This window comes from Balaenoptera ricei, chromosome 10, assembly GCF_028023285.1.
Source record: "Balaenoptera ricei isolate mBalRic1 chromosome 10, mBalRic1.hap2, whole genome shotgun sequence".
Taxonomy (NCBI): Eukaryota; Metazoa; Chordata; class Mammalia; order Artiodactyla; family Balaenopteridae; genus Balaenoptera; species Balaenoptera ricei.
Genome location: NC_082648.1, coordinates 78,167,614 through 79,320,212, shown reverse-complemented (window position 1 = coordinate 79,320,212; position 1,152,599 = coordinate 78,167,614). Strand labels below are relative to the sequence as shown.

Genomic DNA, 1,152,599 nt, shown 5'->3' with positions numbered 1-1,152,599 from the left:
ACTTTTTCATATTTCAGTAATGTCTTTTTTCTGTTCCGATATCCAGGGTAGGATACCACATTGCATTTGGCAAATGCTTCCTTCTGCACTAAGCAGTCACTTCTGTCAGCCTTATCTCTGTGCTCTGCTCATAAGAAATGCCACAGGGAGGCACCTGTCATGCTCTAATTCTGGCATTAGCGGCTTGTTGCTCTTCACCTTTTCTCACCAACCACTTTCTTACACTCTGACAGATCCATGGGACTGGTCTGTAATCATGTCACTTACTAGCTCTGTGACCTAACTTAATCCTCTAGGAATCCTCAGTTTTCTCATCTGTACAACGGGGGTAATAATAATTCCTACAGGGCCCAGCCCATAGTGACTCCTCCTCAAAAAATGTTAATTTATTGCTTTTGTTATATTATTGTGCTTTCTTCATATCATAAACCAGCCTAGCTCCTGATTCTTCCCATACTTTTTCAATCCTCCGATGTTATTGCAAATGTTACTCAGGTTATTAGATGAGTTTGCTGACTCAGAGGCTGCTTAATTGCCAGAGAAGTTTAAATGCTTCTTTTTAAATGCTTTGCTACTTTCCTTCCCTTATAGAGAATTTGGGGATGTACATAGTACCACGAGAGAGAATCTGAAATACCAGATTCCCAAGCTTTCTTCCAAATCCTCTCCCACTTTTTATTTTGGTCTGTCTTATTCCTAGAACTCCCACCATACTGCTTGCAAAGACGGGGAGGCCCACCCATCCATCTGCCGTGGGAAAAGAACTGGCAGCTGGGGTCTAGGATAAGCGATTTTGAGTATTCGAATTATTTTCAGTGTGATGTGCTTGGATCACATGGTCTAATCAGGAAATTTCATGCAATCTGACATGTCCCATCATAGTTGCTTAGGAACCTAAGGAAGGCTCTGGCTCTGAATGGCAGGACAGTAATAAATTAAACAGTCCCGTGTCCAGCCATCTGCTTTAAGTAAATTAAGAGCATAACCCATATGGGATTTATCTAAAATAGCAATTCACATTTTTTTCCCTCTTCTCATTTGTATTCCTCTTTATGTGGGCTCTTTAAATTGGTTTAACTTTGCATAGAATACCCCAGCTGTCTTTATCTCCCACCCCCTCCTCCACATTCAGGCAGCCAACCTCAGAGTCTCCTATAGCCCACTAGCGACGTCCTCTTTAATGGTGGATGATCTTGACATTTTATTTTGAGAATTGCCTGATTGGAGGCTGACACATTTTGACTTGGTGTTCTTAGCTATGCCTCTGCAGTGCTGTCCTCCGTCCTTTCTCATTTATCACCTTCTTTTAGTCCCTCCGCATCTCAGATCCCACTGACCTGTCCAATCAGTTTCCTTTCATCTGTCCTCTCATCACGGTTTTGTATTTTTGCTCTTTGCCCACTAGTCATCTTTATAAACCATTTTCATCATGCCACTCTCCTGCTCAGAAATCTGCACTGTTTACAGGATGAGTCAAATGTTTCTACCTTAAATTCCTCCCTCAAGTTCCAACCTGCCTTTAAACCTCATCTACTTCTTACCAGTTTTTACTCTTACTTCACAGTCTGTTTTCTTCACTTCCTCCAAAGCACATCTACTTTGTCCTGCCTCATTAGTTTAGTATTTTAAAATTACAGCCTGCTTTATATATTTGCTTAACTGTTTGATGTTTCTAATTCAATTGTAAGCTCCTTTTTTTGTGTGTGTGTTGACTTCATTCCATGCTTATCACAATTCTAGACACCTGGAGGTATTTGCTAAATAATGAGTGAATGCTTTGTCATGGGTTTTTTTTGTTTTTTTTTTTTTGTTTTTTTAAATAAATTTATTTATTTTATTTATTTACTTTTGGCTGCTTTGTTTCTTTGTTGCTGTGCGTGGCTTTCTCTAGTTGCGGTGATCAGGGACCACTCTTCGTTATGGTGCGCGGGCTTCTCATTGTAGTGGCTTCTCTTGTTGCCGAGCATGGGCTCTAGGCACGCGGGCTTCAGTAGTTGTGGCACGCAGGCTCAGTAGCTATAGCTCGCAGGCTCTAGAGCGCAGGCTCAGCAGCTGTGGCTCACGAGCTTAGTTGCTTGAAGCATGCGAGATCTTCCCGGACCAGGGCTCAAACCCATGTCCCCTGCATTGGCAGGCGGATTCTTAACCACTGCACCACCAGGGAAGCCCTTGTCATGGTTTTGTTTCAGTGGGGTGACACAAACAGTTAAGACAAATAAGTAAGACATATAATAGGTGAGACATGATATGCTGTGAAAAGAATTAAGTAGAGGAAGAAGGGGGTTACAAATGTAAATAAGATAGTCAGGAAAGGCTTCCTGGGAAATGACCTTTAGGTAAAGATGTCAGAGTGGTGAATCTGAATTCTGTAAGGCAGAGATTTAATCTTTAAAAAAATTCTTTCCAGGGTATTACACAGTAACGTGCACGTTTGAAGAATGCAGTTGGAATGGCATATGTCATGGTGTCACCAAAGGCACAGAATATCAGTCAAATGATATTTTTTAGTACAAGTTATGTTGTCCTAAATGGGGACATAGTCATCCTTTTAAATCCTCACCTCAAACTGCACACAGGATGGAAAAAGAAAAACAATAGCTTTGTGACACAGAAGTCGTTCAGCATAGATATGGTTAAAGAGCAGGAAATCAGTAAAGACAATGCCAAAGTGAAAACTAAATGGAATGCCATACTGAGGACCAACTCCCTTGATCCTTTGTGGAGGACCAGAGCAATTGAGCTGGAGCTTAATCCAGCAAGGTCCAGCCCGGGGATGGCCCAAGGATGCTGGACAAGTGAGGCTATCTGGGGTCTGAGAAGATTATGGGGCCAAGGCCCACGAAAGAGGGTCTGTCACCCAGCATATGGGAAGCAGCTGCATGCAGGCTGCCAGAGAGTTCTCAGAGGACTACTTGGGTTTCCATGTGAAGAATCACTTCAACCTGGAATTCAACCTGGAAAGTTCATCAACATTGAATGACCCAGGAACTCAAAAATGTTTATTCTCTTTTGCAGCTAGGAATCTAGCTTAAGGAAATCTTCAGAGATGTAAATGTAGGGTTATGTATTAGACAGTCAGCATTATTTCACACAATAGTATTTGTGCAGTCATAAAAAAGGATTTCACAATGGCATAAAAAATACACTTACTATAATGAGCAAAATTCCATACTGTATGTATCATTACAAATGTGTAAAAATGAAATGATATCCATTCATTTATTCACTGAACATTGATTAGCGCATAGATGTTTCAGACACTGTGGTAGGAGCTAAATAGATGAATTTTGATGTGTGTGTGTGTGTGTGTGTGTGTGTGTGTGTGTGTTCATAAAAACAAAGGCTACAAGGAAATATTCCAAAACATTAACAATGGTTCTAAGAGATTGATTTACTGTAATTTTAACTTTATTCTTTGTATTTCCTCTAATTTCCATGTTTTCTACAGGGAAAAATGAACATGATTATACATACTGGGGCACCATTAAATTTGGGGGTTCTCAAGTAAATAGAATCACTAAGATGCTCTTTCCCTTTGTAAATGTAAGGTAAAAAGTGACCTGACCTTAGGATAGGTTGCATTTCCCTGCAGGCAGCTCCCTAAGACCAGCAGAGCACTCCTTCCCCACCAGTGTCTAAACATTTCTCCTTTCTGGAGGAGGCCAGCCTAAACCAGCGGAGCAGGTTTGGGGCAGTGAGATGCAGTGCGCGGGGAACAGAGCAGATTTGAATCCGGGATTAGTAGGTTTGCAGTCAGACAAACTGACCGCTTGAGTGGCCTCACCTAGGCCTGCCCAGAGGACGGTCTATGGTTTTCAGACACAGGAAGATGCAGAATCTGATAGCCCAGCATGGAAACAAAGCAGCATGAGGGAAAACAAGATGCTTTTGTGCCAAACAAGGTTTCTAGGCAACTACTCATTTAACTACTTCAATATCCCCAATCCTTTAGCTTTGCTAACCTTTAGAACCCGTCTGATAAGCTCACGGGATTTCTGCAGTGAAAGAGCTGACATATGCCGAGGAGGCAATCAACATTTGGCTTCTGCCTCATTTTCCAGCCTCCATCAGTCCTCCCTGTGTTCCTGTTTTAACAAAAGATGGCCTTGGTGTCCCTAGACTTTCCTGTCTCCAGCTTCTGCCCATGCTGGTCCCTCTGCCCAGAATGCCTTTTCTGGACCTGGCAGTCTCTTCGAGATTCAGTTCAAGTTTCACTTCCTTTGGGACCCCTTTCTTGTACCACCATCCCCTCTAACTCTCCCCCATCTCCCCCAGAGAAGCAGAGAGTACCACATATATACCTCCATGACAGGGTCCTTGTACTTTTAGAAGTCTATGTGTGAGCTCCCTGAAGGAAAGGATGTTATTTTTTTTATTTTTTATTTTTTTGGCTGCGCTGGGTCTTCGTTGTGGCACGCAGGCTCTTTGTTGCAGCGTGCAGGCTTCTCTGGTTGTGGTATGCGGGCTCCAGAGCGTGCGGGCTCAGTAGGTGCAGCGTGCGGGCTCTAGTTGCAGCGCACGGGCTCAGTAGTTGCAGCATGTGGGCTTAGTTGCCCCGCGGCATGTGGGATCTTAGTTTCCCGACCAGGGATCGAACCCGCATCCCCTGCACTGGAAGGTGGATTCTTAACCACTGGACCATCAGGGAAGTCCCAGGAAAGGACGTTATCTTATCTGTCTTCATTCTCAGTGTCTAGCCTGTTTCTGGCACACAATGGGGCTCACAAAATGTGTATCTGAACCAATGAATTTTCAGTGTAGGATATCCATGGCTTCTTAGGAGCCCAAAATGCATGTTGAGTTCCATCTATCCATTGCTTCATCTGTCCGTCCATCCATCCATCCATCCATCCACCCATCCATCCGTCCATCCATCATTCATCCATTCAACAACCCTTATCAAATGCATTATATGGTTAAGAATTCGCCTGCTAATGCAGGGGACATGGGTTCGATCCCTGGTCCGGGAAGATCCCACATGCCATGGAGCAACTAAGCCCGTGTGCCACAGCTACTGAGCTTGCGTGCTGCAGCTACTGAAGCCCATGTGCCTAGAGCCCATCTCCACAACAAGAGAAGCCACCGCAATGAGAAGCCCGCACACCGCAATGAAGAGTAGCCCCTGCTCACCGCAGCTAGAGAAAGCCTGCATGCGGCAACGAAGACCCAACACAGCCAAAAATAAATAAATAAAAATGCATACTATGAGCTAGCACTGAGACAGACATGGCCACTGTCCTAATGAAAGTTATAACCTAAAGGGAAGACTGATATTTAACAAATAATGGTAGCTTTATTTTTCCCCGTAGTACTTATCATGACCTGAGATCCAATTTTATATATTTTTGTTTATTGCCTATCTCTGCTATTAGACTATAATAGGCTCTAGAAGGGCAAGGGCTTTATCTTGTTTGCCACTGTGACTAAAACAGTGCCTGCCACTTTGTAGGTACTTGATTAATATTTGTTACCTGAATAGACTAGAACTATGTGTGGTCCCGTTTGAAACAACTAAGGATGGGAATTTCTGATGTGTTTAAAACATGCATTAAAACCACCTACCTTCAGGCATCTTTCAAATGAAAAATGATTAAATACTAAAACCCAATATGATGCATTGTGGTGACAATGATTAATGTCTCACTCCCAACTTCAGTTAGAATGTTGGAGAGATTTGGTCAAGATGACACCAAAGAATTTTGTGATAGAAACTTGATGAGTGCTTTGCAGCTTTTAATTAATTTTGTGATTCTCCTGGTGATTTCAGGGAAAGGCTTTGTTGGAGTCTGACCATGTGATAGTAATAAAGGACACAAAATAGAAGATATTAGGTCAGCAAGGAACAGTTAGGATAACAGTTCTAACCTATGTGACAAAAGGGCATTCTATACAGTGGTGTCTGCCTTGCATTATAATCCTATTTAGTTGACAAATCAAAATGAAAAAAGAGGTGACTATTCTACTGCTGTACAATCTCCCTTCCCTTGGAACCCCCCTTCCCAACTGGGAGCCTAGGTAACTGGGCCAGGGTTTGACCTTGGTGTGCTGGGAGCTTGCATTGTTGGTGGGGAGGAGCAGGTGTCCCCGGGGGACTGTTCTGCAAGGCAGGGAGAGTGGGAGGCCCTGTCTCTGAGAGAAACCAAACCCTGGTCCAGGGAATCTATGGAAACCAGATCAGAGAAAGAGAAAGAGGGAGAGAGAGAGAGAGAGAGGGAACGAGAGAGAATGTATTAGAAGCCTGGGTCTGCAATGACGCTGGGTGGCTTAAAGAACAAAAATTTATTGTCTCATGGTTCTAGAGGTTGGCAGGATTAGTTTCTTTTAAAGGTTATGAGGAAGAACAGTTCCAAGCCTCTCTCTTAGCTTCTGATATCCTCAGGTGCTCCTTGGCTTGTAGATGGCATCCTCCCTGTGTCTTCACATTGTCTTTTCTCTGTTTGCGTCTGTGTTCAAATATCCCCTTTTTATAAGGACACCAGTCATATTGGATTAGGGCCCACCCTAATGACTCCATTTTAACCTGATCATCTGCATGGACTGTATTTCAAAACAAGGTCACATTCATAGGACTTCAATATCTTTTGGGGAGACAGAATTCAACTTATAGCGGAGAGAGAGAGTTGAAAGTGGATGGGTGGAGGGTAGCCTGAAGAATTTCTAGAAGAGCTGGAATGTAACATAGGGCACAGGAACTTTTCACAGGGCATAGGCAGCCCCAGCCAGGTTGGAGGAGGGCAAAGGAGATGCTCAGCTTGGACATATACCAATAATGAAACCAAAAAATCCCCTTGAAGTGGCTGGAGCTTTGGGGGAAGAAATACAATATATAGCCACAATACTGCTTTATTTATGAAGAAAAAAAAAAAAGGGATGTCAGATCTGGGGCAAGTCATGAGAGATAATTTGGTGGCTGGGGAAGTATATTGGCTCACAGTGGATCACATGCCACTTCTCTAGTACTGACTGTGTGACCTTCCTTAAACTCTCAGGACCTCAGTTTCCTCATCTATAAAATGAGGCCCATGAGCTCAAACTCCCAGAGTGTCTGTGAAGATTACATGAGATTAGATGTGAAAAGAACCTGCTCTCAGAAGGCAGAACTCAACAAAAGTCAGTTACCCATTTTCCTTTTCTCTAGAGAGAGCTTCTGTTCAAGAAAATTGTTTCTCGTTTTCAGTATAATGTTAGAGTGAAAAAAAATTAGAGAGATCTGGAAACAGACGTCTAAATGCCTTACAATTGGTTAGATTCTCCTATCTTAATCAGGGTGTTAGAGAAAATGGTAAGATGGAAATGTGACCAGAACCATCCTTTATTACTCTAGTCATTAGGGCAGGAGGCCAGGAGGATGGGATTACCAGGATCTTCCTGGTGAGTTACTATTTTTAGATGGAGCCTTTGAATGATCCAACATACAGTAGAAAATCTCTCCAGATCTGTAGACCAGCAATCAGTAAAAAAAAAAAAAAAAAAAAAAAAAAAACTGTAAAAATTGATAGTCATAAAGGATATGATACCTACAAATCTTAAATGTTTTTATACAACTCACGACATATAAGGTAGATTCATTTGTCTAGTTTTGGTTTAGGCCTCTAAACTAAGGTTTTCTTTCGGCATGGGTTGGCTGATTCAAGTTCTATGTTGTCTTTTTTGCACAAACTCTTTCCATAAAGTATTATGCACATTTTCCAGTTTTGAGTGTAGAATTTCCGTAGATTTTTCTCCCCCCAAACTTTCAGTTTACTAGCTCACCCCTAATCTGAAAATATTTTTAATGATTTATCTTATCAACCTTTCCTAATACATTCAAGTTCATTTCTGTAAAATAACAACTCTTGTTTTGCATTCCTATTTCATCAGCTTCTGCAATATTGAATTGAATTGAAAAGTATAATAGCAATTACAATGGACATAAATGTGAGTGGGAACAAAGTCAATTGAGTCTTAGAAATCATACAGCTCAGCTGGTGGGAGCAGAAGCAGATACACAAATGAAGACCCTTCCAGCTGTACCCTTTCAGTGTGTTTTAGAGAGGAAATGGAGATCTATATCAATCCAATGAGTTGGTTAAGTAAAGATGGGCTGAAGTGTTTTCACTGCATGAGCTGTGAATGAAAACCATAATGGTGCAACTGTTGACAGATTTCAGTATCTCTCTGGTAGGGTTTTGCTGTAAGTTAAGAGTACCACCACCATCACTCTAACAAAAGATCACAGATGTCAGAATAATCTTATATCACTCTTCAGAACTATCATTATATCTATAATTGCATATCATTTGTATATCTAAGCATCTTTCATTTTATTTATAATTCAACTTATTTGTTCAACGATCTAGCAAATATTTATGGTCTGCCTACTATTGCTGGATGTTAGGATAAAACAAATAAGGTGTGGTCCTTTGCTCTTGGAGAACTTACAGTCTAGTGATGCAGCCAGGTCAGTAAGTGGGCAATTATTGAGCAGGTGGTTGGCATGAGGGACAAACCAAGAGAGCGACATTGCGCATTCCAGGACACGAGTCTCTTAGTGGAAGTCAGAGGGGAAGTATGGGTTCAGTCATTACAACCATCTGTGGAGTACCTTCTGAGTACCAAGCTCTGTTTTAGGCACTGGGGTTACAAAAATGAATAATTCATAGTCCTGTACTCAAGAAATCCATACAGGTAATTATAGTACCCTGTAGTAAGTGCTTTCTTTTGGATCAGCACTGAGTCTTCAGATGGTGGGGACAGGGAAGTTTCCTGCAGGAGGTGAAGCTCGTCAAGCTTGGAAACATTCTTAGGGCAGAGGCCTAACTTGTCTTGAGCTTTGTTGTCCTTCCCGCCCGGTTCCTGGGACCATGTTTTGTACACCTTGTGTGCTCAATCAGCGTTTCAATGAGTAAAGGAACTGCATGATGATTAGGAGTTAACTAGGGGTCAGGCCCTGTGCTCTGTGCTGGGAATACAAAAATGAGTGAGCCATGGCCTTTGCCCTGATCGAGATTATAATAAAATCTCATTTCTGGCTGAATCCTGATGACATATCAACAAGGTAAAACACTTGCAAACCTGGGCACACCTTTCTAATAAGTTGTGCTCCATATTGGACCATTTACTGGCTATGGCAAACACTTGTCAAACATACTCTTTTGAGCTTATTCCAGGGAGAACAGTGGATAGTTAAGGAAGCAGGAGACTGAGCAAGGCCAGCTCCAACCCTGGTAATAAAAAGGCATCATTCAGACTGACTTGAATGATGGTTGTGCTGGGAAATCATCAATACTCAACCCTAGATGGTGGGTAATACAGCTGGTAGCAGACTATTGGTATAGTGAGCAGTTTTGTCTGAGGATCTCCCAAGTGCTTTTTCAAAACTTTCCTCTGCACCACCCCAGGCCCTCACCACAAGGGAACTGGCAAGTAGCAATTCTACAGCAACATCTAACACAAAGCTTGGAGTTGTTGTCTGGTGGTTTGCTCCAGGTGACCAGCAATTTCAAACCGGTCTCTAGGAACACGTGAGTTTGAATGAGGTCTCTCGGTGTTTTACAGTCGCTACTGCCTCTGCTCTAACTCCTCAAACCCTCAATTCCTGAACCACCAAAGGCAGCTGAAGTTGGTGAAGAGGCTAGTGGAGCAGGGGACACCAGGCAAGTCAGGATGGCATGGATATGTAATTTATGTCCTTTTAGTGTGACTAAATGCCACAATTAGCATGACAAAATTCTGCAGCTATGTCACTTTTCTCCAATATTATGAAAAGACATGTAGAAGTGAAACTGTGCAACCCAGACTGGGACTTGAACCATGTTCTTTTTTTTTTAAATTTAATTTAATTTATTTTTTATACAGCAGGTTCTTATTAGTTATCTATTTTATACATATTAGTGTATACATGTCAATCCCAATCTCCCAATTCATCCCACCACCGCCCCCCCACCACCACTTTCCCCCCTTGGTGTCCATACGTTTGTTCTCTACATCTGTGTCTCTTTTTCTGCCCTGCAAACCGGTTCATCTGTACCATTTTTCTAGGTTCCACATATATGTGTTACTATACGATATTTTGAACCCATGTTCTTTTAACTGAGATCACACATCTGGTCTCAGGACTTAATGAAGCTCAGGTTCTTGATGTCTCATTGCAGAAAGAATTCAGTGAGAGACAAAGTGATAAGTAAGAAGTGGATTTATTTAGAGAGAAACACGCTCCACAGACAGAGTGTGAGCCATCTCAGAAGGTGAGAAAGGCACCAGGGTATGGGGTTGTCAGTTTTTATAGGTGTGGGTAATTTCATAGGCTAATGAGTTGGAGGAGTATTCCAGCTATTTCAGAAAGGGGAGGGGTTTCCAGGAATTGGGCCACTGCCCACTTTTTGACCATTATGGTCGGCCTTGGAACTGTCATGGCGCCTGTGGGTGTGTCATTTAGCCTGCTAATGTGTTACAGTGAGCTTATAATGAGGCTCAAGGTCTAGTGGAAGTCGACTCACCCACCATCTTGGACCCATTTGGTTCTAATCAGTTTATGTCACATCCTCAGGCTATGTCAGTTTTTCAAAGGTTGTGCCCTGCCCCCTTCCCTCCTGTTTCAGAAGGAGTACAGAATTTTGCCTCAGGACACACAGTAAGTTAGGGGCTGAAACACTCCATTATTCCATAACCAGCAAGTCATGAGTCTGACCCAGAAAAAGAAAGGCCAGACCTTTTTCTAGGTGGGACATCTTCACATCTTCGCCATTTCTTTTTAAGAATACTCCTCGTTTTTCCTCCCTCCATAACAACCTTTTCCAAGTTCTCATTGCCATGCGTCCTCTTGGGAATCCACAAGTCAGACTCCAGCAGAATTATAGTTCTAATATCCACTCGTGTCCCCCACATGCCCTCAGCCCTGCCTAGCTGGAGGGTCACATTCCAGTTCAGAAATAGCAATAAAGAGAAGTCACTTCTGGAGTAGAGAGTGAGTGGAGCTAGAAGTCGGGGACCTCCAATCAATGACTAACACACCAGACAGGCTCCCCTTTGTCCATTGTTAACTGAGGATGAATGGATTTCCAGCCCTCTGTTGCTACCTCTAGAGAAGGAAGGAGGAGGCTGTGGGCAGAGAAAGTTCCATTCAGCCTGACTTTGCCTTGAGTTATTGCCTTTTATTTTCCAACTTTAGTGAGGCTTAATTGACAAAAAAAGTAAGATATTGAAAGTGTTCATCATGATGATTTGATATACATATACACTGTGAAAGGATTCCTCCCATGTAGTTAATTAACACATCCATCACCTCATATTTATCTTCTTTTGAGTTGGGGGGAGAACATTTTGAGTTATTGCCTTTTGCACTTTCTCCCACAAATCACTGAGTCGAGTCATGAATTTTTAGCAAGTGGGAACCTCTTACAAATCAGAGGTTTTGGCTCTGGTGAGTGTTCTAAGAAATGTCCCAAAGGCCTGAGTTGGAGGACCTCAGTTCTGTCTCAGACACCAGACAGCCACATGCAACCGTGGGCATGTTGACTTTATGATCTAGGTTTTGGTTTCCTTGTCTGCAGGATGAGGGTGTTGGACATATATTATGTCAGTGAATGGAGGTCTCTGGGCCATATATTGCTTGAAAGCATGTGTTTTGTCTGTGTAGTAGTTTTTTTTTTTTTTATTTACAAAATTTGAATTAGTGTCTATCATTTAACAGTTGACTCAACAACAATAAAATAATCTGATAAAAAAATGGGCAAAGGACTTGAGTAAACAATTCTCTAAAGACAGACAGATGGCCAAAAAGCATATGAAAAGGTGCTCAAAACCACTAACTATTAGAGAAACGAATATCAAAACCACAATGATGAGATAACTACTGCATACCCGTTAGGTATACCTAAAGAACAGAAAATAACAAGTGTTGGTGAGGATATGGAGAAACTGGAACCCTTGTGCACTGTTGGTGGTGAGAACAATCAACGTTATACCATGAGGGAGATAGCCGACCTGCTCAAAATATCCAAATCAAGCGCTGAAAATCATTTGCCCCAGCTTGGTTATGTTAATTGCTTTGATGTTTGGGTTCCACATAATTTAAGCGGAAAAAACTTTCTTGACTGTATTTCCACAAGCGATTCTCTGCTTAAATGTAATGAAAACGTTCCGTTTTTAAAACAAATTGTGACAGGCGATGGAAAGTGGACACTACAATAATGTGGAATGGAAGAGATCGTGGGGCAAGCAAAATAAACCAACAACAACAACAGCAAAGCCGGTCTTCATCCAAAGAAGGTGGTGTTATGTATATGATAGGATTGGAGGGGAGTCCTCTATTATGAGCTCCTTCCGGAAAACCTAACGATTAATTCCAACAAGTACTGCTCCCAATTAGACCAACTGAAAGCAGCACTCAACGAAAAGTGTCTGGAATTAGTCAATAGAAAATGCATAATCTTCCATCAGGATAACGCAAGACCACCTGTTTCTTTGATAACCAGGCAAAAACTGTTACAGCTTGGCTGGGAAGTTCTGATTCATCCGCCGTATTCACCAGGCATTGCACCTTAAGATTTCCATTTATTTCGGTCTTTACAAAATTCTCTTAATGGAAAAAATTTCAATTCCCTGGAAGACCGTAAAAGGCACCTGGAACAGTTCTTTGCTCAAAAAAGTAAAAAGTTTTGGGAAGATGGAATTATGAAGTTACCCCAAAAATGGCAGAAGGTAGTGGAAAAAAAGGGTGAATACGTTGTTCAATAAAGTTCTTGGTGCAAATGAAAAATGTGTCTTTTACTTTTACTTAAAAACTGAAGGCACTTTCTGGCCAACCCAATAGAATGGTGGTTGCCAGGGGCTGGGAGAAATAGGAAATGGTAAGTTGTTTAATGGGTACAGTTTTAGTTTTGCAAGATGAAAGGAGTTTTGTAGACTGGCTGCACAACATGAATGTACTTAATACTACTGAACTGTACACTTAAAAATCGTTAAGATGGTAAATTTTATATGTATATTTTACCACAATTAAATTTGTTTTTTGAGAGATAGCTCATGAAAATCTGAAGTCATCTTTTTTGGGGGGAAAACCCCAGAAGATCAGGACTTTGGGCCTTAGACACCAGTTGGCAACAGCCAGCTCGAGCTGAGTATCTGCTCTTGTCTTCAGATGAGCCTATTCTTTGCTGTTCTCCCCAGGCCCCACCTCGTTATCTTCTTTCAATTAGATAACCCATCTGGCCACTATAGACCTTTGGGTTTGCAACCCCTGGATTAAACTATCTCTATGATACTTTCTAGAATTAGTACCTATGATTCCAAAGTCTTAGTCATCATGAACACTCTGTAAGTAAACAAGATGAGTGAGATGGAGGCAGAGGGACATTCAGGTTACCTTCTTGACATCTCTCAGGTCCACGGGAGGGTTAACACCCATGTCTACAATGGGCAGTAAAAACAACTGGCTAGTGACATTGGTTTAGTTGCTCCCTGACCTCTGTATAAACCCGTCCTGGCCGGGGTTTATGTTCTGAACCTGAGCTTTTAGTATTACTCAGGTCATTGTGTCTTGCTGATCCAGGGGACACTATTGTCACCAAGATAGATGAAATCCTTAAATGTTACATAATGGATGACCCTAATAGCATGGGGAAAATTAGGAGAGAAATGATACAGACAACTGGAAGCTTTGCTCCCAGAAAAAGAAGATGATTTAAAATTGTCTAAAGGAAACAAAGAAAAAATAGATCTGTTCCTTCAACAACCCTCATAGTTTGTTATCAGTAATGCTGTGTATGCTACATGTGACATCATGATACATAACTCTACTTTTGATCTTGGGACACAACTTGATTATTGAAGTTTGGGGTTAGGTAATTTTGAAATCTCCCTCTACCCCTCTGAGGGGATGAGATCAGCTCGAATAAGATATCAGATGGCCCCACTTTATGAAGAGTATCCCTGTCTTGGTTCCTCATTCATTCACTCACTCATTAACTCATTCATTTATTCAACCAATATTTATTTAGCACCTACTAGTAATGCCAGTCCCTGACTAATAAGCAGGACAGTTAAGATTCCTACCCTTGTGGACTTTAGGTAGTGGGGAAAGGCAGAACAGCTTGTCAATGTCTGGTCAATAGTTTCCTAGAGGGTATTATTTCGTATCTTTTTTCATTTCATTATGTACTAGGCACTTTGGTAGTTGCTCTGGGGTCAGCTTGGTGGACAAGACAGGCATTAAACAAGATTGATTATATAAGGTTTTAGAGTTTTTATTAGTTCTGACTGCAGGGACATGGGAAGTTGCTACAGAAGCGGTATTGGTGTCTGGTCTTGGAGGATGTCTAGTTCTCAGTAGTCAGAGGCTGGGAGATTTATTCTAGGCCAAAGGCAAAACATAGCCAGAGGCGGGAAGTATGGAATGGCAAGAATGTTTGTGGAGAGCAAGACTTTCTGCGTAGCTGTTTGAGCTGTATTTCTTCCCCTAATGCTGAAAATTGCTCTGAGATATAATTATAGAAAGGGTCACTCCTAGGGGCAGGCACTCACTGCCCAGAGACCTGCCTGAGGAGGGGCTGCCACAGGCTTAAAGAGATTCACTCTGAAAAAAAATTGGTGTTGTGTTTGTTTAGGATTGGGATGGTAGGTGTAGTGTGCAGGATGACAGAATTGAAACTTCTACACATTACTTGTGCCAATTCATGGGTTGCACTTTATAGAATTGAAGTCAAGCCTTTAGACTGTACTAAGCAAATTTATGAGAAATACTTCACCATTCATGAAAAATCATATTTGCCAAAAGTATCTGATGACCTTAACCTAAAGAGATTGTCTTTAAAAAGCTAAGGATCTTACATTTGGCAGGAATATAAAATGCATTTACTTTAAAACGATGAAGTGTGCCGCATGCCATTTTGGGCAGCTGATAGAAGAAAGTTTTGTGACCACTTCATGCATATACACTTTACATGTATGTGCAGTAATAATAATAGCTAATATTTATTGAGTTCTTGCTGTGTGCTAGGCACCCTTCTAAGTAATTTATATATATATATATATATATATATATATAAACTCAAATGACTATTCTAATAACTCTATAGACACTACTATTATCCCCATTTGATAGATGAAGAATTACAGAGAGGTTGAGTAACTTGCCCCAGATAGCCTGGCTAGTAAAGGGAGAAGCTGGGATTTCAACCCAGGCCTGACTCCAGACTCTGTGCTGTAAATACTGCCTCTGAGAGTAAATTAAAAACAAAAACAAACCTAGAAAACAGTAATCCTTGGCAGTGATATTGTAGTTAGGAAGTGGGTTGTATTGGATTTGTATATTCGTCCAGTATTTATTGAGTACCTATTACATTGTGCCAGGTGCTGGAACATACAGGTGCACAAAGCAGATGAAAGCCCTGCTCCCAGGATGCTTATGTCCTAGGAGATTCACTCCTTTGTTTTTCTAAAGACACTGGTTCTCTATTTGAGAGCTTCTCCAACTATCTGTGGTAAAGGAACAGTTTTTTTTTTTAAAGTTTTCCAATTTGTTGTGAACTGATATTTTAATAAAATACAATACAAATCAATAACTAGAAAAATGAAATTTAAAAAACCCCAAAAACCTACAAACTACACAGCCTGTTTTTTAAGTATTTGACTCAAAGGTAAAAAATTACTCAGTCAATTTTCTGTACATCTTTAAGGCTTACTCTCAATTTCTGTACTTATCTCATTATGGATCCTGACAGTTCACCAACTGGCAATTGTCTAAGGCCCACACTTGGGGTAGCTGCCATATGCGCTCTCTTTGCCAACTGTTTAGTTACTGCCCATCACACCATGTGATCTGAAAAATAAAGATGAATTGGATTGACAATACGATAGGCTTTTTTTCTGTAATGGGCCAGATAGTAAAGATTTGAGGCTCTGTTGGCCAGACCATCTCTGTCATAATTACTCAGCTCTGCTGTTGCCATGTGAAAGCTGCCATAGATGATACGTAATGAATGAGCAGGGCTATGTTCCAACAGAACTTTATTTCTAGTTAATGAAATTTGGATTTTATATAACTTATTTGTATCACAAAATATTATTCTTCTTTAAATTTTTTCAACCACTTTTATAAATGTGAAAATCATTCTTAGCCTGTGGGTCATAGAAAAATGGGCCCCAGGCTGGATCTGGCCAATGGGTTTTAGTTTTCAGACTGCTGCAATAAACCAATTCTGGACAATAGAAATATCTTGGAGTAGCTGCTGTCTTTGAATTTGCTAAGAAATAAATGCAAGCTACCATATTTTTGTACAATTTGTAATGATTATTAGTGGTAGTGTCAATAAACACAAAACAAAGCTGAAAAAGCCAAAATTGCACATGGTAAATGATAATAAAAGTTAAGAGATTAGAACCCTCTTAAATTGTAGTGGGAATGTAAGATAGTGTAGCACGTTTGGAAAACAGTGGCAATTCCTCAAAAAGTTAAGCATGGAGTTACCATATGACTAATAATTTCACTTCTAGGTGTATGTGTGTATATATACATATATGTATATAGGCAACAGAATCAAAACCATATGTCCATAAGAAACTTGTACATGAATGCTCATAGCAGCATTATTTTTATTTTTTTATTTTAAAGGGATTTTCAATTTTACTCATTTTTTAAAAATTAATTAATTTATTTTTGGCTGTGTTGGGTCTTCGTTTCTGTGCGAGGGCTTTCTCTAGTTGTGGCAAGCGGGGGCCACTCTTCATCGCGGTGCGCGGGCCTCTCAGTATCGCAGCCTCTTTTGTTGCGGAGCACAGGCTCCAGACGCGCAGACTCAGCAGTTTTGGCTCACGGGCCTAGCTGCACCGCGGCATGTGGGATCTTCCCAGACCAGGGCTCGAACCCGTGTCCCCTGCATCGGCAGGCAGATTCTCAACCACTGCGCCACCAGGGAAGCCCAGCAGCATTATTCATAATAGCCATAAAGTAGAAATTACCTAAATGTCTATCAGCTGATGAATAAATAAAATACTGCAACATGGATGAACCTTGAAAACATGCTAAGTGAAAGAAGCCAGATAAAAAAGGTCACATATTATGTGATTTCATTTATATGAAATGTCCAGAATATGCAAATCCATAGAGAAAGAAAGTAGATTACTGGTTGCCAGAGGCTGGGGGCAGGGAGAGGGGAATGGGAGTGTTTTTTTTGGAGTGACGAAAATATTATGGAACTTGATAGTAGTGATAGGTGAATAATCCTGTGAATACACTAAAAAATAGTGAATCGTATACTTTAAAAGGATAAAATTTATGTTCATGTTTTATATCTCAAAATATTAAAAAACTGACATTTAAAAAATTGACAAAAGAATCAAAATTTGTCAACAGCATTTGACCTGGAAAATTTGATCTTGGTAAAAATAATAGTCATAGCAGGAACTTTATAAAGGGCCATAATTGATAAAATTTTATTTGGACAAAACATTGATTGATGAATCTTACCTTTGTTGTGAAATACATGCTGATAAAAATTGATTAATTGAAAATGACTTCAGCTGAGCAAAGGTTAAAATAGAAAAAAAACTGGATATGATTTAACTGATTGCCATAGAAAATTGACTAAGAAATTAAATTGGCTTAATGGCATTCACCTCCCCCCACTCCCCGCCAAATTATTTCTTAACGAAAATTTAATAAATTTTGGTCTTATTTAAATGAAAATATTTGTATTAAAAATGCAGAATCAAAACTTCCTTAGCAAAAATGGCAGATAAGCACATGTACTGGGCTTCTAATATTGCTCTAATGTCTGTTAATCATTTGTTGTATTAGTTTGCTAGGGCTGCCGTAACAAAGTGCCACAGACTGTGTGGCTTAAACAACAGAAACATATTTTCTCACAGTTCTGGAAGCTGGAAGTTCAAGATCAAGTGTGGCCAGAGTTGGTTTCTTCTGAGACCTCTCTCCTTGGCTTGCAGATGACCACCTTGCCCCTGTGTCCTCACATGTGTTTCCTCTGTGCTTTCGTATCCGAATTTTCTCTTCTTATAAGGACACCAGTCAGATTGAATTAGGACACACCCTAGTGGCCTTATTTTAACTTAATCACCGCTTCAAAGGCTCTATCTCTAAATATAATCACATTCTGAGGTACTGGGGGTTAGGGCTTCAACATATGAATTTTGCGGGGACACGATTCAGCTCATAACATCTGTTTAGTAATAGTGCCTGCACACACTTTATGACTGGACAAGCTCAAAGTGCATTAAATTTGGAAACCTCAGCTGTCGTCTAGTGTAGTTCTTACCTCCTCTCTTTCAGAAAGAGGAATGAACTTAGCATTACGCAGGCACGTTTCTCTGACTTTCAACTTTCTATCCTACGACAGGAGAGGGGTCTATATTCTGGATGAACACAATTCCCCTCAATATTTGTTATCAGAAGTGACATCTTGTGCTGTGACTAAGGGAGTGCTCTTGAGGAATGACGAAAAGTTCGTTTGCATAGTTTAGCGACGATGGAGGATTACTTATGAAAAATATAATGGAACACAGACAGCATATTTATACCCCCAAAACTGGACCACACCCAGACATTGTCTTAAAAAGTTCTTGAGGATTAAGTTCACCTTAGAGCGGTATCAAGAGGCTTTAGCTTGCTTCGAAGATATCCCAGGTGCCATCTAATAATAGATGTTTGGGTTCAGAGATAGAACTAGGGGAGCGAAAGCCTCAGAAATCGTTAGTGCTTGGTTCTTGGAACCTCTTTTCTCACCTGTAGAAGTCTAGGGGCTTCTTAAGTTGCTAGGGGGAGAAGACGTCACTAGGGCATCAATTTTTGATGAAATCTTAGAGATTCTTTAGAGAATTCTTAGAAGTGTCCTGTCTAGAAGTAAGTGATAAACAGCATGTATTCAATTCATTCATTTTTATATTCTTCCTTCCATAAAATGCTCATTAAGTGTCTACCATAGTCAGACATGTGCAAGGTGATGGGTATTTAGTTATGATCACAAGACCACAGTTAAGAGACAGGCTATTAAAACAAGCAATTGCCATATAGTATGATAAGGTCTGTGACAGAGAAAATTAGAGTGGATTGTAGGAGCATACAGGGAGAAGGGCACCCAACTCAGGCAGGGTGGTCAGGAGAGCTTTCCCCAGAGAAAGTGAGGGCAAGGCTGGCACTTGAGAATGAACAAGAGTCGGTCACGTGAAGAGGGGGAAGGGGAGAAAGGTCCTGGTGGAGGAAATGCTAAGGATGTGGCCTGCAGGCAAGAGATGTTGATGGCACAAAGGCACTTTGGCTGAAGTGTAGAATGCAGATAGAGAGAGCATAAAGATTGGAAGGGTGGGTGGGGTGGGAGTGATAGATGGGGTATGGGGATGCAGGTCCTGAAGAACCTTGTGAGACACGGTAGAAAGAGGAGCTCCCTTATTTATTCCTAATCTGGTCCTGTGATTCTAAGGTGTTCTAAGGGGGGCTATATTGTGCCCTAGCCAACATCATGGGCTTTAGAGCCAGACTGTCTAGGTTTGAAGCTCTGCTGAGCTGCTTCCTAACCTCATTACCTAATCTCTGCATTTCAATGTCTTCCCTCATCTGTAAAATGTGGCCAAAATAGTACCCACCTCAGAGAGCTATCGTGAGAATGGAATAATATATACACATAAACTGCTCTAGAGTAAGGCCTACAGCATAAAAAATTCTCACAAAATTGCAGCTATTGGCAAAATCTTTAGTGTGAAGCCCATCTCACCAAATACTATCTCCCCCTTTGTTCTAGAATGAAATTACATTGTTTTGGCTATTGAAGAGTTCTTGCCCTTCACACTTTGAGTTCTCGGTTTCAAAGTAATGGTAGGAATTTGTTCTAATTGCTTTATGACACATGCTTGGAATTATGGTCTCTTGAATGTTATTATGCCACAGATGCTTTGAGCTAAAAGCCTGGTACATTTATGAACAGGTGAGTCATGGAGTGGTATACAAGTCCAGACTGCTATAGGGAATTTCCTATTGGTCAGTGGTTGCAGGAGTTGGGATGGTCACAGCTAGAGTCATCCTCATGGCCATCTACCCACTGCCCAGGAAAGCTTAAGGATGTCAGGCCATCTTTTGTGCCTTGTTAGAGGCAAAGGTTTTAAATGGACCTTGGGATTTGTGGTCTCTCAGTGGGAAGTTGGGTTAATGGCTTCTTTGTACTCTGTTTTTAATTTTCTTTCCTGGGAAGCTAACAATAATTCCCCCATCTGGTGTTTATTGTAAGGATTGGGCTTGTATAATATTGTCCTAACAACGTAAGAACAGTTTATGAATTCACTTAGTCATTAATTTGGTAAGTGTTTACTATTGCTTTATTAAGAATGGAATATAAATATGGCTAGTACAGGGTCCTTACCCACGAGAGGGGAGGTTGATGTGTCTACTAATAACTTGAGCAATATAGTAAATGCTAAAATAGAGTTTTATTTGAGATGCTACAGGATGACAGAAAGAAAAACCCTCATCTTGCTCATGGTTAATTTTATATATCAACTTGGCTGGACCATCATGCCAGATATGTGGTCAAACATTATTCTGGGTCTTTCTGTGAGAGTATTTTTGGATGAGATTAACATATAAGTCAGTAGATGTTGAGTAAGGCAGATTGCCCTCCATAGTGTGGGTGGGCCTCATCCAGTCAGTTGAAGGCCTGAATAGACAAAAGACTGACCTCCTCCAAGCAAAAGGGAATTCTGCAGCAGGTGGCCTTCATACTTGAATTGCAACATTGGCTCTTCCTGGGTCTTCAGCCTGATGGCATTTGGACTTGAACTATAACATTTGCTCTTCCCTGAATCTCCATCCTGCTGGCCTTCCCTGCAGATTTTGGACTGGCCAGCTTTCATAATTACATGAACCAGTTCCTTAAAATAAATCTCTTTCTACATATATACATCCTTTTGGTTCTGTTTCTCTGGAGAACCCTAAATAATACAATGGTAAACAGGAAAAGCTTTAGAGAATAGGTGATATTTAAGCTGAGTCTTAAAGGATAAATCAGAGGAGTCCATTTAGGTTTGGGTAAGGGCAATCTAGGTAGAGGTGGCTGCAAGTGCAAAGGCATGGAGACTCCCAACAGCATGGGGCTTTGGGAGAATTGTACAGAGCTTGGTTTTCTTGAACTCAGGATGTTTGAGAGGCATGAAGGGAGAAGAGAATGGAGAAGAAAGCAAATCATGAAGGGCGTGTATGTGTATTATGGTGAATATGCAAGCAGTCACTCAGAGGTTGTGGGGAGTGGAGAGGAATGTTTAGGAAGAACTGGAGGAACAGTGGAACTTAAAGGATGGGATTCAGGCAGGGGATCACAAGGGGCTGAATGAGGTAGTGGTGGTGAGGAAAGAGCATAAAGATGGATTTGAGAGTTATTTGAGGTTATTCATTGATTAGACCCAAGGTGGTAAAGACACCTAGATCCTGGTTCAGGCCTATTGGTTGGGTGGTGGCCCTCTGACTCATATATTACAGACCTTATAATATCAGGTTGGATTATCCTGGACAGCTTTCAAAAGGGTTTAATTAACAAAGTGCTAAAAAGGAACTAAACAACCACAACAAGAATATCAGGCTAGTGAGCTTCCAGAGAATGAGAATTAGAGCATGCCTTCCAAATACACAACTCTCATCAATTTCACTATAAACTGAACCTAGGTAATTCCCCCCTCAAGGTGGAGCCTATGACTTCCAAGGGGGCAACATGAGCCTAAAGTAAAGACATTTCAATGCCAGCTTCTATATTCCATGTATGTAATTGTCCCCCTTGCCTGTGTAACAAGCATAGTATTGACATATATAATGGCCTAGAAATAACTGTGGTAGTTCCATCAGAATAACATGATAAGACTGATTTCCCTGTAATGCCCTCCCTTTCCTGTTCCTTCCACCTAATAAATTCTGGCATGTGACTCAAGGTGCAGCTCACACCACACCTTCAGGGACCTGGCCCATGTGATGTCAGCCTGCAATTAGCTCTCTTACCCCCACATTCCTTTGCAGCACTTTGGCGTTGATTATAGACTGCCTTGAATATCTCGTTTTCACATTCTGTGAGTCCCCAGACCTCATCTTACTTACCTGCTGTATTATTCTTGCAGTTTCAAGTTTCTAGTCTCGAATTTTATTTGCTGATCACCCACACTTTTAAACAAGACCGCAAGAATTACATGCTACCTGCCCTTTATGACAATTTATTGAGTATTTACTATGTGCCAAGTATGTGATCCAGCCCAGTCTACATCCTTGGCTCCCTCTTACCCTCACTCACTCAGTTCCACCTATAGAGACTTATTCCCATCTCAGGGCCTTTCCACTTGTCTCTGGCTGCCCGGAGTGCCCTCCCCCAGAACCTCCCACTGTTCAGTTTCCTTAATTTCATGTCCTCAGAGAGACCTCCTCTGACCAGTCTCTCATGTATTTGCTCTCTATCGTATTATCCTTTACTTTGTATAGAGCACATATGATTATCTAAAATCAACTTCTTTGTTTAGTTGTTTATGGTCTATTTCTCCCTATTTGGGGTGTAAACTACATGAAGGCAGCACTGTCTTTTTCTCTGCTGTAACTTGTGTACACGGCACAGTGCTTGGCTTTAAGTAGGTGCTCTACCTTTTGAACCCATGAATCAGCTGTGTCAGGCAAATAGGCACCTGCCCTGCTTAGACTCTGCAGAGAAGACAGACAGTGAGTACCTGCTTGTAAGGAACATACCAAGTGAAACAGTGCATGTAGAAGTACGGTAACTTATAACAGGGAGTTAATCGAGACTGTGGGTTCAGAGAAAGACCTCCCTGAACCCAGTGAAGTTTAAGTGGAGACCGGAAGGTCTTCACAACATCTTTTACACACTGCTGAATATGTCCCCGTTTTCCTCTCTCCTTTTTTTTTGGGGCGTGCTGTGCGGCATGCGCGATCTTAGTTCCCCCGACCAGGGGTGGAAGCCGCGCCCCCTGCAGTGGAAGCGCGGAATCAACCACTGAACCGCCAGGGAAGTCCCTGTCCCAATTTTCTTGTGCTTTATGCTGCCCACAAGCTCCTTCAGTTTTGATTCCTAGGACAAAACCTTTGATTACTGATGGGGTAAGGAAGTAATGGAACTTTCTAGTTATTTTAAGGCACTCGGTACTTTTAAGATAGATCACAAATATTCCATTTTAGTACATAATGAATAATAATGCTCCACTCCAGTCCATGTCATCATTATATTTATTAATGGAATTCAGCATTACAGCTGTTCATGAATTCATTTAACTACCACAAACGTTAAGCTGATGCCACCATATACTTGACAAATCTCCTTACTCTGTCTCCTCTTTTACACAGAGGCAGTTACGCTTCATGCTGTCTGTAGTTGTTTATTCCATCACTAAAGCACTGATGTGTTAGGACTTAATTGAAGAGAGTCTTTCTCCCCTACCTTCTGCAACATTGCTAGTGAGGCACTCTCTGGTATGCATTTGTGGATTGCTACACTGATGATCTGTTTTTTAAAAAGAGTACCAGAACCTTTGGATATTATTACCTTGACCTTACCCTTGATATCAAAAGTGTCACTGCTACATGGCTGATGGAAAAATGTTGCATTGCTGGGAGCAGAGCCACAAAACACTTAATCACAGCTTTCCCTTTCCCTGCTTTATAACCCACCATAACTGTAACTCTCTCCCCATATATTTATTTCATTGCTGCAAAAATGGATGTTTGTTGATTCAGTGGCTAGTTAGGACTTATTTCTACAGTCAACTGAAAAGGTTTTTGTGTTTGGGAAATCGAAGTATCATTTCAGCTGGTTTCGCCATCTCTTTAGGAGAAAAATGGGTGTGTGATCAGAATGTACAACATGTAATTAGACTGAAAGGGGAGACTCCATTGTTCTAAAGCTGCAGCCAGGCGCCAGAGGATGAGAATTGGAGAAGAAATGGCTATTGTCGGAATCCTGTCTTCTAGCCTTCTTTATATCTGTGTGACCTTGGACAAATCCTACCTCTCTACCCTGTAATTTTTTCCCCTATGAAACCATGAGATTGGGTCTGTGGGCTCCCTCCTGGAAGGCTGCCAAAGGATTTATTGACAAGATGTTGAAATGTCTTGCTGTGGAAAACTTCTGTTTGGTAGGGTTGCTAGGGACTCATTGTGGGGAGGGTGACTTTGTAGCCTCTGGTTGCCTCTTCTAGCTTTTGATGTCTCTGAAAGCAGCTGGAGAGGGGGGGGGGGAGAAAAGAAAATTGTGCTTACTGTGTAAACAGTTAATAATGCTATCAATTTCTACCTCATTGCCATATAATGGAGATAGGAATCTCATTATTCAGAGACATTCAAATGTAACAATTCTAGTCTTTACATACAGCGTCTTAATCACCATGCCACTCACACTGTGTAATTTGCTCTGTGAACTTGGGCACATAAAAAACATCACCCTAATCACCACCAGTCAGGGCACCACTGAAGACAGAACCAGAATAATAGGTATTTGAAAGGGGACACGCTGAGAACTGCACTGCTGCAAGGCAAAAACAGGTTGCCAAACACAATGGCTCTGATTGGCTTTGCAGAGCAACTGGCTGGAAACTGATGCAACTGTCCCCCAAATGGTGGCAAAGTTTGATGGTGGGCCTCCAAGACCTATATTGAAATTGGATTAGTAGGATTGGAAATGAAGTCTCTCTGTGGTCTTGAAGAATGCTGTCAGATCTGGCTTTCAACTATATCACTCACTTCCACTGTGCCAGAAACAGAGACTTTCTTTGGCCTAGATATGTGCTGTTCAGTATGGCAGCCACTAGCCACATGTGACTGTTGAGCACTCAGAATGTGGCTAGAGCAAATGAGATGAGTGGTATATGTAAAATACATATGGGATTTCGAATACTTTGTAAGAAAAAAAATGAATGCAAAGTAGCTCATTAATAATTTTATATTGATTACATGCTGAAATGATGCTATTTTGGATATATTGAGTAAAATGAAATGTAGTATTCAAATTAATTTCTCTTGTTTCTTTTTACTTTTTAAAATTATTTATTTATTTATTTAGGCTGTGCCAGGTCTTAGTTGCAGCATGTAGAATCTTTGGTGTGGCATATTTGTTTGCGGCATGGGGGCTTCTTAGTTGCGGTGTGGGGACTGTTAGTTGCAGCATGCATGCGGGATCTAGTTCCCTGGCCAGGGATCAAACCTGGGCCCCCTGCATTGTAAACACAGAGTCTTACCCACTGAACCACCAGGGAAGTTCTCTTTTTACTTTTTAGATGTGACTACTTAGAAAATGTAAAGTTATATGTGTGGCTCACATTTTATTTCTATTGGACAACACTAGCCTAGAGAAATCAAATGCTTGTTTACTCTAATTGCTATGATTCTACCTTGTTTTTCTTGCTCCTTTTACAAACTCAAGTCCCTTTGAAGATTCTTCACATTGATACTAGGAGCCTGCTTCCTCATTCCTATTCAGCAGCAGAGCTCCTCCCACCATTCTTCCTGGCACCCCTCTGCCTAACTCCTGGTGCGGACAGCTTGGGTAAAACATGTTCCTATGGTTGCAAAGAATGCCCTGTTTTCAGGGGCACCTGGGTCAGAATTTTAGATGGACTGTGACTCGTGGTGGACGTGGGACTATAAACCTGGCACAGGTTTAACCTTTTCATGGGGTTTGGGTTTTGTCCCAGAAGACCTAAGGGGGTGAAAAACCACAGTACATCAAGTACAGTATGTGGTGTAAAGAGAAGCAGGAGTTCCGGACTGATGTTAGAAGATGTGGATTCAAATCCCTGGTCAGCCACTAATTAGCTAGGTTTGATTTGGACAAATCATGGTATTTGAGCCTCAGTTTCTCTCTCTGTCAGATGCCTGTAAGGTTAACTCAATGCTTACTTCAGAGGATTGCTGAAATATCATACGAGAACATGTATAAGAAAATATGTGTGACTTGCAAAGCTCTGTTTATGGTGGCAAATTCATGGCCAGAGGTGCAGATCCTGGGGGCAGATGGTTTTGTTTGGCCAAAAAAGTGTGTTTTGTTTAGTTGAATTGGAGTGACTGCTGTGGGGGACACTCTTCCATTTCTCACAGACTTTACCATTCTTGTTATCTTAATCCAGCTGATTTGTGTCACCTGCCTGGCTGCTGAAGATGGATGTGTTTGTGTACCTTGCAAGATGGGAGGGGCCACACTTAGTAACACAGCTATGCCTGGTGGCTGGCACAGCTCCTGTCCCCAGGAGCTCACAGCAAGCACATAAGTTACAGCATAACCAAGTCTGGATAGACGGATGTTTACCGAGCACCTGATCACTGCTCTAAGACCCAGGGGAAAAAATTGAGAGAAACAAATCAGCTGTGGGTACAACAAAAAGTACAGGTGACTAACTGTACGCTTAGGGTAGTACAGTATCCTTCCTTGGGGAAGGATATTTAAGAGGAGGTGGGGTATAGGAGGAAGAAAAGTAACATTTTTGAGCCAAGACTGGGCCATACATAAGACTAAGCACTTGTCATGCACCATCTCATCTACTCCTCAAAACAGACATCAGAGCTAGATATTGTTATCTTCATTTGCAGATAAGGACGGGAGGCTCATGGAATCTGCCCAAGGTCACACACAATGGATAGAGCTAGGATTTGAATCCGGGTCTTTCTGAGTGGACTTAAGGCCATGGTGTGTCCACTGTGCTCCCCCTAACACCCCGGGATTAATGAAAGGATGATTCATAACAACTGTTTTATTTCTGTTTGCTGGGCCTCTCTCCCACCCCCTACCCACGCCTTTCCGAGAGAGTTGTTGTGTTTTTAACCCTAAACTCATTTATTTATTAAAGTTACAATAATATACTTTTGAAAGCATACAAATTTGCAAAATAACTAATGATTTTTCAACAAAGATACCAGATATATTTAATGGCAAGTCTAACGACTTCTAAAGTCATCATGAAATCAAAAGTTGCATGTCTAGGAAATGTACCAATGGAGCTCTCTTCCATTATCTGTGTATTTTAATTAGTCTCGTGTGAATATCTCTTCCGTTTTGGTGATTGGCTAGGATCCAAGGGTGTTTGGAAGATGGCACTTGGAGTTCATAAGCATTGTTAACTCTTCTAAGAGGAGAGGGAACACATATGTCAAAGAAAGGCATGAAAATGTCACATACTAAATCCGACTTCCTGAGCTTGTTCACCCCCTAAGGAGACTCTAAAGGAAATGTCTCTGTCCCTGGCATCCTGTTTTATCTTTCCTTCTGCCTGGAGGGGATGTTTATGGACAGTCAAGTTTGTTGTCTAGGGAATCTGACCAGCCTGCAGTACACTCTGATCCCAGCAGTGATTAGGCCTGTTTGATTATAAAGCTCCGGTTCTCCTCTGAAGTAGCCTTTAGCACTGAATGCTTAGTGATAAGCAACTGCGCCCCACCCCAAACCAGTGTGTTGGCTGAACTCTTTCTGTTGCTATCCCAACTAGAAGGCCTTTGCCCCACCCCTTTGCCCTAGACTGCCTTGGGACTGGCTCTTCAAGTGGGCAAAGGTCAGGGAGAATTGCAACTGAGCATGCCAAGGGTTATGGCCTTTCTGTGCACCATGAGACAGTGGCCTTCATCAGCATGTGTCTGACTTCCCTCTGCTACAAGTGGGAGTAAAGGTCACCATGGGCCCATTCAGAGCCCAGGCTCTAGAATCTGACACACCTAAGTTTGAATTCTTACCCTGCTACATTCTGGGTGGGTCACCTGGTACAGGTTGACTTAATCGTCTCTGTAAAAATGTAAAAATGTATAATAACATTTATGTAAAAATGTATAATAACAACAAGGATGTTGTGATATTTTAATAATAACAGCAATCACTTCTATTTCTTTTACTAAGTGCTATGCACTGTTCTGTGTGTTTTTATATATACTAACTTAATTAATCCTACAACAACCCTATGAGGTAGGTACAATTATTATCCCCATTTTACAGATGAGGAAACTGAGATGGGGAGAGATTAAGAAACTTCTCAAAGTTCCATAGGTAGTAATTGCATACCTGAGATATCCAAGTAGTGTGAGTCCAGAGTCCATTCCTAAGCACTAGGTTATGCACAAACATTAAACACATGCAATTTTGGATCACAGTAGATGTTCCATAAATCGTATTAATCCAATTATTATTATTATGATTCTTATTATTATTTTGGCTGTACTGTGTGGCTTATGGGATCTTAGATCCCTGACCAGGGGTTGAACCCATGCCCCTTGCAATGGAAGCACACAGTCCTAACCACTGGACCACCAGGCAATTCCCCAATTATTATTCTTTTTAATGATCCTGGTTTTCATGGCTTCCATGAGGCACCTTAGAAATGGAGTGACACTTGAGGCATTTTTGTGAAATGATGACTTCTTTTTTTCATAATTTTGAGCTTGGATGAGGGTATTGTGTCTAAATTCAGTTCCTCTGTCTTTTAACTCTAACTTATAAGCATTAATATTTTCATCACATTTTGCAGTTTACATTTTACATTGTACTTACTGATGGACACTAACATCTTCTCATGGGTTCTTATAAGCTACAGTGAGTTAATATGTGTAAAGTATCAATACTGAGACAAGAGCTTGGCACTGAGCATGCGCTATATAAGGGGAGGATATATGGAGGGTCTTGACGAAGATATGAATATGATTTCACCTGATCCTCCACTTTGATCTTTCCTTAGGGGGATGCTTCTGTCCCCAGATCCTCTAGGACAAATCGAGACCGTGTGCCATTGTTGTATACTTTGTTGCTAACTGCCAGGGCAGGAGCTCCTTGAGGCTGGAGATCTAGCTGGATTTATCCCTGTGGCCAAGGCCCACCACATTGACTGGTGCACAAAAAACAAGATGAACTTGGCAAGAAACTGAATTACATTTCTTTGTACCAAACTCCAATAAGGAACAAGACAAAAAGAAATAAGAGGAACATATCTTTGTTTCCCAAACTTGCTATTCTACCTGTTAGGTCCTAGATTTAAATTATTATTTCACGACACAAGGAGTTAATAACACCCTTCAGGTGACCCAACAGTTAAGCCAAAATCACCTCATGCAAATTGTCAGATATAGGAATTATGTCACATTACACAGAAGACAGGGGCTGCAGGTACAATAAGGAGAAGACTGGTTTTTTGCTCATATTGTTTCTGTAACTCTGAAGATGCTCTGTACACAATTTCTTTGTATGCATATACATTTATATATTATATATAATATTTATTGAGATTCAACTATGGGCCAGGCATTGTTTTAAAAGCCTTATATGTATTAACTCATTTGATAGCCCCATGAGGTAGATATATTTATGATCCCATTTCAAGGACACTGTGGCACAGAGAGGGGTGACAGGCTGCCCAAGGACACACAGCTGGTATGTGGTGGAGGTAGGATTTGAACCCAAGAATCTGGCTCTGGTATCTTACATATCACACTAAACAGCTGATTCCTTATTTTGATCCAGTCCTTCACTTTCTAATATGTAACTGCTTTAGAAAACTCTATGTTAGTTATATCAAATTAACACGTCACAGAGATTTCAGAAGGGGCTACAACACCCCCCCTCCCCCGCCCCCAACTCTGGAGAGAACTGCCTGAGGGCTACCTTTCCTGGGTGGTCAGCAACTGTTTTGCCCCGTGAACATTCTTTTTAAATGGCAAAGGGCTGAGAGAAGTGTGAGTTCCTGAAGGAAAGTGACAAACTCTGCTACTTTAGTGAAGTGGCCTTTCCCAAAGAGGTAGCACACTTCCAAATGGTCCATCAGAGGGATCTCCCTTCATCCGCTGCTCCCATATCTGCCCCAAGGACCTGGCCTGGGAGGTGAATCACCTGCAAGCCTAACATTTCCACTCTCCCCTGGTCTCAGTCAAGGGCTGCTATAGCACAATACCATAGACTGAGTGGCTTAAACAACTAACACTTATTTCTCACAATTCAGGGAACTGGGAAGTTTAAGACCAGGGTGCCAGCAGATGTAATTTTGGTGAGGGCTCCCCTTCTGGCTTGGAGATGGCTGCCTTCTTACTGGGTGCTCACCTGACCTCTTCTTTGTGCACTCAAGAAGACAGAGAGCTCCTCTTCTTATGAAGGCACTGATCCCATCATGACCTCATCTAAATCTAAGGCTACTTCTTCAAATACCATCACATTGGGGGTTACAACTTCAATATATGAATTTTGGGGGGACACAGACATTCAGTCTATAACACATTTCCTCTTTCCTGAAGACAGTAGGTCCCAGAGCTGTTGATTCCAGTGCAAAGTGAGGCACCGAGCAGATACTTAATAAATACTTGTTGAATTGGAAGAAGTTGAATGATGCCCTGGTATTGAAAAGTCTCTGAGGACTTAGGCTTTCCTTTCTGCCTGGAAGAGGGACTGCAGAATACACTAAAACTGCCAAAGCTGCCAGGAGGAGGAAGAGTGGTGGGGGTCAGAGTCACTTAGGCAGTGTCTGGTAAAACAACTTTGCTTTAGGACAAATAGAGAAAAGAGATGGGTGTCAGAGTGAGGAAGCCCCAAGTTTGTGTCTTGGTGCTGCCCCGGAGAGGCTGTGCAGCCTGAACACATCAGATAGCCCTCCTCCTTGCTCTTCTGTAAAGGCGGATGACACTAACCTCATGGAAGTGCTGGGAGGAAGTGGTGGAGCAGCGTTTATAAATCACCAGCACACCTCCTGGCTCGGAGGAGGTGCCAGAAAAGGTCTCCCCTTCTTTTTTTTTTTTTTTTTAATTTATTTTTTATTTTTTATTTATTTATTTATTTTTAACATCTTTATTGGAGTATAATTGCTTTACAATGGTGTGTTAGTTTCTGCTTTATAACGAAGTGAATCAGTTATACATATACATATGTTCCCATATCTCTTCCCTCTTGCGTCTCCCTCCCTCCCACCCTCCCTATCCCACCCCTCTAGGTGGTCACAAACCACTGAGCTGATCTCCCTGTGCTATGCAGCTGCTTCCCACTAGCTATCTATTTTACGTTTGGTAGTGTATATATGTCCATGCCACTCTCTCACTTTGTCACAGCTTACCCTTCCCCCTCCCCATATCCTCAAGTCCATTCTCTAGTAGGTCTGTGTCTTTATTCCCGTCTTACCCCTAGGTTCTTCATGACCTTTTTTTTTTTTTTTTTCTTAGATTCCATATATATGTGTTAGCATACGGTATTTGTTTTTCTCTTTCTGACTTACTTCACTCTGTATGACAGACTCTAGGTCCATCCACCTCACTACAAATAACTCAATTTTGTTTCTTTTTATGGCTGAGTAATATTCCATTGTATATATGTGCCACATCTTCTTTATCCATTCATCTGTTGATGGACACTTAAGTTGCTTCCATGTCCTGGCTATTGTAAATAGAGCTGCAATGAACATTTTGGTACATGACTCTTTTTGAATTATGGTTTTCTCAGGGTATATGCCCAGTAGTGGGATTGCTTGGTCGTATGGTAGTTCTATCTGTAGTTTTTTTAAGGAACCTCCATACTGTTCTCCATAGTGGCTGTATCAATTTACATTCCCACCAACAGTGCAAGAGTGTCCCCTTTTCTCCACACCCTCTCCAGCATTTATTTTTTCTAGATTTTTTGATGATGGCCATTCTGAAGGTCTCCTCTTCTTAAATTAATGCTTTGTCTGTGTCAGATGAAGCCTTCGATGGGATGTGGGTAATCTGGAGAGCAGATGCGGGAGTGCTACATACACATGAATCACAGGCTTGTAGAAGCTAATGTTAGTAGATGACCTAAAAGAGATATGTCATGAGAACCAAATAAATTGTTTATACCTGTGAGGCCACCCACGAAGTCTGAGGCTACCCTTGTAGCCCTCAAAACCTCTATCCCCCAGAAACTTTAAAGGGACTGGAGTAATACATTAAAAAAAAAACCAACAAAAAACAGCTTACTGAAAAGAGCAGACTAGACACTCTATGCAAGGAAGAGCAGGGGTAATACTAAGCAAGCATGTGGAAGCAAAGGGAACTTGCTTCACTAAAATCGGAGCTAAACTTACCCACCTGGGTAGCTTTGTGTGCAACAAGTAAGTTTCCAGGCCCTCTGTACCCCCAGGATCCCACCTATCACTTACCTGGGAGGTCCAGCTGCCTTTCTCTACTACCAGCTTTACTCCCTCTGCCCATACTAGTTCTCATCACAAAGCTCAGCTCTTGACCCAGGTTACTGAGAACCGCAGGGCAATGGGAGTTTAGAAAAGGCTATTGATTCCCCTTCTTCAGGAGTAGTGTTAAGAACATGGACTCCACAATCAGACTCATCTGGGTTTGTGTTCAGGCCTCACTGCATATTGGTCGTGTGACCTTGGGTACATTTCTTAACCTCCTTATCTGTGAAATGTTCATAATAATTGTACCTACTTCACATGGTTGAGTGAATTAAATGACATAATACAAGTGAAACACCTACAACCATGACTGGAAAATAATGAACACTCAGCAGAGAATAACTGTTATCATTCTTAGTAGTGGTATTTTTACAGACTGGGAGAAACCAGTTGTCTTTCATTCTGTTTCCTCTCTGATCCTGATGGTTGTGGGCTAGTGGAGAGAACAAGACCAACAGGAGGCTCTGCCGCTAATTGACTGTGCAGCCTTGAGCAAGCCTGTAACCACTCTGAGCCAGACTTGCCTCCTCTCTAAAATAAGGACAATAGTGCTCGCCCTCACTAGACTACCCGAGTGCTGGGAGGTGCACAAGAGACAACACCATCAAAGTGCAGCGAGTCTACACAGAGGGGAGTTGTGATATGATATCATCCATGACGCCCTAATGACCCACAGTGGTTCTCCATGTGTGGCCCACAGCACACCCTGTTAGAAATGCAAATTCTTAGGCCCCACCCCAGGCCTTGTAAAATCAGAAACTCTGGGTGTGGGGCACGCGATCTGCGTCCAGCCAGCATTCCAGGTGATTCTGTTGCACCTTCAGTTGTGGGAAGCACTGTGTAATGGTCATACGGAGAAGGGCAGAGATGAGATACCCACAAGAAACTTTTTACTTAACTTTGGAAGATATTTAGAAATAATAAAATGATCTTCCCTCACTCTCTTCTTATGTAGAAGAATATTCAAATGTATTTTAAGTGTAGACATTGTGTCCCACTAGAATTCATATGTTGAAGTCCGAACCTCAGTACCCCAGGATGTGACTATATTTAAAGAGGTAATTAAGGTAGAATGAGGTCATGTGGGTGGGCCCTAATTCAATATGACTGGTGTTCTTGTAAGAAGAAGAACTTTGGATACAGACAGGTACAGATGGAAGACCATGTGAAGACACAGGGGGAAAGCATCTATCTACAAACCAGAGAGAGGCCTCAGAAGAAACCAACCCTGCCCACATCTTGATCTTGGAACGTCTAGACTCCAGCATTGTGAGAGAATACATTTCTGCTGTTGAAGGCACCCAATCTGTGGTATTTGTTATGGCAGCCCTAGCCAACTAAGACAGCCTACAACCAAGGTGGAGCCCTAAGCGAAGAGTGAGCTCTGCATAGTCGAGGCTGGAAGCTGCAGGCAAGGAGGCAAGTGCAGGCTTGAGAGCTTCAGACCCTGTTGGGGACTATAAGGGGAAAACCATTTTTAGATATCTCTCCTGATGAAAGCAAAAGAGGTGGGGTGCTTGCTCACTTTAGAAAGAATTATCCACTTTATAATTGACTCACTTGTCACAAGAGATAGATGAGAAACAATGATAGAAAACACTATGGAATCAGAATGAAAGTCAGCAGAAAAGTATTATTTGTTCTACAAACAACTGGTTCACATATAACTTTTTAGGAATGCATTTACCTCAGGAAGGCAGACCCCCAGGACCATGAGCAAGGGATTAGATCAAACCTCTGGAAGAAGTTAGTTGGAAGGGCCAGGAGAGCCTGGCCATTTTCAGCCCAGACCAGGGGGCAAGAATATTGTACTTATACCTAAGGGAAAACGATAAACAGGACCTTGATGCCTTGATTATTTGCTAAGTGGGTTTGCTTCCCCCATCTTTGAGTTTCACCTGCATTAAATTCAAAAAAAAATTCTTCCCCCCTGAGTATTTAGACATAGAAGTGTGGCCAGATTCTACAGGGGTTCGGTAAACCTGAGGCTGGGTTAGTGGGTGAGGCCAAGGGATTTGAGAGAACACCTACAATCAGCTCTTTCATCCCGCCGCCTTCTCTAGGGTGTGACCACAGATGTCACATCAGACAGGCAGATGTACACACAAAACTTGTTTTCACAAGGTTTTCTCTGAAGTCATTACCCTAGGGTTGACATTTGACAGGTCGGCAGTTTGGAAACTGCTTAACAAGAAGCAAGCCTTTTCTCCGAACCCCCCACCCTCTAAGCTCAAACTATATATTTTTTAAAATGTTATTTTAAATGATCATACTATAACTGGGCAGAAGGCTGACCTTCCTCATTTAAACGAAGACTCACATGGTGTTTTTTTGTTTTTTAACATTCAATAGGAGATGCAGAAGTTCTTTCAGGTCCTAATGATTTCTTTATTTTCTTCCATTAAATTATCCTTCCAGGGAATCTCCAGCATGTGCAAAGCACGATGACTGAATGACTGAAATAACAATTTGACCTTTGATCTCTGCTCCAAGGACATACCCACTGATAGACCACTGTCTGTCATAAAGATTTCCACATAAAACTTTTCTTTCTCTGTTTCTTGGCATTCATGAAAAAACCAATATGCCGGAGTTGCATGGAGTAAATCTATTGCTAGTAGACTCGCTTGCATAAAATGCATTTCCCCTTGCATCATTTGTGTTTGGGAAGGTATTGTCAGTGGTGGGCAGGGGCAGAGAGAAGAGTGTATAACCAGCATGAGATTTGCTGCTGGGTTGCTTTAAATTTGGCACCGAGAAGCTGGGATCAGTCTTGTGCTGAGTATAAGACGCTGCGTTGTCTTGGCAGTGACATGAAGGCTTCCCTCTGGGTAAAAATTTCCATGGTGCATCGGTTTTTTTCTTTCTTCTTAATAGCTCACTCTTTCTTTTTTTTTTTTTTTTTTTTTTTTTTAAATCTCAATTTTTTTTTTAAATTAATTAATTAATTAATTTATTTCTGGCTGTGTTGGGTCTTCGTTTCTGTGCGAGGGCTTTCTCTAGTTGCGGCAAGTGGGGGCCACTCTTCATCGCGGTGCGCGGGCCTCTCATTATCGCGGCCTCTCTTGTTGCGGAGCACAGGCTCCAGACGCGCAGGCTCAGCAATTGTGGCTCACGGGCCTAGTTGCTCCGCGGCATGTGGGATCCTCCCAGACCAGGGCTCGAACCCGTGTCCCCTGCATCGGCAGGCGGACTCTCAACCACTGCGCCACCAGGGAAGCCCGCTCACTCTTTCTTTGGGAAGTGGTCTTTACTGTCTGCTGGGTCTACACTGACATTTCCCTGGTGAGAGTTGAATGAGTATGTGATTTAGACTTGCAGTCGGCACTGCAGTGTGCTGCTCAGGCCCCCCACTTCAGGACTGCAGCTAACAGTTGTGATTGGCTGACAGCTTGCACCTATGTCCTCCTGCTCCCATAACCCTCGTGAAGAGAAGCCACCTTGTTTAAGGTCACGTCCCTTTCCTAGGAGCAGCCAGAACACAGTTTTATTTTATAACTTTGTAACACCTGGAATTCTCATTAGAGATACTAGATGACAAATTTAAGCTTTTAGAAAACAAATTTGTGTAAATTTGTGATTATTCTCTTATTTTGGCAGTGTCATTTAATTTTAATAAAGGATAAAATATGCAGTAAAGATTAAAAAAAAAAATGATGGGCTGATGCGGGGGTAGGAAGGTCCAGCCCCTTTCCCTTTTTTTTTTCTTTTTCTTTCTTTCTTTTTTTTCCCCCTTCCTTATTTTGGGACTTCTCTGCAGGGCCACCCCAGCTCCAGAGCACCCTGTGAAATTAACAGAGACCTCTGCTGTGACTGCACTGCAGCTTGGCTTCTCCCTCTGCCTGAATCGGCAGCTTTTGTTTCTGCACAGATGTCAATGCCAAGATCATTCCCTAATAAACCTCCTGCAGGCAATTCTCCATCTCTGAGCCTGTTTCCCAGGGAACGCGACCTGCAGCAAAACTTGCCCTTAAACAGGACTGTTGTTTTATTTCTCATATGGATTATTGTTAAGGGATAAGTTCATATTTTCATTCCAGGAATTGATGTGTATTACTTTTCAGAGACTTTACGTATTTAGAAATTTTTCTGTGCATGCAAAGTGTACAAAAGAATTGAAAATGTTTTGAACTCCATTGGAACAAAATAGCAGTGAGAGAGCTCTCTTCAGGTTAACACTGAAGTTTTGGTCATCAGGTTTAAATTGACTGCCAACCACATAGAGTGGCCGTGTGGTGGAGGGGAAAGTCTGAGTCCAGGGGTCTTGATGAAAAAGGCCAAAGGGTCAATCTCTGTATTGTTTGGTTTGTTTTCCGTTCTTTCCTGGTCTCAACCTGTACTCTAACCTGGGCAGTCCTATCAAAAGTGTTCTCTTGACCTGCCCTTGGTGAGAGTGTGTAGATAACCACAGCAAATCTGTCATCATGGCTAGACAAACAATCCCTGGCACCTGCCCCACCATGTATGGAGAGCAGAACATGTATTAAGATCAACCCAGGAGAAGCCAACTTGGGATTTTGCCCCCAAAGGGAAGAGTAGGTAGGTTTCCCCAATTTGTTTTTTTTTTTCATATTTAGAATAAACACAATTTTCCTATATTTAGTAGCTTGTTTTACCAACAAGGTGAACCAATGAGTAAGGTACAGGGAAAATAGCATTAAAAATGTCTTTGGCTTAAATATTTTGTTAGGTTGAGCTGATGATTGCAAATCTATCAGAAACATTGCTGTTTTTGAAAATGAGCAGGCTGGAGAATTAGTGAAAATTCAATGTAAGTATTGAAAAGTAATGGGATGCCCCTTTCATTCGTACAGTAAAAGTGTATTTTACTTTAGTATACAACAACACAGGAGGAAAACTGAATTCATTTTAATAGAATATTATAGCATAGAAACGAATTTAAATCTAATATGTTAGAATAATACCCCAAACTCTATTTTTGATTGACTGGGGAGCTTGAGGCTTACTAATTTGGCAGCTATAAAACTTGTATCTTTGCATTGTTGTTTCATATTGCTATGCTCTGCCGTAAAATATATTCATTGTTATCGAAAAAAAAGTAATTGGAATTTGTATCTATTTCATTATCATATATTATACATATACATATGTGTATATATGTGTGCATATGTTTTATATCTGTTTATATGATTTATGCACACTGACAAAGTTTGGAAGAAATGTTTTGCTAAAAGTAAAACAATTTATTAGAATGGTGGAATTTGAGTAATTAGAACATTTTTATTAGTATTTTTATTATTGTTTGAACAAATTAATATTTAAAAATAAGTATCATATGGACTTCCCTGGTGGTCCAGTGGTTAAGACTTTGCCTTCCAATGCAGGGGGTGCTGGTTCGATTCCTGTGGGGGGGAACTAAGATCCCACATGCCTCGCGGCCGAAAGGCCAAAACATAAAACAGTAGCAATATTGTAACAAATTCAATAAAGACTTTAAAAATGGTCCACATCAAAAAAAAAAAAATCTTAAAAAAAATAAGTATCATAGAAAGAATGAAACAAGTTAATAAAATAAAAATGGAAAACTATAGGACAGGCAGATCTTGACATTTGAAATAAGAACCTGGTGCAGAGAAGCACTTAGGTAGAATATAAATTGATGACAAATTCTATTATTGTGCCCAGTATTATGTCTGGGTTGGGCTTTAGCCTGGATTCAGATGCTTTGGGCAGGAATGATGAGCTGGTGGGCCTGGTGTCCTGCAGGCATCTATTAGCTTGAGCTGATTTGCTTGGGTTGAAAGGGTCTCCTAAGGGGAGGAAGAAGGAAAAAGAAGGATGGTTTGGTGCCAGTCTCAGATAATGACCCCTGGCCTGGCCCCGGGGACTCCTGGAACAGATGGGGCTGCTTAAATGAGGGGAGGAAAATGTATATGTGTGTCTGTGTGTGGGGTGTGTTGGGGGCCAGCAGAGATGGAGGGAAAGAGCACCGAGACATGAAAAGGTTGTGGCAGGGGAACTAAACTGTGAACACTTGTGAGCTGCCCTGTCCCTGGTACCCCGCCAGTCCTCAAGGAGAATTTAACTGGGGCCTGAAAGCCTGCAAGAGCAGATGCCAGTTGAGTCAGTGGAACTGGAGCAACTGCTGTTACAAGTTAACATTTATGAGCATTTACTGCGCCCAGGCTTCGTGCTAAATTCTTCACAGTCTTAGCTCTATTAATCCTCCTGCAATCCCATAACAAGAGTACTTCTACCTTTTAGAAACACATGGAGGAAACTGGGGCTTAAAGAGGTTAAGTCACTTGCTCAAAAAATGGTTGAGCTGCAAAATGTTTCTCAATTTTGGGTAATTCTCTTGGCTTTGTTTTCTTAATGGGAAGCATTTAAGTTGATAAAAGCTTGAGATCTGAAGACAGATTTGGGTTTCTGTCATGGCTTTGCTGTTACCTGTCTGTGTGGTCTTGGACATGTTATACAACCTCTTTGAACCTACCAGAATTGTTGGAAGGATTAGAGATTATAGACACAAAGAAAAATACTTAATGATAGTTATTATTATTTTTATATCATTTAAGATGAAAACCTAGCTAATGACTATGAATTCATTGATGAATTAGTGACTGTTTACTTTTCAGCCAAAAGATAAAAGTAAACTCTGACCATAGGCTATTATACTTAATAGATTAATTACACAAACAAATCTTTTTTTCTATATTCATTTATTGTTAATGTGATGGTTAACTTTATGTGTCAACTTGACTGGACTAGGATGGCCCAGGTATTTGATCAAATATTATTCTGGGTGTTTCTGTGAGAGTGTTTCTGGATGAGATTAACTTTTTTTTTAACCATTTTTTAAAATTGATGTACAGTTGATGTACAATATTATATAAGTTACAGGTGTACAATATAGAGATATACAGATATACAACTTTTTTTTTTTTTGTCAATCCCAAACTCCCTAACTATCCCTCCCCACAGCTCTTCTCCCCTAGTAACCATAAGTTTGTTCTCTGAGTCTGTGAGTCTGTTTCTGTTTTGTAAATAAGTTCATTTGTATCATTTTTTTTTAAGGTTCTGAATATAAGTGATATTTCTCTTTCTCTATCTGACTTACTTCACTCAGTGTGACAATCTCTAGGTCCATCCATGTTGCTGCAAATGGCATTATTTCATTCTTTTTAATGGCTGAGTAATATTCCATTGTATATACATACCACAACTTCTTTATCCATTCCTCTGCTGATGGACATTTAGGTTGCTTCCATGTCTTGGCTATTGTACACAGTGCTGCAGTGAATATTGTGATGCATGTATCCTTTCGGACCATGTTTTTCTCTGGATATATGCCCAGGAGTGGGATTGCAGGATCATATGGTAGCTCTATTTTTAGTTTTTTAAGGACCCTCCATACTGTTCTCCATAGTGGCTGTACCAATTTATATTCCCACTAATAGTGAAAGAGGGTTCCCTTCTCTGGATGAGATTAACTTTTAAATTGGTAGATTGAGTAAAGCAGATTGTCCTTTTTAGTGTAGGTGGGCCTCATCCAGTCAGTTGAAGGTCTAAATAGTATAAAAAGTCTGGCCCTCCTCTAAGTAAGAGAGAATTCCTTCTGCTTGACCACCTTAGAGCTGGGGACATTGGCTTTTTCATGCCTTCAGACTTGAACTGAAACATTGGCTTTTCCTGGGTCCTGAGACTACCAGCCTTCAAACTTGGACTGGAACTATACCATCAGCTTCTGGGTCTCCAGTTTGCCAACTCACCCTATAGGTCTTGGGACTTGTCAGTCTTCAGAATCGCCTGAGCCAGCTCCTTGTAAGAATCAATCTCTCTCCCCCCAACCCCCATACACACACCTTATTGGTTCTGTTTCTCTGCAGGACCCTGAGTGTGTATTCACTCAATATTGAGCTAAGGATGTCTGGATCCCAGGCACTGGGCTCCAAGCCAGAGAGAGAGAGAGAGAGAGAGAGACAATAAGGCAGTCTGATTTCCTACTCTCATATAGTTTATAGTTTTCAGCCTAGACTAGACTAGAGGGAGCGGCAGACCTTAGACATTTTATTGCAAATAGGGAGTTAAAATTGCAGTAAGTGCCACAGAGAAAATATCCCAGGGGCTCTAAGTGCATAAGACAGAGCCCTCCTCTACTTTGGGCTTCCTTGAGGAAGTAACATGTGTGCTGAATAAGCTGAGATCTGAGGGGCCAGTGGGCTTGATTGGAAAGCATCCTGGTTAAAGGCAGCAGCATGGGTTCATTCTTCCCCTGTATGTTCCAGAGCTGAAAGAAGACAGCTGTGCTGGAGCAAAGGGACCAAGTTAAGCTGATAAATAACCTGTATATTCCCTCCTCTGCTGGTTTTTGGAAGAGATTGTATTGAATTGGTGTTAATTCTTCTCTAAATGTTAGGTCAAATTCTCCAATGAAACCTTCTGGGCCTGAAGATTTCTTTCAGAAGATTTAAAATTATGAATTCAATTTTCTCAATATTTACAGGGCTATTCAAATTATTCATTTCATATTGGATAAGTTGTGGTAGTTTGTACTTTATGTAGAATTGGTCCATTTCATCTAAGTTGTCAAATTTATGTGTGTAGAGCTGGTTGTAATATTCCCTTATTAACCTTTTGACATCTGCAATGTCTACAGTAATTGTAGTAATGTCTAAGTAAAAATCCTATTTTATTCCTGATATTGGCAACTTGTGTCTTTTTTTCTTTGTCAGTCTTGCTAGAGGTTTGTCAATTGATCTTTTAAAAGAACCAGCTTTTTGTTCCAGTGATTTTTTTTTTCTATTTTCTGTTTTCAATTTCATTGATTTCTGCTCTTTCAAAAATTATTTCCTTCATTCTGCTTTCTTTGGGTTTATTTTGCTTTTATTTTTATTAATTTCTTGAGGCAAGAGTTTCTATTATTGATTTGAGACTTTTCCTCTTTTCTAATGTTAGCATTAGTGCTATAAATTTCTCCCTAAGTACTGCATTAGCTGTGTCCCACAAACTTTGATATGTTGTGTTTTTATTTTCATTCAGTTCAATGTATTTTTTTTAAAGTTTCCCTTGAGACTTTCTCATTACCTCTGAAGTATTTGGAAATGTGTTGTTTAGTTCCCAAGTGTTTAGAGATATTCCTGTTATCTGTCTGTTATTAGTTTCTAGTTTGATTGCATTATGGTTAGAAAACACACACTGCATAATTTCATTTCTTTTAAATTTTTTGAGGTTGGTATTATGGCCCAAGATATGGTCTATTTGGATTTATGTTCCATGGGTGATTGAAAATGATGTGTATTCTGCTATTGTTGGGTGGAGTAATCTATAAATATCAATTTGTCCCGTTGGTTAATTGTGTTATTGAGTTCTTCTACATCTTTGATGATTTTGTGTCTGGCTATTCTATCACTTGTTGAGAAAGGGTGTTGAAGTCTACAACTACAATTGTGGATTTGTCTATTTTTTCAATTCTATCAGTTTTTGCTCCATATATTTTGTAATTCTGTTGTGTGTTGCATACACACTTAAGATAGCTATGTTTTCTTGATGGATTGACAATTTTATCATTATGTAATAATGTCTTTCTCTATCTCTGATAATTTTCTTTGCTCTGAAGTCTCCTTTATATGATATTAATATAGCCACTCCAGCTTTCCTTTTATTAATGTTTGCCTGATATATCTTTTTCTACCCTTTTACTTTCAAACTACCTACTTCATTATATAGTCAACCCTTGAACAACATGGGTTTGAACTGCATGGGTCCACTTATATGCATATTTTAAAAAGATAGTTAAGTACCGTAGTACTACATGGTCCACAGTTGGTTGAATCCGAAAATATGAAACCATGGATACAGAGGAATCTCAGATAAGGAGGAACTGTGTATACAGAGGGCCAACTATAAGTTATACATGGAATTTTTTTACTGCATGGAGGGTCAGTTCCCCAACCCCCGCATTTTTCAAGGGTCAACCGTACATGAAATGAGTTTTCTATAGACAGCATATAGTTGGGTCATGTTTCTTAATCCACCCTGCCAATCTTTGTCTTTTAATTGATGTATGAGAACCTTTCCATTTATGTAATTATTGACATGGTAGAGCTTATGTCTTTCATTTAATTTTTTTGTTTTCCATTTGTTTTGTTTTCACTATGTTTTTGTTTGTTTCTGTTTTTTCCCTACCTTCCTATGGGTTGTTAAACATTTTTTAGAATTTTGATTTGATTTACTAATAGTGTTTCTCTTTTTATAACTTTTTAAGTGGTTGCTCTAGGTATTACATTACATATACATAACTTATAACAGTTACTGGTATTGTAATTTTACCAGTTCAAGTGAAGTGTAGAAATCTTACCTCCCCTACTGTCCTTTTACCCTACCTGTTTATAAGTGCCTTAAATAATCCATCTACATACATTTGGAACCACAACAGACAGTGTTATCATTAATGCTTCATTTGTCAATTTAGAAAACTCAAGAGGAGAAGGAAAATGCATTGTATTTATTCATATTTTTACTTTTTCTGTTGTTTTTTCTTCCTTCTTGATGTTCCAAGATTACTTCTTTTATCATTTCCTTTCCATTAGAGAACTTCCTTTAACCATTCTTTTAAAGTATATCTGATGGTGACAAATCCTCTTAGTTTCCCTTCATTTGAAAATGGCTAAATTCTTCCTTCTTTCCTGAAGGATATTTTCACTGGATACAGAATTCTGGGTTGACCGTTCATTCCCTTCAGTGTTTGAAAAATGTTGGGCCACTTCCTTCTAACCACCATGATTTCTGATAAGAAATCTGCTATCATTAGAATTGTTTTCCCTATAGGTAAGGTGGTGTTTCTTTCTGCTTTCAAGATTTTTTTCTTTGTCTTTAGTTTTCAAAGTTTGACTATGATGTGTCTTGGCATGGATTTCTTTGGGTTCATCCTGTTTAGGTTCACTGAGTTTCTTGCATCTATAGGTTTATGTCTATTGCCAAATTTGAGATATTCAGCCATTATTTATTTAAATTCTTTTTCAGCCCCACCCTTTTTTTTTTTTTCCTTCCAGTGACATGAATGTTAGATTTTTTTTTTTTTTTTAATAGTCCACAGGTCTCTGTTGTTCTGTTCATTTTTTTCTTCAGTGTATTTTCTTTCTGTTTTTCAGATTGGGTAATTTCCATTATCCTATTTTCAAGTTCACTGTTTCTTTCCTTTGTCCGCTCTATTCTGCTGTTGAGCCCATTCACTGAGTTTTTAATTTCAGTTATTGTATTTTTCAGTTTTAACATTTCCATTTGATTCTTCCTTAAATTTTCTATTTCTTTGCTGAAGCTTTCTATTTTTTTGTTTATTTCAAATATGTTCATAATTGCTCATTGAAACATTTTTTACGATGGCTGTTTAAAAATATTTGCCAGATAAGTCTGATATCTGTTATTTTGGTATTGGCATCTGTTGATTGTCTTTTTTAATTCAAGTTGAGATTTTCCTGGTTCTTACCATGATGAATGATTCTTGACTGAAACCTGGACATTTTGGGTATTATGTTATGATACTCTGGATCTTACTTAAACCTTCTGCTTTAGCTGACATCCTCTAATACCACTTTGATTGGGAGAAGTGGGTCATCTCTTCATTAATGCCTGGTGAGGATAAAAGTAGAGGCTTCCCACTCAGCCTCCACTGACACTTGAGGACAGGCGTGGTTCCTCTTTACTGCTGGGTATAGGTGGGAATTCCAGCTCCCCATGTGACTTCTACTGATACCACAGGGGTTGGAGTGGCCTTGTTACTGCTGGACAGTGATGAAGGTCTTGCATCTCCACTAGACCTCCTCCAACACCACCCTAGTAGGGGGTAGAGGTGCCCCATTACCACAGGTGGAAGTCCAGACTCCCTGCTTGATCTTTGCTAGCATGGATGGGGGTGGGTTCAAAGTTTTTTCTGTGGTGTTGGCTGGAACAGAGTGGTTATTTTTTTTTTGTTTTTTATTAATTTTTATTGGAGTATAGTTGCTTTACAGTGTTGTGAGAGTGGTATAGTTTAGAAGTTCTCTCTCTTGCTAGACTTCTCCTCTCCTGGTCCTTTGGCTGGAGACAGCAGAGTTTTGTTGTTGTTGCTTTGGAGACTTTCTTTGTTTGTACCCATTGACATTCTGTGTGTCTAGCTCCAAGTTTGGGATACATAAGGTAATAAGGAAACCCAGGGAATTTACCATCATGTTATTTCTTGGGTCCTGGGGTCCCTAGTGGTCTGCCTTTTTCTTTCTACCTTTCAGAGTCTTATGCTTGATTTATGAATAAGGGCCAGGGATTTTAGTTGTACTTGTCAGGAGCAATAGGGAAAAGTACTTCTCCATTTTTCTGGAAGCAGAAGTCCCTAATGTATATCCAGACTATTTATTTAGTCTTTTTAATCCTGTCCCCCCCGAAAGTGGCTATAAATAAAACTTTAGCCATCAAAATTGAATCTGAATGAAGATTGCTGAGTTTGGGTTCTTTGAGATATTGTGCAGCAGTATTTTTTAGGAGTAAACCTCATGCCCTGGATTTTGCAGGAAAGTCTGGTTTCAAGTAATTTCATTGTTTTAAATAAAAGCATTTCATCAATTGAAGATGTAGTTTTCATGAAAATAAATTCACAAATATGAGAAAAACTCCTGTATCTGACTTCAAGTCCCTACTTGTATTTTGAAAATGAAGTTGCTCTATCTGGTCATGAGATAATAGTTAAGCTACAGGTGACCAACATTTATTTTGATGTACTCTTTTGCTAAACATTTGGATGATTGTTAGAGAGTAATGACGACAACAGCAATAATAAAAGTGAACATTTACAGAATATTTTACTATGAGCCAGCCACTGTGATAAGCTTTTTGTTCATGGTCTGATATAAAATCCACAACAGGCCTATTCAGAAGATAGTAATACTTCCCCCAGTTTACAGATGAGTAACGAGGCTTAATGAGGTCAAGTATCTTACTTATGGTCATATAGCCAGTAAACAGAGGGAGCTAATTCTTTCTGACATCCTTGCCCTTGCTGTAGACCAGCACTATCTCATAGAAATAATGAGAGCCACACATATAATTTATTTATTTATTTTTAAAATATTTATTTATTTGTTTGGCTGCACCGGGTCTTAGTTGCAGCACATGGGATCTTTGTTGCGGCACACGGGCTCTTAGTTGCGGCATGTGGGATCTAGTTCCCTGACCGAGGATTGAACCTGGGCCCCCTGCATTGAGAGCATGGAGTCTTAGCCACTGGACCGCCAGGGGAGTCCCCACACATACAATTTAAAATGTTCTAGTAGCCACATTAAAAAAGTAAAGAGAAACATGTAAAATTATTTTTAATAATATATATTTTTCAACCCCCTATAGCCAAAATATTATCCTTTCAACATACAATCAATTATTAATGAGACATTTTACATTCTTTTTTTGTATTGTCTTCAAAATCTGGTGTATATTTAACACTTACAGCACATCTCAGTTTGGAGACTAAATTTTCATTGGAAATATTTGATGTACATTTAGATTTCAGAAAATTTACAGTTGAAAAAGTAGATTCATATATCCAAATTGTTCCAAACATACTCAGAAATTCATCAGTAACTAAATTTGGTATAAATTTTAAAGTTGATGTTTAAATAAAGATCAAATACAATTAAAAACTGAGTTTCTCAGTCACTGTAACCGTACTTCAAGTGCTCAAGAGTCGTGAGTGAGCTTTATAATCACTCTATTACCCTGCCTGAATTCAGTTTTCTATTGAAGGCTGAATCTCACGGAGAACAAAACTTATGCCATAGCCAGAAAGAGGGAGAAAATTCGTGGAAGTGAAAGAAGGGATCAGCCAAGGGTCAAGAGAAAAAGGCCTTCCTTTTGGCTGCTGTCGAAATTACAGTAAGTTCTAGAGTCTTCGGTAACCAGGAAAGGAAATAAAAGTGTTTTCCTCCATTTCTGAGAATGTGTCACAAGTGCATTCTATTAAACCTGGCTTTTCAAAGAGGGCTGCTGTGTCTTGATCTGTGAAGGATTAAAGTCAAATGAAAATGGCACTGAGCTTCGAACACAGCAGCTCATCAGCCGAGCACATCCACAAAGTCCCCAGCTGTGTCCCTATAGTGGTTAGTCACGCAGTAGAGTATACCAGTCAAAACCGAACCCTCCACCACAAGCATCGGTATGGAAAAGTTCTCAGATTTTTTTCTTTTTTAAATTTTATTATTATTTTTTATACAGCAGGTTCTTATTAGTTATCTATTTTATACATATTAGTGTATATATGTCAGATCTCCCAATTCATCCCACCCCCCTACCCACCGCTTTCCCCCCTTGTCAGATTTTTTCTTATTGTAGTTGTTTATGGAGGTCTCTCAGTTATGAAACACGTCCTAAAATGGCAGAAATATCTTGGTGTCAAGCAGTAGTTCCTGACCTTTTTAAACTCAAACCCATTTCACTATAATATATAATTTCACAAAACCTCTTAGGAATTAAAAGAAAAAGTCATTGTATTATTTTTGCAAAGTAACTAGAAAGCAAAGAAGTTATTTTAAGTTAAAAATCAATATGAGTGGTATATTATTAAAAATTATATTGAAATATATTTTAATATGTCCTGTAATAGTATTTACAATACATATAGGGACCAGTTTAACTGTTCTCTGTTTAGCAAATGAACATATGCTATTTAATTTACTCTCAATAAATAATATAAAAAACTATGACGACAAATGAATATAAAAATAACATTATGTCTTGCTTTGAAGATCGAATGTATATTAAAATGTAGATTGAAATTTTTTTTTTTTTTAGATTGAAATTTAACTTTGTTAAATCACCAACAATAATGGCATTCACGATCTGATGGTTGGAATTCTTGCATTTTGTGTGCTTAAAATCATCACTTTAATTTGATTATATTTTGAGTTCTGTTTCTACAAGAAGAGATGGGAAAGGGCTCTGGGCCTTCACTATATGGCAAATACATATCTATGTATTCGCACAGAGACTGAGAGAGAGGGATTTAGAGATAGATGGTCTGGGTTTGAGTCTGACTCTTGACACTTAACCAGTTTGGGAACTTTGGGAACTTACTTGAACTCTCTATACCTTGTTTTCCTTCTCTAAAAAATGGCATTAATTATTGTACAGACCTCATGGGGTCTGTTGTGAAGATTAAATGAGTTCATGTGTGCAGGGGGCTTAGAATAACTCTCAGTCCATAGGAAGAGCTCAGTAAATGTTAGCTATGGTTCATTTCCACCTGGATGTTCCACTCAGTGTGTCCAAAGCCAAATTTACCAGTTTCCATTCTACACTTGTTCTTCATGCACTTTCTATATAAATTGGTCAAGTACTTTATTGCCCTAAAAGCCCATGATTCAATTTTTCTTCTACTTATACTCCCTATCTAATTACTTGCCAGGTGCTGTCTGTTTTAGCTCTGATTTCTCCAAGGCATTTGCTCTTCTCCCTCACAGGACCATAGACTCTTTTTTTTTTAATATTTACTTATTTATTTTTGGCTGCACTGGGTCTTAGTGTGGCACATAGGATCTTTAGTTGTGGCATGCAGGCTTCTTAGTTGCGGCATGCAGACTCTTAGTTGCGGCATGCAGACTCTTAGTTGCGGCATGTGAACTCTTAGTTGTGGCGTGTATGCGGGATCTAGTTCCCCGACCAGGGGTCGAACCTGGAGCCCCCTCGTTGGGAGCACGGAGTCTTACCCACTGGACCACCAGGGAAGTCTCAGGACCACAGACCCGTAACTGTTTCTTTGTGTTATTTCTTGTCTCCCTAAATTAATTTTCCATATAGCGTAGCCTCTAGCTATAATCTAAGTCTGAGTAAAGTCCTGTCCCATTGGTGAGTCTCCATTGCCTACAAGCACCCAAGAAATCCAAGTTTCTTAGCGTAGAATGAATATAAGATCCTCTGTGATCTGTTTCTGTCTACTTCTCATTCATTTATTCAACAAATATTTATTGAGCACTTGCTACATATTAGCCTAAAATCTTGCCATCTCTACCTGATGCTTTTACTGAACACCATGCTGCTTATCGTTTCTTGAACTCATATGTTGTTTCTTGTCTCTCTGGGATGGCTCACAAGTTATTCTCTGCCTGGAATGCCCTTTCCCAAAGTCACTGAGTGTCAGAGCTAGGGCTCCGATTCATGTTTCCTGGTTCTTCACCCAGTTCTCTCTGTCTGCCACACAACAGTTCAGGACCAAGCATCTGTCCTGCATCAACTGTTAGATGTGTAGTAGCCTCTCAATAGATGCTCTCTGAAACAGTGAGTGCTACCTTCGACAATAACTACTCAAATTCTTAGGGTATTTTTACCAGTTCTTATGGAAATTATCACATATCATGTTCTTACTTCTCTTTCTGTTAGTGAGTTTTAGCTTCTTTAATCTTAGAAAGCCCTTAAAGCTTACATGGTCTTTATTGTAAAATACAAGAGGAGAGATGCCATGTCTCATACTGATCTAACACACAGGTTTGGACAATGGGGCTAAGATACCTATTGTGACCTCTAACTTTCAACCCACATTTGATTGAAACTGGAAAGCATAAGAATAAGCTTCTGGATGGTGAGCTCCCTATCTTCTCTTTTCTTGTGCCTGCTTAGCTTAGGCAGGCTCTAGCTTAGGCAACCATTCATACATTTATTGATCCAATCAGCAAACCTTCATTCAGTGTCCATTTTGAACCAAGAGTTTTCCAGAAGTACCTCATGTGACACTACAGAACCCTGGTTTATAATCTTTTTCTTTATCCCCTAAAGATTCCACCTATAAGGTGTAGTTTGTTGCTTCTTTCTCCTGGGACTCGTCTTTGTCTGGCACTGAAGTCTGGCCACCTCTCATTGTCTTATCCCTATTCCTGCCCTTTCATGCTTCAGACTCCTTTGCAGGTCTAAAGAGGCTTCTAACTCTCTCCTTTCTCCTCTCCGTAGGTGAATGTAGGACCTCTCTCTAGAGAACCTGGGCACAGATAGTGTGTATTTAGGGGTGATGGTGGTAAGAGTATTGGAATAGAATTTAGAAGCTCTACTTAGAAGTTAATTTGACCAAATCTTAAGCTGGAACATGCTGGGACCACGGAGAGAAACAGGAGTGAAAACAGGGCATAGAATAAATTCGAAAGCATTTTTAAAATCCCCTAAGGGTTAGTTTGGGTATGAGATTAAGAAAAAAAAAACAAAAACAGAACAGTCCTGGCTTATAAGAAGAATATATCATGTGTGCAATCCAGCTGCTCTGAAAAGATTTTGCTTGGAAAACACAATGCTGCATGTAAGAGGCAGTGGATTTCAATTTGCAGAGCGTCACTGTCTTTTCTAGGAACAATTACTCTATTGTCTCTTGCCTCATCCTCAAAAACTACCTGGACAGTGATGGAGTGAAGTTGAAAGTACAAGAAGATTCACTATTTTAATTCTTTTGTTTCTGAAAATGATCATTTTACAGCTGGATTCTTCCTAGTTTATAGAGGAAAACAATATCCTAAGAAAAGTTTTGAGCTGTTTTGGCTTTCCCCCCAAAGCTGTCCTAGGTGAAGTGAAAAGATAATAGCGCTGGTGCCCTGACTGGCATTGAGAAACTCAGGTTTATCATTTGCTCCAACTCTTTTCCTATCTCCTCCCACTTCCCTCCCCCTGTGTCCCTCTCTCTTCCCCATCTTGATTCCTTCTCCAGGGCCCAAGCTTTGTCTCTAGATGTCTCAAAGCCACTCAGATGGGAAGAGTGATATGAGCATAAACTCTACTCTCAGGCTGTCTAAAGTCACCAAAGCCCCAGCCTGAAGCCCCTCTGCATCCCTGGACCACCTTCCTGGCATCTTGGGGCCTTAGCACTTCTCTGCTTGGGCTGGCCCAGCCTTTCTCAAGCTTCAATCATTTCAAATCTTCTTCACAATTTTGGCATATCCAAGTAGTGCCTATACTATCAATTCCTTCAGAGTTTTAATTTGACTCATTTAAAAAAGCTTAAATAAACTTATTTTTAAAAGAAATTTAATTCATCACCATAAATTGAAAACCACTGTCATTCACATAAGTGGAAGGTAACTGCTATGGTCTGTTTGTGTCCCCTCCAAATTCATAGGTTGAAATCCTAAAGCCTAATGGGATGTTATTAAGAGGTACAGCCTTTGGGAGGTGATTAGGTCATGAGAGTCGAGCTATCATGAATGGGATTAATGCCTAAGAACTCTCTTGTCCCTTTCCACCATGTGAGGATTCAATGAGAACTCTGCAACTCAGAAGAAGGCCCTCACCTGACCATGCTGGCACCCTAATCTCAGACTTCCAGCCTCCAGAGAGGCTGTGAGAAATAAATTTCTGTTGTTTATAAGTTAACTAGTCTGTGGTATTTTGTAATAGCAGCCTGAAAGGACTAAGACAGTAACCTTAACAATGAATGCAATCAAAGCAAGATAACAAATGTCTAGTCGTGTGACATCTAGAATCATCTCTCAGACTACCTGTGTTTAAGTGCTGCTTTTTGGAAAATCCCCTGCAGGGACCCTCCAGTATGCTTTCAGGTCACTAAGGTGGGTCTACGGCAGCTTTCTCTCACCACTGCAAGGACCTTGGCTCCCTGTTCACTCTGTGAATGACCTTGGCCAAGTTACTGTTTCCTGGGCGATTCCTACATTTCTAAGCTAAAGGAATAATAGCCATCTCTTACGAGTTTTCCTTAGGATCAATGAAACAACATCTGTAAAGGGCCTTGCATATGTCTAATAATAGGACACACTCAGGAAATGTTCATTCCTTGATCTAGTGCTCCCACTGGGTCAAGGAATGAAATTTGAATGATAGGCCCTCTTGCCTTGGTATTTAAGTCTGCTAAACTGGGTGATTTGATCCTAACAACAGCCATCCTGCCTTCCCATTTTATTGACTTTCCTAGAATGGCATAATTACTAATAGTAGAACTAGAGTTCAAACCCATGTCTGTACGATTCCAAAATCCATATGTTTAATAATTAAGTTACACTGATTTTTTAAAAAAATCAACCCTATTGAGATCTATTTTACATATGATAAAATGTAACAATTTAAACATACATTTTGATAAATTTTGACCAATTTATATGCCTGTGTAATCTCCAACACAATTTAAATTTCACCACCACAAAGTTCCCTCATGCCTCTTCCTGGTCAATTACCCTTTTCTGCACCCCCAAGTTTCTGTCTTGTTGTTGAGTATTGTCCATTCCTTTTTGTTGCTGAGTAGTATGTCTACACAGTGGGACAGTTTTTTCTTACCCATTGCCTGCTAATGGACATTTATTTTCATAGTATCTCAGTCCTGTCCATTTCTCTTCATCTCTGCTAATCACTGTAGCCTAAAGAACCAACACCTCTTGCCTGGACGACTATGATCGCTTCTTAAGTTGATCCCCCAGCCTCCTCCTTAGCCCCCTCCAACTTATTCTTCAGTCCATAGGCAGAGTGATCTTTGGAGGTCCCAATCTGATCAAGAATCATCAACTCACCCTAAAACTCTTCATCCCAGGATAAAGATCAAAAACTGTATTTTGTGTGGCAAGGTCCACTGTGGCCAGCTCCTTCCTACCTATCCTACATGTCTTATGACTGTTTTGCCCAATGGCTCATCCTTCAACATCTCTGACCTTTAGATTCCTCCTGTGTGTGGGCTGCTCACTGTCTGAAAGCCTCAAGGCTTTTGTAACGCCATTGCCATCATCTGAAACGGCCCCCTCTACCCTAAAGCCTCTCAGCCACTCTCTGCTCTGTCAGTTGATGCCTGCTAGTCTCCTCCCAACCTCTGCTCAAATGTCGTTTCTTCAGGGAAGCCTTTTTAACCCTCCTCGCTGGGTCAGCTCATTACTTTTCTCGAAGAATTGTATTGCTTTTTTCCATCAGGGTACTTTTCTCAGTTTGTAATTTTACCTTCTCTGGTGGGATTGCAGTAAATGATTAGTGTTTGTTTCAAGTGCTCAGAGATCTGGGTGGGCAGAGTCCATGTCTTTCACATCCTGTTGACCCACAGTGCATTGCTCAGTGCTTGGCACGTAATAGAAACCCAGTAAATAGAAGTTAAATGAGTGAATGAATGAACTGACCCTTAGTGTCCCCAGGAACACTTCTGGGGACTTCTAACTGCCTTTGGGAAGTAAACTGTTGTTGACCTCAGGAAGAGGGGCCTTAAGAAAGGGGATTACATTTTTGGAGAATTGTTTTATGTTAGATGAGGTGATTATCTTACTGTTGGTATTTGGGAAAAATAGGGATGTACCTACCTATGAGCTTTGAACTTTGGAAAGGAGATTTTCTTCTAAGAGAGCTAAAATGTAAAATAAACATAAAAGGAATCAGATTACACGTATAGGCAAATTACCTGAAAGGATGGGACGGCTTCTAGGCCCTTAAAACTTGACTGTAACAGGCTTATAGTTATTCACAGAGCTGAAGAAAGAATGAGTCCTTCAGAAATGGGTTAATTAGCCTCAGAGGAAGGGTAAACCCTGTCTCGGAGAAGATATCTGCAGAGCAAAGGGCTGGCCCCATCTGGCCTCAATACGAACTCTTCAATTCTGATTACTCTGGAGATGGCTGGGTCTGCCTTCTTTCCAGTTTTATATTCACCAAGCAGCCTTCTAATTACAATCTGGTGTCCCATGCAGATTGGTCTACAGGGAGCGAGTATTGCCATCAACTAATCTAGTCTCCGGCCTGCTTGGTGTGCTATGTCTCTTTGTAACTGATCATTTGACATTCTGGTTTTGTCCAAGGGTCTTGGTCATGAGCTTGGTTAAGGGAAGTCTGTCTGTAAGAGTTGGCTGTGTTCTCTGCTCAATGTCAAGTTTTGAGATACCTAGTCTGTAGACCAGAACCTGGACAGTGGGGAATTCACCCTGAAAGTGCTCTGCTGTTGAGGGGGGGCAGTTTGGGTTTCCCATTTTACAGATCGGGAAACATTGTTATTGGAAAGGTGGTTTAATATAATGGTTATTGTAGAATGTAGGTCTTCATTCAATCTGCATAACTTATTGATGTGCTCTGGATTTATGACAGGAATGCAAGAGGAAGGAAAAAATAATAACTGACAACTATTTAAATGTTTTCTATTAGAAATCTACACTTGGAATGCTTTGTGTTAAGTTTGGACAAATCACAATTTGGATACCAAAGGGAGAGTTATTTTCACAGTGACCTCTTTGTTTATTATAGAATGAGAAGTAACTCATGTATGAAATATTTACAAAGGGCCAGATATTATAGGTTCATTCATTAGATATGAATTGCCACATCTCTAGCAAACAGACTTTCTGTGTCTCCATTTCCTAAATGTAAAATGGAAATAAAAATAGCAGACATTAACTGAGCATCTACTTTGTGTCAGACACAGTTCTACATGCCTAATCTTAGAATTAGATCATTGATTTTCATGAGCAACCTAGGAGGGAGATGCCATTGTATGATAATCATACAGAAGAGGAACTTGCCCAGCTAACAAATGGAAGAGAGAGTTTCTAAAACCAAGCAGTGTGGCTCCAGAAGCTATTCTTCTAAACACTTGACCACCTCACAGAATTAAGTGAGTTAATATACATAAAACACTTTGATTGGTGTCTGACTCACTTTAAGCTTCAATAACAGTTAGCCATGATTATTATCAATTTGTTTTTGTTGCCCAGTTTCTGGCCTAGGTGGAACTGGGATTGAAACCTTCTGTATCCAAGCTGCCACCCTTTTCTATTTTCCTTTGTCGGTGTGCATTTTCCCCTAGGGAGAACCAAAGTCAAAAAAACCACTTTGGCTTGCTGCGTGCATAACAAAATCACATGTTTTAAAACTTAACAGTCTTTCTTGATGATTTTACTTTACTTGCATTATTCTGAGTCTTTCCTCTTTACTCCCTGCACACTCCTGGAATTGCTCTACCACTTTTAACCATATGAGAAGCCACCTGTCCCTAGTCCATAGGGACTGGGTATTTTGTCTCTTGTGACAGCTTTGCCCAAATCTTAAGGACATTTACACTTAGTACTTTTATTGCCAATACCTAGTAAAGTGGAAAAGTCAAATTTGTTAGGAAAGGTAAGATTTACATGACTATTTACAGTCCTGGGAATCATATTCACTGCTAGTTGGAACTCAGAAGGCTATAAGATCAGGAGAGATGATTTTTTTATTATTTCCTTGCTCCATAAGCCAAAGAGAGGACTAAGATTCTTCAGCTTATAGCTGACACTTAAGATGGTTTGTATCTATAATAACAAGCCAGGAACAGAATTAAATTTCCTCCAAAGGAATTATTGTCCTGAGCTCTTTGAAGTGCAAACCATTTTTCATGGAACACAGGATTAGGACTTAAAACCAGATTGAAAACCAACTTCCAATTTTGTTGACTGGAGATGCGAGGGCTTTCTGTGTATGATGCAAAATGATTTTCAGAGCATTGGTAGTATTGGTAGTATATTGGACCAGGAACCTGCTTATCAATAATGACAATTTTTTTCTTTTTCTTCATCAGTTAATTAGTTGGTCATCTAGAAACATTAGCAGCTACTCAGCTTGTTTCAGTCTTGGTACCTAAACTATATCGTTCTTTTTCATAGAGGTTTTATGTTTTGACAGGAAAAATGAATTATTTTGACATTAAGTGAATTATTTTGACATTACTCTAATGAGGCATTTATGTAGAATATTACTCTCACTGTGTACATGAGGGTCACTTGAATTTTTACGGCATTTTTGGGTGGGTTCTTAGGGGTTTCTAACAAATCAGAATTAAATAACCTTGGCTTTGGTATAGACTTGAGTATTTAGAAATTCACTGTTAAAAATCACTAATGAGGGGCTTTGGCTTCCCTGGTGGTGCAGTGGTTAAGAATCCGCCTGCCAATGCAGGGGACATGGGATCGAGCTCTGGTCCAGGAAGATCCCACATGCCGTGGAGCAACTAAGCCCGTGCACCACAACTACTGAGCCTGCGCTCTAGAGCCCACGAGCCACAACTGTTGAGCCCGCGAGCCGCAACTACTGAAGCCCTTGTGCCTAGAGCCTGTGCTCCACAACAAGAGAAGCCACCGCAATGAGGAGCTGGTGCACCGCCACAACTAGAGAAAGCCCGGGCGCAGCAATGAAGACCTAATGCAGACAAAAAATAAATAAATAAATTTTTAAAAAATCACTAATGAGAGTGAAAAATTCAATAAGAAACTCTATCCTAAGGACCATGGCTAGAAAGAGCAGTTAGTGGTTTTAGATGACAAAGCTCATTTCTCTCTTCCCTCTACTAATTGCTTTTGGTTATTTATATTTGAAAATGCAATCAATGTGTCAGCTTCCCTTCTAAAGATGCTGACAATACTTCAGTGTGTAGAATAATGGAGAATTTTGTTTTAACAGCTAAACAAAGTGAAGGAAACACCCCCTTTGCCCTCAGCCAACAAATGCTCTACGGCTTCCTTCATTTACTCTCAGTAGATTATTCCAGTCCCTAGATTCCAAAGCAAACATGGGTTTGAGAATGAGAGCCAGGCTGGACGTATCAGGTGATGATTTAAACTTTTCCATGGGCCTGGTCCCCAAGCCAAGTTTAACATCAGTTCCACCCAGACCTAGATCTCAGGACCTGGTTCTTCTGGCCCCTTTCAGGTGGAAATGAGGGTGCTGGCATTTTCATATTAAGCCTATTTTAAAAGATAAAAAAAACAAAAACAAAAACAAAACAAAACTTTCCATGGGCTCTAGAGCCCTTTAGAAAAGTTTCATTTATTTATTTTAAAATCTCATAGGAAGAACTGCTTTTACAGATTCATGATAAAAGAATGGAAAGATCTATGAATTGTGATTCAGATGTATGTGTGTGTGTGTGTGTGTGTGTGTGTGTGTGTGTGTGTGTGTTGGGAGAAGAAAGAGTGTGGGTTTGGGATCTGGGTTTGAGTCCCGGTAATATCACTCATTAGCTATATAAACTTGGGCAAATAACTTGGCCTATCTGAACCTTGATTCTCATCTGTTAAATATTTGCACTGTACATTTCTATAAAGTGAAATTTAAATCAACTAATGAATATAAAAAGCCAGAATGGTGCCAGGCACTTGTATAAATTATATATTTGAATGGCATTTGACAGTTCTGAATACATTTGTAGAATGATAAGAGGGTGTTGTGGTGAGATGTGGGTGACATCTCTTACTGGAATTATAAGCTGTTTAAAGCCTTCAATTTCTGAAGAATGGTCCTAGCAATGAAAACACAATGCATAAAAGATAGATCATGCTTTGATATTCCTGGCCAATATAGAAATGCAAGTTTTAAAATGAAATATTTTGCATACAGGAAAATGCACAGATATTAAATGAACAATTCCATGAATTTTGACAAATGAGCACAGTCATGAAACCATTGCCAAATCAAAATATAGAACATTTCTCTCACCAGGAAGATTTTTTTGTGTCCCTTTCTGGTCCATACCCTTTGCAGAGGCAACCATTCTTCTGGATTCTGACACTACAGATTAAATTAGATTAGACTAGATCAGATTAGATTAGTTCTGCCTTTTCTGAGCTATCTATACATGTAATAATATTTTTTTGTTTTGGGGTTCTTTCACTCAAGCTGATGATTTTGAGTTGTGTCCCTGTTGTTGTGTATATCAGTAGTTTGCTCCTTTTTATTGGTAAGTATTGATATTATCCTATCATATATCACGTTTTTTATCCTTTAAGAGAAAGGACGTTTGGGTCTGTCACTGCCAGTTTGGATCTATTATGAATAGATCTGCTGTGAACCTTCTTTTTTTTTTTTTAATTAATTAATTAATTAATTTTTGGCTGCGTTGGGTCTTCATTGCTGCGTGTGGGCTTTCTCTAGTTGCGGTGAGCGGATTCTACTCTTTGTTGCAGTGCACGGGCTTCTTATTGCGGTGGCTTCTCTTGTTGTGGAGCACGGGCCCTAGGTGTGTGGGCTTCAGTAGTTGTGGCTTGTGGGCTCTAGAGCACAGGCTTAGTAGTTGTGGTGCACGGGCTTAGTTGGGATCTTCCTGGGCCAGGGATCCATGTGGGATCTTCCTGGACCCGGGCTCAAACCCGTGTCCCCTGCACTGGCAGGCGGATTCTTAACCACTGAGCCACCAGGGAAGCCCTGGAACATTCTTGTATAACTCTTTATGGTGACAAATGTTTTCATTTCTCTTGGGTAAACACCAGTTTCCCACCAGCAATATATGAATGTTCTGAATGCTCCACATCTTCACCAACACTTGATATTGTAAGTTTTTCTAAATTTAATCATTCTGGAAATGGAAATCTTTACCACTCAACTTAGGTGAAATGATTTCCTTCAGTTATTCTTCTTTTGTTTTTTGACCGCACCACGCGGCTTGTAGGATCTTAGTTCCCTGACCAGGGAGCAAACCTGTGCCCTTGGCAGTGAAAGCGTGGTGTCTTAACCACTGAACCACCGAGGAATTCCCGCAGCAGTTATTCTTAATCTGAGTGTCTTGTCACAGTGTTGGTTCTGGATGGATTATGAGGAATCACGAAGAATTTATTTTAAAAAACAGTAGTAGTAATAGTTTAAGCACCGAAACTTATAAATAGTTTTGTTTATACATTGAAAATATATATATATATATGTGTTTTCTGAAAGGGACAAAAGAGATATAGTTAATGCTACAGAAATTATATGTTACAGACTCTTAACTATGCTTCAGTCCATAGAAATGGAAAGTTCTAGATGCACTTTTAATACCTGTAGCAATTATAAATTATTGTAAGACAGGATAAGAAACTTGTAAAAACTCAAGTGTTAGAAAGTAAAAAATTTGCACAACCTAAAAAGGTAGTGGGTGGTCTGTATTCAGGTAGTTCTGTCTACCTGTCCATTCATCCATCTATCTATTCGCTCAAGAAATATTTATGGAGAACTTAACATATGCCAGTGACTGGTAGGTTCCGGGAATACAAGAATGACAAAAGTGCAAGGGGGCTTCCCTGGTGGCGCAGTGGTTGAGAATCTGCCTGCTAATGCAGGGGACACGGGTTCGAGCCCTGGTCTGGGAAGATCCCACATGCCGTGGAGCAACTAGGCCCGTGAGCCACAACTACTGAGCCTGCGCGTCTGGAGCCTGTGCTCCACAACAAGAGAGGCCATGATAGTGAGAGGCCCGCGCACCGCGATGAAGAGTGGCCCCCGCTTGCCGCAACTAGAGAAAGCCCTTGCACAGAAACAAAGACCCAACACAGCCAAATAAATAAATAAATAAATTAGAAAAAAAAAAAAAGTGCAAGGAATTTTCTAGTCTAGCCGGGCTAACTGACATAAACATGGGTGATTACATACAATAGTTGGTCAGCACCTAAAGAGATCAAGATTGCAAGTTTAACGTTATGATTTTTACAGACGTCACAGAGAACCTAAGGATAAACTAGTGACACTATTTATTAATTTGTTCAACCACATTTGTTAAGCTCCCACTAGATGCTGGAGACTTTGTTGATCACTGAGGAACAAAAATGAGACAATTTCTGTCCAGTGGTTTTCAAGTGTTAGCATACACAAGAAAAAAAGAGGAAGCTTGTTAAAAGTGCAGGTTTCCTAATTTAGTATATCAGGTGGCCAAGAATCTGAAGTTCTAAAAGGTATTCCAGGAAATTTTGCTGTCCATGATCTGTGGGCAACCCTTTGAAAAACATCCTATGACTTATTGGAGAAGAAAGACATAAATAATTATATAACCTTGTGAATGAGCAATACTGGAAATATGTACGAGGGAGGTAAATCCACTTCCACCCCCAGGAAAACAAAATCTCTTATTGTCATTGTCTATGTCTGGAGGTGATTGAGTAATATTTGTACTACACTTACATTGTAATCGTAAGCAAGTGATTGCTACCCTGCTGAATTCGGACTCAAGATGGTAACATCAACTATTACCTGAATTTCCGACCTACCCCATGAATTTTGGACTTGGCAGCCCCCATAGTTGTGTGAGCCAATTCCTTAAAATAAATCTCTCTATTTATATTTTAAAAAAATTGATCCAGCAACACTGACTCTGCTTCTCTATGGTAACGATTGACTGGGGCTGATCAGCAGCTGTTCCACTTCCGCGGGGTATTTGTATTTCAGGTTCCTCAGCTGGCACAGTTGCTCATGTGTTTAATCTGCTTGACCTCTGTAGGCATTTGGGTTTCTGACCCCCAATCCAGAGAGACATAAAATTAAATCTTGTTGGTATTTCAGTGGCCAGACCAGATTAGGAGCTTTGGAAGTTCTAGCATGGGAAAGAATCGGGTACCTATCTTCCACTCCCTACCCTCACCTTGCCTCTGTGTATTTAAAAATAAAAACAATATCCAGCCACACCAAAGTGTAAGCCAGTCCAATAACTAAAGTTCAGATTTTGTTTTTTTTTTTCCCCTCAAGGTGACTTCCTGGGTGCCTTTGGGTAATAGTGAATTCTTTGCAAAGTAATGTTTTGGATGTTATTGCTTTGCTGGTGTCAAGCTATGGACTTGGTCTGTCTTGGGGGCACTGGGTCGCCTCCAACCTGCAGCATTTGCTTTCACCCAGGTTTTCCTGCACTTGCTCTGCATCCCTAGTCTGGAGTATAACCCCAACCCCAGCCTCTGTGACAGCAGCTGGGATAACCCCTGTCTCTCTGGAGCCCCTCTCTTCTTGGGTCCCAGAGCCCAGGCTGCCCCTCCACAGCACTGGAGGCCAGGCTTATGGCTGTAGAAATCAGAACAGGTCCCTTGGCAGAGGGGGCCAGGGCTCTGGATATTGTCTATTAGCTCAGGAACTGAGATGGTCGGGTGTGCACTTGGAAGTCGGCAGTGACTCTGGTTGTGAGAGTGTCCCAAGAAGGCTTTGAATTTGGGTCCTGCCTGGGGCTAGAACCTTTGCACATTTTATCTTATCGAATCTCCATTTTAATTCCCATTCTCCAGATGAGGAAGCTGACGCGGACAATCTCTCAGTAAGTGGCACAGTCTGCCTTTGAACCCAGGTCTGTGTGACTAGTCTCAGTGCTTTGTTTGGGGCACGGAACAGGGGCAGTCACTGTTGCCCCATGGAGACAGAGTAGATCACAGGGAAGACTGCGTGTAAGTAGGTTGTCCTTTCTAGCTTAGCACAATGGCTTTAGGAACATGAGTCTTTTGGACTGTGATAAGGAAGAGGACATTTAAGGGCACCAGCTAAGATCTGTGGGCTCTTCTTTCCTGCTCTGTCCTCTGAATTCTACTGTGAGAAGAAGTATCATCAGATTAGGTCTCCTTTCTGTTTTCATTTCAACCTGGATTCTTGTGGCAGGAAGCAACAATACTCTTGTTCTTGTTTCAACGTGAAGTGACATTCATAAAATTGTAAGCTGCAGGAGAGCAGACCCCAAGACCAAATCTGATAGTTGTTAGCATGTAAGTCTGTTTGGGTACTTTTACTTGTCTGAAGGAATCCTTGTGGAGTTGATTTTCCAGTTGTGATAGACACAGGGCCCTAAATGAAGACTTCCTGAGCAGAGGAAAAAAGACAAAAGATATATACAAGTGGATTGGGTGGCACTTTCCTAGGCTCATGTTGAGAACTTCCTCTATATGGGCTGTCTGTTTACCTGTGTGTGTTCTCTCTGGACCGTAAGTTCTCAGAGTCAAGGACTACTACCTCCTTAATCTCTGTATCCCCCTTCACTTAGCACAGTGTCTGGTATATACTAGGTGGCCATGGATGACTGATGCACAAATGAATGCATGAATGGAGGGATGAGAAGCAGAAGAAAAGTCTATAGACTATATAGTATTTAGGGGGCATCTAGGGAGGCAGCCCTGGTGACAGTGGGCTCTGAAGTCAGACTACTAGAGTTTCTATCCTGGCACCCCCCCCCCCCCCCCACTCCTTAACCTTGAACAAAGTGCTCCACCTCTGCAGCCTCCTGTTTCCCATCTGTGAGATGCTGATAAGATGGATTGTGATGGTATTTTTCTTATCAGATTATTATGGGGTTTAATGAGTTATAGTGTCCTGGGTTGGGCAGCGCACTGCACCCCTGTGATAGTCAGTCTAGATTTTTAAATAAAAATATGAGGCTTGCATTGAGCTGGAGATCTTTTTCCCCAGTTTTATTGAGATATAACTGACATACAGTACTGTATAGGTTTAAGGTGTATGGCATAATTTTTTGGCTTACATACATCATGAAATGATTACCACAAAAAGATTAGTGAACATCCATCATTTCGTATAGATACAAAGTATATCTATAGAAGTATAGATAAAAGAAAAAAAGTATAGAAATAGAAAAAAATTTTTCCCTTGTGATGAGAACTCTTAAAATGTACTCTGTTAACAAATTTTATATATAACATACAGCAGTGTTAATTATGTTAATCATGTTATACGTTACATCCTTAGTATCAATACTTGTTTTATAACTGGAAGTTTGTACCTTTTGACCACCTTCATCCAATCCTCCCTTATTCAAGCACCACAGTTTCTTTTCCCAGTTGTCTAGAGAAGAGCCTTTGAATTGCTGTTACCACGCTTGTACATACACCAATTTTATGTTTGCAGGTGTATCCATGAGAAAACCTACAGATACCCTGGGAGTGGGATGCTGGACCAAGGGCAGACATATTTATAATTCTGATAGACATTGCCTAACTTACAGGTTATGTCTGTCGCACTCCGGCGAGTGGGCATGAGCCTGTTTGTGCCCTCAGAGCCTCTCGACACAGTACCTTGTCATACTTTTGCCTGTCTGTGAGGTGGAACATGTTTTCTCAGTGGAGCTTTAACTTGTATTCCTCTTCTTATGATGGTGTTGAGCAACTTTCTGTGAGATTAAGAGCCATTTATTTTTCTTTATTTTGTCAATCATGTGTTTATGTCATTTGCCTATTTTTCTATTACTTAAAAAATTTTGTTCCTTGAGATCAGAATACCCTGGACATTGATTTATCAACTCTTTACTGATCAACTACTGTGCTCCAGGCTCTGCTAGATAACGTTGAGTAGGATGCTGGTCTTGCCTTCCAGAAGCTCACAATCTAAGGCAGGAGCCGTTATATCTATAATCTATCTATTTCTTTATCTCTCTATCTATCATCTAATCTATCTATATCTATAGATATCTATGTATCTATTTTTGTCTCTATATATCTATATGTAGATATCTATGTGTCTATCTCTATCTCCCTATCCCTATCTATCTATATCTATGTATCTGTATCTCTATTTATATTTATATCTTTATGTAGATATATATATCTCTATCTCTATTTAAATCTGTGTCTATAAGCAGAAATCTAAGTATCTATCTATATTTCTCTATCTCCCTATCTATCTATATCTGTATGTAGATATAAATAGAAAGAAACACAGTATAAAGCCCAAGCATTATGCTGAAGGGGTGTGGAAGATGTCATGGGCCCAGCGAAGTGGGCGAATGCCCCATCCAAGTATCAAAGGGCTAGAGGTTCGAGTACACACTTTCTGGGCTGTCAGGGAGGTGGAGAGAAATCCAGGCTGAAGAAATCCAGAGGCTCCTAGTCCCTTGTTCCTTAGTGCTGCTCTCTGGCCCTCATCCCCCACGCCCTTCATTGCCAGTGACTTTGTGAGTGCTAAATGCTTGTTCCCTGAGTGCAGTAACTGGAGAAGAGTCTGACGTAAGAGCTCTGTTGAGGCGTGAGAAGGCTGGGCGGAGGTGTGGCGCAAGTTCATCCTCACTGGGTGGACCATGGCAGCATACTGCTCTTTCTCAATCCCTTCGCTCGCTGGCAGGGAGTGTCGGAACCTTCTTTGACTCTTCTCCCTTTCAAGGAGCTGACCCATCAGACTTGGTTCCAGTTCTCCTCTATTTCCTTCTCACCTTGTTTCGCTACCTTTACCATCCATTTCTGTCTGTCTGTCTGTCTCTGTCTTTTGTGGCCAGCATCCTTGCCTCATTCCCCAGGACAATATGCTAGAGATAATCTATATTAATTGTCTGAGAGTTGCCTTGCCTTTCTCCTCCCTCCCCTCAAACACACACACACTCTCTCCCTCTCTCTCTCTCTCTCTCCAAACTCACACAGACAGATGCTATATTAGTTTCCTAGGACTGCTGTAGCAAAGTATCACAAATTTCGTGGCTTAAAACAATGGAAATTAATTTTCTCACAATCTGGAGGCCAGAAGTCCCAAATCAAGACGTTGGCAAGGCCATGTTCTCTCAAAGGCTCTAGAGGAGGATCCTTCCTTGCCTCTGCACATGACCATCTTCTGTCTGTGTGTGTCTGTATCCAAATTTCCCTCTTTTTATAAGGACACTAGCCATTGTATTAGGGCCCATCCTAATCCAATTAAGTCTTCATTTTAACTTGTTTCCATCTGCCGACTATATTTCCAGATAAGATCACATTCACAGGTACTGCAGGGTTAGGACTTCAACACATCCTTTTTGGAGACACAACTCATTGGATAACAGATGTCGTATAATTGTACCTGGCTTGGTATTTTTCAAAGTAGATTCATAATCCCTGTGGAAAGCAGTTTGTAACACTTGGTTAATAACATACACTTTGGTGCAGATCTGAGTTTAAGTCCCGCCTCTGCCTCTGCCGTTAGGGCGTGACCTTGAACAACTGACTTTAGCTCTCTAAGCTTTAATTTCCACATCTGTAAACTGGGGAAAGTAGTCCCACCTACTCTATGGTTGCTACATATTGAGTACTGAGAACAGATCCTGACACATGGGTCTTAGAAAACGATAGTTCTCGTTGTTATGCAGGTAGACTCTTCCCTTCCCTCCTCCTCTTGCCCTTGGTGGGTTGTCACAGGGACTGGGAGCAGAGCCGAACACTGGACTTGTGAGTCCCAAAGGAATGCTCCACATACAGAGGCTACCCACTGTCAGCACACTAAGCCCTCCGGACCAGAAGATGTCAAGTCAGCTCAAGATTTATCCATGAGACAAGTTGAGCCTTTCCGTGTCCTTCCCTGTCCCTGTCTTGTCTGTTTGCCAAGCTTAAAGTGTATAGCGTAAATGTTAAGAAAACAAACTTTTGGGAATGGGGTGGGGGTGTGTGAGCTTTGATCACCTCTGTGGGATGCTCTTTGTACACAGCTCTCTTCTCCCCTCCCCCTTGTGTGTGTCCTGGAGGCAGGCGAATTCCCTACAGGGGGGATAGAACTCCCCTGCCTTGGCTTTCTGCTCATTTCTTGCTCTTTGATGCTGGTGTGGCGCTGAAGGAGTGGCTGGTAAAGACAAACCACCATTTGTTGCTGGGGAAAAAAAATGAAAAGAAGGAAAAAAAAAAAATCCAGTCTTTTATCTCTGTGTCTCTCTGAATTGCCAAAGGTCTTATTGCCCAGAGAGGGAACAAGGGGGGTTTTATCTTCCTGCCCCTGCAGGCAGCCATGTGAACATCAAAGGTCTCAGGGCCCTGGGGGGTGGTTAGGGGTAATATGAGCAGAGACAAAACCAGGCTGGGCTCCAGCAAGGAATGCCGTGTGCTCCCGGGAACTGGGCTCTTTTGATGGTGGCTGTCTGGGCAGGAGGAGGAGGAGCTCACAGTTGTAGCACAGAAAGGGGAGGCTCTAAGGAGTCTGGAGTGAAATTGATGAAACCACTTTGTGTATGGGGAACAAGATGCTCTCTTCACATTCAAAACGCTGGCTGCCTGGTGGAGAGGTAGTCACACTGTGTGACACCACCATAGTAATAATCATAATAGACATCAATTTTTTTCTGTGCAGGTATAATGTACCAGGATCTGTGATAAGCACTTTATATATAGTTTCATTTAGTCCTAATCACAACCTTGTGTTATAGGAATTGCTATCTCATTCTACCTATGAGCAAACTGAGGTTCTTTTAACTGAGGGGTTAAGTGACTTGCCTGAGGTCACACCAATACAGATTCAAACTCAGCTCCGTCTGACACCAAAGTTTGCCCTTAACCACTAGGCTCTGTGCCCTCCTACAACATTTTAAACAATAAAAACAAAGAAACAAAACGTGAGAAATTAGCCTTCTTTCACTGACCAATGATAAATATAGAGGTGGTAAGTGGTAGTGGAGAGAGGATGTCTGGAGTTTGAGTTGGATACAAATTTTGTTTTATGTGTGACCCTGGATAGGTTACCTTGGATGCAAGTTATATCTGAACCTCAGATTTTCATCTGTAAAATGAGAATATTCACAGATATCTTATAGTCTATAGGATGCTTTTGGGTGTAAGAAATAGAAAACCCTCATTTAACTTGCTTCAATAAAAAAATTTATTATCTCACATATCAGGGAGCCCCAAGGAAGACCAATTCCGGCCTTGGTTAGTTCAGTGGCTCAAAAATGTTGTCAAGAACCCATGAATTTTCCTTCTTTCTGCTCTGCTCTATTTGGTGTGACAAATTTTGTCCTTAGTCAAGCTCACTGCTCTCATGATCACAAGATGGATGCCATAGTTCTAGGCATCACATGTAGACTCAAAAAAGGGTGTACTTTTTCCCACATAGGTCTTTTTAAGAGCAAGAGACCTTTCCTTTTGGAATCCTCTTCTCTGCCCCCACCTCCCAGCCATGTCTCATCAATCACTGCCAAGGGAACTGGGACTACCGTGGGGCCTTAAACCCATCAGGCTTTACTTCTGGGGAAAGTTGGGATAAGGTCCCCTTCCCTGAGACTTGAGGGAAGAGGTGAAGACTACTGGTCCAATAATGGAGTTCTTTAACTGCTGAAGAAGGGGCGGTAACTGTTGAGTAGGCATTTACAAATATCCAATGGAATGCCAAGTGCCCAGCAGAGAGCCCGGCAGCTGTGAGGACTTTCTTCCCTTCCCATCCACTCAGCTAAATGAGGGAAGGCAGCCCATTTTGATTAGTTAAGTTTCCAATTATGGGATTTTTTTTTTTTAATGACAAACTGTTTTCTTTTTTTTAATAAATTTATTTATTTATTTATTTTTGGCTGCATTGGGTCTTCGTTGCTGTGCGTGGGCTTTCTTTAGTTGCGGCGAGCAGGGACTACTCTTAATTGTGGTGTGAGGGCTTCTCATTGTGGTGGCTTTTCTTGTTGCAGAGCACGGGCTCTAGGTGCATAGGCTTCAGTAGTTGTGGCACGGGGACTCAGTAGTTGTGGCTCATGGGCTCTAGAGCGCAGGCTCAGTAGTTGTGGCGCACTGGCTTAGTTGCTCTGCGGCATGTGGGATCTTCCCTGACCAGGGATTGAACCCGTGTCCCCTGCATTGGCAGGCAGATTCTTAACCACTATGCCACCAGGGGAGCCCTATGGGATGTTTTTAAAAAGGTATATTGTGATGCCTTTATGCAGCCTAACAATTCAATAAAAAAAAAAAAAGAGAGTATTCAGGAATAGTTCTGGCTGGGAAGTCTTTAGGAATGGAGAAGGACAGCAGAAGATCCATTTACCTTATTAAAAGATAATTTTCAGAAAAAGATAAGCTCATGACTCTTATACAGCTATAAAATGAACATGTTTTGAAGAATTAATTTTATTCATAGGATATAAGGGTACTAGGCAGATGTTATAACTAGCATATTAATTTGCTAGGGTTGCCATAGTCAAGTACCATAAATTGGGTAGCTTAAACAACACAAATTTATTGTCTGACAGTTCTAGAGGCTCAAAGTCTGAGATCAAGACGTCTTTGGCAGGGTTGGTTCCTCCTGAGGGCTGTGAGGGAGAATCTGTTCCATACCTTTCTCCCAGCTTTTGGAAGTTTGCTGGAAATCCATGGCATTCCTTAGTTAGTAGATGTATTAGCCTGATCTCTGCCTTCTCCTTTACTTGGTGTTCTCCCTGAGTGCGTGTCTGTCTCTTTGTCCAAATTTCTCCTTTTTATGAGGACACAGTCACATCGAGCCCATCCAAGCAATTTCATCTTAGCTCGATCATCTGCAAAGACCCTCCCTGTTTCCAGATAAGGTCACATTCACAGGTACTGGGGGTTAGGACATCAACATATCTTTTCTTGGGGGGGGGTACTATTGAACCCGTAACAACTGTTTGAAAGGAAAAGTCAGAACAACACAGATTTATACAAGCAAAGGAATGTTGAGGTGAATTGCAAATGGAGACAAAACTTTTGTCTGGTTGGTTGGCGGTGGTGGTGCAGGGGAGATGGGGCTGTTCAGTCACGTATCTCTCAGTTATCTACAGCTTACAAAACTTTACCAGGCAACTCCAACACAATGCGCAGGGGTGGGATCTCATAACCTGCTCTAGATGGTACCTAGTACTGAAACATAAAGTATTTTCCCACAGTGCTGTAACTCCATTTATTTTATTCCATGGATTAAGCGGTCCTAAAATCTGCTAAGCACGAAGTAGTCCTGAAATCTCATGTGCATGGTTCACTTTCTTGGCAACCTTGCAGCCACCTCTATCTTTTAGAGTCCTGTTTCTATAACATTGGTGGGAGGTTTGGCCATGTTTCCTCAGTGGTGCTATTGGATGCTTGAGAGTGGCAGTACCCTTTATGGAGTGGGGTCGAGTCACAGTGTCCTCTGTTCATTTCCCGCTTGGTCACCTCAGGGAGGTGGGAGACCCCGCCACTCGGATACATCACTGCAACTACATGGGCCACAATACCCAGGACACCACGAGCCATTTTCTGTGTTGTATTTACAATCTCCAGTCCTCATGCCTCAGCCTCCAAAGTGCATGGGGCATAACTCCCTGGTGTCATTAGCTGTGTTTGCTGGGCCTGTTGAAATTCTTCCCACAGCTGGATGCGTGTGCTAGAAAAGAGCTGACAGAGGCAGCAGCAGGTATTCAAAGTGACTACATGTTAGAAAGTGAAACACAAGCAAGAACTTCTTAAGCAAGTACTTTAAGGAACTGTAGATACAGGGGCTCAAGAAAGCAATCGCTTTCTTCTTGATAAAAATAACTTTGGGAAAAGATAAATTTGGGAATTCTTTCCCCTATGATTCATACACTCTGACATTCTTTGGCATTCTCATTATACAGTTTCTCTCTTTTTACTGTATTGCTTTTTTTTCCAGAAAGAGAAAAATCTTACCGGAGAAAACCAGGCCAAGCTCAACAAGGCCAAGGAGTTTTCCCGCAAGAAATGATTCCATCTGTAACAAGGTCAGTTTCATGGGCTGTAGCTCACAATCTGTAGGAAGGCAGTAAATCTCCTTTCATCTTTTTTGCCCAGTTTTCTAATTTACTCCCACTTATTTAAGCTCTTACCGGTTTCCTAAGCATCACTCTTCCCAGAATTTCCCCAGGCAGATGTCCTATCCTGGTCAAAAGTCTTAATCTTAAATTCTATGTCAGCACCATAGGCCTCTTCAGGCAGTGTGGGTGGCCCTTGTCATTTTTTCTTTGCTGTCTGTCGGTGAACTCACCTCACACGTCTGAAGAGGAAACACAAGAGGGATAGGACTCTTTGCAGTTTGTCTCTAAATCCCAGCCCAGGTTTCTCTCAGGCTTCTTAATTTCTTTTGAGTCCTGGTGTGTGTGCCTGTTGGTCTGGCTGGTTCATCACCTGAAACCCAGGGCACTTCTCTCTCTTAGGAACTGTATACTCTTTCTAGACTTTGCCAGCTCCCCTCACCTATCCCTTATTTTCAAATTTCTCCCATTTATTAAATGCTGACAGCATGACAGGCAATGTGCTAAGTACTTTAATTCATTATTTTATCTCATCTGCAAAGAAGCTACAGTAGAGGTAGGTACAGTAATGATTCCTGGTTTACAGCTGAGAAAGCAGGTTGAGGGTGGTTAGAAGACCAGCCCGTGATCACAAGGCAGTCAGGATTTGATAACCAGGCCTACATGACCAGCATAATTTACTTACTTGATCTTGTGCCATGGGGCAGAAACTTCTATTACGAGATTCTAGGGAAAAACTACTGAAATCAATATATTTTGTCAGCTACAAAACTGTGAAGGATACTTGAGCTACTGAAAGTGATTTAGGTGGGGACTCAGGTTAGGTTAAGTTACAGTGTGTTATCGGCATTCTCACAATGTGGTGCTTCCCTCCTTTCCTTGGATTGCTTCCTTTCCTGGACTTCTCTCAAAGGCTGAGACTATCCTGGGCCACATTAATCTCTCTGAAGGCAAAAGGTTACATGATTTTCTGGGGATCAGACTGTTAATGAATTCTGTCAGGGATGGTCTTGACAAATATGAAATTTAGAAAATTTAGAAAAATATGAAGTTTTATCTTTGGAGTTTCCCATCTCCTATTTTTGTTGTCCCTTTCCTCTTTAAACTAAACCCACTGACAAAGATTCTTTGCTTGACCAAACTTTGGTTAGGCTACTGAACCTTCTCCTAGGCTAATCTGTGCACTTCTTCGTAAAATCTAGTTTTAACAGGAACCCTGATAAGTCAGTTTAACCAGAACCCCACACCCTCAATATCTGATCACCTTTGATATTTGATCAGGTACCTGATCCTCCAGCATCCCCCAGATGAGGTCTGATCGCCTTGGCATGTCTTCAACAAGAATCCTGTTAGGTGGGTTTAGCCAGAACCTCTCTTACCTGATATTTCCTCTTAATAATTTTCCATCTGATGCCCCCCACCCTGCTCCTTGGCTATAAATTCCCAGTTGCCCATACTATATTCAAAGTTGAGCCCAGTCTCCCTCTCCTACTGTAAAATCCCATTGCAGAGGTCCTTATACCTATTATGATGGTCCTGAATCGTCTGCCTTACCATCTTTAACAAGCATCAGTGAGTTTTTTTCCTCTCACAGTTATGGTGCTGTGACTTAGATAGGATCATATTCATCATTGGACCCCATACCTCTCAGAGGGGACCTTTGTAGCTTTGTCTTCAGTCCTGACTGATTGATCAGGGATACACTGAAGAGTCTGACTCCTGAGCCAGTGCTCCAGACAGACGTGTGTTGAAGCTGGGAAAGACAGATTTTGATCCTCAAGGTTCTGAGTGTACTCCAGAAGCTGAGTTAGAGTCCAGACAAAGACGCTGGGCTAGAGTCTGAGGTGTCCCTGTTTGTGAGAAGCTGAGCTAGAGTGCCTTGTTTGGAAGGGACCTGCTGAACTGGCAGTCTCTCCTTGCTGGCTTTCTTTCCTGAGTGGAGAGTATTCCCTGATTCTCTGGGCTGGAGGCCTTTCTTCTTGGCTCTCTGTGAGACCTCTCTGTTCTCTCTATTGGATTCTGCTTCTCCCGTGGGAACTTCTCAGTCCATTGAAACCCCATTCTTGAAACTCTAACTGACTACATGCTCCACCAACTCTGTCTGCTTCTTTTCTTGTTGGCATGATTTTGCTGAGGATAATTTGGAACTTCATTGGCTTCTTTGGAAAACTTGAGACCTCCCCAAACTGGCTCCTCTAAGACCTGTGTCTTCCCATTGTGTTTGTTCCTCCTTCTTCCTCTTACTACGTTCATTGTTCTCTCCAGTCCCCTTGAACCCTTTTATAAGTCCCCTTCAAACCCCTACCTCCTACATCCCTCTCTCCACCCTGCCAGACTTTTCCCTTCCCACTTAGCCCCTCATCTCCCTTGGATTCTAGGCTCCCTATCCTCCATCAGAAGCTCTCAAGGGACTCAGGGACCTCCAAAAGCACTTGAAGCTGAAAAGAGAAAAGAAGTTTATTTAGAAAGAGAGCTGGATGTTTTGTCCACTCAGATGTGCATTAGAGACATCCAGATAGCAACTAGTTGTCTTCTTGGTCACTGGCCTAAAATTTAGTTCACAGCCTCCATCAGATTACATATCAGGGCAAGAGAAAATTTTAAAAGTCTCCTCCACCGATACTGGTAGACAGGTAACCTTAACTTGTCCCATTTGCTGAAAATACAATTCAGACAAAAATATAAAGTGGAGATAAACCAGTGAGTTTGTATTACTATGTTTTACTGACTCAACTAAAATTTTACAATGAAGACTATAAGATCTCTGCATTTGCCTGAATATTTGTGTATGTTTGTATATATGTTATATGTACATGGGATATTTTTCTATTTCAGGATAGTATTATCAAATTAACTTATAAAGTATTTCAAAGGAATTTCTTTGAATTGACTTAGAGATAAATGAGCACTTATATAAATTTTTTCCTAAAACTCTCAAAAATATAGAAACCAACCCAAATTTTTTTTAAGTTTAGATAATCTGGGATATTCTTTGGTAAATAAAGGTAGTTTTAAAATTGTTGGTAGAACAAAACATGCATGTCTTCAGAGGTTTCAGCATTAAATATAATGTGGATATACAATTTTTTCCTACCTACGTTTATGAGTCAAACAAGCTTATATTATCTCTACTAGGTATTCAAGATTATAAAACTATAAACCCAACCTCAGAACAAAATGTACAATAAAAAGGAATTGCTTGATGCATGTCAAGCATGACAGTAAAAAAGAAAAAAAGGAAAGAATCATGTTTAACTTTAGGTTTTCCACTTCTGTGATTTTTTTTTTTTTGATACTTTCCTGAATTGTTAACAAGAAAAATAAGATGATGGCTAGCTTTGTTTGATGTCTCATGAAATTTTCATGAGCAAGTCAAGCATAATTTTAAGAACAAGTGAATTAAATAAATATAAGTGGGATAAAAGTTTATCAATAAACTTTTCAATAATAATTATGCTTTATAATATGCCTAGTTAAAAATAGTTGTAAAAATCTTTTTGATAACTTGAACTCTTAAAGCTATATAATAAGTTAAGTTAAATGATGGAATTCACTGAATATCTAGATCATTTCCAAATCAGATAAAATATTGAGACATTAATTGCTAAACATGAGGTTAAGTATATCAACTTTTGACATCTTGTTTTTATACAGTATAGAGAAACTAAATATATTTGCATCTGTTAATAAACATCAGAAATTGTACTATGAAAAAGACATCCCTCTAGAAAATTGTGGATTTATACATTCATAAATTTGCTACAGAATGACAGTATGTGGCAGACAGTTCACAATTGCCTGCTTCCTAGTAGTCACTGAAATTTGGGTTAGTAATGGTTAAAAATTCTAATCAATATGTATAAAATAATCTATTAGAAATAATAAGGGCAAAGAAAAAAATTCTGTGTGCCATAAAGTAAGATGTGTTTTTGATAAGGGAAAGTATGAAGTATGCGTTTTTGTTAAGGGAGAAAAAGAGTAACTTTGTCCTAAAGTAGAATGGCTGATTGTTTCAGAATTAGAAATAAGAAAGAGTAGGACAAAAACTGAATAAATATTTTAAAAATTTTTTCGAATGTTTATGGAAAAGAAATCTTGGAAAATGAATTTTTTTTTTTCTCGTGTGGCCAAAGCTGGCCAAGATTGGATGGATTTATTTACTTTTTTGAAAAAAAAAAAAACCTTAGCCTTAGTATTAATGGTGCGTTGATGCAAAACTAGAACTTGATTTTCTCCCTGTGTTGCACTGACCAAGTTTTCTTAGATGATTGGTCTGCTCTTAAAAAGAAACTGTAAAAAAATAAAAAATAAAAAAGATTTTTCTTTACCTTTTAAGTAATCTACCTGGGAAATCAAGATTTTGTGTCTTAAAATACTTTCCTGTGCTTCATATTGTCTTCATCAGGTCTTTGATTACCTAAGAAGCCTAAGTCTTCTCAATATTAAAAGAGCTAAGTGCTTTTTGTTTTTTTTTTACAACTATGTAACTTTCTGTATTTGCCCTTGAAATCTTTTAATTGTCACTTTGGTCAAATGGATAATTAAGTATTGTTTCACAGTGACCTGTGATCCTATTTCGTCGTGTTCAAACCTGCTGACATTTTTGACAACTTTCCAAAATCAAATTCTAAATGGAGTCTTTTTGACTTCAAACTAACTGAGATTTCCCGGAAGCACTCCTAGAAAATCTCAAAGGATTTGTCTCTCACCTTGTAAAAGAAAGATATTAAGCTAATTAGGTTTATTTGGTGCATTAAGTTACATGGGAATCATTGTCAAATAAGTGATGATTGGGCTTCCCTGGTGGCGCAGTGGTTAAGAATCCACCTGCCAATGCAAGGGACACGGGTTCCAGCCCTGGTCTGGGAAAATCCCACATACCTCGGAGCAACTAAGCCCGTGAGCCACAACTATTGAAGCCCGCCGCCTAGAGCCTGTGCTCCGCAACAAGAGAAGCCTCCGCAATGAGAAGCCCGCGCACCGCAACCAGGAGTAGCCCCCTCTCACCGCAGCTAAAGAAAGCCCGTGCGCAGCAACGAAGACCCAACACAGCCGTAAATTAATTAATCAATTAATTAATTTAAAAAAAGAAGTGATGATAAATCTTCTTAGGTTATATATGTATACATGTTGCTTGATTATAGATATTCCAGAAATCATATGAAGTTCTTAAAAAATTTACAATACCTTTGTTTCCAGTTATTATGTTAAAATGTTATATGCCACGGAAGTATCTATTTTCCTTATCAAATGAACTCTCATAAGAACTTTAACCATGGCTGTTTTTAAGTTTTTTGTCATTCCCAGGAAGTTACTGTTTTACTTTGATTCTACTCTGAAAGCATTTACAATCAGCCACAGGTGAGAAGCCTCCATAATGGCATCACTTGAGTAACTTTAAGACCACACCCCTGGACTGAGTGAGAATTTCCAGAACTAACGAAGAAGCTGATGAATTCATAAAACTGCTAACCCAAGATCAAGCAGAACAAGAATTAATTCATGGGACTGAATGAACTGATGAGGATGACTATAAATTTTTTATGACTTTTTGTTTGAAACGTTGATGGCTCCTTAGTGTTTTGTTTTCCAGATTTAAGGAAACTCTTTTTCTCTTTTTTTTAAAGCTATCTATAACTTACAGAAATTTGGTAAATTGTGTCTTTGTAAATAGAATTGAAGCATTTATCTTTTCTCCCTACCTACTCGCTCCAGAAGTAACTCTTAGTATTCTTATTTTCATGACAATATAGTCATTTGCATAAGTTCAGTGAGAATCTGTTCTCCTTGTAACAGGACACAATTGGAGAAATTGGTTATATTTCTAAGGATTTGACTGGAATGCCATATTTAAGAATGATGTGAATCAAATCAGATATGACCAGACAGTACTAAGGAACTAAGGTTGACTTTCAGGAGGCAACGCTTGCAAAAGCCCCCTTGGAAAAGCCAGTGTGTACCTGGCTTTCAGGTTTTCCTGCTTTAAGGATGAGTAAGGAAGGTCACTTTTGGCAGAGGACCTCAGGATATTTTGGGGACATTGAGAAGAGAGGAATTCACCTGGATTAGTAGGCATTGTAGGCAAAATATGGTAGTGAATTCTTGGCTTGGCATCTTAGCCTTGAGAAGCTTTTGAAAGCCCAATCTGGTATTCCTTTTGAAAAATTCCAGCAAAGTGAACTCAGAAAAAGGGCCTATGCAAGCTTTTGCTGCGCTTGTATAAATAGGCCAAGCTTAATGAGACCAGACCTACTTCGCAAATAAATTAGTCTTACTTTGATTATCTTTGATAGAAGTGGGGGTGACTGTAGGAAGAGTTTTGTTTGTTTCAATGGACAACTATAGTGCAGAACCCTTGTGGGTTCTGTCTTGCACATTTTGCTAGTCCTTACTAAATCCTGAATTCTAGTTTCTTCCAATATCTAGCTACAATTCTCCAAATGTTTCCAATTTTTCTCCCTTCTGATTTGGAACTAAAACTGTCCTTCTCCTGAAAGCCTGTGAGGTGAAGCTGGAGGACTTGACATAAACTTAAAAAAAAATGACCACAACGGATCATGTATGGGCAACCTTCTTGCCTCCTACTGTATGAACCATTCAGAAAGTTCACTAGAAAAAAAAAAGAAAAGGGACTTCCCTGGCAGTCCAGTGTTTAATTTTAAGACTCCAGCTTGCACTGCAGGAGGCGTGGGTTTGATCCCTAGTCAGGGAACTAGGAACCCAAGTGCCACGAGGCCAAAAAAAAAAAAAAAAAAGAAAAAGTTCACTGGAGCACCTGGTGCCATCACCCAAGGCATTCAAACTGCAAACCAGGAAAATTCATCAGAGGGCCACTTGCATCTTCACTCCATCTGATAAAGATGCTTCAAGCTCAAGCCTAAAAATCTTGACTGGCTATCCTCAGAAATTAGTTTTTTAACTATTAATTTTTGATTTTCTTTTATTTTCACAAAGCTCCCCTTATTAAATGCCTGACTGCTAGCACCATCCAACAAATACCTTCTACTACCAAGTCCCAAAAGATGAGTCAGCTGGTTCTTAATGAACAAAAGGTGACTGAAAGAGAAAATGGACTTATATTATTCAGAGGAAAGAAGAATGTCTCTTCTTTCTTTGAACAAAAGGGGTATTGGCAAAGATTGCTTACTTGACGAACTTTAGTCAGGCTCCTGGACCTTCTCTTAGGCTGATCTGTGCACTTCCTTGTAAAATCTAGTTTTAGCAAGAACCCTGATAAGTCAGTTTACCATAGCCCCACACCTTTGATATCTGATCACCCTTGATATTTGATCAGGTTCCTGATCTTCTAGCATCCCCTAAGTGAGGTCTGATTACCCTGGCCTGTCTTCAGCAAGAATCCTATTAGGTGAGTTTAGCCAGAACCCCTCTTACTCCTGATGTTTCCTCTTAGTAATTGTCCATCTATTGACCGCCCCCCCCCACCCCCCCGCTTCTTGGTTATAAATTCCCAGTTGCCCCTGCTGTATTCAGAATTGAGCCCAATCTCTCTTCCCCATTGCAAAATCCCATTGCAGTGGTCCCTATGCCTATCGTAATGGTCCTGAATCAAGTCTGCCTTTACTATCTTTAATAAGTGTCATTGAATATTTTCTTTCTTTAATGCCACCTACTCTAACCCCTGTACAAATCTCAAGGACTTGTGGCTATAACCTGTGCTATTAAGGAAGAAAATTGACCAGATAAAACCATTCACTTGATTTAATGGATTATTCTTCTGAGCATAAAAGAATGCTTCAGGGAAAAAGAATCTTAACCCAAAGCATGCCTTAATAATCGTGAGATTTTAGACAGCAGAGGCAGAGGTGTTTAGGGGTCGGTGGGCCTTTCTGGTGACTCTTTATGTCAGATCTCTTCTGACTTCCCTCCAAGATGGCTCCCTTTCAACACTAGGTCTTTGCATCTGCTGTTCTACTGACCAACACTTTGTGTCCCTCCCCCATTCCTTGGCCTAGTTAACCTCTACTCATCCTTTAGATCTTAGCTAAAGCATTGCTTTCTCAGAGAAGCCCTTGCTGACTTCTCTGACTAGGTCAGACTCTCCTAACTTTGCCTCTCAAAACACCATGAACACTCCTTCCTAGCACTTGTCGCAGCTTCAGTTTTTCATATGTTCGTGTGGTTATTTGATTGTTGACTGACTCCTCTACTCCATACCAAATTCCATGAGGGCAGCAGTGATGCCTGCTCTTTGTATCTGCAACACATGGCACCTTACCTGGTGCATGGTGGTCTTCCAATAAATGGTTGTTGAATGAATGGACGAAGGGCCTTCAGGGACTTTAGGTGTTTCCCTTTCCACTCTCTACATCCCCATGCCATACTGAAGGCCAAGGATATACATCACTATCATTCCACAGAAACCTATAAATGTAAAATCTGTTAGACCAAAGCAAAAGACGTTAAACAGTCTCTTCTTTCTTATCCCCTCAACATAGTCCATTTTCAATGTTCTGTATCAACACTGTTTCACTGGAGCACATACATATGTGTGCCTCTCTGGTGTGGAGTCCTTACCAAGCTTATCATAACATTCCTTGGGACTCAGTTTGAATAAAACAAGCATAATCACACTGTGACCAAACTTGTGGGACCAAGCTTGCTGTTCAAGGCCCACAGCACTAGGATGCTGTCCTCCTCAGAAGTTGATTAGCGTGACTTAGACCATTGAATTAGGATTTCCTGCCTCCCAAGCAAAGATTAATTTGGACTGTTTCTGTTTTTGCATTGGAAAAAGAGTTTTCCAGTTTTTACAGATAAGATCTTGGTCATTTACAAAGGCTATTACCTTTTTTCTCCACCCTGAGGCCATGATGGTCACATACTGTCATTGCTGGGTCCACCTCACCTGGGAGGTCTTTCTAAAAGCTGAAAGACAACACTCTGGCCTCAGACTAAATGTGGAGTGGAAATGGCCTGGCTTCTTGGCAGCTTCTCTGTCCCACTGACAGCAGCCCAGCTTGTGGAGGCATCTGGTATCAGGAATATCTTGAGCTTGGGTCCTGGGAAAATTTTTCTCTGCTGCTTTTGTGGAAAAAAAAAAAAGCTTTAAAGCCCGTGTGTGTGTGTGTGTGTATTATATGTCAAGTGTTTTAAAAAACCTTAGAACTAACCAAAATGGGTTTCAGGTCATTTATGATTGAGACTTTTTATAGCTCTTAGGGTTGAGGAACAGAGATTAAGTTACATCAAGTTTTTTATAACTGCAGTTATTTTGGAGGAGTGAGGGTGGGAAAGCAGATTGTAATTTAAATTGTGTGCTAGACATTTTCCATCCAGCTTAATATGAAGATTTAGGAGTCAGGATTTGGGATCTTCAGCCCACACTGACTTCAGGCTTCTTCCAAGGAACATGCAGAAGAAAAGAACAGTGACAGTAACGTTGATTAAGTGTGTTGGCTCAGGTGTTGGTCAAAATCTCAGGTTATTAGCTGTGTGACTTCTGGACAATTATCTCTCTGAGCCTATCTGCAAACTGGGAAGAGTAATTCTTACTTTTCAAGTTATAAGGATTATTTGAACTAATATATATAAAAGTGCTTAGTACAGTTTTAGGCACACGTTAAGTGCACAATAAATGGTGGCTTTTATTATAATTACTATTTCTATAATATGCCCAAACCAAACTTGCCTCTTTAGGGCAGCTCCCTTAAGGTGGCAGGAGGAATCTAGACTGCAGTTTCTATGTGGTCTGGAGGGTGCAGGAATTCAAGAAGCAGAAGGAGCCCATTCTGGAGCAGCTATCTCTAATCTCTCTTTATTAATGGCAGTCACATGTGGATGATGCTTACAGTTTACAACATGCTTTATCCTCCCCCCGTCTCCAACATCTTATTTTTTTGTTACAAAAACATGTGGGGTAAATAATGTTTGCCAGTTCTTAGATAAGGAAACTGAGGCCCAGGAAGGTTAAGTGACTAGCTCAAAGTTGCACAGCTAATAAATGACAGAACCAGAATCTAAATTCAGGTCTTCTAATTCCTAATTCAGGGGTTCTTTCTATTATACTACAGCGGTCGAAGTTCAAGTAATATCAGAATCAGAAATTTTAAAGTATGTATTCTACTTCTATAACAAATGATGATGCTATGTTTTTGTTTTTTATTTTTATATTTATTTTTGGCTGTGTTGGGTCTTCGTTTCTGTGCGAGGGCTTTCTCCAGTTGCGGCAAGCGGGGGCCACTCTTCATCGCGGTGTGCGGGCCTCTCACTATCGTGGCCTCTCTTGTTGCGGAGCACAGGCTCCAGACACGCAGGCTCAGTAGTTGTGGCTCACGGGCCCAGTTGCTCCGCGGCACGTGGGATCTTCCCAGACCAGGGCTCGAACCTGTGTCCTCTGCATTGGCAGGCAGACTCTCAACCACTGTGCCACCAGGGAAGCCCGATGCTATGTTTTTTAAAAATTTTATTTTATTGAAGTATAGTTGATTTACAATGTTGTGTTAATTTCTGCTGTACAGCAAAGTGATTCAGTGATATATATATATATATATATATATATATATATCTCATTCCTTTTCATATTCTTTTTCATAATGGTTTATCACAGGGTATTGAATATAGTTCCCTGTGCTCTACAGTAGGACCTTTTTGCTTATCCATTCTATATATAATAGTTTGCATCTACTAGTCTCAAACTCCCAATCCGAGCCTCCCCCACTCCCCTCCCCCTTGGCAACCACATGTCTGTTCTCTATGTCAGTGAGTCTATTTCTGTTTTGTAGATAAGTTCATTTGTGTCATATTTTAGATTCCACATATAAGTGATATCATATGATATTTGTCTTTCTCTGTCTGACTCACTTCGCTTAGTATGGTAAACTCTAGGTCCATCCATGTTGCTGCAAATGACATTATTTCATTCTTTTTTTATGGCTGAGTAATATTCCATCATACATATCTACTACATCTTCTTTATCCCATCATCTTTTGATGGACATTTAGGTTGTTTCCATGTCTTGGCTATTGCAAATAGTGCTGCTATGAACATAGGGGCACATGTATCTTTTTGAATTATAGTTTTGTCCAGAGATATGCCCAGGAGTGGGATTGTTGGATCATATGGCAACTCTATTTTTAGTTTTTTCAGGAACCTCCATACTGTTTTCCATAGTGACTGTACCAATTTACATTCCCACCAACGATGTAGGAGGGTGCCCTTTTCTCCACATCCTCTCCAACATTTGTTATTTGTAGACTTTTTAATGATAGCCATTCTGACCAGTGTGAGGTGATACCTTATTGTAGTTTTGATTTGCATTTATCTAATAATTAGTGATGTTGAGCATCTTTTCATGTGCCTATTGGCCATCTGTATGTTTTCTTTATGAGCTGTTTGTATATTTTGGAAATTAAGCCCTTGTTTGTTGCATCATTTGCAAATATTTTCTCCCAGTTTGTAGGTTGTCTTTTCGTTTTGTTTATGATTTATCTTGCTGTACAAAAGCTTGTAAGTTTGATTAGGTCCAATTTGTTTATTTTTGCTTTTATTTCTGTTGCCTTGGGAGACTGACCTAAGAAAACATTGGTACAATTTATGTCAGAGAATGTTTTGTCTATGATCTCTTCTAGGAGTTTTATGATGTCATGTCTTATGTTTAAGTCTTTAAGCCATTTTGAGTTTATTTTTGTGTATTGTATGAGGGTGTGTTCTAACTTCATTGATTTATATGTGGCTGTCCAACTTTCCCAACACCACTTGCTGAAGAGACTGTCTTTTTTCATTGTATATTCTTGCTTCCTTTGTCGAAGATTAATTGACCGTAAGTGTGTGGGTTTATTTCTGAGCTGTCTATTCTGTTCCATTGATCCATATGTCTGTTTTTTGTGCCAATACCACAGTGTTTTGATTACTGTAGCTTTGTAGTATTGTCTGAAGTCTGCCTCCTGCTTTGTTCTTTTTCCTCAGGATTGCTTTGGAAATTCTGGGTCTTTTATGGTTCCATATAAATTTTAGGATTATTTGTTCTAGTTCTGTGCAAACAGTCATGGGTAATTTGATTAAATCTGTATATTGTTCTGGGTAGTATGGCCATTTTAACAATATTAATTCTTCCAATCCAAGAGCATGGGATGATGATGCTATCTTTTGTTAGCCTCGCATAACAGTTTGAAAATTTCAGATGATCTTATTCACTTGCTCCCCACAAAGTGCCTGGAAGATGTGTGTTTCTTCAGATGAGAAGGGTATTACATTTAGAAGTTTAGGGTCTTCAGGAGGTTGTTTAAATTTTTTGTTTTAATAAGTTTTTTTTTTTTTTTTAACTTTTGGGTTTATTTGTTTATTTATTTATTTATGGCTGTATTGGGTCTTCGTTTCTGTGCGAGGGCTTTCTCTAGTTGCGGCAAGTGGGGGCCACTCTTCATCGCGGTGTGCGGGCCTCTCATTATCGCAGCCTCTCTTGTTGCGGAGCACAGGCTCCAGACACGCAGGCTCAGTAGTTGTGGCTCACGGGCCTAGTTGCTCCGCGGCATGTGGGATCTTCCCAGACCAGGGCTCGAACCCGTGTCCCCTGCATTAGCAGGCAGATTCTCAACCACTGCGCCACCAGGGAAGCCCAGGTTGTTTAAATTTACTGGGGTCTGGTGATGGTACAAACGAGACCTGTTCCCCAAAGACAGCCCCTCTGTGACCCCGCAGGACTCACCTGCACAGGGACAAGCACCTGCTAAACTCCCAGTTTGCATGAATTGAATGATAATAGCTCACAGTCAGGTAATTACATGCATTTTCTCATTTATTTCTCAAGACAGCCCACCAGAGTCTAGAGACATGGCAAGCTGGGGAAGATTCTGCCTGAGTCTCAGGTCCATGCTTAAACACCACACACACTCCTCTTTGATAAATCGGGCCAGGCTTGCTGATGCTTAATGTGGGACCCTTTCTGGTACTAACTGGTTTAGTGCAGGTCAATAAAAACCAAAATTCCAAATCAAGTATGAAAACTAATAAACCAACAAATCCCCAGAAACCTATCAAGAGGCAAGAACAGGGATGAATGAGATCTGAGGCGCTCTCTGCAGCTCTCCTCCTAGCAACTGCAGTCAACATACATCATGTTCCCCCACCGGGAGGTCCCCACCCTCAGCTTTGAAAGTAACTAAAACACTCCATGTTCCTGATGCTGTGTTGGGATTAACAGACTGCAGAAACTGAACAATCTCAAGTTATTTTTGTTTTAAAAAGAACAACAGGTTTTAAAATGTAGTGTGCTTTTGATCCCTGTCTGCAAGTGAGCACCAGCTTAGCTTCTTCCTCTCTTTTCTGCTACTCCCTCTCTTTCCCCTTGTTGTACAGCTATTGGCCACAAGTTCAGGACTGTATAGTCCTTCATCCAGTGTCAAAGGCCTTTCAAGCTCCCATCCTGACCATCAAAGATTCCTTAACTTCCTTTTAGTCTCTATAAATATCACTCTATTTTTCTGTCTGTTTCTTGTACCGGCCCTGAACCTCTTGACAACAGCTTGATTCAGGGGAAAGCTTAAACATTTCAGAGAAGCAGTGGGTGATGAGAGCATTACTGTAGCTACTGAACTGATCCTTGGAGCAAAAAAGAGAAAAAAAAGTTTGGTTTCAGAATTATAAGAATTTTTTCATTGAACAATGTACCAACCAGGGCAGCACATTAGCTGATCATATTGCCACAGAAGTGTTTCCTCCCAAAGAGGAAGGAGTTGAAAGATAAGAAGGGTTACAGGTAGGCACAGAATGAGCTGCTAGGCAAAGGTGGCAAAACATTGAACTGAAATGCATTGAGAATCACGGTATCTGAGAAGCTAGAAGTAGGATTAAGGATGGCCAAAGAGAAAATTCAGTCTTCCTTTGACCAAAGACTAGAGCAAAGCTGTTCTTTTCCTACCCTACGCATGGTTAAGAGGGAAGAGAGCAACCACTGGCCTGTCTGTTGACAAGCCAATGGGATATGCTGGGTCTAAACAAGTTGTTTCTTAGCAAGGCAGTTAGTGGCAGGCACTGGAACTCTTAACTTCTCAGAGCCTCTAACCACTACACAACCCAGTTTCTCTAGCCCTCAAAAGTGATCTCAAGTTCTAATACGCTACAGAAGGCAGCATGGTGTAGACAGGGTTTCCCAAACTTTAGCCTGCATCAAGATCCCCTGGAGAGCATCTAAAAACAGAGATTCCCAGGCCCCACACCAGCATTTCAGGTTCAGTAAGTCTGGGGAGGGCCCAAGAATTTGTATTTCTAACAATTTCCCAGTTGATACTGATGCTGCTGGTCTGGGGACCATACTTTGAGAACCACTGGTGTAAAGGAAAAACAAAGACTTGGGAGTAGGCAGACATGAATTCTGGTCCCAGTTCTTCCACTTCCTGTGTGTCTTTGAGCCACTTCTTTGAGTTTTGGTTTTCTCATCTAGCAGGGCAAATAATGGCAGATACCCATACTAAGCACTTGTCAAGAGCTGGCTCTCCAAATATCACCAACACAACCTGTTGATAAGACAAAGGTATGTTTATTGTTTGCTGTGGCACGGCAGATAACCAGCTAGGCAGAGCCTGGGTGATGTCTCTGAGGGGAAAGAGCAAGGTCATATTTTATTGAGAATTGGAAGTTTGGTTTAAGGTACTCTTTCAATGAGGGGGCTTTTTTTAAAAAATTGAAGTATAGTTGATTTAGAATGTTGTGTTAGTCTCAGGTGTATAGCAAAGTGATTCAGTATTTCTGTTTTATATATAAGTTCATTTGTATCATTTTTTTTTTAGATTCCACATATAAGCGATATCATATGATATTTGTCTTTGGCTTACTTCACTTAGTGTGATAATCTCTAGGTCCATCCATGTTGCTGCAAATAGCATTATTTCATTCTTTTTTATGGAGTAATATTCCTCAGTGGGGGAGCTTGATTGGATAAGGATAATAATACAATAATTTAGGATTGGAAGCAGCAAGAAAAGGATTTTGAGGTGAGGAATTTGAAGATCCTTAGGGTATTAACTGACTATTGATGCTTCCTGTTGAAGAGGTGAAACTTCTTTTTGGGAAGTTCCTATAATGCACAGTCGAGTGATTTACCTGGGCAAGAGTCTTCTGGCTTAGTTAAAGGTATGATAATGAGGACAGTGGAGTAGTAAGTTCTGTTAATGTATTGTTGAAAGTAAGGGGTATGTGTGTGTGTGTGTTTGGGGGAGGGGAAGGGTTAGATAGTTCTAGTCCTCAGTTTCCAAGCTGTGTGTGTGGGATAGATGATTTCTATTCTCACCCTCAACTCTTGAACTTATTGCTTGGATGAATACAATGAACGCTCATCTTTTATTTTAGGTATTTTCTCCAGGCTAGAACACAATGGGATATAACCTGAGGACACTCTCTGTGTGAGATTCTACAAGTTCGTTATTGTTGAGTTACATTGTGTGTCAATGCCAAGATCCACCCCCCACGCCCAACTTTGAATGTGTGAAGTGTCAGTGCATATAGATGACCCTCAGGTCACCCAGAGCTGAGAAACTTCTCTTCAGAACAGTTGCATCTGGAGACTTATTGGCAGGAATGATATCCATTCCTTTGTTGGATTTTAGAATATTTTGGAGTGAAGATAGATAACAACTTTGAAATGACAGGCCTTTGTTTCCTGAGGATAGAGCCTCCTAGAAGTGGTGTACCCCTTGGTAATGACCACGATGAGGGATGCATTGATGTGGACTGCTTTCCCTTTACTTAAGAAGTTCATATCTTTAATGTGTTTCTTATTTTACAAATACAAAATAAGTGTCACTGATCACTCAAGTTTTATATAGCATTTTAGGAAAAAAATGACAAATTTGGTCTCTAAAGGGTCAGAGTGCAGAATGAACTATAGATTTAACTGATATCTTTAATAACAATAAGGTATATTCCATGAATTAAATATGAGCTAAAAAAATAAAACCTCCAATTTAATCTCAACACTCTGATATTGTGCAGCCAACTCAAGCAATATTTTCTAGGAAATTATTTTACCTTTTCTATTGGTGAACTACTTTTGTCTCCAGGTATTTGATCTTATTTGGCAAAAAGAAAAATTTGGGGCTAATGGAAGAGTGGCTTTGAAAGCATAGGAATGGTGCTACATTACATACTTTTTATTGTAAAAATAAAAAAGATATGTTTAAGATCTTGGATAGTACAAATTTAGTGTGAACTTTAATAACCAAATACTAGCTGAAAGAAAGCAGGCCTAATCATTTAGACAACAAGAACAACCTGAATTCATGAAAAATAAGAAATATAGACTGTATTTTTAAGAAAGAGGACATATAGCAAGTGGAGATAGTACAGTCTAATAGCATACACTTATTGAAATTCATACCAATTACAGCATTATGCTAGATCCTGGGAATCTAAAAGTCAGGGACTGTATCAGTGCTTGTTCTTGAGCTCATTTTTTAGAAGGGGAGACTGAGGTGAAAACATGGAAGTCAGAATATAGCAAGTGCTATGGTAGAAGGGGTTACAAAGTGCTGGGGGTCAGTAGAAGTTTTCAGGAAGAGATCATGTGTTAGTTATGTATCACTGTTTAACAGTAACCCCAAATGTAGTGCCTTTGAACAATAAACACATAGCTCCTGAGGGTCAAGAAAGCTGGCGTGGCTTAGCTGGGTGGCTCTGGCTCAGGGTCTCTCACGAGGTTGCAGTCATGATGTTGGCCAGGGTTGCTGAAATCTGAAGGCTTGACTGGGGGAGGATCCACTTTCAAGGTGGTTCATTCACATGGCTCTTGGCAGGAAGCCTCAGTTCTCTGCCATGGAGGTCTCTCTATAGGGCTACTCATACCATGGCAGCTAAACCCATCCCAGAGTGAGGGATCTAAGAGAGAGGAAGGCGAAAGCCACAATGTCTTTTATAACCTAGCCTCAGGAGTGACATTCTATCATCCTCCATAGCCTATTGATCATGCAGATCAACCTGATACAATGTGAGAGAGATGTGACCTCCAAGAGGCTGGGATCACTGGGGGCCATCCTGGAGAATGGCTACCACGATACTACCTAGCTCTAGTAGAAGTTCCTAGGGAATATACTTTGATAAACTGTTATTTAAAATACTTTTTAGTTAACTGATAAACTTAACTGATAATTTTTAACTGGAACATGAATGTCTGTATAAAAAGGAGAATAATAATACTAGCCAATATATATTGAACTCTTTCTATAGGGCAGGTACTGTCAAAGTACTTTCCACGTGTCATCTCATTGAGGGACAGTAGAGCATAGTGTTTAAACATTTGAATTATAGAGCCGCATAGGCTTTTTTTTTTTTTAAATATTGGCATATTGGGGCATATTACTTAACCAACCTGTGCCTTAGTTTTTTTATCCATAGGCAGAAGGAATAGCACATCTCTCGTAGGCTTGTCTTGAGAATAAAGTAAGCCCAGACACCATGCTCTCCCCTAATTGTTGGAACACTTAGGTCCCAAAACCCATATTTTTTTCCCCCTTTTCTTCATTTATTTTTTACCCATGGGAAACTGCAGGGCATGAGCACCACATTAGACTGACCCAATGGGAAGCAAGGAAGTCTCAGTTCAGAGTTGGATGTCCTCTACAAAATAATCTGGTCAGCTCCTATAATGCCAGTCATCTAGGCTGTTTCAAGCTGCCAGTCTACTATTATGTTCACTCCTGCTGAAAAAAAATGAAAAAAAAAAAGGTGGGTCACTTCATAGACTATTGGGCAAGTATCTGGCTACTCCCTAGGGAAGGCAGTTGTGCTCAGTGGCTGGGAGCAACCCACACTTTTTCCATTCGACATTGAAGCTGGCCAGTAAGCCACCCTAGGTGTCCCTCTGACCTCATGCCCTATGACTGAGGACATTCTCTCCTTTTGGCCCTGGCACCCCTTGAAGTCCCACCTTCTATTCTCATCTGGGTCAATCTGGTTTAATTCAGCTCCTGTCATTTTTATCTCTTTAGCATTGGTCAAAATGTTACTGCAGGACCACCTCTACCCCCGAAACTATTTTTATATTTAGAAAATAGAAACGTTAGATACTAGTGCTGGCTCCTCCTCAGCTAGGTCATCGGCCCAAAGCCTTCCCAGGTTACTGCAGGCATGCCATTGCATTCACATATCACTCTGAATTGTGAAAACAGCTTTCCCAAACTAAACAATCAAACATCCCAGACAAGTTTATCTGAATTTGTAAAGGTCTCTGAGGATGTTTCTTTTCCTTTTCTTGTGCACAGTTATTTAAAACTAAATGGTAAGGACTTATAATGGCAATGAGGGGAAAACTGTGTTTAGAATGATTCCCCCCACTCCTACTTTCTACCCCCCACTCTCCTTTGGAAATGACATTGTTAAGACCCTTTTTTTTTTTGAGATTAAATTTTTTTTTTTAATTTTTTTTAACATCTTTATTGGAGTATAATTGCTTTACAATAATGTGTTAGTTTCTGCTTTACAACAAAGTGAATCAGCTATACGTATACATATATCCCCATATCTCTTCCCTCTTGCGTCTCCCTCCCACCCCCCCTCCCTATCCCACCCCTCTAGGTGGTCACAAAGCACCGAGCTGATCTCCCTGTGCTATGCGGTTGCTTCCCACTAGCTCTCTATTTTACATTTGGTAGTGTGTATATGTCCATGCCACTCTCTCACTTTGTGTTAAGACCCTTTAAAATGTACGTGAGAAACAGCAACTACTCACCAGGGATTAAGCTTCAAATGAGAACCGAGTAAGAACTGCATTAGTCAAGTAAACCCTCATTAGCTGATGGCTGTCTATTGGGCTCCTATATTTACCTTTTTATGATGAATGGCAAGATTTACCATCACCAAGATAAAGGGCTTATCTGAAGTTTGAGCAGCCTCCACCTTTCCCCGGGGAGGCTGCCATCCCTGGCCCCAGTTCCTACCTGCTGGCAACACAGCATCTATAGTCAGCTGTCCACAGTTGGGGTGGGATTGGGGCTGGGAGGCTGGAGCAAGCTCCTGGTTCACATCTGCTAAGCCCTCTCCTTCCCTTTGTTGAAACTTCTCAAATTGTCTCCTTAGAGAAATCTTAAAGTCATTTCCCTGTCCCCACAGGCAACCATCTATACAGTCTAGCCACTCTCTATGGATTTTTTTCATAAACGAATGAGAGCATCTTTCTTCACAAAAAGAATATAAAAGACACGAAGGTGTATGTGTCTGTCCATCTTATTGCCTTCAGAACCACACAGTTTGAGGAAATGACCCTGTTCTGAGACTTTGCACTGTTGTGAGTTAGGGGTGTGCTCAAGATCGTGGGCTTTGCAGTGGGACATTTTGGTTTCAGCTCTGCCACTTAGTAGAAGTGCTATCCAACCACCCTAAGCCCTATTTTCTTCACTGGTAAAATATAAATAATGATGGTGTTTACCTCATGGAGTTGTGAAGTTTATGGAACCATATAAAGCATCTTGGAAGTGCCTGGAATATATAAGCACTCAGTATTCCACTTATTATCATAATTATTAATAAAAAAAAGTCCATCTACACTCAAGGTTTCTTCCTGAGGCCTTGTGGGAAGGTGTGACTGAAGCTATCTCACTGTATCTCTATTGCTACAGCTAATAATGCAGGCACCATTTTATCCATTATTATTAACAATTCATATTTTAGATGTGAAAATTGAGCCTAAAGTGGTCAAGTGACTTGCCCAAAGTTGTCTCATGTCAGAGCTGGGACTCAAACCGATTTTCTCAAATTCCACCTGAGTGCCAAGCTCAGGGTTTAACATTAAATCACAATTTCTTTAGCAAGGTAGATGGATATGTAGGAAAACAAACAACGACAGCAACAACAAAGCGATCATAAAATGTAATGAGCACTGTAACAGGGATACACATAAGTTGTGTTAGTAACTCAGATCAGAGAACAGTTAATTTGGGGGTGAGGAAGGGGTGGGGGTTAGAATGGGGTGAAGTTATGGAGGCTCTGAAGGATAGTTATTGTTGTCTTATCTAGCGGACTTCTGGAAGAAGAGGTCACAAACTGGGCTGCTTGCAGACACATTTTATTTGTCCTTCAAAGTGTTTAAAATTATTTTGAATTAATTGCCAACATTTAACAACAGGAGATTGCACATAAAAATAGAAATTTCTAGCTTCTCTTGGAAAATCAGGTCTGTTGACATGATTGGCCATAGTTCCACGCGCTGTCATTTGGCTGTCTGCTTCAGCCTGGGCTGACCTCCAACACTGTCCCCACTGGGCCTCTTCTTGACCCTTGAAAAAGGTCAAGAAATTGAGAAGATTTTCATAGGCACATCAGCAACTAAGCATGAAAATTTAAAGTGCTAGAGGGGCAAGAACAATCTTTGTTTACTTAAGTAGATTAAAAAAGTCAAGAAATCTACTATTTGTTGACTAAACATATCCTTTCCTACTTAGATTCCAAGGGTACTTTGGTCCAGTGTATGTCTCTATGTGATTAAAGCAAGGGAAAGAAAGTTGGAAATCCTATGTAGACTGTGGAGGTATTGAAGTGAATTCAGAAAGAATATGCTTCTGAAAAGGGCTGTAATAAAGTAGGAACTCTAAGGCTTGCATGCCACCATGTTTTCTGGCTTTGCTGATTGCTATTAGACATACATTAATAAAAATTAACTAATTTATAATTTATTCTAGTTTTTCAAATTTCCATGAATGAACATACAATTTAACACAGGGGTTTCAAGCATTTTTTTGACCATGACCCACAGTATGAAATACATTTTTCATCACACACATGCATATACATTCATCAGTGGGTAGGCACTTGGGTTGCTTCTACCTTTTGGTTACTGTGAATAATGCTACTATGAACATGGATGTACAAATATCTGTTCCAGTCCCTGCTTTCAATTGCTTTGGATATATACCCAGAAATGGAATTGCTGGATCACACTTCTATTTTTAATTTTTTGAGAAGACAATGATTTTTGCAAAGATTACAGCTACCGTGAAATAATGTACTGTATTAGAATGTGTATCTGTGTTTCCATTGCTTTCCAGCACCCTGCCAAGTTTGCAAGTAGGAATTCTCAAAGAATTTTTGTTACCATGGTTGTGAGGAGCACAGGATTCTGTAGAGGCATTATTAGAATAGAAGCAATCTCTGAGAATTATCTGCCACTCAGTGATGAATAAATGTACACTCATTAAGAAACTCAATATGATGATTGAGAAACTGCCTCTGCCTTCTGTGTTAAAACGTACACATTTATTAGTCTAGTCTATTTCATGTCATGACTATAAAATCTTTACAAATGCTACTTTTCTCCAAGTGCTAAGCAGTCTCAAATAAGATAGCAAAAATGAGGAAAGGTCCTAAATCCCAATCAGAGCCATCTATATTTACATTAAACAAGATAGAAAGCCCCAATAAAACCAAAAACCCCAACTCTTATTTCTAAAATTACATTCATAATGCAGGTTCATTGTGGGATAATTAAAAAATTATAGAGACATAAAAATAAAAAAATTAAGACTATCTGTAATCCCACCCCCTTTTGTTAAATTCTTCCAGGTTATTTTCTAGGCATAAATGCATTTTGTGTAATTTTGAACTATAAAATAGGGTCACACTATAATTTATTGTTTTGTAACTTGCTTTTTCCCAATAATATATTGTACATGTATTTGCATGTCATATCTTTTTTCATGAAATGATGTTTACGATCACAAAATATCCACCTTATTGATATCATTTAATTAGTTCTTTCGATGTTGTATTATTGGACTTTTTTCTTCAAAATTTTATTTTGCTAATATTACAATGAATATTTTCACAGCTAAATTTTTAATTTCATCTGTACTTTTTCAGGATAAATTTAAAAGATAATATGGCTTCTACAAATGGTATGTTTAGATTCTTATTTTTTCAAAAAGAAAATATTTGAATGTTTTTCAATATAGAAAGTAATATATGAGTAATATAGGGACTTCCCTGGCAGTTCAGTGGTTAAGACTCTGCCCTTCCATTGCGGGGGCTCGGGTTCGATCCCTGGTCGGGGAACTAAGATCCCACATGCCACACGGCACAGCCCCCCCCCCCAAAAAAGGTAATATAAATTTATTACAGGTTTGCAGGTTTGCATATTACAAAATGGAATAAAAAGAAAAATTAAAATTGCTCCTAGTCCTCAAGGTAATAGTTGTTAACAATTTAGTGAACATCTTTTAGATTTTCAATGCATGTATACAAACACACATATTTACAAAAATGAGATCTGACTCTACATTTGTTTGGCAGCCTTATTTTTAACTTGACAGATGGTGGATTTTTTTCCATGCCGTTAAATACTCTTCTACAGTATAATTTTTGATGGTTTCAAACTATTTCTTTGTGGAGGAGGAAAAACTTTTTCTCTACCCTCTTAGGTTCTATCTCTGGGGCGGGGGGTGTTGGGGGGGGTGGGTGCGGGGCTGAGAATTTAACTGAAAAAAGACAGTAAGAGAAAAAAGAAGATTTTTTATTCATGTTATGTGCATGGGAATTCACAGAAAATTGTGACTCAAGGAGGTGATTAGAATTTGGGGCTTATATACCATCATAATAGGGAAAAAGGGTACTTTTGGGAAAAACAAATGACTTTTGGGGAAGGTAAATGAGCCTTTATGAGGATAGGTAGGAGATATGCTAGTTTAGAGACAATGTCTATTTAAGTGGTTTCTTATCTGGTGCTGTCTCCAGTGATAGGAGTCAATCTTTCCCGGTTTCCTGGAGGGCATTTATGACAGTTGAATTCTTTTGGGAGGCTCTGCTTTTAGTCAGATAAGGACAATTCAGAAAAGAAAACTCTTCACAGTGGTATATTCAGAATTCCTTCACCAGTGTGGCACATATATACAGTGGAATATTACTCAGCCATAAAAAGAAATGAAATTGAGTTATTTGTAGTGAGGTGGATGGACCTAGAGTCTGTCATACAGAGTGAAGTAAGTCAGAAAGAGAAAAACAAATACCATATGCTAACACATATATATGGAATCTAAAAAAAAAAAAAAAGGTTCTGAAGAACCTAGGGGCAGGACAGGAATAAAGATGCAGACGTAGAGAATAGACTTGAGGACACGGGGAGGGGGAAGGTTAAGCTGGGACAAAGTGAGAGAGTGGCATTGACATATATACACTACCAAATGTAAAATAGCTAGCTAGTGGGAAGCAGCCGCATAGCACAGGGAGATCAGCTCAGTGCTTTGTGGCCACCTAGAGGGGTGGGATAGGGAGGGTGGGAGGGAGACGCAAGAAGGAGGAGATATGGAGATATATGTGTATGTATAGCTGATTCACTTTGTTATACAGCAGAAACTAACACACCATTGTAAAGCAATTATACTCCAATAAAGATGTTAAAAAAAAAAAAAGAATTCCTTCACCATATTTGTATTACACAAGTCAATCCCAGTTTCTGCAGCCTCTGCTAAGGGGAACTGACCCACCCACAGCTCCTGCTAACAGGGTGGGGCATCCCTCCTCTCCTGCTCCCTCCCAACCAGTCACCAGCTAATTGGAACAAGACCAGGTACCTGACCATGGATAAGCACTATGTTATGAGGGGGCCTGGGGCACCATCTTTGCTCCGACATGGAAAAGCTGAACCAGTCATGATCTCATTATTAGATGTGAGATAAGAAATAAGTAGAAAGTTGAGCTGTTCACAGTGGATACATAGCTTAAAGACGCATGAAGGAGAGACAAGAGGGAGAGTAGTTACCTTGAAAGGTCATAAATAGGTCAGTTGACATTATAGGGAAGCAGGATGTAGGCAGTAAGACAAGCTATGAAGTTGGCACAAATATGTAGAATGAAGAGTAGTGTTTTTTTTTTTTTTATTTGTATGTTTTAAATATTTATTTATTTATTTATTTATTTTGGCTGCTCCGGGTCTTCGTTGTGGCACGTGGGATCTTCGTTGCGGCATGTTTAGTTGTGGTATGCAGGATCTTAGTCGCGGCAGGAATGTGAGATCTAGTTCCCCGACCAGGGATCGAACCTGGGCCCCCTGCATTGTGAGTGTGGAGTCTTAGCCACTGGACCTCCAGGGAAGTCCCAAGAGTAGTGTTATAGAGTAAAGACTTTGGAGTCTGATGAGAATTTGAATTCTGACAGTTCTACTTAAATGGTGTGTGACTTGTACCATTTAATCTTCTGAGCCGTAGTTTCCTTATCAGTAACATGTGGATAATAATATATCTGTTATTGAGTTGTAGAAAGAATTTATTGACGTATTATAGGTAGGCTTCTTAGCGCACAGTCTCTGACACATAGAAGCACTAAATAAATGAAGTTTATTATAACTATTTCTTCCCAAATATATAATATATTTGATATTCTTCCTGTACTATATTTTGAATCTCTGGCATTTAATATATCAGTTAATGAATAAGTAATTAATATTTGTATATTATGTTCCAGAAAGCTTTTGTATTGAAGTATGGATTTTTTTATTGACCAGAGTTCTGAAATTACCAAATCAGTTTTCTAACCTACAGCTTTCTTCTACTTTTAAGGATAAAAGGAGATTCTACAAAGACTGCTCATTTAATTTGGGGCATATGCAACTTGACTCTTCTCTCCCATAGCCTGTTAAAGTTTTGAACTCACACAATAAAAAGGATTATTGGCTATGAAATGCCAGTTGGCAACTGGGTAGACAGCATTCTCACAGGATTGGAGGTTTCTTACCTTTTTCTCTTGTAAAGGAAGTGCCTAGAATTTTCCCTCTTGCTGGAATGGTACAAAAGGGGATGGGGGGATGGATTTAGTTTTTAGTCATGTCAACTTTCCAACTCTTCCCATCCCCTCCCTACCAGATAATTAAGGACCATGTGGCATGTATAAATAGCTTCGGCTGAGAACATCCTCATATCTTTGCCCCTCTCGTCATTGAGCAGGGCCCATAACTGATGTTGCAATTAGAGTACTGATTTAGCTCTGAGAGACGCATTGCCGATGATCCGCTGAGGAGGATGGTATTTATATCAGTACTGACTGATGAAGACTTTGTCAACTGTACCTTTGGCAGATTATTTGATGGCATGCCCCTGGGTTAATCTACTTCTCATTATAACCCATGACCCATGATGATGTATTTTCAGAACCACTCATCTTACACAGGGTACCATGATGTGGAACAGATGTACGTAAATGCAGACAATTATGGAAATTCTCAATCCAAAATGTAGAGATCAACAGAAGAACTGTAGAGGTCAAGGCATTTAGTGATTTACTGGGGCAAGTTTGGTATCATTTGTGCCAAGAGGAATTCACACTTCTGTACTTCAGGTTTAACTGTCTATTTTGACATAAGAGAAAGGAAATGAAAATAGATTGACTAGTTAGGTTTACCATAGAAAGGTCAGGCAATTTGAATTTGTCTTTTTTCATTTCTTAGATGTTATGAGTGCTTCAAAATCATAATGTATTCTCAGGTCAAGTAAGTAATACAGAATCAGAAATTCTAGGATTATTTGATTAGAGTCAAAAGCCAGTGATTGTATGTATTTATTATCTGTCTGTCTGTCTATCTATCTATCTATCTATCTATCTATCTATCTATCTACCTATCTTTCCTTAGTGAAAGATGAGTAGTGGAAACACAGATAGGGAGGTGGGCTCACTCCCTTCCTGACTCTGTCTTTGATGGCTAGGGGGTGGGATGTTATAGTCCTTTAGTAGAAAGCTTCACCTTTGCTCTCTTCTTTGATATGGAGAATTGATATATGCAATTCGTTGTGAACAGCTTTGCAAACATAGCTTCATGTCTTTCCTGATTTTCCAGCAACCCCAAGTAGATTACCACCTCTCAGCCTTTCCTACCTAAAAATATTTCTATTGATCAAACATGCTCCAGGAGTCTAGATGATGTTTCAGTATGGAAAGTCACTGCTCAGTATACACTGAGTCCCTGAGGCAGCAGGGAAGTCCTCTTCCTCTCCTTCTTTTATGGTTCCCTTATCTCAGGACCAACCTCTTATTCCTCTCTGATTCTGGCTCAGGTGCTCAGCCAGTTAGATGGGCCCATTGGAGGTGGGGAAGCGGGAAGTAGTGGGGATTCTCACTCTTAAGAGAAAGGGCAGAATGAAAATGGCAACTCCTGGTCTAGTCTCAAAGTGAAACAGCTACCAAACTAATTCTTCCCTTACTGGTTTTGACCCACTCTAAGAAAACTTTTGTGTAATTTTGTGTCTTTCTTCTCTCTGACCACAGACCCACCATATTGTTCTAACTTGTATGGAATAAGATGAAGAGAATGAAAAACTCTGGGTTACTATATAATCAAGGCCTTTTCTGTCTTCTATAAACATCTGCCTCCCTTGCGACTAGTGTCTACGAGCTAAGGACCATCTCTACACTCATCTCAGAAATGTCTGATGTAGCCCCTTGGTAGGATAAAAAAAATAAGCGGGAAATCAACATGTGATTTAGGACTTTCATCCAGAATATATAAGAACTTTCAAAACTCAGAACTAAGAAAAAACCCCAATTAAAAAAAATGGACAAATAACTTGAAAGGAAACTTTAAAAGTATATAAATGCCCAATAAGCACATGAGAAGATGCTCAACACATTAGAGAAATGCAAATTAAAACCACAATGAGAAGCTACACACATAAAAGAGTGGCTAAAAATAAAATAAAATAAAATAACAAAAAGTAAAACTTGACAATACCAAGTGCTGATGAGGATGCAGAGTAACTTGAACTCTTGTCCATTGCTGGTGGGAATGCAAAATGATATAGCCATTTTAGAAAATAGTTTGGCATTTCTTATAAAATTAAAATACACTTAACATGTGACTCAGTAATCCCACTTTTAGGTGTTTACCTAAGCTAATTGGAAACTTATGTTATACAAAAACCTGTATGCAAATGTTTGTAACAGCTTTGTTCATAAACACCTAAAACTAGAAACAACCCTAATGTCCTTCAACTGGTGAATGGATAAACAAACTATAGTCCATATGATGAAACCCCACTGAGCAATAAAAGGAACTAACCTGTGATACATGCAACAATACGGATGAATCTCAAATGCATTATGCTAAGTCAAACAATCGAGACTTAAAAAGCCGAAAATCATACCATCTGATTCCATTTATATGACATTTGGGAAGAGGCAAAACTACAGAGACATAAAAGAGATAGTAGTTGTCAGGGGCTGAAGGGGACAACAAAGAACCATAAGGGAACTTTTTGTTTTTATTTTATTCTATTTTTCTTTACTTTTTGACCATGCCATGTGGCATGTGGGATCCTAGTTCCCCGACCAGGGATCGAACCCATGCCTCCTGCATTGGAAGCATGGAGTCTTAACCACTGGACTGCCAGGCAAGTCCCAAGGGAACTTTTTGAGATGGTTGAAATGCTCTATATCTTCATGGTCATGGTTATATCATTGCATGCATTTGTTAAGACTCATAGGATCATACACTAAAAGGTGTGAACTTTACTATATGTAAATTACACCTCAATAATTTAAAAAAAGGAATGCCCATAAATAAAATAGAAGACAAAGATAAATGGGATCAACCATGGCAACTTACCTCTTTAAGAAAACTAAGAAAATTAGACAAACCCTGATATTAAGCAGAGTTGCCAAAACTAGCTAGCGAGAGAGATGGAGTATGTAGGGTAACAGACCCATCCAAGGCAGCCTCTCTTAGGTCCCTCTGAGGTTCAGGACTGCAGAGGAAAGTGACAGTGACTAAGCGCTAGGAAAATAACACCTACAAGGAAAGGTTAAAGGAATTGAGATTACTTTCCCTGGCAACGAGAGGCCAGAAAGATGATTTAATAGCAGTCTTTGAGTTTCCAAGCCTTCTTGACAGTTTGATTACAGTGCCATTTAGCAGGGGTGAACAGCTTCAGTGGTCTTTAGCACATTATAGTGGAATTGTGTCCGTGGAATTAATGGTTTCAGTAGACAGAGAAGTCTTCCCTGAAAGGGTAAGTACTTGTATCGTCTTATAGAATGAGAATGTGCCTGAAGTGCACTGAATAGCCATGCAGCTTGGAGCCTCTGTTTCCTCATCTATAAAATGGATACAGTGTTAACCTACTTATAGTTTTATAGAGAGGATTCAAATCAGATGGCTTATGAAAAGTGCCTGGCCATCCTCCTCTTTCCCAAAGTCATTCTTCTTTTCCTTTCCTAATTGAAAGCTGCAAGCATTAACATTTTGAAGAAAATAATATTAAAAAACTAACAATTTATTGTGCTAACTATATGCCAGATACTCTTCTATGCTCTTCATATTTATTAACTCATTTAATCATCTCAGCAAGCTGTGGAAGGAGGTATTATTATTATCTCCATTTTAAAGATTTGGACACTGAGGAACAAGAGAAGGAGTTGCAGTTGTATCTACTTGTTGAAATAAAATGATGCTTTTTGTGGATTTGTCTCTCTCTTGTGTTCTTTTTTCTCTTAGTAGCATTCTTTCATTTATGTTGCCTTTTATACTTGACAAAAGTACTTTCAAAAGCCATATTTTAGTTGCAACCATAGGAATTTTGGTGTGAAGTAGTAGTGATGCATATGTATTGTTGAAGTTTAATGGTGATAGTTTCTAGAAAGTTCTAGGAAGAGTTAAATGCTTATGTTCTGAATTCCATATTTTAGTTTTTATTTTCTATACCTGTTATAAAATTCCCTCTTTTCTTTCTTGATTCTTACTGACACTTCAAGGCCCAGGTGAAGGTCCCACCGCCCTATTCAGTGACATTTATGAAGTGCTTGCCATGTGCTGGGCATCAGCTTTTCTTCTCTGACACCTGAGGGAGTGTACTACCACCTGTCTTCACAGCGAGACTACAAAGATGAATGGACCCTTGCCTCTGAGGAATTTACTGTCTAGTTGGAGAGTGGACAGATGCATGACTTACTTGATAGTACAGTATGATAACTGCAAAAGTGGGCAACTGCAGGTTCAAGTGGAGACAGTGAATGAGTCCAGGGACCCACTCATTCTCCTGAAATAGGAAGAGCAGGGAAGAGGAGAGTAAAAGGTGAGACAGAAGAGAGAAGATGAAGAATAGTCATCTGCCAAGAATAAGGGCATTGGGGATGGAGTTGGGGGCTTGAAGAAGTAAGGACGTTTAGGGAGAGTTACCATGCAGAATAGAAAAGGAGTCAACTCAGAATGAGTTAAAGCAATGATTCTCAACCTGGTGCACAGTAGACCGCCTGTATTTAAAAAAATACCAGTATTTGCTTCCCATCCCAGAGTTTCTGATTCAGTTGATTTGGTTGGTGGGGTTCCAACCACTGGTGTTTTTAGAAAGCTCCCAAGTGATTCTAATGTAAACTGGGGCTAAGAAACACTGAAAACAATTGCTGAATAGTGCCGAGAGGCTCATGCCCATCCTGCCTAAGTAAATTTCTCACTATTACTTACTCTCATATTCATTCAGTTGTTCATTCAAAAATGTTTATTGAGCCCTACTATGTGTCAGGTGCCTCACTAGACAATGAAAAGGTCTTCATATTGCATTGATTTTTATTTCCCTCCCATTTTGACACTCATATTGTGGATTAAATCCTTTTCAAAAGTATAATAGAAGTCAAGATACTTGAACACTTGCTATATATTATTGAAATTTTATAATGTCTGCTTGTGGTAGCCCTGTCCTTATTATGTCCCACATTTGGGACATATGAGGCACAGAGACGTGAAGTAACTTGCCTAAGGTCACACAGCTAGAAGCTGGCAGAGCTGAGAGGCTCCAGAATGTTGTCCTTGACTGCTCTGTTGCACCTACCTCCGTGCTGAGCCCAAAGACAGTGCTTCATAAATGTCTTGAACCCTCAGAAATACTGAAAACACTGTTAGCCAGATAGCTTTAAAATGACGGAGGATATCTTGTCTCAAATGTGTGCATTTCACTGGCCAGTTTGCAGTCACAATGGCCACATCTTGTTGCAGGTGAGGATGAGAAATGCAGTCTGGCTGTGTGTGCACAGGAGGAAAGGACAAAAGGGTGAGTGAACAACTAGGAAGTCTTTGCTACAGTCTTCTCTGATGTAATACAAGTTTTGAATTTAGTGTAGTCAAATGTGTCACTTTTTTCCTGTGTAAGTTATGCATTTGGTGTCTTATTTTAAAAATACTTCTCTATCATAAGGACATGAAGATTTTATGCTGTATTCTTTTCTAAAAGATATCAAGTTTTGACTTACACATTTAAGTCTCTAATCTACCTGGCATCAATTTTGGTATATGTTGTGAAGTAAGGATTACATTTGTTCTCTTTATGTCTGATGTTTTGGAGTTTCATGATACTGCTTTTTGGTATAGCTTTTTTCTTTTGTTCTAAAGTCTCTCAACCTGAAGGTTAATGTTCTTTAAATTCTGAGAAAATTTCTTGAGTTCTTTATTTGATAATTTTATGCTCTTTGTTTTTTCTTTCTGGAATTCCTACCGATATTTGACCTGGATTGATCTTTTATATATTCTATTTTGCTCTCATATTATTCATCTTTATCTTCTGTTTTGCATTTGTATATGGTATTTGATTATCATCATTAATTTAATACTAATCACTATCATTTCATGCAGCATATTCTCAGACCAACATTGACAAAGGCCATTCAAAAAAATGGATGTCACCATTTTGGCCGATGGTGGCAACAAGAATGCAAGCCACTAGGTGTTCTGGCAAACATGACCCTTGCCTCTCTGAAAACTTAATAGCAGATTCTGGAGGTAAAATCTGGTCTGTGTAATTTCAAATCCAATGTTCATGTACTCATAAACTTTGCTAAGGCCTCTTTTTTGTGCAAAGTGGGTGAGAGAATATTCAGAAAGAGGCAACATAAACTGAGCCAAGGAGGCTGGCAGAGGTGATACTGGGGCTTCACGGCTGCTGTCAATCATTCATTCTTTCCTTCACTCCTTGGACATTTGCCAGCCTCGTGTGCCACAGGCTTTAAGATTACAGATCTTTCTAGTGGTCAGGAGCCCTCCAGTGTAGCCCAGGGCATGGGACATGGAAGGAAAATGGGTTAGGGAAGACAAGATAGATTCTATGATGCTGCTGTTGGGGAAGGGGGAGGGGATTGACTGATAAGTATATGTATATATGTGTGTGTGTGTATATATATATATATTTTTTTTTAAATCTTATTTTCCAACTGTTTTATTGGATTTTCAATTTTAGCAGCCCTATTTTTAACTTCCCCAGAACTCTTTCTTGTTCTCTGTTCTTTTTTTAAAATAGCATTTTGATGCTGTTTTTATAGATGCAGTATCTTTTTTAACCTTTCAAAGATTCGAGTTCTCTTCGGTTTTCTATACTTTCTTTGTTTACTCTGAGATGCTGTTATCTATTTGTTTTTCTTGGTGTCTCTCTATTATTAAAGGTCTGGTCACCTGTAGCACTTCATTCATAATTAAGCTTGAGCTGCTGGAAAGCAGAGTGGGAATGCTTCTGACCTGGGTGCGGCTTGCTGTCCAATGGCAGTTGTTTTAGGGTGATTGGCAGGGACTTGGCTCAATGCTGGGAAACTTCCACATGCCATTCTATGGAGGTCTTTTCTCTGCAGCCATTCAGCTTTTCCAGATAAGAAGCCTCATAATTCCTGTCTGGAGAAAAAAGGGGCTGGCTACCAGGAAACTGTGTTCAGGCATGTTTGGGTGCATAATGTTCATAGATTAAGTGTTCCAAATACAGGCCTCTTCAATCAATCCCACTCTTTACTGTAATAACAATAGAAATGGCAAACTCTCATCTGTAGCTTTCTTTGTGTCAGGCACTAATCTAACTGCTTTACACTGTTATTTACTTTATTAATTCCTTTACCCATTTAATCCTCCCCCAAAAACTTATGATCTTACGGAAGAGGAGACTTAGGCACAGGGAAATTAAGTAACTTGCCTGAGATTGCAGAGCTACTAAGTTGTAAAGCCAGGATTTGAACCCAGGTCCTCTGACTGACCATAAGGCCTATGAAATGCTGCCTCCTTGAAAGAAAAATGACGTAGGCTGGCATTCGGACAGTATTATTTTTGAGGGAGCCACAAGACTATAAGCTCCATGCTGGCAGGGATTTTGTCTATTTTACTCACCACTGTTTGCCCAAACTCTAGCACAGATCAAAGCAATAAGTTTTCATGGAATGAAAGAATATACAGTGCCTTTTGTACAGAAATGGCACGTGTCTCTCCTGGGAGTGGGCTGACTAAAGGAAGGGGTGGTACGTGTTCATTACTGAGGCCTTCTGTGTTTCCTTTGGTTGCTAAAACTCATTTTTCCCTCTTGGCTGGGGAAAGAGAGTAGATCTGAGGTTGCAGGAGAGGTGGTCTAGGGCAGCGGTCCCCAACCTTTTTGGCACCAGGGACCGGTTTTGTGGAAGACAATTTTTCCGGACTGGGGGGTTGGGGTAGGCGGGGGGATGGTTCAGGCTGCAATGCGAGCGATGGGGAGCGATGGGGCGTAGCAGGTGGAGCTTCGCTGGGTCGCCTGCCACTCACCTCCTGCTGTGCGGCCTGGCTCCTAACAGGCCATGGACCGATAGAGGTCTGCACTCCGGGGGTTGGGGACCCATGGTCTACGGCACATTTCTTCAGTTAAATGTCTTCATCTGCTTCCATAATTGGTTACCTCATTCTTTAAGACTGCTACTATTACTTGGGAAGTGAGCTTATTAAATTTTTCTCAATATTGGGTACTATGAACCAACATTCTTCTCATTAGTCATCATCTGAAGTTTGGAGCAACTTCTAGCTACCACCATTCCCATTTAAAAACAAAAAGCAAAAAACAAAAAATTCCAAGGTTTGATTTTGATATTGTTGTGTTTGAATGAATGCTACTACCATTCTTTTCCTTACCAAATGGCTCTAATTTTACAATGATTATACAAAGCATGAACTTCCTGAAATGGAGTGACCTGAAGGCAATGGCCATACACATGCTTCACATGCTTAAATGAAAAAAAAAAAAAATTGGGTCTTAATGTCAAGGATTTATTGCTGTTTTGACAATGTACTTATATCTTCCACTGAAATGTTTTTGTAAAAATGGGCCCATGCATAATCAGGATCTGAAGCTTTATTGCCAGTGTCACTAATATTTATTGTAGTTGTGGAGCAGAAATGATTACCTTTTAATCTGGACTGCTTGTTTGCAATTCCAGACTTCTCAATGGCTTATGGTTAAGGAAAATACTTTTGGTGGATTTTTCTTGTTTTAGTCTGATAGCCTGAATCTTAGTCCGTTCAGGCTATCATAATAGAATACCAAAGACTGGGTGGCTTATAACAACAGAAATTTATTTCTCACAGTTCTGGAGGCTGGAAGTCCAAGATCAAGTCACTAGCAGATTTGGTATCTGGTGGGAGCCTGCTTCCTGGTTTATAGATTACTGCCTTCCCACTGTCCTCACATGGCGGGAGGAACAAGAATGCTCTCTGGGATCCATTTTATTTATTTTATTTTATTTATTTATTTTGAAGTATAGTTGATTTACAATGTTGTGTTAGTTTCAGATGTACAGCAAAGTGATTCAGTTATACATATATATCTATATTTTTTCAGATTTTTTTCCCTTATAGGTTATTACAAAATATTGAGTATAGTTCCCTGTGCTATACCGTAGGTCCTTGTTGGGATCCGTTTTATATGGGCACTAATTCCACTCATGAAGATTCTACCCTCATGACCTAATCACCTCCTAAAAGCCCTACATCCTAATGCCATCACATTGCGGGTTAGAATTTCAGCATATGAATTTGGGGGGGGGTGGATACAAATATTCAGTTCATAACAGTGGCTCTGATGATAGGGCGCTTTTTTGTTTGTTTGCTTTGTTTTGTTTAATTAAAGAAAGCAATTCTCTAGAAGAAAACTGTGATACAAATGGGAAAACAAAAAATTGCTTGAAAGTAATCAGCAGCTATCAGGAATTGCTTGATTAAAAATCACAGAAACCCATTTGATCTATGTTAAGCAAAATAGAAACATTTATAGAAAATTATGGAAGCCTAATATAGGAGAGTACAAAGGTTGATTGGAACCAGGACTGGAAAGTCAGAGCCTGAGATCTCCCTCCTTCCCTCTTTCCCTCCCTCCCTCCCTTCCTTCCTTCCTTCCACATAACCCCCCCCCCCCCACCCACGTGCCAAGCACTGCGGATACAGTGGAGAACTAGTCAGATGAAAGCTGTCTTGTTAAAGAGCTTATATTCTTGTAGAAGGAGATTGACAATAAGCAACCCAAAGTCAAACAAAAATAAGATTCTTATAAACAGGGTGACCATAAAATTTGTTGGCCACATTTGAGAGCGAATGAAGTGCTAGTAATAGTCATGCTTGACAATAAGCATAAACCTGTCCAGGGTACACCGGAAATATCATGGGCAAAGGGCTATGGAGAGGATTAGAAGAGGACCATGTGGTAAAAACTGGGAGGCTACCTGAGACAGGTGATAAAAGGTGCTCTCATGTAAGCTGTGACCTGAACGACAGGAAGGAGCTGAGCATTGGAAGATGGCAAGGATGAGCCTCTGAGGCAGAGAGACCAGCTAGTGCGAGGGCTCTCGGGGAGGAGAGAACGTGCAGTGCTAGTGTGGCTGGTGTGCAGTGGGAGGCTGGTCAGGAATGGGATCAGAGATGCAGGCAGGGGCCACGTGAGGCTGGACCTTCTAAACCTTAATAAGGGGTTTTTGCTTTATTCAAAGCGTGATGGGAAGCCACTGGAAGGTTTTCAGCAAGGAAATGGCATGACCTGCTTCACCTTTTAAAAAGAACACCCTGTAATGTTATGTAGTTATGGTTTTTAAAAAATCGTTTGCAATTTTTATTGATCTTTCCTTTGATTTTTTTTGAAAGTTCTTTAAAGAACTTTGTATCTTTAAGAGATACAAACTTATGCAAAATCATAGATCAAATGATATGGTATCTGGGATTTATCTCAGAATTAGAGATAGAAATGAAACAGAATTGGCCATGATCGGATACTTGTTGAAGGTGGGCACATGGAGTTTTGATTCACCATTGGTTTTTTTTTTGGTTACTGTTGTCACTATTGTTAATATTGTTACTATTAATATTGTTACAACTGTTTCAAACTTGTGTTTATGTTTGAAAATTTTTTATAGTGAAATGTAAAAAATAAAAAAAGAGGCTCACTCTGGCTGCAGCTGTGTGAAGATTGTATTGTGGAAGAGTAAAGAGCAGGAGGGCCGGTTAGGTCCAGAAGAGTCCACCTGAGGTGTGGTGATGGATGGGGTTAGGTTGGCTGTAGGGCAGACGGAGAGAAGTGGATGGATTTGGGATGCATTTTGTAGCTAGAGCCAACGGGATCTACTGGTAGATGAATTGGAGAGGGGAGGGCAATGAGAGAAACCAATGGTAACTCTTCAATTTTTAGCATAGCAACTGGTTGGATTAAGATGTTATTGACCAGACTTCCCTGGTGGCGCAGTGGTTAGGAATCTGCCTGCCAATGCAGGGGACGCGGGTTCGAGCCCTGGTCCAGGAAGATCCAACCCGCCGCGGAGCAACTAAGCCCGTGTGCCACAACTACTGAGCCTGCACTCTAGAGCCCACAAGCCACAACTACTGAGCCCACAAGCCACAACTACTGAGCCCACGTGCCACAACTACTGAAGCCTGCACGCCTAGAGCCCGTGCTCCACAACAGGAGAAGCCACTGCAATGAGACGCCCGTGCACTGCAACGAAGGGTAGCCCCCGCTCGCCACAACTAGAAAATGCCCACGCACAGCAACAAAGACCCAACACAGCCATAAATAAATAAATGAATAAATAAATAAATAAATAAGATGTTACTGACCAAGATAGAGAAGACATAGGAGGAACATGCTGGGGTAGGGAGGGAGGAAACGTTCTCTTTCGACCACATTACTGTGCCTTTTAGACATTGATATGGAGATGTCAATAGGCAAGGCTGGAGCTGGGAGGAGAGGACAGGGATGTTGTATAAGACACCTCTTTTGAGTTATTTCCGGTGCTCTCTGCCTCGCCTGACCCAGGAGCCTTTGCGTTTTTGTTCTGCCTCTGTTGTTGGTTCTGTGTGGGCTCCCACTGACTTTTTGTGGGTGCAACCTGACAAAGTCCTGTTTCCCAGGTGCCTGTCACCTTCCGTCCTGGGGATTCCCTGCCAATGCAGACCTGCTCAGTGCCTTTGTAGAAGCAGTTAGGAAGTGAGGAGGAGTCTGTCCTCCGTGGAGTAAACCTCTGGCCATTGGGGAATGGGAGGGAGGAAATAAATCCTTCCCTCTTCGTCTCTCTGACAGCCAGCTCTGAGGTGTCATCATTCACGTGGCCTCCTGGAAGCTGATCCTGGGAGGTGAAGCAATCAATCATGCTTGATCCCAAGGGGAAGGCAGATCCGTAATGCACAATTATATTTGCTTTCCTACCTTTCCTGATCCACTCTCCTTTCCCTCAATATCTGGAGAACAAAAGAATAAGGTAGATCCAGTGAAGCTGATGGAGATGAGGCAGCAAGGTAGAAGGTAAGCCAGGAGAAAGCCGTGTCATGGAAACTTTGTGAAGTAGGTAATGCTCGTCTTTGCTGAATGCTGCAAACAGCCAAGTAAGAAAAGATTAGGAGAGGGATCCTTAGATTTGGCAAACATGGACATCATTAGAAACCTCGATGAGACCAGTCTTCATGGTGCGATGGGCAAGGAAGTGGACTGAAGAGAGAGTATAAAATTAAACATTTTAAAAGTGGAGGAAGTAAACAGAGACAACCCTTTGCTTTGAAGAGGAGCAGAAAGTGAAGTGGTTGCTGGAAGAGGATGTGTGGAAAAGGGAGGATCTTCCTTTTTTAAAGATGGGCGATAATTACTGTATATTCATGGGAATAATCCGGGAGAGGGGGCATAATCATGAGAGTGAGAAGCCTGTGGAAGGAAAATAGGGGATATAATTGAGGACTCAAATGAGAGGGCAGGTGGGCATGGGAGGGTTGGAGTTTGAAGAGGGGTGAATATGTACTTTGGAAATGGGAAGGGAAATAAACCAAGGATGTGTAGAGGGGTCACTGGACAGTATTGAGGGCAAATTGAGATTTGTGGCTGCCACAAGTCCACTTGGATTGATGTCTGTCTCTCTCAGTGAACCTGCTTTGTTCTGTTTTTCCTCCCTTTGAAGACTGGCTTTTCTTCTCAGTTTAAGACAAGAAAGAGGAGTTCCGGAATTCTGGTCTCTAGGAGAGGTGCCCTAACAAGGATCTACTCCTGTACTCCTGGTCCCATCAGCTGTGCTAGGGAGCTGGGGTCATGGGTGAGGCACAGTTGTCAAAGAATAGGGCATGGATAAGGCAGGCACCCAGGAGGTGTTTATCCCAACTTTCCTCACCTTCCGGATGTCCTGCTCATTAGAAGAGCCTGGAGAACAGGTTGGATGTGTTTGGCTAAGTTGATTTTTTGGTTTGTTTGTTTCTTGGGGATATCCTTGCTATAGACCTAGTGATCATAGTCAGACTGTGTTCTGATTTTAGTCTGGAACATTTGCTTCAGGGAAACATCTTTTATTAAACTCAATCATTTCAAAGATTTTGTGTAGGATGGATAACAAATAGAGATAGAGTGTGTGTGTGTGTACTTCCTGTGAGTGGTGTCTTGGTTCTTTCTGGATACAGGAAGATAAATCTTTTCTGTGAGAGAGGAATGTCATGCAGTGATTTGCTTACAGGAGCTGATGAGTTAATGGGCCATTAGGGGAATGTTTTGGGAGTCTCTTTTTAGTTGTCCTCCTGGCAGCATGGGGGCAGAGGAGTTCAGAGCTTAATGAATTAATGTTGTGGCCTTTATTACTACTGGCAAGTCTCTGGGCCATTGTATTGTCCAGGGCTGCCATGTTAGTCCTTCATCCAGGCTGAAAGGTTAGGAGCTCAGGCCTATAGTCAGATCTGGTTCAGATCCCCACTCTGACATTTACTAGCTGAGTGGCCAAAGGACATAATTAATATACACCTTCTTTATGTGGTTCTTGGGAAGAGTAAATGAGCTGTGGTGTATAGAGCATTCAGCGAGGTGCCTGGCACAAAGCAGACATGACACACATAATATTAGTCGTAATTTCTAGGGGGACTTATTGGCATAAAGTGCTGCTATTGGATGCCCAGTGCAGTGTATGTTCTAGAGAAAAAAGAGAAGGCTATTTGGTGAATGAGGTGAGACTGGGGAATAGAAGAGCACCAGATGAAACATGGAATTATGGAACTTCAGTTAGGGATGCAGATTTTGTTGCAAATTCCAAGCATACTGCTTGGGCCTTTGGGGAAGTTACGTCTCTGAGTCTCAGTTTCCCATCTCTAATATGAGGTCGTCGTAAGAAATAGATCAATAAAACACTAAGCATAGACCCGACATATAGTAGCTAATTCATTAAAGCACTTTGATGATTAATAGTAGTAGATGGAAATCATTGCTCACATAATAGAGGCAGTGTAGCTGAGTGGGAAAGAGTGGCCTCCTGCATTCCTGAAATTGTACCAAGTTAGTAATTATCCACTTTGCAAGGGCAGAGGCTGACCCTGCCCAAATCTCAATTCTGATTATTCAACAAAGGTTGTTAGATTTGACATGACAAGGGCCCCTTTCAAACATACATAAGTTATTAATAATCTTGGACATGAATCTTTGACACCCCATCTTTCATTTTGCTGTGGACATCACAATCCTTCTGTTAAAAGCAGTATATATTAAATCTCATTTTAAAAAATGACATTTTTTAAACTCTGTTGAATTCGATCACTGAGGCCTTGGTAAAATCCTTGTTCTGGAGTTTGTTCAAAGTTCATGGGAACAGCATTACAATGTACTATTCTTGCCAAAATTGCTTAAGCGGAATTGAATCACAAGGAAGCAATCAGATTAACTCAGAACATGGGACATTCTATAAGACAACTGCCCCAGAGTCTTCAAAAAACTTGAAAAACAAAACAAAACAAAAAAAGCAGGGCTGGAGGTAGGTAGAATTAGATTTGAAAACACTTAAATATGCACGATAACTAAATGCAACGCATGAACCTTGAATGAACGTGGATGTCCCTCTCCCTGCCCAAAAATCCAACTGTAAAGCACATTATGGGGCAACTGGGAACATTTGATTATGGATTCTATAGTAGATAATGTTATTGAATCAATGGTAAATTTCTTGGGGATGACAAGGTATTGTGGCTATGTAGGAGAATATCCTTGTTTTTGTAGGAGATACAAGCTTAAATATTCAGCGGTAAAGTATGATCTCTGCAATTTACTTTCAAATGGTTTAGTAAGAAAATATATAAATATTCGTAAGTATATAGATATATAAAGAGAAAGAAAATAAATATTCTTTGGAACATTTGGAACATGGAAAATGCTAACATCTAGTTAACCTATATGAAAAGTTTATAGGTGTTCATTAAACTGTACTTTCAACTTTTCTGTAAGTTTGAAAATTTTCCAAATAAAACATTGGAGGAAAAATTTCATGGAAGAAAACCAGCTGGCCAGTCTGCATGTCTTCTATCTGTGAACATTCAGTGAGGAACCTTCAATGCAGCCTCATAAAGACTCAGGGCTCCCACCAGAGATAAAAGGTAGGGAGGTATTCAAACCCTTGGCCAAGCCTCACCTGGGAAATCCTCATTCTTTACAATCCTGCACTTGAAAATCTGGATTAGGAGATAGGTGTGGAGAGAGGGCTTGCCCAAAAAAAGGAAACAATAAAACAAACATGCATTTGAGAGAGCAACCATTAAAAAAAAACCCTAAGGAAGTAAAAGTCCCTTCAGTTTTTACAAGGCATTTGGCCCATTAAGCATCTGTGTAAACTTGGTAGGAATCATGTCCTCCTAGGTGAAGAATCAGAATTCCAGCGTGAAAAGAATCCTTAAGTTTTCACCTTGAATCTCTGGGGAGAAATGAATATAATCATGTTATATTAATTATACATTTCAGGGAGAAGGAATTTCTTTTCAAGAATGGCTTTATTAAGGACAGATGAGTCCTGGGGTCCTTCTCCTTGGAGCCTAAATACCATGTTCTGAAGCAGTTTGATATCTTAATGACTTGACTCCTTCACATATCCACTGGTGTCAAATTTAACGCCAACCACACAAAATGTTGGGGGCGAAAAGTAGTCCAGTAAACAAACTTATTAATAGACATGAAATCCCACAGGGAACACAGACACACTCAAGTCAGTGAGATATTAAATTCCTGTGATAAGTTAACATGGATTAAGCAAAACTTTTTATAGTGCAAGTTCTTCGTATCAAATTTTGAAGCACAGCAACATCTAATAATATAATTATTTATATTAACCATTTCTACTAGTTTGCAAATAATGCTAAAGGGATATGTTGAAGGAAAACACTGATTTATTCAATAAATAGTTGTTGGACACCCATTCTTTTCCTAATTTGGGAATAAAACCAGGGACATACCTTCCTGGAATTCACTCTCTACGGATGAGGTAGACTTAAATTATTACGTGATGAGTGACAATAGCAGGAAATGCTATATAATAGTAGTTTGTAGATGTGACATCTGGAGTAGCTTAGATTTTGTGAACATTAATAATTGCAGAAGAAAATTCTCAAATGTAGAAATATTTTTTAATATATTTAAAGTTTTTTTAAAAAAATTTCTTCGTTGTACAAAGGTTTTGTGAAGGCTTTAAAGATCACTTCTTAAATGCTCAAGGTTGAAACCTTTATTCTCTTGCTTAGTTCTCGTGTCCCAATACTCCCAGGTAGGGTGATTGACAGGATTGGTATCTGTGCATGTGATGGTGGATGGGAAAGACACATGGGAATTTACTCATAGTCCTCCATTCCATCAGCATGCTGGTGTAGTGCTGGTGTGGTTAAAGGTACCAATACTAGTGTTAGATCCTTGAGTTCAAGCCCAGGCTCTGCCACTTAGTAGCTGGGTGGTCTTAGCAAGTTACTCAACTCTCCTAAACCCGATTTCTTCAGCTGCAAATGGGGATAGTAGCAGTACTATATTCCTCTTTGATCTCTATCTCTATCTCTATATCTATTTTGTATTCTAAATAAGATGATTCAGGTAAAGCACTTGGCAAAAAGTAAGTCCTCAATATTTTATGGTTAATTATTGTGACTATTAGGTTGTCTGATCATTCATAACCTCTCCTATTCTTGGCAAGCTCACGGCTTTTTATTCTTATTTCCTAAGCTGAATGCAGGCAGATGCCTGATTTCACACTGAATGCATTCATCTTCAAATCTTGTATGTAGAGTAATCAAAGTAAGTGGGCTTTTATTCCCATAGAGGTAAAAAAAAAAAACCCAAAAAACATAAAATTTTAGCTGCAGTATGGAAACCCAAATTTGGTATAGGAAAGGATGTTTAAAGATATCAGAGATTAATATATGAAAGTAAAAGTTGTTTAAAAGGCAAATACACAAAGTTGAGAACAGTGTTTTCCCTGAACGAACATCTGGGTTGACTTCATGTAGATTAATACGCTCATGAGACAAGTTAGTGCCAGCTCCTTCTGAGTCTGTTGGGGACTTTTCTAGTGACTCTGGGAAATCCACATCTTTTTGCTTTTATTTTTTATGCTGGGCAGTGTGACAAAGATGGCTAGTTGTCCCAATATTCTTTTCTGCCTTCTTTTTGTTAGAGACCGCTGATTTTTAGTTGGACTTATGGCTAGTCAGAATATAGACTACATTTCCCAGGCTCCCTTGCAGCTTGGTGTGGTCATGTGACTAAGTTCTAGCCGAAGGGCTGTGGATAGAAGAGATGTGTTCTTGAGAGGCAGTATGTGCTCTCCTTCCTTTTCCCATTCTATCAGCCAGGATGTGGATGTTGTGGTGAGCTACCTGGACCATGCAGCTGAGGGTAACACCCAAAGAGAAGTGGAAGGAACTTGGGTTTGTGACACTATGGAGCAGTCATGTTATATGACGAAGAGAAATAAATTTCTATTTTGTTTAAGTATGGTTACTTGGTCTCCATTACTGCAATCATGTCTGTATCATAAATAATACAGGCAGGAATGAGTATGGTAGCAGAAGTGTCTCCCCAGCTACCTCCCAATCTTCTTCTTTGTGGCTTTAATACTGGGAAAAATGTTGGGGTGTGTGTGTGTGTGTGTGTGTGTGTTTTGTTTTACTCTGTGTGTAAAAACTCATTTACCCAACACATACAGTATTTATTTTGAAAGTGCCAAGCATTTTACCAGGCATACACATATATATTTATATATCAATTATAACTTCTATGTTTAATGAACATACAATGTAGAATTGGGAGAATCTATATAGTATGAGAAGTACTATATGGCCAAATGAACAAGATAATGGGCATTAGAAAATTTCAGGAAGCCTGGACCACCATTTTTACTCTGAACCCAGTGAGTTACCCATAAAAGTAGAAAGATAGTTTCCAGAATGACAAGGGATGGGAGCTGACTTCATTTAGTTTTCTCCATTGTTTACAGAACAGCCTATACGTAAGACTCAGAGTCCTGTGTCAGGTTGCGCCTCCCCCTGCCCCCCATGGTCTTTGGCTTTTTCTCAGCATCTGTCCCCCTCCCCACTCTTGTAAGGCCCCTGCTCCAGAAGCCTCTGTTATCTCCTAAACCTAGCCTTCCTTCATCCCTTCATGCGAGGCAGGCAGCCAGCATCACTGCCCCAGTTTCACAGACAGAGCAACTGAGTCATTTTTCTATTGTTACTACACCAAAGTTAACCAGTGAGTCATTCTAAAGTCCTAGAACTGGATCCTAATTCTTGTTCCTGACATCATTCACAGAGCTGAATTACACCGAAGGTTCAAGAGGATGTTGGCCTTCGAACAGCTCAGAAAGGAACGCATTTCATGTGACTGAGTCAAAAACAAGGATTAACTCTCTCTTGAAATCTGCAGACCTGAAAAATAAAAAGGGGAGAAATGTATCTGTGTAACATCATTATCATACCAAAAGTATTCTTAACCGCTCTCTAAATGCTCCACAAATTCTCTGGTTCATGGCTTCCTTAGTACTAGGTTTTTAAATAGAAAATATCTTATTTGCAGTTGACGCAATCAATTTTCTTCATCTTATGACAGACACTTATGTGAATTTAGATGAGAGGAAACTAAATTTATTTCCTTCTTTTCACAAGAGAATCTTTAAAGTATCTGGCAGAAAAGAAATGAGCTCGCTCATGTAATAAAATTAGTAACCCAAACCATTCCAAACACACACTGTTCATATTTAGTAGGGAGATGCTTTTTATGTAGCATTTTCTGCATAGCTTAGAATTTCCTAAATTTTTTCCTTTCCTTGTGTTTTTCTTTGCATCACATGTCACCCTACTTATTCATCTTGTCACCCGCCCTGCCCCCAACCAACAAAGTTGATGAGAGGCACAAGGTGTGTCTGCAGTAGTAACTCTGGATTTAAAAGTAGCTACAGCATCAGTTTGAAGGCAAGTTATAGCTTTTGTACGTTAAACTTGGTGATTTTATCCTTTGTTTCATAGCTATGGGAGAAGGGAAAATTTTGGAAAGCAGAAGTAGGATTTCTAACTGGGAATACAGGAATCCTCAAAGCTGCCTTTCTAAAAATTATCACCTTCACGAACCTTTCAGACTCTACCCCAGACACCTTGAGTGAGGATCCTCAAAAATGGGCCCTGGGAATCTGCATTTTCACATGCTTCCTAGGTGGTTCTTATATCCACTAAAATCTCCAGAGTCCCTACTTTGAGGGGGTCCATGGCTGGTCTTCAGGGGTGCTGTGAAGCCCCTTGATGTGTATACAAAGTGTGGTGTGTGTGCATATGTGCATTTTTCTGAGGGAGCTTCTCAAAGGGATCGGTGACCCTGGAAAAGCTTAAGGATGTAAATCGACAATGATTGTTAAAAAAAAAAGCCCAATCTCACTTATTAGTGAACAGGGAAATGAAAGGTAAAACAAAGATTATCACTTTGCACCCACAGATTTTTGAAAAATCTGACACTGTAGTTGGCAAAGATATAGAGAAGTAGGAATTCTTATACATTGCTTATGATTACAGACATTTTGGGGAGCAATTTGACAATACCTAGTAAAACTCAAAATACATTCTCTTTACAACCCAGCAAATCCACTTTTAAGTAAAAACAAACTCTTGAAAATAGTGAGCATGACCTGTTTAAGGATATCCTATAGGATATTGTTTAAAATTGACAAAAATTGGAAATAACCTAAATATCCACCAATAGGGGAATAGATAAGTAAAATGTAGTATAATCAGTGATAGATTACTATAAAGTAATTACAGGGAATGGTCTAAGTCTATATATTAATAATAATGAAAATAATAATAGTAGTTACTTACATGGTCTTTACTGGCTTTAGGTTTACTAAAATCTTTTTATATATTAACCAAAAAAGCTGAATCTCAAAACATAACATTGAGTGAAAAAAGTGCACAAGAAAATTATGCAACATTGTGATACTACTTATGTTTAAAAGTACAAAATAATATTTATATGGCTTATCAGTACATATGTAGTAAAAATATTAAAACATGGATTTCACAAATATACACAAAATTCTCTATATTGGTAGTCTAGGGTGGCACTAGGGAGGATTTATAAGACTGGGGTAATTTTGGTCTACTTCAACTTTATCAGATATATGTTATTTTCAGAAGACCTATTAATGAACACTTATATGATACAAGACCAATTATTAAGGTGTGATGGTTAATTTTATGTGTCAACTTGACTGGGCTAAGGAATACCCAGAGAGCTGGTAAAACATTATTTCTGTCTGTGAGGGTGTTTCTGGAAGAGATTAGCATTTGAATCAGGGGACTGAGTAAAGATCACCCTCACCAGTGTTAGGTGGGCATTGTCCAATTCCTTGAGGGCATGAATAAAACAAAAAGGCACAGAAAGGGCAAATTTGCTCTCTGCCTGAGCTGGGACATCCATCTTCTCCTGCCCTCAGACACTAGCACTCTGATTCTTGGGCTTTCAGACTCAGACTCAAACTTATACCACTGGCCTCTCAATTTTCAGATCTACTCAGAATTCACAATATTCAGGGAGTAAAGGGCTTGGTGTTGCCAGGCATATGCCTTAAACTTAAGATTGGGAAAACTGGGAAAACTCAAAATATGCAATTTTGATTTAACAAAAGCAAGATCCCTGTCACCTCAACTCCTACACCCCCTCCATATAGAAAAAAAAGGAGAAGGAAAAAGGGTTAGAAAAAAAATTAGTAATGGTTACTCAGGGAATTCTCCTTTCAACCAGATTTCAAATTTAGAGCACTTTACCTCCCACTTCTCTGTCCTCTTTGTCTACAAGATTAAGTGGACCTATAAAGATCTCCGTATTTGGTCACAACATCCTCCCGGTTCACCCCACCCACATGGTTCTTCCCCTTCCATTTTTCTGCAGCCAACTTTTGCCCATGCCACTTCCTTTGACTTCTCTTTGAAGAAGAAGTCTTCTCTTCTCCTTCTGCTTGCCTGGGAAAGCCCAACCATCCTTCAAGAACCAGCTCAAATGTCATCTCCTCGGTTAAGGCTCCCCTGAAAGAGGAGTGGCACAGTCACCCTTTATACACCCAGTTATTCACCCCACCTATGCTTACCAAGTGCTGTCAATGCCCTTTAGCCAAAGACCACCAGAAACATGCTGACAATGAAGCAAGATGGGCTTCTTACTCATTGATGGAGGAAGAACATACTCCCTGGGGAACCATGGGGTGTCTCAGTAACAGAGTGTTAGGAAGAACTTATAAGATTTGAGCTTCAGTTGGGTAATTTGGGGAGGGTCTGAGATATCGAGGATCCATTCTAGATTGGAAGCCACCAGAGAGCAAGGGCAATCCTATGATTGGGTGGCACAGCGACCCTTTTTTTGTTTCTGCATAGACAAAGTTATACAGTGGCCTTGTTTTGTTTCATTCTATCATGGTTCGGAGTAAGCTTGTCTGAGGTTGGTGTTCTGTGAAATTGTTTATGTCCAACTTGGGAACAAAATTGCTGGGCTATGAGTGTCAGACCAGCCTGTAATGCTTTTGGGCTCCAGCTGTGGTTATTTCCAGATGTCAGGGGCTGCTTTCTTTCTTTCTCAGCACCTACAATGTACCAGTCATTGGACTGTGATATTGTACATTTGTCTTTTACATCACTCAGCATGTTGTATTGTGTAGCAGATAGTGTGGTTACCTCTCAAGATCCATTCTAACCCTTTCCCACAGTGGGGCAGCCATGGGATGTCAGTGAGACTGACACCATCTCTGGCTTCAATGATGAGCTCCGATTTGTCTAGAACATCCCAGTGACTGGTTCAAGGATGGGCATTGCAGGTGGGGTTGCCTGGAAATAGACACTGAGATTTGCATGCAGGAGATTTGGTGGAGAGATGCTCACAGGAACAATGTAATGGAGCAACGGAAGCTCGATGAGGCAGAGGGAAATGTTGTGGTTGCAAAAAGAGCCTCCCTTGATCCCCCACGTGAGCTCTGGAGCTGGGATAGCCCTTCAGAGATGTCTGAATTGAGGTAGGGCTTTCGTACCAACCCATTAACCTGTCCTTCAAGGCAATTTCTTCCCAAGAGGAGCAGGCAGCTCCTTTTGGCAAGGGCAATGCCTGGGGAGGAACTCAGCTGTGAACCATCAACAGCAACCCCTTCCAGCAGTGGGGGGGGGGGGGGGGTGAATGAGAATTTCAATCCTGAAAAGATCTGGTTAGTATAGCCATTGTAATGGACAAATATAAACAAGCTATTTTCTTGTCTTGCTAATAATTTCACCTTCCAGAGAAAAGGTTTTTGGTGCTAATTCTATCCAACAAGGAGCACTTGGTAGGTGAAATGAAGAGCCATGGGGGACAAGTTACTATTACTTATTTAACACATTGCCCAAGGCTAAGCCAGCTGGGAGTACCATTTTTTGGGGTACAGTGATTATTTCAGGGGAGCTCAGGAATTTTTTTGATGATTAAGGGAAGAGAAGCTTGTTCTTCTACTAGACACTAGCAAGAAAGTATACAGTCCCAGTTTCTGGTTGCATCATCAGGACAAAACCAGCACACAGAGTTTGGAAGAACCACAAGACTTGTAGAGAAATGAGGGTGGCAATGGTGTGTTGGAGCTAGCCTGCATCAGCCCAGAGATGGATATGTACATCTCGTCCCAATTCTGTGTTCAGTGACTTAATGTTGGTAGCTTGAAATAAACAGGCCATGGTGGGAGTATTTACAACATGGATATTGGCAAACACTATAAATCAAAGCTTTGTTCTCTGGAGAGTCAGTGAGTTGTTAGAGACATTCCAGCACACCACTGAAGGAGCCCAAATCAAACCATTCCTGAAGTCTACCCTACCTCTGGACCTTTAAATTACGTGAGTCAATAGACTCTATTATATAAGCTATTTTGACTCCTAATTATCACATACAATTTATCTGTTTGCACATTTGTTTTCTCCAATAAGCTGAAAGCTTCCTAAAAGTCAGAGAACATACTTATCTTTGAATTTTCAGTGCTTAGAACACACTCAGTATCCAATTGAATAAATGAAGCAAAATGATCCTTGAACTGAAAAGGACTGAGCAAGAATTGATAAAAGAGAAGTAAAAGTATTTAAGGTGAGTGAAAGTACAGGTGTTCAAATAGTCCATTCTTCTGGCCTAAACAAATTACATACCACAGCTGAGGGAACTTTGAGAAGTTGTGGATATGGGAGAGAAGGTGAAAGATAAGATAGGCAAATGCACATCTGATTTTTCAAGAAGGAGAAAAGTGAAAGTGGATTCTTTCAAGAAGGAGGAAAGTGAATTCAAGCTGTATAGCTTCCTGATTACCTCATGTCAGGTTCTAGAAGAGATCACTGAAATGTTGGCTAGACAAGAAGAGGAAACAGTGTTCACTGATGATCAGGACATGCTCATTAATAATGAAAGAAATGCAAAAATAGAATGGTCACAGGTTTGCCTGATGAGACATGGCCATAGAATTAAATTTAATAGGGATAATTGAAAGACACTTATAATTGGGTCCAAAACGCCAACAGCACACTTTCAGGATGTGACATGGCTTAGCAGCAATGTGTATAACAAAGGCTGAGAGATTTTATTTGACAATATATCCAACATGAGTCATTGATGTGATGTGACCACCAGGAAAGCTGCTGCCATGCTGGATTGTGTTAAATGAAGCTTAGTTTGGTCTGGCAACTTACTGATTGATGTCCGGGTCTCATCTGATGACCCAAACAGAAACAGATCCTGCTTGAACACCATTTTGAATAATTTGTTCTCCTTCCTCCCTCAAACCTGGCAGTCTTATTGAGAAACCAGTGTGTGTGATTCAGTCAGGGGTAGTACCTGCTTATGAATCATGTTTGTGGTTGCACAGAGAGCTAGGTCCACCCAGATTCAGGTGATCTGACTAACTAATCATTTGCCATTACTGTGCTGTAAAAATTACAGAGGCTTTGTGGTATGTTACTATCTGATGGAGCTGGTCTCCTTGCATAGGTCTTCCTTTTCAGTGTTTTTGAGAAGATTTTCGATGGTGTTGATGATCTATAGGCTCCTATCATCTCTGGCACCGATGTCTTCATTCCACAGCAGTGGGACATGAGCATGGATGGGAAAAGGAAACAGCATCTCTTGGCATTCATATCTTTCTCTCTCTCACTGTCTCTCTCCCTCTACACACACAAGCACACACACACACGGCCCTCTCTCAAGGAGACACAGTGAACGTGGGCTCTGGTATCTGACAGCCACAGCCCTAACTTCCATTTCTGGCTCAGCTGCTCATTAGCTTTGATCCTTGACAAGTTCTCTAAAATCCCTAAGCCTCATCTGTAAAGTGGGAAGAGGATGCCTTCCTCAGAGTGAGGATGAAGGGAAATGGTACATGGAAAGCACGTAGTACAGGGAAGAGTCTCCATGTATGGCAGCCATGTTTGCTGTTGTGCTTGTAGCAGACGTTGCTTTGTTATTATAGTTCTGTTTTTATTGTAATTATTATCATCTGCAACCTCCTTCCCTTTATTTCCTTTGTTCTGGTTCATGAATTTGAATGGGAAAACACTGCATCTCTATTTTATCTAAACTTTCCCTGAAACCTAGCTTTTCCTTCTAGGAAGAACGCAGGCAACAAGCTGCAGTGGTATTAGCACTGTGACTTTGTCGCCATAGAAATCACAGATCTTTTCATAACATCTGATAGTTTTTGCAGGCATCTCGAACCATTGTTTTCTCCCATCGCTCTTTGAAATGATGGTAGTCATTTCACCCTTCATCAGCTCTTACTATTTAAAGCATTGATAAAGGAGTACAAATATCACTATATCACATTATGTAAATGTTTGATAACTATAGCAGTGTAATTGTTTTCTTTTACAGTTTTACAAATTTAAAACATTATTCTGAGAAGGGGTCTGTAGGCTTAACCAGCCTTCCAGAGGGAGCTGTGGCACATTAAAGGTTAAGAATCCCTGCCCTGGAGCCATGTTGCTGCTTCGGACTGTCACCTGGGTTGACTAAAGGGCAGTGAGGGTCATACAAGTCCCCTTGGTCAGTTTACTTCACTTCATTCTATTCATCAGCCCTAAGTCCAGAGTATGTCAGGGCCAGGCATGTCCAGAGACACAGAAGGGGCTGAGTAAGACCTACCCTAACAAGCCCATCTGTTTGACAGGAAGCAGAGTGTCCTGTGGATGGTGGATTAGCCTTGGCATTGCATTAATTGGGGAAGGGGGGCACTTGGACATGGAACTTGTTAGTTAGCCAAACACAATAAAGGCAGAAATGAATCACTTGTAACTGGTGGAGGGACCTGTGGTGCACCAGCAGTTCCTCATTCTGGCTGTCTCTCCCTCTCAGTGCAGGCCTTGCAGTCTACAACCAGTAAGGCTCCCCACTTCCTATTCCTTCCTCTCCCATCTCCACTCCTCTCTTTCTCTCCATCTTTGTTTATGCTTCTCTTTCTCTCTCATTTTTCCCCCTTTTTCGTTCTCTCTAATTCCCTTTGCCCCACTTCTTCAGGGAGGAAGCAGTAGAAAAATCCCGAATTTAGTCATTGGGCACAGAGTGGATATTCTCTCTGCTTGGCCTTGTGCTCTTGACACTGATCCACTGAGCCTTTGCTGGCTCCCCTTTCTGTCATCACACACACACATGCACACACACACTCACTCCATTTCTGTCTCTTCCTGACACACACTCACACCTCAGAAAAATTATATTTATAATACCCTAGGGCATTTCTAAATACCAGTATTCATTTTGGGAGCACACTTGTTTCTCTTGCTTGGAACAGACTGAATTTTCCACCAGCTCAGAGTTTTGAAGTTCTTCCGGCTGAGAGAGGAGTGAGAGTCTCCGGGAGACCAGCCACATGTCAGAGTGCTATCAGCTTTTTGCACCGAGGGGTGTGCTCATGAGAGCAGAAAATTTGCTGAAGGACTCACGGCCACATTTGGCCCAGGCAGCTCGTGTTGTGCCTCTTCAGATAAAACCTGGTGGGGGAAAGGGCATCTGGAGTAGAGAGATCAGGTGTCAAGTGAGGATGAATCCTACAGGGCTGATAGTTACAGGCCATCAGAATAGATCTATTTCCTAGGAGAAGAGAAGGGTATTAAAACCAGTCAATCCCTGAAGGACAAATTATAACTCTCAGTCAACTTCTGTGAATTCATCTGAGTGGCAGTTGAAGGCTCTCATTTCTCAAAACTGGACTCAAAGCTGCCTTTCTGCCTAGGTAGACTTGGGCAATTCCTCTCCTTTTCCTTGTATTTAGCTGTTTCATGAAATATCCTTAAAAGTGTTCAAAGAACAGCCATTCCACAAGTAGAGCTATGCCTTGAAATCCTCATTCCTGTGAGAGTTGACTCACTGACTTTAAATTCACACTAAAGTGTGAATGACTAACGTAAGATTCTTTCCTTTCTTGAAAACAAGTTAATTAAATAAGAAATATGGGAGAATATGGGAGAGAAAGAGGAGGGGGAGGGAGAGAGAGAGAGAGGCTCAAGTTTGAAAGGGAATTGGGTAGAGGGACAAAGGAAGGGAATGCTGGAGATTTTATAACTATGCTCAGAGTTGGTCCCAATTAATTTTCTGGAGGCAATTGCTTAGCTTAATTCTGGATTTCTCCCCATAAGTTTCTAGCACTCAATTTCAACTAAACGTTACATTGGTTGGTTTTCTTAGCCTCTCACATGAGAAGTTCTTTAGTGGGCAAGATGGGAAAGTGGCAGGAGAGAAGGGGGAAGTACTAAACTGGATCAGAACCATTGCTCAGAGTATGATGTTTCCTCACCTTCCATGAAATTTCATCAGATGTCATTTCAAACCAGAGATAACATGCTCTTCCCTTCTACTTCAGAGCAAACAAATCTTGGGAGAATCCTTTCTAGCTGAGTGCTTCCCCAAGTCATCCTTCTTTAAGTGGAATTTATGTAACAATTTGATGTTTATTTCTAGTCTGGCTGCCATTTGTTACTTGTATGGGTCACCAAGCAAAGGGGCATAATGTGTCACATGTTCCACATATAAATATCACCTGATTTTAGCAGTTTGTTGAGCTCCAAGGTCAAAGGAGAGGTTACCATCAGTGGAAAAGTATCACTTTCAACACAGGATGTGCTGTACATATTAGTGACATGCATCACATTAAGCAATTTGTGCAGGTTTCCATGAACTTGTCAGCAGGGTCTGCATAAACTTCACAATGAAATTCACTTTGTTGTCAGCGCAAATTTTTAGCACGCCTTGCAAGGAGGGGAAAAAAATGGAAGACAAGGGGATGGGTCCCAGAGCACCTTCTGCCATGTGAGGCTTCTCCCTCTGACATCTGGAAGGGAGGAGGGTGGTTGAGTTCAAGGTCACTGCCTTCAGACAGAGAGAAGGGAGAGGAGAGTTTTCCTTGGGCACCGCTCCCTTTGGGAGGAGAGTGAGGCTCCAGCCCCAGATTGTATAGAAGTAACATAGAAAAATTATGCTTCACTACTGGAAACAAATTACTTTTCAGTGTTTGTAAATTGTGAATAATAGTACCTTTGGTACAGAGTTAAGAAGTAATGAGATAAACTATGGAAAGTACCTAATATGATACTTGGTTCCGAGTAGTCACTCAATTATTATTTGTTTCTTTCTGGCTATGACCAGGCATGGCTGGAGGTAGCACCTGGTTCATGGCTGACTTTTCTCGCCGGTATTCCAGCCATCAGACTAATGGAATTATATATTGTACCTTTCAGTTTAAATTCCCTCCCTCCCTCCTTCCATCTCTCCCTCCTTCTCTTCCTTCCATGAGGTTAATTAAGGGTCTGCTATGTACCAGGCACGTGGTAAGCGCTAGGAACCTGAGGATGAATCAAACACAGGAGCGCCCATGTACGGAGAAGGCAAACCCAAGCAGTATTAACTTCAGAAGCACCTATTGGGCACTATTGGAACCAGGCACAGGGCCAACAAGAAAGACGTGGTTCCTGCCCACACACAGCTTACTCTTGAAAATGGATGATTATGATAGAGAATAATGAGAGCAATAGAGTTCTTGTTACGAGTGCAAAAAGGAGAGAGTTCAACCAGGGGGGTTGGGGAAGGCTTCTCAGGAGAGGCGCCTTTTCCCTGGACACTCAGGGCACAGTGGGTCAGAACCGTCGAGGCAGACGGGACCCTGGAATGTGCGGGGCTGGGAATAGCTGTGTGTTGCCCTAGCTGGAATGATCCACACTGACCAACAGCAGCTGACGGTGGCTGGGGTAGGGTCTAGGGTGCCAAGAGCTCAGGGGGACAATGGGAGGTTGTTGATTAGGGCTGCAACTAGGAAGTTAGATTTGTTAACAGCTGCTGGAAGATTGGGCAACGAAGTAGTTTTTAACCATTCATTCATTTAGTCAACAAATGTTTTTCTGAGCACCCACTATCTTCCGGAGACTGTGCTGGCTGCTAGGAATACGGAGGGGAGCAAGGTCCCTGGTTTCCATCTAGTGGGCTCTGAGTTTTGGGGTGAATTTCCCTAGGGCAGCAGTTCTTGAAGTGTGTTACAGATGCCCCTGGGCACTCAAGGAGGTGTGAAGTGGTACAAAGATGAACACTTTTGATTTTATAAGTTGGCTCTGTTTAGGACGAGCCTAAATAAAAATGTCTCTGCAAAGGAAATATCCAATAAAAATAGTGTAAGTGATAGGCAGGCACAGCAAAATTTGTGAAGATAGGATGTGAAGGGCTGAAGTTTTGGAAATATGCTATTAGGAAAATCTGAATAATTTAGGGACATAAAAACCACAGCAAGTTAGAGATATAATGCCTTTTCCCTTGACTCATCCCCAAAGCCTCACTTTTTAAGTTGGTGAATGGGTGTCGGGTGCTCAGGGGACCCAGGGGAATCATGGAGTCGCCCCCAAAGAAAGCGTTTGTGCCCTCAGCTCTGTCCACACACCCGTTCCTCTTTCCTGCCTGTCTTGGGTTCTCTTTGGCCTTGGCAGCATCTATAAGAAGTAACAGGAGGATGTGGGAACGTGTGGGTTGTCCCAGCATAGCACACCCGAGAGAGAGAGTGCAGTGCAATGGAAAGGATCCAGAGACTGGAATCAGGAGATCAAATGTTCAATCTTAGTTTGCAACAGACTGTGTGTGAATAACGGTACATCAGTTTTCTCATCTCAAATAGGGAGATAATCACATTTACTCCACCAAATAGAGTTGGTCTGAAGATTATATGAAATAATATATAGGAAAGCTTTTGTAAAAAGACTTTATTTTTTTAGAGCATTTTTAGGTTTACAGGGAAATTGCTCAGAAAGTACAGAGAGTTCCCAAATACTACCCACCCCCCACCCCTGCCCACAGTTCCCGCTATTATTCACATCCAGTAGTAGTATGGCACATTTGTTGCAGTTGATGAACCAATATTGATATATTATTATTAGCTAGTCCATACTTTATATTATGGTTCACTCTTTGTGCTGTACAGCACTATGGATTTTGACAAATGTGTAATGTCATATATCTACCATTACAGTATCATACAGAATAATTTCACTGCCCTTAAAATGCCCTGAGTTTCACCTATTCATCCCTTCCCCCTCCCCTTGAATTCCTGGCAGCCACTGATCTTTTTACTGCCTCTTTAGTTTTGCCTTTTCCAGAAGGTCATATAATTGGAATCATATATTATATAGCCTTTTTAGATTGGTTTCTTTCACCTAACAGTGATACTTTTAAGGTTCCTCCATGTTTTATTGTGGCTTGAAATCTCATTTCTTTCTTTTTTTAAAATCACTGGATAATATTGCATTGTCTGAATGTACCACTGTCTGTTTACCCATTCACCTGTTAAAGGACATCCTGGTTGCTTCCAAGTTTTGGTAACTATGAACAAAGCCACTATAAACATTCACATGCAGGTTTTTATGTGGATGTAAACTTTTCAGCTCATTTGGAAAAATACCTAGGATTTCAGTTGCTGGGTTGTATGATAACCCTATGTTTAGCTCTGTGAGAAACTGCTGAAGTGTCTTCCAAAGAGTCTGTGCCGTTTTGCATTCCCAGCAGCAATGATGAGAATTCCTGTTGCTGCATATCCTTGCCAGCATTTGGTGTTGTCAGTGTTTTGGATTTTAGCCATTCTAATAGATGTGTTGTAGTATCTTATTTTAATTTGCAATTTCCTAATGACATATGATACTGATCATGTTTTCGTATGCTTATTTGCCATCTGTATGTTTTCTTGCAGATGTGTCTTTTCAGGTCTTTTGCCCATCTTTAAATTCGGTTTATTCGTTTTCTTATTGTTGAGTTTTATGAGTTCTTTGTATATTTGGGTATCAGTCCTTTTATGAGTTCTTTGTATATTTGGATATCAGTTTTACAAATATTTTCTCCCAGTCTGTGACTTGTCTTTTCATTCTCTTAACAATGTCTTTCACATAGCAGAAGTTTTAAATTTTAATGAGGTCCAACTTATTGATTCTTTCATTCATGGATCCTGTTTTTGGTGTTGTATCTAAAAAACACAAAGTCATCTAGATTTTTCTCCTATGTTATCTTCTAAAAGTTTTATAGTTTGGGGTTTTCCATTTAGGTCTATGATCTATTTTGAGTTAAGTTTTGTGAAAGGTGCAAGGTCTTTGTTCATATTCATTTCCTTCCTCCCTCCCTCCCTCCTTCCCTTCCTTCCTTCTTTTCTTCCTTCCTCCCTTCCTTTCTCTTTTTATTTATTTATTTATTTATTTATTTTTTAATTTTTTGGCTGTGTTGGGTCCTCGTTTCTGTGCAAGGGCTTCCTCCAGTTGCGGCAAGCGGGGGTCACTCTTCATCGTGGTGCGCGGGCCTCTCACCGTCGCGGCCTCTCTTGTTGGGAGCACAGGCTCCAGACGCGCAGGCTCAGCAGTTGTGGCTCACGGGCCCAGTTGCTCCGCAGCATGCGGGATCTTCCCAGACCAGGGCTCGAACCCGTGTCCCCTGCATTGGCAGGCGGACTCTCAACCACTGCGCCACCAGGGAAGCCCCCTTCCTTTCTCTTTTGCATGTGGATGTCTGGTTGTTCCACCACCATTTGTTGAAAATAGTACCCTTTCTCTATGGAATTGACTTTGCTACTTTTTCAAAGATCATTTTAGTTGACTATATTTATATGGACCTATTTCTGGGCTGTCTATTCTGTTCCATTGATCTATTTGTCTGTTCTTTCAATATTACACTGTCTTGATCACTGGAAAGGTTTTTTTATTTTAAAAAATTATTTATTTATTTATTTATTTGGCCACACTGCGTGGCTTGTGGGATCTTAGTTCCCTGACCAGGGATTGAACCTACGTTCTCAGCTGTGAAAGTGAGAAGTCTTAACCACTGGATTGCCAGGGAATTCCCTGGAAAGCTTTTTAAAACCATGAAGTCTTAAACCCATGGACGGCACTATTACTAGAGGCAGTGATCGGGCAGGGTGTGGTGGGCATTTCCCTCAGTTCTTATCTTCTCCCTGCTGTTTGTGAATTAGGGAACAGGGTGTGGTGGGCATTTCCCTCAGTTCTTATCTTCTCCCTGCTGTTTGTGAATTAGGGAACGGGATTCCTCATCTGTGAAGAGAGAAAGCCGAGGCTACAAGGCCAAGTGCTTATCAAGGGGATGGTGGACTTTGTCTCTTCCTTTAGGTTGGAGGACAGGGGTTGATCAAAAATGTCTGTTTGATTAATCCCTGCTCTTTCCGACTTTAAAGACCAGATCACTTTGCTTCTGGCAACTCAAGCATTACATGTTCTATTATTTGTATATGTTTTATTATTTTCTTGCTTATTCTGGACAGAATTGTTTCTTCTTACTGTTCAGTCTGGGCATTCCTCGTGATTGCCCATTATAACTCTAGCTGACATTTTTCTTGTGCTTTCGTAGTGGTTCTCAAAGTGTGGTCCTTGACCAGCTGAATCAGCATGCCCTGCCTGGGAAGCTGTTAGAAATGCAAATTCTCAGGCCCTACCCTGACCTGACGAATGGAACCTCGGAGTGAAGCCAAGTAATTTGTGTTTTAACAAGCTCTCCAGATGACACTGATACACACTGGAGTTGGAGAACCATTAATTTTGAGTTAGTTTTTTATCCAGTTAGTAGCAACCTTCTTATATGCATTCTCTCAGACTGTTGCATTGCCTCATTTACACTCTTGAGCTGGAGAAATGGAGGCTTAGACATGTGATGAGGAGGAGGGTCGAGAATCAGACTTCCCTTGTAGTGTCTATAGTTCTCCTTTCCCTTTGCATATCAGAGCTCATCACAGGATGTCCTCACCTCTGCTGGTACACCTCAAGGGAGCTATCCTAGAACACAACTCAGAGCACTTCCCCCACAGCCTCAGAAAGGAGAGCACCGCTGGTCATGCTGCTGAGTGATAGCTGATCGACAGCCTGCCTCATCTGCTACCTCATATCCTAGCTCAAGGGAGCTCTCTCTTCCTTCTCAATCTCTTTTCCCCTCTCTACAGTCACGCCTGCCCAGATCAGCTGAGCCACTGCCACTGCCTGTCTCTGGAGAAGAGAGAATAGTTGGGCAGATAGAATGGCCTCTCTTTCGAAACAGGCTCTCTGAGGTCAAGGCCTCGGAAGATTGCCTTTTAGGGTATGGGGCAAGGGCTTGTCTGTTTATTGAGGGCGTGGACGTGGAGTCAGGGCAGGCATTTTTTTTTTTTTAATTTTTATTTATTTATTTATTTATTTGTGGCTGTGTTGGGTCTTCGTTTCTGTGTGAGGGCTTTCTCTAGTTGTGGCAAGAGGGGGCCACTCTTCATCGTGGTGCGCGGGCCTCTCACTATCGCGGCCTCTCTTGTTGCGGAGCACAGGCTCCAGATGCGCAGGCTCAGTAGTTGTGGCTCACGGGCCTAGTTGCTCCGCAGCATGTGGGATCTTCCCAGACCAGGGCTCGAACCCCCTTCCCCTGCATTGGCAGGCAGACTCTCAACCACTGCGCCACCAGGGAAGCCCAGGGCAGGCATTTTATGAACAGAGAGGGAGTTTTTTTGAGTTTGTGGCCTTGTGCTGATTCTTTTGGGGAAGCTGAGTGGCGTGAATAGAGAAATCTCTGATGAGGGGAAAAAATCAATTTTAGTGAAATAAATGTAGGTAGGTTCACTTTCATCTGTAAATATATTTCTTCTATTTGTTGGTACTTCATCCATAAGTTGCATGCATATACCCATAGAGTCAGAATTCTTTTTATTACCCATCTAGGTTGCTTTCTCTTCAAGCTTAGCCTAGAGTTTAAAATAAAAACTCTGAAATAATGGATGAAATCCATTCAGGCAGCTTGGTGGTTTAAAGTAAAGCTGAACTTCCTGTTTTTTGAAAAGTTTATGTCCAGAAATAAAGCTAAGTGGGCAGAGGAAGACCTATTCCTCCCTACTGAAGAGGAAACAAAACTACACATATTAAAGGATGTCTCGAAGGTGCTCATACTGCTTGGGAAAAATGCCCTAGACACCCAGGCTATTTGTGTTAAGATTGAACACATGATGTAAATGTGAATTAAGCAAGGCCATGGTAAAGTTGACTGAAAATGAGTCAACAGGACTTTGTGAGCCATTCATTCCCCTAATAAAACATCTTCCTCCCTAAAAAAAATCCCTTTCCTCTCTCTTTTGACCTTGGGCAGTCTTTAAAGTACAAAATTCTTCATCTGTGATTATCTAATCTCTTTTAAAAATGCCTTGCCCTCATCTATTGCTGGTAGGAATGTAAAATGGTGCAGCTGCTGTGAAAAAGTTTGTTGATTCCTCAGTAAGTTAAACATAAAGTTATTATGTGTGTTTATGACCCAGAATACTCCACTCCTAGATACATATCCAGGATAATTGAAAAAGTAGGTTCATACAAACACCTGTACATGAATGTTCATAGCAACATTACTCATAATAACCCAAAAGTGGAAACAACATAAATGTCCATCAACTGAGGATGAGATAAACTAAATATTATATCCATACAATGGAATATTATTCAACCATAAAAAGGAATGACGTACTGATGCATGCTACAACTTGGATGAACCTTATAAACATTATGCTAAGTGAAAGAAGCCAGAAACAGAGGCCTGCATGCTTCTATTTGTATTAAATGTCCAGAATAGGCAAATCCACGGAGACAGTAAGTAGATTAGTGGTTGCCAGAGGCTGGTGGGAGAGGAGAAATGGAGAGTGACTACTAATGGGTATGAGCTTTCTCTTTGGGGTGATGAAGATATTCTGGAGTTAGATAGTGGTGATGGTTGCACATCCTAGTGATGATATTAAAAACCACTAAATTGTACACTAAAAGGGTGAATTTAGTGGTATGTGAATTATATCTCAATTAAAAAAAATAAAAGGCCTCAGTGAGGAGGCTCTACTACTTCTTCATTTTTCTTCTTTTAGATTAAATCAGGTAAGTAGAATGCTTCTCTACTTGGGCCCCTGGTCAAGTGTTCATTGAGCTGAGTGCTGTCCTTCACCTTCTTGATATGCTGTAGGGTATCAAGTGCTAGAACTGAAAGAGCAGATAATAAGAATTAAGAGGAGCTCAGGAAAGGAATGAAGAATTGGATAGGTCAGCTGAGACCTTTAGGGAAGAGCTGTACTCTACATATTTATGCAGTCAACAAGTATCTATGGAGCCCTTTCATGGGCTAAATGTCATGTGATTAATAACACGAGTAGGACCAAGTCTCTACCTTCACGAAGCTCAAGTTAAGACAGATATGTTAAGTAAAAAATTATAATTCAAAGCAGTCCACCTACACAAGAGATTGTGGACTTGACAGGAAAACTTGTAGAAGAGATGAGGGAAGAAGATAATGTCTTCCCGGCATTATCAACAGGAACAAAGGGGCAGAAGTAGGAATGATGGTGTATTTGGGGCAGATGGGGAAATGGTCAGAGTTTCATCTACATCCTCAAGGCAAGTAATTGTGCAATTCTTTGCTTTATCTCTTGTAAAAATTCTTTCTAAATGTTATGGATGCACTGGCAAAAGTTTTGAACAGTACAAAAGAGAACACAGTGTATAGTAATCTCCCTAATACCCTTTCTCCTAATTTTCCTCTTCAGATGGAACCATCTCCAGAAAGTCTTCTCTTTTAATAGACCCTATGTATCCCCCTTTGCTTTATTTTTGAGAAATAGAGACTTCATGATCAAGACTAGATCACAGAATAAAATTTTAAAAATTGAATTCTATAAGTTGGTTGTTTTCCATTTGCTTAATTCAATTCAGTTCAGTCAAATTTTCTTCATTCAACCAAGTCTAATTATCTTTACCTTATGGCAGTCATTTCTTGTTAATTAATTGATTTTAAAATTTTAAATAAAAAAATTTTTCAGTTGCTATTCATTCATTTAAACGTTTTTCATTCAATAAATATTTCCTGAGTCCCCTACCAAGTGTTGGGCTCTGTTCTAAGACTTGGGCTACATAGTGAACAAGATAAACATCTTGTGTCTATCCTCAGGGAGCTCACTGGGGGACACAAAGGGTAAGAAAGTACATAAGTTAACAAGAAAAGCAGGTGGTAATAAGTGCTATGATGGCAACTTTTAAAAGGGTGAAGAGATAGAGAATGGGGATCAGGGGAGCTACTCTAGATTATCTAGTCTTTGAGGATGTGATATTTAGGTTAAGACCTGAAAAACAAGAAGGAGCAGCCATGCAAAGATCAGTTGGCAGGCACAGCTGGTGCAAAGGACCTACAGTGGGAACCAGTCAGGCAGTTGAAAGAAACAGGAAGAAGGCAAGGATGGCTGGATCTCAGAGTGGAAGTGGAGAGTGAGTGAGGTTGTATGTTAGTATGTTAGGGCTGCTGTAACAAAGAACCACAGCCTGGGTGGCTTAAACAACAGAAATTTATTTTCTCATGTTTCTGGAAGTTGGAAGTCCAAGATCAAGGTGTGAGCAGGGTTGATTTCTTCTTGGGCCTCTCTCATTGCCTTTTAGATGGCCAGCTTTCCCTGTGTCTTCACATGGCCTTCCTCTGTGCATGTCCGTGTTTTAATCTCTTCTTATCATAAGGACACCCATCATGTTGGATTAGGGCCCACTCATATCACCTTATTTTACCTTAATTACTTCTTTCAATAACCTATCTACAAATACAGTCACATTCTGAGGTATTGGGGTTAGGACGTCAACATGTACATTTTAGAGGGACACAATTCAGCCCCTAACAGGACTGGTAAGGTCTAAGCAGGGGCCAGATTGTGTAGGGTTTTTTTGGCCAGGGTAAGGAGTTTTATTTAAGAGTAAGAGCCATAGGAGGGTTTTAAGCAAGGGGGTCTGCAGATCTGATTAATATTGGGGAGTTAGAGCTTCCCTAGAGATTCCCACAAGGAGAACTAAAGCACTCCCGGCCCTAGCCCAGAGGTGATCTTCCATATCAACCCGGGGCCTGGACTAAACTTTTTCCTCCTGTTCATGGTCCCTGTTTTTCATCAGAGTTTGCACAGAAAGAAACCAACACACTCAGGATAGCATTCCTCAATATTCCAAACAAATTTTGAAAAACATAAAGGGTCAACGATAAATACACATTTTGCAAGACTCTCTGATCTATTTATGTCACAAAAATCTCCTAAATAGAGGAATTGGATTGACTGCAAATAGCTGTTGTTGACTTTCTATGAGTACATGGTTGTGTGCCACAGGATTTTTGTAAAGAGAGATTTCTGCATGGTGGTGATTTTCTGTACTCATCAGTAGATTTTGTTTTTTCACTTGGATCAAGATCGCCAACCATAAACAAGGGGACATTTTGGCTTGAGAAATATCTGCTTTACTTTGTTAATAAGCAAAGCTGAAACTGGAAAAAATAATTTCGTTTTGTAAACATAGGCTTGTTGTTCAGAGTGCAAAACATAGCTCTTGCAAAATGCTATGGTGACATGGTCCCATGGGGCTAGCATTTAAAATGGAGGGATAGAAACAGCAGATCTGTTTATTGTGCAAATGCAGGGAATGTCAAAGCCAGGTCGTCAAAATTATTTTAAACAACCAAATGCCACTTACCAGCTGTGGGCTACCTGCCTCAACCACCTCTTTCAAGTTTAAAGGGAGAAAAATCTCTCTTTTCTCTCTATGTGTTTGAAGACAGCATCAGAATTAACATCTGACTCATAAACAGTCCATGAAATTGATGACTCTTCACGTCCTATGACTTGGTATTTTCAGATAAAATCTCTTTCTCTTTTGCATTTTTAAAAGCTAGTTTCCTTCTCTGCTTGGTCCTGTGGTTAATGTGTGGAGGCAGGCTCTTGGCAGCCAGATGGAATATAATCTATATTCAGGGCTTCCATTAGCTCTTGTGTTTGAATGTGCTACCATTTCCTAATTTCAACACAAATATTTTACGAGAGTGGATTGCCATTTATGTTTTTGCTATATAATACAGTCATTATGCTAATATGTCTTGTTTTTGGTGGAGATTAATTTCAAAACACGTGTGCCCCCTTTTCATTGGTCACATGTTGACAAATGGGGTCACATTTGACACCAGACTGGTCAACCTCAATTCTGGTTTTTCTCCATGTCCCTTCCAGGCTGGTCTGGACACTGTTAGCACTTTCTTTTTAGTTTGTGGGAGTTTAGCAACCCAATTAACCTTGAGAATGGAGGAATGAGAAATGGAACCAGTTCATCTTAAGCTAAAAGGATCATGTTGCCAGGGTAATTTTTTTTCTTAGAGTAAGAGATTACTGTGTCATTCCAAATGCACAGGTACTACCATGCCAAAGTGCTACAGAGAGCTTAGTGCTGAACTTTGCTAAAATTAATTGGGTATTAATGAAAGTTTGGGGGTAGTTGAATTTAAGAGAGAAGTATTCTGCTTTTATTACCACTTCCCAAAACTATGTAGTAGAGGGCTCTGATGATGATAAAAATAACAACTCCTCCTTGCTTGTGCTAGACAGAATATAAAGCAGTTTCCCAACATTTCTGCATTGAATCAGAGTAATCCTCTCAGTGTCCTCTAGCAAAGACCTCCCTGCGGCCAATAGAATGCTGGCATTGCCATCAGAATCCTGGGAGTGAGGCCTTGGGCCGGGTCTTGGGATTCTAATAAATACAGCACATGGAACAAACTTCTCGAATCATACTCTTTAACAAAAAAGAAAAAATTGAGATCACAATTACTTAAAAGGTTTTTTGGACCTTAGAAAGGAGATGAGGAATCTACAAATGGTCTTCTGTGCAGAAGAAGATAGTCAGACTCATGTTTGTTCTCAATTATGGCAGCTGTTTGAACCCAGAAGGAATATCCACTATCTAGTTTGTCACATGAAGGAAAAGATCAGGGGTTCAGTGGAGTGGCCAGAAAAATTGGGCTTTGCCATTCCCAGTCACCGAGGTGAGCTCCAGGTGTTTCTGGATCAGCACAGAGGATCAAACATGGATGTCTGGTGTTTGCTCTTTTGCACATCAACTGAGACAAGCTTCTTGCTGCCATGTCACAAGGCCCCTGGCTGGAGAGGATGATAAGGGGAGATCTCAAGTCACATCAATAACTCTCAGTCCAGCTCCTACTATTCTTACAGTGTCTTTGTTTTCCCCTCACAACTGGCCACTGCAGGCTCCCCTCTGACTTCTCTGCTTTTCTCTGCTTTCTTCCTTGGCCTCTCTTCCTGAAAATGCTGACTTAAATGTTGACATCCCCTGGGTTTGCCCTATGACTTTTATCTGTCCTCACTTTACCTACACTCTCTGGACAACCTCATCCGTTCCCATAGCTCCCGTTGTCTTCTCTATTTGTGATGGCTCTAAAATTAAATCTACATCTCTCTAGCCCAGACCTCTTTCTCTGCTTCCATAGATGTCTCAAACTCAGCATGTTTGATCTGAATTCACAATGCTCCCACCCCTGTGAGTGTGTCTTCTCCTGAGATCCTTGTCGCTGGGATAGTGACCAAGATTGACTCTGCTCATGGTATTCCAGGCTCGGTTCCAAGCATTTAACATGCTTTACCTCATTTCACCTTTTCAAGAGCCCGATACAGAAAGTACAGTTATTGTTGCCATTTCACACTTCAGAGGCAAAAAGTGTTCAGTGCCTTGCCCCAGGTTCAAGAGTTCATCATGGGTAGAGCTGGGGTTTGAACATAGGCTGTGTAGACAGAGCCCATACTTTTTTTTTTTGGTTTGTTTTGTTTTGGCCGCGCGGCATGCGGGATCTTAGTTCCCCGGTCAGGGATAGAACCCGTGCCCCCTGCAGTGGGGGCACAGAGCCTTAACCACTGGAGTGCCAGGGAAGTCCCCAGAGCCTACACTTTAAACAACTCTGCTGTGCTGCTTGCTGTTTTACATTTACCCCGGTCAGAAACCTGGGCATCATTTTTGAAGCCTCCTTCTCGCTTGCCTCCCATATCTAATCCAATGCCAAGCCTATCATTTTTGCCTCTGGAATAAATTTCTATTTCTTTCTGTTTTCACTGTCACCACCCTAGTCCAAGCTATTGCCTCTTTCCTGGACACATGCAATGACCTAATGGCTCTTTCTGTCTTTCTCTCTTTTCTCCTTCCCACCCCGTATACTTCCCGTATTACAACAAAAGAAATCTCTAAAACATAAATTTAGTTGTGCCACTCTGCTAATTAAAATGCTCCAATGGTTTCCTACTGTCCTCAGGTCAAAATCTGAACTCCTGTTAAAGGATAAACTGAGGCATAGTAAACATTTTTAGAGTTTATTTGAGAAAAAAAATCGATGTGGATAGGGCAGTGCCAAACCAAAAGTGGCTAGGAGCGCACTATGGACAGGAACCAGGGGAAAGACCTACAGAGAAGGTGTGGAAGCAAAGAAAGGAAATTGTCTCATTGGCTACAGCTTAAAGCCTTATTGGCTGTTTGTGATTGGTTGTCCTTAGGTTTTGATTTCTTAGCCTTGAGGCATTAGCAGGCTTAGGTTTTGGTTTGCTTGTGTAGACCAACCGACATTAGAGCCACCTCAGTCTAATGGGCTCCGTGTTTAATTAACTTAGCGCTCCTCAACATGCCTTAAAAGGCCTGCTCTGGGCTCTGATCTCTCCACCCTCATCCTTCTTCCCACACTCCCTACCCTCACCTTGTATTATCCACGTGATCCAGACTTTCTGAACCTCTTCCCTTTTCTGGCTCTTGGAAGGACATCTGCTCTCTTTCACCTCTTGGCCGCTGAGCTGTCTGATCCCTTCTCTTTAGCTGGTTTACTCCTACTCATCCTTTAAAGCCTCAGGATCTCCTCCTTAAGATCCTAGAAAGGGATTTTGGTGCCTTGGCTGTGTGTTCCAGAACAGTTGGCACTTACTGTGTGCCAGGCTCTGTTCGAGCATTTTAAATACATTCACTCATTTAGTTCCACAACAGCCCCCTGAGGTGCAATTATAATTTCCTTCTGGCAGACAAGGAAGTTGAAGCACAAAGTGTATCCGTCACAGTCCAGTCAGAAAAGCTGATGTTGCTCAAGTAGTTCCCCAGCGGAAACTTGATACAGGGCTCTGACTACAAGGGAATTATTGCAAGAGCAGGAAAGGCAGATAGTAGATGGCAAAGCAACCTAGAAATCATCAACAGGAAGAAGCTGCTCCTGCAGGTTAGAGGGACAGGGGAAGAAGGTGATGTCACCAGAGCTGAGGGGCTGGGGCAGCCTAACGGCAACTGGAACCCGGGAGGAGATGCAGCCCCTGCCAGAGCTGCCACCCCAAACAGAGACGGCGGGTAACAACCTGACAGTCCCCCCTCCTACCCATTAAGCTCCCCCAGTGCTTCCCGTTGGCTGAACTAACCAGACCCTCATTAGCAAGGGAGCTTGGGAAAAGTAGTTCTCAGAAGTGATGGGAAAGATGGGGAATAAATTGAGAGTAAACAGGCAGAAGACAGACCCAGAGAAGTTAAGTAGTTAGCCCAAGGTCACACAGCGTCTAAGTAGCAGATGCAGGTAGTTTGTCCCCGGAATGTACACCCTTAGCAACTGTTATATATTGCCTCTCTGAGAACTTTGGGCAAAGCACTGAATCATTCTTTGCCTCAGATATACAAAATGCAGATAATAGTAGTACCCTCTGTGAAAAAGATTAAAATATGAGTTAAAATATGTCAGATACTTTGAACAGTAATTATGCCTGCAATATCATAAATGCGGTCCGTCTTGTTCACCATTTCAGGGACAAGGATTTCAGGAGGAGGCAGTGGTCTCGTGATGGAAACTATGCCCGCTACTGCTCTAAGCTCTTTCTCTGTAATGTAGTTGCTAGCTCCATCTTATGGAGGATAAAACTAAAGCCCCAAGAGTTTGATTGTCTAAGGTGATATAGCATAAGTGGGAGTAGGGTTCAAGAATCGGATCTAGAGTCAGGGTGTTTAACTGCTATATTGAAATTCTTGTGTAACAGACTCTCCCAGCTAAACTGCAGTTACTATGGCACATGGTCTGTGCCTTTTTGCCTTTGATTTCCCAGCACTAGCTTATTGCCTAGTGCCAGGAAGGTACTCACTTCATGAGTTGAAATGGCCTGGTGATTTGCTGGTGCCCAGGAAAAGCATATGTTTCCAGACCTGTCTCGGGACTTCTTGGTCAGCAGCAAGGTGTCCAGTCATGAGCTGTAGCACAGCCTGTCCTCAGGGACTGATTCTAGGCCATTTCCATGTTGCATCTCTGGGTATCCCAGCTCTGCCATTTCATCCAGCTTTGTGATGTCTTCTCCTGACCCTCCCCATCCATTTTCTACCTCGCTGAGTGCTCAGGGTGACCAAAGCTGAGTCAGAGCGGGGAAGATTGCAGCAGGAGGATGTAAGAGAAAAGGAAATGGGGTCAAAGGTCACCATTCGGAAGTTCTTGAGGGCATGTAAAGATCAAAATCTATGAACTGCCCATCCAGATGTAAGGTGGGACTGAGAGTTGCATCTTGCTAGGACATTATTTCCGTTTTTATCTCAGTAATTGAGTTGGTGTATGAAGCGGAAGCAATCACTCTTTGCCTGTTTCCCCACATAAAGAAGACAGCAAAGATAATTTTCACCAAGTGTCGGAGAAGCTGTGCCAGGTCAATCTCGTAATCGAGTTTTGGCATGAGGACATTGGCCTGATTTTTTGATTCGTTGGCAACAAGTATGCTTTGGGGATGCTGCCCTTTCTTCAGTTTCTCTCGTCTTGCCAGTTGAAAAGAGTTGGGCTTCTTGTGAGAAGCCGATGTGTGTTCATCTAACAAATAATATCAATTACATACTTGATAATGGTTCCCTTTTTCCTTCGGCTGCTTACAAAGGGCAGAGCCAAAACTGGCCGTTCAGCGCTTGGAAGTCTGTGGGATTTTCTAACCTCGCCACTGGGATTCATTCTCTATCCCATTTTCTTTGTCTTCTTTTCCTGCACTTCTATTTAATGGCTTATATCTTGCTGGATTGTGTGCATCTTTGTAAGCCACACCTAGTCCCTCCAGACACAATGTGTACAAATACAAGGCTACTGACTCAAACGTTTTTATCATAGACTTGATTCCTCTCTTTGTTTTAGTGGAGCACTTTAAATTACTGACATGCATCAATGTCCCATTACTTTCTGGAATAAATGAGTTTAGCAGAAGCCTTTTTAAGGCAAAAAGCTAAATATTAAAGTCTGTGGTTTCTAGCTGAGAGAATTTGTAATTTTAGAACTGGTTGATGAAGAAATATATGTTGAGTGGTTGCCTGAGGCAGGGGGTGGGAGGTGGGTAAAATGGGTGAAGGGGAGTCAAAAGGTACAAATTTCCAGTCATAAGATAAATAATTCCTAGGGATGTAGTATACAGCATGGTGACTATCATTAACAATCCTGTACTGTATATTTGAAAGTGGCTAAGAGAGTAGATCTTAAAAGTCTCATCGCAAGAAAAAAAAATTTGTAATGGTGTGTGGTGATGGATGTTAACTAGACTTATTTGGGTGATCATTTTGCAATATATATAAATATCATTATGTTGTACACCTAAAATGAATATAATGTTATATATCAATTATGTCTCAAAATATATACAAACAAATGATAAAAAAATCAGATACTCATTTCAAAAATAATCAAGTCATCAGAAATGATAGTAAGTGACTGAAGAAGTGGTGTTTGCTGAAATGAGAGGTACCAGAGGCAAGGCAGTCCTGATGTTTTAATACTGGCTTGTTAGACTCATTCCTACCTATTACATTTTGTTATATTTTGGCTTTTGCTCTTGTAAAATATAGGCATAGTATACAGTAGAGATCAGGAAAAGGGAATAATCTGAGCAAGTAGATTAATACAAGTAAATCTGCAATGGTCTGTCTTAGCAAAAAAAAGAGAAAGAAAGAGAGAAAAGAAAGAAAGAGAGAAAGAATTATATACTGAAAATCTGATTGATTTTGGTAATGTTTTAAAAGGAGTTTATACCTTATTAATGCATAAAGAAAAAATAAAATTAATAAATTTGTGATTTATTAATCATATTGATTAACTATAACCAATCTACATATATTTGAAAAATAGGTGCATAGGCATCTGGTGAAAACAGGGGTCTTGGATAATGTCTTGAGCACATGGAGAGAAGACCCTTCTCAGGAGCCCGTAGTGCCCCAAAGGCTGAGGATCCTGCCCTTACTCTGTTTTTATGGCACACTTTGTTAGGTGCTAGTGCCCCAGGTATGCTGTTGCACTAGAGTGCTTTTCTTTTGTGAAAAATGGAAAACAATGGGCTCAAACGCCACCTTCACTGATAAAATTTCCCTTCTAACTTTCTAGGCATGCATCAAAATCACTTCATTAAATTTGAACAATGTTTAAATAAGGACATATTTGTACTGAGATTTTTTAAACTGTTTAAGTCCTCTGATATAATACGTTTGGTTTTCTGTTTTTTTTTTTTTTTTAATTTATGGCTGTGTTGGGTCTTCGTTTCCGTGCGAGGGTTTTCTCTAGTTGTGGCAAGCGGGGGCCACTCTTCATCGCGGTGCACGGACCTCTCACTATCGCGGCCTCTCGTTGCGGAGCACAGGCTCCAGGCGCGCAGGCTCAGTAATTGTGGCTCACGGGCCCAGTTGCTCCGCGGCATGTGGGATCTTCCCAGACCAGGGCTCGAACCCGTATCCCCTGCATTAGCAGGCAGATTCTCAACCACTGCGCCACCAGGGAAGCCTGGTTTTCTGTTTTTTAAATTGTTTTTCTTCCAGGTTTATTGAGATATAATTGACATACAGCACCGTATAAGTTTAAGGTGTACAGCATAGTGATTTAACTTACGTAGATCATAAAATGATGACCTCAGTAAGTTTAGTGAACATCCATCATCTCATGTAGATACAAAATAAAAGAAAAAGAAAAAAAATTTTTTCCTCATGATGAGAACTCTTAGGATTTACTCTCTTAACTTTCACATATAACATACAGCAGTGTTAATTATATTATGTTGTACATTACATCCTTAGTACATATTTTATTCCTATCAATTATATATAATTTAACAATTGTATATTCCTATTAAAAAACAGATCTAGGAAGGCGGGGGATCTCGTTTTCTGAAAAGGAAGCTGTAGAGATGCTTGTCTGAGGTAACTCTTCAAGTTGGAGGCTGAGCTGAGATTAGAACTTTATTTCCTAAAATGAATTCTATTACTTTTTCCCTTGACTATGGGCTGTCTTTTTTTCCCTAAATCTTTTTAGGTAAACAAGGTCACAGCGACCCCTTCATCTCTCAGCCTTTTCCCTCCAGTGACATATTAGTACAGTGCCCAGACCTGTGTCTCTGTGTTCTCCAACACCTTTGCCTCCGCTGGGGTCCTGTAATCCCTCTACCATCTACAGACAATAAGAAATCAAGATTATTCACTCTAGACGGCAGCTTTTCTTTCCTTTTTTTAAAATAGATCTTTATTGGAGTATAATTGCTTCACAATACTGTGTTAGTTTCTGTTGTACAACAAAATGAATCAGCCATATGCATACATATATCCCCATATCCCCTCCCTCTTGAGCCTCCCTCCTACCCTCCCTATCCCACCCCTCTAGGTGGTCACAAAGCACCAAGCTGATCTCCCTGTGCTATGTGGCTGCTTCCCACTAGCTATCTATTTTACATTTGGTAGTGTATATATGTCCATGCTACTCTCACTTTATCCCAGCTTCCCCCTCCCCACTGTGTCCTCAAGTCCATTCTCTATGTCTACGTCTTTATTCCCGCCCTGCCACTAGGTTCATCAGTACCTTTTTTTTTTTTTAAAGATTCCATATATATGCATTAGCATACGGTATTTGTTTTTCTCTTTCTGACTTACTTCACTCTGTATGACAGACTAGGTCCATCCACCTCACTAAAAACAACTCAATTTCATTTCTTTTTATGGCTGAGTAATATTCCATTGTATATATGTGCCACATCTTCTTTATCCATTCATCTGTCAATGGACATTTAGGTTGCTTCCATGATCTGGCTATTGTAAATAGTGATGCAGTGAACATTGCAGTGCATGTATATTTTTGAATTATGGTTTTCTCTGGGTATATGCCTAGTAGTGGGATTGCTGGGTCATGTGGTAGTTCTATTTTTAGTTTTTTAAGGAACCTCCATAGTGTTCTCCATAGTGGTTGTATCAATTTACATTCCCACCAACAGTGCAAGAGGGTTCCCTTTTCTCCACATGCTCTCCAGCATCTATTGTTTCTAGATTTTTTTGATGATGGCCTTTCTGACTGGTGTGAGGTGATACCTCATTGTAGTTTTGATTTGCATTTCTCTAATAATTAGTGATGCTGAGCATCTTAGCAGCTTTTCTACTATATTGATTAGCTGTTTTATGGAAGAAGACTGGCACATCTGATCTATAGGATTTTTGTGGCTGTTAAACGGAATTTATTGAAACCAACTCAGCAAAGCCCTGTTTGCGTGGATAGCTATGCCTCAGGAAAGGTCTGTGCTTAAACCCCAATACTAAACAGCATGCAATGAAAGGCCCTCTTGCCTAAATCACCCCACCCCCAGCCCCCCCGCCCTGCAGACACTTCCCAGGCTTGGGGGAAAGCTGGCAGGGCTCCATTTTGATAATCTCCATGTGGAGTTTTTCCTCAGCCCCTGATATGGGTTAATTCTGAATTATAATCCAGCCTGCTTTCTGGGGGTCCCTGAGGAAATTCGGAGAGAGAATGCAACTTGTTTTGTTGAATTGAAAACCAAGTAGCCCATGTTTGGCTAAGAGTTTTTAAAAAAAAAAAAAAAAAAAAAAGGGAAGAAGAAAAACTCATGAGAAGAAATGAAACGCCAGCTCTCTCTTTCATGTGGGGCAGTTCAGGGTATGGGAGGACAGTGGGAGGAGGTGGGAAGAGTAGAGGAGGGAGGCAGCTGAGTTTATTTTTAACACCAAGTTAAAGGCACACTCTGTGTTCTTTCCTTTTAAAAATAGACTTTGAACCTCTTAAAACGTTTGACTCTATTCTGCCTGTGGGGTAATACCCCTTTTGTGGCTGGCAACTCCCACTGGATCTTTTCCCATTACAGGCTTACTGGCCAAGTAGTTAGAAGGATGGAAAAACCCCAGATTTTTTCTTCCGAGAGCTCCTGATCAGCATACGCACACAGCTCCTGTATGCAGAGAGGCTCATAAACTCTGGCTGCTTACCTGAACCTTGAGCTTTATGGCGTTTCTCAAAACTTGATGGTTTGGGAAAATGTCCTCTTTTTAAAATAGTCCGGGTTACATGGATGGACCTAGAGGTTGTCATACTGAGTGAAGTAAGTCAGACAGAGAGAAATATTGTATGATATCGCTTGTATGCGGAATCTAAAAAAAAAAATGATACAAATGAACTTATTTACAAAACAGAAACAGACTCACAGACTCAGAGAAGGAACTTATGCTTACCAGTGGGGAAGGGCTGGGGGGGAGGGATAGTTAGGGAGTTCGGGATTGACATGTACACACTGCTATATTTAAAATGGATAACCAACAAGGACCTACTGTATAGCACGGGGAACTCTGCTCAATATTCTGTAACAACCTAATTGGGAAAAGAATTTGAAAAAGAATAGATACATGTATACGTATAACTGAATCACTTTGTTGTACACCTGAAACTAACACAATATTGTTAATCAACTATACTCCAATATGAAATAAAAAGTTAAAAAAATAGTCTGGGTTAGTAAAATAGTGGATAAAGTCTTTTTGAGGTCCATTGCAATAATTTATTCATTGAGCTTATAAATGACACAACACACATGTATATACACATTTACACACATGAAATTAGAATAAGTATGAGTAATATGATAATAGCTGATCTCCAACACTTATTGAGGGCTTACTCTGTGCCCGGCACTGTTTCACATACATTTAATGCTTTGAACAATGCTCTCAATATTATCATCCCATTTTACAGATGAGGAAACTTGGGCTCAGGGCTATTCAGTAATTTGTGAAGATTATAAAATCAATGAGTGGTTATGTTTTGTTTTTTGGGTTTTTTTTTTTTGCCCGTGAGGCATGCGGTATCTTAGTTCCTTGACCAGGGATCAAACCCATGCCCCCTGCAGTGGAAGCCCGGAGTCTTAACCACTGGACTGCCAGTGGTTTAGGGAAGTCCCTAAAGTCAGGCAGTCAAGCAGTTCAAGTCCACTGCTAGCCCATACATTTAGTCCATAATTAGAAAAGGACATTTCTAATGTCCTACCTTAAGACATTTTTGCTTCCATCTGTTGGGAAGTTATCAAATGTACTGATTTTGTTAGAACATGTTATTGCCATTTGCAAGACAGTTGTCATAATAAAAATGTAAATCCACAATGTTGATGATGTGAAGGGTGCCGCCTTAGATGTGATATCTTTGTGCAGTGCACAGCCTGCACAAAGGTACATGGCGGCCCTAGGTATACACACACAAGCACACACACATGTACTCCTGCAGACATGGTAGTTTATGAAGAAAAAAACCATACTGCTCTCGTTTAGAAGGAGAGGGGACTAGTCTTTTAGTGTTTAGAGGTAACCAGACTGATCTGATGTTAGCAACAACTCTTCTATGTGCCTCAGTCTAGAACTAGTACAAATCTTATATGAAACTCTGAAGCTTGTATTTGTGCACAGCAGAAAAGTGCCCTACTCCCACTTCCCTCTTCTTCTCCTCTGGGGAATACACATTGAATTCACATTGGAACACGGTGGTCCATGTATATGCATGTGTTAAATGGCAGCAGGGGGCGGGGAGAGAAATAGAACAGTTCACAATCCTAGGAGATGAAAGTTTTATTATGGAAAATTTCAGAAATATACTGAAGTAGACCAAAAAGCATAATGAACTCCACTTACCCTCATGAACCTCACACCCAGCTGCAGCAATTATCAACTAATTATCAACTAATGACCAGTGTTGCTTCATCTATGTTTCTACTCAATCCTCCCTTATTTGAAGCAAATTCTAGACATCATATCATTTTATCCAAATACATTGCAGTGCATTTCTCTGCAAGATGTAAACTGTTTTTTAAAAACAACCACAATATTATCATTACATCTCAACAGAAATAGCAATAAGTCCTTGATGTAATCATATATCCAATCAGTGTTCAAAATTTCAATTGTTTTCCAAATGTCCCAAATTTTCTTTTGTTTGTTGTTTTCACCTTGTGTTTGTTTGAAATGGCAATCAACTAAGTTCAAACATCACATTGGTGGTAGTGTCTCTTACTCTCTGAATCTACATCACTTTTTTCCACAGTCTGGATTTTGCTAACATGCTGATATGGCATCCTCATAATGTAGTTTAACACATTTCTTTGTAGCAGAATCCTTTCTGGGAGGAGTCCAGGCATCTGCATATTCTTTTAAGGTGCTTGAGTGAATTTGAGCCACAACCAGGCTTGGAAAGCCCTGGAAAAGCTCAGTGTCTGCTCCCAGATTTCTTAATGGATGGGTTGAAGAAATGAAACTCCGAGGATCTTACTTGGTGCCATGGTGAAAACATATGTCTACCACCCGTTGACAGGTGAAGAATGTTGGCTTGCTTCTTGAGGGCCTGTAGACTCCCCATGGTAATTTCCTGTTCTCCAGGAGAACAGTTTCTCAGCCAGGCTTGAGAGGGGGCAAAAAACCTGCATTGGTGGCATCGGAAAAAAGACAATCTCCCAGAGGGGTGATTTGCTTTTATTGGGACAATGTGAGAACCAGTAACCAGCCAGCAAATTGCCCATTAACAGGCAGAGCCTCTATTTTGCAGACCTGAGTAAGCTGGTGCTTGACTTAGTGGAGTTTAAATAACTGGTAATACCAAATGTTCTATGGATACTTGACTGATGCTAAATCTACATGTGTTCAATGGATTGTGACATGAACACATTTGATTCATTTTGTGCTTTTTTTTTTTTAAGATTCTGGCTTTGCTGAAGAAATCAAACAAAGGCTGATAGGTTTGCTGGGCTCTGGTTTACAGCCTCTTTTTCCACAAGAATCTGCTGCAGTCATGTCATTGCTAGCCAAAGGCAGCCTCACCCTTGCTGTGGAAGAGGTTATCTGTCCTAGGCTGCTCTGCTTCTTGGTCAGCAGCCTGACTTTTCTTTCTTCTGTGTCTCTTGAAGCCTCAAGATAACTAAAAAATAATAACAGAACATTGCAGTTTCTTGGTAAGGTTAGGGTTTTGAGCTTTTCCCTTCCCCACTTCCACATTGGTCATCAGCACCTGCCCCATCCCCTGATGTCCTCCTTCCCTACACAGGCTGCCTGGAGAGGTGTTTGCACTGTGCTTGTTGTCACATAGCCTGGGGTCAAGGTCTGCTCTGCAACCTCACTGGCTAGCTGGGTGACCTTGGGTAGGCCACTTGATGGTCTGAGCACTGATATCTTTACCGGTAAAATAAAGATTGTATCAGCTGCTCTGCCTATCCCATGAAGATGTTATGAAGATCAAATTGAGAGTTGATGTAGGGGAAAGTCCTAAGCATTGCACAAGAGCCCTTGCAGCCTCCACTGCATCAGTTCACAGTGCAGAATAAATCACATGAATTTTAGAGTCTAATAAGGTCCCATTGCCTTTTGGCTGTATCATTTTGGGCAAATTGTACTCTGAGCCTTAGTTTCCTCATAAATGAAATGGGGATTATTTTACCTGGCATTTGTTTACTTGCATCTTTATTTATTCACACCACACTTTGATCTACTGTTGTCATGAGGACTAACGCTGAGATAACATATATAAAGCACCTAACATAGATTTGGTACCCAGTAGGTTCTCAGTAAATGGAAATTCTTTTTCCTGTCCTGTTCTTGGCAACTGGACTGTGGTATGACCCAGCTGACATGTCTTCCTTTATACAGAAATATCTCTTCCTCTAGATTGCTGAGTACAGAACTGCCTGCTTGTTCCTCTGTCCTCACCTATGAGGATGCTTGCTTACAGCCCAGACATGTTTCAAATTCTCTTTGTAAGTCTGTAGACTAGGAAGTTACATAATGAAGTCCTTCTCTTATATTACTTGGGAATAAAGATTCCTTAACAGCATATTCGAAAAAGACCCAAAAGTTTGGTTGACTACAAAATTAACATGAGTCAATAGTGTAATGAAGTGAACAGAAATCAATGAATTTTAGGAAACACTAATGGAAAGGTCCAATCCTACTGGACTCATCCTACTTGTGTTTAAGATGCTGGCGCACTGGGATGGATCACTAGAAGAGGAGAGCTGACAAAGGGCTTGGAATCCAGGGTGTTTGAGTAACTATTAGAAAAACTGAGGATACTTAAAGATATATTTCAGGAGAAAGATCTTACTGTCTTCTGTTTTTTAAAGGAACCATTTTGAGATATGTCAGAGCACACGGTTCTTTTTTTTTTTTTTTAATTTTTTTATTTATTTATGGCTGTGTTGGGTCTTCGTTTCTGTGCGAGGGCTCTCTCTAGTTGTGGCAAGCGGGCGCCACTCTTCATCGCGGTGCGCGGGCCTCTCACTATCGCGGTCTCTCTTGTTGCGGAGCACAGGCTCCAGATGCGCAGGCTCAGTAATTGTGGCTCACGGGCCCAGTTGCTCCGCGGCATGTGGGATCTTCCCAGACCAGCGCTCGAACCCGTGTTCCCTGCACTGGCAGGCAGATTCTCAACCACTGCGCCACCAGGGAAGCCCTGTCTTCTGTTTTTGAATGGGCCAAGCAATTAGAGAAAATAGAACACCACCACTTTGCATTTACGTAAAAGAACAAATTTCTAAGGTGTATGTACAGGCATGCATTTGAGGCTATGTGACTTAACTGGGAGGAATTAGAGATAGAAGTTATAGGGGAGTAGTTCTAGTAGTGGTATTTCTATTTCTATTCCTGCTTCAAACTCTGAGCTATTGTAAGCATTTGCTATTACAACACGTTTAAAACTGGGCTTCCCTATGGCCAGTCTCAGCATGGCATTACATACAAAAGATATCCAAAACAATATTGAAATGAGAAATTGTAAAGCAATATAATCACAAATATACCAGAAATTGGGCTTCCCTGGTGGCGCAGCGGTTGAGAGTCTGCCTGCCAATGCAGGGGACACGGGTTCGAGCCCTGGTCCGGGGGGATCCCACATGCCGCAGAGCGGCTGGGCCCGTGAGCCACAACTGCTGAGCCTGCGCATCTGGAGCCTGTGCTCCCAACGGGAGAGGCCGCGATAGTGAGAGGCCCGTGCACTGCAATGAGGAGTGGCCCCCGCTTACCGCAACTGGAGAAAGCCCTCGCACAGAAACGAAGACCCAACACAGCCAAAAATAAATAAATAAATAAATAAATAAAAATAAATTAAAAATATATATATATACCAGAAATTAAGACAGGTAACAAGGAACAATCATGTACAACTTTATGTCAATTAACTGAAATATGCAAAATAGTCAATTTTCTAGAAAACTATAAAACTGGTTCAAGAAGAAATAAATGACCTAAATCCTATAATCTTCAAAGATATTAAATCATTGATTAAATCTACCCAAATTATTAATTAAGATACAAATAGTTTCTTACAGGTGAGTCTTACCAATTTTCTAAGGAGTATATAGTTCCAGTCTTCTATGAACTGTTCCACAGAATATAGAGAGAGTATAAAAAGAACCCCAAAACTCATTTTATTAGACTGGCACAAACTTGAATCCAAAATAAGACAAAAATAATAGGGGAAATTGTAAGCCAACTTCATTACTGAATATAAAGGTATAAATTGTAATAAAATTTAGCAAAAAACAAAACAAGACAAAAAAATAAAACCAAAAATACACTATGACCAAATTGGGTTTATCCCAGGAAAGCAAGGATAGTTTAATGTTAGAAAAATCTGTTAGTATAATTTATCACATTAACAAATTACAAGAGAGAAAGCATGCAATTATCTTAATAGAGGCAAGTAAAATCATTTGGTAAACTTTAATATTACTTTACATTAAAAAAAAGGAAATACAAATAAGAGGGAATGGAATTTTCTTTATTTTGTATACATTTATTTCATAAAACTCGAAATTATTCTGAATATTGAATATTATTTTGTCTAATTAATGTAGGTTGCTCATTTCAGGGAATAATTTGGGAATGGAAATCTCCCCCCAAATTCTCCTCAGTAAAGGCAAAAACATACTCTCTCCCTGTTACCTGAGCCTGGCATTTATTTTATTTATTTACTTTCACAAACTTACTGCAGTATAACTGATATATCCAAAAGAAGCCACACATTCCTGTATACAATTTGATGAATTTGGACCTGTGCATTCACTTCTGATGCCATCACTACAATCAAGGTTATAAAACACCTCTAAAGGTTTCCTTAGGTTCCTTTGCTTTTGTTGTTGTTGTAAGAAGACTTAACTAGATCTTCCCTCTTAGCAAATTTTTAAGTGCCCAATACCATAGTGTTAACTATAGGCACTGTGTTGTACAGCAGATCTCTAGAACTTATTCATTTTTACATCTGTGACTTTATACCCATTGAACATCTCCCCATTTCCCCCTGCCCTCTTCCCCTGGCAACCTCCACTCTTTCTTCTGCTTATGTAAGTTTAACTATGCAAGCGATCTCATATAAGTGGGATCATGGGGGGATATGTGTCCTGCTATGACTGACTTATTCACTTAGCATAATGTCTTCCAGGTCTATCCATGTTGTCACAAATGGTAGGGTTTCCTCCTTTTTAAAAGCTGAATAATATTCCATTGTATGTATACACATTTTATTTATCCATTCATCTGTCAGTAGACTGATTATCTTCTCCATCTATTTTTCTCCTCTATTCAAGCTCTGAGTGTTTTCAGAGATGTAACCTCACCTCATGTTCTAATTTCTTCCTGGGCCTGGAAACTTGAATTTGGCTTCTTGAACCTGTTGTGAATCGTAACCAGGATTAACCCAGCTATTCTACTTTGCAAGAAGGGCCGAATCTTCATTTCCTGCCAGGGAACTGGGATGTGACTCCACTTCATGGTTTATCAGATCTGGACTTGTTATCATGAAAATCACTTTAAAGGCCTTTAGGGTTACCAATTTAAATGCTAACATATTCTTCTCCATTTGCTTGTATATGTGTAGGAAATGGTGGAAACTGATGGAGACTAACAGGGGAAGGGCATTCATCGGGTCAGTGACAGGGACTGAGGGAGGGGAGAAGGAAAAAGTCACTTTTCAATTCCCACCTTTTCTTCTTGAATTTTTTATAGTAAGCATGTATCATTTTTATGATAAAATAAAAATATGCAATGAAACACTGTGTTCTAACTGGTATAATAAGCTGTTAGCATTTGGTCCTGAGATTCTCTCTTCCAGAGGCAGCTGTAGAACAGATATGCTACTAAGGATAACTTCAGCTTCTAGGAGAAATCATTATAGAGAGGTGCAATTTCAAATCCAGTAGGAGAGTGGCAAGGGCAGGGTATGGCCATGAACCCTTTTCCTAATTTGAAGAGGACATTTGTGAGGGAGTCACTGTGTGGATGTAGAGATGAATTTTGGGGCTGTTGTTCTTGTCCTGCAGCTGCTTCTGTCTCTGCAAGCAGTTTAGGGGAGAGCCAAGAGGAATGGAACCCTGCCCCTTTAATTAGCCCCAGGAGCCAGGCAAGGTAAATATTTGTGGCTGAAACTGCATGAATCCATGGAAGCTGGGATTTTAGCCTAGAAGCATTGTGCTGCCAAGTTGCCATGAGACCCAGAAAGCTGGAGCTAGGTTCTGCCTCAGAAAGGGCTTCTGAGTTTAAGAGAAGTGGGAAGAATAACAAACAGAGCAGTGGTATCGAGGTCTAAGTGTTAGATGAGGATGATGAGTGTATATCTATGCCGTATGCTACGTTGCAAATTTTACCTATTTTAATTTTATCTCGATATTGATTTCTTTTACTAAAAAAAATGTCAGTGCTCCAAATGCAGACATATTTAACTTACTGCATTTATTAACTCATTATCTGGTTTCCAGTGATACTAAATACAATCAGATCATGCAATTGCCCTGCTTAAAACTTTTCAATGTCTTCCCATTTCTCTTAGAATAAAATCCTGACTTTTATGGGATTTTATATGTAGGGTGACTGTACAATTTATCATCCAAACTGAGACACTCAATATTTATGGTGGGAAAACAGGTGTAATAGGGACTCTCCTAGGAAAACCAAGATGTATCCATGAGGCTCTGTTGGATTTAGCACCTAGCCTCATTTCTTGCTGTCCTTGTCTGCTCACTTGGCACCAGGTATGCTGGCCTCCCTTCTGTTGGTTGCTTCAAAAAGTCATCATGGAGTCTTTTTTTTTTTTTTTTTTTAATAAATTTATTTATTTATTTTTGGCTGTGTTGGGTTTTCGTTTCTGTGCGAGGGCTTTCTCCAGTTGCGGTGAGCGGGGGCCACTCTTCATCGCGGTGCGCGGGCCTCTCACTGTCGCGGCCTCTCCCGTTGCGGAGCACAGGCTCCAGACGCGCAAGCTCAGTAATTGTGGCTCATGGGCCCAGCTGCTCCGCGGCATGTGGGATCCTCCCAGACCAAGGTTCCAACCCGTGTCCCCTGCATTGGCAGGCAGATTCTCAACCACTGCACCACCAGGGAAGCCCCATCATGGAGTCTTTACTGTCCTCTGAGTCATGCTTACGTGTGCGTTATTTATCTTTGGGGTCTCAGATATCAACTCCTCAGAGAGTCCTTCCCTGACCACCAGTCTAGAGTGGTCTCCGCAGTTACTCTGTGTTTCATCTCTCTGCTCCCTTCCATCATCATACCTGTGACAATCTCTAAGGATCTTGTCTAGGTGTTTGTTTATTATCTGTATCAGCTACTGGAATGAGATCAAGGACTTGTCTGTCTTATTCGTGGGCCTGGCACACAGTAGGGGCTTAATAAATATATGGCATATGAATGAATGACCAAGTGAAGGTTTTTAAGTTGGACTGAATCACCCAGAGATGATCACTGCCTTGATTCTCATCATATGAATAAGGTCCATCTTCAGTAGAAGAGGATGAACTGGAACAGAGAAAAGCAGAGGGAAGAGACAGAGAGGGGAGAGTAGGGGCTGATGCTGGACACGTCTTTTGTTACAGGCCCTATGGATATACAGTTTATCCTTTACTTCTTCCTTAATGGGGTGAGCCATTCAAATAAATTGTAAAAAAACCTCTCTTCCCCTTGCTTAACCTTAAATTAGCTAGAATTGGGTTTGGGATTCCATTTTTGCAACCAAAAACTTGTAGTAAAACATAATTAACCTATTTCCTTTGGATTATATATTTCCCTTTTTTTTTTTTTTAAAGGAAAACATCATGGCAGGATATGCTAATTGTGTGCCTCATTATCCAATTTTACCTTCTTCCTTGTAACTTAAGGGAGATGCATTAGTTTCCTATTGCTGCTGTAACAAATTGTCACAAAATTAGTGGCTTGAAGCAACATGAATTTTTTATCTTACAGTTCTGGAGGTCAGAAGTCTAAAATGGGTTGGTAGGCTGGGTTCCTTCTGGAGACTCTAGGAAAGAATCTGTTTCTTTGCCTTTTCCAGCTTCTAGAGGCTACATGCATTTCTTGGCTGAGGGCCACTTCCTCATATCACTCTGACCTCTGCTTTCAATGACACATCTCCTTCTGTGACTCTGACCCTTTTGCCACCCTTCTGTAAAGGCCCTTGTGATTACATTGGGCCCACCTGGATAATCTAGCATAATCTCCCCATCTCAAGATCCTTAACTTAATCACACCTGTAAAGTAACATATTTATGGGTTTTAGGAATTGGGACATGGGCATCTTTAGCAGACCATTTTTCTGTCTGTCATGAGGGGCATGTCCTTCTTTACCTATTTCCTCTTCTGATGGCTGGGATGTAAGTATAACAGCTGGAGCTCAAGCAACCACCCTGGGCCGTAGTTTGGAAGACGTGTGCTAAGGATAGGAGAGCAGCAATGGAGAAGGAAGATCTAAGATCTAATCAGGTGGGAGAAGCTCACCCTGATTAAAAGAACAGGATTTACAAGAAAATCTTCAACTTTACATCTTCTACACTTGAAAACCTGAATCCAGTAAGGTGACAGAAACATCATAAAAGAAACATTTTTAAAGTTACCAAGGTGACAGTATCATTGTTCATGTGATTAAAAAATAATAACAGTTTTACATCCTTGAGTAAAATCTGATTTCATTAAATATTTTTATGTTGACTTTTTCTGCAAAGCAGGTTGCGGGGCTGGGTGTGGGGAATGAGCCCTTTGTACTCTCATTCCCCATTGGGGCAATAATAAATTATATTATTCTCTCAACATCCCACACAAACAGCACATTAAGCAATCTTTAGTGCTCTGTATTATTTCCTTCAATAGCAGTCATAAAAGAAGTTCAAAGGAACACAAATACAGGTCAATGATAAGAACTCTTTTGTAATATGCAGTCACAAGGGTGTGTGTAATTATAGTGAAGATCAAGTCCACGGCATATTTCTCTGTGGAATGACTATCCTTTGCGGGTAAAATTTAAGATGTTATTTAATTACCTATTTATTTAGCTTACCACTCTCAGTTTCCTTACCCTTTATTTTTCTTCACCATACTCTTTACTACTTAATATTGTATATTGATTTGTTTTCTTGTTTTTGGCTACCTTGCTAAAATGTAGACTCCATAGGGCAGGGTCTTGTCTGCCTACTCACAGGGGTCTCCACAGTGTCCAATCACAAATGCCAGCTGCAAGGTGAGGAGTGACTGGAGGTGATACCGAAGGGGTGTGGGGTGCCTGGATCATGGGGGAACTGAAGGGGCTTTGACTGGATCCTGAGGCAGTGGGGAGTTGCAGAAAGGTATAAAGCTGACAGTTGCAGATGAGTGACATGATCAGACTTGGATTTTAGATAATAATTCTGCGTTTGGTGTGGACAAAGGATTTGAGTTGATGGAACAGTCTGGAGGCAGGGACACCAGTGAGGAGGCTACTGTGATATTTCAGGAGAGTGGAGATGAGAGCCAACCTAGAAAATTGGTAATAATGACAGCGATAATAATAATAATTTAACAAAGTTTGCTGCACAGTCACTAAAATGCATTTCTTAGACTACATTCCCCAGGCCCCTTTGCAGTTAGGTGTGGCCATGTGATTATGTTCCAACCAATAGAATGTGAGCAGAAATAAAGAGCTCCAATTCCAGGCCTGACCCATGGGAATCTCCCATGCACACTCCTCTCTGTTCTTTCCCTTTTCTGGCTAATAGGAATGGAGAAGCCATGTACTGAAGGTAACTGGGAATCCATTAATGTAGGTCCCTGTAAAGCCATGTAGAGAAAAGTTGCCCCAATTGGAATGTTATATAAATGAGGAAGAACTATCTGCTGTGTTTGAGCCATTGGATAATTCTAGCTCTTTGTTACAGCAGCTAATGTTACCCTAATGAATTTAAGCACTCATTTTTGGCTAGGTACCATTCTTAATGCTTTCTATCTTCACAACAGTCCATTAAGTAACATATTATTATTATCCCCAATTTACAGATGAGGAATTTGCAATAAAGAAGGACTATATAACCTACTGCAGTTACATAGCTGGGAAATGACAGAGCCAGATTTCAGAGTTCTAGCTCCAGTATTTTAAGCAATATCTGGTAGTGGAGATGGATAGAAATTAATAGACTTTTTAAAAAAAGACAGACATCCTTTCTTTTCAATTAAACATTCTGAAAAAAACAGAACCTTTAAAATGTTTAATGGTCCAGCATGAACATTAATTAAAATTGAAGTCATTATTTACAAAATAGTAATATTTCCCCCAAAAACTTAAAGAGATAAATTGCTTTTGGTTGGATTTTCTGGAAACAAACTCTGAAACTGAGATTTCCAAGCAGGAGGTTTATTGGGAAGTGCTCCCTGAAAGTAAGGGAAGCAGGATTGGGCAGAGAGAGAAGTTGAACTATAATATAATCACAACAGAGAACTCAGCCTATCCCATGGGAAGCTCTGGAGCTGGGATAACCCTTCACAGTTATTCCATCTGGGCAGGAGGTCTGGGCTTTTTGTCCTGCTTCAGTCATAGAATGTGAGCTGCTGTCTGGGAGGGAATGTAAGCTTGGGTGAGGCAGCATCTTTGGAGAGGGATTCAGCTATGAAGCAGTGCTCCCAGCAGCTGGAGGAATGAGCAATGTGGTCTGGAAAGGGAGGTGGGCATGGAATCTTGTTGTTGCATCACAGCATTCACTATAGAAACAATTCAGAATAAATAAGTACTGTATTTATAAATTTTAGGGTTGTTCCAGATTTCTACTGAGCCTCAGACTCACATAGCCCACTATTTCCTGATTGTGCCTGAAGCTTAAGAGGGCATGTTGTGAAAGGACTGATGAGAGATGAGACTTCAGAGGTGAGCTGAGCTCACGTGAGAGATGAAACTGTGCGCCATGGAGTCTGGGTGAGAGGGAAGTCTGGTGGCAGCATGGAGATGGAGTAGCACACGGATGGACCCCTGGCAGGTGTACCATTCGGAGCAGTTGTACCAACCCATTGCTCCATGAGGACCAAAGCATGAACCAGTATCAATGGGATGGAGGAGGGCTGAACTTGCAAGACATTTTAAGGGTAGTTTTTAATGGCTGAATGTGAAGATGAGGGAAGATTTGAAGCAAACTCTGTAGTTGTAGCTTAGGAGACTGTGTGAAAGGTGACTCTTGAAGGGAGATTGTGGTCATGTCCACCCTATGGGGGCCAACATGAAATCTTGACTATCTTTTTAATTGACGAAACAAGAATTCCCTTTTCCTTCCTCCCTTCCTTCCTTCCTTCCTTCCTTTCTTTCCTTCTTTCTTTTTCTTTCTCTTCTCCTTTCTTCCTTTCTTCTTTAATTTTTCTTCTATTTGAGGAAACTTTCTGTTGCTTCCTCCGGTCCCTTAAAATGAGTTGTTCTTTCCATATGTAATTGGTTTTTTCATTAATCTATTTTAACAAAAATTTCTTTCATCATGTCTTCCCCTTTTTGGTTATAAATCTAAGTGTACCCAAACAAAACATACACTTAAGTAAAACCAAACAAAGTTTTAAAGCACAGATAGGAAATCCATTTTTTTCTTTATATCTTCATTTTCTGGCAGTTCTGTCATGGCTCATACTAGAAGTTCTGATAACAGGCTTGGACTGTGGGTGCAATGAGAGGTGACATGCAGTGTGCTGGGCTTGGGCACAGTGTTACCTTGTGCGTGGCTGGTTGCTCTCAGGTATGTAGATGTACAAGATCGTTTACTAAGGCCAGGTCTGAATGACCGTATTATATCCCTTGGTGTACCCAATGAGTGAGCCGTTATGCAGCTCTGATCTTTGTACTACACCCCTTTTATTTTCTGGAGCAAAAGTAATTTTCTGACCTGATATACACAAGATTAGAATCTAGCCTTCTGCAGGCTGCATTATTGCCAAGCAATTGGAAAACTTCTAATAGTGTAAAAATTTATTTTTAAAAGGAAAAAAACGTTAGTAATTAAGTGAGAGCAAATCAGTGGAGAAGACGTTGATGTTGTGTATACTCAGGGCAGCCAGATCAAACCATCATTCATTGAAAAACATTTCTTGTGTAGGTTCTCTGTGCCAGGCACTATCCTAGATGTGCCAAGAATATAAAGGTGGATGAGACAGGTGAGGTCCCATCTCTCACAGAAGGTACCTCCTAATTATGAGAAACAGAAAAGAAGAAATAATAAGATAGCTTCCGATGTTTGCAAGTGCTCAGAAGAAAATAAAAGTTGGAATTCATTTGTTTATCCAGCCCTTTCTTCCCATTTCAAGAGGTTGCACTAGTGAGAAACTGGGTCTTTTCGGGACCTAGAAACGAGATAATGTGAACCCAAACCTATTGCCTGAATAGGTAAATTGACAGACTGGGGATTTTGTGGGTAGGGAGGGTGGGGTTTTAAAACTTCGAATATAAATAGGATAGATATAATTTAAACTCCTGCTTAATATTAACAATTAGCTAGTTAAAACGATGGTGGGCGCTCTTTTAGCCAATTTCCACTTAAGCGACTCATAGGAAGAACAAGGGCTTTCTGTCCCCTCTGTAAGGGCTCAGCTGGTGCTCGGAGCACACTGAACAGTCTGCCCACACGGGCCCATCTCTGCCCCCAAGAGTTGAGTTTCACGCTGTCTGACAGTCAGAATTGTTTGCTCTTTAACATATTTGTGCCAGTTTTATTTGTTATTAAAATTATGCAATTTACTTTAATATGACCTAACTAATGAAACATGAGTCTATGACCTAACTAATGAAACATGAGTCTGGAAAGAGAGATAGACAGACAGAGAATTACTACAATGAAATTTAAATGGAATGCTTTGGAAAGGCTCAATAATGTCAAATGAGTTAATTAGCAAAGATTGGGAAAAATAATAAAATCTACAGTATTTTGTTCATAAGTGTCTTTAAGTTCTCACCCACTACACAGGAAGAAAAAAATGGAAGGTAAAAATGAGATCATATGGTGTGGTTTGGGTAAAAAAATGTAGGTTTGGAACATTTCCAGTGAATTCATAGTGAGGGAAAGTGCCACAACCTTCTACCAGATTGTTGAGTACATTTACATTTATTGAAGTTAAAATATAAGATTTACAATATAAATGTATCCTTCCCTCCAGGCCCCCTGCCCCCATCTCCGATTAGCTCATTAATTAGCAGTTCTGATTGTGTTGCATAAGAAGATTTTTACTGCATTGTAAGTTGTGTGTTCAGTGCAACAGGGACTCACAATCCCTCCATTCAGAGAGCTCCAGAGTATAGTCCTAACATTATTAGATAAAGAATTTATGTCTTCCAGTAATTCCTTAACCTGAGCTATATCTCCTTTTTATCATTTGCACAGCAGAAGCAAAGAAAATATTTTCACTTTTCAGCAGCACCTTTTCATTGAGAATATCAAAGCTCTTTAAAGGACAAATTTCTAATTGAGCAATAATGCTTATATCCCCAGAGAGAGGTGGACAGAGAGGATTTATTATCCTCTCACAGAGGATGTTAGACCCATGCTAAGTAGCTAACAGATGTCTCCTTGCTGTCTCTCAGGAGAATTATGTTTCCGCTAATCTCCTGGCCACACTGTGTCCTGTTCCCTATTCTTAATAATTCCCGGTATTACAGAGAACTATGCGAGCGTGAAAAGAGCACTTTTCTGTGGCCAGGACATGTGGACTTAGACCCTGGCTGTGCCACTAACTCGTGGGATCTTGGACATTTTGGTCAGCCTTTCTGTGCCTCAGATCCTGTAAGATGAGGATGACGGTACTTGTCATACCAGCCAACCAGGTTGGGGAAAAAAAATGTTTGTCAACAAATATGGACATTGTAGCTGCAGATAGTGAAACAACAGTGTTTCATTTCGTTTACCTTATTTCCATTTCAAAACATGGACCTGCTTTTTGTTAGGATATTTTTGATCATGTGTTGATTCATAGGTTCTGGTTTGAACTTTCGTTCTTGAGAGCAGAAGGGAAAGTCCTTCTTCAGATGCTTTTATCCCAATCTTGCCCATCTACCCACCTTTACCATCTTTCAGTAACGATCCCGGACTCAGAGTATGTAAGGAAAGAGTAAGACTGTGGTAGGATACTGGTCTAATTGAATTCTGAACTATAAGACACCAGTAAGTGGTAGCTGTTTTCTAAAGGTTTTGAGTGACTCATTGTATCTCTTCACTCATTCACAGAAATATTGCCGATAATGGCCAAAAAAGAAAAAAAAAGTGAAATATACTTAATTTCTAGCAATAGGGAAGTATTCAAGTAAATGATGGTATTTCCATACAATGGAAGGCCATTGTTATGAGTGAATATTTATAAAAAGATATTGTAGATGAGTATTTGCTGGCATAAAATGACAGGCATGATTAAGTGAAAAAGCAACCCCAAATGGGCAGCACGATCCCATTATTATTATTATTTTATTTATTTTTTTTAAATGTTTGTAAATTCACAGGTAAGCATCTGATTTTTTTTTAAATTAATTATTTATTTATTTTTATTTATGGCTGTGTTGGGTCTTCATTTCTGTGCGAGGGCTTTCTCTAGTTGCAGCAAGTGGGGGCCACTCTTCACCGCGGTGCGCCGGCCTCTCACTATCGCGGCCTCTCTTGTTGCGGAGCACAGGCTCCAGACGCGAAGGCTCAGTAATTGTGGCTCACGGGCCTAGTTGCTCCGCGGCATGTGGGATCTTCCCAGACCAGGGCTCGAACCCGTGTCCCCTGCATTGGCAGGCAGACTCTCAACCACTGCGCCACCAGGGAAGCCCCCATTATTATTTTAAAAAACAGGTACTGAAATAAAACATACTTAGAAGAACAAACAGTGGCTATCTTTGGGTGATGGGATTACAGAAATAAATTTTCCTTCTTTATACTTACCTGCATTTTCTAAATTTTTATGATGGACATATGCTGCTTTTTGCAAAAGAAGAAAACTGATTTAAATTAAAATTCTATTGATGCAAAAGCTGCTTGTGGGAATGAACAACAACATTTTGAAAAAAATAAATGCCAACTCTGAGGATGGAAAACTTTTTTAAAATAGGAAGGATAGAAAACGGGCAGAAGACCTAAATAGACTTTTCTCCAAAGAAGATATACAGATTGCCAACAAACACATGAAAGGATGCTCAACATCACTAATCATTAGAGAAATGCAAATCAAAACTACGATGAGGTATCACCTCACACTGGTCAGAATGACCAACATCAAAAAGTCTACATACAATAAATGCTGGAGAGGGTGTGGAGAAAAGCGAACCCTCTTGCACTGTTGGTGGGAATGTAAATTGATACAGCCACTATGGAGAACAGTATGGAGGTTCCTTAAAAAACTAAAAATAGAACTACCATATGACCCAGCAATCCCACTACTGGGCATATACCCAGAGAAAACCATAATTCAAAAAGAGTCATGTACCACAATATTCATTGCAGCACTATTTACAATAGCCAGGACATGGAAGCAACCTAAATGTCCGACAGATGAATAGATAAAGAAGATGTGGCACATATATACAATGGAATATTACTCAGCCATGAAAGGAAACGAAATTGAGTTATTTGTAGTGAGGTGGATGGAGTTAGAGTCTGTCATACAGAGTGAAGTAAGTCAGAAAGAGAAAAACAAATACCGTATGCTAACACATATATATGGAATCTTAAAAAAAAAAAGTTCTGAAGAACCTAGGGGCAGGACAGGAATAAAGTCTCAGATATAGAGAATGGACTTGAGAACACGGGGAGGGGAAGGGTAAGATGGGATGAAGTGAGAGAGTGGCAGTGACATATATACACTACCGAATGTAAAGTAGATAGCTGGTGGGAAGCAGCTGCATAGCACAGGAAGATCAGCTCGGCGCTTTGTGACCACCTAGATGGGTGGGATAGGGAGGGCGGGAGGGAGATGCAAGAGGGAGGGGATATGGGGATATATGTATATGTATAGCTGATTCACTTTGTTATACAGCAGAAAGTAACACACCATTGTAAAGCAATTTTACTCCAATAAAGATTAAAAAAAAATAGGAAGGATAAATTTCATTCTTTTTTAAAAGGATGGAGTCAATGACAAATGTTTGAAATAAGTGAATTATCAATTGGCAACCTATTTCTTCTTAGCTGAATTCTACCTTAAATTGCTTCTAAAATTGACTTACATCATGGTAAATAAGCATGATATTTTGAAATACCTAAATTAAACAATAATAAATAGTAATACAATGTAATTTTTTTCTTTTCTGGCAAAACATCACTATAAAACAAATTACCTTATAAAACAGAGAGCAGATGTATTTATCTTTCCCATCGTAATAAAAGCAATAGGTTACCAAGTGCCTTCTGTGTGCCTGTGTGTCAGATACTTGGAATGTTAACTTTATTGGTTAATTTATTTAACTATAACTGCCTTAGGAGAAAGGTATTATTGTATTCATTTTATAGTTGCTGAAAACTAAAACCCCAAAACTTGTTTCTTACCCAACTGTTAAGTAGCAGAACCACATACCTTTTAAAAAATTACTTAACAAATATTTGTTGAATCCACTCTGTGCTAGCCATCATGTGCTGTATGCTGGAAATGCACCAATGAACAGGACACTGTGGTCCCATCCTTCAAAAACGCTTACATTCTAGTTGGATGACATGGAGCAAATAACTATAAGTATGATGAATCTTACAAAATGGGAAACACAGGATTGAGGGGAGAGTTAATCTGGTTTGCAACATCTGTCCTATGTACTAAACATTTAAACTGAGATATGAATAGGAGTTAACTGGGGGAAGAGTAGGTGTGAAAGAGTATTCCTGGTAGAGGGAATGGTACATGCTAATGCGTGGAGATGATATTTTGCTACAATAATCTGGCATAACCAACCATCCACACTCTGGCTTAAAACTGTAAGCATTTATTTCTCTCACATGGGTCTGTGGATCAGCTGCAGCCCAAATGCAATCACACAAGCCCATTTAAGACCTGTGTCATGTTCAGGAACGTTTCATTGGCTAAAGCTAGCTGTATGACCAAACCCCAAATCCATGAGATAGGGAAAATATTTTACCCACAGTGGATAGTACTTCAAAATCACATAACACAAGATGTGGATGAATAATTTAATACAGGAAAAAACTGTGAACAGTGATTCAAAAAACCACCCCTGGATTTTTTAAGGAGCCTGTTGCCAGCGTGGCTAAAGTATATTGAGATGGGGAGATATACTGCTTGCTGGCTGCTCTTATAACTCGTTGTCCTTGGGAACTTCTTATTCTAGAGATTATATATATGTGTGTATACATAAGCTCACTCCAAAAATAAGCTCACTCCTAAAGATAATGGCTTATCCAACTTCTACCCGAACTTTGTTTCCAAAGAGTTGACCAACATTGAAATACCATGGTTATACCACAGGACTAATATAGTGTTGATTGAATTAAATGTTCCTCTGTAATGCACCAGTGTTGGGTCTCTGTGTGACAGTAGCACATTCAGAAGTTATGCCTCAGAGCCGATGAAACCAGTGTTTGGGCCCCTGAGCAAACAGCGTTAAATTTGGTTGCTACTCACTCTCCTGGAATGGAGGTCAGCTATTTTATACACAGTGAATGAGACAAACTAGTCATAAAACGTGAGGAAACATCTAATTTGACCACTTTATCCCACGAAACATAATCTTCTATTTGGTAACATCGTTTTGATAATGTTACGAGAATAGTTCAGTTTATTTTTACCCATTGCTGTACAGATACATTCATCTGCTCTACAAGTGCTAATGCCTGAATGAACAGGTGTGGAGACATGAGTTGGGCAAATATAAACTCGTACAGTTCATGTGTTTAACAAGCGTGGACATTTTTTAAAAAGAAGATTCATTCAACACAGCCAGCCACTGCATTATTAGCTGTAATGGTATATTCTGCCACAGAAAACTGTCTTAGTTTCAGTTGAGGCTATTCCTTTTTTTCCTTTTGCTGATAAGAAGAGATTAAATAGAAATCACTTGAATAATCCTGTTCAAAAGCCAAATTTTCCCCTTCATTTGTAAAAGCTCAGTTTTACAATCTTGAGGATTTAAAACAGAATCTACTAGTCTTTCTGACAATACTTACCTCCCATAAAAAAGAGATTTTTGTTAGCTAGCTCACAGTAAATTTTGTTATAAATCATGCGTTGTTTCAAGGGAAATCAGTGGTTCTAATAAATATAATGGATTTGGAGCAATTCTTTTCCCCTCGTTTTGTTCACAGTTATGTAAGCCTTCTGCTTGGTCACATTATTGTATTTTATTACTAAGTTTGCAAAGCTGCCTTTAAGAAAGGCTACAGTTTTCTGGTTTCCTCTTCTGATATACTTTGATTCTTCTTGTTTGAGCACCTTTTCATCTTTATGGGTACTTTTTTGCTCTTTTAGCCTGACATCCCTTCAAATGTCAGCGCAATGTGTACATACCAGGTAATAGCAGCATTTAGAGATGACCGCCTTCTCATATTAATACATTCCTTAAGTGGAAATGCAAGTAATAGGAAGAAAAATACCCTAATTGTCAGAAACAAATGGGGTCCTAATTGCTTCCTGATGGTTAGTCTTTTAAAAGGGCTGTGGGAATCGTCTGCTTGTGTGTCTGTTGAGATGTCATTCCACATATTTAAGATGCATTGATTTCCATGGACAAATCACTAGGGCTTGATTACAGAGAGCTGGTAGACCAAACTCGGGCTTAATTCATGTGTTCTGTTCACAGGTCTCTCATTTCCCAGTGAGCTATTTGTACAACTAAGAAATTGACTTACTTAGTTTTTCCTCCTGAAAAAATGGAAATAGTACTATTATTTTTACAGCAGCTTTTAAATGTTTGAGTCCAACCAAATGAAAGTTGTAGCTGCATTGCAGTATTAGAAACATAAATTTGATTAATATTTCTCTCCTAATTTTCCTCTGCCCCACAGAACTGACTTGTTCACCTGAACTGACCAAGTTAACTTAGTGTTTTGCCATTGTATAGACCCCAAATCTTTGCAGAATTACAACCTCGAATGATATGGCTATATGATTTTTAAAACTTCAAAAAGTTTAGAACCTTTAATATCATCTGATACAGCTTTTAGAAAAATGATAGGATTATATCATATCACCTTTTGCAAGACAGTATAGGATTTAAATAAAAATTTACTGTGTATATTACTGAATTAAATCATGTAGTTTTATATATTTTGACTAGACATAAGTTGGCCTGCTGTAGTAAGAGAATTTGAAGCTTAAAAGACCTGAATATGAATTTTGTTCCTTTCTATGTCATCCCCCCAAACCCAACTATACTAAGTCTTATCTGTAAAATGGGCCAATACTTATTCTCCCTACCTCCTTGGGGTGTTTGTAAAATTCAAATAGTGTAATAGGTATAGGCACTGTTTGAAAACTGTAAAAAACCATACAATGTGATTTAAAAAGAGAATTTAGACATGTTTTGCTTTCACAGTTACTGTTTAATAACAGTTATCTGTTAAATTGTTTTACATATTAGAGTTTCTGGCCAATACATGAAGAGAAGGAAATATAAAGGTTGGATGAGCAGACTTAATCAACAAACTAAAATAAGGAATTTCAAAAAATAAATAAATAGGGCTTCCCTGGTGGCGCAGTGGTTAAGAATCTGCCTGCCAATGCAGGGGACATGGGTTCGAGCCCTGGTCCGGGAAGATCCCACGTGCCACAGAGCAACTAAGCCCGTGCGCCACAACTACTGAACCTGCATGCTAGAGCCCGCGAGTCACAACTACTAAGCCCGCATCATAACTACTGAAGCCCGCATGCCTAGAGCCCGTGCTCTGCAACAAGAGAAGCCACCGCAATGAGAAGCCCACGCACCGCAACAAAGAGTAGCCCTCGCTCGCCACAACTGGAGAAAGCTCGCGCACAGCAACGAAGACCCAACGCAGCCAAAATAAATAAATAAATAAATAAATAAATAAATAAATAAATAAATAAAAATAAATAGTAAAAAGTAAATAAATAAAATAAGGGATTTCAGTAAGGATGGTGAATATCTGATCAGTTTTTTAAAGTTATTAGTCTTTATCAACCTTAGCAAAACCATCTAGAAAATCCAATAGAAAATAAGATAGCATTTTTACAGTATAAAGCATGTAGGATATAACAAAGTCTTTCCTGAGAAAATTTTAAAACTCAATTACATATTTTAAAAGAAGAGCTGAAAAAACAGAAAGATATACCATATCTTTGACATGTAAATATGTTAGTTTCCCTTAAAATTACCTATAAATTTAGTGTCAAAATTATGGCAAGGATTTTTTGAGGCCTCGACATACTTACTCTAAATTTATACAGAGGAAGAGGTTCATGATACCTAAGTCAATTTTGAAAAGGAAGAGCAAAGAGGAGGGATTCACCTTCCCAGAGAAAAGCAGTGTGGGGGGCTTCCCTGGTGGCGCAGTGGTTGAGAATCTGCCTGCTAATGCAGGAGACACGGGTTCGAGCCCTGGTCTGGAAAGATCCCACATGCCGTGGAGCAACAAGGCCCGTGAGCCACAGCTACTGAGCCTGCGCGTCTGGAGCCTGTGCTCCGCAACAAGAGAGGCCACGATAGTGAGAGGCCCGCGCACCGCAATGAAGAATGGCCTCCGCTTGCCGCAACTAGAGGAAGCCCTCGCACAGAAACGAAGACCCACCACAGCCAAATAAATAAATAAATAAATAAATAATTAATTAAAGGTGCTAATAATTTAAAAAAACAGTGTGGAACTGGTGCAGAAGTAGTCAATTAAATCTATCAAAAAGAATAGAACATTAGAGATAGAACCAGGTATAAGTGGGAGGCTATGGGGATAAACATGGTACCATAAATCAGTGGGAAAAAGATGAATTGCCTAAAACTCACTACTTGGTAGTGGGGAAACAGCTCATTATACAAAGAAAATAGATTGGTTCACTATCTCAAGTGTATACAAAGGAGAAATCCAGTGTGAAAGTAAAATTATAAAGCTACTAGAAGAAAGTACTAGAGGTGTTGAAGAAGATCCTCAAAATCTAAGCTATAAGTTGAAAATTTAGTAAATTTGACTACATTTTAAAAATGAAGAATTTCTGTTAGAGGACAGACACAATAAGTAAAGTTAAAATGTGACAGAATGAGAAATTTGTAATATCTAAAATTCACAAGAGATTAATATCTAGAAGACAGTCAAGAAGCCTCAGTTTCCCCATTTTTAAAATGGAGATTGCTGTACACCTGAAACCAACACAACATTGTAAATCAGCTATACTCCAATAAAATTTTAAAATAAAATAAAGTGGAGATAATAATAATAGAAAGTGAAGTGCTCAAGGCAGAGCCTGGCATTAATGCTTACCATTTGCTTTTATTAGTTTATCTGTTCTTATCCTCTCTGACAAAACATATTTTTGTGGTGAGCCTGAATTTCCAGTTTCTGCGTGGTTTTATGTTGCTAGTTTATGGAGTTATGGAGAAATGTATGTGCAAATATCTAGCTAGTCTCACTGTCCGCAACCCTGTTTGATAAATATCCCTGGATAAGCCAATGGTTAAAAGAAAAAAGGGGAGATATTAGTCGCAGCTCCCATGACACGGAGGTGAGCAAAATGCTACGTGCACCACTGCAGCTGTGGAACCAGCTGCCAAGGGCACCTGCCAGGTGATGTAGCAAGAAGAGTATGCTTCATGGCTTGAGGTGTGGATCTTGTAACTGTCATGTTCCATCCTGCCTGAGGCTGGGACCCGAGAGTGCTGTGTGCAGAGGACGGAAAGACTAAGTGAAGCAGCTCCCCAATCCTTAGCTCTTTGTCCAAGTGTCTTGTATGACTGTGGTTGGTGGGAGGACCACGTGGGTCAGCCCTGTCCTGCTGGGTTTCCTGGGGACTCCCATCCCGGGGGGGCAGGCTGGCCACAGAGAGATGGCTTTGCTCACGGCCAACCAAACTTGCTCTCTGAAAACAGAGCTTTGTCTTTTTCTGCTTTATGACCTCAACTTCGGGGAAGGCTTTGGCTCCACAAGTGTGGCCCAACCAAAAACATGGATGATGACACACAGGGCAGAAGGCAGTGAGCTGTACTCAGCGGCAGTGACCTGAGCTGGGTCCCCTCCTTGGGCTTGGGGGGAGATAAAACTGTCCTTCTGAAAGGGAAGAAAGGGAAACTAATGATAACTCTGTGCTGGACACTGTTCCACACACTGTCTCCTTCAATTCCCTGCAAACCTGTAGGATGAATGTTCTTATCCCCATTTTACAGATGTGAAAACTGCAGCTAGAAAGGGAAAATTTCCCAGCTTGTAAGTGACCCAGTGAGGTTTGAACCCTAGGTCTGTTTGACTCTTGAGACCCACGGTGATTGTTTTGTTTGGTTTCTTTTTCACTGCACTACTCTCTTTATCTGTGGACTTGGGCTGGAGCAGGTGGGGCTGGGATGGATCTATGGTTTGGTGGAGTCCAGGTAAGAATGTATGGGTAGTCCCATCCGTATCTGATCTTGGCGGGCAGTTCAGTTAGGTTATAGAAAGATAATTACACTTAGTGCTGGTTTTAGCTGTGGCTTTGATTTCTCAGCAAAAACTGTGTTCCTATGAAATAACATCATCCTTGAAGTGTTGTCCTTTGCTTGTCATTCAGAGAAGCCCACACTTCCAGGAGACACTCTATATCCCAAGGATGGATTCCCTGCCCAGGAAGGAAACCAGGCAGGCCCTCCAAGACAGAAAGCACTTGTTCCCAGGTGGAATTTCATTTCTCTGTACTTTGGGGATCTGACAGGTGCTTTGAAGAACTGGCTTCACTAGCCATTAACAGAGACGTCTTTTGTCCACATATCTGCAACTGACTTTCTTTGCGCTTGACAGATCACATGTTTTTTGTACTGTGCTTTTTGGAGGTCAGCAGGGTTCCCAGAGCCACATGTTCTTGCCCCTGTCTCTAGGGCCCAAGTCAATGACTAATAACGATAACAATCATGATAGGGATCATTGCAAACCATTCACTGTGTATTTGCTATGTGCTGGGCCATGTAGCAAGTTCACTTTATATTCACAACAACCCACTGAAGTACAGGCATACCTCAGAGATATTTTGGATTTGGTTCCAGACCACTGAAATAAAGTGAATATTGCAATAAAGTGAGTCACACGAATTTCTGGGTTTCCCAGTGGATTGGAAAATTATGTTTATACTATACGGTAGTCTATTGAGTATGCAATAGCATTATGTCTAAAAAAAAATACATACTTTAATTTAAAAATGCATTATTGCTAAAAACGCTAACCTTTGTCTGAGCCTTCAGCAAGTCACAGTAGTAACATCCAAGAGCACTGATCACAGATCACCATAACAAATATAATAACGAAAAAGTTTGAAATATTGTGAGAATTACCAAAATGTGACACAGAGTCATGAAGTGAGCAAATGCTGTTGGAAAAATGGCACTGATAGACTTGTTTGATGCAGGACTGCCACAAACCTTCAATGTGTAAAAAATGCAATATCTGTGAAGCCCAGTATGTGAAGCCCAGTAAAACGAGATATGCCTGTGTGTATTGTTTAGGATTGACTTGACTGCCAGTAGCAGAAATCCAGCTTCAATGGCTTAATCAAATGAGGGATTTGTTTTTCTCATGTGATAAGTCTAGCATCAAATACTTCAAGGGGAGTATGGGGGCTCCGTGATGCCATCAAGAACCAAGGCTCCTTTTCTGGGGGCTTTCTTCCTCATATTTGCAACATGGCTGTTCTACTTCATGCATTACAACTGATTTTTAGACAGAAAGAAGGAAGAAGGGAAAAAGCTAAGTGGGAAAAACTAAAATGGTGGAGGTAAGCTGAATTGCCCCCTCTAACAAGCTTTCTCAGAAACCCCAGCTGACACCTTCAGTTGCACCTCACTGTCCAGAACTATATTGCATGCCTACACCTAGCTGCAAGGGAGTCTGACACCCAAGATTATATAAGTGAGCACCTTGGTTGGGAAGGAAGAAAGGAGGAATGGGTATTGGCTAGGTAACCAACAGTGCCTGACTTATCTAGTTAATACTTGTTCAAAATGTATAGATAAGAAAAATGAAATTAGAGAAGTAACTCTGTTACTCCTAGCTAAAAAGTGACAGAGCCCAGACCCAAGTCCAGGTATGTCTGATTCTGAAGCCACATTTCTAAAAGTTCTGCTAGAATTTGTTCCTGATGCTTGTGGGTATCTGTGCTAGAGAACAGAGGACTTTAGGGGGCTCTGTTATGGAACAGAAGAGGGATTGATTTGTCAGCTTCTTGAGAATAGTGTGAAGATCAACACGTGAAAGATATGAAAAGGCAGATTGTGGCACAAGGTGAGGAAGTGATTTCTAACAATTAGTAATTAATTGTTCTATGGGCTGGGTACCAAACTCATTTGTGTAGAAATTAGATTACCCATCAGAGGAGATCCCTGAACTGACTGCAAGCTTGGGTCTAGGAAACAAAAGCAGCTGAGATAGAATAATCATGATTAGAGGAAGACTTCTGGATTAAATGTAGAAGCCTCCTGATTTGTCAGAGCTATAGTGATCATACGGTTAATTTATGGTCCAACCTAGGGCATTTTTTAGAGTAAAAGGGGGATTTATCGCTAATTACACTGGGACAAATGGCATATACCAGGATCATCACAGACCTGTGGGTTCCCTAGGCAGAGGCTTCTGATGAATAAAGGAATGGAGAGGCCTGGACTTCATAGGGGGAAGCAGCTAGGGGAATTGTCAGAAAGGTCAAACACCCCCAAGCCAGATCCCACTTCCATAGGCTGGATCTTCTGAGAGGCCCTTCTTTGTCAGTGATGGAGTTTAGGGATAGGTGTCGGAATCTGATGGGCAGGACAATGTGTGACATTGAAATATTCACCTGACACAGACGCTTGTGCCTGAGTCTCCTCTAACATGACTCGTTTTTTGTTTTGTTTTTTTTTTAAATTTATTTATTTATTTATTTATTTTTGGCTGTGTTGGGTCTTCGTTTCTGTGCAAGGGCTTTCTCCAGTGCGGCGAGCGGGGGCCACTCTTCATCGCGGTGCGCGGGCCTCTCATTGTCGCGGCCTCTCCCGTTGCGGAGCACAGGCTCCAGACGCGCAGGCTCAGTAGTCGTGGCTCACGGGCTTAGTTGCTCCGCGGCATGTGGGATCTTCCCAGGCCAGGGCTCGAACCCGTGTGCCCTGCATTGGCAGGTAGACTCTCAACCACTGCGCCACCAGGGAAGCCCAACATGACTCGTTTTTAAGAGACACTGAGAGACGCAGACCTACTAGAGAATGGACTTGAGGACATGGGGAGGGGGAATGGTAAGCTGGGACAAAGTGAGAGAGTGGCATGGACATATATACACTACCAAATGTAAAACAGATAGCTAGTGGGAAGCAGCCGCATAGCACTGGGAGATCAGCTCGGTGCTTTGTGACCACCTAGAGGGGTGGGATACTGAGGGTGGGAGGGCGGGAGACACAAGAGGGAAGAGATATGTGGATATATGTATACGTATAGCTGATACACTTTGTTATAAAGCAGAAACTAACACACCATTGTAAAGCAATTATACTCCAATAAAGGTGTTAAAAAAAAAAGAAGAGACACTGAGCTTGGATCATGCTGTGTTCCTTCCTGAGTCATGAACCAGAACCATTCTAGGCTAGGAAGGAAACTGGATTTCACATATCCCCAAATCCTTCTCAGCCTTTAAAAACTGCCTTTCTACTTAGCTCAGTGACCTTGGGCAAGTCACAACCTCTCTCTATGCTTTGGTTTTTCCTTTAGTGGAAATAGAATGGAAACAATTGTTACCCAAGAGAAAAAAATGATTCAAGATTTTCCAATGAAAAATGCCACATGGAGCCAAGTGATATTATTATTTTTATGACAGTTATTAGCAGAGCTGCTTCTTGTCCCATCCCCTCTCATTAGGCCACTGAGCATGAATAAACACGGGTTCAGCCAGTGGCTGGTATTTGATGATGTTGGCACTGGAGACGAAGGGAAGGAATTTCTCTCTGGTTTGTGTTTCACTATTAACCTCCTCATGCCTGGATCTCAGTGTCTACTAGTGTGGAAACTGGAGACCAGCGGGAGTCTCAGCTAGTGGTTTCATAACAGAGGCAGCCTATTCAGGAAAACTCTTAATAATGATGCTATTAAAATAGTCTTCAACCCTTCCTTAATTCCTTTATTTGATAGACATCGATTGTCTCTGTGTGCCACGTTCTCTTTCCCAAGCATACGACAAGATGTATAATGGCAAACATTAAGCTCTCTGATGTTTGTTGAATCAAGGAATATGGCGGAGATGTAAGGTTCGGAGAGCTGGTCTTCTGTAATTTTACATCTCTCTTACCTATCTTGATGCCTGAGAAACATTTCTAAATGCAAAACTGCTTTTTTTAACCCATTTATTAAAGAGTCAAGACCAAATTTCTTTTCTTTCTTTTTAAATTGAGGTATAGTTGATTTATAATATTATGTTAGTTTCAGGTGTACAACATAGTGATTCAAACTTTTTATAGCTTATACTCCATTTATAGTTATTATAAAATATTGGCTATATTCCCTGTGCAACACTTCCTTGTGGCTTATTTATTTTATACATAGTAGTTTGTACCTCTTAATCCCCTACCGCTATCTTGCCCCTCCCCCCTCCCCTCTCCCCACTGGTACCAAATGTCTTAATACAGCATAAAAGAACCTTCAGGATTTGGTCCCTGCTCCCCTTTCTGTCTCATCTCTCACCAAGCCTCTTTTAGGACCACCAAGGTCCAGCAATTGGGACTGTCCTACAGGCTCTTGAATATTTAGTAAACATATTAGATTTTGTGTGTCTTGTGGTCTCTGTTGCAACTAATCGGTGGTGCTGTTGTAACGTGAAAGCAGCCATGGACAAAATGTACATGGGTGGGCATGGCTGTGTCCAAATAAAACTTTATTTACAAAAACAGGTGGTAGGTCAGATTTGGTCCATGGGCTCTAGTTTGCTCATCTCTGCTTTAGATCTTAGCTCATGCTATGTTCTTTCACTTCCTACATTAAAGACCTCTTCCTCCCCCATTTATCTGGCTACTACCTATTTAATGTCACCTCAAGCCTGAGGCCTTTCTCTACTACCCTGGGTAGCACTGACCACTCACACCACTGTATTCTATATCTACCACATGCTTATCTGTGTTTTCTCCCCTTACTTGATTGTAAGCTTTATTCCTTCATTCATGCATTCATTGATTCATTCTTTCAACATTGTTTAATGAGTGCACGCTATGGGGCAGAGTTGATGACTTTTTAGTCTTTGTACAGCACCTAGGTGAAAGCCTAGCACATAAAACGTGACTAATACATGCTTGTTGAATAAAAGGACATAGAAAATAAAGAAGCCCATTGCCAAAGAGATATTTGTGTCTTTGGTGTAAGTGCCTAAAAGTGGGGAATGGTCTTGATTTGGAAACCTCTCCGTTGTGCAGAAGGATTAGGACAGTTGATTGCATTTGGAGTGTTCCTTTCAAGGTTTCTATAGCCTGATCTGGCATAGTTTGGTGGCTCCTACCTGTTGTCCAGCCTCATCCCCTTTCCTAAGTGCCCGGGGTCCTGCTTCTGCTGACCCTGTATGGCAGGATCAAGGGCAGCAGCGCCAACTCCCAAACTCCTTCACGGGCAGGACTCACGTGAGTTTGAAGTTTACCAACAAGGTGTCAGCATAGTGCAGTGGTTTCTTACTTTCATTTTAAATAGAAGATCTTTTAAATGGAAGCATTTCCATTGCTTCCTGAGCGAGCAGGGCTATAAGAAGCTTAAACAGCTCACAACGTGGGTATATTGACATTGCCTCCTTGCAGAGTCTGAATCAAATTTTCTTTTTTCATCCACAGTCTCTGGCTCTTTGAGAATGACCCTGAGGTAAATGTAAAAATGAAGCTCCTTGGTTACTCATACTACAGCAATGACTTCATGGTTCCATGGACCCCAAAATATTTGAAATAGGGCATGAGCCGTTTTCTTAAATTTACAACCCATCTAAATGTAAGCAGAACATTTATTTAATTGGTTGTCACCAACGGAACCAAAATGACTTCATTCCGTTCAACCTGGTCAGATGTAGTTTTTCAGTGGTTACCGGAAGGTTATGGCTTTGTAGTCAGAGGCAGAGAAAAGAAAATGGTTACAGCTGGTGACCAAACAAACACAAAACCTCCACATGTTTCTCATGTTACAAGAGCAAATAAGAAAGGAGCCCCACCTGGAGATTGTAGCGCAGAGTGTGTGCTGGGTAAATACTAGAGAAACTGGAGAGAAGGTTCTGGGTCTCTTCACCTATTTTATTTTATTTATTTATTTTAATACAGGAAGCCAGCAAGGAAAGTGGCAGCTGAACAGAGTATGAGATTGTCATTCATGAACTCACTCCCACAGGTAATAGAAAATTAAATAAATCAAAGTTCCACTGTGACAGGGCCCCTTTCATGGATGCATCCGTAACCTGCCTGACCTGACATTTTAAGAATGGTTACTTTTGTGAGGGAACGCTGGTGAGAAGAAATGATGTGCCTGGTGATTCGGAGGAGGAAGGGAGGGAGCAGGGTTGTAAATTGACCTTTGGTTACAGAAGAAAAATAAAGCAGTGTTGCTAAATGACCAAGGCCACAAAGGGTAGTAAACACAGCAAGGACACAGTGGAGAATGTGTGGTATTCGTGAGCTAACCCCATTGCAACACTCACGCACTGTGGTAAGAAAGTTCTGGCAAGTTCCTCCTTTAGTGAGTTGTTCTCGAAGTACATTTTGAATGGATTCATAATAACGTCTGTGTGTGTGTGTGTTTAGGTGGGCAAGACATTGGCAAATGAGTTTCATAAAAAAAAATGAGCTGCTTGCCTGAGGTATTAAAAAGTTTAAAATAAAATACAGCCTTTGCCTTGTTTCTGGCATGAACAAATACTTTACTTTTGGCAATTCTCATCAAAACTTGAGTGTCACTGTTTGATAATGTCTATCAGAATTAAAATTCACATATCTTTTGACTGCAATTCCATTTTAAGGCGTTGATTCATCGCTCGATTCAGATATGTGCAAAAATACGTTTGTGGGAACAAAGGATTGGAAACCACCCATTTGTCTATTTGTCTATTGGCTGGGTAAATTTTGGGACATCCATACAATGGAATATAGTGCAGCTGTTGAAATGAAAGAGATAAATCTAAGTGTAAGGATTTACAATAAACTCCACAATATCTTGTTAAGTTTCACTAAGGAACAGAGGAGTATGTGTAAGAAAGGGAGGGGCACATATGCTTGTATATACATAGAAAATTTCTGGAAGGATACCCAAGAAATATAATAGTGTATGCCTCTATGGAAAAGACTGTGAGACTAGGTTCCAGAGGTTGATAGAAATTTACTTTCCACTCCTAATGTTTTGCACTGTTTGAAATTTTTATTCGCATGGTACGCAAATCATTTTTTTTAAATTAATTAATTTATCTATTTATTTTTGGCTGTGTTGGGTCCCCGCCTCTGTGCAAGGGCTTCCTCCAGTTGCGGCAAGCGGGGTCCACTCTTCATCGCGGTGCGCGGGCCTCTCTCTATCGCGGCCTCTCTTGTTGCGGAGCACAGGCTCCAGACGTGCAGGCTCAGCAGTCGTGGCTCACGGGCCTAGCTGCTCTGCGGCATGTGGGATCCCCCCAGACCAGGGCTCGAACCCGTGTCCCCTGCACCGGTAGGCAGACTCTCAACCACCGCGCCACCAGGGAAGCCCCGCAAATCATTTTTAAAAAAGAATTCTAAAGGAAATATCATTCTTCCCAATTAATTAGGGTTTTGCTGGTGGTGATATCAGTGCCCAGTGAAACAGGCTGAAATATATGGTTTGATTCATGGACTAAATGGTTTAAAACCCTACAGAAGAAGACATCTTTCAGTTAAGTGTGTATTTGGGAAGAGGATTTCAGTAACTAATGAATAATAAAAACATTGATTGGGGGTGCTATTTTTATGCTGACAGTTTGGAATCCTAGAGAGCTGTGTAGAAAACCCTGTACCTCTCCCCAGTAAGTCATGGCAAAGGTCCTTTCATGTTGAAGGGTCACCCTGACCTGCAAAATCATTAATTAAAGCCTTCTAACTTCTCGTACATTCTAATTCCATAGCTATTAAAGAGTCATCATTGCCATTTCTTTCTTTGCCTGTGGATGACTGAAGAATGATTGAGAGGATAAACACCCATTGATTTATCTACATTAAATAATACCCTGCTCGTTCCCAGGAGCTGATAAACTTGGTGGCCTTTAGAAACCAGTCACATGACAGCAACCTAGCAACCTCCCTCTGAAGTCGGGCTCATGGGTGGGGTGGGCAGGGTGGGTGGGGTGGGGGTGATGATAAGTACAGAAGAGTGGCAGCTAACACACATTCTTTTCTGCTGAATCAACACATTGTGTTTTGGGAGAGGGTATATGACAGTATACCCTTCATTTAACCTTTAATAGCCTGTGTTGTCTCTTGTACTGTTAGGTTTACTATTAATTAATGCTTCATTTGTCTATGCCTTCTCTCTTCTCAGAGTGTGAGCTCTTTAAGTGCTAGACTGGTGTCTTCATTCATTCATTTGTTCATTTATGGAACAAATATTTAATGCATTGCTGCCAAATGTGGATCCTTCGCTAAGCCCTGGGGGATGTAAAGATGAATAAGACATATTCCTTGCTTTCAAGTCACTCACAGTCTACTAGTCTCTTCACAGTCTACTAGTCTCTTCACAGTCTAATAGTCTCATTCAGATTTGTATCTCCCAAAGTTACTGACACAGAAATGTTTAACAAATGTTGAGAAATTGAGAAACTGCTCATGCTATGAACCCAGGACCGTGCCGTGATACTGTGGGTGCACATTAAATTTCTATTGATGAGATTTCAGTAAATCACCAATTTCTTGAGACCTCTTCAGTAATAGCATTTAGAAACACAATTTCTTCCATAGGTCAGACATTTCTAGACCTGGGAACGAATACTTTTAGGGCTGGCATTGAGGACAACAATTATTCTAACCCAACAATAACCAGGGCTATAACCTCCTGAGGAAGTGGGTTCATTTTCACATGGACAAACAGCTACACTAACAAAGAGCACAGGAAGAGGGAAGGCGATCAGGGAAGCTAACATTTCCTGAGTGCTCACTCACAGCCTGAAACTCCACATGCTTCACTTCATTTAGTGAACAAGACCTGAGGAACACAGTAATACTGATATGGAGAATAAGAAATGAGTGTTTTCAATATTGGCCTGGGGTTAGTAGGTCACAGATATATTTGTAGGTATGTATACATATACTTATAACTTAAAATTAAATATTTACCAAGCACTCTTCTAGGTGCTGGGTGCCTAAAGAGGTATAAGCCATAGTCTGTGCCCTCAATTAGGCAAATGATATAAAGAAACACATACAAAGTTAAATAACCACATGAAAATTATATAACAGTACCCGAGAGGATTTTAGAGCTGCTGGATCCATAGTGAACATTTAATCCAGAGTTTGCTAAAATGGTGTGTGCACCTCACAGGTGGCCTGCAAGCTGATTTAGATATTATAAAAGTATTTTAAAATTTCATTAGGTATTTATTTAAACATGTGTTAGAAAAATCTATAATTACCATATCCAACCCTTGACTATACGGATATTCCCTCTTACTGTGAGGCTACATATGAAAGTGAGTTGATTTGAAGATTATCTGAAGGAAAATATCAAGTAAGAGCCAGGATGTGATTCGGGGATATGGTAATGATTCTACAAGTGTTATCTGAATAACCTGAGTTTGGAAAATGCAGATCAAGTCCAATTTCTGGGCTGCAGAGAGGTTAATGAGTTCTCCAAGGTCAGAAAGTCAGTAAAGAACACAGACCAGAATCTGGTCACCTGACTGGTCCTCTGTCCCCACATCCTCATTCAATCACTGCTTCCTATTTTGCAGATGACGAAACTACAGCACTGAATTACATGTCCTCTTTTGGTGCAACAACTCACATGAGAATCTGCGATGTAGAAAGGATAGAACTGGTCCCATGAAAAATCAAAATTGACATATTTCTAGAGTACTCAACTGTGCATGCCAGTATTATAAAAATATCATACTTACTAATTTATGGTCATCCCCAAACCACCCTGTGAGATATACTTAGCTATTTCTACCATCCCTCTTTTCATAGGGGGAAATTAAGGAACAAAGATCAAATACCTTTCCTAAGATTATAACTTGCAAAGCTGCGATCTGAACGTACATCGTTCAGCTCCAGAATTTATTATTTTAACCACCACACACAGAGTTCACCAATAAGTGAAGAGGTGGAAGAAGCAACCTCTCTCCCTGGTGAAATGGGAAAGAGTCTGCTCAGACAATATATTACTCCCTGTTTCAGATTCCGTAGTTAGACCCTGGTTCGCCTCATGGAACATATTGTTTCTTCTAACCATCACTTTTTTTTTTTTTTTTTTAACCATCACTTTTTAAAGTGCAGAAACTCCCAGGAGGAAACAGTGATTACCAAAAGCAACACTTGTATAAGAATAATTTGTTAGATCACTATGATAAGAACTATAAAGAAATAGCCCCACCCCAAAAGGGAGGAGAGGGAGAGAGTCACTGGGAGGTGAATGGAGAGAGGGATAGTTTGGGGACACGGTGGGGCTGAGAGCGACCCGGGAGAGGAGGTCCCTGAAGGACTCGTGTGCACCACAGGGGGCCACTGGGTGCTGTGAAAGCCCTGCCTGGTGCCCAGAGCTCGGCACAGCACCTGGCACAGAGCAGGGGCTCAAAAGCTTTGTGGAGTGAGTGGAAGCCTGGATGGAAACAAAAGCCAAGCCGGGAGGCAGGCACGGGTACAGTGATTGGAGGTGAGAGGGCATCAAACCCGCACCACACCTGCTTTATAGCTCAGCTCCAGGTGGGCTCGAGGAGAGCACACGATGAATCTGTCATCAGACAAAGGGGCTGTGTGCTAACCATTTAACAGTGCTCCTGGCGTGTCTAGGATGCCTTGCCCTATCAAAGCAGCCCCAGTTCAATCTTCTGGCCTAGACTTCCTTAGATGAAATGTCCTCATTCCCCCTCACGGCAGGGTGCTTCAGGGTAGACCGAGGCCATCTAGGGACCAGAGCCAGCCTTCTCTGTGCTGCCGCCAAAGAGGGATCAGCCCCTGCTCGTCTCCGCCTCACCGGCAGATGCCAACACCTAAGCCGTTTCACGGCCTTTGGGGCAAAGAACTGCCGCAAACCAGAGCCAAGTTCGGAGCCTGAAAATTCCTCCGAAGGATGCGAGGAGAAGCCTGAGGGCGCGCTCATGCATTACATAAGCTGTGGGTTCGTGGAGCCCCGCTGGTGCATGGAGCCCTGGGCCTCTCGGAATTGCACAACGCTTACGCAGAAGCACTTGTTAAGTGTTGCAACATGACTCCACATCTTTATCAAAAATGTGAAACATCCACCCAGCACACACTTAGAAAACACTAAAGCTCTTCACCAGGTGGTTAAGGCTGCTTGATCCAGCTGACAGGAGAGGAGCAGCCCGGGCGGGAGTCGGTGGGTGTGTGTGTGTGTGTGTGTGGTACTTACTGTAGCTCTTGGCCCAGGAAGCTGAACACGCAGTACCTTGTACCCCACTAGCCTTGGGCAGCGCAGGCTTCTGATAAAATGTACTTTTTTGTGTGTTTGTTTTTCCTGGCAGTCTCATTTTGGGTTATAAATGGCTCATTATTTCCATCCCATAGATCCATTCTTGCCTCTGTTGTGTTCTCTTCTTGCTTCCGAAATAACTGAAAGGTTGGTAAAATCATCATTGGTGGTTTTAGAACTGCCTGTTCTGACCTTGAACAGAGGCTGAATTTCCAAATTGCTCAATGCTGTCTACAGTTGCTCCAATGCGGGAGCGGTTGGCTGGAAAGGCCCCCCGAAAGCAGGGGATATCATTCTATTTACACTAAAGCACTTGGTGCCCTTCAGTGCCAGGAATCGGCGTGGACTTTCATTTGCTCCAGTCCTGCAACCTTTTTAGAGGACAATCGGGCAATCGTCAGAGGTTACAAAGTTGGTACAGCATTCCCCCCAGATAGGTCATTTTCCCTGCAGGACAGCCTGGAGGCAAATTTTATTAAGTATCACGTAGCTGACCCAAAGCATTATAAATAGCGAGAGAGCATATGACAAACTCAGAATTGAATGTGGTTAAACCCCAGGCTGAATACGTGTAATGTGTTTACTGTCATCGGCACCTGCATGGAGATGTTTGCCCAGCAACCATCCAGGAAAGGTGTTGAACCATAGAAATGGTTCAGTCTTAGAAAAATAATTTTATCCCTACTTTTGAAAGCTTGCTGACTATACAGTTATCCCAGGGAAGGCACCTGCAGATAGGCTGAATGTGTTTTTTTATAGATAAAGACTGACCCTTATAAAACTCCCAAGTTCATCCAGGTAAGAGCCAGGGAAAAGGGATGGAAGCCTAGTTTATAGTGGGTAGGAACCGTAGGCAGTCATTATCAGGCAAAATGGACCCCAAAATGAGAATTTTTCAAGGGAAACCTAAGGAGAATTTTAATTCCCTGTTTTCCCCCGTTGTTCCCTATCTTTATTTTAAGGAAGCAACACAGTATAAACCATGCTCTAATGGATTGATCAGACCACAGATGATTGAGTGGTGAGAGGCCTCTGAGCTTTCCAAGGCCAGTTTCCTAAACAGGCTGCTTTGTCCAGTTCTGTCCCTACTGGCTGGAGCTGTTGACATTCCAGAAGATAATCTTGTGTTCTTATAATGATGGAAGGAAGCTCTAGGAAGGCATAGTGTAAGACTGATGTACAATGAAATTTGTTGAATGTTTCTACTCAGAGACAACAAATTTCCAAGGCCTCCCTGGTCTTTCCTGCAACTGCAGTTTCCAGTATCCCTCGTAAGGAAAGACTTCTGCATCATAGGATCAAAACTCCAAAACTATTTTGAAGGGCGGCAGCACTGTTAGGGTCTAACCCCTTTGAAGAAGATAGTAGCCTCCTGAATATATCAATTCTTGTATGTTAAAATCGGTATCTTGGGGCTTCCCTGGTGGCGCAGTGGTTGAGAATCTGCCTGCCAATGCAGGGGACACGGATTCGAGCCCTGGTCTGGGAAGATCCCACATGCCGCGGAGCGGCTGGGCCCGTGAGCCACAGTTACTGAGCCTGTGCGTCTGGAGCCTGTGCTCCGCAACAGGAGGGGCCGCGATAGTGAGAGGCCCGCGCACCGTGATGAGGAGTGGCCCTCGCTTGCCGCAACTGGAGAAAGCCCTCGCACAGAAACGAAGACCCAGCACAGCCATAAATAAATAAAAAATGTAAAAAAAAAAAAGAAAAAGAAACATTTCTTAAAAAAAAAAAGAAAATCGTTATCTTTACTTTGTATCTAGAACCGAGGCAAAAAGAGCCATAGGTGTTCAGAGGCCAGAGTGACCATGAGGGGCTGATGTAGTTAAGAAATGCTGCACGGAGGGTGTGGAGCCTGGATGAGGCCTTGTCCTTTTCCCAGGCTCACTCTGACTCCTGCAACGACCGTCGGCTCTTTAGCCAATATTCTCATTTCTTCCTTAGTAAAACAACTCTGTGCCTGGCTGAAGACTGCATTTCCCAGCCTCCCTTACAGTAGGGGTGGCTAATGAGACCTGAAGAGTTGTTGTTGGGAGGGCAGCATTGCCAGATAAGATATTAGTTTCCCAGTTAAATTTGAATTTCAGATAAACAATGTATAATTTTTAATGAGTATGTCCCATGTAATATATTAGTATTTTCATTTACCAAATTGGCAACTCTATGGATGAGGCTTCTGGGAAACAAGCTCGAACACTCCTTTTGCCCTTTTCCCCCTTTCTCTTCTTTCCCCTTTCTTGGGATATGGATGGGATATCTGGGACTTCAGCAACCATCTTGGATCATATGGTTAAGGATGGCAGAAGACAGAGAGGGAAGTCTTGGGTCCCTAATGATTGAACACCTTCCAACTTGATGTGTAAGAATAAACCACTGACTTGCTTTAGCCACTAATAGTACCTCTGTTATTTGCATCCAATTGCTATTCCTAACTGATATAGTCATAAAAACAAGTGCACTGTTAATTTTGGTGTTAAGTCTGTTTACCATGTGTCATCTTTGATAAACCACTCCACTTTCACTTACTGTATTTTTTTAGGACCCCAAGAGGGATGGATGGTGCTCCTTATACCCTTTAAAATGACAGCCCTCAGCATGAGTTTCTACATGGCATTATTGCCTATTTTGCAAATAGCATTTAGGTATTTTGAGTACTTGCTTCAGGTGATTAATAATAGTATTTCTAAAGCAGAACAGTTCTTATCTCTGCACAAAGATTTGGTCGTCTGAAAACTCAAGTCCCATAAAATGATACTCTGAAACTCCAGAACCATTATTTCAAGACAGTAAAATCACTTTTGAGTTTTGACCTTCTGCTTTGAGAAAAAAAAAAATTATATAGTTTAAGTCTTCATTGGCCCTTACATTGACAGCCTTTCTTCTATGTGGTAAAGATTAGCTGAGGATAGTCACGTGCACAGGTAAAGCTGATTTGCAAAGCTCCATCAGTAATTCAGGAATGATGTAAAACCTAACAACTCCTCCAGCCTTGTTAGCAAGTCGACTTCTTTGAATGTTCACTGTGAGGCATGCAGGGAAATGCAGAGGGTCATAGGATTGGCCTCTTTATGTATAAGACCAAGCTAAATAGCTTAGCTCGGCTGGGTATGCAGAGGAAAAGACGTTCCTGGGCTGTGAACTGTATAAATACCTGCCCTTCCTTTTGCAGTGGAATCTTTCGAAGGTTAAGTAATAGTAAATAATCAACTAAGATTTCTCAGATTGGCTGCGTTTACCTTTCTCTGAAAAAAAATTTTCCCCATGAAGACAAAGCAACTTTGGAGTGAGAGCAATATTTCCTTTTAGGCCTCCCTACTTCAGGCATTCAGGGAACAAGATCAGGCCTGGCCTGGCTGGCAGAGGCTGCCTGGGGCAGACAGCTAGACTTGCCATGTGGGTGAGGGGAGGTGAGTTAGAATTTAACAGAAGGGAGGGAAAGAAAACTCCCATGTCATGTTATAAGTTTCTGCACCCGCCTTTCAGAGGTGAGCAGAGTCTTGTCCCTCATCCATCATTGGGGGTAAATGATCAACTCCTGAAATCTGAGTTCTATATGTATTTTGTAAGATATACATTGATGTATATAATTTTATATATATATATATGTGTGTGTGTGTGTGTGTGTGTGTGTGTGTGTGTGTGTATATCTCTCTCACACAAAGGAACAAGTAATACACAAATGGAGTAAGACTGACCTAGAAGATCTGGCCTTCGTGTTTGGTGACAGGTCACGATGTCATGAGTGTTAGCTCAGAAGAATTGACAGATGAGCCTATTTGTATACATCCATACTACAGATGCAAATAAAAGTTGCACTGATGTGAGCTGGGGAAAATTTAAAAGCAAACCTGTTTATTAGTATTATCTACACAATGTTAAGGGGGAAAGAATTTATTTTTTTGGTTCAGAGCACATTGATTTCTATTTTGTCCACAGTATACTGATTATATTTATGTTGAATACCCATTCAGCAAGCATTCATTGAGTGCCTACTATGTGCCCGGCACAGTGCTAGGTGCTGGGAATGCACCCAGTTGTATAGTGCTGATAGCAGAAAGGATAATAATGCCTTTGAACTTCACAGGTAGGTTAGAATTTTACAAGGCCCCTCTATTCTCTTCCCCTAACAAGAGCACAGCCAGAGCCAGCCATCCACCTCGTACTGTGACCTCTTAAGATAATGACAATTGCTGTTTAAAACAAAAGTGCACAATGGGCATATTTGCAATTTTTTCCTTTCTTTTAATAGCCTTATTAGAAGCCCTGTAGTAAAAAATTAAAAGACCAAAAATTAGAAGACTTTTTATGTTAGAAATCTTTTCTCTGCTAGTGAATAATAACAACTTTGGTCAAGTTTTTAAATTTCTCTGGGACTAACTTTAAATATTTATAAAATGAGATGGTAGAAAGTAGGACTAGGTTGAGTTAATGATTCAGTTTTAGGATAAGCAATAAGAGTAGGTTACTAGCCTCTAACAAACTGTATGATCTCAGGGTAGTTACTCAAACCTCTTAAAGTCTCAGTTTCCTTATCTGAGAAATGGGGATAATGTGCTATTGTTGTTAGGATGAAATGGATTAACAGGTAACACACCTGGTTCAATGTAAGCCATAGCAGAAATCCACCTGTGAATGTAGCTATTTTTATCCTACTGAAAAATTATTTGACTCTTGGTCTATTGTAGGTATGTATGTATGTATATATGTATCTCTCTCTCTCTCTCTGTATTTATCATCTATCATCACTGATATACTAGTAAGTGGTTAACTGAAGGATGTCAACATATTAGGGCACAAACGTGTAATGGATTCTTTTTTTTTCCCAATCAGTACTTTCAACGATGTTGTATCTAATCCCTTTTTCTATCCTTCAACAAAATCTAGGGCAGACTGTAGAAATTTACATCTTAAAAAGCTAGGTCCATATAGTTGGAATCTTATTCTGGTTCCCAGCTTCTCTCCTCCACCCTTTCCTAGGCTCGGGCTCCTCCAGTGCATTGGGCAGAGAGGAGGGAGAGAGGAAGGGACCAGCACCTCTTAGCTGCGCACCCACGCCTGTGGTTCTCTCACCACGGTGGGTACCGTGTCTCAGGCTACCCCTGCTGGCACGTCGCTGCCCAAAGCTGGCAGCACACTGTGGGTCTTTGGAGGCCCTTTGGGGGTTCTGACTGTGTAGATCGGTGACCTGCAAGACCTGGCCCTGAATGGACTTCCTCCACTCCTCAGCTCCCGCCCTGGCTGTTACCCTCCCAGACTCTTCCGCTACGGCGCTATCGTCGCTCCAGCGTCTAGCGAGTAGTCTCCACGCTCGGGCGTGATTTCGTTGGTATTTGAACTGTGTTGCAAGAATGTAATTTTTGCCCTTTAGATGCTTAGAGCTCCCATGGGTATCTACTTCTGGCTGAGAAACAGTTAATTGAATAATGGCATGAGGGGTTACATTGTGGTCTTGATTTAATCCCAGTGATGTACTTGTCTTTCATTGGTTTGGATTCAAAGTCCTTTATTAAAAACAAGGGAGTTAGGACTTCCCTGGTAGCGCAGTGGTTAAGAATCCACCTGCCAATGCAGGGGACGCGGGTTCGAGCCCTAGTCCAGGAAGATCCCACATGCCATGGAGCAACTAAGCCCGTGTGCCACAACTACTGAGCCTGAGCTCCAGAGGCCGCAAGCCACGGCTACTGAGCCCACGTGCCACAGCTACTGAAGCCTGCGCGCCTAGAGCCCATGCTGTGCAACAAGAGAAGCCACGACAATGAGAAGCCCGCGCACTGCAACAAAGAATAGACCCCGCTCTCCGCAACTAGAGAAAGCCCGCACATAGCAACGAAGACCCAACACAGCCAAAAGAGAAAAAAACCCAAAAAAAAAACAAAACAGTGATCCCAAAGAGGCGGAGTAGGAAAAAAGGGATGCGACAGGGAAAGAGGGAAACCCAATACAAGGATGAGTTGTTGGTTTGACCACTACTGCAGACAACTCTGTTCTATCTCACTAGAACCTTCTGAGGAGCCTTATGAATTGTGTCTCAAAAATGCCTGCCTGGAAGACAAAAAAAAGGAACTATGTATTCATTAGTTTCTGTCATCTATTGGTCAATGGTGGGCCCATGGCATTATTGACCCTCTTACTTCTGGGTTGCAGTGTGGTAGTGCCAGTATTCCCCTTGGTGTATTGCACCTGGCATAAGAGAAGCCCTGGGATGGGAAGCAAGAGGTGTGTGATGGAGGCACATGTGAGACACTATCAGATTTACACCCATGGGAAGCTGGACAAAGACTCCATGGAACTCGATGCTGCAGCGGTGGGCTGTAGTAGGAGATGGGGCTGAGAGGATGTGAAGTGGTGTGTGACAGGTATCCAGTACTCCAGTACACACACCATGAATGTTTTGGTAGTGTAGACCAGATTGGGAAACAGTTTCCAGTAACATGCCTCTTCTTGTAGCAGAGATTTCAGCCTGAACCCAGGCCTTTTCTTTTGCTGGAGTTCATGTTCAGGCATGTTTGGCAGACTAGTAGGGCAAACCTGAGAGAGTCTATTTGTATGCATCAGTATGGAAGAGCCTAGAAAGAGACATTAAGAGATGGAGGGAATCAGATGGTATCCCATGACAAGGTCTGAACTCTATGGAAAAAGGGGCTCAGGCAGAAAGGGCAGGATCTGTTTTCAGAGGGATCCAGTACCTTCATAGCCAGCAGTATAAACTCTGCAAAGGCCCTGGTGATAAACCAGTAGGGAAGCTGAGCATTATTCCCACTTCTGCATGGTTCCACAGGGAAGATCAAATGTTTATAATGCAATAAACATGGTTTGGGTGCTTCCAAGAATGCTTTTCCATGTGGCCCTGTATGTTTAGGGACTGAGAAAGTTTTTTAGAGATGTTAGTAGCTGTCATAACTGGGGATTGGCCAGTGGGTGTGGAACTCAGAGTCTGAACCAGCCTCCAGAGATAGCACAGGGTTGGTCCAACCAGTAGGCAATAGGAAGAAGGCTTGACAAGTGAGTAGAGATCGGTATTTGGTTGCAGATAGCTCTAGTACAGGTGGCTATTCAACGAAAGAGTGGAGACCCAGTCATGGGAACGTGGTAAGAAGGTTACACCAGGGTTTTTCCAGGCCCAGAGGAAGTAGCACGCAGGGTGCTAATCTAAGATGCAACTCAGCAAGGCATGAAGAGGAATCAAATAGAATCCCAAATGGGCTGAATCCAGTCACCAGAAATAATGAGCCTTGAGACTGACCGGCCCATGGCTCCATTTAGTTCATCTTCCTGGGGTTTGTCTGAATGCCCAGAGGGAAGTAAAGAGGCTGCTTACTAGCTAAACAGGCAAGTGGGCAGCAGGGGCAGTGAGTCAAGCTGCTCTTCACGGTTGAATTATCGATAAGCTCTATGTGTCTGAATCCACCAGGATTCATGAAGCAGGGCCCAATTTGTGAAAGCCTGTTTGCAACAGGCCTTATAAAAGAAGACTTGTTTTCCCCTGTCTAGAATCCCTTCTCCTCTTCTTCTTCCAGCAGAGCTACTTTTTTTCCTTTATAATTGGAAATACAGCACTGTATAAGTTTAAGGTGTACAGCATAATGACTTCACTTACATACATCATGAAATGATTATCACCATAAGTTTAGTGAATTCCATCATCTCACATAAATACAAAATTGAAGAAATAGAAAAAACATTTTTTTGTACTGAGAACTCTTAGGATTGACTCTCTTAACAGCTTTCATATACAACATACAGCAGTGTCAATTACATTTATCATGTACATTACATCCCTAGCACATACTTATCTTTTAACTGGAAGTTTGTAAACTTTTGACTGCCTTCATCCAATTCCCCCTTCCCCCATCCCACCTCTGGTAACCACAAGTCTCATCTCTTTTTCTGTGAGTTTCTTTGTTTGTTTGTTGTTGAAGTATAATTGACCTACAACACTATGCTAGTTGCTATTACACAGCATAGTGTTTTGATATTTCTATACCTTTCAAAATGATCACCATGATAAGTCTAGTTATGATATATCACCATACAAAGATATTACATAGTTATTGACTGTTTTCCCCACACTGTACATTTCATACCCATGAATCATTTATTTTGTAACTGGAAGTTTGTACCTCTTAATTTCCCCTGCTATTTCAATCCTCCCCCCAACCCCCTCCCTCCTGGCAACCGTTTGTTCTCAGTATCTATAACTCTGTTTCTATTTTGTTATGTTTGTTCATTTGTTTGTTTTTTAGATTCCACATACAGTATTTGTCTTTCTCTGTCTGACTTACTTCATTTAGCATAATACCCTCTGGGTCCATCCATGTTGTTGCAAATGGCAAGATTTCATTCTTTTTTATGGCTGAGTAGTATTCTATTCTGTGTGTGTATGTATACATATATATGTCATATCTTCTTTATCCATTCATCTATTGATGGACCCTTAGGTTGATTCCATATCTTGCCTATTGTAAATAATGCTGCAATGAACATAAGTATGCATATAACTTTTCAAATTAGTGTTTTCATTTTCTTTGGATAAATACCCAGGACTGGAATTGCTGGATCATATGGTAGATCTAATTTTAATTTTTTCTTTTTAATAAATTTATTTATTATTTTATTTTATTTTTGGCTGCGTTGGGTCTTCGTTGCTGCATGTGGGCTTTCTCTAGTTGTGGCAATCGGGGGGCTACTCTTCGTTGTGGTGCACGGGCTTCTCATTGCAGTGGCTTCTCTTGTTGCAGAGCACGGGCTCTAGGCACGCGGGCTTCAGTAGTTGCAGCACGCGGGCTCAGTAGTTGTGGCTCACGGGCTCTAGAGCGCAGGCTCAGTAGCTGTGGTGCATGGGCTTAGTTGCTCCACGGCATGTGGAATCTTCCCGGACCAGGGCTCGAACCTGTGTCCCCTGCATTGGCAGGTGGGTTCTCAAGCACTGCACCACCAGGGAAGCCCTAATTTTAATTTTTTGAGGAATCTCCATACTGTTTTCCATTGTGGCTGCACCAATTTTCAATCCCACCAACCATGTACAAAGTTGGTGGAAATGTACACGTATTCCCTTTTCTCTGCATCCTTGCCAACACTTGTAATTTGTTGTCTTTTTGGTAATAGCCATTCTGACAGGTGTGAGGTGATAGCTCATTGTGGTTTTGATCTGCATTTCCCTGATGATTAATGATGTTGAGCATCCTTTCATGTACCTGTTGGCCACCTGTATGTCTTCTTTGGACAAATGTCTATTCAGATCCTCTGCCCATTTTTCAATCAGGTTTTTTGTTTTTCTGATGTTGAGTTGTATGAGTTCTTTGTATATTTTAGACATTAACCCCTTATCAGATATATTGTTTGCAAATATCTTCTCTCATTCAGTAGGTGGCCTTTTTAATTTGCTGATCGTTTCCTTTGCTATTCAAAAGCTTTTTAATTTGATGTGATCCCATTTATTTTTGCTTTTGTGTCCCTTGCTTGAAGAAACAGACATATCCAAAAAAAAAAAAAAATCAACAAAACCTATGTCAAAGAGAGTACTACCTATGTTTTCTTCTAGAAGTTTTATGGTTTCAGGTCTTAACATTTATGTCTTTAATTGATTTTGAATTTATTTTTGTGCATGGTGTGAGAGAGTAATCCAGATTGACTCTTTTGCATGTAGCTGAAACATGACCTAAGCCCAGCCAATCAGAGTGCTTTCTTTATTCCCTTGGTTTGGGGAAAGGCAGGAAACCTAGAAAGGCCAATCAAATTCTTCCTTGAGATTTGATATTCAGGTGCTTAGACAGAGAGCAGAGCTCTCTCTCAGTCTTGGGATCACAAGCTGTAAAGATGATGTAGATGGGAGTTATTTTCTGTCACCTTTCCTGGGTGCATGAGGAAAACCATCTACGGTTAGAGAGAATGAGTTCAGCATTCAAAGAAAATAAGAAATGAAGAGAGATGAGAGAGAGGTAGAGAGAGACAGGGTCCTAAGGATGTTACTTGGGCTCTGAATCCAGCCATGCCTGAAGCAAAAGCAATCCCTGCTCTTTCATGCACCAATAAGTTCTCTTCTACTTAAACTAGTTTCTAGCCTATTTCAATCGGGGTTCTGTCATTTGCCACATACGGGAATGAGACTAATTTATGTGTTTATTCACTGCTTCATAGCAGGTACATATCTATTGCCTTCATTCATAGCTAGCCTGAAATTTAGAGTTTGGACAGCAAATACTTACTCAAGTCTGGCCTCCATTGCTCTTCACAAGGACACACTGACCACTTGGGTGAACATATAGCTAATACTTCCTATCTGGCAAAATCTCTGTGATATCATATCTTTGTCATTGCCCAGCACTGCTTTTGACATTTGCTTGTTCTTTGGAGTTCACTCCTCCCTTTTTGCCCTTGGTCTTCTCTAACTGTGGATGAAATCCTCAGCCCTTTCCACTTTGAATCTTCCTTTTTGCCCATGAGTTTAAACCTACAACTCAAATCCTGACCTTTCTCCTGAAACCAGATACCTGTTTTTAATTTCTATTTGTGGGTTCAATGATCAGCTCACACTCAACAAGTCTGAGACAGAGGTCAGCCGTCTCCTGGTAGTATTGATGGCACCACCATTGCACCTATCATCTGCTCCTGACAAGCCCGAAATTATCTGGGCAGGACTTCTTTCTCTCATCCTCATGTGCACTGAGTCAAGGAGACACCCTTCATGATGTCTGTGTGTGCCAGGAGCTGCGTGAGGTGCTGTAGGGAGAAGAAAAAAATTCAGTCATGGTCCCTGACCTGAAGAGTTTGCCTTCTAGTAGAGGAGCAATCCAAGACAGAAAGTGCTGAGTGCCAGAATAGCAGCAGCAAAGAAAGGATGGAGTCAGCCTGACAGGAGGCAGCGTTCATGTCTTCTACTGGGGAAGAATTTCCACAGTCCATGAAGGGACAAGGACGTCACAAGAAAAGGGAGCCATGAGAGCAATTGATTGAAGTGCTCTTGGAATGATGACTTGTGTTTGCTGGTTCATGGGGGTGGCTGGGGAAAGCATTGGGGAACCATGGTTGAGGTCAACAGTGTGAGTGTGGCACAGAAAAGCCAGTCAGAGCCCCCTTCTGTCTTGTCTTCCCATATTATGGAGCTAGAAAACTGAAATACCAGCTTCCCTTGCAATTATGCATGACCAACTAGTGGCCAAAGAGAGTAAAGAGAGTGTAAGCTGGTGGAAGTCGTGGGAAAGCATTTAAAAAGTAGACAGGCTGTGCTGGCATACTCATCTTGGGCTTCCTCTCCCCACTTCTTCCTACTTAGGAGCACACATCATTATTTGTGGGTACAGCAGCCATCCTGGCACCATGAGACCCTCCAAGAATGAGGATATGTTTGCAGGATGGCAGAGGAGAAAGACAGAAATATCCTGCTTTCTCAATGACATCATCTAGCTACTGTTTTCCCCCACATGCCTTGTGTATTAATTAAAAAAAAAAAAAAAAAAAAAAGTCCCGGGACTTCCCTGGTGGCACAGTGGTTAAGAATCCACCTGCCAAGGCAGGGGACACAGGTTTGAGCCCTGGGCCAGGAAGATCCCACATGCCACAGAGCAACTAAGCCCGTGAGCCACAACTACTGAAGCCTGCACACCACAACTACTGAAGCCCATGCACCTAGAGCCCGTGCTCCGCAGCAAGAGAAGCCACTGCAATGAGAAGCCTGCGCACCACAACGAAGAGTAGCCCCCGCTCGCGGCAACTAGAGAAAGCCTGTGTGCAACAAGGAAGACCCAACACAGCCAAAAATAAATAAATAAATAAATTTTTAAAAATCCTTATTTGAGTAAAATCACTGTTAGTCAGATTTTCTTTTGCTCACAGCTGAATAAAAATGCTAACTTATAAGCCATATGTTAGAAATACTGCATGCCATTCTAGAGAAAGTTTATTCTATAAGCAAGGAAGAGGCAGAAAGCTCTTTACATAGAAGTTAGGGGGATGCCATTAACAGAAACCCCTCTCCTTTTGCCGTTCACTGTTCATACCCTTCAAAGCTGAGTTCAGTCTCCTCCTATTCATGGAAGCTTCTGTCTCTTGTCTTAGCCACATTTATCCTCACTCCCTGCTGGGCAATTATCAAGTGTAGCTCAGTGACATGTACTGTTACTGATTCTTCGTGGATGTATGTTATGCATGCCCAGTAGGACTGTCAGTGCCTTGCAGGTAGTGGCCACGTTTTATCCTTTCTCTCTTGAAGTGCCCAGGCTGGAAAAAAAATCACACGTTGGTTAGGTGCTCAGGCGCTGGAGTCTCGGGTTTGAATCCTGACTCCATCATGTAGATCATAGGCAAAATTTTTAACCTCTCTAGGCCTCAGTTTCCTCATCTGGGGAACAAAGACTGATAGTAGAACTTACTCACAGGGTTATTGTGAGGCTCAGATGAAATATTTTCACTAATTCCTTAGCATCATTTTAGTCATCATTACATACGTAGTCGATGGATTGCGTTAATGACCTCCCTGTGTCCATGTGTGTTCCAGTGTGACTTTACTGCTCTTCCCATCATGAGGTGGACTCCACTTCCCTGCCCTTGAATCTGGACTGGCCTTATGACATTCTTTGGCCAGTAGAATGTGGCAGAAGTGAGGCTGTGCTAGTTCTCAGTCTAGGCCTCAAGAGTCCTGGCACATCTCCACTCTCCCTTTCAGTGCCCCTGACTTTACCATAAGAACAAGCCCGGGGGGCTGCTGGAATTGAGACACCTCATGCATTAGACTTGGGTCTTCCCAGAGGAGCCCTTCTAGACCAGCCAGTCCGCCATTTAGCTATATACACATGAGAGAGTCCAGCCAAGATCAGAAAAACCACTCGGGAAACCCATACACTTATGAGCAATAATAAATGCTAATTGTTTTAAGCCAGTCAGTTTGGGGGAGGTTTGTTATACAGCAAAGCCAGCTGATATAAGTTATCTAAGAGATGTGGGACTTTGCCTGTTTCATTCACTACTGTATTTCCAACACCTAGAACAGTGTATCACACAATCAGGTGCTCAATAAACGTGTTGAATAAATTCTTGAATGTATTTATGATTATTATGATTATTATTATTATCTTAAAGGATCATAGTGACAAGTAAATGAGATGATGCAGGAAGAGCATTTAGCATTGTTTCTGGCGCACAGTGACTTCTCAATAAATGTTAGCTATTAATGGGTGGTCAACAATGACTGATCAATTGACGAACACATTTTGTATTAACTAAGACTAGCTGATGAGTAATGCGGTCCTAAGCCCAGTGAATGAAGCAGTCTTCTGTCTTTCAGAAAACCTAACACGAGCCACAGTAGGGTCTTTAGCTTGTAACTTTAAATAGCTAGATGATAGATAAATAGATAGGTAGATAGATAGACAGGTAATAAATTAACTGCCCCAGGCCACGATGTGTTGAGTTCCCAACTCTTATCAGTATGCTGCTTCTTCCCCCCAGATACTGGGGAACTCTCTCCCCTGCGGCACTGCTGGTGACCATGGGGGTAGGTGGTGTGTGTGGGACGGGTCGGATGGGAGGTGGGGCGTGAAGCCTGGGGTAATTCCTCTGTAACTGTGCTAAGGGGCTGGTCCTGCTTGCTAGCTCTGCTTTGCTATTGTGAAAAGAGGCCTTTTCTTCCTCACCAAGCAAAGGTTCACACTTTGTAATCACTCAGTGACCTCCCTAGTTCCCAAATTACATTTGGCCGCTAGAAAGATGAACACGTTGTACCCTCTCTGTGGGACTCATTATTTCCATTCTGGAGACTGTCATTTATGAAATTCTGACATTTTTTTCATTTTGTATTTACACTAGACAAGGCTAAGAATATTGTAATTGTCTGCAGTGTTTTGAAAACACTTGTCACAAACCGAAGCCAAATGCTGATTAATGTTAAAGTGTTTTGAAGAACCAAGCTTTTGGCTCATTAACTGGACTTGAATGGCATTACCCATCAGCTTCAAGTTCTGATAATTGCTCATCACAGATTGGTGCTAATTTAGTAATAATGGTGCTGACAGATTTGTATATTTTGCCCACACTGAACATTATGTACATATAAAGGCTAGTGTGAATGCCAGACCCAGGGCGAGAAGACTGGTCCCAGATTTGCCACAATATAAATGTGAGCAAGTAAGCTGACCTATTCTGTCTCCATTTCCTTATGTAAAATAAGGGGCTTAGAGGAGATGATCTTCAATATCCTTCTTACCAAGATTCAGTGGTGTCAATATTATGTGGTTTGGTCTTGAGTCACACAATAAATACAGATTCATTTTAGGAAAGGCACAAACATGGGGCTAAACTGATATACACAGAATATGGGCAAGGATGTCAGTTTATTTCCTTTTTGCTCTGCATCTTTTCTATATTAAGAGGGAAAGAAATGTTCCCTGTTGGGCTTGCAGGATAAGCCCTTAATCAAATGTTACATACCATCTGTTTGAGACAGTATTTGGTAAGTCAACTTAAGTAGCTATAATCACTGTGGAATCTGAAACTGTTTCCTGTTATCCTGTCTATTTTCTAAAGCAGAGGGAGGTAATCTAGTTTCTTAAGCCAGCACAAAACAGTAATATTCCAAGGAAGAAAGACACTTATTTTGAGCTTCATATTAATACTTTGGAACTGCTTATTGAATTTGCCTTTCCTTTTCTCCCTCTTCTCCCATTTATTTACGCTGCTTCTTCCCCTCACCCTTCTGTATCAAAGTTATCGACCCCCTCAGTGCGACTCACTGTCTTCCCCTCTATTCCCATTCCTTGGCATAATCCTTGGGGGTTTAATGTACTTGTTGATAATTCTTACCCTGACATTAGAAGAGGGCCAGGTTCAGAAATGTTAATGATTGGGTCAAGATGGCATCTCTGGTTCATGCCAAAGGATGGTAGATTGCCATAAAGATTAATTCAGTGTATATTGAGTGTTTCATGGAGTGTGGGACCACAACATGCTCCCCAGGTGTTAGAATCACAGAAATACAGAGCTTAGTCAGGCCTAAGAGTTGTTCTCTGTAACTCTGTGCTCCGGGAATTTATTTCTCTACTTTAAAGATTAGGAAAGTAGCTTCAAAATCTGCCTTATTTTTCCTTCCAACAACTGACATATTTTCTTAAAGGCCCTCTTTCTCTTCTACTGGCTGGATAACATGTAACATACTACCCTTTTCTATTTGAAAGCCTGGGGTCATCCTCTGGAGTCATTGGCTATTTCCTGCCGGTTGGGGTGATGGTGACAGCCAAGTAAATGGTGGAGATCATCTTGAGTTTACCACTGGTGCAAGTCCATGGGGTTGGGTTACCTGGGTATGGGCATCCCCATAAGTCCAGTGCCTTCCAGGATATTAAATGTCATGTAAACACAGCCTCACCACTGCTGCCCATGATAGTCTGTTGTCATCTGTCAGAAGGCAATGCCATGGGCTGTTTACTTGATGTAGAGACAAGATACCACCTCTTCCTGGGGCTTTTCAAGTTCTTAAATTCTGATCCTGGACAGCAGTAGTGCTGCAATATCTGGAACTACCAAAGAACACTGATGCGAGAATGTGGGATTGTTGAGGACATGACCTTGTAGGAGTTACTGTGCACATTTGGGTGTAACAGGGATGGGTAAAGATTGGGGGTCTGGAGGTACAGATTGCCTTTCCATGGTCAGAGAAAGGTTTTGGGGTTGAGAGAACTTGATGATCTGGTCTTCTGTACCATGTTATGCTGTGCATATGGGGAGAACTACCCTCTATGCTAGTGCCTGCCCCAAGGGCCGTGTCAGCTTTACTTTAAAAACGAACTTAAAATGGTGGATACTAGGCAGACATTGCTACTCCCACTCCAAAGGTGAGGACACTGAAGTCAAGGGTCTGGCCCACGGTCACCCTGCAAGGTCTTATTGAAGGCAGAAATAACATCTGAGTCTCGACTCCAGATCCGGCTCTCATTGCTCATCCCAGCGTGCCATGGCCAAAGTGACACGACAAGGCATTTAAATGTGAGAGCCAAGTTCTAGGTTCAGGTTATGTCCTTCTGTTCTTTAACTTGGCCTATTGCTGCTGGTTCAGGGCAGCTCTGTGCTCTGACTTACTGGTTTTTTCCTTAGACTGGAGAGCATTACCACACTTCCTGGTCTAGACCTCCAATGGGGGAGGATGGGACATAGTGCCAGCATTTAGATCATACTTGACTCAAGTGACTGCTCCAAACTATGAGAGCAGGGAATTTGAGTCTTTGTCTTTTAACCCTATCAAGCAAAACTGGTCTTTAGTGCATGATTTGCAATAATGAAGGTGACTCAGACAACCATCACCTGTCAAAGGTCCTTGCTGGGGAGGCATCAAGAGGTTAGGACCCAAACTTTGAGGGCAGAGTACCCTGGATTCAAATCCCAACTCTATTGTTTCCTGGCTGTGTGATCTTGGACAAGTCTCTTAACCTCTCTGTAGCTCAATTTCCTGGTCTGTAAAATGGATTAAAAAAATCTGTTAGGATGAGATAATCTTTCCAAAGTCTCTGTCACATAAAAGATTTCAGGAACTCTTGGTTTCTTCACTCCTCCTCACCTCACATACATGTTGAATACAGTAGCCGTATTTTGAACCTCACATTAAAAGAATAAGTGTTATGCCTAGGGAAGCTAAATGACTTAAGGGCTAGCAAAAATTAGGTCTTTGGGGTTAGCTATGCCACATGCCACGTATAGATTTCCTGTTAATGAGCTTTAAATATATTACTGAGAGAATGCTTGTACTCCTCAGATGGTATCACAATATTTTGTGCCACTGGTATCCATGAGGAAGTACTGAGACAAATGGATCCCCATAAGTTGTGCAGTGTGAGTGAACTGAACCCTTTTTTTTCTAATATCACCAAGGCATTTGATCTCAAAGGGTGAAAACGTACAAATGTGTGTCATACAATTGTAATTTATTGCCTGCAATTGTAATTATTGATGACTCAAATTGAGGCACAGCCTTTTACATAGGAGGTTTATGATCAACAATTAAGAAATTTAAAAATATTAAACCATAGGATATACTATTACCTTTAAACATAATCAATTTGAAATGACTTCAATACTTAAAAAAATTGGGGGGCATTAAATTCTGCTGTAATTCTCTCTTTTTCCTCCTGAAATCAAAAAACAGGTCTGTCTTACCTACTTTATGGCCCACGATATACGTTTAATTAAAATCCCTCTATTTGTAACACACTTAGATTGGCAGTGGGCAAGTGGACAGATGCAAAGCTATGTGGCTTAATTTTGCCCTCAAGGAGCTTACACTCTGGTCAGTCCTTTGGGAAATAGCCCAAGTAAACCTGGCCAGAGCAATTGCAGGGAAGTAGGCTGTTCTCTTTCTGTATCCATCTGTTGGTCTCTCGCTCTCCCTCTCTGTAAAACAGGACATAAGTAGTGAATGGAGAAGCCAGCTAATGTTCACCCTCAAACTGAATCCTAGATTATTGAAAATAACTAGGCTTTTATCCCAGAAGCCAGAAAAGAAATAAAAGTGCAATAATTATTTTAAAATTGTACATTAGGACAAAGCAGCTAAAATTCTAAATAATCATTATACATACCTTTTAGGTAGAAAACAGTAGATATTCATTTCTGTATCTACTGGAAAAGTAGGGCTGCCCTCCAGGCTATGACATTCCAAGTTCTCATTTGTATACAGGCAGGTACAATGAATGCCCTTCTAGTTCTAGGTGTGGAAGTTGTTGGTGGGCCCATCAACCATGTCAGTGGATATACTAAAGAATCATCTGGGCATATATAAGTAACAGGCATTCCTTCCAGCCAGACTACGCAGCTCATATTCATAAAAAGAGGAAGAGGATATTTCCAATGTGCTGTCAATAGGGCATGAACTCCTAGTTGTTTTTATTTTATTCAATTACTTATTGACTCATTCATTCATTCACTCACTCATTCAACCAAGGTGTTCCAAGCCCTATACTAGGTGCTGAGCTTCAGAGATGAATGTGATACCATAGCTATCCTAGGTGAACTAATAGTTAAATAAGAGTCCTTGCCCTGTGGTCCATAGATACCCAGGGTCAAAGTCGGGCTTTAGGGGATCAAGAAATCCCTTGAAATTAAATGCAGTCATTGGTCTGAATGTGTGAATATAAATTTTTCTGGGACAGGAGCCCATATCTTTCATCAGATAATCAAAGGGCTTGAGATCCAAAAAAAAGTTAAAGAATAACTGGCCTAGAAGGGAAGAAAACCCAGCCCAGCTCCAACAAACAACCATCAGCTCTGTAACCCTGGCTGGAAGCCAGGTAGGAGGTTTCCCTTGTCCCCTGCTCTGGGGCTCTACCATCAATGTGTCTCCATCCATGGATCTCTCTTCTAGTTCCAAAGCTACCCTCTCCTTATATCTTCACTTTGAATTCCTAATAAGGAACATTTGATAAGCCCCGTAAATTCCCATCATTTCTATTAGGGCAGAGCCTTCTTGCCAGGACACCTCAAAGGTTTTTGGCTGCTAATTGACTGCCTTTGGGTCAAGCACCAAAATGGCTCTAATCAGTTATGCCAGGTTGGGTGGGGGAGTGTCACTGGGAACAGATCATGGCCACTGCTCTCTAAGCCCTTGTCAGGAATCCTCCCCGGAGAGCTAGTAGATGAGGACATTCCCTGAGAAGTTAGTTGTAGGTGTGACAGTCCCTGCTCTCATGTATATGGAATCCTAAATCCATCCATAAAAAAGGTATGGTTAGATAAGTTGGATCAAGCTATCCATTAACTTGCCAGATCCCTGTTGGGATTGGTTAGTAAGATGATTAGTCGTATTCCATTGTATGGCTATGGAATACAAGAAAGCTAACTGTGCTATGCATATTTAAAACCTGGAATTTTGGCCTTCTTAGTCTTAGCTCAACCCAGCTAACTGGTAATAGTAACTGTGAAAAGCACAGACACTAGAACCAAGTGTCTTTATTTCAGGTCCACCATAAACTCGTACTTGTCCCAAGTCAGGGATCCAAAACCAAATAGGATTTGCAACCTGTCCTTGCAGGGATCACATAAGAATAGAAGTTATATTGTTTGGTATAAATAGCTGAATTGAAATGGCCATGGGCTGGGGGCCAGAGGGCCGGAATTCTGGTGCCAACTTTGCCACTTACTGGTTGCATAGGCTTGGCTCTACTATTTGAATGCTCTGAACCGTAGTTTTCTTACTTTAAAATGGGCATAATGAAACGCACTCTGCTTGGCTCTATGGTTATCTGAGAAACTCAATAAGATAATATATGTGAAAATGCTTTACTCTAAATTGCCAAAGCAAAACAAGGCTTTAAAAAATTATTGTCTTCGTTTTGGGTATTGTTGGCAGAACCGAACCATTCATTACTGGCGCCATGCTAGCTCCTATCATTAAACACATTCTTTGTCCTCTCAAGGTCTTTGCAAATAGGTTTAAAAGACATCTGATCACTTTGGAAACATGTGTATTTTAGTGGTGTGCATTTGGTTTCAAAGAACATCTGATAAAGGCTTTAAAAGTTTAAAAGTACAAACTGAATATTAAAACACCAGTTAAAGTTAATGAAGCAGGGCTCATAAGGAAAAAGAAGCTGTTTGCTGAGGGTGAGACAGTGCCACTGTCTTTTGCAAGAAGTTTCAAACTCTCAGAACTGTGTTAGAAATTTCCAAAGGGATTGATTGGATTCCAGTCATATTAAATTTCATAGAAGACTTTTTGACCATGGCACCCAAAGTTCCAGAACAATTATGGTTCTGAATGGCTTATTTATGCTGAGTAAAGTATATGAACAAGAGTTCCTTTTCTGATTTTAGTCTCGTAGGATGAGGTCTGTGAATTGGTCATTCACATAGCAAAGTAGCAAGTGCTTTGTTTTGAGGACTTTTGATTGTCCACATATTCTTTGTACTGTCTGGGCCACTGAGGGCTTAAATTGTGTATGTTCTTGAGTATGACTGAACTTTCTGTTTTCAGTATCCCCAGTGGGAGAGTGAGATCCTTGGGGACAGGAACTGTATTATATCCCTAAAAATACTTAAAGTACTATACCGGATATCACATTAAGAGAGCATAAGCCTTGTCGAGGCAAAATTCTGAACAGGAGATAATTATCTATTTTTGCCCTTTCTGAGTTTCCAGAGTCTTACTGAAAATAGTTAGATACGGTTTGCTGGATCTGGTATCTGTATGTAATAGCACCTGAAGTGGTTTCTTAACTTTGGGTTTAATGAAGCCAACAAAAGGATCTCTGGAAATGACTACGTCTACCCATTGAAGTGAGGATTGTACATAGTTTACTAGTCATATTTAGAAACAGGGAACTAAAAAAATACCCATAGTGTGGTGGTATTCATCACCAGTTAACCCTTTACTAAGGACTGGCTGTCATGATCAACCAGCATTGGGGTTAAAGAACTTAGGGCCTGGAGTCAAGCAGACTTGAGTTTGAATTTCAGCTCCACCACCAATTAGCTGTGGCCTTGGTCAACTTACTTAATTCCTCTAAGCCTCTGTGTTGCCATCAGTAAAATGAGGACAATAATAGTGCATTCTTATTAAGAGCTGTTGGGAAGATTAAATGAGGTGATATATGCTGAAGTGCTCAGCAGTGTGCTTGGCACAGAAGATGTGATTAATGCCTGGTAGCTATTACTATATATTAGCCAAGAAATTAGTCTTTGAGCTGGTCCAGGTTATAGCCCATTTAATGTGCTCCTAATTGTCCTTGTCTCAAGGGTTCTGTGCTTGGGCTTCTATTCTTGCTTCTTCCTTTATTAGTCACTACATATTATTCTTCTCTTTGTGTTTGAACGCTGGGAATGGCTGAACAATGAAAGATCTCTCCCTACCCTGAGTTAGGATTGGACATGTCTCATCTACTGACTGCCTGCCTGGTCAGCAGTGAGATCATATGCCATTGTGATTGGAGGAGGATTTAAACCCTTGCAGGCCAAAAGGAGTCACTTTCCACTGGGAATGTAAACTGAAAACAGATTCCCCTTCAACTCAGTGTTGGCGATGTATAGCACCATTAAATAACCCAGGAGCAGAGGCTCTGGACATGATAGTTTAATCACTTCATGCCCAAAGCCATATGGTGGCAGAAAGCAGCTCAACACTGGGTACTGAAACTGCTCCATTAAACAAATGCCTTTTAATTGAATAATTATGAGCATTACATAGTTGCTGACTTCAAGTATGGGCTTGAGAAAGAGGTGAAATCTGGAATGCTTTTTAAAGTTCTTTGGAGATAAGCTTCTGTCTGAATTGACATCTCTTGAGCTAGCCCAGAGTGAGTGTACTTTTTGGCTTTAAGGATCATTTACCTCATAGAAAACCTGGTTACTTACTGGGCTAGTGTGCCACTGCTGTGAGCTGGATGTCAGAATCTCACTATGGGCTCTGAGGTTTATGCCAGACCTGGTTAGTTTGACCAGGAAGAATGTTAAGAGAGAAGATGTGAGTCATCTCAAGTAAGCTTGTGATGGGTTGATACAGCTCTGCTGTGGGAAAAACCTAATCCCAGGAACATGGTATCTTACCCTAGACCTGTTGAATTAGAGGAAAGCAGAGCCCTCTTTCTATGAATTTATGCCTGTTCTTTGCTGAAGTACCAGACTTCTCCCAGTCTTCCCTCTGCTTTCTCTCCCAGCACTATAGGCAGACTGAAGGCTTCTAGATTCAGATCAAGGAATCATAGTTACATCTTGCCCACTAGGTTAGTGTTACAAATGTGTCAGCTAATCGGAACCCTTAAGCATGGAGGAATGATGACGGTCCCTGAGAATTTTAATATAGTATGAAAATGTAATAAGGTCTGTGATGTTGCCAGATGGTTTCCAAAGAGTCTAGTTCTGACTAAACTGACAGAGTGAGGACTGCTTTCGGTGTTTGTATTGGCCACATCTAGGCAATGGCACACCCGCTATACATGTTTATCGAATGGATGGATGGAGCTTCTGTAATGTGCTAATAAAGGTACTGTAGTTTACATTTGATGGAAGAAGCAGCATGGAAAGGAATGAAATGGCTTTCCAGAAGGACAGTAAGTACCAACAAAGTAACATGGAAGTATTCAGGGAAGATGAAGAGAAGACAGTGAGGCCAAAAAGAGTAAGTCTGAGAAAATAGAAAGTCACAACTAAAGACTGAGAGAGAAAGTTCCCTTCTAAACAAAAAGTAAAGCCTATTTTTCATTTTAAAGAAATACTCTAATGTGACTGAGGTTCCTTTCTTGAGTCAAAATGTTTTTGTTTCTGTTTCAGAATAATTCCCTTATTTCTATACTGTATTTTGAGCATATTTTTATCCTTTTATGAAGGAAGAGGGCGAGAAAAATGTTCTTTCTGCAGAAAAAAGACTCACCTTTTCTCATCCGTTCATTAAAAGCAGGATTTCCAAAGTGACATATTGAGACTATCCCATAACAGTTTCCTCTAGAAGCAAACATGCAAAGGAAGGTTTGAGGTGAATTTAGTTCTTGAATCCCACAAATTCTACTGTTCTTGTAAATATTTTACTACACTCTAATAAAATTCCTCTGTTTTTCTAGGATGAACGATAGCATATGTTTCCTCTTTGCTTTCAGCAGCCTCTCTAAGAACATAAGAGGCATTAAACCTCAATACATTGACAGAGGCTACTGAAGATTTAGTTTTGAAACCATCAACTACTCTCAGCCCCACCTTAGAAGTATTAAGTGAAAGCCATCCTGTAAAGTTATAATCAGAGATCGAAAATGCTGACCAGGAAGCTCATAGCCCTTTTTAAGTTGCTCCCAGGAGCTTGCTCAATTTCAAAAGGCTATTGGAAGAACGTCATTAAAGTCAACAAGGGAAAAAAATGCTCTAAGATTTTCAGGGTGGGAGAAGGGTAGCAGCCAGAAGTAATATTGATTAGAAACTTATCCCCACAGCCTTCCTGTGACACCACCAATGAAAAGTGCTACAACATAAGACTGAAGGACATCCAGAGTTTCTTTCTGTATCAAACCTTTTGGATGCAGACTTAGGCAGCTTCATTCTACTGTGTGGAAGAGCCGAAAGACTAGTGCCCTTATGGGAATTATTTATGGTATCATGCCTAAGAACTTGGGGAAAATTTGCTACAACCCTGAATAAGGGGTCTGTGATTTTTAGCACACTTGGTCAATAATTTAACTCATAAATGCATACAGAGGCCCTACTGTATGCTAGGAGAGGCCCTGCTGTGTGTCAAGCACCATGATGGCATGAGGACAAAAAGACTGGCCTTGCCCTCAAGGAGCTCATTGTCTAATGAAGGGAGGAAGACAAGTAAATAGGAAAGTGACTGAGATGAACGTAAGATGTTTAGAGAGGGGCAAGTACAGGGAGATAAAGAGATGGTTCTGTTTGTGTGGAAAGTGGCTGCCCTCTGATGGCAACACCATCTGAAGGAACCTGAAATACCACACTTAGTCACTTGTCACCCTTACTCTCCCAGTGAGAGGCCTGCACATACCTTGCTTCCTAATTCTTTATCTAGAGCCTAGGGCCAGGATTGGGAGTGCTGCCTACTGGACTGTGTTAGAAAGAATGGAAGAAGAGTGTAGTAATCAATTACTGATGTCTGCCAAGGGTGTAGGAAATGGTGGGTGGCAGTATGTGTGCTATGCATTTGCCAACCCTGGACTAGGGCATATTCTCAGTGAGCTATGTTTGCAGTGTAACTGTAGCATATAAAGCTAAAATTCATTCAGTTGTTAACTTGAGCTAATAACGGTTTTGGTGATTTTCACTGACATTGGGAATTTTCACTGACTTTACCAGCACTTTGTAACTGTGACAGATACACTTTAGTAGATAGTAACAGTCTTGGGATGAGATAGATACACTCCATTGTGGAACAGGGATGGTTCATTTGGATTGTTTATATCCTGGAGAATGCTTCTTTCAAGACCTTTAAATTTCCTGTGTTCTGGTTTGATACTCAACAAATACCCTTCTCATTGCTAATCTGATTCTTTGTTTCTGGAAAGGAAGGATCCTGGTTGGTTGAAAGCAATGTTATTGTTACTTGGAAAGCTATTTCTCAAAGGGGAACCATAACAGTATCTCCTTGAAAATAGTTGGCAGTTGGGGTTATATGCCATTTCTTTCTAAGTGTAAATTTTAAGGGGATTGATCACTCTTGGGGGTTTGGTTAATTAAGTTTCTCAGTTTGGTTCTCCCACCACCGGACTCCCACCCCAGGAATACTCTCTCCCATAGAACTCTAACTTCAACAGCAGTAGGGGCTGGTTTGCTTGCTTGTTGGTGATTGAAAGCTGATCAGTGTTCTCAACAGCGTTGTTAAAAATGCTTGTCACTGCTACTCTTAATAGTAGATGATCTTATAATTGGCGGCAAAATGATTCAATTACATTGATAGTAATATATCTTTTTTGATAATATATTTTTTAGTTCATCAGCTTTTTTGGTTAAAAATGTGATTGCAGGAAGAGTCAGATTTGGGGCGTGGCCAAAATTTTGTTATTAGTGAATTTTATTGGTCCCTCAAAAACATTTTTAATGAGGAAACATCATTATTAATGTTGGAAATTAATTACCTTTTCGTGTTTAGCAACAGAGTAAATGAAAAGAAGTATGAGAACAATAACTTTATATTCTAGAGTGTATAATCTAGTTGGGGACATAAAAGACAAAGACAATAATAAAACAAGGTAGTATATACTTTTTTGCATATATAATTAAATATGCATGCTGGAGCTGCTCATACTGGCTTGCAAGGAGCCAGTTGCTAAATTTTCCAGAGTTTTGAGAGCTGGTTGCTAAACTCAGCCATTATTAAAAATTAAATTATATAAACTTATGATTAAATAAATTATATTAAAAACAAAGGTAATAAAGAACTGAAACTCGTCACTTCCTAATCATTCTACTACATTTTACTATCATCTCTGATCTTGAGGTCATTTATATCTACTGTGTCTATATGGTATGCCGCGTGCATTTCTTCCAACTATGTTGGGTGATGTCACGTTGGTGGCTTGAACTCAGCCATGGTGGGAGTATTTACTCCATAGAAATTAACAAGCACTGCAAACCAAGACTTCCTCCCTCCACCTCCCACCCCCAGCCAGTTATTAAATATTTACCAGCACACCACTGGATATAAACACCAAATAGGGAGAATAGACTCTAAGAACTATCACTGGGCAGAGGAGGGTGAGGTCACTTCAGGTTTGGGGGTCAGCGAGGTAAGTTTTTGAAGTTGGCTCTGAAGCCAACTTGTATGTATATGTATGGGTCAGGGCCACCCTCAGGGGCATTTAGAACCAGGACAAATCACAGAATGCCCACATGTCCCTGGACATTTCCATATAGATGAAACCAGGTTAACATGAATATTAAAAACCTCTTTGAAGACAAAACAAAGTAAATAAAAAATCAACAGTCAGCTTGAGGGGTGTGTGTGTGTGTGTGCGTGTGTGTGTGTGTGTGTGTGTGTGTGTGTAAGGCTGTAAGGCATGTAGGGCAGTCTTGCCTGTTCTGGCTGAGGGGTCGTGAGATGGTTAGATAACCACAGTGATAGCCAGTAAAGAGTTAAAGGGCTTTCTGTGCTTCTCTTCCTGCCAGGAGCTGACACCCCAGAGACAAGGTGTTCCCTTTCATCTTGCTGTATAATAGAAAAAAAGAAATTTAAATTAAAAAAAAAAGGTAGTCTAATAGAGTATATTTAGGTGGCTTCCTGCAAGTGGGGGAGGGACACTCTTTGAACTAGCATCCTGGATCACTGTTCTCTTCTACCCCCACATCTTTGCAGACCTCTACATGCCTCCTGGGAGAGAACAGTTACTCATTTTCAATCAATGGAAGTTTTTCTTGATGTAAAGAAAAAGAAGCTTAAGGAAAAAAAGTAAAGACTAATAATAGTAGGAACAAGATGGCGATGGTGAGCCTTAAGGAGTTTTGGAAAGGAAAAAAGAAAAAAAAAAAAGCTTGAGTCTTAACAACAGGCCACGGAGTAGGCCAGTGTGAGCCGTTAGCTGTGCAGCCAGCCCTGAGGGGATCATGGTGGAGCACAGGAAGGAAGAGACAGAGGAAGAAGAAGATTCCAAGGACACGGATAGGAACCATTCACCACTTGGGGCTACAGCTGATGTCAGGTGAGGAGAGGCTATTGATTGCTTGCAATCCTCATCTCAGGAATACAGGTGCTATATTTCACCACTGTTGTAGTGCCCTTTTTCTTACAATTTAACAATTTTGAAATCAGGATGCACCTTATAATTGATGGTGTCAACATCACTGTTGGTCAGGTGGCAGATGTGACAATGTGGTCATTGCTGTGCATGTGGAAACTTGGTATAGATGTTTGTATTGTGGTCATGTGTTGTTTTAAAAACACATATCTATATCAAATAAATTTAGCATAACAGAAAATGAAAATTTCTAATAAGAAAGCATGGTGTCATGGTTCAATGGGCATTTTTTTTCTCCATGACAGATTAAATAATGAATGGTGTGTCTTACGATTAGTGGCACCTTAGATTCAGTGAAATACAAGTTAATTCGCTGTTTAGATATCTAAATTAACTCTTTATGAAATTGTGTTCCATTTACACACAGTCTTAGGTCTTCATTGAATACCTCTGTTGAACCAGAAATGTGTGAGTTAGGTTGATCAAAATAATCACCCAGAGGTCACTATTCTGTGTACAGAATTGGCCAACCATTTACTGAATTTGGTTGTTCATTTATAACAATGCATGTACAAGTAGGAACTATTTGGCTTGGTACTGCTGGATGCTAAAAGTTATAATTACATGGAGATAGGTGAGTTTCTGGGGTTTTTGCTTAGCATCAAAGAGTTGAGCCAACCTCTCATCTGTCCTCTTTATGGCAGTGAACTGCCACTCACTACATCAGACCAGTGTCCTCCAATGTGGGTGGCTGGGAGAAATTGTCTTCATTTTGTATCCACTCCAAAATGACTCTGCAAGCAGACTGAAGGATGTAGTGATCAGAAAGTGAAAATTGTGTTTGGTAGATGGTGGGTCGATCATTTGCCTGGAGTGGATTGGGTTCGTATGGGAGAAGGGTTACAGGTAAAGATGGTGAGTTAGACTGGTTCTGTGTATTGGACTAGGTGAGAATCTCTGGATACGATGTGCACTGACATTCACCCACAAATCAGCACACAGCAAATGTTTTGTTAAGCAGAAGGAGCAGGCTCACGAGGGAAGAGAAAGCTGCAAGGCAGTGATGCAAAATTCTTGGCAATCTTTGTCAAAAATGAGGGCTTCTATTCCAGGTGCAAAGTTGCAAGGCATAATCCATTTCACAGCTGGTGGCCTGTTTTATTTTTCAGAAGGGATTGGAGAGGGGGAGGTGGGGAACCTCTCGCCTGATGGCACAGCAGAGGTGGGAAGAAGGGGATCCAGCTCATTTGTTTCCCTTTCATTAGGCCCCTGCAAAATTAACGATGAAGGATTTAATTGCACTGTTTGCTTCTATCTCTAGAAAAGCTGAATTAGTAATTGCATTAACTTGTTACTATGCCTTGCTCTTACAGGGTAATAAAATTTTAACTATTGCTTACTAATTACAGGGTTTTCATTATTCTGAAAATCCCGTTCAGCATGTGTCCCATTTTCACTTTTATGAAGTGGAAAAACGGGGGCTGCATCTTTGAAAGACCCAAACTGAGTTGAAGCTGTGACTTGCCTAAAGCCATTCCTGACTATGAAGAGCAGGGTACGACTGTGATTTTTATCCTCCTTTGATGAATAGCGCTGTTGGCAGAGAACATAAGTGCTGTCACGCTCTGGAGTCCCATGGCACTGCACAGCAGAGGGATTATCACATGGAGCCAGTGATGGTTTTTGTTGGGTGGTAGTAATGGCAGAAGTAATGGCAGTCATTAAAATCATGCTGCCAGTGGCGTTGGGCCTTCAGACCACAGTTAAGTCAGGACATGTCAAGGACAGGTCGCTCCCAAAAGCTCTCTGGAAGGGATTGCCCATCATGCCTTGTTCTTTTCATGGAGAGCTTTGCATCTGAGAATTACAAAGCTCGCATGGGCAGTGATAGGCCTTGAGTCTTGGCCATCTCTTGCATCTACACTGTGGTGCTTTTGATGTTTCCTGAAGATCTTCCTTAGGTGAGAATCAAAGTGGACTCATACAAACCTGAGTTCATTCATAGAAAGGTAGCAGGAAATATCCTTGGGATGTCCCACTCCAAATTCAACAAATACAAATTTTGCAATACCGGAATGTATATGCAGTGCTAAAAGCTATGATGGATTTGAAGATTAGAATGGTTACTGTTCTCTGGGACCTACTCTCTGGGGATGGAGGGATCTATTCACAAGGAACTCTAATGCAAAGCAACATATGATATCATATATGTGTTACAAGAGAACTGGATTAGTGGCGGGGGGTGTGAATTGGTTCAGACTACAGTGATTTGAGAAGGTGTATGTGGGGTACAGGGGGAAAAATACCTGAGTTAAATTTTTCTGCGAATTTCACAAAGGTGACCTCGAACAAATCATTTAATCTCTTGTTTGTCAGTTTTGTCATCTTTAAAAAGGAAGTAGCTATCTTAAAGATTATTGGTAGGGCAAAGAACCACTCAATGCCTCCCACCGAAAATTTGATTTTAACAAAGCTCTGAATTCTAGGTAGGATTGGACAGGTAGAAATGGGAGGAAAAGGAATTCCAGGTGACGGGGACAGCATGGATAAGGGCCCAGTGGTAGGAAGGTGCTTTTCTGGTTGAAGCATAGGGTTTGTGTTGATATTTGTGTCTATGTGTGTCTATGTTGTGTGTGTGTGTCTCCTTTCTTTGTGAGGATAATCTTCCTTTACCCTCTTCCTTTACAACAGCACCTTTAAAATATTAAGAAACCCTAAGACAGAAGCAAGTTATTTCTTAAATTATATCTGCAGAGATATTTGCACAAAAAGGAAAAAATGAATAAATAGATAATTTTTAGATTTCTTGACTCATACAGAGTTATGCTTAGATGATGACTCAGGGACAAACTGAAAATGTATTGCTCTTATCTTAACAAAGGGAAAACATTGTTTATAGTAGATAGTCTGAGGTCCAACAAATGCATTTTTATAGTATGGTTCTAACCCACAGAATTCTGCCTGTAGGAGCACAAACACTTGTAAAAGATTGTAGGAATATAATAAGATTTAGCATAAAAATTAGAATAAATAGAATTTTATAAATAATATTACCCTACATTTATTTGGTGCTTTTTCATTTACAAAGTGTTTTCTTCATTATCTAATTTTATGCTCACCACAAATCTGGAAGAGGAGTGTTTCTGATATTACTCTGCCCATTTTCCAGATGTGGAAACTAAGTTTCCATGAAGTTGTGTGACTTTTTGTGAATTTTACACCTAACAAGTGCTAGAACTAGAACTTGAACTTTGGACTCTTGCTCTAGGATTCTTTCTAGAACATTATGTTGTCTTAGGATGATGCAGTCAGCCCACTCCTCATTTTTTTTTTTTTTTTTTTTTTTTGAGTAAATAGGTCCAGAGGGTTGAAGAGATGCGCTCAAGATCACATAGTTGATGGCTGCATTGGACCTTAAGCCCAAATTTCCTAACTTCTTGCCCAGAGCTCATTTCATAACACAGGCTATAGAGGACACAGGTTCACACTAAAAGCACTGCAGAATCCTTCCACACAGTATGGATCCCATAGGACAATGTCTCTGTAAATGTCAGGTGGTAAAGTTCCTACAGGTAATTTCAAGGAAAATAAATAACAGCTGGAATATATGACACACTATGCACTGAGCTCTTGAATTACTTTACATTAACTCATTTAATCCTCCCAAATACCCTCTGAGGTAACTGTGGTTATTATTTTCATTTTTTTCGTTAGAGAAACTGAGGTACAGAGAGGTTAAGTAATCTGACCAGGGGTACATAGCCAGAAAATGGTAGGTGGGAATGCAGAGTTAGGTAGTAAGGCCCTGGAACCTGACTCTTAGGCACTCAGCTATTAAGCCAAAATGCACCAATAGTTGGAATTGAAACAGGTGCTGAAATGAAGTCACATTTGCTTAGGAAACCCTTTTAACAAATAGAGCAAATTAATCATGAAAAAGCAGTGTAGGGTAAGTGTTCAGACCAATTAAGCATATAAGTAACTAATGTCAATTATCCATCATCTTACCTAGTCACTAGCTAAATACATCTACTACTTGGTTCCTAAGATCATAGCATGTTTGGAAGCTATATGCTGTTGCACTTTTATGTTTATTTTTTAAATTGAGATATAATTGGCATGCAACACTGTATAAATATGAGGTGTACAGCATAATGATTTGACTTACATACATCATGAAATGATTACCACAGTAGGTTTAGTGAACATCTGTCTCATATTTCTCATTAAAGAAATAGAAAAAAAAATTTTCCCTGTGATAACTCTTAGTGATAACTAAGTGATAACTCTCTTAACTTTCATGTATAACATACAGCAGTGTTAATTATATTTATCATGTTGCACATTACATCCCTAGTAACTGTTTATCTTATAACTGAAAGTTTGTACCTTTTGACTGCCTTCTTCCAATTTCCCCAACCCCAATCCCCCAGTTCTGGTAACCACAAATCAGATCTCTTTTCCTATGAGTTGGTTTGTTTTTGAAGTATAATTGACCTACAGGTACTATGTTAGTTCTTGTTACACAACATAGAGGTTCAATATTTCTATACATTTCAGAAATGGTCACCACTGTTAAGTCTAGTTGCCATTTGTCACCACACAAAGATATTACATAACTATCGACTATATGCCCCACACTGTACCTTCATACCTGTGACTCATTTATTTTACAACTGGAAGTTTGTACTGCTTAATTTCCCCCACCTATTTCACTCATCCCTCCACATTCTTCTCTCTGGCAACTACCTGTTTGTTCTCTGTATTGGTGACCCTGTTTCTGTTTAGTTATGTTTGTTTATTTGTTTTGTTTGTTAGATTCTGCATGTAAGTGAAATCATATGATATTTGTCTTTGTCTTATTTCACTTACCCTTTAGGTCTATCCATGTTGTTTCAAATGGAAAGATTTTATTCTTTTTTATAGCTGAGTAATATTTCATTGTATACCATATCTTTTTTTTTTTTTTAAATTAGTTTTAAATTTTTTTTTTTTAATATTTTATTTATTTATTTATTTATTTATGGCTGTGTTGGCTCTTCGTTTCTGTGTGAGGGCTTTCTCCAGTTGCGGCAAGTGGGGGCCATTCTTCATCGCGGTGCGCGGGCCTCTCACTATCGCGGCCTCTCTTGGTGCGGAGCACAGGCTCCAGACGCGCAGGCTCAGTAATTGTGGCTCACGGGCCCAGCGGCTCCGCGGCATGTGGGATCTTCCCAGACCAGGGCGCGAACCCGTGTCCCCTGCATTGGCAGGCAGATTCTCAACCACTGTGCCACCAGGGAAGCCCACCATATCTTCTTTATTCATTCATCTATTGATGGACACTTAGGTTGTTTCCATATCTTGGCTATTGTAAATAATGCTGCAACAAACATAGGGGTGCATACATCTTTTCGAATTAGTGTTTTTGCTTTCTTTGGATAAAAGCCCAGGAGTGGAATTGCTGATTGTATGGTAGTTCCATTTTTAAGTTTTTGAGGAATGTCCATGTTGTTTTCCACTGCTGTTGCATTTTTTTAAAACACAGTCTATGCATTGCATTTGTGCTCATTCAAATCAGCATTTCTATTATTAGTCTGACCTACTGAAGTTTCCTATCCATTCTACACTTGACTTCATTATCAGATAGTAACAATACCTTGGGGTTATAAAGAATTTTCTTCTAAGGACCATGGATTATTTTATTTAATTTATGGTACATCAGAACAGTTAAGATTGCATGGGCTGTTTCTCTCTGTGTGTCAGAGATGGGGAAATTGAGTGAGGGTGCTTCAGACGCCCTGGAGTGAAATGGTCAGAGGAGAGAAGCAGCGTAACTGCTCCTGTCTCTAGGATGCTGCTCCACGGTTCGGTGGAGAGAGCAGCGGGAGCCTCATTTCTGGAGTCACACAGGCAGCCGGTCATGTTATCTTCTGTTCCCTGCGATGAACTCAGCTGCTATCTATAGATTCTGCGGCCAGTACAAACACTCAAGGAATTCCTCTGGGCTTTGTATGTTCTGAGGCTGGAGAGATGTAGTCCCCTTGCTAGAAAGTTTTACTAACTCAACCAAGATTATGCACAGTGAGTGAACAGACACGTCTGATGTCCATAAAGCATTGCATTTCCACGTGATACACCACCCAGGAAACCTCTCTGCATTTTCAAAGGTTAGCTCCTTCCTGAAGATGTGCAGCTTGTGGAGAGCTGATTACTCAAGAGTCCCTGGGGGAATGCACATATAGAGCCAGCTAGAATCACGACAAAGGAAAAGAGTCCTCATTTTTTCCCTCTTTTTTTGTCCCCTTATTTCCATAAGTGCAAATTCTACCAATAACTTTAGTAGTTTAGCAGTTCCTGAATTACAGGAAAGCCAAAAGCCATCGATTCTGCTTATTACTTATAAAAAGCAATAAAAATTTGAGGGGTGTCAAGATTTTATGGCTACATTTGTCTTGTCTTTACAAATAAAGTTAAATGGGTAATAATAATAAGTTAATTGCTTATTTAGTCCTTGCAATGTGGCAGACACTATAGAACCATGGTCTCACTTACTCCTTAGCACAGCCAGAAGAAGTGGCTCCTTGGACTTAGAACTGAGATCACTTGTACCAATATGATTTAGTTATTGTTCCATGAAAACTTTTCCTGGGAAAGGTGAGACTGAAAACCAATAAATAAGTTCTCTGTTTGCCTCAGGAAATTTCTGCAGATCAGTTTATCTGAGATAACAGTCTGCTCGTCATGGGCAGACTTCTTGTTCTCATTAAACCACAGTTACCTATCAAGACTTGCTTTAAGACTCTCACCTCCCTGTATGCATCAATCCTAAACAATTATGTCAGGATCTTAGCCCAATTTTAGGCCGTTCCCTTCTTGAAAGACCTGCTTGAAGTCACTTGAACCCAGAGCCTAAACCCTATAAAGATCCTCCCCTGACTTCCCTTTTCTGAGATACTATTAAGACTTTGTCCTAGGAGTGCCTCCTTTATTCAGTTGTCTGGTAATATTTTGGAGAGTTCAATAATCCTTATTTTACAATTGAGGGAAGAGAAGCCCAGAGAGTTTCAGTAATTTGTCCAAATTCACCCACTTAAGAGGTTCCGATCCAGGACTGTCTGACCCCATCTCATGTTCCTCACCACTCTGCTATTCTGCCCTTCAGTTGGAATTAAAGTCTAATTTTTCAGTTTTACCCCTGAAATTATTTGACTTTCTAAGATTTAAAAAAATATGTATATATATAAAAAATATGTCAATGATACCTCAATTTTTAAAAATGCTCAGTTTCAAAAGGTAATGAAAAACTATCATTAGGCAGTATTGCAAGAAAGATCAGCAGCAAAATGTTAACTGGTGGGAGATCTGATTTATTGCTTATCTTATAAAACAAAACTAAACAAAATTTGCTACAAGTTCATAATCTCTGTTACATTAATTAATTCTGCTATTCACTAATGAACTCTAATATTAATAAATTAGCTTATATATAATAAAAAAAACTAAGTCATTATCTTGGTAACCGCTAAATAAAAGGAAATATTAAGCAAAAGAAAAAAAAAAAAATCCAAACAATGGTCTAGTTTACAGTACCAAGAAAGGCAGTCGCTGTGTGCCCTTATGCATTTAAGTAGCCGCAGAAATTTAACACTCAGTTTCAAAATAAACTCCAACAATGGTAACTCACCAACATTCTCTAAATGAAGAATATGAGTCAAGCAAGAGCTAGGAGAACCAAGCTTATAATTGGTGTGACTTTTTTAAACTATTAGTGAATTATTCAGCTGGTATATTCATTTCCTAGGGCTACCGCAAAATTGGTGACTTAAAACAACAGAAATTTATTCTTTCACGGTTCTGAAGGCCTGTGTCAACAAAATCAAGGTGTCAACATCAAGGTGTCAACAAGGCCATGTTCCCTCTAGAGGTTCTGAGGGACAATCCGTTCCATGCCTCTCTCCTAGCTTCTGGCAGCTCCTGGCAACCCTTGACATTCCTTGTTTTGGGGCTCATAATTCCAATCTCTGTTTCTGTCCTCGTGTGACCTCCTCTCCTTTCTGTCTCTTATAAGGACACTTGTCGTTGGATTTAAGGCTCAGTCTAATCCAGGATGATCTCATCTTGAGACCCTTATCTTAATTACATCTGCAAAGACCCGTATTCCAAATAAGGTCACGTTCTGAGGTTCCAAGTGGACACATCCTTTGTGGGCCACAATTTAACCCACTACAGCTGGTAACGTTTATTACTGTGTTAATCATCAGCATTATCATGTCTAAAATAAAAATGCCAACCAAAAATAATACAAGGAATAACGTAACAATATCTCCTTTACATATATGCACTCTTTGAAAAAATTGATATTAAAGTACTTTCTATGGGGTATTCCAGTGATCATATGATGTTTGATTATGGAAATACATATATGGAATTTTTAAATACCTTATTCATATCACTGATTGTGATGTAGATACAATGACTTTGTGAACAGATCATTTTTCAGAAATGTATCAAATGTTTATCTAGAGCCTTTGGTGTTCCAAGCACTAGAGAGGTACCTCAATGATTACAGTATTGTCAAGGCTCTTGCCTTCTGCAGTTTGCAAAAAAGAGAAAAGTGAAAAGGAAGATGATGAAGTGGTAACTTGGTCCCAACTTTAAACCATCAGTGGAAGAAAATAGTAATGCTCAAAATATGATTCCTGTAGATGTTAACAAAATTATTTATAAAAACTCTACTGTATTTTCTTCATTTTTCACCTCCACATTGACAGTATAACAGGGTAATTTCTGAACCACAGAATTTAGTCGATCAGAATTTTGCAAACTGTCTGACCCTGTAGAAATACATTTTACATTGTGATCAAGTATATGTATCACTGAAATCAGTTTCACGAAACAATATTTACTGTTATAACCATGATGCCTTCTGATATTTTCTATTCCATTGTATTTCATTAGTGATCTAAATTCAAAACTAATGGGTAACCACAGTTTATTAAATAACATTACCCCCTCCTCTCCATATCTACCCAACACACACATATTAACAAGACTTGGTAACGAGTGGCATTCTTGCATTTTGTGCAGTAAATATTTAGACGTAGCCTCATTCACATGACTTTGGTAGGAATGATATTTCTGGGGACTTTAAAGACACAGTTAAATAGTTGAAAAAACCCCACATTAGGTGATTTTACATTACCTTGCATATTGTTAGAACACATTTTTTCCTGAATATATTAAAGCCTTCACATCATTAATAAATAACACTCTGCATCTTTCCTCCACAAACCAATTTTTGCAACTGCCCTATAGTAGCTTCAGCTTGCTCACAGCTTTGGGTTGCCATGGCACTGACTCTTGCTATCTCTGGGTGAGCTTATAATTCTCCAGCTCTCTGCTGGCTCAGTCACTCAGAGCTTTTGTGACTCTATTCCAAATTGTTAGCAGAGAGCCTCTGGGTTGTTCACCGTGGTCAGCTGCTCACATCTGGTGTGGTCAGCCGTGACCTGATTGAGGGGCTCATGTAGGACCAGTGGTGGCTTTTCCCCGGGTCTCTAAGAGGGTAGGTAGCAGTCAGGGTCCCAGCAGAAGTAGATGAGGCACTGAAATTGGGAAAATTGGGGTAGATTTTAATAAAAATGTGATTTACAAAGGTCCTTGCAGGGTGTAAGAAAACCACAAGAAACGAGGGAGATTAGTACAGTGTCTTTAGGTTAGTAATTATGGGGTGCCACTACCATGACTTGGCCCAAAGGGGCAATGGGAGGGAGCAGTTACAGAACTTGGAGAAAGAGAGATCTGGGTGGAGAGGTCTGCTCCACAGTAATTGTGACCTTTGGTCAAGTGACCCCACAGGGAGGGCACTCAACCTCACTCTCTTTCCCTCTTCCAGTTTCCTGCTGGTTCTCCCCCTATTATAAGTCCAACAGGACTGGAAGCCAGAGGGCAAGAAGGAGCACATTGCTGTGGGTCAGGATGCAGAAGCAGAGAGCAGGAAGGAGCAGGGCTCTAGAAGAACAAATGCAAAGTATCTTGAAGCATAGGAGGTACGGACAAGGAGGGAATGATTGGCATCTCAAGTGCAGGGGGAGGTCAGGAAGGTTTCTAGAGGTTCTGGCATCTTTAGTTTTATATACTGCCACTAAAGATTTAGGGAACCCCCACCCCCACCCAGTGTCAGGTACCATCCTAAGAGCATCATCTGTTTTAACTTTTTCCAGTCTCCACCACCCTCAGTGGTAACTACTATCCTGGTTTCTAATGCCAGGAATGATTTTTTTGTTTTGTTTTGGCTGCGTTGGGTCTTCGTTGCTGCGCGCGGGCTTCTTCTAGTTGCGGTGAGCGGGGGCTGCTCTTCGTTGTGGTGCACGGGCTTCTCATTGCAGTGGCTTCTCTTGTTGCAGAGCACGGGCTCTAGGCACGCAGGCTTCAGTAGTTGTGGCGTGTGGGCTTCAGTAGTTGTGGCTCGCGGACTCTAGAGTGCAGGCTCAGTAGTTGTGGCTCACCGGCTTAGTTGATCCGTGGCATGTGGGATCTTCCCGGACCAGGGCTCGAACCCGTGTCCCCCTCACTGGCAGGCAGATTCTTAACCACGGCGCCACCAGGGAAGCCCCGCCAGGAACAATTTTTGCCTGTGTTTGACCTTTATGTATTGACATCATACAGCACTAATTCTTTCGTGTGATCTCTTTGCACAATATTACGTTTGCAACAACAGCCTTATTTTTTTATGGGAGTAAAATACACATAACATAAAATTTACCATTTTAACCATTTTTCCAGCTTTAATGAGGTATAATTGACAAAATTGTATGTACTTTAGTTGCACAACTTGATGTTTTGATATACATATACATTGTGAAATAATCACCACAATCAAGCTAATTAACATGTTCCATTATCTCATATAGTTATCATTTTCTTTTTTTCATTTTGACTGTTTTTAAGTATACAGTTCAGTGGCGTTAAGTACATTAACAATATCATGCATCGATCTCCTCTATCCATCTCCATTACTTTTTCATCATCTCAAACTGAAACTCTCTACCCATTAAACAATACCTTGCCCCCATTCTCTCCTCCCTCCAGCCCCTGGAGAAAGCTCTATTCTACTCTGTCTCTATCAATTTGCCTGTTCTAGGTTCTATGAATTTGCTTGTTCTAGGTACTTCAGATGAGTGAGATAATACAATATTCATCCTCTTATGTCTAGGTTTTTTCACTTAGCATAATGTTTTCCAGTTCTAAATTGTGATCTTCATTTTATAGATGAGGAAACTGAGGTGCAGAATCATTAAGGAAGCAAATGGTGAACCCAGGCTATGAACCCAGGCAATCTGGCTCCAGAGCCTGAGTACTTAGTGCTTCATTAGGCTGTTCATCAGTGGATCTTGTTTTCACAGTCAGTGATAGCTGTTTAAATCATGGGCTAGCTGGATGGCTCTGACTACTTCTGAGTCTACCCACCCAAAGTCAGACAACTTGAAATCCACATTTTCTCTCCTGTGTTACAAAAGGAAGAGTTTCCCTTTGTTGCCTGTGTCTGGTTAAAAGGGCAAACTTTTCCTTCTAATCGCAGACTCTTAGTAGACTACTTCTGCAGTCCTGGCCATTTGTCAGTTTCTAGGATTACTCTGCTCTCATCCCTAGTCTGGTTTCCCACTCCAGAGCCGACATTTGGTTGTCTCAACTCCCCATTGGGTAGAACTCATCTTCCCACCACTCATAACTGCATACAGTTTGCTCAAATTAGTTTGGTGCAGAACCTGCTGTTCACATGAGAACCAGATCAATCCCTTTTGAAGCCAAAGATGCCAGTCTGGCTACTGTTAGGAATGAGGGAGCCCAGTTGGCAGACACCAATCTTTCTCATCCAAAGTGAATTCAGGGGCCAACAGAGCCCGAGTCCAAGCTCCTCCCTGTCTTTGTGCAGTCAAACCACAGAGAGCTCATGCGAATTTACAAACAGCCCACACGTGTCTTGCCAAACCCCTCGAATTCCCACATCTTAGAATGCTGGATGCCGAGAAAAGGCAGGTAGCCATAACCATCTTGGATGGCATGACCCAGCATGCAAGGGAGCTCTCCAGCAAAGAGGTGCTGTCCTTTCAATACAGGGAAAATGCAACAGCACCATGTCATAAGTGTATTTTTTAATTTGGGAATTTTCAAACATAAAGCCCCCTATATACCTATCCCCCAGATTAAAAAATTATCAATATTCTGACAACAGATTTTCTTCGGTAATGGAATGAATTACATTATCTTTCTGGTCCCATTTGTTATCAAAGACAAGTGACAATCTAACTGAAATGCTGTAGCATCCTCCTATATCGGGTCTTTATTACAGTGTTTTGTGGCTCAGTCCTCCTCTCTACACTCTCCTCTTGTGTGATCTCATCCAAGTACGGGCTTTAAGTGATGCTTGGACTTGTCAGAAATCACTTGGCTGCAAGTAACAGAAACTCAACTCAACTATCCGAAGCAAAAATGGGAATTCATTGATTCACATGATCACGAACTTCATTTCTGGAATAACAGCATCAAGGGACTCAATGCTACATCAACACATTGCCCATCACCCTTGGTCACTTGAATCTGTTTTTTGCTGTGTTGACCTCATTCTCATTAGGCTATGACCCCAAGGTGGTAAAAAAAAAAAAAAAAAAAAAAAAAGCCCTTGTGTCTCTAAGCTTTTACTGTACCAGTTTAGCAATCCTGCCAGAAAGAGGACAGGACTTCTGTTCCTGATTATTTCATCAAAAATCTTTTGGCTAATTCTTATTGAATTGACCTAATTCATTTGAGCATCCCTTAAGAATCACTGTGACCAGGTGGATGACATATGCTGACTGTCCAGTCTTGCTACTTGGCCAGAGGAGGGCATGGCACTTTGATTAACAGCCCCATCAAGATTATTAACCAAGAAAGAGGAATATTTCCCCAAAAGAAAATCAGGATACTTTTAGCAAAAGACATGGGACATTATGCTAGACACCACTATTCCATCTACATGTTGATAACTCCCAAATTTATTTCTCCTTATCCTAGGCTTCAACCCTGAACTCCAGGTGCAAATACCCAACAGGCCCCTTGACATATCTCACAGACATCTCAAACTTGACCTGTTCAACATGTATCTCCTGGTTTTGAGCACCCTGCTCCCACTCTGTCTCCTTCCTGTATGCCCTTTGGTTACAACAAGAACTGGCAGAGGGAATGTATTGGAAGGCTTTGGGACTCACAGAATTGATTGGAGGCTGGAGTCCTGGGCTTGGGCAATAGGAAGCACAGCAGCTGCCTTATGAAGGAAAATTTTGTTAGGAAGCTGAATTACGATATAATCCAGCAATTCCATTTCTTCATACGTACACAAAAGAATTGAAAGCAAGGACACAAACAGATATTTGTACACCAATGTTTACAGCAGCATATTGACAATTGTGAAAAGGTGGAAGAAACTCAAAAGTCCACAGATGAATGGATAAACAAAATGTGGTATATACATACAATGGAAAATTATGCAGCCTTTAAAAGGAAATTCTGATACATGCTACAATATGAATGAAACTTGAAAACATTACGCTGAATGAAATGTCAGACACAAGAAAACAAATACTATGTAATTTCACTATATAGGGTGCCTAGAACAGACAAATTCATAGAGACAGGAAGTAGAATGCTGGTTGCCAGGGGCTGTGGGGAAAATGGGGAGTTACTGTATAATGGGTACAGAGTTTCATCTTGGTATAATAGAAAAGTTCTGGAAATGAATGGAGGTGATGGTTGCACAGCAATGTGAAGATATTAATGTCACTCAATTGTATACTCAGAAAAAGCTAAAATAATAAATTTTATGTTATATATATTTTACTGCAGTAAAAAACAATAATGGCTTTCTCACAGGGTAGTTTCAAGCATGAACGAGATGATGCATGTCATCACTTACCATAGCTGGTATTCAGTTAAATTGGTGTGAAATGAGTGGCAAACAAGGAGAAGCTTTTAGCCTTGAAACATTTCTCAGCAGGGACATGATGTGCATGCAGGACATAGTGAACAGCATCCCGGTAAAAAGTATTAATGGATGTACTGTGTACCTGGTGGCCTTTGCCAACATCCATTCTGCCATAGCCTGACCCAGGTTGAGTGGAGGGAAGTCTTTCCCCTGAGAGCACACTGGATCCTTCTCACTGTTTTACTCTAAAGCAGGCTAACAGGCCTGGGAAATAAACTCACTTTGAGAGTAGTGACCAAATGCTGGGGTGTCCCCCACAGTCAACAACAGAGGCCTTCACCATCTTCTTACATGGGTGGTGGTGGTGGGCTCAGGGTTGGGATTGGGCTTCTCTGGACTTCCTTCTGCGAATGCAGCCCTGCCTGCAGCCTCTTCTGTAATTCCCCTTCTTGGCAAAGAAACGTCACCCACCCAGCCCTTGAAGCGGAAGAAACTGATCCTTAACTCCAGTGCGAGCGGTCTCAGGGAATGACCAGTTCACAATATGTAATAACAGGGACTCTGAATTTAGAGAACTGATGCTTTGCCTCCCAATGGTGCCTCTGCTTCCAAAAAAGCCTCTCGATTTTCCTATCAGCTTGAGCTCTCTTGCTCCCATTCCCCAGGTCCTAGAGAAAACCACACTCTTCCTGGCAGGTTCTAGGCTCATGTCCTGGTTTAGATAAAACTGTTCTTTGATTAGCTTCCTGTGTACCATCCAGAACTGATGCTCTTCCTCTTGGGTCCCCAAACCGGTTCTTCCCAACTAGTCTGGTGTTTATGTGTCCAGCTTAACCCTCCAAAGCTTCTCCTGCTGCCCCCCATGCCTTTGTTCACTGAATCACTTCAGGTCTGAACACCACCTCACGGGCTTTTCCATTCACGGTTTCATCTCTAATCATTTCTTTTACTTGTTAGTTTAGGGATGACTTCTCTACCTTCTGGTACATTTTTGCTGTTGACTTCAGTCAGGTCTCTTGCAAGCCTTGGTAGATTGCAAGTAGAGCAGGGGAAGAACCCTAATCACTCATAAATATAACCCATGTGAAACTGAAGCATCTCACTTCCCCATCTCAAGGCTGTGTGAGTAGAGGTGGGAGAGCATCACCGCCTAAGAGTACAGGCTCTGGGGCTAGCCTGTCACTCATAAATCGGGTAACCTTGGGCACATCTCATCTTTCTGTGCCTCAGCCTTCCTCTCTGAAAACAGAAGTCATAGTAAGAGTACCCATTTCATGGGACTGTTGTGAGGATTGTGTTAATATATGGAAAGTACTTAGAATAGACCTGGCACATAGTAAGTCCTCGATAAATATGGCTTCATCAAAAAATTTACAGAGATCTGTCCTTAACTGTTTTGAGGCAGTGGCAATGGAAGGGTGGGGGACACATTCACTTGTATTGCACAACACGTAACCAAATTTCTTGTATTCGGACTCTTTTGGTTACAAGTGACAGAAACTCAATTTAAATCATCTTAAGGAAAAAAGGGAAAGGAAGAATTGATACTTTTAATTGATACTTTTACTCTAGTAAACATACTAGAGCAGCTCAAGGAAAAGCTTTAGGAATCTCTGTTTCAAAAACTGGGATTTTCTTTCTCCCCTCTGTCTCTATCTCTACTCCTTATGTTTTCTCCTACTGCAGATGGCATAGGCTTTTCTGCATCACAAGGACTATGTCTGCTGACCAACCTAGCATAGCCATGTCAGCAGGAAAAATGTTCCTCCTCTATGCTGTATTAGTTAAAACAGGCCAGGATGATGTAACAAACATACCCAACCATGTGGATATGTTCACAGTATGCCTCAAGGTGGGTTCTCCAAGAAGCAGACTCTGAAAGTTTGGTGTGTAGGATGTTTATTAGAGAGTATTCTTAGATTTAAAATCTGTAGAAAAGAAGGAAATGAAGCAGGATTGGGCAAGACAGAAGCTGAGCTCAAGTCAGGCCTGGTGACCACCTTGGTCATCCCCACAGAAGCCCTGGAGCTGAGGTGGCTTGTTAGTGATGCCCCGAGTTAGACTGCAGTGGCTGTACATGCACTCTTGTGTTGGTTGATCTCTGGGTGTAGGCTTCCCCCGAGGGGTATGACCTTGGGTGAGGCAACTCTCCTAGAGCTGAGGCAGTCCCTGAAGGTGCTGACCGCACTCCCTCAGTTGGGATAATAAGTCTTTCATTGAAATGGAACCTGAGTGGCGGGTCGCAGTGTCCATCATACAGTAGAAATTTACCTCTTGCTCATATTATAGTCCTGGCAGGTGTTCAGCTAGGCAAGTACGCTCTTTTCCATGCAGTTATTCAAGAACCCAGGCTCCTTCCATCTGTGGCATCACCAAAACATAGAACCTCATTGTCATCTGTATCCAGCTGCAAGAAGACGGTAAAATGTGGAGGAGCACGTGGGGGAGGATTATATAGGCCAGGTCTAAAAGTGGCACACATCACTTCTGTTCATATTCTTTTGACATAGTAACGCTAACTGCAAGGGAGTCTGCATACCAAGAAGAAGAGGAAATGGATCTTGGTGAACAGCTATCAGTCTCTACCCTCCCCATCATTCGCTGGCTTCTGACACCAGACCTTCTCACTACATAAAACCTCCTAGAAAATGGTTGCTTCTCCCATGGGCCTCCTGCTCATCACCTGCTCCAAATCCTGATGAACATGATTCTCTCATTACTGATTTATGTCCTCCAGATCCTGTTGGTTTACTTTTCACACTGAAGACTTTAAGTCTTCTTCAGAGTAGGTAGAATCCCTTGATAATGCTTCTCCCATAAGCCCCATCATCCTCCTCTCCTGGGAGCCTTTCCAATCTGGCAGCTCTCCAACGTTCTCTTCTTCTACCTCCTTCTCTCAAGTTAAGACATGGAACTCACACAGACACACACACACACACACACACACACCCTTGTCACCGACTCCTGAAACTTGCCTTCCTCTTGACTGTGCTTAAGACACTGAACTCTCATGGGTTTCCCCTTTTTTAAAAAAAATTTTTGCTGTGTTCTGTCTGACTTAATGTTCAACTGCTTTCTATATCTGGTTTTAAGGGTCCAACTGGAAGGGAATCTGAGCCTTTTGCACAGGTCCTAAAAGATAGGCATTAAGTAAGTTCTTCCCTCCATTTCTCCCTCCCGTCCTTCCTCCCTCTCCTTGTGGCAGAGGTAGCTCACTGACTACCAAAGGCTCACACTCTCTTTCCATTGTGTGAGTTCTTATGACTAAGCAGTGCCATGAAACTAGTTTGGGCCAATGGAATGAGGGCAGAAGTCATTTGTGTCACTTCCAGCCGAGGTAGACTGTGCCTTCCCCGTGCTCTGTTTCCTGTTTGCAACACCCTTAGAGACAGACCACGTGTTGAAGATGGCAGTGTCACAGGTCAGAAGAAGGCTGGATCCCAGGGTTACCACTCAGAGGAGAGTTGCCCAACCAGGCACATCTGCTTCAGACTTTGCATGAGTCTTTGCATAAATTGGGCTTGTTACTGGACTTGCATTTAGCCTGCTCTAATACACACTCTTTCCTTTATTTCTTAGCCCCTACTATTTGTCAAGCGCTATGCTGGATATTAAGGGTGCAAAGATAAGTAAAACATAGTCCCTGCGCTCAAGGATCTCACAATTTACGGGGAGAAATCAATGTATACTTAGATATTGATGTAACACTGTATTAAGTCCTGCATTTCCAATATGTACAGAGTATTATGGGAGAGTGGAGTAAGATATCTAAGTCAGCCTGCATGGGGACGGTAGTGCGCATGGAAAGGATGGCTAGAGGTCAGCTAGGTGACAGGTATTCCAAAGAGATGGGCATGAACAAAGGTGGAAGCCAGGAAAGCAAGTTCATGGGTATATATGTGTGGTCGGGAAAAGGGGTAAGAGGATAAAAAAACCAGGAAATTTTCACTAGGATGTGCTATTAGTGTGATTCTAAAGGAGGAGAATTTTACTCAGCGGAGACAATTGTAACAAATTCTCAAATTTAATTAAAGCTTTACCTAAAAGTAATAGTTGTCCTGTGGGACCACAATACCTCTGACTTTCCAGGGGAAAACGTTACTGGGACTCAACTTCAGAGGTTTATTTTCACATAATCCTTAAACTCTAATGAGTGCTTGATTCCAGTGGAGCATAACTCTACTCAAAGGGAATCAAACTGCTGTTTTAGAGACGGACAATTATGTTTTTTATTTCCTGTGTGCTTAGCAAACCTGCTTTTTATGGGGTATCACCTGTTCATGCTGCTTTCCAGAGAGTTCTAGTAGCCAATGGATGACACAAGCCTAGCTTAAGTCCTGGTTCTACTGATTGTATTACATTGAACTATATGAGATGGTCAGTAGTTGACCATTTTGTACCTAAAAGATGACAGTTTCATAAGGTTCTACCTGATATAACCATGGGTGGGGTGGAAGGTTGAATTCTCGGTCTTAATTCTTTATTCCTTGTAGTAATATTATACATTCATGTACACATTTATATATATATATATATATATATATATATGGCACATAATATTATGCAGTCATATAGTCCAATAATAGGAGCGGTATACTTCCCCACTCCCTGACTTAGGGTCTTGCCTTGGAGTTTGCTTTGGGCAATGGAATGTTAGCAGATGTGATGTAAGCAGAGGCTTGAAATGTGCTTGTGTAGTTGGACTTTTCTCGTGCTTCTGTATCACTAAGAGAAGTATTTGTTCCCAGGTAGCCCCTGCACCTTCATGCTGGGCCTAGAAGGAGGGAAGTTTTATCTTGATTCTAAAAAGGGAGCCAAGACAGGGATATTCCTTTTCTACCTCTCGTGGTAATCATCTGCATGTTGATTGAATGTGGGGCAGCCGTCTTGGGACCATTACAGGAAACTGCCTTAAGAAGATAAGCCATTGTACAGAGGATGGTAGAGAGGCAATACGGGAGAAATATCTGTCATGGTAAAGTCACTGAGCTACTGGATTCACCAACCCTGAAACCGCCCTGTCTCCACACTCTTGCTATATGAGATGATAAACATTCCCATTTTCTAAACCACTTTGCTTGCGTTTTCTCTTCCTTGTAGCTGGTAGCATCCCAACTGATCACTCAAGAATCATCATCATGACTTTTAAGTGCTAAAGATGTTTGAGGTTGTAAAAGGTCATAAGTAAAAAATTGAATAATTATCTCCACCTTACAGATGGAGGTCCTTGTCAGCCTTGGTTAGAAGATGATACTAGAAAATGACCTTTGAGGGTTGGATCAAGTCTGACTTCTTTTGGCCTGAACCAGTCATTTTGGTTCATCATCAAATTCTGTCTGGTGTTATCATTTCCACTCTTTTTTAAAGTCCAATTTCCTTAAAGGAACGAAACAGGTCTGAGGGTCTAGAAGTTGTGTATCATGTATTTTGTTGGTCTAGAACTTAACAAATGAAGCTAATTCATGATTAATGTTCACGCACAGCTTTCACCCCTCTGGTCCCCACCTTAGGGAAAAGGTAACACTGCATAGTTGAAGGAGCAGAGTATTTGGAGTTCATTAGTTCTGAATTCAAGTCTTGGCTAGTTGGAATGATCTTGTGCAAGTCACTTAATGTCTTTAAGTCTCAGTCTCATTTGTAAAACAAGGATAATTATATGGACTTTTCAGTTTGGCGAATAAAATATAAAGTATAAAGTACATAATAGGTGCTCTGTAAATGATCATTGTCTTCCTCCTCCCCATCTCCCACGGCAAAATATTTCTTTGATTATAAAGAAGACAAGCCTAAACATCATGAGTGGCTGGACTTGGAAAAGCCCATGCCTTACTGCTAAAGTCAGTAACAATCACTTTTGTAAACCAGGAACAAGACAGAGCCATCCTTCTAGAAAGCACTGTATGCTCTCAGGAAGAAAGATGGAACACTAACAGAAGGAGGTATTATAGCTGCCCTCACTTCTGTCCCCCAAACCATGTATTTATTTTTAATGTAAAATATATGACAACCTGGACATTTTTTAATATGGCAATTTTAAAAAGATTATTCTGCCATTCAAACTCAGGATGTATGCTTGTTTTCCCCAGAACTATTCTAAATGTCAGGACATTTAGAATTTTTCCTCAGGACATCCCTCCCAGTTAGGCTAAGATTATTTTTTAGTTGTCTGGAATTTGGGAGAGTGAATGCTCTTGTGCGCGTGTGCACACACACATACACACATACATCCTTCAAAGCTATGTGGAGGAATTCAAGCTTTGTGGACCAAAGTGATATTTCCTGTCCTCTGTGGAATCCCTGACACTATCTCCTGCTGGTTTCTTTGTACCTTTTCTTTCATCCCCCAACACTGCCTGAAAATCAGGAGTTGCCCTTGGGCTACAGGAGCTAATGCTGTAGCCCAACAGGTTAGGCAGCTCATGATGTCAAGTGCAGAGTTCAAAAGCTGGGCTGGGGCCTCTGGGTGGAGAATAAACTGAGGTCGAATTATCAACTCACAGACTTTTTCTAGAGGGAAAATTAAGCATAAAGGGGTAAAAATGACTGTCTAATCTCAAGCTGTCCAATGTCCATGAAAGGCAAGATGATTGTAAAGGTTTTGTAAGATCCCTCGTCACACATTTATTGTGTGTCAATTACCATTACAGGCAGGAGGGATACAGAGGTGAGCAAAATCCTATCTTTAAGAAACTTACATTCTAGGGAAGAGAGACATCAGATAATAAATAAAGAAAATAAGTAACAGATACAGCATAAGGGCTTTGGAAAACAAATAAAGCAGAAAAGGGGCTAGGAGTAAGTATGAAGAGAGTTTTGCCATTTTAAGTGGGGTAGTTTGGTAAGCCTCATCCAGGTAACATTTGACAAAAGACTTAAGAGGGTGAGATCTAGGGGACAAGCATTCCAGGCAGAAGGAACAGCCAGTGCAAAAGCCTTGAAGTGGGAACGTACCTGGAATGCACAAGAGAAAGCAAAGAGGTCTGTGAGGCTGAAGCAGAGTGAGCAAAGGGGTATCATCTGATAGAATCAGGGAGAGGATGTGGTCCTGGTGTGGGGCTTGTAACGCTGTAGGAAGCACAGTGTTTTTACTCCAAGTAGAATGGGAAACTGTTGGCTGATTTTGAGCAGTAGAGTGACATGATTTGATTCACATGTTATAAAGATCCCTCTGGCTGCTGTAGTAAAAACAGATTATAAAGTGAGGAAACCATGGCAAAAATCTGAGTGAGACGTGAGGGTGGCCTGGACCAGGCAGGTGGCAGTAGAGGTGGAGAGAAGTAGAGACATTCTGGGTTACATTTTGAAAGTAGAACTAACAGGATCTCTTGACAGATTGGGTAAAGGGTGAGAGAGCCATAGAGGAGTCAAATACGACTCCAAGTCTTTTGGCTTGAGCACTTGGAATGACAGAGTTGCCATCAGCTGGCATTGGGAGGACTGTGGGTAGAACAGGAGTTTGGGGGGAAGAGCAGAAGCTCAGTTTGGGATGAGTTTGAGATGCCTTTAGACATCCAAGTGAGGGTGTTGGGTGGGCAGCTGCTTATATGGATCTGGAGCTCAAAGGTCCTGAATACGAAGTCCCCAGCCCAGTGTCCAGATGCTCAGTAAGTGGCAGTTCCCACATCCCCAGTGTCCAGATTTGGTTCATAAATACTGCATGAAAGAGAAGACTCCCAAGCCAGTGCTGATTGTCACACTGTGTGGCTTCTCTTACCTGTCCAAGCCTGGGGTTGCTTTATAATAAAATAATGTCTTGATCCAAGGAACCAGTTTTTCTCTTCAACCTCATCTTTTTAAAGAGGATGACGTAATTATGGATGAAATTCCTTTTCCTGCCTTCCAAAGGAGTAGTCAGCAAAATATTTCAACACCCTTACTCAGCGTTCTCTGTACATCTCTCTCTAGCCCTTACGCACATACCTTGTGCCAGAGGGACGATTTCCTCCCTGGATCCCTCAAAACAGCTATCCTTCATTTTCTGCCTTCCCCCTTGCCCCAGTCAGTAGTTTTGGTTTCTTCTTTCTTGCCTTGAAATAACCTTCATCTTAACCCTCTCCTTTCTCTACTGCTCCCCGCTTTCCCTAAACCTAGGATTTAGTCATCCTTTGGGGTTCCTATTTCCATAGTCTTCTTTGGATATTGAGTCCTGATTTCCTTGGACCACGTGGTAAGGAATTTTTAAAAAATTCTTCTGGAATTGACTGCTGAGGGCAGAGCTGCTAGAGGAGTCTCAGATTGTCCAGTGGCCTCTGGGCATCTGAGTGGTGAAGGTGGTCCTAAGAGACTGTGTTTCTGTTCCCAGGGACAGTATGTGCTCCCACCCTGCAGGTCCTTTTGGTTTGCAGATGCTGGTCACCAACCAAGAGGTAGATACCATTCAGCTTAGAGAAGTATTTCACCAGCATTTACTTTGGGGTGGAAAGTTTTACCAGGAGGTCAGCTCCTCTGGAGTTCCAGGCTGTGAAGATGGTCCTTGAAGTGTGGGGAAAAGACACTAGTGTAGGAGGAGTTATGAGGGGGCACATCTGGAGGCAGCAAAGCCCTCTTACCTCCTGACTTCTCCTGTCTGTGCAAATGGGGGAGGTGTTGCAGGAGGCCAAGGTCCCCACGGCTTTTCTCCCCACTTTCATGCTTGGTACCATCTCAGAAAAGTCCTTGTTTCCAGGGTCAGCTCCAAACAGGAAGCACAGGTTGTTTCCTGAATGGCTCATTGGGTTTTACTTGACAGGTGTGTCCCGTGGCAGGAACAACAGCTCAAGTGTGGCTGAGCCTTGTCAAGAGGGCTTCTCGGCTTGGTCCTCCCTTCTGTTTCAGCTGGTCCTTGGCTCCGTGCTTTTGAGCATCTGGGAAACTGGGCATGGAAGTAATCCCACACTTTGTTCAATGACTAGCAGACACACAGGCGAGACAAGCCAGGAGCCCAGCCAATTCCCTTAGGAGTGTGAGCAGAGACCACGCCAGTGGGAGGAGCAGGGGGACGGGCCCTCAGCGCTGCCACCGGTGCACCCAGCCAAGCTGGCAGCCTCAGCATCTGGCATGGGCTCCGAGTCTCTGACCCCCATCTTATTCCATCCTTCCTGAGGATTCATTAAGGGGAACACAGAAGGCTTTTTATAGGCATCCTGGTTCAGCTTCGGTAGGGTTGCTGAGAACAAAAAATATTTCTGGAGTGGACAGATCTTTAGAAATGTCCTTTCCAAAATATTTTATTTAAATCTTCATCATGAGACATATTGATGCAAGGAGGATTTTCCTAACACCTTCAGAGCTCGGAGGGGTATTGTGTGCATGAGTTGTTTTTGTGTCAAGGAGACAGAGGAGCCCAGGGGAGGGAGGTCTTGGCTTCAGCTCTGACACTTTTAAACCAGTGGGGATCTCTGGAATCACCAAGCCAGGTCCTGTGGGGATCCTCAGACACAGTCATCATGGCCGTGGAAACAATAGAGATTTCTGATATAAAATAGAAGGCAATCTCTGGTCATCACCCTTAAAAAGAACAAAGGTCTGGTTTTCATCTCTGCTCCTTGAGCTGGGGCCAGCCTTTCCTGTTCTCTCCTTTATGGACTTTGGAATAAGGAGCTGAAGGAAAACTCCTAACTGGGAAAAAGACTTCCTCTCTGAGTCCAGACAGGAGTGAGTGAACCAGTTTCAAAGTAGCAAGTTTTAACTAGCAGCTTCACTCCAGAACGTTGGAGACCCTACATTGAACTTGATTTTAAGTGGGCCTCTGAGTTTTTCTTCCTGTTTTTCGTGTAACTGTCTGGGCTTCTAAATTACAGGGGGAACAGCCCAGGAACAGAATAGCTGCTCTCATCTGCTTTCAGACCTGCTGCAGATGAGAGAGAAGCTGTGAGTACCTTGAAATTTCCAGTGTGGCCTCTCAGACCTGCTGGTTGGAATAATCCTGACGAGATTTGGAGAATGGGCACAGGCACATGAGCATTTATACGCACTGAGTAGAATCTTTATCCTTTTCGGGTTCATCGGACTGTCACTGTCACTACTGATAAATCAAGTGTGTCATCCTTTCCACTATCTCAGCACCTCACGTAGAGAGCACGATGTAATGGAAGGAGCTGTGTGACCGTGCATGAGTCTGTTACCTTCTCTGGGCTTTACTTTATTCATCATTAAATTGTGTATGTTTGGGGGATTACTAGATTATTCTTTTCTCTTCTTTCTTTTTTTAATCGTGGTAAAAAACACAACATAAAATTTACCATCTTAACCATTTTTAAGTGTACAGTTCAGTTGTGTTAAGTATATTCGCATTTTTGTGAAACAGATCTCCAGAACTTCTTCATCTTGAAAACTGAACTCTATACGATTGAACAGCAACTCCCCTTTCCCCACTCCTCCCAGCCCCTGGTAACCACTGTTCTACTTTCTGTACTGTGAAGCTGACTATTTTAGATACCTCATATAAGTGGGATCATACGATATCTATTTGTTTTTTGTGACTGTCTATTTCATTTAAATAATGCCTTCAAGGTTCATCCATGTTGTGGCATATGTCAGAATTTCCTTTTCTTTCAAAGGCTGAATTATATTCCTTTGTATGCAGATATCATATTTTGTTTATCCATTCATCTGTTGACAGACATTTGGGTTGTTTCCACCTCTTGGCTATTGTGAATCATGCCGCTATGAACATTGGTGTTCAAGTGTCTGTTCAAGTCCCTGCTTTCTTTTGGAAATATATATATATATATATATATATATATATATATATATATATATATATGTGTAATTTCTGGATCGCATGTTAGTTCTATTTTTAATTTTTTGAGGAACTGTCATAACGTTTTCTAAGGTGGCCGCTCATTTTACATTCCCACTAGCTGAGCACAAGGGTTCCAATTTATCTACATCCTCATTAACACTTGCTATTTTCTGGTTTTTTGATAGTTGACATTTTAGTGGGTGTGAGGTGGTAACTCATTGTGGTTTTGATTTGCATTTCTCTGATGATTAATGATGTTGAGCATCTTTTCATGGGCTTATTGTCCATTTGTGTATCATCTTTGGAAAAATGTCTATCCAAGTCCTTTGCCCATTTTTTAATCCAGTTATTTGATTTTTGTTGTTGTTGAGTTGTATATTAGATAACGATTGACTATCTTTAACATTTATAACTCTACATTCTTACTGTCTTCAACCAACTTTTTTCATTCTCTTTCCTTCCTTTCAAGGGACAGATAATGGTTAATTGTCATATCATATGTTTGTAAGAAATTGAATCCATCAGTGACTGACAGATTTTTTTTTTTGCATACTTGGATTTTTTGCTGAATGTAAGTGACAGGAAGTGAAGGTGCATTGTTTAAGGTTTGATATAGCTAGATGTCCTTCGTGAAAGGGAAACTGTGGCATGGGAATCTTTTTCCTTCTGAAGGAAATGCTTCTTCAGGACTGACTATATGCTGATCAATATTCTAAGTATTTTACATACATTAACGCATTTAATCCTCACAGCAACAACAAATTTATGAGGTAAATACCAGTATCATCCTCATTTTACAATGATGAAACTTAAAGCCCAGAGAGAACAAGTAACTCACCTAAGGTCACACAGCTAGTAAGTTGAGGTCAGAGGTCTCTCTGCCTCCTGTCCCTTTCATCCTTAGCTGTTGCCTTGAATACAGACCTCTTTAGTCTTTGTTCTATTACACAGTATCATCCCCCGATGCTTTTTGTCTTTATCCCCTGCCTCTCTCCCTCAACTTTCCAACCATGTCCTCTGGAACCCTATTCAATGATAAACAGAGTCCCTGTATCCTTAACATTTCTACGAAATGTTTCCCCTAGGACTTCCCTGGTGGCACAGTGGTTAAGAACCCACCTGCCAATGCAGGGGACACGGGCTCCATCCCTGGTCTGGGAAGATCCCACATGCCGTGGAGCAACTAAGCCCGTGCTCCACAACTACTGAGCCTGTGCTCTAGAGCCCGCGAGCCACAACTACTGAAGCCTGCACACCTAGAGTCCACGCTCCACAACAAGTGAAGCCACTGCAATGAGAAGCCTGTGCACGGCAACCAAGAGTAGCCCCCTGCTCCACGCAGCTAGAGAAAGCCCGCGCCCAGCAACAAAAACCCAACACAGCCCACCCCCCCAAAAAAAGGTTTCCGATATTTTCTGTTGTCAGCTGAGACCTGAGTCTCTCCTGAGGTTCCTGCTTTTCTTTTATCCTTTTCAAGGGAAGGGGGCTCACTCTTACCTACCCTCTGCCCCTCAGGCTGGGAGTTGGGAATTAATGTCTCCTTTGCTCTCCAAAGCCGTTGCCAGGCTGCAGTTCCACCCCTCTTACAGAAAATTCCCTTTGGCTTCGAGGCTCACCTCTCATCCCCATGTCATCCCTGTCATGTGTCAATCTGCTGATTGGTCTCTGTGTTCACAGAGGATTTTGGCAGCTGGCCCATGACCTCTCTGTCCCCCAGCTTCTGCCAACTGCCAACTCCAGTGTCCAAAAGATGACCCTCCTGAACCCACTGGCTCCTCTGATCTTTAGCTTCAAACCCAGTGTTTTCCACTTGGCCTCTACTTCACCATGCTGGTCTTTCAGCAGCCCTACCCTGCTGTGTCATCACTCAGGATGGCCCTATCCCGAAATCTCAAACTCCAGTGTCCTTTTAGCTCATCATTCCCTCACCGCTATTAGTTAGTTCATGAAGGTGTTTAGAGCCTGGACCATCATGTCCACCCAGGCTATATCCCCTTCATCACTTACCCCTGACCCTAGGGTGATCACCTGAACTGTTTTCTTATTAACAGCCTCAGCAGCATTAGTCCCCATCTCTGCCTTCTTTCCTCCTGTTTTCCTCTCATTCCTTCAAATTTAATACTTCAACCTGTGTCCCCTGCCGCTTCTCTGGGGTCCTGCTCTGTCAGTCATTCCCTCTCTGCCATGCATCTTCACCCTCTTCCTTTTCCCTGTGAACATGCTCAACTCTCTCCATTCCCCATCCTTCCCCTGACCCTGCATCCCTACCCCAGCTTCTGTTCAATCTCACGCCTTCCCCTTCTCTAAATTTCTGGAAAGAGAGTCCCTACTTACTCATCTCCTTTTCAACTCTCTGTCCATCAAAATTTGACTTCTGTTCACAGGGTATTTGGGTACATGTGAGGCTGGGTTAGAAATCTGAAGTAGTGAATGGCTGATTACTTCCATTGACTTGATGGAGGGCGAGGCCACACTGATGCAAGACAAGGTGACGGGCAAACCCGAGGAGCATGGGAAAATCTACTGTGTGCCTGTCAGAGGGGGAAAGAGAGTAGAAAAGGGCTATGACGTGCCACTCTGTGCATCTTAATTGAAGGTTCACTTGCACAGTGCTTGGAACATAGAGGATATTCAGTAAAGGAGCTCCCCCTCTTGTCCCCTTTCTTTGGAACTCAGTTATCTTTGTATAGCGTGGGGTTGGACCAAATGATCATCAAACACCTTCCAGCTCTGTCTTCATACAACAGAATTTCTCCTAGCAATGTCTTGAGTTTGTAACTGCCTTGGAGACAAGCCTTTCAGAAACGGCTTATGAAAAGATCTCTGTTCTTTCCACAGAGCATTCTAAACAAATATCAACAAAAAATGTTTTTAAGAGACATTGAAACTCATTGCCTAATCGCCTATTACCTCATCATGCTGCTTCTTGAGTAATCTAAACCAATGTGTGTGTGGTGACAGTGGTGTTATGAGGATTAAAGCTGTGATGTGATTTCCATCCAAGTAAGTATATATGCATTTCAAAGGGATTTTTAGGGTCTAGCACATCAACCTTAAGGAGAAACTATGATTCAGTTAAATTTTGGACTAAATAAAGAAAGGCTGATGCTTTTTAGACAGATCGGGGCTTTTGTGGACAAAGCTGGACAAAAAGAATATGAAAAGAATGCAGAATTCAATCAGGCAGTAAAGAGATTGATTGAATCCAGCCTAGACTAGGGGTTGCTGAATTCCATCTACCCAAATTAAGCTTCTCTAAAAAGGGCCAGTATGTTTGCTATTTCAAGAGAATGTAGCATACTCGTATCCTCAAAGCCTGTCACTGTGATCTCAATATAAAATGGGTAACATTTTAATCTTGAGATTCTGAGTTGAAAGGTATATGAGATGTTGATCGAGTTTGTAAACAGAACTGGAATATTTGATAACTCAATTTATTATATATATATATATTTTTTAAATAAATTTATTTATTTATTTTTGGCTGCGTTGGGTCTTTGTTGCTGCGCGCTGGCTTTCTCTAGTTGCGGCGAGCCGGGATTACTTTTTGATGCATTGCGCGGGCTTCTTATTGCAGTGGCTTCTCTTGTTATGGAGCACAGGCTCTAGGTGTGCGGGCTCAGTAGTTGTGGCGCACGGGCTTAGTTGCTCCGCGGCATGTGGGATCTTCCCAGACCAGGGCTCGAACCCGTGTCCCCTGCCTTGACAGGTGGATTCTTAACCACTGCGCCACCAGGGAAGACCTCAATTTATTATATTTTTGAGTTTATTTGATTAGAGTTGCAACAAGAGAGCTTTAAATGCTAAGGAAGCTTGTTTTTGTTACGGTCATAAATTTGTCCTGTAAGACATTGGAGGCACATAAAAATTAGTTTGAGTATATTACATTTATAAATGCAGTTTAAAATTAAGACTATTTAATTGATGAAGTTTATAGATAGAACTGATTATCTAAGCAGTTTAGTCTGTCAAGAAGAGTTTCTGGAAACTTGTCAGAGAAAATTTGAAAGTGATTTTCTTATTTTACTAGTTTTATAGAGTCGTAGTTTGGACTGAAAGTAATGAAAACCAGCTTTTTACATTTGTAATTTGGGAACTTGAATATTAATTTAGAGTAAAGTAACTGAAAACCCTTTCTGTGAAAAAGGTCCCCATTAGGAATAGGATAAGCCAAGACAGGAAGGCTGAAAAGGTCTGGAGTATATGGACAAGGAGAGCTGTTTGGGGCTGCAAGAAAGTGGGCACCCCAGGGATGTAATGGCAGATATAATGGGGAATACTGGAGTGTACTACGGCTTGTGGCCTGAAATATTTTCTCTTAATATGAATACCTTTTTAAAATTTATTTTATTTTATTTTTTTAGCCACGCCACACAGCATGTGGGATCTTAACTCCCTGACCAGGGATCCAATCTGCACCCCCTGCATTGGAAGCACAGACTCTTAACCATTGGACCGCCAGGGAAGTCCCAATAATGTAAATACTTTTAAGAATGCTCCAGTTCTAATTTTTATCTTTGCATGCCCTTTTTTGACATGATATTTGATATTTAACAGATTAAGATTAAATCAGAAGAAGGTAACACTCAAAATTGGATGACACACTAACTCCATGGGGAGTATTGAATGGTTTCTCAGTAGTTCACATACAATATTACCTCACTATTAAATGATTTTCTTATTTTGACTCTTCTAGAAATTGGGGACCAAAAAGAGGTTAAGAAGAAATGAGCAAAAGTTTTTAAGTAACCAGCTGATAAAGTAGAATTCGTACTCATTTCTGGCTCTCCCAACTGACTTGGACCAAATGGTGAGGGAGCAGAAGCAATTGTCTTTGAGATGCTCCAGGTTTCCCATTCTCTTTCCCCACGTAAAGTTATGCTTTTGTCTTCTCCACTCATCAGATTCCATTCTCAGGGAGAATTGGCCTATTGGTTGATATTTTAATGTGAATTTAAGATCAAGAGGTAGTTTTTCTCTAAGTCTTGTCTTTAGTCATAGAATGAAAGAAACGCTACAACAAGGTCATCACTGTTGGGTGAATTAAGTGACCACCACCTTCACTGAGAGCACCTTAAGGGAGGGTGAGGTACATGTAGGAGAGCACATAATGTTCATCTCTGCAGAGAGATTTTTGTAAGAGAAGGGGGTTCTGGTAATAATTATTCTGGGACTGTCCTGGTAGATGAGAGAGATGGTGGTCCTATGTACAGGCCAGTAGTTCCTAAACCTGGCTAGCCATCATAATTACTTGAAGAGATGTTTTTAAAACATTCTAGGCCTGGCATTCCTCATTCAGATTCTTATTCAGTTACTCTGGGGTGCGTTTGTGGTCAACCCTGTGGAGGGACAGCTATTATAAAACCGGTGATGAGTTTACTATCCTATAACAGTTACTTAAAGAAGTGGGTGTATACTCCATTGCTTTCTTTTTTTTAAAAAAATCTTTATTGGAGTATAATTGCTTTACAATGTTGTGTTAGCTTCTGCTGTAGAACAAAGTGAATCAGCTATTATGTATACATATATCCCCATATCTCCTCCCTCTTGCGTCTCCCTCCCACCCTCCCTATCCCACCCCTCTAGGTGGTCACAAAGCACCAAGCTGACCTCCCTGTGCTATGCGGCTGCTTCCCACTAGCTATCTATTTTACATTTGGTAGTGTATATATGTCCGTGCCACTCTCTCACTTCGTCCCAGCTTACCCTTCCCACTCCCCATGTCCTCAAGTCCATTCTCTACGTCTGCATCTTTATTCCTGTCCTGCCCCTAGGTTCTTTAGAACCTTTTTTTTTTTAGATTCCATATATATGTGTTAGCATACGGTATTTGTTTTTCTCTTTCTGACTTACTTCACTCTGTATGACAGACTCTAGGTCCATCCACCTCACTACAAATAACTCAATTTTGTTTCCTTTTATGGCTGAGTAATATTCCACTGTACATGTGTGCCACAGCTTCTTTATCCATTCATCTGTCGATGGACACTTAGGTAGCTTCCGTGTCCTGGCTATTGTAGATAGTGTTATAACAGCACAGTTACACTTTAGGGGCACAGATTTCCTCCACTCTTACTCATAAGCAAGCAGAAGCCCTAACTATTATAGATTCTGATGATCTCTAAGCTGTTTCTGTCTTGCCTTTTCTCTCTCTTTATGTCTGTTTCTCTGATCTTTCTCTTTTCCCCCTTGTGTTTTTCTATAACACACTTATAGGCTGCCTGAGGCTCTTTTTACTGGCTCTCTGCTCATATTGTTTTTCTATTCTTCAAAATAAATAAAGCTGAATATATCCCTATTATTTATCCAGAAAAAGGGGCTAATAATCTTATCTTCCCCTCTTAGATGAAGTGATAGGACTATTTACTATACACCAGACCCAAGACCAGCAGTTTTACACATATACCACTTCATTTCATCCTCAGCACAACCCTGGAAGACAGGAGCTATATTCAAAACAGTTAACTCTATTGCCCAAAATGACTCTGCCCAGGAATGACTAATTTTAGTTTCTTCATCACTAGCAAACATTGATTGAGCACCTAGCACAGGAGGGGGTCCTAACACAGGAGACCAGCCTAGGCTGTTCTGAGCTTGCTAATTAGATCATGCTGCTCTCTCCTTGGTACACTGTGTCTTGTGGTATTGATTAAAACCAACACATTAAAAATAAAACTTGACGTAGAGAATGGACTTGAGGACACGGGGAGGGGGAGGGGTACGCTGGGATGAAGTGAGAGAGTGGTATGGACTTATATATAATACCAAATGTAAAATAGATAGCTAGTGGTAAGCAGCTGCATAGCACAGGGAGATCAGCTCCGTGCTTTGTGTCCACCTAGAGGAGTGGGATAGGGAGCGTGGGAGGGAGACGCAAGAGGGAGGAGATATGGGGATATATGTATATGTATAGCTGATTCACTTTGTCATACAGCAGAAACTAACACACCATTGTAAAGCAATTAAACTCCAGTAAAGATGTTAAAAAATAAATAAATAAATAAAACTTGAAAATTTAACTCTTTGCTTAGCTTTTAAAAATCATTATTAATATCATATTCCCTTCAATTCCACAAATGCTACAATTTGGAAAAAAAAAAAACATACACACACAAGGGAAAATCTAAAGATCACCAATAATTCTATTAATCAGAGGAAATTACTGTTAACTTTTTTGTGTATCACGACCTGTGTTTTGCTAAATACATGTGCACACACATTTATAGCATCCTTATACTTTAAAAATACAAATTTGATCATGCTAGGTTTTATGTATCATTTTATATTTTTCCACAGTGATTGTAGCATGTACAATGGCTGTATAAACCAGGATTCCATTATTTAACTGAGCATAATTTATCTCTTTATCCAAACCGTGATTGTTGCTTACTCAAGTTGTTTCCATTTCCACTTTTAAAAACAAGGCTGTGTTGGACTTCCTTGGAGGTCCAGTGGTTAACACTCCGTGCTTCCACTACAGGGGGCACAGGTTCGATCCCTGGTCAGGGAAGATCCTGCATGCCAGACAGTGTGACCAAAAAAAAAAAAAAAAAACCAACAGGCTGTGTTATCTAGCCCAGCAGTTCTTTAAATATCAAGACTACAGGCAGATAGCTTTAAAGATGGGAGAAGTCAGAATATATATAATCATGATTCCATCCTAAGAAATCTCCCGGGTGATGACCTGTATCCTATCAAGAGATGACTGGGGAAACAGCAGCAAAAGCACTGATAATGAGCACTGATTACACTTAAATGTAGGTCTAAGACTTAAATACAGATGGGGAAAAAGTGGAAGAATAGCATGTAAATGTTAAACATTCTGATAAATTAGAAATAACACAACTAAAGGCAATGGAGAAGAGAAAGGGAAGGTAAGACCATTGATTGGCACGTAGGTAATGCATAATATAAGTGGGAGTCAAAAGATACCAGTTAAAAGTCTAAAGCAATTGTAGAAGTCCATGTAAGGAAAAAGGGGATTATGACCATTAAAAATACAAAATATTAATATAAAGGTAACCACCACAGTAAAAATATAAACTTTCTTAAATTTCAAAATATATAACAATGATAAAAAAGGGAAAATAGTTTCTTATATTTGCAAAAATACATATGTTAAGGATAATCTACAAGCTCATAAAAATAGCCACCTAGGAGGGTTACAGGTGATAAGGGTAGAAAGGATAGGAATGGAAGTGAGATTTCTCTGAGTTTACCTTTTTATACAGTTTTGACTTTTGAACCATGTAAAAATTATGCATATTTTAAAAATAAAATTAAATCCTTTAAGTCCAAAGAATAAAAAAAGGCAAACATTAAAATTGAGTGTGGGGCTTCCCTGGTGGCGCAGTGGTTGAGAATCTGCCTGCCAATGCAGGAGACACGGGTTCGAGCCCTGGTCTGGGAAGATCCCACATGCCGCGGAGCAACTAGGCCCGTGAGCCACAATTACTGAGCCTGCGCGTCTGGAGCCTGTGCTCCGCAACGAGAGAGGCCGCGATAGTGAGAGGCCCGCGCACCGCGATGAAGAGTGGCCCCCGCTTGCCGCAACTGGAAAAAGCCCTCGCACAGAAACGAAGACCCAACACAGCAATCAATAAATGAATAAATAAATAAATAAATAAGCTTTAAAAAAAAAAAATTGAGTGTGAACAGAAACAAATGAACCTAATTGTATATCAAATTGTACATCAAGGGAGTTCCCTGATGGTCTAGTGGTTAGGACTTGGTGCTTTCAGTGCCTTGGCCCGGGTTCAATCCCTGGTTGGGGAACTGAGATCCCACAATCTGTGCAGCGCAGCCAAAAAAATAAATAAAAAATTTAAAAAATTGTACATCAAATATAACTACATAGAAAATGGAATTAATTCAAGTACATTTTTAATATACCTTCATAGAGTATATTCTATGAACAGAAAGAACTTTAAATAAATATTTTATTTTACTTAGTTTTTATTTATGTAGTAAGTAATACTAAGATTATTTTGTATGTGTTGAAGCATATAGCAAATGAGAAAATATCTTAACCTTTTTGGAAACTAGAGTTCTCACTCTGCGAGAAGATAAAAATATGAAATGGGGAAAGAGAGGAAGATTTCTATGATATTGGATTTGAATTGGAGGTATTAGTATGAACTCATGATTTCTTGAAAAATTACACTTCTTGGCTCTGTGCACTGAAAGTGTCTAGAAACAGTGACATCCCATTAGCAATGAGCACAACTAGAAGCCAGATACTGGTTTCTAAATATAATTTTTCATTTAGAAGAACCAGGGTTCCTTGGAGAAATAGCTGATTCTAGGTCTGAGACAGAAAAAGTACAAGGTGAGCCTAGAACCACTTGTGCCACAAAGTAAGGAAGTACTCAAAGATCAATGGGACAATGTCAAAATTATGCAGAAACCAGACTATAGGGGCTCCCATTGGACAAATCTGGGACAATTTCAGCATCTAAAAGAATAATGGTGGTGATGGGGGGAAAGAATACAAAAGAATGCCAGCTAATAAATGTAGAAAGAAGGAGAGAAATAGAAAATTACCAGACATGATAACACTGCAATGTATATACCTTAATAGAATTCTGCATTAAAAAATATATATTATAAAGATCATTCTGGGGAAAACTGGGAAAATTTTTCTTGAATTCTGTATTAAATGATATTGCAACAATGTTAAATGTATTGAATGCAGTGATTGTGGCTATGAGGAGGATGTCCTTGATATTAGGAGACACAGGCTCAAGTGTTTAACAGTGAAGTATCATAATGTCTGTAATCTAATTGGAATGAAACAGCAAAAAATAAGTATGTAGAATGAGAGTGATAAAGCAAATGTGGCAAAATGTTAGCAACTGGTGAATCTAAGTGAGCATGTATGGGTGTTCATTACATTGTAACTTTGACATTTTTCAAAATAAGAAGTAGGGTGGTAGACGAAAATTGCTTTATTATAGAAGAAACAGATCTAATAAAACAATGTTATTATACAATTACAACATCACCATTTTAAAATCTCTAATGAAATAGTGGATCTAGGCAGTGATCACCAATCACTACTAAAACCATTAGGTGAAAAGTCGATGAGAAAGTATAAATTTGGGAGATTAGGCTAAGAGAATTGGAATCCACTAAGCAATGTAAATATCACTAAAAGTGGGGTAAACAGGCTTTATGTGCATTTGCTGTGATACAATATGAAGTGTACAGAGCCACCTATAAAACAAATTTTGGCAAATTCTTGCCAAAAAAGAAAAAGGAAAAAAAAGAAAGGATCTGAATTCAACCAAGACTCTAGCTCTGACTTCCAGTTTTGAGGAGATAGAGGAACATAATAAATGATACAATCAGCCAAGTCCAGAATATAAGAAATTCTACAGGACAAAATAGCCTGATTTTTTCAACAAATAAATGAATAATACAAAGTGAAGAAATTGTTATAGATTATAGAGAATAGAAATAACAACTAAATCCACTATATAGAACTTTTTTGATGCAGATTTGAACAAACTGTTAAAGATATTCTGAAATTATATGTGAATGGGCATCAGATGATATTAACAAATTACTGCTAACTTGGATAGGTGAAAGAATGATATGAGGGTAATGTTAATTTTTTAAATCCTTATTTTTTGGATATTCAGACAGATATATTTAAGAGTCAAATGCCAGGGATTTGCTTTAAAATATTTCAATGACAGCAGCAACAACAAAGAATGGTGGGGATAAATGAAACAAGAACTGGGCAAAATGTTGATAATCAATAGATCTGGGTGGTGGATGTATGGTGGTTTGTTATTCTTTTTACTTTTGTGTATGTTTGAAAATTTACATTATAAAAGTTTTTAAGCTCTAACAGAGTTTGAAGTACATGTATCTTTGTACACCTTTTTGATTATTTATTAAATTCTGAAAGTAGAATTTTGAGGCCAAAGAGTATGCATGTTTTGAAAACTTTTGATATCTATTGCCTAATTGAAAAAAAAGGCTGTCTTTTAACCAAAATTATATAGTAGTTTCTTCAGAAATATGTGATTCCTCTAAAGAAAACTCAATAATCAATGAGCACATGAGAGAGTTTTGTTTTTTTGTTTTGTTATTTGCCAAGGGAAAATTGTCTGCGTCTCTTGTGATGACTGTCCCTATCTTTATAGAATTATTCCTCCTTACTGCCTTGTGGATGCTGAATTGGTGGCAAGTCTGAGTAGGTGCTTTCACCAAATGACGCTTCTGTTCAGATCCGGAGCAAGAAACAGAGTTGGCTCTCTTAAGTCTGCTTTTTTATAGTTAAGAGAATTTAAGTTTTTGTTTCTTAAACCATACAGATCAGGAATATTTCATTCTATAATGTGGGAATCATTGAACTGTGACTCATTTCCTAAGGGAATCTGAGAAGACTCAACACAGGTGGAAGTTATGCCTGGGGAAAAACAAAAGGATCAAAAAGCCGTTAAGAGGATGAAAAAGACTTAAGGGGAGAGGGCCTCCAGGTGTCTTAGATAAAGTATGATAGAACTCTAAGAAATAGGGAAAGGGAAAAAAAACAGCTCTTCTTGGTTCCTATGTGTCAATGATTTGCCAACTTTGGCCAACACAAGAGATATCTTAGTTGCAAGAGGGAAAAACAAAATTCTCAACAATTTCCCTGCCTACTCCACTACTGTCCATCTCCACCTGCCCCTCACCTACCAGTACTGCTCTTCCATCTAAGATTGAAACTGGGGGTTTTGGAAAAGCGTCACCGGGATTTGTTCAGGCACTGTTTTTCGGTAAGTATGTCAAAACGACTGTCAACATGCTCTTCTTAACAGCCATAGGGTACAAAGTGAGAAAAACACATGCATATTGGGAAACAGTTTTGTCCCAAAACTGAAGTACAAAAGTTCGTGTGAACACTCACTGTTAAATGTGATTTTGAAAGGCAATTTCTACCCTGCAGATGCATTGTCTTATGTAGACTCCAAACGTTGTATGGAGAAACTTTGTGGCGTAAGGGGGTTGTGGATACCCCCGAATATTCCCACTTGTCATTTGAGCTGGTGTTGCCTCATTGTACTAGAGGTTAGTTCCTGTCTCATAGTTCCTTCTGGGGGGATCTTGATTAAAAGGAGACCTGTGATCTGGCAGTGGAGTCTTCATAGGAGCTTTAATGCCCCTGCAGATTAGAGGTCAGAATGGTAAGGAAATCAGCCTGCAGTAACCCCAATTTCGAACCCTCCAAAATATCTGGCAGCATGCAGAGGGCTTGGTGCTCTCTCTTCACCTGAGATTCCCCTAAGGCCTGGCTTTCTTGGAGTTGTCAGAGCACAAGATATTATCATCATTTGCCTTGATAGGAAACTCAGGGACAAATTTATTTGGATTCAAGATTCTGGTTGAAATGAATTAAAACCAATTAAAGCCAACTTCCATAAAATTTAAAAGAAGAAGAACGGAAGGAGCAAGGAAGGGAGGGAGGGAAGTAGGGAGCCATTTTATAAAGACACAGGGATTTCTCACAGAGGTCAAGGGCGTATTTACACCTGAGCATCAGGAAGGAATTGGGATCCAGGAAGTTGAAAGCCAGGGAACTCAATCTTTTTCTCTCATCTACTTCATTGTTTTTCAGTAGACCATTCTTCTGAGTTCCCATGTTACAAGTATAGCCACCCAGTCTTACGGGCTCAGCTTTAATCATGTTAACTTCTGGCCAATCTTACAAAGTCAGCTTGAATCACATGTTAACTTCTGGCCCAATCATTGATGGCCAGAAAGGAGGGTACATACTGCAAATATGGCCACCATGCCCAGTGCCCAGAAAGGAAAGAATGGTAGTAAGCAGGGCAGAAGTACTAAAAAGTTATCTACTCATCTTGTGCAGTGTTATAATCTGGATGTGCTTACCCACCGTTCTAGGCCATCCTTTTTCATTTGCCATCTATGTATTAAGTACCTATGATGGGCATGGTAATTAGTTAGTTGCCACGAAAACACAAAGAAGAGTCAGACATGTCCCATCAACTTGGGAAAACAGGACACTTAGAAATTAAACTAGAAATTTAAACTTTAAAAAACTAATAATTTAACAATATTAAATAAGATATACATATAAAAATTAAATTAGAAATAATAAAAATTATATTAATATATTTATATAATATATTGTATTACTATTGATCTATAAAGTTAATGAAACAATGTATTAATTATATTAGTAAAATTAATATTAATAAAATTAAAATAGAAATTAAATTGCATTCCAAGGCATTCATCAGAAATGACCATAGTATAAAACTAACACAGGTCAGTTTGCAGAGGCTGTAATCAGAGGATCACAGCATATCTTAGAAGTCATCTGCATACTTTTCCTTTCAACTGCGGAATCTCTTCTGCAATACTGGTGGCAGACACTGGGTCTGCCAGCCTCTGCTCTAATGCATTCAGAATGCTTTGTGAGTCAGAGAGCCCTTTGCATTGTTGCACAATGTTAATTATTAGATTGTTCTTCCTTATAATAAAACAAAATAAGCCTCCTTATAATTTCTCAGCATTGATTTCTACCTCAGTGCAAACTTTACACGTACCAGCTTAGTCAATATTTGAAGGTTTATGATGGCTTCCCCAACTCTCCTACCCCAAAGAGTTGACTATATTCCACCCCCAATCTTCCCAAGTTCTTCAATGGCTATTTATAAGACCTATTTTGATTCTTCCTGAACCTCATTCCCCTCATCTGAATATTTTATCTATATCCTTCTTAAATTAGGGAGCCAGACCTCTATACTATATAGAGTTTAACCTAGGCAGACTATAGAGTAAATCCAATGAGATATTTCCATGGTGGTGCATAAGAAAGTAGGATGGCTTTTGGAGATGGAGGATCTGAGGCTTCCAGAAAATAAGGTTTTTTAAAAAATCAGACTTCTGCCCAAATGATAGCTAATCCTGTGCTCTCTCATGAAATGTTCATAGACAACCTGTATTCAAATTAATTGAGATTATGTGTTAAAAATGAAGAATGAGGGCTCCTACCCTAGCTATGAAATCGGAACTTCTGGATGTGGAGTCTGGGAATCTACATTTTAACTAATCTATCCTGATATTTCTTACATACACGAAATTTCAGAACCATCAATATGATGATTAGGAATACAGGATTTTCCAACATCTAGCTGTGTGACTGTGGGCAATTTACTTGACTTCTTTTTTTTTTTTAAAGTATTTGTTTATTTATTTATTTATGACTGTGTTGGGTCTTCGTTTCTGTGCGAGGGCTTTCTCTAGTTGTGGCGAGCGGCGGCCACTCTTCATCGCGGTGCACAGGCCTCTCACTATCGCGGCCTCTCTTGTTGCGGAGCACAGGCTCCAGACGCACAGGCTCAGTAGTTGTGGCTCATGGGCCCAGCTGCTCCGCGGCACGTGGGATCTTCCCAGACCAGGCTCGAACCTGTGTCCCCTGCATTGGCAGGCAGATTCTCAACCACTGTGCCACCAGGGAAGCCCCTACTTGACTTCTTTGAGCTTCAGTTTCCTCATCTATAAAATGAGGATAATAACTCCTTAGAGGCTGATTTATTAAAATAATAATGTATGTGTTGCAGACACTGCTGCTTTTCTACCTGATTGCCATTTTCCAGCCCATCCTCCTCTTCTTTGGCCATGGAGCCCAGTTATGTTTGAGTAGGGTGTGCTGCATGTGTTCAAGGAAGGTGAGCCAGAGGTGATTGTGATTGGTCTAAGATGATATTGGCAGTTTCATTCCCCTTGTCATTGACTGGTTTAGTTTTCTGTAAGTGATTTGATCCCAGACAATGAGATGTGAGGGAAATCTATAGAGACCTCCTGGGGTAGGTCTATTTCTATTTTCCCAACCAATAGAAAGAGACATGTGGAGGTGTAGTTTTCTAGATGTTGAGATTTGTGTGTGGCACCTGGAATCATTTCAGCCATTGTGCAACCACAAGAGGAGATGTTGCCCACGTGCCAAGAATGGCCGTGTAGGAGGATGGAACCTCCAGGATGTCGTTTTGCTGCTCAGTCAGCCAACCCTGGAATCAGTCACTCCTCACCAATGGTTATGAGATAGGAAACCTCTACTGCTTAAGCCCGTTTTAGTTAGGTGCTCTTACAGCCGAAAGCATTCTGACGGACATGGCAAGTAATGCCGTTAGCATAGTGCCTAACACATAATATTTACACACTAAAAGGCATCTATCATTATCATCATCATCATCATTATTATTAACAGAAACGCTGGACTTCTTATCTATTAAATGTAGAGCAGGGATTATAGTGCCAATCCTATTACAAGACATATATACTCAAAAATATTTACTGAAAGTTTGCATTAATTATCCTTGGTTTCCATTCTTTGTTTCAGCTATTGAAATAATGGTGGTTCTATTATATGATGTATATCAGCTCTCCTTCCTAGCCTTGAGTTTGTCACATATTTGACAAATTTTTCAGCCTTTAAAATTTTCACTTAAATTTGGCCTCCCTTGAAAGATGGTTATGACTTGAATAGGAGAGACAGGCTTCCATTTTGGTGGTAGGAGCACACCACGACTGAGAATTATTCAGGGAACAAGCCTAGTTTCATGATTTGTCATGGGTGGTCCCAAGGTAAGCACTGTAAAGGCATTTGGAGGGCAGCTTGTGGAGTGTAAGGATTTGGGTATTTGTCCCATAAATACCTGGAGGTTTTTGTCTAGTGAGGCATCTGGGACAGTTAGCTGAAGTTAGGTACCCTGCCCAAGGTCATTCAACGGTGGTGTGAACAAAGAGGGATTAGAATTCACAGTCACAGTGCCTGGAATTCCTGTGCGTGACTGGACTCTGCTACGTGATGTTACTTGGGGTCAACAGCAATTATTGTGGCAACAGTATCTCTGGAGAACAAGGGGAGGGACAATGGTGGAGTCAGACTCATTGACTCATAGAATGGTACAACTGGAAGAAATCTCAGGAACTGTCTGGTCCAACACTGTCATTTTATAGAGGAGGAGGTTGACATCCGTAGAGGTCGAGTGATGTTTCCAAGGTTACATGGCCAACAAGTGGCAGAGCAGAGATGAGGACTTTGGTCTTATGATGCTTGGCTTCCTGCTTTTTCCCTGTATCATTTCTGCTGAACTTATTTAAAAACACTCTAGAGTTTCATGACATGAGGACTACAAGCATGTGGCAACATTGTAAACAGACTGCATTCTCTTATTAGAGCCACTGCTTAATTTTAATTTATTTTACTGTCTAGTTTTATCAGAACTTCCTGTATTTCTTTTGAATTCCTGGCAGATGTGCTAGGCAAGTACTTACTTTCATGACTGGTTTATCAAGCCATATTTGTGAAGTGTGTCCATAATGTAGAGGTGACTCTTTTGTGGCTCTAGAACCTAGTGTTGTTACTTTATATTCAAATAACAGGTATGAAAATTGGGGAACTATTCCTTATGACTGAACTATCATTATGGAGCACCAATTATGTGTTAAGAATTGATTTTTTTTTTAAGAAATGGCCTTTGATTTATTAATTAATTTATTTATTTTTGGCTGCATTGGGTCTTCATTGATGCGTGCGGGCTTTCTCTAGTTGTGGCGAGCAGGGGCTAGCTACTCTTTGTGGCAGTGCCCGGGCTTCTCTTTGCGGTGGTTTCTCTTGTCGAGGAGCACGGGCTCTAGGCACACGGGCTTCAGTAGCTGTGGCATGCGGGCTCAGTAGTTGTGGCTCGTAGGCTCTAGAGTGCAGGCTCAGTAGTTGTGGTGCATGGGCTTAGTTGCTCTGTGGCATGTGGGATCTTCCTGGACCAGGGATTGAACCCGTGTCCCCTGCATTGGCAGGCAGATTCTTAACCACTGCACCACCAGGGAAGTCCAAGAATTGATCTTAAAACCAACAAGAACTTACTTATAGAACAGGAAATTCTACTCAATGCTCTATGGTGACCTAAATGGGAAGGAAATCCAAAAAAGAGGGGATATATGTATATGTATAGCTGATTGACTTTGCTGTACAGCAGAAACTAACACAGCATTGTAAAACAACTATACTCCAATAAAAATTATTAAAAAAAGAGAATTGGGGCTTCCCTGGTGGCGCAGTGGTTGAGAGTCTGCCTGCCAATGCAGGGGACAAGGGTTCGAGCCCTGGTTTGGGAAGATCCCACATGCCACGGAGCAACTAGGCCCGTGAGCCACAACTACTGAGCCTGCGCGTCTGGAGCCTGTGCTCCGCAACAAGAGAGGCCGCGATAGTGAGAGGCCCGCGCACCGCGATGAAGAGTGGCCCCTGCTCGCCACAACTAGAGAAAGCCCTCGCACAGAAACGAAGACCCAACACAGCCATAAATAAATAAACAAATAATAAAAAATAAAAAATAAAAAAGAGAATTGATCTTGATACAGCACACATGATGATATGTCATTTTTATCCCTATAAAAATAGCGGAGGAAGTTTGTGCTACCATGGCAGTTTCACAGATGAGAGAAGTGGGGATCAAGATCGCACAGCTAAAAACAGTACAGGTAGAATTAGAAGCCTGATCCATTTGAATCCAGAACCCTTGATGGATTTGCAAAACAGAGGGAATGGTAATTTTGTCAGAGAAGTGATTTGGGGTCTAAGGCACAGACCACAAGGGACAGTATCTGGAGTAGAGTCATCTGGGGATTTCCCTGGCAGTCCAGTGGTTAGGACTTCACACTTCCACTGCCGGGGGCCAGGGTTTGATCCCTGGTCAGGGAACTAAGTTCTCACAAGCCGACAGTGCGGGGGAAAAAAAACCAAAAAAAACAACCTCTGGAGTAGAGTCATCTGGGTCAACTGCAGAGGCAATGAGAGCACTGAATTCCAGGAAAAGCAATCACCAGAAATCAAGAGGTTTGCCTGTTTCACAATATTGGCCCTGGTTCTGAATATCTACCAAAAATATGTTTGGTTTGGAAGGCAACCTGGCACCATCCCCCAGCAAGTTGGAGATGCCAACTAGGGGTTGAGGTTTTTCAGACTGACATTTCATTAGCAAAGGAATTGTGCTCTTGATTCTGCATCCTGAAGGAGAAGGAGACTCATTCGGCTTTGGCAGATGCAGCAGAGGGTGGGGGTTTAGAACACGGGCTATGGATTTAGCCTTGGCCTATCTAGTGCCAGGTCACCAGTTACCAGGTGTGTAACCTTGGACCAGTGACCTTCATCTCTGAATTCTCACCTCTAAAATGGGATAATAATAGCACTTACCTCATAGTCTTGTGCAATTTCCGTGAGATGATGCATGTAAAACACTGGGCACAGAGCCAGGCATTCAGTAAATAAATGTTCACAGTTACCATCGTCATCTGAGTTGTTATTCTGGTGGCTCCACCTGGGGAATCAGGAGAGCAGGGCTCTACTTTTTCACTTCTTCTACAGATCTACATTCCTGCTTTCTTCAGGAGGTCACAAAAGTTTTCTGGACTTTAGTGTCATGATAGAAAGTCAACAAGTGTGTGTGCTTCCTGATGCATCACTGTGCCACATCAGAAATAAGGCAGAGAGGGACTTCCCTGGTGGGCCAGTGGGTAAGACTCCATGCTCCCAATGCAGGGGGCCTGGGTTCGATCCCTGGTCAGGGAACTAGACCCCGCACACCTCAAGTAAGGGATTCCTGCATACCACAACTAAGAAGTCTACATGCCACAAGTAGGAGTCCGCATGCCACAGCTAAGAGTCTGAATGCTGCAACTAAGAAGCCCATGTGCTGCAACGGAGATCCTATGTGCCACAACTAAGACCCGGTGCAGCCTAAATAAATAAATAAATAAATAGAAATAAGGCAGAGAGGAAGAGAGGAAGAGAGAATGCCTGGTTGCCATCCTGGGCTGTGTGTTATAGTCACTCATGATGCTTTTGTAAAAGTAGTTGTCTCTGAGCCAGACTTGAAGCCAAGCTCTCACGTTTCTAAAAATGACAACAGAAGTTCATTATCTTGTTTGTGCTTATTTTAATTCATGAAAGTGACTGAATGATGACACGGAGATGCCGACACCATTGAAAAACGAATTTATTACTTACATTTCCTGAAAGGAGTGGCCATGCCATGTCACACAGGTCCACATAGGGAGCACCAGGTTTGGTCAGGAGGCAGAAAGGAGCCAGAGGAAAGCCTAGGCCAGAGCCTTTATTGGGGTTTCTGCAGAAAAGACACAGCAAGGCAGAGTAAACAACTAAAATGGGCTAGTTTGACTAATTCTGACGGGCTTTGGGTTATAGGGGTGATCTCCAGTTGCCTGGTACCTGGACCTGCGATGATTTAGGGCAGAGGAAATATTGGCTTGGTGTGTGAGAGTTAGATAAAGGAGCTGGTTGGGGGATGGGGGCTCAGGATTGGTTAGTTTGCATATGAAAGTTGTGTTCATGGGTAAGGTGTTATCTTTAGGAATTAGCTAGTCCTGAAAGGGGCACACTTTCTCTCCAGGTCTGTAAGGTCCCCCAAATCTCAAAGCATCCTTAGATACACACACACAAAGACATAATTAATACAACCATTCATCTGGTCCCTACTCTCATTCCCTGGTCCTTCAAACTTCAGCGTCCTCTGAAAAATAGATGAAGTCATAGGCATCAAGGCCAAGTGCACAGGTCAAGCATTTTTTGGTAAAAAAGCAAATCTTGTATGCTCTGGTAGGTGATGCTAGAAGTAGCCTTGCATTGTCTCTCAGGTTCTGTGGTGCCACAAAATTCACAATCTGTTTATAGCCTGCATGGAGAAAAGAAAAAGAAAGGCAAAGACAAAGAGTTCAAAGAAAACCTACTGGAGCCCACCATATCTTTTGGTTCTGCTACCGGGCAACCAGCAAGTTCGTATCAGCCCTGCAGCTGCCTGTTAATGGTTTAGAATCTTCAGTTTGCATTTTGGAAAGGAGTCTATGTTATAACTGCAGATTTCACCATATAAAATGAGACAAAGGCAAACACCACTTAACTCCCACCTGCACAACAGCATTCACGTGAATTATTCACTGGGTCTGATTTTCTTTTATGGCAGCGATTTTTGTAGAAGGTGTAGGAGATTTAAAAGACTGAATCAAATCTCATAGTGCAGGCTTTTACAGCGACTCATTAACTGATGCACATAGTCCCAAGCCTTGAGCATATTATAGAATTATGTTGCATATCCACACTTATTGCCAAATAAACTGGAAACCCAGGCTTTGGGCCTGTTTTATTATCACAGACTCATACTTGGTCTCCAAGATGCTATTTCCACTGTAGTTTATCTTGCATGTGTTCATGGGTGACTTGCTGACATAGGTCATCAGGTTTTTGATGCAGTAAAACAAATCTTGAGACCAGAGTGTTGACAGGATTACATTTATTCTCAACCCTGCACAAGAGCAGTTTCATTTTTTCTAACAATACTACTCATATATGTTGCTTTGGTCTTTAATATATAACATGATCTTTCTTATTTATTGAGCACTTAATAGATTGTAAGGGCAGTTCATATTTTTTATATACCTCTCACAAGCAGTTAGTTGTAGTAGGCACATACTGGAAGCTAAAATGAGTACTTGATTAGGTAATTGTCTTACTACAATGTTTCTCAAGGTGTTCTTCATGGTCCACCTAAGGTCTGAAGGGATTCACCCGATGGGCATTGAATGAATTAATCAAACAATACAAGACCTTTCTATTCTAGAGTTCCTGGATTTTCACTATTACATACTATGGCCTATTTATTAGTAAATAAGTGAGTTTATTAAAGGTTTCTAAAATTAAGTATTCATATTTTTATTGAGTTTGTTGGGTATCCCACTAGAGAATTCTAGAGTAGATTGCATATTCTGCTAACATAGCTTGCTCATGTGTAATACTTCTCAACATTGCAAACTCCCATTGTGTGCACACAGATGCAGGCAGGTGGTTGGACTCCCCATTTTATTTGGGAAAGGTTTTTGTTATCAGTGCCTCACAAATTCTGCCTTGAGTTGATCATGCTTTTCAATTGCTATTATCCTGGATTTAACTAATGTTTTCAAATTTTTGCTTTTGTAGTCTTTGTATTATTGAGTTTTTTCCACTGGAAAGGGGAACTGAGTAGAATATGCAGACTGTAGAAACTTTGGCCCGGTCTAAGCTGTCCCCAGTCAAAAAATGTGGAGAGCTACTGCTCTAGACCTGAGTTTCTCATGTCATAATTGATGTGATTAACTATGAGGTACAGTGCAAAAAATTCATTACTGCTAATAAGTGAAATACCAAGTTTGTGAATGATTTATATTTCTGTATAAGTTAATGAGGACTCAGGGTTAATCATGGAATAATCCTATTCTTTTTTTTTTTTTTTTTTAACATCTTTACTGCAGTATAATTGCTTTACAATGGTGTGTTAGTTTCTGCTTTATAACAAAGTGAATCAGTTATACATATACATATGTTCCCATATCTCTTCCCTCTTGCGTCTCCCTCCCTCCCACCCTCCCTATCCCACCCCTCTAGGTGGTCACAAAGCACCGAGCTGATCTCCCTGTGCTATGCGGCCGCTTCCCACTAGCTATCTATTTTATATTTGGTAGTGTATATGTGTCCATGTCACTCTCTCACCCTGTCACATCTTACCCCTCCCCCTCCCCATATCCTCAAGTCCATTCTTTAGTAGGTCTGTGTCTTTATTCTTGCTTACTGCCTTCTATAGGCTTTCTTTCTTTTTTTTTTTTTTTTTATAAGATTACGAATTATTTATTTATTTATTTCTGGCTGTGTTGGGTCTTCATTTCTGTGCGAGGGCTTTCTCCAGTTGCGGCAAGTGGGGGCCACTCTTCATCGCGGTGCGCGGGCCTCTCGCTATCGCGGCCTCTCTTGTTGCGGAGCACAGGCTCCAGATGCGCAGGCTCAGCAATTGTGGCTCACGGGCCCAGTCGCTCCGCGGCATGTGGGATCCTCCCAGACCAAGGCTCGAACCCGTGTCCCCTGCATTGGCAGGCAGACTCTCAACCACTGCGCCACCAGGGAAGCCCCTAGGCTTTCTTGAATGGGAAAGAAAGGGGAGAGAATTATAAAACTGGAAATTGTATCTATTATAACTGAAACTACCTTCTCAAAGCCACATCCTGCAGTGAGTGACTTGCCGATATTCATAGTAGTGGCAATTACCAATTATTGAAGTGCTTATGAGCTTTATGCCTTTTTCAGGTTTTTAAAAAAAGTCTTTCTCCCTGAGTATGAGATGTGAGTTATTGAGGGCTTCAAGAATGTTCCCATCGCCTTAGCTGCATTGTAAATTTCATTTTGGCTTGTGTGCTCACTAACACAGTGCTCCATTTTTCTTTTTAATTCTGTCCATGGACAAATATGTAATAAAGAAGAAGGCAAGGGAACTATGGTGACTTCCTAGAACTGAACAGTCATGAGCACCAAACTACAGGCATCCAGAATGAGCCTGTTGCTGAAAATTCACACTACCATTTTATTATTTCTCAAAAATCTGTACATTGTAAATGTTCAGTTTTAAACAGTGATTTTTATATGCTTATTTTAAAATATAACTTACATCATTAACTGATTTAACAAATTTTGATTCACACATTATGTGCTAGATGTAAAATGGCCAACAAGGCAGACATGGGCTTGTCTCTCCTGATGCTTGTATATGCTGGAAGGTTGGGGTGGCGTGGGGACAACAAAGTGAGGTGGGAGTGAGGGGTGGGGCCAGGTATATAGATAAGGAAACAGGCAACTGCAATATAAGAGCCTTGGTAGAGTACCTTTGGGATCCCATGGGGGCACATGGGGAGGGACATATAACCCCAAGTGAGGGAGTCACAGGGAAGCTTTTAAGAGGGAAGTTATATCTAAATTGAGATGCAAAAAATGGAAGCAAATTGACTTCTGATATTACCTATCAGAGTAGAAGTCTAGAAAAAAAATCAAGGTTCTTTTTCCAAAATATAGTTTAAAAATTTGAAATTTGATTTGCTATTTTCTTGTAAGATATATTTTCCCTTATAAGAGCTTTATAAGGGATCTTTAAATGGCTGATTTCATCATTCACATGTTTGTAAAATGCTTCTGAATTCCATGCTCCATTGCCATCCATATCAAAATGGCACCATTTGTTTTATTTGCCAGAAAATTAGTTTTAGGATTTGCCTGATCTGTATATCTCCCATGGGAGTGTGCCCTGCTTGAAAACAACACTGTCATGTGTATCACAGTGAGAAAAGAAGATTGAGATTTGTTCACTCTATACTGACTATTTATTGAGCACTTACTATGCACCAGGCAGCGTTCTATGGGCTGGAGACCAATGCAATGTCTAAGCCCTCATAGTACTCACATCTAGTGTGGAAGATAGAGAAAAATAATTTAATGTATAAAATGTCAGGTAGGGATGAGTATCATTCTTAAAAAAAGGCAGATAGGGAGTGATGGGGTGAGAAGAGGCCATTTTTGATAGAGTAATTGGAGAATCTCCTATAATGAGGTGACAACTTAGCAGAGACCTGAATGAAGTGGAGGGGTGAGCCACACAGTTCTCTGGAGAGTGTTCCAAGTAGAAGGAACAGCAAGTGCAAAGGCTCTGAGGTAGGAATATTCTGTATTTAAAAGTGACTGCCCAGAGGACAGTTGGAAAGTGATGTGGTGGAACGAGGAATAACATTCTAACCTGGCATTTTTAGGAGAAGAGAGAAAGATTTGAGTAGTCTTATTTTTCAAAGTTCTGTAAAGAAGCTTCAAAATTATGCTTTAAAGAAAGTAACAGTTCTGTTCAGAGTCTAGATCGTTGGTTCAGATACCCCAGAGTATTTTTATTTCTATTTCTGATGTTTTATATACCTAAAATACCTTTACCTCCTTCTGTTTGTTTGGATGTGTGTCCAAAAACAGGAGGATAGGCATTTTTCTTATAGTCACTGGTCTCCTTCTCACATTATCTACACATATACTAATCCTACCTAACTCTTCAGCCTAGCTGGAGTTTACCACCCACTTTCCACACTTTTCATAGGTCAGGAACCCAAGGCTCAGAGTTGTTAGGCAACCTGTCTTAATCAGCTCAGGGGCTGCAATATCAAAGTACCATAGACTAGGTGGCTTAAACAACAGAATTTTATTTTTTCACGGTTCAGGGTGCCCACATGGTGGGTTTCTGGTGAGAATCCTTCATGGCTTGCAGATGGCTGCATTCATGCTGCCTCATGTCCTTACATGGTAGAGACAGAGAGAAAGCTCTCCAGTGTCTCTTATTATAAGGACACTTATCCCATCATGAGGGCCCCACCCTCATGACCTTCTCTAAACTTTATTACCTCCCAGAGGTCCCATCTTCAAATTTCTTTATAATGGGCATTAGGGCTTCAACATATGAATTTGGGGGTGGGGGAACACAATTCAGTCCATGGCATTGACCAAAGCATATGGTGAGTAAGTAGTGAGCCCAAGACTCAAACTTGGGTCTTTAGTCCTCATGCTCAGTGCTCTTATCACATTGCATGTTTTTACAAAACAGGCAGTTTGATGATTAGTGGAGCTGATTCAGTTTACTATGAAATACTAGATGAAGCAGTACCTTATGCCTAAATGTTAGTTCCTAATCAAAATATTTCTGTGGCTTTTTCTTCCCACTGCTCTCATCCCACTGTCCCTTGCATCTTGCTGTCAGGGGGACTCATAATGCAGCCCCTGGATAATATACCATCAACTTGAGTAGTTCCTCTGTCTGTGAATTGCAGCAAGTAATTATGGAAGAAATAAATTCACAGTAGTAACAAGTGGTAATACTGACCATAGTTACTCAACAGAGAACACTTGTTCAATAAGAAAAATGCTTAGGTCACCTGTTGATGTTTTCTCAGCAACTGGACCAACAATGTAGTCAGCTTTTTAAAATTAACTAATTTTTATTGAAATATAGTTGATATACAATATTGTTAGTTTCAGGTATGTTACATAGTGATTTGACATTTGCATGCATTATGAAATGATGACCACAATAAGTCTAGTAACCATCTGTCCTCACACAAAGTATTACAATGCTATTGACCATATTCCTTATGCTGTATATTACATCCCTGTGGCTTATTTAATTTATAACTGGAGGTTTGTACCTCTTAGTCCCCTTCACCTATTTCGACCCCCACCCTGAGCCCCCTTCCCTCTGGCAACCACTGATTTGTTCTTTGTATCTATGAGTCTATTTTCACTTTGTTTTGTTTGTTTTGTTTTTTAGATTCCACATATAAATGTTTGTCCTTCTCTGTAAAACTTACTTCACTTAGCATACCTTCTAGATCTATCCTTGTTGTTGCAAATTGCAAGATTCATTTTTTATGGCTGAGTAATATTCCTGTGTGTGTGTGTGTGTGTGTGTGTGTGTGTGTGTGTGTGTGTGTAGGCATATACCACATCTTCTTTATCCATTCATCTATCAGTGGGCACTTAGGCTGCTTCTGTATCTCGGCTTTTGCAAATAATGCTGCAATGAACATAGGGGTGCATATATCTTTTTCAGTTAGTGTTTTTGTTTTCTTTGGATAAATACTCAGGAGTGGAATTTCTGGATCATATGGTAGTTTAATTTTTAATTTTTTGAGGAACCTCCATACCATTTTCCATGGTGGCTGCACTAATTTACAATCTCACCAACAGTGCAGAAGGGTTCCCTTTTCTCTATATCCTCACCAACACTTGTTATATGTTGCCTTTTTTTTTTTTTTATGTTGCCTTTTTGATGATAGTCATTCTGACAGGTGTGAGATGGTATCTCATTGTGGTTTTGATTTACATTTCCCTGATGATTAGTGATGTTGAGCATCTTTTCATGTGTCTGATGGCCATCTGCATGTCTTCTTTGGAAAAATGTTTATTCAGGTCCTCTGCCTGAAAAGACATTTTTTAATCGAGTTTTTTTTTTTTGATGTTAATTTATATGAGTTCTTTGTATATTTTTTGATATTAACCCCTTATCAGATATATCATTTTACAAATATCTTCTCCCATCTAGTAGGCTATCTTTTTATTTTGTTGATAGTTCCTTCACTGTGCAAAAGCCTTTTAGTTTGACATAGTCCCATTTGTTTTTCTTTTTTTCCCCTTGCCTGAGGAGACAAATCAAAAATATATATATATATTGCTAAGACTAATGTCAAAGAGCATACTACCTATATCTTCTTCTAGGGGTCTTGTGGTTTCAGGTCTTACATTTAAGTCTTTAATCCATTTTGAGTTTATATTTGTATACTGTATGAGAAAGTAGTCCAGTTTGATTCCTTTGCATGTAGCTGTCAAGTTTTCCCAACTCCATTTATTGAAGAGGCTGTCGTTCCCCATTGTACATTCTTGCCTCCTTTGTTATAGATTAATTGATCATATAAGTGTGAGCTTATTTCTGGGCTGTCTACTGTGTTCCATTGATATGTACCTGCTTTTGTTCCAGTACCATACTGTTTTGATTACTGTAACTTTGTAGTATAGTTTGAAATCAAGCAACATGATACCTCCAGCTTTGTTCTTCTTTCTCAAAATTACTTTGGCTATTTGGGGTCATTTGTGTTTCCATGCAAATTTCAGAATTCTTTGTTCTAATTCTGTGAAAAACAGTGTAGTCAATTTTAATATAAAAGATCATGCAGAAACTTTTTTGGAACTATAGGAAAAGAGAATATGTCTTCTACCTAGAGCTGTTGAGAGGGTAAAATGTAACTCAAGAGCCAATAGACACTGTTTTGTCATCATAAGAGAAGTACTACCTGAGAATGGAGTCAACCCAGAAGAGAGCGGAGCTGTGACATTGGTTGAGAACCTGGATCTGGCCATATGTGCCTCTCCTTGGTCTTTTCATTTATATGAGCCAAAGAATTTTGGCTCATATAAATGAGCCAAATGTAAATTTTGATCAAAATTTACATTTTTCTGTGTTTAAAATTTTTTCTTTACTTGGGAAAATTAGGTTGGGTTACTGTCACTTGCAAGTGAAAGAGTATCATTCATTTGACTCCCTGCTGGCATGTCCCAACAGGATACTATACCATCCAAAGAATGAGAGAGACTGGGGGGAGACCTGTACCCCTCAATTGCAAAGATGAAAAATGTAAATGGTGGAGATATAATAGGATCATCCAAAGCACACAAATCAGTTAGGTCAGTTTTGTGAGTTATCACGTTGTTCTTTTTGCTCTACTACTACTACTGGAATAGAACAAAATTCCTCCACAATCATGTCTAATCTGAGCCCTGATCTCCAAAACTTTTTACTCTTGCAAAGCCAGTGTTAAAAATATATCCTCCAGAGAAAAAACATACATTGGACTTTATTAAAATTAAAACTTTTGTGTATCAAAGGACACTATCAACAGAGTGGAAAGACAACATATGGAATGGAAGAAAATATTTGCAAATCATATATATGATAAGGGATTAATATCAAGAATAAGTAGGGACTTCCCTGGTGGTTCAGTGGTTAAGAATCCGCCTACCTATAATGTTTCGTCTATCTGTCATATATCTTTCTATCACTGGCATGAATAATTAAGACTACAGTTTTCTCTTTAAACCAAAATGTCTTACTAGTTTTATAGTGAGAAAAGGCTTATCTTTAGAGAAATGAGGAGACAGAAGCAGAAGGGAGTATGATGGGTTTGGAAGTAACATTTACCCAGCACCTGTTATATGTTAAGCTCTGCGTGAGGCACTGTGCACAAGTGAGAGAGGAATTCTTATTCCCACTAGATACATGGCAAAACTGAGGCTCAAAAAAATTTAAGTTCAGTAACTAGTGCAGGTTTAGTTACCCAGCTACTAATGAAGAAGCGAGTATTTGAACTTGGGCCAAAGCTCATTCCTTTCCTCTATACAAGACTGTCTGTGAAATGCAAATCTAATAGTAAAGCCTTTTCAACAACTGAAAAAAAAAAAAAAAAAAAAGAATCCACCTACCAATGCATGGGACACGGGTTCAATACCTGGTCCAGGAAGATCCCACATGCCGCAGAGCAACAAAGCCCATGCGCCACAACTACTGAGCCCGCGCGCCACAACTACTGAAGCCCGCACACCTGGAGCCCATGCTCTGCAACAAGAGAAGCCAGTGCAATGAGAAGCCCACGCACCGCAGCGAAGAGCAGCCCCTACTTGCCGCAACTAGAGAAAGCCAGCACACAGCAATGAAGACCCAACACAGCCAAAAAATTAATTAATTAATTTTAAAAAAAGAATATGTAAAGAGCTCCTACAACTCAACAACATAAAAAGTCAACCCAACCAGAAAAATGGGCAAAGGACTTAAATAGACATTTCTCCAAAGAAGATATACAAATGGCCAATAAACACATAAAAAGGTGCTCAACATCATTAGAGAAATGCAAATCAAAACCACAATGAGATACCGCTTCACACCTATTAGGATGACTATTATTAAAAAAAAAAAAAACCAGAAAATAAGTGTTGGTGAGGACATGGAGAAATTTATATGCATTTGTATACAAATACTTGCCTTAAGCAAGTAATTACAAATATGATGCATATTACCAAGAAGACAATCTCATTTGGAGAACGTGACATTTAAGCTGAGAACTGAGAAAGTGAATCAGATACAAGAGATGTCGGTCAGGCCTCTCACCTGCAGATTTGGGAGCAAGCTGAGGCAAGGCCATGTATGCCTTCTTGGATTCCTCCAGCAGTACTTAGCATCTTGCCCCGAACAAAGTCTGCATTAACAAGTATTTCTTCACTCAGTTGAAATAAAGGTACTTAATTTCTTCCCTATTGCTGACTGCTTCTGGTAGAAATCTTCCTTAGTAATTGTTTGTAAATCAAAGTCTTCACAGTGCCTGTGAGGTCACAGAACAAAATTCTCCTCTCAGTTACCTGAAACTGACAGCCTAAACTAATTTCAGTGGAAGCCACGTGTATTTACTTGAAGGGAGAATTTGGTCGATGGGATAATGCAGAGTAATTCATGACAATTCTAATCCCTTCAAATGCACATTTCATATCTATAATCATTGTTTAAGAAGATTACATGCCACATGAATTAGAGGTTGTAGAGTCTGAGCCACCTTCACATTTTGGTAGTTGTACATTCCTTATCCTGTTCCTTTCTTTCTCAGATTAACTCCATGCTGTTATTATTTTTTCTGACACCTTATTTTCCAGGTTTAAAGACAAGAACTAAAGCTTAAGGGATTTTTCAAAGATGGAAGTCCTTTCTGAATTAAATTGTAGGGGAAAAAATACCCTGCCAAATATTGCTCCCTGAAGATCTTTCCAAATTGGAAGGATGGTCCATCCAGAATGGCCCAGCTGGGGTCTGTCAGCCGTGGACCCCAGGGATCCATTCTGGCACTGTGAATCCGTTCTGTATTTTCTTAGCACCATGCTCAGGAAGGAAATGTTGTTGTTGCCTGCTTGGGCTGTGGTTTGGGATCTGTGAATCATCTGGGTATCTCTCTGTGTGTTAAAAAGTATTTCAAACAAAGAATGAACTTGTAAATATTTAGTGACAGGAAGTTACAGGCTATGGCTGCAATGTATCAAAACAAAAACCTTTTAAAAAAAATCCTCTAGTAATATTCTTATATACCTCCTATTCCATTTACCTTTTTTTTCCCCTTTACCTTCTCTGTCTCCTCCACTCATATTGTCTGATGGAAAAATATTAAATGAAGAGTTTGAAAACAGAAGTTCTGGGATGCAGTTCTGCTATTGGCTTTGGTATAAGAGACAAGTCACTGAACTTCTTTTGGGCCCGATTCCTTCTTCTGTTCAACAAATATTTGTTGAAAACCTACCACAAGTGCTGTTTTACTGGGTTTTCAGTGGTGAATAAAATATACACAGTCCCTGCTCTTGCGAAGCTGACATTCCAGTAGGAAAGTGAGACGTGACCACGAAAAGACAGGAAACCCAACCTTGTAATGTAAAGTCAGATAAATTGTCCAAACTTCTATGTGTCTGTGGCTTTTTTGTCTATAAAACTGTGTAACATTATATAACATTAAAGCATTATTGAAAATGCCGCACTTCAAAGGATCTAGAATGGCCAAGACAATATTTAAAAAGAACGAAGCTGGAGGACTTATTCTACCTGATTTTAGGATTTACCATAAAAGGTACAATAATCAAGACAGTGTGGTAGTGGCATAAGGATAGACATATGGATTAATGCAACAGAGTTGAGAGTCCAGAAATATACCCACACTGACATGGTCAACTGAGTTTTCATAAAGTTATCAAGGTAAGAAATAGTCTTCAACAAATCATGCTGGAATAACTGGATATCAACATTAAGAAAGGTACCTAAACCTTTTCCTCACAATATACACAAACTTTAAGTCAAAACAGATCATGGGCCTAAATCTAAGAGCTAACACCATAAACCTTCTAGAAGAATTTAGGAGAAAATCTTTGTGACCTTAAATCAAGTAAAATTTCTAACATAGAATACAAAAAGCATGAGTCATAAAAGAAAAATTAGTAAGTTGGACTTCATAAAGACTAAAACATTAGCTTATCAAAAACACAAGAAATGAAAAGGTAAGCCACTGATAAAGAGAAAATACCTGTAAGGCATATATTTGAAAAAGGACTTGTATGCAGACAACATACAGTTCCCTTACAACTCAATAATAAGAAAACAATCCAATAATAAAATGAGAAAAATACTTGAATAGATACCACACAAAGGAAAATACATGGATGGTCAAAAAGCACATGAAAAGATTCTCAGCGTCCTTGGTGATCAGAGAAATGCAACTTAAAATCACAGTGAGATGCCACTACACCTCACCAGAATAGCTAAGATTTAAAAGACTGAAAATAACAAGAATTGGTGACAATGTGGAACAACTAGAAATCTCATACACTGCTGGTGGGAATGCAAAACTATACAACAATTTCAAAAAATGAAGTTTCTTAAAATGTTAAAATACACTTACCATGACCCAACAATTCCACCCTTAGGTATCTACCTGAGAGAAATGAAAATATATGTATACGGAAAGACTTACACATGAATGTTCATAGTATCATTGTTTCATGATACTCCCAAACTGGAAACAATCCAAATGCCCATCAACTGATGTACAGATAAAAAGAAAATGATGATATACAATGGATTAGTAAAAACTAAAAAGAACGGAGTGCTGATACAGCAACATGGATGAATCTCAAAAGTATCATACTAAGTAAAAAAATCCAGAAAAAAATTATATATAGTGTTCTGTATGGTTCCACTTACATGAAATTCTAGAAAAGGCAAAACTATAGCAACAACAAGCACATCAGTGGTTTCCTGGGGCATGGGGTAGGGATGAGGATTAATTACAGAGGGGCTTGAGGAAAATTTGGTGGTGACGGAAGTGTTCTAAAATGTGATTGTGGTGGTAGTTACATGACTATACATTTACTAAAATTCATTCACAGTTAATATTGGTGAATTTTGTTGCATATAAATTATATCTCAATAAAACTTTAGAAACTGTTAATTCAGAATAAATTCTTGGAAGTTATAGAAAGCAGCACATTCTACACGGTAATATTTTGGCAGTTACAGAGGACAAAGGAGAAGTTAGTATGCAATAGGAGAATTTTTGAGGTTCGTTCAGAAGAAATTTCCATTTGTAATGGAACCTCAGAAGTTCTAGGCAATATAGCACCGGGCTTGGGATACTGTCTGGAAGCACAGGCAGAAATGTCAGGCACCAGAAATAGGTTTCTTATCACCCACATAGAAATCTCTGTCAGAGACCACAGGCTGTGGCTTCACTGCTTTATCTGGCTAGATAAACCCTCAAGGGTTTCTCCCCATCTGCTCCCTGGAGGCCTGAAGGTGAGAAGGCAGAAAGTGTGGAACTGCCATGTCTTCCTGTTCTGGGTTGGACTCACTGACATGTAATGTGTCCTCTTAACTGTGGACTTTCTGCAGCCTCCAGCCACTCATGCTGTTTCTTTGTGGAATGCCACATTTTGTAGGATTCTGTCACTGCATGTTCTATCTGAGTTAGATGTATCCTGTGGTGCTGATTTCTTGAAGGCATCAACATCCCAAGCAGCAGACAACAAAGGTTTCGCTGAGTATAATTAACACAAGGGTTTTCTAAGGAGACCCTCCAAACTTGAGCTCATTTCCCCCTCCTCCATTCCTCAAACCAATTCTCTGCTCTTCTCCCAACTTTCTTCTCTTCCGCTGTTCAGTTGGTGGTGATCTCTCCCAGGAAGTGTTGGTGAAGGACATAATTTCTCCCTAAAACTCTTCTTACCTGAACAAGCACCTGAGAAACTCATTTCTTCTTTCCACATACATAGATCCATAATATCACAAATTATTGGAATCTAAAAAGACTTTACAGGAAATCTGGGCCACTGTTTTCCAAAATGTCTTCCTTAGAAGTGAGAGGTATTAATAGAAACGCTCAGTGGAAAATAGATTTTATGATCAATACATTTAGGCAATGCCAATTAAAAACAGGTTTACATATACTGAATACCACAATAAGTCTCAATATGCTTACTTTTTTTTTTTAACATCTTTATTGGAGTATAATTGCTTTACAATGTTGTGTTAGTTTCTGCTGTATAACAAAGTGAATCAGCTATATGTATACAAATATCCCATATCCCCTCCCTCTTGCGTCTCCCTCCCACCCTCCCCATCCCACCCCTCTAGGTGGTCACAAAGCACTAAGCTGGTCTCCCTGTACGATACAGCTGCTTCCCACTACCTATCTATTTTACATTTGGTAACGTATATATGTAAATGCTCTCTCTCACTTCGTCCCAGCTTACCTTTCCCCCTCCCTGTGTGCTCAACTCCATTCTCTACGTCTGCGTCTTTATTCCTGTCCTGCACCTAGATTCATCAGAACCACTTTTTTTGTTTGTTTTAGATTCCATATATATATGTTAGAATACGGTATTTGTTTTTCTCTTTCTGACTTACTTCACTCTGTATGACAGACTCTAGGTCCATCTACCTCATTACAAATAACTCAATTTTGTTTCTTTATGGCTGAGTAATATTCCATTGTATATATGTGCCACATCTTCTTTATCCATTCATCTGTTGATGGACACTTAGGTTGCTTCCATGTCCTGGCTATTGTAAATAGAGCTGCAATGAACATTGTGGTACATGACTCTTTTTGAATTATGGTTTTCTCAGGGTATATGCCCAGTAGTGGGATTGCTGGGTCGTATGGTAGTTCTATTTTTAGTTTTTTAAGGAACCTCCATACTGTTCTCCATAGTGGCTGTATCAATTTACATTCCCACCAACAGTGCAAGAGGGTTCCCTTTTCTCCACACCCTCTCCAGCATTTATTGTTTGTAGATGTTTTGATGATGGCCATTCTGACCAGTGTGAGGTGATACCTCATTGTAGTTTTGATTTGCATTTCTCTAATGATTGGTGATGTTGAGCATCCTTTCATGTGTTTGTTGGCAATCTGTATATCTTCTTTGGAGAAATGTCTATTTATATCTTCTGCCCATTTGTGGATTGGGCTGTTTGTTTTTTGATATTGAGCTGCATGAGCTGCTTGTGTATTTTGGAGATTAATCCTTTGCTGGTTGCTTTGTTTGCAAATATTTTCTCCAATACTGAGGGTTGTCTTTTTGTCTTGTTTATGTTTTCCTTTGCTGTGCAAAAGTTTTAAGTTTCATTAGGTCCCATTTGTTTATTTTTCTTTTTATTTCCATTTCTCTAGGAGGTGGGTCAAAAAGGATTTTGTTGTGATTTATGTCAAAGGGTGTTCTTCCTACTTTTTTCTCTAAGAGTTTTATAGTGTCTGGCCTTACATTTAGGTCTTTAATCCATTTTGAGTTTATTTTTGTGTATGGTGTTAGGAAGTGTTCTAATTTCATTCTTTTACATGTAGCTGTCCAGTTCTCCCAGCACCACTTACCGAAGAGACTGTCTTTTCTCCATTGTATATTCTTGCCTCCTTTATCAAAGATAAGGTGACTATATGTGCATGGGTTTATCTCTGGACTTTCCATCCTGTTCCATTGATCTATATTTCTGTTTTTGTGCCAGTACCATACTGTCTTGATTACTGTAGCTTTGTAGTATAGTCTGAAGTCCGGGAGCCTGATTCCTCCAGCTCCATTTTTCGTTCTCAAGATTGCTTTGGCTATTCAGGGTCTTTTGTGTTTCCATACAAATTGTGAAAATTTTTGTTCTAGTTCTGTGAAAAATGCCATTGGTAGTTTGATAGGGATGGCATGGAATCTGTAGATTGCTTTGGGTAGTATAGTCATTTTCACAATGTTGATTCTTCCAATCCAAGAACATGGTATATCTCTACATCTGTTTGTATCACCTTTAATTTCTTTCATCAGTGTCTTATAGTTTTCTGCATACAGGTCTTTTGGCTCCTTAGGTAGGTTTATGCCTAGGTATTTTATTCTTTTTGTGGTAAATGGGAGTGTTTCCTTAATTTTTCTTTCAGATTTTTCATCATTAGTGTATAGGAATGCCAGAGATTTCTGTGCATTAGTTTTGTATCCTGATACTTTACCAGATTCATTGATTAGCTCTACTAGTTTTCTGGTAGTATCTTTAGGATTCTCTGTGTATAGTAACATGTCATCTGCAAACAGTGACAGCTTTACTTCTTCTTTTCCAATTTGGATTCCTTTTATTTCTTTGTCTTCTCTGATTGCTGTGGCTAAAACTTCCAAAACTATGCTGAAGAATAGTGGTGAGGATGAACGGGCAACCTTGTCTTGTTCCTGATCTTAGAAGAAATGGTTTCAGTTTTTCACCATTGAGAGCAATGTTGGCTGTGGGTGTGTCATATATGGCCTTTATGTTGAAGTAGGTTTCCTCTATGCTACTTTCTGGAGAATTTTTTTATCATAAATGGGTTTTGAATTTTGTTGAAAGCTTTTTCTGCATCTATTGAGATTATCATATGGTTTTTATCCTTCTATTTGTTAATATGGTGTATCACATTGATTGATTTGTGTATATTGAAGAATCCTTGCATTCCTGGGATAAACCCCACTTGATCATGATGTATGATCCTTTAATGTAGTGTTGGATTCTGTTTGCTAGTATTTTGTTGAGGATTTTTTTTTTAAAACATCTTTATTGAAGTATAATTGCCTTACAATGGTGTGTTAGCTTCTGCTTTATAACAAAGTGAATCAGTTATACATATACTATATGTTCCCATTTCTCTTCCCTCTTGCATCTCCCTCCCTCCCACCCTCCCCATCCCACCCCTCTAGGTGGTCACAAAGCACCGAGCTGATCTCCTTGTGCTATGCGGCTGCTTCCCACTAGTTATCTATTTTACATTTGGTAGTGTATATATGTCCATGACACTCTCTTACCCTGTCACATCTCACCCCACCCCCTCCCCATATCCTCAAGTCCATTCTCTAGTAGGTCTGTGTCTTTATTCCCGTCTTGCCACTAGGTTCTTCATGGCCTTTTTTTTTTTTTCCCCCTTAGATTCCGTATATATGTGTTAGCATACTGTATTTGCTTTTCTCTTTCTGACTTACTTCACTCTGTATGACAGACTCTAACTCCATCCACCTCATTACAAATACCTCCATTTCATTTCTTTTTATGGCTGAGTAATATTCCATTGTATATATGTGCCACATCTTCTTTATCCATTCATCTGTCGATGGACATTTAGGTTGCTTCCATGTCCTGGCTATTGTAAATAGAGCTGCAATGAACATTTTGGTACATGACTCTTTTTGACCTATGGTTTTCTCAGGGTATATGCCCAGTATTGGGATTGCTGGGTCGTATGGTAGTTCTATTTGTAGTTTTTTAAGGAACCTCCATACTGTTCTCCATAGTGGCTGTATCAATTTACATTCCCACCAACAGTGCAAGAGTGTTCCCTTTCCTCCACACCCTCTCCAGCATTTATTGTTTCTAGATTTTTTGATGATGGCCATTCTGACCGGTGTGAGATGATATCTCATTAGTTTTGATTTGCATTTCTCTAATGATTAATGATGTTGAGCATTCTTTCATGTGTCTGTAGGCCATCTGTATATCTTCTTTGGAGAAATGTCTATTTAGGTCTTCTGCCCATTTTTGGATTGGGTTGTTCGTTTTTTTGTTATTGAGCTGCATGAGCTGCTTGTAAATCTTGGAGATTAATCCTTTGTCAGTTGCTTCATTTGCAAATATTTTCTCCCATTCTGATGGTTGTCTTTTGGTCTTGTTTATGGTTTCCTTTGCTGTGCAAAAGCTTTTAAGTTTCATTAGGTCCCATTTGTTTATTTGTGTTCTTATTTCCATTTCTCTGGGAGCTGGGTCAAAAAGAATCTTGCTGTGATGTATGTCATAGAGTGTTCTGCCTATGTTTTCCTCTAAGAGTTTGATAGTGTCTGGCCTTACACTTAGGTCTTTAATCCATTTTGAGTTTATTTTTGTGCATGGTGTCAGGGAGTGTTCTAATTTCATACTTTTACATGTACCTGTCCAATTTTCCCAGCACCACTTATTGAAGAGGCTGTCTTTTCTCCACTGTATATGCTTGCCTCCTTTATCAAAGATAAGGTGACCATATGTGCGTGGGTTTATCTCTGGGCTTTCTATCCTGTTCCATTGATCTATATTTCTGTTTTTGTGCCAGTACCAAACTGTCTTGATTACTGAAGCTTTGTAATATAGTCTGAAGTCAGGGAGCCTGATTCCCCCAGCTCCATTTTTCGTTCTCAAGATTGCTTTGGCTATTCGGGGTCTTTTGTGTTTCCATACAAATTGTGAAATTTTTTGTTCTAGGTCTGTGAAAAATGCCAGTGGTAGTTTGATAGGGATTGCATTGAATCTGTAGATTGCTTTGGGTAGTAGAGTCATTTTCACAATGTTGATTCTTCCAATCCAGGAACATGGTATATCTCTCCATCTATTTGTATCATCTTTAATTTCTTTCATCAGTGTCTTATAATTTTCTGCATACAGGTCTTTTGTCTCCTTAGGTAAGTTTATTCCTAGATATTTTATTCTTTTTGTTGCAATGGTAAACGGGAGTGTTTTCTTAATTTCACTTTCAGATTTTTCGTCATTAGTGTATAGAAATGCAAGAGATTTCTGTGCATTAATTTTGTATCCTGCTACTTTACCAAATTCATTGATTAGCTCTAGGAGTTTTCTGGTAGCATCTTTAGGATTCTCTATGTATAGTATCATGTCAGCTGCAAATAGTGACAGCTTTACTTCTTCTTTTCCGATTTGGATTCCTTTTATTTCTTTGTCTTCTCTGATTGCTGTGGCTAACACTTCCAAAACTATGCTGAATAATAGTGGTGAGAGTGGGCAACCTTGTCTTGTTCCTGATCTTAGTGGAAATGGTTTCAGTTTTTCACCATTGAGGACAATGTTGGCTGTGGGTTTGTCATATATGGCCTTTATTATGTTGAGGAAAATTCCCTCTATGCCTACTTTCTGCAGGGCTTTTATCATAAATGGGTGTTGAATTTTGTCGAAAGCTTTCTCTGCATCTATTGAGATGATCATATGGTTTTTCTCCTTCAATTTGTTAATATGGTGTATCACATTGATTGATTTGCGTATGTTGAAGAATCCTTGCATTCCTGGGATAAACCCCACTTGATCATGGTGTATGATCCTTTTAATGTGCTGTTGGATTCTGTTTGCTAGTATTTTGTTGAGGATTTTTGCATCTATGTTCATCAGTGATATTGATCTGTAGTTCTCTTTTTTTGTGACATCTTTGTCTGGTTGTGGTATCAGGGTGATGGTGGCCTTGTAGAATGAGTTTGGGAGTTTTCCTCCCTCTGCTATATCTTGGAAGAGTTTGAGAAAGATAGGTGTTAGCTCTTCTCTAAATGTTTGATAGAATTCACCTGTGAAGCCATCTGGTCCTAGGCTTTTGTTTGTTGGAAGATTTTTAATCACAGTTTCAACTTCAGTGCTTGTGACTGGTCTGTTTATATTTTCTATTTCTTCCTGGTTCAGTCTCAGAAGGTTGTGCTTTTCTAAGAATTTGTCCATTTCTTCCAGGTTGTCCATTTTATTGGCATATAGTTGCTTGTAGTAATCTCTCATGATTCTTTGTATTTCTGCAATGTCAGTTGTTACTTCTCCTTTTTCATTTCTAATTCTGTTGATTTGAGTCATCTCTTTTTTTCTTGATGAGTCTGGCTAGTGGTTTATCAATTTTGTTTATCTTCTCAAAGAACCAGCTTTTAGTTTTATTGATCTTTGCTATTGTTTCCTTCATTTCTTTTTCATTTATTTCTTATCTGATCTTTATGATTTCTTTCCTTCTGCTAACTTTGGGATGCTGTTTTTCTTCTTTCTCTAATTGCTTTAGGTGTAAGGTTAGGTTATATATTTGAGATTTTTCTTGTTTCTTGAGGTAGGATTGTATTGCTATAAACTTCCCTCTTAGAACTGCTTTTGCTACATCCCATAAGTTTTGGGTCGTCGTGTTTTCATTGTCATTTGTTTCTAGGTATTTTTTGATTTCCTCTTTGATTTCTTCAGTGATCTCTTGGTTACTTAGTAGTGTATTGTTTAGCCTCCATGTGTTTGTATTTTTTACAGTTTTTTTCCTGTAATTGATATCTAGTTTCATAGCGTTGTGGTCAGAAAAGATATTTGATACCATTTCAATTTTATTAAATTTACCAAGGCTTGATTTGTGACCCAAGATATGATCTATCCTGGAGAATGTTCCATGAGCACTTGAGAAGAAAGTGTATTCTGTTGTTTTTGGATGGAATGTCCTATAAATATCAATTAGGTCCATCTTGTTTCATGTGTCATTTAAAGCTGTGTTTCCTTATTTATTTTCATTTTGGTTGATCTGTCCATTGGTGAAAGTGGGGTGTTAAAGTCCCCTACTATTATTGTGTTACTGTCGATTTCCCCTTTTATGGCTGTTAGCATTTGCCTTATGTATTGAGGTGCTCCTATGTTGGGTGCATAAATATTTACAATTGTTATATCTTCTTCTTGGATTGATCCCTTGATCATTATGTAGTATCCTTCTTTGTCTCTTTATTTTAAAGTCTATTTTGTCTGATATGAGAATTGCTACTCCAGCTTTCTTTTATTTCCATTTGCATAGAATATCTTTTTCCATCCCTGCACTTTCAGTCTGTATGTGTTCCTAGATCTGAAGTGGGTCTCTTGTAGACAGCATATGTATGGGTCTTGTTTTTGTATCCATTCAGCCAGTCTATGTCTTTTGTTTGGAGCATTTAAATTCATTTACATTTAAGGTAATTTTCGATATGTATGTTCCTATTACCATTTTCTTAATTGTTTTGCGTTTGTTATTGTAGGTCTTTTCCTTCACTTGTGTTTCCTGCCTAGAGAAGTTCCTTTAGCATTTGTAGTAAAACTGGTTTGGTGGTGCTGAATTCTCTTAGCTTTTGCTTGTCTGTAAAGATTTTAATTTCTCCATCGAATCTGAATGAGTTCCTTGCTGGGTAGAATAATCTTGGTTGTAGGTTTTTCCCTTTCATCAGTTTAAATATGTCCTGCCACTCCCTTCTAGCTTGCAGAATTTCTGCTGAAAGATCAGCTGTTAACCTTATGAGGATTCCCTTGTATGTTATTTGTTGCTTTTCCCATGCTACTTTTAATATTTTTTCTTTGTATTTAATTTTTCATAGTTTGATTAATATGTGTCTTGGCATGTTTCTCCTTGGATTTATCCTGTATGGGACGCTCTGAGCTTCCTGCACTTGATTGACTATTTCCTTTCCCATGTTAAGGAAGTGTTCAACTATAATCTCTTCAAATATTTTCTCTGACCCTTTCTTTTTCTCTTCTTCTTCTGGAACCCCTATAATTGGAATGTTTGTGCATTTAATGTTGTTCCAGAGGTCTCTGAGACTGTCCTCAATTCTTTTCATTCTTTTTTCTTTATTCTGCTCTGTGGTAGTTATTTTCACTATTTTATCTTCCAGGTCACTTATCCATTCTTCTGCCTCAGTTATTCTGCTATTGATTCCTTTTAGAGAATTTTTTATTTCATTTATTGTGTTGTTCATCATTGTTTGTTTGCTCTTCAGTTCTTCTAGGTCCTTGTTAAACGTTTCTTGTATTTTCTCCATTCTATTTCCAAGACTTTGGATCATCTTTACTATCATTACTCTGAATTCTTTTTCAGGTAGACTGCCTATTTCCTCTTCATTTGTTTGGTCTGGTGGGTTTTTACATTGCTCCTTCATCTGCTGCATGATTCTGTCTTATCATTTTGCTTAATTTACTGTGTTTGAGGTCTCCTTTCCGCAGGCTGCAGGTTCGTAGTTCCCGATGCTTTTGGTGTCTGCCCCCAGTGGGTAAGGTTGGTTCAGTGGCTTGTGTAGGCTTCCTGGTGGAAGGGACTCGTGCCTATGTTCTGGTGGGTGGGGCTGGATCTTGTCTGTCTAGTGGTCAGGGCTGCGTCTGGTAGTGTGTTTTGGGGTGTCTGTGAACTTACTATGATTTTAGGCAGCTTCTCTGCTAATGGGTGGGGTTGTGTTCCTGTCTTGCTAGTTGTTTGGCATGGGACGTCCAGCACTGGAGCTTGCTGGCTATTGGGTGGAGCTGGGTCTTAGCGTTGAGATGGACATCTCTGGGAGAGCTCTCTCCAATTGATATTACGTGGGACCAGGAAGGCTCTGGTGGTCCAATGTCCTAAACTCGGCTCTCCCACCTCCGAGGCTCAGGCCTGACAGCAGGCCGGAGCACCAAGACCCTGTCAGCCACATGGCTTCTGTTTAGCTGGTATATTGCAAAGGGCTGGCATGTCTTTTTCTAAATTAGAGAGCTCCCAGTGCAGGTCACGCGGTTCTTTCCGAAGCACTGGGAAGATGGCCACCTCAATATGCTCACTTTGATAATGAGCATCATGTCATGGGATGGGCATGGGGAGGGTGGAGGTGGGGTTGTGATATACCGTGATGTGATCAGAGAGATTTTTTTCTTCTCTCTGATTGTAGAGTTGTACTGTCAAACAGAAATACCCTGCAAACCATATCTGTAGTTACATACACAATTTTCAATGTCCTGGTAGCCACATTTTTAAAAGTAAAAAGAAATGGGTTGGCCTACTTTTTTATATAAAGTTTTGATTTATCTAGCATTGTTTAGAGCTGTTTTAGATTCACAGCAGAATTGAGCAGAAAGTACTGCGAGTTCCCATGTGCACCCTGCCCCCACAACAACAACAGCCTCCCATTCTATCCTAATTTTAATAACATATTTTATTTAAGCCAATATAAAAAACTATTAATTCAACATTAATCATATAAAAATTATTGAGATACCTTACATTTTTTTTTCTGTACACTGACCTAGTTTTTACACTTTAAAATGTGGCCCCAGCTACTTTTCAAGTGCTCGACAGCCACATGTGGCTAGTAGCCACCCTATTAGTGCAGAAGAGGTCAAATGTCCCAAGGCACATAGTTTAGGAAATACTGATCTAGCCACACCCACCCATCGTACAGATGAAGTTGAAGAGCCCTGAAAGTTTGATGTGACTTTCCTGAGTTACAGACCCAGTTAGTATCAGAGGTGAGATCAGTACACAGGTTTCCTGACCCTCACAAGGTAGTTCTTTCCACTCCATCATGACTCAAACACAAATCTTTTCCTTTGTAGGAGGGAGAATTCAACTTCCTTTCTTTGCTCTGCAGGAGAACTGTCTTCTATTCCTTCTGGAGTGAATTAGAATGGATCTTAGTCTAGGAACAGAGATGGCCTGAGTTTGCAGTGACTATCCACAGCCTTTCATTCTACTGCATGCTTCTAGGAATCTGCACTGTCTCTTCTTAGGATTTGCACAGTATCCATTCTTATTCATATCAGGGGCTCTTTCAGGCCATAGTGCACTAGGATCCCTTACCTTGGGATCATGGTGATGGCCCCTGGGCACTGGGGCCCTGGATTGAGAAAGATAGAAGGAGTCTTTCATTCATCATTGATTCAACAAATACTTATTGAACACCTACCATGTGCCAGGCCCTGTTCTTGGTGCTGGTGACACATCAATGGACAAACCAAGTTGTTGGCCTCTGGAGTTTAGATTCTAGTGGTGGGAGACAGACAAAACAAATATGTAAATATATGACATCTTAAGTGGGAATTAGTGTTATTGAGAGAAGATAAAACAAAATAAGGGGAAAAGGGAGTAAGGAATAGAGGTAGGTTGAAGAATGGGAGATTTTTTTTTTTATTCTCTAGTCATTGTGCTTATAGATGGAAAGGGGAAATTGATTTAAGGAAAACATTCTTCTTAGCCTATATTATTAATGTGTGTTTAAATGCCTTCAACCTTTATGAACATGTAGGTCCTCTTAAGTAAATAATGAGAATATTTATTAACAACTAAAGCACATGCTATTCACTAGGCACTGTGCTGAGTACATGACATGGGTTTAGCAGTATAATGAGAAATCAAGGGTCTTTGCTGTCTTAGTATTCATTCTCTAAATTTCTGTAGTTAAGAGATGTCAGGAAAGCAAAAATTGTCATAGTGAGCTGGCCATTTATTAAAATCAGTCTTCATTCAAATATCTCTTCCTGTTTTACTCTAGCATCTATCCTGACCAGTGGGTCAGTCACCTTTGTTGGTCACTGCTTCATTGTCAGATATTTATAACATGAGACTGTACAATGAAACTACAAAGCAGATGAATTGCAAATGGAAAAATCACAATTTGCCAAACATTTAGAATTTCATGAAGTTGATAAAAGTGATACAGGAGAACTACTAGAATTACCTGCAAAGCCATTGGCAAATGTGGATTTGGCATGATTTGTGCTTCAAAAGGGAGGATTCAACACCAAAGGAACAGGAAAAGTTGTAGGAAGCCAATTAAGCCCCAGAATAGTTTTGCAAAATGTATATCCTGTTCCTCTTTCTTTGAAGGTCAAATATGAAATGAAGGATGTATAGTGCTATCGTGCAGTTTTGTTTGAAAATTTTAACAAAAATCTCCTAAGTAATTTATTTGTCATTTTTCTGAAAATAAGTATAGAGTTGAAACTTTAAATTTGGTTAAATGTAAGACAATTTTATAATTTGTATAATTTTAAGTTCATTTTTCAAGGAAATGCTCTAATAACACCTATTTTTTTCAATGACATTTTGGTGCACTTATTGTCAGTGATGTTTCCCAGGTACCAGTTACCCCTGAATGATAGGAAATACTCTGCAGGTGCTATTAGTATGTCTATTTTTCAGGTGAAGAAACCAAGATATGAAGAATTTTAGTAATTTTCTCAAGGTCACATAGGTAGTAAAGGTAGAGTTTACTGGAAACCTAGCTGAGCTGAATCCAGACCACATCTCCACTGCACAGCGCTGCCTCCTAGAGGGGTCACATTGGTTTAGCTTATTCTGGACAAAACTCAGACTAAAAGCCTTGCATAAAAAGACGTTTAGTACCCACTTCTTGTGGACCTCACAGGTAGGAATGATTCTACATTAAAATTTCATCTCGAGGTGGTTTTGAGCAGTAAATGAGCACATTGTCTGTTGTCTCGTGATCATAGTTCATACTGTCTAAAAGGTTTGAAGTCTAAACCTCCTAACTGCTAGATAAAGTCTATTATCTTTGTGTTTGCCTAACCTCTGCAGGACATATCAAGGAAGTTCAACACGTCTGTTATAAAAGTTGGGTATCTAATTGCCTTACATTATAGCTCAGCCAGAAGGCAGACCCTAAATAAAGAAAATCACCCGTCTCACAATGACATACTGTCTTTGTACATCTTTTAAGCAGAGGAAAGATAATGGCCATGTATGATTTTAGGCAAGACTGCTGATTTGCAGTCTCTTCAGGAAATTGTAGTGTTTCCGAGCATAATATTCCTAGTCAAAATAGATTAAGCCTGAAGCCAAAGTGATGACCACAGTCAAAGTAAATGATACTGTGTGTTTGGTTGGAAACAACTGGAGGAAAAACAAATTATCATAGCAGACGATTCACCTTATAATCCCTCTTTACTCTCTGGTCCTTATCACCAGTGGGGTGGAAGAAAGTAAAGTTTTTGTAGATAGGGCAGAAAAGCCCTTCACTGTGATGAAATTGAGTCTAGGATAGGAGGAGATATGTTTTAGTGGAAGACTTGCTCTTACCCAGTTTCAAATTTTTAAAGACTGCAAGGCAATCCTACAACATTGTCCTAGATACAGAGAAGGAGGATGGTGTCTGCTCTCTGGTAGCCACAGACACAGCAGCTTGGCAGAGGAGACAGGAGAGGAAGGCTTCTCTCATAAAGCTGAGGAATGGTCAAGATTAGTAGACCACCAGCAATTCCACTTCTGGGAATATACTCACAAGAACTATAAATAGGAACTCAAGAGATATTTGAACACTCATGTTCATAGCAGCACTATTCACAATAGCCGAAATGTGGAAACAACTTAAAATGTCCATTTACTGATGAACGGATAACAAAATACAGTACACACATACAATGGAATATTATTCAGCCTTAAAAAGGAAGGAAATTCTGACCCATGCTATAACATGGATGAATCTTGAGGACACTGTGTTAAGTGAAATAAGCTAGTCACAAAAGGGCAAATACTGTATATCCATTCATGTGAAGTACTTAGAGTAGTCAAATGCATAGAGACAGAAAGTGGAATGGTGGTTGCCAGGGTCTGGGGGGAAGCGGGAGAAAGGGAGTTGTTTAATGATTTTGGGGTTTTAATTAGGGAGGTTGAAAAAAGTTCTGGAGATGAATGGTGGTGATGGGACACAAAAGTGTGACTGTACTTAATGTCACTGAACTGTACACTTAAAATGGTTAAAATGGAACATTTTGTGCTATTAATATATATAAAAAATATAAATATAATATATAATTAATACATATATATATTAGTGGGCCAAAGAGTGGTGAAGGTGGTGCTATCAAAGGTGATGGGGGTGAAGGTAATAAGAAGGAGCGAAGAAACACAGCTCTAAGATTTTTCCAACTATGTTATGGCATGAAAATGATTTAAAAGTAAAGGGAAGTCTCACTAGGTGCTAATAGTAATACTTTATTGAGTGCTCACTCAAGGATTACACTAAGGGCTTTACATGCATTAACTCATTTATTCTTCACAATGACCCCACGGGGTTGGAAACTACTGTTAAACTCTTTTGGGATTTAGCAAAAGTAACCACCTGATTAAGCCATGGAGGCCAAAAGAGCTAGTATTTGAACCCAGATTGTCTGATGAGCCCAGTGGTTCTCAAACATTAGTGTACATTAGAATCACCTGTAGGACTTGTTAAACCATAGATTGCTGGGCTCTGCCTGCAGAGTTTCACTGGTTCTGGGGTGGGGCCCAAAGATATGCATTTTTAACAAGTTCCCAGATGATAATACTCATGTTGCTAGTTGGGTACTGCACTTTGAAAATCAGTGTGGTAGCTTGTCTTCTTAACCACTACAAGGTAATAGTAGAAGGACTTGTTCTGTCCAAGAGGAATCCAGGGGAATGACACAAGCTAATTGATGTGTTGGAAGGAGTAGATCGGGGGGATAAGGAGCAGAGTTCACTACACTTTCTCAGCTGTGCCTCCCTCTTTGTTATAACACAGGGGCAGCTGCTAATGTCCATTACCAAGGTATGAGTTTTAAGGTGTTTTTCCCTGGAAAGAATAGACAAAGACTGATAGAGTCATACATTCTCATGAGTCTCCTTCCTCTAGTCTATCTAAATATTCTACATCCTTCAAGCTCAGGATTAAATCCGATCTAAGGTTGATCTCTTGGTTTTCACAGCTCAGATTGTTTTTAGATTCAGTGTCACACAGGTTAGAGATGATTAATCTCTAATTGACTTACGTGCTTTTGTCTTTCTTCTCCAGTTAGTTTAAAAGTTTTCTGAGGTCAAGGATAGTGGCTTATATTTATCTAGGACTTCCAATATGGGTAGAACAGTCTTAGACTAGCTATATAATTGATGATTATTGAAAAAAATGGTTTAGTAGTGAGAGATTACCATTATGTCAATATTAATACAAATTACAATGAAATATATTAGAATATAATGAAAATATTGCAGAGTACTAAATGTTGATTAGGTGCTGGCAGTCCTGCTGTTAATCCCAATGATGACCTTGGAGGAAATAGATAGAGGCACCTCTATTCAAGACACTTAACTGGCATCCATACAAATCTAAGAAGCCTGCAAGGGGACGGTGAATCCTGGAGTTGTGCAATATATATCTTGCACAACTCTAAGACATGCCCTGTGTATTGGGTGAATCATACAGGTTCACCACTCCATTCCAAAGCAGGTGATGGTCTTAATAAATATTAGCCCAACAGCTCTCCCATTATATGCGGTGCATATATCTTAACTGGATTCACACTAGTCTACAATTTTCTAATCCTTGGTCTTTCTCCATTATATTAATGAGAGTCCTAAGGGTAAGGACTGTGTCTTTGTATCCCTAGTGTCTAGGGAAGTATACTGCATGTCATAGACCCTCACAATAAATGTTTGTTGAATGAAGTAAAAAGTGAATAAATATAAATTGTTATTGTCAGTTTATTTGAAGCTCTAATTATGATTATATTGTGAAATGCTTTGAAATTGCTTGGAGAAATAGCAAGACGATAGGCAAGTTCAAGGGAGAAAAGATTAATGGTGCCATCTGAGTTTTGGTAGTTTACCTTTGCTGAGTCCTACAATGAGTTTTCTTAGCATTCTTACCAATGATCTAGATGGCAGATGAATAGTTTCTTCCTCTGCTTACAGATGAGAAAATTGCTCTTGTCTCAGTTATATAAATTCCACAAATTTTTGGTATTATTTTTCCTTGATGATGTTGTCAGATCAGGACACCTGTTTCTTCAAACAATTGTGATGTTCATGTTGAAGGTCTTTATGGGATTATTCCATCTGAGAAATTACTGTGGAAATACAGCAAAGCTCCTAAGTGCTTTATTCTCTTGAACATACTCCTTCACGTGACATCCTAAAAATTCCTACTTTTCCCTTGGCCTTTGTGTTAGTCATCAGTGCTGTTCACCAGGTGTTGTCAGTACCCCATCCACCCTTATCAGCATATGGCCAGATTGTGCTTCCCTGTCCCCTTGGAAGTTAGGTAGGCCATGTGACCTTCTCTGGCCAATGAAATGTGAGTGGGAGGGTATATAAGTCACTTCCAGGTGGAAGCTTTAGGAGCCATGTGTGATTCCCTACTTCATCCTTCCCACTGTGCTGACGATGGGTCAAACTGAAGCCTCCATCAGCCCGAGGTTTCTGAGTAATTTCTGTGAGTAATATCTTCACATTTATTATGAATGAGAAGTCAAAATGATCAAAGGAAGTGTTTCTTTGAAGTGCCTTAGTGAAATAACTGGCTTAGACGTGTATGTTTCAATTTCCCCCTTTTGCTTTGAAGACGTTACTTCATAGTGCATTATGATCTGTGTGAGCAAGGGCGGCTTCAAAGGCCTATGCAGGGTCAGCAGTCCTTCCCAGAGTAAACACAAGTCTGCTGTGTCTTTGATTAGTGCCCTTCACAGCCATCAGTCCCTGTCACTGTTAGGGACCCCAGACTCACTGTCAGAATTACAAGCTTTGCTCAAAAGAAAGGCATTTATAAAATTTTATTTTATTGAAATATAGTTGATTTACTATATTGTGTTAATTGCTGCTGTACAACAAAATGATTCAGTTATACATATATGTACATTCTTTTCCATTATGGTTTATCACAGGATATTGAATATAGTTCCCTATGCTATACAGTAGAACCTTGTTGTTTATCCATTCTATATATAATAGTTTGCATCTGCTAACCCCAAACTCCCAATCCTTCCCTTTCCCTCCCCTGCCCCTCCTTGGCAACCACAAGTCTTTTCTCTATGTCTGTGAGTCTGTTAAAAGAAAGACATTTATTCCTCAGTCCAAAGAGTTGTCTGAGAGTTATCTCTGTTCCCTAGTCCTTCGTACTAGGTCATCTTTTGTTTCTCTTTTGTCCTTGATTTTTCCACATTAGCTCCCTGAACAGAGACCACTGCTATCTTTTATTTGCCCGTGTCCAGAGCTGGGCTGTGAAAGGAAAGATACCCCTAAAGTACAGGTGACTGGCTAACCATTGGACTTTGTGGCTGCTAATCTTGCCTTTTCCCCTTGGGTGTGGAGCCAGGGCTAAGCTTGGACAAAGTATTAAGTAGGTTAACTTTGTTCTCAGGCTCACACAACCCTGTTCAAACTTGGGTGACAAGATTGCATTAGGCTACTGGGGATTGAATCTTGCACTACGCTTACCAGCAGTATGATCTTGAGCAGATAAAATCTCTAAACCTCAGTTTCCTGATCTCTTAAATGCTGGTATTAGTCCTGATCTCAAGAGGTGGTTGTAAAGGTTAAATAATGTAATACATATAAATGCTTAGCACACTGTAATCTCTCAATATATTTTGCCTTTTATCAGTAGTAGTATTAGTATTATTGAGATTCAAATGACTGACAAGGCATAGATGTGCACCTCTTGGGCTGTGAGGAGCCTGGTGTGCAGGAGGCCATGTGTCTCCAGGGAGAGTACCAGTGACAAGAGAGCACGGACACCTCCTCTGAAATAGTAAACATGTCATTCCTTTGTGAAAACAAAGTTTTAAAAAGGATATCAGCTGGTGCCAGTGATATGAATAAAGGAAAAGTAATGAGCTCTGAGAAAGTGATGAAAAGTAATAAAAGTGATGAAAAGTAATGAGCTCTGAGAAAGTTCTTAGCCAGAAAATTGTCAGAAGTTTGGGATAAATGTAAAGTGGAACATTCAGCTGGGCCATGCCCAACACTGATGAAGGGATTAGTCCACCACACACACTCTGTAGAAAAAAAAAAAAAAGGAAAACATGGTTTGTGGAACTGTTTTAGTAAGGACTCCTGCTAGCACAAAAATTGCTTATTATGTGACACACTAAACTGTAGCAAAAGCTGGAAACTCGAAAGTGGTGTGAGACTCTGTGCAGGAACTATGAGTCTTGACAGAACTGAGAAGTGGGAGAAAGCACTTTCTTAACATTTGTGTTCACAGACTGAGGGATTCGTGTAGGTGTCAGGTATGCTCCTGTCCAAAGTCAAGGGTCAGTTTTACTTTGTTGGCTTATGTCTGCTTCCGCGTTGGCCAATGGGCTGCTGGAGGGGAGGGTTCTGTATTCATCGCTGTTCTCTCTCCAAAACTAGCCCGGTGCCTGGCGCATGGTAGGTGTTGAGTATTGAATGTGTTCAGTGAGTGAATAATTGAGTGGATCCATCTCAGGAACCAGGTTCCAAGGACTAAGCAGGACAAGCAGATAGGAAGTTTGTGGTCAATTATGAACAGGGTGAGTGAAGGCACCTGGAGTGAGGGGAGCCCTCCCTGAGGCATTCCAGGTGAGAAGTTTGGAGTTCTGCAGGGACCTTGAATCCAGCATTGCAAAGGCTTACTGGTTCCATTGATGAAGATGCAGGAGAAGGTGGATTAAAGACCCCTGGCTGAGCCAGCCAGGAGGTTAGAGGACACCCACAGCTCTGTGGGAAGCATGGAGGCAAACCGGTGCCAAACCCTCTCAGACCTCAGAAGGGCACCCCCCCCGCCCCCACCCCCGCTTTGGGGATTAAGTTCTCTGTATTTAGAGCACATTGTAAAAATCCTTGGATGAGGTACCCAAGGCTCTTGCCTGGATATGACAGTGACCACTTATTGAGCACTTCCATTATGCTAAGTGTTTTCTTTACTGAATTTAATTCTCACAAAGGTGGGTAATAATAACCCCGTTATTCTTGTTTTAAACATGAGAACTGAGGGTTACTAAAGATAACTACTACACCATAGATCAGGGATTCAAATCCATGGCTATATAACTGCAAAATTTCATGCCATCAACCATTAAGAAAAATTCCTAACTTTATTTTTAGGTTAGGGTGTGTGAGTATGTGCATAAATATAAAATACCCTCCCTCATTTTATGGTTCTCCTACAAATGTTTGCTTCTATAACTCCTTAGCCATACCCTTAAATTCCTAGGGCCACAGAGGTATGGACTGAAGCAGAGAAGCTTTATGGTGGCCCCCATGATCTCTGCTTCCTGATGTTCACACCCTCATATAATCCCTTCCCCTTGAGTGTAGGTAAGACCTGTGACTTGCTTCTAACCAATGGACTATGGCAAATAGGCTGGAGTGTCACTCCCATGATTGTGTTAGGTTATGTAAGTTCATCTTCCCAGTAGACTCACACTGAAGTCTCTTTCTCTCTCTGTTGCTGACTTTGAAGAAGCAAGTTGCCATGAATCCTACAGTGGCAAGGAAATAAATTCAACAGTCTGAGGGAATTTGGAAGCTGATCTGTCCCCAGCCAAGCCTCTGATGAGAACTCAGCCTTGACCAATAACTTGATGCAGCCTCATGAGACCCTGAGCAGAGGACCCAGCTCAGCTGTGTCCAGACTCCTGACCCACAAGAACTATAAGATAATAAATGTGTGTTGTTTTAAGTCACTAAGTTTGTGTTAATTTGATACACAGCATAGAAAACACAGAGATCATAGCTTAGGGAAAAAAATCCCTGATATTTGATGACCAGGCAGACATGTACATAGGGTTCAGAGGATGATGCAAAGCCATTCTTGGTCTTTTTCCATTGATGGAAATCAGTCCATCATTCCATAAGAATCCTCCTTTTTGGTGGGCGACAGGGGCCTTTGTCTGTATTCTACCTCCCTTTGTTCTCAGTTGGCCCTCTCCTTCTCAGTGGTCCCTCTGGAGACCTAGCTCTCAAGCCCTCAGTAGAGATGGGCAGTGGAGGGAGGGTTCAAGTTTCTTCCATTTTGCCCACTGAAGGGTCATAAGAGAAAATGGTTTACCTGGTTCAGCCTCAGGGTGGAGCATCTCCAAGATGAACATCTTTAATCACTTCTAACCATGCATTTTTCTGCATTATTATGCTCGGGAGATTCTCTTCCTTTCTCCCATGTTACCAAAGACCCCTTTCTATTTTAGTTGGCATAAAACAGAGTCCAAAGGAGTTGTGAGTTAATTCCCTCAGCCCCAGGGGAAAGAAGAAAATTCCATCAGGCTTCCCTTCTTGTCCAGAAAAAAGGTTTATATTACTGAGAGTAGGCAAACTGCAGGTTAAAGGCTAAATTCTTTTGGCTATAATGTAATAATAAAGCTTTTTTTTTTTTTTTTTTTAAGAATCAAACAAAGCCTGTGCTTAAACCAATAGCAGGTGCAAATACAATCACTATCCCTCTTGCTGTGACATGTTTGTGCTGGCTAGGTCTGAAGTATTCTAAGATTGAACTGCACGGGGGTTTGGGTGGAGGGCTGATCCTGAGCAGAGAGGGCAGGTGACCTACTGACTGCCTTCAAATTTCCTCCCTGCAAGCAAAACAATGGTGCCATCGTCATTCCTCCATCTGCCCCCTCGAGGGGCAGTGGGAGAGTATGTTTTGCCTGCTTTGTTGCAAGGAGGAAAGGGAGGGTTGCTCTATCCTAGATAAGGAGGCAAAGGTGGCATTCCTATATTTTTGTTGGATCTCTTTGCATGAACAACCTCACCTGTCAAAACATGATGAAAAATGGAATTGGAACAAAGGAGAAAAAGGCAGGAACCAGTGAGAAGATGGATTGAGCCAACCAAGGCCTTAAAACACCATCTGTAATTTCATTTTATAGCTGCTAATCTTACCATTTTTAGCAAAATTGTGTTTGTGTATGTGCATGTGTGTTCATATATTTATCTTTTATGACAAACAATAGAATCGTTGTCTCTAAGCCAGTGGATATCGTAACATACTGTTGTGGGTGTGTAGATGTCATCATAAATGAGTAACTTCTAGACAATGAGGATCAAACATATTAACTTGAGTTGTACAATGTCTTTTGTCACCTAACTATATGTATCTAATAATTCCCAGATCTTTAAAATGCAGTTTTGTAAACAAATTATTTTCACAGTTATCTCATTTAGTGACCTGGACATGTGCTTACCCTCTTCTTCTCTGAGGATGCCCCAGAACTGCTTCTCTTAACTTCCAGGCCCAGTCCAACACCTGTGTATCCCTTAGAATTTCATGATTTCTGAGTCTGTCTGTCCCTTGGGCTCTGCTCTCCATTTGGACTCCAAGTTCTTCCCACTCCCAGCACTTCTGGGACTCTGCAGCTGCCCTCCTGCCCCTTGCTCTGTGAGCAGCTAATGCAACATTTTCTCCAAATATTCCCTTCCCCCATTTGCCTTAACAGAAACCCAGAAGTCTCCTGAGAACGTTTCTTCCCCTCTTCAAGTTTTTCATTTCATTTGTTGTTTTTTGTTTCACTTATTGCTTTTTATCTTTCTCATGCCCCCTTGTACCTTAAGACTGAGAAGTAGAAAAAGCATCCTCCTGGCTCCCCATGGTGACTGCAAGGCATTTCTCTTCCATCTCTCCTGAAAATACCCTCTCTTGCCCCTTTCTCCCACCTTGGACCTGTGATTTCCTTGACTCATTCAAGGAATTTACTTGAGCCCCTGACCTACACACTTCCTCTCCACCCACTCCTGCCGTCATCCTGCGACTCAGCTCTCACAGGTAACCTTCTCTATACCCAGCTCCTTAACCCCATCACCCACCTCCACTCCAGCTACACACCCTCTTGGCAGCCCCTGAACCTTTATTCACATCACAAGTAACTGCTTCCTTTCTGAAATCTCCAGCTACTACCTCCTTCCTGGTAATCAGCTGACTTGCTTTGTAGCTACTTATTTTACCTTATGAGTAGAATCTGCCACTTAGAAAGAATTATTTGTAATCATCCTCTCATCTCCGTTTTCTTCTTCATCCATCTTAGAGTCCATATCCATTGATATCACTTCCTTGAAAATATTCTTGGCTCATTGGGCATTCATAGTCAGAAATAAACCTTCACCTAAACCTCACACCTTATACAAAAATTAACTCAAAATGGATCATAGATTTAAGTGTAAGATGTAAACCTATAAAATTTTTATAAGATGACATAGAAGAGAGTCTTTGGGACATAGGACTTGATAAAGAGTTCTTCGATATGATACCAAAAGCACAACCCATAAAACAAAAAATAGAAAAATCAAACTTCATCAGAATTTAAAAGTTTTGCTCTGCAAAATCCCCTATTGAGGATGGAAGGACAAGCTGAAGATTGGGGAAAATATTTGTAAAACACATATCTAACAATGGACTAGTATCTAGAATATATAAGGAGCTCTCAAACTCAACATTTAAAAAATTCCAACTTGAAAATTGGCAAAAAACATGCAGAGACTTTTCACTAGACAGGATATATGGATGACAAATAAGCAGTTGAAAATATGTTCAATATCATCGGCCATTAAGGGAAATGCAAATTAAGACCATCGCTCTACACATACTAGAACAGCTAAAATTAAAAAGTGACAACCTACTGATATAAATAAATGGTTGAATAAATAAATGAAGAGAAGAAATAAATCTGCCATCCAAATATCCAAATAATTTATGTAAGTATTCCACCCTACAGGAGATGGTATACTTAAGTGTGGTCTACACATAGTGACTTCCTTCCAAAGATCACAGTATGGAAAGGGGGGGAGGGGGGGAGTGGAGAATAACTTTACAATGGAGAATTAACAAACAAGTCTCAGCCGGGTGATCAAGGTCAATATGAGCCAGAATAAAGTTATGTTGATAGTAGGTACCCTTGATGGATGTGATGAGAATAGCCCTTTACCTGTTCTTGCCAAAACCATAACCCCAGACTAAGCATCAGAAAACATCAGGAAATCAAATAAATGATTTGAATATAGACTTGAACCCAGTGTTTCTGCCCCTAAAGCTTTTTCTACTTTGCTTAATTTACAAATGGAAAGGTGCTTTATGGTGGATGTCAACTCAACCTACAACTATACCTACACTCAGACTACTTTGGACCACATGACATTCAGAGATTCAAAGACTAAGTGCCCCACAGCAGTGGTCCCCAACCTGATCAGGGACAAAGTTTGTACTTGCCCTTAGAACCCCTATTGTAGAAATGTCCAGCTTCCCTCTGTAAGGTAGGGAGGGCCATAATGGTTCTGTCCTAAGAGTGAGGAGCAGTGACTGGGGAGCATCCTTGGCTTACTTCCTGTGGCCCCAGCCACTCACCTAGTCTTCCTACCTGCCCATTGTGGGCAAGGTGGAAGAAAGGGCTTAGCAATGTGGGAGCTGTTGTTCTTAGAATCTTGGTTTGCCTGGACTATTTCAAATTAATTGAAACACTTTTAAGACGGATGATTTCATTTTTTAAATTCATTTTATTGAAACACAGTTGATTTACAATGTTGTGTCACTTCTGCAAAGTGATTCAGTTATACATATATATACATTCTTTTTCATATTTTTTCATTATGGTTTATCATAGGATATTGAATATAGTTCCCTGTGCTATACAGTAGGACCTTGTTGTTTATCCATTCTGTATATAATAGGTTGCATGATGATTTCATTTTTGCTCATATCAGTGTGAAATGGAATTTTTTTTTTATAAATTTATTTATTTATTTATGGCTGTGTTGGGTCTTCGTTGCTGCGCGCAGGCTTTCTCTAGTTGTGGTGAACGGGGGTTACTCTTCGTTGCGGTGTGCAGGCTTCTCATTGTCGTGGCTTCTCTTGTTGCGGAGCAGGGGCTCTAGGCGCGCAGGCTTCAGTAGTTGTGGCACATGGGCTCAGTAGTTGTGGCTTGCGGGTTCTAGAGCTCAGGCTCAGTAGTTGTGGTTCACTGGCTTAGTTGCTCCGCGGCATGTGGGATCTTCCCAGGCCAGGGCTCGAACCCTGTCCCTTGCATTGGCAGGTGGATTCTTAACCACTGTGCCACCAGGGAAGCCCTGAAATGGAATTTTTGATAGTGGTAGTAATAAAAATGAAACACCAAAACACGTTGCATGTTATAGCTCTTCCTCATGGGTGAAATCAAATACAAATGTATCAAATACATATAGTGCTACCAAATTAAAAGAAAACTTATACCAAGGAAACATAACATACATTGTATTATAAAATAAATTTGAATGTTGTAAATGTTCCTGTATTTTCATATAACTAGAAATATATCCTTTTAAAATAATCTCTGGCTAACAAATAGTGTTTCTTGGGAAGAGCTTTCTTTTGTTCTGAAATTATGAATTTCCTATGTTTTTGGTGTTGAAATTTCCTTTCCTTTTTGAAAGGGTGGAAAGGTAGCTTTTTGTGATTGTTGTTGTTGGCAAAGTGAACAGTTTGGCAACTCTGTGTTAGCTCTCAGTTGCTTTGGGAGGTTTTACTTTCCTGAGAAAGTTAAGTCTGGGAACCACTAACCTAAAAATGCTATCATTATAAAATACAGGAGGAATAAAAAGACAAAAATAAAAAGAATTCTATGTAAATTAAGAATTCAGAAAATTTGGCTGGTTTCATAAGTTTGTGTTTCACGTAATACACTGTGTAAAATTTCACTTTCTTCTGCCACTTCTTTACTAGGTTATTTTTATAAAGAGCAAGTCTTAAAAAGACTTAAATGGTAGAAACTGGAATATAGTATAGCTACAGAGTATATCACAATTCTTTAGAATATATATTTTTCAAGGATTAATATGTTATAAAGGTTTACTGTGGTTGTTTTCATTTGTTGCTGGTCTGTGTGTTTGCTTTGATAGTTCTGCTCTTGCTGTCACATGAATCCTATGCAATAGTGAAGATTGCAAAATGTTCTCTATGATGGTCACAGTGGTTTCTTATGTTTGTATCAAAAAAACTAAGCTGATGAAAAAAATGGAAATGTGCTTCTGAGGTTAGTCATTTTCCCCCCTTTACACTGTACAGTATAAGCAATATGGCCATTCCATGAATATTGAAAATAATTTCCTCATGAATTTCGTATCCTACTTGGGAAATTTTGAGTATGGGTGTACTTTTGCTCTGCTCAGGTGCTCAAAGACTTTGTAAGGATGTAAAAAATGGGGTACTTATTGGATTTTCTGTCCATGCCCCAGTTCAAATGAATCACATTTTGCCTCATTAGAAAGCAGATCCCTTTACTCCATCCCATTCCATCTCCATTTCAATGAGCTGTAGAAGGAAAACACAATTTCCACGACACCTATCGTTTCAGAATGAGATCATTTGCAGAGGCTGTTTCACCCACATCAGGTAGTTTTACATTAACCTGGTGTTAATAGCAAAGTTGGAAAAGGTACCTTGTGAGTGGTTCCCTGCTCAAGCTGGAGACGGAAATGTGCAGCATTGTGCCCTCTATTTTTTTTTTAAATTCATTCCCCTTTAGATTAGCTGGGCATTCCAAAATTTACTTGGACTGTAGTTTTTACTGTTGTTATTTAGAAACAGCTTAACAATGGCTACTTAGAAATAGCATGTTGCAGTTACCACAATTTAATTACAATTTAATTTTTATTACAAATATGTAGATGAAAAGATGTAAGGTCTTAATTTGGGTAGCTCCTTATATCCAAGTAGACAGAGAGCAAATTCTTTATTGGTGTCAACTTCTTTCAAATATTGAAATATCTGATGGATATTTCTTTGTAAAAAAAAAAAGTGATTTAGGAAATATGGAAATATTGGTGAGGTTGAGGACAGCAAGAAAAGATTAAGATCTCAATGATAATGAATACATGAAAATATAAGATCAAGAACATTTGGAGGGAGATCAAGTTTGGAAATGGGAAATAAATTTGTAGAAAATCACTGTAGGACACCAAAATTCCCAAACATTTTAACCTAAAATTATGTATATGTATTAAGTTCTTGCTAAAGAATAGAAGAGGTTAATATTTTTAGCAGGAAAGAAACCTTAATGGATTCACAAATTATACTTTTATTTATTCTTCCATTGTGAAGGATACACATTTGTTGGCTTAAGTAAGATCTCCTGCCTTATACAGTTTCACTGTGGAAAAAATAATATTGACCAAGCCTCTGATCCTGCCTGACATGAAATTGATATAGACTTAGAATTATGGAATTTTTCAGCTGGAAAGTACCTTTGGATGAGATTTAAAGGCATTAAATAACTTGTGACCTTCACCACAGTTATCATTTACAAGAAATAACAATAAACGTCATAAAGATAGAAAGTTTAAAATAATTATACTGGACAATAGCACAAACGGGGTCCTAGTTAATGAACTTGCGAGTTCTCTTTCCTACAAATGGGTAAAACCCTTGCACAGAATTCTAAACTTTTTGAAGTGGGCAACACTTTGGAGATGACGGTCTGGCTGTGCACAGAGAAGGAAACTGAGGAAAGAGAAAGGACAGTTGACAACACAAAATCTCAGAGCCACTTAGTGATAAAGCCAAGTTCAGCAGAAGGAAAGACCACAGACTTTCTGCCAATGGAGAATGAGGGCCCCTATTTCAGGGAAGCAGCATTCTGCATAGACCAGGGTAGCCTCTGAGGAGGGTGGGACATACTGAAGAACTCGAATAAACCAAGAGGTGAGGAACCCAGCCCAGACCTAACCGTACTTTGAAAGGCTCTTTGTTGATCATCTCCTTGGTGAGAAAAACTGTTAACTTGTATCAGAAACTGCCAGAGTATGACTTATAACTTGCAGTATATAAAGGAACTTAAATTAGCTGTTGGAAGCCCGGAGATAGTGTACTTAAGTGGTCAGGACCTTGGGCCCTGAATGTCAGCTGTTTGGGTTTGTCTGTAGGGTGAGAGAGAGAGGAATCGCCGTGCTAGTCTCTGTAAGTCATGCCGAAGATTTTTGGTTTTAAAATCCTAACAGCATTGAGAAATCATTTCAAACCGAGAGTGTGAAATGGAGAAGAGTGTGTGAATTTGTACTTGAAAAGCGTATGTGACTCCTACCACTGTCCATTACTAGTTGTGTGAATTAGATATTGATCTTGTCTGTGCCTTGGATTCTCCATCTGTAAACCGGCACTCACCTTTTACTGTTGTTATGAGGATTAAAGGAGACCATGCTTTAGTGCCTAAAACAATGCCTGGGACACGGCAGGCACTCAACGGATGATAATGGCATTCCGCTTGGTCCACATTAGGACCAAGTGGTCCTAATACGTGGGGAAAAGAAAAAGACCCGAGGAGATTAACCAAGATGGCGGAGTAGAAGGACGTGCTGTCACTCCCTCTTGCGAGAGCACCAGAATCACAACTGGCTGCTGGACAATCATTGACAGGAAGACCCTGGACTTCACCAAGGAGGATACCCCACATCCAAGGACAGAGGAGAAGCCACAGTGAGACGGTAGGAGGGGCGCAATCAGAGTAAAATCAAACCCCATAACTGCTAGGTGGGTGACTCACAGACTGGCGAACACTTATACCACAGAAGTCCACCCACTGGAGTAAAGGTTCTGAGCCCCACGTCAGGCTTCCCAACCTGGGGGTCAGGCAACGGGAGGAGGAATTCCTAGAGAATCAGACTTTGAAGGCTAGTGGGAATTGGATTGCAGGACTTTGACGGGACTGGGGGAAACAGAGATCCCACTCTTGGAGGGCACACACAAAGTAATGTGTGCATCAGGACCCAGGGGAAGGAGCAGTGAGCCTGGGGGAGACTGAACCAGACCTACCTGCTGGTGTTGGGGGGTCTCCTGCAGAGGCGAGTGGTGGCTCTGTTTCACCGTGGGGATAAGGACACTGGCAGCAGAGGTTCTGGGAAGTTCTCCTTGGCGTGAGCCCTCCCAGAGTCTGCCATTAACCCCACCAAAGAGCACGGGTAGGCTCCAGTGTTGGGTTGCCTCAGGCAAAACAGCCAACAGGGAGGGAACCCAGCCCCACCCATCAACAGTCAAGTGGATTAAGGTTTTACTGAGCTCTGACCGCCACAGCAACAGGGAGGGAACCCAGCCCCACCCATCAACAGTCAAGTGGATTAAAGTTTTACTGAGCTCTGACCGCCACAGCAACAGTCAGCTCTACCCACCACCAGAGCCTCCCATCAAGCCTCTTAGATAGCCTCAACCACCAGAGGGCAGACAACAGAAGCAAGAAAAACTATAATCCTGCAGCCTGTGGACCAAAAACCACAGTTACAGAAAGATAGAGAAGATGAAAAGGCAGAGGGCTATGTACCAGATGAAGGAACAAGATAAAACCCCAGAAAAACAACTAAATGAAGTGGAGATAGGCAACCTTCCAGAAAAAGAATTCAGAATAATGATAGTGAAGATGATCCAGGACCTTGGAATAAGAATGGAGGCAAAGATTGAGAAGATGCAAGAAATGATTAACAAAGACCTAGAAGAATTAAAGAACAAACAAACAGAGATGACCAATACAATAACTGAAATGAAAACTACACTAGAAGGAATCAATAGCAGAATAACTGAGGCAGAAGAACGGATAAGTGACCTGGAAGACAGAATGATGGAATTCACTGCTGCGGAACAGACTAAAGAAAAAAGAATGAAAAGAAATGAAGACAGCCTAAGAGACCTCTGGGACAACATTAAACGCAACAACATTCGCATTATAGGGGTCCCAGAAGGAGAAGAGAGAGAGAAAGGACCAGAGAAAATATTTGAAGAGATTATAGTCGAAAACTTCCCTAACATGGGAAAGGAAATAGCCACCCAAGTCCAGGAAGCGCAGAGAGTCCCATACAGGATAAACCCAAGGAGAAACACGCCGAGACACATAGTAATCAAAGTGGCAAAAATTAAAGACAAAGAAAAATTATTGAAAGCAGCAAGGGAAAAACGACAAATAACATACAAGGGAACTCCCATAAGGTTAACAGCTGATTTCTCAGCAGAAACTCTGCAAGCCAGAAGGGAGTGGCATGATATACTTAAAGTGATGAAAGGGAAGAACCTACAACCAAGATTACTCTACCCGGCAAGGATCTCATTTAGATTTGATGGAGAAATCAAAAGCTTTACAGACAAGCAAAAGCTAAGAGAATTCAGCACCACCAAACCAGCTCTACAACAAATGCTAAAGGAACTTCTCTAAGTGGGAAACACAAGAGAAGAAAAGGACCTACAAAAACAAACCCAAAACAATTAAGAAAATGGTCATAGGAACATACATATCGATTATTACCTTAAACGTGAATGGATTAAATGCCCCAACCAAAAGACATAGACTGGCTGAATGGATACAAAAACAAGACCCATATATATGCTGTCTACAAGAGACCCACTTTAGACCTAGGGACACATACAGACTGAAAGTGAGGGGATGGAAAAAGATATTCCATGCAAATGGAAATCAAAAGAAAGCTGGAGTAGCTATACTCATATCAGATAAAATAGACTTTAAAATAAAGAATGTTACAAGAGACAAGGAAGGACACTACATAATGATCCAGGGATCAATCCAAGAAGAAGATATAACAATTATAAATATATATGCACCCAACATAGGAGCACCTCAATACATAAGGCAACTGCTAACAGCTATAAAAGAGGAAATCGACAGTAACACAATAATAGTGGGGGACTTTAACACTTCACTTACACCAATGGACAGATCATCCAAAATGAAAATAAATAAGGAAACAGAAGCTTTAAATGACACAATAGACCAGATAGATTTAATTGATATATATCGGACATTCCATCCAAAAACAGCAGATTACACGTTCTTCTCAAGTGCGCACGGAACATTCTCCAAGATAGATCACATCTTGGGTCACAAATCAAGCCTCAGTAAATTTAAGAAAATTGAAATCATATCAAGCATCTTTTCTGACCACAACGCTATGAGATTAGAAATGAATTACAGGGAAAAAAACGTAAAAAGGACAAACACATGGAGGCTAAACAATACGTTACTAAATAACCAAGAGATCACTGAAGAAATCAAAGAGGAAATCAAAAAATACCTAGAGACAAATGACAATGAAAACACGACGACCCAAAACCTATGGGATGCAGCAAAAGCAGTTCTAAGAGGGAAGTTTATAGCTATACAAGCCTACCTAAAGAAACAAGAAAAAGCTCAAGTAAACAATCTAACCTTACACTTAAAGAAGCTAGAGAAAGAAGAACAAACAAAACCCAAAGTTAGCAGAAGGAAAGAAATCATAAAGATCAGAGCAGAAATAAATGAAATAGAAACAAAGAAAACAATAGCAAAGATCAATAAAACTAAAAGTTGGTTCTTTGAGAAGATAAACAAAATTGATAAGCCATTAGCCAGACTCATCAAGAAAAAGAGGGAGAGGACTCAAATCAATAAAATCAGAAATGAAAAAGGAGAAGTTACAACAGACACTGCAGAAATACAAAGCATCCTAAGAGACTACTACAAGCAACTTTACGCCAATAAAATGGACAACCTGGAAGAAATGGACAAATTCTTAGAAAGGTATAACCTTCCAAGACTGAACCAGGAAGAAATAGAAAATATGAACAGACCAATCACAAGTAATGAAATTGAAACTGTGATTAAAAATCTTCCAACAAACAAAAGTCCAGGACCAGACGGTTTCACAGGTGAATTCTATCAAACATTTAGAGAAGAGCTAACACCCATCCTTCTCAAACTCTTCCAAAAAATTGCAGAGGAAGGAACACTCCCAAACTCATTCTATGAGGCCACCATCACCCTGATACCAAAACCAGACAAAGACACTACAAAAAAAGAAAATTACAGACCAATATCACTGATGAATATAGATGCAAAAATCCTCAACAAAATACTAGCAAACAGAATCCAACAACACATTAAAAGGATCATACACCACGATCAAGTGGGATTTCTCCCAGGGATGCAAGGATTCTTCAATATACGCAAATCAATCAATGTGATACACCATATTAACAAATTGAAGAATAAAAACCATATGATCATCTCAATAGATGCAGAAAAAGCTTTTGACAAAATTCAACACCCATTTCTGATAAAAACTCTCCAGAAAGTGGGCATAGAGGGAACCTACCTCAACATAATAAAGGCCATATATGACAAACCCACAGCAAACATCATTCTCAATGGTGAAAAACTGAAAGCATTTCCTCTAAGATCAGGAACGAGACAAGGATGTCCACTCTCACCACTATTATTCAACATAGTTCTGGAAGTCCTAGCCACGGCAATCAGAGAAGAAAAAGAAATAAAAGGAATCCAAATTGGAAAAGAAGAAGTAAAACTGTCACTGTTTGCGGATGACATGATACTATACATAGAGAATCCTAAAACTGCCACCAGAAAACTGCTAGAGCTAATTAATGAATATGGTAAAGTTGCAGGATACAAAATTAATGCACAGAAATCTCTTGCATTCCTATACACTAATGATGAAAAATCTGAAAGAGAAATTATGGAAACACTCCCATTTACCATTGCAACAAAAAGAATAAAATACCTAGGAATAAACCTACCTAGGGAGACAAAAGACCTGTATGCAGAAAACTATAAGACACTGATGAAAGAAATTAAAGATGATACCAACAGATGGAGAGATATACCATGTTCTTGGATTGGAAGAATCAACATTGTGAAAATGAGTATACTACCCAAAGCAATCTACAGATTCAATGCAATCCCTATCAAATTACCAATGGCATTTTTTACTGAGCTAGAACAAATCATCTTAAAATTTGTATGGAGACACAAAAGACCCCGAATAGGCAAAGCAGTCTTGAGGCAAAAAAATGGAGCTGGAGGAATCAGACTCCCTGACTTCAGACTATACTACAAAGCTACAGTAATCAAGACAATATGGTACTGGCACAAAAACAGAAACATAGATCAATGGAACAAGATAGAAAGCCCAGACATTAACCCACGCACCTATGGTCAACTAATCTATGACAAAGGAGGCAAAGATATACAATGGAGAAAAGACAGTCTCTTCAATAAGTGGTGCTGGGAAAACTGGACAGCTACATGTAAAAGAATGAAATTAGAATACTCCCTAACACCATACACAAAAATAAACTCAAAATGGATTAGAGACCTAAATATAAGACTGGACACTATAAAACTCTTAGAGGAAAACATAGGAAGAACACTCTTTGACATAAATCACAGCAAGATCTTTTTTGATCCACCTCCTAGAGTAATGGAAATAAAAACAAAAATAAACAAGTGGGACCTAATGAAACTTCAAAGCTTTTGCACAGCAAAGGAAACCATAAACAAGACGAAAAGACAACCCTCAGAATGGGAGAAAATATTTGCAAATGAATCAACGGACAAAGGATTAATCTCCAAAATATATAAACAGCTCATTCAGCTCAATATCAAAGAAACAAACACCCCAATCCAAAAATGGGCAGAAGACCTAAATAGACATTTCTCCAAAGAAGACATACAGATGGCCACGAAGCACATGAAAAGATGCTCAACATCACTAATTATTAGAGAAATGCAAATCAAAACTACAATGAGGTATCACCTCACTCCTGTTAGAATGGGCATCATCAGAAAATCTACAAACAACAAATGCTGGAGAGGGTGTGGTGAAAAGGGAACCCTCTTGCACTGTTGGTGGGAATGTAAATTGATACAGCCACTATGGAGAACAATATGGAGGTTCCTTAAAAAACTAAAAATAGAATTACCATATGACCCAGCAATCCCACTACTGGGCATATACCCAGAGAAAACCGTAATTCAAAAAGACACATGCACCCGAATGTTCATTGCAGCACTATTTACAATAGCCAGGTCATGGAAGCAACCTAAATGCCCATCAACAGACGAATGGATAAAGAAGATGTGGTACATATATACAATGGAATATTACTCAGCCATAAAAAGGAACGAAATTGAGTCATTTGTTGAGACGTGGATGGATCTAGAGACTGTCATACAGAGTGAAGTAAGTCAGAAAGAGAAAAACAAATATCGTATATTAATGCATGTATGCGGAACCTAGAAAAATGGTACAGATGAGCCAGTTTGCAGGGCAGAAGTTGAGACACAGATGTAGAGAATGGACATATGGACACCAAGGGGGGAAAACTGCGGTGGGGTGGGGATGGTGGTGTGCTGAATTGGGCGAATGGGATTGACATGTATACACTGATGTGTATAAAACTGATGCCTAATAAGAACCTGCAGTATAAAAAAACAAACAAAACAACTAATACTAAACTTTCATTGGGTTATTTGTATGGAAATATGTTAATATAAATGTTTCAGACATTACATGAAATTTCTAAAAATCTTATATTTGTATTTGTATGGAAATATGTATGGAAATATGTTAATATAAATGTTTCAGACATTACATGAAATTACTAAAAATCTTATATTTGTACTTGTATGGAAATATGTATGGAAATATGTTAATATAAATGTTTCAGACATTACATGAAAGTTCTAAAAATCTTATATGTTCTGGTATAATGTTATAAGTAATAATCCTAGTTATTACTTTAAAATGTATATCTCAGAAATAACTAATTTTCTTGTCAACTGCATTATTATGAACTGTCATCAAATCTTTAACCGTGGTCATTTTTAAGTCTTTTGTCATTTACAGACAGTTCTGGGTGTACTCTGATGATTTTGCAAATATGTTCCTATAAAAGGGTTTCATCTTCAAGAAATACATGGAAAAGACTCTGACAAGTACAGGTTTCTGGTAACGGACTGTACTGCTGAACTGAATGAATAAGCATTTTCAGAACTCTAATGAAAAACTGATGAACTCATAAAAGTGCTAACAAAAGATCAAGACGAAAAAAAAAATTAATTACATGGGACTGAGTGAACTGATGAGGATGAGTATAATTTTTGTGACTTTCTGTCTGAATTTAAAAAAAAAAAAAAAAAAAAAAAAAAAAAAAAAAAATTCCACACGGACTCAGAGGCAAAGAATATACAAATCAATTTTCACTGCAAAGTAAAGGAGCTGTTACAGTGGAAAAAAACAAAAAAAAAAAAAAAAAAAAAAAAAAAAAAGAAAAAGACCCAAGGGGAACAAAAAAGTTAATGATAGAACAAGAAGAAGAGAAGACATTAGTTATAAGTGGGAAACTTAGAGGGGGAGTTGCTCTGGGTTTTGAAACTGGACTTCAGAGAACTCTCACCTTTTATCCACAGCCCTTGGAAATACTGAGTCATCCATTAAGAGCATCTTTGCTCTTCAGTGCTGATAAATTTTCAGCAGCTCTACTTTGAATTGGGCTGTTTGCTTGGAATGTCTAGTGCCCAGTTTATTCTCTGAACTACAAGAACAGTAAGCATAGAACTCACGTGGAGGAAAGACTAGGTTTGGCATGTGAAGCTCACTGTAACCCAGGCCCAACCTGAATCCAATTCCTACAGCCCTCTCAACCTAAGGAATGCTTAACATATTGCACTTCAGTGGCTCAACATTAAGCCGAGGCTCCCAACATGAAGCCATCAGGACCCTTCCCATCCAGCCTCTGCCTATGTCTTCCGTGTCATCTCACACACTCTCACAGCGACACTAAAGGACCAGTAGGTTCTGTTCTTTCCCCCTACATGAGAGCATCTTCTAACCTGTGCTTTTGCTCAGAAGGGTCCTGCCCTCCCTGCCTGCCCATTCTGGCCCAGGTGACTCCTATTCCTACTTTTCTCCCCTCCCTGGGAAGGCTTCTCTGATGCCTGTGACTGGGAAAGGTACCTCTCCCCTCATATCCTGCTCTCACAAATCACACTCCTGGTTCCTCCTGTTGGCTTTGAGCTCTTGGTATCAATTGTATTCAGTGCCTGGCTTATGGAAGTCTTTGTTACAATGAGTGAGCCCTTTGCTCCATGCCTAATGGCTCACTCTCTGTCCCTGGGCTTATTCCTCTTGTTGGGGTAAATTTCATTTTCAGAATTACTGAAACTCTTGCTCTGTATATTATGCGCCTCTTTGTATTGCTGTTTATTTCACTATCTGTAAATTAGGCTTTTCCCATAAACCAAGTATTTGGAGAAAGACAGCAGCTTGTACATCTCTTTATCCCAATAACTTTAATTTAATATCTAACCCATGGGGTGCTTGGTAAACAGTGGTCAGTGATGAAGACGCCGGTTTCTGTCTTCACTCTGGTTTCTGTCCTCCAGCCACTAAATCCCACTCATCCTTAAAGTCTTCCTCTTCCGTGGATATCTGCAGTGTCTACTGCTTTTATTTTTCTTTGGAACACTTAATCATTCACTGTTGTTTAGTTTTATTTAGCTACTCTGTGTATCTCTTGTATCTCATACAAGTGTTGTTGTTATTGTTGTTTTTACCAAAATTGGGTCTGCGCCTCATATTCTTTTTGTAACACTTCCCTCCCCTAATATGTAAAATCTTTCTTGTTAACCTCATTACATTGAGATGAGCAGGAAAGGAAATGATAAAAAATGAACAGGTGAATGCCTTGTGTATACATATGTTTGGGAGAATATGATGTGTGGGTCTGGTTGGTTTGGGAATGATAATGGGCAACTAAAAGGACTTTTTATAGATCTATATCTAAGGATTAGTTGCTTAAATAATTGTTGTATTCATTAATGAAATGTTGAAAACACTTCAGAAAAGTGGAATTAAATTGGTCAAAGTTAAGAAGCATAAACCATTAGTTTGGTTAGAGAAAGCAGTGACACGTGGTGGGTAGAGCTTGGGCTTTTGCATCAATCTGGGTTCGATTCCTTACTCCCCCATTCACTGTGGGACTCAGGCAAGTAATGCAATCACTCCAAACCTCAGCTCCTTTCCTGTATAATAGAACTGAGAGTACCTGCCACACAGGATTATTGTAACAATTAAATGAGCTAATGCATACCGAGCAGTTAATTTGAGACCTGGGACAAATTAGCGATTAATTATGATGATAAGGATGAAAGATAAGGTTAAGGATGCCAGAGATTGAAGGGTAGAATTATTGCTGGTTGGAAATTAAGGATGCAGGAAGCTTTTCATGGGGCCTAAGGAAGGGTATGAATGAAACTCGAGGCAATGGGGGGAAAAAGATGAATGAAACAGTGAAGAGCTGCTCACTAAAGGAGCAAGCGCCTAGGGGAAGAAAAATTAAAGGAAAGAAGATCAAGATGTGAAAAGTTAAAAGTGGGGCTTATTAGAAAGGAGTATAAAGAGAAAAGGGAGAAGCAATGAACTACGGTATGAGAAAATATCCGAACTACCTAGAACAACATTGCCACTCATTCAGGAAACACGCAGGGTGCTCTGCCCTTGGTCAGGCAGCATGAAAACCAGCTGATCCAGAGAGAGGTAATCCAACAAGGACAGTGAGTCACGTTGCTATGGAGACTGTGGTCAGGGAGGCAGAAAGGCAGAAGAGATCTCAAAGGTTATGCAGTGGCTCACCGGGCTCTGCCCTCTTAGCTCCAGATCTATGCTCCATGTCTATATAAATAAATATTTCTAGTCCAGCAATTTACCTACCAACACCCAAAGAAACAGCATGTGGACAACACCTCAAATTCTTCATATCCAAAACAAAGCCCATTATCATCTCTCCAAAACTCTTTGGCACCACCTCCTTCTCTATGTTGGTTAATGCTGCCAATCCCACTAAACCCTAGGCTAGAAAAGTTGTCTTCATCTTCCATCTCTCCTTCTCTCGCATGTTTTGGCATCAGGTCAATTGCCTCTGCAGTAACTCTTGCATTCATCTTTTCCTCTCTCACTACAACTGCCTTAGTCCAGGCCTGCATTTGTCTAGAACTTCAGAGCTGGAAGAGACTTCATTTAACAGAGATTCAAAGTGGTGAAGTGAGTTGCCCAAAGTCACACAGGCAGCCAGTGGGCCAGTCAGACCAGTATGACGAGCCTATGGGTCAATCAATCTTTCTTCCAATTCCTGATGTTTGAGGTGCATAAGGATATGCACTCAGCAAAAGTGAGTTAGTAGACCTCAAAGTCTCCAAGAGCAAGCTCATGGCTTTAACTTGTACCTCTCAGCAAATGACTGCCAAATCTATCCTCCATACTAAATCTTTTCCTGAGCTTAGTTTCACATTTCCTATAGCCTGCTGGACATCTTCAATCAAAAGTCCTGCCAACACTTAAAACTCAGTATGCCTAAATGGAAATTCCTCACTTTCCTCCTTCCCACCCAGAAAGGCAGAGGGTAGCGATGAATTAAAAATTGGGATGTGGATTTTTATCTCATCTCTGCCATTTACTAAATTCACCCCGTGAAGCCTCAGTTTCTTTAATTATAAAATGGAAATAACAATAGTACTTACTTAATAGAACTACTGGGAGAAATAAGAGACCCAATAATTATATTAAGCACTTAGCATGGTGTCCATAATGCAGTAATTGCTCAATAATATTGAGAAAAGCACAACATTATCTTCAATTCTTCTTTCTTGCTTCCCAAATCCAATCAGTTGCTGAGTCCCATGACTCTAGCCCTGGGTATTCCTTGCATTCAGCTACTCCTCTCTATTCTTACTCCCAGAGAAATGAGAACCTTGGCTGATAATTTATGGACCTACAAATAATCATACCTTGACTGCCACAAAAATAACTTTCTTCTCCACCCAGCTTTTCCCTCCCCTCCTGTAGTTTTCTCTAGGAGGACTTGGGTTGCTCAGGTGGAAGTTATATGGATTATATTTCATTTGAATAGCTTACCGTGTAGCACAGTAATGTCTTTGCACATGATTAAATGAGTCAGGTCAACTTTTCTGCAAGTTTTCTTCCATTGCAGCAGTAACATCCACATTTAATTTGTTGGCTTATATAACACAATTTCCTGCTTTCAGCCTAAAATAAATAAAAAGGAACACTGCCAGCAAAAAACCAGTTAGCCCAACCTGCTTTGCTTTGCCCAACCCCACATTATAGGTCAATTGTTTCATTATAGTTTGTTTACAGGGAAGCTGCCAGTGTCTAAGATGTAAGGCATTCAGAAAATTGTTCAAACAATGGATTCGCAGTACCTAGAATCCCTGTGACTCAGTTTTCCACAAATGTGCTATTAGGGGAAATGCTCACAGATCAGCAACTGTGCACTTTTGCTGGCAGTACAGACATTGCTGATGTGCACAATTCCAAACTGCAAGCAGTTTCCCCAGTGGAAACAATGAGAACAGAATCATAGCATTAAACAGTTGGCAGGGAATTTTAGAGATAACTTAATCTACCCCTTTGTTTTGGACACAATCCTGCTTTAAACTATTTTGAACAGATAAAAATCCATGCTATTGTAATGGGTTTTCTTCAGTAAACTGTCTTCAGATACCCCCACCCTCCAAATTAGGGAGTAATTCCTTCTGTTTGCAGCAGACAGTATGGTTGCCTAGCCAAGAGCCTTTGCCCATGTTCTCCTATTTGGTAAAGAGCCCATTTGAAGGGGTTGCCCATCCCTTCCCTATGTGTCTCAGGGTTAAATTCTGATCAGTCTGAGCTTGCCAGTGATTGCTTTGGAAAGGGCAGGTGCCCAGTTCTGTGCAATAAAATGTAACGAGAGGCCAGTGAAAGCAAGCTTCTGGGAATGGTTTCCTTGCTCCTAGAAGAACACTTCCAGGAAAATCAGTCCTTCTTTTTGGCTGGGCATGATACTCAGAGCTGTGGGAGCTCCCTTGCATCCATGAAGGGAGCCAGCCAAGGGCAAGGCCACAGAGTGATAACGGCAGACCAGAGATATGGAGAGACTCTGGGTCTTTGATAATACCATTGAGCTGCTAAATCAATGAACCTGGGGGTCAATCTACCCCAGGATTTCTTGTTATATGAGATAGTCAATTTTCCTTATTGTTTATACATTGGTGACTATAAATTGGTGGCTTTGTTGTCCAGAATTTTGTGGGAGATGGACATTCAAATCTCCATATCCAGATAAAAGTCATTCCAGAGAATGGAACAATATTTCAAACGCAAGCATTTAGGGAAACTAATGGTATAAACAGTAGGATCTACTTTGACCAAGCGTGCCAAGCTGAAATTATTTCTTTTTTCTGATAAAATTACTAGATAGTAAATTACATATCAGAGAAAGTCATGAAAATATTTGATTTTAGTAAATAAACATCAGATAAAACTGTTTATAATATTTTGGTCAAGAAAATGGGAAAATATTGGGGAAAGATGCAGATGTTGAAGAAATTCAAAATGCTAAAGGAAGACAAGATTGATTGGCAGGTCATGGAACTTTAAGGGTACCGTGACAGCAAATAGATAATGGTACAGGCAGGCAATCAGCAGGGAGGAGGCTGACAAGTGTCCAATACAAATGGTGGGGCATACTAAAAGATGGACAGTGTACTGGGAATAGGGTGCAAATGGTAATTGGAAACCTAGGTAGGCAAGAGTTGGGGGCATACTAAAAGATGGACAGTGTACTGGGAATAGGGTGTAAATGGTAATTGGAAACCTAGGTAGGCAAGAATTGGCAGCACAGAAAAACGGACAGGTTACAGGCTTCCAATTTTTGTGTTGGATTTTAGGAGGAAAAAATGTTCTTGTATGGGGACTTAGAGGAAGCAGATGAAAAGAAACCAAGTTTAGGGACTTCCCCAGTGGTCCAGTGGGTAAGACTCCACGCTCCCAATGCAGGGGGCCTGGGTTTGGTCCCTGGTCAGGGAACTAGGTCTCACATGTAAGCCACAACTAAAGATCCCGTGTGCCGCAACGAAGATCCCGCAATGAAGACCCAGTGCAGCCAAAATAAATTAAATAAAAACAAACAAACAAACAAACAAACAAAACTCTCCAAAAAAAGAGAACCCAAGTTTAACTATTTTTTTAAAATGGAAGTGCTCTAATCATAGGATAACAGGGGTTAAAAAGCAGTTCATCAAGACAGTAATTTAAGAATAGGCCACATGGCAGAAGCCTAGCTGTTACACCTTGGATGTGAGCCAATACTATACTAGGAGGAAACATGACCCAACTCTAAGTTCTAGAGTTTAATTCTGGAGACCTTCAAATTCCTGGGATTGTTCCTAGACATATGGGCAGGCCAAGCCCATAGATGGAAATCTCTATAGCCTCAGCTATAGAGAGAGTAGATATACAGAGAGAGGGAATCAGGAAGGGCCTTACCCAAACACTGTTGATTAATTAATGGATCCATATCAGTTTTGTGGAAAATCTCTTAATTATTTGTCTGAGACCTTTGTCCATGACCCTGACCTGTTCAAATATTTTTATTATGAACTTAAATGAAACAAAGAAGATATAAAAATCAGATTTGTGGACAACACAAAGTTGGAAAAAACTGCTAAAATTTTGTAGTCAATAATCAAAAAGTTGAGTGTAGTTGAACCTGCATCTGGTTAGTAGCTGTTACGCGGCTCTTAGCAATGTTGCAATAAAATACTTAAAACGACAGAAAAATCTTGAAAACTCACAATGCAGTATACTGGGATTATGTCCAAGGACTGGTTCACTGTGAGAAAGTCTCAGAGGAATTTCCATGAATTACAAGACAAAGAGAAAGTAATTGAAGGAGGTCAGTGGTAGATCCCATGTACTCATGTGGTGAGCCATTCTGATGGAAAGGGTTTGTCTCCCATCTGCTCTGTCTCAGAATCAGAAGCCCAAGATCAATCCCATCCAGAAACATACATAGTTCATTGCAGGTCTTTTGCTCTGTGTGTGTGTGTGTGTGTGTGTGTGTGTGTGTGTGTGTGTATTAGACTTATAACTTTATCCTATCATATGGTGAGCCATTTTTCTCCACACCATTTACCAAAACAGTTTATCTTTTCCCTACTAGGTTTTGATGCCACCTCTTTCATGGATCAAAATCTTATGGTCTGTTTCTGGACTCTATATATTCTATTGTCCTATTGTCTGTTCCTGTGCCACTACCAAATTGTGTTTTTTAATTACCTTGGTTTTGTAATATGTCTTAATATATGGTAGGGGAATTCCCTCCCCCACTTTGTTCTTCTTTTTTTCTTGAGAAAAAATCTTTAATTTTTTTTTCATGTAAATTGAGCAAATACTCCCTAGCCCCCAAATTTTACTGGGCTCTTGGTGGGAATTATATTAAAATCATAGATTAGTTTGGAGAGAATTAGAACCTTTATCATGGTTAGGTTTCTCCACCTGAGCATGCCCTATATTTCCATTTATTCTTTAACTGCTTAAGTACTGTGATACTCAAAGTGTGGTCAATGGATCAGCTCCATGAGCCTCACCTGGGAGGTTTTGAAATGCTCACTCTTAGGCTCCGCCCAAAAACTACCAAATCAAAATCTGCTTTTTAAACAAGCTCACCAGGTGATTTGTATGTAATTAAAGTTAGAAAAATACTACTTTAGTAGAATTTTAAAGATTTCTCCAAGAGATTTTGTGCATATTTGTTAGGTTAATTCCTAGATTAACATACCAACAGTTCTAAATAGTTTTTCTATTGACTCTCTTTCGAGTTTTCTGTGACTATTTATATCACCTGAAATGACAGTTGAGCCTCTTGACTCTCTTTTCCTTCCTATCTTTATATTTCTTTCTTTCTCTTGATTTATTTTAGTGGCCAAGTCTTCCAATATCACATGGAAAGTAAGGGTGAGAAAAGGCACCCTAGTTTTGTTCTTAGCCTTAAAGGAAATACTTCTAATATTTCATCAATAAATACTAAATTTGCTGCTGAGTTTTAGTGGATAACCTTATCAGGTTATGGGACTTCTCTATTCTTTGTTTTCTACAAAGCTTTTTCAAAAGTTTGAAATTGATTTAAACTTTATTTTCTGCATATATAAGAGAAAATCATGTGATTTTTGTCCTTTCACCCATTAACATGAATTACACTGCTATAATTCCTGTCTTTGAACTATCCTTACATTCCTGGAATAAATAATATACTGTTATAATTCACCCTTCACTCTCTCTTTTATTAGATAATGTAGAATAAAGCATGTTGCTCTTCACATTAATTAAATTATAAGAGTTGAAGTGCAATTGAACTTAATTTTGGTGACTGAAAAAATAATTTGTTCTTATTTTCTGCCTCTTTAATCAAAAGAACATGGGTGAAGGCAGACACATAAAACTTCTCAGGGAGAAAAATAACTCTTGTTTGTGACCTCGATAAATATTTGGAAGAAAGGAATGAATATAATTGCTATCTTTTTCCCATGGTTTTTTGGTTCAATAACCTGGATAAACTTGGAGATTGATTCATAGAGATGAATGTTCTCATGTGCTGCTATTTCCACAGTATAACAGGGCAGTTACCTTGTGGTCAAGCTCCTCTTTTCCTCTCTGTATCAAAAGATGACGCTCTTAATTTCAATTACCATCTCTGTATAGGTGTGGCACAGAAGACCCAAGACACAACCATTTGATATACTGCTCCTACAAGGTCTTTTCTCTACGGCTAAAACTTCTGATTAATAAAGTCCAGTTAAGCGTAGAGTGGACTGAGGCCTCCACACCAAAAGCCACCCCACTGCTGATGTGTAACATGCTAGGCCAGGATGGTCTGTTCTCTTGATGCAAAATAGCTGAGCAAGGCCCTTGCAAGTCAGGCATCAGTGGGATCTTCTCTGTTGGCTGATTATAACAGTGCATCTCCTCTCTTCCCAGTTTATGAGTGTCTGCTTTGAGCAGGAGTTCTTAATCTTTCAAGAATCCTCTGGAAGCTCTTTCCAGAAAATTGAAAAAAAGAAAAGAAACACATTATTTCTGGAAGTTCATAGCCATGGTTTCAAAGCCATGGTCTGAGTAGGGGTCTGTGGACTATAATTTAAAACCCCTGAGATAGAGCAAGCGTAGAAAAAAGGCTAAAAGCATCACAGTGGAGTCGACTTTTAGTTTCAGAGAGCCACTCAAAGGATATGCTCATTTTCTTGACAGTTCCGGTTTTGTAGGTGAATAGCTCAGCTAAACTGAACAGCAGCTTGCCATGGATTTTGTGTTTGCGACGTGGTAGTGTGTAAGGAGTGCAAAGTTGCACAAAATCTTATCAGGCCTTCAGGCACTTTGAGGAATAGTGCTAACAGCCAAAAACATCCATAACTTTTTGCGGATTTACTTTGGTACAATCTTCTGGACAATAGTTATCATGGATTACTCCTGGAAGACCGGACAAAGGCCGTGGCTGACACTCAGCCTTCCCAGAACTGGGCATTGATTCTAACACCAGTTTTCTAGTCATTTGTCATATCCTGGGTTATGCCATCTTCATTCATCTGCTGACTCATACAGTCCATTCATTTATAAAATATTTAATTGGCATCACCATAAATCCAACCATGCCTATTAAGGGTGAATATTCATCTTCTTCTTTGCCAGGAAGTGTACAATGAAAAAATACCCTTTGGGGTAAAAACAGGCTAAAGAGAAAGGAATACTATTTTCATTTAACTGATTTAACTGCTATAGCCTGAGTCTTCATTCAGAAAGTAGACAAGTACTGCAGCAAAGCGGGGCGTGTAAGAAAAGTAGGATGAAAGGTCTGCGATTCATTTTTTATGTCTGGCATGTTGTGGCGGGAAGGACAAAATAACAGTGATAAAGTGACTTTACACCTAATCCTAATCTTAGATTTTAGATATTGAGCACTTGTATAAATTTTAAACGAAGCCAAAAAATATACCAAGGGAGAAATGCACATCTTTAAATTTTTGGAGAAATAATAGAAGTGCCAAAACATATGCCCTTGATTAGATTCTAATAAATCAAATTACACTTTAATCAAATCCATTTTTTGTTTCAAAGATCTAAAATAATTAAAACCATTGAATAAGATACCCTACTATTTACAGCCTAATGATTTATACTTTTAATTAACTTCAGAACATGTAGTTATTTTATTTGGGTTCTGAAGAGTTTTCCCACCCTGGATCCAGAATAAAAGCACTGCTAGAAACCACCATTGATTACATAATAGAAAATCCAGCAAGGTACAAATCTGATTTTTACTTTAATTTGGTTTTGGTTTGTATGTTTGTTTTTAAATTAAAATCACATATAATTTTTGAATTGAGATTAACTTTTTTTTTTTTCATTTTGGAAAGCTATTAGTAAAAGCTTTTTCAGGACTAAAGTATGAAGGAATTTTGAAAAGGACTGACCTTTTTTCCCTGCTCTGGAACCTTCAAGAATATAAAACTGAGATATTATACCCTCAATTAAGCTATTAATTCTACCAGTTGCTAAAATGTAATACTGTTTTTGTTGAATTTCTTCAATCATAGAAAGTACCGAACAAGATAGTTTTTATATAAGAAAAAAAAGGGGAGATTAGAAATGATGTGTACACTAGAACAATACTACATGTCCTTCTCTTAGACCTGCTCTATCTAATACTGTAGCCACTAGCCATAAGTGGTATTGAGCACTTGAAATGTAGTATCAGGAAGGAAAAACTTCCTCCATCCTTTAAGGTTCATTGACTGGGGACCTGCAAGATAAACTAACAGAAGACAGATTAATAAGAGAAAAGGCACAATTTTTACTACTATTGATGTGTACAGAAGTTCACAAAAAGGAAGTGAAATTCAAAGAAGTGGTTAGATTTGGGGGCTTATATACCATTTAAACAAAGAAAAGGAAGTTTGGATTTCAAGGGATAATAAATCATGGGGAAATGACTAGGAAATATATGGGGGAACTAATGGAAGATAAGGGTTATCTAGTAAGGCCCATTGATGCAAATTCATCTCTGAGTCTCCAGTGATGAGTTGCTCTTCCCTTCCTGGTGCAGGAAGAGGAGCACCTTCACAAAGGAAAGTGTATGCTCTGCTTTTAGGCAGATTATGGCAGGGCAGAGAATTCATCCTGCATCTGCTGATTCTCAGTTAGTCCACTTCAGTTCAAAATCATTCTTATGCCAAAGTGGCATATTTTGGGATGGCATATCTTAATCCCCTTCAGTAGGAAATCTGAATTCAGATGTGACTTAAGTATAAAATACACACTAGATTTTGAAGACTTAGTATAAAGAAAAAAAGAATGTAAAATATCTCATTAATTTTTTATATTGATTACTGGCTGAAATGAATATTTGTAATATTTTTTTATATACAGGGCTAAATGAAATGTATTATTAAGTTAATTTCATCTGTTTTTTTCTCTCTTTTTTTAATGTGTCTACTACAACATTTACAGTGGCATGTGGCTTGCATTCTATTACTGGGAGACAGTGCTGTCCTGGACATTAAATAAATGACTCAAGTTGAGGATATATTTGGTTTTTAATAGAGTGGCCTTCATTGCCAGATGTACAGCAGATGTTAGCTAATTTACTAACATTTGTTAGAATGATAGCAATTTAAACTCAAAAATGACTTTAACAATGGGAAGACCTGCTGGCATGCTCAAAACAATGGAAGGCATTTGTGTTATTGTGTTTGTTGTTTTAAACTTTCAGTGATATATGGGTAGTCTATTTGGGGTGACACTTTTCATGTCCACTTCAAAGACAGCCCTCTGTTCTTTAGACTGTAAGACAAGGGCAATAAATCCTGAGTTGAATTGTAGGGATGAGATCAAGTTAAACAGAAGGAAGATCTGATGAAATGAAATGTTAATTGAAGGGCATTCCCTGGTGGCTTTCATCCCTACAGAGAACGTGACCATTTATACAAACGTAATGTTGCAAACATTATCTTCCAGGTCACATCAACCTGAGATAGAGTGAGAAAGCAAGATAATAGTAATTAAAAGAAAAACTGTTATTTCACACAAGCCCCCCATCAGCTGATTCCTGGAACTTTTCTGAGTCTTTCTCAATGTCTCATGATGGCTGTGGGGATGGCTGTGAGTAAAACCCAAGGGGTCCTTCGGTCCCACACGTTCTCTTGGCTTCCCAATCCTGAAATGGCTCCCAATCATTTCAAGGGTATTTTGGGACCAGAGTTCACCACACCTATGACCTGCCAGTTCTGCACCCGCTCCCTTGGCAGTGGTGGAGCTGATGCCACTCCTCCCAGTTGCTGCCTTCAGCCAACGATGCCGGCCTCTGTGTGCCCGGAGCCAGCAGGCGGGAGCCTCCACACTCTACAATAGCTCGCCCCTCTCCAGAGGAAACCGGGACCTTCCTAGCTTCTTTCTGTCCCTCCTTCTATGGGGAAAGTCGACCTTGGACTTAACTAGTTTGGGCCTTGGCAACAGGCCTATCTCACTCTCAGCCTTTGTCTTGTGCTTATGTTTGGACAATGTTGAATTTTACCTGAAGGTTGAGGAAAACCTTTGCCCTTTTGTGTTCTGGAAAATGGCTTACTGCAAGAAACCACCTTTCTCAATATCACTTAAGACTCACGAAGGCCCCCCTGGCTTACCTGTGACAAGGCAAGACACAGACTCCAAATTCCCACTCTTTGCCTCATAAGTGACTGGTTGGACTGCCTGCCGCCACCAATCAGTCCGGGCAAAGTGTTTGTCAACCTAGCTTTGCTTAAACTTCTCTCCTAATCCTAGGTCCCTGAACTTTGGCCCACCCTCAGCGGGAGCCAGCCTACACCCACTCATTGAGGGTCCTCCTTAAAATAGGCTGGCCTCAGGGTGAAACCTCCCCTGACCTGCTATCCCATCATGCCCTCCTTTCATCCCACTTCCCCCACCCAGTTCTTGTTTATTGCTCTCCCTATCAAAGAAAACCCCGTTTTACTCACTCTGTAGACACTTGAGGACCTTGTGATCAAGGCTTCTCCCTACTACCATAGTCCCTTTCTTCCCCTTGCAATAATCCTTCTGAACAAAGCCCTTCTTACTAAATCCAGATTTGGTTTTTATTTGATTTTTACAGTCAGAGGAAAGAATGCCTCAGAGGAGCCCCAGCCTGAAGTTCTACTCCCTCCAGAAACCCGTGCTTACTTGCCTTAGTATGAGGTAAACCCTGAAGTTGAATCAATGTACTGTAATTTTTAAAAAAGGATTTTGCTATGTTTGCATATATTAAAAGGAGTTCACAGATGTAACCCATCAGCAGAGGGTTAGTATCTAAGAATGGTGTAGTCAGGAAGTCTTGGGCTCTGGGAAACACGTGCCTGTCTTGAGTGTCACCTGCCAGCTGTGCAGCGGGGTGACATCACCTTCCTGAGACATATATTCACCCCGCTACCAAACATTGTTGAGTGGCAGTACCTGGGCCAGGTTCAGCCCCAGGTTTCCTTTATGTGGTTCACACAGTATTGAAAACATTTCTTTTAATTATTTAGCACCATTTTAAAAAATCAGGAGACTTCACATAAATCTACTGGCTTCTCTTGAAAAATGGGACCCAGAAACATTGTTTGCACCTCCCCATAGGGAACAAGCCCTCATAACTGGCCTGCTTTGCTCGTTGACATGACTGTCTGGCCTGTGGCCTAACATTGTTAACCCTGACCATGGCATGGAGCAAACGGTACTTTCGTCATTTAGTTGTTTAGAGGTCAAAATAAAGTGCAAAGTGGCCCCCCAGTAAGACCTCTGTGACCTCAATAATTGCTACTTCATCCTCACCTGCTGGTGTTTAGGCTCGTGGGCTTACATTGAGTTTCAAGCATTTACATAGACTTTCTACTCTGAGTACATGGCTAATGGTTAAAAATAACAACAAAAGAAAGGTTAGAAGTGCATTTGAGATGAAGCAAATCCTTAGGGAAAATGAAGCGAACTTCAGAATCTTGAAAATGTGTTTGAAAGATAAACATGCTTTTTTAAGATTAAAATCTTAGACTGTAGCGATGTTTTCCAAATGAATCATTTAATCAATGAGATAGTTCATTGGGAAAATAGATGTTTTCCCTACACTGTGCCAAAGAAAAACCTGATTTAATTGATTTTTACGATTAAATTGAGGGAGGTGGCTGATTGTTTTTGCAAACTCATTCATGCCCTTTATTGATTTGGTTTAAAGTTTAGCCATTGAACATTAAAGTGATTAATCTACCTTGAACTGACAAAGGCAAGGACAGTCACCAACTGAAAGCACCATACATAATAAGCTGTGTCACAGCTGTTATGGATTTTTGAGTTCAGATTTCCTTGAAAATTTGTATCTGATCACTGGAATATGAAGGCTAGAGTACTAGGATTATGAATCTCTGCCTCAAGGTTAGCTCTGGACTACCCAAGCTGCCTCAACTGTTTCTTCATTCTAAGAGGGTTCAAAAGTTTTCACAGGGAACTAACTTGCTGGTCCCATTTCCTCTCTGAAGATTTTTTAGTGGATCCAAACCTTGAAGAGGCTTCTCCCTCTTACCAGTCTCCCTTGCGGTTCCCACTAAGCCTACTGTGACCAAGTACCTATTTCAAAACTCTCAGGGGGCTCTTTGTCCCCCCAGGCCTTGTTGAACCCTGAAATCCAGGGTCAGTTTTAAGAATGTTGTGCTCAGTTAAACAGCTTAGGAAGAATACTCCCATCTTGACAGTCTACAGGCATCTCTCCCCAGGCCTTAAAACCCTCGTTTCTCAGCATGAAGTGCAGGGTGGGGTTTGGCAGAGGTCTGCCAGCCTCTCCTCCAAGACTTGCAACTTCTCCCAGCCTCAGGCTTCTCTTTCACAACATGCACAATATTCTCTACTTCTGGATGCTTCCCTGGCTTCTCTTCTTTAAAAACGATGCCACTTCTTTTCCCCGGTGGAGGTCTTTGAATGCTTCTGGCATTTTCACAGATTGCTTTCTTTTTTTTTTTTTTTTTCCTTAAACTTTGGTTATGAAGCCAAATGTGGCAAATTTAAGCATTTCATTAGTTGTTACTAAGCTGCTTCCCTGCTTGCTTTGTAAACTCTTTCCAGGACCCAACGAAAGTTTAGTCACTTATATCAGTTTTTTGAAGTGAACTAGCACCCTCTGTAGGCCAACCTTTTTATGAGTATGAGATGCCACACCTCACATAGAGTGTTAAGTTTCTAATGCCTAAGGCAAAAAAGTCACAGTGTCAAAATTATTCCTGAAAAATCCCTGAAATTATCAGGCAGCATAAAAACCATGAATTAGCTTCTCTTTTTTTTTGTCTTTTAATGTGCTGGTTGCCTCCCTTTTTCTAGAGCAGTGGAACTTCAGTGGGGGAAGGAAGATAGGTTAAATAAAGAGATGGTCTCTTTCTCAACTCCTCTTATCTCTCCTCCCCTCTGCTTACTTGGAGAAGCTCATGCAGTATATTCATTCAGCAATGTTTATCGACTGTCTACTGCGCGTCAACTACCATTATAGTTTCTAACACCTAGAGATCCCTGCTCTTATGGAGCTTGTATTCTAACAAGGAGATGAAGATTAAAGTCTAGATTTTGAAAAGAGATGCTTTTTTTTCTGAGAGTGAGACGTATTCTGAGGATAATAAAACAGGAGCATGGCTTAGAGAGTGATGGGGGCAGCCGGTTTTAAATAGTTATCCCGAGCTTCCAGGAAGAGGTGACTTTAAGCAGAGATTTGGATGAAGAAACAGGTGTATTAGCTTGATGACTGTTGCAAACAGTGGGGAGGGGAGTTGATAAAACTATTCCTCAAGCACTTTAGCTACCTTGTCTCTGAACTTAGTGGTCTGAGTTTGTTTGTTTATTGAACATCTTCTTCAGGTTTGTTGAATAGCTTTTCATTTAGCTTAACACATTGTTGGTAACCATAAACAGATTGTTCTTATTTATTTTAAATAATAGGATGTAGTTAATAATTCCGAGCTATTCTTATCTGTAGGAAGTGAGGCTGCAGGAGTTAAGAAACAGGAAGAGCATGCCATTTCAGGATACACCTGCTACTTTAAACCTTCAGGGTGAAACAGCAAGTCTTCCTTTCATCATCATTTGTCCCCCATCCTGGGAGCACTTCCTCAGGGTAATGTCCTGCCTTAGCCATTCTTCTCTGAGGGGACTCTTCTAGGACAGCGTAACAATGCTGTTCTGACCTTGAAGGACCTAGGGAATAGGAAAAGTAGCAACTGACTGCTGGTGGTCATTTGCAGGTCTGTTCCAAATTGTGTCTCTCCAACAGTGAAGAATAGAACTCCCTACTAGAGTGAGAATGAAGCTCCAGTCCCAAGGAGAGAAGTGGCAAAAGAAGAGAAAATGTTTGAGAGGGGAAGTAGAAATAAAACCATCAGAAATAAAAACATTGCCAAGTCCATCAAGAGGTCTTCTGCGATGGTACAATCCTCAAGCCCATATTCCCTGCCCCTAAGGCTGCTGTCAGACCACCCAGGGCTCTCTTAGTTTGGGATGTACCTTGCCTTAGACACCTCTTCCTATTCCACCTTATTCTTCCACCAAACATTGGCAGAGAGAACAGAGTGATTGATTGACAGTATGGGCTTTGGAATCCAAGGGTCTCGCATTCGATTTCTGACTTTGCCACTTACTGGATACCTGACAGACAAAACTTTCCATGCCTTAGTGCTCTCATCTCAACAATGGGGATTAAAAACGACTTCACAGAATTTTCATGCAGACTAAATGAGTTAATTATGTACAAGGCTGAGCCAACTATCTGGCCCAGAGTGAATCTGGTAGGCTTAATAATGACCCCCAAAGATATCCAGGTCTTAATTCCTTAACTTATGAATGTTACCTTATATGGCAGAAGCATTCTGCAGATGTGATCATCTCCTCTTGAGATCGGGAGATTATCCTGGATTATCTAGGTGGGTTCTAAATGTAACCATAACTATCCCTATATGAGGGAAACAGAGGGAGATTTGACTACAGAAGGGTCAGATAGAAGGCAATGCAATGATGGAAGCAGAGAGAGATTTGAAGATGATATGCTACTAACTTTGAAGATAGAGGAAGGGGCTATAAGCCAATGAATGCATGGAATACAGCTAGAGAGAAGCTACAAAAGGCAGGGAAATAAACTTTCCCCTAGAGCCTGCAGAAGGAACCAGCCTTGCCAGCATCTTGACTTTAGCCCAATGAAACTGATTTCAGACCTCTGGACTCCAGAAATGAAAGAAAATAAAGTTTTATTAATTTAAGCCACTAAATTTGTGGTAATTTATTATAGCACCAATAAGCAATGAGCCCAGTAAATATTTGATAAATCGTAGGTATTCAATAAATGCCTATAAAAGGCAAACATGTCCCAGAGAAATATTAATAATTGTGATTTTTGAGAACTTACTATGATCTATGTACTAAGTACTTTATTCTAAGTGCTCTACATAAATTAAGCCATTTAATCCTTACAAAAACCCTGTGTTAAATACTATTATTATCCCCTTTCTAACATATGAAGAAACTGGGGCACAGAGAGCTTAAGTAATTTGGCCAAGGTTACACAGCTACAACCTTGACTGAGCTGGAATATGACCTCAAGAAGTCTAGTCCCTAAATTTCGACTCCCAATCTCTATGCCTACTGCCTCCTACATGTTGTATGTTGAGCCATACCACATGGATCCCATAAAAGAAGAGGTCATGAGGGACCAAGGGTAGGGTGGGAGGAATGAGAATTAAAACATTTGGCAGATCAAATTGGTCTCTTCAAGGGCTTGCTTCCAGGTTGAGAGTTGCTCATGGTAGTCATAGGGCAAAATGATAGACTGATGCCCAAAAAGAAATGGTTTCTGGAAAGACATGATGATAGATATCACATGACAAGTGATCAATAAATGGTTAATGAAGAAGTATGAAAAGCAATTGGGGTTAAATAGAGTATCTGAATTATGCCATGCCATGGCTCACAATTTCTTAAGGTACTTTGAAATTGCTTTTTCAATGGTCAAGTGAGAGGTTTGCAGTGGGTTGAAATTGTGTGTGACCAGAGCAAAAAGCTGCCTGTGAGATTTTTCAAGGTCTTAACTGTGTCTATAAGGTGTTTTCGTTTGGGTTTTCTTCCCCCATACTTGAAAACACATTGTGTGTGAGATATTATTCTTTTTTGAGTTCCTGTCTTTCTTGGTGACATCTATATTCCAAATTACCTAGTTTGGGTCAATTTGGTAATTGATTGCTATTAATGAATAGTAAATTTCATATTATGGAATAGGCTGTCACATGCCATTTAATTACCTAAATTCATGTCTGTCTGTCTGTCTGTCTATCTATCTATCTATCTATATATCTATGTGCAAGTCCTCAGCTCTGCTAAGAAGTGACTTGTATTCCTGATTTCGATGTTCTGGTTTTCTGGAGGCCTTTCATGAGCATATTTGTTCAATATTTGTAGTTTTTCAGGAGCACAACTGAACCTAAAATTCTGGTTTTACAGATTAAGAGCCTTGATTATTTGTAAGTAGACCATCTTAAATATAATTTATGAATGTATGAGAAACACAAATTGATGACAGTCTTCTCAGCTAAAGTCAACACTTCTCACTCTCTCTTGCAGCTGGCTGTGGCTATGTGGCTAGTTTCTTGCTAATGGGATGTGAATAGGTGTTGTATGCCATTTCCAGATCATGCCCTTAAAAGGCGTTCCCTTGGGACTGGACTCAGTTTACACAACTATGCAGATTCACCTACCCTCCCACTCTAGACCTTGCTATTTACCCTACTTCTGATGTGTTTCATTCCTGTGGCTGTCAGTGCCCATTTCTCATTTTCTAAGACCAATGGTTGCTTCAGCCTCCCAGGCTCTGTTGTCTCCATAGCTTTAGGAGCATCCTTAGCACCCAGATCCAGAAAGGCTAGGCTTCCTCAGTGGCTGCTTGAAGGGGAAGTAATACAACTCAGAAATATAGGGGAGTGTTAACACCCCACTAGATGAACCTGACCAGTGAGAGACAAAAAATCAGAAATTGCCGCCAGGTAAATTGCTCGCCTCTCCTACCCCTGACAGGCTGTTCTAAGACCTTAGCTACATTGCCTTCATCCGGTAGCTTACTAGAAATGCAGAAACTCAAGCCAGACCACAGACCTATTGAATCAAATCTGTATTTTAATAGGCTCCCTGGGAGAGTCATTTGCACACTAAGTTTTGAAAAGCATTGCTCTAAGACACAGCTGTTCCACAAACAAAACAAACCGAGCACCTAGACACATCATAGCCAAACTACTGAAAACCAAGGATAAAGAGAAATTTCTAAGGCAGCCAGAGAAAAAAAGACCTATTACAGAGGAACAAAGATGAGAGTTACAGCAGTCTTCTTGTCAGAAGCTATGCCAGTCAGAACACAATAGAGTGATATCTTTAATGTACTGAAAGAAAAAAAAAAACTGTCAGAAATATCTTTTGAAAATGAAATATAAAGACTTTTTCCAACAAACAAAAACTGAGAGAATGAATTATAAAGCAATCCTGCACTCCTAGAAATGTTAAAGAAATTTCTTCAGACAGAAACGATATTATATCAGACAGAAACTTGGATCTGCCTAGAGAAATCAACAGTGCTAGAAATGGCAAAAGTGAAGGTAAAAACAAAAAATTTTTTAAGTTTTATTTTCTCTAGAAAGATTGATGATTTGCTAAAGCAAAAATAGTATCACTGTAGTATGTGTATATAGCACACATAAAATGAAACATAGCACAAGAGTAGCACAAAAATGGGAGGTAGGAACTGGGAGTATACTGTTGAAGACATAATATTATTTGAAGGTAGACTATAACTAACTAAAGATCAACCAACTTGACCTAAGTGACATTTGTAGAACACTCCATCCCAAAAGAGAATACAAAAATATGCTTTTGAGGCACATCATAAATAAACTAGATGTTAATAACAGAAAGATATCTGGAAAATCCTTAAATATTTGGAAATTAAACAACACTCTGCTAAACAACGTACGGGCCAAAAAAGGAAGTCACAAGGGCAATTCGAAAAATATTTTGTATTAAATGAAAATGAAAAATATTGGTGACATACAATCACTGTTAAAGGGAAATGATTGAATTATGGATTCCACCCATTATCAAGGCCCTCCTGTTGGTTTCTAGATCATTTCCTAGGTTCTTCTTTGTTATGTAGAATCCAGGTAATAGGGTAAAGAAAAAAGAAAACTAAAAAATTCAAGGAGGTTCAGCTGATATCCATAAAAGTGAACTGAGGACAAGTTAAAGAATGTGTCAAGTAGAATTTTCTGAAATAGAGGGAGACAGCAGAGAGCATGACTTTGGTGGAAGCCACTGCAGAGCACATAAGAAAACTTGATCATGAGAAAGGTGTCTAAACCCTAAAGTATATTTCAAAGAGTTTTGCTGCATATTAAAAATATACCCCAACTTCAATATTTTATCAAAAGACTGAGCAAAGATCTAAATGTCTTTTGATTTAATTTTTTTGGAGACAGCTGTTTCTTTGACTGTGAGTCTAAGACCAAATCTCATGAGGCCCAGAAATAGCCCTGTTCATTACTTCTTTCCTTCATCCATTTCATGGAAGAGTACTTCCATCTTTTACATTCTTCTTAGACTTCAGGTTGTTCTTTTGTAATTTATGTTTTTCCTGAATGCCTTCTGGATATTCACTTTAGTTTCCTTCTTTTTTAAACAAGGAAAAGCCTTCATAAGGGAGAGACCCCATGCACTCGCCTGCCTAGGAAGGATTAAATCCCCCAAACCTTCTAGGAGTGGCCCTTGACGTCTCACACATACTTTGAGAATATACAACCTTTTGTTTTCATCAGGCATCTGGATGACTTGAGCATTTTGAAGTCCCATACATCCTCCTCTCACCCCCCCAACCTACCCCCACCCCTGCCAGCAAAATGATGAGGACATGACTCAAAGGGACCCAGGAACTTGAATCTAGGACATACAGACACACAGATGGAAGATGACTGGGGCTGAGTCATTTTGTTGGCAGTCTCCAAAATGTACTATTCCAGGAATTCATGGTACTGAGATCCCTGGAGCTGCCCTAGTCTGGCTCTTTCTGAGACTGGTTTTCTTCTTCAATTCTGCATTTTCTTGTGTCATTTCAATCAGTTATTTAGTGCTTGAGTTAGCCAGAATCAGTTATGTTGTTTGCAAGCAAAGAACCATAACGGAGACAAATGACCACATAAAAATGGTACTGAGTGCTGTGCCAGATTCTTCTGAGTTGAGCCTGCTTGTGTTGATGTGGCTGTGTGATGACTCAGTGCTCCTACAAGTTTCTCTACTTATTCTGCCGTGAAACCTCTGATCTTACAGTGGACAATATGTTGAGACATCATTTGTCCTTCACTTGGTGCAAAAACATTATGTTTTAAGTCCACGTTTATTCTTATTGGTCTGTGTGTCGAGTAGTGCTACTTGACACCATAAGAAACCATTTGGGCCATAAAAATAAATAGCATCCCTCAGTTATAAAGTGGCCATTTAAATGATCCAGAATATGTTTATATATTTTTTGACATTATCATTGAAATGAAAGTACATTACTTAAAAAACATAAAAAAGTGTGCTGTGGTAGACCCATACTTTACGTTGTATTTCACAGACTTCATTCTTCTCCCTGATACTTCAGAAGGGATCAGATTCAGCCTTGACAAATGTGTAGTTGAGTACCATAAGCTTAAAAAGTTAACATGCAAGGACATGCATAGAAAATTCACAAAAAATGACATACAAAATGTCAATAGGCATAGGAAAATGTGTTCAATCTCATTAAGATCCAAGATGTTTAATGCATCAGTCAGGATGGTCTAGGTAATCCTGTAGTAACAGTCAACACCAAATCTCAGTGGCTTAAAACAACAGAAAGGTTTATTTTTTGCTCACATCTGGCATGGCTTAGCTGGAGGCTTTGTTCCATGGAATTAACATGGCATGTCCCTGGGCCATGGGACCCAGGCCACCTTCAGGAATATTGCTGGTAACCAATAGCCAAAGCAAAGGAGAGCTCTGTAGGATCTTGCGCTGCCAATGAAATACTCAGCTCAGAGAAATACATGTTATTTCTAGTCACGATTCAATGACTAGAACAGGTCACATGGCCCCACCGAATATCAAATGCCATGAAATTCAATCCTACTATATGCTCAGGAGGTGACAAGTCAGAAATATTTGGTGGGCAGCATTAATGACTACATCATGAAATTTTTTTTCACAAAAAATCATATAATTTGCTTCATCATGTAATTAAAACAATAATAAGCTATTATTTTTCAGCTATCAGACTGACAACTTTGTAAAGATAATGAAACCTTGTCTCAGCTAGTGTGTAATAATAGGCACTATTCTACATCAGGAATGAGGATTCGTACATCATTTCTGGGGGCAGTTTGACAGTATACACAAACAAACACACACACGTGTGAGCACAAACACACACACAGTGTGTATATATATACTCTACCCTACAATTTCACTGCTAGGAATTTAACCTAAAGAGATACTCACAATTGTGAAAAGACAGGTTTATAAAAACATTCATTACAGCATTGTATATAACAGTGGGAAATGGGAACAACCCATAAAGGCAAGGGCAGAACTATGGCTGAACAGCTCATGTTACAACTGTTTGAGTAAATATTATGGATCCATTAAAATTTTGCTCACGAAGAATTTGTAACTAAATTCTTTACTTTATAATGTTAAATGACAAAGCAGCATATACACATTCAGAACTTCTCACTGCTCTCTGCAAGTGGAGAGCGACACCTCAGAGTTCTCCCTGATCTATCTGCCAACAATTACAGCTCCTTCAGCAAAACCTGTATATACCCTATTAGGGACCCCAATCAAGGCTGTGCTTCCGTGGGTGACTCTTATGCTCTTTTAGAGCTCAACTGTTCAGCATCCACAGAAGCTATGCTCGGAGCAGGATGGTTGGTGGGTGCAGTCTGTTCACAGAGTGGCCTCCATTTTCCTGGAGGCTCATTTGTGCTCAGGACTAGGGAAGAGATGGAAATCCTGACTCCATTCCCAGAGTCTTTATAGTTGAGTTTTCCTTTCCTGAAGATCCACCCCTGCTCTCCAGGGATTAGCAGAGTACCCTGATCTTCTCACTTAGCTCTTTTCTTTCTTCCTTCCTCCTCATCTGCCTCCCTCCTTCCCTCCTTCCCCCTCCCTCCCTCCCCCCCTTCCTTCCTTCCTTTCCTTCCTTCTTTTCCTTCCTTCTTGTTTCCTTGAAAGAAACATTTATTGAGCAGTTTTAAATTTGGGGCACTGTGCCCAGTACTGGGAATACCACAGTGAACAAGATACTCTCTCTGCCCCCATGGAACATTCTATTTATCCATTGGGGAAAAGAAGGGAAAGAAGCAATTGCAATATATCCCTGTGGTAGGAAGCTCTAAGATATCCCATGACCCCTGCCTCCCGGTATTCATGCCCTATGTAATCCCCTCTCTTGAGTGTTGGCTGGACTTAGCAAGTTGCTTCTAACAAATAGAATATGCCAGAGCAATGGGATGTCACTTCTGAGATTAGGTAGTAAAAAGGCCCTGGCTTTGATCATGGGTTTTCCCCACCACCATCACTCCCCCCTCTCTCTCCCCTGGCTCTGGGGGAAGCAAGCTGCCATGTGCTTCACCACTGTGCTACACAACCAGTGTCATTTGTTAGAAATAGAAGGTAATTGTAAGTACAATCACAGGAAAAATAAAATAATGCTGTTAAATCCTAACAAAACAAGATTGTCCCCTGAGAGCTCTAAATCTAAGATCTCCTTGTTCCCTCTCTCTGTGTCACTCTTCAGAAGAGAGGTGATAAAAACTTAGTACTAAGGACTTCCCTAGCAGTCCAGTTGTTGAGACTCTGTGCTTCCAGGGCAGGGGGTGTGGGTTCAATCCCTGGTCAGGGGACTAGGATCCCATATGCCATGTGGTGTGGCGAAAAAAGTATTAAAAAAAAAAAAAACTTAGTATTAAACTGAATTTTTCTCTTTGAGGTGACATGAAGGATTAGAGAATTAAAAAAGGAATCATATGATTCCATTTTAGTTACTGCTGTTGTTCACATATGACTAAAATTCATCTCTTATTCATGAAGCACTTTTACAACACTACCCTACCCTAATCAGCTGAGACCGTAAGCCACAAATATGGGTCAGTACTCAGACAGAGAAAGCTGTTTTTTTTTTAACTGAAGTATAGTTAATTTACAATGTTGTGTTAGTTTCTGGTGTACAGCAAAGTGATTCCATTATGTATAAATATAATTTTTCATATTCTTTTCCATTATAGTTTATAAGATATTGAATATATTTCCCTGTTATACAGTAGGACCTTGTCTGGCTATTTTATTCACAGTAGCTTTGCATCTGCCAATCGCAAACCCCTAGTTTATGCCAACTCCCCCACTTTCCCCTTTGGTAACCAGAAGTTTGTTTTCTATGTCTGTGAGTCTATTTCTGTTTTATAAATAAGTTAATTTGCATCATATTTTAGATTCTATATGTGATATCATATGATGTTTGTCTTTCTCTGTCTGACTTATTTCACTTAGTTTGATAATTTCTAGGTCTATTCATGTTGCTGTAAATGGCATTACCTCATTCTTTTTTATGGCTGAATAGTATTCCACACATATATACACCACATCTTCTTTATCCATTCATCTGCCAATGGACATTTAGGTTGCTTCCATGTCTTGGCTGTTGTAAATAGTGAAAGCTGTTTTGTTTTGTTTTGTTTTTACGCCAAACCTAAAGCCGTAGTTCTGTATCTGGGTGCACAGAAGAGTGGTGTTCCGTGTATTTTCATTGTTTGTTACCAGATTTTGATCAATATATAAAATTGATTTCCTCCCTCCAGCTGATGATACACATTTTTATGTATGTGTGACAGGAGACTATGCAAAGTGAGTTGGGCAATGTGTATCCCACTCTCCATACTTGAGAAACATCACCTCTCCCTGGGAACCAGGAATTGGAACACTTGTCAGATCTATAACTACTCAAAGGCTACATAGCAATAAAGGGTGAACCAGGAAATAGTAAAATAACTCTAGAAAGGCGTTTCAATTTTCCAAAACTTGCTTTTTAAAAATCATCATTCATCTTTTAATGTTTTTGAGCACACTGAACAGACTTCTAGAATTCCAAAGTGTGGCTAATCCTTCCACTTTAGAGTTGAGAGGCTCAACCCTAAAGTATGAAAAGGGTCATTGCTTAGAGGTCAAAGGCAGAATCCTTCCACTAGCAACCATGTCAAATTTCAGAATTTTTGCAATAAGGGTTGTGCTTTTATGGGAACAAATTCTTCCTATTCATTTGTTCTGTCAAGCAATAAAATATGACTAGTGATTTGCAGAGATAAAATTCTCTCTGAAATGCTTCTTAACCTGCAACTTAATCTTTTTTTTTCTAAGATATATTATGAGAAACACTTTGAGCTTGTAAATGATTTGTTCCAAGTGACAACAGAGAATAAAATTTCCTAAAGGTACAGTGTTTTCCTTTCTCAGAATGTTGGAATCCGCCTGATATATTTCTAAATAAATGGGATCAAACAGTATAGTCAATACCCCAGAAGTGCAGAGGTGGAGGAAGAGGAGGTGCAGGGCAAGAGTTGGGGATACAGTTTTGTGCATAAGAACAGAAGAAGGTACAGGGTTAGAGAATTGTTATTATTTCTCCTCCAGTGCAGAAATGGGTCATGTTTAGGTGCCTGGAGTGAGCTTGGCAGAAAATCACTTTCTTCCTCATGCTGTTATGTTCCACAGGACTTTCTGTCCACATTACTGTCTTAGTGAATGGCCTATTTTGTAAACTAAATACCACAGTAGTTCCACATATCCAAATTAGAAGAAATATGTTGACCTGAAATATGAAAATCATTGAGATGTCAGACTTGATTTTTTCCTTGTTTAAATTTCAAAAGAGATACTTGCCTAACATCCCCCAAATGATTTTAAATTAATGTCTAACTTGGATTAAAATCTTTGAGTCCCAGACAGGGAAGAAATAAAAATAAGTCACAAGAAGAGATTGAATAAGTACCACTTCCTCTCTGAAGGAAGATGTATGACTCCCCCATCACCATTTTCTGGCCTCTAAGAAGGAGTTTTCACAGAACAAAGTAAGTTCTATTTGCTTATAAGGTCAAATCAATAGTAGGGCTTCCCTGGTGGTGCAGTGGTTAAGAATCCACCTGCCAATGCAGGGGACACGGGTTCGATGCCTGGTCTAGGAAGATCCCACATGCCGTGGAGCAACTAAGCCCGTGTGCCACAGCTACTGAGCCCGCGTGCCACAACTACTGAAGCCTGTGCACCTAGAGCCCATGCTCCGCAACAAGAAAAGCCACCGCAATGAGAAGCCCGCGCACCACAACGAAGAGTAGCCCCCGCCCACCGCAACTAGAGAAAGCCCCTGTGCAGCAGTGAAGACCCAACACAGCCAAAAATAAAAAATAAACAAAAATTTAAAAAAAAAGTTCAAATCAATAATAGTTATATTTAATTGGGACATAACTGAGGAAAAAGGACAGATTGTCATACTCTAGCAGGTCAGCCTTAGGGCATGCAGGACCTCGCTGACTGGCTGGTGGGGAGGAGGTGGAGGCTGGACCCAAGCTCAAGAATCATAATATGGCTGTGGCTCTGACCCAAAGACACTGGGTGATGGTCCAAGTTGATGTTCAAAGAGGAGGGATAAATGCTGATATCTCAGGGGGTCCAGTTTACAGATGGAGCATGTCAGCAAAGGTCTCCATACCCAGGTGAAGCGTCACGTTAACAGGGAACTAATATCATGCTTACAAACGGTTCATCTTTTTAGAGTATAACCACAGCCAGCAACTTGAGGGTCAGTGGAGTGCCTCCAGTACCCCAGGAAGGGGAATGGTGAGACTTGCCAGTGCTCTAGCAGAGTAGAGCTGGGCTCTATTCATCAGAGAAATTGAAGCCAAAGTCTAATCACACAAAACAGACCCCCACTGTGAGATTTAGGAAAGTGTTATAACTCAGTGAACCCACCACAGGCATCAGAGATACTGGGTATACAGAAAGACAACTATTTCTAGAACCTACCCACTTGCAAATGTGAGTCTCAGTGATGCCAGCTTTGAAGGTAGGAACCGACATTAGTGTTAGGAAACCAAGCAACTTTTCTATGGCAAGGAGGATCAGCAGTACCCATTGAGAGTGTGCTCAGTGATAGCCCTGTGCTACATTTCATGGAAAAGAAGTGTAAAAGAATTTATAGAATCCCAAATGGCCAATGAACAAATGAAAGATACCCAACCTCAATGGCAATAAGGGAAATGCAAGTTAAAACCACAATGGTACCATTTCACACCCATCAGGTATACATAAGGATGTTACTGCAGCATTGTGAAAAAACTACAGTTACCTAAACATTCATCAGTAGAATGGATATTTGATTTAGTAACAAATATTTATTGTAATTTAAATTTTGTATTACATTTTGCAAGGGAATGCTATAAAAATGCTATAAAGCAGTGAACATGGATGAACATGAGCTAGTAAAGAAAACTGAAGGCACATTTATGAAATGATGTATATCTAGAGTAACACGAGCTTAAGTTATAGAGTATATCTAATACCTAAATTAATGCATAAAAGCACTTTGTTCCTACTCCTAACATAACACTCTCTAGGTTATATTGGAAATTTTTATTTAGATGCCCAGTGACCCAGTACGACAGTAAGTTCTCTGAAGGCAGGAACCAAGCAGAATTCCATAATAGAGTAGGTGCTCCATAATGTTAGCTGAAATCTTGCCATTTGTGACAACATGGATAGACCTTGAGGGTATTTTGCTAAGTGAAATAAGTCCAATGGAGAAAGACAAATACCATATTATTTCACTCATATTTGGAATATTTTAAAAATTTTAATTAATGAATTAATAATAAATAAGCCAAGCCAAACAAAAACGAATACATGGATACAGAGAACAGAGTAGTGGTTACCAGAGGGGAAAGGGGGTGGGGGAGGGTAAAATGGGTAAAGGGGGTCAACTGTAGGGTGATGGATGGAAACTAAACCTTTGCTGATGAGCACGCTATAGTGTAGACAGAAGTTGAAATACAACGTCGTACATGTAAAAGTTATATAATGTTATAGACCAGTAAAAAATAATACTGTTAGTTGAATGAATTAGTAAGTGAATGAAGACTTAAAAGACACAATTGTGTCAGTTGCTTAACTGTCATTATTTGGACCAAGGTCAAAGCCATCATTGCTATTCCTTGGCCCCTGCTCCTCCTCCTTCCAACCCGGTCTTTTTTTGAACCCCTGACCTTCTCTCTTTACACATTTGTTGGACCAGTCAGGGAAGTTGGGAAAGAGATGCTCTGTCCCCATAGCTCACTTTCTATCCACACTTCCCATCTCAACTTGGACAGTTTGGGACTACCCCCAAGGAGAATCATATGTCTTGGAGGTGACCAAAGAATAGACCATTTTTTCTATGATATGTATTCATGTATATATGTGTATTCTCACATGTATGTGCATAAAAGACCGGCAAGGGCTGAATGTTGAGCTTTCCCTCTACCATATTACCCCGAATTTTAAGGACACTCCAGAGACTCACACACAGAAAAGTAAATAAAATACTGTGGCTGCTCTCAGAGCACCTTGATGGGCCTTTACTGTAAGAGGCAAGTCAGGGATATACCTAGAATAAATCCAAAGAGTAGCATGTGCCAGGAGGGACTGAGGCCTTTACAAATTCTAAAAAAGGCAATACCTAAAAGAATGTTCAACCTGTATTTGAAGCAGGAGAAACAAAAAAAGGGATAAACCCACTGCCAAGGGAACATGATGCAATGTTAACAGATGGCACAGAGAACATGGAAAAACCTCATTTTCATTTTGCTTTGATTTTCAAAAACAGCCTTTCCCAAAGTGGGTGCCACAAAATGCTTGTTCTTTAATGGGTTTTGCAGAAAGAAGAGTTGCATGACCAAATACATTTGGGAAACATTAGGAAAATACACAGATTTCTTTACTGCAGGACTTTTCAGATGCTTTAAGATGCTACAATGTTCTTTGAAACCCTAAAAGAGGGGTAGTGGCTTCACTGCTATTCAGACATATGTAATAATTGACACTTTTTATCTGGAAGCACCTCATGGGACTAGTGTTTGGTGGAACATGCTTGGAAAACAAGGAGAATGGTCTCTAACAAAAACATGTGGATTAAATAGTGCAAAGACAAAGGAAACTATAGTTCTGTCTTTGAGGAAATTTGAGAGAGAGGAAAAGATTACTTAACTAGTTTCAAGGATTTCAAATCTTTCAGCCCAGAAAGTACATTCCAACTACTAAAATCAGTTTTGAGAAGTAAAAGAAAATGTTAAGGTTTCCATCAGATTGGAAATAAGCAAGTAATATATCCAAAGAAATGTTTTTAAAACTTGAGACTAAAATGTGATCCCCATTTAGAGCTAAAACAGATTTTCATTCCACTATGATTCTTCTATTGCAAGTGACAGAAATGAATGCTGACTATTTTAAGGAAAAAGTGAATGCACTGGTGGGACTTTTACTGGGAGGAAAGATGAGAAACTCAGGCTTAAAACCAGGGCAGGAACCAAGGAAGCCATGGGCACTGGAGCCTCAGTTGCAGTGGCTGAACTGAGCTCCTTAAAGCATTTTTCTTCTCTATCAGTTATTCTACCAAAGATTCTAAGTCCCAGAAGAGGGAGTCAGGTTGGAACAGCTTTTTTCTCATGCCAGTCTCTTGGCCAAGGGAGAGCCAGGCATCAAGAATGCACACAATGGGGAGATATATTACCTAAAATTAAGAGGGGGGTTGGTAGAAAGGGAAAATAAATGGTGAGTGCCTGAAAATCAACAAATTCCCATTATGTGTTTCCTAAGAACCGGCTATATCAAATTAATCTAATTGCCTGAGGTTGGTAAAACTCCAAAATGGCGTAGAAGAACGCTATTCATTATGTTTAATTCATCCATTTATTTGTAAATCTTCAATACCCAGCAAGTAAACACAAGGCACCACGGTATACAAATCACATTAGCCCCCTGCTTAAAGCCTTCAGTGGTTTACAACTTAGGATAAAACACAAAATCCCAAGGCCCCACGGTGTCTGGACCCCTGACTCTCTCCCATCCCTCTCCCCTTGCCCCGTCCGTCCCAGCCGCAGTGCGCCAGGCTTCCCACACACTGCTGTGTCTGCTGGACATGCTTTTTTCAGTCAAGCCTGAATAAGCTGAATAACTCCTAGTTATAGTGGGCCTCCAGTTAAATGTTTGTTCCTCAGAGAAGTCTTGCTAAATGCTCAGTTCCATTCTGTCTCTCCTTTTGTTCCGGCCCCTGCCTCCCTGGTTTCTTCCTTCATGACACAATTTACAATCTCCTATTTTGCTTGTTGATTTATGTAATGACTCTCTTCCTCAGTAGATGACACACCTCCAAAATCCAAGGACTGCATCTATTTTGTTCAATTCTAAATGCAACATGTAACACAGACCTTGACCAGTGTTGGCACACAAGAAATACTGTTTAGTGGAGATTCAGAAATGAATATGAACTCTATTTATATGGAGTCTGTATTCTAGAGACAAGAAATTATAATGATCACTGTGGTAAGCTCAATACTAGAGGCTTGTAGAGAGTACCAAAGGAACACCCTGAAGGGAAGGGTTACTTTGTCCATGAGACAATTTCACAAAGTCTCCCTGGTGTTCTTGTAGATTTCTCCAAGAGGATGCATGAGGGTGGATGACAATACCAGGTGGCAAATGCACAGAGGGAGACAGAAGAGGGAGGGAAGTTTGAGGGTACACCTTTAGGTGAGTGTGACAGGATCTGGGCTTTGACCCTCTCTGCAGCATTTGTATCCAAGATTCACATGAAAACAGAATAATTATGAAATCTGCACATGACACAGAATTGGGAAGAATGACTAATGTGCTGTCTTATCCTGCTATTCTATTTCATCAGGTTGGCTTTAAACGTTCATTCTACATTGCATTCCTGAATGGAACAGTTGCTTCCTATTAATTGGTAGTGTCTTTGTGTTTAAATATATTTGTAATTTAATTCAAATGACTTGGAAAATGGGGTTTCTAAAAGAACAAGTCAATGACTTGATATTCTGGAATGTTAAATATGTTACAAAGTTAATTCATGATGGCCACAGTTAAACACAAAAACATAAAAACCAAACGTTTAACATTCCTTTTTCAAATGCATGTGCTGTCAGCCTTTCAGTTATTACCATAACATGATTTTTATTAAACTCTTACTTTTCTTTCAGTTGCACAATTAGGCCTAAATTCAACGTTTTAACCACACCATGAAAAGGCCATTAGTCAATTTATGCTTACTCAGTTGTTAAAATGAGGTAATAAAAACCAGTTTCCTGGGCTGGTCTACCCTCCTTCTCTCCCTCCCCCTTCCTTCCTCCCTCTTTCCCTCTTTCACTTCCTCCCTCCCATCTCCCTTCCTTCCTCCTTCTACAAGCATTTATTAAGATCCTAATGTGAGCCTGGAGCCCTGCTAGGAGCACATATTTTGAATATATAATACTTGGATTCAGGCATATTTAACCAGCTACATCCAGAGTGAGTTTAACATGATTCGATTAGCCCATTACAGTACATCTCCAGAAGCATCTCATACATTTTTAAACTCCTTATTTCAGCCCAATTTGATGTAATAGTGTTGGCCTCCCCCTATACCCCACACATTCACATATTCATCCATAGATACTGATTCACCACCATGCTGTTCTTGGTTAGTTTATTGTTTACTCCAACTTTGGCGGAGAGCAAAATAAAAATGTACTCAGCTGACTCTTTGGTGAGTCAGTAAGCCTTCTTTTCATTTCCTAATTCAAGTTCTAGTTAAGGCTGGAATAAGCAGCTCTCCACCCAGCAATTGTAATTAAACCCATTTATTTAAAAAATACACACGGATCTTAACACATCAATTAAAATGGTTATAGGTTGTATCTAATATAACATGGGAATCAAACAAGCACACAGTTCTACATATGACCTAGACTGGGTGAATTTAATTTAGCTGATATATCGCTGTGGACCCGCTTCATTGTCCTCTGCTGTTTTTGGAAATGTTTCCCTTTTCTTGCTTTGTTGTTGTTGGTATTTAGTAGACTACCCAGGTCTTCCTGAGTAAGGATAGAAGACAAGAATGTGTTTGCCTTGTGCATGGTGTTCCCCAACATCACAGTGATACATGAAAAAATGTCCTGGAGAGTGTTGAGTTTCTCCAAATCATTCATTTTAAAATAAACTAGAAAAAAAAAAAAATAAATAAAATAAAATAAAATAAAATAAACTAGGAGGGAAGGAAATCCAAAAAGGAGGTGGGGGGGCGGTATATGTATACGTATAGCTGATTCACTTTGCTGTACAGCAGAAACTAACACAACATTGTAAAGCAACTATACTCCAATAAAAATTTTTTAAAAAATAAAATAAAATAGGAAATTCCATATATTTAGCAGAATTACTTTACAAAGTTAAATCAAGGGTAAATCTTAGTAGACTTGTATGGATGTAGATTGGGATTTTCCTGTTGATAAGAGTAAGATACAACCTCAGAGGTGTAAACAATAGGTAAGAAGCAGCCCCTTATTTTAAAGAAAGGCCCTCAACACATGTGCACAGGTCTCACTATGAAATGGACATTCTGGTCCAGCAATCATCACTCCCACAGCCTTTAGCAGAGAAAGATGGGCAGATGCATCTTTAGGGGGACTTCCCAAGAGGAGTGAGCATGGTGGCATTTCTTCCCTGGTCTGAATGGGCCATTGCTTTTCCCACTGGAACCAAGTGAAGGGAGGCAGCGAGAGAGCCCCTCAGCACTCTGGAGTGCTAGCCAGAAAGGGGTGTGGGGCTTTCAATCCCTGGCCAGATGCTTGCTTGGCTGGAGGAATGTGTACGTTTACCCTGTGCTATTACAGGAGTGCAAGATGAGCAAGTTTTTGGAAGAATCTGACAAGGGTTCTTTGGAGTTTGAGGGATATAGAGAAATCTGCACACTAAAGTCTGGCTGGAGCTGCCCCTAGTGGCTGGGTGAGGACGAAGGGTTGCAAGTTACACTTCCACCATTTGTCTGGGCAAGAATGCACAATGTTTCCCAGGGACTGGAGGGTCCCAGTAGAGACTGTCTACCCAATGGAGTGAAAGGAAAGGCCATGCTTGGCAGCTGTAATAGGAGAGGGGGGGAGAAGGGAGATTTGGAATGGATGAGAAATTAAAGTTTAATTTACACTTGACTGGAATTTTCCGTAGCTGAAAGTGAGACTCTTCTCACATCTGAGAGTGGCCCCAAAGGTCAAGGATCTGCCTGAAATGTCACCGGGGACAGCGAAGGGAGATCTGCTTGTTTGAAGGCAGTGGTGGGAGAAGACAAAGCAGTTTACTGATTATAATCACTGATTTAGCACATTTAATAAATCAGTTACACAATTTATTTAAAAAGTCAGCTATTACACCACCTATGGAGTGTTCTTGCCAAAATTTAAAAAAAAAATTTTTTTGAGCCTAATTTAATCAGATCTCTTGAACTAACTAACAGCTTCCAGGACAGACAGGAGATGGAAGAAGAACCTGTTAATGACACTAGGAGGGTACCCTTAGCCAAATCCAGAAGGTTAGATATTCCACAGGACAAAAGCCCCCTTTTTCTTCAACAAACACATGGCATCGAGGAAGAAAGAGAAGGGAAACAGTCATAAGTTAAAAGAAACTTGAGAATATCTGACATATGTCAGATATTGAATTTTTATTTGAACTGTAAAAAGATATTTCTGAGACAATCAGGAAATATTGAACTTGGATTGGATATTAAATATATTAAGGAATTGTTATTAATTTGGGGGCATGATAATGTTATGATGTTATTTTTTTCTTTTAGGTTCTTATGCACTAGAGAAATATACTGAGGTATTTATAGGTGAAGGTTTGTTTTAAAATACTCCAGGATAAAATAATAAAAAAATAAGTGTAAATTATCAAAAAAACAAACAACCCAATCCAAAAAGGGGCAGAAGAGCCAAATAGACATTTCTCCAAAGAAGACATACAGATGGCCAAAAAGCACATGAAAAAATGCTCAACATCATTAATTATTAGAGAAATGCAAATCAAAACTACAATGAGGTATCACCTCACACCAGTCAGAATGGCCATCACCACAAAATCTGCAAACAACCAATGCTGGAGAGAGGGAACCCTCCTACACTGTTGGTGGGAATGTAAATTGGTACAGCCACTATGGAGAACAGTATGGAGGTTCCTTAAAAAACTAAAAATAGAGCTATCATATCCTCCTTCTAGGCATATACCCAGAGAAAACCATAATTAGAAAAGATACATGTACCCCAATGTTCATTGCAGCACTATTTACAATAGCCAGGACATGGAACCAACCTAAATGTCCACTGACAGAGGAATGGATAAAGAAGATGTGATACGTATATACAATGCAATATTACTCAGCCATAAAAAAGAACGAAATAATGCCATTGCAGCAACATGGATGGACCTAGAGATTTTCATGCTGAGTGAAGTAAGTCAGACAGAGAAAGACAAATATCATATGATATCACTTATATGTGGAATCTAAAAAAAGGGTACAAATGAACTTATTTACAAAACAGAAGTAGAGTCGCAGATGTAGAAAAGAAATCTATGGTTATCAGGGGGTAAGGGGGGGTGGGATAAATTGGGAGATTGGGATTGACATATACACACTACTATATATAAAATAGATGACTAATAAGGACCTACTGTATAGCACAGGGAACTCTACTCAATACTCTGTAATGGCCTATATGGGAAAAGAATCTAAAAAAAGAGTGGATATATGTATATGTATAACTGATTCACTTTGCTATATACCTGACACTAACACAACATTGTAAATCAACTACATTCCAATAAAAATTTAAAAATAAAAAATAAAACAAACATAAATTTCTAAAATAGAAAAATAAATTAAATAAAATATACTCCAGGCTAAAAGAAAATAAAGTGTGAATTTGGAGAGAGGACTGATGAAAAAAGGATGGTGGAATGGGAATAATTGTTGAACTTAGGTGATGGGTACCATGAGGCTTTATTATACCATTCTTTTTATTTTTGTAAGTGTGAAATTTTCTCATAAGATACAGCCTCAGATAAATAAATAATAAATGTTAAAAAATAGAAGTTAAATTAAAAGGCTGTTCAGATAGCAAATATCTTTTTTATTTTTTAAGGTCTGGGGATGGTATGGTATAATGGTTAACAGCTCAAGTGCTGAAATTAAACTTAGTTTTGAATGTTGACTACAACCATTATCAGTTATGTGACCTTCGGAAAATCACTTAACTTTATAAGCCCCATTTTCCCCATCTGCAAGATGAGAATAATAATAATGCCTATTATTGTTGCTACAAGGGTTTAATGTGATAATACGTGTAAAATATTAACAAAGCACAGAGTTGTTGCAACTATTAATCAGTAATCTCTGCAAGTAGGCACAAAGTAAGTGCAACTATTAGCTTAGTCAAATTTAATTTTCACTTCTCTCTCTGTTTCCATTTTAAGCCACTATTTTTGATGCTATTGCTGTCTTGTTACCTTAAGTCTCAAAACTGTAATGCAGAAGTGCAAATTTGCTTAGACAGAGATCCTCATGGGTGGGAAACCGATTTTTTATCTCCTCACCTTGGAATGCATCCAGACTTGAGCTTTGATCAGTTAAAGTTCTGTAATTGCTAGTTGCACAAACCAATTCTAAACAACTTAAGGGGGAAAAAAAAGGATATCTTACAGAATCCAAGGAAAATTTGAATCTGTGAAGGCAGACTCAGGGCAAGCTCAAGAGCCAGAAAACTCTAGAGATCTAAGTAGCATGAAGCCATATGTTTAGTTTTTTCAGGTTACCACAATCAAGATGAATGAACTTCAACCATTTGAAGTTTCTATGTCACTTTGCGTAAGATTTCAGTTTCAGAGAGTGTCTGAGTGGCTCAGTTTGGGTCACATGCCCATTCCTTGGTTGGAATGGGGAGAGGAATTGGGTACCTCTAATGATAGTCCTACCAAGACTATATCCAAAGATTGTTATCTCTAACAATAGTGCCTATCTAGGGAACTAGTTGTTCCCTAACGTTCATTCTTCCCTTCTTCCGTGGTAATAGGGTTTTAGCTGGCCAAATACCTGCCCAGAAAAAGGGTACATTTCCAAGCCTCCCTAGAAGTTCTATGTGGCCCTGTGACTAAGTTATGGCCATGGGCTATAAGCAGAAGTAATATGTGACACATCCAGGTTCTGCCCTTAATAGAATTGGTTGCATGCTCCTCAAGTCTCCTTAACCCCTTCCCCCTGGCTGAGAGAAGGCTAGAACCTTGGACCAACAATAGAAGTAAGACTGTGCAATTTAGCAAATAAAAATACAGGACGTTCAATTACATTCGAATTTCAGATAGACAAGGAATACTTAAAAAAAAAAAAAAAAGTTTGTTCCATGCAATATTTGAACATAGAGAGGCTCAATGTATACAGTTAAGTGAGAACAGAGCAAGGGACTGAATAGTATATATTCATTGGTTAATGATCTATATGCTAGTGTATGTTTAGGAAAAAATCTAGTTTATGTTTGAATATGACCATTTTGTCTGTGGTAAGAACAGTGATTTGGAGAGGAAGGAGAGGAAGGCAAGAGACAATGGTGGCCCAGACCAGGTGGCAGCATTAAGAATGGAAAAGAGTAGACAATTGATGTTACATACTGACTATCAATACATGTGTTATGAAGATATACTAAATTGTTATCAGTGGTTTTCACAGGGTGGGCAGAGTGTAAAAATATGTGGGACTTTCACATTCTAAATCATATATTTCTACAATGTTTAAATAGGAAAGACTGATATTTTTTACTTCCTAGAAATAAGAAAAATTCTGAAAAGTACCATGATAAAAAAGAGTGGATACATGTATATGCATAATTGATTCACTTTGCTATACAGCAGAAAGTAACACAACATTGTAAGTCAACTATACTCCAATAAAAAATAAAAAATAAAATAAAATAAAAGCACCATGAGAAGCAATGAATGAAAACTTGGGAACATTATTTTCAAAATACATGCTGCACAAAAGGTTGATATTCCTAATATATAAAGTGCTCTTACAGATTCAAAAGACAGAGATTAACATACCAGTAGAAAATGGGCAGAAGACATGAAGAGGAAAGTGACAAAAGAAACACCTATTTCCAATAAACTGAAAACATTCTACCTCCTAAATCAGAAGAGAAATACATATGACAACTAGATAGTATTTTCCTCCTAAATTGGCAGTTTTTTAAAAGGAACAATCCTAATATTGGCTGTGCAAGTTCCGTGAGTAAGGTTGTTATCAGAGAGTGGGATTTGGGAGTTTAGTTCGTCATCAGTGAAGCAGCTTTCAGTGATGACAAATTCAAAGGAATTATGAGATCATGGTGTCAAGTGGGGTATCAATATTGTTCAACACAAATAACAAAATTAACCATTTGTTACTGGGTATTTAAAATGTACCAGGCAAATGCTAAATGCTCACAAAATACTATTGAAGGAGGTACTACTGTTCGCCACATTATACCAGTAAAAAAACTAAGTCTTAGAGAGGTTAAGTAGCTTAGCTAGCCTTTCTACATTTACATGGGTGGCATATCTGAGATTTAAATGACTCAGAAACACCTCATTCTTAACCACTGTGCTGTATACTTCATTCAGGCATGCAATATGCATTAATCAATTAAACATCAAGTATTAGGCACTAAACCAGGAACGGTGGATACAATAGTGAACAAAATCTTTATCTTTGTGTAGCTGATAAGCCAGAAGGAAATAGAGATAAGTAAGTAGGCAATTATAATACAGAGCCGTATGTTGTCTACAAGAGAGAGACACACCTGAAACAAGCAGGGTACTGCTTTGTTTGAAGCCAGTATTTAGCAATCGGACACCAGGAGACTCCTAACTAGAAACATTGTTCTGGAATCTCATCTGTGAATGGTATCAGCCTGGTCATCATGTCCTAGTGTTGTCTGGTTTGCAAGTATAGTTCTGTGCTTTAGGAGGTGTCAACAATCTCTGCCAGTCTTGGAGGGTCTCCTGGGGAGGCAGGGGGTCGGCTGTGGCTCACTATGGGGGCAAGGACACTGGTGGCAGAGGCCCCAAGGAATATCCCTTGGTTTGACGTCCGCCAGAGGTCATCATTTTGGCAACAAGACGGCAAATATGTTTTAAAAGTAAGTGTGGGGCTTCCCTGGTGGCGCAGTGGCTGACAATCTGCCTGCCAATGCAGGGGACACGGGTTCGAGCCCTGGTCTGGGAGGATCCCACATGCCGCGGAGCGACTAGGCCCGTGAGCCACAACTACTGAGCCTGCGCGTCTGGAGCCTGTGCTCCGCAACAAGAGAGGCTGCGATAGTGAGAGGCCCGCGCACCGCGATGAAGAGTGGCCCCCGCTTGCCACAACTAGAGAAAGCCCTTGCACAGAAACAAAGACCCAACACAGCCATAAATAAATAAATAAATAAATAAAATTTAAAAAAAAAAGTAAGTGTGTTCCATGTACTATTTGGGACATACTTATATTAAAAATAATTCATTGTTTATCTGCAATTCAGATATAACTGGGCGGCCTGTATTTTATCTGGCAGTCTCAGGTGGCAGTATTGAGACAACAGAAATCAGTAAATTCTGCAAATCAGACTCTACCTTGCCTTCCCAGAGAGCTGGTTGTTAAGCATTTGCCAGCACACCACTGCCTAAACCATTAAAAAAAGAGATTAAAATTCAAAGGATGTAAAGCTCGTATGCTAAACAAATACTAACCAAAATAAAGGTGGTATGACTATATTCATATTAGACTTTAAAATAGACTTTAAAACAAAAAAATAATACTGTAATAAGGTAAAAACATTGATAGAAGATTCACTTCATCACAATTTAATAATTCTAAAGTTGTATAAGCCGCATAGCACAGCTTTAAAATACATAAAGTAAAAGTTGCCAGAATTATAAGAAAAATCAACAAATCCCCCAGCAGAGTGGGAGATTTTGATATATCATATCAATAATTAATTGACCAATCATAAAATATATTAGTAGGAATATAGATGATTTGAAAAATGCAACAAACTTCATGTAATGGACACATATAGACCCCTAGACCTGACAACTGGATTGCATACATTCCTGTCAGGTGCCCCGAAAGCATTTATGTGAAAACTGTTCAGGTATATGGCCAAAAAGCAAGTTTGAATAAGTTATTAAAAGAACTGGCATACACAGACCATTTTCTTTAAACACAATGCAATTGAATTAGAAATGCATTTTAAAAGATTTTTTAAAACAGTGTATGTCTGAAAATTTTAAAACATACTTCTTGGAGAGGAAAATGCATGTTCTCAATGCTTATATTAGAAAGAAAAGTATACCTGAAAGTAAATAAGCTAAGCTTCAAATCTAAGAGATTACAAGAGAAAACAAAAGAATAAAACCAGGGGACTTCCCTGGTGGTCCAGTGGCTAAGACTCTGTGCTCCCAATGCAGGGGGCCCGGGGTTCGATCCCTGGTCAGGGAACTAGATCCTGCATGCATGCTGCAACTAAGAAGTCCACATGCCGCAGCTAAAGATCCCGCTTGCCGCAACTAAGACCCGGTGCAGCCAAAATGAAAAAATAAATAAATAAATAAAAAAGAATAAAACCAAAGATAGTGGCAAAAAGGGCAAAATAATGATAAACAGAAATTAAAAGGACAGAACACACAAATGAACAAATTTAGGAAAAATTGTTAAAATTGTAAAAAATTGAATCAGTATTTAAAAATCTTCTCATGCATGCAAAGAAAACCCACCAGGCCCAGATAATTTTATAGGTGAGTTTTAACACACTTTCAAGGAATATAAGATGGGGGTAGGGGAGAAGAAACACTCTTGGACTCATTTTCAGAAGTTGGGTATGTAAAATTAATAAACAGAAACCTCAAATAAGTAGAGTCAGGAGACCAGAAGGGGGAGCTCCTACACCCTGCCACGATAGAAAAGCCCAAGGCGAGGAAGAAAGACACTGCTTTCCTGGCAAGGACTCAGCCAATGAAAAGCCATGGACTCTCTGTTTACTACAGCCCTCCCAACTTCCTTTTCCTCTCTTTAAAGGCATTCTCCTCCCCTTGCTGTGCCAGGACTTGTACCTGTCTTGCCATGGTTGCAGACCCCAAATTGCAATTCTCTGCTGATCAGGAATAAACCCGTCTTTGCTGGAGAAATATCCAGCAGTCTACTTATTTCAGGTTAACAGGTATAATGGTGATATTAAAACCAAACAATTTCAGTGTAAGAAATGCAAGTTATAGATTCTCTCAGTTTTGAACATAGATGTCAACATCCTAAAACAAATATTGGCAAACTGAATACCATAAGACATAGAAAAAGACCATACAGCCTTGCCAAGTTGAGTTGATTATAAGGATGCAGAATTGGTTTAACATTAGAAAATCACTTAGTGTGTTGTGATTCACTACATCAAGAGATTAATGGCAATATGATCATCTCAATAGATTAAAAATTCAATAAGGTTCAGCAGCAATTTGTGGTTTAAAAAGCAACCTTAACCTGATAATTTTAAAAAAAGACCTAGAGCAAACATATTTTAATGAAGTATTAAAGTCATACTTTTAAAACCAAGAACAATACCAGGATGCTTCTTATCACTGTTTCTATATGACGTTGCAAGGAAAGTCTTATCCAAAGCAATCCACAAGATAAAGAGATAATGACTGGAAATACATTTTAAAAACTGTCATTATTCACAAAGGATATAATAGCCTACAAAGAAAACACAAATGTATATCTTGACTTACTTTTGGAAATAGAGTGTAACAGGATCATAAGATTTAAGTTCAAAATATAAAAGGTTAATTATATTTTGATACAGCATCTACAGTTAGAAAATGCAACAAAAGTATATCTAGGAATAATTTTAATAAAAATATGTAAGACCCTTTTGTAATAAAGTGTAAGACTTTACTGAATGGTATTAAAGAAGATCTAAATAAATGGAGAGACAAAACATATTTATGAATTAGAGGACTCTATAATTGAATATTTAATTCTTCCAAAATTGATGAAATTGTTTCTAATCAATTTCAATTAAAATCTCAACAGAATTTTGTATGTGGAATTTGTCAAAATGTTTCTAAAATCTATATGAAAAGCAAAGGGCCAAGACTAGCAAAGTTAGACTAAAAAAGAACAAAGCTACAATAAGATAAGATAATATGAAACTGGCAAGAGATAGATAGACAGATCAATAAAATAGAACAGAAAACCACCCACCCAAATTACATTTATGTTTATTGAAAAACCTGATATCTGACAGAGCTGGAAATGGATATCAGTGGGAGAAAGCAGGTACAACTGGTTATCCATGTGGAAAAATAAAAGGATGTTTAGTTTACACCATTTATAAAATCAATTTCAGATAGACTAAAGAATTAAATGTGAAAGACAAAATACTTATAAAGCTGTATAATATTTTTATGACATCAGCATATTAAAGGATTTCTCAAACAACACATAAAGGGAAATATTGATACATTTAAGTTCATTAAGATTAAGAAGTCCATTTATTAACAAATTAAAACAAAGACAGTGAAAGGACAAGCCACAATCTGGAAGAAGATATTTATAACACAAATGACAGACAAAATACTAATATCTAGAATATGCAAATGGACAAAAGATAAAAATAGGAGTTTCACAGAAGAAGAAACTTAAATGTCAAATAAAACATGGAAAAATGCTCAGCCTCCCTAGGAAGTCAACAGAGACCATATGACCTGCAAAGCCTAAAATATATACTCTCTGGTCCTGTATAGAGGAAGTTCTCCAGTTCCTGCTATATAGTTCAGAAATGTCTTATAACAGTTAAAAATAAGGTCATATAAAAATATTAACATTAAAAAAGTTATTTGCATTACTACCTTACTTTAGCAGATGCCTCTAGACTAGAGATTTGAATCTACAATAACAAGCTTCTATGTTAAAGACCAAATAAAATACCCTATATGTATGGTATTTTTGAGGATGCAAGGAACAATTTAAAAGCCGAATTTTCTCTAGTGTGATGTGAAATAAGTCTCTGATTGAGACAGCAAAATGTTCGCACATTAAAAGGATCGTCAACTTGGATTTATCTCAATAAAGTCCTTCTTTTCACCTAATTATCAAATGGTTTGAACGGAATTGAGTTAATATATTACTGTTAAAGTGATTAAAGACTATTTAGGTGATAGCCTTAAAGATATCATGTCAAAAATATGACCATATTTGCAGAGTAGATGCTGACAAGGGAGGTCAAGTGGCTGGAAAATGTGTGGGAGGAAAAGTCTTTTCCCTCTCTCTTCTTAGGTTCAGTGGCTGGGGCCATGCAAATTGAACTGGCAAAAGACAGATTAACAGAAGAAGATTTATTAAATGTGCCTATCAGAGGCCTTACAGAAATGAAGTGAAAACCCTAAAGAAGCCATCAAACCCAAAGTCTTATATACCATTTCAACAAAGAGCAATACTACATTTGTGAAGTGCAAGACAAAGGAAAAGGGGTTTGAGTTTCTGGGAAGATGGAAGATAAGGGTACTTGTAAGGTCTGTCATTTAGATGGCTCTCGGTACCATCTCTGGGCTTGTAAAAGTCCGGAGCTATCTCCAGTGATTAAGATGGGGAATGATAGGTTTCTCTTCCTGGTACAGGAGAGGGAGACACTTTTACAAATGGAAATGTATGTTTTGCTTTTGGCCAGATCGGGGGACGGCAGAGAGTTTTTTTTTTTTCCCCCATGCCTGCTGTTTCTTAATTGCCTTCAGCTCAAAATAATCCTTATGCCAGAGTAGCATATTTCGTTTTTTCAGTAACAAGTGGCTTCTTGAGGTGGAATTTATTTCGTTGAGTTTTACAATCTGGATCTGGTTCCTCCCCCTTACCCCACACCCCCTCACCCCAGCTCTCTTCAGAGAGCACACAGTTGTTTCTTCTCTACTTTCACCTTGAGAATGAGAGGATAACAGATTTTCTACAGGTGCTGCTTGTTTTTCCATCTCATCATATGTCATTTCTATTAATCTCTCTGCATAAAGTTAGGCTGGAAATTTCCTCTATTCAGGCATCAATATGAGAGTTTGGCTCTCCTTTAGGATTTAGTTTACTTCTTAATTTACTTTGGACTTGGTTACTTTACATTTTTTCCTCTTAATATGGCTTATGTTTTTATTTTTTTATTTTTTTTAAATTTTAGAATTTTATTTATTTTTTTATATAGCAGGTTCTTATTAGTTATCCATTTTATACGTATTAGTGTATATATGTCAATCCCAATCTCCCAATTCATCACACCGCCACCCCTTCCCCGCCACTTTCCCCCCTTGGATGGCCTATGTTTTTAAAGTTAAAGTCAACCATATCATTTTTTGTTTTTACTCATTTATTCATTCGACACATATGATGAGTGCCTACTCTGGAACAGGCACTATTTTAGGTATTGGGGATACCGCAATGCACAAAAGACGAGAAAAGTTCTGCCTTTATATTCTAATGGTGGGAGGAAACAATAAACAAGATAAACATGTAAAATACATAATATGATAGTGATAAATGGTAAAAATGATTCTGTAGTAGTAGATGTTAAATTGTAGAAAACCAGACAGTGATTGATGCAAATAAATGTGTTTCAGCAATGCAAATAGCTTTGTCTCATAGGGATGCAAATGATTTGTGTCCAGTAGAAGACATTGGGTTGTAACCCAAATATTAGTTTTATTGCCCTATGGGGCATTAACCAATTTTTATGTAATTTAGTAATCTTATTCCAGCATTATTTTCCCTTTCAGTGACTATAAATACCTTTGTCTTCTTATGCCCCATTTGAACCAGGTTTATTATTCTGCTAGTTCTCTCATTAATGAGGTAAACAACAATGAGAATCATAGTTTTTAACTTTTTGAAAATGACATATTAACATATAGAATGTGATTTATATAATTCTGATATGCTAAACATCTTTAATGAACAAACAAAAAAAAGATATAAATATATAACACAATAGAAATTTTTTTTTAAAAAACATTGTGGGTTGATTTTTAACATTCTAATGTTGATTGAATACTAGTCATTAGAAATGAAAATTATGAAGACCATACAGTTATAGGAGATAAAAGTTTATGAGAATGTTTTTAAAATATATAGTGTTACAAGGTAAACTGAGACCTATTAACATTTTTAAGAGTTTATTTGAGCAAAAATCTATTTTAATCGGGCAATACCAAACTAGAAGTGGTTAGGAGCACTCTACCAATAGGAGCTTTTATAGGGAAGAAGCAGAAGCCAAGCAAAGAAATTATTTGATTAGCCATAGCTTAAGTGTTTGCATTATTTTGAAAAGCCTAGTTGGATGTTTGTGATAGGTCGTCCTTAGATTTTGATTTCTTAACCTTAAGGCATTTCAGGCTTAGGTGTTGGTTTGCTTAGATAGGCTACTAAGATATTAGAACCACCTCAGTCTAATGGGCTCCTTATTTAATTAATTTCACAATAGATAAATAAAACAATTAAACTCCTAGAATGATATTGCCTATTTTACTGGTCTACTAGGTATTCAAGTATTTGAAATCATTAAGAGAATAGGCTTTGGAATCAGACTACCTGGCTTCAAATCCTGGCTCAACCACTTCTTGTGCTGGGGCAATATGTTCTTTTTTTTGTTTAATCTAAGCCTCAGTACCTTTTATCTTATCAGATTATTGTGAGGAATAAATGAAATAATATAAGTAAGTTCAGAAAACTGCTGGTAAGTGCTTGATACATTTTAGCTACCAGCTTTCTGTTTATTTTGTTCTTGGAATGAAAAATTTACAATATACAAGGTAATGTAGAGCAAGTAAGTAACCACTGCAACTTCATATCGTTATGTAAATGACTTTAAAAACAACACACAGCTCCTTCCTGGTAGTGCAGTGGTTAAGAATCCACCTGCCAATGCAGGGGACACGGGTTTGAGCCCTGGCCCGGGAAGATCCCACATGTCGCAGAGCAACTAAGCCCGAGCACCACACCTACTGAGCCTGCACTCTAGAGCCTGCAAGCCACAACTACTGAGCCCACGTGCAGCAGCTACTGAAGCTAGTGCTCTGCAACAAGAGAAGCCACCGCAATGAGAAGCCCGTGCACCAAAACAAGGAGTAGCCCCTGCTCACCACAACTAGAGATAGCCTGTGCACAGCAAAGAAGACCCGATGCAGCCAAGTAAATATATAAATAAAAATAATTTTAAAAAATAAATAAATAAAATTAAATAAATAAAAACAACATACAATGTTTGCAATATTTAATAGAACAACATTATTCAATGTTGAAAAGTTTTACTTACTGGAGAGCTTCTTTCAAATAAAAAGGGATTAATTCTTATCCACCAACATAGTACTGTATCTTATTTCTATTTTATGGAACATTTTACAACCACAAGTAAGTTTGGTTTTCTAGTCAAAGCTGTGTCTCAACAACTAGTACTTCATTTGCATGAAAGAGAAACTTCTAAACTGACTGTTGCTTGAGTAAGCAATTGACAATACAAAGAAAATACCTTGCAGACATTTCTTTAGAGGGTTTACGAGTAAATCCACTTCTTCCAAACTTTAGCAGTTATTAATTTTCCAAATAAAAGAAACAACCAAGCCAAAAAAATTAAATACAATAAAAGGAAACAAAACAAAAACAGATATAGTTCCTTTTAAACTGTTGGCACGATTATTCAAGCCAACTTTCTAATCAGGGTCAGCAAACACTATGCAGGCTTAAAAAATGAGTTGGTCTTTCCAAATGTCTTCAACTTTCAAAGTCAGAGCAGATGGTACAACGGATTCCTTTATTCTATACTACCTCACAGTATTTTAAATTCACCAAGATTATCAAAATTGAGGGACAGAGATACTGATCTACCTAGAAATACCTTTAAGTTTTCAACTGTAAATTACTCCACTAAATTGGTTGTATGTGTTAAAAACAAACAAACAAAAAAATGAAATTCAACGAAGTAAATTTGAAGATTCTAATTGGCTCTGTTCAACGATTCAGTTACTCAGGAAGCAGCCCATTCTAGCAACTAGAAGGGCACTCTGAGGAGTGGTACGAAATGGTAAGCTTTTATAAAAAGGTAGGTGGGGCAAGGAAGTCATTAGCAGAATAAAAGAGTTATTTTGGGCCAGGAGATCTTTTTAGGGGGAGGAGAATGGTAACAGTTTTATCATGCAGATTGTCTCTTCTTCCTCTGGGGGCTAGAGGGCCCACATGACAGGTTACCTCACTGGTGATGACCAGGAAATTCCAAACTGGTTGACTAAGATTACATTTCTGAGATCTAGAGCCCAGAAATAAAACCACACATATATGGGCAACTAATTTATGACAAAGGAGCCAAGAACATACCATGGAGAAAGGAAAGTCTCTTCAGTAAATCATGTTGGGAAAATTGCACAGCCACATGCAAAAGATTGAAACTAGACCCCTATCTTCTACCATATACAAAAATTAACTCAAAATGGATTAAAGACTTGAATGTAAGACCTGAAACCATAAAATTCCCAGAAGAAAGCAGGCAGTACACTTTTTGACATGAGCAGGATTCTGTGAGGCTCTCCTTGGTACAAAAACCTTTCTGGGACCCCCATTTCTTGCTTATAGCAAAAGGCTTTGGTCTCCTAGGCCTTCCCTGAGTTCTAAAGAGCAGATTCAACCAATTACTAGTTAGGGAAGTGAGGGAATGCAGAAACAAAGGAAAATCAGTGCAGAAATAAAGGAAAATCAGTCAAGAAAGAATATTTCGGTGATAAAACAGTCCTACTTCCTCCTTGATACATATCTTTGAGTTGTTCTGCAGGAACTAAGACCCCACCCAGGTGGAAAATGGTAACTACATGCTGAGACCCCAGACTGGTTGGAACCAGAAGGTTGATGATTGAGGTTCCTGGAACACCACCCTGTTATATCACCACTGATTAGAAGAAAGTCATGCCCCTGTAGCCCTCACCCCAAATGTTGCCTTTAAAAACTCTTCCCTGAAAGCCATTGGGGAGTTTGGGTCTTTTGAGCATAAGCTGCCCACTCTCCTTGCTTGGCCCTTCGATAAACCTTTCTTTGCTCCTAACCCTGATGTTTTGGCTTGTTTGGCTTCACTGTGCATGGGGCACATGAACATGGGTTCAACAACAACACAACAACAAGGAAAAACAAACAACCCAATTTAAAAATAGACAGAGGATCTTTTCCAAGGAAGACACACAGATGGTCATCAAGCACATGAAAAGATGTTCAGCATCACTAATTATTGGGGAAATGCAAATCAATACCACAATTAGCTATCACCTCATGTCTGTTAGAATGGCTATTATCAAAAAGACAAGAAATAGCAAGTGTTGGTGAGAATGTGGAGAAAAGGGAATACTCCTGCATTGTTGGTGGGAATATAAGTTGGTGCAGCCACTATGGACTTCTCTCAAAAAATTGAGAACTGTTGACTTAAAAAATGCACAATGTAAAAGCTGTGGGTCAAGTTTATTCAGTGTCTTACTGAGGACTATAACCCCAGAGACAGACTCTCAGATAGCACTGAGAAACTGTTCCAAAGAGGTGAGGGGGGAGGTCAGTATATATGTTATTTTGGCAAAGGGGGTACATGCCACCAAGCATATATCTTGGTAGGAGGTTGCCAATAGTCAGGAGGAACAAACATCTTAGTTTATGGTTGTAGTGCTTTTCTAAGTATGGGAAGATGAAAGAATCCAGGTTTATAAAAAGTCCAGGTTTATTTTCTCCTGAAAATATCTATTTGAAGGCCTGTTCTGCCAGTTTTCCCAGAGCACAGAGTTCCTCATTCCTGATCTCCATCCTGAACTCCTTTCAGGGTGTGTTAAAGGTAAGCTGCTGCAGTGGCTAATGATTCAATGCTTGTAGAACTGAATGGCAAGCGACATTCTTTAGTTGGTAGAACTACCACATGATCTAGCAATTCCATTTCTGGGTATGTATCAAAAGAATATGAAAACATTAATTAGAAAAGATACATTTCAGTATTATTTATAATAGCCAAAATATGGAAGCAACCTAAGTGCCCATCAGTGGATGAATGGATAAAGAAGAAGTTTTATTTATATATATATATATATATATATATATATATATATATATATATATATATACACACAATGGAATATTATTCAGCTACTAAAAAAAGATGAAATCTTGCCATTTGCAACAGCATGGATGGACCTTGAAGGCATTAAGGTGAAGTAAGTCAGATGGAGAAAGACAAATACCATGTGATTTCACTCATATGTAAAATATAAAAACAAACAAGCAAAACAAAACAAAATGAAAACAAACAGATACAGAGAATAGATTGGTAGTTACTAGAGGGGAAGTGGGGTTGGGTGAGGAATGGGTAAAGAAGGTCAATTGTATGGGCAGATAATACTAGATTTTGGGTTCTAAGAATGCTGTAGTGTATATGGAAGTTGAATTATAATGTTGTACACATGAAATTTATATAGTCATCCCTCTGTATCCATGGGGGATTGGTTCTAGGAGCCCCCATGGATACACACATGCTCGAGTTCCTTATACAAAATGGCATAGTACAATGAATACAGCTGGCCCTCCGTTAACTGTGGGTTTTGCATCCTCAGATTCAACCAACAGTGGATGGAAATTTTGGTTCGTGGTTGGTGGAATCTGCAGATGCGAAGCCTGAGAATAGGGAGGGTTGACCGTATATTTATAGAAAAAAAATCTGCATATAAATGGACCCTCACAGTTCAAACCCATGTTCAAGTTTCAACTGTGTAATGTTTAAACCAGAGTTACCTAAAAAAAAAAAAAAAGAAAGAAAGATTACATTCCTGGGGAAGATTAAAACTGCAGGTTGGTATTAAATCTAGGTTTAGTATTTAGCTTTAGCACAAGTGACACCATTTTGGGCTTATAGTTTTTCTTTTTAACATATGCTATCTCAGAATTTTTCTTCAGTATATAAAATGATTTAAAGATGATTTTTGTCACTTATTTTTCATCATAAGACTAAATTATTTATTATTAGCTTTAAATTTCATCCTAAGGTCTTCCAATTCAATTGCGACATATGTAGTAGTTTCTTGAGTGAACTGTAGGGGAGGAAAAATAATTTTGCCTCTACCCTTCTGAGTTATGGGCTGGGACACTCTGTAATAAAAGGCAGATTAGCAAGAGAAAAACAAATAGAATTGTATTAACGTGTATACCTCATGTACACATGGGAGATACCCAGGGAAAAATGAATAACACCCTAGGTGGCCTACGCTACCAGCTGAAAGATCATCTTCAGCTAAAGACAAAAGAAAGCTCTGTGAATCTGTGTCTGTGTCTCTGTTGGTGGGAGGAGGCCAATTATAGGAGGTTGCCAGGAAAAGACTGGTAATGAAGGGTAAAATTTCTTATGCACATTTAAGTTGGTGCCTTCTCCATTATAAGATTCTCTTGTAATTAGTCATTCAGTTTGTTAATATGGTGTATCACATCGATCGATTTGTGGTTATTGAACCATCCTTGCATCTCCGGGCTAAATCCCACTTGATCATGGTGTATGATCCTTTCAATGTATTGTTGAATTCGGTTTGTTAATATTTTATTGAGGATTTTTGCATCTATGTTCATATCAGTGATATTGGCCTGCAATTTTCTCTTTTTGTGATATCTTTGTCTGGTTTTGTTGTCAGGGTGATGTTGGTCTCATAGAAGAATTTGGTAGTGTGGCAAATTTAAGTTTTGCCTTTTGGAACCTTCTGGAGTTTCTTTTTTCAAATATTTTCAATCCATGGTTGGTTGAGTCTGCAGATGTGGAACCCATGAATACAGAGGGCCAGTTGAATATTTATTCAGCCGAACCTCAAATGCCAAGCCAACTCCAGGTCTTCTCACCCAAACAAGTTTGACTATATGTCCCTAGCCTATCAGATATTTTTCATTTGTCTCTTCCTTGTTCTTTATTCTTTATCCTATAAAAATGTCTTGCTTTCTACCTCATTTTACAGTTCTCCAAAAGGAGACTATGAATGTCATGAAGTATTAAAATTTGTTGTATCACCTGAATTGTCTTCTTTTTTTTTTTAAACAGAGTTGCCTACCCTCTTCCTTTCTGCCCAAAAGCAGGGTATACATTTATCCCCTCTGCTGTACGAAGAAGAAGAGAGCTATCCTTATCGCTTGTTCAAAGATAAACTGAGGTATATTAAAAATGATAAGGTTTATTTGAGCAAAAATTGATTTGAATTGGGCAATACCCTACTGGAAGTAGTTAGAAACACTCCACAAACAGGAGCCAGGGGAAAGACTTTCTATAGAGAAGAGGCAGAAGCAAAGCAAGGAAATTATTTGATTAGCTATAGCTTAAGCAGTTGCATTAATTGAGAAAGCCTAGTGGGCTGTTTGTGACAGGTTGTCCTTAGGTTTTGATTTCTTAACCTTGAGGCATTTCAGGCTTAGGTTTTGGTTTGCTTATGTAGGCTGCTAAGGTATTGCCATTAATTTATAACACTGGAGATGGAGAACTGGCACTGAGGTGAGTCTGCATAAAAAAAACTTACTAAAATAACACTTATCCATTCCTTCTACCCATATATTTTCTTGTCACTTTCCCACAATTTATCTGCCCTAGAAGCCCAAACTCCCTTTCCTTCGTCTAGTTACTTCTCTACAGTATATCACCATTTGTTAAAATGATATATAAGCCCCTGAGTCTAACCACTTCTTTGGATTTTTCACTTCTTTTTTTTTGTGAAGTTATCATGCACATGTAAATATCAATAAAACTTGTATGCCTTTTCTCCTGTTAATCTGTCTTTTGTTAGTTTAATTTGTATCTCCCCAGGTACTTGAGCTAAGAGGGTAGAGGAAAAGATTTTCTTTCCCTACAAGGTAAAAGGGAGAAGAAGGAGACTGTATTTTCCAAAGATTGTTCTTTAATTTTCTTCCCAGATTAATTTGTTTGCTTGTTTGTCAACTAAGTATCCATTTTATATATTAACCAAAATCTGTCAAGTAAAATATATTTTTGGATCCCATTTTTAGCGAACTAACCTGTAACAAGCATGGTTCCTAAAACACTTTTAAAAAGTGTACCATGTGTTATTTTTTATGTAATCTTGCAATGCTGACATCAAGTACACTATTGTAATATCATTTACAAGTGATAACATGAATGAGATGATTGCCCTGAGTTATTAGGTAGATTTTTTCCTCCCTTAGCAAAGAAAACATTTTTCTTAATACAGATAGATATAGAGGAGAGAGAGAGGGAGAGAGAGGAGAGAGAAAGAGAGTCTCTTCCACCTAGAATATTTTTTACACAATAATAATTTAACTATAAATAATAATTATATTAAGTAAAGTACTTTATCATCTCCCATTCCTCACTCATGCTACCTGTGGTGGCAAGACATTTTCACATTAGTATTTTACGATGGACCATTCATTTGAGCCCTGACCATAATATTCTGCTTTAGATTTTCAGACTATTCTAAGCAGTCTATGGGCTTAAGCAACATACTGTTTGAATTAGATGGCCTCTGGAATCTTCTGTCACTGAGTTTCTGTCAAGTCATAAGGGGAGATGGAAGTGCAGTGGGTCTAAATTCTATACCACTCATCATTCTAATTATGCTGCCTAGGGAGGCCAGCTGGCTAGCTGTCAAGAGACCTCAGGAAGTTTATTTACATTGGTAAATTCACTGTGGTACAAGCTCTGAATCTTTGCTTTGCAGGCTCAAAACTTGAATTTTTGTCAGCACATTGAAAGTAAAATCTTCTCTTGGCAAACTCATTTTATTCAAGCTTACAGAGACTGAAATGTCATTTTATTAATTTACAATGGGCAATAAAACAGTCGTGTGGACTGTTCTGCTTGCCTCAACAGGATAAGTGCATTTACTCTTTAAAGACAAAACTACCTGGGAAGCCAATTATAATTGAAAATTTGAGGGGTCTGTATTCAGAACAAGAGGAGGTAGTTGAATGATGGACCTCAGGGACAGGCTTTTCATGTAGCCTAGAGTGTTTTGAGTCTGTGATGTTCCCTTCTCACCCTTAATAGGGTTGAATACAAAATGGAGGTACACATAGGCCATGTAGCTTAGTTTGGGGTGGGGTGAGATTTTGGGGTGAGTAGGAACTGGACAGACAAAAGGAGGGTGAACAGAGGGAACATTCCAGGCAAGTGGAATAGTATATGTCATGGCCTAGAAGTCAGGGAGAGACTGTGATGAGCCAGAAAACTGCAGTAGTTCAGCATGCCTGAAGCATACAGTGCAAAGAAAATAATGTCAAGTGATAAGCAGGGAGGGGTAGCTGGAGCAAAAGCATGGAAGGTCTTGCAAATCACAGTAAGGAGTTTGGGTTTTTGTCCTCAAAGTGATGGGGATGAGTGAGGAATTTTAAGCAGGGGTGTAATGAAGATCGGGTTTGTGCTTTAGTAAGATCACTCTGGCTGCAGGGTAGAAAATGAATTAGATGGATGCAAGACCAAGATCAGAGATGAGTTACTTCTAGGTCAGAAAGGAGTGACTTGAAAATTGGGGCAATGTGAGACGGAATTTACAGGTCTGGGTGATTAATTAAATATGGGCAGAAATAAAAAGAGAATGGACAAAGATGGCAGATTTCTAGCTTGGGCGTGGTGGTGCCAGCAGTGGTATAGGAACCCAAGAGGTCATAGGGAAGTGAGTGAAGGGCAGAAGAGGCCCATGATGAGTCACTTTAGAGTTCAGACATTTTGAATTGTGCTTGAGGATTCTGGGGGATATCGAAATGGGTTTGTTCAGTAGGCTGTTAAATATTTGGGTTTCACATGTAGACGAGAGAGCCAGACTGCAGATTTTAGAATCAACAGCAAATAAATAACATGTAATAGAAACCCTAAGAGTGTCTGGTAACCCAATGAGAGTGTATGGGAGGTGGATAATAATGGTCCTATAGCTGTAAACCTTGGTGCAATCCACCTTGTTTAGCCAAATTACTAAGATCAGCAACTAATAATACCAGTCACTCTTCTGTATACATTCTGGCAATGTCCTTTCAAAGTTGAGTAGTTCTAGTACATGACTGGGAGCTTAAAGTTTAAGTTCATGACATGATTTTCCAAAGTAGGCAACTTCTTGGAAGGCATACTGAGCTAACAATCACATAATAAAGCATTCCACTTGTATTTGTTAAATAGCTTTGTGCTAGCCTCAGAAGTCACACAATGACTATTCATTTGAAGCAAATCGCTAAGTCCAGCCTACCTTCAAAGGAAGGCAAATTAAACTCTGCCTTTTGGTGGGAGGAGTGTCAAAGAATTTGCAGATATGTTTTAAAATCGTCAGGGGAAAAAGAGGCTACATTTACGTGTTTTGGAAGGTTTAGCCAGTAAGTTTACTACCAACGACTGGTCTGAAATTTACATTTTCCTTTCTCCCTCCCTCCTTCCATCCCTTCCTCCCTTCCTTCCTTCCTATCTTTCAAAACTCATTTACAGATATTGACTACACACTGTGTCACAATCAATAAACTCTGAATTCAATGCTATATTGCTCATTGAAAAAAAATTTCTTAAAAAAAAGCAACACAAATTTGGGAATTCCCTGGCAGTCCAGTGGTTAGGACTCGGAGCTTCCACTGCAGGGGGCATGTGTTCGATCCCTGGTCGGGGAACTAAGGTCCCCATGCCACATGTTGCATCCTAAACAAACAGAAAAACAAACAAACAAAAAACACAAATTTGTCACCTTACAGTTCTGGAGGTCAGAAGGCTGCAATCAGTTTCACTGAGCTTAAGTCAACGTATCTTCAATGGCTGGTTCCTTCTGGAGACTCAAGGGGAGAACGTTTCTAGCTCCTGGAGGCTGCCTGCATTCCTTGGCTCAGGACCTCTTCCCTGCATCATTCCAACTTCTTGCTTCTATTGTCACGCCTTCCACTTCCTCCTCTGTGTTCAATCTCTATCTCCTTTTTTAAAAAAATTGTGATAAAATATACATAACATAAAATTTATCATTTTAATCACTTTTAAGTGTATCCTTCAGTAGCATTAAGTAGATTCACATTGTTGTGGAACTATTCTCCACTATCCATTTCCAGAACTTTGTAGTAGGAAAGAGTTTTAAAAACCTGACCATTATTTTTGTATTTCCCTTCAGTGGAGTGCATGGAAGGAATCACAGCTTTGTAGGCATGGATAAATTCCAAACTTCTGATCCTCAGCAAACTCACCTATGATATTTAACATAGAGCTATAGACAGCAGATATGACATGTCTAGCATCGGGCAGGCTCTTTGCTCTTCATAGCTTAGATCTAGTATATATGAACATACAGAATCTAGTTTATTTTCCAACATTTCTCCAAAGGGAGGATAGCTTGACTCCTATTTAACACAAGGTCTTAACTGCTCTACCTCTTGAGGCTGAAACTGATCCACTCACTACAGTAAGTCCCCTGTATACAAACGAGTTTCATTCCAAGAGCGCATTTGTAAGTCCAGCTTGTTCATAAGACCAGCAAAGTTAGCCTAGGTACCCAGCTAACAAAATCAGCTATATAGTAATGTACTGTAATAGGTTTATAATACTTTTCACACAAATAATACATAAAAGCCAAACAAGCACAAAAAATAAAACATTTTTAATCTTACAGTACAGTACCTTGAAAAGTACAGTCGTACAGTACAACAGCTGGCGCTTCTTACACAGCAGTTACATCACTGCTGCTTTTACGCTTGCTTCTGGACATCCTGGGCTTGAAATAAAGATACTGTGCTACTGTACTCTATACAGTACTGTACAGTAAAGTACACAAAAGCACAACCACTTGTAGAGGATGCACGCATGTGACAATGTACTCCAGACACATGAACTAACATGTAATTGGACATGTGAACGCACGTTTGCATCTTTGAAAGTTTGCAACTTGAAGGTTCGTATGTAGGGGACTTAGTACATCCACAAGCTCCCTTGCCTTTTGGCTCCTCATTGAGTTGGGCCAGTGGAAAGCACGAGCAGGAAATCCAGAAGTTGGGAAGAGAATGAAAACGGGACATATAGTCCCTTGGTATCCTCTCTTTCACATCTAAGTGTTTTGTAAATACTCCCTACTGAAGGTCACAGCTTCTGTCCTGCAGCTTCTCTCATAGATCTCTCTGGATTCTGGTTAACTGTTCTCTCTTCTTGCCCCTTCGGGCACTGGTCCAACTAGATATATGGTAATTCCTGCTGCTGCTAACCTAGGTGTGCCTCACCATTTCTTACTGGTTTTCTTAACTTTTGACCATACCTATTTCAGTTGTCCCCTCCTCTAAAATATTTTCAATTATACTTTTGCTTTTGGGCCCCAGAGTGATACTTTACTTTTTTTTGGAAACAAATCTCACTCAGAGCCCCATTATGTAAAACAGGTAAACGTGAAGCTGCATCAGCTGATGCAAGGGTGAATAATGTAGGGCCTCAATTGCTTGCTTCTCCCCATCTACTGAGGTGGCCTCTGAGGGACCACTTAGGTCTTGGAGGGACATACTTAGAAAAACACTGGACTGAGCAAATCCAAGGAAATGCTAGCCCTGACCAACACTCAGATGACATCTCTCTACCCAACTCATTAAATCACTTCACCTGACTTCACAAACACACTTTAGAAACATGTGAGAACAGAACTTCAGGTGTTAGTTGCATTTCTACAATTCGCCTACACCACCACCTTTTGTAGTAGTCCATGTGTTTTTTTCCATTTAGTTAGCTGTGCAGGTAGGGGGTCCACAGGTTGGTCTCAGTTAGAAGACTGATAGGAATGATGATTTGGATTTGATTTAACATCAATTTCATTTTGATTTACTACTGAATTTTTTTTTTCAAATAGGCAAAATAAAGAATCTTCACAAGTTCAAAAAGATGAGTTAACCTAGCTCCCCACTGTTTTCCTAGTTCCCCAAATGTGTGGTTTTAGGAAACCCAAGCAGAATGAGGAGTCTTCCAGGTCAGAAAGTCCCAACCATGAACTTTCTGTGTATGACTGGAGGAGTCACATTGGCACTCAAGATTTCACACTGTTATCATAGATGGGATTTTTTTTTCCCTTTTCTTTCTTCCTTCCTTTCTTTCTTTCTTTTAAAAACAGTTTTTTAATTGAAGTATAGTTGATTTACAATGTTGTATTAATTTCAGCTGTACAGCAAAGTGACTCCGTTATACATATATATACATTCTTTTTTTTATTCTCTTTTCCATTATGGTTTATCATAGGATACTGAATATAGTTCTCTGTGCTATACAGTAGAACATTAGGACCTTGTTGTTTATCCATTCCATATATATATATAACAGCTTACATCTGCTAACCCCAATCTCCCACTCCATCCCTCCCACAACCCCCTCCCCCTTGACAACCACAAGTCTGTTCTCTATTTCTGTTTCTGTTTCATAGATAGGTTCCTTTGTGTCATATTTTAGATTCCACATATAAGTGATATCATATGGTATTTGTCTTTCTTTTTTTTTTTTGCCATGCCACACGGCATGTGTAATCTTAGTTCCGCAACCAGGGATCCAACCTGTGCCCCTGCAGTGGAACCACTGGACCGCCAGGGAGTCCTGGTATTTGTCTTTCTCTTTCTGATTTACTTCATTTAGTTTGATAATCTCTAGTTGCATCCATGTTGCTACAAATGGCATTATTTCATTCTTTTTTATGGCTGAGTAGTATTCCATTGTATATATGTACCACATCTTCTTTATCCGTTCATCTGTCGATGGACATTTATGTTGTTTCCATGTCTTGGCTATTGTGAGTAGTGCTGCTATGAACATAGGGGTGCATGTATCTTTCTGGATTGGAGTTTTGTCTGGATATATGCCCAGGAGTGGGATTGTTGGATCATATGGTAATTCTATTTTTAGTTTTCTGAGGAGCCTCCATACTGTTTTTCCTAGTGGCTCTACCAACTTATATTAGATGGGAATTTTTGTTGTGCTACCTCTACATGATTCCATGGACTATTTTGTACTCTACCAACTCAACATGTGGTTTGAATGCAATAGGCTTAGCCAGGGCCATATATATATGTGTATATATATGTGTGTGTGTGTGTGTGTTTGTGTGTGTGTGTGTGTGTGTATTCATATACATATATATATGTACATATATATGATTTTTAATAGCTCTTAAAACATAATTATTATTTTGGATCTTCCTTAAACCTGCTTCCAAAGAAACTCAATGGAGACCTGATACTTTTCTTGGAGTTACTCAAGTCAACTTGGAGAAAATCAGTAGGGACTTCTGGAGAATTCATGTATCTCCCCACTCCTTTGAAGTTCTCGTCTTTGCCTCCCTCCTCATCCTTCCTTCACGGGCTGAAAGAAGCACAAATTGATACTAGATTTCAGTTAGTTGGTTCAATGATGTTAACATAATTTGTCAAAAGTGAACAATTCAGTTAAGTTGAGAAAAATAAAAACTAATTGCTGCCAAATAGCTGGTTAGTAGTCCTGTGTGTATTCCTTAGAACCCCTAAACTATCTTTGCTTTACGTATACAGAGCCATCAGCTGCACTTTGCTTGTTGTGTTGTGATTTTTCATAGATTTGCTTCTAACTGGAAATGAATTATTTGGTGGTCACTCATGAAATTAAGAAGGAGAAAAATGTTCAAATTTACAAAAGGTGGAGAATAAGTTGTTTCTCATAAATACTGGGAAAATTTTGAAGAGTCAAGAAACATACACACATATATATTATATCAAAAGAAAAAAGACTGCTGAGTAGGATCAAAAGATGTTGGATCACTCTCAAGATTGTTGGATATGGACTATATCTTCACAAGTAGGAAGATCTTAGTTTGAGGAACCCTGTAAGGCAACTGTTACAGGAATGATTATATACCCTTCTGTCTTAGTTCAGGCTGCTATAACAAAATTCCACAGACTGGGTGGCAGAAATTTGTTGCTCACAGTCCTGGAGGCTGGAAGTCCAAGACCAGGGTGCCAGCATGGTTGGGTGAGGGGCCTTGTCTGGGTCACAGACCTCTTGTATCCTCACATAGAGGAACTAGAGAGTTCTTTTTGGTTTCTTTTATAAGAACACTAATCCCATTCTTGAGAGCTCCACCCTCATGACCTAATCACCTCCTAAAGGCACCACCTACTAATACTGTCAGCTTTGGGGGTTAGGATTTCAACATATGAATTTTAGGTGGGCACAAACATCTAAGCCATAGTACCTTCCTTCCTTTCTTCATTCATTCATCAATAAATATTTATTGCTAACCATGGGTTGAGCATTGTTTTAATTATTGGGGACACACCAGTGAACAAGAGACAAGACCCTTATATTCTTGTTGTGGGGGACCTGAATAGAGAAACAAGAAAAGTCAGAAATGATAGTTTTCTCTGCTATGCAGAGAATTAGAATGGGTGATGTGATAGATTGGAGACTGCTTTAGCACTTTAGATGAGGTGATCCCTGAAGCTATCTCTGAGGAGATGACTTTTAAAGTGCAGTATGAATGCCAAGAAATTAATCACAAGATCTCAGGGAAAGGCATTTCCTAAATAGGAACTGTTTGGTGCAAAGTCAGGAATAAGCTTTGTGCAGCTGAGGAGTAAAAGTTCAAGGAGGGACTTCCCTGGTGGCACAGTGGTTGAGAATCTGCCTGCCAATGCAGGGGACACGGGTTCGAGCCCTGGTCCGGGAAGATCCCACATGCTGCAGAGCAACTAAGCCTGTGCGCCACAACTACTGAGCCTGCACTCTAGAGCCCGCGAGCCACAACTACTGAGCCCATGAGCCACAACTACTGAAGCCTGCGCACCTAGAGCTCGTGCTCCACAACAAGAGAAGCCACCGCAGTGAGAACCTGCGCACCACAATGAAGACCACAATCAGAGAAAGCCTGTGCACAGCAACGAAGACCCAACGCAGCCAAATATAAATTAAAAAAAAAAAAAAGTTCAAGGAGGCTGGGGCATAGTAAGCTAAGTGTTTATAAGTGGAAGGCAGAGAAGCAGGCAGGGCCAGATCGACAGGTTGTGTGAGCCAGGATAAGGTATTTGAATTTTATTGTGTTTGTGATGGGGAGCTACAATCAAGAAAGGCAGTGACATTCTTTAATTTGCATTTTAAAAAGTTGTTTCTGGCTGCTGTGTAGTGAATGGGCTATAGGGAAGCCAAAGTAAAAGCAGAGAGACCAACCAGGAAACTATTCCAATAGTCTGGACAGGAGATGAAGGTGCTGTGGGCTGAGGTGATAATGGAAGGAAGTGGCAGATTTGGGGTATGTTTTGGAGGTAAACATGTCAGGATTTTCTGATGGATTGGATGGAGGGAGGGGATGTGATGAGATAAAGAGAGAAACCAAAGATAACCTCAAGATTTCTGGTTTGATCCAACTTAGTAGCTGGGGGTAGGACATACTGAGACAGGAGAACTGGTGAAGAAGCAATTCTGAAGATAAAAATGAAACACTTTTGTTTGGCTCATATTAAGTTTGAGATGCTCATTAGATGCTCATTCATCGAAGAAGAAATATGAAGTAGATGGTTTGTCATACAAGTCTGGAAACCTGGGCAGGTTCAGCACTGGAGATAGAGACTTGGGCAGACAAGTGAATTTACAGCCAGGAGACTGGTTGAGATCACTTCTAGGCCATGTGCCATAGACGAAAGGAGGGGCTTAGAACAGAGTGGGGGGCTCTCTAACGTTAAGATATGCGGTAGAGAAGTCTTCAAACAAGTTTTAGAAGGAATGGTCATTTAGGAGAAAAACCAGAAAGTATACTGTCAAGGAAGTCAAGAGAATAAAATAATTCAAGGAGTGGGGCTTCCCTGGTGGCGCAGTGGTTAAGAATCTGCCTGCCAATGCAGGGGACACGGGTTCGAGTCCTGGTCCGGGAAGGTCCCTCATACCGCGGAGCAACTAAGCCCTTGTGCCACAACTACTGAGCCTGCGCTCTAGAGCCCACGTGCCACAACTAGTGAGCCCGCGTGCCACAACTACTGAAGCCCACATGCCTAGAGCCCGTGTTCCGCAACAAGAGAAGCCACTGCAATGAGAAGCCCACGCACCGCAACGAAGAGTAGCCCCCGCTCGCCGCAACTAGAGAAAGCCCACGCAGCAATGAAGCCCCAACACAGCCAAAAATAAAAGTAAAAAAAAAAAAAATTCAAGGAGTGGTCTATTGTTCTCAGTGTGAACAAGAGTCAAATAAAGTAAAAAAAAAATAAACTCATTACTGGATTAGGCAACATGTACGTCATTAGTAATCTTAATATGAGCAGTCTCATTGGAGTAGATGAGAAGGAGACTTGATTGGAGTGGGTTAGGAAGAAAATGCAAGGTAAGACAGTGAAAGAACTATAGGTGTGAAAGCCACTTTGGGGATCTAGAGAAAGAAGACAGGTGGAAAATATAACAGGACTGTTGCTGGACTGTGTTGAGTGCCTGAGATCTGTGGCTGTTAATGTAAAATGAGCCCAGCAGCTCCAGCTGTATACATGTATCTCTAGTGATATTCAGCAGCTCCTGTACAGCACAGAGGAGCTGGGTAGTCAGGTTTGGGTTCTGCTAGACAAAAACAATGGAGGAAGAGAGAGCTGAAGTTAAGCATATTTGCAAAGGGTGGCGGTGCTATAAAGTTGGATCATAGCTTTAAGCTGGGTTTTGACGGAAATGAGGATGCTAGGGAAATGGCCCATAGTAAGAACGTAAGAAGGGCCAATGGACTGGAGGTCTTGACGAAGTCAAAGAATTGATGGAATATTGATGTAAAAGAGTTAAATGGATAGGAATTAACAGCCAGATGGGTAAATGGGAATGTTTTGTGTGGGAAGCTGCTACATTAGTGAAGGATGTTCTTACATGATTATGTCTCACCCACTGCTTATTTTTTTTGGAGTTTTCAGTTCCCTAGTATATTATTCCAATGATGGAGTTATCATAAGCTGCAGGGGAGCACACAGATTTTTGAATAACTCATCTAGCTAAGCAGTAGATGAGAGTCTATTATATTAGTCAAAAGATTCCACTGGAGAATTCCAGTGGAGAAGGCTTTAGCATGTGACATTAATAAGCAGCTTTAAACTAATTTTTGAAAAATAAAAAATAGAAATAAATGTCACTTTAAAGGGAAAAAACTGCTTCCTTTCTCTACTTACAACACTTACGACACCAAATGTGTGGAGTTTTTTTCCATACCAAGCAATTCTCCAATTCCCTGCACACCGAGTCCTACAATTTAATTCAGTTCTGGCACTAACAACCCAGAGTTAGCACAGACCCCACAGACTAAAGGTTTAGTCCCACCAAGAATGCCCCCTACTTCAGATACCAGTTGAAACTTCCAGGTTGTCACCTGTACTTTGGGCCAACTGGCTATAAATTGGGTGTTCCCACAACACTCTCCCCAGCTTTGATAATTTGCTATACTGGCTCACAGAACTCACAGAAATACTTTACTTACTATTACCGGTTTATTACAAAGGCTACAACTCAGGAACAGCCAAATGGAGGAGATGCATAGGGCAAGGTATGGGGGGAGGGGTGCAAAGCTTCCCTATTCTCTCCAGACACTTCCTCCTCCCAGCATCTTGATGTTCCTCAATCTGGAAGCTCTCCAAACCTCGTTATTTAGGGTTTTTATGGAGGTTCCATTACATAGACATGATTGATTATATCACTGGCCAATGGGGATTAAGTCTTGAAGTTCCTCTTGGCTTCAGGAGGTGGGCCGGAAAATTCCAACCTTCTAATCATGACTCAGCCCCCACCCTAAAGCTATCTAGGGACACCCAACCACTCAGTAGATCAAGCATTACAACAAAAGATGCTCTTATCACCCTATCACTCAGGGGCAGAGACCAAATCTATTCAATATATTTATTATGTCACAGTTTTATCACTCAGCTTCAGTGAAAATATTTCCCATACTGTCTGAAAATAAAGTACCTGTGTCTGGAAAGGTGGAAAAGTGTGTGCTTTGCTATGTTTGCCTGGAAGTACTTAAGTGCACTATCATCAATAGTGATTAATAACGTATGAGTTGTAGGCACGACTGTTTTGCTGCACTATAGACACAGACACACATTAAAAAACAGATATGTTTTGGATGGAAACAACATATTACATCATATAATGCTTTATTTACATTTTACAAAACACTTTTACATTAAGTAATTTGAAAATAAGATTTGCTGCATTTTTTTCAGAAGATCTGTGGGTATTTTCTAATAAGCGCTCCATTCATTGCTTGGTAGACTTCAGATCCCCACCCTCCCCTCCCACCCCCAGCAAGGTTAGTTGCGTTATTTTCCTCCTCTCCTTTCCTACTTAAACATTATTAAAGGCTTCTCTTTCCCCCTCCTCAAGGTAAAGTCGAACCTCTTGGCTCGTGAGTACTGGCAGAATGGTAGGATTCCGCAGCTGTATTTTTGAGTTTAAATAATAACATCGTGCCTGGAAGTCAGGTCCAAGTCCACTTCCAAGTCCACGTCCTTGTTTTGGCACACTGTTTATCTGTGACCTCATTATTTTTTCTTAATCTATGAAACAGACGCATTAAGGTCGATTCACTTCATACATCTATTGTCAGAAGAGGATTTAAAATTCCCTAGGAGAATGGGCCAAGCGTGGGCTTTAGATGGTGCAACATGTTAGCGACATCAGTCCATTATTGTTGCTATAGTCCAAAGATGACAACCCCAAACTTCTCTTACCAACTCAAATTCCAGTTTCTTCCTACCCTTTCTTCCGATTCTTTACTTTCCCTTTGGCTGATATTAGAAGCAGGAAGGGAGTACGGAAAGGCGCCAGGGGTTGGACCAGGGGAGAAAAAAAGCCCATCAGACCGGTTAATCGTGTCTGCGATTCTCTCCTTTGCTTCCAAGCGCTTCCAGCAGAAATGAGGATCCAGTTCAGGAACGGCCAAGGCCGGGGTCACAGTGACAAATTTTACAGAGTAATCTGAGGTGCCGTCCCAGGTACCCGCCCAGAGACCCCTTCTTGCGTCGCAGTCAGGGACCCCCTCCAGGTTCCCCTAGAGGGTACGTTGTCTGCGCGCGGGCGCGTCCTCTGACAGAGTGCGGCCGTGCGTTCGGCGCCCGCGTTGTCCCCCAGCCCGCCGGAAGGAGCGGCGGCGCCAGCGTCCTGCCGCCTGTCCGTCACGCAACCGCCCACGCCGCCGCCGCTTCCGATTGGCCGCAGGCGCGGGCCAGGCCCCTTCCAACCCCGCCTCCCGCAGATGGACAGGCCGAGGGGGCGGGGCGGTGGCGGGCGGGTCCGCCTAGCTGTCAGTTACGGGGGCGGCCCGGCAGGCTGGCGGGCGGGCGCTCGCTGGCTACCTCTTCGCTCGCTCGCGCGCGCTCCCTCTCGCCGTCTGTGGGGAAGTCGGGGCAGCCCGAGTGGCCGCCGCTACAGCCTCGCCCCGACCTCCTCCCAGTCCTTTCCCGGCTCAGTCCCTCCCTCTCGCGTACCCCCGAGTACTGAGTGGCCCCGCGGAAGGTTCGGAGAGTCACCGGGGCGGCGCCGGGTGGTGTTTAAGCCATGTTAAGGAGGATTTTGCAGAGGGTAAGAGAGTGAAACCGTCTTTCAGGAGCACGTGAGCGGGAGAGCCGGAGCCCAGGGCCGCGGAAGCTGCCGCCTCGCTGAGTAGCCAAGGCGGCGGCGGCGTGGCCGCCCCCTCTTCAGCGCCGGCCCCCTCCTTCTTTAGGCCCCGCAGCCCAGGCGGCGATTAGGCCTCGGTCGTCTGCTCTGGGGGCGGGCCGCGGGGGGGGCAGGGGGCGGGCGGGGCGGTGGCGGGGCAGCAGGCCGGGGCGGGGCCGGGTCCCCCGCGGCCCCCAGCGCACAGGCCCGGGCCCCGCACCCGCGCGGGCTGTCAGTGCGAGCGGGCGGCCGGGCGGGAGGGTGTGGCGCCGGCGCGTTCCTTCCAGATTCTGGAATGGCAGTGAAAATGGAGAGTTAGTGCCCGCGGGTCCGGCCGGCCAGCCGCCCGCCAGGCTGAAGCACGCCGGGTGGGAGACCTCGGGAGGCTAGCTCGGCTCTTCCCCCAGCGCCCCGCCCGGCGTGGCCCGCAACTTTACCCGACACGCACCTGCCTCACGCGGATTCTTAATCTCATCTGGGCAGCACTGCAGGGTAATGTGGTGAAACCAGGCCTAACGTTGGCCCAGTCGCTGTACCGACACTTAACTGGCTAAAGTCCGCTGCGAAGGAAGCTATTACTCACTGTTGGCAACTCCCCTACCCCACACGCCCCCCATTTAAAAATGCGTTTTCCCCTCCCAGCCCAGTACCTTTTTTTGAGCCATGCAAGTATAGATCCGTTGTCAGCTTGATCCAACGGTACACTCCTTTACTTTCTGCCAGTGCTCTCTCTATGTCAAATCTGGAAAAGCCTGAAGATACAAGGATTAGAGCATTGGAAAGCTGTAGGTGTTTTGTTTAGGAATCTGTTCCTAGAATAACAAAATCTTTTCTGTAGGAGTCACTGTTACTCAACTTTTTGTTTTGGTTAGCTTTTTTTTTTTTTTTTTTTTTCTTAATTTCTTTTTGAGACCGATGGGGTGCAACAAAATGTAAATGACTGAAAAGTTGGTGCCAAACCCATTAGTTGGTTACTGAGGGAGTAGGATAACTAGTTCCAAGGGCAAAAGGAGTTAGTGAACTCGTAGCATTCAGTCAAGGAATGTACCAAAGAGAGTTGAGTCATCCACTATGTAGAAAGGGAGTGTCCTTGCTCCTGCATAGCTTTGGGAAATGTTCAAGTCATGTGGAACTTGGTCATATATCAGGGGTAGAAATAGTTAACTTCTGTATCTTCCACCCTGTATTGACATTTGATGATTTTTTGCAATGTTTTGTCGGAGTTTTTTGAAATCTTGATAAGCGCTGATTTTGGCAGTAGCGAGGGCATGCCCTTTACACTGGTCATCAGTTCCTGTGTTCAACATTAAAGACACCTGTGCGTGATTTACTTCCACTACTTAGAGATTTTTTTCTCTCGTCAGACCTGAAGGGACTGATTACCTCATGCCTCAGATTGTGTTTCCGTCACGTAATTCCACAGCTGAAAATTAGTTCGCCTGTGGTTTGCTTTATAGTTTATAAATAAAGTGTTTACTGACTTGAGTAGCTTCTAGTAGTTGTAGATTACTTTTCAGAAATATGAACTGCTTTCCAGTACTCTCGGTTTAATGTTGTTAAGCGTTACGATTATATAAAGATCATTTTGAGTGTTGGTGCATACACATCGATGGCTACAGAAGTTTCAGCTGAAACCACAAAATTGGAATTTATTCTGGTTATTGCTGAGATATGATAAGGAATCATCACACTTGAATAAGCCAGTTGACAACTGAGTTTTTTAACCATGGCATTATTGGTATTTGTGACTGGATAGTTCTTGGTTGTTGGGGGCTGTCCTTTGCACTGTAGGATATTGAGCAGCATCCCTGGCTTCTACCCACTAGATGCAGTAGCACTCCCAAATCCCCTCCCCCCTGTTGTGACAACCAAAAATATCTGAAGACTTTGCCAAATGTCACCTAGGGGCAAAATTGCCCTGGTTGAGACCACTGTCTTAAATTTATATACTCTTTTATAGGAAAGTTTGAATTGTTTCTCATCATTAACCACTTAACTTTCTTTTTTTCAGTGTCCTTATACTGAGTGTCAGTAAATGCAAAGCATCTGCTAGGTGCTGGGAACCAGTTAAATAAGATATGGGCCCGCCTTTTAGGACTCACAGCTGGTTGGGGAAGTGGACATTTAAAAGTAATGGCAGTTCTTTGTAATAGAAGAATGAATAGTGCCTGGGGGCCACTTTGTGGGAGGGTTTTGGGGCAATCAGGAAAAGCTTCTGGGAGGAGGGCATATTTGCAGCTCAGAAGAGTGGAGGGCAGGTTGGGCTGAGGGAACCGCAAATGCCTAGACAAGAAGTCACAAAATGGGGCAAGTAATATTAAGGGGAATGTGAACATTTAAGTTTAGGGAGTGAAAAGATATGCAGGGATTGGTGGGAGGTGAGGCTGCAGAGGTAGCTCAGACCAGATCAGGAGAGGACCTAGAGTCACCTGGGAGGAGTTCGGCTCTCATAGATGGGTCACTGTTAATGCTCAGCATTTAATAGGGGCATTTGGATAAAGCCTTAAAGAAATCTTGTAATTTGTATTACTAGTATGAGCTCCACAGGTGCTATTTACTAACAAGTATAACTTGAATCTTTAAATTATGTAACATGGCAACCATTTTATTTTACCCCACCCTGATAATCTTATTTCTCAGCAGAGGTCATAAGATATAAGATTAAAACTAAGGTTGCTGATTTAGAGATTTGTTTGAAATGGTCTTCATGCTTTGAAATTAAGTCGCATACCTTTAGCATTCTGTTTTCACATGACCTTTTCATTTTAACTGTTGTAATTTTCTTCTGAATAGCGTCCTTTATTTTTTATATTTTTTAAATAAATTTATTTATTTATCTATTTTTGGCTGCGTTGGGTCTTCGTTGCTGTGCTTGGGCTTTCTCTCTAGTCGCTGCGAGCAGGGGCTACTCTTCGTTGTGGTGCGCGGGCTTCTCATTGCGGTGGCTTCTTTGTTGCAGAGCACGGGCTCTAGTTGCTCGGGCTTCAGTAGTTGTGGCACACGGGCTTAGTTGCTCCGCAGCATGTGGGGTCTTCCTGGACCAGGGCTTGAACCTCTGTCCCCTGCATTGGCAGGCGGATTCTTAACCACTGTGCCACCAGGGAAGTCCCTGAATAGTGTCCTTTAAGTAGCATTTTTGAAAGAAGAAACAGACAATGTGCTTATAATCAATTGTAACTCAGCATCTTTGAACATCACCGATAAGGTCCTAGGGTACTTTATAGAAAATTTAGTTTCTGGTTCTTTTTCTTTTTTCCATTAGCTACTAAAAGGTGTTTCTTTGAGGCTTGTAAGAATCTGAAAAAAAAAAAATTGGGATAGCTCCAATATGTATGTATTGATTATTGTGCTTAATAGGCTTTGAAGAGAAATGTGGATTTAAAGTGCTTCATGGCTGGAAAGACATCAGCATTTAGTACTTTAGGCAGTTTATAAACTTCTTTGCTATTTCTTAAGGATCTTATTGTGATTTAACAGTAAGTTAAATCACAATAAGATCCTTAAGTGTATTAGATTTCCTTTTATTGGTATATATCAATAATATTGCTAAAGAAAAAAATGGGTTTAATTCTAGAATTGTGGAAATAGAAGGCTTCTTTTATGGGTAATGAGTCTCTTTGATTTTAAAAATGAGGAAGTAGGAAGTGAGAGATTGAGTGATTTATCTAAGGCAACACAGTAGATGTCAAAGCTGAGACTAGAGCCAAGTTTTCCCAACTCAATCCATTTCCTTTTTTTAGCACCTTGTTGCCCTTTCCTCCAACCACTCAACTCATATGGTTAGCACTATGCCAGTCATTGTGGAAGATACGGGAAAAATACGAGATCTGACCTCTCTCTCAGGGAACTTATATGATTAAGTGCCAAAGTAAATTATATAGACAGTGAAGGCTGTAGTAGTACAGAGGAGGACCAATCAGAATGAACCTGTTAGAGTGAAGCGTCTCCTTGGAGAAAATGGGCAAGAGATGGGGTTTTTTTTTTTTTTTTTTTTTTGGTTTGTGACTCTTCTTTTTTTTTTAATTTTTAAAAAAAATTATTTATTTATTTATGGCTGTGTTTGGTCTTCGTTTCTGTGCGAGGGCTTTCTCTAGTTGTGGCAGGCGGGGGCCACTCTTCATCGCGGTGCGCGGGCCTCTCACTGTCGCGGCCTCTCTTGTTGCCGAGCACAGGCTCCAGACGCGCAGGCTCAGTAGTTGTGGCTCACAGGCCCAGTTGCTCCGCGGCACGTGGGATCTTCCCAGACCAGGGCTCGAACCCGTGTCCCCTGCATTGGCAGGCAGATTCGTAACCACTGCATCACCAGGGAAGTCCCCAGAATGTTCTTCATGTACCTGCTGGTTCTTAAATGCCTTTAATTAAAAATAATCAATATGCCAAAGTGACATATTTTGGGGTGTCGTTCTGGTTTCCTTTAGGCACATAGTAGGAGTTAATATTTTTTGAACAAGTAAAGGAATGTTTTAGGAAGATTAATTTGTCAGTGTTGCATGAGATGTATAAAACCATAAGAGAATATAGGCAGAGATCAGATGAGATTGATTTTAATATTTTTAGCACTAAGTAATTATGATTTGCATTATGATGATGGCAACATGAGCAGAAAAAAAGAAGTGATGAATAGGGAAGCCTTTTGGACATATCTACTTCTCAAACATCTATTATGGGTCTACTATATGCTGAAGCTGCATTGATGAGTAAAATAGACATGAACCCCTGTGGAGCTGAGTATCCAGGGGAGGACAGAGGAACTGTTCAAAGAATCACATAAGTATATGGTCACATCCTTGGGTGAATGTTAGGAAGGAAAGCACAGGGAGCCCCAAGAGTGTACAGCAAGAGGGCCCTGATCTAAACTAAGATGTTAGGGAAGGCGTCCCAGATTATTTACACATTTAAGTTTGATGAAATTATTACTCATTTATTGAAGCGAATTTTAAGAAGTGGAATTTTTTCTTACTGTGTAGATTTATTTTTAGTGTGTTGAGAATAAAAAAGAGATTAAGATATAAAAGAACCAAGGCTAGAACTGTTTCCTTATACTGGTGTCTTTTGCTTGAGCTAAAGAGATAGTATTGAGTTAGCCAAAAAGTGCCTTCGGATTTTAAGTAAAAATAAAAGACACGTTTTTCATTTTCACCAAGAAATTTATTGAATAACGTATTCACCCTTTTGTTCCACTACTTTCTGCCATTTTTCAGGCAACTTCATAATTCCATCTTCCCAAAACTTTTTATCTTTTTGAGCAAAGAACTGTTCCAGGTGCCTTTTACGGTCTTCCAGGGAATTGAAATTTTTTCCATTAAGAGAATTTTGTAAAGACCTAAATGGAAATCCGAAGGTGCAATGTCTGGTGAACACGGTGGATGAATCAGAACTTCCCAGCCAAGCTGTAACAGTTTTTGCCTGGTCATGAAAGAAACATGTGGTCTTGTGTTATCCTGATGGAAGATTATGCGTTTTCTGTTGACTAATTCTGGACGCTTTTCGTCGAGTGCTGCTTTCAGTTGGTCTAATTAGGAGCAGTACTTGTTGGAATTAATTTTTTGGTTTTCTGGAAGGAGCTCATAATAGAGGACTCCCTTCCAATCCCACCATATACACAACATCACCTTCTTTGGATGAAGACTGGCCTTTGGTGTGGCTGGTGGTGTTTCATTTCTCTTCCCCACGATCTCTTCCGTTGCACATTATTTTACGGTATCCACTTTTAATCTCCCATCACAATTTGTTTTAAAAAACGGAAAGTTTTCATTACGTTTAAGTAGAGAATGGCTTGTGGAAATATGGTCAAGAAGGTTTTTTCCCCTTAATTTATGTGAACCCAAACATCAAAGCGATTAACATAACCAAGCTGGTGCAAATGATTTTCAACGCTTGGTTTGGATATTTTGAGTATGTCTTTTGAGTATGTCGGCCATCTCCCGCATGGTATAACGTTGATTGTTCTCAGTTAATGTCTCTATTTGATCGCTATCAAATCGCTTCAACTGGTGTACCTGACCCTGAGCATCGTCCAGTGAGAAATCTCCAGCACAAAACTTTGCAAACCACTTTTGACATGTTCAGTCACAGTACCTTCTCCATACACTGCACAAATCTTTCTTTTTGCATTTCGGTTGCGTTTTTACCTTTCTTGAAATAATAAAGCATAATATGCCGAAATGTTGCTTTTTTTTCTTCCATCTTCAACATTAAAGTGGCTACACAAAAATTCACTGATTTTGATAAGTTTTTTTTTAACGCATGCTGATATGACGGCTGTCACATACAGTCTAACAAAATTGTTTTTTTTTTTTTTTAAGAATTTCACTTATTTATTTATTTATTTATTTTTGGCTGTGTTGGGTCTTCGTTTCTGTGCGAGGGCTTTCTCTAGTTGCGGCAAGCGGGGGCCACTCTTCATTGCGGTGCGCGGGCCTCTCACTATCGCAGCCTCTCTTGTTGTGGGGCACAGGCTCCAGACGCGCAAGCTCAGTAGTTGTGGCACACGGGCTTAGTTGCTCCGCGGCATGTGAGATCTTCCCAGACCAGGGCTCGAACCCGTGTCCCCTGCATTGGCAGGCAGATTCTCAACCACTGCGCCACCAGGGAAGCCCACAAAATTGTTTTGAATGAAGTTAAAGATGACTAGGTGCCACTAGAGCCATCTTACGGAAAAAACCGAATGAACCTTTTGGCCAACCCAATATAATTATTGGTAAAAAAACCTGAACTCTGAAAAAAACAACAAACAAAAAAGAACCTGAACTCTGGAGCCAGACTGCCTGGGGTGGCATCTGCACCCTATTTACTAGCTGGGTAGCTTTGAGCAAGTAACTTGACTTCTCTGTGGCTCATTAAAATAGTCATAATAATAGTACCCTTCTCATAGAGTTGTTGTGAGGATTAAATGAATTAATACATGTGAAGGTTTTACAACTGTATCTGGCACACAGTAAACTCTATAAATGTTATTTGCTGCTAATGTTGGTTTTTTGTTATTACATACTCCAGATTTCTTCAAGGAATGCTTTTCTTATCACTCCCTTGTTATCTTTTTTTTTTTTTTAACTTCGTGTGTGTGTGTGTGTGTGTGTGTGTGTAGAAAGTCATTTGTCATACTGTTGAACATTTATTCTGTGCTCATTACTGTGCTGGGCTGGCAGAGATTTAATGGGGGAGACAGATACTTAAATAATTACAAAGCAGTGTGATGTGGCAATAGATGTACAGAGGAAGAATGTGAGCACAAAAGAAAAAGTAATTCTGTGGTGAAAGGAGGAGGGAGGGAGACGGAATGGAGATGGTTAAAGGCCTTACTGAAGCTGGAGAGACTCGGGCAAGGAGCAACAAGGGAGAGAAGGCATTTGTACAGACAGTGACCAGGCAAATGCAAAAACCTGAAGCAGCCTAGCACAGCATAGGGGAATTGTGAATATTTCGCATGTGGATGGGGATAGTTATGAGATGAGACTGGAAAGGATTTTGGACTTTATACAGTAGACAATATGGAGCCATGGAAAGTTTTTAAATAATCAAATTTGTAATAAGGAAAACCCTCCAAAAATATTTTCCCCTTATGATCCTTATAAAAAGTGTATCAGGTGAATCAGTCTTCTGTCTAAAATCTGTTGGTGACAACTCAGTGCCCATAGGAGATGTCCAGACTCTTTACTTTGGCATGCAAGGCCGATACTGCTCTGGTTCCTTGGGAAAAAAGATTCCATTTCAGGCTCATCTCCACGTACCTCTGTACATTCACTGACCTTGCCATCCTCACTAACTGTGTTTCGCACAACTTCCCCTGATCTCTCATCCCTTCACATCTCTGTAGAAGCTCTTTATTCTGCTGTGAGTGCCCTACCATTACTTGTCCACACTGCTCAGTTTAGGGGATACTAGGAGTTAGTTGCTTGCTCTTTTTTCTTTCTCCCAAAGCACCCCATACTAATTAAGAGAATGGGCTTTTGGAATTAGACCATCGTTTAAGCCCTGGCCTCCTCTATTCATGAGCGTGAGATCTTGTGCAAAATTTCAAGCTCTTTGAGACCCAGCTGCTTTATCTGCAAAATGAGCATAATATGTACTTTACAGTATTGTAGAAGGATTAAATGAAATAATGTTCATGAAGACTCACCACAGTATCAGCATTCAATAAACACTTAGTGTATAGTAGCTCAGTATACTAAAACACTTAGTATATAGATCTCTGCAAAACTTATTCCATTGTTCTTGTGATACTTGACTTCTCCACTACTAGACTGAGCTCCCTTAGGGTGGGGATTTTGTTTTTCTTTCTTAGTGTGTAGGACCTACATTAATGTTTGATACTTGGTGTATTTTCAGTAATACATGTTGACTTGGTAGCTGTGTAGAGAGGATGGCTCCATAAAGGGAGAGACCAGCTAGAAAGTAATAACGTTTTAGTTCCTAAAATTGTTGCACATTAGAATCATTTGGAATCCTTAAAAAAAGAGAAGAAAAAAAGAAAAAGAAAAAAAAGATTCCCAAGTCCCTCCATTGAATCAGAATTTGTGCATCTCTCGTTGTCAATCCAGGGGATGATGAAAGCTTGAATCAGACAATGGCTTTGGGGATAGAGAAAGAACAGATTTTCAAGAAAGTTAGGAGAATTAATAGGACTTACTGACTTGTGAGTAGTCTGGGGGGAAGGAACTAAGGTGAAGAATAGAGGAGGAGGAAGAACAGGTTTGGGGAGGAAGACGAGTGTGAACTAGAGGTATGGACATCCCAACAGAGATGTTCACTAGGCAGGTGGAAATATGTAGGTCCAGCACTCAGGAGACAAGTGGAGGCAAGTATTAGATATGTGTGAATGTTGAAGAGATGTCAATTCAAATAAGGACTGAGAAGTATCCACTGAATGGAACAGTTAGGTCATACCTAGTTCAGTTTCAGGAGAGTCATGGCGAGAAATGATTGGCTGGGCAGTAAGGGCGTAGAAACAGGGAGTGCAGACTATTCTTCCAAGATATATGGAGGAGAGGAAACAGTAATTAAATATTAAATGCATGAATATAATCTGTCATCCTTGGACAGTATTCTAATGAGTGCTTTTTATTTTCAAGGATTATAAACTTCCTCAAATCAGTCTAAATTGAAAGGAGGATTTATTGTAAGGTTTCAAAGTGATCTAAGAATAAGAATTGCTGTACAGTTGGGTCTCTAGACAGTAGAACCTAGAAAGGTGTCAGGGCAGAGGCAGTGCTCCCCTCTGTCTCACACAATCTCCTGGACCACCGGCATTTTGCCTCTGCATCTCTGTGTCCATCTCCTCGCTGCTCCTTGCTTAGTATGCTCAAGACCTCAAATGGCCATCTGACCACATGATTCTACTTGCTTTTCACCTTACCTTTGCATAGCCAACTGGCCAAATGTCTCAATTTCCAAACCCCAAGAGAAGAATCAAAAATGTCCTCCTCATCTTTTCTTGTTGGGTCACACGTAGGTCTCTGGCTGGCCAATGATGGAGTTGCTTCCTCTGGGTCAGGTGTCTGCTGCTGGTTTAGTCAGCTGAGGTTGGGAGTGGACTGAGGTCATTTGATTCTTAGGAGTCCTCCTTTTAGGAATTGTGATACCATGAAACACATCTTTTACAGATCATTCTAGAAATAAGCTTTACTGTGGCTCTGAAATAGTGATTATAGTTCTGGTTAGGTTCATTTGGTGCCAGCTAGTTTTCTTACCCTCTATTCTAGTTTTTTCCTTCATAGCTTCTGCATTCTCAAGAGTCAGTGGTCTTTTGAAACTTTGGCTGGGTTATAACTTTGATTTACTTAAGTCCCTCCTGTACTCTTATTTACCTCATGACTTTGATGTGTATCTGTTTAGTGCCAGTTTGTGTGGCTAATTTTTTTTTTTTTAATATTTATTTATTTATTTGGCTGTGCTGGGTCTTAGTTGCAGCACGTGAGATCTTCGTTGCTGCGTGCAAGATCTTTGTTGCGGCTCATGGGATCTTCATTGTGGCTCGTGGGATCTTCGTTGTGGCTCGTGGGATCTTCGTTGTGGCATGTGGGATCTTTTTTTAGTTGTGGCATTCGGGCTCTTTGTTGCGGCACGCGAGATCTAGTTCCCTGACCAGGGATCGAACCTGGGCCCCTGCGTTGGGAGCGTGGAGTCTTAACCATTGGACCACCAGGGAAGTCTCTGTGTAACTAGTCAGTCATTTCTCTTCAAAGTTTGCAGTTTAAAGGCCTAAGCATGGAGCTCAGCAGTAGTTCATTGTTCACACTGGGGTTTGTTTGTCTGTTTTGCCACTGAGCCATTTTATTGGTTGCTAGCTAGCTTGTGAATGGCTGCTTTTGGGTCCAGGTGATCACATTTGGTCGATTGGCAGTAGACATGGGGTCATATACCCTGGCTGTCTTGGACTATGTTCTCAGTATGGGCTGCGGTAGGATAACTTACTTTGGGATAGATCCATAGCCATTGCTTACACTGTGATTGATTGACATATTGAACATGAATAACTTAGTTGCATAGACATCTGTTTAAGTATTGCATGGGTCATAGCAGCAGATGGAATTTAATAAAAACCACATCCTTTCCCTCGTTTCAATGTTTAATATTAGACTATGGTTAAGTTTTACATAAGTATGCTAATATAAAAGTTTTTCTAGCGTCTCAGTGATACTTTATTGGGACTTTATTAGCTAAATAATATTTGGAAAGTGTTTTAAGAATTCCTGACTTTGTGTAGTGTTATGCCAAAACACACTCTTTTGTGGGGGATTGATTAAGAGGTAATCGTATTGAGTTGGACCTCTGATAAGGAAGTATGGGTTTATTTTGTTCTATAAGACATTAATTTTTCTGATAAAACCTTGTTATATCTGTTTGCAACTTCCAAATATTTAAAGCAATGATTTAGTTTTAAAATAGAATATTTAGAAATAATAAAAGAATATATTTCTGGTTATAAAAATAAATCATGTACATCATGGAAATCTGAAAAGTTCAGAAAAGGAAAATTGAGAAGAAGCATAGGGCTTGTAGCATAGTGGATGGTTTAACTTTGAGAGCATTTTGTTTAAGTCAGGTGGAATCTCAGCTCTGTGCATGATTACATTTGTAATCTTAGCTAGCAACTTACTTAGTTTCTTTAACCTTATTTTTCCCCCTTGGTTAAATGGGAACAATTCCTTTGACTTTATCCAAAGGATTGTTGTGATGATTAAATGATATAATGTGAATAAAGATCTTGATGTTGTGCCTGTCACAGAGGTTGTAAGTTAGCTATTATTATTATTAATAGAAAGATATAATATTTCATTTAGCACACTACCAATTGACATTTCTTTAACTAGTATAAAACTCAAGTTTCTTATGTGCCTGATTTTGAAAGTACAAATGATCTAGGAGAAGTTGATATTCTGAGCTTCACAATAAGATTCATGCCTCTGGGTTATTTTGATTTTGTTAAGTTTTTGAATGTAAAGGCACCACATCAAGTAGAGAAATCACTGAATTTGGAATCAAAAGATGAGTTCACGTTCTAAATTCTGCTATCAGTGTGATCTTAGGCAAATCATGAGCTTCTCTTGGCTTCACTTTCCTTATCTGTTCAATGAGGGCACCACCTAGGTGATTTCTAAAGTGCTTTTCAGGGTAAAAGTATTAGTTGAAAATCACGGAAGTACCAGGATTTTGAGTCTGCAGACCATTTGCAACCACAAAGTAGCATTTTAAGTGTTACATAATAAATCCTGATACCTTTTACCCTGTTTCCTAGCCTCTTTGCTGAGAAAAAAACACTGTCTTCAGGAAGCAAGGATTCAGGGATAAAATCCCATAGCTCATGTAGCATGACGATCACAGCACCTGCCACATAGTAGGCTCCAGAAGAGAGTAAGTCTCCTTTTCTGTTGAGTTCCCTCCCCCACTCCCTTTCCCCAGTGTATAGCCCTTTATGCGTATCTCAAATGCAAGTAAGGTACATTCATTGTAGTGGATGCTTTGGTGTGGGCCACAGATACCTCTTCAGGATAGAGACACATTCTCTTAGTTGCTTGGGATCATGGCTGCCTCACTCACATTTATGTCCCCTTCCTGGAAGCCGCCTGCATTTCATTCCTGGTTGATGGTGGGGGATGCAAAGAATCATCCTCTTGCCTTGATTAGAGACTAACATGAAGGATCATTCTAGCTTCAGGACTCTTAGTAGGCTTAGCTGAGGCTGCTCTTGCAACTGTTACTGATCAGTACTGTTCAGCTTCTCCCTTGGCCCAGTCATGCTGCCTCTGTGCCTACACAGGTGTTCTTGAGAGCACTCCCCAGTAAACCTGCTTGCAGATATCAGTCTCAGACTCTGTTTCCTTGGGAACCTGAATTACGAGTCATCTGCTATTTGGATAGTCTTTCTCAGGGATTTTTGCATTGTAAAGGATGATAATATTCAGGATGGAGTTTAATTTTATGAATATTGTGTTCCACTTCTTTGACATTCTACATATCTTTTATAACAGGAATTCATAGCCAGTAGATTAGGATTTTTGTTAGGTTCTGGAGTTTTTACATAGTAGGTCTTCAAGCACATTTTGGGATTTTGAGTATGGCCCACAGATTCTCTGTTTAGGAAATTTTATTATTAGCACCTTTCCCAGTTCTCTCAAGTGATTTTAAGACTTAAAAAATGAAAAGTGGCGTGTGAGGGACGGGAGCAGGAGTGTGGGCCATCCTCCCTCAGGGTGGGGTGTAGTCATCGTTTCCACCCCCCCCCCCCGCCCCCGCCCCCGCTCTGAGACAGGTAGGAGGGTTGTGTTGAGCCTTGAAGCCTAGGGTGTGGGCCCAGGTGGAGCCGCTGCAGGTGCAGATCTTGGAGGTAGTAGCAAATATTCAGATGAGAACTTTGAAGGCCAAAGTGGAGAAGGGTTGCATGTGAACAGCAGTTGAACATAGGTCAGTCGGTCCTGAGAGATGGGCAAGCACCTTTTTTTTTTTTTTTAAACTTTTAATTTTATATTGGAGTATAGCCGATTAACAATGTTGTGATAGTTTCAGGTGCACAGCAAAGTGAGTCAGCCCTTCATACACATGTATCCATTCTCCCCCAGATTCTGAATTCTTATTTTGATATATTTTTGTGTCTGTCTCTCCATATTTATTGAATCAAGACACCTGATAGTCTAAACTTGCTTAAAATATGTGAATCAATTTTAATTATATGTTAGATATTTAATTACATGTTAGATACTTAAAGTGTTAGATATTAAAGTCTTTTATTCTTTCACTTAATATTGAGTTAATTGTATGATGTCTGTAAACCCAATTTAGTTGCTAGTAACTTATCTATAATTAGTTGTTTTTTTTTTTTAATTTATTTATTTATGGCCACGTTGGGTTGTCTTTGCTGCACATGGGCTTTCTCAAGTTGTGGCAAGCGGGGGCTACTCTTCGTTGCAGTGCGCGGGCTTCTCATTGCGGTGGCTTCTCTTGTTGTGGAGCATGGGCTCTAGGCACGTGGGCTTCAGTAGTTGTGGTACGTGGGCTCAGTAGTTGTGGCTCACAGGCTCTAGAGCACAGGCTCAGTAGTTGTGGCGCACGGGCTTAGTTGCTCCGTGGTATGTGGAACCTTCCCCGGACCAGGGCTTGAACCCGTGTCCCCTGCATTGGCAGGCAGATTCTTAACCACTGTGCCACCAGGGAAGTCCCTACAATTAGTTTTGATTGTCTCAGTCTCTTATTGACTAGGCTGCTTTTTTTTTTTTCTGACTTGACTGCTTTCATGTACCTATTAATAACCACTAACTAAATTTTAGAGTTTTGAAAGTATACATAAGAAAGCTAAGCATATATAAAGATTGGAAATATATTTGACTTTGTTTCTATGGTCATGCTTTTAAGTTAGCCAGTTTAGGGCCCACATGAATCGTGGAATGAGAATTTTGGAGCTAGAAAGACCCATAATCTTGTCCTGTCCCTGTAGTTTGTCATTGAAGAAGTTGAGATTAGAGAAATTAAGTGTCTTGATGGGTATCAGAGAGATGGCCAAGAAATATTTGAGACAGTAGAGAGGATATTGAATTAGGACTTGGGAAACCTAAGTTTTAATTGCAGCTCTATTGTTAGATAGCATGACGTCAGGTAAGCCAGTTGTACTTTCTGGGGCTTTGTTTCCTCATCTATGGAGTGTTACAGTTGGAACATGATTTCTGAGACATTTTCCAGCTTTTAATTTTGATTCTACGTCTTTTTTTTAGGAGTGGTGCACTTAGTAATAATGTAAGTATCTACTACTTATAGTATATCTAACAAATGCCAGGTGCTGATTTAAACATTGTATGCATACTATTTCATTTAATCCTCCCAACAGTTCTGTGAGGCTGACATTAGTTCTACTTTACAAATGGGAATTTGGGGCTTACAGAGGTTAAGTACTTTTACAAAGCTTCTAAGTGGGTAAACTGGAAGTTGGATGCAGGTCTGTGTGACTCCAACTACTGTTTTCTGAATCAGTATTCCTAGATTTAGATGTACTTTTGTTTTTGGAACGCTTGACAGGCCCTGCTGAAAACAAGAGCCAATTGCATTTAGATAAGTGTATGCTTCTCAACCCCCTTCTCTGGCATACTGTATTGTATTTATCGTAGTCTATGTCACTAAGTTAGGCAGGGAAGACTTAGGATGTGGAAGTATATTGTGTGCTGGCACTTGAGACATTTTGGAGTAGGCTGGAATCAGGTGCAACGGGGGAATATAGCCTCTTAAAAGACACCTTAGAAAGACGAATAGGAATTGCAGTCAATTCACCATTAATAATTTAACAACAGGGGTGACTATTTGATGCTTATTAAAGTCGTAGATGGCTCTAGGTTAGGCGGAACTGCTCACATTTAAAAAAATAGGAATTATTTTCAGTTGAAAGCTGATGTAAATTAATTAGGGTTAAATGTGGTATATTTGTAAAGAAGCTTACTATTGTACATGGTTTTATGATGGATAGAAAAGCATCTGTGGAGTTACATGGTGGGTCAAGGTTATACTGCAACAGTCTGAGTTAGCCTTCTACATCAGGATTTGATATAGATCGGGATATATTCAGTTTTAAGAAGAAGGTGGAGAAATGAGAAGGAACTCAGAGGACAAAAAAAAAAAGTAATTACCAAAAATGAGTTGTAAACAAGTTTAAAGTTGTTAGATTTATAATGGAGTGTGGTGGCCCCCAAGCTGTAAGCTTATTCAGCTTTCTGCTTTGCGGAGAACTGCTTGTCTCTTTCTTGGTATGCACTCCTGACGCTGCGGTATTGAGCGTAAAAAAGGAAAATGGCTTGCGGCCAGTTTCGTTCCAGGTGCCTGCTCTGGATCTAAGAGCCCCTGGTTGTTCCCCAGAAGAAGGACGTGCTGCCCTGAGGGGGAAGTCTGTATCTCCAAAGAATGGCCCATAAGGCATGCTGACGCATAGATAGTGGCGCATAGATAGTGGCGACAGAATTATGTGGAAATACAAGGTTTACTGATGTATTGTCTGATATTCGTTCAGTACTAAACCTATATATACATTCATGCTCTTTGAATAAACTTGCCTTGCAACCATCAGTTGTCTTGGCCCTTCTGACCCCATACTGGTGCTTTTCAGTTCCTTACCCCTCACCGCCAGGAACTTCTAGCTTTCTGCAGCCGGTCTGCGGCAATGGAGATTAGAACAAAGAGTATTAGTGACCGTTTTCAAGGTTGAAGATTGAGAGCAAGCAGGAAAGGACTTAAGAGACAAATTTTATATGAAGTTTGAGACTGACAGGAGTTAAGGATTAGGAGTATAGAAGATATAAAGTGAAAAGTAGGTCCTTCCCAGTAATCATTGCTAATAGTTTCTTGTGTATTTTTCCACAAAGTTTTAATGCATATATCCATTAACATTTTACAGTATGATCATACTCTTTATATGAATTTGATCTTTTTCACTTAATATAGTTTGGAGAGCTTTCAGTATCAGCACTTTCAGAACTGCCTCTTATTATTTGTTTATTTTTATTTTTATTTATTTATTTATATATATATATTTTTTATTTTTGGCTGTGTTGGGTCTTCGTTTCTGTGCGAGGGCTTTCTCCAGTTGCGGCGAGCGGGGGCCACTCTTCATCGCGGTGCGCGGGCCTCTCACTGTCGCGGCCCCTCTTGTTGCGGAGCACAGGCTCCAGACGCGCAGGCTCAGTAGTTGTGGCTAACGGGCCTAGTTGCTCCGCGGCATGTGGGATCCTCCCAGACCAGGGCTCGAACCCGTGTCCCCTGCATTGGCAGGCAGATTCTCAGCCACTGCGCCACCAGGGAAGCCCGGCAGGCAGATTCTTAACCACTGCGCCACCAGGGAAGCCCTATTTGTTTATTTTTAATAACTACATTATATTTTATTATATGGATTATTAAAATTTAATCATTTCTCTATTGAAGGACATTTAGTTTGTTTCCAGTTTTGCTAATAAATAACACTGCAGTGAGCATGCTTGTATACATATATAGGTGGTCCTTTAATGAATTTGTCCACTGGGTAATTTCCTAGCAGTGAGTCAGAGAGTATGTACATTTTTTGTATTTAGTTACACTCCCACAAACAATGTTTGAGAGTGTTGGTTTTCCAATACTCTTTCCACCAATGAGTATTGTCAAAGAAAAAAAATTTTTTGATTTTACTCAAATACCCTGAAAACCAGATTGGCAGTTTAGTCTTCTAGTCTCTTGTTTAACTTAGAAAGTTAAAAAAGAAACTATGGAAAATAGAATAATGTAAATCTTGGAGTAGTTACATTAATTCTTTTTAATGTATGAGAAGTATTGTGTGTTAGTTAAACTCAGGGGGTATTTTTATTGTGTCCTTACTAGGAAATTTGACGAATACCTCATTCTTTATAGGGGTCCCATCCTCAGAAAGGTTCCTTTTCTCTCTTGTGGAGAAGATATGACATTATATCTACTGTATCTAATTGTGTCTATTGCTGCATGATAAACCATCCCCAAACTTTGGCTTTGGCTTTGGCTTAAAACCACCATCATTTTATTTACTCTAGATTCTCTAGATCAACAATTTGGGCTAGGCTAAACTGAATGGTTCTTCTGCTGGTCTCTCTTGGAGTTACTAATACAGCTGGAGTTATCTGTTGGTTTGATTGGGGTGTTAGTCTAACAGCCTCTCTCAGATTGCTGATAATATTCCTTGGGTCACATGTGTCCAAGGTTAGCCTGGGCTTGTGTGGTGACAGAAGAGTTTCCAGCAATGAAGGAGCAAATCCCATTGTGCACTCTACACTTGTATGCTATTTGCTACTCTACCATCAGCCAAGGCAAGTCTCATGGCCAGAGCCCATGTGGGAGAGGATTACACAGGAGAATTGCAAGGGCATTAAAACATAGGTGTGATTCATTGCTTTAACAATCTACCACCGCTTTCTTCTTCCTTGTATTGGTAAGTGTTACAAGAGAAGTATAAATAAGAGATATAACAGTTTAAAGGAGAGAAAGATTTCTTGTCTAAGGAAAGGTTTTATTGATGTCACTTAAGTTAGAAAGACTGATTCCATCAACAGTTGCAAACTGTTGATTTTCTAGATTTTTTATTTCTTCTACATATATTAACTGACATTTTTCTGTAAAGAACTTTTCAGTTTAAACCAGGGTGATCTGGTTGCCATGAATTTCAGCGTATACTGGATGGTCAGGATAAATGCTTAATTCTTTTTCTTTAATTATGAATTTTCAGAATAAGAATTGATACACTACTGTAGTAGTGATCAATGAAATGAGGCTTACTTATTTGTCTTTTGACTTTCTCTTTCCTTGAGGAAAGAGAACTCATGGATTTTTTTGTTTGTTTGTTTGCCTTTTGATTTTTTAATTACTCAGAAAAACTTCATTTTTTAATTTAGCTTTCTGACTCTGTGCTTGTGCTTTCAACACTTTCACAACGATTTTATGTTCCTCAGTAAGGAAAGTGTGCTTGTTCCTGTCATGGACACATTTAAAACACACATGGAACCACCATAGGCCTGGCTGATATGTTTTTTCGTTTTAGACAACCTTGTAAGGGCTTTAGGTCTCACAGCACAAACTCCTCAAAGTTGGCCTGGGCACATGCCACATGTGGATTTTGGTGCTTTCCCAACCTTCTTGGTATAAAGGTAAACACCAGGAGTTTGAGACAGCCTGGTTTTGTTAGAGGCTGTATTGTAGGATAGCCTATGATGGTGTCTCAAACACTGGACCATCCTGAATGCCTCTAGATACCATCCCCGGAAGAGGAAGAAGCACTCATGGATTTTTAAATATATTTCATTAACTCAAGGATTTATGTATATTTAGTGGGTTTCAGTCAATTGAAGTCAGTGTGATTTTTTGGTATGCAAATTGCCCCATCTTTACCTAGTAGAAGTGCCTTCAAGGTGACTTTTGTCATTTTGACAGGACCCTGTTAATGTTTGATAACTTCCTTGCTTTGTGGCACAACATGTGCCAGGTTCATCTAGTAAAATTTCTCCTCCAGGCTGGAATCATCCATTTCTCCAAAGAATCCTGGTTCCTTTTAATGGGGAATGCTATTTAAATACCACTGTCTGGGCACTTAGGGTACTCATTGCTTCTGTGTTGTCATTGCTTTTAAGCATTTAAGATAAGAACTAGGATATATATATATACACACATGTACATATGGACAGATTTAAAAAGCAAAACAACATGAGTTCAAATTAAAGTATTTTTTCCTTCTTTGAGTTTATATTTTTAAATTTTATACTGAACATCTTGGCTCTTAACGTTAACATAATTATTTTTCCTACAAATATACATACCATAGCTTTAAAATAACAATACTAATATTACTGTTAATAAGCTTACTGAATCAGTTTTACTAATTTTTTTTTAGCAGTTCTTTTTGTCCTTATACTATAGCTCGCTAAGGCTATAAAGTCAAAACATTGTGTTCTTAAAACACTTGAAATAATTATCTTCTCTGTGTGGCTATAGCATTAACTTGAGATTCAGTTAGGTTTAAAATTTAAAAATTATAACGTAAAGTTTAACATTTTTATCATTTTAAAGTGTACAGTTTGTTGGCATTAAGTACACTCATATTGTTGTGCAACCATCACAACTATCTATTTCCAGAATGTTTTTATCATTCCCAAACTGAAATTCAGTACCATTAAACAACTCCTTATTCCCCCTACCCCAGCCTTTGGTAACCACTGTTTTACTTTCTGTCTCTGTGAATTTGATTATTCTAGGTACTCATATTAGTGGAGTCATATATATTGGTCCTTCTGTGTCTGGCTTATTTCACTTAGACTAATGCTTCCTGGGTTCATCCATGTTGTAGCTTGTATTAGAATTTCCTTCCTTTGAAAGGCTGAATAATATTCTACTGTATGCATATACCACATTTTGTTTATCCATACATCCATCGGTGGACACTTGGGTTGTTTCCACCCTTTAGCTATTGTGAATGCTGCGATGAACTTTGGTGTACAGATATCAATTTGAGTTCAGTTAGACTTTAGCTGAGGTTTTAAATAAATGACAATTATTATTTATTTATTTATTTTTGGGTGTGTTGGGTCTTCGTTTCTGTGCAAGGGCTTTCTCCAGTTGTGGCAAGCGGGGGCCACTCTTCATCGCGGTGCGCGGGCCTCTCACTATCGCGGCCTCTCCTGTTGCGGAGCACAGGCTCCAGACGCGCAGGCTCAGTAATTGTGTCTCACGGGCCTAGTTGCTCCGCGGCATGTGGGATCTTCCCAGACCAGGGCTCGAACCCGTGTTCCCTGCATTGGCAGGCAGACTCTCAACCACTGCGCCACCAGGGAAGCCCCAGACAATTATTATTAATTAAGCTAGAGAACATAGGAGGAAAAGAAAACTTTTTCCCTGGGATGGTAAAGGGTTGAGATAAGTGGTTTGATTTTGGAAATGATTCATTTGAGGTGCTTTGGGAAATCAATTAGAAAGCAACTGGAAATGTAGTATAGAGATATAGGGTGCTAAATTAAGTCTCTCTTTTATAGTCCAGGTGAGAGATGATGAAGTCTTGAACTGAGTTAATGGCAAAGGAGATGAAGAAGTGATAGATGCAAAATTTATGTAGGTGATTCAATTAATTTGGTGATTGGATGTGAAGGTTGAGAAAGAGGGGAGTTAAGGGTAATGCTTTAGATTTAAGCAAGATGGGTGTGTGATGTTTCTGTAAGTTCAGGTAGAGAATGCAGATGGATAAAAGTTTTATGAGAACAGATAATGAATTTCGTTTTGATTAAAATGACTTTAGTATGCTTTCATGGCACTCTGGTAGAGATATTTAGCAGGGAAGGAAAATATGAATTTGAAGTTCAGCAGAGATCTGGATTAGATTTAGAATTTTATTTTTGTCTGCATTGGGGGATAATTAAAGTTAAGGGAATAAGTGAGATCACCTAACAGTGTATGGTAAGCTAAGAGGTTGAACATGAAAATTCCCTGGGAAGCCCTGGAATGCTTTCCATGAAATAAGAAAATTGTCATTTGCAAATATACCTTCTCAGTTCATCTGTATGTGCAAAGTTCTTAGTTCTTAATAGTAAGAAAGAGGTAGTGAGGGCCCTAAGAAATCTTTGATTATTCATTTATAGTACAAGGATCAGGTAGTGTATTTAAAGCACCCTTCTTTTTTTTTTTGATAGATTTGTTTTATTTTTGGCTGCATTGGGTCTTCATTGCTGTGCACGGGCTTTCTCTAGTCGCTGCGACCGGAGCCTACTGTTCGTTGTGGTGTGTGGGCTTCTCATCGCGGTGACTTCTCTTGTTGTGGAGCGCGGGCTCTAGGCGTGCAGGCTTCAGTATTTGTGGCACGTGGGCTCAGTAGTTGTGGCTCGTGGGCTCCAGAGCACAGGCTCAGTAGTTGTGGCACGCGGGCTTAGTTGCCCCGCGGCATGTGGAGTCTTCCCAGACCAGGGCTCAAACCCGTGTGCCCTGCATTGGCAGGCGGATTCTTAACCACTGCGCCACCAGGGAAGTCCCAAAAGCACCCTTCTTAAGGTCTGAATATAATAGATGGCTTTTCAAACTTCTTGAATTTGTGAAAATTTTCCTAGTTGGTCTTTATGGTGGGAGGAGGGTGAAACAGAGTAACAAAATCAATGCTGAAAGTTACATTTTATAAGAAATCCTTGTCCATGTCTAAGAGTCTCCAAGGTTTTGAGGTTGTATGTCATTTAATTTCTAATACTTGTATCCTTTCCAGTTTCAGAAATAACTTTGCTAAGTATAAGGTGTGTTTAGTATCTTACAACAATTTTTTTCAAAGATTTTCGTAAAAGCAATATTCTATTTCTAGTCAACTCACCTTTTTCTGGCAATTAATGTGTTACTAACTCAGCTTCTGCTGGTTTGCCTTGTTCCCAGTCTAGTTTCAGCTAGAGTGGTATGGGTTGTGCATTTGCTTATTAAGCATTTACTACATCTCTTCTGTGTGCAAAGACTAGTTATCCTTTTAGTTGGTTTTAGTGCTTTGAAGATAGGTAAGATTTAGAGATGAGGTTCTTTATTTTTAGTAGCAATTAGGTTGTAAAACTGAGTTATGTTCTCAATGAAATTATTGCCCTCTTCCTGCTTGATCTTCTCTGTAGTGAAGTCATATGTAGGGGGAGAGTTATATATAGGGAGGGTATGTTGAGTTTGGAAGCTCTGACTCAGTATATCACCAGATATTAGAAAAACTTTTGTTATTCATCTATAAAATAGGTGTTTTTTATATGCTACTAGATGTTTGTTTTGATTTTCTTTGCTATTAGATTTTCAGTCATAATTGGAAGACATAGCTATTGGTTGCTTTGGATTACAGCAGTGTAATTATGATTCTCACAGTAGATTTTTAAAGTTGTATTCAATAAACAACTAGTCTGAAATAGATAAAAATGCATTTTAAAGAAACTTCATGTTGTTAAAACTTCTTTGATAGTGATACTACCTTTCAAGGTATTGCATACAGTAAACAGTAACTTTTTTTTTCCCAGTTAAGTCCTGTTCTTTCTTCAAAAACTTGTATGTGATTTTTGAAAGTAGTTTTTGGAGAGATTAATGCTGCTTTATGTTGATCTTATAGTTGTTGGTAGTAGGAATGTATTTTTATATTATCAACAACCTAAGGTAGCCAAATATATTGCAGACATCTATTCTTATTCGGTTGAAATAAATACTTTGAATACCATATAACCTTTTTCCCCCATGTTTTCAAATTTTGATCTGTTTGGCTGACACCACTAAGCATTAATGATAGGTGTTTGATAACTCTAATCATTTGGATCTTTTGCTAGCCCAAATATTTTTTAATTAAAAAAAATCTGAAAATTAAAAAAAAATATGACCACACTAATAAAAATTTTTGAGAAGAGATGGGTAGGTGGTTAACTAAATCATCAACACAAATCTTATCCTTTCAGCAACATAGAGGAAAAGTAGTAATAACAACAAAAATAACCCTGATGTAAAACACAACAGTCTTCTGTGACCTTTCAATCTCTGTGTTTATATCTTTACATAATTGAAATCATAATATATCCAAACTTTGTATTTTGCCTGTCTTACAAATTCAACATTATATCACATGTGTTATAATTTCTTTGCACAATCTTCACCCTTGTCACTTTTAAAAACAATTTAAAAAATTAAAAAAAATTTTTTGGCTGTGCCGCACGGCATGCGGGACCCTAGTTCCTTGACCAGGGATTGAACCTATGCCCCCTGCAGTGGAAGTGTGGAGTCTTAACCACTGGACCGACAGGGAAGTCCCCTACCCTTGTCATTTTTAATTGTCAGTTTTGTTGAGTTGGGTATGTCACAATTTAGTTAACCTGTTCTTTGTTTTGAACATAGTTTGCTTGTAATTTTTCACTTAAAATTTTTAAGAATTATATGTTTCAGGTGTATAGCATTATGATTTGACATCTGTGTACACTACAAAGTGATCACCACCACAAGTCTAGTTGCTGCCCATCACCATACAGTTGACCCCCTTTACCCATTTTGCCCACTTCCCAACCCCCTTTCCTTCTGGCAACCACTAATCTGTTCTCTGTGTCTATGAGTTCGTTTTAGTTTTATTTTATTTGTTCATTTGTTTTGTTTTGTTTTTTAGATTCTGTGTATGAGCAAAATCATATGGTATTTGTCTTTCTCTGTCTGACTTATTTCATTTAGCATAATACCTTCAAGGTCCATCCATGTGGTCACAAATGGCAGAATTTCATTCTTTTTTTATGGCTGAGGAGTAGTCCTGTGTGTGTGTGTGTGTGTACGTATGTGTATGCCATGTCTTCTTTATCCATTCATCCTTAATGGACACTTAGGTTTTTTTTCATATCTTGGTTGTTGTAAATAATTCTGTAATGTATAGGGGTGCATATATCTGTTTGAATGAGTGGTTTTGTGTCTTTCAGATAAATAGGCAGAAGTGAAACAGCTGGGTCGTATGGTAGTTCTAGTCTTAATTTTTTGAGGAACCTCCATACTGCTTTTCATAGGGGCTGCACCAATTTATAGTCCCACAAATAGTTCAGGGTTCCTTTTTCTCCACACCCTCTCAAACATTTATTTCTTGTCTTTTCTGACAAGTGTGAGGTGATATCTCATTGTGGTTTTGATTTCCATTTCCCTAATAATTAGTGATCATGAACATCCTTTCATGTGCCTGTTGGCCACCTGTGTGTCTTCTTTGGAAAAATGTCTGTTCAGGTCCTCTGCTCATTTTTTGATTTGGTGGTTTTTTTGTTGTTGAGTTGTATGAGTTTTTTGTAGATTTCAGATATTAACCCCTTATTGGATATATGATTTGCAAATGTCTTCTCCCATACAGTAGGTTGCCTTTTTGTTTTAATGATGGTTTCCTTTGCTGTACAGAAGCTTTTTAGTTTGATATAGTCCCATTTGTTTATTTTTGCTTTTCTTTCGCTTGTCTTTGGAGTCAGAGCCACAGAAACATTGCTGAGACCGATATCAATGAATGTTAACCAGACTTATTGTGGTGCTCATTTTGCAACATATGCAAATACTGAATCATTATGTTGTACACCTGAAGCTAATATAATGTTATATGTCAAATATATCTCAAAAATTGTAAAAAAAACCTCAATTAAAAAATAAATCATAAAAAACAAAAACAAAATAAAACTCACTGCTTAAATGACAAAAAAAAAAGACTGATATCAGTGAAGTTTTCTTCTAGAAATTTCATGGTTGCAGGTCTTACATTCAAGTCTTTAATCCATTTTGAGTTACTTGTTTCATTCTTTTGCATGTGGCTGTCTGTTTTCCCCAGCACCATTATTGAATAGACTATCTTTTCTCCATGGTATGTTCTTTGCTCCTTTGTCATAAATTAATTGTCATATATGCGTAGGTATACATTTTTGGACTCTCAGTTCTGTTTCATTGATCTGTGTGTCTGTTTTTGTGCCAGTACCATACTGTTTTATTACTGTAGCTTTATAGTATAGTTTGAAATCAGGGAGTGTGATACCTCCAAGCTTTTTTCTTCTTTCTCAAGATTATTTTGACTATTTGGGATTTTTCTGTGGTTCCATACACATTTTAGAATTATTTGTTCTGGTTCTGTGAAATATGCCATTGGAATTTTGATAGGGATTGCACTGAATCTGTAGATTGCTGTGGGTAGTATGGACATTTTAACAATATTAATTCCTCCAATCCATGAACACAGAATATCTTTCCATTTGGTTGTGTCTTCAACTTCATTCATCATTGTCTTACAGTTTTCACTGTAACAGGTCTTTCACCTCCTTGGTTGAATTTATTCTTAGGTATTTTACTCTTTTTGATGCAGCCATACATGGGATTGTTTTCTTAATTTCTCTTTCTTTTTCTTTTTCGGCCATGCCATGGCATGAGGGGATCTTAGTTCCCCAACCAGGGATCAAACCCATGCCCCCTGCAGTGGAAGTGCAGAGTCCTAACTACTGGACTGCCAGGGAAGTCCCTTAACTTCTCTTTGTGATAGTTTGTTGTTGGTGTGGAAATGCCACAGACTTTTGTATGTTGATTTTGTACCCTGTGACTTCACTAAATTCATTTATTATATTATTAGTACTGACATTTTTTGTGTGTGTGTTTGTGTGTGTGTAGTCTTTAGGGTTTTCTATATGTATCATGTCATCTGCAAATAGTGACAGTTTTACTTTCTGATTCGGAAGCCTGTTATTTCCTTTTTTTTTTTTTTTCTAATTGCTTTGGCTAGGACTTCCAATGCTATGTTGAAAATAAGTGAAAATAGTGGGCATCCTTGTCTTGTTTCCTGATCTTAGAGGAAAAGCTTTCAGTTTTTCATTGTTTAGTGTGATACTAGCTGTGGATTTGTCATATATGGCCTTTATTATGTTAAGGTATATTTCCTCTCTACCCACTTTGTTGATAATTTTTATCATAAATTGATGTTGAATTTTGTCAAATGCTTTTTCTGCATCTATTGAGATGACCATATAATTTTTATCCTTCATTTTGTTAATGTGATGTATCATGTTGATTGATTTGTGGATGTTGAACCATCCTTTCATCCCTGGAATAAATTCCACTTGATCATGGTGTATGCTTCTTTTAATGCATTGTTGGATTCAGTTTGCTAACATTTTGTTGAGGATTTTTGCATCTGTGTTCATCAATGATATTGGCTTGTAATTTTCTTTTTTTGTGGTCTCCTTGTCTGCTTTTGGTATCAGGTTAACGCTGGCTTCATAAAATGTGTTTGGAAGCCTTCCCTTCTTTTCAGTTTTTTGAAGAATTTGAGAAGGATATTAAATCCTTCTAAAGGTATTAAATCTTTGAATACTTTGTAGAATTCGCCAGTAAATCTGTCTGCTCCGGGCTTTGATTTGTTGGGAGATTTTTGATTACAGTTTCAATCTCCTTACTAGTAATTGGTCTATTCAGATTTTTCTATTTCTTCATGATTCAGTCTTGGAAGATTGTATGTTTTTAAAAAATTTTCTGTTTCTTTTAGGTTGTCCAATTTGTTGGCGTATATTCATAGATCATGAGCGATCCTTTGTATTTCTGTGGTGTTAGTTATAATATCTCCTCTTTCATCTCTGATTTTATTTATTTGAGTCCTCTTTTTTTTCCTGGTGAGTCTAGCTAAATGTTCGTCAATTTTATTTATCTTTTCAAAGAATCAGCTTTTAGTTTCATTGATCTTGTTTTTTTTTCTTTTTTTAGTCTCTGTTTCTGCTCTGATCTTTATTGTTTCCTTCCATCTACCTATTTTGGCATTTGTTCTTCTTTTTCTAGTTCCTTTAGGTGTAAGGTTAGATTGTTTATTGGGGATTTCTTGTTTCTTGAGGTAAGACTATTGAACTTAGTCCATTTACATTTAAGGTAATTATTGATAAGTATGTGCTTATTGCCATTTTGTTAATTGTTTTCTGGCTGTTTTTGTAGTTCTCTCTTTTCCTTTGTGTTTTGGTGTGGTTTCTTTTAGTGTTATGTTTAGGTTTTCTCACTTTCTTTTGTGTATTTACTATAAGTTTTTTCCTTGTGGTTACTGTGAGGTTCACCTGTAACATTCTATGTAAGTAGTAGCCTGTTTTAAGTTGCTAGCAACTTAAATTAGAAATCATTCCAAAGCTTTATCTTTTTACTCCCTCCCTATGTTTCCTACTTTTGATGACACATTTTACTTCTTTTTATTTTATGCATCCTGTAACTAATTATTGTAATTTTAGTTATTTTTAGTACTTTTGTCTCTTAACCTTTGTGCTTGCTTTATAAGTGATTGATCCTCTGCTTTTATCATACATTTACCTTTAACAGTGAGATTTTTACTTTCATATGTTTTCTTATTATTAATTAGTGCCATTTCTTTTCAGCTTAAAGAAGTCCCATTAATAGTTCTTGTTGGGCCAGTTTAGTTGTGATGAATACCTTTAGCTTTTGCTCATCTGGGAAACTCTTGATCTCTTCTTCAATTCTGAATAACTTTGCTGTGTAGAGAATTCTTGGTTGGAAGTTTTTTCTTTCAGCACTTTGAATATGATCTGCCACTCCCTTCTGGCCTGTAAAGGCTCTGCTGAAAAATCTGCTTGTAGAGTTATAGAGTTTTCCTTGTATGTAACAATTTGTTTTTCTCTTGTTGCTTTTAGGATTCTCTCTTAATCCTTTATTTTTACTGTTTTAATTATAGTGTGTTTTGGTGTGTGTCTCTTTGGGTTCATCTTATTTGGAACTCTCTGTGCTTTCTGGACCTGGATGTCTGTTTCCTTCCCCTGATTAAGGATGTTTTCAGCAACTATTTCTTCAAGTAGGTTTTCTGTCCCTTTCACTCTTTCTTTCTGGCACCCCTATAATGCAAATGTTATTCTGCTTGATGTTGCCCCAAAGTTCCCTTAAGGTGTCTTCATTTTTTATCTTTATTTTATTTATTATTTTTAAAAGATATTTATTTATTTGGCTGCGTCGGGTCTTAGTTGTGGCATGCTGGATCTTCGTTGTGGCATGCGGGATCTTTTGTTGTGGTGCGCTGGCTTCTCTCTAGTTGTGGTGCGGGGGCTCCATAGTTGCTGTGCATGGGCTCCAGAGTGCGCAGGCTCAGTGATTGCGGCACACGGGCTTAGTTGCCCTGCGGCATGTGGGATCTTAGTTCCCTGACCAGGGATTGAACCCGTGTCCCCTGCCTTGGAAGGCGGATTCTTAACCACTGGACCACCAGGGAAGTCCCTGTCTTTGCTTTTTAAAATACTTATTTCATTTTCTGCTCTGTCTGGGTGAGTTCCATTGTTTTATCTTCCTGCTGGCTGATTTGTTCTTCTACTTCACCCAGTTTGCTGTTGAACCCCTCTAGCATATTTTTCAGTTCAGTTATAACTTCTGTTTGGTACTTTCATATATTTTCTATCTCTGTTGAAGTTCTCACTGTGCTAATTTTTTCTTCATCTGAGTTTGGTTAGTGTCTTTATGACCATTACTTTGAACTTTTTATCAGGTAGATTGTTTATCTCTGTTTTGTTTAGTTCTTTTTTTTGAGGTTCTGACTTACTCTTTTGATTGGAATATCTTCCTCTGTCTCCTAATGTTGCCTAATTCTTTGTGTTTGTTTCTATGTATTAGGCATATCAGCTATCTCTCTTAGTCTTGAAGGAGTGGCTTTATTTAGGAGATGTCCTATGGGGCTCGGAAGCACAATCCTATCTAGCCACCAGAGTCAGGGGCTCAAGGGGTGTCTCCTATGTGGGCTACATGCAGTTTGTGGGGCCACAGCTGCTGTGGGGTGCTGGTGGGTGGGGCTGTTGCTTGGGCAGCTGTGAGGCCCACCTGAGGTGCGGGGGTTGGCAGTGCTCTCTCACCCCTGGTGGGATGTGCCCACTGGTGCTAATAGGTTGGGTGGAGAATTCCAAAGTGGTGCCTTCCAGCACCAGTATTAGCAAGGTAGCCTGAGATCACATAAATGGCTCCTGCCAGTGACTCAGCCCGTGGGGAGCATTCCAACTGGTTCCTGCCTCTCTAGCAGATGCTTCAAGATTAATAGGTGAGTCCCCTTCACCTATGGTCTTATGCACTTTTCAATTTGGTGTTTTTGCACTGGTTTTCAGGTCAAGTCAATCTGTGTGCAAGTCCTTTAAGAGCAGGTTTTCTATTCTACTTTAAGAGTAGCTTTCCTGGACATATTTCCCGTTGGTTTGCAAAACCAGGTGTTTTGGAGGCTCATCTCTCTTGTGCAAGATCTAGGGGTTGGGGTGCCTGATGTGCTCAAATCCCTCGTTCCTCAGGGAAAGGATTCGTGCCTTTGTGGTCTCTCCCAATAGTGGATTGCTGAAGCTGAGGTGTGGTTTTCATATCTTCTCCTGTCCTATGCATCTTGTTGCTGTCCTTTTATTTTACCCTTTGTTGTGGAGGTTCTGTTCATTCAGTTTTCAAATCCCTTTCTGGGGGAACTGTTCCATATGTGGTTGTACATTTGTTATGTCTGTAGGAGGAGGTCAGTTCATGATCTTTTATGCTACCATCTTGAACTCTCCCATAATTTTTCACTTTTGTAAATAATGCTTTGCTTGGAATGCCCATTCATCCCTGCCTGGAAAAGTTTTGATCAAGCTTCAAGCCCAGACACAGTGCTTGTTGGGTTTACAGCTTTAAAAAGTCATTGCTTATGGCAGGGGGTAGTAGTTTTGGCCAACTTTCTGAGTTGCCACAGTGGGCCTGGCTTCTTGTTACCTATCACATGTAGGGTGTTTTGGTTCCTATTATCTCATTAGAACTTGTTTGCCTCTATCTACTTTAGTTCCCAAACTCTATACTCTGTGTGTTTGTTTTATTTTTTGTCCACTGAGATACTTACCTTGTGCTTGAGCATACGTCTACAATTTTAACATTAAAAAAATTTTAATCAGCTATTGATCTTTGATTGGAGCTGAGGCAGCTTAGTTTCTATGCTAACTGTGAGTGCAATCTGGACTGGAGTTGTGGACACTCTCTCTTTACCATGGCATATTTCAATGCTTTATATCCCTTACCCTATTCCACATTATCAGTTTAACCTAGTTAATAACCTGTTTGTGTGTATATTACTTTATTTCAAACATATGTATTTTTTATCAAATACAGTGTTCTTATTTCTGCCCTGTCTGCTCTTGTGCATTTTTTTCATGTATTTGGAATGATTGTCATTTTATTTAATTAAATTTAACTTCAAGAAATAAGATTTTTTTCAATTACCACAACTTGCATTGATCTCTTCTTTCTCAGAATTCTGCTCACATTCAGAGCTCCGCCCTTTAGCATTTAATTTTTTTAAAATTGTTTCCTATCTCTTTTTTTACACATTAGCTTGGTTTCCCCAGCCAAGTTGTATAGTCTACCTGAAGGCTTGCTCCTTGTTTCTCTTATATTGTCCTCATACCCAGTGTCCTCCGTTTGGCATGCAGAGCTTTATAGAATGTTAGGTACTTCATGGGAGATGGATAAATATCTATTGAAGAAACCATAAACAAAGTGAATGTGTTTTGTACCTTTTGGTCACTGTAAAAGATATCTAAATTATGTAATAATTTTCCTAAAAAACACAATTTGGAAGATATTTATCCCCTATCATTTTAAGTTTTTAGCACAAATTATTCTTATCCCATTGTATTTACAAAGTAAAACTTTTTATAAGTGTAAATGTTAGAATGCTTTATATTGTTTCCTCAGGGTCATTGTTACTGTAATTGCACTTCTCATTGAAGTGATGGGATTTTGGCAGCCTAATAATAGAAAAAGAAGTTCTTAGACAATTTAGCAACAATTGGAGGGAATGAGGGAATGTGTGTAAAATATGCACATCAAAAGCATCTCATGATGATTTTATTGTTTCTTCTTTTTTCCCCATGCCTCTTGGACTTACTTAGGTCTGTTTACTAGGATTATTTTAGGCAAATTTAAGGAAGGGTATTTTTGGTGATGATAATAGGATTATGTAGATATTTCTGTGAATTGCTTGTTCTCAGGCAAGGTAAATCTCAGGTGAAAAGCCACCTGGACTCTGGAAAAACTTAGGATACAGAAATGGGGAAAGTGTAGTTCTTGGGAGGTACAGCTTTTGTTTCCAGTGCTTTTGGGGATGGGGTCAGTAGTTTTAAAAACCATTATGATGTGAAGCTCTGAAATGTTGATGAGTCAAAAATGAATTTCTAGTTTTATACAGTTATTTATATTAAGTATATAATTAAAATGCTCTTTAATTTTTTTTACTATTTAGTTACTTTTTTTGTCACATGCATGAGTATATCATCAAACTCAGATAGCAGGCTTTTATTTATAAATTCATGTCTCAAGTATATCATTTTGGGAAAGAATTTTGCTTTGTTTTTTTGGAGGAGGGTAGCTGATGTAATAGTTCAAACATGAGAATGTTGTGGATGTTAAGTGAACACAATAAAGACATACTCTGGATAAGTTTAAAAAGTTTTAAAGAGTTATGTTTTGGGAAAATATGATAGGAATGTAGATCATCCAATTTAGACAACTGATTATTTTTAATATCAAAAATTTCTCAATGTAAAAGTAATTTAACTATGAATCTAAAATTCTGAAAAAAATGTAGCAAAAACAAAAACTGAGAAACTAAAGACCAAAAAACCCATAATTGTTTCTTGCTAAAGAAATCATTGTTTGCATTTTGGGATATTTCCTTTGAATCTTTTTTCTTATATAATTAGTTTTTATACATAATTATACATAGTACACACATGTTATTTCATTTTTTCTATGCAGTTTTTATAATCCTTAATTTAATTGATGAATTTTGAAGTGGTATCAATTCATCCTTCTTTGGCATTTATGTTGAATATGTAAGTGATGTACAGGGTGTTCATGTTTTGAGACAGATGTTTAGCGATTTGTTCTCAATCTTGGGTGCTTGAGGTATATCTCAGTGGAGATGTCAACTAGTATGCGTTAGTGATTAAGTATCAGACTGCTCAAGTTAAAATCCTTTCCACTTATTAGCCATGTGACTTTGGGCAAGTAACTTAACTTCTACACCTTTATTCTCTCTTGTATAAAGTGGGAATAATGATACTGTGCACCATAAATGTTTTTGATAAGGATTATTGAGTCAGTTCTTGTGCTCTGAATCTGTCTTTTAGCCAATATTTTACTAGATTTCCAGTTCCTTTAATGTCATACCTAAGTATGATGAATAATAATGTTAGATGATAAATGTTGCAGGAGAGAAAAAAAAAAGGCCTTTAACCCTCCAAACTGTATATTTGATGATGGAATATTAAGTATTGGAAACAGATTGGTAATGGTTGGCATGGGTAGTAGATGGATGGGTGACTAGATAATGTGGCCTGTGTTGACCTTTTTAGCTCCCCTCAAATCATTGTAGTTCACTTGACGTAGTGGGGAGCAATGCAAGAGGAATTAGAATTTCAGCATTTTAGTTCTGCTTCTTTCTGATTTTTGTTAACAGTAGAATCTTGAGAAGTCCCTTAGCTGCTTTGAATTTGTTTTCTCATCTATGGATATAACATTTTACCTGTCTCTCTCAGAGATGTCATTATGATTAAATAGGATATTCTGTAAAAGTGAGGTGAAGATGATAAAGCACTATATACAAAAGTAAACTTGTTATTAATTTAAAAAGACTAAAGCTGAGAGAAGGCAGATAGAGATCTTGATACAGTATTAGGTCCAGTCAGTCTTTAATAAAGGATAGCTTCTAGTGCTGTTTGTTATTATTGAGAGGACATCTACCTTTATGTGTAAGGCTAGCCCTGATTACTGTTTAGGTTATTAAATAGTTTATGAATATATTGTTGATATTTACTTTGATTTTTTTCCCCCTTTCTGCTTGTGTTTCAGACTCCTGGGAGAGTTGGCTCTCAAGGTTCTGATTTAGATTCATCATCAGCTCCTATAAACACAGTGGATGTCAATAATGAAAGCTCTTCGGAGGTATGAAAATAATAATTTGGCAATAAATATTGTTTTATTTAAGGAAAATATTATTTAAGGAAAAATAGCAAATATATGGAGTAACAATTGATAATTTGAACTTTTGTAGGGAAAGAGCTCATAAATCTTTCTTACAAATTGGAATGCAACTTTTGAACCTCACTTGTAGATAGATAATAGTGCTTAGTTGTGAGACTGCGAAAGTGTATATTAAGACTGAAAAATAATATTGACAATTTATCTTTAATGTTAAAGTCATCTCAACTTAATGAAGATTTAAAAATCTGTTTGTAAAGAATTACCAGTTAATTAGTATCTACTTATGTGTTTGTACTGCCATGAATGACTAAGCTAATGAAAAATTAGATGAACTATAACATTTATATATTATTTGTTGTCTTCATATGACTCTGTAAGAACTTCTGATAGCTTGTTAAAAATTAATGGAGAAAGTAAATAAGTCTAAAAAAGAAATAACTCAAATTTTTTGAGAAGTCAGCCTTAGAAGTTGCTACATTACTATCATTATTTTTAACAAATAATATATACTCATTATAGAAAAAGGAGATAAGGTAAGAGAACATAAAAACCACCCATAACACTGCCCCTAAGAGATCAACACACTCACATTTCTGCTATGACAGTTTTTGTCAATTGCCCCTTTCTCGGCCCAGCTGTACCACCTACCCAGTCCCCTTTTCCCTATTCTTTCCCATCTCTTGGTTGGTGAGTCTATTATGTGTATGTTTCTAGGTATTTCTCTATCCATTCATTTCTCTGTTTTGTCTCTTTTTGACCATCTGTCTTCATGTATATGTATATTAACCATAACAAGATCGAACAAGGCTGTGAGAGTGAGAAGTAAAGTATCAGTTGAACTTTATTAAGAGCAAGTTTAAGTAAATATCTTTAAGGAAAACATTCCAAACTGTATTTATGACATGATGAGCTCAGAGAGCTAGGTTGTAACCTTGGAAAGGAATTTAGTAGTAATTGTTGACCTCATTCAGACCAAAAACAACAAAAAAATCTCCAGTGCGTAAATGAGCAGTGCCTGATAATCCTGCTATATTTTCTTATTAGGCTCCCTTTTCTGCTCTCTGTGATAGTTGTACTCTCTTCTTTGTCCTCAAACCTTCCATGTGTCTTACCTTAGTCCTGCCTTCTCACCGTCACCTTCTATACCATTGAGAAAAGATGAATGTTCTCATTTTGTCCCTAAAACTATACTTGCAACTCTATTCTCTTTATTACTTTAGTACGCGGAAGACAGGTCTCTTTTCCTATCAGATTTCAGTCCTTTCCCTTGTGCTCTGGATTCCATTCTCTCTCACATTCTCAGCTTATCATCTCTCCCTCATGCAACTTTGGTTTTTACCTATGCCACAAATTATTCCCTTCAGCATACACATACTGCTCTAGAGGTGCCACTAACCTGGGACTCCCTTAAATTAAGTTCGGTACTTGAAATTTTTCAGATTACCCACTAGTGTAAATTTCTAACCTAATTGAGAGCTATTGGTGATTATGAATTCTCAGGGGGTATAGTTTTTTCCATATGCCCAGTGTTAAGGTATTGACTTGTTAAGGTCTCAGTTGATATCTCTCCCCACCTCTCTCAATTTCTCTTTTTCTCTCAATCTTCCCTTTTACCCTGATGTTGGCTTCCCACTTTGAACAAATTCTAGGTTTTAACATTGTGCCCTTAGCATCCATCTAAATGGGGATTTGAAATATCATGGTCTGCAGGATTTTAAAAAAATAGTCAGAAATAAAGCAACACCTTGCTTTAGTGCTCATTTATATCATATTTTATATATTATTATGTATAATAATATATATAATAGTATCTTAGTCAGTATAGTTTATTATAACAAAAGCACTGAGAGGATTAAACAGCAAACATTTATTTCTCACAGTTCTGGAGGCTGGGATGTTCAAGATCAAGGATCTGGCAGATTCTGTGTCTGATGGGGGCTTCCTTTCTGGTTTATAGATGGCTGTCCTCACATGGCAGAAGGGGCAAGAGAGCTCTCTGGTGTCTCTTTTATTATATAAAGGTACCAATCCCATTCATTAGGGCTCCACCCTCATGACTTAATCATCTCCCAATGGCCCCATCACATTGGAGGTTAAGATTTCAACATATGAATTTTGAGGGTACATAGACATTCAGTCTATAACAAATATATAATCTGTATAATACATAATGTAATAAGTAATATCATATCATTTGTTCTCATCAGGACAGTTGTTCAGACTATTTAGTATATTGCATTGCAGAAGCAAATTCTTTGTTCACTCTTTATCCGTTTCTAATCTGGCTTCCATCCTTAGTACCCACTGAAACACACTAATGACCAGCATATTACCAAATCAGAGCTTCATTTTCCTAGTCATTTGGCTAGGGAGAGCAGACTTTTCTTGGGGCTTTTTTGGTCGGTGTCCATTGAAGTTTCCAGGTAGCTGGCTTCTCCAGCAGCCAGTCCAGAATATATGAGATGAAAAGAAAACCCAGAGTACTCACCACTGTCTCAGTCCTTGGCTCCTGAGATCCTCAGCTGGTCTGCCTTCTTCTCTTTACCTTTCAGAATTTTCTTTTTGTTTTGTTTTATATATAATGCCTCTGGATTTCAGCTGTACTTAGCAGGAAGAATAGAGAAGTGTATCTGTTCCATTTTGTCTGGAACTGGAAATCCGACCATTTTGAAAATTGGAGTATTTATCTTTATTTTAAGGAATTATAAGAGTTCTTTATCCTTTGTCAGTGTTTTGATTGCCTCCTATTCATCTGATTAGTGAGGGAAGGATTCCTGTCCTAGGCTTATGGGAATAGCTAAACACATAATTAGACAAATGAGACAAATGAGAACAACAGCAGTTTATTAGTCACATATACTCACAGCCCAGAGCAGGAGGACACGGTGTGCCATGCAGGGCCACATGAGGATTGCACTTGGGAACAAAATGAACAACCAGGGCTTGTGAGAGGCAGGCATTGTAGTATCAGGAAGGTAAGGTGCCCCCTGGTTTCTAAAGGAGATGTGATTGGCTTGCTTGAATAATTCCAGGGGCCGGCAGGGAACCTTCTCAGGGATAAGCAGGGCCTGTGCTTGCTGCCTGTGAAGAGGAGGGCTGTTTGGCTAGAACTCCTTATCTGTGAGAGCAGAGTGGGGAGCGGAACTTGCAGTTAGGCCATTTGAAGCCCTCCCAGTTTCACCAGTTGTCAAGGCAACACAAAATATTGGGCCTTAATTTTAGGCCTTACACCACAATCAGAAATATGTGATGTGTATATTTTTTCTCAGTCTGTGGCTTGTTTTTCATTTTGTTAATGTTGTCTTTCAAAGAGAAGAAGTTTTAAATTTTGGTGAAGTGCAGTTTGTCAGCCTTTTCTTTTATGATTTTTGCTTTTTGGGTACTACAAAGTTTTTTGCCTACCCCAAGGTTGGAAAACTTCCTCCTATGCTTGCTTCTGATTAAAAAAAAAAAAAAAATCAAGCTACAAGGATATATTGTACAACACAGAGAATATAGCCAATATTTTATAATAACTATAAATGGAATATAACCTTTAAAAATTGTGAATCACTATATTGTAAACTGTGACTTATATATATTGTACATCCACTATACTTCAATTAAAAAAAAGACAGAAGAATTAAAAAAATTAAAAAATCATTTTAGCATGTACATTTAAATCTATGATTTATTTTAAATTATTGTATATGGTATGAGATAGTGGTTGAGGTTCATTTTTTCCATGTGGATATGGAAACCACATTTTTCCATATGCTTGTTGCAGTACCGTTTGCTGAAAATGTTACCTTTTCCCATTGAATTAAATTTTCACTTTTGTGAGAAATCAATTGACCTTATATATGTGGTTATATTTTTTTATGTTCTTTGATCCAGGCATAATGAACTGATTTTAAGGTGTGCCAAGTTTTTTCTTATCTTTGAACTTTTGTATATGCTGATCTCTATGCCTTACCTAGTCTTGCTTTTTCTTTTTTCTTGGTTAGCATCTGATTATCCTTCAAGTCTCATCACAGATAATTTTTCCAATAAACTTTCCTAACTCACATGTTGGATAGATGCTTCTTCCACATGCTTCTGTGGAAAAGAATTCCCTGTCCTTTTGGTAATGATTATTAGTCTGAGATTCATTTATTTATCAAATATTTATTGTCACCAGACACTGTTCTGGGTGCTGGAGGTATGGCACTGAGTGAAATAGTAAAAAATCTTTATGCTGGTGGAATTTATTTATTTATTTTTAATTAATTTATTTAATTTTTGGCTGCGTTGGGTCTTTGTTGCTGTGCGCGGGCTTTCTCTAGTTGTGGTACGGGGGCTTCTCATTGCAGTGGCTTCTCTTGTTGCGGAGCACAGGCTCTAGGCACACGGGCTTCAGTAGTTGTGGCACGTGGGCTCACATGCCACAACTACTGAAGATGTCTCTGAGGAGGGGGTAGCTCAGAAAGAACTGAATGAAGTGAGAAATCATGTGGATTTCTGGAGCAAGCATGTTGCAGGCATGTGGAACAAGTCTCTGAGGTGGGAGCATGCCTGGCATATTGAAAAAGCATCCAGGAGGCTAGTGTGGCTCCAGCACAGTGAATGGGGGGAGGTTAGGTTAGTGAGATAATCAGGCCCACCTCATGTAGGGCCTTATAAGCTTTTGCACAGACTTTAGTGTTTTACTCTTGGTGAGATAGGAAGTCATTGGAGAGTTTGGATCAGGGAAAGGGCAAAATTTATCTATATTTTTGTAGGATCACTCTAGCTGCTGTGTGGAAAATAAAGCTGTTAATGGGGTAAGGATAGAAGCAGAGAGACTGTTAGAAGGCTTTTACAGTGATCCATGTACACTGTGAGGGTGGCTTGGATCAGGGCAGTAGTGGAGGCCCTGAGGTTCTAAATGTATTTTGAAGGTAGTTCTAGTAGGATTTTCTGATTAGTGGGGTATTTTCTTTTACAGCTCTTTCAAGAAGCATGCAGGGTTATTGAGGATGGGGTCTTTGCTTTATTTTACCATTGCATTCTCAACAACATAGCATAATGACATAGTAATCACACTCAGTAAATACTTTTTTAAAAATTTATTTATTTATTTATGGCTGCCCAGTCTTAGTTGTGGCATGTGGGATCTTTAGTTGCAGCATGCGGACTTCTTAGTTGTGGCACACGTGCGGGATCTAGTTCCCTGACCAGGGGTTGAACCTGGGCCCCCTGCATTGGGAGCCCGGAGTCTTACCAACTGGACCAGCGGAGAAGTCCCAATACTTTTTGAACAGATGACTGAATGATGATATGTGGAAACTTAAAGTGAAGAAATGAGTATAGAGACAGGCAGCATAAAGATATTGTGGTAAAAAACAATGCAACAGTGCATTTAAAAAAAATTATTATTCTGTAGTTTTAATACTTGGGCCTGTGGTTGCCTGGAAGACAACCCTTTCATCAGTAAAAAGAAAAAATAAGTGAATTCATGTTCCTCACTTTAATCCCCTGGCTAATCTCCTTAAAGGGTTGTTAACAAGAGGAACAATGATATTAATGATAGCTAACATTTATTGAGTGTTTTCTTTGTATCAGATGCTGTGATAAGGACTTAACGTGTATTATTTAATTCTCACGAGACCCCCTCCCCCATATGGAGTAGGTGTTATTGTTACCTCATTTAACAGATGAGGAAATTGAAGGTAATATAAGCTACTAAGAGTGGTGTGAATCCAGGATTCAAGCCCAAGACTAGCTCTTAACTGCTACCCTGTCTTGCCTCTTACTTTGGAACCTTGTTTGTAGTCTTCCTCTTCCTTGCTATGATCCTAACGTACATCAAGGAACTCAAGGAACATCTTAGCCTCCCAGTTCTTAATGTTATCAGTGCCAATGATCTTTATTACTTTTCTTTTCTAGTTACTCAAGCCCATGGCAGTACCTTCCATCTTCTTATCAGGCAGGATAATTTTACCTGACATGTTAAAATCATATCTCTGCATTCCTTACCTCAACTGGCTATCCTCTCAAAAACTTTCATAGTCTCACTACTTACCTTCTTTGGCCTTGCTGATTATTTTAGATTTTTAATTTTTATTTTTTCTTCTAGTCTGTCAACCTTTCTTGGCTTCGTTTCCTTTACTCTCTAACCATACATCTAATGACAGTTAGTATTTGTTGAGCACTTATAATGTCTCAGGCACTGTACTAAGCATTTTATATACTGCACAATAACTCTAGACAAATAGGTGCTAATATTAGTCCCATTTTATAGATGAGGAAACTGACATTTAGCAGGGTAAAGTGAATTTTTTAAAGTCATATAGTCAGTATTGGTTGAGACTCAAACCCACATCTATTTCTGACACCAAAACTCATGACGTTATAACCTTTGTAACCTATTGTCCTTCACCACTGTCTTCATTTAATTTACTTTCTCCCTGATACTCTGAACTCCTTTATTCTCTTATCCTTTTACTGTTCCTATCTGACAAAACCCCAAACCATAGATCAGTGTAACAGCCCACATTTTAAAATACATATATTGTTAGGTATGGGGAATTTGGGAGATTGTTTTAAAATGATTTTATTTGGTTCATAAAATTAGAAGGAAGGGTAACCTACTGGGAATTATGGGTATGGGCAAGAATGGGATCTTAGGCTAGTGGAATATGGTGAAGACTAAAAATTGCTTTCATCATAACAACTTTTTTGTTGAGAACATCATCTACATAAAAGTATTTGTTAAAACTGCCAATCATTTCTTGATCTAAAATAAAAGCTAGCTTGCCAATACTAGCTCTCAGATAAGTAAGGACAAAGTATCATAAACAAAAAGAATAATAATATTCCAGCTAAAGCAACTGGTTACTCAATAAAATTGACCAATGGGAATCTACAGCATAAGGATGGAAACTAATTTCAGAGTCCTACTTTGGATAGGTCTTTCAACCTTTTGTACAGTTACTACTTGAAAATTTCCCTTCCATATACTAAAAAGAGATATACTATTATTTTCCTGTTATGTCTATTTTCAATGTTTCTATTTTGTTTCATAAATAACTTTTTGTGTATATCCTCCTAAAAGTTGTTATTTCACAGGGTTTCATCTGTCCATTATGTATGAAAAGATGTATAACTGCTATTGATTTGTCGGAGCATTACCAGAAAGTGCACGCTGAAAATGAGACAAGAGGACAGGAACTTCTTAATGACTCCAGTGTTACTGTGGGTCCTGAATGTTTTGTTTTAGCAGCTTGGTTTTGGGTTGCTCAAAATAGCTTTGTTTTTCCTTGCCTCAGTGTTGCTTAACTTTTTCTGCTATAAGGGAATGTGGATTGCTTTAATTATGCATGCTCTAAGAAGGTTTAATAAGGAAAAGAGGCTCTTGGGAAGTTAGCTGTTCTTACTGTTTGCAGCAGTCTTTTTGTGAATCTTTAAACATATATAAAAGTTTAAGTTTATATTTTTGCATAAATTTTGCCATGAAATTTGAAATGTAGAGTGAATGTTTTTTATTTCAACCTTTGTAAGTTATATCTTTATTATGTAGTTAATGTTTTATTAATGAATGTTTTAAAATGCTTTAGGTTAAGATGCTTTACTCTTACATAGAAAGAGGACTTTGCATGTGAACTGTTACTGTCTTTATTTGGAAAAATATACAGCATTAGAGTCTGGATCTACCACTGTTTCAGTCTTTGTTTTGATTCCCCAGACCTGTTGGAAGTGACAGAATGATATACACCTGTTATTAATCATGGGTCATCCAAATGTTTCTCTGTAGTATGTGAGGCTGGTGTATGCAGAAGGCTGGGAGTGGGAGCGAGTGAGGGGAAGTGTTGCCCATTTTCAGTCTGGAAAAAATTTCTCAGATGATCTTGATATATCTCCTTCCTTTGAAAATTACTACAGTATTCTAAAAACAAAGAGAGACTTAGCTTTTCAAAAAATTCTTTTACAAATCTTTTAAAAGAATGAAACTTTTTTTTACCATGAAAGACAAAAAAATCAGACTTACTCTTTCCTATGAGTTAATGATGTATAAGAAAACGATCTCACCAAACTTTCACTTATTTAACATTAATAGAGCACCTCTTTGTGCCAGGAATTTTGGTAGGTACAGGAGATAAAAAGGTAAATAAGATATGGTCTCTATGCCAGGAAGTTTTTATGATAGATATTTGCAAAAAGAGTACAATGTCTGATTCAGCTTGAGGGGAACTGCAGAAGAACTTGAAGAGGGGAACAATTAAACCAGACATTCTCTAGGGTGGTGGGGAAATGAGTGCAAATAGGAGGACACCAGTTAAACTACGGAGGCAGTGTGAGCAAAGATAGAGGCATAAAAGATTCTTGGAACTCTGCTTGGCATTTTACCAGTTGTTTTTCTTCCAGAACATATGGGTCAACTACTCTTTATGGGTTAGCCAAAATCAAAAGTGACTATCTTACCTACCTGTCACTTAAATAAGAACTTTCCTTTTAACTGAAAGGACACTTGGTACAATAGGGTATCATAAGTATCAAGTTAAGTTAAGTTCTTAGCTATGGTGGATCTGAGAAAGGATTACAGATAACTGAAAACTAACAGTAAGGAATTTAATGCTTTTAATCTTAAGTCAACACTGTGTGTGTGTGTGTGTGTGTGTGTGTATGTATGTGAGAGAGAGAGAGAGAGAGAGTGAGTAGGTGAGATATTTGGAATGATTAAGGGAAATAAAATGTAGCTGGCTATTTTGGTGTATTATTGTTTGCTGTTTTACTGTTTGTAAGTTATCTATCTAGCAACCTTAATTCCCTTGAAGATAGTTTACAAAAAATAGAGGAGTCTCTTAATATCCAGAATTAGTATCACAAAGCCCATGAACTCTATTCACGGGACATCCGCAGATATTCATTCTGAGCTTATTTTACTTTAAAAAAAAAATTTATTTTTGTTTTTGGCCACGTTGGGTCTTAGTTGTGGCATGTGGGATCTTTCGTTGTAGCGTGCAGGCTCAGTAGTTGTGGCGTGCAGGCTCCAGAGTGCATGAGCTCTGTAGTTGTGGCACGCGGGCTTAGTTGCTCCACGGCATGTGGGGTCTTAGTTCCCTGCCCAGAGATCGAACTGCGTCCCCTGCATTGGAAGGTGGATTCTTAACCACTGGACCACCAGGGAAGTCCCTTTACTTTTATTTTAAATGAGTGATATGGTTTAATAAACTTTTTTTCCCTTAATCTATCCTTCCTATCCATATCAGGCAAGCATTGCTAGAAATAGCATAGGAATAATTTTTAGAAATGATTGTTGAAAGACAAAACAGTGTGTAAGAAAAACTATAGAATGTGGGTACAGGAATTAAAGAGACTTGCCAGAATTAATAGAGTGGAAGACACCCATTCAGTGATTAATATTTATGCTTCTGGGATATTAAGCAAAGGTTTAATATCATCTGTTTAAGTAGGTGAGGAAGTACATATATGTATTTTAGAATTATTTTCATCAGAATTGTCCCAAAATTGAAGTTTTATTTAAACATGCAAGCTCTAATCACATGGAAAATTTACTTAGGTGGAATATTTCTAAATATGTATTACTGAATTTCTAAAACTTCTCTTTAGGGATGAATCAGTTCTTTCTGGAATATTAACCTGGTAATGTTTAGAAGCTTTAAGAAAGTATGGCATACCCTAATGGGATCATTAGCTTTTTGGCGTCCTTGGGTATCTAGAGCCAAAACCTGGAAGTAAACACAATGGTCAAAAAGCCAAAGTTGTGAAGATTAAATAGCATAATTGGGATGTGGATTCCCTGAGTAACACTGTAATTTGCCTACTAGTTACTAGCAGAAGCTGAGACACGAAAGAGAAATGACAAGCTAAATATTATAGGGGTTTATGTGCTGTTGCACTAAAAGCATGTTAACTAGTGTGGTACAGCAGTTACTGGGCAGAAGTTATAAGAATACCAAATAGAGCTTAATACAGAGCCATTATGAAATATGATGGTAGATAATAGATGGCTTTGAAAAAAGAGCATAATACCAAGTAGATTAACACACAGGCTGGGGGCATTCATTCATTCAGAAGACAGTGCTGAGCATCACATACCTCTGGATCCTAATGGCATTATTCTGATGTCCAAAGGCACATCCTCAGTACTTCTGTCTTTGCTTACTTTAGGAGTTTCATAAGAGATCATTGCATTCATTCACCTGTAGTGCCCCTGCCCTTCACTCTGGCTCTGTGATCAGAACATACCTCTGTTTCCCAAATGCAGCATGGCTGTGTTTCATACCTCTTCCTACATCTTTGTTCATGCTCCTCCATTTGCTTAGAATGCCTTTATTTCTGACAAGTAAACTTCTATTCAGTACCTAATTCCAGTGTCTCATATAGACATATGTCTACATACATGTATATATACATATATACATAGGGTGTGTGTGTGTGTGTGTGTGTGTGTGTGTGTGTGTTTATTTTTTGGAAAGTATTAACTGCTGCCGCAGGCAGATTTGGATACTTCTCTTGTATTCCTATAGTTCTTTATATATATCAATACTTCTGCTATACCATTGTCTGGTAATGTTATGTTCGTTGAGCCTTGATTCTGCCATATGATGTGCATAAATGATGTGAGGGTATGTTATTTGTATAGCACCCAACAAAGGAGCAGAAGTTATTTGTTTATTCTTAGTTTTTATGTGTCCGGAGTACTTATTACTTAGCTCAGTCTATCCTTTGGCAGGTTTTATAATCTGCAAGCTCTTCTGTTTTTTTTTGCCAAATTCTGCCCTGCCAGGTTCATTCATATTTCATTAAATAAGTACACTCTGTAGAAAGTATATGGTATGTTCAAAACACTACACTAGCCATTAGGGAAACATAGATGGAGGAAAAAAGGCAATATATGCAAAAGTGTAAACATGTGAGATACTGTGGTGTGTTCAGGGAAACGTAGGTACTTCAGTATAGTTGAAGCATGTTGTATAGAGTAAGGGATGTCCAGAGATCAGATTGGTTAGGTCATTGGGGGACTATACCTGCAGGGCCTTGTATGCCATAACTATATAATAATTCTGGGATTATTTATAAGTTTTTAATATTTTATGGGACTATATATTAATTTTAAGCTCTTATAGTGTTAATCTTAAGTTAGCAAGGAATTTACTGATGAAAATACTTCTCAACCATTGTAGATAGTCTGTGGTAATTATGAGTTGTTTACATTACCTTTTTTCTCAATGATCAGAGTGCTTCATGTTCTTAATATTTTGGTTATTCCTGTGCAGTAGATTGGAGCAGATATTGTTTTACTAAGGGAGATATCTAGAGAGATGGAGGATATGATGGCAAGTCTTCTCAACTAGACTTCTAGATTAGAACTAACTTCTCAGATTAGAATTCTATACTCTAGCCATGAATTTATTCAACCTAAAAGATGGTTGTAAGTGTTTTAAAAAACATTTTGTAAACTGCAACCAGGATAGGCAGTGATGTACCTTTGCACAATACCAGAATTTGGGCTTAACACTGTAAATTACAATTTACTTATTGGTATGAATAATACATATGACTGTATTTCATAACATATAAATGGTTATTTTGCAATACTAAATACTATTTTGAAACCTTTTCTACCTCTTTCTGTAGGGTTTCATATGTCCCCAGTGTATGAAATCTCTTGGATCCGCTGATGAACTTTTCAAACACTATGAGGCAGTCCACGATGCTGGTAATGATTCGAGTCATGGAGGGGAAGCTCTGGCTCTGAAGCGGTACAGTATAATAGTTTTGAAGTGTAATGTAGTGAATGCATGTGATATCATTGTTTAATCATGAATACTTAGTTCTCGAAAAGAGTAGTGTTTTTATATTATCTAATTTAAATCTATCTTCTTTTAGCATAGCCTTCATCTTTTATTGTTATAACCAATCCTATCCTTGACCAATAACTATCTATACCAGCATCTACAATATGGTTCACAGGTTTATATTTTTAATAAAGATTGTGATTTTTTAAAAGGTTAAATTATAGTTAGCAATTCTGCTTAATAAAGAGTGATATGCTTTGTTTAGAAGATTTTATAATAAGTTGATAAAATAATGAATTTAGCAAAGAATTAAATTTAATAATTATTAAAAAAACATTTTTTTTGTAATCACCAATATAACAGCAAGCACACATAACACATTCTGCTTCTTGACAATTTTGCCTGACCATTTTAAGAATTAAACTAAAATATAATTAATTGGAACAGCATTCAACAGTATGACTTTGCTTTTCTTCTTCTACTGGTAAGGACTCTTGTCTTATATTCCCACTAAGGAAGAAAACTTGATTTTATTCTACTTGTAAAAAATTGTTTTTCATGTTTTTCTTTAAAAAAAAAAAAAAGCCTCTCAGTTGGTTAATATGTTATAGCATAAAGAACACCACATTAAGGAAAAGTATTATGACCACATTATGGTTGATAGATAATGTAGAACTATAAAATATGGTTGTTTTAATTTATTAAAATATGTGGGAAAACCAGAGCTTTTGGGAAATATGAATCTTCCCTTTTACATGACTATTAGTGCTTTTTAGGATTTTTATGTATGAGTCAATAATTTTGTGTACTGTTCTTTTGTCATTTGTTAGGAGGTAGATATAAAATATATCCTTTATATGTAAATGTTTATATATTTAGTGTCAGTTTAACAGAGTTGCTTTCTCAGCTGTGAATTAGTGCCCAATACATTAACTTTCAACATAAAAACATCCATAGTCTACCTGTGTTCTTGCTTCTTAACTTTTCATCCAATGTTTAGCTCACTAAAACCTGGTTTTTGCCCTACCATTCTCCTGAAAATACTTCTTCAAAGGTCAACAGTAAAAAAAAAAACCTGGATTATTTTCAGTTTTTATTTTACTTGACCTCTGTTTTGGTCATCTATAACCGTGTAATAGTCCACCCCAAACCTAGTGGTTTAAAACTGTAACTCTGTATTACTTCTCATGATTCTTTGATTTAACTGGATGGTTCTGCTTTAAGTTATGTAGAGTTGGGTGCTGGGAAGGCCAGAAGGTCCAAAATGACCTCACATTCATGGCTGGGAGATGATACTGGATGCTGGCTGTCAGCTCAGCCTGGGCTGTATATCAGGGGACTCAGTTCTCCTTCATGTGGACCTCTCTATGCAGCTGCTTGCACTTACAGGCCAGCAGTTGGGTTCTAATAAAGAGCATTACAAGAGGAAAGAAACAGAAGCCGCCAGTTGTCTTAAGGCCTGGCTTAAAAAGTTTCAGAGTGTCACTTCTGCCATATTTTATTGGTCATAGTAGCCACAGGACTGCTCAGGAATCTGAGGGCCAGCTCAGATTGAAGAGGCCAAGAAGTAAGCTCTATCTTTCAGTGGAGGAGTGGCTTCTGTGTATAGGAAGGGAAGAACTTGATGGCAGCCATCTTTGTAGACTATTTATTACAATGTCTGCAAAATTTGGTTCTTCTGGCTCTCGTTCCTTCTACTCTTCTGAGACAGCACATCATTGTGATAATTCTTTCTTGATCTGTTTAATGTACTCCCTTCCTCTATATAATGTACTTGGGGTAATATCCATATCCATGACTTCCTCCTAAACTACATCTCCAACCTAGAATTATCTCCCAAGTTGCCTACTAGGTATCTTCTCTTAGAGGTTCCAAAGGAACATCTCCCTGTTGACATTGGAAAACAGGGTTCATTATATTTCCTTCTAAACCTGTTCCTTACCTACGGTTACTTCTTCTGGTTAATGGCAACATCATCTTTCCACCAAGTTACTAAAGCCAGAAAATTGGATTTGCTCATTTTTACACACTTAACCCTCCCCTATTTGATCTGTCACAAAGTTTAGTTAATTCTGTCTCCTTAACAGCTCTTATAACCTTTTTTATCTTCCCTGCTACGGCTTTGTTTAGGCTTCCTCATCTCTCACTCAGAAATATTTTTCAGTATTTATAGTTAGCTCTCTCCCTATGTCTTGTACCTCTCTACTTAACTCTCCACATTGCTGCCAGACTAGTATTCTTTGTCTTTTTTTTTTTATAAATTTATTTATTTGATTTTTGGCTGCATTGGGTCTTCGTTGCTGCACGCGGGCTTTCTCTAGTTGCAGCGAGCAGGGGCTACTCTTCGTTGTGGTGCGCGGGCTTCTCCTTGCGGTGGCTTCTCTTGTTGCGGAGCATGGACTGTAGGCGCATGGGTTTCAGTAGTTGTGGCACACGGGCTCAGTAGTTGTGGCTCACGGGGTCTAGAGCGCAGGCTCAGTAGTTGTGGCTCACGGGCTTAGTTGCTCCGCGGCATGTGGGATCTTCCCGGACCAGGGATCGAACCCATGTTCCCTGCATTGGCAGGTGGATTCTTAACCATTGCACTACCAGGGAAGTCCCTATGCCTCTGTTTTTATTTTTATCATAGAACTGATGGTCTGTTACTCTTACTTCTTTACATGTTTACTTCCCCCATTAAACTGAACAACTTGAGAGTCTGGCATAGACGAGTTCTGTTGAATAATGAATTAATTCTTTACATGTGAATGGCTACCAAAGGTAGAGGACTCATTTCTCCATCTTTTACATTTTTCTTTGTTGGCAGTTTCCTTCTTTTTCTATTATTAACCATGTTTCACAGATGAAGCTGACTCTGTCCATTTGTTCTCTACCCCCACTCCCATCCTAGAGAATAATTCTCCCACCAGTATGTCTCATTATCTTTTACTTTCTGATATGCTTGTGCTGGTGTGGACTTGGTCTTCTGAAACATTAGAACTGATCCTGTTCTGTTCCCTTTGTACTAGAATCAGTTAACTTGAGTATTCCCAATCAGCTCAGTTCAGTTTTGTGTCTTCTACCATGGCAGCCATTGGAGTGGTGTGGAGGAAGGAGAGTCCCTTTTTCTGCTGTTTATAATCCAACAGGGGAAGATATGTTCCTCATATCCACAAGAATAATCCTAAATGTGTTTTCTCATGGAATCTTTTTCCTGCATTAGGACCTTGAGGTGTCTGCTCACCATTCTTTGTCAGACTGACAGAGAATTAGGTGCGGTGAACAGAATGTGAGGTTTTGACAGGAAAGAGCATTTCAGACTCAAGAAACAAAAAGAAGCCAGAATTGCTAGAGCTAAAGTAATGAGGGTGAGAGTGGTAAGGCAAGGAGTAGATTGTGCAGATTTTATAGTCCTTGTTAATGAGTTTAGATTTTACACTAACTGCAGTAGGAAGCCATTGATGCTTATTGCTGGTAAATTAATGGGAGATATTTTGCTTTTGGCTCAGGTTCCTGACAGTCAGTTTTATCATTTCCATGAGAAAATGTTCTTCCATTTACAGACAATGTGCTTTAGGAATAAAATTATTTTCCCAAGGATTTTATATATATATATATGCCACTATACATAAAATCTATAGTTTTTTTTTAAGACTTGAGAAAATTAGAATACTAATATGCAGTCACTAGCCATGATTTGTTAAAGAACATTAACTATTAATTCCTGTTTTTTTCAACTTATGCTTAGAGATGACATAACACTACTCAGACAAGAGGTCCAAGACCTACAGGCTTCACTTAAGGTAAGACTAAAAATGATTATACTTGTTTATTTTCAGTGTTTCAGATAAATAACTATGCTAATGCTAATTAAAAACCATTTTCTTTTCTTAGGAGGAAAAATGGTACTCAGAAGAATTAAAGAAAGAATTAGAAAAATTTCAAGGGCTGCAGCAGCAAGTAATTGCTTTTAAATACTTGAAGTGTGTTATTAGTTGTTTATTTTCATTGTTGAAAATCAAGCATAATACTTTTTTGTAAACAGGTGGCCTGATATGAATAACTTCCTAATTTGTTTCTCTGTGTATTAGCCTACATGTATATCCTTTGGTAGTGCTAATGAATGCAAACCAATATAACTAATATGTGGGAAGGTCAGATGTAACTCCTTAAAGGTGCTCCATTAAGAATCATTTACCTATGGATTGTTTAAAACATTATTCTTATTTTCTGACAATATACCTAAATGGTTAAGAAATATAGGTTCAAACAATAGTGAAGCTCTTCAAAGCATTTGTGTTTGTGACAAATTGAAAATCACTAAAATGTCTATTAATAAGGACAGAACTATTAGTAGCTGCTTACAGTTTATATTAGTGGAGATTGTTTGAAAACATGGGAAAACTGATGTATTAATGATGTTAAAAAAATTTGTGTCTTTGTACACACACAGGCACATATGTACTATACAACTTTATATAAAAATAATATATAGGGAAAAGAACAAGAAAATCATTGTGGTATCAAAAGTAGTTATTTTGAGGGATTTCACTTGATATCTCAGATTCTTTATATATATATGTTCTTTATAGCTTAATGTATTTTCTAAACAATGTCTTAACCAATTATGATTTTTATACTAAAATTATTTTGACTTTTATACTAAAATTACATAAAGAATCATAGAATAATGAATTTTACCAAATACATGTATAGTTTTCATTTGTAAGAATAAAACTGACACCCTTTAACTATAGCTCTAATACTTTTATAAAGTAATTAGTGATCCCTGTACACATTATCTTAGCACATTATGACTCCCAGTTGGTCTTTTTGTCTTTTCACCAAAAATTGTGATTTGGACTAGGAAAAAAAACAAATAAATGGATAAAAAGATATCAGTCTTATTACTGCTAAGCTTCTATAATTGAGGTCGCATTAAAGAGGTTTTTAGTAATCTAAAATACTTATAGTTCACTTATGTATGTTTTACATAGATGCCATTAACAATCAGTCAAACATGAGCTGTATTATTTTCCGCACCTGAAAACACAGAGGAAATTGTTTACTAAATTTGAGATGGCTATTTTACATTTATAATAAATTAAATACGTTCCCACAGTGCAATTGCCTTGATAAGAAATTTACCTTTGGGGGAAAATGTATTTTAAATATTGATGATTATTAGCAATCAGTATGTCTAAATCCAATGTATAGGAAAATAAAAAAGTCAAATGTACTATGAGATAACTTATGAAACTTTTTCAGATATATATAATTCTTTAGAATATGGAAATAATGACTAGGTAGTATATTATTTTATTCCTAATGCATGTGATAAATTAAACCTTATGGAATACATTCTTTATTTCGGCTTCTTTAAAGACAATTTATAATCTGGAATTAAAAATTTATGTCTTTAAAGCCAATTTTTTTAGTAGTGTTAGTTTCATGGCATATTTCAGCTTATGAAAATTTTCAACTATTATAAGATTGAATCTTGTCTGCTAACTTAAGTATTTGCTTTAGAATCTATTTTTATAATTGTGATACTTTATGTTACTTATTACTGTATTTATGGAATTTAAGATGCCATCTTGGCAAGACTCATAAAAATTTAATATATGTTAACATAAAAGAATTCTTAGAATCAGTGAGCTACAGTTAACATCATTATTCCAGACTGCCTAGTCGGACCTTAGAGATCTAGAAGAATGTGAGCAGGCCAAGATTTGATTTTCATCAAAATCTTGCTACTTACCTGACAGAATGTGAATTTCAGAGATTTTTTTCACATTGGTAATTGTAACAGTATTGTCTTTTCCTTTTAATGCATTTGTTTATGTTTTTTGTTTTCATCGAGGAGTCTAAACCTGATGGATTAGTGGCTGATTCATCAGCAGGTAACTTTACTTAAAGCTGTTATTTTTTCATTTTTCTTCCTTCTCATCCTTTTTTACTTCTTTCTTTTTCTGTGATGCTTGCTACATGAATTTTGTTTTGTGATTATACTTTATGGCTTTAAAACAGTGAAGATAACAGTCATATTCTAGGCTGAGAGTGTCTATTACCTGTGAACTTTGTAACTTAATCAGTTAATGAAATCTTAGTCCTTTTTTAGTTCATTATATTCTGAAGTTATAAAGAAACTTCTGAAATATTACATTAATATGGTGGTTAATGAAAATTTAGATCTGTATTAAAGAGCGATGCAGTTTTTTCTCTTGAAATAAAAAAATGATGAAACTAGCATCTTTGTAATGGACTTTAACTGGAGGAATGTGCAATGAATAATCAAAATTATATTTTGAGATTAGCTACTGTATTTAATGTCCCTCTGAAATCCCTTTTCTTTATGAGAATGAAGTAGTAGGAGTTGACTGCATATTTTAATTGATTATTTTATTTAAGACCTTGATTGTTCTTAAAACAGTGCTAATTTCATTTCACATTGTGACACATTTCATCAGAGGCACAGGATATATTCCTTTTTGGTCAGTTGACAGATACAGGAAAATAACTGAGAAATGTGAAGTCAAAATAATCCTTAAACAAATATTTATAAATTATTTGGGTATGATTGCTAAATATTCCTTTCATTTGTTTTACATGTTTGTAAACTATGACTTGAGCCTTAAATGAATTGGCTATGCTTAATTCTTTCTTTTTTTAAAAAAATAAATTTATTTATTTTATTTTTGGCTGCACTGGGTCTTTGTTGCTGAATGCTGGCTTTCTCTAGTTGCGGCGAGCTGGGGCTACTCTTTGTTGCGGTGTGCGGGCTTCTCATCGCAGTGGCTTCTCTTGTTGCAGAGCACAGGCTCTAGGCACGCAGGCTTCAGTATTTGCGGCACGTGGGCTCGGTAGTTGTGGCTCACAGGCTCTAGAGTGCAGGCTCAGTAGTTGTGGCGCACGGGCTTACTTATTCCGAGGCATGTGGGATCTTCCTGGACCAGGGCTCCAACCCGTGTCCCCTTCATTGACAGGCGGATTCTTAACCAGGGAAGCCCTATGCTTAATTCTTAAAATGTGAAGATACTCTACTTGTAATTGGCTAGTAGACGCATGTTGATTGTCTTTAACTTCTACAATGATTATGATATAAGTAATAACAATTTAGGAAATGTAATTCACATTGTATTTGAATAATTACTGTACTTTTTTGTAGAACTACAGTCTCTAGAACAGAAGTTAGAAGAAGCCCAAACAGAAAATTTTAATATTAAGCAAATGAAAGACTTATTTGAACAGAAAGCAGCCCAACTTGCCACTGAAATTGCAGGTAAATTAAATCACAATTATTTAGCCAATATATCAGTCACATTACGATTTTGCCATTGTATATCCTAGAAATAAACATTGTATTTTACTGTGATAAAGCATTTGTTATAGATTGTGGTGGTGATTACTGGCATTTAATGATAATAGAGTTGCTATATAAGTTATTTTGTTTGTTCTTCCACCTCCTCCCTTCAAAGGACTGATTTTCTCTGTAAAATTCTTCCTGAATTTTAGAGAGGATGAATTTTCTTTTTGGGTATGCTTAAAGATTAACAAGTAACATTTTGAAGAAGTCAAATAATATAGTACAGATTTAACATTTGGTTATGCTAACAATTACATATAATTTTTTTAACTACATATACATGCTTTTAGGTAAAATATTGTATGTGATTAAGTATACATTAAAATGCTAATTAGTAATTTATTGCTGTGTGGAATTTATGTAGACAAAGACATTTGATCATTTAAAGTTTATCATTTAGCACCAGAGGGCAGACAGCAGAAGCAAGAAGAACTACAGTCATGCAGCCTGTGGAACAAAAACCACATTCACAGAAAGATAGACAAGATGAAAAGGCAGAGGGCTATGTACCAGATGAAGGAACAAGATAAAACCCCAGAAAAACAACTAAATGAAGTGGAGATAGGCAACCTTCCAGAAAAAGAATTCAGAATAATGATAGTGAAGATGATCCAGGACCCCGGAAAAAGAATGGAGGCAAAGATCGAGAAGATGCAAGAAATGTTTAACAAAGACCTAGAAGAATTAAAGAACAAACAAACAGAGATGAACAATACAATAACTGAAATGAAAACTACACTACAAGGAATCAATAGCAGAATAACTGAGGCAGAAGAACGGATAAGTGACCTGGAAGACAGAATGGTGGAATTCACTGCTGCAGAACAAAATAAAGAAAAAAGAATGAAAAGAAATGAAGACAGCCTAAGAGACCTCAGGGACAACATTAAACGCAACAACATTCACATTATAGGGGTCCCAGAAGGAGAAGAGAGAGAGAAAGGACCAGAGAAAATATTTGCAGAGATTATAGTCGAAAACTTCCCTAACATGGGAAAGGAAATAGCCACCCAAGTCCAGGAAGCGCAGCGAGTCCCATACAGGATAAACCCAAGGAGAAACACGCTGAGACACATAGTAATCAAATTGGCAAAAATTAAAGGCAAAGAAAAATTATTGAAAGCCACAAGGGAAAAATGACAACATACAAGGCAACTCCCATAAGGTTAACAGCTGATTTCTCAGCAGAAACTCTACAAGCCAGAAGGGAGTGGCATGATATACTTAAAGTGATGAAAGGGAAGAACCTACAACCTAGATTAGTCTACCCGGCAAGGATCTCATTTAGATTCGATGGAGAAATCAAAAGCTTTACAGACAAGCAAAAGCTAAGAGAATTCAGCACCACCAAACCAGCTCTAAAACAAATGCTAAAGGAACTTCCCTAAGTGGGAAACACAAGAGCAGACAAGGACCTACAAAAACAAACCCAAAACAATTAAGAAAATAGTCATAGGAACATACATATCGATAATTACCTTAAATGTGAATGGATTAAATGCTCCAACCAAAAGACACAGGCTTGCTGAATGGATACAAAAACAAGACCCATATATATGCTGTCTACAAGGGACCCACTTCAGACCTAGGGACACATACAGACTGAAAGTGAGGGGATGGAAAAAGATATTCCATGCAAATGGAAGTCGAAAGAAAGCTGGAGTAGCAATACTCATATCAGATAAAATAGACTTTAAAATAAAGAATGTTCCAAGAGACAAGGAAGGACACTACATAATGATCAAGGGATCAGTCCAAGAAGAAGATATAACAATTATAAATATATATGCACCCAACATAGGAGCACCTCAATACATAAGGCAACTGCTAACAGCTGTAAAAGAGGAAATCGACAGTAACACAATAATAATGGGGGACTTTAGCACCTCACTTACACCAATGGACAGATCATCCAAAATGAAAATAAAGGAAGGAATAAATAAAGGAAACAGAAGCTTTAAATGACACAGTAGACCAGATAGATTTAATTGATATTTATAGGACATTCCATCCAGAAGCAGCAGATTACACTTTCTTCTCAAGTGTGCATGGAATGTTCTCCAAGATAGATCACATCTTGGGTCACAAATCAAGCCTCAGTAAATTGAAGAAAATTGAAATCATATCAAACATCTTTTCTGAGCACAATGCTATCAGAGTAGAAATGAATTACAGGGGAAAAAACGTAAAAAACACAAACACATGGAGGCTAAACACTACGTTACTAAATAACCAAGAGATCACTGAAGAAATCAAAGAGGAAATCAAAAAATACCTAGAAACAAATGACAATGAAAACACGACAATCCAAAACTAATGGGATGCAGCAAAAGCAGTTCTAAGTGGGAAGTTTATAGCTATACAAGCCTACCTCAAGAAACAAGAAAAATCTCAAATAAACAATCTAACCTTACACCTAAAGGAACTAGAGAAAGAAGAACAAACAAAACCCAAAGTTAGCAGAAGGGAAGAAATAATAAAGAAAAGAGCAGAAATAAATGAAATAGAAACAAAGAAAACAATAGCAAAGATCAATAAAACTGAAAGCTGGTTCTTTGAGAAGATAAGCAAAATGGATAAACCATTAACAAGACTCATCAAGAAAAAGAGGGAGAGGACTCAAATCAATAAAATTAGAAATGAAAAAGGAGAAGTTACAACAGACACCGCAGAAATACAAAGGATCCTAAGAGACTGCTACCAGCAACTCTATGCCAGTAAAATGGACAACCTGGAAGAAATGGACAAATTCTTAGAAAGGTATAACCTTCCAAGACTGAACCAGGAAGAAATAGAAAATATGGACAGACCAATCACAAGTAATGTAATTGAAATTGTGATTAAAAATCTTCAAACAAACAAAAGTCCAGGACCAGATGGCTTCACAGATGAATTCTATCAAACATTTAGAGAAGAGCTAAAACCCATCCTTCTCAAACTCTTCCAAAAAATTGCAGAGGAAGGAACACTCCCAAACTCATTCTATGAGACCACCATCACCCTGATACCAAAACCAGAGAAAGATACTACAAAAAAAGAGGATTACAGACCAATATCACTGATGAATATAGATGCAAATATCCTCAACAAAATACTAGCAAACAGAATCCAACAACACATTAAAAGGATCATATACCATGATCAAGTGGGATTTATCCCAGGGATGCAAGGATTCTTCAATATATGCAAATCAATCAATGTGATACACCATATTAACAATTTGAAGAATAAAAACCATATGATCATCTAAATAGATGCAGAAAAAGCTTTTGACAAAATTCAACACCCATTTATGATAAAAACTCTCCAGACAGTGGGCATAGAGGGAACCTACCTCAACAGAATAAAGACCATATATGACAAACCCACAGCAAATATCATTCTCAATGGTGAAAAACTGAAAGCATTCCTCTAAGATCAGGAACAAGACAAGGATGTCCACTCTCACCGCTATTATTCAACATAGTTTTGGAAGTCCTAGCCCCGGCAATCAGAGAAGTAAAAGAAGTGAAAGGAATACAAATTGGAAAAGAAGAAGTAAAACTGTCACTGTTTGCAGATGACATGATACTATACATAGAGAATCCTAAAGATGCCACCAGAAAACTACTAGAGCTAATCAATGAATTTGGTAAAGTTGCAGGGTACAAAATTAATGCACAGAACTCTCTTGCATTCCTATACACTAATGATGTTAAATCTGAAAGAGAAATTAAGGAAACACTCCCATTTAACCATTGCAACAAAAAGAATAAAATACCTAGGAATAAACCTTCCTAAGGAGACAAAAGACCTGTATGCAGAAAACTATAAGACACTGATGAAAGAAATTAAAGATGATACCAACAGATGGAGATATATACCATGTACTTGTTTTGGAAGAATCAATGTTGTGAAAATGACTATACTACCCAAAGCAATCTACAGATTCAATACAATCCCTATCAAATTACCAATGGCATTTTTTACGGTACTAGAAAAAAAAATTTTTAAATTTGTATGGAGACACAAAAGGCCCCAAATAGCCAAAGCAGTCTTGAGGGAAAAAAACAGAGCTGGAGGAATCAGACTCCCTGACTTTAGACTAAACTGCAAAGCTACAGTAATCAAGACAATCTGTTACTGGCACAAAAACAGAAACATAGATCAATGGAACAAGATAGAAAGCCCAGAGATAAACCCACGCACCTATGGTCAACTAATCTATGACATAGGAGGTAAGGATATACAGTGGAGAAAAGACAGCCTCTTCAATAAGTGGTACTGGGAAAACTGGGCAGCCACATGTAAAGGAATGAAATTAGAACACTCCCTAACACCATACACAAAAATAAACTCAAAATGGATTAGAGACCTAAATATAAGACCATACACTATAAAACTCTTAGAGGAAAACATAGGAAAAACACTCTTTGGCATAAATCACAGGAAGATCTTTTTTGATCCACCTCCTAGAGTAATGGAAATAAAAGCAAAAATAAACAAATGGGACCTAATGAAACTTAAAAGCTTTTGCACAGCAAAGGAAACCATAAACAAGATGAAAATACAACTATCAGAATGGGAGAAAATATTTGCAAATGAATCAACAGACAAAGGATTAATCTCCAAAATATATAAACAGCTCATGCAGCTCAATATTAAAAAAAGAAACAACCCAATCCAAAAATGGGTAGAAGACCTAAATAGATATTTCTCCAAAGAAGACATACAGATGGCCAAAAAGCACATGAAAAGCTGCTCAACATCACTAATTATTAGAGAAATGCAAATCAAAACTACAATGAGGTATCACCTCACCCAAGTTAGAATGGGCATCATCAGAAAATCTACAAACAACAAATGCTGGAGAGGGTGTGGAGAAAAGGGAACCCTCTTGCACTGTTGGTGGGAATGTAAACTGATACAGCCACTGTGGAGAACAGTATGGAGGTTCCTTAAAAAACTGAAAATAGCATTACCACATGATCCAGCAATCCCACTACTGGGCATATACGCAGAGAAAACCACAATTCAAAAAGACACATGTACCCCAATGTTCATTGCAGCACTATTTACAATAGCCAGGTCATGGAAGCAACCTAAATGCCCATCGACAGACGAATGGATAAAGAAGATGTGGTACATATATACAATGGAATATTACTCAGCCATTAAAAGGAACAAAATTGAGTCATTTGTTGAGACATGGATGGATCTAGAGACTGTCATACAGAGTGAAGTAAGTCAGAAAGAGAAAGACAAATATCGTATATTAATGCATATATGTGGAACCTAGAAAAATAGTACAGATGAACCGGTTTGCAGGGCAGAAATTGAGACACAGATGTAGAGAACAAACGTATGGGAACCAAGCGGGGAAAGCGGCGGGGGGGTGGTGGTGGTGCTGGGATGAATTGGGCGATTGGGATTGACATGTATACATTGACGTGTATAAAATTGATGACTAATAAGAGCCTGCTGTATAAGAAAATAAAATAAAATTAAAAAATTAAAAAAGTTTATCATTTAATGTAATCAGAAGTATTTTATTGTATATATTTATGGTTATCAAAGGAATGTGAATTTGAATTAGAGTGATATACAGATATATACTGGAATATACAAGAATTTATAAAGCTGTTCTTCCCTAGAGTTAATGTCATGTCATTTGTGTAACTATCCTGAATTAGATATAAAGTCAAAATATGATGAAGAAAGGAGTCTTCGAGAAGCTGCTGAACAAAAAGTGACACATCTAACAGAAGAATTAAACAAAGGAGCAACTATAATTCACGATCTAAAGACTGAACTGGTAATTTAGAAGCCATTTATTAGAATGTACCTTATTTGAAATTGAAAATTGAAATATATACACTGATGAAACGTTTTTGAAAGTACAACCTGAGTAGAATGGAGGAAAGAAAAAATTCCCTATAGTTTTACCACGTAAATGTATATACTTTATATGATTTTTAAAGTAAAAATGGAATTTTATGACACATAATTTATGACATTAACATTTTTGTTGTTTCTATCTTAGTATCAACTGTCTTTTTTAGTAGTTTCCATATTTGCATCTCTGATCTTACCATCCCTTGAACTTTAGTTTTATAAATCCATACTTTTAGGACACTTCTGATTGCATTTCTAGCTTTCATTTCAAATTCAACAAGTATAACATCAAGTCATCCTATTTCCTCTGTAACTGTATTTCTGTCATTGGTACCATGTATTTTCATCACTCTCCCCAGGCTTAACAACTTTGGATCTGTCCTTGCCTCCTTTCCGTCCTTTATTTAGCACTCAAGAAATATATGAATAAATGAATCAACTGTATTCAACCTGCAACAAACCCAAATTATGCTTATACCTGTTTTTTCTTCATGTTATTGACCAGTTTCGTAGGATAAAAAAAGAAGGAATTTAGCATTTATCAAGTGATTGTTATTACCAGTGGGTGTAGTTTGTGAAGGAAAGGAAAGCAATTAAAGCGCTAAGGATAATTGTGAATTTGCGATTTTGTACCATGAGTGGTAATACTATTAAGTATAAGATAGAGCGGGAAAAGGAGAGGATTGTTGGGGGAAGACATCAGTGTTTGATGTTTGGAATCTAGTAATTGATATTAAAGATTGTTTTATTTTGATTTCTTAGTAGTAAAACTATTTTAAAAATGTGTGTTATTTTAGTTTCACTGTGATTTTTAATAAAAATGTGTTGCTTCACAGCTTCAGAGACCTGGAATAGAAGATGTTGCTGTCCTTAAGAAAGAACTGGTCCAAGTTCAAACGCTAATGGACAACATGACCTTGGAACGTGAGAGAGAATCTGAAAAACTCAAAGATGAATGCAAAAAGTTACAAGCAGAACATGCTCACTCACAGGTAATGAAGTTTAGTGCACTTAAACGAGATTGATGTTAACTTGTTTAGTGTGCACTCTTGAGTGAAGCCAGGATTTTTCTGAGTGACCTATCAAGCAGTATTTGCCTTTCTTTCATCTGGTCTGGGTAATATTTGTATATAGTCAATATGGTCTGGTAGTCAATATTTTTAATCTTTGCTCTATGAAGCTAGAGACTTAGAGAAGAATGTTTGCATACAAGAGTATTATTCTGTTTAATAAATGATGTATATTGTGTAGAAATTATATTTAAAGTTAAATTTGCTCCAGACTAGTCAGTAAGTAGTAATTAAGTTTATTTCAGTTTGGTAGGGGTAAAGGAAGTATGATTTCATTTTCTTCATTTGTATAACCAATGTTGTTTAGAAAAAGTATTTAAGACTTATTTTCCATTCGACTTCTTTTTCATTTATCAGCTATTTAATTATGTGGTTGAAAGAAGTCATAAAAATCATCTAGTCTAACACTCCATCCAGGAATTCCCTTTATAGCATCTCTGATAAGTGATCTACAACTCTTGCTAGGTGACGTGGGGGGTGCATATTTCTTCCTAAGTCAGCCATTCCATTGAGTTGGCATTTGTTTCCCTATGATTTACATGCACTGGTTCCAGTTCTCAGGAATTAAACATAATAAATTGTTCTTTTCCACATGAAATATTTGAAGACTGTTCATATTTACTCTGAGTTTTTTTCTCTTCCCGGATAAACATTCTCAGTTTCTTCTACTATTTCTTGCATGACTTTGGCCTGTAAATCCCTTATATAATTATGTCAGCATATGACAAACTCTAGGATGTGTAGTAAATATACTTGCTTAAAAATGATAGCCTTTGTCCTTCCTACTGTATCATAGGAGGTATTTTGTTATAACTACTACTATGTGTAGTTCTTAAGCTCCCATATATGATACAGACCTCTGTTTTTCATGTTTTCAGTTTAAAACGTTAAGTTATAGTGACATTTCAACTTGCATCTCTTTCTTAGAGTTTTTCAGCTGGTGATCTAAAAGCCACTCTATTCATAATTAGTAACTTATTAATGAGCTATGGAGTATAAATATAGATAACCCATGTCATCCTTTATTTTAGTTCCTCCTATATCTTATCAGTGGAGGAATGGTGAAAGTTTATGGGTACAACATGCATAGGCATGTGAGGCTTTATGATGCCTAACACTTCATACTTTAAAGTTTATGAACTTCAGGTGCAGATTTCCCAAAAGTGATCTTTGTAGCCCAATGACACATAGTCCCACAAATTTTCAAATAATTCCAGGGAGTTCATGAATTTATCAAAGCCAATAAAAAGCTCCTAATGTGTAATCAAGGAGAGGCTGAATCAAAGAAGTCTCATGAGGTAAAATCCCATCCAAATAATGCTTGAATAGAAATTTCTTTTAACCCTGTAAGTTAAGTATTAAGTTTGTTTTATATTTAAGGAATCTGGGCTCAATGAGGTTAAATAACTTGTTCAAGGTCATGCACCTAACATAAAGAAGCGTGGATTAGAACTCAAGTCCTGTCTGAAGCTCGTGGTCTTTCTATATCATGTTATTTCCCATTTTAGGTGGTCTGGTGATTGCCTTAGAAGTAAATTTGTGCTATTAATCTTGATCTAATACTTATTTTTATTACTTTTTATATCTTGACATATTGTATATTTGTATTGAGTATAGCTTAAAGTACTTTTGAGTTGTGTCTCATACCATTTCCATATGAAAAAAATTACTGTCTAAATATTCCATCTCATTTATTTGTTTATAACTGTTTTTAGCTTCTGCTTACTCCTTGAAAAATGGCATGTATTTTATTAATTTATTAAAATTCATTTCTATTTAGTCTCAGTTAAGTGTGTTAGTGAATTCTATAACTTGAACTTAATAGAAAAAAAACTATTTTATATATTACTGTTTTACTGAACCTAAAACATTGGAATCAGAAACAAAACAGTAAAAGGAATTAAAGAAACTAAAAATGTAATGATTTGTTTGGTATTTCTAGTTGAGGCTCAAGATATACAATCTGGTATTATACATTGTTAAATATGTTCCATTCCTTTCATTAACAATATAACTTATGAATTCATTGACATTTAAAAAAATCTAGATATTTTAGAAGGCATATAGAAAAATAACTCATTCTAAAACATTTAAAAGTACTTTTTAAATAATTAGCTTTTCTTTAGATCAGAAGTTAAGGTTAATAAAAGTATGATTCATAAAAATCTACATTATTAAAAATATCAAAGCTATAATCAACTTATATTTGGTGTTGTCTTTAATGGAAATGATTTTTTAAGAATTTAATTTTTATTCCAAATATACTTATTTGAATCCCAATTTTTAAAGCTAAAAAGGTTATAAAGAGATGGAATAAGTACGATTACACTCATGCATAGTTACTAAAGAGAGCATTTAAGTATCATTTAAACGAATGCTAGTATAAGGGATCAGATTTAGAGGTGTGTTTGGACTTTTTATTGTATGTTCAATGTGTACTTTTGTCAGTCTTGTCTTCCACCTTTCATCCATCATTTTATTTTATTTTTTTCTGCTTTCTAATGGAGATGCTTAAACTTGAGGTAATGTGTTTTTGGAAGGCTTTTTAATATTAGTAGTTTAGTACTACTTTTAATATAGCACCTTCTAGCACCATATGGCAATTTTGTGTTTTAAGGCAATCTCAGAACTTCAAACATATGCTCATTTTTGTTTTATTAATCAAGCAAATTTTTAACCATCTTTAAAATGATTATTTACTAAAACTAGTAGAATATTAGGACAATAATTATAATAAAGCACTAGCAGGAGGTTTGCATGAAATATTTTTCCTTAATTATTTTGTAATTTAAAATTTTGTAGTAAAAATTCGATGTTAAATTCAATAACGTGGCTTCAAGGAAATGCAAACTATATAGGGTCTTATATACTGTTTCCTTGTGTACAAATATCTTGTAACTTCTTGGAGATAGAGTCATTCATCCCTTTAGTGAGTATTTTTTGAATGCCTGAGTGTCAGCAACTATTTTACATGTGGGAAATACAACAGTGAATAAGATACAGTGCCTGCTTTCATAAAGCTTATATTCCTTTGTGGAAACCAAATAATATATAAGTAAACCAAATCATGATAGAAAGTCAGTTAATGCTAAGTGCTATATAGAAAAACAAAGCAGGATATGGACAGTAGTGGGGCTGGCAATAATGTGGGACAATTTTAGATAGAATGATCAGGGAAGGTATCCTCAAAGAGGATACATGGAAGAAGAATGAAGTAAGCAAGAAGCAGGGTGAAGAATTGGGAGCAGCATTCCCAGGAAGAGAGAGTGCAAGTGCTAAAGATTTCTAGGCACAGATGAGCTTGTCCCATTAACTAGTGAGGACTGTCTGTGTGACTTGAAGAACCTTCTTTTTGAATTTCACCCATAGTGATATTACTATAGTGAATGTATTTATTTCCTTTAAAATTTTGTCTTTCTTCAGTCTTTATTTTTTTTTAAATAGAAACATATGATCACTGTCAAAAATTAAAACGACTCATAATGTGCAGTAGAGAGAGTGAAAGTGTCCTATAATTCACTCCTGTTCCTCTCCTTCCCCATAACTAAAATGTACCTTTAGGTGTATACTTTTCCCACTTCTTTCTTTTTTCCCCCCTTGAGTAAAGTGAAAATTTTTAAATGCTTGCTTTTATATTTTTAAAAATTCTAGTTTAAAAACATATACATATTTAGTGTACGAAGGATACATTATAAAATTATTTATGTTACTGTATCTAAAAGGATACATTTGCTTTACATTTTCTTTGTTTAGTTCCTTTTATATGTTGGCATTTATCAGCAAGATAGATACTAGATAGATGTTACACATGGCTAACTGTATCTTATAAACTTCAATGTGGAATCGTGGTATTTTAATGAAATATACTCAAAATTTGCATTTTAGTACACTGTTACTTATTTCTGTTTATTATGTGTGAGATATTCTAGTAATTCCTTTGAAGAGAGAGTTAGAAGGAGGGATTTAAATACGATAATTTATTTTCCTGTGTGATAAGTAGGCATTTGTACTACATGATTAAAACACACTAATTTAAAGTAGCTGGATTGTTCCTAATATTTTTATTAACATCCATAATGTTGCTAATAGAAAGTGATTCTGAGATTCAAAGTTGTTAGACCTAGCAAATTGAAATAAACTTCCAATACCTATATCCATTTCAAGGTTACATGACCAGTTCAAGACAGAAAGTGTTTAGGATATACTTTTTACCTGAAAACAGTTAAAAATACATGAATATTTAAACATTTTTCTTCTTTGAAGTATATTTTATATACATGTTTTCCTTAAAAAATCAGGTTATAAACATATCTCAGACGTGCTGTCATTCCCCAAAACATTTTTGAAACCTCTTTTTATTGACTTTAAACCAGTTTGGAAAGCACTCAAAAAACTAGTTTCATTAATTTATGGTTATTAAAATAAGCCCAAGTGTTTGATCATTCAGTTCAGTTACCTTGTTTACTAGTTTGTTTCTAAAACTTTATACCTTCATCCATTATCCTTATACCTTCATCCACAGTGGATTTGGTTTTATTACAATGAGAATCCTTTAACAAAAAAAAGGGCCACGCATTCTGGAAGGCCTTCCAAAAGAAGTAGCAAAGATCACTTGGCATTATTGTCACAATAAATTAGTAGCCTTCTAAGATTTTTTCCTTGAAGATGAAAGTACTCACTTGTAATATATGATATAGGTAACTGCAATGTGTTCATTTAAAAAAATTAAGAAATTTATTGTATTCATATTACAGTTTATTTACTGATGAAGAATATAGGCAATGAAAATAATCGTAACGTTAAGAATGTAAAAAGTAAAGCCAGTAAGCAGTATTAGAAATGAAAAAGTTCTCCTGTTAATATCACTTGCAGGAAACCATACTTAAAAGGCAGTACTTAGTCTCTCTCTAGTGGTTGAAGCTTTCATGTATAGGAAGCTTGTATTTCCAGGCTCTTTGCTTATCTTTCTCTTACCTTATTTATTAAATGATTAAACCATTGTTTTCATTATAGACATTAATTTTCATTTAAACAATATTAAATGCATTAAAGCAAATTCATACCCAGCTATTCTCCATGATCACAGAGTGATCCAGGTTAATAAAACTATATATAGCTTCTGTTTGATAACTTCTTTGGACAAATACTTTCCATTACAGTCCAAAAGATGATTCACCACTTTCAAAGGTAATTCTATGTTGGTTGTTGCATTTAACATGATTCTGAAGTAAAAAAAAGGCTGTGCACAGAAACTGGGAGAAAATATAGGCATAACTTGCATATCCTTTTTAAATTCAGGAGGATTAAAGTATAGAATTTAAAGCCAGTAAATTCATGTTTGCAGTTTGGTGCTTACTTCAGACACATAAAATAGGATGTCAACCTTTCATTTCATGTATTATTAAATAAATGAAGTTATATATTTTGGATAAATTTTAAAAATTAATTTTCAGCCAGAAAAGATGTAAGGGTGGTAAGATAAAGAATCAAGTTGAAATTTCTGAGTTATTTCAGTTCAACAACAATGACAAAAATCTATGTAATCTGAAAACCTTTGGATGCTTCCATTTCCTTTTTTATTTTAGTTTGCTCTAATTTTTTTTTTTCCTTTTAGGCCACAATAAACCAGCTGAGGAGTGAACTTGCCAAAGGCCCCCAGGAAGTTGCTGTGTATGTGCAGGAACTACAAAAACTTAAAAGTTCAGTTAATGAATTAACACAAAAAAATCAGGTGAGAATTTAAAAACTACATATAATGGTGAATTGATTTTATAGACCTTAAATTTTAATCTTGTGTATGTTATTTATATATTGGCACAGTACAGTATGACTTGTTCTGTGTGGGTTTTTTTTTTTAAGTGTTATTTACATTCACATTGTTATGCAACCAATTTCAGAAGTCTTTTCATCTTGTAAAACTAAAACTCAACACTCATTAAACAACTCCCCATTCACTGTCTCCCCTGCCCCAAACCCCTTCTACTTTCTATATCTATGAATTTACTGTTCTAAGTAACTCATATGAGTGGAATCATACAGTATTTGTCTTGTTGTGTTTGGCTTATTTCACATAGGATAATGTCCTCAAGGTTCATTCATGTTATAGCATGTGTCAGAATTTCCTACCTTTTTAAGGTTATATTACATTGTATGTATATATTGTATTATCTATCATCCGTTGCTTCCTTCTTTTGGCTAGTTCTGTTGTCAATAGTGCTGCTTTCAACGTGGGTATACAAATATCTATTTGTGATCCTGCTTTCATTTTTTTTGGGGGTAGATACCCAGAATTGGAATTGCTGGATCGTATTGGTAATTCTATTTTCAGTTTTTTGAAGAAATCACCATACTGTTTTCCATAGTGGCTATATCCTTTTAAATTCTCATCAACAGTGCACAAGGATTCAACAGTTTCTTCACATCCTTGCCAACATTTGTTATTTTCTGTGATTTTTATTTGTCTGTCTTTTTTATAGTAACCATCCTAATGAGTGTTAAGATGGTGTCTCCTCATGGTTGATTTGCATTTCCCTAATGATTAAGATGTTGAGCATCTTTTCATATGCTTGTTGGCTATGTAATTTTCTTTGGGTTGTTTGTGTTTTTGTGTTGAGTTGTAGGAATTCTTTATATGTTTTTCGATATTAACTCCTTATCAGATATATGATTTGCAAATATTTTCTCTTAGGTTGCCTTTTCACTCTGTTGATTGTATCTTTTTATAAAGGAAAAACGCTCCTGTGTGTCTGTACTCTCAATACTGTACTACAGCTTCACTTCTGACATCAGATGTGAGGGTGTTCCGTATATTAACGGTTCTCAACACCAGCTGGGTGTCCTACAGTTTAGCTCAACTCTTACACTGCTTACCTGGAGCTAGCATCAGATTCCACAGATGAAGGGTGCAGTCCTGCAGGGCTGTGCCTGAGCACCCCAACCCCACCTCCCCCACGCACCCCAATTCAGACACCAACTGAAAGTCCAGCTTGTTACTTGTACTTCTGACCAACTGGCTATAAATGAGAGGTTCCCAATCCCCTGCCTCCGGTGTGATTAATTTGCTAGAGTAACTCACAAAATTTGGGAAGACATTTTACTTACTAGATTACTGGCTTATTATAGATGACTATAACATAAGAACAGTGAGATGGAAGAGATGCATAGGGCGAGATATGTGTGAAAGGGTTTGAAGCTTCCCTGCTTTCTCTGGGTGCTCTCCACGTGTTCATCAACTCAGAGTCTCTCAAAACCCTTTCCTTCCTACACGGGCATGATTGATTAAATCATTGACCACTGGTGATTAATTTAACCTTTAGCCCCTCTTCCCTCCCTGGAGGTCGGGGTGGGACTGAAAGTTCCAACCTTTTCTTCAAGGTTGGTTCCCCTGGCAACCAACCCCCATCCTTAGGGCTTTCTAAAAAATCACTTCATGAATACGAACTCATAGGTGGTTGAAAGGGGCTTGTTAGGAATAACAAAGGATATCTTTATTGCTCTTATCACAGGGAATTCCTGGGGTTTTAGGAGCCTGGTTCCAGGAATGGGGACCAAGACCAAATGTATGTTTTACAATATCACACCTTTGATGCACGGAAGTTTTAAATTTGAGAGAATTCAATTTATCTATTTTTATTTTTGTTGCTATGCTTTTGGTGCCATATCCAAGAAATCATTGCTAAGTTCAGCGTCATGAAGCTTTTCACCGATGTTTTCTTCTAATAGTTTTATAGTTTTAGGTCTTTGATTCATTTTGAATTATTTTTTTTAATAGTGTAAGGTAAGGGTCCAGTTTCATTCTTTTGCATATGGAAATCCAGTTTTCCCAGCACCATTTGTTGAAAGGACTGTCCTTTTCCTATTGAATGGTCCTGGAGCCCTTGTTGAAAATCATTTGACCATGTATGTGAGTGTTTATTTCTGGGCTCTCTAGTCTTCCTCTGTTGGTCTATATGTCTTTCTTTACACCAGTACCACATTGTTTTGACTACTGAATGTTTCAATAAGTTTTGAAATCAGAAAGTATGAGACCTCCAACTTTATTCTTATTCTGTATTCTGTAATGTTAATATTTTCTGCCTTGGTTCTTTAAAGATGAGCAACAGATAATATTTAGTTTTGGGATAGGGCAGGTATTGGTATCAGTACTTTTTTTTCCCATGTCTTTACTTTTTTGGTGGTGGAGGAATAGGAAGTTATTAAATCTTTTTACTCAAAGGTATGGTGAATTTGTTGGCTTTGCTTTAATGACTTAATTAATTCTCATATCTGCTTTTACATTTAATCTGTTGTGATATGTTTGAAGCGTGTGAAGAAAATTTAGTCTCACAGATGTGTAGTTGGAAAACGGAGGACTATCTTAATAGCCTTTTCAGATAATTGTAGCTATTTTTATTTGATATTAAACTGAAACTAAAGTATAGTTTCTCAAAAGTTAATTACAGTGTAGAATCGGAAACCATAGTAATGCAATTTTTGTACTTCGTAACAATAAAATTTTTTCCTCTGTCTTGCGTTTTGAATGGGTCTTTCCTGTGCATGATTTTGTAACATTATGCATTAGTCATGTGGAAAATATTGGTTCACTGAGTTATGCAGATTTTTTTTCCAAATATTGACACATTTCATTGTACAATATAAAACTAATCACATTTGTCAATATCACCATCAATCTTAAAATACCTTATACATATGAGGAAGTGTCAAGCTCATGGTAGTGGATACAAGTTTTCCAAAATTCTGAGCTTCATTTGGAAGCTTGAATTTTATCATTGGCAACCAATACTATCAGTTCTATCCTTTGAAGTGACAGATTTTCTTCCTCCCCAAATCTGAATAGTCATAGTTTGTCTGTCATTCTTAAAAATGGTGTTTCATGGAAAAAAGCAACTAGCTCAGTTTATAATTCAATCACATAAATGCTCTTCTGTATGACAGTTATATTATTTGGTATGCAGCAGAAGTGACCCATATATACTTCCTATTTTTTCACAGTTTTTCTTTTGTCTTGCTATTTCAAATATTGCGGCTATGAACATTCACATACGAATCTCATGCATTTGTGTAAGAATTTCTCTATTATGTAGTCTCACGGGAAATTGCTGGGTTATAGGCTATATACATAATCAAATTTACTAGGTGATCCCAAACTATTTTTCAGAGTAATTATACCAGTTTACCATTGTCCATTTTTCCGTATACTCCTGGTGCTGACTGGTTTTTAAAATTTAATCTTTTTTATGTTTTATGAAAACCTCTGTGTTTCCCTACCCCCTTTTTTCCCTCCTGTCAAGCTATATGTAGAAAACTTCCACGTATACTCTAGTTTCATCTTTGTCCCTCAGTTTGATTTTTAATTTCTTTGAGCTCAGAGTTGACCTTCTACCTCTTGGAAATTTACCAGAGGTGTACACACAATGGATGTTTATGATCAGTGTAATTTATTTTGTCTTTTTGAAACATTAAACTATTAATAAGGGATAATGAAGCACAGGTTGTGTGTGTGTGTGTGTGTGTGTGTGTGTATATATATATATATATATATATATATATTCACACATGCATGTGTACATTCACACTATTAAAGGAAGTACTATGTTTTTTTTTATGAATAATACATAGACTCAAGATGGTTTAGTATGGTAAAATTAGAATATTTTTGATTAGGGAATAATAGGATTTTCTACTAATCTTACTAATAGTAAGACTTCAAATTTTTTTTTGAAGTTTTTTCCTGTTTAGGATTTTTTTCTCCAGTTAGAGCAAGCACAGATGTGCATCTACCTTTTTTTATTATCCTTGCTCCCCGACCTCTCCTCACCCAAGTCCTTGGCAAACCATGATTGTTGACAGTGGTGATATCCAAGTGTTATGAATTTGGAAATCTCTGTGCCTGGTCTTTTGAAGGCTATTAATGAAATGCCTTGGGCAGCTTTTGTGGGTCATAGGCAGCATCAAGGTTGATAAATAACATTATAAAATATAATGAATTGAAAAAATAGTTGCTTTTGTGTTAATGTCAAGATTTTCAGCATTAAACCAGTGTTTTTTAATCACTGGCTCTGAAAACTTAAAAACAAGCCAGGAATCTTGAAGAAATTTCCTTTTTAGTTTCTAATAAGAATCATATGCTGACATTTAAACAAAATTCTGCGGCTCAATTTAATTAACTATTTCCATATAAATTCTGAACAAAATCATATGCTTATTTAAAGCTACTAATTGATCAGTATAGGTCATTGTAAGAGACTGAGTTATTATTTGGGCCTCACCTCTTACCCATTTTCCATCCTTCATTGCTCTCCGCTTTCCAACAGTCTCAGTATTAAGATGCTCATAGGCCAAAGCAGAAGCCAGATATGGCAAGTAGTTGTATTGCTGTGTATTACCACTGTATTGCAAAGTGGTATATTGAGATGAACAGCATAGTACAGTGGTCAAAGGCATGTTTAAATCCCAGCTTTGTCACTGACTGGCTGTAACACAGAGCCTCTCAAAGTCTCTTTCCTCTTCTGCTAAGAAGTACTGTTATACTTATTTGCCTCTTAGGATTGATATGAGTATTAAAAAAATTAATAGATGTTGAAGTGCTTAGACCACTGCCTGGCTTAGAGTAAGCACCTCAGTGAATATTTGTTGTTACTGTTTTTATTTACTGTAAGTTTTGTGATGCAGAGTTGAGTCAAGACCAAGGTGGATGTTTTCCTAAATTACTGCCTAGTAAATCAGGAAAGACTCTTGTTGAAGACATAACCTTTTAGCTTAGTCTTTTTTTTTTTTTTTTTTTTAATTAATTAATTTTTGGCTGTGTTGGGTCGTCGTTGCTGTGTGCGGGCTTTCTCTAGTTGTGGTGCGCAGGGTCTGCTCTTAGTTGCGGTGTGCGGGCTTCTCATTGAGGTGGCTTCTCTTGTTGCGGAGCACAGGCTCTTGGCGCACAGTCTTAGTAGTTGTGGTGCTTGGGCGCGGGCTTAGTTGCTCCGCGGCATGTGGGAGCTTCCCGGACCAGGGATTGAACCTGTGTCCCCTACATTGGCAGGCGGATTCTTAACCACTGCACCGCTAGGGAAGTCCCTTTAGCTTAGTCTTTAAGGATGCTTAGGAGCATGTCACATGGCAGAGGGGTTAATGGCATTTCATTTTGAGAGCTAGATACAGAAGGCATGGGGACATGTAAGAGCACAAAATATAAGATGTTGGAGAGGTACAAGTAGTTCAGTTTGTTCTTTCTCACAAAGCTGTTTTGAGGAACAAACGAGATGAGATCCTTGAAACCACTTTGTAAGCTATCAAGCAATAAAAAATGCCATTCTTTTTGCATTTCTTCTCATTACCTGGGCTAGTAACAAGTGAATAACAGAGTCTAATACAGGGAAATTGTCTCTGTAAGGAAATATGTTGCAAGAACAATTGGTGAGGAAGTCAAAAGAGGACTGGACATTCGGAAGGAAAGAATTTTGCTGACTCAAATGATAATTATGTTATGAGTTAAGCTTAACATTCATTTTATAATTTAAACTTGAATAGTGTATGCTTTGGGAAGCCTGAATTGACTCACTGAGTGTCTGAATTGTGTTGTGAAAACTTTATTGGACTTCGAATCATCATATGTGACTCTGCTACCTGGCCAAGTCATATCAGGTTCTTTCAGCTTTAGCTTCTTCATCCACAGAATGGGGATGATAATGTCTGTCTCATCTTTTGTTGTAAGGATTAATATGGAGAAGTGAAAGTGCAATTACTGTTTTCTTTAACGGATTCTACTGTACTTAAAAAAAAAATCAATCTTCAAAAACCATGTATTCACTAGACTTTTTGCTTCAGATTCCATGAGAAGACCATAATAAGAATAAAAAGTTTGTGATACTAAATATAGTAAGCCTTTTGCATATAAAAATATATATAATGTGAGTGGATTAGGTTATTTAAAAAGAAAGTAGTTTAGGTTCTTTTAAATAAAATTTAATTATCTCATCTGTGCAATAAAGCAGGAAGATTTTGATTAATTTTTTAGGATAAGTGAATTTTAAAGTGAATGGTTGTAATGTATTTTTGCTTCTTAAAGAGTAAAGCTGTCTGATGGGTCCTTTATGTATAGAACTAGTAGGATTACTTGGGCACTTTATGAGTAAGCCTATGAGGAAGGCTCACTACCTCATTACTAGCCTTAATTTTTGTAGCATGTTTTAAAATTATATCCCACCGAAGTATTTGTGAGCATGGTTGCATTCATAAAATTTAGTAACTTAGAATTTTCTTTGAAACGATGCAAGGCATTTATAATGATCAATGAATAGTCTTAATTTAGCTTATGAATTCTAAAATAAATATTATTTTCTTCAAAGAAAAAGTATGAAATCAAGTCAAGAAAGATGTGGAGTTACTAATGAGTAAGACAAAAAAATGTTTATAAAAAGAGAACTTTCCTAACAGGTAGTTTGACTCAAAATTATTATTGTTTTTCTCTAGTCTTTTGGCTCTACCTCTTTTGTTCTGTGTCTGTTGGTTAGTCAAGACACATTTCTTTGCTAATTTTGCTGAAAACTTCTGGGTGCTCTTTTTACTTTGTCTCCCATTTTGTCTTTCTTACATATACTTATATCGTTTTGACACTGCTTTTTCTATAGTATATTTCTACTTGATAATTTACATTAATGAACTTTTTCTCAGACACGTGTTTAAGAACCATTACTGCTGCCTTTCCCACTCTATTATCTAAACTTATTACTCCCCAGTGTCCCCACTTGCAACTTGTTTGTCTGTTCCTTTGTGTCTTTTTGTATAGAGCAGATGGCATGAGTCATGTATACCTAGTCCTTAACTCCTCTCACTACTTTACCAAGTTCAAACTTTGTTTTCAGGTGATTGTAACTAGCTAGCCCCACCTGACTTTGCTCTTTTCATTTTTAAAAAAATTGTGCACTTGAGAAATTTAACACAGCTTTTGTATTAATCTGTGTTTTTTGTGCATTATGTTTTAACTTAGAAAAAAATGTTAAAATGTGTTTCATTTAGATTATAGTCTGTTTAAAGGCCAGAAGTTTTGCTTGCCCTCCACTATTTCTGTATTATCCCCTTCTAGCACACTGTATATAAAAATGAGTATAATAAATGTCCATGATTGACTCATCAGCTGCTTATAGTGGCTTCTTTTCCTGGCTATCTTTCTTACAGAGTTGAGTCAAAATTCTGATCCATATCTTGTGTGTAAATATCTTGACTAAAAATGTTCAATATTAGTCATAAAAACTCCACTGAGCCCAGACTTTAACATTTGATTAGGCTGGTTGATCCAGATCTTTGATTGGAGGTGTCATTTTTATATTTTGTACTTGATAGTATTGGGTAAAATAACAAATATAAGGCAGGTAAGTGATATTTTTAGATCACTGTTTTATACACCTAGAAAGAAATTTGAGTAAGTCTTAAACTTGTGACTCTTAAAAATGATGTTTGTCAAGAAGAGCAAAAATGAGGAATCAGTAGAATCAGGCATACTAGAGCAGTAAATGGTATTGTTATTGCTAAAGCTCTTACCAATTATGAAATTGCAAAGCCAAAAATCAGAATTGCCATATTGTTACTTAAAGTAATTTTTGATAATAGAGGGGTAGTTTCAATTTTTAACTCAAATGGGAGATTATAAATATGTTGCATAGCCTAAAGAATCTAGTTAGTAGATTTTAGTGTTTTCATTTTATGTCAAAATTTTGTTGGTAATTTAAAAATTATATTAATAGAGCTTAGTCAAGTAGACCAATAATAAAACCATAAGTTAGTATATAACAATTTAATTCTTCTTGGTTAAAATATTTTCAGTTTTTATATTTTAATATTTACTAAAACATTTAGTAGGAAATGATATTGCTCTAAAGATTATTTGAATAATTAGAATAATTAAAAATATTAGGAAAAGAAAATTGTTAAATTGATATTTCAGAATTTGACTGAAAAGTTGCAGAAGAAAGAACTGGACTATACTCAGTTAGAGGAGAAACATAATGAAGAATGTATGAGTAAAAAGAATATACAAGCAGGCCTTCATCAAAAAGACCTAGATTGTCAACAGCTTCAGTCAAGGTTATCTGCATCTGAAACCTCACTGCAGAGAATACAGGCAGAGCTAGGTGAAAAGGGAGAGGCTACTCAAAAGCTCAAAGAAGAATTATCAGAAGTGGAGACCAAGTACCAGCATCTTAAGGCAGAGTTTAAACAGCTACAACAACAGAGAGAAGAAAAGGAACAGCATGGATTACAACTCCAAAGTGAAATTAATCAAGTAAGAGCTGTTAAATTTTATTTATTGTAATTCCCCCTATGGTTTCTTCTTAGTGTGTTTGATGGTTGTTTGATCATAATATAGTTCATTTAAAAAGTTGTCATTTAAAAAAAATAACTCTTAATTTTCACAACCTATAGTATTGAGTCAGATCTCATTTCTGTTAATTTCAATTTCCCTTAAAATGATAGTATCTATCATATAGTATTATTGTGAAGTGTTTATGAATTAATACATATGAATTGCTTAGAATGGTACCTGGTACATGGTAGGTACTCAGCAGGTATTAGCTATTATATAATAATTCAAATTGTTGATCATTCTTTTATTTAAAAATTCTTATCTTTTTTCTTTTCTTGTTACTAAATTTTAAAATATAATTGCTGTTAAACCAATAATATAAAAATTAGATATTTTAAAAGAAGAAAACAAATTAGTCCTAACAACTGTTTTTTATAGGTAAATAATATCTATCAGAAGAAGATTCATGGAAGTTTTGACTTTGCCATTAACTTAATTTTTGAATTCTCTATTCTGATTATTTCTTATAGGTAACATTAAAGTTGGTAGAAAAATGGAAATTTGGGGGAGATTAAAGTCCTCAGCCACGTTTTTTTTGATAATTTTCAACTATTTTCATTTATAGGGCAGTGATACTTGGCTTTTGTGGCATCAGTCCTCTGTCTTCTTAGCCTGAGATACTCTTCCTTTTTCTCTTCTCCCTGATAAATACAACTTACTCCACTTGTCACTTTTCCAGAAATCTTTTTCTGCATATTGCCACTTCTCACCGCCACCCCCTCCAGATATGGCTTAAGCATTTACATATCTTGATTGTTTTACTTATCACAGTATAGTATATTATCATAACTTATGTATCTTTCTTCACTAGACTCTGAACTCTTCAGGTGCAGGGACCATGTCTTATTCATTTTTTATCCCAACTACCTGGCATTTTGCTTATTAATCAGCAGATGTTTTAGTAAGTAAGTGAATGAACAAATGCAGGCATTCATAATCGAAGGAAACAGAGGCTTGGGGATATCAATGAATAACTTAAATATAACTTAGATATTTGCCTTTCAGTTCAAATGAACAAATGGGGCATTTATGGTTTCTAAAAGACACTATGCCTTGTTTATTAGGAGATACAGAAATGAAAAAGGAAACAGTACCTACCTTAAATGATTATGTAAATCTCATTGAGGATGAGGCAAGTACTATCCTATACCAATGAATGTGAGAATTAAAATAAAATGATCTCATATACCATGGGAATTTGGAAGAGTTCCTCTCCTGTTTTCTTCCCCCCCATAGTACTTCATATTGTATAATTATTTTGTCCTGTTAATGTGATCAAGAAAAGCTTTGTGTGAGAGAGAGGTGGTGCTTGAAATTGTGAATATTGGATGGGTTTCGACAAGTAGCAGTTTGAAGGCAGGAGGGTCTTCCAGGCAGAAAAGTAAACTAGAGGCAGGGAAGTATTACAAGAACCAGGGAGGGACACGCATTTGCTTTGAGGATAGGGCATGTGTAATAGTAGTGGACTATTTTGAATCCAGAGAGCATTTGGAAGTTTATTATGCAGGCTTTTGAATAGCAGGCTGAGGAATTTGGGTTTCATTTGGTTGTCAGTGGGTGGAGGGGCATCAGGAATTTTTGAGAACCTACTCAAACAATATTTTTATTCAAAGACTTGAATGTACATAATTATTTGGTTTAGTCACAATTCTGTACAAAATAAAGAGGTTGTACTGAAGACCTTGAAGTGATACCATTTATCGTCTTTTCTTCAGCATGCTGTCTGGATTCTACCTTCAAAGCATGACTCAAATCTGTCCACTTCTCTTCATCTATACTGCTACCACCCTTAATCTCAGCTGCTGCCGTTGCTCACCTGGGCTACTGTGTTAGCCTTTCTACAGGTTTCCTTTTTCTAGAGACCTCCTTAGTCTATTCTCTGTATGGAAGCTAGAGGCCTTGTTTTAAAATGTGAAGGATATCACTTTATTCCTCTGCTTAACAACCTCAGTGGCTTTGCTTACACTTTGAATTGAATCCAAATATCTTACTTGGTCATGTAAGCACTTGTTTGTAGTATGGTCCACACTATGTCTGTTTTCAAGCTTGTCTCCAACATGTGAAGCAGCCATACTGATCTCCTTTCAGTTCCTCAAACACTCCAACACTTCAAAGCACTTTCCTGCCTTAGGTCCTTTGCCCATGTATTTTTCTTAGAGTGTTCTTGATTTCAGTTCTTCATAAGGCTTGCTCAGGTATTGTTTCCTCAATAAAGCCTTTCTGGACCATTCTATTTCAATAGCTTATTTTCCATTTATTCTGGACCCTACTTTATTCCAGCAAGCTTCTTCTTTATAATACTTTATATTGTATAGCTAGTTTACTTGCGTATTATCTACCATTCCCTTTGGACGGTGAGCTACTTAATTTGAGGAATCTGTTTTATTCTGTACTCTATCAGCCTCTACACTTAGAGCTTTCAGTAAGTATTTATTGGAAGAATGGAAGTGAACCTCACCTTAAACCTTCTTTCAGCGTCCTTAAAGAGTGTAGGGATGAACTGGGTTTGTTTTGCTCTCCACTGTGTCCTCAGCTCCCATTTCAGTGCTGACAAAAATAGATAGCTGTCAATTGTCAACAAAGGACTTGAAAGCAAAGTACCCCATATTCTTCATATTTGTGTTCGTGAGCACTTTTAGAATAGCCACAGATGTGCAGATAATGATGTTATATAATTAAACAATTAGACATCAATTTACTTTTTTTAATTTTTAAAAAATTTTATACAATTTTTAAAGGTTTCTTTTTCTTTACAGTTATTATGAAATATTGGCTGTATTCCCCATGTTGTACAGTATGTCCTTGAGCCTGTCTAACCCAGTAGTTTGTATCTCCCACTCCCCAACCCATATATCCAACTTAATTTAAAAAAATTATCTAACGTGCCATCTCAAATAGCATAGTGGTTTATGAGTGTGGATTTAAGAACCAGCTTTCTGAGTTCCAGTTCTGTGGCCTACAAGCTGTGTGAGCTTGGACGAGTTATTTAATTTGTACCTTAGTTTGCTCATCTGTCAAAAAGAGGATAAGAATGGAACTGTCTTCATAGCGTTATTAAGGATTAAATTAGTTAATATTTGTGAAGCATTTGGAATAGGGCCTGGCACTTAGCAAACATTAATTGGAACTTAATGAATAAAGAATTATGTATATAAGTTTACAAAACTAAATTTCTCAGAGAACATATACATGTATGTATATCTTAAAATGTAACTTTAGGATAGACCATTCTATTAATAACTCAAGGATGTATTATTTTTACTCTTAGTTTATCCTTTTTTTTCCTTAATATATTTACTGTAAAATGGTATAGGAGGGAAGAGATATGGGAACATATGTATATGTATAACTGATTCACTTTGTTATAAAGCAGAAACTAACACACCATTGTAAAGCAATTATACTCCAATAAAGATGTTAAAAAAAAATTAAAAAATAAATAAAATGGTATAGGCATTATGGCTTAAGGGATTTTGGCCTGCTTACACCCTTGGGCAGCTTTGATTTGAGATTCATCTCTTTATTAAAGATCAGGGATTTATCAGGATTGTACAGTAAAGAATGACAGTTATTTATAATATATAATATCTCTTTTTTCACCCCTTTAGTAAATCTTCGCTTCAGAACAACAGTTATCTTTATTTATTTAATAAAAAATTTTTACTGGAGTATAGTCGACCCACAATAGCATGTCAGTTCCAGGTGCACAGAAAAGTGAATCAGCCACACACATCCACACATCCACTCTTTTCTAGACTCCTTTCCCATATAGGCCACCAGAGGAGTACTGAGTAGAGCTCCCCATGCTACACAGTAGGTCCTCACTAGCCATCCATTCCATATATAGTAGTGTGTACATGTCAATCCCAATCTCCCAATTTATTATCCCCCCCACCCCCCACCTCACCCTCTGGGAACCATAAGTTTGTTTTCTACATCCAGAGCAACACTTATCTTTAATTTGGTGGTTCTTCACTCTGTCTGCACACCAGAATCACCTGGGGAAATTTAAGAAATTACCAATATCAAGGCCTCACCCTCCACTCAGTTATGCCATAATCTCCGGCGTAGGCCTGGGCATTGGTGTATTTAAATGTTTCCCCTGTGATTGTACTCTGTAGTTGAGATTGAAAACTGCTGCTTTCTTTTTTTTTTTTTTTTTTTTTTTTCACACACACACACTGTATTTTATTTTTACAAGAGATAAATCGACTGACACCAAGCATTGTACATGGATGACCACAACAAAAGCAACAATGATTGCAATTACCAAACATGAAACACACTCATACTATGTCATAGTATTGACATTCAGTCCAGTAATCCTCCACTGTAACAGCTCCTTTACTTTGCAGTGAAAATTGATTTGTATATTCTTTGCCTCTGAGTCCTTGTGGAATTTTTTTTTTTTTTTTAAATTCAGACAGAAAGTCACAAAAATTATACTCATCCTCATCAGTTCACTCAGTCCCATGTAATTAATTTTTTTTTTTCATCTTGATCTTTTGTTAGCACTTTTATGAGTTCATCAGTTTTTCATTAGAGTTCTGAAAATGCTTATTCATTCAGTTCAGCAGTACAGTCCGTTACCAGAAACCTGTACTTGTCAGAGTCTTTTCCATGTATTTCTTGAAGATGAAACCCTTTTATAGGAACATATTTGCAAAATCATCAGAGTACACCCAGAACTGTCTGTAAATGACAAAAGACTTAAAAATGACCACGGTTAAAGATTTGATGACAGTTCATAATAATGCAGTTGACAAGAAAATTAGTTATTTCTGAGATATACATTTTAAAGTAATAACTAGGATTATTACTTATAACATTATACCAGAACATATAAGATTTTTAGAAATTTCATGTAATGTCTGAAACATTTATATTAACATATTTCCATACATATTTCCATACAAGTACAAATATAAGATTTTTAGAAATTTCATGTAATGTCTGAAACATTTATATTAACATATTTCCATACATATTTCCATACAAATACAAATATGATTTTTAGAAATTTCATGTAATGTCTGAAACATTTATATTAACATATTTCCATACATATTTCCATACAAATACAAATATAAGATTTTTAGAAATTTCATGTAATGTCTGAAACATTTATATTAACATGTTTCCATACAAATAACCCAATGAAAGTTTAGTATTAGTTGTTTTGTTTGTTTTTTTATACTGCAGGTTCTTATTAGGCATCAGTTTTATACACATCAGTGTATACATGTCAATCCCAATCGCCCAATTCAGCACACCACCATCCCCACCCCACTGCAGTTTTCCCCCCTTGGTGTCCATATGTCCATTCTCTACATCTGTGTCTCAACTTCTGCCCTGCAAACTGGCTCATCTGTACCATTTTTCTAGGTTCCGCATACATGCATTAATATACGATATTTGTTTTTCTCTTTCTGACTTACTTCACTCTGTATGACAGTCTCTAGATCCATCCACGTCTCAACAAATGACTCAATTTCGTTCCTTTTTATGGCTGAGTAATATTCCATTGTATATATGTACCACAACTTCTTTATCCATTCGTCTGTTGATGGGCATTTAGGTTGCTTCCATGACCTGGCTATTGTAAATAGTGCTGCAATGAACATTCGGGTGCATGTGTCTTTTTGAATTACGGTTTTCTCTGGGTATATGCCCAGTAGTGGGATTGCTGGGTCATATGGTAATTCTATTTTTAGTTTTTTAAGGAACCTCCATATTGTTCTCCATAGTGGCTGTATCATTTTACATTCCCACCAACAGTGCAAGAGGGTTCCCTTTTCACCACACCCTCTCCAGCATTTGTTGTTTGTAGATTTTCTGATGATGCCCATTCTAACAGGAGTGAGGTGATACCTCATTGTAGTTTTGATTTGCATTTCTCTAATAATTAGTGATGTTGAGCATCTTTTCATGTGCTTCGTGGCCATCTGTATGTCTTCTTTGGAGAAATGTCTATTTAGGTCTTCTGCCCATTTTTGGATTGGGGTGTTTGTTTCTTTGATATTGAGCTGAATGAGCTGTTTATATATTTTGGAGATTAATCCTTTGTCCGTTGATTCATTTGCGAATATTTTCTCCCATTCTGAGGGTTGTCTTTTCGTCTTGTTTATGGTTTCCTTTGCTGTGCAAAAGCTTTGAAGTTTCATTAGGTCCCACTTGTTTATTTTTGTTTTTATTTCCATTACTCTAGGAGGTGGATCCAAAAAGATCTTGCTGTGATTTATGTCAAAGAGTGTTCTTCCTATGTTTTCCTCTAAGAGTTTTATAGTGTCCAGTCTTATATTTAGGTCTCTAATCCATTTTGAGTTTATTTTTGTGTATGGTGTTAGGGAGTATTCTAATTTCATTCTTTTACATGTAGCTGTCCAGTTTTCCCAGCACCACTTATTGAAGAGACTGTCTTTTCTCCATTGTATATCTTTGCCTCCTTTGTCATAGATTAGTTGACCATAGGTGCGTGGGTTAATCTCTGGGCTTTCTATCTTGTTCCATTGATCTATGTTTCTGTTTTTGTGCCAGTACCATATTTTCTTGATTACTGTAGCTTTGTAGTATAGTCTGAAGTCAGGGAGTCTGATTCCTCCAGCTCCATTTTTTTGCCTCAAGACTGCTTTGCCTATTCGGGGTCTTTTGTGTCTCCATACAAATTTTAAGATGATTTGTTCTAGCTCCGTAAAAAATGCCATTGGTAATTTGATAGGGATTGCATTGAATCTGTAGATTGCTTTGGGTAGTATACTCATTTTCACAATATTGATTCTTCCAATCCAAGAACATGGTATATCTCTCCATCTGTTGGTATCATCTTTAATTTCTTTCATCAGTGTCTTATAGTTTTCTGCATACAGGTCTTTTGTCTCCCTAGGTAGGTTTATTCCTAGGTATTTTATTCTTTTTGTTGCAATGGTAAATGGGAGTGTTTCCATAATTTCTCTTTCAGATTTTTCATCATTAGTGTATAGGAATGCAAGAGATTTCTGTGCATTAATTTTGTATCCTGCAACTTTACCATATTCATTAATTAGCTCTAGCAGTTTTCTGGTGGCAGTTTTAGGATTCTCTATGTATAGTATCATGTCATCCGCAAACAGTGACAGTTTTACTTCTTCTTTTCCAATTTGTATTCCTTTTATTTCTTTTTCTTCTCTGATTGCCGTGGCTAGGACTTCCAAAACTATGTTGAATAATAGTGGTGAGAGTGGACATCCTTGTCTCGTTCCTGATCTTAGAGGAAATGCTTTCAGTTTTTCACCATTGAGAATGATGTTTGCTGTGGGTTTGTCATATATGGCCTTTATTATGTTGAGGTAGGTTCCCTCTATGCCCACTTTCTGGAGAGTTTTTATCAGAAATGGGTGTTGAATTTTGTCAAAAGCTTTTTCTGCATCTATTGAGATGATCATATGGTTTTTATTCTTCAATTTGTTAATATGGTGTATCACATTGATTGATTTGCGTATATTGAAGAATCCTTGCATCCCTGGGAGAAATCCCACTTGATCGTGGTGTATGATCCTTTTAATGTGTTGTTGGATTCTGTTTGCTAGTATTTTGTTGAGGATTTTTGCATCTATATTCATCAGTGATATTGGTCTGTAATTTTCTTTTTTTGTAGTGTCTTTGTCTGGTTTTGGTATCAGGGTGATGGTGGCCTCATAGAATGAGTTTGGGAGTGTTCCTTCCTCTGCAATTTTTTGGAAGAGCTTGAGAAGGATGGGTGTTAGCTCTTCTCTAAATGTTTGATAGAATTCACCTGTGAAGCCATCTGGTCCTGGACTTTTGTTTGTTGGAAGATTTTTAATCACAGTTTCAATTTCATTACTTGTGATTGGTCTGTTCATATTTTCTATTTCTTCCTGGTTCAGTCTTGGAAGGTTATACCTTTCTAAGAATTTGTCCATTTCTTCCAGGTTGTCCATTTTATTGGCATAAAGTTGCTTGTAGTAGTCTCTTAGGATGCTTTGTATTTCTGCAGTGTCTGTTGTAACTTCTCCTTTTTCATTTCTGATTTTATTGATTTGAGTCCTCTCCCTCTTTTTCTTGATGAGTCTGGCTAATGGCTTATCAATTTTGTTTATCTTCTCAAAGAACCAACTTTTAGTTTTATTGATCTTTGCTATTGTTTTCTTTGTTTCTATTTCATTTATTTCTGCTCTGATCTTTATGATTTCTTTCCTTCTGCTAACTTTGGGTTTTGTTTGTTCTTCTTTCTCTAGTTTCTTTAAGTGTAAGGTTAGATTGTTTACTTGAGCTTTTTCTTGTTTCTTTAGGTAGGCTTGTATAGCTATAAACTTCCCTCTTAGAACTGCTTTTGCTGCATCCCATAGGTTTTGGGTCGTCGTGTTTTCATTGTCATTTGTCTCTAGGTATTTTTTGATTTCCTCTTTGATTTCTTCAGTGATCTCTTGGTTATTTAGTAACGTATTGTTTAGCCTCCATGTGTTTGTCCTTTTTACGTTTTTTTCCCTGTAATTCATTTCTAATCTCATAGCGTTGTGGTCAGAAAAGATGCTTGATATGATTTCAATTTTCTTAAATTTACTGAGGCTTGATTTGTGACCCAAGATGTGATCTATCTTGGAGAATGTTCCGTGCGCACTTGAGAAGAATGTGTAATCTGCTGTTTTTGGATGGAATGTCCGATATATATCAATTAAATCTATCTGGTCTATTGTGTCATTTAAAGCTTCTGTTTCCTTATTTATTTTCATTTTGGATGATCTGTCCATTGGTGTAAGTGAGGTGTTAAAGTCCCCCACTATTATTGTGTTACTGTCGATTTCCTCTTTTATAGCTGTTAGCAGTTGCCTTATGTATTGAGGTGCTCCTATGTTGGGTGCATATATATTTATAATTGTTATATCTTCTTCTTGGATTGATCCCTGGATCATTATGTAGTGTCCTTCCTTGTCTCTTGTAACATTTTTTAATTTAAAGTCTATTTTATCTGATATGAGTATAGCTACTCCAGCTTTCTTTTGATTTCCATTTGCATGGAATATCTTTTTCCATCCCATCACTTTCAGTCTGTATGTGTCCCTAGGTCTAAAGTGGGTCTCTTGTAGACAGCATATATATGGGTCTTGTTTTTGTATCCATTCAGCCAGTCTATGTCTTTTGGTTGGGGCATTTAATCCATTCACGTTTAAGGTAATTATCGATATGTATGTTCCTATGACCATTTTCTTAATTGTTTTGGGTTTGTTTTTGTAGGTCCTTTTGTTGTCTTGTGTTTCCCACTTAGAGAAGTTCCTTTAGCATTTGTTGTAGAGCTGGTTTGGTGGTGCTGAATTCTCTTAGCTTTTGCTTGTCTGTAAAGCTTTTGATTTCTCCATCAAATCTAAATGAGATCCTTGCCGGGTAGAGTAATCTTGGTTGTAGGTTCTTCCCTTTCATCACTTTAAGTATATCATGCCACTCCCTTCTGGCTTGCAGAGTTTCTGCTGAGAAATCAGCTGTTAACCTTATGGGAGTTCCCTTGTATGTTATTTGTCGTTTTTCCCTTGCTGCTTTCAATAATTTTTCTTTGTCTTTAATTTTTGCCACTTTGATTACTATGTGTCTCGGCGTGTTTCTCCTTGGGTTTATCCTGTATGGGACTCTCTGCGCTTCCTGGACTTGGGTGGCTATTTCCTTTCCCATGTTAGGGAAGTTTTCGACTATAATCTCTTCAAATATTTTCTCTGGTCCTTTCTCTCTCTCTTCTCCTTCTGGGACCCCTATAATGCGAATGTTGTTGCGTTTAATGTTGTCCCAGAGGTCTCTTAGGCTGTCTTCATTTCTTTTCATTCTTTTTTCTTTAGTCTGTTCCGCAGCAGTGAATTCCATCATTCTGTCTTCCAGGTCACTTATCCGTTCTTCTGCCTCAGTTATTCTGCTATTGATTCCTTCTAGTGTAGTTTTCATTTCAGTTATTGTATTGGTCATCTCTGTTTGTTTGTTCTTTAATTCTTCTAGGTCTTTGTTAATCATTTCTTGCATCTTCTCAATCTTTGCCTCCATTCTTATTCCAAGGTCCTGGATCATCTTCACTATCATTATTCTGAATTCTTTTTCTGGAAGGTTGCCTATCTCCACTTCATTTAGTTGTTTTTCTGGGGTTTTTTCTTGTTCCTTCATCTGGTACATAGCCCTCTGCCTTTTCATCTTCTCTATCTTTCTGTAACTGTGGTTTTTGGTCCACAGGCTGCAGGATTATAGTTTTTCTTGCTTCTGTTGTCTGCCCTCTGGTGGTTGAGGCTATCTAAGAGGCTTGATGGGAGGCTCTGGTGGTGGGTAGAGCTGACTGTTGCTGTGGCGGTCAGAGCTCAGTAAAACCTTAATCCACTTGACTGTTGATGGGTGGGGCTGGGTTCCCTCCCTGTTGCTGTGGCGGTCAGAGCTCAGTAAAACCTTAATCCACTTGACTGTTGATGGGTGGGGCTGGGTTCCCTCCCTGTTGGCTGTTTTGCCTGAGGCAACCCAACAGTGGAGCCTACCCGTGCTCTTTGGTGGGGTTAATGGCAGACTCTGGGACGGCTCACGCCAAGGAGAACTTCCCAGAACCTCTGCTGCCAGTGTCCTTATCCCCACGGTGAAACAGAGCCACCACTCGCCTCTGCAGGAGACCCCCCCAACACCAGCAGGTAGGTCTGGTTCAGTCTCCCCCAGGCTCACTGCTCCTTCCCCTGGGTCCTGATGCACACATTACTTTGTGTGTGCCCTCCAAGAGTGGGGTCTCTGTTTCCCCCAGTCCCGTCAAAGTCCTGCAATCCAATTCCCACTAGGCTTCAAAGTCTGATTCTCTAGGAATTCCTCCTCCCGTTGCCTGACCCCCAGGTTGGGAAGCCTGACGTGGGGCTCAGAACCTTTACTCCAGTGGGTGGACTTCTGTGGTATAAGTGTTCGCCAGTCTGTGAGTCACCCACCCAGCAGTTACGGGGTTTGATTTTACTCTGCTTGCGCCCCTCCTACCGTCTCACTGTGGCTTCTCCTCTGTCCTTGGAAGTGGGGTATCCTCCTTGGTGAAGTCCAGGGTCTTCCTGTCAATGATGGTCCAGCAGTCAGTTGTGATTCTGGTGCTCTCGCAAGAGGGAGTGACAGCACGTCCTTCTACTCCGCCATCTTGGTTCCTTGCTGATTTTTAGTTTTCAAAACTGCTGCTTTTTAAAGTGTCGCTTTTTGGCAAATGATTCCTGAAACTAAATATCATCTAATTCTTGTTATGAAAACATGGATTTCTGGGCTTCAGCTCAAATGTACTAAATCTAAACTTCTAGGGGAGAAGTCTGATTATCTTTGTGTTAATAATGATATTGGGTGATTCTTATCCAACAAGTTCAGGAACTAGACGTAGGTGATGCCTGTCTGTAAGAGATCAAGCACTTAGATGCTTGAAATATGAATTTACTTTGAAGGCCTCCTTTGCTTTCACATACCAGGATTGGATCTACTTCTTGTAGTGAGAAGGAGAGGGTTTGGGTAGTTACTACAGTGCTAATTCACTGCATTTTAAGAAGAAGAAGAAGAAAACGGAGAGATGTCAGGTTGCTGGCTTAGGACAAGAATAAAATAAATGTCTTCTCTTTAACTATTACTGATTCCTGTTTTAGTTAGGTTGAAGCATGCTTTACTTTAGAAATCCACTTCGGTTTTCTTTATTGAGGATAGGATATATTTTGACAGCCGCAGGTTGCTTCATAGCATAAGAAAATAGTGGGTGTCCACTCTTCTGATAGAACTTTATTTTTTCCTTGCCAACTGTGAATTTTTATGGAGAAATATGCAAGTATAGAGCATATAAGTGTATCTATGACACAAAGGCTATAGATTCTTAGTATTTTCAGATTTAACATGAATGGGTTTGATTGAAAGCAATTGTATAGAATGCTTGTTATTAATTTCCAGTTTTGCTGAGGCACATGCTGAGATTTGATTTAATGTGTTATGAGGGTGGGGTATAGAAGTACTCTTAGTGTGTAAGCCTTGCCGAATGTCTTGCATCCTTATCTCCATGCCACTCTTTTTTTGTTCTGTACTCCCAGCACTTGTGCAGTAATTCTAAAATTAATACAAACTTTTTTTTTTTTTAATGAACCCACCCCCAGCCAATCCCTCAGGAGAAACCAGCTGTTATTTCTGGTAGTATTAGCGAAAATAAGGAATTTGAGAAAGTGATAGTTCTAGCACCAAGACAAATTTCTCCTTTAGTTTTAGCTAGGTGGCAATTTTAAAGTTAATGAATGAGAATCACCTAATATTTTAAGAAACTATTCTTTCCTCTCTTTTATTTAGAAATTGTGTGCCAGTTTGAGGACTTGAGAATGCTTTGTGCTCTATTCAGTACCCAAATATAAGAAGTCAGTTGTGGTGGTTCATAATTATGGGAAAACAACAAGAATCACTTTGGGATTCTAAAAACTACAGTGGAATAGGTCTGAATGTGCCTTAAAGTGTCTTAATTTTTAAGTTTTGTTTTATTTAAGTTCTTCAAGTGATTACAACACTTATCTAAACAAAAGCCTCAGGTTTGCTGTTTGTTTTTTTTTTTTAAAGAGTGTAAAAACCCTGAAACCTGTGATGTTTGGTTACAGTTTTATGTGAGTCATAATTTATGTGATTAAAATTCAGTTGGATATTAGGTTCCTCTAAAGTATCATGAAAATTAATATATTATGTTTATATTGTTGAAAAATAAAACATTGTTTGGAAAGTAGGTGGTAGTAGTAATGGTGGTGATTGTAGGTGTGTTTATACATATGTACTTACTTTTTTTTCCTTTTCTAAAGTTACATAGCAAACTTCTGGAGACAGAGCGCCAACTAGGGGAAGCTCATGGTAGACTGAAGGAACAGAGACAGCTTTCAAGTGAAAAGCTGATGGATAAAGAACAACAAGTGGCTGATCTACAGCTCAAACTTTCTCGTTTAGAAGAAGAGGTAAGCTCGCATTTCAAATGAGTTTACATTAGTACATTTATTGATAGATTTGAGACACCTTAAATATTGTGTTTATTTTTTTTATGGTCAAGAGCTTTAATTGGATTTTTTTAACTTTAAGTTGGGACTTTTATTTCTCCCCAATTAAAACGTCCTATTTATTGACTACATTAAGTCATTTTGTTGTGATTGTATTCCCTAAAGTTCTCAGCAAAAATGTGCAAAGAAGGCTACTCTTCAGCTTTAGGCAGGATAAATTCTCCGGGTGAACCTGTCAGGCTGCTCAAGAAGAGTCTTCCTATCCAGGAAGGACCAATTCCTAATGACTCTGAAAAATGAATAGTTGCTGAGGGCATTAATGACATGTAGTTGGTGCATATAAACTTTGAGTTTGCATTTAAGGATTTTCTCTTTTAAAAATTAAACATAAGATTGTATGCTATCCTAATTTAAGCTGTAGTTGGCAAAAATGGTAACTGCTATTTGGTTAAAGTAAAAGTTATAATTAAAGTACGTCTTTTATTAGACTTGAACAAACCCTGAGAGTTAAAATCTGTAGCTTCAGCAAAAGATTTTCTTCTAGACCCAAAATCTTAGTGTGGTAGATCATGCTGTTGTTTCCCAATAAGTGATAATTATGATTGTTGTGAAAAAAGTAAAACAAATATTGATAATGTTACAAATATAATTAATTAAAAATAAATATATAATTAATTATATATAATTAATTCCTTGATCATATTAGTATATAAAAACAATAATAAACTAATTGCCAACCTGGAGAAAGAATTTTATACTTTTCAGGATGAGAATCAATTCTTGAGGAATAATTTCTTAACCACGAGATTACGATTCTATAAGTAATGAGATATTGCTTTTAAAGTTGATTTTTATCTGTTGTTTGAATTGAATTTTCTCTTCAGATTTGAGAATTGTGAGATCTGAAGTACTACCAGATATTTATATGATAGCATTATGCCTTTAAGTTGTCAACTGATAGTCTTCATTTTTTTTTTTTTAAGTTGAGGGAAAAAGTAACAAATTCCACAGAATTGCAGCATCAGTTAGATAAAACAAAGCAACAGCATCAAGAACAACAAGCTTTTCAGCAAAGCACTACAGCAAAACTTCGTGAAGCTCAGGTAAATAGTATTTGAATTTTTAGCCTTTTAAACAAAAATTAACCAAATCATTATCCTTTTGTTGTGGTGAAATTAGATAATGCAAAGTACTTGATTATGAAGAGTTTTGATTATTTTCAGTATCTGGATAATCAGAAAATCTTTTCTTTTGATTGCTCTGTTGAAAATTTTTTCTAAAATATTAAAAAAATATTTATTATAAATAGATTTGTTACTTATTATAAATTTATTTATATAAAAATTTAAAATTTATTAAATTTCTGTTAAAGAAATTTACTAAATTTATTTAAATAAAATATATTATTTATTTAAATTGTTATTTATACATAATAAATTATTTATTTATTATTGTTTATTAAAAATACCTTATTTTAGAAATTAAAAATGCAAATAAAATTTCTCAGTTTAGTTTACCTCAGTAAAAAATAACATTTTGTATTTCCTACAATGGAACTTACTGTTTATTGGTCATGTCTTTCCCTGTTTCAGAACTATCATATGAACATTGGAATTGTAGGTATAGAAAATGTGACTGAGTTAAATTTGTACAGATTCTATAGTATAGCTCAGAAGATTGAAATAAGTTAAATTTTTTTTTTGTTACGGTGAGCAGAAGACAGTACCCAGATGTTTGAAATGAATTTGAATTTGACATTCATTTATTCCTTCGGTCTTTCATTAATTCGTTGAATATTATTGAGCACTGTGTGTCAGGCCCAGTGGTAAGCACTGAAATTAGAGAGCTGAGTAAGACACAGTGCCTGCCTTCTAGGAAATGGCAATCTAATGATATACACACAGAAGCAATGTTGGAGTTGAAAGGAGACAGTAAGTAATATGCCTTTCTTTCCCTTCTGAGTTTGGATAGTAGCATGGGAGTCAGGTGGTTAGAGATCCAAATATTGTATTCATTTATTTGTTCTTTCATTCAGTCAGTCAACAAATATATATTAATGTCTAATCTTAGCCAAGGAAGTGATTTTGTGGATATGGCAGCAAAGAAAATAGACAAAGATGTCTGCTCTCATGGAGCTTAGTGAGGAAGACAAACACTAGCCAAGGTAAATAGGCAAAATATATAGTGTGTTAGATGGTGGAAGTGCTATGGAGATGAAAAAAGGGACGGGGAGTAGGAAGTATCTGGGGATCTGGAGGTGGGACTGCAATGTTAGATATGGTTGCCAGGGAAGGCATCTTTGAGAAGATCTAAAGGAAGGGAAGGTGTACAAGAACATCAAGAAGCCAGTGTGTGGAGTGGTGTGAGTGATAAGAGAGTTAAAAGCCATAGGAATCACAGCCATAGAGATCACAGAGGATCAGAACATGTCGAGCTTTATAGGTAATTTTAAGGATTTTACTGTGAGATGAGAAATCATTGGAGGATTCTGAGCAATGGAGTAGCATGATCGGACTTATAATTTCGTAGGATTACTCTGGCTACTGTATTGAGAGTAGGCCGTAGGGGCACATAAGTAGAAACAAAGAAATTAGCTAAGAGACTACTATAATAATTGAGACAAGAATGATACAGCTTGGATCAGAGTGGAAACAGTGCAGGTAGTGAAAAATGGTCAGATTCTAGATATACTTTAAAGGTAAAGCTGACAGATTTACCGATAGATTGATATGGGGCATTGGCAGAGAAGTCAAGGATGATTCCAAGGATTTTGGCTCGGGTAGTTGGAAGGATGGAGGTCAAACAAGATGAAGACTGGAAATCCTATTGGATTTGGCAACATGAGGTCACTGATGACATTGGTAAGAGCAATTTGTAAAGAGAAGGAGGGGCAAAAGCCTGATGGAGAGGGTTCAAAAGAAAATGGGAAGAGAGAAGTTTGATGCAATGAATATAGATAACTCTAGGAGTTTTATTATAAAGAGTAGCAAAAAAATAGAGTAGTAAAGATGAGGTAGAGAATTTGGCATAGATTGCAGGCAAGTGGACTTTCTTATAATGTACCGCAGAATTAAATTTATTCATCCAGTCACAGACAAAGCTGGAAATGACAGCCTTTTACCTTCTTATAGGCAGGTTGTCTCTTAGACTGAGGGGAGAGCAAGGGGCTGAGTTAAACATTCTTGATTCCTTATTCCAAGCTTTCCAGTTAGTTAAATTCTCAACCTCTGGGGAGGAATAAGAAAAGGATGGCAAAGAGGCCAGGCAAAGTCTCTCATTATGAAAAGTCCTAAAAACTAATTAAAGAGATGTGATGAGTATAGTTCTAGGTATATATATGTGTATAAAATTATTATGATAGCATAGAGAAGACAGTTATGTAGCTCGGATATAATTTGGAAAAGAGCAGTTACAGAAAATTTCCTTAGAAGGGGCAATCTGTTGTAAAGTTTGTGTAGATGTTTCTGGGTTGCAAAGATGGTGATAGTGAGTAGTATACTCCAAGTAGAAGTTACAAGGAAAAGAATAGTGAAGCTGGTATGAACTAAACTTAGGTTTTGCTGGAGCTTAAGGTGTAATTTAGAGATGAGTTGGAGAAGAGCCTAGAGCATTAGACATGGGTAAGTTTATGGAAGGCCTTTCTATCTATGCTTGAAGATAGAAAGGTATTGAAGGTCTTAAGATAGAAGTGCCATTGCCAGATTTGATTTTTAAATAGATTATTCTCATGGTTTTGTAAAACATGAATTTTGGAGAGAATATTCTGAAACAGGAGATCAGTTAAAAGCCTAATATATGCAGTAGTTTAGGTGAAAAATAATGATCGTCTTTTTTTTAATCAATTTATTTTTATTTATTTATTATTTTTGGCTGTGTTGGGTCTTCGTTGCTGCACGCGGGCTTTCTCCAGTTGTGGCGAGTGGGGGCTACTCTTTGCGGTACATGGGCTTCTCATTGCGGTGGCTTCTCTTGTTGCGGAGCACGGGCTCTAGAGTGCCCCGGCTTCAGTAGATGCGGCACGTGGGCTCAGGAGTTGTGGCTTGCGGGTTCTAGAGCACAGGCTCAGTAGTTGTGGCGGGCAGGCTTAGTTGCTCCGCAGTGTGTGGGATCTTCCCGGACCAGGGCTCAAACCCGTGTCCCCTGCATTGGCAGGAGGATTATTAACCACTGTGCCACCAGGGAAGCCTAATAATGATGGTCTTAGTTTAAGCAATTGCTAAAAAATATCATAGGGACAAATATGAATACTACTTTGGAGGTAAAATAAATACTACTTTGGAGGTAAAATACTACTTTGGAGAAATATGAATACTACTTTGGAGGTAAATTAATAGTTGTAGGGAATGACAGAGAAAGGGAATGGCTTGCAGACTGATAACATTGGGTACATGGTAAAGGGAGGTATCATCAGCTGTGTTAATGAACTTGAGAAAGACGGCCAGTGCGGTGAGTTCAGTTTTGGACAAGGCCTGAGGCACCTATGGGATGTATTAATTTAAAGCCTGAAAGAGAGGACCATGCTATATATTAGCTGTGAGAGACAGTATTTATGGGGTAAATGGAATTATTAGAATAAATGTGATCAACCAGGGAGAGAGTGTAATGAGAAAAATAGACAACTGGTAACACAAGACTTCTGGGAAACACTAACATTTAAGGGATGAATGAGTAGAGGAAGAACAGCTCAAAGAAAGAATGATCAGAGCAATTAAGGAGACCTTGCAGAGTGAAAGCCAAAGGACTAGGGAGAGTCAAAAGTTGGGAGTAAGCAGCAACTTCAAATGTGGGTGTGTGGTGAGGACGCCCAGTATGATAAATGAAAAATATTCATTAGGTTAAGTAGTTAAGAATTAGTGACTTTGTGAAACATAATTTCAATAAAGTGATAGACATGAATGTCTGATTTTTGATTGATGAGTGAATGAGAGATGAGGGAGTTGGGAAAGTAAATATGCATTACTTTTGAAATTAAAATGTGAATTGCATAAAGACTGGGCAGAAACTGGAGTGGGACTTGGTCTAGGAAGTGGTTTTGAGAACCAGAGATACCTGAATATGTTTATTATGTAGGACAAAGGGACTAGTAGAGAGGGAATAATTGAGGATATTGGAGAAGGGGAGGTGACTGAAGGAATAAGGTATTCATAAGCTATGATGTCACTGATACAGTGGGTGGTGGTAAATTCAAACTTATCCTGTGAAGGATATCCTTTGAAGAAAGGATGTGTGTGTGTGTGTGTGTGTGTGTGTGTATTTAAATATATTTTACTTTATTATTTATCTTTATTGAAGTATAGTTGATTTACAATATTATGTTAGTTTCAGGTATACAGCAAAATGATTCAGTGATACATAATACATACATACATATGCATATGTGTGTGTGTGTATATATATATATATATTCTTTTTCAGATTCTTTTCTTTTACAGTTACAAAATATTGAGTACAGTTCCCTGTGCTATATAGTAGGTCCTTGTTGGTTATCTATTTTACATATAGTAGTGTGTAAATATTTTTGAATTATATATGTCTATATATAATTTTATAGGTAAGAGGAAGAAAAATCATGGTAGGTCATTCCTGAAGATAATATTAGCACCGCCCACCCCCCAGGTTAAGTTTGAATAGTAATAGCTGAATGTCCAGTGGACAGAGATTAAGAATTTGGAGATTAAGATTAAGCTTTTAAATGGTTATTTAGGGGAATATTTGAGGATGAGAACCCCACTCAAGTGACAGGAGTGAAAAGATGATTCTGAGTATATAATAGAGGTTGGAGTCTAGAAATTTGTGGTGGCACCAATCTATGGAGGTTTGTGATTTTGCTCTAATAGTGCTCAGAAATGTAGGTGTGGAGAAAGCAGATTGCACCATTGATCTAGGATTGGGTTTTTTTTGGAGTGGCTGTATTGGAAATTTGGGGGGTAAAATGAAATGGAGAATGTAGATGAAAGAATAGTTAAGGTTAGTTCATATCCATATATGAGGTTCAGGAAGAAAAGCTAGGTGTATGCTAAATAAGCTAGAATAAAATTGAGGTTAATGTCTCTTTAACATTGAAGAGCAGAAATGAGGTCATGAAATTGGAAGACGGTCAGGAAGTTGTGGTCACAGAGTAAGATAATTGACATTTTTTTAATCTAGAACAATTTCAGGTGATCACAAGATCCTGCATGTGAGTGATTGAATAGAATGAATAAAGGTCCAGGAATTAAGATGATATGAATGTTGAGGCTGTACTCTTAATTCTCTATGTATTTTGTATTTCCCAGGAAATTGGCAGAAATTGGGATTGAGAGAAAGACTAAATCAGGTCTCAAGTCTTCAGTGAATGAGGTAGGGATTTATAGATGATAGCAACACAGCATAGAGGGTAGAATAAATGAATACATAATTCCCAAAGCAGCATAAACCTTTTACTTGAGGGAGAGAGTAATGGCGGTGAAGAAATCTAGAAAAAGTCAACCTCTCCTGCTTGCCCAACAGAACAGTCCTTACATATCAGAGAGGGCTGATGGGGAATCAGCATCTGTAAAGGGAGCACCAAACTTCAGTTAGACTTGGAAATAGAGTGATAGTTCTAGAAAAAGCTTAGCCCTGAAACTGTGTTTCCAGAAGATTGGTAGAATGTGCAGAGAGGGTTCTTAGTGGCAGGAACAGAGGATGAGAGCAGAGAGATTAGGTTGCTTTTCATCGTTTCGTGATTGAAACTTAGAGGGATGAGAAGCATGTTTGGAAGTGACTGATCTCACATATTTTAATATTGGCACACTTCGTTGAGGGTACCAGGGGGTTGCTGGCTCTGTCTCAGGAAGGTGGTGTGGGCTGCTATAAAGTTTGCATAAGGGCTTGTTAGGGCCTTGTTCTGGGTAGAGGCTCTCTGGCTCTCTTAGAATGATTGAGGCAGAGGCAAAGGCTGTGGGTCAGATAGCTCTCAACATTAATGAATGTTGCTCTGGATGTGGGCTCTTGCAAGTGCTCTGTGTAACATGACGGTCCTTGGTGAAGTAAAGAAGAGGGATCCCTTGATGTAGTGACAGAAAAGTCCTATTGGGGTATTGAAATGATCTTTCATGAGTGTATGTGCATTAGAGTACAATCACTTACTTTTCTGTTCATTCAGTAAATATCTTAGAACATACAGGTCTTGGATACCTCGATGAATAAAACAGATAAAAATCTTCACCTTCTTGGAGCCTACATTCTTGTGAGGGGGCAGAGGGAGAGGCACATAAACATGAAAGATAAGTAAATTATTTAGTGTTAGAAGATAAGTGCTATGGAAAGAAAAAATATTCAGGAGAGGGAGTATTTGGAAAGGCTGCAATTTTAAATGTAATGATCAGGGTAGGCATGATTGAGAAGGTGGCATTTGAGCAAACATTGGAAGGAGAGGGAATGAGCCATGTGACTGTGAGGAAGTGTGCCAGGCAGAAGAGACAATTGGTGCGAAGGCTCTGAGGTGGGCATGTGCCTGGTGTGATTAGGAATAATGAGGAGTCCCACGTGTCTGAAATGGAGTAAACAAGAGTCGTCGTAGGTGGTGAGCTCAGAGTGTGAGAGTAAGAATGTGGTTAATTGAAGGGGTATTTTGGTTAAATTCTAGTTTATTATCAATAATATAGGTTTATATTGTGAAGTATATAGTTCTAATTATTTAATTAAATTTGCCATGTTAAGATATAATGATTAGTAAAAAATGTGTAAGACTAAGAGTTTGAGTCTTAAAATTTATTTATTATCACTTTGTTTGAGGAATAACTTTTTAAGTTCTCTATCATTAAGGTAGTAGTTTTCAATTCTTTACAGAATGATTTGGAACAAGTTCTACGTCAAATTGGTGATAAGGACCAAAAGATCCAGAACCTTGAAGCCTTATTACAGAAGAGTAAAGAAAATATTTCTTTACTAGAAAAGGAAAGAGAAGACCTTTATGCAAAAATTCAGGCTGGTGAGGGAGAGACTGCTGTTCTTAACCAGTTACAAGAAAAAAACCATACATTACAAGAACACGTAAGCTTGTCAAGTGTATTCTATTTCTAAAATTTACTTTTATCTCTCTAAATCTTACTAAGTGCTTTATCTAAATGATTCTTCTGTTATTTTTAGTACTTTAAAAATTATTATGTATTTCTGACAAATGCCATCTCATTTACCTTAGAGGTGGGTTGCTATTGTAGTGAAAATAAGTTAACATGATTTGATGAAGGAACTCTCAGTTCATGTCCCAGGATGTAACTTATTACCTGTGATGACCATGAGCAAATCATTTCACCTTGTTAGCTCATTTGAAAAGTATAGTTAGCTCATATTGAAAAGTAATTAATAATATATACTTGCCTCATGACATTTTGTGATGTTTTGAAAAAAGTAAATAACAAAATATATTTATAAACTAAAACCACTAATCAAGTGTTAGTTGTTACTATGTATTGGTTAATAACCAGGCTTAGTGGTTACCTGTATTTTGATATTGTATATGTGTTTGGAATACATAGCTAATAATAATTTTGGTAAGTTGCCTTATCGTTTTAACATCTGTGTGTTAGTTTAAGTGAAACTTATAAAATTTAGCTTAATACATTTTCAAACTGTAAAGAATGTATAGTCACTTTTGGGAAGAATTGTCCAATAAGAGAATTCTAATTATCTAAACGAGAAAGTATTAAAGTATAAGTAGGTCATATCACTTTTCTAATTTGGGTATTAGAATATAACACAAATTTTCCCCCCAAATTTCAAAGTTAGCCTAGGTTACCAGTTTTTATGAAGAATTATTTAGACTAGTTTTTATAGTTAAAAGTTGCATACAACTTGACATTGCTTATTATACAAATATGATCTGAAACGCATATACAATTTTGAAAAAAGAATAAATAAAAGTCAAATTTATGTACTTCTGCTTCTGGCAATGTTGGAGTAACTGATACCTATTAAGTCCTCCCACCGTAAACAACTAGAAAAGTAGAAAAAACTGTGTAAAACCACTGTTTCAGACATTGTACAACAAGCAGGTTTTCATCCCTGAGAGAAGAGAAGCAAGTGAAGTGAGCCTTTTGACCATTCCGACTTTTGACCCAGAGACATTTTTCAGACTGGTGCAGGTCGAGGGAATCCAAGGAAAGCACAGTGGTCTCACGAACTAAGACATGAGAGGTTTGAAGTTCAGGGAGGTTGAACTCAAATTTGCAGAGCAGAATGTCAGAGAGGAGGGAACAATGTAGAGAAAAAGCTCCAGAAATCTGCTTAGGGATACACTTGAACCTTTCAATGAATGCTAATCTTTACACTCATAAGGAGAGATTCCATGAGGCCAGGCAGTGAACAATTATTAGGAGCTGCAGCTGAAAAATGATTAGAACTCACAGAGCTGGGAAACATTCAAGTTCTAGCCAGTCAGAGCAGAAAGACATGGTTGAACACTTAGGGGCATTCAGTAGAAACCCCAGAAATGTCACCCCTTCGGAGTAAAGCTAAACTATCCCTAGACTGAAAGCTAGCCTACACCTGACCTAAGAAGCATAGGAACAAGCCTGGAAAGGGTCCAGCTGAACCACAAGTATATTAACTGTCAGCTGGAGTAAAATTCAACATTCTTTGAAAGAAGACAGCAAAATCCAGACTTGTCACAACAAATATAAAAAAAATTACTAGACACACAAAGAAGCAGAAAACATGTGAGCTGTAAGCAGGAGAAAAATGATTCAATGGAGATAGAACCTGAAATGAGAGAGGATAGAGTCATCAGACAAGTACTTTAACACAGCTTTAAAAATATACTTATATAGCACTTGTGTTTGTTTTTGTTTAATTTGTGGACAAAGACTTATAGACAGGTTCAAAAATACATCCTCTTTTGCAACCCAGAACTCAGTGTTCAGTATGAGTTTTTTGGTTTTTTTAAAAAATTAATTAATTAATTAATTAATTAATTTTTGGCTGTGTTGGGTCTTCGTTTCTGTGCGAGGGCTTTCTCTAGTTGCGGCAAGCAGGGGCCACTCTTCATCGCGGCACGCGGGCCTTTCACTGTCGCGGCCTCTCTTGTTGTCGGGTGCAGGCTCCAGACGCGCAGGCTCAGTAGTTGTGGCTCACGGGCCCAGCTGCTCCGCGGCACGTGGGATCCCCCCAGACCAGGGCTCGAACCCGTGTCTCCTGCATTGGCAGGCAGATTCTCAACTACTGCGCCACCAGGGAAGCCCCAGTATGAGTTTTGATACAGATAAGAAGGAACATGATACCTAAAAGAGAATCAAATGATGGGGGTGTATTGATAAACATAAAGATTGCTTCCAGGATTATAGAGCTGATAATTTCCCTCATATCTTAAGCTTTTAAATTATCAGCTGCATTGATTTAGTACTCTAATTTTAATGTTGACATGAAACAAAGATGGCTTCTTTTTTTAGGCTTTTATCTTGAACACAGTGTCTGGATTTTAAAAAGGTATTGGCGGGCTTCCCTGGTGGCGCAATGGTTAAGAACCCACCCGCTAATGCAGGGGATACGGGTTCGAGCCCTGGTCCGGGAAGATCCCACATGCCATGGAGCAGCTAAGCCTGTGCGCCACAACTACTGAGCCTGCACTCTAGAGTCTGTGAGCCACAACTGCTGAGCTGCGTGCCACAACTACTGAAGCCTGCACACCTATAGCCCATGCTCCACAACAAGAGAAGCCACCGCAATGAGAAGCCCATGCACCACAACAAAGACCCAATGGAACCAAAAATAAATAATAAATAAATTAATTAATTAAAAAAATCATATTAAAAAGGTATTGGCATATCCCAACGATCTGTATTGTTCTAGGGTGTGATGGCTTAGGAGTGAATATGATTTGAGCCTAATACATTTTTAGAGGGTGTCAAATTCAAAACCAGGCAGATCCGTCTCCTGACCCTAAACGTGGTCCTAAAGTAAATTGCTTGAGGAAATTGGATCCCAAAGATTACAGGTGGGGAATTTTGAAGTGTGTTCGTATTCCACTGGAGATCGAAGAAGCCCAACTAAAAGAATTGTGGGCTGACTCACATGACAACTTTCTGAAAGGGCTATTTTATCTTGAAGATTTTGAGTTTGGAGGAACTAAGGTGATTGGCAGTGGAAAGAATCAGAACTTGTGAAATTCCTTAAAAATTTATTGACTTAAATAATTTTGCCAGGACTTCCCTGGTGGCACAGTGGTTAAGAGTCTGCCTGCCAATGCAGGGGACATGGGTTCGAGCCCCGGTCCGGGAAGATCCCACATGCCCCAGAGCAACTAAGCCCATGTGCCACAACTGCTGAGCCTGCACTCTAGAGCCCGTGAGCCACAACTACTGAGCACTTGTGCCACAACTACTGAAGCCAGCGCACCGAGAGCCCGTGCTCCACAACAAGAGAAGCCACCACAATCAGAGAAGCCCGCGCACTGCAACGAAGAGTAGCCGCCGCTCGCCGCAACTAGAGGAAGCCCGTGGGCAGCAACGAAGACCCAACGCAGCCAAAAATAAATAAATAAAATAAATAAATAAATAAAATAATTTTGCCTATGTTACACATAATTAAAAAAAACCCTTTACACTTAAAAAAATAAAATATACTTATGGATATAAAGAAAAAACTATAATAATGGAAATAGAAGTGGAAAGAATGAAAATTAGAACTTCTAGAGATTAAAAAAAATCTGAAATGAAAATTTCACTGGATGAATATAATAGATTAAGCAAATGGAAAACAGTGTCAGTGACCATTAAGACAAGGTAATTGAAACTGTCCACAATGAAGCACAGAGAGAAAAAAGGCTGGAAAAAAATGAACAGTGCCTTAATGACCTGTGGGATAGTATCATGTAATCTAGCATACATATAATGAGTGTCAAAGAAGAGTGGGGAGGAGGAAAATATTTATAGAAATAATGACTGAAAAAATTGTAAATTTGATTAAAAATATGAAACCACAGATCTAAGAAACTCAATGAATTCTAACCAGAGTACCCCAAAGAAACATCAGATGAATTGGATTTCACCTAAATGAAAAATGAATGCTCTTCAAAAGACACCATTACAAAAATAAAAGCCAAGACAGACTGGGAGAAAATATGTGTAGTACCTATATCTGACAATTCAGAAACATCCAGGATATATAAGGAACTCTTATTACTCAATCAGATCAGTGATTGTCTGGGGCCAGAGATGAGCGGAGGGTACTGAGTGCACAGGAGCATGAGGAAACTTTTGGGGGTAATCGGAATGTTCTCTTGCTTGATTGTGGTGATGGTTAAATGAATGTATGTATTTATCAGCTCTCCTCAAACTGTACAATTGAATTGGGTGAATTTTATTACATCTAAATTATAGTTCAGTAGAGTTGGTTTTAAAAATAATAGGAATCTCTGAATTTGATGTTATTCTTATGATTTTGAGAGATTATGTTTACTTATTTTTGGAAAGATGTGAATAATGTTTCTCGAAAAAAAGTTAAGATAATCTATCGTAGAGCACTTTAACATTCTCATGGTGCTTAAATTTGGGTTTCTAGTTACATCATTTGTGACCTTCGTAATTAGAGTCTTGCTTATATGGTAGGTAACTCAACTAACAGAGAAGCTGAAGAATCAGTCAGAAAGTCATAAACAAGCCCAGGAGAATTTGCATGACCAGGTGCAAGAGCAGAAGGCACATCTCAGAGCTGCACAAGACCGCGTCCTTTCCCTAGAATCCAGCATTAATGAATTAAGTAGTCAGTTAAATGAAAGCAAGGAGAAGGTCTCCCAGCTTGATATACAGGTAATATCGAATTATGTAACTTAATATGAGTTTGCGTGAATAAAACACCAATTTTAGGCCATCACATATTTTAAATTGTTTCTCTCTCCCTCCCCACCCCCTGCCTTACTTATTAATGGAAAACAAAATTAGGAATAGGAATTAAATAAAGGTTGTATTTAGACAGTTTGTTGAGCTTTCCTGTTTGCCTTTCTCTCTTTCCCTCCGTCTCTCTCTCTCTCTCCCAGCAAATTACTCTTCCTGAAACTACCAGATCTTTTCACTTTTTTTTTTCATGAAGCCCTTATTATTGTTTCCTAAGTTCAAAGTTGTTTGATATTATTATACCATTAGATTTCTGTTACATATATTTGAATTATTTTGAATTTGATTTTTTTAAATGTTTGGTTAAAAAAAAAAACTTTAGGGAATTCCCTGGTGGTCCAGTGGTCAGGACTTGGCGCTTTCACTGCTGAGGGCCCAGGTTCAGGCTCTGGCTGGGGAACTGAGATCCTGCAAGCCTAGAGCACGGCCAAAAAAAAAAAAAGCCCAACTTTGTATGGTACCATTATGTATTTTAATGTGTTTTCTTTCAGAGGCCAATATGGAAGCCTTGCTCAGTGAGTCAATCATGGTGTGGGAATTAAGACATATTTCTTTCTTCATTCTCATCATTCGTTTTTTATTCTATACTATAGTAGAGAAAGTTATAGAAACATTTCTAAGCCTTAATTTTCTTTATTTGAGGAGAATAATTCCATTGAAAATCAGAAATAATATAATAAAATAACAAGTATACTATTAGAATTTGGAAAAAGAGGATACACATTTCTTTCTTTTAAAAATATATTTATTAGATGAGTTACAGATAATTCAATATGTGGATGTCCAATTTTAGAGAGGGATAAGTGTTTTGCTGTTATATAGGGACATCTTTTTATCATTTATTCAAGCATTATTAGGAGTATTCTCTCCTACTCATTCCTGTTTGGGGGATTATCACATACTTATTTTTTAATGTCTAAATCTTTATGTTTTCTGCCAAAAGATTTAATTTTTTAAAATTATTTAGTGACAAAAGTAATGTACACTCAAGCAAGGGGAAATCGAGAACTAAATACAAATTAAATGACTTGTAAATTTTGTTACAGATTAAAGCCAAAACTGAATTATTGCTGTCAGCAGAAGCAGCAAAAACTGCTCAAAGAGCAGATCTTCAAAATCATTTGGACACAGCCCAAAACGCATTACAAGATAAACAGCAGGTAGGAGAACCTGATGCAATTTCTTACCATAACCTAATGTTTTGGTAGATAAATTAACTGGAAACATGTAAAAATGATACTCAGTTTTATATAATATTGTGATTGACTTGCTTATTCTCCTTAATTTCTCCCTGAGTTCAGAACCAGTTGAGTGGTAGATGCAAGAGTCAGACAGATGGAGATAAAAGTATCATCTTTGGGAATTCCCTGGCAGTCCAGTGGTTAGGACTTGGTACTTTTACCGTGGTGGCCCGGGTTTAATCCCTGGTTGGGGAACTAAGAATTCCACAAGACAAGAGGCGTGGCAAAAAAAAAAAAATCATCTTTGTTTTTGATAAAGCTCAACTTGTGCAGCTATGGTTGAGCTTCTTAATATTGTATTTCTCCCATAATATAGACCTTGGTGTGGAGCTGAAATAATTACTCCTAATTGTTGAATTGTTGCTTCATCCCATCAAGTGCCAATGACTGGGAAAGAGACAGATTTCCACAACTGTTTTAAGTAGGTAATCAGGCTGTGACCCAGATATACTTCCCACTTGGAAGCAGGAAAAGAGCACCATGTATTCTATCTCAATAGTAAGAGTTACTCTCTTTTCTTGGGGGTAGGAGTAAGTAGGGCTGGAAAGAATACACAAGTTACTCTTCTCAACACTTCTGGTAGAATAAAAGCTTCCTCCTTTAGGGCCAAGGTCAAAATGCTGGTAGATTTTTCTTACCTTTGACCAGGTAGGAATTTTTAAAGTTTACTTTTTGCTTGAGAAGTAATACTGGTTGTTGGTCCAAACATTTTTTATAGTAGTGTATCAAGTTAACAAAACAAAATCATTTTCTATATTTACCCTTAACCCCAATCCATTTTTTCCTCCTTATATGGAAATTTTGCTTTTAAATTTGTATGTATCCTTCCAGACTTATATAAGCATTGAACAAAAATATATGTGTGTGTGTATATACACACACACAGATCTTTTTGTTTTATACATATACTATCATTATATATGTTGTTCTACAACTTGCTTTTTACTTTACATTGTTATTTACATTATTGCTAAATACATCTGTAAAGTATTTTCTAAGTATTAGGTCAGTGCCAGGAACTATAGTGGAAAAAGTATTTATAAGAATAATCACATAAAAGTTTAAAATTTACCTGCCAAAAATATTACAAAATTCTAAAGCAAGTAGCAAAAGAATAAAACATTTTCTGAAGTATGTCTGATGAAGGGTTAATATTTTTGATCTTTAAAACACTTATACATAAGAAATAAGTGACTATAAAAAAAAGTAAATGATCAAAACTATATTAGCAAATCCTCAAGTTCATTAAGAACCAATTGCAAATTAAGACAGTAATGGAATATGCCCTTATTAAGGTAAAATGTTTGTGTGTATGTGTTTAACACTGGAAGGATTGGACATGGTGTAGAAGAACAAGCCACTTCCATACATTGCTTGCAATAGTATACATTAGTTCAACCTTTTGATGGTGGTAGGGGAAGCTGGTTAGCAATATATTTATTTTAAGACCTTTAGGATTTTTCATATTCATTAGCTCACTTTTAGTCCTTTACCCTAAGGAAATAATCGCAGTTTTAAGTATGCAGTTTGCATATCTGCAGAAAGGTTTGTAGCAATCTAAGAATGTAAAATAGGACATTTGGCTAAAAAATGGTCTGTATCGATAAAATAGAAATTTACACAGTCATGTATAATGATATTTTAGAAAATAATGTCACAGTTTCATGATGCATTGTTATGTAAAAACAGAGGAGGTTACAGTAAAACAGTATGTAAAGCAACCTCCTTTATTTTAAAAGTACAAATCAAAAAATAGAAACTAACATACAGAAAAGACTAGAAGGAGAGTTATCAAAACATTAATAGTAATTATCTGTGTGTAGTGGATTTACTAGTAATTTTTATTTTGTTTTTTTCTGTGCAACTAGATATTCCAAATGAATTGTTCAAGTATCATAATGTAATCCCTGTAATTAAAAAATTATATTAAAAAATGGTGTTTTGAACATTGAAAACATTTAATTATAGTATAAAAGTTTATTTTATTATTAGCCTGTTTAATATTCTGTTGTATCTTTTGGCTCCTAAAATAACTCTTCCTAGAAAAAGTTATTGAGCTCTTATGTATGTAAACGTAGTATCTCAGACTATGTACAACTTCAGTTCAGGTCCTTTCCATTGGTGGGTAAATATAACCTCTGATATATTATTAGACTTATCTATGGTCTTACTCAAAATAGTTTCTTAAATAAAGTTAGAGTTTTCTGCTTTACTTTGACCAAACATTTGGGCGTTACAGCAAAGTAAACCTTACCAAAGTTATCTTTAATTGTACTTTTTATAGGAGTTAAATAAGATCACTACTCAGTTGGATCAGGTCACTACAAAGTTGCAGGATAAGCAAGAACATTGCAGTCAGCTGGAAAGTCATCTTAAAGAATATAAAGAGAAATACCTCTCTTTAGAACAGAAAACTGAAGAATTGGAAGGTCAAATTAAGGTTTGTATAAAGGAAACTGTAGCCATATTTTCTACTGCTGTAGCAATGGGAATTGATGACCTAGAAGGAATCAAAGATTTTAAATTTGCAAACAAATATGAAGTTGTGATATACCAATTTAAAAAATTACTTGTAGTTTTTTCATGTCTTAATTTTGAATTCCACCTTTACTTTTAATTTCTTCACTAATGGATGGCTTTTACAAATAGCAGTTTACATATATACTGGTTGCATTGTAATGTGTAAGTGTTTTAAAGAGACAACCAACCAAGGATCTACTCTATAATTACAAGGAACTTAGTTTTTTATTGTTGTGAAGTCTCTTCTGCCCTATCATTCCTGTCTCCTTCCCTCCTTATTCCAATGTAATATTCCAGTATGGTATATTTCTTCCTTTTTTTACATTTTACATTTATACCCTTTGGATTTTGTTTCTAATTTAATATTATTAAAACTATTATAATTTACACTATGGTAAATTGCTTCTTTCTTTAACACAACTTCAAGTGAGAGTATTGATTTATACTAAAGAGATTAAATGACTACACATATTAGAGAAGGATTTGACCTGAGTCCTTTGTCCTTTAAATTAGAACTTCTATAAGTTAAAGAAAAAATTTCTCAAGTTACTATATATGTAACTTATACCTTCACAGTCAGATGAAGCACTTCTGTACAATTATAGAATCATGGGCTATGTATATTTCTATATGTGCATCTATACCAACATAACATGGAAGAAGAAAATTATATTTACAATTCTATTTATGGGTTCCCTTTTCTTTATGGTCAATGATAATGGTATGCTCAATTACATGATGTAATGGTTGAAAAGAACAGAAAAACTTTTTTTTTTGGTCTCTTTTTTTAGATGAAAGGCATCTAATGAGAATTCTATTTGAGTATCTTTTAAAAATAGTTATTTAGGGACTTCTCTGGTGGTCCAGTGGTTAAGACTCCACGCTTCCACTGCAGGGCGGGTACGGGTTTGATCCCTGGTCAAGGAACTAAGACCCCGCATGCCTCGTGGTGTGCCCCCCCCCGCCCCCCCCCCAAAGAAAAGATATTTAGAACCACTAGTGTCTATTGTGATCTATGACAATATCGGATATTTAACATTTTGTAATTATTATTTTAGGAAGTATTCCACCTGTTTTATATATATATGTGTGTGTTTGTGTATATATGTAGTTAATAGAATTAACATAGTTACATCGAATATCCAGTGTAAGTGTTGAGTAAGAGCCACAGGTACCTAAATTGGCTTATAAAATAGTATGCAAAATTTTTACAACTATACAAGAAAAGCATTGCTTATAGACGTTCAAACTATATATTTAACAATTTGATTTTATAAATTTGTAAAAATACATACAGTTATATGTATATGTATGAGATAGAAACCACAGTGTGAAGAATAATAATCTCTAGACCAAGAGATTAAAGAAGCAAAATCAGAAGTTTAATTGGCTTTATATTTAGGGTCAATAGGTGTTAATGAGAAGGATGACGTGACAACTCCATTTTAGTTTTGAATATTTATAATTATATAACATCAGTGTTGTTAACTGAATATAAAGAATTATATATTTTATTTATCTATTTATTTTAAAATAAATTTACTTATTTTTGGCTGCATTGGGTCTTCGTTGCTGTGCGTGGGCTTTCTTTAGTTGTGGCGAGCCGGGGCTACTCTTTGTTGCTGTGCGTGTGCTTTTCATTGTGGTGGCTTCTCTTATTGCAGAGCACGGGCTCTAGGTGTGCGGGCTCAGTAGTTGTGGCTCGTGGGCTCTAGAGCACAGGCTTAGTAGTTGTAGCGCATGGGCTTAGTTGCTCCGTGGCATGTGGGATCTTCCCAGACCAAGGCTTGAACCCTTGTCCCCTGCATTGGCAGGCAGATTCTTAACCGCTGCTCTACCCAGGGAAGTCCCAGGATTATATATTTTAAGTGGGCCCATGTGTGAACCTGTTACTTAGTTTTTTCATACTTGAGTTAATAACTTTTACTCAAGTAATAAATATAATTAAATTTATTCTCTTATTCAGAGTTCATTTTAAAAAGTAAAAACTTAGTGACTGCCTCTCATATATAAAGCCAGCTGCTAGGTCTTCTGAAAGATTCCAAGATAAATGGCTTCTTTATTCAGTGATGGCTTCAGAATGTGTTTTTTATTATAACATAAATATTTTTGGTTATTTTTGTGTGTTATGTCAACACCAATTTGAGTGTAAATAAATGTTATAATGTTTAATAGATAATCATTGACATTAAAATGGTTTTATATTATATTTCTGCCATAGAAACTAGAAGCTGATACTCTTGAAGTTAAAGCAAGCAAGGAGCAAGCTTTGCAGGATCTACAAGAGCAAAGACAGCTGAACACAGATTTAGAGCTTAGAGCCACAGAATTGAGTAAACAACTTGAAAAGGAGAAAGAAACGTAAGCTAAACTACTTAAGAGAGAGGATTATAAACTAAGTTTCATAAGATTTCAATTTTGCTATCACAGTGCTTAAAGATTTATTTGATTCTATAAAGTACTGATACTAATGTGAATGAAAAATAAAGCCATCACAATATGGTTAAATAGGAGGGCTTGTGACCAGTCACATTTCAGTAGACTTTGTCTTTAAAGGCCAAATACACCACTCTGACTGAGTTGGCAGACTGGATCTGTGTCAGGATGGTGAGGGTTTTTGACTCTCAGTAGTAAAGTTGGAAGCTGAGAGCCTGGGAAAGGTATTCAGTACCTTTCAGGGAAATGAAATAAAACCCATCAAAGTTGATGATAGTTAAATTGTTTTATGCCTTCATGGTTTCATCCTTTTTTTGGGAGTGATGACAAAACGTTTTTGTTCTCACATCTAGTAAATTGGGTCCTGATATTGTGAACTTGAGGATATACAGATGTATTCTGTGCCTCAAGTGGCATTCTTCTCTTAACATCGTCGTTTCCAGTGCCTAGGTATTTGGGGAGTACATCTGATCCTTTGTATCACCCACTGAGTGATTTGTCACCTCTGGAACCCAGTCATGTGTCTGTGAAGATGACCTTTGAGTTGGTTCTTGTTCTCTTTCCCAAGGCCCCCTATGGGCCCAGTGGTTCTTTCCATTTCTACTAAGGTTTTTAAAATTTTTGCCTTTATACTTTATGCAAACATTTCTTATGTGGGGTCCTGCATTTCTAGAGCACTACCTAAGAAAGAAGGGCTGGGTAAACACATCTGAGGTTTGACTAAACCTCACCCTTTGTCATAGGACTCAGCCCAAATAACAGGGTACAGGGCTCCCCTTTCTCAAGGGCCACCTTCACTCTGCATGCAACTCTTTCCCTCCAAATTCCATCTTATAATGTATTTTCATTACTCTGCAGTTTAATGTATTTTCAAATATCGTTTGTGATTTCTTTGATTTACGGGTTACTTAGGAGTATATCGTTTACTTTTCAAATATTTAGGACTCTTCTAGATATCTTACTGTTATTCGTTTCTAATTTAATTCCATTTTGGTCAGAGAACATACTCAGTAAAATTCAGACATTTCAAATTTTCATTTAGGGCACAGTGTATGGTTTATCTTGGTTAAGTTTCCATGTGCACATATATGTGTTTTTGGGTAAAGTGTTCTATAAATATCAGTTAGGTTAAGGTGGTTGATAATGTTGTTCTAATCTTCTATATCCTTGCCAATTTTTTTCTCTGGTCATTTCTGTCAGTTTCTGAGAAAGGGGTGTTAAGGTTTCCCAGATTGTGGATTTATTTATTACTTCCTTAAGTGACTTTTTAAAAAATAAACTAAGTTTTACAGTCACTATGAAAGCCTTTATTTCTGTTTGCCTTCTTCGATTCACATAGTCTTATGATTTTATAATAATTACTTATGGGAAAGTTAAGTAGCATAGTAAATATATCAAGTCCCAATTTTAGGGTTGCTTGACAGGGATTTTAACTATATTAAATGGTAAAGTAATATTAGTACAATGATTTTTCTATTTAGACCTTTAAAAACCCATGAGGTACAGGATCCTGTGAATGTACCTTCATATGTTCTAGCTACTTTTTCGAAAGTAAAAGTAAGTTTCTGGGACTAAAAGTTAGAAAACTTCAAGTTATAGATGCAGTTCTGGTATTGTATTAATACCCAACTTCAATTATGTGGCTGGTACATTTTTTAATAACCTCTCTTTAACATATTGTTGAATTTATAATAAAATACATTGATAGTAAAGTACATTGGAAATAGTATGCATTCTAGAAATATTACTTTGCACCTAGTTTCATTTTCACTTTAAAAAATGGTTGATCTTTAATGTGTTCTTTTCTTTTGATATGTAATATGCATAATTTTATTCATTTTATGAAAGCAAAGTCTTTAGTTTAACTTTCTTAAAACAATATTTTCATTTCCTCATTCTTATAACTTTTTTTTTTCCTGTTTTAAAAAATTGAAGTATAGTTGATTTACAGTATTGTGCTAGTTTCAGGTTCTTGTAACTTTTTAATTCATTCTGGTGTAGAAAACTTATATTAAAGGACAAATGATAACAAATCTTTTATATAATCTGCTAGGCTCTAGGATTAAAGTAAATCTTTTGTCTTTCCTCCATGTTTGAAATGAAATATTTCTTCTATTTTTTAACTTTATTTTTCCTGGTTACCTTATGTGTTTTGAAGTTTAGGACCTGGCAAACACATAATGTGTTTTAGTTTTTCAAGGAAAGAGGCAGAGTTCTCTGTGCATGGGGGCTAACATAATAAATAGGTTCTTTAGGGTACATGGGAAAACATTTCTGGCTGTCATAGACTAGAGGGTTTGCTATATGCACAGATTTATTTGGGGATACATTGTGGTCAGCAAGACTGGATTAAGTCATGGGCTTAGATGGTCTTGGCTTTACCACTAATTTATTTGACTTGAGGAAAATCATCTTCATCTGTTAAATGATTGGATCAGATGTTCTAAGGCATTTTTCGGTTGTGTGGTTTTACGACATTAAATTATTATTTTTACTTCTTAACTACACAAGAAAGTTTCAAAACTCAATAATTTATTAATTTGAATGGTAAATTATACATTATTAAAGAAATTGTTTCTTAAATATTTAGAGTATCCAATACAAAGTTGGATCTACAGAAGAAATCTGAAGCGCTTGAAAATATTAAGCAAATGCTTACCAAGCAAGAAGAAGAAAAAAAAGTCCTTAAACAAGAAATTGAAAATTTAAGTCAAGATGCAAAGATGCAGCACAAGGAATTGAATAACAAAATTCACACGGCAGTAACAGAACTACAAAAAGTGAAGATGGAGAAAGAAACTCTAGTAGCAGAGCTTTCTGCAGCAAAAGAGAAATTATCAAAAGTTTCTGATTCTTTGAAGAACTCCAAAAGTGAATTTGAAAAGGAAAATCAGAAAGGAAAAGCTGCTGTATTAGATTTGGTTAGTTGTTTATGTTTACTTTCTTAGGTAGAAGTGATTTTTATTTAAAATGTAGTGACTTTTCTGCTTAATTCACTGTTGACTTTTCACCTTGCATTTAAGTGATTTTAAGTGTTCTTAGAGGAAAGGAATTGGGATTACTTAACCTGAGAAAAAGATATTGGTGTTTGTGTGTGTAATTTTCCAATGGCCCAGAAAATTTTCAGTTGAGTATATAGTCTTTCTCTATTCTGGGTCTGGTGCTAGATTTGGGAAGGACTGCAGCATGTTTGTCCTCAGGGACACTTCCACAGAGAGTATAGCTACTAGTTGAAATGTTTTTCACTTGACTGTAAAAAAAAAAAAAAAAAAAAAAAAAAGAAGACCAGAAAGATCTTAATGACTTTTAACTGTGGTGCTATAAACTTTCTTTATTCAATTTTCTAAAACTCTAGATAATACCATGTCTTAGAGATACTGTAAAAAATATTTAAACTATAGAGAAAAAAAATCTGAGTCTCAGGAAATGCGTAAAGAGGAATGTATTCTCAGAAATATTTTAACCCAGAATAACACAGAATAATAGCAAAAGTAAAATTCTTTTGTTCTCAATATGAAGGTCAGTGAAAGTGTTGAGTAGCATAAAAAACGTGATTATCGTATGTTACTTTTATGTTCCTTTCTGTTTGGAGGAAACATCTATCTGTACATCTTCCCTCTTAAGTTATATGTGATTATTTTTATTTGTTGTTTCAATACTTTAAAAAAATTTGCTTCCATTTTTTGAAGCCCATTATTCTACTTTTAAAATAGTATGTTAATTAATTAATTCTGTGACATAAAAATGTGGTTTCCAAAGTATTCTAAAATCTTGTCTGAATATTATCTAAAGTATTTATTGTGACTATGGGTTGATAATAGAAACTCTTAGCCTTTTCCTCTCCCTCCCCATTTACTGCTATAATATTTGCCTGTTTTTTTAATTGAAATGGATGATTTTGTCCCATCTTAAATCATCAGTGATTCTGGTTTATTTCCTTGTGTGGATCTTACTGAGATTGTAAACCAAAATTCTTAAATTCACTACAGATATTTTCTGCATAATGTAGTTTCCATTTTTTTAGGAGAAAACGTGCAAAGAATTAAAGCAACAACTTCAAGTACAGACAGAAAGCACACATAAGGAACAGAATGAACTGAAAAAGTCACTTGAAAAAGAGAAGGAGGTAAGATTTTTTTTCTATAACAAAAAATATGTAAAGCATAATAAGGTCTTTATATTTTCAAAATATTTTCACAATACTTAAGTCAAAAGAAGGTTTTTTCATTTGTGTTCTACCTACTACTAAAAAGATTTAAGCTAGTTTAATAAAAGGCCCAAAATAAAGGATTATAATTAATAAAGGTAGAAAATTGAGTCAACTAACTATAGAGTTATAATTAGATAATCTAGATTAAGGTACATTACTATGGATAAAAAAAAGTCAATAGATTTTCCATAGAAATGACATTTTAAGGGCTCTTTATTTCATGGACATTTATATTAATGGCATATTTGATAATGGTTGTATAACAATTAAGAGATTTTTCTATGGTTAATGCTTCTATTGTTCTCCATCAAAAAAAACAAGCAAATGAGTAAATAAATGGGTATAATATATATTGTTATTCTCTGAAGACATACCTCTAGCAGCTAGAGTCCAGGCATGTAGTTTTCTAGAGATCAGATTTGATAAAGCAGCAAAACATAGCCCTGACAAGTCTTTAGTGTGATTGTGTTCTGGTTGTTGATTGAAAGAAGACACCTGTGCTTTATATGCCAGCCATGTAAGTGGCAAAATTATGGAGGGTTAATGCCCAAGCTGTGAATCCAGATTGTGCAAATTTATATCCTGACTGCCAATTATTAGCTATGCTGTTTTGCCTTGTCTTAGGCAGATGACTTGCTCTCTCTGTGCTCCAGTTTCCTCGGCAGTAAGATGGGGCTAATAGTAGAATCTGTGTCATAGGATTATTGTGAGAAATAAATGGGTTAATATATTTCAAAGTGCTCAGAATACCAACTGTAACAAAATAAATGGTCAAATGTTAGCTATTTATCATTGGTTATCATAACATAATCATCATTATTAACACTACCTGACTCCTGTTTTGCACAAAAATATTTCCCTTTGTATTGGAGATAAGCTGAAGCATCCATATATAGAACTGAAACTTTTTCAAAAGTAACTTTGAATGGTCAGATGCTCAAATTAGGTTCTTAATGAAATATGCATAAAATATGAAAACATGACTTTGGCTGGAAGGGTGAGAGGTAGTGTAGTTCACCTTGGCCACAGAGGAACCTCAGTGTGACTTCTATATGATATCTAATTTTGAACAGAAATATGTCCTAGTAGATTGTTAAAATAAGGTGGTAGCAAAATATGCCTCAAATCTCTAAATGAGGAAACTATTGTGTGGTATAGTTTAGTGTTATCAGACAGATACTAAACATATTTGCCAAAAATTATTTTGGTTTTATCACAGTTAATATGAAGCTATCCTTTCTGATTCACTGTGGCCAACAGGCTCATTTAGCATTTTTTTAAAAAAAATATTTATTTTATTGTTTTTGGCCCCACTGTGCTGCTTGCAGGGATCTTAGTTCCCCGACCAGGGGTCGAACCCAGGCCTGGCGGTGAAAGCACCGAGTCCTAACCACTGGACCGTCAGGGAATGCAGTTAGCATTTTGAGAATATTCAAAACAGTAGACATTTCAGCAATCTAAAGATCGATGTTGATTTTCCCTTTTTCTATGATATAAGGGAATATTAATCTAGTTCATTTGCAAGCTCTATCCAAATGTATAATTATAAGTTAAAAAGGAAGGGAAGATTAAACAAATATTGAAGATTAATCCAGCATGTCATCCAGTAGTGAATATTGTCAGTTATGAAAGCTCCATGAGGGTAGGGATTTTTCTTTTGGGTTTACTACTGATTATTTGTGGCCAATAGACTCAGTAGTTTCTACTTAGAGTAGTGCTTGGCATGAATAGGTACTCAATAAATGTGTGTTGCATGGATAAATGAATGCTAAACAGGTTTTATTTTCTTTTAGACTTCTCATCAGCTGAAGCTGGAGCTCAGTTCAATGCAGGGACAAGTCATACAGGCCCAGAATAGTTTAACACAAAAGGAAAAAGAAGAACAACGACTTCAGAGTAACATAAATGAGCTAAAGCAATTGACTGAACAGAAGAAAAAGCAAATTGAAGCACTCCAAGGAGAGGTTAAAATTGCTGTTTCACAGAAGGTAGTGATATATTTGTTTACTTTTTATGGGAAGAAAAACTTTGCAGTTAAAATAACAGTATGATAGTAACACAGATGAGTTACAACAAAGAAAATTTTACATATGCTCAAATTTTTTTCTAAGTTAAATGTATAAATGCACTTAATTATATGACTAAATATCTATGTCTGGATTTCCATTCACTATAACCATGTTGTTAGATAATTCTTATTTGAAATTCTAGCACTAATCATTTGTCTGATAGGCATAAAACTAGCTTTTTGTAAAATAACATATAACTAACTATGTTAAGAGAATAATTTATACATTTCTAGTGTATTAGAAAATTTTAAAGGAATTTAAAAATAAATTATCATCATTAAGGGAATATAATCAAGAACAAAAATCACAAATTGAGATATATTTAAATACTCAGTAGTATAGGTTTCATATAGTTATAATTGTTTGGTTTTTTAAGTTATATCATAATGGTTTCCATTTCCAAACCTATCCTGATTTATTATTAAGCATCCGTTCTTCATCCTTAAGTAAGTTTTAATACTTGTCCAGACTAAGACTTGATAAAAGTGGATTGAACTTAATATTTGAACAAAATGAGGTTTTCCCCACTGTTGGTGTGTGCATATTAATTAGTTCATGGAGAAGAAAGATATAAGATCCCTAGTATGTAAAACAAACAAAATATGTCATGTTATTAATAGTTGGCTTGTCACATTACTAGAGAAAAAAAATTAACCCCACAAATACATATTTTATGTTGACCACTATTTTTATAACTATTATTATGGCCATTTTACAAAAGAGTAATTTTCTAATAACATAAACAAGAGTAGACAAATTTGTCTATCCTTTTTTTGTGTGTGTTATATATAATCATACATCAGGATATAATTATCATAGTATGTATTTTGTTCTATGATTTGATATCTTGAGGTCATTTTTTCCCAAAATCTATTAGCCTCATATTCAAGTTTTCCTTAGATCTTCATTTTTATAACATCATGACTTAGTAAATTAAAAAAAAAACCAACAACTATTTTTAGCACATTTTCTTTTTTATTAAATTATTAGTTATAATAAGATTTCTTCCAGATTTATGATTAATATATATTACCTGTACTTTGCATGTCTTTACTAGATGACACCTTAAGGATTTTGAGATTCAGAGGAAATGTTCTTATTGGTAGTTGTCTTACTTGGGACTGTTATAACAAAAATACCATAGACTAGGTGGTTTAAAAAATAAGCATTTATTTCTCACAGTTCTGCAGGCTGGGAAGTTTAAGATAAAGGCACTGGCACATTGAGTGTCTAGTGAGGGCCCACTTTCTGGCTTGCAGACAGCTGTCTTCTTGCTGTATCCTTATATGACTGAGAGAGATTATCTCTTGTGTTTCTTCTTATAAGGGCACTAATCCCATTCACAAGGGCTCCACCCTCATGACCTAATGACCTCCCAAAGACTCCACATCCAAATACCATCACATTTGATCTAGGCTTCAACATGAATTTGGGGGGGGGGTGTCACAAACATTCATAGCAGTAGTTCACTTGTGTCAGTGTATGAATGCTAGAAGAAGGAACACCTTTAACCTTGGGGAGGACAGCATTTTGGGGGAGTGTTGGGTGGATAGCCAGTCTCTATAAATTTGACTTGGAATTTGGAGTACCTAGAGAATCACTGAAAGGCAAGAATTGTTTGGTTTTATTGAGGAGCAGTGTACTATCATGGAAAGAAGATAAATTTTAGAGCCAGGCAAATTTGAATTTAAATTCTGTGTGACACACATTAGGTTTATGGTCACAGGAAAGTGATACATCTTTCTGAGCTAAATAAAATAGGGTCATAGAGTTGTAAAGGTTGAGATAATTTGAAGCAATTATACTTCAATTAAGATCTATTAAAAAAAAAAAGATTGCAATAATGTATTTAAAGTACCTAGTACTGTGTGTGCCCAGTGCCATGGGGAAGCAAAATAGTTGTTGGATATTATATATAAGTGTAGCAAACTATGATCTAAGAGTGTCATTGTGCATGGTAAACCATACAGTGATGGTCTCTGGAAACTTTTCACTGGGCCACAGTGAAATAGGAAAACAAGGATAAAGTTTAAATGGGTATAGATATGTATGTGTACACACACACACACACACCCCATATATATCTATATCTATCTATATGAAACACACATATACATACATTTTTAAAATGTGATTGTGATTGTTTGGGAGTCACAGATAAAGGATCCAGCAAGGCTATATAAGTCATCAGTTCCTGTACCAACCTTATTTGAAACCTAATGTGGGAATACAGAATGAATAGGAAATGGCCCCTATTCTCAAGTAGCCTATAATTTAATGAATCAGGTATGTAAGGAAAAAGAGAACTGTAGTAAGAAGGAGAATGAGAAAAATTAGAACTTAATGGAAATTTTGACTGGCTTTCTAGAGGAGCTAGCATTTGAACTGTGTCTTTGAAGACTATCCTAATTTTGAAAGGTTAAAAAAAAGAGGAAATTAGATATTTCAAAGGAGAGGAAACAATATCAGCAAAGTTTGTGAAACTTAAAAAAATGTCATTATAGAAAATTTGCTATTGGAATACCTCGTAAGTGGAGAAGTGAGGGGAGATAAGGCTACAGAATTGGATGAAGTCAGATCACAGTAGATGTTGTATAGTTGTTTCCACTTTAAATTTTTAATATTGGAAGACTAAAGGTAAAAATCTTTAGAAGGGAGAAATGTAGTCAGACCTGTTTTAGAGCAAAAACTGATAAGCTTGTGAAGGATAAATTGTAAATGACTGACCCTCCTATATTCTCCTTTGGAACTTTGGGTTTACTTCTGTTAAACCCATTATCGAGCTGTTACATTGATCTTTTTATTTTTTTTAATTTTCTTTTATTTAACTTACCCACTAATAGATTTGAATTCCTCAAAGTCAGAGAACTGTGTTTTCTGACAAATAAGCTATCAATGATTTTTAAAAAAATGAATGAATGAATGAGCCTGTCATTTAGAGTAAGTAAAATGAAGGCCCAAATATGAACCCAGAGGGCAATTATGATCAGTGTTGAGACTTTGTAGAGGGCTTATTTGACCCATAAAGGTGATTGAAGAGAAGAAAACTAGATTTGTGGGAGGGAAAATGTTAAAGAAAAGAAGTAGTATTCTACCAAAAAAAAAAAACAAAACGCAGTGTAGTCTTCAACACGAAAAACAATGTCCAGGAATTCTTCGTTGTGAAGACTCTAAATTGAAGGTAATGTGGGATGTTGTCAGATAATGTGTGGGGTGATGAACCCCCTTTCCTCCATAGGCAGTTAGCACTACCTCCTGGCAATCTGCCTCCTAGCTCTCTTGAATCTATCCCCTTTTCTTATTTCCCAACTGCCACAGTCTTAGTCCAGGCTATTTTTTTCTCTTATGTGGACTACTATAAAAGTCTCTTAATGGATGTCCTGGGCTCTATTTGTCTACCTCCCATCTATTTGTCATTCATTCATTCAAGAAATATTACTAGGCACCTATTCTGTGCCATGGGCACAGTTCTAGGTGTTGGAGGTGTAGCTGTGAACAGACGGGGAACCTATTCTCATGGACTTAAACTTTCTTGGGGGGAAGAAACTTAAACAGGGTGATGTGAAAGACAGTGATGGGACAGAGTCCTACTAAAAGGTTGGGTGATCAAAGAAGCCCCTCTGAGGAGATTTGAGCTGATACATGAAATACAAGAGCCATCCATGTAGTGGTCGGGGTGGGACAACTAGTGCAAAGATCTTAAGGCTAGAACAAGCTTGGTATTTTCTAAAAACGGAGACCAGTGTAGGTTAAGTATAGTGGAGAGAGGAAGAGTAATATGAGATGAGCTCAGAGAAGTAGACAGGGGTAAAAGCATAAACATACAAAGTTGAAGATTATAAGATAACAGAGAATGATGTATTTTGTTCAAAGGATAATTAGAATCGATAAGGAGATTTTGAGCAGAGAATGGTGGGATCTGACTAAAGGGACATAAAGGAGCAAGCAGGAAAGGCATTGAAAAACTATTGCAGTAGTCTAGAAAGTACAAGATGATGGCGTAAAGTCTTAGCAGTGGATGATTTGGGAATATCTTTTGTAAGCTGAGTCATCAGGACTTGCTGATAGGTTAGATGGTGAGAGATGATGGAAGGAGGAGTCTAGAATAATTCTAGGTTTGTGGCTTGTGCAAGTGGATAGATGGCCATTGGATAGATGGCCATATTTATTGGGGGAAGTAGCATGTTTTTGAGGAGCAGGGTTGCTGTCAGGAATCAAGATTTCTACTTGAGATAGGTATCTGTCAATCACTCAAGTGAAGATGTCAGGGAAGTACTTGGATATAATGAGCCCAGAGTTCAGGCAGAGAGGTTGGAGCTAGAGACATAAATTCAGGAGTCAATTGTAAATAAACAATATTTTAAAAAATATATATTTTTTAACTTAACAAGGATTTATTCACAGGAATACCTGTAAGTAGAGAAAAATAACAGAAAAGCTAAACAAATGAAATGAAGAGGATCCAAACCAACTTTCACTCTGTAGATTTTTACTTGCACCCTGTGTGCATATATCTAGGGCACAGAGGGCCACCAACATGCGCCAATACAGTGTAGGAACCCTGCATTACATCCATTAACTTAAACATATCTTTAAGATCATGCTTTGAACAAAAAAAGAAAGCTTAGAAGGCAATATGTTGAGTGGGAGTAAACATTGAAATATAGCAATCATGTCTTCAACTTCTACAATTGTCTTTATGTGCCAACTAACATTTATGCAGCCTCTTACAGATCTTTGACCATGTAATTTAAGTTTTAGAAGTTTTGATAAAATCACTAGTAGTATATAACCATGCAGAAAGCACATCACACTGACAGCACAGAGGCAAAGATTTTGCACAGATATATCTGCTTTCCACATTGTGCAGGTTACACACAATACAATATCAATCTTATTCCTAACAGATCCTAAAAAGATATTTCAAGGCCTAGCTGTAAACTACAGTACTTTATATCTATATTCTTAATAAAAATGAGTCTAGTTGGGATCTTCTAAATAGAGACTGTATATAGAATAAAAGAGGGCTAGAGACTGAACCCTGGGGTCATACAGTATTGAGAGATCAAACAAAAGAGGAGGAGCTAGTAAAAGATTTTAAGATGGAATGACCAGTGAGGTAGGAGGAGAATCTAAAACACAAGATGTCCTTGAAACCAGGTTGAAGAATGTTTCTAGGAGGGGGCATCATCAACTGTTTGAAGGACTGCTGGGATGTTAATAAGATGTGGACAAGGACATGAATATTGTATTTTGGAACAAGGGGGTCGCTGATGACTTCAACAGCAGTTTCATTGAAGTGTATTTATTTTAAAAGCCAAGTGCTTCTTTTCATGCTATGCTTACATATATTTTATTTATGTCATAATTTGTGCATATCTCCTGAATCTTCTTAAAGACTGAAGGTTTAGAGTTTAGAGGAGTTGTACCTTTGCAACATTTTCTTCTCTTTTTCTGCTTTGATGTTAATAAAGATGACCTGTAGAAATTTCTTAAGTTATTCTTGAATTTCAAGGAGTAGAAACAATATACTTCAACTTAGTAATGGCTTTTTAATTATTTCATGTAGAAATTTCCCATAGTTCAACCTTAAATTATATCATCTTTTAAAGCATACAGCACTGTATCTTCCATCAGAATGTAGTTGTTACTTTCAGTCTCCTGAGACCTTGGTACTTGGGAATTCTCAGTGAAATTTTTTTTTCTTTATTTAATTGCTTTTTCATTTTTTGTTGTTTAAATTGGGACTTGTTGAATTTTGTAATTCTTTAATTTTGTAACTATAAGGTAAGTTACACTTTATTAAAGTAAAATTTTAGGGCATAACTACAATTCAGTTTGTTCTTAGGAATCTTAGTTGTGTGGATTTCATTCTATATTTGTAACTTGTTTTTGGTATGCATACTGTTTTAAATAACTATTGTATGTTTCAGACAGAACTTGAGAATAAACTACAGCAGCAGTCAACACAAGCAGCACAGGAACTTGCAGCAGAGAAACAGAAAATATCAGTGTTACAAAATACCTATGAAAAAAGTCAGGAAAGTCTAAAACAGCTTCAGTCTGATTTCTATGGGAAGGAATCTGAATTTCTTGCCACAAGGCAAGATCTTAAGGTATAGTGAACTATATTATATCATAAAAACCAATAAGTTGTTTATAGACATTCATTAAATGATTGATTTGAACCCAAATGGGCATGGGAATGTTAGTGTTTATGGAATATCATGCTTGTTTTCTGTTGAATTATTATATTTGGAGAAACATGCTTTTTAAATTGTTTTATATAACAAAATATATATGTAAATATAGGCATTTAAGAATAACATCTTCAATAGAAATAATTTGGAAATTGTTAATTGCTACATTGGCTTATCTAAGGACTTTGCTGCCTTTATGTAAAAAAAATAACTTTTAAAACAGACTGCTGTTAAAAAATCTAAGGAGTTTTAAATGTAAACCACTTGTGAAAATGCAAGCAATTTTACTGTTGCTTGTCAAGCAATATTAACTTTAGTGTTATATATTAGTCAACTTCCCAAGACTATTGGAATGCATAATGATTAAAATTAGGAGATTATAGCTCAAAGTAAACTTAACCTTAATTATCTAAACATATATGGATATTTTGTCCTTGGCAATACTGTTTGATTAAAGTATCATTTTTACTAAAATGAAGACTATGGAAAAAGGGTAAACAATTTTTATGCAGCATTAAGGTATCAGTTCTCTAAGGGAAATGGAACATTTGTATTCTCTCACAGAAGAGTTAGCCATTTCTCTTTTTTGTCATAGTGAAATAGTATGCTTTTTGATTCTTTCCTATGTTTGGATTTTTGTTTCTTTACATAATTTAAAATGCCTTATTGAAAAATTCTGTTGAAAATCACAGAATATTTTTATATATAATATACATAAATATACTACGTCTATACTTTATTCATAGGCTGCTATAGGGAAGGCTTTATGAAGGAGGTAGGACTTGACCAGGTCCTGAAGGATATAAGAATTTGAATACACAGAGAGTCCTGAGAAAGATCAGTTAGTTCACTCAGGGGCACATTTGAGAAAAGGTGCAGCAGTGGGAGCCAGCAAAGCCAGGAGGCAGTCACCATAATTGTCTTGCTAGAGTGCTGGTTTGTGTTTGGAAGTTAAAGTTAAAAAGGTTGGGATCAAACTGTGAGGTATCTTAGATGCCTAGCAAGGACGACTGACTGGACTTTATATTGGGTTGGCGGCGGGCGGGGGAGGGGGGGGATGAAGAGTCTAAGCAGAGGAATAAAATGAAGAAGATATATTTTAGGCAACAACCTGGAACTGGTTTATAGATAGCAGCCTGGTTTGGGTCTGGCGTAAACTAGTGCTGGGGAGATTAGTTAAGAGGCTATCTCCCTTCCTTCCTCCATAAACTCCAGTAATCTAGCTGTGAGCTGATTAGAACTGGAGTTAAAGAGGATGGAACAGAAGAGATTAATGGGAGAGAGAATATGAAACAAAAGGGCTGAATAATGTACAGGGTGCAAGGAAGTGAAGGAATCAGTGGTGACTAATGATCTGACAAAGAAACAGGAGATTGGGTAAAAGAATTTTCATAGGGCCAACAGTAGATATTTTATATATATAAAGTTCACAATTAGCAAGAGTTCTTTTAAAAAAATACCACCTGACATTTAGAAAGTATCTTAACTTGCTATATTCTCTAAGTAGCTTTAAATTATTATTAGTTTTCCTTTACAATACTGTTGAAAGTCAGGGAGGGTTTGTGGAAGAGTTTGGACTTTATCCTAAAGGCAGGAGGGAACCACTGAAAGGATTTGCTCGGATTTGTATTTTAGGCCAATAACTGGCTGCAGGAGAAGGAATGGATTGTAGGGGAACATGGCTGAACGTTGGGATGAGAGAGGAGACTTTGTGGTAGTCCAAGTGCGGATGGTGGCGGCTCGGGCTGGTAGTAGTAAGGATGCAGAATGTGCATGAATTCAAAGGACATTGAGGTGGTAGAGAAGATGAAACCTAATGACTGATTGTAGAAGTTCTGTAGAAATCACGTTTTTTCTTCATATGGATGTATTATTTACCCAAGAGCATAACACAGTAATAAGACTTAGATCTTTTAAATCAGTATGTTTTTCATTAAGCCAACAATTATTTTTATTATGCCCGAAAGCTACATCATGTTCTAATTTTATACACGAAAGAAAAATTCAAATGTAAACATGGGCAAGAAGAGAAAGACAGAGGGATAAGGCTGTTGTGGAGTTTAACAACTGTTGAGAGGCCGTGGATAGACTCTCTCTTCCAAAGCTTCCTTTTGCAGACGAAACTGAGGCCCTGCTTGGTTAGTGACAGGCCTAGTGTTTGCACAATAACAGAACGATGATTGGATCTCAGCTCTTCTGATTCATAGCCCTTTATTCTTTTTTTTTTTTAAATTAATTAATTAATTTGGCTGCATTGGGTCTTCGTTGCTGCGTGCAGGCTTTTCTCTAGTTGCGGTGAGTGGGGGCTACTCTTCCTTGCGATGCGCGGGCTTCTCATTGCGGTGGCTCTCTTGTTGCGGAGCACAGGCTCTAGGCACTTGGGCTTCAGTAGTTGTGGCACACGGGCTCAGCATTTGTGGCCCTCAGTCTCTAGAGCGCAGGCTCAGTAGTTGTGGTGCACGGGCTTAGTTGCTCTGCGGCATGTGGGATCTTCCCGGACCAGGGCTCGAACCTATGTCCTCTGCATTGGCAGGTGGATTCTTAACCACTATGCCACTGGGGAAGACCAGTAGCCCTTTATTCTTTTACCATCATTTCACTAGAATTTTTTTTATAAAATAGGATATTGAATTTTTTTAATAAAATAGGATGTTGACAAATTTTTATAAAATAGGATTTGACAAAATATCCTACTTTATTTTTTTATACAGTAGGATATTTGGAAGTTAATCCTTCCAAAATGACAGGTATCTGAACTACTTAAGTTAATATTTAAAAAAAGAAAGAAATTCCTAGGAAAGTTCAAATAATATTTATAGGACAGAATAAGGGATCAGCCATTCTTTTTCTTTTGCTTCAGTGATTATTATATGACCTTATGTATAAGAGAGAAAGGGAGAGGTTCAGAACCTTGTAACATGACACCTAAGTCAAGGCTGCCATCTGTGGGCTGACGGTGTATACCAAGACACCAGTAGAATGGAAGACGGGCTGGCTTGATCTATGCCTTTAGCCCCATCTGCTGGATTATTTATGCAATACTAAAATTTGTTGACTGGATATTTCAAACTGGCTATGCTGTGTGCTATTCTTTGTTTTCCAGGAAAGGTAGAAGTGGTGTTTAACTGTAAATTTTGCACCCTCAGTGAAGTGAAAATTCTAGGATAAAAAGTTTAGAATTAAATGTAAACCTTCTTAGCCTAGTACTGTTCTTTATGTCATTTCATCAGACATCAAGAAAAATAACTAAAAATTTTAAAGTTTTATTTTGAAAGAAAAAGGAAAAATTGTTGAACAGACCCCCCCCAAAAAACCAAAAAACCAATAGCTACCACAGAACAGTGCAGAAAATCTTTTTTTGCTACATTACTATAATGTGATTGGGGTATTCAGGATCAGGGTTGGTACTTGATCTACTCAGGGATTTGCTTATTCCAGTGGCAGTGGGTGGGTTAAAGATAGCCCCAGTAAACCATCTAATGGGAGAGGGAGTTCTCCAAGGGAAAAGATGCTGAGCAGATGAAACTAATATAGTCTGAAGCAAGAAAGATAAAAGGAAATTTTGAAACAGCAGTATAGTGCTGAATGACATAGATGAATATTCAGAGGCAAGGTTGAACAACATGTTTTGGCTCAGAAAACAGTGCAGATTTTGAACTTGACTTTAAAGATTTAGTCACTAGGATTTTGTGAGTTCAGAATTTTATAGGCTGTTATTTAAACCATGGGCATTTTGGAATTCTCTGGTCAGAGATTGGGGGTATTCTTGCTTTTAGGCTCTAGCAAGTGTTGGTATTCTTTAGCATTAGATCAGGACCTCTGTTACCTAATTACAATTGCTATAGACAGTATGGGCTAGGCTTTGTCAAATTTTATTCTTTTTCTCTGAAATCACTCTCACCTTTTGTGATACTTAGGTCAGTTCCCACATGCCCACAAAGCCTTCTTTAAACATTCCACAGAGAACACTCACACTCGTTTTTCTGTGCATTTGGCATATAGCAAATGCTCTAATACCCTGTACAACTTCCATTTTATACCCTGGTTCTGTTTTCCAGGCTGTATGGTCAGCTTCTTTAAGTCCAGGACCATCTTTTATCCTCCTGTCTACCTTAGTAGTATACTCAATTAAAGCTTAGCTGCTTGATTAGTAAAGGACTAGATGACTTTAAGTCTTTTCCAAAAAGGAAGTCTTACAGTTCTTAGTGTTCTAGTGGAAGCCATTGAAAATGGAAATTTGATTTACATCAGAAAAGACTTCTGAACTGGGTTATTTGTAAGGAATAATCTCTTTCAGGAAGCTTAAGTAAAGCCCTTTAAATAAGGTTTTCATTTATTCATTTAGTTTTCATCGATTCTTTATCAAATGCTTACTATAGCCAAGCCTAGATAGCAGTGATTCCTCCTGAATTGTATCTTCTGCCTTTTTTTCAAAGAAACTGTATCTCCAGAATAAGAAAGATAAACTTCTTCTAGATGGTGGAAGAGCATCTTAGAGTTATTTCCCTTAGCAGCTGAGAGTGGCAAGGTTCTTGCCATTTTCCATTCCCCACCTGTTACCATATCCACCTCCAAATCAAAACCTAATGAGTCAAAAAGTTGCTCTTTCCCCCAGCTTCAGCTTCTTGAAATATTTGGGCCTTCGAACAGTTAGTAACTATGGACTGTGTCAACTGACAGCGCTACTTCTACCACATAGATGAGAAGTTAAGAGGATGGGGGTGATGGCCTTGTTAGAAGTAGAGCCTCAGATGTCTGGTTGACTTTCCTCTTTTAGTTCACTTAATCAGGCTGGCAGATTTGAAATACATTTTTTCCTCCAAGACAAAAACCCCTTTCTATTTATTAAATAAACCTTTTAGCATGTCAAGGGCCATCATAGATCCTACAAAACATATATGCATATATAATGTCATGTTTATCTCTTTTTAAATTGCTTTTTTCCCATGTCTCCCCGTATCTTCTCATTATGTATATGTTCTCTGAGTGTGTTTGATATGGTTCCTACTTATTTGATATTCTTCGTATCACTTAGCTAGTAAATACTTACAGATTATTTCTAGAAGCTTTGGAATTGCTTCAGTTTTATTATTTTATACTTGCCTATGGAAAATACTACAAGTATTTTGCATAGGCAAGAGAGTTATCTAGCATTCTTTCTCTTTTACATCATCTTACTGAAGGGCATAACATACTTTTTTTTTAATTTAACTTTTTTAACATCTTTATTGGAGTATAATTGCTTTACAATGTTGTGTTAGTTTCTGCTGTACAACAAAGTGAATCAGCTATATGTATACATATATCCCCATACTCCTCCCTCTTGCACCTCCCTCCCACCCTCCCCTCTAGGTGGTCACAAAGCACCGAGCTGATCTCCCTGTGCTATGCTGCTGCTTCCCACTAGCTATCTAGTTTACATTTGGTAGGTGTATATATGTCACTGCCACTCTCTCACTTGTCTCAGCTTTCCCTTCCCCCCACCGCCGTGTCCTCAAGTTCATTCTCTACGTCTGTGTCTTTATTCCTGTCCTGCCCCTAGGTTTATCAGAACTATTTTTTTTTAGATGCCATATATATGTGTTAGCATACGGTATTTATTTTTCTCTTTTTGACTTCACTTTGTATGACAGACTCTAGGTCCATCCACCTCAGTACAAATAACTCAATTTTGTTTCTTTTTATGGCTAATATTCCATTGTATGTATGTGCCACATCTTCTTTATCCATTCCTCTGTCGATGGACACTTAGGTTGCTTCCATGTCCTGGCTATTCTAAACAGTGCTGTAATGAACATTGTGGTACATGTCTCTTTTTGAATTATGGTTTTCTCAGGGTATATGCTCAGTAGTGGGATTGCTGGGTCATATGGTAGTTCTATTTTTAGTTTTTTAAGGAACCTCCATACTGTTCTCCATAGTGGCTGTATCAATTTACATTCCCACCAACAGTGCAAGGGGGTTCCCTTTTCTCCACACCCTCTCCAGCATTTATTGTTTGTAGATTTTATGATGATGGCCATTCTGACCGGTGTGAGGTGATAACCTCATTGTGGTTTTGATTTGCATTTCTCTAATGATTAGTGGTGTTGAGCATCCTTTCATGTGTTTATTGGCAATCTGTATATCTTCTTTGGAGAAATGTCTATTTAGGTCTTCCGCCCATTTACTATCTTTTTAAAGTATATTACTTTCCACTGTGCTTACGCATAACTGTTATGTATAACTGTTAACTATTATGTTTCTGTTGAAATTTGCCAAAAAATGACATATAATAATTTGGGGAAATTGTTTTTATAAGTCTGTAGAAGAGAAGCTTTCTCTAGCACAGGAGGACTTGATTTCAAATAGAAATCAAATTGGAAACCAAAATAAATTGATTCAAGAACTGAAGACCACCAAGGCTACTTTGGAGCAAGATTTAGCAAAGAAAGAACAGCAATTGAAGGAGCAGAGTAAAGCACTGCAAGATATACAGAAAGAAAAGGTATTTTATTTTCTGACTAAATCTAGAATCTTAGCATTTAAAATTAAGAACCAGCTTTTTCTAAGGGTAAGTAGGGGTGTATTTTATATAAATGATGCTAAGTTATAAAGTTGAAAGCATTGTATTATGATCAGTACGTTTAAAGATCAGTTAAAATTTTATATGAATGAGAAATTCAAATTCTAGGAAACATTTTAATTTTGGTTTCATAATTGAAATTTTATATTTCCATCAGCTGATATTATTCTGAAGTGTACAATTCCTGAAGTTCTTGGTATATTTTATTTGTGCAGTTCCTGAATTATGTGTTTTTTTTTGTTTTTTTTTTTTGGCTGCACTGTGTGGCTTGTGGGATCTTAGTGCTCTGACCAAGGATCAAACCCAGGCCCTCGCCAGTGACAGCGCGGAGTCCTAACCACTGGACTGCCAGGGAATTACCTCTGAATTATCTTTAATTTAAAAATTGGTGGATGTTTTTGTAGCAATGGTGCTGGTGAGGCTGGAATGAAATTTATGATTTGTGCCTCAAGGTTAGAAAATTCTGGCAGAACTATAGTTTAGAGGCCTTTAATTACAAGGGCTTTAGATCAGGCAGATGTTGTTTTAGTTTTATGGTTCTACTTTTAATGGCTTATTTAACTTCTCTAAGTCTTTGTTCCTTTACCTATAAAATGAGGATTAAAAAGAGCTACCTAGCATAGAGATTAAATTAGATAATGTATAATACTCCTCCCTAGGTGCCCTATATAAAGATAGTGATGATGATGATAATCATAAGCATAAGATGGTAGCTTTAGCTAAACTTTAGCCAGGCACTATTAATTTTAATAGTTACTGTAACTATTTAATCCTTGTAACGATCTTATTGTTCATATTGTATAAATAAGGACACAGAGGCAAGAGAAGGTAAATAATTTGCTCAAGTTAACTAAGGTGGAAGGGGCAGAGACAGTCATAAATAGTAGCAGTCATTTTTGTTACATTACTTTTAAGTATTTACTTTAAAACTTTTTTAAATAAATCATTTTTTCTATAGTCACTGAAAGAAAAAGAACTAGTAAATGAAAAATGTAAATTGGCAGAGATAGAGGAAATTAAGTGTAGACAAGAAAAAGAAATTGCTAAATTGAGTGAAGAACTCAAGTCTCACAAGCAAGAAAGCATAAAGGTATGTGAAGATAATCATTGTTTTTCCTTTTGTATTGTATTAGTGTTGTTAAAAAGATTTGTGTATATATACGTATGTGTGTGTATGTGTGTGTATGTGTGTAGACACACACACACTTTATTTATTTATTTATTTATTTTAGGACATACTATGTGCCAGGCACATTGTTTTGCTGTTTTTTGACAAATACTCTCACTCTCACAGTGCTCTTGGTGTTGCATAATACCTATACACATACTGAAACTATGTTACCTTTGTTTTCAAATTACTGAATAAAGCAAAGTAACCCTAAAAGTTTAGATTTTGTTGAGGTGGTAATCGACAAGAGCTATCCATTATGCTTATAGATGGTAAACTTCAAAATATGTAAGAGTTTAGAATTAAGATTTTAAGGGATTGTTTTTTTAATCATTTTTCTTCCTAAAATCCTTTAATAATCTGTTGTTTAGAACATTTTTCCTATCATTAGCATGGCTGGCATGCCACCTGAAAATATTAACTGCTTATAATTTGCTTTGTAAAATGTTTGTAAAATGTCATTTTCTTAGAGAAAGGTTGGATTTTCCCTTGAGTGCTCTCATAATACCTCTTATGTCTATCAGGATACTTGCCATTTTGCTTTATAATTACTTACCTCTTTATGTCATTATGTTCTTCCAGACTGACTTCCTTAAAGCAGGGAATGTATATAATTCATCTTTATATATATCCCTAGAACCTAACACAGTGTGTGATGCCTAAATGTTGAACCAATAAATGCTTCCTAAATGAAGGGAAAATAGGGGGTAGAAATTTTTCACAAAATTTAATCAAAACATATGCATGCAAGGCATCACTTGAATTTAAATGATTGTTGAGCAGGAAGTACATAATATTTCACTTTTTTAATCAACTGTTTGAAATACTGAACTTTAAGACTCTCATAAGAGGCTAAAATTCTTTGTTTATATTGTAATAAGTTGCATAAATTTCAGCTACATTTTTTTTTTTTTTTTTTTTACTATAAAGGATGATTTATTTTGGCCTTACTTTCTCATAGGAGGTAACAAATCTCAAGGATGCCAAACAGCTTTTGATTCAGCAGAAATTAGAGCTTCAAGGGAAAGTAGATTCCCTGAAGGCAACCCTTGAACAGGAGAAGAAAACCCAGCAAATGCTAAAAGAGCAGATGAAAAAGGAAGAAGATGAGCTGAAGAAAGAATTTATGGAGAAGGAAGCTAAACTGGTAAGTTAGTGGTGGGAGGTGTGTTTTGTAATTGATTTTGTAAATTAATCCATTAAGAGGATTTTTCTACTTAAAAGTTATGATTCAAATGCTCACCTAACATTTAATTTTTGATTTAAGAGATCTGATTTGTTTAAATAGCTGACATGTGATTGGAAATATTTTATTCTATGATTATATTTTGGTTTATATAAGTGAAAATTCAATAAAACATGATGGGGGGGACACTTTTAGTGCCAGAAAAACAAACAAACCTATAACTATGTAGATTGAGGTAAATGGCATGAATGCTAATCATGTTAAACTCATTTGTTTGGTCAAACTGAATGTTGATAAGGGGGAACGGAAACTTCAGTTTGGAATTACAATGACCAAAGTCTATTTTTCCTTCCCTAACTTGTGCATGCCAAATGGGAAGCATCTGGCTTTCCTCTGTTGAATTAAGTCCAAATATCCCCAGATAAATTGACTGCTGAATGTTTTCGTTGAAGAATTGCAATTTCAAGTTCACAGTGATTTGAAGTATTGTTTTTTTGGCAGGTTGATAGACACAAAAGGATGCATTTGGAATTTGAGACATAAGAAAATGCCAGCTTTGTCTCCAGGGCACCTTGCTTTCCCTAACTATGTGTTCTTCCCCTGCTCTAGTGGAAAAAAGGAGAATCTCAAATTGCTTTACTTTAGTTTGATTTTATAAGAGGCTTGCTGATCACCATTTCAGTGTCATGACCATTGTCAGTTCAAATTACAGAGATGTTTGTGGAATCAGTTTTATTAGTGCCTTCTTCGCTGAAGAAGTAATATTATTTATGTTGCCAATATTTAAAATTCAACAACTTAAATTTTGCACTACTTTTGTAATAGGTTTTTTACCCACTGTTTTTCCTTTTCTCAGCTTTCCGAAATAAAAGAAAAAGAAGTAGGAATGAAGCAGCATGAAGAAAACGAGGCTAAACTTACCATGCAGATTACAGCATTAAATGAAAACTTGGGCACCATAAAGAAGGAGTGGCAGTCCAGTCAACGGAGAGTCAGTGAGCTTGAGAAACAGACGGACGACTTACGGGGTGAAATTGCAGTATTGGAAGCAACGATTCAGAATAATCAAGATGAAAGGAGGGCACTACTAGAAAGGTGGTTGATGTCTAGTAAAATTAGTTTATTTCCATGCTAAGTGATAAAAAGGTTGTTGTATTCCACATTTAAAAAAATAGAAGTCTTGAGAAAAGTGCTCCAGCAGGTATTTAAGTAGTCATTGAAAAATTAACCCTTACAACAGAGTTGAAATTAATGTATTGTGCTTAAAGTTACTAAAGTAGTTCATTATCTGTGTTCAGAGAGGGTCTTTAATGATTTTTTAAAAATGAATTGTTTTTGCAATCTATTCCAGGTGTCTTAAAGGAGAAGGTGAAATAGAAAAGCTTCAAACCAAAGTACTAGAATTGCAAAGAAAGCTGGATAATACAACTGCAGCAGTGCAGGAACTGGGCAGAGAGAATCAGTCCCTTCAAGTAAGTCACCTGGTGTATGAGGCAGTTTTTTAGTCTAGAATTTACCTCTTAGTGAAAAGCATATTTTCAACATTTAAAAAAAATCTCATATTTAATAATACTTTTGAATGGATACTGCCCGTGTAGCAGTATTGCAGGTGTTACAGGTAATTAAATATAAGATTTAAAGAACTTATCTGAGACCCCAATGATTAGAGAGCCACGTCATTCATGAATTGTCATTATTGGGAAAAGTCAAGAACACAAAGGAATGAATGAGTTGCTACGTGATAAAGAAGTGATCTGATTATATGCTCAGAGTTCCAAGGAAGGATTGATCCTTAGGGTTAGAATGAATGGGAAATCACCAAAGGTTAGAAATTACCAATGCCTTTGAGGAACAAAACTTGCTTTGCTTTATTTATTTATTTATTGTCATTCAGACTTAATTATGTAACAACTTTTGATAATGGAAGTGGACCAAAGTATTTCTGATTTTTAAAATTTTATCCATTTTAAAACTTGGCCACCAAATTAGAAATTATCAATCATTCTTTACAGCATTGAATATTATAATGTTTTTTTTTTTTAATAGATCAAACATACACAAGCATTGAATAGAAAGTGGGCTGAAGACAATGAAGTACAAAACTGTATGGCCTGTGGGAAAGGCTTTTCAGTAACAGTGAGACGGGTAAATGGTTTTGTTATATTGCTATAGTTCTTGATTTTATTCCTCAGTGACAATGTTTTTAACCATCGAAATTGTCCTACATTTGACAGATTTTAAAAGTTTTGCCATTTATTAACTTTAATTTACAACTACATAGAATAATTAAGTTTCATGAAATCTTGTTCCTGGTTAGTGTGTTTCAATTTTAGTTTTAAATTCAGTTATTACCTTCCTACTGAGTTACTCTCTTGGATAATCATTTTCTGAACCAGTGCATCAGTATTAAACTCATACGTTTCAGTCATCATTAGGTTCTCTTAAAGGAAGAAAAAGCAGAGATAAAAAAATCATTTAAAATAATGCCATTATGTGATGTTTCAAGTTTATATTCCTATTGAAGAAATTATGCCTGAAACATTTTGCAAATAGGAATAGTTTTTCACCTGATAGAAGTGCTTTATTAAGCACTTTATTAAGCACTTTATTAAGGCATTAAAATGCCTTCTAAGGTTCTTCTGAGAATTCCAAGATAAATTCCATATTAAATGTTTAGTACAGTATCTGATTAAATAGGAAGCATTCAAATTAACTAAGGGATTAAATCGACATACTGAGATTTTATATTATTAAATGCTTATCACTTGAAAGTTAGTATACCTTCACAGTGAAGTTTGCTGTATTCTTGTAGTCTCATAATACTTTTGGTATAGTTTTTATGCTTAAAAATGTTTAATTTTTGTCATTTACAGCATCACTGCAGACAATGTGGAAATATCTTCTGTGCTGAGTGTTCAGCCAAAAATGCCTTAACTCCTTCTTCCAAGAAGCCTGTTCGTGTCTGTGATGCATGTTTCAATGACTTGCAAGGATAATGGGTTATCGCAACTTCAGAGTAATATTACACTAACATTAGATTTTTAATAAATACACTTAATAGAGATCTTGGACTACTACTATTCGGTTTGGACAGTGGTTGCAATACTAAACCAAATTAGAATTCATATATTTTGGAATGTTATCAATATCAAGTAAAACTCTTCTATTTTTGTGAGACTCGAGCCCATCTTTCATTACTTTTTCCCATTTACCCCAGAACAGCTTTCATGCCAAGTTTAGAAGTAGCCAATGAAATGTAAATAAATTTTGGACGGAAAATAGCAATGTATTTTTTTAAATATAATTTCATTGTTCAGAAATGACATGAATGCACTTCCATAGCTTACTTCTTCTTTCTCCCACATTTAGTGTCAAGAAATGTACATGGGTGATGTTACCATATCAGATATGTTGCACAGTAACACTCTAATTATATTAAATATTCTCATTGTGAAATGCATAGAACTATAAAGCTTTTTTTCCCTTATACACAGGTCCATAGCTCAGTTGCATTGTTATGTTACAAATTTACTACTCAAGTGTTCCAAATACAGATTATATTTAAATATTAACCATGAATTCAAACATGGTTTTTATTTTAACAATATTGATTAAATTCTCTTGGGTGGATTTTATGAAAACCTCTGGAAAATTAATTTGCTTATTTTATGGTTATCCTTGGGTTGTATTTTAAAGATTAGGGTTAATTTTTCTTTTTGTCTTTTTCTATTTCATTTTTAAACTCCCATGTAGTCTTAATTAAGAATCCTACAAAACTTCCCACCCTCATCTCCAGTTGGAAGGTGAATAATAGAAGTTGTATAATGGTCCTATTCTCTGTTTAAGTGGGAAGTCTTCTGAGATTAGCCTTCATTTTATATCCTCATTTTGTCTCTCCAGCATCTTCAAGAATCTGAATTTGCTTTTTTAATGGATCTGCTTTTTTCAAGGTAATTTGGTTTAACCTTCTCAAGCATAGCTCAGCTTCACTGTAATTGTTCTATAGATTTTGCATCTTAAAGCTAGTAACTGATATTGCTATAGTCTTATCTGTGAAAACAAATACAAAATGGTAAGGAGACATTAAATATTCTGCTTTATATTCTCTTCTTACCTAATAGGGAAGAATTTTTTAAAGTTTTAAATTTGACTTAAATTTTAAAAGAAGGTTCAGAATTTGGGGTTCCATATCAACTGTGTATCTGTTTACTTTGCAAAAATAATGCTATGAAATTACCTTGAAATAACAGTTGGATAATAGAGTATTGCCAAAAACAGATGTATTTAGGAATCCCCAAATTATAACTAGAACTGAAACAGAATGGCAAATTGAGGGTAATTAAAAATTAGTTTATTTGGATGCTGAACAATGGAACTGAACTTTAATTTATCATAGTCTTATTAATTTGGAAAATTGGAGAACATCTGAAGAGAAAACTCATTAATATTGGTTTATTACTCTAAGAAGAAATGTAAAGATATATATTCATTCAGTGCAATCATTTGGTAATAGGGAAGAATGGGAGCTAATATTTCATTTACAATACATAGTTTATAATGTACACTTGCTTTCAAATATGCTGAAATCACATTATCATGTTTATGCTCTTCCTATAACATATACAAAGAGATTGCCATATATTCATTTAATTATTTAAAAAACCCATTTAAGTAAACTCTGTCGTCAGTAGCTACTAAGGACCCTGACTGAGTCCCTGGACTCGGATAAACATATATCCTTGAGCGTACAGAATGAAGAAATACAGTGGATCTTTATTAAAAATAAGTTGGATAACAAAAATTGAGCTAAAATCATTTATGCATTTTCATATAAATTCTTTCAAATAGTCTTAATTCTACACTTATAAGTAAATTAATAAGCATGTTGGAAAAACATATTCACAGCACCATTGTTATTTTTTTATGATATGAAACTTCACGGGAATTCTTCTGGCTTAGAATATCTGTTCACTCATCTCCTAATTGGGTGCACTGAAAGCCTTTCCCTGCCTTGTCCCCCCACCCACATATTCATAAAAATTTGTGGGGACAACAAATACAACCATATGTATTTGAGTGATTTTCTACTTTTCATCTAGCTAATCTCACTTCCTAGGCCCCAAATAATTAGGCTATTATATTTAGAAATGAAACTTAATATTTTGCTATTAATTTCACCAATAAGGTGTTTTGGAAACAAAAATTAAAGAGTTTTCTGTTTCTTTTAATTAAAAAGTCATCTTCTGAGTGCTTATTGGTTCTACATTTTAGATGTCTGCTGGTACTATTTGTCAGTGATTTACAGCTGGCACGTATGGAGTTCCAGCTCTAATGCAAAGCCTATTGGCATCACGTGTTAGTAAATTCTAAACCCAAGCACAGAAACGTGAGTTAAAATCAAGTCTTGCTGGGTTAGTGTACAATAAACTATACCTACAGAATTTTTAGTAGAAAGAAGACAAGCTGCTGGTATAGGATTTGTTTATTTTGAAGAAAAGAGGGAAACAAACACAAAAACCTCAATGCAGTGTATAATTTTGTTCAACTACCTCTTAATGTGGAATTAGCTAGTTTAATAGTTTCTTCACAGTAATGTTACATAGTAACTGCCAAATTTGTTAGTTCCCCATCTCTCTTGAAAAGGCTTTATGATTATTTTATAGTTTTGGGAACTTTAAAGCCACTTTTTTTTAACCTTGCATTTGCATAAAGATGTTTAGCTTTTAAGTGGAAAGCGAATTATGATCATATATTTTGATATTCATGACCTATTTGACTATAGCAGTTTTTTTTAAATGCACTTTGGCTATGAAACCATGGATGATTTGATCCATAAAATTTAAACGTGCCATCAATTTAGTATTCCTAGACAAGAGCTTGATGAATGGTATTCTGTAATTATATAACGTACCACACATTATTGTCTTAATTGCCCTTTGCCTGAATTTTAATGATCAGTTGTTATTGTTGCAAATGTGAATACTGTGCATAAACTTACTAAATTTATGTAAAATTGTATAAAATAGAATTGGAAATAGCTAGGTTCTCTCCCTGTAGAAGTAGTGAATTTATTGTAACATGATGCAGTTATGTATATGACATTCTGTACTTCTTGAACTGGATCATATATTCATAACTTCTGTAGATACTTTTGCATGAATATTTTGTTTAGTTTTTGGATTCATTGTATTTACTACTTGTGATCATGTAGTTGTGCCTTATTTGTGAGAGAGTTTAGCTCAGTAAATACTGTGGTTTCTAAACTCAGTGAGTGGAAGGTTATTGATTATAAATGTAACTGATAAATTATATAACATTTGAATCTGTATAAAGAACAATGGAAGAATCCTTTATTGAATTGTTGCTTTTTTAAAAAATATGCTAAAGATATTAAAAATAATTTCTAGTAGATATATTCTGTGACTAAATTATTTTGTCTATTTAAAAGAGGTAAGATATTAGCCATTTTACATTAATTTACTTACAGATTTAGAACTTTGCACTTGGATATAGACAATGGGTGTGCTTTATTTTTTTAAATTAATTTTTATTGGAGTATAGTTGCTTTACAATGTTGTGTTAGTTTCTAGTGTACAGCGAAGTGAATCAGCTATACGTATACATATATCCCCTTTTTGGATTTTCTTCCCATTTAGGTCACCACAGAGCACTGAATAGAGTTCCCTGTGCTATACAGTAGGTTCTCATTAGTTAGTTATCTATTTTATATATACTATCAATAGTGTGTATATATATATATGTCAATCCCAACCTCACAAGGGGTGTGCTTTAATGTTCAACTAAGAATAGTAATTAAGTTCATATTTCAAGAGAAATTACTAATGCTATTTGCTCGAGACATCCCCTTCTCATTTCATTCATTATTGAGAAAAATTAGCAAAACTAAAAAATATTAAACAATATTAATCTCTTCTTTCATTGTACATTTAATACCCAGGTGACCATTTCAAGGCTCAATGTACCATTGCTTTTTACTGATTTTTTTCCCCTGGAAACCAAAGTTCCAGAAGTGATTTTTCATTTTACTCTAATGTGTTTCCCTCTGAAGAGAATAATGTGTATATCCTCAAGCACTTAATATATTATATATTAGATATGCTCTTTTATGAGCTTTATAGAATTTCACTTTAAGTACATAGTATATTCTTTTAAGTTTTATCTTATTGTGGTAAGAACAGTTAACATGAGATCTACTCATTGTAAAAGTAGTACAACTACTTTTGTTGAGAGTAGTACAACTCTCGACAACTCTTGTAAAAGTGTACAGTACAGCAGATCTCCCGAGCTTACTCATTTTGCTTAACTGAAACTTTATGCCCATTGATTAGTAACTCCCCATTTCCCCCTACCCCCAGCCTCTGGCAACTACCATTCCACTCTTTTTGATTCTATGAATTTGAGTATTTTAGAAATCTCATATAAGTGGAATCATGCAGTATTTGTCTTTCTGTGACTGACTTATTTCCCTTAGCATAATGTCCTCAAGGTTCATCTATGTTGTTTCATATTTTTCAAGGCTGAATAGAATTCCATTGTATGTACATACCAGAGTTTCTTGATCCACTCATCTGTTGGTGAACATTAAGGTTTTTTCCACATCTTGGCTATTATGACTAGTGCTGCAGTGAACATAGAAGTGCTAATATTTCTTTGCATATTGCATATTTTAAAGCTGTTTTACATCTTAACTAATTAAATTTACATGTTTAGTCAATCTTTTTCTCCCTTTAATGAGATTTAAGGGAGAAAATAGTTTTATACATACAAACAAATATCTGTTTACTGGACTCGGACTAAAAGGAATTTTGGGAGATCACCTAGTCCATTGCCCTTTTCCTAAGTTGGCTGATATCTAGAAATCCTTGCAAGACAATTGTTAATTTTTTTCTAAAAAAATACATATTTTTCATCTCTAAGAACTCACTTGAAATTTGTTCTCCTGTACTTTGCCTTTTTTTCTCATTTATTCTTAGGCATTGACCATAGTTACTGCTTTCCTGATTTTCCTTTCATTTTCACTTACTCCTAACAAATATGACATTATTATACAGGGGCTGTGACCCTCCATTCTAATGGTGCTTGGCCCTTAAAAAGAACTGTTATGCTGCACTTGTCTATACTGCCTGGTTTACATGGTGAAATCACATTTTTCTCAGAGAATTAACTGTGCACGTGACTTCCCCAAGCATCATCCTTTCTATCCCATTCTCCAGCTTAAGGAGATCAGTTAAGGTATCATTTGTCTTGCAGTCCAAGTTGATAAATTTACTACTTCCATTTTGGAAACTGCAAAAGATACCATGTCTGAAATTGAAATCTGTGGATTTCCTTTTGATATAATCTGACTATAAGAACTAGTTCCTTACATGCAGTTAACAGTATATTCCACCATGATAATAGTTCAAGCTGTCTTTCTTAAGAAATTCTAATGATGTTTCAAGTCCTGCCAAATAAGACGAAGTAACTGTACTGTGCTCACACACACACACACACACACATTCAAAACCAGAAAGAAGTTTTATGACAAACTCCACTGTTCTTCAAAAAGTGAGATGTAGAGAAAGATATCCTACTATTTCTATGAAATTTCCCAAGTAAAACTGTTAACTGGTGAAACTGGAACAGATATTTGCTTTTTCTTTCTTAAAACAATGGAATTTAGTCTTTGGGATTTTCTCCTTCCATGTTAAGAGTTATATAAAGTATACCTGAGATAAATAAACTGTTGGCGACTAGGAATTTAAAAACTGCTAAGATGGAGACCTTATTATTCATTGCTTAGTATGTTAAAAGAGCAATCAAACTTTGTATGAGGTAGGACTGTAGAGCAGTAAGGCTGATTTATAAGTCATGTAGGAAACTTGGTTTCATTACAGATATACACAAAGTAAGATGCTAGAATTCATATCAGATGCAAGCAGTGGGCATTGTTTTCCTCCTGATACTGCATTTACCTGATCATGCACCTTTTACGAATTATAATAGCATCATACTTCCCTCGCCCCTCTTGCAAGCCTGACTGAAGCACTATAACATAGTCTGGATATCAGCATGTATACACTTACCAAGAAATTCCTTCCGGTTCAAATTTGTTGCAGCCATTACTACTCTACCCTGAGGAATTTCCTAGCTTAAATTCTGGAACTTCTTTAAAATGCACATTTTCTTTTAGCTCATTACTAGGTAAGTGTTACAAGTTTGAATGAAAGAATACCTTAATCCCTAATGTCTAAAAAGGTGTGCCACTTGTTTTAGGTCCCTAAATTTCCGAGGATTCTGCAGGCAAAGTGAATAAGGACATCTTCTTGGTTTCCTGACTCTTGGTGAAGCAAGAGATTGCTGCTGTTAATTGTGCAATCCATGTTTTCTGTTAAGAAAGAAAACAGAAATATATAGAGAGAAGAGAATGTTAAATTTCTCACATATTTGGATTAATATTTCCCCTTGTATTTGTTGACTCGCTCTTTAAAACTGAAGACTGATGAAACATTTGCATGTTTCCCATTTTCTTTCTTAAATCGAATATATCATAAATATCTCTAATCACATATGAAAATGCAAATGGATTAGATGAGTATGGTATGCAAGTTGGATTAACAGTTGTGAGTAATCAAGAAACCATAATAGTCAATGATGGCTAATTACAAAGATGAATACTGGGAATATAAGTAGTTTGAAAGCTGAATTTCTTGAATTTCCACTTTGTGTGGAAACAGAAGTTATTAATCAGTGGCATAACTTGAAAAACAGACTGAGGGAAGAAATTGACTCCTTGAAAATAATGTAGTCTTCCATTAATTGTCTGGCCACATTGCTGCCCTGATGAAAGCCTACCAGGGGAAAGACAAAAATGGAAACTTCTAAGATAAAGAAACCAGAGTCAGATAGGCAGCTGCTCTTCAGCTCCATAGCTGTAAAAACAGTAGCATAGTTTCAAAGGGTAAAGAGAAGACTTGACACAGTTCATTTCTGCAGGAGCCCCTCACTTAAGCTGGCATCATACTGTTTGCATACTGGGGCTTTGGAAATTGATCGGAGCATCTTAAAAATCAAGCATGCAATCCAAAGCAGTTCTTCCCCCATTTCCTACAGACCCCCCCCAGAAGTCAGAGGCAGCTCTTGAGCTTCTGCCACAGGAGAAAATGAGGGAGGCTGTGTCAACACTGGGGATGTAAGAAGATGGTCAGTTCTGAGGTCTCTGAGCCTGGTATGGTCTAGATATTCATATCCTTCCCCTCCTTCCAACCTACCCCCTTCCCAAAGCAGGAGAGGAAAATACACAGAACTTTCCATTCACTGTTCCTTAATGAGCTTGGGGTGTGATTTTTTTCCTTAAGTCTGAAGAATCAAAACCTACAAAATTGAAATACATACCTTGATGTTTTCTGTTTGGGCTTGTAATAAGAATGCTGCTATACACTGTCGATAGCTGTTTTCATGTTGTATGAGGAAAGAATTTCTCAGCCCAAAGACTAGAAAAACATTAAAGACAAAGAGCCAAAGCATTTAATATGAAATCCACAGTTTCTCAGTACAAGAACCTGGATTTTTGTTTGTTTATTAATGAGTGTGGGAGGTTTATGTCAATTAAAAAAGAATCTGATTCCAAGACCAAGACTTCACTGCTATGTCCAAAGAGAGCCCACTTAAATATGAAAACCTTTTCTTCCTTAGCCAATGACTTCTGGGGCTTGAGGAAATAAATGCATTTATGGCTTAAGTGATGGAAAATGTGTTCCTTCTCAAGGAAAAAGCTTAGCATAATAGGTAGATTTTGTGTGTGTAAAATATAAATACAAATACGAAAAATAATACAATCATTGTTTCTTTGACCTCCACCACTCCTTTTAAAAATGTTTTATTTTGGTACTTAAAGGGAAGTCACATCAAAACAACAGTTAAACAAATTAAGATGTAGCAAAAATACAAAACCACCTGAATGCTTCACAGCAGTCCAAGAAAAGCCAAAAAAATGGACTCAAATAAAATCCAGCATCCACCAAATTATGTGAAATGTAAAACAAACAAAAAAAAATGTTGGCATGGTTTCTGTGTTTGAAAAGAAACAGTCTGTTCTGTCATTTCCTAGCTGGTCTCTTAAAGAAATGATAGGAGATACTAGGAGAGCAGATTTTCCTTTTTTTATACAGCTGGAGCTCTTAAAATGAAAGTCTCTTCCTTGAATTATTTATACAGCACCAGGAATAAAATTTTGCAGCCTATACATTCTTTCTACAGTCAATTTATGTTTAGGAGCAAACAAAACCAAACCAGGGCTGGCTCCAGGTCAAACCAAGTACTTCAGAGAGGAGGAGGAGAACACTGACTCTTACTGGATGATCATTACGCTGATGCTTGCTCACAGTCATTATTTCTGTTCCTTGAAGTTTGTGGGTTTAATTCAGACTCACTGAGGCAAGTTGGGCCTCATTTCAGAATCGAAGCAAATGTGAGACTTTTATTTTCTTAACTGCAAGAACTACTTCACTATTACAGATTGTAATAGTCTAAACCTCATAATTCCTAAATTCTACACAACAAAGCCTGTCAAGGTCATGAAATTCTGTCCAGCTTCTCTGGGGTGAGAGGACTTAAACCTATTAAAATGACTTTCTGGAAAAAAGATCTGGCTGTTTTTGTTTTACTCCCTGATTTTTCTCCTTATAAATTCCCTGTAGTAAGTGAGGCTTTAAAGATCAGGTGGTTGTTCTTGGCTGGATTTCAGAATCCATGTTCCTCAAAATTGTAACTGTAGTTCTCAGTTATTTAAGGTATCCCTCATCTGTTTAGTTTGTAATATGGCTACTAAGGGCTTAATAAACAAAAGGACCTGGTATAGCTAGGCTTAGAAAATAAAATAAGGAGATAATAAATGGTCAGGAATAGCTTTTTTCTCCCTGATGTTCTAATATAATGATTAACAATTAATAGTTGACATCATTTATTCAGCACTTACTATGTACTAGGCACAGTGCTATGTATTTTTTTCCTTTTTGTGTCATTTAAACCACACAGCAACTGTATAAGATAGGTCAACTAACCCCAAATAGCCAAAACAATCTTGAGAAAGAAGAATGGAGCTGGAGGGATCACACTCCCTGACTTCAGACTATACTGCAAAGCTGCAGTATGGTACCAGCACAAAAACAGATACAAAGATCAATGGAACAGGATAGAAAGCCCAGAAATAAACCCACGCACTTACGGTCAATTAACCTACAACAAAGGAGGCAAGAATATACAATGGAGAAAAGACTGTCTCTTCAATAAGTGGTGCTGGGTAAACTGGACAGCTATTGTAAAAGAATGAAATTAGAATGTTCTCTAACACCATACACAAAAATAAACTCAAAATGGATTAAAGACCTAAAAGTAAGACCAGATACTATAAAACTCCTAGAGGAAAACATAAGCAGGACACTCTCTGACATAAATTAAGGAGATATTTTAAGCAGCAGTAAGCAGCAATATTTCTTTGGATCCATCTCCTAGAGTAATGAAAACAAAAGCAAAAATAAACAAATGGGACCTAATTAAACTTAAAAGCTTTTGCACAGCAAAGGAAACCATAAAACAAAAAGACAACCTACAGAATAGGAGAAAATATTTGCAAATGATGCGACCGACAAGGGATTAATTTCTAAAATATACCAAGAGCTTATAAAACAACCCATCAAAAAATGGGCAGAAGACCTAAATAGACATTTCTCCAAAGAAGATACACAGATGGCTACAGGCACATGAAAAGATGCTCAACATCACAAATTATCAGAGAAATGCAAATAAAAACTACAATCAGGTATCACCTCACACTGGTCAGAATGGCCATTATCAAAATATCTACAAATAATAAGCTGGAGAGGGTGTAGAGAAAAGGGAATCCTCTTACACTGTTTGTGGGAATGTAAACTGGTGCAGCCACTATGGAGAACAGTATGGATGTTCATTAAAAAACTAAAAATAGCGTTACCATATGATCCAGCAATCCTACTTCTGGGCATATATCTGGAAAAGATAAAAACTATGATTTGTAAAGCTACATGCACCCCCAGTGTTCATAGCAGCACTATTTACAGTAGCCAAGACATGGAAACAACCTAAATGTGCATCGATAGATGAGTGGACAAGGATGATGTGGTGTGTGATGTGTATACACACACACACACACACACACACACACACACACACACACACACTGGAATATTAGCCGTAAAAAAGAATGAAATAATGCCATTTACAGCAACATGGACGGACCTAGAGATTATCATATAAAGTGAAGTAAGTCTGAGAAATACAAATATCATATGATACCACTTATATGTGGTAATCTAAAAAAGAGATACAAATGAACTTATTTATAAAACAGAAATAGACTCACAGACATGGAAAACAAATTTATGGTTACCAAAGAGGAAAGGTGGGGGAGGGATAAATTAGGAATTTGGGATTAACAGGTACACACTACTATATATAAAATAAACAACAAGGACCTACTGTGTAGCACAGGGAACTAAGCTCAATATCTTGTAATAACCTATAATGGAAAAGAATCTGAAAAAGAATATATATGCATGTATAACTGAATCATTTTGTTGTATACTTGGAACACTGTAAATCCACTATACTTCAATTAAAAAAAAAAAGGTCAACTAATTCCCACTTACAAATGAGGGCACAGATTAGGTGAATTTTTCTAAGGTCACACAGCTTGTGAATAATATAGCCAGGATTTGAAACTAGGTCTCTGTCACTGCAAAGCACAATCTCTTCTTTTTTCAGACTTTACTCTGTCTCACTCTACAGCTATTCTACCTCATGCACTGTATCTGAACAGTTAAAATAACCACCAGAGCAATGAGAAAAATATTTTAAAAAAAGAAATGAAATGGTAGTGACAAGTCAAAAAGTAACAAAAGATGGTGGAAATATGGTTTTGAAAAAGGTATTGATTTTATTAAAAAAAAAAAAAAGAACAAGGAATACAGGAGAGAAAACATGTGTCTCCCAAGGGAATCCTGTGATGTCAGATTTCCCATAAAGTCCAGCTGGCTGCCAGGGCTGTGGCTGACCTGAGCCCACGCTGCTTCCCTCCCTTGCTTGGGGGATCTGACACCTTCCTCCACTCACATCCATTTATCATGGCAGAATCTTCTAACTATGGCCACTGTAGTAAGAAGGTTGTGCTCCTCTGAGATGCCCCTTTTTAGGCTTGCTCGGGAAAGCTCTCTGGTTTATGCAGGCTTTGGCCTGTGACAGTGATTGGTCCGTGCCAAATCTGATCTAAGAGGCCTTAAGGCCTGACCAGTTGCTTTTCAGCAAATCTTAGCAGACACAGAAAGAACAGACAAAGGAGGCAGAAGGCTCTAGTTCTAGATACAGGTTTCCCCTCATTGGAGCCCTGCTGCTCTTGGGGAGAGAGTTGGCATCCATTCACGAGTTGAACATTTAAATATACAACTTAGTTACATAACTTAATGATGTGAATTTTTGCTATTATTATTATTCATTGGTGTATTCACTGTGTAATGTGGCTCTGCTGAGTACAAGCAGGTCCTGTGCTAATGACTGGTGCTCTGGGCTTGGCTGCTGGAGTGGGAACTGCAGGACATGGACAGTGCTTCCTCTCTTCCTGCTCCTCCCCTGGGACAGGAAGGCACTCCCCTCCTGCCTGGCTTTGCTGGTCTTCTAGCAGCCTGTCCCCAGGAAAGAATGACGGATGCTTCCTTCTGAACACTGCTGCCACCCACCCAGTACTAAGTAGGCCAGAATGTCCTTCAAGTCCCTCCGAGGCCCAGGGCTTTCCTGACAGGATTTATTGATCTTTCGTTGTTCTGAGAGCTCCATCTTTGTAACTCCAGGGCACTTACAGAGCGCCTGGTTCACAGGAGACACTCAGGAAATGCTTGAAAAATAAACAAAAATATACATTTCTGATCTATATGTGTATATGTATGTACATATACATATTTATATATTTATTTCTGGCATTTTTCTATAGAGCAATTGCAATAAAATATCTTAGGCTTGCATAGCATGTCATGGCTTACCAGTGCTTTAACAATAGCAATAGTACTAAAAATGGTTAACAGAATAACAATCCTAATAATAGCTGTCATTTATTGAGTGCTTTACCTGCATTATTTCATTTAATTCTCATGACAGCTCACTGGGGTAGATATTATCCTGATTTTACCAAGATGAATCTGTGGCTTAGAAAATTTAAGTACCTTGCACACAGGGTCACACAGCTAGCAAGTGGCAGAGCTGGGTCATCCAAGCACTGGAAGCAAGTCCAATACTCTTTCCATAACTAGCCTGTAGAGTGAGTGATACTTAGCTACACAGGAACCCAGTATTATCTTTCATGAAGATTTGAATTAGATTCATGTCCTGTTACCAAAAAAAGGCCAACATAAAACTCTGGGATAGCAAACAGATGAGCTGAATGATGCAAATAGACACATACCTGACATGTGGAGTGGATCGAGACCTCTGACAACCAATCTGTCTAGTGGAATGGGCTGATCGAGTACCATACATGAACCACCTTCTTTGATTACTGTTTGTAGCTCAGGAATAAGTGAAGGGCACATTAAACCAGGGTCTGAGCCTCCAAGTTTCTAAAATTAAGGAGGAAAATAATGCAATAAGTAGGAAGTAAATATTGATGCACATACTTAAGGTACATCCTTAAGTAAACTGATTTTTAGAAACAACTGCTTGAAATCTAGCTTACTATTCTTTCTGGATCTTGAAAAGCATTTCCCAAAGTACACAGTGATTTAAAGCATAGTGTTTCTGATCCCCAAGTTTAATTACCTGAATAAATAAAAGGGTAATTTCATAGCTGGGAAACATTTAAATCATTATCACATCAATGGGAAGATCTTCATTTCCATAGTATCCCTCTATGGTACTGAGTTAAATGAACAAGAAAGAGAAGCCTCATGTTGGCTAACTCTGCCCATGGGATCTTATTCTAAAATCTAAATAAATAAATTCCATGCTCTATGATCTGTAAATAACTGAAATTGTTTTGAATATATAAAATACTGAATTTTTTTAAAAAAGGGTGTCAAAGATTGGGATGTATGTGAAGTAATTTGTGCATTAAATAGTGAAGAGAAATTTAAAACAGATAACATTCCTTATTTCTTTTTCCAAAAAAATAAATGAAACCTGGGGTCTTCTCTGGGTGGTTCTCTCAGATTTATCAGACGGAAGAATTTAAAGAGGAATTTAAAACAGATAACATTACTTATTTTGGAATCAAGTTGTGAAGCATGAAACCAGAATATTATCTTATAATATGGCCAATAATGGGCTGCCACTAGTTTGTGGGCTCTGATTTGTGCCATTATGTAAAGAGAAGGTAAGCTGTGCTTAACGTCAGGTTTTTGAAGGGGACAGAGATTTTTCAGAGCTTGCCTGTTCAGACATGCTAGCCTGGGTAGCTGAAAATAAGAGGCCATCCAAGTCTCAAAACTGTGACTTAATATTCTCCAACACCCATTCCCTCCTCAACCACTGATCAACTATGCACGGATTGATTAATGGGTGTCTATTTTATTGCTTAAAGACCCTTAAATTATTTAGCTCAACTAACCAACATGCCATCTAGAAGCTTAGGTTATTAAAAGATCTGAGAGATCTAGTCTCATAATCTTACATCTGTGTAAGGCTAGTCGGTTAGTAAAGAAGTGAGTGGGTTAGAACAACATTAGTTATCTCTGACAGCCAAAAACATACTGCACAGCCTCTTCCCATCTCTAAGGGCAGGTGTCTGAGAGCTGCAGAGGAGGCCTCTTCCTGAAAGCACTCACACACACCAGTCAGGGAACAACTGTGAAATGGGACATTAGATAGAAAGCCTTTGGTGGACCATGAGACCCATGGCTTATCTGGGAGTAACGACAGTAATGGTAACCATTAATACTTAAGGGAGAAATCCCTATTCTTAGAAGAGATTTTGTGGCTCTAGCCCCTGGTGACTCGTTTTTTTTCTGTGATGCCAACTGTACATTTGTTTGGCTTCTGCAGTTCTTAATTATAGGCAGACACTGAGAGACCAGGGCTCCTTCCCACCTGCAGCCCCCAAAGCATCATTTCTCAGGAAGAACGTGAGAACGGGTGGTAGATATCACCTCAGCACTTGGCAGCAGACGGTTTAGAGAGGCCCCCTGCTCTGGCAGCTTTTGTTGTGGTAGTCAATTTGGATGAGGAAAAGGCGGATATGGACAAAAGTATCTTAATTTCATTTGCTGAGGCAGGCCGGGCATAAAGCCCTGTGGCTTCTGGGACTCACCTCGGAAGTATACAGACTAAGTCATTCTAAAAATATACACACGCTTTGACATCCTTAAGAAATGGGACTTGCTTTTGTTACTGTTGTTTTTCAGTCCAGCACTCTACGATGGAAAAAGCCAATATTTTTAAATGCCTCCATTTTTTAGAGGGTAAAGTCCGATTTGATGTATAAGAATCTTTTCTCTTTTTAACTCAACTTATTCAGAAATATTTCTAAACTCATTTAGCAGTATTTAGAGACAACAGCATTTTACCTTTTTGTTGCGCTTAGTTTTCGTAACTAAGAGGAAATCATCAAAGAGAAACAGCTAAACATCTAGGAATCTTGTGCTTTCTGAGGAAAGAAAGAAGATGAAATTGGGGCTGGAAACAGTAAGCAGAGGTTTTTTTTTTTTTTTTCTTTTTAAATCAAAGAATCCCTTAGAAAACAATATAGGCCGGGGATCAGGGCACACGAGGCTTGCAGCTCAGGGGGCTCCAATCACGTGGGTCAGAAAACTGCATTATGGTTGAATTGACTTCTCCCTAAGGCAGGGACTTGATGTGAGCCCACCCTTCCAACTTTAAAGACATTGTATTTGTAAGGCATTTCATGTGGATCTAACGTTACTTGGATGATATTTGTCGTGGTTTCAGCTGAGCCTAGGACACATCTATTGACTAACAGAACTCCAGCATTTTGGCCTCTTGACTCATCTGTGTGGTCATTGGCAAAGGTATACATTACCAGAAAAAAAGGCACTTTGTCGTAGCTGTGGACTGAATTGCATCTCCCCCAAATTCTATGTGGAAGCCCTACCCCCCTCCCCACTGTGTATTTGGAATAAGGAAGTAATTAAGATTAAATGAAAGCTTAAGGGAGGACCCCTGATCTGACAGGGTGAATGTCATCCCCAGAGCATGCTCTCTCTCTCTGCCACGCGTGGCCCTGATCTGACAGGGTGAATGTCATCCCCAGAGCATGCTCTCTCTCTCTCTCTGCCACGCGTGGACACTGAGAAAGCTGGAAAGAGAGCTTTCACCAGAAACTGAATCAGCTGGCAACTTGACCTTGAACTCCCAGCCTCCAGAACTGTGAGAAATAAATGTCTGTTGTTTAAGCCACCCAGTCTGTGGTATTTTGTTATGGTAGCCCTAGCTGATTAAGACAGTCACTAAAACAATTTGTTTCTTAAGTTTTACAATGTGTCTATACAAGCTTTAAATAATCTTCATGGGGCTTCCCTGGTGGCGCAGTGGTTGAGAATCTGCCTGCCAATGCAGGGGACACAGGTTCGAGCCCTGGTCTGGGAGGATCCCACATGCTGCGGAGCAACTGGGCCCGTGAGCCACAACTACTGAGCCTGCGCATCTGGAGCCTGTGCCCCGCAACAAGAGAGGCCACGACAGTGAAAGGCCCGCGCACCGCGATGAAGAGTGGCCCCCACTTCCCACAACTAGAGAAAGCCCTCGCACAGAAACGAAGACCCAACACAGCCAAAAATAAATATTAAAAAAAAAAATAATAATAATCTTCATGAAGCTTTGTATTTACAAATATATTTCTGATATCACTTTTGATAATAACTGAAGGCAAATAGGCTTTTCTACTTTTCCCTAAGAAGGGGATACTCGTAGAAGAGAAATAAAATATTAGAATGAGATATTCCCCTCTCAATTTAACTCCATCCCTTAGAAATTAGAAAAAGAAATGGTTAGTGAAGTCAGAAAGAGAAAAACAAATATCGTATATTAATGCATATATGTGGAACCTAGAAAAATGGTACAGATGAACCGGTTTGCAGGGCAGAAATTGAGACACAGATGTAGAGAACAAACGTATGGACGCTAAGGGGGGAAAGTGGCGGGGCATTGGTGGTAGTGGTGGGATGAATTGGGAGACTGGGATTGACATATATACACTAATATGTATAAAATAGATAACTAATAAGAACCTGCTGTATAAAAAAATAAATAAAATTCAAAAATTAAACAAAGAAAAAATTTTAATTTTTTAAATTGAAATTTTTTTAAATTAAAAATTTAAATTAATTTTTAATTTAAAATTAATCTGACAAAAGTTACCCTTTCCAAAAGTTCCCAAAATAGTAATTTATATTCACATACCAAAAAAAAAAAAAAAAAAAGAAATGGTTAAATTTAAATGATTTTAGAGGAATAGGCCATCCTTGAGGGGGATGTGACAGGCACTTAAAGTAAATATAAGAAAAATCAGTAAATATTTTTTATTATTCTATTTTATTTATTTATATTTCTCTAGAAGTTCTTTCTCATACACATTTACCTGTGGAAACGAGATGCCTAAGGTTAAATTAATAAATAAAATATCTGGGATTCATTTTTAGTCTAAGTTTACAGAAAAGATACTTCCTATATCTGCATAGAAATTAGATATTTTATTCAATCTTGAATTGTCCTTGAATAGTTTTTTTTAATGTTTTCTATCACTACTAGAAACTCCTTTTTGCAAATTGGGCTGCAGTAAAGACTGCTGGTTGTCCCTTAAAAACCATTCTTCCCTTCTTTTGTAGTAATGAAATTTCCAAGTTTTAGTGGGTAGATGTTCACTGTGAATAAATACTACATCTCCCAGCTTTCCTTGTAGCTAAATATGACCAAGTGACTAAATTCTGACCAATGGAATACGAGCTAGAATGTAGGCAAATTGGTGACTCACCTTGGGGCCACAGAAGAAAGCAGTCTCTAGGATGGCAGAGCAAAAGGACATAAGAAATCCAGATCCCTTGTGGCTTCATGGAGTAAAGCTGTCATATAGCTCAGAATTTTACGTGTGAGATAAATAAACCGGTCTGTCTCCAAGAGCTGGCTTAATATCCTAACTAACACATAGGGTGAGGAATGGGACATTTGGACAATGCTAGACCTTTAAGACCTGTTAAATATTGCTTTCCCCACCCTCTGCCAATCTGAATTAGGTGAATGATCATTGTCAAAATGAAATAGCTTTGTTTTCTCCTTCTAACTTCAAGTATTTTAACAAACAGGTATGAGCATCTTCTATGTCCTAGACTTCATTCTAGGAAATGATGATTATTTTAGCTACCGTTTATTGAGGCCCTAGTTTTCCACCAAGCAGTCAACAAATACTGAGCACCTCCTATGCATCAATGATTAAGACAAAATCTCTCCTTCAAAGAGCTTTAATTATAGTGGGAGCAGATACATAATAAACACAAACACGATTTAAGATAAATTCAAGAACTGATAGTGCTAAAGTAAATATGGGATTACGAAAAAGGATGACTAAGGAGGAAGACTGTAGGCATAAAGTTAGAGTATTCAAATTTATCATCCCAGGAGTTTGAAGCTATGTGCCACACAACCAGATATGAGACTTAACAAACTTGTGCAGTTCTAACTCGATTAGGTATTTATTTTTTCTCAAAGAGTCTGGCCTGTGGGGTTTTCATCACACTGCTAGAGAACAGAGCAGCGTCACTGACTTATTCTAGTTCTGCAGCAGCTTGAACAACGTGTGTTCTCTAGGTGCTACAGCTGCTGGGCCATCCTATTTGCCTGAACTTTACCTCTTTTTCTATTTAGAAATACCAGTCTGTGGGGAGCATGCTGGCATGAATTCCAGTGGGAAGCTGGTTATGCTCCAAAAGTTATAAAAACTTGGACCTTCTGGGAATGAGAAAATGCACTTAATTTCAACACTACAGTTTTTAAGGCTAGAAGAAATTTTGGAACATAATATATTAGTGGTGGATACCATCATCATCATGGTTATCACCATCACCATCATCATCATCATCAATATTTACAGAAGAGATTAAGAGAATTTAAACAATTTCCCCAAAGCCCACAGTTGGGGCTAGACCCCATAATTCTTGGTCCAATGCTTTTTCCATTCAAAATGATGTCCTGTTTCTTCTAACACTATTACCCCCACCGACACCATATCTCTATGCCAACTCCGAGCCAAAGTCCCAGTGACTTTAAACTTGATTTGACACTACTATATGACACACCCCTCTCTGGTGAAATCTGACTAACAGCATGTGCTGTCAGACAGGAGCCTGGTGTTAGTAATGCTTACGTAGGTCATCGCCATTCTACCACATTTGACTCTACAAGAGACTTTTCCTGAAAAGTTGGGTTGAACCATAACGACTCCTTCTTAGGCCAGTCTCCCACCCATGCTTCCATGACAAGCACCCCCATCCCACTTGATATGAGTACACATCTGATGCGGCTTTTCACCAAGAGATTTTTCATGGTCACGTTCATCCAGCCTCTACGTGGCCTCCCATCACGTCCACACCTGAACCCTAAAACTGACTCCCTGACCCACTCCCTGCGTCACCCTCAGGGTCATCTACCAACCTTTCAGGCAGATAGATAAGCACACTTGAAGGTGTTTGACTCATTTCCTCTTCATCCATTTTATCAATCATAAAGTCCTCCTGTTTTTGCCTTTGAAATAGCTCTCACATTTATCCTTTTAGATCCACGCCCATTTCTAACATTTTAGGACAGGCTGGTGCGTCTCACAGTTGGGAATTTGGTAGATAGGGGGAAGAGGTGAAATAAAATCTCTCATGATTCCAGGTGGAGGCCAATTTTGCAGGGAAAGGCATAGGATTGCACACAGAACTGTGTTTTGCTTCATTACTTTTGGTTTTGGTTGGATTTGGCTTTGTCACAATGATATAATTATTTTTGAAATTGTAAAAGAAAGGGTAAGATTGTTATCTTTCCAAATGAAAGTGGGAGGGGAGTGGTCTACAGGTGGAGAATGGTTGAGAAACACAGGCCCAGGCTCTTCCCACCCCATCCTGCTTCACTGTGGCGCCTTCAGGCTGGTCTCTCTGCTTTGGTCTCCTCCTCTAGCCATTTTGTGTATTGCTTCCCATAACTCTTTCTTCAACACCCTTTTAAGCCTCTCATGTCCCTGAGCACTCAGTGGCTTCTTGTTGCCTGCAATTTCCTGGCTGGGTCCCTCTGGCTTTCAAGGCAGTGGCTATGATTCTGGAAGCCTGCTAGGGTGAGGCAGCCTGGCTTGGGTCTGGATGCTGCCATTAACTTGCCAAGTGACCTTGAGCATGATACAGAACCTCCCCGAGTCTCACCTGTGACATGGGATTAAATGTAACTTCTCTGCATAACTCACTGGAAGGAAAAAATGCATGAAAAAGCCCTTTGATATAAAAAGCTGGGCATGTCTATGTTTCGAGTTGGCAGTTGCCTGCGGGGGTTATGTCCCAAGCTGACATCTGGCGCTACCCCTAAAATAGAGCAGGTTCTCAACAGGTGTGTACTGAATAAGGAATTACTGCCTGGCACCCCCCAAAAGATCTCAGGCAACCTCACATCCCACAGGCCTTCACACACCATAGGTGCTCAATCAAGATTTTGTGAAGAAATGAATCAATGAATGAATGCAAATTTTATTTCAGTCGGGCAGCCCTTTCTGATAATATTTACTGAGCACTGACTCTCTGCCAACCATTCTTTCAAGTGCTTATACATCCATTAGCTCATTTAATCCTCACAACAAAGAGGGGACACTGCAGCATGGGGAGATTGCTGTAAGTGGCCCCAGGTCACACAGGCAGCAAAGGCTGAGCTGGGAAGGGAATCTGGCAGGCAGCCTCGGGGATCACCCTCCTAACCACGCTGCCATGAGCCTATTCTCTCAAGTGGCTTCTGCCTCCAAGCCTTTTCTCTTGCTGTGCTTTTCATCTGGGATGTCCTCCCTCCTGTCCTTTCACTGAACTACACCCTTCTATCCCCCCAAAGCCCGCCTCCAGTCCCATGGACCACAGGAAGCCTTTCCTGGGTACTCCAGCATCAGACTCTCTTCTGGACTTAGACTGCAGGTCTGCTCATTATGGCAGCGCTTCCCAACTAGAGGGAAAGGATTATCCAGAATCATGACTTTTCTATCCTCCAATGGTACCTACACAATGCAACATGTGTTACATAATAGGTTCTCAGTCAACACTGAGAGTATGATTGCCCAGCTCACTGGGGGAGTAAAATGAGGGTGGTAACAGCTGGCACTGAGTGGTTACTATATTCCAGACCTTGAGCTAAGCTCTTCACATGTGTTACTTCACTTTAACATTGAGCTTGTAAGACAGATATCGTTATCCCATTTTACAGAGAGAAAACGGAGGGCGTGTGGCCAGTTACGTCGTGGTTTGATCAAGCTGGAGTCTGCGTGACTCCACAGGATGCGCTCTGATTCACATCTTCCATCGCCTTGGCCATAAGGAAATACAGTTCTTGCCACCCTTCGATAAGCAACAGTTGGACAAGTTACAAGGTAGCAAAGATGTTGGGTTTGTAAAGGAAGCAGTTATTTACCTGCAAGAGTTAATTTTCCTTCATAGAGAAGGTGTCTGTTGGTTGGTGACAGGATGTTTTCTGCCATGTGTTCTTTAAAAATGTGTTTCAGGCACTGGCAAAACAAGGGAGGAAATCAAAGAGATGTTGTTAGTGATTGGAGGACAGCATATTCTAGAAGCTGGGGCAATGTACTCTGTCTAGAAAGTTCCTGACAGTTGGAAATGCCAGTAAATGCACATGGGAATGGGAAAGAATGGGAAAAATGCTTAGAAGGACCAGTTCAGGAACGGCATGAGGAGGTCAGCCTCCCCACACACAATGCCATGTGGATGAGGCTTTACTTCTTGCTAGATTTATAATTCTAGTGGGCAGCTGGGGACTTTGTGAGACTAGTATACTTCCACTTGAATGCCAAACGTTTAGAAAGGGACATAGGTTCTCATTGATCCTTTTTGTACCTCTGGAATGAAAAACCTTTTATCTCTATCCCAAAGTGGAGGCCACACTATAATCTCCTGTAGATGTCTGCATTTTTGAAAATTGTCAAGCCACTTCACTTTTCCTTCAAGATCCCCTGAAAGACAAGACACATTCAATATATTTTTAAATGCATGAGACATTACAGCATAAAATTTAACCAAGATCCACAGGAATCATTTAGAGATATTGACCGCCCCTGGAGCCAAACCATATCTTAGGTTCATTTAACATATTTCTTGCTATTTAAATGCCTTAGAAAAACTCACTAATTTGAAATCAGCCTCTTGCAGAGAAAAATGAAGCTGAACTAATTTAACTCAGTAAGTTGGAAATGTATTGTGCATTTTTATTTCAATAATACTAACAGTTCCCTTAGTAGCTTTCTCATATTCCCTACATCACACAGCTTGTGATTACAGGAAGGAAAAAAAAATCAGACTAACAAGGACAAACATATCCTTTTGTCTTAATCATAAAACATACATTCACTTTATGGTAAGGTTGATTATTTCTTTTGGTAAGAACTCATTTTCTCTTTGAAGGTCTATATTAATTTTCCAATGTTTTTTAATAACATATTGCTACTGAGGTTTTGAAATGATTTTTGAAAACATGGAGGGCAAGTCGTAGACCCACAGAATCACACGGTTAGGGAATCCTTGAGAATTCACCATCTTTAAGCTTTAAAGGAAGGCCACAGGATCTCTTTCCCCAACAATGAGAATTCATTTTATTGAGAAATTCCTAGAAGAGATGTTATCCCCCTCACAAACTTATCAAAATGAGTAATAATCTTCAAAATTACTTTAAAAGTTTAAAAAAGTCTGTCTTTAACTGAATTTTTTGTCTTAATCACTTGATAAGCTGAATTCTAGTTCCTTGGGTTATTTTAGAATTTCAACAAAAAATTTTTAAAAAGGAAAGAAACTCCTAAGTGAATGGTCATTTTATTTTTAAACATGCAAAAGAAAAAAAATATATCATTTCTGTACAGCTGATAATCATCATTTTGAATTGTTCCCTTTTGATGCTCCCCAGGAAATCTTGGTTTATGGACATATATCACGAACTTCTTTATTTGAATGTGATTATACAGAGCTACCCAAATAAACTTAAGTCATCACAGGGCTTTCTCTTTTCCTATTCCCAAATTTCGGGTCTAATGATTGCAGTTGGCATTATATTTAGATTGGCCCTGGATTTCAGTGACCTAAAAAAAATGACCGATGGTAATTTATTCTCCGGAAAGGCTTCCCATGCTGTTTACTCCCATTTGCTTTGTGTGTGGGTTCAGTATGGATGTTAAAAACAAAGTGCCTTCATCATCTGGGAAATAGAACTTTTCCTGCCTGAACTCACATCTGAAAGCCTTGGAGACGGGGCCATGTCCTGCGTGAACTTGGAGTTAAGAGTTCTCATAGGGTTCGCCAGGATGTGACTGGAGCCCATTGTTTTGAGTGTGTTTGATTTACAATGCAAACTCAAACTCGAATCCACATTTCGGAAAGCCATGACCTCAAGGCAATGGAATTACCTCCTAGGATGGAAGCCCAAATGGTTCCCAAGAGCCAGAGGGTCCCCCAACTCTTTGATTAAAGCTGACACTGGAGCTCTGGGTCACTCGTCTCAGGGACTTACAGATTGACTTTTCCACCTTTTCCTTGATGGAGTAGATCATGATTTTCTCCGTAGAGTCTGTACTCCTTTTCCAGATGTTCTTCAGCAACAAGGGATATCGAGTCAGCCTGTGTAGTGGGGCCACTAGCAGCTCAGGCAGGTGAAGGCGTCTGCACTGTTCATTTTGCTCACACCACTGGGGGAGGCAAAAGCAGGTGGATCAGAACATCGCGTCTCCTATCAAGGCCCTGAGAAGTCCTGACACAAGAAACCCTTAGAGAGTTCACTCAGTAATGACATGACACACCTGTGAGCTTGCTAGGAAAATTTATAAGCCATGGACTAGACTTTGCTTTTGAAAATTCCATATTAAATTGTCTTAGCAAGCATCTATCTACCAGTACTAAATTCAGGGTCTGAAATGGGTTTTTTCAATGTGCTTAAGAAGTATTGAATATTACTGACTGAAACATTGCTGCTTTCCAATTAAAGAAATAAAAGAATCTTTCTTCAGATGTCTTGCCTTCCCAGCAATGGTGATGAAGGAAGAGGTCATCAGCATCACCTATAACACCACCCCCTCAATCCTCCTAAATGGGAAAACTGATGTCAAGATTTGAATGCACAGGAAAAATTTGAATTTTGTTAAATCCCCTAGAAATTGCATACTCCATCAGTGGCCGTGTAAGATGTATTAATACACATATTTCAGCCTTGTTTACCCTTGACACTGAAGAGTTTAGTTTTGCCCCTTGCCTTCTCCTTTTCCCTGGCCCTTGGGGGAGACTTCTGGTTTTGCCAACTCTGCTCCCACTCTTGCTGCAATGCAGTTAGGAGAACTGAGAGTCAACACTACACACGTAGACAGGAAAAGGAAGGATTTTTGCTTGTTGGGTCAGTTCCTTGACTCTCCTTTGTTGGAGGGAATCAGGATAATGAAGAGAAAATGAAAACAGAAGTTGAAGACGCTAAATTGATCTACATGATATAGAAAAGAGAGGAGAGGGAAAAAGACGTAGACAATTGTCAATAGGGAGAGTTTGTTCAAAGAGGCAGTTGCCAGGAGTACACACAATGGGGAATACATGAAAGGAAACTTCAATAAGTATTGCTATGGGATATACATTGGATTTCCATAAATGGTATTTTGAGAAATGCAAGCAACATAAGAATAGCTCCTACATTTGTTTCATCTGCTGGACTGTTTCTTTGAATGTGACACCGTTTGAACCTGAGGGGTCCCAGCCTTTGTGCAGGTGACACATGACGCCTGGAGCCAGGTCTGTGGCTACTGCACACACAGGTACATCAAGAAGTATTATTAAGGGTGTGTTCACTTCCCTTACACTTCTCTCCTCCCACCTGCTCACACCATACTGGTCCTGAGTTCAGCTCTAAATGGATCCTGTCCTCACACTAAATATTTTTCTTGCTGCGGGCTCTCGCCTCCTCCCTCTTTCATGCTCACTCCAGGCCCAGGTTAAGTCATGACCCTCATGACCCAGACCCTCAAGACCAGCCTCAGGTGGGTCAAGGTACAGTAGGTTCTACTATCTGTAGGTTCTGCATTCTCAAATTCAACCAACTGTGAACTGAAAATATTTGGGGAAAAAAATTCCAGAAAGTTCCAAAAAGCCTGAATTTGCGGCACAGCAGCAACCATTTACATAGCATTTACACTGTATTTACAATATTTACATAGAACTTACCTTGTATTAGGTATTATGAGTAATCTAGAGATGATTTAAAGTATACGGGAGGATGTGCATTGGTTATATGCAAATACTATACCATTTTATATACTGGACTTGCGCATCCTCGGATTTTGGTATCTGTCGGGGTTCTGGAACCAATACCTTTGGATACAAAGGGACGACTGTGCACTGCGGAAGGCTCCCTCTGCGTCCCCAAAGATATCTTCGTACGTCTTTATGCCCAGGTGTCAGCCCTTGCATTTCAGAGAGGTTGGCTCAAACCTCCAACAAGTTCAAAACTCTCCCTTAGATATTTATAAAGAGATATTCCAATGGCTTCTTCTGGCCCCTGGACTCCTGTTTGTACACATTCTGTTTCTTCGCTGAACAGCATGGGCCAAATGCCACACTTAGCCCTCTGGTAGGTTTCCTGTGTTGGTTTCCACTGTAAACCCACTCATGCCAAACATTTTATGAGTGCATGTGTTTATTTTACTGAAGATTTCAGATTATGGGGAGGGCTCACAGCCCACAGTCACCACCCACCACCCCATTTTGCTGGCGCCATTCTCTTCTTTGAAAGGAGAGAGCTCTTTCTCTCTCTTCCCCTCTCCAACTTTCCCCTTTTTCTCTCCTAGCCTCGTGCTTTGCAATTTGTCCTGGTCTTTCATAACCTGACCACATCCCTGGAGGGTGGTACCCTCCTACACTAGCAGCTTTATCACATTTCTTTTAAAAACATCCGGGACTCTTCCTTATGGGAATTCTGCCGGGCGTGATCTTTCCCACTTCCCCACCTACAGATGGCAGGTCAGAAAGGTGCATGGAGGATGGAGCTCTAGGGGGCAGGCTTCAAGGCTGAGGGACCACCTCCCCGTCTCTGCACCTCAGATTCTTTAAAATGGGGGAAGGTACTAGATGACCTCCCAGTTCTCATCCAGCTCAAAATGGCTGTGATTCTCATTGGGGCTGGAAGGGATGAAGGAAGCAGGGACTGCAGATGTGGAAAGGCTGGGAGTGGGAAGGAGTGGAAAGAGGAGGTGTGGAGAGGCTGTAGTCTGTGGCCTTAGTGGCTGACTTCCATGCTGAGTCATTAGCAACAGCATTCCAGCACTACCTGCTGGTCCTTGTGGGGGGCTGGGGAGTTCCAGTAACTGATTTCTCAGCAGCAGTTAGGGATTCCCTCAAAACACACAGCCCTGGGCCACTGCTCCAAACTTCCATGTTGTAGGGAACAGCTCTGGCTGCCAGTACCCACTGGTGTTCAGGGTAAATATAAAAAAACCTAATCTCCCCCAGATATCAATCAGAAAAGAAACACCAGTGGTAAATAATTCAGACAGAGATCCAGGCAGAGATACTGGAAGCTTTTAGTGTTTTGGAAGGTCTCAGAAGAGCAAAAAAAAAAAAAGATATTTGATGATTCTAAAAGTAGAACTATAAGTTTTCTTTTTTCATCTCTCTATTGGCTTTACTTTTCAGAAATATTAGGGAAAGAAAAACAATTCTCTGTCATGAGAGATTGGACATAGAAGTCCTTTTCATGGATGGGTCTAGATCAATGAAATCTGCTTCAGTTTTATAATAAATAAATTTATAGGTGGGAGATCAAGATGGCGGAATAGAAGGACACGGAGCTCAATGACGCCCACAAATTACATAAAAAATACATCTACATGTGGAACAACTCTCACAGAACACCTACTGAACGCTGGCAGAAGACATACAGCCAATGCTGCAAGAAAGATCACTGTGTAACCAGGTAGGACAAAAGAAAAAAAAGAAATCGGGATGGAACCTGCACCCCTGGGAGGGAGCTGTGAAAGAGGAAAGGTTCCCTCACCCTGGGAACTCCCTTCACTGGCTGGGAGATCAGCTGGGACAGAAAAGGAGCTTCAGAGGCTCAGAGGAGAGTGCAGCAACCAGCTTACAGCTGGCAGAAGAGAGAGAGACCAGCACACCTGGTCCTGGCCACCTTGCTGCACTCCCCAGCCCAAGACATGTAACTCCTGGTATGAGTGGGGGCTGGGTGCTGAAACTTGGGCTTCAGTGGACAGACCTGGGGAGAGGACTGGCGGTGGCTCTGCGGAGAAGCTGGAGGGGCTGGAGTGTGGCCTGGGCTGCAACTGGGGCTGTGTGCAGGATGAAGCCTGGGCCCGCCAAAGAAGCCCCACTGTTAACAAGCCCTTGAAGGGAGGAGTGGGGCCCTGCCAGAGCAGCCTCACCCTCACAGTGCTCAAAGTGGGCAGGGCTCCGCCTCTACGAGTTCTGGGGGCACGCCAGTGCCTGCAGGTGCCCACACACAGAGCTGGGGCTGAAATCTGAGCCCCGCTGGGAGAGTTTGTGACTTTGGTGGATTTACGCTGCTGGCGCCTTTGTAAGCTAAACAACTGTGGGACATCCGAGCAGATGCTGGTACTCCTGGGGCTGGCGCGGGGCTAGAGTTAGCAGCTGCGAACTTTGTGGATGCATGAATGTGGAGGTGGGGCCAGGGTCTGTGCCGATTCCGTAGCTCCCGCAGCGGGTCCAGGTGCACGACTACGGGCAACTAAGGAAGGTCCCGGTGCCTGTCTTCAGGGAATCTGTGCCAATGGATCGGCGCTGGTGGCTTTGTGAGCACCGCACCTGAGGGACACCCAGGCTGACTGCCTGCATCCCCATGGCTGAGGAGGGCCTGAGGGCAGTGCCAACAATGGTGTACTTTGTGAGCACGCACAGTGGGTGACAGAGGACACCACAGAGCACACCTGCCGGTGGACAGCTCCTGAGGAGGAATACTCAGTGACTCCCAGTGGGAGTGCTCCAGTACTGCCTACCTCATACCACAGCTCAGAAACAGACCTGGGGGCTTCTACTCCAACAACTGGGGAGCAGACCCTGTCCCAACAAGGCTGTGACAAGCACAGAGCAAAGAGGAGGGCCACTCAACTTCCAGTGCAGGCTCTGGTCACCACAAAAACAATCACACCCCCTATCAAGGGGATAACAACCAGCATACATAGAGGAAAGACATGGCAGGCATCCATACTAAAAACAGCCCTTGCACCAAAAATATGAGACTCACACAGACTACAAAGGGATGCTTCCACATAAAAACAGCCCTTCAAGACCACAGTAGATAACTGTTTCTCCTAAATTCATAGAGTCAAAGAAATATAAGCAAAACAAAGAAGGAGAGGAGAATCATTGACAGAAAGACACTGGAACTCACCAAAAAAAGATACCCCACATCCAAAGAAAGGAGAAACCACAATGAGACGGTAGGAGGGGCACAATCACAATAAAATCAAATCCTATAACTGCTGGGTTGGTGACACACACTGGAGAACACTTATACCACAGAAATTCACCCACTGGAGTGAAGGTTCTGAGCCCCACGTCAGGCTTCCCAACCTGGGTGTCCAGCAACGGGAGGAGGAATTCCTAGAGAATCAGACTTTGAAGGCTAGCAGGATTTGATTGCAGGACTTTGACAGGACTGGGGGAAACAGAGACTCCACTCTCGGAGGGCACACACAAAGTAGTGTATGCATCGGGACCCAGGGGAAGGAGCAGTGACACCAGGGGAGACTGAACCAGACCTACCTGCTAGTGTTGGAAGGTTTCCTGCAGAGGCGGAGGGTGGCTGTGTCTCACCGTGAGGATAAGAACACTGGCAGCAGAAGTTCTGGGAAGTACTCCTTGGCATGAGCCCTCCCAGAGTCTGCCATTAGCCCCACCAAAGAGCCCAGGTAGGCTCCAGTGTTGGGTTGCCTCAGGCCAAACAAACAACAGGGAGGGAACCCAGCCCCACCCATCAGCAGTCAAATGGATTAAAGTTTTACTGAGCTCTGCACACCAGAGCAACACCAAGCTCTACCCACCACCAGTCCCTTCCGTCAGGAAACTTGCACAAGCCTCTTAGATAGCCTCATCCACCAGAGGGCAGACAGCAGCAGAAGAACTACAATCCTGCAGCCTGTGGAACAAAAACCACATACACAGAAAGACAGACAAGATGAAAAGGCAGAGGGCTATGTACCAGAAGAAGGAACAAGATAAAACCCCAGAAAAACAACTAAATGAAGTGGAGATAGGAAACCTTCCAGAAAAACAATTCAGAATAATGATAGTGAAGATGATCCAGGACCTCGGAAAAAGAATGGAGGCAAAGATGGAGAAGATGCAAGAAATGTTTAACAAAGACCTAGAAGAATTAAAGAACAAACAAACAGAGATGAACAATACAATAACTGAAATGAAAATAAACCAGAAGGAATCAATAGCAGAATAACTGAGGCAGAAGAATGGATAAGTGACCTGGAAGACAGAATGGTGGAATTCACTGCTGCAGAACAAAATAAAGAACAAAGAAAGAAAAGAAATGAAGACAGCCTCACTGCTGCAGAACAGAATAAAGAAAAAAGAAAGAAAAGAAATGAAGACAGCCTAAGAGACCTCTGGGACAACATTAAACACAACAACATTTGAATTATAGGGGTCCCAGAAGGAGAAGAGAGAGAGAAAGGACCTGAGAAAATATCTGAAAAGATTATAGTTGAAAACTTCCCAAATATCGGAAAGGAAATAGCTACCCAAGTCCAGGAAGTGCAGAGAGTCCCATACAGGATAAACCGAAGGAGAAACATGCCGAGACACACAGTAATCAAATTGGCAAAAATTAAAGACAAAGAAAAATTATTGAAAGCAGCAAGGGAAAAATGACAAATAACATACAAGGGAACTCCCATAAGGTTAACAGCTGATTTCTCAGCAGAAACTCTAGAAGCCAGAAGGGAGTGGCAGGACATATTTAAAGTGATGAAAGGGAAGAACCTACAACCAAGATTACTCTACTCAGCAAGGATCTCATTCACATTCGATGGAGAAATCAAAAGCTTTACAGACAAACAAAAGCTAAGAGAGTTCAGCTCCACCAAACCAGCTCTACAACAAATGCTAAAGGAACTTCTCTAAGTGGGAAACACAAGACAACAAAAGGACCTACAAAAACAAATCAAAACGATTAAGAAAATGGTAATAGGAACATACATATCGATAATTACCTTAAATGTGAATGGATTAAATGCTCCAACCAAAAGACACAGGCTCGCTGAATGGATACATAAACAAGACCCATATATATGCTGTCTACAGGACACCCACTTCAGACCTAGAGACACAAACAGACTGAAAGTGGGGAGATGGAAAAAGATATTCCATGCAAATGGAAATCAAAATAAAGCTGGAGTAGCAACACTCATATCAGATAAAACAGACTTTGAAATAAAGAATGTTACAAGAGACAAGGAAGGACACTACATAATGATCAAGGAATCAATCCAAAAAGAAGATATAACAATTATAAATATATATGCACCCAACATAGGAGCACCGCAATACAGAAGGCAACTGCTAACAGCTATAAAAGAGGAAATCGACAGTAACACAATAAAAGTGGGAGACTTTAACACCACACTTACACCAATGGACAGATCATCCAAACAGAAAATTAATAAGGAAACACAAGCTTTAAATGACACTATACAGCAGACAGATTAAATGATATTTATAGGACACTGCATCCAAAAACAGCAGATTACACTTTATTCTCAAGTGCACACGGAACATTCTACAGGATAGATCACATCTTGGGTCACAAATCAAGCTGCAGGAAATTTAAGAAAACTGAAATGATATCAAGCAGCTTTTCTGACCACAACGCTATGAGATTAGAAATCAATTACAGGAAAAAAAGCTGTAAAAAACACAAACACATGGAGGCTAAACAATACATTACTAAATAACCAAGAGATCACTGAAAACATCAAAGAGGAAATCAAAAAATACCTAGATAGAAATGACAACGAAAACATGATGACCCAAAACCTATGGGATGCAGCAAAAGCAGTTTTAAGAGGGAAGTTCATAGCAATACAAGCCTACCTCAAGAAACAAGAAAAATCTCAAATAAACAACCTAACCTTACACCTAAAGGAACTAGAGAAAGAAGAACAAACAAAACCCAAAGTTAGTAGAAGGAAAGAAATCATAAAGATCAAAGCACAGATGGAGGGGGCAAGATGGCGGAAGAGTAAGACGCGGAGATCACCTTCCTTCCCACAGATACAGTAGAAATACATCTACACGTGGAACTGCTCCTACAGAACACCCACTGAACGCTGGCAGAAGACGTCAGACCTCCCAAAAGGCAAGAAAATCCCCACGTACTTGGGTAGGGTAAAAGAAAAAAGAAATAACAGAGACAAAAGAATAGGGACGGGACCTGCGCCAGTGGGAGGGAGCTGTGAAGGAGGAAAGGTTTCCAGGCACTAGGAAGCCCCTTTGCGGGCAGAGACTGCGGGGGGCAGAGGGGGGAAGCTTCGGAGCCGCGGAGGAGAGCGCAGCCACAGGGGTGCGGAGGGCAAAGAGGAAAGACTCCCGCACAGAGGCTCGGCGCCAACCAGCACTCACCAGCCCGAGAGGCTTGTCTGCTCACTCGCCGGGGCGGGCGGGGGCTGGGAGCTGAGGCTCGGGCTTTGGTGCTAGCCGGGAGGGAGTCCGGGAAAAAGTCTGCAGCTGCCGAAGAGGCAAGAGACTTTTTCTTGCCTCTTTGTTTCGCGGCGCGCAAGGAGAGGGGATTCAGAGCGCTGCCTAAACGAAATCCAGAGACGGGTGCGAGCCGCGCGGCTATCAGCGCGGATCCCACAGCAACAGGGGCGCAGAGGGAAAAACGGAGAGATTCCCGCACAGAGGCTCAGCGCCGAGCAGCGCTCACCAGCCCGAGAGGCTTGTCTGCTCACCCGCTGGGGCAGGCGGGGCTGGGAGCTGAGGTGCGGGCTTCGGTCGGATCGCAGGGAGAGGACTGGGGTTGGCGGTGTGAACACAGCCTGAAGGGGTTGGCGTGCCGCGGTGAGCCGGGAGGGAGCTGGAGAGGAGGTCTGCAGCCGCCGAAGAGGCAAGAGACTTTTTCTTGCCTCTTTGTTTCGCGGCACGCAAGGAGAGGGGATTCAGAGCGCCGCCTAGACGAACTCCAGAGGCGGGCGCGAGCCGCGGCTAACAGCGCGGACCCCAGAGACTGGTAGGAAACGCTAAGGCTGCAGCTGCCGCCACCAAGAAGCCTGTGTGCGAGCCCAGGTCACTCTCCACACCGCCCCTCCCAGGAGCCGGTGCAGCTCGCCACTGCCAGGCTCCCGTGATCCAGGGACAACTTCCCCGGGAGAACACACAGCGCGCCTCAGGCTGCTGCAACGTCACGACGCCTCTGACGCCGCAGGCTCGCCCCGCCTCCTCCGTACCGCTCCCTCCCCCGGCCTGAGTGAGCCAGAGCCCCCGAAGCAGCTGCTCCTTTAACCCCGTTCTGTCTGGGCGGGGAACGGACGCCCTCAGGCAACGTACATGCAGAGGCGGGTCCAAATCCAAAGCTGAACGCTGGGAGCTGTACGAACAAAGAAGAGAAAGGGAAATCTCCCCCAGCAGCCTCAGAAGCAGCGGATTAAAGCTCCACAAACAACTTGATGTGCCTGCATCTGTTGAATACCTGAATAGACAATGAATCATCCCAAATTCAAAAGGTGGACTTTAGGAGCAGGATATATTAATTTCCCCTTTTCCTTTTTTTGTGAGTGTATATGTGTATGCTTCTGGGTGAGATTTTGTCTGTATAGCTTTGCTTTATAATAGCTTTATTTTACTTCACTATATTATAGCCTCTTTCTTTCTTTCTTTCTTTCTTTCTTTCTTTCTATTTTTTCTCCCTTTTACTCTGAGCCGTGTGGACGAAAGGCTCTTGGTGCTCCAGCCAGGCATCAGGGCCGTGCCTCTGAGGTGGGAGAGCCAACTTCAGGACACTGGTCCACAAGAGACCTCCCAGCTCCACGTAATACCAAACAGCAAAAATCTCTCAGAGATCTCCATCTCAACATCAAGACCCAGCTTCACTCAACGACCAGCAAGCTACAGGGCTGGACACCCAAACAACATGCCAAACAACTAGCAAGACAGGAAAACAGCCCCATCCATTAGCAGAGAGGCGGCCTAAAATCATAATAAGGCCACAGACACCCCAAAATACACCACCAGACGTGGACGTGCCCACCAGAAAGACAAGATCCAGCCTCATCCACCAGAACACAGGCACTAGTTCCCTCCACCAGGAAGCCTACACAACCCACTGAACCAACCTTAGCCACTGGGGACAGACACCAAAAACAACGGGAACTATGAACCTGCAGCCTGTGAAAAGGAGACCCCAAACACAGTAAGATAAGCAAAATGAGACGACAGAAAAACACACAGCAGATGAAGGAGCAGGGTCAAAACACACCAGACTTAACAAATGAAGAGGAAATACGTAGTCTACCTGAAAAAGAATTCAGAATAATGATAGTAAGGATGATCCAAAATCTTGGAAATAGAATAGACAAAATGCAAGAAACACTTAACAAGGATGTAGAAGAACTAAAGAGGAACCAAGCAATGATGAAAAACACAATAAATGAAATTAAAAATACTCTAGATGGGATCAATAGCAAAATAACTGAGGCAGAAGAAAGGATAAGTGACCTGGAAGATAAAATGGTGGAAATAACTACTATAGAGCAGGATAAAGAAAAAAGAATGAAAAGAACTGAGGACAGTCTCAGAGACCTCTGGGACAACATTAAACGCACCAACATTCGAATTATAGGGGTCCCAGAAGAAGAAGAGAAAAAGAAAGGGACTGAGAAAATATTTGAAGAGACTATAGTTGAAAACTTCCCTAATATGGGAAAGGAAATAGTTAATCAAGTCCTGGAAGCACAGAGAGTCCCATACAGGATAAACCCAAGGAGAAACACGCCAAGACACATATTAATCAAACTGTCAAAAATTAAATATAAGGAAAACATATTAAAGGCAGCAAGGGAAAAACAACAAATAACACACAAGGGAATCCCCATAAGGTTAACATCTGATCTTTCAGCAGAAACTCTGCAAGCCAGAAGGGAGTGGCAGGATATACTTAAAGTCATGAAGGAGAAAAGCCTACAACCAAGATTACTCTACCCAGCAAGGATCTCATTCAGATTCGATGGAGAAATTAAAACCTTTACAGACAAGCAAAAGCTAAGAGAGTTCAGCACCACCAAACCAGCTTTACAACAAATGCTAAAGGAACTTCTCTAGGCAAGAAACACAAGAGAAGGAAAACACCTACAATAACAAACCCAAAACATTTAAGAAAATGGGAATAGGAACATACATATCGATAATTACCTTGAATGTAAATGGATTAAATGCTCCCACCAAAAGACACAGACTGGCTGAATGGATACAAAAACAAGACCCATATATATGCTGTCTACAAGAGACCCACTTCAGACCTAGAGGCACATACAGACTGAAAGTGAGGGGATGGAAAAAGATATTCCATGCAAATGGAAATCAAAAGAAAGCTGGAGTAGCAATTCTCATATCAGACAAAATAGACTTTAAAATAAAGACTATTACAAGAGACAAAGAAGGACACTATATAATGATCAAGGGATCGATCCAAGAGGAAGGTATAACAATTGTAAATATTTATGCACCCAACATAGGAGCACCTCAATACATAAGGCAAATACTAACAGCCATAAAAGGGGAAATCGACAGCAACACAATCATAGTAGGGGATTTTAACACCCCACTTTCACCAGTGGACAGATCATCCAAAATGAAAATAAATAAGGAAACACAAGCTTTAAATGATACATTAAACAAGATGCACTTAATTGATATTTATAGGACATTCCACCCAAAAACAACAGAATACACATTTTTCTCAAGTGCGCATGGAACATTCTCCAGGATAGATCATATCTTGGGTCACAAATCAAGCCTTGGTAAATTTAAGAAAATTGAAATCGTATCAAGTATCTTTTCCGACCACAACGCTATGAGACTAGATATCAATTACGGAGAAGATCTGTAAAAAATACAAACACATGGAGGCTACACAATACACTACTTAATAACGAAGTGATCACTGAAGAAATCAAAGGGGAAATCAAAAAATACCTAGAAACAAATGACAATGGAGATACGACGACCCAAAACCTATGGGACGCAGCAAAAGCAGTGCTAAGAGGGAAGTTGATAGCAATACAAGCCTACCTCAAGAAACAGGAAACATCTCGAATAAACAACCTAACCTTGCACCTAAAGCAATTAGAGAAAGAAGAACAAAAAAACCCCAAAGCTAGCAGAAGGAAAGAAATTATAAAGATCAGGTCAGAAATAAATGAAAAAGAAATGAAGGAAAGAATAGCAAAAATCAATGAAACTAAAAGCTAGTTCTTTGAGAAGATAAACAAAATTGATAAACCATTAGCCAGACTAATCAAGAGAAAAAGGGAGAAGACTCAGATCAATAGAATTAGAAATGAAAAAGGAGAAGTAACCACTGACACTGCAGAAATACAAACGATCAGGAGAGATTACTACAAGCAACTCTATGCCAATAAAATGGACAACCTGGAAGAAATGGACAGATTCTTAGAAATGCACAACCTGCCAAGACTGAACCAGGAAGAAATAGAAAATATGAACAGACCAATCACAAGCACTGAAATTGAAATTGTGATTAAAAACCTTCCAACAAACAAAAGCCCAGGACCAGATGGCTTCACAGGTGAATTCTATCACACATTTAGAGAAGAGCTAACACCTATCTTTCTCAAACTCTTCCAAAATATTGCAGAGGGAGGAACACTCCCAAACTCATTCTACGAGGCCACCATCACCCTGATACCAAAACCAGACAAAGATGTCACAAAGAAAGAAAACTACAGGTCAATATCACTGATGAACATAGATGCAAAAATCCTCAACAAAATACTAGCAAACAGAATCCAACAGCACATTAAAAGGATCATACACCATGATCAAGTGGGGTTTATCCCAGGAATGCAAGGATTCTTCAACATACGCAAATCAATCAATGTGATACACCATATTAACAAATTGAAGGAGAAAAACCATATGATCATCTCAATAGATGCAGAGAAAGCTTTCGCCAAAATTCAACACCCATTTATGATAAAAGCCCTGCAGAAAGTAGGCATAGAGGGAACTTTCCTCAACATAATAAAGGCCATATATGACAAACCCACAGCCAACATTGTCCTCAATGGTGAAAAACTGAAACCATTTCCACTAGGATCAGGAACAAGACAAGGTTGCCCACTCTCACCACTATTATTCAGCATAGCTTTGGAAGTGTTAGCCACAGCAATCAGAGAAGACAAAGAAATAAAAGGAATCCATATCGGAAAAGAAGAAGTAAAGCTGTCACTATTTGCAGATGACATGATACTATACATAGAGAATCCTAAAGATGCTACCAGAAAACTCCTAGAGCTAATCAATGAATTTGGTAAAGTAGCAGGATACAAAATTAATGCACAGAAATCTCTTGCATTCCTATACACTAATGATGAAAAATCTGAAAGAGAAATTATGGAAACACTTCCATTTACCATTGCAACAAAAAGAATAAACTACCTAGGAATAAACCTACCTAGGGAGACAAAAGACCTGTATGCAGAAAACTATAAGACACTGATGAAAGAAATTAAAGATGATACCAACAGATGGAGAGATATACTATGTTCTTGGATTGGAAGAATCAACATTGTGAAAATGAGTATACTACCCAAAGCAATCTACAGATTCAATGCAATCCCTATCAAATTACCAATGGCATTTTTTACGGAGCTAGAACAAATCATCTTAAAATTTGTATGGAGATACAAAAGACCCCAAATAGCCAAAGCAATCTTGAGAAAGAAAAATGGAGCTGGAGGAACCAGACTCCCTGACTTCAGACTATACTACAAAGCTACAGTCATTAAAATAGTATAGGGCTTCCCTGGTGGTGCAGTGGTTGAGAATCTGCCTGCCAATACAGGGAACACGGGTTCGAGCCCTGGTCCGGGAAGATCCCACATGCCGCGGAGCAACTAAGCCCGTGTACCACAACTACTGGGACTGCCCTCTAGAGCCCGCGAGCCACAACTACTGAGCCCTCGTGCCACAACTACTGAAGCCCGTGAGCCTAGAGCCATGCTCTGCAATAAGAGAAGCCACCACAATGAGAAGCACGTGCACTGCAATGAAGAGTAGCCCCTGCTCGCTGCAACTAGAGAAAGCCCGCATGCAGCAACGAAAACCTAACACAGCCAAAAATAAATAAATAAAATAAATTAAAAAAAAAAAAAGTTGTTTGAGAAAGTGCTTGGCAAAGCATTATGCATTATAAAAGTATCATATGTCATCATTACAACAGTGCATCCTCCATTCTTTTCCCTAAATATCTTTGGATGCTGTATATATTTTATATACAAACATAAACTTCTGTGTCACAGTTGTTATGGGATTTTCCACAGTTACTTGAAAACAATGTCTGAGCCTTGTTAAATTATTCTCTGCCTTAGCATGGAAGGGAGAGGAATGAACCTGGATTCTCCCTAGTTTGGGGGCTTGGCGAGGGTCTCATCCATAAGCTTCCAGGGAAAACTTCTGCAACAACATTATTCATACCCTGGAAATCTAATGAGCTTTCAGGTTTGGGTTTGAGTAGCAAAGAAAACACTGAAAGGCTGAAGCTACAAAAATAGAGCCAAGTCTCTTTCCAAGGTCATTCATACCTCGCCCAGGTTTCCTGGCACACCCTGGCCATGGCAAAGATGCACCGATTCACAGCTAAGTTGTTGGAAACTGTGTGTGGTGGCCTTTCCTCCCACAGCTCTGAGGTGATGCTCTGGCAGGTGCTTCCTGCAGCTGCAGGGAAGAGCTGGTTTTCTGGAAAGGCTTGGACCATTTTCTTGGGTCATGAAAAGGGCTCTGGCATAATACTGAAAGGCTGAAAGGTACAGTTCAGACTAAAGACATGTCAAAAGGGGTTAAAGGAAGTAGGGAAGTCAAGGAAAATTCTTTTCGGTTTTGCTTATCAGCAAACACTGAAGGTCCCTAGCAGAGATTCCTTGTTCTAATAACACTTTGGGACCCATAGCCACCATGCTGAACAACTTCAGGGGCAGTGTTTACACTGTGTGCTTTGACGTCCTCCAGGAAGCACCATTCACACAGAATACAAGGTAAATGGTGCGCCCAGCTTTTGTGCAACAGGACCTTGCTGGTGCCAAATCCTGCAAGAGCCAAACCTCTAGTCACAAACAAAGCCTCAGTTCCTACTCTAGTTTTCTCACCAATTCCTTCCAAAAACAAACAAATGAACAAATAAAGCACTGTAAAGCTCCAGCCGAAATCTCAGGAGGGACATTAAATGATCAGTGTTTCCAGAAGTGCACCATTTAAAATCCTAAGTGTGCAGAGAATGATGTCTTTATAAGGAAAGCAGGTTTGTAGTTAAAATGTATGGTTGATCATTTATTTTCCTTCTTTCCCATTTAATTTGGGTCTAATAATCCCTAGTACCTGTTATATCCAAAGAGTCTCAGGAAAAATATAAAAGAAAAGAAACTGGTACTTTACTTTTAAATAAATTCCGAAGTCCTCTCTCTGCCTCAGACTCTCAAGATAAAAGACAGCAGCTGAGTAATTCAGGCAGTAGGTCTGGTGGCTCTGACACAAGCTTCCTTGGAAATACTGCAAGAGGAGAAGGGCAGAAGGAGAATGAATGGAAGCAAAGAGAGCACAGACAGACTTTCTCTTTCTCTTCACTTTTATCAGCAACTAGAACAGGGAAAGTGGAGGAGGCACCATTATCAAGTAGGAGCTATGACTGCATGGATAGTAACAGTTCAAAATAAACATTGTTTAAAAAAACCCCGATATCCCCATAATAAACAGTTAAGTCCTCAATAAGTTGCCTTTTTTTTTTTTTTTGCCCATAAAGAAAATTCTGTTTAGGACATCTTGATTTAATTCACCCTTTACTTGCACTTATGCTTTGTTGAGGCCTACACACACTGCATGGAACCTGATGACAAACACCGCCTTTGATTTCACTGCTCATGTTGTTGATGTCAAGCTTGTGTTCGTAGTAAGTGATTAAAGTAACAACATCTGACTTTTCACTAAATCTTCCTCAAAAATATCCGCATACTGAATTCTCCTTCCAGCTTCTAAAAATAGAGTCAGATTTGGGGCACCTCTCCTAAATGTAGTTTCGTAGCGTGCGTTTTATGTGCTAGTCTTACCCAAGCTAACACTTGTGTTCTTTCTTCATTATGCTTATGTAATGTCTTAAACTTGCTATAAGGACTACACATTCGTAAGCCATGTCAAATTTATTTTAAAATGAGGCAAGTGGCCAATTCGTACGTATACATTCATATGTATAATGGTCAAACTGGGCACACTGCACAATGTGCCACCATCTCAGTTAAGCGTCTGTCTCGGGAATGACAGTTATTCTTTTCTCTTCACCAGTGCTTCTGGCTCCTTACTGGCAGACGCTCTCTTTAGGAATCCATAGTGCCTACCACATTGCTAAGCCTATGTGCTCCTTGATAGGTTTATTAATTAGTATAATGAGTAATGGGTCCCATTAGGGAATTTCCAATAGTGTCATAATGTGGTGAATGGGAGAAGGAAGACACACTTGCTGGTAACATTATAACCGCAGTGAGTAGAGACAGCAGACCAAGCCTAACAGGCCAGTAAAGGAAGTGACAGTAGTAAAGGCAGAGATAACAAAAACCTAGAAAAATATTTTGCTATAGGACCTCAGAGGACAAAACGCTATGGGGGGAAATGTCAAGTTCTGCCTTCAAGAAGAAGTAATTTGAAAGCTGATAATGTGAATTAATTTTTTCCTGGGGGGTTGGTGATAGCTGGGGGCTTGGAAATAAAGAGAAGGTCTTCTCACAGGTCACCTTGAGATGCTTGAGAAAGGCCATTACGAGGAGGCTGCTGTGAAGACCATAAACAGTCAGGCTTAAAAACGCAGCTCTACAACCCACTGGCTATGTGAACTTGGCCAAGTGATTTAACTTCTCCAAGCCTCATCTTCCTTATCAGCGACTTCTCAGATGGCTTTTGTGTGGATAACAAACGTCCCAATCTTCCACTGGTGAGCTTCTTGCGAGACACCGTGGTAGACTGTTATCACTGCTCATCTAGTTCCCTTTCCTGGGGAGGAATATATATGCCCACTCCACTGAGGGTAAGCTTGGCCATGTGACTTTCTTAGGCCGATGAAATGTGAACAGACATGCCAGAAACTTGAAGAGTCAGTGAGGGCTCTGCCTCAGTCTCTTACGTCTTTGCCCTTGAGACTGGTAACATTCCAGGTTGTGGGTGCTCCCTCAGCAGGGGTCCCAGAGCGAGGACAAAGTAGGAGCAGAGCATAAGTGAGATATAAAACCAAGCCACTGAGATTTGGAGTTTGTTCCTGTGGTATAACTGAAATTAACCTGACTCATGTAGGCCTTTTTAAATTTAGGAGAAACTTTTATAGCCCATCTTTACACATCTGTAACGTAACAGGAAGCATTCATATGTGGGTATTATTATTGACTTTCAGCAAAGAGTCTATGCTTTAGTAGGCTGTAAGTACACTTATGCTATAGTCTGAATATGTGTGTTCCCCTCAAATTCACATGTTGAATCCTAACCCTCAATGTGACAGTATTAGGAGGTGGGCCCTTTAGGAGATGATTAGGTCATAAAGGTGGAGCCCCCATAAGTGAGATTAATCCCCTTGTAAAATAGGCTCCAGAGAGCTGTCCAGCCCCTTCCGCTATGCAAAGGATACAGTAAGAGGTCTTTGACTGGAAGAGCGCCCTCACATGACCTGGGCACCACGCTGATCTCAGACTTCCACCCTCCAGAACTGTGAGAAATCGATATCTGTTGCTTATAAGCTACCCAGTCTGTGGCACTTCCTTACAGCAGCCTGAGCAGACTAAGACAACTTACGTGTTTTGATGAGAAGTTGATATTTCTCCAGACTATTTACTAAAGACTACATTAAAAATAAATTCTAGGATGCCAGGTCTTGGTGCTAATGTCCCAAGCAAGATGTCAGCCTTTAGATGAGTATTCCCGGATATGTTTGCCCCCAGCTTCTATGTCCCAAGCAAGAGCCACAAAATGAAACACCCAATATAATGGGTGTTTATGCTCTTCTGTGCTCCCACCCATTACCATGAGAAGAGGATGACCAGGCTAGTCCACTGATCCAAGGAGATGGATAGAGCCAAGTGGAGCCAAGCCCGTCAGCTGTCCTAGCCTTTGATGGAGTAAAGAAATTATCAAGAAAACCAGGGGGACTTCAGACCTTGAACCAATGCACATCCAAATATTCATGTCCATTATGTAACTTACTAAGGGCTCTGCCCCTTTGTCTAACAAAAACAAAAAATGTGTAGCATGTGATGGTCCTAAAAAAAAGATAATTTCTGACTCTAAAGGAATTGAGAGAGTCTGAGATTTTAGGTAATTCCCAACACTTTACATTCTTTCTCGTTTTTCAAAGCTTTTCTTATTCTAATCTGCTTTCGAAGGTCACTTAAAGATCTCCCCACTTTATACCTAATTTTTGCTTGTTTTGCCTTGTTAAACTGTCCTTCTTCTTCATATCTCACCTCAAGCATCATCGTCCCAGGAAGAGTTTCCTGTCTGTAACTACTTCACCATCTGCCCCAACCTAGAAGTTTTCCTTCATAATATCTATGTTCCTTTTTTCCCCAGCATTGATCTCAATTTGATTATATAATCATTAGTGTCATCATTGGATTAATTTCTTCCCCGCGAGACTGAAAACTCCCCCAAAGCAGGGGATATGCACATAATTCTGCACATTACTGTGCACAGGTTATCAGTCCCACACATAAGTACTTAGTAAGTGCTCAATAAACCTCAATCTATGTTTTTTTAAGTAGATTGTAACAATTTAAATCTTGCTAAATGAGGATAGATAGGGACTGAATTAAAAAGCTCAAAGTAGGGGAAGAGGTTCAAATACCTACTTAAGAAAAAAAATAGCATTTATCAGACCACGGGTACAAGTTTTCCTCTTTTCTCCTCCTTTCACACACAGAAGTCTTATTAAGGGTGTTAATGGATCTGAAGGTTTATTTTGTTCCTTTCAGAGAGCCTGGCACTTCTGTTAGAAGAACAACTGAACCATGTAATTAGCCTGCACAAACTACTGCCATGAATACAGCTTTAAATTGAAGTCATTTGAAAACCAGACTTGGAAATGGCTTTTCCATGCATGCAGATTTTTGTCTTAATAAAACCCACACAGGAGAGATGACAATGGAGAAACAGAATCTGCAAGTTATTTCTGAAAATGTTGATTGGTGGGAAAAGGGATAGTTCCCTTGTGGGAGGGTGCAGGTGGAACCTTCCCAGGAACAACAATAACAATGATCAAGGAGATATAAACGACTATCCTGAGAGGTAGGTGAATTTATCACATAGAAGCTGAGATCTCTCAGAAGGATTTTACCTTTGTGAGCACGGAAATGAAATCCAACGATGGTAAAGTCTCAGAAGTGTCGACATAGTCCTTGAAGATGTGGAAAAGACTGTTCACAAAACCAAAGCTTGTCTAGGGCCAGAGAGAAAGAAAACAAGAGTAGGTACACTTCCAGGGGTAAGAAATAAAAATCTGATGAACTTCAAATGTCATTCTTACAGATGTTTTCCATTTCAAATTTATCTCCTGGCAAAATTCAAAGATCTATTTTCCTCTACTTTCCAATATATATTTTCTTATAAGTTTTTCTTATAAATGAATTCCTGTTGGTATCTCACTTCCTTTTTTAGAGGAAAGATATTATTTATTTATAATATATGTGAGAAAGAACATTCATTTGAGAATAGACACTTATGGTGATGACAGAGATCTTAGGGATTTTTTTTTGTATTTAACATCACTTATTGAGGAAATTCATGTATTCAACATTACTTATTGAGTCCTCCCATGTACTCGGCACTGTTCAAGGTCTTCTGGATACAGCAGTGAACAAGGTGGGTTCCTGAGCATATTCTAGAAGGTGTTCCAGAGCTTGTATTCTAGAGAAAATATGGAACATTTCCCAAATTTTTGTGTCATCCTTGCATAGGAACCATGCTAATCCTTGTATCGCTCCAATTTTAGTATATGTCCTGCTGAAGTGAGCAATATGTTTACTTTCTTAAATAGCCATAGAAGAATTTTAAAAATGTTACTGAAGGCTAACTAATAACTGCCATCTATTGGAAAGACATCAATGGATGTGTAGGTTTCCTTATTAACCTGAACTCCCGACCATAAGATTAAATGGGGATGAAATATGGAAGAAACCATATTCCATGTTCCAATATGGAATACAAGCCAGAAGAATAGACTAAGCATGAATTTTCATCGTCCTCTGGCGAATTTTAACATATGGGTACTGGAATCTTCCTACTTTGGCTCACCTGACTTAACTCCTCCAGGTTTGCAAAAAGTCTCCATAAATCCACATCCAGGAGATATTCATGAGTCTGTAGGTATTTTAATGTATTCATGAAGATCTTAAAAAAAAAATGCACATTACTTTGTTTTTCAATTTTGGTATTTGCCCTTTGCAAGAACATTAAACATAAACCTCCTGACTATAATTTTACAAAACAACTTGGAGATCAGTATTTTCAATCGTTAAGAGTTGGGCTAAACACGTATGACATTTAAGCCCCCACAGAACATACGGGAGATGTGCTCTTCTGTATGAAGCTGCTGCCGCTTTGTGAGCCCTAACAACACTCCTGTTGAACATAATCTGTTCAGATGGGCTTTCTCTGCTCCCAGTGCCAAAGAAATCGCCAAGGTTCTCTTCTTGCCAACAGCACTTACTTGAGACCAAAACAACATTCATACTGAGTTCTTATTTATTCCTTTCTCTGCGAAGACCCAAATGTCCTTTACTTTCAGGAAATTAAAAATAGAGAACTAATGAGTTAATACCTGATAACTGGTAAGATGTTTAGATTTGGATGAAGACACTAAATATTAATGAAAACATTGAGAGAGGCTTTATGTCATTACTTGATGTTTTCCTACAAGAGAAAAACTACAGCAAGTCGATCCTCGCAGAATACCTGCCTCTCATGCTATAAACTAGAGAGAGATCAATTTATTGAAATAGGAATACTTTGTATAAATATGATGAAGCATTCAAAGGGACCGAATATTTCAAGAACTGTAGGTGTGAAAAGACTGGACTTTAGACCACCAGCGTTCTCCAATTCCCATTGCCATATTTCTTAATTAATGCAGTAAATGGTTCTTGAACTTGCATCAGAATCATCTAGAGGCCTTGTTAAACTGGAGACTAGCGGGACCTACCCCAAGTCTTTCGGATTCAGTAGGTCTCTGATGGGGTCTGAGAATATGGGTTTCTAACAAGTTCCCAAGTGATTCTGATGCTACTGGTCCAGGGACCACACTTTGAGAACCACTGACTTAGAGTTTCCCCCAGTCCAGGAAGCATCAGTTGTCTGGAAATCTGTCAATATCCAAGCATTTAAAACATGTAATTGTAAGAAACAGAAATCATTAGTTCAGATAAATTGGGAAAATTTAGAAAAAAATCATCTTTGTGCTATAAGATTCTTTTCTTTATAGAAATTTTTGCCGTTTAAGAAAAACATTGAGTCTTTCAGTGAATTTATTATTTGAGTTACAAAATTCCAATTTACATGCAACTTTGGGAAATTCATATTGATTGTGTAAAGAGAGGTACTTATATACTTTAAATACACTGGGGCATTTGAAAATAAACTCAAATTGGCTTTCTTTTAAGCAGAAAAATGCTAGTTTAAAATGCTTATGTAGCTTATAGTGGGATGGAAAGTTCTGTGCTGTCTATTAGGGCAAGGGAGGTAGCAGAACTCACAGGGTGAGTCCTCTGCTGTGAACATCTATTGGGTACCACTCAGCTTCAGTGTCCCCCCCTTCCTTAATATCATCCCAGTTTTCACCTCAGCATCTACTCTTCCTCATACCTTGAATGTGATCATCTTAAGCCAATGAGCACTTTCCTTCCTTATCCGGGTAGTTGGTTCAGAAGTGGGCATGTGACTTAAGCCAGTCCAATCAGAATGACAATCAAGACTTTGCCTATGAGTGCTAAGAAGAGACTCTCTCTCTCTCTCTCCCTTCTATTTCTCACTCTCTCCATGGCCTCAAGGACAGCAGCCATTCTGTGACTACAACAGAAGCCAGCCACAGGATGACGCTGATATTGTGGAAGGCAGGGATGAGGGACGAAAAGAAATTTTGCCCTTGGTTTTGAGCCCCTTGATCAAACCAACCTTGAATTCTGTCTCAACTGTGGACTTTAGTCACATGGGTCAATAAGATCCTTACTTAAGCTAGTTTTCTGTATCCTGATACAGTCTCTAAGTTTTAACTTTCTGAGTGTCTTTGTGGCTTAAATTTTGCTAAAGTACTTAGCAGTATGACTGTCACAATAAACATTACTTACAGAAAAGAACACCTGTATAGCACTTGATAGATTTCAAAGGAAACTAACCTGATCATCTCAATGATCAGATGCTATGAGACAGTCAGAGATGGCACTGTCATCCCTCTTTTATAGCTTAGAACAGGAATTGTCAAACGACAGCCTGTGGGATAAATCAGGTCTGCTACCCATTTTTGTGAATAAGGTGTTACTGTGACACAGCCACACACATTTCTTTACAAATTATCTATGGCTTCTTTTGCACTGCAATGGAGGAGCTGAGTAGTTGCAATAAAGACCACATGTCTGGCAAAGCCTAAAATATTTACTATCTGGACATTTACAGAAAGCACGCGCCAACTTCTGTTTTATGGAATGGAGGACTAGACTTTCCTAAGTTCACATGGCAAATCAGAGGCAGATCCAGGACTTGAACTCGTGTCTCCCAACACAGTGCCTTTTCCTGTGTAAGGGAGCAGCCAGGATTCAAAAATGCTTATGGGCAGAGGCAACCTTGGGAGCAATGTGGCCCATCCTCCCCTGTGGTCTTAGAAGGCATTTGCTCCCCTCCCATCCTTTGCCCTGTGGTTCTTCTATAAGGAATTCTCTGCTCAGAGCCTCCCCAGATCAGGGCTACTGCACTGTACAACCTCAGGAGCACCATTTACAGGACAGACATCGTGAATACACTGTATAATCCACCCCTCCCCACCCACCCCCGCGTTACACGTGGATGGTTGCCCTGGAAATCTGTGGCTCCGTAGCTGATAAAAAGCATTTGCCTGGCACTGTTCATAAGGGAGTATAAGAGCCAAAAGAGGAAGCTGAATGAAAGTGGGATGGCTGCCTTGAGGGTGGCTGTGAGCTCCCTGACGTGAGGAGTAGGTAAGCACAGGGTGAGACTCAGGCAGAAGAGATTCAGACATCACATGGGGAGCTGGAAGGTCTCACCCAATCCTAAGACGCTATGTTTAAGAAAAGCATGAAGAGAAACCAAGTTGCTGATAACCAAAAATAAACAAAATTTCCTTAAGATCCTCTGAAAGAGGGGAGCCCCCCCATACTTCCTTCCTTCCTTCAGCATGCAAGAAAGAAACAAGTCCCTAAAGAACCAATGTTTTCCATCTACTACAAAAATTAAAGCCAGCATTACCATCTTAAGAACTAATAAATGGTCCAAGAAATAAGTGCATTCACTTGTGAAGAGCTCCCATACAGCCTCTTGCTGCTTTCTCAAGTCTAATTGATTAGTAGGAAGTTTTTGATGTGTTTCCACGACTTCATTCCAGGTCTTATCCTGTACGTGGGAGAAAAGAGAGAACAAAACATTTCAATGGGTTGACCTGTTCACCCTTCCTTTGACTTGCAGTACAGCAGGAACAAGCAATCCCCCAAATCACGATTTCTCACTGCAAGCCCCAGGCGTCCCCCTGGGTAGAGTTATCCAAACCACAGTTCTCTCTGCATGGCTTTGGGATATCAATTCCTCCCATGGATGGGATGGACATGCTGTTTTTAGTTTAAAATGAAAACAAATTCAAATTGATATTGTTGTGAACTATGTTTGAGAATTTCATAAGTCCTTTTCAGTTTTTTGGCAAAAAAAAAAAAAAAAACAACCCACCAAAAGAACCCCAAACCCAGAACTGGGAAGTCTGATCCAGGTTCCACTGGTAAAACTTGTTGAAATTAATTACTGAAGGATCATGAAATAAGAGACTTAAAGTTTTTAAGAGACCTTCAGAAATTGTCTTATCAAAACCAACTTGTTTTGTAAATGAGGAAACTAAGGCCCAGAGAGGGGAATGGTTGTAACAAATATTAACATTTGTACAGGGCTTCATGGTCTACAAAGTGGTCTCACGTCCATTACCTTACTTAAGGTACAATGACTTTCCCGAGCTTTCAGTGTGCTTTAGAGCAGCGGTCCCCAACCTCTCTGGCACCAGGGACGGATTTTATGGTAGACAATTTTTCCACGGATGGGGCAGGCAGGGGGGAATGCGAGCCAGTTGGGGGATGGTTCAGGCGGTAATGCGAGCCACGGGGAGCGGCAGATGAAGCTTCGCTCGCTCGCCCGCCCGCCCACCGCTCACCTCCCGCTGTGCGGCCCTGTTCCTAACGAGATACCTTCAGGCTGTGGAACTCATAGTCTCTGAAGTCTGTAATCTTCAAAGAGGAGAGGCAGTCTTTCAGATCAGATATGTGCTTGTGTTTGTCTTTGCCCTGCTTAAAGATTGTTAGAAACAGGATTTTCAATCTTTTAATAACACACCTTTGGTAGCCTCGGCATCTCTGGTTCATTGTCCAACATGCATGAGAACAGAGTGCACATTTTGTCTATGAGTCACTAACAGGTGAAACACCATTTCTCAGCCATAGTCTGACCCACGGGACCTCCGAATGTCAGACATGGAGGAGAGAGGCTGGTGAGGATGTCTGATGCAAACCTCTCATTTTACTAATAGAAAAAAAAAAAAAAAGACAGAGCTCAGAACACTCCTATAGCAAATAGATGGATTTCAGTCTAGCACATACCTTGTGGTCCTAGAGTCCTTCATATTCTAACTTTTCCAAATGTTTGATCATAGATGTTTACCATCAGAAGGGGCCTTGGATGTCTTAGTTCAACCCCTCATTTAGTAGATGACTAAATAAAGCCCAGAGTGTTAAAGCAACTTCTTAACACGGTAATTCACAGCTAGAGAATACCAGGATATGCTAGAAACTCTGGTTTCCTTAGGATGGAACCACTGACTCATTTTTGTTATAATTTTTATTTTAAATAATATTAGTTAAAAAATTGGATTACAAAGGTAATATATGGTTATTATAGAAAATTTGAGAAACAAAACCACAAAGAAAAAAAGTTACACAAAGTTACCTGTAATCTCCACTGCCCCTTCCTCCCCCCAGGGTAACTACTGAAAGCCTTTTTCTGATTGTATTTATAATTAATTTTTAATGGTGTCATATTTATACATCCTTTTGTAACTTGCTTTTGAAACTTTATCATGACCTTTCAATTTTTTTGGACTCATTCAATATCCTGGTGCAACATCATGAATTACCTGCTTAAAGAGCTCATTTTACCAACTAAACCAGGAAGAAGCTATCAAATAACGAAGTGTGAGGCTTTCTAAAGTCAACTTGGCTGCATTTCAAATGAATATTCAGCACAAATCATTTTTCAACTTGTTCTACTGCCTCAGGGCTCATGACGCTGGTGTGGATCTAAGCAGTTTGGTGGGCGTTTTCCGACTTTAGGTTAAGGAGCCAGAGAAGGCACAGCTTATCTGTTGTGGGGAGGCAGCTCCCTGTGTGTCTGAAAGGAGACCCCGCAATCGGTTCAGAAAGTGCTAAAGGGCTGTGGCTGACTTCTCTGCTAGGGCTACGGCACTGAAAGAAGAAACTTACTAGAGACTTACAGGCTTCACAGTAGCAGAGGAATCTTGGAACTGGTTGGGGACGTCCTACAGCAGCTGGGACGTATTCCTTTTGTTGATGTCTGAAACCACAGTGACTGCATGTTGTGGAAATTAAAAATCAGCAGCCAGTTGGAAAATAAAGAAGCTGAGGCAATGGAAGAGGAACTGGAGCTGTGGGAAAGGGGGCACCAGCCCTCTGTCTTGAAGGACACTCACCGTGGCTTTCCAAGGGTCTGAACGACCTCCTGGCCAAAGTGCTTGGTGGATATGATAGTGAGAAGGGAGCGGACAGTCCTCTTGGAGGAAACATTAACTCATTAGAGTTACAGACCCTTTGTTGGAACCTGTGCTGCTTCCACTATGGTGGCATTGACTAGGAGAGGCAATGAGAAGATGTGAAGGGTATCTGAGAGGATATGGAGGATAAAGAAAAGAAGCCAAGGTTAACTCTGGGGCCTCAAACTTAATAACTAAGGGGCGTGTGGAATGGAAATTTGTAGTAGGCACTGGTGACATGGAACTGGAGTAAAATGGATATACAGTCGTCCCTCAGTATCCTAGCAGGACTGGTTCCAGGACCTCTTTGGATACCAAAATCCACAGATGCTGAAGTCCCATTTATAAAATGGATTTGCATATAATCCACATACATCCTCCCATATAGTTTAAATCATCTCTAGATTACTTGTAATATATAATGCAATGTAAATTCTGTGTAAATTGTTGCTGGTGGATGGCAAATTCAAGTTTTGCTTTTTGGAAATTTCTGGAATTTTTTTTCAAATATTTTTCATTTGTAGTTGGTTGAATTCAAGGATGCAGAATGTACAGATACAGAGGGCTGACTGTATGAGAATATATGGATTCTGTAGTGGTTGACCTTGAATTGGCTTTGAATTGGTGAGAAGAGACAAGATCTTTGAGAGCTCTGATGAGATAAAGGAGGGAGGAGTGTCCAGGTCTGGTTATGGAGCCCCTCAGCTGGAGAAGCAATTCAATATTAGGGCTAAAACAGACTCAGAGCCAGACTGCCTGGGACTGCTGGGACAAATGCCCACTCTGCTGCTTAAGAGCTGTGTGACCTCAGGCAAGCTATTCAACCTCTCTGAACCTCAGTTTCCCCATTTGCAAAATGGGGATAATAATGTTACCTACCTTGGTGGGTTGTTTTCAGAATTAATGAGTTAACATATGTAAGCTGTGACATACATAAACAGAAACACATAAACAGAAACAATGCCTGATAACGTGGTAAAAATTATATATGTGTTTGCTTTTATTACAAATACTGTTATTAATGGTTGAGAAGAAAGGAAGGAGAGAAGAAAGAAAGGTAAGGAAAGGAAAAATTTGTGATAGATTGGGGAAACATATTACAATATGGTACTGTTTGCTATTGATGTGGATTACCATTTATATATCAATAGATATGAACTGCTTGATAAATAAGACTAAAAAGATGAAGGAGTGAGTAGACACTGATTTTTAAGGGGACCAGACATTGTGTCCTTGTAAAAGTGAGCCTTCAAGAAATGAGTCTCCTTTCATTACTGAGAACATTTGCTGAAACATTTTGTCATTTCACTGATTGTTCTGTCTTTGTGTATCTCCACCACTGCCTACCCACCTCCAACATTGTGCAAGCCATTTAATCACGTTTTTTTCCAACTTACATGTCAGTCTGACCTTCTCAACTGTGAGCTGAAAATGAGCATATTGGAATCTTAAGATATCTAGTCCAGTGTTTGGCACATATAGTCACCCGATACATGTGGAACAAATTACTTCTTTATGGGGAAAAAAAATAGATGCATCACAAAAACTTGTAGGTTTTTACCCTTATCCTTCCTTAGGTAAGTCTTCCCTTTTGAAAGCACGTTCTAGCTTCCTGCTCTGGAGGAGCCCTCGGGAGAGCTGGTGGGAGGTGCCCCTTCTCCTGAGACCCTAGACCCGACTGACAACTGACCCTGCTTTCATTTAAATGAGGAAGGAAAAATATACAAGCAGCTCATGCAGCTCAATATCAAAAAAACAAACAACCCAATCCAAACATGGGCAGAACACCTAAATAGACATTTCTCCAAAGAAGATATACAGATTACCAACAAACAGATGAAAGAATGCTCAACATCATTAATCATTAGAGAAATGCAAATCAAAACTACAATGAGATATCATCTCACACCGGTCAGAATGGCCATCATCAAAAATCTACAAACAATAAATGCTGGAGAGAAGGTGGAGAAAAGGGAACCCGCTTGCACTGTTGGTGGGAATGTAAATTGATACAGCCACTATGGAGAACAGTATGGAGGTTCCTTAAAAAACGAAAAATGGAACTACCATACGACCCAGCAATCCCACTACTGGGCATATACCCTGAGAAAAACATAATTCAAAAACAGTCATGTACCAAAATGTTCACTGCAGCTCTATTTACAATAGCCAGGACATGGAAGCGACCTAAGTGTCCATCAACAGATGAATGGATAAAGAAGATGTGGCACATATATACAATGGAATATTACTCAGCCATAAAAAGGAATGAAACTGAGTTATTTGTAATGAGGTGGATGGACCTAGGGTCTGTCATACGGAGTGAAGTAAGTTAGAAAGAGAAAAACAAATATCAGATGCTAATGCACATATATGGAATCTAAAAAAACAGTACTGATGAACCTAGTGGCAGGGCAGGAATAAAGACGCAGACGTAGAGGACAGACTTGAGGACGCAGCGGGGACGGGGAAGCTGGGACGAAGTGAGAGAGTAGCACTGACATATATACACTACCAAATGTAAAACGGATGGCTAGTGGGAAGCAGCTGCATAGAGCAGGGAGATCAGCTCGGTGCTTTGTGACCACCTAGAGGGGTGGGATAGGGAGGGCGGGAGGGAGACACAAGAAGGAGGAGATATGGGGATATATGTATATGTATAGCTGATTTACTTTGTTGTACAGCAGAAAGTAACACAACATTGTAAAGTAATTATACTCCAATAAAGATATTAAATAAGGAAGGAAGGGAGGGAGGGAGGGAGGCAGGAAGGAAGGAAGGATCCCCAGAGAGGCTGCGCCGCAGGCCCTGTCTCAGATCTGCCAGGAAAACCGTCAAATCATGTCCCTAAAGAGGGCCAAAATGAGAAAGACTGGTGAGCAACAGCCCTGGTGACAATGGTATCACAATTACTAACAGTTTATGATTTGCAATTTGTAATGTTTAGACTGTGTCCCTACGGACTGAATGTTTCTGTCCCCCCAAAACCCATATGTTAAAGCCCTAACCCCACAATGGTATTTGGAGGTGAAACCACTGGAAAGTAATTACACGTAGATGAGGTCATGAGGGTGGGGCCCTCACAATGAGATTAGTACCCTTACAAGAAGAGGAAGAGACACCAGAGCTCTCTCTACACCATGTGAGGACGCAGTGAGAAGACGGCCATCGGTAAGCCAGGAAAAGAGCTCTCACCAAAACCCGACCATGCTGGCACCCCGATCCTGGACTTCCCAGCCTCCAGAACTGTGAGAGAGAAATACTGGTTGTTTCAGCCACCCAGTCTGTGGTATTTTACAGCAGCCCAAGGGGAGTAAGACACTCACACCATTTTTTTACCCTTGAAAAAATAATGTGAAAGTCACTCCTATACTTGATTATGGGAACACACAGTTTTCCAAGCCCTGGTTATGAACAACACTAACAATAATATGGCCAGTAACGACTGTTTCAGGCGCCCAGCTCTGGGGTGAGCTTCACACGCATTATTTGACTCACTTGTCACAACCATCCTAAGAGGCTGCCACTATTACCACCTACTTTTTACAGGGAAGGACTTGAAGCTGAGAGAGACATGGATTCATTTGGCCGAGGTCACAGGGCAGTACATGGAGCAGCTGGGATTGAAACCTCAGAGGGCTTTTAATTTAGCTACAGTAGTTAAGTATCAATGTGTGTGCATCCACAGAACCTCCCAGGTAGATGTCGACAACTGATGGCCAGCTACAGAGGCCATGTGGGCAGATTTTTAACAGAAGGAAGTGCAGTAACTACTCCTAAGGCCCTCCTGGTGCTGCTGGCTGTGGCGTGTAGGTACTGTGGGGAGAACACAGTCAGTCCTTCTCCTTCCTCCTCACTCCAGAAGCGAGGAACACTCCTCCCCTCTGCCCCCAGCATGCTTGCGAGAAAGGCTTCACTGTGGCTAACTCCTGACCTAGGCAGGAAAGAATCAGGCACTACTGATTTCAATTTATAACTCTTCAATAATTGAGGGTGAAAGAATGAATTTAAAGAAAACCCGCTAGGTCTAATCCAACTGGCTTTCCCAGAAACAGAAGTGTATTTGTGGAATCTGTTTCTGTATTATCTCATTAATTTTTCAATGTTCCCAGTATACTGGGCACTGACTGCAAACTGGGGCATACGCTTGTGCAAGTTTTCTTCATCGAGTGAGCTGTTTCCTACACTGTGTCAAGTTATAAATTTGGAGCTGTAAGGCACTGCAATATTAGGATTGCTTTGTTTTCTTGCAGAGCTCATTAACCACTGGCAATTAACACTGTATCACTGCACAAAGTGGCATCATTTGGCAAGTTCTGTATCCACTACTATGAATGTGATGATACAATTTAAACTTCACGTGCCATCTGCTGTCATGAAAAGATAAAGTAGGATGAAGAGGCTCTTTAGCCATTTCTTACTTTCCTAGCTACTGGAGGCTTAATTAAAACAAAAATGACAATGCACAATACTCACCACTCCTCTCTTGGAGAAAGGCCATCTTGGCTTTTTGGATTCTGGTGGGTGAAATTAAAGAAGATATATTAGTACTTTGAGTAACTACTGACAGATCAATGGAGTGCTTTACAAAATCTGCTTTTCAAATGAGCCAAACAGCATTTGCCCTGCTTTAATTCTCCTTCTCTTGAAAATGCACAGGATGAATATTTATATTTATGCAGATGAGTAAACGAAGCGATGTTCCAACTGAAAGGCTGGTGTACTATTGCTACCTTATGGTGATATTGTCCTGTTTCAGCCTCCTTTTCCCCCTTCATTCTTGGAGAAATCTATAAAGTGCAATAAAATGTTGAGTATTCTTTTAAGACAGCGGCACAGGACTTTAGGGCTGAAAGGACTTTATTTTTATACTGGAAACCACCCCAGCATATGCAACTTCAATAGTCTGACCAAACTTGAGACTCAGAGACTGCATCGACCTGATAATCCCCAGGTGTGGTTGAGTGCAGATTCCTGAAATAGGGGGACATCAACCCATGTCACCAATCTTTAGGTTGGGGGCTTATAATCTCTATTGGCCACCATCCACATACTCCTTAGGAGTTGCTTTAAATTGAAAAGGAAGTCATTATTCAGTAACTCATTCTTTTGATGATCAGGAAGTAAAGAGATTAGATTGTGGATTCTTGATTTGTATGTTATTTGCATCAATCTCTAATGCTACCCAGAAAAACGTGGGAATCATCTCTTAGGTTTTGGTGAGATGTTCTGATAACTCAGTACACAAAATGGATGTTTTAATGGTTCATCTCTGTTTCTACTAGTTTATCAGGAGACTCTGCATAATACTTCCATCAAATGAAAGCAATTACCTGAGCAGCATTTACTAAAAAAAAGAGTGTGCTTGAGGGACTTTTCCCACTGGAACCCTGGAATCCAACCGATTATCCAGCTCATTCGGACCACCTTATTGACCTTTGTAAAGGGGAGATTAGGTGGAACCTCCCTCAGAGACAAATCTGCTTCACCTCTCTTAGGCTTCAAATGCCTGGTGGCAAATTATTATGTATAATTTGTACTGCAATAATTGGGGTCTCTTGTCTTAGCAAATTTCTCTCCTCTGCTTTTCTAACTTTAGGGGTAATTTTAGGGCCTTGGGAAATCTTCACAAGTATTCAGAAGAAAATTTAAATGTGTCTCTATTGAATCCCTAATCTTTTATTATCTTTATTAAATATTAAGTTTTGCTGAATCAGAATCTATATTTCAACAATATCTCTAGGTGACTCATATGCACATCAGAGCTTGAGAAGCACTGCATTAGACCATGATGGGGACATGAGAACTCTATTCTAAACTCCTAGAGAAGAGGGCATGGAGGGATATGGTGAAGAAGGTTGCATATCTTTTATTACGTGGTATCTACTGTGATGCCAGGCACACATGCCTAGCAGAGAACTTAACAAAGAACATCATGCAGCTATTATGACCTTGTTCCTTAGCATGCTGGTTCTCAAACTTTAGCTGGTATCAGTATCACCTGGGGGGGCTTATTAAAAAACATATTGCTGGGACCCACACCCAGAGTTTCTAATTCAGAAGGTGTGGCATGGGACACCAGAATTTCCCAGGCAATGCTGAAGCTGTTAGTCTGGGACCAGTATTTGAGAAGTACTGCTTTAGTTTTTAACCAGTTTAGAGCATTTGCAAAGCATCACAGAACATGTACTAACCTCTTAAGGTTATGCTGTGTTTAGAACGAGCTCTAATTTCTAGGGGCCTGTCCTTGAGTAGATCACTTAATTCCCTCTTGGTTCGTTCATTTGGGCATTTGGATTGTTGTGTCATATAGGACAGTAGATGTGAAAGGGCTCTATAAAGAGTGAAGAGCTAGACAAATGTTAGTTATGCTTTATTCACTGGTGGCTTCTGACTTCCACACACGGAAGACTACAGCTGCCTGTGTAATGGGTGGTTGATGCAGGCTGGTGGAGCGTATACAGGGTCAGGCGTCAGGAGTCTCGATCCCATTCCTCTGACACAAACCAGCTGGCACCATGGCTAGGCCACTTCTCCTTTCTGGGTCTCACTTGGCACATATGTGAAGGAGGAAAGAGCCTGGTGGTTTTCCATGTGTGTTGTCACAGGCTATCCTGGGCTTCTAGGGATGCCTCGGGGGTGAGTCTTTGGGACCTGCCCCATTTTCAAGCACTACAACTCCACCTGGATCTGTTTTATAGACTGGATTTCCAAGTAAGGATTCCCTTGTAAAAAGAGCTCTGCTAAGAACAAAACCAGTTTAAAAACTACCAGGATGGATGATGATCTTGAAGTCTCCTTTTAGCTCTCAAAGGCTACCATCAGAATCATGGGGATGTGTCCTGAACACCGCAGTTGTTCTCTTCTTTCACAACTTAGTTCAAAATGCAGATTCATCCCTAAGGCCGCCTCTCTCTAATCTGCTCTAACAGTAATCTGCCGTCACTGGGCCCGCTGCCTCCACACGGTACCACCGTGGTTAGAAGATACCAGTGCGAGGCTGAAGGCCAGGACAGGGTGGGGGGTGGCATTACAGCAATGACAGCGACACTGCCCACCAGCCCAGAGAGGGCTCCAGGATGGTCACCGTCACTGGTGTACCTGTTCCAGGTCCTAGACGTGGGGTATATTATTTGACAAGAGGACCTTTTGAGGAAAGGTCTATACCTTATCCATCTCTGTAAGTGGAATGCCCAATACCGAGAGCGGTATTCAGCTGGTTCCAGTAACTCATGGCTGATGCTTGTCCTAATTGGTGAGACATCTGTTCTAATGTGTCAGTGCCCATGTTCTACTAGTCATTAAATATTCTGAAAACACCCTTTGCTTATTATAAAACCCATCGTATAGCAGGTATGTAATATAAGTATGCTGAATGGACAGGACCTGAATTCAGCAGCAGAAGCGGGTGGCACAGGTAATCGGCAGCTCCATCTGACACCAGAAGGTCCCCGGGGAACACCTCAAGTCCAGATAAGTTGAGCACCACAGAACTCCTCCTGTGCTCGTAGAATCTGTGTTTAAGAGATGGAAGGAGAGAGCTTAACAGCTTACATGCCCATGCATGGGCACTCGGAAGTGACTGCTGGCAGCCCGGTTAATGCCTGCTTTTTCAGGAGGCCACTCCAGGCTCCAGGCATGGAGGGCTGTGATGACCCACACACCGCCCCATGTTTGACACCTTTTTGAGCCTTATTGACTGTTTATGATTTTGACTAATCCAAAGCAGAACAGCTCGCCTGGAAGTGTCAACATAAACATACTGGGTATGTTCTGACTCAGGAGGACACTAGGAGAAAGCCCTTAAACACAAGAGTCTTTGCAAATTATGAACATGGCCTCAGAGGGAACAGGAGGCATGGGCATGGCCATGGCCACGACACCCCTAGATACTGGAGGCCGGTTGTGTAAAGGCAGCCCTTTCGTTTTTCCTAGAGAAAAATGAGAACTGTTGTCGGAAAAGCTTAGCAAACAGGCCTATCTACCTTCTCCTTTCTTCCACCCTATTTCATGAAACTTCCTGTCTGTTGGATATTCACAAAATAAATGCTTGACATCAGACACAGTGGGGAGTAGCTCCAAAGCCACTGGGCATTTGCTCTGTGATCACTAAGAAACAAAATGGGTAAGGAATGATTGCATCGAATTGTAAGGATTTTCAGAGCTTCCCCATAATAGCTGTTCAGATATTCCGTTAGTCTATTCTGAGAATGAGAGATGCAATTCCTTCTATTTACTGACCAATGTAACCTCAAAATTCTCTTTTCATCAACAAGTAGCTTAGCATATAGGTTACTTTACATACAAAGGAATTTTGTCTCCAACAAAAAGTATAGCTATGGGGCTTCCCTGGTGGTGCAGTGGTTGAGAATCTGCCTGCCAATGCAGGGGACACGGGTTCGAGCCCTGGTCTGGGAAGATCCCACATGCCGCGGAGCAACTGGGCCCGTGAGCCACAACTACTGAGCCTGCGCGCCTGGAGCCTGTGCTCCTCAACAAGAGAGGCCGCGATAGTGAGAGGCCCGCGCACCGCGATGAAGAGTGGCCCCCGCTCGCCGCAACTAGAGAAAGCCCTCGCACAGAAACGAAGACCCAACACAGCCAAAAATAAAAATAAATAAATAATTTAAAAAAAAAAAAGTATAGCTATGGAACTGCCTTGAAAGTTCAGAGTCTGGGTCAGTCATATCCCTTTGGATATTATGATTTGGGTCACTGCCATGCAGCTTCCTCCTCCAACAAAGAGGCCATCCCTGGAGCGCCGTTAGTCTCCCTAGGCCAGTCCTTCCTCTGACCCTTCCACTTTCCCACCTGCCTATGGTGTAACTCCTCCATGCTTTGTAGCCAAGTGCCATGCTTCTGACCTTCTGCAGGAGTGATGGCCTTTCTGCCTGCACCTTCATCTCTTGCCTCATAACTGAATATTCTTGGCTCTCATGTCCTTCTTCCTATCAATATGTCTGGTGTTGGGGTCCTGGTCATGTCCTGTCAGGCCTAACATGCTGTTGACCAAAGCTTGATATATATTAGAATACCCTGTGGAATTATACTACCTGTCCCCAAGTCCCACCTTTTGGATTCTGATCCAGTAGGTCTGAAGGTGGGCCTCTGCATCTGTAGTTTTACCCAGTTCCCTAGATACTCATCAGAGTTGGAGAACAACAGATTTTGAGAATACAAGTACCTTGATATAGGTCTTTCCTACCTTTAGATTTTAAGGATTATTTCAAATTCTCAGTCTTTTGCCAAAAACATTTTAAATCATTTTACCAATGAATAGTAGGGCAAGTTGTATGGGAATTTCTAAATAGTGAATAACCTATGTCTCATAAATTCCTACAAAATCTGTGAGCTAGGGCTGCCTCAGACTCTGCAGATAGATGCTGGAGGCCTAAAGCGAAGTTAATTTTCAGTTTTAAAAGGCTGCTTCCTCTAAGAAGTCTTCCCTGATGCTCAAAGAAATACCCCTTCATATTGGTGCACTGCCCTGCAGCCCCACTAGATCAGGCCCTCAGCATCTTCCAGCTGCAGTAACCCAGTTGCCTCTTCACTTTATCGTTTTGATTCCATCCCACACCCAGTCACTAAATGTGAGTTATCCAAAATGTAAGTCTGACTTAGTCCCTCCTGGCTTCAGATATACACATTTTTAAAGCATACACACAAGCCTTCCACGATTTGGCCCAGTTACCTTCCTAATATTCTTTACTTTGCAATTTATTCTCTGGAAACAGGGAATGGATTGTAATTTCCCACACAAAATGTTTCACACGTCAGTGACTTAGCTGGGAATGCTCTGCCCTCTCTCTGCCCTCTCTGAACCTGTCTAACTCCTATTCATCCCATGAGATTTAGGGCTATGGATTATCTAAGTAACTTTACAGGAATTACTTAGATAAAATCAGGCTCAGATTTATTCAATTAGCTGCATTTCCTGGGATTTTAAAATCTGTTTTGACTTGCCTCTGTTCTTCTCTTTGTTTTTTTTATTGGAGAATTTTAGAGTAATGTTGCAGGCACTGCTAGCTGCCCAGCCAGCATGCATGCTCTCCACTTTTATTATTATCAAAACCCTGCTTTGTTGGGGGTGGCATGTGCCAAGTTAATGCACTGACAAGCCCTGACTCCCGTGCAGCTAGCGGAGGCCGTGCGACACAAATCTGGCCAACAAGATTTAAATGGAAGTTGCAGGGTGTGGCTTCTGGGAAAAAATTTTCAAAGGGGACAGAGGTGGCTAGCTTCTTCCATTTACCTTTTGCCCTTTGCCCTTCTTGTTGTCATGAATATGGCTTGATACCTGAAAGTATACCTGTGATCTTGCAAAGATAACAGCAGAACAGGAAAACAGAAGGAGCCTGGCAGGATGCCGACATCTGTCCTGGCCTGGGCTCTGGTTATGTTATAAGAGAAACATCCTTTATTTGCTTGGGTTGTTCTAGTTGGGTTGTTACATGCAGACAAATGCTGTCTTAACTGACACAGATCTCCTCATCCTGGACTTCCTTCTCCAAGAATATCATCTTTCAGCATTCTGCACTCTTATTTGACTTTTTCACCATCTATTTATGATGAGGTGTGTAATAAAATCATACAACTTCTCACAACTCTCCCTTTCTTGTTATTTGCCAACCCGATGTCCATGGTGGTTATGAGGATAGAGGGGGCTGAATTAGGTGGGAGTTGGAAAAGTTACAGTAATTTGAATGAGAAATACAATTCTAGTTTCTTCATTTTGCAAACAGGACATTGGAACTGATACATAATGAATGAACAGTATACAAATCCAGCCAGGAATCTTCACAGTGCTATGCAAAAGGTATTTGATAACATAAACTACTGGGAGCCCCAAGAAGTCCCCTGAAAAGAAATATTAGAAGCTTCCCTGTAAACTTTATACTTCTCTTGATAAAGACCCTGGAAGCATACAATGAGATTTGGTATTTATGGGGATAGAGGGGACTGGGAAAAGTACAGTAATTTGAATGAGAAATGTAAGCTAGGTAAACTTTGGGAAAAAAGTTTACTCTTTTGAGCTTCAACTCTAGATGGTACACAATCTGATAACTATTATGAATTTGGCATGAGTCTATAAGCTATCTTTATATTCCCTGGGGACCTCAGAGAGGCCATAACCAATGGTGGAGTAGAAGAATTAGCCTTCCCCGGCCTCCTCTAGGCTGGTTTATATGTTTCTCTTCCATGCTTCTACAGTTCTCTGGAGCAGTGGTTAAGAATGTGGAGTCAAATTGCCTGGATTTTAATCTTAGCTGTGTGGCCTTGATTGAGCAAGTAACCTCTCTGGCCCTGACTGCCATCTGTGAAATGTAGACAATAATCATACCTACTTCTTGTGTCAGGATCAACTGATCAACATAAAGTGCTTAGATCCATGTCTGGAATTTATTAAGCTGTCAATAAATGTGATTATGTCGGTTGTTGAATATATTATAATATCATGTTCTATTTATGTATCTGTTTATTCCACTAGACTGCTACCTCCTTCCTTGCAAGAAGCATGTCTTATAATTTGTGTTGGTGGGTGCCCATTTAGTATTCAATCCACTGTTACTGATGAACACGAATGAATAAAAGACTCTTCTGATGTTGTCCTCCCTCGAGGAAAGTATCTTATAAAACTATCTTTATAAGGTAGTTTTGCAGATTCATGTCTTATCTCCTCACCTTTTATCCTAAGTTCCTACCTCCTGGTCTAAATCCCTGTCTTTAGTAAGTGCTCAATAAATATTTGTTCAGTAAATGAATAATAACCAAACCTGTACACACTGAGTCATCCATTGCTCTCCTTTCCTGACGTGAGCTCCTGCAGAATGTGTACTCCAGTAATAGCTAGCTACTCACTGTTCTTTAAATTCACCCTGCACTTCATGCCTCCATGCCTTGGCTCAGGTAGTTTCCATCTGCCTGCCTCTCTCCACTGAGCCTGACACACTCATATTCATCTCTAAATTCCCACTTAGATGCTCTCCCTCCAGAAGTCTTTTCTGATCTGCTCAGAGAGAGCCAATTCTCTCCCTCCCTACTCCCACCTTGCCTCTTTATAATGATTTCACCGAAGGCTCATGCTGTGTCTTATATATCATAGAGTCTAAGCACCAATTATAGAACCTGACATAGAATAGGTAATTGGATAAGCTTGTTGAATGAATAACTATGTTGACCTACAGAATGATATCCAGATAGTCCTCAAATGAATTTGCTTTTCCATTCTGGATCATAAATGTATAATTATATGCATATACAATACACAAAGTGCAATTTGAGTCCCCCTCACAGCCTTTAAAGGTGATTAAGTTATGCCTATCCATTTCTTCCTTGTCTGGGCTACCTTCTGACATAAGGCATCCATTTGGGAGCACATAGGGCAGGTTTTGGAGTTCAATGTGCACATATGGAGCATAGGGAAGACAACTAGCTTGCATAGTGCTTGAGCCATGACCTTGGCTTTGTTGCCTTGGTGTTCAAAACCCAGTGATGCTCATTCTGGAAAGGGGGGCATGCCCCTGGAAGGGCGTAACAGAAGCTCTGATGACATTCTTATGTTCAGCAGAAGAGGGCACTGGTTAATAAAAATATCAAGAATTACAGTTATAACCATATGGAAACCTAGGAAAACAACAAGAAAGAACATCTGCACATACTAACAGGAAGAGACATGAACTGGTGCAGAAAAACTGCCCTTGCATCACCCATGCCTGGCAGCAGACTAGATTTCTGGGCACTCTGCACAGGATCTCATGCCTGTGTCAGCCAGGGTTGCTCAGATCATTGGATTAGTGATATTAATGCAAATAGTTGCAATGAATTCAGAATGACTTTGCATTTAGGTGTCTTGGGGGGAGGGGTGTTGGTGGTTCCAAATTGGTATTTTATTTTTGCTATTCTAAAAGGACTGCTTCTCATAAGACATGGCATGCACACAGGGTCACTGTATCCAGTTCTGGATTGATTATCCACTGGAAGCAATCACTGTAATAAATTCAGACTTTTTATCTCCCTCCCCCAAACAAAATGGTATGTGCATGGGGTCATGGCATCCTGTGTGAAGAGGGTGGGGAAGAGAATTTTTTGGTACCTAATTTCCTCAGAGGGAGATTACACTAAGGAATGAGCTGATAACAACTGCAAAATGTTTGGGGTGTGGCTGGCAGGCCACTGTCACTGTGTAACTACAGTATAGCTTCTTGCTACCCTTTATTTGTTTGAAAAAGCACACTAAACAAACATCTATGGGAAACACTTTTTTTTTTTTTGGTTTTTGGTTCAATGCTTGGCTATTCTGGTTCTTTGTTTCAGGACAAAATTCTGGACCCAGGAGGTTGTATAACTAACGGGGTGCCTGACCCAGACTTCGCAGCCCTCTCTGGCTTGCCAGCCACCCCACTGCCCCCACAAACCCAAACACAACCACACTTCCACTAACCCTGAGTTGCGCTGCCCCAGGCCGGTCAGATCTGAAGGGACTAGTCCCATGGTTGCTGGAATAATCTTGTCTCCTTTCTGGTACCAGAATTTCTCCTTATTCTGTCTTCCACTGAAGATCCGAAGTTCCATGGTGTGGGCTGGGACGGCAACAATTTAGAGAATCCAGAGAATGCTCCCCCTCAGCTGAGCAGGCCACACACTCATGCGTCACACTCAGGAATGAGCTTGTGCTCACGTGTTGGTGCCAGAAAAGTTTCTGGCGGGGGGAAATGTGTCCCCCAGTAGACCTCAAATACATACACTTTGTAAAGAACAGATTGGTCACGGTGAATATTATTCTAACTTAAAATCAGCTGGCACTTCCTGAGCATCGGCTCTCACTAGACATTCTGTTAAGAGCTTTACATGCATTATCATATTGATTTTCACAAGTACTCTATGAAGTGGAAATTACTGTTCTCATTATAGAGCTGAGGAAACTGAAGCTTAGAAGGACAGGAACTCACTTAAGGTCTCATTGTTAGTGAACAACAGAGCAAGAATTCAATTCAAATACCCAAGTCTGACTCCAGAAAGACTTGTAAATGGAAGGAGAGAAAAAGATACTACAAACCATTTCAAAGCACTAAGCGTTTTTTGAAATTGATATAATGGTGGTTATTACTTTAGATAAAAGAGGGTGTGTAGTGGGTTGAATGGAAACCCCTGCCCCCACCCCCCGCCCCAATATATGTCCATCTCTTCACTCCTGGAGCCTGTGAATGTGATCTTATTTGTAAAAGGAGTCTTTGCAGATGTAATTAAATAAAAGATCTCAAGATGAAGTTATTTTGGATTATCTGAGTGGGCTCTAAATCCCATGACCTGCGTACTTATAAGAGATACTTAGAGAAGAGACACAAATAGGAGAGAAGGCCACGTGAAGACAGAGGCAGAGATTAAAGTAACACAGCCATAGCCCAGGAACGCCTGCATGAAGAAGCAAGGAAAGGTCCTCCCCTACAGCTTTGAGAGGGAGGGTGGCTCTGCTGACACCTTGATTTTGGACTTGTGGCTCCCAGAATTCTCAGAGCATAAATTTCTGTTGTTTTTAAGCCACCAGTTAGTGGTAATTTATTACAACAGCCACAGGAGACGAGTGAAGGGGGCAATGCAATTGAATGGCAAAGGCACCTGACTTAGTACTGCGATTCCCAACTCTGACCTTCATTACGTGTGACCTTGGCATGTCACTTCCCAGGGCCTCAGTTTCCTTATGTGGAAAACAACTTTGAGTGAGACCCCTTCCATCCCTCATGATCTATGAATCGAGGGTTTACGTTTGCTCTTATCTTCCCCGCCAGTGGGTGGGGCAGTAATTACGTGATGACCTTTATCTTGGCAGAAATGTTTGAAGATGAATAATTAAATCTCCTCCTTCAGAAATATGACAAATATATCATTTGCATTTTTTTAAGAAAAGATTCCTTGGGTTTAACATACACACACCACACTATGTATAAGATAAATAACCAGCAAGGACCTACTGTATAGCATAGGGAACTCTACTCTATACTCTGTGATAACCTATATGAGAAGAGAATCCGAAAAAGGATGAATATATGTATATGTATAACTGAATCACTTTGCTGTACACCTGAAACTAACAAAATATTGTAAATCAACTATACGCCAATAAAATTAAAAAATAAAAAAATTGCAAGTAAAAAAAAAAAGATTCCTTCTGTGCAGGGGGCTTAAGCCAAGGACTACTGGGCTCTAATTCCCAGGTGCAAATTTTAAAGGAAAATAACAAAGATACTAGAGAATATGGGGAGGGAGGGTTGCAACTTCCCCTCTGCTGTGAATGTTGCCCAATGGTTTTTTTTTTAACCTTAATAAAAAGTACAATTGAGTTTTTTATTCTAATATTTTTTCAATTTCACTGCTGTAGACTGACAATAGTAAGATAACCCAATGGTTTTTTATCAGGGAAGCTTATCAGGCCTCATTCCTTATCTGATAGTGAAATTCATGGTAAATGTACCTTTTCCAGCAGGCGGTTTTCCAGTAATTGTGTGACTAGAAAAAGTAGGTGTTCTATTTTAGAAACCATAGTGTTCTACCCTATGGTAGAGATATAGTGCAAATGGGAATGCTTGCTTATAACTGAGTTGATCATACAGGAAGAGCCAATTAAGAATCAGTAACAATCTTGAAAAAAAATACCTTTTAAGAAATAATCAACAGAGAAATGACAACTCAACTGCCACTTTATGGAACTGTAGCTTTCTTGGGTAAATCTGGGAAATATTTTTTCATTATGAGTCTCACAAGATTGTTAGGAACTTTCCTTTGATTATAATTGCCCATTTTCTACCAAAATGTTCCATTTGCTGAAAATCCAATGGAGAAGGGAGGATGAATGGGGAGCCTCTAGCTTACTGTCCAAGGTCTGCACAGAGCGGACACTTCATGAATGTGGAGTGAACAAATGGGACCCATCCCGACACAGTTTGAACACAGAAACAGAGACAGTCTTTGGAGTTCCAACTGCATGGAAAACACACCATGCTGTGACATCTTGGGCTCAGTCAGTAATGGTTATTAAACACACACGTGTTCAGAGCACCAGGGTAGCTGCTGATACTGGTAACTTTCTAGAACTCTCACCGTCTTTCGAGGCTACTGCCTTTTCTGGACAAGAGTCAAAATACTACCCAGTGGGATCAAACCATACTTGTACAAATCCCCAACAACCCAACGTACACTCAAGAGATGAACACAAAACAGATTAGGAAGGTGGGGGAGGTTGAAAAGAGCTAGAGAGAGATAAACAAATAGCTGGAGGAGAAAACTTCCAAAAAGGGATCATACAATTTCCCCTACCAGGCTTGAACTAACCTAACTGACCAACAAATGCACTTCCTTTTTTCTTCCTTAAACTTTCACTGAACATCTACTATGTGCCGGGTAGTGTTCTAGACACTAGGGATACAGCAATGAACAAAACAGGCACAACTCCTGCTGTCATGGAGTTTACATTCTGGGGGAGCTGATGCCAGTGCAAGAATAACACATGGTTCCTGATGTGAAAGGAAGGTGCCAGTTCCCACTCTAGCCTCCAGCCATGCCCGGATCAAAAAGGCTTCCCTGATGCCCTGAGGCTGCAGTCTCCTCTTCCGACTAATTAACAGTATTCATGTATCTCATCACAAGGGAAAAAACTGTAACTATGTGTGGTGATGGATGTTAACTAAACTTATTGTGGTGATCATTTTGCAATATATACATATTTCAGATCATTATGCTGTACACCTTAAACTTATATAATGTTCTAAGTCAATTATATCTCTATACAATTGGAGGAAAAAAAGAAAGCAACACAATAAAATATGATACTATGGAGGGCTGAGATTTAAATAAAGCAAGCAAACAAACAAAATAACCAATATGCCATCTATTAATCATTAGTTAGTAACTTTCTAATAAGCTTTTAAGCTCAACAGCTGAGACAGGGCCTTCTCCCCCTATGGCGTTACTTAGAGTTTACAGACAGTGCTAGCTACACAACAGGTTTTAGGTAAAAGTCTGGGGAGGATTTAACATTGTATTGAATCTAACATTTAGACACATTAGATGAGCTTCCTGTGATCGATCATTTCACTCTGAGGTCAGAATATTTTAGAAAGAATAAGTCAGTGACTTGCATACAGGAAGTGCTAAATGAATGAATGAATGAATGATGGTTTCTTAAAAAAAAGGTAATATTTAAGTTACACGATTTATCATACCAAAAGCCTATTGGATGGGTACTACTATTGACCCTTGAACAACACAGGTTTGAACTGAGGAGGTCCACTTACACGCAGATTTTTTTTTCATGAAATACTACAGTACTACACCATCCGTGGTTGGTTGAATCCACTGGGTACTGAACCTTAGATAAGGAAGGCAGACCGTACAGTTATACGCAAATTTTTGACTGCACAGAGGGTCAGCATCCCTAACCCCTGTGCTGTTGAAGGGTCAACTGTATTTGTATCTCCACTTCACAGATGAAGCCTTTGAGGTTTTGAGTTGTTCACAGCCTTGCCCAAGGTCACGCTGCCAGAGAAGTAGAGATAGAATTCAAAACCGGGGAGTCTGATTCCAGTAATTCTAACACCATGCCGTGCTGCAACCCCCCACCCCAACCCTCCAGGGTAACTCCAGATAAATCTGGCTTTGGAAAGCGCTTTACTGGCATTCAGTGTTTTTGTCTGGTCTCTTCCTTGTCATTTTGTTTTCATGTTTTGGACGTATTTAGGTTTGCTTTCCTATTTCTTTTGAGCACTGGAAGGTCAGTCTGCTCTCATAGATGTAATAGTATGTACATTTCCTTTCTCAGTTTCAGGGCTGACTAAAAAGTTAGGTGAGACAGTTTTCTGTGATTATCGATTTTAAGGGCTGCCAGGAAGGTGTCCCTACCCACAAAATCCCCCCACTCGCTTCCCGATGTTTAAAATTCCACTAACATGGCTTCACTGCTTGGCTTCAAGTCATGTCCTGTGTTGAAATTCAAATACATCAGGGACAGATAAGTAACACTGTAAGTCAGGCAGCCTGCCTATCATCCTTCCACCCATCCTTTCCTTCAGTACGTATTCTGGAGACAGACTCTAGCTGAGTAATAGCTGCTGAGATGAAGGGTAAATAAGTGGTCTCTGCCCTCAGGAAGATCTTGTTTCTGAAAGGAGACGGATGTGAAAGAAACACAATACATTGTTTTAGATACTATGATGGAGGCATTTATGAGGTGTAGGGAAACCCAAAGGGGATAAATACACTGCTCTACTTGGAAAGATGAGTGTGGATATGCCTTAAGCCTGAAGTCCTTCACACTTTAGTAAGAATGAATTGTAAAGACTGTTTGCCAGGAGGCACAGTTCAGTGATAGGAGAAAAAAGTTTAGAATGAGTGTGAATTCACTGGAATGTTATATATAGGCAGAGGGAACAACAATAAGAAAAAAAAGTCCACAAAGAAAAACCTGGCATCAAAGTCAACACTGAGCTGATTTCGGAAATGAGAGGAGATTGGGCCCTTCTCACTTATATAAGCCTGCCCAATTGTCAGGCCATGTGTTAAAACACTATATTAAAAGAAAAATTTTTGCAAAAGGGCTACAAGGAAAAAACAAAGTTGCTGTGATTGACTGACAGCCACAGAGGCAAGCATTTCTTAACTGAACATACCAGGGTCAGCAAACCTTCTCTATAAAGTGCCAGAGAGTAAATATTTCAGGCTTTGTGAGCCATATGGTCTCTGTAGTGGCCACTCAGTTCTGTGGTTGCAGTGTGAAAGCAGTCACGGACAGTATTTAAATGAATAGACGTGGCTGTGTTCCAACACAACTTTATTTACAAAAACAGGGAGTGGGCCGAATTTGGGCCATAGGCTATAGTCTGCTAGCCCCTGGTTTATACCATCTCATAGGCATATTAAAGGCCTAAATTAAATAAGTTTAAGTATGTTTTAAATAAAGTTTAAATAAGTTTTTGAGGTGAGGCCCCCAGCTCCTCAGTGGACATCAGGGCCTCCTGCAGAGCCCTTTACCTTACAAGGTAAGGGACTACAAGGCCTGGGAAGTAGCCACCTGAGCCCTCTGAACAAATGACTGCTGAAAAGACTGCAGTGACAGGAAGGAGAGAGAGAGAGAGGGAGCCAAAGACAGGCAGACAGAGGATCTTTGTGCCAAAGACGGTTAGCTGTTTACCAAAAATTCATGCTTCCGGTGAACTTTTGATTAAAAAAGTATAGATTGAGTGGTCTGCGGCTGATGCAAAATTACTTCTTTTTAGCAGTAATGCATGAATGTTTATTAAACATTGTTTATAGTTACTTAGCCTTTCATTTATTCATTCAACAAACACTGCCTACTACATGCCAAGTACTGTACTAAGTCCTGATAAAAACAATACTGGATAATTCAGGGTCATTACCAGATACCAAGATATCTAAATTACTTCCCCTCTGATTCCCTGCTGTGATTTTCTGTAACCTTCCACTATTTTGTAGTATGTGATTGTGACACACTGAACCTCACAGAGCTTTTTAAGGCCTCAAGGCCTCTGACCAAGTTTTCTCTTGGCATCTTTTAAGACTATGTCTGTTATTGCCTCACAAAGATTCTGCAGGTCAATAAAAAATCACCTGTATGTCATCTTTTGCAAATGGCTTGGTGTGCCCCATCAGTTAGCCTTTATATCTGCTAACTCCATCTTACACACAAAGCTGGGCAGACTTTACCTGCTCTAGGAAGCACTCCTTGATTAAAGATTCTCAGATATATATCTCCATCCACGATGCTTTCTCTAGTCAACTATCCACTCAAAATATCCACTCAGATGTTCCATAGGTCCTCAAATTCAACATGTTCAAACTTACATCCCACCTACCCATATCCCCTTCTCCCCTCCAAGGTTACCTAGATCAGAGAATGGAACCATTTGCCACCTAACAGTGGAAGCCATAAGCTTGGAAGTCCTTCTTGACAACTTCCTTCCCCTCTCCCCTGGTGGTCTATTATTCACAAAGTCTAGGTGATGGTATCTCCTAAATATCTCTTGAACCGAGATACTTCCTTCTAACTCCACTGCTTTCATCAGAGCCTAACCTACCAACCTCTCATACCTGAACATTCTAATTGTTCTGCTGGAATCCACTCTCATCTAACTCTCATGCCTACCCTGTATCCCTATGATCATATCAATCCATTCAGTGGTTTCACACTGCTCTTAGGGTAAAGAACAAAATTCCTAAACACCCTATTAGACTCTGCATGATTGACTCTAAACAACATCATCTTTTTCTGACACTACTCTCTTTTTCATTTTCTCTGACACATCTGAATTAGGTGTCATTTTAGAGCTTTATTCTGGTTCACACCTGTGGAAGATTTCCATTAAAAGCCCCTTTCTTCACCAACCCTTGCATCCAAACACTTTGCCATATAATACTTAAGTGTTCTCCCACTGTTGGTGAGACATAATTTCCTGCCCTTGAGTTCAGCCACGTGACTTGCTTTGGCCTGTAGAATTAGACAAGGTACAGAGCCCAGGGTCCAAGAGGCCTTGCATGTTTCCATTTATCCTCTTGAACCTCTCCTCTCACCACAAGAACATGCCCAGGGTAGAAATTTGGTTCCATGAAAAGGATGAGGGACATGTGGAGTGAACTACCTAGCTGAGCCCAGCCTGGATCAACTGATCCTCAATGGACACACAGATTTATAAGAAACAATACTTGTTTGTTGTTTTAAGCCACTGAGGTTTGGGGTGGTTTGTTATGTAGCAATAGCTAGCTGATATACTAACACAATACTTTGTATTTGCCTATGGCTTTGTAAATATTCTCTACCTTAGCTGACATTTAGGTCAACTAGGGTTAAAAATAAACAAAGACTGCATAGATGGATCTCATCCTTCCTACTACGAACAGCAAACTTGCTTGAGGATTGAGGTCCAGTAATAAAACAATAGCTAATTTCCTGAGGATACCTCCATGACTTTCCAAATGAACTGAGGGCTTTCCCACCAATCCTACAAATTGGGTGGGTGTAATTGGGCTTGGATCTTTCCCTTACTGCCACAGAAGCTCTTCATCCCTGAAAGAAATGGCAAATCCACTGCCACAGCTGGGGGACCAAGCTGAAAGTTCAGAGCTGGTTTCTGAAGTGACACAATCTACCTGCAATCTAGATAAAAGCACAGTCTGTCATAGGCATTTTAAAGGTCATCCTAGATTTAAACAGCACATCTTGTTCCTTTTATCCTTGTCCTCTGAATTTCTCTTTGAAAAGTTGTTGAATGTTTCTGGCCTTTACACTCTCTTCCTGACAAAACCTATTACTGGTGGATGTTAATTAAGCCACAGGATCAAGTCATTGACAATTCAAAATGAAAACCATGATCACCTGTGGCTGTCATACCCTGCCCCAAAAGCCACAGCAAAATGCTGGGCGCTTAAAGGAGACTCTTGAAATTAAGACTCTTTCACCCATAATATGAAGAGTGACTTGAGGGATGTAAAACAAAGTACCCTGATTAATACACCATCAGGTTTGCTATGTCAGAACAGAAGTAAAAGACGTCAAAGTAAACAGTCAACAGACTTCATAGCACTAGAGAAAATAAAGACACACATACCTGGACTGATGCAATTCTTCTCTCTGAAATAAATTTTAAAAATACATGTTTTAGTCTTGCTCAAACCCACCCAAAATTCCAAAGCAGACATCTTGAAGGGAGAGGTCAGTAACTTTCCTAACTAAAATGTTTTGCATTTTTGTTTTCGGGGGAGAAGGTTAGAACATTAGAAATTTGAGTAGTTTGTTCTTTCTGCCCTTTTAAACCAGCCACGCCAGGTGGTCTTCACATAGCGTAGACTTGAAAGAGGGCCACCTTTACTATCTAACGACTGACAGACAATCTCTAGCCTGGGTCCTTTCTTAAAGTGCCTTCAAGTATATTGAAGAAGAAAGTGAGCTCGACCTCCACGCTCCTTCCCCAAACTGCTGCACCCCTTTTACTTGACAGCCAACTGTCCTAAAGACTGTGTGTCCCCCCAGCCGTCTACCGACACAGCACCCCACTCCGCGACCAGGCAATATGGCAACCTGGAGACCTACTATGCTTTGCATCCACCAAATGAGAGGCAGGAGGCTTAGAACTGTGTTACTTGAGGCCTGGGGAGCCGTGGGGCGCGGCTGGGTGCTGGCTGGCCTCCACTCCGTGGAAGGGAGGCCTGAGGAAGCGACCCCTCGTTGAGGGACTGAAGCACGGGAAGGGCAAACTCATCACTGGGCGCCATTTGGAGCTCAAACGAGTCGGCTGCGTTGAGCGCCGTTTTGGGGTCCAGAGGCAATCTTGAGTGGAGTCTCAGGGGCCACAGGGAGTGCGAAGACTCCTCTGGGCTTCCAAATAGCCCGTTGGAAAGGCGATGCGGGGAGCCGGAAGACTCCTTGCAGCTGCCCGAGGCGGGCCCCTCCAAGGCCGCCTGCTGAGGCGGCGCATGCGCAGTGCCGTGCGCACGCCCACGCACACTCCCGCAGCTGCGGCCCCTTAACCTCCTCAATGTGGGCGAGGTGGACGCGCGGCCCGGGCCCTGCCGGTCAAAGTGGAGAAGTTTCCCCTGGTTCTGACAGTGCTTCTTGGACAGGCTTTCCAGGGGGTGTCGAGGAGAGGACCCGCAGTCTGGGGGCTGCACCTCTGGGAAGGATGGCTCCGTCTTCTCCACGCCGCTAAGAGGCCCGGTTGCTGGAAGCTTCCAGGGGACGCCGTCAGAGTTGCTGTTCTCCCGACCACACTGAGGTTGCTCCGTTTCCGCCTTCGGGTTCCTCCCTTCCTCGGGTGTGTCTTCGTCCTTTTCCAGAGAATAACTGCAAGCAGGTGGCTGCATCTTTAACGAGGACGAGCAGAGTGCGGAATCTGTTGCGAACAAGGAGACGGAGGTGAGAAAAAAGGTGTCTGAAATTTCACATAAAAACTTCTAATTCACCAGAGCAGATAGGGAATGCCCAGTTAACATTAGTATCTGTTATGTTTTGTAGATAATTAACATAAGTGAGTCCAGTTTTCCCGTCTAAATTGTTTAAGTATTGAAATTTGTGTATGTTACCGAATTAAGTCGTTTGGACCTTGCTCTGTGCCTCGATGGGGGAGACTTCTTTTTTCCATTGGGATTCGAGTAGGTGAATACGAAACCCAAGCGGAGATGGGCACAGTGCAAGCTTTACTTAGTGGCCAAAGAATGGAGAAGCGGGAACCGCGTTCGCAGACCAACCTCTCGCCCATGTGTCGAGAGTGATTTAAAGAGTAAAGACAAAGCGAGGAGGAGTGAGGCTAATTATGGGGAGGCTTATGCGTTAGTCTACCAGGAAGGGGCAGGGCTTTTTCCGAGGGAGTGGGGTGCCACCCCCTTTTTATCCTTTTTTTTGTCCTTAATATCTGGTCCTGGCCGCCGGTAGGTGTGTCACATAATATGTTAATATAGTAAAATCAATGTATAATGAGACTTAGGATCTGTTGGGCGTCAGATTCATGCCATCTTAGTCCCAGCTGGTTTCATCTGTTTTCTTCGTTCGTAGCTTGCTTTCTTATCTCTGGACCCTTTAACTTAAAGATTTGTGTTCACTCCTGCTAAAGGTGGGGTGGGGGGCATTTGGCAGGTTTTGAGCAAGGACAGTCTTGCCAACTGTGGAGGTTGATGGGTTTTGATCAAAGACCTGGAGCAGCTCTGGCAACATTTACTGGTTACTTAATATCCCTTCCAGTTCAAACAAAAAAGCTTTTAAAAACCTTGGTGATCTAAGAGATTTATTGGAAGCCACAAAGCTCATCACCTTTTGATTATTCCATTTTAAGAGAATCAAATATACATTCAATTTCCCTTACATTCTGCATTTATATATGTATGAATATGTGTGTATGTGCTTTGGAGTATTCCAGGGATATAAGAATGAGAGAACAAGAAAAATGAGACCCCCTTCCCTCAAGGTTTAAATTACAGAATGAGACATAATTTCAAAGATAGTGATGCAAAGTATTTGGCAAAAGACATTTTGGATTTTCTCCATCCCCGTGTTCTGGAAAAATAACTCACCAGTTTGAAAAGAAAAACCGAGATGTCACGCAGGTGCTCTGCTTCTCGTGATTAGAGGTGCTCTCTATGATTCACTAATGCAGAATTACCTCCCAATTAAGCTCTTCCCGTGTTCAGGCAAATCTGATTCTACCATGGTGTAAATACGTTCATGGTGACATGGAAATGACTTACTGCTATTCTGTTATTTTGTAGTTTTCCATTTGAATAAGGTAGTTGCCTGTGGGAAAGCATCAATCCTTACCCATCCTATCAACTATTGCATAAGAGGCAACTCCTGATTGTTTACAGATCTGGTGTGGGACTGTGGAGCAAATAATAACCATCTTGGCTTGCCATGGGCAATGTGGGAGGCGGTTTCAGGCTGTACATGGCTTGTTGGTGGATGGAACATCAGTAGTTGACCACATATTCTGAGATCTCCAATAATAACTGCAGCAAGTCTATAATTCTTTTTTTTTTGGGCCGTGTTGCGCAGCTTGTGGGATCTCAGTTCCCCGACCAGGGATTGAACCCAGGTCACAGCAGTGAAAGCCCAGAATCCTAACCACTAGACCACCAGGGAACTCCCAGCAAGTCTATAATTCTAAAGCAATCTGTAACCCTTCAGGAATGGATGCATTTGGACTGCCCAATTTTAAGGATAGCTAATAATTTACTCTTTTAGTGCTGTATAATTTTAATTTCACTGCCAACACTTTTTAGAACTTTTTCTACTGTGTATTATTTACATCCTCAATTTGATAATAGAGAATACTGACCACCGGAAAATTCTTGATGACCTGTCCGCCTATGTTGTGACTCATGAGACTAGATGACATACAATATTATGACTGTTTATTGTAGTTCCATGGAGACTAATTTTTACAGGTTTTTTATAGCATATGATTATTTACCCCATATGAAATAGCCTCACACTGATGTACTCCCTAGTTTTTAGTCATTACTTCTCCTTATAGTTTTGTACTTGCCTATGGCAGATACTTTGTTTCCTTTCATTTGTTTCTTCTAATCTGTTTCAGGGGTAGAAGTCCAATAACCCTGTGTCAAGAGAATTAATAGACTCTTAGGTTTATTTTTATCAGTAAAGGGGAGGAGCCCAACATCATGATATTGTCATGACAATTCTGTGAGATTGATTTGGGGGACTCTGTGTTCTCTTATGTTTACTCCCTGGCTCTCATCTGGTTTAAAGCCAAGTGAAACTAAAAGGTACTGGATTTTAGATTGGAGAGTTGTTTAAGGAACTACTTAGATACCAACTAAAGTCAGTTCGACTCTTAACTACAAAAGAAATCTGAAATTCTTAATGCTGGGTTTGCTTTAATATTTTGAGCCGAGGACTCAAATGTTACAGGACTTCACATATAGAACAAAAATGTATGAGGTACCTTTATTTTGGGGGTGAGGGGAGACAGTAATACCTGCTAGGAAACTTACATTTTAGTTAGGGGGGGTTGAACTGGTTTTGATTTTAGATTGGTAATTTCTGGCTGATACGAGCTTCACAGGAGAAGATTGAAAAGACCCATTTTGACCACTGATGAAAACAGGTGTATTAGGTCTCTTTTCAGGTCCTTTACTGGAGGGCCAGTTCCTCATTCTCCCAACAAACAAATGCCTGAGCTGAGAACTGGAGTTCCAGGTACTTCCAACACACATACACACCCAGGGGACTTTATTCCGTTCCCCTTCATAGCATTGTCCAAGTTCTAGGCAGCAGCATGGTTAAGGGAGTTCAGTATGTTTACCCAGGCACTTGCATAATAGTTCTTTCAGAATTCTTAGTCCTTGGGTTTCCCCTCTGTTCTTGTGCCTTCTCCTTCCTCCTTAGAGGAGTTAGGACACTGCTTCAGATTTCCTTTCTAGTTGTCCTGACATAGGGTGTGGCAGTCTGTAGGTGGTTATTATACCCAATGGGACTTAAGGGTCATTAAGTATTGTTTACCGGCCAGTGTCTCATATATTGGAACCAAGGCATTAGTAACTGCTGACATGACTCACCGCAGAACTGGAGAAACTTTAACTACAGCGGAGCTCTGGGAGGCCGTTTGCTGAGAAGGGGAGCCCAAGCTCTAGAGTTAACGATCTGCTTGCTCTCTTTGCCTCACCAGCTAGCCCTGTGACCTGGGATAATCCACTCCCCCTGTCAGCCTCCAGGCCACACTTATGAAAGGATATTAAAGTCCCTCCCTCACAAGCTCCTTGCAGGGATAATGGCTGAGGCTCCTGGGAGGCCCTCCCTAAATGATTATCCCCATGGATCTGGTAGGAAGCCAAAAGTTAACAGAAGAGTTCAGGCTAACTCTTCTCCTTTATGTTCCCTAAAAGACTAAATCAATAAATGCTCATTATAAAGTAAATCCACCAGGCTTTGACCTCCCAAGCTTTAAGAAGCCAGCAGCCACCACCCACTCTGTTAGGGGAAGCAATCTCAGTGTACTCGAAATTAAACCACACACATTAATGATTCACCCATTCTACTTAGACCTGACCAAGACCAGCAAGACAGGACCAAGAGAAGCTGGTAGCAACAGGATCTGACCAAATGAAAAGTGCAAGAGGGAAACCCAGATAGCAGCTGAACGGCCTCTAATACCTGCAAGATGGTCTGCTTCTGAAGGTGATATTGTCCAGGTGGGTCCTGACCAGGGAATCAGCAGAACCACACAGCGAGCTGCCAGGCAAGGGTTCGGAAGAACAAGTTCCACGCCTGTAACAATGAACCCTCCTGGCCGAGCACAGGGACACTTGATGGGAGCTGAAATGAGGAACTGGCCTCTCCCCTCCTTAGAGGCTTTTCTAGTTATTTGTTTATGAAAAAGCCTAAGGGGAAGCAAGTTCAGAATCTAAACCGCCTAAGAAAAAGTCAGGTGACTTGTTTCTACTGAACAGTGACTGATCTAATACAGAAATGATGCAGGTGTGGCTTTTTACTTCCCTTTCAGGTGCTCAGTGATTATCACTGATAGTTCAGTGAGACAGTTCTAGGTTTCTCATCTGTTTATTTTCTCCAAAGTTCTGAGAAGTCATTCCTTTCAGCCTTACTTTGCTTACATCGTAAAACATTTTGTGTGGATCTACTTACTTAGTGGAATGTTTTGATAAGCATTGAATAATAGAGGAAATGATCATTGCACTTGGGAATACATTTGTGAGCATTAATTTTCAAGTAGTTAAAAGGCAGATGGAAAGGCATTTGTATCTACCAGCATTCTCATTAGAGCAGTACCCCAGAGAACCTTTATTTGGTGTCTAGGTGGAGATATGGCATACATTCCCAAGAATGTACACAGTCTTAAAAGATATTTCTGCAGACTCTACAAAAACAAATTCAAACGAATTATAATTCAGTCTAATTTACTGAAGTTGTCATTGTTTAGAATCATTACAGATACTTACTGTGAAGGTTTCTTTAGGTCAGTGGTTCTCAAAGTGGGGTCCCTGGGTCAAAAGCATCAGCATCACTTGCGAACTTGTTTGAAAGGCGAGTTCTTGCCCCTTCCCACCTCCTGCATCAGAATCTCTGGGGGTGGGGCCCACAGTCTCCGTTTTAACAAGCCCTCCCTGTGATTCTTACACGTGTTAAAAATTTGAGAGCTGCTGCCTTAGGGGGAAGAAAGGTCCAATTTATAGATGTTAGCTTTGTGATAACCCTTGCTTTAGTCTTTAATCCTCTCATGTTGGTCTTATTAGAACATCATTTACTTAGAACTTTGAAAAATGACTCGACCTTCTCCCTTTACCACCATTGTCACTGTCACTGCCAAACCCAAAACGCAGTATCAAGGGCATTTCTCTATTTTGCCAGCATGGAGCCAGCATAAAATAGTCTGAGCTCCTGCCAAAGCTGTCTGGAAATGAATTGTTTCACTTTAGGAAGAAAGAAAAATGAATAAAGTATTTTAGCTTTTGGTTTGTGGACACGAAGGTCGTACTTCATCTTCGAGTCCCCTCACACACACAAGATCGTAAAACCGTCTCTCCTGGGGGATAATGATAATGGGATATCTGACACCCATCCAAAAATTTCCAACCTCTGGTTGTATCTTAAATAAGAAAATTCAGAGTGTACAGAAAGGTCACAAAGGATTATCAGGAAAAAAAATAGTGCAACCTCTAAAGAGTAAAAGGGACTGGGAAGCATTGGATAGGGAAGGGATACCATGATGGAAAGGCGATCCTGGGGGTCAGCTTCTCCTTCAGGACTTGGGGCAACTCCTTGAAACAAAGGTGGCCCTTTATCTCTAAGTGTGACACACAGATGTTCTCTCCAGGACTTCGGAGGGGGCAGCTTTTCTTATGTTTTTGCCTCCTCCTTACTTGATCGTGGTAAGTCTTCATTGGGGAGAAAACCACTTGGGATGTGCCCTTTACAAAGTCTAAAGCCTGACAAGCTCTTTTTGTATCATGAATACCTAGATCTGAGGCTGCAAGCTGTGGAATTCTGACTGGCCTTCCAGCTTTTTTTTTTAATTAATTTTTTTAAATTGGAGTAGAGTTGATTTACAATATTGTGTTAGTTTCTGCTGCACAGCAAAGTGAGTAAGTTATACATATACATATATTCACTCTTTTTTAGATTCTGTTCCCATATAGGTCATTACAGAGTATTGAATAGAGTTCCCTGTGCTATACAGTAGGTTCTTATTAGTTATCTATTTTATAAATAGTAGTGTGTATATGTCAATCCCAATCTGCCAGTTTATCCCTCCCCCACCTTTCCCCCTTGGTAACCATAAGTTTGTTTTCTATGTCTGAGTGGCCTTCCAGCTTAAAAAAAAAATCTGACATTAAAAATTAGGAGATTTTATAGAAAATTTTGGATTGCAAGAATTTTAGAAAAATTAGCCATTCTGGCAACACTACATTCATATTCCCACAATTCCATATCTATATAAAAAGACTAGATTTGAGGACAGGCTCCCTGTTTCAGGTAGGACAAGCAGTGACCAGTTCACCATACTCTCTGCTTCTCCCAGTCTTCCTGACATAGGCTGATGCTGGCTCTCATTTATCTTTGTGCTTGTAGAGTGTTATTTCTTCTAACAGAACCACAAAGAATGGCCCCAAAGCAGAAACAGCCCCAATGTCCATTTCAATAGAATGTCCATCATCAACAAATACATTGATATATTAAACTCTGAAAGTGAAGGAACAATTTCTCTAGTCCCAAACATGATGTTCAGTGAAAGAAGCCAGACTGTATGTTTCTATTTATAAGAACGACAAGAATGGGCCAAATTAATCTATAGTATTAGAAGTTAGAATTGGAATTTTTGTCTTTGGGGAGAGGCAGTGACTGTGAGTCAGGAGTGTGACTTCTGGGATGCTTATATGTTCAATCTCCTGACCTGTGTGCTGGCACCTGGGTGTGTTGTCTTTGTGTCATTCACTGTGTGCAGTTTTCTGTTTACATACGCTTTGCTTGAATAAAAATAAGAGTGTGCCTGTGCAAACAGATTATATCCTGGTTTGCTTACTTCTTTACATGACTTGCTAGCCAATACAGGTCTTCGAATTGAAAAATTTCTAAAAAAAATTGTTTTCCTAGTGTTTGAAAAGAGGTGTGATTTTTTTTTTTAAACATCTTTATTGAAGTATAATTGCCTTACAATGGTGTGTTAGCTTCTGCTTTATAACAGAGTTAATCAGTTATACATATACAATATGTTCCCATATCTCTTCCCTCTTGCATCTCCCTCCCTCCCACCCTCCCTATCCCACCCCTCTAGGTGGTCACAAAGCACCGAGCTGATCTCCCTGTGCTATGCGACTGCTTCCCACTAGCTATCTATTTTACATTTGGTAGTGTATATATGTCCATGACACTCTCTCACCCTGTCACATCTCACCCCACCCCCTCCCCATATCCTCAAGTCCATTCTCTAGTAGGTCTGTGTCTTTATTCCCGTCTTGCCACTAGGTTCTTCATGGCCTTTTTTTTTTTTTTTCCTTAGATTCCGTATATATGTGTTAGCATACTGTATTTGTTTTTCCCTTTCTGACTTACTTCACTCTGTATGACAGACTCTAACTCCATCCACCTCATTACAAATACCTCCATTTCATTTCTTTTTATGGCTGAGTAATATTCCATTGTATATATGTGCCACATCTTCTTTATCCATTCATCTGTCGATGGACATTTAGGTTGCTTCCATGTCCTGGCTATTGTAAATAGAGCTGCAATGAACATTTTGGTACATGACTCTTTTTGAACTGTGGTTTTCTCAGGGTATATGCCCAGTAGTGGGATTGCTGGATCGTATGGTAGTTCTATTTGTAGTTTTTTAAGGAACCTCCATACTGTTCTCCATAGTGGCTGTATCAATTTACATTCCCACCAACAGTGCAAGAGAGTTCCCTTTCCTCCACACCCTCTCCAGCATTTATTGTTTCTAGATTTTTTGATGATGGCCATTCTGACCGGTGTGAGATGATATCTCATTGTAGTTTTGATTTGCATTTCTCTAATGATTAATGATGTTGAGCTTTCTTTCATGTGTCTGTAGGCCATCTGTATATCTTCTTTGGAGAAATGTCTGTTTAGGTCTTCTGCCCATTTTTGGATTGGGTTGTTCGTTTTTTTGTTATTGAGCTGCATGAGCTGCTTGTAAATCTTGGAGATTAATCCTTTGTCAGTTGCTTCATTTGCAAATATTTTCTCCCATTCTGAGGGTTGTCTTTTGGTCTTGTTTATGGTTTCCTTTGCTGTGCAAAAGCTTTTAAGTTTCATTAGGTCCCATTTGTTTATTTGTGTTCTTATTTCCATTTCTCTGGGAGCTGGGTCAAAAAGAATCTTGCTGTGATGTATGTCATAGAGTGTTCTGCCTATGTTTTCCTCTAAGAGTTTGATAGTGTCTGGTCTTACACTTAGGTCTTTAATCCATTTTGAGTTTATTTTTGTGCATGGTGTCAGGGAGTGTTCTAATTTCATACTTTTACATGTATCTGTCCAATTTTCCCAGCACCAATTATTGAAGAGGCTGTCTTTTCTCCACTGTATATGCTTGCCTCCTTTATCAAAGATAAGGTGACCATATGTGTGTGGGTTTATCTCTGGGCTTTCTATCCTGTTCCATTGATCTATATTTCTGTTTTTGTGCCAGTACCAAACTGTCTTGATTACTGTAGCTTTGTAATATAGTCTGAAGTCAGGGAGCCTGATTCCCCCAGCTCCATTTTTCGTTCTCAAGATTGCTTTGGCTATTCGGGGTCTTTTGTGTTTCCATACAAATTGTGAAATTTTTTGTTCTAGTTCTGTGAAAAATGCCAGTGGTAGTTTGATAGGTATTGCATTGAATCTGTAGCTTGCTTTGGGTAGTAGAGTCATTTTCACAATGTTGATTCTTCCAATCCAGGAACATGGTATATCTCTCCATCTATTTGTATCATCTTTAATTTCTTTCATCAGTGTCTTATAATTTTCTGCATACAGGTCTTTTGTCTCCTTAGGTAGGTTTATTCCTAGATATTTTATTCTTTTTGTTGCAATGGTAAACGGGAGTGTTTTCTTAATTTCACTTTCAGATTTTTCATCATTAGTGTATAGAAATGCAAGAGATTTCTGTGCATTAATTTTGTATCCTGCTACTTTACCAAATTCATTGATTAGCTCTAGGAGTTTTCTGGTAGCATCTTTAGGATTCTCTATGTATAGTATCATGTCATCTGCAAACAGTGACAGCTTTACTTCTTCTTTTCCGATTTGGATTCCTTTTATTTCTTTGTCTTCTCTGATTGCTGTGGCTAACACTTCCAAAACTATGTTGAATAATAGTGGTGAGAGTGGGCAACCTTGTCTTGTTCGTGATCTTAGTGGAAATGGTTTCAGTTTTTCACCATTGAGGACAATGTTGGCTGTGGGTTTGTCATATATGGCCTTTATTATGTTGAGGAAAGTTCCCTCTATGCCTACTTTCTGCAGGGCTTTTATCATAAATGGGTGTTGAATTTTGGCGAAAGCTTTCTCTGCATCTATTGAGATGATCATATGGTTTTTCTCCTTCAATTTGTTAATATGGTGTATCACATTGATTGATTTGCGTATGTTGAAGAATCCTTGCATTCCTGGGATAAACCCCACTTGATCATGGTGTATGATCCTTTTAATGTGCTGTTGGATTCTGTTTGCTAGTATTTTGTTGAGGATTTTTGCATCTATGTTCATCAGTGATATTGGCCTGTAGTTTTCTTTCTTTGTGACATCTTTGTCTGGTTTTGGTATCAGGGTGATGGTGGCCTCGTAGAATGAGTTTGGGAGTGTTCCTCCCTCTGCAATATTTTGGAAGAGTTTGAGAAGGATAGGTGTTAGCTCTTCTCTAAATGTTTGATAGAATTCACCTGTGAAGCCATCTGGTCCTGGGCTTTTGTTTGTTGGAAGGTTTTTAATCACAGTTTCAATTTCAGTGCTTGTGATTGGTCTGTTCATATTTTCTATTTCTTCCTGGTTCAGTCTCGGCAGTTTGTGCATTTCTAAGAATCTGTCCATTTCTTCCAGGTTGTCCATTTTATTGGCGTAGAGTTGCTTGTAGTAATCTCTCATGATCTTTTGTATTTCTGCAGTGTCAGTGGTTACCTCTCCTTTTTCATTTCTAATTCTATTGATTTGAGTCTTCTCCCTTTTTCTCTTGATGAGTCTGGCTAATGGTTTATCAATTTTGTTTATCTTCTCAAAGAACCAGCTTTTAGTTTCATTGATTTTTGCTATTGTTTCCTTCATTTTTTTTTCATTTATTTCTGACCTGATCTTTATAATTTCTTTCCTTCTGCTAGCTTTGGGGTTTTTTTGTTCTTCTTTCTCTAATTGCTTTAGGTGCAAGGTTAGGTTGTTTATTCGAGATGTTTCCTGTTTCTTGAGGTAGGCTTGTATTGCTATCAACTTCCCTCTTAGCACTGCTTTTGCTGCGTCCCATAGGTTTTGGGTCGTCGTATCTCCATTGTCATTTGTTTCTAGGTATTTTTTGATTTCCCCTTTGATTTCTTCAGTGATCACTCTGTTATTAAGTAGTGTATTATGTAGCCTCCATGTGTTTGTATTTTTTACACATCTTTTCCTGTAATTGATATCTAGTCTCATAGCGTTGTGGTCGGAAAAGATACTTGATACGATTTCAATTTTCTTAAATTTACCAAGGCTTGATTTGTGACCCAAGATATGATCTATCCTGGAGAATGTTCCATGAGCACTTGAGAAAAATATGTATTCTGTTGTTTTTGGGTGGAATGTCCTATAAATATCAATTAAGTGCATCTTGTTTAATGTATCATTTAAAGCTTGTGTTTCCTTATTTATTTTCATTTTGGATGATCTGTCCATTGGTGAAAGTGGGGTGTTAAAGTCCCCTACTATGATTGTGTTGCTGTCGATTTCCCCTTTTATGGCTGTTAGTATTTGCCTTATGTATTGAGGTGCTCCTATGTTGGGTGCATCAATGTTTACAATTGTTATACCTTCCTCTTGGATCGATCCCTTGATCATTATATAGTGTCCTTCTTTGTCTCTTGTAATAGTCTTTATTTTAAAGTCTATTTTGTCTGATATGAGAATTGCTACTCCAGCTTTCTTTTGATTTCCATTTGCATGGAATATCTTTTTCCATCCCCTCACTTTCAGTCTGTATGTGTCCCTAGGTCTGAAGTGGGTCTCTTGTAGACAGCATATATATGGGTCTTGTTTTTGTATCCATTCAGCCAGCCTGTGTCTTTTGGTGGGAGCATTTAATCCATTTACATTCAAGGTAATTATCGATATGTATGTTCCTATTCCCATTTTCTTAAATGTTTTGGGTTTGTTATTGTAGGTGTTTTCCTTCTCTTGTGTTTCTTGCCTAGAGAAGTTCCTTTAGCATTTGTTGTAAAGCTGGTTTGGTGGTGCTGAACTCTCTCAGCTTTTGCTTGTCTGTAAAGGTTTTAATTTCTCCATCACATCTGAATGAGATCCTTGCTGGGTAGAGTAACCTTGGTTGTAGGTTTTTCTCCTTCATCACTTTAAGTATATCCTGCCACTCCCTTCTGGCTTGCAGAGTTTCTGCTGAAAGATCAGATGTTAACCTTATGGGGATTCCCTTGTGTGTTATTTGTTTTTTTTCCCTTGCTGCCTTTAATATGTTTTCCTTATATTTAATTTTTGACAGTTTGATTAATATGTGTCTTGGCGTGTTTCTCCTTGGGTTTATCCTGTATGGGACTCTCTGTGCTTCCAGGACTTGATTAACTATTTCCTTTCCCATATTAGGGAGGTTTTCAACTATAATCTCTTCAAATATTTTCTCAGTCCCTTTCTTTTTCTCTTCTTCTTCTGGGACCCCTATAATTCGAATGTTGGTGCGTTTAATGTTGTCCCAGAGGTCTCTGAGACTGTCCTCAGTTCTTTTCATTCTTTTTTCTTTATCCTGCTCTGCAGTAGTTATTTCCACCATTTTATCTTCCAGGTCACTTTGTATTTAATTTTTGATAGTTTGATTAATATGTGTCTTGGTGTGTTTCTCCTTAAGATTTATCCTGTATGGGACTCTCTGCACTTCCTGGACCTGATTGACTATTTCCTTTCCCATATTAGGGAAGTTGTCATCTATAATCTCTTCAAAATTTTTTTCAGTCCCTTTCTTTTTCTCTTCTTCTTCTGGGACCCCTATAGTTCGAATGTTGGTGCATTTAATGTTGTCCCAGAGGTCTCTGAGACTGTCCTCAATTCTTTTCATTCTTTTTTCTTTATTCTGCTCTGCAGTAGTTATTTCCAATATTTTATCTTCCAGGTCACTTATCCGGTCTCCTGCCTCAGTTATTCTGCTATTGACTGCTTCTAGAGAATTTTTAATTTCATTTATTGTGTTATTCATCATTGTTTGTTTGCTCTTTAGTTCTTGTAGGTCCTTGTTAAACGTTTCTTGTATTTTCTCCATTCTATTTCCACGATTTTGGGTCATCCTTACTATCATTACTCTGAATTCTTTTTCAGGTAGACTGCCTATTTCCTCTTCATTTGTTTGGTCTTGTGGGTTTTTTCCTTGCTCCTTCCTTTGCTGTGTGTTTCTCTGTCTTCTCATTTTGCTTAACTTACTGTGTTTGGGGTCTCCTTTTCGCAGGCTGCATGTTCATAGTACCCATTGTTTTTGGTGTCTGCCCCCAGTGGCTAAGGTTGGTTCAGTGGGTGTGTAGGCTTCCTGGTGGAGGGGACTGGTGCCTGTTTTTGGTGGATGAGGCTGGATGTTGTCTTTCTGGTGGGCAGGACCACATCTGGTGGTGTGTTTTGGGGTGTCTGTGACCTTATTATGATTTTAGGCAGCCTCTCTGCTAATGGGTGGGGTTGTGTTCCTGTCTTGCTAGTTGTTTGGCATTGGGTGTCCAGCACTGTGGCTTGCTGGTTGTTGAGTGGAGCTGTGTCTTAACGTCGAGATGGAGATCTCTGGGAGAGCTTTCACTGTTTGATATTATGTTGAGCCAGGAGGTGTCTGGTGGACCAATGTCCTGAACTCGGCTCTCCCACCTCAGAGGCACAGGCCTGACACCTGGTTGGAGCACCAAGACCCTGTCAGCCACATGGCTCAGAAGAAAAGTGAGAAGAAAAGAAAGAAAAAAAAGTATAATAAAATAAAATAAAATAAAGTTATTAAAGTAAAAAATAATTATTAAAATTAAAAAAAAAATTTTTTAAGTATAAAAAAAGAAAAAAAAAAGGAAAGAATAGAGCAACCAAACCAAAAAAAATCCACCAATGATAACAAGTGCTAAAAACTATACTAAAAAAAAGAAAACAAGCAAACAAAATGGAAAGACAGCACCCTAGGACACATGGTAAAAGTTAAGTTATACAGACAGAATCACACAAAGAAGCATAAACATACACACTCACAAAAAGAGAAAAAGGAAAAAAATATATATGTTGTTGCTCCCAAAGTCCACCGCCTCAATTTTGGGATGATTTCTTGTCTCTTCAGGTATTCCACATATGTGGGGTACATCAAGTTGATTGCGGAGATTTAATCCACTGCTCCTGAGGCTGCTGGGAGAGATTTCCCTTCCTCTTCTTTGTTTGCACAGCTCCTGGGGTTCAGCTTTGGATTTGGCCCCCCCTCTGCATGTAGGTCACCTGAGGGCGTCTGTTCTTCGCTCAGACAGTACAGGGTTAAAGTAGCAGCTGATTAGGGGGCTCTGGCTCACTCAGGCTGGGGGGAGGGAGGGGTACAGAATGTAGGGAGAGCCTGCAGCTGCAGAGGCCAGCGTGACATTGCAACAGCCTTAGGTGCACCATGTGTTCTCCCGGGGGAGTTGTCCCTGGATCACAGGACCCTGGCAGTGGCGGGCTGCACAGCCTCTCTGGAGGGGAGGTGTGGATAGTGATCTGTGCTTGCACACAGGCTTCTTGGTGGCTTCAGCAGCAGCCTTAGCGTTTCCTGCCTGCCTCTGGTGTCTGTGCTGATAGCCGCAGCTTGCGCCCATCTTTGGAGCTCGATTAGGTGGTGCTCTGAATCCCCTCTCCTCGCGCACCTGGAAACAATCGTCTCTTGCCTCATAGGCAGGTCCAGACTTTTTCCCGGACTCCCTCCCGGCTAGTTATGGCGCACTAGCCCCCTTCATACAGTGTTCATGCAGCCAACCCAAGTTCTTTCCCTGGGATCTGACCTCCGAAGCCCAAGCCTCAGCTCCCAGCCCCTGCCCTCCCCAGTGGGTGAGCACACAAGCCTCTCGGGCTGGTGAGTACTGGTCAGCACCGATCCTCTGTGTGGGAATCTCTCCGCTTTGCCCTCTGCACCCCTGTTGCTGCGCTCTTCTCCGTGGCTCCGAAGCTCCCCCGCCTCCTCCACCCGCAGTCTCCGCCTGTGAAGGGGCTTCCTAGTGTGTGGAAACTTTTCCTCCTCACAGCTCCCTCCCAGAGGTGCAGGTCCCGTCCCTATTCTTTTCTCTCTGTTTTTTCTTTTTTCTTTTGCCCTACCCAGGTACATGGGGAGTTTCTTGACTTTTGGGAAGTCTGAGGTCTTCTGCCAACGTTCAGTAGGTGTTCTGTAGGAGTTGTTCCATATGTAGATGTATTTCTGATGTATTTGTGGGGAGGAAGGTGATGTCCACATCTTACCCCTCTGCCATCTTGAAGTTCTCTCTCCATTTTAGAAAATTTTAATTGACCTATCTTTGATTTCACTAACACTGTCTTCAACTTCTGGTTTGTCATCAGACCCACTCATGAGTACTTAATTTTAGATATTTTATTTGTTCAGTTGTAAAATTTCCATTTTTTATTTTTTTAATAGATGTAATTCTGTGTTATCTTTTCCTCATCTTTCTTCCATTTTCATGAACGCATTTATTAGATTTATTATGTTATTTTAAAGTTTTTGTCTCGTAACTCTAATATCTGGGTCATATGCAAGCCTGATTCTATTGTCTCTTTTTTCTCTTGGTTACTAGCCACTTTTTTCATGCCTGTTCACATGCCTTGTAATGTTTGATTAGGTGTCTCACATACATTGTATATAAAAGAAGCAGTATTATTTTTGACAGGGAGTATTTGTCTTTTCCTCTGGCAGCTAGATTGATGTGTTAACCACCCCAGTCTAATCAGATTTTATCTATGTTAGTTAGGGTTGGGTAGCAGCTTTGGTTAAATTCAGTCTTCTGTTTTCAGATGTCTCAAGGATGAGATCTGTGGTATGCTTGTTACAGAGCACTCGCTCTAGTGGAATTTTGTTGCCTAAGAATTGTGATATGGGGATTTCATTCAGTATTTCTATCCCACCTCAGCCTCCTGCTGCCTCTGCACTTGGCAAATGCCTTATGGGAAAAATGATCATGCATTTGGGGCTGTTTTGGATTTCATCTGTCATGCTAACTCATGTGACTATCAAAAGCTGGGCTGACTTTTCTCGCCACTAACAGTGTCCCTTTGCCTATGTCAAGCTGGTCCTCCGCTCATACCAGATTGAGCTTATGTCCTCAGGGAAGAAAATAGCTAACGGTCTCAGTTCACATAGGAAGATTTTTTTCATTTTTTCTAGTATTGCAGCTGAAATGATGGCTTGCTGCTATTACTATCTCCTACCTGGATGAAAGGGATGTCTTGGCCCCAGTAATTCATAGCAGCTTCCCCTAACCACCTCTACTCTGAATTCATACAGAGCCAACATGCTTAAACACCTCTAAGTCATTTGGAACTCACAAACAAATGGACATGCAAACAACCATTTGGCACTTACTTTTTAATCTCCCAGGACCATGCACATGCAAGTTACAAATCAACAAGATAAAAACAATTGAGCATGTACTATATTTTAGGGTCTAAGCCCTTTCTCAAAAACTCCACGAGGAGGGCATCATTACATCCTTCTACATCCTTACAGATGTAGAAACTGAAGCTCCAAGAGGTAAAGTATGTTGTCCAAAGTCACTCAGTTCTCAGCTAATAAGTGGCAGAGCTATAATTCAAACCAGGTCTATCTGACTTCCTTTCTTCTTAATCATTATATGATAAACATTTATCAAAAAAAGGACATTGGACGTTATAAAGCAGAAGGCATAGTAATGGTGCCTTGTTATACAAAACAAATTTATCTGCCCTGAAAAGCAGATGTACGTATGTCCATACACTACCATGTTAAACTCTCATTTAAAGCCATACTGTGAAGAACGTGTGAATAATGTCTTGACATTTATCAGGAAAAATCCTTCATATAATTTACTTCTGGTATTATTTCAAATGAACTCTTGCTATTCAATATGTGGTTAAATTTTAAAGTGTTTAAGTCCCAATATTTAAGCTCTAATTTGACTTCTTCATACTTTCTCATCAGCAGAACCATGTATTTTTTAGTTTGTAGGAAAGATTTAAAAGCAGTTTTGAGTCAGGGTTCTCATAGAGTAAGGCTAGATTTGCTAAGTTCTGTTAAGTTTAAGTTGTAGCTATATCTTTCCTGATATTAGTATCACCCAGAGATGAGGGACATGGAAGCATCCTTCATGCATTGTTCCTGCATGTTTTCCTTGGTTCTAAGTGTGGTTTTACTTAAATGTTTTTCAGACACAATTGTCTCATTAGAAAGTCCATGGCTGTGTTGCTCTGGGCTCATTATTTATATTTTCTCACATTTTATTTTTTTTAGCTTCTAGGTGCCCTTGGTCAAAACTCCTGTGAGTGCTTCCTTCCTTTCCCATGGTTTTGCCTGCAGCAAAATCAGTCTTAGAAATTTCCAGCTAGCAGAGAACAAAGGGGAAGTCACAGAAAATGCAAATGGTGACGATATCTGTTCCTCCTGGAACAAGCTTCTCAGGGGAATGAACTTCTTAGGCTCCAGAGGCAGCAGAGAATCAAAAACTAGGAGGAAGGTACAGAGTCACGAGGGTGAATCCCTTCATTTTTCAGTCACAGAAACAAAGCCCAGAGAGTAAATGATTTGCCCAAGATAATTTAACTTCTAGTGTGATACTGATATTAAAATCTGGGTTCACCGTTCTTTCCAAAGATCATTACTGACCAAGCCCTTGTTATGAAGCCACGCAAAGTAATGCCAGGAGGATAACACCACCATTTACATTTTGTGACTTGTTCCTTCAGAGATTAACATTTCAGGAATCCTCATTTTTACCTTGACATTTCAGGTCAAGACAAGACATCCAAGGACCTTATAACCATTATCTGTGATATCAAAGAACTTAATGGTAACATTTTTTCTGGTGGCTTCGTCTTTGACCATTTTTTAAAGAATTTTATATCACGTGAAGGTCTGAGCAACACAGAGAGATCATTCTAATCAGAACTGAAGAATTGTCTCAGTATCCAGTCTTGTGTAAGTCCACAGCACCTGTACTGAGCTAAAGAAATAGTGAGAAGCAGTACCTTTTGGTGTGTGAGAAGCAAAATGAAGGTGCAGTCATAAAATATCTCTATTTTATGGATTTATTTATTTAATATTTATTATTTTTTACTTTATGGATTTACTTGACTATTTTAAAAATTTGATCTGGCTCCCCCACTTCTTACATTATCTCTGATATTTGGCTCCAATATACTGTACTGATTCTAATATTTGGCTCATTAGCTACAGTACTTCCTAATCAAATAGTGCCTCTAAAATATACCAGTAAAAGTCTATTTAAAGGCATGTTTAGTTTATACTTTGCTTATCTGCTTTACCCGTTTTATTATGCTCCAGTGTTATAAAAGTTCCATATAGGAGGTAAAGTTGTACTGAAGTTAACATACTAATTTACTAGTTACATTTAACAAGCATTTAAGTAATAACAAAAACAGTGACAAAAACAGCCAGCAACAATAATAACAACAACAATCATAGGGTTCTTATTTTGTGTCAGGATTTAGAGGCAAAAAGATGAATAAGACACTCTCATTGCCAATTTGCAGGCCCCTTGAGGATAGGCATGGGTCCCATTTATCTAACTCTTCCTTCCAGCACCTGGCCCTGTTCATGTTTGCAGCAGAATTGGGTTTGGCTAAGCAGAGAGGAGGCAGAGGCCTTTTCAGTAAAATTTGCAGTTGAGTATGAATAGGGTGTGTAGAGGAAGGAGGTGGGCATGAAGTGCTGGCTGGACACAAGGGTAACGCTGCCAGGGAAAGTTCAGCAGACGTGGGGTCAGCCATATCTCTTCATTGACAAGGCCAGGATGAGGCAGCACCCTAAGGTGGTTTATGTAAGGACCCTGGTACCCAGGAGAGCACAGTCAGAGAGAGCCAGACTCTGCATGTTAGCACAACTCCCCGGCATCCTGGAGTAAGAAGAATAAAATGATGATGGTGATGATGATAGCTTTTATTTATTGATCATTTAATATGCGCCAGCTACTTTCCATACATAATCTCTTCGAATCTGTTTGCCGGAGGCTCACACACTTAATCTGGGCTGCAAGTTTATTTTGTTTGGTCCTCCCAGAGAGGTTAATTGACTTGCTCGAGGTCACATGGCTAGTAAATAGCAGAACCAGGTTTAATCCCAAATATGTCCCATCTAGTCTGTGTACAAATAGCCAGACTGCCCTCCCTCCCTAAATATTCTTCCTAAGACACCTTCACAATTGGCTGTTCTTGGTCAAAGTCTGTTCACAGTTGGGAGTGTCACAGGGGTGAGATCCCCTATTCTATTTTAAAACAGAGGAAAACTATCAACTTCAAAATCTTAATTAGTAGATAATCAAAATTATTGACAGACAACACAGCAGGCACAAGAAAGCCATCCTCTTCCCCCTGCTTCACACCTCCTGCTCACATCACAGTTAAGGAGCTTCCTAAAGGGTCAAGGAAATGGTCTGGAGAAATCTTGAACCTGAACTCTGCGGTCTTCTTTTGTTCTGAATACACATTTGTTGCTAGTGTGGAGAGTTATTTATGTGCTGATAGATGATCTATATTTCTTGTCTCTACACTGAGGTTGTAAAATAATTTCCTGCTCAAAGATAGCTTCTCGTTTCCTATAGAATGGATCTGAGATCTCTTACAATCTCCACATTCTGGCTCCAGTGTGCTTTCGCAATCTTTTTTTCTCATTTCTATCCCTTTAGTTCTGGGTCCTGAAACAAGCATTTTCCCCTAACATATACCTGTACCTCTTCTTTGCCCATGCTGTCCCCTTTGCGTGGAATGCCCTTTTTAAATCCAACCTCCTCACTTAAGATTTCATCAGTATCTGTAACTGGAAGTAATCCTGTTCTTTCTATCTAAAAACTCTATTTTATCTTCTTGGGCTTAACACAACAACCTTGTAATAATACAGCTGTAGCAAGGTATTTAGTGGATTACTTTAACAGGTGGCACTGAAATAACCCTTAGGGAGGTAAACACACTGATATATAGATAAGGTACATGTAGGAAGAAAATGGTGCTGGCTTCAGCGGGAGCCAGGAGAACAAAGGTGATGGTTATACTCTTTTGAAGGAGACAATGAGATGAATGTCCTTGAGCTTTTGAGAAGAAAAATGGAAGGAGAGAGAGGACAGAGAAGTGAGAGGGGTTTTGTGTGCAGTTAGAAGCCAAGCAGACATGTGCTGTGGCTGGGTTTACTCGGGGGTGAAGTGGCTAGTCGAAGTTCCTAGATGCTTGGTTAGCTAAAGGTATATTAACAGAGAAATCTAATGTCTAACCTGAAACTACAATTTAGTTTGAAGTGGAATGCACCACAAGATGTTAACCTCTCCTTTGTAGACCCACGGTAAATTAAACTATAACCAGAAATCTTTTTGGTGTGTGGTCATGTATGTTTGTGTGAAGATATCAGAAAGGGCTGAGTTTCATGTCTCTGTTGAAGTGGTACCAAACTGAGCCAGCTTAGGCGGCAAAGCAAGAGCCTGGAGCCAGGCATGACCACATCAGTGACCCACTGAAAGTGGCAGAAATCTTGGGTGCAGCGGTAAACCTTGGGAGGTGACTCAAGCCAACCTCATTTAGGTTGCAGGAGAGAGTTATTTGTGTACTTACCTTATTTACTAAATGACATGCTCCTGGAAGACAGAGTTCATACATATTTCGTTCATCTAAAAGATCTTATGATGTAATATTAGTGATAATAGTAAAAATAATGAGGATGATACCATTGCATCATTGTAGACACATTGTAGGTATATTAGATTCCATCTACTGAGCACTTGCAAATGACAGAAAGAGGCATGGACTCAAAAGATGTAGATTTGATTTCCAGGTTTTCTATTTTCTAGTGATGTAACTTTAGGCATTTTTTCCCCATGAATCCCTGATTTCACGTCTGCAAAATGGAAAAATACCAGCTCTAACTCATAGCTTCTTGTGAACATCAAATTTAGCTGTTCACTCAAGTATTATTGTGACCTTCTACTTGCAGAGGTTTCCTTCCTCAGTCTGTCCCATCTCCTCCACTGTAGTCTCCCTGCTGTTTTTTCCCTAATCGTGGGGGCATGCTGTCATCCCTCTTGACATCACCCTGGATGACTTGGTTGTCTTAGCTTGGTCCTGACTGCTTTCTATCCAGTGGTTGTCCCACGATGGCAGAGATAAGGGCTTTCATTTAAAAAGTATTGAAATGTTTTTTCTTAAGCTTCCAAACCTGGTCAGCATACTCTTAATTTCATCCTGTGCTCTTAAAGTTATGCTTTTTGCATTTTACCCACAATTAATGCTTGATACAAAGTCAGGCTAAGCTGGGAGGAGAGAGAAGTTCAGTGACACTGTGGTATCGAACTCAAATCTCCAATCACCATCCTGTGTCCCTGGTACTGCTCTGGTTCTCCTTTCTCCAAGGATGTATGCCTTCCCTGCCTGGTCTAGTGCCCAGAGTTTACAGGTTGGGGACTTTGTTCTTTTCTTCTTTGGGAGTCAGTCTTAGAGGCTGACTGTCAGCTATAATCTGCCATTGTTCTTGCATTCAGAACAATCCTTGACATGCCTGATTCCAGAGCAGACACTGAGAATAGGCTTCTTTTTAGGAACCTTGTAACACCTGGGTATTTCTTCTCTCTTCAGTCAAAGTAATACCTGATGTCAGAGAGCAGAGATAATTTCCAGGTGGGTCTCTGTTTTCCTTAGCAAACATTTGTTGAACACTTATTTTGTCCTCGACATGTTACTAAGTGTTGCAGAAGCATTATCTTAATTCTGTATAAACCCTGTGAAATAAGTACTCTTGGTGTCCCCATTTTACTGGGGGTAACCAAAGCCTAGAGAAGTTAAGTTACTTGCCCAAGGTCACACAGCAAAGAGTGGATTTGGATTTGAACTCAGGTCCTCTGACTCTAGAGCCCTTTAACCATTTTGCTGTTTTGCGTGTGGCTCTGGGCTCTGTGCCTTTATCCACAACTTTCCAATGGGGCTGGATGTGGAGTGATAGGATTCAAGTGCATCAACGTGATGATAATATTATCCTACGCTTGTCCAGAGATTCCATTCTGATCCAAGGAGTGTTGCAGAGGGTCAGGACAAAATCAGGAACTTCTGTGGAGACTTTGGGACAATCCAAGTAGGCCCTTATAACACGCAACCTCTGACTTTGTGAGCTTCTTGACCCCCAGTTCATGTGCTTTGAATGTAGGGGCTGGGTCCTAGGTTTTAGTCAGCCCTTTGAGCCTGCAGCGAAGTGGACAAGGCCAGCCTAACAGTGAGGGGTTCCAGTTCTGTGGGGTTATGAAGTCCTCTTGGAGATGGCCAGGCTTTGCTATTTTGTTGTTCTTGGTGTGCAACAGAGGAATTGCTGAGTTGACAAACCCTCTTAGATCACCTGGTCCCAGTCCCCTCATTCAGCAGCTGTGCATAAGCAAGCACAACATGCCTCTGCACTGCGTTGCCTCCTTGTTAATCGTAACCTGGCTGTCTGTTTTTCCATCTCATTTGCATAGATGGCTCTAATTAGACTGAAATTGCACCATGTGGAAGCATTGTGAGGAAAGGGTCAATCTGGCCACAGTTTCATACACACTGCTTGTTTTTGGAATGTGCAAATGTAATCCCTAAAGCATGAAAGTCAGTGCTTCATTTTCCTCATGAATCTGGGTATTATACCTGCTTTCTCCTCTGGGGAAGTTAATGTGCTACTCTTGGCATTACAGTTTGTCCAGCTTTGGAAAATCATTTGCATTTCAGGAGGTCTTAAGCATCACCGTAGTAATCAAGCATGCCCTGAGATCCAGATCCTTACCACTGTTCATACATTAATTGAGAAAAATATAGTCTCTTTGCGGGAAGGGATTGAGTGTGTGTGTGTTTGTGTGTGTGTGGACAGGAATATACTATATTCGTAGTGGTGGTCATCCCTCTGACCCACCATGGAAGACCAGTTAATTGCCTTTTTATAGTGGGGTTAATTTACAGAGGATTCTTATTCTCTCTTTTCCAGTGCCAAACATAGGCATGAGCTTTTCAGAATTTGAGAGTTGAGTTTGAATAAATGGGAGAGAGGGAGTATTTATCTGCAAAGAGTATTTCTTTATGTGAAGAAAATAAAATCCATAGGGAGGTGATTATAATGTGGAAGTGACAGATGCTGAAAATAACTCTTAATGATGAAATATTTAATGATAAAATAACTCAGTGATTTCTACTTTCATATTCTGTCAGGAAATAAATTGTTATATGTGCTCCAAATGGCTCCATTGCTATTTAGTAAAGCAAAGCCAGTTTTCATTCCTCTTCTGCTAGAGCACTTACCATTTAGCACAATAATTCTGTAGTCTGTGAATAAAGACACATCTTTATTAAGTATACAGTACATTTTAATGCAATTCTGTTTGTTTATTCATATCATTGAGCTGACAGTTTGTGTCAATATATAAGGAAAATATATCATATATATGTTTCTGTATAGATTTACAGGTTTAAAGAAGAACAGAAACACACACACACAAAAGATAATAATAGAGGTCCTCAGATATGCAGATGATGGTATAAGACATTAATTTGCTCTTCTTAAAGAGGCAGGTGCTGGGCATTAAGGGCAGTGAAAGGAGAACTCTTTATATTTAAAAATCTCAAATCGGAATCAAGATGGAGGAGTAGAAGGACGTGCTCTCACTCCCTCTTGTGAGAACACCAGAATCACAACTAGCTGCTGGACAATCATCGACAGGAAGACACTGGAAATCACCAAAAAAGATACCCCACATCCAAAGACAAAGGAGAAGCCACAGTGAGACGGTAGGAGGGGTGCAATCACAGTAAAATCAAATCCCATAACTGCTGGGTGGGTGACTGACAGGCTGGAGAACACTTATACCACAGAAGTCCACCCACTGTAGTGAAGGTTCTGAGCCCCACGTCAGGCTTCCCAACCTGGGGGTCTGGCAACGGGAGGAGGAATTCCTAGAAAATCAGACTTTGAAGCCTAGTGCGATTTCACTGCAGGACTTCGACAGGACTTGGCGAAAAAGAGACTCCACTCTCGGAGGGCACACACAAAGTAGTGTGTGCAGCGGGACCCAGGGGGAGGAGCAGTTACCCCAGGGGAGACTGAACCAGACCTACCTGCTAGTGTTGGAGGGTCTCCTGCAGAGGCAGGGGGTGGCTGTGGCTCACCATGGGGACAAGGACACTGGCAGCAGAAGTTCTGGGAAGTATTCCTTGGCATGAGCCCTCCCAGAGTCTGCCATTAGCCCCACCAAAGAGCCCAGGTAGGCTCCAGTGTTGGGTTGCCTCAGGCCAAACAACCAACAGGGAGGGTACCCAGCCCCACCCATAAGCAGTCAAATGGATTAAAGTTTTACTGAGCTCTGCACACCAGAGCAACAGTCAGCTCTACCCACCACCAGTCCCTTCCGTCAGGAAACTTGCACAAGCCTCTTAGATAGCCTCATCCACCAGAGGGCAGACAGCAGAAGCAAGAAGAACTACAATCCTGCAGCCTGTGGAACAAAAACCACATTCACAGAAAGATAGACAAGATAAAAAGGCAGAGGGCTATGTACCAGATGAAGGAACAAGATAAAACCCCAGAAAAACAACTAAATGAAGTGGAGATAGGCAACCTTCTAGAAAAAGAATTCAGAATAATGATAGTGAAGATGATCCAGGACCTCGGACAAAGAATGGAGGCAAAGATCGAGAAGATGCAAGAAATGTTTAACAAAGACTTAGAAGAATTAAAGAACAAACAAACAGAGATGAACAATACAATAACTGAAATGAAAACTACACTACAAGGAATCAATAGCAGAATAACTGAGGCAGAAGAACGGATAAGTGACCTGGAAGACAGAATGGTGGAATTCACTGCCACATAACAGAATAAAGAAAAAAGAATGAAAAGAAATGAAGACAGCCTAAGAGACCTCTGGGACAACATTAAACGCAACAACATTCGCATTATAGGAGTCCCAGAAGGAGAAGAGAGAGATAAAGGACCAGAGAAAATATTTGAAGAGTTTATATTTGAAAGAGATTATAACAAATATTCAAATTTTTGAAGAGATTATAACATTTCCTTTCCCTAACATGGGAGAGGAAATAGCCACCCAAGTCCAGGAAACGCAGAGAGTCCCACACAGGATAAACCCAAGGAGAAACACGCTGAGACACATAGTAATCAAACTGGCAAAAATTAAAAACAAAGACAAATTATTGAAAGCAGCAAGGGAAAAATGACAAATAACATACAAGGGAACTCCCATAAGGTTAACAGCTGATTTCTCAGCAGAAACTCTACAAGCCAGAGGGAGTGGCATCATATACTTAAAGTGATGAAAGGGAACAACCCACAGCCAAGATTACTCTACCCGGCCAGGATCTCATTCAGATACGATGGAGAAATCAAAAGCTTTACAAACAAGCAAAAGCTAAGAGAATTCAGCACCACCAAACCATCTCTACAACAAATGCTAAAGGCACTTCTCTAAGTGGGAAACACAAGAGAAGAAAAGGACCTACAAAAACAAACCCAAAACAATTAAGAAAATGGTCATAGGAACATACATATCGATAATTACCTTAAACATGAATGGATTAAATGTTCCAACCAAAAGACACAGGCTCGCTGAATGTATACAAAAACAAGACCCATCTTTATACTGTCTACAAGAGACTCACTTCAGACCTAGGGACACATACAGACTGAAAGTGAGGGGATGGAAAAAGATATTCCATGCAAATGGAAATCAAAAGAAAGTTGGAGTAGCAATACTCATATCAGATAAAACAGACTTTAAAGAATGTTACAAGAGACAAGGAAGGACACTACATAATGATCAAGGGATCAATCCAAGAAGAAGATATAACAATTATAAATATATATGCACCCAACATAGGAACACCTCAATACATAAGGCAACTGCTAACAGCTCTAAAAGAGGAAATCGACAGTAACAGAATAATAGTGGGGGACTTTAACACCTCACTTACACCAATGGACAGATCATCCAAAATGAAAATAAATAAGGTAACAGAAGCTTTAAATGACACAATAGACCAGATAGATTTAATTGATATTTATAGGACATTCCATCCAAAAACAGCAGATTACACTTTCTTCTCAAGTGTGCACGGAACGTTCTCCAGGATAGATCACATCTTGGGTCACAAATCAAGCCTCAGGAAATTTAAGAAAATTGAAATCATATCAAGCATCTTTTCTGACCACAATGCTATGAGATTAGAAATGAATTACAGGGAAAAAAAGTAAAAAACACAAACACATGGAGGCTAAACAATACGTTACTAAATAACCAAGAGATCACTGAAGAAATCAAAGAGGAAACGAAAAAATACCTAGAGACAAATGACAATGAAAACATGATGATCCAAAACCTATGGGATGCAGCAAAAGCAGTTCTGAGAGGGAAGTTTATAGCTATACAAGCCTACCTCAAGAAACAAGAAAAATCTCAAACAATCTAACCTTACACCTAAAGGAACTAGAGAAAGAAGAACAAACAAAACCCAAAGTTAGCAGGAGGAAAGAAATCATAAAGATCAGAGCAGAAATAAATGAAATAGAAACAAAGAAAACAATAGCAAAGATCAATAAAACTAAAAGTTGGTTCTTGAGAAGATAAACAAAATGGATAAACATTAACCAGACTCATCAAGAAAAAGAGGGAGAGGACCCAAATCTATAAAATTAGAAATGAAAAAGGAGAAGTTACAACAGACATCACAGAAATACAAAGCATCCTAAGAGACTACTACACGCAACTCTACGCCAATAAAATTGACAACCTGGAAGAAATGCACAAATTCTTAGAAAGGTATAACCTTCCAAGACTGAACCAGGAAGAAGTAGAAAATATGAACAGAGCAATCACAAGTAATGAAATTGAAACTGTGATTAAAAATCTTCCAACAAACAAAAGTCCAGGACCAGATGGCTTCACAGGTGAATTCTATCAAACATTTAGAGAAGAGCTAACACCCATCCTTTTCAAACTCTTCCAAAAAATTGCAGAGGAAGGAACACTCCCAAACTCATTCTATGAGGCCACCATCACCCTGATACCAAAACTGAACAAAGATACTACAAAAAAAGAAAATTACAGACCAATATCACCGATGAATACAAATGCAAAAATCCTCAACAAAATACTAGCAAACAGAATCTAACAACACATTAAAAGGATCATACACCATGATCAAGTGGGATTTATCCCAGGGATGCAAGGATTCTTCAATATAAGCAAATTAATCAGTGTGATATACCATATTAACAAATTGAAGAATAAAAACCATATGATCATCTCAATAGATGCAGAAAAAGCTTTTGACAAAATTCAACACCCATTTATGATAAAAACTCTCCAGAAAGTGGGCATAGAGGGAACCTTCCTCAACATAATAAAGGCCATATACAACAAACCCACAGCCAACATCATTCTCAATGGTGAAAAACTGAAAGCATTTCCTCTAAGATCAGGAACAAGACAAGGATGTCCACTCTCACCACTATTATTCAACATAGTTTTGGAAGTCCTAGCCACGGCAATCAGAGAAGAAAAAGAAATAAAAGGAATACAAATTGGAAAAGAGGAAGTAAAACTGTCACTGTTTGAAGATGACATGATACTATACATAGAGAATCCGAAAGATGCCAGCAGAAAACTACTAGAGCTAATCAATGAATTTGGTAAAGTTGCAGGATACAGAATGCACAGAAATCTCTTGCATTTCTATACACTAATGAGGAAAAATCTGAAAGAGAAATTATGGAAACACTCCCATTTACCATTGCCACAAAAAGAATAAAATACCTAGGAATAATCCTACCTAGGCAGACAAAAGACCTGTATGCAGAAAACTATAAGACACTCATGAAAGAAATTAAAGATGATACCAGCAGATGGAGAGATACAGCATGTTCTTGGATTGGAAGAATCAATATTGTGAAAATGACTATACTACCCAAAGCAATCTACAGATTGAATGCAATCCCTATCAAATTACCAATGGCATTTTTTACAGAACTAGAACAAAAAAATCTTAAAATTTGTATGGAGACACAAAAGACCCCGAATAGCCAAAGCAGTCTTGAGGGAAAAAAACGGAGCTGGAGGAATCAGACTCCCTGACTTCAGACTATACTACAAAGCTACAGTAATCAAGACAGTATGGTACTGGCACAAAAACAGAAACTTAGATCAGTGGAACAAGATAGAAAGCCCAGAGATAAACCCACGCACCTATGGTCAACTAGTCTATGACATAGGAGGTAAGAATATACAATGGAGAAAAGACAGCCTCTTCAATAAGTGGTACTGGGAAAACTGGGCAGCCACATGTAAAAGAATGAAATGAGAACACTCCCTAACACCATACACAAAAATAAATTCAAAATGGATTAGAGATCTAAATGTAAGACCAGACACTATAAAACTCTTAGAGGAAAACATAGGAAGAACACTCTTTGACATAAATCACAGCAAGATCTTTTTTGATCCACCTCCTAGAGTAATGGAAATAAAAGCAAAAATAAACAGATGGGACCTAATGAAAGTTAAAAACTTTTGCACAGCAAAGGAAACCATAAACAAGACGAAAAGACAACCCTCAGAATGTGAGAAAATATTTGCAAACAAATCAATGGACAAAGGATTAATCTCTAAAATATATAAACAGCTCATGCAGCTCAATATTAAGAAAACAAACAACCCAGTCCAAAAATTGGCAGAAAACCTAAATAGACATTTCTCCAAAGAAGACATACAGATGGCCAGGAAGCACATGAAATGCTGCTCCACATCATTAATTATTAGAGAAATGCAAATCAAAACTACAATGAGGTATCACCTCACACCAGTTAGAATGGGCATCATCAGAAAATCTACAAACAACAAATGCTGGAGAGGGTGTGGAGAAAAGGGAACCCTCTTGCACTGTTGGTGGGAATGTAAATTGATACAGCCACTATGGAGAACAGTATGGAGGTTCCTTAAAGAACTAAAAATAGAATTACCATATGATCCAGCAATCCCACTACTGGGCATATACCCAGAGAAAACCATAATTCAAAAAGACACATGCACCTCAATGTTCATCGCAACACTATTTACAATAACCAGGTCATGGAAGCAACCTAAATGCCCATCGACAGACGAATGGATAAAGAAGTTGTGGTACTTATATACAATGGAATATTACTCAGCCATAAAAAGGAATGAAATTGGGTCATTTGTAGAGATGTGGATGGATCTAGAGAGTGTCATACAGAGTGAAGTAAGTCAGAAAGAGAGAAACAAATATCGTATATTAACGCATATATGTGGAACCTAGAAAAATGGTACAGAGGAACCGGTTTGCAGAGCAGAAATTGAGACACAGATGTAGAGAACAAACGTATGGACACCAAAGGGTGAAATCGGCGGGGCGGTGCAGGTGGTGGTGTGATGAATTGGGCAATTTTGATTGACATGTATACACTGATGTGTATTAAATTGATGACTAATAAGAATCTCTATAAAAAAAAAAATCTCAAGTGCTCAGCTCAGAAAGCCTTGCTCACCATCATATCAGGGACCCACAAAATTCCACTATTGCTCCACAGATAATTACAGGGACAAGAACATTAAAAGGAGAATCTGCCAGAAGAGTTTGAGGTCACCATTTGGTGCTCAACCATGGACTTGTCTCTTATTGTATTCGCTCTCTGTTGTTGCAGAACAAATCATCCTATAAGTTTGTGAGTTAAAAGAACAAATGTTTATTATCTCATGGTTTCTGTGGGTCAAAAACTCAGGGGTGGCTTAGCTGGGAGCCTCTGACTCAGACCTCTCACAAGGTTGCAGTCAAGGGGTTGGCAGGGCTGCGTCATCTCAAAGCTCCATTGGAAGAGCATCTGCTTCCATGCTCACTTACGCGGCTGTTGGTGGCCTCAGTTCCTTACTGGGCTGTTGGCTGAAGACGTCACTTCCTGTTAAGCAGACCTTTTCCATGGGGCAGCTCACAACATGGCAGCTGACTTCATCTAGAGCCAGCGAGCCAGGAGAGGGTGTGTGTCCAAGACAGAAGGCACAGTCTTTTCGTGACCTAATCTTGGGTATGGCATCTCATCACTTTTGCTGTATTCTATTCTTAGAAGTGAGTTACTAGGTCCAGCCCACACTCCAGAGGAGGCAATTACACTAGGCATGAAAACCAGGAGGTGGGGATCCTTGGGGACACCTCAGAGGCTACCTACTGTACCTCTTGCTTAATGTGATGGAATAGGGAATTGGTCCCCCAAAATCACATAGCAAGAGAGCCCAAGGAGGGAACAGGAGCCAAGAACCATCAGTGGCTCCTGCTTTGTGGGCTCCTTATTGTATTGGCCTCTGAGACATTCCAAATGTAGAAAGCACAGGATTTATATCATTACTACTGCAGGTAGTGTCTCCAGCCTTTGGTTCTTTTTCCAACTCTGAAGGTCACATTGGTGGTGGTTGGGGGCAGCTGGCCCAGCATGGCATCAGGCAGTGGAGCATTCCACTCCCAGTGGTAGCAGCTGGAAAACCGCCAGACATCTTGGAAACGTCTCCTAACACAGGGCCAAGCCACTGAAAGGCTTTCCTGGTCTCTGGGAATCAGAAGCACTAACTTGTAGATAACTATCTTAGAGCCTATAATTGCAGACCAAAAAGTATTTCTTTTAAAACTAATTCTTACAGAGATCAGACCTTTGGGTTTACTTACTGGCACCATTTTAAGGCAGCACAGCAAAGTGGTTGAAATGGTTTTCAGGGTCAGAGTTGAATTTGAATGCTGGCTTATTAAGTGGGTAAATGTGAACAAGTCAAAGAACCTCACAAAGTCCCCCTTTTCTCACCTGTATAGTGGGGGTGACATTAGTGCTGCCCTATCAGGGTTGGTGGGACTGGGCATCGTCTGTGGGAGGGGTTAGTCCTTATGGCTGTGGTTGTAATAATGATGATGACATCTGTGGGAAATGTATCCCTCAACCCTTCATGTTTTCGTAGAAGGGCTGGGATTTTTACTCCAATTCCCAGAAATAGAAAGAGTGGGAAGAAGCCTTCCAGCTTCTCTCTGCCCCTGCACTCCCTCCCTCCTGGAAAAGGAGGCATGGCATCCTGACTGAGACTGGGGAGAAGAAAGGAGCACGCTCAGCTCCCATTTGTTGGCCTTTCTGCAGAGGAAGGACTTTTTCATTTGCTCTTCACTCTACTGAAAGCTTATCTAGGCAGATTCTGCCCTGTCAGAGCGGAGCCATACAGTTTTGGGGGGTAAGTTCTTTTTTATGGAGGGGGATATTCAGGAAACCTAATGTGGCCACATTCTCCCATCCAGCTGTTATCAGTCGTAAAACTGTGAGTTTGATCTTAACTATCTGTATTTTAAAATTAATTTCACACAGGCAGGAGTGGTGTCACTTCTTAGCTCCCCCAGTCCCCCTCAATGATCATTATTAGTGTTTAGTCAGCTGTGCAAACTGCCTCAGATATACATGAAGGCAAAAACAAAGGTGCGAACATCCCCGGCTGCATCTTCCTTTGTTTCTCTGGTTATGTCTTGCACCTTTGCGGGGCGATGCGGGCCAGATTTGGGGATTAAATTATCCCTGGTGCTTTTCTCTGGTTCTGTTTGGTGTGTATGCAGCACGTCTGACTCCTGAAGGCACATGGTGTTACTGCAAGCCTGGGGGCCTTCCCGCAGAGTCCCCCACCTCCCAGGGCGGATGTGCGGGAGTGAGCTTGCCTGATGCTGAGGCTGGAAAGCTGGGCAGGTGGCCAAAGGGGGTTTTAGTACTTGATCATTAAATCTTCTAGCTCCTGGTTCTCAAATAAGAGTCCTGTGCATATTGACTTACCTCATCATCCCCCTCCTCACCTTCCTTCAGCTCTGTGGTCACTTTCTCAAACCTCTGGTCTCAACCATGTGGGTCTTTCCCAGCACTCATGGTGTGTGTGTCACTGACGGGTTATTTACCTACTGCCCCCTCCACCCAAGACTGTAAAGTGGATGAGGGGACCCTTCCTCTGAAATCCTGACTACAATTTGGGAGTGATATGACTTGCTGAGAGGGCCTTCATATCTGGTGGGGTGGACCAGTGAAGTACTGTTTCTGTTAGTTTTGTTTACTCTTATTAAGGCTCTTATTATTTTTTCATCCTGGGAAACATTGGAATACAAAGTCAAATATGATGAGGGTCCTATGGGAGCTTTATAAAAAGCAGGTCTTTCGGGACTTCCCTGGCGGTCCAGTGGTTAGGACCCTGCGCTTCCACTACAGGGGGCACGGGTTCAATCCCTGGTCAGGGGAACTAAGATCCTGTATGCCTCGTGGCTCTGCCTGGGGGCAGGGTTGGGAGGGGTGGGAAGCAGGGCTTTGGATGTAATATAGGCAAGAACGCTATATTGGAAGGTGATCCTGATAACCCACACTCATCAGTACTCTGCTGTAAGCACTTTTCAGTATTTACTCAGGTAATCCTCAGAGCAACTCTAAGAGATTTTACAAAGGAGGAAACCAAGACAGAGGTAAGATGTCTTCTTACCTGGCATACTTCTTGTAAACGGAAGAGCTATGCTCTTAACCCAGGCTGCTTGAATACAGAACCTGCCATGTTGATAGTAGGAATGGCTTCTCAGGAGAGGTGGCCTTTAAGATGAATCTTGAAAATTAGATAAGATTTGGATTTTGGGAGACTGGTGGTAGTTGGGAGGGGAGGATATTACAGGTGAAGACAAAGACAAAAGGGGTGGGGAGAGGTGGGGCATAGGTTCCTGAGCTTGGCTGGAGTGGAGGGTAAGGAAGGAGAGAGAGAGATCGTGTTGGGATGGTAGGCTGGAGCCAGAGCCTTGAGTGCTGTGTTCTTGAATGCTGTGTTAAAACTCTGAATCTACTGAATAAGAAGCAAGGAGTTCAAGAACGTTTTCACTCAGGGTCACACAATATCAGAGCTCAGCTTTAGGGAGGTCAGTCTGTCAGAAGGCATAGGATCAGTGTGAGCATATATTCAGGATAGACCTGGGTTATACCTGTTGTCCTGAGGTAGTTATGAATAGTGCCCCCTTTCACTCTTCAAAGTGTCCTGGCTTGGATGGTCACCCCAGTGAGGCAGGGCTGGAGGTGGGAAAAGACTATAGGCTGGGAAGGGAGGTTATTGAAATACACAAGAGCAAGGTAGGGAGTTTTGAGATTAAGGGAGGGCTTGTAGAAAGAGAGAGAAGGAGATGGATTCAAGAGCTATGGTAGCAACAGGGTGATGGTATTTCACAAATGTGTGGATATTTAGTGGCAAGAGAGACCGAAGGATCACAGGTGATTTGGAGTTTTTGTGTGGCTTGCTGGATGGATGGTAATCATCATAGTCTAAGTCAGGAGCACAGGGACGGGAGCAGATTTGGAAGGATGGGTGGAGAATGGCTCTGGGCTCCCCATGTGAGTTGCTCAAAGGGGAATTGGGTGGAGATGTTCACCAGATTGCCGAGCCACTGAACCTGGGCTGTGGGACAGAGTCTCAGGACTGAAGACTCAGGTTCAGGGGTCCTTTTCACAGGAATAGTTAAAGCCAGGAGAGTGGCTGAGATGAAGGCCAACCCTATTTATTTATGTGTGTATTTATTTATTTACTCCTACTACTTAGAAAATGGGTTTAGGGTGGTTTAAAATGATGAATAAAATCCAAACCATTTAAACTAGAGAGAAGAGATAAATGATAAAGGGAAAGGGGGAGAAGAGGGTTTGCTGGGGTTGCTGAAAATATGGTAGAAAAAAATAGGACCAAGAATAGAACATGGAGAAGCTCGTAAGTGGGCCTCTGGGTTGGGGCTAGGGTAGGAAAGGAGCTAAACTTCTTGAAAGCTCCTGTCGATCACCTCTGTCACTGCCTTTTTTCTCCCTAGCTCTGGAAATGCTCTCAGTTTCTTTCTTACATTCCCCAAACTCTCTCTGGATGGAACCCAGGCTTCCTCCTTAGGACTTGGCAGTTCCTCTCGCGTCTGCGATTCTGACCGCAGTGCACAAGGAGGAGTTGTTGAGAGTGGAGATGATAACGATTCCCCCATGGAAAACAGGGTCAGGGCACTTAGGGGGGTAGCAGCCCTTGAATTGCATTGATTTTAATCTTTTAATTCTTATTTTGTGTCTGGCTTGCAGCACTGATTTCTCTTTTAGTGGCTGACAGTCACATCTAGTACTTCATCAAGAAGCCATGACCCCTGGAACTAATATAATGCTCTCTGTCAATTGTATCTCAGTAAAAAAGAAATAGAGGCCAAGTCACTAAACTGCAAGATGAAATTTTCTTACAGAGTTGCCAGTGGGTGACTCTGCTAATCAGAAAACTTTGTTGCTCTTCTCTCTTGCCTCCTCCCTCTTCCCCTCCTCTTCCCTTCCCTCTCTCTTCCCCTCTTTCCCCCCCAGTCCCGTGGAGGAAAAGTGTATTGATGAGTCAGACTTTACAAGTTCTGCACACCTTCACAGTTTTCAGAGGGTCTCTCCAAAGAAGAAGAAATGTGTGGTCTACCAACAAGGTCATAATCATCTTCATGATTATGTAGTTGAGGTTTTCTGGCTAAATGTATTCAGGCTCTCCTGTGTCCTGGCCAGTGCTTCTAGCACCACAGTGCCCTTTGCAAGACTGATCTGCGAGTTCTCCTGAAATCTCTCTGGGGTCTTTGGCTTTTATAAAAGAGGTTAGATCCAGCTAAGAACTGCCATCACAGATGGGAATGGAGTGCCAGCCCAAGCACTCAGAGACCAGAGTTCCCGATTTCTATCCAAGGACTCAGAATCACCCAAGGGTGGTAGTGGTTCCATTTAAAAGAGCCTCAGAGGCATATGGCACTCAAGCCAAAGGTCAGAGCTAATTTTGATACAGAAAAATCACTCTTCCAGGAATTACTTGTCTTCTTGACTTTAAAAAAATCCCTGTGTGTTAAAGGACATGTTTTTCCTGGCCTATATTTTCCCTTTCCAAATTATTATTTTATTAGCTGAACTACTGTGTTTCTAAGCTACATTCAGATCATGTTGACAAAACCAGAAAACAGCAGAGCCTTCTGAAGCTCCAACTGGCTATAAAATCTCTTCTACGGTCAAAGGATTGCTTTCCATTTAACAAGGGAATCCACAGATCGGTATCCTCCAGCTTGGTGGTCAATGGAAGAAAAAGGAAGGGCCTCCACTTCCTTCTCCCAACAGAATTCAGAGTGATAGCGGGGAAAACACAGATGCTCATCTGAGCCAAGTTAAGTTGATTTGGGAGATTCAGGGGCAGGAACTTGTGATTTCCTTTGCAACCATATCTTTCCTGAACTCACTCTCATCCATCAGCTGCTGTCAACAGCATACTGGCTGGGAGTTAATTTCAGCCTTGCTGTTACTTTCTAAAAGCTATCAATTCTTCTGACACTTAATAATTGCATGGTGGTGTGGCATCCAAGGTCAAGGCTCATCAATATCCTACAATATACCACTAGGGGGTCATTAATAATAATGAAAATAATAATAGAAGAGTACTAAAATATTCACTCACTTTTAGTCTGGTTTCTTTTAGATTCTTTTAATATCTTTCATAATTTAAGACCCATTAACTTATGTTAATTCCAGCATAAGTTGGAAACCAACTTCTTGTATTTGCGAGAGACCTAGAATTGAAGTCCAGGGATGGGATTCTAATGACGGTGTGACCTACGATAAATTTATTCATCACAATGTACCTCAGTTTCCTCATTGATATAGCAGACATATTATCTTCCATACCTCCTGCACAAGGTATTGGCAGTAAAAGAACTTTGGCAAGTATAAAAACCGTGTGTAAGTGCATTGGATTGTTGTTGTCCTTTCTTATTTTCAGAACTTTCCCCCAGTTTTATTGAAATATAATTGACATACCTCACTGTATGAGTTTAAGGTGTAAAGCATAATGGTTTCACTTACAGATACAATGAAAAGAAAAAGCAAAAACAATTTTTCTCCTTATGATGAGAACTCTTAGGATCTACTCTCTTAACGACTTTCCTATCCTACAGCAGTGTTAACTGTAGTCATCATGTTGTACATTACATTCTTCCTTATAAGTGGAAGTTTGTACTTTTTGAACACCTTCCTCCAATTCCCCCTCCCTTCACCACTCCTGCCCCTTCCCCCCGCAACCCCCCGAGAATGTTTTTTAGTTAAAAAAAAATCATTCCAATATCAAACACAAGCAGAGTTATGTTCTCATGGCCGGGGAGGAAATACACAGAAAATACACAGTCTCTCAGCCTTGAGGGTCGGGCCTGGGAGGGAAGATGGGGTGTGTGTGGGAGGGCCCTCTGCGGATGGTCCATGACTGACAGAGAAGCAACAGCCAAAGAGCTCCCCTCCCACCCAGACTTTTAGATGGAAGGTTAACTACCATCTATCTGTGGCACTCTTTTTACATTCCTTTCTGTGAGGATATTTAATACAACTTAGCAATCATTATGTCAACATATTTGGTTAAACTTTTTTGAAAAGGCATCATTTTGGAGAATGTGCTCAAGTCCAGCAGCTCCAAACCAACCCTCCCTCCAGCTTTGTCACTACAGTTGCATTCTTGCTTCTGCATCAAGTGTAAACAGAAGGTCAGCCTGGGAGTGGACAGCTGTGACGAGACAGTGATCTTCCTTCAACTAGGAGGGCCTGTGACACAAAATTCCATGTAACTGAGGAGAGCAAAACTTACCAGTCTAGGAGTTTCTGGCAAGCAGATGGTTGCTGGGTTCAAGTCTGTTCAGGGGAAAGAGAAAATAGAGAGCTAGGGATGGAAGGTAGAGGATTGGAGACACAGCTTTCACAGGAAAAAAAAGAGGTGGAAATCAGTAAATACAGTGCTTAGACCTGCATATGGAGTCACCCTCTGTGAGAAGGGAGGGACTGGAAAGGGGACAGGAGGAAGGCAGTGATCTGAGAGATCTATAGGCCAGGCAGGATGGACAGTTATGTTGTCTTATTGTCATTGTCCCCTGATTGTCATTTTGGCCAGGTTTGATGAGTTGTTGTAGAGCAGTGAAGTGTTTCAGGATCACACCTTTGATCACTAAAATCCCAAGCGAATGGCATTACTCAAGACCCACAAATACAGGTGCCCTGCCGGTACCTGCTGCCGTCTGTTAGCACCCCTGCAAGTGCCTGGTCAACGGAAACTACAGAGGTTTTGCAAATGCCTGTATTGTTCCAACGATTTTGTCTCCTAGCTAGGATTGAGGCAAAACTTGTTTGGTATAACAAATCTATGTTGAGTCCACTTCCCGTATCCACTTTTCATGTTCTCTTACGAAAAACAAATGAAGAAGCATTTTTTGCAACTGTAAAGGTGAAAACTTAAAAAATATTATTAAAATCCCATTAGTTATGTAGGATATTATGTATGCAAATTTAGATGGAAGGGGAGGGAATTGAATGTCATGTTATATAGATATTATGCTTCGATCAATAAAAGTATAGTGATTCCTCGTGTTCTGTGGGTTGTCAAACATATTTATCTTCTAGATTATTCTCAATAAAGTTTCATGAGTTCTGTTTTTGATTTTCTACTGCTAACAGAGCTAGATGATCAAAACTTACATAATATGCTAATTTCAAGGGCTGCATAAGATACATTTGGTTTATTCTCAATTTAGTCTCATGTGCAATATGAATAAAATGTATACAAAATATAACAATTGGTCAACATAACAAGGAAACTATTAAGAATTTCCCACATTGGAAGAGAAAACTGACACTATTGTCCAAACTAGAAATCTCTGCAGGCTCAGGAGCAATATGTCTGTTATTAGATGATCGGAGGAGTATTTTTACACCTTGCCTTGAGTACTCATAACAGTTTGGCAAAGTAATACTATTCCCCCCTGCCCCCCATTTTACAGATGGGGAAACTGAAGCCCAGAGAGAGTCTGATGTCACTGTTGTACAGGCCCACAGTTAGCAAGTGGGTAATACGAATTTAAACCAGGCCTGAATCCAAATGCCCTGCTCTTTTCACTGCATGCCTTTCCTTCTCAGTAGAGGGGATACTGAAAATACTGATTCTCTTAACTCTTCCCTTAATTCAGTAGGTTACAGCCACAGGCCTATATGTTTTGTATGATGGAGATCTTGAACCAGCATTACTTGAAAGGAACCCATTTGGGGAAGAAAAAAGAGAAATCCTAAAATAATCTTCTGGTGATGTTTATCTTGTAAGTGGATAAGCACACCACATCAAGAGGTATAACCTGTGTAATTCCGGAGCTTACAAAAGACTCAGGTGGCAGACATTAAGTTGCTTCAACGTCATACCCTCAACCCGTCTCCAAGCTTTGTAATAGTATACATAGTACTAGGACATCAACTGACGAATCCATTCTGCTTCTATGTTGTTCTTCCTATTTTATAAAATGCTTTTCCATTGATTATCTCATTTTGTCCTCACACATGCATATAAAACTAAAGAGCTAATAAAGACAAACTTTAATGATCCTCCATTTAGAGGTGCAGAGGGTTTCAAAGACTTGCTCTGTGTCCCGTAGACAGTAGGTGGCCGAGGCGGGATCATCCATCTTTGTCCTAGGCGGGCAGATCCAGTGCTTTCCTGGGACCACCCCCCCCTGCCTCTCATTGCTGCCCTGTAGTTCCCCTGAGCAACTCTGTCCTTGGGTTTTGCCTGTGGTGTACGATAACTTTTCAAAGCTGGCAGGAGAAACATTTGCTTCTCCCCTCATCATCTTCTGTGAAGGATGCAGTGTTGGCCACACAGGGGATGGGGAGCTCCCCAGGATGGGGATTTTGCTACTATATTTTCAGCATTTAATATTTGGCGTTGGTAACTAAGTGAAATCTGTTAATGGTTTAAGTATCCTGTTCTTATTAAAAGCTTATAAATTGTTATCTATTCAGAACAAATGAGGACATAATTACTTTTTCTGGATAATCTTAAAGAAGTATTCTAGTGTCTCTCCAACTCTCTTTTCTTTATTCTATTCTGCTATATTAAGTTGGCTCTGGGGGAACATTAGACATTTTATGTCCTTTTTATGTCCTTTTTAAGGATGAAGGTGTCATTGGATACTTTTCTCAATTCTAATTCCTAACATTTGTAGTAGAGATTCAATCTCTGCTCTTATTTTTCTAAAACCTTGCTATGAGTCTCTTAAAACACCACTGGCCAGTTCTTGTGCATTATTCCAGGTAATGTCATTTAGAAATTCTCTATTGAAATGTTTAGTCTCGTGATTTGTTTCCAGCTAACCATTTACAAACTAAAACTACTGCAGGGAGTAGCATAATTTTCTGGACCAACTCCCCTAATTTTTAATCTGAATTTTAAATGCAAAAAGGAAATGGACATTTTCAAGAGTACAACACTGTGTGTGTGTGTGTGTGTGTGTGTGTGTGTGTGTGTGTTCAGCTCTTCAAACTCAGAAGATTTAGCAAGATCAAAGTTGTTGACTTTGGTTTATGACCCTGGTTTTCACTTGGAAACACCAAATGTACTATTTATCAATCAAACTTTATATGGTGTAACTTCTGCTATTTTAATTCAAGCCTTGTGTTCTATAATTGCTTTGAAAACCTCTGATACCCAAATCTCTTCCCAGAGAACTTTCCTCTGGTAATTTTCTTCCTGTAGCTTAAACTTGTGAAAATATGGTTCGAATGAATTATATTTCGTTTTTTTTAAAAATTAATTAATTAATTAATTTATGGCTGTGTTGGGTCTTCGTTTCTGTGCGAGGGCTTTCTCCAGTTGCGGCAAGCGGGGGCCACTCTTCATCGCGGTGCGCGGGCCTCTCACTATCGCAGCCTCTCTTGTTGTGGAGCACAGGCTCCAGACACGCAGGCTCAGTAGTTGTGGCTCATGGGCCTAGTTGCTCCGCGGCATGTGGGATCTTCCTAGACCAGGGCTCGAACCCGTGTCCCCTGCATTGGCAGGCAGATTCTCAACCACTGCGCCACCAGGGAAGCCCCTATATTTCTTTTTGAAGCAACAAATCAATGGCGTCATCCATCCACATCCTCATCTGGAAACTTTAGATGTTTTCCTGCTCCTCTGTGTCTCTCACTACCTTCATCCAGTCAGTAGCCAAATCTTGCAAATTCTAATTCAAGGTGAAGATTCCCCTTCTTTCTTCACCGCCAAGGGCTCAGCTCAAGCCTCACTGTCTCCTGCCCGCTCTATTCCCATCAGCTTCCTCTCTGGACTTCTGGTGTCTGGTATCACCTTGCTCCAAATCATCTGCTACACCCCATCAGATGATTTACCCCTAGGCATAAAACAATAAGAACAACAATGACAAAAACCAAAACAGGCGAACAACCTCACATTTGGTTATTTTCTGATTCAAAAGTCTCCATTACCTGTATGGAAACTGTCAAAGATAAACAAAGCTGGATACCAGTTAAATTGGAAAGGGCAGATTTTAATCAGTAATGTACTATTGCCATAAGGAAAAGAGTCCAGCATGAACTGAACTCAATTTTAATTTGTAGAGAAGAGACTGAACATTTTAAAGGAAGAATGAGGGAATAGGGAGGTGGGTGAGCAGGGGCTCAGTAGAGACAGGGAAGTGAAAAGTTATAAGAAGTGCGAAGTGGGAATTCATCCATGTGAAACCCATCTGGGTTTACTAACTGGCACTTATTAAAGTTAGGCCCCTACCTTCCCACAGAGGCTTGGAGACAGGGGCCTTATCTTCACCTGCTGGTTAGAACAAACAGTAAATTCTGGCAGCCTTGAATTTCCTCAGGCAGACATTTTAAGGGGAACTAGGGTCATCCTAGGGATGCAGCCTTGAGTTGTTAGAAATTAATTAGTGTTTGTTCAAGTCTTTTGTAGGCCAGAGGCCTAGTCAAGAAGAGGCCTTAGAGGAGCTGGCTAGAATTTGGTCAAGGAGAGAATATCTGTGAAAGCAAATGCAAAATCTTGGGCTTGGCAGTTAAGACCTTGTGTATTCAGACTTCCTCATGTCTTATTAGTGCCCACTCACCCCATGATCTTTGTGTTCCGACCATATTGATTTTCTCCTTCAAATGCATGCACTCTCTCAGACCTGTACTTTGAAATGTAGTGATTCCTCTTCCTGAAATCCCTCCTTCAGCAGAGGAAAGTGAAATCGCTTCTCTGCCAAGTTCTTCCAACTCTAGGGCCATATATCCACTTTCCTCTGGATTCTTGAAGCACTTTGCTCATAATTCAAGCATAGCACACTCTACCTTGTCCTGTTGCTTTCTGTTTCTTTGTATGTCCTTCCTGCCCACAAAACTGAGTGGTAAGACAGAGGGACTATGTTATTCCAGCTTTTGCTAAATGTCAGTATTTAGCATACATACCCCCTTTGCAATTTTTGCAACCATGATGTTTCAGTGAATGGTTGAAACTAAATAGTGGGATATATAGGAAAAGTCAATATTTACATCATATACACTAGCTGCATTTCCACACAGTATGGTGCCTGAACATTCTGCAGTAGACAGAAAAGGGCCAGCAGACAGAATAAGGCAGTGCTGAGATGGAATATGGTAGAGACAAGTGAGAGCGTGTGGAAGAGATCTCACATCAGGGTGGAACCTTGGACCCAGTGGTGCCTGATATACCACTTCTGCCTTCCCTAGCATAAAGTCTAATTGTGCAGAAATTGCAATGTGTTTATCAATACTCATTTCCTCCTCCTCTGGTGCACACAGCTAGACTGCAGTTCCCAGCTTCCCTTGTATTTGGATACGGGCTTGAATTCTCACCAAATGTGCTGACACACACAACCTATTTCCAGGCTTAAACCATTAACACATCCCACGAGGGATCTTTCATTTCCTTTTCTTATCCATTGGGTAGGAGGCTGCAGTCTTGGAGAAGGGTTGATCCTGCGGCCATCTGACTAGGATACCACCATGGAACAGTGGCATGAGCAAAAAATAGATGTTCGTTATGTTAAGACACTGAGATTTGGGGGTTTAACTTTTTAAGCAACTAGTGATTAATACCTTAACTTATCCATGTAGAAATTAACCTTTCATTGCTTAAGCTAATTTAGGCTATGTTTCTGTCACTTGCAACCAGAAGGGCCCTGCTAACATTTGGCCACTTGAATGCAATTAAAACAAAGGAGTGGCAGTGTGGCAGTGGAAAAATACTGGACTTAAAATCAGAATCCCCAAGTTCCTTGTCCTTGATCTGTTCACTTTGTAATTTTCATTAAGTGCATTTGGGGTTTACATTTGTAAACTGATTTAATTTCTTGGGTTTGACTTTACCATGATGATTTGACTAATCTAATCTCCACTTCCATTGCTTAATTCCCTCTGCTTCCACAGTGGCATGGTGAAATTTACTGGTTATTTGAGCAGACAGGCCAGTGATTGTACAGTCTTTCTATTTTGTGATTGCTTTCTTTTCATGTACTTGGAAAAAAAATCCCAGAAATAATCTTAAGAACTTCTTCCTAGGTGAAATATTTTAAAAAATTATTTTGGAAATTTTCAAACATACACAAAAGTAGAGAGAATAGCATGACAAACTGCCACGTAGCCATTATCAGCCTTCAAATATTATCACCATAATATTTTGCCTATTTTCTATTCCCTGCCTTCCCCTTTTTTTCCATTGCTATAGTATGTTAAAGCAAGTTCCAAGCATAATATTATTTCATGCCTAAATGTTTCTGGGTGCATGTGTACATGTATGTCTGTATATGTATGTGTATTATATATACATTTATATATGTATGAATATATGTTAAAATATATAAATATATATGTGTCCCGAACCTAAGCACAGTGCCTTTATATCTCACAAAATTGGCAGTGATTCCTCAGTGACATCTAATTTCATTTAAAATTTCCCCAGTTATCTTAGTAATCCTTTTACAATTGGTTTCATTTCAATCAGCATCCAAAAAAAGAAAAGATCCACATATTGCATAAGGTTGGTGCATCTTTTGAGTTTAATCTGTAGGTGACTGTAGCAGTTACCTTTAGCTGCTGAACCACTGCAAAACTTGGTGGCTTAAATAAACAGTCTTTTATTTAGCACAAGGTTCTGTGGCTTGACATTTTGAGCTGGGCTCAGGTGTGATTCTGTGTGGGTCAGGGGAAGTCTGGCTGGGTGGAGGTAGGGGGCTCACTGAATGGTTCATTTTTGCTCTGTGTGGTCTCTCATCCCCAGGAGGCTGACCTAGGTTTGTTCACGTGGTGCCAGGTTTCCCTACACAGTACGTGGGAATTCCACAGCTGCTTGGAGCCTCAGCTTGCACTGAACATACTGCTTTGTCACATTCTAACTGGCCAAAGAGGTCAGAAGGGCAGCTCACATTCAAGGTGTAGAGAAGTAAACCTTACCTTTTAATGTGAGAAGTTGCAAAGTCACATTACAAAGGACATGGCTACATAAGAAGAACCCACTTATAGACACCTTCTGTTTCTTTCCAGGCAAATATATTTGAACTTCTATAACCCTTAAAAGCTGTCAAAGAATACTTATTTCCTAAAGTTTATATATATATATGTATATATATATTTTTATTGAAGTATAGTTAATTTACAATGTTGTGTTAGTTTCAGGTGTACCTAAGTTTATATTTTAAGTGCAAACTAACTATTCTTGAACTAGTAGAAATCGATCACTTACTAAGTTGTGAGGAACACTGGATTAGGAGCCATAAGATATTTTTGTTCCTATATAAAAATTTTATCTCATTTCCTTCGCATAGCAACTTCAATTAATGGATACATTTATTTCAAACACACCTTTACAATGTCTGAAAAAATTCCTTAAGATACATAACTAGAGCATAATAAATGGTTTTGAATAATTTTAATTTCAGCGTATGTGTAGAAGATTGTTTTTTTCCTCTTCCTAGAGGGTTACCAAATGCATGGGAACCATCAGGAAGGGAATTCTGATTCTCTGGTCCAAGGCAATAATTCAATAGGAGACAAAGAAAGCTATTTATAGAAGCTATCTGTAGACCAAGGGCCTAATTTACGTGGTGGGAACATTTCTGCCAAATAATTTGTAATAAAGAAAAATTATCAACTGTTAAAGACCTTGCCAGGTCAGCTTAATTTGGTAGTAAAGGAAGGTGATGAGAAGGTTGATAAAACAGCTATAAATCTTTACTGAATATACAGCTTTAATTGTCTGGCATTAAACTTACAGACTTTACTTGTGATGTCCTGGAGCCAGTTTGTACCAGCTGGTGAGAGCCAATTGTATTTATCTCTTTCTAATTCCATGTTCAGTAAAGTCACATTGTTAGCTTGAAATCGGCCAGGGTGGGAGTATTTACACCTTGGGGATTGGACAGCCAATTGTTAAACATTTACAGCATGCCACTGGCCATTAACCACGTAAAAAAAAAGACAGGTGCCACTTCCTAGGAATATTCAAAGGAAGTTTCTTCTGCAGTGGAGGACAGCCATAGTACAGCAGAGTAGGGCTTCCCTTGGCATCTTTTCCATCAACCTGTGTCTCTAGATTGCTGGTAGCCCAGTTTGATGTGGGTAAAGAAAGAGCACCTTTGAGAAATGAAAAGAAGCAGAGACAAGAGAAAGGATCAGGAATTGTGCTTGGTTCTTTGCTTATCCTATCAACTCAGACTGTCATCAGACTAAAGCTAGATGTGCTTAAACATCCCCTGAGTCTTAAGGAAGAAAGGCAGAGATTAAAGCAACACTTTCTACATTAGAGGATTCTGCCATTCAACCCTGTGTGACTCTTACCTGCCAGAGTTTCCCATCTGAGAAACAGAGACAGGACACCTGTTCCTCCCCACTGTGCAAGTAGTTATGGTTAATGCCACGTTGCCTCACACTTTAGGGTAAGAAATGGAATAGGATGAGATTGTTGAGAAGAGTCAGGGCTCTCTGGAGAAAGAGTTGGAAGTCATCAGTTAAAAGTTGAAAGTCATCAGTTGAAAGTTCATGTGCCAGCAGTATTGGCATCCCCTGGGAGCTTGTCAAAAATGCAAAGATCCCATCCGGACTTCAGAATCAGAATCTGCATTTTAACAAGCTCTCAGGTGATTTTTATGCACATTATAGTTTGAGAGTGATCTAAGTGGTGGTTTATTCATGGCACGAGAGAAATACCTATATGTTTTCTTACAGAGTGCATTTTGATCTTATTGCTAGCTCCTTTTTATTTCTTAGTCTTTGTTTTTCCACTTTAAGTTCCCATTTAAGCTTCATGCTTAGCAAACGGCTTGGCCTTTCCAGGGAAAACATTTACAGAGTCATCATAGTAGAAAATGTATATTGATTTACCTAAAATAGTGGAAGGATGGGAATGGTGAGTGTTAACTCCTCATCCATAATAGGAGAAATCAATAGATCAGGTATAAAAATGGAAAGATCAAGAAATAGCTTTCTTTTTATTGTATTTATATGCGATGATGGATGTTAACCAAGCCTACTGTGATAATCATTTCACAATATATGTAAGTCAAACCATCATGCTGCACACCTTAAATTTATACAATGCTCTATGTCAATTATTTCTCAGTAAAACTGGAAAAAAATATCAATATCAGCATATTGTTAAGAAATATGAAAAGCAGCAATCAGGATTAAAAAGAAAATGGCTAAATGATTTAAAGCAGTTGGCTCTAAAAAGTGGGGCTAATCTTAAAAAAAAATTCTGACTGGACTATTTTTTTCTTTTAAAAAAATTTGTTTTTAATTTTAGAATTTTATTTATTTTTTTAATACAGCAGGCTCTTATTAGTTATCCATTTTATACGTATTAGTGTATATATGTCGATCCCAATCTCCCAATTCATCCCACCACCACCAGCCCCCCGCCACTTCCCCCCTTGGTGTCCATATGTTTGTTCTCTGCATCTGTGTCTCAATTTCTTCCCTGCAAACCAGTTCATCTGTACCATTTTTCTAGGTTCCACATATATGCGTTAATATACGATATTTGTTTTTCTCTTTCTGACTTACTTCGCTCTGTATGACAGTCTCTAGATTCATCCACGTCTCTACAAATGACCCAATTTCGTTCCTTTTTATGGCTGAGTAATATTCCATTGTATATATGTACCACATCTTCTTTATCCATTCGTCTGTCGATGGGCATTTAGGTTGCTTCCATGATGTGGCTATTGTAAATAGTGCTGCAATGAACATTGGGGCACATGTGTCTTTTTGAATTATGGTTTTCTCTGGGTATATGCCCAGTAGTTGGATTGCTGGGTCATATGGTAATTCTATTTTTAGTTTTTTAAGGAAAATCCATACTGTTCTCCATAGTGGCTGTATCAATTTACATTCCCACCAACAGTGCAAGAGGGTTCCCTTTTCTCCACACCCTCTCCAGCATTTGTTGTTTGTAGATTTTCTGATGCCCATTCTAACTGGTGTGAGGTGATACCTCATTGTGGTTTTGATTTGCATTTCTTTAATAATTAGTGATGTTGAGCAGCTTTTCATGTGCTTCTTGGCCATCTGTATGTCTTCTTTGGAGAAATGTCTGTTTAGGTCTTCTGCCCATTTTTGGATTGGGTTGTTTGTTTTTTGTTTTTTAGAATTTATTTATTTTATTTATTTATTTCTTTGTGGCAGTGTTGGGTTTTTGTTTCTGTGCGAGGGCTTTCTCTAGTTGTGGCAAGCGGGCGCCACTCTTCATCGCTGTGCGCGGGCCTCTCACTATCGCGGCCTCTCTTGTTGCGGAGCACAGGCTCCAGACGTGCAGGCTCAGTAATTGCAGCTCACGGGCCCAGTTGCTCCGCGGCATGTGGAATCTTCCCAGACCAGGGCTCGAACCCGTGTCCCCTGCATTGGCAAGCAGATTCTCAACCACTGTGCCACCAGGGAAGCCCGGGTTGTTTGTTTTTTTAATATTGAGCTGCATGAGCTGTTTATATATTTTGGAGATTAATCCTTTGATTAATCCTTTGTCCGTTGATTCTTTGGCAAATATTTTCTCCCATTCTGAGGGTTGTCTTTTCATCTTGTTTATAGTTTCTTTTGCTTTGCAAAACCTTTTAAATTTCATTAGGTCCCATTTGTTTATTTTTATTTTTATTTCCATTATTCTAGGAGGTGGATCAAAAAAGATCTTGCTGTGATTTATGTCAAAGAGTGTTTTTCCTATGTTTTCCTCTAAGAGTTTTATGGTGTCCAGTCTTACATTTAGGTCTCTAATCCATTTTATGTGTATGGTGTTAGGGAGTGTTCTAATTTCATTCTTTTACATGTAGCTGTCCAGTTTCCCCAGCACCACTTATTGAAGAGGCTGTCTTTTCTCCACTGTATATTCTTGCCTCCTTTATCAAAAATAAGGTGACCATATGTGTGTGGGTTTATTTCTGGGCTTTGTATCCTGTTCCATAGATCTATATTTCTGTTTTTGTGCCAGTACCATATTGTCTTGATTACTGTAGCTTTGTAGTATAGTCTGAAGTCAGGGAGTCTGATTCCTCCAGCTCCATTTTTTCCCCTCAAGACTGCTTTGGCTATTTGCAGTCTTTTGTGTCTCCACACAAATTTTAAGAGTTTTTGTTCTAGTTCCGTAAAAAATGCCATTGGTAATTTGATAGAGATTGCACTGAATCTGTAGATTGCTTTGGGTAGTATAGTCATTTTCATAATATTGATCCTTCCAATCCAAGAACATGCTATATCTCTCCATCTGTTGGTATCATCTTTAATTTCTTTCATGAGTGTCTTACAGTTTTCTGCATACAGGTCTTTTGTCTCCCTAGGTAGGTTTATTCCTAGGTACTTTATTCTTTTTGTTGCAATGGTAAATGGGAGTGTTTCCATAATTTCTCTTTCAGATTTTTCATCATTAGTGTATAGGAATGCAAGAGAGTTCTGTGCATTAATTTTGTATCCTGCAACTTTACCAAATTCATTGATTAGCTCTAGTAGTTTTCTGCTGGCATCTTTAGGATTCTCTATGTATAGTATCATGTCATCTGCAAACAGTGACAGTTTTAATTCTTTTCCAATTTGGATTCCTTTTATTTCTTTTTCTTCTCTGATTGCTGTGGCTAGGACTTCCAAAACTATGTTGAATAATAGTGGTGAGAGTGGACATCTTTGTCTTGTTCCTGATCTTAGAGGAAATGTTTTCAGTTTTTCACCATTGAGAACGATGTTGGCTGTGGGTTTGTTGTATATGGCCTTTATTATGTTGAGGAAGTTTCCCTCTATGCCCACTTTCTGGAGAGTTTTTATCATAAATGGGTGTTGAATTTTGTCAAAAGCTTTTTCTGCATCTATTGAGATTATCTTATGGTTTTTCTTCTTCAGTTTATTAATATGGTGTATCACATTGATTGATTTGCATATATTGAAGAATCCTTGCATCTCTGGGGTAAATCCCACTTGATCATGGTGTATGATCCTTTTAATGTGTTGTTGGATTCTGTTTGCTAGTATTTTGTTGAGGATTTTTTCATCTATGTTCATCAGTGATATTGGTCTGTAATTTTCTTTTTTTGTAGTATCTTTGGCTGGTTTTGGTATCAGAGTGATGGTGGCCTCATAGAATGAGTTTGGGAGCGTTCCTTCCTCTGCAGTTTTTTGGAAGAGTTTGAGAAGGATGGGTGTTAGCTCTTCTCTAAATGTTTCATAGAATTCACCTGTGAAGCCATCTGGTCCTGGACTTTTGTTTGTTGGAAGATTTTAATCACAGTTTCAATTTCATTACTTGTGATTGGTATGTTCATATTCTTTATTTCTTTCTGGTTCAGTCTTGGAAGGTTATACCTTTCTAAGAATTTGTCCATTTCTTCCAGGTTGTCCATTTTATTGGCATAGAGTTGCTTGTAGTAGTCTCTTAGGATGCTTTGTATTTCTGCGGTGTCTGTTGTAACCTCTCCTTTTTCATTTCTAATTTTATTGATTTGAGTCCTCTCCCTCTTTTTCTTGATGAGTCTGGCTAATGGTTTGTCAATTTTGTTTATCTTCTCAAAGAACCAGCTTTTAGTTTTATTGATCTTTGCTATTGTTTTCTTTGTTTCTATTTCATATTTCCGCTCTCATTTTATGATTTCTTTCCTTCTACTAACTTTGGTTTTTGTTTGTTCTTCTTTCTCTAGTTCCTTTCGGTGTAACATTAGATTGTTTATTTGAGATTTTTCTTATTTCTTGACGTAGGCTTGTATAGCTATACACTTCCCTCTTAGACCTGCTTTTGCTGCATCCCATAGGTTTTGGATCATTGTGTTTTGGTTGTAATTTGTCTCTAGGTATTTTTTGATTTCCTCTTTGATTTCTTCAGTGATCTCTTGGTTATTTAGTAACGTAGTGTTTAGCCTCAGTGTTTTGTGTTTTTAATGTTTTTTTCCCTATCATTGATTTCTAATCTCATATCATTGTGGTCAGAAAAGATGCTTGATATGATTTCAATTTTCTTAAATTTCCTGAGGCTTGATTTGTGACCCAAGGTGTGATCTATCCTTAAGAATGTTCCATGTGCACTTGAGAAGAAAGTGCAATCTGCTGTTTTTTGGATGGCATGTCCTGTAAATATCAATTGACTCTATCTGGTCTATTGTGTCATTTAAAGCTTGTGTTTCCTTATTAATTTTCTGTCTGGATGATGTGTTTATTGGTGTAAGTGTGGTGTTAACGTCCCTTATTTTGATTGTGTTACTGTCTATTTCCTCTTTTATAGCTGTTAGAAGTTGCCTTATGTATTGAGGTGTTCCTATGTTGGGTGTATATATATCTAGAATTGTTATATCTTCTTCTTGGATTGATCCCTTGATCATTATGTAGTGTCCTTCCTTGTCTCTTGTAACATTCTTTATTTTAAAGTCTGTTTTATCTGATATGAGTATTGCTACTCCTGCTTTCTTTTGATTTCCACTTGCATGGAATATCTTTTTCCATCCTCTCACTTTCAGTCTGTATGTGTCCCTAGGTCTGGAGTGGGTCTCTCGTAGACAGCATATAGATAGGTCTTGTTTTTGTATCCATTCAGCGAGCCTGTGTGTTTTGGTTGGAGCATTGAATCCATTCACGTTTAAGGTAATTATTGATATGTATGTTCCTATGACCATTTTCTTAATTGTTTTGAGTTTGTTTTTGTAGGTCCTTTTCTTCTCTTGTGTTTCCCACTTAGAGAAGTTCCTTTAACATTTGTTGTAGAGATGGTTTGGTGGTGCTGAATTCTCTTAGCTTTTGCTTGTCTGTAAAGCTTTTGATTTCTCCATCGAATCTGAATGAGATCCTTGCTGGGTAGAGTAATCTTGGTTGTAGGTTCTTCCCTTTCATCACTTTAAGTATATCAGGCCACTCCCTTCTGGTTTATAGAGTTTCTGCTGAGAAATCAGCTGTTAACCTTATGGGAGTTCCCTTATATATTATTTGTCATTTTTCCCTTGTTGCTTTCAGTAATTTCTCTTTGTCTTTAATTTTTGCCAATTTGATTCCTTTGTGTCTCAGCGTGTTTCTCCTTTGGTTTATCCTGTATGGGACTCTCTGCACTGCCTGGACTTGGGTGGCTATTTCCTTTCCCATGTTAGGGAAGTTTTCAACTATAATCTCTTCAAATATTTTCTCTGGTCCTTTCTCTCTCTCTTCTTCTTCTGGGACCCCTGTGATGCGAATGTTGTTGTGTTTAATGTTGTCCCAGAGGTCCCTTAGGCTGTCTTCATTTCTTTTCATTCTTTTTTCTTTATTCTGTTATGTGGCAGTGAATTCCACCATTCTGTCTTCCAGGTCACTTATCCGTTCTTCTGCCTCAGTTATTCTGGTACTGATTCCTTCTAGTGTAGTTTTCATTTCAGTTATTGTATTGTTCATCTCTGTTTGTTTGTTTTTTAATTCTTCTAGGTCTTTGTTAAACATTTCTTGCATCTTCTTGATCTTTGCCTCCATTCTTTTTCTGAGGTCCTGGCTCATCTTCACTATCATTATTCTGAATTCTTTTTCTGGAAGGTTTCCTATCTCCACTTCATTTAGTTGTTTTTCTGTGGTTTTATCTTGTTCCTTCATCTGGTACATAGCGCTCTGCCTTTTCATCTTGTCTATCTTGCTGTGAATGTAGTTTTTGTTCCACAGGCTGCAGGATTGTAGTTCTTCTTGATTCTGCTGTCTGTCTTCTCATGGATGAGGCTTTCTAAGAGGCTTGTACAAGTTTCCTGATGGGAGGGACAGGTGGTGCATAGAGCTGGGTGTTGCTCTGGTGGGCAGAGCTCAGTAAAACTTTAATCCGCTTGTCTGCTGATGGGTGGGGCTGGGTTCTCTCCCTGTTGGTTGTTTGGCCTAAGGTGACCCAACACTGGGGCCTACCTGGCTCTTTGGTGGGGCTAATGGTGGACTCTGGGAGGGCTCATGCCAAGGAGTACTTCCGAGAACTTCTGCTGCCAGTGTCCTTGTCCTCATGGTGAGCCACAGCCACCCCCGCCTCTGCAGGAGACCCTCCAACACTAGCAGATAGGCCTGGTTCAGTCTCCTATGGGGTTACTGCTCCTTCCCCTGGGTCCCGATGCACACACTACTTTGTGTGTGCCCTCCAAGAGTGGAGTCTCTGTTTCCCCCAGTCCTGTCGAAGTCCTGCAATCTAATCCCGCTAGCCTTGAAAGTCTGATTCTCTAGGAATTCCTTCTCCCATTGCCAGACCCCCAGGTTGGGAAACCTGACGTGAGGCTCAGAACCTTCACTCCAGTGGGTGGACTTCTGTGGTGTAAATGTTCTCCACTTTGTGAGTCACCCACCCAGCAGTTATGGGAATTGATTTTATTGTGATTGCACCCCTCCTACTGTCTCATTGTGGCTTCTCCTTTGTCTTTGGATGTGGGGTATCTTTTTTGGTGTCTTTCTGTCGATGATTGTTCAGCAGTTAGTTGTGATTCCGGTGCTCTCGCAAGAGGGAGTGAGCGCACATCCTTCTACTCTGCCATCTTGAACCAATCTCCTCTATTTTTATTTTTTTAACATCTTTATTTGAGTGTAATTGCTTTATAATGGTGTGTTAGTTTCTGCTGTATAACAAAGTGAATCAGCTATATGTATACATATATCCCCAGATGTCCTCCCTGTTGCATCTCCCTCCCACCCTCCCTATCCCACCCTTCTAGGTGGTTACAAAGCACCGAGCTGATCTCCCTGTGCTATGTGGCTGCTTCCCACTAGCTATCTGTTTTACATTTGGTAGTGTATATATGTCCATGCCTCTGTCTCACTTCATCCCAGCTTACCCCTCCCTCTCCCAGTGTCCTCAGGTCCATTCTCTACCTCTACATCTTTATTCTTGTCCTGCCCCTAGGTTCTTCAGACCATTTTTTTTTTTTTTTGGATTCCATATATATGTGTTACTATATGGTATTTGTTTTTCTCTTTCTGACTTACTTCACTCTGTATGACAGACTCTAGGTCCATCCACCTCACTACAAATAACTCAATTTCATTTCTTTTTATGGCTGAGTAATATTTCATTGTATATATGTGCCACATCTTCTTTATCCATCCATCTGTTGATGGACACTTAGGTTGTTTCCATGTCCTGAGTATTGTAAATAGAGCTGCAATGAACATTGTGGTACCTGACTCTTTTTGAATTATGGTTTTGTCAGCCTGTATGACCAGTAGTGGGATTGCTGGGTCATATGGTAGTTCTATGTTTAATTTTTTAAGGAACCTCCATACTGTTCTCCATAGTGGCTGTATCAATTTACATTCCCACCAACAGTGCAAGCGGGTTCCCTTTTCTCCACACCCTCTCCAGCATTTATTGTTTGTAGATTTTTTGATGATGGCCATTCTGATCGGTGTGAGGTGATACCTCACTGTAGTTTTGATTTGCATTTCTCTAATGATTAGTGAAGTTGAGCATTTTTTCATGTGTTTGTTGGCAATCTGTATATCTTCTTTGGAGAAATGTCTATTTAGGTGTTCTGCCCATTTTTGGATTGGATTGGTTTTTTTTTTGATATTGAGCTGCATGAGCTGCTTGTCAATTGTGGAGATGAATCCTTTGTCAGTTGCTTCATTTGCAAATACTTTCTCCCATTCTGAGGGTTGTCTCTTCGTCTTGTTTGTGTTTTCGTCTGCTGTGCAGAAGCTTTTAAGTTTCATTAGGTCCCATTTGTTTATTTTTGTTTTTATTTCCATTTCTCTAGGATTTGGGTCAAAAAGGATCTTGCTGTGATTTATGTCATAGCGTGTTATGTTTTCCTCTAAGAGTTTTATAGTGTCTGGCCTTACATTTAGGTCTTTAATCCATTTTGAGTTTATTTTTTGTGTATGGTGATAGGGAGTGTTCTAATTGCCTTCTTTTACATGTAGCTAAAAATATGGAACGTTTCACGAATTTGTGTGTCATCCTTGTCCAGGGGCCATGCTAATCTTCTCTGTATCGTTCCAATTTTAGGATATGTTCTGACAAAGCAATCACTGGACTATTTATTTTTTAAAATATGTGCACATATAACTTTGATAACATTTAATGATTTCATGCAATCTTGTGTTTTATGCATTCCTGTAAACCACCTTAGATCCTTTCTGAGAACAAGGTGGAATATAAACAACTATGCAAAACCAAAAACCTTCTCCAGGGAAAACAAGTAGCTTATGATGGTGGCTAAAATAGGAAACAATGGTTTATGCAGGAAAAATGTGTCAAGTACGGTAGCATAGAGAGGAAATGAGATATTCATACCAGTGATGACCTTATATTGATGACCTTATATATGCAGGATGAGAAGAGGAAATCTGGGAATAAGAAGACAGATGGAGAAGCTATATGAAGTTGTGGTAGTATAATATTCCTGAGAGAAGTCCATCTCACCAGGAGAGGAACTTTTGTCAGAGACTTTTCCCCTTGTAATTTATTTGCCAGAGATGAAAGACTGATGTATTCTGCAAGAGGCAGAAACAGTGAAGTTTGGGAAAACAAACCACAGGACAGGAATGGACTTTAAATTCACTTGGGGCAGTAGTTTTCAAACTTTATTTTAGCTGTTGAAGTTTTTTTTCTTTTTCCTCCAAATGAGATTTTACTCTGAACTCTGATGTAGTAAAACAGAAGCAAGCAGAACTTCTGCGAAGTTGAAGCAGAGAGGTGGAAGGTCTGTGGCCAGCCTGGTCCCATGAACCTCTGTCTTGCCTTCAAGATGCTCAGAGCTGTGAGGAACACCAGCAGAAAGTAAACTAGGTGGCAGCTCACAAACATCCCTCATCTTACTGAAGCTTGGGGAGACACTTGGGGTCACATATAAGGTCAATGGCAGAGCCAAGTCTTGACCTCGGTGTTCTTGACTCTGAGGCCAGCGCTCCGTCCAGTGTACATTAGTGCCGCCTGACACGGTTGCAGGGGCAGTCTGCTCCCATAGACTCTGAAGTCTGCGAAGACTGGAATTAGGTTTACTTCGCTGTTGTAGAGTGCTTGGCCTGCAGTAGGCCCTCAAGAAATATTTGTCGAATAAATGAAATAGGTGACATATACAATGTCTTAAGTTGATTTACTCCTTGATGCTTTTAGGGAGTGAAATGGAGCTGAAAGATGTGAGAGTCTCTTCTTCAGGAAGAGAGGTTAGTTCCTGGAAGATAAATCATTTACTATTTTCATCTCCGTAAGCCTAGCATGATCCTTTCACTCTTCCTTTCCAGTTTAGTACTCCTCAGCCAGAGTGTTTTCACTTGTTTAGGTTTAAGATCTTTTTGGTCTTCCTGTCTTTGAATAGCTCAGAGTGCAGGCCTTTTTTTTTTTTTAAACATCTTTATTGAAGTATAATTGCTTTACAATGGTGTGTTAGTTTCTGCTTTATAACAAAGTGAATCAGTTATACATATACATATGTTCCCATATCTCTTCCCTCTTGCATCTCCCTGCCTCCCACCCTCCCTATTCCACCCCTCTAAGTGGTCACAGAGCACCGAGCTGATCTCCCTGTGCTATGCGGCTGCTTCCCACTAGCTATCTATAAACCAGCTCGTTTATAAGCTTTCATTCAATGGAGATTGACTTTAGCTATGGAGATAGGTAGATCTCTTTTCACAGATCCGGAAGTTGATTTGAAGGCATCCCCGCAGTAGTATCTCAGAAAAACCTTTATTCAGTTTAAGCCAAGCCCTCTTCAGCTTTCATTTTGCAACAAAACAGAAGTGGCACCTGGGCGTAACTCAACTGTGATCACTCACTGTAATTGCCTTTTAATGGTTTGAGAAGGGGACCTGTGCACAAAATCTGTGTGTTGGTGTCAGAGTTTCCATTTAGCTCAGGTAAAGATGGCAGCTAATGGCAATTTATTTGGTGACTTCCACCTGTGTCTTAATAGGTGCCTTACCCTCTCAGGTGTCCTGGGCAATTGACCATAAGAATGAACATCAGGAGAAATGCACTGAGAGGAGAAAAGAAAGAGTGAGCAGCTATCAGCTTTTCAGATATCAGAGTTACAGGCGTTAGCTTAGCTTGGCTGCCAGCACATTCTCTGCAGGGCCCTGCAGTGTCCATGTTCACTTTGTTTTTCTTTGGAAGAATTAGCAAAGGTATTGGTTGAGCTACCGGCTGCATCCTGTGGCTGAAACAGCCTGTTTAGGTCAGAGTAAAATGGTTAGTTATTCCTCCACCCTATTAGTTATTCCACTGCACTGAAGTTACCTTTCCAAAGAAGCAGCCCCAAAGATCATTTTATCTGCAGTGCCAAGGGGTGGATCGGAGAAGGCACTGCCAAGATTTGGAGTGGCTGGGGATTACGGGCTAGTTTTTATGCAGGCAAATGGATCAGAGGGACTTTTAAAAAGTTGGCGTCAGGACTTTTTCTCTGTTTTTTTCTTTCTTCTGACAATAATGAATGAAGCATGTTAGACTCATTTTCAATTATGCAACAAGTTCCCATTCATTAGAAACCAAGGCAGTGATCCCAGCTGTATTTCAGTGGCTTTGAAACTGCAGCTCCCTATCTGACCCAAGGTTGAGCAGTTTCACTGCTCAGCGTCCACGCTGCTAGCTCAGGTATCCTGGGAGCAATTAAATGTTTGCATATTCAGGAAAGAAAGCTGAATCTTCCCCACTTGAGTTTAGAGCGCTCAGGGCTTGTCATTTGTTTCTGGGATATGGACAAATGGGAAATACAAGAGTTCCAATCTCATCCTGTGTTACAAGGGAAGGGAAGTGTCATGTAGCCAGGTGGGTAGGACCCTTGGATGGGTCCTCACAGTGATTGCTCCATATACTAAGGCTGTGGTTTTGGGAATTCGTGTTCTTATGGCTAGGAACGTTCAGGGAATCTAGAGTTTCGGATACTGGGGAGGATAACAGTAGATAATAGTAGAATCCGCTTATATTCCCTAGTCTTAAACTGCCATCGAGTATCAGATATACCCTGATTTAATAACATCTTTTTTTGGAGGGAGTTGGGGACTGGAGAGAAGAAACAGAAACATACATGTTGATTAAAAAATATACTTCAATTTCAGAAACATCAAAATGTGAAAAATTGCATTTTAGCCTTGAGAAAATAAGTGTATTATGAAATCATGGGGAAATAATGTTATATTGGAACTGCATAATGAGACGCTAGATGAACTGGCTCTTTCTCTTCTAAGTGCCCAATGAATCGTTGGTGGTTAAGGTGAGCTTAAAGGTTTTGTTGCTTCTTGAAGGATTGGAAAATTGGAATGAATAAATGTAATCACAGCAATAATAATGACTACCACATGGAATAACGACTAGTGCAAGACAGCCAGATGCTTTGTCTATACTGTTTCCAATTTCTTCTGTAATCTGGAGACATGGTTATTATTCACCCTATTTTACAGGTGAAGAAACTAAGGCTCAGGAAGTTTACATGACTTGGCAAAAGGTCACAGAACTACTAGAGGGTTAGGATGTGATTGGAAATGTGCTCTGTTTGGTGCCCCCAAAGCCAAGTTTCTAGGGTAGCAAAAGATGAAATGTTTAAGCCTCGAACCAGAGAGCAGCGAAGTGGAAAGGGAGGGCCTCTTTGTGACTTTGGAGAGGAGAGCATGGTTCTTTCTTTTTTTTTAAAATTTATTTATTTATTCATTTATTTATTTATTTATTTTTGGCTGAGTTGGGTCTTTGTTGCTGCACGAGGGCTCTCTCTAGTTGCAGCGAGCGGGGGGGTACTCTTTGTTGCGTTGCTCAGTCTTCTCATTGCGGTGGCTTCTCTTGATGTGGAGCATGGGCTCTAGGTGTGTGGGCTTCAGTAGTTGTGGCACGCGGGCTCTAGAGCGCAGGCTCAGTAGTTGTGGCGCACGGGCTTAGCTGCTCTGCGGCATGTGGGATCTTCCCGGACCAGGGCTCGAACCCGTGTCCCCTGCATTGGCAGGCGGATTCTTAACCACTGCACCACCAGGGAAGCCCGAGAGCATGGTTCTTGTCTTGGCCCCATGATAATAGCAGGGTTTATTATGTGGCAGGTTCAAGGCCAGGTACTTTGCAAGCATTGTCTCGTTTAATTCTTACAACAGTCCTGAGAAGTTGTCACTATTCCCATTATACAGACAAGGAAACTGAGGCCCAAAGTAGTCATTTAGTTGGTAAGTTTAAACGGTGGTCTGACTTCAAGTCCTGTGCTCAAGACCAGTAAATTATTTCGTGACAAATGGAATTATGTTTTTCCCGGTAAGTTAAGACGTCTCTTCTAAATTCTCTCCCAAACCTCTGTTTCGCCTTCAGCCCCTGCTCCAAGCCCCCTGTGGTTTACGTGACCGGTTTTGTCAAGCCCATGCTTTGTTTCTGAGCACACATAAAGTAACCACAAGGTGTCAGTATAACATTACACAGTTCCAACACGGGGGAAAGGGCTGTGCATCTTCCCAACTGCATTAACCAGGTCAGACTCAAATCTCAGACAGACACGCCATTATCAGCAAGACTGGCCTTCATAGTTCATCCTGTTCTACATGCAAACACATGGAATTAATTCCCCACTAGCTAATCCTAGGGGCAAGGATCCCAGAGACCTCAGCTGAATGACAGTGGGGTAGCAGGAATAAATACTCCACCAAGACCTTGAAAAACCAGGGAAGGCTATTTTTAAATTTTTATTTAAAAAATATTTTGCATCCTGATCCTCCACTCCCCCTCCCTATTTAGTTTTTATGGAATTTATGTTTCAAAAATATAGAAGTTGTGGAAAGAGCAAGGAGAATAGGAGAAAGGCAGAGAGCCAGGCTTTGTTGTCAAAGGACAAGGACTCAGAGCTCCTAGGTTCCTTTCTAGGTTATTTTAACCTCGATATCCAATATCCTTGGACTCGTTTCCTCATGCATGAAGTGGGAGGATAGTGTCTGCCTTGCAGATTGTTGGGAATGTTAAGTAAGGCTAAGTCATGAAATATGTTTAGGTGCTTAATCATGGAAAATATGTGCTTTCTTCAAATGTTTGTTTCCTTAGCTTAGAGACTTACGGCAACTAAGAGAAAGAACAAGATTCATATTAAAGAAGGGAAGAGGATGATGTAGCTGGGGTAGAAATCAATACACAGTGTATGAACAAAGAGAATTCCTGTTGAGCTAATAACAAAAAATATTTACCAGGCTGACAGAACAAAAGGAATTCTGTTTGCTTCTCTCTGTACCATTTTGTAGTTTGTCATAATATAGTGGCAACAAGAAATTACCATGTTTTTCAAGAGGAGTGGGAAGATATGCATATAGAAATATGTTTGATTTCTAAAAGGTTCTTAGGCACCAGTTAAGTTTTATAGATGCGTATCTCAGATCATTCTTCACACGTGCCAGGGTTATATGAATATAGACCAGGGTCAGGAGCAATGAGCTCTGTTTCACACCCAGCTCTGTTCTTTACTGGCTTTATGATTTAGGGCCAGTTGCTTAACCTCAAAATTATAGTAGCTCCTACTTTAAAGGGTGATATAAGGATTATATAAGATAATGCATGTAAAGTGCAAAACACATAGTAAGCCCTAGATAAGTGCTGATCATTATTATTGATAACTTTGCCCAGTTACAATAATAATAGCGATTTTCATGGGCCAGGAATTCAGTCACAGCTGGGAATCTGGTAATATCTGAAATTGCTTAGCAAACAATAAAGAGAACAAAAACCTAGGCTCCTCCTTGCAGATCTCTGCTGAAAGACTTGCTTATATCCTTTTATATTCTTTCAGGATACTTGCAACAGTGCAAGGATTGTGGTGTCTTCTCAGGCCAAATTGACTTCCCTTTGCACTTAAATTGCATTCTTGGGGACCAGTTGGGAACCCACTAATGCTTTGAACTGGAGACTCCAGCAAGCCAGTAGGGTCAGAGGAATCTCTGGTTTCCAATAATTCACAGAACAGATGTCGCCACAAATAATAGCACTTTCGACCATAATTTCAATCCCTTTAATTCCCATTCCTCACCTTTTACAGAGATGCTTCCATTTGAAATCAAGCACTGTTATGTTCAGTAATCAAAAGTCTCCCATCAAATAAAAGCCTGGGAACATATGGCTTCAAGATGAATTCTGTCAAACATTTAAAGAATTAATTCCAATCATCCTCAAACTATTCTAAAAACTTGAAGAGGAAGGAACATTTCCAAATTAATTTTATGAGGCCAGCATTTCCCAGGTACTAAAGCCAGACAAGGACACTATAAGAAAAGAAAATTACAGGTCAATATCCCTGAATAACATAGATGCAGAAATTCTCAACAAAATACCAGCAAACTGGATTCAAGAACATATTAAAAGGATCGTTCACCACGATCAATGGGAGTTCATCCCTGGGATGCAAGGATGGTACAACATATACAAATCAATAAATCTGACAAATCACATTAACAGAATGAAGGATAAAAATTGCATGCCCATTTCAAAAGGTGCAGAAAAAGCATTTGACAAAATCTAACACCCTTTAATGATGAACAGCTATCAGCAAATTAGGTATAGAAGAACTGTTTCTCAATACAATAAAGGTCCTATATGACAAGCCCACAGCTAACATCATACTCAGTGGTGAAAAGTTAAAAACCTTCCCTCTAAGATCAGGAACAAAACAGGAATGCTCACTCTCACCATTTCTACTTAACATAGTACTGGAAGTCCTAGCCATAGCAATTAGGCAAAGGAAAGAACTAAAAGGCACCCAAATTATAAGGAAGAAGTAAAAGTATCTCTGTTTGCAGATGACATACCCTTATATATAGAAAATCCTAAAAACTGCACTAAAAAAACTATTAGAACTAATAAATGAATTCAGTAAAGTTGCAGAATACAAAATCAACATAATCAGTTGTGTTTCTATATACTAAAAAAGGACTGTCTGAAAGAGATATTAAGAAAATAATCTCATTTACAATAGCATCAAAAACAATAAAATACTTTGGAATAAATTTAACCAAGGAGATGAGAGACCTGTACACTGAAAATATAAACATTGATGAAAGAGATTGAAGAATATACAAATAAATGGAAATCTATCCTGTGTTCTTAGATTTGAAGTATTAATATTGTGAAAATGTCCATATTACCCCAAATGATCTACATGTTCAATGCAATTCCTATCAAGATACCAATGGCATTTTTCACAGAAATAGAAAACACTATCCTAAATTTGTATGGAACCACAAAAGACCCTGAATAGCCAAAGCAGTCCTGACAAAGATGAACAAAGCTGGAGGCATCACACTTCCTGATTTCAAGCTATATTACAAAGCTATAGTAATGAAAACAGTATGGTACTGGCATAAAAAGAAGCACATAGACCATTGGAACAGAATAGAGTACCCAGGCATAAACACATGCATATATGGTCAACTAATTTTTGACAATGGCAACAAGAAGACACAATGGGGATAGGATAGTCTCTTCAATAAATAGTGTTGGGAATTAAAAAATGGGCAAAGAATCTGAATAGACATTTTTCCAAAGAAGACATGCAAATGGCCAATAGGTATGTGAAAAAGTGCTCAACATCACTAATCATCAAGGAAATGCAAATCAAACCCTTAATGAGATAGCACTTCATAGCCGTTAGTTAGGATGGCTATTATCAAAAATATAAGAGAGAACAAATGTTGTTGGCAAGGATGCGGAGAAAAGGGAACCCTCCTACACAGTTGATGGAAATATAAATTGGTACAGCCATTATAGAAAACAGTATGGTGGTGCCTCAAAAAATTAAAAAGTGAACTACTAGATGATCCAGCAATCCAACTCCTGGATATATTTCTAAAGAAATTGAAATCAGTATCTTGAGAGAGATCTGCACGTCCATGTGTATTGCAGCATTATTCACAGGAGCTAAGATATGGAAACTACCTGCATGTCCTTCAATGGATGAATGGATAAAAAAAAAATATGAAACATGTATATACAATGAAATATTATCCAGCCATAAAAAATAAGGAAATCCTGCCATTTGTGACAATATGGATAAAACTGGAGGGCATTTTGCTAAGTGAAATAAGCCAGACACAGAAAGACAAATACTGTATGATATCACTTATATGTGGAATGTAAAAAAGTCACCTTCCTAGAAATAGTAGAATGGTGGTTGCCATGGGCTGGGGGGGAAGGAGAAATGGGGTGATACAGGTCAAAAGGAACAAATTTTCAGTTATAAGAAGAATGAGTTCTGCAGCCTTAATGTGTAGTATGGTGATTATAGTTAATAATACATTAGGTGTTGTGTACTTGAAAGTTGCTGAGAGTAGATCTTAGCATTCCCACAACAACAACAAAAAAGGAGTTTATGTGAAGTGATGGATGTGTTAATTATCTTGATTTTGTTAATCATTCCACAGTGTATACGTATATCAAGTCGTCATGTTATACACTTTAAATATACACAATTATATTGGTCAATTATTCCTCAATAAAGTTAAAAATGAAACAGAAAAGCCCCAACACTATTACGTTCTCCTCCCAACCATCCTCAGGGAGTTGAGCATTTCTACAGAAATATCAGTTATGTGGATTAGGTGTTTTCAAAGTATGGTCCCTAGACCAGCAGCATCAACATCACCTGGGAGCTTGTCAGAAATGCAAATTCTTGGGCTCCATCCAGCCTACTAATTCAGAAACTCTGAGGTGGTAGGGCCCAGCAATTTGTGTCTTAACAAGCCCTCCACATGATTCTGATGCTTGCTCAAGTTTGAGAATTCCTTCCTCGAGCCCTGAAAATAGGTCACCCCTCTACCATGGACATGCTTTGGTGCTTGTTTCCAAGCACCTGGCTGTTGAGGTTAGATGCATGATGTTGTTCTTGATGGTCTTATCTTTATTTTATCATATTATCTCTTATTTTTCCTGTAGAGAAACCAACAGGATTTGGAATCCTTATGACCAAACCCAGCTGTCTTACTCAGCCTGCATATGCATAAATATATTTGACTTATTTCCCTCTATTACTCATTATTGCAAACTGCAAGTTTGAAAATTTTAACTGAATTTGCCCTTTTAAAAAATTTACAGTAACAGACTATTTCATTCCCTAATGATTCTTTTCTTTTGTGTGTGTGCTTTTTTTCTCTTCAGGAAACAAAACAGTGTATCTTTGTCATCTTTAATCCTGAGGCTGAAAATTGAGAACTGGTTGTGGATTTTGCATGGCTATGTATATGACAGCGGTTATGATTGCTTCAAGTATTGTGGTACTAATAACACCAGTGCCAAAACTAATATATTAAATAAGGCTAATACATCCATATAATTTACAAAGTACTCTTACATGTATTTTCTTATTTAATGCTTACTTTGCTATAGGTACTATTTTTATTTTAAAAATGGGAGAAACTGAGCTTCGGGGTTACACTTTCATCATTGAACATCATATGATTTTTTGGGGGGAGCACCATATGATTTTTAAAAATTTTTGTTGAAGTATAGTTGATCTACAATGCTGTGCCAGTCTCAGGTGTACAGCAAAGTGAACCAGCCGTACATTTTAAACAGAACTTTCTCTTGGAATAACAATAACAACTAAAGCATACTGGGTGCTATTCAATATCTATGTGCCAGGTACTGTGATAGGTATGTTTTGTTTTACTTGACCCATGAAACAGCCCAATGAGGTAGTAGATATTCCTGTTCCCATTGTACAAGTGGGAAAACAGTCTTACAAAGGTTAAATAACTTGCCTATATCATATATATTCTTTTTTTTTTAAACATCTTTATTGGAGTATCATTGCTTTACAATGGTATGTTAGATTCTGCTTTATAACAAAGTGAATCAACTATACATATATCCCCATATCTCCTCCCTCTTGCATTTTCCTCCCACCCTCCCTATCCCATCCCTCTAGGTGGTCACAAAGCACCAAGCTGATCTTACTGTGCTATGTGGCTGCTTCCCACTAGCTATCTGTTTTACATTTGGTAGTATATATTAGTCCATGCCACTCTCTCACTTCGTCCCAGCTTACCCTTCCCCCTCCTTGTGTCCTCAAGTCCATTCTCTACATCTGCGTCTTTATTCCTGTCCTGCCCCTAGGTTCTTCATAAGAAGAAGATGCTTTTTTTTTTTTTTGATTCCATATATATGTGTTAGCATACGATACTCGTTTTTCTCTTTCTGATTTCCTTCACTCTGTATGACAGACTCTAGGTCCATCCACCTCACTACAAATAACTCAATTTCATTTCTTTTTATGGCTGAGTAATATTCTATTGTATATATGAGCCACATCTTCTTTATCCATCCATCTGTTGATGAACACTTAGGTTACTTCCATGTCCTGGCTATTGCAAATAGAGCTGCAGTGAACATTGTGGTACATGACCCTTTTTGAATTATGCTTTTCTCAGGGTATATGCCCGGTAGTGGGATTGCTGGGTCGTATGGTAGTTCTATGTTTAGTTTTTTAAGGAACCTCCATACTGTTCTCCATAGTGGCTGTATCAATTTACTTTCCCACCAACAGTGCAAGAGGGTTCCCTTTTCTCCACACCCTCTCCAGCATTTATTGTTTGTAGACTTTTTGATGATGGCCATTCTGACCGGTGTGGGGTGATACCTCATTGTAGTTTTGATTTGCATTTCTCTAATGATTAGTGATGTTGAGCATTTTTTCATGTGTTTGTTGGCAATCTGTATATCTTCTTTGGAGAAATGTCTATTTAGGTGTTCTGCCCATTTTTGGATTGGGTTGTTTGTTTTTTTGATATTGAGCTGCATGAGCTACTTGTATATTTTGGAGATTAATCCTATGTCAGTTGCTTCGTTTGCAAATATTTTCTCCCATTCTGAGGGTTGTCTTCTCGTCTTGTTTGTGTTTTCCTTTGCTGTGCAAAAGCTTTTAAGTTTCATTAGGTCCCATTTGTTTATTTTTGTTTTTATTTCCATTTCTCTAGGAGGTGGGTCTAAACGATCTTGCTGTGATTTATGTCATAGGGTGTTCTGCCTATGTTTTCCTCTAAGAGTTTTATAGTGTCTGGCCTTACATTTAGGTCTTTAATCCATTTAGAGTTTAGTTTTGTGTATGGTGTTAGGGAGTGTTCTAATTTCATTCTTTTACATGCAGCTCTCCAGTTTTCCCAGCACCACTTATTGAAGAGGCTGTCTTTTCTCCATTGTATATTCTTGCCTCCTTTATCAAAGATAAGGTGACCATAAGTGCGTGGGTTTATCTCTGGGCTTTCTATCCTGTTCCATTGATCTATATTTCTGTTTTTGTGCCAGTACCCTACTGTCTTGATTACTGTAGCTTTGTAGTATAGTCTGAAGTCAGGGAGTCTGATTTCTCCAGCTCCGTTTTTCTTTCTCAAGATTGCTTTGGCTATTTGGGGTCTTTTGTGTTTCTATACAGTTGTGAAATTTTTTGTTCTAATTCTGTGAAAAATGCCATTGGTAGTTTGATACGGATTGCATTGAATCTGTAGATTACTTTGGGTAGTATAGTCATTTTCACAATGTTGATTCTTCCAATCCAAGAACATGGTATATCTCGCCATCTGTTTTTATCATCTAATTTCTTTCATCAGTGTCTTATAGGTTTCTGCATACAGGTCTTTTGTCTCCTTAGGTAGGTTTATTCCTGGGTATTTTATTCTTTTTGTTGCAGTGGTAAATGGGAGTGTTTTCTTAATTTCTCTTTCAGATTTTTCATCATTCGTGTATAGGAATGCAAGAGATTTCTGTGCATTAATTTTGTATCCTGCTACTTTACCAAATTCATTGATTAGCTTTGGTAGTTTTCTGGTGGCATCTTTAGGATCCTCTGTGTATAGTGTCATGTCATCTGCCAACAGTGACAGTTTTACTTCTTCTTTTCTGATTTGGATTCCTTTTATTTCTTTTTCTTCTCTGATTGCTGTGGCTGAAACTTCCAAAACTATGTTGAACAATAGTGATGAGAATGGGCAGCGTTGTCTTGTTCCTGATCTTAGAGGAAATGCTTTCAGTTTTTCACCATTGAGAACGATGTTGGCTGTGGGTTTGTCATATATGGCCTTTATTATGTTGAGGTAGGTTCCCTCTATGCCTACTTTCTGGAGGGTTTTTATCATAAATGGGTGTTGAATTTTGTCAAAAGCTTTTTCTGCATCTATTGAGATGATCATATGGTTTTTATCCTTCAATTTGTTAATATATGGTGTATCACATCGGTTGATTTGTGTGTATTGAAGAATCTTTGCATTCCTTGGATAACCCCACTTGATCATGGTATATTACCCTTTTAATGTGTTGTTGGATTCTGTTTGCTAGTATTTTGTTGAGGATTTTTGCATCTATGTTCATCAGTGATATTGGCCTGTAGTTTTTTTTTTTGTGACATCTTTGTCTGGTTTTGGGTGATGGTGACCTCATAGAATGAGTTTGGGCGTGTTCCTCCCTCTGCTATATTATGGAAGAGTTTGAGAAGGATAGGTTTTAGCTCTTCTCTCTCATTATGTAGTGTCCTTCTTTGTCTCTTATAATAGTCTTTATTTTAAAGTCTATTCTGTCTGATATGAGAATTGCTACTCCAGCTTTCTTTTGATTTCCATTTGCATGGAATATCTTTTTCCATCCCCTCACTTTCAGTCTGTATGTGTCCCTAGATCTGAAGTGGGTCTCTTGTTGGCAGCATATATACAGGTCTTGTTTTTGTATGTGTTCAGCCAGTGTATGTCTTTTGGTTGGAGCATTTAATCCATTTACATTTAAGGTAATTATCGATATGTATGTTTCTGTTACCATTTTCTAAATTGTTTTGGATTTGTTATTGTAGGTCTTTTCCTTCTCTTGTGTTTCCTGCCTAGAGAAGTTCCTTTAGCATGTGTTGTAAAGCTGGTTTGGTGGTGCTGAATTCTCTTAACTTTTGCTTGTCGGCAAAGGTTTTGATTTTTCTGTCGAATCTGAATGAGATTGTTGCTGGGTAGAGTAATCTTGGTTGTAGGTTTTTCCCTTTCATCAGTTTAAATATGTCCTGCCACACCCATCTGGCTTGCAGAGTTTCTGCTGAAAGATCAGCTGTTAACTTTATTCAGATTCTGTTGTATATTATTTTTTGCTTTTCCCTTGCTGCTTTTAATATTTTTTCTTTGTATTTAATTTTTGATAATTTGATTAATATGTGTCTTGGTGTATTTCTCCTTGGATTTATCCTGTATGGGACTCTCTGTGCTTCCTGGACTTGATTGACTATTTCCTTTCCCATATTCGGGAAGTTTTCAACTATAGTCTCTTCAAATATTTTCTCAGTCCCTTTCTTTTTCTCTTTTTCTTCTGGGATCCCTATAATTTGAATGTTGGTGCATTTAATGGTGTCCCAGAGGTCTCTGAGACTGTCCTCAATTGTTTTCATTCTTTTTTCTTTATTCTGTTCTTTGGTAGTTATTTCCACTATTTTATCTTCCAGGTCACTTATCCTTTCTTCTGCCTCAGTTATTCTGCTATTGATTCCTTCTAGAGAATTTTCTTTTCATTTTTTGTGTTGTTCATCACTGTTTGCTCTTTAGTTCTCCTAGGTCCTTGTTAAATGTTTATTGTATTTTCTCCATTCTGTTTCCAAGATTTTGGATCATCTTTACTATCATTACTCTGATTTCTTTTTCAAGTAGACTGCCTATTTCCTCTTCATTTGTTTGGTCTGGTGGGTTTTTACTTTGCCCCTTCATCTGCTGTGTATTTCTCTGTCTTCTTATTTTGCTTAACTTACTGTGTTTGGGGTCTCCTTGCCACAGGCTGTAGTTTCCTAGTTCCTGTTGTTTTTGGTGTCTGCCTCCAGTGGGTAAGGTTGGTTCAGTGGGTTGTGTAGGCTTCCTCGTAGAGGGGACTTGTTCCTGTGTTCTGATGTATGAGGCTGGATTTTGTCTTTCTGGTGGGCAGGACTCCATCTGGTGGTGTGTTTTGGGGTGTCTGTGGCCTTATTATGATTTTTGGCAGCCTCTCTGCTAATGGGTGGGGTTGTGTTCCTGTCTTTCTAGTTATTTGGCATTGGGTGTCCAGCACTGGAGCTTGCTGGTTGTTAAGTGGAGCTGGGTCATAGCATTGAGATGGAAATCTCTGGCAGAGCTCTTGCCAATTGATATTACAAGGGACTGGGAAGTCTCTGGTGGTCCAGTGTCCTGAACTCGGCTCTCCCACCTCAGAGGCTCAGGCCTGACACCTGGCCGGAGCACCAAGACCCTGTCAGCCACACGGCTGGGTCATCCTGGAGAAGATGGACTGAAGCCAGGAGAAAGCTAGAGGATGGGAGACCTGTCAGAAGGCTTGTTTGATGAAATGAGGCAAAGGATGGTGACATTCTGTACCCCGGCCCTACTCACGAAGGGAAAGGGGTGCCTCAGGAAGCCTAGTGCACGCTTCCATGGCTGAGGCGCACACAGGCACGGATTCTCCTCTAGATCTTAATGGGTCACATAATGACGAGGGCGTTCTTACTAAAACATACACAGATACACACAGACACAGACACGCATACAAGTGCCTAAACAACCATAAAAACTTCCCTAAGCTCAACCATTAATATGTCACAGAATGTTCAAATGAAGGAGGGCATTTTTGACAGCCTATTCCAGAAGGTACTTGTATATTAATTTTGCAAATTTAAACAAGTCATGTGAAAATAATTTAGACAGAAAAAAATCCAAACTCCTCTCTCACATTTAAAAAGACCTCTTAGTGAGCTTTGATAGGCATAACTGAGGTTGAAGAAATTGCACACTTGTGATTGAACAGGTCATCAATGCGTTTCTCTGGGCCTACAGTTTCCAGTCAAGGGCCGTTGGCCTGCCCATGGCCATCTGCTGAGGATCAGTCATAGATACACACAGTCATAATAGCTGACACTTACGGAGCCCTTCCTAGGCACTAAATACATTGCTAAGTTTTTTTCATGTGTTATTTCATTTAATCCTCACAACAACCCAAGGAGATAGATGTTATAATCACCCTCCTTTTATAGAGGATGCCTTAAGGAATTTGCCCAAAGTCCCACAGCTGGTAAATGGCATAGCTGGGATGTGAACCCAGACGTCAGGTCAGAGCTTGCCCTCATATTCCGTGCCATGTTACTCTCCATGCTGCTTTTTTCCCTCAGGTAAAGCATGCTGGGAAAGCAGTGATTGCCTGAAGCAAGGGTAGCAAATCCATAGCCTGGTGAGCAGTCAGTGGTGGGGCCTGGTAGAAACAGCTGTGTTAAAATTGGAACAGGGGTTATTCACTAGGCCAGTCAGGTTTCTTCTTGTGAATACGGACTGAGGAATATAGTAGAGTATTCTAGAAGGAAGGGGCTGACACCAAAAACAACTATGGCGAGAACTCATATAACTGAGGCCATAAGGCCTAGAGGTCTAGAGAAGTTGTGAATGGACCAAAGCAGTGATCAGGCAAAGGTATTAGTAAGCAGAGGTGTGAGGTACGGAAAAGAGGCAGAGTAGAGGACAAAACGTATAGTTCTGGAGGAGAGAGATTATGACGTCACAAAGAACTTCAGTGAACCCTGATGGTCAAGAAGACAGAGACTGCCTCCAGGGTCCTGTCCATATTCCCTGATGCTCAACAAATGCTGGCGGGTTGAATAGGGAAGGAAGACGACTCATAGGAGGGTGGCTGGGTCCTGCTGGTGGCAGCACACCTGACGGCAATGCAAGAACTCTTGCTGCTGAGAAGCTGAGATTTCTTAGCCTCTGGAGCTGAATAGCTTTCAGGGGACACTTCTCTCTCTTCTATGCCTCCTTTTTTCTCATGAGATTTCCTTCTCCTTTATTGACAAGAGTACCGTTTGATAAAACCCCATTTCCATTTCTTGACATTGCTTGAAGCTACTTTTTCTTTTTTTGACAAGACCACCTCAATGGCAAAGAACACTATTTATGTGAAAAGAGGAAACAATTTCTTTATACCCCCTTCAAACTTTCCTGTTTCCCTCATTAGGGATAGGAGTAAGAATAGTCAATTCCACCTGAGAGTGATAGCTTTTTAAAATCAAAGCACATAAAGCTAAGGTTCGCCTAGATTTTTTAACATCTTAAATGTAACAAATTTCAAATTACCTTTCAATAGTGAAAGATGTTTTGTTTTCTTTCTTTTGTAAGAATTCAAGATTGATCATACATTTGCATGAATAATCTAGATAATGACTTTTTATTTATTAGAATACTTTATAAAATTATGTCACGTATTCTCCTTCACTGTCATTTATATGCTTCAAGAATGGGGCTCAAGGCCAGTTTTATATAAAAGTTTACATCCTCCGGTTTGCTCCCTGGTACCCAGTCTTGAACATGTATTTGAAGGATCAGCTATGCATCCTAGGGGGCATACTTCATGGAGAGAACACAAGATTTTGATCAAATAGTGCAGATTTCTGGTCCCAGTTTTACCACTTTTCTGTAGTGATCTCAAGCAAATCACTTAATTCCTCTGAGCAGCAGTTTTCTCATATGTGAACTGGGGTACGTAATAGTAAATTCAGTAATAACTATTTAACATGATTTTTGTTAAATTTTGTTTTTGACTTAACAGCAATTTTGATAATGATCTATATGTGAAAGCATTAACGTAATGATTATGATTGTTCCAGATTTCCCCTTAATGCTGATTATTGGCTACAAGCTGCAATATTAATATTTGCTATACACATCTTTATTTACTGACTGGGTGACTTTGAGCGAGTCATTTAATATTCTCATCATTGTTCTTTGGACAAAGACCAAAGTCTTTAGCATGGCTTGTCTCTCCACCTCAACACCACTTCCTTCCCTCGCTGTCAAAGCTGTAGTCATACTGGCCTTCTCACAGGATGGAAGGAAGCCCCGTCCTTTGTACCTGAGAGCCTTGCATGTGTTGTTTCTCTGCTTGAAGTGCTCCCCAATTGCAGTCTTTCTCCACTTCTCTCCTCTCTTAGTTAATGCTTATAAGTCTCAGTTCACATGTCACATGTCTGGGGCAATCCCTGCCAATTGCTGGATTAGCTCAAGTCCACTGTTATGGGTGCTTCTACCAACTGTATACTTCTTCCTTGTACTCTTCACTGTAGATTTATTAGTGGGACAATTGCAGTGGGACTAAGCATATTTACTTAGTCAAAGAAAATTAATATATACTAACAACTATCTCAGGTAGTAGAGAGAGTGATCAAATGCATAAAGTAATTTATCTATTGTTTATATAGTAATTGGGTTTGTCTACAAGTATATATAATTACAAGCTAACATAAAATAGTTAAAAATTGGTACCTGAGAATATATAAATATACAAAGGCAAGGTCAGGTAAAAAGATACAGTAAATATTAAGACTAGAAGGTCCAATAGGGTTAGTAAAATTGATCTGTAAATGTGATTCTAAGCTTGCCAGGGGCCAAAACAAAAATGAAAATATGATCTGTTATGTGATGGTCATTGACCTGAGGGAAAAACACTCTAGTCTTCTGGGGAAAAGAAAGCTGTTCATGGCCCCTTTTTTTTCCGGAAAAAAATTTCTTTGAAGGGAGAGAACTTATTTTCTCCATGGCTCCTTGAGCAGCTTGGCAGCTTTCCAAAACCTGCAGCATTAGAAGGTCAGACGTTTTGTTCCCAGATCTCCTCTCCCCAGCTCTCCCCTCCTCTTTTCTACTCTTCCCTCCTCTCCCCTCCCCACGTTTCCTCCTTTTGTCTCCTGAAATTTCTATCTCACTGCAATTAAACAATAAACTTCAAATAATGTGGTCTTTCCCAGAGCTTGGGCGGTAGTGGGGGAATGTCTGAATCTGGCAGGTCCTAATCCGGTGGTGTGTGTAGTGAAAACAGTCCGACAGCCCAGCTGCAGCACTCACTCCACAGTCACCTGGACTGAATCACTTCATCTCCCTGCGGCTCAGTTTTTATGTCTACAGGGGCTGCTGATGCCTCCTTCAAAGGGCAGCTGAGAAGCTGAATGAGAGAACACCTGGGGCTGTGCGTGGCTGAGCCCACGTACCATAAATGTTCTCTCTTACATGTTGTTTCCTCCCTCTCAGAACTGGCATAAAGATTCATGGAGATATGTGTATTTGAAAAACTTTAGTATGCGTGTGAGCGTGTGTATATTCTAGAGGCCCAAGGAGAGGAGAGGCCCACTCTTCTAGCTTAACAAACAGCAAGGGAAGAATTGCACTTATTTCTGTTTACTAATGGTCTCTTCCCCTGATTGTTACTTCTTATATATTTTCACTTAATTTTTACCTAAAGCAAGACAACAAAGAATGGATTCATAGCCTCTAATCTTTTCATTATATGTATGTAATTTAAAAGTATATGTGTAATATATTTTTTAAAATCCCTATTTCTGCAAAATAATAAGACATTGCATCAGTGTTACATGCAAGTCAAGACAAAACAGGAAGTTGTGGGACCAACTGTTTTCATGGCCAAGGGTGAGGAATGACTTAACAATTGAGCTTTAATTGGGGTTCCCCACCTTCACCACCTTTTTACTGAAAAATTGGACTCTGACATAGCAGAACTGAATCACTGCCAGAGAGTTCTCTTTCTTTAAAATTCTCAGAATGTTTATTTGATCTCTTTTGCTAAATTTCTGTACAAAAAAAAAAAGAACTCGATTAGATTATGAAGCCTGTGAACCCTGAGTAAATTCTTCTTGCCTTTCTAACTTATTCAAACCAGATTTTTCCATTTGGGAAGGTCATGAGGAATGTGCAGTTTCTATAGGAGCCACCTCAGTTATGGTGGTTTCTATGACAAAGCTTTGGGAGTGACAAAGTATATTGCCCACTGGTTACCAGCACAGTCCAGAGGGACATGATTATTTGTACAGTGATTTCCTCTAATTTTTTTCTCCTGAAAGAAAATATCCTGGTAGCCCACCAAATCTAAAATTGGATACTCTGTATGTATCTCATTATGGTTTTGGGGATAAAGGAACTAAAAACAATGGTAGTTTAAAAATAAAATTGCTTTGTTTCCTCTGGCTGCGTCAGAAATGTAGACTCTTTCACCAGGAGAAAAGGGTACTAATTGTGTGGTTATAACACACTAGCAAAAATGTCTCTAGCACCAAGCGTTATAACTGGTAAAGGCTGAGTGGAATTATACACAGAAATCCAGGGTATTTATCTCTGTTAAGAATATTTAGATTTAGTAATCTATGGATATTATTGAGAAAGGTTTTAATGATCAGTATCCATCCAGAAGTGATATTGACTTGACTGGAAGGCCATTCTGTTTTGAACATCTGGCATTTCACTGGGTTCAGCAATTTTCTATCTTTACATTTTCTAAACTTGGAATAGTAACCCCAGAGGCAGCCACTGAGGGCAGTTCTTTGTGGCCTGTGAAACTCTATTACACAATTCTGCTTTGGGACTGGCAAAGCAACATTTCCAGCACTGTGAAGTTAATACAGTATTTACTATAGTTTCTACATCGTATCTATATAACATGTAATAAAGGTGAACATATCATCTTCCTCTCATTGAGTACTTACTGTGTTTAGTACTACTCAAAGTCCTTCACCTATATTATCTCATTTAAATCTGAGTTGGTATTATTATCATTCCCATTTTACAGAAGAGGAATTGAGGTTCTGAAAGTTTGTGACAGCTGGTGTGTATCCTGGAGCACACATTCCAATCCAGGAGTCTCTGGCTGTGGATTCATTCCTCTAAATTGCCACATGTGTCACCCCTCAAATGTCTGGCTAATAGTTACTGAGTTATCAGTAGGACAGATGAATGAAGACTGGTTTGTGGTCTTAACTCTCCAGCTTATTTCCTGTGTGACCTTGGGCATGTTATTTATTCTTCGGCCTTGGTTTCCTTATCAGTCAAATGTGAAGAGCTGAACTGGATGGGTTTTTGGATTCCCCTTATCATTCTGTTGTATGAGCCTATGATTAATGGGAATTGTTTGGGCAGTATGGATAATTAGAGTAAGCAGTGACTGTTGTGATCTGCATCGCAGCTTTTTATCTGCATCACAGTGGCTTCACCATGATACAGGGCATGATAGTAGAAAAGTACCCTGGGCTAGACATCTGATGACCTTCTGGAAAGAAGTGAGAAGATCTGTGCCTGGCATGGAATCAGTGCTCCGCAAATGTTTGTTGGAAGACTGGGGGCCCTTGCAATCTATTTAGGTGTTTGACACAAATAGAGTATGTTTATGTAATAACACCAAAAATTATAGTAAGAATGATGACAACAACAACAGCAATAATAGTGATTGCTGAGGACAATCACTGAGGACTGAGGACAAAGTGCTCGCCAACAGAAGGTTATTACTTGCATACAAACCACTAAGGGACCATTATACATTTTACCCCTTTTATTGTCTTTTCCAGGCCAAATTTGGACCTTTGGATCTGGAATGACAAATCGATGCTTTCAGCCTGGTAGAGCTGCCTCTCAGCTGATAGTTCAGTTCCGGCAGCATCCTCCATCTTAATCTTCATAGCAGTGGCTTATGCAATAATCTGAATTTTATTACACTTTTGCACTTATTTAGAAAAATGCATGCAATGGAAAAATGGAAGTATAAGAGAGCTGATGTTAATGATAAATAATTTGATCCCATAAATTTAATTCAATTTAGAAAAAGATGGAAATTATCGAGATGCCAGAAGCTGAGACAGTTTATCATTAATTGGACATTTATTGATTTTATGCCTGTCAACGGTGGTTCAGTTGTCAGAGGAAAGAACAAAATTACAGACATGCAAAATTCTAGAAACCCATAGTCAAAGATAATGTTTAAGATGGAATGTAATTAAGAATTTTATATTTCTTATAGCACATGGAACATGGAGTCTCACTTATAAAATATGTGATGATACAGTTCAGTTTTTAAAATTTGATAATTTGCAGTATTACAATATGTAAGAAAACTGGCAACTTCATGTTTTATCACAATGCATATTTTTGCACATATATATATATACACCAAGGAATATATATTCACATATATACATGTATCCCAACATTTTCATTAGTAGCTCATTTTCCCAAATGTTTAGAAGTCATTTATCTTGTCACTGCAATTGCCAGCATAGTAAAACTTGAAAGGTCAGCTTCTGAGAAGCAAAAATGGATGCTGAGTACCACTTGGTACTGAAGTATTAGAATTTAACTCATAGGAGTATCCCTTCATTGTCAGTTACAGCCAACAGACTCATTTCTAATAAGCTTAATAAGCCTGACTTTCAACCTGCAAATTAGAAAAGGTTTGATCCAAATATGTATAAAGAAAGCAGTGAGTGAAGGTAGAGATAAATGACAAAAACAGCACAAAACTTACTGGAGGCAGAGCCAATTTCATAAGCTTTGATAAGCTCTGAGTATATCATTTGCAGGAACTTAGGTTTATATCAGTGACCCAGAGTCAGAAAGAAAGAGTTAAATGGCATCTATAGGTTCTATTTAAGAAGGCAGATTAATGGGTCATGTATCGTAAAAAGATATCTATCCAATATGGCAAAATAAATTGTAAGGGAGGATGAAAACTGACACATTATATCTTTGGAAAATGAAACACTGTGAACTATTTCATTTATTCACTTATTCATTAATTCCTAGATGATATATCAAGCAGCTACTGTTTATTCATTAATCCAATAGATATTTATTAAGCACCTACTTTGTGTCAGGCACTGTTCTATACTCTAGGGATACACCAATGAACACAGTAGATATAAGTATCTGTCCTTGTGCTGCTCACGTTTTAGGTGGTGAAAACAGGTGATAGAAAAAAAACTAAGTAAACATATAGAATGTCTGTATAGGATATAGACAGTGTTGAGTGCTGTGGAGAAAAATAAGGCAAGGAAGGAGGAAAAGGAGTGTGGGAGAGAGTGGGATTGCAATTTAAGGTAGGCTGGCCAGGGACACCCTCATGGAGAGGGTAGTGTTTGAGGAAGGACTTTAAGGAGGTGAGGGACTGAGCTCCTTGACTCAAAGAAGGAAGAACATTCCTGGCTAAGGGGATGGCAAACATGAAGTTCCAGAGTCAGGGGCACGTCTGGGGCAGCAGAGCAACAGCACGGCAGGCAGCAGGGCATCAGCAGGGAGCTGGGAGGGGAGTAGTAGGAGATGCTTTGGGTAGAGAAGGGTCTGGTAGTGTAGCACTTTTGCCCTGTGAGTGCGGGAAGCCATTTCAGGAGGACTGATGTGGTCTGACTTAGATTTTTAAAAGGATATGCTGGCCAAGGTGTGAACAGACTAAGGAGAAAAATCAAAGGCAGGAGGCCATTGCACTGTTCCAGGCAAGTGGTGATGGTGGTTTGAACCAGGGTCCTAGTGTAGAGGAGTCCAGAAGGGTTCAGCCTTGGATTCTCTTTTGAGGGTACCATTGACAGGATTTACTGGTGAATAAGATGTAGGATGTTGAGTGAAAGAGGTGAGTTAAGGATGACTCTAAGGTTTTTGACCAGAGAAACTGAGGGAGTTGCCATTCATTCAGAGACTGGAAGACACAGGTTTGAGGGGAATGGTTAGGAGTTAGGAGCTGGAATGTGACGTTTAAGATGCCTGTTAGAAATTTTAGTGGCGATAAGGAGTTGGCGTATGGATACACAGGACTGGAGTTGCAGGGAGAGGACTGGGCTGAAGGTGTAAATTTGGAAAGTGTAAAAGTATAAATAGTATATGCAGGTCCAAGGGACTACCTATGGAATAGGATGCTATTAAAAAATGATTGAGATACAATATTTCCCCTTAAAGAGTGAAAACAGAAATAAAAATAATTAAGAGGACAGAATTCCACAAATAAGTAAAAGAAAAAAAATTGCCATAAACTTACTGAGAATTATGAAGGTGCAGTGAACATGATCAGTGGAACGTGATACAGTAGAATGTGATCAGAATGCTTCCTTAAGAAATCAAGGAATGCTTCAGAAAGAAGATGGAATTGTTTAGTCAGTCTTAAAGGGAAGATAGAAATTTTGACAGGAAGAAATGGGTGGAGAAATACAATCCACGCTCAAAGGTAGTCATTAGTGAAAGCACTAAGAAATCAGTGACTATTTTTGGTGAGTAATGAGAATTAAGAACGTTTTTGCCAGATCCTTGTCTCTAAGGAACCTTAAATGCCATATGAGGAGAACTATTAAGTAGGCTGTGTGGTACCATTTGCTAAACTTTCTCTTAAAGAGTTGTATAACATACATACTGAAAAATGCACAAATCCTAAGTATACAGCTCAGTGAAATTTTACCACCCCAAAATACCTGTGTAACCAACACTTCAATCAAAAAAGAAGCGGCACCCCAGAAGCCTCACTATTCCATCCCTACACACAAGGGAAACCACTGTTGTGACTTCTAGCACCACAGATTAGTTATGCCTGATGAAACTTTGCGTAAATGGAAGTTACTCTTTTGTATCTAGCTTTTTTCAGTCATTATGTTTGTAAATTTATGTATAGCTTAGTAGCAGTAATTTGTTACTTTTCATTTCTTTTTTTTAAATGTGTTTCTTATTTTTATTTACTTATTTATTTATGGCTGTGTTGGGTCTTCGTTTCTGTGAGAGGGCTTTCTCTAGTTGCGGCAAGTGGGGGCCACTCCTCATCGTGGTGCGCGGGCCTCTCACTATCGCGGCCTCTCTTGTTGTGGAGCACAGGCTCCAGACGTGCAGGCTCAGCAATTGTGGCTCACGGACCTAGTTGCTCTGCGGCATGTGGGATCCTCCCAGACCAGGGCTCGAACCCGTGTCCCCTGCATTGGCAGGCAGACTCTCAACCACTGCGCCACCAGGGAAGCCCTACTTTTCATTTCTGTAATTAATACAGTTTATCTTTCAAATCTATTGATGAGCATTTGGGTTGTTTTAAGGTTTTGGCTATATATATATTATGCTGCTATGAACATTCCTGTGCATGTCTGTTGGTGAACACATGCATTTTTCTTGGGTGTTTCCTTGAGAACAGAATTACTGGAATACAGGTAACGTAAATGCTCAGCCTTTGTAGGTAATGCCAAACAGTTTTCCAAAATGTTTTTACCAACCATCATTAAACTACCACTAGAGTGCATGAGAATTACAGTTCTTCACATTCTTGCCAACACTTGGAATTGTCAGGCTTTATAAGTTTTAAGCCATTCTGGTATGCACAATGGTAAGTGGTTATGATTTTAATTTGCATTTTCACGATGACTAATAATATTTAGCACCTTTTCAGATGTTTAGTTATATTTGAATATTTTACTTGTACCAAGTCTTTTGCCCATTTTTAATGGGTTATCTGTCTTTTACATGCAGATTTATAGGTATACTTTATATATCCTGGGTATAAGTACTTTCCCAGATATATACATTGCAGATATCTTCTTTAAGTCTCAGTGCATTTTCACTTTCTCAGTAATGACCTTTAATAAACATACTTTCTTAATTTTAATGAAGTCCCAATTATCAACTTTAAGTTTTATGTTTAATGTTGAAAAATAGGTACCTACCTCCCTACATACATTACATATTATATACATACATACAGCACCCTCATAGACACACCAGAATAATGTTTAAGCAAATATCTGGGCACCTTGTGGCCCAGTCAACTTGACACATAAAATTAACCATCACAACTCTATTACAATGAAAAATCTTATTTTTCATCATAGAATTAATACATGCAGTTAAGAATTTTGGAGAACTGGTAAAAAAGTTTCACAACTCAATACCTAACACAGTACCTTGCACTTAGTAAATTCTCCAAGAGTGTATGCTCAGTGAATGATAAATGAATGAATATATGTAGAAAAAAAACTTTGTTAATATATTAGTGTTAGTGTTTTCATTGTGTATTTTTTTGTTTTATACATTTTGATAATATTGTATGTATTTTAAAATCACCTTTTATTTGGACTATTTGATTTTCCAAGTGTTGAGTCTTCTTTCTACTAAACAAGTGTGAAGATTTATCATTTGGCATATTCTCATTCTCCAAATAACATGATGTGCTTTATCAATCCCTCCTTCACCAAAATCTCTTTATGATAAATATAAAATATTCCTGGACATATGTCTCTTTTTGTGTAATGCAAAGTAGCTGAGGCATGTGATCAAGCACATTTTTTGGAATTTCAGTAATTATCAGGAAAACTCAGGAATTACCTGTGAATGTGAACTATCTGGCACTGTGAATGGTAGGAGAAAGAAGCATCTATTTTGATTTATTTGACTTTGGCTCCAGTTCCGTAGGATTTGGGCTTCCTATGATTGGGTCTAAATAAGGAGAATCATATGAAAAAATGAAAGATCAGAAAGCAAGACTCAGTGCCTTCTTGGCCAGGGGACCGAAGCCACAAAGTGCCTCAGGCAGAAGAACAATTCATTAATTACCACTGGAAAGAAAAGTTGAATCTCAGACACAGTGTTTTTCTTGAAGAGATGAGAAGGACTTGGCAGTTGGAGTAGCAGAACTGAAAACAAAAACGTGCATTGAGATACTATTTTGTTACCAATACATTAGATTAATAAGACATTTTATCTTTCTTTACCATAGTTTCCCTACTGTAAAATGAAGAAGACATTTAGGGGATTTAATTTTGACAGATTAATTCTAAAAATAATAATTTTAAAATATAAAAATTATGGAATCAGTTCACTCAAAATGTGCATTGGACAGCTATGATATGCACGGTACCATATTTGTTCTTGTAAAATGCCAAAAAAGTGTAACCCTCCCGCTGTGGACTGAATGTGTCCCCCAAAATTCATATGTTGAAATTCTAACCCCCAAGATGATGGTATTTGCAGGTGGGGGTTTGGGAGGCTATTAGATCATGAGGGCAGAGCTCTCACAAATGGAATTTGTTCCCTTATAAAAGAGGCTCCCCAGAGATCCCTCCCCCCTTTCCATCTTATGAGAACAAATTGAGAATTCTGCAGTCTGCAACCTGGAAGAAGGCCTTCATCAGAACCCAGCCATGCTGGTACCCTGATCTAGGACTTCCAGCTTCTAGACAGAAATAAATTTCCATTTTTTATAAGCCACCTAGTCTGTGGTAGTTTGTTATAGCAGCCTGAATGGACGAAGATACCTTCCTATCTTTGTGGTACCTCAAGCAGGGCTCTGCACACAGCAGGTGCTCAATAAATGTTATGTGAGGGTTCGTACCCTCACAAAGCTTACATCTATTTGGGGAAAATAAAAGACGCAGCTACAGATTCTACAGTGGTGCGGCAGTCCTGCAGCCATGTGATACACATTAGACCTTGAAAAAGCACCAGATGAGTGCCCAGATAGAACCTGTGGGCAAAGGTGGCTCAGGAGACTTTATGGGCCTAACAGGGAACTATGATTCAAACAGGTGGGAAGAGGAGAAGGGTGCTTCAGGCAGGGCAAGCAGCCACTGGCAATCATGCAATTTGTGGGAGTGGAGCATCCACGTGCAGCAAGGAGCTTGTTTAGAGAAATAATGGGAGGTGCAGCTGCAAAGAGTCTGGGCTGCCTACCTTGGCCCTGGGCTACAGAATGGGGATTTTGTTCTTTATCCTGTAAAGAGCGGCTGCCTTTGTTTTTGTGCAGAGGAGTGACAAGATTAAACTAGCATTTTTAGAAAGCTCTACCAGGTGTCAACAAAAGGAATGAATGAGAGAGGACCCGAACTGGAAGCAGGATGCTCTTAAGAGATTTTTAGCAGAGTCTAGGTATGCGATGATGAGGGTCTGGTTTTGGGAAGCGGGAAGAGAAAAAGGCTATGTTAGTGAATGAACTAACAGAGAACTAACAGAGTTTGGTAACCTTGGGGAGGTGAAGTGGGGAGAGAAAGAATGAAGGATAATAACATTTGACGCTCAGGTGGCTGGAAGGATAATGTTAGCCTTTCACAGAAATAAAATAGCAGAATAAAGAAAGGGAAGCCAGACAAAAGACAAAATATTGATAGATTATTTCACTGTTACACTAATATATCATGATTAATGGTACAACATCTCATTCAGTATTTATATAATATCTTGTAGTTTGCCAGGCACTTTTCCGGGGATGGTATGTCATTTGTGATGATGCAATAACCCACTAGAAATGCACAGGTGGTTACAGATATGCAAATACAGGTGGAATGAGAGGAAAAGGCTGAGGAATAGCTTAGAAAGTCCTCCACATGGAAGTGTGCAGAGCAAATGGCACAAAATGCCTCATTTTAATCTCCTGTTTAGTCCTCATTTGTGTTAGTTTGAAACGGTGTATGTATGACTGAGTGATAAATCTTTAATATTCACTTCTTTCTACAATAGCCAGTGAGTCAACCAGCGTTTTGAAATAATTCTTTCAAATAATGTTTGTATCCCATCTTAGCATACGTTTTCTTTAAAAAAAGTTATAAATATATATATAATATATATACTTTTACATATATATTTATACATATATATAATTTCCATTTGCAGATTCAACAGTATACTGGAACAAAACCAAAACAGAATCTGCTGTTGCATGTTTTTATCAGCTAGTGCTGGGGAGAGTGATTGGCAAACTGAATTACAGTGGTATTATTAAAATTCATGAACCAGAGAGTTACCGATGTGTAATATTCAAAAATGCAGTGGGTGCTAAGTATCTTTGACACATTCCCTAAAGCTTTAACCATCTTGGGAAAAAATGTTAGAAGTCTGTCAGGAACATACTGAATTTTCCTAAAGCATATGGTGATGAAATAGAATATCATTTTATGAGAAAATATTGTCATATTGGCTTCCTGGCCCAACATGTCATAGTCGTTTTCTATTTCTGTTTTGTAGTTGCCTTTCTCTTGTGCTCTTTCTTTCTAGGATGAATTTCGTTCCTGGTCTTGGAAGAATGTCATTGCTTCTCCCCCTCTCTCTTTTGGCCATTCCTTTGTTTTCATTCTTCCTTCCAGAGTCTTTTGTTCTCCACAATAAAGTCTTTATGTTTCAAGACTGGGAAGTGTGTGCTTTGATCAAGTTTTTGTTTTGACTACACTAAGAGAGTTTTCATCTTCCAGCCCTTTCTCTCCTCCATGATTTGTGTGCTGCTGCTTCATCCTTCTTCTGAAGTAGTTTCTTTCATCCCAAACCTGGCTGGGTTGCAAGAATGGAAGTGGTTATTCTCTAGCTTGCATTTTTAAAAAATCCATTTTTATTTCAAGAGGATGATAGAAAAAAGAAGCCACTGGACCTTTTTACCACTTTTTCTGTTGGATGTACTTAGGCTCTTTATAAGAATTGAAAATGTTCCCAGTTGGTTGGTCTAACCCACAACACCCAGTTGGTTGCAGGCAGTGTTGTGGGTTGGCATCCTCTAGGGGTGGCTGGTTGGTAAGCTCAATTTCCAAGTTCCTGGAATTGTCATATTAATCTGTTTTCTAAGGCAACTAAGGAACAACACAGTCTTCCCCAAGGGCTTTTATTGTTTCAGAGTTTTAGAGGCCAAGTGGGCATTTCTTGTTGGCTGTGAATTTCAAATTCTTTGCTATATACTCTCAATAATTAAGACCTGATGAGCTTGGATAAATTGTTCCTCAGCACAGCTCCCTACTTGAGGCATCTGTGATGCAAGTCATAATCCCCTCCCCTCTCTCCCAGTGAGGACAATAGAAGCCTCCATGCAGAGGCATTTGAGACACACCAAGTTTTAAATTTCATACCAGGAAATGGACTGGGAAGACATGGCTGAAAGCTGGACGAAAACAAAGGTTGGGTCCACATCACCTGGGCTACATCCCAGTTTTTGATATTCAACCCGGAGCTGATTCAATCAGCTGTAGTGGTGGGAGAGACTTATCTTTGACTTGAAGCAAGATAGAGACGTAAAGTCACAGCCTATTCAGGGCAGTCAGAAATGGTGTGGCAGACAAAAATTCCTTGCAAACAAGTTAATTCCAGAGGAATGACTTGGATATAAACCATTTAAACAAATACTATGTAAAAAGCTTGAAACATTAAAAAAAAGATCACCATTAAGTGATTCCCCAGCTTCCCTACTTTCTGGATTCAATCTGTTCTCCATGATATTAACAAATACATCTTTACTTTGTGGTTTATCCATTTGGGACCTGGATCACACTAAAAGTACTTAGATTGGCCCATAAGTGTCATTGAAATATCTAAAATATAATACTGTTGATGCAAGAATTATTTTCTTTCATAAAGTTAATTTAAAATGGTTAAATTCCACCAATCCTTTCATTTCTCCATCTTTGAGCCACTTTATTACCTCAGTTATACTGTTCTGCCTGAGCTGATTCGTCCTTCTGGAATATTCTTTCCCCCATTCCTCAACTATTGAAACCCTTCTTATTGGTTAAAGTTCAATGCAAATGCCACTTCTTCTGGAAGGCCTGCTTTCAACAAATATTTATCAAGTGCCTTCTCTGGACCAAGTAGTATTCTAAGGGCTGGGGACACATCAGTGAATAAGGATAGAGTCCCTGCTCACATGCAATTTACATTCTGGGAGTTGGAGATAGCTATTGATAAATAACCGAAAAAGTAGATAAGTAATTTACCAGTTAAGTAGAGGAGGTAAGGTAATAGGTAAAATAAAGGAGAGGAAGGGGCCACAAAGTGATGGGGGAAAGATCAGTGAGGAGAATACAATAACTTTTCCTTTTATACTCCTATAGGATGTAATCATACTTTAAAAGTTACATACTTTTTTATACATGAGAAAATGACATAAGTGCCTTAGTTATTGTAAGCTGCTTGCAGACAGAAAGTTATTTAGCTTTACATTCACCAATGCCTTGTATACAGTAGGTAACTAGTCAGTGTGCAGTGTACATGACATTGGTGGCACACAGGAAGCTGACGGTTTATCCATAACATCATGAATATATGTTGATGTTGTGTGACCTAAGTCAGGTCAAGAGGTGGAGAAAGAGTGTCTTGTTGATCAAATGGGGAGCGAGAAGTGACAATGGAGACAGAAGTCCATCTTCTAAGGCTGGAGATTTTCAGTGGTGGAGGTCAGAGAAGTGCAAGGAGGCAAGCATACAGCTGAGAGTGTGCTGGGAAGGAGGTAGAGGAGAGGCAGGTTGCTGCATCAGAGGGACTAAAATAAGAGTCACTTGTGATGCTAACCTAGTAAATAAAGGTCCCTCCTTTTCACCCTGATTAGTGAGCCTAAGGACCCCCAATGACTGAGATTTTGAATAGCGTACTGAATTTCAGCTTCCATATGGTACCCCTCTAATTTAATGCATTAATTAGCTTATGTACCATTTAATACTAAAGGCTATTTCCCATTAATTAAGCATCTTTTTTGAATAACCTTTTGGTAAGAGTGCTAGCAAGACCAAATCTGGTTTGTATTTCAACCATTTCCGGAAGTATTAGAGTGGGATAAAAAGTGAGTGGGGAGCAGGGCAACCACAGAAGTATTCTGTGTAGCTAATTACTAAGAAATTCATACTAGAGTTCAGTACCATGGATCTTAGGAACATTTTTGTTTTTTAAATGAACAGGACATACGTAGAATTTACAATGTACCATGCACTATTTTAAACGTTGTACATATCAAATGATGTCTTGCCTTTGTGTCACTCTTTTCGGTGTTGAAATAATTCCATCTCTCTACTTGATTTTTACAACCACCTTGGGACATAGTATTCACTCCCCCTCTGGCCTTCAGATATGTGAGGGGTGCGGTCACTGCCAGTGAGCTGGGCAGAACCCCTCATGTTCAGAGGGCTGTGGTCTCTAAACCCCAGTGCTCATGCCTCATATTGAGCAAATTTGTGAATCTATATGTTTGAAATGGGGGCCAGATATTGGCCAAGGTATTATGTTACTTTCTAACTTGAAAACAAGCCAGATTCCTCAAGCACATCAGCTGCCCAGTTAAATAGTGTGGTCAGGGTGTATTCATTTTGAAGCTATGTTTAGAGAAGTGATCCTGTCTTCCTGTAGAAGCCTCTCAGTTTTTCAAATTGTCAAAAAGTTATGCTAGAGAATGGTCGTCTATTTATGGAACTTTAAAGAAGTTGGAAAATTTTTTTCTTAAAGAAGGCAATTAGTGCCTCTTTTTTCTTGGTATCAATGTAGTTTTGTAGTTTTGACTATCTTTAAATATAGAAGGGAAAAAATCTAAAATAAAGTATGTTTTAAGGAAGTAAATAGGGCCTTAATTTAAAAATACGTATCTATCAGCAGTAACCTGAAGATGCTTACAAAGTGACTCAAAACGATTTTCTTTATTTCTCTCTGTCTCATGAGGCATAAATGAGGCATAAGAAACCAAAGTGATTTACCCAGGTTTTACTGAATTGGTAATAAAATTCTGGACATAGAGAACATAGGTTGGGAAAAACACACTTTTCTCTGGTTTCTTTACTTTATGTGAATACTGGTTCATAAAGTTGCTATTATAGCCTTAAGAAATGTCTTACTCATGAAATGGGGTATTGATTCCTTGGTTTATCCTTTTTCTCCTTCTTACCCAAATTCCCTTTCAGTTCCACAGTAAGGAAGGGAAGAAATGAACTACTGGGACTAAATACTGAAATAATGAATGAAAACAAAGACTGGAAACCAAGAATGCTAAAGTAAACTAGCTTTAAATATGGTTTGATTATTATAGTAAGACTTATTTTCTTAGAAAAAAGTTGCCTCGTATTTTGAAAACTAGCATGTATAGTAGTTATATGTCATTAAGACAGTTTTTTTTTCCCCAGAGGACGATGACTCCTGGGCTTTAGGTAGATAGAATCACAAACTCGAATACTTACATAGGCCGAGTTATAGGAGAGAGTGAAGTGGATCAAGTGTGAGAGAGAATGAGATTTGCCTGGAGTGTGGGGACTTTGACGTGCAGGCCTCAGCCAAACATGGTCTGGCTCTCATGCTCCAGCTGATTGCTTCCAAGTGCAAATGTGGGCCCTGGGCAGCTGGATTTCCCAAATTTTCAAGCTGGGTATCTAGATTTTTATGTGGAAGCCCAATTAAAAATTGGTATCCAATTCAATAGTTGGTATGTGGCACCAGAACACACCAATGGGCTGGCCTTAGCTTTGGAAGGGCCTGGGTTTAGCTTCTAAGATAAAGGATGCCTCTGCACTTTTTTATTGTTTAATTTTATTTCAAAGCCAGAAATAACAGCAATGAAGGCTTGAAAACATGGGAACAACTGTTGAGATATCATTCTTCCAAAGAAGTTGCCTGTTCTCAAAGGTTCAAAGGAATGCTGTTTTAGAGGGGAGTCATAAGAAGGCACTTTATAGTCCAAATGAACAGCAGTTGCAGTGTTTGGGAAGCATACTAGGCAAGCAAGTGGAAATGAATAAAACTGTGCTAATCTTTCAAGGCCATTCTTAAACCCCACTTACTTTTGGCCCATTTGCTTTAAAATCAAATGTAACATCTATGCTATGCACCAGACGACTGTAATACTTACATTGAGAGTGATACTTATTTAACAATAGGTTTAACAATAAGATTGTCATGGATAATGACCAATCAGAACGTCTGCAGCCTTTAAGAAACCAGTTCAGTTATGCAGTGCACATCAGCTAAATACACACCCTGTCTATATCACACTTGAGTGTCCGAGAACTTTGTTACACGAAGGGTAGACCTCAGACCAGCAGCATCAGCATCACCTGGGTGCTTGTAAGAAACGCAGAATCTCAGGCCCCACCCCAGACCTACTGAATCAAAATATGCAGTTTAACAGGATCTCAAAGTGGTTGATATGCACATTACAGTTTGAGAAGCACTGTCTTGGAGCACTTTATAGCTCTCTTTGTCACCTACCATATCCTGCTTTGTATTAAAGGTTTTTTGTCACTACTGGTAGACTATTAATTTGTTGAAGGCAAAAGCTACATTGAAAAAAAAATCCTACTGCTGTGCTTAGCAGTAAAGATTGAAAAAGTTAAGATTGCAAAAAAATGTATTGAATTGAATTGAAATGGCAAAAAAAATAGTCATAGCAATACTTATAATCAGAGTAGCTCACATTTATTGGGTGCTTTCTATGTGCCTGATGTGGGGTTAAGTATTTTACAAATTGTATTTAATTTAGTCCTCACAGTTAGGTAGAAGATAGAAAGCATTATTATATTTATGTTACAGATGAGGGTGCTGAGGATTCAGAAGGTTAAGTACCTTCTGCGGGGACATGAAGGGGCAGAGAGGAGACAGCTTTGCCTGATGCCAAGCCAGATCCTGCACCATTAGCAGACTTGGGTTGGTAGGTGTGAATGAAAAAAATAAGAGAAGAAGATTGGAAGAAAACTATTTCACGTTTGTGAGATGAAGAGAAGGATGTTTTATTCTTGTTGGTATTGGAGGATTCATCAATAGCTGTCTTCAGGATCTTGTCTCTGAGATGAAATGCTTCCTTTTATAACAGAGAATATCTGCTGGTGAACATTCATACTTGGCCAGAAGATGGAGCACTTTTGTCTTCATATTTTATTGATTCCTCTGCCTGGAGATGAAAGGGCAAGAAAAAAAAAATTTTTTTTTCTGCCTGTGACAGATGTTTTCCCTTTTCTCCTAGAGGAGTGAAAGGGATTAAGAACTCCGCTAAATGTAGGAAAGATGATTGAGAGTGTGGAGAGGAAAAAGAGAGGAAAATGTCACTTGGCTTTTCAGACCCTTCCAGTGGCAATCGAAGAGCTCAATAGATTCTGTGGCACAGGAAGACCTAGTAACAATTTAATGGGACCACCAGACAGTACTGTTATGGTGGTGATAGGCAGTATGTAATTATTTTTAACATGCGTGTATGGTTACGGCTTGACATGTATCACAGTGCTGTTCAATACTAAAGAAGTATAGATGAAATGAACAATTCTCCCTGTGTGCTGGGAAAGAAACCAGCCTGATAACCCACTGGGGGATAAAAACATGAAATAAGGAGCTTAATGAAATTGTCTCTGTAAGAGAAAGTGAGATTCTCTTTTCATAAGCAAGCTCTGAAACATTTTCAGATGCTCTTAGGAGGAAATGTGTTAGATTATTCACAAAACACTCACATGGAAAGAATTGTCTCAAGCCACATTTCCATCCTGTTTTAAGAACTAGATGGTGAGCCCTGCACATATTTTTGCCACCTACCAACAATTAGTTTCAGGAGATATTTAGTTAAACATCACTGTAAGCAAAACAAAACAAAACAAAACATATTGATGTTCATTCCATAACCATGTGTGCCATTGCTCCTACAATTTAAGGAGCCCTTACAGCAATATCCAAGAAGAATATTATCTGCAGAATCTGTTAGCATAAAGTTAATTTCAAAATATCAAAACTTTTATACATATATTGTCAAAAGAAGATGAACAGGTCTCGGGAGTAATTTCTTAGATTTCAAGATAAATTAATGTCATAATAATTTATTTAAAATCCATATGCAATCACACATCTAAACTTCTATAATTATCTCTTCTGGGATAATAATAAAGAATTTGCTCCTGTTGAACTCTTCCCTTTGATTGTTTAGAATCTAACATCCTCTTTTTTTTTTTTTTTAATTTATTTATATGTATTTTTTGGCTGCGTTGGGTCTTCGTTGCTGCACGCAGGCTTTCTCTAGTTGCAGCGAGCGGGGGGCCCCTCTTCATTGCGGTGCACGAGCTTCTCATTGCAGTGGCTTCTCTTGTTGAGGAGCACTGGCTCTAGGTGCGTGGGCTAACATCCTCTTATTGGATGCTTAGGTAATTTAAATGACAGCTTCAAATATAAGATCTTATAGCAAACATATATTAAATTCGGTTTCAGGATGAAATGCAAACATTTGTAATTTGGGATTTAGAACAATTTAAATCATGGAAATATTTTTAAAAACTTCACACTCTGTATTTTATTATATGAAAATTAAACAAAATTTCTCACAACATACCCTTTAACTGTAAAAGGGTTTCCTGCCTACAAAATACTAGAGGTTAGTAAGAATCCTATTCCTACGTAAAGAGACCTCTAAAATGGCTTTACATTTTTCTACTTAGGACATGAGTCGAGAGAGGGACTCCAACTGTCTAGCCTTGAATTGAGACTGACATCAATTCTCCTTTCACATCTCTCAGTCTCCTAATCCAGAGAGCTGGCATGCCCGGATGTGCCTTCTGTTGGCAGCCAGAACTCCTGTTTCACGGGGGAGACTGCCGCCATGCTGGTTAGGAGTTTAAGCTCGGGAGACTGGCTTCAGATGATAGTTTTGCCACTTATAGTGATGTGACCTAGGGCAAATTACACAAACTATGTCTCATTTTCACCATGTTGTAAAGGGAGAATAATAAATAACAACATCTGCATTGTGAGAAAATTGTGTGGATTAAATGAGATAATGCAGGTACAGGACTTGGCACTGTGTTCTTCCAGAAATAAATGCCCTCAAACAACTATTTTTATTATTAATAGCAGGAGAATGGAACCCATCATCTTCATTTAGTCATTAAATAAATCAAGTTGGATTGTTACCATTTAATTTTATTTTTGAAATAACGTTTTGTCTGTATTTTATTACATGAGTGATACACAGGCATTATAATTACAAATTATAATTTCACGTAAGCAAGAAGAAAAATCAAAGTCTTACCATCCAGAGAAGACATTTATAATGACAACAACAGCAACAACAACACACACACACTTTTTTCTCCATGCAGATATGTGCCTCTGTTTTGCATAAATAATCCCATTTAAACCAAAGTGGGATTAAAAACTCTATACATATTTGTCAAAAGCACATGCACTGGAGCAAAACTGCCCTGATTTAATTCCACTCAGTAGACTACATAACCTTGGGAAAATTATTGACCTCTTTTATGTGTTGGTTTCTTCATCTGTAAAGGGAGAATAACTAGAGGATGTCCCCCAAAGTGTTGTGAGGGTTAAGTAAGAATTTATGTAAAGCATAGTGCTCTTTATTATAGAAATCCCTGTGTAGGATGTATCTTTTAAGGATCCCATTTTAAAGGCCTTTTTAAGGGTAAAACATCAGGATCTAGTGTGGATCTATTCCCATTACTATCAATACTTCTCTCTCTCTCTCTAGGCATTTAATATTTCACATGACCAGTGTTGAAATTCCTCTGACTTATAGGTGATTTATAAATGGAAAAGTCTAAATCAGTTGAGCTACTGTAAGTACCTACAGTAAGATTATTTTTCCCAATAAGATTTAATCAGGTTGGAAGTAGTAACTGTGTCTTATACTTCTTCATATTCCCCATGTATCTACAAACTGTGCTTTGAATGTTAAAAATGTGATGATTTTTGAAAGAGCAATTGAAAAGTCTATGAAGTAACATTCATCAACTGAGAAAAAGTTTACTCAGTATTCTGAGTTGCTTGTATTTTCTTACTTTAGGAAGAGGCAATTGAATGTGCTGATAAAAATTTTTTTATATAACATTGCTTGAGCCGTATTAGAAATTTTTTTGGCTTTGCTTTCAAGTCCTTAAGCATTAAATATCTTTTCTTCAAGTTGGCATTTGCTGTTTGCTATTTGTCTGTACAAAGTGTAAGGCAAAAGATGAAAGTGATGCTCTAAAAAACTGAAATCTCTCTAAAGACGATTGCAACAAAAATTATCCATTGCAACTTTATAATTAAAGTCCTCGATGGAATGCACATGTTGAATGAGTTTTTTGAAGAAGTCCCCCTTTCTGCCTTCTCCCTTTAAAAAGATTAATTCATTTAACTGAAACCAACCAGAGGAAGGAAACAGTATGCAGGCTTGAAATTTCGTTTGGAAGCAATTAAGTTCTGTCTTTCCCCAAATATAGATTGTGCAATTAATAGGGAACTTGGCTAGAACAAGGCTGTTGACAAAATGTAGCTAGAAGATTTGAGCTAGTTTTAGTTATTATGCTGTTTGTACTTAATAACATTTAACATGAACGTTTACTTACATGGAAGTTATTCTTTTAAGATATAATGAAGAAGTAGTTGGCATATGTTTTGAGAAAATATCTAGTTTTCAGTAAAAAAAACCCCTACACTCAAAAGAGATAAATATCATCATTGACTTTAAGTTGGGGGAAATTGTCTTAGGATATATAACACTCACTTAAAAGATTCATTACATGTAAAACTTATTCTGAAGAAGTAAAAATTCTCATCTATAAAACATTTTAATATTTTTTTTGCTTTCAAATATATCTAGTCAGTGAACATCTAATAAAATTTTGTCTGGTAGAGAAAATTAAGGGAATTGCTTTAATAAATAAAAAAGATTTTTAATTAACATTGTCAGTAAAAGAGGTCCTTCTAAAGTCCTTGAAAATACTTAAAAACAGCTTCCTCTCTTCAATAGATTTTTTCAATTACAATCTTTCTCTCAATATTTTTCCCTTCATAGGTAGTAAAAAGATAGTTTGAGTTCTGTCCTTGTTAAGTATCACAGATTTCTAGCAAGTGGGGTAGGAAGAAATGAGATATTAAACACCTAAAGAACTTTGCTGTAACACTTCAGTATGTCCTTCCCATGAGTGGCTGTGTCAACCAAATCAAAGAGAGTCTGTGTTTTATCTCTGAATCTTGCTTCACTGTACTTGGAGCTCATGGTTCCCTCATGTCCTGGCTTCTTCTGAAGATCCCGAGAGCTCTGGAACTCCCAGTGGATCTGCTTCACTGGGGCCCTGGTCTGTGCTCTGGATCCATTAGATGGAGCCAACCTGGGATCTAAACAGATAACTATGGGGTCCCCCTAGCACTGGCAGCCCTGTTCTTGACACCTCCAACAAACAGAAGGGCAGAGGGTGCTGTTTTCCTGCCACTGACATGAGTGGTTTAGGAACCCAGGCAAGTCTGGATGGGGGAGTAAAGCCAGTAGGGGGCATCATAACTGCCTACCTCTATTCCCTTCTGTTTAGTATTTGCTAGGGCTGTGTGTGTGTGTGTGTGTGTGTGTGTGTGTGTGTGTAACATCCATCAAAAAAACCCATATACCTGGCTCATAATCACAAAAAATAACAAATTAATACATTTACAAGGATTATAATAAAATAAAGATACTGCCCAGCCCCACTTTACGCCATCCCACCTCACGCCATCCCACCTCACGCCATCCCACCTCCCTTTTCTAATCCCTTACCTCGGAAGTAACTACTTAGAAATCTTTCAATTTTGTATTTGGTATTTACTTTCTATTTCTAAATAATAGCTACAGATATTTTTTGATTTCCTATTTTAGATATTATCTGTTGACTGTCTACAGATCTTTCAAATATAATTATATCACACATATATACACATGTAAATATTCTTCATAGCTGAGCCATGTAATGTACTGATTAATTTCCTTCTATAATTTTCTTCCCTTGATGTTAATATTGTCTCAGTTTATTTTTTAATGAACCTCTGGTAGTTCCTAACACATATTTGGCAAGTGCTACATGCCTAGTATTGTTGTAAATGATTTATAGGTAAGAAGTTAGGGGATAGGAGGTGGGGCGTAAAAAGACAAAGTTCAGGTTCCTTGCTTTGTCGCGTTAGATCTGGCCCCCGGCTGTCCCCCCAGCTTCATTCCTTGTCTTTGTCTTCCCCTTATTTTACATTCTAGCCCTTCTTGACTCATTTTAGATCCCAGAATTTACCAAGCTCGCTCTTCTTCCCTGGCCTTTCCACCAGCCTCTGGCTATCTGAGTCCCTCTTCTGTCCCTGTTATTTGCCTCTTATTCATCCTCAGGGGACAATCTTCCATGACCGCTAAAAAATGTTAGTGTGTCCTGCAATGTATTGCTGTAGTACTGTGTTCTTCTCACTCACCACTCTTCATGTTTATTTTATTACTTGGTTGACATCTGTTTTTCTCTCTGAACCATAAACTCTGTGAAGGCGGGTCTGGGTGGTCTTGTTCCCCGAAGGGGTCCCAACATTTGGTATCTAAATTTTTGGCTGTTTATAATTTTAGCTATTATGTGATGGGGCCTCTAAGGAGAATGACAGGAATGCAAATGCACACGAAAACATTGCAGTGATTCAGGCTGAGAAAATCCTGTGTAAGGGTAATGAATTGTTTACTCACATGAAGTAATTTTGTTTCTCCTTTATAAGTTGCCTAACCTTAAACTGGCTAAGACTCATTATAACTACAAAATAAGAGGTGATGTGGCTTTAGACCTTGGGCAACCTGGGTCTGAGAATCCAGTTCTTATTCAGATTTTGCAAATGATCCTAGGAAGCCTTGAAGAACTCAGTTAACGTCTTGGAGTGTCAGCACAGCTGGCCATGGATTCTCTAAACTTCCATCTACCATACGCACTGGAGGGGTAGGCCATGCCAAAAGCTGTGGTTCTCTGAGCAGTAAAACCAGAGAAACCAGTTGGGGCTGTGCCTTCATGGAGACTCCAGTCTGGGAAGGAAGACAGGTAATCTGCAGCTAAACACATACATAAATATGTACTTGGAGATTGAAAACGTGATGTCAAACCAGAGACCAAATGGTGATGGAGAATAAAGAGGGAGCTCTACATACGTGGTCAGGGAAGGAGGACCTGAGGATGTATCACTGAAGTAAAAAGGGAGGGACAACTGAGGGAAAGCAAGTTCAAAGTCTCTAGGACAGGTGGCCATTAAGGTTCTGGCTCGAAGACAGCATGGTTATGTCTAGGACCCAAAAGGAGTCCATTGTGGCTGGAAGAGGGGGGATGCAAAGGAGGGGCTCAAAGTTAAGTTTGAGAGCCTCATTATTTGGGATTGTGAAGTCAGTGATACTCCATTTGTGGTCTGCACATGGGCTGCTGGTCAGCAAACTATTGGCTATCTGTCTGTGATAAGAGAAAGACATAATCAACCATGTCAGACAACTTTGTGCAGACATAAATCAACTATGTCACCTAGAACATCTTTTAGGTATGCTTATATACACACATGTAACGAAGGCTTTCTCAGTGATGAAGGAGTGGGAAGTTTTACATTGCCGTTCTGATGTAAATTCCTTACCTTGTTGCAGACCAACACTTTGAGCATACGATGGGCAAACACTGAAGGATTTTCAGTGCACGTGAATGTGTATTTGGTGGTGAAGGAGCTGGTGGGAGGATGTTATGGTGTGATTGAATTCACTTTTCAAAATGATTTCTGTGACTACAGAATATAGTGTGGAGTGAGAAGAGGCAGGCGAAGAGATGAGTCAGGACCAGCAGTCTAAGGAAGAGATGGCAATGACCTGGACCAAGATGGCCGCAGTGGAGGTGGAGGATTAGTGGGGCAGATCATGATCTTTTTGGAGATAGAATGGATAGGATTTTCTTGTGGATTGGAGAATGGGGAGTTAAGAGGGCCATTCACACTCGACCTCCAGGTTTCTGCCCTGAACAACCTTTTGAATATTCATGCCATTGATTGAGATGGTAACAGTGGAGGACGAATGAGTTTAGAATTGGGGAGGTGTGGTATGCCTGGATATTAATAATAGTAGTTATAATAGTGGATTTTTAAAAAACAGGAGCCTGTATGAAATCTTCAAATTAATAAATAATAGCACAGCCCATATTTTTTCTCATAAAATGCTTCTTTTGAGTTTTTGCACCCTTGGCAGTGAAAGCATGGAGTCCTAACCACTGGATTGCCAGGGAATTCCCATAAAATGCTTCTTTTGAGAGCAAAGAAAAGAAAGATAAAAAGTTGTGTTGAGGTATAGATGTTGGGAGGGGTTAGACTCATTCATCAGCTGAGGGATCTTTTCATCAGAAGTGATTTAGGTATATTACTAAGCCAAGTTTTATAGCTATCATGATCTTGAAGAGTGCTTCTGAATGGTTGAAATTATAAATGTTATATACACAAATACCAAGGGTACGTCCAGGGTGAGGAGTAAGTTTCATCTTAAATGTCAACTCTGATTAATTTTTAGTGAATGCTCAGAGAGCTCTTTTGGAGGCTACATCTGGATTGAGTGAAAAGTCTGCTGTCATCGATTTTTTAGTGTGTACCTTGGATGCAAGGGGAACTGTGGCAGCAAGCAGGCCAAGTATTTGCTGACCCTCTGCATCTTTCAGGTATAGAAAGTGAATTGGATAAATGTCTCAACATGTGTGACACTAGATACATCATTCCAAAAACTGCAAAATGGAACAAGCACTAAACTTTGAAGGGAACTGTCTGTGTGATTAAAACTTGGAATGGATTCCAAGAGCCGGAGTACAATGTTGTAATTGTTCCTTCCTTTGACCGTGATATTGGAACCAAAGCTGGCTGTTAATAACTAAAATGCTCTCTGGGATGTCAATGCAATTTTGCTCTGGGATCCATTAGGGATAGGAAAACAGCATGATAAAGACTGGGCAAATTCCACAGGTCTGCCTGGGCTAATTGCTATGGAGTCCAATTATATATGGCTGCACCTGGTGATATGGTGGACCATTCTCAATTTCACCCATTTTATTTTATGCACAAAGACTGTTTCGCTTTCTCTTTACTCATTTTAATTTAATTTGGCTCTGTCATCCCTTCCACTACCTCTGAACTTTTCCCAGCAAATGGAGGCCTTTTCTTCCCTGCCCAAAAGAAGATTCTGGTGACTGTGTAAAGTATTTTGGGTTGCCAAGGAAACTGAAGACTAGTTTGGATTCACCAGTGGCAACATTTTGAGGGAACATTGGGAAGGGTGCTGCCAACCTCTGCTAAGGTTGTGGAGACAGGAAGGTTGATGTATGGTATTAGAGATGACTATCCAAGGAGTCTGCCATGATTTCATGAATAATAATGATAATGAAGCAGAAGGGGAATAATGATTTGAGGAAGTTGATTAAGCAAGTCACATCAGTTTTATGGCCAAAATTCATGAACAGCTTCCTTTTCTAGTGGAAGAGAAGACAGTGGTGATTTTTATAACTTAGATACATTTGTCAAGGTGCTACCAAATCCACTGCTGAACAAGAGAAAGAATAGGTCAAATTCAAAAGAATTACTTTTAATTTACCCTGAGATGTTTGCTGTGGGTGTGAAAATGAATTGAGATAGCATGTGAATGCCTGTTCATTTGTTAATATTTGGGTAGACTCATAGAAAGACTTGGAGATGTTTGAGGTCATCTAGTCTACATGGTTTCAAACACTTTATTCTTTATAATAGCAAAACTTTAAAAAAATAAAATTTTTTGTTCAACTTTAAAATAAAACAGTTAAGGACCTTGTTTTGTTCTATCTGCCAGAAACCCAAATTGAATCCAACCTCTTTTGTAACTGGATACTGTCTAGGATAGCCCCATCCGCCAGAGGGCAGACAGCAGAAGTAAGAAGAACTACAGTCCTGCAGGCTGTGGAACAAAAACCACATTCACAGAAAGATAGGCAAGATGAAAAGGCAGAGGGCTATGTACCAGATGAAGGAACAAGATAAAACCCCAGAAAAACAACTGGATGAAGTGGAGATAGGAAACCTTCCAGAAAAAGAATTCAGAATAATGATAGTGAAGATGATCCAGGACCTCGGAAAAAGAATGGAGGCAAAGATCGAGAAGATGCAAGAAATGATTAACACAGACCTAGAAGAATTAAAGAACAAACAAACAGAGACGAACAGTACAATAACTGAAATGAAAAATACACTACAAGGAATCAATAACAGAATAACTGAGGCAGAACAGATAAGTGACCAGGAAGACAGAATGGTGGAATTCATTGCTGCGGAACAGAATAAAGAAAAAAGAATGAAAAGAAATGAAGACAGCCTAAGAGACCTCTGGGACAACATTAAAAGTAACAACATTCTCATTATACGGGTCCCAGAAGGAGAAGAGAGAGAGAAAGGACCTGAGAAAATATTTGAAGAGATTATAATCGAAAACTTCCCTAACATGGGAAAGGAAATAGCCACCCAAATCCAGGAAGCGCAGAGAGTCCCGCACAGGATAAACCCAAAGAGAAACATGCCGAGACACATAGTAATCAAATTGACAAAAATTAAAGACAAAGAAAAATTATTGAAAGCGGCAAGGGAAAAATGACAAATAACGTATAAGGAAACTCCCATAAGGTTAACAGCTGCTTTCTCAGCAGAAACTCTACAAGCCAGAAGGGAGTGGCATGATATGCTTGAAGTGATGAAAGGGAAGAACCTACAACCAAGATAACTCTACCTGGCAAGGATCTCATTCAGATTCAATGGAGAAATCAAAAGCTTTACAGACAAGCAAAAGCTAAAAGAATTCAGCACCACCAAACCAGCTCTACAACAAATGCTAAAGGAACTTCTCTAAGTGGGAAACACAAGAGAAGAAAAGGACCTACAAAAACAAACGCAAAACAATTAAGAAAATGGTCATAGGAACATACATATCGATAATTACCTTAAACGTGAATGGATTAAATACTCCAACAAAAAGATACAGGCTTGCTGAATGGATACAAAAACAAGACCCATCTATATGCTGTCTGCAAGAGACCCACTTCAGACCTAGGGACACATACAGACTGAAAGTGAGGGGATGGAAAAAGGCATTCCATGGAAATGGAAATGAAAAGAAAGCTGGAGTAGCAATACTCACATCAGATAACACAGACTTTAAAATAAAGAATGTTACAAGAGACAAGGAAGGACACTACATAATGATCAAGGGATCAATCCAAGAAGAAGATATAACAATTATAAATATATATGCACCCAACATAGGAGTACCTCAATACATAAGGCAACTGCTAACAGCTCTAAAAGAGGAAATCGACAGTAACACAATAATAGTGGGGGACTTTAACACCTCACTTACACCAATGGACAGATCATTGCAAACAGAAAATTAATAAGGAAACACAAGCTTTAAATGACAAAATAGACCAGATTTAATTGATATTTACAGGACATTCCATCCAAAAACAGCAGATTACACTTTCTTCTCAAGTGTGCACGGAACATTCTCCAGGGTAGATCACGTCTTGGGTCACAAATCAAGCCTCAGTAAATTTAAGAAAACTGAAATCATATCAAGCATCTTTTCTGACCACAGCGCTATGAGGTTAGACATCAATTACAGGGGAAAAAACGTAAAAAACACAAACACATGGAGGCTAAAAAATACATTACTAAATAACCAAGAGATCACTAAAGAAGTCAAAGGGGAAATCACAAAATACCTAGAGACAAATGATAATGAAAACATGATGATCCAAAACCTATGGGATGCAGCAAAAGCAGTTCTAAGAGGGAAGTTTATAGCTATACAAGCTTACCTCATGAAACAAGAAAAATCTCATATAAACAATCCAACCTTACACCTAAAGGAACTAGAGAAAGAAGAACAAACAGAACCCAAAGTTAGCAGATGGAAAAAATTCATAAAGATCAGAGCAGAAATAAATGAAATAGAAACAAAACAATACCACAGATCAATAAAACTAAAAGCTGGTTCTTTGAGAAGATAAACAAAATTGATAAACCATTAGCCAGACTCATCAAGTAAAAGAGGGAGAGGACTCAAATCAGTAAAATTAGAAATGAAAAACGAGAAGTTACAACAGACACCACAGAAATACAAAGCATCCTAAGAGACTACTACAAGCAACTGTATGCCAATAAAATGGACAACCTGGAAGAAATGGACAAATTCTTAGAAAGGTATAACCTTCCAAGACTGAACCAGGAAGAAGTAGAAAATATGAACAGACCAATCACAAGTAAAGAAATTGAAACTGTGGTTAAAAATCTTCCAAGAAACAAAAGTCCAGGACCAGATGGCTTCACAGGTGAATTCTATCAAACATTTAGAGAAGAGCTAACACCCATCCTTTTCAAACTCTTCCAAAAAATTGCAGAGGAAGGAACACTCCCAAACTCATTCTATGAGGCCACCATCACCCTGATACCAAAACCAGACAAAGATACTACAAAAAGAGAAAATGACAGACCAATATCACTGATGAATATAGATGCAAAAATCCTCAACAAAATACTAGCAAGCAGAATTCAACAACACATTAAAAGGATCATACACCATGATCAAGTGGGATTTATCCCAGGAATGCAAGGATTCTTCAATATACGCAAATCAATCAATGTGATACACCATATTAACAAATTGAAGAATAAAAACCATATGATCATCTCAATAGATGCAGAAAAAGCTTTTGGCAAAATTCAATACCCATTTATGATAAAAACTATCCAGAAAGTGGGCATAGAGGGAACTTTCCTCAACATAATAAAGGCCATATACGACAAACCCACAACAAACATCATTCTCAATGGTCAAAAACTGAAAATATTTCCTCTAAGATCAGGAACAAGACAAGGATGTCCACTCTCACCACTGTTGTTCAACATAGTTTTGGAAGTCCTATCCATGGCAATCAGAGAAGAAAAAGAAATAAAAGGAATCCAAATTGGAAAAGAAGAAGTAAAACTGTCACTGTTTGCAGATGACACGATACTATACATAGAGAATCCTGAAGATGCCACCAGAAAACTATAGAGCTAATCAATGAATTTGGTAATGTCGCAGGATACAAAATTAATGCACAGAAATCTCTTGCATTCCTATACGCTAATGATGAAAAATCTGAAAGAGAAATTAGGAAACACTCCCACTTACCATTGCAAGAAAAAGAATAAAATACCCAGGAATAAACCTACCTAGGCAGACAAAAGACCTGTATGCAGAAAACTATAAGACACTGATGAAAGAAATTAAAGATGATACCAACAGATGGGGAGATATAGCATGTTCTTAGATTGGAAGAATGAATATTGTGAAAATGACTATACTAGCCAAAGCAATCTACAGATTCATTGCAATCCCTATCAAATTAACAATGGCATTTTTTTCAGAACTAGAACCAAAAATCTTAAAATTTGTATGGAGACACAAAAGACCCCAAATAGCCAAAGCAGTTGAGGGAAAAAAACAGCTGGAATAATCAGACTCCCTGAGTTCAGACTATACTACAAAGCTACAGTAATCAAGACAATATGGTACTGGCACAAAAACAGAAATATAGATCAATGGAACAGGATAGAGAGCCCAGAGATAAACCCACACACCTGTGGTCAACTAATCTATGACAAAGGAGGCAAGGATATACAATGGAGAAAAGGCAGTCTCTTCAATAAATGGTGCTGGGAAAACTGGACAGCTATATGTAAAAGAATGAAATTAGGGCTTCCCTGGTGGCGCAGTGGTTGAGAATCTGCCTGCCAATGCAGGGGACACGGGTTCGAGCCCTGGTCTGGGAAGATCCCACATGCCGCGGAGCAACTGGGCCTGTGAGCCACAACTACTGAGCCTGAGCGTCTGGAGCCTCTGCTCCACAACAAGAGAGGCCGCGATAGTGACAGGCCCGTGCACCGCGATGAAGAGTGGCCCCCACTCGCCACAACTGGAGAAAGCCCTCACACAGAAACGAAGACCCAACACAGCCAAAAATAAACATAATAAATAAATAATAAATAAAAATTAAAAAAAAAAAAAGAATGAAATTAGAACACCTCCTAACACCATACACAAAAACTCAAAATGGATTAGAGACCTAAATGTAAGACCGGGCACCATAAACCTCTTAGAGGAAAACATAGGAAGAACACTCTTTGACATCAATCACAGCAAGATGTTTTCTGACCCACCTCCTAGAGTAATGGAAATAAAAACAAAAGTAAACAAATGGGACCTAATGAAATTTAAAAGCTTTTGCAAAGCAAAGGAAACTATAAACAAGGCGAATAGACAACCCTTAGAATGGGAAAAAATATTTGCAAATGAATCAACGGACAAAGGATTAATCTCCAAAATATGTAAACAGCTCATGCAACTCAATATTAAAAAAACAAACAACCCAATCCAAACATGGGCAGAACACCTAAACAGACATTTCTCCAAAGAGGACATACAGATGATCAAGAAGCACATGAAAAGCTGCTCAACATCACTAATTATAAGAGAAATGCCAATCAAAACTACAATGAGGTATCACCTCACACCAGTTAGAATGGGCATCATCAGAAAATCTACAAACAACAAATGCTGGAGAGGGTGTGGAGAAAAGGGGACCCTCTTGCACTGTTGGTGGGAATGTAAATTGATATAACCACTATGGCGAACAGTATGGAGGTTCCTTAAAAACCTAATAATAGAATTACCATATGACCCAGCAATCCCACTACTGGGCATATACCCTGAGAAAACCATAATTCAAAAAGACACATGCACCCCAATGTTCATTGTACCACTATTTACAATAGCCAGGTCATGGAAGCAACCTAAATGCCTGACAGACGAATGGATAAAGAAGTTGTGGTACATATATACAATGGAATATTACTCAGCCATAAAAAGGAATGAAATTGGGTCATTTGTAGAGACGTGGATGAATCTAGAGACTGTCATACAGAGTGAAGTAAGTCAGAAAGAGAAAAACAAATGTCGCATATTAACGCATATATGTGGAACCTAGAAAAATGATACACATGAACCGGTTTGCCGGGCAGAAATTGAGACACAGATGCAGAGAACAAACGTATGGACACCAAGGGGGAAAGTGGTGGGGGGTTGGGGGTGGTGGTGTGATGAATTGGGCTATTGGGGTTGACATGTATACACTGATGTGTATAAAATTGATGACTAATAAGAACCTGCTGTATAAAAAAATAAATAAAATTAAATAAAAAATAAAATAAAACAGTTAAAAGCAAAACTCATTGCGTAGGAGGAGTGGAGAGTTGCGAGCATGACCCACTTGGGTTTGTGCGTTTCTCACTCACCTGGTTTTTCCATGAGACACCACTGTCCTAAGGACTCAGTTTGAAAACCACTAATCGAATGCAGTCTCCTCATTTTATAAACGGGATAAGATGACTTACCTAGAACCATGCAATTAGTTCCCGGGTGGACCAGCTCCCTGTAAGTATGATCTTTCTATTACATCATACTTGGAGTGTCAACGATGACCCTGAGCTTCCCTCTAACCCTTCCTATTGCTCCTGTCAACAGGGTTCTATTTATAATCTTCTTCTTCCCATGTTATTTAATAGACTTCAACCCCATCACTGCAGTTCTCATAACAGCTTAAAGAAAAACGTATCTGACTCCACATACCCATGAGGGTGCAGTGGGGAACATCGGATATGACTTCCTCAGCGGCTGCTGCTTCCGAACATGCCCTGTGAGCAGGGGTCCCAGTCCATGACCAGTACTCGTTGGGTGGTGGGGCAGGGAAGTGGAATCTGTCTTGTCATCTTGTATTGTACTCCCCTGCTGTGTGACAGAATAGAGTAATGAGAAACTCTCTGCAGGTCTTGGGTGGTTTGAATGCTGCTGTCTTTCTCAGAACTGACATTGTGTCTGGCCTCTGATAAATGATAAATTCTCATGTCCTGGTTTGTGAGATTTTTAATCATGTGCAGTTAATAGGCAGACTGTTACAAAGCATAATAGTATCTATCACCTGAATAAAATAAGAAGTGTTAATTTTATATGGACTTGTATTTCTAAGGATCACCGATTTTTGGAGGTAGATATGATCTTCGAGAATTTGTCATCCATTTTTTTCTCTTATAATAAGGAAGCTTATGCTCTGAGTGGTGAAGAACTGTGTCTGTGATGAGCCAGCTAGTTCGAGGTGTAAACTCAGTCCTCCTCGCTCAAGACCCATTGTCCATCCCACTCTTTGGTTAGATCTGATTGAAAAAATATGCATTGTGCGTCCTCTAGTGTAAAATATCTGTGAGAGAGAGAGAGATTTTCCTATTTCTTTTATGGGGAGGGGTAGACAATAAAGACCCTCTAAGAGCTGAAGTCTTTACCTCATTTACAGGAGATCTGCTTTCTAAAAGCATTGTTTACCAGCCCCTTTGTTCTTTTTTTTTTTTTTTTTGTCTGAGAGAAGAGACAGTGTTTCATGCTAGGAGTTTAGGCATCATCAGTGGTCCTGGATATAATTTTTAGATTAATGACTGCATCCTTGCTTATACATTGAATAAGATACAGGTTGATTCATTGGTTCAAATACTGTCAAGGCCGTAGGTTGGAACTCCTTTGAGCTAATTTGCTAAGACCAGACCCATGGCCCCAGATCTCACCATCAAATGTGGGCAGCCATCCTGCACATACGGGACAATAGATCTGTACAAGTCTAATCATCTCTCTTGGAGAGATGAAATAACCTTATAGGACAATGACGAGAGGGAGGAGCCTTCATTGTATTAGCTTCATCCTTAAAGAGTAAATTATTGTTATTTTTCCTATCTTTGAAAGCAGTCTGTTAGAGATTTAAGAGTTTGGGCTCTGGAGCTAAACTTCCTGGGTCTGAATTCCAAGCCTGCTTTTTACTGCCTGTATGACCTTCGTTGACTTAGTTAACCTCATTGTGCTGAATTTTTTGCCTCTGTAGAGCAAGTTAATAAGAGTGAACACCTCAGAGTGTTCTGAAGATTAAATGTGTAAATACATGCAGCTGCTAGAATAGCCTGGCATATAGTAAGCACTTAATAAATATTACCTATCATATGGATTAAAGGCACCCTCTAAACTCAGATACACATCAAACTTCTAATTGTTTGAAACTGGATATGATAAGTATTTGTTGTTTGAAGCAGCTACATTTTGTAATAATTTGTTATGCAACCATAGATAACCACACACTAACCATGATTAAAAGTCACCACTGATATGGAGATAGTCTAGACAGAGCACATCTGATGTCAAATTCTTGTTTTTTCATGTACTCATTCAATATGGATTTACTCTGTGCTAGGCTTTTTGGACACAAAAGTTAACTTTTAAAAAAGACACTGTCCTTCTTGGAAGAAACAAGCTTGAAAAATTTGTGGCAGACCTGTTTATTCAACTTCACTAATTTATTTTAAACTATGATTTGTTAACTGTTTAATTTGAATAATTTATTAAATATATAGGTAAATATCTTTGCTCTGTTAAACAAACAAAAACCCTCTTCTAATTGTTTTAGTGGATTCCAGCAGCCATCTCACTTTCTATAATCAGGAAGCTTTTAGACATTGCCAAGCACTGGTAGCCTCTTCTGGGCAGGCTATGCTTGTTTGAGACCAGAGTTGTTGGAAGGTCTATTTTCTGTGACTTTATTCATTTGGTGTACATTCTTGAGTGTGATTAACGTGGCACACCCTGAGTCAGGTGAACCCGGGGTTGGGGGAGAGTGGGATTGGGGGGGGAGGGAGGAGGGGAAGGACAAAAACCCGAGTGAGATATAGTTTCAGCCCTCAGAGGGCTGGGCGGTGAGAGGTGGGGTAGCGTGGGGATGAAAATAAACACGGAATGGTCTTGCCTTCAAAGAGCTCACTGTCTTGAGAGAGATGATCCGTAAACAAGTAGTGACAAAGCAGTGAGAACCCTGCAAAGTGCTAAGGGGGCACAGAAGAGGAAATGACTAAGACAGCCTAAGGGGACTGAGGAAGGCTTTAGACAGGAAATGACATACAAAGTGGGTCAAAGGATGAATCACTGTCTAATAGAAGAGAGAGGGTGAGTTTTAAGGCAGGGGAAACTGCAGGTGCTAAGGCACGGAGGCAAGACTCACAACAAAAGTAGTCAATATTAGGGCACTACCCAACTTCAATGACACGTCATTGCCCAAGCTCTTTAGCTCAGCTGGCAGAGTCTGGTGTGAGGCAGTCCGTGCCCACCTTCCCAAGTCATTTTTGCTTCATAACCACTAACCACACTAGCCCCCCCCCCTTTTCTTTTTAAATTTTTATTGGAGTATAGTTGATTTACAATGTTGTGTTAGTTTCAGGTGTACAGCAAAATGAATCAGTTATACATATACATATATCCACTCTTTTTTAGATTCTTTTCCCATATAGGCTATTACAGAGTACTGAGTAGAGTTCCCTGTGCTATAAGTAAGTCCTTACTAGTTACCTATTTTATATATAGTAGTGTGTCTGTGTCAATCCCAATCTCCCAATTTATCCCTCCCCCGCACCCTTACCCCCTGGTAACCGTAAGTTTGTTTTCTACATCTGTAACTCTATTTCTGATTTGTAGATAAGTTTATTTGTACCCCGTTTTTTAGATTCCACATATAAGTGATATCATATGATATTTGTCTTTCTGTGTCTGACTCACTTCACTCAGTATGACAATCTCTAAGTCCATTCATGTTGCTGCAAATGGCATTATTTTGTTCTTTCTTATGGCTGAGTAATATCTCACTGTATATCTACACCATATCTTCTTTATCCATGCCTCTGTCGATGGACATTTAGGTTGCTTCCATGTCCTGGCTGTTATAAATAGTGCTGCAGTTAACACTGGGGTGCATGTCCCTGGATCATCATAAGCATGATCACTTCAGAGCCGCTGTCACTATCCCTTGTAGTTTCTCTATACTTCACCTACACCTTTGTAGATAGTCTATTAATCTTTCTTTTTCTATGCCAATCTGTTTCTTGCCTGGATCTGGAGGGATAGGAGAGGGCTGGGGACCAAGTTAGGAAAGGCCTTGCATGCATGTAAAGATCTCAGACCATGTTCATTTGGAAATGGAGAACTGTGAAAGATAGATCTTTATGCAGGGGTATGACATAACCCAAAGAGTGGGGTAAACACATGGGGTCAATGTAGATCACATTCTTTAAACTTTTGATAGTGCACTCCATTGGTGAAAAATGAGGACTTCCCTGGTGGCACAGTGGTTAAGAATCCGCCTGCCAGTGCAGGGGACACGGGTTCGAGCCCTGGTCTGGGAAGATCCCACATGCTGCGGAGCAACTAAGCCCACGAGCCACAGCTACTGAGCCCACGTGTCACAACTTCTGAAGCCTGTGCGCCTAGAGCCTGTGCTCCACAACAAGAGAAGTCACCACGGTGACAAACCCGCACACCGCAACGAAGAGTAGCCCCCGCTCGCCGCAAGTAGAGAAAGCCTGTGCGCAGCAACGAAGACACAATGCAGCCAAAAATAAATAAATAAATAAATAAATAAATAATAATAATAATTAAAAAACAATGAGCATGTCCTCCTAACATATGCATATCTGTTTATTGGCAAGTTATATCCATGCATTGTTTTTTTATTGAAATATAGTTAATTTACCATATTGTGTTAGTTTCAGGTGTACAGCAAAGTGATTCAGTTAAATATATGTATATATGTTTCAGAATACTTTCCATTAAATGTGACTATAGGATATTGAATATAGTTCCCTGTGCTATACAGTAAATCCTTGTTGTTTATCTATTTTATGTATAGTAGTTTGTGTCTGTTAATCCCATACTCCTAATTTATCCGTGCCACCTCCCTTTCCCATTTGGTAACCTTAGGTTTGTTTTCTACGTCCGTGAGTCTGTTTCTGTTGTGTGTGTGTGTATGTGTGTGTGTGTGTGTGTGTGTGTGTGTGTGTGTATTTTTTTTTTTTTTTAAGATTTTTTTGATGTGGATCCTTTTCGAAGTCTTTATTGAATTTGTTACAATATTGCTTCTGTTTCATGTTTTGGTGTTTTGGCCATGAGGCATGTGGGATCTTAGCTCTCCAACCAGGGATTGAACCTGCACCCCCTGCATTGGAAGGCGAAGTCTTAACCACTGGACTGTCAGGGAAGTCCCAGTTTGCTTTATATTATTTTTTAGATTCTATATAAGCGGTATCATGTAACATTTGTCTCTGTCTGACTTCACTTAGTATGATAATCTCTAGGTCCATCCATGTTGCTGCCATGCTTTCTTGTACTAACAACTTTTGCATAGTGTAAAATATAAAAGTAGATATTAAAAGGAACAAGATAAACTAGATTTAAAATATTTCAAGTTGATTTTCAATTTTTCTGTCACTAAAAACCATGCTATTCGTGTTCCGATTGCTTCGTCTTTTAAGAGTCTTGCTAAAATTATAGCTAGTATTTCATTATACACTTAGAGTGTCCTTCATTGTAAAGGAGGGTGCATATAAATCCATATTCCAGATAATCTTCTTGATAACTTCAGTTGGGTAGAGATAGGCTCATCTCTTGTTAGATCTAGTTATGTTATAATTGTTTTGGATATGTAGTATGGTGACAAAGTGCTTCTACCAAGTGTAATTTGCTAATTTTCTTATTTTTTTCCATATTTCTAGCAAAGAAAACAAAGAAATTATAATAATAACAATTATTAAACACATAATTTGGCCCACATTATTGAATACAGACTAAGAATAAGGAGTTTATGTACCATTTTAAACTCATACTAAAAAAAAGACCAGGAGCTTTTGATACATGATCTAAATAAAACTTCAGAACAATCATGCAAAATCAGCATTATTTTTAGCTTTTTATAATGAGGAAACTTTTTACAAACATGGAAAGATCAAGGAACTTGCCCAGTAGCTACTAAGTGTCAGAGAAAGCTTCAATTTAATCTCTGGTCTATCTGTGCCTGGAGAACTTGCCCCTAACCTACCTATAAAAAGCTGATAAAGAAAAGGGAAATTTGGGATGCTTTAATCAGATGGCCTTGATTTTCTCAATAAAATAGAAGAAGAGGCTTAGTGGACTTAAAAGGCTATGTTCAGATAAAACTGGTGTGAAATGTGATTACCCAGCTTGAAGGCAGAGTACCTGAAAAGCTACTCTTCACTCTTCTCCACATTAAAACCAAGAATCTGACACTCTCCATACAGCAAATTCACTCTTATTCCATCCTGGTTTCCCTGTGGTTCTTTCTTCCCCAGCTGGAGGTACCTATACTTGGCACTTATAGTTAATGCTGTAAGTGAGTAAGGACTTGGCTGGGGAAAAGACAAAGAATGCATGCTTCCTTTACTTATTATTTTTGGTCTATTGTTCTTGGACCCAAGTTGCAAGATGTTGAGGTGCATGTCAAAAAGTGTTAAAGAGTTCTTAAGGAGGAAATGGCAGGAGGCCTCTCAAGGAAACACTTGAAAGAGAAGGCCACCATTAGAAGATACATAAACCTTGATGAGAAAGTCTATTTTGATAGCTGGGCAGGTGATGCCATTAGCATAGTTCCTATGGAGCTGTGGGCACCATCATGTCTGTAAAATCTCTTGAGTCTGACAAGTCCCTGTCTTCTTTTACAGAGCCCAGCACTCTGAGAGGTCATGATTATTGAAAAGGGTGCAGGGATGGGGGTTTGGGGGTGTCCTAGCACAGGTAATAAGAAGATAGCCTAGAGAGTAAGGGGGATGGAGAGTGAGATGTGAACTTGGATGAACTTTAGAAGGGCAACGATGGGGATGGGGAATAGACCAAGGAATCAACCAGAACGGAACAGGATAACCGCTGATTTGTACATGGAAAGAGCCCTTCTAATGTCCTAGCTCTTTAAACACTGGGCTTTCTACATGCTGTTATGTGCACCTCCAGAGAAGGCGGGTGGAGAAACAAGTCACTTTGGCTCTTGATAAATACGTTTTTCAAAGATTATAGTCTAGGGTGGGAGAGAAAACAAACAGAATTTTGTGCCTGCAAAGTAATTCATAGTAATCCACTGGGATGCCACAGGAAATTCAAAAGCATTATGTTAAGTGCATGAAAAGGTAGCACTTTTAATATATTTTCCATTATTTCTGACTGATTAGGTCAAGCAGTTCCCATTGTTGAGTACTGGGCTTTTATTATGGCTTGGGCAATTTTGGAAGGTGTTAAGATTCTTTAATAAGCCCATAGAATATAGTGTTTCTACTGGGACATAAACTTGAGGGTCTACACACACAAAGGCACACTCCCTTGTAACTGACGACAAAGAGCCACTGCTGTCTTCCTGCAATGGGCCTCTCAACCTCCTGCTGGCAATAAATAGTGCATCACTCTGGGTCCTGCATTTGGGGGGTGGTGGGGGAGTAGATGGGGGAGAGGATGAAGTGGGTTAACTCATTAACCTTGAGTTGTTAAATGCTGTTGGAAAAACTCACTAAATCTTGAGACCTGTCTGCTCTTTCCTACCCTCAGCCCTCACCAAAGCTAAGTATTCTTTCTATGTTTTTTTTTAAAGTATATATATTTTTTAAAGATTTTTTTTGATGTGGACCAGTTTTAAGGTCTTTATTGAATTTGTTACAATATTGCTTCTGTTTTATGTTTTGGTTTTTTGGCCGCGAGGCATGTGGGATCTTAGCTCCCCGACCAGGGATCAAACCCACACCCCCTGCATTGGAAGGCGAAGTCTCAACAACTGGACCACCAGGGAAATCCCTAAGTATTCTTTCTATTTAACACCTGTTGATTCCTTCTTCTGTTTCTTTGGCAGCCACTTTAATACGTGAGTTGTCAACTCAACAACGTACTCCTCACTTTTTCTTGTTCCTTCTTCCACCCCGTTCATCACACATTGCTGGCCTCCTTCTCTCATGGGAGATGACCTGCTCACCTGTTTTCTTGGGAAGACTTGTTTGAAATCACCTTATTTATTTCCTCCTCAAAGTCTTCTGCCTTCTCACTCTTCTATTCGGCATCTCTCCTCTTCCCTCTGCCTGGATTGGAGGTCACATCCATTGCTTATCCCAAATCCTTTCCTACTGACATCACTTCCTCTAGGTAGGTGTATGCTCACTTATCCCCTTTTACTCACAATATCTGTTTCCTCTTGAAATTTTAGTTCTCTTTCTCAAGATACCAGCTTGAACTCATAGCAGATGAACTAACCATGACTGCTAAAGTTTTCAAAAAGGATATATTTTATACTTATCCTTTCTACTTCATGATTTATGACTCTTTTAAGCCCTTTCCATTCTTTTAACACCACATGTTGAATGGTTGAAGGACAGAGGGATATTTAGTTTGGAGAAAGGACTCAAGTTTGCCGTGTAACTTGTGTTCACATACAGGGCTCTCAGATGAGGGACAGTTTACTTTTCTTATAAGCCTAAAATGGAGAATTTGAATCAACAAGTAAAAGCTACAGTGAGGTAAAATTTTAATACAAATCAGGGTGAATTTTATTATCACTGGAATTATCCAGAGATGAAATGGGTCGCTGTGGGTGACAGCAAGTTTCCTGCTGCTGGAGGTATTCAAACTCAAGTTAGGTTGTTGTAGAATCGATTCAAGCTTCAAATGAGCTCTTAGACCAGGGTGCTTTTGAATCCTGAGATATTGTGATTGTCACACAGTCATTTCCAAGTTTTCACTCATTTGACTTGTTTGCAGCCTAAGCCATCACTGTGTTCATGTTATGTTTATCTTTTTGTTTTGCATATATATGAAAATAATAATGGTCATTGTGAAAATTTTAAAATAATACAAAGTGTAAAATGTCTGAGCCCTCCTCTTTCTTCCCCATTCCTTTTCACTCACCAAGTTTGGTAAGGATTGTTAGGTACATATGTAAATATCTTTCTATTTAGCTGTATATGCATCTTTAATAAAATAGGCTTATACTATATCGAATGCTTTGCAACTTACTTTTTGTTCGTTGTGGAAAATGGTGGGCTGCCATCCAGGTCAGTATATAGTTCTCTCTCTCTGTTTTGATGGCTGCATAGAATTCAATAGTATAAATCAGGGGTCACAAACTTTTTCTTTTAAAGATTAGGGAGTAAATATTTTTATGTTGTCATCCCTTACAGTCTCTGTCCTAACTACTCAGCCCTGTCGTGTAGCACAGGGGTCCCCAACCCCCAGACCGCAGACCAGTGCTTGTCTGTGGCCTGTTAGGAACTGGGCCGCACAGCAGGAGGTGAGCAGCCGGCGAGCGAGCGAAGCTTCATCTGTCACTCCCCATCGCTCGTTCGCGTTACCGCCTGAACCATCCCCCCGCCCTGCCGTACGTGGAAAAATTGTCTTCCACGAAACCAGTCCCTGGTGCCAGAAAGGTTGGGGACCGCTGGTGTAGCATGAAAGTAGCCACGGATAATACATAAATGAATGGATATGCCTGTGTTCCAATAAAACCTAACTTATTTACATTAAAATTTGAATATTGTATAATTTTTAAATGTCATGAAATATCATCCTTCTGATACTTTCAACCATTTAAGAATATAAAAGCCATTCTTCTTAGCTTGGGGCTGCGTAAAAACAGGTATGGGCAAGATTTGGCCTATGGGCTGTAGTTTGCCAAACCCTGGTTTAAACTGTTAGGGAGGATTATTTATTCTTCACATTTGGTGTGCCCTTCCACTCTTATGCTAATGAGTGAGCTCAATTAGCATAAGAACTTGCCTTCTCCACCCCCTCATTAACGCTGCCCCAGGGGAGATGGAATGACTTGAAATGATTGGTGAGGTTACAGGAGAGAGTGGGCATGCCCTTTTCTCTTTTCTTTCTCTTTGGGAAGCAGCTGCCTGCAGGGCTCATATACTTTCTATGAGATCGTCTCCCTAGACCAGCATTGCACGATGGGCAGTCTGTCTAATACTGAGCCTTATTATGAGACAGTCCACTTGCCTTTCTTATTCAGATATAAACCACTTTATCCAATATCAGCTTCATCAATAATAAAGATAATATTTGGTCTCTGATCTGTTTTAACTCATTTGCCTTATTTTTCAATTGAATTAGGCGTAGAATAGACATGCTGCTTATTGAATCATCTAATAACGTCAACTTGGATTTACCATAATTTATTTAGCCATTCCACACCTTTGCATTCTTTTTTTTTTTTTTAAAGAAAGCTGCATTTAATTTTTATTTATTTATTTATTTATTCATGGCTGTGCTGGGTCTTTGCCTCTGCGCGAGGGCCCCCTCCAGTTGTGGCAAGCGGGGGCCACTCCTCATCGCAGTGCACGGGCCCCTCACCATCACGGCCTCTCTTGCTGCCGAGCACAGGCTCCAGAAGCGCAGGCTCAGTAGTTGTGGCTCACGGGCCCTGTTGCTCCGCGGCATGTGGGATCTTCCCAGACCAGGGCTCGAACCCGTGTCCCCTGCATTGGCAGGCAGACTCTCAACCACTGTGCCACCAGGGAAGTCCCCCACACCTTTTCATTCTTAATATTGGGTTGGCCAAAAAGTGGCTTCGGTTTTTAAGTAAAAATAAAAGACACATTTTTCATTTTCACCAAGAACTTTATTGAACAGCGTATTCACCATTTTTTTTTAATTTAATTTAATTAATTTTTTTATACAGCAGGTTCTTATTAGTCATCAGTTTTATACACATCAGTGTATACATGTCAGTCCCAATCGCCCAATTCAGCACACCACCATCCCCACACCCCCGCAGCTTTCCCCCCTTGGTGTCCATACGTTTGTTCTCTACATCTGTGTCTCAACTTCTGCCCTGCAAACCGGTTCATCTGTACCATTTTTCTAGGTTCCACATACATGCGTTAATATATGATATTTGTTTCTCTCTTTCTGACTGACTTCACTCTGTATGACAGTCTCTAGATCCATCTATGTCTCAACAAATGACTCAATTTTGTTCCTTTTTATGGCTGAGTAATATTCTATTGTATATATGTACCACCTCTTCTTTATCCATTCGTCTGTCGATGGGCATTTAGGTTGCTTCCATGACCTGGCTATTGTAAATAGTGCTGCAATGAACATTGGGGTTCATGTGCCTTTTTGAATTATGGTTTTCTCTGGGTATATGCCCAGTAATGGGATTGCTGGGTCATATGGTAATTCTATTTTTAGGTTTTTAAGGAACCTCCCTACTGTTCTCCATAGTGGCTGTATCAGTTTACATTCCCACCAACAGTGCAAGAGGGTTCCCTTTTCTTCACACCCTCTCCAGCATTTGTTGTTTGTAGATTTTGTGATGATGCCCATTCTAACTGGAGTGAGGTGATACCTAATTGTAGTTTTGATTTGCATTTCTCTAATAATTAGTGATGTTGAGCAGCTTTTCATGTGCTTCTTGGCCATCTGTATGTCTTCTTTAGAGAAATGTCTATTTAGGTCTTCTGCCCATTTTTGGATTGGGTTGTTTGTTTCTTTAATATTGAGCTGCATGAGCTGTTTATATATTTTGGAGATTAATCCTTTTTCCATTGATTCATTTGCAAATATTTTCTCCCATTCTGAGGGTTGTCTTTTCATCTTATTTATGGTTTCCTTTGCTGTGCAAAAGCTTTGAAGTTTCATTAGGTCCCATTTGTTTATTTTTGTTTTTATTTCCATTACTCTAGGAGGTGGATCAAAAAAAAACTTGCTGTGATTGATGTCAAAGAGTGTTCTTCCTATGTTTTCCTCTAAGAGTTTTATAGTGTCCGGTCTTACATTTAGGTCTTGAATCCATTTTGAGTTTAATTTTGTGTATGGTGTTAGGGAGTGTTCTAATTTCATTCTTTTACATGGAGCTATCCAGTTTTCCCAGCACAACTTATTGAAGAGACTGTCTTTTCTCCATTATATATCCTTGCCTCCTTTGTCATAGATTAGTTGACCATAGGTGCGTAGGTTTACCTCTGGGCTTTCTATCTTGTTCCATTGATCTATGTTTCTGTTTTTGTGCCAGTATCATATTGTCTTGATTAATGTAGCTTTGTAGTATAGTCTGAAGTCAGGGAGCCTGATTCCTCCAGCTCCGTTTTTTTTCCCTCAAGACTGCTTTGGATATTCGGGGTCTTTTGTGTCTCCATACAAATTTTAAGATGATTTATTCTAGTTCCGTAAAAAATGCCATTGGTAATTTGATAGGGATTGCATTGAATCTGTAGATTGCTTTGGGTAGTATAGTCGTTTTCACAATATTCATTCTTCCAATCCAAGAACATGGTATATCTCTCCATCTGTTGGTATCATCTTTAATTTCTTTCATCAGTGTCTTATAGTTTTATGCATACAGGTCTTTTGTCTCCCTAGGTAGGTTTATTCCTGGGTATTTTCTTCTTTTTGTTACAATGGTAAATGGGAGTGTTTCCTTAATTTCTCTTTCAGATTTTTCATCATTAGCATATAAGAATGCAAGAGATTTCTGTGCATTAATTTTGTATCCTGCAACTTTACCAAATTCATTGATTAGCTCTAGTAGTTTTCTGGTGGTATCTTTAGAATTCTCTATGTATAGTATCATGTCATCTGCAAACAGTGACAGTTTTACTTCTTCTTTTCCAATTTGGATTCCTTTTATTTCTTTTTCTTCTCTGATTGCCATGGATAGGACTTCCAAAACTATGTTGAATAATAGAGGTGAGAGTGGACATCCTTGTCTTGTTCCTGATCTTAGAGGAAATGCTTTTAGTTTTTCACCATTGAGAATGATGTTTGCTGTGGGTTTGTCATATATGGCCTTTATTATGTTGATGTAGGTTCCCTCTATGCCCACTTTCTGGAGAGTTTCTATCATAAATGGGTGTTGAATTTTGTCAAAAGCTTTTTCTGCATCTATTTAGTTGATCTTATGGTTTTTTTTCTTCAGTTTGTTAATATGGTGTATCACACTGATTGATATGCATATATTGACGAATCCTTGCATCCCTGGGATAAATCCCACTTGATCATGGTGTATGATCCTTTTAATGTGTTGTTGGATTCTGTTTGCTAGTATTTTGTTGGGGATTTTTGCATCTATATTTATCAGTGATATGGTTCTGTAATTTTCTTTTTTTGTAGTATCTTTGTCTGGTTTTGGTATCAGGGTGATGGTGGCCTCATAGAATGAGTTTGGAGGTGTTCCTTCCTCAGCATTTTTCTGGAAGAGTTTGAGAAGGATGGGTGTTAGCTCTTCTCTACATGTTTGATAGAATTCATCTGTGAAGCCATCTGGTCCTGGACTTTTGTTTGTTGGAAGATTTTTAATCACAGTTTCAATTTCATTACTTGTGATTGGTCTGTTCATATTTTCTATTTCTTCCTGGTTCAGTCTTGGAAGGTTATACCTTTCTAAGAATTTGTCCATTTCTTCCAGGTTGTCCATTTTGTTTGCATAGAGTTTCTTGTAGTAATCTCTTAGGATGCTTTGTATTTCTGTGGTGTCTGTTGTAACTTCTCCTTTTTCATTTGTGATTTTCTTGATTTGAGTCCTCTCCATCTTTTTCTTGATGAGTCTGGCTAATGGCTTATCAATTTTGTTTATCTTTTCAAAGGACCCGCTTTTAGTTTTATTGATCTTTGCTATTGTTTTCTTTGTTTCTGTTACATTTATTTCTGCTCTGAACTTTATGATTTCTTTCCTTCTCCTAACTTTGGGTTTTGTTTGTTCTTCTTTCTCTAGTTCCTTTAAGTGTAAGGTTAGATTGTTTATTTGAGATTTTTCTTCTTTCTTGAGGTAGGCTTGTATAGCTGTAAACTTCCCTCTTAGAACTGCTTTTGCTGCATCCCATAGGTTTTGGATCGTCGTGTGTTTATTGTTATTTGTCTCTAGGTATTTTTTGATTTCCTCTTTGATTTCTTCAATGGTCTCTTGGTTATTTAGTCACGTATTGTTTAGCCTCCATGTGTTTGTGTTTTTTACGTTTTTTCCCCTGTAATTGATGTCTAACCTCATAGCGTTGTGGTCAGAAAAGATGCTTGATATGATTTCAGTTTTGTTAAATTTACTGAGGATTGCTTTGTGACCCAAGGTGTGATCTATCCTGGAGAATGTTCCGTGCACACTTGAGAAGAAAGCGTAATCTGCTGTTTTTGGATAGAATGTCCTATAAATATCAATTAAATCTATCTGGTCTATTGTGTCATTTAAAGCTTCTGTTTCCTTATTTATTTTCATTTTGGATGATCTGTCCATTGGTGTAAGTGAGGTGTTAAAGTCCCCCAGTATTATTGTGTTACTGTCGATTTCCTCTTTTATAGCTATTAGCAGTTGCCTTATGAATTGAGGTGCTCCTATGTTGGGTGCATATATATATTTATAATTGTTATATCTTCTTCTTGGATTGATCCCTTGATCATTATGTAGTGTCCTTCCTTGTCTCTTGTAACATTCTTTATTTTAAAGTCTATTTTATCTGATATGAGTATAGCTACTCCAGCTTTCTTTTGATTTCCATTTGCATGGAATATCTTTTTCCATCCCCTCACTTTCAGTCTGTATGTGTCCCTAGGTCTGAAGTGGGTCTCTTGTAGACAGCATATAGATGGGTCTTGTTTTTGTATACATTCAGCGAGCCTGTGTCTTTTGGTTGGAGCATTTAATCCATTCATGTTTAAGGTAATTATCGATATGTATGTTCCTATGACCATTTTCTTAATTGTCTTGGGTTTGTTTTTGTAGGTCCTTTTTTTCTCTTGTGTTTCCCACTTAGAGAAGTTCCTCTAGCATTTGTTGTAGAGCTGGTTTGGTGGTGCTGAATTCTCTTAGCTTTTGTTTGTCTGTAAAGCTTTTGATTTCTCCATTGAATCTGAATGAGATCCTTGCTGGGTAGAGTAATCTTGGTTGTAGGTTCTTCCCTTTCATCACTTTAAGTATATCATGCCATTGCCTTCTGACTTGTAGAGTTTCTGCTGAGAAATCAGCTGTTAACCTTATGGGAGTTCCCTTGTATGTTATTTGTCGTTTCTCCCTTGCTGCTTTCCATAATTGTTCTTTGTCTTTTAATTTTTGCCTGTTTGATTACTATGTGTCTTGGCGTGTTTCTCCTTTGGTTTATCCTGTATGGGACTCACTGCGCTTCCTGGACTTGGGTGGCTATTTCCTTTCCCATGTTAGGGAAGTTTTCGACTATAATCTATTCGCATGTTTTCTCTGGTCCTTTCTTTCTCTCTTCTCCTTCTGGGATCCATATAATGCAAATGTTGTTGTGTTTAATGTATTCCCAGAGGTCTCTTAGGCTGTCTTCATTTCTTTTCATTCTTTTTTCTTTATTCTCTCCTGCAGCAGTGAATTCCACCATTCTGTCTTCCAGGTCACTTATCCGTTCTTCTGCCTCAGTTATTCTGCTATTGATTCCTTGTAGTGTAGTTTTCATTTCAGTTATTGTACTGTTCATCTCTGTTTGTTTGTTCTTTAATTCTTCTAGGTCTTTGTTAAACATTTCTTGCATCTTCTCGATCTTTGCCTCCATTCTTTTTCCGAGGTCCTGGATCATCTTCACTATCATTATTCTGAATTCTTTTCCTAGAAGGTTGCCTATCTCCACTTCATTTAGTTGTTTTTCTGGGGTTTTATCTTGTTCCTTCATCTGGTACCTAGCCCTCTGCCTTTTCATCTTGTCTATCTTTCTGTGAATGTGGTTTTTGTTCCACAGGCTGCAGGATTGTAGTTCTTCTTGCTTCTGCTGTCTACCCTCTGGTGCATGAGGCTATCTAAGAGGATTGTGTAAGTTTCCTGATGGGAGGGACTGGTGGTGGGTAGAGCTGACTGGTAGGCAGATCTTAGTAAAACTTTAATCCACTTGGCTGTTGATGGGTGGGGCTGGGTTCCCTCCCTGTTGTTTGTTTGGCCTGAGGCAACCCAACACTGGAGCCTACCTGGGCTCTTTGATGGGGCTAATGGCAGACTCTGGGATGGCTTACGCCAGGGCGTAATTCCCAGTACTTCTGCTGCCAGTGTCCTTGTCCCCATGGTGAGCCACTGCCACCCCCCGCCTCTGCAGGAGGCCCTCCAACACTAGCAGGTAGGTCTGGTTCAGTCTCCCCTGGGGTCACTGCTCATTCCCCTGGGTCCCGATGCACACACTACTTTGTGTGTGCCCTCCGAGAGTGGAGTCTCTGTTTCCCCAAGTCCTGTCGAAGTCCTGCAATGAAATCGCACTAGGCTTCAAAGTCTGATTCTCTAGGAGTTCCTCCTCCCGTTGCCGGACCCCCAGGTTGGGAAGCCTGATGTGGGGCTCAGAAGCTTCACTCCAGTGGGTGAACTTCTGTGGTATAAGTGTTCTCCAGCCTGTCAGTCACCCACCCAGCAGTTATGGGATTTGATTTTACTGTAATTGCGCCCCTCCTACCGTCTCATTGTGGCTTCTCCTTTGTCTTTGGATGTGGGGTATCTTTTTTGGTGATTTCCAGTGTCTTCCTGTCGATGATTGTCCAGCAGCTAGTTGTGATTCTGGTGTTCTCACAAGAGGGAGTGAGAGCACGTCCTTCTACTCCGCCATCGTGGTTCCTCTCCTATTCACCCTTTTCTTCCACTACCTTCTGCCATTTTTCAGGCAACTTCATTATTCAGTCTTCCCAAAACTTTTTATCTGAGCAAAGAACTATTCCAGGTGCCTTTTACAGTCTTGCAGGGAACTGAAATGTTTTCCATTAAGAGAATTTTGTAAAGACCCAAATAAATGGACATGTGAAGGTGCAATGTCTGGTGGATACGGTGGATGAATCAGAACTTTCCAACCAAGGTGTAACAGTTTTTGTGTGGTCATCAAAGAAACATGTGGTCTTGTGTTATCCTGATGGAAGATTATGCGTTTTTTTGTTGGCTAATTCTGGGTGCTTTTCGTCGAGTACCACTTTTAGTTGGTCTGATTGGGAGCAGTACTTGTTGCAATTAATCATTTGGTTTTCTGGAAGGAGCTCATAATAGAGGACTCCTTTTCAATCCTACCATATACACAGCATCACCTTCTTTGGATGAAAACTGACCTTTGGTGTGGTTGGTGGTGGTTCATTTCACTTGCCCCACCATGTCTTCCGTTCCACATTATTGTACAGTATCCACTTTTCATCACCCGTCACAATTTGTTTTAAAATCGGAACATTTTTATTACGTTTAAGTAGAGAATTGCATGTGGAAATATGGTCAAGAAGGTTTTTTTTACCTAACTTATGTGGAACCCAAACATCAAAGCAATTATCATAACCAACCTGGTGCAAATGATTTTCAACGCTTGATTTGGATATTTTGAGTATGCCAGCTATCTCCCATGTGGTATAACATTGATTGTTCTCAGTTAATGTCTAGATTTGATTGCTATCAACTTCAGCTGGTCTACCCAACCATGAAGCATCATCTAGCAAGAAATCTTCAGCATGAAACTTTGCACATGACTTTTGATATATTCAATCAGTCACAGTACCTTTTCCATACGCTGCACAAATCTTTTTTTTGCATTTCAGTTGTGTTTTTACCTTTCTTGAAAGAATAAAGCATAATATGCTGAAAATGTTGCTTTTTTCCCTTCCTTCTTCAATATTAAAATAGCTACACAAAAATTCATCAGTTTTGATAAGTCTTTTTTTAAACGCACGCTGATATGACAACTGTCGCGTGAAATCTAACAAAATTGTTTTGAATGAAGTTAAAGACAACTAAGTGCTACTAGAGCCATCCTATGGAAAAAACTGAATGAACCTTTAGCCAACCCAATACTTCCTAATCCTTTGGTTAAGCATTCATTATCAAGTCTGTGGACTAATTCTGTATTCCTTCTTGTTTCTCATGCCATTTAAAGACCCATGTCTTATGGGTCTCTCTTTGAAAACTCTCATAGATATCTCTAGAGATGACCTATGCAGTCTCTGTACCCTGAACTTTTTCCTCTTCTAGATTTCTTTTTTTTTATTTCTTTTTTAAAAAAAATTATTAATTAATTTGGCCATGTCTGGTCTTAGTTGCAGTACGTGGGCTTCTCTCTAGTTGTGGTGTACCGGCTCTAGAGTGCATGGGCTTAGTTGCATGTAGAATCTTACTTCCCTAAACAGGGATTGAACCCATGTCCCCTGCATTGGAAGGCAGATTCTTAACCACTGGACCACCAGGGAAGTCCCTCTTCTAGATTTCTTGCCTGCTTTTACCAGCTTAATATTCCTACAGAATGGCTTTGAGATGTCAGATATGTCATACATATCAATCTTTAATGAATCTCCATCAATAACCAGATAAAGAATAATTCCATAGGTGATATTCAAAGCCTTCTGCATTTGAACCTTACTTGTTATTCTAGTTTATCTTTCATTATTTTAAAAAAATATTATATGTAAAATGTTTATAATAGTGCCTGGCATATAATAAGCACTCAACACATAAGCTACATTGTTCCATTGCACACACTCCAATCACTTTCCAATCAGAGTGACAACTTATCATTTCCTATACAAATTGCTTTCACCTGTATTTCCCCATGTATTCAAGTAATTTTTCAAGACATCATCTCTACCAATTGAAATCTTATCCAACCTCCAAAGCCTGCCTGATGAACTTCCTTCTCTGTGCATTATAATATTACACTTTCAGAAATCTTAATTCAGTAGAAGAGCTCAATAATGGTAAGTTCTTACAGAGCACTGTATGAAGGCTTTGGGACCCCCTAGATCACAATTATGTGGTAGAAATTGACACGTGAGCAAAAAGTTACTACACAGTGTGTGATGGTAAATTTTATGGGTCAGTTTGGGCTAAGGGATGCCCAGATAGCTGGTAAAACATTATTTCAGGTTGTGACTGTGAGAATATCTCTGGAAGAGATTAGCATTTGAATCAGTAGATGGAGTAAAGAAGATCACCCTCACCAATGCAGGTGGACATACATCATCTAATCCAGTGAGGCCCTGAAGAGAACAAAAAGGCAGTAGAAGGGTAAATTCACTCTCTCTGCTTCAGCTGAGACATCCATCTTCTCCTGCCCTCAGACATTGGTGCTTCTGGTTCTTGGGCTTTTGAACTCAGACCAAGAATTCAACCATCAGCTTTCCCAATTCTCCGGCCATCAGACTCGGACCAAATGATACCACCAGATTTCCCAGTTCTCCAAGTTGCAGACAGCAAATCATGGGACTTCTTGGATTCCATAACTGCACCAGCCAATTCCTATAAGGTCTTCTCTTATAGGTCTCTCAGTGTATTTCATTGCTTCTTTTTCTCTGGAGAACCATGACTATTCAGGGAAGCAGAGGGTTAGGTGTGAAATGATATATGTGATTTCAAGGTAAAATTTTTTAAATAGAAAGGAGTGATTCACAAATTGCATTCACAAGTATTTATTGAATGCTTACTAAGTGGCATGTCCTGTACCAAGACCTCCATTTTGAGTAAAAGTAGACCTGGTCCTGTTCTCACAGGAATTTACCACCTGTAGAAGGATACAGACATTAATCAATTAATCTCACATATAAGAAAAAAACTAAAATTCAGGCAGATGCAATGAAGGAAGGTACATGGTTCTATGAGAGGGTAAGATAGAAGGATCTGACTAGGGTGGTGGGTGGACATGAAGGGAAATGGATGGATCAGAGATACTGTTTAGAGGGATAGGCAGCAAGAGAGTAGATATGGCTTCCCAGTCCTTTCCATCTCCTAATCAGAGTTTTGAAGGAGGAATGGGGGTTCAGCAAGTAGGTGTGTGGAAAGAAGGGATTTCAGATTAAGGAAATACAGTATTCTTGAGTCAGGAAGTGTAAGTTATTTAGTACGGCCAAGGTACTGGGAAGTGGTAAAAAGTGAGGCAGGAGAGGTAGGTAAGAATGACCAGATAATGAAGGATCTTGTGTGTTATTCTAAGGAGATCGGACTCATCATGAGGGTAGTAGGGAAACATTGAAGAACTTTAAGCAGTGGAGCTACATGACCATTGTGTGGAAAATGGTTATAGGAGGGATAGTGGGGAGAAATGAAGCAAGTCTGGAAAAAGGGAGGCCACTTAGATGATTACTACAAAATCCCAGGAGGGAGATGTTGAAGGCCTGCTTGGAATCTTGGGCATTGAAATCTCAGTGTGTTACCCTCATCAAGCATTGTTAAAATGAGGGAATGTTTCTGGGCTCATACTCTTTCTAGGTCTGGCTCTTGGGATTTGGGTTTTTAGTTGGGTTCCATCCAGGCATGAGTTTCTATGATTATCTAAGTTTAGATTTTTCGGAAGCAAATCTCAGAAAATATTTAAATGCAAGCTGATTATTTGGAAGGTGATCCTAGGAAATGTTGTTAGGCAAGTGAGGAAGTGAAACAGTGAAGGAAATATACCCAATAAAGAACATATTAGAGATGAGATGACTGCTGTGGGCAAATGGGATTCAACCCCTCTAGGGTTTCTGGGAGACGGTATAGACCAGGCACCTCAGAATTATTCCATCTCAGGGTAAGGCAGCTTGTGTGTTTATTCAAAATTCTATTATTACTTGAGGGGTGGCGCGTCGGGACTGTCCCATTGCAAGAAGAGTGGACTCTTACCTGCTGAGATAGCCATCAGGCAGTGGAAGTCAATGGTATAGGCTTCCTTCTAAATCTGTGATCTCAAGTGAATGAAGTCTTTGAAGTGTCCTGAGAAATTCCAGGTGCATTATAGGGATCTTCTGGGTATCACAAGAGATTTTCTGTTTAAATGTCTGGCAGTCTACCCTGTGGACTCTACTGCAGTACTCCAAACAAGGCATAACTATGGCTCATTGTAGCTTCTACAGCGTACAATTGGCCGGCTGGCCAATTTTTGTGCACCATGAAACTTTGTAAAAAGAAGTTCCATTTGAATTGGTCCTAGGAATTGTCATCACTGGTTTCAAAGAAGGTGCATTTATTTAATCTTCTGTATCTTTGTATTGTTTCCAGTTCATCCTCTGGCCTGAGATGGATTTGACTCAATTCATTTATTTTTATATTTTGCTTTGTAAAGAAAGAGGTGGTAAGGAGAGAAGAATTCCAATGTCATTTTTACTGACAAGAAACTTAGGCAGTGACCATTGAACTCTACAAACCTCTGTAAAGGATGATTCTGCATGTGTATAGCTTTATCTTTTCACTGTCATTTTGATATTTCCAAGAAGAGATGGATGAAATGAGATGACTATGGCTAATTTGCATTTAAAAGGACTTTCTTAGAGTGGCAGCTCTGCCCAAGAAGATTGCAAGTTCAACATAAAAGGTCAGAAATATTTGTCCACCAACCAAGATAGTGTAGCTAAAGAGTGCTGGGATTGTTCCCGCTGCCCTGGGAAATCTTGATTTAGGAATGCATTCTTCTTCTTCTTCTTTTTAAAAGAAAAGTTGTGACCAACTCTTTGTGTGCTGGCAGGAGAAAATAAGACTTGACCTCCTTTTGTTGCAACGGTTGTCTGCAACTGCCTTGTTCCATTGTCTCAACGTGTATCATCTGTCAATCGTCAACTCTCCTTCCAGGACAGAGCTGCATTCTCGTTGTGTTATCACTTTGCTATGTGGTGTCCTTTCTCATCTGGTTTCAGAATTTAAAGGAAAAAAAAAGACCATGAAAAATGGGTAAGTTGGATGCTATTCATTCACTTATTTATAAATAAATGGAAACTGACAGGCACCTCTTCAGAAAATGTTTACTGTATGGACAAGTGTTGATGACATGGTCTGAAAGACACAGTCTGGTGCCACCGGGACCAGCTGCTCCTTCAGTAGTTATCATTGTGTAGCCTCGCTTTCGTTTTGGTTTGGCACATGGATTTTTCAGCCTGCCTTACATTGTGTCTCCAGGATACTTTATCTCTGGCACTGTCTGCCAGAAACAATAGATGGGCCTTTATACCAGGCTTGAAAGCTTAGTCTTTGTTTGCTCTTGATCTCTGGTATTACCACTGCTTGCATAATGGACCTTGCCTGATGCCAATGGATGCATCTGCTCTTGGCCCAGTAACTTTGCTTCATGGAAATGGCACTTGATCTTCTGTTCTTCGTGCTGCCGTGCTGACATTTGCTAAACTGGACAAATGTTTTTGTTTCCAGTGGAGAAGGATCACTGCTCATTGCTTAGCTAGGGGAGCAGTGGATAGATCTCAGACTGGCTTAATTCATAGATCCTGAATGATTCCTCTGCAACTACTCCGAGGGTTACCATTTGGGAGGCTGTGGGGGAATTGGTAGTTGGGTTCCTTGGGAATCTACTGCTCCCTGTATGAACTTTAGATTGTACAGGCCTGTTACACAGTTACAACAGAGGAGTTAAGTCCTTGTCTATCCATCAATCAATAAATCAATTGATTAACCAACAAGCATATATTTAACAGCTGCTTGAATGCAGGGCACTGTGTTGGGCTCTGAGAATACAGAGGGGAATTGGTTACAATCCTTGCTTTAGAGGTTTACAGTTGGATTAAGAAAAATTGTAATGTACACAAATTATACACAGACACACACACATACACATAAGGTACTGTTAAATGTATTCAGAGAAGGGGAATTTTAGAAAGTGAGAGATCACCGTGAGCTGAAATGCCTTAGGAAGGCATCCTCGGGAGAAATGAATTTTAAACCTAATATGAAAGACTAACTGGTACGGTGAGGTTGAGGGTTGAGTGAACCCAGATGGATAAAAATACACAGTCATAAACAGAGCTATTCTTAGATGTACAGTGGTTGTTTTAGAGATGAAAACACCCTATGCCTTTGAACATCATATTTTTAATCCACAGGTTGTGCCTTGTCATTTGCGTTTATTTGCTATATCCTCCAGAGACCTTAATAAACTGAGGGGAAAGGAGAGAGGACTGACATTTTATTAACCACCTTTGTTTGCCAAGCACTATGCTATCTGCTTTACATACGTTATCTCACTGAATTCTTCTGTAGTCCTGTGAGCCATGCATTACTCCTTCTATTTATAGATGATGAAACTGAGGCAGAGAGAGGCTAAATCACTTGCCCAGGTCTCATGGTTATGAAGTGACAGCCCTCTGCATAATTTACACACAGCTAGAAACTTACGTGATTTTTAAGGTAGTCAAGAGAGTAGGGAAATTCAACATCAATGCTGTTTCTAAAAAAATATTTGAAATGCTGCTGTTAGATGAATACATTGTCAGCAATTACAAAAATGGATTAAAATGAAAAAAAAAAAAAAGAGACTTCCCTGGTGGTGCAGTGGCTAAGAATCTGCCTGCCAATGTGGGGGACACGGGTTCGAGCCCTTGTCCGGGAAGATCCAACATGCCACGGAGCAACTAAGCCCATGCACCACTACTACTGAGCCTGTGCTCTAGAGCCTGTGAGCCACAACTACTGAGCCTGCATGCCACAACTACTGAGCTCGCATGCCACAACTACTGAAGCCCGTGTGCCTAGAGCCCGTGCTCCACAACAAGAGAAGCCTCTGCAATAAGAAGCCCGTGCACCACAACGAAGAGTAGCCCCCACTCGCTGCAACTAGAGAAAGCCCACGCGCAGCAACGAAGACCCAACACAGCCAAAAATAAATAAATAAATAAATTTCTATATTAAAAAAATAGCAAAAAGAAATAAACTGAAGCAGTTCATGAGAATCCTTTTGGGACACAAATGTCATACAGTATGTCATATGGCACAGGTAGAACCGGATGTGTGCGTGTGTGTGGTGTTGGGGGCTGTATTCTTTTGAATTTGGTGCACTCTGCACATTTTAGGTACTCACAAACAGGGTCAACATCTGATATATTAGAATTTTGTTAAAAAATGATGAACAGTTCCACTCGGACTCTCAAGGTGACAGATGTTCTATCGCTAAAATACTGCTTTGGGAAAATCAAAATAGACCCACTGCACCTAAAATAATCAGCCAAAAATATGAGGGAAAAAAATAGAAAATGGAGACCTGTGGCAAGGCTCAATTGTATTTGAGCAATTGTTCTCAAAATGTTCTCTGTGGGTCATACTCTGGCCTGGACCATCTGTCTACCATGGGCTTCCTCTTGTAGAGTGCTGGGCCTTTCACACTCTTGGCCTCCCAACCCCTGCTGTCTTAACGTGAATGGAGGAACAGAGGCTCTTGCATGCCAGCCCCCAGGGCAGTGGCTCAAGGGGCAGCAGACTAGGGAATGTAATGATGTTACTTGCGCAAGCAGTTGCTTGCAGACTGTAACTTTGCCCTGTGTCCTTTAGCTATTCTTGGTGAATTTCCAGAGGGATAGTCTCTTACAGTAAAGCCCCACTCCCTCCATGACCCCAGGCTGGACACATCATCTGGCCTCTGTGTGCTCTGCTCTTGCATTGGGCTCATATAGGGACCAAAGTGAGTAACCTGGGGCCTACAACCCAGGCTAGGGAGAAGATGACTTCATCTCATCTGGGCCATTCTCTCAAGAATTTGTCCCTTTGGATTTTGCTGAAAAGCAACTCAATGTAAATGCCTCTCTCACCAGGACCACCTGCCTCTATAATCTATTGCAGGCTGTAGTTTTGCTGCAAGAAATGGTGAGACTTTTCTTTGAAAACTTTTTATTGTGACCTATGACACGCAGAAAAGTGCACCACACAAATTTATACCAATGAATTATAAAGTGATTGCTCATGTAATCGCTACTTGGGCAAGGACTAGAACATTGCTAGCACCTCAGAAGCTTGCTGAGTGTTCCTTTCCAACACACCCATGTCTTTTTTCTCAAGAGAACCCTTTTTCTGACCTGGTTTGTAATCATTTCCATGTGTGTATATGTGTGTGTATTTGTGTGTGTGTGTGTGTGTATTTTGGTCATTTTATCAATATAAACTGTAGTCTGGAGACTGGCCGACTTTTTAAGCCTTTGACCCTCTTCAGCTTAACAAGGAGAGACTCCATAATCAAGTCTGGGATGCTGCATGGAGGGAGACTTTGACCTCAGACAGGGCTGGGGGCGAACTCCTCCTTTGCCATTTCCTAGCTGTATGGCTTCAGCAGGTCACAAATACTCTCTAAAGTTGAGTTTCTTTATGCAATTGAGATGACAAACCCTACAAACATGGCTGTTGTAGCAGAAGCGAGGTAACACAGGAAGCTACCTAACATGTTGTCAGATACTTGGTTGCTCTCAGGAGCCCTTCTTTCTCAAGAAGAATGATGAGAGGTGCCTTCTGATGACACATATGAAGTCTTCCTTTGCTGCTCCTGACCCCAGTAAAGCTTCTACCTTCCATCACCTGCCCCAGACAAGGCTCTCTGAGTTGTGCATTGCGGTCATTCACCATTCATTCATTCATTCAGTGCACTGGGGTGGGTGTGTAAGAGGTATACAGTACCTGACAAATAATAGTCATGGGATAATGTTGGCTGAGTGAATGAATAAGTGAATGAGTCACTTACCCTGTCCCCTTTTCTAAGACTTTATCATCTAGTAGAAGCCGTAAGACGTGCACAGAAATAATGAGGAGAGCATATATGAAGAGGCCGTATGGAGCATCGGTTACGAGTGCCAGCCCAACGGCTCCACTTACTAACTGGGAACTGGGATAGTTTATTTAACAGTCTCTGTTTAGTTTTCCCACCTGTAAAATGGAGCTAACAACAGTAACTCTCTCAGAGACTTGTTGTGAGGCAGAAATGAGAAAAACAGGTAAACTGCTTATAGAAGAGAATGACACGTTTTAAGTCTTAATTAAATGTGATTGTTGTTATTCTTGTTACCATTATGAAAGGGTAACAAAATGCTAGAAGAATTCGCAGAAAGGATGTGGTAGGAGACAATATCTGAGGGGAAATTTTTAGAAAGTTTTCAGAAGACCTTATTTGCGCTGAGCTTTGAACCTATGAAGGATTTAGATTTACTTCTTTTCCATCTTGGGGCACTCAGAAGTGCTGCTCTCTCATCTGAGTTGTCCTTTCTCCACCTTCCATGCCTGTAACCCCTGCCTGTCACTCAATGTCATTTGCTCCAAGAAGACTTTCCCCTATCTGCCTGACAAGGTTAAGACACTTGGCCACAAGACATGTAAAGCACTGCAGGCTTGGTTGGTGTTTAGAGCACTGATAGCAATTTGGATTTACAAATTTACTCCTGGAGTTATTTATTTAATTTCTAATTCCCCCACTAGATTGTAAGATTCTTGAGGAAAGTGTAAGTGCCTTTGTTTTCCCCATTGCTTCATCCCCAGTGCCTGTAAACACAGTAGTAGATCCCAATAAATACTGCCTGGAGTAGATCCTAATAAGTACTTACTGAATGATTTCATTTATATAAATAGAAGTGGGGGAAGTCATTTTGGGAAGAGGAACAAATAAACAGAATGAAGAAATAAAAAAGAATCATAGATGTGGTTTGTTTAATCTGAAATTCATCTAAGTAATGTACTCTAAGAAAGAGAATGCTCCCTTTCAGGTAATACACATGGCTGTTACAATTTCACAGAGGCCCTGCCCCTACTACTGTGTTGTAACCAACAAGAAAGTCTCAGTGGGAATAGGGGAGGAAAAGGTAGGTGGGCAGAGGAAGTAGAGCAGACCAGGGGGTGGCCATCTGAGACCAAGTAAGTTGGTCCCTGTAAACCCTACTTTTGCTGAGGACGACCCAAATAAAGGGCAGTGTGGTGGTTTAGGAATTGAAACGTGAGTGACATCTTGGGGAGGCAGAGAGCCCAGTGACTGGGACCCTGGACCTGGGAGTCAGATGCTCTGTTCTAAGCCAGTCTGGCCTTGGTGCTATCCACAAGGACCTGGGGTCGTTGTAAGGATAAATAACACACCTAAGTTACTTAGCCCAGTGCCCAGCATTATGGTATCTGCCTAGTAGTTTCTAGTCATGATTACTGTTTCCAGATTTCCCCTATTCTGTGATGCGTATTCCTCTATTTCATTTTAATGTCTAAACTCGGAACCAGACTTACAATCTAAGTGTACTTGTATTGTAATGGTTCCTTTTTACTTAACGCTATCATTATATTGAAGGTAAATTCTAGAATCAATAGTGTCTTAGAATTGATATATAATTTTATTATTATATTTTATTTTTCCTCAGAAAAATGGTTCTTGTAGAGTTGCATCTTAATTTGAGAGAAAAAAAGAGAAATGTTAAAGTTGTCACAGAGAAGTATTATAAATGTTTCTAGGTGTATATAAAAGGAGACGATCTTGGGGAAGCTTTCCAGAAACTAGTAGATTATGGGAATGGGCAGCTTTTGTTTCTCTCCTATTAAGTCACTTGTGTAATACTTTTTTAAGAAACATGAGACATTTACTTAACTAGTGAAGGACCCCACAAGATAAAATTCTATTTATAAACACTCCTCTGCAAGAAGTTCAAAGTGCTTGGCAGATAGTTTGTAATAAACTCTTACGAAATGCATGTGCAATGAGGCCTAGGGTGGAGAAAAGTAGGAATGCAAGACTCATTTTTCTGTTTTAGAACACATTTAAGTAACTTCCCAAAGGCCAGAAAATCAGGGACAAAGCTGGGAAGAAACTAAGTTTTCTAATGCCAAACTTATTTGTTTGCTTGCTGAATACAATTACCATTTCATCAAGTATTTTTGTGCTTTTTCTCCCCTTCATTCTACTTATTTGGATAAATTTTCAATTTTTGATTTAGAAAAATTCAGATTTATTAACTAGCCAGGTGAGCTACAACTATGATTGGCAATTTGCTTATCTAATGACTTAAGTTAAAACCTAAACTTCAGAAAGTAACATAAATGTCAGCAATTACTACTAAAAACCTATCTCATAACACTGAAAGTTGGTTACTGAATGTGTGTATTTTTAGATATAATTTTTAGGCCAGTATTTTCAAGTGTCTATGCTAACTGATGTTATAAATATAGTTAGAAATTAGGGAGGGTTCCATGTGTGTTGGGTTGTTTAAACAGTGGGGATTTCCTTTGAAATATTTGAAATTAACATTATACATCATTTTCACTACCAAACTGGCAAAGGCTAAGTCACACAGTGTTGATCGAAGGAAGGCTCAGCCATATTCTCTTGTAGAAGCTGTGGGTATAGAAATAGTTGCAGCCTTTCTGGAAGGTAATTTGGCAATATGCATAACATTGCAAAGGTGATAAGTCTCTGACCCAGTCATACCACTTCTAGGAAACTGTCCTAAGTAACTAATTACAAATGTACAAGTTTTAGCTAAGGATGGTCATCACAGCATTGTTTACAATAGCAAAACAATTAGAAATAGCCTATGTGTCAAACATAATATATTGATTAAGAAAGTTATGTACAATCATGTAATGGAATTCTATATTGCCATTAAAAATGTTACCATTCTATGCTATATTGGTTGATGTAAAAGATACCACCGGAAAGAGCAGGTTACAAAATAGTGCTCGGAATGATCATGAGGATGTGTGTGTGTGTGTGTGTGTGTGTGTGTGTGTGTGTGTGTGTGTGGACACACATACATGCATAGGAAATATCTGTAAGCATATACAACAAAATGTTAACAATCATTATTTCTGGGTAGTGGGTGATTTATATTTCTTCTTTTTCCTTATGTAGGTTTTCTAAATTTTTCTTCTGTGAACAAATATTACTATTAGAATTTTTTAAAATGGAACTTTTAATTTTTTCAATATTTAAAAATTTACGATGTCATTTACAAGAATGGTGAGGGCAAATAGGTGTGTGCACAGTCAGTACCAGTATTGGGTTGTTTATCCCAGTAAGGAAGGGGCCTGCCAGTGGGAGACAGTGCCTAAGACCAGAGTTTGAGAATTTTATAACATCTCCTGGGGAGCCCTCAGGGATTTTAATAAACCACAAAGACCAAGTTACATGCCCTACTATGTGACAGGACTGAGGACAATATCTCTTCTCTCAGTATTTTTCTTTGTATCTATATCCAAAAAAATAAAATACTTCATTTCCAAGAAAACTCTTCAAATCTTTGGAAGGTGCAGGTGATCTTGCAAATCACCTTCTGTTAGTTCTGCTTGTCTTCCTCTCTTCTCATTAGCCAGAGTGTGTGACTTTACTGAAAGATTCATTTTTGGCTCCTTTTTTTGGAGAAAGTCATTCCCTGTGCCCCGTCGATTCGTTCTAATTCCTTCTCTTTTTGCCACAGTGTTATCAAATTCATGACTTTCTTTAGTGTTCCACAAAGGTGTCCTGGTATTTTTCCTCCCTCCCTCCCTCCTTTTCCTTCCCTTCTTCCCTCCTTCCATCTTTTCCTCTCTCCTCCCCTCCCAATAGAAGCAAGAATATCCCTCCTTATGCAAATCCACCCACTCTGTATCTCTGGAAAGCTCTGACTAAGGGCTTGGACAACCATCTTCCTTCATTGATTCCTCATTTATATTTTTGGTGTTTGAAGACTTGAACACTCTGTTCCCAGGGCTTCAACTGAGGATCATGCTATCCCCACACTTCCCACCACAAACTAGGGACAGTTTGGAAAGGTGTATCCATTTTTTGGTTGTCACCAAGACTGTACGATAGTCTTAACATTTAATGAAAACAGTCAGGAATGTTAAAAATCCTGCAACCTATGGGGCAGTTCTGCTCAACAAAGAATTGTTCTGCACCCTTGTTGAGAAACTACAAAGTGTCCAGGGTCAAAAAGTAAGTGAGCCAAATGCAGTCATCAAGTCCAAAGGGCAAGGGAATAATGGCAAAGAGAAAACCAGAGGGGGAAGCCAGGCAGCCCTGGGGCTGGTGCCAGCCAGGCTGAAGGGACGGCAGTGAGCGTGGCTGCTGTGCCCACAGCTGGTGGTCCTCGGTGTCCACTCTGTAGGGCACAGTGAGTCTGGGCCACTTTCAAAGTTCAGGACAAAGAAGGAATCGATGTGGATGTCATGGGAACCCAGGAAGAAAGAGACTATGTGGCATTAGATTCATCGTTCATTTATTTATTCCAGTAAACAGGTAGTGAGCATGTAATTTTCTGGTGCTGTAGTGAGCAGTAAAAAATCCCAATCGCATCAGATAATTTGTGTGTCCTGAATGCTAAGAAGTCAACGCTAAGAAGTTGGTGCAGTAATGATTTGCCATATTCTAATTTTGGCTGCCCTACATTTGAACCTTATCCTATGTAGGAATTCTTTACCTTTTAAGTCTTGCTGGGCCAGAGGCCATCTCTCATGTGAGAAGCTGAAAATGCTAGATATCTACTTTCCCACTTCCCCTGCAGGCAGGCCTGGAGAGCTGTCCTGGATTTTAAACTGGGAAGTTGTTACCAAAGAGCGGAGGGAGAGGGAAGAAGTGTTTTGCCTGATGAATGCTGGGTGCTATTTGGGGCCTCGGTTTCTAGACACAAAGATCTAGAATTTGGATCTTCAGGCTTTCTAGTGATTCAGGGAACTACTCAACATCCTTTGAATACATTCCTTTCTTGCTTAAATCAGCCACAATTAGTTTCTTTGGTAGGTGGATACCAGCACCTACTGTGTACCAGTTGCTGGGAAAACAGATAAATCAGACAACGGTGCTGTGTTCTTAGGATGACAAGCAGGTACCGGGTCAGACTCAGGGAGTGCTGCCATGTGGGCAGAACCCAGAACCACAGACGCCCAGAATAGGACGTGATGATAACCTGTATTGGGCTCAGTGTGTAGGGGAGGCTAAGAGCCAAGGAGGCTAGTGTGAGACAGTGAAAATAAATAAACAAATTAAAAAGATGACGGGTGAAACTTATGGACATTCTGTTACAAAGTGGTACAGAAATGAGTCACCAGATGTGCCAGATCAGCTTGACTTCAGAAGGCAAATGCTGGAGACAGAGACTGCAGTGGGACAGCGACTAGGGAATGCTGGTTTCCTGGCCCGCCTTCCAGGGAAGCGCTATTTGTGGCCTCAGATTTCTCCCTGCTTTTCTGTGAACATAGAGGATGAAGAGCTGTACATGGCAGTCAAACTTTTGGCCCAGTTTATCCATAAATTTCCAAAGATTGTGCTATTTCTTCCATTATAAGTTTGAAATCCTATGATTCACAGTGTACAATCCAGCCTGCTGTGGTCTGTGCTATTTTGTGTAAATACAATAGAATTTTATTTAATTCTGTTAAATAAAATTTAATAGGTGGGGAGGTGGGGGTGAGGTGTGAGTTCAGTGCTCTGATTCCCTTTTGTTACATAACCGTCATTCATTGGGCACCTCTTCCATGCCAGACTCTTTCCCACATATTATCTTTAATATTCAAAACAATGCTCCGAGCAGGTGTCATGGGGTTAGTTTTACAGGCAAGGACCTGTTCTAAGGACTTGTCCAAGATCACAGAGCTGGTTGGTGACAAAAACTCTGAATGCAGGTGAGTCTGGCTCCAATCTTCCCTGCTTTCCATGACACACACCATAGTGTCTCCTTCCCAGTTTTTCTAAATCAAGGATCATGTGTCCTACCCTGGGAATAATATGTTCATTGATCCATCTTAAGTTCATAACTCATTCCTGGCAGGTGTGCCTGAGATACGTATCAAGCATTCTTAAGGGGCGGATTATTAAGATCAGTTACATAATCTGGAAAGATCAGTGGTGAATAAGTGTTTCTGACTTCAAAAAAAAAATTGATGATCAAGACACTGGGTTGTAAGACCTCTTCCAGGCCTGATTTCTCTGAATGCTGATTAGCTTGGTTGGTAGGATAGTGCTGTTGCTGGGGGGTAGGGGTAGGGGTGTTGCTCTGAGGCCGAAGGCACAGCAGTGGGCCTGTTAGCTCAGACTTGCCAGACACTCGCCACTGCACCAGGGGGATATGGGCCACCTAGTGTGACTAGACTGACTGTTAGTGTTAGTGGCAATAATAACAATGAACATTTTTTGAGCACTGACTACGTGTTTGCACTGTATAATGAATGCATTATCTTTAGGCCTCTGCACAAATCTAGGAGGTTCCACGTTTTAAATGAGGAAACAGACTCACGGAGATTCAGCAACTACATCACACAGACAGTAGGTGAGCTATCTGGGGTTCAGACCCAGACCTTTCTGCTTCCAAAGCCCGAACCTAAGGGATCATGTGATATTAATTGTAGATGATCAGTTCCAGGTATACCTATGAAGAATTACTTTAAAGTCATTACTTGCTTATTCAGCAACTACTTTCTAATGCCTACCTTAGGATGGGCAATAGGCTCCTGAACAAAAGAGACATTGCCCTGCCTGTCTCATGGTGGAGGAGAAAAAAATCAAATAAGTACACAAATAAACATAAAATGACAAACCGTGCTATGTGCTATGATGGAAAGGCACAGAAAGATGGGAGAGGCCATCACAAGGGGACCTAACCTAATCTAGCAGATCAGGGAAGACTTTCTGGGAGCAATAGTGACTGAGTAAATACCAGAAAGATGAGTGTAGTTAACTGCGAGGAAGGGAGGGGAAATGGGAGAAGAAAATTACTGGCAGAATGAAGGGCATGTGCAAAGGCCTGAAGCAGAAGGAAAGAACTTCTAGTCTGTGGTCACTAGACACTGCTGGCCTGGGGGATAAATTTAGTTTGTAGATGTTTGTTTTGGCTCACAGACTCTTCTGGAAAATTTTGAGCCTCAAAGAGGAAATGTTGCGTAAATATTCTGACTTCAAGCTCCTTTTGAAAAAGTATAAGATCTGACAAACCCTTGGCCCTCAGGGCTTCATGGCGACAGTGACAATCAATGAATGTATGATCAGTTTAGGTGGGGCGCACACTCTCCATTTCATCAGTCTTCCTACTCATTATTGTCTCCCCGATGCTGAAGCAAGCTTCAGTTACTACCTGTCATCATGTTTGCACTGTTGCATTTCTTATACTGGAGAATTATTTCTTTGTAACCCTGTCTTGTTAATAAATGAAAGATAGACCAAAAGAACCATGAGCTTTTCCTCAAACTCAGCATGTACCGTATTTCTTGGTGCCTGTGGGCATTTAAATTCCTCCCACTCTTACTTTGGAGGAAACAGAAAAAAGACTAGCAGTGTGTACCACTATTTAATGTTGACTTTCTTGTCAACTGCAAATCCTTAGTGAGAATAGGACATGCTTTATACATTGTGAACCCCCCACCATGATAGGCATGGACAGCTGAATATACATTTGATTTTTAGTCAAAGGTATAAAAAATGCTGGTTCTACACTTCTAAATGTAGGACAGTACCTGTTTTTAATTGCTACTCAATTTATTAAGCATTTCTACTATATTAAGCACGATAGATCATAAGATAGCCCTTGTCCCAGAAACATATGTTACTTATTCCTTCCTTGGTCAGATAAATTAATCTTGCCATCTCCAAACCACTGTTCCTTACGTATTAGCAAGACAGCACAAATTAATTTTGAACTTCTCCTAAACATTTATAAACATGTCAAGTAATGCAGACATCTCTGGTATGGTATAAGAGTCCCAGGCTGTGATGAAAGAAACCACTTTACTTTATACAATTAACATGTTCCCACAAGACAGAGTGTAAATCACACCACACATTCAGAGCACTAGAGACACTCACTGGGGGAACTTGTGATGAACCATTTTGTAAAGCAGAGAATTTGAATGTAATATGCAAAATCCCTAATTATAATATATACTTTTTGCAAGAGCAAAGCATTCTATTAAGATTTAATAAAGTACATATGCATCATATATGTGATATGATGCCTCCAATGTCAGTTTCCTTATATGTAACTAAAATTAGTTGATTTTTGTGTTTGCCTTAACTTGCTTTCTTTTCTTTTTTCCACGTGTTGTCAGTGTGACTAAGCCCTGTTACAAATCAAGTCTTCAGCTCAAACTCAACCAGCAGAGGGTACTGTTTGAGCATTTAAGTGGACTTCCCATCTTTGTCTTACCCATCCAAAGAAACAATATCTGAATAATAGCCAGGGACGATATTCAATAGGCAAGGTTCTGGCAAGATAATAGACATCAATGATCATGTTTCAGCATCATTTTACAGGAAACTCCCTTTGTTCTCTGCTGCTCACAAAGGACATTCCATGCAAAATGCACCTGTAGGTAGTGATAAATGTCTATGAAAGGTAGATGAAGAAGGGTGGTGGTTGTAGAGTAGAATCTGCTTCTAAATTTACCAAGTACTTATATTCCTTTTAGGTTTAGGGTTCTGAATCAAGATATCAGCCCCACGTGTTCTCAGCTTGCTAGTGAATGTTAATGAATAATTCCTGCAGTAACAAACGTCATAATAAAATAATCAGGCAGTCCGTGCACATTGTAAATCAATGAGCACAGATGTCTCCAAATGGAGGGGATATTTGAAGATACTTTACATCTTGCTGGGTTTGGAACGCTTGACGGTTGGCTAGCATCTGTTTATCAAAATAAAGAGAGCATCTCCCCGTTCTGAAATCAAATTCAGCATTAAATATAATTAAATATATTGTAGAAGAAGACTTTGTCCCTTAATGTTTACATAAATTTGATCAATATGTACATAATAGTGGATCACACATTTCTTAGTAAAATTTATACATTTGTATTTTTACATTAATAATTAAAAACTTTTATCAAAACAAAAACCACACATGGTAACAACAACAAAAAAGATAAAAGCACTTGCACTAAAAAGCAGTAGTTCTCTGTCTACTCCTTATCTTCAGTCTCTTCTCAGATATAAATTTTAACTTTTATAGTATTTTTTCCTTTGGTTCTTTACCTCTATATCTCTAAGCAATATTCTTATACTGCTAAATCTTGGGTTATTAGTTTTAGGTATTATATGTTGTCTTCCTATGCAGATAGATGAGAATGTAACATGATTAAGTCATTCAGTACCTCCTTTAGTCATATCTCTACTTTAGATCTTTATTGATTACCTATGCAATTTTAGATAAAATACTTATTCCTTTTACAACTTTAAGTGAAACACTTATTCTTTTAACAAGAGAGTTTATTTTGTGTCCCCATCTTTTCAATTCTCCTCTCCCATTTCTCCCTCCCAATCTGTACCTCTTGTAATCTGTATTTCTACAATGTCAAGGTTATTAACATTTGACTTCTCTCTCATCATCATTCTACCATCTTTGTCTATCAGTTGATTCTAAAATTGTAAACCAATAATAGTGTTTATATTGAGGCTCAATCTTGTTGATCGCAGTATCACATAGTGTATTATACTTCTTGTACAACTTTTAATTTTTCTGGAGTTTCTAATTGCCTTTTTTTTCTTAGACTACTTCCCTTTCTCGTGTTCTAATTTTTGTTTTTTTTGACCATTCAGAGATTTTGTTAAATTTTTCCAGAACCTGCTTTCCTTTGAAGCTCTTCATCTTGCTACTCTTACCTGTACTTTTTATGTAGGCCTGCTAATAGTGATCATCTTGGTGTTACTTTTGTTTCCTCATTTCTGGAACTCGAGTCCTTTGCTTTCTTTGTTTACTTCTTTTTGCAGCAGTACATACTCATCAAAATTCCTAAGAAAGGATATGTGAGATGCAACTTTTCTGATTGTTTGAATGTGTGAAAATCAGCACATGCAAGTGTGATCTAAGTTCACACTTGAATAATAATTTAATTAGGTATAGAAAATGTAAAATTACTCAGAATTTCAAAGGCAGTGTTCCTTTTTCTTAATCATCAGTATTGCTGATGTGAAGTTTCATGCCAGCTTGATTCTCATTCTTTGATGATTTGCTTTTTCTTTCTGCTTTTTTTCTTTCGGGAACAATCATCGATGGAGGCCTTTTTACAGCCATTGGTGGGCTATTCCAATCTGAAGTGTTAAATCTTTCTGCTATACAAAATTCTCTTGTATTAATCAAATGAAAAATTTTCTCCCTTCCATTTTTGCTACTCATTTTCCATAATTCCTAATAATTATCTATTAATTCTCCTGATTTGATCCTTTGGTCTTTTAAAATTTTATTTTCTGGGAGAATTTCTTAATTCTGTATTCTAAAATTTCTTTTTCTTTTTTCCTTTGGCACTCATATTCTTTAAATCAAGTTTCCTTTTTAATCTGTTTGTTCTTTTTTCATACTATCCTGTTCTTGTCTTATGGATGCAATGTATTCTTTTTTTTTTTTTTTTAAAGAAATTCACGTTCTTTTATTTATTTATTTATTTATTTATGACTGTGTTGGGTCTTCGTTTCTGTGTGAGGGCTTTCTCTAGTTGTGGCAAGTGGGGACCACTCTTCATCGCGGTGCGCGGGCCTCTCACCATCGTGGCCTCTCTTGTTGCGGAGCACAGGCTCCAGACGCGCAGGCTCAGTAATTGTGGCTCACGGGCCCAGTTGCTCCGTGGCATGTGGGATCTTCCCAGACCAGGGCTCGAACCCGTGTCCCCTGCATTGGCAGGCAGACTCTCAACCACTGCGCCACCAGGGAAGCCCTGCAATGTATTCTTGAATCTTTCTAAGGATGTTAGAGTTTCTGTAAAAATTTCTGTTCTTCACATTATATCTTTTTATTTTGGAATCAGTATTTCTGTTTGTTTATTTTGGTCAGAATCTCCCACATTGGGGACTTTTTCAAATGTATGGGAATCTTTGGTTTTTGTTCACATTTTAAAGTAAGGCAAACGCCATGACTGGTTTGTGATTTACATAGTGATGAAATCAGCTGTCCCATAAACAGAATTTGGATCTATTTCCTCTATTTTTCAGTCTTATGTGTCATTCCCTCCCCTGTTGTATCTGCATTTTCAGAATTCTGAGCATCTCAGTGGTTCTTCTCGGCAGCTTATTTCCATCTCTGTTACTACACCAGCTACTTCCCTTTCATTTTACTCTAAGCTCACTTCTTTATATGCCTTTCATCTGTTAGTATATCTACATCTACTTGTCATCTTCCAAAAATTTAAGTCTTCTATGAGCTAATGACCACTATATATTCTTATCTTATGAGTTTATACCTACTTACATTCTTCATTGACATTTTAATGGGCTTCTGGATGGAAAAGAATATAAATACATGTGTACAATCTGTCATCTTTAACTGGAAGTCCATGTTAATTTTTGAATGCATATTTGTATGATCTGAAATTTCTAAATGCATTTCAGTATTTATTTATAGCCCATGTCATTTGTAAAAATGTATTTTCAGTGGACATATTTAAGATATCTTTTAGCATGTGTCATTTCTCTGGCTATTTTCTTAATATGTGAAGGTAGACTAACAAGCCAAAATTTATTTAATCCTTTTGAGATATTAATTATTTCAAATGATTATATTTGTTCTTTAAAACAACACTGTGGAATAGATATTGCCACAACTCCATTTTACAGATGAGAAATGGATTTGAGTGATAAGCTTAAGATCAGAGAGCTGGTGAGTGCTGGCCTGGTACGTAGATCCAAACCTTTCAGTCCTTTTCTCTGAAGACACAATATGTCTCTTAGATACCACGTAATAAAACCCAATAAATACAACAGCATAAATAAATAATGTAATCTGTCTACAGAATAAATTCCTACTGCCATAAAGCTTCATGTGTTGTTTTAGTTCTATTCTTGGTTGTACTTTTAAAATAATATTTAAAACTATTTCTGAATATTTAGTAAGGATGTAGCATTCCTAACTTCTCCCAGTGAACTCATGGATAACTTCCACTGATAAAATAAGTCATGTTGTATAAAGGAAGAGCTATTGTTTCAAAACATCGGGGGCAAGCCTAAGGTAGAGTCAGACTATTCTGATTGTCTTCAACTATTATATACCTTACTACATTTTAGGTCAGATAATTTGGCTCTTAACATTCAAAACTGTATTAATTACGGGATTTTATAACGAGGTTATACAGTGTATGTTTGCCAATTGGGAAAGAAAGATAATTACGCTTGAATGTAGGTCACATTTAAGAAACTCTCTTATCCTAATGGGAACCATGTTTCCTTAAAAATCAAGAATTAATAATATTGAAGAAAGTGGTGTCTCTCTCATCCTGTGACCCAATTCTTCTGGTCCAAGATTTTTTTTACCTTTTTTTTTGGCGGCATTTCTTAGGAGGAGAAACTTGCATAATTTCCTATAGGCAGTTTGGGCCACTTGTGGTAGCCGCTGAATTGGGTCTTGTTGGTTGTAAGAAACTGGTGGATGAAGAATTATCAGTGAGGATGTTTACAGGGACATTTCTAGGGTTGATATCATAAGCAGATAATTCTCCTAACTGCCCCCAAAGTGTTTTATGTTGACTTGTATGAGAAGGAGTCTTAGTCTTTGCCCTTGAAAAATTGATGGTATGTTCAAACTGTCAGTGTTTTTTGATTTTGTTTTTTTCTCCTGAGCTTTTTTTTAGTTTCAGTATTACCAAATGGCAAATCTAAAGAACATCATTTAAAATGGGAGTGAACTCTCCTCACAACTAAGGAGTTTGACATAAGGATTTGATATAATTCTGTAGCATGTAAGGAATCTCTGTTGCACCTAATTAACCATTTTAATCGAGGTATGAAAAAATGCTTCACTCGCAAATTTCCCAACCTCTGCCCCACCCCTCCCAAACTCACCCCTCACCACCAGGAGAAAGACTGCAACAAAATAATGGACTGTTTATTAAAATTCATTGCATGGTCAAAAAAGGAACAAAGTTTTCTAAAGGTGTAGCTGGGTTTCCTTGGAATGGTGCAAAGCAGATCTCAACTCCAAAAGCTATGATTTCATCACTATAATTTAAGTGGTTTTAGTGGTTTAACTTGTGTTGGGGTTGGGACAAAATTGCTTTTTAAAAAAGAGAGAGAGAGCGAGATCGGAGAGAGGGAGAGAGAGAGAGGGAGAGAGGGAGAGAGAGAGAGATCGGAGAGAGGGAGAGAGAGAGGGAGAGAGAGGGAGAGGGAGAGAGAGAGGGAGAGAGAGACGGGGAGAGAGAGAGAGGGAGGGAGAGAGAGAGAGAGAGAGATCGGAGATCTAAATTTTAATTTACCATTTTAAATGATCTGGGACTTTTGTCAGTTTGAAATGTGCTTATTCCCAGTGATTGTTTTCATCTTTGCCTTATCTTATTATTAATGGAATATTATAGTCAACCAGTCAGCTGATGAACTAGTCTGAGGATGAATTTTGTAGTTTGTGTTTCTCTTTGTCTCGTTTCCATCCTTCAAGAATTAAGGTACTTTAACAAGCTGCTTTAAGGAATTAATGGTATTATAAAACACACTGTACTTTAAGATTCTCAGGCATTTTTTCACTACAGGTGGGAACCAAGCCTTGGAAAGATATATGACACATGAAGGATGATCGGGGCAATGGAAAGATCTAGGTCCTGAAATAACTCCCCTGATTGGGTCCCCTCACCCCTCCTCCCAGCAATTACTTGGCCCTCAGGACTGAGGCTTAGCTAGCCAGAATCCAGAAGTGAGAAAATAAGGTTCTTCCCAGGCCTATTCAGACCCATCTAGATATTAATTTCCACTTTGGAGTTCTTTTGTAATGATGCGTGAGTGGTGTATGAATTCCTCAGGGTTTTGAGTTTTCTGTGAATAAGGAACTCTGAGATCATCTCTTACAAATAGGTGAGCTGTGGCACAGTAATCCAGCTGCTGCTCGTCTTTGGGGTGTAGTATGCTTAGCTAATCGTATTGACTATAATTCTAACCGGGTGGCTCTTGTTAAATCTTTGAGCAAAAGATGTAATCTTTAGGCGAAGGGCACATGAAGAAAATACTCCAACAATTCTTGACACTCCCCAGGTCTCAAAGTAAGAACTTTTTTTTTTTTTTTAAACGAGATTTATAAGCTACCCAGACAGATCTCCACTTGAAGGCTGAGGTTGGAACCTAACCAGGATAGTAGAAACACTGCTTTTATTGAGCCGGGCATTGTTCAAGTTGTAATGCAGGATAAAGGAGAAGTAATGGATATCATGCCTTAAAGACACGTCTAATTGCTAGGAGATCATTCAGGCAGCGACCTAGTAGTTCTGCCCCAGTGGTTTGTGGGAAGATGTTCTTAAATGCTGGAGAGAAGCAAGACTTATAAAGGGGAAGGATTGTGTTTAGCTGAGTCTCCTTAAATTCTTTTTAAAGCCCTAGGATGACTTGTTAGGGTGTGTACATGACAGAATAAATGCAAGTGTTTCTGAGACTCTAAGACTTTGTAAATAAGGGGATTTTAGGTAGATCTAAAAGAATTTGAGGAAGCAGATATGGTAGGAGTTGGATAAAGAGTCTCACAGGGTGAAAGTACGTTGAAGGTTCTGTCTTTCCCTGTTTGAATAACATTCACTGGTTTGAAATTATAATTGTGAGAACTTTGGAGAAAACTTTAGACTCAAGAGCGAGGTGTCTGTTTTAATATTCAACGTAGCAAGTTATGTCTATGAGGAGATGAGTAATTTTGGGATGATTTTTTGAGTTTTAGAACACCGTATTTGGTAACCCTATTATAAACTTTTGGGTATGTACTGCACTCCATAAAATAGCTAAAACAGTTTGCATTTGTTTTTTAGTGGCCAGAGCCATTATATGCTGTAGCACTTGGATTTGATCCATAATGCTTCGTAGTCTAACGGCAGTCTCTAGAGCCCAGAGCCCTGGGACTGATTCCAACCAAACAGTAGGTCAGCACTGGAAAAGAAAGAAGTTGTTGCCCAGATTGCCACAAATGGAAATGAGAGAAGAGAAATGCTTATCAGGGTAAATAAACTCAAAGCCTTATTATTAGGAAGGGGGTGGCGAGTGGGCAGAAGGAGACATAGGCACAGGGCTGACATTTACTGAGGACTCACTCAGTGTCTCACACATTATTAGATGCTTTTATGTATCAGTTCACCTAGTCCTCACTAAATCTTAAAGGTTTGATTGTGTTCATTATTACAGAGAAGGAAACTGAAGAGAGAGGTTAAGAAAATTGCCCAAGGTCACACAGCAAGCATATGGTGACATTTGTTAACTCTTAATTATACCTACCTGCCATAGGTAGGTATAATTTAGGTGGGTTGTTATTAGTGTCTGCTGTAGATCTATAACTGTTTAGATCAATGTACAATGGCCATGGGTGATCAAATCATTCTGTCTTCTGAAGCTTCAAAAAGTCAAGGTAGAAAATTCATGGAACCTTGATAATCAGAATTAATCACACACCTTTGGCTTTATTCAGTCATTCAACAAATATTTATTGAGCTCCAAGTGCGTGCCAGGTCCTGAGCTAAGTGATGGTACTGCAGCAGAAGAGAGATGCAATTCTTATACTCTGGAAACAGTAGACAAGTAAAGAGGTAAACACATTCACATCCACGAAGGGACTAGTTCAGTGAGTGGAAACATAATGTTATCCTGATATGCCAGGTTGCCACTGGAATGAGATGCACAAGTAACCTGATATTCTGGTTATTTACACAGACTTTATCAGAAGTGGATCTGGCTTCATTGCATGGCAAATCTCCAGATGAGGATGCCCTCATCCATGGACTGTTTCATCCACGGGTGAGCTGCTATAAAATTGTTCTCATCCTTCTCTGTATATACCACTCAACCTGTTGCTCCTTTAGTTTTCCTAGTCTTTTCCTCTGGGGGACTTGCTTGATTTCACTGATACTAAAAGGGGAGTAGTAGAGCACTTCAGCAGGGTTGTACCATCTCCATTTGGGGTGGGGGTAGTTTTTCAAGAAAGGGAATGGATTTTTCTTCTTTTAAAGGTCACACTGTTTTGATTTAGCATGCCCATGAAAATGTAGAGATTAATTAAACATTTACAAATTAATATAATAAAATTTATTTAAAAATCTGTCAAACAATACTGAATATTTTTAAAGGTATATACGTATGCAGAAAAACATCTAGAAGGAGACACACCAGACCCTGGGGAGAAACTTGGGATTGCAGCTGGTGGCCAAAAGGGGTTTTGTCTGATTCATGCTATTATAATATTTTACCTGGAGAATGTATTTGCATATTATTTTTATAATAAAAAATAATAATGTGAAAAGAGGTAACTTGAATGGAGAGCAGCTAGGAAGCTGTTGTAATAGTCCAGAAGAGAGATGATTATGATCTGAAATAAAAGACAGTATTGCCTAGTGATTGAGAATGAGAGCTCTGATTCTAGACTGCTTGGGCTTGAATGTGCTCTCATACTCACCAGCTACATGCCAGCTGGGTAGATTACCTAACCTATTTGTGTCATGGCAATTTCATCTATAAATGAATATGCAAAAAATAGCACCTACTCATAGAGTTGTGATAATTAAGTGACTTAGTACATGAAAAGTGCTTAGAACAATGGTTAGTAAGTCCTCTGTGAATACTAGCTATTATTTTAGGGGAGATAGACAGGATTGGGTTGGGAGAAATGGGAAGAGTGATGAATAGCTGAAGATGCTAGTACCTTGGATACCAAGTTGATGCTGAATACCTTGTCAGGTCTTATGAATCATCATGCTTTCATGACCGTCACTTCCCACTGGTTGCCTTGAGGTCACAGGGGTATAGAACATCATAATGACTCTCTACTAATTCTGTGGCAGGTACTGGAAGTTGCTTTTCTAATCACGAGCTGCAATCTGGAATAGGATGATTACATCACTTAGCCTCTTGTCTAGTTCTCTAATTAGTAAGTTGGTAACCATATCACTTATCTTTAATGCTTAGATATATTTTTTAAAGTAATAAGGTGATGATACACATTTCAACAGATATACAATGCCTCTTCTCCACTTTTCCCTGCTTATTCTATTGCATTTTCAGTCTCTGATAAATCTGCTTCCCTGGATAATGTTGTGGGAAAACAGGACAGGTCAAAGGAAAAACATTACCTCTCAAGGTCCATTTGTGTGAAAACACAAAAGATAAATATCACTCAGGGGTTAGTGGGGGCCTACTGCCACTCTGGCACACTGCCTGCCTCTCTGAATTATTTTAAGGATCCAGTGAGGAAAAGTATAAAAGACTGTACACATTAGTATTTAATCTACTGACTTTCTATTTGTCATTTTTTTCTATTCCACATGAAAACACTGTAGAGAGAATTCTAGATGGCTGCATTCTGAAAAACCAGCTTTCACTGAGTTAATATTTCTCTTCAGTTTTGTCTACCTGTCTCACCTTTGAGTTTACTAACTATTAATTGTTTAAACCTTGGCATTTTATTCCCTTCAGTTTTTAGGACTCTGGTAGGATAATTGCTGAATCTTTGGAAAAGGACCAATATTTAGTTTAGATGTTATTCTCCCTTCTCTACCCAATGTATATCTACATGTTTTTTCTCTCATTATGACCCTAAGTGAAGCTTTGATGACATTAAGGCCTTTTCATCTGTGCTCAGGAAACTCTTTGAGCCTTTCTTGGAGGTCTTAATTTGGCTTGTAGTTGCCTTGATTTGGGTCATGATCTAGTCCATTCTCTAGTCTCTTAGATAGGTCTAAAATAACATAATTCCACTCCTTTTTCTATGCTGGCTATTCCAGGTCATAATGCTTTTCTGCTCCCTACCATAAGAAAAAAAGTTCTTCTGTTAACTATTGATTTTTTTCTTACTATTATTTGTAAACCAGGAGTATTAGTTTACCTGTTTCTGGTTTTTTCCTTATACTGGATTTTTCTCATTTATATATCAGAAAATATCTTAATATGTTATTATGAATTTGAAATTTTATTCTCAAATGAGAAGATACTTATATTTTGTGAAATTCTAAAATGTGCTTTTTAAAAATAACACTTTATTGAGGTATAATTGGTATACAATAAACTGTACACATTTCAAATGCACAATTTGAAACCACCTTTTGAGTACTAAACTCAATTTATTTTCCACAGAAGCTCAGATTTAGGTACCAGCCTATCTTTCTCCTTGTCTTCAAAGCTAAGCTTGTAAAGGGCACTGTCTTGACTCACTTTGCTGAATTACTCATCTTCCAGTAAAGTCCATTCTCAGTCCCTCTCAATCAGGCTTCCATTCTCGTTCCTCAGGTGAAATTGCTGTAGCAAGACTCACTGCCAAATCCAGGGGCCATTTTCCAGTCTTTTCTGACTTGGATTCTTTGTGACACTTGCCATCATTGACCATTCTCTACCATCTTGAGAGTGTCCACGTTTTAGCATCCACAAGATGCAGTGTTCTGGTCCCCCTCCTACCGCTGGCATGGGCCCTTCTCATCCTCCTTCCTCTGCCTGGCCCTGGTGGCAGTGCTGTGGCTCTGCCCTTTGTTGCTCATCTTCTCAATGTCTGCTCTCTCCCGGAGTGAGCGCATACACTCAACTCGTTAGTCATACTGAACAGATGTTGACAAGTTACAAATGAATGATTTCAGCTTAGACTTCTTTTCTGACATCAGATCCATACACATAAACTGTCTGTTGGACATTTCTACCTGCATATACCATAGGCATACAAATTTAGTATTTTTAAAACTCACTTCATTATCATTTTTTCAAAACCCTTCTCTTCCTTCTCTGTTCCTTGGCCTAAGACATAGGCCTTCTCTGTGGGAAGCTTACAGTGTTGCTGGGGAAACAAAATAGGAGTGCGTGAAGTAATCACCAACGAGCTTGTGTTTATGCTAGTTTGGTGTAATGAAGCAGCAAAGGACTCAGTGGTACTGTACAGCTGTTAGGGAGGAGAACCCTAGAGACTAAATTCCTGGTGATGGGGAAGAACGATGGATACAAGAGTATTCAGAAAAGCAAGAATGTCAAAATGAGGCCAGAGCTGTCAAGAAAGCCTTCACAGAGCCCTTGCAACTTCATTCCTTCATTTATTCAACAGCTGCCTGTTGAGAATTTTCCATGTGTTGAAAACTCTTAGGTTCTGGAGAAGCATCAGTGGAGAAGAGGCAAGACTCTTGCTCTCATGGAGCTTATGTTCTACCAGGAAGAATCAGACAATGAATATGTAAAACATTAATAAAAATATAACTTCAGATAGAGATAAGTACTCCTAGGAATTTAACAGAGTATAATAAACTAGAAAATGATAGAAGGGTGAGGGGTATTCCATTAGAACTTATGATGAGGGAAACCTTTCAGAGGTGTGATATTTGAGCTGTTTGTTGAATGAGTAAATGAATCTTACTTTCTTCCTCAGCTCTGATGAGAAAAAGGTTTAAAAACCAAATTGAACCATTAAAAGGAACCCACAGAGTGGGTTTCAGGTGCTGAGTTTTTTAGAATCTTTCCAACAAATCTGGAACAAATGTTTCTCTGTTTCACTTTCTTTTCTTTGACATTTGAGATAAGATGCAGACTTACTGGACTTTTCTCTCTTACCCAAATACTGTGTTTGTGATGCTGAGAAAACAGAAAAATTCTGAATGAAGAGACCCTTCTCTGTAGTGTCTGCAGTGGAAAATCCTTAGCAATGAACAAACCTTGGCCTCCTATTTATCTTTAATGGTATCCCTAGATCCTGCAGTTTCTCCAACATATGAAGAAAAAATAGAATTGTTTTATTTATAAGTGGCGTCCTGAATGTTTATTCAGGGAATTGAATTCAGGAAGCTGGTTTCTGGGAAAACAGCAACAATTAAGACAAATTCACATAAAGGTCTTATCTTCTAGTAGAAGGAAACAGACAATAAATAAATAAACAAATAAAATGCCAGATAGTGATAAATGCTATTAATAAAATAATGAGGAGGAGGAAAAGGGGTTAAAAAGTAATGGAGAAAGAGCAATTTTAGGAGGTATCTCCTGGGAGGTGATAATTTGAGTGGAGACCTGAGAGGTGAGAAGGCACCAGCCATGAGAGGGAGAAGCAAACCAGGAGGGGCAGCAAATCAGGCAGCTAAGAGTCTGGTTTATTCAGCAGAGGCATAATTTTTCATTTCCATACTTTGCTCTTTATACCACACCACTTTCACAAACATGACATTTAGACCAGAAAGGGAAGTCCATTTGGCCTATAGACTTCTTATATTAAGGGAATTTTTTTTTCTAAAGTTGTCTCATCATCTTGAATAAACTGAAGTCCTCAAAAAGTGCATACTCAGTTCTCTTGGTGGAGGTGAGATTCATAAAGACTTGATGTTCCACATATTTAGTTTTGCTATGGAAGCTGCAGGGGGATAAGACAACAAAATACAAAACTGGTCCTTTATGGTCTCATTGACTTTAAATTCAAAGTGAATAAAATGTAAGAGCATGACGGTGTACTTAGCATTGGTAGAGGGGAGGAAGGAGAAGGTTGCATTTCCTAAGCTCGTGTCTCTGCTCCACCATTAGAAAGCCCACAACACCCCTTGCGGGTTATAAGATTTCATATGGAATAAGGAAAAAGAACTAAGACTCGCTACCACTGAAGAGAAGCCAGAAGCCATTGGTATTTGGTTTTCATTGTTTTTGGTTTCTGTTTGAAGATGCTTGCTCTTGGAGAACACATAATGCTGACCTGAGAAATTTCTGCTTGAGGTTTTCAAATGACCCAGATGAGCTGGCTGATGAGACAGAAATCTTTTCTTTAAAAGGGATTTTAGGAAGAAGATAGGATTTGAAGCGAGAGCCTGGGGGTTGAGTCCTGTCACCATTATACTTGCTATGTGGCTTTCAGTGAGTCACAGAGCACATCTTCCGGGACAGCGAGGGCCAGACAATGAGTCTGGTGTTTGGTAATTGTAAAGCATGTTAAAAATATTGCTTATTGGCTATTATTGTTCTCATTATCATTGTTTTTATTCTCCTGGTAGATTTCTACTTCCAGTGACTCATTTTTCCCCAACACACTTAACAATTTGAGCTTTTTTTGTTCCATAGTTGTTTTGAAGGAGTATGTCCTAATTAATTCAATACACAAATATTTAAATTTGGAAAAAAAAAGAAGATTAAATATTAGAAGGAGTTAACAAGACAGGTGAAAAAGCCAGAAAGAGAGCATAAGTCAAGAGTTAAAGGAATATAACAGAGGGTATGAATTCTGTCAGGGAGAACCAGGGAAAAGACTCCATGGAGAAGTGGTAGCATAGAGAAAGCTCAGTTACTTGCACAGAGGTAAAACAGATGGAGCAAGGCCCTGGCCTAGAAGTGGCCTGACCGCTTGTATAGGGGCAGGCAAGGGACAGAGTGGGCAGGACGTCCAGATCCGCACGTACAATCTGTGTCTGATAAGCGTGGCAGCAGCCAGCATGTGATTTCCCAGTACAGCTGTCAACATCACAGGGCCAAGAGCAGGAAGGAAGGGCAAGTCCCCACAGGCCCAGTGACAGGGGCACAGGAGTGAGTGATAATAACAGCTCCTGGCAGCCAGGCAGCAGCTGATCAGGGCCAGAAAATCTGGCATGAGGAGCAGGGTCCCTGAAAGCTTTCCCAACATCACTGCATCACACCCACGCCCATACCCATGCTCGCACACATACACATCCCCCACTCTTCCTTTTATTAAAAGTCACAACTATTTATCAAGCATAGCCCCTAGAGCCTGGTTTGCGTCATGGTTCCACCATCTATTGACTGGGTGACCTTGGGCAAATTTCTCAAACCCTCTTATGACATGGGTCTACTCACGGTAGGGCTCCTCAGCACCGGGGTGCTGGGAGGAGTCAGTGAGATCACGTGTAGGTAGCGCCACAGAGCCTGGCACATAGTAAATGCTCAAAAAATAGGATGCATGAAAATGAAACCAGTGCTGGCGCCAAAACTGGGCCCACGCATCAGATTCAAAATAGTTCCCACAATAAAGATGTACTTGAACCTGGAGCAGTGGCCAGTCTTAGCTAATGCTGCATCTCAGAGCGTGAGGTAAGTTAGCTTTATCTCTGGTCTGCCTGTCTCAGGGCGGGTCTATGGACTGGCACAGGGTTGCACTCCAGGTGAGGGTCAGGGAGAGGGATGCAGGGTTTGCAAACCTGGCAGGTACATAGTACACTGCCAGGCAGAGGTGTGAGCGTTCTAGAACAGAGGGAGGGTGCAGCAGGGGCAAAAGCACATAGGCAGGCCAGGAAGCCAGAAAACAAGGGCTGAGAGGTGAGTGCATCACTAGGAGGTGAAATCAGTGTTCCAACCAAGAGGTCCGGGTGTAAAATTCCAGAGCTGTGGAGGTTGGCTGAAAAGATAAGCAAGCTTGAATGAGAACTCTTCAGGAGTGGGGAGACTTGAGTTAATTGTTGGTTTAGGAATAGATGGTGAAAGTGAGGGAGAAATTAAATGAGCAAGAGAGAGCATGATTGGTGGGTCAAGTGTCTGTAAGGAAGAGAGGGATCGGTGGTTCGGTGGAGTTACTTTTGGAATGAAGGAGGCTTTCCTCTCCAAAAAAGGAGGGTAAAGATGTAGAGAAACAGCGAGATAGAGAAGAGAGAGGTTGAGGGAACCTTTATCTGGTGGCCTCAGTCTCAGAGAAGACTGAGACAAAGTCATCTGGTGGGGAGGGTTGGGGGCCGTGAGGCAGAGGCTTAAGGAAAAGGTGTCAAATAGTAGGGGAATTTGGTAGGAAGATGAGTGGAGATGAATCACTCCACCGTTGATTTCGGCATATCTGGAATGCACCTACCCAGGCTCCCTCAAATGGAAACTGAAAGTCGCCTATACCCACGACCTCAAATAGCAAAACCAAGCTCATCCTCCCTAGCTCCATCTGACACAAAGTGCCTGCACCTACTGTCCCCACTTCCTACCACAAACTCTCCCCTCCACACCCACTTGCCTCTGCAGACCCTGCTCTCAAAGGCCACCCAGGCAACCTGGAGGCACTGGTGCCTTTTCTCAGTTCTCATTCTTACTGCCATCCCTAGAGAATAAATATCCTCTTTTCTTCTCCTGTTTCCCTTCCCTTCCTCTCTCTCCCTTTTTCTGATGTCCTAGATGTTTTTGTTTAGACCAGTGTTTTTCAAATGTGCATACAAATTGCCTGGGGAGTTTTGGTAAAATGCATATCATAATTGGAAGTCCTGAGAATCTACATTTGTAACAAGCTCCCAGGTGATGTTGATGTTGAGGGTCCTTGTGCCAATTCCACATTGTTACGAAAGAATCCCTTCTAATCCTTCCCCGTGGAATTCCCACCTCTGTTCCACCCATGCTTCTCCTGAGGGTTTGTGCTGCTTTCTGCTGCAGTGGCTGCTTTTGAGAATTGATGGACCTTGTAGTCAATGCATAGCCAGCTCTCCACCCATGGCTCCACCTCAGCCAATTCTGATACTGCTGGGAAGGAGGGAGAAATCAGTTCGTTTTACACAGGAGGTCACATATTTTAATTTTCTTTATCATCCGAACTGTGGCTTGCTGGAGGGACATTTCTGGCCCTCTGTGGGCCTCTTTCATCCAAGTGTCTCTCTGCCCACTCAGTCCTCCAGCCTGTGCTCCCCTCTGTTGTACATGCTTCCATGACAAAAGGCATAAAGGAACTGGGTTCTCATAATGGGATTCCAAGGCCTTTAACACTTAAGCAGTAGAGACATGTTTGAACAGAGGGGTCTTCCCAGGCCCTTGAACCCACTGCATGCAGCCAGTTATTCCCTACACCTGTCCCTAAATGGCACCCTGACCAGAGGAGGCCGTCTCATTGAATGACTTATAACTTTGGGATCTACTTGTCATAGCAGCCTCATGTTAGCACAATAAAACTTCTGAATGTGGCTCTTTCTCAGGCCACTTATAGCCTCCCACCGTGAACCATTGATCAGAGCTGAATGTGATGTATTATGTAGGGCGGTTTGCCAATAGACTATCATAGATTGAGACAAAGAGGCCTTCAGAACTCTCTTCTTTAAAGATTCCTTGCCCATCATCTCAATCCTCCAATGTCCACCTTAGTTTTTATTCTGGCCACTTTAGTAACCTTGTGCCCTCATACAAAGCACATGCATCTTTGTGCATCAATATCACGTCTTATGTGATGGGGGAGGCTGTCACTCAGCCATTTAAAAGGATGTGTCTTTAAAAAGGACATGTTCAGGGTGTGGCCAAAAGGTTGTGTGAAACTGTAAGTGGAGAGGATTTCACGGGGTGTTTGAGCAAGGCTGCCTGGGGGAATTATAAGAGTCTGGAGCAATAAATATCATGTAGGCTGTTTCAGAAATTAACTGAATGTGAAAATAGACATTATCTGACTTGCTTAAGTGTAAGGACAGGGAGCATATGGGCCCAAATTTGGCTTCAATTTCCCTTTGAAGTTAATGGGCGTGGCAAGTGCTAATCTAATTGTGGCACTTGGATCAGTGTATTTTGCACATTCAGGATTTTATAATGAGATGCAGTGGTTATTTATGTTCTGTACTCTTCCCCACAGACTGCAAAATACACTTTGCTCAACTCTGTCTAATCATTCCACATGTCAACAGTCAAAGCTAATGACAGAAGGTAAGTTTATGGGGCAGTAACCCTGCCAGTTGGTGTAAAAGAGCTATTCCCCGAAAAAAGGTTTAAGCAATCATATGAACTTCAGTCTGACTGAGAGGGCCTCAGTGGCTTGGTGATCCCCAAATAATGATCTTTTGGTTAGGTTGGTAGTCAATGTAGGAGTGAGGGGTAGGTGGGAAGGTTGCAGCTGATGGTTGTTTAATACATAGAACGAGTCTCATGTTATCTCTTTCAAGGTCAAGCTTAAATCCCTAAGTCTGGTGTCTCTGTCCACCAAAACACTCACTGGTCACTTCCTAAATCAAGGTCTATTTATTAAACACTTAGCAAATACCTACTAAATTCTAGATGCTGGGTTAGACCTTGGAGAGTCAAAGATAAAAAGATGTGGGACCTCGCTTTAGGAGTTCTCTATCTAATTCTGAAACCTAGCTACTCAGTGGACTCATCACTGTAGCTTTTAAAATACTGATGCCTGAATCTCTCCCCAGATATGTTAAATGAGAATCTCTGGAACTGGGCCCCCAAAGCTATGTATTTAACAAGTTCTCAAGACAATTTTTTTTTTTTCAAGACAATTCTTATGCAGCCATCTCTGCAAGAGTCTACAGATCTGAGTTTGGGGACCACTCACCTATATTGCTTATTTGATATACAGCAATGTTCTTATATATGTTTTATTAATTGTTTTATATGTCAAGTTCATACAACCCGATTTAAAATTACTTGAAGAACTATGAATTCTTACATTCTCAAAGTCAAGCATAGTATTGTGTTCAGGCCTTTAATAAATCAGCATTTTTTAAATCCTGAATGCATTCTAGAATTTTTTGGAGAGTTTTTAAAAAATACTGATACCAGGTCCTCACTCCATACCCATTAAGTTAGAAACTCTAGACATTGAATCCTGGGTATTGACATTTAAAAAATTTCCACAGACGTAGAGAACAAATATATGGATACCAAGGGGGAAAGGGATGGGGTGGGAGGAATTGGGAGACTGGGATTGACACATAAACATGATTGATACTATGTATAAAATAGACAGCTGATGGGAACATACTGTATAGCACAGGGAACTCTACCTAATGCACTGTGGTAACCTAAATGGGAGGGAAGCCCAAAAGGGAGGGGATATCTGTACGTGTGTGGCTGATTCATTTTGTTGTGCAGTGGAGGCTAACACAACATTGTAAAGCAACCATACTTCAATAAAAATTAATTTAAAAAAATTTCTCCAATTGATTCTAATACATACGAATCCAGAGTAGAGACCCATTGGAATAAACGTTTGCTGTTGATGAGAATGAATATGCAGAATTGTTATCTTCCTGGAACCAGCATGTACCTTTTGATAATTCCTTCCATTTGTATGTTTATCTTCAGTGTTCAAAGTACTTTCATCTGTCCACATAAATCTTGTAAACACCTGGAAGAGGCCTCAGAGATGGTCTATGCCAGAGGTCAGCAGACATTTCCTATAAAGGACTAGATAGTAAATATTATACTTTAGGCTTTGTGAGCCTTGTGTCACAGCTACTCTGCCATAGAATGAAAGCAGCCATAGGCAATATGTAAATGAAAAGGTGTGGGTGTGTTCCAATAAACGTCATTTACAAAACAGGTTGGAGCTGGATTTGGCCCTCAGGCTGTTATTTGCTAACCCCTGGTATACACCAACACTCTAATTTTACGGATGAGGAAATTGAGGTCAATCGGTGATGTGATTTGACTCAGATCTTATGGCTAGAAAAAGGCAAAAATAAGCCTGAAGTTCAGGTATTTGGACTTAAAAAACAAACAAACCCAAACGATGCCCCACAGTCAGTGAATAGTGTGTTTAAAAATTAAAGCATTGAAAAGAGGGTTTTCTCATCTTTGCCTTCTGTGTTTGCCTGGATTTACTGTGTGATGGTGGCCATGTACATGTTTATTACTCTACCCTGACTGCAAGCTTGTAGAGACTAGAGCCTGAACTTGTTCAATGTTGTGTCCCCAGGGCCCTGGGGCAAAGTAGGGCCCAGTACCTGTCGGTGAATTGAATATATCAGAGCTGTGCATTTGGAGCTCAGTCTCATGTATTTATTTTCAAGAAAACCTGATCCTGGCTGGCTCATTGACTTCCTCAACTAACTTTCATTAATATCTAGCTTACTCAGCTGTGCTTGTGCTCTTTGTAACTTCAAATAACATTTATATAATGACAGAAAAAGACTTGGGGTTGTCACAGTGGATAAAGCAAAGGTCAGAAGTCTAATTACTTTTAAAAAGTTCACCTTCATGTTTTGCCAAAAAACGGTAAGAAATCAATGTGAGTGCTATTCTTCCTGATACAGGAAGAATAGTGCTTCACTATTCTTCCTCTTCACTCTTTTCCTCTGTCCAGGCATGCAGGACAGTATACATGCGGTACATTTCTCTCATATGTTACATCCAGAACTGCCCTCCCACCCACACTGCTCTCAGCCACTGTGCAGACTCTCCAGTTTGACCTTGGGAGGTACTGTTTACAGTTGGATGAACCTGGGACTCTCCCTTCTTGATTCAAGCTCAGCAAATGGACAAGAAAAACCTGCAGAACCTGTTCAGCAATTTCAGACTATAAACAAGCAATCCAAAGGGAATGGGGGTAGATATTACTTTATGACCGCAGTTATTGTCTTCTCTCCCAAGGTTGTCAACACAGCAGGCTGAGCAGTGGCCTGAGAAAGTTGCTCACTTCTCAGGCAGGTTTGCTGGTTGGCATGCAAGTAACGCCATCCTGGGTGCTTGCTTAATGCAGGTGCAATGGGCTATTATCTTATGTCCTTTACTTTATCAAAACATATGTTTTTCATACACATATACACGCACCTTCACGCACACACACACAGAGTTGCTAATGTCTCAGTATAGAAAAAGAGTAAGACCGAATGTTATGTCCTTACAAGGGCAAAAAAAACTTTTAAAAGATCATTCATACTGGGGAAGAGTGGGTCAAATGCTTGGGAAATAAATGAGGAGGACAATTTAGCCATCAAATACAAGGTGTGGCTCTAATGTCATATAATTTTCATAGCCACTGTACAGAACCACATTATTTGACTTTTAAATTTTGTACCATGATAATTTGAGAGATACAAAGAGAAATAGACGACATGCTTCCTGACATCTACTAGTTGACAGTCATTTGAGGAGAAAGGACAGTGTATGTATATGTCATTGAATAAGTGAATGAATGATGTACACATTTTAAAAAAATGATAAAGACTCCCAACACCTTTGAATGAAATAGATGACACATTTTACATGAATTCAGAAGGGAGGATTTTCTGTGTGGAATGGAATGGCTAGGAGATGGTGGTATTTGAGTTAGGTCTTGAAGGATGGATTTGGATAGTGGAGGGGAGGGTGAAGGCCATGCCAAGCTGGAGGCTAAATCAGCTGAGGCATAAGTGCAGGGTGCCATCTGGTTGAGGTAGTGCATTTTCCCAAGGTGTGGTGGTGCCTTGGTTGTGGGGTAAGGTGGAAGTGGCTGTGGGAAACTGATGTGGTGAAGTCTGTGGGCTTGGGTTCAAATCCCAGCTCTGCCATTCTTCATCTATAACTTGGGAAAAGTAGTTTAATCTTCCTGAACCTCAGGTTTTTCTTCTGTAAAATGGCTAATAAAAGTGTCCATCTCATGGGTTATTTTGCGTATTAAATGAGATTATCCATGTTAAACTCTGTGCAATGCTTGGCACAAAATAAGCACCCAATCAATAATAGCTATTAAATTATGGCAGAACCTGAAGGTCAAAGGGAATAATAATTTCCCAGACAAGTTAGTACTCATCCTTTTTAGGCCTCTGCTTGTGACCTAAAAGTCTCTTCTCAGACTACCACTTCTCTCCATTCTTGTCTGTGATTCAAGCAAGGCTGTTCCCATTGTGGAGAGCTGCTCCAGGAACTCATGGTAGGACACTCTGAGACTAAACATTAGACTAAACATCATGAGTCAGGACTTTGGAGCTCTAATCTGAGTGCTATGACTGACACATTCTCTGTGCCTTTGATTATCAAGATTTTACATCTATAAAATGGCCTTTGGTGCTGATATAGGGAGTGAATCAACATTACCCCACTACCATCTTGCACTCCCTGAAAGGTATAAAATTCTAAGTAAGAATAGTATTTCTCTTTGTGCACTTTATTGCACGTGTGCTAAGCCTCAACTAAGAATTATAAAAGAAAAAAGTAATAAATTAGGGTGGGAGTATTCAAAAGAACCCACAAGATATCCCCTTAAAAAAATGGTTTATAAATGAGGAAACTGAAGTCCAAATGGTGGATCTAACATACTCAAGGTCACACAGAGCAGGAGATCTCCTGATGCAAATTGGAGGGCTCCTTGTCCGTCATACTAATCCTACTTGCTAATTTATAGAAGTATTGGCTCCTTTATTTTCCCAATAATTAGGACCTTCAGTTAGGACTGAGAGTAACTGTCATTATTGGGTCCAGAAAGAATTATGCCAAGTAAAGATTATGCATGGAACATTTGTTATGCAAAGTGCTGCCTTCATAAGTAGAGAGACCCCACGGACAGTGTTCCCTCCCTGGAACTGCCAGTGTGTCTAAATTGCCAGAGCATCTTCCACCAGCCTACATACACGGGCTGCTCCTTTGATGGGCCTGTCATGGCTGTTTGATGGCCATGAAATACCATTTAGGAGACGGGTTAATGTCTTTTTGTTGTTGATCCTTAACTTTCATGGAGCCTGAGCCTCTGAGGGGTTTCCTTTCATGCCATGTGCCCAGAAAGGTTTTCTCATCCTGAGTCTGTCCATTGCTGGTTGCTAGGGCCAGGGTGTGCTGACTACCGCTGTGTTTCCCAGCAGTGCCAGCGGGATCTTTTTCTTCATCTCTGTGCCTCCAAAACAGTTCTTCCGGAGCAGCTTTATGTGTGCTCCTGCATGGGGCGGAACAGTTAATGGCTGGGGTTATATGCATCCTGCCCTTGCCCCTTGTGTCTGAGCCATTGGGATCTGACTTCCAGGGCAATTGCAGTTTGGCTGCACCCCAGGGCATCCTCTTGAGAGTTGGCTAGTCTGTCCTGTGCTGTTTGGAGAGCCTAGAAAAGTCCCTTGGGAAGCTTATTGGATGGTCTGATGAGAATAGCGGGAGCTTGTTTCCCAGAGTCAAATTGCCATTTTCAGCATCATCTTTCCTATTGGGTTTCTCTTATAAGAAAGAAATATAAGATAAATATACTCTTTTCCAAAGAAGTATGGACTTTGATCATGATGGTTCCAAGGAGCCTCACTGTGTAAATACCTCTCCTCCCACACTCATGTGGCAGCTTCTCTGTTTGCTTTGAACCTGGGTGAGACCAGGTGGTTTTATAACCCCCCACTATTCCCTCCCATCCTTTCCTTCTCACTCTCTGCTCTCCCTTGACATTTCTGATTCTCAGAGGATGGCCAGGCAGTGCTCCCCAGAATGGGTTGAGCCAGGTAAGCTTCTGAAGGTATCTGAACATCTAAAGACCCCCAGCAATCACAGTGACCACATCGTGGTAAACAATGTCGACGAGAGACTGACCAGGCCTGAGGCCTGGGAAAACTTGATACAATAATAACCATTAGCAAGTATTGAGCATTTGCTGTTTATCAGGCCAGAGGTCAGCAGTTTACAAGAGTTGTATTATTTGATGTTCACAACATTCCAAGAAATTATATCTTCTATTATTCCCATTTTACAGATGAGAATATTGAGGCTCTAAAAGGCTAAATGAGTTACCTGAAACCGCATAGTTAGTGGCAGAGTCAGAATTGGCTCTCCAGGGCTGTTGGACCCCGGAGGCTATAACCTTAACCACTGTGTTACATTGATTTAGTTCTGGTGTGTGGAGACTATTGCCAATTTGAAGAATAAACTATGTCTAGATATAAATAAAACACAAATAGTCCTTTCAAACTCCAAAGGACAAGAGGTTATCCTCGTGACTTCGCTAGGAAACATAAGACAGGTTGTGGAGTGTTTTGGGTAATTCTAGGTATTTGAACACCTGTTCAGCTATTCCGGGATTCAGTGGTGGGGGTGAGGGGAACATGGGGAGAGTGAGGTCATTATTGTAAAAACCATTTCCTGAGAGCGCGACTTCAGGAAATGCTGGAGCATTAAAAATACCACTTGTGTGGGAGCAGTGGTAGAAGCATGACTCATATTCGGCAATTGTGTCCATAGGTCACAAAGGATTTGGGGAACACAGGGGATATTCATACAAGATTGTGTTTGTGGGTGGTTCATTATGAAATTTTTAGTAGGTTGAGCAGCATGGTCAAATTTCGAGAAGAGTGACATTTAAGATTCTCCATGAAAATAGTGTGACTTGACTCATCCATTTATACATTGATTCACAAACATCAATTGTCCACCTACTCCGTGCAAGGCCTTGTGCTGGATGCTTTGAGGGTAATGCAAGAGGAATCAGCACGGTCCTTGCTCTTTAGCGCAGTGCTTATGAATTGGTAGCAGTGAAGCAAGCTGCTTTCTTTAATTCTTTCTTTCTTTGCCCCTTGAAGCTTTGATGAAAGGAAACTAGTCCTTAAAGGAAGGCATTTTGCATTATTTCCCAGCACAGATAGTTTCCAAAAACCAGGTCTGGTAACTCACAGGCCTTTCAATCAGGATGCTATGATTATGAGGAGGAAAGAATCAGGAACTTGGTTGGCACGGTTTACATACCTTTGGTCACTATAGAATGAGGCAGGGTAGAGAGGATAGGAATTGTTCATTGTTCATTCAAAGTGTGCCCAGAGGAGATTTTTTTGCTTTAATAGTTTAAAATTATGTTTTATATAAAATTTGAGAGATACTAGAGTACAATAATGATGACCCATGAAACTACCTCCCAACCTAAGTATCAGAATAGTATCAATAACTTGCATCTCCCTATGTGTTCCTCCTCTAGCCTAATGCCCTCCCTCTCTTCTCCCCTCCCAGAGGTAACCAGTACCTTGAGCTTGCATTTACCTGACAGAGTATGGACATTTCAAATCTGTCAATCTGTATGTGATGCTGTATATGAAGGAACGCTGGCAAATTCACAGAGAAATAGCTTAGTGACCAGGGCTTATTTTGCCACTGCTGGTAGATCTGTGACTGTATTTGCTTCCATACAGGGGCTCAACCTGCACACAAATGCAATTCCTCCTGAAGGGGCTGCAGAGCACAGGACTGTAAGTATGGGCCAGAAGTCTGGTAGATCTGCCTTCATCTCTCACCTCAATTGGCATGAACCAGCTGTATGACCTCAGCCTAATAATGTAACCTCTTTGAGCCTCAGTTTCCTCATCTTAAAAATGGAGATGAAGTGAGAGGTACCTGCATTTCAGTGTGGTGATAAGAATTAAACGAATAAACGCACAGAAACTGCTTGGCATGTGGTTAGTACTCAATTACAGGTAGTCAGAGTTGCAATTCAGCTCAAAGGAAAAACTAAATAACTCCTTGAAATATTGTACAGTGTCCTAGTTATTGTTAAGGAAATACACAGAATCTAAATTGGTCATTTATATTATTTCTCCTTTTGCTTTTTATTTTTTCCCTTTCTATAGTCCTTCTCTCACTCTTTACCATTGGATCTTAACATGTTTGCCAATGTTTTATATAGATCATCAAGAGAAAAGTAACTCAGACAGTTAAGTATTTTAGTCAAGATGTGATATGATAGAATTCTAGTTTAAAAGTGTGATGCTTATAGTGAGCAAAACTAATGCAAACTAAATGTAACCGTAAGAACTAATTTAATCATTTCTCTGGGTTGGTGGTATTGGATTAGCAAAATTTTGGTGGTTTAATGAATTCAATTAATCAATTATGTTAATCTTTAAAATTTATAGGTACCAGTGCCTAAAAGTAAAACAATTTTTAAAAAAGTTTTTTTATTTTTTCCCTAGTAAGCAAAGCTTTTCTTACTCTTAGAAAAACTTTGGCTTTGAATAACATGTATGAAATATATCAATATAAACATATATGTATGTACATATATACATATGTATATATATATGTGTGTATGTCTATGTGTATTCACTAAGTTTTCAAGTTCCTTTTGCTGGATTTGACAAAGAAAGTGGTGTTCAACTGTGAATTGTTACCTATGAATTAGCTGGGAAACAAATCTTAGGAATTTTTCGGTATTAACTGAGCTCATTCATTCAACAAAATATTCAGCAAATATTTATTGCATAGGTGTTATGAAACAAGTGTACTTTTAGGGACTAGAGATAAGTCATAAATGCCAGGAGATGTGAAACCGAAGATGCCTTTTTTTTTCCTGTGTGGTAGTTTTCAAGTTGAATTTTAATCACAAAATCAGTGCATTTAAGAACTATCCATTTGAATACCCATTTATAATAGAAACAATAGAAATTTAGGAACAGAATGATAGAGTTCCTTAATAGATAAATATATGGAATATAAAGAATAGATGGGATTGAAATGTATCGTGTCTACATTAAGTGCCAGTGCACTTTACATATGATATCTCAGTTATTCCTATGACTATGAGAGATAAGTGTTCATATCCTCATCTTATTGATGAAGAAGCTGTGATTCCAAGAGACTGCGGGATTCGTTCTGGATTCTCAGCTAGGAAGAGACACCATCAGTATAAAGCAACCTTCGAGTCTTATGCCAAAGTCTCCTTTCTCCTATTAGAAACTTTCCTTTTCAAATCGGTAAAAAGAACAAAGATGACCATTCTCATGTGTGTTAAATATTGTTTTGGAGTTCTAGCCAGTGCAAGAAGATATAAAAAATCAGTAGAATTAGTATTTGAAAACAAAATTAAAATGTCATTTTTGGATATTGTGATTGTATACTTTTAAAAACTAAAACGAAAAGTCTAAAAAAAAAGACTATAGGCATCAATAAAGCAGAAAGATGAATGCAAAATAAATATATACAAATCACTAAGAGCCCTTTATCTCAGCTCATAGTAATGACATAACATCTAAATTATTTAAGAATAAGTATTTTTAAAAGAGTTACATGTCTTATTTAATGTAGACAGAACTTTACTGAATAATATTAGCGAAGACCAATGGAGAGGTGTACAATTATCCTTAAAAGTAATGATAGAGAAAGACTTCTGTTTTATTCAGTCAGTTTATAGGTTGGACATAATCCAACTCAAAAATCTCAACAGAATTTTTGAACTTAACGATGACTATAATTTGTTTCTGCAAAAATAGATACCATGTTTTGAGCACTTACTCTATGGGAGACATTATTCTAAATGTTTTACATAGAGTAAATACCTCACTTACACAAAACAGATAGGTGTCTTCATTATCCCCATTTTACAAATAAGGAAACTGAGGCCAAGGGAAGGTAAGTAACTTGCCCAAGTTCACATGATGGTTAGTAAATTGCTGAGCCAGGGTTCTAAATGTCCAGGGCCCACACACCTAACACCACCATGCTCAACTAAGAACATTAACTAGTATTTTGCAAAGTGGAATGTTAAAGTGGAGCTAGTCTTCCCCAAATAAGCATGTAGATAAATGGAATAGTATAGTCCAGAAGTATGTGTACTGTATAGAAGGATATAATAAATAATGAGACATCTCAAACAGCAAAAGAATTATTTAATACACATTATTTAGGATTCGTAGCTAGCAGTTTTTTGAAAAAAAATCAATTTAATACTCCAGTTTCATGCATCATGATAAAAATAAATTTTGAATGGCTAACGTGATCGGTAACAGAAAACATAGCAGAAAATATAAGTTATTGCCTGTCAGAGGTCTGGAGAAACTATTATTATTATTATTTTTATACTATGAAGTGACAGAAGAAATCACAAAGGGAAAGATTGACAGATTTGGCTACATAAAGACTTGTAAACACATGTACAACAACAAGAACAAAATAACTTAGGTCACCAGATGGGAAAGGATCACATCAGACATGACAAACAGAGGCCACCATCTGTGGTGAAAATCCTCAAAGGAGAAGTGAAAGCAGTGGACCGGTTCTTCTCCACGTGCTGGGCTGCGGGAGCAGAGAAGACCCACGTCTAGGTGGGAGCAGGGCTGGTGTCGTGGGGATGCACCTAGGGTGTCCTCGTTGCACCTGGCCTGTGCACAGGGAGAAGGGGGCTGATCTGGTGTCTGGCAAGGCTCTGGGGGCTGGAGAGTTGGAGTGGTCCTCGGGTAGGGCAAGATGTGGTCACCCAGGAATTCTGACTCAAGGAGGGTCCTTTACTCCAGAGGGAGAAAGAAAGGAAGAACTGAGAATATAACCTGGATGTGGAACGAATCTCTCTCTCGGGAGAGCCATCCTAGAAAATCCACCTCAGTGACAAGGAGAGAAACGGCTTCCATGGGCAGCGAAGATGGTGGAACAGTGTTTCCCATTGTTTTTCCATTTGAAAATGGAAGGTCTGCAAGCAGGAGAAACAGGACGCCGTGGTAGGTGGATATGTCTTAGCTGTACGTAAATTCTTTCTTTCTTTCTTTCTTTCTTTATTTTTGGCTGCGTTGAGTTTTCGTTGCTGCGCGCGGGCTTTCTCTAGTTGCGGCGAGCGGGGGCTACTCTTCATTGTGGTGCGAGGGCTTCTCATTGTGCTGGCTTCTCTTGTTGCAGAGTACGGGCTCTAGGCACGTGGGCTTCAGTAGTTGTGGCATGCGGGCTCAGTAGTTGTGGCTCGGGGGCTCTAGAGCACAGGCTCAGTAGCTGTGGCACACTGGCTTAGTTGCTCTGCGGCATGTGGGATCTTCCCAGACCAGGGCTCAAACCTGTGTCCCCTGCATTGGCAGGCGGATTCTTAACCACTGAACCACCAGGGAAGCCCAGCTGTACATAAATTCTTTATGTGGTGATGAAAGGGCAGTGATTTCTAAGGACAATCCCAGGACTCAGGAGGCCATGTGGGAACTTGGAGGGAAATAGAAGCTTCGAGGCATCTCATGAGCCTTCACATGAAGAACTCATGTAATGCATGGGAAAAAAGACATGAATAAGCAATTCACACAATGGCAATGACAACCAGCAAAGAAACAGAACAGTGATCACCTTCACAAGTATCTAAGCACATGAAGCTGAAACAACACTTCAAGAAAATGACTTTATGTCTAATAAACCAGCCTCCTTCCACTAAATCTAAGCTCAATGCTGGCAGGGAGTTTTGGGTTTTGTTCGCTGCTCTCCTGTATCCAGAAGAGTGATTGGTCATAGTAGACACTCAACAAGTATTTGTTAAATGTAAAAGACAACACTTAACTGTCCTGTTTGTGGCAAAAGCTTGATAATTCAAACATTGCCGATGGCATGCTAAATTGGTTCAGCATTTTGGGAAAACAAGAAAACAAGGCAGTGTATCACCATGCATATGCAAATGTTCAAATCTTTTTAATCCATCAGTGTACTCTTGGGAATTTATTCTAAGAAAATAATTGAATATCAAAACAAAGCTGTATGTATGAACTTCTGTAATACTAGAAAGTGTCAAAAACAGAAAAAGAGGTTAATTAACTACATATATAGTATAAATAAAATATTATTTATCCATTTAAAATAATTAAGAAGACCATAGAGATGTAGGGAAGGATTCCATAATGGTAAGTGAATAAAGCAGAATATAGAGGTCCCTTCCTGCAGCTTCCAATGCCCTTTATTGAAACACATCTTCCTGCTCCTCTGAATCTTGCTGCTGTAGGTGCAGACTCTGTAGACACCCGATAACGCTTCCAGTGTCACCACGATGCTGCCGTGCCCAGCAAGGGCGACTGCTGCTGTTGTGACACGAGATGTGCTTCCACCTTAATGTCACATCTCCTACAATGGTCCCCAAATTGTACAACCTTGTCTTCTCAATGGGGTCAGAGAACATTAAATGGTAAGGATGTTAATACTGACCTTTGTCCTTATTCTGTGTTCCAAATCATCACACTCCTCCCAACACTGCTCGACCAAAAGTATGTGTCCAGTTCTAACTTGTTTAAGTTAGATTTTCTTCCAAGACCTTGCAGTTTCTCATGCAAATCAATCCCAGTGGGTCTGACTCTATGCAAGCCCGTGCTTGCCTGAATCCTACGGTGACAAGAACTACTTAGGCGTAAAGTAGGACCACTGATGTGAAAGGAATTTTTTGTTAAGTGGTGAGATGTGATATGTGCTTTTATTTGAACAATATTTTTATATTTTATACTTACAAATATTTTAATGTAAAATATAATGTAATATATAAAATATATTGTAAAATATACAAAAAAGAAAACTCAATTACTGATATCTGTTAATTTCTTGACAGTTCTTGAGTTACCACTTTGTGCATTATTCTTGTATTTTTTTATTTAACTAAAAAATTACTAATATAAGGCATGTTTGAAACCACTGGAAGATTTATAAAGAAAAAGTTGATAATCTTCCCTTATTCCATGCGATCCATTTTCCTCCTCTGAAAAACAAATGTTAGTTGTTTGCTGTATGGGTCTCCTCACATTTCTCTTTTTCTTCCTACTTATACAAATAAACCTAAATTCATGTCCTCATATATGGAGAGGCTGTGTGTGTGTGGATGGAATCACCCTATACACAAATTTGAAACTTGTTTTTTTCATTTACTCATCTGGACATCTCTTCTGGTCAACTAATATAGATCCCACCAATTATATTTATAGTAGCACAATATTCTGTAGTATAAATGACTCCTAGTTAATTCAATTATTTCCTTGTTTTTGGACAATCAACCTATTTTTTGTGATTACTGTATTTTATTTTATTTTATTTTATTTTTTTTGCCGTGCCACACAGCTTGCAGGATCTTAGTTCCCTGACCAGGGATCAAACCCGGGCCCTTGGCAGTGAAAGTGTGGAGTCCTAACAGTGGTTAGGACCAGGATCACCAGGGACTTCCCTACTATATTTTAAAATGTTACAATAAATATACTTACATCTACATACACATATTATAAATAAATATATGATTACCAATATATATACATTTCCATACACACAAATAAAATTTTGGCACTTTTATTTCTTCCAGATATGATATGGACATTGCTCCATCATGTGTTTTACATTTTAATGTATGTTGCTATGTTTCCTGAAAGGAGATGGCAGTTTACAACCCCATCGACCATGTACTGAGTAGTCACATTCATTTCCCTACCTCTCCACTGAAGTTGAACATATGTTAATTTTTTGCCGATTTTATGGGTGAGAAGTGGAATCTCATCAATATTTTAATTAGCATTTCCCCAACAATTTGTTAGATTGTGTATATTTTCATAAGTTTATTGTCCTTTGAATTTCACTTTTTGGTAACACTGTTTATATACTTGCCCATTTTTCCATTGGGATGTTAAGCACTTTGCTTATCATCTGTAGGAGCTTTTTATCATATGCATTACAATCTGTGATATAGGGGAGGAAAAACTTTTTCCTCTATCCATCTTAGGTTCATTGGCTGAGGCCCTGTAAATTAAACTGACAAAAGACAGGTTAATAAGAGAAAAACAGATGTTTGTTAACATGTGCATTGTGCATACACATAGGAGTACTCAGCGATGAGTAACTCAAAGGGGTGGTAAGAACTTGGTCTTATGCAGCATCTTAACGAAAGAACAATAAATTTTGACAGAAGTGACGAGACAAAGGAAAAGGACCTTGAGTTTCTAGGGTGGCAAATTGTGGGAAGGTAAATATGTGGGAGAACTTATGGAAGATAAGAGCTAGTTAGTAAAGTTTGTTATATAGGTTTCTCTGGTGTTGTCTCTGGGCTGGTAAAGTTCTAGGGTGTCTCCAGCAATTAATTTCTGTCCTTCCTGGTAGAGGGAGGCGGTGGGGGGAGGGGGGAACACCTTTACAAATATATGTCTTGCTTTTAGGCAAATAGGGGGAGGGCAGAGAGTTTTTCTTGTATCTGCTTTTTCTCAATTGTCTTTAGCTCCAAATAATCCTTATGCCAAAGAGGCATACTTAGGGTGGCATATTTTGCTACCCATCAATAGTTTAACTTTTAACTTTATTTAATGGTGTCTTTTGTCATAAAAAAAAGTTTACATGTATATAGTTAAGGACATCTATCTTTTCCTTTATGATTTCTGGGTGTCCTATTTTACTTTTAGGAAGACCTTACTTCCCTAGATTATACAAATTTTTCAGTATTTTCTAAATTTTCTATTTTTTTGTTTTATTGTTTACTTTTAAACTGTTTTCTAGAGATCCAGCCTTAATTTTCTTCTTACCTTTCTCACTGTTCTTAGATGATCTCATTTACTCCCGTGGTGTTAACCCCTGACTATACACTGATGTCTTCTAAATCCGTATTTTAATCAAATTCCGTAACTCCTACCACATCTCCAGAGCAAGCCTCATATATTGAGCACCTCACACACACCAAACTGAACTTATGATTGTTCTCCCTGTTCTCCCCAGACTTTCTTTATTCCTACCTCTCTAGTCATGGATGCACCACCATCACCAGTAGCCTAAATCCAGAAACCTGGAAGGGATCCTGCAGTCCTCCTTTTCACTTAACCCAAATGTTCAACAAACCTTCATCTCTTATTATTTCTTTCATGTTAATTTCTCTTGAATCTGTCCACTTCTTTCTGTTCTCATTTCAACTTCCTGTACAATTGCAACAGCCTCCCAGCTGCTTTCCTTAACAAGTGTTTCCCCCATTCAATTTAACTTTAAAATTGTCTTTACAATTATCTTTCTTTTTTTTTTTTTTTTATTAATTTTTTTTTTTTTTTTAAGAAATTCACGTTCTTTTATTTATTTATTTATGGCTGTGTTGGGTCTTCATTTCTGTGCGAGGGCTTTCTCTAGTTGTGGCAAGTGGGGACCACTCTTCATCGCGGCGCGCGGGCCTCTCACCATCGTGGCCTCTCTTGTTGCAGAGCACAGGCTCCAGACGCGCAGGCTCAGTAATTGTGGCTCACGGGCCCAGTTGCTCCGTGGCATGTGGGATCTTCCCAGACCAGGGCTCGAACCCGTGTCCCCTGCATTGGCAGGCAGATTCTCAACCACTGCGCCACCAGGGAAGCCCACAATTATCTTTCTGAAATACAAATCAGACTAGACCTATATCTAAAATCCTTCAATCCCCTTCTAAGAAAAGTCTGAATTTCTAGGCATGGCCTTAAAAGCACTAATGATAACGAACTTCTTGAGAGCAAGTCCACATCTTATCTATTTTGATTTTTGGTATAATAAAATACATATGTATGAAAAAACAAATTTCTGGGACAAAATCTATCAGATGCATGTATTCTGTTAGTTTCAGAAGCTAGAATTAATTTTATATGTCTCCTTTGTAATTATTTGAGTAGTTTTCTAATGAATCATAAATAAGGACCAGTATTATACTGGATGCCATAAAAAAGGAGGCTCAAATTGAGGAATGAGAATAAAATCTTTTGAACAGATACTCAGAAGTGATTTTATCTCTTGAAGGCTTTGATACATCTTCCAAATTGCTTTTGAAAGATATTGTTCATGTTTAAAACACCTCCAGCTGCTGGTTAAAATCTTTGAGTCTGAAGTATCATGGTGTCTGCAACTAACTTTCAAATGGTTCAGCAAAAAATTATACATATCATATATACATATATATACACATATGTGTATATACATAACTGCACAGATATACATATGCATATACAGAGAGAAAAAGCAAATTTGGCAAATGTTAACAATTAGTGAATATAGGTGAGGGGTACATGGGTATTCATTGTACTATACTTTTACTTTTTCTGAAGGTTTGAAAATTAACAAAAGAAAATATTAGGAAAAAGAACTGCAACAGCAGTGTTTGAGAGCATGCATTTTAAAACAATCTCAACAACAGTAATATTAAAATAATTTTGAAAAAAATCTTTCATGATTCAAAACAAAAAGTTGTATAAATTTTAGTTTTTTACTTCTTTAGTTATAAAGATGAATGTTTTTCATATGTGTATAAGAACTTTAATTTCTCCTTTTATGAATGTTTTTTGTCCATGTTTCTATAGGGGGTTTATTTCTTAAGAGCCTTTTATATATGATATAAGTGTATCAATACTTTTTAATATATAAACAGATAATTCTGAAACATATGTCATTATATGAGAATTTCATGTATTATAAAGAAAATACCACAAACCAATGGAAAAAATTGGAAAAGTTGGCAAACTCTCACTCACATACACATATGTGAGATTTTTACCATATCTCACACTAGTATAAATACCAAAATTAATGCTATATGATTAACAAGTTGATTACAAAAAAGTGTGAAATGTTAAAAAAAAGTTAAAATGAATACAGATAATTATTGGTTGATCGTGGAATTGAAAAGAACTTTCCAGGCTTCCCTCATGGCACAGTGGTTAAGAATCCGCCTGCCAGTGCAGGGGACATAGCTTTGAGCCCTGGATTGGGAAGATCTCACATGCCATGGAGCAACTAAGCCTGTGTGCCACAGCTACTGAGCCTGTGCTCTGGAGCCCATGAGCCACAGCTGCTGAGCCCACATGCCACAACTACTGAAGCCTGGGCACCTACAGCCCGTGCTCCGCAACAAGAGAAGTCACTGCAATGAGAAGCCCATGCACTGCAACAAAGAGTAGCCCCCGCTCGCCGCAACTAGAAAAAGCCCACACGCAGCAATGAGGACCCAATGCAGACAAAGATAAATAAATTAAATTAAAAAAAAAAAACTTTCCATAAAAATGATGGAGGAAAGAACAAACAAAAAACTGGCAATATATTTGATTATGTACAAACCTAAAAAAAAAAATACATAGACAAACACCAAATAATTGAAATCCTTAATATAAAGAGAACTTGAAATCAATAAAAACAATAATGTCACAATACAGAAAAACATAAAAAAAACACAAAACCTGAGGAAGAAAATTCAAGTCATGAAAGAAGAAATCTAAATGCCTTTAAAACATAGGAGCAAATATTTTAAAACAGAGAATGCAAGGCACTGGTTCAGTTGGTTTATAGCAGTTTGTATGAGTGGGATTCAACTTCAGCTGATGATGATCCAGAAAACTGGCAATAATGTTTTTGTAAATGTTAATGGAATACTCACCTCTGTTAGCAAGAGCACAGCAGGCAAGAGGGCAGATCATCCAGCCATATTTGGCATTGGTCAGGCCCTCATTAAAGTAATGCAATCAGTATGGGGTTCCACCCTTTAAAATGCATGTGGAGAAACTAGAGAGGGTCTTCTAAGAGGCACCACCGAAATGATTACAGAGAAAGTCAAACCAGTGGGGGAAGATTAAGGGGATTGTATTTATTTAGTCTAGAGAGGAAAAAGCTAAATAGTGAATACATAGTTATTTTCAATTATATAAGTATGTGAAAAAAATGATTATCCTGAGGAAAGCTAGATTATTCTATCTGTATGATAGACAATAAACTAAGAGGAATATGGTTAAATTGCACCAAGAGACTGTAATTAACTTCAGGCCTGGCAAAACTTCAGGGCAGATTAACAAACTAAGGAACCCCTGCTTTTGTATATCTTTCTGAGCAATTTAGACAACTGCCCATCTTGTGGCTTAGTTATAGAATAGCAGGTGGCTGGGTCCTTGATTAGAATTATAGGTTTATAGAATTTTAGAACTGAAAAATAGCTTCAGTAAAGTTTCTCATTTGTATGTTTTGTAGATTTCTGTTGCCACCCACTCACCAATAACATATACAAAGGAAAGTATAGGATATGAAGCCTTGAAAGTTAGAGTTTTATCATGGTTGAATGACTGGAGCTTTTTAGAGAATCTACTGAGATAATGTGAACAGATTTTAGTTATCCAGTAGGAAAAAGCAAACTGTAAATTAGGGTGGGGTGGTACTGTGATTCTTAAGCTTTTTCCAGATTACAGGTAAAAACTAGTATTTATCCCAAGAAAAATGCATGTAGTTACATGCACCCATCCCTGGCACCCAGGTCCGCAAATGTAGTGGCCAAGGTGGAGGTAGTGTGATATAGTGGTTAAGAGCACAGCAATTGGACTTCCTATATCTAGATTAACATCCTACCTTTTCCACTTACTAGCCTTACAGTCTTAAGAATGTTAGTTAATTTCTCCATGTCTGTTTCCTCATTTCTAAAATGGGGTTAACTTATGTCCTGGAATTTTTTGGTAAACATCAATTAAGTAACAAAAGTAAATTTAAAAATATTTTTTAAGTAAATGGCCTGACACAGCAGATGCTATAGAAAAGTTGTGATTGGTAGTAAAATTGATTCAATAGGTAATGATTGATGTTAAAAAATGAAAAAGAATAAAAAACATTCATTGCACTTAGTAATCATTAGTATTACTTTCAATAATTTTTTTTCTGTTATATGTATGTTTGTGTGTGTAAGATTGTTGTGGAGCATTTGTGTACAGGTAGTGATAGATATATGATATTTATTATTGTAGGTCATGGTCAAAAAGCTTGTAGTCATTTAGGTTATTACTTTTATTGTTTTTAATTTTATCCCTTTTTAAAATATATTTAGTGTTTTCTATGGGACCGCAATATATATCCCCACCTCACCTCATGTTATTTTGAAGTAACATGACACCACCTCATATATAAGGCAACAACCCTACAACAATATACTTCTATCCACTCTCTCCAGCCTTGGTGCCATGATCCTCATACATTTTACTTCTACACGTTACCAACCCTACAACGTATTGCTATCTTTTTTGCTTTAAATGATCAACTTTCCATCAAATAAGTTGAGAAAAAGAAAAAAAAAAAAACTTCCACATTTATTATCTCTGGTGTGCTTAATATTTCCTGTAGAGCTGAGCCTCTATGCTCCATTGTCCTCCCTCAACCTAAAGAACCTCCTTTATATCCTCTATAGTGTGGATTTCTGGCAATAATCTCTTCCAACCTTTACAATCTGAAAACATCTCCATCCTCATTCCCACAATTAAAGGACATCTTTGCTGGTTATAAAACTGCAGACTGACAATCCCCCTTCCTCAGCCCCTCAAAGATGTTGTTCCATTGCCATCTGGACTACTTTGCTTTTGCCGTAAAGCAAATATCCCCATCTTTGTTTCTCTCTATGCATTGTCTCCTCTTGACCCATCACATATGATTTTCTCTTTATCCTTGGTTTTCAGTAATTAGACCATAATATACCCCAGTGTTGTTTGGCTTGTGTTCTTTCTGCTTGAAATTCACTGACTTTCTTGGATTCTGGAGTGGATACTGTATTTCTAATCAAATTTGAATGTTGTTCAGTCATTGGCACTCAAAATATTTTTCTCTCTGTCCTCTCCTGAGACTTCAGTTGCATGTCTATTAGATGATTTGATTTGATCTCTTAGGTCACTGATGCACTCTGTTCTTTTTTCGTTTCAATCATTTTTTTGCTCTGAGATTCAGACTGGAAAATCTCTACTGACCTGTCTTTAATTCCACTGATGATTTTTTCTGAAATATACAATCCTTTTGTGTTAGTTTAGATCCTCTGAGAAGCAAATGTAAAGATGGGATTAGATTTCCAAAAGATATGTTGGGAAAATATCTGTGAAGGATAAAAGAAAAAGGTAGAGAGAACCTTCAGATTGTAAGTAAAGTTTGATGCCTGTGAAGGAGATGAAAAGGATAAGGAAGGAGGATTGTATAGGAAATTTAGACTTTTACACAGAAGTAAAAACGTATTGCCAGGCTTTTGGGAATTTCTTAATCCAAAGTAACCCACTGGAGAATTCCTACAACTCATAGGACTGGACCTTTATTAATAGCCGTGTGATGCTCAGCCATTGGCTGGGAGCAGCCTATAGGAGGCTTGGCTTTGATGTGACTGCCACTATAGAGCCAGAGAAACAGTAGCTGGGCTATTAGTCTGTTTTACTCCATATAGCAGGAGATCTAAACAGTGCATATTTATGATTAACCTACTGCTATTAGGCACATTTAATTATTTTTAATTTTATTCTGTTTTTAGTGATATAATTTTCCTTTTGGCTCATTTTAGTATTTCTATTTCTTTCCTTAAAACCCCTATCCATTCATTACATTTATCTTTTCTTTAATAGATTTGTAATAGTTAAAAATAATTAGTTTAAAAATCTTTGCTAATTCCAGTAGTTAGATCATTTGTCTGTCTGACTCTATAGGCTATGTTTGTCTCTTAAATAGTGTCACATTTTCCTGTTTTTTTGCCTGTCTTATAATTTCTTACTGTTTTCTGGATATTATGTGTAAAAGAACAGTGGAGACTGAAGTACATTCTTTTTGTTTGTTTGTTTTATTATCCAGAGAGTGTAAGTTCCTTCTTCTGTCTTTTGATTAGGGTGAGGGACTAGTAATTCATCTCTCTCCTACAGGGCTGTTGAGCAGGAACTGGATCACAGCTTTAATTATATTATAATTATATCGTATTCACCTGTGATTAACCACACTCCCAACTTCCTTCACAGACTTTTTTACCTTGTCAGTATTTGAGCTGGGAGGAGGTTAGGCTGTAGTTTCATCTTTGAATCAAAATCTGGAGGATCTGGGAGAGAGAGAACAAGAGGGAGAGTGTGAGAGTTAATTCAAGCCGAAATGGCCGACAAAATCTCTGCTGGTTTCTGAATATTTAAAATACAAAAAAACAGACAAAAAGAAATCATTTTTGGGACCTTTCGTCATTGCCATTTCTACCTTGTATGCCTCAATTTGCTGGATTTAAGCACTGCTGCACTTCATGAGAGAGAAGGAGCAAGAAAGGGAAGAATAGTTAATAGAAGACAAGAGAAGGAAGAAAGAGGATAAAAAGAAAAAAGAAGCCACTCAGAAGGTGGGTTTTATCAATTAAGTCTGTCTTTATATCGCCAAGCAAATAGAATAAGTAACTGCCTGGCTTGGATACCTGACATCTTAATAATGCTACTTGAACTTTTTTTTTTTTTCCTCTTTTTGATTGGGGTTCTGTTTTACCTTGTTGATTCATTGTTGTTGTTTCTTTTATATTTTTATTTTTCCTAATAAATCTTTTATTTTTCTAATTTTATTTTATACTTTATACTTTGCTATTCTCTCTCCTTTTGGCTTGTCACTCCCCCGCTTTTTTTGTTTCTTTTTTGTTGTGGTGGTTTTATTTTACCTTGTTGCAGTTGTTTCAATTATAGTTTTATTTTTCCTAGTTAGTATTTTCCTAATTTTATTTTGTTTTTTATTCTTTGATATTGTATTGCTCCTTTTTTTCTTTCTTTCTTCCTTTTTTTTTTTTTTTTACCACACCACGGAGCTTGCGGGATCTTGGTTCCCAGGCCAGAGGTCTGAGTCCAAACCACTGAACTAACAGACGACCTCAGACTCCAGGGAATATCAATGGGAGTGAGACCTCCTGGAGGTCCTCATCTCAGCACCAAGACCCAGCTCTATCAAACAGCCTGCAAACTCCAGTGCTAGATGTCTCAGGCCAAACAACCAGTAAGACAGAAATAAAGAACCACGCATCAAAAAAAACAAACAAAAAAATGAAATGACAGAAAAATATGTTACAGATGAAAGAGCAAGGTAAAAACCTACAAGACCAAATAAATGAAGATGAAATAGGCAACCTACCTGAAAAAGAATTCAGAGTAATAATAGTAAAGATGATCCAAAATCTCAGAAATACAATGGAGAAAATACAAGAAATATTTAACAAGGATTTAGAAGAACTAAAGAGCAAACAAACAGTGATGAACAGCACAATTACTGAAATTAAAAATACTCTAGAAGTAATCAATAACAGAATAACTGAGGCAGAAGAATGGATAAGTGAACTGGAAGATAAAATGGTGGAAATAACTGCCAGGGAGCAGAATAAAGAAAAAAGAATGAAAAGAATTGAGGACAGTCTGATAGACCTCTGGGACAACATTAAACACACAAATATTCGAATTATAGGGCTCCCAGAAGAAGAAGAGAAAAAGAAAGGTTCTGAGAAAATATTTGAAGAGATTATAGTCGAAAACTTCCCTAACATGGGAAAGGAAATAGTCACCCAAGTCCAGGAAGCACAGAGAGTCCCATATAGGAAAAACCCAAAGAGAAACACGCCAAGACACATTTTAATCAAACTATCAAAAATTAAATACAAAGAAAAAATATTAAAAGCAGCAAGGGAAAAACAACAAATAACATACAAGGGAATCCTCGTAAGGTTAAAAGCTGACCCTTCAGAAGAAACTCTGCAAGCCAGAAGGCAGGGTCAGGACATATTTAAAGTGATGAAAGGGAAAAACCTACAACCAAGATTACTCTACCCAGCAACGATCTCATTCAGATTCAACGGAGAAATTAAAACCTTTATAGACAAGCAAAAGCTAAGAGAATTCTGCACCACCAAACCAGCTTTACAACAAATGCTAAAGGAACTTCTTCAGGCAAGGAAAACAAGAGAAGGAAAGACCTACAACAACAACCCCAAAACAATTTAAAAAATGGTAATGGGAACATACATATCGATAATTACCTTAAATGTAAATGAATTAAATGCTCCAACCAAAAGACATAGACTGGCTGAATGGATTCAAAAACAAGACCCTTACATATGCTGTCTACAAGAGACCCACTGCAGACCTAGGGACACACACAGACTGAAAGTGCAGGGATGGAAAAAGACATTCCATGCAAATGGAAATCAAAAGAAAGCTGGAGTAGCAATTCTTACATCAGACAAAATAGACATTAAAATAAAGACTATTGCAAGAGACAAAGAAGAACACTACATAATGATCAAGGGATCAATCCAAGAAGAAGATATAAAAATTGTAAATATTTATGCACCCAACATAGGAGCACCTCAATACATAAGGAAAATGCTAACAGCCATACAAGGGGAAATCGAAAGCAACACAATTATAGTAGGGGACTTTAACACACCACTTTCACCAATGGACAGGTCATACAAAATGAAAATAAATAAGGAAACACAAGCTTTAAATGACACATTAAACAAGGTGGACTTAAATGATATTTATAGGACAGTCCATCCAAAAACACTTTCTTCTGAAGTGCTCATAGAACGTTCTCCAGGATAGACCATATCTTGGGTCACAAATCAAGCCTTGGTAAATTTACGAAAATTGAAATCGTATCAAGTATCTTTTCCAACCACAGTGCTATGAGACTAGATATCAATTACAGGAAAAAAACTGTAAAAAATACAAACATATGGAGACTAAATAATACGCTACTAAATAGCCAAGAGATCACTGAAGAAATCAAAAAGGAAATCAAAAAATACCTAGAAACAAATGAGAATGAAAACACGATGACCCAAAACCTATGGGATGCAGCAAAAGCAGTTTTAAGAGGGAAGTTTATAGCAGTACAATCCTACCTCAAGAAACAAGAAAAATCAAGAAAAATAAACAACCTAACCTTACACCTAAAGCAATTAGACAAAGAAGAACAAAAAAACCCCAAAGATAGCAGAAGGAAAGAAATCATAAAGATCATATCAGAATTAAATGAAAAAGAAATGAAGGAAACGATAACAAAGATCAGTAAAACTAAAAGCTGGTTCTTAGAGAAGATAAAATTGATAAACCATTAGCCAGACTCATCAAGAAAAAAGGGAGAAGACTCAAATCAACAGAATTAGAAATGAAAAAGGAGAAGTGACAACTGAACACTGCAGAAATACAAAGGATCATGAGAGATTACTACAAGCAACTATATGCCAATAAAATGGACAACCTGGAAGAAATGGACACATTCTTAGAAAAGCACAATCTTCCGAGACTGAACCAGGAAGAAGTAGAAAATATAAACAGACCAATCACAAGCACTGAAGTTGAAACTGTGATTAAAAATGTTCCAACAAACAAAAGCCCAGGACCAGATGGCTTCACAGGTGAATTCTGTCAAACATTTAGAGAAGAGCTAACACCTATCCTTCTCAAACTCTTCCAAAATATAGCAGAGGGAGGAACACTCCCAAACTCATCCTACGAGGCCACCATTACCCTGATCACAAAACAAGACAAAGATGTGACAAAAAAAGGAAAACTACAGGCCAATATCTCTGATGAATATAGATGCAGAAATCCTCAACAAAATACCAGCAAACAGAATCCAACAACACATTAAAAGCATCATACACCATGATCAAGTGGGATTTATCCCAGGAATGCAAGGATTCTTCAATATGCAAATCAATCAATGTGATACACCATATTAACAAACTGAAGGATAAAAACCATATGATCATCTCAGTAGATGGAGAAAAAGCTTTCGACAAAATTCAACACCCATTTATGGTAAAAACTCTGCAGAGAGTAGGCATAGAGGGAACCTACCTCAACATAATAAAGGCCACATATGACAAACCCACAGCCAATATCATTCTCAGTGGTAAAAAACTGAAACCATTTCCTCTAAGATCAGGAACAAGACAGGGTTGCCCACTCTCACCACTATTATTCAGCACAGTTTTGGAAGTTTTAGCCACCGCAATCAGAGAAGAAAAAGAAATAAAAGGAATCCAAATCAGAAAGGAAGTAAAACTGTCACTGTTTGCAGATGACATGATACTATACATAGAGAATCCTAAAGATGCTACCAGAAAACTACTAGAGCTAATCAATGAATTTGGTAAAGTAGCAGGATACAAAATTAATGCATGGAAATCTCTTGCATTCCTATACACTAATGATGAAACATCCGAAAGAGAAATTAAGGAAACACTCCCATTTACCATTGCAACAAAAAGAATAAAATACCTAGGAATAAACCTACCTAAGGAGACAAAAGACCTGTATGCAGAAAACTATAAGACACTGATGAAAGAAATTAAAGATGATACAAATAGATGGAGAGATATACCATGTTCTTGGATTGGAAGAATCAACATTGTGAAAATGACTCTACTACCCAAAGCAATCTACAGATTCCATGCAATCCCTATGAAAGTACCAATGGCATTTTTCACAGAGGTAGAACAAAAAATTTCACAATTTTATCGAAACACAAAAGATCCCGAATAGCCAAAAGAATTTTGAGAAAGAAAAACGGAGCTGGAGGAATCAGGCTCCCTGACTTCAGACTATACTACAAAGCTACAGTAATCAAGACAGTATGGTACTGGCACAAAAACAGAAATATATATCAATGGAATAGGATAGAAAGCCCAGAGATAAAACCACGCAGATATGGTCACCTTATCTTTGATAAAGGAGGCAAGAGTATACAATGGAGAAAAGACAGCCCCTTCAATAAGTGGTGCTGGGAAAACTGGACAGCTACATGTAAAAGAATGAAATTAGAACACTGCCTAACACCCTACACAAAAATAAACTCAAAATATATTAAAGACCTAAATGTAAGGCCAGGCACTATAAAACTCTTACAGGAAAACTTAGGCAGAACACTCTATGACAAAAATCACAGCAATATCCTTTTTTACCCACCTCCTAGAGAAATGGAAATAAAAACAAAAATAAACAAATGGGACCTAATGAAACTTAAAAGCTTTTGTACAGCAAAGAAAACCATAAACAAGATGAAAAGACAACCCTCAGAATGGGAGAAAATATTTGCAAACGAAGAAACTGACAAAGGATTAATCTCCAAAATATACAAGCAGCTCATGAAGCTCAATACCACAAAAACAAACAACCCAATCCAAAAAATGGGCAGAAGACCTAGATAGACATTTCTGCAAAGAAGCTATACAGATTGCCAACAAACACATGAAAGGATGCTCAACATCACTAATCATTAGAGAAATGCAAATCAGAACTACCATGAGGTATCACGTCAACACTGGTCAGAATGGCCATCATCAAAAAATCTACAAACAATAAATGCTGGAGAGTGTGTGGAGAAAAGGGAACCCTCTTGCACTGTTGGTGGGAATGTAAATTGATACAGCCACTATGGAGAACAGTATGGAGGTTCCTCAAAACACTAAAAATAGAACTACCATACGACCCAGCAATCCCACTACTGGGCATATATTCTGAGAAAACCATAATTCAAGAAGAGTCATGTATCACAATGTTCATTGCAGCTCTATTTACAATAGCCAGGACACGGAAGCAACCTAAGTATCCATCAACAGATGAATGGATAGAGAAGATGTGGCACATATATACAGTGGAATATTACTCAGCCACAGAAAGAAAGGAAATTGAATCATTTTTAATGAGGTTGATGGACCTAGAGTCTGTCATACAGAGTGAAGTAAGTCAGAAATAAACAAATACCGTATGCTATCACATATGTATTGAATCTAAAAAAAAAAATGGTTCTGATGAACCTAGTTGCAGGGCAGGAATAAAGATGCAGACGTAGAGAATGGACTTGAGGACATGGGGAGGGGGAAGGGTAAGCTGGGACGAAGTGAGAGAGTGGCATGGACATATATACACTACCAGATGTAAAATAGATAGCTAGTGGGAAACAGCCACATAGCACAGGGAGATCAGCTCGGTGCTTTGTGACCATCTAGAGGGGTAGGATAGGGAAGGTGGGAGGGAGGCACAAGAGCACGGGGATATGGGGATATACGTGTGCATATAGCTGATTCACTTTGATATACAGCAGAAACTAACACAACACTGTAAAGCAATTATACTCCAATAAAGATGGTAAAGAAAAAAAGAAATCTGGAGGATCACTAGAAATTGAGCATCATGGGAATGTGAGAGACTATGTAATTATGTGTTTTTCCCTCCCATTTCCTTCTCGCTGTAATCTGGGGGTTATGTCAAGGAGATCACTCTCAGGCTGAGCAATTCGTTGTTCATTCAGGGCTCTGTCAGACTCTAGTCTTCCCTGCTAGGCTTCACTGTTTAATAACATTTGTCTGATTTTTCTTTCACTCAAAACATCCCAAGCTTCAACAAACTGGCTCCTCCATCTCCCCATACCCAGACCAGGTATTCACTCCCAGGTGTGGGAACTTACATACTCTCTGCTCATCTAAGAAGGCATCTGACATACTCTCTGAAATTCATTTCATTAAGGGTTCCTTGCACCTGCCACTCTGCAAATCTCACAGAAACGTATGATTTTATTTTGTCTAATAGTTTTTACTATTACCATACGTGTAAAGGTCTTTTGTGTCTGTGTAAGATTACCTGGAAACAGAACTCTGTTACAGTTTATTGATAAGTGATGGATGAAGATTTACAGCTCACTTATCTATAGTTGAGCTTGAAGCTATTTAGTGTTGGTATAATATTATTTATTAAAATTTTGTACTCAGAATGAAGAGGCTGATGTCAAGAGGTTTGCTTGTTTCAAAACATTTCCCTTTGGTATGATGCTTCCTATTGCTCCTTCCCACTAGTAACTGGTGATCAGGGGGAAGATCACTCTCTCAGTGCTGTCTGAGTAACCTTTAAACTTACATATTTTTTGCTTGGCTATTATTATCCCTCCCCAGAATGCACTCTTCCTCTTTTTCTACCGCAGTGAACTCCTCCAAAACCCAATTCATGCATATTCTCCTTTGAGAATCCTTTCCAAAATGTTTAAAGCTTTTTCTTAAACTTTGTCTGCAAAAGACCAGAAAATACTAGGTGTTTTAGGACAGTCTCTGTCATCACTATTCAGCTCAGCTAGTATAGCAAGAAAGCTGCAGGTTACAAGGCCTTATTGGTCATTCTCGCTTTCTTGGAGGTTCCAAGGTCACTACACTACAGATAAGATGTAAATGAATGAGCATGGCTATGTTTCCATAAAATTTAATTTAACAAAACAGCCAGATTGTAGTTTGCTGACACTTCTCTTAAAGAATTAGTAGACCTGCATAATTGGGCTTGCCAAATCGTAAGGTGGTTGATTATTCATTTGGGCTGCTTTGAACACAGTTAATGTACGATGTACTTTGTTACCAGCATGTATGTTGGGCACACAATAATTCTTTGCAGTATAAATGAAAGAAAGGAAGAAATGGAGGAAAATGTGAGATGACCGTGGAAATGGAGAGACAGAAGCAAGTGAGAAAATAACTGTCTTTGATAAACAATGCTAGTCGCTGTAACAGATAAACCCCCAGTTCTAAACTTAGAACTTAAACCTCAGTTCTAAGTTTCTTAGCACAACAAAGATTTATTTCTTGCTTACATCATAGTTCAGTGCGGAATGGCAGGGTCAGGTGGAGTAGACCTTGTTCTACACAGTCATTCAGGGGCGCAAGTCCTTCCGTCTAAAGGCTCCACAACCTACCCTAGGCCCTCAGAGTCCTCTCCATTCAGCCAGGAAAAGAGAGCAAGGGTCATGCGTAGAAGGTTCTAATGGCCCAGGACTGGAAATGGCACCCATCACTTTTGCACATGTTTTGTTGTCAAGATCTCAGGCATAGGTTCCACCCTATGGTGAAAAAAAGAAGCTGAAAAATATATGCTAACTCTGCGCCTGGTGAGAAGAGGGGGTTATGGCACTAGCAATAAGCAGTCTAGTTTGGGTTACATTGAAAGAAGGCAGTGAGATGATAAAACAGTTTAGATGAGAAAGCAATCAAAAGACACTTCCCAGAGGAAGGGAGCAGCATTTCCAACAATAGCATACAGGTTAATTTTCTCAGTAGACACTTGCAGCCCTTGTAAGTGCTGTCATTTGCAAATATATAAACTGTCTTAGATAAATAAAATTGTGTATCTGGGAAAAAAATACACAAAACTATGATTGGCCACACTTCAAGATACAGTGAAACAATGTGGCAGATGTGTGGGAAGGCACCTGCCCTCAGTCTGGGTGAGGTTACAGGCATTAAGTTTGGTTATTGTAAAGCCCGAGGTACAATTATCAATCTCTGAAAACAATTTTATACTAATTGAATCTTAATTACCTTGAGTCTCCTTCTCAGTAGCTGCAATTATGTCCTTTAGAGTAATCCCACGGGACATTTCTCAGAGTTATTGAGAGTGTTTTCTAATCAGAGTTGGGAAATAGTGATAGGAATGGGAAGGTAGAGATCTTGTATATAAAGAATGAAAGAAAGGTATTGATCATGTATAGTGTGTGGTTATTATAAGATTATTATTCTCATTATTTTAGTTTATTTATTGCAGTTGAATTGCTTATGGAGTTGAAATACCAGTAATTATACCTGCCTAAGGGAGATTAATCCATGAGAACTTTTTTTTAAATGAAGGGATTACAGGGAAGCTGTTTTCCCGGTGATGCAAAAAAGGATTGTGGGTCCCTTCCAAAATTCTACTTCCTTTAAAAATCTGGTTTAAAAGTGGGCTTTCCAGGAGAGTAGATAGTTTGGAGATGCTGCAAATTACTTCCTGGGCCTGAATTCCTGTTGTCCATGTAGTGGTTTGCAGACAAATGAAAAATATCTGGAATTAGATTCAGGCTCTTGAGCTGAGGCAGCTTGGAGAAAGCCACTAAGGGGGTTGGAAGGAAGCCTCTGCCCTTTCATTTACAAAAGGATGAGGCATATTCACTGAAGCCTTGGTTCCTTAAATAGGCCCTGCACTCTGTCCATGACAGCTCACGAAGTATGTAGCACTGGTCTCCCTCGCAGTCTCCAGCAAGGTTGCCAGCTTTTCACAATTGCTGTCATGACTGTGGCTCCCTTGGCAGGATGTACGATCCTTCTCACTGCCATAGAGCATGGATATATTTAGCTCAGTAACCATGCTTAGAAGTTGGACAGAATGGGTTGTCATGACTTCTGATTTCTGTCCTGTCTTTTCTCTTAGGATGTGAGTTGTCTTGGTTGACACTGAAGAATGAATAGAATGAAGGTGCAGTGGGGGTGAGTGAAGGCTATAAATTTGTTTTCATGATCGTTAAATTCTCATTTTATATATTCAAGGAATTGTCATGTGTGTTGAAGAATGTAAAATTTACTGTTACAAAAAATTAAAATGACATATTTCTGTGTACTATCAACCAATGATTGTGCTAACCAAAGAAAGGAAACATCACCATTAAATAGGCAGTTGAGATTTGATTTCACTTTGGAAAGTGGAAATCCATGAGAAGAATTCTAAGGGAAGTGTAAGCTATATTAATGGGGCACTTGGAAACACAGTAAGCTCTCAGTAGATGATAGTTATTAATAATAATTTTAGTTAACATCGACTGAGTGCTCATAGGTTTCAAGAACTGTTCTAATAACTCTATAATATAGGCAGTATTATACCCATTTTATAGATGAGAAAACTGAGGCACAGATAATTTATAGATCTTGTCTAGGTTCACAAAGGAAGCTCAGAGTCAGAATTCAATCCCAGCTAGCTTAACTCCAGAGCGTCTTCTGATAACCTTTCCTACATTCTATTGCCCACCAACCTGGCATATAGGTCTACTTTCCTATGCCCCTTTTCTTTTTTCTAGGTTTTCAGTGTGGAGTTCTAAGAGAAAGAGGGAACCGTCCTTTCTTAGGTGATGCCCACAGCTTTTCCATTCCCATTCAGACAGCAGCTCTAGCTCCAGGTGGAAAGGGCAACATACTCATTGAGGAGGTTCTGATGTCTTCAACCCATGCTGAGCCAGGGTATCTGGAGGAGGTAAAGAGGATGTAGGCTAGTGGAGAAAGGGGAAATGAAAGGCCTTCTCTCCTCTCCAAATGCCCCAAAGGGCTCTAGCGCAGATTAGTTGGAATAGCTGTCTTGGAGCAGGTTGAAGAAACTTTTTTACTAAGAATAATTAAACCACAAATAACCTTCCCACATCCCCAGCCACACATATTCACGCACGCATATATGCAGAGTACACGTTTGGATTTTTATATTTCAAGCATTAATCAACTAAGATCTGTTGGCATTGTGGCTGCATTGAACAGATGAAAATCATTACAGCTTAAATGTTTCTGCTCTTTCTACACAAAGAATAAAAGAAGTAATAGTCTAAGATGTGTAGCAGAACATTGTTCAGCTTTGGCTTCAAACCACCTTATAGAAAACACTTAGAGGTATACTTGTACAAGCATAAACTATATGACGTTAGTTATTCAAATGAAAAAGACTGATTTTTAAGAAATGTGCCAGAGTGTGTTCATATTGATGAAAGCAATCTCTTCCTGTAGTAAAGATTGGAAGGCCATGTGCTTATCCCGATGTTCTTGCCATGGCTAATCAAATTTTCTTTAAATATTTTAAAGAACCTGATTAATATTCTTTCCAAGTGATGTTGGTTGGTAACAGATGGTTGCCCTTTGAAGACAAATTTCATTTTTTTTAATAGTAGGAAATAATCAGGAGCTGAGTCTGTAAAAAAACATCAATGGTTAAAAAAAAAGGCGATAGGCTTTTGGTGAAACACAGGGTATGACTATAATAATAAGATTAAATTTAATTGTGTAAATTCATTGCCATGAAGGCAATTTCCAAAAAAACAAGTACTACATCAAGAAAAATTGCATAGATGTGAAGCAGTGTTGAGTTTGTGGTCTGTTGATCTAACAGGTGGCTACTTGATCTAACAGTAATTCTTTGTATGTTTGAATTCTCTTGAGTGTTTATAAGACTCAGTTTCAAATTTTATAGTCACATGATATGTATATTTAAGCAATAGCTCTTAATTTATATTCAGATTTAATAATAGGGAAAATTACATTTTAACATTGTCTGATAAGAAGAAAAGTCAAATTAGGTCAGCACTTCTGGTTTAGAGATAATTTTGCAATAAAACCATGTCTTTCTTTTGTGTACCTTACGATAATCCTTTAAGGAGTACACAGAATGGGTAAGAGTAATGCAAAGTTAGCCCGAGCAGAAAATAATTTATGGAGTTCTCTTGGTAGCTTGATATATGAGTAGCAAGTTCTTTTTCCTATAGCACAGAGGGAAAAATGAGCATACTTTAAGCTTTTCTAATAAAACTTCGTTTTTGTTATTGCTACTAGATTTAAAATTTCCAAGAGATATCCTATAGTTTTGAATTTTAATTCTAGTTTAAAAGTTCACATTTCATGCTTTTTACTCCTGGGTTCAGTTTTGGGAAATGGTAATTGTTACCAAATGACATGGGAGAGAAGAAAGCCCTGTGCTAGGAGTGACAGAGTAGGGCAAAGTCCTTTCTATACATTTGTTATTGCTAGATTTGTACTGTTGAGCAAGGTACCCTGTCTCTCTGGGCCTTAGTAATCACACTGTTAAAATGAATAGAGTAAACAACAAGATGTCAAATAGTTCTACTCAGTCCTAAATTTTGGTAACTTAGTGTTCTCTTAAGTCACAAACTGGGTGTTTTGTGGTTTTGATAACACAGATGTCTGAAGACTCTGGCTTACTTGGCATTTGGCATTAAAGAAAAGAGCCAGCTCAGCAAATCTGTTTTGTCTTCCCTCACAGTTTGAGCTGGGAGAGGGAATGACCTACCCAAGCTATCACAGGGTCATTATTCTCATGGTGAGGCAATTTAACAACTAGCTTGTCTGTTTCCTGGTTGACATACCCAGGAATTATCATCATTATATGCTTCATGTATTGCTTAATTGGTGGACTGTAGTATTTTTGAAGTGGGGCATTTTGCAATGCTCTCTTTCCTTTGATGGTTTTAAACCATAGAACCACTATGAAAAATCAACTCTCTTTCATATATATACATAATTGGCTTTGAATTCTCATGCAGATCAATCTGATTATAATCATTCTACATTGGACTAGAGCAATTCAGAACAAAGAGTAGTTCATCATATTCATGGTCATGAAATTGTAAACCATTTACATTTTTTGTTAGGTTACAGAAATATTGTATATAAAACCCTTTTAGAAATCCCTACATTCAAACTCAATATCCAGGGCTCTGCACTATATCACAAAGTTACAAAAATAAAGCAAAATATTTGCTGAGAGTAATTCAGTATTACTCCTCAGATTATCAGAAAACCTTTACAAATTCAGACACCATGACACATAAATATCACTGCTCCTATTCCTAGTTTTAAATGGGTTTCACAGGGACTAAACAACAAGGTGTCTGAATTACGTATAGATGCTCAGCTTGCAGAAAGTAACTTGAATGATTAAATGGCAAATCTAGCTGTGCACATACAGCTTTTATTGAACATTTAAAAAACTTCCCACATTTAGGGGGTGGGCAATATTGCTTGACAGTAGGGAGTAATAATTGGTAATGTACACCACAGTTCAGATTAAGGAATATTGATGTGGGGGGGGGCAGGGGGGGTTTAACTGGAATTGACCTTGGGATAGAAAGTTCATGGCAAAAGGGCTCTTAAGTAAGATAATCGTACTTTTAAACTGCAAGTTGTACTTGAAGAATTTATGGTCCTAGCAGGCACTCAAGGAAAGCTTATGAAGCTGAATTAAAGCCGTTCATGGCCAGCCAAGCCTGGGGGAAATGAGAATACACTGGGAAATGAGAATACACTTTGGCATACTTAAAAGAAAGTATCAAAACCCCTCGAATTTCAAGCGGTTTTTAGAGGGCTTTTCAAGCTTTAGAGGTTTAGGGTTAAGCAAGTTCTTTTATTAATGTTTTAGAATTATGAACTGAACTCTTAGAAATAAATGTATATTTAATCTTTTTCTTTCAATAGGGATATAGCTATCATTCTGTATGGCTATGCCTATTTATTTATTTTAATTTTATTGGAGTATAGTTGATTTACAATATTGTATTAGTTTCAGGTGTAAAGCAAAGTGATTCAGTTATATCTATACATATATTCATTCTTTTTAAGATTCTTTTCTCATATAGGTTATCACAGAATACTGAGTAGAGTTCCCTGTGCTATACTGTAGGTCCTTGCTGGTTGTCTATCTTATATATAGTAGTGTGTGTATGTTCATCGCAAGCTCCTGATTTACCCACCTCCCCCCGTATTTCCCCTTTGGTAACCATTAGTTTGTTCTTGATATCTGTAAGTCTCTTTCTGTTTTGTAAATACGTTCATTTGTATCATTTTTAAAAAATTAGATTCCAAATATAAGTGATATCATATGATATTTGTCTTTCTCTGTCTTACTTCACTGAGTATGATACTAGGTCCATCCATGTTGCTGCAAATGGTAATATTTCATTCTTTTTTTTTTAACATCTTTATTGGAGTATAATTGCTTTACAATGGTGTGTTAGTTTCTGCTTTATAACAAAGTGAATCAGCTATATTCATTCTTTTTTATGGATGAGTAATATTCCATTGTATATATGTACCACATCTTCTTTATCCATTCCTGTGTTGATGGACATTTAGGTTGCTTCCATGTCCTGCTATTGTAAATAGTGCTGCAATGAACATTGGGGTGCATGTATCTTTTCAGATTATGGTTTTCTCTGTATATATGCCCAGGAGTGGGATTGCAGGATCGTATGGTAGTTCTACTTCTAGTTTTTTAAAGAATCTCCATACTGTTCTCCATAGTGGTTGAACCAATTTACATTACCAGCAACAGTGTAGGAGGGTTCCCTTTTCTCCAACTCTCTCCAGCATTTATTGTTTGTAGACTTTTTGATGATGGCCATTCTGACCAGTGTGAGGTGATACCTCATTGTAGTTTTGATTTGCATTTCTCTAATAATTAGTGATGTTGAGCATCTTTTCATGTGCTTTTTGGCCATCTGTATATCTTCTTTGGATGTCTACGTCTATTTATATCTATCATCTTTGCATCTTCCAAAGATGGCCATGAGTCGATTTGAGGCAAGGACAAGGAAGAAAGAGAAGGGAAAAGGAGCAGGGATGGGAAGAAGAGGAGAGGAGGAGGAAGAAGGATGTTAAGCAAGAACTTAGCCAATTTTTATAAACTAATTTTGTCTTGAAAAAGTTTCTTTTTATTTCTCTATGAGATATTACTATTAAAAATGATATCATGATGAGCTCTCACTCCTCTTTTTCTAGTGTAAATCAGCAGATTTATTTATTTGTTTTCATCGATTTTCCTTCCCAAGAAAGGAAATCCTCATCTAGTTGTCATGAATCTATTGTTAGTGTTCCTCTCTATATAAAGCGGAGTCCTCCTGGACTTCCAGTAGAAAGCTACAAGGCAAGCTAGCTTCCACATCCTTCAAATCAGTGAATTCAGAAGTTAGTCCATTGGCTCCAATGGTTGAGAATTCCACTTTTTCTCTCATGACTGCATTTGTACCTTCCTGAAGCCGTGCATTTGGATAAAAATGGTAGATGATCCATCCAAATAAGAATGATCATTCTTTCATTAGGTGTAGAGCTCTAAATTTGAGTTGAATTATATATAGTTTTTGTGAAGGAAAGTGTATCAGTCATCTTTTACTGGGTAATGCTGCAGTAACAAACAACCCTCAAATTTTAGTGTCTTACAGGAATAAAAGCTAATGTGTTGGTCATGTTACATGTTGGCTGGAGGTCAGTTGTGGCTCTGTTCCTTATCCTCACCACCTTGAAATCCAGGTTGATAGAGCCTCATTTGAGGACATGATGGGCTTTGTGTCAGAGGGAAAAAAGAGAGAGGTGGTGGAACCTCACAACAGCTCTCAAAGCTTCTGCACATGTCACTTCCACTGCTGTGTCATTTGCCAAAGGAAATCACATAACCGAGTTTTACAGGAATGTAAAACCCTCCCACATAGAGACACAGTGACTATTTTGAAAAATAATAAAATCTACCAGAGAGAGTATGAGACACAACTGTTTAAAGTCTTTTTCTCTATATGATCCAGCAATCCCACTCCTGGGCATATATCCAGAGAAAACTCTAATTTGAAAACATACATGCACCCCAGTGTTCATTGCAGCACTATTTACAATAGCCAAGACATGGAAGCAACCTAAATGTCCATCGACAGATGAATGGATAAAGAAGATGTGGTGTAGATATACAGTGGAATATTACTCAGCCATAAAAAGAATAGAATAATGCCGTTGGCAGCAACATGTATGGATCTAGAGATTATATACTAAATGAAGTAAGTCAGATAGAGAAAGACAAATATTATATGATATCACTTATATGTGGAATCTAGAAAATGATACAAATGAACTTATTTACAAAACAGAAACAGACTCACAGACATAGAAAACAAACTTATGGTTATCAAAGGGGAAAGTGGGGTAGGGGCAGAGGGGAAGGTCCTACTGTCTAGCACCGGGAACTATTTTCAATATCTTGTAATAAACTATAATGGAAAGGAATCTGAAAAGAATATATATACATATACATACATATATATGTATATAAGTGAATCACTTTTCTGTACACCAGAAACTAACACATTGTAAATCAACTATACTTCAATTAAAAATATATATATATATATATAAAATAAAATAATGTCTTGTTCTCTGCTGGGGAACTAAAATGCCAGCCTAATCTTTGCCTTGCAGCCTTTCTCATAACTTATAGCTTTATCCTTGTGACAGCAACACAGAAAAGCTGGGGAGCCAGATTTGTGGGGAAAATCCTTTGTTGGCACTCAGGCAACCAAATATATTTCAATAAAGAAGTGTCATAAAGAGGCCTTCAAACTATACCCAAAGGACCATCTCCCCCAGGAAGCTTTCCTGGATTAATCCAATAGTCTCTTACTTACCAGTTCCTTGTATGCCAGTCCCCTTCCATGAGCCCTTCTCTTTGTGGTAAATATAAAATAATGATAGACACATGTTTTACTGCTTGTTTCTTCTATTGGATTAGACGTTATCTAAGAGAAGAGGTTGCTATGCCGCACAGTAAAGTCATTGCCTAACTGTGAAGTTCCTTAAAATTATACCATTTACTGACATGGTTATTCTATTCACTTCTCAGAATGAGAAAGTAATTTGGTTTCAAGACCCTTTATCACTTAGCTTTTTCTTTCTCAAGATATAGAGTAAACCGTAGGCAACATTCTTCATTCATTCATTCATCCATCCTCATTCACCCAATATTCAACAAATGTTGAATTCCCATTATAGTCCATATGCTAAGCCAGGTGCTGAGTTGTGGCACCAGGTGCTCACAGTTTCTTCCCTCATGGACCTTACCTTTTAGTAGGAGTGACCCATACAAATCAAATAATCACACATAGTTATAAACCATGATGCCCACTAAGAGGAAAACCTACAGGGTACTCTAAGAACATATAGGAGACTTGACTTACTTTATGTCTCTGTGAAGGCATCTCTGAGGAAATGACAGTTGAGCTGAGATCTGAAGAAAGAGTAGCAGTTAACTATATAAAGAATGAAGCCTAGAGACTGTCATACAGAGTGAAGTGGGTCAGAGAGAGAAAAGCAAATACCATATGCTAACACATATATATGGAATTAAAAAAAAAAATGGTCATGAGGAACCTAGGGGCAGGATGGGAATAAAGATGCAGACCTACTAGAGAATGGACTTGAGGATACGGGGACGGGGAAGGGTAGGCTGGGACAAAGTGAGAGAGTGGCACGGACATATATACACTACCAAACGTAAAGTAGATAGCTAGTGGGAAGCAGCTGCATAGCACAGGGAGATCAGCTTGGTGCTTTGTGACCACCTGGAGGGATGGGACAGGGAGGGTGGGAGGGAGGGAGATGCAAGAGGGAAGAGATATGGGAACATATGTATATGTATAACTGATTCACTTTGTTATAAAGCAGAAACTAACACACCATTGTAAAGCAATTATACTCCAATAAAGATGGTTAAAAAAAAAAAAAAGAATGAAGCAAAACAACTTACAGAACCTGCAGCAGCATTTGCAAAAGCCTTGAAGTGGAAGGAAGGGAAAGAAAGGCCAGTTGGAGGGAGTACAAAAAAACAAAGCAGCAAACAATGTGAGAATCAGGGAAGGTTTACTCAGGGCTTGTACGCCACATTAAGGGTTTAGGTCTTTACCCACTGAAAGGTCTTTAAGAGGGAGTGACGTGAAAAAATTAGAATTTTTAGATGTCACTCTGGTTGGCATGTAGAATGGTTTGGAAAGTGGCAAACGGATGGCAGGATATCACCATAAAGTCTTTTGCAGTAGTAGAGATAAGAATTTCTGCTCAGTGCAAAACTGGCATCTAAAAGTTGGATGACACACTGCTGATATTCTGAATCTCTTAGTTCTAGCATTTAAATTTAAAAACTCGATCTAGCAGGAAAAAAATCTAAGTTGGCTCATGGTTCATGATTTACATTACTATTCAAAATATAACTCAAGCCAAATAATCTCAACTACACCGAGAGTATAGATCTATGACCCTCTAATAATTTCAGTGATGGGCTTCAGGGAATCCATGAAGCTCCTGAAATTCCCTGAAAATTGTGTGTGCTTATTATGCTTATATGTTATTCTAGGGAGAGAGTCCATACATTTTATAAGATTCATGACCCCTCAAGCAGTTAAAAACCACTGTTTTACATTATCACTTGACCAACCCATAGTTACTCTATCACCAGAATGCAGGCCTGGGTCACATGTCTTGAATTAATGAAAAATGGTTAGCTGACCATGAAAGGTTTGAGCTCTTTTTTAGTGCAGAGTGGTTGCTTGGAAGTGGCTGCCCAGCTAGAGACTATTTCCTAGTTCCCTGGCATCATTGGAAGGGGTAGGGGAATGTGTCTACTTCTCACCAATAGAATATATGTAGACATTTTGATTGCCATTTGTGCCTAAAGTTGAGTATGTATCTGATATGCCTTTTCCATAATTGTCTCACCTTCTCTGGTGACCTTGGAGACCACGTTTTGAAACTGGCAGCATAACAGGATGAAAGAATACTTGATTACTGAGTCACGGAGGCAGCCAGGAGAGCTGTCCAACTATGAACACCTGCATTGGATTTTGGTGATTAAGAAATAAATTTTATTATCTTAAGCAATTGAGATTTAGGGTTATTTGTTACAGCAGTTAATTTACCCTGGCATACAAAAACAACATCTCATGTGGGAAGACATGGAAAAATGGGTATGTTGGCTGGGAAAAAGTCCTTTTTGGATTTCTTCCTGGAACCAAGAAATAATGCTGCCTTGCAGCCCATAGTTTCTTGGTGTCGTTTTGCAATGTGTAAGTTACTCTGAGCTCAAATTTCTTACAAATCCAATCCTTGATTTCATGAGAGGATGATTACCATAGATAGCTAGTGTAGATGGCTTTTCACTACATGAGGCGCAGAGACAACTGTTTTTGAAAAAAGATTTTTTTGCTTACAGTTCCCAAGAAGAGACATACCAAGACGTGCAAGACCACATGGAGAAGCACCAGGGTTGGTCAGGAGGCAGAAGGAGTGAGGGGAAGGCATGGCAACAACTTTTATTTTGGTTTTCTTGGGGAAGAATGGGCAAGCTGGGTAAGCAGCTGAGCAGGCTTAGGATGGAATAGTTTGAATAATTTTGGCAGGCTCTGGGCTATGGGAGTGATCTCTAGTTGTCCAGTACCTGGCTTTGGGGTGACTGAAGGCAGGCAGATAGTGTCCCAGACTGCAGGTGTCTGATAAAAGGAGGCGGGTGGGAATCCATAGGATGGACTTAGGGTGGGTCATTTGCATATAAAAGGTATGTTTACAAGCATACTTTGGATGGCTTAGGATGGATTGGATTTAGGACGGGTTGGTTTGCATATAAAAGGTATGCTTACAAGCAAATTGTTCAGTATCTCTAGGAATTAGCTAATCTTGGGACGGGCAGTTCCTCCTCAGTTCACAAGGCCCCCAGATGTCAAATTATCATGAGATATAGAAAATTAAAAAATCATGATTAATGCATAATGTACCAGACATATTTTAAAAAATGTCACCAGGTCTATGTAAATCAAATTAACTTAATAATTACAGGGACACAGATTTACTAGCATTCAGTAGACATGGTTAGTATCTCATTACTCCACACCATGGAAGTCATTTTGACCACTGCACATTTCTACCAAAATTATTCACTTAAATATATAATCCAGTTGTTCAAAATTAAAATAAAGTCATAGGTATTTAAAATTATTCAATGGTGGTTCTTACAGAATTGTCTAAGGACTTCAGGGTTCAAATTAGAGTTTATATTGAAACATGAACTCAAAAAGTAGGTAGAGTCTACAATGGTTCTTGAAGAGAAATGCAGTCCCCCTTAACAGATACCTCTAGTTCCCAACCTACCCCTGCCCCTGCAAGAACAATGTTCTAGGATATAGTCCAATACCTAAAACTTTTCACGGGCTCCTCATTGCTTATTACCAACATTTTCAAACTTTAGTCATTTATAAGCCACCTTCTCAATTTTTTGCTGTACCTGTATTAATACTGTCTTTTGTATTTTCTTAATTTTTACTATAGATCAACTCACTGTGGTACTATCTATGTTTACTTCATCTTAAGCAGTTTTTGTATCCATATAATTTTGGATTTGAGGTGCTAAGTACATATTTTTCTAATTTGTATAAAAATAAATACAAAACTACTAAAAATCTTAAAAAAATTTTTTTTGAAGTATAGTTAATTTACAATGTTGTGTTAGTTTTCAGGTATACAGCAAAGTGATTCAGTTATACATACATATGTTTTTTTTTCAGATCTTTTCCCTTATAGGTTATTAACAAAATATTGAGTATAATTTCCTGTGCTACATAGTTTGTCCTTGTTGGTTATCTATTTTGTATGTGGTAGTATGTATATGTTAATCTCAAACTCCTATTTTATCCCTCCCCCCTCCCCCTTTCCCCTTTGGTTCCCATAAGTTTGTTTTCTATGTCTGTGTTTCTATTTCTGTTTTGTATATAAGTTCATTTGTATCATTTTTTTTAGATTCCACCTATAACTGATATCATATGATATTTGTCTTTGGCTTATTTCACTTAGTATGATAATCTCTAGGTCCATTCATGTTGCTGCAAATGGCATTATTTCATTCTTTTTTTATGGCTGAGTAATATTCATTGTATAAATATACCACATATTCTTTATCCATTCATCTGTTGTTGGACATTTAGGTTGCTTCCAAGTCTTGGCTATTTTAAATAGTGCTGCTATGAACATTGGGGTGCATGTATCTTTTTGAATTATGGTTTTCTCCGGATATATGCCCAGGAGCGGGATTGCAGGATCGTATGGTAGCTCTAGTTTTAGTTTTTTTTAAAGGAACTTCCTGAAAATCTTTAAAATATTGTTTGTAAACCATGAATCAACACATTGATGACTGCCAGTGGTGCCCATGCCACCCTGTGGGAAATCCCAGCTGGAGGATGCTGTTCGGTCCCCTGAGGGCACTTTCCAAGGCTCCTCATCATGGAGGCCCTGACTGCCTGTTCTCCACCATCCTCTTCAATCGTCTGGACATCAGTCCTGACGACTGACCTTAACTCCCTCACAATGATACGCTTTGTCTTGCTTCCGTACCTGCCTGAACAGGTTCTGTGCCTTTAACACTGCCCTCACTCACCCCAGACTGCCCTTAGGCTGCCTCTAAAAATCCCCTGTAGCTCTGTGCTTCTCTCCAGGCTCTCCCTCCTACCCCAGCCCCAAACCTGTGCTTCCTCCAGTTCCTGCTTTGCTGTTGCTGGTTTTTGCCTTCCTACACTTGGTCCCGTTGGGATTGTGTATGGGTATTATTTTCCACTGGGTTTAATCATGCCTTTATTCCTGAATGCTGCCTTTGGGGGCTCCTTGGTTTCAAACTCTGAACTCCATGGGCCAGTCCTATCCCATTTCACTCCGTTTTTCATCCTCAGTTCCTAGAACCCAAATCAGAGTACACACTTTTGCCGACTTCCCGCCTTACCCGTGGAGAAAACAAGGGTTTTCCGTGGCTATTCCCTCTGCTTGGACCGCTCTTCCTCTCCTTGGTCTTCTGGTATGCTCCTAGTTAGCTCAGAAAACTCAGTTCCAGTATCACTACTTCCTGGGTGCCCGCCTTGCCCTCCGTGTTCTAGAACTTACTGTAATTATTGGTCTGGATATCTGTCTCTCCTGCTTATTTGAGGACATAGAAGTCAGGGAATATATTTTAGTTATCTTTGTTTCCCCAGCAGTTAACACAAGGCACAGTACCTAGACAGTGCTTAAATGATGTTTATTGAGTGCATGAATAAATTAATAAGCCGGAAATATTAATGAATATGTACTTTGTAATAGAGTTTTGAGATTCCTGAATATGATACAAGAATGGGAAGGGAAGTATTCCTACAATAAAATCATGTGAGGAGTGATTGTCATTGAGCTCCCCCCATGCCCCATTCCCCACTCCTACCCTGACTCCTGGGCACAGGAGACCCACGGGATAGCGAGAACTTTTACTTACAATATGGGGCAGGAAGTGGCCTGTGACCCAGGGGTGAAATGTCACGTCCACACCCAATCCCCAGAAATCCATGAAACTAAGTCCTGTGAAGAATTTTGTTAGGGCTAAATACTAGGAAAAACATTGGATATTTACACAGTACATTTTCTCCTCATTTAAACTAAAGAAAAAAAAAAGTGGAAAGAGGGGGAAAAGCCAATAAGCCAGCTGGTTTAACTTCTCTTTTTACATATTTTCCATTGCAGTCCTCTCTTAGTCATAAAGTCTTTCTTAACCATTTTACTGCTTTTCATTTCGCTGAAATTTTTCAATTTTTTCTGCATTAAAAAAATGCAGAATGAAAGGTTGAGTAGATTGTGACTTTGTTCTCTCTCTCTCTCCTCTATCCTCCCCCTACCACTGACACACACACACACACACACACACACACACACACACTATCCAACTGTGTTTGGTTAGAAACAGGATCTCTGCTCTTTTTGAGAAACAAAGCCCATCTTTCTTGAGGTGCAGAAAATATTAGATGTTACTCCCCACGCCCCCTGCCCGCCAGTGTCACACACTCCCTTCCCCTGTCTACTGCAAGCAGGGCTTCCTAAGGAGCAAGAAGAACAGCTGCTGCGCCACAATAGTTCCTTACAGAGCCAGTAAATAGACAAGGCCTCATTTTCTTGACCTTCTCCACCTCTGCTCCATCCTCAGAATGAGTGTTTTGAGTCTGGGCTGTGAGGGGGAAGGGAAGGAGGATAAGGGAGTCTCCTTTTTCACTTTGCCTTTCTCTGTCCTTAAAAATAAAAGAGCGACGTGTTAATTGGGAAATTTTGCTTAGTAATTTTGTTCCCAGTCTTAAAAACAACCAAAAAACTACGTTGTGTGACGTGTGTGTGTGTGTGAATGCGTGCGTGTGTGCATGTGTGTATGTGTTTCGCAATTTCATCTTAAGAGGAGTTGCTTCATAAAAGAGGCCACTTTCTTTCGGAGGCTGGGCGATTTGCTCATTGGAGGAGAAGCTCGCTGGCATTGTTCTAGCAGGTCACTGCACTTGGACAAGCCAGCCAATGAGGGGGACTTTGAACATTGGTAGCAGTTCAGCATTTCCAAGTGGGTAAAAATAATGTTAGCTCCTTCAAAGAAGCAAGTAGGAATCCATATGCTCTGTTCAGCTCTCAGACAAGGACCACCCAATAACGCCTTTCACCATGTAATAAAGGAGCATTTCTTCCTACAGGGGCATTTCTTCTTACCAGGTTGGGAGCGTTTTATCTGCACAAAGCTCCAAGGTGACCCTGGCTTGGTGGCTGCGAACTGCATTCTAGAAGCGCCAGTCACCCCAATCCACTGCCATACAAGCTTCCAACAGAGCAGCCCGATGCGATGGATCCTTTCTTTTTTGAAAAAGTCAGCGCGTGAGAAATAAATCAAAGCTTCGAGGCTTGCCTGCTAGGCTGCCCCTGTGTATGGAGCTCAAAGGCGACGCTGCTCGCCCTCGCCCCCTCACTAACAAAAGACCCACTAATCCTGATTCCCTTACACAAAAGCAAAGTGTAAAACCAGCCTGGGGACTGGAAATAAAATGAATGCTGCAGGAGCAGCTGGCACATTAATGCCCCCGAAAACACTAGCTGGCACCTCACCCTGAAACCCAATCACCCTGTCTCGGTGGGGACTGGGGAGGGATTTAGTTTTGCTACAACACAATGAACTATATTTTTAACAAATAAATACAGTTTTGGCAGAGTGTAGGCATCGTTAGCCAGCAAATGCTTTACACATTCGCTGTAACTCTCTGTACACCTTCCGTCCTCAGCCCCACCTCCCCACCCAGGAGTAAAAGCTGGGGAAAGAAGTGAATGCCCACAAATGCATAAAAAGAATGGCTGTGCCCCAACTTTACAATCAAATATTACTTCCCCTTCTGATGAGCCACTGCCTAAACAACCCTCGGTAATTTTATTTGCATTTCCTGAAGTCTTGAATCTTGCCTTATAGCTGGCAAGGTTTGTATTTGATCACCGTTTTCTGCATTCTGTCTCTTGTTGGCTTTGCCTTTTCTCAAAGTAAACCCAGCCCAAACTTCTGGGAAATCTAGGTACCGCATCTTCAAGGCAGGTTAGATAAAGAGTTGTGTTTAGAGAGCTATATGGTTTTCTTTGATTGCGTTAGTGTCAATGTCTGCTTGATTCGTTGGGACCAAGGATGAACAAGGTTGAGGAACACAGCCAGCTTTTTCTAGTGCCTCAGCCACATCCCATGCTGGGAATTCACAGCTGCTGTGTGGAGGCTCGGGGGAGATTTATTGGGAAAGAATAAGTTTTAGTTAATTCCAACAGCTCAGTGAAGTCACATGTGACTCTCACCCAAGAGTCCAGATGCTCTCTCTAAGGGAGAGAGAGCTGTGAGGGAAAAGTGAGAGGAATATGCTGAAAGCAGGAAAAAAGAGTGATGGAAGAGAAAGAACATTCACTTGGGATTCAGGCTGCAAACAGGGAAAATCCCAGAGAAAGAAACTCTTCTCTTTTTCTGTATGTTGCTCCCAGCTCCCCATGGCTCAAAGCCTCTCATAATTGAGGTCTGAATTGGAGAGCTTCCCGAGGCTGCTGAGTGTGATCACACTTAATTTCAAGTAGCAAAGTCCATTTCATCCCATATTGTCACACTGACAGGGTGAACCTGAATAATAGCTGTATTGAGGCTGGTTTTTGAATGACTTGCCTGGCTGATAGGAATGTTACTTTTTCAAAACAGAATGTATTTAATAGTTCAGAAACATCCTTTTGCTGATCCCAGAATCATCTCAGGAATTCTGTCAAGTGTAGCCCTTTGAAGTGCTGGTGCAAAAGGATGATTGTCTCCCAGTGTTCCCTCCCAGGTCTAGCTCACTGTGTCTCTACTGGGATGTTTCACCCTGGCCCAGCCTAAGCCCTGTCAAAATCTGTCTTCTTTTCAATTCCCTGATACCTTGGTTTCAGAGCCTAACTTGATTTTCTTTGTCTTCCTAGAATCTGACCAATCTTCCTCTGTGTTTCATTGGTTTTGTTTCCTCTTTCAGATCTCTGAATCGGAGTAATTTCCCAAGGTTTGGTTTCTGGTTGTATCACAGGATGCTTGTGCCCAGTGAAGCCTGACTCTCCAGGGACCCAAGATGGCAGAGTAGTTCCAGGTTTCATGTCAAGACAGAGACAGAACAACTTCCAGAGGAAAACAAGAGGCCATCTCCTCTCAGTCATTTTAGGAGCTTCCCAATGGACTTGTCAAATCTCATTGCCTAGATTTGTATCCCATGCACATTCCTAACAGAGATGGGAATGACCATTATTGGCTTAGACTAATGAGGATCCACCTTCTGGATCTGGGTACAACTTGGAGTGAAGCTCATGGCTGAGAGGAGGTAGGGTGATAAGGGAACCAAATAAGAATTCAGTTAGGAAGGTCGAAGTGGGGGATAGTGGTTGGGAACCCACTGTCTACTACACTGCTTTTCTTCATCTTTCCTTGGAAACTCATGGACTCCAAAGATTTTAATCGCCTCAGTGCAGATGAATCTCATCACCGCCTTTGGCCAAGACCCCTCTTAATTTCTAGTTACACATTCACGTTCGATGTTGTTACTTCTAATGCAACCATGTAGTTGAAATTCAACTTCCCTTTCTTCTTACCCACTTCCCTCAAATTCTGTCCTCTTGACCTCCCAATCTCTGTTTATGGTGGCACCATTCTCCTTATCATGTAGGCATCCTCTTCATTGCCTCCCTTCCCCCAGTCTATGGTAAATTAGTTACCAAGTCCTGTTGATTCTTCTTTGGAGGGATTTCTCTCATTCCTCTCTTTCTTTCCATTTGCTGAAACCAGGTCTCTCTTCTTTTAGTCTCCACGTTGGAAACAGACACCACATGTCTTCTAAACCAACATTTCAGTCATATCATCCCTTTACTAAAAAAAATCTTTATTCCTATTATCTAATTTAGCGCAAATTCCTTAGCCTCATATTCACATTGGCCTTCCTCAATCTGATTCCAACCTATCTTTTCAGATATTTCTCCTACTACTTATGAACCCTTCACCAACCATAAAGTTCCTCTCATGGTCTTTCTAAACACATCTTGTACTTAGAAAGAGTTGAGGTAAATTTGGTTCTACAGCTTGCCACTTGGAAGCTGCAAATTACCTTGCTTTTGGGAGCCTCAGATTGTTAATCTATAATATGATGTTTAGGTGAGGCATAAATAAGAATAAGAATATTCTTAGGCTGTTTACTACTTTGGCATATTTAATAGGAATGGTCATCTCTGTACTCATAAGTGTATTGGTCAATGCATTAATTATCTGTTGCTGCATGACAAATTACCTCAAAAACCTAATGGCTGAAAATAATATTTATCTCACAGTTTCTATAGGTCATGAACCTAGATGTGGCTTAGCTTGTGATTTGGCTCAAGATTTTTTAATGGGGTTTCACTCAAGTTGTTGGCTGGTACTGAAGTTTCATCTAAAGTCTCAGCTGGGATGGGGGATCTACTTCCAAGCTCAGTCATGTGGTGTTGGCAGGTCTGGGTCCCACACCACATGAGCCTCTACACAGGGCTGTCTCATAACATAACAATGACTTTCTCCAGGATGACTGATCCAAGAGAGGGCATGAGAAAGTACACCCAAGATGAAAGCCACATTTTTTTATAACCTAATTTCGGACGGACATTCTGTCAGTTCTGCTACAATCTGTTCATTAAAAGTGAACCAATAAGTCCAGCCCATACTCAAAGGGAGGAGATGATACAAGGGTATGAATACCAATGGGCAGGAATCACTGGTGGCCATCTTAGAGGGTACCTACCATAGTCATGGACTCTTGGTTGACAGAACGTTAACTCAAGTTACTTTAAGAAAGTAGGAAATTTATTGGAAGAATATAGAAGCATCCTATAAAATTGAAAAAAGACGTGTAGAAACAAAGGGTCTCAGGAACTCCATATAATGCATCAACCATCCCTTCTCTAACATTTTCTTTACATTAGTTCTAGAACGTCACAGCCTGCTTGATTTTTCTCCTACTCATTGAGATGGTTATTCTCAGATTTCTTTACTAATTTTTTTCTTTTTCCTTCTTTTTAAATGTTGAAGTGCCTCAGGAATTAGGCTTCAAACCACTTCTCTGTTCTATCTAAACCCACTCCTTAGGAAATGTCATATAACCTCATGGTTTAAATGGCATTTATATATTAAATAATTTCTTTATTAGTTAAGATAATGCTAGCTGCTCTAACAAATTCTAATTAAGCCTGGTAGACATCTATTTCTAACTGACAGAAAGTCCAGAGCGGGTGTTCTTGATCAGTTGATAACACTCCTCAGAGTGGAGATTTAGGCTCCTTCCATTTTGTGGTTCTGCTCTCTTTAACTTAACACAGCTTTTAAAGTTGTCATATTTGTTTGTAAGAAGCTAGAAAAAGATGAAAGAGTATGAAGGCTCAGGCACAATAGATTTTTATCGGCCAGGCCTGGAATTATATCTATCATTTTCATTCATATGCATGGCTAGAACTGTCATATGATTAGATTAAATTGCAAAGGTGGTTGGAAATTTTAATACAGATCTGAACCCAGGAAGAAAAGCAGGTTTGGGGATGAGTCTCTAATCACACTCATAATTTTTTGTCTTTTTACCTGTTGCTGGAAACTTTCTTTCTTCTTTTAACTCCTGACTCACTTATCTACTTGCCTAGTTGGCATCACCCTGGGTAACAACCTACAAACTATGTGACTAGAAAGGAAAAATAATTTATCTTTTGGAATTTCAGTTTCAAATACCCTAGAGAAGACTCTTACTGGCCCTGGTGGGTCACCTGACTACTGTTTCCTGTGGCCAGGAAAATGGGCTGTACTGGTTGGTCTTGCCCACGCTGTGACTAAGAAGATGGAAGCTGAATGAACTGGAGGTATTTCTGTGAGCTGGGCAGATGCCACAATTTGTGCCTTCCTCTCAAAGTAACTGATGCTGATATAAAGCATAGAAGTTGAGGTAAATATTGCTAAAGCATAGACCTTAACTCATCAAGTTCATTGGGCTTGTGTGACATCATATAGCAAACACTGTGACATCAATTAAATCAAATTAATTAACTAATTAATTCAGTGTTTATTAAGGCCCTGCTACATACAAGGCCCTGTGTGCGATGCGTAGAGCACTCTTAGAGGCAGGGAATACAGTAGGCACTCAGAAGCTACACCTAAATCACTGTCATACTCTTGTGACTCGGAGATTCTTTTCCTCTGGACAGGAAAGTGTCCTGCTTGACTTCACCTTAGCACCAGGACTCAGTCTAATCAGTGCCATCATCGGAATCTTTGAGGGGTTTCTGCTGGTGATTCTTAGGTTCTCCTACTGGGAAGAGCAACAAAACTAAGATTTCTGTCAGTGTGGGAGGTGAAACGTCATGCAGTGTTTCCTGGCTCTTTATCAGTGAGGATTGCTGAGGAGAATCTTATTTCAAGCCTATTTCCTCCAAAAGAGTGATGAATAAGCTGCACTTATTTATAATCGTTTGAAACAGTATCTCCCGTATCTCAACTTGGCCACCCTCCCCCGCCCCCCCCCACCCCAGAAAAGGTGATCTGGGAGGTGGATAGGTTAGGGTTCTGGATCTCAAGCTGATTGCAAATTGATCCTCCCTCCCCCAGAAGCATTTCAGCTGCAGGCATTGAACTGATCAGGTGAAGCACAGTCTCTTTTCCAGTGATACCTTAAGGATGTGGTTCTCTAAGTGGGGTTCTCCAGAACAATAGGATCAGCGTCACCTATAAACGTGTTAGAAATGCAGAGTCTTGGGTCCCCCCTCAGACTTGCTGTATCAGAAGCTCTGGGATTAAGGCTCAGCCGATGGTGTTTTAACAAGTCTCTCCCTTTCCCCCGACCCCCACCAGATGACAGGATGTCAGCTGAAGTTTTAGAACCACTGAGTTTAGGTGTTCTGTTCCACAGAAGTGATTTTTCTGATGATGGATAAAATGGAAACTTGACCTTTTCTTGGCTCTACATTTCTGATGATATTTTCTCCCACAATTGCAGTGCTGGTAGTCCAGTCAATATCTTATTTATAATAATGACTCTCTTCCTATATGAGAACAAAGAAATACATTTGCGCATTGGATGTGTGTGGTTTACATTTTGCTTGGCTTCTTCAGCCTGAGATGGATAGATATATATACATAAACCAAAGCCAAAAACAAAACTACCCTTTCTGAATAAAGGAGAATGAGACCATTATAATCCTGGATTCTCTGGTGACCACTTAAATTTTCCAAATTACATTTGACTCTGCATAGATATTCATATGGAGAAAAAAGAAAGAAAAGGATATCATCTCAGATAATTGGAAGCTGCTAAAATCATGGAGTATGATGGGAATCACATTACTCCCAGGACTGCTGCTTTAAAATTGATCAGGGATCTGGATGAAGAATTTGTTTCTCACTATTATTTCAGTGCATTTGTTTCCACAAAACTAATGCTGCCCGCAGAGCCCCTAAGCGATAGGACTCTAGCGCTTGTTCTATTTATGACTATTTTATAACCAATAATAGAAAGCTGGTGTATTGGCTTCTTATACTAAAGGGCTTTAAAAAATGTCAGGTGAAAAGCTTTAAATTCACTATTCAAGTCCTGGTTAATAAACCATGGTGGACTTCCCCGGTGGTGAAGTGGTTAAGAATCCGCCTGCCAATGCAGGGGACACGGGTTCGAGCCCTGGTCCGGGAAGATCCCACATGCCACGGAGCAACTAAGCCCGTGCGCCACAACAACTGAGCCTGTGCTTTAGAGCCTGCGAGCCACAACTACTGAGCCCGCGTGCTGCCACTACTGAAGCCCGCGTGCCTAGAGCCCGTGTTCCACAACAAGAGAAACCACCGCAATGAGAAGCCCGCGCACCGCAACAAAGAGTAGCCCCCTCTGGACGCAGCCAGAGAAAACCCACGCACAGCAACAAAGACCTAACGCAGCCAAAAATAAATAAACAAATAAATAAATTTATAAAAAAAATAATAAACCATGGTATTTCAGTGATTGCCTTCAAACAATCTCCTATCTCTAGCAGCCAAATATCAGTGGTGAGACTGATCAGTGGGTTGCTGAATTACAGGTAGGCTGAATTCAAAACTTCATCAAGTCCCTCAAGTAAAAGTACTTATAAAATTTATTGAGATAGTTTACATTTTTTGTACTAAGTTTTCAAGCTATGATGTGTATTTCACACCCCAATCACAGCTCAGTTCAGATAAGCCACGTTCAAATGCTCAGGAGCCGTATGTGGCTAGTGACTGCCATATTGGACAGCACAGGTGTGGGCTATAAAGCCAAGCAGGCCAATTAGCATTCCAGCAGCAAGTTGATTTGATAATTCATGTAAGGAGAGTGCAAAGGCGTCCTTACTTGAGTAAGTGAATGAGTAGGAGACTCACACTCCTAAGGTTCCTACTCTTCCTTTCCCACCAGCTCTACCTTAACCTACTCCTAAGGATTCTTCAGGTACTCTCCATGACAAGTTGGCTGGTGGAGAAGAAAATATTGAGTCTGGTTTCCAGATAACTCTACACACTATGGGTTGGTGGCAGCTGGAAGGGGACCGCAGTGGTTGTAGGGGTAAGCCCTGGAGGAAAATGGCAAAGAGAAACTCACTGGGCAGAACTGCAAATGACACATCCGATTTCCAACTTTCCCTGAAAGGAAACGTGTCGCTTGAGGACTGATAATTGGCAACCAGTGTTGCCAGTATACCAGTATGTGTTGCCTGCTGTATCAACAAGAGATGACCTCAGCCTGGAGTTAACCGATCTGCAGAAGAGTTAAAGAGAAATGATGCATCCTTCAGGTAGCTCTTCTCTACCTGAAGTCTGCAATTTAGGTCCTTTAAAGTCCAGTAATTTGAAGTTTTTTTGGGGTGGAAGCCAACTACTTCTACACCCCAGGCTGAAGCAGTTTAGCTAGTAGCATCCTGAGCAGGAGATTGCCACACTCACGTGCTGGGCCCCCGGCAAGGTGGGATTTAGGTTGTTGTCTTCTGACTTGAGACCTTTGTTTCAAATGGATTCAAGTTACCTGCCCTTCTTTTGAGGATTTGGGAATGACAGAGCACAGAGGCTATAGGTGAAAGAACGTCTCTGGACTTAAAAACTATGTCTAGATACAATATTTGACTGTGGCTACCTGCACAGAAACTTACCAACAGCAAATGGATAGGAAGTCTACTGAGCTTTTAAGAGAACTGTACAGCCAAAGAAACCCCGAGCCTATCTGAAACAGCTTGTGCCTGTAAAACTCCTTAAGTAAATTTCCAGACCCCTAAACCCAGTCCACCTGGAAGTGGGCTGCTGAAGCTAGGTAACCTCAAGTGTTATAGGCTGAATGTTCATGTCCCCCTCAAAGCTAATGTGTTGAAGCCCTAACATCCAGCATGATGGTATTTGGAGGTGGGGCCTTTGGGAGGTGACTAGGTTTTTTTTAATTTAAAAAAAATTAAAAAAAATTATTTATTTTGGTCACACCACGCAGCATGCGGGATCCTAGTTCCCCGAGCAGGGATCGAACCTGTAGCCCCCTGCAGTGGAAGGGTGGAGTCCAAACCGCTGGACCACCAGGGAGGTCTGGGAGATGACTGGGTTTAGATGAGGGTAAGGTCCCCATAACAGGATAGCGTCCTTATAGTGTCCTTATAAGAGGAGGAAGCTCCCCCTTGTCCCCTAGCCCTCTTGCCCCCCACCACCCTGTGAGAACACAGCTGGAAGGGAGCCATCTGTAAGCCAGGAAGAGCCCTCACCAGAAACTGACCATGCTGGCATCTTGATCTTAGACTTCCCAGCCTCCAGAAATGTGAGAAATAAATGTTTAAACTACCCAGTCCATGATATTTTGTAATGGCACCCCAAGCTAAGACACCAAGGAAAGAAATAGCCTACAATATCTACCTCAGCTGTAGTTGCGATAGATAATGGACAAAGAAAAACTTTCTGGAGTAGCCAGTGTTGGGGTCCTAGGGGACAATGCATAAAAGGAACACCCTCAGGGATTAGAACCATGGGCTGTCAGCTGGGTCAACACTCAACCTCCCATTGCCACGGTCCTGTCACAGGTGTGCTGTTTCTGTCCTGCAGAATTTGCTCATTGCTGGGGAACTGTAACAGCTGTGTATCCCCTTTTTGTTCTTGCCCCAGAGTTCCTTATTGCAATTTCCCTATTCCCTCCTCTACCATTTTATATTTGGTTTAATGGGAGTAATAACTTATCTTTTCGTTTTGTAGCAGCCACATCTGAACCCAACAGAGAGGAAAGTACACAGAGATTCTAGGCTTTGAGCAAGATGTAGTAAACAGATGAAACTTGTTCCGTGCATGGGAATGAGTACCTAGATATGTTTGGGTAGCTTAGAGGTTGGAGCCCACTACTTGCTTCCCAATAGCCATTCCTCTCTTCTTCCTTAATATTGGAACCCTGGGCCATGGCCAAGCTCAGTGGTATAGGATAGGAATAAACCCTGTAGAAATTAATGTGTTTGTAATAGTTACTCACATACTATCGAGATCATAATTAATTCATTTTTCTTTTCAGTGAAGTAATAGCTATGAAATTGTTCAAGGGAAAATTGTGGTAGTTGTAGAATGGGCTTTTTAATTAATCAGCTCTCACCAAATTTAGTGGAAAACCCAGTGAGGTTTCTAAATGTCCAGTAGCATCTGACCAATTGTTTGTCACATCTGTAAATGCTATTTATAACAAATATTCTTCAATTGTAAGATGTTTGTTTCCACTGAATCTCCCAGATGGAATCTGGGTGTAAATTGGGTTACTCCAGTTATCAGGATTCCAAAATGAGTCTGTTTCAGTGTTGAGATCAGAACTCAATAATTTTTTTTCGATTCTGTCATGGACCCTCAAATCGTACACATTGATATATTTAGGGAACTTAGTGACTATTCTTATCCCCATAATATTCATGTAATATTGGCGTAATTCAGTAGAAAAAATCTCTCTTTGTCACCCTTTAATCTCAAAAACAAAGAGATAGTGACACGGAGCAGATTGTCTTAAAGAGATACTCTCTCCTTCTTAGTGCAAGAATCCACTAATAACCTAAGCAGACTGTTGTCATGAAAATGGAGTGTGAAAACATCCACATAGTTGGTCTGCTTTCCATTTTCTTAACTTTAAACGTAGATTTTCAACATACGGACTTAAAAAACCAAATTCAGCCTAGAAGTAGAATTTCTCTTTTGTTTCTTACATAGATACCCGTTTAAGAAGGATGTTTTTCCAAGGAATCCCTGCACTGAGTATAGGGCTCAGTTTTACACACATACTTTCCCACATGTGATCCTGAATAGGCTACTGAATGATAAGATGATAAGATGAACAAAAGCAATACCAGAAGGTTGCTTTTCTTTCTTTCTTTTTTTTAAAAAAAAGGAACAAAAGGTTTATTGTGCAGGCCTCCAGATGACAAAATAGCTTACTAAAAATGCAAGTTCGAAGCTAGTTGATGTTTCACTGCTGTTTAAAAGCTCTTTCCAAGCTTAGATTAACGCATTGATAATTGAAAACTATCTGGACATGTTATATGTTCTAGATATTAATCTGAGGCTTTCAGGAGTCCCTATACCTTCAGACCTTCACACTAGCTAAGCTGCCTTAAATCCTTTCTGGAAGAAGGAGGGGTATAAATAAACCCATTGGTTGAATTAAATTAAATAAATACAGTTGTTCCACATTCGTGGCGACAGCTTTCAATCTAGAGAGTATTTGTTCCTGTTATCTAATCAGCCTCATTAAAGATGCAGCTGCCCAGAGCAGCTTTATGAGAGTGATATACCCTTAAATAATCCAAATTAAATGATTTCTTAGGGCAGTGTTAAAGAGCTTCCGGATAATTTTACAATGTCATGGACCAAAAGCATAAGCTTCATTTTGCTGTTGCCTTTTTCTGTGTAAAAAGATGGAATTTGTTTTTTCTGGAGAGATGTTTACCGTAAGATGGTTTGCTTACATTTATTTTCATGTGAACATAAACATCTCCCAACTGCAGAATTTCAAACAGATATCAAAGGAAGGCAACGCCATTAAAACTAATGTTTGTCATCACATAAACTACCAGAGTCGATAGCCGCTGTGATTGGCAATGGGTTTTCTGGGACTTGTACCATTTTAGTGACTACGGAGGGTTGAGTTTGGGTACTTTGAATGCATGGCTAAACTGGGGATGTACAACTGTCCTGAACACTTAATTGTATAAGATGCTTCTCCAGGTAGTTTGTTTAAAATGAGTTTCCAAGTCTCGTAACCACTGGGCTCAGATCTCAAATGCTTATGAGGCCTGTTGTGTTTCATGAGCAGATGTAACCAAACTCTGGCTTGTCCTTTTTCCTACCCTGCTTTTGAAAAAAAACTTCCTTGTGCTGCTTCTTTTAGTTTGTTCCCTTGCTTTAGAATTTATATTAACTGTCATCCTAGAATATAATTTTAAATTTCAAAGAAGGATTTGGATTTGAAAGCAGTTTTTTGATTTCCCCCACATTTGGTCTGGGTGGTGATTGTATTAAATCAGGCTTTTATGGAAACGCTATCATTAAAAACTTCTCATGGTCTCTAGGGGCAGGATTTGGAAACCCGACACAGGCCTTTCTGATTAGGGGTATGAGAACTCCCACTTGTTAGGAATGGTTTTGTTTTGTTTTTGATTTATAATAACTCCCAGCTAATGGTCCTGCTTTAGAGCTATTTAAAGAAATTCTAAACTAAAATTGTAAAAGAACTAGATGAAAAACATTAACAAAAAACATTAACCCAACCCATACATTTGTGTCCCCACCCCCAGCAGTGCACAGTCCTTCAAACCTTTCTCCTTGTTCTTCTACCCTTTGATTTGCCCTCCCTGTTCACCCTCAGGGGGCCTGGCCATTTCTCTGGGCTCTAGAATCTTGCATCTGCTTCCTTTCATTCTTTCTCCCATGATCCTCCAGGCCCTCAGCTCTGTTCTGTCCTCCCACTAATTTTCCTTGAGTTTTCCATTGCCTGATCGTCCTGTGGGCTGCTCCGCCATCCTCCTCTTCACTTCCCTTTGGCCTAAATCTCAGAGGCCTGTTTCCCTTGCCTTCCCGTTCATCCTGCTATTAGTCAGAAGCCACCTCTTAACCTTGGAGGGATTTTTGTTTTTTTGGTTTTTTTTCCTGAAATTAGTTCAAATTTGGGCAAATCTTTTTTCTGGAACTTTCAGAGCAGGAATTTCTTAGCAGAGCAAACACCAGAGCATCAGATGCTGTGTTTCAGAAGGAATTGTTTTGGATTAAGGGTGATAACTAAACATGCCCTTCCCCACTATAAGCTATGAAAACTAGGTAAATAGATACAGGAGGTAGATGGGAGATCAAAATATTAGCTATTGCTAATAAAGCTGGACCAGAGCCCCTGACTTGCCCTGTGGTCAGAACCAAGTTCCACCTGAAATTGTCCCTTCTGGTCACTGGAAGAGCAGCCAGACAATGGAGAATGTGGAGAACTTTCACCAGGTGTCTCTTAGCAAGGAGGAGGCACAAATGAGGGTCTGCTGAGAGCTCTTGTTTTTCAGCCTTGGCGATGCCCCTCTAATCTTGTTCCCTCCTGGAACATTATGGCGAATGCAAGCGCACAGTGAATGCTGGTGCTCAGTCCCTAATTTTATCCATTAGATCAAATCATGTGTAAGAATTAATTTAAATTAATCCATCCCTTTACTTAATAATTTTTAGAAAATACATCTTTATACAATTCAAAGCATTTTTATAAAATTATGACTGAACACCTGATAACTTTTTGAGCACCAAGGACACAAAATGAATTGGTCATGGATGACTTTGGCCAACAAGGTACAGGTACAGGAAAATTAATTATACATAATTATATGAAAAAATATTGTTATCTAGGAGTCTTGTATGAAAAGTCCTCCTGGGGGAGGGCCATCTTTGTTTCATAAGTACTTTCATAAATCACTTTAGGCATAATAGATAGGCTTTGTAAAGCTTGAAGCTGATGGAATTTGGAGGGCCCTTTTTGAGAGAATATAAAATTATTAATTCAAAATCAGATTCAAAAGTGACTAACTAGAATGAGAATAGAAACCACAGAAAAATTACTAAAAATTACTGCTTCATTTTGTCATCTGGTTTCCTGATCTACCTAGAATACTCTATAATTCCTAGTGACTCCCAGAACTCATGGGGAGTGTGGAAGTGGGGCCTGAAGCTTAACTGTCACTGGCTTCAGGGTAAATCTGCTCTGGGGCAAATTTCCAGAGCTTGAGAGTTGGTTGGATCATGACTTCAAATAATAGAGGAGTAACTTTGCAAAAAGGGGAGGGGCATGGAAGAGCTCTGTGCGCTGTGACTGCTCTCCACACCTCCACAAATCTTCAGGAAAAATCGCAAAAATCACATTAGGCCCATTGTGTTTGTGTTTCTTATGAAAATGGGTGAAAAATTACTTCTGTGTCTTGGTTGGTGTGGAATCAAGAAAGAGTTGAGAAGTGAATTGACATATAAGTTATCTACATTGCAGTATCTTAAATGCCGTGATCTTTTTCTGAACTATGTCAGCTTATAATGTATAACAGTATATGGCCCAAACCCTGCCAAAATATATTGTAAGGATGTTTGCATTTGTATCTGGTATTGGATTAATTTATGCCATATTATCTCTCAAACTGAAAATATCTAAAATCATATATATTTTTTTCTGAAGCCTTCTCATGCATTTCTGACCTCAATTAATGGCACTTATATCCATGCCATCTATCCAAACCAGAATCCAAAGTCACCAAGTCTTGTCCATTGCACTAATGATATTTCACGTTTAAGTCTTATTCTCCTTTTCCCTTTCGTAACCAGTGAGTACCCTTTTAAAGAGCTGTCTGCTAAGATGATGTCATTCATTCCTAAGGTGATGAAGGATGCCTACGGTAGACAAAATAATGCACCTCCACCAAGGCATCTATATCTTAGTCCCTGCAACCTGTGAATAGGTTACCTTACATGGCAAAAGGAACTTTGTAGATGTAATTAAGGATACAGACCTTGAGATGGAGAGACTATCTTGATTTTCTGGGTGGGTCCAATGTAATCACAAGGGTCCTGATAAGAGGGAGGCATGAGGCTCATATTAAAAAGAGAAGGAAATGAGACTCTGGAAACAGAGAAAAAAGGAGAGAGGTAGGGATGAGGAAAAGGGAGATTTTGAAGATGCTACACTGCTGGCTTTGAAGATGGAGGAAGAGGCCACCAGGCAAGGAATGTAGACAGCTTCCAAAACCTGAAAAAGGCAACAAAACAGATTTTCCCCTAGAGCCTCTAGAAGCAGCACAGCTCCAACAAACTTTAATTTTAGCCCAGGAAGATCCGTTTTGGACTTCAGACTTCCAGAACTATAGAATGATGAATTTGTATTGTTTTAAGCCACTGTGTCTGTGTTAATTTGTTATGGTAGTAATGAGAAACTGTTACAGTGACAATAATTCATTCTTTGCCACTGTGGTCAAAATGGTCCATTCATCAACCTGGAGTATTGAAAAAAGCAACATTTTAAAAAAGAAAAAAACTTGATCACTATAACCTTCACTTTTCTTTCCCTTGAGGCTTTTCTCTTTGTGTAACCCAGAATCTCAGGAATCAATCTAGAACAAAAAGGCCAGTGCTTCTTGGAAACCCCAGGTGGCAAGAGAGAGGGGAACTCTGATCCACCAGGGATGGGCTGTGGGTTTCACAATATCTCAGCGAAAACCTGTGAAGTTTGGTACACAAGTACCTGTTGCTGTGATTATGGCCTTACTGGGCCAGGGCCTTGATGATTCAGGTGAGGATGATCTCGGTCTCTCCAAGGGCCAAGCCATTTACCAAACACTGTCATATTTACATCAGGAGATGCCTCTAGCCTTAGCCACTCTGTGCCAGAACCCCAAGCCCTGGCTTTGAGGTTTTATCACTAGTCTGGACATCCTTTCCCTAAGAGGGAGCCCTTTTTTGGTTCCTTTTACTGCCAAGAGACCTTAACTGAGGTTAAGGTCTGTAACCATTAATGATCCCAATCCATTAATGATATCAAAAATCCATTTAATCTTCAAGGAAAATGGTTGGGATCACACCCTCTTTCCTTCTAAGGAGGCAGTATGGTCCAGTGCAAAATTTCCCCTTGTGACCAGCTCTCTACATTGGGGATATTGGGAAGAGACAAGAGACATTTCCACCTTCCCTAGAGAAATAGGTGCACGTTCCCCTTATCTTACTTAATTGTCTGAGCTTGTCTGCTTCAGACTGTCACTGAAAGAACAAAACATTATAAGAGTTAAAAAAGCTGAGTAGCATCCTCAGGAAGAGACGTATGCCACACGAAGTTGCAGTCACTTCCGTAACTTGAAGTCTGATCATCGCCACAGTCCCAAGGAGCTGTCGCCGTGCGTGTGTCCTCTGGGTTTTTCTGCCTTTAGAAATAGGGAACTGGCAGAATCACCGCCCCACAAATACTCCAGTTTCTTTATAGACGATGACTATCAAGAGCTGTATTTGAAATGGTCTTTTGGCAATTTGAAAACTGACTTTTAAACTGTTAGCTCATTTACTGTTACCTTCTGCTTTTTTAGAAGCATATCCAGCTGTCTGGGGTGCCTTGATTCTGTTAAACATTCCCTGTTATTCTGGTTTATTTTTATTTTACAGATATTTTAAATTTGGGCTCTAATGATGAGAGAACAAAACTATTTTTATATTTTCACCAAAATCTATCCTTTATCATAAATTTCTATCCCAGGCTTTCATCTAGGCAAAAGTAAACAAAGATACAAATAAACAAAAGCCTTAACAATTTTAAAGAAATTTATTGAAAACATTCTGTCTTCCAGGCACCAGGCCAGGTGCCAAAAATAGAAAAATGAATTAAACTTAGTCCCTTTTCTAGAGAAGCTCTCATTTTAATGGTGGAGAAAAGCATGTCACCACCATAAAGTACAGAGCCATTCAATTGATACTGGAGTTCCTACTTTGTGTAAGCCTCTGTAGTTTCAAAAATAAACACAACAGACATGAAGGCTGCCCGCATGTAGCTTAGAGTCTGGAGAGGAGAGCAGTCTATGAACTAATTTTCACAAGTATAACCAGTGTCTCGATGGAAAACCAAAGCACTGTATGGAAATGCTTAACAGGGCCACCACTTCAAATTTGAAGGGCAGGACCAATATTAGTTTGGAGAGAGTGGTGACAATTGGAGGTGGGGTGGGTGAAGCAGGCAGAGGGAAGATTCCAACGTAGCAGGTAGCAAAAGGCCTTGAGGCTAGAAAGAGTATGAAGTGTCTGGACAACTAAAGGCATGTTAGGGCTGGAATAAAGAGGACCAGGGAAGGAAGGTCGCATGGGTTATGTTTTAAAGTCTTAAGAGTAGATGAAATCTCAAGGATAAAGATATGTCAACATTAAGAACTTTTTTTAAAACAATAAAACAGTTGTGCATGTTCATACACATTGTTTTAGGTACTTGTTAATGCAGTAAACACTTATTAAATGCTCATTATATGCCATCTCTCTGCTGGGCACTGAGAATGAAAAAGATGTATAGGCAGGGTCTCTCTCTATATTAAGTGGTTTGTATCATGATGGAGGCAGATACAAGATATGATAAAAACCAGAGATGAGGAAACGATCCTATGTTCATACTATGTTAAGAAGAGGTACAATTCTTACGCAGCTATTCTGAGATTTCTGGCCCAAATCACGCCTAAAAATAATAAGGGAGTGCTGGATGGCAGTAGAACTCCAATCTGGTTACACATCTGGACCTGGGCAGGTTTTACTATTGCAGGTGCCTGAGTTACTTCCTAGATCTAGTGGTTCAACCTGTGGAGCTGAGACCCAAGAATCTAGAATCTTAAAAAGCACCCCAGTGATTGTGTGTATATTCTGCAAGTGGCATCCTGGAACGACTGAGGCAGAGCATGACCTGTGAGGTCACAGTAACGTTTCTGAAAATTTGTGCTGCCAGCTGTTAATAGATGACATTTGAAAAAAGGATTGAATGGTGTAATGGGTCAAATTGTGTCCCCACCCCTCCCAAATTCATAGGTAAGTCCTAATTCTCAGTGCCTCAGAATGTGACCTTATTTGGAGATGGTTTTATGAAGTTATAAAGTTTAAATGAAGTCATTAGTGTAGACCCTAATCCAATATCAAAAGGGGATGTTTGGGCACAGACAGATATACAGGGAGAACACGATGTGAACATGAAGATGGCATCTATAAGCCAAGGAGGGAGGTCTGGAACATCCTTCCCTCACAGCCCTCAGAAGGAACCAACCCTGCCCACGCCTTCATCTTGGACTCCTAGCCTCCAGAACTGTGAGACAAAAAATTTCTGTTGTTTAAACCACCCAGTTTTGGGTACTTTCTTACGGCAGCTCTAGCAAACTAATATAAGGGGTTAAATAAATTTTGGAAATTCCAAGTTAAAGAGAGTTAAATCGGTTTTTCTGCTGCAGGGCCCTTAGAAGCTCAGATGCTAATCTCACATGCTGATGTGACCCAGGGCCCTCTGAGAGAGGACTGAGTCTGCATCTCATTTCAAATTTGATAACAGAGTGCTTTTCATTTGTTGCAGAGTATTTCAGGAGACTTGTTCTGTGGTTCTGACTCAGGGAAATGTTGGGCTCTTTTCTCTTGAGGAAGTAGTCATGCTGTGGGTCTCACAACTGCAGAAAGGTCAGCCTCATGGAGCTTTGCTGCTTTCAGTAAATAAGGGCGGGGGTGAAAATTTTTGAATGCCTTCATTCAAATCCATCACACCTCCTGGAAAAAGCCAGCTCCCAGGGAAGGGACTACTGGAAATTATCAGAAACCATCTCTCTTGATCCATGAATCTTTTGCTTCCTGTTATTTTACATCAGTGATGCTGGAAGCAGCCTGCGGAAAGGAAAAAAGCCAAGAAGTACTAAGTTGTCTGCCTTCGTGGGAACAGTTCAGGGAGTGCAGCAGAAAAATAGGCAAGGGTGATTCTATCAAATTGAACACACCACTTCACATTTGTCTTCCAAGCCCTCCATTTATTCCTATTGTTGTTCACTCCTACCTTGCCAACACTGTGATCCCATCTTTGTTGAAATGGAACATTGGGAGAGAAATGGACCATTGTTATTGTGAACGGATAAAAAAAATAAGACTGCAAAAATTTAACTTGCATTATTTTAGTTTTTAAACACAGAGCAAGGGAAATGTGAACTAGATGAGTCCAGTCTTTTTAAATTTTTGCAAAATTGCAGTACTTCAATTTCTTATTTCTCCGATGTGTTTTACATTATTTAAGGCTAGACTTATACATATGAAAGTTTTAGGCTTGATATTTGCTCTACAATCATGACAAAGGTTTGTGACTATACCCCATGAAAAGTTGAGATCATGCAAACAAAACATTCATTAATCTTTGTTTCATATTTGTAAGCCACTATTTACAAACACTACCCACCCATCGCAGTTCATTTCAGCTCCCTTTTAACACCCCCGCAGGCTGGTGATCTAAATCATTCAGTGCTTGCCTCCAGTCTCAACACTTCCCCATAACCAGTGCTCATCAAACGAAAGCAGTACCCACTTCACACAAAAGTACAGTTTCTTTGGCTCAGCTTCCAGAGTTTCTGACTTATTAGAGCTGGCTAAGTTGGAAAATCTATATTTTTAATAGGCATTCCAGGTGAGGCTAGTGATCAGCTCGATTTGAGAATTAAAACTACTCCCTTGGCATTTGCCGTATACTGCCTCATCCTGTCAGGGAGCCTTCTTCATCTGGGATCATACTTTCCTTAACTGAATTAAATTTTTAAAATTTAAAGAGTATGTTTTATTGCTGGAAAATGCTACTTTTTCATCTCTAGAAGTGTGCTTTTTATTCTTTGTTAGAGTGGTTTCCTGTCTCCTCCAGAAGTTTTATTTTAGCAGAAGAATATTCACCTTGGTGTGTGGATTATTATTCCTCCATCTAAGTCCCCTTGGGGTGTTCATGATCTTCACTGCTGACCCCTGGTTCTCATTGCCTGGGTTAGCATGGAGGAACCTTGAGTTGCAGGAATGGAGGGAGATACATCACGACTACCTCAGTTGTCATGAGGCAGTCACTTTCACACAAAGCTGCAAGGTGGTCGATAAGCCTCAAAGTCAGAGAGTACCTGAGCCCATCTGTCCAGCTCTGTCCAAACTTCTCCAAAGCAAAGAAGACCAGCAGGTGCACGTAAGGTCATCCCTCAAGCTACCACACTGCACTTTAAGGGTTCACAGATCCCCCAGGGCCGCATTCCATCCAGGAAGGTTGGTGCTCTGACTCTTGTTGATGGTTCATCATTGCTGTTGCATGGAAATCAGCTCAGCACCAGCTCTCTCCAGCTGGACTCCCACAAATGAGAGGTCTTGCATGCATCCTCCAGACCCCCTCTATCACCCTGCCCCAAAGATGCTCTGCTTAAGATAGGTAGCTGGAAGTTGATAAGAATTAGAATGCGGAGGGGAGAGGTAAGAAAGGGGGTAGCAGGGTGGGTGCTCGGGCCACCATTTTCCCAGAATTATTGAACTTTCCATCTGTATTATATCTTATTTCTCCAGCTAAGGGGTTTTGAATATATATTATGAAAGCTGAGATGATAATAACCTCCACATAAAATTGGCATTGAAATCACAGCTACCACCATTGCACTCTTTCTGTCCCAGGCACCTGCCTGAGTGCTTTATATTGTTAATGCCAAATGAGATAATACAACTTAGCGCGTTACCAGGCACAGGTGGGTGCTCCATACATGCCAGTTGTTCTCCTCTGTTCTTGCTCTTAGCTGCTGACCTCAATGAGGGCAGATGCTGTCTTGCACATTTTTACAGTCCCTCCTCCCCTCCATACTTTACACCCTACCTTGCATACAGGCACTCAACTTATTTGTTGGTTGACTAACTGAATAGATGATACGCTTCCAAATGGCAATTTCCTATTTTCTCTGCACTTGGTCAAATTCATTAATTTTACATGTTTGTAAAAGCCCTAGCTAAAATTCACTTCTTTTGCAGAACTGCATGTAATCGCTCTCCTCCGATAGACTCTCACTACACATTTTATAGGTATCTATCCCCAGTTCTACCTCATATTCAAGTTATTCATGCATATGAACGTAGATCCCTTACTAGAATCCATACAGTTTTTGCTGCAAATCAAGGACTGTCTGTATCTGAAATTCCTTCTTTTGAAACCCTGCCCCTAAAACCTGAGAGAATTGTCACAGGAAACCAGAGTTAGAGGAATCCTTTCTTCATCTCTTTGAGAGAAAGAGCTGTCAAATTGGGAATGGATCATGTGAAGCATGTCCACTGGGGTGGATGTGCAGGGAGAATATGGTAGAACATCCTGGTTAAAATGTTGTGGTGAACTACCTTAGGCTTCTTGCTCTGTCACGAGTACTTTTTAATTTTTTTAAATTTTTTATATTTCTTGGCATTAAAATAGTAATGTAAATTTTATTTATTTTTTTAATTTATTTTTCTTAACACCTTTATTGGAATATAATTGTTTTACAATGGTGTGTTAGTTTCTGCTTTATAACAAAATGAATCAGCTATACATATACATATATCCCCATATCTTCTCCCTCTTGGGTCTCCCTCCCACCCTCCCTATCCCACAACACTAGGTGGTCACAAAGCACGGAGGTGATCTCCCTGTGCTATGGGGCTGCTTCCCACTAGCTATCTATTTTGCATCTGGTAGTGTATATATGTCCATGCCACTCTCTCACTTCGTCCAGCTTACATTCCCCCTCCCCGTGTCCTCAAGTCCATTCTCTATGTCTGTGTCTTTATTCCTGTGCTGCCCCTAAGGTTCTTTAGAATCTTTTATTTTATTTTTTTTTAGATTCCATGTATATGTGTTAGCATACGGTATTTGTTTTTCTGACTTACTTCACTCTGTATGACAGACACTAGGTCCATCCACCTCACTACAAATAACTCAATTTCGTTTCTTTTTATGGCTGAATAATATTCCATTGTATATATGTGCCACATCTTCTTTATCCATTCATCTGTCGATGGACACTTAGGTTGCTTCCATGTCCTGGCTATTGTAAATAGTGCTGCACTGAACATTGGGGTGCATGTGTCTTTTTGAATTATGGTTTTCTCTGGGTATATGCCCAGTAGTGGGATTGCTGGGTCGTATGGTAGTTCTATTTTTAGTTTTTTATGGAAACTCCATACTGTTCTCCATAATGGCTGTAACAATTTACATTCCCACCAACAGTGCAAGAGGGTTCCCTTTTCTCCACACCCTCTCCAGCATTTATTGTTTCTAGATTTTTTGATGATGGCCATTCTGACTGGTGTGAGGTGATACCTCATTGTAGTTTTGATTTGCATTTCTCTAATGATTAGTGATGTTGAGCATCCTTTCAGGTGTTTGTTGGCAATCTGTATATCTTCTTTGGAAAAATGTCTGTTTAGGTCTTTTGCCCACTTTTGAATTGGGTTGTTTGGTTTTTTGATATTTAGCTTCATGAGCTGCTTGTAAATTTTGGAGATTAATCCTTTGTCAGTTGCTTCATTTGCAAATATTTTCTCCCATTCTGAGGGTTGTCTTTTCATCTTCTTTATGGTTTCCTTTGCTGTGCAAAAGCTTTTAAGTTTCATTATGTCTCATTTGTTTATTTTTGTTTTTATTTCCATTTCCCTAGGAGGTGGGTCAAAAAGGATTTGCTGTGATTTATGTCATAGAGTGTCCTGCCTACGTTTTCCTCTAAGAGTTTTATAGTACCTGGCCTTACATTTAGGTCTTTAATCCATTTTGAGTTTATTTTTGTGTATGGTGTTAGGAAGTGTTCTAATTTCATTCTTTACGTGTAGCTGTCCAGTTTTCCCAGCATCAGTTATTGAAGAGGCTGTCTTTTCTCCATTGTATATTCTTGCCTCCTTTATCAAAAATAAGGTGACCATATGTGTGTGGGTTTATTTCTGGGCTTTCTATCCTGTTCCATTGATCTATATTTCTGTTTTTGTGCCAGTACCATACTGTCTTGATTACTGTAGCTTTGTAGTATAGTCTGAAGTCAGGGAGCCTGATTCCTACAGCTCCATTTTTCATTCTCAAGATTGCTTTGGCTATTTGGGGTCTTTTGTGTTTCCATACAAATTGTGAAAATTTTTGTTCTAGTTCTGTGAAAACTGCCATTGGTAGTTTGATAGGGATTGCATTGAATCTGTAGACTGCTTTGGGTAGTAGAGTCATTTTCACAATGTTGAGTCTTCCAATCCAAGAATATAGTATATCTCTCCATCTGTTTGTATCATCTTTAATTTCTTTCATTAGTGTCTTAGAGGTTTCTTCATACAGGTCTTTTGTCTCCTCAGGTAGGTTTATTCCTAGGTATTTTATTCTTTTTGTTGCAGTGGTAAATGGGAGTGTTTTCTTAATTTCTCTTTCAGATTTTTAATCATTCGTGTATAGGAATGCAAGAGATTTCTGTCGATTAATTTTTGTAACCTGCTACTTTACCAAATTCATTGACTAGCTCTAGTAGTTTTCTGGTAGCATCTTTAGGATTCTCTATGTGTAGTATCATGTCATCTGCAACAGTGACAGTTTTACTTCTTCTCCGATTTGGATTCCTTTTATTTATTTTTCTTCTCTGATTGCTGTGGCTAAAACTTCCAAAACTATGTTAAACAATAGTGATGAGAGTGGGCAACCTTGTATTGTTCCTGATCTTAGGGGAAATGCTTTCAGTTTTTCACCATTGAGAACGATGTTGGCTGTGGGTTTGTCATATATGACCTTTATTATGTTGAGGTAAGTTCCCTCTATGCCTACTTTCTGGAGGGTTTTTATCATAAATGGGTGTTGAATTTTGTCGAAAGCTTTTTCTGCATCTATTGAGATGATCATATGGTTTTTCTCCTTCAGTTTGTTAATATGGTGTATCACATTGAATGATTTGCATATTTTGAAGAATCCTTGCATTCCTTTGATAAACCCTACTTGATCATGGTGTATGATCCTTTTAATATGCTGTTGGATTCTGTTTGCTAGGATTTTGTTGTGGATTTTTGCATCTATGTTCATCAGTGATATTGGCCTGTAGTTTTCTTTCTTTGTGACATCTTTGTCTGGTTTTGGTATCAGGGTGATGGTGGCTTCGTAATATGAGTTTGGGAGTGTTCCTCCCTCTGCTATATTATGGAAGAGTTTGAGAAGGATAGATGTTAGCTATTCTCTAAATGTTTGATAGAATTCGCCTGTGAAGCCATCTGGTCCTGGGCTTTTGTTTGTTGGAAGATTTTTAATCACAGTCTCAATTTCAGTGCTTGTGATTGGTCTGTTTAAATTTTCTATTTCTTCCTTGTTCAGTCTCGGAAGGTTGTGCTTTTCTAAGAATTTGTCCATTTCTTCCAGGTTGTCCATTTTATTGGCATATAGTTGCTTGTAGTAATCTCTCATGATTCTTTGTATTTCTGCAGTGTCAGTTGTCACTTCTCCTTTTTCATTTCTAATTCTATTGATTTGAGTCTTCTCCCTTTTTTCTTGGTGAGTCTGGCTAATGGTTTATCAATTTTGTTTATCTTCTCAAAGAAGCAGCTTTTAGTTTTATTGATCTTTGCTGTTGTTTCCTTCATTTCTTTTTCATTTAATTCTGATATGATCTTTATGATTTCTTTCCTTCTGCTAACTTTGAGGTTTTTTTGTTCTTCTTTCTCTAATTGCTTTAGGTGTAAGGTTAGGTTGTTTATTTGAGATGTTTCTTGTTTCTTGAGGTAGGCTTGTATTGCTATAAACTTCCCACTTAGAACTGCTTTTGCTGCGTCCCATAGGTTTTGGGTCGTCGTGTTTGCATTCTCATTTGTTTCTAGGTATTTTCTGATTTCCTCTTTGATTTCTTCAGTGATCTCTTGGTTATTTAGTAGTGTATTGTTTAGCCTCCATGTGTTTGTACTTTTTACAGATTTTTTCCTGTAATTGATATCTAGTCTCATAGCTTTGTGGTTGGAAAAGATACTTGATACGATTTCAATTTTCGTAAATTTACCAAGGCTTGATTTGTGACCCAAGGTATGATCTCTCCTGGAGATTGTTCCATGAGCATTAGAGAAGAAAGTGTATTCTGTTGTTAGGTAGAATGTCCTATAAATATCAATTAAGTCCATCTTGTTTAATGTATCACTTAAAGCTTGTGTTTCCTTATTTATTTTCATTTTGGATGATCTGTCCATTGGTGAAAGTGGGGTGTTGAAGTCCCCTAGTATTATTGTGTTACTGTCGATTTCCCCTTTTATAGCTGTTAGCATTTGCCTTATGTATTGAGGTACTCCTATGTTGGGTACATAAATATTTACAGTTGTTAAATCTTCTTCTTGAATTGATCCCTTGATCATTATGTACTGTCCTTCTTTGTCTCTTGTAATAGTCTTTATTTTAAAGTCCTTTTTGTCTGATATGAGAATTGCTACTCCAGCTTTCTTTTGATTTCCATTTGCATGGAATATCTTTTTCCATCACCTCACTTTCAGTCTAGGTCTGAAGTGGGTCTCTTATAGACAGCATATATATGGGTCTTATTTTTGTATCCATTCAGCCAGTCTGTGTCTTTTGGTTGGAGCATTTAATTCATTTACATTTAAGGTAGTTATCGATATGTATGTTCCCATTACCATTTTTTAAATTGTTTTGGGGTTGTTGTTGTAGGTCTTTCCTTCTCTTGTTTTCCCTGCCTGAAGAAGTTCCTTTAGCATTTGTTGTAAAGCTGGTTTGTTGGTGCAGAATTCCCTTAGCTTTTGCTTGTCTGTAAAGGTTTTAATTTCTCTTTCGAATCTGAATGAGATCCTTGCTGGGTAGAGTAATCTTGGTTGTAGGTTTTTCCCTTTCTTCACTTTAAATATGTCCTGACCCTGCCTTCTGGCTTGCAGAGTTTCTTCTGAAGGGTCAACTTTTAACCTTACGAGGATTCCCTTGTATGTTATTTGTTGTTTTCCCCTTGCTGCTTTTAATATTTTTTCTTTGTATTTAATTTTTGATAGTTTGATTAAAATGTGTCTTGGCGTGTTTCCCCTTGGATTTATCCTGATGGGACTCTGTGCTTTCTGGACTTGATTGACTTATCTCCTTTCCATATTAGGGAAGTTTTCAACTATAATCTCTTCAATTATCTTCTCAGTCCCTTTCTTTTTCTCTTCTGCTTCTGTGACCCCTAAATTCGAATGCTGGTGCATTTAATATTGTCCCAGAGGTCTCTGAGACTGTCCTCAATTCCTTTCATTTTTTTTTCTATATTCTGCTGTGCGTTAGTTATTTCCAGTATTTTATCTTCTAGGTCACTTATCCATTCTTATCCCTCAGTTATTCTGCTATTGATTCCTTCTAGAGAATTTTTAATTTAATTTATTTTGTTGTTTATCATTGTTTGTTTGCTGTTTATGTCTTCTAGGCCCTCGTTAAACATTTCTTGTATTTTCTTCATTCTATTTCCAAGATTTTGGATCATCTTTACTATCATTACTCTGAATTCTTTTTCAGGTAGACTGCCTATTTCCTCTTCATTTGTTTGGTCTGCTGGGTTTTTACCTTGCTCCTTCATCTGCTGTGTGTTTCTCTGTCTTCTCATTTTGCTTAACTTACTGTGTTTAGGGTCTCCTTTTTGCAGGCTGCACGTTCGTAGTTCCCGTTGTTTTTGGTGTCTGCCCCCAGTGGGTCAGGTTGGTTCAGTGGGTTTTGTAGGCTTCCTGGTGGAGGGGACTGGTGCCTGTGTTCTGGTGGATGAGGCTGGTTCTTGTCTTTCTGGTGGGCAGGACCATGTCCAGAGGTGTGTTTTGGGGTGTCTAATGGGTGGGGTTGTGTTCCTGTCTTGCTAGTTGTTTGGCATAGGTTGTCCAGCACTGTAGCTTTCTGGTCATTGAGTGGAGCTGGCTCTTAGTGTTGAGATGGAGATCTCTGGGAGAGCTTTCACTATTTGATATTAAGTGGAGCTGGAAGATCTCTGGTGGACCATTGTCCCTGAACTCAGCTCTCCCGCCTCAGAGGCACAGGCCTGACACCTGGCCGGAGCACCAAGACCCTGTCAGCCACACGGCTCAGAAGAAAAAGGAGAAAGAAAGAAGGAAAGAGAGAGAGAGAGAGAGGGAGAGAGAAGGAGGGAGAGAGGGAGGGAGGGAGGGAGGGAGGAAGGAAAGAAAGAAAATAAATTTTTTAAAATAAAAAAAAATTTTTTTTAAAAGATTAGAAAGTAATTAAAAAGGAAAGAAAGAAAGAAGAGAACAACCAAACCAAAAACAAATCCACCAATGATAGCAAGTGCTAAAAACTATACTAAAACAAAAAACAAACAAACAAAAAAGACAGAACCGTAGGACAAATGGTAAAAGCAAAGCTATACAGACAAAATCACACAAAGTCCACCCCCTCAATTTTGGGATGATTCATTGTCTATTCAGGTATTCCACAGATGCAGGGTACATCAGGTTGATTGTGAAGATTTAATCCGCTGCTCCTGAGATTGCTGGGAGAGATTTGCCTTTCTCTTCTTTGTTTGCACAGCTCCTGGGGTTCAGCTTTAGATTTGGCCCCCCCTCTGCATGTAGGGTGCCTGAGGGTGTCTGTTCTTCACTCTTTGGGGAAGTCTAAGGTCTTCTGCCAGCGTTCAGTAGGTGTTCTGTAGGAGTTGTTCCACATGTAGATGTATTTCTGATGTATTTGTGGGGAGGAAGGTGATCTCCACGTCTTACTCCTCTGCCATCTTGAAGGTCTCTTCTCAAGTACTTTTTTAAGTGAGTTTTTTCCCATTAATACTCATTTTGCTTTTCTACTCAAATAAATTAGCATATGCATCTCAATTGAGTCAGCTTTTCTTTCTAAATGATTAATCAGTATTTTAGTATAGGCACCCCACATTTTACAAAAACTTTCTTTTATAGGTTATTGTGTTTTGAAGTACAGCTTTTTATGAGTTGGAGTTAGGCCCTAATCTGTGACCAACAGCTACCCAGCAGTAGCTGCCAGGGCTCTGTTTAGTATAATTTAACGCATTCATTCATTGTCTGGTGTGGACTCTGCCTTGTGATGGGAACTTTTAGGAGAACCAGACTTGAGTCCCGCCTCAAGTGATTAGAAGACTACAGAGATCAGGTGGTAAAAACATGGATATGGACATTTACACATCAAGGTTCGAGTCCTGAAATACCACCTATACACTCTCTGGATCTATAATGAGCTTGATGTACAGCAAGCTTTTAATACATATAACCATTATTATTGATAAGGAAATAGGATACTTGGAAAAATTTGCGAAAGTGCATGCTACTGGAATACAGGATCCCAGTTTGATTTATTTTTGAAAATTCCACAATGCCCAGCACAGTATCCTATCATAGGTATTATGGGTCAACTTTACAAGAGTATGAAGTTGTCACTGGAAGGTGGCTGCCCCATTGGGAAACACATTTCTCATCCATCTTGCATCTAGGCATGGCTCTGTGATTTGTTCATTCCAATAATGTGTGAGCAGAAGGTGTTACAAACAGGGGAGCCTTCATGAGCATTTTTTTCTCTTATCTTGGATAAATGTAGAGGACTCTGAGGCTCTAGAAGATGCTGGAGACACGGGATGAAGGGATTCTGGCTCTCTGAATCTAAGTCACTCTCATTGCACTGTGTCAATGATAATTAAACCTTCATGGTATTAAAATCTGGCCTTTGAAATGTGAGAGTTTATTTACTACATCAGTTTGCATTGCCTTAACTAATACTGCTGTTCAACAAATTTGTTGAAGGAGTAAGTGGGCTCTATAATTAAATCGTTCCTAGTACAATGCCATTTAGTATCTAAATATGGGTATATGATAAACCCATTGACCTTATTTCGTCAATCTGTCTTTGGTCTCAAATAAAAACAGTAAATAGTCAATCAGAATTTGAAGTGGGGCAGTGAGATAGAGTAGCTTTGAGGCAATATAGTGGCTTTTCTTTTTTATTTTTTTAAAAAGGGCATTAGACCCATGTAAAAAACAGAAGGAAGCAAAAGAACCACTGAGTGAAGTGGGGGTGGGGAAGCTCTGGTTTTTTTCCCCAGGTATTTTATTCTTTTTGTTGCAATGGTGAATGGGATTCTTTCCTTAATTTCTCTTTCTGATCTTTCGTTGTAGTGTACAGGAATGCAAGAGATTTCTGTGCATTAATTTTGTATCCTGCAACTTTACCAAATTCATTGATTAGCTCTAGTAGTTTTCTGCTGGCATCTTTAGGATTCTCTATATATAGTATCATGTCATCTGCAGACAGTGACAGTTTTAATTCTTTTCCAGTTTGGATTCGTTTTATTTCTTTTTCTTCTCTGACTGCCGTGGCTAGGACTTCCAAAACTATGTTGAATAATAGTGGTGAGAGTGGACATCCTTGTCTTGTTCCTGATCTTAGAGGAAATGCTTTCAGTTTTTCACCATTGAGAATTATGTTTGCTGTGGGTTTGTCGTATATGGCCTTTATTATGTTGAGGTAGGTTCCCTCTATGCCTACTCTCTACAGAGTTTTTACCATAACTGGGTGTTGAATTTTGTCGAAAGCTTTTTCTGCATCTACTGAGATGATCATATGGTTTTTATCCTTCAGTTTCTTAATATGGTGTATCACATTGATTGATTTGCATATATTGAAGAATCCTTGCATCCCTGGAATAAATCCCACTTTATCATGGTGTATGATCCTTTTAATGTGTTGTTGGATTCTGTTTGCTAGTATTTTGTTGAGGATTTTTGCATCTATATTCATCAGTGATACTGGTCTGTAATTTTCTTTTTTTGTAGTATCTTTGTCTGGTTTTGGTATCAAGCTGATGGTGGCCTCGTAGAATGAATTTGGGAGTGTTCCTTCCTCTGCAATTCTTTGGAAGAGTTTGAGAAGGATGGGTGTTAGCTCGTCTCTAAATCTTTGATAGAATTCGCCTGTGAAGCCATCTGGTCCTGGACTTTTGTTTGTTGGAAGATTTTTAATCACAGTTTCAATTTCAGTGCTTGTGATTGCTCTGTTCATATTTTCTGTTTCTTCCTGGTTCAGTCTTAGAAGGTTATATCTTTCTAAGAATTTGTCCATTTCTTCCAGGTTGTCCATTTTATTAGCATAGAGTTGCTTGTACTAGTCTCTTAGGATGCTTTGTATTTCTGCAGTGTCCGTTGTAACTTCTCCTTTTTCATTTCTAATTTTCTTGATTTGAGTCCTCTCCCTCTTTTACTTGATGAGTCTGGCTAGAGGTTTATCAATTTTGTTTTTCTTCTCAAAGAACCAGCTTTTAGTTTTATTGATCTTTGCTATTGTTTTCTTTGTTTCTATTTCATTTATTTCTGCTCTGATCTTTATGATTTCTTTCCTTCTACTAACTTTGGGTTTTGTTTGTTCTTCTTTCTCTAGTTTCTTTAGGTGTAAGGTTAGATTGTTTATTTGAGATGTTTCTTGTTTCTTGAGGTAGGCTTGCACTGCTATAAACTTCCCACTTAGAACTGCTTTTGGTGCATCCATAGGTTTTGGATCGTCGTGTTTTCATTGTAATTTGTTTCTAGGTATTTTCTGATTTCCTCTTAGATTTCTTCAGTGATCTCTTGATTATTTAGTAATGTATTGTTTAGCCTCCATGTGTTTGTGTTTTTTTTGTTTATTTCCCTGTAACTGATTTCTAATCTCATAGCGTTGTGGTTGGAAAAGTTGCTTGATATGATTTCAGTTTTCTTAAATTTACCAAGGCTTGATTTGTGACCCAAGATGTGATCTATCCTGGAGAATGTTCACTTGAGAAGAACGTGTAATCTGCTGTTTTTGGATGGAATGTCCTATAAATATCAATTAACTCTATCTGGTCTATTTCGTCATTTAAAGCTTGTGTTTCCTTATTAATTTTCTGTCTGGATGATCTGTCCATTGGTGTAAGTGAGGTGTTAAAGTCCCCCACTATTATTGTGTTACTGTCGATTTCCTCTTTTATAGCTCTTAGCAGTTGCCTTATGTATTGAGGTGCTCCTATGTTGGGTGCATATGTATTTATAATTGTTATATCGTCTTCTTGGATTGATCCCTTGACCATTATGTAGTGTCCTTCCTTGTCTCTTGTAACATTCTTTATTTTAAAGTCTATTTTATTTGATATGAGTATTGCTACTCCAGCTTTCTTTTGATTTCCATTTGCATGGAGTATCTTTTTCCATCCCCTTACTTTCAGTCTATGTGTCCCTAGGTCTGAAATGAGTCTCTTGTAGACAGCATGTATATGGGTCTTGTTTTTATATCCAGTCAGCAAGCTTGTGTCTTTTGGTTGGAGCATTTAATCTATTCACGTTTAAGGTGATTATTGATATTTATGTTCCTATTACCATTTTCTTAATTATCATGGGTTTGTTTTTTTAGATCCTTTTCTTCTCTTGTGTTTCCCACTTAGAGAAGTTCCTTTAGCATTTGTTGTAGAGCTGGTTTGGTGGTGCTGAATTCTCTTAGCTTTTGCTTGTCTGTAAAACCTTTGATTTCTCCATCGAATATGAATGAGATCCTTGCCGGGTAGAGCAATCTTGGTTGTAGGTTCTTCCCTTTCATCACTTTAAATATATCGTGCCACTCCCTTCTGGATTGTAGAGTTTCTGCTGAGAAATCAGCTGTTAACCTTATGGGAGTTCCCTTGTATGTTATTTGTCATTTTTCCCTTGTTGCTTTCAGTAATTTTTCTGTGTCTTTAATTTCTGTCAGTGTGATTACTGTGTGTCTTGGTGTCTTCCTCCTTGGGTTTGTCCTGCCTGGGACTCTCTGCACTTCCTAGACTTGGGTGGCTATTTCCTTTCCCATGTTAGGGAAGTTTTCAACTATAATCTCTTCAAATCTTTTCTCGGGTCCTTTCTCTCTCTCTTCTCTTTCTGGGACCCCTATAATGTGAATGTTGTCCCAGGCGTCTCTTAGGCTGTCTTCATTTCTTTTCATTCTTTTTTCTTTATTCTCTTCCACAGCAGTGAATTCCACCGTTCTGTCTTCCAGGTCACTTATGCGTTCTTTGGCTCAGTTATTCTGCTATTGATTCCTTCTAGTGTATTTTTCACTTCAGTTATTGTATTGTTCATCTCTGTTTGTTTGTTCTTTAATTCTTCTAGGTCTTTGTTAAACATTTCTTGCATCTTTTCGATCTTTGCCTCCATTCTTTTCCCAAGGTCCTGAATCATCTTCACTATCATTATTCTGAATTCTTTTTTTGGAAGGTTGCCTGTCTCCACTTATTTAGTTGTTTTTCTGGGGTTTTATCTTGTTCATTCATCTGGTACAAAGTCCTCTGCCTTTTCATTTTGTCTATCTTTCTGTGAATGTGGTTTTCCTTCGACAAGCTGCAGAAATGTAGTTCTTCTTGCTTCTCTGGGAAAGCTCTTATACATACACTGAGGCAGTGTTTCATCTTAGTACTCAACTAATGAATGAAATAGAGAGCATTTGTCTGTATGTTTTCTCTTCAATCTATTACGTATGTTTGTCCTTTTTTATAGAAAATATAGTCAATAATTCCCTTTCTGAACTGAAAGAGAATTAGTAAAGGCTGCTAATAGCTTTTGTGTTTAGAAGTGTAATGTCTTCCTGGGAGTTATTTTATGGGAATTGCTTATGAATGCTGGGTTATAGATTTTTTTCATTCCTTTTCCTTTTCTTTCATTTTTTTTTTTAACTTAGAGCACTTAAACATGATATTAAAAAAAAAAATTTATCTTGTCATAGAAATGTCAGCCACGTTTCAATTCATTCTAAGGCTTCCCCTAAAAGGAATGACTTTTACAATAGTGTAACAATAGTGTTGTTTTTATAAGTGGTTTGTAATATCTGAAAATGTGTAAGGCAATCATTTTCCAGGAGCTCTTTTCTCCCTGGTAACACACCAAGAAATACAGAGTGTTGTTATTTGGATTCTTTCTTATTCTCTGACTCCCAGATGAATAAAAATTCAACTTTACAGTCAATGAGTAGCCATTTATAGCTCAGGTGTGTATTTCCTAAGACTCTCTCAAAGGATATACAACTGCTATGTCTTTCTGAAAGACAGTGAGCTGAATTTTAATTGGACCTTGCCTCTCCCAAGAGATCATTTTACCTCTACTCCAAGACCATATATTATAAAGCTTCAGTATGAATTAGAACATGGAGCCCGTGTTTGGGTGTAATATTTAAAGTTGAAGTTATGGCAGCTGACACCTGAGTCATTTTGGAAACTCCCAACCAAAATTTTATTTAATTTGAGTCCCTCAAAAAGTGAACACAGGGCTTCCCTGCTGGCGCAGTGGTTGAGAATCTGCCTGCTAATGCAGGGGACACGGGTTTGAGCCCTAGTCTGGGAAGATCCCACATGCCGTGGAGCAACTAGGCCCGTGAGCCACAACTACTGAGCCTGCGCGTCTGGAGCCTGTGCTCTGCAACAAGAGAGACCAAGATAGTGAGAGGCCTGCGCACCGCGATGAAGAGTGGCCCCCGCTTGCCACAACTAGAGAAAGCCCTCGCACAGAAATGAAGACCCAACACAGCCAAAAATAAATAAATAAATAAATAAATAAATAAATTTAAAAAAAAAAGTGAACACACACACACTCGCATAACTTGCATGTCAAAATTCCATAAATTTTCAGATTATGAAAAACAGTTTGTTTTCTCAGGAAATAAGTCTCAAATGGGACTAGTTCCAAATTTTTCTTGTCTCAACCTCTTCTTGACCTTGTCAGATGGATTTTAAAAAATGAAACAGTGGAAAAGTTTATATATATACTAAAGACCTGCTGAGTCAAAACCGGGCCTGGGGGAACCTCATGTGGCACAGAATGAGTCTTTTCATTAGAGGGGTAGAGATGGAACAAAAGACCATCTGAGGCATGAGCACATCTACAGCTAGTCTCCCTCTGATCTAAGAAATAAATAAGACATCTGAAAGGAAAGCCAAAGAGTTGTGTGGCTAATTCACCAACACTAAATAACACAACCATATGCTTCTCTGTTCTTTATAGCTTAAGAATCCATGTAATTTTCCTGAGGTAAGTCAGACTATGAAGACCAAGGTTAAAAATACTGTGAAAACATCCCAGAGCATACTGAAGAGTGGAATTCACACTTTAAAACTCTTGGAGAAGAGCTGTGGGTGAGGACAGTGGACATCAGTCTTCTCAATTTGTTCCTCCTGGCATGGAATCCGCACACTGGAAGTGAGCTTGGGTGGAAGCATTTAAGGCTCAGTATTCTCCACGTACTGCCCCTGGACTACAGCTTCCTCTCTGTGAGCAGGGAAAGACTTGAGGAAAGAAGACAGGTTTTCTTGTCCAAGCCTGCCTGGAATACTGCTTTTGCAAGACAGAACTGGGGGCTGGAGATGAGAAGTGCTGGTGGCCAGCCCCTCCCTGGGTGAAACCATATCCCTGGATGGGGAGCAAGGTGGAAAGGGACCCCTGCCTTCTTGGTGGCACATGCCTGGAGAAGACCTTCCTGCACACTGAGCTGGGGAGAGGAGGTCTTTAAGAATTTGGCTTTTGGAGGTGTCAGCGCAGCCATTTCTCACTGGGTACTCTGATCTGAACTGCCAGGTGCGAGGCCTCTGCATGAAGCACCCTGTGAACAAGTGAAACTAGACGAAGCATGAAGGAAAAGAAAAAAAAAAAAGCAAGCTGCAAACACTCTGAAAAAAATGCCTCTGCACTTGTAGCTCCTCGGAGGTTGGTGTCTTCAGTGGAGTCTCCTATTGCAGGGGGACCTTCAAGATGGCAGAGGAGTAAGACGTAGAGATCACTTTCCTCCCCGCAAATACAACAAAAATACATCTACATGTGGAACAACTCCTACAGAACATCTACTGAATGCTGGCAGAAGACCTCAGACTTCCCAAAAGGCAAGAAAATCCCCAGGTACCCAGCTGTGTGGCTGACAGGGTCTTGGTGATCTGGCCTGGAGTCAGGCCTGAGCCTCCGAGGTGGGAGAGCCAAGTCCAGGACGTTAGACCACCAAAAATCTCCCAGCCCCACGTAATATCAATTGGCGAGAGCTCTCCCAGAGATCTCTGTCTCAATGCTAAGAGCCAGCCCCACCCAATGGCCAGCAAGCTCCAGTGCTGGATGCCCATGCCAAACAACTAGCAAGACAGGAACAGAATCCCACCCATTAGCAGAGAGGCTAACTAAAATCATAATAAGATCACAGACACCCCAAAACACACCACTGGACGTGGACCTGCCCACCAGAAAGACAAGATCCAGCCTCATCCACCAGAACACAGGCACTAGTCCCCTCCACCAGGAAGCCTACACAAGCCACTGAACCAACTTGACCCACTGGGGGCAGACACCAAAAACAACGGGAACTATGAACCTGCAGCCTGCAAAAAGGAGACCCCAAACACAGTAAGTTAAGCAAAATGAGAAGACAGAGAAACACACAGCAGATGAAGGAGCAAGGTAAAAACCCAGCAGACCAAACAAATGAAGAGGAAATAGGCAGTCTACCTGAAAAAGAATTCAGAGTAATGATAGTAAAGATGATCCCACATCTTGGAAATAGAATGAAGAAAATACAAGAAATGTTTAACAAGAACCTAGAAGAACTAAAGAACAAACAAACAATGATAAACAAAATAAATTAAAAACACTCTAGAAGGAATCAATAACAGAATAACTGAGGCAGAAGAAAGGATAAGTGATCTGGAAGATAAAATAGTGGAAATAACTATGGCAGAGCAGAATAAAGAAAAAGAATGAAAAGAATTGAGGACAGTCTCAAGACCTCTGGGACAACATTAAAGACACCAACATTTGAAGTATAGGGGTCACAGAAGAAGAAGAGAAAAAGAAAGGGTCTGAGAAAATATTTGAAGAGATTATAGCTGAAAACTTACCTAACGTGGGAAAGGAAATAGTCATTGAAGTCCAGGAAGCACAGAGAGTCCCATCAGGATAAATCCAAGGAGAAACACTCCAAGATACATATTAATCAAACTATCAAAAATTAAATACACAGAAAAAATATTAAAAGCAGCAGGGGAAAAGCAAAAAATAACATACAAGGCAATTCTCATAAGATTAACAGCTGATCTTTCAGCAGAAACTCTGCAAGCCAGAAGGCAGTGGCAGGATATATTTAAAGCGCTAAAAGGGAAGAAAGTACAACCAAGATTACTCTACCCAGCAATGATCTCATTCAGATTCGAGAGAGAAATTAAAACCTTTATAGAGAAGCAAAAGCTAAGAGAATTCAGCACCATCAAACCAACTTTACAGCAAATGCTAAAGGAACTTCTCTAGGCAGGAAACACAAGAGAAGGAAAAGACCTACAAAAACAAACCGAAAACAATTGAGAAAATGGTAATAGGAACATACATATCGATAATTACCTTAAATGTAAATGGATTAAATGTTCCAACCAAAAGACATACACTGGCCGAATGGATACAAAAACAAGACACATATATATGCTGTCTACGACAGACCCACTTCAGACCTAGGGACACATACAGACTGAAAGTGAGGGGGTGGAAAAAGATATTCCATGCAAATGGAAATCAAAAGAAAGCTGGAGTAGCAATTCTCATATCAGACAGAATAGACTTTAAAATAAAGACTATTACAAGAGACAAAGAAGGACACTACATAATGATCAAGGGATCAATCCAGGAATAAGATATAACAATTGTAAATATGCACGCTATATAGGAGCACCTCAATACGTAAGGCAAATGCTAACAGCCATAAAAGGGGGAGTCAACAGTAACGCAATCATAGTAGGGGACTTTAACACCCCAGTTTCACCAAAGTGGACTTTCACCCCACTTTCACCCCACAGATCAACCAAAATGAAAATAAATAAGGAAACACAAGCTTTAAATGATACATTAAACAAGATGGACTTAATTGATATTTATAGGACATTCCATCCAAAAACAACAGAATACACTTTCTTCTCAAGTGCTCATGGAACATTCTCCAGGATAGATCATACCTTGGGTCACAAATCAAGCCTTGGTAAATTTAAGAAAATTGAAATCATATCAAGTATCTTTTCCAACCACAACGCTATGAGACTAGGTATCAATTACAGGAAAAAATCTGTAAAAAATACAAACACATGGAGGCTAAACAGTACAATACTAAATAACCAAGAGATCACTGAAGAAATCAAAGAGGAAATCAGAAAATACCTAGAAACAAATGGCAATGAAAACACAATGATCCAAAACCTATGGGATGCAGCAAAAGCAGTTCTAAGCGGGAAGTTTATAGCAATACAATCCTACCTCAAGAAACAAGAAACAAGAAACATCTCAAATAAACAACCTAACCTTACACCTAAAGCAATTAGAGAAAGAAGAACAAAAAAACCTCAAAGTTAGCAGAAGGAAAGAAATCATAAAGATCATATCAGAATTAAATGAAAAAGAAATGAAGGAAACAACAGCAAAGATCAATAAAACTAAAAGCTGCTTCTTTGAGAAGATAAACAAAATTGATAAACCATTAGCCAGACTCACCAAGAAAAAAGGGAGAAGACTCAAATCAATAGAATTAGAAATGAAAAAGGAGAAGTGACAACTGACACTGCAGAAATACAAAGAATCATGAGAGATTACTACAAGCAACTATATGCCAATAAAATGGACAACCTGGAAGAAATGGACAAATTCTTAGAAAAGCACAACCTTCCGAGACTGAACAAGGAAGAAGTAGAAAATTTAAACAGACCAATCACAAGCACTGAAATTGAGACTGTGATTAAAAATCTTCCAACAAACAAAAGCCCAGGACCAGATGGCTTCACAGGCGAATTCTATCAAACATTTAGAGAATAGCTAACATCTATCCTTCTCAAACTCTTCCATAATATAGCAGAGGGAGGAACACTCCCAAACTCATATTACGAAGCCACCATCACCCTGATACCAAAATCAGACAAAGATGTCACAAAGAAAGAAAACTACAGGCCAATATCACTGATGAACACAGATGCAAAAATGCTCAACAAAATACTAGCAAACAAATCCAACAGCACAGTAAAAGCGTCATATACCATGATGAAGTGTGGTTTATCCCAGGAATGCAAGGATTCTTCAAAATATGCAAATCATTCAGTGTGATACACCATGTAACAAACTGAAGGATAAAAACCATATGATCATCTCAATAGATGCAGAAAAAGCTTTTGACAAAATTCAACACATTTATGATAAAAACCCTCCAGAAAGTAGGCATAGAGGGAACCTACCTCAACATAATAAAGGCCATATATGACAAATCCACAGCCAACATCGTTCTTAATGGTGAAAAACTGAAAGCATTTCCCCTAAGATCAGGAAGAAGACAAGGTTGCCCACTCTCACCACTATTATTCAACATAGTTTTGGAATTTTTAGCCATGGCAATCAGAGAAGAAAAAGAAATAAAAGGAATCCTAGTTGGAAAAGAAGAAGTAAAACTGTCCCTGTTTACAGATGACATGATACTATACATAGAGAATCCTATAGATGCTACCAGAAAACTACTAAAACTAATCAATGAATTTGGTAAAGTAGCAGGATACAAAATTAATGCACAGAAATCTCTTGCATTCCTATACTCTAACGACTAGAAATCTGAAAGAGAAATTAAGGAAATACTCCCACTTACCATTGCAACAAAAAGAATAAAATACCTAGGAATAAATCTACCTAAGGAGACAAAAGACCTGTATGCAGAAAATTATGAGACACTGATGAAAGAAATTAAAGATGATACAAACAGCTGGAGAGATATACCATGTTCTTGTATTGGAAGACTCAACATTGTGAAAATGACTTTACTACCCAAAGCAATCTACAGATTCAGTGCAATCCCTATCAGACTACCAAAGGTATTTTTCACAGAGGTAGAACAAAAAATTTCACAATTTGTGTGGAAAAACAAAAGACCCTGAATAGCCAAAGTAATCTCGAGAAAGACAGATGGAGCTGGAGGAATCAGGCTTTGCAGTATAGTCCTTCAGGACTACAAAGCTACAGTAATCAAGACAGTATGGTACTGGCACAAAAACAGAAATTCAGATCAATGGAACAGGATAGAAAGCCCAGAGATAAACCACGCACATATGGTCACCCTATCTTTGATAAAGGAGGCAAGAATATACAATGGAGAAAAGACAGCCAGTTCAATAAGTGGTGCTGGGAAAACTGGACAGCTTCATGTAAAAGAATGAAATTAGAACACTTCCTAACACCATACACAAAAATAGACTCAAAATGGTTTAAAGACCTAAATGTAAGGCCAGACACTATAAAACTCTTAGAGGAAAACATAGGCAGAACACTCTATGACATAAATCAAAGCAAGATCCTTTTTGACTCACCTCCTAGAGAAATGGAAATAAAAACAAAAATAAATAAATGGGACCTAATGAAACTTAGAAGCTTTTGCACAGCAAAGGAAACCATAAACAAGATGAAAAGACAACCCTCAGAATGGGAGAAAATATTTGCAAACGAAGCAACTGACAAAGAATTAGTCTCCAAAGTACACAAGCAGCTCATGCAGCTCAATATCACAAAAACAAACAACCCAATCCAAAAATGGGCAGAACACCTAAATAGACATTTCTCCAAAGAAGATATACAGATTGCCAACAAACACATGAAAGGATGCTCAACATTACTAATCATTAGAGAAATGCAAATCAAAACTACAGTGAGGTATCGCCTCACACCAGTCCGAATGGCCATCATCATAAAATCTACAAACAATAAATGCTGGAGAGGGTGTGGAGAAAAGGGAACCCTCTTGCACTGTTGGTGGGAATGTAAATTGATACATCCGCTATGGAGAACAGTAGGGAGGTTCCTTAAAAAAGTAAAATTAGAGCTACCATATGACCCAGCAATCCCACTACTGCTCATATACCCTGAGAAAACCATAATTCAAAAAGAGACATGTATCACAATGTTCATTGCAGCACTATTTACAGTAGCCAGGACATGGAAGCAACCTAAGTGTCCATCGACCAATGAATGGATAAAGAAGATGTGGCACATATATATATACAATGGAATATTACTCAGCCATAAAAAGGAATGTTATTGTTGTTTGTAATGAGGTGGATGGACCTAGAGTCTGTCATACAGAGTGAAGTAAGTCAGAAAGAGAGAAACAAATACTGTATGCCAACACATATATATGGAATCTAAAAAGAAAAAAAAAATTCTTATGGACCTAGGGGCAAGACAAGAATAAAGACGCAGATGTAGAGAATGAACTTGAGGAAACGGGGAGGGGAAGGCTAAGCTGAGAAGGAGTGAGAGAGTAGTATTGCCATATATACACTGCCAAATGTAAAATAGATAGCTAGTGGGAAGCAGCTGCATTGCACAGGGAGATCAGCTCTGTGCTTTGTGACCTTCTATAGGGGTGTGATAGGGAGGATGAGAGGGAGGCACAAGAGGGAGGGGATATGGGGATATATGTATACATGTAGCTGTTTCACTTTGTTATAAAGCAGAAACTAACAGACCATTTTAAAGCAATTGTACTCCAATAAAGATGTGTGAAAAAAAAAACGCTTAAGGGGCAGTGTTACAGTCTGGCCTTATATCATAATAAAATGGACATTTGTGTATTACTTATAGTTAAGATTAACTTTTTTTGTCCTGGAAAATTTAAGTGGTATCTTTATTGCAAATTTGAATGTTTTAGAAATATGGATTTTTTTCCCCTTAAATTTGTAGACATAGACTTGGATTGGCAACCAGGTACCAATGATAAAGAGTATGTCTCTTAGTTTTTCTGAGATGTGATTTCTTCAATTATAATATTAGGGGATTGAAGTAAGTGATCTCTAGACCAGTTAGAGTTACAACATTTCATGGTTCTAAATTTCTAGTGGCTTTTTCTCTATTTATACATCTCTAGATTTCAGCATTTTTCTGCCATGAAGTAAAAGACTATTTGGATTACACACTCAGTGCTGGAATCTTAGACAGGCTTCAGTTTGTCCATTTATTTCTACTTAATTATCTTCCTCTGATTAGGACTTCTTGCTTCACCTTCCTTTTCTTTATCTCTCAGTGGTATCAAATCTTCTCAGTTACTAGGCTCAAAACCTTGAAGTTTTCCTGAATATATTCATTCTCCTTTGTCCCTAACATTAAATCAATCACACAATTCTGTTGGGTGCACCTCTGTGATGGATAAGACTAGTTTTACAAAACAGAATAATAGGATTGCAGAATTGGAGTGGACTCCATATTTTGGTTCCCAGATTTTACAGAATTGCTTTGATGATCTGAAGAAATACATTCACCATCTCCCCAGGAGGGGGGTGGGGAACACTATATATATATATAAATTTTGCATATAATTTCTAGGGATTCAACTTCATGAAGTTCACCTATGGATCTCAAGTTAGGAATCCCTCAACTAGGTCAAATGTCTCCAAAAGTGGTATTTCACTCAGGAACAACCCTAGTGGATAGCTCTCTGCATCTGCTTGAGTACTTCTAGTGATGAATGTGCTCAATCCTTGTGGAGCTTTCTCTGCCCTTGTTTGTAATTTTATTGTTGAAAACTTCGTTTAGGGTTAACATTTCTTTGCCTGTAGCTTCCAGTTCACCCTAGGTCTTCAGTTTTTGAAGATATCTTCCATATCCATCCAGATCTTCTGTTTTTCATGTTAAATATTTACCATCTCTTCAACCATGCCTTTTATTACATGGCTTCCAGACTCTTCATTCTCCTGGTCATCTTTCTCTAGACACTCGTCAGTGTTTTTATTTAATTTTGTTTCCTTAAGACGAATAACATTCTTCATAGGTGATATGAATAACGAATGCAAAGTTCTTAGAAAATTTTTTTCATTAATGGCATGCAGCTTTGACTGAGGTCTTTCTTGGCTCTGCTGTTTGCTAGCCATTTTGACCTAGTGCTGGTTACTTAATCTCCTCCATTTTCTCATCTGTAAAATGGGAATAGTTACACCATCATTATACGTTTGTTACCTTAGCACATACGAGGTACTCAATAAATGACAGATATTACTTTTATTGTTAATTCAGTTTAAGATTACTTGGGATATTTTGGAGGTTACATCACATCTGATGATGGACAATAGAAATCTCCAAAATATTTTTAACGAGTATTAAGCTTGGCCTCTCTTACCCCAAAGCTATATTAATTTTTAAAACTTAAATGCAGAATTTCATAAGTAATTAGTATTGCTAAATTTTATCATATTGGGTTTGGTCCACATGCTGGGCTCCTAAGATATTACTGAATCCTGATCCTGTTATTCAGTATGTTACCTGTCCTTCCCAGTTTGTGATCTCCAGTCAGGTATAGGGCCAGGGACCAAGCTCAGCAGCACACATTAGCCACTTCTCCCCAAGTGGACTTTAATTCACTGAACAAATCTATCAGGACCTTCAAGACCAGAGTTTGTCATACGCCTTGCTGACAATATGATATACTATGCATTTGGGATTCCCCTGATCTAACTACAAAAAAAAAAAAAAGCAAAGAAAGAAAATTGTGTTAGTGTGATATGAGGTGCGCTGCGTGAACTCACCATGACTCAGTTGTTTAACTGAGTTTTTTTCCAAGTCCCCTAAGTCAAAACAAAACTATGTAAAGAAGGCAGGGAATTTACCTTATTTCTACAGAGCCTAACAGATTTTGTGGTACTTCCCTAAGCGTATGATAGATCGCTTCTTTGACTCTCAGATTAGAGTGAAGACAATTTCAAGGGCAAGTAGAGGAAGAAAGCCTGGGTCTTCAACACGTGGTCTAGTTCTCTTGCAAATACGGTATCTCTCGGTTCTCCCAAAGAACCTCCAGGGACCATGGCATGGAGATCATCAGAATCTCTAAGGAAAAGTGTGGATAGCCAGCTGTGAGTCTTCTCTCCTTGCCCGACTCTCTAATCCTCCCCAAGCTCAGGAATAGGAGAAGGAAAAATAATAAACTTGGCATTCATACCTTCCCAAAGATCTGCTAAACTGAAACTCTGAGAAATCCTTCAACAATCTTTATGAATGAAAAAATTTTTTAAAGTTCCTTAGATGAATTTTACAAACATCTTTCAGTGCTGGAAAAAAAAAAAGGGACTCAATGCTAATACCCTTCACATGAGCTCAGTCTATTTTGCTCTTGCCTCCAGCTGTTGCATGAGTTAGGGTCATATTTGGAAGGACAGCTCATTTGGCTGGGAAGGTTGTGGAAGGGAGTGTGGAAGAGGAGGGGTGCAGAGATGCCAGACAGGCAGGCGAGCCAGCAGATGTATGTGGACAGACTCAGCGAGCTCCTCTTACTGTTGGAGTGTGGCTACCTGAAATGGAATCTAAGGATCTGGTCTCGGGAGTGCAGGAGGACCGTGGCCTCTCTGTGAACCTGGCAGTGGACTCTCCTAGAAAGCACTTTTTCTCAAGGTCCCTGACTCTTAGGGGGGCCTTCACTTCGAATTTATATTAATTGAGAGCTCTGTTAATTGAGTGCACCTTCCCATCCCTGCCATCTACAAAGAAAAGGACATTCAAAAAGTTTTCCTCTTATTAGAGCCTGTCCTGAAGTTCTAAGGTATGATAAAATGTAAGATATGAAAAGTTTCACTTCCTCCAGAGGAAGATGCAATTGCCAATCAATATATCTCTCTTATCTTAACCTAGGCTTTTACTTAAAGCAAATAACAAATGTCCAAAAACATCTGGCTCTCATTTCCTGGATAAAATGCAGGAATGAATTAGATTCCCCCAATACATAAACTTCTCTCCACAAATTAGCACATGGAATAAGGCAATGATCCTTTCAAGTAAGTATTTCGTATATAAAAATGAATGACCCTCAAAAGAGCACGTAAGCATCCTAGGACATAGCAAGGAATTAATTTAGCTCTCCCAAATTCCTCCTTTTCAGGAATACATTAAACTGTGGATGAAATTGGCACTCTGAGTCTTTATGACACATTTGAAAAGGTGGTTCTTTTATATCATCTATGCTATTTTTTTCAAATTTTTTTTTTAAATTTACTTATTTATGGCTGTGTTGGGTCTTCGTTTCTGTGTGAGGGCTTTCTCTAGTTGTGGCAAGCGGGGGCCACTCTTCATCGCGGTGCGTGGGCCTCTCACTATCGCGGCCTCTCTTGTTGCGGAGCACAGGCTCCAGACGCGCAGGCTCAGTAATTGTGGCTCACGGGCCTAGTTGCTTCGCGGCATGTGGGATCTTCCCAGACCAGGGCTCGAACCCGTGTCCCCTGCATTGGCAGGCAGATTCTCAACCACTGCGCCACCAGGGAAGCCCTATGCTATTTTTTTTTAAGTGATACTTATCAAATTGTGTGGCCTAGGGCCACGTTCTTATGACTCAAGATCCTAATCTGAAAAAAAAAAAAATGCACCTAGTTCCTATCTGGCATACTTGTGAGTAGTAAAGATACCACATGTAAGCACAGTTCCAAAGGGTGCCCTTAACAAATGACAGCTGACCATTCTTCTAATTAAGAGACAGTGAGAAGCAATGACCTGGGCACTGGCCTTGTAGATGCCTGCAGTTCTGTTGCAGAGACCTACTGGGGTTCCCCCTTGGCTAAACTGTCTTATAGTAAATGCTGTTGGTACTTTAGTCATAAATTCCTCTTGAGTTGATCCCATGCTGAACCTGTTATATGCTTATTTCCATTAATTTTAAGAAATATTGTTTATTTGAATTTTGGAGATCATGGAAAGCATCTACTCGAAGTGGTTTTCCTCCCAGTGCATCTGGGATTGTAAGGACTTCGACCATTCCTGAACATCACAGAATGGTAGTGAGTGATTTTAGCTTTGGCTCAGGAAAGTCTGCCAGAGTCCAGGAGATGGTTGGAAAGATGGACCCATAGGAGAATATGTGTTTGTTTTCTTCAGCTGTGAATGCTTTTGCTGATAACGTTTCCTGGGACCTTGGGGCAGTGAGTCATTACTGACCGAACCCAATTTTCTTAAGAGATAGGAACTGAATTTAAAACTGAGATCTTTGAGGAAGGCCATCTCATGTTCCTTCAGGTCACACACAGCAGCAGCAATAAAAGGTGATGATAATATAGGGAGGTAGAATAAGAGACCTAGAAAACAATATTCCTTAACTTGGGTTTTCATTTATAGACATGAGAAAAAAAAAATGAAGGAAATATTTCAGATTTTATCTTCTTCCTTCAACTTCTGTATCTGCCTCTTTGAGATTATAAAAATCAGCAGATTCCATTGGGGGAATAAGTGTTTTGAAGAAGTAATCCACTGATCATTTCTTCTGACTTGACATGTTTAGCTAGACAAAACCAATACTTCTTAGAGTGGCAATGGCTTTGTAAAAAACTAACACAACTGGGTGACATGAAGCATAAGAGGATAAAAGAATCCTGTACACAAAGTCCTTCTTTATTCCTTACCCTATCTTTGTTTAAAAATCATATATGTATGGATATATTAAGTTACCAAATTTATGGAGGTCGGGGCAAAAAAGAATTCTTTTTTTTTTTTTCCAGTGCATTTACTTGCCAACCAAGCTGCCTTAAGTGGCACACACAAAAACAAACAATCTTAGTTTTAAACCAAGCAGAAGAGATTGAAAATATAACTCTGTTAAACATCAAAAGTCCCATCCATGTTTTAAAGAAGTTGCTTATTTTAGCGTATTTAGGAAACAGTGCCCCTGCTTAACACATTTACATTACATCAGCTCACAGGCTTTATTCCCTGCTATTCAAAGAGTACAGTATTTCAACTGGAGAACTCAAAACAAACACAAACAAAGGCTTTCAAAAATGTTTAATCCCTTCAGAGAAAACATTAAGGGACAATCACTTCTTCATTTTGATTGTCACCTGGATTCAAAACTGTGCAACCAGAGATGGTTTCAGACGGACAGATGGCCCTGGCAGTTAAGAGGGATGGGGGTGGGAAAAGGAATAAATGAATACTCTTTTCTGTATAAGCAAATAAAAGAGAAGAGGAAACGAAAGAAATGAGCCAGCCACAGTTGAATCAGAGAGTCCCTCTAAACATACCTTGACTTTCCTATAAGAGATCTACTGTCCCGTGAGCCAGTTCAGCATCAGCCCAGATGCAGATACTCCTGCCGCTGAACCTAAGAATGCTTGCCTCTCAGAGATTAACACTGCCTGTTTGCCTGATTCACACAGAGGTTGCTGAAACTTGAAAATGCTGTGTGCGATAACCAGTAATGGAATGCTGACCCAGTCAGGGGACTTGAATCTCCCTCCTTTTATTGGAGTGAATTGCACATCTTGGGCAGCATATGGTCAAGCGAACAAGGCACGCAAAGATCCCGCTTCCCCGCGCGCTGTGGAGAACTGAGCCTGGGGGGGGGTTGAGATGACGTCGACATTGGTGGTGGGGAAAATACATTTGAATGCTGGCTGCTGAATGGTGCTGGGCACCATAGCTTTTGTTTACTTCATCTTCCATGTGAAGATCGCAGCTGTTTTCTTTCAGTAAAAAAAGGAGTAGAAGAATGGAGCAACCTACCTCACATTTTCCCCTCCTCCAAATGTTCCTGGAGCCCAACAGCTGTCTTTGCAAATCCTGCCACTCAGGATTGGAATGGCTGTACATAATCAAGAATGGAGTGGTGAAGCTGAGATTGTTGTCTGGCTCCAGGCGGCAGGTGGGAAGGAACTGTTCTCTTAATGGGCTCACATGGTCGGCTCCTGCGGGGATTGACTCAAAAAAAGGAAAAAAAGTATTTAAAGGAGGCGATGAAGGAAAGTTGAATACACTCATCTTGTATTTCATACTTATAGATCTGAATGGCTGAGAAGCATGAATTCACTGGTTGTTAGAGCTGGAAGGGATTTGAAAGGTCCTCTTGTCTAGGAGTTTTCAAATTATTTTTAGCAGCAGACTTTTTTTTTTTTTTTTTTTTTTTTTTTTTGCCCAAACACATCTTGGACCAGGAGCATCATGTCATAAATGAAAATACCTATATAGAACAAGCAGGAGCATCAGTGGTGGAAAAGCAGTGAAGTATAAGGAGAGCAGCTCCAGTAACAAATGATGTCAGTGCTGGGAACACAGTAGGAGTGGTGAGGACTGTGGCAAACTGGATGCCTGGAGGAGGCAGCTGCTCTTCCCTTCAAGTATATTGTCGTCTTTGCCAGGTGGGGATTCATTCATCCTTTCATTCGTCGAACAAATACTTATTACGTGCTTACTACATGCCAGGCACAGGTTTAAGCACATATAAAATAGACAAGGTCCCTGCTTTCCTAGTGCTTATACTCTAGGGAAGGAGACAGCAGACAAAAAAGGGAATACATAAAAACGTATATATTTGTAAGTAGTGATAAATGCCAAGAAAAGTGAAGCAGGGTAGGAGATAGGGAGTAACTGGAAAAGGAGGTATTAGAGAGAACTGTCCAGGAGGGACTATTTTTGTGCTACTTGGTTTATTTTATTTTATTTTATTTGTGCTACTTGTTTTTTATTTTATTGGAGTAAGGTTGATTTACAATGTTGTGTTAGTTTCTGCCATACAGCAAAGTGAATCAGTTTTACATATACATATGTTCACTCTTTTTAAGATTCTTTTCCCATATAGGCCATTACAGAGTACTGAGTAGAGTTCCCCGTGCTGTACAGTAGCAGGAGGCACTATTAAGGGAGTACATGATAGCAGAGAATTAAATGATGGGAAGGAATGAGCTGTGCGCAGATCTGGAGGTGGGGTGGGTGTGGGGGTGAAGTTGGGGTGATGAACATTCTAGGGAGTGGAAAAGAGAGTGTGAACATCCTGAGGCAGGCTTTGCTGTTCCCTACCACACCCACTAACTGAGCACAGTTTGGAATTCTATGCCAGTTCAATCTTTTCTGTTTACCCTAGATAGACCAGAGAGGTGAAGATGCTTGTCCAAGGCCACACAGGAATGTGCTGGGACTGGAACCGAGGTCTTGCAACTTACACCCAGTCCAGTGCCCTTTTTCTTAAAAAATGTGTTCACTCAACATTTTCTCCCATGCCCCAAGAGTGGGGTAGTCTTAACAGACTCTACATGACCAACGCTGGAATGACTAATGAACAGCAACACATATAGTAGCAATTTCCAATTAGAAATTCAAGGAAAACATTTAAATTTTCAGAGTTCTGTCCCAATTCACCTAGCCAGTTTCTACCTCGGGGTATAATTCTGTGTTGTTTATAGCCGTATCATCTTTTCTGTGCTTTTTGTGAATATGATGACAGTTTAAGTCATTTACTCTTATCCAATGGATTAAATCCTACAGCAAGAGAGGAGTCTGGAATATAGGAAAAAAATCTAAGTTGCTAGTAAAGAGAACAAAAAATATCAGCTAAGTCTGACCAATTTCATTGAGGCATACTGGCTCAAATGATCCAGTTATCTCACATTCTTAGTTCATTTTCCACTCAAACGTTAGGTTAGCCAGGAGATGAAATAACAGTCTTTGATTATCTCTAGGTTCAAAGAACAGAATACAACAGATTGCTTCTGCTCAGTCAACCAAGTTCTTGCTTTCCAGTCACCCTGACGTCAACTTCAGGTGGAAAAAGAATATTACATATCAGAATGGATAAAACTTGATGCCAGGGGTAGACCCCTCTTCCTCACCCTTTCCTTGTCCACATGGGCTATACCCAGAACCAAGGCTAGACTTTGCCTGTTTTGTTTTTTTTTTAATATATATATTTTTAATTGAGGTATAGTTGCTTTACAATGTTGTGCTAACTTCTGCTGCACAGTGAAGTGAACCAGCTATATAGACTTTGCCTGTTTTGAAGGAACTTGACTTACAGACTGGCTCCAAGACAAAAATGCATATTCATCTTCTGGAACAGGGCAAAATATTCTCTGATAGTAACAACCTACAGGTCCTCTCTTCTCATTTCTTAAATACAATAAAATTTGTCTTTCATTCACACTGTAGTTTTTTTTTTAAAAAAACACATAAGGGTTGAAGAATCACAGAGGGAAATTTACTCAAAAGAATCTTTTTCTGTGTTTAGTTTTTCTCTCTATTCAGGGGATATGAAAGGTAGAATTATGTCCCCACTCATTGAAATCTTTTGAAATGTGATTAGACTTTCCCGAATCTTCTAGATAACACTAAAGGAAATCAGTAGAGATCTTCCCAGGCAAAAGGAGTTTGACTAGCTAATGTATCATTCATTTCGTTTAACCAATTAGAAGGTAGTCGGTTGTTAAATATTTGCTATAATTCATCCTTGGGTGTTTCTAGACACTTCAGTGGCATATTTTATTTATGAATATCAATAATAATGGCAATGCCCAAGGAGGAAAAACAAACTATAAATTATAATTTAGGTTTCTCTTTTATTAAAAGTATAGTGGAAAATTATCTTGAGATACACATGGACTATGGGTTGGACATATCTCAGAAACCTGTTTGTTTTTTGTATCTGTGCTTTGGGCTTATTTCAATTTAATTAAATTTATGAATTATTTAATTAAGAATTTACTCTAATTTAGTGGATATTACAATGGGGGAGGTAGGGAAATGTGGGTGCAATTTTTATGGTTGCCAATAGTCTCCACAGATACTGGACTAACCCAGAAAATAATACAAGTATCATCAACTACTACAAAATTTGTACTACAAACATTCTAAAGGCTAAAATTACTGGAGAAGAAAGAATTCATGGAAAATTAATGTTGAACTGGGTCTGAAATCATGGGTAGGATTTGGATCTGTGGAGAGAATTGAAACAGCAGACAGACAAGCAATGACCAAGACACAAAGCAGCAGTGGGCATGCCCTCTATATGAAGGGCTATGGAGAGGATGCACGATAGATACTAATAAGGCATGTCCACATCATGGAGAAACTTGAATCTCAGGGAGAGAATCTTGCCTTGTTTTGAGAGGCACTGGAGAAACGTTGCTGGAGGCTTTGAGAAGATTACACTGACAGTGATATACAGAAAAAATTGGAGGGAGGTAAGATCAAAATTTCAAAAATCACTTGGAAACTTATTACAACATTCCTACGTAAGTGGCCCAAAAATAATGGTCACAAAAAGAAAAGAGAGCTAAAGAAAAAGAAGATCATAGAGTGATGCTTGACTACATTATACATTTATTCACATGTATGATTTGGATACGTCTCTGTGCTGTAGCTATAAATATCCAATACTGCCCCTGCCTTCACGGGGCATAAACTCTAGGAGACCATAACCAGGACTGAGTTTGAGACCTATGTGTGGATTTTTAGCAAAGCATTATGTCAAATGACTCTTGCAGAAAGTGAGACAGAGTCCAGAAAAATAATGAAAGCACATTAAAAGTGTTTAGGCTGCCCTTAGAGAGCTTGGTCAGCATGTAGGAAAAAGACCAAAGACTAAGATGTGCTTGGTGAGCCTTCATCTCCATCAGCCTCAGCAGTGGGTTGAAGGTTGACCACTGAACCTCCAAAGCTCCATTCCAAAATCCCAGTCATCTTTTTGGTATCAAACTGGTGGGGAAAGCCCTGGAGCAGTAGTCATAAGTCTCCTGATTTGAGTTTTAACTCTGCTACTTGCTTAGTAGTATGATCTTGGGAAGTCAGTCTCATTCAACTTCTTCATGTATAAAATGAGACTAATACCACCTGCCTGGCAAACTCGGAGGGTTGTCAGGAAGATGGAAGGAGAAAATATATATTAATGCCACTAGAGCATAATGATGATGATGAGGGAGTGGAGGAGAATGAAGAACTCTCCTTGGTAACTGTTTACCTTGTCCTAATTATCAGGGTGTGATATTTTTAAAAGATACATAAGAATCATTCTCATGCTAGGAATTTCAAGCCTTGGTCTAAAAAAAAGCATTAATTTAAAGAAGCAAACTGGTCTTTAGTTAAATGTTTTTGTTGGGGAATGCCTTTTTTAGCTCCAAAGGAAAACTTACATGAAACTTCAATATATAAAACAGAAGAAAACAGTGAGACATTTTTAGTATAAAGGTTTTTAAAGTAATTTATAATATGTACTTATTATAAAGTCAGTTATTGAGAATAATGAATCTTTTCTGATTAACACAAAATTAGAAATGAGAATTTTATACCCATGTCAACCTCTAATTTTATATTTGTTTACTTTGGTTGCACAATGTCAAGACAATTCTGATTCACATAGAGAAGTAGTTAAAAATGGTCATAATTGTATTTATCAGCTTACCTTGAATTCACTGCAGAATCTTTAAATAAACAGGAAGAACAGGACAAGCTTTGCTCTAATATCTGAGCACAAAAAAAGCTAACTGACAGCACAAGTTAAAGCATAGAGGAGGAAAATAGATTAAATTTGGTATGCATTGCATGCGTATAAGTTTCTTTTTATTAAAGTGTTTTAAATAGTGAAAAACAGCATTGTTTGGGTCAAATATTCATGGAAACTTTGAAAGAACTCTCTGGAGCCTTAGGTGTCTACAGAACTGTGTTTGTAGCTGGCCACATGCATTGAGCACAGGATAGTGTTCCAAACACTATTTGTGGTTTATTTGTTAATCCTTACGACCACTGCCTGAAGCAGGTGAAGACCCTGAGACACACAAAGGTCGAGTAATTTTTCATAAAGCACACAGTTGATAAATAGCTGAGGCAAGATTCAAATCCAGGTTGTTTAACTCCATGGTCTTAAGTCCTGGAGGAGAATGAGTTCATGATCTCGCTACACAACTTAGTAGCCAGGTAATTTCAGTTTCGCATCTACCAAATACGGATCAGTTGTGAGGTTTAGTTATGACACTATCTGAAAACCTTGGCATTTAGTAGGTGTTTAATAGATGTTTGCTGACGTGGAATTTACCCTATGGCTGACTCCCCTTGGCAAAGTTATCTATGTAGTGATCATTTCATACAGGGACTGGCAAACTACAGCTGCAGGCAAAATCCAGCCCATAGCCTGTTCATGTAAATAAAGTTTTATTATAACACTCCTACTCATATTCTTTTATATGTAGTCCATATATTTGTGACAGAGACTGTATGACTCACAAAGTCTAAAGTACTCACTATCTGGTGCTTTACAGGGAAAGTTTGTAACCCCTGGATCTAATATAATGACTGTATTTTCTGTCGACTCCCCATAATGCAGAACCATCTAAGATAGCAATTCAGGTGTGTGTAGTTGAAGGAGAAGACAAGGATGAGGCCTCACGAATGAGCTTGCGTGCAACCAGAATTTATGAAGTTGTTTGGGGTACAGTAAGTGTTCTCCCTGCTACCACCCTAACCCTGCTCAGTCTACTGATACATTTTGGTTTGTATTAAAAAAGTTTTAGCTTGTCTTGTACATCATAAATCATGGCCATGTTTATCACGATTTTTTTTTTAAGTTGGGATTAAGAAACTCAAGCTACTGATGACTCAGAAATGATTTAATACTTTAATAATGTTTCCAAAATTGAAGAATGATTTTTTTAAAGAAAAAATTTGGGCTATTCTCCATCATGAATGAAAACCAAACAAAAATAGTATTAAATTGGAAGTTACTAAGTTAAATAAAGTAACTATTTCCTTTGAGTTTAAATTATAGTTTATGGAATCTCTTTTCTGTAACTTAAGGAATAAATAATTTGAGGGAGGTAGGGAAATGATACAGGTAGTACATTTCATTCTACCAAGTTGACAGGGCCCTTTTAGTCAAAAAATTTCATTATTGTATTTGTTAGTAATATCACATTGATAGTTTGAAGCCTCGTCCTCCATTTTAGTAACATATTTGAAATGTATAAGTAAGTGAACATTAACAGAATGGATGCTAAGTTTTATAATTCCAGTACTTACATCCTTGGTGAACTGTTTCTGTGGGTGACATTTCTCCTACCTATGGAAATATGTGTGCATTTAGAATATAGGGTATACTATTAAGTTGTAAGCATACAAGGCAGCAACTGAAAATTTGAGTAGAAATTCCTGTCATTCATTCAGTCAACGAATATATACTGAGTACCAGTGATGTACTGTACTAACCACTGGTTGTAGATGACATGGTAGCAGCCCTGATGGAGCTGGAGAAGACAGATAAGAAGTAACACCTTAAAAATATATATATATATTTTGCAAATTTTATAAGCACTACAAGAAAAATGCACAGGGTGAAGTGACAGAGGAAAAAAAATCATAGGAACCATTTCAAATGGACCGAGGTGGTTGTGGAGGGTGGGCAGGAAGAATTATCTGGATATGCAAAGGCCCTGAGGCACAATGAATAAACTTGAGGGGTTCGGTGAGCTGAAAAGATGACAGCATAGTTGGAGAGAGTGGAAAGAGGTGAGGCTGGAGAATGAACAAAGGGCCTCCTGGGCCACGTCAAAAAAGAGGAACAAGTTAAGGTTTTACATTTTTTTAAATGAAAATATGTAGCTTCATTTACTAAAAGAGAGACCAGTTCAAGGAAGCTTGTCTGGATGAATTTTTTATGTCTCTTTTGAGCGACATTATTTCTCATGTATTTATCTTTGAAATCTCCAGCTAAGGGAAAGGTAGTGATTGTGTAATATGACACACCCTTTTGTGGATAATTATATAATGCCACTAGGGTAAAAGCATTTAGAGAGAAGAGGTAATTTTACTCTTTTCAGCCTGGAATTTTTAGTAGATAAAGATAAAACGTTTCATGCTGTCTCTAATACATTGCCATCTCTGCAGAGAATCAAATTACTCTCCTTTCTCTCTTTTACAAAAGATTCACATCTTAATTTATCACATGAAATAAAAACATTTACGTAAACCCTGCAAATTGCATCCCTGAGAAACCACAAAAATCAAAAGAAAGTAATTAAAGCAGGATTAATCAGACATATGTTATATTTTTAACTTTCTAAAAAGCCACACAGTTTGGCAATTTATGATGCTACAGTTGTGAACTTAATAGGGAATTACAACTTCTGAGATATTAGTGTTTAGCAGATGGTAATTATGACACTAGCACTTAGTACATAGAAGAATATGATCTCAGTAGGTATTCCAGACCACATTAAAATTTAGGGGATTCTTGATAAACTGATAGAATAATGATGATGATAATTATTAGAATGAAAGCCAGTTGTTTTGAGCAGCTGGACAGAAAAGAGAGGTCAAGAATAATGACCCTGTAGAGCCAAGAAGGGAACTTAGCACCTTCTGTGTTGTGGATTACTCTGCTTTGAAGGGCTTGGTTGTGAAACACTAGATGTAAGATGTATCCCCTTAATATCACTAACCATCAAATAGGATCAATACAGAAATGTGAAAGGTAGAGAGTTTCAAGTTCTATAGTTTCCACCCACAATTTCACTGGTAAGTGGAAAGCCTGGGTTGATTACTTAGATTAAATTGCTTTTACTGTTAAACTGGTATGGGGAGCAGATTATATGTCCTTTGTAAGTGTGCTCTGCTGCGGGAAGCTGTGTGATATCTTGGAAAGAGCAGGATTAAGAGTCACAAGACTTAATCTCATTCACAGTAGATTAAATATGACTTTGGACAAGTCAGTTAATCTCTTTAGTTGTCAGATTCCTCATCAGTAAAATGAAAACCAGAAAATATTGTCTCTTTTACCTACTTCACTAAATTTTTGAGGTAAAAAACAACAACAACAACAAAACACTTGGTTATCTATGAAGCAATGTGCTTTTGCATTAATCACTGTATCTTGTTTTACAGTAGAGATCAGGAGGTTACTATGTAGTCACTATAGTGCGGTTAATGTTTATGCCGTGTCACACTGAGTCACCCACCACATTTTTGGGATCCAAGGGGCAGCTGCACCTTAAGAGATGCTGCACTGTGGGAGAGGTGTTGTGGATGTACTATATCTTTTTTGGTCTCGTGTAAAAGCAACTCTAGCATTTTTCCTTTTGCTTAAGATTCTATGGTGTGATTAGAAGAATAGAATTCTTACAAGGAGAACAAGGCGGCTAGGTAGGCCTCTACCAACTGAGACTTTCTTGTACCCAACTACACACTCTCACTGGTGGTTACAAAAAACTATAAGTACGACTAACTGCCTACTGGAAGTCTTTTTTCATGCCTCACTCAACATGACTGCGACTGAATTTGTTTATCTTCCTTCTCATAGTGAATAATAACGTCATCATCTCTTTCACTGCCAAACCCAGAAACCTGGGAGTTGTCCTAGGTTTTTCTTCTTATTCAGCTCCCACGTCTACACCCAACAGCAATCCTGTAGATTCACTTTCCTTAATTTATTGTACAGCTATCCATTCCATTCTATTTGTGTTGCCTCTGACTCAATTCTGGTTCACAGCAGAATTACTGTAGTAACTTCCTAACTGGACTCCTCTGTCTAGAACCAGCTCTTATAAATCATCCTCTTCAGTGATGGCTGACTAATTTCCTAACTTAGAGATCTGACCAAATTATTGCCTTGTTAAGAATTTGTTGATGCTCCCTAGAGCTTTTAAGTAACAGTATCTTAGCACGTGTGATTTTTATTCTCTAGCCCCAACTCAGTCAAGCCTGATTATCTCACCCCTCTCAGCATCTCCTTTACTCTGTCTATATCATGCTTTTTCATGCTTCTGTACTTTCACACATGTTGCTAACACAGCCTAGAAAATTCTCTTCCCCATTATATGCCTGCTAACTGTTATTTTTCAAACTTTAGCTCTATTGCCATCTCTTTCCAGAAGCTGTCCTGATGCCTATTCATTTAAATGCTCCTTCTCTGTGTTCTGACAGTGCCCTGTGTATATACTGCTACAATATTCATTAGTCCTCAGCAAACCCAAACTTAAGGTTTTCCTGAGTATCCCTAGACTCTTAACAGTGACTGGATCATAACCTGGTATTCAGTGCACTCCTTTTGAATGGATAAATCAGCACAATCTATATATGGTAGCCATGCCAGAGTGAAGATGAAAGCTCTGCACCTTACTAGGTTGAATGAAACAAGGGAAGTCAAACTGTAAAGATATTACCTGTGAAGGCATTAGAGTGAAGACTTAAGTAAGCAAAAGGGAACAAACTGAGAAAGAGTGAGAAGCAAGGAGACGAAAAGAAGCTTAGGATAAATTTTACAGCGTTCTAGCCAAGGGTTGACATGTCCATTAAGTTACAGCCACATCCTTAAAGTTACAAGATTGCAGCAGACATTATTATGTTTTGCAGTGTTTGAGAGACAAGGAATAGACAGTGCAAAGGCAAGTAGCATGTTTGAATAACATACGGGAGGCCAGTTTGGCTGGGGCAGAGTGAGTGAGGGTGCCGTGGGATGAATTGTGTCCCCTCAAATTTCATATGTTGAAGCTTTAACCTCCAGTACATGAGAATATGACTGTGTTTGGAGGTAGGGCCTTTTAAGAGATGATTGGACATTAGAGTGGCCCCTAATCCTATCTGACTGGTGTCCTTGTTAAAAGAGGAAAGACCATGTGAGGACACAGTGGGAAGGTAGCCATTTTCAAGCCAAGGCGAGAGACCTCAGAAGAAACCAAACTTGGTGAAACTTTGATCTTGGGCTACCAGCCTCCAGAACTGTGATAAAACAAACTTCTGTTGTTTAAGTCACCCATTCTGTGGTATTTTGTTATGGCAGCCCTAGCAAACTAGTACCAAGGAGAAGAGTAATAGGTAAAGTCAGCAAAATAATAGGAGTTTGGACAGAGGGAAAGGGAGAGAATTATGTTGTGGGACTTTACAGGTCATTGTAAAGACTTAAGATTTTATTCTAGTGAAATGGAAAACCAGCAGAGGGTTTGGAGCAGGTGAATATTAAGATCTGACTTTTACTTTCATGGAGATTGGGGACTGATAATCAGGAGTCATACTGATAAGACAGTCAACATTGTTAACTGTGTAGGAGAGAAGGGGTAGAAAACAATCAACAGGGAGAGGACATTTGGAGATGCTTCCTCCCTTCCATTAAACAACTTAAAAAACTAAAGATCCAAAGTGAGAAAACAGAAACACCCAAAGCAACTTGCCCAAGTTGAGAGAGTAATTGTATAGTGGTCCCAGGAATAAGAATCAGGCATCCAGTGCTCTTTACTACTTTGTGCTTGAAGAGAGATACATTTGGCTTCTCATGTAAAGAACACAAGTTTGATTGCCTAATATTTGGGGGAGGCTGGATGTATCCTTGTGAGCAGCTATTAACACTTGAATGAATTATGGTGGCCATGGAACACGCTGTGATACTTTCAGCTGCCCATCCATGTCTCTGTGACTCAAGGACATGTAACTTAAAAGACTGGCAGGAGCAAGTGGAAATTATTCATGGGCTGTAGTCACAGACTGTGTTTCCACAGATGTCCTTCATGGTAGATCATTTCATTGATAGAACAATTTTCAGGGATGATAATAGCAATGGCTGATCTCTAAACTGTTCTCTGACATGCTAGGAGGCTTGCATGCTAGGAATGGGACCTTTTGATTCTAGGTGGATAAAGAATTTGTGAGTGTGTGTGTTTATACATATACATGTATACATACATATACATTATATATACACATATATGTTTTATAAATATAAATTATATATTGTATATGCATATATACAATATATACATATGTATATACATGTAAATATACATATGTATACTATATTGTATATGTGTACCATATCATAGATATGTATATATAATAGAAATATCAAACTTGAAGATAATAAAATACGCTTAATAGTATAAATATGCTCAATTAAATCTGTAGGATGTTGCATAGAGATCTGAGTTTAAATCACAATTCTGACTCTTAACTCATTATATGAACTTGGGAAAGTTATTGAACCTCAGCAAGGTTCAATTTCCTCATCTGAAAAATATGATAATAATCATGACTAAGTCATAGGTTGTGACCAGGTTAGAAAAGATACTTGGGCATAAAGCACTTAAGACAACGCCTGGGTCATAGTATGTGTTCAACTAGGGTAGCTTTCATTATTATTTTTCCTTTTGCTAACTTTGGCTTTAATTTCCTCTTCTTTTTCTAGTTTCCTAAGGTAGAAGCTAAGACAACTGATTTATTTTTCTTCTTTTCTAATGGAAACATTTCATGCTATAAACTTCTGTTTAAGCACTGCTTTCGTTGCATTCCACAGATTTTGGTATATTGTGTTTTTATTTTCATTCATATCAAAACATTTTTAAGATACCTTTTGTGATTTCCTCTTTGATGCATGGGTTAATTTCCAAATATTTGGAGAGTTTTTTAGATGTACTTCTGTTATTGAGCTCTAGTTTAATCATCTTACGATCAGAGAACATACTTTATGATCGGAGAACATAACATTACTCCCCTTAAATTTATTGAGAGTTGTTTTATAGCTCATAATAATGTCTGTTTTATCTTACTGAATGCATCTGGGCATCTAACTTCACCTGCAAGGAGAACAGAACCTTGGATTTTGCCCTATTTTAAGGGAAGGTCTGTGTGTGTGTGTGTATGCATGTGCACACATACATGTGTACATGCCTGTGTGTACATGAGTGTTAGGCTGATGTAGAAGAAAGTTAAGTGCCAAAAACTATCTAGCAATAGTCACCAACATATTAAAAACCCTTTGTGGAAATGCCTCACAGGAAGTCCAAACAAATTCAGAGGGTTGATGTCAGATCTTTTCTCAGTGAGCAGAGGAAGAAACATGTGGGAATGTGATGTCTGATACAGAGGAAGGAGTCAGGCCCAAGGGAGAAAAAGAGAAGAGAGGTGGACAGCTTTGTGACTTTATCATTAGCTAAAACTGACCAAAGATAGAAAAGGAAACAGAAGCATTTGTGTCATGCTTGATTGTGAATGCATGTTTTATTCCCTTTTATAAAAACACATCTCTTTTTTTTTTTTTTTTAACAAATACATGTATCTATTCTTTTTCAAATTCTTTTCCCATTTAGGTTGTCACTTAATATTGAGCAGAGTTCCCTGTGATATACAGTAGGTCCTTGTTGGTTATCCATTTTAAATATAGCAGTGTGTACATGTCAATCCCAAACTCCCTAAACTCCCTAACTATTCCTCCCTTCCACCCTTCCCCCTGGTAGCCATAAGTTCGTTCTCTAAGTCTGTGAGTCTGTTTCTGTTTGTAAATAAGTTCATTTGTATCATTTTTTAAAGATTCTGCATATAAGCGATATCATATGATATTTCTCTTTCTCTGTAAAAAAAAAATCACATCTCTCTTACAAGGCAACTTCATGCTTAGGTGATCTGTATATTTGTGTTAACAAATAGCTTTTCAGTGGCAGAAATCTGGAAACATGGCATAGAGCAGATCTCTTCTAAGACAATTCTACAGAACAAGGGACTAAGCTAAGCAACCCACTAGAATATAAGGTTTTTTAGGGAAGGGACCATGTCTGATGTATTCAATTAATCCTCAACTCCCATCACTCATGCCTGCATATGGTAGGTGTTCAGCAAATAATTATTGAGTGAAAGCCTGAAGTTTGGAGGGTAAAAACATTCAATGGACAAATGAGTGTGAAACTGCTATATCCAACACCCCTTTTATAGATTCACAATGTGTATCAAACTATTAATACATTAAACAAGATGGACTTAATTGATATTTATAGGGCATTCCATCCCAAAACAGCACATTACACTTTCTTCTCAAGTGCTCATGGACCATTCTCCAGGATAGATCATATCGTCGGTCACAAATCAAGCCTCAGGTATCTTTTTCAACCACAATGCTATGAGACTAGATATCAATTACAGGAAAAAACCTGTAAAAAATACAAACACATGGAGGCTAAACAATACAATACGAAATAACCAAGAGATCACTGAACAAATAAAGGAGGAAATCAAAAAATAGCTAGAGACAAATGACAATGAAAACACGATGATCCACAACCTATGGGATGCAGGAAAAGCAGTTTTAAGAGGGAAGTTTATAGCAATACAATCCTACCTCAAGAAACAAGAAACATCTCAAATAAACAACCTAACCTTACACCTAAAGCAATTAGAGAAAGAAGAAGAAAAAAACACCAAAGTTAGCAGAAGGAAAGAAATCATAAAGATCAGATCAGAAATAAGTGAAAAAGAAAGGAAGGAAATGATAGCAAAGATCAATAAAAGTAAAAGCTGCTTCTTTGAGAAGATAAACAAAATTGATAAACCATTAGCCAGACTCATCAAGAGAAAAAGGGAGAAGACTCAAATCAGTAGAATTAGAAATGAAAAAGGAGAAGTAACCACTGACACTGCAGAAATACAAAGGATCATGAGAGATTACTACAAGCAACTATATGCCAATAAAATGGACAACCTGGAAGAAATGGACAAATTCTTAGAAAAGCACAACCTTCCGAGACTGAACCAGGGAGAAATAGAAAATTTAAACAGACCAATCACAAGCACTGAAATTGAGACTGTGATTAAAAATCTTCCAACAAACAAAAGCGCAGGACCAGAAGGCTTCACAGGCGAACTCTATCAAACATTTAGAGAAGAGCTAACAACTATCCTTCTCAAACTCTTCCAAATTATAGCACAGGTAGCAACACTCCCAAACTCACTCTAGGAGGCCACCATCACCCTGATACCAAAACCAGACAAAGATGCCACAAAAAAAGGAAACTACAGGCCAATATCACTGATGAACATAGATGCAAAAATCTTCAACAAAATACTAGCAACCAGAATCCAACAGCACATTAAAAGGATCATACACCATGATCAAGTGGGGTTTATCCCAGGAATGCATGGATTCTTCAATATACACAAATCAATGTGATACACCACATTAACAAACTGAAGGATAAAAACCATATTATCATCTCAATAGATGCAGAAAAAGCTTTTGACAAAATTCAACACCCATTTATGATAAAAACCCTCCAGAAAGTAGGCATAGAGGGAACTTACCTCAACATAATAAAGGCCATATATGACAAACCCACAGCCAACATCATTTTTAATGGTGCAAAACTGAAAGCATTTCCTCTAAGATCAGGAACAAGACAAGGTTGCCCACTCTCACCACTAGTATTCAACATAGTTTTGGAAGTTTTAGCCACAGCAATCAAAGACAAAAAAGAAATAAAAGGAATCCAAATTGGAAAAGAAGAAGTAAAACTGTCACTGTTTGCAGATGACATGATACTACTATACATAGAGAATCCTAAAGATGCTACCAGAAAACTCCTAGAGCTAATCAATGAATTTGGTAAAGTAGTAGGATACAAAATTAATGCACAGAAATCTCTTGCATTTCTATACACGAATGATGAAACATCTGAAAGAGAAATTAAGGAAATACTCCCATTTACCACTGCAACAAAAAGAATAAAATACCTAGGAATAAACCTACCTAAGGAGACAAAAGACCTGTATGCAGAGAACTATTAGACACTGATGAAAGAAATCAAAGATGATACAAACAGATGGAGAGATATACCATGTTCTTGGATTGGAAGAATCAACATTGTGAAAATGACTCTACTACCCAAAGCAATCTACAGATTCAATGCCATCCCTTTCAGACTACCAATGGCATTTTTCACAGAACTAGAACAAAAAATTTCACAATTTGTATAGAAACACAAAAGACCCCAAATAGCCAAAGCAATCTTGAGAATGAAAAACGGAGCTGGAGGAATCAGGTTCTGGTCTTCAGACTATACTACAAAGCTACAGTAATCAAGACAGTATGGTACTGGCACAAAAACAGAAATATAGATCAATGGAACAAGATAGAAAGTCCAGAGATAGACCCACACACATATGGTCACCTTATATTTGATAAAGGAGGCAAGAATATACAATGGAGAAAAGACAGCCACTTCAATAAGTGGTGCTGGGAAAACTGGATAACTACGTGTAAAAGAATGAAATTAGAACACTCCCTAACACCATACACAAAAATAAACTCAAAATGGATTAAAGACCTAAATGTAAAGCCAGACACTATAAAACTCTTAGAGGAAAACATAGGCAGAACACTCTATGACATAAATCACAGCAAGATCCTTTTTGACCCACCTCCTAGAGAAATGGAAATAAAAACAAAAATAAACAAATGAGACATAATGAAATTTAAAAGCTTTTGCACAGCAAAGGAAACCATAAAGAAGACGAAAAGACAACCCTCAGAATGGGAGAAGATATTTGCAAATGAAGCAACTGACAAAGGATTAATCTCCAAAATATACAAGCAGCTCATGAAGCTCAATATCACAAAAACAAACAACCCAATCCAAAAATGGGCAGAAGACCTAAATAGACATTTCTCCAAAGAAGATATACAGATTGTCAACAAATACATGAAAGGATGCTCAACATCACTAATCATTAGAGAAATGCAAGTCAAAATTACAATGAGGTGTCACCTCACACCAGTCAGAATGGCCATCATCAAAAAATCTACAAACAATAAATGCTGGAGAGGGTGTGGAGAAAAGGGAACCCTCTTGCACTGTTGGTGGGAATGTAAATTGATACAGCCACTATGGAGTACAGTATGGAGGTTCCTCAAAAAGTAAAAATAGAACTACCATATGACCCAGCAATCCCACTACTGGGCATATACCCTGAGAAAACCATGATTCAAAAAGAGTCATGTACCACAATGTTCATTGCAGCTCTCTTTCCAACAACCAGGACATGGAAGCAACCTAAGTGTCCATCAACAGATGAATGGATAAAGAAGATGTGACACATATATACAATGGGATATTACTCAGCCATAAAAAGAAACAAATGAAAAAGAAACGAAATTGAGTTATTTGTAGTGAGGTGGATGGACCTAGAGACTGTCATACAGAGTGAAGTAAGTCAGAACGAGGAAAACAAATACCGTATGCTAACACATATATGGAATATAAAAAAAAAAAATGCTTCTGAAGAACCTAGGGGCAGGACAGGAATAAAAGCGCAGACATAGAGAATGGACTTGAGGACACGGGGAGGGGGAAGGGTAAGTTGGGACGAAGTGAGAGAGTGTCATGGACATATATACACTACCAAATGTAGAATAGATAGCTAGTGGGAAGCAGCCGCATAGCACAGGGAGATCAGCTCAGTGCTTTGTGTCCACCTAGAGGGGTGAGATTGGGAAGGTGGGAGGGAGACTCAAGAGAGAGGAGATATGGGGATATATGTATATGTATAGCTGATTCACTTTGTTATAAAGCAGAAACTAACACACCATTGTAAAGCAATTATACTCCAATAAAGATATTAAAAAAAATAAAAACATAACCATATGAGAACTATCAAAATTAAATAAATAATATTGGAATGATACTGTTAAGTAACTATAAAAAAAAAACTATTAAAGACTACTAGAATACCTACAGCAAGAAAACCTATTTATTTTTTGAGTAAACTAGCTTTTTGCCAGTATCTTTGACCATGGAACTCTTTTTTAGGGACTATCTATTAGCATTCTGCAGAAATGCTGTCACAACCCAGTATATCTTTGAGGTAGCAAAGCTGATATTAAAGATGAGAATTTGAAAAGATGACTGTGACATCACATCTCACCCTTGTTAAATTGAATCCACACCACAAAAATATTTTAAGTGTTCAAGTTAAACTGGTTTATTGTATGAGCTGGACTTGGTAGGTTACACATAGAAAGCAATTTTAATTTTGCTTCTGCCCCTTCAAACCTGCTATTTTCACTATTCACCCCTAACCCCCAGGTTCCAGTAACCAATACAATTCTGGGCAGTTCTCCATCAGCTTTTCTGATTACCAACAGGTAATAAATGAAAAATCTTTTTTTTCAAGGTGGTAAAAAGTCTAATGCAGTAGAAAGTCCAATCCATGTAAATTTTATCTCTGTCTTCTCTCACAGCTATCACTCAGGCTGAAAATCCACGAATAGGGGGAGGGGCCAGTTGGGTTTCCTCACTTTCCCCAGTCAGTATCTTCTCCCCCTTTTCTAGCTGTGATTTCTGGCCTCTTCAGCAATAGGGGAGGTGGGGGAAAGCAAGGCTAAGGTGGAAAGTTGGAATAAACTTGACCGGTGCCATTACAATCTGCCATTGCGATCCTCTGAGTGTAGTAGAATCCCAGTTGACTTTTCTCTCAAGGGGCATTTTGGTGAGTTTTTTTGAAGACATCTCCCTTTGCCTACATCACAGGGCACCTTTCAGTAACTGTTCTCCTGGCTCTAGTTATGCCTTCTCAGGCCAGCCACTGAAGACTTCTTCATTCTCTTGGCTTCTAGCGGTACATCCTCACTAATGAGGTCATGTCACCCTTCCAGGAAGTCTCTTCCGAGATGACCCAATCTGCCTTTCTTGAGCAGATCCTTATTTGCCGCACCAAATACTGGAAGTGCTGCTTATTCCCAATATAGCTCAGTCCTAGACACCGGAAAAGGGTAGCTCAGGCCACAATGCCCTGTATTTTCAAGTATGAGTCAGACATCAGTCCCTATGTCTCTTAAAGACTGGAAGACATGTAGTAAGCTCTCCGAGTGGTTCCATTGATGTGCCTCTCTTTTGGTTTGTATTAAAGAAGAAACACTTCTATCTGGGGTGGAGGGTAGGGATGGGGACACTTACTAAACTGATAACATCCTCCAAAGAATCCTCTGTGCCAACTTCTTTGAAGTTACTCTTGATAGGTTGGAGGTTGCCAATGTGATTACGTGGGTAGAACCACTTCCGTAACCTCTTGAGGGGTCCCTTAAGCTACCACCTAGCTTTAGAATGTGGGCTCCTTGGCACCAACTCTATTGGGCCTCTTCTGAGACCTCTAGAAAAGAGGAACTTCCCATTGCACATGACTTAATATACTCAATCCACGCTGATATCTTTTATGAGAAATATAGCAAGAGAAACCGTAGCTGAAATAAGAACTAGCCAGAGATATAACCCCTGAGACTTAATTATGCTTTTCATAATGCATAAGGCCTACAAAATAAGGAAGAAAAAAATGGAAAATATTAGTTTTATGTACCAATTATTAGCTTCATATGGTGAGTTTTACAGCCATTAGAATGTGGACAGAGATTGAATTTCACTTGTAAAAGGCTCACTTTTCTCTGGCCCCAAGTTCATGGCCATCAGACAACAAATTAATTTCCCCTATAAATACTTATCTATGCTTAGGCTTGCACTTGTCCTTTGGTTTTTGTTGTGTTTTACCTTTACAACAATACCCTTGTTTGCCGAGAAATCTCGTGTTGTCAGCACTGGTTCCTAATGAGCTCAAAGACATTAAGGCCACCAGCAATGATGCTAGAGTTAAGAGTACCAGCTAAAAAAAGAAAAAGAAGTTCATAGTGAATGTCAATTCTCTGACTGATGTTCGGGGATTAACTGTGTATTTTATCAAGTTAAAAGTCACACAACTTTCTGAAGTTCTTCCACTTTTTTTATAATACCCTAACACAGTGCCTCTCAATCGGGATTGCATATTAGAATCACTTGTGGAGTATTCAAAAATTCTAATACTCAGACTGCAGCCCACTCTAGTTAAATCAGAATTTTTGTGTTGGGGCCCAGGTATGAGTGCAACCAAGTTTGAGAGCCACTGCTAACACCTTTTGTCTGATGTGTAGCTTCTGTCCATTCATAGCAGAGCACGTAATTAAAATCCCTATGGAACTCCATCCCATCTTCAGGTAGAAGAGATGGAGAGTACATTGCCTAGGCTATGAGAAGTTTGGTTTGCCTGCTCAGTGCCTCTTTAAATGTTGATTAGGCTCCATCATTTAAAATCCAGTTCTTTGTATTTACAAAACAGAAATGGACTCAGAGAATGAACTTCTGGTTCCGGGGGATGGTGGGGGGTGGAAGGGTGGAGGGAAGGGATAGTTAGGGAGTTTGGGATTGACATGTACACACTACTATATTTTAAAAGGATAACCAACAAGGACCTACTGTATAGCACAAATAAATAAATAAATAAATAAAAGAAAAACAAAAAAAATCCAGGTCTAATGACAAAATTTTTTTTTTACTTTATTTTTTTTAATACATTTATTTATTTATTTATTTATTTTTGGCTGTGTTGGGTCTTCGTTTCTGTGCGAGGGCTTTCTCCATTTGCAGCAAGCGGGGGCAACTCTTCATCGCAGTGCGCGGGCCTCTCACTGTCGCAGCCTCTCGTTGTGGAGCACGGCTCCAGACGCACAGGCTCAGTAGTTGTGGCTTATGGGCCCAGTTGCTCCGCGGCATGTGGGATCCTCCCAGACCAGGGCTCGAACCTGTGTCCCTTGCATCGGCAGGCAGACTCTCAACCACTGCACCACCAGGGAAGCCCTACTTTATTTTTTTTAACGTCTTTATTGGAGTATAGTTGCTTTATAATGGTGTGTTAGTTTCTGCTGTATAACAAAGTGAATCAGCTATACGTGTATATATATCCCCATATCCCCTCTCTCTTGCATCTCCCTCCCACCCTCCCTATCCCACCCCTCTAGATGGTCACAAAACACCAAGCTGATCTCTCTGTGCTATGCAGCTGCTTCCCACTAGCTATCTATTTTACATTTGGTAGTGTATATATGTCCATGCCACTTTCTCACTTCGTCCCAGCTTACCCTTCCCCCTCCCTGTGTCCTCAAGTCCGTTCTCTATGTCTGCGTCTTTATTCCTGTGCTGCCCCTAAGGATCTTCAGAATCTTTTTTTTTTTTTAGATTCCATGTTTATGTGTTAGCATACGGTATTTGTTTTTCTCTTTCTGACTTCACTCTATATGACAGACTCTAGGTCCATCCACCTCACTACAAATAACTCAATTTCGTTTCTTTTTATGGCTGAATAATATTCCATTGTATATATGTGCCACATCTTCTTTATCCATTCATCGGTCGATGGACACTTAGGTTGCTTCCATGTCCTGGCTATTGTAAATAGAGCTGCAATGAACATTGTGGTTCATGTATCTTTTTGAATTGTGGTTTTCTCAGGGTATATGCCCAGTAGTGGGATTGCTGGGTCGTATGGTAGTTCTATTTTTAGTTTTTTAAGGAAACTCCATACTGTTCTCCATAATAGCTGTAACAATTTACATTCCCATCAACAGTGCAAGAGGGTTCCCTTTTCTCCACACCCTCTCCAGCATTTATTGTTTGTAGATTTTTTGATGATGGCCATTCTGACCAGTGTGAGGTGATACCTCATTGTAGTTTTGATTTGCATTTCTCTAATGATTAGTGATGTTGAGCATCCTTTCATGTGTTTGTCGGCAATCTGCATATCTTCTTTGGAGAAATGTCTGTTTTAATTGTTTAGTTTCTCTTGAAAACTCAGCTATTCAAGCAACAGTGAATTGCTTCTCCCCATGACAAGCAGCTTGTGCTGGGTCACAACAGATGGCTTTAGAGGGGGCCTGTGCCTCCCCGTTTGCCCATAAGCCTCACTCACTGGCATTCCCTACCTGGCCCCTATAGGCACCTATAGGAAGAGTTCTGGATGCCTGCTATTGTCCAAGTTTGGAGAAGTCTTTCAAACCTTAGCCCCTTCTGTGTTGAAACACAGGCAGTTCCAACTTACTCCAAAGAGCCTTCTTTGATCTAAATGGCTCAAATAGTCCCTTAACCCCTGGATTGTTTAAAAGTTTATTCGGTTTCTCTCTTCCATTCTCTGCCAGCTCATTTTGTACCACCCCTCCCCCCTCCAAGAGAGTTTGTTCTGTTCTTTTGCTTTAAAAAAGGAAAACAAACTGTGACTACACATTTATTCTCCAAAGACCATAGCTTCTCAAGGCTGAGAGCCAGATGCCTGATTTGTTTTCCATCCAGAGCTGTACATACAGAGAAAGTCAGCAGCGCAAGGCCATTCTGCTTTTGACTTTCCTAGGGCTGAATGCACAGCTAGTCAACAGTGGAGCTGAAAATAGAACCCAGGACTTTCAAATCATTGTTCTGTTTACTGGGCCGTGCTTCCTCCCATAAGTACTTGGTTAAACAACGTCCTGTTTTGCAAAAGTAGAAGTCATGATATACATATGAGAAATTGGATGCAGAAGAAATACAGACCTCACCCTCAGGAGAGATGGCACTGTAGTATAAAGAAACATGAATTCATTTCTAGCACTGTAGCATATAGGTTGGACACACTCACAAATGTGTGTTGAATCATCATCTTTGTAACGTGTGACATTTGAACAAAGGGTTCCCACTGAGGGCCAAGGATGTATTTGCCTGGCAACCCACAGAAAGGAAATTTAGAATATTAGAAAGGTTATCATGAAAATGACAGGACCTGTATATAGAGATGGTCAGGGACCTGGAATCTGGATGTAGCTTTTCAGGATAGGGTAGCAAGTGTCGTGGGGAGGGACCAGAGGTTTGGTAGTACTGTGATTCTCAGCTCAGGGTTTGTGCATGGCCCACGGAGAGCAGAGAAAGCAGATCTGAACAGTAGGAGGACTGGGAGTAACTGACACTTTCCCAAGCTCCAGGGAAGGGTTCAGAACTCTCTCTTTTGTGTCACCATTTTGCAGAGAGCTTACCTCTCTTTTAGGGAGACTGCACTGGTTTCCAGGGAGCTCTCAGAGGGCAGGAACCATGTGGTTCTCAGTGCTATTCCCCTCCCCCCCCCCATGCCTAGCACACATAGGGAGATAGCAGAGTAGAGCCTAGAACCCCTTCCTGAGTTTGAGTCCCAGCTCTACAACCTCCCACCTGCAAGACTTTGGACAAGTGAGTTTACCTCTGTGTCTCAATTTTCTCATTTGCAAAACAGACATAGTAATAATAGTTCTCACCTCAAACAGTCATTGTGAAAATTGTGTTACTACTTGTCAGGTTCTTAGAATGGTACTTGGTACATAATAAGCATTCATTAAGTGTTAGTTATTAGAGGCCATCAATACATAATTTATGATGGATAAATAGTCTAGCTAACAATATAGTATAGTTAGAATATGCCAGGTGACTTGATAAGCACTTTGCATGGATTACCTTATTTAATTCCAAAAACAAGCGCACAAGACAGCTACTCCTATTGCTCCATATTACAGATGAAGCACAGAGGGATTAAGTAATTTACTCAAGGCCACACAGCTGGTGACAGGAGAAGGATTTGAAACTATATGGTCTGATACCACATCTTTCACCACTATTCTGCCAATTAAGTATTTCCTAGGAGAAATACTAAGGTAATAGCTGCCTTATGATGTTCTTCTGAGGCTCAAATATAATTTACTAACACTTTGAAAGTAGTAAAAATATATATACATATGTGAGATGACGGTGATAACTAATAAACACACAAGAAATCTGCTCTTATTAGCCTCACTTAGCATATCAAAAGGTGTTAAAAATAATAATTAGTTTTAGGAACCAAAGAACAAGTAAAAGCATTCATTTCAGCGTACTAAACTGCAATTTGATATGCGGGTGTCACATACTCAAGATAACAGCCATTGAATAAATTAACAGTTCTTGTTAAGAACTGAAGTGCCATGATCTTTCCCTTGTTTCTTTGCTAAAATATACTTAGTTATGATACATTTTACTTATTTACGTGCTTTATCTCTGAATAGTTTCCCCAACCATAAATATGAGGGTGAGTGGAAATGATGAGCTTTTTTTTTGTTGCAGAAATTTTTTGGAGTGTTCTGGTGTTATGGAAAGCAAACCAAACTTGAGGTTGGGAGATGAGGTCTCTGGCTCTGGGCTTATTATCAAATAATTTCCTTTAGAACCTGAAGCAAATCTCTTAGCCTTCCTGGGCCTCAGATTTCTCTGTCTGAAAACAGAGCTTTGGATGCCACTGATTATAAAATCCCTAGTACCTTTAGAAATCTTTGATTTCCCTCCTGGAAATTTTTATGATAGAGCATACCTTTTCCTATATCCACCCCCATATATATATATATATTTCAACATTTTTGAAATCAGATTATTTCACAATTAAAACAAACACTAAATTTAATCTTTTCCTCCTCCTTCTTCCCCAAAAACATTGTCATTAAATTGATAGTGTATCTTAGAATTAAGGCAAAGAAGTAAATCCAAATATAAACAAACAACATAACACCCACCATCACAAACAATAGCTAAAGCTGTTCTAAAGTCTTAGTTGATGTGCGAATGGACTTGTGTACTGACAATTAGAGAAAGGGCACTTAATACATCACTACTGCTTAATTTCTTTAGAGTTCAGGCCCTCTTCCAAGGAATGAATTATATTTTCTCTGTAGTAGCTACGATTCCAGGGTTTCCCCTGCCAATGTTGACAGCATCCTATCAGAGACAAATACTTGTAAAAACTAAAATGTCCCAATACATTGACTCTGTGATCATCTGTATGTACCTGTGACTAATCTGTATGAAGTCAAGTCAGTCTCTTTGCAGTCAGCTAAGAATACCAGGGGCCCTTCTTTCCTCCAGGCATATCCAAGTGGGAGAACAGCTGTTCTTTGTTTCAGGAAAGGACAGGGCGAAGGTTAGTTCATGGGTAGAGTTTCCTGTTTGTAATGTCTGAAACCAAGGAAGGTGCCAACATTTTTGAAGGTTTTATTAGAGGTAAGGTAGTTCGTGTTGGGGTAGAGTTGCAATGAAAATACAGTTTCCTCCCCAGTTGATGTCCTTTCAGATGTGCCTAAGACTAATCATACAACTGTCCTGCTAATGGTCCTTTGATGGCTCTTCTTTGCCTGCCAGACAAAGTCCAAACACTAGCACTCTCTAAACTCTACCCAGAATTATTTGCAATTCTATGAACTCTTCCTGCTCCATCTTGCAGAATCACTGAATTCTAAGTGTTCTAGTCTATCTTTCCTCCTCTGTGAAAGGGCATGTACTTTCACAAATACATTCACTATGAGTCCAGAAGTGGAGAGTATTGTGTTCTCACTGTCCTGGGCAGTGGTGCTGGGAATGCACAAACAGGAGCTTTTTAAAATCAAAATGCCTGAGGCAACCATCAATTAAAGGTTCCTTCACCTGCTGTCTCCTAGTCCACTGGCAGGACTTGAGGGGTAAAGGCCCTCTCCTTGGAATGAGATGCTGGAACTCTAGCCCATCTCTCCATCTTCTCCAGTATGTTCCCTGCATGGGGAGTCATCGGGTCAGTAATGCTCACTGGCCTTTTAAAAGATGATATCAGGGGCTTCCCTGGTGGCGCAGTGGTTGAGAATCTGCCTGCCAATGCAGGGGATATGGGTTCGAGCCCTGGTCTGGGAAGATCCCACATGCCGCGGAGCAACTAGGCCCGTGAGCCACAATTACTGAGCCTGCGCGTCTGGAGCCTGTGCTCCGCAACAAGAGAGGCCGCGATAGTGAGAGGCCCGCGCACCGTGATGAAGAGTGGCCCCTACTTGCCGCAACTAGAGAAAGCCCTCGCACAGAAATGAAGACCCAACACAGCCATAAATAAATAAATAAATAAATAAAATTAAAAAAAAAAAAAAGATACAATGAAGTTAGATGCTTGCACCTAATGGCAGAATCACCATTCATTCAACAGTTTTTGGAAAAAAAAAAAAAGATGATATCATTTGCAGTATAGGTGGTTTGGGCGTCTTAACTCTCCTAAACTTCAGTGTCCTCATCTATAAAATTTGTTATGATAAAGCCTCCTTCATAAGCCTAATCCTGCATATTAAGTGGGATAACATATAAAGCACTGAGCACATACTATGACCTATGAATTCATTATTTTTGTAATATGGGATTTGGTTTTATTTTGTATAATGTGTCATCAAAATTTTAGTTTTGAAATATTTGGTTTCCCATGTTACGGGGAATTCCCTCTCCCTGAATCTCCCTCTTGACTGTTGACAGTCTGTGTTCCAGCAAGCTTCTTCTTTCTCGTCTCTTATAAACATTTAGGTTGCAAAACAAAGTCTGTACTTAACTATTAGTCTAACCAATTAGTTTAGTCTGCCTACATAATGGTGTGATGAAGATGCCTGCAGATATTGGTTCACTAAAGTCAATTTCCTTTACCAGTCATCTGTGATGACTAGTTCGTCTGGAATAGTTCCTGCAGTTCCAGCCTTCATGCCAAGCACTGGAGCTGCTGGCCTTTCCCCCAGCCCTGTACACAATTCCCATCTGTGGAAACTAAAATCACCTGCTGGAAGAGATGCTTGCTTGTCCACATGCCAGGAGGAGCATGGAGTTGGGACATTTCTTTGGCTTGTTGGGAAATAACCTGGGCTTTAAACTTAGCTGAACCTGGGTTCAAGTCCTGACCTTGCCATTTGCAAGCACTTCCAGGGCCAAGGAAAGCTCAACAAATGTTGGTTTCCTCCCTTGCCTCCCTTTGAGAAACAGTGCACCCTTCTTTCCAGTGGTTCATTTCTGTGATCCAGTCATATGGACATTCAGTCCAACACGTCCATACCAAGAAGCACATGGTTACAAATTTTACTTTCTGTTGCCTTTGGTTCTTTCACAAAGCCAGGATTTCAAAAACAGCTCATGAACAGTCTGTATTTCATGGCGATTTATTATCACACCTTTCTCCAGATGTGGACGTTCTATTACCCCTGGCTTCCTGACGTGTGAAAAAATATATTCCTTCTCTCTCAGTCTGTGTCTCCTGATAACAAGTTCAGATGAGCATTTTCTAAATAATTAGAAGGTGGCTGCCACGGGCATCTGTAACTGACCTATTTCAGAATTCGGTTGGGCAACTCTTTTTTTTTTTTTTTTTTTTTTTTTTTTTTAAATTTTTATTATTTATTTATTATGTTTATTTCTGGCTGTGTTGGGTCTTTGTTTCTGTGTGAGGGCTTTCTCCAGTTGCGGCGAGTGGGAGCCACTCTTCATCGCGGTGCGCGGGCCTGTCACTATCGCGGCCTCTCTTGTTGCGGAGCAGAGGCTCCAGACGCTCAGGCTCAGTAGTTGTGGCTCACGGGCCCAGTTGCTCCGCGGCATGTGGGATCTTCCCAGACCAGGGCTCGAACCCGTGTCCCCTGCATTGGCAGGCAGATTCTCAACCACTGTGCCACCAGGGAAGCCCCAAGTTGGGCAACTCTTACCTCACTTTCCAGGGAGAGGCAGTGTGTTGTCATGAGAATCTCTCTCCAGAGGTAGTCAAAACAAATGACAGTGCCTGACCTTGGGCATGTTCCCTGGCCCTCTGTGGTCCTGCGTTTGCTCCTCTTTCTAAAAGGCAGACCGTGCCACATAGCATCTAAGGTCCATTCCTCCTCTAAAACACCTGAGTCTACTTCTTGCTGATTTATAAGAAAACACATTGACTTGCCTGAAGATATTAAATGGCAAATATTTAAGAGACCTGGTCCTTCTCCACTTCTTCTCTTTTATGTCTAGGTTATAAAATTACTATAATGATTACTCTTTCATTACTCACCTAATCCCATAAGACACCTCTCACTATATAAATGCACATAGCCTGTTTTCCAATAGCAATCACTCATTTTGTTGATGGGAATCAGGTCCTTTCTGAAGGCCCGTAAGAGAGGGTGCCAGCTTTCTGCTAGCAGACTTTACTTTCTTCTCTGGGCAAAAGGTTTACTGTGGCTGAGACCAATGCAGCATCACCCAGTTGTCCTCTCCTAAGGGAGAATTATCAACTACTCTTTAGGTACTCCAAAGGCTGGCAACATATGCCATGAGGCTGGAGGAGAAGAAAAGGAATATTTATTAGTAGGAAAAAATGAGATACAGTAGGTTCTCCTTGTTGTGTCTCTCTATACTGCTTGGTGTTACACTAAAGCATTTTACATAGAAATCTCATTTCTCCTCTTTTACACTCATGACCATTCTTCAAAGCAAGTCTTATACCTCTTTTACAGCTGAGAACATGAAGCATCAGCGATGTTAATGAATTTCCCAAGGTCACCCAGGTCTCTGGCTATAAAACCTGTGTTTATTTCATGTCATTAGCATGGCCCCTACCAGGAACTCCTACATGTGTCTAAAATGGGTAAAGAAAAAATTGTTCTGGGATGTCGAGAAACCCTGAAATGACTCACTCCGCTGAGGCAAGCCTGCCAAAATGTTGTATTCCACATTTGCAAAGCTTCAAGCAGGGACCCTATGAACATGGAAGCAAATACTGAGGTATTTCACACCCCTGTACCGAGAGAGTGTTGAATTCTTTTCCCCAATAGATTCACAAAAGTCAGACATTATTTGAGATGCAATAGTAATGGATACCATTGATTGAACTCATTTTGCTCCCAGCTCTGTGCTAAACACTTTATAAGCATCATCTCATTTACCCAGACATTGTTCCATGAGATGGTTACCACTCTCTTATATAGACACGGGCACTGAGACTTATAAAGAAGTGTCACTTACCCAAGTGGCATGGACTCGGAGACTGCGAATCCAGGTACATCTGAATCTAAAGCAAATTGCTCCTATTGATTACTCAACAATGCCTCAGCACTGCAGGGCAGAATAGGACTCAGGGAGCCCTGTTCTCTCTCTCCATTGGGTCTGCGCTTCCATATGGTAACTTGAAAATTTGTAGGAATCACTATTGTGAATAGAGAATGTCCACAACTGGCAATAACAATTATAGGGACAATCAGCCCTGTAAGTTCTCACTGTACTTGCATTCATTAAAAATAGAAATTAATGGGGAAGAAGGCAGAGGGGAAAATCCCTGTCCCAAATGAGGTCATCGGAACAATAGACCAATCTCAGTAATTATTTAGAGGGAACAGAACTGATTATTTCTCAGAAATAGAACAATAAAGAGGCCATGTCCAGAAGCCGCCTCCCTTGCAGCATTTCCTGGAAAGATCACATATTGTTTAGTTTAATAGTTTCAAAAATAATAAGGAATAACAAGATCCGCCAAGCTAGATTTGACTAGAAGATAAAAGATTCCCAATAATAGAATGTTTTCAGTTGATTTCAGCATAATGAAGCCAAAGCTAGCAAGTCATCATTAAGGAAAAGTATGTAAATCCTTTTTTTTTTTTTTAACATCTTTACTGGAGTATAATTGCTTTACAATGGTATGTTAGTTTCTGCTGTACAACAAAGCGAATCAGCTATATGTATACATATATCCCCATATCTCCTCCCTCTTGCGCCTCCCTCACACCCTCCCTATCCCACCCCTCTAGGTGGTCACAAAGCACAGAGCTGATCTCCCTGTGCTATGTGGCTGCTTCCCACTAGCTATCTGTTTTACATTTGGTAGTGTGTATATGTCCATGACACTCTCTCACTTTGTCTCAGCTTACCCTTTCCTCTCCCCGTGTCCTCAAGTCCATTCTCTACGTCTGAGTCTGAGTCTTTATTCCTGTCCTGCCCCTAGGTTCGTCAGAATCACTTTTTCTGTGTTGTTTGATTCCATATATATGTGTTAGCATACGGTATTTGTTTTTCTCTTTCTGACTTACTTCACTCTGTATGACAGACTCTAGGTCCATCCACCTCACTACAAATAACTCAATTTCATTTCTTTTTATGGCTGAGTAATAGTATGTAAATTCTGACCTTGCATTTTGCAGTGACAACACTTAAGCAATCGTAGTCTAATCCAAGTTTGTCACAGGATGCTAGACTTTCATATCATGGCTTTCAGTCCTCAGCTGATAGCTGATTACGACAGCAGATCTTTTCCTGGAAACTGAATGAGTTTAAAATATATAGTGACCTGATATTAGTGGATTAGAGAGACGAGGTCAGAGATGGGAAATGAATCAGGGTTGGTAAAGAACTGTGGCCACTTATGTTGCAAACGTGCAACATAAGGATGAAAGGTGGCCAGTGCACTCACGTGATTCTCTCAAAATGGCAGAAACAAGAGCTTCTGTGTTTGTATCCAGTTTAGAAACATCATCATCCCCAACTTATAACTCAGGTCTGATGTTTATAGGCATTTTGGAAGGTGATGGGAAAACAAATTCATTCCTTTTTCAAACATTTATTGAGTACCTACGAATACGCCAGGTGTTGTGGAGCATGTGGTGTAGACGCAGGAGCGGGACAAAGCCACTGAAAAATAAACAGCAGTGCAGAATGGTCCACACTCAGTACAAAAGGAGGCCTAGGCCAAAAGTGCAAACACATGAAGCAGCCACTGATGGCAGATGCTTGCTCCTCTCAAAGAATTATAGACCAGGTGCTTACACTCAGAGAAATGAAAACTTCCTAAAAATCTGAATGTGCCAGACAGAATTGTTTTTCTGACATTAATCTAGATTTAATAATGGTTTAGACATTAAAAAAAACCCAGACTTCTTGAAAGAAAGAAAGAAATTCATCCACCTGATCCCACAATGGTAGCACTATGAGAGGACTTAAAAGAAACATGAGTGCAAAGATATTTTCTGTTTTTAATTCACTTCTTAAGCCAAGACACATACAGCATTGTTTATAGGTGTCAATTCTAGTAGAAGTCAACATCCACTAGCTCTTCTACTCATAAGAAGAAAGCAAGGCTCAGAGACACCAAATCCAGTGGCCCAAATGCAGATGTCTCAACTCTGTATTGCCTCCCTAATCTTTATTATGACTCTGAACTTAGCTACTTCTTCCTGTACCAAAGGTATGGAATTCTCAAAGAAAAGATAAATAAATGTTAAATTATAATAATAACAACTGAATCCCCGGCTGCTATCAAGGAGAGAAAGAAAGAAAGGGGACAGGAAAATATATGCCCTGTAGCTTTCTGAAAGGTAACAAGAATTTAGAGCAAGATTCCTATTTGCATTTGCAGGACAGGGCATGAAAATATTGATTACTGTGCAGCAGGGAATTTCCTGTCTGCTTCCAATAAAGTACATTGCACAAGCCTGATATTCTTGGAACATAGTGTTACACCTTGGAATTTCCCTAAATCTGAAAAGAGAGAGTGGTTTTCAACCTTCCCTGTTCTAAATAACATATTCTAACTTCCTTAAAAAGATGGATCTATGTGGGTGTTAAGAATTTGATATCTTTACTTCCTCTAGATCCCAATTTTCTCTCCAAATTCATATCATCACCTTCTTCAAAAAAAAAAAGACCACCATCTCTCTCTCTCCTGACCATCCACACAGATCAGCTGCTTCATACATGAGGTGTTTCTAACATCATTGGCAGAAACCAGTTGCATAATTAGAAGTTTGGATTGCCTTTCCTGCTAAAGTTACCAGTCCTTCAGGCATATCTGAGGTAGTGTAAATATATGTCTATAAATTTTTTATCAGAAGGAGAAATCAAGAAAGGGAGTCCATGTCCCACCCCCTCCTTAAATCTGGCAGGTCTTTGTGACTGCCTTGACGATTGAATGCCAGGGAGGAGATCTGGGTGACTTCTGAGTCTAGGTTGGAGAAGTCCATGTGGCCTCTTCCAGTGTTTCCTGGGACAGTCACTCTGGGAGCTTTTCCCCCATGTGAGAAGTTCATTTACCCTGTGTCCATCACTTGGAAAGATCATGTGGAGATACCAAATTGAGAAAGTGGTACCCAAAAGGCTTCCCAGTCTAGATGTCAGTTGTGAGTGATGAAGCCTTGGTGATAATTCCAGTCCCGGGCACTATTACAACCTCATAAGATTCTGAGTGAGAACCACTTATCCTAGCCCAGTCAAACCCAGGATTTGTGAGCAAAATAAGTGTTACTATTATTTTAAGCCACTGTTTGAGATGTTTTATGCATGATAGTAGACAACTGGAACAGATTCTGAGAACTGGAAGTTGAGTGCTGCTGTAACAAAACCTGAAACGTGGGACATTGCCTCTGGGACAGAGTGGTGGGCAGAAGTTGGAGAGATTTTGAAGAAACTGTGAGCAGAAGCCTGGTGGCCCTTGAAGAGGCTACTAGAATGTTAGCAAAACTGTCACCTGCAGTGACACGAAAAATACAAAGATACCTAGTGGACTGGTAGATTTGGCTAAAAAGAATTTCAGCCAGAATGTTGAAAATGCCAAATGGCTTCTTTTAGTCACGTATAAATATGTAGAGAGATGAGTTCAAAATGGGAACTGTTTCGTCTTCAAGAAAGCTTAAAGAAAATATATAAAAGATCCAGTGCTTGCTACATTCAAATATACAATTATTTCTCATTCCCAGTTTCTCCATACAGCGGAAGATTCTCAAATTAAGAAAGGGTGTCAGACCAAAGATCAAATCCAAAAGCCAAAGAGCCTTTGTGGGTAATGTCTCACAGACCCCTTGAAACAGACAAAGTTTCTCTAAGCATCTTAAGGGCATGCCAGGTAGACTCTCGTAGTTCAACAGTGGGGCTTCTAATAATCTTAAAGTAATGGTCCCATTGCAGCTTTACAGGAATCCCAAGGTAGAGAAGGACTTATAACAAAAAGATTTGTGGGGAAGTTTTTGTCTAATGGAGTATACTCGAATAAAAATGATAAGAAGTCCACAGAGGTTTTTTCTGGTTGGTTTTTTTGTTTTTTTTGTTTTTTTTTGGTTTGTTGTTTTGTTTTTTATTGAGATGTAATTGACATATAACATTATTTTTATTTCAGGTATACCACATGATTCAATATTTGTGTATATTGTAAAACGATCACCTCAGTAAGTCTAGTTAACATCCATCACCACACATAGTTACAATTTAAAAAAATACAGTGACAAGATTTTATTGATTAACATTTTGCCAGCATGGACTAAAAGGGACAAAAACAGTATGAAACAAAAAGAGATCTTTAGATTCCAGAATTTCCATGGGCAGGAGACAGGCTGATAAAACTGTTCAGCTTCCAATACAGGGCACATTTTGTATAAAAGGAAAGATAATTTAAAAGGAACCAAGATAATTTAGGAGGAACCAAGACTGAAAGGGGAGACCCAGGAGCAGTGGGAAAATCCTTGCTAGGCAGTAGGACTGAGGCCTGAAGAAGGAACAGGGAATGTTTGCCTGGCTGGATTTCAAAATTGCATTGAACCAATGACGATTGTGTACTTCCATTTTCCTCTATTTTCAGCAAGAATGTCTACAGTGATTTTCCAAGGCATAGCACACCATTGTTTGTTGGGTATACAGGTGTTTGTTCACAAGTGTTCAGACTGAGAGGAACAACATACAAGAAACCTCACCCAAGGGGTTTCATTTGTACCTAGATCTGATTTAGATGATAAGATTCTGAACCTTGACCCTAAGCCTGATGAGACATTGGGGAGTACTGGAAGGGGTGAATTTATGGATTTTTTTGAATGTGGAAGCAATATAGATAATCTGTGGCCAGTAGATATACTTTGGAATTTTAAAACATGTTCACAATTTTTTTACACTCTTCCCATCAAGAGGTGGAGTCTAGTTCCTGCCCCCTTAAATATGGCCTGGACTTACTAACTCATTTCTAAAAAAAATAGAGTGCGATGGAACTGATGCTACATTAATTCCAAGCCTGAGGCTTCAAAGATAATACAGCTTCTTCCTGGCTCCCTCTTGGAACACTCATTCTTACAGTCACTCCCCGCCTCAAACTTGTGAGAAAGCCCGGGCCAAATGGAGAGTCCTGGAAATGAACCAAGGCCCCAGGCCCTCAGGCCCAGCTGAGCTCCCAACTTGTCAGCCATACGAGTGAGCCACTTTGGAAGGAAATGCTCCAGTCCTCCATCAAGCTGAGGCCACATGGAGCAGAGACAAGTCTTCCCAGATAAGCCCTGTCCAAACTGCAGATTTACTTGCAAAATAAATGGCTGTTGTTTCTTTGAGCCGTTACGTTTACAGTGGTTTGATACATATCAATAGAAACAGGAATAATTTCTCTGGTCAGGAATAATTTCTCTTGTCAGGTATATATACAGTTGAGTTAGGGGTGCCGACCCTCAGGGCAGTTGAAAACTCACATACAACTTTACAGTTGGTAAATCCTCAGCATCAACCAACCGCAGATCGTGTAGTACTGTAGTATTCGCTATTGAAAAAAATCCACCTGTAAGTGGACATGTGCAGTTAAAACCTGTGTTGTTCAAGGAGGGTCAACTGTGTATATATCTGGCATTTATTAAGGAATAAATATTGTCTAGACCATATTCTATATGCATTACATATGTTAACTCATTTCATTCTCATAACAACTCTATGAGGAAAATGCTTTAATATCCCCATTTAATAGATAAGGAACAGTAGATAAAGCATGAAGAAGTTGACCAAGTAGCTTGACCAAGACCATACAGCCAGAGGCCCCAAACCATTGACCCAACTGATCCAGAGTCCATAACCATTATGCTTCTCTGCTTCTTATGATAACATTTTCTGCTTTAATTTTTCCACTTACCGTTAATACCAGGTAACCTCTTCTTCATGACTCTAGCCTTTACCTTTAGTTGTGGGAACTTCTTGCTCCTAATAGGCAGACCACAGTTTAGATTTTGTCCCTAAATGCCAGATTTACTGAGATCAGCCAGCTATGGCCCATAGGCCAGATCTGATCCACTACCTGCTTTTGTAAATAAACATTTTATTTTTTAACACAGCCATGCTCATTCATTCATGTTTTGTCACGGTTGCTTTTGCACTACACTGCAAAGTTGAGTGGTTGTGACAGAGACTATACAGCCCACAAAGCCTGAAATTTTACTATCTGATCCTTTACAGAAACAGTTTGCTGACTCCTGACTTAAATCACTGAAGTTCCCTTTCTCACTGAATTCATAATATGTCATAAACAGAATACATGAGAATTTCAGACCGGTCTAGACTGAAACCCACCTCTGTTACCTATGTGTGCTCTTGGGAGAGTCTCTTAACTTCTCTGAATCTTAGTTTTACAAAAATTGGAGAGAATAGTAAGACCTCTGTCTTAATTCATAAGTGCTAATATACTGATACATAAAATATTATTAATACGTTAAAAGTTTTACCAATCTTTTATGATTAGAGACAAATTTAGGGGATCATATAATTAGAGGCAAAGGAAATAAAAGATGCTTAATATTTTATTTTCATGTTTATTCATGTTGTTTATAACTGTTAGGGCACACAAAGGAAAAAGAGTGACAACAGCTTCTGTTAGGTGTGAGACACAGGTGGGAATCAATGGTCTGTGAAAGTGCAGGTCGTAAATTTTTTTCTGTAGTCCAGATTTTTTAAGAAAAATCCTACAGGAAGAGATGGCTTCACAGGAAACAGTTTTCTGACACCAATTTCTGATTGATTAAATGTCAAAATTTGAAGAAAGAACTCTGGGTTGCTTATTGAGCTAAAAAAATCATATTTTTCCCACTATAACTGAATATTTTTCTTTGAGAATATGAGTAAATTTAGAATCCCAATGGCAGAGTGACTTGACCTGATTAAAGGTATTTTTTTCCACATCTGCAGATAGTCCAAGCAACTGTCAGCAAGTTAGTTATTTCATTGTTCCTGCCAAAATGATTTAATATTGCAGGGGATGGGAATTTAAAAGTTGATCTAAGTGGCTGAATTAACTGTTTGCATTCTGAGAGGTGACAGTCACATCCTGATTTCTCAGGAGAACTATGAGAACCAGATTCTAGCAGAGCGAAGTCAGGGGCATCTACTTTGTTTGCTATTGTTGCCTGGAGACTTTTTTCTGTCCTCGGTGTGAGAGCTGCGGAGTCAGAGCTTATCTCTGCTCCCAGATGACGCAGGTCAGTTTCGCAGGTTTTGATGGCGTCTCTGTCTAGGTGAGGGTGACAGCCAGAGTGTGGGAGAGGCTCTGCTCTGAGAGAGGAGTTGGGGCCTGTCACACATGAGGGGTGTAAGATGAACAGAGATGCTGCAGGGAGCCTGATGAAGCAGGTTGAGTTGGAACTGACTGAACACCATCTTCAAACTGCTGTGCAGATTCTGGTTTTCTTCATTCGAGTTTCTTTTCTTTCCCTCTTTTCACTTGTCACACACATAAAGGGCAGTGAAATGCCAACCTGGCCCAACTGAAAAGCTTGGAGATCTGAAACTGTAAAAGAAGATAATGATTAGACACATGTGAAGATGAGTAGAGACCCTTGGTAGCATACTTTATGTTCTTGGTTAACCTTTTAACTACAAAAAAGCACTCATTTAATAGACATGGGCTCCTTGAAAGAAAGGAAGGAAGAAAGAAAGAAAAGGAGGGAGGGAGAGAGAAAGAAAGAGAAAAAAATAGACATAATTTTGTCTCAGACCATTACATTTTTAGTATTGTACTGTTCCAATGCATTAGTTCATTAAAGAAATCATAGAACCTAAAGGTAGAAAATTCCGTAGAGGTCACTTTGTCCAAATTTGGATGCCTGCAGAACTCTTCTGTGTAACTACCAAGGTAGGTGCATTGATTCATTCCATGATGTTTTCTGAGCCTGGTCTATACCAGGTATTGATCTAGGCAAAGGCCTGAACAAAAGAGTCAAACATTTTTGCCTTCATGGAGTTGGCTTACATTCCAGGACCTGTGCTTGAACATTTCTAGTGACCAAGAGCTGTCAGTTTAGAAGGGAATAAATCAGTTCTTGAGATTTTTATTTATTAGTAAACTCTTATGAGCAGAGTTTTCAGAACTTTACAAGTATTAACTCATTTCATGCTCTTAATAAGGCAGATGCTATTATCATCATCATCCCTCTTCTACAGATGAGCAAATTGAGGCACAAAGAGTTTAAGGAACATCCCAAGACCATGCAGCTGGTAAGCCACAGGGCCAGGATTTGAACCCAGCTGTCTGGGTATAGAGTCTGGGTTCTAAACTACTAGGCTATGCTGCCAACATTTGGCTAGTTTATATTTATGACTTGGTTCTGTTTGTCCTGATGTTGGTATCTCTTACTCTAAAATGTTTAGCCCATTTATATCTTAAGACCCTTGGGATCTTCTACTGTATACTCTCATCCACTGGATACAAACAAACAAAGACAATGCCTGACTCTTGAATTATGTGATTATATAGGATGAGACAGCACTTCCTTAAAAGGTATGGGCCCCGCTTGTCCCACCACTCTCCCTGCTACATGAAAGGGCAGTGCTTGTATGTAGTAGGTGCTCAATTAATAATAACTCTTGCTATTAATTCATAAGTTTCTGGCTCACTGATTACTAAAAGTCCCCAGTTTAGCTTCCTGCTTCTAGCTCAAGACTGTTCTCTAGGAGAGGATGCCAATTAGGCTTTATTGGACATTTTTTCAAAATTTTCCCTGAAAGCAGGTTTTAATAATGGGAGAGGGCCTCACAGGGCTGAGAGGAGAGACACTGTCATCACCAAGGATGGAAAAGGGAGAGGATGAGGAAGTTGGGAATATGGAAAAACTCATATATGTGGGGCCATCTTGAAGGCTGCCCTTCCACAGGAGCCCAAACAATTAACCAATCCTTCTCCACAACATGTAGAAATAAAAACAGCTCTACCAAGCCAGATTTATTGCTTTGGGTCTGAAAAAAAAAATCATCTATGCTGTTGCATCATGGAATAGGAAGTAAGAAGGAGCTAGACAGAAGTTTGAATAGGGCTATAATACTTCTGAAATTTTTCTGAGTCAACTCATTGGTTGGTTTAATCCTTTGTTTGAAAGGAATAAAAAGAATGTCAGATGCCTTCTCCTTTCAAATGGAATAGTCTCAAAATACCTTCTAACATCAAATCCCAGTGATTTCTGGATTATCACTCATGACTCCTCTTCCTATCATTGGTGAGATTAATCTAGTACACTTTCTTTACTAGTTTACTAGTTTATTGGTCTCAGAGTTCTCTGCCAATGAGACTCAGCCAAGACGACTTCCTTTCTCTTACCCAGTCCTCCTACTTGCAAATTTGGTCTACAGAAAGTATAATACCTCTTGCATCCCCTCTTCTGCTCTGTCATTCCAAACAAGAGGCTCTTCCCTATGTAGAATTACCCACCTCTTCTCATGTAAATCATACCTTAAAGTTTGTCTTCCTTTGCAGATACTTCCTGGATGCTGTTCTGAACACAAATTGTTTCTGTTCTGTTGCTCCCCACTTCAGTCCTGCATGTAGAACCATTACTTAAACTAGTAAACCAGTGGACTCAGTGAATGTTTCCATGCAGAGTTGTGGTCATAGCTGTTTTAAAACCAATCTAGTTATCATAGCCAATGTGTAGGTTTCTAGAAAGCAAAACCAACAGCTACTTGAAGTGGACATTCCAAAGACTGTTTGTGTGAGTTTGTGAAAGACAATGTCCTTAAAGAATTTTTCACACTACGTGGTACTTAATTTTTATTCAACAAAACCTTGAGAAAGCCATCCACATCTGCAAGAAAGGTTTCTAAAATTAATAAATTTTAGATTCCTTGACACCCATCCATGAAACATTACTTTTTCTAAGTAAAGAGTAGTTGGCAAAAATCATTTGAGACGTTTCCCATAATCTCTCAAAGAATCTGGCTCAGAATCTGAGTCCTGGGACCAAACGCAGATACTGACAACCCAGGTGGGTTCCTATTTCATCCAGACAAGTTTGTTTTTCTTTTTCCTGGATGGATATTTTTAAGTGCCTGCTGGTTATTAGTCAGGGAAGAAGGGTGTTATAGGCCATTAACTTAAAAAAAAAAAAAAGGACATTTCTTCTCTTGAATTTTCCCCAAATGCTTTGGAAGGGTTTCTATTGCATTATTGGTTGCGTATATTCTTACCATGATAATCCACTTTTAGCAGCTTCATTTACATTAGCTATCACCCCAGAGAGCCATAGTAACAGGCCGCTGAATTAACAGAGAGAAATTGCTCTTGAAAGTAATCATTGTGAATGAATTTTCATCACTCAGTCTCATCATTTCATGCTGTTTTGTCTCTTTCTTTTTTGCCCCTGACGAAAGTTAAGCACAAAGAGGCCTTTTGTTATTATCTCATTTTCTTTAGAAAACTTAGTCTTATTAATCATAGCAGTTGGTTTATATAGACAACCAAAGAGTATCACCCATGCACACACACACACCCCCGCTGAGTTTCATCTTCTTGTGGTGAACATTGTTTTATTTTACTTTACAATATCTCATGTAAATTTGGTTTTCATGTAACCTAATCGGTGCAAGTTTCTGTTTTAAGTATAGGGGCTTGTTTTAAGCAGGAGAATTGTGTTGGATTTACTTCAACAAAAAAGTTGAAATGTTAAACTCTTGGGGGGAAAACCTAGAATAAAGAAAGAAATAATATTAATAAAAAATATTTAGCAAGTACTTAATGTCAGGCCCTATTTTAAAAGATTCTTAAAGGGTATTTTTGTTGTTGTTGTTTGCTAGTTTAATATTCTTTCATTTGCCCCCAATTTGGTGCTACAACTTTTGTTATTTTCCTCATTTTTCAGGTGAGGAAACAGGATTTCAGAGGATAGGTAACTTGCCCAAACTCACACAGCTATCAAACAGTGGATCCAGAATTATAACCCCAAAAGTCTGATTTCTTAATCTTTCTACTACATTCCCTTATATTATATGGTATCTGCTAAGGAATACTAAAGTGAATGGAAAAAAGGAATTAAAATTCTAATTAGTTACTATTTATATGAGCTTATAAAACAACAGATAATGATTGACCTAGCTGTTGAACGGTTGAAAAGGTTTCTCCCAAAATATAATTTGCTGTTTAATCAAAATGAAATTAAGTTTTCACATGGTGCCTAAAAGCTGGAAGGTTTGGATTTTTTGTTTTTTGTTTTTCTTTTAAAGTATCTAAAGAATGGGCCAACAATGAGATAACCATTGGGGAAAACAGACACCAACAGCTGTTTTCTTCACCAAAATGCACTTGTGTTCAGAGTCATATTCAGCTGCATGAAATCAGAGTTTTGTAGGTTGAGAAGCTGCTAGAAATTTCAGCCAGACTCTATTTTTTAAAGATAAACTTAAAGTAATAAAAAGTGATTACAGATATTACTGTTTTTAATTGTTAAATTTGGTTATCAGTACTGTTTCCAGATGTCCTTTCTACATTTAATCCTTTCAGCAGATGGCTGTTGACACCTGCTCCGTGCCCAGCTCGGTTGAGGCCCCAGGAATATAGCGGTAAACAGAACAGACAAGTGGCTTTTGGAGATCCTCCTCCACTGAGGGAAACACTAATTGAAAAAACAAAAAATAAACGTGTAATATAACATCAGGAAGTGGTAAATTCAGTGAAGAAAAAATAAAACTGCGTAAAGCGAGAGACCGGGTAATCGGTGAAAGCTTCTCAGATACAGTAACATTTGAAGACCTTCTCTGAGGAGGTCACAGAATCTATGCAAAAGGGCGATGGGACACTTAGCAAGGTGAGGTGTGCGAGAGGCCTTTCTGCATGTTTTTAAGATTTGAATGTGAGTGCATTGCATTTTTAACTCTCTGCCACTACCAGCCCCGCCCTCTAACTGTTGTTCTTTTAAAACTCCATTCAGAGTGTAAGTTAATAGTTGCTTTGCAAAGAGTTGGCCCTTTTATTCTTTTTAATGTTTACTTGTTTTATTTTCCACATCTGGAGAAAGAAATACAATTTAACCAAATATTTGTGAATTCTTTTTCATTTTACAAATACTGTTAAAATTCCAATGAGCTTTGATGCAACATTTGATATTTTCGCTTTCCCAAGCATTTGCTAATAATCCATTTTCTGAGAGGAGATGAGGTTTCTCTTCCTGGTTTTCAGGAATAGGGTGTTTTGACAAATGTCTTGCTATTCAATACAAATAAACTTAGTTTGACTTCAGAATTAATGATAAAAATATTCTCTGGCTTGTATTTATAAACACCCACCTTAAAAACTAGTGATTTGTAAAAACAAGAGTCCCAACCTTTATCTTCCACCCAGGTCTCCTTTCTTGAGCACTCATTGAATCAGCTGCTCTTGTTTCCTTGGATTCCTGACCCTGCTTTCAGTACTCTTCCCTCTAACCACATGGGGACCACGTTCTATAACATCACCTGGTTCTTGGATCCAGCTAGTTCTCAGACCGCTTTTACTCACGGACTTCTCGATTTTCTGAGCTCATAATTTTTTGCAGTTTGATCAGGGTTTATGTCACTTACGGCTGAAGGACTCCTGATAAGACACTAAGGGAAGACCATAGGACTGGTAGGCAAGAAATCTGTCAGAGCAGGATGAAACAAAAAGATCTAGGTAGCCAATGACTTGGGACTCACACTGGTGCATATTTTGAGATAACCATAGCAGACAACAAAAATGCCAGCTGAATCCTGATCCTAGGGTAGGGGCTACTTGCCCTCTGGCCTCTTATTTTTTGCATGGTGGCTCTACGGTTACAGATATCCAGGACTCAACTGTAGGGAGAGAGAATCTACAGATGTACACATGATCTAGTCTTGGCTGGAGCAAGATAAGAGCAATTAGAATTATTAGGTTTCTTCTCATCCCAAGCAGTAAAAAGATTTCAGAACAAGCCTGGAGTTTCTCCTACTTACTACATGTGATCATCAATAAAGCATTTCATGTTCTCTGAGCTTATTTTCTTCCTTGATGAAATGGAGGAAAGTTCTACTACTTAACCCTCACAGCAGTTCTAGTGTTATCCAAACTGGGACATTTCTGAGAGTAAAAGGAATATTCATCATGATGAAGGGCTAGCTGGCCTCAATTAGGACTGTCCCAGGCAGATCAGGACCTATGGGCACCCCTTTTCTGAGTCATTCCTCCTGGTTCTTTCCTGACTGGGTTTTTCACATCTACCTTCCGCCTTCAATCATCTTTTTAGAAAAAGAGATCATTCTAGATGGTTTCCTCTCTTTTTTGCTGTGTATACAGCTGGCTACATCATGATGCTATTATGAGCCAGACCCTGTTTTATATTCACCTTGTCTCATTGCATTTTCCCAGCATTCCTGTGAGGTAAGAATGGTTTAGGGACGAGGAACAGTCCTAGAGCAGTTGAATACTGCCCTTTGCACTGCTAGGCAGCAGCGGGCCTGCCATACGGAGCAGGCGATCAGAAGCTAGAACCTTTGCTCCGCTCACGGTGCTTGGCTGCCTTTGTCTTTCAGATGTGCAGATGAGAATAGCCTGCCTCATTTTCCTTTGCATCGTTTAATATCTGGGGGTTTAATAAAAAGAAATGAAATCTTGCCATTGGCAGCAACATGAATGGACCTAGGACGTGTTATGCTAAGTAAAACAAGTCAGACAGAGAAAGAAAAATGCTGTATGATTTCACATACATGTGGAATCTAAAAAGCAAAACATACGAATATAACTAAACAGAAACAGAGTCATTGATACAGAGAACAAACAGGTGGTTTCCAGAGGGGAGAGGGTTGTGGGGAGGGGAGAAATAGGTGAGGGAGATGAAGGAGGTATGCGCTTCCACTTGCAAAATAAATGAGTCACAGGTATGAAGTTTATAATGTGGACGATACAGTCAATAGTTGTGTAATATCTTTGGTGAAGTATGGTAACTAGACTTATCATGGTGATCATTTTGAAATGTATAGAAATACCAAATCACTATGTCATGTAACAGGAACTAATGTAGTGATGTAAGTCAATTATGCCTCAAAAACAAGTGAATAAAATCATAGGAAAACAGATTAGATTGGCGGTTACCAGAGGTGGGAGGTCAGGGGAGAGGGAATCGGATGAAGGTGGTCAAAATGCACAAACTTTCAGTTATAAGTAAGTTCTAGGGAAGTAATGCACAACATGATTAATATAATTAACACTGCTGTCTGTTATACATGAAAATTGTTAGAGAGCAAAACCTAAGAGTTCTCATCACAAGGAAAGCATTTTTCCTATTTCTTTAATTATGTATCTGTATGAGATGATGAATCTTTACTAAACTTATTTTGCTAATCATTTCATGATGTATGTAAGTGAAATCACTATGCTGTACACCGTAAACTTATACAGTGCTGTATGTCAATTATATCTCAATAAAACTGGAAGAAAAATGTCTGGGAGCTTATAATTTTCAAAGATAGAGGTAATATTTTTTAAAATCAGAGATCTGCTTCAAAGTCTTTCCACTGTGGCTTCTGAAGGCTGTGCTAATAAAAAAAAAGGGAGTTCCCCTTGAAGTGTCAGTGGAGCCTGGTTCTCTGGGCTCCAAGTGGAGATCTTCTTCCAGGTCTCTTGAGGCCTGAGCTCTGCTGTCTGTCACAGAGCCTCCTATGAGGGTGACAATGCGAGTGAGCTCCTAGTTCCATCCTAAGCGTTCCCTGGAGGCAGTGACATGCTAGTGTGTTTGACACCCAGACAGAAGCATTTTCTACACCCTCCTCCTCTATTCCACAAATTTATTTTCAGTAATAATCCTGTAATAATCAGTAAATGTTATTCTTTTCTTGATTTGTTCTTTAGTTGCAAATGCCAATTTTAAAAAGAAGAAAAATGATACTTTTAATGATACTATTGAAGCTTGGAAAAATATTTCATGTGTTAAAAATTTGTTCTTGAAAAACGAAAATATTACAACTTGCACTTCATGTTGCTTCACCGTTTGAAATTTTAAACACAAATAAAAATTCCAAGCCATCCCCCAGAATGATACAATTGAAGCAACTCTAGTTCCCTGTCTTTACAGTTACTTTATTATTCTCATTGGTATTTTTCTTTAATTGGAGTATAGTTGCTTTACAATGTTGTGTTAGTTTCTGCTGTACAGTGAAGTAAATAAGCTATATGTATACATATATCCCCTCCCTCTTGGACCTCCCTCTCACCACCCCCCATCCCACCCATCTGTGTCATCACAGAGCACCGAGCTGAACTCCCTGTGCTATACAGCAGGTTCCCATCAGTTATCTGTTCTACACATGGTAGTGTATATATGTCAGTCCTAATCTCCCAGTTTGTCCCACCCTCCCCTTCCCTCCCTGTGTCCACATGTATCTTCTCTACGTCTGTGTCTCTATTCCTGCCCTGCAAATAGGTTCATCTGTACCATTTTTCTAGATTCCACATATATGCGTTAGTATACGATATTGGTTTTTCTCTTTCTGACTTAGTTCACTCTGTATGACAGTCTCTAGGTCCATCCACATCTCCACAAATGACCCAATTTCGTTCCTTTTTATGGCTGAGTAATATTCCATTGTATATATGTACCACATCTTCTTTATCCATTTGTCTGTCGATAGACATTTAGGTTGCTTCCATGACCTGGCTATTGTAAATAGTGCTGCAATAAACATTAGGGTGCATGTGTCTTTTCGAATTACGGTTTTTTCAGGGTGTATGCCCAGTATTGGGATTGCTGGGTCATATGGTAGTTCTATGTTTTGTTTTTTAAGGAACCTCCATACTGTTCTCCATAGTGGCTGTATCAATTTACATTCCCACCAATAGTGCAAGAGGGTTCCCTTTTCTCCACACCCTCTCCAGCATTTATTGTTTGTAGATTTTTTTGATGATGGCCATTCTGACCAGTGTGAGGTGATACCTCATTGTAGTTTTGATTTATATTTCTCTAATAACTAGTGATGTTGAGCATCTTTTCTTGTGCCTCTTGGCCATGTGTATATCTTCTTTGGAAAAATGTCTATTTAGGTCTTCTACCCATTTTTTGATTGGGTTGTTTGTTTTTTTGATATTGAACTGAATGAGCTGTTTGTATATTTTGAAGATTAATCCTTTGTCAGTTGCTTCATTTGCAAATATTTTCTCCCATCTGAGGGTTGTCTTTTTGTCTTGTTTATGGTTTCCTTTGCTGTGCAAAAGCTTTTAAGTTTAATTAGGTCCCATTGTTTATTTTTGTTTTTATTTTCATTATTCTAGGAGATGGGTCAAAAAATATCTTGCTGTGATTTATGTCAAAGAGTGTTTTTAATTTGTTTTCCTCTAGTGTCCAGTCTTACATTTAGGTCTTTAATCCATTTTGAGTTTATTTTTGTGTATGGTGTTAGGTAGTGTTCTAATTTCATTCTTTTACAAGTAGTTATCCAGTTTTCCCAGCACCACTTATTGAACTGGCTGTCTTTTCTCCATTGTATATTCTTGCCTCCTTTGTAATAGACTAGGTGACCATACGTACATGGATTTACCTCTGGGCTTTCTATCCTGTACATTGATCTATATTTCTGTTTTTGTGCCAGTCCCATACTGTCTTGATTACTGTAGCTTTGTAGTATAGTCTGAAGTCAGGGAGCCTGATTCCTCCAGCTCCATTTTTCTTTCTTGAGATTGCTTTGGGGGACTTCCCTGGTGGCCCAGTGATTAAGAATCCACCTGCCAATGCAGGGGACACGGTTTGAGCCCTGGTCCGGGAAGATCCCACATGCCGTGGAGCAACTAAGCCTGTGCACCACAACTACTGAGCCTGCGCTCTAGAGCCCACAAGCCAAAACTACTGAAGCCCACGTGCCTAGAGCCTGTGCTCTGCAACAACAGAAGCCACCACAATGAGAAGCCCACTCACAGCAACAAAGAGTAGCCCCCTGCTCGCCACAATTAGAGAAAGGCCACATGCGGCAACCAAGAACCAACACAGCCTAGAATAAATAAAATTAAAACAAAAAATTTTTTTTAAAAAGATTGCTTTGGCTATTCAGGGTCTTTTGTGTTTCCATACAAATTGTAAAATGTTTTTGTTCTAATTCTGTGAAGAATGCCACTGGTAATTTGATAGGGATTGCATTGAATCTGTAGATTGCTTTGGGTAGTATAGTCATTTTCACAATATTTATTCTTCTAAGAACATGGTACATCTCTCCATTTGTTTGTGTCATCTTTGATTTCTTTCATCAGTGTTTTACAGTTTTCTGAGTACAGGTCTTTTGCCTCCTTAGGTAGGTTTATTCCTAGGTATTTTATTCTTTTTGTTGCGATGGTAAATGGGATTGTTTCCTTAATTTCTCTTTCTCATCTTTCATTGTTAGTGTATAGGAATGCAAGAGATTTCTGTGCATCAATTTTGTATCTTGCGACTTTACCAAATTCATTGTTTAGCTCTAGTAGTTTTCTGGTAGCATCTTTAGGATTTTTGATGTTTAGTATCATGTCATCTGCAAACAGTGACAGTTTTACATCTTCTTTTCCAGTTGGTATTCCTTTTATTTCTTTTTCTTCTCTGATTGCCGTGGCTACGACTTCCAAAACTATGTTGAATAATAGTGGTGAGAGTGGACATCCTTCTCTTGCTCCTGATCTTAGAGGAAATGTTTTCAGTTTTTCACCATTGTGAAAGATGTTTGCTGTGGGTTTGTCATATATGGCCTTTATGATGTTAAGGTAGGTTCCCTGTATGCCCACTTTCTGGAGAGTTTTTATCATAAATCAGTGTTGAATTTTGTCAAAAGCTTTTTCTGCACCTATAGGGATGATCATATGGTTTTTATTCTTTAATTTGTTAATATGGTAGCAGGAACACTTGGTACCACAGTACCACACAGATTAGGCTATGAAATTGCCCGAAAGGTTTAACTGAGTCCGTGTAAGTTGGGGGCAGACTGTATACCTGGACGTTTTCCACAATAATTTTTATGTCAGATTCAATATTTATTAAAGGATAAATAATGAAAATATGCTAATTTGAAGCTTATCCATCTATTATACAACTCAGTGGTAATCACAACAATTACTTAAAATATAGACCAAGAAAAGATTTTTTTCAGGGAGAAGTATTTCACCACTGACATTGTTTGGAATTGTGATGCATGGCAATAATGATAGACCGGGTTATTTTTGATTTCAGATTCTCTACAGACAGCTTCTCTCTATGTGATATTGCCTAGACCAGAGCTTCCCATGGCCTTGAACTTCGAGCCTGACTGCCTAGAAGAAATGAAGTTCAGTGTCCAAAAGTATTTAAATAATCCCGCTCATTCCAGTTTTATCCATTAAATGTCATCTGTCATAAAGAAATGGGTACTGGAAAAAATTTTCACAACTTTTGAGGGATCTTGAGAGCGCTTTGTTATAAAGTACTCTTGAGCCCTTGACATTCATAAGCTGATGGTTATTATTGTTATTCTCCCAAATAATAATCTACCCCCCATCAGCAGGAAAATTATCCCCATTCACATGCCTCCCCCATCTTCACATTTTGATATTTAATCAAAACCCTGAATTTTGAACTAGAGTCAGTATGAATATATAACATATACAGTAACCGATTAGTAACTCCTTAATTCTTTATGTAATTGGCAGTGAAGACTTGTAGATGGTCTGTCTGCTTGATTTTATAGCTACCTAAAGGTTTTAATCAGCACTCAGAATTTGATTTTGATCACCCCAGCTCAGCCTGAACTTGAACTTCAGTTAAAAGTGATGAGGCAATAGCAACATGGATGGACTTGGAGGGCATTATGCCTAGTGAAATAAGTCAGACAGAGAAAGATAAATACTATATGGTATCGCTTATATGTGGTATCTAAAAAATACAACAAACTAGTGAATATAACATAAAAGAAGCAGACTCATGGTTATAGAGAACAAGCTAGTGGTTACCACTGTGGGGGGCAACATGGGGTGGGGAGGTGGGAGGTACAAACTATTGGGTGTAAGATAGGCTGAAGGATGTATTGTACAACATAGGCAATATAGCCATTATTTTGTAGTAACTGTAAATGGAAAGTAACTTTTAAAAATTGTACAAAAATAAAATTTATTTTTAAAAAACCTAGGAGAAAAAAAGTGATGAGGCAATGAGTTCTTGGATCTTGTTTCTGGGAACTAGGAAATGAGAGAGGTAGTGGGGTTTTTTTATGAGGGAATTCTCTTCTCAGTGGCCTTGCTAAAAAGTTTGCCCCCCATACGATGAGATTTCAGGGGGAAAACAAAGAGCCATCTCTGTGTACATCAGAGCAGGCAAAGGAAACGTGCAGAAGGAGATGATGCTCTCAGGCAGTGTTTCCAGGATGATGGCAGCACAGGAGAAAAAGTGAAATGTGCAGGTAAGAGTAGGAGAAGGATGTGCTATGTGGGAAAGCAGCCATAATAATAACTATAACACTAATTTGGAAACTAGAACCAGGGTACAAAGTATACAGATAGAGCCAACGAAGCTCCAAGAATGAAAACCATTCAACAAGAGAAAGCAGAGTCACAGGAGATGTTTCACATGACAACTCAGAACAGGATGACTGACCAAGACAGCTGAACAAGTGCGAGGTGGAGAAACAGCCCAGACCTGGGCCTTTTGGCTCCTGAACTTGAGTCCACACCTTGTGTCAGAAGAATTAGTGACCAAAGGAAACTATCTTTGGTTTAAGTATAGAAGTAGGAATATACCTTATTTTATATTTAGCTGCATATGTTTAAGATCTTAATATGTCTGTAGTCAAAATCATAATGTATTAGGTTCAATCCCTTGAAATTGCCAATATGTACTCATTTTTTACCTATAAAAACTACAATTCCACATGATTCAAGCTAATTGATATGAAGATGTTCTCAAGCAAACATTTTGGTTTTGTTTTAAAGTCCATGTTGGAGACCCAAGGAGAACTTTGGCCTTTACTAAGATTCCTACCTTCTCCTGGAGTTGGGGACTTATGAATTTAGTGCCATCTGGGGAAGTGACAATCCCTAGGTGTCCAGTCTGCCTCTGCCCTGGATGTGAGATGAAATTGGAGAGAAAGAAAAGTTGCAGAATTGCACAGGCTGAGGGAGGTGGTTGTAGCTTTTGTACATGTTTGTTCCTTTTTATTGCTTTGCTTTTTATTTCCAACTCATTTGACTTTGGCTTCCAGATTTGTTTTTCTCTTCATAAACTAGATTTTGAAATTATTATCTGGCCCGTCTGTTTGCTTCTCTTAATGAAATGTAAATTGGCTTGTTTTAAATTTCAGGTACTTTAGTTTTGATTCTACTGTTCATCTCCGTTTGACCATGGCAGTAAATTTTTTGCTGTGAAGAACAGAGAAGCCTTGCTGTTTAGAATCTTTTTCTTTAAATCAGTGTGCATTTGAGTATTAAAAAGAATTCTCAGTTTTTAATAGGTTTGATTTGCTTGCTTCTGATCTTATGTTTTCTTTCTTTATTCTCTCATTCTTTCCTGTCCTGTGACCCCACATTTATGCTACCTTCATATTTCTTTTCATATTCCCTACTTCCACAAGGAACCCAAGATAAGCCCTATCTGTTCCTTTCTCAAAGGGGGAAAAAAAGAAGGTGGCTCTGGGATCAGGCTGATTCCTGTGGGCCCCTGGCATAAATGATCATGGTGCATTAGATAGTTACCCTTCAGTGGCCAATCAATAATTATTGAGTGCCTAGCTTGTGCAGAATCCTGTACATACAGAAGTGTGGGTAATGATGGGAACATATTTCATGGGAGACATTGAAATATTCATAGACATGGACTTTCTTGCCATAATTGCTTTTGAGATCCATTTATAATGAACTCATATTTGGAATGGAAGGAAGCTTGAGACTCTCCCAAAAGTTTGATGCAATGCTTTTTTTATGAATCTAACCATTATGAAGCTTGGCATTTATCTGTATATCCATCCACTGTGTACCACTGGCAGTGCCGTGCCAGTAAGGTATGCAGGTAACAGGTAGACAGTTGTCCTGGGTGTGGGGAAAGTTCTGCCCTACAGAATATTCTCTCCTCCCCTGACCTCTGTCATACTACTAAAATGCTTTCTTCTCAAAGATTACCTTAAAGATACCTTTTTCTACGTAGTATTTTATTACCTAGGAGAGATGCTTCTTACCTTCACATTAGACAGAGCAGCTGATCTGCTTCACATGGCAGGAAACAAGGCCATGAGCAGCTATGACCCAGGACTATTTGACTTTGACATAATAGGAGTTGCTTGGGAAAGAGCTAAAAGAAAGGTCACCTTGAACAGCTCTAAGGAAGGAAAAAAACATCAGGTCTCTCAACAACCAAGGGTTCTGAGAAGGAGGAACAGATGCCAAAGAAGGGAACTGAAGAAACACCACCGAAGCATCTACTCTTGCTGCAATTTAGCTTTGGGCCAACCTGAGCAGGGAATTCGCAGCGATCAGTGGAGTAACTTGTTGGAGAGCCCGGGAAAGCTTTTATCAGCCGTCTAGGTAGGGAGGTGCACATGGGGGCACCAACTCATCCAGGTTTGCCTGGGACTTCCCTGGTTTTAACACTATGCGACCCACATCCCCAGAATCCCCTCAGTCCCGGCGTGCCCCTACTTCATACCCCATATACTGAGAATACCATCATCTTTCTCACAAATGATTTTTCTAGGAATTCTGCGTGAATGTCATTGTTATGTGAGCTATGTCAAATAATGTGATTCAAACTCAAATCTTTTATTTCTTCCTGTATTTCTCTGAGTTTCTAGACCATCCTTGTAGGTTATACTGTCTTTTGTTTTTGTATAGCATTAGCCTTTCCTTCTGGGAGAACATACCTCACCCTTCCCCACTCCCCATAATTGTTTTCCTTTTTAATTTTAGAAACTGATTCATTCTAGGAATATCACCTCTTAAAGATATTGTTTGTTGCTATGTGAGCAGATTCTCTGAGGGCTCTAATAGGGGTTGTGAAGCTGAGAGATTTCAGAGGTGTCATTCTCATTAGAATCCAACAGTGGCCACCTACTTCTGTGTGGAGATAAGTGTGAAGTGTGTTGTGACTTCAGGAACATCAGGTCCTTGGTCCTAGGAGATAAGCAGTTAGTGATTTTCTCACAAGAAGCCTAGAATATTCCAAGATACACAGCACTTATAAAACATGTGCCTGCCTTTGTCCTGGCAAGTCTTTGTTTAAACTGTAGTTTACAGAAAGATATTAAATCATGGTTATAATCCTATATGTTTACGTGAATCTGTGGCAATATCATAAAATCTTTATAAACTTTATAACTGGAGAATGTTTTTAAAAATTTTAAACCAGATTAAATAATTCACTAAAAAAAAAAAAAACCTGGCTGAAACCTAATACATTCTACTACCTGAAAATATTTGTAATAAAATTTCATCCCATGCTAGTTTTTTGCTACAAGATAGTCAAGTAGTAATGTTCTTAGCAAGGAAAACAATGAAAACATTCATAAATTAGGATTTTGTTCATAAAGTCAGCTTTCATTAACTCGGTTAACAGTGGAGAGAAAATGCATTGTTTTGTTTTAAGCTGAATTATAGTTAACACAAAAGTTGACAAAAAGTGGTACAAAACTCAGTCGGTTAAAAATGCATCCAATATTTCAAAACACAATTACTATTGAATAGAGGTCATCCAAAAGTAGAAAATTAGTATAAGACATTAGTTTAGGAACATTAGACATTACATAAACTCTTGGTAATGGGTACGTATGGAGGGTGAAAGGACTAGCCATAAGGTTTTGATTTGTCAGAATAGTCTACTGTTGTTGGTGTGTCTTAGCTGAGCACTTTTTTATTCAAATATTTGAATAGTGAGGATCCTAATAACTAAAGTTTATTGATTTCTGTATGAAACATGTAAAGTTTACTGTTTTGTTTTTTTTTAACATGTAAAATCTCATTTAAATAATCCCCAAATCATATGAAGTCAGTACAGCTATAATTCCCTCACATCACATTGCCGTCTTGACGTCTAGATGGCACATGTAAAGGTACATATTGTGTGGCCCACACCTTCTGAATTAGTGTCTCTGGAGGTAGGCCCAGGAAACCTTATTTTTAACAAGTTCTTAGATAATTTGCATGCCCTCAAATTGAAATACACATCTAATAATTAAAGGTTTGTTATCACCGTTAATGGTATTATTCCTCTCTAGTGACTTCCCAGAATTAGGCAATACCTCGTTCTCATTTTTAGCCAGAGCAGATACACTCATTTCCCGTGATAGAACTCATACAAAACTGGAACGTATGAAGTAAGCAAGTTAAACCCCTCTGTACTAATACAAGTACCTCGTAAACTTTAGTGACCATTAAGGAAACAAAGTGTTTTTGTTCATGGTCTTCACACATTTTATACAGTTAGAGTGGCCACAATCAGAACACAGTAGGGGAGAGAGAGAGAGGGAGGGATCATTTTTGATTCACAATCTCCTCCTAGAAATGCCATTCCTGGTAAAGTTTATGAAGAAGTGGACACCGAATTGCATGAGTATCTTTGTAAGAATATCATCTAGAAAGTTCATTTAAAGACAAGAAACACATGGTGCTAAAGAGAGCTCAAGAGCAGATGCAGTGGAGAGACTGGTAAATGTAAGGTCAGAGAGTTTTGGCAGAAAAACATGTTCCTTTATGTGGGTTGGAGAAGTGGAGCAAGTATTTTGAAACCAGGGTTTTGAGAAATATTTCATAGTGTGGAATAAATTTCTTTTTTAAAAAACTGAAGTAAATATTTACTGGCCATTTTTTTCCCCAAACATAAATTTACTGTCATATAAGCCTGAACTTCCAAACTTGAATTTCTGGACCTACCAATGAGGGTGAAAGTATATTTTGTTCAACATGGCCTGTTAGGAATTGCCGCCTCTCCTTATATTGCCTTCTGTAGAGCAAAATCCACTGCTTACCTGCCTCTCTCCTTCTTCATTCCTCCTGCCAACCTGTTTTTCCTCATTTCTTTTTCTTCTTGTTCTTTGTCCCCTCTCCCCTCCCCTCTCTGTCTCACATTTTTTTGTTTGGTTCATCTCTCTGAATCTCACCCTCTCTCCAGTCATGTGTCAATCCCCCATCTCGTCTTCCCAGCAACTCCAGCCAGCAGTAATTTCTCCTTTTCCTGACTTATATTACCAAATGTCTATGCCAAAGACTTTGGCTCATGGATATTCTAACTCGTAGTGTTGTCCAATTGTATTTTATGTCTAAGTCCAGTTCCCTCAACTAGATCCTAAATGTTTGAGACCTAGGAAGAGAATGTATTTTACTTTTACATTTCCAACAGGGTACATAACCAATGTTCAATAAATATACAGTATTTTGAATCACATTGAATTTTTTCCCACTTTCCCAGTCAAACGTATTTCCTTCCTATGCTTACCCAGCCATGCTAATTTTCACCTGTAAATCCTTTGATAGGCTGAGGGAGAAAAACGGAGTTAACAATCACAATCAAGTTATTCATTTGTGGAAAGCAAAGTGTTAAAGAATATTATTATCTCCCACCAAAGAATAAAAAATAACTAAGAAATTGAATTTAGACTGAAAATTTGTTCACAGTTCATACAAGAAAAATGAAGACAGTTATATTTCAACTAATGTTGACAAGTTGGATGGCAATAGACATTAGTCAGCAGACAGATCCCAAATACTACCTAGGGAAGCTACAGGATAAGCAGTATACATTTCACCTCTAAGAAGTAGCCATGTGAAATGAAGAAATAACTTTAAGTTATAAAAATCCCTTTCCTAGTTAATTTGATCATTGCTTATGTTTGATATGAAGACTTTTTATGTAATTGTTAGACGTTGTATACTGACATTAGCCATATTGTGGAACATGATCTGTAGGATTTTTCCACTGATAGTCAAATAGTTCATTTTAATAACAATAAAGTGTTCCCAAAGGAGAGTAGAGTCCCACGGACAGTGATGACAGCCAAAGGACAAGTAGTCAGCAGGCTTCAGGTGACCTTACTGAGTGAGTATAAGATTTTAGTAGAAAACAGGTATTCAATAAACATTAGAAACATATGAGATGAGATTTGTTCATGATTCATTTCCCAGTGTTATGAGAAGAGGATGATCTGGGGTATAGGGAAGCTTTAATTCAAGTCCCATTTCTTCTCTTTCTGGCTGTGAGACCTTGGACACAATACTTAATGCATTTGAATGTTAATTTCCTCATCTGCAAAATATATGTAAAATGTTTCAATGGGTTTTTGAAAGTTACGTGAGAAAAATCTGTAAGTGCTTGGCAAAAAAAAATTTGCAGGTGCTTTTTGAATGATGTCATTTGTACCTCAGTTTCCCCATATTACACAGGATAGGCCTGCATAGATGTTATAAAACAAAGATAATTAAAATTTACAATGTGAGACTCAGAGATCAAGAGAGATGACTTGAGCATTAAGAATTAATCTATGAATTGAATCTGAAAAATTTTGCTTTCTATGTATGTCTGTATCTGAAAAATTGTGCTTTCTATGTATGCTTTCAAGGCAACTAACATTAGCTATTTACTCTGTGAAAAATGGCCACAATTAACACGTAGGTCTACAACACAGACCCACAATAAGGCAGGCTGAGGGCCACTAATAGCCCAGTGTGCTCATGTGTGGGAAGCTTGGTGGAAAGCACAGTGGGCAGCTGCCCACAGTGGGCAGCAGTGGTACAGAATCCTCCCCAAACCAGCTACAGCAGGGCACATGCAGCTCTGGAGTCAGGATTGTCCTAGAGTTGTGGACTGGCCAGATGACACCTAGCCACTGTTCACCTTTTCTTTAGCATTTACTGCATGTAGGCATTGTGCTTTACATCTATTTTCTCATTTAATCTGCTCAAGAGCCCCATGAGGTAGGTATTACTAGTATCTTCAACTTACAGATGAGTAAACTGAGGCACAGAGAGGTTATGTAGCTGGTGCTAAGGCACACACCTAGGAAACCACTGGTAAGAGTCCAGCTCAGGCCATCTGCATCCACAGGCTGCTCTCTTAAATCCTTCTGAAAGGAAAACACATTAGATACCTTTACATGAACACCAGGAGAGGTATGTCCAGGATCTGGGACGGGATGATGGATGTATGAAGGGAAGGGCCGTTTGGTCATATGGCCCTGTGTGATTTCGTCAGTCTGGTATGCTGCCTAAATGGCATGGAATCTGCTTCCAGACAGATGCTGGGTGAGAAGTCTGGCGATAAGAACGGCTGTACATGCTGTGTGTCCCAGCGACGGGGTGGGTTGTCTATTTCCAGGGCCTGGGAGCTGCTCTCCCCAACTTGACCCAGATAAGTGCCAGATATGGGAGCACAGGTGCAAGATCAACTGGTCTGCTTCTTGGGTGGAATTTTCCTGCTTAAAAAAAAAAAAAAAGTGCAGGAAAACAACAGCTTCCTATGACCTCATTCTGCTTAAAATTCCTGGATATGTCTCTGTTTCCCTTCTGGTTCCAGACTTTTTCTTACTTACTTTTATAGTAAATTCAGCTTCTTTAAAAGGAAACAAATATCAACTTCTTAAAGAAGTGGCATTGATTTTTTTTTCCAGAACATTTTGAACTACAGAGCCAAAGAATCTTATTTAATTGATCCCTAATTAAGTTTTTTCCCCTAGATGGTCAGTCTTTCCTGAGAAAGTGGTTCATACACTTTCTGCATTAGAATCACTGGGCATGTTCATTAAATTGGGCTTTCATTTATCAAAGCTATTTACTGAGTATGTACTCTATGACAGGTGTTATGTTACATGTTGATTTGTGGTCCTCTCCCCACACCTTCTGAATTAGTACCTCTGGAGGTGAGTCCAGGAATCCTCATTTTTAACAAGTTTCCAGATAAATTTTATGCCCTCAAAACTTTGAATACCACTATCCTATATTATAAACTCTTCAAATATAAGGCTTGGGGTTTTATGTAACTTTGTTTCTAGCCCCTAACAGATTGCCTGGCATGATGGTGTTGATGTGTGATTGGTTACAATTCAATGAAGAAATGAATTTCTAAATTCACTGCCTAGAGTGACATAGGAAGGTCAAACCTATCATTTATTCTTGTTCATATGTTTATGATTTTTAATTTGCTGGTCCTGAACCTAGCTACCCTGATACCTGTAAGTCAAGAATCTGTTTATTTCAGAGTTCTGATTTTTATTTTGTCCTGGAGGGTATTAATCATTGGATTATGTGTTTCTTTATTGGGATATTCACAAAATCCCCTTTGCTTTATTATTGAAAAATCAAAGAATGTCAAATTTGAGTAGACTTTAAAAGATAAGTGTGCCAACCTCTCATCAAGTACTTAAATTCTCCCCATAGTATACTCTCTGCATTAGGCAGAATAGGGTCACTGTTTTAACAAATAACCTCAAAATTTCACTGGCTTCATCACAATGAAGTTTATTTCTCACTCATGATTTATTCCAATGCAGATATCAGAAGGAGGCTGTGTCATTCAGGGACCCAGGCTCCTTCCATCTTGTGGCTCTGTTCTCAGAAAACCAAGGTCTTCCTCCTGTTAGCCAGCAGATGGGGCAAGGGTATGAGGATCCCATGGGGGTTGAAAGGGCAGCCCAATATGGCATGTACCACTTTCACTCACATTTCATCAGCCAGAGCTCAGCCACTGGCCCACACCTAACTGCAGAGGAGACTGGCACATGCAGTCAAAGTGGATGATCAGATGCCCTCTGCCTTAGCCTCCAAGTAGTTATATGGCCTCCCTACAATTCTTCCAGTGACAGAGAACTCACTACTCTTTGAGTAGTGAGTCAAACTTATCATCTTTAAACATCCCAGACAGAGTTCTTTCATTGAGTTACCGTATATTTTGCTGCATTGGCAAGATTACATAGTACTTAAGAGCGTGGTCTGTGGAATCAGACTGCTTGAGTTTGTATCCAGACCCCATCAATCTTGGCCAGTTATTCATTTTTCAGAGTCTGTTTTCTCGTAAATTAATCCATGTATTTCCTGGCTTGTGCCTAATATGTAACAAATTCTCAATAAATGTTAGTTGTTAATACTTGGTATATTGTTCCTTGTTCCACCTCTGTCCTCACAGGTATACATCCTTGTCCTTGGATACTTAAAGGTATCGCTGCCCCTATTCTGAGTATCTTCCAGAATCTTCAGCTGTTCCTCACATGACCTCATTTAACATTCCTTCTCCATCATGGTCACTCTAGATTCTAGTATGCTCTGATTAGGGAAAAGAGCAGCAAAACTATAACCTTCTTATTTTTAACTGCTATACATCTATTTATGTAGCCTAAGATCACGTTAGTTTTTTTAGCCACCACTTCACCCGGCTGATACATATTGATCTTATTTTCTACTAAAATGTTTAAAATTTACATAAATGTAATTGCTGAGCCAAGTCTCCTTCATTGTTGTAGCCTTTTTTGGTTTCAAGAGAAGATTCTTATATTAATAGCTATAAACTTCTAGTATATTCTATTTGATCTTCTGTTTTCAATCTAAAAGGAAGACTTACTGCAACCTTGGGGCTCTTCTGCTACCTAACAGTGGTTAATACAGTTTATTCAACACACAAGGAGAGTGAGTAAGACTCACCTGTTAGTGTACATTTCTTTTGGCCCAGAGTATCAAGAAAAGTCCACTCACACCAGGGATATTTACTAAGCTGGTGTTTAGGTCTTTCCCCCCTACTATTTTTGAAAAGTTAAAAGAAAAAAAGAAGACAAAACACCAGCTCATCTTTTCTTGGCATGAAGACTCACCACTGTATTAATCCAAATTTCTTTGGCCTTTTCTTCTTTGTGGGCAAGAGTTTCTCTGTGTGTTGTCACGTCATGTGGGTCTGGGGAAGGATAAGAAGGAAGCAAAAGATGGGGTGGGATAAGCAGGCAGATATTGCAGATGCCACTTCAGGTAAGCTGGACCCAGCAGGCCCCTTGGTGGCCCTGATGGCTTCTTGCAAACCTGTGATTCTAAGACTCTGTGTCATAAATAAGTGGATTCCAGCTCCAGAAGTCTCAGTGTACCAACCTGGAAAATGGGAACATTCTGGTTTTTGAAATTCTTGTTCTAAGTACTTTCTCTTTGGATCAAGAATGATCTTTCTTCTTAATAGCTCCTCTGTGATCACTACTCCTGCAGTCACCCTCTTCATTACTGTGAAAGCTTGACCTTGGAGCTTAATCCATCAAGCTCCCTAGTCTTCTTTACTAAAGTCAATCTTTGGTAATGACTTATTTGAGACTGGTACACTGGCCTTTTCTGTAATAATAGCAGCAACAATAATAGTAATACAATAGCTAACATTGATTGAGCACATACTCTTGTGTGAGAAACATACTATGGGGTAGGTATTATATTATTAACCACATGTTATAGAAGAGGAAATTGATACATAGAAAATTTAAGTTGCCCAGGGTTACATAGCGGGAGAGCCAGTTAAATAGGCTCTCCAACTGTAGAGTGCAAACTACCACTCACAAATGAACAAAGGCCCTGCCATTCACTCCCAGACGGCTCAGCTGCCAGACTGCCACAGTCAAGTCTCAGACCACACATAACCATGCCCTTCTGTGGACACTGTTCACTAATTTACCTGACTTTTGATATATCATGCGTCAAAATAGTGTCTATTAACCCAGTGGTAGGTAAGAAACTAAAATGGTACTTTGGTGTAATTTCAAAATGCTCAGCATCAAATGCTGGGCAGCACTTGAATTAGTGGCACTTCAAGGAACACAAGGAGAGATTCTATAGCATATTAATGTGATGACTTAAAAAAAATCCTTACGGGACCGAGGCTACTACTTCCTTTTGTTCACCTGAGCTGGGGGTGGGGAAACCCCAAGAAACAGAACAATCCAATCACCTTCTCCTGCAGCCCACATGCACAGCTGACTTCTGAGAAATGCATTTAACTTTCAGAGGTTTCATGATCAGCTACTGGACAACATCCGGCACCAACCTAACCGCTAGTCTCAGATCTCATAGCAACACAGATCATCTGGAACCCAAAATAGTCCTGCCTAGGGCTCTTTTCACTTCTTATCACTTGAGCAAGAGCATGTGTAAGAAAGGTGTCTGTTAGCCAACAGCTGCTGATTTGCAGAGAAACAAGTGGATGTGTGGCTGCTTCCATTTAATCAGTCACCATCTATCTTGGCAGTACTAATGCTTCTATTTTACCAGACACCTCTGTCTATGCATATTTCTTTTTATCCAAGAGTCCACTGGACTTTTTCAAATTCACTCACACATGATATTTTCATAGGGCTTAATACTGAATGAAATCCCCTTTAATCCCAACCCTTCTCCACTTTATTTTGTTTCTTAACATTTTCCTTTTGTAGAAACACATTGGAGGCTAATCCCCAAGACCTTGAGAGAGATACACACAAGAAAGTCTGACTTTGCTAGAGGATCTTTAACCTGCCTGGAGCTTTGATTTATTCTGGCTACAGCTCCTCCTCTCTTCATCCTTTGGCCTCAATTAGACACTTTGCCGCCACAAAGTGGATTACTTCTGAATAAAGGCATAGTGTCCACCATGATAACATTGCTTCCATGCATGACAGCTATGGGACTTGCAGCCTGAGAACACTTTGCTTGATAGTAGGTACAATGTAGTTTTGACTAAAATGTTATCTAAACAAAACTCTCTGGGCTTACCCAAGGACAATTTACGTCAGCAGGAGAAATCGATAAAGAAATACCAATGGAGAATATTGTGGGAATTTGTGGCAAGGGTGTATTGTTTTATGATGAAAAACCAATAAAGGTTTTTTAGTTGCATATTTCTTGATCACCTAAATGATTGGCTCCTGCACTAAATTTAACATAAGGAAACAACATGAAAAATCCTATTCTTCCCTAACTTCTGCCACGCCCCTCTTGAGTGGTTACGTGCAGTCTCCATGTGCCTTGTCATTGAAAGCAGTTGGGTAGTTATATTTATTCTCTACAATTCCCATACATTCTTCTTTAAGGTAAAACCAACCAAGGATACATTCTCCTTTGCTCTGTAGGAGCCAAGGACTCAGAGTTGAATTTAAATTAAACCAAAAGAGATCATCAAACTCTGAAGAAAGCCTAGTATATAAGAATCTGTTTATAAAGATCAAGAAGAACTGCTATATTGCAGAGATACCAAGGGTTTGGTAGAATTCAGTTCAATTTATAGGCAATCATTAATTATTTACTACAAATAAGCCATTTGTTTCAGCTAAGAATGATCTATCCTGCCTTTAAAGCAAATTTGGAGAAGAAGGGGAAGGAGAAGGGGAGGAGGAAGAGAAAAAGGAGGAGGGAAAATGAGAAGACAGTGGTGATGATGATGGCACCACCCGTTAAGGAATCAAAAAGTAGACTGTTAGTCCTCTCCCACCCGCAGCCCCCCAATCTCAGGTGCTGTCCCACTTTGATATTCACTAAGGCAGAGGCACATAGGACAGCAAGACCCTCCTAAGTGCCTGCTGCAGCAATATTACGAAGTGCCATCCCTCCCTGAGGTATTAGATGGGAACTAACATTTACTGGGCTCTTTGGCACTTTATGTGCCTTAGATGCATGGTTTTGTTTAATTCTCAAACAAGCTTATGAGAGGGTAATGTTATTCCCATTTGTATAGATTAAGTGCAAGAGGTTGAGAAACTTGCCCCAAATCACATAGCTAACACCAGGAGCTGGCTTTCAAATCTGCATCTGGATTGCTATGCCTAGTCTCGTCCTATCGTCTCATATGCCCTTCACCTCTGCTCTACCAAGAGATCGACCTAGTATCTCCTTTCCAACCTGGTGGGCCTGGCTATCTGGCATAGCCTGCCCCAAACAAAGTTTCCTGTACTGTGTTATGTCCCCGTACCTCACTGGCAAGACCCTGCCCCAGCATGTGCATTTTGCTTTTGTGGGTCACTTTTCCCAATGTGGTTATACATTTATGGTTCTCACCACCTAACATAAGACAGACCATCCCTCAGACATAAACGCTCACAGCACACTGGATATACTGACAATCACCACACAGGTCAAACAACTCTCACTGAAAATGCAAATGCAGGGGAAAATGTGGGAAATTGATAAAGACAGATTTCATGGGATTTAATAATATTGGCTTAAAATATATCTTTTTCATATCTGATCATATCAGAAAATGCTATCATGAATCTTGCTATTTTGAGCTCTGAGTTTAGGGATCCTTTTTTTATGGAGTAGGGGACTCTCTTCCTGGGTATGCATGGGCTCTTTGACTGAGGTAGAAGAAAACCTACCAAGTTTGTGAATTTGACATGGTATTTTTCAAAGGATAAGTGTCTGGGAGAGGGCATACCATCATAATCCATATAAGGAGAGGGAAAAAGGGTTGCATGTGAGAGGACTTAAATTTATCAAACCCTGACTCTGTGCCATGGCTTGACATGTGGCTAACTTTATCTTCTTAATTCCTCTCAACAATCCTGGGAGGTATAAATGTTCTGTACACACCACCACCACTGCCACCACCAAGACTCAAGGAGCAGCACTTGGTCCAGGCTCCTACAGCTGTTGAGTGGTAGAGCTGGGATTTGAACCCATGTCTCCCTGAGCTGATTTCACTACACTGTGCAATTTCCTAATGAGCAGGGCTCTATTTGGGGTCTGTGACAAAGTGACAAAAAGTGACAAAACACACACCTTGTACTCAAGAGACTTACAATTTAGGAGACAAACAGATTTAAAAGGTCAATAACCAAATATGCTTGCAAAAAAAAAAAGGCTAGGTAGGACCTCAAGAAAGGTACAGGACCTCAATGGAGCCATTGATTACGGAGACCTTGAGTGGTGAAAGAGTCCTGGTGAAGGACAGAGATTTGAATGAGGCTTAGAAAGAAAACTGAGAACTTAGAAATGGAGAGGAGGCTAGCAGCTGTCCAAAAAAGGGGATCATCCTGAGCTAAGAATATACATGCTGGATTCACGGAATAAGGTGGAAAGTGGCGGTAGTTTTTGTTGTTTCCAGAATTGAGCATAGAGGAGGAGCTGAGAAATGGCTCTTTGGAAGGTACGTTAGTGCTTTGCTCCTCAAAGTGTGGTCTAAGCACCAATGCCATGACCATCATCTGGGAACATGTTGGAGATGGAGAATCTTGGGCCCTGTGCCAGATCCATTAAATCAGAATCTGCATTTTAACAAGATTCCATACGTGATTCAGAGGCATATTAAAGTTTGAAAAGGGCTACCTTAGAGAAGTAGATCTACTCTTCTTATTTTCCTTCTCATAGATCCCAAAACAAGAGTGAAGAGGACAAAAAATTCTCTTTTCTGCCCTTCTGTTCCCTTCTTTTCTTTCTCTTTCTGTAGAAGCCCAGGTGTCTGTTGGTGAACTCAGGGACTTGAATGATGCTTCCTTTCTGCTGCTTTGCCTAAAACTTAACGTCCTCTTTCTGTAACTTCTGTGCATCACTCTCTTCCTTTTCACTGGCATTCACTGATCTGTGAATGTCACACTGAAGAATGTGGAGCAAATGCATTTTGTACACAAATGTCTACAAAATGCAACAACTCAATTGCCTTCCCAGGAGGCAGCCCTGAATAACTGGCCTATCTGTAAAAGTGGTTGATCTACACATAATAGAATGTTGGGTGTTAGCGTCGCCCCTTTTAAACAGTGGGTTTGAAATGGCGGTGCTTCCCTCAGCAGGACTGTTTGGAAACAGACCTCAAGAAAAGAGAGGCGGTTTCAAAATGTGGGCCCTGCCTTGTGATTGACCCAGTTTGTTTAATTCGGGCTTTTTATTCCTATTAACATTTTTGATCCTCTCACTTGGGACCACAACTATCGTTTGTGAAGAGTCCAGGTTTAGGAGAAGCTTGGAAAAAAGGAACATTGTGTATGTAAATTGGGGGCACTTCTAGTTTCTGGGATGACACGTAAAGAACTTGGAAGTCTTCAGTTCCGTCTACACAACAAGAACAAAACTGAACAAACTGGAAGCCAACAGCTCTTCTTAGATCCTTCAGAGCACTGAGGTCACAGGGCAAACCACTGTCCCCGAAACTGGACAGACAGATGGATACAGAGAATTACAGCTTACCAGGATCAGAAGACTTTTCAGAAACCAATACCAGAGAAGGAAAACCTAAACTATAATTGACAAATTACCAGAGGCTCTGTGTAGACAAGTTTGAGAATTAAAACCTCATATGGATTTGGAATTTAGTGAGGAGAGAAAATCACCTCCCTGCCTGCAAGCTCTACCCTCTTTGAACTTGACAGCTGTCATCTAGCCACAGGCGATTATTTACCTGCAGTCCTTGCCATCAGTGAAATAACTTCAGCTGATATTTTAGAGATTACAGAATCTGGTGAGTTTATTTCTTGCAAGTCATCAAGATTTCTATGAAAGTTTTATAGTTGATTATAGTAATGAGTTAGGTAATGCTGAATATTTGTAGTGATAACATTACCTTGACAAATCTTACGTGTTCAAGTGTTTCTCCAGCCTCTTTGTCCAACCTGCTTGCCAACATGTGGGTGTCATGGGAAAAAAACAAGGTCCTGAGAACTAAGGACATCTAGCTTCTTGTTCTGATTTTGCCAGACATTTGTTGTATAATCAAGGGGAAGTCACATGTCCTTTCTGGGGCACAGTTTTCCCACTGTAAAAGAGGATAATAGTAGCTGGACTATTTCAGCCCTGAAGTCAGAATCCAATAAAATAGTAAGATGTCATATCAATGCACAGTTATTAATGTCTGTAAGCTTGTGAAGTATATATGTACATAACATGGTGGGACCCAAAAAAAATCACTAAGGTTAAACATAATTCAGATGCAACTTAAAAGTCAATCCTCAGAAAGTATGGATATTTTTGTAGAAATCATGAGTTTAAGTTTCACTTTATTTTTCTGCTTTCTGCACCTTCTCCTCTTGCAGTTCTCTGTTCCATCTCCTTTTATAACTCTCTCCAGAGCTCTACTTATGTTTTGAAGGTGTTTGGGGAGAAACAGAGTTTTGAAATTTGCAACCATCTTTGGGGCATGCTAGTCAGCTTAAATTTGGCTGTATGTGGATTTTCTCTAACAGAAAACCAAATAAAACGCTCTTGACATGGCAAACAAATAGCCATCCTGAGGGCAATATTTTTAGGAGCTAAGTGTAAATGAATAAAAAAATTCCATGGTGATTTTTTTTCCCCTGAAACATAAAAGAAGCTAAAAAATAAACATCTCATCCCAAATGCAATTTGGATCTTATTGAATTGAAAACAGTTGTGCAAAGTATTGGGGCCATTTGAAGACCACATCGGCAGTTGGATCCCACATCTGCCTAAAAATCCTACCGCTTATATGTAACACACAATTACTGGTTCACTGAGCAAGAATAATCATTCCAGTGACCCAGGAGAGGACAAAATTGGAAAAACACAGTATTAGTCACCTCTCCCCAGGCCTGCTCATGAAGGGAGACCTGTGAGAGGGAAGAGGATTGGTCCCAGCTGTTCATGTGTTAATGGGAGGTGGTAGATGTATCTAGGTCTGAGAGCCCTGCATAAGGGCTGGGATCTGGAACTTGAGGTGGATTCCATACGCAACTGACTGACTTGATTAAAATGCAGGAAGTGGATCAGTGCCAGGACTATTCATGTCTTCAAAATAATGTACGCTGAAATACAAGTTCAAACAGGGCTATGAACAATGAATCAAGTGTTAAAGTAATCAGTGTGCCAATGGGTTTGTCCACTACTCTGACTCTTTGGGAGTCAGGAGAGCACAGAGGTTAAGAAAGTGGGTTCTGGAGTCAGATGGTAAATTCCTAAGCCTCCCCTCCTCCATGTTCTTGTCTATAAAAGAGTGATCATGATAATGATAGTACCCAACTCACTGGGTTCTTGTAAACATTAAAAGAGAAAAATCTAAGCAAAGTGAAGCACCTGGACTTGTGTCCTACCCATGGTAGTTATTGTTGCACATTCCACTCTCTTTCTCTGTTCTGTCCCAACACTTCCCAGGTGCCCTTCTTCCCTCTTTGCAACCTAATCTGGCCTTAGGATGCTGTCTAATAGCCTATGTTCTAAGCATATCCCAACTAAGGCCCCTTCATACCCTCCTCCAGTTCAACTTTATGAAGACTTTGTTGGACCAGCATTTTTCAACTCTAATGTGCATATGGATTCTTGGGGAATCTAGATAAAATGAAGATCCTTATTCAGTAGATTTGAATGTATCCCTGGGACAGTCTGCCTTTCTAACAGGCTCAGATGCTTCGGGTCTATGGGCCACACTTTGAGTAGCAAGTCACTAAGTATCCAAATTAACCAGCATTTTCTTTTTCTGAGCCACTTGAATGACTGAGTTCTTCAGTTGGATACTAATTGTCTATAACCTACAAGCACTCTGATCCTCATTCAGCTATGGAATCCAGTTGTCAGATAGATTCCTCACATGACTGCATTTCTCTGTATGCAAAATTTAAAATTAATTACATTAATTCAAACTAAGGTATTTGTGAGGAATGACACCTTAATGTGTGGCCTAGCCAGCGAGTAATTTTACATCTAAAGAAGCTTTGTCCAAGGATAAAATGTGGGACTAGTAATTTTAGATGGATATATGTAGGGGAAAAGATACTTTGTTAGCAGTCCTGAAATTACTAGACAGGTATTTACAATGTCAAGCCATCCAGTAGTGGTTGGGAAAAATGAATCGTGAACACAGGCAAATATTTTTTTCCTGTAAATATTTCCACTATTTGAGGGGAATAGTGTCCCCCCACATTCGTGTCCACCCGGGACCTTGTTTAGAAATGGGGTCTATGCAGATGTATGTAATTAAAATGAGTCCATACTGGATTAAGGTGGGCCCTAATCCAATCATTGGATTGTGTCACTTTATAAGAAGTGACACAGAGGGGCAGACACAGAGAAGAGTCGATGATGATAAGACACACAGGGAGAACGCCATGTGACAATGGAGGCAGAGATTGGAGTTGAGCTGCCATAAGCCAAAGAATGCCAACGGTTACCAGAAGCTGAGAAAGAGGCAGGGAACAGATTCTTCCCCTGAGACCACAAGAAGGAACCAACCCTCAGACACCTGCATTTTGGACTTCTGGCCTCTTGAGTTGTGAGAGAATAAACTTCTGTCATTTAAGCCATCCCATTTGCGGTAATTTGTTACATCAGCTGTAGGAAATGATTATACCATCTATGAAGGGACAAGTTCATCCCAGGTGCCAGCTGAACCCTTGGTGTTCAGTGTTCAAAAGCCCTCTGCCCTTTTTGGTCTCTGGCAGCTGAGCTGGCAATGTAGAATTAGGTGCATATATAGGGATACTCCCAAGGTGGACGTCCTAGTCTTCTTTGCTCTCTTAGGTCACTAGTAACAGGGGGAGAAGGGGCAACCTATTTCTCTCTGGTTTGAGGACTAATACCTTTAAAGTAAAGACAATTGAGTGCTCCTAAAAGAGAATTCAACCAATCACTCTGTTTTCACATCTGGCCAAATTGTCCGAACACAAACGCCTCCATGTGGCTAAGTATATGGTGAGGCAGGTAACAAAGGAGAGCCAATGATGGAGGAGGCACTGAGTGAAGCCTCCTGGGGATGATACCCTTGGACACGAGCTAACGAAGGGTGATGAGAGATGTCCAGGAGGCGAGGGAGGATGCAGTGAATGAACAGGATGGAAGTGGTCCAATCCGTCACATATGTAGGCACTTCGGCTTTGTGCTTCTTGTCTCTGCCTGGATACCAACGCTTGGCTCCTAGGCTTTCACAACCTCAGACAACTTGGAAACTTTTGCTTTGACCAGTAAGGAGCCTGAGATCTCCATTTATCTCAGGAAAACATATTCAGTTAAGGAAAACATACTCCCTACCCATGATAATTCTATATTCAGTAACACTGGTTAAACATAGGCCTTCTGCCAAAAAGAATCTTCAGACTGTTTAAACAGAATGAGGAAAATGCCTAAAATTATTCTTTTCCCATTTCCAGCCCAGTGTATTCATATCTTCTTTATTCTACTGCATGGTTTAACGCAGAACAATGCATTCAGAAAGCACCTTTCTTATTTTCAGACGTTAAAATATCCTACTGAGGTGCTCTAAACACACTTCTAATCTGCTGAGGTTGGATGAAAATTACATCACCAAGTGCGTGAGGGGATTGCCAAGGTGAATATGTGCGTCTGAGGAAGTTCAGGTCCCATCCTCTGTCTAGAATGGATGGTAGCACCAGATTTCGAGTTGAAAGGACTTTCTGAGTTCAAGATCTGCCAGTTACTAGGAACCTGAGAACATTTCTTCAAAGTCTCTGAGGCTCAGTTTATTATACATAAAGAATTGACTACTAAGTTTGCAGAGAAGACTTTATAGCAGATTTATGTCATAATAGATCGGCTAACCAATAAATCACTCACACTCATCGTCTGAGTGCACAGATGATGAAGAAAGAACTTCACTTTGAGCTTCATCATTTATGAAACCATCCTCCTTTCTGCTGGAAGTTCCTCTTTCTCTGATTTTTTATGTGGCCTGAACTGTATTTACAATGGCACCAGCCCACCTCACTTTTTTTTTACCGAATATGGGCTGACTCACAATATACTTTATATCTTTCGTCTGGATTTAGTGCTGTATCTCCAGAGTTCTCTGCCCACCTTTTCCTCTAACCATTTAGACAATCAGGAAACTTAATGAGTATTAGTTCTAGAAGCTTCTGGTGTTGCTGGGGTGTGGAGTGCAGCCTCAGCCTTCCTTGGTAATTCAGATCCACCTGCCTTAACCATCATGTAGAACAACGAAAAACAACAGAATATTTTGATTGTTATACACACAAAATGAGATATTATATTTAAATATCCATTTTAAATTCTAAAGCTCTCTAGAAATGTATTAAAAATTAAATGCTTTTTTTCATTCAATAAGAAATTTTGGGGACTTCCCTAGTGGCGCAGTGGTTAAGAATCCACCTGCCAATGCAGGGGACACGGGTTCGAGCCCTGGTCCGGGAAGATCCCACATGCCACAGAGCAACTAAGTCCATGTGCCACAGCTACTGAGCCTGCGCTCTAGAGCCCGCGAGCCACAACTACTGAGCCTGTGTGCCTGCAACCTGTGCTCCGCAACAAGGGAAGCCACCACAGTGAGAAGCCCGCACACCACAACAAAGAGTAGCCCTTGCTCGCTGCAACTAGAGAAAGCCTGCCCACAGCAATGAAGACCCAACGCAGGCAAAATAAATAAATAAATAAATTAATTAATTTTTAAAAATTAAAAAAAAAGAAATTTTTGAGCAAGGGAACCTCACTGGGTTCTCCTGTGTCATACTTTTCAACTGTCTAGGCTCATTTCTGGCCTTTCAGATATATAGAAGGCTGTTTCTTGAGGGTACTGAGGATGTGTATATTTATTCCTTTAACAAATATTTTCTGGGCACCTATTAAATAATCAGTACTTTTCTAAGCACTGGGTGTGGCAGAGAGAGAAACAAGTAAGCCAGAGTCCCTGCCCTCATGAAACCTATATTCTAGCAGTGGAGACCAATGTTAAGTAAACAAACTAACATAATCATTCCAAATAGATTTCATATGATGAAGAAGATGAACAAAAACAACAAAGAAAGAGCAACTTTAGATGGTCCATCTGAGACGGCGTCTCTGAAGAGGGATATTTAAGCTAAGGTCAAAGGACAAGAAAGAGACCTGTATGAGTGAGTCCCAAGGGCAAGAATGTTCTAGAAAGAGAGATTTGCCTGTGGCGTGAAATAACAGCTGAACAGAGAGATGTGCAGCTGCAGTGAGGTGAGCTGGGGAAAGAAGCTCTTGCGGAGGTTAGAGAGGAGCCAAGGGCCAGATCCTACAGGACCCTGCAGGGGCCATGTGTCTGGGTTTTATTTCAAAGCTGATAGCAAGCCATTAAAGAAAATTAAGCACAAGTGTGATATAATTTGGTTTATATGTCAGTAAGATCACTCAGAGTTCTGTGAAGAAAATGAGCTGGAGGGGGACAAGAATAAAAACAGGGAAATGGTTAAGGAACTGTTGCGGTGTTCCAGGCAAAGGGGTGCTGTTGGCCTGTGTTTTTTTTTAATATGCAAAGATTTTTATTGGGGGAACCTCCTATGAAAGGTAATTGGGAGGGAGCCGGGAAGGGCTGGAAGAGCTATCAGAGCACCATCCAAGTCTGACCTGAGTAATGGGTAGAGGGAAGAAGGTTGGTACCATGTTGGCCTGTATTGACCTGGCAGCAGAAGAAAATGGAGAAAAACAGATACAATTGAAAAATTTTGGAGTTGAGCTGAACAGGACTCACTAAAGGATTAGATGGTGGTGGAAGTGGGGATGAAAAGAGGGAAGAATTAGGACTTGTCTATTTCTGTTTCCCAGCCCTTAGCACAATGCCTAACACATAGTAGATGCTCAATAAACATATTCAGGATTTGATTTTCTCCCCAGAAAAGCAAGATCTCTCAAACTGATGATCAGGGAAAGAACAGAGGAGTATAGAAAATCAATCAGTCAATCAATCAATAAATAAAGTGAGAATCTAGAGGATAAATAAAGGAGGAAAACAGAGACAAAGATTTCCTTTCGGTGAAGCTGGGTAATGACATTACTGTCAGTGGATCAAGCTTAAAATCTTCTGTCTCTTCCTCCAGGTAGCTTTCCAGTAAATGTCAAAAGACGTCCCAGGGCAGCAGAGGCAGAATCGAATATTGCATGGTGAATAAAGGATGAGGCTGTATATAGAAAAGACATTTTTTAAGTTATCTTGTGATTTAGGAAATAATTTTTCATCGTTTCCTTGGTTGACTTTGAAGAGAGAGCTTAAGAATAAAGAAAAGACTATGAAGCATATAGTCTGAGAATGACTGAACCAAGCAATTCTGTCTTGGTACATCGATTTGGATATTACAGAGGCGTTTGTTAGCACTCTGTTTTAGCATTAATATCAGATACATGCACAGACACGTTCCTTTTCAACAAGACCACTAAAAAAACCCTGAGATAGACAACATAATCCTTGCAAAGATTTTAAATAGGAAGCACAAATATTCCCACACTTCAAACTGGCAAGGTTAGAAAAAAATAGATGAGGGTCATACATATTAAATACCAATGTAAGTGATTGCAGACATGCATACTTTAATTGGCACCCATGGTTTAATTCAGGACATTTTAGAAATTCTAGCAATCTTAGAAAGGAGCTTCAGACATCTATATTTGTCCTCAGTCTTTCTTCCAAGATTCAATTTATGGACCATTTTTAAAAATCCTGCTGGTTCCTCACATAGTGCCTTCTAAATTCCCTCTAAGTGAACTTAAAAATAAGTGCACTTGCCTTTATGCTAATGCCATTTGGAGTCTAAAATAGTGTTCACGACTTTAGCCCTGCTCTTCCTACTCTGACTGTGGTGCTTAGTCTCCCAGTTGTGATTGATGCTCTGGGAATGGGCCACATCACACACATCTCAATTCTACTCGAACAGTTATGCTCAAGGGTTCTGTTTATTCTCTGTCTCTAACTATAGCTCCTTCACCATCCTTTCAGCCACATGTTATCTGAAATACTGATAGCTTTGAAAAAAAGTATGTTTATTAAGGAAGGGGTGGCCCAGCCATTGCAGGGATAAAAGGAAATAATAATGGCTTTTAAAGGGAAAGAAAGAATACTTCTTAAGCACTGGGAAGTAGCATCAATAAACACTGACTTAGAGGCTAAAAGGTCTTTGGAAGGGTCCCTCACATTAGGTGTCTAACTTCCTGTTCTCTTTATGCTATGGTCAGCTCTGAAACTAGGATCTTCTCCAGAGGTGCATTGAGCTCATAGATAGGCACAGTGTGGGAACAGTCTCCTCGGTGGGATACATAAAAGGCCACCCACGTTGACTTGTGGCAAGATTTCTAAAAATGCACTGGGCATTCTTACTTCACTTGGCAACTGCCTTCTCTTCCCCAGCCTGGAGTGATAGGACCGAAGATTTTATAAAATCCGTATAATTGATGGGCAGTCAATAGCAGATATTTCATTTCTTTGTAAAGTCTTTTCTGACTCCCTCCTTCCTCCTCAGGTGGAATTGATGACTCCTTCCTTTGGATCATTTGGTACCTGTGCTTATTCCTCTACCTTCCTACACACAATACCTTATTGCACTTAATCATGTACTGTGTTGTCTCTTTTCCCCACTAGTCTCCTTGGCAGAAGGGACTGAGCTTTATTTGTATTTTTATCCCCAAATGCAAGATGTAGGTGCTATATCAGTGTCCCACCCAGATGAAAGGATCAAGAATGATTCTCCACTGTATTACACCCTGTGAAATCCTGCTCCCTCAGGGCCCTGTAAAGTAAGGATTCACAAAGTAGAAAGAGACAAACACATCCATTTTCCCTGTTCCAGATCAGCAAGAGTGTGGAAGGTTTTATGGGGCTACATATAACATACAACACTTTTATTTATCCCTCGTTGTCCTAGTGGTGAAGCAAAAAGGAGAAATGTAGGTGGTCCCGACCCCTCTATGCTGAGTTTGGGGAAATCTGCTTCTGGCTTGAGAGAACCACTGTTGATATTCCATAAGGTCAGCCCACATCAAGGCCCTGTGGAAGTGACTGCTCGTTTCCTTATTGCTATTATCAGCTAACACCTTATCTTAGCAGAGGTGGGTGCTCTGCAGCTACAGAGGAGCTCGTGGCTTTCATTTATCTTAAACGAACTTTCTTGAGTTCAGCCAATACTGTTGATGAATTTTAAGCAGCAAACTCAGAAACCCAGAAGTCAGTGCCGTCATTTCAAAAGAACAACCTTAGTCAATTTAACTCATTACCCCTGAATAGCCAGTCCCTGAAAATACAGCCTTTAAACCTTCACTTCAAAATAACTTATTGGATTACCAGGGCTACTAATATAATCATCTGATCTAATCAGCATTACAGTCTCTGGTCAGGAGCAAAGTAACCTTTTAAAAGTGAATTTTCTGGTATCACTGGAGATGATGCCCAATACATGTTTGGTGAATGAATGAATGAACCAATGAGTGACATCTAAGCTCATTTCCCTCTTTCATTCAGTACTCTGCATAATCACTTCTCTTGGCATCATGTGCTATGTACTCAGCATCACAATCTGATTTTAGTTCCAGAAGACAGTAAGTGTAAAGAAGAAACTTGGCTGCTGGTATCATAAAACGTGCGTTCTAAAAGTTTTAGATGACTCCCAGAAGGTGACTTTTTGAAGTTACTATTTTTTTTAATCAACAGAAGAGTTGAAGAAGTTTTTCAGCCCTTCAAAAGAGTAAGGGTTGATAGGTTTATAGTACCTGTCCCATAGGAATATCAAAGTATTATACATTTGAAGAAAGTTGCAACACCAACTAATTTTTAAAATACTGTATATCTTTCTCCGTGATTTCAGAAGATGGCATTATGAGAAACCTCTGAATGATTCCCAAACAGATCACTTCACTCATGGTACCATCTGCATCTTTTGTCACTCATGTAATTAATTCCTCCCTCCCTCCCTCCCTCCTTTCCTTCCTTCCTTCCTTCCTTCCTCTTCCTTCCTTTTCCCCCTTCCTTTCCTTCCTTCTTCCTTCCTTCTTATTAGTCACTAGACTTAGATGTATTCATAAACATTATTTTACACAGTCCTCACAACAATGAAATATAAGTATTATTGTAACTATTTTAACAATTTGGGAAACTGAATCTCAGAGACATTAAATAACTTGTCCTGGGTCACACAGTACAACTAGAATTCAAACCCAAGAGTGAAAGTCTCCAAGGTCCATGATCAGTCCATTTTATCAGTTTGTTTCTGATGTTTTTTTAAAAAGCGACTGTTGAAAAACAGTAATGTGTTTTGGGGGTTATTAAAAGTTAATTTAAAAGCTAATGAAAAAGAAGAAAAAACTTGAAAAATATAAGATAAATCAGGAACACAGCATATTTTTATAGCCCTAAGCAAGAGACAGAGAAAAACAGAATTAAACAAGGATTAAATGTTATTTCCTTCAAGACTCTTCTTGATGTATTATAAAACTTGATCATGTGTCCTTAAAAGCCATAATATAATTATCTGGATGCAATCATTTGACAATGAAATGCAATTCTTTGAGTCTATTTTGATATTCAAAGACAGCAACCATGGCCTCCAGGGACAGAGAATAAAAATACAGGTAGAGACACATGTGAAAGGATGTCATTTACAGAGAAGTCCAAAATGTTTTACTGCTGGTTTGTCTGCTGACTCCTTATCAATTAGCTTAGGTTCCTCTAAAGATAAGAAGTGGAATGTTCAGATTTCTGTTTAGCTATTTCCAGTTGAATGGATGATTGGTCAAATGATTGCATGCTCTTAGGATGGATTCCAAAATCCTTAATTAACTGGCCTACATGTGCTATGGATCTGGTTCTTTGACCTCCCAACGTCATCTCAACCACTCCCATCTGGCTTTCCATGCTCTTCCACCACTAGCCTTCTTTATTTTTTCCAGAGTACCATGTCCGTGCTCCTTCTGTTTCAGGATCTTCACCTGTTCATTACATTTCCATTGCCCATCCCCTCCCTCCATTCCCTTTCTCCTCTATCTTCTAACCTCCATGTCTCAGCTTACTCTTTTCTTAGAGAGTCCCGCCAGACAGCACAGGCCAAGTGTGTCCCCCCACCCCATAGTGAGCCCTTGCTAGTTCCCGACACTGTTCTAAATGTTTCCCATCTGCTGTCCCTTTATCCCCACAAACCCTTGGAGGCAGGTATTGCTATAGCCCCGGGGCAGAGCTGGGGAAACTGAGGCACAGAGCAATTAAACAGCTAGCCCACTGTGTCAGGGCTGGTATGAGGAAGAACAAGACTGGAGCCTCCTTGTTGGATTCTAGAGCCCATCATTCTCTCAACCACTGGGCTAAACTTCCTCTCTTAGGAAACTCTGTCTGCTCACTCCTCGCATTCTTCTCCTTGAAGCACTCATCCTCATAATTGTTTTTGTGGAATTGTTTGTCTTTTGTCCATCTTTCCTAATATAGCCTTTATGAGAGCCAGGTCTAACTCTCAGCTGCAGCCCCTACATCTAGCATTTGTGCCTGGAGCATAGGAGGTAGCTAATAAATGTTTGAAGAGTAAATAAATAAATAGATGGTCAAATGGAGGGACAGATGGTTTGGCAGATGAATGACGTTATTGGCTTATGTCTTTTAAAAATGGTGCCAGTGAATCTTGGATTTTAAGCTTTACACACAAACAAAAACCCTGTCCCTGGGGTAGCAATATTATCATCTTATACAAAAAGCAGGGTATTTTGGACAGGCTACGTCTTGGTTCATCTTGATTTTATTTTTCAATGGGAAGCAGTGATGTAGGATGCCCCAGATCCAGCCAAACTTTGAAGAGGTCAGCGATAAAATTGGGAGGAGGTAGAGAAGGAGTAGGATAAAATGGTGTAGTATTTCTTAGCTAAAAGAGACCATAAAGATCACCAAATTCAATTTCTTCATGTTACAGTAGGTGATGTAGTAAAGATTCTTAGGTACTAGGACCAGATTTCTTCAGCCGTATCTTTACCTGTTTTCAGCGTAGGCAGAAGAATTCAGAAGTGTTCTGCCAGTGCCCTGCTGGCTGGTGTGCTCTACTGCTGTCAGATAAAGATAAGACATGGGGCATTTTAGACAGCTATATGACTCTGATGCGACCCTTTCATCCAGCTATGGAAGACACAGTGACTGATAATGACTTCAGAAACATCACCTGCTGACCAAGTGTCTGAACTCAAACACAAATCAACAATCTGAAGGCATAAAGCAAGTATTTCATAGAAGTGTGAGGTTTGAACACAGGTTTCTGAAGAAAAAGCATTTTCTTCAGAAAGGTAAAGGTATTCCTTTTGAAAATAGTAAAGGTATTCCATTCGAAAACATTATGGCGATTTTTACTAAGATCAAAGGCCGATTTCAAAGAAAAGACCTCTCTGAATATTTTTCCTCATTCAGGTGTCTGACCTGCATAGAAATACAACTCCAAACCCAAAGCCTAGAAAAATACTGCATGGAACACAGTACTTGGAGCCAGAAAACTGTCCTATTTTTAGCTGTGTCCTTGGGAAAGCCACTTGACCTCTCTGAGTCTCAGTGTTCTTATCTGCAAAATGGAGCTAGTCCATCAACAAACACCTCTATGGTGTTTTCTTTGGCTGAGGTTTATCAATGATGGGGAGAGCTACCATTTCTCAAGTGCATACCATGTTTTGGGTACCTTACCTATATTATCTCATTCTGTCCACAACAAAACCCTGTGATGGAGACATTGGAAATTGCAGCTTGGAAAGTTCAGCAACACGGTGAGTGGAAAAGCCAGGATTCAAACCCAAATCCACTGACCCCAAAACCTTTGCTCCTTTCACTCAGCTTCACATCCAGGCTCATGTGTGGGAAAGGGCTTTGAAAATTGTGAAGGGCTACGTATGTGATTACTATTGTTTTTGTATGTGGCCTTAACTGGATGTATGCTCTCCTCCTAAATCCTTTTTTTGCCCATTGTTAGCTTGAAGAGAAATCCTTAGGGAAACTTTCTTTACCCTCTGGAGCTCCTTGGAAGACAACTGGAATGGAACTTGCAGGAGCTTTGCCTGCCTGCCTGCCTTGTGGCTCTGCCCACTTCCGTGTTTCCGAGGGGAGCAGAGTAGTTGTAATTGGTTCTCCAGACCCCACAGGCTGGGACAGGGAGCCGAGCCCTCCTTCTCTTTCTCTCTTTCCAAGTGTTGGAATATGTTCAGGCAAAATCCCCTCATTTCCCAGCAAAATCCTACATTTGGGGGAACACTTATTCTCTTGAAGATAATCTATCTTTAAAGGTCATGAATGTTTAAAGTGTTATTTTATTTTTTTCCCAGCTTTATTGAGGTATAATTGACAAAACTGTATATATTTAAAGTGTACAATGGGATGATTTAAGTATACAATGTGAAACGATTGTCACAATCAAGTTAATTAACATATCCATCACCTCATATAGTTACTTTTGCTTTCTTTTTTCTTTTTTTGGTGAGAATGCTTAAAATCTACTCTCTTAACAAATTTCAAGTATACACTACAGTAGTATTAACTGTTCACCAGGCTGTACCTTAGATACTCAGAACGTAGTCATCTTACAACTGGAAGTTTGTATCCTTTGACCAACATCTCCCCATTTCCTCCACCTGCCAACTCCTAGCAACCATCATTCTACTATGTATCTATGAGTCTGACTTTTTCTTTTTTTTTTTTTTTATTAGATTTCACATATGAGTGATACCATATAGTATTTGTCTTCCTCTATCTGGCTTATTTCACTTAGCATGATATGCTCTAGGTTCATTCATCGTGTTGCAAATGACAGGATTTCCTTGCTTTTTATGGTTGAATAATATTCCATTGTACATATATACCACATTTTGTTTATCAATTCATCTATCAACAGACACTTAGGTTGTTTCCATGAAGCGTTGATAATTTTAAGTTCTGTTGTCTCACACTCCTTTTTCACTCCTGTGGTTGCTGGTTGGTTTGACGGTGGGGTTAGTACTCCCAGTAGCAATGGCCAGCATCGTGGGGATGCTGCCAGGAGAGCCTCTGGGCTACTTTTCGCACTGCGTTGTAGTGAATTGTGACTGGAATGTCTCCAAAGTACTGACACCAAGGCTGGGCACGTACAACATCCAGAACCACTGAGGACAAAACAAAATGATGGAGAACAAGGAAGATGTATACTTTAGTGAATGTAAATTGAATTCAGAGCTGGAGACAGATAAAGAAAAAGACTGAACAACTGAATAGCATTTTTTTCCCTCTCAAGATGGTTTTTCCTCCTTAGATGGACACAACTTGCTTTAGTATTATGTGATACTATTACTTGGGGTGACTATAGAATTTATGGACCAAGCCAAGATACTTTTGAAAGTAACAGGAGGTGTTAAACCTATTCCCAGGACAACAGGCATACCCCTACTACCTTGGGCAAGCCAGGATATATGGTCTGCCCAGTATTGCCCAATGTATCCACTCTGGTCTTTAGGATCTGTCTTCTAGATGTGCTCCTAGATGAGATACGCTGTGTCCTGGCTCGCACATATGGCCGAATGCATAATCGCTCCCTGCTCATTGAGTGGGTAGTTTCCATTTTACCCTTCCTCACCTCTGCTCCTAATTAGGCTTCGTTTTCTCAAATGTAGGGGTGGGGATCAAGACTCGGATTGTTCAATCAAACAGACTTGAGTTTTAATTCTAGCCTGCCAATTACCAGCTATGGCAGTATTTAGGCAAGTTGCTTAAACATCCCCAATTCTCTGATTTCTCACCTGTGAGGTGGGGATAGTAATAGTGTCAATACCTACCTCATACAGTCATTGTGAGGATGAAATAAAGTAAAGCAGGTAAAGCAATTGACAGTGCCTGGCACATAGCAAGTGTTTAATACATATTTGCTATAATTACTAGCTATTATTCAGTGCTGATGAAAAGGCAGAGATTATATAACCCCTCATATTTTACCCCCTAAGGCCAATAAATATCCAGAACAACATCCCTCTGCCCTCCCGGTAAAATTAATCCCTTTTCCCATTTGGCTCCTACTCTCAAACTCCTAGTATAATGTTTATAGTGTGTTTTACCCAACTAGACTTGTACTTGTATCTCTTTCCTCTCATTCTTTTCTTCTTCCTGTCACCTGGTACCTAGCACTGCCTCACCCATGGGACACACTCAGTAACTACTGGTGGAGTTCAAATTCCACAAAGGGTGGTTTGGAAAAGACTGTCCAAATTCTTTTCAGCTCAGTAAATAAATGCATCACTTTGCATCATGTCTTTGAAACCACCCCCATTCGCTCCTTTGGACTGGTTAAGCGGACACTTGAAATTCAAGGTCCCCAGATTGGAGGTCCAAGCTTGGGCTGAGTTTGGGAGCTGGGTCAGCAGATCCATGGTCTGTTGTGCTTGGCCTGGGTGGGCAGCAGCCAGGTGAACTGGAGTGGAAAGATGGGAGCATGGAAGACAAATCTGGAGTGTTTCCTGGCGCTGCCACCAGCTTTGAGGCTTTGGCTAACTTTATATTACTCGTTGAGCCTCGCCTTCCTCAGCTGAGAAGTTGAAATGATACCATCTGTATTTTTAGTTAATCTAGGATAAGAAATTATATAAAGTGTGTGGCATGTTAGTGGGAGTTCAATAAATGGTGACTATTGGTCTCTTGGACGTAAGTGAGGAGGTAAGAATTCCCAGCAGGGCTAAGATCAATTTAAAAGGTCAGTCACAAAACAACTTAGCAGGAGTCATCAACGAGCTGGAGTCAGAAAACTGGAGAAAGCTTGTGTTGAAAGTTGACCAGGCTCAGAGTAAGGGACAGATTTCTGCTGTAAAATAAACCCAAATCCCCAGCCCAACATGGGAGCCCAAATCAAGTTAATCAAGGCATTTTGCTTGTGCATCAGTCCTAGGATAAATGCTGCCTTTTAAACTCTAGCCTTGCTACCCAAAGTGTGGTCCAAAGACAAGCAGCTTCAGTAACACCCGGAAGCTAGTTAGAAATGCAGGTTCCTCAGGCTCCACCCCAAACCCCTAAGTTAGAATCTGAGTTGTACAATGATTCCCCTGGTGAGTCACACGGACATGATAGTTTGAGAAGGAGTGACCTAGCAGAAACGAGGACACACCAGGTTGACTTCTCTTCAAAATAAGATCTGCTTAAGTCTGACAGGCCAGGACTTGGAACTCCCACCTGACTTGCTAGGATCTGAGAGATGGCAGTTCTCTGCTCCCGGTCCTCACGTCTCAAGGCTGCTGACCGGGTGGAGCCACATCAGCCCTCATGGTGCATAAGGACCTCCTCCTGGGACCCTGAGACCCTCTTTCCCTGGACACCTCGATTCCTTGGAGCCAGGGCCAGGTTCTCAAGGAAGAACCTCTTATTTACTTGCCACTAGCAGGTCCCCTCACTCTCCCCCAAGAGTCCACCCCTCATTTGCTTATGCGTTCCTCTTGCTTGGCTACCTTCCCACACTGCCCCAATTATCCAAATGTGTCACAACCTTCATCTTCCTTTAAGCCAATGGTTCTTAACCTTGGCTACATTTTAGAGCCATCTAGTTCCAATCTGCTGATAAGATAAAACAAAACAAAACAAATGAATACAAAGCAATATTCAGGCCTCACCTTTGACCAAATCCAAATCTTTAGGGAGTAGCGCTCAGGCCTTAATATTTTTTAAAGCTTCCAGGGTTATTCCAATATGCATTCAAGAGTGGGAACCACTGCTTTTAGCCTTTGTTAGTTTCTTCACCTCTAGGTTATCTATGGTTTTGCAATACACAAGAGGACTTAACTTCATGTTGTTTTGTGCTGTTCTCTGATTTGTCAATCACCTCCCCCAATAAATTGTAAGCTCTTACCTAGCGGTGCTGGAGCAGGCTCAGGTGGGCTTGTGAAAGGCAATTGTCATGGCGGAAACAGGGTCTATAATGGTGGGCTACTGTGTGTGCATCTCTTTCCAGATCCACCTTTAGTGAGGTCCCGTTGGGAGCTTGCAGTCGGCCGTCATGCGAGTATTTACAGCACAGAAAATTAGCGTACAAATCAGTGTTATACATTTATTTTTTCCAGAGAGCTGGTTGTTAAATATTTACCAGCATACCACTGTTCTTTACAATGGTCCACATTTGGCTCCCAGTACTGGGAGTAGGGTAGATATTTGGTAGGTTGTTACTGGGGCAGCAGTTTTCAGGGCAAGATTTATTGAGCTTGAAATAAAAAAGAGGGTAGAGATAGGGGATGGTTAGGGAGGGAAAGCAAGCCTAGGTGAAGGGTTTGGCTCTGTGAGAAAGACTGACTAAGGCTCAGGGAGCAGCTTATACAGATCTGCTTTGACAAGCTGTGATTTTAGGAAAATATCTTTCAGTGGAGGTTCCAGGTGGCAATGGTGAAGAACTTGAACGGACACTTCACAGAAGAAGATATATGAATGGCTAGTAATAATGCTCAACATCTTTACTCATCAAGAGATACACATAGTAGCCCACTGTTATAGACCCTGTTTTCACCATGACAGTTACCAATTAAACCCACGGAGATAACATTTTGTTCCCAGTAAATGGCAAAATCAAAAAGACTGACAATACCAAGTATTGGAAAGGATGTAAAGTAACTGGAACTTTCATACATTGCTGGTTGGGGGAATGAAATGAAACAAAATCTTTGGAAAACTCTTTGTCAGTTTCTTATAAAGTGAATGTACATCTGTATTATTAACAAGCATTTCCATTCCTAGGCATTTACCTAAGTGAATGGAGAATTTAAGTCCGCCAAAAGATTTGTACAAGGATAGCAACCTATTCATAACAGCTAAAAAACAAGAAAGAACCCAAATGTCCATCAACAGGCATATGGACAAACTAATGGTGATATATTTATAAATTGGGATCCTACTTAGCAATAAAATAAAAAGGAGTGAACTACTGATCCATGCAACGATATGGGTGAATTTCAAAAACGTTTTAGTAAGCTGCACGCAAAATGGTACCTATCATATGACTCCACTTATGTGAAGTTCAAAAATAGGCTAAATTAATCTATGATGACAGAAAACAAAATGGTGGTTTTATTCATTGGAAAAAGGCACAAGGGAACTTTCCAGGGTGATGGAAATGTTGTAGATCTGGTTTGAATGGTGGTTGTGACTGTATGCAATAGTCAAAGCTCATTGAACTGAATGCTTCATTTCTATGCATTTTGTCTTCCATGACTTATACCTCAAAAATGATAAATAATATATACATACATACTGTATCAGTTGTCTATTGCTGCATAGCAGATTACTCCAAAACTCAGAGCTTAAACCAACGTTTATCATCTCACACAGTTTCTGGGAGTCAGGAATCTGGGAATAGCTTAGCTGGGTGGTTCTGACCCATGAAGTTGCAGTCAAGCTACCAGGCAGGACTACAGTCTCAGAGGACTTGCTAGGAGCCAAAGGATTTGCTTCCAAGCTCACTCACTCAGCTGTTGGCAGGAGGCTTCATCTCCTCACCACCTGGGCCCTTCCATAGGGTCACTCACAACATGAGTGAGTGTGACCAGGTGAATGACCCTAGAGAGAGAACACTCATGACAGAAGCCACCATCTTTTATAGCTAATCTCGGAAGAGGCATACCATCACTTCTGCAGTGTTCCATTGGTCACACAGATCAACCCCAGTACAGTTTGGGAGGGGAGTACCCAAGGGTGTACACATCCAAGGGTGTGGATGCCCTTGTGGAAGGTGGGGCTAGTTGAAGGCCACCTTCCAGTCTGGGTCCCACACATGTGTACCTTATGAAGCACTTATGCAGTGCCCCCCACATACCAGAAGTCCAGCCAATATCATGGCTATTATTTGGTATCCCAGGCATATTGGGAAAAGTTCATTCACATCTTGTGAGTACATCTTCAGCATCAGGATGTCTCAGTGAAATCAGTTTTAGCTGAGAGGGGAGGAGAAGGTAGGGAGAAGAAATATACCCTTCCATAAACCAAAAGCAGGTAAAAGGACTCAGTCTGCCAAGAACAGAACAAGGCAGTGAGAGCTCTGGCCACCCAGGGAAGGGGAGAATTTGACAAACGGTTGAAGGAAGTAGGGTCAAGGTATGCCATGCTTAGGGGCAGTGGTATTTGAACACACTTACTGGCTATAACGACACCACCCTCTCTTGGTTCTCTTCGTCCTCCTCTGACTGAAATGTTTTGAACAGCTCTGCTGGCTCATTCCTCTTTCATCCTGGAATGACCTTCTTCCCTTCCTCCAAGACTGACAACACTCTCGCCTCTCAGCAGTGGATTCTCTCTCTGCTCTCACAGTGTATCCTTTGTACCTGTGACCTGACTCTCATTTTATTCTGTTTGATTTGATTGCTAGTTGTTTACCTCTATCTCTGACACTGTATTTGAACTTCCTGAGCCCAAGGACTGTGCCTTATCCGTTTCCAGACTTTCCGAAGTGCCTGGCACACAGTAGATGCTCTATATATGTTGGTTGAAATGAAATGGCGTGTAACTGAGATTTAAATTCTGTGTTCTCTAATCTAAAATGTACAAAGCCTCATAGTGTTTTTATTGACCACCGAATTAGTCAATTTCCAATAGAAAAGAATGATTCCCCCTCCTCACACACACGTTTTATTCCCTTTTTGGGGCCCATGACTGTGCAGACCTAAGTCAGAGAGTATTCATGACTTTAGCTATGATGGCAACAATTGATGTTGAAATTAAAAAGAGCACAGAGGGACAGATTACCTCTATAGACAAAGAGGAAGCCTGATCTAAAAAGAGAATATCTCAGACAGCTGTGGGCCATTCAGGAATTGAATCAAACATTTCATCGATTTTTGCTTATAGGTGCCAGTTCCTGTGCTTTTTCTATTTATGTATACAAAGCCATGCGCTTTTAATACTCCTTAAGCACCCTTTTTATCACTGCTCCTGGTAATTCCCTAATTAAAAAGTCATCATAATCCCCAACCTTTTTGTTTACTTGAAAGAAGTTTTTATTTACAGTAGATGGATTTCTATTATACCCTTGCAGTTGTGGCTATATGATATACTTTTCTTCTCCAAGGACATTGAGTCCCAAGTACTTCGTAAGGTCCGATCATGGACAGTTACCTGGGGTGTAGCTTCAAGGGCTTCAAGGGCTTTTCAGGTTGGAAGAAAAAAATCACAATGATCTCAGTCTTGGAATCACAAATAGGCTAAGTGTCCCAGGACAGTCCCGGTCAACAAGACAGAATTCAGTATGTGTGTCCTTGATCTGCCCCATCATTGAAGTCCTTGTCCTGAGACTCAAACCCAGCCCAATTTGTGAGTCAGTCTTGACTAGGTTGAAAGTACAGAGCTGTGAGCCCCACCCATGGGTGGACTCGAGAATTAATTAGTCCTGGTTGCCAGTCCTGCCATCCACATATGCCTTTTCCTGTAACCTGCAGGGCATTTTACAGGCATCAGTTCACATGAGTAAGGGGCTAAGCATGAGGATGGGACATTGTGCTTCTGTTTTCCTGTTTAGTCCTTTAGTTGGGTCCAGGGGAGCCAGAGGCAATATGATATATTAAATAGAAAAAACCCCAAATCTAGAGTCAAGCTAATCTAGAGTCTTCCTGCCACTTCCATCTCTTATTAGCTCTTTAGTCTTGGACACATTATAACCTCTTTTCTCACTTGGAAAATGGGAGTAATAATACTTGCATTATTATTTGTTACAATAATTAAATGACCAGAGGGATGTGCAGGCCCTAGCACGTAGCATGCGCCCAGTAATATTATTTTTGTTTCTGTCTTCGCTTAGACTGGAGTTCTGTCCTTCCAACGCAATGGGTCCAGTGAGGGTATCACCCCAGATTCTATACTTTGCTGCAATGTCCACCCACCAGCTCCCTCCATGATAACTTGACTTCCACTCAAGTCCACTTCCGTGACTCCTTGGAAGTGACACCAGCCCAAACAAACACAAGATCATTGTGTCCTTTGGACTTGTTCTTCTGGATTGGTGGTTGCTTTCCTTGGGGCAGAATTTGGCTGTTGACTCAGTTTTCCCTCTCTTGGCCTTAGTCCTAGACCCTCCCATCCCTCTGCTGAATGCCAGTAAGACACAGGCAAGCAGAGTGGAATAGTGTTCAAGTTTACAGGCTTTGGAGTTGCACAGCTTGAGTTTAAATCCCATTGCCACTACTTCCTACAGTGAGACCTTAGGCAAGCCCCTTAACTCCTCTGAAGCCTCAGTCCCTCCATCTTTAAAGAGAGCTTCATAGTATTACCAAGCTCCAAGACAGTGGGGAGAATCACATGAGAAAATACATATAAAGCTCTTAGTAAAGTACCTGGTACATAATGAATGCTCAATTAATATTGGCTATTATTTTATGCTTTGCTGCTGAGCCCAGCTATGTACTGATAATAAGCACTAATCATGAAGCAATATTTCTGTCTTGAATACTGCTTACCTGTCAGTAGTTGGAATCAGGCCATTACTGTTTTCTGTCAAATTAGGCAGTTTCAGTTTTGTATGATGAATTTTGGGTGAAGGAATGAGTGATTTATTGGCCACACATATACTGGAGCACATTTTTATTTACTTGCTTTATCTCCTCTATTCACAAGTGACCTCAGAACTCAGGTGTGAGGTAAGGAAAGAGTTATCAGTCAGGATTCTTAGCTCATCTATGTTATTATTTTCACGTGGCAAAAGGAACAATTTGAATCTAGAAGAAAGGTGATCTGTAAGCAGTCTATTGTAATAATCTCGGTGAGAATCTCTAAAGGCCTCAACCAAGCAGAGGGATATGAAATAAAAGTCCCCATGAATTCTGGGCTTTAGAGTGCCCTGCATATCAAAAAATACATTGATGAGAGAACACATGGGAGCCTCTGTGGCTTGGAATCCTGCACTCAGGGCCAGCACAGCATGACTGAAACCCTAAGACACCATTCCCATGGCCGACACCATTGGAGCCCTGGTGAAATACTTCTCCAAATCGGTTGACTTACGTCCTCAGAAGAGAAGACAGTTGCACCCATATGCCAGGAAGGTTTGTGGGTTGTACCGCTGCTCACATGGAAGTCAGAAACTGTTTAGAAAGACAGGGAGCATATTTGGCTGGCAGGAGGGTTTAGATTAAAAAAATAAAAACAAATTATTTAACTCGTCAAATTCTTCCTGTATGAAGCATGTGTGAAGCAAGATATTGGTTCTTTACATTGGCACCTAAATGTAGACTTGTGTTTGTTTTATAAAAGCATTTAATAATGTTGCATAACTTTTTTAGAAAACAAATAAAATAGAAGTTTTATTTAACAATTTTGATTTATATTTTGATACTTCTTAATTATAACTTGTATTTGTCTTTTAATTTCAATAAATAATTTGAATGAGAGGAAAAATAACTTCTAAAAGCACATGAAAAATACTTTTTTACATTTAGGTTTGCTTTATCTTGTATTTTTGATTAAAATATATTCACATTTGGTATGCTTTGGACATAATTACATTTTCATTTTTAATACCTTAGATCATTGTAATCAGTAGAATCAAACTCTATGAAAATCTTGATAAGAATAATATAATTAGTAATGTTGCTGAAAGGAAGGCAAAATATGAATTTTGTGAAATAAATACATAATAATTGTTGAATTATGTATGCTTTTACTTAATTACTCACCCACACTTTGGCAACCCATCAGCTGACTATTTAGACATGTACAATATTAATTAAATTCAGCCATCCTTGATAGTTTATAGACTTTCAAGTGTATAAAAACAACAGCTTTACATATTAAAAAAATTTGTCATTGGGAAGATACATACTTCTTAAGGAAGGGGATAGAATGTATTCCATCAAGCAGTCTGTATGCTTGAGTTATAACTTTTACTCCATTTGTTCTCCTGAAGTGAGAGCAAGGTTGGGATCTGGTGGTACACAGTCCTCTCATCCAAGATTGATGAGACAGAAACAGGAAAAATGAAGGCAGTGATGCCAATTTGAAAACCAACCAGCCAACCAACCAACCAACCAACAAACCAAAGACAGAACAGATAACAACAGAAAGCAGTCACTGAATCTGTTTCCACCTGCCCACACAATGGACTTTACATCCTAAACATTATCACTCTGAACTCTGAATGCATTGCCCATAAATTTTAGGCAAATTTGTCCTTTTTTAAAGTTTATTTTTTTGAAAAAAAAGGCAGGCACAACCTACAGAACCTTTCATTCCTGATTTGATCGTGTTCATCCACTTGCTAATGTTGAAGTGGAACTCAGTTGTAATACGCTTAATTCAGAAAGCCTATATCCAGGTATTTTGACATTCTTAGAATAAAGACCCAGTCCATAGATAATGATTAGAAGTGACCAGGGACACAGAACTCCAATTAAGAGAGATTAACCAGAAACTCAGAAGGGTCCCTCACTGACTCATTTCAACATTTTTCAAATGTTACCTGGATACTATTCAAAAGTCAAATGGCATTACCTTCTGCGAGCAAATTTATTCTTCCTGAAAGTAGGTATTTAAGAAATTAGCAAGGATTAGGAAAGCATTTTATAAACATCTCTTCAGACTTACTTTACAAGGTTCTATGAAACAATGAAATCATTGTTCTGCGTCAGAGTCTAATCTCCTTGGGAATAACATTTTACCATCTGGTTCCATTGCTTTGTAGTTGGGTGTGTATTAAGTCTGAGATCTATGTATAAGGCACAGGGACAAATGGGTTCCTCTCATAAGTCCTCACTGCCACAGTCTATATTTGTAATCAGACAATCAATACGGCTAACTTGTGCCAACTTCACTGGAGGAGAGTGAGTGATCCCATTTGAGATCTATGATACTAGAGAAATAATGTGAAGAAGCTGTGTGAATGGGGCTCATTGTTTGCCTGTATTTTAAATGTTCTAATTTTTCACATTTTATGGAGAGCTTTTAAAAGGCCTTTATTAAGTGTCCGTTTTAAAAGAGGTGTTGTTGATTTAAGGTAATATAATCTGCTTTTGCATAAGGCTTTTTATCCCAGTGTTTGAGGAGTACTTTGCCAACCCAATCCTATCACCAAAATCCCAGATGTAATTCACAGAAGCTAAGAAAACTGCCTTCTAGATCTAAATTCAGATGCATGGGATATTTGTTAGATTCAATACCCAAAAATCATTTGCATAAATTTGGCACGTGACTTTCTAGATCTGTGATAACTAGACGTTCAATATTTACTCATTCAGTAACCATTTATTGAGCATCTACCATATACCAGGTACAATGCTGGGCAGAGATTTAAAAAGCTATTGTTTTTGCCTTCTAATGACAGGAATAGACGTGTGGATACATTGATAACAATGCAGTGTGACAACTGAAATTAAGTGCAATTCATGTAATATAAGTGCAATGTAGGAACCTATGCAAGTTAGAGAGTTTAAGTAGAGCATTGATTCTCAAAACATGGTCCCAGACCTAGCAGAATCAGCATCATCTGGAAACTTATTAGAAATGCAAACTCTCAGACCTCAGGACTACTGAATTCTAAATTCAGAGGGTGAACCCTGCAATCTATGCTTTAACAAACCCTCCAGCAGATCCTGATCCTTGCTCAAGTTTGAAAACCACCGGCCTAGAGCAGTGATTCTCAAACTCTGGTGCATATTTATATCACCTGGGGAGCACTTAGAACTCCCAAGGATCAGGCCACAACCCAAGCCAATTAAATCAGAATCACTGGGGGTAGATGAAGCGATGTCAGTGCCAGGTTTTAAAAGTCAAATAAGATATTTCCAGGAAGACAGCGAGAAGGCATTTCATGCAGAGGGGAGATTCCACAAAGCCTCGGAAGCATGAAACAGCTCTGGATATTGGAGGTAAAATCCACACTGTTGCTGAAGTATAAAGTTTGAAGCGAAAAGTAAAAGAAGAATGAACTGAAACAGTAGGTGGGGTCAGTTCACGAAGAGCTACGACTTGGAGGATGAATTGAATCTTGGCTATATGTTTTTTCTGTTCTTTACTGGGAAATTGGTTTGGGTTCCATCTTACTACCTACACCCATCTTGCTTCCTGGGCTTGGTTTTCCTAGTAAAATCATTTCTCTCAGCGGAGGCTGTTTATAATTAAGATCAGTGATTATTTAGCGTTCAATGGAACTCAGCCACATGCTACTGTGAGTGCAAGGAGAGAGGATTGGAAGCGGACAGCAGAAAAGAGGATCTGAGACAAAGGGAAGGAGGGAGCTTCAGAAAAGGAAAGTGTTGCTTTAGACTTTTGGTTGTAGTTGCTGTTTCCGGCTGAATCAGGGAGAGACTCTGGAATAAGTGCATCTGCCCTCCAAGAAATCAAAGCCAGACACAGGAAGTGGGTGGAAAGAGCCTTCCAAAGAGCCTCAGCTGCCACATGCCTTCTGTCTGCTGTGGGCACAGCAGCTGCACAGACCTGTCTTGTTGGAAGTCAAGACAGGACCCTTTCAGTCCGGTGACCTCAACCTCTTCTCCAAGGGTAGAGAAGAGGGAAACTGAAATTCTTCTCTGTGACTGAGTACATGAGAATGTGACAGTTATTCAGGGTAACAGGTTTCTTGTGGGCCCTGGCAGCCGACAAGGGCTGTTGTGTGCAGCACGAACCCCCGTCTTGTGTCAGGGGAGGGGACAAGGAGGAGGACGAGGCCGGCGTGGTTCATTCCTTGATCTGTACAATATGAACACTTCCAAGAGACAGAGATGGGGATTTTCAGGGTGTCAGATGCTCTAACAGAATCTACCCTTTGAATTGGATTCAGGGTCAGCTCTAACTAGGTGTTCACATTCACAGCCCGCTGATGAGATCAGAGCAACTATGAATCCGCTACGAAGATAAAGGCTAACACCCAAGCCCGTACTAACTTTATTAGATCCAGATTGCTACCTTTGAAATAGATATGGAAGGAAAGGAAATGTATGAAATGGAAGGAAGTCGGGATGCATATGCTTTGGACAGGCTGTATCAGCTAATTGAGCCTGAGATTGTGATGAACAGTTTAGGCTCGTATGGGATGGGAAGAAGCTCATCATTTGATGCTGAATTGGGCTCTGTCAGCTATTTCAGCATCATGTTCATCTCCATACATTGTATCACATGACATATTTGGAATACGGTGCCAAGTCAGTTTCCTCCTGGAGGGTTATTTGGTTTTCTTCCTCAGTTGATTTTGAATGGCTCTCTTTTGCTTGACTCTTTATTATATATTGAAGCCTTACTCTGTGCCAAGCTATGATAAGCACTTTCTATGGCAATATGATAGCATAGTTCTTAAACCACAGGCTTTAGAATCATTCTGCCAGGTTCAGATCTCAGCTTTATCCCTTTGGGCAACTTGCCTAATCTAGTCTAGCCTCAGTTTTCTCATATGTTAAACAGGAAAACGATAATAGCACTTGCCTCATTGGATTAATATGAGAGTTAATCAACTTATTCATGTAATATTCTTACTAGAGTGCCTGACACATTGTAAGTGCTCAGTGAATGTTACTATTATCACGAACCATTGTTTTCACCAAGTATGTACTATTTGCAAAGTGGAGAGAGGAAGGAGACTGAGAGAGCTGAAGTTCCGGTTCGAAGTCACACAATTTGTAAGTGGGAAGGAGATTCAGGATTCAGACTCAGCTCTGGAGGTGGAATCCATGCTGTTCAACACTGCACTGGACAGTCTCTACCAGTCACTTTTTACTATTTGGCTATTTAAATCCACCTCTCCTCTCCTTCTCAAAATGATTACCAGTTTGTCCTATGCATAATTTATTCAAATCTTACACTTTTCTGCCCTGATTTGATTCCTCTTCTCAGTTTGCAATTTTATCGTTGTGTTTCTGCCTTGTACTCACAACAGTTTCTAATGCCGCCTGTTAGAAACTAGTCATTTTGCTTCCACGCATTCCTAAAGATAAGACTATTTCTTAAGAAAAAATAGAATAAAGCAGGAACAGATTCTCAGATGTAATCATCATGATGTGCAATGAATATCTGAGTGCTTGCAGGATCATTACACTTTCAAATATTCCTCTTTTTGTCTGCATGGCAAAGACTCAGTAACACTCTTCTAAAGACAGCTGGCTATTGTAGTCTGAGTGAATAGCTTCACCAGTGGATCTGTGCTCAGTTTAACAATGAGAGAACAAACATGGTGTGAGTTTTAGATATATGTGTACACATATGTATATAAATTATAAATATATATATCTATGCATTCATGTATGTACATACACACCTGTATAATCATTTTGGACTATTAGAAAAGATATAGTTGGGCACTTATAGGCTATGTCCAAAAACCACCACCATAAACTGAAAAACAATTCAGTCATCTACCAACCTATTAAATTGAAACAATTGGAACTGGACAGTTTCTCTGGGACTCTTAAAGTATAGATGATTTGAGAAGTCAATTATTGGAAATCAATTGTTGTTACATGTATATGATATCAAACAGGTTCATTTTGGACCTATGGTATCAAATAGGTTCTTCACAATTATGGCAAAACATGGTTTATAATGCCCAGCACTAATGAATACAATATATTTGTAGAAATGTTATCCCTTACATCTTCTTTTGTTTGAGCTTACAGTTAGCCATACAGCTGTGGTTTCTCGGCAACAGGAGCTGTACCTTGCTTACACTTTTTACACTCCCTCCAGGGGTGTAGTACTTGTCATATGATTTTCACTCAGTAAAGTACAATTAACTGAAACTCATTCTCTCTCTCTTTTTTTTTAAACCTACTATATAACTGGTTAAGAAACATGTTTAAAAAAATGTTTTTTTCTTAACCCTTTAAAACTAGTTAACTATTCAACATGTATTGAGTACTCATTGTGTCCAGATGTGCCTTAGAGGAAAGGAAAGTGTTAGAAAACAGGTAAGCCCATCTCTGCCTTTTGTTAGCTCCCAGACTAATGGCATTATAAGCCTGATGTAAGTAATTATCAAGCTACAGATCTTGTCTCTGTGCTGTGAACGTCTAACCATATTCTAGAAACAGGCATAGCATTATTTCCTGTGTAAGCCTTCACAAACAGAAGAAATCATGTATACTGTATTCTTCACTTTTCCTTAAGTTAGCTCTTTTAGGTTGAAAAGAGCAGAACTTAGGAAAACCACATAAGAGGAAGCCCAACTTTTTTTTGGTTTTCAATATGTGAACATACTTGATAACATGAATTATTAAGAAACAGCTCCCTGTTGACACAGGCTCTGGGCCACCTGCTCACGCTGGGCCCCATACTCACCTTTTCTCTAGTGACCTTGCAGAACCCCGTGCTTTACACACTGGGATAATGGTCACAAAGTTAAGAGATAACAGGAAGGGCACGTCCACTTACAGCTGCACCATAACCACTCAGTAATCACAGCTGTAACACAGTGGCCACTTCTGGAGGATAAATGGGGGGAAAATGGAGGTTCCAGGTAGGTTGGGGCTCTAAAATACTTCAAAATGATCATTTTCTGGACATTGCATCTCTGGAATATTGCATCAGAGCTCTGCCTCTTCTGTTATTTATTCTACACACAGTTACTTCGTTGTGCCAGGTTTTGTTTACATGTCAGGGACCCATACATGAAAAGATGTAGATCCTGTTCATAAGGAATGTATACGTCTGGCTAGACTATTTGAAGGCCCCAGATGTGTGGCACCCACTCCTAACCATTGAAGGAACAACTGTTAGGTTCTGAAACTATATACAGTATTTGCGTTAAGAGACTACAGCACAGGAAGTCCTGAAATATACCAGAGAGTATGAATAGCTTGTGAATGATATTATGCCGTGGCTTAATGCATACTGTGTAGCCAAGGGCAAGGTATCTCATAACTAATTATATTCATTTTGCACTTAACAGAGAGCTTCAAAATACCGATCTTAAAATATGTAAGTTGAACTTCTGTTAAAATTACGCTCTCCCTAAGGAAAACAGCTCTCTTCCCTTGCTATACTTTAGGCTGCATTTATAGGCTGCCAAAACACTTCATTTAATTTGGGGGAAAAGTCTGTCCAACTGTTGTCAGGTATCATGTAACAAATAGTTGTTTTGCTGGTTTTTTTTTTTTTTAAACCTTGTAACTGTACGTTTGTATTCTGGTGGCCCAGCCTTAGGCTACTTGGAGAGACAGAATTGAAAGAGTCGATTCAAATAGGCAATGAAAAAGCGAATGTGTATCCTTAGAGTGTTTTGGAGTTTATAACACTTCCACATACATTATCTCATTTAATTATCCCAAAGGCTCTTCAGACAGAGGTACTATTATTATTGTCTCTGATTTTCAGATGAGATATTATTTGAAGAGAAGGGACAGAATTAAGATAAACATAGGTGGCTTGCCTCAAAATCCTGTTTTTTTTCCCCACGTTGTATTTCTAAAATCCAGCATGTGTTGGGATAAATCTTTGCTAGAACCATGTTTTCAGTATGATTGTTAATACCATAATGCCAGTGTTGTTTAGTTTTCTCAATCTATCATGTGTATAAGTCAGAATTCTAGGTCTGGGGTTCTCTTAAAGGAACCTCATGTTGTTTCAGATGTCAGTAGGGGACTATTTAAATCTTTGGAATCAGGGAAACAGTATGGCATTTATTGGTAGCCTTGGGTTTCTTTTTGTTAAGGCTTCAAGTAAGAAATGCCTTTAGTTCTGGACTTGACCTGGAATTTATCTTACAACAGGCCATTAAGGACAAGCAGTTGTCATAGACAAAGCAATGGAATTGGGGCTTTACGTTAAGCTCAAAATACTTCCAGTTGGAAGCAACTTAAGCTCACAACAACCAATATTCACACAGTCCCTAAAGTGTGCAGGACACTGTGTAGGTGTTAAGTGGGAGGGGGGAGGGGCATATATTCTGTTTTGTGCAGAAGAGTCCTGGTTTATGCCAGTTGCCCTATGTCCTGTCTGCTTAGAGCCACTGAGCCCTTCACTCTCAAAAATTACCCGGTCAGCCTAGTAGATACAAACTCAGGAAGAACTCAGACTCTGTTCTCAAGGAGATTTTATAATCTGATGGAGGCCAGGAGGGGGGATATAAGAAAAGTGTAAAGCAGACGTTTTAAGTGTTGTTTTAAAACGATGTAAAGCAAATGCTTTGGGAGTTCAGAAATATATATTTAGTTGGGGTCAATTAAGGAGGAAAATACCACTTCATGTCACTTTCAACAGCAGCAATGAGAGTTTTCCAAAATGTTGGGATGTATGTAAAATATACCCTAGGATAGAGAACCTGTGGTTCAGATGTCATTCTCCATTGAGGAAGATCTATTTTGTTCTCGTCCTCAGCTGGGCCACACCAGACAATTTGAAACTTTCTATCAGTAAAGGGAACTGCAGAGAATTATAGTGTCTTGGCTGAGGGTCTCTGTTTCTCTCTAATTCTGTTCGTATTTCCTCCTGCTCAGACAGATGCGGGTGTTCATGTGATGATTAGGAAGTGTGATGCTTCTGAAACAAGAACATGCTCTACAAAAAATGCCCCTTAAAAACACTTTCCCTTCTCTATTCTTGCCGTGAGGGTGCCTTTTGGTGGTAAAAATATAAATTCTAGGCTGGTTTCTACTGTGACCAGTCTTTATCTGATTATTTAAAGCCTTCTACTTTGTGGTTACTTCCTATATTGGACTATTAAATCTCCCACCCATAGGGTCCTGTCCCATCTTTCATCCATTTCACAGCTGTTTTACGAGAAATTGTTTGCTGCCTCGCTAAGGTATTTATTTTTAAGACTTTAATGTCTGCTTGCACAAGAATTACATGAGGTCCTGTGGGTGATAAGAAAGAGAAAGAGTAAATGATGGCCTTGGACCTTAAAAGAATGGCCACACATTAAAATTTGCTTAGACAGTTCAGGTTCGTGCCAGGGGTCCTGATGTAATTATTAATAACATCTCTTTTTACTCTCAAAAGTGTTCCAATTTGGATAATACATTATATGGTCCCCTAGACCTTAGAGGCCTTAAATTCAGTTAGGGAGACGGGAGACACAAATAGGAAAAGACAACTAACACAACAAAGCAATGTGTGATGCATGCCAAATACATGATCTGTACCGCCAGTGAATGGAACCATGTTTTAGAAGCAGGAGAGATTGTGAGGACTTGAGCGACCTGGTAAACTGCTTGAAGATGAGACTGACGCTGGCTGTTGAAGAACATGTAGAATTCAAACAGGCAGTGAAGAAAGAAGATCCTGCAATAAACCCTTTTCTTGAGACTGTTAAAATCAAAGCAAAACATAACTTTTACAATCTGAATAAGTGCTTGTAAAAATGATTCCCTCCCCTCTTCAAAGCAAGCTGATGTCACAGGCAAACCAGCTTGGTGTCTTGAGCAGAAAACCCATTTTAGTTTATTTAAATATGTGTGTGTTTTCCAAATGTTCAATCTGGTTCCCAACCACATGAATGAGCCATTTCCTTTGCTAACATAATCACTACCCCGCGATTATGGAGGGACCAGAGCATGGGCCCAGGAATCCCCAGGGCTTCAGTGGCAGTTCCAGGATGTGGAATTGCACACACCATGCGTTTCCTATTTGACTGCATTTTCAGTCATCTCTTGGTCCCAGTGGGTACAGGGACACCCTGAGAAGGCAATGACGAATGGGAACACATGCATAAAGCCACAAACTCAATTTTCAGAGGCCTCTAAAGGAAGTGGTAAAAAGTGACCATCAGTATTACTAATTATTCGTAATGTCCATAATGAACAGGGTTGAGTGTAACGCTTTTGAACCTAAGGTGTGAATGGCACAGTCATCCTGCCTTTTTTGAGCATCATTCTATTAAACACACATGGCTGTTCTTTTCTTAGGGTTTGATTACATCAGTGGTTTTCAGATTTTTTTTCTTTAAGGTTTAAAACCTTTTATTCAAACAAGACCTTAGAGATACTGATAATTTGTATGTGAGAGAGCCTGCTAGTTACTAGCTCAGTAGCCATGCTCTCCTTTTTTCTTATTAATGAAGCTCCAATTTTTACTGGGGGCAGCAATATGCCTAGCTTAAATCAATAAAAACTAAATTACCTAGCTTTCATTTTACCTAACATAACAGATCTAGCCAAAAGAAGACACAATATGAGGTGTCCAAGAAAGCTCTTCAAAGAGGACTAAATCCTCTGGCAGGTACCCTTTTGCTCTTTCCCTTTCCCTCCAGCCTTTATGAACAGTGGATATGATGGCTGGAGCTCTGACAGCCTTCTTGAGAACATGAAGATGGGACCATATTCTAAAGATGTGGGAACAGAAAGCTGTAAGAAACTTGGGTATCTAATGATACCATGGAACTATCATACCAACCTCTGAACTTCCTACTTCTGGACTTATTTGAGAGAGAAAAATTTCTTTGTGTTACTTATTTCTTTGTTATAATTTGAAAGTTTCTGCATTAGCAGAAAAAGGGCAATTTTAATGTTAAACTGTTAAATTGATAAATGTTAATCTGTTGAAAGTTAAACTACAAATAGGACCATTCTCTGGTAAAAGTAAAGGTGAATGGAGACCAGAGATCTAACTATCATAATATTTGAATTATAGGATATTTACTAAGCAATTTTGTGTTAATTTGGCATTTCTGGAGGCACTAATAGTAACATAAAGGACCATCTGTATCTTATTTAATCTTACTAGAGTCATAACCCTCTGTATTGACTGAAGATTGCTCTTTGAGGTACAAATATTGGAGGAAACTATAATTTCTTTCTCTGTTATTTCAGAGCAAGTGCTAGTAAATCTGGAGGGGTTTAATCCAGACCTTAATCACTACTGATGCCTTTTCTCAGTTTAAGTGGGGAAAGAAAGATGCAAAAGAATAAAAAATAGAAGACTTTTTGAGTATCTATTAATTGCTGGTCATTTAATTTATATTATACCATTTAATCATCACTACAAACCTATAAGGGAGAGAGATCCTACACATTGCCCAAATCTAACAGGCACCATTCACACAGAGTACAATGAAGAGAGTGCCTGCTGCAGCTGTGGAATGTGGCACCCCTAAATTAGAGGACATAACCAGTTTTGTCTGTCTAGTGTTCCTTCTTTTGGAGAACCAGCCTCCATTCTGTAGCAATCCTGCACCATCCATATTGTTCGGTGGGCCTGTTTTCCTCACCATAGGCCTCAGTTTGGTCATTTGACCCAGGCTTGGCCTGACTCTCCATCTGTTAGCCACAGATGATTCAAAAATGTTCCTAACGAAAGACGGACCAATGAGAGTACCTCCTGAGACATTTTCTGGAGCTTTTCTTCCTCTTGGATCCTGAGTTGTAAAGAACATGTGATCCTTTCAGCTTCCAGTGGTCATCTCACTACTCGGTAGCAAGAGCCTGCCTCAAATGAAGCTATGGCATTATTTGAGAACACAGGTCCACTGATGTTGAAAACACTGGACTTTTTCAGTTACATGAGTCCATTAATATCTTTTTCTGAAAAAGCTAGTTTGATTTCTTTTTCTGCCATTTGCTATCAAAGAGTTTCAACTAATGCAGGTAGCTATTACCATCTCCACGAGGCTGAGAAATTAAGTAACTTGGCTAAGCTGAGCCAGTAATTGATGGAAACAGGGTTCTGATATAGGGCCATCTGGTACTCACATCCATCTTCTTTTCATTATGCTATGTTGCCTCCCCAAGCCGATGAAAATCAATCACAATTTATGGAAATCATGTTGATTTATCATTAGGCTTTCTAAAATAGGATATCATTTAAATATAGTTTCCATGTCTCAAATTTTATGCTAATTCTCACTGATAAGTTTGTGAAGCAGTTATTACTCTTTGTTATGGAAATATTTCCATTTTTACAAAGCTTTAGAGAATGTTTCAGTGAGACCTGTCAATAAATCCTTTTTGAACATCTACTATGTACGTGGCACTGGATTAGTTGTTAACAAGGAAACAAAAGAATGAACAAATAGAAATAACAGTCTAGAGCATAACATGTATTTAAGTCACAGTGTATTTCTAGATGGAAAGTGGTAAGTGCCATAACACCAACACAGATAAAATGCTATTACAAAAAGCAGTGGGTCAATAGAGGAGTTGTTATTTGAGCTAGGCAATAAAGATCATATAGGATTAAATGGGAGACAATGTGAGCAGTGTATCTTAGGCCAGCGCTGCTCAACAGAACTTTCTGCATTGATGAAAATATTCTATATCTTCCTTGTATAACATGGTAGATACTGTATAACATATGGCTACTGAGCATGTGAAATGTTAACTCAGCAGCTTCATGGCTAATGCCTACCATGTTGGCTGCTGCGGTACTAGACAAATAAGCATATAGCACAAGCAAATGTATAGGATGGGAAGAATGGAAAGCACAGGGTTTGCATGAAAGGTAAAGCAAGTTGTCTACTTTAGCTAAAATTGAGCTCATAAGACAATGAAGTGAGAAATGATATTTGGTAAAATGGAGTAGGTCCAGATCATGAAAGACTTGGGTTTGGGGCTTTGTTCTTAGTTAAAAAGGAACTGATGATGGCTCCCAAGCTAAGAAGTGGTAGGATCAGCCCTATGCTATGGGAAGATTAAGCTGGCAGCTGTGGGTATGTAGAACTAGAAAGGATACAGCATAGAAGTAGAGATGCCACATATGAGACCACAGTGAGAATCCAGACAAATTAATGAAAACCTAAAGACAAGCTAATGAAAGATGGTGACAAAGGCAATGTAGTAAAAAAAGACAGATGTGAAATATATCATGAAAGTAGAAACAAGAGAACTAAGAATTGATTGGAAGAACTGGAGGGTGAGGAAGAAGAATGCATTTTGGAGGACAAAGAATGAAAGAAAAATTAGAGAAATAGATGTGGTGGTACAGCCATATGATTGGTATGGACATTCTGAGCCTTGTTTTTGATCTTTTTGAGTTTAAGGTGCTAGTGTTAGAAATATAATTAAAGAGAAATGTTAAAATTAAAGAGAAACATTTCAAAATGCAGTAGAAATTTGGATTGGAAATTATATGCATATAGATCAGAGACCAGCAAACTATAGCCTTACAGGCTATAAGACTATTCTGGCCAAAGCTAGCCTTGTAGTTTATCTGGCCTTCCACCTGTTTTATAAGTAAAGTTTTATTGGAATGCAGCTACTCTCATTTGTTTACATATTATCTGCAGCTGCTTTGCAGTATAAATGTTGAGTAATTTCAACAAATTTTATGCCCACAAAGCCAACATTATTTACTATCTAGCCCTTTACATAATACATTTGCTGACCCTGATATAGATGATAGAAATCACCAGAATGCGCGAGATTGTAATAATTTCACTATAGGAAATTCTATTATTCATTAGAATACAATAAAACACTTTATTGACTATTACTGTTATATTGACACACCTGTAATATAATAGTATTCAGAATGAAAATACACAGGTCCTCCATGGTTCTAAAATGTCTCTTGGATAACCAAGAAAATAATTAATGATTCTCTGTAGAAAAATACTGTTCAATGTGTTGCATTTTTGTCTAGATATTTGGAAATTGGTACTCCTTTCGTGATTTATATTTGATTACTTGTTAATCATAGTATTTTATTAAGCAGAACACTTCATTCTCTGTCTATGCCACACAATATATATTTTAAGCCATATGAAATTCTTACTTCATTAAAGTTTCCTCAATTCCTGGAAACTAAATAGGATCTGAAGTATAAGTTTTAGGATCAAACTTGCATGGTCAAAGAAGTATGGGCAGCTGTTTATATCTTACAGGGAGAATATATTTAAGTATTAGTATAATAAAAGAAGTAAAGAAAGAAGGGAAGGAAAGAGGGAGAAATACAGGACTAAAAAAGAAAAGGCAGATTAATCTACTATAAAGTTGACCAGTTAAAAGACTATCACACACAGAGTATATCTGGGTAGTTTTCAGTGCCTCAGATTCAAAGAGATAACAAATACCTCCAGAGTATGAGAAAAAAATATAAGGAACAAAACCAAACAACAACAAAAAAGAAAATCATAGGGTATTGAAATAGTACAGAAAGTAGAAAAAAACTTCAAAATATTACAATTACTATCCCCAGAAAGATAAAATGTTTAATAAAATGAAACAATTGTAAGAGGAATGAATAATGGAAATTTAAAATATGCCACTGAATTAAGACATCTAATTAAAAGCTTAGAGAATAATATTAGGAAAGTCTCCCTGAGAATAAAGAAACAAGACAAGAATATGAAAACAATAGGAGATAAAAGACAAGAAAATCTAAGGATCAATCCAAGAGATGTGTCCTTTCTGTGTTCTAAAAGACAGAACAAAGAAAACAGAGGGAAGGAATTTATCAAAAAAATAATATAAGAAAATGAAGGTCATGAATGAGTTTCCAGATAGAAGAACAAACCAAAAAACAAAACACAAAAAGGCACACACCAAGATATAGTATCACAACAGTATAGAACAGCAGGGCCAAAGATAAGACCCTAAAGGCTTCCAGAGAGAATAAACAGGTCACATGTCAATAGGGTGACCAAATATCCTAGTTTGCCTGAAATAGGCCCAGTTTACACGTTGTCCTGGCATCCCCTTTGTTCTGCAATTTGTTTAGAATTTGTCATTTCTTAACGAATTATTACCATTAGTTGAGGCACTGAAATCAGCCATAGTGGCTTTATAGGTCTCCACTTTGTATTTTCAGCTTCTGCTAAAAGTTTTGTCTTCAGTGTATGAGATGCACGTGTAATAATCAGGATACTCACTTTAACTCATAGTTAAACCTGAAAGATAATCAACAGTTACCCATCTTTCTCTTCCTCACTTTTTACCTCCAGCTTTATTGAGATATAATTGATCTATAACATTGTGTAAGTTTAAGGTGTATAACGTGATGATTTGATACACATGTATACTGAGAAATGATTGCCACAAGAAGGTTAGTTAACACATCCATCCCCTCACATAACTACTATTTTTTTTCCGTAGTGAGAACATCTAAGATCTACTCTCTCAGCAATTTTCAAGTATATAAAACAGTATTGTTAACTATAGTTACTATGCTGTAGATTAGCTCCTCAGAACTTATTCATCTTCTAACTGTAAGTTTGTGACCTTTGACCAACATCTCATTTCCCCCACTCCCAGATCCTGATGACCACCATCTACTCTGTTTCCATGAGTTCAGCGTTTTTTTGGATTCTACATATAAGTGAGATTATACAGTATTTGTCTTTTTTTGTCTGACATTCACTAGCATAATACCCTCAAAGTCCATCCATGTTGTCATAAGTAGCAGGATTTTCTTTTTATGGCTGAATAATATTGCACTTGTATATATACTAGTAGTTTAATATATATATAATATATATACATACTACTTTTTGTACCATTATAAATATTCTACCATGGCATTAAACTTCTGTTTTGAAAATAACTCTAAATTTTGTTCAGAGATAGTTAGAAAACTTTTATTAAAATATTAAAAAGTAAAGGAGCTTCAAACTGGCTTTTGAAGCTTTTGGTAACTGCAATTCTTAAAAACAAACTTTGCATATGAAAAGACATTATAATTTATTTCTACAAAAGCAAGGAAGGAATTGAGCAAATTAAATGATGGTAGCTCACATGGTGAACAGAATTTAATTTTGAAATTCTATAGTTGTATTTTGAAATATTTCAACTTGTAAGAAAAATCTTTTTATGGACTCCTTCTTTAGAATGGAATGCAATAAAATTAAGAAGACATGATGCTGCAGCATCTAAATGTGGTAAAACATTAAAATAACTGCAAAAATAGAGAAAGCCTATTTGATGTGTCTTGTTTCCTAAAAATATTTGAAAAAGGAAGCACTCTGAATGAGGGGTATAAGGCAGTATGTTTAAAATAGTTAGAATAAAATATTTATCCAATTCAATAAACTCCCATAAGACTATCCTTCATTGAGCAGAATTTACTGTGCAATTACAAAATACCTCAGTAGCTTTAGAGAGAGTATTTTCTCAGTAAAAAATTTATGGTCAACAGAGAAAAGTCAGTTAAGGTTGTCAAGATGTCAAATTTATTAACCACTAAAAAAATGCAACCTTAAGGAAGACTGTAGGCAATTTTGTGGAAAAAAAAGAAAATAATAAGACCATTAAAAATTACACTCTTCATAAATTTTCCAGTGTCTTGATATTAGATCTAGGTATAACTTTAAATGATTAAATTACAGAAATAGGTACCAAGAATAATTGTTCTCATATTATTTTTAATATTTATATAATCATAAAAGGATTTTAAAAAACTTTACTGTGTATGAATACATATTATTTTGAATTTTTAGACAAAATTTAAGAAATATTTTCTGAATAGAATTATTTTATAGACCAACCAATTATAATAATTGTGTAGGCCTGGAGTGCTGACATAGCCTCAGTGCCCACCACCATCACCAAAGGCAAGCTCAAGAGCTGTGACCTCCAGGTCCAGCTTCGTCTGACCTGCAGGAGTCCGGACAATGTGTGGACTGCTGAAACCTTGAACTCAGCCTGTACCTCAGAGAGAAACAAAGAAAGGCACAGAAGACCAGTTGTCCATATAATTGTAGCTTGATGCTTGGGTATATATTTTGCATTGCTAATTTGCCACTTTGACAGTAATTTCAAGTAAAAACAAGTAGCCAAGTAAAAAAATCATCATTCCCTTCAAGTTTTCAACCTGGATCAGCCTTTGTGGGCTGTCCTAACTTTACTGATTTAACTAGAAATTTGGATAGAATCATATCAGGTCTCTGGGGAAAGGGGTTGAGATAAGAGGGAGATTCCTCATTTTCCCTACAGGAAATCATTATTCAGTAGGCAATGTCTAAAACTTTTTAAAATAATCAAAAAGCATCATGAATGTATTGCATAACATATGGAAGTAAATAGCAAAAGATACTGCTAAAATGGTTGAAAGTGAGAATGGATTTGGGATTGAGGGGGAGAGAAGTTGGTTGTAAAAGGTTTGTTACTGTAATTAACAAAAGTTTTTTTTTTTTTTAACATCTTTATTGCAGTATAATTGCTTTACAATGGTGTGTTAGTTTCTGCTGTATAACAAAGTGAATCAGCTATATGTATACATATACCCCCGTATCCCCTCCCTCTTGCGTCTCCCTCCCACCCTCCCTAATTAACCTTTTGTTAATTACAGTAACAAACCTTTTACAACCTGTGTAAAGGTTTGTTACTGTATTTGAGTTTTAAAATTTTGAACATGTATTGTTTTGATTTTAAAAAGTAAACAAGGTTAATTTTCCTTTTCCTGTCATTCCCAATTTTCACAAATCTCTACTTATGCATCCGATTTTCTCCTGTTTTCTGGCAATTTCTGCCTAAGAAATTACTAATTCACTATGATCTTGAGGCCATGCAGTCTGACCTAGATAATCTTGGAATTGCCAAACCACTATGAAAGGTTTTCTATTAGGTAAGTTTCAATCCCTTTTCCATTCAAAATTTTTCTAACTCAGAGCATTTTTACAAATACAGAGTTGATTGGAATCTGGAAAAGTAGTATTGAGCTTTTTTTTAATGTTCTTATATGGCATTTCCAATTTCACACACTATAATTAATTAATTTGAAAGATTACCTACTGCCCCCAGATATTCTTCTCACCATGTTAAAAGGAAACAGGGAGCGCCCTCTTCTAGTTTCCCATGCTGGAGATGAGACTTATGGATGCATTATTATAAATCAAGATTGGTGGTGGGTGGAAATTCTGGGATTTAGTAAAGGAAATTGCACCCAACAGTAAGCTTGTTCATGAAACATTTTTCTACTAATCACTGACTTCTCCTTCCTTTAGTTTCTGGGTAAACAAGTTAAGAATGCTGAGTGTTGTGGGCTGGTTCCTGGTTTCCCAGTGATACATTGTGTGCAGTCTATTACTGAAATGCGTGTCATTGTCTATACCTTAGTCCCCGAGGCCTGCAGGAGCTGTTGTGACTTGCTCATTCCCGGTATTCAAATCCTCCAGCTCTTGTGTCAACACTTTAAGGTCAAGTCTCTGATCATGTCTGGCCAGTCTCACTGTTTATTATTGGCAGTAGGTTCTCTTTCACTGTGATCAGACCTCAGATCAGCCTCTGCCCCAGACAGACTTGATCAGCAGTGAAAGGTAGAACATTTCATGTTGAAATTGCCAGCAGAGTAGATACAGGGTCACATTAGGGTCTGGATAGAGTTTCACAGCAGGTTGAAAATGGTATCAAGTAAAAAATGTGAGTTAATATTGAGGGCGATTATCCATTACCAGCCTGCTCCAGCCTCCCCTTTAAGAGTAGGGAAGTAACTGATCATAATCATGGCTACATTCACCAAGGATTATAGGGAATCCAGACAGGCATGGTTTTAAGTGCTTTTTCTGTCTTATCTCATTTAGTCCTCATCACATCCGTAGGTGGTATTTCCTTTTCATGAGATTAAACAAAAGAAGGCCCTAAACACTTAACACAATGTCTGACAATGCATAAAGAAATTTTAGCTTACTATCATCACTAGTCATCAATAAAGACTCATCAATGTGTTGTGATTATAAAGCTGAGTCTTTCAGAATCCTGCCATTCAAGGTAGACATTTTCCGTTGGGGAAAGAATGCAAATGGTGGAATAGTAAACTCTTAGGCAAGTTTACATTTCTATATTTTAGTGGCCAATAATCTAAACGAGTGAGAGCAAGACAAAAGAAATTTCTCAACACCAATCCTAATGACTGAAGTACATCCTGTGTCCAGGTATTGATTACCTGTGACTTCCCTGGGCCAACACCTTCCAGTCCAACACCGACATTATTGCTCAGTGACCAGAGATTCTGTCTCAAAGCCTCAAATGTCCAAGGAGGGAATTGGGATGCCTGGGCAGACAGTGGGAACGCTTTGTTCAGAGATGAAGCTTGACACCAAAGATGCTATAGAGGAAATTCAAGCATCAATTAAATGCTCTTTAATACTGTGTCTTACGCTGAAAATTTATGATGTTAAGAACACATATTGATAACATTTTTAAAGGATTAAAGTGAAGACTCCATCTCTGTATTGTTAAGTGTACGCTTTGGAAGCAAATCTTAATGAAAGCCTATATTTAACTAAAACCTTTAACTCTGAAAACAATTTGCCTTTAAAATAGACACTAAAAGGTTCAACATTACAGTCCTGAGTGGCTACAGTTGGGGTGGACAAGGGGCATGAAGGAGGAGTGTGATTAAATCATGGCTTTGGCGAAAGGCAGATGGGACCAGGATTAAAACATGACCTTGAGTCCAGCTAGCTGTGTGACCTTGGGAAAGAGGTGAAATCACCTCTTTACACGTGTGTTTTTGCATCTGTCAAATAACATACTTTAAAGAGTCTTTATGGGGATTACATGAGATTACACATATAAAACACTCAGCACATATTAGATACTCAATAAACAACAATTAAAATGAAAATAATGATAAGGAGAATGAGGAGACCCAGGATGTACCTTTGACTTCATAAATTCTGAACAACAGTGGGGTAATTTTCAAGTCACTCACCATAAACGATTTTCTCATCTTGCCAAAAATTCGGGCATGTCTAACCCCTCCTATCCTCACAAAAGAGCTCAGAAAAATGCAATCCTGTACAGGAAAGGATAGAGAGGTAGATTAAGTGTTCCTCACAGGTTAATACCTCACAGGTGTTGCATGTTTGCATCCAATGGGCTCCAAACAATCTTAAACATTCAGTAGACATTCAATAAATAGAACCAAACAGAACAGGAAGCACGCGTAGCATTAACAACATTCCCTATAGGAAATAACCAGTGTTTCCAAGTTTCCCAGAGGACAGCAGGGATGTGCAACTCACCGGATGCAAATTCCATGGAACCTGGAAATTATCTCTAGTTAAAGTGCAAACAGCCAGATATAGGAAACTAACCGTTCCAATGAGTCTGCATAATTACAGGAAACACAGATGACAAACATTAGGAGATACAAAATCTGGAGATGGACAGATAAGGGATTCCAGACCACATAAGGCAGAGAAATGATTGAATTCCCAGTAGGGAGGAACTGGATGTTAGCACAAGGCCCACCCTTTTATCATCTGTTATATCATTAACTTACAGTGAATTGTTTCTCATTCTCATTCTGTAGTATATTCAATCATTCTCAATTATTCCTTGCATTAAAAAGCCCCTCTGTTGCTGTTAATGACACCTGGAATAGCTGAACCCCCAACCGACAATTTTAATATCAGTCTTAGGATGGAGAGTACAAGCTCAGTAGACTCCACATGTTAGTAAAGTGTTGTTTTCATGGGGTTTAATCCAATTTGGGTGTCCTAAGCATTATATTTCACATGAGTTTGTTTCTTTGATCTCAGTACTGCCTTTGTAAGTAGGTGGGGAAAGTATTATCAAACCCATTTTACAGATGACAGAATTGAGCTCCTTGACATTTTAGTTAATTTCCTGAGTTTACGTTAGAACTGAGAGTAAAACCTACGCCAGGTGCAGTAAAACCAAATCCCAGAAGCTCTCCTCTTTACCACATAGCCTTCTGAGAAATACTTTTGCGAATAATATGGTGTTTTATTTGCTTCTGGTTTCAAAATGTTACATTTTAAAATCCAATTTAGATTGAAGTCTACTACGTGTTGAATATGTAACCTCTGAACTGTGAAAAACCTTGTGATATTATGAAGGATCCAAGAGCTATATAGTCTAAGAGGAAAATCAGTTATAAAGGAAATGATGAATGCTTTGAATGAGTCAGATCTTTAAAATATTCATTTCACACAAGGAAATGTTTTAGAATTAGATTCCACACTAATGCACTACAGAAAATATTAATATCAGTAACTCTTCAGGATGCAATTAAGGCTGGAATTTAAACCCAGCCTAGCCCTAAAATTTCTATGGTTAATATTTATTGCAGCAGCCATGCTCAGTCACATTCTGAAACTTGTGACTTATATTTGTGTGTGTGTATATATATATAATACATATTTTATACACACACACACACACACACATAACTCCAGACAGGCTAAGAAATGTAAGTGTAATATGGTTTTCACATGTTATGTGTGAAAATGTTCTCCTTTTGGTTGGTTGGTTGGTTGGTTGGTTATGGAGATTCTGAATTCACAGACCCTGACACCTGCAGATATATGCACATTTGCAGATGGTAATTCGAGCCTCACTCCTCCACCTTCCCCAGTATCTTCTACTTATCTCGTTTATCTTTGCAAGACTCACAGGGAAGAAGAAGAGGCTGCTGTACTGGCACATTCCCAGGTCCGAATCTATCATCTCTGATGTTTTGAACCTGCTGCCTTTGAGTTGTTGTATAATTGATTCAGAAAGGTTAGAGTGGGTCTCATCTCCCCTCCTGAAAGATGTTGTGAAGACATCAACCCTGAATGAGTAAGCTGGGTGGTCGGTGATGAGTCAGTCATTTCATATAAGGAACAGTAGGTGCATGTCAGTAGGCCAAGGTCTTTGACACTCTTCATCAATCCTGTCTTTTCTGAGTTGCCTTTTAATGATGCTGGTAGAACAACTGCTTTAAATGACTTATTGAATTTTCCAGCCAGGAAAGATGTTAGGGATTATCAAATGTCATTCCTATCATTTTATAGAAATGGAGGCCCAGAGAAGTGACACGTTTTTCCCAAGGTCACATAACTAGTAGTGACAACTGGAACTGGAAACTAAGTTTACTGCCACCCTTTTGCTTTAAACTCTGCCTTCCGTGCCCAGTCAAATAAATGACTGAGCTGAGATGGTCACTGAATTAAGTAGTTGGTTTGATTGAACTGGTGTAATCAATTAAAATTCCTGCAACTAGGATTTATTTTTCAGTTGAACTACAATGCTGATGAACAGACTTGAAGCTGATTAAGCATTTTAGATTCAATTCTTTCTGGATTCCTTGGGCCATGCTCTCATCTGGCTCAATCTCAAAATAAAGAACCCCAGAACATTTTATTCCTTAAAAAATGCAATTAGGCATGCCACGTAAAACGTATAGTCTTGTGCGATTATAGGAATTTTGCCATTATATCCTCTCAGCCAAAGATGATTTTATTATGTAGAATTGAAGTCATATAAATGGAAAACAGTATTTTTAGAACACCAACAAAGAACAGCCACTGCAAAGAATGTGATAACATCTACATCACATAAATGTTGGGTTTTGACTAATACTTAATGTTCTTTGGAATTCATGAAGGAAATAACTAGCACTACCTTAAAATTTAAGCATATCTCAGGGGAAAATGCACAGTTAGCAAGCATACTGGTGATCATCATAAAATAATAGCTTTCTTTCAGTTGTAAGACAAGGGAATTGGTGTCAATAAAGATGGGAAATTAGATATAAAGATTAATATTTTTTTCTGTATCTCCTGGCCTGGTGTTTTGAAAGTCGAGAAATACATTTTTCATTCACAGCCATAGCAAGGTATAGTGGAATCAATCATGAAATTGGTTAAACGAAGGCATTTGTTAAAGCATGTAAAATTGACACAGAGAGAAAGTTAGATCATCAGTGTGTCTACCATAAAAGTCTACTGCATCTACGTACATATGTTTCAGTTATAGCCACACTGATTGAGTTTTTGTTTAATCTGCTATTTTCAGCTACAAGTTCATTCTTTGTTTCATGCCAAGTTCCTTTTAGGATTTCCACGTGACTTGCGTTAGCATTTTTGGCTTCAAAACTACCTCTAATGAACCATTTACAATTTTTTTAAGAGTGCTTAAAAAATTAGGCTGTGACAGTTACCCGAAACATAATTTGATATGCTGTTTAATTATTTAATACGCTATTTAAAAATTGAAGTGTGGCCTCTGGTTCATTGGTTGATACAGTACCATTAAGGTGGATTTGAAGCCCCTTCAAGACTATAATTGTTAGCTGAGTCCTTCATGGTCTGGATTTAGAAATTAGATTGTGTTCTAATAAAATGCTCATTCAAAAACGTCAACTTCAATGTTTTTAAAAATATGTCTTTAAAATATTACTAAACACCTACATCTTTTAAAAAATAATTACTAAGCTAAGGAAATTGAGTAAAATATTCTGTTAAAGTGAAAGTGGTCTAATCCATCTAGTTCTTATTATATTTATGTGCATTCACATTTACAGCCCATTTCCATATTCTCAAGAAAAATACATGATTCTTTTCTATAAAACTATTTATTGACCTAACATGGTTCAGATTTTTTTTTTTTTAAACATGGTTCAGATCTTTGCAATAACGGTGGGTCTTGAAGCAAACCTTATGATAGCTCTCGGTCTCTTCTATGATGATCGAACATCATGACAAAACCTCACAACTCTCTTTACAGGAGGAAAATGAAAGTGGCAAATGGCTCGCTCTGCAGTGTGTTATCAAAGTGTGCATCTTTTTGTGAAAAAAAATACCATTGCATTTTTTTCCAGGAGTAATACAAATGGAAACGAAAATGGAAATATAAAGCGGCTTCGTTAAATATCTTTTGAAGAGTACTCTGAAAACCTCTACATTAGACTTATCTATTGTTTAAAATGCAAATTATTGACTAGTCTCAGACCCATGGAATCAGAGGGTTCTCTAAAATTTGAAAACCAATGATTGAGATGCTTAACTATATCTTGTTTCAGAAAGTTTTCCCTAAAAAAGAATAGCTATATATATACACACACACACATATATATGTATGTATAACTGAATCACTGTGCTGTACACCTGAAACTAACATGACATTGTAAATCAACTATACTTCAATTTAAAAAAATCAAAAAAAAGTCTTCCCTAATCCTCAAAACCAGATTATTATTAGCCTTAACCATACTCTTCTTTCATTTCATAACCCTTCCATTGTAATTACTGCAGAGATGGCAGGGGCTGTGTCTTCTCTGCTGTATTCTCAAAGTTTAGCACAGTAACTGACACACGGTAAAACCCTTAAGAAACTCTTTGTTGAATAAATAAATGACTAATTAGTATAACATAGAACTATGGCCACGATGAGGCAGAATTCTTGATGATAATCCAATTTCCCAAGTCACAGACAAAAGTGATTTTAAATAAATAGTAACTCCTTCCCTCTCCCATGACTCATGTCACCACCACTCTGGAGAAAATTGTTCTTTTAACTATAATTTTCCAATCCACCACCTTTAAAACTGAACTGTCATGTCAGAAGTGGTATTAAAGTATGTCTACAGCTCTACAACCATTCAAGCCAAATCTTTTGTTAATTCAAATTTAGAACAGGAAGTCCTCTGCACCCTTGGCATTGAAATCAAGAATGCTCTTAAAGAGAAGGAGTTAAAAATGCAACCAAGAGAAGTTCCATACAGTGAAGTGGTTGATTAAGAGTTAAGGGAAATGGAAGAAGCCACAGACACTAGAAACCTTGTATAGTTCTTTGAGGTTAAGTCTGGAAATCAGTTAGAAAACCATACTTAGAGAGATTTGAAAATTTTGCCCAAGCATTCAAGATTAAGGGGTGTACTTTATTTACTTGAATATAGGTTGTAGTTTGTATTAAAAGCATCACCCCTTAAGGAAAGAGCATGGAGAGCTGATCTAGGAAAATGACCCCAGTGCACCTGCCCTTAAATTTATCTCATAAACCACGCTTCTGGGATAGAAAGGAGCCAAGAGAAGGAGATGCCTAGAACATTTCTTAATTTAAATGATACATTTAGTAACAACATTCCAGGCTCACAAGGCTAGAGCATGACTGTCTGGAAGTCAGTGACCACAGTATCTTTACCTTTGCCCCCACCCAGTCCTACAAAGAGCTCTTGCTCATGGCAGGAGCTACTTGGTCAATACTTGTTGAATGTTGAATAAAAACAAAAGGAAAACTCACATAAAGCTAAGGATAGAGAATTTTAAATAATTGGGCTTTCTATCATTGAAGTTTTGCTCTTGAGTATTATACTAAATTATAGACTAACCCTAAAAGTACTTATACTAAGATATAGACTCAGATGGGGTATGAAAGGTGAATACAGACAGGACCAGTTAGGGCCTAAAGCCGGAGTGTGGGGTGGGAGCTCGGCCACTGGGAAGACAAGTACAGTTACTAAGATCAGAAACAAGCTGAGTTGATTCTGAACATCTGAGATAATGGCCTGAGGCTTCTCTTCCTCAGCTTAAGGACTGGGTGAGTTGAAGATTTTTGAGTGGGATTTGAACACTTGGCCAAAGAAGGTTGCTAAGTGGTTAAAGGTACTAAGACATAGGAGAAAGTTTACACAGTTTGGCTTGTAGAACCTTCTTCCTTTGGCACACTGATTAATAACTCCCAGGCAGGGTCAGATTCATGGGCGTACAACCTTGTGCAGCTAGAGGGACTCCACACTTGCTTTAATACTCTGCTGTCGCCATCTTGAAATTCTCAAGAATTTTATTTTAGAACTTGTATTTTATAAGCGAGGCTCCACGGGGCAATGGAGCATGCACATGAGCAGAGAGGATATACACAAAACGTATGTCTGCCATTCCTTGCCACCCCATTTGCATATAGTGTTCGTGATGCCCCGTAAGCACAGATTTCTGGTGGACCCATGACGTGGGCAAGTTCAGCAAGACTGAAAGCGAGTACAAGTAACATTTAAAACTGAAAGCCCAAGAGTCTACACTTACAACCTGAACAAGAACATGCTTTGAACAGAGAAAAAAGGCAATGGGATTCTAAGAAACATAATCAATTTAAGAATCCCATCATGTTTTACTCCTGTTATTCCCCTGCATTAGCCAAACACTTTCACTGAAAATGATGACATAGAAGGAAAGGGAGAGATAGGGCAACCCATAGTTCCTTGTCCTTTCAGTTCCTCTTTAATCATCAGTAAGCTGAATGTAGAGAGTGTTGGTACAATGTGTATATATCAAGAAGTAATGCAAACACGGCAGCGTTTCCACTCTTCTGGTAAGAACAAAATACATATGAACGTATGAGCTACGAAATATGAATTGTGTTATTTCAACGATTCTGCATATGCTCTTACATTTGCGTTCAAAACTGACATTGCACAATATAAAAATAACAGTAAAGTTCATGCAAATAATTTAAAATTTTAATATCTTTCTGCTTAGAATGACATTAAATAAAAAATAAAAAACACCATGATAAGTCAAGAGAGAGGCCACGGAAGAAAAAAAAGTTTACCTTTTAATACCTTTGATAGCATTTCCCCCCCTGCTTTTTCTTTGTAAATTGAAGTATAGTTGATTTACAATGTTCTGTTAGTTTCACATGTACAGCAAAGTGATTCAGTTATACATATATATATATATATATATATATATATATATATATATATATATTCTTTTTCAGATTCTTTTCTCTTATAGGTTATTACAAAATATTGAGTATAGTTTCTCCTCCCTGCTTTTTCAGCAAGAAGTTGTGCATTTTTATTTTGCACTGGACCCTGCAAAATAAATACTTGCTATCAGGCAAGTATTCTAAGGAGCATTACCTTGGAAAATTCTGGAAAGTAGGAATGCCCATAGGGAACTGAAGCCTGAAAGATTATCTAACCTCCTTCCCAGTTACAGGGCAATTAAAGGGCATTGTCAGAGACTCTGATGAAGTAGGCGGATATGGACTCTGCTCCTTAGCTGTGTGGCCTTGTGAAAGTTGCCTAACCTTTCTGAGCCTCAGTTTCCCCATCTGTGAAAGTGGATAGTAAATGCACATGAGTGTTGTGAGGGATAGACACAACTCATACAAAGTATCTACTACTAGTAAGCTCTTAATTAATGATAGCTATTAATACTGCTGTACTTAAAAGTTCTGTTAGTTCTGGGACCCATAGGACAGCCCTTATATATGGTAGATTAAGGATTGCTTTTGCAAAAGGATTTGAAGACATACTGATTTCCTCCTGATGCCTAAAATCCTACTACCAATCCACTCCTGATTATTCTAACTTTCCTTTCCACATGCCTTCCCAGAAAAGGTATGATACACATCCTGAGCATCTCAATGTGAATGTAACAACAGATAGAGGCCATATCTGGAAAAGCAGTGGACACCTGGAGGGTGAGGTGGAGGGTGTTTCTGAAAGGGAAAAGTGCCCCAGAATGAACGCATGAGGGAAGAGTAGAAGAAAGGACAAAAACAAATTCCACCTTCTTGGAAACTACAAGTTAGACTTGTGATCATTAAAGTGGACAAGCTTGAGCAAGTCAAACATCTTACAACTCATCGGTCTCAATTTCACATAAAATAACAGGTTGATTATTGTAAAAATACCTTCACAATCTAAGATTTAAAATTCAGCAAGCATTCATCAGAGGCTTGTTCTATATATGACACAGTGCTAGGCACTTTGGGAGACACAAAAAGGAATAAGAAAAGATCCCTGCCCTCAAGGAGGTCACCATTTGGAAGAAAGGATGAGATCAACACACCTGTCGTGTATAATACAGGAAAGAAAAAGTGCTACAGGGAGAATTGAGACTGAGATACAGAGAAAAGAGCAGACATCTTTGTTTTTTTTTTTTTTTTAGGCAACTTTGTATTTTGAGCTGATGCATATCTTTCTCTTTACTCTTCCTGTCCCATGCTAACCTACATGAACTTTTTTGTTTTGCTACATACCAAGAACCACATTTTTTTTTTTTGCACATACACTATATCAAACATGCTGGAAACTTTCACCAATGTCACATCAGTTAATTCATGTAAACACTGCTAGGGTGAGAAAATGGGGCTAATAGAAGCTAAGACTTACTCGAGGTCATGAAGCTAGTGGCTATCAGAGTCAAGTTTCGAACCCAGGTTAATATGACTCCATAGTCCAATCTCTTTCCATTTCATTTCCATAAGAGCCTACCTGAGGTTCCCCAAAGAGACCATGTGGTTATGTTCCTCCACACTTTTGTGCCTGCTGTTCCTCTATCTGGAAGGACTTTAATCCCTTGTCTCTAGGATAAACTCCTGTACATAATTTCAAACCCAACTCAGCTATTAAACTCTTTTTTCCCACCTCTTCACTCCTCCAAAATATCAGTAACTCCCTATTCTCTGCTTCTAGGTATCTCCTATATGTGCTGTTATTTTACTTATCATGTTGTAGAGGAATTCATTTATAGATTTGTCATCACTTTTAGACAGTAAGTTCTTTGAGTGATGGTCCATATCTTTTCCGTATTTGTATATTTAGCACATGATAGGAGCTCAACAAATTTTTGCTAAAACACATTAAATTGGGTATTCAGTTAAGGTAATTAGTATTGGGAATTAGAACTTGTATTTTTTGTAAAGGACCAGAAAGTAAATATGTTAGGCCTTGCAGGCCATAGGGTCTCTGTTGCAATTACTTCCCACTGCTGTTTCAGTGCAAAAACAGTCATAGAAAATAAAAGAATGAGTGTCACTGTGTTCCAATAAGACTTCGTCTACTAAAAGAGTCTGGTAGGCCAGATTTGGCACTCACACTGTAGTTTGCTAACCCCTCATGTATTGTATGCCAGTAGCTTATGAGTGGGAATAGAGGCCTTCCTGAGCAGAAGAAACAGCATGTGCAAATGCCCTGCGGCAGTATCCGTTCAAGGAAAAACACAAACCAGTAGGGCTGGTTTATGGTGTACAAAGAAGGGAATCATAATAGATACATCTGGTAAAGTGGGGCAAGGGTATGGACCTCAACAGCTAGAGTAAAGGTCTATTCTAAATCCAGTAGGTGTGGGAATGCCATTGAAGTTTTTTAACAAATTGATGACCTGCAGTGACTATACATTGGAAATTAAACTGCCCACATATACTTGAAGCACATGGATCAAGAGGTTTGTAAAATAACCTAAGCAAAGGAATAGCAGCAGTAAAAATGGAAAAACATGGGCAAATATGGGAGTGACAGAGGCAAAGTCAGCAGGAACTGGTAACCTATTGCACATCAGCATGAACAGAATAAAAATGACACTGACTTTTCTAGCCTTGTGTCTGGGAACACGGCAGACCCAATAATAAAATCAGGAAGGGCAAGAGGAGGAACTGACTTCAGAAAAAAAAAATGATAAATTTGTTTCAGACATGTTAAGTCTGATTTTAATACTTGTTTTGCCTGGTCAAAGCCCAAGTTTAAATACTGTGAATTATGACAACATTCCTTTCCAAAACTGGATTAAAATATTTCTGACATTTGGCAGGGAAAAGACTTTTAAGTTCTTTTCCAAAATATACCTTTCTGTGATGTTTGATCTCTGTTTAATTTTTATTTTAAGCTCCACTTGTCCTAACAACTAAAGAATACTTAGGAAGTTTTCTCTCCTTCCCTGTGTCTTTTAATTTTTCCAGTTGTGTGCTATGTAATTCAGACCATTCACTTTAAGTTCACATTTTCTCTGTAAAAATGGGATAAATTAATGGTCAGCACAGGGGATTTGGGTCTTCCCTTATGAAATGTGATTATTGAGTAAGCAGACTCAGGGTACAGTCCAACAATAAGAACACAAAAACCTAAATATCAAGTTAGAGACACAATTGAAATTGAACTCCAATCATAAGATATGTCCTGAAGGAAAGTTGATGTGGCACATAGAAATTGAGGTCAGGCCCCAAATAGCCAAAGCAATCTTGAGAAAGAAGAATGGAGCTGGAGGAATCAGGCTTCTGGAATTCAGACTATACTACAAAGCTACAGTAATCAAGACAGTATGGTACTGGTACAAAAAACAGAAATATAGATCAATGGAACAGGATAGAAAGCCCAGAGATAAACCCACGCACATATGGTCATCTTATCTTTGATAAAGGAGGCAAGAATATACAATGAAGAAAAGACAGCCACTTCAATAAGTGGTGCTGGGAAAACTGGACAGCTACATGTAAAAGAATGAAATTAGAACACTCCCTAACACCGTATACAAAAATAAACTCAAAATGGATTAAAGACCTAAATGTAAGGCCAGACACTATAAAACTCTTAGAGGAAAACATAGGCAGAACACTCTATGACATAAGTCACAGCAAGATCCTTTTTGACCCACCTTCTAGAGAAATGGAAATAAAATAAACAAATGGGACCTAATGAAACTTAAAAGCTTTTGTACAGCAAAGGAAACCATAAAGAAGATGAAAAGACAACCCTCAGAATGGGAGAAAATATTTGCAAATGAAGCAACTGACAAAGGATTAATCTCCAAAGTATACAAGCAGCTCATGCAGCTCAATATCAAAAAAACAAACAACCCAATCCAAAAATGGGCAGAAGACCTAAATAGATATTTCTCCAAAGAAGATATACAGATTGCCAACAAATACATGAAAGGATGCTCAACATCACTAATCATTAGAGAAATGCAAATCAAAACTGCAATGAGGTATCACCTCACACCAGTCAGAATGGCCATCATCAAAAAATCTACAAACAATAAATGCTGGAGAGGGTGTGGAGAAAAGGGAACCCTCTTGCACTGTTGGTGGGAATGTAAATTGTTACAGCCATTATGGAGAACAGTATGGAGTTTCCTTAAAAAACTAAAAATAGAACTACCATAGACCCAGCAATCCCACTACTGGGCATATACCCTGAGAAAACCATAATTCAAAAAGAGTCATGTACCACAATGTTCATTGCAGCTCTATTTACAATAGCCAGCACATGGGAGCAACCTAAGTATCCATCAACAGATGAATGGATAGAGAAGATGTGGCACATATATACAATGGAATATTACTCAGCCATAAAAAGAAACCAAATTGAGTTATTTGTAGTGAGGTGGATGGACCTAGAGTCTGTCATACAGAGTGAAGTAAGTCAGAAAGAGAAAAACAGATACTGTATGCTAACACATATTTATGGAATCTAAAAAAAAGAAAAGAAAAAAGTTTCTGAAGAACCTAGGGGCAGGACAGGAATAAAGACGCAGATGTAGAGAATGGACTTGAGGACACGGGGAGGGGGAAGGGTAAGCTGGGACGAAGTGAGAGAATGGCATGGACATATATACACTACCAAATGTAAACTAGATAGCTAGTGGGAAGCAGCCGCATAGCACAGGGAGGTCAGCTCTGTGCTTTGTGATCACCTAGAGGGGTGGGATATGGAGGGTGGGAGGGAGATGCAAGAGGGAAGAGATATGAGGATATATGTATATGTATAGCTGATTCACTTTGTTATAGAACAGAAACTAACACACCATTGTAGAGCAATTATACTCCAATAAAGATGTTTTAAAAAAAAAAAGAGAGAAATTGAGGTCAGGAACTTGCAAATTCTGAGTCAAGTTGCCAAATCTTGGTAACAAACACCCAAGAGCAGAGTCAGAACGACTAAGTCGAGTCACACAGTTGAGATTCACATACAGAAACCAGGTAAGTCTGAAGGTGCAGAAGAGCAGCCGAAGGGAGAATTTCTGGGTCTTAACTGACCATGATCAACCAGGAAGTGTGTACTTAACCCAAACGCAGCAATGTTTGGATCCCTTGATGTCTGTCCATGGCAGAGTTGGTTAAGTATATAACTTAAAATTGAAAACTACGTTCAACTCCCTATAGCATAAAAAAATGTAGATCCACCCCTACACACCTAATAGAAAGGCCAAAACCCAGAACAGTGACAACACCAAATGCTGGCAACAGGAACTCTCATCCATTGCTGGTAAGAATGCAGAATGGTACAGCCACTTTGGAGGACAGTTTGGCAATTTCTTACAAAACTAAACATATTCTTATTGTACAATTCAGCAATCGTGCTCCTTGGTATTTACCCAAAGGTGTTGAAACCTTATGTCCACACAAAAACCTGCACATGGATGTTTATAGCAGCTTTATCCATAATTGCCCAAACTTGGAAGCAACCAAGATGTCCCTCGCAAGGAGAATGATAAATAACTGTATACTGTGTACTGTGGTACATCCAGAAAATGAAATATATTCACTGCTAAAAAGGAATACGCTATGAAGCCATAAAAAGACATGGAAGAACTTTAAATACATATTTAGTTTTCTTAAAAGTGAAAGAAGCCAATCTGAAAAGGCTACCTATTACGTGATTCCAACCACATGACATTCTGGAAAAGGCAAAACTATGGAGACAGTAAAAAATATCCGTGGTTGCCAGGGGTTGGCAGGGAGAGTGGGGGGGATGAATAGGTGGAGCACAGAGGAATTTTAAGGCAGTGTAACTATTCTGTATGATAATATAATGAAGGATACATGACGTTACGCATTTGTCCATACCCATAGAATATACAACAAGAGTGAACCCTAATGTAAACAAGGGACTTTGGGTGGTGATGACATGTCAAAGTAGGTTCATCAATTGTAGTAAATGTACCATTGTGGTAAGGAATGTTGATAATAGGGAAGGCTATTCATGTGTGGCAACAGAGGGTGTATGGGAAATCTCTGTACCTTCCTCTCAATTGTTCTGTGAACTTAAAACTGCTCTAAAAAACCAGTCTTAATAAATTTAAAAAAATTAAGTTTACTAAAAGAACAACAACAACAAAAACGTAGATCCTAAAAAGGGTGATCAAATCAAAAGTTACAAGAAAAACTTGCAAATAAAAACTGTACCACAATCTGAACAATGTCTGTAGTTTAGTTATTAGTATTGTACCAAAGATAATTTCTTAGTTGTGACAAATGTAGCATGGTTATGTAAGATGTAAACATTAGAAGAAGCTGAATAAAGGTAGACAGGAGTACTCTATTGCTATCTTTGCAACTTCTCTGTAAAATCTAAAATAATTCCAAAATAAAATAGGAAAAAAAAAAAATCTCCACATAGCTTTCTGGTACTAAAATTTACGTGCTTGAAAGATTAGTCATTGCTTAGGATGGCTTTTCTTCCAAAGGCCCTTACTGCAATGAGTCAAGTAAGTCAATTGCTCAGGGCACGTATGTAGAAACTGACGGACCTTTTTTCCAAGCCTCGCTCTGTTATTTACTAGCTGTGTGACTTGGAGCAGGTTTACTTAACTTCCGTTAAGTCTCTATTTATTTCACCTATAAAGTGAGTACACTAATACTTGCCTATTACAAAATAATCCAGAGTGCGTTGCACATCGCCTGACACATGGATAGTGCTCAATAGATGTGACAGTTAGTAGTACTGATTGATATCTGTATATCATCTGTGTGTGTGTGTCAAAATTTAACCTCTCCACAGGCAGAGCTGCCTATGCGGCACTCAGTGTGTCTCATCACTGCCCCAAATGGAACGCTAGACTTGTTTTGCTGTGCTTTGGGTTCACAAACAGAAGTTTCGTTCCAGCCTTCTCTCAGAAATATGATTTTCAACTCAGCGCCTCTTTTATATTAAAGTAAGCACCATGACCAGATGGTCCCTGTTCTGGAGTTCCAGAATGACATTAAAAATGAGTAGGCAGAGGGATTTTATTAGTCATTTGTTGGCTTCATAGCAGCCATTTCCATGAAATTATAGGACAATGACAAAATTAAAGCAGCTTATGCTGGGCTTTGGAAAGCTGGTCTCTGTGTCTGCAAATACTCACAGGTCAGGAATGTAGAACAGGGGCAATAAATTAAAGAGTTACTGCTTGGCAGTCCCAGGTCCTTTTGGCTGAGAAGCCAAGACCTCTCTGGAGCTAGGCCCTGAGGAAAATAGTCTAATGACTGGAAATACTGCCATGCTGAAGGCCTGCAACACCTCAGCTTTCTGGTTAGCATTACCCCACCAGCGGAAGGGAGGTAGCTCTTAAAGGGCTATGGGAAACTGCCCATGAACTGGATCCAATAGGTGAAAGAGAAAATGGAATCAAACCTGGGACTTTAAACCCAACCCATCGAGGCAGAGGCTCCTGTTCAAGTATTCCCTGAGGCAGCCGGTCCCCCGATTACCTTTCCCTACCTGGGCCGCCCTCGTCTCTGCCCTACCATTCCTCTGTGAAGCTGCCTTCCCACTACCTGCACCCGCCTCCTCCAGCCTACCCCGCAGCTCCATCTCAGAAGCTAATGACAGATACTGTGGAACAAATAAATATGGAGCTCAGAGACTCAAGACCTGAGTTCTGGTCCTAACTCCACCACTCGGTATGTGAAAAAGAGAATGAACATCTCTCACAGTTCCAGCTTTCTCACATTGAATAACTTCCTTTGCATTACAAACAACAAATTCCTCATTTGGCCTATAATTTCCATATGGGATTGTTGGGAGGTTTAAATGAAACATTTTAAAAGTGTCTAGTACCTTGCAGGCACTCAATTGACATTAATTACCTCCCCCTTATTATCCATCAGAGAACTTTAGGAAAATACCCAGGGATTAGTGGTATAATTTCCACTGTCATTGGCCTCAGTTTTGGCCTTGCTCATAGCACAGTGAAAAGTAGAATGTCTTAGCATTCCAAGAAATATTGACTTTTGAGTTTTTAAAAGCCAAGTGAATATCAAACTTGAATTGTCTGCTCTCTGAGCTCAGATTCCTCTGACAACAATCGATTTTGATTGTTACACCAATATGTAGGAAATAACTAGTGAATTGAATGGCCTTCTTTCTTAACACCCATATGATATTTGCTTGAATAATTTTGCTGACTCTTTCCACGTATATTTTTACTCTAAATCCATTGAGAAGAGAATAGTGAATGTGTCTTGGTCTAGATATTGTGTCTCCTTAGGAGCTTTTTATAAATATCTTCAAGATATGCACCCTCTTTTCCCAAAGAAAAGACACAGAAGTGATTGGAAGCCACTTCTCCTAAATATTATCCATTTCTTTAGCAGCTCCTAGAATTTCTAAAGGTGACAGAAAGTCTGCTTTTGTATTTTTTTGAGAATGATAGGGAAATAGAAGCCATTTACAAGTGACTAAAAGGTTGTATTAACTTTTCAGATTGCCTTTCCTTTAAAATCTCAGGTTGGATTCTTAAGTGCCTTTGTTTCCAAAGCAGACAAGGGTCAGTCAGCTGCTGTGCTTCAGCTGGACAGCATGTTAGTGTCAGAGTAACTGTCATTTTTTGTGCAATGATTTCAGCAGGGAGCTCTTATCTGTCTGCACACCTCAAATTTCTGAACTCAGTAACAATTGATCAAGTGTTAACTAGACTTATTGTGGTGACCATTTTGCAGTTTTTACACATATCGAATCATTGTGTTTTACACCTGAAAGTAATATAATGGTATATGTCAATTATACTTCAATAAAAAAATTATAATGTATTTTTTCCCTTACCCTATATTGTATCTGGTCTCCAACTTATAGAATAAATTATATTTTAATGTGATTACTTGAAAAACTTTTGTTAGAATGATGATTAGATTTTGAATGAAGAATAAACATATGAAATTTGTTTTAAAAATTGAGAGGGCTGGTAATGAAATGTAGCAGGTAAGAGTTAAATTCAGTGTATGGTAAAAGGAAAATTGTTTTAAGATGAAGAAGAAGAAGAGAAGAAAGCCATAAAAGCAAAGTAGAATAAATAATTATAGGGAAGCAGGATGTATAGTGATTAGGAGCACAGATGCCCTGTGTTCTCAATGCAGATCTACCCATGTTAGTTGTGTGATTTTAAGGAAATTACTTAACCTCTCTATGTCTTAATTTTGTCACCTATACCAGAGATGATGTGCTAATGGTATCTGTCTAATAAGGTTGCTAAAAGGAGTAAATGAATTAGCATCTATCACATAGTAAGCACCATATAAACTTTGTTAAACAAATAAAAATCATAATGGCATAGTAGATACATGACACAATGCATTTGTCAAAACCCATGGAACTTTACAGCACAAAGAGTAAAATTTATGAAACCCTCATCATGTGATAGGCACTTTCTATGCATTAACTTTATAACCCCAAAATAACTGGTACCAGAAAAAATGCCACTTATAATGAATCAACCAAAACTAGGGTCTTAAATTTCATAGTGAGTAGTGAAAAAAATAGGTTTGATTGGATGTCCATTTCAAAAAGAAAACTAAAATTATGAAACTAACTTTATTAAAATACACGTTTTAAAGTTTATATTATGCATGTATATTTATTTATTTATTTATTTATTTTAAAATATTTTTTTAATTGGTTGCACTGGGTCTTAGCTGCAGCACATGGGCTCCTTAGTTGCAGCAGGCAGGCTCCTTAGTTGTGGCTCAAGGGCTCTTTAGTTATGCATGTATATTTATGTGGGAATTCTTAGAATTAACAAGTAACAAATCAACTTGGGTTTGTTTTCGTATAATTTTTGCAACCAAAATGTATGATGTCATGAAATGGCATCTTTTTCTTTGAAGCATGATCTTAAAGAGGATATTTTTACAAAAGATATTTTATGACTTGCTTAATTTTCCCAATATTTCTTTTAATCCTCTGATGTTCAAATCATTCTCCTCTGAAGAAACTATCCTATTACCATCTTTGTCCCCCATGAAGTCCAGCCAGATCACACCACTTAGAGTTATTCTTTCCTGCCTTTGACTTCCAGAATCTTTTTTTCCCCTACTTCTCTGGTAACCTCATTTTATTCTGTTGGGTATTATAATTAGTCGTTTAAATGCCTTTCCTTTGCCCGAAAATGATACTAAGAACTGCAACAATGTCTAAGTAACTTTTATGCCCTCTGTAGCACCTAAAATGGTGCCTTGTGTTCAGTCAGCCGCAGTTTCCCCATTTATAAACTAGAGGAGAGTAACAAAACCTGAAATTCCTAATTCACAGGATTACTGTGAGAACCCATGAGACTGACCTTCCCCGCCCCAGACAGGGCCATGAGGCCACTGGCGCTTTCTTAATCTTCCCTGAGAATGCCAATCCTGCTGCTTCATAAGCCACGGCAGGGAGAGTTTAGAACTTTATCTCTTCCCAATAGCCCAGGTTTGTCAATACACTTCAACCTTCATGGTAACTCCAATCTATTAACCTCTGACCTCTGAGGTACAGCCTTGAGAACAATTCTGAGACCACGTACAGGACCAATGGGAGAGACTGCCATGATGGGATAGAAACGTCTGCCATGACTTTAGGATTGGGAACTGGTGATGTGTGATCTATAATCTCAAAGTATGGCCACCAGCAGTTACTCAGCCCCTGATTGTGCATGCTGCTTTTCACATCAAGGAGTAGAACTGATTTCCCCCTGCTGAATCTGGGCTGACCTTGTAACTTGCTTTGACAAATAGAATTTGGAAGTAGTGATGTGGGACTTCTACAGCTAAGACTTGAAAGAGACTAACAGCTTTTGCTTCTTCTCTTTTAGAATCCAGATGCCATCTAAGAAGTCTGACTTACCTGAGGCCACCATGCTATAAGGAAGACCAAGATAGCCATGTGGAGAGAGAGGGCCCATGCAGAAGATCACTGAGGTGTCTGTCATGTGAGTGAAGCCTTATTGGACCTTCAGGTCCACTGAATGCAGTTGAATGACTCTAGGTGACATTATGTGGAACTGAAGAGCTAGGCAGATGTACCCTGCCCAGATTTCTGCCCCACAGAATCATCAAAAATAGCAACTTGTTTTAAGCCATTAGGTATTGGGATGGTTTGTTACACAGCAATAGATAACTGAAACATGGTAGTTTGGACCAGAGTTTTGCCATTTCTAAATTAAAGGGTACTAGTTAGCTCCCAGGCCCCTATTCCAGGTAATCTAATTCAATTGCTTAAAGATTAGTATATTTTAAAACTGTCCATCAGACTCTCCTGTAGAATTAGGGTTCAGAACCACAGGTCCAGGTAGAATCATAAGTGGATGCACCGATTTAGAAAGTCAAACTGAGCTGAAACAGAGGAATAAGACTTTATCTGGCTAATACCAGATCAACAAAATAAAACAAAAACTCCTTAGTCATCGACAACAAGCCTCATTACGTCAGGCAAGATGCAGAGGAGCAAATAGAGAAGAACACAGCAATTAGAGATAAATGAGTAAACTGGAAGATAAAAGAACATTCCTCTTGGGTTTTTTTTCCCCCTGAGCAAATATAATTTTTCTATGTTTTTTCTATCTCAGTCTTTTCCATGTGTCTGTACTAAATGAAACTTGCCTGGAGTTGGGTGACAAAAGTCTGCATTTCATTCCTATTAATGTCATCTTGAGCTAAGTTTGCAGTGTGTTTATGGGTCCATTAGGTCCTTATCCCCAAATTCAGGCCCAGTATTACCTGAGTTGCAGCATAATTAACCATACAAACAAGATAGATAGATAGATAGATATACATATTTTTTTGCCAAGATTTTCAGGATGTTACATTGTGCCTCATATCCCATTTTCAACTGAAATTTGGATTAAAAATGTTTGACAGTTTTTGGTGAAAACACAAGAGGAAGGAGTTTAAGCCCCTCAGATGTGTGGAGTGCTGTTATACATGTTCACATTACACTGGAAAGTCATTAAGGAAATACATATGCCAAACCACGTCATCAATTTTGAGATATTGACTCTAACAGAGATGTCAATATTCTAGTCACATCAGCAGAGTTTAATTTCACCTAATGTCTACTGACATGTGACACTTTTCCTGCCCTTTAAACCATTTATATCTTTGCTTTAGGCAAAATGCATTCTGTCTCTATTGATATATAATTAGCAAGTACTTGAATCTAAAAAAACTGTAGACGTGAAAGAAAGAAAGAAAGAAAGAAAGAAAAAGGAAGGAAGGAAGGAGGGAGGGAAGGAAGGAAGAAAGGAGGGAGGGAGGGAAGGAGGGAGGGGGGGGAAGGAAGGAAGGAAGAAAGGAAAGAAAGAGAAAGAAAGTGCTGGTTTTCACTGGAGGCATGTCTGCCTTTGAAGCCTCATATTTCAGAAGCTGAAATAAGAGTCTCCAGTGGTTTTGATTATAATCGTTGCTATGTGGTCCTCGCGCTTTCCAGGGCACCTCACATAAGACCACATGTGAGATTGGCTGAATAGCGCTGATTAGTGAATGAATATTACAGAGAAAAGCCTAGAGGTCTTTCAGCCCCCAGCCACTTTCCAGGAGGGGGAAGAACATCCTCTGGGCCAGGCACATTCAGTCTTTGGATGTGTTACTATGAAATACTTTCATCGCTCCAGTTTCTACTCATGTGGATTTTTCCTGGCTCCAGCTCAGCGACCTGATTCTCTAATTTTCCCCCCTCTGAGAACATACTTTTTCTTAAGTTATTTTTTCTCTGAAATCCACACTGCCTCCCCTCCCTTCCCTTTTGATTTCTTAGTCAGCCTGGAGACTACCTCACCAGTTGTGATTAGCCTGAATACTTGAGGGAGGGAGGAGGGCTCTCCTTAGGGAGCAGGGGAATAAAGCGAGATCCCTTCTTCTAAGAGTAAGGAAGAGAAACCCAGGCCCACGTAAGCTGATTAGGGCTCTCTTTGCTTTTTCATCTATTGTAAAGCACCAAACTCTGATGAGGGCCTCTTCTCTCTGTTATTTTATAACCTTAATTGACCCATACCACACACTCTCAGCTTGTTAGGCTAGATATACTTTCTAATATACTTTCCTGGACCAAGTAAAGAGCAGAAATATACAACATTTAAGTGCAAGTTAGCAGCTTTCTCAGTTTTTCTATCTCAGTCTTTTCCGTGTGTCTGTTCTAAATGAAACTTGCCTGGAGTTGGGTGACAGAGGTCTGCATTTCATTCCCATTAATGTCATCTGGAGCTAATTTTGCAGTGTGTTAGTGGGTCCATTAGAACCTTACAAATACTATTTCTGTGAAAAAATTATGTTTCCTATGTTTTTCACAAGTCAATTTGTCATTTTTTTCAATCATAATAGCTATGATTCATGCATGCTGTGCTCTGTTCAGCTTTTTAACTACATTATCTCTAATAGTCCCCAAAATAACCCTGAAAGTAGTTATCAATATCCCCATTCTATAGATGAAGAGTCTGAAGCCTAGAGTTAAGTGTATAATAATTTGCCCAAAAGGGCACAGTTAGTAAGTGTCAGACCTGAGATTCAAACCCAGGACTCTTTAGCTCCAAACCTTTATATTAACCACTACGTTCAACTGCCTTTCAAAAACATGCATGGCCAGCTTGAAAATTATCGAAGAGGGAGAGAAAGAGGAATTTTTTTTTAAGAACAGGAAAGACAGGAAAAGAAATGAAAAAGTTCCCTATTTGAGCATAACAAGGGGTGGGGATGAGAGTAGGGAGAACGAAGGAGTGGCGTTCAGAGCTGTTTAAACTGAGGGCAGGGCAGTGCAGAAACACCCTGTTTTACGGAGAGCTAATTTAATACAAGAAAGCATGTTATCTAGGTGCCCAGTTTCCAAGAATGGTTACAGGCAATGCCATGTTTAAAAACCAGTTGTTGAATTTGATGCAAACTCTACCTAATAAACAAGAAGTCGCTGAGCTGCTGGGCAATCCCCTTTATCAATTGATGGCCATTATCAATTTGGAGAAGAGATTGACTTCTCCCTTTTGATACAGAAAGCATAAAATTCTAGTCTGCTACCATAAAATTTCATAAACTTTCTCTTGACCCTTTAATAAGTATAAAAACAAGAAGAAATATGAAGACAGAAACCTACTTCATCATGTTTACACATCCCCCTTTGCATGCTAAGACCATAATATTTTATTCCCTTTTATGTATTTTTCAAATTCCATAACAAATATCTATATAATTAGAATTATTAGATACTGATTTAAAAATCTCTGTTGATTTGTATTAGTTTATCAAAATTGATGTTGATAATGGGCACTTGCCATATGATTGCTTTATTGATAGACACTCTCTTTAGATCAGAGACTCCTGACTGAACAGCCTGTTATACTGACACCAAGCATACCAGTAACCTGCTCCCTGACCTATATAAGGTAACTATTTTGTGTTTGGCTTTATCGTCAGTGAAGCTCCTGATATTTTCCGGAGCTGAGTTTCCAGAGCAACTATAGCTGAGAGTTGGCTGTCTGGCTGGAACTGAATCCCTAAGAGGTACATGGATGAAATCATGGGAGACCGTGGTCACTGGTCAACAGATACTCGGAAACCTATGGGAAATGTAATTTCATTTTACCTTTGAGGTTTGTGTCAAGAAGATCATTCACTTTTGCAACCATGGCACTGAGACATTTTTGTAATTTCCCATAGCTTAAGGGCTTTTCATGCTGCATTAAGTATCTATGGTGTTTAAACAGCATTACAGCCTATTAAATCCACGACCCACAAATAAGGAGCTCTATAGACACAAAAGAGTAATGCACAAGAACAGTTTTCTATAAGGTTATTTCTCTATAAAATAGAAAAAAGAGGGGCTTCCCTGGTGGCGCAGTGGTTGAGAGTCTGCCTGCCAATGCAGGGGACGCGGGTTCGAGCCCTGGTCTGGGAAGATCCCACATGCCACGGAGCGACTGGGCCCGTGAGCCACAATTGCTGAGCCTGCATGACTGGAGCCTGTGCTCCGCAACAAGAGAGGCCGCGATAATGAGAGGCCTGCGCACCGCGATGAAGAGTGGCCCCCACTTGCCACAACTGGAGAAAGCCCTCGCACAGAAACGAAGACCCAACACCGCCATAAATAAATAAATAAATAAATAAATAAACCCAAAGTTTAAAAAAAAAAAAAAAAAAATCCTTGGAGGCATCCTCGATTCCTCACTTAAAAAAAAAAAAAAAATAGAAAAAAGAAAGCCTTTATGTAAAGTAGGAATTTGGGTCCTTGGGTCATTGATAAATGGAATATAAAGGGGAAAAAATTTCAACTGCTTCTACCTAATTTCCTCTGTCACATGATTTGGCTTCTTAACAGCAAATGTGTCTGTGGCATTACATATTCAAGGCATTAGTAGTCATTGCCTTAGAATTCATGACTTCTTACTTTCCATGCCGAAGTTTGACCACACCTGTGTACTCAATACACAGCAAGGAACCTTCTCATTGCAATAAAAATAGCTTCAACCAGGGGCTGCTCTAATTTTGCTTGGCTTTGGTCTTATGAAATGACTCACCTAACACTTTTTAAAACTTCTCTGCATATTGAATAAATAAAATGTAACTGAATCACTAATTTGCAGTGACTAACTGTACTAACTAACCCTCACTTGAAGAGAGAAGGATTGCAAAATTTTATGCCCTGAAATGAAGCTACTTTTTTTTTTTTTTAAATGGATGCTTGGAAAATCACCGTTTGACTTCTGGACACAGTGTTTCAGACTCCAGTGTTAATTTTATTAAGCAGTATAATCAGAAAGTCACTTGAATCATCATGTAATAATTTGTGCTTCTGGACCTTAATAGATATGGCTGTAAGAACTCAATGCTCAAATAATTATTCCAATAAAGAGAGACATAATCAACCCAATGTTATTCAGACTCCAAAGTAACTCACTGTAGTGATTCTTATTTTTTTTAAATGTAATCTTAGAAAAAAAAAGAATAGGGAACTAGGAATTTTTGGAGGCTTCCTACAACGATGGTGAGTTGGTAACTTTGGAAACTCAAAAGGAGGTAGAGAGACACATTTTATTGAATCTTACACCAAGTACACACAGTCTAAGGGATGAGGGTAAATTTCCTAATTTCGATAGAATTTCACTCTACTCTTTAGCAAAATTGAACTAGTTGTACTGAGGGATCTCACCATATGCTATGGAGAATAATTTATGTATAATTTAAATACAAAAATAGTAAAATATTCAGGGAATAAACCCAAATATCTACAGTGTAACAACACTGTACAATAATATACAGTACCCATCACCCTCCCTTTTAAAATCCTGCATATTTGTGTTACTTTTTCTAATCTAAATGGTACTCAAATTCATTTATATGAAGGCTTTCTTAGATTACAATTTCACATTCATTTGACAAACGTTTAATGAGTACTTAGTGCTGTGTTGTATAGAGGATGATGAATATGGTTCAGCATTCAGATTGCTCACAGAGTAGTTGCAGAGATAGAAATACAGGCCAATAATTGTCATTGTGAAAAATGTTATGAGAGTATCAAGTATTATGGGGTCCCAGGGGAAGGAAGGTACTATTTGGGTCTCTTCCGTTCTCTGTTATCCATTCTCCTTACAGGCTTTCATCCTCGCCACTCCACACTGTTCTTATCCAGGTCAACGATGGCTCCCACGTTGCTAAATATGGGTCATGTCTTAGTCCTCATCTCACTCAATATGTCAACAATATTTCACACAGTTGTTCATTTCCTCCTTCTTGAAAGACTTCCTTCACTTGGCTCCTGGGAGGTCACTCTTGCTTCACTTCATGTCTCACAGTCACTCCTTTTAAGTCTTCTGTGTTGGCTCTTCTACAGCTTTCCAAGCTCTGAACATCAAGTACTTCAGAACTCAGTCCCTGAACTCTATTCTCTTCTCCCTTCTCTCTAAGTGATCCTACCTCATTTCAGGGCTTTAAATATCATCTATTTCAGATAACTCCCCAATACCTAGTCCCACCCATGATATTCCCACTGAACTCCAAAGCATTTATGCAATGGCCTACCTGACATTTACACTTACAGGTCCAACAGGCATCTCACACATAATATGATTTTTTAAAAAATCTTGATTTTTGCCACCCAATCTGTTCCTCCTACAGTCTTCGCCATCTTAATAGAGGGAAACTTCATCCTTCCAGTTCCTCAGGTCAGAATTCTTGGCATTGTCCGTGACTATTTCCTTCACATTCTACCTTTCAGCTTTGCCTTCAAAACATATTCAGAATCTGACGACTCTTAATACCTTCCCTCTTGTCACCCTGGACAACATTTGTCACCTGGATTATTACAATAGCCTCTTAGCAGGTCTTTCTGCTTTTGTTCTTGCCTCCCTATAGTCTATCCTACACATGGCTATCGCCGTGATCCTATTAAAATCTAACGCAGATTATTTCACTCTTCTGCTTCCTACCCTTCAATGGTTTCCAGTCTTACTCCAAATAAAAATTAAAGTCCTTTCCATGGCCCACAAGGCCCTACAAAATCTTGCCCATAGCTACCTCTCTGATCTCATCCCTCACTCATTCACCTCACTCCAATCTCACTGGCCTCCTATCATTTCCTCCAGTATACCAAGAATGCTCTGCTTTGGGCACTTTGCACTTGCTATTCCCTCTGCCTGAAATGCTTTTCCTACTACCACTCCCCACTTTCTATATCCACATAGACTGAACTCATGCTTTATTTTCATCTCTGCTCTCATATTACTTCATCCTAGTGGCCTTCCTCAACCACTGTTTAAAATAACATCCTCACCCACCTACCCTGCCTTATTTTTCTTCATCCTAGTTCCACCTGGCATGCATGCTGTTGCTTGCTACTTGTTTATTGTCCACTTGCTTCCACTAGAATCTAAATTCTATCACAGTTGAAAATGTCTGTTTTTTCACCGTTGCCTCTCTAGATCTTAGGACAGTATCTGGCATATAATAATCGTCCAATAAATAATGAATTTTAATGAATTAATATATTTGAGCTGAGAAAAAAGGACAAAGGATCCCAGGCAGAAGAAACCAGCACCTGCAAAGGAATAAATTTGGTCTGTTTAAAACAGAAGTGAGTAAACTTACAACCTGGGGACCAAATCTAGCCTGCTACTTGTTTTGGTTAAAGTTTTATTGAAATATAGCCAGGCTCATTCATTTACATTACTATTTACGAATGCTTTCGTTCTACAACAGCAGAGTTGAATAGTTATGAAAGAGACCATATGGCCTGCAAACCTGAAATATTTACTATATGGCTCTTTACAGAAAAAGTTTGCCAACCCTTGGTCTGAAGGGTAGAATGCATTTTGGACACGGTGGGAAGATGGAAGAGTCAGTACGGACACGCTGGAAAGGGTTTATATGAGTTTGGATGTCACATGTAAGTCAAGAGAGAGTGAGACAATGGGTGCTTTTAGGCAAGGGAGTCCCTGAAAGGCAGGAACTATGTCTAATGTACTTTGTGCATTAAAGAGTACTTGCTATTTAAACCAGTTATCCCAGTGGCAGCTGCTGCCAGGACGCCTGCCTTTATGTCATGGCCACGTCTGGGATTAGCTCTTGACGTAGGAACCAGAAAGTGGTGAGGATCCCTTTGCTTCCTCCACCCTTCTATATGAGGTGTTGGTTTGGAAATGATCTATCTCTTGTGGTGAGTCTGGCACAGATGGCCCCAACAGAATCCATTATCGCCTCTAGATAACTGGCCTGGGCTGATCTCAAGAGTCCCAGAAACATGAGGGTGGTTCTAGGGTCACCAAGAGACTTGTGTCTCCTCAGACTTGTTGGTCCTGCTTTAGGAAGCTTCTGGAATTTGAGAAACTTTGGAATCATTTCTATAGAGGGTGACAAGAAAAACTCTAAATTTTCAGTGGTTTGACAGCTCGTCAGACCTTTTCCAAGTTCTCTAAACCACGTGAATCAGTGAGACTTTGCCACTGGGTAAGGTCAAAAGACTGCTGATCCGTTTTGCTTTTACTCAGATTGGATTTCACAGTAAAGCAGCCTTTCCCCTGCTGTCTTGGGCTGTTATGATTTTAGCTTCAGCCAGACCCTAAGTTAGGGCAGGAGTAAATTTTGAAGCAAAACAATAAAGGAGAATAAATGTGTTCTGAATTTCACAGAACAAAGTGGAGCTCTGGCTTGTGGTGGAGCTTGGGAGTAGATGCCCCCCACCCCTCTTTCCTTTGAGAACTCAGTGGTGAAATCAGGTCTGCTCCAGTGAAGCTGCGGCATTTGGGTTTAATCTGATAGATCCCAATGTGCCTACTTTGGTTTGAGACTCGGTTCTGGCCTGACATTTTTTGCCCATCCCTCAAAGTGTGTATAAGCAGGGGAAGCCAAGTTTCCACTTGTATATACTGAATCATTCAACTAGAAGTCCATAGCCCTTACAACAGCTCATGTTGTTTATTGGCTTGCCTTTAAAAGTTCAAAGTATGGGTTATCTGAAAACTGATAGGTTATCATTTGAAGGAGGAAGTAGAAAGTGCCAAATAGGCAACAGTCTAGGCCTAAGAAAAAGAAACAGAACTTTGATTTCTACTGTCGCCTTTGGGACCCCCCTTTCTTTAGGCTTTTACAGTACACCAGAACATGTTTTTTTTTTTTTTGGTTTAATTTAATACTTCAATTTTCAGGAAGAAGCCAGATCAAGCTTTTTAGGCTTTATCCGCTTGGGACGTGCTGAATTAACTGCAGGCTTCATTTTGTAGGAGTTGGTATCAATGGATGGGGTGCTAGCTCAGCCCTTTTGAAAGTAGCAGACGGAGGTGGCTCCAGTAATTCCATTAAGGCCGTGGATACACACTTGCCTTGGGGATTTGAAGTTGGGCTTAATCAAATCTGGATTTGACATTTCACAGCCCACATCAAGGGTTTCTACAAAGGAACATCAGAGCAGTGCCAGCTATGCTCTTGCTCTGACTTAGTGCCTTCTCCTGGGGAACTGAACAGGCCTTGTGCTAATCTTGTTGATGCTTTCGCTGCACCTCTGCCCTGCTGTACAGCACTCAGAGCTTCTGCAGGCCACAGTTTCTTGCCATCCGTGAAAAAGTATTTATTTAGTGCCTATCATGCCCCACGGCGCTGGGCTAGGGTCTGGGATGGGTGCGACGGTAAACAAGACTAACTGTACTCTGAGCTGCATTTGTAAACATTACACATAGTAGGAGCTACAGATGCTCAACCCATGGCTGAAAAGCAATTAACTATTTTTATTCATTCATTACCAACCGTGTCCTAATAGGTTATGTCCGCCCTTGAGGAGTTTAAAGTCCAGTCCAATGGTTCTCAGCTTTAGTCACCTAAGAAGCCCCAGGAAGGCCTATTTCAAATGGGAATGAGGCATCTGCACTTCTCAGAGGCAGATGTTTTTGAGGCACTTGTTCTTTGGACCACACTTTGAGAAATATTGATACATGTAGAAGTGATGTAAACAAACCACTGTGAAAATAGCATAATAAATTCTGCACCTGTCACAGTGGAGGCTCAAAGGTGGGAGAGCACAGTCCTATTCGGGAGGCCAGAGAAGGCTTCCAAGATGAAGATCTAGATCTTGCGGGATGATGGAGGGTCATTTTTTTTTTTTTTTTTAAAAACAGACTTTGGGCTTCCCTGGTGGCGCAGTGGTTGAGAATCTGCCTGCCAATGCAGGGGACACGGGTTCGAGCCCTGGTCTGGGAAGATCCCACATGCTGCGGAGCAACTAGGCCCGTGCGCCACACCTACTGAGCCTGCGCGTCTGGAGCCTGTGCTCCTCAACAAGAGAGGCCGCGACAGTGAGAGGCCCGCGCACCGCGATGAAGAGTGGCCCCCGTTCGCCGCAACTAGAGAAAGCCCTCGCACAGAAACGAAGACCCAACACAGCCAAAAATAAATTAATTAATAAAAAAGAAAACAGGCTTTAAGACTTCACTAGATCTTTTTTTTTTTTTTTTTTTTTTTTTTTTAATTTTTGGCTGTGTTGGGTCTTTGTTGCTGTGTGCGGGCTTTCTCTAGTTGCGGCGAGCGGGGGCTACTCTTCATCGCAGTGTGCAGGCTTCTCATTGCGGTGGCTTCTGTTGTTGCGGAGCACGGGCTCTAGGCGTGTGGGCTTCAGTAGCTGTGGCGTGTGGGCTCAGTAGTTGTGACTCACGGGCTCTAGAGCACAGGCTTAGTAGCTGTGGCGCACAGGCTTAGTTGCTCCGCGGCATGTGGGATCTTCCCAGACCAGGGCTTGAACCCGTGTCCCCTGCATTGGCAGGTGGATTCTCAACCACTGCGCCACCAGGGAAGCCAGTCAGACAGTGCCACAGGTGGGAACAGCTGGGAGCGGGAGAGAATTCCAGGCAACGAGGAGAGCAGGAAAAGGACACCAGAGTGGAGAGGGTAGACCTGTTTAGGTGCCCTGTGAGCATAGAGCTGGGAGGGACAGTGAGGGAATACGGTGCTGGAAAGTAGTCTGGAGGCAGGTCATGGAAGATCTTGAAAGCCAATGTCGGATTGAGAAACCATTAGTGAGAAACCATTTTGTAGCAGAGAAATAACGTGATCAAATTTGCATATCAGACGGAGTAGTCAGGGGGCAGTGTGGTGTTGGATGGGAAACAATGTAGGAGACAAGGAGCACTTAGGAGGTTCTCCATGAGTGTCATTAAGTGTAAAAACAATAGGGTTGTTGTCAGGATATACATGCAAAGCATTCTTTAGCCGTAAAGATATATATGTAAAAAAGCTGACCCACCAGCCACAGGAAGAGTGGGAATCACAGAGGAGCAGGCTGCCAGAACCTTCCCCTGGGAGCTCCGCCGTTAGCATTAGGCAGGTACTATCCCTGCACCTGCTCTCACCTTTCTTTCCATTCACTGGCTTCCTCTATATGTTGTATCTTCCTCACACCTTCTTCCAACTCCAAATTTCTACTTGCTTAGGAATAAAGGAAAAAGATGCAGATGGAACACATGTGACATATGGGGTGAGTGTAGGAGGACCCCCAGAATCTCCTCAATGCTGCCCCTTCACTTAGCAGGTGGCCTTGAACAAAGCCTTTTGCACATTAGTGATCCATTTGTTAGTGGACCCTGAATTTATTTATTCAATGACAGTCATTGGCTGGTTTTTTTTTTTTTAATTATCTTTTTTCCTAATGGAAAAACCTACAAGTTTGAATTAATGCCAAGTAATTGATTTTGTGAGCCACAGCTGCAAAGGAGTATGAGATGCATAAATGTAGGTTTTTTATTTCTCTAGCAAGACTTTGTTAATTCAGAATAGGAGAAAACAATTCCTAGCATAAATATATGAATATTCTGAACTATGGACCATTATAAAGCATTCAGTCTTATTTTCAAGTGTAAGAATTTAAACTTAGTTCCTATTACAATTACGTCTTTGAGGGCCTCCTTAAATAAATTATTTAGAGTGATTCGTAATGGACATGTCAATTCCTTTTTATGTAAACAGTCCTCCCACATTTTTTTAAATGGTATATTATTTTGCACAACTTTAATATTCTCCTTGCTAAAGGTGAATGCATTATTCATTTCTTTAGAAAACCCATTGCCCCATGAAGTGAAAGATAAATTTCAAACTCTGCCCTAGCACCAACTGTTACAGATTAAAAATATGTCTCACTATCTAAGATTGAGAGGAGCATATTTTGGCAACCAAACTTCGTAAATGTCAGAATAAGTAAGGTTTTTCTGTGTCAGCCACAGCTTCTTCCCAGAGGTCATTATCCAGGCCTTCAAGACTCTAGGTCAGCCTTGGATTCAGGTTTCAAAAGCCTTTAGTTCTACAAACATCCAAAAGTCATGAAAAATTCTCATTAGCCCATTGGCAGTGTTCCCCGTAAATAGCGACTTCCACTTCTTCCCACAAGGCTGGGCTAAGAGAACTTGCTGTCTGAAGCAAATACATACCCAACGTCCTCACCACACACAAGTTCCCACGAAAAACAAGCAAAAACGGGACCAGCAGGAGAGGCAGACACAGAGATGTCTATCCATTCCCTGTGCTTCTTTGGCCCATACCTGCTCTCTTTGAGGCTAGTGCTGATTTGCAAGCCTTGGAAGGAACTGGTTATGAAGGTTTTTGTCAATTAAACAGAAGCCAAGCCTCCCCCTCTTGGCTGCTCCAGTGGAGCTGGTTGCCCTGTGGCTCTGGATATTCTCTCTACATGGTGGCTTCTGGGGCGGTGAGCCTACTCTCTGTGCAGCTGACATGAAGGCAGAGGGGACGCATCTAATCATCTACAAGCGGCATGCATTTAAGTTCTCCTAAACCATCTCTGACAAGCTTCAGGTGAGGCCCCATCCCTGGGGTGTGTATCAGTTTGGGGGAATCACTCCATGTCCTTCAGGATTTTATAAACTTTGATCTTAGCCCCTCTTAATGGGAATCTCTCAAGGCCTAAGTCTTGACTATTCTGTTCTGTCCTCACAGGATATCTCTTAATCCACTCCATCGATTTAGCAGCCCTTTCTTAGACTTTGGAGTTCTGTCCTGTTTCTTTGAGAATTCAATTCAGGGAGCAGCCTAGTATAACGGGTAACTTCATGATCCTTGGCATTTGCAAGTCCAGAGATCAAGCCCAGGCTCTGCCATGGAATTGCACTGAGATCGGGGACGAGGTGCTTAACCTTCCTGAGTTTATTTCCTCATTAGTAAACTCAGAAGAGCAACAGCACACTCTTTATCAAGTTTTTATACGGGTTAAATAAATTAACACATATACCTGTTAGAATACCTGGTCCCTACAAAAGTAAGTGTGATAATCTGGAAACACAAACATAACTAGATGACTGAGTTCTCTTCTTTACATGAATGTTTGACCAACTACGATCTACATATTTGGTAGCAATACAATCCCAGAATTTTTCTGACCCTGAATAAAGCGCAGTTGATCCCATCTAGCCTTAAAGTGGCAGCTGTTCTAAAGGTGTTGACTTTGTACCTTCCATACACAGGACCACACTGTGCATCTTACTGAAAGCCACATTCATTATTTGTCACTTGTTCAATGCCTACTCTTGTCTAGGCACTGTGTTAGGCAGTGAAATCTCACAGGAGAATAAACCAAAGCCTTTACCCTTAGAAACGTTATAGTGCGGCTCATTGTATGGACATAGTTACTGCAGGTATTGCCCTGCTGATTAGTCAGTGTTTAAGTACCATAACAAACAGTCCCAGTGTCTCAGTGGCTCAATGAAAGCTGACTTCTTATTCACATTGTATTAGTTATCTATTGCTTGGCAGCAAATGACTCCAAAACTTAGCAGTTTAAAACAACAAACACGTCAAGTATACTTCAATTTAAAAACAAAAAAAAGGAATTTTCTCACAGTTTCTAAGATTTGAGAATCCAGGAGCAGCTTCGCTGGGTGATTCTAGCCCAGTGTCTCTCACAACGTTGTATTCAAACTATCTGCTGGAGTTGCAGTCATTTGAAGGACCAACTGGGATTAGAATTCTTTTCCCAACTCACTCACCTGATTATTGTCAGGCCTCAACTCCTTGCTGGCTGTTGGAAGGAGATCTCCATTCCTTACCATGTGGGCATCTCCACAGGCATGGCAGCTGGCATCCCCAGAAAGTAATGAGAAAGAGAGGATGAGAACGAGCGAAAGACCACCAATGGCAGAGGTTACAGTCTTTTATAACCTAATCTCAGAAGTGGCATACCATCACTTCTGCCATATGCTATTGGAGATGAATGCACAAGGGTATGGATACCAGGAGATGTGACCACTGGAGGCGGGCTACCACACAGTGAACATGAGTCATAGTCTACTGTGAGTCGTTGGTCAGGGGAGATGGATGGGGGCAGAGAGTCTGCTCCACACAGTTTCATTTTAGGACCCCCATCTCCTTCCATCCTGAGACTCCTCATTATGCCCTTGGCGTTTTCCACCTGATGCTCTGCATCTTGCCTGGAGGTCAAGAGTAAGGAAAAGGCACTAGGGTTGCCCAGCAGATCTTAGTGGCCAGACTTGGACATTGTGTACATTACTTTGGCCCACATTCCTCCAGCCAGATATCACCTAATTGCAGGGGAGGCTGGGAAATGTGTTCTATCTGTGGCCCTGGATTAAAAGGAAATGGGATTTGGCAAATGTATAGCAGGCACTCTGCCACACCCTCTATTTGAAAAGAGATTGTACATTTAAACAGCTTAATTTTTTTAAAAACCAGTCTGTTCAGTTTTAACACAACGACAAAAAAATATGATTGCCTGCCACTATGTGACAAAGCAGCTGATTGATTGCATATTTTCACCTTTTCAATGCATTGTAAGTGCAGCCCCTATTTAAGGGGCCTGAAAGCAGGTGGTGGAGAGCAGTTCCTGAACCATTAAGTTTGCCGCTTTTTCAGGAATACTATTAGGATGCTGGCAGAAACAAGTCTTGCCTTGTTTCCCAAGTGGGGAAAGAAGAAAGTCTTTGTTCCCAAGCAAATGAAAATACAAATCACAAGACTAAAATTATGGATGCCAAACAATATATTAAAATGTGGCTTGTGTGTAGTATTTGCATGCATTTTAATATGCATCTGTCCTTCCCTTTGCTAAATGCAGTAGGCACTGAAAATATTAAGCCACTGAGTACACCTAATAATTAGAGGAATTGTTTTGAAATATATTGTCACCCATTTATGTTCCTATTGCCAAACCTCTCGGTCTTTAAGGGCTCAGAGATGTCAAATCAGATCATTTAATTGGTCAGATCTCAGATCTCTGTGGCCTAAGAACAACTCACCAAAGTATTTTTCATAAACTGACGTGATAACACTCAAATGACTGGAAAAACTAAAATCATTCCTAGGATAGAAAAATTTCATATCAGATTTGAAAGCTGGAAAAGTCTGTAGAGAACCTCGGTATTAGATATTCCCATCTCTTCTACTTCTTCTGAAGTCTGGCCATATTTAAGATTTCATGAGACATTTAAGACCACTTTTTGCAAAACCCAAATTTGCTGAGCCTTTTGCTCCAGTTATCTTTGCAGCTGAAGTTTTCAGAATCAGTTTTGCCCTTCTCTGGGGTTTGTTTGCCTGGCTTTCTAAGTTGAGCAAACCCCAGAGAGAGAAATCACTTTTAGGGCCCTAGCAAAAATGAACCAAATTTCAGCCACACGTAGAATCTTTGCTCTCTGCACATCGAGGCTTCTGGGCCAGAGAAGAAGAATATATTTCATGAGAATGCAGCTCTAAGTCATAAACATGAAATACATCAAGCTCCGTGTTGTTAATTGGCACTTACCTCACCTGAAGGCTTTTGCCAAGAAGAGCAGAGGGTTTTAATGGGGAAGGAAGTAAGGAAAGAGCCTGGAGCTCTGGAAAACAGCCCCAGCCACATGTGATTTTTAGCTGAGGGGGCTTCCCACCCCCTAGGACGCTAGAGCAATAAAGTGGCCTATGTGCTTTCTCAAACCTCGGCTGTTTGTTTGGGGGGTAATGCTCAGACTGGGGCATGAGTGATAACTGCTTCACGTAATTATGAAGACAGCTTGAAAACTATGCCCCTCTTTGTTTCGGCCTCCAGATGACGGCCGTCTAACCGCTGTTTGTGCCAGTTTTATTTCAAAGCGCTTTTCTTTCCATATTTCAAAGGTCAGTGTGTTTACTGGTGGCCAAAAAGAGCCTGTGTGTGAGAGAAAGAAACACATGTGGTTGAGTGGCAGAGCTGGATGAGGAGTCAGAACTGAATTCCAATCCTAGATTGGCTTCTAGATCTGTGAGAGAACTGAATTTATTTGACCTCCCCTTCTTCATTACCATAGAACGGAGAGGAAGTAAATGGCATCAGTGGTCTCTTCTAGGTGAAAAAAAAAAAAAAAAAAATTCTAGAAGTCTGATTCAGGAAGAAGAAATGGAGGTGTTCCCAGTAAAGAAACATCATCAAATACGTAGCCAAGAAAATGTCCATTTCATCTTCTCAAAATGGAAATGTTTCTTCCTTCAAAGAAAGCGGGCTGTATAGTCTGGCTACCCTTGGAAACCTTGAGATTGTTTTCAGTCAAGGAATATTAGCACAGGGAAATAAAGCAAACACCAAACACTTTCTCAGGAGTCTCCGTTGGCGTTCTGACATCATTGCTTAGAACATCAAAGCTGATCAGACTGAGTTACCTGCCCTTTTATAAAACATTAGAGTTTCTATTATGAATATTTGAAAACAGCATCAAATTTCAATTACATAAGCTCAATACCTATTTCAAATGTCCTTCATGATTCATTTTCTTCTAACCTGTGTCTTCCACATCCATCTTCCCCCCGTTTTCTGTATACTGAGCTGCTGGGGAAAGGAGGTGAGTAAGCTGCAGAAGTGGTAAAGAGCATGTATTCCGAAAGCAGGTTTACCTGGGTTCAAATCTTAGTCTTCCCACTTATTAGTTGTGTGACCTTGCATAATTTACTTAATCTCTCTGTGCCTCAGTTTCGTTGTCTACTAATCCAAGTACTCACTTCCTGGTGTTGTGAGGATTAACTGGATTGATATGTAGAGTAGTGCCTGGCTCTCAGCAAGCATTCAGTTAGCTAATCATGAAAAACACTCCCCTTTTTGAAATGAATTCTGTATTTGGAAAAAAAACTTCTCTTTCATGCCACCATTTCTCTTCTTGAATCAATCCACCCACACTTGTAGAAGTAAAAAAGTAAATTTGCAAATGCCAAGGGAACAGTTGCCTGTGTTGTAAAAGGGAGAAAAAAGTAAAATAGAAAAAGAGAACAAATGAAATGTCTAAAACTTAATCTTCCAGTGACTGTGAATTTCCAGCCTCCTTTGAAGTAAGGGTACTCTTTACCTTGAGTTCGTACAAGACAAACAGAATTCTCACTACTTGACCAGGAAAAGGCATGGCAACTCTTGGCTATGATTCAAGAAGGAATGAAGGGGGAAAGGAGGGAGCACAAAAAAGGGGAACTGCAATGTATTGAAGACCTTGGCTAGGCCTTGCAGTTTCATTCCATTTAATCCGTTAGTTGAATATTATTACCTCCATTTTACAATCTAAGAAAGCAGGGTTCAGGAAAATTAAGTGACTTTTCAAAGTCTATTCAGCCAGCCATTGGTGTTGCTGGGATTTAAACCCACTTCTACTGGATGCCAAGACCCCTGCTCTTGTCTCCTTTCTATATCGCCTTTCTAGGAAGGATTCGGCTAGGATGGGGTCCTGAGGGGCCATCAGCAGCATAGACTGAACCAAGACTCCAGCTTATCCATTACCATGTGCACAATATTAGCAAGAGGCTAATATTTCTAAGCCATTTCTGCCCTACTTCAAATGAAGTAGACTCATGTGAGTCTTTGTTGTGAACCACGTAATTTTAGGCATCAAGGAGAGGGGAAACTTTGGAAATGAATTCCCTTTCACTGCTGAAGTCAGAACCTCCTCCTGGGTCACAGCCTTTCCAGCAGTAGTCCATGCTAGCTTTTCAGCATCTTCAGCATCTCTGCAGAGTAGACAGCAGGCTGACCTCACCCAGATGCTCGCGGCAGCCGGCGCCACGCATGCGCAGAACGCCAACCCCATCCTCACCCCCCGGCCCACATCCACCACCGCAGACCCACTGCGGGAGCTCCCCTGTTGTTGCCGGGGATGGCGATGTCCACACAGCGCAGAGAAGAGTCACTGTGACACAGTGATGGCAGGCGGTTTAACATAACACGGTTCTGAGATCAGACCTGGATCAGTAACCGCCGGAAGTCGCGGCTCCAGGAAGGTGGCCTGGATAGAGTTAGGGAAGTTCCCAGAAGAGAAGCGGCCAGCAGTAGAAGCGGCAGCAGCAAACTTCAGCACAGCTCACTGGCCAGTATCCCTGGAGGATATGACACTGAAGTCAGCCTGGTTTCCTATGGCAACTACGGCGCAAGCCGCCAGGGGAGGCTTCTCCCAGGTTCTCTGTAGGTGTATGAGGTGACACCATCACTTTTCCTTTCACAGATGTACTGTTCCATTTGGCAGTCAAGGTTGGTGCCACCTAAGTGGGTTCCTGCTGCAAGGAATTTGAGGACATCCTCCTTTTTCATTTGCAGGTCATGAAGGGTTCCTGACACTATGAACATTTCCCTTTAAGTCACAAAGGGAACCCAGAACAGTGCCTTATTGACCCCTCTCTAGGTAGCCTGGGAAAGCACAAAACTTTTTCATGAAGATGAAGAGAGTTTGGGCACATGAATTCCTTCCTGGTCATGACCTTGACCCCCACCCCCTTTATTGCCTTAGAGCAAGTATGGTCCATGTTGATAAGAATCTGGCAAAGAAGCCCAGGTTATTGTTTTCATATCTAATTATTTCATTTCAATTCAGCCAGGTTTTCTAAACCTGTTTGTGTGTGTTTAGACATACAGCGTAAGTAATTTGTGAGTATTTTCTGAGAAGCCTTATCCAAATTCCTTTTAAGAAAGATGCCAGGACCTCATTCTCAATTCTGTTACTGAAGCTGTGATTTTTCCATTTTAGAGTTGAGATGCTAAAGCTAAACACGAATATGGATTTCACTTTCAATAAAATCACCCGCTGGTAAAACCCAGATTAAAACAGAGCATTGGAAATCAAGCTGCCTTTTTCTATTAGAACTAACAAAAGCTGTTTCATTTTCCAAATCCAGAGTTCTAGATGCTGAAATCCTATTTGTAGGAAATGCTAGGCATTATTAAAAATGCAGATAGTTATCACAAGCTGGCATGTTTTCTTGTGGTTGCCAGGATGTTTTAACGACAAAGCTAAGGACAGGTGCACATAATACATCAGCATTTTAATCAAAGAACAAAGAACAGGGAGAAGACGTGAAATGCTCCAAAGCATTTAGGAAAAATAATGCTTTCTCTGGACACTTGGCAGTGACCTCATTGTTAGGAAAAAGCTGTCTAATAAAACACATCTCTTTCCTTATTATCTCTTTTTCTCTGCTTATATTTCTCTTCGGTCTGTAGTTCTTCATCTTAAAATAACAGCTATAATAGTAACAATAACAAAACCAAAAATTTTGTTTGGCTTAGTGAGCCCTTTAGTCCCTATCTAAAAAAGAGATTCTTAACCTGGGCTCCATGTTTTTTTCTAATGGTATTTTTTTTTTTTTTTCTGGGAATTAGGTTCATAGCTTTTGCAAACATGCAAAGTACTTATATCCCTCCCAAAGAAGTTAAGCCAAAAAAAAAAAAAAAAAAAAGACAAACAAACACTGAAGAAGTATAAGGTACCCTTCTCTTAGTGCATCACTCTTGTACTGCCACTTTGTTTCAGCTGGGCTTTTGATAATAGCTAGAGTGGTCAATTCGAAGTTAAATTTTCTTGTCAGAAAAGATACGGTGCTGCTCATTACTTCGAATACTGTAGAAAGATGGAATCACTCAGATATCCTGCTATCCACTTCAGCTCAAACTCACCTTCCCTCCCAAACCATTTCCACTTTACCAAGGTACCATGACCCCTTCCTTCTCTTTTTTTTTTTTTAATTTAATTTTATTTATTTTTGGCTGTGTTGGGTCTTCGTTTCTGTACGAGGGCTTTCTCTAATTGCGTCAAGCGGGGGCCACTCCTCATCGCGGTGCGCGGGCCTCTCACTGTCGCGGCCTCTCCCGTTGCGGAGCACAGGCTCCAGACGCGCAGGCTCAGTAGTTGTGGCTCACGGGCCCAGCTGCTCCGCGGCATGTGGTATCCTCCCAGACCAGGGCTCGAACCCGTGTCCCCTGCATTGGCAGGCAGATTCTCAACCACTGCGCCACCAGGGAAGCCCCTCTTCCTTCTCTTAAGCACCCTTGTTTGAGATCTAAGTTGTCTGGGAGTCTTTCCAGATGTTTATCTCTCCGTCTAATCTGTTGTCAATCGTCTCAGGTCACCTTCAGAAGTCTCTTACATACAACTCTTCCTTTTGGTTCTTAAAAACCAGCATAGTCTACCCTTGGTGGTTTTTACCACTGACTGAACATGAGGATTACATGGGGGGCTTTTTACCTCATACTGAAGCTTAGACCCTAGACCCAGAAAGTTCCATATAACTACTCAGGGATAGAGCCTGGGCATCTGAATTTATTAAAAGCTCCTTAGGGTGCAGCCAGTGCTGAGATTCACTTGCCTACCCTATCTTATTTGACTGTACTTTTTACTATTCTAGTTATTTTACCATCTAGCTGGTGATCCTGTCCAATCTTGCTACTCTCTGCCTTATTCCATATTACTTTCCTCTCCCCCAGATTAATCTTCTCAGCATCTTAATTTCCTTATGTTTTTTTTTTTTTTTAATCAGGAAACCCTGTTGCGTTCCACTGCCTGTCTGTAGAGGCATTTAAGTTGCTCTGCAGGGGTTTAGGGGCTCCCCGGAATCCCCTGGGACCTCTGACTCAGAAGAATGAAGGGATAGTGCTCTTTTTTTTTTTTTTTTAGAGAATCTTTTTTTTTTTTTTTTAATTTATTTATTTATTTATTTATGGCCGTGTTGGGTCTTCGTTTCTGCGCGAGGGCTTTCTCTAGTTGCGGCAAGCAGGGGCCACTCCTCATCGCGGTGCGCGGGCCTCTCACTGTCGCGGCCTCTCTTGTTGCGGAGCACAGGCTCCAGACGCGCAGGCTCAGTAGTTGTGGCTCACGGGCCCAGTTGCTCCGCGGCATGTGGGATCCTCCCAGACCAGGGCTCGAACCCGTGTTCCCTGCATTGGCAGGCAGATTCTCAACCACTGCGCCACCAGGGAAGCCCGGGATAGTGCTCTTGAGCCTGTCTCTCCCCTAGTTTTGCAAATACGACCCTCCAAAATAAAGTGACTCAACTTGCTTAAAGACACAATCAGTTAATGGCAGAGATGGATCTAGAACTCAAATCCCCTTACCCTCGGCCCCTTTGTTGAATTCAGAATGCTGCCTATCCCAGGGCTATAATAATGGGGGATAGAAGCCAACGCTGGGCCTTTGCCATCTTCCTCCATCGGCTCGCTCTGTTCTGCAATTTCGGTTTTTCTCTGTTTGGAACATTTTCAGCAGGTGTATCTGCATCTTCGGGAAAATCAGACGTGACTGAAAATTTTGACTGGTCCAATTTTTCGTGACTTGTTGACAGCAGCCCTGGGAGCTGTGGGACCAGTAACACTGCGGCCTCGATGCCATGCCTGTCAACCTAATAACGCTGTGTTTAAACACAATGTGTTCTGCTTTCGCCTAGGAGTCTGTCTATGCTGCTTTATATTAAACAGTTAACTTTAGGACAAGTTCTATGGGTTATGGAAGTAGCAGCTTATCTGTGAGTCAAAGAAAACCAATGGTCAACCTGCCCAGAATTATTACCCTTACCTGCCTCGCACATTAACTGAAGTTCTCAGTTTTGGTCACTCTTCCTGGTAATAAGGCAATCTTCATTTTGTAAAATGCAAATGTGACATCCAGAAAGCATAACATTAACTTACCAGCATTCATTACTATCTTAAACCAGATTTGATTTTTTACTTTTTATATTATCACCTAGTTCAGAGCGAAGTCCTAAAGGAATAGAGCTAGTGTGGGTAAAAGTTGATTGGTGAAGGGTGGGTATGGAGGAGAGCAGAAAGAAAATCTAGAGCTTGGGTACAGTGTTATATAAGGAGCCTGGACATTAACAGGAGAGAGAAAAATGGAGAGAGTGCCAAAGAATAAGTTCTGCCTGATTCCCAGTTTTGCCAAATTCAACATTTTCCCCAGAGTTCTCCTTGGTTAGCTCCCTTTCTTTGTTGATTTTGCCCAGCATTGGATGAAATGCTGAAAAATTGGAAAGAATAATAGCAATCATGATAGCTAACTTTTATTGATACTGTTTGCCAGACATTGCTTGAAGCATCTACATGCATCAACTTATTTCATTCTTCCCCCAACATTTGGAGATGCCATTAACAGCCCCATTTCACAAATGATGACACTGAGGCCCAGAGGTTTGAAGAACTTCCTTAAGATCATCCAACAAGTAAATGGTGGAATCAAGGTTCCAACCCAAGCAGTCTGGCTCCAAAGCCTATATTCTTAACCCCTGTGATCTGCTGTCTCCAAAATCACATCATTTGTTTTATTTATTTATTTTTTTAAATTTTATTTATTTTAATTTTATTTTATTTATTTTTGGCTGCATCACGTGGCTTGTGGGAGGTTAATTCCCTGACCAGGGATTGAACCCCAGGCCCAGGCAGGGAAAGTGCCAAGTCCTAACCACTGGACAGCTAGGGAATTCCTGAAGATCACAGCATTTGTAAGCAAATGGTAGGGTTAATCTTCAAATATAGACAGTCTGATTCCTGATCATTCTACTATAACCTCCTGGGCTGAAATGAATTTTTGAAACACATCAGACCTTTACAGTCATGGAGACTCTAGTGGTCCAGAGAAAGTTTCTTGGTTAAGGAACTTCCTAAAGTTGTAGCAGTATGGTGTCTTAATAACAGTGCTCTATTGTTTTAATATAAAATGCCAATCTGACAAACGCAGTTGGGCGTAAACCTCACAAAGTGTTGGGCAAAATCCCTGCCCGGCTGTTACTGTCCTAGACTGAAATGGAGAATTCAAGCAAAATTACTTCTTGTCTCTGTAAAAGGTCAGCTGGAATGAAAATTGGTTAATATTTCTCCTTCCTCTATATAGCCAAACACTGCTAGTATCCAGGGAACAGCAAAAGTAAACCTGAAATCTTGGGTTTAGGAAATCACTGCACCATCTTTGGTTGTATTTAGCAAGGCCCTCTGGAGGGCTTTTTGGATATTATCTAATGAATTCTTATAGACATTCAGCCAAGTTTTAACCCCTTGGAGTGCCACCTTCCCGCTAAGAAGAACTTCCTGGAAATAAAGCAGATGACAGGTGTCAGATTAATATAAAAATGTGCTATAGTTTGGAGAAAGACTTGCTCAACTCGTCTTCTCCCCTCTAATGATGGGAAGAGTTCTGGGAAGATGGTCCATTTGGCGGCTGGAGAAAAGAATCAAATGTGTATTAGGCTAGTGCTACTGGAACTCAGCTTCTTGGTGATTCTCTGGGAGCTGAGAGAATGGAAACAGGATTGCTGAAGGGAGATGGGAAAGGCTGAGGGATGGAGCAGCAAGTTTACATGATGTATAAACTACAGGGGGCTCCATGTTTGAAATTATTCCCTCTTCTTCTAATAACTAGCTATTTTCATATTCAAATTATTTCTCCCTACTGTTCAATAAATAAATGTGAAATGAAATCAAACAAACAAAAATACTCATTTTGTCAGAAAAGGTTCTTTTCTGTTATTCCACAGTTTTCAGGAGGGAAATGCCTCGCCCGCTCTGTTAATAGATTTGACCTGTCTTTGCTTGAGAACATCTTTCATTTCCATGGAAGCCTTAAAGAAGCAGTAAGACATAGCAACAGGGATTCCCAATCTTTTTGTCAAGAGAAGCCGCTTTTCCTTTTCTCTAGAGCTTTAAGGTCAAGGGATGGGGATGGGGAGTTTCCAGCAGATGTTTCATTCCTCCCTGGGGAGACTGTCAACCCCCAGGCCACTGACTTCTGCTCTATGAGATCAGGCTTCGAGATTTACCAGCAGATTTTCATTGACTGGTTGAGAACTCAGGTACAAGGATTCTTCCATCTGACAAGAAATGGTAAAACTCAAAATAAAAAGAAAAAAGCGATCACTTGCTGTTTCACTTCCCCAGAACATGTTCCGAGCACCAGCTAAACTCATTTCCCACCAGGTTTAGAATGAAGTTGACATAGTTTGACCTCTGGAATTTCTTCGTAGCTTTGCACCATCTTTGTATATATCCCGAACTGAGTTTCAAGTTTCATTCTCTTGTTGCCCTAGGCTGAGTTCCAGGCTTACCATATTGATCGAATGGGACCTTCAGCCAAGTTTTCACCCCTTGGAGTGCCACCTTTCATCTAAGGTAAGAACTTCCCTAGAAATAAATCTCTGACTATAGGTGCTCACAATCCCCACTGTTTACTCTTAAACCGTTCGTATTTCTTGAGTTTTCAGGGTAAAAACTGAGATGTTGAGTTGAGGGTACAAACTGTGCTTCTGTTCTGAGTTGGAGGACGTGTAATATGGAGATGGAGAAACTGTTTGAATTGTCCAGGTAGCCATGCTAGGATGATTCCCTAGGAATACCTTATGGAGGAGTGTATGGGCATCAGAATTTAACCCATAAAATTGTAGATTTTAGAGTTAGAAGGAATTTCAGTATATCGTTTGGTCCAGTCCAAACGTCATGGGTAGAATGACCTCATTTTACAGATGACACAGAGGCCTGGAGAGACTAAAGCCATATCTGAAGTTATCTGGTTATCTTCTAAGAGTGCCTAGGACCCTTATCTTCTGCCTCCTACTTTATGCTACTTTACAAATATTTAAAGGAACCTATGATGCCAACATGTAATGACTTATGTACACGTGGTGTTTGCAAGGGAGAGAAAGAGAATGGAATCTTTATGAGATCAGTCCTTCTTATTCCTAGCCTAATTTGACTCCTTTAAGAATCTGGCCCAAACTCAATCAAAGTAATGCCCTGTCACATAGAGTTTATGGATTAATTGTTTAGATGCCTGACTTTATGGCATAACATGTTTCCTATTCCATCTTTGTTAACTTTATTCCATACTGATCCTCTGTTGAAGTCTCCTCCTATCCTTCTCCTGTTTGCCTCATGACCTGCCACCTCTGCTTGGTTTTTTTGCTTTTTCTTGGGTAATTCCCCAATAAATGAGTGAGTCCTCAAAAGGTCGGATAGGTAACACTATTCCTGGGTCAACCAGTTTTCCAGGTCTTACCTCCTATATGCTGCTTGTAGACGGCCCACATCCAGTCTATAAGAGACATTGGTGAGTGGCGAAGACCTTTTCTGGTGATAGTTATTGTAATTACGAACTCCAGAGCTATATAAAAATTGCTTTCATCATCACTGGAATAAAGATAGAATTTAAGAAGAGTGAGAGAGAGAAGAAAACAGATAGTGGGGGTTAGTTTGTGGAGTTCCCAGTTAGTGTGTGTCTTTGCAGTAACCAAGTAGTATATGGAGTGCTAGATTTAGAGTTGAAATACAGATTCTGCACTTGAACTATGCATTTTGAATTACTGCACACAGAGACCAAGAATGCAGTTGAAATAAAAATACCCATTCCCACACAGACAAATGTGGGAGAGGGAACCATATGGAACCTGAGAAGGAATGGCATCAGGACATAGACATTTTTGTTAACCTCAGTAGCTAACATTCCCCCAATTGCTTTGTAGAAAGAAGCAGAAGCTTGTTTTAGATGATTATTATCACCTAATATTATTGTGAATTTATCTCATTCAATATTGTTGTAAATTTGTGCATATATAGTTATACTGTACTCAATATCTATTGCTGTGTAACAAATTACCCCAAGATTTTGTGGCTTAAAACAACCACCATTTATTATCTCACAGTTTCTGAGAGTCAGAAATCCCAGAGTGACTTAGCTGGGTGGTTCTAGCTCAGGGTCTCCTTTGAGGTTATGGTCAAGATATCAGCTAGGGCTGCATCATCTGTAGACTTGGATGGGCCTGGAGGACGTTTCCAAGAAGGCTTGCTCACTGGAGTCGCCAATTTCTCACTAGTGTTGTCCAGAAATTTTAGTTGTTTGCCATGTGGGCATCTCCATAGCGCTGCCTTGGTATCCTCAAGACATAGTAGCCGGCTTCTCCCAGAGTGAGTGGTCCAAGAGATGGAAAGAGAGAGAGGCAGAACACTCAACACAGAAGGTGCAGTCTTTTGGGGGGAGTCCTTTTTATTTTGGTAAAAAATATATAACATAGGTTTATCATTTTAACCATTTTTAAGTGTATAATTCAGTGACATTAAGTACATTCAGTTGTTGTGCAGCCATCACCACTATCCATTTCCAGACCTTTTCATCGTCCCAAACAGAAGCCCCGTATACCCATTAAACAATAATTCTTCATCTGCCTAACTCCCAACCTCTGTTCATCTCAGTTCTACTTTCTGCTTTATGAATTTGCCTATCCTAGGTACTTCATATAAGTGGAATCATATAATATTTGTCCCTCTGTGTCTGGCTTATTCACTTAGCACAATGTTTTCAAGATTCGTTCATGTTGTAGCATGTATCAGAATTTCATTCCTCTTTATGGCTGAATAATATTCCACTGCATGTATATACACATCTTGTTTATCCATTCACGTGTGAAGGGACATTTGGGTTGTTTTCACCTTTGCTGCATCTTTTTATAACCTAATATGGAAGTGACACACCATCACTTCTGCTGTAATCTAGTCCCTGGAAGCAAGTCACTGTATCAATCCCACACTCACTATATTCACACTTAAGGGAAAGAGAGGAATATCAAAGAATTTGTAGATGTATTTCTAAAAGAATAAAAAATACCTAAGTTAACTTTACTAATTGAACGTGATTCTTTTCATGGGGCTTAGACATTGTTCTTAATTCTCTTAATGGTTTTGTAAAATCCTGAGCTTAAGAATCTTTCCAAGGACTGTACCCAGAATAGCCCCAACCAGAGCAAAGCACTGAAAATGGGCAAACCAGAAAAATGACATGCTTTACACAAATTGCCCAAACAAGGTTCATTTTGGTACATGAGATACCAAAAAAATGCAGACCTAATTTCTATGCTGCTCTTAGGCCTGGATTTATCAGCAGGAAGAATGAAAGTAGGCCTGCCTCATGTTTCATTTTACTGCATGTGAGTGGGAACCTTTTAAGTGGCAGTAGTGGCCGCAACATATGTGTTTAGAACATATTCAGTGTTATTCCTGTTGGAGCCTGTCTTTGTATGTGGTTGAAAGAAGGCTTGGTCTCTAATGACAAAAATAACAACAAAGGAATGATCCCCCCACCCTCCTCCTATTTTCCTTTTTATTAATCCTGTAAATGTTTCCTTCTTTTCCTTCTTTTAAGACTGGTACCACAAAGCTGAGCTCCTTTGCCTTTTTAGTTTATTACACTACTTTCAATTGTCTATTTTGTGATGAATGTAAGGAATTTGGAAGTAGTTTGCAGAGGTGAAGCCAGGGAGGATAAAAAAGCAATTACCTCGTGCCAATTACACCAGGAAATAGTGGAGGTGCCATTCCTGCGGCATTTCTGTCCATTTTTCTTCATTACTGTAATGGTGGCCGCTCTCCTTATTAGCCAACACATTTCTCTTCATTACCAGCTGTGGTGATGGGGGTGATGATGAGTGCTATTTACAGCTGGAATTCTGTGACAGGCCCAGCAGATGAATAATAATTATTCAAACAGATATATGGAGGCCAAAAAAGGCAAGTTGTTAAAGTCAGGCTATTGTGTCCCAGAAAGGCAGGGAGATAATTTCTTTTGAAGGGGGTTTGGTTCATATTCCTCAATCAGGGACTCCTGCAGTGCTGGGCTGGAATGGCTTATCTGAGGTACTCAGTGTGTTCTTACAAGAACTGAAGGGAAAACAATGAATCGTTTAAACCGTAAAACAAATGTCTATTCCGATTGAACCCTAGCTTCATCTACAGGGAGGAAGCAGGGCTTTCCTTGAGTCTACACTCAAAAGATAACTTATCCCAAAACCTTCCATCCCATCCCTCCACCCGTGTGTCCTGCTATCTATCTGTCTATCTGGGGGAATCTTGTTATGGCAATACTTATAAAGTGTATTAACTATCATCTATCTATCTGTGTATGTATGTATGTGTGTATCTGTCTGTCTGTCTATCTATCTATCTATATAGTCAGCGTTCTCCAGAGAAACCCAACAAGCAGGATGTGTACAAAGAAAGAGGAAAAGAGATGTATCTTAGTGAATTGGCTCATGTGATTATGGAAGCTTGGAGAGTTCAAAATCTGAAGGGGTAAGCCAGCAGGCTTGGGAACTCAGGGAAAAGTTGCAGTTCTAGTTCAAAGGCAGTCTGCTGGCTGCTTGTTCAGGGTACATCAGTCTTTCTTCCATTAAGGCCTTCAACTGATTGGATGAGGACTACCCACATTGTGGAGGGCAGTCTGCTTTACTTGAAGTCCACTGATTTAAAGGCTAATCTCATACAAAAAACACCTTCACAGAAACATCCAGAATAATGTTTGACCAAATATCTGGGCACCATGAGCCAGCCAACTTGACACTCAAAAGTAACCATTACTCTTTCTGTCTGTCTATCTATCTATCTATCTATCTATCTGTAAATCTAGACCAACAAAGTACAAAGAATTTCTGCCTCATAAAAAAAGGTGCTAAATTGGGTTTTTACTTAATGACAAGTCTTTAAATTGGGCTATTAAGATTCTTTTGGAGGTGAGGCCAGTAGTTGAAGAATCCAGCAGCTCTAGTCAGGAATCGAGCCTTGCTTTCTATCCAGCCTCCTTCCAGACACTTGAATTGAGGGGAATAATTGCTCGAAGGGCAGGAGAGGATCTGTAAGTGAATTTGGAAAAGAGGCAGAGTGTAAATATCTTTGGGAACTGTGGTGAATTGTTTAGTAAAGAACATCTTTCAATTTAATCATCTAATTGCTCCTCTTGCTTTGACTTTCTCCCTAGCAGTGACCCTCACAGTTATCCCATGAACCTTGCTCAACTAAAAAAGGTGTTGTTGAAACAGGCTGCAGAAGTTCCAAGCCAGACAAGTAGGAACAAGTCAGCTTCCCAGAGACAGGCTCATGGGCAAGACTCTAGTTAACCCCTGCTGGCCTGGAACATTTGGGAAGGAGGCCTTAGGAAAAGATTTCCACTAGCAGGGTATTGCCATTTGCAAACTCTGATGGTGTGTGCAACCTGTTAAGAATGATAGAGGCAGTATTCCAGCACAGCAGGCTTTCAATATGAGACAGAGGGATGAAAGGAGTACAATATGAAGACAGCAGGTGAGAATGGATGTATCACACAGGGAAAAGATGTTAGAGGAATACTGAGGTATATTAATTCTCCCCAGGTCCCCTCAAATTCAGTAGCTTCAGTGAAAGCAAAGGCAGGCTCTTGAATTAGGCCCAGGCTCGTAACAGGTGCCACAGCACCATCTGCTTAGTAGCAAAAGGCATAGGAGGTGAGAAAGACACACCTGCATGCCAACCAGTGATATTTTCTTCAATAACCTTGATTTCCTTAGGGGCCCTCACAAGCTGTCATGTGTGGACAAGCTCAGGGAATTCGATGTCTCCTAAGTGATGCTTCTCCAGAGTTAGGCTACTCCTGCAGGCAAGATGGCATTTGCCCAGTGGCTTTTGGGATAATTTGCACTTTTCTAAGGGCTTGAAACAAGCAACAGAAGCAGCAGCTGCTTGGCACCTGGAAAGTCCTTCCTAATGATCTGGGTCTGGAAAGGCTTCTCAGTTTACTGTCTGTGGGCAAGTTGTCAGACTCTGTCCATGACAAATCGTTCACCATTGAGAAAGGGCATGTACCTTCCCACCTATCTCATTATAATTTAATGAAACAAGGACCAATGAAAGGTAAATAAAAGCATGAGTCAACTATATCTCTGAGAGATAGAGCTCAGGGATTTCCTGAAATAACTGGCTCAGTCTTTTGGACTAGGTATTTTATTTATTTTCCTTAGTGTTTGAGCAACTTGCCGTTTCCCTAAGCCAATTTCTTGAGCCTCTGAGCAGAGAGCATGTTATGACAATCTCCCCTATGTAGACCCAACCAGCTTGAGTCCATTATGACTTTGCCCTAGCTTGGCATCTGACATCCATTTGGAAGGTGTGGGTGCACTAATTTCACCAGGCCTCTCCCCACTGCCCCTGAGTAACCTTCTCCAGTCTCATGGATTCAACTACCACCTATAGTTGATGACCTCCAATCCATATCCCTCTTCTGAGCCCCATACTCTCATCTGAGCTTCAGCCTGGACCTCTCAACCTGCATGTAGAATAGACACCTCAAACAACATGTCCAAAACTGAACTCACCCCAAACTTGCTCTTCTGTTTTCTTTCTTGACTCTGTTAGTGGCACCACACTTCACCAGTCACTGGAATTAGTTACCCTTAGCTTCTCCATCTCCACCCACCCTCATGCATGCACATTTAATTTATCACCAAATTATGCTGATTTCGTATTCTGAAAAGTGTTTTTTCCAATGTATCTCTTTCTTTTCATTCCTACCACTATTACTGTAACCCAAGCTCTTAGAGTCATCCTGAGTTGCTTGTAACTAGTCCCTCTGCCTCTTGTCTTAACTCATTTAAGACTACATAGCTGCTGAATAATCTCTAAAATACTTAAAATCTTTAAAATCTCCCCATCGTTTACAGAACTAAACACTAAACTACTTATTCAGGCCCTCTTTGACATCCTTCTCCAGTGTTTTCTCCCAATAACTGCCCCTTTCCCTTTCTCCTCTTGTAATACCCTTTTAATTCCCCACATGTGCCCTGCTGCTTCCAGCCCCATGCCTCTGTGGGAGTTATTTCTTCAATCTGGAACACTCATCCCACCCTTCTTCACAGGCTAATTATGTCTGACTCATCTTTAATACTCAGCTAAAGCATTATCTCTTCCAGGGAATCTCTTGTGAACTCCCAGATGGAACAAGGACTGTGCCCCTCTACTATTCCCTATAAGACTGTGGATATCTCTGTTATCATCCCCCATGTCCATCTCTCTCACTGGATTTTTAGAACATTTAAAAAAAAAATCTTTACCCTCAGGGTTCCACAATGGGCACTGAAAATTTTTATTTTGCACTGAATTCCTATGTCTTTGTATTTTTAGACCCTCAACCATAGAATATTACTAATTGTACCAACAAATGTATTTGATTCACTAAGACATCATAATATCAGTTTATTGTGCATGGAACATCCCTATCTAAAACTCTCCAAGGGTTTTGAATATCTCCACTCTTGAAAGCCATACATCTTCTCTGTAACCCGCAACATCTACTTCTCCAATACCACTGACCTCCTTGAGACATGACTGTTGGATCTGTGATGTATGTTTCCAGTATGACAGACATTGTGGACTTACTCTCTTGGTTGCAGTTCTGGGGCACCACAAACTATCATCAGAACATTACACAAGCCAAAACAGCCTAGCACACTTGTGTGTTTGTGCCTGTGCTTCATTTCTCAAATGGTTCTGATACTTACTCAAATTTCAGAATCATTACCTAAGTCTTTCCATGCAACCTAAAACTCCATTAGGATTTTGAAGACCAGTATATGCTGTCTCAAATTGGCCAAAAAGTTAAGTAAAATTTACCTTTTCCCTGCAAACTCAGCTAAACCAGGTCTCTCTCAACCCTTACTGAACCTATGGGACTTTCTTTTTTAAGCTAAGTTCAGAACTTTGTGTTTCTAGTATTTTACATTTCATCTGCTAATTTTGGAAGCTACTTCAAGACTGCTCATTTCATTGGGAATCCATAACCTACCACAGAAGACCTTAGCTAAGCTGTATGTACAAATTTAGTCATGAAATCTTATAGCCTTGCAGAGTTTTCATCTAAATATCCAGTAAAGATGATGAGACCTGAATCAAGAACAAGAGTTCCCCTTTTCCCCCATTGTAATCCATTTCCCCACATGGCAGTCTTTGATCTTTTAAAATCATAAATCAGATCACATCATGCTCCAAATTAAAATGCTCCAGTGAATTCCCTTACACTTACTGTGGTCTTCAAGACTGCACTGACCTGGCCTTGCAGACTCTATCTGCCTTATTCTTTCAAGCTCATGGCCAGTCCCAGGCCTTCATATATTGCTAGTCCTTTGGTCTAGAATGCTCTTACATCAGATCCCCTCGTGGCTGCTTCCCCTTTAATAGTCAGGTCTTGGGTCAAATGTCAACACCTAAGAAATATTCCTCTTCTCACTCTAGCTAATGTGTATGTTTTATTTTTATTTAACACCTGTAATTATCTTTATTTGTTTAGTTGTTGTTTTGTGAGAGCAGAATGTTGTCTTGTTCATCAGTGTATCCCCAGCACCTAGAAGATGCTCAGTAAACATTTTTTGAATGAATAAAAGAATAATACCTTTTTGCTTATTTACAATGATCTATTAATCAACCTGCTTTGGATATAGTTATTCAGTTAGCTACTGATTATGCTTATGTTATCAACAGGCATAATAAGAAAGACTTACCAAAACTCATTCTTGATACTGACATTTGTGTGTAATATAATTGTGGTATTTTCCTGATATCTGTATGTCCATCCAAAAAGGAAATCAGGTTCATTTGACAGAACATTTTCTTAGTGAACCCACATTGGTTCCTCAAGATCATCTTTTAGCTCTCTAATTTAGAATTTGCCAAGAATTTCTATCCATTACACTGGATTTTACTCTGTTGATTCCCCCCTCCCTCATACATTCTTTCTGAAAACCATGGGGTTTGTTCATCACCTCTCTCCTTCTACCCCTCTCATACTTTGTGATTTCTAAAAGGTCATTTACAGTGTCCTGCATTCACATTTATTCGGTTTTTAGTGTGATGGAGGTAGCAAAGTATATGATTGAGCGGCAGAATATGGTCTCTAGAGTAGTGCTTCTCAAAATGCAGTGTGTGTAAGAATTACCTGGAGATCTTATTAAAATGCAGATATTGATTCCATAGGTCTGAGATTCCACATTTCTAACACACATCCAGGTAATAAAAATGCTGCTGATTTGTGAACTGTATGCTGACCGGGAGGCTCTAGAGTCAGACTGTCAGGGCTCAAATCCCAGCCCTGCCATGGGCAAGCTGTTTAGCTTCCCCAGGCCTCAGTTTTTCCATCTGAAAAATGGAGAAAACAATAGCATCTACTTTCTAGGTTTTTGTGAGGATTAAGTTAGGGGGTATATATCAAGCACTTAGAGCAGAACTCTGAATCTGATAATAAACATTTTCCATGATTATCACTACCTTAGAATGTAATTCATCCAGACTTGAGTTCATATAATTGTGATATACTTTCTTATTATCTGCTCATCCATCTTGGGCTTTGATTCCCCTTTAAACTGAATTTCTATTTCCCATATTTTCCAGTTTATTGCTTTTTGAGGTAAAGATGAAAGCATATAGGAATGGAGAACTTTAAATTGTTTTTGTCATGCATTAATCATGTACCCTCTACCCCGAGTCAGCTTATCCTTTTCATGTTTTTCTTCTTGTTCCAAGTACACTTTGAAATATTCTATTTAATGTTCTTGGCATTTTGGTAAACTTTAATTCATTCTGACATGATTCAATGTCAGGAGTCTATTTAACAGTAATAACAGAATCATTTTATATTAGTTATTGAGGATAGCTAAGTGATTTATTCAAATCCATTTTTGTGGCCTAAATGAACAAGAGCTCCTCACACTGAGTATCTTGCTTCCCAGGTGAGGAGGCCAGATAATAACAGGTAAGCTTTCAATTACCTTTGATGTGGAACAGATAGAACAGGTGTGGAGTTTATTATCAGTTCTCCGAAAACTCACCACACCCTTGTTTAAAGACAATTTAGATAACTGGCATGGTAATGAATGGGATCATTGCTAGGTGCACATTATATCAATTTTTACAAAGTTGTTGCCAAATTCCAGTTTATTTGGATAAAAACCAACTTAGGGTGTACTGTCACTAACACGCGTTATAAATCATGGCTATGCTAAATATTACAAAAATTAAAGTGATAAGTCTGCAGTTCTCACAAAGCAGCAATCATTAGCTTATATGATAAATTGGAAATCATCCACACCTAGGCCAGTGGCTGAGAGCAGGCAGAGTCCACGGCAAACTATGCTGTGTGAACTGTAAATAATAAGGACCACTTGCATTTGCAGTCAATTTAAGAGATTATAAAATCTTCCCGCATATATTATTTTATTTGATCTTCCCAGTGGAATCTTAAATCATTCCTCAGAAGCACTTATTTCTTTCTACCACGTATGGAGTGGTAGTCAATACCGTGAGCTCTTAAATCAGATTACCTGATTGTGTTAATTTAGCTCCTCCAGAAACAGATGCCAAACTGGTATTAAACATGCAAGGATTTTCTTAAGGGAAATGCCTGTATTGGAGAAAACGGGAGAGGGAGCTGGGATAGGCTGGGTGAGCCATCATCAGTGATGCATGTCTGACCCTAAGTGAAGGAGAGAGGGAGGGAGGTTGGGTGGAAGCATCTCAGACTGCTGTGAAGTCTAGGAGAGGCGTGGCAAGGATCTTGAGGAGTTCTTAGGGCAGAGTGAGCTGTCAGAGAACCCCATGTCATCCAGGAATGGCCCTACACGGCATGCCTGCAATAGATTCCAGTGTGCTGCAGCTGGGCACCTTGGTCAATACTGCATCCTGTAGTTGGAGATCATAGGTACCCCATGGTTCAAATCGTAGCTCCACCATTAATTCGCTGTGTTATTTTGGCAAATTGCTCTGCCTCTTTCAAAGACCCATCTTACTCATTTGTATACTGGTAATAATAGTTATATGTCCTCTGCTGTGTGGCTTAAACCCTCACTGCATCAACTGCTTCCATAAAATAGGGGATCCAAGCCCATCTACTGCTTAGCATGTGATAGGGCTGAAATTCATAGCCATCCTGGGCTAAAGGGCCTTCTAATGTCACTCATCAGGAAGGATTTGAAATATTTTACCTTTTGATTTTTGAATAATATTCTCTCTTAAAAAAATGTATAAAGAACACAGAGATAATATACTGGGAACAAAATGAACAAGAGTCTTAGGAACATGTAAAACTAATACCAAAAGATCTAGTATCATGTCCTTGGAGTCCTGGAAGGAGAGGAGAAAGAATATGGGGCTGAAGAAGTGCTCAAATACCATGGCTGAAACTTCCAAAGGACATAACCTACAGATTAAAGAAGCTGAGCTAACCACAAACAGGATAAATCCAAAGAAACACAGAAATCTGCATTAAAGACGCATCATAGTCAAATTACTAAATATTAAAGACAAAGAACAATCTTGAAAGCAGTGAGAGAGAAACAGTACCTTACCTACAAGGGAAAAACAACTTGAATAAGAGTGGATTTTACATCAGAAATATGACAGAAGGAAGTAGTACAGCATTTTTCAAGTGCTGAAATTAAAAAACTGCCACTGCAGAATCCCATATCCAGTGAAAATATCTTTTAGAAATGAAAGGGAAATCAAGAAATTCTCAGATGAAGAAAAACTAAGAGAATTTATCACCAGCAGAACTTCCTTTAAAAAAATGGCTAAAGAAAATTCACTAAATGGAAGGGAAATGATAAAAGATGGACCCTGGAATGTTGGGAAGGAAGAAAGAACATGATTAGCAATAATAAGATTAAATACAATAGACTTCTTTTAGTTTTCTGAATTATGTTTGATGGTTGGAGCAAAAATTATAACAATGTCTCATATGGTTCTAAATGTATATGAGGAAATATTTAAGCTAATTACATTTTAAACAGGTAATAAAGGGCATACAGCTCAGAAAGGAAGAAATAAAACTTCCTAGATCTAATAGGTAAGTTTCTCAAGGTGCAGGATTCAAAAAGCATACCAAAAAAAAAAAAAAAAAATTGTATTTCTACATACTAGCAATGAACACATAAACACCAGAATAAAAATACAATACTATATACAATTAATCAAAAAATGATGTACTTAGGTGTAAATCTAATAGAATGTATATAAGACTTATATGCTAAAAACTACAAAATGGTGACAAAAGAAATCAAAGAAGACCTATTTAAATGGAGAGGCATACCATATTCATGTATTAAAAGATTCAACCTAGGAAAGATAAAATCCCAGCAAGAGTTTTATAGATATAGCTGGTCAGGGAACTAAGATCCAGCAAGCCACATGGTGTGGCCAAAAAAAAAAAAGAATAAAGTAGGAGTAATCATGTACTTGATTAGAAGACATATCATAAACTTCAATAATCAGAATATATGGTACTGACAGAGGGATAGACACATACATCAGTGGGACAGAATAGAGAAGGAACCCAGAAGTAAATCCACGAAAATATGCCCAACTAATTTTTGAGAAAGGTGCAAAAGCAATTTAATGAAGGAAAGATAGCATTTTCAACAAATAGAGCTGGAGCAACTGGACATCCATAGACAAAAACTGAACCTCAACCTGTCTTACATCTTATACAAAAATTGACTCTAAATGGATCATAGACTTAAATGTAAAAAAAACTTAAAAACTTTTAGAAAGACAATGAGAAATTCTTCAGGATCTAGAGCTAGGCAAAAAATTCTTAGATTTGACATCAAAAGCAAAATCCATAAAAGAAAATCCATGAACATTGATTATGTAAACTTAATTAGACTTAATCAAAATCATACTTTTTGCACTGTGAAAAATCCTATTAAGAGGATGAAAAGACAGGATACAGACAGGTAGAAAATATTTGCAAACCACCCATCCAAAGGACAAGTATCTAGAATATACAAAGAACTTTCAAAACTCAATAGTAAAAAAAACAATAATCCAGTTAGAAAATGAGCAAACGACAAGACTTTTCACAGAGTATACAGAAAGCAATTAAGCACATGAAAAGATGTTCAACATCATTAGCCTTTAAATGAAATTAAAACCTCAGTGAGATAGTACCACACACTTACCTACTTATATGTCACATGTAACCTAGTAGCTTAAAATTGAAACCAAAGTATGGAAAATTTATAAAATATACAGCGTACTCTAACAGACAAATGCATGAGGCACCCCTGCACTTTATACTATTTGCCAGATACTCTTATAACCCTTCGCAACAGTAATTTAGAAAGCATATAATCAATATTTTCTAGTTAATGATTAAATTATTGGATTATTGAATAGTTGAATGAATAAATCAATGTATGAATAGATGGATGGTGCTATAGACTGAATGCTTGTGTCCCCCTAAAATTCATATGTTGAAACCTAATCGCCAATGTGATGGTATTTGGAGGTAAGTGTTTGGGAGACACTTAGGTCATAAGGGTAGAGTCCTCATAACTGGTATTAGCGCTCTTATAAAAGAGACCCCAGACAGCTCCCTTGACCCTTCCACCATGTGAAGACACACATCAAGAGAATGGCCATCTGTGAACCAGGAAACAGGCCCTCACCAGACATGGAATCTGTCAACACCTTGATCTTGGACTTCCCAGCCTCCAGAACTATAAGAAATAAATGTCTGTTGTTTAAGCCACCCAGTCTATTGTATTTTACTATATATTCTATTATAGAGGCCCAATGGACTAAGACAGATGGATGGATAGATGGATGTGTGTGTAGATGGATGGATGGATGTTTGGAATCAGTGAAGTGTGGATCAGTGTAAAACATGTTAAGACATTTACAAGCATGAGGTTAAAGAGCTTATTTTAACTGAATTCTGGTCACAACACCAATTTAAAGGCACAGGGCCAGGGCAGAAAGATGCAGGAAGTTCAAAGAAAATCAGAAAAATTTGTCACACCTTGTAAATAGTAAATAAGAACTCCTTAAGTTATAGACATCTTTGGAAAAAAGTGCATAACTTCTTGGGATAAGTACATAGTACAGATGTTTTGTTTAGAACTTTTCCTGTTAACTGCTGCATAATCTGGCCATTTGCAGGACTGTGTATCTTTGATCTCTCAGACTTTTGGCTGACCACACCTTGGAAGTTAGCTATTTGTTTTCAGCATGGCAGGAAATGCAATGGCAAGCTTCCTGACAAGGAAGGCCTGTAATGGAGCAACATGTGTGCTGGCACAACCGTTTGCCTGCCTTTGACCCTTGACAGGACTTGACTTCCACCTTCTGAGCATTCTGTTTCCTAGCTTTGGATCAGAGGTCACCACACTTGACCTCTGGTCTCAGTGTGATCTCTGACACTCCCAACTCCCAACTTGGTTTTCATTGTTCTGCATAATCTAAAGTTCCCCAGGATCCAGAAAAGCTCTTCCACTAGTTCCCACCAGCTGAGGTCACCTTTGTTCTCTCCCTCCCCTGGTCCTGGCTGACTGAAATCTACAGCCCCTAATCATGGCGTGGTCCCTCCAAGTTGCCTTGTGTGCTGACTTTGATTGAATGCTAATAATTTTTATTAGGAGTGCCCATTTTCTGAAATGCTAACCATGCTACTACATTTAGCATCTCATTTAGCATTCAAGAATCCCATGAGAAAAATATCATTTATCCCTGTCTTTGGAGATCAGGAAACTGAGGCTCAGCAAAATTGAATGTAACTGGTCTAAGTTCATACTGCCAGAAAGTGTCAGATTTAGGACCTGTCATTTTTTACTCTAAATGCATTTCCCATGCTTTCTATTTATTAAAGGTTCTCCATTCAACATCCCATTGTTGTTCTGGGTACTGAATATATGCACTGTGAAAAAGCTTTGTTTTAGTTTTAAAAGATGTTCTATTTTTCAATGCACCAGGCAACTCTCATGTGGATTTTAAGTCCTTTCAATCCTACCTCTTATCTAACCACAGATGCAATAACTGGTTCTATGAAGCTTTGACCAGCTTTAGCAGGTGCAAGCTGGCAGTACCTCATCTCAACTCTCTGATACTTAGCTTAGGACATTTGTGGGAAAGCATGCCACTCATGCTTGCATAATCCAAAAGTACCTGGGAGCTAATGCTCGTGAGTTCACCCTTGACCAATATGGAGTGGGAGCCAGTGAACCACTTCCCCCTTACATCACCCATGGCCTTACATTTTCCAGATGCCTCTGCTAAACCTGCTCCAAAGATCCTATAGCAACAAGCACCAGTTAACCATAGCAGTGGTCAACTGGGAAGGACATTTTCATGCAAATCATAGTTTTACATTTTACATGTCTGCATGTTTGTGCACAAGGAATAATCCAGTTTATTTGACTTAATCAGTTGATTTAGCTTCAACAACAGTTTTATAACAATGTGGGCAGATACCCGTATGGAAGGTATTACCAACATATTTGTGTGAACTTATTTCTTTCGCATTCATAAGGGAACTTCAATTAACTGCTAAGTAAGACGACTCAAGTTGGTTCAGAAGTTTCCTGGCTGGCTGTTTATGGTTCTTATGTAAATGGTAACTAAAACCTTTCCTTGATGATAAAAATCCACACCAACAAATTAATAGGTATTCTTTCACATTCCTGAACTTCACTTCCACCCGCAGTAAGCACTATCCTTGACAAGATGTGTAATGTCTGTACCTGAATGGCTTAAGCCCCTATGCTCTCTGCAAAACATACTCCCTGGCCATTCTAGCTCATTTGATCACTAGTTCTGCAACTGACTGATTGAGACGAGGAGGGAGGTGAACCAGGGATGCACACTTTGGAAAAGCTTCCTGACGATTCTGATGTTCACCCACTCCTTCCCTTCCCACTACCCTCTGCCCCTCCATACCATACGTGATCTCACACCTGTGCTGCAGGGCAAGCCCAGATGCAAACAATGTGATGGTACAAGAAAAGCATTTCTGTAGAACACTGCCTTTAGAATCTCCACGGATCAAAAGTAAAACCAGATGCAGTTTTACTGGAGGGGAGAAAACTGGAAATTGAATGCCTTTCTTTCATTATATTTATATATATATACACACACACACCCTTAAGAGGCCCAGAGTTAAATTGCTTTTTGTGAAATCTCCTTAGCAAGTGAATTTGTGTAAAAGCAGATAAGCTTAGAAATTCTCAGAGAATCAGATATTCCAGGTAATCATGATCTGGGGGTCTGGGGAATTGACAGTTGTGGTTTATTCTGAATGTCAAGCCATAAAAATATAGAAATAGAGATTATATATAGATTATACACCACAGCTGATACTCTGTTTTAGTTCACCTTTGCACTGAAAAGCAGTCCTCTAAGCTGTAGAAATTAACTAGTACGGTCAGCACAGAGCTGCATTATTAGACCAAACAGCAAGATTAGTCATATCAAGTAGTATTTGAAAGAAAGGATTCCATTAGCTGCTTTACTGTCTTTTTTTTTTGGCTGCGTTGGGTCTTCGTTGCTGTGCGCAGGCTCCCTCCGGTTGCGGCGAGCGGGGGCCGCTCTTTCATTGCGGTGCGCAGGCTTCTCATTGCAGTGGCCTCTCCCGTTGCGGAGCACGGGCTGTAGGCACGCGGGCTTCAGTAGTTGTGGCACACGGGCTCAGTAGTTGTGGCTCGCGGGCTCTAGAGCGCAGGCGCAGTAGTTGTGGCGCCTTCCCGGACCAGGGCCTGAACCCTGCATTGGCAGGTGGACTCCTAACCACTGCACCACCAGGGAGGCCCTTTACTGTCTTTTTTGTATGATACAAAAGCTAGCATCAGTGCTCATGTGGGAGTTAAGTCAGTGAACATCGAGCTTCCAGAAAGACCTTCTGAATTATCCAGCGTAAAAAAGAAATTATAAAAATGAAAAAACACACACACACACACACACACACACATGCACGCACGCATGCATGTGCACACACATACAGGGATAGCAAGATGATTCCATGATAGCTGAATCTATTTTTTTAATCGTAAATGAAAGCATTTATTAAATTGTTAAATATCAGCCTCCATGTGACACTTCTCAAAATGATACAAATTTCTTCCTCTTATACTTCATTCCAACCTCTACTATAGCCTTTATGACATTTTACCAAAGTGTGTTACATATCACCTTTCTTCCCAAACAGATTATAAGGGCGTAGAGGACAGAGGCCTGCCCAGTCAGCCCTAGCATGTGTGTGGCACAGGGTAGACAACAAGTACATGTTTTGGGGAGTGAATTAGTGAATGATTAAAAATTATTTGGTAGTTGAATCTATCCTAGTGGTATCCAAGCTTTCTTTTTGATCTGAGGACACACCTTGGCTTATCACTGAGAAGGCTCATTTTCTGAATATATCACGGTTCTCCTTGTAGGTCATATGTAAACTGTTAGCTTAATATAGAAAACATACTATGGAAAATTATGTGAAATACACAGCATACACCATAAAAGACAAGTGCATGGACCATCTCTGAGCCCTGTATTGAATGTATATTATTTACCAGATACTTTTATGCACATTCTCTAATTTTCTCCTTACAGCTCTTTGAGGTGGTCATGTCCTCCAAGATCAGGAAATGGAGATTCAGAAACTCAAAGTAATTTACCCAGAGAGACAAAGCCAGGCACACAATCCAGGCTTTCAGAATCTATGCTCAGAATTTCAGCTGCTTTCTTCCTTTAAGAGTATTTGTTTAGACGTATGTTCCAAGGGGGAAAATATCCCAACTAACTGTTTGGCATTGCATCAGTTCAACACGAATCAACCTGTTGGTGAGCTGAATTATTCACTCTTCACTTGATTATTTTGTCATCTTGTACACACAAGCATACTCTGGTTAAGAATGAAAAATATCTTTCATAAGACTGTTCAGCTCTGCCCCTGGCATGTTCTGTTCAGTACGATGTTGTTGTTATTTTTCTTTTAAATCCTCAGGCTTCTTATTCCAAATGCAAAACAACTCAAGTTCCTTTGTGTTTTCATTCTGTAATTTATTCTTGGAGTTATTCCTCATGTTTTATTTAAAATTTTTTAGGTTTTGCTTTTAAAATGCATGTGTGATGCATGTGTAAGTTTTAATTCAGGGGGGGAGTCGATATTTTCCACCTGAAAAACATACCTTTAATTTTATAGACATCAATAGACAACTATGATTCGCTATATAGAAATTCACCTTATAGGCAACTTTTTAAAAAACATACTATTCTGCAAAATGCAACACCTGTTCAGACTGAGAAAAGAAAAGGAGAAAAGATATAAAAATTCCTTTTGTAGCACCATGAATTCTTTGATCAGTTGTCTCTTTTCTCATTGCGATTTTCCCCCATCACTACATTTCTAAGAGTCCAAATGGAGAATTATAATTATGGAAGGTGATGGAATGAGTTGAGCTCCACAGATGCTGAGGCAGCCGGTTTACTATTAGATTTCAAAGGCAACATTCCCAAACTGATGCCTAAGGAAATTTGTTTTTATTTGGATAGCAGAGAACTCGAGAGGAATAAAATGATAGCTTTACAAGTGCTATTCAGCACTACTATGTAAATAAGTAGCTTACACAGCCAGACTTAGCGATAAACAAAGGAACATGTCAACTGACATTCAAATCTCATCACTGCATTGATGTAATCATCCTAGGTATGGGGCGAAATAATTTATATAAATGTGTATAGAGGCACAGAAAAATCACCAAATACAAATTTTCAACAATTTATCATCCAACAACATAATCCTCGACAATAAATGCTAGCGATACCTGATTGTTCTTGTGTTTCAGCCGTTTCCTTTATTTGAGCAACTAGAGATTTCTAATGACCTCCTCATCACATCAGACTGGTGGGACTGACCTCGTTCAGCACAACCAATTGTTCATAATTGGGTTTTGTGAACTGTGCTGAGTATTAGGTGCTTTCCATTGAAACTGCCTTCTATGTGATTCCCCACGAGTCCCATCCATTTCAGCTTTTCATTTCTTGCAGTAATGTGGTCATGCTCAGAGCTTCAGAATCTTTACAATGTGATGAGCGATATGGGTGGGGATCTGTCTGCTCTGAGATGCAGGGGTTACAATGGCCTCCCTAGCTAAGGATTAGTGTTTGTGCATTTCAGCCAATCGAAGAGTTCAGTTATTATTTAAAGTAGTTGATTCCACTTACTGGTCCCCACACTGATTCCACTCTGTGATCAAATTCTTACCCATCCACTGTGAAACGAGGAGAAATAAGATTAAGGTAGGGAGTTTTAATAACTCTAAGCTATTTTATTTTAATTCTGAAATTCCACTTCTTGGAGTCATTCATGTGAAATGGTGGAGGTTATAGATGGTAATAATGCTGGTTTTAAAATCCCTACTTGGATAAACTAAGAATTGACAAGTATATGTCAGCTCCACAACTATTTAGACTTTGCTGGTCTATAAAATCCAAAATTTACTATCAAAAATTTTATTCAAAAACGTATTGAGAAAATTACTTATTCTTTGAATAAAAGATGAAAGATAACAAAGTTTCATAGATATTTTGCAGTTAAATCCCAGATTGGGTAAATATCTAATTGTAAAAGGCAGAACAATAAAAGCCACTGGAAAAACTAAATAGTAAAATATTATTATCAGACCAAGGAAAACTTCTAAACAAGACAGGAAACCCAAAAGCCATAATGGAAAAAAAAAATTATAAAAGTACAGATTTGACCTTAAGGATGTTAGTTCTCAGAAAGTTTATTATCCAGGTCCCTTCAGTTTCAGCAGAAGTCAAAGTTGTCATGATACAAAAATGCCCCCTAATAAATATTAACGACCCCACTCCTTCCCTGATTAGTACTAATACTTACTTCTGTCCATTATGTCAATAAACTAATTATTGTCTGATGTTGCAGAGAATGAATAAACAATTCAAATTCTAAACAAATTGATTGCTAAGTGAAGTTACAAATCTTATAAATGTTTCAGGATTTTGTGAAATGATTACAGCGATGTTGGAGAATTGCTTGAATCATAAGCAAAGTTGCTGACAAATGAGGATCCAGAAGAGTTGGACCAGTTAACAACTACTATAGAGGTCCTTAGGCAAAAGAATAAAACTCTCTAATATTTTTACAAAATAGATCCTCTTTATGATCATAGTGGGAAAACACTTATGCTGTGGAGGACTTTTTAAAGTGCTAGAATACAATCTGACTTATACCTTACCCGCTATCAAAATAAACCAATTTTCTTCGAATGTTCTAAAATTAGCTAATTTTTAGAATTAAATTTAATATCAGATAAAAATCACCTTAATTCCTTATTGTCATTTTATTTTAAAGATAAAGACTAAATCAACTTTAAAATGTATTTACCATGACATTTTGGTCTATTTTTATTTTATTTATTTTAAAATTTGTTTGTTTATTTATTTATTTATTTATTTATTTTGGCTGCGTTGGGTCTTTGTTGCTGCGTGAGGACTTTCTCTAGTTGCGGCGAGCAGGGGCTACTCTTCATTGTGGTGTGCGGGCTTCCCGTTGCGGTGGCTTCTCTTGTTGTGGAGCGCAGGCTCTAGGTGTGCGGGCTTCATAGTTGTAGCACAGGGGCTCAGTAGTTGTGGCTTGCAGGCTCCAGAGCGCAGGCTCAGTAGTTGTGGTGCGCAGGCTTAGCTGCTCCGCGGCACGTGGTATCTTCCCAGACCAGGGATCTAACTCGTGTCCCCTGCATTGGCAGACGGATTCTTAACCACTGTGCCACCAAGGAAGTTCCCTATTTTTAAAGTGGAGTCACTTAATTTAGACTTATTCTTGTATCAGATTTCCTTGGTGACCACCTATTCATAAATGTACATGCTTATATATATGGAGGAAGACAAGCAAAGACTGGGAAAAAGTATTTGTAGCACCCCCTACTGATAAAAGGTCATTATCTTCAATATAAAAAGAGCATCTACAAATTAATATGTAAAAGATAAATACCTCATATAAAATACTAATGAAGAGTATGAATTCAGAGACCAAATTATGAATTCAGAAGAAGAAATATAAAGCTATGAAGAGATACCTAACTTCACTAGTATTCAAGGAACAGTAAATAAACTAAAGCAGTGAGCTAACAGTTTCACCCATCAAATTGACAAAAATTACACACACACAGACACACACACACACACACACACACATTCATTCCATTTTGGCAAGAGTGTGAAGAAATGGACACTCTCATTGGAGTGTGAAAATTAGATTCCTTTTTGCTGACTAATTTGTAATCTATACTAAAATCTAAAATAAGTATACTCCTTGACCTAGCAATTCCACATCTAGAACCAATTTTGTACAATATTAGCAAGAATACATAAAAATATGTATACAGGATATTCATTATAGCATTATTTGTAGTGACAAATAAAAGAGCTTATTAGAAAATTTCAATACATGTGGTGCATTCATACAATGGAATATCAAAGACTCATTAAGTAAATGAAATGTGATTTTTTTTTAAATGTCCAAAGTATAGTATTATGTGAAAAAAATCCAGCAGCAGACAAATTTGTTCAACAATGTTCCATTCCTGTGAATATATAGGTTTGGCACACATGCACACACATGTACACACACACACACGTTAAAAATCGGGTGTGGTATTCACCAAATTCTTAACGGTGATTATCTTTGGGAGGTAGAATTGGTAGGGAAGAGAGTGAGTCTCACTTCTTGCTTTATATTTATTTTTTAATGGCGGAATAACAGGTGAGTATGTTTTTTTGTATGTGTTTTTCAATATTTTAAAATATAAATATATAAATAAATAATACCAGTGGCTGAAAAAAGGCCTAGGACCTTATTTGAGGCTGCAGATGGTATCCAAGGTGATTTCCATGGCTGAGAATACACTTACAGCCAAGATTCACATGCATGCCCTCCTGAGCACATGCTATTTCTCATCATCTAGTTCCGTTCTCTTCACCTGGGGTCCGGGGATTCACAAAGATCTGTGTGTAAAAGTAAGGGGGTCTGTGTACTTGAAAGGGAAAAAAATTACATCTGCGTTTTTACTAACCTCTAATTGAAATTTAGCCATTTCTAAAACTAAGGGGCCACAAATCCCAGAATTGTTAGCAGTATCTGCAACTTTGTCAACAATAGAAATCATAGCTGTTTTCATATCGCACTGCAATTGTTAGAGGCATCTCAAAACATAACTTTTGAACTTCTCTATCAGAATAAATCATTTCAGACCCTCCATTAAATCTTGTTCTCTAACACAGTGAAAAAGAAGCACATCTATTACTATATCACAAATATGAAGTTTTTAAAAACTATTTTGATAACTATATATCAGCATAATTGGTTTCCTTTGTAATCCTTGTGTGTGTGTGTGTGTGTGTGTGTGTGTGTGTGTGTTTGTGTGTGTGTGTACGCGCGTGCGCGCGCATTTAAACATTATTTGGAAAAGGAGTCCATAGGATTCATCAGACACCTCCCTCTGCTGCCCCAGGGGCCATGGCACAAACATAAAAACATAAAATAAGAATCCCTTTAAGTATACTGGACTTTTGGAGAAAGACATTGGAATGTAGTAAACATGATGCTAGATTGTAATTTAGAAGTTTGAGGCTTACTCTTTACATCCTGCCCAAGGATAGATAGCCTTGAAGCCTTTTGAAAGCTTCTACTCTGTGCCAGGCACTTTTCCAAGTTCTGAGTTGATGATGTTCAATGAACAGGCAATGAGCAGTTCAATAAGCTCACATGGAGCTTACATCCAGAGAGATGAGGTGGGCAGAAGGCAGATAGAAAATAAACAGGAGATCAAATAAATAATTACAGATAGAAGTAAATTCTATGAAGAAAATAAAAGACTATGGACAGGGATTTAGAGTCTTTTGTAAGTGCATCAGGAAGCTATTGTATGTTTTAAGCCGAGTGGAAAATTGATTATAGGAGGACAAAAGATAGGGGTGGTTTGGAATATGGAGATGGAGACATGGTAATGGAGAAAACTGGAAGGAAATGAGTTATGTTTGGTTGCTGACCAATAGTTTCCTCACTCCACTTAAGGAATAGAACATCCATTCTCGAGATTATAAAACCAATCCTCTCAAATCACTAGTATATTCTGTAGATTAGACTACATTATACCTGAACAATCGTATTAAAACATGAATTCAAACTGGTCATTGGACATGATGTAGAGAGGCAGTAGGATGACTGGGTATAAGCTTAGGCTGATAGAATTCCTACAGAAGATTGAGCCACATCTTCCCTGTAGATACAAGGAAAACAAATCAGATTCTGTGAGAAAAACATGTTGACAAAGCATGCCATTCCAAACCACCAGAAAAAATTAGGAATCGTATCATATTCAAAAGATTAAGGACAAAATGTCTCGGGATAGAGCAGTATTTTCAACAAAGGCATGCATGACCACACTTGCAAGATGGAAGCCTGCTAACCAGTTCCTAGCAACGCTGGGGATCTTTCATAACAAGGAGCCTCTCAGCTCAATGACACGCAGCCTTCATCAGCAACAGCTGTGTGATCATTGTTAAGGCCTGGCAGCCTCAACACGTTGGCAAAGCGCCTTGTGTAACGATATCGCCAGAATTATCTATCAGGGGTATGATACAACGCAATTATGTTCCTGCTTTTGATGTTGTTGCTGTTGCCGTTCCTATAGCTACCATTTATTGAGCGCCTACTCTGTACCCTGTGGTTTACTAGGAACTTTACGTATATTGTCGTACGTAATCCTCATACAAACCCATGAGTTACATACTACTGTCTGATGAGTTCAATGTATTGTTTGTATTACATATGTAATATATGCATTGTATGAGTAAAAATCTGTCTATTAGACAGATAGGACATTTCCATAATTGCAGAAAGTTCTCCTTGACAGTGCTGGATGCTAGATGCTTAAGCAAATGTTCTATGCTGTCCAATTCAGTATCCACTAGGCACATTAGTTATTGAGCTCTTGAAATGTGGCAAGAGCAAATGACGAACTAAATTCTAAATTTTATTTATTTAAATTGTATTTTAAAATTTTAATTTTATTTAAGTTTATGTAAATATAAACTTTTTTGTTTATGTAAATATATAAAATAAGTATATTTAAATAGCCAGTGTGGTTAGTGGCTACCATATTGGACAGCACAGGTCTAAGACCAAGTTCACATGGCTAGCAAATACCAGAAATAGGGATTCAATCCTGCGATTATCTGGTTCCAAAGTCATACTTTAAAAATTAGTAGTAGGTGGGCACCCTAAAGGATGCTATCATGTTTGCACCATTAGAGCATTTCAGTTAGTGCTTACAGCTACTTTCTTCTCTGTGAGCCTAAATTCTGGTGCCTTTAGCAGTCTGTCCCTGAATATTCTGTATTCACAGGCAGTGCCATCTACTGTGGACACATGGGTATTAGAACCCCTTGGTTATGTCCATCAAGCTAATCAAATGTGGAGGTAGGAAGTAACACTGAAAGAGAAACTAGTGGTGCTAGGTATTTTCTGTTTGTCCCCTGATCCACTCCCTACTGTTTTCCACTCTGCTCTGGTCCAGAGGCCTGATAGTCTATGGTCTGCTTAACAGAGCTTCCTTGTCCCATGGCTTCTGGTTGGGCCCAGCCAATGGCAGCCTCTAGTCAGAACTTGAAGGGTAGGAAGAGAAAGAGGTCCAGGTCTTTATTCCTCCCAGCTCTCTCTGCCAGGCTGTTGTTCAGCAGTGACTACATAATTCTACTTGAGAACACAGCTCCTAGTGAGTGGCTCTCTCAGCTGCAGTTCTCACTAGGTTCCAGTAGTCATTCCTACTATTTCCCCTCCAGCTAAAACTGGTAACAGCTTTACACTGTTGCCAGCCCTCTGGTGCTTCACTGAATCTTGTTGGTTTTCCTTAACCCTGTCTGCAGTTTTGTAAACAATTCCTTTACTAAACTCCTTTCTGCAACCCCTTTTGACTGTCATTCATTTCTTTTTTTTTTTTAATTCATTTATTTTATTTATTTATTTTTGGCTGCATTGGGTCTTTGTTGCTGCACGCGGGTTTTCTCTAGTTGCGGCGAGCGGGGGCTATTCTTCATTGCGGTGAGGGCTTCTCATGGCAGTGGCTTCTTTTGTTGTGGAGCACAGGCTTGTGGCACACGGGCTCAGTAGTTGTGGCTTGCAGGCTCTAGAGCGCGGGCTCAGTAGTTGTGGTGCACGGGCTTAGTTGCTCTGCGGCATGTGGGGCCTTCCCCGACCGGGGCTTGAACCCGTGTCCCCTGCATTGGCAGGCAGGTTCTCATCCACTGCGCCACCAGGGAAGTCCAGCCATTCATTTCTTTGAATATCTTGTCTCTTGCTGGAGACTCAGATACTTAGACTATTTGATGAATTTAAAGAATAAGAATTATTAGCTCACTAATAAACTAACAATAAAGAAATAACGTGGTATTTCATTAAATGGTTATACATATTCTTAGTCACAAAAAAATAATGCAGCACATTACAGATTATATATATATGAAAGCTTGGCCAAAAAGCAATGTCTAATAGCCTGAACTTTATTTTGTTATTAAAAGGATCCAAAGAACATATATGAACAGGGCCATTCATTGTAGCATTATTTTGTATATAAAAAAGTTGAGGCAAAATTATATGTCCATCAGAAGACATATGGTTAAGTCAGAATAGCCATAATCAAAAAATCTACAAACAATAAATGCTGTAGAGGGTGTGGAGAAAAGGGAACCCTCTTGCACTGTTGGTGGGAATGTAACTTGATACAGCCACTATGGAGAACAGTATGGAGGTTCCTTAAGAAACTAAAAATAGAACTACCATATGACCCAGCAATCCGACTACTGGGCATATACCCTGAGAAACCCATAATTCAAAAAGAGTCATGTACCACTATGTTCATTGCAGCTCTATTTACAGTAGCCAGCACATGGGAGCAACCTAAGTGTCCATCGACAGATGAATGGATAAAGAAGATGCGGCACATATATACAATGGAATGTTACTCAGCCATAAAAAGAAACAAAAGTGAGTTATTTGTAGTGAGGTGGATGGACCTAGAGACTGTCATACAGAGGGAAGTAAGTCAGAAAGAGAAAAACAAATACCGTATGCTAACACATATATATGGAATCTAAAAAAAAAAAAAAGTTCTGAAGAACCTAGGGGCAGGACAGGAATAAAGACCCAGATGTAGAGAATGGACTTGAGGACACAAGGAAGGGGAAGGGTATGCTGGGACGAAGTGAGAGAGTGGCATGGACATATATACACTACCAAATGTAAACTAGATAGCTAGTGGGAAGCAGCCGCATAGCACAGGGAGATCAGCTCGATGCTTTGTGACCACCTAGAGGGGTGGGATAGGGAGGATGGGAGGGAGATGCAAGAGGGAGGGTATTATGGGGATGTATGTATACGTATAGCTGATTCACTTTGTTACAAAGCAGAAACTAACATACCATTGTAAAGCAATTATACTCCAATAAAGATGTTAAAAAAAAAGAAAAAGACATACGGTTGGAGTACTTGTTTTATAAGGAAAACTATGTAGTCATTAAAAAGAATGAGGAATGTCTTTAAATACAAAAATGGAAAGATATCTATGACATACCTTTGAGTGGAAAAAAAGTTGTCAAACTGTACATACAATATATTGCAATATTTCTAAAAATAAATGTGAATTAACTTATTCCACAAATATATTGAGTACCTTCTATGTGTCAGGCATTGTTCTAGGATCTAGGGATTTAGCAGGAATCAAAACAGACAAAAGTCCCTGTCCTCGTGGAGCTTGCCCTCCACTGGAGGGAGGCAGACAATGAATGACATTAGTCAAATATATAGTATGTTAAGAGATGAAGTATGCAGAGAAAGGGGTAGAGAGTGTTGTACAAGGAGCCCAGTGTTGGAGAGGATGGTGAGGGAAAAGCTCACTGAAAAGTGACATTTGAGCATAAATGTCAAGACATGAGCATAACTGGGAAAAGAACATTTGGGTAGTGGGAATAGGAAGTGCAGAGGCCCGGGGGTTAGGATTAGGGTTAGGTTTAGGAGCACACTTCAGTGTGCCTGATGTGTTGGAGAAGAAGGTGAGGAGGGCAGAGTGGCTGAAGCAGAGTGAGTGAGGAAGAGATTCATAGGAGAAGAACTTAGAGAGGTAGTTAACTAAATATATGTGTTTGTATGTGGATTTTAAAAGGTCTAAAAAGTACCCACCAAACTCTTAACAGTAGTTGTTCCTGGGGAATGGGGAACAATCCTTCTTTTTTAAGAAGTATTCAGGGTTTTTTTTTTTAATTGAAGTATAGTTGATTTACGATGTTGTGTTAGTTTCAGGTGTACAGCGAAGTGATTCAGTTATTTTTATCTATCTATCTATATTCTTTTTCAGATTCTTTTCCCTTATAGGTTATTACAAAATATTGAGTATAGTCCCCTGTGCTATGCAGTAGGTCCTAGAGATATTCAGTTTTAATTTTATATATTGATGTATTTTTTTAATAGATTTATTTATTTTTTATTTATTTATTTTTGGCTACGTTGGGTCTTTGTTGCTGTGCGTGGGCTTTCTCTAGTTGTGGTGAGCAGGGGCTACTCTTACTTGCGGTGCGCGGATTTCTCACTGTGGTGGCTTTTCTTGTTGCAGAACATGGGCTCTAGGCGGGCGGGCTTCAGTAGTTGCGTCACACGGGCTCAGTACTGTGGCTCGCGGGCTCTAGAGTGCAGGCTCAGTAGTCGTGGCGCACAGGCTTAGTTGCTCCGCGGCATGTGGGATCTTCCCGGACCAGGGCGCAAACCCTTGTCACCTGCATTGGCAGGCGGATTCTTAACCCCTGCGCCACCAGGGAAGTCCCTGATGTATTTTTTTAATGTTAAAATAGATGGGGATGGCTTTTAACATTTTAAACCCATTTGTTTTTTCAAAGAAGAATCAGAAAACAAAAGACCACGTAGAGGTCTAGTCTTGCCAAAAAATTAAAAATAACTCTCCAAAAGCAGCAGTATTTTTATCAAAAGTGACTCAAGACATATTTGGTCAAAATCACACGTTGATATCCCAGGATTATTCTGAGTGTTAACCTCAGTGCACTGAGTTCCATTTTAAATGCCTGCTATGCCAATGACAGCCCCGCAACAATTACTTACATCCCTTGTCTTGCTAGATGCTATAGCCTCTGCCAGTGGATTTGCATTTATTTCTATTGAATTTAGGGAATTTGTATATGAGAATATCATGAGATGTCACCATTGTGATTCATTAAGCAAACCAACAGCCTTAATAGAAGCTAAGGATGCCCTGAAGCAAGTTGTTAGAAGAAATTGGCCAAAACAACTTGTTAGATTCTTCATTCAATATGTAATTGCATATTCAACAAAAGTCCTTCTGGGCTTCAGCTGAGACAGCATGGCAAAGCTCACTTCAACTGACCTCCATAAGATTAAATTGAGATTTCATTCCCTCCCTCTTTGCTCACTTTTACGAGAATAGTTATTCTTTTCAGGAACCGTGGGATCTCTCTCTTCCTTCTCCCCTCACTTCCTTTTTATTTTCCTCTTCCCTTCTCAACTCATGTCCATATTACCCTCATTTTTTCCCTCTGCCACATAAGTTGCACATTTCTCTCTTTCCTTCAAACCCCTGCTGGCACCTTTCTCACGTTTGGTCTCTCTCCTGTCTCCCTCTGTTTTCCTTTTTTTCCATGTATCTCTTTTTCTAATTCATATCAAATGTTCATAACATGAAGTTGAAATATGTTATAATAGACTTTTTACTTTTTCACCTTCTTTCTTTAAAAAGAAAAGAATCAAAAACTGGGAAAACTCTGTAAAATACAAATAAAGTACTTTTCACGTATTTTTTTAAAAAGACAAAGAAAGGAATATGAAGGCTTGCCCACGTGGATTTCTATCACTATATTTGAGGGCATGGTGTGCACTGGATGAGAACGAGACTGTGGGTAACTCAGTGGGGTGTTGCTCTGGTGACTAACAGGAAGGCATTAATTAAAAGAGAACTTTTAGAAGAAAAATGATTTGGGATATCTGTGGTGCCAGTCTCCATTCCTGTGCCCATAAAAGATACTGCCAACCAGTCACTGCCCTGCGCCTTCAGGGGTGCAGTTGCAAGATCCTTCTCAACACAGCACTCCAAGCCGCCAATACCATTCATTGGCATTAAGGGTGAAACTTATTTATCATCCTGCTTTGGAAGCATCTCTTCTAGAATCATCTGACTTTGGGACTGGGCTGTACCGCTTCTCCAGAACCACAAGGTCAAAACAGAAGCAGTAAGTCTCCTTGGTCTTAGGGATCTGCCTCAAGGCTCTAACTTGGATGAGTTGGTCAGGACTTTTCTCCAAGACACCAAAATTTAATGAGTAGAATTTTAATAATTTTTAAAGGTTCTGTAATTTTTCCTTTTCCATTACTGACTCCCTTGCTGTAGGGAAGAGACTCCTCTGGCCAGGCACAGACCCTTCAGTAGCTGATGTACTCTATGGAAGGAGCCAAGGAGCAGAGGTCAAGGGCAGGTTGTCCATGGCCCAGGTTCCCTGTCTCCTCTTCTGCTTCCCCTCTCCTATCCACAGCCTGCCTTGACACACTCCTGGTAACTCAGGACTACATTTTTTGTTGTTCCATATACCGGTTATTGCTAAATGTACCTCTAGAATTACTTGGTCTTTTTTTACTGGATAATGGAGCCAGTCTTGCTACATTAGTACCTCCTTTTCGGTGTGAACTGGGGAAGTCTTAGAGCTAAAGCACAGTTTGAAAATATGAGTCAGAAGCCTTAATAATACCTGTCTCTTTAACCTAGTGAATACAGTTTTATAACAAATTAAATAAAAATTTAACCACACACACACAAGTTATTCATCTGAGCATTGTTTGTAACAAAGAAAATAGGAAGCGATCTAAATCTTGAACATTAATGAACAAAAATTCCATATGGAGTAACATGCAAACACTTAACCCGATGACTTATTTATTATATTTGTAATATATTGTTAAGCTTTAAAATTTAAACAGAATAAAACTGCAAACAGTAAAAACTCTATCATCTGTTTGCAAAAATACTGTATATGAAACAACTAAAAACATCTGTAAATAAAATCAAAATATTACTAAAGCTTATCTCTGAGGGGGTGGGCTTATGTATTATTTTTATTTTCTTTCTTTTGCTTATCAATCAGCAGTTTCTATATTTTCCAAAATGAATCTATAAAACGTTTTAAATATAAATAAATAACAACAATGAAAGCGTTATTCATTTTAATGAAAACCTCCTTTTCATTGGTGATTGTATTAAGTGGGGAAGAGTATTGAGACTGCTTAAGGTGTTATGGGACAATATTAATGCATTAATTTCATCTTTGAGTTTTGTAGTTCTTACTACAGTGCTTTGGAAGGAGGAGGGGCATTGGAGTTGCCCCATGTTGATAAAGGGCTGTTTGTTTCAACTATGTTTATCCTGTGATTGATTTATGGGGTAGGGATGGTTTTTGTTTATTATTATTGCTACAAAATATAACAATATTGCAACACCTACTGAACAGGTGGTTATGAGGAAGGAATGAACCTGAAATGAGAAAGTCCTTTTTGGAAGTACGGTTATGTACAAACACACAGTGCTACTAAGGTATTGTCGTATAGTCCAAACTCTTCACTGGTTGAATTCTTTAACTGGTCCTTTTGTAATCATGGAGGCACAAATATGTCTGAGTGAGGAATAGAATGACCACATCAGATACACATTTGTGACCATTTCTTATGCCCCACATCTCCTCTTGAATTTAAATTAGCCTCTTATTCAGTTGACTCGCTTTCTGTTTTTCTTCCAAGTAAAAACAGCACAAAGTCAAAACAGTTCAGAATAAAAAACTGAACACTAACAAACTGCAAAAGATTAGTAAGTTTAGTGCAGTGGTTTCAATGTGTGCTTCCTACCAGCAGCACTCAGGGCCACCTTGTGACTTTTCTGAGCCAGGAACACTTTGCCTTCATGTGCCCATCCCTTCATTAAATGAATAAATAGATAAATAAGAATTTATATTGTCATACTGCATTGATGTAAAGATGAATATAGTTCAACTTGGATTATCATTATATATTCACTATTATTATTTTCTTTTGATTTTAAGAGCGATTAAAACTAAACACTTTTCATGGGCCTCTAAAAAGTAAAGTATGCTATAGGCACTATGCCCACTGTGTCTAATGAATAAGTTGGTCCTAGCATCACCTGGAAATTTGGAAATACAAGTTCCTGGGCCCTACCTTAGACTTAATGAACCAGAAACTCAGCAGTGTATTTTTTTTTTAATAGGTCTTTATTGGAGTATAATTGCTTCACAATACCATGTTAGTTTCTGTTGCACAACAAAGTGAATCAGCCATATGCATACACATGTCCCCATATCCCCTCCCTCTTGAGCCTCCCTCCCATCCTCCCTGTCCCACCCCTCTAGGTCATCGCAAAGCACCGAGCTAATCTCCCTGTGCTATGCTGCTGCTTCCCACCAGCCAACTATTTTACATTCTGTAGCGTATATATGTCGATGCTACTCTCACTTTGCCCCAGCTTCGCCCTCCCACCCATGTCATCAAGTCCATTTTCTATGTCTATCTCTTTATTCCTGCCCTGTAACTAGGTTCAGCAGTACCTTTTTTTTTTTTTTAGATTCCATATATATGTGTCAGCATGTAGTATTTGTTTTTCTATTTCTGACTTACTTCACTCTGTATGACAGACTCTAGGTCCATCTACCTCACTACAAATAAATCAATTTCGTTTCTTTTTATGGCTGAGTAATATTCCATTGTATATATGTGCCACATCTTCTTCATCCATTCATCTGTTGATGGACACTTAGGTTGCTCCCATGTCCTGGCTACTGTAAATAGTGCTGCAATGAACATTGTGGTGCACGTCTCTTTTTGAATTATGGTTTTCTCAGGGTATATGCCCAGTAGTGGGATTGCTGGGTCATATGGTAGTTCTATTTTTAGTTTTTTAAGGAACCTCCATACTGTTTTCCATAGTGGTTGTACCAATTTACATTCCCACCAGCAGTGTAGGAGGGTTCCCTTTTCACCACACCCACTCCAGCATTTATTGTTTCTAGCTTTTCTGGTAATGGCTATTCTGACTGGCATGAGGTGATACCTCATGGTAGTTTTGATTTGCATTTCTCTAATAATTAGTGATGTTGAGCATCTTTTCATGTGCCTCTTGGCCATCTGTATGTCTTTCTTGGTGAAATGTCTATTTAGGTCTTCTGCCCATTTTTTAACTAGATTGTTTGTTTTTTTGATATTGAGCTCCATGAGCTATTTGTATATTTTGGAGATTAATCCTTTGTCTGTTGTTTCATTTGCAAATATTTTCTCCCATTCTTAGGGTTGTCTTTTTGTCTTCTTTATGGCTTCCTTTGCTCTGCAAAAGCTTTTAAGTTTAATTAAGTCCCATTTGTTTATTTTTGTTTTTATTTCTGTTACTCTAGGAGGTGGGTCAAAAAGATCTTGCTGTGGTTTATATCGAAGAGTGTTTTTCCTATGTTTTCCTCTTAAAGTTTTATAGTGTCTGGTCCTACAATTTAAGTCTTTAATCCATTTTGAGTTTATTTTTGTGTATGGTGTTAGGTAGTGTTCTAATTTCATTCTTTTACATGAAGCTGTTCAGTTTTCCCAGCACCACTTATTACAGAGGCTGTTCTTTCTTCATTGTATGTTCTTGCCTCCTTTGTCATAAATTAGGTGCCCATATGTGCATGGGTTTATCTCTGGGCATTCTATCCTCTACCATTGATCTATATTTCTGTTTTTGTGCCAGTACCATACTGTCTTGATTACTGTAGCTTTGTGGTATAGTTTGAAGTTGGGGAGCCTGATTCCTCCAACTCCGTTTTTCTTTCTCAAGATTGCTTTGGCTTTCGGAGTCTTTTGTGTTTCCATACAAATTGTAAAATTTTTTGCTCTAATTCTGTGAAGAATGCCATTGGTAGTTTGATGGGGATGGCATTGAATCTGTAGATTGCTTTGGGTAGTATAGTCATTTTCACAATATTAATTCTTCCAATCCAAGAACATGGTATATTTCTCCATCTGTTTATGTCATCTTTGATTTCTTTTATCAGTGTTTTATAGTTTTCTGAGTACAAGTCTTTTGCCTCTTAGGCAGGTTTATTCCTAGGTATTTTATTCTTTTTGTTGCAATGATAAATGGGAGTGTTTCCTTAATTTCTCTTTCTGATATTTTGCTGTTGGTGTATAGGAATGCCAGAGAATTCTGTGCATTAATTTTGTATCCTGCAACCTTACCAAATTCATTGATTAGTTCTAGTAGTTTTCTGGTGGCATCTCTAGGATCTTTTATATATAGTATCATGTCATCGGCAAATAGTGACAGTTTTATTTCTTCTTTTCCAATTTGTATTCCTTTTATTTCTTTTTCTTCTCTGATTGCTGTGGCTAGGACTTCCAAAACCATGTTGAATAAGAGTGGTGGGAGTGGACATCCTTCTCTTGTTCCTGATCCTACAGGAAATACTTTCAGTTTCTCACCATTGAGTATGATGCTTGCTGTGGGTTTGTCATATATGGCCTTTATTATGTTGAGGTAGGTTCCTTCTATGCCCATTTTCTGGAGAGTTTTTATCATAAATGGGTGTTAAATTTTGTGAAAAGCTTTTTCTGCATCTATTGAGATGATCATACAGTTTTTATTCCTTAATTTGTTAATGTAGTGTATCACATTGATTGTTTATATTGAAGAATCCTTGCATCCCTGGGATAAATCCCACTTGATCATGGTGTATGATCCTTTTAATGTGCTGTTGGATTCTGTTTGCTAGTATTTTGTTCAGGATTTTTGCATCTGTGTTCATCAGTGATATTGGCCTGTAGTTTTCTTTTTTTGTGATATCTTTTTCTGGTTTTGGTATCAGGGTGATGGTGGCTTCGTAGAATGAATTTCGGAGTGTTTCTCCCTCTGCAATTTTTTGGAAGAGTTTGAGAAAGATCGGTTTTAGCTCTTCTCTAAATGTTTGATAGAATTCACCCGTGAAGCCATCTGGTCCTGGACTTCTGTTTGTTGGAAGATTTTTAATTACGGTTTCAATTTCATTACTTGTGATAGGTCTGTTTATATTTTCTAATTCTTCCTGGTTCAGTCTTGGAAAATTGTACCTTTCCAAGAATTTGTCCATTTCTTTGTGGTTATCCATTTTATTGGCATATAGTTGTTTGTAGTAGTCTCTTATAATCCTTTGTATTTCTGCAGTGTCAGTTGTGATTTCTCCTTTTTCATTTGTAATTTTATTGATTTGCATCCTCTCCCTTTTTTTCTTGATGAGTCTGGCTAAGGGTTTATCAATTTTGTGTATCTTCTCAAAGAACCAGCTTTTAGTTTTATTGATCTTTGCTATTGTTTTCTTCGTTTCTATTTCATTTATTTCTGCTCTGATCTTTATGATTTTTTTCCTTCTACTGACTTTGGGTTTTCTTTGTTCTTCTTTCTCTAGTTGTTTTAAGTATAGGGTTAGATTGTTTATTTGTGATTTTTCTTGTTTCTTGAGGTGAGATTGAATTGCTATAAACTTCCTTCTTAGAACTGCTTTTGTGGGATCCCGTAGGTTTTGGGTCTTCGTGTTTTCATTGTCATTTGTTTCTATGTATTTTTTTCTTTCTTCTTTGATTTCTTCAGTGATCTCTTGGTTATTTAGTAGCACACTGTTTAGATTCCATGTATTTGTGTTTTTTACAGTTTTTTTCCTGTAATTGATTTCCAGTCTCATAGCGTTGTGGTTAGAAAAGATGCTTGATACAATTTCAGTTCTTCAATGTTCCAAGGCTTGATTTGTGACCCAAGTTGTGGTCTATCCTGGAGAATGTTCCATGTGTGCTTGAGAAGAAAGTATATTCTGCCACTTTTGGGTGGAATGTTCTATAAGTGTCTTTTAGATCTATCTGGTCTATTGTGTCATTTAAAGCTTGGGTTTCCTTATTTATTTTCTGTTTGGATGATCTGTCTATTGGCGTAAGTGGGGTGTTAAAGTCCCCTACTATTACTGTGTTACTGTCAAGTTCTCCTTTCATGGTTGTTAGCATTTGCCTTACGTATTGGGGTGCTACTATGTTGGGTGCATAAACATCTATAATTGTTATATCTTCTTCTTGGATTGAGCCTTTGATCGTTATGTAGTGTCCCTCCTTATCTCTTGTAACAGTTTTTATTTTAATGTCTATTTTGTCTGAAACGAGTATTGCTACTCCAGCTTTCTTTTGATTTCCATTTGCATGGCGTATCTTTTTCCATCCCTTCACTTTCAGTCTCTATGTGTCCCTAGGTCTGAAGTGGGTCTCTTGTAGACAGCATATATTTGGGTCTTGTTTTTGTATCCATTCAGCCAGTCTGTGTCTTTTGGTTGGGGCATTTAATCCATTTACATTCAAGGTTATTATCGATAAGTATGTTCCTATTACTATTTTCTTAATTGTTTTGGGTTTGTTTTTGTGGGTCTTTTTCTTCTCTTGTGTTTCCCGCTTAGAGAAGTTTCTTTAGCATTTGTTGTAAAGCTGGTTTGGTGGTGCTGAATTCTCTTAGTTTTTGTTTGTCTGAAAAGCTTTTGACTTCTCCATCGAATCTGAATGAGACCCTTGCTGGGTAGAGTAATCTTGATTGTAGGTTTTTCTCTTTCATCACTTTACGTATATCCTGCCACTCCTTTCTGGCCTACAGAGTTTCCACTGAACAATCAGCTGATAACCTTATGGGGATTCCTTTGTATGTTATTTTTTGTTTTTCCCTTGCTGCTTTTAATATTTTTTCTTTGTATTTAATTTTTGTTAGTTTGATTAATATGTGCCTTTGTGTATTTTTCCTAGGGTTTTTCCTGTGTGGGACACTCTGTGCTTCCTGGACTTGGGTGACGATTTCCTTTCCCATGTTAGGGAAGTTTTCCACTATAATCTCTTCAAATACTTTCTCAGACCCTTTCTTTTGCTTTTCTTCTTCTGGGACCCCTATAATTCGAATGCTGGTGCGTTTAGTGTTGTCCCAGAGGTCTCTGAGATTGTCTTCAATTCTTTTCATTCTTTTTTCTTTATTCTGCTCCTCTGCAGTTATTTCCACCATTTTGTCTTCCAGCTCACTTATTCGTTCTTCTTCCTCTGTTATTCTGTTATTGATTCCTTCTAGTGTATTTTTCATTTCAGTTATTGTGTTGTTCATCTCTGTTTCTTCTTTAGTTCTTCTAGATCTTTGTTAAACATTTCTTGTATTTTCTCAATCCATGCTTCCATGCTTCCATGCTATTTCCGAGATTCTGGATCATTTTTACTATCATTACTCTGAATTCTTTTTCAGGTAGATTGCCTATTTCCTCCTCATTTATTTGGTCTTGTAGGTTTTTACCTTGCACCTTCATCTGTGACATATTTTTTTGCTGTCTCATTTTTTTTTTTTTAATGAGTGGGATTGTGTTCCTGTGTTACTGGTTGTTTGGTCTGCAGCTTCCAACACTGCAGTTTGTTGGCTACTGGGTAGAGCTGGGTCTTGGTGCTGAGATGAGGAACTCTGTGAGACCTCACTCCAATGAATATTCCCTGGGGTCTGAGGTTCTCTGTTAGTCCAGTGGTTTGGACTTGGTGCTCCCATCGCAGGAGCTTCCCCCCCGACCCCACGCTCATGAATCAAGATCCCGCAAGCCGCGTGGGGTGGCAAAAAAAAAAAAGAGAGAAAAATAACAAAGTAAAAAATAAAATTAGACTCGGAAACTAAAAGATATGTTAGAAAGAATGTAAAAATAAAATACAGGTGAATCAACAACCGGAAGGTACATCAGTACCACAATAGTAAAAAAGAGGAGGAGGGAAAAGAGAAAGAATAATGAGGGGGAAAGGCCTTGGTTGTGGAGAGCAGGGCCTAAGCAATGGTGAGGTTTGGGCAGTGTGCGGGGCCAATGCTCAGGACCCACAGGGCTGGAAAAGGCCCTGGGGGCTGTGGCAGGTGGGGCTTAGGCTCAAGGAACAGAAGGGGCCCAGGCATGCCCCCCACCCCTGGTCTCAGAGGACAGGGGACCTCACCTGGGAGCCCAGCAGGCTTCCTGGGCTCGAGTGGGCAGGGCAAATGCCCTCCTCTCCTCTCCAGCTCCTCTGTTCTGGGGTCTGGGAGGGCCTCTCCCGCCTGCCTCTCCTGATCCCCCCAGCCTCCTTCCTATGCCCCCAAGGACCCACAGCCTGGAGGGGCCTAGGAGGGTGGGGGATCAGCCTGGGAGCTCAGCAGGCTCCCCGGCCCAAGTGGGTGGGGCAATCACCCTCTGCTCCTCTCCCGCTCCTCCCAGGGGGCCCCTCCCACCTGCCCCTCCTGATCTCCCTGGCCTCCCTTCTATGCCCCCAGGACCTACGCAGCCTGGATGGGGCTTTGGAGGGGGGCGGGTACCGGCCTGGGAGCTCAGCAGGCTCCCCGGCCCGAGTGGGCGGGGCAGTCACCCTCCGCTCCTCTCCTGCCCTTCCCAGAGAGTCCCTCCCACCTGCCTCTCCTGATCTCGCCAGCCTCAGGGGTGCAGATCTTGACTGGCCTCCACTTCTCCTCCCGCCTCGGTCCCCCTACCTCCTACTGGTTCACTCTGGGGTTCATCCCGTCTCCTTGGGGGTCAGAGTCCCCCACCCGCGGCCGGCAGGGGCCCTAGTTGTGGGGAGATGCTAACTCCGTGTCTTCCCATGCCGCTGTCTTGACTCCTCCCCTCAGCAGTGTATGTTTTTACAAGGCTTCCAGGTGATTCCGAACCACATTCAAGTTTGAGAAAAACTGGTTTAGACAATTCAAAGCACAATAGCTTGAACCTTACTCTGTAGAAGCTAAAAATTCTCCTTATCAGCTCCAAATTTTACTTCCAGGCGAGGCAAATGACCTCCATTGCCCCAGGTCTGTGTTTAGAGGTCAGAATGGGTGGTCATTTTTTGACTCTTTGTCAAATTTGGCTTTATCACATAGAATATGTTTAAAGACTTGAAAAGCAATATCTTACAAAGGACCCAATCACTCAGACTTTAAATGGTTTTATATTTGTGAATTTTATCTTGGGAGAGAAAAAGACGTATACCTTCTAGTGACAGTCTATATATATATATATATATCTGTATAATGCAGTACACATGTTTTAAAAATCACTGCACTATGCCAAGTCATGCAATAAAAACCAGAGGCAATAAGAAGTTCGGCACATTGTTATCAGTGACACATTGAAAAAAAAGAGGGAATTCCCTGGCTATCCAGTGGTTAGGACTCAGTGCTTTCACTTCTGGGGGCCCGGGTTCGATCCCTGGTCGGGGAACTAAGATCCCAAAAGCTGCATGGCACAGCCAAAAAAAAAAGAAAGAGAGTAATCTAATAGAAACAGTCATAGCATTTCCCCCATCCAAAATGGTTAACGAGTGCACAAGTACTAAAAAATTTATGACATTTTATCTTGAAAGGGACTTGAAATTTGCAGAAGTGAGCGTCAGAAGGATTGTAGCTTTTGAGTTATTTTGAAATAGTAGAGAGTTATCTGAAATGTGACGCAAAGTGTAACACTAGGTGTGGGTGAATGTAGCTCACGACACGTGGTAAAATAACAGCTGGTAGATGTTGGAGGTGTATGTATATGAGCATTTTGTGTATTCATATATAGCTTGGTTCATCTGGGTGCAGTTTTCTGCATTCATGTAGTGTTTCCCTCATGTGAAATTGTACATAAGGAAATGCAAAATTTGCATTATGCTCAAATTGTTCCGTAATGGAACAAATTCATATTCCCGAGCAAGCATTATAGCAGAGCTGACTCTGTGTGTGTGTGTGTATAATGTTACAGTTCCCCATATAAATTCCATATGTAAGTGTTATTCCTCCATCTGAAAGCTGACTTTGTATATCCTATGAGTTCAATGTTATTGTTTTATATACAACATTAAGCATGAATGGACAAGTAAGAGACAATGTACGTGTGCATATATCTATTTATGCTAATGTACAATAAATTGTATTAGGAGTAATAATGCATTACTCAAATATGATCCTAGGAAAATTAATTTGTGTGTCAATCCAAAACATTTTAATTGTGAGTTTGATCAATATCTATATTTGTTAATTCTAAGGAGTAACTGGCAATTAAATTAGCTTTTTTCTTAATCTTCCACACTGGAAATAAATGAAGAATGAAATCACATTTTTATTATATGATTTAAAATTGAGACATAAGCTTTGTTGATACACAAAAATAAATGTTTCTAGGTTCTCAGATTGTGATACCAGCCATGGCAGTTTTAATTTTGCCCCAACAATTGTTTTAAGGAATTAAATACAGGCAGTCCTTGCTTTCCATGGTTCTAATATGCACACATTTCAGTAACCATGGTTTAATTAAATAACACCAGCCCCCCAACACCATGGTTCAAATTTCAGTTACCATGGTGTTTTAGCTGTGAGTAATTGCGTAAAGTCCAAACTTCACCACTAGCTCTTCAGTCCACCAATCACTATGTAAATAACAGATTCGTATCACAATCAGTGAGTAATCCCCTCACATTTTTTAGTTTGTCATTTTATTGGCCATCGCACATCTGTTATTCAGTTCTTGTCTAGACAGCAAAGCATATAGTTGTGTTGCTTCCTTGTCTCCCAGTGATAAACCCATGCAGGCATTTTACGAAACAACAATTGAAAGAGGGAATTGACCAACAAGTGAAAAATGCAGCAAAGAGACAAAAAGTGTTTTGTTCACTGGAAGTGAACTTTGACCTTACTGTAAATAGAGTTATGGAAGAACTTAGCTGACCCTGGGAAGGTTGACACTACTGCAGTTGGAGAGTCTCTAAATACCTAGGTAGAAGAACTTAGTGAAGCTAACTTATCAACATAAATGAGGGAAGTGGTTGTGACGACAAGGATGAAGATGTTGCAGAGGAAGAAACACGAGCAAAAATCTTCACATTAAAGAAACTATCAGAGATATTTCATTACAAAAGATAAAGTGTTGGAAGCTAATGGAAACTTGGAAAAGTGTGTGACAGCTGAGGGACAGAAATGATGTTTGCTCCATATAATAAATTATGTGACAAGAATAAGACAAGTACTGTTCAAACTACTCTTGATAAGTTGTTTTTACAACGAAATAAAACACCTTGGTTCTCAAAGTTTCTAATGTTTAAATTATAGTATACTAAATAAGTGTTAGTTTTACTGCTTTTTAAATTTCCTTGTACATTTATAACCAACAGTAAGATTAATGTTACGTTAACAATAACATTAACGATAATGTTAATGTTCCAACAAAAGATTTTAAAGGTCACCGAACAATCATAATTTCTTAGTTGATTTTTAAGATAGCTTTGCACATTTCAGCTTGCCTGGGTATTTTTACTGTCCTGCACTATGTAAAGTGAGGAGTGCCTATATAACCTATGGAAAATGTGAATTTGTAGTTATCTCTGGACTATTGACAATAATAATAAATGTGCTAAGAAGATGTTCATTTTTTAGAAAACTAGGATAATTTTATGTTGTCCATTGCCAAAAATCCATCCAATATCACTGGTCTTATTTTCATACAAGTACTTGTTTAAACAATATCTGAGATACCCATTAAACATGAATCTGACCCCATTTGAAGTCCTCTAAGGCAATCAGTTATTTTGGTGGAACAGAACAGGAGAGAGCAAGTGAGTGAGGAAAGATATCCAGTTATTGAATTCTGTCCCATCAGCTGTGAGAAGTCTTGGAACCAAGCTAACCAATGTTCACTGAATTTTAGGTTAAAAATATTTAGTTCAGGACTTCCCCGGTGGCGCAGTGGTTAAGAATCCACCTGCCAATGCAGGGGATACGGGTTCGATCCTTGGTCTGGGAAGATCCCACATGCTGCGGAGCAACTAAGCCTATGCGCCACAACTACTGAGCCTGTGCTCTAGAGCGCACGTGCCACAAATATTGGACCTGCGTGCTGCAACTACTGAAACCTACGCACCTAGAGCCCATGCTCCACAACACGAGAAGCTACCGCAAGGAGAAGCCCACGCACCACAATGAAGAGTAGCCCCCGCTCGCCGCAACTAGAGAAAGCCTGAGCACAGCAACGAAAACCCAATACAGCAAAAAATAAATAAAATTAAATCGTTAAAAAAAAAATTTAGTTCAAATAAATATTTTAGTAATATGTACTATAATTTACAGATCATTCTTACCACTTGTGAATAATAATGCCTGATGTAAATAAGAGAGAAATTTTTAACATCTCCTTTACAATCGGATGCTATATCATAATTACAAAAGGAAAAAGAATTAAGGAAAACTAATAGCTTTGGGGTAGTAATTCTTTATGGGTGTTTTGTAAATCATTACTAATAATATACCTTGGGCTGAACTTGTTTCAAGAAAAGTACTACCAATTGGTGCTTTAAGCATTATCTTCTTAATAATTACCTTCTCTGCCTATATGTATAATTTAGAGATCTAGTGTTTCCCTTTAATCAGAACACCAGCCTCATCTTTAATCAGCTGTGTAAGTAGGATTTTCAGATAGGTTATTAATTAGATTTAAACAACTGCCATCCTTGGTATTTCGCATTGAAGGCTAGGCGCTGGCTTTTACTTGGAGGTCAAGTTCACTTAGAAAATAATACCTTTGAAGTACAGCCTCTGTTCCTCCCACCAATATGTGGGTATGTGATTCAACTCATTTTGCTACATTGAAATTGTAAGAATTTCTCTTTTTTAATGTTATTTATTGCAAGTAAATGTTTGTGTCCTCCACAATTGTGCCTACATTTACACAACAAATAAATAATCTGGAGAAAAGCAAAATATTTCATTCATAAATCAGTCGTTTACTTTGTACAAAACTCAAAAATCAGTTTGATACCCACCCCCACCTTTTTTCCTCTTGCAAAATGACAGCAGTATTTACTGAAATGGTTGAATTTACCACCTGTTTTGACATTGTGTAGACATCCCTTCAGCCAACATAAGGCCAAATGTTATAAGAAACCTTAAATTCAGACAAAGATTTCTAAACTACCACATTTTTATAGTGTGAATGATTGATTGAAATTTGTTGGGATTCCAGAAAAACTAAAACCATCTCAATGAAATTAATGAGTAATTTATAAGGCAACTGGCAATTCTGCAATATGTTTGCTTTAGCAGAAGCAATTAAATTTAAAATAACAAAAATAGGAAATTGTACACAAGAATGTGGAAAGAATAGACTGAAGAAAAATAGAAGTGGAGTATATTAAATTATACTCCTGTTTGTTTATGTTTCTGTATCTTCATTAGAGATGATTAACATGGAATCTTCAGAGTGTTCCATATATAACATGTGCTTGTATGATGCTTTTATATTTTCCATATTCAGAAATCTAACTCTGATTTTGAAAACCAGAAGAAGATTACGACTCTAACTATGTAAAGCAGCATGCGTAGGCCGGGTCCTCTCAGGAAACATTAGATGCTAATGCTTATCATCAACCTGTCTGTCCTGCATGGGACCATTGTGATACCAGTGGGAATGTTTAGTGGCAAACTGTAATGTGAACATGACAGTTGAGCAAGGCAAGTGGCTGCTTTCTCTGAGTTGTCAGATGTAGAACACTGTTCCTTGAGGGATGGAAAGGAAATGGCATTCTCTTAAGTATCTACCATGTGCCAGATACTCTGCCACTGACAGCCTATGCTATTTTTTTTTTAATTTTTAATTGAAGTATATTTGATATACAACAGTATATAAGTTACAGGTGTATAATATAGTGATTCACAATTTTTAAAGTTTATACTACATTTATAGTTGTTTTAAAACATTGGCTACATTCCCTGTTTTGTACAGTATATCCTTGTAGCTTATTTTATATGTAATAGTTTGTGCCTCTTAATCCCCTACTCCTATATTTCTCCTTCCCCCTTTCCTCTCCTCACTGGAAAACACTAGTTTGTTCTCTGTATCTGTGAGTCTGCTTCTTTCTTGTTACGTTTACTAGTTTGTTATATTGTTTAGATTCCACATGTAAGTGATATCATACAGTAATTGTCTTTCTCTGTCTGGTTTATTTCACTTAGCATAATACCCTCCAAGTCCACCCATGTTGTTGCAAATGGCAAAATTTCATTCTTTTTGATGGCTGAATAGTATTCCATTGTATGTGTATACCACATCTTCTTAATCTATTCATCTGTTTAATTTTTAACTTTTATTTAGCTATAATTGATTTCTAATATTGTGTTAGTTTCAGGTATACATCTTCATATTCTCTTCCATTATAGGTCATTACAAGATATTGAATACAGTTCCATGTGCTATACAGTAAATCCTTGTTGTTTTATTTAAGATCTCACACCAACCTTATGCAATATGTCTACTGTGCTCATTGTACAGATGAAGAAGCTAAGACTCAAAGAGTTTATATGATAAATAAATCTTCCAAAAAGAAAGTTGAATGAAAACAGCAATTACAGAAGATATCCTCAGGATAATATAATTTATGTATTTTTTTCAAAACATGCCAAACAATATACACATTGCCTAGTCATAAATACGTATATAGTAATTGGTTAAGGATATGGGCAGTAATAATAAACACCAAATTTAAAATTATTCTTTTCTGGTGGAGGAAAATGGGGTCAGACAGAGTGCACAGAAGGGCTTTCATTTCATTTCCATGTTTTATTTTTAAGCTGGGAATTGAGCATATGGGTAATCATTATATCATTCCCTACACATTTTTTGTTTTTTTGGCTGAAATATGTTGTAAGGATTTTAAAAGTAAAAGTTCAGCAACTTGTGGAAAGTCATGCAGCTATTAAAGAGGAAGCAGAACTGGATTCAACACCAAGTCTGCTGATCCTAGAGAACGTGTACTCTCTGCTCTGCCTTATACTTCGCACCAGCTGGGAGATGCTGAAGTCTTCTTGCAGAAACTGTTTGTCTAGGAATGAAGAAGGTGATCCGGGATCTCCCTAGGACTAGGCACCATTGAATAGGGGTGGAGTGAAGAGGAAGAAACCAAGTGGGCCTGTGTTTCATGGTAAAGAAACCCATGCCACTTAGAAGGATGATCAAAGGTGCTCACTGGAGTCCCTTTCCTTGCTTCTGCTGTTGCTGCTGCTGCTACATTCAAGTTCCCCCAGACGATGGAATAGATGTTATTAAAAGAAAAAAAAAAAAAAACTGGCTAACTTATTAACCACTTCAATATAGTAATAAAGCTAAGCAAATAAGCTGTAAAGTTCCATCACAATTATAATTCTTCTTAGGGATATGTCTAGGAATACCTCGATGCTGGCTGCAAAATTAATTTTTGATGCACTTTTCAAGTGCTGCTACATTAAAGTTCTTAAAATCAACTTCACAGAATGTTCCTTTCCTCCTCATTCCTCCCTCCCAATCACTTATATGGTTCACAGAGAACTATTCCAATATGATTGGAATTGAGCCTGGGAAATATATATCTTTACATATTTTACTACACCCTATAGATTTATTATCTCTGACTCAACTGATCAGTATATTCCTAGCACCTGGCATAGACACTGGTACTTGGTAGGCAGTCAACAAATATTTGTGGAATTGAATATGAGAAATATTATCTTCTGTTTGCATTATTTATTTTTATAAGGGAGGCAGTGGGCTATAGTGAATAAGTCTTAGCAAGGAGTCAGCAGTTGGGAAGGAGGCCATGGGAGTCATTCGAACTTTCTGGAATCCTTGCTCACTACTTATAGCACTTTGGGCAAACTACTTAACCCCTCTAAATCTCAGTTTCAGCTTCAGAAAAATTGGGATAATATTAATGCCTCTTACTTAAGTTTGTTGTGAGAAGTAAATGAGATAATGCCTCTAACATGCTTAGAACAGTGCTAGGTACAATAACTTGCGTTACAGTAAGTACTCATAAATGTTAACTGTTATTGAGATCATTTTTGGTTCCTGCTCTATAACCTTTGTTTTTATGAGAGAGGTAGACAGTGTAAATGTCTCATTGCTCTGTTTTTTTGTTTTGTTTTGTTTTTGTACTTTTAAGATGCCTTATGGAGCTACCCATTTTTTTTTTTCCTTATCAAAATTTCTCTTTCTTAACAGCAAAGTCACCATTCACCTACTATTGCAGAAGAAAAATGACTTTAATCTCAAAGGCAACATTAAAAATAAAGAAAAGGAAAATAAATCAATAAAGGCAAAGGTCATAGAAACAGATGATTCGGACATACAGCAATGTTTCTGAGCATTGGGGTTATATACACAAGTTTAAAAAGAAATAAGCAGGATATCTGGAAGAAAAATTACATGACTTGGATACCAATGTCCAAACAATTTTACACGTCAAACCTTTTAAAGAAGCCATGTAACTGAAAAGTCTTAAAAGACTATGTCCAAAGATTTCATTCTCTAGCAGTGTGCTTTCCTCTCTGCCAGATTAAATACTCTCATACACACACACACACACACGTGTGCACACACACACTGTGCCCCAAATCACTTATATTTTCCACCATGGAGAAATGGAGAGTTTAGAGGTTACTTTAAGAAAAAAATAACAAGACAGCAAGGCTGAGGTTCGGGTAAGCTTGTTATTTCTTATTGCTCCTGTTCATCATCAGATATGGCCAGTGTCATTCATTATAAAATATTTGTTTTAATCATCTTCAGGATTTTTTCAATGATTGTTTTATATACAGGAAGAAGTTGCAGAAATTTATCACTTAGGGCAACAGCTTTGAAACATTTTTTACCATTATCCCCAGTAAGGAATGCATTTCATTACAATCAAAGGGTTCTATTTTATTTCATTTTTAAAATGTTATTTGTGACCCACTACATTTATTTTCACAATCCACTAGTGGGTCGTGATGCACTGTTTGGAAAACACTGTCTTAGGATGTTCCATTCAGACTTTCCCACTGAAGTACCCAGAGCAGCAGGGGAGAGGGAAAGATTTGGGGGTGGGGTTAGAGGAGAAGGTTGAGAGAAGAAATATGAGGGCCTCGCCCAAGTGCAAAATTTCTTTAAAGTTTCTTTATTTCACCTTTAAGATGTATCCAACTTTGGCAATAGACACCAAACAAGACCATTAGTTTTCTATAAAAGGTTTTAAATCTCCCAGTATAATAAAACAGATGCTCCAGGGACACATGCTGTGTTACCCTGGGGCTACCTCTCCTGCTAAGGGTATGCACAAGTTGCAGTCTGCAAAGCAGGCTCTCTTGGATGATAAATTTACCCCCAGATACTTTGTGAATTTACCACAGGCTCAGGGCTTTTTGACTGTCTGACGACCATTCAGCACAGGTCATGTGATGATCTCAATGAGAAGATGAGGACATTCCCCTTTCGTCTGTGGACATATGTTTAAGTGTGAGCCCTTCGCCTTTCTCTTGCACTTCCGGGCCTGATGACTGGGAAGGTGAGAGCCTAACTGGGTGACTCAGACCCTCATTAGCCCACATCACACATGCAGAGCCTCCAGACAGCTGCTGTGGCAGGAAGGGCACAGGCACTGCTAACAAGGTCACCCTGCAATGGGCTGAAAAGAGCTGGTCATGATGAGCCAGATGATGAATGTGGAGCCACGGAATCAATCATTTTGAAGGGAGAACATGTTAATTCTTCTTTTTCTATGCAATTGGCTTGACAGCAGTTTGACATCATCCTTGCCCTGAATCAGCCATCACCAAGATCACAGTGGGCCAGAAGGAAAATGGAGAGAAAAAGTAAATAAACTAAGGGAGGGAGCAGCTTGGGCATTTTTAAAGCATTTTCTTTTCTTACTTGGTAACAAAGGATCCCAGTGGCTGTGTATGATCCAAAGATGAAATGAGATGATGTAGGTACTATGTTTTCTCAAAGAGAAACTTTCTGAAAGCTGAAACTTTTCCTTTATGAAATGATACCCAGAAATATGGTTTTAGGTATATGCATAAATTTTTAAAAAAAGCCTCAATAGAAACCCAAGAGAGATCTCTTTGACTAAACTATAGCTATAGATGGTTATAGATACAGATATAGATAGATATTAGCAATGGGGCTTAAGCAAAAAACTTTTTCATGAACCCAGATTGGAAGATTGCTGCAATAAACCATTTAAATATGAGTATAAACTATGTCTCTCTCTCTCCTTTTTCTTCTACTATGCTGGCTATTATTCCAGCCATAAACCAGGTCCTATAACTAAGGTAGGTTTCAGCAGAATGCCTTAACGTAGTAATAAAAAGGACCCTGCAATTTAAAAAGCCAAGCCTCTTCTGTTTCAAAGTACAAAGGGTTTTATTTCTTTCATCATTAAAAGAATAAAGTACATATGTGGAAATATGGACTTTCGGGAACTTGAACACTCTGTTTCTCTAGCTGAATTTATAGTAATGAATTCCAAGTTGCAGAAATTATTTTAGGCAGAAGTAGCCACTGTAATAATATTTAATTACCCTCAAGAAAAAAAAAATAATTAGGTTGGCTGCAGAATTTGAACATGAAGTTATAAAATACAGAGACATGAATCTTGTTGCCTTCTGGGACATTTCTGACTGCCAGACATGTAAAACTCCTGGATTCAAAATGTATAATCAAAGATGATTCATCAGAGGGTGTTTTTTAAAAAATATATGAAATTAAAAAGCCAAATCAGATTGCAAAACTATCTGGTTAAAAGATTTAAAAGACTGCTGGGTGACATGTAAGTATGCTATTGGATGACTTATGAAATATAGTTAAATGACATGAAAATACTGAAGCTTGTAAAATGCAAGTTTGTTTTTTCCAGGCAGCATGCATACAGGTATGGAAAGGAAAAGACTATCATTTTTGCCTTTTCATCCCAACTCCCTTCCCATACAGAGCCTCCCCTCTAACCAGAAAGCCTGACAGCCATTACCAGCCACCTACTAAGATTTTTAATATCTAGAAGGTAACTGAAGCCTACACAGATTACCGCTGTGTGGTAAAGTCAGATTTGAAGCAGATTATCAGGGTCGTTAGCATGCCCTAGAAATCATCATGTTAATTTTTTAAAAAGTATATACTTTTTATTTTTATATCTCATTTTCTGGTATATTCACTTATTTTACCCCTACAACAATTATGTGAAGCAAGAAATATCACTCCCATATTTTAAGTGAAGAAATTGAGATGCTGAGTCATGCTGTTCTCCAGACTAGGTGATATCCCCTTTTGTAAATTCTCATAGCACCTGCTGTTTCCTTACAGCACTTACCAGAGTCACAATTAAGTAATAATATTTGTCTTCCTGCCTGGACCATGAACTTCCTGAGAGCAGGAACATGTCTCCCTTGTTTATCACTAAATTTCAATCGCCTAGCACAGAAGGGTACTCAAAAAAGATGTGACGATTGAGTGAATAGATAAGTAACATTTCCCCAAGTTCCACAGGAAATAATTGAAAGAATCAAGATTTGAACCTCTTGAAATATGGGGATAGTGGTGCCTACTTCATAATGTTGTGAGAGTTATATCAATATACATGTAGCACTTAGAACAGTGCCTCCATATGGTAAGCACTATCTGTGTGTGAGCTAGTACTACTACTACTATTGCTACCATTACTACTACTACTATTACTACCATTACTACTATTACTATTACTATTAAAGTGAATCTTTCAACTGCTCTCAAAAAACACCTTGATTCAGCTTGGTCTAGGCCAGACCTAACTCTTTTATTTTTTTTTTAATAGATCTTTATTGGAGTATAATTGCTTCACAATACCATGTTAGTTTCTGTTGCACAACAAAGCGAATCAGCCATATGCATACACATGTCCCCATATCCCCTCCCTCTTAAGCTTCCCTCCCGTCCTCCCTGTCCCACCCCTCTAGGTCATCGCAAAGTACCTAGCTGATCTCCCTGTGCTATGCTGCTGCTTCCCACCAGCCAACTATTTTACATTCTGTAGTGTATATATGTCAATGCTACTCTCACTTCGCCCCAGCTTCACCCTCCCACCCATTTCATCAAGTCCATTCTCTATGTCTACCTCTTTATTCCTGCCCTGCAACTAGGTTCAGCAGTACCTTTTTTTTTTTTTTTTAAGATTCCGTATATATGCGTTAGCATGCGGTATTTGTTTTTCTCTTTCTGACTTACTTCACTCTGTATGACACACTCTAGGTCCATCCATCTCACTACAAATAACTCAGTTTTGTTTCCTTTTATGGCTGAGTAATATTCCACTGTATATATGTGCCACATCTTCTTCATCCATTCATCTGTTGATGGACATCTAGGTTGGTTCCATATCCTGGCTATTGTAAATAGTGCTGCAGTAACATTGTGGTGCATGTCTCTTTTTGAATTATGGTTTTCTCAGGATATATGCCCAGTAGTGGGATTGCTGGGTCATATGGTAGTTCTATTTTTAGTTTTTTTAAAGAACCTCCATACTGTTTTCCATAGTGGTTGTATCAATTTACATTCCCACCAACAGTGTAGGAGGGTTCCCTTTTCACCACACCCGTTCCAGCATTTATTGTTCCTAGCTTTCTTGATAATGGCCATTCTGACTGGCATGAGGTAATACCTCATGGTAGTTTTGATTTGCATTTCTCTAATAATTAGTGATGTTGAGCATCTTTTCATGTGCCTCTTGGCCATCTGTATGTCTTTCTTGGTGAAATGTCTATTTAGGTCTTCCACCCATTTTTTAACTAGATTGTTTTTTTGGTATTGAGCTCCATGAGCTGTTTGTATATTTTGGAGATTAATCCTTTGTCTGTTGTTTCATTAGCAAATATTTTCTCCCATTTGGAGGGTTGTCTTTTTGTGTTCTTTATGGTTTTCTTTGTTGTGCAAAAGCTTTTAAGTTTAAGTCCCATTTGTTTATTTTTGTTTTTATTTCTGTTACTCTAGGAGGTGGGACAAAAAGGATCTTGCCGTGGTTTATGTCAAAGAGTGTTCTTCCTGTTTTCCTCTAAGAGTGTTATAGTGTCTGGTCTTACATTGAAGTCTCTAATCCATTTTGAGTTTATTTTTGTGTATGGTGTTAGGTAGTGTTCTAATTTCATTCTTTTACATGAAGCTGTCCAGTTTTCCCAGCACCACTTATTGAAGAGGCTGTCTTTTCTCCATTGTATGTTCTTGCCTCCTTTGTCATAAATTAGGTGCCCATATGTGCATGGGTTTATCTCTGGACATTCTATCCTGTACCATTGATCTATATTTCTGTTTTTGTGCCAATTACATACTGTCTTGATTACTGTAGCTTTGTGGTATAGTTTGAAGTCAGGAGCCTGATTCCTCCAGCTCCGTTTTTCTTTCTCAAGATTGCTTTGGCTATTCGGGGTCTTTTGTGTTTCCATACGAATTGTAAAATTTTTTGCTCTAATTCTGTGAAGAATGCCATTGGTAGTTTGATAGGGATTGCACTGAATCTGTAGATTGCTTTGGGTGGTATAGTCATTTTCACAATATTGATTCTTCCAATCCAAGAACATGGTATATTTCTCCATCTGTTTATGTCATCTTTGATTTCCTTCATCAGTGTTTTATAGTTTTCTGAGTACAAGTCTTTCACCTCCTTAGGCAGGTTTATTCCTAGGTATTTTATTCTTTTTGTTGCAATGGTAGATGGGGGTCTTTCCTTAATTTCTCTTTCTGATTTTTCGTTGTTGGTGTATAGGAATGCCAGATAATTCTGTGCATTAATTTTGTATCCTGCAACCTTACCAAATTCATTAATTAGTTCTAGTAGTTTTCTGGTGGCATCTTTAGGATTTTCTATGTATAGTATCATGTCATCTGCAAACACTGACAGTTTTATTTCTTCTTTTCCAATTTGTTTTCTTTTATTTCTTTTTCTTCTCTGATTCCTGTGGCTAAGACTTCCAAAAACTATGTTGAATAAGAGTGGCAGGAGTGGACATCCTTTTCTTGTTCCTGATCCTAGTGGAAATGCTTTCAGTTTTTCACCATTGAGTATGATGCTTGCTGTGGGTTTGTCATATATGGCCTTTATTATGTTGAGGTAGGTTCCTTCTATGCCCATTTTCTGGAGAGTTTTTATCATAAATGGGTGTTCAAAAGTTTTTTTTTTTCTTCTATTGAGATGATCATATGGTTGTTATTCCTTAATTTGTTAATGTGGTGTATCACATTGATTGATTTGCATATATTGAAGAATTCTTGCATCCCTGGGATAAATCCCACTTAATCATGGTGTATGATCCTTTTAATGTGCTGTTGGATTCTGTTTGCTAGTATTTTGTTCAGGATTTTTGCATCTATGTTCATCAGTGATATTGGCCTGTAGTTTTCTTTTTTGTGACATCCTTGTCTGGTTTTGGTATCAGGGTGATGGTGGCTTCGTAGAATGAATTTGGGAGGGTTTCTCCCTCTGCAATTTTTTGGAAGAGTTTGAGAAAGATTGGTTTTAGCTCTTCTCTAAATGTTTGATAGAATTCACCCGTGAAGCCGTCTGGTCCTGGACTTCTGTTTGTTGGAAGATTTTTAATTACGGTTTCAATTTCATTACTTGTGATAGGTCTGTTTATATTTTCTAATCCTTCCTGGTTCAGTCTTGGAAAATTGTACCTTTCCAAGAATTTGTCCATTTCTTTGTGGTTATCCATTTTATTGGCATATAGTTGTTTGTAGTAGTCTCTTATAATCCTTTGTATTTCTGCAGTGTCAGTTGTGATTTCTCCTTTTTCATTTCTAATTTTATTGATTTGCATCCTCTCCCTTTTTTTCTTGATGAGTCTGGTTAAGGGTTTATCAATTTTGTGTATCTTCTCAAAGAACCAGCTTTTAGTTTTATTGATCTTTGCTATTGTTTTCTTCGTTTCTATTTCATTTATTTCTACTCTGATCTTTATGATTTCTTTCCTTTTACTGACTTTGGGTTTTCTTTGTTCTTCTTTCTCTAGTTGTTTTAAGTGTAGGATTAGATTGTTTATTTGTGATTTTTCTTGTTTCTTGAGGTGAGATTGAATTGCGATAAACTCCCTTCTTAGAACTGCTTTTGCAGGGTCCCGTAGGTTTTGGGTGTTCATGTTTTCACTGTCATTTGTTTCTATGTATTTTTTTCTTTCTTCTTTGATTTCTTCAGTGATCTATTGGTTATTTAGTAGCACACTGTTTAGCCTCCATGTATTTGTGTTTTTTACAGTTTTTTTCCTGTAATTGATTTCCAGTCTCATAGCGTTGTGGTCAGAAAAGATGCTTGATACAATTTCAATTTTCTTAAGCTTTCCGAGGCTTGATTTGTGACCCAAGATGTGATCTATCCTGGAGAATGTTCCATGTGCGCTTGAGAAGAAAGTGTATTCTGCCACTTTCGGGTGGAATGTTCTATACATATCTATTAGATCTATCTGGTCTATTGTGTCATTTAAAGCTTGGGTTTCCTTATTTATTTTCTGTTTGGATGATCTGTCCATTGGCGTAAGTGGGGTGTTAAAGTCCCCTACTATTATTGTGTTACTGTCAAGTTCTCCTTTCATGGTTGTTAGCATTTGCCTTACGTATTGGGGTGCTCCTATGTTGGGTGCATAAACATTTATAATTGTTATATCTTCTTCTTGGATTGAGCCTTTGATCGTTATGTAGTGTCCCTTCTTATCTCTTGTAACAGTCTTTATTTTAAAGTCTATTTTGTCTGAAACAAGTATTGCTACTCCAGCTTTCTTTTGATTTCCATTTGCATGGAATATCTTTTTCCATCCCTTCACTTTCAGTCTCTATGTGTCCCTAGGTCTGAAGTGGGTCTCTTGTAGACAGCATATATTTGGGTCTTGTTTTTGTATCCATTCAGCCAGTCTGTGTCTTTTGGTTGGGGCATTTAATCCATTTACATTCAAGGTTATTATCAATAAGTATGCTCCTATTACCATTTTCTTAATTGTTTTGGGTTTGTTTTTGTGGGTCTTTTTCTTCTCTTGTGTTTCCCGCTTAGAGAAGTTTCTTTAGCATTTGTTGTAAAGCTGGTTTGGTGGTGCTGAATTCTCTTAGATTTTGTTTGTCTGAAAAGCTTTTGACTTCTCCATCGAATCTGAATGAGACCCTTGCTGGGTAGAGTAATCTTGATTGTAGGTTTTTCTCTTTCATCACTTTAAGTATATCCTGCCACTCCCTTCTGGCCTGCAGAGTTTCCACTGAAAAATCAGCTACTAACCTTATGGGGATTCCTTTGTATGTTATTTTTTGTTTTTCCCTTGCTGCTTTTAATATTTTTTCTTTGAATTTAATTTTTGTTAGTTTAATTAATATGTGCCCTGGTGTGTTTTTCCTAGGGTTTTTCCTGTGTGGGACACTGTGTGTGACTATTTGTGACTATTTTCCTGTGTGGGACTTGGGTGACTATTTCCTTTCCCATGTTAGGGAAGTTTTCCACTATAATCTCTTCAAATATTTTCTCAGACCCTTTCTTTTGCTTTTCTTCTTCTGGGACCCCTATAATTCGAATGTTCATGCGTTTAGTGTTGTCCCAGAGGTCTCTGAGATTGTCTTCAATTCTTTTCCTTTTTTTTTCTTTATTCTGCTCCTCTGCAGTTATTTCCACCATTTTGTCTTCCAGGTCACTTATTCATTCTTCTGCCTCTGTTATTCTGTTATTGATTCCTTCTGGTGTATTTTTCATTTCAGTTATTGTGTTGTTCATCTCTCTTTGTTCTTTAGTTCTTCTAGATCTTTGTTAAACATTTTTGTATTTTCTCAATCCGTGCTTCCATGCTCTTTCCAAGATTCTGGATCATCTTTACTATCATTACTCTGAATTCTTTTTCAGGTAGATTGCCTATTTCCTCTTCAGTTATTTGGTCTAGTAGGTTTTTACCTTGCGCCTTCATCTGTGACATACTTTTTTGCCGTCTCATTTTTTTTTTTTTAACAAGTGGGATTGTGTTCCTGTTTTACTGGTTTTTTGGCCTGAGGCTTCCAGCACTGGAGTTTGTAGGCTATTGGGTAGAGCTGCGTCTTGGTGCTGAGATGGGGAACTCTGTGAGACCTCACTCTGATGAATATTCCCTGTGGTCTGAGGTTCTGTGTTAGTCCAGTGGTTTAGACTCAGTGCTCCCACTGCAGGAGTTTCCCGCCAAGCCCAGGCTTGTGAATCAAGATCCCTCAAGCCTCATGAGGTGGCAAAAAAAAAAAAAAAGAAAAAGAAAAATAACAAAGTAAAAAATAAAATTAGACTTGGAAACTAACAGATATGTTAGAAAGAATGTAAAGATTAAAATACAGATGAATCAACAAGCGGAAGGTACATCAGTACCACAATAGTTAAAAAGAGGAGGAGGGAAAAGAAAAAAGAAAAAAAAAGGGAGGGAAAGGTGTTGGCTGTGGAGGGCGGGACCTAAGGAAGGGCGAAGTTTTGACGGTGGGCAGGGCCAATGCTCAGGACCCACAGGACTGGAAAAGGCCCTGGGGGTTGTGGCAGGTGGGGCTTAGGCTCAAGGAACAGAAGGAGCCCAGGCATGCCCCCCATGCCTGTTCTCAGAAGGCAGGGGACCTCACCTGGGAGCCCAGCAGGCTTCCTGGGCTCGAGTGGGTGGGGCAAACGCCCTCCTCTCCTCTCCTGCTCCTCCGGTCTGGGGTCTGGGAGGGCCCCTGCCACCTGCCTTTCCTGATCTCCCTGGCCTCAGGGGCACTGATCTTGTGGCCTCCCCTTTTCCTCCCCCCTCGGTCCCCCTACGTCCTACTGGTTCATTTTGGGGTTCCTCCAGTCTCTTTGGGGGTCAGAGTCCCCCACCAGCGGCTGGCTGACGCCCTAGTTGTGGGGAGATGCTAACTCCATGTCTTCCCACACTGCCATCTTGACTCTTCCCCTCTACAGGTGAGACCTAACTCTTTTTTTATTTTTTTTTGAATTTTTGAATTTTATTTTATTTATGGCTTCCCTGGTGATGCAGTGGTTAAGAATCTGCCTGTCAATGCAGGGGACACAGGTTTGAGCCCTGGTCCAGGAAGATCCCACATGCCGCGGAGCAACTAAGCCCGTGCGCCGCAACTACTGAGCCTGCGCTCTAGAGCCCGCAAGCCACAACTAGAGGAAACCCACATGCAGCAATGAAGACCCAATGCAGCCAAAAATAAATAAATAAAAATTAAAAAATATAAGAAACCTAACTCTTAAATGCGAAGTATTTTTAAGCAAGCCGTATTTGTCGAACTATCTTTCTCAACGTTCAGTTTCTGGGCTCCAACGTGCCAGGCAGAACTTTCAGAGTGACATCTGAGTGGCTTCTTTAATTCCATGAGCAGCAGAGGTGGGAGAAGTGTTGAGCCAACATGTACATTCATCCCAAGCTGGGAACTGAACACTCCCTGGATTCTAACTTATCTCTTAATCTGCCTGAGTGCTCCCAAGTTGGCCCTGTTAGGAGTTGCCTTCTGGCTCTGACGTGCTTCCTGAGACTTGGCAAATGGAGAGCTGTCCTTGCCAGTCACCCTGACCATGTGCATTTCACAGCCTCTGTTTTCACTGAATCATAGGACAGGAATGGAACAGGGAGAGGCAGCTCCTCCAGAGGGAGGACAGGAGAGGCGCCCATCTCAACTGGGAGAGTGTCCCGGGTTGGAACCCCCACTTCTCTCATTATCATCTCTTTAGTCGTGAGTGAGTCCCTGAACCTCTCTGAGACTCAGTTTCCTCATCGATAAACCTGATTGATTTAATATGTACCTCATGGGATTATTACAGAAATTTGATGAGTTAGTTAAGCTATTTGAAAACCCGTTGCAAGATGTCTGGCCCTCAATAAATATTAGTTGAATTTGAATCTTATATCTAAACCCTTTGATAAGCAGCCTCCAGGAAACTTTCCTTTTGCTCTTTGGCAGCACCTCTAGAAGAGGAACCTGCTATGTTGCACACAAACATGCCCTCATCTGTCAGGGTGGATTTGGATATGTATTTGCATTTTCATCCTGTTTAATCCCTTCTGCAAAGAGACCTACCCACTTCATACTCCTCCTCTGCTACCTATCAGGGGTCTTTCTTCTAAATTTCCAGCTTCTTCTAGCCTTGCTATGCGCATCTGTATTTTCAGCCAAGACCTCTACCCTTCCTCATCCTGCCCCTACCCCTCATCAGTCCTCTAATTGTTCCTTTCTTACTTTGCCCCTGTAGGATAACCTCATTCTATTGTAAACAAACTCCATTATGTAGGCACTGTGGGGAATGTAAAAGTAAAAGGCACCATTGCTGCCTATTGCAGCTGTCTAAGCTTTTTTCACTCTTTTCAATCCCTGATCTCACAATTCCCAGTCTTGGCACTTAACTACATCTCTCCGTCTGTTGTGCAATATAGGATTATCTCTGTGTAATTTTCCACAAACACAGTTTAGCTGTTCCAAAAGAGAAAAGCTTATTTTTTCTTACCCATAGAACTCCCATGAAATCATTATACAATGCTTCTAACTATGAATGTTTCTGTTAAAAAGCTGGCAGTAAGAAATAGTTGAAGGTTTATTGTTAAATCTATGAAAAGTTAGTGTGCAGGTGAAAGATGAAGCACAAGCAGTTTCTTGGCATTCCTAGGGCTTTTGGCTAGGATTTAGAATAAGAATGGACTTTTTACTCACACGAAAGCCCATTCATTTTCTTCTTTTAGCTCAGGAAATAATGGCTTCCTTTAGCTAGGTAAATAACTTTAAAGAAAAATGAGACAGGATGTGTATAGCTTAATATCATCAAATGGTATGTGGGTGTCATTATTTAAGACAGAATTTAATGTTGAATAGTGTATTAATCCACCTCTCAAAGACTGTTAGATGATTTTGGTGTTCCCCAAAACTGAAATTATGATCTTTGATGGCCTGAGATACTCCCTTCATGGAGTTACTAACAATAAGGTTTGGTTTGGCGTACAGCTCTTCATGCATGTCTTATTCTTTTATTTCAACTTTTCTCAGGAAATAATCTGTCCAAGTCTCTTTTCTCACATGTGGAGAAACCTGTATTGTTAGTTAATACATATTGAAAGTAGTGTTTTGGGTACTGAGGAGATGAATCTAATGCATGACGTTACCCCCACTGTAAATGCTGACTTGCTAAGGATGATCTTTAGCACCATAAATGCTGAAAATTATGCTAAGCCTCAACTTGGCGTCCGGCATAACTGGTCTCTCTCCACTCCAGGATCACTGCTGATATTGTCCTTAAACATCAAAAATCATGTTACTGTGTCACTTAAAATCATTTATTAGCATCAGCAGTATAGAGCACATATCCATCAGCATTTCACCCATGACCCTTCCTAAGCACCTGCCAACCTCCCTTTACCTTCCCAGTTTCTTCTCCTACCACCCCTGACTTTGAATGTGATGTCCCAGCCCAACCAAACTATTTGTGATTCTGGAAACACACCAAGTCCTTTGGTTTCCATGCCTTTTCATCACAGTTCTGGAATGTCCCCCCATGGTTGTGCACCCACCCCCCACCCGCCTCCTTCTGATCCGTACTCGACTATCCTTCAATTCAAGAACAGATTCCTCCTCTAAAAGAAGGCACCTCTTCTGTGAACCCTGTTTTGACTCTTCAGTCCTTGAGTAGATTATGTCCTTCCCTTCCCTCTCTCCTTTGTGCTACCCTAGCCCCTTAGAGCTGTGTGTATACCTCTATTATAGCATGTTACACACTGTACTATAGTGACTAGTCTGCCCCACTTGCTGACTTGTCTCTTATAAACTGGAGTCAAAGGCTGTGCTTATTCATCACTGTCTCCCCAGGGGAAGACCAATCAGCACTGAGTAGTCACTCAAACACTATTTAATGAATTAATGGTCTAGATTTTTGTCATCAAGGCTACGAAACTAGGAACATTTTTACAAAACTGGAACTGGAGAAACCTGACATATAAAACAGCAAATGAATGAAAGCGAATGCTCCAAGGGCAACTAACTTCTTCATGTATTGAAGGAGGGCCGTCAATTAATTACTCATTTTCACAAGGAATTATATTTAAGTTTAATGAATGTTTGAAAACAATAACTCAGTTTTTTCTAGACTCAAATTAATGTTAATATTTAGTAAGACTTTAGGAATACTATATGTCAAAGATATCTTAATAAAGTTATTAAAAAAATTTTTAAACTTCAATGACAAAACTGTAATCCATTAGAAGCCTATCAGTGCATCATGTACTATATGGGACTGTGCTAGAAATTTTAATAAGAAGAAATGAAAGCTTAGAGCTGACCAACAACAAGAAATAATTAAAAGTTTGAAGCAAATTATTTAAAGGTAGATAGGCCAGTTTTTTACTAGTTATTACTGACATTTAATTAAGTGTGGAGCCGTGTGCTTTCATGTTTAGAAGATATTTGTGATATTATATCTAGGAGCTTGGACTATGGAGTCATCCTGCCTGGGGTTCAAAATGCAGCCCAGCCACTTTCCATAGGTTTGAATTCTTAGATAAGATAATCAACCATCCATGTCTCTATTTCCTCATCAGCAAAATGGAGCTAATAGTAGTACTTACTTCATAGAGTGAATGTGAGGATTAAATTAGAAAATCCACCTAAAGGATTTAGCAAGCAATCAATTTTCAGTAGTTGTCAGCTGTTATTATAATTTGCCTAGTTAAAAGAAAGAAGAAGAAGTAGAAGGGCTCAATACCCCAAATGTATTATATAATACAACAGAGCCAGCACATCAGAAACATGGATTCTCAGAACCTGGTTAAAATTTTAGTCCTTAAAGAAAGGTTGGGAGGAAAGGAATAGAATTCTTCTAGAATTCCAGAATGACTTAGCTAATTGCCCCCATATGGTAAGGGAGGAACCATAATGAACAGCTGTATAGTGAATGCAGAATGGCAGCCTGACCCTGCATCAGCTTCAGAGTTAGTTATTCCTACTTGGGTGCTTTCCTTCTGCTGTACAAAAAAAAGGAAAAAAAAATGGGGGCGGTTGCTATGGCGGGGGGTGGTAATGGGTGGGCAAAATGGGAGAAGGAGACCAAAAGGTACAAACTTACAGTTATAAAATAAATAAGTTCTGGGGATGTGGTGTATAGCATGGTGACTATAGTTACCAATCCTGTATCGTATATTTGAAAGTTGGTAAGAGAGTAGATCTTAAAAGTTCTCATCACAAGAAGAAAAAATTGTAACTATGTGTGGTAATGGATGTTAACTAGACATATTGTGGTGATCATTTTGCAGTATATACAAATGTCAAATCATTACATTGTACACCTGAAACTAATATAATGTTATGTCAATTATATTTCAGTTTTTTAAATTGGAGGTTAAGAATTAGAAATGAAGTGTATTTTTAACATTAACAACTACAAAATATTTGTTTGTTGCAAATACCGTAACAGTGGGATTTTTCCGAAATATTAGAAAATTCAGGAGTCCTAGGCATATTACCATTTCCAAAGTGGAAGTTCTTTCCTTTCTTTCTTTCTTTTTTTAATAACAGGTACTTGAAGATTTACTATACTTTTCTCTCTTCTTTTGCAAATGTTTGACAATTTTTATAATATTTTTTTAAAGTTGGTGTCAAATGTAAATAGCACCACAACAGAATTTTTTTTATTACAAAAATCTTTCTGCTTCTGAACTTTGCTTGTAGTAAGATGGAATAGATAGAATTTGATTTTCCTTATGTAAAATCTTCCTTTCTGTTATTCTGCTTGGTGATAGGTCCTTTCATTCTGGTGTTACTTTGAAAGCTCGTTCTTGCACTTAGGTCAATTTTCCTTTATCTACTTGTCTCTCTTGCCAATATTGCTATTGTTGTTGCTGCTACTCCTGAGAAAATGGAACCTCTAGATTCCACCATCACCATCATGGGATTTTGGAACTCTCCCCCATAGGAACTGGTTCTGAAAGGCCGTCAGCACCATGGCAGACAAGTTCTAGAAGTTCTGAGACTAGAGATGTAGGACAGGTTATTTCTCACTCTGTTTTCCAGAGGACCTTAAAGATAGTCTCAAGCTCTCTCCCCATGAAGAACAGAAGGTGGTAAAAATTGAAGCCCTACCAAAGGGTTGATGGCAGATCCAAAAATAAGGCCCAGTAGCAAACAGCAAACTGAGAGGTCATGGCAGGGCTCCAGGAACAAAACCAAGAAAATCCAGAAAGAGAAGAGTGAGCAACAATAATCAGGGATGAGTGAGTGGAGAGGGGCAGAAGGGACCAAGTGCACAATGATTCATGGTCTTTCCTTTGTACAGTTTTCTCACGAGAGTGTTTGAGTTTCTTGATTTTACTAGCTTACTGTCATAGTTAGCTGGAAATCCTCTCTGTGCTTTACCTAAGTGTTCCTTAGTTCCCTGACACATTCAAGCTAAAATAAAATAAAATAACAACAAAAATAAAAACCCAATCAAAAAATTAATTCAAATTTCCTTGGACTATTGAGTAGAGCAGAGAATTATCTCTATTTACACACTTGTCTTTATAGACTTAGAGAAAGAGTAACATTTGAATAAAAACTCAGTGGTGAAATGGAGCATAAATTTACCATGCATAGGATTAAGCGGACAAAGAAAAAAACTTCTTTGCTTCGCAATAACTGGTCAGATTTTCCCCCTGAACTCTAACCCTACTGAGAGACGAGGAAGCAGATTTTAAATGGACCAAATAATGGTGTCCCAGTATGTTTCCACTTAAATAGTAGTCTCTTTTGAATGACTCATGGTATTTCTGGTCATTTCTCAGTCTTTTAGATTTTTCTTTTCCTTCTTTCTCATCCTCAAGAAGTCACCTGTGTATGGGGGAGTGACAGCTCATATTGATAGACTTGATAGGTGACCTCTGTTCTGCAGACTGTCGGAAGGTCTGCACTGGTTCCTGCCGTGAAGTTGCTAATCTGGTCTAGTTTCTGGAGTATCGTCAACTGAGATATGCCTGGTTCCTCCTGGTTTATAATTTACAATCCACATCTAAATTCTGGATTTGCAGCTTCCGGAAGCAAAGTCTCTGCATTCTGCAGCCTCACTGTTACAACTGCAGGACTCTCAGCACTTCTCTATCACCTCATCAGGACACTTAGGAACATTTAAAGTCCCTGCAGGGAATTCCCTGGCGGCCCAGTGATTAGGACTACAAACTCTCACTGCTGAGGGCCTGGGTTCAATCCCTGGTCAGGGAACTAAAATCCCACAAGCTGTGCGGGGTGACCAAGTAAATGAATAAATAAAGTCCCTATACACCTGCTTAGGTACTAGCAAACAGGGGGACTTGTCAGGCTCATCTATTGGGTTGCCTCCCTCTATCAGTATGGCTCCCATTTCATGCTGGACACAGCCCCATGCCACAAGCTGGGCTCTTTGTAAAAAAACTGCAACCAACCTCCCTCAGGGTATCCTGGTGAAGTGGTCCACTAATATAGATGCTTTAAGAAAGGCCTTACATACCAAAATGAATTTCCCATGCTCTCCCTTGGTCAAGATTCTAGAGGAATTCAAGAGGAAGAAATTGATGCTTAGGACTTAGATATAGATATTAGGTTTCTTTCCTCTCTTTCTATTTCCACTCTGCTCCCATATATCACTGGAGTAGAAGGAACAGGCTTTCTCCTTATTCACGTCTCTGGCATAGACTTCCTCCAAGTCATAGTGTCCTTCTTCCTAAGGGCACTAAGCCTCACTGTTCAGTGTAAATGGTAGAAAAGGCATCCTTACTATGCTCTAGAAGAAGCTCCATGGTCTGGTAGGCTAAGCCTGCTTTTTAATATTAATGGTAGCTAAGAGAGAAGTTAGAAATAAATCCTTTGTTCATTACAAAGTCCTGTTTTCAAAACTTCTGTCCCGCTAACGGCGCTAAAATACTCTACTCTGCATCTCAAGGACGGAATACTTACCCCAGCTTGCTCTGCGTTCCTACTGAATCAATCCTGAGCCTCCTCAAGGCAAATGGATGCCCCTTTCAGAATAAGAAGGAAAGTTTCATACCAGAGAAGGCAAAAGAAAAATGCACATCCAGTCTGCTTTTCTAAAGTAGAGTAATTTTTATATCATTTTAATTTCCTTCCTCTCCTCTTTTTTTTTTTCTCTCACCTTTCCTTTTTCTTCTTAAGATTAGCTGAATCAGTGAGTACCACGTCACTGTGATGTTTTTCATTTGCTAAAGGTAGTTAATATATTTGGGTACGTTTGCTCTTCTGGTACATTCTGGAAAAGGACAATACTAGAGTGGTTAAGGGCTCCCCTTAGGTGCTGAGTCACAGAGAGCTGGATTCCAATTCCTGGCCTAACACAGTCCCTTGAGCAAATCATTTTGCTTCACCAAGCCTCTCTTGCCTCATCTTAAAATTTAAGATAACAATATTTATATGAGAATATAGTTGTAAAGATAACATCAAGCGTCTCAGTCTTAACACATCCAAAATTATACTCTTGATTTTCCACCCTACAGAGCTGTTCCTCCTCCAATTTTTCCATCTCAATAAATGGTAACTCCTTCCTCCAAATGCTCAAGGCAAAAACATTCCGGTTATCCTAGGCTCCTCGCTTACTTTCTTACCAAATCTAAATCCCCAGAAAATCCTGTTACTGTGCTAACTATATGTAGAATCTGCATTCCTCATCACCTTCACCTATAGCACCTTACTCCAAGGAAAATTGACCCATCATTTAGTGTAAGTAATATTTTGTGCTGCATCAGAATTTCTCAGAAGTTTAACACCAAAGATGTTTGTTTTGCACTCCTGATCAATGGACAGCTATCATCCAAGGAGTAATTCTGGGATCCAGCCTCCTTCACCCTTATGGCTCTGACCTTCAACATTGGCATCAAAGCTGCAAAAGCAAAAGAGCATGGAGGGCTGCACGTGAGAAATTTTGTGGGCCAGGCCTGGAAGTGGTGTACATCACTTTTACTCATATATCATTAGTCAAAACTCACTTAGATGGTCATACCTAACTACAAAGGAGGCTGGGAAAACTAAAGAAGAGGAAATGAGTTTGGTAAATAGGTAGGCAATCTATGCAACTTTCAATCTAGACATTAATTACAAACATTTTCTAATTTCCTATTTTTACCTTTGTGTTTCTACAGTTTTTTCTCAATATATCAACCTGATGATCCTTTAAAAACTTAACTCAGATCATGTCCCTCCTTTGCTCAAAGCCTTCCAATGGCTTTCCTTCTTTCTTGTTTATTCCAAAGTCCTTATCATGACCTCAAGGTTTATATGATCTACCTCCCACCAACTTCCTTGATTCATTTCTTACCAGTCTCGCCCCCGCCCCCTGCCCCGCTCACTCCCCTGCAGCCACACTGGCTGCCATACTAACCCTCCAATATGCCAAGCGCTTTCACATTCCCTCTTCCCTCTGCCTAGAACACTCATCCCCTTAGATATTCTCAGGGCTCCCTCTCTTACTGTCTTCAGATCTATGTTCAAACTCCAGCTTATTAAACAGCCTGTGTTGAATAACCTATCCAAGATGCTGCTCTTACCTTCCTTTCTCTCCATTCCCTTTTATATCTCACTTAACACATTATATATTTGCCTCTATGCTTACTATCTCTCTTCCAAGATAAGAATATATTGGGAATCCCCTGGCGGTCCAGTGGTTAGGACTCTGCAGTTTCACTGCTGAAGGCATGGGTTTGATTCCTGGTCAGGGAACTAGGATTCCAAAAGCTGTGCAGTGCGGCCAAAAAAATAAAATAAAATAAAAATAAATAAATGAAATGAAATGATTAAAAAAAAAGAATGTCTTCTCTCATGGGAGGAGAAACTTTGTTTCATCCCTAGCCCCTTGGTACTAAGAATAATGCATGGAGCAGGGGCTTAACAAACATGTTTTTAATTATTGAAAAAGTGAATGAATGAGTGGATGAACTGTTTAGCACATAGCCTGTCAAAAAGTAATCAATAAATGATAGCATTGCTGTGATAACCAAGTTTTTCTCTTAGATTGGAAAGAATGTTGACATTTTTTCCTATTTTATTCAAATTTTGTTTTCATGATTTAAAAAAAAAAAATGCAGATACAAGACTAATTTCTTCCTTATGCTCTCATCATCCGTAACATGACCTCTCTGTTCTTTCAACTTTTTCATCTTTATACTTCTACTTCAACACATGAATGTGTCCTACACCTATAGAATGAGGTGGGAGCAGGATCACAGGTAGGGAAGAAAGGAGAGTAACTTATCATTCAACATGCTGCTACAAGTAAAAAAAAAAAGTTAAATGACCACATCTTATGCTAAAAATGGATAAGATAAAAATCATAGCCAAATATCATTTCTGCTTGATTAAGAGAATTTCAAAATAATTTGTATGTATATTCAGGGCCTCATTTTCTCAAACTAAAGCAAAAACGATCTCTATGACTGGAAATAAGGTGAAATAAATATGACTCTCTTTTTTCTTTTACCTTATGAGAAAAACAAAAACTCTCAAAGCATTTCCAAAATTTCTTAGACTTTTGTTAAGCAAAGTATTGCACCTGATGTAGCTTGTAGACAGGAGAAAAAAAAAATCACATCCTGAGAATAGTCTAATCAGGGGTCAAAGGTAACTAGAGTAGAATTTCTGAACTGTAAAAACGATATTAAAATGTGACTTTCAGTGAGCTCAGAAATGAGCTCTAATGCTAAGTATGTCTACAGAAATGACACCTTTTGTTCCTCCAGTAATTGGGATGTCAAAGGGTAATTTGGGGCTACTCAGAAAGATTCAGTGTCTGATTTTCTTAACTTCTAAGCTAATTACTGGTACATAATGAAAATTTCTAGATAGCCCTGAATTCTTGACAGGTAAAAAACATTCTTAAGAAATTGTGATCATAAGAGTTTTACTATTCATTTCATAACTTTCTTTCTTCAGAAATATCAAAATCTGTTCAAATTAGTGAAGCTTTTTATTTGTGTGTGTGTGAGGTGTGAGTGGGGCTTAGGGAGGCAGTTGAGAACTTTCAGAGTCCACTGTTACATTAGTGAATATATGTTGTATGGTAGGATATGAATAGCACTGATTTTCAGAACACTTTGAATCTGCTACTTCTAGGGCAAAGTAATTTCAAAGGAAGACACGACTTGTTTGGAAATGACAATAACCTTCTTAGATCACCTGTGGACCAGATATTGAGTTGCTCCATCAACTGTCTTCTGACAATGACAATAGGAACCACTCACCGGTTCCTCCAACTAAATGATGGTCAGGCCTCAGCTAAGAGATGAGTCTAGGTCACAGCCAGGTTGAACTTGCAGAGCACCGTGTTAAGATAGAGTCAAGGGAGGGCAAGAACAGATATGCCAGGGGGTAAAATCATAATCATCCAAAAGGAATTCTGAGCATGAAGTGAGTAAAAGGTCCATTCCAGAGAGTGGTTGATAAGTTAGGAACAAAAGTCTACAGCTGGGAGTGTGGGCACAAGTTGGAAAGCAAACCTGGGGGTAGGGGCTGGTTGATTAGAGCTTCTGGAGTCAGAGGAGATCAAGGCAGCAAGACAGAGCTTCACTTGCCTGGGCATGCTAAAGAAATGAGAAGAGGGAGGAGGGGAAGGAGGAAAAATGGGGGAGTAGGGTCAGGAGCATGTGGTGAAACAAGAACTTGCTGGATGTTTGCCTCCAAGTGTGGCTTTATGATTCACTTGCCTCAGAATCCCCTGGGAAGCATGCTTCAAACACAGATTCCCAGGCCCCGCCCCAGACTTCCTGAATCAAACTGCTGGAAGAGGAGCCTAGGAATTTAGACCTTTAACAGGCTCCCCAGGTATCTTAGGCACATATACGTTTGTATGCTAAATTCTTTACCTGTATGGTTTTGCTTAATCCTCCAACAGCTTTGTGAAACCTGTACTATTATGATCCCCTCCCTAAACAGGAAACTGGCTCTGAGAAGCTGACTGGCCCAAGGCACAAAGTTCATACATGGCAAAGCCAGAATGCAAACTTACACATTCTGATTCCAGATTCTGTCATTTTTAATCACGCTAGACCAGGGGTCCTCAAATTTTTTCTGTAAAATGGCTAGGTAATAAACAGTTCAGGGGTTGTGGCCTAAAAGGTCTCTGTTGCAACTATGCAACTCTGCCAAAGACAACGTGTAAACAAATGGACGTGGCTGGGTATCCAATAAAACTACAAGAACAAGCAGCAGATCTGAGGACACTCTAGACTTAGACTTGCTTTTCAGAGTGTTCGGAACAGCAGCATCTTGGAAGCTTGTTAGAAATACAGAATCTCGGCCTGCTCCAGACTCGCTGAGTCAGAATCTGCATTTAACAAGGTCCCCAGGTGATTTTCATGCACATTATAGTATGAGAGCCCTACTACAGGGCATTTTCAAAGATCTTCCCTCAAAGCTGTCCTTATGGCATTTGATGTGCAACCTTTCGGTGTATGAACTCAATTTCTGATAGTGAGCTAATTGCCTTCCAAAAGTTTTAAAATGAGTAATAAAAATCTTTAATCAGGAAAAAAACTTTCAACTAAACTCTATCAGTTACTCTCTTCGTCTCTTTTTGTCTTTATTCTTTGCAGCACATACATAGTCAGTATTCATCTCCAAAAAATGAGGAAAGAATGGGAATGGGGTTATTATTTAACTTTTTATTTGGTATCTACTTAAAGTTGCAAGGATAGTATAAACAACTCTCTCCCCAGATTAATTAATTTTTACATTTTGACATCTTCCGCTTCATTATAGTATCTATGTCTAGATAGATAGAAGATGATAGATAGATACATACATACATAGATAATTTTTTTCTTTCTCGAAACCATTTGAGTAGGTTGCAGAAATCATGTCCTTTACCACTAAATACTTTGGAATGGACTTCTCAAGAATAAGATAGTTCCATTACATAACTACACTTTAATGATCAAAATCAGGAAATTTAATATTAATACACCACTATATATTATCTAATCCACAATCTATATTCAAATTTTGTCAATTGTTCTATCCAGGGTCATACGTTGTATTTAGTTTTCATGTCTCTTTAATCTGGAAGAGTTCCTCAGTTTTTCATTGTGTTTCTTGACCTTGATATTCTTTGAGCGTACATTTTAGTTATTTTGTAGAGTGATCTTCAGTTTGGGTTTATCTGATGTCTCCCCTTAATTAAATTCAGGTCTTGCATTTTTGACAGGAACATCCCTAAAGTGGCATTGGGTTTCTCTTGCTACAGCATATCAGGAGGCGCACGATGTCACTTTGTCCTAATGTTGGTGATATTAGCTTTAGTCACTTAGTTAAGGTGGCATCTGCCAGGTTTATTTACTGTAGAGTTACTGTTTTTCACTTTGTATTAAATATCAGTAATTTGTGGGGAGATACTTTGAAAGTATATAAATATCCTGTTCTTCGTCAAATTTTTACCACTAGTTTCAGCATTTACTGATGATTTTCTAACTTGACCATTCCCTCCATATGTAGTAGTTGGGATTCTACTGTAAGAAAGAGCTGTTCCTTCTCTCCCATTTATTTATTCATTCATCTATTAATTTATATCATTGTAGACTCATGGATTCTCTGAGATAATATTTGCATCAATCAAGGTGATCTTAATGCACACAGAAATTTGAGAACCACTAGTTGAATGAAGAAAGTAATGTCCAAAGAGGTTAATTGATTACCCAAGATCAGAGTATTAGTGAAAGACTAAAACCCTCTCTCCCAACCTAGTATTTTCTTCATATTAATAATCTCCAGATCTGGAGAGTGAACACCTACTGGATCATCTAAAGGTGAATCACCTGAAAAACCTGGTAAAATGCTGCTTCCAGGGATTTTGATTCAATACATCTTGCATAAGGACTTGCAATTTGTACCAAAAAAAAAAAAGCACTTAGAGAGCACTTTCTATCTGTGTACCTCAGTGCTTTTTAGAAGGAAAATATAAACTATGATAATATGTCTTTGAGTCTAAGATAACATTCATTTTAAGAAACAACATCAATTTAATAATAGTTTTTAAGGCAAAATGAGAATCGGTGTCACATTGAATATAAACTTTAAATGTATACATTATATACATTTCAGGTTTCAGAAAGATGAAAATAAGAAAAATATTCATCTTAAGCTTATAGAAATATGTAAAGAAGATCTTTAGAACTATATGACTTTACATGTATAAAATAATTAGGTAAATATCCTGCTTCATAGCACTTACATTAGTTGCAATTGGTTTTTTATTATGTTATGTGGTAATGACTCCCCTCAGTGACGGACAGCCAGTTCTGTAAGGTCAGTCTCAGTAGGTAGTTTCAGTATTTAGTTAGCATTTATTTGAGTTGTGTGTAGTCAGCATTAGGCAGGTTAGTATTTACCACAATGGTCATAGGTCTAAAGCAGGGTTTCTCAACCACTCGTGACATTAGGGCCTAGATAATTCTTTGTTGTAGGGGACTGTCCTGTGCATTTTAGGATGTTGAGCAGCATTCCTGGCTATGGCCAGGAATAGCTCCTATATTCAGTACCACCACCCACCCAAGTAGTGACAATCAAAAATGTTTCCAGGCAGAGAGACCCTGGAGGGCAAAATCACCCTTGCTTTGAGAACCAGTTGTATTGGGTTGAACAGTGATTCCTCAAACCATAATTTTACCAGGAACTGGCCTGTAAATGTGACCTTATTTGGAAAAAAGAGACTTTACAAATATAGGTAAGGATCTCAAGATGAGATAATCCTGGATTTATGTGGGCCCTAAATCCAATGACTGGTGTCCTTCCAAGAGAGAGGCAGAGGAGATCGGAGAGTCACAGGGACTCAGACAGAGAGATACTAAAGACACAGGCAGAAAAACATAAGCCACCACAGGTTAAGGAAAACCTTCAGCTGCCAGAAGCAGGAAGAGGTAAGGAAGGATTCTCCCTTGGATGCCTTTTTTTTTTTTTTTTTTAAGAAGTATACAAATTTGCCAGCCCTCCTCCTTATCTATTCCACCCATTTCTTTTTTTTTTTTTTTTAATAGTGAATACAGAGAGATGTCAGAGGAGCTAGTTAGAGTAGCAAGTATTAAATTTATTTATTTATTTATTTATGGCTGTGTTGAGTCTTCGTTTCTGTGCGAGGGTTTTCTCTAGTTGTGGCAAGCGGGGGCCACTCTTCATCGCGGTGCGCGGGCCTCTCATTATCGTGGCCTCTCTTGTTGCGGAGCACAGGCTCCAGACGCGCAGGCTCAGTAATTGTGGCTCACGGGCCTAGTTGCTCCGCGGCATGTGGGATCTTCCCAGACCAGGGCTCGAACCCGTATCCCCTGCATTGGCAGGCAGACTCTCAACCACTGTGCCACCCGGGAAGCCCCATCCCTTGGATGCCTTTATTTTGGACTTCTGACCTCCAGAACTGTGAGAGAATAAATTTTTAGTTTTAAGTCACTAAGTGTGTGGTTGTTTGTTATTGCAGCCCTAAGAAACTAATACACCACTGGTCTCAGGGAAAGAGAGGCTTCAATTTATATTATGTGTATATGTGTATATGTGTGTATATAACAGTTGTAACTGTTATTTAATTACAGATGATAGAAATACAATTTGCACTGGCAGCAAAGGGTATTCATAGGAAAGATACTGAGCTACTTGAAGTAATCAGATAAGGGCTGATTGGTCAAACTTTGCAAAAGTTAGGGATTTGTTTAAGCTTTAGAAAAAATTGGAAGTAGGTATTTATACATTGCCCACTCTTTTTCTCCATCTATTGTTTTCTCTCTTCTCTGCTTCTCTGTGCATAATGGCATGCTCTACAGGGACCAAGGCCATCTATGGTCTCCAAGGTTTATACCTGGAGGGTCCCACAGGCAATGAGAGTCTGATTTCTCTGCCTTAAATTTTTAAATTCTGGGAAGAGAAAACATTGACCCTACCTTTTTCAGATGCTTATTCCTAAAACAATCAACAATGGCAGAGGCAGGGCATGGCCATGTAAAAACTTTGTACTCCTTATACAACCATATGGATGGGATTAGAAGGCCAGTGGTTTCCAGGAGAAAAAAAAAATTCTGGGCATCCAAAGCTACAAATACCTACCATGGTACATAAATCAACATGATTAGCTTAGAAGTATAATTCTCCTATTGACACATTTTTTGGAAAGCATGATGTCAACTTAATGTTTCCTCCCACTCTGAAATTAGTCATTTGACCAGATGTTTAGATAGGCACAGTGGTAGCAAAAAAATTATTGGAAAACATAAATAGAAGTGCCCAATGACTTTTAGTGTCGTAGAGGCCCCATAAGTGAAAGAATAATTGAACCTTCAACAAAGTCCTGGGTGTGGAAATCCCACAGCAGAACTGTTCAGGGGTAAATGCCTCGGCTTTGGGATCCAAATAAAGCCTGTAATGAATCTGTCAGATGTCCTCAAAAGAGATCTATTTCTAACTTGATTAGAATGATCAAGTATATTGTTGTCATATTTTGAATGAGATATAAAATAAGGTAGGGCAAATTTTTAAATTCTCCTCGATTTAGTTCTCTGTTTTTTATTAATCCATTACAGCCAGTCCTTAGAGGCCCTGAATTTCATGCCTCATCTGTTTTAGTACATCGGGTCCTTTCCCAGCCTGTGCTGACAATGCGGGTCTTTTGTCTCAGTGCCCTATTGGATTACAGAGATTACTGATACATTTCCTAGGATCAATCCATCTAGAGATTTAAAATGCACCATCCTAAAATGGAGGTGATGGCCTCAACACATGGATCTTAGCACCTCATTTGGACAGTAGAAGTGAGACTATAATTGGTAACATCTTACAATCACTTTCTGCCACAAGGAGTATTTTCCGTGTAGCAGACTATGACTGAAGAGTATTTTTTCCAAGCCATAGAAGCCAGCAGATACTCTGAGATTAAGGGAGCAAAGAGAGATGTTTTAAAAATATGTTCTTCAGATGTTTTCACAATTGACTCCTCTACTGCATAAGGAGCCCTTTGCTCAATATTCCGTTAGTACAGTGATGGATTAAAAGACACACACTCCTGGGCTTCCCTGGTGGCGCAGTGGTTGAGAATCTGCCTGCCAATGCAGAGAACACGGGTTCGAGCCCTGGTCTGGGAAGATCCCACATGCCACGGAGCAGCTGGGCCCGTGAGCCACAACTACTGAGCCTGTGTGTCTGGAGCCTGTGCCCCGCAACGGGAGGGGCCGCGATAGTGAAAGGCCCGCGCACCGCGATGAAGAGCGGTCCCCGCACCGCGATGAGGAGTGGCCCTCGCTTGCCGCAACTAGAGAAAGCCCTCGCACGAACCGAAGACCCAACACAGTCAAAAATAAATAAAATAAATAAATAAATAAAGTAGCTATAAGAGCACCCAAGCCCTTACATTAAAAAAAACAAAAAAACAAAAAAAAACACCACCGTTTTAAAAAAAAAAAAAAAAAAAAAAAGACACACACTCCTGAATCACAGAGTGGTGGATGCTGTGATGCCCTGGTCAGATATCCCCTTCCGGACCCAAAGACTCTTTGTTCCAGCTCCTGGGAGTACTGGCTGCTGACTGCTCAGACTACCCTTTAAAGGGCCCTGCCTTGTCCCAGGTTACATCCTCTCCTGAGAGTAGTCTGCAACCTAGATTCATCCTGGATGTAGGGGCAAAAAGGCCCAGCTGCCTTGCCTCTACTTGGGACAGCTCTGAAGGGCCATCCCAGTGCTAGAGCTTCTTGTGTGGGGGGATGGACGGAGGCCGCAGTGACACCTGCATCACAGGTCAGTGTCTACTCCTGCTGCCCCCTGATGCTCACTCACCCACAGGTGTTGTTCCCACAGCACGCCCCAGTTAACCACTGGTAAGTACATCTCTGCCTCTGAATAGTTGAGGACCCCAACCTAAGACAGAGGGTTATATTGAAAATATTGGACCCAGAAGCAGTGGATCTGAAACAATTGAGAAAATTATTCTGGCAAGAATGTGTGTTCACAGGGAGCTCTACACTAAACCTCTAGCTACTTCCTAGCAACCAAATGAGTGAACACTTGCATTTCTGCACAATCTCTGGTTCTCTAAAAGGGAAATAAACTGAAAAGGGAGGAGGAAAGGGAGAGAAGGAGGAAAGGAGGGAAGGAGGAGGGAGAAAAGAAGAAAAAAGTGAGCTGAATAAACTCGTAGTCTGCTTCGCAGTTTTACGCTTTTGAGAGTTCCTTTTAAGTACTTGCAATAGTTATTTTTAGAGTATAGTTACCATTTATTGTGTACCAATTATAGTCTTGCTACTTTACATGTGCTATTTCTAAACCTAAAAAAATTAGTCATTTAAAGGAAGGAAGGGAGATAATATTATCAGAGAGGTTAAGTGATTTACCCAAGGGCACAAAGCTAGTAAAAGACAAAACAAGAATTTAAAACAACCTTTGGCACTAAATCCTGCTGTCTTTTCTCTAAGTAAGGTGCTGCCTCTCTTCACAGTGAGGAACTCTGACCCACACCAGAAACAAAGTTTGGCTTTCTTTTGAAAGATAGCTACTGTATTACTTGGGACTTTTTTCCCAGTAAGGGACAGACACTCAATTCAAACTAGCTTAGACGATAATTTATTATGAATGAGGATACTGAGATGTTTCATGGAACCTAAGAAAAGAAGATTACTTTTCCTTGATCTCAGAGAAAAATTGCAACCAAGGACAACAAAACTTTTAGAATTCACTTTCTCTTTGCTACATGTGGAAAACATTACAGCCGACATCTTTGGAACTTTACAGCTCTGAGTAGAAAGACCAGCCTATTTTCTTTGTCCCGAGGGGAAAAAAAATATCCCACTTCATTAGCCAACCCCACACCAATCACCTCTGACCTGGGATCAGAATTACAATGTAATATGTTTGTCTTTACCATACCCTGTGGATAGAAGCAGCAAGAAGAGAGTAAAGATTCTAGAAAGAGGAGGAGGGGGGAAGGATGGTAATAAATATCACCATATAGATTCATCATATGTACTCACAACTTATGAGCTCCATAAATTTGTACACTGAGCAGCATTCTGACTTTTTTTTTAGATATCTTTCAAACATATCACCATACAATTTGGCAGTTCAGTGAAAAAAGGCAGGCAGGTTTAGCTTGGAAAGCAGCTCTAAGATTGTACCCTTATCATTACAGAATGTGTGTGTGTGTTTGTGTACAGTCCAAAGAAAAAGGGGTTGAAAAGATAAAGCAGGAAGGAAAGTCTGGTTCATTTGGGAAGCTGAAACTTTCCTCACTAAAGCCGGAAATTAATTTCTTCTTGATGATGATGGCCGAAGGAGATTGAATAGAAAGAGTAGGTGATGAAAAAGCTTAAGATACATTTTTCTGACGGCATTGTACATGAAATCCTAAGAGAAATTAAGCAGAGAGTTTGTGCTTCCCTTGGAAGTGAGTTAATAATCAGATATGTATTTTATTAGCATATGCTTCAAAACATTTCCCCTCCAGGCTGGCCAAAGAGGGGCTCCCCGAAGGAGTAGCGTTTCTCTCCAGGCCCTACTTGCAGACCTCGTTGCAGACCCACCTTCAAAGTGCACAAAAGGACAAAAGGGCCTTTCATTCTATCCTCCCTAGAAGGACTTGAGGTTGAAAATGGCTATTTGTTCCCTCTGCGACATATACGTCAGATAATATGCATGGGCATGCCTAACTGACTGCCTGCATTATGTATGAATTAGACCCTACTCTTGTTCGGCAACAGCTGGAGAGATTTTTCTCCTCCAAATACCCAGCTGCAGTATAGCCCCTCCCCACACACACGTGCCTGTGCTCCACACACACACCCCCTACGTGGGCACTGGGGACAATTGCTCTAATTTCCCAGAACCTAAGGACCGCTCTAGCCAGCGCACAGTGTTTTTGAGTTGCTTTACTATTATTAAAATTTGTTTTTCTTCCATAGTCACTGCTGCCATTTTATTAATGGAACAAAGACTCTGGCCGGACAAGCCCCCTAGTAATCACGTCAATTCATTCTCACGACCAGAAGCTTCTAAAAAACACTGTTTTTTCAAGCTGTTGGTTGGATGATGCCCCTGGGGAAATGCTTGCCACTTTTAAAGATGTTCTGAGCCAAGAGAAACTAGGATAAAGGCACCATTGGGTAGTTTTTCTTGTTGCTATTTCTTTGTTTTCACAATCCATTATCACCAAGTTCCTGATCTCTTTTACTGAAAACAAGATGTTGTAGGGAAAAAAAAAAAGAGAGTTATAACTATGATACCACTTATGCAGGCCTAAGTTGAAGCGCCATCTAAATGATATTGTTTTTAGGATGAAAGCCACAAAACCTAGACAATTATCTGGCCATTTGCAAAATATTTTAGTGAAACAAATATTAAAACATTTTGGGGTTAGAGGATCTGAGTAATTGCTTGAATTTTGCAATTCCTTCTGGATGTTTGCCATCCTACAAAATAGTCTGCATGTCAAAGAAAGAAACATTATATGTTAGAAAATGTTATGGGGAGTGATGTAAGTTTGTTTCAGTCTATTTAACAGAAGGGAATGTGTTTGTGGGCTTATAAACAACCTAATCTATGGGCTGAAAATATCCTGCCAAAATTGACCCCTGGCCACCTTCTCCCCGTAAGAAAGCCTCCTAGAATAAGCTCCTCTTGAAATGTTTCCAAAAGAGAGGAGACTTTATACAGTGACCTCCTGAAGATTCAGAAGAAAACATAATAATCTTTGGTAAACTTGGCTGCCTAGTTGAGAAAGCTATATGAAGAGTCGAATGACTTGTTTTCTTGCTGAAATGTCCTCTATAGCAGAGGTCAATCATCCATCCACTTTCTCCATTAGACAGCTCGAAAGAATAAGGACATAAATGTAATCTCCTTCTATATCTCATCAGATTTCTGAGGTCAAAGCATTTATGCGGTGAGGTCTTTCAGTACCATTAACCGTGAAAATATCCAATATCAAAATAATTCTGAATTTCAAAACCAATTTGAGTTTTAATCTGAGTATTCAGGGTATTCACCCTTGATATTGATGCATCCAACCATCAATTCACCTTAAATTGGTCAAACTGATGAGGTCAGTGGCATTCAATGAAAGACCGCAATGTAGTGTCACCATTGTTTGTATGACTGTTTTTTGCTTTTCTCATTATTCCCTCAGCTCAGAACTTTGAGCTGGTGGATTGGGATATATTAGAAAATTTGGAGGCTTCTGGCTATTATTGGCTCAGTGCCTTCCTCCCTTTCAGCCGTGGTGTGAGGGTGGTGGAGAGGGTGAGGATGTTGGAGAGGTAAATGGGGAGAGAGGGGTATTGAATGTTAGAGGGAACATGTAATAGCTCTCATCAACATGCTGTTGAGCCAGACCATCCTTGGAGTTAAAAAGACATGAGTTTTAATTTTTAGCTTCACTAACTCCTAACAGATTTTTCTCTGAGCCTTGTTTCTAAAACAGAGATAATATCTTCCTTTCTGAGTATTAAAACTGATCTTGGAAGAAAAGTGCCTAGCATGGTGCATGGCACATAGTAAACTCTCAATAAATCTAAGTTACTCTCTCTGCTACTGTTCAGTTCTCTGCAGACACTGTCCTAAACCCCAGCCTATTTGTCTAGAGCCCTATAAATTACCATTTTTATATATTTTCTATTTTAATTCTTACAAGAATCAAAAGACAGTTATTATATCACTATATTAGAAATTAAGATGCTAAAAATTAAATAATTTGCCAAACTTGAACCCAGACCTTTTCTCTCCAGAGTCAGGATTCTTTGATATTGCAAGAATTTTATGTGATAGATTTCACCACTTCTCCTTGCCATTATAACCCTTTCCTTCCACATTTTCTAATATTGAATGTATAATGCTTTTGACTACAAAGGGATAAAAGGCTACAATTCATTGTATTTATTGTAAAAAAAATCTCTCTGGATAACTATGCAAGGGGCCAGTTAAATTCATTTACTAGTCTATTTGGGGCCAACTTCTTATCCATTCTCAAGCTCAAAACACATTGTATTCTAAGCCCGTGCTTTGAAGAAATCTAGTAATAAAGAGAGTTGTCTGTGGGAGGTCTGTTCCTTGTTGTTTCCAAATAATCATTAAGTGGACATATGGTGAATTGAATTCATACCAACACTTCTAAGTCTATTCAATTTTTTTTTTAAATGAACTAAAGGGTAACATCAATTTGTAAGCATTTTCAGAACTCTTCCACTGAAAGTAGGTTTTACCAATCCCAGTTCTCATCATATGAACTGAGTTGAGTATAAAAGAAAACAAATCTTTGCAAAAAGATAGCCAAATCAAACATGACAGGTATAGGGTTTGGGATTATGTATTTGCTCCTAAATTAAATGCTTTCAATGGTCCTCTATCATTAAAAATTAACAGTTTTAGCATTGCTTTTCCAACATTTGCAAATCACGAAGGTGACTTGTGGAAAACAATTTTCTTCAGTGGCTGGGCTCTCCAACTGCCTGTGATTTGATTATGAATTTCGAATCTACTTTGTGTGGCAGAGGGTATGTGCTAGGAAAGGAGGGTTAGTAGGGAAGGAGCCAGGGTCTATAGTATGTATTTCCTGAGTAGCTGAGTAACACAGGTGAGCATTACCCATTTACATTTACTCCTGCAGCATTTCAAAGCCTACAGATCAAGGGCGAATCTTCACCATCTTGATAACATTAGTCTCAGTAAATACTATTCCCTGTGTGCCTCAGAGGAAAAGATCAAATTACCCCAACAAACCTAGACAGTTGAGAGATTTTAGTAATTTTCCCATCCTATTTTCTCTCTCTCTCTTTCTCTCCCTCTCTCTGTCTCTCTGATAGATGGTATAAATTGCTCTTAAGGAAAGTTATAATGTGATGAGATTAGGTTATTCTTCAATAATAAATGATTATTCAAACCTTTTGGAGACATATCATTCTAGTGTACACAATAGTAGATCTTCTCCTTTGTGTTTTTGGAGAATGAGAATGGGCTTCTAAAAGATCCATGGATTCCAGCCTTTAATGGGCTTTGAAAAATACCAGACTTGAGGGTAGTAAGTTGACGCCATTAGGAAAATTCAATAATATTCTTATTTTCCTATTATCATAGAGGCATCTGCTGCTTGGGGAGAAATAATGAGGTAAAGGTTTCTTTCCTACACATCAGTACTATTTGGAGATCTCATGGAAAACTGTTTCTGCAACAAAGAGCAAGTATAGTTCTGCAAGTTAAGGACAGATTGTGTCCTGTGTAACCAGACATACTGACTCCTGCCTGCCTAATATTTAAGTGGAAAGTTGACACTTGGCTCTCTGACATAAGCTCTGACCTGACAAAGCAATATAATCTTCTCAAATAAGGTCAGAATGGCTAGAAAATCCCAGCTATTTACTGTTGAGCTGATTTTCGGAGCCAAAGGGCCTGTTTGCTTTAAATCAGCATACTCCATCCACCTTCCCTTCACTCTGGAGAGTAAAAACAAAACAACAACAACAACAAAATTAACAAACTTGGAGAATCTCTGAGATTTTTTTCCAAATTATGAACATCCTTCTGATTTCGTTTTCTAATTTGTAGGGCACAATAAATATCAGTGATAAAGGCATATCCTTTAAAAATATAATCTCAACCCAATCAGAATTAACTGTTTTCAGTTATGATTTCTAATGGATCTCTTTTCTGGGGATCAGGTTTTAGAAAACAGAATAAATTAATGGCAGATACCAGTCAAAATTCTGTGTTCCTTCAGGACCCAGTTTCTGTAAACTCCTCTTAGTGAAAGAATTATACACACACACATCCACAGCACGATGGTGAAGGGGACCTATCAGTAAAAATCCCTGCTAAGGGCATTTCTTTAATATGTTTGGAATTGTAAGAGGGAGAGGATTTTCTCTTCAAACTCCAGCCTCACATACCTTGGAGCTGATGAATTCTGCACATCCCTGGGATTTGCAGGAGGTTACAGAACAAGATTACACACCCTGGTGATATATTTACTGCAAGGACAACCCGGGCACAGCTGCAGCTTGAAACCAGAAATGTGTGGAAAGAGTCTAACCATGAAATACTTAAGGCTATTATTTCATCGGAGCATCCTTGTATACCCAGGAAATGAAGCCAATCAATTTTGCTTTTCTTTTTCATTGTTGTTGTTGGTTTAATGCAATTTCATCTGAGAGGATGAAAACTGGTACCTGACTTTATTATTTACTCATGTAAAATCAGGGCTGAGAAAAAAAATCAGTCCAGTAATCGGGATTATATGTAGTTAACTGATCTGCAAAGAATGAGAAGAAGGGAAAGCTCTCCATTTATGCAAAAATGGATGGTGGGGTTTGCCTCTCCTTTTAGGATTAAACTGCAAATGTCATTTAACATTGAATGGCTTTGGAAACAATAATCACACTGAATTTCTCAAGTGGATTCCCCAGACTTTTTCCTTTTTCTCCCAGTTCCTAAATAATTATGCTGAGGGCACCGTGGATAGAGTGACTAGCAAAAATAGACAATGCCCTCATGGAGCCCATAACCTTGCAAGGAAAAGAGACATTAAAAGGAGAAGAAGGACATAGATAATAACAGAGTTACAAGCCTCGATAAAGCTAGAAGGACAAAGTACTCCAAGAGAGCGCATTACATGCCTTGTATTTATGTGTTTATTTATCTGCTTTCTCTATAAGTCTGTGAGATTCTTGACCGATGCAATGTGTTATTTAAAATAACTGTTTAAAAACTTCTATTTTTTATCATTCTGTTCCCAGAGCCTTGCACAGTCCATGGCACATGGTAAACGCTTAGTAAACTTGGTTAGTTATGTTTGTTGAGGAAAATTACAGTTGCTAGAATTACTCATGTAATCCTTACAAAAATCCCATGAGCTAAATTTTGCAGGTATTAGTGTTCTCATTTTACTGGTAGGAATACAGAGGAAAAATTAAATGATTTGCTCAGACTCTCTCAGCTAGTAAGACAGAATGAAAACAGGTCTCTGAACTCTGAAACCAGTGTTCTTTCCCCACACAACACTGCCTCCAGAAAAAATAGATAAGATAAAGAATAGAAATAATACTAATGAAACTAACAGACAATATATGCTTGTTTGCATGTCAATAAAGGGAAAAACCAAACCAGGAAGGAGGAAACTTCAGAGTTGAACACGGATTAAAATGAATGCAATTCATCCTCAAATAAAAATGCATTGATAAAAGCCAAAAACTTTCCTTAGAGTTTTGTATCTCCAGCAACCTGTATTTAAACAGGTGTAATTCTTTTTAAAGAACCCTCCTATTCAAACTTTTGAAAAAGAAGATTTGCCTTTTAATGGGAAATCTTTATTCCATCATGGAGGTAAAATACAACTTCACAAGTTTGGTTATTTATTGTTGATTTTAGCAGACTTTTTTTCCCCTAAACTACTGTAGTTAGCAAATAAAAAAGACAGACTGCAGTATCTTTGAGGCCAGACTGGAAACATCCACAGGAGGTGTCTTAGCTTGCGCTTGCCATGACAAAATGCCAGGGACTGGGTGGCTTGAACAACAGAAATTTATTTCTCACAGTTCTGGAGAGTGGGAAGTCCAAGATAAAGGTGCCAGCTGGTGAGAGTTCTTTTCCTTGTTTGCAAAGGCCTTCTTGCTGTGTCCTTATGTTGCAGAGAGAGCTGTCTCTCTCTTTCTTCCTCTTCTTATAAAGCCACTAATCTCATCATTAGGGCCTTACCCTCATGACCTACTCTAACCCCAGTTACCTCCCAGAGGCCACACCTCCAAATATTATCACACTGGGGGTTAGGTCTTCAACATAGGAATTGGAAGGGGGTGGGGGAGAAAAACATTCAGTTCATAACAGGAGGTATAACTAAAAGAAATAAAACTGGTTGCATTACACACACACACACACACACACACACACACACGAGACTAAGCCACCTCCAAAACGTTGACAAGAAGACCATGGGTGAGGTTATGCCTAATCTTGAGGAACTACCTCTGAATAATAGAAATTAGAGTCACAATCCACAATGGAAGACCAAATAAAGCTAAACAGGAATGAGTCATGCATTTGACATTATTTTTTAAGAAATCAGAGATATTTAGACGTAAATAAGTCAGCAGGAAGGTCAAACACTGGTTTAACTGGCCCAAAAGAGCCTTTTGAATTTAACTTGAGCATCTTGGAGCTATAAGAGCTGAAACATCCGCATTTTAAAAGGGTACAATGTTCATTGAAATACAAAATGTTTGAAATTGAAAACTACTCTATTGACTATGGTTTCCAATTTATTACCAAAGTGGAAGAAACTGAGCACATTTTATATTTTGTTATGTTCTACCTAATTAGCAAAAACAAAACAAAGAAAGTATATACTGTAATGCTGCTATATTTCAGTCCTTATGAAAAAAGGTTGATGACCAATATAACCACCAGATAATCAAAAACTTGTCCTGATTAATTGTGATATTAAGGATAAATACGTGCACATGGTGTGTATTTATTTTGATTTGTGTCCTGCCTGCTTTCAACTAGAATTTGTGGTGGTAAAAAATAAATCACTATATTTAACAACTCACATTTGATTGCACAGTACAGAAAACCCCAACTACAATGGTTTAAGCACAGAAGGGAATTTATTGGCCCATATAGTTGAAGACTTGAGGTAGAACACAACTAGATCCAAGAATTCAAAGAGGTCAACAGGCCTTGGTCTCCTTATCTTCATATCTCAGATCTGCTTTCCTTTGGACTGGCGCCATTCTCAGGCATTCTGTACTGTGGAATAAGATGGAGGCCAGAAGCTCTAGTTTTTCATCCCATCCTGTTGGCCATTCTACTGGAAAATTAACACCTCCTTTACAGTCATGCTAGTAAAAGTATATGAATGCGCTTTGATAGGCCTAACTTGTGTCATGTCATGGCTTCATTCTTGATCCAATTACTGAGGCCAGGGCAACAGAGCACACTGATAGGCCTGGCCTGGGTCATGTTTCCACCCCTGGGCTCTCAAAAACTAGAATGAATTCCCTCTAAACCACATGGACTGAGAATAGGGAAAAGAAAGTAAGCAAGAGTATTGAGATTCTATTACCACAAAAGGGAGAAATATTCTTCACGTAGTTGAACACTGTGGATGTCTACCCCAATCCAAGTACAATAAAACTGAATCACTGACAAATACTGGAAAGCAGAAGTCATGTATAAATGAGATGATGGTCTTGGGGGTGAGGGGAAAGAAGGGGAGATGATATGTCATAGAAACCTGGATTGAGAAAATCTGGAATGATCAAGTATAAAACTTTGCTCTGAGTTTCCTAGAAGCAAAGGCAAGGAGAGACTTTCAACCGAAAAGAAACACTATCCTCATCTAAAGAAAGGAAGCTCTCAGCTTGTCGGGTGATATAGATACATTTTTGGCTCTGAATTCTGAAAAGAACTTGTCTCCAAGTCCTTTAAATAAGACTGAGCCACATAATGAGGTACTATTCTTTTTAAAAGCAAGTTTTTAAATAGAGGCGGTACACATTCTGCTCAATGAAGGCCAAGGACATAGCATTACACTATAGCTCTGGAAAGTCAAGTATTCAAAAGGCTATAGTGACTCAGTCCAAGTATGTAACCTAATGAAGGACTCAAAGGTAGAAAACCTACAATGAAATACTAGCCCTGCCGCTTATTAACAGAGCCACCTTAGCTAGGTCCCTCTCGTTCTCTGAGCTTATGTTTATTAAATGTAAAGAAGTGGTAATAATAGCAATATTTTCTGACTATATGTGAGAATTAAATTAAGTAACATGTCAAAGTACTTCTAACTCTCTAATATGTAAGCAGATAGGTAACATATTTTCATCAGACAAATTGATACTCTAGGATCTTCTAGATAAAGGATAAAGTCAGATCAGATTATATATATTTTATAATTAATTACATAAAATGTTCAACCGATGAGTCATTAAATAGTGAAAGGCTATTTTAAGTTTTCATTGTAGTGCTAATAAAAGCCTTTTTTACTCCCCCCTTTTTATTATTTTGCTCTTAAACTTCTCACATTTCAAATAAGTGAGGTGTCATCCACAAGAGAAACAGTCGTTCTTATTTGTGAAGTACTTTAAGACAGTGATTATAACACTGAATAAAGCTTTGCAGATATTATTATTACCAATATGATCACTACCACCACCATTACTTCTACCAATTGCTACAATTTATTGAGCATTTACTATTGGCCAGCCAGGAAATGAAATGCTTCGCATACATTAATAACAAAATCCCTGAACTAGAAATGAGAAGGGTGATTTTTATAATGCCTCTCAAGAGCAGTAGAACATGAGACTAATCACTTATCTCTGGTCCTGGGTTTCTCTAGGCTTGGATTGATACTGATTGCACATCTTAAAAGTTTCCTTCCAGACTTCAATATTCTATTACTACTTTGTCAGAGTCAACTTCATGGTGCAAAGGTTGCTTCTCACATTTGTGGTTTGTAAGTGCTTTTACCCCAGTTATGAATTGATACTTTTCTTAGAATGTTCTCTTTGGTAGTTTATCAAAAGCAGCACCATCATTTTCTTTCAATGAACTGATGGGATATTCTTCTAGAAGAGAGAAGGGCATGTCTTCTACAATTTGTAGAATTTTGTGGAATGTGTTCCCTGAAAGAAAATAATAAGGAGCCAATAAGTTTGTGTCACTGCCTTAAATTAGTGAGTGGTCATTGTATTTCAAGCAAAAATGCATTTCTTTTTTTTTTTTTTACCTTTATTTATTTATTTAAATTTTAAAAATTGAGATATAACTGACATAAGCATGATTTCTTAAATCCCCTAGCAGTTCAGCAGCTTGCATCAGTTAAGGTCATAGTTAATATATCAAATGGTACCTAGCAGTGGTTTTCTTTTCTTTTTTAAAAATATTTATTTATTTATTTATTTATTTTGAGCTGCGTCGGGTCTTCGTTGCTGTGCACGGGCTTTCTCTAGTTGCGGAGAGCGGGGTCTACTCTTCATTGCGGTGTGTGGGCTTCTTATCGCGGTGGCTTCTCTTGTTGCGGAGCACGGGCTCTAGGGGGGTGGGCTTCAGTAGTTGCCGCGCGGGTTCAGTAGTTGTGGCTCGTGGGCTCTAGAGTGCAGGCTCAGTAGTTGTGCCTCACGGGCTTAGTTGCTCTGCGGCATGTGGGATCTTCCCGGACCAGGGCTCGAACCCGTGTCCCCTGAATTGGCAGGCGGATTCTTAACCCCTGTGCCACCAGGGAAGTCCCCTTAGCAGCGGTTTTCAGTTTGGGCTACACATTATAGTTACTGGGGAATTTTTAAAAATATTAATGCCTGAATCCCACCACAGAGATTCTGATGCGATTGGTCCAGGGGGGCAGACTGGATATTGGGATTATTTTTTCCAATGCTTTGCCAGATGATTCTAATGTACAGTCAAGATTGAGATTTACTGGCCCATCTGGTGTTATCAGTGAGGCAGGGCATCACATACTCGAAGATAAGATGTGCCAATCAGGAAGAGGTGGTGGATGCTCTGTTGGAAAAAATCAGCAGGATCGACCAGTCGGGCCCCAACCAACACTTACACGATATGTGAAACAGGCAGTATAGAAAATGTCTGGTTGTAAGAAGGAGTTTTTACTTATGTATGTTACTTGGGTGGCTCATCAACTGAGTTAAATGGAGAAGAAATGTATGTCATCTTCAATGGGAGACTGTGCCTTTTTTCTTTTTCTTTTTTTCTGCTGGTTTTTAATTGTCAAAATCCAGAGGAGGCACCTGGGAAAGGTGTATATTTACCACATTCTCCTGACCCTCCAACCCCTTTTGGGCGGCACCAAATTTCTTTTTCTAATTCCAAGGTCTTTTGGACATGGTTTATAATATCATTTTATCCTGCAAGGTCTATTTTAATTGACAGAACCAATAGACACAAGAAGTCATTACCAAAATAAGAATCCAACTCGAGTAATCCTTTGGGGATTTCTTTGCTTTCTTAAATAAAATCCAACACATGGTCCTGTTCTGGCATGTTTGGGAAATTACGCCCATTATGTCTCTTTGTTTGCTTTTAAAAGCTGCTTCTTTAACTTCTTGCAAATTTTTCTGTCCAAAGCTAAATTGATTCTGCACAGCAAAGATAAACTCCAGTCCAGAAACTAGAAAGAAAATGTTTATGTGGTTGAGGTGCATATTTATAGAATTCCTGATTGGGTGGTGAGACCCGGAGGGTCAGCAGTCCAGCTTCTGGTGGATACAATAGCCCTTTTTTAGTTCTTTGAAATGAGAGGTTTTCATCTCTACCATGAAGCTTGTCAGGTCTGGTCTACAGATGGCTGATATTTGTGATCTTTCTTATATCTACTTGTGACTTCTTAGAAGAAATTTTGAGGTTACATGTATAAATAACATGGAAGGAAGTGAATGCTTGAGGTTAATATTTGTAGGAAAAACCAGGGAGGGGACTTTTTGCTAAAGTTTTTTAAAAAAGCTACTCTACTTCCTACAGACTGATGTAGTAACCCCAAGACAAGGGGTTTTCACAAATTTTTTTTCCAGTTTTTATAATGAATGCAAAACTGTATCCCATAATCTGAAGCAGAGAGAAATAATCAAATTAGTCACAGTGTTATACAATATTTTGTTTGTTTGTTTGCCTTTCCATTTTACAATATGATGAGAGAAAAATAAGATATTTTGAAAAGCAAAAGCATAAAAAAATAAATTTCCTCCATGTAGCCTTTAGGGGTGAAAAAAAAAAAGAGTAGGAAAGGCCACTAATTATAATATACTCACTGACTACCTGAAGATTTCAGAGTTTTTATTTTTTTGCATTGATTTTCCTATTGGTAGGAGTCCTTACTGTTTTGTTTCCTCATATCTCAGCCTTTATCACTGTTAAATAATGTTAGATATGTGTGTACATGTATGTGTTTATATGCATGTGTGTGGCATGTGTTAAAGGAATTTAGAAATGTAGTAACAAATTTTCTCATAATACAATTATATTTTGATTCTAAATGTGGATTTTATTAAACTACAGGATACATGTAAGAAGTTTTGGCTATAAACAGTGGTGATCATTTTGTAATGTATAGAAATATCGAATCACTATGTTGTGTACCAGGAACTAACATAGTGCTGTAGGTCAATTATACTTCAAAAAACAAACAAATAAACAAACTTGCAGAAAAAGAGATCAGATTTGTAGTTACCAGAGATGAGGAGTGGGGGCAGGGGGAATTGGATGAAGGCAGTCAAAAGGTACAAATTTCTAGTTATAAGATAAATAACAGGGATGTAATACACAACATGATTAATAGAATTAGCACTGCTGTGTATTATACATGAAAGGTGTTAGTAAATCCTAAGGGTTCTCATCACAAAGAGAACATTTTTTTTCTTTTTCTTTTATGTTGTATCTATATGAGCTGATGGATGTTCACTACATTTTTGTGGTCATCATTTTATAATGTATGTAAGTGAAATCATTGTGCTGTACACCTTAAACTTATACAGTGCTGTATGCCAATTATTTCTCAATAAAACTGGGAGGAAAAAAAAGAAGTTTGGGCTGTAAATATTAGAAACCAATTTCAATTAGTTTAAGCAAAAATTAAGCTTCATTGTAGGGTTATTGATGTTATTTCACAGTACCTAAGGGTTAAGATATGTCAGTGTTTTAGGCTGCTTCTAAAATGAGCTCAATGATCCCTGACTCCTGGTATTTACACCATGTATAATCTCCTCCCCATGAGTGTAGACTGGAAATAGTGACCTATAACAAATAGAATACAGCAAAAGTGATGGAATATCTCTTCCAAGATTAAGTTATAAAATTCTGTAGCTTCCACCTTGTTCTTTCCCTTTCCACCCTGATGAAGGCAGGTGCCGTGATGTGAGCTGCCCTGTGAAAAGCTTATGTAGCAAGGAATTGAGGACAACCTCTATCCGTAATTAAGAGGAACTCAGGCTCTCGATGTAACTGTCTGCAAGGAACTGAATCCTACCAACAACCATGTGAGAGCTTGGAGAAAGATCCTTCCCTAGTTGAGAATTCAGATGAAACCACAGACTTGGTCAACACCTTGACTGTAATCTTGTGAGAGACCCTGAGATGGAGGATCCAGTTAAGCCATGTCTAGATTCCTGACCCACAGAAATTGTGCGGTAATAAATGCTGTTGTTTTAAGTCATTTAGTTTTGAGTTAATGTGTTACATAACAATAGATAACTAATATAGTCAGTAACAGACTGGAGGAACACTAGGGAAATCCATAAAATATTCCTTTCTGCTCCTTGATTCTCTTTTTCTCTGGTTATCTGTCTCACTCATCTCTCATTACCAAACCACTTTGCCTGCTCCTCAGTGCAAAATACACCAATAGCTGCCACATTTACCTGCCCTCTGTTTCTGTCATACAGAAGGAAATTAATGTCTTTTTAGATACATTTCCAAAACTCTAATGGCGGGAATCAGATTGGCTGATCTTGGATCAGAAATGCATCTCTGAACCAATCATCTACCCCAGGAGGGAAACACGCAAGGAAGAGATTGTGATTGATCTTGGTTGGATCAAGTGTACTAATGCCACAGTGTTTGGAGTAACTATGAAGACTGGAAAAGGTAGATGTGTAATTTGTTTCAATATTTTGTTCACTTTAGCCTACTGTTTATACAATTTGAATTACTAGTATATGTTAGTAATATATTTGAATTACTAAACTAATATATACCATTACTCTAAAAAGTAAATATAGAAAAAATTAAGGTCTCTAAAAGACTTCCCACCTAGAAAATGCATCATATGAAACTTGACATTTGTGCAAGGTACATGCCAAGAAGTAGAAAGTAATAGACACTGACATTCTTGATTATTCAGGAAGGATATGGTTTGACATTTAAGGCCAACTGAAGCTTCATACACCCATTGTATCACAGGTTCATTTGGCCCTCCATTCTCTGCCTATTTTCCTACATGTGTAGAAAAACTGATAAAATTCCAGCAAAGTGGGAAAAAAAATGTAAGATCAGTTGTTATACCAGGATGGTGAGCGTTTATCAAGCTACAGTATTTCTCTAGCTACAGTTGTGTAATCGTGACAAATGAAAAGATCACTTCAGAACTGCCTATACGTAAAAGAGCAGAACATTGACTGTGATCAAACAATGTAGACAAAACAAAATGGCTTTGCTGCTGTCTCACTGGGATCCAAACAAAACAAATGGTAGACGATTAAGTAATATATGTGTATATATATATATATATATATTTTTTCTTTATTGGAGGGGACACCCAGATGATTATATTTTGACCATCAGACTTGCTTTGTGTATCAAAGTGTTTTCAAAAAATTAGCTCTGAAATCAGAGAAAATAAGCATCCTTTCCTGCTATTTTGGTGTACTAGGAGTATCAGTGAGAGGTTAAAAAAAAAAAATCCTGTTGGAAATGGCCAAGGTAATATGATCATATGTGCAAGATGCTAAAGGGCCGTTAGTCAGTGCATGGGTTGTCTTTGGAATCAGAGGCAGGAATGGTGGGGTGATCAGCACACAATATCTATATACAACATAGCAAGTGTCTGACGCACCAGAGCTTTAGAACCACACTACTTGGGTTCAAATCCTGCTTTTGCCAAGTACTAGACTTAGGACACATAGTTTATATTCTGTGCCTCAGTTTCTTCATCTTTGAAATAGGGAAAAATTTAAGAGTACCTACCTTTACAGTCTTGTTGTAAAGATGAGATAAAATAATTGATACAAAGAGTCTGGCACAATGCCTAATATATATTAAGCACTCAAATGTTAGCTAAGATTATTACATACTTTTTCATGATACCAGTTATTTAAACTCCCTCAACCTCAATGTCCTCATCTGTCAAATAGGGAACTGATTTTAGCAATGACACCTATAAAGTTATGTGTATGATCCAGAATATGATATTATGCACTCACTCAATCTAATATATGTTTTCTTAATTCTTTGAAAGTGAGAAGGGAAACTGAGCTGGTAGTTGCTTTGCAATTATCTAGGATCACAGCTGCAGTCAGCATGGTGGTAAATTAGTTTCCTAGGGCAGCCATGACACATTACCACAAACTAGATGGCTTAAAACAATAGAAATTTAGCCCCTCTCAATTTTGGAGGCCAGGATTCCAAAGTCAAGGTTGCAGCAGAGCCATGTTCCCTCTGAAGGCCTTGGAGGAGAATCCTTCCTTGACTCTTCCAGCTTCTGGTGGTTCCTGGTGTTCTTCGGTCGATGGCTGCGTAAGTCCAGTCTCTGTCCCTGTCTTCACGTGGTCATCTTCCCTATGTGTGCCCGTCTCCAACCTCCGTCTCCTTTCTCTTATAAAGACACCAGTCATTGGATTTAGGGTCCACCCCAAATCGAGTATAATTTCATCTGAAGATCCTAAACTAATTACATCTGTAAAGACTTTATTTTCAAATAAAGTCACATTCTGAGGTTCTGGGTGGAAATGAATTTGGGGGAGGGCACTATAGTATTCAACCCACTACAGTGGTGGTATTTGCAAATGCCTCCAATTCCGTGCCGTTTATCTTATTTTCACTTCAACCCATTTACTCAACCCACATTTTGGGAGTAGCTACTTTGTGTCAGACCCAGGGACACAAAGGTAGTTACTTAAAAGAGTTCATAATATTTTGAGAAAGATGCACACTAAATAGGTCTCTGGAACTATAGTGACAGAGAGAAAAAAAAGTGGTGTTTTATCCCTAAGTGGTTAGAGAGGGCTCCCTGAAGGAAGTAAAACCTGCAGCTGTCACGAGTTCTTTACTCATCTACTGAAAGTACCTATGTCAGGTGAAGGTGTATGAGGGTAAAGAAGAAAATGGACTTGGCCAGACAGGCCACTCTTTCCCTCTGGATTACACAGAACTAGGCAACTTATTGGGTGCCCAACCAACTTTCTTCAAATATTAATAGAATTGCATCCAAAATTCTAGGCAAATGAATATCAGCGGATAACAAATTAGAACCCTGGATTGTAACATTTAATTTAAAATAGAGCATTGACCTTGAGTCTTCTGAGAAATACATGTATATTTAAAATGGGGAAGTATATTTCAAAATGTATCTGTTTCTGATTATTAATTCACTAGAACAGAATGTCACTGATTTCTGAATTATTTGTTTAATTGATAACAGATTGCCACAATACATGGTGATATTTAAGCTCTCTTTATGGTTATGTTTATTTTAAGGGGATTTTTTTTTTTATAAATCTAATTTCATAAATATAATAGTTTAAAATACTCCCCTGCAGCTAAGTGGTAACTGAAACCTAGATGTTAACTTGTCATTGCACCTCGTTTTGCGAGAATAACTTCAGAGGTGCAAAAACACTTATTTTCAGCGCTTGGAATGTGATAAATGTGTTATCTCTAGACTTTGTGAAGTTCACCCCCACCTCCTCCTATCCCACCTAGATTCTTGGTGAGTGTAGGTGTTATGTTTTCTATGATATAGGCTGTGTCCTCAGACAAAAGCACATGTGCAAGGTGCGTCACAGGATTCTATTATATTTCTACAACAACTGCTTCTACTGGCAGGAGCTGGCTTAGGCTATGTCACTCCAAAACCAAGCTCTGGAGCTATATTGAAGATGCCTTTGCTTTCAGAAAGCCCTGGTATCTCTAAAGAGTAATTTTTAATCTGCGGTAGTTAAACAGGGGACTGACATTGAATGAATTGTGAAGCAGGTAAAATTTTTCAACATCCTCTTGCTTCCCTTTGCTATACACTCAATATCTGAATAGGCAAGTGGAACACAAAGATTTTCAAAGAGGGTCAATAAATACTTAAAACTTGTTAACCTTTTTTTGTTTTAAGAATAAGAAAATGGGGCTTCCCTGGTGGTGCAGCGGTTGAGAGTCTGCCTGCCAATGCAGGGGACGCGGGTTCGAGCCCTGGTCTGGGAAGATCCCACATGCCGCGGAGCAGCTGGGCCCGTGAGCCACAATTACTGAGCCTGCGCGTCTGGAGCCGGTGCTCCGCAACGGGAGAGGCCGCGATGGTGAGAGGCCCGCGCACCGCGATGAAGAGTGGCCCCGCTTGCTGCGACTGGAGAAAGCCCTCGCACAGAAACGAAGACCCAACACAGCCATAAATAAATAAATAAATGAATGAATGAATGAATGAATGAGAAAATGGTAAGGAAACAATATGGCTGCCATGAAAAATAAATGCAACAATGACATCTTATTGCTTCCAAGAGCAAGCAGAGCTTTCACAACTGTCCTTCAAAGCCCAGTTTTACCTATCCAATCTTCAGTCATAGCTATCTTTAAGGTTCCTTTAAAATATGATAAAAGATATGGACCTTCTCATCAAAATAATGCATAAGTACAATTTACAAATGTTTTCAGTGGATTTTTGGTAGATCCCCATCTCCCTTCCCTAGGAACCAAGCCCATTCTCCTACCATCTTTAGGCTCAGACCCACCCTCTCAGATTGAAATGGGGTGGGGGGTTAGGGTGGCAGTTATACTTCTCCCCTTCCACGTCAGACTAGCTTCTGAATGTCTTCTTCCAAGTTGTCACTCTACAGACAGACCCATTGATCCTTCTTATTTTAGGGGTTTGCCTGTCAATCACTGTGGGAAAACACTGTGGGGAAACAATAGCAGGATTCCAAAAATAACAATAAGGCAGTTAAAAAGCTTAACTCTTAAAAGGCCCTCACTCCCTTGCTGAGAGGGTTATAGGATGGCTGCTGCCTGATTTTTTCCTTTCAAGATGGATCTCTTCTGGTGAACTTGTTGGTTGAATTCTTTCTCCTTCTTTCTAGGAAAAACTCAGAGTGTTTTGAAAGTTATCCTGGGAGTAGATTCTCCAATAGATAATTTGCATCCCTCAGCTCCTGTGGACTGTTCAATGGCTCTGGGGATTTTCTCACTACACAGAATCCTTGATCTTTTCCCTAAGGAATAGATAAGTGTCATGAATTTCTTACAAAAGAAAGTCAATGATTTTTAAGAACATTGTAAGGGCATCTTTATGGAAAGAGTCCGTTCATTCAAAAAACAATGTAATGCTCACAAACTAAAAGAGAAAGTTGCAGCTTGGGAATACAAAAATGATTTAAAAAGAAAACTACCCTTAAGGAGCTCAAAACCAAAATTTTCATTGTTTTCCTGTCTTTTCTGTCTTACATTCTTCTCTCACTCAACTTCATTGTGTTGCAGCCTGAGTATTTCTTCAGATTTACTGGATTATTTTGAGTTCTAAAAAAAAGACGTTCACCACCCTGAGCATCACCATTTAGGCTCCTTTCCCCCATGGCTCCCCTGTCTACAGTCGCCACATCTAGCAATAAAATGACATAGGACACTCAGTTCAATTTGATTTTCAGATAAACAGCAAATAATTTTTTAGCATGAGGATGTCCCAAATGTTGCATGGGACATACTTATACTAAAAAATGGTTGTTTATCTGATTCTGACTTACCTGGGCATCTTGTATTTTATCTGGTAACCCTACCCCTACCCCAACCCATCTCTATAAAATATGTTAGCATTTAAGTTTAGCGACATCAACAGATTTGAAGAGTGTCTTCTTTATTCTATAATCCTGATCACAGAGGGAAATGGTAAAGGCTCCCTAGGAAACCATCCCTGCCAGGCTGGACTGACTTGCTCCCATCTGACACGGACCCTTTCAGCTGAACGGGACACCTCAGCCATTGCAACCCCACATAATACTGGTAGCGTCTGGAGAATGTTTGTTTTCTTCCCTTTATCTCACTGATGTGAATTTTTTACTTTGTTTTTCACCAGAACAAATCCTGTAGGTCTAGTTTGCCTATCACCTGTCTTGGGTCTAGGTTTGTCTTTTACTTTTTTTTTTTTTTAATTTTTATTTATTATTTATTTTTTGCTGTGTTGGGTCTTCGTTTCTGTGTGAGGGCTCTCCCCAGTTGCGGCAAGCGGGGGCCACTCTTCATCGTGGTGCGCGGGCCTCTCACTATCACGGCCTCTCTTGTTGTGGAGCACAGGCTCCAGACGCGCAGGCTCAGTAGTTGTGGCTCACGGGCCTAGTTGCTCCGCGGCATGTGGGATTCTCCCATACCAGGGCTCGAACCCGTGTCCCCAGTGTTGGCAGGCAGACTGTCAACCACTGTGCCACCAGGGAAGCCCTGTCTTTTACTTTCTGAAAGGAAACTAAATGAGGATAATGTTGGTAATTACCAAGCACAGATTCTCCAGATTCTCTGTGGCAACAATGCAGGAAAGACTAAAGTCTATAAATAACTTAAAACTAAATTTTAGCCTTCTCCTCTGAAAAGCAAAGAAGAACATCATAGGCAGAACAACTGATTTGGATGTCATTTCCATTGTTTCACCTGCTTACAATCTGGTAGGATTTAGAAGGGCTCAAGTGAAGCCCGAGATTTTAGATTAGCTCCTCTCTGACAGAATTGGCTGTTCTGAGCACAACAGATACCATAGTTATCACAGAGAGAGGTGAACACCAAATATGTAATTTATTTAATGCAGCACTTTTACAGGTAGAGTATCATACCAACGGATATCATTTTGTAATCTAAACGTAACTGTAATTGAAATACGTTATCACTATAATATCTGAAATGAGCCATTTCCATAGTAGTTTAACATGCAGCTGCTTTGAAATGTGCTTGCAGACTAGCAAAATGTCAGAGCCCACTTTCAAAGGAAGCTGTCTTCTGGGACATCGTTTATTCTTGCTCATAACTTTAATATGATTACCTCCCACTGTAGCTAACTGATTTTCTGTAACATTCTAAAGAGATGTGGTCCACAGAAAAAGCTGGAATATTTCCAGTTAGGATGGCCATCTCTGAGATAGGTAACAGAGACTGAAAAATTCCATGACACCCATATCCTGGGTCCATTGTTAGATTAATTAAACAAGGAGGCCATTAGATGAGGCCTCAACAGCCTACATAAGCAAACAAAAACCTAAGAATGTAAATGCCTCATGGTTAAGAAATAGAAACCTAAGGACAACCAATCACAAACAGCCAACTAGGCTTGTCCCAAATAATGCTTACGCTGTAGTTAGTCAAAGAATTGCCTTGCTTTGCTTCTTCCTTTTCTCTATAAAAGTCTTTCCCCAGGCTCCTGTAGTTGGAGCACTTCTAGCCACTTTTGGTTTGTTGCTGCCTGATTTCAATGGACTTTTGATCAAATAAACTCTTAACATGTGAAATATGCCTCAGTTTTTCTTTTAACACCATAAAGAAGTCATTTATGGGCCTGGCATTTGGCTGCACAGAGAAATGGGGTGTAAACCAGATGATTATTCCGCAAGAGCAGAATCTAAAATAGGAGGGCTGTTTGTACTACTGGTATGTAAACCCCACTTTTTAGGGAAACACACAAGGGCTCTATAGTTCTGAAATCTGCATGTGACTTTTTAGGGATTAAGGAAAAGTTCAGAGAACTTGCAAACAGCTTAAAACTTTCAAATGAGGCTGTTCTAACCTACAAGTAAACCAGAATGAGTAAGCTTTTAGGGCAGTCAAAGAGTTCTCAGGCCTGAGACTTGAGGCATTAAGGACCTTGTCTTGTAACCTGATTAAGAAATGCCCCTGCTTGTATGTCTTATCTGCTGCTCAGGATAAGTCACATTGCTTTTAATTATTTCTGATTTAGGCCTGGCTGGGGGTGGATCTGTACTGTTTTGATTATATCTGCTGGTTCTGATGATCTCATTACTTTGTTAATTAAATTTTTAGCTTATTTTAATCTTCCTTTAATAGTTCACTTTTAACGATGGGGAAGAGGAAGTAGCACCTCAGAGAATAGTGTCTGCCCCAAAGGTATTTCTGCAGCCTTCCTTCCTATGCTTCAAATTATATCCTCTTGTCAGGCCTGCCAGAGGACCCTAAAGACCCAGGTTAAAAATATCCATCCAGGGGACTTCCCTGGTGGTCCAGTGGTTAAGAATCCCCACTTCCACTTCAGGGGACACGGGTTTGATCTCTGGTCAGGGAACTAAGATCCTGCATGCTACGCCGTGTGGAAAAAAAAAAAAATCCATCCAGGTAATTTAGGAAGACCATAGACTAAATTACACTTCTGGGGAGAAGTGCAAATAGCCCTAAAGCTCTGGAAACTGCCAGAGAAAAATGCCCCAGAGGCTGTTCATGGACTAAAGGCAAGGTCTCCAGCAAGTGCTATTGTCCCTACTGTTCTTCCCTTTCTGCTTCTTCCTCCCTCCCTCCCTCATCATTCAATTTCATTTGGGAATTATCTCTTCATATCCTTTGTCCATTTCATGTATGTGTGTGTGTGTTAAATTGGTTTTTCTGTGTTGTTTATCATGTTGAGATATAATGCTAGCTCCCTATTTGATCTCTTCAGGCAGAGGACAGACTCTGAAAGGAATCTTTTTAGGTGCGATTATCTACTAGCCACCTAATTCTTGCCACTTTATGTAATGTTAATGCAGGATATATGCCACTGGACACTGGCACTTTTAGGTGAATGGGAAGCAAAAAATGCCAGCTCTTTATTCATTTTGTCTAGGCCAACCCATCAAGAATATCAACACTGGGGACTTCCCTGGTGGGGCATTGGTAAGCTCCCAATGCAGGGGACCCAGGTTCGATCCCTGGTCAGGGAACTAGACCCCACATACATGCTGTAACTAAGAGTTCACATGCCACAACTAAGGAGCTGGTGAGCTGCAACTAAGGAGCCCTGGAGCCGCAACTAAGACCCCATGCAAAGAAAGAAAGAAAGAAAGAAAGAAAGAAAGAAAGAAAGAAAGTCAACTCTGTTAAACCTTAAAAAATATTTTTGCTTAGTTGTCATTAGTCTTTTTCCTTTTGTTCATTGTGGGCTTTGGTGGCTAGAAGTTTTAAAGTTTCATGCAGTCAAATCTATGCTTCTAATTAGGATGTATTTCCACATCAGAGTTTCTTGCAATTCCTGCTTTAAAAACCATTGTGAATATAAATTTTAAAATATGCAATTAAGAATAAAAACAGTTTTGGGCTTCCCTGATGGCGCAGTGGTTAGGAATCCACCTGCCAATGAAGGGGACACGGGTTCGAGCCCTGGTCCGGGAAGATCCCACATGCCACGGAACAACTAAGTCCGTGCGCCACAACTACTGAGCCAGCACTCCACAACAAGGAAAGCCACCTCAATGAGAAGCCAGTACACCGCAGCAAAGAGTAGCCCTCGCTCGCCTGAACTAGAGAAAAGCCTAGGTGCAGCAACAGAGACCCAGTGCAGCCAAAAATAAAAAATAAATAAATTAAAAAATAAAAATAAAAATAAAAACAGTTTAAATATAATATATAACTATATATTATCTATATGATTATATGTATTATATATACATAATTATAATATATAATATAACTATAATAGCTCAAACCAGCACAGTGTTTCCTGGTGTTTAGCAGTATGACAGTGGGCTAACAGAGTCAGGAACTTGCTTGTCTGATCTCTAACCGTATGCCTGTTGTGCATACTTGATGTTCTGTAGGAAACTCTAAGAACCTTCCTTTTTCTTTTTCCCTTCTTTCCCGAAAAAGTCAGTCCTAAAGAAGTAGAATTGAGCAATAGGCATGAGCTTTAGGGCAGAGTTGTGTGGCTGGGGAGCTGGAGTGCTCCAGAGGTTATATCAGAGTGCAAGTGGAACAGGGACTTCCCTGGTGGTCCAGTGGTTAAGACTCTGCGCTTCCAGTGCAGGGGGTGCAGGTTCAATCTCTTGGTCAGGGAACTAAGATCCCACATGCCAAAGAAAAAAACAGAGCTTGAGTGGAATGAGGAGGATGTATATCAGCCTTCACTTAATACTTGTAATTGTCAGCTCAAGGTCCACGGCAGGGGAGAATATTTCATGTTCTTATCAAGAAGCTAATTGTTTACTAGGAAGACTTCGTTATTTAGGTTTCTATTGGTTTCAAGGGATAATGACAATTTACATTAGCTTAAGCAAAAAATGGAACTTACTGGAAGACTTTGGAGATCTCTCACCGAATCTAAGGAGAAGGTGAATAACCAAGTCACAGGAAAGGCCAGAATGCAGTCGAGTCCTCTGGAGCAACTCAAGTCGGGAGCTTAAATATCCTTAGGTTGTTCTCTATGCCTTTCATGTCTGTTTCTCTTCTCTCTCTCTCTGTATTCTTCACATGTAAAAGAAAAAATGACTGCCAAAGGATTCATGATTTTACTTGCAACACATACAACTGCAGGAGAGAGACCACCAGTTCCAGTGTTTGCAGGTCCCAAAATCCCTGTGAATGGAGCCCTTGGCCAGCTCAGGCACCCAGTCATGGCTGCTCCTACAGCAGTGGAGCTCTGGGAGAATAAGGGAATGAGGGAGTATTTGAGGGATTTCCCAGAATGGAGATGCTGTGTAGATAACCCCTAATTGTCTAGTACGTAGACATTCCTCCTTTCTCCATCTCTTAGGGGTATAGGTGATCAGTTTTGCTTTAAACTTATCCTGAGTTAGCTCTGTTTTCTGCAAATGGCTATACTCAACTCTGGTGGTGAACTCAGGAAAAGGACAACATTTATAGAAGTGAGGATTTCTTGGTTAGTATGTTGCCTTCTGTGTTACATGGAGTCTATAAGAGATTGTCAAAAGTGAGATGTCAAAGTGTAAGCCTATTTTTAATGAATAAATTCTACCAGTTACTTTCCAAAAAGATCTCCTATAACCACATGAGCACTGGACATCTTTAACTTTTTTAATATTCATCAATCTGATAGGTATTAAATGGCATACTGTTTTGTTTTGCATTTTTCTGACTACTGGTAAGATTGATATCTTCTACTATATTTATTATCCACTTTACTTTGTTTTCTAATACATTTCCTGTTCCTATATTTTGCCTATTTTTCTCTCGTTAGTTTTTTTCAACTTGTAGTAGTTCTTTGTGTGAAGATATTAATTTATTATATTTTAATTTTTTATTATATATTTAATATTAGTAATAATCTCTTTGGGTAATGATCCCTGGTGGTCCAGTTGTTAGGGCTCTGTGCTCCCACTGCAGGGGGCACCGGTTCCATCTCTGGTCGGGAAACTAAGATCCTACATGCCACACGGCACAGCCAAAAATAAAAAAAAAAAAAAAAAAAATCTCTTTTTTGTCACATGTCACCAATTTTTTTTTCATTTTTACCTATCGTTTGTATCAGCTTTGTTTATGATGTTTCTTATACTGAAACTTTTGTTTTGTTTTGTTTTGGTCAGATGTGTTCATCTTTTCTTTACGGATGCTTATCTTCCTGACTTACTTAAGAAAGTTTTCCCACCCATCCCTACTCTTGTGGATCTATCTGCACATTTTTTTTTAATATTTATTTATTTATTTATTACTTATGGCTGTGTTGGGTCTTCGTTTCTGTGTGAGGGCTTTCTCTAGTTGCGGCAAGCGGGGGCCACTCTTCATCGCAGTGCGCAGGCCTCTCACTATCGTGGCCTCTCTTGTTGCGGAGCACAGGCTCCAGACGCGCAGGCTCAGTAATTGTGGCTCACGGGCCTAGTTGCTCCGCGGCATGTGGGATCTTCCCAGACCAGGGCTCGAACTCGTGTCCCCTGCATTAGCAGGCAGATTCTCAACCACTGCGCCACCAGGGAAGCCCCTATCTGCACATTTTTAAACTTTTCTTCTACTGGTTTTTATTTTAGTAATGTAGTCCAAGTGGATTTTATTTTGTATATAATGTAGAAGTCTAACTCACAGCTGGAAAGCCATTATTCAGGACTATATAAAATAAATAAATCCCCACCTCTCCAAACGTACCCCTCAGAGTAGTACATATTTGATGTTAACCTTAGACTTTTTCCTATGCACATGTAATCCTTTGATACTTGTGTGTGTGTATGTTTGTTTATATGTACACACACATACATACACAAATAAATACTACATGTTTACCATGATGTTTTTATTTTATTCTTCTTCAGTTTGCTTTCTTTGCTTAAAATACTGCAAAAGAACTCCAAACCAGTAGTATAAGGCTCTACCTCATTCTTTTAAAAGGCATTCTTTTAAAAGCATGCTATCTTAAGAATTGACAAACCTGACTCATTAAGTCATAGCCAATTAACTGTTCCCAGATGAAGAAGTCCCCAGGGTAAAAGCTTCAGCTGCCCAGGTCCTGCTCTGAATGGTGAGCTCAAATCTCTGCAAAGTTCTTTACTCAGCTCCCCAAGGACAGAGTCACAGTATCTACCACTACAAAAAGGGCAACCTTCTACTGTGCCAGCTTCCATCAGTCAATCAGCTCCATGGTCTCTCAACATTCTGCGTTTGCATGCTTGCTTCTTAATGAGTTGCAGATCTGACTTCTCCGTTTAACACCCTGCATGAAAAAGGAGCATTTAAAGCACCACTATTCTATTGCTGACCTTTTTTGGTGCTTTTTAATCTATGGGAGGTTTGGGGGTAGATACAGTTAAAAATAACTGAAGAATCCTGCAATATTTATTGATCTCTCATCAATCTTTGATTCCATAGACAGGTACCACTTAACCAAGCCATATGATTCTGATATTGATTCAAGGTTTTTAATCTTCCCTTAGAGCTTTTACTGCCACAGAATCTCAAGCAGGGTTCATTCATTCCTCAAATATATATTGATGCCACTGTTTACCAAGCACTGTGTTAAGAGCTGTGGATATACTGGTGAGCAAAATAGTCAGAATGCTGGGTAGTTATGGATTGCTTTGAACAAATTCTAATCCCAAATGTGATTAAAAACATTCTTTGTCTTCAACTCTCCTTTGAAGCATCTATTTAAATATTTGATGCAGATTTAGCCTCCCTTATGTCTTCCTGCCATAAGAAACAGCCAGCTCAGCATCTTTTCCTATTGAAAAGGGAAGGTATTTCATGCCATAGGCACCACCACGACACTTTTCAAATAATTTTTGTCTGAATAGTTTAGTGTCTTTTTAATAGAACCAATATTGTTGATATGGGTTAAAGATCATTTGGTATTCAAGAAATATTTACTGAGCCCTTATTATATGTTAGACACACTATTCTAGGATCTAGACCCAGAGGCTCTTTTTTGTGCCATGGACCCCTTTAGCTTAGATCTATGAACTCCTTCTCAGAACAATATTTTTTATAAATTCATAAATTAAAATACATTGTGCTGCAGAGAAAACCAATTGCCCAATACCTTGGTTAACAATGTTAATTCATTTCTATAAGCCCAGCTGTCTTTAAATTAAAAAAAAAAAACTGTTAATTTTAATGGGAAAATTTATTATGTATTACATCTTACATTCTAGCCTAAGACACCCAAACAATTTTCAAAGATTTAAATATATATAGGATATATATCCTATATATCCACACACACACACATACGTAATAAAAGTAAGTTTGTATGAGCAATAATAAAGAATTTGAAAGTAAGCAAACAAGTAATCCAGTGAAGGTTTATTGTATTCACCAAAGGAAGAAGAGATGACTGGATAGTGGGTGGTACATTGGGTTGGCCAAAAAGTTCGTTCGGATTTTTTCCATAAGATGGTGTGAAAAACCCAAACGAACTTTTCGGCCAACCCAATATGTACAAGGAAGGAGTGAGGGAGTTTGGCATTGGAAAGCTCATTATTCTTTGTGCACTATTTTCTTCATAGACTTTTTGATCTTTTGAGGGCTCATTATTATCGAGGTCAAATTTTACTTAAAATAAGCTTAAAAATTTATCTCTAGAACAAAAATAAAAGCAAAACACATGCACACAACAGACCAAAGTGTTGTAAGAAATGAAGATGCTATGTCTTCACCTCTTGCTTGGTATCCACAGGCAAAGCGAACATGTTTGCCTTCATCCAAACAGGGCAATTTGTTCCAATATAAATTTGTTCCGCATAATACTCTGACTACAAAAAACTCTTTCTTTGCCTGAGATCATCATATTGACACAATTTCTAGTACTACATGTATTTAGTGTGTTTTGGGTGAAACTTTTCTTTATACCGGACATAAAACAAAGTTGCCCAAAAGTGATATGAGTTTTTTAAGAATTATATTGGTAAAAAGTCATTAACTGAACATTCATTTGGTGAGGTACATCTGTTATTAGCTATCAGCATATTATTCTATAGACAAAACTTGAGGATCCATGGATTCAGCTAGGGGTTAAAAAGAAAAACTGAACAAAACAGACACAAATCCCTGCCTCTAAGGAGCTTAGATTTCTCACAGTCTACACAGATGATAATTCCGTTCACAGGGTCAATTTGTTCAGCTCACAGAAGGTGCCTTTTGTCCCTTATTTATGGTCCCATCACAGCACAGTCTTCCACAAAATCAAAGTCCCAAGGAAATACAGCTATCCCATTAAAGGTCTGTTTACTTAGATGTTTACCATATCCTCCAAAATCTTCCATCCTGATCTCTCTTTGATGCTGCTTGATCTAGGTCAGGGATAGGCAAAGTATTGCCCAAGGGCTAAATCCATTACCTCCTGTTCTTTGCAAACAAAGTTTTATGGGATCACAGCCATGCTCACATTGTTGATGGCTGCTTCTACACTACAATAGCAGAGTTGAATACATGTGACAAAAGATCCTCTAGCCCACAAAGTCAAAACTATGTATTATCTAGCTCTTTATTTTAAAAAGTTTGCCCATCCTGATCTAGATTTCTAGGGTTTCAAGTATTATTGAATATTTGAGCAGATCTGTAGAAGCTTCTTAAGAGATGTGGCCATGGTTATAGATTTTCTTATAGCTCTCTTTTTTAAAAAAATATTTATTTATTATTTATTTTATTTATTTTGGCCGTGTGGGGTCTTAGTTGCGCCATGCGGACTCTTAGTTGTGGCATGCATGTGGGATCTAGTTCCCTGACCTGGGATGGAACCCCTGCATTGGGAGCACAGAGTCTTACCCACTGGACCACTGGGGAAGTCCCCTTTCTTATAGCTCTCTTATAAAGCAAATAAGGAATAGAGTGCCTTAGGAATGGATCTTCACTTTTTAATTTCTATAATGATACCAGAATTCTCATTGCCCTGGTACTTAATGGGTGTAACTCCTTTATTTTTTTTTTCAAAATGTCTTTTAATTATTTTTTAAAATTTAGTTATTTATTTTTGGCTGCATTGGGTCTTTGTTTCTGCACACGGGCTTTCTCTAGTTGCGGCGAGCAGGGGCTACTCTTCACTGTGGTGCACGGGCTTCTCATTGAGGTGGCTTCTCTTGTTGCAGAGCACTGACTCTAGGCACACAGGCTTCAGTAGTTGTAGCAGGCGGGCTCAGTAGTTGTGGCTCGTGGGCTCTAGAGCGCAGGCTCAGTAGTTGTGGTGCACGGGCTTAGTTGCTCCGCGACATGTGGGATCTTCCTGGACCAGGGCTCGAACCCGTGTTGTCTGTATTGGCAGATGGATTCTTAACCCCTGAACCACAAGAGAAGCCCTGGGTGTAACTCTTAATATGCTTAAAACTCTTGGGTGATTTCCTAGTTATTCTTTGGATAAGATTAACATCTTAAATGCACCTTAAATGCAATTTACAAGGTGCCTCAGGTTCTAGCCTCACATACTTTTCCAGTGTTACCTTTGGTCTCTCTCTTACTCTCCCTGTTAGGACCACAGGATTCTGCTTTGGGCAAACCTGTGTCCTCTTTGTAAATTCGTTTCATTAGTCTGGAGAGCAATTCTCATCCCCTCAGGTCCCATCCAGGTTAATTCGTACTCATTTTCAGATCTCTGACTTTTTGCTGCTGTAGGAAAGACTTTTCTGATTGTCCTTCTGTCCCATCATCTAAGTTAGACTTTAATAGTGCCTGTATTTCTCTTTTACAGCAATTTTCGAAATGGCAAATATATACTTACTTACACTATTTACTTAATTTCAGTCTTCCTACCAGATTCCATAAAGAGTAGGACAGGTCTATTCTGTTTGTGGATGGATCTTCAGGGCTTAGCCAGTACCTTATTATTATTATTTTTTTAACATCTTTACCGGAGTATAATTGCTTTACAATGGTGTGTTAGTTTCTGCTGTATAACAAAGTGAATCAGCTATACGTATACATATATCCCCATATCCCCTCCCGCTTGCGTCTCCCTCCCACACTTCCTATCCCACCCCTCTAGGTGGTCACAAAGCACTGAGCTGATCTCTCTGTGCTATGCGTATGCTTCCCACTAGCTATCTATTTTATATTTGGTAGTGTATATATGTCCATGCCACTCTCTCACTTCATCCCAGCATAACGTTCCCCCTCCCCGTGTCCTCAAGTCCATTCTCTATGTCTGAGTCTTTATTCCTGTCCTGCCCCTAGGTTCTTCATAACCATTTTTTTTTTTTTTTAGATTCCATATATATGTGTTAGAATACGGTATTTGTTTTTCTCTTTCTGACTTACTTCACTCTGTATGACAGACTCTAGGTCCATCCACCTCACTACAAATAACTCAATTTCATTTCTTTTTATGGCTGAGTAATATTCCATATGTACCACATCTTCTTTATCCATTCATCTGTCGATGGACACTTAGGTTGCTTCCATGTCCTGGCTATTGTAAATAGAGCTGCAATGAACATTGTGGTACATGACGCTTTTTGAATTATGGTTTACTCAGGGTATATGCCCAGTAGTGGGATTGCTGGATCGTATGGTAGTTCTATTTTTAGTTTTTTAAGGAACCTCCATACTGTTCTCCATAGTGGCTGTATCAATTTACATTCCCACCAACAGTGCAAGAGGGTTCCCTTTTCTCCGCACCCTCTACAGCATTTATTGTTTGTACATTTTTTGATGATTGCCGTCTGACCGGTGTGAGGTGATACCTCATTGTAGTTTTGATTTGCATTTCTCTAATGATTAGTGATGTTGAGCATCCTTTCATGTGTTTGTTGGCAATATGTATATCTTTTTTGGAGAAATGTCTATTTAGGTCTTCTGCCCATTTTTGGATTGGGTCGTTTGTTGTTTTGTTATTGAGCTGCATGAGCTGCATGTAAATTTTGGAGATTAATCCTTTGTCAGTTGCTTCATTTCCAAATATTTTCTCCCATTCTGAGAGTTGTTTTTTGGTCTTATTTATGGTTTCCTTTGCTGTGCAAAAGATTTTAAGTTTCATTAGGTCCCATTTGTTTATTTTTGTTTTTATTTCCATTTCTCTAGAAGGTGGGTCAAAAAGGATTTTGCTGTGATTTATGTCATAGAGTGTTCTGCCTATGTTTTCTTCTAAGAGTTTTATAGTGTCTGGCCTTACATTTAGGTCTTTAAATCCATTTTGAGTTTATTTTTGTGTATGGTGTTAAGCAGTGTTCTAATTTCATTCTTTTATATGTAACTGTCCAGTTTTCCCAGCACCACTTATTGAAGAGGCTGTCTTTTCTCCATTGTATATTCTTGCCTTCTTTATCAAAAATAAGGTGACCATATGTGCGTGGGTTTATCTCTGGGCTTTCTATCCTATTCCATTGATCTATATTTCTGTTTTTGTGCCAGTACCATACTGTCTTGATTACTGTAGCTTTGTACTATAGTCTGAAGTCCAGGAGCCTGATTCCTCCAGCTCCGTTTTTCTTTCTCAAGATTGCTTTGGCTATTCGTTGTCTTTTGTGTTTCCATACAAATTGTGAAATTTTTTGTTCTAGGTCTGTGAAAAGTGCCATTGGTAGTTTGATAGGGATTGCATAGAATCTGTAGATTGCTTTCAGTAGTATAGTCATTTTCACAATGTTGATTCTTCCAATCCAAGAACATGGTATATCTCTGATCTGTTTGTATCATCTTTAATTTCTTTCATCAGTGTCTTATAGTTTTCTGCATACAGGTCTTTTGTCTCCTTAGGTAGGTTTATTCCTAGATATTTTATTCTTTTTGTTGCAATGGTAAATGGGAGTGTTTTTTAATTTCACTTTCAGATTTTTCATCATTAGTGTATAGGACTGCAAGAGATTTCTGTGCATTAATTTTGTATCCTGCTACTTTACCAAATTCATTGATTAGCTCTAGTAGTTTTCTGGTAGCATCTTTAGGATTCTCTACGTATAGTATCATGTCATCTGCAAACAGTGACAGCTTTATTGCTTCTTTTCCAGTTTGGATTCCTTTTGTTTCTTTTTCTGTTCTGATTGCTGTGGCTGAAACTTCCAAAACTATGTTGAATAATAGTGGTGAGAGTGGACGGCCTTGTCTTGTTCCTGATCTTAGAGGAAATGGTTTCAGTTTTTCATCATTGACAACGATGTTGGCTGTGGGTTTGTCATATAAGGCCTTTATTATGTTGAGGAAAGTTCCCTCTATGCCTACTTTCTGGAGGGTTTTTATCATAAATGGGTGTTGAATTTTATTGAAAGATTTTTCTGCATCTATTGAGATGATCATATGGTTTTTCTCCTTCAGTTTGTTAATATGGTTTATCACATTGATTGATTTGCATATATTGAAGAATCCTTGCATTCCTGGGATAAACCCCACTTGATCAAGGTGTATGATCCTTTTAATGTGCTTTGGATTCTGTTTGCTAGTATTTTGTTGAGGATTTTTGCATCTATGTTCATCAGTGATATTGGCCTTTAGTTTTCTTTCTTTGTGACATCATTGTCTGCTTTTGGTGTCAGGGTGATGGTGGCCTTGAGTTTGGGAGTGTTCCTCCCTCTGCTATATTTTGGAAGAGTTTGAGAAGGATAGGTGTTAGCTCTTCTCTAAATGTTTGATAGAATTCGCCTGTGAATCCATCTGGTCCTGGGCTTTTGTTTGTTGGAAGATTTTTAATCACAGTCTCAATTTCAGTGCTTGTGATTGGTCTGTTTAAATTTTCTATTTCTTCCTGGTTCAGCCTCAGAAGGTTGTGCTTTTCTAAGAATTAGTCCATTTCTTCCAGGTTGTCCATTTTATTGGCATATGGTTGCTTGTGGTAATCTCTCATGATCCTTTGTATTTCTGCAGCGTCAGTTGTTACTTCTCCTTTTTCTTTCCTAATTCTATTGATTTGTCTTCTCCCTTTTTTCTTGATGAGTCTGGCTAATGGTTTATCAATTTTGTTTATCTTGTCAGAGAACCAGCTTTTAGTTTTATTGATCTTTGCTATAGTTTCCTTCATTTCTTTTTCATTTATTTCTGATTTGGTCTTTATGATTTCTTTCCTTCTGCTAACTTTGGGTTTTTTTGTTCTTCTTTCTCTAATTGCTTTAGGTGTAAGATTAGGTTGTTTTTTTGAGATGTTTCTTGTTTCTTGAGGTAGGATTTTATTGCTATAAAGTTCCCTCTTTTAACAGCTTTTGCTGCATCCCATAGTTTTGGGTCATTGTGTTTTTATTGTCATTTGTTTCTAGGTATTTTTTGATTTCCTCTTTGATTTCTTCAGTGATCTCTTGGTTATTCAGTAGTGTATTGTTTAGCCTCCATGTGTTTGTAGTTTTTACAGTTTTTTTTCCTGTAATTGATATCTAGTGTCATAGCGTTGTGGTCGGAAAAGATACTTGATACAATTTCAATTTTCTTAAATTTACCAAGGCTTGATTTGTGAGCCAAGATATGATCTATCCTGGAAAATGTTCCATGAGCACTTGAAAAGAAAGTGTATTCTGTTGTTTTTGGATGGAATGTCCTATAAATATCAATTAAGTCCATCTTGTTTAATGTATCATTTAAAGCTTTTGTTTCCTTATTTATTTTCGTTTTGGATGATCTGTCCATTGGTGAAAGTGGGGTGTTAAAGTCCCCTACTATGATTGTGTTACTGTCAATTTCCCCTTTTATGGCTGTTAGCATTTGCCTTATGTATTGAGTGGTCCTATGTTGGGTGCATAAATATTTACAATTGTTATATCTTCTTCTTGGATTGATCCCTTGATCATTATGTAGTGTCCTTCTTTGTCTCTTGTAATAGTCTTTATTTTAAAGTCTATTCTGTCTGATATGAGAATTGCTACTCCAACTTTCTTTTGATTTCTATTTGCATGGAATATCTTTTTCCATCCCCTCACTTTCAGTCTGTATGTGTCCCTAGGTCTGAAGTGGGTCTCTTGTAGACAGCATATATACGGGTCTTGTTTCTGTATCTATTCAGCCAGTCTATGTCTTTTGGTTGGAGCATTTAATCCATTTATATTTAAGGTAGTTATCGATATGTATGTTCCTATTACCATTTTCTTAATTGTTTTGGGTTTGTTATTGTAGGTCTTCTCATTCTCTTGTGTTTCCTGCCTAGAGAAGTTCCTTTAGCATTTGTTGTAAAGCTGGTTTGATGGTGCTGAATTCTCTTAACTTTTGCCTGTCTGCAAAGGTTTTGATTTCTCTGTTGAATCTGAATGAGATCCTGGCTGGGTAGAGTAATCTTGATTGTAGGTTTTTCCTTTTCATCACTTTAAATATGTCCCGCCACTCCCTTCTGGCTTGCAGAGTTTCTGCTGAAAGATCAGCTGTTAACCTTATGGGGATTCCCTTGTATGTTACTTGTTGTTTTTCCCTTGCTGCTTTTAATATTTTTTCTTTGTATTTAATTTTTGATAGTTTGATTAATATGTGTCTTGGCCTGTTTATCCTTGGATTTATCCTGTATGGGACTCTCTGTGCTTCCTGGACTTGATTGACTATTTCCTTTCCCATATTAGGGAAGTTTTCAACTATAATCTCTTCAAATATTTTCTCAGTCCCTTTCTTTTTCTCTTCTTCTTCTGGGACCCCTATACTTCAAATGTTGGTGTGTTTAATGGTGTCCCAGAGGTCTCTGAGACTGTCCTCAATTCTTTTCATCCTTTTTTCTTTATTCTGCTCTACAATAGTTATTTCCACTATTTTATCTTCCAGGTCACTTATCCGTTCTTCTGCATCAGTTATTCTGCTATTGATTCCTTCTAGAGAATTTTAAGTTTCATTTATTGTGTTGTTCATCATTGTTTGTTTGCTCTTTATTTCTTCTAGGTCGTTGTTAAACGTTTCTTGTATTTTCTCCATTCCATTTCCAAGATTTTAGATCATCTTTACTATCATTACTCTGAATTCTTTTTCAGGTAGACTGCCTATTTCCTCTTCATTTGTTCTGTCTGGTGGGTTTTTACCTTGCTCCTTCATCTGCTGTGTGTTTCTCTGTCTTCTCATTTTCCTTAACTTACTGTGTTTGGGGTCTCCTTTTCGCAGCCTATAGGTTTGTAGTTCCGGTTGTTTTTGGTGTCTGCCCCCAGTGGGTCAGGTTGGTTCAGTGGGTTGTGTAGGCTTCCTGGTGGAGGGGACTGGTGCCTGTTTCTGGTGAATGAGGCTCGATCTTGTCTTTCTGGTGGGCAGGATCATGTCTGATGGTGTGTTTGGGTGTCTGTGACATTATGATTTTAGGCAGCCTCTCTGCTAATGGGTGGGATTGTGTTCCTGTCTTGCTAGTTTGGCATGTGGTGTCTAGCACTGTAGCTTATTGGTCATTGAGTGGAGCTGGGTCTTAACATTGAGATGGAGATCTCTGGGAGAGCTTTCGCCATTTGATATTACGTGGAGCTGGGAGGTCTCTGGTGGACCAATGTCCTGAACTCAGATATCCCACCTCAGAGGCACAGGCCTGACACCCAGCCAGACCATCAAGACCCTGTCAGCCACACAGCTCAGAAGAAAAGGGAGAAAAAAAGAAAGAAAGAAAGAAAGAAAAATAAAATAAAATAAAGTTAATAAAATAAAAAATAATTATTAAAAATTTTAAAAAATTAATAAGTATTAAAAAAAAGAAAGAAAGAAAGATAGAAAGAAAGAAGAGAGCAACCAAACCAAAACACAAATCCACCAATGATAACAAGTGCTAAAAAACTATACTAAAACAAAAACAAAAACAAAAATCGAACAGGCAGAACCATAGGACAAATGGTAAAAGCAAAGCTATGCTGACAAAATCACATGAAGTCCACTGTCTCAATTTTGGGAAGATTCGTTGTCTATTCAGGTATTCCAGAGATGCAGGGTACATCAAGTTGATTGTAGAGATTTAATCCACTGCTCCTGAGGCTGCTGGGAGAGATTTCCCTTTCTCTTCTTTGTTCCCACAGCTCCTGGGGTTCAGCTTTGGATTTGGCCCCACCTCTACGTGTAGGTCACCTGAGGGCGTCTGTTCTTCGCTCACACAGGACGGGGTTAAAGGAGCAGCTGCTTCGGGGTCTCTGGCTCACTCAGGCCGGGGGGAGGGAGGGGTACAGAGGAGGCAGGGTGAGCCTGTGGCGGCAGAGGCCAGAGTGACATTGCACCAGCCTGAGGCACGCCATGTGTTCTCCCGGGGAAGTTGTCCCTGGATCATGGGACCCTGGCAGTGGCGGGCTGCACAGGCTCCCGGGAGGGGAGGTGTGGAGAGTGACCTGTGCTTGCACACAGGCTTCTTGGTGGCCGCAGCAGCAGCCTTAGCGTTTCATGCCCGTCTCTGGTGTCCGCACTGATATCCGCGGTGCCTGTCTCTGGAGCTCGTTTAGGCAGTGCTCTGAATCCCCTCTCCTTGCGCACCCTAAAACAATGGTTTCTTTCCTCTTAGGCAGGTCCGGACTTTTTCCTAGACTCCCTCCCAGGTAGCTGTGGTGCACTAAGCCCCCTTCAGGCTGTGTTCACGCAGCCAACCCCAGTCCTCTCCCTGGGATCTGACCTCCGAAGCCCGAGCCTCAGCTCCCAGCCCCCACCTGCACTGGCGGGTGAGCAGACAAGCCTCTCGGGCTGGTGAGTGCAGGTTGGCACAGATCCTCTATGCAGGAATCTCTCCACTTTGCCCTCTGCACCCCTGTTGCTGCGCTCTCCTCCTGGCTCCGAAGCTTCCCCCGCCCTGCCACCCGCCGTCTCTGCCAGTGAAGGGGCTTCCTAGTGTGTGGAAACTTTTCCTCCTTCACAGCTCCCTCCCAGAGGTGCAGGTCCCATCCCTATTCTTTTGTCTCTGTTTTTTCTTTTTTTTGTTTTTGCCCTAACCAGGTACGTGGGGAGTTTCTTGCCTTTTGGGAAGTCTGAGGTCTTCTGCCAGCATTCAGTAGGTATTCTGTTGGAGCCGTTCCACATGTAGATGTATCTCTGATGTATTTGTGGGGAAGAAGGTGATCTCCACGTCTTACACCTCCACCATCTTGAAGGTCTCCAGCCAGTACCTTATTAATCAGTCAAGTTTGTGGAATGAACTTATGAACACCACAGAACACTTATACATCAGACATTTAACAGTGAACTTATTCTCAGCTCTTGTTGGGAGGGTCAAATTAAGAATGCACTACCTGAAGCATGTTTCCCTGAACGTTTTATATAAGTATGTAAAATTGTTCCATATTATAAATTGATAAATTTATCAGAATTTAATGCTAGTACAATTTTGGGGGAATAGAGTCCTTTTTTTTAGTTAGCAAGAGCAAAATACTTTGTTGTGTTTCTCTTTTTCCTGGACGCCACGAAGCTCAAAAGTAAATATATTGCTTATTTACAAGAATGTTCTCCAAACCCAGATTCCTGGTAAAAATTCTTTCTACTTTCTTTACATGGCATATTAGGCCTTTCATTTATTTATTTTTAAAATCTGTTATTATGTAACAACCTAAGTGGGAAAAGAATTTGAGAAAGAGTAGATACATGTATATGTGTAACTGAATCACTTTGCTGTATACCTGAAACTAACACAACATTGTTAATAAACTATACTCTAATATAAAATTAAAAGTTAACATAAAAAAATTTTTAAATCTGTTAGATATTTGCTTCAAATCAAGTTGCCTCACTTTTGAGTAATTATATTTTGATCCTGTTGAAGATATAACTTTTCTCATTGGAGTAAGTCCAGAAAAATATATAAATGGCACATCTTGAGCCATACCTGAACAATTGCTAAGAATGGAAGCTACAACCAGGCTCAGATGGTTCCTGTTTTTGTTTTAATTAATTAATTAATTTATTAATTTATTTATTTATTTATTTATTTTTGGCTGCATTGGGTCTTCATTGCTGTGTGCGGGCTTTCTCTAGTGGCAGCGAGTGGGGGCTACTCTTCGTTGCGGTGCTTGGGCTTCTCATTGAGGTGGCTTCTCTTGTTGCAGAGCATGGGCTCTAGGCACGTGGACTTCAGTAGTTGAGGCACGTGGTCTCAGTAGTTGTGGCTCACAGGCTCTAGAGCGCAGGCTCAATAGTTGTGGCGCACGGGCTTAGTTGCTCCGTGGCGTGTGGGATCTTTGCGGACCAGGGCTCGAACCCATGTCCCCTGCATTGGCAGGTGGATTCTTAACCACTGCGCCACCAGGGAAGTCCAAGACTCAGGTGGTTCTGAGTGTCCTGAATGAAATTATATGATGGCCTTAGGCGTGGGAAAGAGAGGTTGGGGAGGGTAGATGTCCTTGAATCACTCTTTTTTTAAAAAAGCAGCAAAATAAACTGGAGTCGGTTATCCACTCCTCATTAAATTCGAACAACTTATTAGTACACTGTGGAAGCAACTAGGCAAAACTCAGCTTCTTGTGCCGTAAGTGGGGGGCGTAGCCTTGCCTGTGTGTATCCAGTTTGAAAACTAGGACCTGCTGGGTCAATTCTTGCTTCCCTGATAGGCAGGTTTTCAAGTTACTTCCCTAAATAGAGCAGGGGGTTGGGGGTGGATGGGAGAGGAGGTGACTTAAAGGAAATCATCCCTTTAGGAGGTGGGGGAACTTAATCATAGCTCTGCACTTTCTTCAGATTATTAAACAATGAGTGTTTATGAAATCAAGAAAAATATTTCCCCCCCAGAGTTTTCTTTTCAAAGAGTTCTCTGTGTGCTCTGGCTAATTTAAAAAGAACCCCATAGGGTGCTTATTTTTTTACACATATATTGCCAGAGTAGTTCCTGTTTTGGTTTAAATGTGTTCCTTCTTTTTAGTCAGATGAAAGAGAACTTTCTTTAAAAAGAATTTGTCTGCTGATTCTGTTTGTTCGAATGAGCCTAAATAAAACTTCTGTTAAGAGTTTAACTGTTGAGCTAAGTCCTCTCAGCTAAATTATCTGGAAGTTTTCATTCTTAGTTGGACTATGTAACTAGAGTGTTCTTATTACCCTCTTTCCTACCTGAAATGTCTGCCTCCCCCGAGGACTCCTCTGAAGTAAATGTATTGAGGAAAGGGCTTTTTCCCTCAATTCAGTTAGCTTATTCCTCATGGAATGTGATATTAGGGTGTGGGTGTGTGGAATATGCTAGGCACCATAAGTGAGCAAGTCATTAATTCTGCACCAAGCAATGGCCTGGGAGAGGAATGACTAGGTCAACCTATGGAGAAATGACATCTTGAAGGCTTTAGAGATGGTGAGAAATGTCTAAAGGAGAAGAGCCGTGGAAAGAGGATATAGAAGCCCCCAAAGTTGTCCCCCATCAGCCTAGCATGCAACTATAACATGAAGCTTTCTTAATGCAGAGTTTCAGTCAAGAGGAAGTTCTGGGATGATACAACAGGAAAAATAATTAAACAATCAAGCAAACGAAGAAACAAATAAATAATTCCTTGATACATGCTGAACATGGATGAAACTCAGAAACGTTATGCTAAGTGGAAGAAGTCTGATATAAGAGCCTGGAACAGGAGAGAAAGGTGCAGGGCACAACCATTAAAAGAATGACATAGCCCTTGAGGATGCAACATAAACTGGTTAGAACCTGTTAGGTCCAAGATGGCAGAAGATTTGACTTCCAGTAGACCTCAAGCCTCATTATGTGCTCATTGTAATACATCAGCATGCTAAATGACACACCCATAGGCGCCATGACAGTTCCAAGGCCGACCACAGAAGGCCAAAAAGTGGGCGGTGGCCAAATTCCTGGAAATCCCTGCCCCTTCTCCAAAATAGTTGGAATAATCCTCCCATTCGTTAGCCTGTAACATTACCCAGCCCATAAAAACTAACCGCCCAGATTTGGGAGCCACTCTAGCCTTCTGAGACAGACTGCATTCTGCCTATGGAATGTGTATCTCTCTAAATAAACCTGCTTTCACTTACTATGGCTCGCTCTTGAATTCTTTCCTGCAGGAAGCCAAGGACCCTCACTTGGTAGCCTGTCCCAGCGCCTTGCCTGAGACTTGCGACATGACCGTCCTCTCTGTGCCCCATTCTCCTGCAACAAGCCCATTTATTGCATGATTTCCTGTATATAAAATGTCCAGAATGGGCAAATCTATAGAGACAGTAAGAAAGTTTGTGGTTTCCTGGGGCTGGGAGGGCCAGGGGTAAGATTGAGATTTTGTTGAGGGAGATGAAAGTGTTCTGAAACTGATTGTGGCGATGGCTGGACAAGTTGATAAATTATCTCAAAATCATTGAATGGTACACTTGAAATGGGTGAATTTTATGATACGTAAAATATATCCCAATAAAGCTATTTTTAAAAAAGGAGAGATCATCTATTCAAAGGGACTAAGGATAGAACTTTCAAGGATAAAGATGGAAGTGCTCATCTTAACTCTCATAGCCCCCATCACCTAAAGATTATACAGACAGCTTTGTTTCTACAAGGGAGAAGACCATGAAATGAACCATTCGTGAGTGCTTTAATGCTGTGTCTCTTACTACTGTTTCAATGTTTGAAGTCTACTTGTGCAATAAATAGCAAGGTCAGACATTAAAAACAACAGGGAGACGGACCATTCCTTGAGTTTGAAGGTGGTCATCACAGTCAGAATTCAAATAAGTTCTCAGAAGATGAGAATGTTTCCTACATTTTGCTGAAAATGATGAAAAGATTTAAAGAAGAGGCTTTTACTAAGAAACATGCAAATATAGAATGTTTTCAACACATGCAGTAATGCTAATAAAGGATCCTTCGCTTTCACATTCATCTAAATTAAACTGTAAACATTATCTAGGCTGAAGATTGCTATTGCTTCATTTACAAGTATTTACTAAACAAATGGCTAAGGACACAAGATAATGGGAAGTTTCTTACTTTATCCCCTTTGGAAAATAAATGCAATTTGACATGCTAATCATAGCCCCCCCTTCCTTTTTTTATTTCTTTAGAGGACTTCTCCATAGCTAGAATATAGTCTTTTCAGGAATTTGAATCAGTCTAACTCGCTATGCCCCATAAATGATACATCCTAAATTGCATTTTCCAGTGGGATTTCAACCTTGAATTCATGCTAAAGTATACCAAAATGCATGATGGTTTCCACAGTCATGTTGGGCATCTATATGTAGGACCTCTATGTTTATTTTTTTATTGCACTTACTTTTGCAACTTGAGTGAGGCTTTGTTTTAGTTGGACATTTAGTTTTAAAGGGATGCCATGACATTACTTACTGCATATAAATGCTAATCTGCTTTGAGATTTTAAATTCAAGTTCCTTAAAAAGGGCAAGTTGCTGCTTTTCTTAGAAGTGAAAATAAAAGCATGGACTATGCCAACATTTGATTAGATGATTATTTCACCAAGCTTCCTGAGTATTATCTTCTCTCTTTAGAGTAACATATGGACATCACTTTATATTCTCAGAAGCTGAGAAAAATTCATTTTACCTAGACTGAAGAACCTCAGAAAAGCAAATAACCACTCACTTAAAATTTATTTGATACTTAAAGGCAGTTTTTACATATTAAATTAGTTTTTTTTTTTTTTAAGGTACAAGATTTCTGTTTGAGATAGTATATGCCTGGATAAGAAGTTTGTTTGCCAGCTTTAAATTACAGAATTTTGCCATTACTTTTTTAAAGCAGTTGTTCTGAAACATTACTGTCTAAATAGTTGAACCCCACTCCTAGAGTTTCTGATTTAGTAGGTCTAGTTTGCATTTCTATCAGTTTCCTGGGGTGATGTTGAGATGGCTGGTCTGGGGACCACGCTTTGAAACCCCACTGCCCTATTAGAAGGGGAGGTCCGTGTGCTCCATATTCAGAAAGTTATAACTACTGTAGGCCAGGATCATAACTTATAAGAACTTTGTATGATTCCTTAAAGTTTTCAGTTTTCCAAAGTTGATTCTTATCATCTGTCTCTTTCCCCACACTATTGTTAAACCTTAAAACTGAAATAGATTGTTGGTGCTGGGAAGATGCAGAAAAACATCCAATAAGCCTGAACACTGGGGGTCTGCCCCAGCAGACAGAGTAGATGGTGACAGCTTTAAAAAGAGGAAAGTAAGTAGAGTCATAGGATCTGCTAAAAAGAAGAATAAGAAGGTCTGAGAAGGAGGAGAGATAGACACAAAAGCAGCCCTTCTTGCTGCTCTCCAGGCCCTCCATGTTAGCTCTCAGAGGTCACCAGACTCCCCTTAGTTGCTGGGGAAGAGGGACCGTGGGGTCGATCCACTTCCTCGTTCCTCCTGCCAATTTAGGCCAAAGGAGAAGTGAGATGCTTAAATAGTCTAAAATAGAAGGTATTTTTGCTGCTTTCTCTTATCTGCCCCTAGGGATAGTTTTCATTCCAGAGAAATTATTTTATTTGGCAGATTAATGTTTTAATATGTCCTTTGATTCATTTTTCAGTGAGCCTTTTAAGAAATGTAGCTGTGTTTTCCAGGGTATGTCAGCCATGAGAAGTCTCCCAAGCTGCCTTGAGTTTTGTTTTTTTTCCTTCTACCGTCTCTACTCATCTCCAAATGGTTTTCTACCTTTATAAGGTTTTCTTTCTCGCAGTCCCTTTTAGAAAAGGTAGTATCAGGAACTCACCTCCAAGTTTTGCAGTTTAGGACTTGAGGTTTCAAGTCTGGTCATAAGACCTGGAGTAAATTACTTATTTTCTTTAGGACTGAAACCTCACATGTTAAATGCTGTCAGTTATACTTAAACCTGGTGGTGTTTCTGGGAGAATTAAATGGGATGCCTCTAAAACACTTAGTACAATGTCTGGTACACCATCAATGATGGTAATCTGTATGATCATTGTTACTGCTGCTGGCAGGCAACTCTTTAACCGTTTTTTCTCCTCTTCTCTCCAAACAATCCCAATTGCTTTACAGAGAAGAAACAGTTTTGCCCTAAGTCTGCACGTCACCCTCTGATTTCTAGTTCTCTTATGTTTCTTGGTCTAAACCTAGTACAACTGTCTTAGTTTGTGCCCTTGGATTCCTACCTAAGCAAAGCAAGGCAGGTTGCCAGATGGGGAGGCTGCTAAAAGTGGTCTCCTTCCTGTGGGTAACCAAAAAAAGAATAAACAAAATGCATTAAGTCTCTAGGTGAAGAGATGAGCCCACATGAAAGCTAAATTATTTAAAGATTTAAGTAAGAATTGGAGACAAAAATAGAAGTCATTTCAAATTACCCCTATTTAATTCATCATCCTTAGGGCTTTCCAAAAAATAAATCTGATCATATCACTTCCCTACCAAAACTACTCACCCACCCCTCACTCCCAGCACCCTATGCCCCTCTCTACCCACCAGTTTTTTCAACATAATTTATCTTTCTCATGCTGGTTTAAGTCTTTAAGATACTCCAAGGTCAGGCCCCCTCTTTTTCTTCCTTCCAGAGACCTAATTATGGGCCAACTTCACTGACTTAGCAGAGATCACTCACTTCTGGGGCTTCCTTATCTCCTTTTGCCTCCATACACACCCCAAAATAAATGCCCTGTCTCTATTTGCTATTAACACTCTGTGAAGAACTCTCCTGCTTGAACCTGTACTTGTTGGTTAAGCTGCGAGTTTTCTAAAGCAAGCACCAAGGACACCTAGCACTCTATCTGGAAGTAAGTTCACAGCAGAGGTCAGGATAGATGATACTTTAGTGAATGCTGTCAGCTGACCAGCAACAATGAGGCTCCTCCAACTCAGCAAGGAAATCTATGGGCCTAAAGGTGCCTTTGGGGAGGGAGGGGCCAGATAGGGAATAAGACCTTTGCTGAGTGGGGATTACAGGGAGGGGAGGTGTGAGGGTGTCGGGGGGCGGGAGGGGGGCGGGGAGGCCTACTGGACAACCTTGTGAACTGTAATACAGCCATTAAAGAAAAAATCTGGGACTTCCCTGGTGGCGCAGTGGTTAAGAGTCCACCTGCCAATGCTAGGGGACACGGTTCGAGCCCTGTTCCAGGAAGATCCCACATACCACGGAGCAACTAAGCCCGTGCGCCACAACTACTGAGCCTGCGCTCTAGAGCCCACGAGCCACAACTACTGAGCCTGCGCGCCACAACTACTGAAGCCCGCGTGCCTAGAGCCGGTGCTCTGCAACAAGAGAAGCCACCACCATGAGAAGCCCGCGCACCACAACGAAGAGTAACCCCCGCTACCCACCTCTCGCTGCAACTAGAGAAAGCCCACGCTCAGCAATGAAGACCCAACACAGGCAAAAATAAATAAATTAAAAACAAACAAAAAACTGACACTTTCCTAGCAATAATGCAGGAAGCCTGGATCACAGGGATGAAGCGAGAGGCTGGAGTTTAGGAAGGACACCTCGTGAGCAACTTCAGGATAGAATGGCAATGTGAGAGAGTGGCACACAAGCAAATGACACGCATGGGTAACCTGATGTAAAAATACTAAAATGTGTCTACATAACATGTGGGGAAACAAAACAAGAAACATTAAATGGGCGCAATGTGTACACTACCACAGTATTTCTTAAGCAGCATATCCAAGTCACTTTGGTCTCCATTTCATTTGCTTTGGATATCTAACACTTATGGCAGCCAGGAAGACAGTGCCGTAGAGTTGAGTTACTTATCTTCTTAAATATTGGCTGTCTGATTTTAAGCAGCGACAACTCTGTGTGATTTGTCACCTGACAAATTGCAAGTCATGTGGGTTTTTTTGTTGCTTTTTGTGGGTTTTGTGTGTGTGTGTGTGTTTTCTTTTGCAAGTAATGGTTTTGATGGACTCATTTGTATTTAGATGTCTATTTAACATCGGTCAACAGCATTTACTGGGTGTTGGCCTGTTTCTTAGGCATTGGGTGTACAACAGTGAATGACAGAGACTTCTCTGGTGGTCCAGTGGGTAAGACTCGGTGCTCCCAATGCAGGGGGCCCAGGTTTGATCCCTGGTCAGGAAACTAGATCCCACATGCTGCAACAAAGATCCTGTGTGCCACAACTAAGACCCCGTGCAACCAAAATAAATAAATAAATATTTTTTAAAAAATAGTGAATGACAGAAGATGCCTGCTCTGTAAGAATTTACAGACTAGAAAGGAAGAGGGTCTAGTAAACACAGTAAATCTAGTATGTCTGATCAGTACCAGGGCCAGGGCAAGGGGAAGCAGAATACTGTAGACATTTACACAAGTCCAGAGAGTCAGGGAAGGCTTCTTAGAGGATGAGCATAAATTAGCTAGGGAAAAAAAAAAAAAAGGGAGGAGATATTCCAGGCAGTGGGAATAGCATATACAATGAATAGTTTATGCTATTATTATTATTCTATTAAGCTATTATTAGCTTAATTTAGTGCTATCGTGTTCATAGATTAATAGTTTAGATGAGTTCCCAATAATGAAATGCAAAAGGTGACATTTAACGACTTAAAATTTATTCAGTTCAAAAGACCATGCTTTATTCTGATATGGATACCTTTCCTACTTTGGGGATGTTATAATGTCTTGTTTTCCCCAAAATGATAGTGACAGCAGATGATAAGGTAATTCTTTAAAAAACATCTTTGGCAAAATAAAAGATTTTCAACCTGTGTTGATCCCTAAGTTTTAGTAGTCTATGAAATAGAGAAAGAAGTTCATTCCCTCACCCTATATAAATGTTTTTTCTTCTTCTTCTCGCCTTCTTTTTGGTTAAATAACACAATTGCTCAAAAAGTCTACAGATTTGGATTTGTTAGTCCAAAGCAAACTGTTGTAGTAACACTTGAGCTGAGGGATGGGAATATAACGCCCAGCCCTTTGAGGATTCTAGTTAGTTGCCTGATAGTTTCCTCTATAGAAAGTACTTTCTGAGCTCTTAAGCACTCCAAAGACCTGACATTTGTTACTTGCAAATTTATTTTGAAACCCAGGTTCATTTTCTGGATTGTTTTGACATATTTCCTAAGATTTTTTTTTTTTTAGTGCTTTGATTGAAAATTTTCTAGGTTTTAGAAATTAATTTGATAATTATCAAATTGCCTGATGATAATATATATAAGCCGGCTTATATAGATATATAAGCCGGCTTATATATATAGATATATAAGCCGGCTTATATAGATATATGTATTTGAATGTTTACTTAGTGCTGGAGACAGTGCTAAATAATCTCTAGTTATTCCACGTAGTCTTCACAATAACCTTTATATTTTTTAGATTACAATGCAGAGAGGTTAAATAACTTGCCTAAGGACACAGAGTCAAGAGTTGGGTTTGTAAATAGTCGGGAGTGCCCTGTAGTTTAGCATATCAAGATGAGAAAGTGCCTTTATAAACTTAAAAGCTGTCAAGAAATAGCTCCTTGTTTCTTGGATGGGAAGAGCCTTACTAAACTTCTGGAAAAACATTACTAAACATATATATGTCTGGATTTGAAAACCATTAGCAATTAACATTGTGCACTATCTAAAGCTTACATTTAGGACCAATATTTATTTCCTTTTTTTTTTTTTCTCCTTGAGTACTCCCTAGATCCCCTCGGGGTAAAAGGGAAATTTCTTAAATCCATTTGTCTCTTAAAGGAAAGATTTGAAGTAGGAAACACACACATACAATAAAAAACAGTGGGAGGAAAAACCCTTCAAGAATATGTGAGTTGAACTTCCTGTTAACTCTATTCAGCTGAATTTCAGAAGCATTCAGAAAGGGTCCAGCTGCTGCCTGGGAAGTAGTGGACATTTCATAATGTATGCAAATGTTAAATCATTACATAGTACACCTGAAACTAACATGATATCATATATCAAATATATTTCAATGAAAGAAAAAAAAAAGTAGTGGAGAAAACATGAGCTGGGAGACAGGTCTGAGTTCAGATCCTAGAATTTTGTTAACTTCATTATTTATATTTTGTAGATGAGTCAATTTAAGCTCAGAATTAGTGGGAGTCCAAGTTGGAGACCAGGCTTGAAGGAGAAAAACTTTCACCTGATTTCTAATGTAATGCTCAAATGACTGATGATGTAAGGAAAATGAACAGAGCAGATGATTAAGGGTGGGTGGGGTTTAGAGGGATATCAGAAAATCTTGTTCTAGGGCTATGGTAATTTTAAAGATTTACTTGTTTCCCTATCTCCTTTTTGAGTAGTGAAAGAGGTTTCAGATCCCTAGTGAAGTAATTACCATGACGTTTATTTTTAAGCACAGTTAGTTATATCTGAAAAGTCCTAGAAGGAAACAAATGAACCTATTTCCCATTATTTTTGATGCATTGATGCATTTAATCAAAGAAAATAATTTCACAAGTCAATGCTTTTAAAGAATTTATTTTTATTATCCTTTAAAGTACTTATTTCACATGTAACTACCTAATTACTGTGTATGAATGAAATAATAATCTAGAAGTTATTCTTTCAAGCCCCGTTTTACGTATTTCATTTAAACAATAAAATTTTTTCTCCTACTGCTTTATAGTAAATTCTACTTTTCCTTCATTTCTATACCCTTTGGCTCAGTACTGTGTTTTGCAATATTGATGACCAAGTAAGCTCAGGATATTTATTTCCATCTGGCAGAGTTCAGCTTCTGCCTCTTGTTTGCTTTCTCCATCTGCCCACCCAGCTCACCATCTTTTTTTTTTTCCTCCTCCTTAATGGAGTTCGGGTTAACCCTCTCGCAGGCCTAATCCTTTTAGCAGGCTTGCGCCTTCGTATATTTTTTTTCCCCTAATTTTGAAAGTAGGACTTAAAGTAAACTTAAATGTGTGCGCCTAATACTTTCACAATCTTCACATTTTACCTTTTTTTTTTTTTTAATAAAGAACAGCAGAACGCTAAGGCTCAGATAGTTACTTGGATTAGAAAAAAAGGAAACAACCTTCGGTTTTGCGCATAAACGGTGTAAAATGCATTGCATAGATTTTTTTTCTTTTTATAGACTAAACTTATTACGGTTGCCATACTTCTCTTCAGTAACAGGCTTTCTTATCAGTTTTAACCTGGATTCAGTAAGGTCTCCACTCTGACTCCTGAAGTTACTGAAACAGCAACCACAAAAGGCTTATTAACCTTTTATTTATTTATTTTGCAATTAAACTTTGACAAAGACATCCACCAATCCTCCCTAAGGGTGGAGCATAAACGGCTCTGTGGCGTCGGCTGCACGTTTGCGAGGGGAACTGGGCTCCGGAGGCTGCAGGATGCCCCGCGAGAGCCGGTTCTCCCTCCTTTTCTCCACACTCCCTGTATCCTCAGCACTTGTACCCGCCTCCCGCTGCTCCGTACGCTCTTCCTGCCTCTGGAACCAGCCACATAGACTCGGCGTGGGGACGGGATGTAAACACCAAGTACAGCTAGCGGCCGGTGCCGTGCAGGCCGATCCGTGCCGCCGGCGCGGGTGTAGACAGCCTGAGCCGGGCGGCTTTTATCTGCACAGCATTAAGCCTCCTTGCAGGCGAGCCCGGGTAGCGCACTCCTTCAGAAGACGCGCTGGCGCGGCGCCTAGACTTGCTGAAGCGAGAAGGAGGGGCGAGGGCTGGGGGCGGGGCTTTCACACGCGCACCCTCGGTTTCCTCCGTCCCCCGCCACTGCTCCCCCTCTCCGGCTGCCACTCGGGGGTTTATTTGTTTACAAGCGGATTACGTCAGCTCCTCCCTCTCTTCCCGGTCTATGGACCCGCCCCCTGGCCCCTTTTTCCCGCCCCCTCCGGCTCCGAATCTGCTTGCGTCACAATGGTGCGATCTCCAGATTGGCTGGAGTCGGCCGTCACGCTCCCGCTACGCCACTTCCTTTCCGCGGCGCTATAAAAAGTGCTGCACGGCCTCTGATTCTCTTTGCCGGTCTGAGCTGGAAATGCAACTCTTTGGACCTTCGGAGGTTGCGGAGCTGGAGGCGGAGGCGGCTGGGGAGGTACGAGCGATGTGACGAGGCCGCCGTCGCTCATCTTTTCCTCTCTCTTGCCGCCTCATGCCTCGAAAGTAACTTTTTTACTATAAAGAAAGGAGAAAAAAAGTAGCCGTCCGCCTCTCACGCCCTCTCTCCCTCTCAGCCCTCTGACCTGTGAGGGAGCCCGGGGTGGCCGCTCCGCCGTCGGGGTCGCGCCACCGAGCCCCGGCCGCCCCGGGCCGCCCCCGCCCGCCGCCCCCATGCATCCCTTCTACACCCGGGCCGCCACCATGATAGGCGAGATCGCCGCCGCCGTGTCCTTCATCTCCAAGTTCCTCCGCACCAAGGGGCTCACGAGCGAGCGACAGCTGCAGACCTTCAGCCAGAGCTTGCAGGAGCTGCTGGCAGGTGAGCGGGCCACGGCGGGAGGGCGAGGGGCGCCGGGGGACGCCGCCGCACACCCCCGGGCCGAGCCGTCGGGGCCGCGGGAGTCTCGGTGGCGCCGCGCTCGGGCCCGGCCGCGGGACGGTGGGTGGCGCGCTGGGCGGCCGCTAACGGCGGGTCCCGGGGAGGGTTTGGGGGCTGGGCCGAGGGCGCTCCTTCCTCCCCCCACGGCTGGCAAACCGAGGGGAGAAGAAAATAGACGCCCAACAAAGAAACTAAAGCCGACCGAGTCTGGAGCTGTGGTCTTCGGACGGTCCGCGGATTTGGGGGACAAAGGAGCCGCGGGGCTGGGGTTGGTTCGACGCCCCCTCCCCCCAACCCCGTCCAACCGTTGCGCGCTCGGCGGCCCGGCCCCGCGGTGGGAAAGCGCGCCGCTGCCCCGAAGCTAGCCCGGGACGGACGTGCCGTCTCCCCCCTCCTCCTACCCCTGCCCATTAATCATCGGATTTGTCACCGGTACAATTACAGCCCTGCCCAGAGCGTGGTTTAGGGTTGCTTGTTTTACTTCCCTTCGGGGTTAACAGTCTGGTGGCGCTTCTCCCCTCCAAAGCTATAAACCCCATTGTGTGCGTCTGGGGTGGGGTGGAGAAAGTAAACAGGCTCCCGGCTGGCCGAGGCTGCGCGCCTGATTCCCGTTTTGGCGGCTCAACCGGTTGGTTCCCGGAGATTGTTTTGTCCCGTACTACTGCTGTTTCTAAAACCCGGCCCGCGTTTCCCATCCCCGCACACGCACAGCCGCGAAATCGATGCTGGGCATTTAAAAAAGTTGATAGTTCGCATTTTCACTCCAAGGAGCCAGCGGAAGAAGGAAACTACGGCGGGAACCAGCCGTAACGGTGTCTAAGCATTGTTTTCTCTGTTCTTTTCTTCTGTAGAACATTATAAACATCACTGGTTCCCAGAAAAGCCCTGCAAGGGATCAGGTTACCGCTGTATTCGCATCAACCATAAAATGGATCCTCTGATTGGACAGGCAGCACAGCGGATTGGACTGAGCAGTCAGGAGCTGTTCAGGCTTCTCCCAAGTGAACTCACACTCTGGGTTGATCCCTACGAAGTGTCTTACAGAATTGGAGAGGATGGCTCCATCTGTGTGCTGTACGAAGCCTCACCAGCAGGAGGTAGCACCCAAAACAGCACCAACGTGCAAATGGTAGACAGCAGAATCAGCTGTAAGGAGGAACTTCTCTTGGGCAGAACAAGCCCTTCCAAAAACTACAATATGATGACTGTATCAGGTTAAGATATAGTCTATGGCTGCATCGTCTTATAATGGATGGATAAATTTGATTTTTGCTTTGGGTGGGCTCCTCTTGGGGATGGATTATGGAATTTAAACCATGTCACAGCTGTGAAGATCTGGCACAAGATAGAGTGGTAAAAAAAAATTTTTAAGTGACAGTGCCATAGTTTGGACAGTACCTTTCAATGATTTAATAGCCTGTGAGTCCAAGTAAATGATCACCTTATTTGCTAGGGAGTGAAGTCCTAGGGTGGTTTCAGTTTCTCCCAGACATGATACGTAAATTTTTACATCAGTCCCTTTAACGCAAATCTGTATTTCAAAGAACCTTTCTCTGCAGTAGAAGTTGCAGAGAAAATTTGCACTATGACACTTAAAGTTGTTATCCTTTTTGGCAGCTCAATAGGAAAGCTCAACATTTTAAACATGGTAGTACTGGAAATTTTATGACAAGATTTTTACCTAGCACTTAAATATGTATAAATGTACATAAGACAAACTAGTAAGCATGACCTGGGGAAATGGTCAGACCTTGTATTGTGTTTTTGGCCTTGAAAGTAGCAAGTGACCAGAATCTGCCTTGGCAACAGGCTTTAAAAAAGACCCTTAAAAAGACACTGTCTCAACTGTGGTGTTAGCACCAGCCAGCTCTCTGTACATTTGCTAGCTTGTAGTTTTCTAAGACTGAGTAAACTTCTTATTTTTAGAAAGTGGAGGTCTGGTTTGTAACTTTCCTTGTACTTAATTGGGTAAAAGTCTTTTCCACAAACCACCATCTATTTTGTGAACTTTGTTAGTCATCTTTTATTTGGTAAATTATGAACTGGTGTAAATTTGTACAGTTCATGTATATTGATTGTGGCAAAGTTGTACAGATTTCTATATTTTGGATGAGAAATTTTTCTTCTCTCTATAATAAATTGTTTCTTATCTTGGCATTTTAATTAATCTCTTGTCATGATTACAGAGGTTCAGCTAAAAGAAATATATTTCTCAGAAGACTTAGGTTTTGTAAGCCATGTGAATGTCAGTTGCACACTGGTCATGCTGAAAAACATTTGATAAGGAGTGAAGATGATCTGTGTATACATATTTAGGTGTTGGAGGATAAACACAGGGGTAACATGCTTTTTTAAAAGTTCTAAAGTGAAAACATGGACACATTCCCAGGCTAATGAAATGAGGATAAGAGACAAAGGTAACATCAACCAAAAAGAATGATACTCAAAGGATTACATTTCACTGCTTCCCTGTTGAAGTGAAGATATAAATGTTCTATTCTGGCCCACCTTTGAAAAACAATTATTTTGCCCCATGGATTCCTTGTTCAATTAGAAAACCCTGGGGCAGGTGACCCGTAGCCTTAACCACCAGGCTACAATCACTGCAGAGAGATTGGTGGCTTTTTGCCTTTCGTCAGCTGCAAGATTTACATAAAAATCACTTAAGCTGGAATTCAACAAAAGGTATGTTTGAATTTTTATTCTGAAATTGAAATGCTGAGTTTTTGATTCCTCATTTTCAGACTTATTTCAGATAAGTACTAAGAACCTAAATGAAACAAATGAACGTTGAGTGCTGGAGTGTAGGTTACTCCACTACCCCATATGATAAAGCTTGTTTTTAATTCTTTGGCTATAGGAGGACAACATGGTTTTTACGTGAAAATTAAAAAACGGAAAATTTTGTTTTTCTCTACACAAGTAACGTATTAACATATAGTGGCTTTTTGGGGGTATTCATGTAAACATGTTCACACTGGAAATACGCAATCTAGGTTACTTGAAATCAGTAGTCCCAAATAGATTTGGAAATTGAATTCTCCCTGTAAGATTAAATTCTGATTTTGTAGCCACAGGAATACACAGCTAAACAAGCAGGTGTTTAGAATACAAAGGATGTTTGTGTACTTTATTGGCAGGCCGTCCTTGAGAGTTTGAATTACAACCACAACACATGGACTACCCTTGCCACTTATTAATGGTTTTATTTTTCAGTCTGTTCTTTGGAATCCTCCCGCCACCTCCTCCAGTTTTTCAAACTTAAATTTACAATAAAACAACTGATAGTATGGTTTCTACTCAGGTGCTAACTGCTACTGTTTACCAACTGCATTTCATCTGGTAACTCCTTCCAAGCTAGGTAACTGATAAAGCTTTGCACACTGGGACCCGAGGCAAAGGATGACTTCCAGGCAGTTGAGGAATAGGTCAATATTTTAGTACCTAAAACTTTTTTTCTCCGATGGGGAGTCATTCTTGAAGATTTTTGACATCAGACTTTTTGGTACTTTAAAGAAAGTTGGTGGGAAGAGAACTTAATGAAAACATTTTATTTTAGAATTCAGGTGATGTCTGGCATGTAAGGAGCTGTTAGGAGTTCCTCTTTAAAAGGCTTGCAAACGTCTCAGACCTAGCATCCAGCTGTTTCCTGTGACTTTAACCTTAACATTCCCCAAACAATTGTCTCCAGGATAGTAGCTGTTTGATACATCTTTTTCATTGCTTCTGGGAATGTTTTGCGGAGCTATTTGGATAAAAGCATTTGAGTGTCTGCCCTATGCACAGGCAGGTGTGTGCCAGGCCTACACACGTAGACATTTATTTATGTACACACCAGTGTGTTGTGTACTCTTTAAAAAAACTTTAATAGTGGTAGAATTTAAAGGGCTTTTTACACTGCCTGAGTTAAAAGATAGTTTCTTAGAGATCCTTTTAAGAAAGGGTGACTGCTTTCAATATCATTAGTTGCCACTGGCACCAGGGATTCATAGTTATTGGCAATAAAGTTTAGAAATAATTATTCTGAGTTTTAACAGGTAGTTTTAAAATGACTTCCTTTTCTCCAAATGTTAAGTACTGTCTTGGTCTATCATGCTGAATGAAGCAGGGCTTAAAGTGAATTGTATGGCAAGAGTTACCCTAATTCATGCAGCATAATGTGGCTGTTTCCCTGCAGTCTGGAATGAGAATCACGTGTCCTTACCCTTAATTTGCAATATTTCTGTAATAATAGACTGGAAAGGCGACCAGAAAATTGCTTTCTGGTACTATTGCACAAATGATTTCCTTAAGTCACTATAACTCAAATTGCAAATAATTCTGTTTTGTATAGGTGTTATAGATTACGGAATTGGCCTTCAAGTTAAGAGGAAGCAGTATTCCTGACTATTCTAGTGTTTAATGACTAAAGGTTTTCAGACTCCCTTTAATCTTAGGAACAAATACATCTACTATTAGACATTTTCTTAGGTGATTTTTAACATACCCGATACTCTCCTTCCTCTTTGCAGAAGAGATATATGATAACTGAAACAGTCTTGTATATTGAAGTTTAAAGATATATCCCCTCCCCTTTGCAACTTTATTTCAGACGATGTGATAAGATGCTATTGATAAGCTATATGGGGAGATTTTGTCCAAAGTTTTATATATACACAAGAGATTTCAAAAAGTGTATTTTGGATTGTCTGAAACGGTAGCTGTCGTACTTATCTGAAGGTATACAGACTGCAAATAGTTTAGTCTCTGCTCTCAGTCTCAGCAGTCGAACTTTTGTATATGGCTGCTGCCAAAATATAACAAAGGTTTATTTTTCCATGTTTGGAACGTAACAGTATGAAAAAATCTTTTGTAGGGAAATAGTTGGTACTACTAACCAAACCCAAACCAAGCTGCTTCACTGAGTCCTTAAGTAATTTACATTAATACAAGTGGGCCAGAGGAATTCATATGTTGAGTTATTTCTGGTTATTTCTATAGGTCTTTATGTTTTCTTCTGAGAATAGCAGGAGGTGAAGGAAGATCGTTAAGCAAGATGTTAAGTTTGGTATTTTTGAGATGCTCCTAAACAAGTAAGCCTTAAATTGTATTGACACCATTTCCTCAACAGACAATTTGTGGAGTATATGACAGGTTTTTTGACTGCCATTTTAACTTGGTTTACCAGTTTCTTTTGGCATTTTTCAGTGTGTCAAACAGGAATAGAAAAATGGTAAGGCTTCCAGTCATAGTATTCTGAAATTTTTTTTTTTTTTTAATGCTTTGTCATCTCATAGTTGAATAATCTTACAAGGAATGTTTTGGAGTTCAACTTCTGACTTTTATATGAGCCTTTGCATGATAATTTGTCATTTTAGTGTTGAAGATGCAGTGATCTTTTGGGAATTCTATAATAAAGTAATAATAGTGAGGGAAGAACTGATTTGAGCCTAGGGTTGGATAAAAAGGGAAAGGATGGGGGAAATGAATAGTGGGAAACTTAGCTGACACGGAGGAATTTAAAGGTTTGGTAATAAAAAGGCATTTGCTGTGGTCATAGGTGTTTATCAAGAGAGGTTTGTGCAGCATGGTCTTTGGCAGAGAGTTTGGGAAATACTACTGTAGGGATTCTGTAATTCATGAATCTGGGACAAAGTCTACATTCAGTTTGTTTGTGAACAAGCAGGTCAAACTGGTAGTGAGGTTTATGGCACATACTGAGTGGAAACTGGGCTTGGGGGAGGAGTGGATGGGAAGTATAAATAAAGCATACTCCTACAGGCATTTTTAAAGAAATTCAAATAAGTGTTTAATGCCTTTTTCTCAGTGTTTTATAAAGGGAAAAGATATTTTTAAGCTGTCTGTTATAAACCGTTCGATGATTATCTTTCCGGTACCTTTAAGTTGTGAAGGCCATTTGTGACTACATTCCTGATGATAGAAGGATAATTGAGTGTAGGCCAGACACCTAACATCACAAGAGGGACCACAAGGCTGGGAAAAGCAGTGGAGTTAACTGCATTCCTGTATTTGGAGAACATTACTTCAGACACTAATTATTTCAAACTGTACATTGATAGAAGACATGTTTACTCATGGGTATACTTAATTGTCTAGATAGGTCATCTCCAAAGTTATTTTATATCATTCTTTTAAAACATCTCTGTGTGTGTTTTCATGTGTGTATGCAAAAGTACATGGTACATTTTTTAAACAAATGTGTATATATATATATTGGGAATATACTAAACATTTTGTTGACGGGTGCATGAACAAAAATGTTTAGAGACTGTTTCTCTAGATTATCACTAAAGTAGATGAGTGTTTTTTCCTCTCAAGAATAAGTTGTGATTTTTATGTTCTTTAAGTGGTAAGTCTTAAAAGAAGCTGTTGTAGCAATCCAAAGAGGGTGGTCTTGTCTAAATTCCGCCTGTCTGCTTGAGTCCTTAGTTGTAAAATTGAGACATCTTTTACAGCCAACAGATACCCAATATTAAGTGCTAATACCAATTAAAAACCCATGTGCTCCTCTATATTATGTATTGCTATGTGTTGAAACTCACATTTTATGTTTTTAGAAAGTTTCTTTTTAAATGTTAGGGCTCTTGTAACATTTCATTTATTTGCATGGCTGTAAAAGGAACTGACTTAATGTAGTTGTGCGTCAGTGATAAGGTTAGTTTTAGCAATTACAGTTTAGCCAGAAATCCCCTGTATCTTTTCCCTCTTCTTCTGAGCAATCCCTAAATGTTTAGGAAGGAAAGATGACTAACCAACTGAACTTTATTTGAGACGATTCTATATATGGGCATAAACCTAAAGTGATAATATGTGGCAGTTACACTATAAGCAGGATTGAATGCATTTTCCAGTCTTGACTTATGGCAGTTTTGTCCCCTCACGTCAATAGACTAAATGGAGTTATATTTCCTGTAGATTGCACTTGTGAGCCTTCAGGTTACCAATGTACATTTTTATTTGACCTTCCAACAACTGGGTGAGGTTGGTAGGTGGGTAGGTCAGTATTTTTTAATGTTTATTTTATGGATAGAAAGCTGAGGTTTAGGGAGTTTAATTTGCACCAAAGCTAAACAGTTAGTAAATGGTTAATTCATAATTTGAACTCAGGCCTTTCTGACCCCAGAATCCAAGCTGTTAACTATTGGTATATTGTGGTGGACGATTGATTTACCTTGTTTTCACATTGTTAGAACATGCATGTTTTAACTTCTCATTGCTAATTGACCATCATTGGTCATTTTCAGCCTAGAAATTCTTTTACTCTCCATTCCCAGGAAGCATAGAAAGGTCTTAAAACTAGGCTTCTTTCTTTAGGAGGCAGTTGGGATTTAGTGTAAAGAATACTAGTCTTGGACTTGGAAGAGTGAGTAGGAATCCAAGCCTGTACCAGCTCCCAGCTTGTGGCTTTGGACAAGTCGCTTAGCCTCTCTGAGCTCATTCACTTCATACGTAAAACTGGAGATAAAAACATGTCTGTTGTTAACGTCAAACATAGGAAAACACGTAGCAAGGAATGGCTGGATTCTTGGTGGATAGATACTCTTTATCATGGAAGCAGATGAAGGTGGATTTCTTGGTTTCTTGAAAATTAGATGGTGTCACCTGATTGTGTTTGGAGTTTCTTGAAAGTCTGCTTTAGCCAATAACTGAGAGAAATATACTTGTGTTTTTAAAATAATATAGAAAGGAAAGTGAACTGCTCATCCCTTCCTCCCACTTTGAAGGGTGAGAATACAGATAACCCAGGCCTTGCATATTTGTTTTACAGACTTTCCCTTAACACTGTGGTTTTCAGAGCTACATTCTCAACAAAGGGGTGGGGGGGCGGTGGGAATTCTTCAGATCTTTTATCTGTATTGAAGACACTTTAAATTGGGACAGGGAGTGACATTACCAAATGTGTATAGTGTATAGAAATGCAGCCCCATACAATGCACATTTGCATCCATTATCATCTTTAATCCTCACAACTCTTTGCTATATAAAATAAGTTGACTTTTCCCAGGGTTTGCAGTCCTTCCAGCCATACGTATTTGGCATGTTTTTGCAAGAGATTTTCAAACAGAACTCAGGGGTTCCCAATCTTCTTAATCTGGAGTGGTTTGAGTACTTCCTTTACTGCAAAGAAAAGCAGTCTTTTTATAAGTTATCAGTTTGGGTTTGAGTTTCTTCTTGTGATGTAACCTGATGCAACGTTTGCTTGAATCACTAATAATGTAATTGATTTCTTCTAGTCAGTCATAAGTGACTCAGTGACCACGGGTTCTTTTTGGTTTAAACTCAAGTCCCTTTTTCTATGTGAAGCTGTCTTCATTGAATAGCTTGGTGCCAGGTTGTATAAAGTTGCATAGCTCTATGAAGTACGCACTCAGCCAGCAGAGCTTCTTGCTAATTTATTTTGCAATAGTATCTAGGAAGCAAAAGGCCTCAAGAGAGTTATAGGCAAAATTCCTTTAACCCTTTCAGAAGTCTTGCATCTTAAAGCCCCTGTGTAGTTCGGGCCCTGCTTGGAGTTCTGTGTAGCTTTATAAATTAGTCAATGTGTTCCTATAGTGCTTCAGGTTGTGATGTAAGAATAATTGTGATGTAAGAATAAGAATAACCTAATTGAAAGAAGGTTTGGGTGGCCAGTGTTGTCAGAACAGTTATCCCTTGAGACAGTAGTTATGGTTATAGAGTTAGAGGTGGCGCTCTTATGAAATATTGAAATAATAGATGTCCGCTCTCTTCTAACTCCCAGATTCTTGCATTTTCCTCATTGCCCTGTCCTTTAAGTCTGCTGGGATCCTTTCTTTTTTTTTTTGGCCATCCGACTTGCGGGATCTTAGTTCCCCTGACCAGGGATTGAACCCGGACTACCACAATGAAAGCGTCGAGTCTTAACCACTGGACCGCCAGGGGATTCCCTGGGATCCTTTCTAATGGTTGAAATATGATCAGTGTTTTGTCCTGTATCTGTTACATTTATAGAACAAATACTTACTGAGTCCTCTATGTGTCAAGTACTGTGCTATAAGCATGGAGGATACAAAGGTGGTCACTGTCTCTGCCTTCAAGGGGCTTAGAGCCTAATAGCAGAGAAAAAAATTACCCAACAAATGCAAAACTTGGACCTGAGACATAGGAAAGGAATGTGGTGGAGTGGTGTCCTGAGAGATGTGACTACCACAGAAAGGCTTCCCAGAGGAAGGAATACTTGAGCTGAGATCTGAAGGATGGGTAGGGGTTTAAATGAAGAAGGCAGGGAAGAGTGAAGTGTGTGCGGTGAATAGGAGGAATTGAAGGAAGACTGGTGTGTCTGGAGTGGAGAGGAATTAAGAGATGAGGGGTTTTTTAGGTAGAGTGACCATGTAATTTGATGGATAAGTTTATCAGCCAGAGTGTGACTCTTGAGAGTAAAACAGGGTGCTATTAATAATTAAACCCAGACTACGAGCTTTGGTCAGAACATGCAGTCACTTCACTTTTATGGGCCATGTTGATATCATCTCTTTGAATAAGGGCTGGGCAACCAGCGGTACCTCTACTTCCTAGTGAACATGTCAGGGAGTTAGGACACCTTATCCAGTCCAAAAGGAACCCAAATAGAACTCAAAAGAGTGTTTTTCAGAACAGCTAGGTTGTAATGATTTGTTTTGGTATAGACATAAATGACTTTCATGATTTTAAAGGTTTAGCCTGGCAAGTTGGGTTTTAGTGTGAGTTATTGAATTAGAGGTACTTCCATGGTGTATGAAACAGCACAATTCAACATATCTTGAGTGTTTTGCACATATTTTTGTTATAGCACTTGTCATTTTTTTTTTTTAATTTTATTGATTCTTGGCTGTGTTGGGTCTTCGTTGCTGTGCGCGGGCTTTCTCTAGTTGCTGCGAGCGGGGGCTACTCTTCATTGCGGTGCACGAGCTTTTCATTGTGGTGGCTTCTCTTGTTGTGGAGCACAGGCTCTAGGCACGCAGGCTTCAGTAGTTGTGTCTTGCGGGCTCTAGAGCACAAGCTCAGTAGTAGTGGCGCACGGGCTTAGTTGCTCCGCGGCATGTGGGATCTTCCCGGACCAGGGCTCGAACCCGTGTCCCCTCCATTGGCAGGCGGATTCTTAATCACTGCGCCACCAGGGAAGTCCAGCACTTGTCATTTTGCAATGAGTGTTTATTTAAATAGAATTTTTTAAAAAGTTTCATTCTGGGTTTACATTTTGAGTGTAAGTAACTCCTGTACATAACTTTCAAGGTGTGAGCCACTTGAATTTTTCACTTTAAATTGATGTAAGAACTTTATACAGTTCAATGCGTAGAGTTCAGTGAATTTTGCACACCCATGTAATCCACACTCTGATCAAGAGATAGGACATCTCTTCTACCCCAGAAAACTCCCTTTTGAGGCACTTAAAATTTGATTAAGAAATATGATTGTGGAGCTAGGCCTCAAATTCAAAATGAGTTGTTTTCTCTCTCCTTTTATAACTTTATTTTTGCTTCCTAAACATGCGGTACTGGTTACTTTAAACATGAAGCAAATTGTCGCCAGAAGAAACCGTTGCCTTTCAACTAGTTATGATTTAGTGGTTACTAATATAGTACATCCCTACCCAATTTGCTATGGCTTTTTAGTCTTTTAAAGTAAGTAGTAAAATTTGAGTCATATCCCTATCACTGACTCACAAACTTACTAAGGATTGCCTGGTGTTTATTATTAGGCCGAAACTTTAGAATCTTGAGCAACTGAAAAAGATTGTGATAATGCCAAATTTACATAATATTCTTCCCTAGCCCCCACCTTTTTCTTTCTTTCTTTTTTTTTAATTAATTTATTTATTTATTTATTTTTGGCCGTGTTGTGTCCTCGTTGCTGTGTGCGGGCTTTCTGTAGTTGCGGCGAGTGGGGACTACACTTTGTTGCGGTGCGCGGGCTTCTCATTGCAGTGGCTTCTCTTGTTGCAGAGCACGGGCTCTAGGCATGCGGGCTTCAGTAATTGTGGCACGTGGGCTCAGTAGTTGTGGCTCACGGGCTCTAGAGCGCGGGCTGCAGTATTTGTGGCACGCAGTCTCAGTAGTTGTGGCGCACGGGCTTAGTTGCTCCGTGGCATGTGGAATCTTCCTGGACCAGGGCTCGAACCCATGTCCCCTGCATTGGCAGGTGGATTCTTAACCACTGCGCCACCAGGGAAGTCCCCACCTTTTTCTTTTAGCCCGATGACGTCAGTCTATAGTAGACTTTGCAGATAGGGAGAGGAGACAAGCAAATCTTAAACCTATATGTAGAGCTGAGTCCTAGCCTTGAGTACTTCCTTCCATCTCAAAATTCTCAACTCCAGTTGCCAAGGAGCAGTTAGAATATTGACCTAAGTTACAGCACAATTAGTTTTGAAATTGATTGAACTCAAGAGCTGTATGTCACTGTCTTTAAAGTTTCTTGAATGCAGAGATGGGAAGACTTGTTCTAAAGTGACTGTTAATGAGTTTGGAATCTACTGAGGGATAGGGAAAGAAGATAATTCATCAGTGATTGAAAAAGGGGTTTACTCCTTTTTTTCCCTGTAGATTTAATGTTCTAATTTGGAACCTGATCTGGAATCAGATCTTGAATTAACTTTTTTTTTTTCCCCTGAGGAAGACAAAGCATTTTTCTTAGCAAAGTATCTGTTGCCAAAGCAGTGGTGGGTCATGATGGTGATGGTGACGAGTGGCTTAGACATTTCTTTCTCAGGGCAATACTACCTAATATTTCACTACTAGTTAGACTTTTTTCCCCCCCTAAACTCCGTTTTAGAAAGAATGAGTCAAAATGTATAGAAGGTTAAAGCCATATTTGGTTAATGGAGAAGCTTCTCAGTAACCCATTTCCAGTTGGAGAAGCCCCTTCTCTGATCACATATTTCTATTACTAGCAGATTCATTCCCCATTTTAAAAAAGTTTCATGCATTAAGCACAGGAAAATTTTATATGACATTTCATTGTATGTATGTTGAGGATGATTTTTCCTTCCTTCCTACCTCAGTCCTCTTACTGGCAAGTCTTCCAGTAGCACCAGACAGCTTTAGACCCCCCGCTCTGCTTCTCTGCTTCTGTAAAAATCAGACCTGATGCTGCAGGCACTTCCTGTAGACTTTGTTGAGTGCCAGGACTGTGCTAAGCACCTATCTGCATCCCTTCAGTGACTCCTCATCACAGGCCTGTAAGTAGACGAATTGTTACTATAGTCATCTCTGATTCAAAGAGATCATGGTATAGCGATGTTATAAAACTTGCCCAAGGGACAATTTGAGGCTGGAATCCAGGTTTGTTTGAGGTCAAGCACCAGTTCCTAACCAATATCATGTCCCTGTGCCCTGCTCTCTGATCCCATAGTATTGTGATGGTTTGTATTCATGTCTGATTTTCCCATTAGACAGAAGGTCTTAAAGACAGGAACTCTTAGGCCAGAGCTTTAGAAGATGCTACAATTAGTTAATCTGCTTATTCATAAATATTTACTGAGCACCTACTATGTGCCCAGCATTGTTCTAAGCACTTGGAGTTATAGCAGTGAACCGAACGAAAATCATATCCTTAGAGTGGGAGGTAAACGGGCCAGTAAAATGCATGCTATCTCAATTGGCACTTGTGCTGAGGGTCAGGGCTGCTGTGTTGGTGCTGTGAAAATTGCCCCAGCCTTGCAGCATTGCGGGGACCCAGCAGAAAAGGGTGTAATACAGGGAAGAGGGTACTGTTGCTATTTTTTTTTTTAATTTATTTATTTGTTTTTGGCTGTGTTGTGTCTTCGTTGCTCAGCGCGAGCTTTCTCTAGTTGTGGTGAGCGGGGGCTACTCTTCGTTGTGGTGTACGTGCTTTTCATTGTGGTGGCTTCTCTTGTTGTGGAACACGGGCTCTAGGCGCACAGGCTCAGTAGTTGTGGCTCCCGGGCTCTAGAGCGCAGGCTTGGTAGTTGTGGCGCATGGGCTTTGTTGCTCCGCGGCATGTGGGATCTTCCCAGACCAGGGCTCGAATCCGTGTCCCCTGCATTGGCAGGCAGATTCTTAACCACTGCGCCACCAGGGAAGTCCCCAGATTGCTATTTCAAGTAAAATAGGGAAGGTATCACTGATAAGGTGACATATGAGCAGAAACTTGGAGACCAGAGAAACAGCCTAGGAGATATCTGGGAAAAGAACATTCCATTCAAATAATTGAGTGAATTCCAAAATCCTTCTAGGCTCATTTCTCCCCAAATACATAATTGTAATTTGGCATTCTTGAACACTGTTATAATGTCAACCAACCTGGTTTATGGCAGTTTTTTCCTGACCACTTTTTACTTAGTTTTCTGGTTAGTGTATGCCCCACGAATTAGCACAACTTTGATTACTGGAAAACCCAGCTGGATTTTTTTTTTCTCCTCTCCATCTTAGAGAGAACTGCAAATCATAATAAACAGGCTGATAGACTGCCTTGAACTTTTTACAAAAAAGAATCTGATTCCTTTAAACTCTCTATATACAATAAATATGAAATGAGAACTGATGTTTAGTATGATACAGCAAGGTGCTCAATATTTTGTTAGGCTGTTTAGCTAGGCAAGCTAACAGACAAGCCCTGAAAACAAAAAGGGTTTTCTTGCTGACATTTAGATAACTGGAAAATTCAGTTATCCAAACTGTCTATTTCTTACAGAATCTGAGATTACAGTACAGAGACTTGTTATCATTTAGAGCCCCAGGCCTTTCATATATGAGACAAGATAAAAGCAAGGGTAACATTACCTTCATCATACAGTCACTCAAAAATCATGGAATACTTGCTCTTTAAATTCTGGCAGGTAATTTGGTCTATTCTTGAGTTATAGGAAGTCCCTGGTGTTAGGATATAAAAATGAATATTTCTATGGTTCCACTTGCCTTATCAAAGATGAATGAAATGTACTTTCTCAAATATGTTTCACCATGAATTCTATCCCATCCATGCTGCAGCCCAAGAAGTAATATCTCCTTTCAAAGAGTTTGAAACTTGCTGTATCCATCCAGTCTAGGTGGCCTTCTTTTTGCTGTATAAAAATTGGATGAGTACTTTAGGCATTTCAAGGTTGAGTCCAGATAAATACTAACCAGATAATTCTGGCAATTTGACTAAATATGGTGGGATGGGATTGTGGGGAAAGGGGAAGAGAATGAATTTAAAAAGGGAAAATACACTTTTTTTTTTTTTGGCTGCGTTGGGTCTTCGTTGCTGCGTGCAGGCTTTCTCTAGTTGCAGTGAGCAGGGGCTACTCTTGGTTGCGGTGTGCAGGCTTCTCATTGCAGTGGCTTCTCTTGTTGCGGAGCACGGGTTCTAGGCGCGCAGGCTTCAGTGGTTGTGGCTCACGAGCTCAGTAGTTGTGGCTCGCGAACTGTAGAGCTCAGGCTCGGTAGTTGTGGCGCACGGGCTTCGTTGCTCGATGGCATGTGGGATCTTCCCGGACCAGGGCTCGAACCCATGTCCCCTGCATTGGCAGGCGGATTCTTAACCACTGTGCCACAAGAAACCCCTGCCTTCATTTCTTAGTGAGTGTCCCCTTTGTTTTTCTTCCTTCCACCTACTCACACTGATCTTGTCATCTTAGACAGAAAAACACTCTACTGTGTAGAATAAAGTAAAAACATCTAAATGTGTGGTTGGACAAACTTATTTTTAATTTTTTTTGGTGTAACACTGTGTGTTAGGCAATAATTAAAGTTCTGGTAAAGCTAATTGAAATGGGGCTCTTTAGTTGACTATTGCATAGTTAAAAGGCTTTAGGGTGTTATTAGAATAAAAATACATTTCAGCATCTTGAGTATAACTCTCTGGCCTAGTAGAGTATATTTTTTCTGTGAAAATGTTCATTTCACCAGAAATTTATATCAAGGGAATAAAACCCAGCATGTTTGGGTGGTTGGGTGTGTTACATATGTTTGCTGGAGGGCTGGGGTGAGTAGAGGGTTAGCGTTGGGAAGAGGAGAGGGTAAAATTCAAGAAATGGCGCAAAAGGAAAACTTCTGCAGCCTTTGAGTGTCACATGTGTATGCCTGTGTATGCTCTTCTTAAATCAGTGCAGGGAAGGAAATGTGCTGATAAGCTTTAATTAAAAAAAAAAATAGGGTTTATTCTGATGCCTGGCCACTGATTTTGATAAAAGAAAGTAACAGAGAAAGAAGAATATTTCTTTTACCGCAGTCTGTTGTCACACCAGAAAACTATGTCCCTGGGTCCATAACATTTAAAACCTTGTCCATTTTGACTGAGACTAAAGTACCTGACAAAGAAAATGTATGAAACCAGGAGGGTAGAATTTTCATAAGCTTTTCAAATCACCAGCCTTTAGGGAGCGCCTACTATGTGCAGGGTCTCTCTTCATTAGAGTCAAGTTCTTCATGCTGGAAAAAGCAGTGTACAACTTGGCAGACCGACAAGGTCCTAGCTACACACTGGTGGTGAAGTACCAAAAGCTACAGCATTAAAAAGGACAAAGTAGCAAAAGGAGCCTTCCATTACAGAAAGAAGGGGTGAAGTTAGAATTCCCCCTTTATACTTAGACCTGGATTAAATGCCCATCTATGAACTTAGCACCCAGGATGGTAATGCTAAGGGGGCACTGATTATAAGGTGGGGTTGCCCTGATTCCAAGGACAGAAGATAGATACTGAGGCTGCTGTGCCCGTGCAAGGCTCTGATTCTGTGGGCTTGGTTTTTTCTGGCATCAGCTTGGCCACCAAGCTCAAGTTTAGCCGTTAGGATTTCAAATTTAAAATGCCAACAAGGACTTCCCTGCTGGTGCAGTGGTTAAGAATCTGCCTGCCAATGCAGGGGACACGGGTTCCATCCCTGGTCTGGGAAGATCCCACATGCCGCGGAGCAACTAAGCCCATGTGCCACAACTACTGAGCCTGCGTGCCACAACTACTGAAGCCCACACACTCTAGGGCCTGCGTGCTGCAACTACTGAAGCCTGCGCACCTAGAGCCCGTGCTCTGCAACAAGAGAAGCCACCACAATGAGAAGCTCGTGCACCACAAAGAAGAGTAGCCCCCGCTTGCCGCAACTAGAGAAAGCCCATGTGCAGCAACCAAGACCCAATGCAGCCAAAACAAACAAACGAAAAAAACAAAAAACAAAAAAAACCCAAAAAACTGCCAACAAAGGGTCTCAGCCCTTTTCCTGCTTTGATAGGCTCAGCAAAAAACAATCACAAACCACAAGTTCCTGTGGTCATTTCAGGGTCATGTGTAATTTTGGGTACACTCCATTCTCTCCTGGGAGAAAGCATATTAGAACATTAGAATGTAGGAGGGAAGAGTAACACTGCTGAAGATACTGTATCTCTGCACATAAAAAGTTAACCCTCCACACACCATGGTACCTACTGTAACCCCGATGGCAGCCAGGGTCACCCGGCTGCTCAAGAGCTGGAGGGATCAGGCCCCCACTCTTCCGGCCTGATAAAGTCCAATGTCATTCTCAAGTTTTCGCTCATCCCTAGGTAGCACACCCTCTTCTCTGAACTCTGTCCTTGATCCCCCAGCTGCGTGGGCTGTGCTACCCAGATGTGGAACTCATCTGGCATCTTCACTCATAGAAATAGAACATCGCTTTGTGCAGGTGGCTTTAGCAAACGAGCCGAGAAGACGGAGGAGACTGGCGCTGCAGCAGCCTAGATATCTTGAATTACTTGGATTTTTGTAATGCTTTGGTTCTTTCTGGATCCCAGGCTCCAGGTCCTTTCTCCTTTCCCCTCCCCACCCCCATCATCTCCTCTCTCTCCCTCCCTTCCTCTCTCCTCCTCCTCCCTCCTCTCCCCACTTTCCCATCCTTTCCTTGTCAGTTTTGTCTCTCAGGATCAAACCTCAAATTCCTAACGAAACAAAGAGATCAAGGCTGATACTGCCTCTTTCTGCTATCGCTGAAGGAAAAACAATGTTTTCCCTTTTTTTCTTCTATTTACAGTCATTTTTTGGATGAGGTTGCAGAGAAAGACAAGTAATGAGGGACAGGGAAGGACAGTTTGAGTCTTCAGGATTAGCAGAAAGACACCTGCCTTTACTTAGACACCCCAAGAAAGCCTGAGGGTCAGGGTGGCGGCAGGGTGCTTTAGGCACAGGCTCTGGAATCTGAGATTTGAATCCGGCTGCTTGAATCCAGCCGAAGCACTGTTGCCGGTGCCAAGAGGCAAGGCACTTAATCCTCGCCGAGTCCGGGTTGGGTTCCTGGCCTGGAAAATGGAGTTGAGAATATATCCAACCTTCAACTCCAAAATTCAACCTCTGAAAGCAGGTTTTGGGTTTTTTTCCTATCTAGGTTTGGCAAAAACACTTTTGGCAGTAAAACCTCACCTGGCGTGAAGAAGCAGTCTTCTTCCTTCTGTATCTGTTCACACATTGTGCTATAGGAATGTTCACATGGTTGAGTTCCAGGCCCCAAGGAAGGGGTTCATGCCATGCTCCATATGCACTCCCCAAATCTGAAAAATGCTGAATTGCAGAAACACAAGTGGCCCTTAGGCGTGGGATAAGGTTATCCACCTCGGAGGGTATTGGGGCATAGCTAATAGCTGTGAGGGGGTTAATGGGAGCCAGCATGGTGTAATCACTCAGTGTTGGCCGCTTTCACCATCGCACTGTGCTCTTGAATGACAGCGGGAGGCTGTGTCTAGCTCCAGGAGTAGCTATAAAACTTTGTGTTAGGAAGTACCTAAGACCCTGCAGGTTACACATCAGCTTATTTTATTTCTGTTGTTTATATTTATCTTGATTGTTGAATTTGCTTCCAATTTTCTTTTGGGGTGGTTTCTCAATGCCCTCTAACTCCACATTTTTATGAGGAAAAATAGCATTTTCTCCCGCCCCTGCCCCCAACTCATCTCTCTCTCTCTCTCTCTCTCTCTCTAACACCTAAATGCCCTTTCTCCTTGATCACAGGGAACCAGAGAGCTGATTACTGATGCTGCTGCAGAGCCTGTCTCTGACAGCGGTGATTAATGGTCAAAAGATGCTAAATGTGAAACAGTAATTCAGGAAAGCTCTCAGGACGTTTTCTCCGGAGCCAGGTGCTAAGAACTTCTCAACAGGGACAACTTAGTGGGGGAAATGGAAAATGAACACACACAATGTAAAACTTTGGCTATAAATATAAGCTGGTTTGCAGGAGAGAGTACTATTTTGTTTGGTGTTTCCTCCATGGTATGGCCTGTTGCCTGAGGTAGTTAAAATTCTTTTTCCTGCATATAAACTTAGGAGCTTGAGTATGAGGAAGAATAAAGAGGGCTAAGCTAGAAGAGCTTGACTGATTGAAATAAAAAAGTAAACACTTTTTGTCCCATGGTGATAAGGTAATCAAAGTATCCTTCTATTGTAAGAAATACTGATGTTTAGTAAAAACAAAACAAAAGAAAAAACTGGCAGGAAGTTGTGGATTCATTTTGCCTGTTGAAGCCAGTTTCCCAAACTCTTGCTGAGTGGAGACTGCTTTCTGAGGATGCACTCCATGAAATATTTTAAGTTGTTGGAAGTATTTTTGGTTCTGTTTTTTGTTGTGTTTTGTTGTTTAGATTTTGGATTCTCAGATTCTAAGATCTGAGTTTCTGTGTTGTTGTCTTCATCAAAAAAAAATGTAAATGAGTGAAGTAAATCATAGTAAGTGCAAAGGAGGCGTAAACAGCAATGAGAACTTAAAGTTTTCATAATGTTTTACTTTGTAAACTCAGCCACAAGTCATTTCTTGCTGACAGCTATTTTAGAGGCTGAAGAAATAAATTTGTCTTGAGCACAATTGCTATGAATTTTTTTATATAATCCACATTTTCCCTCTTTAATTGTCATGGCTTTCTGAGTTCTGAATGGAACACAGCTCCCCCACCTCCTCAGGTCATATTGTCTCAAGACAAATACAGAATGTGTAGAACATTAAAGCACTCACAATTGGTGTTAGGGGAAAAGAAGGAAATCACAAAAGCTCTCTCCTTATCCTGTAACGGAAGAGCGCAAGTAACCACATTTTTCTTGGCTTTCTCTAAGGGCACTCACAGCCCATGGAATCCACTTGAGAATAAATCAGTAACCACCCCCCCTCCCCACCATCCCTGTGATCAGGGCTGCATTTATTCAGTCCCCAGGTATGGAACCACAGCAGGCAAAGTCTGATCTTCCCCTCAAACAAAATAGGATTTAATTTCTTTTTGTTTCTTAAATGTCTTTTTAAATTTCTGAGTACTTTGTTTCTTAATTTTTTTTTTTCATTCAGTGATTGTTTTTAATTTTGATTTTGTTCAAAGGTAAATCTAGCTCCTGGTGTCTTCCTTCTTCTGTACTAAAAACACCTGCATGACAATTTACCAAAGACTGAGGAGAAAATGGCTCATTCTTGAGTGACGTGTTCAGTAGCAGAAGAAGTTAGGATCTGGGAAGTTTCTATATATGAAAGGGTCTGGAAGGTCTTTGTTTCAAGCTGTTTGAGTCCACTTTAGCCAGTCCAGGCACATTCGTTGTATCTAAACCTCTTTTCCTTTCCTTTCTTCTTAAATATGTGTTCAATATCTGATTTTATGAGCATCAGCCAATGTGCAGGATTCGGCTCAGCTCTAATGAGAATTCAGAGGTCATGACGGCACAGTCATCACCCCTGGCAGTTTATAATCTAATGCAGAAAAGGGACTGACAAAATCTAATAGTAAGACAATATTTTGTGTCATGATAAAGGTACAGAGTGAAATGCTTAATTTAGGGAAGGCTTCATAAGAAAAGGGGCATTTAAAGGAGACTGATGGGTCAATAGTGAAAAGGGAAGGATATCAAGACTGAAGGCTTAAGTTCAGTGAACAGAGTATTCCAGTGTACCTAGAGCTCAAGGTATGTGTATAAACTAAGACCTTGTCCTACAAAAAAAATCACAGTCTAGCGAGGGAGAAATGTAAATAAACGAATGAATGAGAGTACATTGTGCACCCTGAGTTACACCCAAAGACCTTTGGAACATCGAAGAAGAAACCCTAACTGTGGTGGAGGCTGGGGGTTGGTTGGAAAGCTTCACTGGGGTCTGAATCTTGAAGGAGTAGTACTTTACCCACAGAAATAAGAGAAAAGCATATGTAAGTTCCCCTTACCCTTTGAACTTGTAACAGACATACAACTTTTCTGGGGCTTTCTAAGGAAATTTTATTTCAAGATTCTGCTAGGCAGTAGTTCTCCCTTCTCTGAATTGACGTGTAAGGATGCCAAGTTCTGCTTTTTCTTTCCTTACTGATTTCTCTTAGTTTTTTCCTCTCACTGTTCTTATTGGTATTTATCACTTTTCTTTCCTCAGTAAAGCTCCATTTGCTTCTCAACCTGGACCCTGTAGGAAGCACCCATACTGTTTGGTCACCAGGTTGATGACCTTCCAGAGGTCACCATCTCAGGTCATCTTCCCCGGCATCCCTTCAGTTTCATTAAGCAAAACACCTAGTTGTTATAAACGCATGGTGGGACCCTTGCTTTCTATAGAATAGCAGTATAAGAAACGGCCTCAGGATTGCACCAGGAGATGGTGTTTCAAGTTGAGGCTCTAAAGTCAAATTGCTCAATTCTGCCACTTCATAGATGTTTAATCTCAAACTAGTTACCCAATCAGTCTATGCCTCAATTTCCTTTTCTATAAAATGGAAATAATACAGTACCTACCTCACAGGGTTATTGTGAGAATTAAATGAGATAATCCATGGAGAGCATTTAGCACTGTGGTTAGGAAGGATGTAGTCACATTTTCATAAATATTAGCTATTATTTACATTTTTTGGCCAGCCATATAGCACCTTCTTGCTTTGTATGCTGTATGATGTCAACCTGCAATGGTCTATTTTATGTGTCACCTTGACTGGGCCATGGGATGCCCAGATATCTGATTAAACATTATTTCCAGGTGTGTCCATGAGGGTGATTCTGGAAGAGACGAGCATGAACAGGTGGGCTGCATAAAGCAGATGGCCCTCTGCAGTGTGGGTGGGCGTCACCCAGGCCGTTGAGGACCATGAACTGAACAGAAAGGCTGAGGAAGCTTGGGTCCTTGTCCTGCTGACTGAGCTGAGACATCAATCTTCTCCTGCTCTTGAGAACGCTCAAGCTTTTGAACCACACCATATGATTTCTTGAATCTCCAGCTTTCAGACAGCAGATGTGGGACTTCTCAACTTCCATAATTGGCGTGAGCCAATTGCTCATAACAAATCTCTTTCTATATATATATATATATATATATATATATATATATATATATATATATATATATATATTCCTATTGGTTCTTTTCTCCTGAGAACCTACTACGCAGCTTTTCTAATCAAAGTGTAACCACTTTGCAGCGAGCGGCATCAGCATCATCTGGGAGCTCATTAGGAATACCTATTCTCAGGTCCCGCCTTGCAATTTTAACAAGACCCCTGAGTGAGTCCCAAGCACATTAGAGCATACAGTTCCCTTATTCCCCATGAAAACTTCATGGTTGTATCAATGCTTTATCAACTATGGAACGGCCACAGCCTCACACCACAGACTGAAGATCAGCCAATTAAAGACAGTTTCAGCCAAGACGCAGAGTCGACAAAGATGTAGCCCCATTTCAGATGGTGCAGTTCTAGGGAAATAAGTTATAAGGGTTTTTTAAGGCCTCACAATTTCAGAAAGATGAGAACAGGAGGAATAGATCCCTACTCTGAATATAGTTCCATGCCACAGAGGAGGAGGGGAACTGGAGGGGAAGAGAGACCTAGTGACCAGGGACAGTGTTCTTTACCCTGCTCTTTAAAAGAGGTAACCTAGAAGAGCATCAAGGGAACAAGGGAGAGGAGTACCTGAGACTCAAGCATCTACTGAGGAAAGTTGACTAGACAGAGATAAGTAAGAACTGATGGAAGGCCTTTAAGCCAAGGGCTCTCACACTAACCTGGTTTCCTGTGGAGTTAACTTTTCACAAAGAAAGGGGAGAATGACAAGAACTTAAGATGTATTTTTCTTAATGGGATTGGCTGGGGTGAGGATCAAGACATTTGTTGGAAAAGTACTTACAGACAATAGAACCACACCTGAGCTTTAGCTACTCACTACCTTCTCTTCCCTCCTCAGTTTTCTGAATGACTGAAAAAATACACATTACCTTCTCTCAAATGTTCAGATTTCCAGCCTGAGTCCTAATGGACAATTCAAGGGGACCAGGTAAACACTGAATGGATGTGATGGTAATCCTCCAAAGTTATTGGGCAATATCAGGACCAGAAGAAATTGTACCCAATAAAAGTTGAATAAGTAGCAGGAAAAATGGGATTTCCTTACAATCATTAAAAAAAATGAAAAAGCAATGTGACATGTAAAAGAAAGGTGGCACATAATACGTGTTAGAATAATAATTACTTCAGGAAATTAAAAACAATAGACTAGATTTCCTCCATCCTCTCAAAGGGATTTCAGTCCTGGTGAATGGAAAGGTGACCTGGCATGCTTAAAGAAATTGAAGGAGAGAATAGGATCAGTTTTGAAATGAAAATGGCTTTAGAAGCAGAGAAGAGAAGCATCAACATTGAAAAAAGATCAGAGATATGGAGGGTAAGCAAGAGAAGAACCACACAGCAGGCAGTGGAAAAATAGAAGGCAATGAAAGAAATTAACCAGGAGCTCATAGAAGTGAAGACCCAACACAAGGATGATTTGAGCACCAGACGATGAAAACCTAGAATGAGCTGGAACTAGATAATGCATCAACAACTTATGAACATACTGTTTTCCAAAACAAAACAAAGCAATGGCAGAGGAATGCATGCAGGGTTTTATCATTTATTTAAAGCTTAAAAACAGATAAACATTTCTATATGTATAGCACATTGTGAGAATATAAAGCAATAGATGAGAATGATAAACTCCTAATTTGAAAGAGTGACTACCTCAAGGGATTCGGGAATGGAATCTGAAATGTATACACAGTGAGCTTTGATGGCATTGTTATGTTTTGTTTTTTTTTTTTTCAGGTAAGGTAGTGGGAGGATGGTTATTCATTGTATTATTATTTATAGCTCTTCGTTTTGTGCTTTTGAAGATGTGGTAGAACAGCCCTCCTCATACTTTATAGATGAGAGTGTAAATTCTATTAAATTATTTCTGGAGCTCAGTGAGCATTTTCAAAATTCATATTCAGGCATTCCTTTTTTCAGATTTCTTCTATTATATCTTAAAATTTTTATATTATAAAATATTTAATGTATACAACAAGGTTTAAAGAAAACCTTTAGAAATTCTAATTGTAGTTGCATTAATTTTATATTCTTTTTGAAAGGATTAACATTTTAATGACAGTGAGTCAAATATCTGTTCTCAAGAGTTGAGAAACCAAAGAATTTGTTCAAATTTTCTGAATATATTCGGCTCCTTAATTGTATAGTGAGAATTGAGATTAGTAAGGAGTACTATCTGAACTGTAATTTGTTATTTTGCAACCTAAACTCTCTGCAGTAAAATGAACTGGGCCCAGACTCTTTCTAATGGTAGATTGTTCACGATATTCTAATTTCTTCTTTGGTGAAGAAGAGAGGGAAAATGTTATTTTTGTTTTACATTGTCTTTTTTGTATTATTTATATCTCCATATCCTTGCTTATTTGTATCTGCTTGATTCATCAAATTCTCATGCAAAGTCATACCCACTATGGCTGTGATTTTTATGATGGTTATACCTGTCTTTGTCAGAGTTTTTTGCTTTATGTATTTTGCTGCTCTAGTTTTTGGTGTGCAGGAATTCATTCATTGTACTTGTAGATGTCATATTATGCCTCTTTTCCTTGCTTAATGGTCTTGATCTTGAATTCGTCTTATCTTATCTTGATTCTGCCATTTCTGCTTTCTGTTTGCCTACATTTGCCTGGTGTAATTTTCCACATGCCTTTATTTTCAAGCTTTCTTTATCATTCTGTTTTAGGCGTGTTTCTTGAATACCACATTGGGCTGGTATATCTGTTAGGATAATTTGGGTTGCAAATAATGTGCACTGGTTTCAAAAAATAGAGGAAGATATATTTGCTCTTATAAAGTTGCAGGATAGGTTTCGTTTCAAGCATGGCTTATTTCGGTTTTGCTGCTTGATTTCTCTCAGTTCTTTCAGCTCTGTGCTCCTTTGTGTGTTGGACTGCTTCTCTCATGGGAGCAAAATGGCCAGAGAGGTCCCAGGCGTCCCATGTGTTTATACCTCACAGTCCAGAGAATGAGAAAACTCCTCTTCTGAAAACCTTGAAAACTCTTTAATCACATGTCAGACCCTAAAACAAAAAATCACTATGACCAATGGTGTGCCATGCCCCATTGAGTCTGGGCCTGTGTTATTCATCCTTGAACCAATCACTTTGGTGAGGAGATTGGTATCATGATAAATGGTTAGTTTGGGTGAATTAAGGCTCAAGCCTAAAGCTGAAATTTGAGATTAATTCCCACCCAAGCTAATGTGCTATTATTCAAGAGAACAGAGTAAGTAAGTACTGTAAAGAAGTTAGCACAATTCTCACTATTGCATAACAATATAATTCTATATCTTCAGAAGCCAAATGGATCAACTGATAAAACATACCAGAAATAATTAGAAATAATGAGTAAGATTGTTGTTGGAATATTAATATTCATAAGGGAAAAATCAATAGTTTTCCTGTCACAAAGAATAACCAATTAGAAAATATAATTGAAGAAAATATTAAGTATAAAATATATTGGAATATATTTATTAAGAAACATGCAGTATTTATATGAAAACATTAACTTTGAGATTTAAGATGTTTCTGGCTAAAAAAACTTAATTTTGTAAAGATGTCTGTCCTCTTTAAAATACTGTCTTTGGGGTGTGTGTTTGGGGAGGGAGGTTTGGCAGTTGAGACGAAAGATTTAAAAGTGCATCTGATGAAATGAATTATGCTATACTATCCAGAAAATTTCTAAAAAACAAAACAAAACAAAAAAACCCCAAACCAGGTGTAATGGGCCTTTGAAGAAGAAGAAAGCTTTTTCTCACCAGATATATAGACATAGTATAAAGCTACAGTAATTAAAAGCAATGGAGTGCTGGTGCAAAAACAAATAGAGAAAAATAGTTAAACACAATAGAAAAATCCAGAAAAAGACTAAAGTAATATAAAGATGGCTTAGCACATTAACACATTAATGGAGTGTGTGTGTAAATCCAAGAGAGTATATGAATTATTCAATATATAATTAGACAATAATTAGTTATTTGAGAAAAAATATAAACCAGATCCTTATCTCACAGCTCATACTAAAATCAGTACCAGATGGAATTTAACTGTAAATTGAAGTAGAGTAGGTCTTTTTATGAATGATGGGGAAAGCAATCAAGAAATATGACTATATAGTTTTTAATTTTTGTATGTGAAAACAAATACATTAGCAAACAATCCTTTCCTTCTAGCTAAGAAAACTATAAAATCTGGACAAAATTTTAAGAGAAAAAAACCATTTAAATCACCAGTGAGCTAATAAGTCAAAGAAAAGAAGGAAAAAATAAAAAAAGAAAAGAAAAGAGAACTGAGCTTTGCATTTGGGACTGCTTTCCCCTAGAGGCATCTGCCAATTTTGGAAGTTAAGTGGGAGGCTGATAAGGTGAGCTGAGCCTTTAAAGACACTTAGGTCTAGGGGAGGAAAAGAAGTTCAATGCTGCCAAGGAGGGAAGCATTGGTAAACTCACAGATTTTAGGTTGGGGCTCCAAACTAAAGAGCTACATTCCATGAATAAGGAAGGTCCTGAAATAGATCTTCCCCAGAAGGGACTGATTTTGTCATTTAATGATTGAATTAGCATAATTCAGGATTGCTAGTATCCCTAGCCACCAGTCATAAGCAAACAAAATCTCTGAAGGAAGGTAACATCCTAGTCTCAAATTACCTCTTACCACTTATCACATGCAATATCTGACATTCAGTCAAAAATAACCAGACATACAAGGAATCAACACAGTGTAATGGAAAATCAAAAGAAGTAGTAGTTGGTATAAGGAACCCATCAGGTACCTTAAAATTGGAGTTTTCATACAATGGATTTTAAAGTAAATATAATTAATATATCTGAGATAATAAAACATGAGATTGATAATTTCAACAGATAACTGTAAATTATAAAAAGGCACAAAATGGAAATTCTAGAACAGAAAAACAAATATAACTGAAATCAGGAATTCAATGGAGGTTTAACATGAAGCTAGACACACAGAAGAGAAAATTAGTGAACTGAAAGATAAATATGAAAAAAATATACAGAATGAAGCACATAAAGATGAAAAGATTAACACACCCACACACAGAAAACAATGTAAGAAACATAGGGGAACTAGTGAAAAGTTCTAACCTATTTGTTAAGACTCCCAAAAGGAGGGAATTCCCTGGTGGCCCAGTGGTTAGGGCTCTGCGCTTCCACTGCAGGGGGCATGGGTTCGATCCCTGTTTGGGGAACTAAGACCCTGCATGCTGCATGGTGCAGCCAAAAAAATAAAAATAAAGATAAAAATAAAAGTAAAATGATGGGAAAACTCCTGCAAAAGAGTTTCTATAAGCTGAAGTCTCATCCTTCAAAAATGAGCATGAAATAAAGGCATCCTTTGATAAACACTGAGGGAAATTTGGCACCCACAGACCCATACAAGAGGAAGTACTAACATGTTCTATTCTGAAAGAAGACAGTTGTTTTGGATGGAAACTCAAAGATATAGGACAGATTTAGAGCCTCGAAAAGGATAAATATTTAATGTTGTTGTGAGACTATAATAATAGTATCTTGTAGGGCTAAATGTATCACAAATAACATGTGTTAAGAGAAGATAAAAGGAGTTAAAGTGTTCTAAGGCTTTTGCATTGTCTGGGAAGAAGTAAATATACTCATTTATCTTAGACTACAATATGTCATCTATGCAGGTTGTAATCTCTAGTTTAACAAATAATAGTAAGATTATGTATAGCTACCAATTTAATAGAAGGAGGAAATAGAATTATAAAAAAGTAATCAAAAGAAAAGAAAAAAAAAGAATACAGAACAGTAAGTAGTACAGATAAAAAGCAAATAGCAAAACCCAATCATATCAATAATTACATTAAATGTAAATGGACTACATATTCCAATTAAAAGACCCATATTGTCAGACTAGATTAAAAAATAAAAACAACCAACTATGTGTTATTTTTAATTAGACAGACACGTACAATATACAGAAGAGACTGAAACCAAAAAGATGGAAAAGTTATATCATGCAAAAATTACCCAAAAGAAAGCTATTATCACTATGTTATTAAAAGTAGACTAATGAAAAATGAAGAAGAAAAAGTTGTGGCAGGGAAGAGGAGAGAGAGACCAGGCATTCACTGTAAGCAATGTTTTTGAAGGAGCCAACCTCTTTCTGAAGACAGTGGGCAAAATGGGGTAAATGGGCTGATGAATGTGGAGCATGTGTGCTAGAAACTAGTGGGAGATAACATAGGCTTGGAAAGATGGGATCAGATTAGGGAAGGCCTGCAAATTCTTTCAATGGACATTATATGTCATAGATTTGGTCATGACTTTAATCAGTGAGAAGCTGGTATATCTGCAGTTAGTGGTAGTGAAAAATAAATTTAAACCTGTCATTATCAACCTCATTAACAGCTTTTGGATTATTGGAATAAGTCTATTTATTACCTACTGTAAGTGTTAAAGTCTCCTTAATCACCCTCAAATAGTACAGTGGTGGTGGTTAAGAACTCTGGCTCTGCAGAATTTGCCTGGGTTCAAGTTCTGCCCTCACATTCTGCATCCAGTTCTTCCTAGCTGTATGACCATGGGCAAAGACTCTTAACCTCTCTGAACCTCTGTTTTTTAAATCTATAAAATGGGAGTATTGGGAGAACATAACTACTAGGCTTGTTCTAAGAATTAAATGAGTTAATATTCATGAAATATGAGAACAATGGCTGGAGCATAGTAAATGCTCAACAAATGGCTGTTATGTTTTATTGTTATTAAAATTACGCCTTTTACATGGGAGATTGTTTTGGTATCTAAATTAAATGCTGATTCAGTAAGTCTAAGGAAACCAACTGAACAACATTTTTTTCTGGCCTTGCTCTATCCTCAACTCTGAACCAGGAGCTTAGTAATATGTCTGGTCTTTCCTGCTTGAAATATATTTCCCGAAATCTGGCAAACAGTGAAGGAGTCTTTCCTATGTGCGGGCCCTCTGGTTGGCACTGAGAATATTCTCCTGTAAGGCACAGGCTGTACCCCTGAAGGAGCTCACAGACCTGTGAGTTAAGAATTTCCATGGGGCTTCCCTGGTGGCGCAGTGGTTGAGAATCTGCCTGCCAATGCAGGGGACACGGGTTCGAGCCCTGGTCTGGGAAGATCCCACATGCCTCGGAGCAACTAGGCCCATGAGCCACAATTACTGAGCCTGTGCGTCTGGAGCCTGCGCTCCACAACAAGCGAGGCCGCGATAGTGAGAGGCCCGCGCACCGCGATGAAGAGTGGCCCCCGCTTGCCACAACTGGAGAAGGCCCTTGCACAGAAATGAAGACCCAACACAGCCATAAATAAATAAATAAATAAATAATTAATTTAAAAAAAAAAAGAATTTTCATGAATAAAGGATTCCCATGCAGTTGGGATATGGCTAATAAGAGGAAGGATGTAGGATGAAGAATGTACTTTGGAAGCAGAGGAGAGGGATATTTTCTGCCTGGGTCATAAGAGGAAGGCTTCCCAATGGATTTGGAAGGAAAGGCTGGAGAGGAGATTCTAGGCATAAAGAAGTACATGTGTATAGAGGAGAATGGATGTACTGGCCATGCTGGGGAGTAGCTAATGACCCCATAGTGTGGGGACCATCAGATGAACAGAATGGGAAGTGGTGTTTGTGAAGGCTGGAACAGCAGGCCAGAGTTGGGTTGTGACTGCTTTTCCATGAAATTTAGAATTATTCAGGATTATTTTAAAGCCACTCTTTTGTAGCAAACCTTCAAATAAAGTTATACTTAAGGTATAGTTGTACTTTTCAGTTTATGGAAGAAATTCAGTATGCATGTTCCCTAAGTAGTCAAGCATTGATAGGAATTTAGGGTTTAGACATAGAATTATTCTTTCATTATTCTTTCTTTCTTTCTTTTTTCCTTTGGATTTGTTTTATTTTCACACTGATTACAAGAAAAACTAAAGGACTTTGGGTTTGGACTTTCAAGGTGAAAAAGTACTACATTGGATCAACTTTTTTTGATTTTTCATTTGTTTTTTTTAATTGAAGTATAGTTGATTTACAATATTGTGTTAGTTTCAGATGTACAGCACAGTGATTCAGTTATACATATATATAAAATAGATAACCAACAAGGACCTACTGTACGGCACAGGGAACTAGACTCAATATTCTGTAATAACCTATAAGGGAATATATATATTCTTTTTCAGGTTCTTTATGTGTATATGTATATATATATATATATATATATATGTATGTGTGTGTGTGTGTGTGTATATATATATATATATATATATATATATATATATAAAAAACAGAATTACTCTTTCTTAAACTAAGTGATACTATGACCAATTAAATGTGCCCTCGTACTTGCTGAACTGTTCCGTATATGGTTATACAAATTATGACTATAATAACAGTGATGAAAATAATAGCATGAGTAATAATAATGCTATCTAACATTGATTGACAGCATTTTATGTGTCAGGAACTATTGCAGAATCTATTAATTTCATTAGCATATTTAATACTCACTTTGAGGCAGATATTATTATTATGTATATAAGAAAACATAAGCCAGTGAAAACACTAAACCAATGGTAATGGTAGGTTATGTTATTTTCTTAACATGCGCAGTAGGCCTCGTCTGCCTCTTATTTTCCTTATGTGCTCATCTTTTCTTTAGTTTTATGCTATAGGCTAGAGAGAGAGACAGACAAAAACCAAGAGGAAGGAGGGGGAGAGGGAGATAGACAAAGAGAGAGACAGAGACAGAGGGAGAAAGAGAAGAGAGAAATGGGGAAAGGGAAGATCTTTAGGAAATTATTATCCCTAACTGCAGTTTGAGTTTTGTTTTTCTTTTTAAAACTCATTCAGAGAGAAAAAAATAAAGACAATCCTATCATATAATAATATTATTCTACCTTGCTGATTTTGCCTAGGTTGAGACTGGTAGGTGCTGAATTAGAGATTCTGGAAGATACGCTGGGTTTCAAGCAGATGGAGAGTTTGTCTTGCCTTTCGAGCCAGACTCAAAGTAAGCGCTATAATATAATATCATTCTCCTCCCCACTCACTACATTTGCACAAAATCAGGTTCTCAGGTACCAACTCAAGGTAGTCACTAACTTTCCACTTAGAACATTTACTTGGTTGTGAGAAAAAATAGAATAATGAACATTTGAGACTCTCAAAGTACTATTAGGAAGATATTAATGGACATCCCCTTAAGACTGTAATTAATTCTGCAAGGAAATTATGATGGAATTGTCAGTTTAGAAATTTAAATTTTGGACTTAGATTCAAAAATTTTAAGAAGAAGAAGAAGGAAAAAAAAACCCTTGCAGAAGCAGGGATTCACTTAAAGTTCTTTTTAATCCCTAATGACTGCGGGTCTAAGAATTTTACAAAATGGGAGGAAAGAAATTATGTGTAATTTTCTCATCTGAACTAGTCTCCTTTTGCCCACTCCTTCCCAAATTTCAGCTGCTTAGCATGTCGGCCAAATCCTGCAGTGCACGTCACTTTAGAACAATCTAAATGGGAAAACCACAGAGATCCACTTCTTTAAAATTACGCACCAACAAATCCAGAATAATCAGAGGAAGCACAAGACAGATTAAGTTTTACCTAAAGTGGAATTTAAGGCATGCCATAAGTAATAGATTCTCTTTCTAGGATAATTCGAGAACAAAAGCTTATTTGACTTCTTCAACAAAATAGCAGGTCACTATTTTAATATTAATGTCACCAGAATCATGAAGACCTTTCCTGATAAAACTTATCTATTTTTTCTTTTTGCCACCACTGTACCACCCTCTCTATTTTAGTATCTGCTACTCTCTGTTGCAATTCTTAGTTTATATGCCTATCTCCACTATTAGATTATGAGTTCCTTGAGAGCAGGAATCTCTTCTTATTCACCCTTATACAATGTATTCTCAGTATATGCCATTATATCTGGTACATGGTAGGCAGTCAACCGATGCTTGTTGAATGTATGAATGAATGAGTGCATGCATGCCATGGCAAAAGCAGTACATTAGTAGTTACAAGTCCTGGATTCTATTTGAGCTCTGCCATTAACTAAGTTACTTTGACGGCTGATTTAATGTTTCTTCATCTATAAAAGATGATTTTGAAAATTTCTTCCTGCAAATGTTTGTTTCTAGAGCAAGAGATTCACAGCATTTTATAAAATGTGAAGTATAAAACACATATTATAAATGAATATTTCAAATTGTGATATCTGACCACTATGTTTTGGATGCTGTGGATATCGTGTACTCTTTTTTTTCTCACTTTGCCAAAGGTTTCAATTACTCTCCTTTCTGGCTTATTTTGTTTCTTTTCCACTGATTCTTAGGGTAAGAATAGAAGTGAGGAAAACAGTCATTGTATTGAAGATATTGAAGGTCAGAGAACTTTGTTCTTAATGCTGGCTGCTAGGAGCTTCATTTCTCTGAGCCGTTTCCATGCCAGCCTAAAATAGCAACCTGGTGCCTAACGTGTGTTATAATTCTACTACAGTTTATGACTGTGAAGGGAAACACAGTGGGAGAAGGTAGATCAAGTTGGATTTTTCGAGAAAATTTCAATCCACAGGTTTGAAATTGAGTGACATCTCCTTATTTTTAAAGTCATCTAGATTCTTACAACTATGTTTCGGCAACAATTGCCCTAGAAATGTTCCATGCTTTGGGAAGGCTTACATAATTGCTCATGTGGAGATTGCGAAATCATTCCTCAATGTGAACCTAACCCAGAGAAGGAAGAGTCCTACTCGAAATTTCAGGCTTTCCCTCCTGCAGAGATGGAAGCAGGGAGGGGGACGTTAGAAGGGGAGATAGGAAGAGGGAGGGGTTTGCGTAACGAGTGGAAAAGTCATTGAAGAGTTTATAAACAGCCGCAGAGCACTGAAGCAGCTGCATTTGAGACTGTGGGGGAAAGAAACGTACCAGAAACCCGACCACTGGTCCTCATTTCAGCAGAGAAGGAGATTGTTGGCCATTTTGTGTCTTGTTCTTCTATGCTTTGAAGATTGATGTCAAAATAAAAGCAATGAGATACTCATGGTCTTTTCTTTCCTAATTTGTCAATTGAAAAGCAACTTCTGAGAAGGCAGGATTTTGCGTGTGCTGCAGATGAGTTTTATTCAGAACCTCTGTTAGCTGTCACTTCAGAAAATTGTTTTTCTTCTTAATTTTAAGAGAGCAATGAAAGCCTCATGGAGAAGTTTGTTACCAGAAATCAGTTTAGGAGTCTCTGATTTGGGAGAGGGTTGGTGCTCTATGATCTAATCCAAAGTGGGAGGGATTTTTCCAAATTATTGAAAGCAGGGTAGGTGTAGAAGATATTAAAGCTCTTAAAGAGAGTCTAGTTAGGGGATTTCAAGGCCAGGTACTTGATGTTTTCCCAGACAGTCTTGTAGCTTGGAAAGGAGAGATCTTTAAAGATCTTTAAATCCTTGTCCTCTCCTTGTGTCCGTGTCTGTGTGTGTGTGTGTGTGTGTGTGTGTGTGTCTGTTTGCTAAACAATTAAACAAAGAGACAAATAATGCCCCCTTTCCCAGGTCTCCTGGATATTTTCCCCCCAAGCAATGTCACGTGCAACCTCTGATTTTGCAGGTTCAGGGCAGCTTGCCCTGTGTAAGACAATAGATATGCAAGATAGCAACAGGACAGTTGCTCTGAGGCCTTGGTCTTTATCAGGATTAACTGTTACACCAGTAAACAAAACAGGGCGGCAGGGTTTTTTCCATCACTGGCCTTGGCTGTTCCTGGGTGCCAGATGGCATTATATCCATGAAAAAAAAAAAATGCTGCAAGTTATAATGTTGACCAGGCACTGTTACTTCCACTTGATCACACTGTTTGGGGGCATGCTTTGATGTACAAAACACTCCTAAGATAATGAAGTGCATTGGCAGCTGGCTAATGGCTGGGAAAGTGCAAACCCTGCATTGAACTCTTCTACCAGACTATTCAATGGCAAGGTAATGGCAGGCCTGAGCTGGAGAGGGAGCAAAGAGGCTCGTTGCCAGGCAGGCCCGGGACTCCTGGGCCAGCGGCTGTGGAAGGGCTGGTATTTTTCTCTCTTCAGTAGAAGTGGTCTGTGCCTGCAGCAAAGGAGAGAGAAATCCATCGAGGCCAAGCTCAAGCTTATTTTGAAGTGGCTGCTGGAATTTGCGTAAGAGCCTGGTGCAACAGGTAAACAAATATGGACTGAAGTGGAGGTGATCTGAGAACTGTTAGTTTTTGTTTCTGTACAAAGTAGGGCCTCATCTTTATGCGAAAAAAAAAAAGGTCTTTCGAATTAAATTTGACTTTGCTGCCGCTAATCTTTTCGCTGGCCTGATTCACTGGGAAAGTAGAGCATGCATAATTGGATAGGGAGGCATTTTCTCACCCCTCTCTCCCTTGATGCTACAGGCCAGCTCCATGGAGATACACCTCGGGTACCAGTCCCTTTGGGAGGTCCTCCTGTGCCCTTTGCCCCACAACCCTGCCCCAATCCCCAATGATTTGCCAGCCGCCAAAATTTCTTCCACCAGCTGGACTCCCCGCATCTAAGCAGCCTCTCCATTTAAAATGCTTCCTGGGACTTCCCCGGCCGTCCAGTGGTTAAGATTCCATGCATCCAATGCCGGGGGTGTGGGTTCGATCCCTGGTCAGGGAACTAAGATCCCACATGCTGCGCAGCATGGCCCTCCCCCCCGCCCCCAAAAAAAAGCCTCCTGATTCTCCAGTCTGCTCTTACCTATGTTGTTAGAACATAAACTCAGGCAGAAACTCTCCTTTTAGACCAAAGGTCAGGAAACGACGGGCCAGCCCAGGAACCAGATCCAGCCGGCCACCTGTTTTTGTACAACTAACAAAGCTAAGAAGAGTTTTTATATTTTTAAATGATTGGAAAAAATCAAAAGAAGAATCTTTGGTGACACAAGATCATTCTATGAAATTCAAATGTTAAGGTCCAGAAGTGAAGTTTGATTGGCGCCCTGCCGCACCGCTTACTTACATAACATCTGTGGCTGCTTTTCGCTACTGCTGCTGGGCTGAGTAGTTGCTTCAGAGACTGTAGGATGGCCTGCAAAGCCTAACATGTTTACTATCTGGCCCGTTACAGAAAATGTTTGATCCCTACCTTAAGCTTTTTGCAGAACCACAGAGTGGGTGCTCAATGCATCTTTCTGATCCTTTCTAAAGTCTGAGGGTAAGTTTAGCTGGGTGAGAAGTTCTCCACAACCCCAGTATTGTCATCCCCTTTATCTGAAAAAGTTGTTCGTGTTACCATTTGAGACACTTCCCTTCCTTCCTAGCTTAAAATGGAACCAGTTTTTGAAGTTCTTGCTAAAGTTTGTTTTCTGCACTCTGTCTCTCCACAGTCAACGCCTATATGACCTTTAAACAAAAACTTCAGGCTTGAAATGTCCCATGGGTGTCTGTTCAGCTTAAGTGGAAATCTGTGGGGAAAAGTTGGGGTGGGAGGAATCTGATGATAAAGCTTCTTATTGCGGCGTTTTCACTTTGCAGATGCCCTCTGCCAATCCACAGCCTTGGGTTCACAGCTCAAGGTTGGAAGCTTATCTGAGCCAACAGAAATGGATCTGCCCATTCCATAACTGGTGTCTGTTTCTGCTCGGAGCTCTGCCTTTCTTGGTTTGAATAGTGTCTTCTTCTTCAAACAAAGTCACTGACCACGTTTTTGTTTCCTCCTCATCCTGTTTGTCAGGGGGTACTGAGTGTGTGGTCTGTAACTTCCTACCTACTCCACTTTATCTTACGGTGCTGGGACCTTCTTTTTGAACTCTGGCTTCGCAAGATTGTGGACCACAGCCGTTCGGGGGGTCTAGTAAATGCAGAGTCTTTCTTCATGAAAAGATACAGCGGTTGGCTCTATATGGTAGATTATGGGTGACTCTTTCTTGTGCTTTTCTGTGTTTCTTAAAGAGAACATGTATTCCTTTCATATCAAAGAGAAAAAAAGATTTAAAAAAAGGGAAAATATTTTTAAAGTAACAATTTGGTAATAATCGCTGCTTACTGATGAGTGTCTCAATTCCTTCCTTCCTTCCATCTCTTCTTGAAGTGTGCCCAGATGTGTACAAACAGTATTTAAACCCATGAAACTAGATAGATCAACTTTGTATATTATGATTTTATCAAAAAACCGTATGTGTGAGAGAGATAGAGAGTATCTGAGAACGTTGTACTTACATTAAAAAACAAACAAACCTGGACTTCCCATTTCCAAGGACAGTAAGTAAAAACCTGAACAAACTGAAAAAAAGACCTGGAATGATTCTCACTGAATTATCAACAGTAGGTATCTCTGTAAGTAGGTTGAGAGGTAATGGATACTTTTACTTTATGTTAAACTTGATGGATTGTTTTAAATTTTTAATTGTGATAATATATTACATTTAGAATGATAAACAATATTTGAAAATAATTTAAAAACTCCAATGCCACATATATTTTCCACAGACCCTTTGAATATCCATTGTCCCCAGCTACATCTGTTATTAATCAGCCCCTCACTCCCACCCCCTCCCATGGCAAGCAACCCTGACTCTTAGATCCCTAGATCACCCTCCATGGAACATTTGAAAAATGCTAGTCTTATAGCTCATCTGGGATGGGAAAGGGAGTCAAACTTCCTTTATGGCTTCAGGTTTTTGAGTTATGCATGGAAAAGCTTTCTTTGCTCCAAGGTTATATTATATATATAGTCAGCTATGTTTTCCTTTGTTATTTGTGCTTATTGTACGATTTCTAATCCATCTGGAATTTATTTGTGTATAAATTGTGAGGTGGGAATCTGATGTAGGATGTTTTGACCCCCACTATTTTGTAATCAACACAAATTAAAGCTGACAGTTACAAGTGCACATGGTAAAATCAGTTACTAACTAGTTGCTTCCAGAAGAATAAATCTTCTTGACAAATTTATATCTGCAGTGTTTGACTTGGAAAAAATTGGACTTGATAAAAACAATGGCCATAGAGAAAAGCTAAGAGTTTTTTTTTTTTTTTAATTAAGTAAGTAATTTATTTATTTTTGGCTGCGTCGGGTCTTCGTTGCTGCCCGCGGGCTTTCTCTAGCTGCGGCGAGCGGGGGCTACTCTTCGTTGCGGTGCGCAGGCTTCTCATTGCGGTGGCTTCTCTTGTTGTGGAGCACGGGCTCTAGGCCCGCAGGCTTCAGTAGTTGTGGCATGCGGGCTCAGTAGTTGTGGCTCGAGGGCTCTAGAGCCCAGGCTCAGTAGTTGTGGCGCACGGGCTTAGTTGCTCCGCGGCATGTGGGATCTTCCCAGACCAGGGATCGAACCTGTGTCCCCTGCATTGGCAGGCGGATTCTTAACCACTGCGCCACCAGGGAAGCCCCAGAAGTTTTAGTTAGTAAAATCTAATAAGGGTAAAGCAATGTTCTGTAAGCCATTATAAGATTTACATGAAAAATAAATTTTTGGTCTCAATGAAAATAATTTTTGGTAAGATAAAAATGGAAATGGTGATAATTAGAGAAATATTTTAATTATGCTATATAGCAAATTCATCAAGGAAAAATAAAAATAGTTTGATTCCAGAAAGTTTTCCAAGGAAAATTCATTCAGTGTTGGTAAAATTACGATTTTTAAAAATTGTTTGTATTGATAAAACCAGAGCGAAAAGGTTCTTGGGGCCAAATCAATGGCATCAAGTTGCTCCTTTTCTGCGGAGATCATACTTTATTTTTCTAAATGAGTTTCTTACTATTTTGACACCATGTATGTAAGCACTGATCAGTGCTTCCAACTGGTTTGAAATGAACCTTTTTCATTCACTGAATTCCCATGCTTGGGTCTATGTCTGAACTCTTATTTCATCAATCTTCTTGCCTAATCTGCACTGCTTTTAATTACTGTAGATTTAAAGTAGTGTTGGTAACTAGTGAGTAAGCTCCCTCTACACCCGTATTAGAATTATTTTTCAACATGTTCTTACTGCTCTCTCACATTTATTCTTCTAAGGAACTTTTTTTTTTTTAACATCTTTATTGGAGTATAATTGCTTTACAATGGTGTGTTAGTTTCTGCTTTATTACAAAGTGAATCAGCTATACATATACATATATCCCCATATCTCCTCCGTCTTGTGTCTCCCTCCCACCCTCCCTATCCCACCCCTCTAGGTGGTCACAAAGCACCGAGCTAATCTCCCTGTGCTATGCGTATGCTTCCCACTAGCTATCTATTTTATATTTGGTAGTGTATATATGTCCATGCCACTCTCTCACTTCGTCCCAGCTTACCCTTCCCCCTCCCCATGTCCTCAAGTCCACTCTCTACGTCTGCGTCTTTATTCCTGTCCTGCCCCTAGGTTCTTCATAACCATTTTTTTTTTTTAGATTCCATATATATGTGTTAGTATACGGTATTTGTTTTTCTCTTTCTGACTTAACTTCACTAAGGAACTTTAGCATCAGCTAGTTAAATAGACCAGATTTTTAATAACTCATTGACAAGCTGCATAATATAGATATTTTAGCTTTAATCTCCTACTTAAATTTTTTTTAATATCTTGGCTTAATTTTATATATATTTATACCAATCTAACCTTTATATATCTCTACATCTGTATATAGAGATATATATGTAGATATATGTGTGTGTATATATGTTTGGTTTTTAGCTTTTAAATTAATCAAAAATATTTTATTTTGCTTCAGATATTTTCTTTTTCTTTATATATATATATATATATATATATATATTTAAAATTAAAGTATAGTTGATTTACAATGTGTTAGTTTCAGGGGTACAGCAAAGTGATTCAGTTATCCATATACATCTATTCTTTTTCAGATTCTTTTCCCTTATGGGTTATTACAAAATATTGAGTACAGTTCCCCAGACTTGTTTTCTTATTTTGAGCCTTTAATGATCCTTTGTTTTTCATTCCTTTTGAAGATAATTTTAGTTAGCATATTATATTTTGTCCATTATCTGTTTATTTCCCAAAATGATAAGGGCTAAGAGCCCTAGGATCTCCAATATGAGATAATTTTGGCACCTACTTGGAAGTAAAAATGACAAAGGTTTATTTTTTTCCCTGAAATTCAATATATACTCTGAGTGTTGATGAAGGGCCAAGATGTTTAAGTGTTCTTGCTAGTGGGATTTCCCTATGTCTTCTTTCTCTTTTCCAAAGAACAAGCTATTATTTATCCTGTCCTTTGCTGTGTCCTCTAAATTCTTGGATGAAAATCACAAGGAGATTTTAAGGTCTACCTCCCCTTCGATGATAGCTGGTGATTTGAATTTGCATTCTCATGTCTCTCCTAAGAGGAGAGCCTTAACCTTTACAGTGCTATCCTTTGCAAATTTGATACTAGATAATGGACAATTCTTTGAACTGTTGTCTCACTTATATATCACTGGTTTATGGTTTATTTGGAGGTTCATCATGTGACCTTTGGGTTTCTGTGGGGGTTTTTTTTGCCAAACATCCTTTCATATACAAGTCATATTCCACGAAGGCAGAAATTAAGTCTAATTTCTAATTCTATTCAGTGTATAAAATAATGCCTGGTATATAGTAGGTACCCAGAAAATATTGTTGGTTGAATGACTTGTGTTCCTTTATTTCCAAACAGAACTTTTGAAAAATGCCAGCTTATCCGAATTAGCGATTTGTCTGCCCCAGATTTCATTATGGCATATCTGAAACCAGTCTGACATCCCCGAGCCTCTGACTCTTATTGCCAAATTCTGATATTGGCATCCTCCTCATAATGTTTAGGCTCAGCTTGTTTCTGTCATTTCGATCTTTTTCTCTTCTCTCTGCCTCCCCCCACCCCCCTTTATATCCACAAAACGTGTCGATTCTACTTTACACTGTCTCTACACCTGTTCCGTTCGTATGGTTCCCACTGCCCTAGTTCAAGACATTGCTCCTTCTCGCTTGGCCATTCAAACTTCTCCCTAATCATTATCCCTTCCTTCTCTCCTCTCTCTCACGTCACCAAAATCCATTTTAATATTGCTTCTAGAACAATCACCCTTAAACAGGTGTGACCCCCATCCCTATGTGCCTGTGATGATTTCTCGTTGCCTGTAAAATACAGTTCAAACCCTCTAACCTGCTTTGCATATTCTTCCAGAAAGTGAAGAGTCCCAATCATTATTTTCAGTTTTTTCTGTCTCCTGCCATGCACATTTTTCTCCAGCCTGGGTAGTAGTGTACTGTCATTTCCTGGACAAACCCCACAATCTGTGCAACTGGTCCTTGTTCCATCTTTCTGTGCTGTAGCCACACAGGCTCTTTTCAGTTAATTGCCCTCCAAGACCTCTCCCACTGTAGTCTTTGCCAGCCATGCCCTCCCCGGTTTGTCTGCCAGCTGCACTTGGTTGTTGAACTGTCACTCATTCTCCAGATCTCACTCCAAAATCACTTCATGGGGAAGCCTTCCATGATCCCTTCCAAGGGAGCCTTCCCTGTTTCCCATTCTTTTTTTTTTTTTTTTTGGTGCCAATCCCTGGATTTATTACTAAACCAAAGCACTAGTGGAGAAGAAACACCAACAGAAAGAGAAAAAATCATCTTGCAAGAAAACACATCCAACTGTTCATATAGTAGTGATGTTCTCAGAGTGATAAGGTAAAAGGCAGGTGACCTTGACATAGCATAAATGTGTGCCACTTCATATGCGAGGCTCCTTATAGACCCAGCTTGGTTCTTCTCCAGTTTCTTCTCTTGGAATTGTACCTGATTTTATTACCAGTTTTCGTTCGAATTCATTGGGGAAATGGGACGATTCTGCTTTTGTTTCTCAGCCAGCAATCGCTTAATCCTGAAAGCCTTGTGAGAAGACATGGCAAGGAGCAACTTCAACCACACATAGGATGCTGGAGAAGAGAAGAGAGCCCATTCTTACACTAGTCAGATTAAGCTGTCATAGCTCTGGTACTAAAAGGTACCTGATATTTATGAGATTATTTGATTAAGGACTGTCTCCCCCACGTTACTTTAAACTCTGTGAGTGAAGAGATCTGGCGCATTCTTCTTACCACTGAATCACCCCTTATACCCCACACAAGAGCACACACTAAATTCTAGAAAGTGGTCATCTGTCTGATCTACACCACATGCCCCCTTAGGAAGCTAGAAGAACGGTCAATTTTGTGTTTAAGGCTGAGCGCTAGCACAAGCCTTTGTTCATGGTAGTGAGTAATCAAAGTTTGCAAAAGTTGATATGTTGGCTCCATTTGAAATATTCCAAGTATTATGTATCATGCTTCTAATAACGTCGAAGGTAGGGTCAGAAGCCTGTCTGAACCAGTGTCCTCTGCTTATACCTCAGTCTTAGCCAGTCAACTCACAGATGTGTGAGGATGTTGATGAGGAGAATGGGATGGAATATGTGATAAGTTCGGTGGGAATCCATCCCTACTAGTAGAAACCCATGCCCTGGTGCTGGTGGGTTAATGATATCTTCTTACATTCTTACTTGGCATACCTCACTTTATAATCTTGTTAACAAATTCTAGTGGATAATGATAATCAGGAAATGGCAGGAAATAATGATTAACTAATCTGTGTTTATCCTGTCAACTGCACCCTAGCTGAGGACCTAAACACTCATGGAAAAATTTGGTCTTTGTCTATTTAAGTCTGCTTTCACAAAGGAAAGGTGGTGCTTGAGTTTTACCAAAGTTGCAGGTTTATTGCTCTTAATTCTACTCACAACAAAATGAGTTGTCCTTCAGCCTGCTTTTGCCAACTATTTCATTTTGGACTAAGAAATGGTGTATTTCAAAAAGCCATCAAAAAGTGATGTAACACAATCAGTTTTAGATTGCCACAGAGAGTTTGGAGAATTTCCTGGGGCCTAAGTGTTAATTTGAAGTCCGAGGAAAGAACACGGGAAGGGACAGGAAAAGTTATACTCTACCCTGCAGCTGCCAAGGAGGTAGATATTCATGGCATCTTGCAGGGCTGCATTCTGGGTTTTTTCTCATCTTAGCCATTGGAAATGTAGTGTGTGGGGGGGGCGTTAATCACAGAAAATGTACTCATTTATCTTTCTTGTTCTTGTGAGAAAATTCCTAAGAGATCTTCTTCTGAGAATCAGAAAATGTATTATTCTGATCTCTGTGGGTGTCAGAGATGCAAATTCCTCAATTTTGATGACGTTAGCCCCTAGTGTGTTTCTTAATTGTTTCTTTGATAAAGAGGGGACTCTCCTGAAAGATAAGGGCCAGAAGAGGGAGAAGTCAAATTTCAGTGTTCTAGAAGAAAAAGCTGAGGTCTTTGGGATTTCAGGTAACCTGCTCAGTGGGGAGTCAGATTCTACAGATCAGAAAGAAAGACAATGAAATCATTGTCAGGTTCTGAGACTTTTGTAACTTGTCCATGTTTGCCATTGTGGTCATTTCCCATCCCCATCATGACCATCAGCAAAATGCTTAAAATTAAAATCATTGATGGGCAATATGTTAAATATGGTAAATTAATTAACTAATTCAACCCATTTTTATTGAGTGCCTATCCTGTACCAGGGGTTCTTCCAGAGCCTGGGAATAAAGCATTGAACACAGCAAAGATCTGTGCCTTCATTGAGCTAACATTGTAGCGGAAAAACAGACAATGAAGGAAGTAAATAAAATCCACAGAGTGTTAGATGCTGTTAAGTGCTACGTGGGTGGTGGGCGGGAAGGAGAATAGACATGTTGAAGAGGAGGGTTGCAATTTTAAATATGATCATCAAGAAATGTTTCATTGAGAAGGTGACATTTAAGTAAAGATCTGAAGGAAAGGTTAACTATGTAGTTATCTGGAGGAAGGGTGTTTTGGGCAGAAGAATGCAAAGTTCAAAGACGACTTCTAGGTTAGAAAAGGAATTTATTGGCTCAATGTATCTGAAAACTCAAGGGCTCAGGTCGGCTTCAGGCATGGCTTGATAAAGGGATTAGGAAAACATATTCTTTTTCTGTTCTCCTCTGTGTGTTGGTTTCAATCTTGTATAGGTTGGCCTTTTGTGGCTCTAGGAGAGCTATAGTGTCTCCCGTTCTTACATCCTTGTACTTCAACTCTATGGGAAGAGTAAAGGTCTTTGTGTCAGCATCACCAGCAAAAATCTCATTTTGTCTCTTGTTCTGATTGCAGCTTTGCTGATTTCTGAACCAATTATTGTGATCAGAGTAAATGCTGTGTGCTGTTTTATGCTTGTATCACTTGCTCCACTGGAATGGCATGGACTGAAAAAGTACCTATGTGTCTGGGTTTTTTTTGGGGGGTGTAGTGTTCCCCTAAGGAAAATTGGGAAACCAAGAGATGGGTGAGTGGATTTTGGAGCGCAAAGGCAGGAAGAGTCCATTATACTATGTCTTTGTGCTTAAATGAGATCCTTGATAGAGCTGTCTCTATCACAGACTTGCTGGGGAAAGTCACTTCATCTCTACTGAATCTAGTTTCTCTTTCTCAAAAAATCAAGAGGGGGGCTTCCCTGGTGGCGCAGTGGTTGAGAGTCTGCCTGCCAATGCAGGGGACGCGGGCTCGGGCCCTGGTCTGGGAAGATCCCACATGACGCGGAGCGGGTGGGCCCGTGAGCCACAACTGCTGAGCCTGCGCGTCTGGAGCCTGTGCTCCGCAACAAGAGGGGCCGCGATGGTGAGAGACCCGCGCATCGCGATGAAGAGTGGCCCCCGCTTGCCACAACTAGAGAAAGCCCTTGCACAGAAACGAAGACCCAACACAACTAAAATAAATAAATAAATAAATAATTTAAAAAAAAAAAAAAAAATCAAGAGGTTAGACCCATGAACTTTGTCACATTTTAATTTATACTCTCTGACTATGTGTATTTCTTAAAGTCTTAACTTACAAAAATCATATTATATTATGATATTACAAATATAATCCGTTGAAGGGAAAGTAAAAACGGAGAATTTAGCCTTTATAATGACTGTTGATATCTGGCATAAAGGCCAGCATGCATTTTTGAGTATAGGACTAAGATGCAAGTTTCTTAAAAGCTGGTGTGATCAATCCCAGATGGCTCTGTACTCTGATTTACTGTTTCCTCTACTTGACGAGCTATTGGAAGAAAGGGACAAAGAAAGGGTGTGTATCAGAATTCTCTGCTGGGTCAACTTCCAGTTTGGAGTTGGGGGACTCTGTTGAAAGGCCAGCTCCAGGAGAATTTTTTTTTTTTTTCTTTTTTGGCCACACCACGTGACTTGTGGGATTTTAGTTCCCTGACCAGGAATCGAACCCAGGCCCTCAGCAGTGAGAGCACGGAGCCCTAACCACTGGATGGCCAGGGAGTTCCCCAAGAGCATATTTAACACAGCTTTCTATATTTGAAAGTGAGTGGAGAATCTGCACACCCTTTTGTGTTGGCCTTTGTAACATTATGATAATGTGAGCATAGGCTCTCCTAAAGGTAGAAGACCCCTGTGATTCATTTCCTAGACTTTGAGGATTGCACAGCCCTTCCTTAGTGCTGGATTAGAGGGAGAACGGCTGAAGGAAACGGCCCCTCCCCCATGCGACATTGTGAGCCCTAGACCCTCCTAACAGCTGAAATTTCCAACAGCAAGAGACCTCCATAAGCGTTTTGCCTATGTGTAATATCAGAGCTCAGCATTTTCCATATAAATTTGTGAACGTGTGTGTCTGACACTTGGCATTGCATAACAGAGACAAGTATCTCCAAGCTTTCTGCATGATTCGGGCAACACCTAAATACCTTCGTTTACAATTTCCATGTGTCAGACATAATGCACTTAGGTGACCCAAGACCTGCCTCTGGGAATATTCTCTTGGAAATTTCCATGCTCTTGAGCATAGTGCACAAAGACCATATCAGACGCAGAATATCCTTCTTCTTCTATGACAGATTCAGGGATTTATGCACTCTTGGCTTCCTTAACCAAATCAAGATAAATTTCTATCTGGTTTCAGGAGGTCTTCGGGATCCCATGAAGACCATTTGCTTTATTCCAGTCAGCCTTTGTTTCAAGTTGGAAGGGCAGTACTTCAGAAGGAAAGTGGGGTCCCAGAAACTCCTTCCTCACCCGTCCAAAATATTCTCCTTATCGTGGTTTTACATGGTTGACTCATCAGAATGATATTTGTCTCTGAAGTATTTTCCTAAAATAAAATATATATAATAATCTATTACAGCACACTGTGGTCACATATTGTTTCCATACTCTGAGTGTTATCATGTGCTCTCAGCCAATAAGATCTGGTCCAGCAAACTATTCTATACATGTTTGATCAATGGCTACAAATCTGTACTTCCTGAGTCGAGTGTGTCTGCAATGTGTGTTGTTTCTTTCATTGTGGTCTCCTTTTCTGTCATTTTTTGTGTTCTTTTCATGGCTTACAGAAAAAGCAATAGCAATAGACTTGTTGCAAAGAAAGATATTTGCAATAAATGTGAAAACGTAAGTTTTAGCAAGAGATGAGAAGACAAGCCCCAGACTGAGAGAAAATATTTGCAAAAGGCATATCTGATAAAGGACTGTTATTTCACATATGCAAAGAACCCTTAAAACTCAGCAATAAGAAAATTAAAAAAAAAAAGAAACCTGATTAAACAATGGGCAAAACCCAGATAGACGCCTCAGCAAGGAAGATATACAGATGGTAAGTAAGCATATGAAATGATGCTCAACATCACATGTCATTAGAGAACTGAAAATCAAAACAAAAATGAGATGTCACTACCTACATATCACAACGACCAAAATCTTGAACACTGACAACATCAAATGCTGGTGAGGATGTGAAGCAACAAGAACTCTCATTCATTGCTGGTGGGAATGCAAAGTGGTTTAGCCACTTTGGAAGACAGTTTGGCAGTTTCGTACAAAACTAAACGTACTCTTACCGTGTGATCCAGCAATCGTGCTCCTTGGTAACTACCCAAATGAGCTGAAAAATCTTGTCCACACAAAAGCCTGCACATGAATGTTTATAGAAGCTTTATTCATAATTACCAAAACTTGGAAACAACCAAGATGCCCTTCAGTAGGTGAATGGATAAATAACCTGTAGTACATCTAGACATTGGAATATTATTCAGTGCTAAAAAGAAATGAGCTATCAAGCCATAAAAAGACATGGAGAGAATTTCAATGCATATTACTAAGTGAAAGAAGCCAAACTAAAAAGGCTACATACTGTATGATTCCAACTATAAGACATTCTGGAAAAGGCAAAATCATGGACATGATAAAAAGATCAGAGGGGAGTGGGAGGGGTGAATAGGCAGAGCACCAAAAATTTGGGAGCAGTGAAACTATTCTGTATGATACTAGAATGATGGATACCGGTTGTTATACATTTGTTCAAACCCATAGAATATATGCCGCCAAGAGTGAACCCTAATGTAATCTATGGGCTTTGAGCGATAATGATGTGTCAGTGTAGGTTCGTGGATTGGAACCACTTTGTGGGAGATGATAGTGGAGGAAGCTGTGCCTGTCTGTGTCAGGACAGGGAGTCTATGGGAAATCTCTGTACTTTGCACTCAATTTGCTGCGACCCTAAAATTGCTCTAAAAATAAAGTCTATTTAAAAATGCAAGTTGTATGGATTTTTGAGGTGCCTTCTTGCGGAAATTCTTTGACATGATAAAGGGTGTCATCGCCACATCCTGGGAGGACTAACATTCAGCTCCATGGGAGGGAGAGGAAAGCAACCATGGCTGTCTGACTGCAGCGGCCACGAGGAGGCCGACAGTACTTCTCTGTAAGGACTGTGCAGTGTCAGGATATTGAGAGCCGATCAGTTAGCAGGTAAGCATTCCCGGCCTTGCCCTATGCCTGGGTCCGTTCTTCCAACAGGAAAAAGGAAGGAACGTGGAGAAGGCTGCTGCTCACTGTGAGTTTCCAAAAGGCTTTTGTAGGAGGTAATTCCCCTCCCTTCTCAGAGGTGGGCGGTATCAAGTCCAGCTCTATCTGCGAGGACAACTCAATAGCAGCTGAAGCTGTGTTTATTAGCACAGCTGCTGTAGCAGCAAGAGTCCACTCCCCTGCTGCTACCATCGCTGCCCTCTTGGTGGCTGGACAAGGAGAAGGGTTTATTGAGTGACTTCGGCGAATAATTATGGTGATGGCCAGCATATAATGATTGCACACATTGTGCCAGGCAGAACACTAAGTGTTTTACGTGGATTGTCTCAGTCCTCAAAAGAATAACAGCCAGTAGCACTTAGTAAATGCCAGGCACTGTTCAGATATATTATCCTGATTTAATTCTGATGAGAACCTAAAGAGGTGGTTCCATTATCTTTCCTGGCTGTTACAGATGAAGAAACTAAGGCTTAGAGAAACTAAGTAACTTGCCCAGTGTCACACAGCCGCTAAGCGGTAGAGTCGGTAATCAAATTCAAGGACAGCATGACTCCAGAACAGTCTTTTAATCATAGTTGTGCAGAGTTGTTCCATTACAGTTTTATTATCACTAAAATGTTTTCTAAAAATAAAAGGTCTATAAAAATCCATGATAGGACCATGTGCATACATGTTTTTCCCACGTGTTCTTAGTGTACCATGTGTTCTTGGCTAGTGAGAGCTAGCATAACAGACTCTACCACGCTCTTAATCAGTTCAGGTGATTGTGTCCCACTCTGATTGTGATTGCTAAAGTCTAGAAGAGAAGCAAAGCCAAAAGTTGATACACAACTGGGATTCCTATTAGTGAACTAAATGTCATTTAAATCTATTTCCTCTCTATTTATTCCTCCCAGGTGCTGGGGTGTCTTCTTTAGCTTCATTCTTATGTGCTTTCTCCTGTAGCCACTTCTCTTTTCATTTTCTGTCTGAGCTAGTTTGGACTTGAGGCCTCTAATTTTAGGCCTCTCTGTCTCCCTTCCAAATCACTTCTACACATGACTGCCAGAATGTTCCTTCTAAAGGACTAGAGCTTGTGAATAATAATCTTCATGGTTGGACCCAGGATTTCCTTCCCAGCTGGACCTCCTACAACTCCCCAACCTGTCCCCTAAGATCAGCCACACCAAATCACTGACTATCCCCCCAATTCACCATTTCTAGCTTTGTTCCTCTGCACAGATTTTCCCTCCGTGCAGGGCACTCCGGATCCCAGGTGGAAGTCCTTTCCATCCTCAGTGCTAAAGTCAAGCTGCCCTATTCTGATTTCTCCAGCGTCTTCTCTTTGGAATCATGGGACCTTGGACATACCTTGATCTTAGTGCAGTCGGTATGCATTTCAGCTCACAGAGTTTTTTTATATTGACCAATTTAACTTATATTTTGAACCCTCATTCTGCCTTGTTGGATACCTAAGCTCAGGTAAAGCAGCGTACTTCTCCTGTCTCTTTTCTGGGGTTATGTCTAAACACATGTGACTTACACGGCTCGTGTAAACCCAGAGCACTTGGGTTGGGGAATGTGGTCTTGGCTATCACCTCTTCCTGCTGGCCTCTACTTGATGCCCATTGTCTCCGCTGTTCCTTTGGTAGTCAGTCCAGACAGGTGGCTGTAATATCACTCTCCTTCCCATCTTTTTTTTTTTTGGTCGCACCGTGTGGCTTGTGGGATCTTAGTTCCCCAACCAGGGACTGAACCCGGGCCCTTGGCCGTGAGAACGGAGAGTCCTAACCACTGGACAGCCAGGGAATTCCTACTCTCCTTCCCATCTTTGAAGGCCTCTCAGGTTTAGCAAATTCCCTGCTTTGGTGCCCTTCCTGGGCACACAGTCACAGATGTTCCCAGGCGGTGCTGGGCAATGGGAAAGTTTAGGGTGCCAAGGTCTGTCTCTTTCTGGATCGCTCTCAGAAACATGAGCCCCTTCTGTTAACTCAGTGAGGCCCTCCTAGATGCAGTGTGCTGGCATTTCTTCTGTGGGCTCTGATGCTCCTCCCAGCCTCCACAAGAGATGGAAGCAAGAATCCCTCCATCACTGGAGCTCTCAGGGTCATTCGGGAGCCCTGTCACTCCGTCTTTCTCTGCATGTGGGCCCTTCTTGCAGAGCCGGTTGCACAGAAATTCTCCTGTGTTTATTGTGACTCTTGTAACTCCCCCAACGCTGAGGAAATGTTATTCAACAGTCGGTGAGACGGGTGGAGGGTGGGAGGAGGGTGTAGGAAGTCTAACTCTAACCCCATCCTGTCATCTCTATGTCCTCAGGCCCAGGCTTTTGAAACTCAAAAACTTTTACTCTGCTTTTTGCTGTAACAGCCTTTTGGCAATGAATCCCATAATGCTAAAAAGGGGCCAAAACCAGGGGTTCTAGAGAAGAAGGGCTGTTAATATTTCAAAGTATCATTATCCCACTGTTGCAGTATTCATCGCATTATTTGGATAATAGTAGTCATCACATTAAAGAAAAACTATATCTTTCCTTTATATCACCTTCTAAATCATGACATAACCCCAGAGAAAAGATGAAGGAAGGCCCTTGATGCCTGAGCTTAAGTATCTACCAACAGGCAGAATCAGGGTTCAAAATGTAAGTTATATTGAGCAATAGAAAAAAAAATATGTGAGTTAAAATGTATACCTAGTACACTAAGATCAAAGTATGTCTTGGGTCCCGTGAAGGCACAGTGCAGGGGAGAGAGTAGGAACTCAGCGTCTGGTGAATGAATTAAGCAATTTAATGATTAATGCTAATAGATTTCATTTCTCCAGTGCCCACCATGTGCCAGGTACAAGCCAGTCTTCTCAACAATTCTTACAAGACAGACATTATTTCCCACATTTATACTTGAGGAAAGCAATCAAGGCTCAGAGAGGTAACATCTTTTGTCCCAAATCAAATAGCTAATGAGTAGCAAACACAGAATTCTAACCCAGATCTGTTTGATCCCAAATCTTGAATTCTCTCCTCTGGGCACACTATGTAATCAATTTTATTTAACCTTTGAGGTGCTTCCACATGCAAGGTCCCATGTAAGATATATATGTATATGTGTATGTGCAGATGCATACGTATATATGATAAAGTCTCTTGCTTTCTAGGGAATTAAATGCATTTTCCAACCACCAGAAAGGATTATTAAAATATATTCTCTTGCTCTGCTATTCTTAGAATTTTCGTGTTATCATTTTCTGTGAAGCTTATTGATTCTTCTAATATTTACTGCCTCACTTATCAATAAAAGTAGGATGCGATGTGACCAGTTTACACTTGGAATCTTAACACTTGCAACTGTGGTTTATTTCCACCAAATGATGTATTTGTCATTTAAGCCATTTAGACATTGGTGAGGATGAAGAAAAAAAAAAATGTTTGTGTGAGTTATATGGGGATAAATGTTTTCTTTTTTGCATTGCCTGGCAAGATGGTGGCAGTATTTTTTACAAATAGGATATGTAATTGTGTGTCTATTCCAAGCAGCTTGTTTATATTTTCCCCCAGGGTTTGACTTTCTTAGATGTCTAAAACATTCTGAGGGGAGGGAGGGAATGCCATAAATTTTTACAAACAGACATTGTCCTTGTTTCCCAGGCAAATTCAATGCACCTTCTGTTGGGTAATTGGAATCCAAGAAGTAGCATGGAGTGTTTTAACAAAATGTGAATGAGCTGTATTTATAATGGAACAGCAGAAATTTGGAAACCCAAACTATTTATGTGAGAGAAAGTGATTAAAAAGACACAGTGAGAGATCAGTGTGTGTTGACTCAGTTGTAGAATTTGGCATTTAACACAGTAAACATAGGTAAATGTGAGTAAATATTTCCAGAAGACTGGTTCCACCCCACTTCTACTTCTGGGATAGAGTCCATCTGCATTTTGCTGGTGATGCATTCTCTTTTGGGGTGGTGGTGGTTATAAACTGTACCATTAAAAATGTGCTGTAAAAAAAAAAAAAAGTGCATCTCAGAGTGGTTCTCTTTTTTTCCTTTCTATTTTGGGTTAATAGGATAGGAAAGGGACTTTGGGGGAGCTGTTAATAAGCTTCACATTACGTTTTTGTGCAGTAATGGCCCCTTTTACAAAAGGCCATGTACCTGCATGTGTGTATGTGTGTGTAATTTTGTCTTTAGAACATCTCAACTCCTAGGGTCTTAGAAATGCAGTCCCTTCATATTTGAGACCACTGTCCTGAGCAGTGTCAAGAACCGAAGGCAAAGGCCAGATGCCACGTTGCTAGGAGGACCAGGTGGCAGGGTTGGGCTGTGCGGTGTTGGGGGAGGAAGAGAGAAACGCAGCTGGTGATGTCAAAAGCTCAGCACGCTTTCCATTTCTTCTTGCATTCATTTTGGAGACGATCGTTTCATGAACGTTAGCGCATGTGAACATACAAATATAACTCCTGCCCTCCCTCTCCTCTTCCCAGTCATTCATCCCAATTTTCCATTTTATTGGTTGGTTGTCCTAACTCTCAAGATTCTCAGGTTACTTTTTCTTCCATGTGAGAACAGTGGTTTTCAACCTTTTGGGAGTCAAACGCCTCTGAGAATCCTGTGAATGGAAGGATCTTTCTCCTAATTCACAAAGAGTCAGAATATTAGGAGTTTAGAGATCCTCAGAAGTTAATCAATGGACCCCCTGGTTAAGAACCACTGTCCCCTATGATATTTTTTTTCCATTTATCTGTAATGCCATCCCCCGGCTTCTTGTCCTTTTATAACACCTTTCATTTGCAAGGTGGCTGATTGGTCTGTTTCTAATGTTGGTTGCACAAAGAGGTGTTGTTTCTTTCATATCATAAAGTCATGGGGGGAGGAGAGCTCCTCCGGTTCTACACCCCCTTAGTATGAGTCTTTTTCCCATGTTATTCTGGAAGGGTGTCTAATGGGCTCTTCTTTCTACTTGGTGATGATGATACAGATACACAATAGTAGAAAATGATTACTGAGTTGTCTCTCTAGAAATGGCAATATATCCTGTATAGTACTATCTATACTCCTTAACCTGGACCCTCTTGAATTCAAAGTATTTACACGAATTTACAAAGTGGCATCCCTATCTGATGGAGTCTTTGGTGGTAGAGCTAAACATAGTTAACTGGTTTCCACAGGAATCCTATCTCTGCTTAGACAGCAGGTCTCGAACTGATGGAAAAAGCTAAATGTCTGTGTTTCTCAAACTATGATATATCTGAAAAATATTGTAGATATTCAGGATTGTGTGTCCACCTACTCCAATTTGAAAAATGCTGATTTATGAAGCTAAAATCTTATTCTACGAAACTTTTTTTCAGTTACCGATTATAAATAAAAAGAGTTCTTTTGTTAGGCAGATTATTGCATCCCGCCCCCAGACATCCACACCCTAATCTCCCAAAACTGTAAATATGATCAAAGGGACTTTGCAAGCGTGATTAAGTCTAAAGACTTTGAAGTAGGGAGATTTCCAGCTGCGCCCAATCTAATTACCCAAATACTTATTCTTGGAGCATCTTTCCAGGCTATGGTCAAAGAAAGAGATGTGGTAACAGAAGCAGCATTAGAGAGATGCTACATCACTGGCCTGAAGGTGGAAGAAAGAGGCCACAAGCCAAAGAATGCGGATGACCTCTCCAAGCTGAAAAGGCAAGAAAATGGATTCTTCCCTAAAACCCTCAGAAAGGAGCCCAGCCTGGCTGACACCTTGATTTTAGCCCAATGACACCCATGCCAGATTTCTGACCTTCCAAACTAGAAGATGATAAATTCGTGTTGTTTTAATCCACAAGTTTGTGGTAATTTGTTGCAGCAGCAAGAGAAAACCGACACAGTTCTGTTGTTACAACTGTAAAATAATGTAAAAATATACAATTAACGTAAATATTCCAAAATTTAAAAATTTTATGTAATTCATGACCCCTTGGGTCCAGAGTGAGAAACACTGCTATATTTAAGTATTTAAGAAGTAGATGAGGCGATCCATAGATTCTTTCCATGTTTGTCCATGTTTCCATGTTATTGGGCGGATTTGTAAATTCCTTAATTCAGTGCTTTAAATTTGGTGAGCCCATTTTGTGAAACATATCTTTTCCAATGTACAGAGCCACCTTCCCTTATATTGTTTAAACTTCTCATCTCTCAGCACTCAGGTAACCAGATAGTAACCTATGAATGATGTATCTTGGCATCTAGTAATGTTTTAGTAATAAGTAATAAATTTTTTAGTAATAGATAATAAGATTTTAGTAATGCATTCTATAGTCACCAGAAGCTGTGCATTCCTTTATTGCATGATTCAAATTTGCTCTGTTTAGGGCTATATAGCAGATTGGTTTATCTGCAATGATATTTTTTTCATTCTAATAAAAATATAGCTGGTTTTCCTTAGTAATACCTTGAACTGTAATTGTGCCATCTCTTGGAATAATTCATTTGTACAAATGGGAAAATATGCATCTCATTCAGGCAATATTGTTGCCCTCTCTCTGTCTAAATTTATTGATAAATTGATTTTAAGAAACAGGAGAAAGAGAGAGGGAGAGAAGGAGAGAGAGAGAGAGATTAAGAAAGGATCTTGAGAGGTCACCTCTTTCTTCAGGCAGGAATGTATCTAAGAGATTCTGAACAGATAAATATCTATCCTAGGGATGGAAATGGAATTTTTTCCCCCTAAGGGAGGCCTAAATATATTTCAGTCAGTTCATTTGCATGAATCATTTACATTGATTTCCATGAACCATTCCTAGGTCTCTATTCTCCGTATAACCCTTGACTTAACAAGATCTCTCTCTCTCTCTCTCTCTCTCTCTCTCCCTCCCCTTCCCGCCCTTCCTCTCTTTCTCTCTCTCTTCCCCCTATTTATCATTCATTCCATACATATTGAATGTCTACTCTGGGAATGGCCCTGTGAAGGCATAATGAGAATCTCTGAGAAATAAAGTTCAGAGTCCTATCCACAAAAATTTACGATCTTCTGGGGAGGACAGAATGTGGACCTAAGGAAAGGTGAAATGACAAGAGATGTTTATAAACTGTCATAAAAGGTAGTGGAAATGGAGGATAATAATAAAGTGTGGGTAACGCTGATGGCAGAATAAACATCTGAGTACCCCGCTATATGTCAGGCCCCTCGTGTACGTTATCTCTTTAAATCCTCAACAAACTTTTGAAAGAGAGATTTTTATCCCCATTTATGTAATTACAGAACACTGAACTCAGTATTCCAACTGACTCAGGTTCACCTGAGTCTAAAATTCGTCCTCATCTCATTGGGACACACCATTGTTGTTGTGCCATCGTAGAAAGACACATTCCCTGTGGATCTCAAGTCTTCCTGGGAGATGTGGGGATTGTTAGATGCATTTATCAAGCATCTGCTATGTGCCAGGCACTTGCTAGATCTGTTCTCTCATTTTAAGAATGAGGAAACTGGGGCCTAGACAGGTTCGGTAACCTGCCCAAAGGCACGTATCAGGTGAGTGACAGAGCCAGGATATGGACCCGAGTGGGCTGATTCCCAATGCAGTGCTGTCTCGTCAGCACTGTGCTGGGTATTGGGACCTACTGCTGAGCAGGACAGAAGGTCTTTTCACTCCTTTCAGCATAACATGGAAAGTAAACAATTCAACAAGTTGTATCATGAAGTGCAATAAGTATTTTGATAGGGGAAGTAGAATGCTGTCGGGACACAGGAGGAAAGGATTTCTAACCTGCACAAGAAAAAAACGTAAGAAATGCTTCCCCAGGGAAATCAGCATTAAGCTAAACCCTGAGGAATGAGTAGAAGATAACTAGGTGAGGGGGATGGGGGCACGTCCAACTAGTCAACAAAATGACAGCCCCCAGCCTTAAACCAGAGATTAGTTCAGAAATAAGCCAGCTGCATTTATCAGCCTCTTCCCCCAGATAGCCACTTGGTTCACGCCTTGACTGCTGTTAGATCTTGACTCAGAATCACTTCTCCTTAAGGTCTTTCCTACCCACCCTATTTAAAATTTTACCACATCCCCCAACCTTCCCAATCTTTTTCCATGGCATCTATTTTCCTCTATGGCATCTGTGTAACTTACTACATGTTTTATTAATTCATTGCTTTTCATTGTCTATTTCCTCCCACTCGTATATATGCTCCATGGGGGCAGATTTTTTTTTTCTTTGTTTTGTTCACTACTGAGTCTCAAGAACCTAGAACAGCGCTTATAACATGGCAGGCTCGCAATAAATACTTGCTGAATGAATGTTAAGATATTCACATGTTCCTGATTTCATGAACACTGTCTCCTCTAAATCAGAGAAACTTTCACTCAGGCACTCTCACTGAAAGCTTCCAGATGCCCTTAGTGTGTCATGCTCTATTCTAGATACTCTGGGAGCCACCAGGCCATGTGGTGGGCAGGCACCTTTCAGCAGGGCGCTCCTTGCTCCCTAAAGCCTTCATATCACACATAGAATTTTCTCTAACTTTGTGTGGAGGAGAGAATCTTAGTGTTTGTTTTCACCCATCACCTGAGCACTTTCCTTTCCATTTTCCTCCTTTGCAGAAACTTGTTTCTAGATCTCTTTGCCTAGTCGGTCCTCTGAAGCTCACCCCTGGGAAACATTTCTGTGCCATGGTGTCTATTACACCAAAATTTAACAATGCCCTTTCTTATTTTCACTTAACTAGTAAGACCTTTGATTTTTGGTGAATAAAAATGTTTAAATTTAAGAGTGTACTATCAACAATATTTGGCATAGCAGAGCTATCAAATATATCCTGTTTTGTCTAAGTTTACAGCTTCTATTATTTTCTCAGATAGGCTAGTTTACAAACATGGGCTTGACAGTTGGTACTTTGTCCTTTTATATCCAGTTGGAGGAATTGAAGCAGAGAACCCAAAGCCTGTGTGCAAAGAGCTCATGATTGCAAAGGAATGCAAAGACCTTAGAGATGAGAGCAATTCATCTGCTCAGAGAGAGAGAGAGACACAGAGAGAGTATCTGAATGTAACGAGTATTATTAGTTGCCTGACCACGAAACTGCAGAACAAGGCGATTACTCCTTTACCCTTCCTGCATGGAAGTTTCACAGAGATTTGAAATTTTGTTGTTCTGGTGATGTACTACTAATGCAAAAAGATTTTGATTATGGGTACATTGTGGCCTTTGGGGATAGTTTGTAGAATCACTGGTTAACTAGGTCAACTCCATCCATGTGGTATCATTATGGTCATTATACCAGAAGAAGAATAGCAAACTAGAAATCAAAACTGGAAAGAAAACTATGAGGTAACATTTAGTCCCTGACTGCCTGATGTGACCTGAGCTTCTGCACAGTGGTAGCCATACATAGAATAGGCTGCGAAGGCCAAGGTCAGAATAGTAAACTGCTCCCCACTACTACTTCCCTATTAACCTCATTCCAACCCTTGGATATAAAACAAGCTTGATTTGGAATTTTCCCAGCTGCAGAGGCATCAACTTAAGGCTCCTTTCAGGTGGTCTGTTTCTTGTTTCTCCAATATTAATTCAGAAAAAAGCAGAAGATCGTTTGTGAGTCTTTTAACCAACCAATTAGATGTTTTCCTTGGTGTTTGAACAGACAATTAATATGAATTCCTGAAGGCCAAATATGTAATTCTGAACAAAATATTGAAGAGGGTTTCAGGTTTCATAACTGTTGAATTTGGGGATAATTGTTTCCATGTGTTTCCCGCTGATGAATCAACCTATAATCATTTCATAGTTTGATTTAAAATGTTTTTTTTTTTCTTTTCACAGTTTTGTTTTTCTATTACATATGTGTTTCTCTTTATCCCACATAAAATATTCTGTTTCCCAAGAGAATTCATGAATGAGAAAGAAGAGAGGACAAAGCAATGCAGTGTTGAGCACAGAGTCAGTTGGGGCAAGTCCTGAGACCCTTCACACAGGAAGGGACAACAAGGGTGGGAGCAAAGGGTGGCTGAGTCATGTAGGGACTAGGGTTCCACACTCGGATCGGAAGGTCTTGGGAGCTTGGCAAGGGTTTATCTGCGAGCCTTTTCTGAGGTCACCGGGATGCCTAAAGCACGCCCCCCAATCATACAACAATATGACATCCTGTGACTCTACTTTTACTCATGTGCCTCGTTACCCCATAAAGATCATTTCATGAACTGTTTGTAGTTCATTAAAAAAAAAAAACATGCAAAAAGTTTGAATAGTACAAGGTAGCTTCTAGAGGTAGTTACTTAATTCAACATCCATGTATGGAATACCCGTTATGTATTGGTCCTGTTTTTCTCTAGGAATTAGAGATAGTTATGGGTCCCTGCTCCATGAAGCTTACATTCTAGTAGTGGGTGGGGAGTGGTGAAGGTGGACATTCAGCAGATAAGCCAATAAACAAATATGATGATTTCTGATGGTAATGTTTTACCAAGGAAATAGACCTGGGAGTTACGATTGCAAGTGATGAGGATGAGGTGGAGGTGGGGAATTCCAGGCAGAGGGAACAGAACATGCAAAAACATAGCGGCAGACAACATAGTGGCTTCCGACTTTTCTTCATAGGCCTCAAAGGGTTTCTGGGAACAGTGGCAGAAATTCTGACATCACCAGGGGTCAGGGCCCTCCAGTCAATTGTTGCTTGACATCTAGGGAAAGAGAAGGCCCCCAGGCAGCCTGGCCCCAACCTAAAGACAAAGAGGGTCACTAAGCAGAATGGAAATTCACCTTGTGAACTCTTTTGCATTTTACTATTTCACCTCCCCTTTTAGCTCTATCCACTTTTAGAAAAATCTCTTCTTTAGGGGCAGCTGCATACACAGTCTCCAGGGAAATGCTGAATAACAGTGTTTGAGGAACTTGTGTAAATAACTGTGTGAAGTGATACTGTAATTATACTGGGTTTAGATAAAAATGCGTCACTAGGGGATGATGAATTCTAGTACATTAAGCCAATGATTCTCAACTGGGGTGATCCTTCCTCACCCAAAGGGGACGTCTGGCAATGTTTGAAGATAATTTTGACTCACATCTTGAGACACGGGGTATCCAGTGAGTAGAGGCCAAAGACATCACTGAACATGTGACAGTGCACTGGACAGTCCTCACATCAAAGGATTGCCCGATCCTGCACTAAATGCTGAATCAAGACTCTTGTACTTCTTCTTACTAGCATGAATTTAATCCTCCACACCAGCCTCTAATGTTTCAGGGTACAGAGGAGGTTAGGAGCTTCTGGAGATTGCTGATATTCTAGATCCATCATTGGGGTTCAAATCCTAGGTTTGAATCTTACTGGATGTGTGACTGTCTGTGTGTGCGATCTTGGCAAATTACTTAATTTCTGTGTCTCCGTTTCTTTATTTGTAAAGTAGAGATAATGCAAGTCCCTACCTCATAAAGTGACGTTGAGGAAAAAGTGAAGTGGTGCATTTGATTATTAACAGGGTCTGGCATACAGTGATTGCTCAATACATGTTAAATATTATTATTTTTTCTGTTGCAGTTGCCTGGTTTCTGGGAATGTGGCTGGTAAATGTCAGAAGGGTAGGGTGGAGAGCACTTACTCAGCATATACCATCCCCAAATTCAATCCCACCCCTTCGTTGATTAGCTGCTACATGCCAGGCATTCTGCTGGGGATGTGGAGATGGATGACACATATGGAGTGCACAGGCATCGAGGAAGTTTTCTCCTTGGGTGCAGCCACGTGATGACCCCAGAGAAAATCAGTAGACACATTTGTCTTTCCCTTCAAAATAGATGTTATTTTAAAGCCTCACTAAAACATCTTGCCTATTTGAAATGTGTGTGTCATTGCACCAATGACTGGCTGCAGCTGACCCTTAAGCATTATTCAGACTGAATTTAAATTATCTTTGGTATCTGCTAGAAGGTTGATTAGACAGCTTCTGGGGACAAATCTCTAAGTGAGTGTATTAGTCAGTGTCCTTCAGAGAAAACAGAAACCACAGGATGTGTGTCCACGTAGAAAGAGATTTATTTCAAGGAATTGGCTCACATGATTCTGGAGGTTAACGACTCTAAAATCTGCAGAGTGGGCTGGCAGGCTGGAGATCCAGGAAGAGCCAATGTTGCAGATGAAGTCCAAAGGCCATCTGTCGTCAGAATTTCCTCCTGCTCCGGGGAGGTCAGTCTTTTGTTCTAGTCATGCCTTCAACTGATTAGACGAGGCCCACCAACATTATAAGGGCAATCTGTTTCACTTAAAACCCACCATTTAAAATGTTCATCTCATTCGGAAACACCCTTACAGGAAAATCCAAAAGAATGTTTGACCACATTTTTGGTCATCACGCCCCAGCCAAATTGACATAACTATCACAGTGAGTCAGGAAGTGTGGTCAAATACTGGTCAAGGAACAGTGCTTGAAACTGTCTAGGTTTCAAAAGCAGTGCCTGCCTCTAAAGTGTCCCTGTTAGACGTATACTTGGAGTGGCCAGCCAAATGGCAAAAACTTGCTTTTCAATGGCACGTGTTACCTGGCAGAAGAAACCTTTTTGTGTTAGCTGGCACAAAAAGCGCCAGCTTCTTCTTTCTAGAACAGTTGAGGGTCTCTGATTTTCTTACTGACTAGTCAAGATCCTACCTTTTATTAATGTCATCCTATATGACATTTTTTCCTGTGATTTTGTCATAGTTAGAAAGGAACAGATTTTCTCCGTGTTTGGATATTTTTCTTAGATTGCTGCCGTCATTTCAAAGCTTATTGATATGGATAAGTTGAAGCCCCATTGTCATATTTGTACCTCGTACTCTCTTAGAATAGTGATTTAAGAGGCTCAACCCTTACAGGAAAATTCTCTGAGGAAATTGAGCAGAGATATGAAAAATAAATTGTCATTTGTTTATAATCAAATTCATTCCCCTTTAATAAATTTTGCATTAGAAGCTGCCAAATCTAGTCTCATCTTCCTGTTTCTCCTGCAACCTGCATACAAAAGTGTTTCATTCAACCACCCCTTCTAGTGCCTGATTCCTTGCCAGAAACTCCTAGCACGCACTGCCATCTGTTCACCTCTCAGCTGCTTGAATCCACACCCCCCTTCTAAATTAATTCTAAAATATATTTTCCAAATGCCAGTCCTTCGGCTAGTTTTTTTAGGCAACAGCTAACTCCAACCTAAGTCTAAGTATCAGGATCCATCCACTACTCTCTAGGAAGAAACAACAGCAACAAAACAAGGAAAGCAAATTGTCTAAATGTATATATAACTCAAATTAGTTGCTTAAAAGCAGTGTGTATCTCAAACAGGCTATCTGAATCTAATTAGGGTATATGACATCAGATTTGAACTGAAGGACCTTTTAGAGGCAAATCCTGTTTTTGCTGTCCTCTTCTGCAACTGCTGCTGGATCATCCAGGCACAAGAGTCCTTAGCGCAAGCCTTTGGGGGAGAAAAGCTCCCAGATCAATAGTTATTCTTTATTTTTCTCCCTACTTGGCTCTTATGTAGAATTAACCACTTATTGTTATGTTGGAAGTTTCTTATGAACACCTCTTTGGAAATTAGGAAAGACTGGATTCAAGGAGGAGAGAAAGATGGAGGGAAAACCCAGCTCTCCTCAAAATTTCTTCTCTCTCCTTTGGAGAGGCTGTGTGAATAAAGGAGTTAGAGGAAAGATGTGTGGTTGCAGGAGGTGACCTTGAGAAAACCTAAGTGTGTTTATTTGCTAGGGCTGCCATAACAAAGTGGTTGGCTTAACCAACAGACCTGGAGGCTAGACGTCCAAGGTGAAGGTGTCAGCAGGGTTGATTCCTTCTAAGGGCTGTGTGGGAGAAACTGTTCCATTCCTGCCTCCTAGTTTCTGAGGATTTGCTGGCCATATATAGTCTTCCTTGGCTTGTGGATGCTTCACCCTGATTTCAACCTAATGACCTCATCTTAACTTGATCGTCTATAGACCCATGTTTCCAAATAAGGTTACATTCACAGGTACTGGGGGTTAGGATTTCAATATCTTTGGGAGGGGACAATTCAGCTCATAACACTAGGATTGACTGGAGGTGGAAAAGCCTTTTGTCTTCTTCTGTATCAAACTTGAATATGGAGGTTTCGGCTGGTTGTGCATGAATGTTATCTGTTGCTTAGCATTACCACCAAATCACCAATGCATAGGCTACTCTCTTCCACATGTCTTGCATTGTATGTTTTCCTATATAAGATGTTTTTTATCGCTTTGTTGCTATCAGTATAACTTTCTCCAAGAGAATGACTACACGTGGTTTTGGAAAAGATTAACAGAATGAAATTTTCCATTTCAAGCATGAGAAATTGATCCAAACCTTATAGTACTTCAGAAAATAGGAATGGCTTTTAGATTCTCACTAGCTATTTTTCCAGGATCCTATCCTTTCACTCACATTTCCCCATCCCCCTCCCATGCACACACCCACATAATCCTAAAGCACACACAGGCGTCCACACGCAGACAGACAGACAGAAAGTATAGTTTCCCAAAAGATGAACTTACGTTGGTCCTAAACAAGGCTACCTAAAGAAAGTATTGGTTGTAATTCTTCTGATATGGAAGACTCCCTTCATGTTCCTCTTGGTTTTTTTTCTTTTTTTTTTTTTGTCTGTTTGGGTGTGTGTGTGTGTGTGTGTGTGTGTGTGTTTTATTACCTTCCACTGGCAGATGACTGTCTCTTAGATGCCCAACCAGCTGTCTGCCAGCAGCAGAGCAAAAAGATAAACTGCTACTGGTTTCCCTCAGAGAAAACCTGCTTTATCTCAAAGAGCTGAGCTGCCAGGTGGGGTTGAGTAAACTCTGGGGTTACGATACAGTTGAGGCACAAAGTTCACCACCAACGTAAACCAGCCAGCCCAGTTCTGCTTTTTAATGTGCTCTAAACTGACGGAACTGAGCAACGTAAACAAGGGTGAAGCAATAGCTTCAGGAGAAAAAGGGGCTGTGTTCTGTTGACAACTAACGGGTGAATGGCTGTTTTGGCATCTTTATGCGCAGAATACAATTTTGTTTATTCGCCCCCAAAGTTTACTGGGAAATTGAGGTTGAGAGGGGAGAAGGTATGTGGAAATTATAAGAGAGAAGTTTTTTGTTGCCTGCTGGGCTTACAGAGTTAGAAGGACCTTATTGAGAGCAACCACTTCAACTGTCTTGCTTTCTTAGGTGAAGAACTTGAAACCTGGGTAAATTAAATGCATGGGGCTGTATGGTTTAATACAAAGTTTTGGGACTTTGGGTTGAAGTCTCTAACTTGTAAAATGGAGATACTAATAGGTTAACACTGTAGGTGATACATTGTTATGGGGATTAAAATGAGCGAGCACTGCCTGGGTTTCTAATGTGTCACCTTGTGAGTTACCTTTCCTTCTTTGACCAGGATCACTCAGCTAATTAGTCCTAGAAGAGGGACTAGACACCATTTCTTAGTTCAGTGTTTGACCTTTGTCAGTGTTATCTCAGATTTTGGAGGACAGGATTTTGGAAATCTCCAATCGAATGAGCTCTATGGTTAAACGAAAAACCTCTTTTCAGATGGTTGTTTCCAACAGCCCTACCAACAAATTTCACCAGAGCTGCTAATAATTAACCAAAGGGAGTGACTGGATGGAAACTTTTCCAGGCCTCTCCAGAGTGTTCCCTGCCAGAAATGGTGGGAGAGGCAGCCAAAGGAAGGACGAGAAGGGAAAGCCAGGGGCCTGCAAAAACACAACATGCGTGATTGAACGTCTTGGCTCTCTGACAGACGGAGCTGTGAGACGCTGAAGCACTTTCCCCATTTGTGTATCTTCAGATTCAGGATCTCGTTTAGGATCCAAATTCAGAGGAGGGGACCAATGCTCTGGGTTTTCTCAGTGGTGTTTACTTATTCAATAAATTGAGTAGAGACTTTCTGCAGCCTTATCTGAATCTCAGTCCCTATTTTAACACCTTGACCTTACGAAGGGGTTTTGGAAGAGAATGGGTACATACGGAAGGGGAGGAGGGGTGGTGTTTGAGCATCAAGCACTTTGTTGTTGATGCTCTGGTGCTTGGCATCTCTTCATCAAGACTGGACAAAGGATGCTTAAATTAGATATGAAAATAGAAGAAGAAATTAGCGACCCCTAACTTCTCTCTAAAACACTAGTGAAGAAATGGTTTGCTAAGTGTCAGTGGTGGGATGCTAAGTGAAGCCTGCTTTCGTGGCTTCGTTCACTTTCACTGTTTAGTTCTCCTGAGCAATTCGGATCAAGTAGCATTGCTATGTCACTGGAAGCTGTCATTTTCTCAGGAAGGGAATCTTGCCCGATGATGTTGTCAAAGTAAAGCCCCATCGTTTTCCCACCCAGTTTCAGGACGAGAGGTCAAAATGCACCAGATGATGTGAATTGCTGGCCACCCCAAGCTATCAACGACTCAGAGGCTGTCACAGCCACCACTGTGCAACAGTTGTTCAGTGGTTCCTTGTTGAATGAATGAATGACGGAAGAAGTTAATGATGAAGACAGTTGCCCTTGATTTAGGTGACTCACACCAACCTTGGCTCGCTGGGCAGCTATAGCTTTATTGATGGTACCCTGTTGAATTCCATCTTCTAGATCCAGACACTAAAGGAAACAAACTAAGATCACTAAAGAAGCAAATGAGATGGTTGATTTTATTTGAATTTTTCAAATGTTCAGCTCTCAAGTTACGGAGGAGTAAGTGGGACTCCTCTCTTGTAGAAAATAAAGATATTAATATCTCCATTGTAGGGTTATTGTGAGGATTAATGAGTCAATACCTGCTTAGGACACTGTCAATAGTGAGGGTTCAATAAGTATTAGATTTTATATTATCATTAATATTACCATGTTTTGAGCTTGCTTTTGAAATAGCTTTTCACTCTTTTTATAATTTTTCATATACAATATGAAATGTATATAGTTTTGCATAAATGCATACATGTGATCTCACACACATATTTATCTGTTATTTAGAGAAGTCTTCTTTTTTTTATTGAAGTATAGTTGATTTACAATGTTGTGTTAGTTTCAGGTTGCAGCAAAGTGATTCAGTTATACATATATATATGTCTATTCTTTTTCAGATTCTTTTCCCTTATAGGTTATTACAAAATATTGAGTAGAGTTGGTTTCATTTTCTTCTTGACGTTTCGCTTCAACTTCCCTCTCTTCTCCTTTGCATCCCTCTGCACCCCTCTCTGTCATGTAACTATTGTTAGTGACCTGATATGTGCTTCTACCTTTTTTCCCCTTGCTCATATAATCACATATACACATTTTATTCACACATATGTATGGCGGGAGGTTTGTTTATTTTTCGTTTTATGAGCGTTGAATAATGCACATTTTTTGTGTCTTATTATTATTTTTTTCACTTATGGTGTAACTGTATAGAAATCCCTCCAAAGTGGCTATTCAGTTGTAACTGAATGGCTACATAATAATCCATGGTGTGGGTGAGCTATAATCTATTTAGACGTTCTCACTGATGAGCATTTACTTTGATCCCTGTCTGCCTTTCCTTTTCTTGCTACTATAAGTGTCCTCTTACACTTGCCCCTGTGCGCTGATTATCTTCGAGTTTTCAAGAGGAGATTGCAGTGTTGAATGGCACATACAGGTATATGTTTAATTTTTTATATATGCTGCTAAAGGGCTTGCCAAAACCATTTTAACAGCTAAATTTTTTCCAGCAGTGTATGAGTAACCATTTCTCCACATAACCATCACCAGTAGAGGTTATTGATCATTTCAACTTTTTTGCCAGTCTGATGGGTATAAAGATACATCATTGTTATTTTAATTTGCATCTCCCTGACTGATTTAATGTGAGCATGTTTTCATGTGCTTGTTGGCCATGTGGGTTTGCTCCTCTGTGAATGTCCTATTTCTTTATTCATTTTTTTCCATGAGTTTGTCTATTTTTGTCAATTTGTTAAAAACAATGCAAAAAACTGTTGTCATCTATGTTACAAATATTTACGAACCTATCCTTTGTCTATTTACCTTGTAAGAAAAACTTCCTTTTGTCAAAAAAGATTTTAAATTCTTATATGATCAAGTATGTTTACCTTTTCTTTATAGCTTCTGTATTTGGTCAAGAAATGCATTGATCAGGAAAGTCGCCTTTCACCAGCAGATTGTACGTATATGTACATATAATGTGCTAGATTTCCTTGAAAGTATTTTTTTACAGTTGTCTTTAATTCAGTCATTTATTTTTGTAGCCGGCATAAGACTGGGGTTCAATTGTTTTTAAATGCAGTTGAATAACTGTGCCATAACCAGTCAAATACATATACAAATGTGTGTGCACATACATATATTCATATACAGATGGTCCCAACTTGCGATGGTTTGATTTTACGATGGTGCAAAAGCGATACGCACTCAGTAGAAACCGTACTTCGAATTTTGAATTTTGATCTTTTCCTGGGTTAGTGATACGTGGTCTGATGCTTTCTCAATCGATACACTTACGACCATTCTGGACCCACACAACCATTCTGTTTTTCACTTTCAGTACAGCATTCAGTGAATCACATGAGATATTCAACACTTTATTACAAAATAGGCTTTGTGTTAGATGATTTTGCCCAACTGAAGGCTAGTATAAATGTTCTGAGCATGTTTAAGGTAGGCTAGGCTAAGCCGTTGATGTTTGGTAGATTAGGTGTATTAAATGCATCTTTGACTTATGACATTTTCAATTTACGACGGGTTTATCAGGATGTAATCCCATCATAAATTGAGGAAGATCTGTACGTATGTGTGTATATATACCCATATGTATGTGTGCATCTATATATATATATATATATATACACACACACACACACGTATATATATATATATATATATATATATATATATATATATATATCCATATAGGTATAAGTATGTATGGGGTGTGTGTGTGTGTGTGTGTGTGTGTATGTGTGTGGTATATCTCCATATAGGTATATATATAGATATATATCCATATATATTTATATATATCCCCACATATATGTAAGTGTGTATATGTATACCCGTATTCATATATGTATGTATGTATATAATTATTGATTCTCTGTATAGTTTCACTGAAGTCTACTACTACCCATAGGCCCCATCAACCAGTTGATTCAGGAGTCCAAGAGAAATTTGAATTAGTTTGAAAGGGAAGAAAGCTATGCTTAAGACCCCATCACCCCAACACTCCCTTTCAAACCTTTTGATCCTGTGACACTATAATTCACACTCTCTTCTCAAAATGAATACAGTCTTCTCTCATGAATGTCTCTCTTGTACTACTTACCTCTATTAGCCATCAGAGGGTTTTCTTCGTGTCCAGTTAGACTCAAAAGAGTCCACACATCTCCGGCCCAATTACTCTTTCTATAGAAAGTAGCTAGAGAAGCAGCAGGCGACTAGGTTGGTTGTCAGAGAAGAAATAGTTAATATATCTTTTTCCTCCTTAATTTCTTTCACTCATATATCCTAGTCTGGCATTTTGGTACCTGAGACCCAATTTTTCTTATAGCTACATTAAAATGTGCATATCAGTTGTGGAGATTTGTTAGCAACAATTATGCCAGTGAAATAATAGCGTTACATATAAGCATTTTAGAAAAGCAAAATTAGATGTACTCAGAAACATTTCCTAATAATCTAGGTTCATTTCAACATGAATTCTATTTAAAGTCACAGGGAAAAAAGCAAGACAGCAATTTAATTATTTAATCTAAAATGTGACATGCAATAATGGTTCGCCTTTAGCCGAGGACAACGTGTCTCATACTTGAAAGTGACTAAAGAGCAATGATTCTTTATGAGTTTTCCCTTTGGTGACCTTTACAAAAAGTCTAAGGTAAAGTTCTAAGTGAGGGCATTCTGCCTCCCCCTCACTGCTCTCAAAGAAGTATTAGAGAAGTGTCACTTCTACAAATCAAGTCTGGACTCAATGCCAAAGCAATTTTAAGGAACAGAATTTTATATGCAGATTGCCTAACCCAAGACAACTTTATAGTTCCAAGGACATTCTTTTTCAGTGTTGTTCCCTGTTAAATTTTATTATATAAAGCATATCCTTTTCCTCTTTCTTTTCTGTACTTAAAGGAGAAAATAGATTTGCTTCTTCTCATCCCAGAAATTTACAGTATCATGGGATCTTAGAATTGTAAGGGACATTATAAGTCAACCAACATTAGAAATCAGCTACTTTAAATCTTGCTAAATGCTCCTTTTTTTTTTTTTTTTTTTTTTAAGCTGCCAGTTGATTCAAGGGAAGGCAAGATTCTGTGAATGCCTGACCTCTGTTTCATGTCCTACTTCTGTCTTCCTCTGAACTTTGCTTAAATGGCTCTGCCAGGAGGACTTTCCAGGGGTGGGGTTGTGTGCTCGAACACATGTGAGAATCCACTTGTGCCCTACATTCTTGGGGGAGGTGATTTCGGCAGGGGATTTTTGCTTCACTGAGGGAGAGTGTATGAGTGCTTTTTTCTTTTTCCTACTCGGCACAGCTGGTAGTTGCCTACTGACTGGTGTTTGTTTTGAAGTCACATGGCAAAGGGGGTTTCTGCCAATGTTTATTCATTACACATTCAAATATAACACTCTGACGCCCATTCACAGGATCACGTCAGTGTTGCTATCCAATTCTCCTGCCAGCAACGGAAAGTTTATTCCCAGAGCAAAAGTTGCTTTCTTTGCAGATGCAGGAGGATTCATGCACAACAGGCATATTTTAGAACTGTTGCTTTTTAAAATATTACATTTATTTAATTATTTAATTTTTACATTGTGTAAGATGACTGCTTGGCTGATCCTATCTGAAATGTTAATCGGTACCACATTGATTAGAGAATACGTCATGGTACAAGGAAAGGAAACCCAAAAGGACTTTATCCATCACTACCTAATATAAACTGATACATTTTTACTCCTCTTTTGGGCTCCTCCCTGTGGAAAGATAATACATCTCTGCTATAGTGTATGGGGATAAGGCCACATGACTTGCTTTGGCCAAAGAACTGAGACTGACAGTCACTTTCTATCAGAGGCTTTCAGAGCTAGTGTGAGGTCCATCACTCTTGCTTTTCATTCTGCCCCATGACTGGCTGTGTTCCAGTTAGAGGCTGTTATGTCATCCAGCTGTAAACACAAAGTAGACCAAAGCCACAGGTGACAAGGGACGTGAACAAGAAATCAAGCTTTATTATTGTGAGCCCCTGAGATCTGAAGGCCATTTGTTACTGCAATGTAACCTTGCTCATCTCGACCAATGCAGACTGCGTACCAGAAAGAGCGGATAGAACGTAAGTTCAAATCCTGGTTCTGCCATTAAATAGTGATGCGAACTTGGACATTTCTAAAGTACCTGTGACCTTTACAACTTGAACCTCAGTTTCCTCAGGAATGGGTAAAACAACCATCACCTTCTGGATCTCACAGGCTTGGTATGAGTCTAAAATGGCATTATTTATGTTACAGTACACTGAAAAGGATCATGCCTTTTATAAATGCAAGGCACTGTGACAAATGGATTTTCTCTCTTTTAGTGAGTTGCATGTACTTATCTTCGCTTCTTTCCAACTTTTTAATAAGTAAACATTCTGAAGTGTATCATCCTCACAAAGTCCTATAAGCAGTTAAGCACAGATACTTCCATATACTTGTCTGAGAATGGCACTTCTGATTGTAGAAGACCATTCTTTTTAAGCATCCACCTTTGAAAGGGAAACATGTGGAGTAATGTTGAGCCCTGTGGATACTTGCCTGGCCAGGACAATCAGCCTGATTATTTTTCCTGAGCCATAAAGCCAAATTGCTTCACTTTTTGAGAGAATATTATTAATAATAAGAACACTATTATATAATTTATTTTACTAGGAAGAATTAGATAGTGGAAAGAACATTAGCTTTAGAGTCATATAGACCTGGCACTTGGTAGTCATTCAATAAATATTTATTGACTAAATGACCGAATCAGCTCAAATCTCACCACCAATTTCTAGCTGTGTGATCTTGCGCAAGACAGTTAACCTCTCTGAGCTTCAGTTTCCTCACCTGCAACGTACAAAATAATAATCTCCTCATAGGGCTTTTAAAAAAAAGGATTAATGAAGTGATTGATGTACTCTCTCAGAGTGTTTAGTAAAAATTTAATAAGCATGAAAATTTAGTTTATTAGCTATGCTATGTCCTAGAGTGGGTAGCCAGCTTATAAAAAAAAGAGTGGGCTTTTGAGCTTGTATGTAAGGTTCCGTTAATGAGGTCTTGAGATTCATTCTGAAAAAATCAATAGCATTTTGAGAAGACCAGGCTTTCTTTGCCACAGAAGCAATACCATATGCGTGCACCTGAGGAAAGCATTTAAAATGCTTTTGACACGCAAAAGCTTCAAGGGCCCTGCTTTGGAAAAGCTTTCCTAACACAAGGAACCACACCGCCTCCCATTGCCTGGTTTCTAGATTGGTTTTCCATCTCCTCTTAACTGCACTACCTTTATCTCTCAGTGCCATGTGTCTGCCTCTTTAATAAACTTGCAGGTCCTCGAAAGGCCCTTCTGTAGGTGTTCCTTAGTATCAAACTTAGGAACTTATATCAGCAACAATAAGGTGGGTGGCAAACTTTTAAAGGATCTGCATCAACAAAGGGAGGAGAGAAGGAACCAATTATATACATGGTGCGTTTCTAGGTATTTATCATTCATTTAATCCTGGCAGCAACCATGTGGGGTAAATGGCTTTATTTATATATTTTTCACAATAGTGATTTTAAAACAAGGACCTCAAAGTACAAAGAGGTTCAGGAATCTGCCCAAAGTCACATAAGCAGTAAGTGGTGTGGCTAGAAATTGAATACAAGTCTGTTTAGTTCCAAAACCATGTTTTTTCCCTGCCATTACCCTGCCTCGCTGTTTACTAATGCTTCACTACCTCTGTGCATGATGCAACAAAGAAGTCCAGACAACATGGTGTGTTGTGGAGACAGCCTTTGGAGCTAGAGAACCTGGGTTCTCACACTGATAATGGCATTAACTAATTATGGGCCCTTGAGCAGTTTACTTATCAACACTGAGTCTCAAGTGCTTCATTGCTAAAGAGAGAGAAATCACCCCTTTCTGGCAATGTCAGCGAGAAAACTAGAGACTATGTAAGTAGAGTGAGTGCCTGGAGTAGAGGACATTCAGTGAAAGCTACTGATATTATTATTGTTATCCTCAAACTAATCCCTGAATACGATGATTAACTCTACAGAGCCGTACTGGATGAGTGTCCAATGGGTGGTACAGATACCATGAAGATTTGAAAGAAGGTGCAAGAGAGATTGTTTCTTGCTTGAACAACTGGGTAAGAGTAAAGCATAGACAGTCACCGGACTGCAGATTCCATGATGGTGGGGATCGTGCCTGCCTTTCTTTTCCTTAACATTGTTTCTCTAGGGCCGAGGACAATGGGTTTGAGTGCAAAGTGGGTGCTCCCTAAAAGTGTATTGAATGCTTGAATGAAAGTTGGTCCTTAACAATGGATTTTGAAGGGGCATGAAGGAGACTGGAGGGAAGGCAAGAGGCGATTTTAAAAGGTAGGAGGGCCAGAAATCCTACAGCATTTATGGAAGACAGAAAGGAAAATGAAACGGCTGGAGGAGAGGTGGTTGGGTAAGTAAATTGAGAGGTCACAGAAAATGGGAGTTTCAAATGTGACATGATAGTCCGTAGGAGCGAATTCTGCAGAGAGTTCGAAGAAAGGCTAATTCAATCATCAGGCAATGAAAAGACCGATGATTGTCCTTATTATAAGATAATTATAGTACTAACTCAGCTGGGTATTGTGAGGATTAAATGAAATATTCCTTGTAAAGAGCTTGGCCCAGTGCCTTGCCCATACTAGACCCTCAGTACATTAGTTATTATTCATATCAAATTGTTGTTTATTACTCTGTGACATTTTGGCGGGTGATGATAACAGAGGTCGCTGTGGAGGTAGAGGCAACAGACCAGAGGGAGTGCGGACATCAATGTTTATGGAGAACCTGTAAGTATAAAGCATGATCCAGGCCCTCTGGGCACACAGATAAAACGTCCTCCTACAGATTCTCAAGACACTGAAACATCCCTCAAGGATCTTATTGCCAGGTGTAGAGTTAATGTCTGCATGACAGGTATACTATCACTAGCCAGTTTTGTAAGTTGATCTTAGGACCTCTTCCCGTGACATCTCCTGAACACAGTCAATTTCTCTCCTCCACCCAAATGCCATCCTGAGAAAATATAGCGTGAGTGGGGAGATCTAAGTTCTGGCCTTTATCCAAATGTGACTGAGTTACCTAAGGCAACTGTTTCAATTCTATGATCAATCTGAGATAACAAGATTGGACTAAAATTTACTTTTTTTCCCTGCTTCCAGCAGCATGGGGTCTCATGAGGAAGAACAGAGAAGTTGTAGACTAAATAAAGAGCAGTTTTAGAACAAATGTTCTCCGCATAGCTGAGTGTTGCCTTAGCAATTTTATGACCCACTATGTGAGTACTTAACTGTAATGCAAGGTAGAAAGTGATAAACGCAGAGTACATAAGTGCTGTGGGAATTCAGAGGAATTATTTCAGCTAATTCAGGAAAGGCTTTGTGGAGGATAGAATTGGAGCTATTTTTCACTCCAACATTTCATTGTGAAAAATTTAAAACAGACAGAAAAAGGGAAGAATTATAAAATGAACACCCATATACCCTTCAGTGAGATTCAACATTTAGTAATATTTCGGTATGTTTGCTTTCCCTCTATGTATTAAAAATACATGCATACATATATATATGTACATATAATATACATATTACATATTTTTCAGAAGCATTTGAGAGTAAGTTGTAGACATCATGACACTTTATTCCTAAATAATCAGCATGCATCTTTTAAGAACAAGGACTTTCTTTTACATAACCTCATCATTATCACCGAAGAAAAGGAGGACTCATGACTGAGCTGGATTTTGGAGGAAAGGTAGACTTTGGGTTTTTGATGATCAGTGATAGGTCCTCTTGGGCAGAGGACACAGTGTGAGTCCAAGCCCAGATGCAGTGGCCTATTTTTTTAAAATTAATTAATTAATTAATTTTTAATAGATCTTTATTGGAGTGTAATTGCTTCACAATACTGTGTTAGTTTCTGTTGCACAACAAAGCAAATCAGCCATATGCATACACATGTCCCCATATCCCCTCCCTCTTGAGCCTCCCTCCCATCCTCCTAAACCCAACCCTCTAGGTCATCACAGAGCACCGAGCCGATCTCCCTGTGCTATGCTGCTGCTTCTGGCCAGCCAACTATTTTATATTCGGTACTGTATATATGTCGATGCTACTCTCACTTTGCCCCAGCTTTGCCTTCCCACCCCATCTCCTCAAGTCTATTCTCTATGTCTACCTCTTTATTCCTGCCCTGCAACTAGGTTCATCAGTATCATTTTTTTTTTTTTTTTTAGATTCCATATATATGCATTAGCATACGGTATTTGTTTTTCTCTTTCTGACTTACTTCACTCTGTATGATAGACCCTAGGTCCATCCACCTCACTACAAATAACTCAAGTTCATTTCTTTTTATGGCTGAGTAATATTCCATTGTATATATGTGCCACATCTTCTTTATCCATTCATCTGTCAATGGACATTTAGGTTGCTGCAATGAACATTGTGGTACATGTCTTTTTTTTAAATTAATTAATTTATTTTTGGCTGCATTGGGTCTTCATTGCTGTGTGCAGGCTTTCTCTAGTTGCAGTGAGCAGGGGCTACTCTTTGTTGCAGTGCATGGGCTTCTCATTCTGGTGGCTTCTCTTGTTGCGGAGCATGGGCTCTAGACACGTGGGCTTCAGTAGTTGTGGCATGCAGGCTCTGTAGTTGTGGCGCACGGGCTTAGTTGCTCTGCGGCATGCGGAATCTTCCTGGTCCAGGGCTCAAACCCGTGTCCCCTGCATTGGCAGGCAGATTCTTAACCACTGCACCACCAGGGAAGTCCTACATGTCTCTTTTTGAAATATGGTTTTCTCAGGGTATATGCCCTGTAGTGGGATTGCTGGGTCATATGGTAGTTCTATTTTTAGTTTTTTAAGGAACCTCCATACTGTTTTCCAAAGTGGTTGTATCAATTTACATTCCTACCAACAGTGCAAGAGGGTTCCCTTTTCACCACACCCTTTCCAGCATTTATTGTTTCTAGATTTTTTGATAATGGCCATTCTGACCAGCGTGAGGTGATAACTAATTGTAGTTTTCATTTGCATTTCTCTAATAATTAGTGATGTTGAGCATCTTTTCATGTGTCTCTTGGCCACCTGTATGGTTTCCTTGGTGAAATGTCTATTTAGGTCTTCCGCCCATTTTTTAACTAGATTGTTTGTTTTTTTGATATTGAGCTCCATGAGCTGTTTATATATTTTGGAGATTAAATCTTTTTCTGTTGTTTCAATTGCAAATATTTTCTCCCATTCTGAGGGTTGTCTTTATGTCTTGTTTATTGTTTCCTTTGCTGTGCAAAGCTTGTAAGTTTAATTAAGTCCCATTTGTTTATTTGTTTTTATTTCCGTTACTCTAGGAGGTGGGTCAAAAAAGATCTTGCTGTGGTTTATGTCAAAGAGTGTTCTTCCTATGTTTTCCTCTAAGAGTTTTATAGTGTCTGGTCTTACAGTTAAGTCTTTAATCCATTTGGAGTTTATTTTTGTGTATGGTGTTAGGTAGTGTTCTAATTTCATTCTTTTACATGTAGCTGTCCAGTTTCCCCAGCACCGCTTATTGAAGAGGCTGTCTTTTCTCCATTGTATGTTCTTGCCTCCTTTGTCATAAATTAAGTGCCCATATGTGCGTGGGTTTATCTCTGGGCTTTCTATCCTGTTCCATTGATCTATATTCCTGTTTTTATGTCAATACCATACTGTCTTGATTACTGTAGCTTTGTGGTATAGTTTGAAGTTGGGGAGCCTGATTCCTCCAACTCCGTTTTTCTTTCTCAAGATTGCTTTGGCTATTCAGGGTCTTTTGTGTTTCCATACGAATTGTAAAATTTTTTGTTCTAATTCTGTGAAGAATGCCATTGGTAATTTGGTAAGGATTGCATTGAATCTGTAGATTGCTTTGGGTAGTATAGTCATTTTTACAATATTGATTCTTCCAATCCAAGAACATAGTATATTTCTCCAGCTGTTTATGTCATCTTTGATTTCTTTCATCAGTGTTTTATAGCTTTCTGAGTACAAGTCTTTTGCCTCCTTAGGCAGGTTTATACCTAGGTATTTTATTCTTTTTGTTGCAATGGTGAATGGGAGTGTTTCCTTAATTTCTCTTTCTGATTTTTTGTTGTTGGTGTATAGGAATGCCAGAGATTTCTGTGCATTAATTTTGTATCCTGCAACCTTACCAAATTCATTGATTTGTTCTAGTAGTTTTCTGGTGGCACCTTTAGGATTTTCTATGTATAGTATCATGTCATCAACAAACAGTGACAGTTTTACTTCTTCTTTTCCAATTTGTATTCCTTTTATTTCTTTTCTTCTCTGATTGCTGTGGCTAGGACTTCCAAAACTATGTTGAATAAGAGTGGAGAGAGTGGACATGCTTTCAGTTTTTCACCATTGAGTATGATGCTTGCTGTGGGTTTGTCATATATGGCCTTTATTATGTTGAGGTACGTTCCTTCTATGCCCATTTTCTGGAGAGTTTTTATCATAAATGATTGTTGAATTTTGTCAAAAGCTTTTTCTGCATCTATTGAGATGATCATATGGTTTTTATTCCTTAATTTGTTGATGTGGTGTATCACATTGATTGATTTGTGTATATTGAAGAATCCTTGCATCCCTGGGATAAATCCCACTTGATCATGGTGTATGATCCTTTTAATGTGCTGTTGGATTCTGTTTGCTAGTATTTTGTTCAGGATTTTTGCATCTACGTTCATCAGTGATATTGGCCTGTAGTTTTCTTTTTTGTGACATCTTTGTCTGGTTTTGGTATCCGGGTGATGGTGGCTTCGTAGAATGAATTTGTAAGTGTTTCTCCCTCTTCAGTTTTTTGGAAGAGTTTGAGAAGGATCGGTGTTAGCTCTTCTCTAAATGTTTGATAGAATTCGCCTGTGAAGCCATCTGGTCCTGGACTTTTGTTTGTTGGAAGATTTTAAATTATGGTTTCAATTTCATTGCTTGTGTTAGGTCTGTTTATATTTTCTAATTCTTCCTGGTTCAGTCTTGGAAAATTGTACCTTTCCAAGAATTTGTCCATTTCTTCGTGGTTGTCCATTTTATTGGCGTTTATTTGTTTGTAGTAGTCTCTTATAATCCTTTGTATTTCTGCAATGTCAGTTGTGATTTCTCCTTTTTCTTTTCTAATTTTATTGATTTGTGTCTTCTCTCTTTTTTTTCTTGTTGAGTCTGGCTAAGGGTTTGTCAATTTTGTTTATCTTCTCAAAAAACCAGCTTTTAGTTTTATTGATCTTTGCTATTGTTTTCTTCATTTCTATTTCATTTATTTCTGCTCTGATTATGATTTCTTTCCTTCTACTGACTTTGGGTTTTCTTTGTTCTTCTTTCTCTAGTTGTTTTAAGTGTAGGGCTAGATTGTTTATTTGAGATGTTTCTTGTTTCTTGAGGTGAGATTGAATTGCTATAAACTTCCCTCTTAGAACTGCTTTTGTTGCATCCCATAGGTTTTGGGTCGTCATGTTTTCATTGTCATTTGTTTCTATGTATTTTTTAATTTCTTCTTTGATTTCTTCAGTGATCTCTTGGTTATTTAGTAGCACACTGTTTAGCCTCCACGTATTTGTGTTTTTTACAGTTTTTTTCTGTAATTGATTTTCAGTTTCATAGCGTTTTGGTTAGAAAATATGCTTGATATGATTTCAATTTTCTTAAATTTTCCAAGGCTTGATTTGTGACCCAAATTGTGATCTATCCTGGAGAATGTTCCGTGTGCACTTGAGAAGAAAGAGTATTCTGCCACTTTTGGGTGGAATGTTCTATAAATATCAATTAAATCTATCTGGTCTATTGTGTCATTTAAAGCATGTGTTTCCTTATTTATTTTCTGTTTGGATGATCTGTAATCATCCAATCTGTTGGATGTATTGTATAATCTGTTTGGATTGGTGTAAGTGGGGTGTTAAAGTCCTCTACTCTTATTGTGTTACTGTCGATTTCTCCTTTCATGGTTGTTAACATTTGCCTTATTGATGAGGTGCTCCTATATTGGGTGCATAAACATTTATAATTGTTATATCTTCTTCTTGGATTGATCCCTTGATCATTATGTAGCATCTCTCCTTATGTCTTGTAACAGTCTTTATTTTAAACTCTATTTTATCTGATACGAGTATTGCTACTCCAGCTTTCTTTTGATTTCCATTTGCATGGAATATCTTTTTCCACCCTGTCACTTTCAGTCTTTATGTGTCCCTAGGTCTGAAGTGGGTCTCTTGTAGACAGCATATATATGGGTCTTGTTTTTGTATCCATTCAGTTAGTCTGTGTCTTTTGGTTGGGGCATTTAATCCATTTACATTCAAGGTTATTATCGATAAGTATGTTCCTATGACCATTTGCTTAATTGTTTTGGGTTTGTTTTTGTGGGTCTTTTTCTTCTCCTGTGTTTCCCGCTTAGAGAGTTTCTTTAGCATTTGTTGTAAAGCTGGTTTGGTGATGCTGAATTCTCTTAGCTTTTGCTTGTCTGAAAAGCTTTTGGTTTCTCCATTGAATCTGAATGAGATCCTTGCTGGGTAGAGCAATCTTGGTTGTAGGTTTTTCTCTTTCATCACTTTAAGTATATCCTGCCACTCCCTTCTGGCATGCAGAGTTTCTGCTGAAAAATCAGCTGATAACCTTATGGGGATTCCTTTGTAAGTTATTTTTTGTTTTTCCCTTGCTGCTTTTAATATTTTTTCTTTGTATTTAATTTTTGTTAATTTGATTAATATGTGTCTTTCCTAGGGTTTATCCTGTATGGGACTCTCTGTGCTTCCTGGACTTGGGTGACTATTTCTTTTCCCATGTTAGGGAAGTTTTCGACTATAATCTCTTCAAATATTTTCTCAGGCCCTTTCTTTTTCTCTTCTTCTTCTGGGACCCCTATGATTCAAATATTGGTGCGTTTAGTGTTGTTCCAGAGGTCTCTGTGATTGTCTTCAATTGTTTTCATTCTTTTTTCTTTATTCTGCTCCTTGGCAGTGATTTCTACCATTTTGTCTTCCAGCTCACTTATTTGTTCTTCTGCCTCAGTTATTTTGTTATTGATTCCTTCTAGTGTATTTTTCATTTCAGTTAGTGTGTTATTCATCTCTGTTTGTTCTTTAGTTCTTCCAGATCTTTGTTAAACATTTTTTGTATTTTCTCAGTCCATGCCTCCTTTCTATTTCTGAGATTCTGGATCATCTTTACTGTCATTACTCTGAATTCTTTTTCAGGTAGATTGCCTATTTCCTCCTCATTTATTTGGTCTTGTAGGTTTTTACCTTGCTCTTTCATCTATGACATACTTTTTTGCCATCTCATTTTTTTTTTGCTTTTTCTTTTTTTTTTATAAGTGGGATTGTGTTCCTGTCCTACTGGTTGTTTGGCCAGAGGCTTCCAACAGTGGAGTTGGTAGATTATTGGGTAGAGCTGGGTCTTGGTGTTGAGATGAGGAACTCTGTGAGACCTCATTCCAATGAATATTCCCTGAGGTCTGAGGTTCTCTGTTAGTCCAGTGTTTCAGACTCAGAGCTCCCACCACAGGAGCTTCAGCCCAACCCTCAGCTCATGAACCAAGATCCTGCAAACCCCGTGGGGCAGCAAAAAAAAAAAAGAGAAAAGTAACAAAGTAAAAAATAAAATTAGACTAGGAAACTAACAGATATGTTAGAAAGAATGTAAAAATAAGAACACAGATGAATCATTAACTGGAAGGTACATCAGTACCACAATAGTAAAAAAGAGGAGGAGGGAAAAGAAAAAAAAAAAAGAAGGGGGGGAAAGGCCTTGGCTGTGGAGGGTGGGGCCTAAGCAAGGGTGAGGTTTGGGTGGTGGGCAGGGCCAATGCTCAGGACCCACAGGGCTGGAAAAGGCCCTGGGGGCTGTGGGGGTAGGGCTTAGGATCAAGGAAAAGAAGGGGCCCAGACGTGCCCCCCACCCCTGGGCTCTGAGGGCAGGGGACCTCACCTGGGAGCCCAGCAGGCTTCCTGGGCTAGAGTGGGCTGGGCAAACGCCCTCCTCTCCTCTCCTGCTCCTCCGGTCTGGGAGGGCCCCTCACGCCTGCCTCTGCTGATCTCCCTGGCCTCCTTCCCATGCTCCCAGGACCCACGCTGCCTGGATGGGGCTTTGGGGTGTGGGTACCAGCTTGGGAGTTCAGCAGGCTCCCTGGCCCAAGTGCGCCAGGCGATTGCCCTCTGTCTCTCTCCTGCTCTTCCCGGAGAGTCCCTCCCACCTGCCTCTCCTGATCTCCCTGGCCTCAGGGGCGCTGATCCTGTCTGGCCTCCACTTCTCCTCCCCCCTCAGTCCCCCTACATCGTACCAGTTCACTCTGGGGTTCCTCCCATCTCCTTGGGCGTCAGAGTCCCCCACCAGTGGCTGGCAGGCGCCCTAGTTGTGGGGAGATGCTAACTGTGCATCTTCCCACACTGTCATCTTGGCTGCCTTAAATTTATTTTTTATTGAAGTAAAGCTGAATTACAATGTTGTGTCAATTACTGCTGTACAGCAAAGTGACTCAGTTATACATATACATACATTCTTTTTCATATTCTTTTCCATTATGGTTTATCACAGGATATTGAATATAGTTGCCTGCACTACACGGTAGGACCTTGTTGTTTATCCATCTTATATATACCAGTTTGCATCTGCTAATCCCAAGCTCCCAATCCAACCCTCTCCCACCCACCTCCCCCTTGGCAACCACCAGTCTGTTCTCTATGTCCCTGATTCTGTTTCTGTTTCATAGATAGGTTCATTTGTGCCATATTTTAGATTCCACATATAAGTGATATCACATGGTATTTGTCTTTCTCTTTCTGACTTACTCCACTTAGTATGGTAATCTCTGGTTGCATTGTAGTGGCCTATTTTAATCCCTTCATCTGATGGGAAACTGCTCCTAGACCAGAAAGCCGAAGTGATTTGCTAAAGGCCACAAAGGTAGTTTGGAAAGAGCTGGAACCTGCAGCCACACTTCCTGATTCCTTTTACATCGGTCCCCACCCCCCCCCCCCCCCCCCCGCCCCGTTACACTCTTCTTGGAAGAGTGCTAAATTTAGAACATGGCACTCTTGGTTCCTACACAGGCCCACTTTTAAATCAGTCTCAGTTAAAAAAGCTTTTTGGATGGCACCTTTCTATGTGGTTTTCCAAGATGTTGCCAATGTGAATCCTGCCAGTTCTCCTGGAAGATCAAGATTTAAACAGGTGGAGAAATAGAAATAGGGATGACGAGCTGCACAATAAGTCATGGAGAAAGCCAGGAGTAATGTCCCAGGTTCCTGGAAAAAAGCAGTGCTGTCACCTGTGCCAGCCTCGTCTCCTGTTCTAACCCCCCGGCCTTTACCACCTGCGTGCCTCTTCTCCTCCTCCTGCTTCCCACAGCCAAAGAAGAGGATCCGGCTGATACAGGGAGGTGGCTGGGCTGTGCATCAGGACTTTTGAGTGCTGTGCTGCCTCCGCTTCTGATTATCAGTGTGACTTTACACAGTGGATCTCAATCAGGGGTGACTTTGTCCCCCACTGAATGTTTGGCCACGACTGGAGACATTTTTGGTTGTTGCAACTGCAGGGTTGCTAGTGGCATCTGGTTGTTAATGGCCGGGGACGCTCCTAAACGTCCCACAGTGCACAGGACAGTCCCCAGCAACGAAGGGTTACTTGGTCCAAAATGTCAGTACTGCTGAAGTTAAGATACTGTTTTAGACAAATCATTGGTTTTCTTCAGTTCTTAACATCCTGACTTTGAAATGGGGACAGTTGCACTAGCACCGTGGTTTTCCATCTTCAGAATGCTGAAGAATCCCCTGAGATGCTTGTTTAAAAAGGCAGGTTTCTGGCCTCATCTTCAGGGATTCCATAGTTGGTCCACAGGGCACACCTTGAGAAATGCCATTCTGAGTAGTTTCTAAGGTCCTCTGCCCTCCTGTTTTCTAATTCTAAAATGCAGATGAGTAACAAATGTATGTAAGAGCTCCTGCCTGAGCACAGGATGAACATGGTAACAGGAAACGATAATTCTCCTTCGAATCTCCTCACACATGCGTGTACCTCCGTGCCCACAGGCCACACAGAGTGGTCAAGTGTGTAGGTGGTAAGGCTTGAGGCCAGCCCATCTCTCCAGCTCACTGGACTCTCCAGGCACATGGGCTGCCTTTCATTTCCTCCCAGGTGCCAAGCTTTCTCCTGCCTTTGGCTCTTTCCCATTTGCTGGGCTTTGTCTGTCTCTTCCCCTTTCTACTTCCAACACACATACTTTGGCTAAAGCTTACTCATCCTTCAGGTCACAAGCCTCCTATCACTTCCCCAGGGAAGCCCCCATCACTTCCCATTATCTTACTCATTACACATCATTGCAATTACTTATATTTAAACAGATCAGTCAGCACTGCTAGACTATAGGCTCTGCCAGGGTGCAGACACTGTCCTTCTGATGTGCTACTAATCGCCAGCCCCTACACAGTGCCTGACATTTTAGAAGGGCTCAATAAATATTTGTTGAATGATGAAATGATTGATTGAATGAATGATTAGCAGGAGATAAAGGTGAACGGGGTAGCGATTACAAAAAGGGGAGATGTGGAGACTAGCCGGGTGGTCCAGTGGCTAAGACTCTGCGCTCCCAATGCAGGGAGCCCAGGTTCAATCCCTGGTCAGGGAACTAGATCCCACACGCCACAACTAAGAGTTCACATGCCGCAACTAAGACCCGGAGCAGCCAAATAAATAAATAAACCTAAAAAACAAAAAAACAAAAAGGGGAGATGTAACATATGGGATCCAGATTGTGCAGAAACTAGGCTTGGCCGGGGTGGGGTGATGGGGCGCGGGGACATGGAGTGTAGCCATGTAAAATACTGCTTCTAACTGAACCTTCTCTGCTTCCTGTATGATAACACCTGAATTATTTGAATAAAAGTGAAATCGTTCCTTGTTAGGAATCCCTGGTGGCTTTCTGTTGCGTGTGCGGTCAGGTTCCAATACCTCAGCGTGACATATGAGTCCATGAGAGTCTGACCCCTACTTTGCTTCTTCTCCCACCACCTCCTCCATCCGTCCCCATGCGTACTCTGCTTCAGTCAAATCAAATGTTTCATCCTCTCTGAAATACATGCGAAGCTCCCACCCTGCCACGTGGCCAACTCTTACTCATATTTTAAGACAGGTTAAATGACACCTCCTCTCTAAAGACTGTTTCAAGTCCCGCAGTGTTAGACACTCAGCATTTTGGGTTTCAATAATGCTGTGTCTTTAGGTAGCACTTAGAACGTAATTATTTGTTTACGTGTGTGTCACTCTCACTAAGAGACGAGCAGCTCTGGGTGGGGACTCTGTGTAACTTACTCATCTTTTATTTCCTATTACAGTGCCTAATCAAAAGGGAAGCGCTATGAATCCTTGTGGAGTGAATGAATGAATGAATGAATGAAAGAAAGCTAGAATATGACAGTGGATGCAATTCCTAGTTTTGCTCTTTGTTTTAAAATATTTTCTTTTCTTGAATGACTACATAGGGATGGGAATGGAGGTAGCATAGGAGAAAAAATAACTTCTTTTAAAAATCCATTTTTCCACTTCCACCTTTTCTCTTAGGACCAACTAGATTTCAAAGTGCTATATAATATGGAGAGCATATTTCATACATCATGGCTATTTAGGATTTGGTAGCAAAATCTTTATTCAGAATGCACATACCTTTGATTTCTGACAAATAAGAAATAGCTTTTCCTAATTACCTTAAAATTAATACTCTGCGTATATTTTAAAATACAAGCTTTTCTTCTAAAAGTTTCCTTTCTGGGACACATAAGCTTAACATTTTTCCTAAGTTGGGGGTGGGGAGTATTTCATTTACATTTATCTTTTCTTCTAATTTTAAGTGCTTTTAAATTATTATTTTTTAATTCTTTTCAGTCATTCATCCCTGAGCCCTGGGAAAATCTCATTTCCCCTTCCCCATCCAGGATATTATTGTGAAAGGTTATTAGTCTTGACAACTCTCTGAGATTGTGTCGCTGGCCCAGGATACTAGAATGATTAAAAAAAAAAAAAAAATCCACATATCTCAGTGGACTGACTTCTTAAGAACCTATTGAAATGATTCCCTAAACACCTAGTGCTGGGTCTGGTTTGCTCAGATGGCACGTCTGCCTCATACCCCTGTTGACTGACCCCAGCCCTCCCCATCCCAAAGAAGCTGGGAAGGTTTTGAAAAGTAGCTGCTCATGCATTGGGGCAGACACGTTAAGAATAAATAACGCTTCGAGGAGCACCATGTGTAGCTCCGAATCTCCAACTGGGCTGAGAATATCTGAAGGAGAGAGATTGCCACTCTTTTCAGATCAGTCTAGGGATTCAGCCAGATCACAGCAAAATGGATGTAAAGGAGTGGAAGGTGGCAGGTTTCAGTTATATGTGGTCTAGAACTGTCAGACCTGACATATTCCACTTTAACCAGGCTAAAAGAGTCCTAATGTCATCTCCAGGACCGTCAAGAACAATTTTTGTGTGGGTGCATGTGTGTGTGTGTACACATGGGTTTGTACATTTCCATCCTGCAGGGACAATTGTGTTTTGGCTTACAGGTATAACGTTCTGTTTTCCTCTGCCAGGTGACCATGGGATTTTTTTGTACTCAGCAAGCCTTTTGTCTAATGCATTGACATCTTAATGAAAAACAAAAGGTAGATTCATCAAAAGAGACAAGATTATTTGAATCATAAATGGAGAGCATTGGGAGGCTAGCAACAATAATAATAATAAATTGCAGCTATTGTCCACAGAAACTTGCTTTTCTAAGGTGCTTTTGATAATTACCTGTCAATGTTTCCGTTTCAACACCCGCTCCTTTAATTGATGGAGTCTATTTATATCACATGAAATTCTTGTATTTGCTTCTTGAAGTGCATTCCATTCCCAGGCACGACCAGGGTCGGGGTTATTTTATTTTTCCAGTAGGGGGACATGGCATTGTTGAATCTGACATATGTAAGCATTGCTTTCTGGCTGAAGGGAAGCAAAACAAAGCAACAAATGAACATCAGCTTTAATAGGGAAGCAAAAGGAGGGAGTCGTAGCTAAGAAGGGATGGGGGGGCAAGCTGTGTTTGTGGCTGCAGCAGAGTGGCGCCTGTTCCTTCCTCTGAGGTTGTCTAGCTCAGGTGATGTCTACCTCGTTATCTCTGTCAGGTGACGTATTGAAGCTTCAGTGAAATATCAGTACAAGGGAAGATGGAGAGAAACGGAATCAGTGAAGCTCCATGTTAGGAATGGAGGAACTTCAGAGATTATAGTTTTGTCTTTATTTAGATTGTCCTAGTATGAATGATTGAATTTAATAAAACTACAAGCATCTAAAGAGAATGGATGTTTCATTGATTCAGTTCTTCTTTATGGTTTAATTCATAGAAATAGAAGTGGGAAGATTGGCTGCACAGGATGATGTGATAGGGAACCTCCACATTTCCATCAGAGGAGGAGAAAGCCCCAAATCAAGAGATATGTGTCCTGGCATCAATTTTGCTACTGTGTGACTTGGGACAACTAGTTTTTCTGCTCTCAGGCTCAAATTCCTTATTTGTTAAATGAGAAAGCTGGGTCAGAACCTATCCAGCTCTAAAACCCATTTAAAAAATATTTTAGTATCCCTAATTCTTCACACAGTGTCTCACATAAATCTGGGGACAAACCAGTGTTTATTAAGTGAATAAACAAATGAATGAGTGTTTCTCTTAGGTATAATTACCTGTGCAGGTCCCTTGTTCCATCAGCTGGATGGCTGGATTTCAGAATTACAAGGACTAGCGGTAAGGATAACACATTTAATAAACACACACTTTTCTGATTTCTTGCTATGTGTGGAAGGCAGCCCCTAAGATGGGCTCTGGGGACTCCACCTCCTAGTGTGCACGCCCTGTGTCATCCCTTCCTCCAGCGTAGGCTAGACATACTGACTCACTTCTAACAAGTAGAATATGGCAGAAGTGATGGCTTGTCACTTCTGAAATTAGGTTACCAAAAAACTGTGACTTCTGTTTTGTTTTTTCTCTCTCTCTCTCTCAGAGTCTTTGCTCTGGGGGAAGCCAGCTGCCATATTGTGAGCTGCCTTTTGGAGAGGCCCACATGGCAGACAATTGGTGTCTCCAGATAACATCCAGCAGACCTGGGGTTGCCAAGAGTCACATGCATAAGTTTGGAAGTGGATCCTTCCCTAATTGAGCCCTAAAACTGATGGCAGCCCTGGCGGATGCCTTGATTGCAGCCTCACCAGACACTCTGAGCCATGACTAAATTTCTGATTCACAGAAACTGAGATAATAAATGTTTGTTACTTTAAATTGATAAGTTTTGAGGTCATTTGTTACACAGCAATTGATGACTAATATACTATGTTGCAAAAAGAACCTCAATCAGACAGATCCTTTAAAGTGCATGTAATCTAAATGAGATATGACAAATACACCAATAACTATTATGTACAATTATAATTTAACAGTAACCAATTCCTACATAGCGCTTACTATGTGCCCCAAACTAATATATATACACACATATTTATATAAATATATATACATACATATATATTAATATATATACACATATGAATATATATACATGTATAAATATACATTAACCCATTCATTCCTTACAACACACTATGAAGTACTTGACATGACTATCCCCATTTTACAGATGAAGAAATGGATTCACAGAAAGGTGATGTAAATTACCCAAGGTCACCCAGCTTGTAAAGGTAGCAATCCGTAGACCAAAAGTTCAAACCCAATTTCCGGATAACTTACTTGTTACCACTAAGTTCATTCACTATAAATGAGATAAAAGGATTATCATGAAATGATAAAAGGTTCAAAAGACGTGATTACATCCAATTTGAGGGATAAGAACAGGATTTTATGGAGGAGGTGAATTGTGAGATGGAGAGGATTAAGTAGAGTGAGACAGAAGCATGACATAAACAGTTCCCTGTTGCAATGGACGGAATGTTTGTGTTCTCCCAAAATTCACTGTATATTTTGTTAACTGTATATGGTTATTGCTAAAATTGCTGCATTCATATATGTCTAGTTATTGCTAATATTGCTGCTGACATTCATTCATTGTTTTGCTAATCATTTCTTTCTTTACTTGTGCCAGCGATGTGGACACATTGTTTAGTATTCAGTTCAACCCCACCCAGCATAAATGTGAAGTCAGCCTGCAAAGGAAGAGTAGGCTGCAGGTTCCCATTTTCCTGCTGAGTGTGGGTTGCCTTCTAGAAAGGTTTCAAGGCTTTGAAACCTTTCCACACCACAATCTGGGGTCTCAAGAATTCAACTCAGAGGCAGAGTCCATTTTCAAAGGTGTTACATTTGCATAATTTTACAGCTGGGGACATCAGTAGCTCAGCTAAATCAATAAGTTTGTGCCTTTGCACAAATAAAAACTAGCTCCCTTTTCCCAGGCCCCCATCATCCTCTTATAACCATTCCTTGGGTTCTGGCTCTTTCTCAAACCTCCCCACATTGCATCTTATGTTCAGAAATAACTTGGGCTCTGCAGCCATTTCACTCTGCCCCGCCTCTGTGTGCCTTCCATTAAAATACAAGGCTTAGCTATGGTGGTGGAGGAGGACAGGAGCCTCAGTCTTAGGAGATGGGATTCAAATCCTGTTTCTGTACCATCAGAAGCCTAGTGATCACTGCCTCCTGCCTGGCCAGTTGCAGCAGCCTTCTAACTTGTCTCCTTGTACTCTTTCCCACCTCCAATTTTTCTCTACATACAGTGGACAGATTAATCACTCAAAACAATTTGCTTTTATAAAAAAAATTTAAAAACAATGTAAGAATATAGTTAAAAAGAACAGAGAGACAAGTTCAAAATTGCATGTGATAAAAAGTCTCTCTACTCAGGCAGACCTCTAGTCCCCAGGGACCTCTTCCTAGAAGCAACCACATTCACCAGTTTACTGTATATTTTTCGGAGATAGTCTATGTATATACACATATGTATAAGATATATATGTGTATATTTTTGATGAATTTTTTTCATTTATACATGAATGTTTTTAATATGTAAATTTGATTATAACAGAGAACAGAAACTCTCCATTAACCTTAGGAAAACATCCAAAATTTTTAATGTGGTCTTCAATCCCTACATGATCTGGCCCCTTCCTGACTGTGCGGCCTTTTCTCATGCCATTCTCGTCTTCATTTTCTGTTTTTCACATGGGACTTAGGTCCTCAAACATCTAATCTAACCTCCTAAGGTTCTTTGCATGCTTCTATCTTTGATCAGAATAGCTTTCTGTCTGGAATGAAAATTATGTCCTCAACATATATCCCATCTGTGCTCGGCAGCCATATGGTTTGGATGGAAGAGATTCACCCTAGGGTCCATGGGTCCCCAAATCCCATTCTGCTGACCAAAATGATTGGTTCAGGTAGCCAATCTTAAGACTTAAAGACTTAAGTCAACCAGGAGGCATCCACTGGTTAAAAGGGTTGGTTTGGGGTAGCCTAATCAGCGTAAAGGGGGAACTTGCTCTTTCTCTCTGTGACTGTAAACAAATAAACTCTGGTTGTTCTTGGTAAACAATATCATGATAGAAACCAAGAGACTGAAACCAACGTATAAAATTTGACAGGAGAGTTAGAATCTCAGAGAAACAAAACCAGAGCCTTGATCAAACTGTGCCTGAAGCAACCCTAATAAATACCTTCTAGTATTTAAAGCATATTTACATTGAGCTTTATTTGACTTGCAGACAATTTAAAACATCCTGACATATCCCTCCTTCCTCACACTGATCTTCTTATATCTGGCTAACTCTTACCCAGTCTCCACACCTCTTAAATGTTACCTCAGAGAGGCTTTTTCTGACTTTTCCAGACTAAGTTTGTTCTTCCTTTCATCTGTTTTCCTTACAATGAAGTCTTTTCCTCCTGTGTACTTGTCACAATTGTAATGAAAGATGATTTTTTAATGTCCCTCTCCCCCATAGGATTGTAAATTAAGTAAAATCTGGGCTATGTCTGTCTGGTTACTGCTCCAGCTCCAGGTTCTGGCATGCACCAGACCCTTATTAACTGCTCAGTAAATATTTGTTGGATGCAAAAGTGAATGAATGATAAAATTTATTATAGACAACTTGATCATTCACAGTGATTTTGAAATTAATAATATTCCATAAACTGAACTATAGTTTTTTATCTTTGGTCAAACTCAGACAAAATATCCTGAGTCTTCAGGATATTTTATTAGCTGTAATTCGATTCCCATCACTGAATCTCTGTGGAGAGGATGTGTGAGTGATAGTTAAGAGTCCCATTCCAAAGCAGACAGGAATCCTGGATTAGAAACCTGGGTCTTTCATATACTGGGTTTCTGGTCTTGGGCAAATTACTGGACTTTAAGCCTCAGTCTATCTTTAAAAGGAGGATTATAGGGGACATCTCTGGTGGTGCAGTGGTTGAGAGTCCGCCTGCCGGTGCAGGGGACAGAGGTTCAAGCCCTGGTCCAGGAGGATCTCACATGCTGCGGAGCAACTGGGCCCCTGCACCACAACTGCTGAGCCTGCGAACCTCAACTACTGGGCCCGTGTGCTGCAGCTGCTGAGACCCGTGTCCCTGGTGCCCGTGCTCCACAGTGGGAGGGGCCACTGTGGTGAGGGACCACGTGCCGTGGCGGGGAGTGGCCCCTGCTCGCTGCAGCTGGAGGGGGCCCGCGCACAGCAACGCGGGCCTGGTGCAGCCAGAAATTAATTAATTAATTAATTAATTAATTTTTAAAAATGAGGATTATAATGGTATCTGCCTCGCAGGTGAGGATTCAGTGGTATAATGTATGCAATGCACCTATCTCAAGAATAAGTACTTGTGTATAAAATGGATAACTAATAAGGACCTGCTGTATAAAAAAATAAATAAAATAAAATTCCAAAAAAAAGAATAAGTACTTGCATACAGTATTATCCCTCACATAGTAAATACTTATAAACATATTGCATGATATCTGTAGCTACTTGCTATTATTGTCATTATTTAGCGTTGGACCTCAATTTCTAGGGCCTCAAAATGAGATTTCTCTGAACTCTACTCCAGAGCTTTGAGGGGCTTCACTTATGAATGATTTAACATACATAGGATTGACCAAATGCTGGATTTTTTAATTATTTCTGCTTGATTCAGATTCTTGTTTAACCCCGTGATTTTGAACAGCCATTGTTGTTCAAAGAAGAAAATGGATTTGAAGGAGTATTCATACTGATTTATTGTTGGTTGTCTGTGGAAATGTAAATAGCCCTGAATGTGCCACTCACTGGGATAGGACAGTGCTTTTCATGATGGACAAAATAGCCTTGTTTCACTTTAATAACCTGCTTGTGGTCTAACCAGTCATGGGATTCCTTAAACACAGCAGAAGGCCTGCTATTGTCATTTGCATATCAATGAGCAGACATCTCTCTGCTGTTGCTATTATACAGCACTGCCATTTCCCTAACTTGGGAACCGTACTGAGGGGCTGAAATGTGAAATGCACACGTCCGTCTCTTTCATACAGACACGAATGCACTAAGCATAGGCAGCTGCTGCTGAGGCAGTTACACAGCTAATCTACTGTGTATGTGTAAAAGTTGTAAGGGTTAGAAATAGATCACCTATCCCCAATATCTTATGGACCTACGTGTGTACGTTTCTTTTACAGAAGTATGCTAGGAATAATCATTTTGGGTTTTTAAAGTTGTTTGCATTAGATGAGGTAGGTTTAAATAAGAATTAAAAAACAAAAAACAAAACACTGCTTACACAGGAATCTCTTTGACTTTAAAATTCAGTGGGGAAAAAAACTCCAAACTTGTTTCCTCTGCTTATCACGCCATTCCAGCCTAAGCATTTTCCCCCAGTTGGAAAGAGTCCTTCCATTTTACCCATTTGGAAATAAACAGGCATGTTCATTCTGTCGCCCAAGGGTCACCAGGGGTGTTGAGGTTGGCTGCAGAGTTTTGTGATGTCCAGGGTGGCGCAAAAGGCGAGGACTGCTAATTCAGTGATCATCTCTAGCCCTCTTTGACAAGCCCTAGCGTAATGCTTTTAATAATGTTTTAGGTGATCTTAATCACCACAGCAGCATTAAACAGCAGTTTCAAATCAGAGACACAATCTGAACGAGGACTTATTACTGAGACAAGTTCAGTGAGAATGCCAAGCTGAGGATACAGACTCCCGCTAATATTATCATAATAGTCGTAGCTGTGCTTTGTACAGTGAAAGAAGCAAGTGTGGGAAATATCCATGTGATAGTGGATTTTTTTGAATTGAAAATTGGTTATCCATATCATCCTCATCTCTAGAAAAATGTGAGACACACATGTGAAATAAAATAATCATACTTATTACCTGCTTGACACTGTTCTAGACTCTATTTGAGAATTAACTCATCTAACTCCTTTCCTCAGCAACACAGTGCGACATATACTATTATTATCCGTGTATTCCGTTGAGCAGCTGAGGCAGGGAGAGGTCTGGTGCTTCACCCATGGCGGGTGTATAAAGGTGAAATGCACACATCTATCTCTTTCATGTGACATACAGATACTGACCTGGAGGCCACAGCTGCCAAGGTGGTTAGTCAACTTCTCTACCATGTAACTGTAGAAGTTGTAATGGTAGGAAATAAACTGCTCACTCCCAATATCTTACTATACTGAGAGTAGAGGGTGGAGATATTAATGAAAATAATAATAATAAACATGAATCCAGTGTTTCCTAGGTCAGGCGAGGCACTCTTCTAAGATGTATTATCTTATTTAATTCCTCCAACAGCCCAAGGAGAGAGTTCTTATGTTCATTTCAGAGCAGCACAAGTTGGAGACCTTGTCCTAAATCTAGGGAACAGGAGAGCAGGGGTTTGAAGTCCTGAGCTTATGTGAAAACCACGGCTCAGTAGCGTCTCTAAATGGAAAAGCTCTTCCGCAGGGTGGCTGGGAGAACAGGGGGGGCCTGGTGGTTGTGGCTGTGTTTCTTCTCCCTCTACCAAACCTCAGAATCTTCCTAGCCCCTCATCCTCGTATCTCATTGTCACAGTCACCCACTTTCCTTTCCGATGTTCCATTTCTTCAAGAGCTAGCCCAGGCTTGTTAGCATATGGCTGATCTGAGAACCTACTTCACAACGACATATACGGTGGTCCCCCCTTATCCACGGTTTCACTTTCTGCAGTTTGGGTTACCTGTGATCAACTGCAGTTTGAACATGTTAACTGGAAATATCCAGAAATAAACAATTCGTAAGTTTGAAATTGCATGCCGCCGTTCTCAGTGACATGATGCAATCTCACACCGGCCTGTTTCATCCTGCCCAAGATGAGAATCATCCCTTTGTCCAGCCCATCCCACAGGTTAGTCACTTAGTAGGCATGTTGGTTATCAGATCTACTGCTGTGTTCAAGTCACTCTTATTTTACTTAATAATGGACCCAAAGCACAAGAGATGTGACGCTATTCAGATATGCCAAAGAGAAGCGGGTCAAGTGCTTCCACTAAGTGAAAAGGTGAAAGTTCTCCACTTAATAAGGAAAGAAAAGAAATCCTATGCTGACGTTGCTAAGCTCTGTGGTAAAAATGAATCTTCTGTCTGCGAAATCATGAAGAAGAAAAAAATGGTGCTAGTTTTGCTGTAGGACCTCAAACTGCAAAAGCTATGGCCACAGTGTGTGATAAGTGCTTAGTTAGGGTGGAAGAGGCATTAAGCTTGTTCAATAAGCTATTCTGAGAGGGAGAGACCACATTGACAAAAATTTTATTACAGTATATTGTTATAATTGTTCTGTTTATTATTAGTTATTGTTGTGCTTGATTTATAAATTAAACTTTATTATGGGTATGTACATACAAGAAAAAACATAATATAGAGAGGATTTGGTACTACCCATGGTTTTATGCATCCACTGGGGGTCTTGGAACATACGCCCTGTGGATAAGGGGAGACAACAGTAGTGGGAGCAAATAAGCTAATATGTTCCAGATAGTAACATATATCTGGCATAGAATCTAACCAATATAATCACAGTTTATTACCCTTTGCAGGCCACAATCATTCTTTTATTCGTTCAGTAAACATTGAGTGACTGAGAGGGCCTGGGCACTGTGCGAGGCCTACGTTAGTATTCGTGACAGGAGCATTTTGGAAATGCAGTGACTTTCATGGTGGAAGCCTTAGGCACCTTGGCAGCAAGGCTTTTTGGCTTCTCTCAAGTCACATTAACTCAATGGCCAATGACCCTGCTTATCTGAAGGGCTGGTCTCACTGAGAAAAAAATGACAGAGTTTGATTCTATTGTAAAGAAAAGAAGAAAATGGCGCATCTGGGGCTAGATAAACTCTTTCCAATGTAGGAGGTGCCATTTTTCTGACCTGGGACATAAAATACATGAAAGGGAACTTAGCTGATGTGAAATTCAGCTTCGAAAGAGAAGTTTAGTTTCTCTGCTGGGATTGGGATAATGTCTTTATAATTTTTGTTGTGGTTAGTTTGTTTAAATAACTGGGTTTTCCTTTTGCCCGTTTCTATGCCATGTGAGAGGCTGTTTCCTTGGTCAGGCCTTGTTGCTGCTACACTGTCTACCCACCCCCCACACTCCCCCGCCCGCCAATAGAACTTAGGCTGTTTATTTCATACCGGATGACCGTCATCTGTAAGCAGTTTGTGGAGAGCCCTCCCAGACTCTAGAACAGCCAATTTACAGTAACATGAACAAGTCAGGGGACTCAGAGCTAAAACAGGCAGGAGTTTTAGATCTAATGAAGACTCTCTGTCAGGCCTGATTTGGATCTAGTTAATAAGGGTCTGATTGAATTTGCCATCTTTAGAACATTGTGAGGTCTTTTGGACCCGTAAACGATTTCCCTTCTTTTTCTGCACAGACACAAGGGTGAGGTGGAGTTGTCAGTGGAAGCATTTGTGTGTCACAAGTCACCAGGAGTCATGTGTTTGGTGAATGACTTGCTAGGTCATCTTAGATAGGCCGTTTAATCTTTTTGTGTTTTTGTTTCTCCATCTGTGAAAGCATGATAACACACAGTGGGCTTCTAAGGAAAGTGCTCTTAGGAAGGATATAGAAGGTGTGTTACTTGAGAGGCTTTTGCAAAAACTCTGGTTCACTGTTTACAAGAGAGATTGTAATCTGGAGGTGGTACAGTAGCTTTACGGCAAGTTAGTTTGAGCCAAAGTCCTTGCCAAGGAAATATCAGATCTGAAGGAAGGGAGGGCCATTCCTGGTACTTCATGAATTTGGAGATGACCTTTGACATGGCCTTGCTTGTTTGTGCTTTTGTTTCATTGGGAGAATACCATTTGAGAGGCCAAATGAAACCTACCCACATGAGAAAGGGCAAATTCTTATGTGTTCAGCTTCAGATTATAAATCACCAGTAACATCTTGGCAGGTTTGTTTTGTTGCTTTGGGGGGACTTTTTCATGCTTATGAGTCAAACTCAGCAGAACCCGTGATATTCTGTCACCTTCTTGATTACCTGCTCCCTGCCTTCTTCCTCCTCCACCCCCTTGAAACTACCAGGAGAGACCTGGGGCTTTCGTCTGTGTGAATTTCCCATTGGCAGCGCCCAAGCTCTCAGAATCATTCTATTTTCCCCAAAGGGGATCACCAGATGCTCAAGTCTGTGATCAATGCGCAATGTGCTGTTCGGCTTTGCCTGGGCTTGCCCATGCGTCCTTGCAAAAATGTAAACAGAGGTGCTGCAACTCTGCCCCGGAGTGATGGGCAGGACTTCAAGTCAAGTAACAAAGCCAGACAAAGGCAGGAGACGTTGCTCCTTCCCCTGAATAGCTGGTACTTGCAGGAGGGTGGGTTTTCTCTGTAAGAGTTCTAGGGCGTCAGGTGGTGGTGTTCGAACAATGAGGTGTCTCTGGGGTAAACAGCCATCTTCTAAGAGCTGTGACGATTTGTCAGTCTGTGTTATTCCACACTTAAAAATTTCTCAGCCATTGCATATCTTGCAGTATCATGGGGGAAAATACAGTTATGTAGTCAAACTTTAAAGCGACAGTTGTAGTCACTGTGTATTGTTTATATCAGCCAAAAACTGGAATGGATCTAAATGTCTTGCGAGAAGAATTTGGTTAAATAGGTCCTGATGTTTATCGGTATATTTCCCTGCAGATATATCTATTTCTACCATTTAAAATGAGGGTGTAAAACAGTGGGTTTCTAATTTTAGATTGTTGATGACCATGGAGAGCTTGATAAAAGTGATCAGCCACCTTCCCAGAAAAACACCTATATGCTCCAACATTTTCATAGGATATCAGGGGATTTCAACATAAACTTGTCTATCACTCAGAGGTTAAGAGCAGTCAATATAAAGAACTTAGTAGAAATAATATTGAATAATTTCCATATATGGGGTAGTGGAACAAGCAGCTTATAAAAGAGTAAAAGCTCATTAAAAAAACAAAACAAGGGGCTTCCCTGGTGGCGCAGTGGTTGAGAATCTGCCTGCCAATGCAGGGGACACGGGTTCGAGCCCTGGTCTGGGAGGATCCCACATGCCGCGGAGCAGCTGGGCCCGTGAGCCACAACTACTGAGCCTGCGCGTCTGGAGCCTGTGCTCCGCAACAAGAGAGGCCGCGATAGTGAGAGGCCCGCGCACCGCGATGAAGAGTGGCCCCCGCTTGCCACAACTAGAGAAAGCACTCGCACAGAAACGAAGACCCAACACTGCCAAAAATAAAAATAAATAAATTAAAAAAAAACAAAAACAAAAAAACCCCCCAAAAAACAAAAAAAAAACAAACCTCAGCTATATATGTATTGGGAGGAAAAATTTTTCTCATCCCTCTGGATCCCTTGCTGGGCCTGAAAATTCAACTGACAAAGATTAACAGGAGAAAAGCATACACGTCTATTTAACATAAGTTTTACATGACACGGGAGCCTTCATAAGGAAATGAACACCCAAGCAAACAAACCTGAATATTTTATGCTCGCTTCAGTGAAGAGGACTGGATAAGTTACAGAGTAGGAGGTAAGTGTGCTCAACTGGGGGGAAACTCAGCAAAGCCTGTTTGCTAAGATTCTTCTGGTGTCCCTTTGTCTTCAGAGATAAGGATGCTTCTTTCCTCTGGGTGTGGGGAGGATGCCTTTCACTGGAGGGTTTTATGGGCTGTTTGGGGAAGAAAGGGGAAGGAGGAAGAGGTCAGGGTAACTTTCCAGCTTCTGCTGTTTTTTCAAACTCCTTCAGCTTAAAATATTCAAGAAGCCAAGGTGCCATTGGAAAGGCTTTGAAAGGCTGAACACGCAGATGCTTAACCACAGCTTCTCTGGAGGATGATAATACAGTCTCTGTGTGCTTATTTGTAGCTTCTTCCTTTCTAGAACTATCCACAGAATTGCTTTCACAAGAAGAAATATGCCACACAAGTTTGTTTAAATTTTTTAAAAAGCTGTAATCTTTTTTGGCAAGTGTGTTGGAAACCTGGGTGCATTTGTAGCACTGCTCTTTATTCAGCAAATGATGAAATGAAGAGACATTAGGATGCAGGGACACCATTTCTAAGTGACATTTAATTAGGGCCAAATAAGAAGATACCAGATTGACAAACTTCTTTTCAATATGAAATACACAGATAAAACATATTTAAAAGATCCAAATGAATCAACCAATTCAACAACGCCAATCTCACGGTGAGGAAGAAAAGCCAGTCTATAGGTAATCTTTAGCTTGAAACCAACAGCATTTCCACCCCGGGAATGGCCTTTGGGGATCTATGGCAACTCAATATCTCAAGAGATTAGGGGTCTGACCTTCCTATTTCTTGTGTCTTAGGAGGCATCTGGGAGAACTTGTTCCAACTCTGCCGACCTTGCTGTCACAACTTGGAGGTGAAGTTTGCATATCCCCTATTCACCGGCAAGTATCTTTAAGGAAAGAGAAGTTAGTTTGGGGGCTGCAGGGCTATCTACTCGCCATCCACGCCCCCTTTCTTGGGTGGCAGGGCGCCCTCATCTTCCTTCGGGGAAGCGCCTTCTCCCACCCTCAATCGCTGCATCTTCCTTGAGGTGGGCGGGCGGGCATCACCCCTCCGCTCCGGGACGAATGTGTGACCCAGGCCGGGCCAATTGGCGCATTCTCTCTCTCAGGGCGCAGCATGGCTCCAGGGATGTGCAAATGATCCGATCCCACCAATGAGGTTACAGAGAAGGAGCTCTTGACAGAGATTTCTACACCTGAGGTTTCTCCGCTGGGAGGACGGAAGCCTGAAAGCGTGGAAAGATTCTGCAGGAGAGGGAGGGGCAAACAGCACGGCAGAGTCACAAGGTGGAAAAAGGCAAGAAGGCGTCGGGGTTGGACCTCAAGTCCTGGGGCTCCATTTGATGTGAGCGTGCCTGAACCAAACTGGCCACTGGAGTTTTCAGTTGTGTGTGGCAATAATTTCTTTTTTTGCTTTGTTTAAGTCAGTTTGTATTAGAGCTATTTCATTTGCAACCAGTTGGGTCCTGATTTATATACTGGTATAATAATAATAATAATAATTCTTATTGAGCGCTCCTCAAATAGCAGACCTTGTGTAAATCCTTTATATGGATTTACACTTATTTAACTCTTACAATAGATCTTTTTCTCTTTTGAAGAAAGGAAACTGAGGCTCAGAAAGGTTAAGTAACTAACACAAGATGCCTCAGCAAGTAGTAGAATCAGATTCAAACCCAGATTTGTCTAAAGCCCTGCATTCTTAACCAGCCTACTATCAACTTAGCAGTGATACTGGATGAAAGTTAGGCCTGACAGCTGGTGGGGTGTTCGTTTTTACAAAGGGAGTACTGAGGATAATAAACGAGTATTTAGTCACCATGGTCAGTTTTAGGGATTAAATTTTCTTCACCTTCAGTGGAGCGGTCAGTGCCCCCTTGTTACTACATTGTTTTGTTTTCTGACTACCAGGCAATGTTTAACAGAAGAATCTCAACTGTCTTCATTTTATAGTCAAAGAGTCTGGTGGAAACTAATTGACCTGCAGGTGCATGTCCTACAAGTGCTCTGGGGCTCCTTGGGCTACAGACAAGCAGACTTGGAGATAAAGCGTGGGTCCTTTAAGAATCAAGGAGGAGCTCCAGGCCCCTTTGGTGATGATATGTTGTCATAAACCCGAGGGGGCTTTCTTTTCAATAATGAAATGAAAATAAGGAGATTGATCAGTTCTGCACTGCTCCATTCTCGGGTAGAGTTTTCTTACACCTCAGGACAGAAGAGTTCTCTCTTGAAGTTTGAAGAAAACAAGGTAAACATGTGCCTGGGAAGCGCTGAGTATGGTTTTGACTCTGGCCCTGAGGTTCACGCTGTACTCATAACATCCTGTTCTTCTCTGCCGGCTGTGATGTGGTAGATAGCGGTCCCTCCCTGGGCTGTTAACAGCTGAGCTCATTTTTCATAAAGATGCTGCTCTGTGAGACTGAGG

General features: G+C 39.3%; 3 protein-coding genes, 1 long non-coding RNA gene, 4 other non-coding genes and 2 pseudogenes across 12 annotated transcripts; 4 read left to right on the top strand and 6 right to left on the bottom strand.

Moving 5' to 3' along the window:
• Positions 1-25,139: 25,139 nt before the first annotated feature.
• On the bottom strand, positions 25,140-25,212 carry TRNAV-UAC (transfer RNA valine (anticodon UAC)). Its single transcript has one exon. It is a non-coding gene; the product is annotated as a tRNA-Val (tRNA).
• Positions 25,213-352,863: 327,651 nt separating this feature from the next.
• Positions 352,864-485,882, top strand: EEA1 (early endosome antigen 1). 3 transcript variants are annotated; one of them, XM_059936660.1, is made up of 30 exons: positions 352,864-353,132; positions 385,512-385,604; positions 392,712-392,837; positions 397,245-397,369; positions 401,133-401,187; positions 401,279-401,344; positions 403,248-403,287; positions 404,553-404,666; positions 410,423-410,544; positions 411,461-411,616; positions 417,309-417,425; positions 425,628-425,966; positions 438,833-438,982; positions 440,005-440,124; positions 446,834-447,037; positions 451,588-451,788; positions 452,919-453,032; positions 455,398-455,553; positions 457,855-457,994; positions 460,660-460,990; positions 462,094-462,195; positions 464,073-464,267; positions 470,282-470,464; positions 476,850-477,035; positions 478,072-478,203; positions 479,243-479,428; positions 480,324-480,562; positions 480,819-480,939; positions 481,514-481,612; positions 482,341-485,882. In XM_059936660.1, exons 1-30 carry the CDS (start codon positions 353,109-353,111, stop codon positions 482,461-482,463), a joined length of 4,359 nt encoding a protein of 1,452 aa, XP_059792643.1. In that variant the 5' UTR covers positions 352,864-353,108; the 3' UTR covers positions 482,464-485,882. The 3 variants fall into 3 exon arrangements, with proteins under 3 accessions (XP_059792643.1, XP_059792644.1, XP_059792645.1); XM_059936661.1 differs by lacking the exon at positions 392,712-392,837; XM_059936662.1 differs by lacking the exon at positions 352,864-353,132 and having other exon boundaries at positions 385,578-385,604; positions 392,698-392,837.
• LOC132372795 (large ribosomal subunit protein eL34-like) lies at positions 361,196-371,434 on the bottom strand (annotated as a pseudogene).
• LOC132373850 (small nucleolar RNA SNORA40) lies at positions 448,811-448,939 on the top strand. The gene has a single exon (XR_009505509.1). It is a non-coding gene; the product is annotated as a small nucleolar RNA SNORA40 (small nucleolar RNA).
• Positions 483,913-557,826, bottom strand: PLEKHG7 (pleckstrin homology and RhoGEF domain containing G7). The gene is given in 17 exon segments (XM_059936663.1): positions 483,913-488,855; positions 489,863-489,960; positions 494,955-495,108; positions 497,050-497,129; positions 503,132-503,225; positions 503,572-503,687; positions 505,232-505,406; positions 520,402-520,515; positions 524,330-524,431; positions 525,286-525,381; positions 528,466-528,609; positions 529,443-529,538; positions 535,493-535,533; positions 538,403-538,530; positions 552,628-552,650; positions 553,160-553,908; positions 557,682-557,826. Coding segments are annotated over 16 exon segments (2,289 nt in total). The 5' UTR covers positions 553,880-553,908; positions 557,682-557,826; the 3' UTR covers positions 483,913-488,747.
• On the bottom strand, positions 524,904-525,005 carry LOC132373817 (U6 spliceosomal RNA). The gene has a single exon (XR_009505484.1). It is a non-coding gene; the product is annotated as a U6 spliceosomal RNA (small nuclear RNA).
• On the top strand, positions 557,581-1,026,593 carry LOC132373460 (uncharacterized). 3 transcript variants are annotated; one of them, XR_009505429.1, is made up of 7 exons: positions 557,581-557,719; positions 694,588-694,671; positions 733,107-733,162; positions 912,341-912,457; positions 915,820-915,895; positions 936,270-936,351; positions 1,025,492-1,026,593. It is a non-coding gene; the product is annotated as an uncharacterized LOC132373460 (long non-coding RNA). The 3 variants fall into 3 exon arrangements; XR_009505430.1 differs by lacking the exon at positions 915,820-915,895 and adding an exon at positions 703,397-703,467; XR_009505428.1 differs by lacking the exon at positions 915,820-915,895.
• On the bottom strand, positions 606,153-606,257 carry LOC132373889 (U6 spliceosomal RNA). The gene has a single exon (XR_009505545.1). It is a non-coding gene; the product is annotated as a U6 spliceosomal RNA (small nuclear RNA).
• A 29,778-nt stretch (positions 1,026,594-1,056,371) lies between the features above and the next one.
• On the top strand, positions 1,056,372-1,059,069 carry BTG1 (BTG anti-proliferation factor 1). The gene is made up of 2 exons (XM_059936659.1): positions 1,056,372-1,056,846; positions 1,057,758-1,059,069. The coding sequence occupies exons 1-2, from the start codon at positions 1,056,699-1,056,701 to the stop codon at positions 1,058,123-1,058,125; spliced, it is 516 nt and encodes a 171-aa protein (XP_059792642.1). The 5' UTR covers positions 1,056,372-1,056,698; the 3' UTR covers positions 1,058,126-1,059,069.
• A 37,753-nt stretch (positions 1,059,070-1,096,822) lies between these two features.
• On the bottom strand, positions 1,096,823-1,096,979 carry LOC132372646 (large ribosomal subunit protein eL39-like; annotated as a pseudogene).
• Positions 1,096,980-1,152,599: the final 55,620 nt, after the last annotated feature.

Bases quoted from the DNA above. Each gene is read 5' to 3' on its own strand.
- BTG1 (XM_059936659.1), top strand. From the start codon at position 1,056,699: ATGCATCCCTTCTACACCCGGGCCGCCACCATGATAGGCGAGATCGCC. The intron at 1,056,847-1,057,757 runs GTGAGCGGGCCA...TTTCTTCTGTAG, and splicing joins CTTGCAGGAGCTGCTGGCAG to AACATTATAAACATCACTGG.
- EEA1 (XM_059936660.1), top strand. From the start codon at position 353,109: ATGTTAAGGAGGATTTTGCAGAGG. The intron at 397,370-401,132 runs GTACAGTATAAT...ACTTATGCTTAG, and splicing joins GAAGCTCTGGCTCTGAAGCG to AGATGACATAACACTACTCA. The intron at 455,554-457,854 runs GTTTGTATAAAG...TTTCTGCCATAG, and splicing joins AATTGGAAGGTCAAATTAAG to AAACTAGAAGCTGATACTCT.